At 42.4% G+C, this 1,012,458-nt stretch overlaps 2 protein-coding genes and 1 non-coding gene across 26 annotated transcripts; 2 read left to right on the top strand and 1 right to left on the bottom strand.

Annotated features, from left to right (window-relative positions):
• The first annotated feature begins 119,030 nt into the window (after window positions 1–119,030).
• On the top strand, window positions 119,031–740,460 carry BRSK2 (BR serine/threonine kinase 2). 22 transcript variants are annotated; one of them, XM_060261782.1, is made up of 24 exons: window positions 119,031–119,491; window positions 451,768–451,862; window positions 568,222–568,307; window positions 594,048–594,188; window positions 608,848–608,964; window positions 634,096–634,129; window positions 635,559–635,627; window positions 637,794–637,940; window positions 642,715–642,746; window positions 646,228–646,392; window positions 648,161–648,258; window positions 650,655–650,805; window positions 659,353–659,418; window positions 668,285–668,308; window positions 681,768–681,828; window positions 685,435–686,047; window positions 690,360–690,408; window positions 692,009–692,044; window positions 705,200–705,323; window positions 707,797–707,977; window positions 710,090–710,179; window positions 721,995–722,042; window positions 739,373–739,437; window positions 740,072–740,460. In XM_060261782.1, the coding sequence occupies exons 1-24, from the start codon at window positions 119,398–119,400 to the stop codon at window positions 740,156–740,158; spliced, it is 2,673 nt and encodes an 890-aa protein (XP_060117765.1). In that variant the 5' UTR covers window positions 119,031–119,397; the 3' UTR covers window positions 740,159–740,460. The 22 variants fall into 22 exon arrangements, with proteins under 22 accessions (XP_060117765.1, XP_060117769.1, XP_060117770.1 ...); XM_060261786.1 differs by having other exon boundaries at window positions 739,421–739,437; window positions 740,072–740,459; XM_060261787.1 differs by lacking the exon at window positions 721,995–722,042 and having other exon boundaries at window positions 740,072–740,459.
• On the top strand, window positions 249,551–249,617 carry TRNAM-CAU (transfer RNA methionine (anticodon CAU)). Its single transcript has one exon. It is a non-coding gene; the product is annotated as a tRNA-Met (tRNA).
• Window positions 740,461–781,399: 40,939 nt separating the features above from the next.
• On the bottom strand, window positions 781,400–1,008,606 carry MOB2 (MOB kinase activator 2). 3 transcript variants are annotated; one of them, XM_060262033.1, is made up of 6 exons: window positions 1,008,603–1,008,606; window positions 838,319–838,431; window positions 801,320–801,480; window positions 800,184–800,277; window positions 784,518–784,642; window positions 781,400–782,744 (listed from the first exon to the last, which is right to left on the bottom strand). In XM_060262033.1, exons 2-6 carry the CDS (start codon window positions 838,426–838,428, stop codon window positions 782,419–782,421), a joined length of 816 nt encoding a protein of 271 aa, XP_060118016.1. In that variant the 5' UTR covers window positions 838,429–838,431; window positions 1,008,603–1,008,606; the 3' UTR covers window positions 781,400–782,418. The 3 variants fall into 3 exon arrangements, with proteins under 3 accessions (XP_060118016.1, XP_060118018.1, XP_060118017.1); XM_060262035.1 differs by lacking the exons at window positions 838,319–838,431; window positions 1,008,603–1,008,606 and adding an exon at window positions 959,260–959,846; XM_060262034.1 differs by lacking the exons at window positions 838,319–838,431; window positions 1,008,603–1,008,606 and adding an exon at window positions 874,656–874,708.
• Window positions 1,008,607–1,012,458: the final 3,852 nt, after the last annotated feature.

Genomic DNA, 1,012,458 nt, shown 5'->3' with positions numbered 1-1,012,458 from the left:
AATGGAGCCTCATATCCACAATGTAAAGTGGTACCACAGAGCCAACAGTTTTCTAATTCACAACTGTTCATTTTGTTGCATGTGCAGGCCAAAGGTGTTCCACAGGGTTGGTGGAGATGCTTATGATCCTTGGCTTATTTTGATACCCCACAGTTATTTTGCCAATTCCAATTCCAAAAACCTTTATTGGCATAACCAATTATTTAGCCTGTATGTCCAGACAAAGAATTATGTGGGCTCATATGATAGATGTGCATGTGATAACAGTCCCTTGATGTTTTGTAGAACATCTTTTAATTTGGTTTGCTGCAGGAGGAAGCCAGTTGCTCCTTCTGAAGGATCAGCCACTTCCATCACTCCAGTTGTGTCTGAAACAAATAGCAGTTGCCTCAAGTTAAGCAATCTTTTGAATGCTCAACATCTGACTTCCTCCAACCTCTTGTGTAATTCCAGTCTCTTCAACAGAACAAAGACTTTTATATTAATCCAAGTGCTGTTCTGGGAGATAAAATCTGATCATTTCAAAGCCTATTTAAATAATGTAGCTGTTTCCTGCTTCTAAGATCGGCAGCATTAATTTAGTCATTAATTAAAATTCATGCAGCAGATCCCAACAGCTGGAAATAGAATAGTGCGATGAAGAGCATTCTAATTTTAAAATGGATATTTTTATGCACGACTATACTATGTGTATGAGGAAAAAGAGTCTCGTAGCTGTCCTTTTGCTGGCGCCAATGAATACATTGATTGTGATGTGATATAGTTGATTGGATGGGAGGAAAGGTGATATGGTATAGACTGATTTTGTTAGACTTTGGAAGCTAAGCAGGGTCACTACTTGGAAGGGGCACCACTAAGAAAGATTCAGCTGAGGAAGGCACTGGTAAACCACCTCTGCTTCTTGCTTGCCTTGAAAAGTCTTTTCTGGGGTCCCCATAAGTTGGCTGTGACCTGATGGCACTTCGCATACACACGTTCGTGCACATGCACACACACAACCTGTTAATTGGGTATAGAATTTAGCATCAAAGTGATTCCAGTAGGGCAGGAAGAAGGCTGTTCAAGGGAGTATGATCAATGGGTTTTCTAGGGGCAAATGATTCTGTCTTAGGTCTGAATGGGACAAGGGCACTTGAGAAGGAGTGTGCAACCCTTCTGCCATGCCATTTTCTTATGAGCCAAGATCTAATCCCATGCACCCCAGCTGCTGTTAGCATTTGTGTGGGGGGGGTGCTTTTTTACTTCTTCAAGAGCAATGGCTTCTAGGGGCAAGTATTTTACATTTGGAAAATGGCATGGGGAAAGAGTTAAGCACTCTCCATCACCACTGCTCCATTGTAATCAGCCCTACCAGCTGCTTTTAAGTTCTAAAAAAAATGGGATAAAGTTGAGTTTTAAAAGGAGATTAGATCCACTGCTATATAACCATAAGGGGACAGGCTGTGGCTCAGTTGTAGAACATCTGCTTTCCTTGCAGAAGATCCCAGGTTCAATCCCTGGCATCTCCTGTTATAAGGACCAGGCAGTAGGTGATGTGAAATAGCTCTACCCAAAACCCTGGACAGCCACTGCTAGTCTGAGTAGACAATACTGACCCTGGTGGGCTAAATCAGTATAAAGCAACTTCATGTGTACATACCAATCCAAATATTAAAAAATCAAATTATGAAGTCACATGATTAGTTTTGATTTAACTTCCATAGGTAACACTAAAATTCTTGTGTATATGTCCCCCAGAAGCAGCATTTGTGGGGGCTTTTTTGGCCTGTTGCAGGATGGGGAAGAAGAGAAATCATGCTCACCTAATACAAATCAGTGGAGATTTGTGGTGCAATCCAAGCCACTGTTTTTTAAATCCTTACTTGTATTATTCCAATAAAATAACTTTAAGTTAAAGTTCTCAATCTAACATTTAAGTCATGCTTATTTTTCCCCAACTCAAAATATTTCAGTTCAATGATTCATTGTTAATGGGACATAATATTAACAGGGGGTCCTTTTAGAATTTTGTTTTCTAAATAAAAGTCAAAATTAATTTAAAACATTTCTATCCTTCCTTTCCACCCAAGTGGGTGTCCTCAAGGCAGGGAACATTAAAACATTTCAAACATTTAGAAGCCTTTAGAATACACACGTGTGTGTATGTGTATTTAATACATAATATGCTACATAAGGTCATGCTCTACTTAGGGTACTGGAAAAAATTCCAGTTCATATTTTTCCCTAGAGAGTCCACATACCTGCCGAATGATCATGCCCGGTGGGTGTGAGTAGGCAAGGTAGGCAGCTGCCTTGGGCATCTTCAGACACCCTCTCCCACTGCTCTGCTGCTCTGAGAGTGGTGGGACTGTGGCCCCGTGTGTGCTCTCCTCCAAGCCTGGCTTTCTAGCCAAGCTCAGAGGAGAACAGCCTCACTTTGAGGCTGCCTCCTCTTGCAGGGGAGACAGCCTCTGAGCAAGAGGCATAGCAGTGCCGCAGCCTCTTTCACCTGCTCAGCAGCCAGGCAGACAAAAGGGGCCATGCAGCCTCACTCCTGGCTGCCTTCCCTGCGAGGGGAGACAGCCTCAGAGCAAGGCACAGCAGCCTCGAGGCCCCTTTCGCCCACCCAGCAGCCAGGCAGACAAAAGAGGGCCTGTCGCTTCACTCCGACCCCCATGGTGGGGCGCAGACGTCAGGGCAGCCTGTAGCAGCAGAAACCCCAGCTCTGCCCCTGCGAATGATCTACCAGCCTTCATGGATAGTTTATCTTAATTGTTGCCACTTGCTCAGTAAAGCTGAAACATATCAAAGCTGGGAGACCCACCTTACAATGAGATCACAAGAGATGGCAGGCAAGTCTGATCACTGTTGTTCCTGTTTCTTTTTTATATGTATGCCAGCAGATTCATCACATAGATGAGTAAGACTGAAGAGGGGTCCAGTGCTGGGAAGGGGCTGATTAAGGCTTCCCTCTTCAGGGCATCTTGACCTAACTAGTAAGTGAATGTAGTCTATCATTATACTTACTGCAACAAGTGACAATAATATGGCATTAGATAAAATACTAAGTGGCAAGTAACAAGCTACGGCTGCCATGATTTTGGTACCTGGAGTTACTACCTCTCTGGAAGGTCTTTTGTGCCTTTAATAGATGAAAAGCAAACATTTAAGAGGCTAGCATTTACTGTCAAAGAAATTTATTTAAAATATTTCCATTCTACTTTATTTCCTTAGCTTTTTTCAAGGACACAAAAAAACCAGAGCCCATTAACAAAATTAATAAATGCCTAAATTAAGAACACAGACAAATCTGCCCCCCAAAAGTTTACACTTCACCAAGTGCCTTGAAAATAGTGCCTTGCATGTAATGAAGAGGAAAGCTGTTGGATTTTTGTCCATCAGAATCTCAAGTCCTGTTAGGAAACTCATTTGAATGTCATCCAAAGGTGTGGAACTAGTAGGTCAGATCTGATGTTTAAACATGTGCTTTGGTGTGAGGTGAGATGAAGGACTATACAATAGATCCCAGGAATGATTCCATTTGTACCTTCATGCACCCCAGTCTGGAGCTGGAGAAACCAAACAGATTCCTTTGGCACTGCAGCCTACCCGTGTTGTTGCCTTCACCAACAGACAAGGCTCGCCCTAGACTGTCCAGCACCCTAGGCAAGGCTAACTTCTGGCACCCCTCCCTACACTGATAATGTCACCAAGTCACATAGACAGCATCCAATTTGGCAACCCCAGCAGGCTTCCCAATCCCCAGGTCCCAGTGGGGGATCCCCCGGTTTTACAGGCTTCCCCCGCCCCCAGCCAGCTGGCCAGCAGGGGATGCCCCACCACCCACAGCCACCACCTACCTGTAGATCTCCCTCAGCTTTAGAAACCTGCAAATAGGTTCCATTTTAAATGTGTGTGTGTGACATTATTTCCTTTGGAAGGAAGGCATTTAAAAAGGTGTGTGGTCCTTTTAAAAGTGATGGCCAGAACTCCCTTGGAGTTCAATTATGATTGTCACACCCTTGCTCCTGGCTCCACCCCCAAAGTCCCCAGATATTTCTTGAATTGGACTTGGCAACCCTAACCCCCAGAAGGCCAGCACCCTAGGCAATCGCTTAGTTTGCCTGGTGACAGGGCTGGGCCTGTCAACAGATTATGGGTCTGTAAGAGTACATTAGTGCTAAATGGAAGAGAACATACAGCAGTCAGTTGTATGCAATGGTTATAGCTAGACCCAGTGGCGGAAAATAGCCCTATTTTCTCAACTTTTTCTTAAGCAGTTTTGCAGATGGAAATGGAAGACAGGTCAATGGAAGACAGGTCAATACAAGTAATTCCTAAAATACTGTGGTCATCTTATTTTCTGGGATGATCAAAGCAATAACGTATCACATTGCAATGGAAACGCAGAATTCTGTTTATGTTTCTATGAGCTACTTTTTGAGTATATTCCTAACTGTGTGAACCAAATTACTCAGTCCAGGAAAAACTGAAAGCTCTTTCAGTGTTGCACTTAATTTTAAATTTCTTCAGAAGACCCAGGGCTTTTTTTGAGCAGGAACAGGCAGGAACACAGTTCTGGCTGGCTTGGCATCGAGGATGTGGCCTAATATGCAAATGAATTCCTGCTGTTCTTCTACAGAAAAGGCCCTGAGAAGAACAATCAGCATTCATAATCCTTTATCTTTTTGTGGTCTGTTTCAGAAAAGTAAGTAACCACCTAACATGATTAGTCTATAGTATAATTCAAAGAATTTGTTATTTCTGTAGCTGAACATGCATCTATATAAGTTGTATGTAAATATAGTTTGACAATGACATTATTTAAGTGTGCCTGGGTTAGTTGTTTACTCTATGCAGCAAAGTCATCCATTTTCAAATTTCAGCAAAGTTTTTGATTCCTCAAAAATAGGTTATTTTATTTATTGCAGAGCATGTTCTGTCCTGTGGAGAAAAAGAAAATATGTGCGCTTATTTGACATATTTCATCCTAAACAATGCAAACGTTCAGCTCATTAAATCAGTAAAAATGATAACTACAAAAATAGCACAACTGGGGGTATGCATTCATTTTTTAAAACAAGATGCAGAGTATGAGAGTCACAGCCATACTAATCTAGAGTTATTATACTTTAGGTTGTTGGCAGCCTTAATGACAATGGTGTCTATGAAACTGTTTGTTGTCCAGCCCAGTCCTTTCATGCAACTTTGCAGAGCACAAAATCCCTTTATAGAAATGTGGCAATCCTGTCTCCTAGTTAAATCCAAAAATAATTACACTGAGAATGAAAAACAACTGAGATATCTATCCCAGGAGAGAAACCGCGATAGTAGATTGTCACAAAAATAAATAGGTATCCAGTAGCACTTTAAAGATTAAGTTTTCTTAATGTCAAGGTTGTCAAGGTCCCTCTGGCAGCTGGCAGGGGATAGGGAGGACTTACCAGAAGGAAGAGAGAGGCCCAGTCCATGTCCCCACCATTGAATAGGAAGTGACATCGTCATGCAAGTGACTTCTAAGTGATGGTCTGGTGTTTTGGCAAAATGTCTATGGTAAAACTGGCTTCTACCATAGAGTTTCCCTCCCATATACCAGAGAATCACCCAGAAGTAACTGGTGTGATGATGTTGCTTCCAGTGTGACACTGGCAAAGTGGCCTAAGCCTTCTTCTTTCTACTTGTGAGTTCCCCCACCAGCTAGCTGATGGATGGCTGGGGGGCAGGGCTTGGTGGCAGAGGATCCCCACCTGTACTGGGGTTTCTGGTAACCCTACTCTAGCATAAGCTTTCATGGATCAGAGTTAATATTGTCAGATGCATAAAGTGGTTCCTTACTGGGCAGACATATACATAGGGCGGTTATGAAGGAAAATTTCTGAACAGCAGTACCAATGGGCCATAAAGTGCAGAATGTACCTTAAAGATTAGGGCATGGGCTTTCAGATGCTGATGAGAGAGAATTTCGTCTGTAAAAGACTGCTGTATTATAAGTTAATTACATGGATCACGTCAAGGCTTGCTACTTTGTCTTGCTCATCCTGCCCCTGAAACCTTTAACAACAGCCACACAGATGCATTAAGCAAATAAAGCTTTTGCCATACTTTATCTTAAGGTCTTAATTTTCTTCTGCCTACCTGCTGCTAAAAGCAAAAGAGCAAATGTCAGCTTTGAAGATATGATAGGATTCTGAGTCCTCTCACAGTCAGCTAGCACACATGCTGCTCTCTGTCTGAATCTTATTCAAGGTTGCTAGGGATTAAATGATAACGGGAAGAGGGTAAGGACAGCACCTTTGCAATTGCTGTGACAAGTATTATTGTGTTACTCAGAGTGGTCAGCTGACATTTCCTCAAAGGGTATGGATTGATAGGCAGTAATCTTACCCATAAGAACTTAGAAAATCTCACTCCTTCCAGTTGAGGAAGGATGAAGATGGGTGTGCAAGAGAAGGAACAGATGTTTGAATGCAGGACATTTCTGGAGAACTGCTGCCCTTTAGGAATACTTCCTTGTCTCCAGATATATTCTATGTTTATTTTTATGAATTAATCAATCAATCAATCATTTTATTTATATCCCGCCCTCCCCGCCGAAGCAGGCTCAGGGCGGCTAACAACATTAAATCAATACATTAAGTTATACAATAATGTTTAAAACAATAACTAGTTTAACAAATTTAATTAAAATTCTAAAATTAATAAAATTAACATCCTGGTGCTATTTCAGCAGATGGTAAATTTATTTAGCAGTCTCTCTCTTTAATCGGTGAAGGCCATCCCAAAGAGGATGGTCTTGCAGGCCCTGCGGAACTGTTCAAAGTCCCGCAGGGCCCGCATTTCTTCCAGGAGCTGATTCCATAGGTGTGGAGCCATAGCAGAGAATTAAGTAAATCTTCACTAGAGCTTTATGCATTTTCAGCTCTGTCTCTTCTGCAGGAAACCTATGCAGGCAGCACTACCCCAAGAACTTTTTGCTGATTGGAGAGATGGGGAGCATGTAACACCTCTTATTGCCAAGGTGTCTAGATTTTTAAGAAAGCCATTGCAATTTTTCCTTGCTCTCCCTTCCCCTTCTGCATATAATGCATATAGCTCAAGCGGAAACAAAATGTAATACAAGCCAATTGTTGCAGAGATTTGATCTTTACTGGGAATAGCTGATCTATTGGGGAGACCTGGTCTGCCACACTGTAATAATTATCTTCACTGCAGAAATGGGTCTAGCGCCTATTAAATAGTCACAATTTGGAGGCATATCATTATCCTGGAAAACAAAAGGACTCCCTGAACCTAATAGGAACGGAGAAGGCAGAGATGAGTAATTACTATTGCCACCTGGTGAGCAGTTTAAGGAACTGCAAGTAAGTTGTAAATGGGGCAAGACAGGTGTTACTATGTTCCCAAGAGGAGCGTCACTAGGGGTAAAAACTACTGGTGTACAAAGGCATCTGACAAATTCATAGTGATTCTGGTAATTAAAGTGAAAATTGAAGCCATGGGAAAGGTGAGAGAACAGGAGTCTTAAAGCACTGCTATTGGCAACATATGGATGTAATTTTAAAAACAGGTTGCAAAAACAATGAAGGTGTCTAAAATGACTGTAAATTAAATTTATTTTATAATGAAAAGGCAAGTGCCAAGTTCCCCCACCCTTACATCTGATTCCTTCATCACTTCCTCCTCCCTTGCGGTTTAATAGATAATTTTACCTTTGTGAGCATAATTTATATTTCCAGACACACCACAGTGGCAGTTTATGACTGCCATTAACAGAAATGCATTCCTACTTTTCCATGGCTGCCTTAAGTTTTTTAATCATAAACCATCCATATGCTTATTTCAACATTGAAATGAACCCATGGGACCTATGTCATCCTGGGGAGCTATTTTCAGGCAGTTGGGGTGGTTTTTGCTGGCCCATGGGGTTTATGGAATATAATTTGACCAAAGTCAAAATGAAGCCAAAGCCTGCTGACAAAATCCTGAATTTAGGGTTTAGTAGATGCCTGATCTCTATCAAATATAGTCAAATGCCGGAGTTTAGAATAAAAATACAGTTTTGGTGCTTAAAAGACTGACAGCTGCATAAGAGAGTACACACTCTATCCAATGCATGAATGGTTACCCTCTTTTTGTGGAAATGTGTATGCATGCATGCACACAGGTACAAAAGAAGGCAAGAGAGATCATTATAAAATGAGCTGAGAAGTCTTAACAATCCAAATGATAGTATTTGGGCTTTTTAATTTAGACTGAGAGGTGACGTGATAGAAGTCTACAAAAGTATGCATCGTGCAGGAAAGGTGGATAGAGAGAAACTTTTCTCCCTCTCCCATAACCCTGTAAAACTGACTGACTGACAGTAGCTTCAATACAAACAAAAGAAGTACATAAGAGAAGCCATGTTGGATCAGGCCAATGGCCCATCCAGTCCAACACTCTGTGTCACACAGTGGCCAAAAAATAAAAAACACTAGGTGCCATCAGGAGGTCCATCAGTGGGACCAGGACACCAGAAGCCCTCACCCTGTTGCCCCTCCCAAGCACCAAAAATACAGAGCATCACTTGCCCCAGACAGAGTGTTCCAACAAGTACTACTTTATGCAGTGGGTAGTGCAAGTGACAGCCATGAGACATTATGATTGCCATTGGCTTATATGGATTTAAAAGGGATTTGGACAAATTTGTGGAATAGAGGTCTATCATTGGCTATTAACTATGGTAGAAAAATGGTGCCTCTGATTGTCATATGTTGGGTAGCAGTCAGCTGATGAGGGCTGTTGTCTGTTGTTTCTGGTTATGGACTTCCCTGTGGTAACTGGATGGCTATTGTGGAAACAAGATACTGGATTAGGTGGAGCACTAGTCTGATGAACCTGACTACTCCTTATGTTTTTGCTTATAGTTTGGGATGTGGCATTTAATGATAAAGATACTAGGGTACAGTAGCAGATTAAAGATTAAAAACTACCGAACTACCTGAACCCTATAAAGCATATCAACATACACAATGTTCTTGTGAAGTTCCATAGAAAGGCAAAGTTTGTGGATCTTATGTTTTGAGGTACCCCCAACATGCTGTATGGAAGGGAAATAGAGTATCACTTCTATCAATTAAAGCTCTTGCCTCTGATAGATGGAAGCAGCACTGAAAAAGAGTGGTCTACTGCTTTATATTGCTGATGAATAATGAATGGAAAATTGGATTATTACAGTATAGAGACTGGACTGTTTTAGAGATTACTAAGAAAATGGTTTTACCAAGTGACAGGGAATGGCAGATTTAAAAAAAATTCCTTCCACATAAGAAGTTAGTATGTCAAGAACATGCTAGTTCTTTAGGTGCATGGAAAGTTTTAATATAAAAGAGCATTCAATTCTGAACAGTCCTCCTTTAGTTCAAAACAGCACAGACCAGAAATTGATTTACATCCTTATCTGTGTGAACTAGGTCATAATCATGTCAAATGTAAGACTTTTGAATCATATTAAGATCTTTCATGGAGAGAGATGTACACTGCAAATGAAATATGTGTCCAATACCATCTGATCTGCTTATTCAGAAAGCCCTGTGTCCATGATCCTTTGCTGGACCAGGGAGGTACCACTCTTCCTCCAAAAATTCATCAACAACCATCAGGCTTGAGATTCCTTCAAATGGAGCAAGAAGGAAAAAAATATTACTCTATATTGCTCTTTTAGCTCAAATTGCAGAACTCTATTGCTTTGGTTCTCAAATCTAACGAGATCTGGCTGTCCTCAACGAGGGCCAGGACTTTTTCAGTCCTAGCCCCAACCTGGTGGTACTCTCTGCCAGAAGACACTAGGGCCCTGCAGGATCTTTTACAATTTCACAGGGCTTGCAAAGCAGAGATGTTCCACCAGGCTTTTGTTTGAGGACAGCGACAGCTGCCAGGCTGGCTCCCCCTCTCCCCCCTCTACTCAAGGGGGAAACTGCTCCTAATGCCTGGAAAGCAGAATTATAGCACACTATAAAGTATGTTCATTGGATTGCAACTGTTTTAAATTACCTGTTTTATTGTAATATAATAATAATAATAATAATGTGATGCTTTCGGAAAATCAGGAAGATCAGAAAGCCCAGGAAAAGGTCACACCTCCTCTCTGGCCATGCCTTAATGGAGGAAGTACTGGCTGGTGGCTGGGGTGAAGTTAGAAACCTCTTGTCCTGCACTAGGCCACCCCAGCAAACCGAGGAGAATCACATCTCCTGCAAGTTTATCACCAGGAAAGAATCTCTTGACTTGAAGATATTGGATTTAGAAGATATTGGATTTATATCCCGCCCTCCACTCCGAAGAGTCTCAGAGCGGCTCACAATCTCCTTTACCTTCCTCCCCCACAACAGACACCCTGTGAGGTGGGTGGGGCTGGAGAGGGCTCTCACAGCAGCTGTCCTTTCAAGGACAACCTCTGCCAGAGCTATGGCTGACCCGAGGCCATGCTAGCAGGTGCAAGTGGAGGAGTGGGGAATCAAACCCGGTTCTCCCAGATAAGAGTCCGCACACTTAACCACTACACCAAACTGGCTCTCCACACCAAACTGGCTCTCCTTGAGTGGGGTGAACCCTGACTTGAGTGGGGTGAACCCTGCTGTGGGACTGTTGCCAACAGGGAGTCCCAGTAAAAGGGGCAGCCCCCAAGCCATTGCCCCACCAGAAACTTTCCCTATGATGTTTTTGCTTCTGCTAGGGGGCGGGGGGGGGGGCTGCTTTGTCTGTACATCTCTGTCACAGAAAAATCCCACAAAGAATAGCCTCTGTCTCATCTACTGAGCTATTGTCAGACCCAGGTTTATAAGGAAAGAATAAAAAAAATATGAAGTAAAGGTTTAAAAAAATCATTCTCTTTGGCTTTGCAAAAAAACAAAGAGAGAGTGGTAAAACTAAACAGCATGAGTTCCTGCCTCTTACTCTCTAAATAATTGGGTACCACGCTGTCATCATAACTGATTGAACTACATTCATATTGGCAAAACTGGTGTTCTGACAATTGCTGGTGACTTAACAGGAATGGAGAGCATTGCCAAACATCTTATAAGTGGCCATTCTTCAGTCATGCGGCACTTTGGAATAGCTTTTCAAAGGGAGAAAGGAAAATTGTATTGGTTTCAACACCTGGTTGAGCAGCTCAATAAGGACAAATTTGAACGTTAGAGCACAATCATTATTTATTTCATGGCTACATCTTTATCGCATGGTCAGTCTGAACATGAAAGTTCATGCTGGCATCTCAGAAGACTTCCCTGGGAAGGCTGGAGAGAGGGAGACAGCTTTTCACACATAATTTGAGGGGGCAGTTGCTTCCAGATAAACAGATTAGGGTAGGGGAGCTTTGTTTTCCTTTTAGTGCATTTATGACATAATAGATGACATAATGACAACAGCATTAGGACTGCAACTTTTATTGCTTATAAGATACTCTCTTTTCCATGCTTATCAAGAGCACAGACTACTTCTGATTAAAGCAATGACTGCCATTAATGTGTAAGAGCTGGAGATAACCTGCAGGAAAACCATCTTCCCTTCTCAGCTCAGGGGCAGGATTTCTACCTTTCATTTCCCTCTGGGCAGAACCCTTATTTCAGGAGGTTCCCACCCTGGCTGACTGCCTTCCACTGTATAGCCTATCCCCAGGGCCAGCAGTAGGGGGCCAGCAAGGAAGGCCATCGCCTAGAACCCCATCTGGCCACAGGGCTCTTGCATGTCCCCAGCCCTGGCCGTATCCTGTCTGCCACTCGCCTGCATGGGCCACCATCTACCCGGCCCATCACCACTGCTGCTGCCCAGGGGGACTTAGGAGTTGTCAGGGACACAAGCTTGAAGGAGCAGCAAAGCAGCCCTGCACAGCGGCTCCTTCAAGTCCTTGCCCGCTTGCTCAGAAAGGCACCTGAGAGCCCCAAGGTACCCAGCCCAGCTGCCACCACCCGCTGCTCTTGCCTTTCAAGCCAGCGCATCCCCTGGTCCCAGCTCCCCAGTCTCTCTCCCCTCAGTGGGCTGCCCAGATCCTAGCTGAGCATCCTGGCAGGCCTGGGCAGGTGCCGTAGCAGCTGGGGATGGAGCAAAGCCCTCCTCTGGTGGCTACCTTTGCACGCTCAGGTCAGGAAAGCAGCAGTGGCATTGTTCCATTGCTCCCGGGGCCCTGCTGTTGCCAGCAGCCTGGTCCCCTTGGTCCTTGCCCTTCCTGCCTTCCAGCAGATGCACTGCAAGTGGTGAGTAATGGTGGCTCAGAGGGTGAGTGGCCCACAGTGGAGCAGAGGCTGGGCCCCTGGAGCACATAGCTGGCTGGCCAGGTTTGGGCATCCCTGGCAGTGCAGCACGCCATCTCCATGCACCCCGACTTGGAGCCTGCCTGGTCCAGCCCCAAAGGAGGCAGGCAGCCCAAGAAGAGCCCCTCTCCTGGGGAGCTGGCAAGAGGAGTAGCAGGGGTAAGCTGGAAGGGGGGCTCTGGGCTTGGGGAAGAAGAAGGCCCCAAGTTCCAGCCTGCAAGTCAGAGAGAGCCAGAGTGGTGTGGTGGTTCCAGTGTGGGACTGGGATCTGGGAGACCTGGGTGTGAATCCTGACTGCCCCATGGAAGCTCACTGGGTGGCCTTGGGCCCCTCACATACTCTCTTCCCAACTTACCTCATAGGAGAGGAGGAGCATGGAAGCCACCTTGGGTCCCCATTGCTGAGAAAAGTGGGTATGGATGAAGTAAATAGCCAGAGGTGCACTGCCCCAGAACATGAAGGTTCTATGTATCTTGTCCAGTGTCCTTTTTCCAGGCATGGCCAGTTAGAGGCTTCTGGGAAGCACAGGGCAGCCAGCAACTCTCATCCTACAGAGAAAGAAAGAAGCCTTCCTGGAGGAGATGGGAGACACTCTGGTGGCCACGCACCATCAGCCAAGAGACAAACCACCATCTCTACCCTTGTCTAGCAATCCTGTCAGACAGCCAGAACAGGACAGCCTCTCTCTGTACATATGAAGCATCACCATAATGTGGGAGGGGGCACAAGTAGGTAGCCTTGCCTAGGGCGCCAAAAAGCCTGGCAACAGTCCTACCTGTCTCTTCTGGTGTACCAGGCACTGTCACCTAGATTTATGCCCTTGACCTCTGGTTTCCACTGCTGTCTAATGGAGCACCAAGAGAAAGATTGCGGGGTGGGTGGGGGTGGGCTTAACTGGAAGTGATGTCACATATGGCAGGAATGCTCTAGCAATTCTGCAACAGAGCTAGGACAGAGCTAATCATAATTAGGCATTGCCTCAACATATCTGTTTGTGTAACCGGAGGCAAAGTTACACATTGCTGCAGTACTCTAGCAATCCCCCAGAGATCTATAGTTTTATGCAACCAGAAGTCATAGTAGAAGTAGCAGTGGCTAGCCTCATCCCCAAAACCTCCCAAGATCACTCACTTAGTATCTGTTCTTATGCCCCTCCCCTGACTTAGATTAATGGTATGTTAATTATCTGGAAGGTCACTTTCATTCCAGAGTTACCCTGCAGTATATACAATGCCCTGATGGGAGTATTGAAGCCTCTTTGACTTATTTCTTCTTAAACTTTTGACTGATGCCACCATTTATATACTTCACTCAACAATCAAGAGTTAATTTTTTAAAAAGATTTAACAAAATTTTATTTATTAAAGGCATGTTAAAGTTAAGGAATAAAACTTAAGGTAAGGATAAAATGTAACAGTTTAAACAATAAATATTTAGGCTTATAGAAATAATAGCATTCAGACACACTAAGTTTCTGACAGACCCGCCAAACTGCATGTAGCTCAGACACAGAATGACACCCTCACTGACTCAGCTTTCCTGTCTCCACTTACCAAAACCACCTCCAAAGCCACACCTCCTCAGCCATGAACCAATCATACTCCACATGCAGAAAAGCAGTTCCTCACACACACTAATTTCACACTAGAGCTTTAATCCTGGTTTAACTCTATCCCCAAACTGACTTTCTACACTAGAATCAGAGAAACCAACTTTATGACTCTATGATTCTATGGTTTTAGTGTAGAAAGTCAGTTTGGGGACAGAGTTAAACCAGGATTAAAGCTCTAGTGTGAAATTGGTCACTCGTTATTTTACTTAGCCTCTCAAGCCATCCCTCTTCCTACACTTAACCACCAATAAATGATCACTATATACTATATACTATATTTACTTATTGTCCGGGGAACATCATAGTACTAGGGATTATCTGTGCAAAAATGACCTCTAGGAAATAATTATGCACAAGACAAGTACGAATGGGAACCAAAAGCAGCAGCTCATTCCAGCAGCAGTCCTGGTGCCTTCATCATCACCTTCTGGTGTCTTCAATTAAGGGCACTCCATCTCCTTTCCCTTTCAGGGGCAATCTCTGGAATTTTTCCAGCAACCCAGCATTGCACGCTCCTGAACAAATAAAAAATTTAAAACATGGGGAAATGGAAAGTGAATATGGGAGGCCTAGTACACAGACCACATTACCACTTTTTGTTCTCTAACGTTTACCTGGTTGTCTTTCAACAAAGTTTGAACCCAGTGGCACCTTTAAGACCAACAAAGTTTAATTCTGTGTATAAGCTTTCGTGTGTGTACACACTTCTTCAGATAAATTGAAACAGACTTCCTCAAGCCTTACATATAGGTAGGGGGGGTTAGTTGCCAGAAAGGGCTAATTGGAGTCAAGATGCATAAGAAACCGAGCAATAAATATACCCAAGGTTGGATTAAACAACTGGTAAGACCTGTGAATAGCAGCAAATTAGCATACAGATAACAAAGGGTTAACAAACAGATGCGAGAACTGACTGTTTTAGGATTGTGTTGAGATATGAACCTGATATCTCTGTTAAACCCTGATTGTCTCTTGTGACTGGTAAGCCATCTTCAGGAGGCCAAACGAGTATCCCCACTACCTTAAAGGCAGAGCTGCACCACAGCCTCTATACTGCCACCCAGATAAAAAAAAAATCTGCTGCTGGAGCTAACCCAAGGGAAATGAAAGAAAAGGAAAGAAGAAGTGAAGAAAGCTCCTTTGATGCACTAGCCCTAAAATGCTGCTCAGTGATGAATAATCAGGAAGACCCATAATCTTCCTGTAGAATTGACTTTAATTACAGAATGTGTTTGGAAGTGTACAAGCACCTGGATCTTCTATCAAGATTTCGATGAGACCATATCCGGTTCTTGAATGCCAATTGATTAAAGATGCAACAGTTAACTTTCCTTCATGAGATCTGACAGGGTATAGTTAAGCTGCAATATGAGCCTCCACAGTTTGGCATGTAAATTTTATGTTCCATACAGTTTTGCCAGCTAGCATATCCAGATGCGCTTTTCTGAAATGCTAAGAGGGTGCTCTTAATCTCTCTGATATTATCAGAAAGAAGGATGACAGCCTGGAGCACTTTGAAGAGGACACTGGTGGGTGTGACAGAAGATGATTCCTAAACTGCTGGCATCATAATCTTGCCTTTGCCATTCACTCACTCATTCATTCATTCAGTACAGCTTTATCCTGCACTTCTGCCAAGGAGCTCAAGGCAATATACATAATCCCTCTTTCATCCTCATAACAACCCTATTAGATAGGTTAGATTGAGAGAATGCAGCTGGTCCAAGGTCACCTTGTGTGCTTCATAGCAGTGTTGAGGATTTGAATCCAGATCTCCCAGACCCTGGTCTGACATTCTAACCACTCCATTGCAAAAACAGGAGAATGACTTCCTGCCTTCCTTTTCCATTCATTGACATAAAGTGGGAGACAATTGCCCCTGTTTGGGCACTGTATATATTTATTTATTAGAAATATTTCTATCCCACCTTCTCATCCCTCTATGGGGAGTCTAACAGCAGCTAAGAAGAGTGATGCAAATAAAGAAAGAAGAGAAATCCAAATTAAAGCAGTATTAACAAGCATCAATTAAAACAGCAGCTCACTACACAGTTTAGACACATCAGTAGAAACAAAGGAGCAAAAATACTACACCAGGTCAAAGGTGCACTGGGTGCACCACATCTCCTTGCCTAGAAGTAAGCACCTTCCCAATGCAGAGAATTCCAGAGTTTCAAGATCAGAGCTAAAAAGGCCACATTCTGTGTACCAGGAAAGACTCATATGCTTTCTCCCCACTCCCTTCCCATGAGATCCTCTTGCCAGCAAACAGCCCTGCTAGAAGGCTAGGGAAGAAAGGCGCCTTTGCTCACTCCCAATCCCATTAGGAGAAACACGGGGATTTCTCCTTTGTAGCATGCCACCACCCTAGGTCCCACTCTTAATTGCCCCCATTTCCAGTGTTGTCCAGGGGTATGGCTTCTGGGGTTTATAGTAGTTTCTATTGAGCAGTCTTGGACATCAGTGAGGAATCTATGCAATGCTTCTTCACCAAACAGCTTTATTTATACAAGACACAGCTCAAAAGATAAATACAGGACAGTTCTAGGGAACAGTTATACTTATAAACATGGAAAGGGGTACTAGTTAGATAAACTTACTGTCTTGGAATATTTGGCTGAGCCTTGGCAGAAGGCTGGTGCTGTGGCTGTGGCACACACACACCAAATAGCAACAAGTAATATTTTCCCATGTTTTCAGCAAGCACAACACACAATGAATTCTCCAGGTTCTCGCTCTGCCAGTTTTCAGGTCTCTTGCACAGAAAGGAACAGTTCTTATACACACACACACACCACAGCAGGCTCAGAGGGCATTAGCCAATCTGGGCTCCCAGTTCTGGTGCCCAGAGCCCATCAGAACCAGGCATCCAACTGAGAGGCATTAACACATCACCAAGATGGCATATTGTCTCTCTGGGTTGTAAAACCACTTCTATCCATTGAGATGGGGCTTTCCCAGACTTTAAGGTCCCATCCTGCTTGTCCACTTTCACAACTATTATAGTCTTTTCTTTTTGTCTGCCCCTCATCCACAACGAAGTTTTCTCCATACTTTTTCAAATCAGATCAAATTGGGTGTGAGGGCAGTAACATGGCAAATGAAGTTCAGTGTTGGTAAGTACAAGGTGATGCACATAAGAAACAAACAAACAAAAAAACCCCCTTAATTTTAAATACGGTATATGCTGATGAGGCCTGAACTGACAGAAAGATTGAAAGAGATCATGGGTCATAGCATATGGCTTGATGACAATGTTAGCTCAGCATGTGACAGCAGTGAAAAAGACAAACTCCATGCTGGGGATTATTAGGAAAGGAACAGAAAATAAAATATACAGCATCATAATGCCCCTCTATAGATCTGTGATGTGGCATCTGTGTACAAGTCTGGCCACTGAATCTCAAAAAGGGTACTGGGGAAAGTACAGAAGCGGGCAACCAGAAAGATTAAGGGACTGGCGCTGCATTCCCAAGAGGAACCTCTTAAGATGTTCGGTTTGGGAAAAAAAGAGGAGTGACATGACAGAAGTTAATAAAATTATGCCTGGGGGGTAGAGAAAGTGGATAGAAGAGTTGGTTTGTACACCCTACATGTCTCTACTCTATGGAGTCTCAAAGCAGTTCACAATCACCTTTTTTCCCCCTTTTCCCACAATTCCCCGCCCCAGTACTAGAATTTGGGGGCATCTAGTGAAGCTGATGGACAATAAGTACAAGACAGACAAAAGGAAATACTTTTTTACTGAATTAGTAAATTGTGGAATTCACTGCCAGTGGAGGTAGTAATGGCAATGAACACAGGATAGTTCTTCCAACTGCTAGTAGCCATGTTGACTGAAGGGAAGCTCCATCTACAGAGGCAGCAAACTTCTGAATACCAGGGCCGGGAGGCAACATCAGAGAAAGGCCTTGGCGTCTATGCCTTGTTTGTTGGCCCTCCAGGACAACTGGTGAAACAGGATACCTGATGGACCATGGGTCCTCCTCTTGTTTCTTATGTGAAGAAATGATGAGGAAATACAGAAAGCCAGCAAAAGCAGAATGAGAATAATTGGAAGTTCATAGAAAAACCACTGCAATTTATCACTCAAATCAATGGCAGACTACTGTGTGAAAACACCTCTATGGTGTACAGCAACACCTTTCCCAAAACATCTGCTGTGGGCAGCAGCCAACATCTTTTTCTTCTTTTGCGGGGTTTCCCAGTACCTTTTCCCTATGCTCCATCCAACTGCATCCCCTTTATTTACTGTATGAATCCCTGAGAGTTTCATCCCAATTGAATGAAAGATGAATATGTAATAGTAGGTTATGTCTTTTGATCTTACTTGCCAATAAAAGTTGAGTCCTCCCTCCTGATTTCTTTGGCAGGGGGCAAAATTCATGGAAATTTCATTCAAACAGGATGGAAATCAAAGAGAATATACATAGGAATACGTTTCCATTGGAAACTAAAACATGCAGTAATGAAAACAAATAACTTCTGAAATGACAAGGAAATTGCACCTCCCTAACTCCTTGTTCTAAAGCCAAAGGACTTCTGTTCAGTTATACTGGTTAAGTGCACAAACTCTTATCTGGGGGAACCGGGTTTCATTCCCCATTCCTCCACATGCACCTGCTGATGTGACCTTGAGTCATCGCAAGTTCTCACAGAGGGGAGGAGGTTGTAAGCCACTCTGAGACCCCTTCAGGTACTGAACGGCGGGGTATAAATCCAATCTCCTCCCCTGCTTCCTCTTCAAAACCATATCCATCTGTAGCTGTTACAAGTGGCATTTTAGGCTATGACTTTGCTTCTTCCCAGCATTTTTGTTTGCAAGTATAGCTACCATGGCACAACATACTGTACAAAACATAATCCCTTTGTGCTAGACCACCCACTCAGGACAGACAATTCTACAGGATACAAAACTTAATTATTTCAGTGCAGTTAAATATGGAGCTTTAACTTGCTCACTGGAGCCTTCTTAGAAGAAGTGAGCTTGTGAATACATGTGCATGGTGCTTTCCGCAGATGTTCTGATGTGCATGATGCTTTCCACAGATATTTGCAATAATATCACCAAAACAAGATTTAATTTGTAGATCTTCCGATGTATGGTCAGGAAGACAGAGTTGCATCATAATGACAGGAAAGATTTACAACCCAAAGTAAATAATGACTCATTAGAAAGAGTTAAACTAGATGACTGACATTCTATTATTAAACGTGTGAATGCTTGGATATAGTCCCTGCTGCTCTGCTACAATATCAGGATTGGTGTCAGTGTCAGGCAATATGTTATATATGTTCTAAGATTAGACTACATGACACTTAGCAAGGGGGTTTACATTTTCTAATGAGTATGAAGTTCTGACCACATTCCTGTGAGGTAGGTTATCTAGGTTTCTAGTTTTACAAGTGGGGAAAACTGATTTTTTAAAAGACCACACAGTGGGCAGAAACACAGCATAACGCAATGGTTTTTGCTTAGGATACCACTACAAATTGACTCTATCTACACCGAGGAGAGGGAGTTTCTTTACAGTAACTGATCAAGCAGTAAATATACTGAGCGATCATACTGTATGGAAATGGATGGGTAATGACTCTACTTTCTAGCTAATATCTGCAGATTAGAAGTTTTCCACATGAATGCAGCTATTGCATGGTAAGATGTGGCTGTGATATAGAGCTCTGTTGCTGGAATACAGAATGAGCTTGTGATAGGCACAGAACTTGAACCTTCCCACTGCAACTCAGTGCTAGTAAATGTATAATGTAGGAGATACTCCAAGGGCTCCCCTGTATGCATTGAGGTCTCTGCATATTTCCTTCAAGCTTCTCTTCCATGATCAGAGAAACACTCTGCAGACTATGCATTTTCATTTTCTTTCAGTATTTCAGAAAGGGAATTATAATTATTTTCACAAAATTTGGGAAAGCATATATCATTTTGTAAATTTGTTTAGGGGCAACTGTCTGGGTTTGGAAATATCAGGACATGATGGGCATACAAGGACACCATGGACATCTTCAGACTTACCAATAGGTAGGAAAGGGAGGAGATCCAATTGGAGCCCTGGAGTGGCAGCCAGCCTACTTGAAGGCTCCTTATTTCCCTGCATGCAGCAGGAGCAACAAGGGAGGAAGGAGATAGAAAGCAAGAGCACCTTACTCAAGGATGGACTGCTTTTGATGGCCACATTACCAGTCCAGTAGCGGCTGGAGTGAGTAACCACTCTAGGTCTCCCACTTACCAGCAATTGGTGAGCTGGCCCATTTCACCATTGAATATAATGACAATAGACTTATCCTTCAGTCCATCTAGCACTCATTGGATTCAGTGGAGGCTAGGCCTTGTCTCTAGAGGCCGTAATTGCTTTCAATGCATGATAGACCTGGCATCGAGACTTGGAGGTCATGTCTACCCCCACTGTTTTTATTAGGTGGCTTCACCACCAGTTCCCTGGGTGGGCATTAAAGATTGGGAGGGAGGGAGAGGTACCACGGAGAGGGGTGGGAGGGTGAATGGTATGGTGCAGGGGGGCAGCAGGGCACAGCATGGCACAGGGGGGCGGCGGGCATTGGGGCTGCTTGGGGCGCCATGCACCGGGTTTAGGAGGGGGGTTAGCATCTACCTAGTAAAAGTAGTCTTTCTCCACAATGGGGACAAAAGCAGGAAGCAAGCAACCTCAACACCTGGAGACTGGCATCAATGGTTCTCCAGGCAGAAATGGCTAATTTTGCGAATGGATTCTATGCCATGGTACCTTGCTGAGGTCCTACCCTTTCTCAAACTCACCCTCTCCAGGCCCCACCCACCAAATATCCAGGAATTTCCCAACCTGGAATTGGGAACTGCTAATTCACATTGACTGTCATAGAGGGACTGCTGCTGAACAGGAGCAAGCAGCTTGGCCTCGTTAAGTCATGTCAGATGGGTGGCATCAAGTCACCCAGAGGATGCTGCCAGGCCTAGGGTAGCTAACCTCCAGGTGGAGCCTGAAGATCTCCTGGAATCAGAACTGGATTCCAGACAACAGATTTCTCTCCCCATCCTGGAGAAAATAACTGCTTTGGAAGATGGACTGTATGCTACTCTATTCACCTGAGGCCTCTTCCTTTACTGAGAAAAGCAGCCTGGGTTTCCTAGCAACAGCCTCTGGCTAGCACTTCCCAGGGGGAAATAAGCGGGGCCTTGCCTCCCTGGCTATTTGTGTGGCCTTTGGAGGCTGTGTGTGTTGGCAGGCCTTTTGTGAGGCCACAGTAGCTCTGCAGCCATTTCTAAGGCTGGTTAATAGAGAGGACACAGAGTTGGCTGTCTCTGAGGTAAGACATTCCTAGGCCTGAGTAGGTGGGGGCCGAGGAACATGTCTCTCACAGTTTACTGTTTGCTTTGCAGCAGTATTGTTTGTGTATGTGTGGTGGTGGTGGTGGTGGTGGGAGACGGACTGTCCCAGACTTCTTACAACAGGCCCTGAGGAGAGGCAGTAGTAATCAGTAAGGCTCCAGGAGAACCTTTCAGCAGAGAACTGTCTTGCTCAAAGGTCAGTGGCCTTCTGATGGGGTTCTGGCCTGTCAAGGCCAGCAGTAGGTGGGTCACAGAGAGGCTACCCAATGGCAGGGGGGAGTGGTGACAGAGTGCAAGGCCACTCCTGTAGTTGCCAAAACTTCCAATAAAAATTGAGGATTGAGCCAACACATTGATACCCCACCTTTTTCCACAGAGGGGACCAAAACAGTTTACTTTATTCTGTTCTCCTCCTTTTTATCTGCACAGTAGGGTTGTCAAGTCCCCAGCTTCCCGCAGTGGGGGACTCTTTCTCATGCACAGAGCACGCGTGCGCTGTGATAACATCACCCAGAAGTGACATTATCAAAGTGGTGGCACCCATGTGGGGCTGCTCTAGGCGTTTCCAGGAAAACTCTATGGTTTTCCTGGACGCTCTAGCCATTTGGGAGGTTAAAACTCTATGGTGCCTATGCACCATAGAGTTTCTACCTCCCAAATAGCTAGAGCGTCCGGGAAAACCATAGAACAGGGGTAGCCAACGGTAGTTCTCCAGATGTTTTTTGCCTACAACTCCCATCAGCCCCTGCCATTGGCCATGCTGGCTGAGACTGATGGGAGTTGTAGGCAAAAACATCTAGAGAGCTACCAATGGCCACCCCTACCATAGAGTTTTCCTGGAAACGTCTAGAACGGCCCCACATGGGTGCCACCATTTTGATGACGTCACTTCTGGTTGATGTCATCGTGCCAGCGACATTGGGGGGAGGTTGGGAACCTCCCGGGCAGGAGAATTCCCTCCCGGACCTGGGGATTGGCAGCCCTACTGCACAGCAACCCTGTTAGGTAGGTTAAAGTATGTGATCAGTCCAAAATCATCCTGTGAGTTTCTGCAGCAATAAGAGAATTAGAATTTAGATATCACAGACTCTACTCTGAAGGTCTAGCTGCTACATCACACTAGGCTTCATAGGATGACTGCTGTTGTACAGCAGCAGGCATCCAGACCTAGTTGAGTCATGCATACTAGGTGGTATCAAATCACCTGAGGTTGCCTTCATGGAGAGCCAATTTGGCGTAGTGGTTAAGTGTGCAGACTCTTATCTGGGAGAACTGGGTTTGATTCCCCATTCCTCCCCTTGCAGCTACTGGAATAGCCTTGGGTCAGCCATAGATCTTTCAGAGTTGTCCTTGAAAAGGCAGCTTCTGGGAGAGCTCTCTCAGTCCCACCCGCCTCACAGGGTATCTGTTGTGGGGGAGGAAGATAAAGAAGATTGTGAGCCGCTCTGAGACTCTGAGATTCAAAGTGGAGGGCGGAAAATGTCCAATGTCATCATCATCAACAGCAGCAGCAGTTGCTTCCAGGCCTAAGGTTGCCAGCCTCCAGGTGGGACCTGGATACCTCCCAGAATTATAGTTGAACTCAAGACACAGAGATCTGACCACCTGGAGAAAATACTGCTTTGGAGGGTGGAGTTTATGGCATAATACTAAGTGATGCCTCTCCCCTCCCCAATTGCTGCCCTCAGATTTCACCACAAAATCTCCAGGAATTTTCCAGCTTGGAGCTGGAAACCCTACAGTCTGGCTCTGATGAGTCCTTCCTCAAAGACTAAAATAGGCCTGGAAAGTGCCCTCCCCTCCCCTGCCTTTTACTGACAGAACAAACTTTGGAATGCTGTGGTTGTCTAGTAACCACCACTGAGGAAATCTGTTGCTTAAAGCTACAGGTACTCCTTTTATCATTTTCAGATTTTTTAAACTCCCCGATGTTTTTTTTTTCCAGATTTCACATTTTCCTGCAAAACTGGGGCCCTTTTGGGATATATAGAAAGAGCTGCCTTGCCTATTCACAGCTCCATTCACTGGATTTAAGTATCCAAAGACTGGACAACTTCACTATTAGAATAGAAGATGATGGTAACCTGTTGATGACGGTAACCTGTTGATGGTCCATTCAACAGGTCTATTATTTATTGGCCTAAATAGTGATAGACATGAGACACAATACTGAAAAAAGCGGCAAAAGACCTGGCCTCATATTCTGGATGCCATGACTGCCACCCATTGCAATCAACAGGTATGGACCTAGCATCTGGGTAGACCTGATCTCTACCATATCCACCCCTGTTGAGTCCACTAAGTAGTAGGTTTAGTGTGCAGACTGGAGGCTAGGTCTACTCTCATTATCTCTAATGGTGAAAAGAGCCACCTCATCCAATGCCAGTGTAGCAGGAAGAGCCCGCTCTATCTATCAAGGCAGGTGTCCGTAACAAAGGAGGCTTGAGGCAAGATCAGGAAAAACAGCTAGGATTTATTTGATACACACGTGTGGTCTCAGACCAAAGATGGGCGTCTGAGCAAAGAACATTCGGGTGCACAGACTTTATATAGCATTACACATTTGCATTAAAAGCAGCTTACACACAATATTACTGCATATCATACCGAAGAGTTTCGAAGCTGCTTGCCTTTTACTTAGTTCCCTTTTGGCGTGCAACTCCAAGCGAAAACCCCCTTTTGCTCAACCGCAAGCTGTTCCGCTTCTGTTAACCTTCGGTCTCTTAAGCCATTTGCATTAGTACTATTTTGCACACTTAGGCCTTTTGCTGCGTCCAGCTTCCTTTACCGCCCGCTGACCCCCAAACTGAAGCCTCTGTTACAATATAGCATAGTAAGGTTATATAGTAAGCCATGGTAGGCCTGCAATGCACTCTATCAGCCAAGCATGTCTAGGCATGCCTCATTAAGCACACCTCCATTGAGCTGCTTATCCTTACATATTCTTCTCCCATTTAGTTCCATCCCATTCCCAGCCTAGTCCCTCTTCACCAGCAAGAGGAAGGCACACTGTGGTTGCCCTCGCTCCTGCAACTGCTGGATTAGAATCACAGCTGTTTAAAGAGCCATGTCGAGGGGGGGCGGGGCATGGCAACTGAGCTTCAGGCTGGTTGCATCCCTCCTACACTCCTGCTATTTCTCCAGAAGATTAACGACTATTCCCAGAAAACACAGGCGATTTTGGAAAGAACATCAAAGTCAAGCATGAGAAGGACTAGAGCAAAAAAAGGTACTAAAAATCCTCTCTATAGACCTTCCAGAAAGGGTGAAGCTGACTTAGAATCTGAAGATTCTGACTTGGAGACTTCTCTGTTAGAGGAAATGGTGGCCAAAGGCAGTAATCCTCCCCAAAGTGAACAGACTGAGATATTGCATGCCCTTACAGAGATAAAGAATTAAATTAAGAGTGATTTAAGGTCTCTTAGTGGAGAGGTTGGACAATTAAAAAAGGAACTTGGACTTCTCAAACAATCAGTCGAACCAATTAATAAGAAATTGGAAGAACTCACTGCAGTGTTGAAAACAATGGATAAGAAAGCTGAAGCTGCATATCAGATAGCAAAAAAGACAGTTGAGGATTTGAAAAACTTTAAGGTCTTTGAGTCTTGGGCCAAAAATAAGATTATACTCCAGGAGTTAAAATTAAGAGAAAGAAAGGTCAAACTACGTGGAATATCTGTAAATTTTGGAGAGATGGAAAACCTTACTACAGCTTTAAATAGATGGCTGAGTCAGCTTCTTCTCACAGAAGGAGAAGCAAAGCCTTCCCAAGAGATTGTTACCTCTGCCTTCTGATTAAATATTTCCAAAAAGGCTCCTGACAATGTTTCCCCGGACATTACTGTTGAATTTAAACAACTACAGATGAAGAATAAACTGTTTAAAATCACCAGGGAAAAACAAGGACTGTGCCTTGAAGACGACAGTTTTTTTATTTCCTGATATCCCAGCTGAAGTAATTAATGCAAGGAGGAGACTTAGAGGAACAACAAAGACAAAGGAATTGGGTATAGATGGTTACCACTAGGCCATCTAGTGGTCAATATGGAAAATCAAACTTTTACTGCTTATAATGAGGCATCTGGCAAGGAACTAATAGACAGTGTAATTAAACTAAAGTCTGGAAGAGTTTGAATTGGGAAAGTATATTTTGAATTGGGAAATTATGTTTTCTTGAGGAGTATTAAAAGGAGAATATGTATATAGTTAGAAGATAGGATAAAGATATGATAAATGGGAATGGGAAATGGGAAATGAATTGTTAAAGCTAATGGAGTAGCAAGGAGGTGGTGGGTGTGCCCCCCCTAAACCTCCAACTATAGAGATTTTTTCTGCAGCACCCAGTTCTGGAGGTAACCCTGTCCAGCTTTCTTTTTGCAGGCATGAGAGAAGATAGAGTTTTAAAAATTAAGCATGAAAAGATGGAAGTCCGTGAAGAAGTAAAGAAGCTTTGGAAGCAAAAGAAAGAATATAATTATGATTAGAATAAGATTAGGAAAAGTGGTACAGGGATTGGGTGAACTTGGGTAAAGAAAGGAAATAAAATAAAGAGGAAGGGGTTTATTTGTTGTTGTTAGTATTCAGTTTGATTTGTAGAACGTAATAAGCAAAAAATGAAATGTATTTATTTGAGATGTATAAATGATATATACACACTTAATAAAATATTAATACTAAAGAGTCATGTCAGCATTGTCAGCCCAGCCTTCAGTTGGGTGCACAGTCTCTCTCCCCTTCATCCATCACCATTCCTGCTGTGTCTGTGGGCATACAAGGGAGAGTGTAAAGGCTGGCTTCCACCAGGTGGCTTCAGCTGGCTCTCCTCCATTCCCCAACAGCTGTTAAGTTGGGACAAATCCTTCAGAAGCTTAAACAAAGCCAATATTTCAGGAGACAAATTTTAATGTCCTCAAAGTTTGAGTCCAGTAGCATCTTTAAGACCAACCAAGTTTTATTCAGAATATAAACTTTCATATGCATGCATACTTCAGCAGATGTATGGTGTACAGTGAGCAGAGTTGGTGGGCTGTGGTTAAGCATGCAAAATGGTACAAAGTTATAATCCAATAGCAAAACAGTGAAATTAACAAACTGAAAGGATGTTTGGTCAAATTGAAAGGATATTTGGTCTGGATAGCATCTGCACAGAAAAACAAAAGACAGTTAACATGTCAGAATTGAAGAAGGTGTTTAAAAAGGTAAAGGTAGTCCCCTGTGCAAGCACCAGTCTTTTTCAACTCTGGGGTGACATTGCTTTCACAACATTTTCACCGCAGACTTTTTATGGGGTGGTTTGCCATTGCCTTCCCCAGTCATCTACACTTTCCCCCCAGCAAACTGGGTACTCATTTTACTGACCTCAGAAGGATGGAAGGCTTAGTCAACCTGAAGCCGGCTACCTGAACCAGCTTCTGCTGGGATCAAACTCAGGTCGTGAGCAGAGGGCTCCAACTGCTGTACTGCAGCTTTACCACTCTGTGCCACAGGGCAATAAAAGCAGTCTGTTAATTGCTTTCCGGTTCTTAAAGTCTGGGTTAAACTGAGAACTATTTTCTCAGAAGTGTTACCTAATTAACTTTTTAACATGTAGCACACATTATAAACATCATTTCAGTTTGCCAATTAAAAAAAAAAAAGAATACACTAGAATATAGTGAAAGATGGGTCCAGTGCATGCAATAAGACAAACAACCCAACATCCCTGGCTTAACATTATTCTGATACACTGTTCTTAAAGCAAAATGCACTGGAATACTGTGGATATATAGCTATAATTGGTGGAAATGTGTTAGCATATGTAATGAGATAAGAATCCAATGTCTTTGTTCAGTCCTCGGGGAGGTGTTTGTTCCAAGTTTCATAATAATTTGTAATTCAGCAATTTCCCTTTCCATTCTGTTCTTGAAGTTCCTTTGCAGTAAAACAGCTTTCCCCCCCCCCCTTTTTTTTTTTAAAAAAACTTTTTTTTAATTTCTTCAAATCATGAAGAATTGCTTCTTTCATTCTGGATATTGCTGACTGTTGGAGTTTGCAAATTCATCCTTCAGTCATGAAAGAGTTAATGTGTTGACGTATACATGCTAGATATTTAATTTAGGAGGGCCAATTAGATCTTACACACATATTTTCTGCTAGAAAGAAGGTGACACTATTGCTAACAAAGGGATCTGTAGAATGTCCGTTGGCTATCAGTTTTTATTGGGGGGCTGCATGCAGTTTGGCACATACACAAGAAGTGAGAAGGGACTTTTGGGAAATTTTATTTCCTTTGTTCTCTCTCCCAGGTTTAGCAAACAAACAGGTAACATGGGGCTTAGAACTAGTTACACAGGATGCTTTGTTATTTTAATTGCAATGTATCCCTTTCCCCCTTTTATCTAGTAAAGTCTTTTCTCAAACTATATACACATGTGCCTCACTTATCTTCTTAAATCTATCAGTGCTTTCTAGCTGTGGGCCCTTGGATAGACCAACACACATATTATGTAGCAACCACATAAATAAGTAAATCCTTTAGAAACCATCCTCCTGGTGACTTTATGGCATTTAAATGGAGGGTAATTCCAAAGCCTCATTCTCATTAAAGCTGTGAAAAAAAGCACATTTCTCTCTCCCAAGAAAAGTCAACATCATTATTCTTTTGACTCCAGTTCATTACAAGAAGTCTTTGTTTTTATGCAGTGAAACTGTGTTTATCCTCTATAATTCAGCTAATCCTTTCCTCTCCGTGCTGTAACAGAATAGACATGTAAATCAGGCCCCATCAATTTCATGTGTGAAGAGGACAGGCAGGCAGCAGGAATGAGGAGGGGGTGCAGAGATTCTGCCACTTGAATGTCATATGTCTCCCCATTGGGTACTTCAGCTTTATAGCTATTAGGGTTTTTTTAATTAACAGTGAATATTAAGGAGATTTTAAGATAATAGAGGCTCCCAATAGTGATATTTGGCAGGTTTCCCCCTCCCCCCAATATTCTCTCTTTCTTTCCTACCCGCCTGTTCCTTCCACTTCTCTCTCTCTCTCTCTTTTGGTGCTTGAGTGCCTTCAAGCAAATCATTATTTTCTGTTAGATGTTTAATCACAAACCTTGCAAGGAAATTTTCTATTTTTCATGCTATACTTGGTGCAGAACTAACTTCATTACTATGTTGACATGCTAGCACATTTGTCAGCCCTAAAACCTTGTCTTCTTAAAGACCCCAGTCTCTGGGAAAGATTTAGTTTTAAAATTATACAAGTAGGTAAGTGATCTGAAGTACACACATGCACACACACACACTTCTTTACGGCATACCACTAGGCTATTCTTCCTGGGTCTGACAGGTTGTCAAGGCATAGGAGAAAGACTTCTGAAGGAAGCTTGAGCCTGGTGATGTTTAAAATGACATTTTATGTAAATATGCAGGTAAGGGTATCTTTCTGGCCCAAATTTGTTCAGCTGGAGAAAGAGTAAAAACACTATTTTTAATGGAGCATTGTTAGTCTATGTTAGCAGAAGAAAGCTCTAACAATCCATTCTTTGTGTACCTAACAGCCAAGCTTTGCCTTATTATAATCATGAACAATTAGCATAATAAAGTATTTCAAATACAATTTCAAGCACCAGCAGAAAATGCTTGCTCTTTTCTGGACTGGAAGACAAAATTCAGAATTATGAAGTCTGATTTCTTCCATATTTTTCATTGGTATATGACTCAAGTAAATGGTTGAATGGTCCCTGTTTATATGTGCAAGGCCACCCCACTCACACAGGGACTCTCCACATTCACATACATTAAATCCTGGCCCCCAGATACTAGCAAGCCTGGATAAAACATCCAGTTTGTTATCAAAGGCGGTCCCTGATAATGGTGGGATCTTCCAGGGCCCTTCCAAACAAGCAGCCCAATTGCCTAAATGGTCCATGGAGTTAATTACTTGACAGCCTTTGCCCAGACTCCAGAGTTGCCATGATCCACCCTGGGTTAGCATAAGAAGAGGAATGCTCAGAGGAGAAGGATAACCTGCCCCCAAGCCCCCTCCCCTTGACACTCTCCCAATGAGACAGACTTCCCTAAAGGGACCCTGAGACAGTACTGGCAATGCCCCTGAACCAGCAAAGCCCTCAGGCCTGGAGGCCACAGCATGGATCAGCCCCCAACCAGACCCTGACCCACCATTGTCTCCCAAAGGCCCTGGGAGCAGAGAATGCAATGGTCTAGGTTTGAGGCAATACCCCTTGAGTAAGAGGGCTGACTCCACTTGTGAGGAGAAACCTAACTTGGGACCCAGGAATACCTGTAGGCAAACTCGATATAAAAGGTTGTAGCTAGTGTGAGTTTTTGGATATTTGGTTAATATAGCAGAGTTTTGCCCTGATCTGCGCCAGAGTTTTGCTGCACTGCCTCTGTGTCAGATCTAGGCTTCCCAACCCTCCCGCCCTGGCGGGGGACCCCAGGATTTCCACCCTCTTCCCCCTCGCCGAAAAAAAACGGAAGCGGGGGAGGGGGGAAATGGCACCGGGGAGCATGGCGTGCCGCCCCATCCCAGAGCGGACGAGGCCGCCGCACCGTGCTGCTGCCGCCCCCTCCCCGCGCACCGCAGCTACTCCTCCGAGATGGGCCCAGGCCAGGAACATGGCGAGCCACGAATCCGGGCCCTTCTAGGACCCGGACTCGCGGCTCGCCACGCCCCCGGCCTGCCTCCACCACCACCCCGATTCCACTCTAGAGGCAGAGCGGGCGAGGCCGCCGCGCCGCTGCCGCCTCTTCTCCGCTCGCCATGGCTGCTCCTCCGAGATGGGCTCAGGCTGAGCCCATCTCAGAGGAGCAGCCACGGCGAGCAGAGAAGAGGCGGCAGCGGCGCAGCTGCGTCGCCCGCTCCGAGACGGGGCGGCTCACCATGCTCCCCGGTGCCGTTTCCTCCCCCCCTCCCCCCTAGCTCCACCCCAGTGTCTCCTGGCTCCACCCCAAAGTCCCCAGATATTTCTGGGGTTGGACTTGGCAACCCTAGTCAGATCATGCCAAACTAATTGGAACTTAGACTCTTAGGTTGCTCTGCAGAGACAGTTTCTCTGCTGGACAACCTAAGAGGAGAGACAGCCTGTGCTGATTTTAAGACATCTCCTGTTTGGGGCCTCAAACATGCTCAAACTTAGAATATAGAGCAGGGGTGCCAAATATCTGGCCTGGGGGCCGAATCAGGCCCTCGGAGCACTCCTATCAGGCCCCAAAGCAACTGACCGTCATCTGCTTCCTTCTCCCTCTCTCTTGCTTCCTTCTACATCACAGCTTGTTTTGCAGGGCTTGCTCAGTCGCACAGCAGAGCTACTGAGCCAAGCCCCTCTTCCTTCTACTGGCTGAGTCTCCTCCCCCTCCTGGTCCCCTGGGAAAGGAAGGAAAGAGCCAGAGCTTCCTTTGCCCAGTTCCCTGGATCCCATGGGAGAAATACAAAGAAAGCACCTTTAAGACCAACAAGTGCTAATGTTTTAAGCATGTTTTATTTTAAGGGGTTTTTTTTTTAAAAAAAAACTTTAATTGTGTTTATCTGTGTCCTTTATAAAGTTTATATCTCTGCTACCGAAACTTAAAAAGGAATGCACACGGGCCTGTCATGGCCCGGCCCAACAAGGTCTCATTTATGTCAGATCCGGCCCTCATAACAAATGAGTTCGATACCCCTGATATAGCGCATAGCTCTGATAGAATGGGACTTGGGGACTTAGATTTTAAATGGGAAAATGTAGACCAATAGGATAAAGTCCCTGTTGCTGTTGGGACTTAAATGTTTCAGTATGCTTTCTGCTTTACTGTAGAACTATGCTTTATGCTTGACTGAATTCTAACTGTGTAAACTGTTTTCTGTTTTGCCTTCCTATCTATATAATTTAAGCCTTCTATCTAAAGGAGAAACTGAAATGTACTAAGTTTATCTGTTTTGCTTTTCTACCCATATATTTGAAGCCTTCTGTCTAAAGGAGAAACCTGGAGTCTAATAAACTGTTTTGCGCTTCTAAACTTGGAGTCTAATAAAGTTTATCTATGAGGTCTTAAAACTTATTAGTGAGTATGTATTAGCCTTCTGATAACTGCAGGTTGTTTGGGTAACTGCAGGTTTTAGTTTTGGGTTTGTGCTGTTGGGGGTACAAAAGAAATCCCCCAACAAAGTTGGTGACCCATCGATGTGATTTCAGAAGCTCCTGGTTGTTTGGGTAATTGGAGGTACAGGAGCTGTGCATAAACAGAATTCACTAACACTCCCCTAACAGGCTCAGGGTGGCTAACAACAGTAAAAACAACATAATGTTAAAGTCAAAGTACAATAAAATCATTAAAACATTTCAACAGTTCATACAACTTAAAATATATAGTACAGTTTCAGGTTCACTCACCAGGATCCAGTAGGCAGTTTTAATTCTTATTGATCGCTGCATATAAAGATATTATGAGATGTTATTTGGCACTCTGGATTTGTACTGGGATGGTTCAGGTGTAAATGCTGTGGGATGGTGGAATAGTGGTCGCCTCCCTGTTATTTATTAAACACTAGTTTAAACAATTCTGTCTTACAGCCCCTGCAGAATTGTGGCAAGTCCTGCAGGGCCCTGAAGTTTTCAGGGAGAACATTCCACATAGCAGGGGCTGCCACTGAAAAGGTTCTTGCTCTAGTGGAGGTCAGTCATGTTTCTTTTGGCCCAGGGATCACAAGGAGATTTTGTATACTTGATCGAAGTGCTCTCTGAGGCTCATACGGGGAGAGACGGTCTCGGAGGCAGACAGGTCCCATGCCATATAGGGCTTTAAACGTCATAACCAGCACCTTGAAGCGAATCCGGAACGCCACAAGCAACCAGCGCCATACTCAGATCACTTATGTGGTTGCAGGTCTGGAACTTTAGAAACACTTGGCCATCTTCTATTACATTGTCATCAGCGGTCGATTCCTAGATCAATTTGGACAACTCCAGTTCTTATTAAACACCAACTACCAACTGAACTTTGGGTGGTCCCTTATTTGCTGGCAGATACTAATCCTGAAACCACCTATTTTGTTACAAAATTTATAATGATAATCTTATCTGCAAAACGACAAATCTGGATTGATCTGATGGTAATGGAATCTGGCATATATGTGGTTAACATGACAATTTTAGGTTTACTTAACTGTATGATAGGTTTTATTAGAAATTCCTGTTTTAACATTTTATTCACTTTTAGATTTGAATATTTTGACTGTAACATTTGATTTCTATGAATATGGTTAGTTCTGTTGTACACCAATGCATGTTTTGACGATTGTTATATCCTGATTGAGCTTAAGACCTTTGATCATAGAAGCTAATAATTGACATAAGATATAACGCAACCAGTGCAACAATTCCAGCATAGGTTGAATGTGCTCCTGCATAATGGTAGTCATGAATGGTGTGCTCCTAGCCTGTTTACCACTTGCCCGACCACCTAAACTTGATCCTTCAGCATGGGAAAATCAGGAGAAAGCAAAAACACATCTCCCCAGAAGCATGACCGAATGGTATGATCATGTTGGGAAGAAACGTTGCCTGGAACTGCAGCAGCAACCCTGATGATCCCAACCAAAATGGCAGCTGAAACTGAACAGGAAACGCAGAACTTACAGGGGGGAGCTCCAATTGAAGAAATCATTCAAAATACTCAGTTTATGCAAGGAACTTTGGGGGTGATCTGGCCTGAGTCCTGGCCAGGTTTGCCAAGGTTCTAGGGCCAGTCTCCTATGAGGTGACTACAGATGGCAGCTTTACCCTCTAAAGGCACATTGACAGCTGAGGACTCATGCTGCTCCAGAGGACGAGGTCGATGACACCAGCCCCATGGACCTACCCACCACCTTGCTGCCTCAATCAAGTTGGCCAAATCCGAAGCCCTGGCTTCTGCGCCCCGGGATGAGTCAGTGACTACTGAGGACTCCAAGACACTGGCTGAGACTTCAGCATTACCAATCCCTCCACTCACAACTTCTGCTGCTGCGGCCACTCTCCCACCTACTCTGGCGCTCAGGCGGTCCAAGTGGGAGCACCAGCTGCCCGCTTACCTCCGGGACTATGCATGCTAAGGCTTTCGGACTGGCAGGGGAGGGATGTTGTGTATGTGGACTGTTGCTATTAACCAGGTTCCTGCATGGCTCATTGGAGCTTTTAAGTTGGAGCTTGGGGACTCAGGAACAATGGGCAGTAGGATCCAAATCCCTGCTGTCCTGGTCCAATCATGGGCCCCCTGCTGGTTTGAATGATCCAACGGTGTCCCAGCGTGGGAACCTTGAACTGTATATAGATGGCCCCATTGGCCCAGTAAAGCAGTCTTCTAGTTCAGCTGTTACCATGCTGTAACTAATAAAGAGAGCTATGATCACTTCAACCACATCTCGTCCTTGCATTGAATCCACTATATTATAACTTATTTAGAACATTTCCTATAGACATCCCTCCAAAAGATTTAAATTTATGGCAAAGAGAATTGATTAAATTTTATGGGCTAATAAACGTCCAAGAATTAATAATAGGACACTTACACGGCCTGTTTATCACCAAGGCATGGAACTTCCTGATTTACGATATTATTATGAGGCATCTCAATTAGTTTCTCTTCTACAATCCTTAATATTTCTCAATCTAGAACAGGTTCAAATTGAACAATATTATACATCACTGTATATGCTTTTTGATTATTTTTGGAATGCATCTTTAAGAAAGTCAAAATCTATTTGCAAAAAAAGATATTGCAAAAGGTTAAAAATATGTTATTCAAGTAGATCCAGTTCAGGTTGAAGTCAAAAGAAGAGAAAGAAGCTTAATCTAAAAAGTATTTCCACGGTCACGAATGGTCAGCTAATCTGGCATCATATGTATGCGAGTATTAGGGCATTGTTTCTACAGAGAGACCTGGAAAGACCTGCGGAGACATGTGTCTTCATGGAAGGTTATGTGAAGTGAGTGAGAGGACAAAGTGAGAGGAAGGTTCAGAGGACAGCGCTCAGGTCAAGACAAAGAGAGGCATCCCATTCAAGAATGTAACATCTACACAGATTTAGAATTATATAGGGCCCCACAATGTCCAGGTATGCCGAGCAACATTGAGCTTCACTCATAACCAAGTCCAAGATCACCACCCCTGTGGTTTACTCTGTGACCAGTACGCAGACATTTATGATTTCTAGGAATCTCATTTCTGCAGCATGACTTGAGCACATTTACCTAATCAATGTGTGTGTAGTCAAAGTCTCCCAGTATAATAACATTATCTGCTTTAGTCACCTCCCTTTTTTCCTTCTTCATCTCAAGTTCAGCCAAAAGGATTTCATTAGATGGGCGATAGTACACCTCCACTTTTAAGTAAGCTTTAGGGCCCAGTATTTCCACCCATATTGCTTCTTTTGCAGAGTTAATTCCCCTGATGTTTTCTAACTTATTTGGACTCTATGCCCTCTTGGGTGTACAATGCATCACTCTCCCAACCTGTCACTCCCTGTCCCGCCTATAAAGCTTAGACCCAGGAATGACTGTATCTCATAGATTTCCCCCCATTCTACCATGTTTTCAAGATATCTACTATACCTAAATGGGCACCGAGCACCAGCGCTCTGGTTCGCCCATCTTCAAAGACTTCTAGCATTGGCATATAGTAGATAGTTATATTGTTTCCCTCTCCAGCAACCCTAATTTCCCCCTGCCCCTTAGTCATCACATATGGGCCTCAGTCTCCATCGTATCCTCACTTTCAAGTTCTGTTTTACTATCAGTATGACCCTGAGTGTTTATGCAATCATTCCTTTGGACTGATTTATTCTAATCCAGACTTCCCAGTTCCAATTGGTTTCTCCCCTGGGATTAGTTTTAAAGCTGCTCTGTCACCTTTTTGATATTAATTGCCATCAGCAAGTAGTCTGGAGATTCTTTGTATTTCTGGGAGAACAGCAAGATAGCAGATAGCAAGACTAAGTCAAACAGGCTTAAGTTACCAGAGGGTAGATATTGATTGAATTTTGGAAGAAATTTCTACCTGGGGTAGCTCTCCCTCAGTGGATGTCTTCCAAGCAGAGGCTGGATAGCCATTTGTATTGATTAAATGGAGTCTCTAAATTAAGAGGGAAACCAGAAAGCAGCCTATCAACTCAAACTTACTCAGGAAATAACAGGCTTCTATTTTCATCCAAAACCGTAAAGAGTCCTAACAGCCTGTTTGCTTTCAAATTCTCAAGTGTCAAGAAAATCTCACTTGCCTGTAGTAGTCTATATGACGAGCATGTATAGCAGGCATATTTTATTAAATTTTAGTATATCAGCCTTTGTGCAAGATGTGCTGTGAGGCATGAAATTCAAATTTAAAATGCAGATTTTAGTGGGAGAAGTAGGCTTGCCAACCCCCAGGTCCCAGTGGGGGTTCTTCCACTTTCCCAGGCTCCTTCCTGCCTCCAGTCAGCTGGCTGGTGGGGGGAAGCCCCACCCCCAAAGCCACCATGTGACTTTCCACCTCCGGAGGTTTCAGTCTCCGATTGGAACGGCTTCCTCTTGGGATGGTGTGTCTGTGTTACTTTGAAGAAGTTGGCAGCAACTCGTGAGTAGAGATGCCAATCCCTCGCTTCAGAGTCACCAGAAAGGGGAGGGGAGGAAATGTCTGCTGGGCACTTCATTATTCCCTATGTGGAAATCGATTCTCATAGGGTATAATGGGGAATTGATCTGGAGGTATCAAGGGCTCTAGGGAAGCTGTTTTTTGAGGTAGAGGCACCAAATTTAGCATCTAGTGTCTCTCCCCAAATTACCCCCCAAGTTCCAAAATGATTGGACCAGGGGGTCCAATTCTATGAGCCCCAAAAGAAGGTACCCCTATCCTTCATTATTTCCTATGGAAGGAAGGCATTTAAAAAGGTGTGCTGTCCCTTTAAATGTGATGGCCAGAACTTCCTTGGAGTTCAATTATGCTTGTCACACTCTTGCTCCTGGCTCCACCCCCAAAGTCTCCTGGCTCCACCCCCTAAGTCCCCAGATATTTCTTGAATTGGACTTGGCAACTTTAGGGAGAAGTGACCTCACACTAAGATGGATGATGAAAGAAGTGATCTTTGACCCTGATGGAACATCACAGGAGGTGAGGATATGATATTACATCTCTATTGAGCTCACTCTTCTCCCCAAATTCTCTAGGCACTAAACTCAAATTTTCCAATTAGAAATTGCCAGTCCTATCTGCAAGTGCAGAAAACAACATAAGAAAAATTCTGCTGGACCATAGTTGTTCATCCAATCCAGCAACCTGTTTCACACAATGGCAACCAATTCCTCTGGAAGGCAAACAACAAAGCATGAAGCCAAGGTCAAGTCCTTCCCCTGATGTTGTCTCCTATCACTGGGTTTCAGATGTTTATTGCATCAGTATATGAAAGACCCCTTTACTTACCATTAGTATTCACCCTTTGTCGTATAACCAAAATAGTTTACAAAAGCCATTTAAGGTGTTCCAAGTTTGCCATTCTGTTCCCTTCTCATTATTTCTCTGCTATCATATTTACTTCATGTGGCAATCTACCCGGCACCAACCCACCCGGTGGAGTAGGAGATACCCCTAGGCCCAGCCGCAAAACTCACCTGGGTAAAGCAGAGTTGCACCAGAGGCAGGACAATGCATTCAAAGTAGCCTCAGCAATAAGGCAGCTTTGGCAAGCTATCACAGGGAGGCTCAGAAAACAAGGAGATAGTAGGCAGGCCTGAGCTAGGCTCAGGTGATTTAAGTCAGAGTGTGGCTATGGAGAATAGGAACTTGCTAAGGAGCACGGAACAGAGAAGAGCAGGGCAGGGCTTGACACAAGAACCAAGTGTAGAGCTGGGGATATAAACAGAGTGGAAGAGGAAAGGGTGGGAGGGAGAAGATACAGGAGCAGAAACTGAAAGGGAAACCAAAGGAGCAGGTTACAATACTGTGGCTCTTCTCCCTTGTAAGGCATTGTAAATCTAAGATAGGTGAAGTTAACCACACCTTCAGGTGCTTGGAATGATCAACTTGAAATAAAACAACCTGCACAAGAAAGCAGTTGGAGAAGTGTATGTTGTCTCCTGCTTCAGACTTCAGAGATAGCGCCATAGATTTAGATAGATAATAGGGTCAGGACATACTGAGCATTCTATTTGAAGAAGAATGCTATCCTTAGGGACCTCCCTCCCTCCTGGCTTAACCATTCATCTCTCTCTCACATACACACAAAGAAGGAACACACTATCTTTGGCATCCAAGAAGATGCTGCAGCATGTAAGTCTGGTGTACCCTCCTACCTAATAGAGATTCTTGGCTATACCATACCAGTGAATCAAAAGGAGCATGCCAGGGCTGTCTGCTGTCACATTTACTGTTTAACTTAGCAATGGAGATTCTATCTATAAAGATCAGAGAAACAATTCTTAAAATGGCAGTAGGCCATTATTTCTCCAGGTAAAATATGGAGACAATAGTTGGGTCAGTTCACCAATTTCATAGTCATGGAATATCAGGATAATGCTGTTAGCTATAAAGTTTTGGTTGATGTAGTAAGCACAGGATAATAGTAAACATATGCAAAATCCAAAGCCAAGCACAATAGCAAGCAAACACTTTACAAGGTCCCAAACATCATACAAGGATTTGGATGGCTTAGAGCATGTGACTGAGTCTTCCTCTAGATTATCACTCTCTAGCAATGTCTGGTCCTCCTCCTGCTCATCTACAGGCATATCTTTTATTCCAATCTCTGATATTACAACGTGTTTGTTTTTGTTCCGCTTGCTACTTCTCTGAGGCCCTTCATTGAGTTTCTCCTGGGAATCTCTTAAATGGCAAGCTATAACCTTTTCTGGCTCATGATATGTGTCTCTGTTTTGAAGTCTGACAGTAGAGGGTTTGTTTGCTTTGCAGTCCTGAGAAATCTTGGAGGACATCTTCTTGAGTTCCATGTTCAGTAGCTCATTGTCTTTTGCCAGTTCCCTGTTATGGTTTTCTAACAGATGGATCTTTCTCTCTTTCTCCATTACAATGTCCACTTCTCTGTCTAGTTCTTCCACACATTTCTTGATGTCCTGTGTTTTGACTTTCAGGTTTCTTGCTGAGTCCTTTGTAGTGTCCTTTTTTCCCACTGGCATCTGATTTGAGGCATATCGTTCTGAGGTTGTTCCACTGGGATCTTGTCTTCGAGGAAGAGACTCTCCCATTTAGTTCACCATAGGTTCTTATGGACGATGTACTGGAGGCAGGCACTAAGGAATGCTTTTAGAATTACAATATGACATCACTTCGATGTCATAATGTTTTAAGGAGCCAACAGTGTACACTTGCAAACTGCTAAATGCTTTGCAAAGGGGCTATATAGAAAACATTACAACAATAATATGAGATGCTTTCCCATCAATCTGCAATTGGTAAATGATCATGAAGACCTTTGTTCTAGTTTGATAGAATCAGTGTTCTTGTGTGGTTAATTTTTGGCTGACAATAATCTGACAATAATACAGGATAGTGAAATGATCTTTTAATTAACACAAAATATTTCACATTTAGAAAGATGACTGTGGAGAAACACCATTTTGTGGGTGGGTGGGGGGTTAATTGTGAGTTGTAGGGTTGCCAAGTCAATTCAAGAAATATCTGAGGACTTTGGGGGTGGAGCCAGGAGACATTGGGGGCAGAGCCATGAACAAGGGTGTGACAAGCATAATTGAACTCCAAGGGAGTTCTGGCCATCACATTTAAAGGGACAGCACACCTTTTTAAATGTCTTCCTTCCATAGGAAATAATGGATAGGGGCACCTTCTTTTGGGGCTCATAGAATTGGACCCCCTGGTCCAATCATTTTGAAACTCGGGGGGTACTTTGGGGAGAGGCACTAGATACTATACTGAAAATGTGGTGCCTCTACCTCAAAAAACAGCTCCCCCAGAGCCCCTGAAATCTCCAGATCAATTCCCCATTATACCCTACGAGAATCGATCTCCACATAGGGAATAATGAAGTGCTCAGCAGACGTTACCCTCCCCCCCACACCCTGTTTCTGGCGACTCTGAAGTGAGGGATTGGCACCTCTACTCATGAGTTGCTGCCAACTTCTTTGAAGTAACACAGACACACCATCCCAAGAGGAAGCCTTTCAATCAGAGACTGAAGCCTCCAGAGGTGGAAAGGCACATGGTCCTCTGGGGGCGGGGCTTCCCCCCACCAGCCAGCTGACTGGGGGTGGGAAGGAGCCTGGGAAAGCAGAAGAACCCCCACTGGGACCTGGGGATTGGCAAGCCTAGTGAGTTGGATGGGAGGAGACTATTAAACTCTAGGTAAGCCTTGGCCTAGTCTCCTCCTCATCCCCCCTCCCCTCCTCTCTTTAATCAGTAATCTGAGGGCAACTCCCTAGAGAGGACAGGAAATCCCTCAAGGTTAGAGGGGATCTGCCTCAGAACGTTGCAGGAGAGAGAGAGCTAGTTCCTGGGTGGGGACTGCTGTTTATATCATTGAATTTTGAGTGGGAAGCTAGTCAGTTATCAGTTGGAACTTCTAACAGATAGAGCCCTGCTCCTGGGCCAGGTGACTATTTTGGAAATATGTTTGACAAGTTTACCCCCAGAGTAACAAAGTAAGGTGCCTGCCCTCCTTACCATCTAGATAGGGCATGAATTATAGTAGGGAGAGAGATGGAGCATTTTTGCCTATATTATTTTATTACTTCTGTTCACTTCTGATATGCCTGCAAACTGTTGTGAGTTTCAAATAAATCTTCACTGTTGAAGCAGTGAAGTCCCTCTTTTCCATATAGTTCCCTCAACTGCATGGAAACACTAGGAGTGGGTGAGGGAATTTCAAAGTAGGAGAAAAGTGGGAAAATGGCCAGTTGGCAATTCTCCAGGGAAGCCCCAAAGATCCCTGGGAAGCACCAATGCGGGTTCCTAGTTACATAGGAGGGAGGTTAGGAGGCTGTCCCACCTAACCAGAGCCCAGGACAGGGACAATAGTGCAGCAATACCCTGAGGCAGTGGAGTGGAATGGCCCGTTCTGGTCAGAATCCTAGGAAGGGTAGGCAGAGTTGGCCTGCCAGCTGACACAGGCCCGATCTATCACAATGACAAATTCAGGATCAATGCAACAAATCTGACTGATCAGAACAAAGATAAAGTTATAGATAAAGTTTATAATGTAGTATTTATTGAATTGTATGATTTTATTTTATTGTATTATATTGTATTGTATTGAATTAATATGTTGTGAGCCGCCCTGAGCCTGCTTCGGCTGGGAGGGCGGGATATAAATAAAAAGTATTATTATTATTATAAAGTTTAGTTCTAGGGCTGGCAAGCTCTTGGGCAGGGTGGGGGTTCTCCTGCCCCAGAGGTCCCCAACCTGCTGTTACTGATGGTACCATAGAGTTTCCCTCCCAAATTGCTAGAGCATCCAGGAAAACCATAGAGTTTTCCCGGAAGCTCCTAGAGCAGCCAGCATGCAACGTCACTGGTGCAATGTTGTCACTTGCGAGTGATGTCATCACGCTGGAGGCCACGGAGGACTTAGCAACCCTATTTACTTCAGATTTAGAAAGTTAACACACATTAAAAAAAATTAAAATATTCAACACAATTGTGGACGGAGAATAACTTTTAGCCCTTCAGGACAAAATGCTCATGATTTTCAGTAATCTGCACTCTGACAACACTCTAGTGACAGCAAGCTATATATATAAAACAAACTAGCATACTCAGTCTCTGTTAAGTTTCTGTTCTAGATTTACATATATACTGTTTCCCTCTGTAGATACTTGCAAAGGAGCATACCTCAGAATTCTTAAGCTGTTTGTAGCTGAGAAGTTGTACAGTCAGCCTAAGAAGCCCTGGAGGTTTCCAGAATGATTCACCATATTAAAAGAAACAGATGTGCTATGTTTATGGTCTCCAAGCTTGGGAGAAGCAATTTGTGCTTCAATAAACAGTTTATGCTCCTGACTCAACTTTGGAAATAAATTTGCTTGAATTTCCATTGTCCACTCCTAAAAGGAAATTACATAAGGACAAGAAAACAACACTTACGGGCAGGTGATAGGACAGGAAAGCTATACCAGGCAGACAGATATGGTCAGGGCTTTTTTTTATGGGGGAACACAGTAGAATGGTGTTCCAGAACCTCTTGTGGAAATGAAATTCTCAAAAAATGTTTAAAGTTAATGAGGGACACCCATTGTTTCTCCTCCATTTCCCTCTTGAAAGTTCTGGCACCTCTTTTTCTAGAAAAATGGTCTGGATATGGCTGTTTTGCTGAACATGAACTTCAATTAGTGGAGTCCATGAGCAGCCAAGTCATGGCATTGTCTTGTACAAAGCTTACCATCACTTTTCCAGTTCCTGCGACTGATGTTCTGGTGCTTCATTTCAAATATTCCTGAAACCTACAGGAGATTGCAGTCTCTCAATCTGGGTTTTGATAGAACTGGGAAAGGATAGAAAATCTGGAGCAGATTTCAAGATCTGATTGAGAAATGGTCAGACCTTTCACAGTGCTCTAAAGGCCACTTCACACATTGCACTTTTAGCATGTTCATTTAATATGTTTTAAGTGTACATCTAAAAGTGTAAAGCATACATATGTGAAACTGGCATTGAAGAATATGAGGAGAGGCCTGTGGAATCAGATGGGTCTACCTAATACAGCATCCTTTCTGTGACCAACCAGATGCTTCCAAGGACCACACAAGCAGGTCAGAAAGACAATAGCTATCATGTAGCTGTCTCTCAGCAACCAGCACCCACAGGCACATTGCCTGTGACTAACAGCTATTGCAACACATCCATCTTTCATTAACTCATCTAGCTTCTTTTAAAGGCTTTGGAAATGCCTATCATACAAGTGTCTCCTGTTAGCTACTACTCTCCTTTGAGTTCACCCTTAGGGCCAATTCACATGTCCAAGTCCATATGATGGACAAATGGCTACCACAAAGACTTTTAATCAGATGTGCACCTGGAGTTCCATACTAGGAATTCAAGCATATAAGAGTTCAGTGCAGTCATCATGGTACATAGGGAGATGTGGCTTAATCGTCTCTCTCCAATGCTGCTTTCTTGATCTGAAATTGCTCTGGGAAGCAACTGTTTGCTTCACCAGGGAAACAGATATGTACTGATGGCTGCACGTAACTTTTCTTCAGATAGGGCAAGTACTTAGCCTTCCCAACCCTCCCGCTCTGGCGGGGGATGCCAGGTTTTCCACCCTCTTCCCCCGCTCCCCCCAAAAACAGAAGCGGGGGGAGGGGGAGAAACGGCGGGCACCCCATCCCAGAGCGGGCGACGCTGCTGCCGCCCCCTCCCTCCCCGCAGCTGCTCCTCCGAGATGGGCCCAGGCTGAGCCCATCTCGGAGGAGCAGCCAAAGCAGAGAAGGGGAGGGTGGAGGCGGGCCAGGAGCATGGCGAGCCGCGAATCCGGGCCCCTCTAGGACCCAGACTCGCGGCTCGCCACGCTCCTGGCCCGCCTCCACCCCCCCATTCCAACCCAGAGGCTGAGCGGAGCGTGCGACGCTGCCGCGCCGCCCCCCCCGGCAGCTGCTCCTCCGAGATGGGCCCAGCCTGAGCCCATCTCGGAGGAGCAGCCAAAGCAGAGAAGGGGAGGGTGGAGGCGGGCCAGGAGCATGGCGAGCCGCGAATCCGGGCCCCTCTAGGACCCAGACTCGCGGCTCGCCACGCTCCTGGCCCTCCTCCACCCCCCCATTCCAATGCAGAGGCGGAGCGCGGGACGCCGCCGCGACACCCTCCCCCGGCAGCTGCTCCTCCGAGATGGGCCCAGCCTGAGCCCATCTCGGAGGAGCAGCCACGGCAGCGCAGCGACGCTCCCCGGCGCCGTTTCCCCCCCTCCCCCTAGCTCCACCCCAGTGTCTCCTGGCTCCACCCCCAAAGTCTCCTGGCTCCACCCCCAAAGTCTCCTGGCTCCACCCCCAAAGTCCCCAGATATTTTAAAAATGGGACTTGGCAACCCTACAAGTACTATCTTCTTACCATTTCAGCTCAGGAAAAAATTGCTAGGGAAAAGTTTTAGACCATAAGAAGAACATATGGAAATAAGAAGAGCCCTACAGGATCAGATCAGTAGTCCAGCTGGTCCAACATCCTGTTTTACGCAGTGGCCAATGAGTCACTTTGCAGGGCCAACAAACAGGGCCTAAACACCTTTCCTAGTGTTGCATCCTAATACTGGCATTTAAGCCATCTCTCTGCACATGCCAGTGTTTTGATCCACACTGGTCATGCACACTCTTAGGAATTAATGCATGAATCAGTTCCTAGTGGCAGACCCAGTTTATCTCATGTTCTGAAAAAAATTATTCCAACAAAAGCCACATTATGAACAGTCATATAAGCAAACAGCAATCAGACCCCTAAACTACACAGGAAAAAAGTCAGAGTAGGGAGTATTAAAGAAGCGAGCGTCTGGTCAGAATAATTTTGGACAAGACGTAATTTTATTCAGCAATAGTGTCTGACTTAATCTAGGAACTGAGGCAAATTAATTTGGGTTATTTTCTTCTTATCTCCTTGTTTAAAAGCATTATGGGAGTATACAATATCACAGAACTAGCAAGAAGATTGCTCCAAAGGATCTTTATTGTCAATACTGATTCTTCTTTGTTCCTGTTATATAATCTCCTTCTTCTGGATGAGTTGTTCTTCCTCCATTTTATGCTATTCTAGCATGAAATTACAAAATTTTGTACTGTAAACTACCTCCTTGCAGAGCATTTGATGCATCAGATATAGCCAGTTCTGACTGGCTTCAAAACTTTACCTTGCATAAACATTGAAGAGGACTTATCCCAAAAGCCCTTGTGTGGAAATGAGAAATGTCTTGCTGTTATCATGGTAAGGGTCAGTTCATTGTTGTTCAGAGGCTTCTGGGATTTCTGATTTCACATCTGTGGAAAGCCTAAGAATCTTCCAGAAATAGTTAAAAGTGTTTCCACATATACATAGAAGGATTTCATATTAGCGATAATTACTTGTTCAAATAAATTATGAGAGATAAGTTCAAAGGGGATTTTAAATTCATGTGTGAAAATAAACTATATGAGACTGTTTTATCTGGACTGGCAATGGAGATTAAACCGAGATAATTATTTTACTTATTTTTATTTGCAAAGTTTATACCCTACCATTCTGCCCTCACCAGGGCCACCAAGATTAAAAACATACATATTAAAATACACCTTAAAAAGCATTAAAACCAAACAAAAACACATCATTGGTACTATTAAAACCAAGCTGAAATATGCAAATAACACAATAAAATCTCTCTCTCTAAAATACACATACATAAAAACCAGCCATTAGAACAAGGCAGGAAGGAGGAATCACTGAGGGAACAACAAACAAAACTTCATTCCCTTGTGGAAGATGGCAAAAGAAAGGGCCAGAAGAGTCTCTTGGGACAGAGTTCCAAATTTTTAGCTGCGACCTACCAATTCTCAGGAGGCAGGACACTCAAAGTAGGTTCTCAGAGGAAGACCATAAAACAGAAAGATTTGTAAGGGAGTTGACAGACAAATCAAACCACTGTGAGGATCCTGTTATTATGATTAAGTAAATTCATCTTCATTCAATAAATAACTACAGTGTCAGTCTCTGCTGATATGGCAACAGTCCAGGGTTGTAGCATCTACCAGAGTTCCTTTTTCCCCCAAACACACCCAAGAAGAACCTCAGTTTTAAGAAGGGTTGCCAGCTCTAGGTATGGAAATATCTGAGATTTTGAATGTGTAGTCCAAGGAGGGCAGGGCTTGGGGAGGGAATACAATGGGATATAGTGCCATAGAGACCACCTTCCAAAGCAGCTGTTTTCTTCAGGTGAACTGATCTCTGTTGCCTGGACATCAGTTGTAATAGCAGGAGATCTCAAGCCATCAACTGGAGGATGCGAACCCTAGTTTTAGGACAAGGAGGAAGATTTGCCTCCCACTCTTATTCCTGCCAGGTACTTCTCCTTTGATATCTTGGGAATGGTCTGGTCCTTCCTTCTTGGCCTGATCTAATAAAGGATTGTCTGGGGTGAGCTGACCCTGGAATCCTCCAATGTCCTCTTGTCAGGGATGGATCAAGGATTGCCAGGTCCCTTAGACCTGTTGGTGGGTGAACTTACCAGGGGCAGGGAGGAATACTGAAAATGAATGTGGTGCCCCTACATTACCCAGAAGTGATGTAGGCATGTCAGGGATGTCAGGGAGTGACACTCTGGTTTTGGAGCAAAACTCTATTGTGTAATTGGCTGCTACCATAGAGTTTTGCCCAAACACCAAAGTGTCACACACACACCAATGTCACCAATGTGCCCACATCACTTCCAGGTCATGTAGGCATGTCACATTTATTTCCAGCTTCTTCCCTGTTAGAATCATAGAGTTGAAAGGTACCTCCAAGGTCATCTAGTCCAACCCCTTGCACAATGCAGGGAACTCACAAATACCTGCCCCTAAATTCACAGGATCTTCATTGCTGTCAGATGGCCATCTAGCCTCTGTTTAAAAACCTCCAAGGAAGGAGAGCCCACCACCTCCCAAGGAAGCCTGTTCCAATGAGGAATCGCTCTAACAATCAGGAAGTTCTTCCTAATGTTGAGCCGGAAACTCTTTTGATTTAATTTCAACCCATTGTTTCTGGTCCTACCTTCTGGGGCCACAGAAAACAATTCCACACCATCCTCTAGATGACAGCTCTTCAAGTACTTGAAGATGGTGATCATATCACCTCTCAGCCACCTCCTCTCCAGGCTAAACATGCCCAGCTCCTTCAGCCTTTCTTCATAGGACTTGGTCAGCAGACCCTTCGCCATCGTCATTGCCCTCCTCTGGACCCGGTCTAGCTTGTCTGTATCCTTCTTAAAATGTGGTGCTCAAAACTGAACACAATACTCCAGGTGAGGTCTTACCAGAGCAAAATGAAACCATTACTTCACGTGATCTGGACACTATACTTCTGTTTATACAGCCCAAAATTGCATTTGCCATTTAAGCCATCACATCATACTGTTGACTCGCGTTCAGCGTATGGTCCACTAAGACCCCTAGATCCTTTTCACACATACTACTGCTAAGATAAGTCTCCCCCATCCTATAGCCAAGCATAGCATTTTTCCTACCTAAATGCAGAACTTTATGTTTATCCCTGTTAAAATTTATTTTATTGGTTTTAGCCCAGTTTTCCAGCCTGTCAAGGTCATCCTGTATCCTGTTTCTATCTTCTACTGTATTTGCAACCCCTCCCAATTTATTTATTTTTTATTCGATTTATATCCTGCCCTCCCCACCGAGGCGGGCTCAGGGCGGCTTACAACAGAAAAAAGCTAACAAAGATCAATTTAAATACGTTAATAATTATACAATGAAATACATAAAAACCTAAAAATACATAAAACTCACATCGATATACACTATGCTACGTTTCCTTAAATCAGTCTTCAAATTTTCCAGTATTCAATAATCTGATGTTCGAGATTTAATATTCAGGCATTCCGATCACAATTAATTATATGCCAACCGGAAGAGGGTTGTTTTACAGGCCCTGCGAAACTGTTCAAGGTTCCGCAGGGCCCTCACCTCCTCCGGGAGCTGATTCCACCAACAGGGAGCTGCAATTGAGAAGGCCCTGTCCCTGGTCGCTTTCAGACGGGCCTCCTTTGGCCCAGGGATTGTAAGGAGGTTCTGAGACCCTGACCTCAGCACTCTCTGGGGAACATGTGGGGAGAGACGGTCCCTAAGGTAGGCAGGTCCCAGACCATAAAGGGCTTTAAAGGTCATGACCAGCACCTTGTACCGAACTCGGCTGAATGTGCTCCCATCTAGGGAGCCCTAACAACAGCCGGGCAGCGGCATTCTGCACTAGCTGCAACTTCCGGGTTTGGCACAGGGGCAGCCCCATGTAGAGGGCATTGCAGTAGTCCAGCCTCGAGGTGACCGTTGCATGGATCACTGTTGCCAGGTCGCCGTCCTCCAGGAAAGGGGCCAACTGCCTTGCCCGCATGAGATGAAAAAATGCGGACTTGGCAGTGGCTGCTATCTGGGCCTCCATAGTTAGAGTAGGCTCCAGTAGCACCCCCAAGCTCCTAACCCTGTGCGCCGCTGACAGAGGCACACCGTCGAGGGCCGGTAAGGGAATCTCCCTCCCTGGACCACGGCAACCCAGGCAAAGGACCTCTGTCTTCGTTGGATTTAGCTTCAGCCCACTCAGCCTGAGCCATCTAGACATGGCCTGCAATGCCAGGTCCAGGTTTTCTGGGACACAGGCAGGCTGGCCGTCCATAAGTAGATAGAGCTGGGTGTCATCAGTGTACTGGTGGCAACCCAGCCCATATCTCCGGGCAATCTGGGTAAGAGGGCGCATATAGATGTTAAACAACATCGGGGATAGAACTGCTCCCTGAGGAACCCCGCAATCCAGCGGGTACCTCCGGGACAATTCACCCCCAATTGCCACTCTTTGTCCCCAACCCTTGAGGAAAGAGGTAAGCCATTGTAAAGCCAACCCCTGAATCCCCACGTCGGCGAGACGGCAAGTCAGCAACCGATGGTCGACCGTATCGAACGCTGCCGACAGGTCTAACAACATCAGTACTGCCGAGCCGCCTTGATCCAGATGCCGCTAGAGATCATCCACCAGGGCAACCAGCACTGTCTCCGTCTCATGACCCGGGTGGAAGCCCGACTGATGGGAGTCAAGGACGGAAGCATCCTCCAGGAAACTCTGTAATTGCAACGCCACTGCCCTCTCAATGAGTTTACCCAAAAAGGGTAAATTCGAGACCGGCCGATAGTGTGCCAATTCGGCCGGATCCAATGTTGGTTTTTTTTAAGAGGGGGCGGACCACTGCCTCCTTAAGAGGTGTTGGAAATTGCCCTTCCATCAGGGATCTATTTATGATATCCCGTACAGGATACCTAAGCTCCCTCTGGCAAGATTTAATAAGCCAGGAGGGGCAAGGGTCCGAATTGCAAGTTGTGGGGCGTGCAGACAAGAGGATCCTGTCAACTTCCTCCAGGCTGAGAGCGCCGAAACCATCCAGAATACAATCTGCAGACAGGCAAGGAGCCTCGGGCTCGGATACTGTCTCCAATATGGCCGGGGCGTCGCGGCGTCGCGACGCGACTTTATCTGCAAAAAATTTCGCAAAAGCCTCACAGCTGATTTCCAATTGACTAATATTTGGGCTGCCCTGTGGCAGCGTTGTAAGAGTCCGAATTGTATTAAACAATTGTGCCGGGCGCGAAGTTGCAGATGCAATCTTAGCCGCAAAGTATGTTTTCTTTGCGGCTTTGACTGCCATCTCATAGGACTTCATACACTCTCTGTAAGATGCTCTAGTCGCTTCGTCTCGAGTGCACCGCCATTGCCTCTCTAGTCGTCTGAGTCCTCGCTTTAATTGCCGCAACTCCTGGTTATACCAGGGTGCCAGCTTTAGGCGGGGGCGCAGAGGACGTCTAGGAGCAATCTCGTCGATGGCCCTGGAGAGCCTATCATTCCAGGACTCCACCAGGTCATCGAGGGAATTGCCAGAGGGCCAGGGATCCCGTAGAGCCATCTGGAACCGTTCAGGGTCCATCTGGCTCCGCGGGCGAGCTAAAATAGGCTCGCCGCCTAAACAGGCTTGGAATGGGATATCCATACGAGCCTTAAGGGCATAGTGGTCCGACCATGGCACTGTCTGAGCAGTAATATCGTCCACTAAAATTCCCGCCTAAAAATACATCGTACTAAATACATTTAGTATCATCGTACTAAATACATTTAGTATCATCTGCAAATTTAATAAGTATTCTCTCTATTCCTTCATCCAAATAATTTATAAAGATGTTGAACAGATCCTTGAGGCGCTCCGCTTGTCACTCCTCTCCAAGAGGATGAGAAACCATTCACAAGCACTCTTTGCATGCAATCTGTCAACCAGTTATAAATCCACCTAATGTTAACAGGATCCAAACCACATTTTACCAACTTGTCAACAAGGATAGTATGTGGAACCTTATCAAAAGCCTTACTGAAATAAAGATAAATGATATCTACAGCATTCCCCTGATCCAGCAAGATAGTCACTTTCTCAAAAAAAGAGATCAGGTTAGTCTGACATGACTTGTTCTTGAGAAACCCATGCTGGCTCTTAGTAATCACAGCCATCCTTTCTAAATGTTCCAGGACTGACTGACTGATTATTTGTTCTAAAACTTTTCCAGGTATAGACATCAAGCTGAAGGGTCAGTGGCTACCCGGATCCTCCTTTTTCCCTTTCCTGAAGATGGGGACAACATTCGCTCACCTCCGATCTTCTAGCACCTCTTCTGTTCTCCAAGAATTCTCAAAAATAATAGCTCCATTGAATATTGAATAAAAATAATGTTAAGGGAGTTCTTGGCAGGGGATGGAAATGAGAGCCTAAAACCAGGGAACCTCCATCTGCACTGGGCCTATGGCCTCCCTCGCAGGCCCCTCCTTTCTCCTGTGCTAACCTTCCCTGAAGTTTTAAGAGGGTGACATGCCTGCACAGGCTCCAGGAGGCTCCAGCTGCTACCTGTCTCCTCCTCTGACTTGTTCCAAAGGGCAGTCTGCTGCTTGAGCCCCATATCCTTTCTGAGGTGTGTTTCAGTCCTGCTGGGCCCTGAGGCTGCAGCTAGCGTACTTCTGCATGTGACTTCACCCTTTGCCCCTTCCCCACAAACTCTGGTTGGGCTGCTTGCTGTAACAAGGGCATCCACCTGTTGGTGTCTCCTCTGGAGCAAAGACATGCCACTCCCAGACATTCAACTAATACAATATACCTATTTTACTCAGACAGTATTTTGACTGATAGAGCTGTTTTGTATTATATCCCAATATATAGGTTCTTCTCTGAATGTGTAGAGTAGAAGTCCTTGTGCTGTGTTCTGGGAAAACCTGGGCTTCCCTGAAAGCTTTTCAATTGTTCCTCATAGGAAGGTCCGCCCCCTCTTGAAGAAAACAACGTTAGATCCGACCGAATTGGCACACTATCGGCCGGTATCGAATTTGCCCTTTTTGGGCAAACTTATCGAGAGGGCAGTGGCGTTGCAGCTACAGAGTTTCCTGGAGGACGCTTCTATCCTTGACCCCTACCAGTCTGGTTTTCGCCCGGGCCACGGGACGGAGACGGTGCTGGTCGCTTTGGTGGATGACCTTCAGCGGCATCTGGATCAAGGCGGCTCGGCGGTGCTGATGTTGTTGGACCTATCGGCAGCGTTCGATATGGTCGACCATTGGCTTCTGGCGTGCCGCCTTGCCGACGCAGGGATTCAGGGGTTGGCCTTGCAATGGTTTTCCTCTTTCCTTGACAGTCGGGGACAAAGGGTGGCGATTGGGGAGGAACTGTCCCGGAGACACACGCTTGACTGCGGGGTGCCTCAAGGGGCGGTGCTCTCCCCGATGTTATTTAACATCTACATGCGCCCCCTTGCCCAGATTGCCCGAAGGTACGGGCTCGGGTGTCATCAATATGCTGATGACACCCAGCTCTATCTGCTTATGGACGGCCGGCCCGCCTGCGCCCCAGAAAATCTGGACCGAGCGTTACAGGCAGTGGCTAGGTGGTTTAGGCTGAGCGGGCTGAAGCTGAATCCGGCGAAGACAGAGGTCCTGTGCCTGGGTCGCTGCGGCCCGGGAAGGGAAATCCCCCTGCCAGTTTTTGACGGCGCGCCGCTAACAGCGTCGGGCAGGGTCAAGAGCCTGGGGGTGCTGTTGGAGCCTTCACTGACAATGGAGGCCCAGATAGCAGCCACTGCCAAGTCCGCGTTTTTTCACCTTAGGCGGGCGAAGCAGTTGGCCCCCTTCCTGGAACGTGACGACCTGGCAACAGTGATTCATGCTACGGTCACCTCGAGGTTAGACTACTGTAATGCCCTCTACATGGGGCTACCCTTGTGCCGGACCCGGAAACTGCAGTTGGTGCAGAACGCTGCTGCCCGGCTGTTATTAGGGCTCCCAAGACGGGAGCACATTCGGCCGGGGCTCCGGGATCTGCACTGGCTGCCGGTAATATTCCGAGTCCGGTACAAGGTGTTGGTCATTACCTTTAAAGCCCTATATGGCCTAGGACCTGTCTACCTTAGGGACCGTCTTTCCCCACACGTTCCCCAGAGAGTACTACGCTCGGGTTCACAAAACCTGTTGGTAGTCCCCGGGCCAAAGGAGGCCCGTCTAAAATCCACCAGGGATCGGGCCTTCTCAATAACGGCACCTTATTGGTGGAACCAGCTGCCGGAGGAGGTGCGGGCCCTGCGGGACCTAGGGCAGTTCCGCAGGGCCTGTAAGACAGCCCTCTTCCGGCAGGCCTATAATACTGACTGACAAGGAAATCTTTTGGATGGAACGAAATGCATCTGTAGACCGCCGGTTTTATCTATCTTGTTTTTATTAATTTATGGTTTTAATTCTACTTGTAAGTGTTTTAAATTGTAGTATTAAATTATTATGTTGTAAGCCGCCCTGAGACACTTCGGTGTGAAGGGCGGGGTATAAATTCCAATATAAATAAATAATGATAGCAGACAAGCATCTCTTCTCTTCAAGAGAGCTGATTTATCACATCTGCTCTTCCCCTGCAATCAGGCCTGGGAGGCAGAGTGAGGTTCCCAACTCAGGAAAAGGACTGAAGTGGATTGAAGGAAATTCATGTTTCCCCTCATACTACCCAGAAAAGGAGAAAGGATGGGATCCCTCTTGAGAAGACTGATCCAGCTCTCTGTACCAGAATTAGGGATGCCAGCCTCTAGGTGGGATCTGCATCTGTGATCTCTTGAATTACAGTTCATCCCCAGACTGCAGTTATCAGGTCCCTGGAGAAAACAGCTGCTTTGGTGGGTGGACTCTGTGGCATTGTACCCCACTGAAGTCCCAGTCTTCCCTAGGCTTCTTCCTCAAATTTCCAGGTGTTCCCCCAGTCTGGATATGGCAACCCTACCTGCCCATCTCTCGCCAGTGACCAGGGTGGACCTGGCAATCCTAACCAGAATCCTCACTGGATACTGACTGGATTCTAATTTTCCTGCTAGAAGCTGTGCTGTTTCCGGTTCCTCAGGCACTAGCGACTTTGCACCAGGAAAAGGAGTTCCGCACAATATAACCAGCCTACTAGATCCATTGCCGCCTCTTAGTCCAGCATCCAAAGACAAACAAAGTTACCAAAAATGCATCCTTTTATTTTTTTTTCTGGGTGCCTGAAAGGAGAGAAGCTGCATGAATCATAGAATCACAGAGTCAGAATGGGTCTCCATGGTAATGTAGGAATTCACAAATATCTTCAAAAGATATTTTTCTCTTTTGAAGAATGTAGTAGAAAGTGAGCGGGAGTTGGGATGTCTTTAGATAGCCATATTATAGGGCATCATAAGGTGCTAGATGTCTACAGAAATCCTGGGCATAACGTCAGGTTGCCAGGCCTGGCAACCAGTGGGAGACTTGGGGGATATTGCGGGGGGGGGGGGGCGTTAATGACAGCATGGTATCACTTCTGGGGAGAACCCAGAACTGATAATATACATCTCTAGGAATTGCCAGAAACTAATTTTGGGGGAGTCTGATGCCTTTTTTTTTTTTTTTGCATTTTTGGCAGCTCCTAGAATACTCCCCCCCCCCCCATTCTGTTGCATGTTGTAAAAGAGTAGATATTTGTCTGAGTCAGGATCCAGGGAAGGAAAGAAGATGTGCAGCCTTTCCCTTATTCAGGCACCTGTGTATACAAAGAAAAACATTATGTATGTAGGAAGCTTGAGGGCATGTGTTAAACCTCCTCAGCCACAGCAGCAGAATGACACGAATGCTGGGAGAAGAAACTGGCTTTTTTTTTCCACTTCAGAGTTCACATGGCTTCTCACTCTATATTTCAGTCAGACATGAGGTACAAGTTTTCCTCCATTCTTTTACGTACTGTGCCAGTTTAGATCAGGACCATAATGCATGAGGAGAAAGGGCTTCAGCCTTTCCCCACTCTGTGCCATCTTTGCAATCTAAATTTGCACAATTTGACACAGTAGGGACAGCACTTGACTGCACAATTTGACACAGTAGGGACTGCACATGACTGTCCATGCATTCATAGGATGTATGTGGGATTCCAAGGGGGCTATTTCAGGCTGCCTCCTGCACTGATGAAGTACAGAAAAGTCAGCATTGGCTTTCTGTTTTTGGAGAGAAGGGAAAGGCACTGTTTTGGGGTTTGCTGCACTAAACTAAATCCATGTTCATATCAGTAGAATTATGGCTACTCGTAAGTTTTCTCCAGCAAAAGCAGCATGGAGTGGCAATTTCCAGGGAAAAATAGACCCATGAGAAAGGGCCTCTCTCCCTCTTCTTTGTTCCTCTCCCCTGCAAACTGTAGTTCCAGTGGCTGAAGTTTGTTGAAAGAAAAATATTATTTTTAATAAAGAGGAAACTATGTTTCCTTAGGCAGGGATTACTGAGCCTACTTACTTTGCCCTGGTCTGGATGGCCCAGGCTAACTCAGTCTTGTCAGATCTCAGAAGCTAAGTAGGGTCTACCCAGTTAAGCACTTGGATGAGAGACCACCAAGGAAGTCCAGGGTCATGACAAAACCCTATGGGGTTGCCATAAATTGGCTGCAAGTCAAGGGCACTTTCTGCCACCAGTTTCTAAGCAGAAGTGCTTCTTTCATGTAAGGGGAGCTATAGAGATGCAACGCAAGTGACAAGAAGCCCAGCAAGTGTAAAAATCTGCCCACCTTAATGCTTTTGCTCACAAATAAGACTTCTGACAGACAAACTTGATCAGAATCTGTCCCTCAGTTAATTTCATGGTCCTGTTATCTTGAAACAAAAAATGAAAAAAATTAATAACCGAAAAGTTTAATGCAATTTGTCATTGGGTAATGGCTGCTGATTGTATGGTTTAAAGGAATGCTTACTCTTTTCACAACACAGAAGCATACTTCAGATATAGCTATCAGTAGCCCAAAAGCATTAGTTAAAAAAAGCAGGTAACCTTAACAAATCTCCTCTTAACAAAATCTTAGATTCTAAGCTTTCCTGAATCCATTCAAAGAGCAGCAGGAGGGAAGATCAAACAAAAAACCTTGTCGTTTTCTGTTGGCTTTTTGAAAATCACACTCAACGTTTGACCCAGGCTATCAGAAAGCAATTAAAAGGTTCTGTTTCAGCTTCCACATCCTGCTCTGATTCATTCTTTGGAGTCATTTGTGTTGCCATTACCAGAGTTGTTTCTTCACTTGCTTACCTCAACGGCAGTAGATACAGCTTCCCCCCCAGATGAACACAAAGCACATATCTTTTAAAATTTTCACAGTCACCAGTGTCTTTATATTTGCTAGCAGCTTCCCTGAGATCATTGTCAATTTGCTACCTAAACTGCTTTGCTGGCAAGAGTGCCCGTATGTTACCATTTGGCTGTTGTATTTCTCACTGCAGTCAGCGGTTAAGGCAGCAGCTTCCTTCACACATGGGCATTATTTGCTTATGGTGCAACCTGCGTATTGTTTAATGAATACTGTAACATCATGGTGGAGCAAGTCACCTGAATCCCTCACTGAGCATCTGGCTGTAATCTGATCCAAGGTGGAACAGGGATAATAGCCCCTCTGGTGAAAGTTGTCTGAATTAACTGCTCTGATGTCCTATTGATGTCCTCAATGTCCTAGTCTCATGTGTCCAGACAAAATGTTTTATAGATGCAGCCAGATATTGGACCAGAAGGGCCAAAGATAAATGGGCAAGTTTCTCAGGCAAGAGTACTAAACTAGAGGTAGGGGGTGTACCCAGGTAGCTGGAATGAAAGCAATGAACTGGGCAAGAAAGATGTTTTACGTAGTGTCCTGATGGGTTTTCAACCTGCCAGCTGTGGCTTCACAGAGCTTTTAGCGAGACCTGATTATAATAGCACTTAGGTGCATGAGTCCTAGCAGAACAACAGAACTAGGATGAGGAACTCGCAGTCTTCAACTAAGCCAGGGGTGGCCAGCTGTAGCTCTTCAGATGTTTTTGCCTACAACTTCCATCAGCCATGCTGGCTGGGGCTGATGGGAGTTGTAGGCAAAAAACATCTGGAGAGCTACCGTTGGCCACCGCTGAACGAAGCAATTCATTTTCTAGGATTTCTAAAAATATGCTTTAATATGTCAGAATTGGAGACTAATAGCAGATGTATCCTTATCTGCTCATCAATCTCCAATTTTGACATATTTATTCCCTTCACTATGTTTTCCCCCAGAATTAAACCCAAACAAATGGTAACCTAAGCTTGTTGTTCCTGTTTGGTCCTTGCATCTGTTAAATAACTTCATTATGCTGTCTGCTAATTTGCTGCTCACCCTCTACCTATATGTATTGACTGGTAACTTCCATTTCATTGTATCTGAAGAAGAATGCCTGCACTCAAATGTTTATACCTTGAATAAAACTTTGTTGATCTTAAAGATGCCACTGGACTCAAACTTTGTTCTGCTGCTTAAGACCAACATGTCTACCCACCTAGTTCTGCACTTTGTTTTACTTTCTTAGTCAGCATGACGAGTGCAATAACTCTTACATGAATGAAAGGCTCCTTCCACATTTGAAAAGCTGAGATGGAATAGTCTGGCCCTTTAACTTGCAGAAAAGCACACCAGTGGTCTACTGCACTGAATGGCAGCTAGCAACCAGGAACAAGCCAAGTCCCAGTCAGCGCTGTAAGGTGACACAACTTCAGGCCTGGCCAGCAGCACCAGCATGGTTATCTCCTCCGGCCAACAGGTGAAGTGCAGAAAGAGACAGTGGCTGAGCCACCACTCATTGTTGATACCACTGGTCAGGTCTGAGCAATCCCTGTAGTTCTGTGATGGCCACTAAGCCTGGCTTGATCTTAGTCCATTTTAACATCCTAGCTAAAATTCCCAGTTGAAAAGGCACTTTTGGACCCATCCTACTACTTTCTTTTCTGGCCTGACATGTTATACAATTAATGTTTACATGCTTTGATATATTTATGGCCGTGGAAAAATATTACTGTGTTGAATTATGGAACACCTTGAGCTTAAACAAGATGCAAAATGCTATGAAAAAAATCTGTTTGTTTTTGAAGCCCTGAACAACCTTAGCCCAATCTGTTGAAGGCAGATCAATGGCCACCCACTCCCCTATGAGTTCTCTCAGCTACATTCAGGGACACATTTTGCAAGCCCGCTAAAAATACATACAACAACAATCTATTTTTACAGCATTGTATTGAAGACAGAAATGTGGAAAAGCTAAGCAGAACCCCTGATTCCCATCCTGAAGGTAGCTGAGATGAGCAGTAAGCAAAGGAATCTTCTAACTATAATGAAAACAAATATACTGCTGAGACAATTGTAGCTTTTACTGAATAACATCAATGATGAGTGAACTGCAATAGCATCACAAAGAAATAGGGTTTCCAACCATGCATGACTTCCATGTATTTGAAAATTGCCAGCCAGCCAGGGGAACAACTGGTACAGCTGTCTCCATCATTACATTTCCTTGTTAGGTAGAGCTGCACCTGTTGATTTCTGTTTATCATGTACTCTTGAGAGACAGGAGCCCTGAAAGGACGAAAAGGGTGGCAATCTCTGACAGGGGAGCAGCTGGCTTCCCACTAGTCACTTCTGGTTCTAGTTTTGCTGTAGGCTTTGCCTGCAGTATGCATTATGTAGGAGGGGAAAGATGTTCAGCTCTACAGCACCCACTTAATCGAGAACTGCTGGTTGCCTGTGAAAAGACACAGGGATAGAAATAAGTAATTCTTCTTATGCCTCAGTATTCAATAGGGGTTGATGAGTGACTAACTGAGAATGTCACCTTCTAGGTGCTCTTTCAGTCCTTGGGCCTCAGCTGTGTTTCCCCACTCATGGTCATCCTGGTACTCACATTTGGAGATTCACCTGTTGAAGGCAGGTTTGTAAGCCAAAATGCCCTCAAAACGAGGTTGGGGAATTGACAGGTGGAGACCTGGCTTAAAAAGGATCTTGAATCTATGTATACAGGATTCCACCTCCAGAAATTATTGCTTAAATTTGCCAAGGACACTAATTAAGTAAAACAGTTAAAATGTATTGTAAAAAAATATAGGCACACATACAAGACAATAAACTCATAAAACATACATACAGTCCTAAGAAAATAGAAAGAAATGCAGAGACAACACAAGGATGGACAAACAGGGTGATAATTACTGATCATAGTCTTCAAGGAAGGCTCCAATGGCAATGAACGAGGACTAGGGGGAGGGGACCCTCAACTGATCAGGAATCGGGGATGTATCTAGACAGCGGAACTGGGGTTCTGCTAGATGCACACCTGTTTGGAGCTGGGTTACAGGTTATAAGGACTACCTTGAGCCCTTAGGGGATGGGAGGTACAGGGGCGGATGACAGTGATCAGCTGGTACATGACCTCAGAAAAAGGGGAGGCTCTGCAATGACCATAAGGGCTGGACTTATGCAGTAGCCAATAGCCAGTTAATTGGCGGTCCCTGATTGGATGCTCATAGGTAGCCAGTGAGCAGACTTGGCCTTAGTTACCTGATTGGACTTCCAGGTAACAATGAGCCAAAGGGAAGGCTCCAGGATGACTATTAAGGGAAAGAATGGGAAAAATTATTAAGGTGGGGGGTACTTAAGTCTATCAAACTTATCTAAAAAGGTGACAATAAATGGCCAAATTGCTACCTAGGTAACACCCGGTCTATACAAAGAAACTTGGCTCTGGGTGAAGATGTTCTTCCTCCTCTTCGATCTTCTGATGGCATCAGTCTTTGTCTTGAGTTCCGATGGACAAAGGCTTAGGCGGTCTGACAGGATCCACGCCTAAGATAAGCTTGATGGCTTTATGCATAGGTGACATCTGTTGAATACGTGAGCCTCCCGCTTCGCTGTTATGGAGTCTGGAACTGCAGGAAGATAGCTGCTGGTGGTGTTAGCCTCCCAAGATGGATTCTATGGTCGAGGCTGAAAACCGCTTGCTTGGACAGTTCCTGGCGGCACACCTTCTTCGGCTACAACGACCGAGATGGGGATCGCACGGAGCAATTGGAAACCATCTGTTCTCCTGGTTAGCACTCCTCAAGAGACACGGGGTGCTGCTGCAACATTGTGGCTGTTAATATTCATAAGTCCCTTCGAGTTTGGTAGACAAAACCCACGTTCTCCTGGTAGATGTGTGTGAGTTGAGTCTCCAGGCACCCTGGCAACCAAACGGGTGACTACAATGTTCTGGAATTAGGGGTATTCTTCTCACAATTCCCCCCTTCAAGACCTACATCATTGGATGGAGACAAGGTCTTGAATAACACAATAAAAAGTCCACAGCTGATCTTGACAGGCAACGTGTCCACGAGGAGCCAAATATCAACCAGGGTGTACCTCCTATCTACAAAAGGTGGAGCCACTAGTCTAAAACACTCAAAAATCAATTTGAAAAATACAATATCCAATGGGCCAAAGGCAACTTCCTCGAATACTACAATGCGGGGGCAACAGACATTGCCAACATTGCTTGGCATACAGTACTCTTAAAACACAAGGTTACAATCATTGATATAAAAGGCTGAGTTCATAAAATCATTGCTGCTATTTAAGCCATATAAATAACAAGAATTGATTGGTAAAACACACACAATTATGACAACAATTTATTAGAAAAATATACAATTACATTAGAATTCATGGTTTCAAGTGAATTCATACATCATTCTCTATAGCTAGTCTAATACATTTGTTTCCTAGTTCCTATCTCAGCCTTGAGTCTTTTCTTCTCCCCCCCCCCTTGATAAGCTTCTTATACTGGGGTTTGAAGAGGATCTTCTTCCATTTGTCTATTGGGTATGTGAATGTCCTGGTGGAGGGAGAGATAAAGAGCGCCTGGCGGCAGTCATTAGTCTTCCCCCCCCCCCCTTGTATGGAGAATGCCCGGGTTGAAGCCAAAATCTCCACAGAGCATGCTCAATGAGGGGATCTCTGATGTTTCCCGAGTCAGATCAGGTTCCTCCGCCTCCCTCAGTCCTTGGCCCACATGTCTCATCCAGACCCAATTATGAGGAGGCTTCCATATGCATATGCAAACAGGCACGCAAAGGCTTCTGGGGGAGATGTTTGCACCCATATTGTGTTTGACATGTCAGTAAACAAAGTACATAACAGGTTATATGGCTATTATTATAATGTATGGACACAGCAGATAAGTATTTATACTGAATTGCTGTTTCCAGTTACTGTGTGGTCTTCTTAGTGGTTCAGCCTTGATTCTAGGCTGAGACAGGGATGGTGAGAGTTTGGTCAGCAGTACCAATAAGTAGAATAAAACTCAACGAGGGTTGTGCCATCACCAGTGCATGCGTGCGGAGGGTATGTCCAACAGTAACCCATTTTTGCATAGTGCATACTTCCTCTCTGTATGTGAGATATTACTCATAGTTGTAAAATAAGGCAAAGTTGTTTAGTGAGTACATGCTTCCCTATATTGCAGGATGAGGTGGGGATGGGAAACACATGTAGGATGTACAGCAGTTCTACTCTGATCTTTCCTCCTATAGTATTCCCTTTTACTTGTAGGTCAGGATTAGGGTACTCACTCTGGCTTCTGCTCTCAGGTTCATAGAGCAGAGACAAATGTGCTCAAGGCAACATCCATTTATTAACAAGGAGATACAGGGAAGGGACCAATTAATTTCAGAACAAGGAAGCTCATGCAGTCTGCAGTTGTAGCTAACAAAAAGAACTAAGCCGGGGCTCCACTCTATGAGACGGAACTAACTCAGACAAGTATCAGCAAAAGCAGACTGTTCTATTGTAATATATACAATAAACAGGGCTTTTTTGGTAGAAAAAGCCCAGCAGGAAAAGCCCATTTGCAATTAGGCCACACCCCTTGATGTCACCATTGTTTCACATAGGGATTTTTTGTAGGAAAAGCCCTGCATGAATTAATTAACATATTAGGCCACACACCCTGACACCAAGCCAGCCGGAACTGCGTTCCTGTGCATTCCTGCTCAAAAAAAAGCCCTGACAATAAATATATCACACCTCCCTTGTTTACCTGTGTGGGGTGCATGTGTGTGCAGCCCAGTACGCTAGAGTAGAGTGGAGGTGTCTGGGTACTGTTTGTATAACCTAAAGCAGAATGCTTGTAAGGTGTTCAGAGAAGGTAAGTGTTAGCAATATGTGTATTTTCCTGGCGATTTAGAGGAAGAGTTCAGGGACAGCAAGATTTGGGAGGGGAGGGACTTCAGTGGGATATGATGACATAAAGACCGTTTTCGCCCGCAGCTCACCTCGCAGTCACAATACTGTTCCCTCCGCAGCATCTGGTCGGATTTCCCACCATCTGCACCAAAGTTACAGGAAGTGCCGCAGCTTTTGCGTAGCAAACATAAACCGCTAAAACCCAGTTTACGTTTGCTACGCAAAGCCGCGGCACTTCCTGTAACTCCGGCGCAGATGGTGGGAAATCCGACAGATGCTGTGGAGGGAACAGGATTGTGACTGCGAGGTAAGCTGTGTGCGAAAACAGTCAAAGTCACCCATTAACAGATAATGCTGGGTGTCATCAGTGTGACACCCCAGCCTAAAACTGCATCAGCTGGGCAAGGGGGCACATGTAGATGTTAAGCAACATCAGGGAGAACAGCACCCTCTGAGGGTCCCCACATATTATGGGATACCTAGTTGACACCCTCTCTTCCAGCACTACCCTCTGTCCCTGACTGAGGAGAAATGAGGCAAACCATTTCAAGGCTGTCCCATGGATTCCAATATCAGTGAGTTGGTGAGTCACCAGGTCACGGTCAACTGTGTTGAACACTAATGTGAGATCAAATAACAACAGCAATGGCAATTCACCTCAATCCAACTGTCTGTGAAAATTGTCTGTAAGGGTGACCAGCACCATCTCCATCTCGTGGTTGGTGCAAAAACTGGACTGGAATGGATCCAGTGCTAATGTGTCATCCAGGAAACACTGGAGCTGTTCAACTATCACTCTCTCAGTTACCTTACCCAGAAACAACAGATTCAAAACTGAGAGGTAGTTGGAAGGTGGTATATTTCTTCACCCCTAGATAAGCATAGTTCTGTGCAGGGATTCCTCTGTTCATATCTCAGTTTGCAAACAGGACCCTTGATTAATAGTTTTGCCAGCTTTTAAACTGATCTCTTTAACTGTCCCTTTAATATCAGGTTGATTTGCAAGCAATTATCAGAGGATGTTATTGAACTTCATACCATGTAAGGTTCCACTGCCCATTTCTACTCCTTAAACCTCTATTAAAGGGACAGAGCTATTTTCCTCTCTGTTGGCAGCTTTTCCCATGAACCCCACATCTAATAGCTTTTTTCAAACATTAAAAATGGGATTGAAAGTGTTCCATACATGCTCACTCTCACATTAATCTCTGAATACTCATCCCTCTTTCATAATCTTTATTGTATATTAAAAATCAGTTTTAAAAAGGTTTTGCAGACCCTCTTGTGGGGGAGAGAAGCTGCATGATTTGTCTCTTCTATCCTTGGCCATTTTGCCTGGCTGATTCAAATGTTTACTGTTCATGTTTTTGTTGTATGTAAGTTGTTTTCAGTGTCTGTGATAGACTGAGATAGAAGAAGTCATTAATATGAATTAATAAAAAGTTTATTGGGTCCAAATTGCACATTGTGTATGCACGTTGGCTAATTAATTGGAGCCATGATTGTTCCCATTCTCTTTCCCATCTGTTTGCCCAGTGGACCCAACAGGAAAAATCTCAATTTACAAAATATATGGTTTCCTTTGTTGTCCAGCTGGGGGGTAGCAGGAATGATGTGCCTCCTATACCAGCCACGCACACATTACTTTTCTGCCTTATTCCCAATGCTGGATCTGTTTGTTGATATTAACTGGACTTGCACATTCTTGCATGGCCACCTGGGAACTGTAATTTGATCCAATGTGTTATGAGCAGGCATTGGAACAATGAATGATGCTGACTTGATAAGTCTGCAGCACATAACTAGTGGTTGGGTGCCCCCCCCAACCCAATAAAGAGCACAACAGGTATTATGTGAGGTGGAAGATAGCTAAAAGAACAAGTTTATTAATAAACTGAGAGAACTCAGGTACAGAGGAAACAAAGCCCCCAGAAAACCTAACAGCTCTCTGAGGAATACAGGAAGAACAAACAATTTTATACCCAAAACGACATGGGCACAAATAAAATACAAAAGTCACATAATTGGTCAATAGGTTAAGATGCTCATTTGACTTGGCATCTTTCCATTTGGCATTCCTTAATTTGGGATGGTTTTACACAATTAGTAACTATTTACATTAACCAAGAACAGATCCTTCTTGTTTGGCAGCTATTGGGACAACAAAATATTCTCTGGACAGAATGCCATATACCTCTCTTTGCAGGCCTCTCCAGGCCTTCTGGAGCCAGATATCAAAATACAAATAGCCATAAGTTGTCAGGATGTACAATGTAACAAGTGTGCATCTCAAAGAAATGCCAATGTGTTCAGTTCTGCAGCCCCCACCTCCTTGCTCAGCTAAATCATGTTATGCTGGGGCCTAGAGACTGTGGCAAAAATAACTTTTGATTTCAGGCAGCAGAGAGGGAGATGCAGGAATAAATATAAAAGGTTAAATGGAAGGAATAAATGTGATTCTGTGTTCTAATCCATTATCCAACCAATATAAAATTGTATCAAAACCCACATGTCCCACAAGTCTGTACAATGTTGAGCGCTTACCAATGACATGCTCTGAGGGGAGGGCTTATAGATGGAACAGACATGGATTTGGTCTACACTTGGTTAGTCAGACTTAGGAGAAAATCCATGTTTGGTGAGACAATCAAGGATTGCACAGTTCTCTTGCTCCCAAGGCTTAGGCGTCACCCCACCTATATGCCCTGTTCATATACGTGCCTTGTGTAGGGACAGCCAGGCTGCAGAGCAGCACTAGCACCCCTAGATAGCACATGGCATCTGTGACACTATTAGACTCTGGGACACCCTCTGCCAGGCCTGGCGCACAAAATGGAGGTTAGCAGCACCACAAACATGATGTCCTAAAGGTCCAGTGCATGCAAGCATTGAGCAAATCAATTAAGTATGTGTCAATCTCATTATCTCTAGCTAGCGGCCACAAGTATAGCCACCTTCAAGAAGGGTTTAGATAAAAATATGGAGCACAGGTCCATCAGTGGCTATTAGCCACAGTGTATGTGTGTATATAAAATTTTTTGCCACTGTGTGACACAGAGTGTTGGACTTGATGGGCCGTTGGCCTGATCCAACATGGCTTCTCTTATGTTCTTAAGGTATGGCCCTGGGTTTGAGAGCAATCAGGCAGCCAGCTAATCTCATCATCCTTTAAGCTTCCATGGACTGCATTGACTAAGAAAAGTCTTTTCACTTGAGTTTCTTTCTTCTTCCACAACCTTTTGTCTTTGTCTATAACACCTCTGATTGTATCAATAATCTATGCTTCCTGTTAATACCTTAAATTCCAATTTCTGATTTTCCTGCCTGCATCTCCCAGACTTACCGTAATTGCTTTCCTGTCTCCACCCAACTAATCTAATGACCCTAGCCATCCTTCTCCCCTCACCTTTCCAGCAGTGGAATATCAGCACCCATTTGTCACTCACACCCAAACACATCACCCAAGTTTCCTGAGACCCTTTGTTTGTCTCAGCAACACCCATCTTCTTGCTCTTGCATACATTGTCTCACAACTTTACAATCCAATCTTACATTGTTCCAAGGAATGTCTTGGCTTTCTATACCCTGAGGTTACATTATTGCCTACTTAAGGACTCAATCGGACGTGCTCAGTGTGTCTGTCTTGATGCCTTCAGACTTGCAACCTCAAGTTGTTTTGGTACTTTCCCGGTAGGATGCTGGTTGTTCTGCTGCTTTTCTTCACAAACTTCAGCTCTCCAGGGCAGATAGCTATAATTCCCCGGCCCCACAAACTCCATCCCTTATCCACTCTGCTAATTCCTATTTTCTAGTACTCTTTTGTGTGTGTTAGTTTAAATCTTTAAATATATTATCTTTTAAATATATTATAGTTAAATATGTTATCCTTATTTTTAAATAAAATTCCTTTCTGAATTAAATTGGTTTGGTCATTTCAAAATCTCTCTCTCTGGAGTTATTACTGATATATACTATGTGGAGATTTTCACTCCATAAAAGCTCTACCGGGATCTGTCTCTGCTATCTTCCCTATAAAAAGATGAGACTCCCAGCATTTCTGGTAATATAGGAGCTTTAGTGAATTATACCCTGTGACAAACCCATGGGTTAATCAGTTTTTCAGTTTTAGAGCCTTAAAAATCAGCTGTGGGGAGGGGAATACTTCTTACAGAATCCAGGACTTCTACATACACACAACAAAAGTACAGTGGGAAAAAAGTGCTATTCAATAATAATGAAAGAAGAATGTCTTTTTACCTCAGCTCCACTACTGAATATATAAAAGTACCTTTATTTTTCATGTTTTTCCCTACGGACTTTTTCATATAAGAGCTGATGTTGGATATACTTCTAATACGAAAAACATAATAAAAATTAATTGAAATCATAAATAAGTGTTCCCATTACATGGTATAAGTACGTTCATCTTCCACTCCATGGAGTTTCCTCTGAAGGAGTGTTGAAAAAGGTCTTAAGATCCATATTTCATTAAACAAGTAAATACAGAGATGGTTATACTAAAAATGCATGGAATATTAAGCGGCATTTTGCACAAGTATAAACATTATTAGGTTTTGATATAACCTATTATCAATCAGCAGAGTATACAGAACTTTGCTTATTTTATGCTCAATTGGTTTTGCCACAGTTCCTTCATATATCAATTCTTTGCAGTGCACTGAAGGAGAAAATCATCTATAGTATAACTAGATCCCCTTTTCCATCATGATACTTCGTGTGTGTTGAACATTTTTAATATATGCAATTTAAATGGGTCTTTTGTAGCTTGCATGCATTTGCTGTCTGCATTTTCTTGGCTACTGAACAATCACATTACAATATTTGTTTTCCTTCTTTAGTTAGCACTAGCTCTGATTCATGTACTAAGAGTCAAACTACATATGATGTTAGGGATCCATGATATGCAGTCCAGTAACAACTTAAAGATCAACAGGAAAGGAAAGTTGACTCTCAAAAACTTGTAGGTCTTTAAGACTCAATTTACTCTTCTAGTGCAGGTCAACTTGCTGTTTTACAGCAGAAATAGGGTTGCCAATCCCCAGTTGGGGGCAGGGGATCCCCTGGTTTGAAAGCCCTCCCCCTGCTTCAGGGTTATCAGAAAGTGGGGGGTGGAGAGAGGGAAATATCTGCTGGGCATCCCGTTTCCAATAGGGTATAATGGAGAATCAAACTGTGAGTGTCTGGGGGGGCCCCTGTTTTTTGAGGTTGAGGCACCAAATTTTCAGAATAGCATCTGGTGCCTCTCCTCAAAACACACCCCAAGTTTCAAAAAGATTGGACCAGGGAGTCCAGTTCTATGGGCCCTAAAAGAAAATGCCCTTATTCTCCATGATTTCCAATGGAAGGATTTAAAAGGCATGCAGTCCCTTTAAACGTGATGGCCAGAACTCCCTTTGGAGTTCAATCATGCTTGTCACAATCTTGCTCTTGGTTCCACCCCCAAAGTCTTCTGGCTTCAGCCCAGATATTTCCTGAGTTGGACCTGGCAACCTTACCAACAGCACCTTATGTGCACTTGGAATTATATGCAGCATAACCCTAAATGGAGGAGGTACAACCTTCTGAACCTTCTGGATCTAATTTGTAATAGATTTAAGTATTCTTTGTGTTGCAGAGGACCTTATAGACAGGGCAGGATAAGGTTGTAACTCTACTGAGGATTGCACTGTTGGTCTCTTTTTTAATGTGTAATTTAGCCTCAAAAAGCAACCACACAGACCCCATTGGGGGTGTAGCTCTGGGAAGGGAAGAGTTATACCCTTTATAATTTCCTCAGGTGGCTTCTTAGGGCTGTGTTTAGTCCTGGTAGATACTCATACTCAGGGCTTTTTTGTAGCAGGAACTCCTTTGCATATTAGGCCACACCTCCTGGATGTAGCGAATCCTCCAAGAGCTTACATTAGGCCCTGTAAGCTCTTGGAGGATTGGCTACATTAGGTGGGTGTGGTCTAATATGCAAAGGAGTTCCTGCTACAAAAAAATCCCTGTTCATACTATGTGTCATGAGCTGGGGCCAGGCCAGGCGAAGTCCAGGGGCAGTCCAAGGTCTGTAACCGGTGAGCAAGAGTGTCCAACGTGCCAAAGCCAAATCGTCGTCCAGGTATCGTAGGTCAGAGGTTCAGAAGCCATAGTCAGGGGGTCCAGAAGTCAAGTCAAGGTCAGGAGGTCCAAAGTCAAAAGCCGAAGTAGATGCTAGGACATCAGGTAGATGACTAGTTGCTTCCACAAAGCCTCCTCCCAAAGCCTACAGCTATATAGCCCTCTGCTGTCTGTTGCCCATTTGGGCTAATTGCTGACTCAGAGGGCAGCCAGGATCCTGCTGGGACTCAAGCACCCTCACTCCTAGAAGGGCCAGAATCCTTTCAAAACTCAGGGCTCAGGGAGCGTCTTGCTTATGAGCGTGCCACCCTCCTCCGATCCCTGAGGTCCTGACGAAGGCGGTCACGCACACGAGCCACCCGAGAGGGCGAGGCAGGGGGGCTTGGATCTTCTCCAGCAGGAGGCAGGGGCACTGGTGCCGGTGGCAGGGGCACAGTTTCTTCTGCAGGCTCGGCTTCTTCTGCAGGGCCCCCAGCACCCATGACACTATGTATATCTTTTTTTCCCATTCCAGAGCTTAAAGCAGTGTGAGCAGGAATCAGTTTTGATCAGCGAAGTAGTGTCACTGCGAAGTGAAAGTCCCACTTTCCCATCACAGCCCTGATCTATGACCTCCTCCCTGGCCAGTTTTTTTTTTAGGTAGACATACAAACTGGAGGATTATATCATAAATGTCATGTGTAATTTGACCCTAAGGCAGACAAACGTATCCTGTGTAACAGCTTGCCTTGTCTTGTCTTTAAGGTCTTCTGACTGGAACACAAAAATATTTTGGCCTCCTGCAAATTAGACACACAATTCTACCAAGCCAATGCTATCTATGTATATAAATGTATTGAAAGCCAGCCGTGATTTGAGTGTAGGACTAGAATCTTGGAAATCCAGGTTCAAATTCCCATTCTGCCATAGAAGTTTGCTGGTTGACCATTGTCCAATCACACACTCTCAGCCTAACCTACCCAACAGGATTGTTGTGAGGATAAAATGGAGCAGGGGAGAATATTGGGTCCCCACTGAGGAAAAAAAAGTTGAGTACAAATGAAGTAAACAAAAAAAAAATTACTCCCATGGATTAGATCTTCAAGAGAAACACAATGCTTGGCATATCCATCAAGGCTGCTAGAATCCAACTATAGAATCCAACTATAGAATCCAACTAGAATCCAACTAGTGACCCCACTATATAAAAATCAATTCAGAGTACAACTATATTTTAGGCTGTACTCAAATACACTCTCTTGGACTGATTTGGGCAGTAGGGTTGAAGTCTTGAAACTACTTTTGAATAGATTTGGGGATTTAGATCCAATAGGAGAGTAATCCCATGCTCCCTCCCCCAAATTCCTTGGTTTTAAAGTTAATCAATGCCACCATCATTTTTGCAGCTGCCATCTTTCTAGTGAAATGTAGGGGCTGACCTTTCCATCTGGCAACTGAAGTTCAGGATGATTCCTGTAGGGCTAATGATGCACAAATTCTAGCTGGCCATTATTCTCTCTTCTTAGCTCTCATAAGTAGCCTATCAAAGTCATGTGAAATGTGAGTCAGAAACTGAAGAACATTGTGGTGACAACTTTGACATTTAGAGGCATTCCAGCATATATCTGCATGGTTATGGAAGTTGTAAACTCCTGGGGTTTAATCCAAAATTTAGGGAAACTGTGGGTTATTTAAGTATGCTATATAGGCACTGTGAACCCTGAAGAGTACCAAGAAAACTGAAGGAAACACCTGGTAACTACTGTCTAGAGAAAATAAATGAGTTTATTTCTGCGCATTTATAGTACTTTTAATTGTCATGGCTTCTAAAATTGTGGGCATTGTAATTAGGCTTCTTGCTGAGAATTCTCTGCTTAAGAGTTCAGCTCTTCTCTGCTCACAGCCTGGAAATTCACAAGCGTTCCTTCAGAAGAACGAATGAATTATTAACCCAGTTTAAGCCTGTAGTGCAGATAGCTCTATTGTAGAAACATAAAACTACAGCTCTGGAAGATGAAGGGAAATATTACTTCTGACACCTGCTATATACTTCACTACACACTGATACTTTGTTAATGGCATTTGAAAATGTTAAGTTGGTCAGTTATCAGATCCTGGCATTTTTGAATATTATTCTGCTTAGTTTCCCATGTTTACAGAGCTACCGGTTAGGGCAAACCAAGCAGTCTTTCTAAGTTTATCAAAGTGCAAATAACAAATGAACTAATGAAGACAAGCAAACAAGGGTGGCAGATGAGGCCTGATTCCATGATACCTGGAAGAAACTAGAAAAAGTTGAAGAAAAAAATAGGATCATTGCTTTTCTCAGTCATTTTTGAGACATCCTGCTCCACATGAAACTCTATAAGGCTGTAAATCCAGGACCAAACTCATATGTGTTTCTACTGAAATTACTCACATAATCCATCAGACAAAATGCTTTTAAGTCAACCAGTGGTAAACTACAAAAAGTCCAGTGTTATCCCTATTAATAGGAAAGCAGACTTCAGCACTTCATTGTTGTTCTTGTGAAGCACAGCTTATAACTGTCTGATCCACATACACACAGTCTTCTGTTCCAGCTGTCATTAGAGGGAAGCACTCTTGCCTCATTCTGCTGATGACATATCTAGACATTTTCAAGAACATGATCATTCTGCTCCTCATTAAAGTTAGACTTTCACACTGTAAACTTCCTCAGAGATGGAAACATGGATACTGTTAGTCATATGATTATATGATAGTCACTTTTTAAGGTCTGTGTGGACGTTAAAGGTGCCCCACATAGAAAGATGACAAGTTAGTGCGCCAGTCAAAAATTACATTCTAATGTTTTATGGAGAATTATTGGTTTAGGAACTCCAGTTTAGGGGAAAAGAAATTCATATTCACTGTACAGTTGGAGGAGAGAAGGAATATGCAAGCATATGACTATGTTTGCGTCCATCACAAACATTTGTCTGAATGCAGCCCTTGTCTCTATACGGAAGCATTCTCAGATATATAGTATAAAAAGAGTCATAGAAAGCTGTCCCTTTTAGAAATAATGATAGAAGTGTCCAGGCTTTGCCAGTCATATGCTCATCTTCAGTTACCGAGCCACAACAGACTGGAAAAGACCCAAAGCAATATGGTGATTCACTTGGAAAGTCTTTTGCACACAGAAAGTTGTTTATTATTTATTTCTGATTTCCCTAATTTGTGCTGTCCCTCTGAGTGTATCTACAATGAACTTGAGTTCCAGTAAAGCAACACTACCACCTACAGCTCAAACACCAGACTATCCACCAAATATTCAATAGCCTCTACCACAGCTGTGGGGAAGATTTTTTTTAAAAAAACAGGGTATTTTTCCTCACAGATGTGAGCACCTTTAAAATGTTTTCTCTTTTGAGTGTAGTATTTTACAAAGAGGATCATTGCTTTTCTCAGTCATTTTTGAGACATCCTGCTCCACAGGACTGAAGTTCCAGGAAGCTCCATTCTGTTTTGTTTAGCTCATAATTAGTCAAATTCTAAAGTCAATAAAAAAAACTTTGAAGAAGGCGCAGGGGAGTATCACTGATAAAAGGGGGGAGTAGAAATGAAGCGCCTACTTAAAAGGCCACTTCTCCCTGTGTGAACATATATGCCAGTCGTGTTCCTCACAACAGTTTTTACTGCCTATTCCAGCTTCCAGAGCTGATGTTTATATGTTTTATAGCATTGTTTTTACTTGTAAACCTCCTCAAATCTGAATTGACAGCTTAGTAATGTTTCCTCTTGGTTTTTCATTATGGAAACAGAGTATATAAATTTCTTAAGGTCTGTCTTGGTCTGTTCTATGTAGTATCCTATTTGGATACTCTTTGGAACCCTTTGGAACAATCTCCCTGGAGAAGTCAGAATATCATTCTTCCTCATGTCTTTTAGGAAATTTTGCAAGACAATGTTATTTCAAAGAGCTTCTGAGAGATGTGTAATATGTAAAAATGGGTTTGGATGGCATGACCTATTTTGGATGTTTTCTTAAATATTTTGCTTGTCTTAAATCTCTTTTTAAAGTATATAGTTTTTTATGCCTGTTGATGTAAGTTTTATGAGCTACCTTCAGCCTCTTAAGTGAGGGGAATGTTGTTGTGGTATATAAATAGTCTGGCAAATAAATTACATGAACAATAAAACCACATGACCTAAGGAAGCCACAATGACGCATGTCTCAAGTCTACCAAGGCTCTGTCACTGTTCTGTCTCTCCTGTCCACACCCCATAACATCCGAACTCGGTTCACAAGAGAAGGACAGCTGGTCCACTACTATAATTCCAATCCAGATTTCAAGATGAATGTTGTTGTAATGTATACAAGCAGCCTCTAGGGGGCTAGTTTCTGCTTTACATGTATTTTAGTTTTGGCCCTGCAGGGCTCTTATATAGCAGTGACAGTGAGTGGCTGAGCAAGCTATTTGAGGCCAACTGAAAGAAAGCTCAACCAGAGAGAGAATGGATCAGAGAGCTAAATAAGAACCTTTCTTAAACTGAAGCAAAGCTGATACGTCCTGTTATTCATGATACTACAGATGTAGCAGTAAAGACAGGACTACAGCATAGGAAGGAAAACAAAAAGCAGATGGAAGAGCTCACGTGGCTCTTGGGAAGTGTCATCCCTTCTGCAATTAAAATGTTTGATTCATACTGGGTAGGGATCAGCTTAGTGACAAGAACAGGAAACTAGAGAGAAACTAGAATTTTTATGAAAGATGTTTACATAAAAGTCTTGTTTCCTCACACAGTCAACCAACAACCAAGTCATTGTCCAGTTCACTATCCACTCCTGTAACCACTCCTGAAGCTTCACATTTTTATATTGTCTAGACATATGAAGTGTAACTTGTCTCTAGCAGTAACAATCACTAGTGCCTCTAAGGCTGGGGAAGAAGTATAAGAGCACATGTGCAGAAAAAACCATTGCAACCAAGGGCAAGTCATCAATCATTATGCTCCACCTACAAGCTGATTATTATTTTTGATGCTTTCATTCCAACTGATCACAGCAAGACTTCATTCCACACATTGCAGAATGCTCTGATAAATAGTTTTGTGATTTAAGTTTTCCTTTGGCAGCAGACACAAATGCTTAGTTGCTTTGAATTTCAATAAATTGATCAGATGATTGGCTTTTGTAGTGATATACTTTGCTGAAATGAATTTAACAATCCCCAAGAAGAATGCCTTCACTACATTGGCCTGTGGTTGACAGACAGCCTGTAGCTGCTGATTTATTCTTTGTGGATACCATTTTTCATGAATTTGATCCTGCAATTCCCACCATTCTCAGAGGCATCAGCTAAAGGATACTGGATAGATGCCTTGCACTCATGCCCATATCTGGTTCTATTGGGGTTGCAAAGGAACTTGCCTCTGTATCAGTTTGGGAAGTCAGTCAGAAGTTGACTTGACTTGCTTGAGTCATCCAAGGTCAACTCCAGTCCCATTTCTCTTCTCCAAATTGCTCCTCAAGCAGTTTCCCTCCCCAGGGTTTCATATGTATAGTTGCACAGGCAACATCAAATACATGGACACCAGCAGGTCACAAACAGTTTATTGAGGAATGACAGATGTCTGTATACCTGCATGTACTCTCTTTGAGTGTCTGCTTTTATCTATCAACATCTGCTGGTTGTCCCCAGGGCTGTCTTATCGCATGGGCCTGATGGGCACTTGCCCGTGGGCCCCACAAGCATAAGGGCCCATACTAATCTGTGTATGATGCAATACTAATAACTATTTACATTTTTATTCCTGTGAGTAGTTGTTGTAGGGGCCCAGTACACTGCTTTGCCCAGGGCCCATAATGCTGTTAAGATGGCCCTGGTTGTCCCCAATGTGAAGGATGTCTAATTAGCCTCAACCAGGGCCAGGTTTTTTTCCACCCTGACCCCAGCCTGGTGGAACATGCTCCCCCTTGAGTTCAGGGCCCTGCTGAACGTCTTACCATTCTGCAGGACCTGCAAAACAGAGCTGTTCTGCCAGGCCTTTGGTTGAGGAGACAAGCATCCAATTAAGTTGGCTTCTGCACTGGCCCAGTTTTTCAGAAGTTCTTGTTACCTGGTAGCTCCGGTCTCTGTGTATTCCCAGTGGATAGCCATCTGTTTTAGAAGAAGAAGAAGAAGATATTGGATTTATATCCCGCCCTCCACTCCAAAGAGTCTCAGAGCGGCTCACAATCTCCTTTACCTTCCTCCCCCACAACAGACACCCTGTGAGGTGGGTGGGGCTGGAGAGGGCTCTCACAGCAGCTGCCCTTTCAAGGACAACCTCTGCCAGAGCTATGGCTGACCCAAGGCCATGCTAGCAGGTGTAAGTGGAGGAGTGAGGAATCAAACCCGGTTCTCCCAGATAAGAGTCCGCACACTTAACCACTACACCAAACTGGCTCTTAAATTCTTATTTTAACTGTTTTAACTTACTATGTATGTTTTAACTCATTATGTATTTTTATGTGATGAATCCACCTTCAGCTTGCTTGTGGGGAGGGCAGAATATAAACCAATGTTAGTTAGTAAGTAAATAATTGGCCTGGCTCTGTGACATATTGTTCCCTAGTTATATACATTGACCTTTAAAGGGCTGAAGAGTGGATGAGTCACATGATGTTTTGGTACCTTCTATATGATTATGTGATCACCTGAAGTTTTATATGTAGACCTGGTACATCTAAAATGGATTCACTAAGGTTAAGGCTGAAGTGTATCATTATGTAGGATTTCTATACTGTATCTCCTGATATTACATTGGGTAGTGAAAGAGTTAGCAGAACCTTTCAGTAATAGGCCTTTAAAATCAAGTTTGCTAGGGAACTACAAGGAATATGGAATATACAAGTCAGATAGCAATGATGATGATGATGAATTTGGGGTCTAGGCAAAACAGCGCACATTTTCACAGAAGTTGAGAAACAGTGATTTAAAAGTACATCAAAGTAATGAATAACAATTAATGTTGTATTTTTGGTGACAGTTAAATAGTCTGTGTTTAAAGGTTCTGAATGGAACTTAAATTATTAATTTGAGGGAATTCTATTTGACTATTTGTTTTAGCCTTTTTTGATCATGTCTTTGTTAATAACAGTGTGTGCTCAATCACTGATGGGTGACATTACTGCCCTTCATGATTCTTACTGGCTTCTACTGACAAAAATGCAAATGCAGCTTTAAGACAGGCCAGTTACTGGACCACAGTGAGTTAGTCAGTCAAAATATATTGTTAGTACCAAACTGCAAGACAGCTTTTCAGCTGAAGCACAAAAGCCACTGATCCATTTGGAACCAACTTCTCAACCCCTTTGACATCCACTGAGGGATGGCATTATTTTAAGTCAGTGCTGAATGCTGTCAGCTTAGTGCTGGACTACAGCCTTTCAAATGCCAGTAGTGGATCAGCACCAAGAAAATATGCAGTCTTAACAGGTTAAAGAAGGGCTTAAATTTGAGAAAAAGCAAGGGTGAGGTTTGATTATGAAGTTCTATCCATCTAGTCAGATACCAGATTTCTTTTTGCACCCTACCTGGACGTCTGACAAAAGCAGATACTATAAGGCACACTACTACATATTATGACATTAATTATTGTTCTTCTATGATGCATCTAAAGTTAATGATGGGGCCATTTGTCCAGGAAAGGATTAGGCTTTTTGTGAAAGACAGGATTTTGATTTTTTTTAAAGATTATATTGTACTGCTACCAAGATGAATAGACTGGGTGGGGGTGTTGTCCTGCTGCTTCCAGTATGTCAAAGAATGAGCCTCCTTGCCTGTACACACACACACACACACAACAAATAACACCAGTGACTTCTTTAGCAAGGAGGATATATATATCCTCATTGTGACCCCAACTGGGGTCTCAAAGAACTCTTTCAAGCAGTTTTGGGGCCTGCAATGTGGAAAGGGCAGACTTCATTGGACTTCTGATGATGGCTTGAAGTCAAGGGGACCTAGCTGTGGGGAGCATGTGAGTGACCTTGTACCCCTACATTAGGTGAGGATGGCTAGCCATAGCAGCTGCCTTTAAAGATGAAGGAGTACCATTAGGGCTGAAAGGCAGTTGGGTAGGAGGTCTAGCACCTGGTTACAAGTGTGATCCTAGTTATTGGACTAAGCACTTAAGTCTGTAGTGAAGCAGAGCCGCAGGTGTCTGGAGATAGTGGTGGTGGAGGAGCTACAGGTGTCAGGAGAAGCTAGGGAGTGTCCATTAACTACCCTGGGCCAGGCTGGATTACTGTAACTCGGTCTGCACAGGCCTACACTTGAACTTGATCCAGAAATTGTAGCTAGTGCAGAATGTGGCAGCATGGCTGCTGACATGTTTTCAAGGCTACACATGGTGGTGCTGTGCCAACTGCACTGGCTGCTGATTGAATACTGGGTCCCGTTCAAGGTTATGGTTTTGACCTTTAAAGCTCTATGTGGCCTGGTACCATCATACCTGCAGGTCTGCCTCTCCCCCATGTGAGCCCTGGAGAGCTTTATATTCTTCTGACCAGCATCTCCTGGTGGTTTCTGGCCTGAGGAATGTCCATTTAGCCTTGACCAGGCAAGGGCTTTTTCATCCCTTGCCCCAGCCTGGTGGAACATGCTCACAACTTGAGATCAGAGCCCTGTGGAACTTACTTAAAATAAAAATAAAAAATACTTACAGGGCCTGTAAAATGGAGCTGTTCCACCGGGCTTTTGGCTGAGGCTGCAGACATTCAATCATTCTGACCTCCCCTGCCCTTGGCCCTTATAAACTTAACTAAATCTTAATTAAAAGCCAGAGCTTTCTTCCAATGTGTCCTTCTGCTCCACCCTGCAGGAAGTCAATCCCATGGCCCTTTTCCCAGAGCCTTCTGTCTTATCTTCTGGATTCCAGAGTCTTTTGGAGCACCTATTTTCTAGCTGATATGAAGCATGGATTTCTGTTATGATCTGCTGTGCCATCTATGTTTTTTTATTGTGTTTTTCTTGCTGAGGATTTTTATTCTGTTAGCCACCCTGAGCCCACTTGTGGGATAGGGCAGGGTATAAATGAAATGAATGAAATGAAGTGCTGTAAAAGCTTGGAAAACTCTAATGAAAAGGAAGGATCCTTGAACTGCAGAGTGTGCCTCCTTACTCAACCACCCATAGAGCCAAGGTCCCCTCCAAGTCTGCTATGAGTGTTCGCTCTGCAGGTGCTATGCCACACCATGCCCACCCCAGCCTCAGTTACAATCAAATATATGTCATTATTTATTCTTTATGTATATTTTTCACCTTTTACCACTGAATGCAAACTACACCTTTTATAACCTGATATTAAATATTTTTTTGGTATAGGATAGATAGACATGAAGACCATAGGATAACATGAACCAAAATACATAAATCATTATATGGATCATGTAGTTATTTAACTGGACATTTGTAATGCTTTTACACAGGGGTTTTTTGTAGAAAAGCCTAGCAGAAACTCATTTGCATATTAGGCCACACACCCTGGTGTCACCATTGTTTCACACAGGGCTTTTTTGTAGGAAAAAACGCAACAAAACCTTATTTGCATGTTAGACCATTCCCCCTGACACCAAGCCAGCCAGAACTACATTCCTGTGCATTCCTGCTCAAATAAAGCTCTGCTTGTACATCTTGTTAGTAGTTTCCTGTTCTGTAATCTTATTTTGATCAGGTTTTCTTTGCATGTTCCTGATAGTGAAGATGTAAGTACCACTTCTGAAGTTAATGTTTACTTCCTGATGAAGACTGCTATCTGCACTCCTGAGAATGCTTTCCTGGATATAAGCCACAGAGACCTATTTAGGATTGCTTTCTAAGGCACTGCTCTTGGAATTCTCACAACTAACTCTCTTCAGTTTCCTTTCCCTCATGTTTCCATATTCTTCTCAGCCCCATTGCCAGATTACATCTTCAGATGGGCCACAAGTTCATTGGTTTTCAATTATAGACCAATGACAGAAAGAATATCCACTAACTATCCAATTATTTGTGACCCATTTGGATTTTCTCTTTCCCTCTCTTTATTCATACTCATAAACTTTGTAGCCTTGAAAATCACTTCTGATAATTAAATCGTAGCACCTCATACCAATTTTTCTTCTTAAGCATTATCCTTTCTATACAGAACAATTATTTACATATTTCATACACATTTGGGAAACTTTGCACAGTATTTTAACATTGTTTCTCTACAGCATTAGTGAGTCCTGTATTCAGATACTTCACTTAGGAGCATGGTAAAGCCATTATCAAGATACTTCTCAACTTGCTGCACTATTACCCTAATTGGAGATCTCCAAATTAATTGGGGAAATTAGTGTAATAGACAAGCAAGAGGGGGCAACTAGGGGAACTCCACCAGTGTTAGGGGGGATAATTCTCTCAGAACTCTCAAGTAAACAGATGGCAGTACTGCAGGAAAGCTGTTTCATTATAAAAAGAGTAAAGAGTATAGCATACATTCAGAGCACACGGGGAACACACAAACTGAGTAGGAGGAAAATAAAAAGGAGTAATGAGGACAGTGATTTAGGGGAGAGCAGTATTTACCAAGTCTTGGAGGTCAAAGTCCATAGAAGACATCAAGGGAAGCAGCCAGCTTTTTCCAGAGAGATGGAAGGAACCCAAAGAGAGCAGGGGTGCAATGTTTAGCACTGAGAACATCCACAAACTGCATGGGGCAGAGTGTGTCCAGTTATAGGGAATAGATAGCCCTAAGGTGGTCTGACGTGTGTGTCCCTTCAGCAATACCTTGATTAGAGGGTGGACAAGGACCTAGGGGAACTTGTGACCATTTGCATGAGCGTTGCTAATAGTGCTTGATGAGACTGTCTAGTGTAAACTGAAATTTTCTCTGACGACCCTTGAATACAAGATGGGAGAGGCTATTGGGTTATATAAATAGCCGTTTAATTAGGGTGAATAGACAAGGGGAAGCATGACCACGTGTGATGGGGTCACCCCAAGGTGGGATATTACTTTTCCTGAGAAACCCACTGTTGAGATAAAGTATATCTTTTAGGGTGGGGAGGAGAGCTATTAGCAAATCAGCTACCCTGAGTCACCTGCAAAAAATAGTTACCAGTATCTCTGACCAGTGTCCATTTTGTTTGTTTCCCACTCCATTTTTGGTTCCACCTCTACACCAAGATGGGGATAAGGCAACAACTTAGAAAAAACCATGTGTACTGATTTTATACACAACAAAGAATTACTCAACAATTTCTTTTTATACTCTCTTAGTACTCATTACATACAGTTATTGTTACAATTCACAAATAAATCTGTTAGTAACATAAATAAATGAAAAGAGTGAGAACTGAAGTGCCTTGTGGAGATTCTTGAATCATTCCCACAGTAAATAATTTTGAGCACAGGTTTCATGATAAGTCTGGCAGCTGGAAGAAGAGTTGTTTTCTGTTGAAACATAGATTAATCCAGGATAGCATGTTGCCAGCCCGTTTTGTTTAGCCATTCTTGGCAATATCTTCAATCAAGGTTTTGAGCATTGGTCTCCTTATTATGTCAGCTATTGGAATGGTTTCTTCCTTCCATCATCTGAGCTACGTCGGAATCGCTGTGTCTGAATTGAGCTTACTTTGGAGTCAGCGTTCGTCTATCAAATAATTACTGAAGGACGATAGGGAAATGACTGAGAAGCTGAATGCATTTTTTGCCTCAGTCTTCACTGTGGAAGATGAGAAGTGTTTGCCCACTCCAGAACTGCTAGTTTTGGAAGGGGTGTTGAAAGACCTGAGTCAAACTGAGGTGACAAGGTCCTACAACTGATCGACAAATTAAAAACTAATAAGTCACCAGGTCCGGATGGCATACATCCAAGAGTTCTGAAAGAACTCAAAGTTGAACTTGTGGATCTCCTGACAAAAATATGTAATCTTTCATTGAAATCTACCTCCGTTCCTGAGGACTGGAAGGTAGCAAATGTCACCCCCATCTTTAAAAAGGGTGCCAGAGGAGATCCGGGAAATTACAGGCCAGTCAGTCTGACTTCAATACCGGGGAAATTGGTAGAAAGCATTATCAAGGACAGAATGAGTATGCACATTGATGTATCAATGTTACTATAGAACTTATATAATATTAAGATATGTTGCAGCTATGTGCTATATAAACTGAGGAGGGGTGTCATTATTATGAAAGCCAAGCAGTTTCTATGCACATGCTGGGAAAAGTGAAAGTAACAGAACTGCCAGGTAGATCATCTAAGTGACAGAAGGTGGCTGGCTGCCAGATTGCATCAGCTTGGACAATGTCAGCATGACTCAGCAGCAAGCTGATTGGTTACCTGGGTGGATGGTTTGTTTAAATCTACACTTTATTATGTGTGGGTTATGTATGGTGGAGTTGCAGCGGAGCATTCTGTCAGTTTGGAGAGTGGAGGTGTAAATTGTATATAGTGGTTTTATCACTGCTGTGTGCAAGTCTTCATTCTTTGCGTCACTAAAGACCACCCTCACTAAGCACAGGCGCATCAACAGGCAGATGAGGTTCAATGTGGCCAAGTGCACATTGGGGCCAAGAATGCACATTGGGGCCAAGAATCTCAGCTACAAATACAAGTTGATGGGGTGTGAACTGGCAGAGACTGACCAAGAGAGAGATCTTGGGGTCGTGGTAGATAACCCACTGAAAATGTCAAGACAGTGTGCGATTGCCATAAAAAGGCCAACGCCATGCTGGGAATTATTAGGAAGGGAATTGAAAACAAATCAGCCAGTATCATAATGCCCCTGTATAAATCGATGGTGCGGTCTCATTTGGAATACTGTGTACAATTCTGATCACTGCACCTCAAAAAGGATATTATAGCATTGGAAAAAGTCCAGAAAAAGTCCAGAAAAGGGCAACTAGAATGATTAAAAGTTGGAACACTTTCCCTATGAAGAAAGGTTAAAATGCTTGGGGCTCTTTAGCTTGGAGAAACGTCGACTGTGGGGTGACATGACAGAGGTTTACAAGATTATACATGGGATGGAGAAAGTAGAGAAAGAAGTACTTTCAGTAATGGATGCCACTTCTGGTGATCTCAGCCAGCATTACACATTGAACAGGAAGCCATTTTTCCTTTCATCATAGATTGATCACAACTATCAATGTACATGGTCAGCAAATAGCATGTGATGGACGGCACTTTTAGAAGCTCAGAATGCTGTGTAAACAGGTAATGGTCTGTGAGGGGTTAATTTGTCACAGAACCAGAGAGCCATGAATGACAGGTTGCTCCAAGGAACTTTTTTCCATTTTAAAAAGTTTATTAAAGATTTCAATAATACCTAGCTATAGTAGTAAATGCAAACAAGCAACTTAAAGTATATACTACAGTGTTTACAACATGCAGGCACCTCACATACTGTGGCTTATAGTAGAGAGTCATGGCATAGCAAGTTCCATTACTAAATACACTTGAGTATATAATAATAAAGACAATATCAGATAAAGAAAATAAACAATATAATATAAATAAAATATATATTCATAAACAAATTAACCTGTGACATAGCTGTGACAATGCTGTGCAGCGATCAGTAGATGAGAAGAAAGGTAAGTGGTCATTATTATAGTAAAAAATGAAGCATGTTAGTATGTTGCTCATCATATGGGAAGGTGACACTGGAAGAAACAAAGTTACAAAGGGCATCCATTTTTCAAAAAAGTGAGAAGTTTTAGGATAGATATCTGATTGGTATAGATAATCAGTAATTGTTTTTCAGTATAAAAGGATCCCATGCATAATTAAACCAGATTGTCCTGGAGGGGAATGTAGATGCTTTCCAGTGTGATGCAATTGCAGATTTGGCAGCCACAAGCAGACTAATCATTAATTCTCTATGAGGTTTAGGTATGGGTACCATGTCTCAGTTCAGAAGAGCAATACAGGTAAAAGAGAAATTGTATAAGATGTAATCAGTTTGATTTGCTCAAGGACATCAGTCCAGAATTCATAGTTTTTGGCATTCCCACCAGCAATGGGCATAAGAACCATGCTCCAAGGGATTTGCTTTGTTAGCATCAGTTGAGTAGAGAAAAACTTGAGAGCTGAATGCTGAGGAGAGGGCAGTCTGAATCCAGCTCTTAACAGAAGTCTAGCCTGAGTCTAGCCCTGGCAGATAAGGGTTTTATGCTGATAAGGTTTGTGCTTAGCCCTGGATGCGAGCAATTTTAACACAGACAGAGTATTGGGAACGTTGGCAGAAGAAGTGGGTAGTCAGGTGAAGACTCCCATTCAGGCAGGAAAAGAGGATAGATCTAATAGAGTAATTTCCCTATCAAAATAGGGAGATAGTTCTGAAGACTGGAGAGATTTCTGATCTAGTGTGTTTAAAAATTGCCTTTTAAATCCTGAGGAGTCAGTTAAAATGCAAGAAGAATACCGGTGTGTTTAGTGAAGGACTTTGAGTACCGGGCAGAATATCCCTGCCTTCTGGAAACCAAAAGAGCCAAATACACTCAAGAAAGTATACTGGAGTATCTGGGAAACACTGGGCGTTTTCGCACTGACCTTAATCGGCAGCGACGTCCCTCTGCACCACGCAGGATCTGCGCGGATTTCGCACCAATTGCTGCGGAGCCCCCGGAAGAGCCGCAAAGTCCCGCGGCTTTTGCGGTGCAAATGGAAACTGGTTTTTGGCGGTTTCAATTTTCGCCGCAAAAGCCGCGGACTTTGCGGCTCTTCTGGGTGCTCCGCAGCAATTGGTGCGAAATCTGCGCAGATCCTGCGCGGTGAAGAGGGACGTCGCTGCCGATTAAGGTCAGTGCGAAAACGCCCACTGAAACAAAAGCTTCTCATTTCAAAGATTCTAAGTCACAGAGAAAAGCTTAAGAAACTCACAGTTGTTTGAAACATATGAACTGTAGTTTGTGCCTGTATTGATTTACCTCAGAGTTCTATATTGATTTACCTCAGAAATTTTACCCCTAATTTTACCTGGCCTTTCCCCTCTTTGTTGAATAAAATATTGTTATTATTTTTGAACTTTAAAAAGCCTCTCAAGTGCCATTTCAGTGGTCTAAAAGGGGGATCTTCACCCTTCCCTCAGGTTCCTGGGCTGAGCCAGCAGCAAAATATCTACTGTGACAGGGTGGGACAGCCATAGTTCTTCAGAAAAGAAGAAAACATAAATAGCACTGCTCAGTCAGTCTTGTCTTTGGCATATCTCGATTCAACTTGCATTCTCAACCACCAGTTCATTTTTATATCCACGCCTTCCAATTCTTCTTTGGTTTTCAATTGATTGTCTTTTCCCAACAGGTCATCATACTTATAGTCCTAGTTTGTTTTTAAAAGGTATGGATGGGTAAATGGTTCTACTGGTGAGATCCATCTTGGAATTTTATGATAAATTCTCTTCTTCAACCATGACCAAATATGATACAGAGATTTTCAAAACCAATGGTTTTTAAAATAGGAGTGGCCTTCAAGTCTTCAAATATGCATGCCATCCCATAGTCAAATCATGTCCTTCTAGTAGCAATTGTCCCTTGTCATTCAGGAGTATCCAATCTCTTACCCATAACAATGCAGATGCTTTATAGTATAACTGCCAATCTGGTAGGCCCAAGCCTGCTCTTAGTTTAGAATCCTGCAGTGCTTTGAGTTTAATTTAGGTTTTTTGCCTTGCCAGACATATTTAGCAATCATCCTGTTCAATTCTTGAAAAATCCACTATTTAAAAGTATTGGAATAGTTTAAATAGAAACAATAATCTTGGTAAAATATTCATCTTTATAAAAGCTATTCTTCCCATTAAAGATAAGCTTAAATCATACCATTTTTCCAAGTCTTTTTTAATTTCTTTAAATAGATTATCATAATTGTCTGCTTTTAAACTGATGCATTTGTTTGAAATAATGATGCCTAAATATTTAATTTTTTTTATACAAAAATCCTGCTTTCTGGTGGAAGGATTGAATTTGTTCCATCGTCATATTCTTTGTCAAAAATTTTGTTTTGTGGTAATTAATCTTTAATCCTGCATATTGGCTAAATTGTTTGATCTTATTTATAAGGCAATCAATTGAGTCCATCGGTTGTTCTAATATAAAGACTAGATCATCTACAAAAGCTCTGAGTTTGTATTGTTCATCTTTTATGACAGCTCCCTTTATATTTGAATCTTTCCTTATTTGGTTGTTCAACATCTCTAGAGATAAGATGAAAAGAAAAGGCGACAATGGACAGCCTTGTCTTGTACCTTTTTGAATTTTAATAACGTCTGTTAGTTCGCCATTCACTGTCACCCTTGCATTTTGTGAGGAATCTATTGCTTTTACTACTCTCAGGAAATTTTCACCACACTCCATGCCTTTCAACTGTTGTAACATAAAATACCAACAAACGTTGTCAAAAGCTTTCTCAGCATCCAAGCAAATTAAGGCCAATTGTTTCTCTGGATGTCTCTCATAATATTCCAAAATGTTGCAAACTGTCCTTACATTGTCTTTTAAATATCTTTTAGGAAGAAATTCTGCTTGATCATAGTGTATTATGGATTGTAAAACTTTCTTCAGACGTTGTGCCACTATTGCAGCAAAAATTTTATAATTCACATTTAAAAGGGAAATTGGACAATAATTTTTAATATTTTTCAGGTCATTGTTTTCTTTTGGAATCAAAGATATTGTGACTTCTTGCCATGAAGCTGGTAATTGACTTTCTTCTTGAATCTTTTCAATGAGATGCTTGAATGGTAGAAGCAAAGAGTCTTCATAAGCTTTATAAAATTCTGCAGGTAGACCATCCGGACCAGGAGCTTTACCATTCTTTTGAGATGTCATTGCCTCTCCAAGTTCCCTTATTGTTATTGGCTCATTTAAATTTTTGTTGTAGTTCCTCTGTAAATTTATTAAGATTATTTTGTTTGATGTATTCTTCTAGCTCTATTTTCTGAACTTGCCTCTCTGCATATAATTTTTTATAAAACTGTTCCACAATTTGACATATTTTTTGTTTTTGACTTTTCTCTTCATTATTCGCATCTTTTAATGACGTAATTATTCTTTTGGCCTTCTCTTTTCTCTACAATGTCTCAAAATAAAGGAAACTTCACAGGGAGAGGATTGGTCTAGTAGATGATGATGTCACGAGATGCAAACCAGAAAGATGGCACAGGTTTGGGCTGGATGTTCTGATAGCAAACTGCTAAAAATGTGCAATTGGGAGGAGGGCAGAAAACCTGGATTAGCATAGTGGTTGGTGATGATTTCACAAGGTCCAAACAGGTAAATAAGAATACAGGTAAGTGAGAGGACTGGCCCAGAGATTGCTAATGTCACAGAGAAAAAGGTAAATGATTGATTGATCTAGTGGATAGTGGCAGCATATCATAATCACCTGAAAGTCTATCTCCTCCCATGCGCTCCACCCTGCCAGTTAAGATCTGCCTCTCAAACTCTGCTCTTGTCACAGGTGAAGCAGGTGGGGGACTAGAGACAGGGCACTTTCTATGATGGCACCTTGCCATAGGAACACATTTCTCCTTGAGGCTGGTGTGGCACTTATTTTACTTTCTTGTAGGTGCCAGGTTAAAACACATCTTTTACCCAGGCTTCTAATTAGAGGTTTTGTCTTATCAGCTTTTTAATGGTTTGCTTTTGTCTTACAAGTAGTTTTTATGCTTCGTGTTTTTAACTGTAAGTCTCTTCAAGCAGGACTCTGAAGAGGCATCATAGAAAGATTCTAAATAAATAGATACATGGCAAAAAATGCAAGTTTGAAAAATGGCAGATAATTGGCCTGTATGTTTTTATTATTTACTTTATTAAAACTTTTATCTCTCACCTTTCCTCACAGGTCAAGATGGCTTATAAAAATAGTTAAAACAGGCGTTTTTTTGAGCAGGAACACACAGGAACACAGTTCCGGCTGGCTTGGTGTCAGGGGGTGTGGCCTAATATGCAAATGAGTTCCTGCTGGACTTTTTTCTACAAAAAGCCCTGTGTGAAACAATGGTGACATCAGTAGTGTGGCCTAATATGTAAATTAATTCCCGCTGGGCTTTTTCTACAAAAAAACCCCCTGCTTAAAACCATTTCAGTTAATAATGAAATAAAATAGCAAACCCAAAATCTCTTCCACCCTTTCAAAGATGACTACCATTCACCACCTCCCCCCCCACTAAAAAAAAAGCCCTGGCAAACAGGCAGGCCTTGCAGCACCTCTTGAAGATGGGGGGCGGGGCTTGCATCTTTTGGGAGCTCATTCCAAGGAGCCGGAGACACAATGGAAGAGGCCCAGGCTCTGGTTGAGCCTACCCTAAGTGGGATAGCCAACGGATGGCTAACTGATTACTGTAGCTGGCACACAGGGGTACTTGGAAAGAGACAGTCTCAAATATGCATGACCCAGGTAGCGAAGGGCTTTAAAAGTCATAACCTATACCTCAAATTGAACTCAGAAACAGACTGGCAGCCAATGTAATAGTTTCAAAATGTACAAGTTATGTTCCCAGTTGCTAGTCTGTAACAATAGTTGGACTGCCACATTCTGGACTGGTTGTGGTTTCTGGGTTGTCTTCAAGAGCAACCATGAGGTTACAGAACCATGAATTACAGACGCATGGATCAGAATGGCCCAGTTGTCTGAGTCTAAATAACACTGTTGAAAACACATTTCTCATTTAGATCAAACATGGGAGAGGGCAGAGGGAGAGGATTGCTTTCATGAATCATGATGTCACAATTATACAAACCTACAAATAAGTAAGAAATAAAGTAAAGAGGTTAACTCCAGGAGCTGCTAATATCACAGTGGCCTGAATTGCAAATACAGGAAAATGCAGAGGGAGAAAATTGGTCTCAAAATGATGTAATTATGTAACAATTAACCAAAAATCTAAATAGTGCAGATGACAGAGGAGTGGCATAAAAACTGCTGATGACAGAATATAAAAACAAGGAAGACTGAAGATGAAGAGGGGAACATTTCAAAATGTGCGTTGTTTCATATCTCCACATTTGTAGTGGACTCTCTGCAATATTGCTCAGGCACTTTGATGAAGAAAAGTATTTCCATGTAGCTGCACCCTACCACAACCAGCTATCAATTACATTTCAGTAATGGCAGCAATAGTTTTCCACCGTCAGCACAAACATCCTGCAGTATTTGTGAAATATATAGCCATGCATGAATTCTTGGTATGTCACAGGTAAGATTCTCAACTGGTATATATCACTGAAGATCAAATTATTATTTCAAGGACTCACACTAGAATTTAGAAATTATTCAGCATGTCAGCTATTAAGTTCACAAATCAAACATGGCTTCCAAGCCATTTTACTTAATCTTTGCTTTGTACGTAGCTTTTATTCACCATTAAGATTGATGCTGAAATACATTTAATAATGCAGCATGCTTCATTCATATTGTTGTGGCAGCTCCAAAGGCAGAGAGACTCCTTTCAAAAAGAGATTTTACTTGGGTCAATCCTTAGTAAGATGTTAGGGCTGGTTTGTTTTGATATCCATTCTGTGACAATTACACTGGCAATCTGTCACATCACTGGAGCTCATAGTGGCTATATGAACACATGGCAGTTACTTTGGTATTTTTATCATCTTTTTGTATAATGCTTCTACATCAAACATGCAGGCGTCATTTTAGCAGTCTTCTCAACCCATGATTCACAGCTACATTCTGTGAACTAAATTTTTGCGGTTTGTGAGAGATCTGTGAGTCTCTACAGAATCCACATTGTGGCTATGTCCTTACTATGCACAAAAATATTGCTTTCCCATATATTCTTTGGTCAGATATGCTATTGTCTAAATGCCTTGTACTTTCAGCCTCTTTCAAGTGTGGTCAGCAGGTGTTACTCACATTATACCCTACAATTGGAAATTGCTTGTTATTACTGACCAGAAACATAGATGTTGAAGGCTGGCAATTACAGTGTCTCACATGAACCCTTGACTATATCAAAATATCTTACTAAACTTGATGTTCACGGTAATGCAATAACTGTCTCTGAAAAACATACTCATTAGCACTGCCTCTGAAAATATATTCATTGGTTTGCACACATCTACCATCAGTGGTCACTATATCTAGTCTCACTGTGTTCTAGGAAGTATAAGAAACCATGTTGTTTTGATATTGCTTTATTTCCTGCTCCAGTAGGCAGCCCACCTGTCAATCACACCATCTCCACAGAAATACTGAGTTGCCTTTTCATATCCCATCAGTTCCTTGCTCTACTTGGTCAAGGGCTTGATTGACTGCAAATAAAACAGGTTCTCTAGTGCAGCTATTTCAGAGAGCTGGGAGGTGAAGAGTTAATGCCTCACTCATGCAGAGTTTGATTGACAGGCTGCTACCTGCATGGACATCCGTCTCTGATTGGTCAGCGCCAGCTGAGGAGAACTTTAAGAGCAGCTAAGCATGGTTGGCTATTTCTTCACTTACCATAAAATCCTCTGTGCAAATTTCAAAGCCACCTTCTACATTGCATATCACAGTCACTTCTCTCTTGCCTCACAGAATCTTAAATCTTCTACATTCATTTAGTTAAATGTGCACTGAAACCACTTCCACACTGGAGTTCCCTGCAGTTCTCAAGAGTAGTTTTAACCAGGAGTTTTCTGAACATCTAAGTTGGTCTTAAAGGTGCAATTGACTCCTATTTGGATCTAAAGTTGTAATTGTAGAACTTTCCCTCCCAGTTTTCAAACTCCTCCTCAAAGGTCCATCTCACTTTTCATTGTTCGCTTGCAAGAGCACTGATTCAGGAAGTCACTAGGTGCCTTCTTCCTACTTTTGCACTCTGGGATATAAGAAGGAAAAATATACCCCCCCCCCCGCCTCACCACACGTGTCATGGGAGGGAGGAAGTGAGATGCTATTGGCTGTATCCCGAGTTCTCACTCAGCATGAGTGCAGGCACAGGGGTGTGTGTAAGAATGGAATGCTGATCGCTATGTGGGGGAGGAGAATACAAGCAAGACCCAAAGCAGAAAGAAAAAATGGGAAGTGGGAGTGGGAGATTGCTTGATGAAATTCTTGTACTAAATGAAACACCAGTCCTGAGGCACCCTAAGGGGTGGAGTTCAGGCATTAGAGTTCATCCATCCCTCTCCCTCCCCCACTGGCAACTCCCCTTCCCTTTCTTCTGTTCCCAAATTGCAAAGACCTCCCCCTGCATGCCTCTGGGAGTCTAGGTGAGGCGTGGGCCTGAAGGGCTTTCCTCCTGCTTTTGCAAATATAGAAGTAAAACTCCTCAAAAGGTGAGGAGCAAATTTTTGAATTATGCAAATCTGTAGCAGGCGGATTCAGTGCTCAGTAGATCTGGATCAAAGCTGAATGGAGAAAGGGCCTTTGTGGGCTGTGTGTCATCTGTAGCAAGTTAGTAGCCAGACAGTTAGGGTTGGTGTGTCTGTCAGAGGAAACCTTTTAAAGGGAAGCGACACAACTCCTTGCCCTTACTGAATATTACCAGGAAAAGTTCAAAATAGGAACTTTAGGAAACGTTCAAAATAAGGAAAAGTTCAAAATAGGAACTTTAGCCTAAACAAGAGTGAAGGCCCTGATGTGCAGGCAGTCTGTTTGAAACACGGCCTGCTCTTTTAACTGGGAAATCATTATTTGCTACAAGATATTAAACTAGAGCACAAGATAAGGGGGGAGATGACAACAGTGTCTACCGGCTATGTAGATCTAAGGAAAATTATAACAACAACTTAACCATACAGTAGTTATCGTCACAACATGCCACGAATGTTCATGGAGCAAATACAAAGCGATCCCCCCCCCACCCTTCTTCATGTAGGGGAATCCATTTCCTAGCATTTGACCAAATAATAAATTTAAATGACATATATCAAAATTAGTGGGACTTTAAAAAAATGAACACGGGGCGGAACAACGGTCTCTTCAGCTTATATCTATCGGTCTGATTTAATATCTAGAATGGGTATTCTTCTAGACACACATGTACTCTAAACCCGCCCGAGGCACTTTGTGTAGTTTTGAACTGTATCATTATATATCAAAATTATTGTTTAAAATGACAATAATATGTATTTTAAAAAAGAATAATAAGAATACAGAAAGAAAAACAGGGAAGAGAGAGAGATATAATTATATAAAAAGTTTACATTTTAACAAGCCGATTCCTAGCATTATTATAAGGTACAATTGTCATAAACTGTAGAGCTGAAATAAAAGTTTAGATTAAAAGTGAGAATTTCACAAAGATGATTATTGACTAGATGACTGTTCACCCAGCCTGGAACTCTTCCTCTGTAGCTTCAAATAGTTAAGCAAACTCGGTTTGGTTGAAAGATTAGATTCTGCTACTTTTTGCAGTATTTATCAGAGGCATCAGATACTTAATTAGTTTCTGAGGAGACTATAGGTTTGGCATTCAGATGCATCTTTTCCTGGGGCATCACAGTTATGGGGGGGGGAGCAAATGCACTGATTGGGGATTGACATTTTTTCCCCCAATTACATTTGTTAATTGATTTTTGTCAGAAGCCACGCTCGCAACTTTTCCTTCAACATTTTTTAATGTTTTCAAAGAGGCTTTTAACCGTTCTAGCAGTAAGTTCAAGAAGTGCAAGCCCAGTAGGACACACTTATCAGAACACGGGGAGAAGTAGAACAACGTATAAACTGTTTACAAGGCTTTAATTCCAGGGGGGGCTAGCCACCCCCACCCCGCACACCATTGTGTTGTGGCAAAAGTACAACTGCGCCTTATGCAGGAACAGGTTTTGCCGTTCTTAGGGTGCAGCAGGTCTTCCTAAGCCGACTTAGTATCCCCAGCTAGAAGAGAATTCGCGTGGGAACACTTTACTCCAGCCTTTCTGAAAAAAGAGATAGTTCAGACCGGATCTTTACTAATAAATTTCCATATGAACAATGCTGTACTCAACAGCGATGCACGGTATAGGCTCATCACTTTTCACAGGACATACATCCACAGGGCTTAATACATTGTATAGTGTCAGTCTGTTTGTCTGCTGCTGTTGGCCTCTCCCTGCTGTGAATGAACATTCCTTTTGTGTCAGTTGAAGAGAAGTATTTTTATCTCATGAACATGTCACTCACAGTTTACTGTTTGCTTCACTGTTTGCTTCGAGGCAGCATTGTTTGTGGGGAAGGGGAAGACAGACTGTCCCAGACTTCCCATAGTGGGCCCTGAGGAAAGGCAGTAGTGATCAGTCAGCCCCCAGGAGAACCTTCAGCAGAAAACTGTCTCCCTCAGGTCAGTGGCCATCTCATGAGGTTCTCGCCTGATGAGGCTGGCTTTGGGCGGGGGAGAGCAGAATCAGCCAATAGCATGCCAGAGACAGAGACAGAGTGTGAGCCAATCCTGTGTAGCCTACATTCAACCAGTGAAAATCCTCAGATTTGCCACCATGGTAAGGGCTTTTATTATCTAAAGGATACCAAATATGTAGTAAAGATGAAATCAGTAATGTAGATGTAAAACAGATTAATTATGGAATTTGAAATCCAAAATGTTAAATATGGATGTACCCCAAAAAAGTAGGTATTACTTTTAGTATTCTATAGATAGCATTTTAAAAATTATGAAGGGGGTGTTGGGGAGTAATGCTTTTAGTTTCATACACCCTGTTACATAATTATTTTTGATATACATACTTGTGATATGCAACCTCTTTTTCATTTATGTATCCCCTTCACATCTTTACTTTGTTGTCTAAAAATAAACATATGTCTAAAAAAAGAGTCATAATTCCAAAATGAGTCTTTCAGTTGGTTGTCTGAGAAAGTAGCAAAGGCGTGCCTTGTGCAAGGAAGAAAATTACGAAAAACTCAATCCACATCTGATTGATTATTGTGGGTAGGAAAAAACATGCCCTTTAATGGAAACTTGCTTCTCTCCTTAAAGACAGATGCTCCCCCAAGCATACTGTGGGGTGTAATATCACACAGCCAAATAGATATTTGGGGGCAAACAAACTTATGAGTCCAGTCACTGCTCTTGTGGCTCAGGTGCAGATGGCACATGGTAATATTTTATTTATTTCATTCGATAATACATGAAGGTTCCAGCATAGAAGTACCCACCAGTGCATCACAAGCAAACCCAGATATGCTACGCAAAAGACAAGCAAAGCCAGTGCTGCATTAGAATGTCTTGCTGACCAGAGAGCTCCTGTTGGGCTTATTTTCCTGGAAGAGTGAAGTGGGTCCATGGAAACAGTTTTTAATTACAAGACTAGGGGTTGGCCATACAACGGCTTTCCTCTTTCCTTGATGGTCGGGGACAAAGGGTGGCGATGGGGGGTGAATTGTCCCGGAAGCGCACGCTTGATTGTGGGGTGCCTCAGGGGGCAGTGCTCTCCCCGATGTTGTTCAACATCTACATGCGCCCCCTTGCCCAGATTGCCTGGAGGTATGGGCTGGGTTGCCACCAGTATGCTGATGACACCCAGCTCTATCTACTCATGGATGGCGGGCCTGGCTGTGCCCCAGAAAATCTGGACCTGGCATTATAAGCCGTGGCTAGATGGCTCAGGCTGAGTAGATTGAAACTAAATCCAGCGAAGACAGAGGTCCTTTGCTTGGGTCAGCGTGGTCTGGGAGGGGAAATTCCCTTAGCAGCCTTTGACAGTGTGCCCCTGACAGCGGCACACAGGGTCAGGAGCTTGGGGGTACTATTGGAGCCTGCCCTAACTATGGAAGCCCAAATAGCAGCCACTGCCAAGTCCACATTTTTTCATCTCAGGCGGGCAAGGCAGTTGGCCCCTTTCCTGGAACATGACGATCTGGCAACAGTGATCCATGCAACGGTCACCTCAAGGTTGGATTACTGTAATGCCCTCTACATGGGGCTGCCCCTGTGCCGAACCCGGAAGTTGCAGCTAGTGCAGAACACCGCCACCCGGCTGTTATTAGGGCTCCCTAGATGGGAGCACATTCAGCTGGGGCTTCGGGGACTGCACTGGCTGCCAATAATATACCAAGTTCGGTACAAGGTGCTGGTTATTACTTTTAAAGCCCTATATGGCCTAGGACCTGCCTACCGTAGGGATCGTCTCTCCCCATATGTTCCCCGGAGAGTACTGAGATCGGGTTCTCAAAATCTCCTTAAAATCCCTAGGCCAAAGGAGGCCCATCTGAAGTCAACTAGTAGGGACAGGGCTTTTTCGATCACAGCCCCTTGCTGGTGGAACCAGCTGCTGGAAGAGGTGAGGGCCCTGCGGAACCTTGGGCAGTTCTGTAGGGCCTGTAAGACAGTCCTCTTCCAGTTGGCATACAACTGACCGGCATCTGAATATTTTAAGGAAGACTGTGGGGTAGCACACTGATGAATTGCGTTTATTTTATTGTGTAAATTATTAATGTATTTTAATTCTTAATTTTATTGTTAGAATTTTTATGTTGTGAGCCGCCCTGAGCCCACTTCGGTGGGGTAGGGCAGGATATAAATCGAATGAAATAAAATAAATAATAAATAAATAATCCTTTCCAAAGTGAGGGACCAAAACACACCAATCAGCCTTGTACTACTTACAGGATGATAGGTCTTTAAGCCTGACTTGGAGATTGACTATATATATATATATATATATATATATATTTTTTTTTTTTAGTTGTTCACCAGATTCTAAAATGAGAGAAGTATGTTTCTTGAGACAACGAATGAAGGCCATATCCCGCAGAAAGGTGAGGTAGATTTTTTTAAAATTCACTGTACTCTTAATCTCCTTTTACTGACTCATATTCAAGGTAAAGTCCCTTCCTTGTAATCTATGTATTGCTAACTTTCATAACTGAAAGTCTTCCATGGGCAAATTTCTACTTATAAGCCATGATATATTAACTACAGGTGCTTTTTTTTTTTAGCAGGAATGCACAGGAACACAGTTCCAGCTGGTTTGGTGTCAAGGAGTGTGGCTTAATATGCAAATAAGTTCATACTGGAAACTGCCTGGAAAAGCCCTGTGCAAAACAATGGTGATGTCAGGGGTGTGGCCTAATATACAAAGGAGTTCCTGTTGGACTTTTTCTACAAAAAAAGCCCTGTTAACTATGCTCATAAATCCCCATAATCATACCACAGTCAAGTGAAGAACCATTGCCCACAAAGGAGCACAAAGATGTGTTTAAGACCTGAAAGTGGTGCTAGCCAAGAAATTGCCGCTAGAAGAGCCTACACCAGAAATACAAAATGTGTTCTTTTCAGAAGAATCCCTCAGCAAGCAACCTTCATCATCTTGGTCCTTCTTATTTATGGGACCATCTGTTTCTCTGTCCTCCACCACAACAACTCCATTCATGTCAGCAGGGGTTTCTGCAGGTGGCAACCTTTACATGGAAAAAATCAACAACTACTATTACTCCTGCTTTCTCCATTGTGGCTCCTGCCTTGTGGAATGGCTTGCCTGAGGAGGTCAGGAAAGCTTCTACCCTCCTGGCCTCTTGCAAACTATGCAAAACTGAACTATTCAAGAGCGTTTTTCTGCACAGGTAATAAGGCTGCACAGTACAAAATGATTTCACAAACATGCTTGGATAAATGATCAGGACTTGTGGCTTTTTCTGCTGTATATAGCAAATTGTAAACAGGATCCTATTATGTAATATCTGTACTGTTTAATATCGTATTAACACTTATGTTTCTGTTCTTCCCATCTTTTTAATATCCTAATGCATTAATTGTTTAATATCCCATCTTGTTCATTGTACTGAATCGCTTTGTGTAATCTGCCTTAAGTCCATGTGAGAAAGGTGGACTATAAATAGGGTAAATTGGAAAACTTTTTAAAATGGGGCTTCAATTTTTCTCTTAAAAACCCATGCAATTTTTTGGGGAAAGGGCTGCATTAAGGAATTGCACAACAGACAATTGTTGAGAGAGCAGTGCTGAAGAATAGAAAATGTTCTATGGGCCTTTATGATAATGTTACAGTCAGAAAGGACCTTGAGAAAATTTAGAATGGGGTAGGTAAGAACAGAAAATGAAACCAGAAAAGACAGGAATCTGCTGAACAAATTAGGGAGGAAGACATTGGCTTAGTTTTCATGTAGGCAAGTCCTTGCCATCAGTAGTTGCTGACTAGTGTTAACTCAGAGGTATACCTTGTGCCATTTTGCCTGCATCTGAAGAAGGCAGAACATTTTGAGATATTACCTGGGAACTCTGATAGTTGACAGTTGCAGAATGAGTGCATTAGGGCAAGATATTACCTGAGAACTCTGATAGTTGACAGTTGCAGAATGAGTGCATTAGGGCAAGATTTTTCATGGTGAACTAAACAATGGCTTACCTGCACCCTTTGAAGCTTGGTTCCTCAATAATGTAGATTAAAAAAATAAGCTAAGGTTTGCACAATCCATGGTTCGTTGCAATGTTGAAGTATTTGCCAAACGCATACAACTTTATAGCTTTGCAGGAATGTTAACATTTCTACTCCTATCCAAATATCCAAGCAGATATCTACAGTTCAAGACTGACCCTTACAGCTGTTAACAGTGATTGGCTACAGCAGATCATCACATGGCATCTGATGACCACTTGAAAATCCACTGCCTGATAGCTGCAAACACATTATGAGCTGTCATCTGCAAGTGTCCTAGCACATAGTGTTGTGAAATTTTCCAAATCCCTGCAACCAGTTGGAAATGTCAGGAAGCAGAGATTTGGTGGTTGAAGAAACTTTACCTTTTCTTGATACTTACAGGTTACAGATTCTACCAACTGTTGTTACCACTCTCTGATGAATTTACAGGCAGCTGTCACTTAATCAAATATGAGAATGTTTCATTGTTAAACTCTCTTTTAATAAGTATATTCATGCCAGCATTTGGTGCCAAATCTTTACATTTGATTTGTTTCCTGGTAGATAAGTTAGAGTCAATTTTCTCTTTTCTCTGTGGAATGAGAGTAAATGGAAAAACCCAGTGAAGCACCTCTTATATGACCTCTGTCAACTCATGTCTCACAAATTATGACTCTGTCTGCAGCTACCTAATGGCAGCCTGTATGATTTACGTGGTGAAGTTGTCATTATGACCTGTAATAACAATGTACAATATTGTTGGCTTGCATGTTATAAAAATGACACACAATATTCCCATCTAGAAGTCAGAATAAACATTTTACCCAGCTCTTTTGTCAGTTCTATAAATGGTTGCAGTTAATCAATCCTATAAAACTTTCCATAGGGCCCTGGTATTCAGTCTTTGCACCAGAAAAATCAAGTTGAGTCTGACATCTTAAATACTAGTGGTATTGTCTAATGACATAACTCAGGCTTTAGGAATTCCCCTTGGTGGAAAAGCACTTGGTGTGCAAAACAAATGTCAAGTTTAAAACATTTTCTGAAGCAAATGGAAAGATGCAGGATGATCACAACACAATTATTTTGCTACTGTTTTCCTACAGGCGGTTTCAACTTGAAGTCTACATTCCCAACAGTACTTGTGTATAATACTTATGTAGTATATTGGGGTCTTGTGTACTGCTGAGGGCACAAACTGAATCTAATTTTTTTATTGCTTGATTAAATAGTGTCATATAACGGCTTCAAAGAATGAAATCCCTTTGAGTTTTAAACACTATTCTATCATAAATATTTCAGATTAATAAAACAATAGGCTGACAGAAACAAATATTCCTTTTTGGCTAGTTTTGTGACTGAAAAGAACTGAGCTAGCCCAGGTTGAGATCTACACTTTTAAAAACTTCCTTGTTAAACAAAATGACAAATGCAGATCAGAACTTGGATGGCACTGACTGCAGATCACTGAGATGGAACCAACGCACGTCAGCCACAGTCAGAGGGTAGATTTAAAAAGTAACATGTTCACGAAGAACAGTATAAATGGTTTCCCCAGCACTCAGCATGTGAAGCTGAAGTTTAATTCACAATTCTTCCCCTAAGTTCTAACTTATAAATTAAGTAAAGGAGAACTTCAAGGATATGAGGAGTCTCACTAATGAAACAGCACCCCATTCTGCTGCTTGAAATACCAGAAACTTAGGGAAATATCCAGAGCTCACTGCTATTCAGGAATATGGTGAAGCTGTGAAAAAGAAAGACTAGAAGATTTATGCAGCAGGGGTTATGACAGCTAGTAGTTCCAGTGTCTGGTATGCTTGTGTGTCTATATATGTTTGGTAGGGTGTGTGAAAGTTTTGCTACCGTGCCAAAATGCCTAATTCAGAAGTGGCCAAACTTGCTTAATATAAAAGCCACATAGAAGAATTGTCAGATGTTTGAGAGCCACAACCTATGCAGGGCCAACACCAGCCTTTTTGGCATCCTAGTTGAGCCCCCTCCCCCACTGACCTCCCCCTCTACTGGCAGCCCCCTCTATCTGTGCACACAAATTATAGTGTCTGATATACCACCACAAATGTATTTTTCTATACTCATAGCAGTAGTTAAATCAAATTTATTGTTACAATCAGCAACCAGCACAATTATTTGTAGCAGTATGCCAAACACTGAATCCTATGTTAGGCTGATGGATCTCAATGTGGACCTGGAACCAACATGTAAGTTTCCTATGCATTTCACCCACAACTACACAATGTTTGTATGAGTAAATTTTAAGACATTGTCATTAATTACTTTGTACTGGGTGTGAAATGTAGTTGGGTGTTGGAGTAGATAGGTTAATGGCCTGAAGGAATCTGAAAGGCTAAGAACTATAAGAAGTTGTGAGAAAAAGACCCCTAATTTCAGAACATCGTAGTCACCCAATTGGCTGCTAGATTTGGGAGATATTGCTATTTTATTGTTTATTATTTGTATACTGTCTACATTTTGATTTTTATGCTTTTATTATGAGATTGTACTATGCTTATGCCTGTAACCCACCCTGAGCTTCTCCTCCAGCTCCTGCACAACACCCTGCACCCTCCTTGGGGTGATCGTTTTGGACAGAAAACTGTCCCCCAAAACTCATCTCCAAGGAGGGCTGCTCTTGCTGCTCCTCCTCAGGCTGCTGAGGCCGAGCGACATCAGCTGGAGGAGAGACTGCCCGAGCAGCAGACCCCTGCTCAGTGCCAGCACCTAATGTCACCTCTGCTGGGGGCGCCCCAGCAGCATCCTCCATGAAGGGCCCAAGGCGGGCCTTCTTCATCACACTCCAGCCAGAGGTCGGAGTGCTGAAAGGCAACTTTGGAGTGGCCCTACACACAGGTGGGGGGAAACCTAGGTCCTCCCCCTTCCCTCCACCCCTCTAGTCTTCTCCTTGGCCTTGAACCCAGGGCCCCTCTTCTGATGCTTGTCACTCATGTCACCCTTGGCCAGTCTCACACAACCTGAACTGAGAGTGGGGTTTTCTACAAACCTAACTCACTGCACTGTACCCTAAACCAACAGGTGCTCTGACTTCTTTTTCAAAACTCTCCCACCAAAACTTGTTTGTTTTTTTGGTCCCTAACCTGTCCTTCTTTGGCTTGGGGTAGTAGTAGTCTGGTAAAGTTTAGGAGACTAGGTGATCCTGCCTCTACCTGGCTACAGTTTTTAAAAGGCTACCTTAAGATGAAGGCAATCCTTATTATATCCTCCTAGTTAAACTTCTCCTAACTAGATCCTGGGACAAACCTGATTTCCTTGCAAACTAGAAATCAGGTGTCCCCTATAACTTGAGAGAAGCTGTGGTTTACCCTATGGAAATCTAAGGATGCACCAGCTTTCAGTGGCTGAAAGCAAGATGCACTGCAACCCTAGTCTCTTCAAAAGGGAGCCTGATGTGGCCTAGTAGTCATGCTGCCTTTTATGAGAAACCTAAAATCTTTTTAAATTGCACCTATCTGGCCTAGTTGAATTTTGAAAGAAGATAAAGCCCTAAACTGGATTTTTAAAAAAAAAAATTCAAAAAACACAATCCCTAAAAACACCCTTATTAGTGGGGCAGCCTATTTAGTGGCCCTAGCCAAACCGAAAGCACCCTCAGACTCCAAAAATAACTATAAAAACATGAAAGTGACCCACCCCACACAGCTCACACACCAACCCCCACACCAACCAGAGGTAATTTAAAAAAACCAAAACGTGACAAAAAGAAACTTAACTTTTAACCCACCCCCTCAAAAAAAACCAGAACCAGGAAAAGGGACAATAGGACAGGAGGATGTAAAACCCGCAGCAACAGAGAATAGATCCAAACAGATCACTGAGAAAAGGCCAACAAACTCAACTGTTAAAAAAGTGACCTTTTCAACACAAACCTCAGGCCAAATCAGTCCACAACACACACACCCCAAAACCAGAACCAGGAAAAGGGACAATAGGACAGGAGGATGCAAAACCCACAGCAACAGAGAATAGATCCAAACAGATCACTGAGATAAGGCCAACAAACTCAACTGTTAAAAAAGTGACCTTTTCAACAAAAACCTCAGGCCAAATTAGTCAACAACCCCCCCTCCCCCAAACCAGAACCAGGAAAAGGGACAATAGGACAGGAGGATGCAAAACCAGAAGCAACAGAGAATAGATCCAAACAGATCACTGAGAAAAGGCCAATAAACTCAACTGTTAAAAAAGTGAAAATTAGGCCAAACAGCCCCCACCCCCAAGAACCAGAAGAGAAAAGGAGCAGCAGAACAACACAGCAGCAACAAATCAAACACAGAATCCTTTTAAAACAGTAAAAAACTTGACTTTTAACAATACAGGAACTTTACCAACCCCTCCCCTCCAAAAAAACCTTCACCCTAACCCCAAGAAATCCAAGCCACCCAAATCAGGAAAAGTAAAACGACACTGCACTTTTAAAAGTCCTCTCACTAAAGTAAGATATGGGCAAACTGGCAACCCCTCCCACCCCAGGCCCCCACCCCCAGCAGAACCCCCTAACCCCAAGTAAACTACCCAGTACTCAGCCCCCCCCCCCAAAAAAAAAATCTGGATACGTAAAGGGACTCTGAGTCTTTAAAAGTCCTTTTACTAACTAAAATAAAAACAAGAACTCCAAGACTGTCTTACCTTAGACGTCTTCTCTACTCCAGGCAAGTCAGGCAAGGCTGAGAGAGAGCAGCAGCAGCTGAGGCCAAGGGCCAGAGCAGCACAATCTCTCTCTCACACCAACACACCAACACAGCAGCAATGGAATGGAGTCCAGCCAGGCAGACTCCTTAAAAAGGTTCTCTGGCCCTACACAGAGCAGTTTTAAAAAATAGCACTGCTCTGTGATTGGCCAGAGAACACTGTTTACTTGGATACCCAAGTAAACAAAAGAACAACAATGTTGCTGTTGGCTGGGGGATTATCCCAGCCATCAGCTACACAACAGCCCTGCAAAGCATGCATTTGCAATGCATTTTGCAAATGCATGCTTTGGATTAGCTGCTGGGGCTCCTTTCCCCCTCCCCCTCCCTCACTGATCCCAGGGAGGCTACGGGAGAGGCAGGAAAAGGCTTCCAAAGACGGGAAAGGAGGCAAGCAGTTCCCCTGAGGCTGCAGAAGCTCCTTTCCCGCCTTTTCCATGGACTTCCATATATTTCCTAATTATACGGCTCCCGTATAATGGGTCCCAATTGGATTCGGAAGTATACGGTCCGTATACTTCCGAATCAGGGGTGATTCGGTGGCTTCTTTGATTCAGACGAACCGAATGCACACCCCTAGAACAGCAGTATGATTATGGGGATTTATGAGTATAGTTAGTATGTAATATGTTATATTATATGTAAATATGCCAGCTGGAGATCAGGAAATTATTTTTCTATGGAACAAAATTATAGACAATTATTTTTCTATGGAACAAATTGAATTAATAAAAAATACTTTTATTTGAGAAACTCTATAGCAGTCTCACAATCTACTGTTTAAAGTGCTTCCATCAGGATATGCTCCCCATCCTCTTTAAGCTCTCATCACCATGACCACATCCTTCTCTTTGCATTACTTCAATGGACTGGGTGTCAGAGGGGGTAACTCTGCTTAAATTGGTTTTGGGAAAGGTGGGCGGAAATTTTAGAAGGATCTGAAGGACTCTGGAACCATATACTGTGAAAGAAAGACAAGAAACGGCTCTGTATCAAGCAGCTCCTCCTTCATTTATCTCTGCCCAGCTCTCCTTAGCCTCCTTGGGATGGTGCAAAGGGATATGGGGAGAAAATAGCATCAGCAGAGAGGTCCAAAAATCTGCACCTCCCTGTCCACCTGCTGACCAAAACTGATCTTTTGGAAAAGATCACACCAAAACAGGTTTGAGGAAAATTCTGTGAGATTGGAGAATATCTGGAAGGTAGACGATTGTTTTTATGTACTAGCTAAACTCTCCTTCCCACTTGCTGAAGTTCTGGAGGAAAGTGGAATGAAAGGTCCATATGGCTGCTTCAGTTTTACATTCAGCTCCAACATAATATTACTAGAGATAAAAAAAATCAGGAATCTTACTCATTTTATTCAGAAGGTAAAATCCAATCAAAATATAGCAGCAGAGGAGAAATCAGATGGACAACTACCCAGGCAACAGCTTTGTATGAAATATATTTTAACCTGTAACTGGCTTATCCTGTCTCAAGTTAGGATCCGTTGTTGGGGAATCTGTGATGGTAACAAGCAGTGGTGATATCACATCACCAGGGGTTGTTTTGTAGGGAAAAAGGTGCAGGAGCTTGGTAGCATATATCATTTGCATGTGCCCTGAGATCTGTGTGCAGTGGGGAGAGAACTCCCTGCTGCATGCAGACCCTGGCTGTAGGTTCAAGAGTGGTGCTCCCATGAGCTCCTGCTGAATTCAAGCCCAGCACATCACATCTTCCTAGTCATTCTGAAGCTGGACCTGGATGTATCAAAAGTTCAGTGGGCCCCGCTGAACATTATAGTGCAAGCACACACGTTCATTCAGATACATGTGTCCATTGGCATTGGCTGTACACACAAAACACATTCGTGTGTAGATCTCCCTTGTTAGATCAGCACACGTAAGTACAATACTAATGTAATCTATGAATTCAATAAGATGTGCCAGGCACCAGTCTAACATGTTAACTGACCACAAAGGTATGCATTGTTTGGCCATTTGAGAATGAGAATGATAAATGATACATGAAAAGAAAAGGAGTTGCCCTAGCATCACATCCCCAGTGATAAGATCAAATGCAGGCAGGGATGGTAAATTTCTGTTTACTCAAACTATTTCTAGGACATCAAAACATTTGGATAAATAGGGCTTCAAATAATGAAGGGAATTATTGTGTAAGTGTTTCACATCAGGGGACATAACCTAGTTTCCAATAAGAGTGAGGAGTGATCTTGAGATCAAAGGGGAGTTGATAATGGGGTTTTGCTCTGTGTTGGGGGGGGAAAGAATAAACAGCTGTGTGATTAAGGGATCAAGGCATTTCATGTTGTTCTCAGAAAAATAGGCCACAAACTCACAAAGTCTCAATTTTTTATAATTATTAGTAAACTCGTTATGAAGCGTTTCTTTTAATCTGAACAAAATGCCCAAATCAAAACCAGACCTTAGAAATGTCCCAACCATAGCATTCCCCATAAGCTTAAATACAGATGGCAATATATACTCTCTCATAAGCCTAGAGAAATGCAACAGTGAAAAAACCCCCAGAAAGATACAAATAAAATTTTAACTTATTCTTAATGTTTATCACCGTTCTTGTTGGGGAAATTATATGATAAGTTGCATGTACTACATTCAAATAAAATAATTATCAAACATGACATAATACAAAAACATTTAAAATTTATAACCATGAATAAAAGATTAATTTGCAGAATCACTGTTAAAAAACAAGAAGGGCTAAGCCTTTAGAAATGATCAATTGTCAGATTCAATGTACAAGGATTCAAAACAGGAGACTTTACAATTGTCAAAAATAAATCTTACCAGCAGTTAGACTACATTCTGTATCAATAACTGCATTTAAAATTGCTACTAAGAAAATGTTTGTACTGAAGTACCAAAGTGGTAATACTATTGAGTCTAAGTACTATACCCAGTGCTATCTTTAAGCCCATTAAAATATTCTAATGATCTGAGATAAACTTGTTGATAAATTATGGGGATTCTACATGTAGTTATGTATCCTATTAGTAAAGTGGATGCAGACATGCTAGACATGTTACGGGTGTATAATCCTATAGGAAAATCTTGGTTTTTCACTGAAGCTAAATATGGGGGAAATCTTTGGGTTGCGCATGCAGTTTAATGATGCAGATGAATAATGACAGATGACTTCTGTGCACAGGCACAAAGAAAAAGAACATGGAATGGAGTGGGAAGCAAAGGAGAATACAGGAGAAGTGAGCATTGCCCCCCAAGTCGGAATGAAGAGTTGGAAACAAAGCATTGGTATAAATAATGGGCCACTTTATTAATCATCATAATAAACGGCAAGGGCACCCAAACTGCGGCCTGGTCAGGGCTAGGGGTCTCAATAGACCGCTCCCCTGCCATTCGCGAGCGAGAGACCCAGCCCCCAGCTGGAGCTGTGTGACACAGCTCCCGCCAGGCCAGCCCAGCAGGGAGGCACGCCCCAGAGGGTCCAGCCACCAGATGCACGTCTCAATGGAAGGCACTCTCTAGTCAAGCTTCCAGGACAGTCTGTATTCTCCCCACCCCGGGTCACCAAACCCCAAGGTTGATCATGCCAGACCCCTAATTCCCCAAAAGGGGGATGCTTCATGGTCCTCCCCTAGCCGCATAGTACCCTAAACCCCTGAAAACCTGCCACTACTAAGGCCAAGTCTCTTCTTAGGGCTTAGCACCCACCAGGAGGCCGAAGGCCACCCGCAACTCTTGCCAGAGATCTCTCAAAAAAAGCATATTACCTTTTTCTCAGAGATGTACCCCATCCCCCCTGTAGAGGTCAGGAAATTCCGTAAAATGTCTGGATGGGGCAAATAGTGGCCCAACCCCCCTTCCAATGCCTTCCTAATTTCCTTATTAGCTTTGTAGCATGCCCTTTCAATAGTTGCAGGGTCCCATGCACTGCGCCAAACAAGGCGAGGAAGCATGGATGACCAAATTATAGTGGCCCCAGGCCATCGCTCCCTAATGCACTGAAAATCCTCCCGGGCCTGCCAGACTAAAGCCTTGCCTTTTATTAGCCCGAGATCATTACCTCCTAGGTGAACAATTAAAACCTGAGGAGGAGGACCCACACTACCTTGGAATAACAAAGGTAGCAGGCCCGGCCACTGAAGGCCCCGGCGTCCCTGCCACTCAATACAAACATATTGACTGAGTCCCAGCTGAGAGCCGACTGAAGTTCTCCATGCCTGATGAGCAGCCCAAAACACATGGCTATGGTCACAGACGAGAACTCGGCTCCTCTGGCCAGGAACAACAGCATTTAAAAAGAAAAGACAGTCAAACAAGAACATAACCAATAACATTTCAACCAACAAGCAAACCTAGGGACTGAGTAAAGGTCGAACATAAGACTTGTAAGCTGATGAGTGCCAATGGCCCAAGCACTGAATGGAGGAGGAAGGATACCCCAGGGCGGCAGCTGTCGAGGCTGCCCCAATTCTAAAGGAATGGGTCCCAAACCGCACCCCAGACAACCCCAGCTAACCTAAAGCCCGTGACGTCACAGCCCAAAACTGATCTTCGTCAACGGGCTACCATTATTGTGGCAGAACAAAAACCCCTCCTTGGGCCCCCGGACTGCCAGATAAGCAGCCAACGCAGCAACTGGGCACAGCTCAAGCTCTGAACAGTTACCCAGCTCAAGCACACTACCTTTTTGAAACTGATCTGTCTTAGAGTGATGGACAGTAATCACCACATGACCAGGTAACCTCACATCCCATAGCAACAGAGCCTTACCAGAAACATCCATGCACTCCTGACATTAGTGACACCCCACCCCCAGTAGCTTGCATCATTCCCCTCTTCTCCATTTCATGCTCATAACAAACCTCATGAGGTTGGACAAGTTAAGGGTGTTCATGTGACCCAAGGCCACACACCTAACTTCCATGATACAAGTGAGGAACAGTATCTGGGTCTCCCTAGTCCAGCCTCATGCTCTAGCCATTGCAATAAACAGCTTATTCACTCAGATCACCCACTGGCCCCTCTCCCCTCCACACAGAAGCCTGAGAGGTGAGCAAAGGAATCTGTCTGTGTGGCTGGGTCCCCACCTTTGACCAGTGGGATGTGCACAGTCCTCCCAGAGCATCCAAGAGCCCTCCCTCTTAGACATTTCCTTGGGAAGCCTGCAGGGGGAGTGGCAGGTGGGGCAGCAAGGGAGTGGTGTTATGCCCAGGCGCCTCCTCCCTTTGAAGGACTGCTCTGGTACCTTGGTGTGTGCTTCTTTTGAAGCATCTTTGTTTCATGCTGCATCTTTAGTAGCCTTTTTCAGGACCCTTAGTGTCAGTGAGCTGGTGGTATGGTCCACAGCTAGGAGCCTCATCCATGCAGGCAACCTTCTTTCTTAGCATCTCATGGGATCACTCATTCTTTTGTCTGCAAATAGGATCGAGATAGGTCCTACAGTCACATGGAATGTATGCCATCAAACAGTGACCAGAGGCTGGTCTGGGAAAACTGATCCTGAAGGTTCATTGTGGAAGTCTGGTTTCTGGCAGCTCCCTTCTCTCTTTAAATCCATCAGTGTCAAAGACTGACTTCTTAGAAAAGGCAAAAAACTAACCAACTCCAGCAACCTTAACAGACCTTTCCTTACCAAGTTATCCTAAGTAAATATGCAGTAAAAGCCATTTAAATCCCATAATACCCTTTGTAATGTTTTTCTTGTCCTGACTGTTGTCAAACAAAATATACATTTTCACATGAATGCTACACTACACTTGCATTGTTGGGCAAGTTACAAAGTTTCCTTGCACAGACGCATTCTTTCATTTACACCACCACAGCATTGTTCTAGGAGCAATAATTTCACACCCCTAAAGGTATATCAAAGCACACTCGTTCAATAGTGTGTGTTTGTTTGGATGTCCACTAAATTTATACCCCCAAAGTGAAGTTGGGTATCCCTCCTTTCTTGAATGGAACACTGGTTCATTTTGCTCATTCTTCTTTTCGGATCTCTGTTCTTTGGATAGGTAAATATAGTCTCATAGAATAAGTTCCCTTCTTTGTCTCTATAAAGCTACCACATTTATTTTCTGAACTTGTATGTGTGTTTATAGAATGCTTTCCAATTGATAAATTTCATTTTATTTCTTTAATTTTCTTTAATGAAAACCATTTCATTAATCACAGCTGGGTTCATCTAAGAGTTCTATTGGTGGTGGTGGGGAATCCCAGTATAAATAGGTGGGGGTCCTGCTTGATTACCCCCTCTCACATTGTTTGGGTTTCCTGGCTAGTTCCCAACAAACTTAGGGGACTCTCACAACCACTTAGGGTAACAGTGGAGCAGGGAGGGGTGGGGAATTCCTGTTATATAGCAGAAACCAAGCAGCAGAGATGCACAGTTATGGCATAACATAGACTTTATTGCACTGGAATTCATGGCAAGGGGGGATGACTCTGTCCACTTCCACCCTGGGGCCTGTAGATCCCTGGCATTGCATGAGCCCAAGTGGTATCGCAGGTGGAACTTGGAAGGGCTTGCTGGGTGCGATGCTCTGCTTTGAGAGGAGGGCTGGAACAGCAGACTTAGAAGAGTGTTGTGGGGGGGTGGGACTTGCCACACCTGCAAGTCTCTCTGTTAAATCTCCACCTGCAAGACAATAAAACACAGTCATGGTGACTGGGTGTGAGTGCCACACCAGCCTCAGCCATGGACATCTTGTCCTGACAGGGTCTACAAATGCAGCCCCATGGGGGGCTTGAGGCACATGATGGGACCAGCCACACTCATTTGTCCTGTGGTGAAGTGCTCCTAGATTGCTTGCAATCCATCCCCCTTGAATTTAACTCAGAGGATCACTACATCTATTATTGTGGGCAAGAGTCCCGTAGAAGAAATGGTGTCGCCTTTATAGTTAACAAGAGAGTGAAGAAGGCAGTAATGGGATACAATCTCAAAAATGATAGAATGATCTCAGTCCATATCCAAAGCAAACAATTCAATATCACAGTAATCCAAGTCTATGCCCCAACTACTGATGCAGAAGAGGCTGAAGTGGACCAGTTCTATGAAGATCTACAACACTTTCTAGAATTAACACCCAAAAAAGATGTCCTCCTCATCATAGGGGACTGGAATGCCAAAGTGGGATGTCAAAAGGTAACTGGAACAACTGACAAGTTTGGCCTTGGAGAACAAAATGAAGCTGGGCAAAGGCTAATAAAATTTTGTCAAGAGAACAAGCTGGTCATAGCAAACACCCTCCTCCAACAACCTAAAAGGCGACTCTACACGTGGACTTCACCTGATGGGCAACACAGAAATCAGATTGATTATATACTCTGCAGTCAAAGATGGAGATGCTCCTTTCAGTCAGCAAAAACAAGACCTGGAGCTGACTGCGGCTCAGATTATGAGCTACTCAATGCAAAATTCAGGCTTAAACTGAAGAAAACTGGGGAAGCCATTAGGCCATTCAGGTTTGACCTTGATCACATCCCTTATAAATATACAGTGGAGGTGAAGAATAGATTTAAGGGACTAGAGTGCCTGAAGAACTATGGATGGAGATTCATGACATTGTACAGAAGGCAGCAACCAGCATCATTCCAAAGAAAAAGAAAAGCAAGAAAGCAAAGTGATTTTCTGATGAGGCTTTACAAATAGCTGAGGAAAGAAGGAAGGCGAAAGGCAAAGGTGAAAAGAAAAGAAAAGATTCACCCAACTAAATGCAGCTAGATCATGACATCTGGCCCCATCACACCTTGGCAAATAGAAGGGGAAGATATGGAAGTAATGACAGACTTCACATTTCTGGGGTCCAAGATCACTGCAGATGGTGACTGTAGCCATGAAATTAAAAGATGTTTGTTCCTTGGGAGGAAAGCTATGGCAAACCTGGGTAGTATAATAAAAAGTAGAGACATAACCCTGCCAACAAAAGTCTGTATAGTCAAAGCAATGGTATTCCCAGTAGTAATTTATGGCTGTGAGAGCTGGACTATAAGGAAGGCTGAGCACAGAAGAATAGATGCTTTTGAGATGTGGTGCTGGAGAAGAATCTTGAGAGTCCCTTGGACTGCAAGAAGTTCAAGTCAGTCAGTCCTAAGGGAAATCAACCCAGACTGTTCCCTGGAAAGTCAGATGCTGAAGCTGAAGCTGAAATACTTTGGCCACCAAATGAGAAGGGAGTACTCACAAGGCTTCTGGGGGCTGGAAAATGGAGAGCTGAACTGCTTCTCATAAGGGAGGCAGCTGGAACCTCTGTGTGGGGGTAGAGAAGGCAATTCAACGCCTACTACCTACTTTTCTCATCTAGAGAATAGTCCAAGACATGCTTGGGAAACTTGGAGGAAATTAACTTTGGTGAAAAGGGAGCTCCGGAGGGGGTTCCTTTGAAGCTTTGAAGGATCTCCAGCAACGAGTGCGTTACATAGTCTGCAGAGGGTCTCCAGTGTCATTAAATTGACTTAAACTCACCAGGATCCAGCACCTCTATACTACAAATAACATCTGGATTACTACTAGGACGGTGTCTACTTGGATAGCTGCTGATGAAGGTATTGATTTTTATCTTTCACTCCGGGTCTAAAATAAGGATTTACAAAAATAACTAAAAGGTGGCAAAAGGACTATATCATGCTTATATAAAGAAGAGGAGGAGGGGTGAATTTCGGACTATTTAATATTAAAGAACAGAGTTTAAAAGGGAAAAAAACAATTATGTTTTGAATACCTGCGGTTTCTGAAAAACACCCCCATCGTCACAGCATTGCTGGTCAGTATAATTCCACAGGAAGTGATGTTTTGTATCATCACGTGATTTGATTACCAGTGAGAACGGGATTTGGAGGCAAGTAAAGGAGGAAGTAACCATTGGAAGAAGGTCAAATTGCAAGTCAGCCAGTCTACTCTAGGACTGAAAAACCATAGAAAAACATTGGCAGCCATTAAAGGAAGGGCAAAATAAAATATTATTTTAAAGTGTTTGGGACTTCTAAAATTGGTGGAATTGGCATATTTGGACATTATAAAGTTAACACTATTGCACAGTATTGTTGAAAGCAACTATAAAGACCTGAAAAGGAAGAAATTTTTTTGAAAAAAAGGGTAAGAAAAGTAGCGACTGCCATTTTGGATTTTTTAAAAAATTGAAATATTAATATCTCAGCTTGGGGTGCCCCAGGTGCGGCGATTTTAGGCTCATTGGAAAGAGCAAGTCTTGCTCACTTAAATTTGATATATAGTTTTCAATTTGCTGAGATCAAGTTTTCGAGTATTTTTTAATGTCAGATCACAAGCCAATACGTACAAGGGCCATTTCAATGGAAAAGATGCAGGAGCAGCTAGAGGCTATGGAAGCAAGGCTGATGAAAGGAATGAAGGAACTCAAGAAAGAAATTTAAAAGGTCATTGAAGCTAGTACAGTAGCTTTAGAGAAAAAAATTGAAGATCTTAAAAATGAAACTGTGGTAACATCAAAAAAAGTGGATGATGTGGAGAAAAAAGTAAAAGAATATTATTCCACCTTAAAAAGTGTGCAAGAGAAAGCTGTATTGCAGGACTGCAAGTTGATGGAAAACCTGGTACGTCTGAGAGGAGTACCTGAGAATGAACAAGATCTGAAGGATTATATAATAAAAATTATTGTGGATTTTTTGGAAGATGATTTAGAACTGTCAAAATACCAATATAACTATGTGTATAGAGTCAATTCTCTCTATGCTAAGAAAAATAAATTACCAAGAGACGTGGTAGTAAAATTTTTGACACAGGATATGGTGGGAAAAATTATAGCTAAAAGCTTTGAAAAGAACTTCGTGGTGGAAGGCAGCGTAGTGAGGATTATGAGAGAGCTGCCAAGGAAAGTACTGACTGATAGAAAGGCCTATAAAATTAACAGGAAAATTACGGGACGATGATATAAGGTACAGATGGATTCTACCAGAAGGTTTGAGTTTTGAACTCCAAGGCAGAAGGATTACAATTACAAGTGTACAAGAACTGAGAAGATTTTTTGGAAGAATATAAAGAATTTGGCAACACAGCTTAAAGAAGAAAACATAATGGATTACAAATTATTATTTTAAAATGTAAATGGACTAAATTCACCTCAAAAAAGAAAAGCAACATTTCATTGGATTACAAAGCAAAAATGCAACACATAATTTATTTACAAGAAGTTCATATTAAACAAATGGATTATAAATTTTTATGGAATAAGCAGTTGGGTCTGGAATTTTATTCACTGGCTAAACAAAAAAAGAGAGGTGTACTTTTTTATATTAAACAGGAATTGGAGCCAAAAGAAATTTTTAAAGATAATGATGGGAGATATTTAGCAGTGGAAGTAACATTAAATACAAGAAAAACACTACTGCTGGGACTATATGCACCAAATGGTGCAAAAGATTCTTTTTTAAAAGAAATAATGCAACAGCTTGATCAAGTGTCATATGAACAAATTATGATAATGGGATATTTTAATGGTACAATTAAAATACATTGGATAGATCGGAGAGGAAAAAAATAATAAGGAAGGGAAATTGCCAAAATCTTTTTCTGAATTAGTTAAACAAGAAAACTTGGAGGATTTATGGAGGAAGTTCAACTCTGAGGTACAGGACTATACCTTTTTCTCAGCAAGACATAATACTTTTTCAAGAATCGATATGATATGGTGTACAAAAGACTTAGGACTTATAACTAAAAACATAGAGATTCTTCCTAAAGTAAGAGCAGACCACAACCCATTAATGTGGTCAACTAAGTCAATTAAAAAAACCAGAAGGTGGAGGTTAAATGAAGATTTACTATAAAACAAAGAAATAGGGATATCTCTAGAAAAAGAAACCAAAGCTTTTTTTCAAATAAATGAAATTGAGGACATGGAATTTCAAATGGTATGGGATGCATATAAAGCAGTGATGAGAGGTATTTTAATTACAGTGAATAATAACGATAAAAAAAGAAAAGAAAAACAAATGCTAGACATTCAAATGAAATAAAGAAAAAGGAAATGGAACTAAGGAAAAGACCCGGGAAGAAGAAAATTATTAGGGAGATTACAATGTTGCAGACACAACTGGGACATTTGTTGAATAAAGAAGTAGAGTGGAACCTGAAAAGACTGCAACAGAAATCTTTTGAAGGAGCAAATAAACCTGGTAAATGTTTGGCTTGGCAATTGAAAAAAAAAGAAAAGAGAAGCTAAAATTATAAGTAAAATAAAGGTTGGTGGAAAAGAAATTGTAGATCAGGAAGGAATAAAAAGGGATTTTTTAAAATATTATGCAAATTGTTTAAAAAATCGAAAATAAGTAAAGAAAAGTTGGAGGTATATTTGTAAAGAATTAATGTGGCTCCATTGACAGAAAATATGGAAAAAGTCTTAAATGAACCGATAGAAAAAATGGAAATTGAAGCAGCAATAAATGTAATGAAAATGGGAAAAGCACCTGGTCCAGATGGATTTACAGTAAAATTTTATAAAGTCCTCAGAGAAGGGTTAATACCCAAACTGCATAAATTGATGAATACTGTAAGAATGGAGGGGAAAGTACCGAATAAGTGGAAAGAAGCAGTGATTTCTTTGATTCCAAAAGAAGATAGAGATGTCACAGATGTAAAATATTATAGACCAATCTCAATGTTAAACATGGATTATAAAATATACACAAGAATGCCAGCAGAAAGATTTAAACAATTCTTGTTTTAAAAAAATTATTAATAACATATGGTAACATTATCCATTAATAACTTTTTTTATCTTCCCCATATGCTATTTTCTAAATCCCCCTCCCCCCGTTACTTGACTTCCGCCGATGTTGTAAACTTAAAATGTTAACACTTAAAGGTACCCTTAAACCATATGAACCATATAAGCCTAGATTCATGTTCTTCTTTTTTCTAATACTTAGTCATTATTAAAAAATTGTCCAATGTCCTTTTATTCTCCATTGTTTTTCTACATAACCTCTAAACTTTTTCCACTCCTTTCTATAAACTTCCAAATCATAGTCTCTTAAGATTCTTGTTAGTTTATCCATCTCACTCCATGTTATTACTTTTGTAATCCAATCCCATTTTTCTGGTATTTTTTCTTGCTTCCATAACTGCACATACAATGTCCTAGCCGCTGAAAGCAAGTACCAAATCAAAGTTCTATCTTCTTTTGGGAATGTTTCCATTTGTAATCCCAACAGAAATATTTCTGCTACTTTCTTAGATTCATATCCCAAGATCTTAGAAATTTCTTGTTGAATCATCTGCCAATACTTTTTGCTCTTTTACCACATATGGTAGAAAGAACCTTCATGTTTTTTACATTTCCAACATCTATCTGGCATCTGACTTAAACAATTCTTGATGAAGTTTATTAAAGAAGAGCAAGCAGGATTTCTTCCAAGGAGACAAATAAGAGACAATATTAGAACTGAGAACGTTATAGTATCAAAGAAAACTGTTTAAAAATGATGTACAGGTGGTATATGACTCCTAAAAAGCTAGCAAAAATGAACAATAAGATGCCAGATAGATGTTGGAAATGTAAAAAACATGAAGGTTCTTTCTACCATATGTGGTGGACTTGTGAAAGAGCGAAACAGTTTTAGCAAATGATTTAACAAGAAATTTCTAGAATCTTGGGATATGAATTTAAGAGAACTCCAGAGACTTTCCTATTGGGATTACAAATGGAGAAATTTCCAAAAGAAGATAGAACTGTACTTTGGTACTTGCTTTCAGCTGCTAGGACATTATACGCGCAGTTATGGAAGCAAGAAAAATGGGACTGGATTGTAAAAGTTATGCCATGGAGTGGAATGGATAAACTTACAAAAATCTTGAAAGACTATGATTTAGAGGGATTTAAAATGGATTGAGATAAATTCAGGATATATAGAAAAGGAATGGAAAGTAAAGGACATTGGGTGATTTTTGAGAATACCACTTAGGTTTTTAGAAGAAGAAAGAAGATGAACTATAATAACTGGGTAGGACTTTATAAAGTATAAGAAATGTGTTTTTTTAATTTCTCTGCATATATATATATATATATATAAAATTAAGATTCTTTTAAAGTTAAAGATACCTTTTGATATTAGAATTTTAGGCAATTGGCACCAGTGGAAGTCAAGATTTGGGTGGAGGGGAGGAGGGGAAAGTGTAATGTATGGGGAAGGTAGTAAGTGTTTATTAATATTTTATTAGTATTGGATATAATTACCATATATTACCGAATAAAATTGTTTAATCGAGAAGGGAGCACTCACTGGAGAAGTTCCTGATGCTGGGAAAGACAGAAGGCAAAAGAAGAAGGGGACGGCAAAAGATGGACAGCATTACAGATGTAACAAACATGAATTTGAGCAGGCTTCGGATGATGGTGGAAGACAGGAGGGCCTGGCATGACTTTGTCCATGGGGTCGCAAAGAGTCGGACTTGACTGTGCGACTGAAGAACAAATAGCCACTGATGGACCTCTGCTCCATATGCTTATGATGCTGATATTGGATTTATCCATCTCATCACACAACCATCCCATCCAATTGTATTGTTTTGTTTTAGCACCATTGTATTGTTTTAGCTTATTTTTATATTAATTTATATATTGTATTTATACCGTTGTTGATTGATTTTATTATCTGTTTATTGTTATACCATGATATTATATCATGCTTTGTAAGCCGCCCTGAGCCTTCCTTGGCAGGGAGGGCAGGGTATAAATAAAAACTTATTATTATTATTATTATGCACACAGCATTGCTACTGTCCATAAATCATGATAATTTCTAAATAAAGTTCGACAAAATAACTTTCTTTGTGCAACGCCACTACCAGTTTCCTATCCATCAGCATTTAGTTGAAACCAATAGGAAATTGGTAGTGGCATTCCACAAGGGGCTTTTCTCAGGTTGTAGAATATTAAATTAAACTCAATTAGAATTAGAATTTAAAAATTAGAATCAAACTACACAAACTGCATTTTTTTGCTATCTAAGTCTCTGCTATCTAATTCTCAATATGGCCCCAACTGTGGATGCTTAAATCTAGAGAATAAGGCCATGGACTGAAAAGACAAATTTTTCTACACCCTGAGAAAAGCCCTAGGATTCTAGAAAACCTGAAATCTAAAAAAACAAAACAAAAAATAAGTGCTAAAAATCCCCAAAATGATAGAAGCATCATCTGTATCTCTAAGAAGCTGGAGAACCCAGACTTACTTTGGGCCCCATTTGCAGGCCTAAGGGGGTGAAGGGAATGGTGACATGGTTGTTCTTGGGCCACCTGGGATTCTGTTTAATGGTTGAGTTGATTATTTCTTCTCTGTACTGTCACAACTGCACTGGGGAAGCCATTAGGTCCAGATACATCTTTGGGGGAAAGACAACCTGCATGCCCATTTCCCCCATATTTGGGGATCCCCTTAAGAGTTTGTGAAGTGAGGGCTTAAAGAGGACATGCCCAGCTCTGAGGGCTGTCAAGGCATCCCCACTCTCAAGTGGCAGGGGAGACCACGCAGTGGTCTGTGCTCATGTGGAATATCGCATCCTGCAATCTCATGGTATTTCCCCAGCAGGTGGGTTGGGCTGGGGTACATCAGAATGCTGGTGGGTCATTCATTGCCTGGATCTGTTTGCTCCATATCATTCCAGGGCTCTTACAGCTGCTGTGACCATTAGAGTTGTGGCCATTATTAATCCAGAATGCTGTATGTTGCTTTCTTGCATTCATTGGGGAGTGGGTGGTTGCCTCACCATCTCCTTGCCCTTTAGCACTACAACTGCAAAAGAATGTCCTCAGTGGCTTTTGCTAGGCAACCGCAACAGTATTGCCATCATTTAAACCTCAGTATATTTCAGTAAAAGGCAGGGGCAGGGAGCATTTTTGGAGAAAATGGCCAGCAGGAAGTCAGTTGCATATTAGGCCACACCCCCTGATGTCACTATTGTTTCACACAGGGCTTTTTTGTAGAAAGAAACCAACAGGAATTAATTTGCATATTAGGTCACACCCCTGATGCGAAGCCAGCCAGAACTACATTCCTGTGTGTTCCTGATCCAAAAAAGCCCTGGACTGTTTGGGACTTTGAAGAAGGGTTCATTGGAGCCAGGCCTGCCAGCAGTTACCAGACAACTGGCTACCATATGGGATGCATGACTCCTCTAAGCCTGGCTACTGCTACTGCTGAACAGAAATTACTCTACAAAAGCCAGTGTGGTATAGTGGTCAGAGTTTCTGACTACGATCTGGAAGACTCAGGTTTGAATTCCCAATCTGTCATGGAAGCTCACGAGGTGACTTTGGGCCCATCAAACACTCTTAGCTTAATATACATCACAGCGTTGTTGTGAGGATAAATGAAGGAGAGGTGAATAATGTAAACTGCTTTGGGTTCCCCTAGAGAGAAAGGGGGGTATATTTGAAGTAAATAAATAATATAGCTGGAAATGGTGGGGGGGGGGGGGTTACAGATCAATGATAGGCTGGTGGATGGGTAAAAATGAGAAAAGGAAACAATGGGGAGATGATATGAGGACTGCCAGGAAGAGGGAAAGAGGAACTGTTGTGGGGAGGAAAAAGGAGATATGAGGGGACTTGAGGTGCCCCCCTGCAAGTCCTTGTTGGTTCCTCACCATGCAACTGGGCCTGGCCCAGCCAGAACCACACAATTTTGCCCAGCCCAACAGCTGGCCCTGTGCAATTGGGTCTTATTGTTCTGAAGTTGAGGCTACCTGGGAAAGGAAGAAGGGAAGCTGGTGACAGGGAGGCAGATAAAAATGGGTGGGGGTGAGAAGGAGAGAAGTAATCGGGAAAAGGGAAGAGGCTATAGGAGCTCCCAGGAGGAGGGGAAAAGGAAATAGTGTAAAAAAATTGAAATAGTAATATGTACCCGTGTGCAAGGATGAAAACCCAGAGGTGGTGTAAATTCTACATGAAAATGCCATGATAAGGAGGCCAGGTTCCAGCTTGCCTTTCCCATCCATCTACCTCTTCCCCCACCCTTTCACTGTGATGATAAAAGTGAAGAGGCCAGTGGGTAGGCAAGCAGGTGGAGGAAGGAAGAGAAGAGGAGGGGGCAAGCAGGTGAGGATATGGGAAGGAAATGCCAATTGGTAGGTGGGGGCAGGTGGATACAGAGGGAGGGGAAAGTGATAGCTGGTAGGAAAGTGAAAGTACTAACATTTATTTAACATAAATAGTGTTTGATTACTATCTGCTTTTGTAAGGATTAGTTTTGCTTAGATAAAAACAAGAGAAAAAGATGTAACAGCAAACAATAGAACAAAGAAACAAGGCATTCTCTCAGAGTACACTGGATGCCTGAACAAAATTCATTCATCATTTGAGGAATACTCAAGGCCAGCCTACATGACACATTTCTAAATTTCTAAAGATGGAGCTCCAAGCAAGATGTTATATAAAGTCTTAATTTGGATTGGAACCACAATGTGGTGTGTATCGATGCGTAGATTTAAGTGTGTAATTTCCCGTTTTGAGATGTGTCACTAATATTTGCCCTACTGGGCAATACTGAAACAAGGTCCCACAAGGCTTCTTTTTCTTTCAAAAAAGAAGCTCATTAATGGAATTCCCTGAGTGTCAGGATATAGCATGGAAACTGTTCACACCAGGCCTCATTTTGGGTAGGAGCCCCAGAAGTAGAGCTCTGGAACCTCTAAATTTTATTGGGCTCTTTCTTTTTTACTGCCCCCCCCCAAAAAAAAACTTGCTTCTGGGCTTCACTGTTCAACCCCCATGTGAGAATTTTGCCAAACTCTAAGATCTGACAAGATCAGCCCTGTGATTTATAATGTATAGTTCAGTTCTCATCAGTAGATGTCTTAATTTTTGGATGAAGACTCAGAAGTGAATGGACTGCAATATTTAGTCTGATTATATGTGGCAAATACAGCTGAATGTTCTGGATTCAGATTCCATAGAGAACTACTACAGCTTCCTAGCATGAGCACTTAAATTGTTAATAATGAATCAGGTAACAGGAGAATACTGCTGCTCTGCTGTGGTAAAAGAAATGGCAGAATATAATTTTTACAAGTCAAATGAGAAATGTTACGGTGGCAATTGTCTGTGTGTGCATAATTATGAAAAACACTGCAAAGATACCGACAGTCTATTAAAGGTGCTTAATCTGATCCATTTGGCTTCTAACCATACCTGCTTATTAAAGGGCAACATAAAGCTGGTGATTTTTTTCTTGGCTAATCTTCAGCCACATATACATGCTCAATACCTCTTCATTTCTTCTGTTCTGATTGGAACAGGCAAATTCTATAGCACATAAAAAAGAGGCATAACAACCTTTGTCCTAAGTGATGTCTGAATGCAGCTATGGAGGATCATAGAATCATCGAGTTGGAAGGGACCTCCAGGGTCATCTGCTCCAACTTCCTGCACAATGCAGGAAATTCACAAATACTCCCCCCCCCCCACCCCAGTGACACCTGCTTCATGCCCAGAAGCAGGGCTTTTTCTGTAGCACGAACTTCTTTGCATATTAGGTCACTCCCCACTGATGTAGCCAATCCTCCAAGAGCTTAAAGTAGGTCCTTTAAGAAGAGACCTGTAAGCTCTTGGAGGATTGGCTACATCAGTGGGGAGTGACCTAATATGCAAAGGAGTTCCTATTACAAAAAAAAGCCCTTCCCAGAAGATGGCAAAAAACCTCTAGGATCCCTGGCCTGAAGAAAAAATGCTGCCTGACCCCAAAGTGGTGGTCTGCATTTCCCTGGACATGTAAGGAAGGGCCATGAGAACTAAGCACTGATGCAGTCCTTCCTGCTCTCCTTCTGATAATCTGCCAAGTTCACAGAATCAGTATTGTTGCCAGATGGCCATCTAGCCCAGGGGTGACCAAACTGTGGCTCGGGAGCCGCATGTGGCTCTTTCACATGTATTGTGTGGCTCTCAAAGCCCCCACGGCCCCACTTGCTGGCTTGGAGATGGCATTTGTCTCTTTAAATTACAAGCCAGCTGTCAGCTTGGAGAATGCATTCACAGTTAAAGTTGCTTTCTTTCCACATCTCTCTCCCTCCCCTCATCTATTTTCCTTCCGACTCTCAAACTCCTGTCACTATCAGACATATGACATTTATTCTATGTGGCTCTTTCATTAAGCAAGTTTGGTCACCCCTAATCTAGCCTCTGTTTAAAAACCTCCAAAGAAGGAGAGCCCATCACCAGACTGCCAGTTTGGCATAGTGGTTGTGCATAGACTGTAATCTGGGAGAACCGGGTTTGATTTTCTACTCCTCCACATGTACTTACTGGGTGACCTTGGGTCGGTCACAGTTCAAGAAAGAGTTGCTCTCTCAAGAGCAGTTCTCAAAAGAACTCTCTCAGCCCCACCTACCTCACAGGGGTGGGGAGAGGAAAGGAAAGGAGATTGTAAGCCCTCTGAGACTCTAAGTGATGGGCCAGGCATAAATCCAATATCTTCACTTCCCAAGGAAGCCTTTTCCACTGAGGAACCACTCTGTCAGGAAGTTCTTCCTAATGTTTAGCTAAAAACTATTTTGATTTAGTTTCAACTGTTGATTCTGGCATGACCTTTTGGGGCAACAAGGGGTGCCAGCCTAGAGGTAGGGCCTGGACATCTCCTGCTTTTACAGTTGATCTCCAGGTGGGAGAGATCAGCTCCCCTGGAGAAAATGACTGCTTTGAAGGGTGGACGCTATGGCATTGGACCATACTGAGGTCCATCCCCTCCCCAAACCCTGCCCTCTCCCAGATCCACCCCTAAAGTCTCCATGTATTTTCAACACAGACCTGGCAACCCTACAGGCAACAGAAAACAACTCCATGCCATCCTCTATACAACAGCCCTTCAAGTACTTAAAGATGGTTATCCTATCACCTTTCAGTTGTCTACTCTCCAGGCTAAACTGGAATATTTTGGAAGATCCTCCATAGGGTGAAAGAATAAAACCAATTTATTTATACTCCATTTTCTTTCCCAGTGGAGACCCACAGTACCTTACAGCTTCTTCTGTTTTATCCTCACATCATCAACTCAGTAGGTAACACATGGTGCAGAAAAACTGAGAGTGAACAATCAGCCTGATGACTGAAAATGTTCCAAAAGGAATCCAGTTTTGGAAGCAGTTCAATGTCAGTTAAAGAAAATGGAGGGAAAGGGGAGTGGAACTTGACTTCCTCAAGCCTCCAGAATCTGAGAGAGGTTTTGAGAGTGGGGTGACATTCTTTGTGGGCTCCTTTACACACACACACACACACACACATATACTTATTCCCAATGAGAACTCAAAGCAGTTTACAGCATCCTATGAGGGTGGTGAGACTGAGAGAGTGAGTGACCACAAATCTTATTTTCAGCTATAAAAAGCAATCTCTTGAGTTGAGTATGGAATACTGGGGTAAACAGGTAAAATAATATTCCCTATGCTTCATTTCTGTGACTTTGAAAGCATTTCTTTAAAGCACATGATAAACAGGAGTCCAGTAGACTAACAGCATTCAGATTTAAAGCACCTAAGCAATTTCAATGAACACAGGTCCTAGTAGGCTAGCTAAAGACCCCTGTGGAATCATATGTCCAACCACTGGGAGAACTGATAGTATCCAAACATACAATTTCACTAATCCATCTCTGCTATTAAAAAATTAGATCAGCAAGGCTATCTAATGAGGTATGATGGTGGTCATGGAAGCCCTGCTGGGAGAAAAGCAACCATGAGAAGGCACTTCAGGGAGAAAAGCATGGATGGAAGAAGGTTTTGGTACCCCTTTCCTGTTCCCAGCTCCCCACTCCAGGTCCCCCTGAGCCACCCCGCTTTATAATCACACAACACCCTGCATTCAAACAAATGGGTTGTGTACTCATCGCATTTTGTTAGATTCTGCAAGAAAAAAGAACAGATTAGATATTCTTTTAGTTCTTCATTCAGCTATCATGTGATTAAACAGTGAGGTATCTTTTACGGCATGTATGCATGTGTATGATTTGTTAATTTTAAGGTCACCTGTTTCTTTATCTGGACACTTAAGTGAGAAGCAATCCCTCCCATAGATATTAATTATAAATCACTTAGATAACAGTCACTGGTTTGTGTATTGTGCTTCTTTCAGGGATTTATCTTACTACTGATCTCTCAGTTTGACCTTCCTGCCTTTAGTAATTTTTATGCTACAACCTCAACATTATTTGCAGCATAGAACTGAGCAGATGAACTACAGTGTCCTGGTTGCCTTGGTGTTGCTGATACAAAATATACAGTTCTGGCTTCATGTACCTGTGCATGTAAAGTTTAAAGCAGGACAGACTTTTGAATTCTGATTAACTATTGACCTTAACAGGAGATTAACTCCCTTATAGTTTTATTGCTGTTGCTATTGGTTATGATGCTCTGTAGCAGTCAGAGGCAGCAATTGCCGCTGATACTGATGGAAAAGAAAAGGTAGTGGATGGAGGCGGGGGAGAGGCAGGCTGAGGTGCTGTCAGGGATTGGCTGGCACTTATGTCAGTCTGAGCTGCGGGCCCCAGCTCTTCCGCCGCTCCAGCTCCAGCTCTCCCCGAACAGCTCCTAAAGAGAACTAAGGCGTGCAGAGTGCTGATGACCAACACCATGCTTCTGATGTTTCGATCTTAGATTTCCCCTCTCCCTAAACACTGGCTAAGAATTGCTCCTGGGCATCAGCTTCCTAGGCAGACAGAGGGGAAAAAGAGAGAGGAAGAGTGAATCTTCAGCCAAGTGGACTAAGATCAGCAAAAGAGTCGGAAGAGAGAGAAAGAGACCGAGTGAGCGCTTTGCTTGCATAGCGGCAAAGTGGGAATTTAAAGAACTGCAGTGGAAAAGAGCCCACAGATTCCCGGACCACAACACACGCATAACCTCGCAGAATTTCCAGAGCCAGGTAGAAATGACATCAACGGTCAAAGAAGGCAGCGGAGCTCAGCATGCACAATATGTTGGACCATACCGCCTGGAGAAAACCTTGGGCAAAGGACAGACAGGTTGGTTCTTTGCAGTAGCAGCAGTAACAACCGTAGGGAGAAGGTAGCAGTTGCTGATATGAGGATGGGAGAACCTGGGCTTGCCTTCCTTTCGCTGTGGTGTGTGGTGGCGATAGATTGTTTAAAGTGGTTTCCATCTCTTCTTCACTAAAATTAAATCTTGTTTTTAACAAGCCCAGATTGCTTTGTGTGCATCACTCTTGGAAAGGGGTGGTGTGCTCATGACAGTCAAAGTGCATACGGGGAGGGGCTGATTGAGCGGAGGGGGGGGACGGTAGGATTCTCTGCTGCTGGTGAATTTTGCTTTGATTCAGTGCACCACTTTAATTTCCGTTTTAAAAAAAAAACACTAGAAAGCAATGGAATTGAGAGACACATAGCGGAGAGTGAAGAGGAGGAGGTGGCGGAGGCTGGGAGTTACCAGCAATGTTTTATGACATCATGATTGAAAAGGGTGTAGTCCTTAAGGTGCAGTTGTTGCGGGGGGGGGGGGGAGATGATATTCAGTGCAATCAATGACTGTCTTCTGTGGTTATCTGAAAAGCCTCCTTGGCAATGTGGAAACGACAGAAGTCATCACAAGAAAATGTTTAAAAATCCCAAATCGAGTTCTGGATCTATCAGTTCATTTTCATCTCCATATACTTTTGATTGGTGATTTAAGATTCCCTGTCCTGCAATTAAAAAGGTTTTGTCGTCGTCGTTTGAAAGGAACAATGGCAAGAAATATTAAAAGAAGGGAATATAGTGCAAGGCATTAGCAGGGAGCAGGTGCTTTCGCCCTGCGTGACATAATTAGATCCCCTCATTGTATTCAAGATTTGGACTTGCAGGTTGCCTGGCTCGGTAGCTTCGCTTCAAGGGCAGAGCAGCAGAAACGGCAAAGAAGCAAGCTTTGCAAAAATGTCAACTTGCCTCTGGTCTCCTGGTTTTTATTCCCCTTTTTGGTAACTGTTCCTGTGGACATTCAAGCAATCCATTTCATTGGGAGACGCTAGGAATGGACTTGAGTCTTTCCAGGTTAACGCTTTTTGGTACGCATATATTTTGTCAAGCCAGTAGATCTTCTCTGGGGCCTGTGGGTGTTAAGTATTGTTCATTATGGTGGGACAATAAAGCATGGTGCATTGTGTTTTGCTTTTGGCTTTTTTAAAAAAAAAAAAGACAGCCGAGCTTTGCCCATCTGTTGTCTAAGGGATTTAATAGGCGTTTCCATCCCCAGCTGCTGCCTCTGTTCTGCCTGTTTTCTTGCTGCCCTGCATGGCAGCAACTCTGCAGTCCCCGCAATTTTCTTAGGGACTGAGTTGAAATCCAGATCTTTCTCTGAAAGGAGCTCAGCTTTTCCATGATGATTAATTACGAAGCCCCCACCCACCCCCAATTCTTTCTAATTCTCTTCCTCAAACCCCATAGCAACCGCCTGTAGTTATGAGAATGACATTGCTTTAAAACAGAAAGCAGCTTATATTTCTTAAAATCATTCTCTCTCCCCCTACTGCAGTGGCTTAACGCATCTTTTCACCTTTATCCTTCACAATACTGAATAATAATAAAAAAAAACCAACAACCCTTTCTCTTGCTAATCTGGTTCACTACAAAATGTATGTAGGTAGATAAAATATACCTCAGCATGAATAAGCAGCCAAGGAAAATGCAAGTCTCTCTACAGTGATTGCAGTATCTTGGTGCAACAGTAAAACAACAAAAAAAAATCATATGCTGTATTCAGAGGTGATCTCTTGCAGAATACTGCTCATTGGTGACTATGCAAAAGGCCCTACAAATACAATCTTATCCCTATCATTGTGTTGGTCCCCCCCCTGCCCCATCAGAGGTTTCTCACTCTACGCACAACCCATTTACCAAAGAAAGAGTATTTCCCATTCTTACAAATTCAGCAACATTAATGCTGTATTTCACACTGATTGAGTCTTTGCATAGTTGTTTAGAAGTAAGTCCCATGACTAACAGCCAAGCTAGAATGCATAGGATTGCAGCCTTTGGCTCCAAAGTGCACAGCCTAGCATTATGCTTTTTAAGGGTTAGGTGCAGTTCCCTTCCTCCTCCTTTTGGTAATCTTCCTATTTTATCCCTAAGTGATTAGAGAGTGAGAGATTGTGTGTGTGTGGGGGGGGGGAGTGTTCAGAATTTCTGTTCTCTGGTTTTTCAGATATTGGAGGGAATGAATGGAAGCAAAGGCTGTTATTGATGATCAGTAATTATAGATGGGCCTCTATCTTTTCCATTTGTGTACATGTAGATGTACAAACAGTGCATAACAGCTGAAGTCTAAATGCCTAAAAAGTAGTAGCTACCATGTTTGGGCTGCAGTCCTATACACATTTACTTGGGGGGGGGAAGTCCTACTGAATTCAGGAGGAACTACTCCTGCATCAACATGCATAGGATTGGAAATTTTCCTTTTTTTGCACCATACTCAAAATACTTTGGAGTGACCTACACTGTTATTTTCAGGCCCATTCAGATTTGAAAAAGAAAGTTTCAGAGTCAAACTATGCTGCTGAGTGTCACATGTTTCTCAGAAGGCAGATGGTAAAGTATTGGTGTGCTTGGGGGATAGGGTTGGGGTTGAGTGGTTGGAAGTTGCCTGACCTTGCTGTGCTTTGTGTAGTAAAGTTATGTGGATCTTCTGAAAGTAAAGCCAGTCATTCAGTTTATTGCATTAGCACATATTGCCATAGCATCAAACAACCAGATTCAGCAATAAAACAAAAGAAGCAAGAAGAGAGAGAGAAAAAAAACAAAATACCTCGTGCCTTAATACAATAAGATACAATAAAACTCAATTTTAAAAACCAGATATAAAATTTAAAACATCAGTATTGTGATTATTAAAACCACAGTATTACATGTAAGCAAGAGCAGGAACAGAAGTTACTTGCTGCCAATGCAAAAGATAATTTGGCCAAATGTTATAAGCAAAAGTCTCATTCTGTTATCCGTAGCTTTTTGAGTGGATTGTCACAATCACACATTTCTACCTTCCCTTCCCCCTAAGGAGAACACACACCCCTTAACTCCCAAAATATTACTGGCCTGAGGTTCTTCCTTATTGCCAGCTGAATGAGTCATTAGATAACCCTCTTAGGGGTGATCGCCTGCTCTCCTGTAAAATATGAGATTGTTTTGAATATTGAAGGGGAAATTAGGAAGGCAAGAGCAGGGTTTCTGTATGGTCTAGGGCAGGGGTGGCCAATGGTAGCTCTCCAGATGTTTTTTGCCTACAACTCCCATCAGCCCCAGCCAGCATGACCAATGGTTGGGGCTGATGGGAGTTGTAGGCAAAAAGCATCTGGAGAGCTACCATTGGCCACCCCTGATCTAGGGATACCAGCCTCCAGGTGGGACCTGGGGATCCCCTGGAATTACATCTCATCTGCAGTCTACAGATATCAGTTCCTATGGAGAAAATAGGTGCTTTGAAGTCTGGATCCTATGGCATCATACCCCACTGAGGCCCCTGTCCTTCCCAGGCTCCATACTCAAATCAGCAGGAGTTTCCCAGCCTGGATGTGTCAGCCTTGCTCCCCCATCCCTGGTGGTGGCTGGCTGGGGGGACCTGGCACCCCTAGCATGGACCCATGAAAATGAAGTGTGTACTGATGACTTGAATGGTTTGCTTCAGCCTCCATTTAGCTTTAAATGGTAATTTTCTCCATGAGTGCAAAACTAGGAATGTTTGCAGACAAGACCCTGCTGGTTTCTGCAAAGATGTCCAGATGCTGTTTCTGTACTATCAGTGGAAACTGGTGACATCTGGTCCTGGGTATACAAAACTGACCTGGCAAAACATACTCAGGATGCATTTCAAAGGGCTGGGTGATGGCTGTGCTGATTCTCATTCAAAGCAGGAGAAGCAAAGCTTGTCCTGAGGAGCCTCCAGAGTTGGCACATCAGGCTTGCTGGAAATGATTGATGTTACAAAGGCAGGATTATGGCCTTCTGGTTTTAAAAGCAAGAGGAGGTTGCATAGAGCAGAAAAGTGCAAAACATTTGCATGCAACCTTTTCGTAATCTGGGGAGTGACCAAGAGCCAGGGGAAGAAATTCTTAAATAATGCAGTGTAAGAATTCTATGCATGTATAATTAAATTGGACTGCAGTTGTAAGACAATTGCCCCTTTGTTACTGCATAAGGCTGAGTTCAAAGGGGCTTTACTATTGTTTCCTAAAGCTGAACTGATGGAATTTGCTTCCAGTGGGGACTGGTAAGGGGCAGAAAAAGCATGAAGCACAGCAATAATCTAATGATCGTACTAGTAAGATTGTATTATGAGGAAACATCTTTTAAAATGCTGACAACAACAAATTGCATATAAACGAAAATATTATATACTTTTCATTGAATTACACTGGAGCATAGTTAATTATAGCAGGTTTGCACAGTAATTAACAGTAATGAACAAAAAGAATGTGCATTTGTGTTTGCAATAACACAACAGGAAACATTTACGCTTAGATAACAGATCAGATGTGAAGACAAAAGCACAAAAATTCAAATTTATTATTCAAATTACATGGAAATCTCCTTAATTTGCTATGTGTGATTCTTTTTCATTAGAAAGTCAGTGAAATCTAATACTTTGTTTGAGATTTCTGTTCATTTTACTAATATTGTATTTGAAACTTACAATCCTAAAGAGTTAAAATACCATGTCTGTCTGTGAAGCCAATGTAGGGTTGCCGATCTCCAGGTGGGGACACAGGATCCCCCAGTTAGGAGGCCTTCCCCCCGCTTCAGGGTCTTCAGAAAGCGGGGGGGGGAGGTCTTCTGGGCACTCCATTATGCCCTATGGAGACCGATTTGCATAGGGAATAATGGAGATCTGTGGGTATCTGGGGCTCTGGGTGGACTGGTTTTTTTTAGGTAGAGACACCAAACTTTCAGCATAGCATCTGATGACTCTCCTCAAAACACCCTGCAAGTTTAAAAAATATTGGACCAGGGGGTCCAATTCTATGAGCCCCAAAATAAGGTGCCCCATCCTTCATTATTTCTAATGGAGGGAAGGCATTTAAAAGGTGTATGGTCCATTTAAATGTGATGACCAGAACCCCCTTTTCAGTTCACATGCTTGTCACAGCCTTGCTCCTGGCTCCACCCCCAGTGTCTCCTAGTTCTACCCAGAAAGTCCCCAGATATTTCTTGAATTGGACTTGGCAACCCTAAGCCAATGTAATGCCATGTTTGATGTTTTTGATGTTTTGCTCATAACTAAGAATTTCTGCAGTACTAGCATATCATAGAAATAGAATTGAAGTTTTAGAGCACTCCAACTGTTCTATATGGATGTTTTCTTTGGGGTTCTTCCAGGATTCATTTTATGCTATTAAGCATCTACATTAAAACACTTGGAGTAGATATGTGAGTTGCTTTTGCCACTGTTTGTTAACTGGGATATAGAAAATTAATTTAGGACTTTACTTGCTAATTGGCTATATTTCCTTTTTTAAAAAAAGGGTGTATAGATTTTGCTGGTATTTTCAAAAACAGTTTAGTGAATATAATCCAGATTATAAAATCACTTACACAGAAGCAAATCCTGCGGAACTTCATTCCAAGCAAGGGTACTTAACAGGGCATCAGAGCAAAAATGAAGCAAAGTGAAACAGGCACATTGGGCATTAGACTATCATTCTAGACCTACATCAGACTGGTTTCAGGCTTGGTTATGGATGAAAACTACCTTGGTTGAAATGGATATTGCTGGAGGACTGACAGGAGGAATGTAACCCTCTTGATTCTCTGATCTTTCAGTGGCTTTTGAGATCACAGCATCCTTAAGTACTGCTTGGTTGGGCTGGGAATAGCACCATCCTGCTTTTGGTGGTTCCATCTCTACCTGTCAGGAATGATAAAGATTGTGCACAGAAATAACTGTTCTGCTCTATAGACTTTTCCTTTGGAGCTCTTCAGGGATCCATCTTATGCTATTTAGCATCTACATTAAACCACTTGGAGTAGATGTGAAAGGTTTTGGAGTAAAATCTCATCACTATGCTCATGATAGCCAATAAACTGAAGCTCAGTCCAGACAAGACTGAGGTACAGTTGGTTAATTAAAAGCTTCTTTAGGGCTGAGGAATCAGCCTGTCATGGAAGAGGTTGTACTCCGAGGGAGCAGAATCATATCTTCAGAACGGTACTGGATACTGGTTGGAGGCTCAAGTCTCTTCCATGGCGTGTAGTACGTTTTATCAGTTTTGGCTGATATACCAGCTATTGCTGTTCCTCAGAAAGCTTGAGCTAGCCATGGTTATCTGTGATCTGATCACACATTCAGGTTAAATTACTCTCATGTGCTTTGATTGGGGATGCATTTGAAAACTAGAAACTGTCTGGAAATTTCACTTCAGAACAGCTCTGTAGATAGGTGGCACACGAATTCCCAAAATAAATAATAATTAATATGTATTTCTGACCTTAGGTTTCTGAATTGTATCTGGAAGTAGTGATGGGCTAGATTAACAAATTGAAGTTCAAGTATAATAAACTGGACATCGATGGTGGGCAGCAGAATTGATGCAGCAGGGTATTTTGCCATCAAAATTATAGAATCTGCCTGGCAGATTTATCTATCCCTGTCTATATTTGTTTTCTGCCTGTTCTTTGTTCCTATGTGTTCTTTGTTTTATGTTTCTATTATTCGCTGCCCTAGGGATATTAAATTGGGTGAAAATGTGGCATAACATATTTTAAATAATTTTAAAGCGGTTCAGAGAGTCCAGGATAGGGTTATACGTCCCCTAAAGAATATCTGTAATGAGGGGATACTTTGCTACATCATGCTCAGGTGGCAGTTGTGTCTGGAAATAGTTTATTTCTAGCTATTCCATTCTGAAGAAGGAGGATTTGGACTCCATGATAGGGTTGCCAGGTCTGTTTTGGAAAATACCTGGAGTCTTTGGGGGCGGATGTAGGAGAGGGTGGGGTTTGGGGAGGGGCCTCAGCATGGTACAATGCCATAGAGTCCACCCTTCAAAGCAGCCATTTTCTCCAGGGGAGCTGAAGAGTCCAGTTTCACCTGGAGATCAGTTGTAAAAGCAGGAGATCTCTAGGCCCCGCCTGGAGGCTGGCAACCCTATAAATACCATAGTAACCTTTACACCTTTTCTGAAATATTTTTATAGGTACTTCTCAGTATGTTTTCACGCTTGATGCAAATCTTCATACTAGGTTTGCCAGTCCCCAGGTCCCAGTAGGGAATCCCCCAGTTTTGCAGGCTCCTCCTCACCACCAGCCAACTGGCCAGTGAGGGAAAGCCCTGCCCCAACAACCACCACGTGCCTTTAATTCTTGGCAAGTTTAGAAGAAGCTTGCAAATAACTGCTTGTGTTTTGGAAGGTGTGCATGCTTTTAAATCTCAGCAGGGCAAAGCTGCAGGTGGGTGGGGTAAGCAGGCAGAGTCATGTGGCTCTTCCTGGTGAGTGTGAGAGAGAGGAAGCCAGCATAGTCCCTCTGTTTGTTTGCCATTTGTTTCAGAAGTCATTTGTATGGATAGTAAAGAGTTAACCAGAACCTAGACTGCTCTGTTCAGTATTTTTGTTTTTCTGTGTTGATCTGAAGAAGTTGGTTGAAATCCAGCAGACTGCTACACCTAGCAAATCTCATGAGTAGATTGCCCCAGTGAGATCTCAAAAGTATGGGCTTGCAAGCTGTTCGTTTTGGCTGCTTTGTGAGTGTACGTGTGTTCACATTCATTTAGTGGAAGTGCAGCTGCTAGAGGAAATTTTGAAGGCAGAAGAGAAGAGGAGGAAATGACTGTATTCATGGGAACTGCACTACTGTATTTTTATTTATTTATTTTAGGGAATAGGAAAGTCTCCAGGCTCTACCCCAAAACTTTCCCAGCTCCACCCCCAAAGTATCCAGGTATTTCCTGAGTTGGACATGGCAACCTTACTCTCCCATTTTGCCCCCACCATTTATGGCAGGGGTGGGGAACCTCCATCCTGAGGGCCGTATACGGCCCTCGAGTTCACTCGGTGTGGCCCTCGAGGATTGCTGGGCCGAACCAAGCCATGTGGCAGCTTCTCTGGGGGCTGGCTGGCCAGCGAGGATCATGGGGCCCAGCTGCGCTGTGCAGCAGCCTCCCCAGGGCCAGGCAGGGATCACAGGGCCCAGCTGCACTGTGCGGCAGCCTCCCTGGGGCCTGGCTGGCTGGCCAGAATTGCTGTATGCCCTGGAAAAGTTACTGCCACAGTTCAGTTTACACTTGATTATCCCAGATGGTGTGGCATAATATGCTAATGAGTGTGTGACCTAATATGCTAATATTAGGGGATGTGGTGTAATATGCTACTGAGTTCCTACTGGGCTTTTTCTACAAAAAAGCCCTGGAGCTATGCATTTGCCTAGGACAGCGGGCCGTGTGTGTGTGTGTGGGTATGTGTGTGCCAGATTAGGCTCTCCCCTCATGACTTCAAATAGAAAAATAATTATTTGCATTAATTTTGCTGGCCTGAATCATTCTCCCTTGGCGGAGCACTGTTTTTTAAGTTGATATTTTTTTATGGCCTGCGAATGATGTTATAAATATCCATATGGCATTGGCAGGAAAAAAGCCTCTCCACCTCTGATTTAAGGCATTTAAGATGCTATCTGGGAACACCCTGAGTTTGTTGTATAACAACTTTTATCACATTGAAATAGTACAATTTCAGTTCTAGATATTTTGATAAATTACTTCAGATGATACGTTTAGATTTATGAAGTAGAGGCACCAAATTTTCAGCATAGCATCCAGTGCCTCTCCCCAAAATAACCTCCAGGTTTCAAAAAGATTGGACCAGGGGGTCCAATTCTATGAGCCCCAAAAGAAAATGCCCCTATCCTTCATTATTTCCTATGGAGGGAAGGCATTTAAAAGGTGTGTGGTCCCTTTAAATGTGATGACCAGAACTCCCTTTTCAGTTCACATGCTTGTCACAGCCTTGCTCCTGGCTCCCCCCCAAATGTCTCCTGGCTCCACCCCCAAAGTCCCCAGATATTTCTTGAATTGGACTTGGCACCCCTAGGTGCAAGATACAGATTTATTGATACTAGTATGCACAGTCATCTTACTTGATCAGTGCAAAGGTAATTTGCTAAAGAACTCTCAAATTGTTCTAGTTTTCCCATGGCGAAAAGCTGATAATAGGGATTTATATATATCAGAATTAATACATATGCGTATTTGAGTTTGTCATTGTATCAGTACGCACTGTGATAGATTCTAAAGTTTATTTCAAATTTAGGAAACTCAAATCATCTCCAGAGAAATATAGATTTCAAAATTCTGACGATTAAGGATGCAATCTGTTTACTTTTACCACTGTGATGTGGGCCAGAAGTTGTTATTGTGGTTTTCTTAAATGATGGGAATTTCAAGATTCACACACTTTGCACATTTCTTCAGAGCATGTATATGTATTTTGTACACTCTTGTTTTAGCCTGTATATGTTTCATCATGTTTATAGTCTCCCATGTTTATTGTTTATACTCTCCCATGTTTATAGTCATATGCATAATAAGGGCAATCTTATGAAAAATTACTCCAGTCATTTGAGTTTAGATTGGTGCAACACATGGGCTTGTCCTGTAGATATCTATTTATTTATCTAGATAAGATGTAATTATGGTTTCTATATTGGTTGAAAGTAAGATGAATGTTACCTATGTGGCATTTTCTGAAGACTAGTGGGTGCGTGTTTATGTATGATTGAATTTTTGAAACAGTTGGGGCAATCCTACATGTGACTCCATAGGAAGAATAGCAATAAATTCTTTGACCCATCTGCTTATCCAGATACAAAGTCATTAACATTTTGAATCAGATTGCTGTGTTGATTTTGTCCAAAGGGCGGTATGTTTCTCCTTGAGCTTTTGGAATGATATAAGTTGTTCCAGAATCTGCAATTTCCAGTGTTCTCCCAAGTGTGTTCTGAGCAATTGGATTTCACTGTGTGAAAAGTCTGGATCTTGGGTAGCACACTACAAGTGGGAGCTCAGAAGCTCAGGTTGTGCATATTTTCTGCAACACCCTTCTGTCTCCAGCTGTGAGAGAAGAAGAGGTGAGTCTGACAAAAAAATTCTGGTCTGAGGCTTTTTAATGAGTACATAAAGTGAGCAAAGATTTTGAGACTGAGCTGTGAGGCTCAAGTTCAGATATCTTTTTTGCTAGTCTGTTTTGTTTGTTTTATGTGATTTGGTGGTACTAATGCAGAAGACAGTTTCAGGCAGTGGATAGTTCCTATGTATAAAATGATATTTTGTATTTTAAGTTTAGGAATTTTCAGGTATGCTAAGGTCAAATTATTCAAGTCAGATCAGCCATTACTGGCATAAAAGGTCAAGTTATTACAAAATTCTCAGGACTCAGAGCTCCAGCCACTAAGATATATAAGAGGGGAATGGCTGCAGTTCAAAAATAGCGAAATTCCCAGCTTTCAACTGGTTACTTTGAAAGGACAGCTTGCTTTCCCCCCTACATTGCTACTCTGTCAGATGAGTGGGATTATATTGCTATTTATATACCTAAATCTCAGGCATCACCAGGGTTACAGAACAGGAATTCTGCATATACTGTTTTTGCACTATTAAGACAGCTTTCCTTTTTATGTAGTCCCACTCTAGTTAGGAGCAATAAGCTCACATTTAGTTTTAAGTGATATTCAGCTTTCATGATCTCATGAGTTGACAAGATGATCCACGTTGACTGACTATAGAACAGCTACATTTGAGCTCAGTAGCAGAAACCAATAAGATTCAGAGGGGGTGTGTGTAATTTTGAGTCAAAGCTCACTTTATCAGATATCTGGTGAAGAGAGAATGGACTCTTGAAAGTTTATACCCTGAAAAACTTGTGGGTCTCTAAGTTGCGACTGGACTTGACAATAGTGATTCTACTGCAGACCATCAGGGCTACCATCAGAAAAAATGACTGGTTGTGTGATAATTGTAGTTTCACACTATCTAAGCCACAAATGATAATGTTCCATGGGTAACCTGAAGTGGGAATGCAAACTGATTTCTCCACTTTTGAGAATACTGTGCATTAGGATGAATAGGGAATATAAACAAATTAAAAGCATTTATCAACAGGATGTGCTGTGTAAGAAATGCCCCCTCCCAGGCTATATAGAACCACTGTTGATGTTTTCAGATAGGGAGTATAAACACGTATCCATTTGGATGCTCCCATTCCCCATTGGAATGATCTCAGGCTAGAGGGAGGAGGTGATGCTCTACTACCAGCTCATCTTAACCAGAGAACCCTGAGAAGTCCTGCTCTCTTGTGTGGTTTAAATGCCACCCTCATCCTTGACACACTCCCTTGCTTTATCACCTCACCTGCCTAGGTATCTGACAGAATTACTTTCTAATGCAGTCTGCCCGATCCAGTTTCTATTAGGGTCGAAGGCAAGTGTCATCTTGGCTTGCTAGAGCAGTGTCTTGGTGGTTGCATTTAATGTAGTTTTGCATTTAAAGGCTTCCAAATTATGTTCTACCTTCTTTTAGGGGTGACTGTTGCCTCAGGTGTAGTCTGGGGCTGGCTTCTGAACATAGTGGGGAAGATTCTGAGTTTCGTTTCAAGAATCAATTGTGCCTGTGCACACTGTTTTTCATATTGATATTGTCAGCTTTATCAGCTGTAGTGAGTACTTTCTAATTAAAATTATGATCCTAAAAGTTTTACATTGCATCCTAAGTGATAATCCTAAATGTATTACAGTTTTAAAAAATTACCCATGCTATTGCAATCCAAAATGGTACAGAGAATTCCCTTTGCAATCTAATGGAAGTGTGATCATTTTGTAAATGGAACAGATTGATGTGGCATCAACAGTACAAGGATTATGTAACAAAGCAAAGAGAAAAGAGCTTGCAACTCAGAGAATGAAGGACTAAAACAAAGGACAGAAGCTGGAGAGAGAAATGTTATGAAATTGATCCAAGAAGTTCCCTGGAGATATAAAAATAATTTTGAATTGCTTCCGGAAGTATTGAAAAAAGAGATGATGATGTTGTCATTAGTTACATAAGCAGAGGATGGTTGTATGATGTATCAACTAAAAGATAAGTTAGGATAACTTCTGCCAGACATCTGAAGGTACAAACTGAGGCCATATTTGCTTATACTTGGTGGGAGTATATATGGCCTAGACTCCATGACATTGTTTGCTAGAACTGGAGGCTTGAGATTGATCTGGGAGCTGGTAAAGCTACAGCCAGGAATTGGTACAGCTGGCAGAAGACACTGCTTCAGTTAACCAGGTAAGGGCAGAAGTTCAGTTTTCTAGGATTAGGCCTGGCCAACCCAGTGGTTTCCAACTTCCTGCCAACTGCATGGACAATTGTTGGATATCGCATTTCATTTTGCAATGAAAGAAGGCTTTGGGGCTTCAGCACCAATAGTTCAGGTAACTTGCTTGACTTGGTTCCATTTCAGCCTATGTGGTTTTCATTCCAAGCCCTTGAGTCCCTGACAGAGATTGTGAACATGGGACAGGAAGGGGAGAAATAAGTAGATGTGCAGAAAATATGTCACATACTTTCACAGCTGAATATGATCATTTATGTTGGTATGGCCCAACTCTTGTTGTGAAAGAAGATGCTTCTTGAGGCGTTTGGAATTTTCCTTTGCATCAAAGACAAAGGCATCTAATTGAACATATGTAGGTTGAGGTGGAATTCTTTCCTTCATGAAAATGACTGGCCTCTGCAAGCGGTGTGGTAGATATCAGTGTGTTTCTCAGTTCCTTCTGTTCTGGTTTGACAAACAAAGGATGTCAGTTTGGCATTAAGTTGTCCTCTACAGAAAAATGAACTTTCTGATTCTAGACCAATTGTTACATGGTGTAACACTGTAATTCTTTGTAGAGTGACTAATAAAAACATAAGAACATAGGAAAAGCCATGTTGGATCAAGCCAATGACCCATCCAGTCCAACACTCTGTGGCAAAAACAACAACAACAACACAGGTGCTATCAGGAGGTCCATCAGTGCGGCCAGGACACTAGAAGTCCTCCCACTGTTGTCCCCCCAAGTGCAAGAATACAGAGCATCACTGCCCCAGACAGTTCCATCAATACACTGTGGCTAATAGCCACTGATGAACCTCTGCTTCATATGTTTATCCAATAGATTATGAGCAGCACAATATTTTTAATGGCCACATATGCTTTTAAAGAACATTTTACTTAAAAGGAAGATGCCTATGTTTCTATTTTCATATATATGACTTTCTTACTATTTGCAGCAAAGACTGTGGACATTCCTGATACACATAGAATTTATCTGTACTAAATAAGAATATGCATGGTTGATTCCTTTTGCTTATTGCTTGGGTCAAAAAGACAACATATTTCTGTCCTAAAAGATTAATGGTGTATTTTTTCCAGCAATGTGACTCATGATTCCAAAAAAATTGCTGAATGAATTTATATTCCCTTCCTTACATGGAACATTGGGAACCAGATGGTGATTTCCTCAAAGTTATTTGTAATCTGAATGTTTGTTATCTTTTCCTTTTTCTGTGCAGCTTGATTCTGGAGCAGTTATTTGCTATTGAATCAAATGCATCTTAATTATTGGCTTCATGCTTACTATAGCATTCATTTGATAATTTCTTTGCTTTAAATTTGGTTTCATATGAAGTGGCCTGAATCCAAAGGTCCTTTTCATAGCAGTATAGGGTTGCCAAGTCCAATTCAAGAAATATCTGGGGACTTTGGGGGTGGAGCCAGGAGACTTTGGGAGTGGAGCCAGTTGACGCTGGGGGCGGAGCCAGGAGCAAGGGTGTGACTAGCATAACTGAACTCCAAGGGAGTTCTGGCCATCACATTTAAAGGGACAGCACACCTTTTAAAATGCCTTCCACAGGAAATAATGAAGGATAGGGGCACCTTCTTTTGGGGCTCATAGAATTGGACCCCTGGTCCAATCGTTTTGAAACTTAGGGGGTATTGTGGGGAGAGGCAGTAGATGCTATACTGAAAATTTGGTGCCTCTACCTAAAAAAACAGCCCCCCGCAGAGCCCCTGATACCTCCAGATCAATTCCCCATTATACCCTATGAGAATTGATCTCCACATAGGGAATAACGAAGTGTCCAGCAGACATTCCCCCCCCCCCCCCCGTTTCTGGTGACTCTGAAGTGAGCAATTGGCATCTTTACTCATGAGTTGCTGCCAATTTCTTCAAAGTAAAACAGACACACCATCCCAAGAGGCTGCCTTTCCAAACAGAGACTGAAGCCTCCGGAGGTAGACAGTCACATGGTAGATCGGGAACTCAAAATCTCCTAGATATCCCCGGGCCAAAGGAAGCCCGCTTAAAATTGACAAGGGACTGGGCCTTTTCTATTATGGCCCCCTCCTGGTGGAACCAGCTGCCGGAAGAGGTGAGGGCCCTGCGGGACCTCGCCCAGTTCCGCAGGGCCTGTAAGACAACCCTCTTCCGGCTGGCCTATGACTAGCTGATACAAGAAACTGAGCGTAGTTATACTGGATGTCTGCTGCCCCCAATGTTTTAAATGTTTTAAATGTTTTAAATGGTTTAATGTTTAAATTTAATGCTCTATGTTTAACGCCTATTTATGTCAGATTCCTGTGTTGTAAGCCGCCCTGAGCCACTTGTTGGGAAGGGCGGGATAGAAGTCATTAAATAAATAAATAAATAAATAAATAAATAAATAAGCTGTGGGGGTGGGGCTTCCGCCTGCCGGCCAGCTGACTAGGGGTGGGAAAGAGCCTGGGAAAGCGGAAGAACCCCTGCTGGGACCTGGGGATTAGCAAGTCTATAGCAGTAGGCTGTGTGCACATGTACCCACCGAACAGATGAGCAGTTTTGATATTAAAGACAAGCTCCAAGGAAAACTGGGAACATAGATTCAGTCCTCCTATTTACCCCATCTACTAAAGTGAATGGTTTTGTTAAAGCTGACTGCACCAAACCAACTGGGAATGTGTGTAAATCTGATCCAGTGCATGTTACCTTGTGGAGCCATGGGAGTTTTGTTGTTTTTTTTAATGGGAGGGCTTATAACTTCATGGAAAAGTGCAGCCTTTGAGTGCAAAAAGTCCCAGGTTCAATCCTTCACATCTCCAGTTAAAAGATCTCAAGTAGATGAAGTCAAATTACCCAAGACTAAAGAGAACTACTGCATATATAGACAGTTTCATATATGTTTATCCTTGGATGGAATTCATTCCAGCAAGATCTGTTTATGGAAATTAGTTTCTATAAAAAGCCTGCATTTATTGGACCAGAACAACAAACTGATACCTTTTCATTTTGTTCTCTAAATGTTCAACAAAAGGCAGAAGAGTTTGCAGAGTAAATTATATATATATATAAACATTTATTCATATATTTATTCATATATTTATTTACCAAATGTTTGGGAGGGATTTTCTTGTATAGGTCTTCGTCTATTGATTCGGTTATATATCATTGGCTTGTGACTTTAACATCATGAATAATTGGTATATGATTTAACTAGTGGTATGACTTGACAGTTTTATTTATTTTTCTTTTCAAGTTATTCCCAATCTCCAAATTACTATGGAAGAAATTAATGGCTGTGCCTGGCCCAAGAATTATGAATCATATATTTGTTTCTTAGAATTAGTCTCAAGTGAGACGTGTTTGCTTCCCAGAATTTGTCCCAGTCTTAAAGGTTGGGATGTACTTCTTTAATAAGCTTATTCTTGAAGTGATCCTCTGTTTTAGAATCCATTGCTGCCCTCAGTCAACAGTAATACACATAACTCATATATTCTTTTGTTAGTTTTTGCTTCCTAGATGGCATTAGAGATCTTATACTGGAGATCTTTTAATGGAACATTTTCCATTATGAACCAGCAAATAACAATGTGGGCAGTGCAGTGTCTGCCACATTGTTCGTACAAATTAGAGGTAAATACAGCAGCAGTGGTAGCCATTGGATCGATAATAACGTCTGAAACAAACAAAAATTATTCCTGATACAGGGAGGAATTATGGCTATTAATTACTGTAATCAAAATTTTTGATATATTCAGAAATAATTGGGCTGGTGACCAACAAAAGTATTCCAAACAAGCTGATCATTTTACCCTCCCTTGTTGTATTTATCATTTAAATAGTATGCTAGGGCTGTAGGTGTGACTACTTTTAATTAAATATCTCAGTTTTTATTTAAGTTTTTAGAAATTACTGGAAAGGTGTTTTGCAGACATCTATTCAGTAAACGTGCTTCTGGCTGCCTGCACAATTTATCAACAACAGCCTTTCTATCTCCTGGGGCTCTGGTCATTTGTAACACGGTGGTTTTGCAGTACAAGCTTTCATAGGAGTAAAAAATAAATGTGTGTTTTTATCTGTGTTTCACCAGTATGATACAAGGGCATTTAGATGTACATATGCAAAGCCCACATGAAGCCCGTTATTTGTTGGGTTGATTAAAATTGTTGCTGAGTGCCTTATAGATAAGTAGTTCCAAATCATGGTTAAAGTGTGATCTAAGATTTATCATTGGGAAGTGACAGAGCCAAGAGTTATCCTTGGAAAGTTTACAGAACTATGTTTCATCAGGGCAGATATTAAGACTTCAGTACTTCAAAGTTAAGCAAACCTAACTCCTGCTATTTAACTTTTTGCTACCTGAAGTTAACGAAACCGTGTACATGATCCTCAAGTATTTTCTGTTGGAGCATTGCATTCTTGTATCCAGTTGTAATAAAGCTGCTATGCTGCTATTACTGATCACTGGAGCTGCTGTAGCATGTCCTGCCCACTATCCATGATCAGCCTGTGGCTTCTATGAACATATGAAGCTGCCTTATACTGAATCAGACCCTTGGTCCATCAAAGTCAGTATTGTCTTTTCAGACTGGCAGCGGCTCTCCAGGGTCTCAAGCTGAGGTTTTTCACACCTATTTGCCTGGACCCTTTTTTGGAGATGGCAGGGATTGAACCTGGGACCTTCTGCTTCCCAAGCAGATGCTCTACCACTGAGCCACCGTCCCTCCCCAAACCCTTTGTGCCCTGTTGTTTCATATCTGTTTAATAGCAGATGTCTGCTTCCCCCAGGATGGGCTGTGGTTAGCCCATCATGGCCTTCTGTGCCCTTATACTTTCTGCCTCTGTATACTTACTGCCATTTTGTGTCCCATTTTATATGTATGTGTGTATGTGCGTATATATATATATATATATATATCGACCAAGGGCCAGTTTGTGCATACTGATTGTGTGCAAATTATTCAGCAGGGTGGACCACAAATATATTTGTGGTCCACCCTGCTGAATAATTTGTGCACAGTTAGTATGCACAAACTGGCTCTTGGTTGATCTCTCTCTGTCTCTTTGTTTCGTCTCCCATTTGTTACACTGTTTGGTTTTTCACCTTAGGACACTGTCACCTCATTGAACCAGAAACTGGTGCACTGTGCCAGATTCATTACTCTATAGCCTGCTTTCTTCCTGAAGGGAGAGGGGGTGGGGAGAATCACACTGAGCTCCTTATATGCTTACTGCTTCTGGGAGCAGAGGTAATATTAAAGGCTTAAGGAAGAGGAGCTTGGATCTGTTGATACCGTCAGAGTTCTGTAGCACTGTCCTTGGTTCTTTCTGTCGGTTTAAGTCAATGACAAGATCACAGAGCAGATACAAAGATGTATTTACTTACATATGAGCAGGCATCTGTACAATCTACTTTGTCCCCATTTAAAAAATGAATCTGAATATCAACTTTTCCCTCTGTTATTGTCAAACTGGCTGGGTTTGTATAGACTGTTGGCATGTCTAAATAATCTAGCTATCTCTGCCAGTTTTCTTGTTAGGAAAACAGTACATATGTATGTTTATTATTAACTAGGAGTAAGGCCCATTGTGAAGAAAAATACAACAGGCTCTAGAAGGAGGCTCTGAGCGAGTGCCTACCACCCTTGCCGTCTTCCCACCCACCCAAGTAAAGGCACTGAATATCCCCCACACACCTCAAGGGGAGCTAATGTCTGCACTCTAGAGAATAGTTGTAAATCTGAGTGATCTCCAGGGCCTCCCCAGAGGGAAATGACATTGTACCTGTCTGATGTCCTATTCCTTCTCAAACCCCACCCTCTCCAGGTCCCACCCCTAACCGGAGTTGGCAACCCTACCTCCTTTATCTGCCCCTCTGACTTCAGCTTTCCATTGCCTTCCTCCTCCCTGCAGCTTCTACATAGGAAAATTACAGTCTTTCTTCATAGTGTGGGGGAGGGGGCACAGCAGTTTGCATCATTCTCCTCTCCCCCCATGTGATCTGAACAACAACCTTGTGAGGCAGGTTAGGCTGGAAGTCTATGCCTGGTCCAAAATCACCCAGTCAGTTTCCACAGCAAGAATTTGGGCCTGGCAGATCCCACTCTGAAGCCCTAACTCATATGTTCTTCTCAAATTCCAACACAGAATCTCCAGGGATTTCCCACGAACTTGGAAAGGTACCACTAAAGGCCACTGGGCAAGCGCCCTCCCAGCCTTGCTGTCTTCCCACCCACCCAAGTGAAGGCATTCATTCCCCCCCCCCCACAACCTCAAGGGGAGCTGATCTCTGCCATATATCTGGAGAGCAGTTGTAATTCTGAGTGATCTCCAGTCCTCACCTGGAGATTGGCAACAGTGGTTCCCCATGAGAAAAACCCTTTCAGAGGCCTGTAGTGATCCCTTAGGAATTTCCCACCAACCTGGGAAGGTACCACTAAAAGCCTTTGGGCGAATGCCCACGCCCCCAGCCTGGCTGTCTTCCCACTCACCCAAGTGAAGACATTCACTCCTCCCCCACCTCAAAGGCAGCTGATCTCTGCCATGTATTTGGAGAGCAGTTGTAATTCTGAGTGATCTCCAGTCCTCACCTGGAGATTGGCAACAGTGGTTCCCAGGAGGAAAGGCCTTTTCCTCAGAGGCCTGTAATGATCCGTTAGAGACATTTCCCACCAACCTGGAAAGGTACCACTAATGCGCTCTAGGCGAGCCCCCTCCCCCCCCAGCCTGGCTGTCTTCCCACTCACCCAAGTGAAGACATTCACTCTCCCCCCCACACACACCTCAAGGGGAGCTGATCTCTGCCATCTAGAATTTTCTGACCTGGAGCTGGCAACCCTGGGAAAGAGAGAATGAAAGACAGTAAAGGTGGGACAGCCATGTCCTCTGAGTTGGTGCCAGGCTCCCTGGCTATTCTGAGGCTTTGTGTGCTGGGAGGCCGTCTGAGTGGGCTGTTGATAGGGCCTTTTGTGAGGGTGCAGGAGCTCTGCAGCCCTTTCTAGAGCAACTTGAAAGAGAAGAGCTAAGAGATGTGGCTGTCTCTGAGGTAAGACAGCTTCTGGCAGTTTGTTCAACATTCCTGGGCCTGAGTAGGCAAGGCAAGGAAGTCAGCCAATGGGATGCCAGAGACACTAACTGACATGTGATGGGCCAATAGTTTATTCTCAGAATATTAGCGAATGGCCTTCCTTGGTGACGATAAAAGAATTATTACTATAGATAAATTCACAAGTGTAACTGGGCAGCATCATTTGTCTGAATGATTTGGAAGAATATCCAAAATTAGAGACTTTAACAAACAAGCATGCTTGTTTATAGAGCTGAGTAGACTCAGATTGGGATGATGTTAGGAGCGTGTGAGACTAGATGCAAGAAGCTTTTAAATCTGTTTCACTGCCTGCTGTGATTGACAAGTCATGTAGAGCTGCATGCAGAAGATTGAAACAGCCCTGCAAGATTCTTGCATTTTTTTCTGCTGGCCTGTCTATAGATGGGGTTAACGGCCACATTCTGACCTTGCCTGTATACCACTTTAGTACTTTCTAGTATCTTCCATCTTGTATCTTGCATTTTGTATTTTCCTGGCTGCTTGTGGACTTGCTGGATCTGGAATGGGAAATTCCTGGAGATTTGGAGCTGGAGGCTGAGGGCAGGGTTTGAGGAGGGAAGGGACCTCAGTTGGCTATAATTGCACGAGTCCACACGCCAAAATAGCCATTTTCTCCAAGGGGACTGATTTCTGTAGTCTAGAGATTAGTTGTAATTTTCGGATATGCCCAGGCTCCACCTGGAGGTTAGCAACCCAACTGCTTGCCTTGCAGGTTCAGTTTAGATCTCTTACAAGATCTGCCTCAGCATTTTCTTCTTAGCTTCAGTCCTTTTCTGTTTTTTATACTTCTGCATCTTGTGGTCCTTGTTGCCCATGTCTTAGTGCTGTTAGATACTCAGGAGACCGAAAACTAGGGATATGTCTAACTGAAATGTAAACAATTGGTATTTTAAAAGGTCTTCTCTCTGTATTTGATGTACTTTTCTATGAGCATATCTCTTCAGAAGATAACTTTAGTTCTGTTGCAAATTTTAACTTAACATTGCTTCATTCAGTCTTGACTATTATGCTGTCAAAGCATACAAAGTGATATTCACAGTGGCTAATGCAAAACTGTAGAACTTAGTTTCTCTGGGGAGTCACTGAAGTACAAATTGAAGTGTTAGTGTAAAGATGTAAATTGAGCCATGCTTGCACTAGCTGAGATTAAGGTATTTTGGATTTTATTTTTAGACTCCACAGCATTTTATGTTTCGATTTTGAGGATGTTTGCTGCACTGGGTAGCTGTTTTAGTCATTGGTATAGAAATGCTTTGGACATGGGTCCATGAGTTCATAGAGAAGGGCTGGATAGAAATACTTTAAATAAATAATGTACCTAAACTTTTCTATTAATGCAGTAAGAGAAACAGGATTCATTTTAAATGCTTGCTGATTGCATATTCCTATGGCCATCAGTGAGAAGTTGCAGCAGCACTTTCTTCCTTGGCCACTCACTTTATGAAGCATTGCTAATGGGCTTGGAGCATTGCCAACTTACTGGTGTAGATGCTTCCAGTGCTTCTAGATCCTGGAAAAAGTTGGAAAGTGGTGCTTGATACAAACATTTGTAAGTTGAAACCACTATTATTGCACTAGGAATAAGGCCCATTGTGGAGAAAAATACAACAGGCTCTAGAAAGCGGCTCCGAGTGAGTGCCCCCGACCCTTACAGTCATCCCACCCACCCAAGTGAAGGTATGCACTCCTCCCCCCACCACCTCCTCAAGGGGAGATGATCTGGAGAGCAGTTGTAATTCTGAGTGATTTCCAGCCCTTACCTGGAGATTGGCAGCAATGGTTCCCCAGGAGAAAAGGCCTCTCCCTCAGAGGCCTGTAGTGATACCTTAGGAATTTCCCATTTTACTGACAGAATCAGCTTTGCTGGCTGGCAACAGCCACTTGGGTGGGAGACAGGAGTGAATTCAGCCAATGGTCAAACTAATAGTTTGACAGGACAAAGGTTTGTGCTTTACAGTCCCACTGAGTCCCAACAAATCAGGATGGTCAGAATTGCCACCATGCCAGGAGAATTATTTATAACAGATGCCTTCGCTGTTTGTTGTCCCGCTGAGGAGGCTGATTCTGTGTGATGTTACTACACAGCTACTATCAAGACAAGAAGAAACACCCTGGCATCTTTCCACATGTATTGCACCTTAATTTGCCAATGCTGTTACACAAATGCCTGGAGAGGCATGTGATGGGAAACTCAGTGGGAGTTCCCTTGACACTGTGGGATTCCCTAACTGATCTCTCAGACTGGATTTTCATCTGTCACGAATTGCTGGAGCAGAGCAGTAGAAGCAAGAACCAGTGTTTTCAGAGTGAAATCCTACCATACAGAGTGCAGGAAGGAAGAGAGGAGATCTTGTGTTTCCCATGTGCTGCCATTTAAATACACTGAGATACACAAGCATGCCTTTCCTGAAGAAAGCCACTGAGGAACAACAGGATCTCTGTGTGGTCCCCAGGCATGTCTATGTAATTATGGTCACAAAAGACAAAGCTTAGTATTATATTCACACTTGGCAGTGACACATGCTTTAGCCCAGCTAAACACAGACATTTGTTTCTAGAAAGGGCATGGCCATGGGTTATGCAGCTTTATGCTTTGCAGATCCCAACTGCTGAAAATGGGATTTCTCTTTTTTGATATGGAAAGCCTGATTTTGAAACTACTGTAAGAAACTGGGCCATATAATCTGAAACAATAACCCAGAGTTAATTTAAACCAGTGTTGATTTACAGCAGCTGGGAATATAGCTCATAGTTTCTCCATGTCATATTTTAGAAGTTTAAGCAGACATTCCAGATTCACAAAAGGAGACTGTGGAACAGTAATGGCTGCATTAAAAGGTGAAATAGTCTCCTATATTAACCATCAGGGGTTGAAAAGTCATACCTCTGCTTTGCTTTTGTTTCTGGGCAAATTGCAGGTATCACCAGCTGTTTAGGGGTGGGTGGAAGCAGCAATTTCAGGATGTAGTGGGGAAAACAGTGGAAATGGGTTGCTGAGACTCCAAAATAGTACCGTGTGTTGTCCCATCCATGTCACTATAAGACTGCTTGTAATATTTGACATTTATATAGTGCCTCCAGTGTTCCAAGTGTTTCAAATTCATTATCACTATAATTCTTACAATACTCATGTAAGGTGGACCAGTATTATTGTTACTACTAGAAATAAAGCCTGTTGTGAAGAAAAATACAATGGGCTCTAGAAAGAGGCTCTAGGTGAGTGCCCCTCCCATCCCTGCTGCCTTCGCACCTACCCAAGGGAAGGCATCCATTCCCCCACCACCACCTCAAGGGAAGCTGATATTTGCCATTTGGAGAACAGTTGTAATTCTGAGTGATTTCCAGCCCTCACCAGGAGATTGATAACAGTGGTTCCCCAGGAGGAAATGGCTGGTTTGGAGGATGGAGTCCATGGCATTGTACCTGTCTGAGGTCCCACCCTTCCTCAAACCTTACCCCCTCCAAGCTTCACCCCTCAAATCTCCAGGAATTTGCTAACCTGAAGTTGGCAACTGCTGAGTTACACTGGCTGTCATAGGGGGGCTGCTGCTGAACAGGAACAAGCAGCCAGACTTAGTTAGGTTATGCAAGTCAGGTGGCATCAAGTCAGTCAGAAGGTGCTGCCAGGCCTAGGGTAGCCAACCTCCAGATGGAGCCTGAAGGTCTCCTGGGATCACAACTGAACTCCAGACAACAGATCTCTCTCTCCAAAAGAAATTGACTATTAAGTCTTTGCGTTTTGTATTGTTTGGAGCACTGGGTGAGTTCAGAATGTATTTTCTGACTTTTTCTCTTTGTATAAATGTTAAATATGACTGTTGATTGATTTATTATAGAAAATGTTTGTATTTAGTTCCAGGTTGCATTTACTGGTAAGGTGCGGCTTCTGCCGCAATTAGGAGAACAGCTTGTGCCTGGTGAATGAAATTGACTATTGCCTTTGCATTTAGTATACAAAGCACTAGGTGAGTTGCGGTTTTTGTTTCAGTTGGTGTAATAATTTGTGATATATGTTTAAGTACTGTGTAATGGTATTTTCATATTACTTCCAGAAGAATGATTAATTGTCAGATGAAGGATCGACCGAAACATGCCCCATTTTACCTAGGAAGTGTGTCACTTTAATTCTGAAGCTTGTTCCTGTTCTGAAGGAAAAAGTCTGCACTTGTTGGGTATTCCTGTACCAAAGAAAAAAGGAATTCCTCATCTGTTGTGGACTCTATATCCTTAAACGAACAGAGACTGAATTTGCAACATTATTTATTATTTGATATACTGTTGTGATTAACATCAGTATTGGAATTGTTAACGAATTTAGAAATAGTTTTTGCTATATGGTATATAATATACGGAAGTGCATTGAATTGTTGTACTCAGTATTTTTGACATGGTTATCTCCAGACTTCAACCTCCAGGTGGAGCCTGAAGATCTCCTGGAATCACAACTGAACTCCAGACAACAGATCTCTCTCCCCCTGGAGAAAATAACTGCTTTGGGGTAGACTTTATGGCATTATAATCAGCTGAGGGCTCTCCCTTTACTGACAGAAGCAACCTTGGTTGCCTAGCTACATCCTCTTGCTAGCAGCTTCCCCAATGGCCCAATACTTATCTTTCCTGCGGTAAGGGTGAGGGGAGGAGGAAGGGCGGAAGTGACAGGAAAGTGGTGGCTGCCATGGCCTCTGAGGAGATGCTTTGTGAGGCCACAGTAGAATGGCAGCACTTTCTGATGCCAGTTGATGGAGAGGACACAGAGAAGCATTGGAGATGTGTCTGTCTCTAAGGTAAGACTGTTTTGGTGGTTTGTCCAGTGCTTGCTTGCATTCTCAGAGTTCCTGAGAGTCAGCAGTTTCAAAGGTGAGATGCTCCCATCCCTCTTTCTTTCTTTCTTTCTTTCTTTCTTTCTTTCTTTCTTTCTTTCTTTCTTTCTTTCTTTCTTTCTTTCTTTCTTTCTTTCTTTCTTTCTTTCTTTCTTTTTCTTTCTTTCTTTCTTTTTCTCTTCCTCTCTCTCTCTTCTTGGAATTGTGTCCTTGCAAATCGAGCATTGATGCTCTGAGTCAGCTTTGTCTCTTAATGGACATGAGGACTACTGCCTACTGAGTACTCTAACTTGGGAACCACAGCCAAAGGGGGATATTACACTGGAGATCCATTGCTAATCTGAATAGCAGTGTGGGAGAGGGGAGAAGCTTGAAATTCCCTGCCATTTCATGTTTTTCCAGGCTGAGAGCATTTTATATTTTTAGTTTTCTGCTGTGTGATCCTTGTGCTTTTTCTTGATGCTTTATTTTTAAAATTGCATTGCAAAATCCCACTATTCTCCTACCTTTCCTAAAAAAAATATTGCAAAAGTTTTAAGCATGTTTGTATTTTGAAAACAATATCTTTGTGTTTGCCTTGTCTTTTATAAAGTCTATATCTCTTGTGTCTGGCATTACATTTTAGGGTAGGCATGGCTCAGCCCCACAGAGTCCCATTTATGTCAGATCTGGCATCCCTGATCTAGAACAATGGGAGAGAAGGGACTTTTTCATTCTTGCTCTTTTGTAATCAATTGAGCAAAGGTGCTCTGCAATGAGAATAGCCTCTTAAACTAAGGGACTCCTGTCAGCTTTGTTGCTGACTCTTTCCTGGCAGTGCTATTAAATTCATATGTCTATATACTGTTCTTCTTCATCACTGTTGGTTCCAAAGATGCGGTAGTGGTGACAGTTGAGAATGCGCCTTGGCAGAGCTTTGTGTATAGCAGCCTGAGCAACTTCACCCCTTGGAATTCTCCAACCTGGGTGATGGGGTGGCAACTGGAGATGTCAGGAAGCTGCTCCTTGGACTCTTCTCTGACTGCTTATGCAGAAGGATGTGCATGCTTCAAAGGGGTCTCCACCCTTTCCTAGCCAGAGCAAGTTAGATGGGGAATCAGGGAGATGTGATTGCTATCTGTGCTAGTTTACACACACACACACACCTGGGTTCCTGTCTGCTGTGGCATCCTAGGAAACTCCACCTCCAATGCTGCATATTGTTTTGGCTGGGTGTTTGGCCTGACTGTTGCCCTCATTGTACAGCGAACAATGACAGCTGAGTTGTCATGCTAGAGGGCCTGCTGCCAATCCCATCCTGCTATCTTCCAGCTGGCTGGAAAGTCCAGGAGGGCACTCCTACCTTCAGACAAGGCTCCTCTTGCCTTTTGGGGCACATCTGAAATTCTGGCACCTTAGGTTGCCTATGTGATCGAACTGATCCTGCTCACTTTTCTCTCTATTGACTGTTGGTAGGGGCAGGACAGCAAGATCATGGTTTGCCTAGAACACCCTGCACCAGCTCTGCTGAAGTGACACAGATGGCCAGTTTAATAATAGCAGAGACTTGGACCTTTGAAAACCACAGCAGTACTCTTATAATTTGCAAGCTAATGGGGTTTTAACTTTTTCTCTCTCCATATGAATGTGCCCAATGGTACAACGAACTGGTCATCAATTTCAGTTTGTCTTTTGGTAGGGTAATTTATATGCTCTGTGGCAAACAGCAGCAACAAGTTTGCTGGATGTTAACTGGTAAATGGAAGATTAGATTATTGCCAAGTCAGACAGTAATGTGAGAACATAATAGTAAAAAAAAAAGCTCTTGGATACATTTGTTTTTGTAGCAAGGAGTTGTCAAATTAAAGATAGAAAGCAGAAACAAAAATATTTCTTCAAGAATGTACTAAATTAAGGTTAAAAGGAATTTGATCTGGAAGACAATATCTTTTATATTATCAATTCATCCAACATTCCAGGACTGGAATTATCTGCTCCAGGATGTATTAGTTCTATGAGGTTTGGAGAGGAAGGAGATAGTGAATTTTACCACCGTTCCCATTTCTCTTAATATTCCACAGTAAAATCTTTTTTTGGATTGGGAAGAGATATGAGAATTTAAGTTCCAAAAGATTATTATTTTTCTTTGCCCAGCTTCCCTGGGAAGCTATAATGAGCTAAATGGAGAGTTATAATGGAAATGTCTCTCAGCCATGACTACAACAGCACTAGCTTGATGTTCACTCAACTCTCTTTCATTATGTGTGATAGTTGTGTCTTTGAAATGTAGATTTTTCCTCCATTTTGCATAATCTCATAGCCCCTGAAGTGCTTTCTTTTTTAAAACATGGAAAACGCCTCTGTAATTTTTTTGTGCATATGGTTTTTCTGGTTTCTCTTCCTCCTTTCCTCTTCTACCTGAACAACTGTGATAACGTGGCCTTCCTGACACTTGCCCTGGTAGGAAGTAGTAAGCACCGAACACTGCTCTTTTTTCAGTCTTTTGAAGTTTAGTAATAGGAAGGGGTTCATTTGCAAAGTGGAAACCTTTGATCATTGCCCTCACACAGTGACAAGTGTGTCCTAGACCTTTTGCTCCCTTTGATGTGAGGGCTATTGGATGTGAGTCTTGCACCAATAATTGCACTTATTTTAGTTCTGCAAATAGTCAGAACTATTTTTTTTCCTGCCCCAAACCCCTGGAACTCCATTCCTTTCCTGTGAAGTCACTGCTGCTGTGTAGTTGTGCGAGTTACAGGCCAAGCTTAGTGCAAAGTCAATTCTCTTCTCTTGTCTTAGAATGGTGCACTCCCTGTACTAAATACAAAGTCCTGAAGAAATCTTTCTTTATCAGTTTCAATGTCTGTGAATGATATATAGGTGCTGTTTCTTCTAACACAGCAAAAGTACAATACTTGTTGAATTAAAGTAAATGAATTTGTGAAAAACAGTTGAGTGAAATTTGTGATGTTGATCAAAGGTTGACTTTTGGCTATTAGTTTATTAGAAATTTAAAATACAAGTAAAGCGTATATCAGATTCTCATTTCCATTGCATTTGGAATAGACCCTTTCCATAAATTGGCTTGTGTTTTTTAATATCCCTGAAGATAATAGAGTGGTCTAGTAAAAAAAAAAAAAAAGTATACTGGCAAAAATTTGTGTGTATGAGTCCTGTTGAGTGTAACAGTTCACAAAGGCACCACAGATACTTTCATAGGTGTTTGATTTATCTCTCTTTACATGAAATGTATTCCCATTAATTACAAAGTACAGCTATATTGAGAGAAATCTTATCTTCCAGATACTTAATACTTACTTTGCAGATGAAGAAATAGATTTCCCTACACCAGTCAATATTGACATATCTCCCAAATCACTGAAAGGATTCAATATGAGGGCTTTTTAAAAAATGGAATTTGCCCATGATGAAGAGTAGATATTATCATGTGAGGCTGCATTCAAATGAAATGTATGTCGGCCAATTTGGTAACATTTCATTGAGAGAAAGTAAACTGTGTTAAATAAAATAAGAACTGAAGCATAATTTTATTTTTATATTTTTATTATATTTATTTATTAATGCTTTCTTTTGTCTTGACAAAACATGTGAACCAGCCTGTATTGGGAGGACATTTGTTATTTGATGGATTTACCTTAGTCTTGATTTTTTTCTGATAGATAAAATAAGCAGAAATATGAGTCTGTGCTACTGTGGCATTTTATTCCTCCTCCAGAACCTTGCCAAGTACTCTTTGCTTCCCTCTGAAGATCTAGGCCAAATACTTTAATAGCTAATAGTGATTATATATGCAGGTATGAGAGAAATACTAGCTGAAAATAAATTAACTTAATTTGAATAGTGACAGAAAAAGAAAATATTCATCTTATTGTCACTATTAATATATATATATATATATATATATATATTTAAATAATTGAACAATGCTTTAACTGTTTAAGGTTACAAAGGTGACTAAGAGTTCCTTTACAGCTTCCTTTAAAAAGTGGAAGACCTGTCCCAATGGATTGAACAAGAGGGACCCCAGTCTCTGCTAAAAGAAATGCCAGTCAATAATTAGGCATGCAAAAAAAGATTTTGAGGAGTGGGTTGCTGAAAGCATCAAGACAAACAAACACTTTTTAAAAAATATATCCAGAGCAGGAAACCAGCCAGAGAATCAGTGGGGCCTTTGGATGTTAAAGGAAGGAAGAGATTGCTAAAGGAAGATGGGGAGATGATAGAGAAGCTCAATGGCTTTTTTGCTTCTGTGTTCACTGTGGAAAATGTGGGGCATATGTCCATGCCACAGCCCGTTTTCAAGAAGGAAGTCTGAAGAACTGAGCCAAATTGAGATGACCAGTGATGAAGGTCTAGACCTACTGAGGGAATTAAAAAATGTCTCGAGGTTCTGATGGCATACACCCAAGAGTTTTTAAGGAACTCAGAAGTTAGATAGTTGATCTACTAACCTGTATATGTAACCTGTCACTAAATTCAACTGCAGTATCAGAAGACTGGAGAGTAGCAAATGTGACACCAATTTTGAAAAGGGATCCAGAGAGGAACCAGAAAATTACAGGCTGGTCCACCTAACATCTGTCCAAGGCAAATTATTAGAACTGTAATCAAAGAACCCAGAAGTAATGTAGGGTTGCCCTAGGAATTGCCAGAAATTCCCCAAAATTGACATAGTAATGTTACTGATGTCACATCCCTGTATATCCCCACCTTCCCACCGAATGCCATGCTTGATACATTTTGGAAGACAATACAGCTGCTTCTCTGATAGGGTGTACTGAAATCATGGAGTCCTCTCACTTTTATGCCAAATGGTCAAGATGTGGTAACAGAAAAGCTCTGGGCAATTTTTTCCCTGCTATGCCTTCCATTTGGGTAGTGTTCACATCTTCAGTGTATACTCAGTCTTTTGCAGTGGGAACGACCTGAAGACATGTAGATCCTCCTCTTTGCTTGCCTTTTATAGAGCCTGTAATGCAGTTTTATTTTGAAGAGCATTCAGTGGATAGGTTTTTTTCTCCCATTGGAGTGGTTTTAAAAGATTATTTGTTCTACTGAGTTTTAGTGGTTTTGTTTTGTAAATCAACTTAAATTTAAAAAAGAGGGAAACAATTTTATAATAAATAAATGCATTCTCTGAAGATATTCTCTGTATGTGAAGCAGAATATTCATGTTAGCAGTTAAATGTATAGGTTAGGGCAGTAACATATTAATAGGTTTAAGTTTAAGTTTATTGGATTTATATCCCGCTCTCCCTGCCGGAGCAGGCTCAGGGCAGCTAAGGTTGTAAGTTCTTACCTCAGATTTCATAAAGCAAGCAAGCTATGCCATACATTGTAGAGGAAAGTATAATGACTCATCCACTCAACCAGTCCTGTTTAGAGGGAAAATGCTTCCTGAATGTAAATAATAAAACAGCGGACATACCAGCTTTCTTTCCTGAGTAGGAAAGATTGTCACTGCCCTCAGTGCCTCCTAATGATGCATCTGATGAAGAGAGCTGTGTTTCTTGAAAGCTTATGCTACAATAAAATTTGTTAGTCTTAAAGGTGCTACTGGACTCCTTACTATTTCCTGATACCGTCTAATTCCAATTGTTGATGCCTCAGCAAATACCAAAAGCTTGATGGGTAAATCAGATTCATTCACAGCTCCTTATAGACCATAAGGAGATACTAGGTTCTAATTCATTTTACAATCTGACCTATGTAAGATTTAGTCCAGAAGAGCTTCCCTTAGAATCATGGTCTCTGTCACATTGCAAGGGAAAACTAGCCACTGTTCCTCCCCCTTTGTGTTCACTGCCACCACTTTTGGTAAAATCCAACCCCCCCCCACCTTATCTCTAGTATGTTTGCCCAAAGTCAACCTCTCAGAGATACCATTCAGCAGCATGCCAAGGAGTGAGGCAAATGAGTAAGGACTTGTGCAGCCTGCCCCAACTTAAAACAAAACTTTATTTCTGCAAGGCACAATCTCAGGGTATTTCAAAGGACAGGATCTAGCACATTAAAGAAAGTAATTAAAAAAGACAGTTTCTTTCTAAAGTACTCACAGTCTGTGTTGCATTTGATCTAGGAAGATGCAGGATGAGATGTCTGCCGTAGTGCATCTCCATTTCATATCATTTTCCTCTGTCATCCTGCATGGCAAAACCCACGCTTCCTGGGGTTCCCTACCTAGAAACGGTCAAGAAAGAAGCTCTAAACAAAGGAACAGCTTCCCTTTTCAGACCCCACCTCCACACCTCTGGGATCTTCAGCTAATATGGGTGCTCCTGCCTGCCAGACTTGCACTCTCCTATCAAAAGATGCTAATGTAACAAAGGGCTGGAGTGTTATCCTTCCCAGTTGATAGGGATGCCCTATTTCTGGCAAAGAGCATCTTTCCTTCTTCTTCCTAGCCACTAAGATGTCTGGACCCTTTTCCATCATTATAATTATCAAGGCAACTCCTGTCCCTCCCCCCTCACTTAGCAATAACCTAAATCAGTCAAACAGGTGATCCTTACAGGAGCAAGCATAAGGTAAAGAGGTTCAGTTTCCTACTGAAATTTATTCCTTAAAAGTAAGGATGATTGTTCAGTTGTTGTGGCTGAACTTCAGTGGGACCCACTCAAAGTCTGCATTAGCTGTGCAGGTTTTTAAAATATATATATTTTCCTAAACTGCTTAAATTCTTTGAAATATATATTCTTTGAAATATATATATTTTCCTAAACTGCTTAAATTCTTTGAAAGTGTCAGTTATCTGTTAATAGCAATTAACAATCTCTAGTCTTAGGAGTATCATGAAAGTCATAGAGGATATGTATTTAGAGATGGACCAGAACTTCAGCTTAAAATATAAACCTGAGTTTTGCAAGAATTGAAAGGGAGGATATAGTTAAAGAACAATTCAAAAATACTAAGAACTGGCAATGAGAAGTTAGCACTAATTAAGTGTTCTTCTCAATTTTAGGCTCTCAGCTGTCCAACCATAGTTAAAGCATCTTGCTCTGGCAATGTCCTGAATCCCCAGGCTACCTATAATCATTGCATGGTCCCAGACTAACCTATCTCACAGGGTAAGGATAAAATGGAGAACAGGAGAACAATGTAAACTGCTTTGGATACCCGTTGGAAAGGGAGGCAGAGTAAATACATAAATAAACTAGGCAGCACTGGAATATTGAATGAATTGGTTTGAATAGTAAACATCTAAATAGTAAGTGCAAAACTCTAAAAAACTAAACATTCTAATTGTTCAACAAAAATAAAAGAACATTTTATGGCACTTCAAAGATGAATAGATTTACAATGCAGTACTACTCCACTCAGAGCCCACTGAAATCAACTAATTGCCCCTCCACCCCAGTCGGAATAAGAAGGCACACACACAAGTATTGGGTAACAAACAGGGCCACTTTATTATTTTAATCAGCTTGGGGTGAACTAACAACACAGGACAAGCCAAGGGTAAACTGAGGCCCTCCCTTGTCCTGTGTAGGCTGGTGTTCACAGCAGAGAGCCATACAGCCCAGCTGCTGATCCAGCCCGCCACATACCCCCAAACAGTGATGAAGCACAGGTGCTCACCATTTTTAATAGCCCTCAACTCACTCCTGCCAAGTGACCGACAATTAACAACACCATTCTAAACATACTCCAATCCTCAGACTTGTAGTGCAAGGTAGGCAAAAAACACCCCAATCCTGGCCAATCAATTGAGGGTGAAAAAATTCCTACCTGGCCCGTTAAAGAGGTGACCAGCAAAAGCCTGCACTACTGCTGGGCGGGTGGGTGGGCTGAGAGCTTCTCTGAAATTGCATAGCTTGGGGTGGGACTGAGGCTTTTAAGCCTCAGCCCTCCACCCCCTTTGAAGCCCCAGATGGCCAGGAAGGCTAATTAGCCTCCCATCCTTCCGGGGAGGCAAACAAGGCCCCCACCTGTAGCCATTGCATTGGCTCAGGCGGGGAATGGCCAAAGTCTGCATATGATTGCACTGTTGTGAAATAGTACTCAACTGACAGAGAGGCTGATAGCCATCCCCAACCCGCCCCCAAACAGAGAACAGAGCCAATGATGGGCACACCATCACAGGCAAAGGAGAGACGTCCCACCAACACGGGAAGGGAACAGGAGTGAGGCTGGGCATGTGCGCACGAGAAGCCTGGCTTGGTGGCGAGTTGGGGGTGGGGGTGAGACAGAGCCACAGAGGACCATGGAGAAGCCATCAATCCCCTCACACCCTCCCGCTGTCAGAGACTCTGCCAATGGTAGGCAGACAAGCAGGAAGTACCAAGTGCAGGAGTTTGCTGTCATAGACAGCAGCTGGAATGTGTGTCTGGGAGTGAGCAGCCCAGCAACAGACACCCCCCCCACCCAGAGACCCCCTGTATTGCCCTGATGCCCCCTGCCATGTGCATGGAACACCTCCCCCGGGGGCCGCAGAACTCAGAGTGCATCAGCCGCAGAACTCTGAGTTGACTTCATCAGCCCCCCCTTAGTGCCCTGCACCCAACAGCCCTGTGGGGTTGGGTAGGCTGTCAGCCCAGGCAGGCTGAGGGGTGGCACTCCCCTCCCCTGTCCAGCCACGTGAGGGGGCAGCATGGCGGCTCATAGACTGTTCCCCCCCTGGAACCTGTGGAGACCTGGAAACAAGAGCAGTTAGCCCCAGAGGAGAGATCTCTCTCTCCCCCTCACAAGTCAAAGATACTGTCAAATCAACCACGCGGTGCAACATGCCTGCCTGTCCCTCACTCTAAGTCTGTATGGCCGGGAGCTCGCCAGCAGAGCTTCCTGTTACGCACTCCTCTCCCTAACAACTGAGTTGTGCAAGGCCAGAGCGGAAGTATTTCTAGGAGGGGGGAGACCGCGATTGGGTGCTGAGGAGGCAGCTCATCAGCCCAAGGCTTGAGGGGATTGGCGAGGCAATCATGCCGCTCCCTAAGGGGTTTGTGAGCTTCTGCAGCGGCGGAGGCGACCTTTGTTTTTGGTTTTAATGAGTGCCTATGGGACACGCCGCTATTTTTGCCGGCGTAAAGTTGCGCCTCGGGGGGGGGGAGTGTCATGGGCCAAACTGCTCAGGGAGCTGCATAAGCCTGGCCGCACCCCCAACTCCACCCCCTCCTCCGCCTGAATGCCGTACTCTGCGTCACTCCCGCCCATGCTCGAGTGCAGCCCTCAGGCGCCGCTGCCTTCAGGGGGGGCAGCACTCGGGCGGCCCCCCACCCACATAAATCCTCCCCACTGTGGCGGTGCCAGTCATACGTTGGTGCAAACCCTTTCTGTGCCCATGTAGCAGCTGGTCTGCTCCCAAAAGACTCCCCCCCCCCCGGATTGTGCTGTAAAATTGGAACAATATAGACAAGACTAGCCCAAGTCTGAGAGTATTGTATATTTAGGTTTTCTATCTGCCTCATCCTAAGGGCAGCTAACAATTCAGACATCAGCATATATAAAATCTGTTGTGAACAGAATAAGATTAATAAAAAAACTAATCCTCTTGTTACCTGAATACTGGCCACCAAACACCTAGGGATTTCAACAGAAAGCAAATTCTTATAGCTACACATTTATTTTTGCAATTCTGTTTTTATTTTCATTTTTAATTTATAACAATTCTCAATGCATTATATCAGTGATGCATATAATATCAATCAGTACATATTACCTGAATCCACCCTACCCCCTCAATTGAAGAAATAAATATCCTTCCCCTAAGTAAACAATGAGACTAAACATTCCTAGGATCAAGAAACCTTGACTCTATTATCTGAAACTATATTACATACCTTAATGCTCACAAAGCTTAAAAACATATATCCTACTTCAAATTAGCTGCACATTTCTCTTGTTTCTCAGTCCATGCAGCCTTCTTTTGTCTTGTTGGCATAAATAGACCCATAGAGGGTTAACTTTAAGTCAGAACTCAGCCATAAATCCTGCTTCCAGTTTCAAGTGTCAGCCTTGGAACATTTTCACTCATTGTGATCATCAGCCTTGATACCTCTGGGATCAGGAGCCAGGATTTTCAGGGATACCACTAATAGGAAGGCTTCCCCCCATCTCTAGTTTTTAGAAATCAAGTGGTAACATCATTGTGTGCCATGAGCAAAAATTTGTGCTCATATAATGTGCTGTGTGGATTTGCTTATGGATCTGCAAAAGAAGTAAGTTCCATAATGGCAGGCTTAGAACAGTCAGCAAGAATTCTTTTCTGTACTCCCTTTTTGAAAAAATTGGTGCACTGGCATAATAGCTCCAAGAGGGTACTCTCAGGCTGTTGGATTTTCAAAAAGCTTTAATTTGTCTTCATAACTGCTGTTAACAGAAACATTAGCTTAAATGAAAGTTTCCTCCCGCAAGTGGAAGAAGATATTGGATTTATATCCTGCCCTCCACTCCGAAGAGTCTCAGAGCGGCTCACAATCTCCTTTACTTTCCTCCCCCACAACAGACACCCTGTGAGGTGGGTGGGGCTGGAGAGGGCTCTCACAGCAGCTGCCCTTTCAAGGACAACCTCTGCCAGAGCTATGGCTGACCCAAGGCCATGCTAGCAGGTGCAAGTGGAGGAGTGGGGAATCAAACCCGGTTCTCCCAGATAAGAGTCCGCACACTTAACCACTACACCAAACTGGCTCTCCAGTTTGGAGATATTCAGTGACAGAACATGAGAGCTAGACTAGGTTTGGTATATTGATTAAGAGTGGTAGACTCCAATCTGGAGAACCAGGTTTGTTTCCCCACTTCCCCACATGAAGTCAGCTGGGTGACCTTGGGCCAGACAATTCTCTTAGAGCTCTCTCAGGCCTACCTGCCTCACAGGGTGTCTGTTGTGGGGAGAGGAAGGGAAGGCAGTTGTAAGTTGCTTTGAGACTCCTTTGAGTAGTTGAAGGGAGGGGTATAAAACCAACTCTTTTTCTTCTTCTCTGCTTGAGACCCTGGAGAGCGCCGTCAGAGAAGAAAATACTTGGCTAGATGACCTAGTGGTCTGACTCCACATAAAGCAGCTTCATTCTTTTGTACATGTTTCCCTCTAAGGCATCAGTTGAGTTAAAATGAAAATAATGTAGCCATGGAAGCAGGGAGTATGGTGATTCTCCATCCTGTTTCCAAAAAAAGAATCTGCTCGTAGAAAACAGAGTTTAGAAAGAGGGAAATGTGAACAGATGGAAGATTTTGTTTTTCATCCCCCTCAAGCTGATTATTTTTTTCCCAGTAGCTCTAGTTTGAAAGACATGATGATGGGGTCAGTGATCACTGATTGCTGTGAAATCAGCAAACCTTGTCCAGCTGTTAAGGGGATGCTTGTCTGATCATGGAAATTGTACTCATATAATACAGCAGGATGAAGTAGAAAGATACATGCTGGTAAATGGGTGGATTCAGATTTACATTGCAAAGCAGCAACTGTGCTGATATGCACTAAAATCTACTAGAATAAAAATCTGTGTTTCTTCTTCCATATATTTTGCCCTTTTTTGTCCTTAAAAGTGCCTATACAAATCTAGATTCTAGTCCACTAGCATCTTAAGAGACCAACTAGATTTTCAGGGTATGCACTTTTGAGAGTAAAAGCTCCCTTCAGCAGATACAAGGGCGCTTGACTCTCAAAAGCTAATATCCCCCAAATCCTTTTTGCTGTCTAAGGTGCTACTGGACTTGAATATAGCTCTTCTAGCACAGACCAACACAGCGACTCTTTAAAACTATTGTCAGGGATTTGATATTGCTAGAGTGATTAATAATACTTGAGGTTGGGAAATTATGTTTGATGGTGGTGCTGGTGATTACATCCAAAGAGGGCATTGTATAGGAAGTTATCCTGTTGCATCTTTCCAAGACATCTGTGAAACAGGTTAGGTTAGGAAAATTCAGGTTGGTGATAAATAATCCAGAGAAATTCAAATACATTTTAAAACATTAAATTGTTGAGAAGTGGATGGGTCATGCCTACCAACTGGCTTTTCCCTACCCTCGAACGGTGAATCCCTATGTTAAGAGCTAGATGCTCATTCCTAGGAAAAAAGGCTTTGTGAGCCAGATGGTAACTTCTCAGGATTTAAGTTATTTAGATCTTATCTAACATATTGACTGTCCAATTCCTATGCAAGTGTACTCTAAGCTAATTAAAATCAGTGGATTTAGACTGGAGTAACTCTGTATAGGATGGCATTGTAAGACATTTATTCCTGTTATGGTTATGCAGCAAAATAATTAATAGTTTTGGTTTCTCTATGCTCATCTAGTTTATTCCTTTAAATATTTGCAATTTCATATGCATTGCAGTGAAAACAGCAAGTGCTTTTTATAAATAGATTAAAAGATTGTCCCATACCACTGCAGCATTTAGATCTCCTACTGTGGGCTCTGTTGAAATGCTGTTTCGTAACTTCCTAGGCTATAACAGTACTGGGTGAATTATGACAGATTGCGCTTTCCCCTCTTTCCAGCAGGTGTGTCCATTAAAGGCCAACCTTTTATTACCACTTTTACTCTGTAGAGAGCACATTTGTACATGGACTACAGAAATTGCAGGAATGGGGCCTAGCCCTTTTTCTTCACCGATTCTGTACTTGAAGTGCTGACCTAAAAATAGAACCTTGGCTTTGTGTACATGATTTTATGGAGAGTTACACCACCATGATTTGTCATACTGCATTTTATCCCATGCTGTTCCTGACCCCATAGAAGTAACCTTTCTGTTCAATTTTCTACCACAGGAAGCCATGTGCTAGAGAAGAAAATTATTCTTTCTGTAGCTGGTAAAAGGAACTGTCCAGCATCTCCCATGCTGAAGATATTAAAGTGCCAATAAAACCTGTTTTAAAAACTTGCCTTTCAGCCGTAAAAATAATTCCTGCTTCTGTCAGATTTATCTGGTACACCTGTATTTGAAGTGGGTCATTGGCTACATACAAAGCATAGAATTGTTTGCAGTTTGATCCTTGGAAGTCAGCATACCAGTTAACTTGCGACTTTCCTCTTGAATACACCAAAAGCTATTGATTGTATGAATGGGTGAGATGTGTGAAAAGTCCATCATCCTCAGAGGGCTTGTCATGCCATAATATGACATGCTTTGAGGCATCCAGATATAGCTGAAAAATATAAACTTGTGTCATTAGAGAAAGGGGGGGGGGAGAGCTTGGTGTTCCTACTTAAAGGAGCAAACATCTTATTTCTGCGTGTTTCATCGTTTTACCGTTTTCTGTTTTATCTGACCTTCAAATCTTCTGATGTCTGCAAAATGGTGAAAGAAAAGACTTGCATTAAAAAAAGAGAAAGATTTTCTAAATTAATGGTATGTAAAATTGTCCAACTTTTTTTGTGGTAGATTTTGATTAGTCAGCTTAAAGAAGAGCCATCAAAGAGGGAATAATTCCGAATGCCATGAAGCAGCTCTTAAAAGATGACTGCACATAGCTCCCCAATAATCTCATAAACGCCTGTGACTCATTTATAGAATGTAGAATAAATCAGACTGTCCTCAGTGTGAATGTTGCAGTATGCAGATACAACACTATTTCTTGTTTATTTTACTGTCCACTTCCAAGTAGCATCTTCTAAAGAACACAAGTCTGGTCTCATGCAGGTGACCACTGTCTTAAAGGAGTTTTAAGATCAGTAATAATTTCACCCATATGGCTTCCTTTGCTACTTGCATGACCGGGACTTCAGTCATTCCTCACTGTGTTGCTAACTACTGTGAAACATTGGAATGTCTTTTGTCATGGGTACTTAGAGAATAGCTCCATACATACCATGCTGTTATATAAATATGAGGTCTAATATGTTCAGTGAATATATTACTTCAGCAGCACAGGAACTGCTTCCTCATAGCTTCATTCATTTGTGCTTTGGTAAAACCTAAATTAAAGCTTCATCCCACAAAGGCATATAGGCAATCTTCATATCAATAAGCATTTTATATCTCATAGACCCCTGCCTCCAGTCCTACGGTTTCTTCAAGTCATTGTGCTGCAGTAATATCTAAATGGGCACACAGAGAAAGTATTTATTTAAGGGTACTGTTACAATAGATAGAATAATATAGTGAGACTTTCCTTAGTGTGGCAGTGAAGTGGGGAGAATAATATAATTAAACTAATACCTTTTTGAAGAACCCAAAGCTCAATGATAGTTCAGCAGCTATAAACTCCAATCATTCCAACTGCAAATATGAAGTCAGTTTGCCTGGCAAATGAGAGAAAAATATCTTACTACTTGTATTACTCATTGTGCTGCCATAAATGGCTGTTACTATATTTGATTTTATACAGGGCTGTTTTTAAACATGGAGTATGGTAACAGTCACAAGGATGGTCAGGGTGGAAGACAAGGCAGCAGAGAACATAAGAACATAAGAAGAGCCCTGGTGGATCAGACCAATGGTCTGTCTAGTCTAACATCCTGTATCACACAGTGGCCAACCAGTTCCTCTGGAAGGCCAATAACAGAGCATAGAGATTGAGGCCTTCCCCTGATGTTGCCTCCTGGCTCTGGAATTCAGAGGTTTACAGACTCTGGAGGTTCTCCTCAGTCATGATGGCTAATAGCCATTGATAGACTTATCCTCCATGAATCCTCTTTTAAAGGTATTTATTTCTGTGGCCATCACTACATCCTCCGGCAACGAATTTCACTTATTAATTGCTCTCTGTGTGAAGTAGTATTTCTTTTTGTCCATCCTGAACCTACTGAACCAATCTTCATTGGATTCACTTGATCTCTAGTGTTTTGGGAGAAGGAGAAAATGTCTTTTTGGAGGTATGTTGACCAGAACTGTACACTGTATTCCAAATGAGGCCTCACCATAGATCTATACAGGGGCATTACAATATTGACTGTTTTATTCTCAATCACTTTCCTAATGATCCCTAACATAGAGTTTGTTTTTTTCATAGCTACAGCACACTGGGTTGACACTTTCGTAGAACTATCCACCCAGAATGTTTACCCAGTCAATGTGAGGGTATTTGAATCTCCCAGCATAATAACATTATCTGTTTTAGTGAATGGAGCACTGAATGAGCCATGTGGACAGTAGTGCCACAGTTATGGATTTAGGGACAGGAGTAACAGCAATAATAGCAGCATGAAAGAAGGGAAGAAGTGGCCTTTTAAAAGGCATCATCTCCCTTGTCCTGGTATGTATCAATATCCCTTCCTTCAGTTTTGCTACCTGTTACCCCAGCCTTCACCTGGAGACATGCCTTATGGGGATCAACAATTCATGGAATACATGTGCTGTTGAGTCACAGTCAGGTTATCTGTTGATCTGATTTTTTCCTGGATTGTCTTGCTTCCACCCTTGTTTTCTTGGTGAGAAATCTGTTTTAAGCAACCCTAACAGGTGGCATGTGTGAGCTGGTGGGGGTGATTGTAAATAGAATTCAGCATTCCTAAATGTAGCCTTTGGGGAAAATACTTTTCCAGTAAATAGCCTTTTTAAAAAAAGATCCAGAGGAAAGATGGTGACATTTAAAAAGAAACAGGCTTGTTAGAGGCTTGACTTTGTAAGGGAGAGAAAATATATTTTCTGATTGCAGGGGAGAGAGGGTTGGGTGAAGCTGCTGTGCTGGGCAGATAAGAAAGGGGTTAGATGCTGGTTTATCTATAAAGAGATGGAGGGCTTCTTTTGGATTTATAGTGCATTGAGTTTAAACAAAAACAAAAATCCCAGGGGATTTATCGCTAATCATAAAGTGCCATAGATAAAATATCTTCTGCCAAAAGTTTATATAGAGATATATGTTTTATATAAACAGGCATAAAACATATTTCTGCATGTACATGGCACAGTGAATTAAAGGTGTTTTAACGGCACTAATGAAGGACATGTCAGATGGCTTTTATGGAGCATAAATGCAGGTATTATGAAAAGCTGTGAAGGACTTCCAGACTGTATAGTTGTTGGAGCGCTTAATTGCTTAAGTCCCCAATGACAGTATATTCTCCAAGTCATGTTCTTCCCAATTACAGGTGCATAAACTTCTAACATGTTCTGCATTAGTACTTTCAGCAGTAAGTACAGTATTGCGCAAAGCTGTATAGTTCATGATCTTTTCAATGTTCTTAAATTACACATTGGAGGAGTTTTGCTCCTCTTAATTTACTGAGCATTTGCTCTTGGGGGGGGGAAAAAACCTAGGTCGATCCTTTTGCTTTGGCTCCTATGACCTAAACAGAGTGGTGCCCTGGACTACTGCTGTAGTTAAAGTAACACACTTTGACACTCAGACACAGAGGCACTGCCCTCTGATCTAGCACATAACAGTCAGTACTACAAGGCATTATCTAGTCTTGTGCCACTGTTATTGATCAGCATTCTAAACACCTCACAAGAAAGTTATTGGTGACACAGGAACAATGACAGCAGTTGCTGGTTCTGGTTTTAGTTACCTTTAAGCTAGGTTCCATTCTCTGCTGATCTGTGACAGGCATGCATAGGTTTCAGTTTAAAGGTTACAGTGTTGACATAAGGGGACAGTGCATCCATCCCTTTGCTCTGGGATTGATCTTGGCACTTGGCATCTGCTTTCTGAGTGAATGCAGTGTTGTGCTCTTGCTTTCTGTTGCTATCTCTCTCTCCATGCAAGCCAGAAGTATTTGGGAAGGGCAGGATAGAAATGTGAAGGCATAAATAAATAAATTTCTCATGACCCAGCCTGCCTTACAAGAAAACAAATCTGGCTGGATGTAGCTGAGACACTGTTTTGTGTAGGTAAACCTATGGCAGAATCATCATATTTATGTAGATTCCTTCCCACTTACTTCAGGGAAGTATGGCTGGGTCACCATTGTTCCTATGTTTGCACTTTGTTCCTTTGGGCACAAGGAACAGCCAAAACAAAGGCTCTCATATGTTGGCAGAAGATGATAATATAACCAGATGGCAAAGGGGAGGTTTTGATGAGCACAGTATAGTTCTTTTTGATGATAAGAGACGTGGGAGAGGGTTAGAAATGTGCTAAAATGTATCCTGAACACCTATGACATATGGAAGATGAGATGTGTTAAAAGAGCCAAAAGACACTTGCAGCTTTTTAATGGACAGGACCTGAGTCTCTGAATCTGGAAAACTGCTGCAAGGCCACTGCAATTCACCAGAAAGTTGCTGGAAGTTCAGAAAATTTTAGAAGACAAAACTGTAAATTCCCTCTGGACATGAGTTTGGATGAGTCATTTTATTCCACTGGTTTCTTAACACATTTTTCATATCAAAGTGGTTTGGTTTTTAACAGAGGGAGAAAGTGGAGGTTTACCTACAGATACCTCAAGGATTTCCTCTCTCCTGTATCTTTTGTGAAATATGAGTCAGCAGTGATTCATAAACTTATTCCCTAGATGTACAAGTTTCTTGTTTATTAATTAAAGAGATTGAGGGTTTACAGTCATTTCAACCAACTTTTTCTTGAAAACAGACAAGCCTGGCTTTTGGCATGCCATTAAGAAAGCTCAGGAAGCTTTCTCTGTTTGTTTGTTTGGCTGTCTCTCTCTCTCTTGCAGTGGTGTGTCAAATATTGACCCATATTGCTAGAAATAAGAATCCGACTGGTTTCTCCCTGTGGCTGCCTCTGATATGAATAGACCCTAGATATCAGATTCTCTTATCACTTTCCTTGACTCTTTTTAGGCCTCCACTGGCGTGCTGTGTTCAGTTTTTGATTACTTTCCCCTTCCTTTTCATTTAGTTTTCCATTCAGTTTCCCTAATGACACATTCCAATTCCAAGATTAAATACAGCATCTCTGTAATTCTGTAACCTTTTAGGGTAGCTGCACATTGTAGAGACAGCCACCCACACACCCCTAAAAGCCAGTTAAAGAGAAGGGAGAACTTTGAGTACAAAGTACTGTAGTCATCCCGCTATGGCTCCTAATGCCTCAGACAGGTGTTCAGGGCAGAAGACAGTCTGCCATCCATCAACAGATAGAGTTGGGTGTCATCAGCATACTGGTGACAACCCAGTCTGAAATCTCGGGCAATCTGGGGAAGGGGGCGCATATAGATGTTGAATAATATGGGTGAGAGTATAGCTCCCTTTGGCACTCTGCATATAAGTGGGTGTCGCATGGAGGTCTGCTCACCCAGCATCACCCTTTGTCCCTGTCCCCGGAGAAAGGAGGAAAACCATTGCAAGGCTACCCCTCCACCTCCGTATTCTGGTGAGGTGGTGGGAATAGATCATAGTCGACCATGTCAAACGCTGCTGACAGGTCAAGAAGAATCAGCAGCGCCGACCCATTTTGGTCTAGATGTCTTCTCAGGTAACCTGTGAGAGTGACTAGTACCGTCTCTGTCCCATGGCCTGGGTGGAAACCATATTGGAATGGATCCAGGGTGGATGTTTCATCCAGGAAAAACTGTAGCTGCTCCGCCACATGGATGGGAGACCTCCTTGCAATACCAGGAGGCAGGGGCAGGCTTTATTCAGCTACCTCCCTGGATATCCTCCAGGCCTCCAGTAGGGGTCAGTCACCAGAGGTCACCATAACTCCCGGGTGCACAAACACTCCCACATGCACACACACACATGCAGACATGAACATATAAATACAAAAAATGCTCCCAAAACCCAGCAACATTTTTTAAGGTATTATGTCTCCTTCTGGTTCTGTCTGCAGCATTTAAAAGTAAATTGTCTGGTTTCTTCTTTTTCTCTTTCCTTGATTGGTGTAATTGCAAGAGAGGCTTTATTTAGTAAGTAACAAGTACTTAATAACAAGTAACTTGGCTTAATAAGCAAATAGAAGGGTTTAGCTACACTACTTCCATAGGATAGAAATGGCAACCATTAAGATAGGGCCATTGATTAACACAATCCCAGTACCTAAAGAACTAGAGAGAGAGAGAGACAGACAGACATTGCAGAGACTAGATGTTGTCATTACATTTGGTAACTTTAAACCTATTCCAGCTCATCTTGAAGTGTACTGGACCTGCTGACCTTCCTGCGTAGGTACTCTTCAAGGGAGTGGACAGGGTGAGATGCAAACAGCCCCAGACCATTGTTTTCATGATGATCTACTTTATATGAAACACTTTAGAGGTCCTTTGGGGAACATATATTCAGTGAAGTGCAGCACCTACATTCACTGAAGTCGGTAGAGTAGTCTGAATACTGTCACTGGCTTGGTTGCCCTTCTGTTCCCAGGATACCTGCTGGTGACATTGATCTGGAGACAGAAGGACAGGATAGTGTCTTTGCATGTATGTATGCATGCTGATATGAATCAGAAGAGTGGATCTTTGCAAGAAGTTGCCTGAAACAATATTTTGATTTTTGCTGTCAGCAGGGTTAACAGAGATTCTGTGAGGTTTCATTGTTTGAAATGAGTGTGTGGAAAATAAGTTTAAAATTATTTTGGTTTGAACTGTACTTCCCAGCACCTTATTTGGAAAGATGAGCTTGTATTTCATTTACTATCCCTTCACACTCCCTTAGCTCCTAAGGATAGTATGGCATTTAGTTTGTTAATATATGGGAAAGTCTTAAAGATATTGATGTGAAAAGTTTTCATTTCTTCAAGGGAAATTGAACAAACATTTTAAAAATGCTTTTAAATAATCCTACCAGTCTCTGCCTTAATATTAGGTTCTCTCTCTCCTTGTGTTCTCTCAGCTTCTAAGTATCTTGCCAGCCAAGCATATTCCAATGTCACGGCATCCTTTCTTTGACAATCAGACTTTTCATGCTCTGTGAAGGCCACAGTTATTAATGGCAGTATAGTAATGCTGATGTCAATTTCATCTCGTAAGATGGAGACCTCTGGCTTTTCTTAGAGTAGCAAATGTATCTTTCCACTGATGGATTTGTAGCATGTTTCAAAAGTAGTTTAAACTGGCAGGGAACCCCAGTTTTGAAGAGATCAATATTCTGTATAGAAATCAAACCCAAACTTGGATATTTTATAATTTGCAGCAGCTATCTCAGCGGAAGAATGAAGCTAGTAACTTACTTGATGCACAGTTCTGCCTGCAATAGAAACTTTCCTAGCTTCTTTGTTATTTATTTTCTTTGTTTGATTCTTCCAGAGTATAGCTCTTCTACAGTGTAAAATGCATTTTGTACATGCACATGGGGGTGATTGATAGGATTGCATGCTATGCAGATGTTTTAGAGCCAAACAAGATAAGATGCTAAGAAATTCCCAGAGGGTTTTTTTTTTAAAGGGAAATAGGGACCATATAGGGCCCCATTTTGGACTGAGGTCATGATGTGATGTGAGAGAGTTTTAATACTTCTACCACAGTTGGCTTTGATTCCTGAAATTAATGTTCCTTTCTTAGATTAATATTAGCCTTGGAAGAGGGAAAAATCCCCACTTTTTTGCCTTTCCAGAGTGAACAGTATGAGCAGAGGGTATTTTCAATTGTTTTAATTGTGTAGGCAGGAAGGAATAAATCCCTTATCACTCTACACCATGCCCCAATCTGATTTTGGGGACTTACATGGCTGCAGTTTACCTAGAGCAAGGGTGTCATAAGTGCGGCCCGCAGGCCAAACTGGCCCACCCAGGGCTTCAGTTAGGCCAGCAAGGCTCTCTTTTCTCCCTTCCTCCCTCCGGTCCTCACTCTGTGAAGCATTTACATTTTAGGATACGCATGGCTTGGCCCCGCAAAGTCCCATTTATGTCAGATCTGGCCCTCCTAGCAAATGAGTTTGACACTTGTGACCTAGAGCCTTGGCAAAGGAGAAGTATTCTTCTAGTGGGGCACAGGGATTTCTGGATTGGTTATTAATGTGTGTGTTTTAGAGTACTATATGTTTTTATATTTTTGTTACCTGCCTTGGGTCTTGAAGTACTTGGGAGAAAGGCAGATCTATAAATATTTTAAATAAATAGGAGGAAATGGTGGGCAGATCCATTCATAAATTTTCCAGTGTCTCATCTAATTTGGCCCTTAGTTGGTATGGATCCCAGGTATAACTCAGAAGATCATTAATACAGTGAGAAAACAATTGCCAATACATTTCTGTTTTACTGAGTTATTCCACATATGTTTTAGAAATGAATGACATTATCAAGATAAGGCTAAGTATGTGTTTAAATTTATCTCACTAAATAACTAAACATAATGTGCAAAACTTTAGATGGGCCATATCTATAGTAAATAATGAATTAAACAGTTTGCATGATATTTGTGCCTTGTGAAATAGGTGTATACTTCTTATATCAAAGGTAAGAAAATGGAAGATTTAGTGATTTTTCTAGGACTGGACTGTCTGGATACACAGGAGCAGAGCTGTTCCAACTCTGCAGATGGAAGCATAACTGTCATTAGAACAGAAGAAGAATTGCAGATTTATACCCCATCCTTCTCCCTGAATCAGAGACTCAGAGCGGTTTATAATCTCCTATGTCTTCTCCCCCCACAACAGACACCCTGTGAGATGGGTGGGGCTGAGAGGGCTCTCACAGCAGCTGCCCTTTCAAGGACAAGTCCTGCAATAGCTATGGCTAACCCAAGGCCATTCCAGCAGGTGCAAGTGGAGGAGTGGGGAATCAAACCCACACTTAACCACTGCACCAAACTGGCTCATTTTCTATACCATAGAAAGCAGGTGGTTTGTTTATTGCTGGTGTCTTTGTGCAATACTATCTATTGATCTTTGTCTGTGAGACTATAGGAGTGATTAAAAATGTAGGCACATTCACCTGTCTATTTTTTCCTTTCCCCAACGCATTTATCATCTCTATCGTTTTGTTTGAACTCTGTTTTATAATGAAAAGGTATCTTGAACATCACAAATTTAAGAAATGCCTAATCCTGCCTGAAGCACTGATTCTTCCATTTAGTGGATCATAAGGGAATGGAAGAAGTAGCAAAATATTTCTGCTTTCCTCCAAATATGTAACAAGCCATGTCCCAGTATCCTCTCAGCAGGTTGGCCACTGTTAAACATTGTTACCATCTAGCTGAAGTTCCATATGTCTGTGAGAGCATGGGAGCTCTTTTCCCAAGTGAATTTATCAGATACCATGGAACAAACTCCTGTCACTACCACATCTCCTAGGGACCAGTAGCTCTGGTGAGGGTAGAAGATGACGACATTGGATTTTTATCCTGCCTTCCACTCTGAATCTCAGAGTGGCTCACAATCTTCTTTATCTTCCTCCCCCACAATAGACACCCTGTGAGGTGGGTGAGGCTGAGAGGACTCTCACAGCAGCTGCTCTTTCAAGGACAACCTATGCCAGAGCTATGGCTGACCCAAGGTCATTCCAGAGGTGCAAGTGGGGGAGTGGGTACCTTGCACTGAAGGAGATTCAGATGTTCTATCAGCTTCTTGAGCCACAGCCACCCAGAAATGCTGCCAAGAAAATTAGCATATTTCAGTCAGGTCTGTAGTTTGAGCATGAGTGGAACTCCCCTGAGAAATCTCAGTTGTTTCACCATAACGTGTTTTGTTTCTCTTGAGCTTTTTGGATGTTTTTTTCCTAGGAAGAACTTCCCAAACCTCTGAAATGTCACATTAGGCCTAATTTGATGCCAACTAGGCATGGGCATGAACCAGAAAAATGATGGTTCATATTGGTTCATGTTTTGTTTGATTTCCTGGACTGGTGGTTCATTTGATTTTTCAAACTGGTTCATGGTTTGTTTGTTTGTTTCGAGAAGTGCAGAACAGACCCTTCATGAGTTAGAGATGACAAACTTTCTGGGAGTCTTCAGGAGGCTCTCCTCCACCCATCCCCCAAGTATGGTGAAGATTGGATTTGGAATGTCCAAGTTATAGCCCCCCAAAGCAGGTACCCCCAGGAAAAGCTCAGCTTCAGCTCTTACAACAACTAACTTTTCTCTCTTCATGCTGCAAAGTGAAAGTAGCTGACTCATGATGTCTGCTCCTATAGATCAGAATGGGAGCTTCGTGGTTGGCTGCCAATCAAGCTATGGAGAACTGCTGTTGGTGTTTCTAGAGCTCCCAGAAGTATTCTCCTAGCTTTGCCTAGGAATTGTTTGAATCAGCACCAGGCTGTCTGGAAAAACAAACCACAAAAATGAACCTAACAAACCAACAAAGAAAAAAGGTGGTTTGTTATCTGGTTCAGGCATGGCATGACCAAATGAACCAGTTCAAACCTAACCACAAACCAGCCGTGTTTGTGCTCGAACTGCAGTTTATTTTTTGGTTCTTGCCCATCCCTAGTGCTAACATAATAAAGCTATACATAAAATGATAAAGCTGGAATGGAACTAAAGAACATTTCATTTTAAAACTGCGCAAGGCAGAATTTTCCATGACCTCCATCTACATTACATACTAAACTCACATCTTCTAACAACAGGGAGCAGGAGAAGATAGTTCATCCTTTGCTATATCTGGCTGCTTAGCCCAGGAATTATCTATTAATTGGGTTAAAATGTTGCATGTATGGTTTTATTGGAAAACTAATCATGGTATTATGATAGGGTTGCCAGCTTCAAGATGGTGACTGAAGATCTCCCACTATTACAACCAATCTCCAGTCAATGGAGATCACAGAATCATAGAGTTGGAAGGGGCCTCCAGGGTCATCTAGTCGAACCCCCTGCACAATGCAGGAAACTCACAAATACCCCCCCCCCCCAAATTCACAGGATCCACATTGCTGTCAATGGCCATCCAGTCTCTATTTAAAAACTAGAGAGCCCACCACCTCCCGAGGAAGCCTGTTCCACTGAGGAACTGCTCGAACTGTCAGGAAGTTCTTCCTAATGTTGAGCTGGAAACTCTTGATTTAATTTCAACCCGTTGGTTCTGGTCCTAACTTCTGGGGCCACAGAAAACAATTCTACACCACCCTCTATATGACAGGCATTCAAGTACTTGGTGATCATATCACCTCTAAGCCGCCTCCTCTCCAGGCTAAACATGCCCAACTCCTTCAACCCTTCCTTATCGGATTTGGTCTCCAGACCCTTCACCAACTTTGTTGCCCTCTTCTGGACCCATTCCAGCTTGTCTATATGCTTCTTAAAATGTGGTGCCCAAAACAACGCAATACTCCAGGTGAGGTATCACAGAGCAGAGTAAATAATACCATCACTTCATGTTAATTCACTTTACTTCTGTTAATACAGCCCAATATTGCATTTGCCTTTTTAGGCACTGCATCACACTGTTGACTCATGTTCAGAGTAGGGTCCGCTAAGACCCCTAGATCCTTTTCACACATACTACTGCCCAGACAAGTCTCCTCTATCCTATAACCATGCATGAGATTTTTCTTACCTAGATGCAGAACTTTACATTTATCCCTGTTAAAATTCATTTTGTTGGTTTCAGTCCAGTTTCCCAGCCTGTCAAGATCATCCTGGATCCTATTTCTGTCTTCTACTGTATTTGCAACCCCTCCCAATTTAGTATCATCGGCAAATTTAATAAGCGTTCCCTCTATTCATTCATCCAAATCATTTATAAAGATGTTGAACAAAATGGGCCCCAGGAAAGATCTTTGAGGCACTTCCCTTGTCACTTCTCTCCAAGAGGATGAGGAACCATTCACAAGCACTCTTTGGGTGTGATCTGTCAACCAGTTACAGATTCACCCAATGGTAACAGGATCCAAACCACATTTTACCAACTTGTCAACAAGGATAGTATGTGGAAACTTATGAAAAGCTTTACTGAAATGATCCAGCAAGGTAGCCACTTTCTAAAAAAAAAGAGATCAGGTTAGTCTGATATGACTTGTTGTTGAGAAACCCATTCTGGCTCCTAGTAATCACAGCCATTTTTTCTAAATGTTCCAGGACTGACTGACATGATTTGTTCTAAAACTTTTCCAGGTATAGACGTCAATCTGATGGGTCGGTAGTTACCCGAATCCTCCTTTTTCCCCCTCTTGAAGATGGGGACAACATTTGCCTGCCTCCAATTTTCTGGCACCTCTCCTGTTCTCCAAGAATTCTCAAAAATAATGGCCAGAGGCTCAGAAATTACATTTTCAAGCTCTTTTAGTACTCTTGGATGCAGTTCATCTGGCCCTGAGGACTTAGTTTAATTTAAAGAAACAAGGTGTTTATGTACCCCTGTGCTGATCCTAGGTTAGAACTCCATACCCTCATTATACGTTCTGTTTTTGCCAGGCTGAGCACTGCTTCCCTCAGAAGAGAAGATTGAGGAAAAGTAGGAATTGAGCAATTCCGCCCTCTGTTCATCACTTGTTACAATTTCACTTTCTTGTCCTTGCAACAGGCCTACCATGTCCTTTGTCTTTTTTTTTTTTTTACTCTGAACATAAGAATAGAACCTGTTAAAATTGGTTTTAAAATCTTTGGCTAGGAAAAGCTCATACCAAGCTTTAGCTTTCCTAACTCTTTCTCTGTAAGAACTGGTGATTTGTTTATATTCAGCCTTGGTTATAAGGCCATCCTTCTATTTCTTAAATGAGTCTTTTTTATTTCTCAAGCCTTTAGAGAGCTGTTTGTGGAGCCACCTTGGCTTCTTTAGACTTCTTCCATTTTTTTTTCCTCATAGGAATGGTCTGTGATTGTGCTTTCAATGTTTCACTTTTAAGAAACTCCCACCCCTCTTGAACCCCCTTCTCCTTAAATATTTGTGACCATGGGATTTTACCCAGCATAGTTCTAAGTTTGTCAAAGTTTTCCTTTCTTAAGTCCTACCTATATGTCTGACTACATACAGCGTTTCCCTTTCCTAAGACTGTAAATTCCAAGATAAACTATATCAGTTTGCCTGGAGAAAATGGCTGCTGCAGAAGCAGCATTATACCCCATGGAAGTCCCACTCCCAAACCCCACCGTCTTCAGGTTCCACCCCCCAAAATCTCCATGTATTTCCCAAGCCAGAGCTAACTCTATTTTATGAGCTGAATCCAAAAACTCTTATACTTGCAGAAGGTATCTTCCATTCATAGTAGGACTGTTTTAGACTTGTGCTAGAACATTGCATGAGAAGTGAATGTAAATCCCAAGATGTTAACCTGCTTTTTCAAGAAAAGTGAGAAGTGTTATAGAATCTGTGTTTAATTGCATATGAGCTCTTGTTGAAGTATTTGTGGAGCAGCACCAGGTATTATTTTCTTTTTGCTCTCAGTTCTTTGAATTCCCTGTGTTTCTCTTTAAGAAAAACTATATCCAAACAGCAAAGGGAAGAGCAACGAGTTAAATGACAGCCTAATCTCTTTTGTTGAAGGCATGAAAAAGGTGATTATATAAGAAACCAATGCCAGCAAAATTTTAAACAGAAATATAACAAACTAGATTATGGATGCCTGTGAGCATGACTTACTATTTACATGCCAGTTTTCATTCAGCCTTGCTTTTTTGTTCTGGTCAATATGATCAAGAAATAGACACTTAAATTATTTAATGGATTAGAATTTGCTTAACAACAAAGGACATGGAGTTGCAATGTGAATACCGTAGGGCTTATATGTACAGACGTATATGACTTTTTATGGTATTAAAATGATGCACTGTGTAGTTTGGAGATGCTGAGGTTCACATACTTGTATTTCATTTCCGTCATTTCCATTATCACAGTTCAGAAGTAAGGCAAAATGGAAATAAAAGAATTTATAACCCAGTGTAATTTGGTTTGGCAGGAGTGGCACATTAAACCCAGTGATATCCATAAATGATGCCAAACTCAGGAGTTGTTGCAATTTATTCCAGTTGTTGGCTGTGACAGTTACTTTATTGACCATGTGGTTTTTCCACACTCTCCCTTTAATCCCCCAGTCTAGATTCTCTTCAGCCTGACCTCTAGAGCATGGTTTGTGACTTAACTTCATCATATGTCTTTCTCTGTTTGCTTTGTCTGCCTTTGCTGCTACTTTGTGCTCTCATGCTGATGGTTATCTGGCCCCACCTGTGACTCCTCACTCCTGCTTATCTCCTCTGACTCATTCTTTAATGCCATGGCTTCTGCCCACTGCAGCTGGTCACACTTTTTCTGGAAAAAGAGGTGCTGGAGCTCTGAAGAGGAAAATGAAGAAGAAGCACATGGGTGCTCCTCGTGAACTTTTAAACATTTCTAGAGAATTTTGTTTCCATGAAGGGGTTCCTGAAGCCCATTCCAGCACATTCCCCAGGAGAAAAAAGCCCTGTTCAATATCATTCTCACCTAGCCCTACTGTTTCTTTAAGGGGGCCACAAATGTTCACCAGCCCCTCCTGACCATCAGCCTAAATTGTTCTCTCTCCTAGCAGCCAGGGACTGCTTATCATTCACTGGGGAATTCTTGGCTGTGGGAGAAGACTCATACCTGGAATGACTGAAAGGGTGTGGTCTCCTGGGCAGACAGGTGCACTAACTCCTGCACTAACTCCAGGTGGCCAATATTGAAGGTGTCCTATGGTTAGACATTGCATACAGGTAAGTCATCCCATGTATTTTCAGAAATACATGTTTCCAAAGCACTTTGCTTCTGAAGTCACATCATATCCATATTTTTCTTGAAGGCAGTTGCGTGTAGTAGCTTTTTCCTGGGTGACCATGTGTGGGCTGTATATGAAGAGATCTTCAATGGTCAATTTAAATTGTACTCTTTGGGGCTGGCTTTTTGTGGCATTCATCTGGAGCAACCTCTCAAGGAGAGAAGTTTAGAATTCCTCTACTACTAAAAATGTGACTATACAAGAAAGTTGTGAAAATAATCTTTTTTACAAGGCAGATCAACTGCAAATACTGGACTTAGCTACTGATCTTAGTTTAACTTGCAGAGCCTCCTCCCATAGCTAATTTGGCTCTTGCCATCAAGGGATACAGAAATAAGCAGATACACATACCTAATTATAAAAACAAACAGAGAACTGTCCCCCTGACCTGAAAGGACAAAATGGAGAGAGATGTCATCAAGGGCATTACAGTGGGTAATTAAGTTACATGTTTAATGAGCAATCATTCACCTCTGTTTTTCCTAACCTAATGCATTCACAGTAATTGACTGGTAGGTGATAATGCCTGATAGAATGGTAAATAGGTCCCTGCCAAGGAGCTTATGAATTAAAATTTAACTTAGCTTTAAAAGCATTGCATTTTTCTATGTACTGGGACACTTTAGCTAAATCATGGTAATTGCCTCAGAACAAATTCTCTTTGGAAAATTAATAACTAGCATTTCTCCTATTTTTAGCTTAGTGCCAAGCCTACAAAAGATGTATCCTAAGAGGTGGACAAGAAAGTAGCGGCTGGAAAACTGATTAATTCCTGTTGTAGCTATTTGCTTTATTTATTAAAATATCTGTACCCTACATTCCCCATGGCTTAAGGCAGCCTACAGTACATAATAAAAATATCCAGTAACAATAAAACCAAGTAATTAGAATATACATTGAAAATGAGATGCTAAGAACGTTAGTTGTAGAAACTGCTGTGGTCAAAAAGATATAATTATGAAGGCCAAATGTTTGTAGTATTTTAAAAATAGTCATTGAATTCCTACTTTTAAAAACAACCTCTAGCATAAAATAGCAATAAGAAGTACTTTACATTTGTTGTGTGAGAATTATTTAAGAAGAATTCATTCACCCCTGCAGCAGGCTTGGGCTGGAAGACAGAGATAACTGTGTTAAGCAGAACTTTCCTTTCTCTTTTGCTGAATTGGAGCCTGGCCTTCATGCTGCATCACTCCTCCTGAGGGTCTGCTGAGTTCTTCAAGCAGCTTATCAGGTCATACAAGAGACTGCAGTAGGCTGGGGCCTTGAGAAAGCCCCAAAGTGTGTTGGGGATGGGCACAAAACATTGTTTGGTTTTAAAGTTTTACATTAGTTTGTAATTTTTACCCCCAAAATGAAGACATGACACAACAAAGGAGTTAAACTAGATCTTTATTAAAAACTGATCTGCAGTTAAGTCAGGAAAAATGCTGAAGGAAATGGAGTGCAGTGAGGCAGGGTGGAGGAAGAGACAGGGTTTGATTCCCCCCTATGTACTTCATTTTAATTCCACCAATACAGCCACTCAAGTCTTCACTTATTTTGTATGTGAACTGGAGGTTGCCTATCTACTTCACTGCCAGGGCTAATAGCAGCTGAGGTGGTAGTACTTTGTACTGTGGGAATGGCACCTACCTTGCACTGTTTTCTTTTACGAAGATTAAAGATCTTATTGACAGATCTTATATCCATTCACTGATTTCCTGTGAGCTGTTTGGTTTGGCCCTCAGTTGGTCTGTCTGTCTCTTTATGTTGCAGATTGCACAACCCCAACATTCTACAACATGACAAGTGCTACCTGTTGTGGGGAGGGGGATCCAAATGTGGCATTTGCCTCCTTCCTTCAAGTCTAGAGTGTATGCTGGTGCACCCAAGCAAAATGTTTGGCTCTGTGCCAATTCCCGAGAGATAACAATTGTGTGTATGTAAAGTGCTGTTAAGTCATAACCAACTTGATTGTGATCTCATAGAGTTTTCAAGGCAAGCAATTAAGCAGAGGTGTTTACCATTGCCTGCCTCTGTGACGTCTTCCTTGGTGGTCTCCCTTCCAAGTACAAACCCTGCTTAGCTTCTGTGATCAGACAAAATCAGAAGGTGCATTCACACTACACTAAATAATGTGTTTTGCAACTGGATCTTTGCTATTCTTACACTGTAAAAATCCAGATGCAAAACACACAATTTAGTGTAGTGTGAATGAACCCAGGTTGTACTATAACTTTTCACAACAATTAGAATGCTAAGTATTAAAAATCAAATCAAAGCCCTGCATTTAGCCAGTATTATGACTAGGATAAATATTACTTTAGAAAGACAGACCTGTCTGTGAAATGCTCTTTGGCAAATTCTCTGTGTAACTCTACTGATTGGTAAGTATCCCTGCAACTTGTATCTCTTAAGTCACTTATTTTATTTTCTCCTCTCCTCCTTCCTCTGACTCTTAAGTCACAAAGCCAGGGATCAGAAAGGGCTAGATATGAATGTTTCTGAGCACTGTGTACATTTCCCCCCAAATCTGGATTAGTTATACCAAGATGGATCCAACCATTCTCCAAGGAGTCTTCCTCCAACTAAAGCTGGAGTTCTTCCATTGGAAGAAGACTCCTTAGTCTGGAGGAAGCCTTTAAACTTTGCCCTATATTAAAAAGGGATAGTTTCAGTTCATTTCTTAATTAGATTAGGCCAGACTGCATGTTCTCATTACACCATTAGTTTAGGCTGTGCGATTTGATAAACATTAAAGGCATGCCATTCCAAGAGGCTGTTATTTGAAACTGCTGGCTGCAAAGTGCTAAATTATTACTGCTAATGTGAAGCAGAACTACTGAAGGTGTTACTCTGAAAGGAGCTAGGAGTCAACAATCACTTTAATAAGCCTTATAAGAGAAGCCCCGTGGTGCAGAGTGGTAAAGCTGCAGTACTGCAGTCGGAGCCCTCTGCTCACGACCTGAGTTCTATCCCAGTGGAAGCTGGTTCAGGAAGCCAGCTCCAGGTTGACTCAGCCTTCCATCCTTCCGAGGTCAGTAAAATGAGTACCCAACTTGCTGGGGGGAAAGTGTAGATGACTGGGGAAGGCAATGGCAAACCACCCCATAAAAAGTCTGCCGTGAAAATGTTGTGAAAGCAATGTCACCCCAGAGTCAAAAACGACTGGTGCTTGCACAGGAGACTACCTTTACCTTTTACCTTTATAAGAGAAGCAGCATAATTCCTTTAGAATCATAGTCAAACCAATAGCAGGTCACTGCGTGCAACCACACAAGAGATTTGACTCAACCTAGCCACACCTCCCCCCCCCCATCTAATGTGCATGGTCACACACACACATGCCCCTGAGTCCCACCTGTATTCAACTCGTCTTAGTACAGGCTGGGACTGGATTAAATAGCTACCGGGAACTTCCTGGTAGCAGATATCTAAAGTGCATACAGGATTAATTTCCCAGCTGTCTGAATGGTTGAGGCACATGATGCATACGCCCCACATGCACAGGAGCTGTTTAAATGCTCCTCCTGCACGTGTGCGGTCATGCCTCTCTCAGCAGCAGGGCAGGGGCTGTGTGATAGCCATGGAACATATTAAAGAACACTGCCATATCAGATTCCCAGTGTGCTCCCACCCACTGTGTTTGTCTTTGGAAAGCATGTGTGTTATTTAATCACAGAACTATTATGTGAGCACCGTAAGTGGCTGTTTAAAGAGAGGTGTCCTTCCTCTCTCTCTCTCTTTTTTTTTTGTCCATTCCCTTGAATCATCATTGAAGATGAAAAGTGACTGGCAGGCTGTGGAATGGAATGCGGGTTTCTGTAATTCATTTTTATGGCAGTCTTTGTTTCTGATTGCCCTAAAGTTTGGAAGATAGCTTGGGAATACAGAATGCAATATTTGGGCTAATCTGGGGTGCTCAACAGAAAGAGAAAGAAATAACTGGGAGAGGGAAACCACCCTAGAAGGCTGTTTTTGAATAGAGAAGAAATAGCAAAAGGATGGATTCTGCAGGTGGCCACTGATCACAACACCACTGATGTCTTTATTTTCTCTGGGCTACTATTCATCTGTAAGAGAAAAATCACTCTGGTTTTCCAGGTACATATTTGCATAGACAACACCTGTTATTTTACTATCATGTTCAGTGTTATTAGCTGAGTAGCATTTGTGTTGCCATTACCCTTTTTGAGTGGTACAGTCAGCAGTTTGAGACATGGCCATGAAGCATTATTTGACATTGTGAACCAACAATATCTTTTTGGATTTTTCTCCAGGAGATTTTGATCATGACACTTGTGATTTAGAGTGGGGCTGCATATTAAAATGGTTTTATTTCCTGATTACTTGAGTATTCCCAGATACTTAGTCAAATATGTGCCATGTAAAATTTACAGAAGTAGCTTAAATTCCTCCAGAGATAAATTGCTGTCGTGGTAAATTATAATTGCTTACAAACAGTATTATGCTACATGTTTTGATCATACTGGAATAACATTTTGTTGAAATTGATGAACTGATCATTGCTGTTTAATATCAGCCATAACAAGAAGAGCCTGAGCTGTCTCCTTGCAATTGCAAATTTTCTCAGGAAGGTGGTTCTAAGAGTTGGATAAATTGACTGCAGTCTTCCGAACCATATAGTAGAAGATGTGACTGTGTAGTCTTCTTCAGCAACATGTACCAAACAACTGGTGGGTTTGGGGGTTGTGAGCCATTAGGAACCTTAGCATGGAAAGATTTCTGCAGGACCTTGTTCCTCCTTTATACTTATTCACCTGCCTTCCACAGTTGATGTACTATTGTACTTAGGTCAAGTCTGAATTTAGGCAAAGCTTCTCAGACCCTGGACTCGCTAAGAAAATGGACCCCCTTTTTGTAAAGGTCAGTCAGGAACCAGATGCCTTGAAGTGAGCTACATTAAACTTTCTTCAAACAATAAAGTGCAGGTATTTGTATGAAAGGGCCTTAAAAAGAGATTACCACTTGCAGGGGTGGAATTCTAGCAGGAGCTCCTTTGCATATTAGGCCACACATCCCTGATGTAGCCAATCCTCCAAGTGTGCCCCAGTATGCCTTAACCCCACTTCTTGGACTTATATAAAAACCCTGCTGAGTTACAGAGAGGCAAAGACATTGTCTGTGAAACTGTATTCTCCATGGAGGCTTTTCAATAAAACTTGCTCTTGAGGACTGTACTTGGTTGCTCTAGACCTTAGATTCCAGGAAAAAAAAAGTCCAGATCAGATCTTGATGCTCCCTGAGGTCTCTAGACTTTCCCACCCATTCACACATACCTTTCCTCTGCTTCACAAATTACGGTACTTCCACTCCTAGTCCTGTTGCCTTTCCAATCCCCTCCTCTCTCAGTCTTCCAGCAGCCAGTCCTCCCCTCCCATACAGATTGCCTAGCTGTAAATCAATTCTTTTTCAGCATCTGATGCTTAGTTAACCCTGCACAGCAACTTGTGTCTCTGATGTTTGAGCTGGCTCTCTCCAGATTCTGCCTGTGGTGAGTACCCTCTAGATTCAGATCCATCAGTGATACAGCATTGATAACAAGATGGCTCCAGATGTTTTAAATTATGTGGACCTTCATAAGGAATACAGGGTTTTTTTTGGAGGTTATATGCTCTAAGGAGGAGGTTGGTTGCATCATAAAGAAGCAAGGACTCAGCCTTGAACTGCTCTTGCTTTCTGTGCCGATTTCTTTTAGCCAGTCCTGTGACTTCTTCCCATTTTCCTTTCTATGTTGAATGATTATGGAAAGCAATTACGCACCCCCACCTTCTACTGTTATAGCAGCTGATACCACAGTTGCAGCTGAGATCAAAAAGAAAAAAGGGACACAGTGGGATGCAGAGACTTCACAAGATAAATGAATGACTGGGAATCAGGTTCTGAATAAATGTGGTTCAAACTGTGGTACATCCCTCATACTGAGTAATATATAAAATATATATCTTGCTCAGCCAAACAGTCTTTGGTTTTGTGTCTCAAGTATCCCAGTTTAGTACAGGCTACTCAAAGCATTATTATAGGTAGACTTCATAATCTTTTGTTTAGAAGGATGTCAAATATGTTCCAGGCATGGTGAAAATAGTAAATGGTGCAGTTCCCCCCGGGTTTGGACTGCAAGTCAGGAAATGACATGCGTTAATATTATTTTCGCATGCTAAGAACAAAATATTCATAACACCTTGAATGCAGTAGATTTTAATGTCAGAAAAAAGAGTTGTAGTAAAAAGAGAGCCGAGGATCTTATGCCAAAGTTAACTTCCACTCACCAGAAAAATAAATAAGTACTGCAGTTCACAGGTAATTGTCTGGTAGGGAATCTGGCCTCTGATATCTTAACTCTAAATAAACTTACTGCAATTTAGCATTTCACTTTCATGCAGTAAGGCTCTTGTTTGCTGGCTATAACAGACAGGTTCATAGCTTTTTTTCTTTCTATATCAAAAAGCAGAAGAGCTTGGCTGTACTTGATGTGGGGCTCTTACATAATTCCTTTGCAATCAGATTGCAGTGTAGCCCAATCCATTTCACAGTGGTTGCATGTATCACCCTATATTTTGGCTTTTAGTGACATCTGTCTGCTGATATGCTGACTGATTTTTCAAGGATAAAGTAGGAATTTAAGGTGGAGGGGTAATATTGCAGTATTGATTCCCCTTGGTAAATAGTCAGAAATATACTGGTTGTGGTTGCAGTGAGTATCTTACACTCTATACTGGCTTCCCTTTTGCTACTAACATCTTTATTCCAGTATTTAATTAAGCTTTTAATTAGACTGATTTGTTCTCAACACAGTGGTTCAAAACTATTTTGTGAGAACTTGAGGTGGGGGAGATCTTGAATATGTTCAGAATTCATCAAGCTTTAGGAAATGCTATTCATCTTATTTATTTGCTTGCTTCCTTCCTTCTTTTATGCACTACCCTTCTCCCTGAGAGTTCTCCAAGATGTATGTTAGTCTGAGAGTATGTGATGGCGGAAGGTCACTCAGCAAGTGTTCTTGTTAGATCTGAGATTCAAATCTTGTTCTCCCAGATCTTATCCCAACACTAACCACTACACCATGCTGGCTTTAGAGAGCAACAATGAAAGTGCACATGAGATACATGCGTAGATTTGGTAAGAGGAATGCATTCTTTTGCTCTTCATTTTCAGCATGAAAGTGTAACATTTCTTCTTTTTTGCCATGACCAGTCCATGAAATTGCTGTTCATTTTCTTTAGTTTACTAAAGGTCCTAGTTATAAGATCACTCTAAGGAACTGAGAGCCCTGGCTGGCATGGAAATTCAGTTTGGAAGTGATTTGCTGAGGCCTCTGTGTATATGCCTTGCAGGGTGCTTAGGCTACTTTTACCACTAATATTAACATTTTGTCAGAAGTAGGAAACCCACTGGCCTTTTGCAGTTTTCCCTTCAAATAAATAACCTAAGCCTAAAGAACCCTGCTGACCCTTTTGAAGCTGTGCATACTTGTGCGCTGATCACAAATGCACTGTTCTTCTTGCTCAAAGCACCTGTCTTAATAATAGAAAGAAGGAGTGAGTGATTTTATAGTTTGCTTCTGATGTAAGTCTTGGAGATGTTTCCGATGTTTCACAGAAGCAACAATAACCTTTGTGCATTAATGTGTAACACTTGTAATAGATATTAGGAGAAAACTGTGTATATATCCCTTGGGTAGAACTCATGTATCTTGCCATGGGAGAGCTGCATAAGTTCCTCTTGCCTGACATTACTCTGGAAGTGCAAAAATCTGATAAATAGATCAATAGTATACAGTCACTATTGCTGCTTCTGTTTACTGTCCAGTCAGAGAACAGTCACAATCCCAAAGTTCAGACCTTATTTAAGTGCTTGAATTTGTGTCTCATCCCATCCTGTGTCCTTAGGATAGGTGGATATAGAATGAAAAGGTTTTTGTTTTTTTAAATGTAAATTAAACTAATTCCCCTATACAAGCCCACATGAAACTCTTTAAAAACAGTTTCTGGCATGATAATACTGATGAAAGTTGTATTTACCTGGTTCAAAATAAAAATTCGCCTGGTGGACTATATATAATGCCTACCATAGATTATGAGATAATTTCCCTGAGTAGTTTCAAAACAATTTGTAATGCAAAATGTGATTGTGCATATGTGTAAAATGTGGTTGCATGTGCAGAGTCTCATGTTATATTGTAAGTCAGTTTGGAACTCTCAATAAAAAGTCATCTCTTTAAAATAAAATTAAAAAGTTGTGTTTTGATGGTACCCATAATTGGCAAGTTGGTTAGGTTGCTGCACCTGCTGCAGAATCATTTGATGAAGATTTTTCCATCTTTTTGCCCCCACCCCCAACCCTACCTCCATCTTACAGCAGCACTGCAAAAGATGAAATGTGGCTTAGGCTCATCACAGACCCCTCATTTTGTCTTTTATAGTAATTACAGCAATTTATTGGTGTTACTGTTTTATAGCTTTGCAAGTCACTTTGGAAAAGATAAGGGTAATTACCAACCTGTCAACTTGACGTCTATACCTGGAAAAGTTTTAGAACAAATCATCTGTCAGTCAGTCCTGGAACATTTAGAAAGGATGGCTGTGATTACTAAGAGCCAGCATGGTTTTCTCAAGAACAAGTCATGTCAGACTAACCTGATCTTTTTTTGAGAAAGTGACTACCTTGCTGGATCAGGGGAATTCTATAGACATAGTTTATCTTGATTTCAGTAAGGCTTTTGATAAGGTTCCACATACTATCCTTGTTGACAAGTTGGTAAAATGTGGTTTAGTTCCTGTTACCGTTGGGTGGATCTGTAACTGGTTGAAAGATCACACCCAAAGAGTACTTGTGAATGGTTCCTCATCCTCTTGAAGAGGAGTGACAAGTGGAGTGAGACCTGTTTTGTTCGACATCTTTATAAATGATTTGGATGAATGAATAGAGGGAACGCTTATTAAATTTGCCGATGATACTAAATTGGGAGGAGTTGCAAATACAGTAGAAGACAGAAGTAGGATCCAGGATGATCTTGACAGGCTGGAAAACTGGGCTGAAACCAACAAAATGAATTTTAACAGGAATAAATGTAAAGTTCTGCATTTAGGTAAGAAAAATCTCATGCATGGTTATAGGATAGGGGAGACTTGTCTGGGCAGTAGTATGTGCGAAAAGGATCTAGGGGTCTTAGTGGACCACATGTTGAACATGAGTCAACAGTGTGATGTGGTGACTAAAAAGGCAAAATGCAAAATTGGGCTGTATTAACAGAAGTATGGTGTCCAGATCACGTGAAGTGATGGTATCACTTTACTCTGCTCTGGTGAGACCTCATCTGGAGTATTGCGTTTTGGCACCACATTTTAAGAAGGATATAGACAAGCTGGAACATGTCCAGAGGAGAGCAACAAAGATGGTGAAGGGTCTGGAGGCTGAGTCCTATGAGGAAAGGTTGATGGAGTTGGGCATGTTTAGCCTGGAGAGGAAGTGGCTGAAAGGTGATATGATCACCATCAAGTACTTGAATGGCTGTCATATAGAGGGTGGTGCAGAATTGTTTTCTGTGGCCCCAGAAGGTAGGACCAGAATCAGCGGGTTGAAATTAAATTAAAAGAGTTATGAAAGCTCAACATTAGGAAGAACTTCCTGACGGTTAGAGCAGTTCCTCAGTGGAACAGGCTTCCTCGGGAGGTGGTGGGTTCTCCTTCTTTGGAGGTTTTTAAACAGAGGCCGGATGGCCATCTGACAATGTGGATCCTGTGAATTTAGGGAGGGGGTGATATTTGTGAATCTCCTGCATTGTACAGGGGGTTGGACTGGATGACAATGGAGGTCCATTCCAACTCTATGATTCTATGACTGTTGGTAGAAACATGGGGCATAAATGCTATAAATAAATAAAACAAATTGAGACAGAGGAAATTTTCCCATCACTGCTGTTGTTTTTCTTCTTTTTAAATTGGGGAGCTCTTCATTCATCTCTGATGTAACATCTAGTTTGGTCTTCTGTAGCTGAAAAGTGTGGATATTTCCATATGATTCTGCCTTTTATCTGGGATGTATCTCTTGGTGATGTTGTTAATGTGGAAAAGGAAACAAGCCAGAACCGTTTTTAAATCAAATGTACATTGCAGCCAAGATTGGTTTCACCTTTTCAGAGATGCAGGAATTGCAGAAACCCATTAAACCATTTCTTGTGAATACAGCCTATGACTGTGATGGAATATGATCTGTGCCACAGGGATAAGGCTGACTCACATTTACGTGTATGACACAGGAAATTGTATGCTGCAAGAGAACAAAGGGAGAGGTGTTTATGGAGGGGGGGGGAATATTGTTGCTATCTTTACCGCTTATGCAGTTTTTATCTGAGGTGAAGATATTTTTAACCTGAGTAGTGGGTGAAAAAAAGTGAAATGATTTTGCATGTAACAGCTTCATTTCAGCCCAGTGAGAGTTGTTCTATATATAAAATCACTGTGGCTGTTTTGAAAGCAAAGCCAGCTGAATTCTCCCATTAAGCCTTTTAATTTTCACTGCAGGTACAGGCCAGTCATTGTGTTAAGAGGGAAGTGTGACACTTAGAATAATGTATGTTTAAATTAAACTTTCAGCATCAGGGCTTTGGTGAAACAAGGGAAAAAACATGTTAAACCCTAGAGTTTTTCAAGATGAGAATAGGCAGTTGTTGTCATTTTTCTCAATTTCTATGTCAAGGAATAAATTTAAATCATTGTTGGGTGCTCTCCCCCCCCCCCCCCCCGGTTGGTATAGGACAGAGGCTTTCAGAAATTCAGTCTTCAGAAATCCAGCAACAGTAGTAAAACTGTTTGGGGAAAAAAATGTCTACCATTCCCCATCATAGGGTAATGTTGGATATATTCAAGGATGCACTGGTCTCAACACATAGCAGAATATCACATGGAAAGAAGATGACAGCATGAAGTGGATGACAGAATGGTTTATGGTGCTGTAGACTGAGTGTGGGAAGAATTCCATTTTTGAATGAATGGAAACCTTCCTGTAGGTAGATAAGTAGAACAGAGAATGAGCTGAGCTACTACCTTTCTCCTTAGGGTTTTTCTTCTAAGGACTTTTTTTTTTTTAAAGGAGAGCATTTAAAAAGCACCCCCTCATCTCCTAGTAAAATTTGAGCTCACTCTTCTACTTCAGTCTGTTACCTGATTCTGGTGAATGTACAGGTTAGGCCTTGGTTCTCATGATGACAAATCAAACAGGTTAGGTCAGTGCTCCAGACAAAGTAAGTATGTACCTTCTCAGCACTTGCTAGAATTCAGTCCTGACATCTCTTTTCAGTGTCAAGTGCTAAAACTACAGTATAGAAAGAAAGAAGTGGAGAATGTATTTTACCTGTACATTGTGTGGCTACAGGGAATCTCCACATGTCCCAGATTAGAGGAAAGAGCTTTAAAAGCCCCACCCCCCAGTAGCTTGAGCTCAGCATCTTCTTCCTCCTAAAAATTACACAGTGGGTCTCCTCTAATGCAATGTGGGGGGGGGGAGGGGATAACTGAGCAGCCAAATCATCTGAAAAAGTTCCCTGAGAGTAGATACTGTGAAAAGTAATCATACAAGAGTACTACTTTTGTCTGCTTTTAAAAGAAAAGCATAATAATTGATTTCCTTATGAATTCATTTTAACTTTGCTGTACAAAAATAATTATGAAGACAGACAGTGTATTGCAAAACAGAGGAAGTGTCTCGTGAATAGAGTATAACATGTCTTTTGTGGTCTGTTTGCCAGTGTAAACTGGGAGCAAAAGCACTGGTGTATGCATTTGTAATAGCAGCTTAGGGACCTGTACTGCAAGAGAGGACTAAATGTTCTCAAAGAAGAAGCTGCTTCAAGAGAAGGGATGCATTTCCCCAGTCTTCTGTCCTTCCCCCAAATATTTAGACTGGGTAATCTTCTGCTAATGCTCAACCAAAAAAAATTGTTTCACCTTTACTATATGCATCTCTGGCTATGGTGTTGTGGGTTTGGGCAGACAGGCATCATTCTCCAAATGAAATTAATGAGCTTTACTACTTAATTAGGGTGAAAGTAAATTCCATTGAAACCAATAGAGCAGGGGTGACCAACGGTAGCTCTTCAGATGTTTTTTGCCTACAACTCCCATCAGCCCCAACCATTGGCCTTGCTGACTGGGGCTGATGGGAGTTGTAGGCACAAAACATCTGGAGAGCTACCGTTGACCACCCCTGCAATAGAGAAATGTATTTGCCTTTTGGTCCGAGCCATGTTAATTATCACACCTGCTAAGTTTAAGAACTAGCTGTGAATTTCAGGAGTAAAAATAGCCATTCATCTGAGTATTTATTTGAAATCACCAATTTTCTGGCATAGTGATGTATATGGATGTGCATTAATGGGAAATGCCTGCACATCTTTAAAGGCTGGGTTTCATTGACAAAAGTTATCCTAGTTTTAAAAAAAATCACATTTTGTGCTCTGATCTGCTCAATCTCTGTAGCCAGTATCACAGCTGTTCTCCGATGTTTTTCTGATATCTTGATCATAGCTAACTAGCATCTTGTGGATTAGAACTAACTCCAAGCAATTTTACTGATCTTCAGTAGTACTACCAAATGTCAATTAATGTCTTATAAAAAATATTGCCCATGATTGAGTTGGCAAGAAAAAGAAAAATATTTTCATGTTACATGAAACTGAAATATTTATTTTTCTTTACTCAAAAATACTTAATGTTCTTTCTTTTGATCTCCAGGCTTACTAAAAATCCAGATTTAAACTCTAAGTATATAATTAAATTCACAGCAACCTGTCAGACTGAAGCTTAGAATGAAGTAGAGTCAAAAGTACTGGTAGCCACATATTCACAGTGAGCTGAAAGGCAGATTGTGATGAGGAAAAGGAGAGGTGTACTTCCTTCTACAAAGGTATTGTATACCTTTGGCAACATGGCTTCAGGACTCATTATTGCAACCCAGTGCACCACATATCAAGGCTGTAGTTGTCACTCTGAGAAATCAGTTTGGTATGTAAGAGGGAAAGTGTAATATGTCCTGGTGTCAGACCATTTAGGGTTTGAAGATTGTTTAGGAAGATCTTTAATGCTATTTTTAAAGTTTTATATGCATTGTGTAAAAGTACCTATTTGTCTATAGTGGCCTGTGTGGGTGTTTGGGCCGTCTAACTCTGAAACCATTAAAACACCAGGGTGCTAAGTTTATTGTTGTTCCTGACCATTCATCAAAGGGTCTGTTTATGTGGATAAATAAATTTTTATCCCAAAACCATTATCAGTAAAATAAAACCATCTTGGAGAATATAGGAGATATTTGTCTTTTGGATTAAATCAAGAGTTCCAGGCTGTCATCTATTTCTTATTTAACATTTAGACTGATATTGATCTATGCATTTTGTTTTTGGCTTATCAGATGGTGAGTTTACCTTGTAGTTGCCATTCATATGTACCCAACTTCAAGCATTTTTAAAAAGGTTATAGATTCTGGAGTACTGAAATATTTCTAACCTAGTAGCAAATGTTATCTAAGAAAGGGTGCAGTGATGAAAAATCCCCTTTGGAATATTTTCAGTTCTGTTGTAAACAGCTGAGAAGATATATAATCCTTCCACTTCCTTGTTGGTGCCTTTGGGGAGGTGACTGGCACAACTAGCTAGCCTTCTTTCCTGTATCATTTTCCTTTTACCCCGAAAAATAAAATGTGGACTTTACATAAGTAGCTCTGAATACTGTGGAGTGTCTGATAAGGGGATTTCTTCATCCATGCTGAGCTCCTGTGGTATCATGCATCATTTTCATTATGTTGTATGAAATGCTTATTGGAATTTTTGCCATTAATGTCTCCTATATACATTATCTGTAATGCATAATGGATTGTATGTCTGAATGAAAGAAAATATCCTGCAAAACCAGAAAGCCTTGTAAGTTACAAGTATCAAGGACTTTAATGTTATGAGCTCATTATATTGAAGAGAATATTTGTCTAGTATGCTCTGACACTGTAGAATTTAAATTATTCCCTCCTTTTTTATGTTCATTAGAATTTTTTTTTTTTGTAAACTCAGTATTACTTCTCCCCACCCACCCAAAGTTGACCTCTGGTCTTCAGATTTGGTAAGCGTGGCAGGGGTGGGGAGAGGCTAGATCAGTCTATGACAGGATTCAGGCAAATGGGAAGAGAAAATGTAAGAAGATAAACAAGAGCTGTTCAATTGTCAAATAAGAAATGGGTGGCAGCCTGCAACTCTCGATTTATCCCAAAGATGGATAACTTTCATATTCTTGGGGATCACCATTTTCCAGATAGTGGTCTTGAATGGAAATGGAAATAAATGCACAGTGACTGAGGCCTGCAGACATCTGTACCTGCCTGCTGCCAACAAATGCTGGCACCAGAGAACATTCGTGAAATCACAGTTGGTGGAGCTATCCTGCTGAAAGGAAACCAGTGCGCGCTAGAGAAGGACAGGGAATTATTCTGTGAAGACGTTACCCTCAAATGCACATCCTATGAGCACAGTCTATATTCCTTTAAAGGAGAGGATAAGTGGAACAGGATTTATTAAGGCTACACAAGCTTGCTTATCTTAGCCAACATGGCCCATTGGAGTCTCATGCCCCCAGTTCCAAGGAGCTGCTGACCAAAAGGAAACTGCCACAGACACGTGACAGCCACAGATGCTGTGATTTTGGTGAAAACAACATCCACATTTACCTTTTCAACCATGCCCATTTGTGTTGAGTCAAACACTGTTTACGATTACCTTTATGATTTTCTCACAGTTGAAGATTTGTGTGTGTGTGTGTGTGCCACCTGGAAGTCATGGCAGCTTCTGGTGACTGACCCCTACTGGAGGCCTGGAGGATATCTGGAGAGGTGACTGAATAAAGCCTGTCCCCTGTCCTCTTGACTGCTGGTATTCCAAGGAAGTCTCCCATCCAAGTACTAACCAGAGTCTTCCCTGCTTAGCTTCTGAGATCTGATGATACTGGGCTTGCCTGGGCTATCCAGGTCAGGGCAACAAGCAGTGTTTCGAGTAGTTTTTCATATATGCAGTAGTGACATTCAGGATGGTGGCTAGATAAGATAAGATAATTTTATTTGTATCCCGCCCTCCCCGCCGGAGCAGGCTCAGGGCGGCTAATAGCATTATATAAAAACAAGGTTACATCCAACATTTTAGATTCTAATGAGTTTAAAATTAATCAATTAATTAAATTAAATTAATAAAAGTGCTATTGCTATTCGTTCTTTTGTGGTGGCGGTTATCCTTAGCAGCTTCTTTCTTCAGCGAAGGCCAGTCTGAAGACGAAGGTCTTGCAGGCCCTGCGGAATTGTTCAAGATCCCGCAGGGCCCGCATTTCCTCTGGAAGTTGGTTCCATAGGCTCGGGGCTACAGAGGAGAAGGCCCGATTGCGGGTGCATTGTAGCTTCACCTCTCTTAGTCCGGGGGTAGTCAGCAAGTTTTTTCCAGCTGACCTCAGTGCTCTCTGGGGTTCATATGGGGAGAGGCGGTCCCTAAGGTAGACAGGTCCTCGACCATATAGGGCTTTAAAGGTAATGACCAGCACTTTGTAACGAACCCGGTAGATAACTGGCAGCCAGTGCAGCTCGCGCAGCCCAGGCTGTATGTGCTCCCATTTAGGGAGCCCCAACAGCAATCTGGCCGCTGCGCTCTGCACCAGCTGCAGCTTCCGGGTTCGGTACAGAGGCAGCCCCATGTAGAGGGCATTACAGTAATCCAGCCTCGAGGTGACTGTTGCGTGAGGTACCGTTGCCAGGTCTTGGCGCTCTAGGAAGGGGGCCAACTGCCTTGCCCGCCTTAGGTGGAAAAAGGCTGACTTGGCAGTGGCTGCAATCTGAGCCTCCATTGATAATGAAGGCTCCAGTAAAACTCCCAGACTCCTAACCCGGTGCGCCGCTTTCAACGGCGCCCCGTCGAAGACCGGAAGAGGTATTTCCCCTTCCCGGGCGCCCCGACCCAGGCAAAGGACTTCTGTCTTCGCTGGATTCAATTTCAGCCCGCTCCCCCTCAACCATGTTGCCATATCCTGCAAGGCCCGGTCTAAATTCTCAGGGACGCAGTCAGGCCGGCCGTCCATCAGTAAGTAGAGTTGGGTGTCATCTGCATATTGATGGCACCCAAGTCCGTATCTCCTGGCAATCTGGGCAAAAGGGCGCATATAGATATTAAATAACATTGGTGAGAGAACTGCCCCCTGAGGCACTCCACAACCCAGTGTGCGCCTCCGGGACCGCTCGTCACCAATTGCCACCCTTTGTCCCCGATCCTCGAGGAAGGAGGAGAGCCATTGTAAGGCGGACCCCCTCACCCCTATATCGGCGACGCGGCGGGTCAGTAGCCGATGGTCAACCGTGTCAAACGCGGCTGACAGATCTAGCAACATCAACACCGCCACACCGCCCCGATCCAGGTGCCGTTGGAGATCATCCATCAGGGCGACCAGTACTGTCTCCTTCCCATAACCTGGGCGAAAGCCGGACTGGCAAGGGTCTAGGATGGAAGCGTCATCCAGAAAGCTCTGCAACTGCGACGCCACTGCCCTCTCTATTATTTTACCTAAAAACGGTAAATTAGAGACCGGTCGGTAGTTTGCCAATTCGGCCGGGTCTGCTGTACTTTGTTTCAAGAGGGGTCGGACCAAGGCCTCTTTCAGGGATGATGGAAAGCGCCCCTCTGAGAGGGATCTATTTATGATGTCCCATAACGGACATTCAAGCTCCCTCCGGCAGGATTTAATTAGCCAGGAGGGGCATGGGTCCAAATCACAAGTTGTAGGGCGCACAGAGGAGAGAATTCCGTCAACTTCCTCCAGGCTGAGCGGGTCGAAATGATCCAGGGTTAAATCAGAAGACAGGCATAGGGCCTCGGGCTCATGTACTGTATCTAAGGTGATGGGCAGGTCCTGGCGGAGCAACGTGATTTTGTCTGCAAAAAATTTCGCAAAAGCCTCACAGCCTATTTCTAATTCTCTAGCGTTTAGTCTGCCCTGGGGTAGTGTAGTTAAATGTCCAATTATTTTAAACAGTTGTGCCGGGCGCGAATTTGCAGACGCAATCTTGGTCGCGAAGTACTTCTTCTTCGCGGCCTTGACTGCCATCTCATACGACCTCATAAACATTCTGCAGGATGTTCTCGCCGCTTCGCCACGAGTGCGCCGCCACTGCCTCTCTAGTCGTCGGAGTCCTTGTTTCAACCGGCGTAGCTCCGGGGTATACCAGGGAGCCAGCCTTGAATGAGGACGCAGAGGACGTCGGGGTGCGATCTCATTGATTGCCCCAGATAGCCGGTTTTGCCAGGCCTCAACCAGGGTGTCAAGGGAATCGCAAGGGGGCCAAGGATCCCGAAGAGCCGTTTGGAACCGTTCCGGGTCCATCTGGCTCTGCGGGCGAGCCAAAATAGGCTCTCCGCCCTTACAGGGTTGTGGTAGCGTCTCCATACGAGCCTTGAGGGCTAAGTGATCCGACCATGGTATCGCCTCCATTGCGATTTCGTTCACTTTAATCCCGGCCGCAAAGATCAGATCTAATGTGTGCCCAGCCTGATGCGTGGGAGTCGTAACAAGTTGGGAGAGTCCCAGTGTCGCCATGGAAGACACTAGGTCCATCGCCTGAGTGGAAGCCGCGTCATCGGCGTGAACATTGAAGTCACCCAGGACCAGAAGCCCTGGATGCTCCAACGCCCAGCCGGACACGGCTTCCATGCAGTGCTCTCTGGGGAACATGTGGGGAAAGGCAGGTCCCTGACCATATAGGACTTTATAGGTCAATACCAGCACTTTGAAGTTGATTCGGAATGTAATAGGCAGCCAGTGCAGTTCTTTCACCACCGGTTAAATGTGCTCCTGTCGAGGGAGCCCCATTAACAACTGTACTGCAACATTTTGCACCAGCTGCAACTTCTGGATCAGAGTCAAGGGCATCCCCATGTATTTCATTTTATTTATATCCCGCCCTACCCCACCAAAGCAGGCTAAGGGCGGCTCACAACATAAAAATTCTAACAATGAAATTCATGAATTAAAATACAATAATAATTTACATAATTAAAACAACATATGAACATATGAAGCTGCCTTATACTGAATCAGACCTTTGGTCCATCAAAGTCAGTATTGTCTTCTCAGACTGGCAGCGGCTCTCCAGGGTCTCAAGCTGAGGTTTTTCACACCTATTTGCCCGAACCCTTTTTTGGAGATGCCAGGGATTGAACCTGGGGCCTTCTGCTTCCCAAGCAGATGCTCTACCACTGAGCCACCGTCCTTCCCCGCACCCGCACAACTAATATATCAATACATCAATCAGTCTCAGTGTGCTATCTTATAGTCTTCCATCAGAATATTTCAATATTTCAATGTTTCAACGCAGGTAGGCAGGTCCTAGGCCATATAGGGCTTTAAAGGTAATAACCAGCACCTTGTACCGGACTCGGTATATTATTGGCAGCCAGTGCAGTCCCCGGAGGCCCAGCTGAATGTGCTCCCGTCTAGGGAGCCCTAATAACAGCTGAGCGGTGGCGTTCTGCACTAGCTGAAACTTCCGGGTTCGGCACAGGGCAGCCCCATGTAGAGGGCATTACAGTAATCCAACCTTGAGGTGACCATTGCACGGATCACTGTTGCCAGATCGTCCTGCTCCAGGAAAGGAGCCAACTGCCTCGCCCGCCTAAGGAAAAAATGCAGACTTAGCAGTGGCTGCTACTTGGGCCTCCATGGTTAAGGCAAGTTCAAGTAGTACCCCTAAGCTCTTGACCCTGTGCGCCATTGTCAGTGGCACACCATCAAGAGCTGGTAGGGGAATTTCCCCTCCCGGACCACAGCGACCCAAGCAAAGGACCTCTGTCTTTGCTGGATTTAGTTTCAACCTACTCAGCCTGAGCCATCTAGCCACAGCTTGTAATGCCAGGTCCAGGTTTTCTGGGACACAGTCAGGCCGGCCGTCCATGAGTAGATAGAGCTGGGTGTCATCAGCATACTGGTGGCAACCCAGCCCATACCTCTGGGCAATCTGGGCAAGGGGGCGCATGTAGATGTTAAACAACATTGGGGAAAGAACTGCCCCCTGTGGCACCCCGCAATCAAGCGTGTGCCTCCGGGACAGCTCACCCCCAATTGCCACTCTTTGTCCCCGACCATCAAGGAACAAGGAGAGCCATTGTAAGGCCAACCCCTGAATCCCCACGTCGGTGAGATGGCTAGTCAGCAGCTGATGGTCGACCGTATCGAACGCTGCTGATAGGTCTAACAACATCAGCACTGCCGAGCCGCCTTGATCCACATGCCGCTGGAGATCATCCACCAGAGTAACCATCCCGTGACCCAGACAAAAGCCGGACTGATGGGGGTCGAGGACGGAAGCATCCTCCAGAAAACTCTGCAACTGCAACGCCACTGCCCTCTCAATGAGTTTACCCAAAAAGGGTAAATTCGAGACCGGCCAATAGTGTGCCAGTTCGGCTGGATCTAACATTGGTTTTTTATATAGAGGGCGGACCACCACCTCTTTAAGAGGTGCTGGAAAATGCCCTTCCATCAGGGATCTATTTATGATATCCCGTACAGGATATCTAAGCTTCTTCTGGCAAGCTTTAATAAGCCAGGAGGGGCAGTGGTCCAGATTACAAGTTGTAGGGTGAGCAGACAAGAGGATCCTGTCAACTTCCTCCAGGCTGAGAGCAATGAAACCATCCAGGACACACTCCGAAGACAGGCACGGAGCCTCAGGTTCACATACTGTCTCCAATATGGTGGGGAAGTCGTGGCGGAGCGACGCGACCTTATCTGCAAAAAAATACTCAAAAGCCTCACAGCCAATCTCCAATTCATTAAAATTTGGTCTGCCTTGTGGCAGAGTTATCAGGGTCCGAATTGTATTGAACAGTTGTGCCGGGTGCAAAATTGCAGACGCAATCTTAGCCACAAGGTATGTTTTCTTTGTGGCCTTGACTGCTATCTCATAGGACTTCATAACTTCTCTATAAGATGTTCTAGTCGCTTTGTCTTGAGTACGCCGCCATTGCCTCTCTAGTCGTCTGAGTCCATGCTTTAATTGCTGCAACTCCTGGTTGTACCAAGGTGCTGGCTTTGGGCGGGGGCGCAGAGGATGCCTAGGTGTGATCTCATTGATGGCCCTGGAAAGTCTATCATTCTAAGACTCTACCAGGTCATCTAAGAAATCGCCAGGGATCCCGTAGAGCTGTCAGGAACTGTTCTGGATCCATCTGACTCTGCGGGCGAGCTAAAATACTTTCACCGCCTAAACGGGCTTGGGGTGGGACATCCACACGAGCCTTGAGGGTATAGTGGTCCAACCATGGCACTGCTTCAGCAGTAATATCGTCCACTGAAACTCCCGCCGCGAAGATCAAGTCTAACATGTGCCCCGCCTGGTGACTGGGCGTTGTAACAATTTGGGAGAGTCCTAGTGTCGCCATGGATGACACTAGGTCCATTGCCTGACTGGAGGTCACGTCATTGGCATGGACATTGAAGTCACCCAGGATCAGAAGCCTTGGATGCTCCAATGCCCAGCCTGCTGCGGCCTCCAGTAGGGACGGTAAGTGCGTTAGGTGGTCAGTACACCAGCCAGATCGCCAACCCCTCCCCAACGTCCCACGCCAGACCGGCACATTCAATACCCTTGATCTCTGGGACCGGGAGAGCCCAGAAGGAGTAAGCCTCTCGTATGAATAGGTCCACCCCTCCCCCCGCCAGCTAGTCTGTGACTGGTGAAAGACCGAGTATCCTGGGGGGGGCATCTGGGAGAGAGCTACGGTCTCCCCATCATGCACCCAGGTCTCGGTCATGCATGCCAGGTCCATATCCTGTTCAAGCAGGAACTCCCGAAGGGTAAAGGTTTTATTATTTATGGATTTGGCATTGCATAACACCAGTGACGGAGGCGAGTACTTTAACCTGGCTCCACTACCTGTCACCATCAGGATGAGACGCAGGCTGGAAGGGGGCCAAGCCTTCCAGAGGGCATTGCAGTAGTCTACTCATAATTACTAACTTTTTTTGGATTATGTATGCTCTAAGGTCGTTGTTGTACACAGGTTATACATTATTGAAAAACAGCTACAGTAGTGCATATATGCTGTTTTTGTGCCTTCACAGTTGGTGGCATTCATCCCATCAGCAGCATCCATTATGCTGGCACATGATCAAAACTAATTGAACTACAGTTCCCAGGAGGCAGTGCAGGAAAGCATAAATCTAGTAGAAACTAATGTAAACACATCTGGCTTTGGGAGTCAGGCAGGGAGACTAAATAGGTAAATGGGGAACACTTGAGAGCAAGGGTTCATGGTGCTCATGGGCACCATATTAGCCAACATCTTTCCTGACACCCACCAACTATTTTTATAAAGTGGGTGGGGCCAGATGGCACTCTTGCTCAGCATGACTTCTGATTGCCCATTCAATATCCAATTGGTTGTATAGATTAAAATAACATTGTTTCAGTTGTACATACCACCACAATGTTGCTTTTATTTTTTCCCATTGTATTTTAAAATCACCCATTGGCATCTTCTGAGTGGTTGTGCCTCACTCCCTGTACCAGTCATTTTGTGGTTTCACCCAATATCCTATGGCAGCCATTTTGTGGTTGCATTCACAGCCTTGTATCAGGATTCCAAAGCTGCCCACAGGTTCAAAAAGCTTGGGGACCCCTGTTGCAGCTTCCCCTTCCCAGAAGGATCAAAACGGATGTTGTAGCAAATTCATTTCTTTTAAAACCAACCATAGCTTTTTATAGCAAAGCTTTTGACTTTGTAGATCATAATGATCTACAAACTGATGTAACTGGCCAGCCATCTGTTTACAGGAAATTGAAATATTCTGGTTTAAAGTTTTAACTGTTTAAATATTTAATTGTTTTATACTTAATATTGCTTAAATTTTATGTTTGATTAAAATTGTTGGAAGCCGCCCTGAGCCATTCGTGGGAAGGGCGGGATATAAATCTCAAATAAATAAATAAATAAATAAAAATAATCTATGAAGCACAAGCTGATTTTCTTTTAAAATTACCTCATATGTTCCAGTAAGCAACATAAATTTGCAATATGATCTCTAGTGACTCTTCCTTTTCTGAATCCAGCTTGAACAGCTGGCATTTCTAATTGAATACATAATAACAGTCTTTGTTGTAAGATTTTGAGGATCAGTTTACTCATATGAGAAGTTACTGTCATGGGTCAATAGTTGCTGCAGTCCTTGACATCTTTTTTGAATTGGAATATAGATCAAGCAATTCCAGTCTATGGGCTGTTGTTTTATTTTCCGTATTTGTTGGCACAATCTTGTTAAGATTTTGATGGACTCAGTTTCTGTGGGTTGGAATAACTCTGTTGATATCCTATCTACTGGTGATTTTTTCCTCCGAATTGCTCTCAGTGCAGCTTTCACTTTGCTTTCTAAAACTGTAGGTTATTCGTGAAATGATTCTTCTTGCAAGGAATATCCAAGAATATCCAAGAACTATATCTCTATAGTTTTTTGATGTATTGTTTCCAACTTTTCTTTATTTTATCCAGTTCAGTTAATATATTTCCACATGTTGATCTTTCAGCATGCCTAACCATGGTTTAAATTTCCCCTTTATTTTTTGGATCTTGTGGACCAGTTTTTCCTTCTTTGTTTTTCTCTTCTGTTTTTTTACTCTGGTTGCTATAATCATTCTTTTTGTCTCTGCATTCAAGTTACTGGAATACTACATTTAGACTTTCTATTTCTGTCACCATTCACCTTTTTTTCTTGTCTTTCTTTAGCAATTTTAAGAGTTTTATCAGTCATCCATCAAGGCTTTTCATTTATTTTGGCTACAAGAATACGACCCAGTTTACAAAATAAAAATAATAAAAACCAAGCATTAAAAGACAATTAAAATCCAGCATTAGAAACTCACCCTAGAATAAAAATATAGACCATAAAAACAAGCCACTGCCATCTTAAAATAACAGTTTGCAAACTGTTAGAAGACCAACCCATTAAGTAAAAGCTTGGCTGAACAGAAATGTTTTGGTCTGGTGCCTAAAAAAAAGTAACATAAGCACCAGGAAAGTGTCAAGGAGAAGGGCTGTCCATAAATGAGGTGCTACTACTGAACAAGCTGTCTCTGGGTGCTATCGGTTATACTTGTGAAGGCAGGGGCACAGAGAAAAGGGCTTTTCAGGCAGATCTTGACTGCTGATCTGGACAGTCTAAGTGACTGCTAATCTAATGACTGCTAATCAGTTTGAAATGGCAGCACCTTTGCACATGCTCAGTTTTGGGAAAACCCAGTGCAAGTCAATTCAGCAGATGTTTGCAGCTGCCTGGCATCAGCTGAACAAACTGAATGATCAGTTCAGTTCACATCTCATCATCACCTTTGAACATGATAAGTTTGGCAGTTGAATGTGTTCACAGTGAATACACAGCATCCCTAGGAGGAACCCCAAAAGGACCTCTCCAAACTGGGTGACAGCAACTCATACTGAAAGGCGTTTTTACAGCTATTAGTGACTCAGCTAGCTAAAATGAGCTCCTGCCTGTTGTCATAATCTGGATGGGTGTGGATAAACAAATGTAAAGCAGAACTGTAGATCAGATTATGCTCCTCAGCCAATCTCATAGTTACAGAGAGCCAAATGGAGAGGTTACAGTGGACCCTCAATAGAGTCAGGGAACAAAACATTCTTTCTTGTACATTCTAAAAGAGTAGCTAGGAGGATCCATCATAAGAGGTTGGGGAAAATTCTTCCCACCTGTAATCTGAACATTAGTTTTAATACCCTGGAAGTGATAGCATAAAGCAGGGGTCCCCAATGTGGTGCCCACAGATGCCGTGGTGCCTGCCAAGTCTTTTCAGAAAGTAGGCAGGGCGAGGTGGACTAGGCACAATTTCTGTTTGGCCACTGGGGATCTAATTGGCTGTGCAGATTAAAATGATGATGATTTTGCAGCAGTTGCTACCACAATGTTGGTTTTACTCTCTCTCTTGCTCTTATACCACAGGCTCAAAAATGTTGGGGGTCCCTATCATAAAAAGTGTGAAAGATCACAACGGAATGTAAATTACACATATGGTTCCTGGCTTTTTAGATACTCTGTACCAGGGCTGTTTTTGTAGAAAAAGCCCAGCAATAACTCATTTGCATATTAGGCCACACACCCTGACACAAAGCCAGCTGGAACTGCGTTCCTGTGCATTCCTGCTCAAAAAAAGCCCTGCTCTATACAGTGCCTGAATTCCAACCTCTATGCTGGGCAACAGTTATGCCATCGTTATGGAGAGGGGCTGTGGCTCAGTGGAAGAGCCTGTGCTTTGTATGCAAAAAGCACCAAATCCAATCCCTTGGATCTCCAGTTAAAAGGACCAGGCAGTAGATGGTGTGGAAAACCTCTGCCTGAGACCCTGGAGACCCACTGCCAGTCTGAGTAGACAATACTGACATTGATGGGCTGATTCAGCATAAGGACGTTTCATGTGTATTCAAGCTCCTTTTAAGAGATTATAATGCATGTTCATTTCCAGATATGACCCAATAAATGAAGATTAGCTCATAAGGGAGGACCATTCCAATGTAATGCTTTCCACCTCTCTCTCTCTCTCCCACACACACACACAAACGCTTTCCATTTCAAGTGGATATTCCATTTATCCCATTGTACTGCTTTCTATATCAGATGGAGAAACACAAAAAGGATTTATTGAACCTGTCCTAAGGAAATACGTTGGTTATTCTGTGCTTGACAAAGAGCCCTTTTAATAATAAACTTCAATAATAAACATCATGATTCATAACACATTTGCAGCACAGCATTTTGCAGGAATCAAACCGCAATTATATGTAATCAATGTTGCACCTATTGTTAGTTTCCCTGTATTTATATCATACCTATGGAGACTTGTTCCTACATTTTGAAATGAAGAATTCATCTTCTCATGAATAATTGTGTTCGGAATAGAATGGTGGAGAAATACAAAGGTAAATCTATAATATTATCATTTTGCAGCACAATTTTGAATTCGTTCATCAAATCTGAGCTCCAGCCATTGTAAACAAAAAAATTTTCCTGCCCTCTTACTTTCTGAGTGTTACTTGTGAACTGTACCATTTGCAATGATCTAACATTTTAAAATTTTGGGAGATTTACCATATTTTGAATTTCACTGCTTAGAATAGCAGAAGAATATAAAGCATATATTTCCATGTTTGTATCTAATAATCTAAAATACCATAATTAATATGCATTTTAAATTGTGATATAGTCATAAAAGCTGAATTTATCATTCTTATTACTGAGTTTTTAAATTCAAAATGTGTCTTCTGCTTTAACAAACCAGAAATCTGTTGGTAGCTAAAGACACAGTGGTCCTAATAAAGCTAAAGTTAGCTGTTGTACCTTACTGAAAAAATATAACCAATTGTTTGCAACTAATTCTAATCCCAAAGAAAGGATCAAGGTGGGCATGACTAATGAAAAATAACAAAATTCTTCAGAGTGAGATGTTTTAACTGAGTGGATGTGCTCGTGCTTTCCCTCTCCATGGCAGCTGGCTGCTGATTGAGTTTCAGTTCTTGTTACTATTCCCCAGGGCTTTTTTTCTAAGCAGGAACGCAGTTCTGGCTGGCTTAGTATCAGGCAGTGTAGTTTAGTATGCAAACAGTTCCTGCTGGGCTTTTTCTACAAAAAAGCTCTATGTGGCACAATGGTGATGTCATGGGGTGTGGCCTAATATGCAAATAAGTTCCTGTTGGGCTTTTTCTGCAAAAAAGCCCTGCTTTTTTCCAACCATTTGCCTTGTATTGAAAGGCCAACTGGAGATCTCTGTAAAAAGATTTTTTTTTTCTTTATACTTGAGTTGAGACTTTCTCACTTTTGCTGCTGGACTCAATGGGATTGTTTAACACTCTTCCACTCAGCAGTAGTTAATCAGAACACCCACTAGTCACGATCAGACTCGATAGGATTTGAATATTATTTTCTGATTATATGAACCACAGTATGCTCATAAGGTGGTACAGGACTTGAATCTTGCTGTTCTTCTGCAGACCAACACAGGTATTCTCTGAACATGTGTTCATAGTAGTTAATAGAATCAGCTAGTAGCTAATAGAACTGGATTGAAGTGTCAGTATGGGGATACAGATGGTGCTATTGCACCAATACTGAGACCTCCTGTTAGAGCTTTAGCCATTGCTGTAGTGACCGTTGATATTTTTCTGCTATTATCCGTCTCTTGATGTTGCAGAAATACAATTGTGTTATATGTCTTGTGTTGTAAATCATTTGTCATTTGTTGTGCAGAAAAATTGGAAATCTAAAAACACACACATGGGGGGGGGGGTGGTTAGCCTCCCAAATGGTAGATAGAATACCAGCAACTTTAAGAAACAAATGCCCTCAATGGTTATTGCTAGACAACCACAGCAGTATTGCCAGCCTTGGTGTCTGTCAGTGAAAGGTTGGGGGAGGGGCAGGGCCCTATCCACAGCTGTTTTGGACTTTGAGGGGGGACTTAATGGATAAGGCTCAGCAGCAACCACCAGGCAACTTGCTGCCATGTGACTTGCATAATTTACCCAAGCACTAAGGTTGCCAGGTCTGTGTTGGAAAATACCTGGAGACTTTGGGGGTGGAGGCAGGATAGGGGAGGGGAGGGGCCTCAGCACAGTACAATGCCATAGAGTTCACCCTTCAAAGCAGCCATTTTTTCCAGGGAAGCTGATCTCTGCTGACTGGAGATCAGTTGTGAAACTGGGAGATCTCCAGACCCCACCTGGAGGTTGGCAAGCCTACCAAGCACAGCTGGCTCTGGGAAGCTAGCTGGAAGAAGACAGCAACTTGAAACACAAACTGACTGATGAATAAATCTTGTTTTTAAAGGAACATGTTTATTATGTAGTGATTGATCCCTACTCTGTTGCTTAGGTGAATGCATTTAGGAGGTGTCTGATAATGAAATAAAACTGGTCTCCTGAGTAAAGATAATCATGGTCTTTACACTCTTCTTAATGGATAAGCCTGTTTTAAGTGAATAAATATGTGAAACTCTGCTACTCTGCTACTCAGAGAGAACCATGTTAATGACCTTAAAGTTAATGGCCTTAATATTTATGTAGCACTTTTCATGAAGGAAAAAAACCCCACCTGAATGTAATCAATGGCATGTTTTCACTGCTTGGAGATGTTGGCATCTTCAGAGTAAATTATGGGGACGTGTTACAGTTCCTGATAACGCTGGAAATGTCTATAGCAGTAGGAATTCTCCTGTGAAAACTCTATTGAACAAGAACACCTGTCAAAGAGCTAAGGACAATTTAACAAGTTGCTTTAAAATAGGGGGAAATTGTCTGAAACTAAAGGTGACACAAAAGAACATTGTTGACCAGAATGCTCATTGAGAACATTTTCAAAAGGATTTATGACTAGAACTCTCAAAGGATATTGCTGATTCTTGCGATTCACATTTGGACTGTTCTTATCCTGTTCAGTGCTATTGACATGGTCTAGTAAGGTCAGGACAGCTTGCATGGCAGTCATAATGAAATCCCAGCATTGATACGGCCACGTTTTCCTGCTGGAGAATACTTCTCCCCCATTTCCATCGCCTGTGCTGGAGGAAGCAATTATTTGGAAGCACTATCAGTTCTAAAATAATCACATTAACAAGATTCAGAGAAATTACATATTCCAAAAATGTAAAGCATTCCTGCTGGGTGGTCCTGAACATATTGACAATGAGCCAGCAAACGTGTTTATCTGCACTTTCCTAAGGGATGGTTCAGCTAATACATGGCCCTACATGCTGTGTAATGGGAGAGGGACAGTGCATCTCATCTCCCTGGCTATGCAGTGCACTTGTGAACCCCAGCACAGTGGCCATGCAGTATTGTAATGTCCAAATTTGATCAGATCTGCTGCATGTAATCTTCATATGAGTGTTGATTCACAGTTTTAATTTGGGAAATCAACTATACTTACAATGGCTACTAGTGTTACCTTGGTTAAATTTGGATATGGCACTGCTTCGTGGCATCAGTGGTCAGGCTGGCAGGTGGCTGGGTAGGGAAGGTGCACTCTTCACCCTTCTTCCTGTTTGCCATGAAGTATAAGCAAGTGTGTTATTCAAACCAGTACTTGGGGCTTTGTTCATCAGCACAACTCCCCTAACAATGATGTTACATAGCAAACTGCTTTTTAAACTTGCCTTCTGAATGAGAGCAGTTACATGGGATGATGGAAGCAATTAAAAAAAACCTGGATTTAATTCTAAATGATTTTTTTTTTTCTGGAGCATTTCCATTAGCATGTTTTTGGGGCATTCTATATCTTTCTTCAAATGCATGCAGTTATTGTGAACATTTTATAATGAGTATCAACAGTAGCCTAAAGATTTGTTTTAAATTTATAGTGCATATATTTAAAATGAGAGGAGAGGATGTGTGGGTACCTCCCTGGTGTACACAAGGCCTTTGGAGTCTCTCTTGTGGCACCCCACAAACCTTCCTGTGTATTGGGGTGGGGGGCAGATTTTTAGAAGTGGCATTCAGTTCAGTACAAAGCTGAAATTCCAGAGAGCAAGTGAAAGCACCCTGCCTTGTGCCTGTGCCTTTTCATTCCCCTAGTTTACTAGCAGATACGCACAAGTGACTTCTGCATTTGCCAGACCAAATAAAAAGTAGTACTCTTGTTATTAATAGTAATGCACAGGTTTTTTTTTTCTAGAGCGCTCTCATTAGCATGCCTGGCACTATGTGTACAAACATAGAATTTTTAAAAAGATCTTTGCCTTAATCCAAAGGGGAACAACAGACCATACGGCAGGAGAGTGCAGAGGATAAAACATATATAATTATAATAAGAGCTCTTGAAGGGGTAAATAATTTCTGAAGAAAAGGTGATTTTAAAAGAGCCATATTAAAAAGAGGACTGTAGCTTCACAATTGGCCCTTGAAGCTCTGGAAACCTAATTTTGTACAGAATGTGGGCCAAATCCATTCTCCCTGGATCAGTGCCTTGATGGCCCACTGTGTATTAGGATGTCTGCCATGGAGTCTATAAAAGAAAAATTATTCTTCCTCTCCCCTGTTTTCACGAGAAAGTGAGTTATGTTTGCTGCCAATGCTAGGATTAAACACTGACACCTACGGAATTAAAGAAGATATTTCACTTAACACCCACCAGAGACATATACGACTAGCACCATTCTGAAAAGGGTCTCTCCCTTGACATGGCACAATCCAGAGATTGATTCAGATGTCCTAAAGATTGAATTAAAAACACCTCTGGCCTTACAAAAGAATGTAGTGTAAAGAAAGCTCAACTTGTTAAAAGGACATTGGCAGAGAAATTTGAAGGCGTGAGCAAAAAGGAGCAAGAAACTGAATTGCTACAGAATAGCAGAGAGTTTGTCTTATCCCCCCCTCACAAACCTGTCTAATTTAAGCATCTTTTTGAAATCATATCCCTTACCCAGGGGTGCCGAACTCATTTGTTATGAGGGCTGGATCTGACATACATGAGACCTTGTTGGGCTGGGCCATGTTGGGTTGGGCTTGGCCATATCTGGCCAGGCCATGTGTGTACCTATTTAAGATTAGATAGCAAATATAGAAACTTCATAAAGGACACAAACAAATATATATATTTTAAAATTTAAAACATTAGCACTCAGTCTTAAAGTTGCTTTCTTTGCATTTCTCCCATGGGATCCAGTGTACTGGGAAAAGGAAGCTCTGGCTCTTTCCTTCCTTCCCCAGGGGACTGGGGTGTGGGGAGAAGCCTCAGACAATAGAAGGAAGAGAAGCTTGGCTCAGTAGCTCTGTTGTGTGATTGAGAGAGCCTGGAAAAACAAGCTCTGCGTCCCCTACCTTCCTCCCCAAGAGAGGAGCCTCAGCCAATGGAGAAAATAGAGGTTTTGCTCTGTAGCTCCTGTGCAATTAAGCAAGCCTTGCAAAGCAAACTGTTATGCAGATGGAAGCAAGATATAGGGAGAAGGAAGCAGATGACAGACAGTTGCTCGGGGGCCTGATTCGGCCCTCCAACTGCATGTTTGACACCCCTTACACAGTAATATGTACAATAAATGATCACTATTTTATAAGATGATACTTTATGTGTGGAAGCGTAGCATAAATATGATTCAGACATGTCTCACAATGTTCTTCTCAACATGCTGGAATGCTATTATTTTTCTTGTTCTCATTTCAGGGCTTTTAGAGACAGTTGGGATTCAGAAACTATTAGTTTTCCATTGTTCTAGGGTAGCAGTCTCAGTTAATATGAATAAAGAATTCCTTTGATTTGTAGCTACACCACTTGCTCATTTCTACATCACTGTGGAACTGTGGGAATTCCACCCAGCAGATATTGATGCTGCTGTGCTCACAGTCACTTCTGCCAAACTGAAAGAGAGGAAATCTTCCCAGGGTTTGATTACTATAATTTATTGATACCACAGAATCTGGCTTCCCTTAGTGTGGGGGATATGAATAGGCCTGACTATGTCATCTTCTGTCACAAACATTTATTGCTATGCTCACATAATATACTGGGGCAAATATCTGTGACCTGCTGGATTATATTTTTCTTGGTTTCATGTTAGGGAATGTATTTATAGATACAGGCCAGATATTGCAGAAATGTACTGAGGACATAAAGAAATGTGCTACTGCTAGCTAGGTAACCAGTATTCTAACAGTAATTCATACATCCTCAGAAGGAAGTCCTATTGGTTTTACAGGATATATCAACATGTAAGTATTCATAAAAAGGTAAAGGTAGTCCCCTGTGCAACACCAGTCGTTTCCGACTCTGGGGTGACGTTGCTTTCACAGTATTTTCACAGCAGACTTTTTATGGGGTGGTTTGCCATTTCCTTCCCCAGTCATCTACACTTTCCCCCCAGCAAGCTGGGGACTCATTTTACCGACCTCAGAAGGATGGAAAGCTGAGTCAACCTGGAGCTGGCTACCTGAACCCACTTTCTGCCAGGATCAAACTCAGGTCGTGAGCAGGGAGCTCAGACAGCAGTACTGCAGCTTTACCACTCTGCATAGGATCTGAGATTTCTCCTGTTGAGTTATGCAGCTTTACCACTCTGCATAGGATCTGAGATTTCTCCTGTTGAGTTATGCAATTCTATGATAACTTGAATGCAAGCCTTCAACAATTTGCTCAAGAGGCAATTGTGCTGCAGTCAAAGTGACCCCAGATAGGTGTCTGTCAAGGGTTGGTGATTACATTCCTGCTTTAAGATGCCTTGTTACATTAATCAGTAGTTAAAAATATAACATGTTTAAATCTTCTTTGAAAGTTGAAGTGCAACTGGAATGTAATTCTCCCTCCTGCTCTGAATCATCAGTGTGTTGAGAATGAAGACGGCTGATTGCTAAATATATTTATATATCTCTGCTACATTTCCCCCCAGTACCGTCTCTCTCCTTTTGGTAATTAAAGACAGTGATTATAATATCAATTATATTATACTGGAATCTCTTGTTAAGAGTGAGTAGGGTCATATTATAGCTGTGCAATTGCACTTCTGTAGTTGAAGTTGCTGACATTTCCTATAAAATGGAGAAAAAACACTTTTTATCTTGGGAACTGTAAAAGAGAGGAACTGAAAACTGCATTGTAAAATTTATAAAAAGATTGAATAGGCTGCATTAGCTGTTAGGGGATAGACTTCTAGCCTTTTCCAGCTTTAGTCTTAAATAATTTTTTTTTCTAATGGTGGAAATAATTTTCAGTTTTCCCAGTCTGTTGTTGAGGGGTAAATTTGCATTGACTGAGTTTGTGGCACAAACATTTCTTATATAGGAAGAATGTCAGACCGATTTTGCACTACACGTGTTCTGGGTGAAGAACCCTTTTGTTACCAGGGCTTCTCTCCGTTTTTGCACCAAGTTGCCCCTGAGCTGCGAGTTGGCACGCCGCTATTCCACAGCAAGTGGAAACCGCTTGTCAGAGGACCTCACTTGCTGTGGCGTGCCAACTCACAGCTCCGGGGCAACTTGTGCAAAAACAGAGGCTGATTCTGCAGTACATGCTTGCGTCAGTGTTCAGCCAGGCCTGTTTCCCCCGACTCGGATTATTTATTTCTGCACCACAGCCTCCCCACCCAGTACATCCCTGAGATTAGTTTCTGCACTAATATTATCCCAGAGCATTCCCTGTGTCTCTTCCTGTCGCTCTTCAGTGTTTCGCCACTGAAATCTCTACCTCCTGGGTTTTTTTCCATTGGAGGCATGGTTTTGTTACAACCTGACCAATTGTTAACAACCTTACAGGCTGCATTGTTTTATGTGCTTGCTTTAAACCAGCATGCTGATTGACTGCCTGTGTTGCCGCCTGTGCTTGAAACACTTTTTTTTGTTTGTTTTCAATAAGTTTTGAGAATGCCCCAAACTTGCTACTGCAGCATGCCTGCGAACGGCAGTGTGGCAGTAAACTGAAGTCAGAGAGTGCTTGTAGCACTTGTAGAAATAGAAGATAATAAAATCCATGGGGAATGCTGTTCTCCATTGAACATTATGCTAAAAAGAGTGGGGGGGGGGAGAAGATTTCTCTTGCAGAGAGTGTGGGAAAGAGAAAGAGCAGAGAGATGGGGCGAGAGAGATGGGAACTTCCCCCCTTCTCTCCTATGTTACTGTCCTTCATCTCCACAGGCCTCCTGTTTCTCCCCCCCCCTCCCTGGTGCCTATAGGGTGCCGCTGGGCACTCCCCAACCCGCCCTGCTGCTCTCAGCTTCCCGAGTTGTAGATGCGGGACTCTGAGAATGGCTGGATGGCGTGCCAATGTGAGATCTCCTCCGAGACTGGCTTATTGCAGGGAGACAGCCTTGGTGCAAGGCAGAGCAGCCCAGCTGCCCCTTTTCCAGGCCCAGGGGTGGGGGGGGGCAGGCTCCTCCACCCAAACCCCACTTCTACCTGTATGGCCTTTCCTTTCACTGCCCCGCTCTGGCTGCTGCCACTGCTCTGGCCACCCCGTTTTACCCAGCACTCTCTCCCCCACCGCTCTCCCCACTGCCACAGCTACTCTCACCACCCCAGTCTCCCCAGCACTCTTGTGGCCCTGCTCTCCCCACTCAACTACACTCGCCGCCCCCACTCTCCCCGCTACTCTCTCTCCATCACTCTCACGGTTCCACTCTTGCCACTGCCGCTCTCACTGCCCCGCTCTCCCCGCAGCTGCAGCTGCTCTCGCCACCCCACTCTCCCCACCTCTCTCATAGCTTTGCCACTACTCTCACCGCCTCCTCTCTCGCAGCCGCCCTCGCTGCCACCACCCTCACTGTTGCTGCCGCCGCCCTCCTTTTTAATTTATTTATTCAACTCTGGTTGGGGAGACAAATTGCCTACATATTTGAAAAAATGAAACGGCATGTGTGTTGTGTGTGTGTTCTTGCATGGCTGTGTGTTGTTTATAGCCATGGCACAGCAGTTTTTTGCGGTTGCATTGAGCAAAATTATGTTGTTACCAAGTGGGGAGCGGGGGGCATGGCCCCTGTATTAACCCCCTCCTTCTCCCCATAGGGCCCCTCCGTTCAGTGCCGCCACCCCGCCACCCACCCCTTCCCTTTGCACACACACTCAGCACATTGCCTGTTTGCCTGCCACGGCAGCCTGTGCCTCCTTTGCCGGCTCGCCACCACCGCTACCACCACCCGCTCCTCCTTTCCCATCCCTTCCCTTTGCCTCCCCCGCGTGATCACGGCAGGGCCCAAGCGCTGCATGGTGGGGGGAGGTGAAGTGAAGGGATGGGAAAGGAGGGGCAGGCGGCAGTAGCAGTGGCAAGCTGGTGAAGGAGGCACAAGCCGTGATGGCAGGCAGGTGGGCAGCGCATTGGGGGGGTGCAAAGGGAAGGGAAAGGGGGGGTGGGCTGTGGTAGTGGCAGGCTAGTGAAGGAGGCAGCAGGCGGGTGGTGCAGTGGGGGGGGACAGAAAAGAGAGAAACTCGTGGAGTTTGTGTGAAGGGCTCCTCCATGCAAATGGGACCATCTGGCCCCGTGGTCCCCCCCAAAAATGTATTACCTCGGGGGCCCCTCCACCCAAAATTTTCTGGCTACAGGCAGAAACACAAATGAGGAATGGTTTTTTTTTTTAAAGGGTTGTTGGGTCACAGTAGGCATGTCAGAAAAGGAGGAGGGATGGAGGGCGTGATCACCAGGACAGGGAGGGGAAAAATAGACCCGAATGGAAGAGTTCTGCTCACACTGCCAACAGCCGATTCAAAATGGAAACACCTGTAAAAAGAGGAGTTCAGAAAACCTGCAATAAGCTTTGCAGAAGCCATATCAAACCCCTGTTCCGGATTAACATGTGCGGAACTCTTTCCAAACTCCGAAATACTTTGTCAGCATGCTCCGGGGCAGGAGACTGTGCAGAATCAGCCAGAGAGAAGCCCCAGTTGCAAAAGGGCTCTCCACCTGGAACAAGCATTGTGCGAAATCGGTCTCAGTTTCTGTGGTACAGTAAATAACTACAGGAAATTAGTAGTTTGTACCATCAAATTGTTTCCTGTATAAGGCAACTAATCTTTAACAGGAGCCATATTTTAAACTTAGCAATGATAGGGGCCAGGAGAATTGGTACAATTCACTAACATATTCATATATGAGATAAAACACAGGTACAAGCCTTCTCAAGCATTTGTAGAAACAGAAATAAATCTGTTCCTGTATTATGCATATAAATAAAAGCTTCTTTTTCCATAGGTAAAACTTTATCTTTGGGAACAGAAGATCCCTTTGCCCATGCCATTGGATACACAGGAGAAGAACATAAGAGAAGCCATGTTGGATCAGGCCAACGGCCCATCCAGTCCAACACTCTGTGTCACACAGTGGCAAAAAATTTTATATATACACACACACTGTGGCTAATAGCCACTGATGGACCTGTGCTCCATATTTTTATCTAAACCCCTCTTGAAGGTGGCTATACTTGTGGCTGCCACCACCTCCTGTGGCAGTGAATTCCACATGTTAATCACCCTTTGGGTGAAGAAGTACTTCCTTTTATCCGTTTTAACCTGTCTGCTCAGCAATTTCATCGAATGCCCACGAGTTCTTGTATTGTGAGAAAAGGAGAATCTCTCAATATGAGGTATCTCTCAAAGCAGGAGCTATTGTGAGAATCAGCCATGGTGCTCCTGAGTCCAAATTGATATTCCAACCACTGGAATTCTCAATCACGTTCACCTTTAGCCCACTCAACCAAACAAACAGCAGTTCCCCAGCTATCACAACTCAGAATTTTAAGCAGTCCCACAAACCTCAGAATGAAGTCTTTCAAAACTCAGAAATTCTCAGCAACTTCTCCAGCTGTCTCAGCTATCAGAGCTGCTCTGTTCTGTTCTGCTCTCTCTCAGACCTCTGGATGGGCCGTTGGCGTGATCTAACATGGCTTCTCTTATGTTCTTAATGTATTGTGAACTGTCCTGAGGCATGGGGAAAGATGGTATAAATGTTTTAATAAGATAATTAAAAGCATTTTTGTGTGTCTTAGAGTTAGTAACTGGATCTAATTGGATCGAACAGACAACTGATGAATGAGAGAGAACTTTTGCAGCTGTAGACTGCTGGTTCTCCTTTAAGCCAGAGTGCTGTGTTTACACCTGACTCTTCAAGGCATTGCATGAAATAGGATTTTCCATAACTGATCAGGCCATTTAGTTCATCATGATATTATTTGTCATCTTTGAATACTTTAATAAGAATATTATTGTTCCATCTTACTTCCTCTGTCACACTTTTTTCAGAGGTTTCTCAAGGGGATTGTTTTATGTGGCAATTTCCCTCTCTAAGCATGCAAGCCACACTTGTTAGTAGTTGATATATGTAAGCCACATATTTTATTAGGGTGGATGTGTTCATATGGGGTTCTTATTGATTTTTTTCACATTCCAGTCAATGATGAAGTGAAGCAATAACAGACTGTGTATGTGCTGCCCTTGTTTTCTTTATCTCTGCTGTGACTTGGACACAGTTGTAATTTGTTTTTGTTTTTTTAGATATACAAAGTACAGTGGAGGGAAAATAATTCTCTGCAGGAGAAAAGATATAGAATTATATTTCCAAGCAGATTCAACCTGAGTTGCTGCCTTCTGTGACACTTCAAGTTTTGCTTTTTATTTGTTTTCTCATTAATTGTTTAACTTGGCTGGATGAGTTCTCATCTAGTAAAGAGCATGATCCAGCCAAACAACTGATGAATGAGAGAGAACGTTTTAAGCCATGTCAGTGAGATGTTAGTAAAATCCATGGAAGATAGGTTTATCATTGGTTATTAGACATGATGGCCAAAGGGAAGATACATATTCAGAGACAGTATGCCAGTGTATACCAGTTGCTGGGAAAGACAGCAGCAGAGGAAGGCTGTTGCCTTCTTATCCTGCTTGTGGTCTTCCTAGGGGACATCTGTTCAGGTCTGATTGCTTGGTTTGATCAAGAAGGGCTCTTTTATGATTTAAACATAAGCTTAACACTTCTGTAGAATATTGGGCTGGGTTATAGCAGACTTGAAGTTAAAATATTTCGCATAACTATCGCATACCACATGATCTGCTTGGAGCCCTTGTCATGTGATTGATTTGTATTTTCCCATGGTTAGTAACACAGTTCAAAGATGGCTACAGTTCAGCTAAGCAGTTTACCAGTAAAGTTACATCGGTTGACACAGTGACTATAATGTTATTGAGTTCACCATTTGTATAAATAGAGAAATGCCCAAGAAGACCAACACAACTACTTTTAACTTTAAAAGGGGTAACTTCTCTGAGATGAGGAGTCATGTGAGGAGGAAACTGAAAGGAAAGGGGTAAATAGGGTCAAAACCCTTGGGGAAGCTTGGAGGCTATTTAAAACTATGATCCTAGAAGGTCATAAAATATATACCACGAGTCAGGAAAGGAACAAATAGGAATAGAAAAAGACCTGCATAGTTAGCAAAGTAATGGAAGCTGTAAAAGGTAAGGATTCCTTTAAGCAATGGAAAGCTAGTCCAAGTGAGGTTAATAAAAGGGAACACAGGCTGTGGCAAATCAAAAGCAAGGCTGTGATCAGGCAGGCAAAAAGGGACTATGAGGAGCATATTGCAAAAAGTATAAAGACCAATAAAGATTTATTCAGATACATTAGAAACGAGAAACCAGCCAGGGAAGCAGTGGGGCCTTTGGATGACCAAGGGGTAAAAGGATTACTGAAAGAGGGTAGGGAAATGGCTGAGAAGCTGAATGCATTTTTTGCCTTGGTCTTCACTGTGGAAGATGAGAAGTGGAGGGACAGTGGCTCAGTGGTAGAGCATCTGCTTGGTAAGCAGAAGGTCCCAGGTCCAATCCGCTGCCAGTCTGAGCAGACAATACTGACTTTGATGGACCAAGGGTCCGATTCAGTATAAGGCAGCTTCATATGTCCATATGTATCAAGTTTCACTTTTGGCCAGGCTTTTTAATCCTGTTACGCAGTCATGGTGGCTGAGGCAATAGAGTGCCAAGGTGGCAGTGGCCATGGTGTTCTCCTTGTAGCTGCTGCCTTATTTCTTATTAAGAGGCTGATATAGCTGTGAGAGCAAGAAATGCCACTGCTGCTGCTTCACCACCCACTGCCTCCTTCTCATTAAGAGGTGATTGCTGTGCTCAGACCCAAGCAACCCTCCTTGTGAGGCAGAAGAGAGATGTTTGATCCAGGTATGGGCACATCAGGTGCTTCCAGTACTCATTGTCTGCAGACTCAGCAGAAGCATTAAAAGCATTATATAGGCATTAAAATTATATGTCATTACAGAGAAAAAGGCTGTGTTTCTCAACCATTTTGCACACTATGCAGAAGAAAGCCTAAATTTGCTATCAGACCCCTTCAGAGTCCTGTTTCTTCTCCTGCCTTCTGACCTAGACACTTGCAAGAGTCTAGTGACCCACTTTTGGATCCTGACCTATCGTCTGAGAAATACTACCATATTTTTCTTTGATATTTTAATCACTCTACTTATCCATGTGTGATTGTCATGATGCTTAATAGCATCTAACTTAATACCTAGCTTTTTTCTTAGCTCTGCATTTGATGAATCTAGGAATATACACAGTAATTGGGGTTATGATTCGTTTTCTCTATTATTTTAAATTCTTTTTTTATATTTATGATCCCTATTTTTCTATCCCATTAATTTATATTAGTTTTGTATAAGGATTTCTTTGTAGAAAAAACCCAGCAGGAACACATTTGCATATTAGGCCACACCCTCTGACACCAAGCCAGCCGGAACGGCTTTCCTGTGCATTACTACTCAAAGAAAGCCCTGGTTTTTATGGGAGATAACATTTGTCTGCACCTTTTTTTTCATTTTTTTAACTCTTTGGGGCTAATGTAGTTCCAAATTTCAGGCTATAGGATACATATAGGATTTCTCTCCTTGACTGCACAGTCTGGATTTGTTTGTTTCTGTTTTGCAAGTATAGAAAACAAGATAGGGGAAAATAGCCTGTATCTTGTGAACAAAGTATAAATCTCTTTAATAAAGAGCAATTGCTCAAAATGTGTGTGTGTATTTTAAACCAGTTTTTATAGCACTCCTCTATGTTTTCTTGTTTCCTTCTTTTGATTGGTGCAGCCCTCATTTCTGGTTAGATTTTCCAAAGAACATATTTTCATATTGCAGTTTTCATGAACACAAAATTAGGTTACTGGTACAAAAAAGTAAAAGATGAGTGAGGTGATCTAGTATTCTAGTATACATGGAAATATTGACACTTGTGGCAGAAGTGCAACGTACAGCTTGCATTTGTTTGAGTTTTCTTTCTATTGTACAAGAATATTTTTCAGCCTATATTCTGTAATGATTATAAATATAAAGTGTATATACCAGCAACCATAGTAGTTCTATACTGGTATCAAACTATGCAAAACTGAATTATTCAGAAGAGCATTTTTACACAGATGATAGGGGTTATACTATTACAGAAGGGTTTGGAAAGATGCTTTAATGAAGGAAAAGGGATTATGGATTTTTCTGCTTTATATACTATGTACTATCTTTTGCTGTGTGTATTGTCCTGCTATGTAATTGCAATTTTGAACATGTCATGCTTTGTATCAGATTTCTGCTTAGTTTCAGGTTTCTGCAGTCCTAATCCAGTTATAGTTTACTGGATGCCCCATCCTGTTGATTGTATTGATTTATACTGTATAATCCACCTTTAGTCTCAATGAGAAAGGCGGATTATAAATAACAAATAAAAAAGTTTTAAATATGAAATATTCTAGAATTTTCTTTAGGATTACAGTTAATGCCATGCAGTGCTATACTAAACAAAGGCTTCACTTCTGTTGTTTGCAGTGTTAGGGTTGCCAGCTGGAGAGCATGGGGGGGAACATTTGGGGTAGAAAGAGGAAAAACAACATTGTGCAGTGCTGTAGTGTCACTTCCAGCTACCTGGAAGTGAAATCACAGCATCATGTGACACAGTCCCCCCCCCCCACTCCCATTTTGCTCCTTCCACTACATAGGCAGGGGTTGGGGCTGTGTGTAGGGTTGCCAAGTCCAATTAAAGAAAAATCTGGGGACTTTGGGGGCAGAGCCAGGAGACACTGGGGGTGGAGCCAGGAACAAGGGTGTGACAAGCATAATTGAACTCCAAGGGAGTTCTGGCCATCACATTTAAAGGGACAGCTCACCTTTTTAAATGCCTTTCTTCCATAGGAAATAATTAAGGATAGGGGCACCATCTTTTGGGGCTCATAGAATTGGACCCTCTGGTCCAATCGTTTTGAAACTTGGGGAGTATTTTGGGGAGAGGCACTAGATGCTATACTAAAAATCTGGTGCCTCTACCTCAAAAAATAGCCCCCCCAGAGCCCCCAATACCCACGGATCAATTCCCTATTATTCCCTATGGGAATCATTCTCCATAGGGAATAATAGAGTGCCCAGTAGACATTTCCCTCCCCCCCACGCTTTCTAAAGGGGGGGAGGGCCTCCATACGAGGGAATCCCCCTCCCTGCCCCCTCCCTCTCTCTCTCACACACACACACACAAATACTTACTTGGTCTTCTTCCGGAGAACTGTGCCTGCTGTGAAAACGAAAGCAAAGAAGGGAGGGGCCGTTCTCCGAAGCCCTTCCTGTTTCCTCCTTCCTTCCCAGCCTTAAAGGGACAGGGATTTTACAAACTGCTCAGGAGCTCTATAGGTATGTTCTCCCCCCCTCCACCCCCCCACCCCCCCGGTTCTCAATTTTTGAAGACCGGGAGATTAAGCTGGGAACCCAGAAGTCTCCCGCTAAAGCGGGGGGATTGGGACCCCTAGCTGTGTGGGCACTGGGCAGGAAATTGCTAGCCACGTCAGGCAGCTTGGCAAGACTAGTCTACATAGAAAGATGTCATTTTAGAGAGATGCTTAAAAGTTTCTTTATTTCCACTCCTTGACAGACTTAAATGTAGCAGTATTTTAAGATGGTTATAAGTTAGCAGTCACATATCTTGGGTTGATGTTGGCTCTGGGCTGTGGTGCAGAGTTATGTATGGGATCGACTTAAAATTTGTTGTTTCTGCAGAGAGTTTTTCATATGTTGTGAAAATATGTCACATGCTTTCATTCATCTTAAAGTTTCTCATTTTTAACTTATTTCAATACTGTGTTTATACAGTACTACCAACTACTATCTAAAAATGTCCTTGCTCCAACTAAAGTATTCATTTTCTGAGAGACTGATAGAAAGGTTACTCTTTAGGTGGCTTGGAAATCAATCCTTAGTGCCTCAGTTCTGATTTCACAAATCATATCAATTTCAGGAGGGGTGGATGACAGTTTGGAATTAACTCTGGTGAAATTACATTTTACTCAAAACACAACAGGCAAACTTTCCAGAGAACTTTTTTGAAGAAGTCCCACCCCATTTATTTTCATTTAGTTTGTAGGGTTGAGGGAATGTCAACCTGAAAATTCAAGATGAAATTCAGTCACTGGACTGAAACCTATGTTCTCTTGCTTCAGACCAACATGGCTATTCACCTGAATAAGTCAAGGAACCTGTGTGTGATGATGTGTTTCTCAGGAAACGCTAGAGTGGGGATTCATTTTTGCAACAATTTAACTCAAAGCAATGAGAATATCACAACACTGGGTCGACCTATCTTAGAATTCCTGCTGGGAATGCCTACTGTGTTGCTTTACACTATTCTCAAGTACTTCCTAGTAGCTACTGTTCACAGGCAGAGTGAACCTCTTTCCCTCCTGCCTCTGAAACACTATTCTTTTCTTCTGCTGGGGGTGGGGGGGTGGGCTTTGGGGTTGTGGTGATATATAATTTTCCAGTAGACAGAGATTGCTTCTCCTCTTCCAGGGCTTGCTCAGGGTCAGTAATGACTTCTGCAAGAACGATTTATTGACTTCTCCACTCTGGCCAGAATTAAAACTGTCACCATTGAGCCTGTAATCCCTAGACAGTAACATTGGTTTCTCAGTCAATCTGAGGGAAAGGCTGCTTTGGTTACAGAGCAATTAACAAGCTTATTTCATGGTGGATGACTGAGGAGGAGTAGGGGAAGGAGGGAAGGACAGTCAGTTTCTGGATTGAATTGTTTTTTCTCCTGTACTCCATCCTTCTGCCCCCTTTTCAAATTCTCTGCATTTGTTTGCATTTTTACTGTATTTAATGATGAATGAATGGTAGGTTGTATTTGAATAATAAGAAATCTTAATAAGAAGGTTAAGGTTTCTGGGCTCAAATATTGGTTTTGTTGCATTTGCCTACTTACCTGGAATTTACAAATGGGTATAGTATTTCTAAATGGTATTTAAAGCAGGCAGACCCCCCCCCCCCCCCCCATTTCTAGCTCCAAAATGGGACCTCTGCATGGAAATCTGTGTGAGTAGTACAGAAAATTCTTTGTAGGAGCTCCCATCTGTTTTGGTTTAATTCTGTATTGCTAGAATCTGTTGTGTGCAGCAAAACTGGACACCTTCTGCCTTATATTGGAAGATATACTTTGTTGCTCTCTTCGTAAAAAATCATGTCTTGTTTTTTTCTAATTGGGATGATGTGCTTTTCTTCTTTCTTACTTAAATTTCCAAGTCTGGCCAGTTAAACTTATTTTAAAAATGTCAAGCTTAAAACTGTGTTTCTGGTTAAAAATTGTGAACAAGTAACATTAATGATTCTCTGATCTTATTTTGTCTCCGTAAGGACTTCAGTTTTGCTGCACACAACAGTTCACAAACATATACTACCACATATATCACTTCTTTAGTATTAAAAATAGAATAATGGCAACATTTTTGAGGGGGATTAACAATATTTTACCTTTGCAGTGACTGTTTATCACATTGCATTTCCCATACAAGTAAATGGCTATGGAATTTCTGCTGACACAGTTGTAACCCAAGTCAGCATGTAGCAACATACCATGAATATTTTCAGTGGCCCTAAAATAAAAAAAAGGGAACAGAGCAAACCAAAATAGTATCAAATATATACCAGCACCATACAATAATTCTGTTCTAAAGTGCCCATTATCCTGTTGGATGTACTTCGAACTATATCTTGCAATAAATCCTGTTTAATTCTAATGATGGTGATTTGCATAATGGGAATTTAAAGTATCAGATGGATATCCTGCATTGTGCAGTAGTTCAGAAAAACTCAATATCTGTATAAAATTCTACAGTCACTCATTACAATTTCATTCCAGCCTCAAAACCTTTTAATGGATATGTTATTTTTGATAAGTATTAAATTATTGGTCTGATACCAAATTTCAATCAGTAATACACTTGGACAATAGTTACATCCAAGTTAATATGCAAAATTGCACTGTACAAAGTAAGTGAAATCAAAATGACTGGAAAACTTAATATTGCTAGAGGGCCAGTTTGAAGCAGGTAGCTGGAGAGCTGAACTGAGATCTGGGGCACTTTTACCAAACCTCCATAATCAGAAAGCATGCTGGTTGACCCTGGGCCAGACACATGCAACCATACTACCTCGCAAGGTTGTGATGATAAAATATGCCACCCTGAGCTTTTGGGAGGAAGGACAGGATAAAAATGCACTAAACAGAAAAAGAGATCCATATTGCCCTCTGATTATTAAATATTGAAAAGATGCCATCTGCATACTTATAATAGTAAAACTAGTGTGGTTTGTTATGGTTGCACAAAATAGTATATGCCTCCAGTCAGTCAGTGTTTATTATAACAGTCATAAACAAGGTAAAAAGCACAAATTTATCAGTAATAAAAAAGTACAAATCTAATATATGTCCATATAATACAACAACATTAAAATGTACATAAAATTTTAGTACTAGCCGTAGTTATTTGTAATAGCTCCACAAAGTCTACACCAAAAGAGAAAGCTCCTATGATTTAAGGGTGCATTCACACTTCTCTAAATAATGACCAATTTCGCACTCACCCTGCCCCACTCTAATGTTCCTCTTTTTAGCGTGGCGCCCTTCCAATTTCCCGCTCTCTGCCCCAGCCTGTGTCACCATTTTTGCATGGCAAAGAGAAACCGCTAAAAACCAGTTTCTCTTTGCCATGCAAAAACGGCTGAGGCCCCGGGGCAGATAGTGGGAAATCGGAAGGACACCACGCTGAAAAGAGGAACGTCAGAGTGGCATAGGGTGAGTGGGAAATCAATCAATGTGTTTTACAATTGGATTTTTACTGTGTAAGAATAGCAAAAATCCAGTTGCAAAATGCATTATTTAGCATAGTGTGAATGCACCCTAAAACTAGTTTAGATGGAGATATTGGCCAATTACCAGCCACTTCTCCTGAAAGCAGAACTGAAAGTGAAATCTGAAATAGTCTTGGCTAATTCAAGTGAAAACAATAGATGGGAGGATCCAAAGATATAAAAAAGTTTCATCCTCTGGTATGAAATCAAATGTTCTTGAGAACCCACCAGTTTGGCTTATGTATGTATATGTTTGGGATATTTGGTTGATGTCTAACAGTTCAATCATGTTTGTTCTAGAAATGCTGCTTTTCTGCACCTGCTCAGAAAAGCATTATTTTTTGTTGCTTTTGCTGCCAACATAAACATCACTTTAAAATAACTGCCCATTTACACTATCAGATTAGAAGAATAGCATTAAAACCCAACCTGCTTATTGGTTCAGTTGCTGAACTGTCTGAATCTAGAATATATCTACTTATGTATTTTCACACATGGGAACTGTAGTGTATTTCCTCCTCCACATTAGTTAAAAACTGTACACATTAGAGACCTGACCCAACTATGACTCTGGGGCAAGGGGGAGATTGATTTCCTTACTGTGCAGGTGCAAAAGTGACAAAATTAAACTGATCTATTAAGACTGCCTAGCTTGTTGTTCAAGTCTAGTGGCAAACAGGAAGGCAAACTCTCTTTACTTATATTAGGAGACCTTTCATTCATTCAGACTTCTGTGTACTGGTATTATTTAGCCTGCTTCACCTCGGTTGAAACTTCAGCTTAACTATGTTGTGTGGGTCAGGTTGCAACTACGTGTATCATTGAGTTTTCACTGGAAACCATCAATTTATTCTTTATTGATTAGATTACAATAAACATAATATTAATTGCACAAAGGAGGAGGTCTGGCATAGTAAATTAGAACATGGAGTAAAAACTGTTTGTCTCATTGAAAAATCAAATTGTTATTGAATTGAATCACAATATTGAATTGTGCTAATTTAAAAATATTGAGCTTGGATATAAAAGAAAGCTAATCAAAATTGGAAACAAGAACCCAATTTTACTGCATTAATGTTGGAAACATACACTTCCTTTTGCTGAGAGACTTTGTAACTTTTAATTTTGTACAGTAGGAAGTTTTTGTACAGTAGGAAGATTTTGTAACTTTTAATTTTGTACAGTATAGAATCTTTTGCAAGCTAAAAATGAAAGGAACAGTGAAATTTGATGGACTTTTGTATTCTAGTCCTGCAAACTATATGCCAAGTTATGTAGGTGAATGTTCCCTGGACAAAATTCTGGCTTAGCTGAAGCAACTGGATATTTGATTGTTCTGAGGATAATTTTCACTCTCCTGTTGTAAATGACCCATAAGTCAATAACCAAGTAATGAGTCTCCAACAAGCAGTAACCAGCAAATGTCTTCAGAATGATCTTCAGAATTAGGAGGCTATGTCTATATGTCTTCAGAATAAGCTATGTCAGCCTTACTATGTAGCTTCAGCATCAAAGAGAGATCATTACTGAAGGGGTCACATGTCTGCTCACATGAATCAGGCATTCGGGACTAAGGCAGGGCTCCTTAAGAATCCTCTTGATATTTTATGCTTATGTCTGTGTGCATGTGTATATCATTGTACAAATTTGCTGTGGGTTGAACCCAAAGAACTACACAAGCTCTACATGCCACAACTGTTTGGCAGTTTCTACATGATGCACCATTTGTGATTATAGGGACTTAAAAATCTGTGGTAATTTTTCTGATCATATCTGAAGACCTTGAATGTATATTAAGATCTGGTACCCAATATTCCTGTTGTGAGACAATAACATTTGTGTGCGTTGCAATAACAGTTTTGCTGACAAAACATCTATATAGAATTACAGAGAATTAGATTTACAGAAATATATATATATATATATATGTATATATATATGTGGTCTATATAGAATTTTATATACAGAAGTTATCATAGTAATCCTTACAACAGCTCTGTAAAGCAGTTCAGTATTATTATTCTCAGAGGCTGACAAAGACCAGCTTCTATAGAGTCACAATAAGTTTGTGAATGAAATAAAATTTCATTGATCTTTTGTGGTAGTCAACCATGAACAATATTAAAGCAAAATCCCCATGTCTTGGACTACCCTACACCTGCAGTTTATGCGTTTTTCTCTTCTGGAGAATTCCAAAGCACTTGCCTAAAATCTGTAGTCACAAGTTTCTAAATACAAGAACGAAGTTTGAGCCCAGTGACACCCTTAAGGTCAACAAAGTCTTATTCAAGGTATAAGCGTTTATGTACATGCACACTTCTAAAGTGTGCTCACACACAAAAGCTTATACCTTGAATAAAACTTCATTGGTTTTAAAGTTGCTGCTGGACTCAAACTTTGTTCTGCTGCTTCAGACCAACATGGCTTAGGGTTGCCAAAACCCAGTTGGGTGCAGGGGATCCCCTGGTTTGGAGGCCTTCCCCCCACTTCAGGGTTATTAGAAAGCAGGGGGGGGATTGAATGTCCACTGGGCACTCCATTATACCTTTGGAGATGAGTCCTCATAGGGCAGGGGTGGGGAACCTCCGTCCCGAGGCCTCTATGAGGCCCTCGAGGTCACTTGGTGTGGCCCTCAGGGATTGTTGGGCTGAACTGAGCCATGTGGCAGCCTCTCTAGGGCCTGGCTGGCCAACGAGGATTGTGGGGCCCAGCCCTGCTGAGTAGCAGCCTCCCCAGGGCCAGGCAGGAATCTCAGGGCCCAGATGTACTGTGCAGCAGCCGCCTTGGGGCCTGGCTGGCCAGAATTGCTGCAGGGCCTGGAAAAGTTACTGTCACAGTTCAGTTTTCATGTGATTATCTCAGATGGTGTGGCCTAATATGCTAATGAGTGTGTGACCTAATATACTAATATTAGGGGATGTGGTCTAATATGCTACTGAGTTTCTGCTGGGCTTTTTCTACAAAAAAGCCCTGGACCTATGCATTTGCCTAGTGCAGCGAGCCGTGTGTGTGTGTGTGCCAGATTTGGCTCTCCCCATATGACTTCAGATAGAAAAACAATTATTTGCATTAATTTTGCTGGCCTGAATCATTCTCCCTTGGTGCAGCACTGTTTTTTAAGTTGCTAATTTTTTATGGCCTGCGAATGATGTTATAAATATCCATATGGCCCTTGGCAGAAAAAAGGTTCCCCACCCCTGCCATAGGGTATAATGGAGAAACAATCCATTAGTACCTGAGGCTCTGGGGGGCTGTTTTTTGAGGTTGCTACACCATATTTTCAGCATAGCATCTGGTGCCTCTCCCTAAAAAACTCCCCATGTTTCAAAAAGATTGGACTAGGGGGTGTAATTCTATGAGCCCCCCAAAAAGATGCCCATTATATCCAATGGAAAGAAGCACGCAGTCCCTTAAAATGTGATGGCCAGAACTCCCTTCAGAGGTCAATCATGCTTGTTATAACCTTGTTCCTGGCTCCACCCCCAAAGACTCCTGGCTTCACCCCCAAAGTCCCCAGATATTTCCTGAGTTGGACCTGCCAACCCTAACACGACTACCCGCCTGAATCTTCCTAAATACAAGTAATGGCTGTGCTAGGATAGGACCAAGTAGTTCCTCTCCCACCCCCTTCTTATGCTGATTTCTTAAGTGTCCTTTGATTGGATAGAGGCAGAGCACCCCTGGCATTTCTGCCTGCCAAACAGCCCAGGATCTTATCTCTTAAAGAATCCACTGGGTTGGCATTTGGGGATCTGTGCCTTGCCAATAGTAGGTCAGTAGGTGATAAATAGGTCTTGGTTTTCTGATATGTATGTGATGCAAGCTGTGAATTTTGCCTGCCGCTCACAGATTCTTGGCCTGGAAAAAGGCAAATGGCCACTACTTCAGGCTTCAATAGATTGTAACTTGACTGATTCATTTTTGCTAAGATAATATCAACACAAAACATTTCCATTAGGCTACAATACATACGAAGCACTCCACATTTTAGAATACTTTCTTCTGCGGCTTTAAATAATTCATACTTCCAAATCTGGAAAATACTTACTCATAAACAACCAGCATATATATTGCTTGTAACTCTCTCTGAAATAGGTTTGGGCATGGTTAGTCTGTTGTGGAACTTTCCCCCTTTTTATTTAATACAATGCATGAAGCTGAGGGTGTAAATTTGCATTATGTGCAATGAGGTAGGGAATGATTTTTTTTTTATTTACCAAATTTAATATGAAAATGTTGTGAATACAATGAAACAGTGGAAATGGATGGTTGTTTAGTTATTGTAACCACAGTTGAACACAGGGTTGTTGTTCTATCACAGTTTATCTGACAGGCCTAGAAAGAGAGATACTGAGTATGCTGGTTCATTTGCTGGTTTCAAAAATAGGCTCATATTTTCTTTAACTCCCTTGGAAGCCCACGGTATCTTTCATCCACCCTTTGGAACTCTCTGATGTAGGAATGCAACAATTACAGTCCTTTCCATTTTGTGCCAGCATTGTTTTAGAAAGATAAATAACAAATTTTCATTTGGCAGATGAAATCAACTCCATTCTTTATTTAAAAAAAACCTTTGGGCCGTAACAATTTTTCATAAAGGCTTTAAACTTGACATTTAAAAGATATCTGTCTGTTGTCTATATTTGGATGCTTACTGTTGATAATATGACTGAGTGTCCAAATCCCTTTGGTTTTCAAAACTAGCAATGGAAACTGAGTAGTGAAACCCATGGGGTGACTTTTTTTCCTGTCTCCCTTTCTGTAAGTGAATGCCCTCCCCATGCAAACTTCTTGTTAAAACTTTAACCCAACTCAATTCTATGCAGTAATGGCTACTTTCTGCTGTATGCGGTTTTGCATTCAGCTCTCATCTGTAAATTCTTATGCATGTACTTGAAAGCATCTTTTAGATAATAAAAGCCCTACCATGGTGGTAAATCTGAGGATTTTCATTGGTTGGATGTGGGCTATGCAGGATTGGCTTGCACTCTGTTTCTGGATTCCCAGTGGCTGATTCTGCTCTCTCCTGCCCACCACCAGCCCTGTCAGGCAAGAACCCCACCAGATGGCCCCTGATCTCTGAGGGAGACAGTTATCTGCTGACAGGTTCTCCTGGGGGCTTACTAATTACTACTGCCTCTCTTCAGGGCTCGTTGTAGGAAGTCTGGGACAGTCCGTCTCCCCCCTCCTCCCCCAACAATGCTGCCACAAAGTAAACAGTGAAGCAAACAGTAAACTGTGAGAGACATGTTTATGAGAGAAACACTAGCAGTTACTTCTCTTCAGCTGACACAAAAGGAATGTTCATTCACACCACGGGAGAACCAATTCCACAGCAGCGATAAACAGACTGACACTATACAATGTATCAAGCTCCCTTTTCATCTTCAAATACTCTTCATTCTTTCTATTCAAATTAGGCTACAGTGGGCTCATATGACAGAATGGACTCCATTCTATCCTATCAGTCCATAGGACAGCATTGTGTCCATTCCATATTATGAGCCCATTGGACAGAATGGGCTCCACTGTATCCTGTGGACAATCCATTCTATTCTATGGGCTGGTAACATAGAGGTGTCGACTCTGTCCTATGGCCCCATGAGATGGAATAAACTCCCTTTTGCTTTCCTACCACCTGCAAGTGAGAGGGAGCAAAATAGAGGCTTGCAATGGTTCCTTGCCTCTTACAGCCACCAGTGGAGTGGGTCCACCTGTCAACTGCTTGCTCTAAGAGGCGGGGAGCCATTGTAAGACTCCCTTTCTCTCCCCCCCCCCTGCAAGTGGGAGGAGGTGAACGGGAAGCTTCTAATGGCTCCCTGTCTGCCTGTCTTTCTGCCATTTTCTATCTCCTTCCTTCCTTCCTTCCTTCCTTCCTTCCTTCCTTCCTTCCTTCCTTCCTTCCTTCCTTCCTTCCTTCCTTCCTTCCTTCCTTCCTTCCTGTCTCTCTCTGTCTTTTTCTTTCATTCTATCTTCCTTCTTCTTCTTTGCTTTCACTCCTTTCTCCCCTTTTTTCTAGCTCTCCCTTCTGTTGTTTCTCTCATTCTTTCTCTGTATCTGTCTTTCTGGTTTTTTTTTAATTTAATTCTGTCTACCTTCCTTCTTTTCATTTTTCTTTCTCACACTCTTTTCTCCCCATCTTTTTCCTACCATTATTTCTTATTCTTTCTCTGTCTCTCTCTTTTCCTTTCATTCTGTTTGTCTATCTTCCTTCCTTCCTGCCACCTACACATTCATCCCCCCAATATTTTTCTAGGGCCCATCGTATATCTTCCTACAATGGGCTTTACTGCTAGTATTCTGATAAAATCAATGAAAATTATTGTCCAATCAGCATTCTTAGGATCATAGTGGAAATAGCATCTCTGAATGTCATTGATACATTAGAATCAGTGGTCATCTATGGAAAAGTGTATAGTGAATGATAAATAGGTAGTTAACATTTACAATCCCTTGCCTAAAACTACAGTGTTAACTGTGCACAGGATTGCAGTGTAAGTCCCTCTTTACATGGTCTTTCTTAACCTGTATGGAGGCAATCAGGCTGGCAGCAGTAACCATGCAACATGTGGTGCATGTAAAATTTGTGAAAATACAGGCATTTTCAGAATAGTTTACTTTAAATAAGGCAAATAGTTTTGCATGTCAAACCAGTCTTTTATAGATGTCCTCTAAGGCACGCAATGGAAATAACAGCTGATGACATTGGTGTACTTTGGATAGCATTTTCAACCCATGCTTTTCCTCATCCAGTGATTTAAAATGTGGAAAAGGTTGGAGAGTTTTTAACTTGGTATTTTTAAACCTGTTGTCAGTAGATTGTGTCACGGAGTCTCAATTACTGACAAGCACCTAATCCCAGGAGAACAAGGTGAGCTCCCAGGCAAGGTTAGGATATATGGTGTGTGGGGAAGGCAGGAAGTGAGAAGGGATTCAAAAGCAGAAGCATCACACATGGTACTCTTTTTAATGAGCTGTAACTATGAGGACTGTCAGAACTGTCAGGGCACCAAAAGAATCCTTCCTGCTATTATCGACAGCCAAGATGAAGGGCGGTGGCACGGCTGAATGTGATTCCAGTCATTTTAGAAAGGAAGAAGGAAAATAAGAAAGTCAGAAAGGGTCCAGCTTCACACCCTCTCCACTCCCGCTAAAAATGTTTCCTTATGAAAACTGTGAGGACAAATTTTTATAGGTAGCCATGGTCATCTCATCTCTTCACTGCTGCTAAGATTGCAGACAATATGTATATTCATAGGAATGTGAGCATATGTCTATTTATATAGGCCTTAACACAGAGGGATTTAAATTTTGTTTAAAAGTAAAAAGTAGACAGAAGAATATATTCAGAGCAGCGTATTCAGAAGAATTTCCAGGGTCTGTTGTATGGTGGCATTATTTGACACAATCTAGCTTTATATATTGTTAACTACAATAAACTACTGAATGCTGGTGTCTCTGTTCTTAGCCAGTGGTCAATTGACTAAAAGAGAATAAAATAAAATTGAATTCTGATAAGAAGGAAATTACATTAATTGGTAAGTTTTCTGCATTGGAGGGGCTTTTACTTTGCACAATGGATTGCTGGTTGCTGGGCTGAGCTCAGTTGGATGGTGGGGAACCTACAGGAACTTGCAGAGAGTACCTTACTTTCCCTTTTCCCATAGATAGATCCAAGTAGTCAGCCGTGTTGATCTGAAGTAGTAGAACAAAATAGAAGTCAAGTGCACCTTTAAGACCAACAGTTTTATTTAGAACGTAAGCTTTCGTGTGCTCTCTAAGCACACTTCAGCAGATGAGGAATCCGGTACAGTGAGCAAAGCCACACATAGCTGGTAGTCAGTGGCTCAGTTTGCATTCTGAGCCACTGACTACCAGCTATGTGTGGCTTTGCTCACTGTACCGGATTCCTCGTCTGATGAAGTGTACTTAGAGAGCACACGAAAGCTTACGTTCTAAATAAAACTAAGTTGGTCTTAAAGGTGCAACTTGACTCCTAATTTGTTCTATCCCTTTCCCCATGTTAGTTCCTCTTTCCTTCTTTGTAGCAACTCTCATGTTTATATTTTTCCCTGATCCTTCTTTGTTTCCCATCCATCAGCCAACCAGCCTTTTATCTTCCCTCCATCTTCCAATCCTAGTCTGAAATTCTAACCACTTAAGGTTGCCAGGTCTGACTCAGGAAATATCTGGGGACTTTGGGGGTGGAGCCAGGAGACTTTCCCATTCCCTAAATAAATAAATATTTTTGTTGTTCAGTCGCACAGTCAATTCTGACTCTTTGCGACCCCTTGGACAAAGTCACGCCAGGCCCTCCTGCCTTCCACCATCCTCCGAAGTCTGCTCAAATTTGTGTTTGTTACATCAGTAACATTGTCCAGCCATCTCATCTTTTGCTGTCCCCTTCTTCTTTTGCCTTCTGTCTTTCCTAGCATCAGGATCTTCTCCAGTGAGTGCTCCCTTCTCATTTGGTGGCCAAAGTATTTGAGTTTAGCTTCAACATCTGACCTTCCAGGGAACAGTCTGGGTTGATTTCCCTTAGGACTGACTGATTTGATCTTCTTGCAGTCCAAGGGACAGTCTTCATTTCCTCATCCTCTTTTTTTGCCTATCCTGACAGCTGCATTTCCACTAAATGAAGGTAAAATTTGTCATACCCCCACAAGTCACCTTGTCTTTGGAAGCATTTCCAAGCACGGCTTTTTAAAGGCACACACACACACACATACACACGCACACACATAGCAGCCCAAATAAAAACAGTTTTCAAGACCACACGTTTGTGTGATCTCACTGGGGCAATTTACTCACCATGGGAGCTGCTGAATGTAAAAGTCTGCTGTATTTCAACCAGTTTCTTCAAACACAGGAACACAAATGGAGAACAGCCTAGGGATGGAGCTTTCCTCCTTCACAAAATCAGGTTCTAGCTAACACTTTACTATCCATTTTACTGTAGAAACGATGTTTCAAGCAAATCAAAAACGAAACAGAGGGACTGTGCTGGGTCCTCTGCCTTTCTCACAGGCTGCTTCACAGTCACATGGCTCCGCCTGCTCACCCTGCTGCCCTGAAACTTTTATTGGCTGAGATTTAAAGGCACATACACATTTGGAAACAGAAACATCTCCTAACTCTGTCCAGATTTAAAGGCACATGGAGGTTGTTGGTGGGGGGGGGGCTTCACCACACCAGACAGTTGACTGGTGGTGGGGAGGAGCCTGCAAAACCAGGGGATCCCCCGCTGTAAGCCAAAGTGCCCTCAAAACGAGGTTGGAGAATTGACAGGTGGGCACCTGGCTTAAAAAGGATCTTGAATCTATGTATACAGGATACACGTCCAGAAATTGCCTAAATTTGCCAAGGACACTAATTAAGTAAAACAATTAAAATTTATTGTAGAAAAATGTAGAACACACATACAAGGCAATGAATGAATACATACAACACACATACAGTTCTAATGAAAATAGAGAGGAATGAAGAGACAACACAAGGATGGACAAACAGGGTGATAATTACCGATCGTAGTCTTCAAGGAATCCTCCAATGGTGACAAATGAGGACTAGGGGGAGGGGGCCCTCAACTGGCCAAGAATCAGGGATGTATATCTAGACAGCGGAACTGGGGTACTGCTAGATCCACACCTGTGGGGAGCTGGGTCACAGGTTATAAGGACTACCTTGAGCCCTTAGAGGATGGGAAGTACAGGGGCGGATGACAGTGGTCAGCTGGTACATGACCTCAGAAAAAGGGGAGGCTCCGCAATGACCATAAGGGCTGGACTTGTGCGGTAACCAATAGCCAGTTTATTGTTGGCACTTGATTGGGCGCCCATATCTGGCCAATGGTCTGCCTTGGCCTTAGTTACCTGATTGGACCTCCAGATAACAATGGGCCAAGGGGGAGGCTCCAGGATGACCATTAAGGGAAAGAATGGACAAAAATGATTGGGGTGGGAGTGATTAAAACTATCAAACTTATCTAAAAGGTGACAATAGATGGCCAAATTGCTACCTAAGGTAACACCCGGTCTAGACAAAGACACTTGGCTCTAGGTGAAGATGTTCTTCCTCCTCTTCATCCCTCTACTGGCACCAGTCTTTGTCTTGGGTTCCATTGGACAAAGGCTTAGGCCATCTGGCAGGATCCACGCCTGAGATAAGCTTGATGGCTTTATGCATAGGTGACATCTGTTGAGTACATGAGCCTCCCGCTTCGCTGTTATGGAGTCTGGCACTGCAGGAAGATAGCTGCTGGTGGTGTTAGCCTTCCAAGATGGATTCTGTGGTCAAGGCTGGAAACCGCTTGCCTGGACAGTTCCTGGCGGCGCAACTTCTTCCGCTACAATGGCCAAGATGGGAATCGCAAGGAGCGACTGGAAACCATCTGTTCTCCTGGTTAGCACTCCTCCAGAGGCATGGAGTGCTGCTGCAACATTGTGGCTGTTAGTACTCATAAGTCCCTTCCAGTTTGGTAGACAAAGCCCATGTTCTCCAGGCAGATGTGTGTGAGTTGAGTCTCCAGGCACCCTGGCAACCAAACGGGTGACTACGATGTTCTGGAATTAGGGGTATTTTTCTCACACCCCCTGGACCTGGGGACTGACAAGCCTATAACCACTACACCATGTTGGCATTTGTGTGGTGGCTGCTATTGCATAGTAGCCAGCAGCCAGGATTGTCAGTGGTTGCTGCTGAGCTTGGTCCTGATGAGTTCTCTCTCAAGGGCTGAAACAGGTCTGGAAAGAACACTGCCCCCTACTGTTGTTACCCAGCTTGCATCCCACTTTTCCAGAGGGAGTATTTTAGTAATACCTTAGAGATATACAGAATTCCCCTGAGAAACTGATTTGAATTTTTCAAATTTATTTTAGGCAACAGAAAAGAAAAGTACAGTGATGGAACACATGTTTTTCATGTAGGAAAGTCTTAAGTTCGATCCCTGCCATCTCAAAAGTGTCTAGAAATGTCCCTCTTCTTGACATCTGGGGGAGAGCTGTTCCATCCACATACTGATTTCCCTAGAATTGCCAACAGCGATTTGAAGTTTGCTGTAGACAAAATTTCAGCAGCAACGATAATTGGCCCCTAGAACAGCCATAGAGCCTCCAACAACAAAGTGGGCATTATTTATTAATTATTTGAGTTGATTTATTGATTAGCAAGAGTGCTCTCCTTGGCTGTCACCCGAGGGAGCTATCTGTGCAGAAAGAGTAGGTGGCACATGGTTGTGTAGCTTTTTCACAATTTATTGCAAGTTAATATAATTTGACAGTGCCATTAAGATTCATAATTTTTCTGTCTAGTGATTTGTTTACTTTTACCAACATTGGATCGTTTAAAGCACAATATAATTTAGTATAAAGCCTACATCTGTTAAAATCCAGCACTCCTGTGAATTTGCCACTGTTGGAAACAGGATGATAGACTTTTGGCCTGACCCAGAACAGCTAATGTAGTGCAGAGGGGGGAAATATTGTTTTTAATCTTGGAAACAGCTTTGATAGATGAAAGAAATAAAATGCATAATATTCTAGAGTGTAATCTGAGGGACTCCTGTAATGCACATTATATACTTAAGCCCTCATTGGAGGCAATCCTACACAATTGACTTTCAGCTACTCTTACTGCTACAAGAGCTATACAAGCAGGAATGACCTATGACTGACTATGTCAGCTGTCGGTATAACTGTTTAAACTCATTGGGATAAACTCAGCTGAGGCATTGTGCTAGAAGGCTGATTTGGTCATTAAATCTCCAGAATCTTGTATGGGTTTCATTTCTTCTGTCACTAGTGTGGCCTTTCCTTTTATACCCTGAAGCCATAATCATAAACCTCTTGTGAAGGAATCATGGAGGCTGAAGTATAATAGAGATTCAGCTGGCTTGAGCTTGAAAAACATGCTCTTTAGCTCACAAATGGCTGGCAAACCCGGATACTTTCTGTTCTAATCCTTCAGATATGTCCACACTTGGCATCTTCTCTTGAGACCAGGTAATGCTGTATGTCCTTTTTGTTTTGTTAAAGATAATCTGTCTTTCCTTATGTCTGTATTTTCCCCTTACATAGGGGAATATTTGGCACAATTTTTAAGGTACAAGAAGAGAACTAAGCTATATTAATGATACCCTTTAACTACCCACTTGTACTCACAACTGTAGTTATTAATGAAGCGTTAAAGGCATGCCTTTCCTGTCTTTGCAGTGTTTGCATATAAATGCACTTGATAATATAATCTTACATTGTGGATTAATATAAAAGGGAAGGACATACCAATCATTTTGTGAATGGAAGTGTAGAAAAGGACAAAGCTGCGATGGATATGCATTTGTGCAGGGCTTTTTTTTTTTTTTAGAAAAAGCCCAGCAGGAACTTATTAGCATATTGGCCACACAAACTTATGTCACTGGAAGTATGGCCATTTTGCCACTGATGATTAGCAGCAGTAGAGGAAACAATCAGTATAAGGTGAGTGTAAGTAACTTTGTGAACAGATGGGTGTTATGCATCAAAGGCCCCCACCCCCATCCCAACACAGATGTTCACTAGTGGACCTGGCTATAAGAGGCAGCAGCAAGGCTGGAACAGTGGCACCAGCGGTGAGCTGGTGTTGCAGTAGGAAGGCAAGAAGAGAAGGAGGATCCTGTTTGCAGTCGGTGACTCCCAGCAGTTACTGCCTCCCCAATCACTCCCAGCACTTGCCTGAGTGGCAATCCTTTCCCTCCATTCTCATGCTTACTCGGCTGTCATTGCCTCTTTCCTTTCCTTCTTCCTTCCCTTACTGGCACTTCACACCTGCTCCAAGTGGAGAGGTCAGGGAAGTGAAGAGCCCATGGCTGCCTTCCAGGGCTATTTTTGAGCTGGAGCACTGGCCAAGCCAGCAGGAACTATGTTCCTGTTCATTCCTGCTCTAAAAAAAAGAAAAACCCTGCATTTGTGTATGTGAAGTGCAGATTGCTTAAAAAACTAAGAGCAATGAGAAAATCAGGTGGTTGTAAAATTAATCTTTGGTTTTGTTAATATTAGATGAAATATTGGGTAAAGAGTCAATGGAAAGCATATTTGGAAATATTATTTTGTATTTTGCTTGGAAAAAATAAACTCTTTAAGTATCTTCCCTGGTCCTTTTCCTGCAGTTGAAGAATCCCTCTTCCTTTTAAAAACGTGGCATGCATCTATAAATTATGTTGTGCTAACTTCACTGTACATAGTTGTGGTTTTATTTATTTACTAGAGATAAAAGCCCATTATGAAGAAAATACAGTGGGCTCTAGAAAGAGGCTCTGAGTGAGTGCCCCCCAAACCTTGCTGTCTTCCCACCCACCCAAGTTAAGGCATTCACTTCCCATCCCACCTCAAGGGGAGCTGATATCTGCCATCTGGAGAATAGTTGTAATTCTGAGTAATCTCTAGCCCTCACCTGGAGATTCAAAAACAGTATAGGAAAGCCCTCAGTAGCGAGTAAACCCAGTATAAAGACACAATAGATTGTCTCCACCGAGCTATCACTGTCCAAATAATGGATGTTTTTTCAAACACTGTTATTTCTTATGAAACCGATTTTGAATAGAGAACTGTTATGGTAAAATTCATTAAAGCGGCCACAGTGAAAGGCTCTGACACCTGGGAGCAAATTACAAACAATGAAATAATCACAATATTTGGACAGTGATAGCTCAGTGAAGACAATCGATTGTGTCTTTATACTGGCTCACCTGGAGATTGGCAACAGTGGTTCTCCAGGAGGAAATGGCTGGTTTGGAGGGTGGCATGTATGACATTGTGCTTTTTTGAGGTCCAGTATTTAGTATTTATTAAAACAACTGCTCCCTTCCTACCTTTTTTCCTTGCACTAAAACATAAATATCTAGACCCCAGCATATGCTCAGCGAGTTAATTCTTAGTCACCTGCCAGATGCATTTGTAATGTTACATTTCCAGCATGAATCAAGAGGCTTACAGATAGCTATTAGGACAGAACAAATGGATCAACACCTGTTTTAAGATTTTTGTTGTTGTTGTTGCAAGTAAGGTCTTGTTATGAAGAGGGTTTATCTCCAATGATTTGCTGCTTCTTTTCAGCATTTTGGATTGCATCATTTGGCCAGCCGCCCTCCTGAACAGTCACTTGCAGCATGAAGTACTGAGCATCAACTTTGTGTCACAGTGGCTCACAGGGCACTGATAATGAGTATGGTTCCTCTCCTTTTCTGCGAGCAATGAAGGATTTCCTGTGGCTTGTTCTATAGCTTAACTAGCCATCTTCTGTTTGCTGAAACAAAAACAGGTGCTGGACACACAGGGTAGTCACATTCCTGCTGCCACACATTAATACAGCATGGTGTGAATCGATTGGAGAAGTGTTCATAGATCCTCAGCTGCTTCCCCCTCAGGAACTGCATATGCACTTACAAAAGATCCTTGAAAGAAACATTGTAGAGGGATTTGGACTTGCTGTTTTCTGCTTTCAGTCATGGTGCCCTATGAAGAATATCCCGGTCTGTGTGACTCTATCCCTAAATCAAGCTATTGCAAAAAAGACCTTTTTCAGACATGTTTATATGGTCTGTTGTCAAAAATCTGTGGCACTGAGGAAGATATGGGAGCAGAGGAGGGTCACAAGGCTGGCTGAAGTAAATAGCACCTACTGATAGCAGTCTTCTTGGGAGTGAAGTAGGAAGACAGAATCAGCCTTTCCCATTTGCAATGCTATTCTGTAAAAGAATGAGCACAGCTCATTGGGCTACATACCTGGAGGCTGTGCCTAGTACTGTGCCTCCAGGTGATTGCCAGTCTCTAGGTGGGGATGAAGAAACAACATTCACCACGTACCATGACCAAAATAAGAAGAAGAAGAAGATGAAGATATTGGATTTATATCCCGCCCTCCACTCCAAAGAGTCTCAGAGCGGCTCACAATCTCCTTTACCTTCCTCCCCCACAACAGGCACCCTGTGAGGTGGATGGGGCTGGGGAGGGCTCTCACAGCAGCTGCCCTTTCAAGGACAACCTCTGCCAGAGCTATGGCTGACCCAAGGCCATTTCAGCAGGTGCAAGTGGAGGAGTGGGGAATCAAACCCGGTTCTCCCAGATAAGAGTCCGCACACTTAACCACTACACCAAACTGGATAACAAAAACAATTCTTACAAAGCTTCAAACAGTATTCAATAAATTCATATCCAAAGTACTTATACTTACCTCACACTTGTATCAATACAAAATTCATATAAATTTTCCAGATGTGTTTTGAATTAGCAAAGCATACAAAATTCATTAAAAATTCCCAGTTCATTAATTGCTATTCCAATTCATAAATACAGAAGAATAACCATCCAATAAGTTGCAAAATTCAATTCAACTTGAGCAAAGATGCTCAGTTCTTGGCGCTTCAGACCACAATTTAAATCAGCCATCTCTCAAATACCTTACAGATAGAAGAATAAAGTTATGTGTCAACAGAAAGGTTATCTTGTGATTTGCTGGCCAGAAGTTTATTCCATCTTTACTCCAGATAATCTTTAATTCCAAGATAGTCTTTAAGTGGTCTGATGATACAAGCCAGCTTCGGAAGATTGTTTTGCTTGAAGTTTTTTCAAAGGCTTCAATTATTCTTTAAAGACCTCAATAGTAAACATTATTCATTGCGACTCAGACTCACATACAGTCTTTGTGAGATACACATGATTGGCATTCCTATTTAGGTTAACCTGGAATAATATCTTCAAGCCTCCTCAAGTGTAGAGAAGAAAAAGCAAAAAAGACAATGTCTTACTTGTTCTTTACTACAGCACAGGATTACAAGAATTAAAGCCAAAAAGAAGAAATGTTTTCACATGGGCTTAAACCATGTCTTAAGGCTTTTGTGGATCGGATTTTGGAAGGCAGCATTGTGCACACTGGTAGTGTTGCCAGCCTCCAAGTGGGGCCCGGAGATCTCCCACTTTTACAACTGATCTCCAGCCGGCAAAGATCAGCTTCCTTGGAGAAAATAAGCAATATAAAATAACCACCGGAAGCAATAAAACTTTCATGTAAAGTGTGTAAATATGTGTTTTTAGTGAAGTTAAACAAAAACAAAACTAAGGAACACTGAACATTCTTGAAATTTTTCCCACAAAGTCTCTTAAGAGCCAGTTTGGTGTAGTGGTTAAGTGTGTGGACTCTTATCTGGGAGAACCGGGTTTGATTCCCCACTCCTCCACTTGCACCTGCTGAAATGGCCTTGGGTCAGCCATAGCTCTGGCAAAGGTTATCCTTGAAAGGGCAGCTGCTGTGAGAGCCCTCTCCAGCCCCGCCTACCTCACAGGGTGTCTGTTGTGAGGGAGGAAGGTAAAGGAGATTGTGAGCCGCTCTGAGACTCTTCGGAGTGGAGGGCGGGATATAAATCCAATATCTTCTTCTTAACAGTCACAAAGAAAGATAGCCTCTTCAAATAGGACTTAATGAAGATGTGAGTAAAGTCTTTAAATTCCTTGTATTCTACTTGTGATGGTACAGAGAGAATAAGGAACTGCTTTTAAAAGGACTCCTCACGTTTTCAATAGTTCTTCCTCAGCCTCTTTCTTCCGATGTTACACGGAGCCACGGCTCTACTCTTTACAACATGGATCCACACATGCTCTAATTTGCTGCTACCGGCTCCCCAAGCCCTACCCTCTCCTGGCTGTACCTCCAAAATCTCCAGGTATTTTCCAACACCAACCTGGCAACCCTACACATCGTTATCCCAACCAATGATCCCAGTTAAGAACTAGCACTGACACCAGTAAGAACAGGGCAGTGAGCATAACCATTTGTATTTCACTTTTGGAAAAGTGGTGAGGATTGATAGGCTCTCTTAAATCACAACCAGGATATGACCAAGAAGTGACTTGCTTCCTTTTGATGCCTTGTAGTTTTAGGGAAACCATGTAAGCCGCTCTGAGCCCGCTTCGGTGGGGTAGGGCGGGATATAAATCAAATCAAATAAAATGAAAATGAAATGAAACATTTAGATAATTTTGTTCTAATGCATGGAAAGGAGTTACCTTGGGTGCCTGGATGGTATCCAATTCTTTATCAGATGTGAAAACTAACAAATCCTGAGTGGATGCACCATTCATGAGTCTTGTTTGAACAACAACATTTTTCTTTTAAAAATCTGCTATCCCCTAGTTCTTCTGGGGCTCAGAGACTGTGCCCAATAAAGTGAGATGATTAAATGGGTATGCTTTATTTCATTAAAACATTAAGAATATTTATGCCTTTCCTTTTCTCATAGTTCAAGGTGGCTTACAATAATAGTTTAAAAACTTTTTCAGTTAAAACCAAAACTAAATAGCAAACCCCAAATCTCTCTCCTCTTCCCCCCTTAAAAATGCCTGCCATTCAAACCCTCTGAAGTGCCTCTTGAAAATCTCCAAGGAGATATCCAATCTCCTCTTCAGTGAGCCTATTCCACAGAGCTGGAGCCAAGATAGAAATTGTCTGGGCTCTGATCAATGCCACTCTAAGTCATGAGATAGTCAACAGCTTTCGGTCTGATGACTATAGTTGGTGTATGTAGATCCCAGGTCATGAAGGGCTTTAAAGATCATAACCAGCACATTGAATTGAAATCAGAAACAGTCTAGCAGCAAAAGTAACTATTTCAAAACAGGTAACATGTTCTTGGTGGCTTGCCTTGACAATAGTTGGACCACCACATTTTGGACCAGTTGTAGTTTTTAGGTTGTCTACAAGGGCAGGCCCAGGTAGAGTGTGTTGCAGTAATCCAGCCATGTGTGTATGTGTGACAGTATTATGGATAAGTATGGACAGATGGACTGAGTCTAGATAACAAGAGAGTTGGTGAATTGGATGCAGCTGCTTGAAGGTGCTCCTTGCCACCATGACAACTTGCTTTTCAGATAGCAAGGTAGGGTCTATGAGCAGCCCAAGCTCTTAACCTGTTCTGAAAAAGCCAGTGTCACTTCATTTAGGATAAATAGATTCAGTCCCTGTAGAATATCAGCATTCCTAATGAGCATTACCTCTGTTTTGTCTGAATTCAACATGGTTAAGGCCTGACAATTTCAATATTTGAGGTGGACAGAATTTTTCTTTAGAATAGGTTCAGCGACTGATTTTCTCTCTCTCTCTCTCTCTCTCTCTCTCTCCTTCCCTCCCTCCCTCCCTCCCTCCCTCCCTCCCTCCCTCCCTTCCTTCCTTCCCCTACATCATGTGATTCAAGCATCTGGAGCTATTTGCTCTGCAGGGTTTGTACATTTTACCTGCTCTCTGTTTGTGGCATGTCATGGTTCAAAATGTGAAAAACTGCTCTGTCTTCAGATGCTCTAACAAGTGGGCAGATGGTCCTGCCTTGTAGTTTTTGCTTGCAGCAAAATGCAAAAACCTGAAGTCTCTGTTGCTGGCAAATGAAAGGAGTTAGGCTGTTCATGCTATTTTACTTTCAACAAAGTTTATTGTGTACTTCCAGTCTTAAGCAATGTTTCCAACCCCTTAATGAAAATTGGATATCTGAATCCATCTGGTAACTCTTGTTTAGCATGCCTATCTTTTTTCTAATGTCTGGAAACAGAGCAAGAATAATAAGCCATTGAGTATCAAATCTCAAGGAAAGTGGTGAATTAAAATTGTTTAGATTTTTTTTTTTTACTACTACTTTAGATTCTTATTGGGAAAAAACAGGGTTTTTTTAAAATCAAACTGAACCTATTCAGCCTAGTGTGTGCATGAACAGCCCTGCTGTAGAGAAGGGTAAGTTATTTGTACCAATGTGTTACTTTTCTTGTGTCACAGATTGGTTTTCTCTAAATCAATGCAAACGTGGAAGGAGAAAGCAGGGAAAGGAGGAATGCCATGCTTTCATTTTGTAAAAACCTGCTGAGCATAGTGTAGCAGCAGAGTTGGAAAGAGTTTCAATAACCAGTCTGTTATGCAATTTGTGACATAATTTGCTGCACAAATAATGCTTTCTTCCTTTCTCTTGCGTCTGCTTACCAGATGAAAGGGATTGATAATGGCTCATTGTTTGCTGTTCTTTTAAATGGTATTTTACCATTGTCTTAAAGCCTGATTGGAGTGAACTAAACATACTGGGCTTTGCTGAAACAAAAGCAGTTGTGCTCCATGTCACCAAGTAGACTGTAGTGGGAAATATTAATTTGACAGCTCAGTAAGCCTTTGAGCTGAAGCCACTGAGCTAAATATTACAACCACAGTGTCACTGTATCCAGGCTGTTTGCTTTTAAATGCTGGACAAGCAGCTTCTTTCACAGGGACATCAATTTTTGTGCCTAGTCATTTCAGCTGGTTGCATCATGCAGGCAGGTTTTGAATGTCTTCTGAGTAACCATGGTAACTGAGGGCCATTTAAATTTGCTGAAGGAGAATAAATTCTTCCCCCACAACTCTAAATGAAACTGGCAGGAAAGGAGATCTACCAGCAAAACGCTTTGCTGATGTAAAGAGCAGTTAACTCCATGATTCCAGCGGTGATAATGCCTATTTATATCTGTTGAGGATCTCCCTAAATGTGGGGACCAAATTTAGAACAGGTACAAATGAGCATAATTTGCTGCGGCTAGATCCGAATAGCACCTATTTATGCAGAAGTAGTTATCTCTTCTGTGCGTGTTTGTGCTTGGTACACTCCTAGTTTCATTTATATATGGCAATTAATGTACAGTATAATGTCTGTATGAGGATAAAACATGAACTGAGAAGGATCTAGTTCAACCCCTTGCTCTGGCAGACTATCCAGGATCTCCAATACATCCTTGTCAGTTGATGTCTCAGATGATTCTCAAACCTGCTAAATAGTCATAAAATACATAAAGTATACTAGGCAGTGAACAGAGATAAAGCACAAGCAAGGCCCTTCCTGCAGGTCAGTAACTCAAAACGCAAAACAAAAGTAGAAAGAATGTGGATAAAGCTATGGGGAAGCTGAAATACCTACCTGAAATTCTAGGAAGTAGAAAATGACCTAGTAGAAAAATATCATGAAGGGAATTCAAGGTGAATGACATTGTTCACTTTCTTCTGAGAAATTACTGCAATCAGGGTCTCTCTCTCTCTCTCTTCTGTAGTTGAGGGATCCAGATTATATGAAAGACTATTAGAGCCAATAAATTTGATTTCTTTAATCCCTCATCATGTAAAGTTTTGTTCAGCTTTTCCTTTCCACCTGCTGGCTTTTTTGGTGTGACAATAGCATATTTTTCAGGAGTAAATTTTATGGAGTTCAGTTGGCTTCATCCAAGTACATGCATAGCATGACTGGTCTTTTAGAGTTTAATCATGGAAGTCTTCATGCGTTGGATATTCTCTGAGCTCTGACAATGCACAGTGCTGTATAAGACCTGATTTTTCTACTGTGCAACCAAATAATTATTACGATAGGGATTTACTAGTATAATGTCATGCTCTGTGGTGTTGTCGGCTGAGTGAATAGTTGCATGGCACAAAATTAATTGGATGGTAAAAATTATTTGATGTTGTTTATTTGGTGCCATTGTTACATTAATATGAAAATATCTGATAAAGGTTTTTTTTTGAGGGGGGGACTTGTGACTTTTGTTCTTTAAATTATTTTTTGCGTTGTAATTTTTGTTAGGTGTTGATTGTATTGGGAGTAACATTTTTTTGTCCTTTGGTGATTTTAAAATGAATGAAGAATGTATTCTTGTATTGAAGTCTGTTGAAATGTGATAGGAATTTTTATAATACATTTTTTAACTATAAAAGAAACGCTTACGTTAATTTGTGAAGGAGTTCACAAAGGAAATGGTCAGCCAAGATGCCAATGGATAAATGGCTTCATCCAGCTACTCAGCAGTTTTAGCCTTTTAATTGCATTTTAATGGACCAGGTGATCTTTTACACCGGACTATTTAGTTTATTTAGATATTAATTTGAGTCGCACAGTTTTGGCTTTGCCTTTGTTCTTCTATGAAACCTCTTGGAGTCCAGAATGTCAGCTCTGTTGGCAGAAACTATCCACCATACCTGGCAGGAACTATTTACATTGGCATAGTGACTGTCTAGCAAACTTGCTCCATGTTTACTAAGCACTGAACAGTGTTATAGTTACATCAGTGTAAGTTATTGTAAGTTATTATAGAGAGAATTGAGGAACAATGATCTCTGATAAGTGCATCTTATTGCTACTTATGGTAAGGGTATATTATTTGTATTCTGGCTGTCATCCAAAGAAGTCATTTATATACAAGCAAAGGAACTACAAGTAAGCTAGAGTTGTCCCACGTTTTAACTGCTTTAGCATACTCAGTGGATGATGCAAGATGCCGTTCAGTCTGGGAAAAAATACCCAGCCTTACTGACTGTAGGAGGAGGGCACGTCCATTAGGCAGCATGAGGTGGCTGCCTGGAGCACAGCTGTGGGGGGGAGGGCACCAATTTTGGTGCTCCTTCTCGCCCTCATTTCCTCAGCAAGGGAAATAGCAAACTTAGCAGCTGCCACAGGGCTTTTAGCCTCAGTAGGCACGCATGCTGCTCGCTCACTTGCTGTCACTCCATCCCACACATCTGTGCTTCCAAGCAAAGATGCAAGGGGCAGAGCAATGGTGTGCGCATGTGCATCAAGCTGTGGGCAGAAGCTCTGCTGTAACCACCGCCAAGCTTGCTCTCACCGAGGGTACCTGGCCTTGAAGCCTAGCCTTGTGCCGGCTTCCCAGCGCCAGCGCTGAGTGAGAGCTGCTATTCAAAAATTTAAGAAATTGCATAAACTTCTCTAAGAAATTACTCATTAGGACCATCGCCACTAGTATCTTCTGGCTAGTAGTGCTTTGGTATATTTAGACCCTTTGCTTGGCTCCTGTGGTGCAGGAGTGTTTAGGACACTTTTTAAAAAAATTATTTTATTAAATCTAATCTAATACAAAGGGAGCATAGGGAAAATAAATAATAAAATATAAATCTGACATACAAGGATCCAATTTAGACCATTTGATGCATATAACAAACTATTTACAAAAACAGTACATAATATGCTAGGCATTAAGAATTGAGAAATAGCCTATAATCCATTCTATTAGGCAAAAAAGAAATTTTCCCAAAGAATTCCAAAACCGAGGCCCAAAGCAAATCATAATCTATAGCCAAATCAGTATCATTCTCGAAGAAAGGGTTATCCATTGTCTTTGCCATTACATACCGGTCCCATGACTTATCATACCACATTTCAATTGTGGGGGTTTCCAGTTTTTAGCAATCGTCATGGGAGCTATTGCCAACATTGTCAAGATTAAAGATTTCTGCATTAAGCTGAGGCCAGAAGCCCTGATGCGGCTCCTGCCGAGCTCCCTCTCACCAAAGAAGCGAGGGGTGGCCGGGGTACCTGGCCTGGAGCGCTAGCCTTGCGCTGGGTCCTCAGCACTAGCACTGTGTGGGAGCTGCCATTCAAAAATTTAAGAAATTGCATAAACTTCTCTAAGAAATTACTCATTAGGACCATCACCACTAGTATCTTCTGGCTAGCAGTGTTTTGGCATATTTAGGCTCTTTGCTTGGCTCCTATGTTGTACAAGTGTTTAGAACACTCTTGACATTTTTTTTTTTTATGTTTGTAGAGAATCCCTACAGATTTGGAAATCGGTACACATTCTTAGAAAACAAAAGCCAAGAAATTTGCATTTTTACTGTAATTTGTAACCTTTATGAGGTTATGAAATGTGCTGCCAACATCCATGACGTCAGATTATAAAAAGGACTGGTCACCTCTTCATTTCTTTTTTTGTTTTAAGATGTACTTAGATTTTTCCTGCAGTACCATTAGATTTAAACAGAATGGAACAGATTGGCCATCCTTAAAAAAAAGGTGGAAAGAAATTTTGGGAAGTAGCAGGATCATATGGATAGAAAGGATCAAGGCTTTTTTTTTTTAGCAGGAATGCACATGAACGCAGTTCCAGCTGGCTTGGTGTCAGGGGTGTGTGACCTAATATGCAAATGAGTTCCTGCTGGGTTTTTTCTACAAAATAAAAGCCCTGGAAAGGATCAAAGAAATTACTAATCTAAATCCTTTTAAATTTGGGTCGTAATTCCAAATGATCTCAACAAAAGCAGGAAGAAATAAATTCTCAACAGAAATCGACAATTGTAGCCATCTCTTATAATTTTATCCATATCTCTTCTAAAGAGGTTAGGGCAATGTACCTTGTGCTTCCCACCTCCATTTTATCCTCACAATAACCTTGTGAGGTAGATTAAGCTACAAGATAGCCAATGTTCTGGAGTTATCCAGTGAGTTTCATGGCAGTGTGGGGATTTGAACCTGGTCCTACGTGGCCCTTTAATTGCTCTACTTCACACTGGTTCTCCAATTCCAAGCAAGAAAGGTTAATAGAATTAATCTGTTTGAAATTGGGCTGTGATTTTGGAGTCTAGAACAGGGAATATTGCTTGGTTAACACTAGAACTTCTGTGCTGTGCTGGTTGTCTTTATTTAGCTCTTTTCTGCTTTTATTTCTTCACTTAACTTTATGTATTATCCATAATTTGATGCTTGTACCAAGCCATCAAGACTGTGCCACTCTGGGGCCATCAATTTACTGAGGAATTCTTTTTTTATGAAATGCTGTCACCCATGTTTGGTGTTTTGGGGACAGCTTGTCAAGGATCTGCAATCAATCATATTCTTATCACTTATTTTCAAATACATAAGGTGTTCTTTTTGTGGACTAAAGCCCCCTGAAATCAATACATGTGATCTTGTTAGTGCAACAGCCAGCAAACATATTTCCATATTTCCTTCAGTATGCAAATGTAAGTTCATGTTTACACTTTCTGCACCTGATTTTGGCAGTGATATACAACCCTATTAATGTTTAGCAGCTCTGAATCAAGGGAATAATAGTTGGACATCTGCATTTGCCCCTGTGAGGCTGTCATAGATGCTCCATCTTCACCCAACCAGATGGCAATGAACTGTTCAGTGTGCATTGTGCTATTTTTCTTACAGTGTCATAATGCTCTGTAAATGAACTCACTTGTCAGTTGACACTCCAGAGGGGCTAGGCTTGATTATGGTGTGGTACATAACTAAGTGACATTATACTGGGACTGGCTTTCAAAAGCTTTGTCATAATGCATGACAGCAGACACTTAAATGTACATAAGATGTAGTGTAGGTTGCATTATCTTGAGACTGGGAATGATCATAAAAGGTATATTTAGATCAAAATCCAAGGAACAGATACGTGCATCAGAGAGAACCACTCACACAGGCAGCACTGACAGTACTGCAGCAATTCCCACAGTTGAGCAGACACACTGCTTTTTAACTGGCAAGGTTGCTTATATGTTTGGCAATGGAAATAACTGCTAAAAATGAAAGTAAACATTTATTTACTTGAGGGTCATGGAGGTGCAATTGTTTGATCTACATCTTCCCCTTTGTTTGGAGTCAGGTTGTTCCCTCCTTTATGGTTTCAGTCTCTCTGTTGTCAGGGCTGGCTGTCATGGAAACATAGAATTAATGTTGCATTTCTTCCAATTGCGTGGTCCTTACTTATTTCTGTTTGGGGTAAGGAGTGAGACAGGGAAAAGGCAATGAAGAGTCATGCTACTGAAGGCAGGACTGAGCCAGAGGGAGATGCAGAGGCTGTGTGAAGGGGTTGGGGGGAGGAAATGTCCCACTGACCACTTTTTTCAAGTTTACTTTTGGTCTTGCTTTTAGCTGAAGTTATGTACCTTTTCTACTATACCCCCATATGAACTAGAAGCATATTTATTATGTTGAGTTATAGGGCAGTCACAACTTGTGTTCACTCTACCCAACTGATTTCTTTCTTCTCTATCATTCCTCTCTATCATTGTGAGCCTGTCTGGGATCATCTTTCACTCCACATCTTCATCATAACTATTCAATTGACCCCAAAAAAAAATCTCCCAAAAAGACATATGGAGCCCCTCCCCCACACAAATATTCCACCAAGCATATAACACATCTTGTATCTTTCCTGTGAGTTCTCACAGATTGCCCTTTCTGTGACTGTCCTATTCCTTCCCTTACTCTACTGCTCATTGTCAGTTATCTGCTCCCTTTTTCTGTCATAGCTACTGTTGTAGATTGTAAGCTTCTGGGCATGGTATGTGACACAAGTTTATCCTATTTAATGATGCTAAATAGGTAGTAATATTGATGCTAAATGATGCTAAATAGGTAGTAATATGATGCTAAATAGGTAGTAATATGATGCTAAATAGGTAGTAATATTCTTTGAAATGATGCTAAATAGGTAGTAATATTCTTTGAAAACTGGCATTCTCACGCAGGCAAAATTTAGCCCAACATAGCCCTCCCTGTGGAAATTCAGCTGAGACAAAACTGCACTAGAATAAAAAATGAGAAGGAATTATCATCATGGGAAAAGGGAAAGGGGGCAAAATAGACTTGGAATTATGGCTTTATGACTATAGTCAAACCAACATTCATGTAATTTACCATCTTCAATTATTCATTATGTTAAAAAGATTTACAGTAACTGAAGAAAGACAGGAGCCAAGATAGAGTACATGGAACAATTGTGAACTGCAGTGTACAGGAACTGAACTCCTTATGGGGACAATTATGATTTCCTGTTTAATGGAGATCTTATCAAAAGTGCTGTAGCTATAATCTGTGTGTAACCCACGCATGCCTCCATACAAATCCGATTTGTCTGCTATTTATATATAAAGACCTTTAATGTGAGCAATAAGAGAAGAAATATTTCAAGAGGAAGGAATGGACACTTTTGTGAAATCTTTGCATGTGCTGAAGTTTGATACTAAGCAGAGTTATGGCCTTCAAAGATCACTATGTACTATAGTCTTGTATACACAGAACTTAAAAACATGCATGGGAAAAGAAGAGAGGTTGTATTGTAGATACAGTTCTAACACACAAGAATGAAGATGTGTTGTATCAATGCGCCTGTTTGATCATTCTTATTGATCAGCTTTGGACTGCCTGTGCTGCTGTAGTTTAAATGCTATCCAGCACCTAGAAAAATCCTTACCCTTTCTATACTTCAAATGATAGCCCATACAGCCCTGTATTGGCATCCACAGCTCTCATGGGCTGCATGAAAAGAATTAGACACTAAAATGCCAGCAAAATAGGATTGCCAACCTCCAGGTGGTGGCTGGAGATCTCCAGGCAAAAAAGATCAGTTCCCCTAGAGAAAATAGCCACTTTGGAAGGTGGACTCTATGGCATTATACCCCATTGAAGTTCCTCCCCAACCCTGTCCTCCTCAGGCTCTGCCCCCAAATATCCAGGTATTTCCCAGCCCAGAGCCAGCCACCCTAGAGAGAAGAAGGCAGAAGAGGATCCATTCTCTCAAGCAAGAGTGGTCCAGAAATGAACATAAGAGAAGCCATGTTGGATCAGGCCAATGGCCCATCCAGTCCAACACTCTGTGTCACACAGTGGCCAAATTTTTTTTATATACCGGTATATATTTTATACACACACACACACACACTGTGGCTAATAGCCACTGATGGACCTCTGCTCCATATTTTTATCTAACCCCCTCATGAAGCTGGCTATGCTTAGACAACATATCTGTGTTGCAAAAGTGAGCTGTGTGGGTGACAAATGCAATATGCCCTAGTGTCAGCACTAGAATTCTTACCTCAACATATCATCATATCAGCCTGTAGTATTGTTTTCACTCTGCCTGTCTATCTAGATTTTTAGTTTTGCCTAATCCTTAAGATTCATAGTAAATCACAATGAATAGACAGTTTTACTGTTTACCATGTCATAAAAAGAAAGGTCAAAAAGTCTTATTCAGGGATGGTGTATATAGTAATCTGTTCTGCTTCTATAGTATTCTAGCAACCTAGGAAATTGGCTGGAGAGTCTAAGGAATAGAAATGTTTTCCCATTAATTTCTATTCCCATTTATAATGTCAAATTTTTCTCCATTCTTTTTCTTATACAAGGGTTGACTAGTTTGGCCTATATAAACTGTGGAGGGGTGATGGGGTCATTGTGGTGTCATAGAATTACATTAAAACACATGTTGATAAAACAGCTTTTGATATTTTGGATAATATTCAGCCTGCTATTAATATGTTGCTAGAGTAGATGAAGGGGCTGAGCCGGGGCTTGTTATGGTACATAGTACTTTGACCACATCTTAATTTGATGGTAGGCAGCTGAGTAGAGTTTCCAAAGTAGAATAGAGAATCCAAACGTTCAATATGTTCTGGTTCCTTTCTTGTTTGTGAGGGACCAGAAATATGTAGCAAAGTTTCCTTTTGTAATTCAGTGATGTTTTTGGCATCATTCACTCCCTTAATCCACAGTTTGTCACATTGCCAGTCATTCCCTTCAGCAACAGGCATTGATGTCACAGTCCTGGGATTATCACATCTAAAGAGAAATCTGGAAGAGAGGAAAGGCTAGAGGGCAAGGATTCTTTTTTACCGTGTGTGTGTGTGTGTGTGTGTGTGTGTGTGTAAAAGAGAGAGAGAGAGAGAGAGACTGAATTGTGCTCTTGTTTAAGTTCACAGCATGCTTATTATTAAATTGCATTTGAGACAGTTTTAGCTCTAACTAGCATTTATTTCCCACCTTAGCTAAAGAAGCTATATAAACTTAAACACAAGCATGAGCAGACAAGCTCCCCTCCAGATTAAACAGGCACGATCACATGTGCACATCTGGTCCCCATGCCCCACTCATCCTTACCTTGTGCTACAGTGACTCTAAAATGAATTAAATAGCCACCAGAAAAATTACAGTGAAGAACTTCCAGGAAAGCACTTCCATGGTGGGTTTCTGGGTGGTTGATCACCCCTGAGAGCCATGGAAATGCATGAGCGGTATGATCATTCAACTCCATTTTCCGGCATGTCCTTTGCTATTTTTTTCCTCCAACCCCACTGCAAAGTGTGCTTCTTTTCTTTTCCTGTGTAGTAGGACTGGAAAAAAAAATCAGTGGCAGGTCCATAGTTGCAGCATGTTAGCAATGTGAACCATGGGTCCATGCCACTTGGATTCTGGTTTAGCACCCACTGTCTGATCAAGGCAAAGAGGCACAAAATCAAACAGGTTTTTAAAAGGTGACATCCTGCTGCAGCAATCTGTCCATCTGATCATACCCCATGATTGACAGCTGAGGATATCTTGTTCAGCGTTCCTTGATTACACAAAAGGTGAGCTGACTGGTTTGCCTTGGTGTTCTCTGGTGAAGTTGATCGTGAGCACAGCAGTTCTGTGCTGAGCAGCTTTGTACCTTTGCAGTCTCCTCTTGGTTGCTGCAGCTTGCAGCTGCTTTTGCACAGTCCAAGAACTAAATTGTCTTATGTACAGTAGAGGGGCAGTATTCCTTGATATCATGGTTAAACTTATTAAATTAACTGACTTGGATAGAGCATGGAATTGCCTGCATTTGCCCCTTTTCTGTGACTATGCAGTTGGATGCATCAGTTAAATGACCAGCATCAGCTAGATTGAAATGATTTCATTTTATGCTTATGCACTTAGTGGTATCCAACTGAGAACTGATCATGAAAACTAACTGCAAAATTGTATCATCATCATCATCCTCTCCTCCTTTTAACCCTCACCAAAATTCTGTGAAGTAGGCTAGGTTGAGAGAGAGTGCCCCCCGCAAGCTACCATGGCAAAATGAAGACAGGAATCTGGATCTGCTGGGTTTTAGTCACTGCACTTGTGGACAGACACAAAACTGCACAGAAATACTAAGTAGCAGGGCTTTTTTTTGAGCAAGAACGAACAGGAAGGAAGTTCGGGCTGGCTTGGTGTCAGGGGGTGTGGCTCAATATGCTAATGAGTTCCTGCTGGCCTTTTTCAACAAAAAGCCCTGTGTGAAACAATGGTGATGTTAGGGAGTGTGGCCTAATATGCAAATGAGTTCCCGCTGAACTTTTTCTACAAAAAAGCCCTGCTAAATAGTAAGTCACAGTTAAGAGATTTTAAACTGATCCCCCCCCCCCTTTTTACTATATGCCCTTTTAGATAGCGAAGGCAGTGGCAGAAAGTAGGGGGATTTAGAGGTGGCAAGAAAGTCTAGTTATGCATAAAAAGGTATAATAATACATGCAGACATAGCCAACTGTATTTAAACACATCTGAACAGTTTACCAAATGATTGTGCTCCCTGCACACAAGTCATGAGCTACTGGGTAAGTGTTGGAGCATAACTGGTTTTAAATTCAAATAGCATTATAATGTAGGGCATCTCCTCCTGTCATTGTAAATAAAAATTCTTTTTCCTCTGATGTAGTTACTAGCTAAGAAATATCTATATACTTGTGTACTAGTACTTTCCAATATATGTCACCTTTCAATTTCAGCCTATTAATTTTTCAGTATTTTCTTAAATGTTCCTTGTAGTAATATTTGGGTTTCCCCCCAGTAATTATCTCAAAAACTCAATAACGCCTAACATCTTGGGGGGGGGGATGTGGGTTTCCATACATATAATATGGGGGGTGGGTCTGCCTGTGTTAAATGTTGATATTTGGTAGGGAAAATAAGGGTTCCAGATGTTCTTTGAATTCTGATGACTTCTGACTGACTGACTGTCTTCTTAAACACCACAATATGCTTGTGAAAATGTTTTGTGGTGTAATACAGTAATTTGAAATGCTAGCAAACTATGTAGTGATGTAAAGACCATATAAACTGAAAATGAGGATAACTATTTTTATAGTTCAGATTTCAAAATGTCTTCCCACTCATTTTATTTGTGAAAAATCTAAATTTAAAAAAAATCACAGAAAGGTGCACAATGGCATACACTGAAACATTTGATCACACAATTACATTAAGTTGATAAAAATTAACTACCATTTAGTTTCTATGATGTACTTATAGCACAAGAAATAGGTGTTAGGAGAGAGCCACAAACTTGTTAATTCTTCAGTGTTTTGGTTTCTCTATTCAAAATAAATTAAACAGGGATCCTTAGAAACAGGTAACATTTTGTAAATTCTCCCCCTTATTTTCTGCCCACCCTTTGAGTTCACTAGAGCACAGCCTCCAAATGTCCTTTCATGCCAACACCACCAAATGCTTCATATTCTTTGTATGTGCAAGGTCAGAGTTGTCAAATGTGTGGCCTGTGGGCCATATCAGGCCCCCAAAGGGCTCCTATCAGACCCATGAGCAACTCACTGTTGTCTTCTTGCTTCCTTCTGTGTCTCAGCTTTGCCAGGCTTATTCAATTACACAGGAGCTGCAGAGCAAAGCCTCTATTTTCTCCATTGGCTGACTAGCACATGAAGCAATTTATGTACAAAAGCTCACAATGTCCAGCCATTTCATGTTTTCCTTTAGGTCTTAGGCTCAAAGCATTGACCATGAGAGTTCTGTAATGAATGTCAATAAATCAAAAGTAGGCTCATAACAAATGAGTTCAACAAAATCCTTCTGACTCACTTTTTCAATGGCCTTTTTGCCTTTTCCCTTCAAGCCGTATGTTCTCCTTAGGATCCTGATTCCCAGGACCAGGGTACTCACAGGAATGCAAAATTTCTTCAGCAAAAACCCTGTCTCACAAAAATGATTCCATGTTCAAGACTTTGTTTGTGTTTAGGCTTAGCAAGGAAAAGCACTGGAATGTGTTTTAGGTACCAAGGCTGATTCCTGGAATAAACAAAGCAAATGAGAATGTAAAACATCAGAGAATGTAGAGAGTGCATTTTCCTAACTATGGATGAACTGCAGCCTTTCCAGGTTCTCCCCCTCTTCACCCCAGGCTTGCAGGGAATATGCCCTGTAACATGGTTGTCACACAGGCCAGAGCCCCAGCACTTCTCCTTTTAGAAATTAAGTACTACCCCCACCTCCTCTGTTCTCTGCAAAAATACACTCCCTTATTTTGCCATTGCTTTTCTATTAGGAAGCTTTGCAAAAGCACATAAAGCATATTTTCCCCATTAAAAATACTCCAGGGTTTCTCCATCTTTCTCCCCTCAGGTGTCTGTTGCTCTATCCCATTCTTGAAACAGGCACTGTTCTTGGTGAGGCTTTACTGCCATAAAAGCATCACAATATGATATTGATTATTCGGTTTCAATAGACCTACAAAAAATAATGGCGACTCAACAACAAATTTGCAACCTTTGTACTCTATGCGACTCATGGGCCATCATCCAAGTGACTATGCACTGGGTCAGTTAACTCCAGATGCTTTCCTTTTCTTTGGAACCCCCAGAGAAGACCTTAACATTCTCAGAGCTACTTGGAAAACAATAACTTTATTCATATTTGCATACCCATAATTTATGGTAGTGTTTTTCAAATGTCCAGTCCTCACAGAACCATTTCCATGTCAGTCTGCTTAAGAAACAACTGCATGGCCATAAAAAGAACCCCATTTCATTGCAACTTATTCTGTGTCATGATCTAGGCACATTAGGCTTCCCAACCCCCCCGCTCTGGCGGGGGACTTCTGGGTTCGCAGCCTAATCTCCCGCCCCCCAGAAATCGGGAAGCGGGGGTGGGGGGCTGGAGGGGGGGGAGAACATACCTGCAGGCTTCATATTGTTGAGATCCTGAGCCATTTGTAAAATGTGTGGCCCCTTTAAGACTGGGCAAGAAGCAGGAAGAGCTTCGGAGAACAGCCCCTCCCTTTTTTCTTTCGTTTTCACAGCAAGTAGAGTTCTCCAATCTGGTAAGTATTTGTATGTGTGAGAGGGAGGGGGTAGGGGATTCCCTGGTTTGGAGGCCCTCCCCCCCTTTAGAAAGCGTGGGGGGGGGGAGGGAAATGTCTACTGGGCACTCTATTATTCCCTATGGAGAACGATTCCCATAGGGAATAATTGGGGGCTCTGGGGGGGCTATTTTTTGAGGTAGAGGCACCAAATTTTTAGTATAACATCTAGTGCCTCTCCCCAAAATACCCCCCAAGTTTCAAGAAGATTGGACCAGGGGGTCCAATTCTATGAGCCCCAAAAGATGGTGCCCCTATCCTTCATTATTTCCTATGGAAGGAAAGCATTGAAAAGGTGTGCCGTCCCTTTAAATGTGATGGCCAGAACTCCTTTGGAGTTCAATTATGCTTGTCACATCCTTGTTCCTGGCTCCACCCCCAATGTCTCCTGGCTCCACCCCCAAAGTCTCCTGGCTCCGCCCCCAAAGTCCCCAGATTTTTCTTTAATTGGACTTGGCAACCCTAAGGCACATGCTGCAGTTCATACAGGGCACTGGCCAGTCCTCTTGTCACACTTTTGCTCCAACAGACAGAAAGTACCACCTAGAATACTCTCCCACAGCTGCATTTTGCAGAGGGTATTAGTGGGCAACCTATGATTTTCTCATTAAGGAAACCCAATAGGATTCTGAGAAACTCCAGAATAATGTTTTGAAAGATTTATGGAAAGATCAAGATTCCTGCATTACTTTATGTTCTTAATTCTAAACACAAAATAAAATTCAAGCTATAAATGAAATAGAATATTTGTCTTGAATCTGTTTATTCCATAGATACCATGTCTGTCTCATTCATGAAAGTAGCAACACTTACATGTTTGATGAAACTCCTAGGCCCTTGTGTATCACACAGAATGACCACTCTCTAGCAAATCTAAACTAACCTATTGGAATTGTGGAATGTATGTGTCTTCCCAGTAACTGATGACACTTCCATGTTTAGGTATCATGGGGATCTTTGTCTTAAATTGTCTGCTAGCCATATTATATTATTTTTAGCATTGGTTTTCAGCAATGTGTAGGTAAGTGATGTGCTGGTTATAAATAGTTTCATTTATATTTGACAGTATTTGTAGAAAACGGTGATGATGGAGCTTTCCATCTATCAATTCTTTCTCTTTTGGGTTGCATAATAATTACCACTTTACACAGTATGTTTCTGGTTTGCAGCCAAAGCAACCTCCATCACCTCAACTTGACAAAAGTGTTGATTTTTTTTCTTGAAGGCTGCATACACTTTATGTAACAACAGCCTAAGCAAATATACATTGAGTTGATGCCAAAATTCAAAAAGTATGAATTGTTTCTCTAAGTCAAGATCTTAGGCAGAGTTCAAAGAAAGACAGGCATTCCTATGATCCTGTGAAATTGGTGGTACATTTAACTGAAAAAATAAATGCTTAAGTGGTGCTTGCTACTCATATGCATGCCAGTTAATATTAAGCTTATGTAAACAAACACAACACATTATATATAATGCTTTTAGGGGAGCTCTGGAAACCAGCAAATATAGTGCTAGATCTCCTCACATACACTGAGATACTGGGGGACACAATATCTTGTGTTTGCCAGGCTAGTAGTCCCCACTGTCCCAGGTAATACTTACATGGACAGAAGTTAATATTTAGCAGCTTCCATGCATATGACACCAGCTGCAATTTCCCCATGAGCACTCAATTCAGAAGTACCATGGGGACCTAATTCAGACTGGGACCATGGTGCATGGGAGGAGGACTGGCCCAGAAAGAAGGAGCTGGTGTATATGTGCATAGTGTAAATGGATGTTATTTATTTTTTGCTGTCTGTCTATCCATTTGTATTGAGAAAGAGTGTTGTGTCTGCCATTCGTTCAGGAAAGGATGGCACAGCACACCTGTGGGCGGTGCCTGGAAGGGATGAATGCAGCTCTCCTATGACGATCAGTGGTGGGAAATTTAACTGTCCAGAATTGGACCTGACCAGGAAGGAGGTTGTTCTGGGAAATGTATATAACAGGGGACCCGACGCTGCCATGTTGTCTTTGTGATGTACTTGCTAATAAAGCATGTTGCCATCTGAACGTCTCTGACCTCAGTACATTACACTGGCGACAAAGGTGGGATACCGGTGAGCAGCGAGCAGCCTCCAGCCGTCCACAAGCCCCGTGATCTGAGCTCTAGTGCTTCTGCAGCCGAGGTCATGGACACTGCTCCCAGACAAACCCTACCGGCATTCGATGTCACCCGGCCCAACTTATGGGAATCATGGGTGGACCAGATCAACTACTACATAGACCTGCACAAAATAGAGGCAGCAGCAGAGAAGACGGCACTTCTGAGTTCGTGCAGGGTGGAGACCATCCAGCTGATGAAGTGACTCATCACACCAACCACCCTCGCAAGGGCAAGCTACGACCAGCTGGTCAAGGCAATGACGAGCCACATGGTGCCACAGCTGTCCCGTCTCACACGCAGGCACGCGTTCTACATGACACAGCAGAGACAAGCTGAGTCCGCTGCCGAGTATCTTGCAGAGCGTGGTTTAGCCCTGAGATGCGATTTCACGGGGGACCTGGAAGAGATCCTGCTGGACCGTTTTGCGGTAGGCGTCCGGGAGGAGAAAATGCGCTGAAAGTTGCTAGTATACGAGGACAAAGACATCGACCTCACGAAAGCGCTCCGACAGGCAACTACCTTCAAACAGATGCATACCAACCCTTCCACGAACCAGGCCACCACTGCCCGCAGAGAACTCACAGGAGGTGCAGGAAATGGACTGATCACCCTGCCCTCAACCAATTCTTTCCCTATTTTTTGTCGAACTCCATACCTGTAACTGACTTCAGATTATTGGCCATAAACGGCCTTCTGGGTCCCTGACAAGGAATTCTGAAACCGAACTTAAAATCATTGAACAAGTAAACTCTATCCTCAACCTTAGGATAATTACAGAGCCAGGCCTCAAGCACTGTCACCCTTATTGGGCTGGGGCCCTTTTCCAAAAGGCTTATTTGTCCCACCAGAGCCCTGCCTACGCAGCCCCCTCCTGGGTTTACCCCGGGAACAATTTGTAAAGGAGTGAGACCCTCCACACAGAGGGCACGGTGGCTCAGTGGCAGAGCATCTGCTTCATAAGCAGAAGGTCCCAGGTTCAATCCCCGGCATCTCCAACTAAAAAGGGTCCAGGCAAATTGGTGTGAAAAACCTCAGCTTGAGACCCTGGAGAGCCGCTGCCAGTCTGAGTAGACAATACTGACTTTGATGGACCAAGGGTTTGATTCAGTATAAGGCAGCTTCATATGTTCACTCGTGCTTAAATGGGCAGTTTTTCCTTCCACACACCCTCTGTGACCCAAACTCCCAGCAGAGCAAGCGGGGTTGAACTGCCTGCCCCGCATTACTGCGGGAACCAGAAGCAGCGGCTGTGCGCTGCACGACATGGCTACTGTCTGACCTATCTCCGAGATTAGGTCTTGCTGGAGACATAACCTGCAGCCACAACTGCAGCTGATTTTGATCCCATTGAAGGTTCAAGGCGGCCCTCATCCTGAATTCCTCATTGTACTGAAGCTAGGCAGGGCCACTAAAGCTGGTGTAGCTCTTGTATATGATATCAAAATACTGGAAAAGGGAAGTGGCCCTCCATGGATGAGACCTGGAAATTACTCCGGTGTAAATAATGAAACCGGGCACCCAATTTGCCCAGGTCCTATCAACTTTACGCCATTTGATTTTCTCCTTTTCCCTATCATCAAGGTCCTCCTTATCCTTTTTCTCAAGCTCCCTGTAGAGCAGAGAAAAAAGGTCCACAAATTCACCCTTTAATATTTTATCCTTGGTGGCTGGCAACAAGTGATCCCCTAAGGGAAGAGCCAGATCATCAAAAGGTAAGGCCTTAGCAGGCACCAAAGAATAAGATGGGCCCCAGGGATAAGGGAAACCCCAGCCACCACAAGGGGCCGAGGATAGTCCAGGAAACTGGCCAGGAAGGCCACCCCAAGATGCTAGAGGGTTAGCCGAATTAAAACCCCAAGCCCAAGGCTGAGGATTAGTAAACACTGCAAACTGGCTATTGGCCACAGGCCCAAATGTATCTGACTGCCCCCATGGCCCCCAGGGCCAAGCTACATTAGTGCGTTGTACAGACTCGCCCCTACCAAACTGCACACCTTGCCAGGCGTCCACATCAGGAACTTCCACCGGGAGAGGTGATACTCCATCCATCTCAACAGGGCCGGACCTGCTCTCAAGAGAAGACAAGTGGTTAAGAATCTCTTCTTGCAACCGTTTCCTATCAGCAGCCTTGACAGCTTTGGATGAAACGCCCTTCTTACCCCCAACCTCTGTGATATAGGGCTTGCCACTAGAACCCTCCAAAGCAGCCAATCTAGCTAATACAGATTGCTCAAAGGAGTCATCCTCGTCCTCAGACGACATAGGCTGAGGCGCTGGGCACTTATAAGAAACTGGCCGGCAAGGCTGGGATTTTGGTGCAGGGCTCTTGCCTTTTGATTTTCCTTGCCCCTTAGGCATGGCTAGCAAGCCCAATATCTAGCCTGCAAAAAACGTGGGCAGGGGGTGTGGCTCTAAGCAGGGAGTAACAAAAAATGGCCACCGCCCTGCCTAGCAACAGGGAAGTAATAAGCAGAGAAAATGGCCACCACCCTGCCCAGCAACAGGGAAATAATAAGCAGAGAAAATGGCCACTGCCCTGCCCAGCAACAGGGAAGTAATAAGCAGCAAAAATGGCCACTGCCCCGCCCAGCAACAGTACAGACCACCCCAACAATAGGACAGGGGGAATGAAGAGGGCCCCAAAGCTGGACCCCCTAAACGCCCACCCAGCAACAGTGCAGACCACCCCGACAATCAGGATGGGGGGGACTGAAGAGGGCCCCAAAGCTAGACCCAAAATTCCCAGCTACAGAGGGGGAACAACCCCGGGAAAAGGCAGAGAAAAAACACTGGCTGAACTAAAGAACCCAGCCAGCAGCAAACCGCCGCACCAAAAAGCACTCCCGTCACCTCCACGCAGCCGAAAACCGGGTGCTCTCCATCCCTCGACACCCAAAAGCGGCTGCAGCCACCAGGAAGCCGCCACCACTGAACTACAGGCCCCTGTCAAATGAGGGGGACAACAACTTCCCTTTGTTCCCTGGGCAGGGGGAAGGGAAAGAGACAGCAGAAAGACCAAGTTGTCCGGGAGTGCCTTGAGAAGCCCAGCAAAGTTTCCCTCCAGGTTTTGTGTGCAGTGCTTCTCTGGGATGGCTGCTCCAGAGCCTCCAGTCAGTTCAGCAAGAAAGAGTCTGCAGGTAGTCTCTCTCTCTCAGTAGCAGAGGCAGGCCCTGCACTAAGGGTGAAGCGTGTTTGGGGGTGGGGAGGAGGCGGAAGTGGCCACGAGAAGACAGTGGCGGGTGCGGGAAGGTGGCGGGAAGGCAGCAGCAAATGCAGGGAGGTGGCAGAAAGCAGCGGGAAGACAGGCAGCTGCAGGGAGGTGGCGGGAAGGCAGTGGCAGCTGCGGGAAGGCAGCAGGAGCTGCGGGGAGGCGGCGGGAATACCGAGGCGGCTGCGAGAAGTAAGTGGCGGAAAGCAGGTGGCAGGAAGGCAGCAGCAGCTGCAGGGAGATGGCGGGAAGGCGGTGGTGACTGCAGGAAGGCAGCAGCACCTGTGGGGCAGTGGCAGAAGGTGGCGGTGGGTGCTCTCTTTCCCTTCCCCCTCCCCAGGGAACAAAGGGAAGTTGCTGTTCCCCCCCCTCATTTGCACTTGATAGAAAGAGCGGAGGCAGCCAAAAGAGCAAAGGGAACTTTTAAAAAAACCTGTCCTCTGCTACTGACTTTTGCTCCCCCCTTTTTACTTTTGCCCCCCCCTTAAAATTATGTAGATCTGGCACTGCCCCCACAGCTTTGTCAAAGAGGCTTTTGAGGTTGCCTGCAGGCTGCAGTGGGGCAGGCACTCTGTCTCTGAGATAATTGTCAAGGCCCCCCCCCCAAGAGTTTGACTGCCTAGGGTCGCGGTCAGTGTGGTGGGTGCTCCAACTCGGAGATAATTTGCGAGGGGGGGGCCATGATTTCAACTGCCTAGGGGCCTCCACAGGGTTTAATCCAGCCCTGTGTTGCTGACAGCTGCTCCCCTATACCCCATCCCCTTGGTCTTCTCTGGTTGCCAGCACACCCTAGGCCTCAGTGAAAAGGAAAGAAACTCATCTGGTTAGTGAGGCCTTTAGTCAATGTATCTGTGTGAGGGTATGGATCCTGCTCCACAGCACAACGTCTTAGGCTCTGTTCCAAATCCCCAGCAATTTCCCAACCCAGCACTGGCAGCCATATTCAAATACCAAATTTTTGCCTGTTTTTCCAGGTAGTACTTTCCTCTTCCTTTTTTTGGAATGAAGTCTTATAAGGTCTTCTCAAATTATTCCGTAAGGACATGACTCTAGTAAAAGCCTCCCCCTCTCACCCAAAATGCCATTGCTAATCAAAGTGGATGGGAGTTCAATAAATTGTGGACTTGCTCTGCAGACTATTGACATTCTTTGCATAATGTATCTTCCTTTCTTCCCTGTGCATATGAGGCTGGAGTTCTGTGTGTTTAGGATTAGTGGTTTAAACAAACACCATTCTCTCTAGAGGTCTGTTATCTTGCACAAGCAGCTTGCGATCTGCTTTGTGTGACTGCATGAAACCCATCCTCAGCAGCAGTGCAACTGCATTTTTTTTTAAAGCAGTATAAGACAGGAGGGAGAATGTGTGAATTCATTCGTGACATAAGATGGCAGAAACAAACTTGTATAAAAGTTGTGGACGGGGAGGAAAATTGTGTCCACTAATGATTGTTGTTACCTTTGAGCTGTTTGGCTATTCCTTTTTATCTGCAGAGCTCTAAAGGCAGTGTTGGATCAATCTGCACCACTACTTTCCAAAGGATGAACCAAAGCGGGTCTGAGCCTCTAATGCTCTGAAAACCATTTTCATTTAAATTTTTCCCTTTGCTCCACATTACTCAAAATAAACCTGTTTTGACTTCCTCCGTCTGTGAGCACTGAACAGGTTAAAAATGGAAATGAGCTAAAAGCTCTGTTTTTTCTTTGCCTGAAAAATCCACTGATGCAGGGTGAAATTAAAGGCTATAAATAGTGCCTGTCCCTTCAGCTTCATCGTGCAAGCCTTGGCTGTCTGCTAGGATTAGAAGAAGACAGAATGGATTTCTGTGTGGCGTCAACAAGAGCCAAGGATTATGCCCACTGTGCACATTTTATTGTTCATTTCTCATGGGCCCTTGCAGAGAAATTAAATCCTTTCTGAAGCCAAAGGTGCAGGCAGTAGCAGCAACTTGGAACAGGGCACGTGCATTGCAGAGCAATTTTGCACAGTGGCACTTAGCATCTCACAGTGGAGCCACGGTGTTCAGCCCCAGCTGTACTTTGTACAGGCAGACAGCCCAGCCTGGATCACAGTAGTAGGGAGGTTCGGGGCTTTTCTCGCTCTGAGCTATGGCTGGTATCATCAGCAGTGTTCATTGCTGCGGAAATGTTTTGAAGTCAATGTGGTGCTGGAGGGGAAGCAATGCTATTTCATTCTCTGTAATTGTTTGTCTAGTAGCTAGCATGGACACTGGTGTTGAGATGAGTTAAATGCCCCATAGTGTTAACGGCAGATAGAATCTCTTTGGCTGTTAATTCACAAGGGAATATTCAAGGTTGATATGACCTTACCTGTTAGGTATTGGCCTGCAGGTGTGAGCATGCATGGATTTCACATCACCATTTCCGTAGCAGTAACTGTATCTGCTTCATTCTAAAATGCTTCTTCCAAAATAATGAGAGAATCAGTATGAATTTCTTTTTAATTACCATCAGTTGAGATTGTTTCTTTTCATATCTGTCTACTCTTTCAGAAGTTGTGCATTCCTCAAAGAGCTCAGATCTTGTGATTTTAGAAATAAACTAGGGGTTTTCTAAAATATTGGACATTCTAAGTAGAGAGGAGTGGGTTCCTTCAGCTCAGTTCCAGGTGAGATTTGGTTCCATGGTCAAGGACATCCTGAATATTTTGGGACTCTCAGGAATTAAATCAAAGGGTTAAAGAGTGAATGTTTCCTCCTGTTTCCCTGCTAATCATTGCAACAACTCTCAGAATCCTGATACAGTACTGGGTCCCATGCTCTTTAACTTGTTCATTAATGATTTAGTTGGGAGTAAGCAGTGAAGTGGACAAGTTTGCAGATGACACTAAATCGTTCAGGGTAGTGAGAACCAGAGAGGATTGTGAGGCACTCCAAAGGGATCTGTTGAGGTTGGGTGAGTGGGCATCAACGTGGCAGATGAGGTTCAATGTGGCCAAGTGCGAAGTAATGCACATTGGGGCCAAGAATTCCAGCTACAAATACAAGTTGATGGGTTGTGAACTGGCAGAGACTGACCAAGAGAGAGATCTTGGGGTCATGGTAGATAACTCACTGAAAAAGTCAAGACAGTGTGCGATTGCAATAAAAAAGGCCAACACAATGCTGGGAATTATTAGGAAGGGAATTGAGAACAAATCAGCCAGTATCATAATGCCCCTGTATAAATCGATGGTGCGGTCTCATTTGGAATACTGTGTACAATTCTGGTCATCACACCTCAAAAAAGATATTATAGCATTGGAAAAAGTCCAGAAAAGGGCAACTAGAATGATTAAAGGTTTGGAACACGTTCCCTATGAAGAAAGGTTAAAACGCTTGGGGCTTTTTAGCTTGGAGAAACGTCAGCTGCGGGGTGACATGATAGAGGTTTACAAGATTATGATGGAATGGAGAAAGAGAAAAAAAGTACTTTTCTCCCTTTCTCATAATACAAGAACTTGTGGACATTCAATGAAATTGAATGAGCAGTCAGGTTAAAATGGATAAAAGAAAGTACTTCTTCATCCAAAGGGTGATTAACATGTGGAATTCAGTGCCACTGGAGGTGGTGGCGGCTACAAGCATAGCCAGCTTCAAGAGGGGATTGGATAAAAATATGGAGCAAAGGTCCATCAGTGGCTATTAGCCACAGTATGTATGTATATGTATATATATATATTGGCCACTGTGTGACACAGAGTGTTGGACTGGATGGGCCATTGGCCTGATCCAACATGGCTTCTCTTATGTTCTTATGATAATCAGGGATCCTTTCCCCCTTCTAAGGTTCCCAATCCTTGCAGGGGATTCCCTAGTTTGGAGGCCTTTCTCCTGCTTCTGGGTCATCAGAAAGCGGGGGGTGGGGATGGGGAGGAGGGAAATGTCTGCTGGACACTCCATTATTCCCCATGGAGACTGATTCCCATAGGGTATAATGGAGAATTGATCTGTGGGTATCTGGGGCTGTTTTTTGAGGTAGAGGCACCACATTTGCAGTATAGCATCCAATGCCTCTCCTCAAAACACACTCTAATTTTCAAAAAGGTTGGACCATTCCAATTCTATGAGCCCTGAAAGAAGGTGCCCCTATCCTTCATTATTTCCAATGGAAAGAAGGCATTTAAATAGTTCCTTTAAATGTGATGGCCAGAACTCCCTTTGGAGTTCAGTTGTGCTTGTCACAACCTTGCTCCTGGCTCCATCCCCGATGTCTCCTGGCTCCACCCCCAAAGTCCCCAAATATTTGTTGAATTGGACCTGGCAACCCTACCTCCTTGCCTTTCTTTTTTTAAAAAAAAAATTTGTGGGATGAGATATTTGTTGGAAATTTGTAATGTTTACTTTTAGTATATCAAGGGCAACAGAGAATCAGGAATCCCAGGGTACATTCATTTGTTGCAACATATAGTATGCCAAATACAAACCAAATAAAATAAAACAGCCTTGCAAAACTAGAACTTTGTGTGCTGAAAAAATATTTTTAAAAATATTTTTGGCACATGATGTGCTAATTTTGAGATTTTTTCTTTCTATGATGTAGGAGAGTGCAATCACGCACATCATTGACTTGGAATCAATAGCTAAAAGAGAAACCCCTTCAAAAGTAGCTCATTGTGGGCTGAAAAATAATACAAAATAATAATAAAACATCCTTAAGATGTTTTTCAGCCCCAGAAGGCGCAGACTCATCATGTACTACCCATAGATCAGCCTAGTGAGGAAGGACCGAGATTTGACTGTGAAATCCAAGGTGACAGGATTTTACTGATCATCCCCCATTCTAAACCCTGTGTCACTGCAACCAGCCTTCTTAATTGGAATGGAAGGGCAGCATATTAGTATATTATTCAAGCTGCCACCTTACTATATCCTGTATGGACAGAACATAAACAGCACCAAACAGTTGGTAAGAATTTAAAATACTCATAGATTATAGCCTCTGACTTTATAGACAGTGATTTAAAAGGGGAGCATCATTGCTTTTGTGGCAGGTACAAATGCCTTGATTGAAAAATCCTTGTAGAGTTGGTCTACATGACTCCCCCAGTTACACTGAAATGAATAGAGTTTGCATAAGAGCAGTGCTGAACAATGGGGATCATTAATTCCAGTGGGGTTTGCCCAGGGGCAGTTTTTAGAAGACTGCAGCATAGTAATATTATATTATATTATATTATATTATATTATATTATATTATATTATATTATATTATATTATATTATATTATATTATATTATATTATATTATATTATATCCCATGTTTTCCCACAAACAGGCTCAGGGTGGGTAACAACAATCATTAAATATAATACATAGTTAAAACAGTTAATGTAATTAAAATAATATTACACATTAAAAGAAAAATCCTTAAATGCTACAGATGATGGAATCAAATTTCATTTACTCCTCAGTATCTTCTTAAATATCCCTCACAGCTGGCATAAAACAGATGACAATACCTTTTGGGTAGCGAGTCATTTCAGCAGGGAGGCCACATGTTGATGAAAAGCCCACCACCTCAACCAAAGCCCTGGTGGAACAGCTCTGTCTTAAAGGTCCTGAGGAATTGCAGCAGTCTCCGCCGGGCCCTGATCTCCAGTGAGAGTTTGTTTCACCAGGTAGGGACCAGAACAGAGAATGCCCTATCCCAGGCTGAGGCTAAGTGGACTTCTTTCAGGCCAGGGATTACCAGCAAATGTTGGTCCATGGAGCGTAAAGCTCTCATGGAGGGGTATATGGGAAGAGGCAGTAGTCCCAGGCTGTGCGGAGCCTTGAAGGTCGAAGCCAAACCTTGAATCAGATCCAGTACTTGATTGTTACCAGCTGCATGTGTGCCGTAATAGGCACTGCAGCAGGCAGATGTGCTGCCTCATTCTGTACCAGCTGGATTTTCTGGATCAGATTCAAGGGTAAATCCGTGTAGAGCAAATTACAGTAATCCAGTCTGGAAATGACAGTTGCATGGGTCACTGTGGCCAGATCCTGGATAGAAAGGTAGGACACCAGCTGTCTAACCATTATATATATGATAAAAGGCAGGCCTGGCTACCACGGTGACCTGGGCTTTCATAGAGAGCAAGGTATCCGGAATCACCCAAGGATCTGGCAACAAAGGTGCCTCGCCAAGGCTCAGGAGCCTCATTCCCATACTTGTCCCACCCCAGGTCAAGCATAGGACCTCCATCTTTAGTGGATTAAATTTCAGTTGACTCTATTGCAACTGCATTCAGCCCAGATTTTTCCAGGACAGAACCTGGACAGTCATCCATCAACAGAAAGAGTGGCGTGTCATCAGCATAATGATGGCAACCCAACCCATATCTCCATACTAGCTGGGCAAGGGGGCACATTTAGATGTTAAACAATATTGGTGATAGGATCGCTTCAGGGAGGGAGGGAGGAAGGAAGGAGGATGGGGAGGGAGGACAGAGGTAGGTAGAAAGAAATCAACTTTAAATGCATTCTCCAAGCTGCCAAATGTCTTAGCTTGAAGAAGTGATTTAGAGAGAAATGCCTTCTCCAAGTCAGCTAATGAGGTGATGGGGGCTTTGAAGCCACACAATATGTGTAAAAGAGCCACATGGCTCCTGAGCCATAGTTTGGCCATCCCTGCCATATGCACCTCAAGGCAGCCATTTTGTTTGGGAATTGATCTGACTTTAGCTTTCCATCTCCTTTCTCCTCCCTGCAACCTCTACCTAGGAAAAGTACAGTCTTTCTCCACAGTGGGGACCAAAATAGAAGGAAAGTGACCTCAGCAGGGTATAATGACAGAGTCAACCTTGCAAAGCAGCCATTTTCTCCAAGGGAGCTGATCTCTGCCTGGTTCTTCAGGAGGAAATGGCTGCTTTGGAGGGTGGAGTCTATGGCATTGTACCTGTCTGAGGTTCCACCCCTCCTCAAGCCCCACCCTTTCCAGGCTTCACCCCTCAAATCTCTAGAAATTTCCCGACTTGAAGTTGGCAACCCTATCTCCTTCTCAGCCAACTGTCAGTCTATCTGCCCCTCTGACTTCAGCTTTCCATCTCATCCCCCCTCCCTACAGCCTCTACCTACGTTCACCATCTCCCTGTTGCTGCTGCCTACTTTCTCTTCTGAATGCCACAGAGAGTAGGTGGGTGACAGTGGATGGGAGAGAAGAGTAGGCTTAACCAATGAAACACAACAGAACTTGAGTGGGAGTTGACTGGCCAATGGCTGATGCAGTGAGTTGTGACCATTTGGGCTTTTATAAAGGGATGATATTTTTGCCTTGCTACAGAGAGAGGGGGGGATGATGTTGGGCTGTTATACCAGGACTCCCTTGGGTGCAGCTTGGTCCCCCTTATCTTTTTCATTGTATTCATGCTCTCATGATTGATTCTTTCTCAGTAGGAAAGTAATGCATACTATCTTGATGTCAAGTCAGTGGGGTGGATTAGACTGAGAGTATGTGTCCAGACTAAGTTAACCCAGCAGAATTCCTTTGAAGACTGGGGATTCTGAATTTTGACTTCCTAGATTGTAGGCTGATAATGACCACATACATTGCTGTCTCTCTATTCTTCCACTGCCTTGTAGGATTTGTAGTTATTTTTCTGGGGAAGACTATAGTTTTGTAGACAAACACGTAGCCCTAAGTCTATGTCATAGTGCTTTCACATGTTCTTGACCAGCACAAAAAGCAACTTATATACAAAAGCTCACAATGGCCAACCATTTCATGTTTTCCTTTGGGTCTTAGACTCAAAGCATTGACCATGAGATTTCTGTAATAAACGTCAGTAAGTCAAAAGTAGATTTGCAACTTACAGATACAAACTGAGCACCACCTGAACAGAATACTCAAGATTGCTACAGCACAGACATCATTTCCAGTTTTTGATGTAATAATTCAGAGCAAGAGGTGTCAGTTATCAGACTGTTAAATAAACAAAATGTTTAAGCATCTTTTAAGTTTTTTAAAAAATTTTAATTGTTTTTGTCTGAGTCCTTTATAAAGTTTTTATTTTTGCTACCTGGCATTACATTTTATGACACAAATGGCTCAGCCCGACAAAGTCTCATTTATGTCAAATCCATCCCTCATAACAAATGAGTTTGACAACCCTGGTTTACACTGTTTGTTTAAAACCAAGCACATTAAATATGTGCAGATTTAATTAGAATGGGTGAAGCTTGGTCAGTTGCTCCAGTGCAAGTTCTTGTTAGTGGAAACTGGATCAGTGTTTTGATGCATATGTTGCTAACATAGTCACAGAAGAACTTTCTGAATATTTTTGGATTCTATAAAGTATTGTAAGTACAGCCTAAAACTTATATTGCAGCCTTGCAAATTAGTCCACAAAAGTTACTGACCTAGTTCTACTAGTCTGCCTTCCCTTAAGCACCCATTTTACTCATTTGTAGCCTGAAGGAAAGAGGGAACACTCTTCTGTACAATTTCCATACCAGGTCATCTGGAGGTGCTCCGTGCTTATTATAGCTGACTGGGCAGGTGGCTACTTACAATCCTGACTGATTGAGCAACTCCTTTTCCATAAAATACTTCAGCCCCTGCTTTTCCTTTCCATAGAGGAATTTATTTAGCCAACAGACATTTTTCATCAATAAAGACAACCAATTTACATCGTTTTACATTACATTATTTACAATACTGTGTTTTCTGAATATGTGGAAACAATATATCCAAGCAGGCTCCTCAAAATGTTACTCAGAAATTTCTGCTCCTACCTTTTACCTACCTCTGATTCTGCTGCCCACTGAACTAAGTACTTCAAGACACTGCCAGTGCAGTCCTTATAAGCCCATTGACTTCAATAGACTTAGATGAGTATAAGTTTGTTTAGAATCACACTGATCAGTTGTTAAAAGCATGAAGCATGGGCTAGTTGTCTTTAGTTCTTCTCTTTGCTGTTCTCTCTAATTTGCAATATAGGAATAAATTATGCAGACTGCCCTTACAAGTTTACTTTAAAGATTGTTGAGCTAATAATGTAAGTGGTATATAAATACTAAGATTATTATTAGATGAGATCTGGTGAAATATCTGATATGCATAGAAAGAGCTGCTACTGTTCCTAGACATACAGTCAGTCAGTCAAACAGATGGAAAAGTACAGACAGTTCTCAGAGAGCAGGAAATATGGATTTATGCCTATAATTTGATTCAAAAGCCAAAGAAAAGGTGTGAAATAAGCCATAAAGGGGAACCCAATGTGACAGATTCATAGGTTATCTGCAGACCAAAAATATACTAGATAATTAATACAGAATAGTTCAGTTCAATGTAAGTTATAGTGATTTACAAAGGTGTATTTTTTTTCAGAACAAGAAAGCAGGTCTGCTCTGATATGCAGAGTTGTATAGTGTCTGTTTCATGTTGAAATTGGAGGATAAATAAATAATGTGGGAAGAAATTATAGAAGTATCTGTTCTCAGGAAGAGCTGCTGCTAGCGTGAATCCTTTTACATTACTAGGATCAAAATCCTAATCTTTGAGGTCTGGATCAGGGTAACAATAAAGACAGGGAAAATATAATACATGTGGGTGCGTTAAAGTGCATTCAAGTTGCTTCCAGTTTACGGTAACCCTAAAAATTAATAACCTCCAAAATGACCTATCATTAACAGCTTAGCCCAGGTCTTGCAATCTGAGGCCCATGGCTTCCTTGACTGACTCAATCCATCTCATGTTGGGTCTTCCTCTTTTCCTGCTGCCTTAGCGTTATCGTTTTTTCCAGTGAGTCTTGTCTTCTCATAATGTGCTCAAAGTACAGTAGCCTAGATTGAGTCATATTAGCTTCTAGGGTAAGTTCAGGCTTGATTTGAATTAGAATTCACTTATTTGTCCTTTTGGCAGCCCACAGCGTTGTAAAACTCTCCTCCAACACCATTTAAAAAGAATAATATGTACAGTATGTTAAAATAATCCAGACATATGAATGAATGCAGCTATATTGTTCCTGGGAAATGCTCAGGTTAAGGTGCTAGTACCAAACTAGATGTGTATTGTGCAGCTCTACCATTATAAAAACCACTGTGGTGTAGTAGTTACAGTGCTGGACTAAGATCCAGGTTTGAATACCCATTCAAAGCTCATTAGTAAGGCATGTTAGTCACAGAATTATCACCTCTGTCCCCATAAGAACAGCTTGCTTATAGTTTATATGGCATCTTACCCCCGGCAGTAAGGTTGCTACCAAAAAGTTTATTTGATATTGTCTGAGCTCAACTTTCAGCCTTATGAAATGTAATTAATTGAGCAGGGAAAACCATACAAGGAGTTTTTGCATGTCATTAACATTGCAACATGAACCCAAAGCATACAGATTAGGCTTTTTTGTTGTTGTTGATTTATGCAACTGTGGGCAACATAAATAGAACAGGGTAAAGAATTAAATGAATGCTGAGGGTTGACCTTAATTTTTTTTAATGTAATAAAGAAAAGGAACTTTAATACTTTAACATTCAAAGCAATCATTTTGAATTTTGTTTAAAAGGCTTTGGGATGGCAGTGCACACAGGTGTAATGGTCTCTTGGTGCTTTGTTTTGGAAGTACAGGATGAAAGGGTACTTGATCATTACAGTAGGGTTTGGTTTTTGTTGTTGTTAAAGAAGTGCCAGTAGTCATATATAAGATGCATTGATTTCCATCAATTTTCTCCTCAAGACTTACATAAGCCCCCCTGCCCCCTGCTGATATCTAGTATCAGTGAGCATCACCACAAAAAAAAACGCCTGCACTAAAGGCCAAAAAGAGCTATTGGACAGGTTTCAGTTGCAAATCAAGGCTCTTCTTGTTGGACTAGGGATGGAGAAAAAAGGGAGAGGTTCATTCCTCAACTGTTATTTTTACCAGATTGAGCAAATATGCTCCACTAGGATATGGAACATTGCTAGGGTTGCCAAGTCCAATTCAAGAAATATCTGGGGACTTTGGGGGTGGAGCCAGGAGCAAGGGTATGACAAGCATAGTTGAACTCCAAGGGAGTTCTGGCCATCACATTTAAAGGGACAGCACACCTTTTTAAATGCCTTCCTTCCATAGGAAATAATGAAGGATAGGGGCACCTTCTTTTGGGGCTCATAGAATTGGACTCCGTGGTCCAATCGTTTTGAAACTTGGGTGGTATTTTGGGGAGAGGCACTAGATGCTAAACTGGAGATTTGGTGCCTCTACCTCAAAAACAGCCCCCCAGAGCCCCCAATACCTCCAGATCAATTCCCCATTATACCCTATGAGAATCGATCTCTACATAGAAAGTAATGAAGTGCCCAGCAGACTTTTCCTTCCCTCTCCCCCCCCCCCACCCTGTTTCTGGTGACTCTGAAGCGAGGGATTGGCATCTCTACTCACAAATTGCTTCAAATTAACACAGTCATACCATCCCAAGAGGAAGCCTTTTCAATCGGAGACTGAAGCCTCCAGAGGTGGAAAGTCACATGGTGGCTTTGGGGGCGGGGCTTCCCCCCACTGGCCAGCTGACTGGGGGCGGGAAGGAGCATGGGAAAGTGGAAGAACCCCCACTGGGACCTGGGAATTGGCAAGCCTAAACATTGCTGGTATTGTCCTATACTATCATGGATTCACTGTCAATGTGTACTTGACATCATAATTCATATTGTACAGCAATGTATACATGGCTGGGCAGAAGATTGGAAGGTATCATTAATTTCAAAACATTTGAAACAGTTGTGTTCCCTGTAACCTTTGGGATCACCTCTCTCAGTATGCCCTGGAAGAGCATTACACTCTACCAGTAAGAACATTTTGGTAGTCTCTGGCCAGAGAGAGATCTGGCTGTCCTCAACTCGGGGTAGGTCCTTTTCTGACCTGGCCTCTGCCTGATGGAACTCTCTGCCAGAGAACATCTGCACCCTACAAGATTTATTAACTTTCTGTAGGGCTTGCAAGGCAGGTATGTTCTGCCATGCATTCTGTTGAAGACAGCAACAGTCTGGCATTCTCATACCCCCTACCTCCTCTCTTGCCTCTCCACATCCCTCCACCCAGGACAATATAATATCTGTCATCTGGATATTATATTGCTTTGTTCAGGGCCTTTTTTGTAGCAGGAACTCCTGCGCATATTGGGCCACACACCCCTGGTATAGCCAATCTTCCTGGAGCTTACAGTAGGTCCTGTACTAAGAGCCCTATAAACTCTTGGAGGATTGGCTACATCATGGGGTGTGTGGCCTAATATGCAAAGGAGTTCCTGCTACAAAAAAAGCCCTAGTTCTGTTGCTGATTTTTTTTTTTGGTATTTTAATGTTTTAATTTCATTATCTTTTATATTTGCCTTTGATATACCGTAAGTAATCCTGAGCCCTGTTTGCAGGGAAGGATGGCCTAATAATTGAATCTAATACGTAATAACTGAACCCATTATAACATTTTCTCTCTTGCCACATACATTAGAACTTCTTACACACAATGGTAATTGAAATCCATGAGGGCTGCATAAAGCCTTGTAAAATTCCCAGTGATTTCAAAGGCCTTTGGGAAGGAGAGTTACTCGCTTAACTGTCTTTACTGCTTTCCAGGTAATGACACAAACTGTGTGTTCCTATTTTTTTAAAACTCCTCTGGGGATTTACCCTCCCCCCTTTCAGACTGAAAAACCATCACCATTTGTCATTTTGTTCCATCATCTGGGTATTGCTTCATTTCTAGGGATGCACATAGCCCATAAACCCACTGACCTTGAGCTGAAAGTTCTCCACAATATTTCATGCAGGGCTAATTTTTTTTTTTGGGGGGGGGGGGAGGGTAGTGGTTCAGGATGCTTTCAAAAACACAGCACTCCAACCAACTTTTATGCTCTGTCAGTTTGAGTTTGCTTCCACAATAAATGCTTAATTTGTAGTTGAGAAGGCTCAGTGATTAGAACAGATCCATAAGTTATTAAGAAATAATGACTAGACTGTAGAAAATGCAGGATAGAGTGTAAAAAATATAGTTGGCATTTTCGCACCAATACTAAATCTTTGGGCACAATCCATCCTCCTGGGTGTGTGATAATGTTGGTTTATATTACTTTGTCAGTACTGCCATATACACTAATGTTGTCTATGTTTATATGATGTGTAACCTAAATGCAGGGAGCATGGAGAAGAAGCGTCTGTGTTGCTATTGAATTTTCTAACAGACCACAAAGATTCCTATCTTTCCTGCCCACATATGGGGGAAGTGGTGCAGACAGGGCCATGGGATTGGTTACAATCTAGAGAAATCACAAAGCAGATGGATATTGAGCAGATAAGCGTTAATCTGCCCTGGGAGAGGATTAATCAGGTGAAAGATGGATGTGTGTGTGCGTGCGTGCAGTGTGTTGGATGGGGGGGGGGGATGGTGGGCAGCTGGTTCTCCTATCATCTCTTCAGGTCTTGATTTTGTAGTCATTGCTTTGTACTGTGATGTGTGAAGATCTACTGAGTGTTTAGCCTTCTAATTTCCATTGACTATCAAATGCCCACAGAAGGAGAATGTATGAAACCTTTCGCATGTATTGTTCATTAATCTGTTTGTGTTTTCCCTTTTGCATTTAGACAGTTTCACCTTGGTTTGTAGCTCTGCTTTTTAGTCCATCCAGCCAAATGCAGCAGTTGCACTGTCATGTTACTCAGCACATCTAAACCACATTTTATCTCAACCTCAACATTTGATGGTATTAGTTAAGTAACTAATCCTTTCAACATCTTTGACATTCTGCTCAGGGAAATAGAAGTCTGTTTTCTAAACACTGAGTTCAGTGCAAAGCAAGTTAGGTGCATCCTAGTTTCACTAACATCAATGAGGCTTGCTTAGGCATAGGTGTGTGTCTTTGCTGTGTGTTGACATTGTGTATCTGTATATACACAGTGAATTAGTGAACGTTATATCATTTTTCTTTCATGTGATTAATCCAAGGAGATGTACAGAAATCATCAACAATAGATAAAAACCATTTTGAAATCCAGATCGTCAGCCAAAGTAGTATCAGCAGCCCAAAGCAACCTTTTTTAGACTAAAAATATCCCAGAGACCATTAAGAAAAAGCTTTTTGAGAAACAGTTTCTTAAACCTTTCCTAAAAGTGGTCTCAGGGAACAGCCCATTTCACACTGTCAAAAATAACTATGGAGAAAGCCTTGAAATGTCCTGCTTGCCTCCATATATGAGGGAATAGCAAGGAGAAGCTCCTGGGAAGAAAACAACTTCTGGTCTGGTGTATATATAAATCTTATTGCAATTAAGCCAAGTTGTTTCAGGAACTTAAAATGTTCATTGCATCTTGTTAGTGTTAGTTTACTAGGTTGCAGCTGGAATGCATAAGTAAAAGCAAATGTATCACAGCAGTGCAGATTTCTTTCCTTTATGTACTTAACACAGAACCCTCCAGAATTCAGTCCTGTATCCTCCTTTCAACACCTACTCTCAACTCAAAACGTGGAAATTATCTAAGCATCTTTGACACTCTGCGCATGTATGAAGAGCAGAACCTTCCTCACTGAATGACTAGAATCTGCCCTTAATCTATGTAAGAATCATGGAGTAGAGTTCTAAATCAGAAAAATTAGTTTCCAGGCAAGCTGAAGCCTTGATGCTTCTTCCATGCCCTTTATTCGTGTACAGAATTCTGATGATCTCCCAGAATCATTTATCTTGATAAGGAACAGGATCAGGAACATATTTTTCAAAAATTATTTTCCAGAAATGAAGAACACTTGGGCTGAATGCATACGGCCTATTTGGGCCAACAGGAACTCCCCACAGCCAGATTTAAATTGTGTATTCAAGTGCACACCTCTAGGTCCCACCTCGCTCCTGCTCTTATGTCATCCTCTGGTGCCTCTCTGCCGTCTTAAAAAGCTACCACACTAAGTGGAAGCAAATCTCAGAAGTGCTTGTCTGTCACCTTTCCCAGTAGTCTGGACAGCTGGGGAGTGCCAGGGAAGCACCTCCCATGCACTTGAGTAGTCTGACCACTTCTCTGGACTGTGCATGATCTGTCCCTCTTCTGGCAGTAGGGCACGCACTGTCTGACTGCCCCGGGGTGCCTCGGACTGTGTCGGCTTTTTTTTCTGAGCCAGGAGGCTGCCTCTCAAGCTGTTTTATAGTCTTGCCAGAGGCTGAGCACATTTCAGAGAGCTCTGAGAGAGAGCAGATAAGAAGTGCTATAAGGGTGAGGTTTGGCTTTCTAAACAGCTGGGGAAATTGCTGAGAATTTCTGAGTTTGTGTGACTGTGTGATTGCTGAAAATTCTGAGTTTGTGGTTGCTGGTGAATTTCTATTTGTTTGGTTTGAGTGGGCTGAAGGTGATTGTTGCTGATTGATTAGGAGTGGCTGTGTTCCTGGGGCACACTGAGGCCCCACCCTCTTTGCATTATTAAGCTGTGCCTTGCCTTGGGTGTGTGCTTGATGCAAGGAGCTCTGGTCCTCAGGAAACGAATTCGTACCCTTGAGGCCGAGGTGACTGACCTGGAGAAGCAGAGACAGTCAGTTAGGCACTCGGAGAAGACTCTCAGGGATGTATTAGATGAGCCCCACTCTGAACATGGCAGCCCTGTTGCTGCCAGGGAGCATGAGGGTCGAGAGGGAACATTGCATTGTTCTGAGGATAAGGGGAATGCACCCTCAGAAGGGACCTCTTCTTCAATTGGTGAGCGGGTATCCTTTCGCACCAAGGAACCATCCCTGGGTGGAGGGGGTCTTGGTAGTTGGTGATTCGATCCTTAGGCAAGGTGACAGCTGGGTGGCAAAACTGCGTACTGACCATACTTGCCTGCCTGGTCTGAAGGTAGTGGACATTACGCATGTTGTAGATAGGCTGATAGACAGTGCTGGGGAGGAGCCAGTGATCGTGGTGCATGTTGGCACCAATGATGTGGGGAAATGCAACTTTGAGGTCCTGGAGGAAAAATTTAGGCTGCTAGACAGGAGACTTATGGCCAGAACTTCCAAGGTAGCCTTCTCAGAAGTGCTACCTGTTCCATGTTCAGTGCTAGAGAGACAGGCACAAATTAGAAGTATCAATGTGTGGATGAGACGATGGTGTAGGGAAGAAAGGTTTAAGTTTCTTAGGCACTGGGATGATTTCTGGAACAAGCGGGAGCTGTGCAAAAGAGACGGCCTCCACTTGTCCCCCAGATGGAACCAGGCTGCTGGCGATTAAAATCAAAAAGGTGGCAGAGCAGTTTTTAAACTAAATCTTGGAGGAAAGCTGACAGGAGATGAAATGTCTCTGGCTCGGGAGGACTCATCTCAAAGAGATGAAGGGTTAGGTGTTACTTTTCTACCAGGTAATGAATCAGAGTTGTTCACTGAGATGGCGACAAACAGTATGGAGTGTCTGCCAAAGTCTCGAGGCAGCAGGAGGAAGGTTGAGGGCCTAACTTGCCTGGGAAATTATAGATGTTTGTATACAAATGCTAGAAGTGTTCGAAGTAAAATTGGTGAGCTGGAATGTTTAGTGTTGGGGGAAAACATAGACATTGTGGGAATTTCAGAAACTTGGTGGAATGAGGAGAATCAATGGGACACGGTGATTCCTGGATATAAGTTATATTGGAAGGATAGGGAGGGAAGGGCTGGAAGTGGCATGGCTCTGTATGTCAGAGAGGGTATACAGTCCAGTAAGACTGAGGTCAGAGAATTAGATTCCCTTCTAGAAATGCTTTGGATCGAAATACAGGGCCCAAAAGGAAATTTAACTATGGGAATTTGTTATTGCCCACCAAATCAAAAGATAGAGGACAATTTTAATATGATGGAAGGATTAAAGATAGCTGCTAAACGTAAAAACTGTGTCATAGTAGGTGGTTTTAACTACCCGCAGATTGATTGGGTCAATATGTGTTCAGGTCGAGAGAAAAAGATTGAGTTTCTAGACACCCTCAATGACTGTGCTATGGAGCAGATGGTCACAGAACTTATCATGCGTGGGGTGATCCTGGATTTGGTCCTAAGTAATGCCCAAGACTTGGTGAGAGATGTAAAAGTGATTGCACCGCTTGGGAGCAGTGACCATAACGTTATTGATTTCACTGTTTGTATAAATAGGGAGTTGCCCCAAAAGACCAGCACAACCACGTTTAACTTTAAAAGGGGTAAATTCTTTGAGATGAGGGGGCATGTGAAGAGGAAACTGAAAGGAAAAGTAAATACAGTCAAAACCCTTGGGGAAGCTTGGAGACTATTTAAAACTACAAGCCTAGAAGCTCAGATAAACTATATACCACAAGTTAGGAAAGGCACAAACAGGTATAAGAAAAGGCCTGCATGGTTAACAAAGTAATGGAAGCTGTAAAAAGTAAGAAGCGGTGGAAAACTAGTCCAAGTGAGATTAATAAAAGGGAACACAGGCTGTGGCAAATCAAATGCAAGACTGTGATCAGGCAGGCAAAAAGGGACTATGAGGAGCGTATTGCAAAAAACATAAAGATCAACAATAAAAATTTCTTCAAATATATTAGAAGCAGGAAACCAGCCAGGGAGGCAGTGGGGCCCTTGGATGACCAAGAGGTGAAAGGATTACTGAAGGAGGATAGGGAAATGGCTGAGAAGCTGAATACATTTTTTGCCTCTGTCTTCGCTGTGGAAGATGAGAAGTGTTTACCCGCTCCAGAACCACTAATTTTGGAAGGGGTGTTGAAAGACCTGAGACAGATTGAGGTGACAAGAGAGGAGGTCCTACAACTGATAGACGAATTAAAAACTAATGTCACCAGGCCCAGATGGCATACATCCAAGAGTTCTGAAAGAACTCAAAGTTGAACTTGTGGATCTCCTGACAAAAATATGTAATCTTTCATTGAAATCTGCCTCCGTTCCTGAGAACTGGAAGGTAGCAAATGTCACCCCCATCTTTAAAAAGGGTTCCAGAGGAGATCCGGGAAATTACAGGCCAGTAGTCTGACTTCAATACCAGGAAAGTTGGTAGAAACCATTATCAAGGACAGAATGAATAGGCACACTGATGAACACGAGTTATTGAGGAAGACTCAGCATGGGTTCTGTAAGGGAAGATCTTGCCTCACTAACCTGTTACAGTTCTTAGAGGGGGGTGAACATACATGGGGACAAAGGGCACCCAATCGATGTTGTTTACCTTGACTTCCAGAAAGCTTTTGATAAAGTTCCTCATCAAAGGCTCCTTAGTAAGCTTGAGAGTCATGGAGTAAAAGAACAGGTTCTCTTGTGGATCAAAACCTGGCTAATTATTAGGAAGCAGAGAGTTAGTATAAATGGGCAGTCTTCACAGTTGAGGATGGTAAGCACTGGGGTGCCACAGGGCTCAGTACTGGGTCCAATGCTTTTTAACGTGTTCATTAATGATTTGGAGTTGGGAGTGAGCAGTGAAGTGGCCAAGTTTGCAGATGACACTAAATTGTTCAGGGTGGTGAGAACCAGAGAGGATTGTGAGGCGCTCCAAAGGGATCCATTGAGGCTGGGTGAGTGGGCGTCAACGTGACAGATGAGGTTCAGTGTGGCCAAGTGCAAAGTAATGCACATTGGGGACAAGAATCCCAGCTACAAATACAAGTTGTGAACTTGTAGAGATAATTCACTTGAAAAGTCAAGACAGTGTGCAATTGCAATAAAAAAAGCCAACGCCATGCTGGGAATTATTAGGAAGGGAATTGAAAACGAATCAGCCAGTATTATAATGCCCCTGTATAAATTGATGGTGCAGTCTCATTTGGAATACTGTGTACAATTCTGGTCACCGCACCTCAAAAAGGATGTTATAGCATTGGAAAAAGTGCAGAAAGGGGCAACTAGAATGATTAAAGGTTTAGAACACTTTCCTTATGAAGAAAGGTTAAAACGCTTGGGGCTCTTTAGCTTGGAGAAACATCAACTGCGGGGTGACATGGTAGAGTTTACAAGATAATGTATGGGATGGAGAAAGTAGAGAAAGAAGTACTTTTCACTCTTTCTCACAATGCAAGAACTCGTGGGCATTCGATGAAATTGCTGAGCAGTCAGGTTAAAAGGGATAAAAGAAAGTACGTGGGGGGAAGGACAGGGGGAGCAATCATTTCACAGATCCTGGGTCAGATCATAGTAGGGAAAATATTTCTTGAAGTTATGAGCTATAAAGAAATGGCCACAATAAACGCTGTCGAACTGTGCTAGCTTTTCCAGTTGAAACCATTTTGAAGGCGGTGCTAAATTTCATTCCCCTTCTGGATTTGCTGTGAGAGGAGCTTTCAGTCAGAGGCTCTGTCTGCAGCTGCCCTTTCCCCTTTAAGTCACAGGAAAGGAGGATTTTCTTTGCAGCTTAACAAAGGATCATCCTGGAAGCCCTGCAAGCTGTGCTCAGAAAGAGCAGGGCATCATGTGGGAACTCCCAAGTAAAGCAGGGGTGAAATCTATATGCAGAAACAGCCTTGAATATATTCATTTCAGTTCTTTGACTCTTGCTGTGAAACTTGCCTCAACCTGCTGATAACTCTCCTTCCCTTACTGGAATGTGAAATGGTGTCCCTGAGAAATTGAATGTCATGCCCAAATGGCTTTCACAAAACCACAAAGGGTTTTAGTAATGGGGAAGAGAATTGAGAGCCAGCACCTGGGTCTTAATCCCTTTATGATGGTCAAAGCAAAACCTCCCCTCTCATGACAGTTTTTGCTGCTTTGGTATTATTATTTCTCTCCAATGACAATTGTGTGTCCCTTCTGTTCATTTTCCATTCTCCCTCCCTCTCTCAGCCCGTCTGTCTGTCTGTCCATCCATCAGTCTGTCCGTCTATCTGTCTGTCTTGTCTATTTGTCCATCATCATCATCGATCGTTTATCATTTATCTATCATCTATCCTCTGAAATTTTGGATGTTGTCCTTTTATCACAGAAGTGGCTATGTGCTGTGTTGCAGCTGCTTTTTTCCTGTATTGGTTGAGACATAATCTCTAAAAGGGTTTGTTACAAAATGGGAGCTTTCAAGAACATTGGAACTACCATCATTAGGGCTTTTCTGTACTGCTTGGGGGCCTTTGCTCTAACTGCCCTTTCCTGATGTCTCTAGTGAGATTAACAGCAGGCTTCCACTCTGTAATCGCATGCCATGGGCCAGATTTTCAAAGGGGGTAAAGAATGACCTCTCCTTTCATGCGCTGAATGTTCTTTTTTGCATATGCAGATTAGTACAGAAACAAGCAGTGAATGGAGTATTTGTGAGGAACTTTTTAAAGAATTTCAGTATGCAAGATTTTATAGCCGATACATTATTTTTATTACACTGTATACTTTCCTAGAACTGGCTTCTGTACAGACAGATTATTTGAGTTTCTAGTATATACCCATGACAGGAATTTATTCATACAACATTGTATTTTTTGAAGCCCGGGTCTTTATCCTATAATCAATAGAAAAAGATTATTGCTGGCATGTTAGATCTAGACCAGGGGTGTCAAACTCTAGACCTGGCCGGATCTGAAATAAATTAGACCTTGTTGGGTTGGGCCATGTTGCCTTTTTCCTTCCTTCTCCAGGGGACCAGGAGGGGAAGGAGCCTCAGCCAATAGAAGGAAGAAGACTCAGTAGCTCTGCTGTGCAATTGAGAGAGCCTGGCAAAGCAAGCTATCCCTCTCCCCCAGAGAGGAGCCTCCGCAAATGGAGAAAAGAAAGGTTTCGCTCTGTAGCTCCTGTGCGATTGAGCAAGCCTGGCAAAGCAATCTGCAATACAGAAGAAAGCAAGAGAAAGGGAGAAGGAAGCAGATGACATATAGGAACCCTTGTAGCCGCCACCACCTCCTGTGGCAGTGAATTCCACATGTTAATCACCCTTTGTGTGAAGAAGTACTTTCTTTTTATCAGTTCTAACCCAACTGCTCACCAACTTCATCGAATGCCCACGAGTTCTTGTATTGTGAGAAAGGGAGAAAAGTATTTCTTTCTCTACCTTCTCTATCCCATGCATAATCTTGTAAACCTCTATCATATAACCCCTCAGTCGACGTTTCTCCAAGCTAAAGAGCCCCAAGCATTTTAACCTTTCTTCATAGCAGTGTTCCAACCCTTTAATCATTCTAGTAGCCCTTTTCTGTACTTTTTCCAATCTACAACCTCTTTTTTGAGGTGTGGTGACCAGAATTGTACACAGTACTCCAAATGAGGCCACACCATTGATTTATACAGGGGCATTATGATACTGGCTGATTTGTTTTCAATTCCCTTCCTAATAATTCCCAGCATGGTGTTGACCTTGCACACTGTCTTGACATTTTCAGTGAGTTATCTATATGACCCTAAGATCTTTTTCTTGGTCAGTCTCTGCCAGTTCACACCCCATCAACTTGTATTTATAGTTAGGATTTTTGGCCCCAATGTGCATTACTTTGCACTTGGCCACATTGAACCTCATCTGCCAGTTTTCAATCTTTTTGAAATCTGGGGATGTTTTGAGGAGAGGCACCAAACAGCCCCTCCAGAGTCCCAGATACCTTGGATCAAGTCTTTATTATACCCTATGGGAATTGGTTTCCATAGGGTATAATAGAGTGTCCAGCAGACATTTCCCTCCCCCCACCGCTTTCTGATAACCCTAAAGTGGGGGGAGGACCTCCAAACCAGGGGATCCCCTGTCCCCAACTGGGGATTGGCAACCCTTATCTGTCCCCCTATTAAGCTTTCTTTCCTTCCCTCCTCATGGCAGTCTCTCCCCAGGAAAACTATGTCCCAGTTGGGGAGTGCCAGGTAAGCTGGACCCATTTACAGTGAGGGGGGGACTTGCATGGGGGGGCACCTCGCTTTGTCCTGCAGCCCCTCCCCACACTATTTTTTCTTTCCCTCACCTTTCCCATTTCTCACGTTTTCCCCCTGATTCCTTGTCCACTTCATACACACCCACCAATTTGCCTTTTATCTAACAATTTATTTACTTCATTAATATCCTGTCTTTCTCTACAATGGGAACCCAATGCAGGATACATCATTCAGCTCAGCATACATCATTGTAAGCTGCCTTGAATTCCTGTAAGTTAGAAAAGTGGCTAATAAATGTTATAAAAACATAGTTTCTGGACAGTCTTCAAGGGAAGCTCTACATAGATCACATAGCAGTGATCTAATCTGGATGCTATGAGTACATGCACCTCAGTGACAAGATCTTTCCCACTCAAGAAGGGCTGTGGCTGACTCACCAACCAAAGCTGGTAATAGGCAATGTTAGCAACATCTGTGAATGTAGATTCCGGTAGGGTAGCTGTGTTTGTCTGACGATTTTGTGTGCAAACACATTTCTTCAGATGCTGCACACAAAAGCTTATACCTTGAATAAAACTTTGTTAGTCTTAAAGGTGCCATTGGGCTCAAACTCTGTTCTTCTGTGAAAGTGACCTTTCTACTTAGGGTGGGCCAACTTCTGTTGGAACAAACATGTACATTTTAAATAGTTATTGGGCCAGTTTCCAGTTCTTCTAGTCAGTGTATTGTGTATGGTTCAAGAGCTTAAATATATATTTTAATTAGATGATGTCTGCCTAAAATAAGTAACAGTGCAATTATATGGACTTAGAAGGATGCAACTCTGCATAGGATTTTACTGTAAATATATTTCCAAGCATAAACTTGCATTCCATGTGGCTAAGAAGTATTTTTCATTATGCTTAATTATTTGTCACAGGGTTGCCAACCTCCAGGTGATGCCTGGAGATTCCCAGCTTTTACAGCTGATCTTCAGCTGGCAGCAATCAGCTTTCCTGGAGAAAATGGCTGTTTTGAAGGGTGGACCTCCCCTCCCCAAATCCCACCCTCACCCTCTCCAGGATCCACCCCCAAAGTTTCCAGGTATTTCCCAAACCAGACCTGGCAACCCTAAATTGTCATGTAGTATTGTTTTAACTCAACATCAATAGATTCAGGATAAATAAAAATGTTAGGTTTTATATCTTCACAATTGTTTGGCAAACCTCAGGAAAAGTTCTATAAGATTCATTTTGTGTTCTTTCTAAATCTGTACCATTTAGTTTTTGTTCTTTGTGCTGTCTTAATTTTTTCCAGTTTGGAACAACTCAAACTTGAATTACTTTTTGAATTTTGCCATGCTATCCGAACTGTTAACATGCAAAAGGAATCAGTAGAAGGTTTAACGTACTGGTTTTTTGTAGTAAAAATGTTAACAGTTAATCACCTAGAATTCTTTTTAAATTAAGTAGCTTGGATTTTTAAACTCGTGATCTTCAGTTCTGATAATTATTCTTACTTATTTTCTGTAACATGCATGTGTGTGAGGAGGGATCTGGAAAAAGATACGTGTTTGTAGCTTTTGAGTGTCCAAATATTGTTTTACAGGTTTCCTGTGGTCAAACAGTTTGCCATAGTTCAGAGTGACACATGGGGTTGGAGAAATAAATGCTTCTGAGACATCAGGTTATTAAAACTAAGGGATCATGCTGGGAAAATAAATTGCCACCAGCATGAACTGAAGTAGAAATATTTATTAACTTGCCTACAGGTATGGATTTCCGCCCCCCCCCCCCTTTAACAGATAAGAAATATTTATGTTTCCCTTTTCCTCTGATCACCTTTTTAGTTTTGTTGCTAATTCTGAAATAATATTGCTTCTTCTTGTTTTGACCTCCTGCCCGTAGGAGGAGCCTTTTATGTTGCTCTCTCCCTCTCTCTCTGTTTTAGCGTGCTTATGCAAACTGTTTAATCTCAGCCAATCATGCAACAAAATAATGAGAAAAGGTCGGTTCAGCTGAAAAGTATATTGAGGTTGCACTGTGAAGAAAATGTTTGCTGTGGATACAGTGTTTTCTTTTGCATTTGCCCATATACATTTTGAGGCTAAGTTTTGTGCATATTTTTTTTTGTGGTACAGTCTCTTTATAAAGACTGACCTATTTCAATTTCACTTGGAGGAAGTATTTTCACAACTGTTCTCTGGCGTGATTGACCATAATTTTTGTATATCTTGGGTTGCTTACACATGTGATACGCAAGACCTTATTTTCGTACTTCGTTATTAATTTCCTATTCTGAAATCCTGATAGAAATGTAGGAGCATAGTAATGTGTAGAAACTGACTTCAGAAGTACATTTTAGCCTGTGTTTCTATAGAGGCCTGACTTGGCTGCAAAACTGAAAGCACATTCCAATCTAGCAGATTGCCCTTAATGACCCATCTAAGCAACAACATTTGGCCTCCCATCCATGGGCAGGAGACAAGGGAGAACTTAGCATCACTTTGAAGGCCCATTAAAAAACAGGTAGTCCCCTGTGCAGGCATCAATCATTTCCAACTCTGGGGTGATGTTGCTTTCACAATGTTTTCACGGCAGACTTTTTTGGGTGGTTTGCCATTGTCTTCCCCAGTCATCTACAATTTTCCCCCAGCAAGCTGGGTACTCATTTTACTGGCCTCAGAAGGATGGAAGGCTGAGTCAACCTCGAGCTGGCTACCTGACCCCAGCTTCCGCCAGGATCGAACTCAGGTCGTGAGCAGAGCAGTACTGCAGCTTTACCACTCTGCGCCACGGGGCTCTTTTGAAGGCCCATAGGTTGATACAAATGCAGAGAGATTGATTTAAAATAGAGGCCTGGTATTCTGGATGTTCTGCTCACGTACATGGTTGTCAAGAGGTGCCAGTTTGGAAGGATGTGTTCTTTGAAATGTAAACACTTGTTAATTTCTTGAGGACCATCCCAAAAGCTGCCCTGAGTCTTGGCAGGGAGGGCGGGATATAAATCAAATCAAATAAATAAATAAAATCAGGATGCTCCAATAGAATGATGCCAAGTCATGTAGTATGTTACCTGATTATCCAATAATGTATATTTTGTATAATTTGCTGATGTCACAAAAGGTATAAGACACTATGTCAATCTTGTACTCTTTGAAGAGCTCTTGGGTCTCCTGAGGGCTTTGGTGCCTTGGAGCCCACTCTTCCAGCTTATTAATAAACCTTTTAGTCTGTTTCCTACCTCACAGGACTTCTCTTGTGTTTCTCATTTGGATCTGGGGACACACCTGACCTGGGTTATGTGATACATACATATGTGATTTCAGACAAAGACCATGCTTAAAAGGTCCACAACTGACTCTCATTTCAAAAGAAAAATCTGATTTGCAGTTTTAATTCCTTTGTAGTCTCTTGAAATCCTTTTTTGGTTTACTCAGCCACCAGGCAGTAACGCTCATAGCTGGACCTCAAGGATGCCTGTTGGTTTCTTTCTGAAAATATCGAAGAACAGTTGTCTTAAGAAAATCTTTCTGTTCTGACACCTTCCAAGACAACTATGGTCCTCACTATGGCTTACTTTGGAGAATCCGAGCAGTCAGGTTGACTTCAGATCTGTGTGCCTGCCTTCTGCATTATCTGTTTTTCTCCACTTTATTTATTGCGTATTTGTGTATGCATTCAACATCTACAATTTTAAACCCTCATTTTTGCTTAATTTTGGTTGTGACACCAGGTGTGACCTCACTGGGGGACCTCTTTATCAGTATCCTAGGGAGGCAGCTGAAGAAGGGGGTGTGCACCCAGCCAGGGACTCATGGAGATGAGGGGAGATAGGCAGGGAGCTGAAAGAAGAAGGGAAGGGGACAAGAGATGAGGGAGGGAAAGTGGGGAGGGGGGGACAGAGAATGGGAGTGAAGAAGCCAAATCAAGACATGCAGCGAGGGCCAACCAAGGAGGGCAAGCCAGTGCTGTAGGGCTGGCCAAGAAGAGTGCCTTTTCACTTGCCTCTTCTTGTCAGTGGAATGCCCGGGCAACTGCTCAGCACAAGCAGAGAGCAGATGCAGTCCAGCAAGGGACCTGCTGAGAAACAGTTGCAGATGACTCCAGTGATCTGTGTCAAACTTGCAAGGCCTGAGTAACCTCTTTATTCTTTTTTCAGTTCAGATGTGTGACATCACAATTAAAAACAATAGATATGTTGAATGGATGTACATATGCAGAAGCAAACAATTTCCACCAAAGCAAAGTGCCCTCCCTTTCCTTTGTGCTTAGCCCAAATAGTAATTCAGCCAGATCTTCTTTTCCCTCTGCTCCTCAGCTATCACCATCTGCCCACCCACTCCATGCCTTTCAGGGAACAATTTTCCTAAACAAGAATCTGTCCAATTAAATCCACCTATTAAAAAGGCACATTTTACCAATCCAGCCATGAAATTCATTTTGCTTTTCAACTATTGCTATGTCAGAAACTCCACATCACATTTAATAAACTTCTCCAAGTGAGCATGCTGATAACTAAACAATGTGACATTTCTAACAGCGAGAAGACAGAAAACCAAAAACAATTATATTAAGAAATGAAGACAAAAGAAAAACACACACATACATACACTGACACACAGAGAGAGAACTGGCAAAAGCACTCTCACTCCAAGGGAAATCTTTTTTAAGCCCCGTTCAAATACTCCTAGGGAAAACAGATCTCCACGGGCCTCAAGTGTCCTTATACCATGTTTCCAGTTCCCTTCTGAATAACCTTGCACCAACGTTATAACAAACCATCATGTCAAATGCTCCTGTCTAGGCATACTGTCTTTAAAAAGTTCCACTTTCCCCTAAAACTTGGGTTACCAACCTCCAGGTGGTAATAATAGCAAACTGTGTAGCACTATAATAGCAATTATATTGCAACAACAACAAAGCCCTTAAAGGGAAATGTCCATATCCAATTAGAAATACGTTTCGTCTTGCTGCATAAAGGGTCTCATTACAAAGGTCATCTTCTTCCGTCATGATGTAAATAAGCCCAATAGAAGAATCAAGTCAATTCAAGGGACTGGTTTCAGTTTAAAAAATCTTCATCAGCCGAGGCTTTAGCTTTGCAGTTTAGTCCATCATGGCTTCAAGCTGTTATGGAAGAGACTTAACAATAATAAAACATTCCTACAGTTACACAGCAAAATATTTCCTATAAAATACTTCATACTCACCCACATAAAGAAAAGATAACTTGCTATTTGAAGCACCAGTCCTTCCAGTTTAGGACAAAAGTTCCATTATTTTCTGGCTGGTAATTGCTTCTCCTAGCAAGCTGTCTATTTACTCCTACATATATCAATCAAGTATGTTACACCTGATGAATCTATTATTTCATTTAAAGAGACAATATCCATTTTACAGTCATTTTTAAAACATTTTACAACATTTCCAGTTCATTTCTCAAAACATCTAAAGTTACAGAAACGTTAACTATCCAATACAGAAATATTTCTTAAAGCTAAAGAAACATTAAATATGCAATACAGGATATTTCTTAAAGCTACAGAAATGCAGACAATTCCGTATTCTAATTTAAGCCTAATGGGGCCATTGTTTTAAGGGTATGTATCCAAAGGCACTCAAAAGTAATAAATGTCTCTGAATATTGACATGTACAAATGGATGTGGTTCAAATTTCTCCAAAACCAAAAAGGTGAAATCATTGGGGGAGTAACAGGCCTCCATGAAGTGTTGACTAAGGGGAACATCAGGTTTCTGGGTCCTAAGGCAGGGCCTATGTTCACAAATCCTAACCCGCACTGCTCTCATTGACGACCCAACATATAGCCTGGAACATGCACACTTTATTAGGTATATGATTCTTTTCATTCCATGTGTTGTTCATGATGTCAATTTCTTTTTAAAATTAGGTAAAATTAATTCATCTATCCGCCAGCACAATTCACGTATGGAACAAGATCTGCAAGGAAAGTGCCCCCTAAATTTTAAGTTTAAGTGCCTCTCAGTTTTAAGTTTCTCCTCAATATGCTCACCATCCTTTTTAATAGTCTCAATCTCATGTGTTGCCTGATCAGTGTCCAATAACGTAAGATCATAGGCACATTTATTAAGAATCGTTATCCACTTAGCACAAAATTCTTCATTTTCAACAAATAAAGTCGGGCCTTTCTGTACCCTAAGCCCCCGTGGTATCTTATCTGTTCTGCAATAATCCATTAATGAGTTAGAATGTAAAGAAAGTCTAATTTTCTATTTCTGTAACATCAGAAGCCGCAACCACTCATAGGGGGGAACTATTGTTGCAGAGTAGTAGTAGCAGGTAAAAACATGAACATAGAATTTTCTGTGCTATTGATTATACTTCCAGGGCAAACTGTATTAGGAATATCATTTATAAAAATTGGTTTTTGGTCCAAGATATACTGGGCTGCCATGAGCCACCTTTGATTGGCATGCGGAGAACGACAAGCCTTAGAAATATGCTGGTGAGAGCAGACACAAAACAAACACAGAGGGGACAAAATGAACAATTTAGGGGGCACTTTCCTTGTGGATCTTGTTCAGATAACCATGGATCAATTCTCCATTATACCCTATGGGAATCAATCTGCATAGGGTATAATGGAGTGCCCAGCAAACATTCCCCCTTCCTGCTTTCCAATGACCCCGAAGTGGGGGAAGTCCTCCAAACAGGGGGATCCCCTGCCCCCAGCTAGGGATTGGCAGCCCTAGCAATGCCATCTATTTGGTAGAGTTGTGACTTTGCAGTCCTCCTAATGTAACTGCAGCAACTAGAAGCATCCAGAGAACTGATCATGTTACTTTTTGCAATAATATTGCCCCTGACAGTAATATTTTTAAGTATGGGGACATACTAGATAAAAAAAAAAAATTGCTTTCTCTGTTTGATCTGGGTTTAGCATAGCCATTTTCTTTTTCTGCTTGCTTTACACAGTGCTGTTTTAAGAGAAAGAGTCAGATGCAGGAAGTGTTTTTCACTTTAATGGAGAGGCCAGCCTGGTCAAGATTGGACTGGAGAATGAAAAGGCATGACTGCATGGATTTGGATCAATGGCATGCTGAGGCCTGTGTCTACTTATGTGCATGTCTGAACTTTCCAGTCAGAAATCATTTCTCCCAAGGAGCTGCACACTGAACCGTGCTGAAAGGAGATTTGATAATGGCAAAGTTCTCTACAGCTCAGATGGCTGATTGAATTGCTGTTGCTATGGAATGTCCTTGAATGGCCATCTCTATTGGACAGAAAAAATTACACTGCATTCTCTAGCAGTGTAGAAAGTATCTGAGTATAATGAATAAGAAGGCAACAGAAACTAGAAAAAAGTTCTATACAAATATTAAACAGTAAACATTTTAATTCAGTAGTTTGCACTACTTTATTAATGCATGTTTTAAGAAGAGACAGCATTTGCCCACAGTTATTAACTATGATCACACTGTGGATAGATTTTGAAATGCAAAAGGCCTGTAATTCATATGCATCTGAAGAATTGAAAGATTGTTTTAATATAGTGCCAAATAACAATTTTCTATTGTTTTACATGTGAAATGTCACACCATTGTTCAAGGGTTGATCCAAGGGTTTTTTTGGCACAATAGGTGCCAAAGCTGCTTCTTGCCTCCCCTCCCCCCCGCAAACAAGAGAGGTGGCAGAGAACCCTGCTTCCTACCTTCCTTACCCCTCCATGCCTCGGGGTGGGAAGAGGTGAGCCTACTACCTGGTCTTCCTGCAAGTTAGGGAGGAAGGGGATAAGCCTGTTGCCTGATCTCCTTGTCCTCCACCCCTGCACCTTGGGCAACCAGAAGGCGAGCCTTCTGCCTTCTGTCCACTGTGAGGGATTGAAGGAAGAAAAGAACAACAGGGCTGGTTTGTGCCCCTCCACCTCTGGCACCCTAGAAAATCACCTAGATACCCCTAATGGGTAGGCCAGCCCTGAGTGTTCATGGTCATCCTTTTTGGGAGGTTGAGGCTTCCAGGTAGGGTTGCCAAGTCCAATTCAAGAAATATCTGAAGATTTTGGGGTGGAGCCAGGAGACATTGGAGGTGGAGCCAGGAGCAAGGTTGTGACAAGCATAATTGAACTCCAAAGGAAGTTCTGGCCATCACATTTCAAGGGACTATACACCTTTTAAATGACTTCCCTCCATTGGAAATAATGAAGGATAGGGGCATCTTCTTTGGGGGCTCATGGAATTGGACCCCTGGTCCAATCTTTTTGAAACTTGGAGGGTATTTTGGGGAGAGGCACTGGATGCTATGGTAAAAATTTGGTGCCTCTAGCTCAAAAAACAGCTCCCCCTCAGAGCCCCAGATACCCATAAATCAATTCTCCATTATACCTTATGGGAATTGGTCTCCAAAGGACATAATGGAGTGCCCAGCAGACATTTCCCTCCCCCGCCCCGCTTTCTGATGACCCTCAAGTGGGGTGAGGACCTCCAAACTGAGGGATCTCTTGCCTTCGCTTGGGGACTGGCAACCCTACTTCCAGGATGTACATTTATATCACTTTAACTTGTTTAAATCAGTGGCGCTCCTGGGGCCAGTTGTGAACATGCAGTGAACATATGAAGGTGCCTTATACTGAATCAGACCTTTGGTCTCAGACTGGCAGCAGCTCTCCAGGGTCTTTCAAGCTGAGGTTTTTCACACCTATTTGCCTGGACCCTTTTTTTTTGAGATACCAGGGATTGAACCTGGGACCTTCTGCTTCCCAAGCAGATGCTCTACCACTGAGCCACTGTCCCTCCCTATAGTTGTCAGAGGGTATGAGTGAAAGAGAGAGGCAGAGGCAAATGCAGGGAGTATTTTTCACTTTACTGGAGAGGCCAGTCCTGTCAGAAAACCCTGGTCATAGTCAGGGCTTTTTCTGGTAGAAAAAGCCCAGCAGGAACTCATTTGCATATTAGGCCCCTGATGCCAACCCAGCTGGAACTGCGTTCCTGTGCATTCCTGCTCAAAAAAAGCCCTAGTCATAGTAACACTTTTTAAAAAGATAGTAAAATATATCAGTTTTTTTTAAAAAGTTATTTTAAAACATGAGTGTAACTTTCTGGAGGACTCTTGTGTTGTAAAAACTACATGAAATCTGGCTTTTACATTATTTCCTGAAAGGGTGCTGCTGTCTTAATCTGCCAGTAGCAATTCATACAGGATTTTGTAAAACTCTAAGAAATTAGAATGGATTACATTATTTGTAGGCGTTATACAGAAAAGATAATTTGAGCTCCAGAATAATTTATGATGCTATAATTTGTCCAGTTTTTGTGATATGTTCCAATCAGAAAGCAAAATGAATACTTTCTGGGAACTGAACTAAAACAAAGATATAATTCTAGGGTTGCCAATCCCTAGTTGGGTAAATTAAGAAAGAACAAAGCAAACTGTGTAGCACTATATAAGAGGTTATAAAGAAAGAAATAACCTATATTACATCATGTAAACAGTAAGTATCCATATTTTAGCTGGAGGAAAGACTCCCGTTTAGCTGTAAATCCTGCAATTGTCAGTTCCAAAGCAAGCCTTCTTCTTTAAATCACATTGTAAATTTCAATCTGAAGAAAGAAGACATCGGGACAGTTTCAGTTTTCAAACCTTCATCAGCCAAGGATTAATATTCAATTCAACATCTCATGGCTTTATGCCAGACATTCAGACAAAATAACATGTTATTTGAAGCACCAGTCCTTTCCTGTATTAGGACTAACGTTCCATAATTTTCTGGCTGGTATATTCTTCTCCCCCAGAATAACTGTTATGATGCTATAATCTGTCCAATTTTTGTGGCATGTTCCATTTAGAGAGCAAAATGAATACTTTTTGGGAACTGGACTAAAAAAAGATATAGTTTTAGGGTTGCCGATCACCATTTGGGGGCAGGGGATCCCCTGGTTTGGAGATCCCTCCCCCTGCTTCAGGGTCGTCAGAAAGTGAGGGGGAAAGGAAAATTGCTGCTGGGCACTCCATTATACCCTATGAAGATTTATTCACATAGGATATAATGGAGAATTGATCTGTAGTTACCTGGGGCTCTGGAGGGGCTGTTTTTTGAGATAGAGGCACCAAACATTCAGCATAGCATCCGGTGCCTCTCCTCAACCCCCCCCCCCCCCAGTTTCAAAAAGATTGGGCTGGGGGTCCAATTCTATGTGTCTCTAAAGAAGGTGCCCTTATAAGGATAGACAGCTTCAAGAGGGGATTGGATAAACATATGGAGCAGAAGTCCATCAGTGTCTATTAGCTACAGCGTATTGATGGAACTCTGTGTCTGGGGCAGTGATGTTCTGTATTCTTGGTGCTTGGGGAAGGGGAAACAGTGGGATGGCTTCTAGTGTTCTAGCCCTGCTGATGGACCTCCTGATGGCACCTTTTTTTTTTTTTGCCACTGTGTGACATAGAGTGTTGGGTTGAATGGGCCATTGGCCTGATCCAGCATAACTTCTCTTACATTCTTATGCCCCTATCCTCCATTATTTCCTATGGAAGAAAGGCATTTAGAAGGAGCACAGTCCCTTTAAATGTGATGGCCAGAACTCTTTTTGGAGTTCAGTTGTGTTTCTCATACCCTTGCTCCTGGCTCCACCCCCAAAGTCCCCAGATATTTCTTGAGTCAGACTTGGCAACCGTATATAGTTCAAATCCATCCTGTTCCAAATTCTCAGGACCCTGAGTGTAGTATCCTCTAGGATGCCCTGGTTTGGAGGCCCTCTACCCAGTTGAGGTTCCAATTCTATGAGCCCCAAAAGAAGGTGCCCCTATCCTTCATTATTTCCAAATGGAGGGAAGGCCTTTGAAAGGCATGTGATCCCTTTATATGTGATTGCCAGAATTCCCTTTGGAATGCTTGTCACACCCTTGCTCATGGCTCCACCCCTAAAGTCCCCTGGCTCCACCTTCAGCGTCCCCAGTTGGACTTGGTAACCTTGTCAGCAACTGAATGTCCCCCACTGTTTTTTGAATAATGTTGTTTCTAGTATCAAAGTTATGTCCATTTACTCTTTGTTGTAGGGACTGACCTGTTTGTCCAATGTAGAGGGTGGAAGAGCATTACTGACACGTGATGGCAGAAATCACATTAGAAGATGAGGCATATGAACCTGAGATGGTGTGGCTGATCTTGCTGGGCCCACTTATGGCATTGCTAAGATTTATATGAATGCAAAGTTGGCATCTTGGTTTGTTGCCAATCTTGGTCCCATGTTACTGTTAAGTAGCATCTCCAGTCCCCAACTGGAGGTGGTGATCTCCAGATTTGGAAACTGGGGAAAATTACACCACCACACACAAACAAGCAAGAAACCGAAAGTAAATGTGACATATGTAAGTCACCCATAAATGACATATGCATATCAATGACATTGGGGTGTGGGGGAGGACTCTCTGGTTTTCGGAAAAAACTATGGTCACATTTATTTCCTGCTGCTTCTTTGTTTCCTCACAGTAAGTGCACCCCCCATTCCATCCACTCAGCCAAAGGACCTGGCAACCCCACTGTTAAGTAGTTTATCATTGCAGGTGATAAGTTTTTTTAGGTTAGCAAGGTGTGTCCTGGCCACAGCCCGCCAGGACTGCTGCTGGCGCCACCCCCCCCAGCCAAGGCGAACCCCCCCGGCACACCTGCCGCAGCCCCGAAGCCGCCCCGCACCTCCGAAGCCAGCACCCGGCGGCTGCAGGAGCCCCAGCCTACCTGAGATGAGGAGGAGCCATGGAATGCCACCACTGCTGCCAAGGTGGGCCGGGAGCCGCCGCGCCACCAGATGAGCCCGGCCCCACAACAGAGGCCGACGTTGCCCGGCCATCTCTGGGGCCCCACAGACAGGTGGGGTGCCCGAGGAGAGGGTGGGGAGAGGCCGGGAGGGTGAGAGCACGGGGTGCCGAGCCCACAGGGCCCGCCGCGCCACACCCAGAAGAATGGCCGGCTGCTGCCAGCCCCCAGCAGGGGAGGAGGCTGTTGGGCGTCCCCACTGGTAAGGGGAGGTGGGGCTTGGGGAGGCAGCCACTGGGGAGAGGGCAGGATGAGTGGGAGGAGGATAAAAGGAGGGGGTGCTGGCCAGTGGGAGGTCAATGATGAGAAAGGAGTGGTGCTGGAACGAGACCTAGAGAGAGCCTTGCAGCAGAGAGAAAAGAGAGCGTGTGGGCTTGCAGCCGAGGGCAGGGCCTGTGTGAGGGAGCTGTCGTTACCCAGCATGGGTTGTAGGTCATTAATACTTACATATAGCTCCTTTGCATAGGTAGCATTTTAAATGAAATGCTGGGTGAATGGGAAGTCCCACTGGGGAGGGCTTTTGCCTCTTCAGCATAATGTTTAAGTTAGACCTAATGTGACCTAAACCCTGCCATCCTTGAGTCTAGCAGCTCCTCCTCAGTGGGTCACCCAGATGACAGAGCCTGGGTATCATCTTCTGAGTGGGATAGCTGACACTCAGCTGTCTGGCAACATTAAGCACCTCAACAATTTGTTGGTTGGCTTAAGCCCTGCCTGGGGGAGGTGGCTGCTGCAACTTCCATGGAAGAAATATGTATTGGCATTTAAACAATTGCCTAGTGTAGCAGGTGAATTGCTTTGCAAAAACAGTTATATGTAGTTTTCCTCATAGTGTAGTTCTCTGCTATGGAGTAGAAAGGAGATCAAAGTACTACTGGATGATGTCTGAACGGGCACATTGATGGGCACACAATATATTTTTAGAAAAAAAGGAAATGCCAATGGTCTCAATGTAAAATACTGCAAATAGGGTTTACTTAAATAAAGGATTCCTGTTCTTAGGGCTTCATTTGTTTTTGTTTTGATTTATTAGCAAAGGGGGGGGGAGAGAGAGAGAGAAGCAAGGCATTGAAACTGAAGAAATTGGCCAATATTGAAGGGACATTTATAAGGTCAGCTAGGAATACAATCTTCATACAGTCTGTCAAATCATATAACAGCACAGATTGAGTGGTTTTAACAAACATTAATGCTAACCCTCTATAAAAAGATTATACCTTTCAGCATTCTGAAGCAAATATAAAGAGCATCCAGGAATTCAGATTTTATTTATCTGTAACAGTCATTACCCTAGATGTGCATTTGTCTAAGCTTTATTGGATTATCCTAGCAAATAAAAAACACTGGGCAAGGAAACGATAGATCAGACTATGGAGAAACAGCAGCAATCTTAAGTGTATTTACCAGGAAGTAAGTTCTGTTGAACCAAATGGGATTTATTTTGAGTAAACCCGCTTAGGATCAGAGTTGTAAGTAAGAAAAACAAGCAAGAACAAAGGAGGAGGTGAAGGAGGATGTCAGACCGTAAGGGGAGAATGCGGAAGAAGATTCTCTAAGGCAGGATTAGCTTGAAGATGTACCCTAACTAAAAACAACATGAAAATTAGCCCACATTTTTTTAGTCTCTTCTATAGAATGTAATAATTTTATTGGCTGCTAGATCTTCTGAGCTGTAAAGCCAGTATTTGACTCTAGGGGGAAAAGTTGGTTTTCAAGTGCTACTGTGTAAACCTCTTACTCACCCTATAAAACTTAGATTCTGAGCATTTTAAAGAAGCAAATATTAAGATCCCCAGGGATATAATTCAGTGGGTTTTTAAAAGGGATGTGCCCAGCATTTATACTGATGTCTGTGTCAACTTCAGACCAGAAGTACAGAACTTAATTTAAAAATACTTCTGAAAATATATGAGCTAAAGTTAGGGTTGCCAATTCCCAGGTATTTCTTGAGTCAGACGTGGCAACTCTAGCTAAAGTGATTCTTGCTGCCTACAGCTTCTCACAGTGTTATTTAAAATAAAATGCCATGATTGGACTTATTCCCCCACCTGTATGCTGGTTATATGGAACAAAGATTGACTTGCAGCCATTTTTCCTGTTTGACAGCTGAAGTGAATTTATTGTTGAGAAAAGGGAATCTTCTGATTTCATTAAAAGAATAAATTGGGAGTCTTGCCACACCTTCAAATTTTATTCTAGTGTAAACTTTAGCAGACTGGAGCCCATTTACATCTTACTATGCAATAATTTTATTCAGGATTTTAAAAAAACATAATTGATAGGGTCAAGGAACATTGAAACACATTCAGTAAAGAGGTGAAATGTAATTATTTAAAATTCAGTGAAGAAAAACACAGAGAACACTAGTTATACTAAGCTAGTTAGCACCTGTAATGTGGAAGGCATCCCATATTTTGCTAAGATGATGAGATAAACATCCAAGTCATCATATACACTTGGGCAATGCAATAACAATGATCAGCTATATCGTTTGTTCATCTTCCAGTGTGACAATATGCCATCATGTGTCATCAGCATCTTTTTCTCTCTCTGTAGGCCAAACAGATTAGTCTCTATGCAACAGAATAAATGGGCACAAATCTGATATTAAAAATCACAATATTCATAAATAGTAAGAGAACATTTCAGTCTCCAATGATGTTCTTTTACTGACTTCTAAGTTACCATCCTTCTGCATTTTTATTTATCATATGCCAGAGTTACAGATAGGAAGCGTATAATAATACGCAACTGAATTGATACAATGGGTATGCAGACTTATTAGGCAGTTCACCTAACCAATATCTAAATTTTCAATCTGCTCAGTAACAGCTGGGAAGAGTTCAAGGAACTCCATTACATCACACTGGAAAGCATGACACATTCCTGTGACAGATGGAAAATAGTTTGATGATCACAATTGCATTTGGGTCTTGGTATTTTGTCCAGTTTAAAAAACAGGTCTGCACAACTGCCAAAGCATGTCCATATTCTATCAGCCATCTTCCATACTTTACATGACAAGTAAAATCCTGTGGGTCTCTCAGTGTTTATCAGGTTATGGATTTTTAGTGGAACTGATTGCATTCATGTTTGCAGCTATTCATTCCTAAACTGAAACTTTGTGATTGCAAGATTAGTGCAGATCTTATTGCTGGGTGTTGAGATCTCAGTCTGAATAGACCTGCATCTGTCATGCCTTTGTGGATGAGTAACTCTCTACTTTCAATGATCTTTCTATATTCACGAAGAAGAGTATCTTGTCTTCAGAGACGCAGGGGAGCAATGTGGCACAACATGGGTAGGCAATAGATTGGAGTGGGTCTAATACATCCACTGATGGTTCTCATTGTTGTTTTGAGTTGGACATCAACTTTGTGGGCATGGGGGCTGTTGAGCCACACTGAAGCACCATATTCCACAGTACTGTACACCAACCCCAAAGCTGAGCATCTAAATGTTGTAGGAGATACATCCCAAGTTGTACTAGTAATTTTTGGAGAATGTTGTTTTGCATTCATATATTCATTGCTATATTGGTAAGATGGTGTTTATAGTTCAAGGTCCTGTCCAGAGAAATGCCAAGGAACTTAGGCGTATGATTGTGTGTAAGTCAAGTGCCATTAAGGGAGACATTCAGTTCATGATTGGCAAGATTGTTATTGAGATGGAAAGAGGAGCATTGTGTTTTTCCTGGACTTGAGATAAACTGCCATTTACAGTAGTAGTCAACCAAAACTATGAGGTCCCTAGTCAGTATTTTCTGACTGCGCACCCGTAAAGGTGGTGCAGTCAGCAGGCAAGCTGCAGCATTCTGCACCCGCTGCAGTTTCCAGATCAGTCTCAAGGGTAAGCCAGTGTAGAGCGAGTTACAGTAGTCTAGTCTGGAAGTGACCATTGTATGGATCACTGTAGCCAGGTCCTGGGGGGATAGATATGGTGCTACCTGCCTGATCTGCCGAAGATAACAAAAGGCAGACCTGGCAACCATTGTGATCTGGGCCTCCATGGAAAGGCCTCCAATGTGGCACCATCCAAAGCTGGGAGCTCGATGCCCATACCCACCCCATCCTGACTCAGGTACAGGACCTCCATCTTAGCTGGATTTAGCTTCAGCCGGCTCTGTTGTAACCACCCAGCCACAGCTCCCAATGCCTCGGACAACTGGTCAGGGGCGGTGACTGGCTGGCCACCCATCAACAGATAGAGCTGGGACTGTACAGATAGAGCTGAGACTGTACATTGGGACTGTACTTGCATAGGCCAGCTATGAATTCTTCAGCAAAATGACTTCAAGAGGAAATAGGGTTGCCAAGTCCCCAGCGTTGTCCAGAGGGAGACTTTCATGCGTGTGCTTTGCCTGGAAGTGATGTCATCACAGCGGTGATGTCGCTCGCGGCCCCTCTAAACATTTCCGGGAAAACGCTATGTTTTCCTGGACACTCTAGCCATTTGGGAGGAAAAAACACTATGGTACCTATTGTACCATAGAGTTTTCCCTCCCAAATGGCTAAAGCATCCAATAAAACCATAGTGTTTTCCTAGAAATGCCTAGAGTGGCCACCGTGTGACATCGTTGGCACGATGACATCACTTCTGGGTGATGTCATCGTGCTGACAATGTTGGGGGAGGTTCCCCCCACTGGCCCAATGTGAACCGGGAGGTTGGGAATCTCCAGGGGCTTAGCAGCCCTAAGGGGAAACTACTACCTGAAACAAATGAATTTGAATGCATTAAGAGGTTTCACACTGTCTCTCCCCACTCACAGTTGAACTAGAATCTGGGATTTTCTCTCTCTCTCCATATAAGTACTAACAATCTTAGAAAACCCAGAACTTCCATTACAGGAGTTAACTAGCTCAGCATACCTAATCAATGGTGTCTGTTTTCTTCATTGGATTTTAACCAATTACATTTTCCCCTGTGCTTCTTGCATTTCATGGCCCCTTGACCATGTCATTGGCTTTTTCAAACCTCCTACATGGTGAGAATCTTCTCACTTAATGTGAGGAAGTAGTCCACAAAAGTTTATACTGGATTAAAATTCTGTCATTCCTTAAGGTGCCACTAGACTCCCAATTTATTTTTTCCTGCAACAGATTAATAAGGCTATCCTTCTGTAATCGTTTTCATAAAACATTTACTGTGGCTGGAGTCTCTTGCTTTCAGCTGGCATCTCTTGTGTGGCTTTTATCTGGACCTGCACACTCACTCATGATGCTACTGGTTTTATTCCATCTACATTCATTCCATGTGTTTTATGCCCCTCAGTTCAAACCATCATCCTTTCTCTATTTACACACATCCTTCATTTTTGCAGCATCCAAGAAAATCAAGAGGTAGTAGATAAATGATAATTAGGTTCTTGTGAAGGTCAGTTAAGGTTGCCAGCCGCCTGATCCAGGCGAGGGTTCCCTCGCTTCTGTGGGCTTCTCCCTGCCACTGGCCAGCTGGCTGATGGGGGGAAACTCTGCCTGCAAATGTCCTGAAATGCTTTGTGATGACATCACCTGGAAATGGCATCATTGCACCACTGATGTTGCTTGGCAACCCTCTAGTTTTTGGGCAAAACTTTATGGTAAATTTGGGCTCAAACCATAGAATTTTGCAGGTGGGGTTTCCTTCCACTGGACAGGGGGCTGGCAGCTCTACCAGTTGATCATGTAGCCTGTTTTGTAATTGCAGTTTCTTGTATTCTTGTTCTATGTACTGACAGACCTGACAGTGTAACCCAGCTAGAAGCTTCTGGTTGTGTTCTGTGAGTGACTTGAGAAGTGCCTACCTAGTTCCCCATTCTTAAACCTGTTGTGATGGTTCTAGTCTGAGTTTAGCAATCCAAGAGGATATGCCGGGGGGGGGTGTGTTTGTTTGGGGGTATATCTGTCAATGCTTTCCTTAAAGTTAATGATTTGAAGGTATCGAGAGCACTAGAGATTTCAGCAGAGAACTCCCTAGAAAGCTAAGGCAGATAAAATAATACCCATGCCTACCATGCATGGCAAATAGCTGCTGCTTGTATCAGAAAAGTCTAAAGTGATTTTGGCTAATTAAGTGTGAGAGCAGAACAATTCCTATTTCCATCCAGCCTTTCCACCTCAGTGCTCTGTTTTCAATTTTCAGCTGCAGGTTATCCCATAAAACAGCATCAGTGTGGAAGAAGTGAAAGAATTTAAATTTCCTGGGGAGTTCTGCATATAAAATTTTGTCAGATAATATAGTAGAAGCTGGCACTGGTTATGTGTTGCAGTTAGCCAAAGAGGATAAACCAATTTCTCTTGCACTGAATTTTATGCAAAAAATGAGATAGCTTGGTAACATTGCATACCTTTGTGAAGGCCTGATGATTGGGGGCAGGGGGGAAGAGCAAATGTTTCTGTAAGATTCAGCATTAGTCTGTAGTTGCAAAATAAAACAGGAGTCTAGTGGCAACTTAAAAAACTAACAAAACATCTTTCAGCAGCATCTTTCATGAGTCACAGCTCATTTCATTAGAAGTATGAACTGTACATCCACTAGGCTCTACATCCATTAGGTCTGTGCCTACTTTACATACATTTATACTAATAGCTGCAAATAGCATATACGCCATGCATGCAAGCCACTTGCCCTCAAAATAGTATCTTAGTACTAGAAAATTGACACCTAGATTTGTAAACACCGAGGCCCTTTCCACACTTGGACCATATATCCCAGGACAATCATGGGGCAAAACTGGGGTGTAATGTGGAGCCAACCCCCCCCCCCCTCCTGAGAGAAAAACAGGGGGGTGGGGGTGGATTTGAGTGTAATATGGAATGTCAGTTCTGGGACAGAGTTGAATCAGGATTGAAGTCTAGTATGGAAAAAGCCAGAGAGTAGAAAAACAGGTCATATGTGAATCTATTGGGTTGCTTCTGGCTGTTTGAAATGCCTTCTCAACTCCCTTTTTGAACCAGAGCCAGTTATGGGCAATGGAACTTTTCCTTCTAGATAGAGGGCAGTTGACATAGAAGTGAGCTCAAGGAAGGTATTTGTCTGTTCAGGGTTTTAGCATACATGATGGATGCAGTGAAACTTTAAAATCAAGGCTAATTATATTGTATAAGTTGGCATTTTAAAAAGTAGCCAAGGATACCTGATAATCACATATTATCACTGAGATTCCTAGAGGATTCCTGTAATTGCCCTGATAGTTGTGGCTAGCAGCCATGCAATTGTTATATATTCATCATGATTTCTGCTGAAATTCAATCTACATGTTTGTGATCCCCCCCCCTTTTTTTCCCAATGGCACATTCTAGGCATGAAGGGTATCATTTTGTATCATAGAATACTATAAATTTTCAATGGGATTTTGACTCAGCCAATGTAGCCACCTGGATCCATGCTGCAGTAGCATCAAAATTAAACTATTTTAATCTGCTCTACATATGTCTGCCCTTGAAGTCAACTTGGTGACTCGATTTGGTATAGAATGCTGCAGTTTGGTTATTATCAGGAGCTAACTATGAGATATATATCACACTCCATTGACTGCCCATCAGCTACCTGGTTCAGTTCAGGGTATTGACTATCACATATAATGTCCTATGTGACCTTAGACCCTCATATCTGTAGGACTACCTTTCCTCCTTTGTTATGTCATGACAGCTTCAGTCATCTGTTGGGACCTTCTGTGATGTCACTCTACAAACAGGCAAGATCAATTCCCCCCACACCCCAATCAAGCTTTCTCATTTGTGGCCCTCACCTTGTGGAATAATCTTGCCTGTAAAGGTCAGGAGGGCTGCAATGTTCCTGTCATTTCCCAAACTTATGTAAAATGGAGTTGTACAGGAGAGCTTTTCTATAAAGGCAACAGGGCTGTATTATAACAAAATAGTTCAGGCAGTAGTTTATAAAGGGAAAATACTGTGGATTATACCAATGTGTACAGGATGTATGATCAATTTGGTGCACAAATTACCCGGTTGTTTCATTTTTTTTTTTACTTATGTAATACCATTTCCCTTCATTATATACACAATATAATGCCTAGTATTCTATGCTCATTCAGATTTTGGTAATCCCAGTCATAGTACATTGTTCATTAGATATCTCCTCATAAATCATACAGATTGTGCCTGTGCTTATTAGATGTTTCTTTGTAAGGGGTTTATCAGTTTACACTGCACAATTCAGTTTGCATCTCGGTGAGAAAGGTGGACTATCAATGCAGTAAATGAATACAATATACAGTGGAGAATTTGTGCCTGATGTTTGAATTTATTTGCCTCCTTAACCAGAAAAGGTATTGGTTAAAATAACTGTCATTTCTGTCTATACTTGTTTAGGCATCTATATTTTATTAGGCTGTGATTTGTATCTTAACTTAGGGAAACTTATTTATTGTAGTAGTTGTGAAACTGATTTGTGAGTCTTTCATGCTAGAATGTTTGTTCAACCTGTGGGATCAATAAGCAGAGGTCACAGGGACTCAGTAAATACCATTTTTTATTCTGCTGCAGAAGAAATAATTTAAGCTATAAAAAGCTCCTTCATTACTACATGTATTCTACTGGGTAGGAAGGAAGACATGCATACCGCTGGGAAGTGACTGTGTCCTGCCTTTGTTGGTATGTATTAAATATTAGAGAATTAAGAGTAATATCATTACATATTTTTTGTAGCCAACCTTCACTAGGTCTGTGTCAGCCTGTCTCAGGTTTATTACTCCCCCCACCATTTCCCTCTCATCCCAAATTACAATTTAAGCATACTTAAACCCAGGGCTTTTTTTGAGCAGGAACGCAGTTCCAGCTGGCTTGGTGCCAGGAGGTATGACCTAATATGCTAAGAAGTACATTCGTACATTCTCTTCTTTTTCTTGCTTCTTCCTCATGTTTAATGTCTGCACATTTCAGTGTATGCCATTTTGTTTTTTGGAATTCTCCTTGGTTGCTTCTGCCAGGTGCCTACCTTTGGGTAGAAAGAGGCACACATTTAAGCATTTTGAAGTTATGTTAGCATGTGCTAGCAAATGGGTTTTAGCTCAATTTAAAAACAAGTAACCAGGGAAGCTGGCTATTGATTTGTATGGTAACAAATGGTTATTGTGTGACTGCATTTGAGTGTGCATGCAGATATCGACACATGAAAACATGTATGCACACAAGGAAGCACAATAAAAATCAGGCAAGACAAATATAAAAACATAATCAGGAAAGCTGTATCTAGTTTAACAGACAAGAAAAGATAAAGCACAAATGCCTTTTAAAAACATAACAGAGCCTCACTTTTAGATCGTAACAGATGAGAAAATCCGCAGAAAGTAATGTTAGTAAAAACAAAATAAAGAAGCTTTATCAAAGATTTCAGGTTTTCACGGCTGGTAACATCATTAGGGTTTGTAGAATCTTTCGGGCTCAAGTGCCGTGTTCTACTGGAGAAAGTTTTCCTTCCAGACGTTTCGTTTTCAACTGCGGAGAACATCCTCAGTGGCGTTGCAGCTGGAGCAGGCGCTCTGACCTTCTTGGCTGCTGTGCATTGAGCCCCACTCAATGCACAGCAGCCAGGAAGGTCAGAGCGCCTGCTCCAGCTGCAACGCCACTGAGGATGTTCTCCGCAGCTGAGAACGAAACATCTGGAAGGAAAACTTTCTCCAGTAGAACACGGCACTTGAGCCCGAAAGATTCTACAAACCCTAAAGAAGCTTTAGTTAAAAAGTAATGTTAGAAGTTGCCCAAAGTATGGCATTACTGTTGTGTTTCAGTCTCTAGCAATTAGCATTTCATTGATGAAATGCAAATTATATCTCAGCATTTTCTTGTAGTCTATGTTGATTGGAACTTTTGTATTTCTTGTTTTTTTCCTCTTCCTTCCCCCCAAATCTGGCTAACCTATTCTCATCAGATCTCAGACGCTAAGCAGGTTAGTACCTGGATAGTACATGGATGGGAGACCTTTAAGGAAGTCCAGGGTTGCTACACAGAGGCAGGCAATGGCAAAGCACCTCTGACTATTTCTTGCCTTGAAAACCCTATGCCTACAGCATCACCACAAGTAGGCTGTGACTTTATAGCAATAAAATAAAAGAAGAACCTTTTTTAAAAAAAATCTGTTACATCACTCTAGAAAAAGTCCATAAAATATATTTATGTGTTTTACACTATGCTAGCCTTCTCTCAAAGTGAGTGCTTTCAGCAAAAATCCATTCTGCTATCAGTAGTGGTGCTTGTAGTTAAAGAAATGGTGGTTCTATTTGGTCAGTCAGTTCAGCGTGAAAGAGTCCTGTTTGTTTCTGTAAGTAAGACTTGTTTGCTGGATAGAGAGGTAAAAGCTAGTAGAATAGTTAATTGGAAGCAGAAGTAGTTGGTTGCCTATTAAGGAATGTGTATGTACTGGAAGAACCAGGGTAACATTCTTGAAAGCTATTGAACAGTGCAAAATGAAGCTTATGCAGGGAGATTACAAGGCTTGCTTTCCTCTCTGTAGCATTGGGAACTTTTTGGGGGGGGGGGGCTAAAAGGGAGGCCAAACTCTTTGAACCAATTTACATTTTGTACACCTTTGCCTCTGAATTCTGCTTAAGACAGCAATATTTCCCAATAATTTTAGACTTGTCTTCATGCTGTTATTCAGCTTCCCACAGAGCCTTTCTGTACCTCCTCATCTCTTTCATGTCTCAGCTGATTCCTTATTTAAGGATATGTGGGGATTCTGATCCAACTGGAACTCAAACTATAAATCCATATTTTGACAAGGATATTTTTCAGAATGGACTCAGGAGTGGCCATCTTCTGAGCTAAGGGTAGGGAGATGATGGTTTCAAATTCTATAGACCTTGGAAGTGTTGGAACATATCAAGGGAGAATCAACTGGGAGTCATGGTGTGTACTTGAACTGGATTGTAGAATCTGTTCTAGAATCTAAAATCCACTCCAGGCTTGGACTAGAACAGGATGAATTACTTCTAACTCTGCCCAAAAGCTTCTCATGCTCATTACAGTCTCTCTGTCTCCTTTTACTTTCATCACCATATCCTTAATTCCTTCCCTTTTTCCTTGTCTCCCAGCCTTATTCATTGTGCTACATGTGGTTATCTCACTGGTCTCTCCAATAAACCTGTTCTTATATCTCTGCTGTCCTCTATGTAAGGGTCTGCTTTACATCCCTGTACTGCTTTAGCCATTCCAGGGAGCTCTGCAGAAACAATATAGACTCCATGAAATTTGTCATGCATGAAGGGACCCTATGTTTTCCTGAAAAAAGCTTTGCTATGGCTGTAAGAGAGAATAAAGAAACAGAGAAACACAGAGAGAAACAGAGATTGCAGTAGGGTTGCTAATCTCCAGTTGGGGCCGGGAAATCTCCCAGAATCAAAGTTGATCGGCAGATAGAGAAAAATTCCTCTGGAGAAAGTGGCTCTTTTGGAGGAAATCCTCTAGTCTATGGCATTCTACCTCAGTGAGGTCCCTCCCAAGGCTCCACCCCCAAATATTCAGGAATTTCCCAACCCAGATTTGGCAACCCTAGAATGCAGTCATTTAAAAAAACTTCTCTACAGCCACAAAACCTATTTTGTACATTTGTTATGAGTGTCATGTTCTCAGGGCACAGGCAGGCAGTCCAAAGCCAGTCCAAGGTCAAAGTCCAGGAAGTCAAGCAGGAGCCAAGTCACCAATGCAAAATCACAAACCAGAATCAGAAGTCAGTGTCCAAAAGCCAAAGGGGCAGGGTGCCAAGGAGTTCAAGCAGGTCAGGATCAGGAAGGGCCGTGGATGCAAGCCAGAGAATAGACTTGTTGCTTCCACAAGGTTACCAGGTCTTGGGTGGGAGTTATATGGGAGCCTCAATCAGCCGGCTCCCTTGGTGGCAGCGACTATGCTAGAACTCAGGGCTGAGAGAGCTGAAGCATCAGCATGCCTCATGTCTTCGCTCTGAAAGTTCTTTCCAGAGCCTACTTCAAACTCTTGAGATGGGAGGGGGAGAGCTTGGAGGAGATTGATCATCAACAGCTGACACTGGAGCCTGGAATGTGGGGAGAGTGATTGATGGGCCAGCTGCTGGTTGCTCGGCTGAGGAACTGGCTGGCAACTCTTCTAGGTCTGTTAACCCTTCCAGCTCCCCCTCATCAGGGCTCATGACAATGAGGGCCTGATCTTACGTAAGTGTCACTTGGTTGAGCCAAGCCATGCGTGCCATAAACTGTAACACAAGAGATATCAACTTTATACAGATGTTTTTAGATGTCAAATGGCAAAAGCAGGGGAATGACAATAGCAGGCTTGATTGGATTAGGTGTGATATGCAGAGGGGTAGTAGGTGTGGAGATACCAGCATTGGTGATGAGACAAGAAATCTAGGTCTCAGTTCCATCTAGGAGGATTCAGTCCAGGAGGATGCAAAGAACAGATGACATAAGTCTGCCAGTTAGAAACCACAACATTCAGTTGCTGACCTAAGAGTAGCAGTGGTCTTACAAAGGAATTTCAAAGGGACATTAGAAAAAGAGACTGCTGAATTGCAATTGATAATGAATCTCAAGACGATGCATCCTCTTGGACTGAATTGAGAGCTAGTTTTCCTATCTCATTACCACTTAGTGTTGTTATCATTTGGCATCTGAAATCACTCCAGCTCTCCAAGCTATAAATCCAAGTGTTCTAATTCTAGTCAGGGTCTTTTTTGAAAGAAAATGAATCCAGATAAGAACAGAGAAACCCAATCTTCTTCTTTTTTTTAAGCCCACAACTTTTCAGAACAAGCCAAAACAATTTCTTCAATGCAAGTTGTGCTTGTGAGAAGAATCCACCCACCCTCTCTCCCTCCCTCTGATGAAGAAATGTGCTTGCACATAAAAGTTTATACCTGAAATAAAACATTGCTGGTCATACCATGGGACTCCAACTTTGTTTCCTCTCTCTCTTTCTTTTCCCCCTCTCCCATTTTCCCCAAAAGAGGAAGAGCAGCCCTGGAGAAGGAAGCAGAAGCTTTGCATATGTGTGTGGGTGGGTGTGAGAGAGAGACAGAGAGAGAGAGGTGGTGGGGAGAGGTAAACTTGTGAGGCTAAAATAAGGAGTTAGAAAGGGATGAAATTGCCTTTCCTGCTTCTTGTGTTAGTGCAGCTCCAGTGACAGAAGAGAAAGGAGAGGGTGATTTTATCACTTTCTCCTCCTCCCCATTCTTTCACATGGGTCCTGTGACTCCATGATCTTTCTGGAGGTTGGCAGGGGAGGGAACATAGGAAAACTGCATGTTCTGAGGATGTATCATTGAATACAAGCTAGTATGTTTGCATGGTTATACTAGTCAAAATGGATAGCTCCTGGAATCAGACACGACTCATGAGTGCATTGAAGTATGTCCCGGCATGCTTCTACAGTATATATCACTTTGTGAGGTTTTTCCCAAGTTAATTTCTGATCTGTTCTCATGTTTGCTTTGGCACTAGTTTTGCTGTTTCCTGCCCATTAGCAATGTTTGCACAGCTTGAGAGACTAGATTTTGTTTAGATGCTATAATCCCCTCTGAGAGCAACGCCACACTTTACATAGCAATCATGTTTCCTGAGGGTACACTGGTGTTTCAGACAGCAAATGTGTAAAGTGTGAACAATTGACTCGGGTCCTGAAATGCTGGTGAACAAGCATTGGCAAGCCACAGCCTGACCTCAGCTTTTGTACATATGTATTTTGTACATATGTATATGTACATATGCTCTTTCCACTGAGTTTTCTAGATGAGCACTGGAATAATTGCTGTGTAAATGTGAAGCTGCTGCAGATTTCTATTCAGGTTGAGAGTGGAATGTCCATACCTGATACCTTCATATTCGTCTTTCTACCCAGCACATGGAAGAACCATTGTTTGTGTATGCTGCCCGCTCACTCCTCCATGTTTCCAAAGCTAAAGCTTCCCTTCTCTGTCTCTCTTATGTGACTGTTTGGTTTACAGCACAGATGATGTGAATTATTGCAGAGAGAGTTGTAGATTTTCATCAGGCTAATTAAAGGTACATTGCTTTATTTTAGTCATCTCAGAAGTAAATGCCTCCACTGTAGCTTAGAAGGGATGTTGCTAATTTTGGCCACATCTGATGCCCCTCCCTTCTCCCAAGCAGTTAGTGTTGACATAGCAACAGCATATACTTGTACATATATCCATGTGCAGGAATATCTGGTTGATGCAGATTCAAGAAGAAAAACTCAGCAAGGTGTCTGTGATGCCATTGTAAGAAAGAATCCCTGAATTTCTGGACTTCTTGCAGATAAAGAATTAACTTTCTAATTAAGGGAAGAAGCTTCCTTTGCCGCTCCTACATTCCAGTGATACTGATATTAAAAAAAAAAAAATTAGGCTGATTCCCAAAGAAACATAGCTTTAAACAAAGTACGTTTAAAAGTGATTAGCAACTTCTATGAGTACAAAATTATATACAAAATAAATATCTTGAAAATAGTCTGAAGGGTCTGTTTAAGGAAAATCAGATACCTCCTTCCATTGTCTTATTCCCAAAATCTGCAGTAACTAATTGTGTAGATATTACTGCATACAGATAAGACCCAATCAAGGAGCTGGCTGCTATACCCATTTTTTCACCCTGCCATATATTAACAATCCCGAGTCAGTAAGATGTTTATAGTGGCTAGGGTACTGAACTAGGATTAGGGATGCTCAAATTATGTGAACATATGAAGCTGCCTTAAACTGAATCAGACCCTCGGTCCATCAGAGTCAGTATTGTCTACTCAAACAACAACAACAACAACATTTTATTTATATCCCGCCCTCCCCACCGAAGCAGGCTCAGGGCGGCTAACAGCATCAAATACAGTAAATTATACAATAAATATTTAAAAACAGTAACTAATTTAAACATTTTAATTTAAAATTTCTAAAATTAACATTCTGGTGCTATTTCAGCATGATGGTGAAAGTCATTTAGGCGAGTCCCTCTGTCATTTTAATCGGTGAAGGCCATCCCAAAAAGGATTGTCTTGCAGGCCCTGCAAAACTGTTCAAAGTCCCGCAGGGCCCGCACTTCTTCTGGGAGCTGGTTCCATAAGTGTGGGGCTACAATAGAGAAGGCTCACATGCGAGTGCTCTGCAGTTTTGTCTCCTTCGGCCCGGGGATGGTCAGTTGGTTCTTCCCTGCTGACCTCAGTGCTCTCTGGGGTTCATATGGGGAAAGATGGTCCCTCAGGTAGGCAGATCCTCGGCCATATATAGTAATTCAGTCTTGAGCCCTAGTGCTTCATTAATAATATTCCTCCTTTATGGTTCTGTCAGAGACAATTCATACAAGTATCTTGAGCTTGCTTTGGCTTTAGTGAAGTCATACTTATAAGAATTTGCTTTGTATCACCTCCCTGGCTCCAGTGTGTCTCTTACGGATGGGAATGTGGTGATGAAACAAACTACAAACCCATATGAAACAAGAGGTTGGTTTGCAAACGAACCCAGTTTGTATGGGTTTGTGAGCTATTCAAAGTTTAAACCCCCGCTTTCTGTTTCCTGTGGCTTTTTGCAAGGAGTAAAAACCACATCAGCGGTGGGGAGCTCTTCACTGCTCAGCTGTTTTTTGTGAAGAGCTCTTCACGTAATAAATTGCACCAAATTTGTGGAAGTTCATGGTGGTTCTTCAGTTCGCGAACATTGCTTCGCGAACCTGGAACTAGTCAAAATTTCTGATGAAATTTAGTTCATCAGCCAGTTCATGCCCATCCCTAGTGTCTATTTTACATATCTATTGTGTGTGGGGGGGGAGGGAGTTATAGATGTAATATGTAACATCTTAGGTGTGAAAGCTAAGAAACATAGCATTTCAATTCTCTCAGCTGTGGGCTGGCCAACCACGATAGCCTGGAAAAACTGGAAATAGTCCAGGATGAGAAGGAGCATGAAGACCAGAAGGCAGGCATTCTCTCACCCCTTTTCACAGTCCAAGAGAGCCTCAAATGAAGCAGCAATGGGATACAAACATTGTGTTTGGCATTTTCCATGGGGTACTGCAAATAGGGAAGGGGCCACATACAGCCCAAGGGCTTTATAATATGTATGTCTGTAGCTGGAGCCAGACAATCTGTCATACAATCCCAGTGTCTGAGAGTTTAAGGTCCAGCAGTCACCATAAGCAGTGCAATGGACACCTTTCTTTAACATTCTGCATACTTCTTAATCCCATTTCCCAGATATGTCTTGCCTAGTCCTTTTTTGAGTACATCCTTTCCAAGTACCTCCAGTTTTGCAGCAAGAGTTGATTACTGTCAGTGTTTCTAGATTTCTGGTGACATTAAGCCAATTGCTAAACTGATATATCTAAGTACAATTGAGTTGTGGTCAATATTACCCAAAGTTCATTGCTAGCTATAGTACTGCAATTCCACCCCCAGCCAAGAGAACAGTCTTTAGGAAGTGTGAAGAATGGCAGATTTCCAGCAATTCCTCTGCTTCCAAACATGGTACTATTGAACTGAATGCATCCAGTCACTGAAAGAATATGCCCTCTTAGGAGAAGAATGCAGAAATGTTATATAGTAAGCTATTCATGTAATAGAGCCATACCTGTGACCATATAATGCTTCTGAAGCCCAACAATCACTGTTAAATTTCTATCAAATATGTGACTGCAAAAAGTTCTATGGAAATTGCTGTCTCTCATCTTGAAATACAGTTCCTTTCCACATACACTTCGTAAAAAAATATTATACAAATGACTGGATTCCTACAGACAATTAAACCTTTCCCCAGACTACTTTATCAAATTGCATCTTTGTAATCTTGATCTGCAGTGCCTGCCTTGATAGTATCATGCCTATGTCCATCTCTCAGCAGGGTCACATGAATCAGAAAGTGGGAATGGGCATGAAGATAATTTAATTCTCCTCAAGACACCATACTATACACTATAACCCACATTCACCTGTTCAGCTGGGTCCATGTGCATTAACTCTCTTGATCCAGATTATAAAGTTCTACAAACAGAGATCAGGTTTCAACAATGCAAAGGAATAGTAAATCAATGTCTAATAAAAGTGTAAAAAACCCTGTCTTTCATTGGCGCTCAAAAGGCTTCTGATACCCACATGGAACAGCAGAAGATGTAAAGTCATGTGTAGGTAAAAATAACTGATCCTTCAGGTATTCTGGTCATGGTCTATAAAGGTCAGCAGCAGCACTTAGACTTGGACCTGGAAACAGATTCTGAACTAGCTGAGATCAAGATTGAAAGAGATCTTATATTGGGGAGCTTGCTTAAAATGTTGACTCAGTGTGTGGCAGCAGCAGGGCTTTTTTTTGAATAGGAACGCACAGGAACACAGTTCTGCCTAGCTTGGCATCAGAGGGGGTGGCCTAATATGCAAATGAGTGCCTGCTGGGCTTTTTCTACAGGGAGAGTAGCGTAAAAGGCAAACCCCATGTTGTAGAATACTAGGAAAGGGTCTGTGAATAAAATAGCAAATAGTGTAATGGGCTTGCATAAAGACATGGTTGGCATCATTTGGAATACTGTTTACAGTTCTGATCACAGGATATTGCAGAGTCTGAAAAAGAAAAAAAGGTATTACAGAGCCTATAAGAAAAGCCTGAAACATCTGGGACTTTTAGTTTAATGGGGGGAAAGAAAGCTAAAAGGAGGCATGACAGAGGTGTATAAAATTATGCATGGGGTGGAGAAAGTGGATACAGGGAGGTTTTCTCCTCCCACAATACTGGAGCTTGCCTTCTAACCACAGCAGTTTACACTGGGTTTAGTCTGGGTTGGGAAATTTTCCTCTTACTAGATGATCTATTCTAGCCCTTTCTTTGGCTTGCATTTATTCATTTCATTTAATTTCTATCCCACCCTCCCCACAAGTGGGCTCAGGGAAGATCACAACATACAAATACAAGCACACATCAATCTTAACTTTAAAATTCTTAACACAACTGTTCCAAATTCCCTAATAAACAAAATGACTTTCAAAAAACTTGTGGTGTCTTGGGTCTATTTCCACCAGAGTGAACATGGAACCTGATCGGTATGTATTCTCAGAGTGGTAAATTCGCTGCCATCAAGATCAAGGCCAGCTTGAGAAGGATGGGCCAAACTGGTTAGCTATCTGCCACCTCAATCAAAGGCCTGTCAGAACAGCTCCATTTTACAGGCCCTGCAGAAGAGATCCCACAGGGCCCTGATCTCTATTGGGAGCTTGTTCCATCAGGTTGGGGCCAGGGCAAAAACCACTCTAGTCCTGGTTGAAGTCAGACAGATGTCTTTTGGGCTGGGGATTTCTAATAAATGTTGATCTCCTGAACACAAAACTCTTTGGGGCACAAATGGGGAGAGGCAGTCCCACAAGTGTGTGGTCCCTGGTTACATAGGGAATGGGAGTCTTTACCTACTTCCCAAACTTCCTTGCCAAATGTCCCCAGTTCTCATGTCTGTGTTAAACTGCTCTCAGTCAGGGCTGAATTCTGAATGAATTGTTCTCCTCAGCATGTAGCTCTGAAGTCTCTCTCTGCTCAGTTGATGCTAACCCATCAGATTGCTTGGAGCAACCTGTCGTTTGAGACACTCTGTTTCTGTGAAGAATTATCCCTTCACAGTTCTTCAAGCTTCTTAAAAGTGCAGTTCATTGCAGATGTACTTCTGGAACCTAAAGTGCAAGCATGTGAATAGTTTACTCCAAGGACCAAGATCAGTTTAGGTAGGGCTTTTTTTGTAGAAGAAGCCCAGTAGGAACTCATTAGCATATCAGACCATACCCCCTAATATTAGCATATTGACTCATTAGCATATTAGGCCACACACTCATTAGCATATTAGGTCAAACCAGCTGAGATAATCCAATGCAAGTGGAACTAGTGGTAGACAGCTCCTGCTCCCCCACCTGCCCTCCCTCCCTGCAGAAGCTCTAGCTGCTCCCACCAGACCTTTAAAGGCACCCACATATCCCAGCAGCAGTCTTTCAGAAGACAATGCCCACCACTCAGGGAATGAAGGAACTAATGGACAGGGGAAAAGACTGAATGACTGACTGACAGAAAGAGGGGTGAGTGGGAAATAAAGCAAATACGCAAAAAGGAAAGGGAAGGAAGGAAGGAAGGATTAAGTCTTGAGCTGCCAGTCCTGCATCTGAAGAAGAAGCTGACTTTTAAGCTAAGAAGATTGTTTTCTGAAGTTCTCAGAGTAGTATCTCCATGGCAATCCATCAGGTGCATCTTCCAGTCTCTTTCTTTTTTAGGGGGGGGGGGAGATAGGATGAGGAGGGGAAAATCCTCTGTACAGCATTTACACCCACGGCTGCCTTGCAAGTGTATGAGTTTTATCTGTTTAAGGATAGTAGAACTGTGGCCTGCCTGAGCATCAAGAGATTCCCTAACTGGAGTCTGTTCCTGTGTCATATCTCCAGGCTGGGCTGGTTTAGGAGGAACCAAGGATGCAGGCAATGATCCTTTGTATGTTGCCATAGCGCCTTAGGCAGCATTAATCTGAACTTGTTGGAAAACACCTGGAGATTTTTAGGGCGGAGCCTGAAGAGGGCAGGGTTTGGGGAGAGGAGGGACTTCTGTGGGCTATAATGCCATAGAGCCCAACTTTCAAAGTGGTCATTTTCTCCAGGTGAACTGATCTCTGTTGCCTGGAGATCAGTTGTAATCCTAGGAGATCTTCAACCACCACCTGGTGGTTGGCAACCCTACACATCACACAAGGAAGCACAGCTCTTTATGTATTTCAAAATGTAAGTCATAGAGTTTCCAGCAAAAGTGGACTGCTTTTGCTCACTGTTTTTTATTGGCTCACTGTTTTTTATTGGCTTCAACAAACCACACAAGATCTAGACAACCAATGTAGATATAGCAGGAAGTAAGCTTGCAGTTTGCATAAACATGCTCAGGTACAATTTACAATTTAGTTTTATGGTTTTCCCCTCCTGCTTAAATTCTGCTTGACATTTTGCTTCTGTTACTTCCAGTTTCTTTTTTTTTATATTTTCTAGTGACAAAACAAAATGTTCTTAAGGCAACCATATTTGGGAGCAGTGTAGGGTTGCCAACTCCAGTTTAGGGTGTTCTTAAAGATTTGGAGCAGTGCCTGGTGAATGTGGAGTTTGGGGAGGGAATTTGGTGAGGATGTGATGTCACAAAGTTTACCCCCCCAAAGCTGTAATTTTCTGCAGGATAATCTGTGTCTGTAGTCTGGAGATCAGTTGCAATTCCAGGAGCATTCCAGCCCCACTGTAGGTTTGCAACCCTAGAACAGTGTGTGCTTTCTCCCCAAAGAGGTCTTGGAAATAACATGGACATGAATTCTCTTTATGCCTGTAGGCCACTCATCATACTGGATAAATGCAAAGTGAGTTCTACTAAGTCTCCAGTTCCAGGAAAGGACAGAATTCTTTTGTACTTTCAGCAGACGTTAACTAGCTAGTCTTTTATTTTTGAAACCAGTAGGAGCTATTGCAATAATTATTATCTGGGAGGTGGTTAATGACTGCCCTGTTTCAGTAAAGTTTCCTCTGTTCTCAGAAATAGCTTTGCCAAGAAAAAAAATGATAGAGTACCTATCTGCATCTGTTCAAACAATTGTAGATACAGGATGGGATCTTCAGAAAAACCAAAAATTGTGAAGACATTTGTGAGTCTTTCCAGAGCTGGAGATAAATGAATGGCATTTAATGAGACTTGGAACCACTTTTACTTTGGAGTTCTGCCAGCCGGTCATGTTGCTGTGCCCTACCGTCACCACAGAGATAACAAGACTGAAGATGTCCAGGTGAAGTGGTTTATCAAGGTCTCAGGCAAGAGCTCAGTAATGCCAGTCCAAATTATGACTTTGCTTGTGAGCACAAAAGGTTTTCAATAACACACAGATGGCAGAAATCAAAGGTAATTCTCATAGCAGGCAAGACCTTAGCCTACTCTCATGATATGCTATATCTTACGGGATTGCACAACTACCTGCCATCTTTTCTCTAGGCTCAGACTAGACTACTTTAATTGCTTCTGGAATTTGCTTTTTAAGTCTCTTCATAACCCTTGTATAGAAGCTTTCAAGGACATTTGGAATTCCTGTTTGGTACAGGCTATTCTCACTTACGTGCCTTATGTGCACTGAACAACTGTAGTTAGTTTCTCTTTGATGAACCAACCAAAGATATTTATTTATTTGGAATACTTATAAGTAGGGGTGGAATTCTAGCAGGAGCTCCTTTGCATATTAGGCCACACACCCCTGATGTAGCCAGTCCTCCAAGAGCTTACAAGGCTCTTTTTTGTGAGCTCTGGAAGATTGGCTACATCAGGGGTGTGTGGCCTAATATGCAAAGGAGCTCTTGCTAGAATTCCACACCTGTTTATAAGTGTGCCTTTCTTCCAAATATTGGGACCTAAGGCAATAAGAACACAGGATAAAACAGCAAAGCCTAAGCACAAAACCCTAGCAGAATTCAGCCCCCCCCCACCCTCCCAAAAAGACAATTCCCTCCAAATGGCATTTACCAATTTACACTGTGAATTCATAATTTCATCGTTTGTCCTCTTCACAAAGTCCCACATGCTGTCTTAAATAACCTTTTTTTACACAGTATTTCCAGAAGGCTGGTAACAGGGGGGAAATTTTTGCATCCTCTGCAAGGCTATTTGAGAACACGGGGCAGCTACAGATGTAGCTGATGAGTAGGGTACAACTGTTCGTACCTTTGTGTATTGGCCTTATTATTTACAAAAGAAAATAAGTAGGCAAAACTTTAAATGAAATTTCTTATATTAGCAGCACAGTCCACCATACTTCAGCACTGGCAATCTGATACTGTCTTCTGATCTTTAGAAAACATTTATTTCTTTTGTCAACTCATATTTAACAGGTCTTCTTCCACTAAGAGCTAAGGATCTGAGGAAAGATGTTATTATAATATAAATAATGCTCATACATTCATCAGAAGTCTAATATTATTGACTATTACAGCCTGGGGCCTGGTAAATAGCTGGTATGCTGGTGTGAGAATCTTCTACAATGGACCCCAGTTTAGACATTAGTGGGCTGCTCACTCACATGTGCTGGGGTCATATTCTTGAAGCACATAACCCAAAGACCGACATACTCTCAGTCTAATCAGTCACCACTCTGAGGCGATTGTTTTTAATTAATTTTTAAATGAATAGAAATAAAGAGAAGTCTATTGGGAAATTCTGTGATGCATTTTCCATGCATATTGGAGTATTAAAAACATATTCCAGCCTCATTAATGATGTTGATAGCAAGTAGGTTCTTTTGATGTCTTTGAAACATCAAAGGGATAGTACAGAAAGGCCCTTGTTCCTGAGACTCTAAACCCCTAACACACCAATAGAGAACTTCTTTGGTGTGATTTTAATAGGTAACTCTGTTTCGTTAAACCGAGCTGTATGTTTTTAGAGAGGGCAACAGGGGCTTGTGAAGAGGAGAACAAAGGCTACCAGAACTATTGATGCCATGAGTAGGTCTTTGTCCAATCCTAGGGTGGAAAACTGTTTTCCATTCATTTCTAAGAGTCTACAGTCATGTTTAAGTTTCCTTTTTTGTCCCAGAGGTTAGTTGTGTCACTGAAGACTATCTATCTGTAACAAAGCACTTGAGATCTGCCCTCCCTCCTTTCCAGTCAGGTGCTTCCACCTTTCTCCTTACTGCGGTTAGGTTAGGAGCTGGGCTGTGACCAGCATCAGATTAAACAATCTGCTAGAATTGTGAAATACTGCATTTTGCAGACTTCTTGAAGCCTCATACCCAGCAGCAAGAGCCAGCTAGTTTAAATGGATTTTGTAACTTGGGGATACATTCCTGCACCTAAAGAGGTACCTCTCTTTAGCTATGAGAATGTATTTCCAGGTAACAGAATTTAGTCTTCAAATTAAATGGTATGTAGGAGGGTCTGGCACTGAAAGTGTGTAAGATTCCTTGTTGAAATCTAGCATGGCTGTCCAGAAACACAAGCCACAAAACCCATATTCCTGATCATGCTTTTACATGTAAAGGTGTTATATGACTGGTCAAATGACCGTAATAAAGAATGATTGACTGACTGATCATGCTGTTTCATTTCCATATTTTTAGGTAATTCTTAGCAGCACACTAGACTGTGTTCTTTTAGAACTATATGCATATCTTTCCAGCTATGGGAGAAAATATTCATGTTTTCCTTAGATTTCATAAACTGATTTGCAGTTCAGGAGTCAGATTGTCTAGCTGAGACATGTGAACATATAGTACATATGTAGGGGTTGTTAGCTCCTGCTTGGGAAATACCTGGATATTTTGGGGGTGGAGCCTGAGGAAGATGGGGTTTGAGGAGGAGAGGAACTTCCTTAAGATATAATGCCATAGAGTCTACCTTCCAAAGTAGCTGTTTTTTTCCAGGTGAGCTGATACAGTTGCCTGGAGATAAGTTTTAATAGTGGGAGATCTCCTGGAGGTTGACAATCCTATACATATGTACAAGAAACATGAAATAGGTGACATTTTGTAGCTCTTTATTGGGTCAGCTAGTCTGGAAAATACTAGAAGAAGCCATACAAGCTACACCATGCATAGTCAGGCTAGTACATGGATGTCTCCAGTAGCAGAGGAAGAATTTTATAACATGCCTGCCTAGAGTCAGGGGGATGTGACTGTGGCACAGAATCAGACCACTATTTCCATCTATGTACTGCCCCTAACTCATTAGAAAAAAGGCATAAGAAGGGTAGATGTGTGTGTGTGTGTGTGTGAAGAGCTGTCTGCAAGGCAGGTGTTGAATGAGTTTGACTTGTTCAGTAAAGGCTTTCTGGTGGTGACACTTGTATTATGGCAGTGGTGTGGTTCATTTCCTTCATAAACACATAGGTTTCCTAACAAAATGTAGAAACCACCACGGGGAGGGCAGGATTGCTTGAGGCAACCCACATTAGTATGACAGGGAGAATGAAGGAGTGGAAGGTAGCATGTTTTCCACATGACCCACCAGCCTTGTGTGGTTTCTACACTGTTGCATTATCAAGGAAGCATGGGATAGGGCTATGGGACAGCAGCAGGCATTCTGCTCCTGTAACATAAAACTGACCTTTAATTCAACCAATTAAAAATGCCTTGCTCAGTTCTGTGAGACCAGTGAAAAGTCTGGCATGTTTGTATGCGGTTTAGAAATTTTCTTGCTGTCTTTTGTGGATATTTCCTGAGTATACGCTACAAAATAATACAGTAAATAAATAATAGACTAGCAATAAAATTTAGAAAGCTAAGATAGAGTAGTCTGTCCCCAGTTTCCTCCATTTCCTTAGAATTCTAACAAGAAAAAAGATGTACACAGCTTGTCAGAAACGCAGTCTGTAATCTAAGCCTTGCACATATCTTAAGGATATCTGAATATGAAGGGTTGTTCTGCCTTATCATTATTTTCCTGGTACAAAGAGACTATTTACTCAAGGACAGTCAAATTCTAACACACATTGTTGGTGCTTAGCCATGCCACCATGTGCTGGCTGGCTGTAGGAGCACTGGCATAATGCATGTAATTCAGAATGGATTGGTATTTCATACTTCTATATGCACTGACATGATGGGTGCAGTGTGTGCTAACACAGCTAAGAGGCAGCATGTATTGATTATAAATTGCAGTTGCTACATGCTGAAAGGACTGTGAGAATCAGTCTTAATGTTCTGCATTGGGATGATTTTGAATGCCAGCATCTAGATGCTTCTACAGAGCTAACTTCTTTCTTTAATGTTGTTATATGTGAGTAATTCAGAGTTTGTTTTGTAGCAGGAACTTCTTTGCATATTAGGCCACACCCACCTGATGTAGCCAATCCTCCTGGAGCTTACAGTAGGCCCTGCAGTAAGAGCCATGTAAGCTTTTGGCTACATCAAAGAGGCATGGCCTAATATGCAAAGGAGTTCCTGCTACAAAAAAAAGCCCTGGAGTAATTGATAAGTATTTCCTCAACCCTGTGTTTTGTGTTCATTACCTGCTGGTCCCATACACATACGATGTATGCACACACACCCAAGGCCTTTTTTGCTTTGGTTCTGTGATGGTTTAATGGTGTCCCTTGCTCTTTGGACTACCAAAACATGTTTTAACTCTTTCAAATGTGAAGATAAAGGTAGTAATAAACTGAAAACACAACATCAACATAAAAATACATCTATATGACACATGTATGTACATGTCACAGATTTTGCTAAAATTTCATCTATAAACTGGAAAAAATATGCATGAGATTTCTTTCCATTGTCCGATATTTAACTATCTTCAAGGTATGAGGGAGAATTCTAAGGAAAACATTTCAAGGCTGCTGCTTGGTATGGTTGCCATTTCTGGTTGCAAAAATACCTGGAGATTTGGTTAGTAGAGCCTGGGAAGGGCAGGGCTTGGGGAAGGGGACAGGACCTCAGCAAGATACAGGGCCATAGAGCCCATCCTCAAATCAGCCATCTTCTCTAAAGGATAGGCTGGCCCTGCCACTAGGCAAACTAGGTGATTGCCTATGGTGCTGACCTTCTGGGGGCACCGAATTGGGCAATCCCATGTGACTTGGTGATGTCATCTATGCAAGGGGGCACCGAAGTTAACCTTGCCTAGAGTCTAGGGCTGGCCCTGCCAGGGGAACTGGTCTCTGGAGATCAATTGTTCATAGCAGGAAATTTCCAGGCCCCACATGGAGGTTGGCAATCCTATAAAAACAAGCCATCTTCATGATGACTCACCTACCTTTGGCTGAGCAACATGTAATTCAATCTTGATGGAGAGTAGCCCCACCCTCTACCCCCAGGACAGATGAGGATTGGACCACTGGGGAAGCTGCCTTCATGTCCTATTGGTCTGTTCCAGCAGGCCCTCCATTTCCCCTCATTAGCTGTTGCTAGGCAACCATAGTATTCCAAGTTTAGTTCTGTCAGTAAAAGGCAAGGAGAGAAGGCCCTTTCCAAACCTGTCTTGGCATTTGAGGGATAGCTCATTGGGACCAGTCCTGACTAAGGTTGTCAGCTCCAGGTTGGTTGGAAATTCGAGGAGATTTTGTGGTGTGGTTTGAGGAGGGCAGGGCAGGGGGAGGGGAGAGACCTCAGCTGAATATAATGCCACAGCATCCACCTTCCAAAGCAGTTATTTTCTCCAGGGTAAAAGAGATCTGTAGTCTGGAATTCATTTGTGATACCAGGATATCTTTAATCTCCACCTGGAGGTTTCCTACCCTAATTCTGGCAGCACCCTCTGGGTGACTTAGTGCCACCTGACTGGCATGATTTAACTAGGCCTGGCTGCTTGCTACTGCTCAGCAGCAGCCCCTCTGTGACAGCCAGTGTGGCGTAGCAGTTGCACTTCAGAGCAGGGTCTGCTAGACCCAGGTTCTTGCTGTGGAAGCTGACTGGGTGATTTTGGATCAGTCACAGACTTTCAGTCTAACCTACCTCACAAAGTTGTCGTGCAGATGAAAAGGGAGAGAGGAGAATGATGTAAGCTGCTTTGGTCTATACTGTGGAGAAAGACTGTCCTTTTTCTAGGTAGAGGCTGCAGAGAGGGGGAGAAGAGATGGGAAGCTGAAGTTAGAGGGGCAGATAAAGGTAGGTTGATGGTTGGCTGGGAAGGAGAGAGGGTTGCCAACTCCAGGTTGGGAAATTCCTGGAGATTTGAGAGATGGAGCCAAGAGGGGGTCAGGCTTGAGGAGAGGTGGGACCTCAGACAGGTACAATGCCATAAACTCCATCCTCCAAACCAGCCATTTTCTTCTGGGAATCATGGTTGCCAATCTCCAGGAGAGGGCTGGAGATCACTTACAATTACAACTGCTTTCCAGATGGCAGAGAAGATTGGTGGGTGGGAAAACAGTGAGGTTGGCGGGGGGGCACTCTCTCAGAGCCTGTTGCATTTTCCTCCACAACGGGCCTTATTCCTAGTCCTATTGAAATAAATTCAGCATCTCATCACCAACTTTCCTTGGTGATGAGAACAAAAGAAGTTCACAGTAAAAAGTGTTTAAAAAGAATTCCATTGAATCCACTCATAGATGAAGGTAGGACTTTTGTGAATGCATTCATTAACAAATAATATGGGGAACTAGCATAAGATTCAAAGAACTGACATGCTTTATCTTGTTGCTATAACTAAGCCTTCAAGATGTCAGCACAAAGACATTAAAAATGTATTGTGTTATTCCCCACCAAGTAAAATTGTCTCTGTCCAACTTCCCAAAGTTAGAGCTGGAAAACACATCTAGTCAATCTACTAGCTATTTGAGATTATTTGCAATGGTATATTATCTGGCATGCCAAAGCAGTTTGCTCCTTGTGGGTGAAATGTTAACATCCTGTCTGACATTGCACCTGTTCACATTGGACTTGAAGTTTTTAACTTTCAAGGATGCTGTGCATGGCCAGCACAATCCCAAAAGTTTTCCGAACAATCAGTTTACAAAAAGAAAATGAGTTTTACTTGCTTTAGAATGGGAAGAAATGCTAATCTCTTGGATAGATGTAGCTTACATTTGGTTGGCTGGACATCTTTTCCATTCTGTCCTACTGAAAGTTCAAGGAAGATGAAATATAAAACTAGTATATATATATATAAATCTCTGAAAACATAAAGCAACATTAGAAAATAAACTTTATTCAGAAGTACTAATATGACCTCAGTAATTAAAGTTTAAACAGAAAGATGTAGCAGCACTGTAAGAAAATGAGCAGATGACCTTCAGTAAATTTTCACGTACCATTAACAGGAAGAGTGTTTAAGACCATCTCTTTATGTTCCTTTGCCATACAGTACCGGAACTTATTTGGTATGATGTTCCCTTGGCCTATCATGATGGCAACAGGAAGTTTTCCCAAACTATTTAGGATTTTATGAGATCAGCACAACACCAGGCATGGCACTTGAAATGCTTATGTACTCTGCCATCTAGTGATATAATGTGTTCAAGGTTTACCTCATTTGATCAAGAGGTGGGGTTTGTGTTATGAGTCACCTGTAGCATGGATGGCTCATGCTAACCTAATCTCATCAGATCTCACAAGCTAAGCAGGGTGAGCCCTGATTTATATTTGGATAAGAGATCAACAAGGAAGTCCAGGGTTGCTATGCAGATGCAAGCAATGGCAAACCACCTGTTTGTCTCTTGCCTTGAAAACCCTATAAAGATACCATAAATCAACTATTTTTAAAAAACAATTTTTTATTATTCTACAACATATTATATCACTATTTCAATTACTTTCCTCAAATAAAAATCAATATGTTGCATCACCTTTTCCACTTCCCCATCCCGATTTTCAAGACTTCCCCGGTATTACTTACACTATAACAAATAATAAAGGTAATTTAGCATTTTAAGAAACTGTTTAAAAAGAAGAAGGAAAAAAAGGAACTTATATTTCTTTATGATTACTACCTCATTTGATTAAAAATCCAATATAATACTAAATTAAGTCATATTATCTATCTTATTGTAATCCTTTAAGAAAGAACAAGATATATTCTCATACTCTCATTTTAACTATTTCTTATCTCAGTAAATTAAAAAATAGCTAATATTACTTTACTTTAAACAAGTTATCCATTATCAAATATCACCAAGTGTCCTTTTTACTCTCCAATGTTCTTCCACATAGTTCTGAAACTTTCGCCATTCATTATTAAATTTTTCCATATCAAGTTCCTTTAATGTTCTTGTTAATTTGTCCATTTCACTCCAGTGCATAGTTTTCATAACCCAGTCCCATTTTTTGGAATTTTATTTTGTTTCCACAACTGCGCATGCAATGTCCGTGCAGCTGAAGGCATGTACCAAAGTAATGTTCTGTCTTGTTTCGAAAAATTTTCTATTTGTAATCCCAGCAAAAAAGTTTCTGGTGTCTTCTTCACTTTATATCCCAAAATCTTTGACATTTCTCGCTGGATCATTTGCCAATATTGTACAGCCATTTCACAAGTCCACCACATATGGTAGAAGAACCCTTTATGTTTTTTTACATTTCCAACATCGATCAGACATCTGATTGTTTATTTTCGACAGTTTTTTTGGTGTCATATACCATCTATACAACATTTTATAGCAATTTTCTTTTATGTTATTACATGCCGATATTTTCATAGAACTCTTCCATAAATATGCCCATTGTTCCATCTGAATTTCCTTGTTTATATTAACTGCCCACTTTATCATTTGAGACTTTACCACTTCTTCCTCTGTAGACCATTTCAGTAATAGTTTATACACTCTTGAAATCAATTTTACGTCCTCGCCAAACAGCATTTTCTCCATTTCCATTTGTTCTTGTCTTATTCCTTCATTCCTAATATCCTGCTTCAGCAAACTTTTAATTTGTAGCTATTGAAACCAATTAAATTTATAATCCAGTTCTTCCACTGATTTTAATTCTACTTTGCCTCCTTGTATTTTTAACAATTTTTTATATGGTAACCATTTCTCTTCCTCAATATTGGAATATAATTTTATTACTTCCGTTGGCACAATCCAAAGCGGTTTCCTCTCATCTCCATATTTTTGGTAGTTCAACCAAGTTTTAAGCAAATTACTTCTTACATAATGATGTGAGAAAAAACTAACCATTTTACTTTTCCCATAGCACAAATACGCATGCCAACCATAAATCAACTATGACCTGATGGTACTTTCCATCATGGCTTCCAAGCAGTCAATTCTAATCTCATCTAGTGTATTAGAACACCTTAACCTTACAGTTATGAAGGTTGGGGAGGGGCCATGGCTCTGCAGCTTTATGTGCAGAAAGTCCCAAATTAAATTTCTGTCTAAAAGGATCAGGTGGAAGGTGATGAGAGAGACCATGAGACCTTGGAGCTCTGCTGGCAAGTTAGACTAGACAAAGAGACCTTGATAGACTAACGATCTCAATCAGCACAAGGCAGCTTCATCTGTTCATGAGTGTGCACTGAAAATAGTGTGTCTATGCTCAGATTCCCTTCAAGGCTTTACTTGTCTAATCACAGTGTTGTGCAAAACACATAATTCTTCATATGGTCAGTGTGGTTGTAAGCTTTTCGGGGCAGGTACTTGAAAATGTGTGAATATACATATTTATAAAACACCAGGTACTAGGCTTCCCAATCCCCAGGTCCCAGCAGGGGATCCCCCGGTTTTACAGGCTTACCCCCACCCCCAGCCAGCTGGCTGGTGGGGGAAGCCCCGCCCCCACAGCCACCATGCAGTTCTAGATCTTGAGCAGGTTTAGAAACCTGCAAACTGGTCCATTTCAAAATGTGTGTGTGTCTGTGTGCCTTTAAAGTTCAGCAGGAAGTACTTCATGGGAAGGGTCAGCAACACAGTCCCTCGGTTTGTTTTGCTTCCATTTCAGAGCAACTAAGAGTGTGTGTGTGTGTGTTTGAGAGAGAGAGAGAGCAGCCTGGTCCCTGTTCTTTTCAGATATCCTTGTGGAGGAACTAGACACAGTAAGTGTGTGTGTGTATGAGAGAGAGAAAGGGTTGCCAATCCCCAGGTTTGGAGGCCCTCCCCCCTGCTTTATGGTCATCAGAAAGTGGCAGCGGGGGGGAGGGAAATGTCTACTGGGCAATTATTCCCTATGGAGAACGATTCCCATAGGGAATAATGGGGAATTGATCCGCGGGTATCGGGGGCTCTGGGGGGCTATTTTTTGAGGTAGAGGCACCAAATTTTCAGTATAGAATCTAGTGCCTCTCCCCAAAATACACCCCAAGTTTCAAAAAGGTTGGACCAAGGGGTCCAATTCTATGAGCCCCAAAAGAAGGTGCCCCATCCTTCATTATTTCCTGTGGAATGAAGGCATTTTAAAAGGTGTGCTGTCCCTTTAAATGTGATGGCCAGAACTCCCTTGGAGTTCAGTTATGCTTGTCACATCCTTGCTCCTGGCTCTGCCCCAGTGTCTCTTGGCTTCACCCCCAATGTCTCCTGGCTCCACCCCCAAAGTCCCCAGTTATTTCTTGAATTGGACTTGGCAACCTTACCAGGTACACAACTAATTTTTTTTCCTAAGTGAAATTCAAGAAGAAATTTCAGCAGTGGAGACTAATGAATGGTCAATGTATTACGTTTAAGAGAGAATTTGCTTTCACAGAGTTGTTTTGTATTACAAGCCTGTTTGGATCAGTGGACTGTAGAGTTTGTAGTTGAATTCTTTTTTTCATATGGTTTGCTATCTTTTGGCTTCTTTTTGTTTAAATGTCAGCCTATCAATTGTGCTAAGGGAGTCTGAGCAAACTCATAGTGCAGAAGAACTTTAGTCATGGTTGGAAACCTATAGAATTGTGAGGCATGACATTCATAGATGAGTTTTGTTGAAGAGAAACAGAGGTCTGAAAACAAAATAAGAAGTGCTATCTAGCAGAGTCAGGCACTGATCCAGCCAACAAACCTGAATTATCAGTTGCCTTATCTTTTTTTTTCATGAAAGGCAGTCTCTACTAAACCTCTGAAAAAAGCAAACACAACTCTGAGCTAGCTCCATCTACTAAATTCCTCCAGTGGGTTCAGAGGTGTTTTCACATTTTATGCTTGTAAAAAACCTGTGAGGTAGGTTAGGTTGATTTGATCAAAGCCACCAAATGATCTTCAAGGCTAAGCAGAGATTTGACCTCAGGGCTTCCTGGTTCAATCTGGCTCTTAAGTAAATGGGAAATTACTGAAGTAGGTACTTTGTTGTTTGCTGTGTTGATTTGTCCCTGCAGTGGACACATTACTGTTCTAAACTGGATGTTATTTATTGTTGGCCTGATTCCGAGTAAACTGAAACAGGGACAAGGGTTTCATACAGCAGATGTACCAGCTGCTAGGAGAAATGGGGCACTTCCCATTTTGTCTGTCTAGAAGATGGCTCTGGCTCTTGCAAACCTTATGTAAACATGCTACACTGTACTTATCATCATCTGGGTGATATTGCAATTGATACAGTATATCTTGGCTGAAGTCTGAGACTTGCTGAGGACTTGAATGGTGGCCTATATCAAATTGCATTTTATCTGTTGTGGTTCCTGATTGGTATATTTGGAATAAAGTGACCTTTCTTACATAGGATGTACATTGGATATGTTATCTACACTAATGATTTGGTTACTATTTTTGCTAGGTGTTACCAGCACTGTAGAATGTTGAGTAGAATTTCAGTTGAATATACTTATAACATGCTTTACGCTTTCTTAATGTGAAATAACATAAGTAGACTACATCTGAGTCATTTTAGTGACAGGGTATTGTGCTAGGACAAAAGGGATCTGAATTCAAATTCCTGCTGTGTACTGAAATCACTGGATTGCTCTTTGACTCAGTTTCCCCCATCTGTAAAAAGGACACGTTAGTGCACTTTTCATTGAGGATTTTTATGGAAGTATGAGAACACTTAGCTTCAGATAATTAAATAGTATAGTAGAAATATGATAATATAAATTAATCTACTTACAATCTTTAAGAAGCTGTGATTCCCCTTCATTTCCACATGTTACATTGTACAGTAATTCATTTTTTGTGCCTGCTGCAGCTGTTCACTCAGATGACTGATGCTCTCAGTGCTTCCTCACCAGAAAAAACTACTGTAAAATATTGGGCAGCATTTGCTTTTTCCAATACCAGACATTATTCTGTTCATGCTGTATGAGAAGCAAGGCAATATCTGAGTAGCTCAGAGACCAAAGCCAAAAACGTGTAGACTAACTACATCCCCATAGCATATTTTCATATGAAGCAAGATTTTGTGATACAGTTTGTCGTTTGATCATATGGAGACCAAGCAGAGAAAATATAGAAGTAAGAATTCATGCTGAGATGTCAAATCTGATTATATTTGGAAATTTTGCTTTCTTAGGTATTGCAATGAGGTGAGGCTGATTCTTCTTGAAGATATAAAACATCTCCTATAGGAACATGTCATAAATTACTGGATTACAGTGAGCCAAAGGAGGAAGGGACCCTAAATTCTGTCAGGTTGTTTTCCCTCTTTCTTTTGGGTGCAGGTTTTATTAACTCAACTTATATTTTTAGTAGTTCAGACTTCCACACTTTATTCTCTTCATGACCTTTCTTTATGTCTAAAGGAATAAAACTCACTGAGTTTTCTATCATTTTGTGTAGATTACTACAACCTCCTGTTATCTGATTTTGTCAAAATTCACCTCTCTCAGACCTCAGTGTATGCAACGCTTTCATTTCTTTACTTTCTTTTAAACTCAAGTTTTTCAAATTTATTGTACATTCAAATTTATTGAGCATTACAGACCTTTGCTCATCTATAGTAGTGGGGCTGAAGTCCATTGGAGAGACAACCAGTACTTTCCTTCTTTGGCAAACTTTTATTTATAGGCACAATGAACTTGAGACCCCATACAGAAAATGGCTCTTTCTGCTGATGAACAAGAGTTTACCTTTAGGGTTGCCAAGTCTGTGTTGGAAAATACCTGGAGGCTTTGGGGGTGAATCCAGGAGATGGTGGGGTTTGGGTTAGGGGAGGGGCCTCAGCATAGTACAATACCAGAGACTCCACCCTTCAAAGCAGCCATTTTCTCCAGGAGAGCTGATCTCTGCCAGCTGGAGGTCAGGTGTAAAAGTAGAAAATCTCTAGGCCCCATCTTGCAAATATCTTTGCATTCATCTTGCATATATAATTGTCTCCATAAGGTAGTAGAAAATCAGTGACAACTTAAGTATCATTTGTATCTATTCCTCTGAATATAGGTTTTCACTATAACCCCATCTAATATGTATATGTTTATGAACTACTAGCGGATATATCAATTTTTTGGCTTTCGACTTCTTTCTCCCACCCTTTCTATTTTCTCACTCCTGTTATTGTATTTGGGTTGAGGTGAGCCTTAAACTAGTCTGGGGCAAAGGCTCTTTCTCTCACACATCATCTTATACTAGTTTGCAGATGGCTTCTGTCTGCTGTTGATTACTTTGATTGTCACCTGCTTCTCAATGAGTAATAAATAAGGAACCATAATGAATAATTTTAATCAGCACAGGTGATGACACTTTTTCACTGGAACTGTGTCATTGTGAGCTGGCTGTGACAGTAATAGAAAGAGAATCAGGGGGAGTGGAGCTGGGGGATCAAATAAATGACAAGCTTCAGTGCACCACAAATAGTGTCAGTGTTTTTCAGTGCAGTAGCTCTTTACTGCAAAAAAGATCCAACAGATGTGATGGATGGCAAAAAGGGAGGCTAGACATTCTGACAATCAGGCAGCCCTACCAGGCATCTGTAATTTTCTTTTGGGTTTACATGGATGTAGACTACCTGCCTTTTTGTCCCATTCAGATGAAAATAATTAATACTTTAAAAAAAACCTTTTTGTTACTTTTAAATGCCATAGAAAAAAGTCATTGACTGTTGTCCAGTCTTTCATGCATCTAAGATAGACAGAGTGAAATAATATGCTGTGAAGTGAATGTGTGTATTAATAATCTAGTTTGGTGAGCCTATATAAACCTAATCGGCATAAAGGATAACTGATACCGATTCTGCACTAGCCTTTGTCCTGGTGTCATTCTTGACTCTCAGGTTTGTGTGGGGCAGGGAGCAAGCAGGGAACACACAGCACTGCTCCACAGAGGCCAATGCAGGATCCAGAAAAAAGAGCTGCCTTGAGGAGCCCCACACAAAAGGGAAGCAAGTGCTAAGTGGGGAATCACTTGTCTCTGTAGCAGGGGAGTAGTCTTTCCATTTTACATGTAGACATGCCACACAGGGCATGTAAGGCAGAGATGTTCCACCAGACATCTGGTTGAGGGCAGTAACAGTACAGTATATAGTCTGGCACTCTCATACCCTCCATTCTTCGCAAGCCATCCCCCCCCCTCCCCTGGAGGCTTGTAAAATATGAATTTTTCCTGCCATCTTGGAATTAAATGAATGTTGATGTATATATTATGTGTTTTACTCAGCCCCAGCACTAGGGGTTCTGCCACTCAAAGCAGACCCCTGCGACGTGTCCCCACCCCCAAGCTCCCTTGGAAGAAATTATCGTGTGCATGCAAAGTGCATGTGTGACACAATGCCATCATCAAAAGTGACGCCATCATACAAGCCAAGGGACGAGGGAGCAACGGGCGGCGTACAACAGTACTGCTGTGCCAATGCTTTCCCCTGCAGTACACTCTTCAGAGGCGTCCTTGGAAGTTTCCAAAGAGAGCACTGTTTTAGCGGTGCCCAGCCATTTTCAGGTTGAAAACAGCTGAGCAGCACCTTCCCATTGCACTGATGAGCACAATGGGAAGGCGCCACTTGACCACTTTCAACCCCAAAGCAGCTGGGCACTGCTAAAACAGTGCACTTGCATACCACGCTCCTTGCAAGGAGCACAACCCAAAAGCCCTGGCCCCTGCCTCGCTCAGGATTCTCGCATTGCAGAAAGCTTGATCTGGGTCAGGGAGAGCTATGACGCTTGTGCTATGCAATCACCAGCCCTGGGCCCCAACTCTGCTCAGGGGAGAGAGGGGGTGCCCAGCAGTGCCTCCCAGGTGGGGTGACACCTGAAGCAGCTGCCTACCCCACCTACTCCCACACGCCAGCTCTGATTTTACTGTAGGATTTTAACTTACAGTTATTTATTAGGTGTGCCTTTCTGTAGTAAGCTGCGTTGAGCCCTGCTTACAAGGATAAACGGCCTAAAAAATTAATCAACAAAAGGGGGGAGGCTTGTCTCACTGCTCAGCCAAACTTTATCACAAAGCCACCTGAACTACTTTTAGCAGGAACAAAGTAAATGTGTTCCATTTTGGGTAGCTGATGAAGCAGGGAAAAAAGACGAATCTCAGAGAGGCTTCAGTCTGTACTACTGTGTCAAGTCACACTTAATCATTCAAGGCTCCTTAGCAGGCTACCAGGATTGAAATTAGTTCTGTGGATAAACCATATACTTTCCATTTATGAATTACTAGTAGTCATATTTGGAATGAAGAGCTATCACATCCCTTTATTGTGACTCAGTCTACTAATTTAGTATTGGTTCTGCTGAAGAGACCTCAGTGTTGCATAGTGTGTTTTCATGATTAAGACAGCATAGTACAAATGGGAATATAGAATGTTATCCCTATCAACACAAGAGTCAAGCCTTGTGAAGCAAAATTTTCATTAATGTTTGTAACAACTGTGGGCTGATTTTTGCTTGACAGCCTATATCCATCAATTCACAGAATGCTATATCAATATATTTTAGCCCTTTTTAGTGTCACATGTGTTAGTTCAGCATCAGTTTTCTTTGTTAGCATTCATACATATTTCATCTTTCACAGTATTTTTGTCGTTAATTTTAGCACAATTCAAGAACTTGTGGGCATTGAATGAAATTAATGAGAAGTAGGTTTAGAACAGATAAAAGGAAGCACTTCACCAAAAGAGTAATTTACATGTGGAATCCATTGCCTCAGGAAGTGGCGGCAGCTACAAGCATAGAAAGCTTCAATAGAGGATTAGATAAACATATGGAGTGGAGGTCCATGAGTGGCTGTTAGCCACAAGATATAGATGGAACACTGTGTTTGGGGCAGTGATGCTCTGTATTCTTGGTGCTTGGGGGAGCTACAGTGGGAGTTCTGGCCCTGCTGGTGGACCTCCTGATGGCACCTGATTTTTGGCTACTGTTTGGTTCAGGAGGTGTAAAATCACTGGGATCCTTCAGCAGACTTTCCTCCACCCTCCTCCAAGTTCAACGAAGATTGGATTTGGAATGTCCAAGTTACAGCTCCCCAAAGCAGGTCCCCCCAAGAAAGTTCAGCTTTAGCTCTCATAACAACTAACTATTTTCTCTTTGTGCTGCAAAGTGAAAGCAGCAGAGTCAGGGTGTCTGTTCCCATGGAGCAGAATTGGAGCTCCATGATTGGCTCCCAGAGCTGCCAATCAAGCTAAGACAACTACTATTGGTGTTTCCAAGGCTTCCAGAATTCCACCCCCAGTGTTACCTAGGAATTGATTGAATCAGCGCCAGAGTGTCCAGGGAAAATGAAACACAAAAATGAACCAAACGAGCCACCAAGGAAAAAAGGTCGTTCATTTTCCAGTTTGGGCATGGCATGAGCAAACAAACCAGTTCGAAATGAACCACGTTTCAGCCCAATTCATGGATCAGTTCATGCCCATCCCTAATTGCTGTGTTTAAAACTTATGTATTAAAACGTTGAAAGTGCAGACGCTGTGTCTTGGGAGGGTAGCTAAGTTTGAGGGAACAAAGGGGAAATTTAATCAGAGGTATTTGCTGTTTTAAATCAATGAAGATCAGTCTTTCAGCAGCCACTACTCTTCTGCCTTTTCTCCATAGGGGAAAGCAGCTGATTCCCAGGTGAGGTTGGGTGCTCAAGTCATGAAAGGAAGGCATAAGTGATTTGTTTTGCATCATGTAATGTTTAAAAAAAAAAATTAGAAAGCTGCCATGGTCTTGTATATTTTTAGAAGCTCATCCTTTTTTTCCCGTAAAACCTGTTTCCAGATCTGTGTGCTTAGGATCTCACCCAAGGGATGTAAAAAGGCACAAAAATGTTCTGAATTTTGATTGATTGCTCTGTTGCAAATGTTACAAAATGGTGTATGATCTGATTGACTGGCAGAAATCCTTTGGCTAGTTAGTGTACATTTACTCATCCTTTAGTTGTCAGTTAGGTTTGGAACAGCACCAGCAGTCTAGCAGAGGCCCAAAGCTGTCAGAGGCCCAAGGCTACTAGCGGCTCAAGCCAGAGGGAAAATTACAGAGCAAATGTGTCAAAAATGTAGCCCTAAGCTATGAAATATTTATTCTTACAGCACTTTATTTATTTAATAGTTCTCAATGAGATTCTGTTTTATCTTTGGCAGGATACCAAAGAAAAACCTTGTCATAGACATCCATTTTGGGGAGGCTGTTCAGGCTAGGATCCAGGAAGCGATCAAAACTGTCCAGTTACCTCACTTACCAGCCTTTAGGCCATCAGAAAAGGGGAGAAGCCATTAACAGAATTATTGAGCAATAATGGGGATCCAAAGCACTGCATCCTTTTTGTGGTTTAAACTATAAAAACATATATAATAGCAGAGATAAACAGGTTAAAAGACAGGCATGGATACTGGATAAAGCAGTCTCATTCAGGAAAACATTTTTCCTTTCTCTCATTCCTCAGTTGATTCCATCTCCTGTTTTAAGCTTAAAGTTCATGAAATTTTTCACTGGGCATTGTAGGGCAACATGCACGAACATTATGACTCCATTGGCATGAACAATTCCAACAGGCAAGACCAGCTTCTTCAAGCGGAGATAACCTCCAAAATTCCATACAATTGGACCTTTCAGGAATGCTGAGCACAGGGCTGGACCTAGACTGTCTGGCACCCTAGGCAAGGCTAACTACTTGCTTCCACCCTGCACTGAAAGCCAATTCTATCCTATGTGACCACAGGATAAAATGTCCATATGGGCCATAGGGATAGAATGGAGAGATCGAGCCACGGCTGTGGTGCGACCCCAGAGAATTGGAATATTAGGATTGAGGGGTACAGTTTAATTAAAAGGGACAGACAAATAATGCAGGGCAGAGGCATGGCATTATATGTGAAGGACATATCTGCTTGTGAGGAAATACATGAATCTGAGCGTGGCAGTTCAGTTGAGAGTCTCTGGGTAAAAATAAAAGGCGTAAGAAATAACAGTATTATTATGGTAGGGATCTGCTATAGATCACCAAGCCAGGCAGAGGACTTTGATGAGATACTCGTACAACAGATTGCAAAGTTCTCAAAGAGAAGGGACATGGTAGTCATGGGAGATTTCAATTACCTGGGCATCTGTTGGAAGTCCAATTCTGCTAAAAATGAAAGGTCAAATAAATTCCTAATTTGTCCTGCTGACAACTTCATTTCCAGAAAATGGAGAAGGAAACAAGGGGATCTGCTATCTTGGACTGGATTCTTAACAAGAAGAAAGAACTAGTTGATGAGGTGGAAGTAATGGGCACTCTGGATAATGGTGACCGTGTGATTTTGGAAATTACAGTCTTGGGGAAGAGAAAAGCTGTACATAGTCAGACATATAGGTTGGACTTCAGGAAAGCAAATTTTGACTACCTTAGAGTAATGCTGGGTAAAATTCCATGGCCAGAAATACTTAAGGAGGAGAGAGTTCAAGAAGGGCAGGAGTTTCTTAAAAGCGAAATATTGAAGGAACTATCACAAGTTATTTCTATGAGAAGGAAAAATAGGAGGATCCTAAAGAAGCCAAGATGGCTCCATAAACAGCTCTCTAAAAACTTGAGAAATAAAAAGACTCATTTAGGAATGGAAGGAGGGTCTTATTACCAAGGATGAATACAGGGGTGGAATTCTAGCAGGAGCTCCTTTGCATATTAGGCCACACACTCCTGATGTAGCCAATCCTCCAAGAGCTTACCAAAAAGAGCCTTGTAAGCTCTTGGTGAATTGGCTACATCAGGAGTGTGTGTCCTAATATGCAAAGGAGCTCCTGCTACAATTCCACCCCTGGATGAATATAAACAAATAACCAATGTTTGTAGAGAAGCAGTTAGGAAAGCTAAAGCTGAGTATGAGCTTAGGCTTGCAAGAGATGCTAAAAACAACAAAAAAGGGTTCAAAGTAAGAAAAAGAGCAAGGACATGGTAGACTCATTGTGAAATTGTAACAGGTGAGAAAGAAAGGGCAGAACTGCTCAATTCCTACTTTTCCTCAGTCTTCTCTTGTGAGGGAAACAGTGCAAACCTGGCAAAAATAGAACATATGATGAGGGAAGGGATCAGCATAGGAGTAGTATGTAAACACCTAGTTTCTTTACATGAAACAAAGTCCTTGGGGCCAGGTGAACTGCATCTAAGGGTACTAAAAGAACTTGCAGATGTAATTTCTGAGCTTCTGTCCATTATTTTAGAGATTTCTTGGAGAACACATGAGGTACTGGAGGTGGGCAAATGCTGTTATATAAGGGAGGAAAGGAGGATCTAGGTAACTACCAACCTGACAGCTTGACATCTATACCTGGAAAAGTTTTAGAACAAATCATCAGTCCTGGAACATTTAGAAAAGATGGCTGTGCTTACTAAGAGTCCTTCAGGTATGCTACCCGCAAGATGTAGTGTATAAGGCTTTAAAGTTCAACACCTGCCCTTTGAATTGGACTAGGAAGCAAACAGAGACCTAGTGTAGATAGAACAGGACTGCAATGAGATGGTCCTTATGACTCATTCCAGTTACCATTCTAGCTGCAGCATTATTTACCAACTGTAGCTTCCAGCAAATCTTCAAGGATAGCCGCATGTTCAGCATAATCTAAATGGCAAGATCTTTTCTGTCCAAGAAAGGCTGCAGCATGTTCACCCACTGGTTATGGTGAAAGCACCTCTGTTGCTGTCTTCTGTTTCTCCAGTAGGAGGCCCAGGTTCAGCAGCACCCTCAAGCTAGCAACCTGCTTCTTTAGGGAGAATGCCACTGTATCCAAAACAGGAGAAACCCCATTCCCATGTCAGAATTTTAGTACCTCCATTTTGTTCAGATCAAGTTTCAGCTTGCTAATTCTCATCCATTCCAGAACAGCCTCTGAGCACCTACTCATGGTTTCTACAGCTTCCTTGGGATCTGCTGTGTCATATATTGTACTATGTATAGCACTTGTTGACTGAGTTTGAGGCAGCCACTCATTGCACACCAGGAGCCTGATGCCTGCATTCTGATTGGCCATTCTCTTGGAACCGGCCAATCAGAATGCAAGGCATTTCACAAGAAAATGCAAATGAAGAATCCTGGAGAGCAGAACTGGATTGGTGAGTGCCTGCCTGCTGGGTGTGGTTTCCCTTGCTCCAAATGTATATAGTTCGTCATTACTGCCTGTTTGTGACTTTTTCTTCCAAAGAAAGCATTCTTATTTGATAAAGAGCTGACTGAACTCACTTTACAATATGCTGGAAGGTCAAAATACAGCTGAGTGCCATATTAGCAGCAACTCAGCCCAAATCCCTGAACAACCTCTCCCAGCAGCTTCACATAGATGTTAAAAAGCTTGGAGTACCAGACTGAACCTTGTGGGATCTCATAGGCCAAGGGGCCAAACAGCAATCCCCATCAGACAGATAGCTAGGAGGACTGGGGGGCAGGCCACTCTATATAACCCCCTTCCCTCTGTTGGACCCGAGGGAACAAGAGCGAGCGAGAGAGGAGAGAGCGACAGTGCAACCAAAAGCAAGAGAGAAACAGTGAGAGAGCGGCAGTGAGAGAGAGCAACAGCAAGGAGGAGAGCGGCAGTGAGAGAGAGAGTGACAGCGAGAGAGAGCAACAGCGAGGGGGGGTGAGAGAGCAACAGCAAGAGAGGGACAGCAAGAGAGAGAGAGAGAGCACTTGGGGATGGATCAGAAATGCACAGTCCACAGGAGAGAAGACACAGTCTGTAAAATAACCCCTCCCCCGCTCCCCATTTTTTATATATTAAGGTGTCAAGCACATGAGACAGGAACTCTCCACCTTCCTCCCCCCTCTCAGTTTTACCCCTCCTTCCTAGGGCCGGCTCCTCCGATCATCTCTTCCCTTGTACGTATACAGAGACCTTGGTCTGAACTGAACCCCCTTTTTTTTGTATCAATCAACCAAAGTGTTTTACTACAGATTTCTAGACATACAGGCTGTGAAGGTGTTTGTGATGGTGTTTTCCTGGACTCCTTAATTAGCCCACTACTGTTTTGTTCCTTTTCCCCCTTTTCCATTTTTTTGAGTGAGAGAGAGCTGGGGCTGGGAGGGCTGGCCACTGGAGGGAAGAAGCAACTAAGCCCCGTGCCCCCCCCCCTCAATTTTTTTTTTTATCTCCCTGGCCCTTCCACCCAAAATTTTCTGCTTATGGGGCTGTCCCCCAGCACCACATTCTGAAAACTATCTTCGAGGTGGGGCTGAAACTACTGCAAAATGGTGCCTCTCAGTTCCATCCCTGAAAGGCAGACTAGAAGGATACTTTGATATATGGTATTGAAAGCTGTCAAGAGGTTCAGAAGAAAAAACAGTGTCACACTCTTCTGTCAACCTCCCTGCACAGATCATCCATCTGAGTAACCAAGGCCTTTTCAATCTGATAACCAGACCTGAAACCACAATGGTATGGATCCAAACAATCTGCTTCATTTAGGAATCCCTGAAATTGCCAGCTACCACTTTTTCTATCACCTTGTTCAATAATGGTACATTTGAAAATGGATGGTGGTTATTCACCTCTCCTGGATCCAGAGTAGGTTTCTTGAAGAGAGGATGCACTACTGCCTGCTTCAAGGCAGGGGCATCCACCCCCTATCTCAGGGAGTCATTAGAGAGCTTCCTTGGGTACTTGTCCCACAAAGTAGGCCTATTTTACTATGGTGGAGCCATTTTAATATTCCATATTCCAGTTTGTGATGTTGTTGTGTGTTTGTCCTGTATCACATCATTTCTGCCTTTGGATGGAAGAGACTAATTTTGAAAACAGTATAACTCTTTGTCTCGGAAGCCAAAGAAGCCCTTGAGTAGATATGCCTCAAGATTTGCTTGTGTATGCGTTTTTAAATCATTTCTCCACTTGGAAAAGGATGAAGAGTGAAGGGGACTAACTGAAGGAAGAAGGGCAGGTGCTCACTATTAATAAATGCATTAGAGGAATAAGGCCACTGAACACCCCGCTGAGTTGTTCATATGCTTATGCAGAGTCTTCTCCATTCCCCCCAGCTGGTATGTGATGGAGGGAGGTGGGAAGCTGACAGGATGAATGATGTTTTTTCTCCTTCCCACTGCCTGTTTGATGGAGTGACACATTTAGCCTCCCCTGTTGACATTTTTGCAGGTGAAATGAATTATGGGACCTTCTGCATCTCTTACCAGGTTTGGCCTGTCTCAGGGGCCAGATGCAGCTGCTATGATGTTGGAGTTCTATTCTGCCTTTAGTATCAAATACAAATCATGTGCATTTCTCAGTCTGAAGACCCCAGGCTACTTTGAATATGGAGCTCATCTCCTTAGGGAATTTGAAGGAACGGGAAGGGGAAGAATGGGGAGGGAAGACAGAAAAACATGCACAGAATTATTAATCAGGCTCTGGGTGGTGTCCTCCCGGTCTGCAGATGGCTTCTTGCTGAGTTGTAAGCCTATCACAGTAAAACACCTTCATTGTGAATCTGGTGGAAAGTGCCATATGCTTTTGTTTAATGCTGTGGTTGAGGGTATAGTGGGTTGTGCATTTTAGAGATTACTGTAGAATACCAATTAAGCTAGGAACTCTCCTGAGAGAAATGATCATTGACAGAACTAAAGCTCCTAGCAAAATATGTGTCTTTCCCCTTTTAATCTACCTTGAGTAGAATTCATTGCCTATCAATTGACAGCAGATTATGACAATCAGGACAAGCCAGTGTAATGTACTTTGCTTGATCCCTGTTTTTAAAATCTTTGAAATTTGCTCATTGTTACCCATGTGGCAAGTCTACTTGGACTGCATGAGTCCTTGTGCCTGCCAGGTGAAGAATCAAATAGAAGAGGGATATAGTAGAAAGAAAAAAAGTTATGCATTTCTCAAACTGCACAGTATTTTTAAGATGTCTATCCAAAATATGAATTCTGTTGGAGAAACCCATAAAAAAGGCAAGAGAAGCAAGTAATGTGTGTCTTGTTTAATTAGTGATGCAGTTTACAATATGAAATATTCAATTATAGTAGGTGCATACAGAGAGAGGCAGATTGCCTTGCCTAACTGGGTTTTAGAAATACCAAAAATGGCTTACAGACTACATACCTTGCCACACAAACTGTCCCAGTCAGTCATCCTTTTGAGAGTTCCTAGCAAGAAGGCCTAGTACTTCATTAACTATGGTAACAGTGCTATCCTGTACACAGTTGTTCCAGTCTAAACCCATTGATTCCCGTCCGATATATAAGCAGTATAACTGCCTGTTTCTGCTATTGAGTACTTTTCTCAGGTTTTTGATAAAGGCAGATCAGAATTAATGCCTCATTCGAAAGCTTTTTGCATTTAGTAAATGAGAGTAGAAGTCAACAAATGGTTTAACCTGAGAAGCTGAGGATCAGTGGCACTCTGTCAGTTACCAGATGACTTGCTATGTATTAATAACTCTGCAAGAAATACCTGCCAGGTGGCAATGCTGAGTTCTGGCTCAACATATTTCATAGGCATCTACAGCAGATATTTAGAGCCCAACATGGATTTCCCTTGATTGTGATGCTGAAATTAGGTGGTGTTTTCTCTAATGGTAAAATAATGAATGAGAGCTACATGCTCTAACAATGAGTATCAAAACTGGTTACTATGCACCTGTGGTGACCTAAGGGGATCTTCCTTGATAGGAGCAAAAGGTGTTGGGAATACTCAAAAGGTCGATTGTACACATGGTCTTCCACTTTGGACTGCATTCCTCTAGAGCTAGGCATTTTTAGCACATTGAAAGACATTGGTCTTACATGAGAAGAAGTACCCAGTGCCAGAAGAACACATTGCACAGTTGAAGACTGCCTCCACAACAAGAAAAGACACTGCAAAAGCAGAAATAAAGTTTTCAGTACAGCCATTTGGAGAATTACATCCTTCTGTGTTCATTTAAGTCAATGATCTTAGAACAGGGGTGGGGAACCTTTTTTCTGCCAGGGCCATATGGATATTTATAACATCATTTGTGGGCCATAAAAATTATCAGCTTAAAAAACAGTGCTCCGCTGAGGTAGAATGATTCAGGCCAGCAAAATTAATGCAAATAATTGTTTTTCTATTTGAAGTCATGTGGGGAGAGCCTAATCTGGCACACACACACACACCCGGCCCACTGCCCTAGGCAAATGCATAAGTCCAGAGCTTTTTTGTAGAAAAAGCGCAGCAGGAACTCAGTAGCATATTAGACCACATCCCCTAATATTAGCATATTAGGTCACACACTCATTTGCATATTAAGTCACACCATCTGGGATAATCAAGTGCAAACTGAACTGTGACAGTAACTTTTCCAGGCCCTGCAGCAATTCTGGCCGGCCAGCCAGGCCCCAGGGAGGCTGTCGCACAGTACATCTGGGCCCTGTGATCCCTGCCTGGCCCCACGATCCTCGCTGGCCAGCCAGCTTTTCCAGGCCCTGCAGCAATTCTGGCTGGCCAGCCAGACCCCAGAGAGGCTGTCACATGGCTCATTTTGGCCCAGTAATCCCCAAGGTCCACACCACATGACTTTGAGTGCCATATACGGCCCTCGGGACAGAGGTTCCCCACCCCAGTCTTAGAAGGATGATATAATAATAATACGTTTTTATTTATACCCCGCCCTCCCCGCCGAGGCAGGCTCTCCTTAGAAGTATAGTATTAGGATCCAAACCTAGAACTTGTAGGCAACCAGTGGAGTTGATGAGAATACATTCTGCATGAAAAAGAAGTACTTTTTCACTTAAAGAGTAATTAAATAGAATTCACAGCCAGTGGATATACTAGGTGAAAACATTGGCAATTTGCAAAAAGACAGATGAAGCTGTTGGTTTGGGGAGTTAACATACAAAACTGGAAACTGAAACAAATGCTCCACCCAATAGGACCAAACTAAATCATACAAATAAGATATTAGGAAAGGGGGAGCAGACTGTTCCATTACATATAAAAATTGCAAAGAAAACACAGAATGGATTTTCCATTGAGGTCTCTGGGCACAGACAGATTACTCTGGGAATGGAAAATCCATTCTGTGTTTTCTTTGCAACTTTTTCTGGGTTTCAATGGAGCTCAGAGAAGAAGTCAGTGATGATGAAGGCAGCCCTGTCCTCTACTTCCTGCAGCTCAATCTTGAAAGGGTGAGGACAGGCAGGGAAGGGAGTGGGGGAAGAGAGCCTCAGACCTGATTAAAGCCCTTGGCAGGCCGGTTCTGGCCTGCAGGCCAGGAGTTTGACACATCTGGTTTAGAACATCATCAGTTAATGTCTTTTTTGTTAGTGAGAAACCATATGCAGTTCTGACCTGAATAGTCTAATGGCCACATGGAACAGCAGTTCCTCATATCTGTACAGAGTTTAAAACAACAAAGGTTTTTGTGATATCCACAAGTCTAATACATTAATTGTGGCATAGACCTCCATCTGATGAAGTAGGCTATAGCTTGTGAAAATTTGTCACAAATTTGTTAATTTTTAAAAAGACACAGGACACTTTGTTTGTTTGGTTTTTTTCCAGCAGACCTTCATGGCTACTTCTTGGAATATGCAAAGAGCTCCTGCTATCTTCAGTGCAGCTTATTGAACATGGCAGGTGCTTTGGATGTAGCTCATTTCCCTTGGCTTCAGGAGGCTTATGCTTAGGCAATACTTAAATGATAGAAGAGCTGTAGGTTAAGTTTTAAAGACTGTATCCATGTTAACCTTTGTATCTTTTTTTAGTGCTCTCATGCTTTGTAAGTGAGATTTACCTTCAGGTCAATAGACTGTTCTACTGCTTTTTGATTTATAGGTCTCCTCTTTGATTTTTTTTTTTTTTGCCAAAATAGATCCTCCAAAGCCCAAAGGAAAGATTGCTATTACATTTTAGCCTGTTGGTTACTTTAAAGAATTCTTTGTTTCCATCAGGCTTTGTCATGTTTATTTGCTCCTGAATGTACTCATTAGCTGTTGTGATAGTTAGGAATAAGAAGGTATTTTCCATTTGAAGTGAATGGCTTCCAGTGGCCTATAGCAGTTCACTGTCTTGTTTTTAATCATGTATTTAGGACCCACTTTCCCATATAATCATATTTTTGCCTGAAGCTCCTCCTGCTTGTTGCAAACACAGTGACTAATTTTTGATGCTTATTACTCAGGCCCAAGAAGTTATGCTTGAATAATTAGGATTGCATGGCACTTCCATCACAGATTTGCTTCAAGCACAGCTCTTCTCATACATACAGCTCTTCTGCCTACAAGGGCTGCCCCTGTGGAAGTGTCCATATTTCTCTTCCTTTGTATCAGCAGAACTGCTGTGCCATTGAAGCAGGGAGCTCCATGTATTCAGTACACCATATATAAAACTATGGAAGAACATGTAGCAGAAACGACTAGAATAAGTAATTCAAAACCTCCATATTGTAACTATAACGTGTACACCAAACTTTATGCACATATGGCTTTGTGAATGTTCTGTGGTACACAGCAGGAGTTCAACAGACTATTCTCAGTTGCTTCAATCCCAAGGAATGTTTGACACACACATATCATGATATTGACATAAACAAGGCAACCCCGTTAACATGAAGTTCTGCATGCACATTAAAGCTCCCATATCCTTAGCATGGCTGCTGATAATGAAGTATGTATTGATTTTTTTTTTCTAAATGTAATCTCAGTGAAAGCCAGTTCAAGAAATAGAGGACAGTCAAGCCTTGAAATATTTCCATGAACTCCTGACTAGTCAATAAAAGCCAGAAACCGAATTTTAGAGTCAAATAAACATGACACTGTATTTTCATTGTGTGAACCAAGTGAAATGAGATAAATAATCAAATAGCAGACAGTGACCGGTGAAAAGTAATCTGGAGTTTTAATACGCTTTCCATTTTAATAATGCAATGTTATGGTAGCAGCAGAAGATAATTTTCAAAATATGAAATTTATCTTGGACATGTCTTATAGCTTCATGGGTTTTATGGATGGAAAATGGGTAATAAAATATTGCATTAAGAGAAAAATAATTCTATGAGCAAGCTCTATCCCACCATGACCTAGGTTTGCTAAAGGACTTTATTATTCCTACCTATCTGCAGGACTCAGTTAAACTAAGCAAAATAACTTGAGTGTTGGACAGAAAGTCAGCTGCCAATTAGATCAGCATACCAAAGGAAAAGCTAAGGAGTAAGTGTGTCTCAGAAAAGCCCTGCTGTTCTCCCAGGGGCACCCTTCTCACAGAGGGGTTCTTTGCTTTTGTCTGGATATCTATGTTGCCACTCGGGTTGCCAGGTCCAACTCATGAAACATCTGGGGGTGGAGCCAGGAGGCTTTGGGGATGGAGCCAGGAGCAAGGTTGTGACATGCATGATTAAACTCCAAAGGGAGTTCTGGCCATTACATTTAAAGGGACCACACTCCTTTTAAATGCCTTCCTTCCATTGGAATTAATGGAGGATGGGGGCAATTTCTTTTGGGGCTCACAGCATTGGACCCCCAGTACAACCCTTTTGAAACCTGGGGGGGGGGGCGTGTTGGGGAGAGACACCAGATGCTATGCTGAAAATTTGGTGCCTCTGCCTCAAAAACAGCTCCTCCAGAGCCCCAGATACCTCTGGATCAATTCTTCATTATACCCTATGGAGACTGGTCTCCATAGGGAATAATGGAGTGCCCAGTGGACATTTAACCCCCCCCCCCTCACCAAATCACAGCAGTCAAGCTTCGCACCAGAACCATTCATTGGTTCCCATTTAGAGTCCAAGTCTGAAAGGTATAGCAAAGAGTCTCACTCCATCTGGGCGTGCGAAAAGGAGCCTGCCATAGATTCCAGTACATAACAGTTGTTATTCTTTGGCAGGTGATTTACTCTTTACCTTACAACATTTATCCAGTCTGCCTGCCCTTTGTTAGCTCCACATGGTAGTGGCAGCCATCAAGATGAAGCCCAGGTATGGTTACCCAGGGAATAACTTCCTGCAAGATATCCCTGGATGGAATCAGCCAAAATGGACCTCATTCTCCTCATATAAAGAGAAGTTATGGGAGCACATAGAGCCAAGGCTGCGGGAACTGCACTAGCTGCCAATAGTGGACCGGATTCGTTTTAAGGTGCTGGTTATCACCTTTAAAGCCCTATATGGCCGAGGACCTGCCTACCTTAGGGACTGTCTCTCCCCGTACATTTCCCAGAGGGTACTGTGATCTGGTTCTCAAAATCTTTTGATAGTCCCCAGGCCGAGGGAGGCCAAACTGAAAGTCACCAGGGAAAGGGCCTTCTCAATTATAGCTCCCTGCTGGTGGAACCAACTACTGGAGGAGGAGCGGGCCTTGTGGTGCCTTACCCAGTTCTGCAGAGCCTGCAAGACCACCCTCTTCCAGCTGGTTTTTGTCTAATATGGAAGTTACTGTAGAAAAAATACCATCACCACAGAAAAACTGTAAGATGGATAACACCAAGATTTTAGCACCAAATTAACTGATGGTTTTTAATTAGATGATTCTAATGTAGGATTATATATATATAATATATATGATTTGTAAAATGTTTTGTAATCACCTTGTTTTAACTGTTGTAATGTAGCATATTATATTATGCCATGTGAGCTACCCTGAGCCTGCTTCAGCGAGGAGGGCGGAATACAAATTAAAGATTATTGTTATTATTATTATTATGGATGACCAAGGCCATTCCAGCAGATGCAGGAGGAGTGGGGAATCAAACCCAGTTCTCCCAGATAAGAGTCTGCACACTTAACCACTACACCAAACTGGCTCTCAGGAGCACACCCAGGCTCTCGACCTTAGGGGCCGGTATTAGCGGCACCACATCAAGAGCTGGCAGAGGGGATGGAAAGAGCCCTTCTATGAGGGATCTCCCCCCCCCGCCCTGCCGGACCACCCCAGCTCAGATAGAGAACCTCTGTCTTCGTCGGATTCAGCTTCAACCAACTCAGTCTGAGCCAAGATGCTACGGCTTGAAGAGCCAGGTCTAGATTTTCCAGGGTACAGTCAGACTGGCCACCCATCAATAGATAGAGCTGGGTGTCATCTACATATTGGTGACATCCCAGCCCATACCTCCTGACAATCTCAGCAAGGGGGCGCATATAGATGTTAAATAACATCGGAGACAGAATCGCACCCTGTGGCACACCGCATATAAGTGGGTGCCTCTGGGAAGATTCCTCTCCTATCACTGCCCTTTGTTCCCGACCTTGGAGAAAGGAGACCAACCGCTGTAAGTCGGACCCCTGAATTCCCACATCAGCAAGGCGGCTAGTCAGTAGCTGATGGTCAACCGTATCAAATGCAGCTGACAGATCTAATAATAACAGCACCGATGAGCCGCCCCGATCCAGATGTCGCATGAGGTCATCTGTGAGGGCGACCAGAACCGTCTCTGTCCCATGACCTGTCGAAAGTCATACTGGAATGGATGCAGTGCAGAAGTGTCATCCAGGAATCCCTGTAGCTGAGTTGCCACCGCCCGCTCTATAACCTTACCCAAAAAGGGAAGGTTTGATAGTGGCCGATAGTCTGCCAATATGGCTGGGTCTGCAGACGGTTTTTTCAAGAGGGGATGGAAAGAGCCCTTCTATGAGGGATCTGTTGACAAAGGCCTGTAGTAGCTCACGTAGTGACGCCTGGCTAGCTTTTATAAGCAGGACGGGGACGGGTCCAACCCACAGGTCATAGGGTGTAGATAGGGTAGCCAGCCTCCAGGTAAGGCTTGCTGATCTCCCACTTTTACAATTGACCTCCAGCTGGCAGAGATCAGCTCCCCTGAATAAAATGGCTGCTTTGAAGGGTGGACTCTATGGCATTTTACCATGCTGAGGCCCCTTTAGCTGGCAGAGATCAGCCCCCCTGAAGAAAATGGCTGCTTTGAAGGATGGACTCTATGGCATTTTACCATGCTGAGGCCCCTCCCCAAATCCCACCCTCTCCCAGATCCACCCCCAAAGCCTTCAGGTATTTTCCAACACTGACCTGGCAACCTAGCTCTAGCCCTGCCATTGTTACACAGTCCTTTCCTGCTGTTCTCTAAGCATGTAGGAGATTGCATGTTTTGTCATTCAGAGACAAGCCATCTGCTCAGCAGGACCATTGCTTCCAGCAGATAATTTCCATTATATTTACAAAATACTGTGCCATACAAAGTGAAATAGTACATTCAGGGCTTTTTTTTTTTAGCAGGAATGCTCAGGAACACAGTTCTGACTGGCTTGGTGTCAGTGGGTGTGGCCTAATATGCAAATGAGCTCCTGCTGGGCTTTTTCTACAAAAAAGCCCTGTGTGAAACAATGGTGACCTCAGGGGGTGTGGCCTAATATGCAAATGCGCATCTGCTGGGCTTTTTCTACAAAAAAAGTTCTGATTACATTCATTTACTGTAGCAACTTATGTTCTATAAGATTAAACATTGAGTGGTCTGAATTTTTCAAGTCCATTTTTCTGAGAAGATAGGTTGCTATGTATTATGGTACAGTATGGACAAAAATATATTTTCTTTCCAGGTTCCTGCAGCACACACCCCACCTGGAAGCCCCAGGGTGCCTCCTAGCCTCACTATAAATAGTTTAAGTTCAGAGTTGCCTGGGGACTAGCTGGATTCAAGCCTTCTATGTGTGGCTTCCTCTAGTTGTCTCCCCTGGCCTCCTCCTACCCTTCCATTATTCCAACTTCCTTGCCCTGGCTTCATGTTCCTTTATTTGCACCCGCAGAAACCATAGGGGAGGGGAGGGGTCAAACTTTGTTTTTTTACCAAGTTATGCAAACACTTAGAAGCCTCAGAGATACTCAGAATAGAACTACCCCACCAATTGCATGAGGACTTAAGAGAGGAGTGGATTTGTTTGTGTATTTCATGCCAGGTTTCGTAGACATTCAGAAGTAGTTGTTCAATCATTTTGCCCTATGGTTTGAAGGAAAGAAAAGGAGTTCTTAAATCCTCAGAGACAGAATTGACATAATCTAATATTTCATTTTTAGAAACCAGTTCTGTTGCTTTCATGCTAAAAAACAAGAGGAAGGGGCTGGTGTTGGCCTTTGCCAGAGCAGTTTTTATCAGCTCTCAAAGCGGGTAACACCATTACCAATGGACACAATTTATCCTTAAAGAATACATAATCTGAGAGCTTCGTGGTGCAATCTTGTGCAGCATTGATGAAATCAAATGGGTTTAGACTGGAGTAATACTGCATAGGATTGCACTGTCAGCAACTGCAATGTTACAGCTCCTGCTCAGGAGGTAACTTAAGAAATTGCTTTTGTCTATCCATGTTCAAGGCAAATCTCCAGATTCTCTGAGTGAAAATGAGCTTCAGTGAGCCTAAATCAGGGGTGGCCAAACTTGCTTTACGTAAGAGCCACATAGAATAAACAACGGATGTGTGAGAGCCACAAGACATGAACATCAATGTTTGAGAGAAGGAAGGAAGGAAAATAGATGAGTAAAGGAGAGGTGGAAAGAAAACAACTTTAAATACACTCTCCAAACCACTGGCTGGCTTGGCTTGGAGAAGTGATTTAAAGAAACACATAACTTCTCCAAACTGGCTGATGGAGTGCTGAGGGCTTTGAGAGCCACACAATATGTATATAAGAGCCACGTGTGGCTCCCGAGCCACAGTTTGGCCACCCCTGGCCTAAATCTTCTTAATCACAGGCTGGACATTAATTGGTTTTCTAAATTCGATCCTAAATAAATTGTAAATGTCTTCAGGATTGTGATTTTGTTTCTATGATCTTTAAAGCCTCAACTGCTGAAAAAAAACCCTGGACTTTCTCACAGAATTGCTCTCACTGATGCCCGTAGTTTAGCTGATACATTCTAAGAATGTATTACATTGCCTTTTTAATAGGTGAATTCAGGGCTTTTTTTGTAGAAAAAGCCCAGCAGGAACTCATCTGCATAGTAGGCCAAACCTAGAGTTGCCAAGTCCCCCTCAGCCTCTGGCAATAGGTACCATAGAGTTTTCCCTCCCAAATTGCTAGAGCATCCGGGAAAACCATGGAGTTTTCCCAGAAGTGCCCAGAGCAGCCGGCACACGATGTCACTGGCACAATGATGTCATCGCACCGGCGACATCAGAGGAGGATCCCCCGTGGGGCCAATGTGGGCTGGCTGGTTGGGAACCTCCGGGGTGGGGGAACCCCTGCCTGGCATGGGAATCTCACAGCCCTAACCACAACCCCTGATGTCACCATTGTTTCACACAGGGCTTTTTTTGTAGAAAAAGCCCAGCAGGAGCTCATTTGCATGTCAGACCACACCCACTGACACCAAGCCAGTCAGAACTGCGTCCCTGCTCCAAAAAAGGCCTGGATCATGAATTCACATACTTTTATGCTCAGCAGTCAGTAACTGCCACCTCAAATAACAGCTTTAATATGTGAAATTGTTGATACAGATCAGACAGCTTTTTCCCTGTTATGTCAGGCAGAATACGCCTCATTTGAAGCAGTTTATAAATGCTTCATGCATGTTGTGAAGGCCCCGCTCACTAAACTCTGCAATCATATACTGCAAAATGGGAAAATGCCTCCTAAATGGAGTGAGGCACACCTTATTACCATTCCAAAAGATAATAAAGGTATAGAAGATCCTGCCTCATATTGCATTATTGCTCTTTTAAATTGTGATGATTTTTTTTTTGTTAAAATCCTTGCAAACCGTCTACAAAACATCATTTCACACTATATTGAACCAGATCAAACCAGTTTCATTCCTAGTAGATCTATGATGGACAACATTAGGCAAACATTAGATATCATTCATTGCAGGCAAACCCCAAAAGAAGCTATATTAGTTTCAGTTGATTTAGAGAAAGCTTTCAACAGCGTTGAAGTACCCTTCGTACTAAATTTGTTATCGCATATGAAATTTGGTCCAGATTTTTAAAGAGCAATCCATACTCTCTATACCTCCCCTTCTCCCAAAATTTATGTTAATAATTTCCTTACTAATTCTATCCCTTTAGGTAGAGGCACCAGACAGGGATGCCCTGTGTCCTCATTACTCTTCGCCTAGAACCCCTTGCTTTTCTTCTCTGGAATCACCCTCACGTTTCTGGAATCAAGATAGGTAGTCACACCCATACTATCAGTCTATATGCAGATGACAATTATATTTCTATCAGATCCTGAAATCTCTTTAGCTAAACTTCATGACATTTTCCAGTTATTTCAAAAATATCTCTGAACTTAAAGTCAACTTAGATAAGTCCTTCATAGTGCCAATCTGGACCTCCCCTTCACTCAAAAAACGTATCATACAGAAACATTCTTATAAATGGAAAAATACCCATTAGAGATGTCTTGGGATAATTATCCCTCCTAATTTGAAAGATGTATTATCCCATAATGTCTAACCTTTGTTTCAAGAATGCCAACAAAAAATGAAACTTTGGACTTCCCAAGGGTTTTCCTGGGCTGGCAGGCTAAACATGATTAAAAGTTTTCTATCTCCAAAATTTCTATTTTTATTTCGGGCCCTTCTGACTGATATCAATACTAAATCACTCAATTCCTGGCAGAGGTCTTTTAATCAGTTTTTTTGGTCCTATAAAGTTCCAAGAATTAAAGCTTAAAGTTTATATAGACCTTCAACTAATGGCGGTCTAGATTTCCCGAACCTTTCAGCCTATTATGAAGCTGCAAATCTCGCCAATATAGTCAGAATGGTATCAGATCATACCATGTCAGGCTGGCAAAGAATAGAAGAAATATATGCTGCTCCTTTATCCCTTTCAGAACCAATTTGGTCTTCAGCTAAAGATAGGCCTAATTCTTATAAAGAGTTGGAATCCTTAAGAGTTTCAATAAAAATTTGGGACAAGTATAGATCTAAACTAGTTGCCCCACATTCATTATTCACCTCCTTCCTTAATCAACAATGGTTTCTGCCTGGGCAAGGTTACTTAGCTTTTATCAAATGGAGACAGGCAGGTCTAACTCCCATCATCAATTTGCTGGAAAAAGGAAAGCCATTAACTAAACTTGAGCTAGAAAAAAAAAAGAGACAAAATACCATGGTTTAAATACCTCTAAATATTGCATATGCTTACTACTTTTAAACCAAAACGTTAAACTTTGGTCTTTCTTTGACTTCTTTCAAAACTTTTCTGAACTCAGACTTTATCCTACTTAAAAAATTAATATCAAAATTCTATAAAATCCTGATCAACTTCAACTTCCATTCAAGTCTGAAAATTCATTCTGCCTTGCTGAAAGACTGCCCAAATGCTATTCAAGACTCTGATTGGGAAACCATTTATAATTCACCCATCGGTCCTGGCCCTGACCTGGTGGAATCAACTCCCAATAGAGATCCTGGCCCTACCTGGCTTGCTGGCCTTTCATAGGACCTGTAAAATGGAGCTGTTCCACCAAGTTTTTGGATGAGGTAACGGGCATCTATCTATTTGACCGGTTGGCCTTTCCCTATGGCCCTAATGCACTACTGTATTGTGGTGCTGTATTGTGGTACTATTTTTGTGCTGTACCACCTAGCTGTCATATCATCTTGCTGAATCACCTTGTTGCACTCTACTGAATGTTGAAGTTGGTTTTATTATGATTTTATTGTGATTTTATTTCTATTTTATGTACTCCGGTCTGAGCCCCCAAATGGGGGAATGGGCGGAATATAAACAAACAAATCATCATCATCATCATCATGCTTTCACCTGTTTTTCATATACGTTTTAATTCTTTCAAGGTGTTACACAGATGGTACTTACCTCCATCTTGACTTACATTTTCCCTTCTAATACACCAACCTGCTGGAAAAAATGTGGTTCAGTGGCCAATTTTATGCACTGTTGGTGGCATTGTCCACAAATTAAATCTTTCTGGACGCAGAGATTTCATCAAATCTATGTAATTACTCAATGTAAAATTCCTGTTTGCCCAGAGATTGCATTACTCTTTAATTGGGCCTGCCCTTCTGGGGACAAAACTAAAGCTAAATTAATTTCTTACTTCCTAGCAATCGCAAGCATTTTCATTGCCCAAAAATGGTGTGACCCCTCTTCTCCAACAATAATTAACTGGCAATACAAACTTAGGGAATTTTATTTATATAGTAAGATTTCTAGTCGTGTTCTTATTTCTAACTTAAAACTATATCAGAAATCATTTCAAGAGATGTGGCAACCCGTGGTGCACTACTTAATGGACAATAACATTCTTCGTACTAATCCTTCGTATGCGAAAATGATTTTTTTCTGATTACTTATTCCAACCTGTTAATGCAGAACCTGGTCAATGAAATGTGATATTAGATTTCATATAGTTTTCTCTTCCTTCCCCCTACCTTTCTCTCCCCCTTCTTCTTCTTCTTTTTTTTTTGCTTTGGTTAATTTCTACATAAACATTTATATGCCTACATAAATGCACAGTTATTTACTCAGTGTATCCCTACTTGTATATAAGTAATTCTTTTGTGGTCATTGTTTACTGGTATTTGGATTTGTATATGTTTTAGTATTCACATTTAAATCAACTTCTTTCATTTTAAAAAAAATTGAAGCAGTTCAGATGATCAGCTGTACATCTCTATTAGGGTTGCCATGTATGACTCAAGAAATATCTGGGGACTTTGGGGGTGGAGCCAGGAACAAGTGTGTAACATGCATGATTGAACTCCTAAGGGAGTTGTGGCCATCACATTTAACGGGACTGCACAGCTTTTAAATGCCTTCCCTCCGTTTAGAAATAATGAAGGTAGGGGCACCTTCTTTGGGGGCTCATAGAATTGGACCTCCTGGTCCAATCTTTTTGAAACTTGGGGGGTGTTTCGAGGAGAGGCACTGGATACTGAAAATTTGGTGCCTCTACTTTAAAAAACAGTCCCCCCAAGAGCCCCAGATACCCATGGATCAATTCTCCTTTATACCCTATTGGAATTGGTCTCCATAGGGGATAATGGCGTGCCTAGCAGACATTTCCCTCCCCCCCCCACTTTCTGATTACCCTGAAGGGGGGGGGGGCTCCAAACAGGGGATTGGCAATCCTATGTGTCATCAAATGATGTAAGAATCAAACTTTAGATACAATCAAGGCAGGTTTCCTTATCTTTAAGATGTATGCATATATCTATGTATTTAAGTTCTTCAGTTTCACTTGTCCTTAACTATTAGTTACCTTCCTATATAAATTGACCACTTTGGAGGTGGTCAATAAGTACAGCGTGGTGGTTGAAAGTGCCATCAAGATGCAGCTTGACTTGTGGTGACCCCATAGGATTTTCAAGGAAAGAGACATTCAGAGGTGGCCTGTCTTTGGGTGTGATCAGATGGGACTTCTGGCCCACCATAGCCACTCCCGGATTAAAGAGTTGTGTTCACACATGCACATCTGTCTCCTGCCGCACAATCACACCTACTTTTGTGCTACAATGCTTCGACAACGTGTTTAATAGCCACTGGCAAAGTCCTTGCCACACCTCCATGGCATGTTTCTGGCCAACTGAACAGCTGGAGTGCAGCATGCACATGCTGCGTATGTGCAGAAGCAGTGTGAATGCTCTTCTAAGCATGTGTGTGGCCTGTACCAGTGTTGGGCACAGTCTGATTGCCGCAGTGCGCCTCAAACTGCACTGGCAATTTCCTAGTGTGATCCCACTCATTATCTGCCTCTGCATAGCGATCCAGGACTTCCTTTATGGTCTCCCACCCAAATACTAATCAGGGCTGATGTTGCTTAGCTTCCAAGATCTGATGAATGTGGGCTAGCCTGGGTCATCCAGGCTGGGGCAGGTAGAACATATCCCATGTGTTTCTGAAACATGTATGTGGGCAAGGACACTTTACAATCTATTTCTGTTCCTTGCTTGCAAATTGTGATTGCTCATACAGAAGTGCAAAATCTCCATAAAAATAATAATTTATATATTATTTCAATGCAATAGAGCTATGTGTCAGTTTTACATGATGAGTATTCTGTTTCCATGTATTGAATTTGGGTTTATTATACACTATAACAACCCACTGAATGGTCGGCTCTAGCATGGAAAATAAAAGCTCTCAAATGATGCAAGGGCATATTTAAATATTGTGTTCATTATGCAAAACTGACCCAGACAGAAAGCAACATGTGAATCATCTATGTTACACAACTTTATGTTCTTGCCAGAGCATTTTGTTTTCAATCTGGGCTCATAACACTTTCATGATTAAGTGCTTATATTGTGAGCACTTCAATTGTGTACACCATGAAAGCCTTCATAGAAAATGTCACAACTCATAAACACATGCACATTTACAGTCCAGACTGAAAAGAAGCAGTTTTCACAAGATTTTATCAAGAGCATGAAAAGCCCTCAGATTGTATTGTACTGGAGTTCAGTATGGTTCAGACCTTGGCAGTTAAAAACAAACAAACCAGGGAGATTGTTCCTTAGTCTTTGTATCAGAAAATTCTGACTCGGAACTATCTACAGCTATTACTAATCTTGCACATTTACAGCAACAATCTAAGAGTATCCCTCAGCTGGCATCCCTTTTCACATTTTTCCTTTTCTTTTGTTTGCTTCTTGCCTCCAGTTGGAAGAAAGAGACAGGCACAGGATTGGGTTTAACTAAGTGCAACTTTATTAACTCTTCACATGTATTGCAGCAAGGGCAAACCTCAATTGTGGAAATAAGCTAGGGCCAGGGATTGCCTTGGGCCATCTCCTTGCCATATTTTGCGTGATCCACCTTTGCCCTGCATGCAAGCCATTCCTCTGAACATATGAACATATGAAGCTGCCTTATACTGAATCAGACCCTTGGTTCATCAAAGTCAGTATTGTCTTCTCAGACTGGCAGCGGCTCTCCAGGGTCTCAAGCTGAGGTTTTTCACACCAATTTGCCTGGACCCTTTTTTGGAGATGCCAGGGATTGAACCTGGGACCTTCTGCTTCCCAAGCAGATGCTCTACCACTGAGCCACTGTCCCTCCCCAAACTGAGCCACTGTCCCTCTGGCTCACCATCAGCCAGCATGGCAAACAGGGTGCTGCCCTGGAGCTCCCCCTTCAAGCTACTGATTTTAGAGGGGAGGAGCCTAGCCAGGGCAGTCCCAATGGCAGTCTTAATTCCCCACCCTGGGCCACAAAACCTGAAGGCTGAGCCTGATGAACCCCTTGCCTCTTTCTCCTTCCAAGGGAAGCAAAGCAGCCCCCACCCACAGCTGTCATCGGATCTGTGGCCAATGGGGAGTCGAATTGCTTCTTATCCATTCTTTGCACATAGATGCTTCCAGTGGTAATGATTGATGGCTCAGTTGTTTTTTAAAAATAAAGCTAAATAAGCATGATTATGTCTATGAGTTCATATAGCACCAAAACAAAGGAATATTTTCTTGTTGTATAGCTCCTGGTGTCATTGTGAAGCATTCTGATGTGGTATTTTTCTTTTAGCTGCTGAGATAGCTGGGTCTTCTCAGTTGTGATGCCCAGTCTTTGGAATCCCATGCTTGGGGAGTTTTGTGTACATTTGAGCACTAGCTGAATACTTTTGTTGCGGCCAACCTGCTATGTATTGTGATTGGGAAATCTTGGCTGTTTTAGTTTTTCTGAATCTTAGGGGTTTTGTATCTATTGACTTGAGCACCTCTGTTGGCCCTAGAAATATTGCATAAACAAATACTTACACGAGGCAAGAACCTCGATGCATCTCTATGGGAAGAAGTTGCCAGAGCGACACGTGATAAGAAAACCTTGCTATAAACACGTCTTTAAAAATTAGCAAGGTATCTGTGGAGAATAATTAAATGTGTACTAGATTAGCTTGATCTTTTTAAAATAAAAGCTTATAATGGGGGATGTACACAGGTCCATTGCTTCTTCTGCACTTGGTAGCCAATCAATGTTTACAGTCAGATTTCTTGATGCTGCTTCTCTGAGGCCATGACCTGGATAGCTCAGGATAGCCCAATTTCATCAGATTCTGGAAGCTAAAGAAGGTTGACCCTGGTTAGTACTTGGATGGGAGACCACCAAGGAAGTCCAGGGTCATTATGCAGAGACAGACGATTACAAACCACCTCTGAATGTCTCTTGCCAAGCATGGCCAGCGGGTAGGATTAGGCGAGGTAGGTGGCTGCCTCGGGTGCCACCTCGCCACAGGACACCTTCAGGCACACACTCCCACCACTCTGCTGCTCTGAGAGTGGCGGGACTGTGGGTCAGTGTGTGCTCTCCTCCAAGCCTGGCTTTCTAGCTAGGCTCAAAGGAGAATGGCCTCGCACTCAGGCTGCCTCCTCTTGCAGGGGAGGCAGCCTCAGAGTGAGGCACAGCAGCCCCACGGTCTCTTTTGCCTGCCCAGCAGCCAGGTGCAGAAAAGAGGCCTCGCTCCCAGCTGCCTCCCCTGCAAGGCACCATCTGGCACCTAGGCGGATGAAAGAGGTGCTGCCTCCTCACTCTGACCCCCATGGGGGGCATAGGCATTGGGGTGGCCTGGGGCAGCCAAAACCCCAGTGCTGCCTCCTGTTTGCCAGAAAACTTATGAAAAATAGTTGGCTGCAATTTTACAGAACTTTCCACCGCCACTCCACTGAAGCCAAGTGACCACATCCTTTTTTGTCCAGCAAAAGAGTTTACAGAGGAAGAGTGCTGGATAAGATGAGTGTCCAGTTGTAGAAAGTTCTTTTCATTCCTGATAACTAACACATTATTTCTCATGTTTCCATTTTTTTTTTTTTTTAAAAAGGCTTCATTTTTTTTATCACTATTGGTGACCAGGAGGCCCTATTTGTGGATGCCTGATAACAGATCTTGCCAATTAGTTGGAAGAATGGTAACTGTTTTACAAAGGTATAAAGTTTCCTGTACAAAAATATCTGGGGAATTATTTTGGAGACATCAAAAAATGAGGAAGGATCAACAGTCTCAATAATTCGATATTGTTTCTACCACCTTCCAACCCTCCACTTGTTTACACTCTTTGTATACTTATAATTTATTTGGATACAAATAACTGTGATGATGAAGCTGGAAAATGCATTTAACAGCCAGATATCCAATAGGAAAGTGTAATGAAAGTTCACAAGTTTCTGAACATTCTGTATTCTGTTGTATTATTATTTGCAGTGACATAGGGAGAATATAATCGGAAACCTAGCAGGAGCTTTCTAATAGCTGTCAGTAGCTTCAACAAACTGTTCTGAAAGCAGAAATGGACAGATATTATTGGAAATTCAGTGTAGCCAGTCCTCACTCTCTCTTCACAACCAGGGAGAGCAGCAACTTTCTGCAGAGTTCTTATTCTGAAGCATTCCAGTTGTACCTCATGGGATTACTCTGTAGCAAATACTTAAAATTTGGAGGCTTGATGCTGAAGCAATTGTCTTAGTACAGGGGTGGCCAACGGTAGCTCTCCAGATGTTTTTTGCCTACAACTCCCATCAGCCTCAGCCAGCATGGCCAATGGCTGGGGCTGATGGGAGTTGTAGGCAAAAAACATCTGGAGAGCTACCGTTGGCCACCCCTGTGGTTTTTCTCACATTGTTATGTCACTATGCATTGTATCTTTCAACTTAACATAATCATGAACCAGTAAATATGATCCTCTGGATAAAGACAGAGCATAATGGGGTCCTGTATCTTTCTGGCATGCACTAAAATCTGAAAGTGTTGACTCAGCTATTTGTTGGGTAGTATCAACATTTAGAAAGTTATGTAGTGCTTCAAACCCCCTTTGTGCCAAAGTGATTGCTGAGAGATATCAATACAGTGCTGCTTTCACTGTCCCTTCAGCATAGCTAAACTTGAGTATTTCTTACAGGTACAGAGGCCTTTCACAAATCTAAGGACTATATTTTTTTAAAAATGTCTTGCTGATGCACATTTGGTCTATAATAGTGGTTTTACAGTGGAAAAAGCCTCCTTACCCTTTCCTATAACAATTTCAGGCCGTGAAAGTTGAATGCTTGACTCTTTTGCCATTGCTGAGAATGGAAAGAAATGAAGCATAATAATAAGCTCAGCAAATGATGTATCTGTTAGAAATGGCCTTCTTTTCCTTGGGTAGCTGCTGGAGTACTTCTCAGATGGAGATATTAATTTATTTCTGTAAGCTGCGTGACGCCATCTAAAACAGAGGGTCAGAGGTTCAAATTCTTTCCTATTTCCAGGGAAATACAATTAAGAGTCAATCACAAGCTAGACAGAGCAAGGGAGACAACAGGGCCACCTGCTGTGGCAGATTATGTGCCCTCTATTGAAGAGTGAGATGGTGACAGTAGCATTCAACATCATCAGTGAAGGGAAGGAGGCGGATTGAAGGCATCCAGCAGAGCTGACTTGCTGGACGTTTACACCAAAAATGTGTAACAACTTCTTGCATTCAACTGAACTTTCACTGTACAGCTTAGCTTTATAGGGAACTGCTTACATTTTTGTGCCTAAATACAGAACTGGTGAAGAAAAGGACTGATGCACGCATTCTTAGGGACGAATGTTGTCTGGGTTTTTTTGCCTGCTAAGAACTCTTCTTAGACCTGACCTGGATAGTAGGTCCAGATCCTTCTTTAATTAGCAGAGTGCATGAAGCTTAAAACAGCAGCTCCTTGTATTGAGTCTGAACAGACTACGTGGTGGCAAGGTTACAAATTTATTCAGAGCCACCACTTCTAGTTGAAACTAAACCCTATCTACTTTATTATAGAAATACATGTATGATAGTGTGGGGTAGGAGATAGAGAAAGATCCTATACTATCTACCTGGCAGATGGGGGTGGATGCAGAGAGGAGCATCCTGCAGCCCCATCTTGTGTGGATGGAAGGAGGAGAGAGAGAGCAGGAAGTTGCTTTTCCCTAGGAAGACTCATCTCAGTGGGAGACTGTGACAATAAACTGGAAGATGTTTAGTGTGTGCCCATCTGTCCTCCTGTCTACTCTGTGGTCACTTGCTTCTGAAGAACTGAGGCACAGGGACATCAAACAAGTTGCTTCCAACAACCCAGGGTTGTCAGATGCAGTACAATGCTGCAATAGATTACAGCAACACCAAATTATTATTTTTTTAAATCCTCAGACATGAAGAGAAAAATGGTGACTTAGGGGACTATGCAAAAGAAAACGGCCTGGTCAGTATTTGGATGGGAGACTACTATTAGGCTGAGGTAGACAATGACATCTCTTGCCTTGAAAACTCTATAGTGTCATCATAAGTCAGCTGTGACTTGATGGCAAGCAAAAAAGAACTGTTCTGTGGAAAGCAGATTATTAGCTGCACAGTATTGGGGTGGGGAGAACAAGGGGTCTTACACGTGGATTGTTTGCCCCAGTTTGGATGTTGCTGAGAAGCATCCTATGGCATTGGGGGTTTCTACAGTGCACCATTGGGGGTTTCTACAGTTTTTCTGCATTCTTTCAAAATCTAGCTTTACTCTGACCTTTTTTGAAAAATCATATTAAAGCACAGCGCCGGCTCAAAAGCAAATAGTGCCCTAGACAGGCAGTCCCCACCGGTGCCCCCCTTCCCAGGTGCACTCCGCTTGCCCCCCCCGCCATGGCCACGGTGCTTCCCTCCACCATCGCTGCTACTGTGGTCACCACCAGCCTCCTCCTGCTCACTCACCCACCCCCCATGCTTGTCGCCCACGCCTGCGCATTTAACCAAACTCACAGGTGCGGGCTGCAATAACCCAATAGGGCTGTAGTTGCAGTGAGCGAGGGGAGGGGGAAAGCAAGTGGAGTGCAGTAGTAGCAGCAACGGCAAGAGGAGCGTGGTGGTGGTGGGCTGGAGGGGGCTGGCAGTGGCGGGGAGCAAGCGGAGCATGGCTGTGGGCAGCAGGAGGCTTGCGATGGCCGCAGCAGAGGAGGGAGGCAAACTAGCCAGTTGCCTTGGATACCGGAGGCGGGGGGGAGACCAATTCAGCGCGCCCTGCCTCTTGGCGCCCTAGACAACCACCTAGTTTGCCTAGTGGACGAGCCAGCCCTGTCAAAGCCAGGAGGAGATGCCATGTGAATCTTTCCCAGTTCCACCCACACTGAGGCAGTTTTATTTTGTTTAGTCCCCAAAGCCACCATTTTCCTCTTGGTTTCTGAAGGTTTTTTAAAAAGAAGAATTTGGTATTGCTATGATCTATTATGGCAATGTACAATTTCACAGGTTTTATTTGTTTTCAAGTAAGTCTGTAGCCATTATAATTATGCAAGGAAAAGGGTTAGAAACTTTTCCTCCCAGAATGGAAGTTTGAAACTAGTCCATTTTGCAATAGAAGATTATAACATTAGCAATCTATAACATTAACAATCTAACAACACCTGGGTTTCTTTTAAAAAAAAATAGCTACCATAGAGGTAAGGCCTGTGGAGCTTCTACACAATGCTGGCAAGTTCCAAGCTATTAATTGTCCAGGAACCTCCAAATTGATATCCTCTGCAGATGCTTTGGGTCCTGAAGCTCCTCCTGCACTGAAAAGATGGAGGAAAGTTGAGATTCTTTGCTTTGGGAAAGAAATGCTATAAGATTTCAGTTTCCAAATAAAAGGGAAGGTTTATTCCTTGCATGGGTGCAGGAATGGTTTATAGGCACAGAGACATAAGAAAGTCTGTGCCTGAGGCATAGCTAGGGGCACATGGTTGTGATGTGCTTGTCCAAGATGAACTCAACACTTCCGTACTTAGTCAGGTAGTAGGGAGCAATCCAAAGTTACAGGTTTTTTAAAAAAAATTGTTCCAATCAAAACCCTTTGGATTTTACCTCAAGAATCAATAAGCAAGTTGTGCCAGGAAACACAATTGCAGGCACTGTGGCACCCCCCCCCACCTCCGGTGCTACATTGGGGATCACTGCTTTAACTGATACGTGGGGGTAACAGAGATGTATTATATGGCTCATAGGGTTGCCAATCCCCAGTTGGAGGAAGGGATCTCCTGGTTTGGAGGCCCTCCCCCCACTGCAGGGTTATCAGAAGGCGGGGGGGGGGAGTTGAATGTCCACTGGGCACTCCATTATACCCTATGGAAATAAACTTTTATGAGGTGGTATGGGATAAATTTCAAGCCATTTTGTGGGGGGCATTTTCTGATTAGACTTGCTGTGTATTGTATTGTTGGCTTTCCTTGCCCTGATTTTCTGTTGATGTTTTTGCTTGATTGTATAAGTCCTTGTTCTTAGAAACTTTACTGTTAAAGTTTACTCCATGTCCAAGTAAATTTCCAGGTGTTTTTTTTTATTATTGTGGAGCGATATATATATATATTGTATAGTGGTGGTGATGCTTTCAGGTGTTGGGCCAAAGAGTGTAAGGGGCAGTAGTTAATGTAATATAATGTAAGGGGCAGTGGTTGAACCATTCTTTGTGCCTGTCTCTCTTCTCCAACTTCTTGTGTGATAAATTGATTCAGTTATTAATATCTCTCACCATGTGTGACTGTAATACCACTAATACACAGCATACAAAATCAGCACATTGGAGAAGATTCATTTTGGCATGATAGTTTTACTTGCACATGGAGAAGTAATATTTAATGTTGGGTGTCTGGAACCAGCACAACATGCACATTTGAAGTTCTATGGACTGTGGAACATGCCCTGCTTATTCAGCCATAACATAAGAGCCCAATTTCTTCAAGAAGACATCAAAATAGGCAGTGTTTCTGTATCCCAAAGATATATTTGAGTCATAACTGAAGTGGTTAGAAAAGATTAGTGTTTTTCTAACAAATATTTTGCTGACCATCCAGTTTTTTTCCTGGTTTAGTAGGTGTAAGGCTATATTTTCCCCCACTGTCCACTTTAAACAAGCATGATTCAAATAGGAATGACTTAAGTGTGAATATGAAATGTGTCACACTGCATCAGAAATGTGTCTTTCTGTAGAAAGAGACACTACAGAATTGCATAGGGATACTTACTCCATGACTTGCCTGACTAACTTGTCAAAACTCGTTTTCACTACCCTCTGCCCTGCAGCACTAACCTAGCTCATGAGAACTCAGTATTCATTGTCTTTCAGTTTTGGACATCGTTACTAAAAACCAAACAACCTGGGGAAAGGAAGGAGAGACGATAGCAATTTGTGCTTCTGCAGGAATATATTAGGAGTATATTTGCATGTCACATTTCTGGGAGGAAAAGGAAAGGAAAGGTCACCTGTGCAAGCACCAGTCGTTTCCAACTCTGGGGTGACGTTGCTTTCAAGATTTCACAGCAGACTTTTTACAGGGTGGTTTGCCATTGCCTTCCCAGTCATCTACGCTTTCCCCCCAGCAAGCTGGGTACTCATTTTACCAACCTCAGAAGAATGGAAGGCTGAGTCAACCTCAAGCCGGCTACCTGAAAACCCAGCTACTGCCGGGGATCGGACTCAGGTCATGAGCAGAGCTTAGGACTGCAGTACTGCAGCTTTAACACTCTGCGCCACGGGGCTCTTCTGATTTCTGGGTGGGGGGGGCACCAAATGTCAGGCATTTGAAGCCTAAAGTCTGTGTGCACTGGGGTGTTAAGCCATACCAGTTCCCAATCACTCTCTGCACTTTAAAAAAATAACTGGATCCTGCATAGGGTTGAGGTATTGTTATGTCTTATTTTATCCTAAGAATGTGAGAAGAATCCTGTGTTTAGTCAAAGTTCATATAACCTAGCAGTGGCCAGCCACTGAAACATGCTCTGCATGGGACTGCCCTTGAAAATACCTTGGAAACTCCAACTAGACCAGAATGTAGTAGCCTGATTATTGTCAGGCACTAACTCATGGGAACACATCTTGCCTTGGGTGTCAGTATGTTTCTATGTTCAGTTCAGTGTGCTGGTTATAAGCTTAAAAGCTCTTCATGGCCTAGAAAATATATGTCTAGAGGAGGGGTCCTCAACGTTTTGCCTGTGAGTGCCATGGCATCCAGTAACACAGCAAGGATGAGGAGTTTGAATGCTAAGGGTGGGGGGAGATAGCAAGGAGGGAAATGCCAAGTGTTGGAGGGGGGGTGGGTAGACAGCAAGAGGGGGGGGGGACTGAATGCCAATGGTTGGGGGGGTGGGGGTGGGAAGACAGCGAGTGAGGGGATTGGGAATGGAGATGAATTCTCCCCTTCCCATTCTCTTTGTCTTGATGGAGGGGGGTTTTGTTGGGGGGGGATGGTGGCATCTGGCACTGGCCCAGAGCTTCTTTCAAGAGCCTGTTGTATTTATTTGCACATTGGGCCTTATTCCTAGTTATTAATATTGCTGTAATGTATTGACTCAGAAACAGAAAGTTAGATTGGCCCCTTGGATCATCTAAAACATGGGTGTCAAAAGTCCAGTCCACGGGCCAGAAATGGCTTGTCCAGACTTTAATCAGGCCCCCAAGGCTCTTTTCTCTCCCCTCCCCCTCCTGTCCTTACCCTTTGAAGCTCCAAGGCTGCCCAAGTCCCCTGCTCTTTCTACCTTGTCAGGCTGCAGCAGGAAACAAAGCTGCAAAGAAAATGTGGAGTGGATTTTCCATTAAGGTTTCTGTGCCCTAATAGATAGGGCCCAGGGACCTTGATGGAAGATCCATTCAACATTTTCCTTGTAGCTTTGTGCTGAAATGTGTTTCAAGTTCCTATTTAGACAGCTGAAGCTCAAGCTTCCTGGAGTTGTGTCCTTGCAAATAAAGGATTAATGCTGTGAGCCAGCTTGTCTCTGCTCAATGGACCTGACCTACAGCCAAAGGGGGATATTATACTGGAGAGCCATTGCCCGTCTGAGTAGACCTGGGGGGGGGGGCGGTGGGGAGAAAAGCTTGCAATGCCATTTCATTGTTTTCCCAGGCTCAGAGCATTTTATAGAGAGTCAGATTGGTGTAATAATAATAATAATAATAAATTTTATTTGTATCCCGCCCTCCCCGCCTAGGCAGGCTCAGGGCGGCTAACAACATATTCAGATAAAAGTTATACAGTACTTTTAAAACAACATTAAAAAGTTATACAATAGTTTAAATCAACAACTTAATCAACTTAAATCAAGTCTTAAAAAACCATTCCAATTTACATAATTTACATAATTTAACAGCAACAGTGATGTTCCTGGCGGTATTCTGTCTATTTGCATAATGGCAAAGATCACTAAATAGAGTCACTTTGGTGGGTCATCAGTTCAGCCATCCTTTGTCAGCAGTCTGCGAAGGCCTGCCTAAAAAGGACGGTCTTGCAGGCCCTGCGGAATTGTGGTTAAGTGTGCAGATTCTTATCTGAGAGAACTGGGTTTGATTCCTCACTCCTCCACTTGCAGTTGCTGGAATGGCCTTGCAGGCCCTGCGGAATTGTAGTGGTTAAGTGTGCAGATTCTTGAGAGAACTGGGTTTGATTCCTCACTCCTCCACTTGCAGTTGCTGGAATGGCCTTGGGTCAGCCATAGCTCTCACAGAAGTTGTCCTTGAAAGGGCAGCTGCTGTGAGAGCCCTCTCAGCCCCACCCACCTCACAGGGTGTCTGTTGTGGGGGAAGAAGATAAAGGAAATTGTGAGCCACTCTGAGATATAAATCCAATATCGTCGTCATTGGAATCTTTTTACTTTCTGCTGTGATCCTTGTGCTTTCTCTTGATGTTTTATTTTTAAAATCGCATTGACAAATCCCACTATTCCCCCACCTTTCCATTTTAAGCAAAATATTGCAAGGGTTTTAAGCATGTTTGTATTTTAAGTTAAAACATAATATCTTTAATTGTGTTTGTGCCCTTTATAAAGTTTATATATCCTCTACCTCACATCACATTTTATGACAAACATTGCCTGGCCCCACCAAGTTCCATTTGGGTCAGATCTGGCCCTACTAACAAATGCATTTGACACCCCGTTCTAAAACAATTCCAGTCTTTAAATCAGGAACACGATTTTACTAGTTTCACCAGATCACAGTGTGACAAAAAAGGAGAACCGTTGCATCATAGAAAGGTCCTTACAAAGATGAGTGCAGGGATAAGTCAAAACCCTCAGCACAATCTAATGGGCTGTGTGTGAAATCACCAGTCTGATTTTTTTCCTCACCTCCAATATTGTAATAATTCAGACTTGGCATATGAGCAAAACCTTTAACCATGTCTCACAGACAAAGATAAAATAAATCTGAGTATATTTTTCTCGTTTGGGTTGATTGCTATGTCTGCTAATGTTTTGCTATGTTTATAGTGGTATATTTTACTATGGAGTAGTTTATTGTTTTATTCTGAATATGCCATATGGCAGAAGAACTGTCTTAAAAATAAAGATTAAATAACAACTGGGCATATTGCCATACTTCCTACTTTCCCAGTTCTGAGTATGGTAGTTTTTGAAGCCCCTGTATTTGCAGGATAAATGATAAATGCAGTTGTATATGTGGCCCCAGCTAAAACTTTGGACTCTAACTTCAGCAGGCCTCCACTAAGATACTGGAAAATACATAATTGACTTCAGTGTGGGTATTGCTGGAACTGTGAACATTGTTAGTAATGTTATCTGAGCAGTCTGAGAACTGCAAGTAACTCTCTGTGTAGCAAATAAATTGGAACAAACAGGATTTGCCCAGACGTTCTGCTAGCAGGACAAGATGCTTATGTGTCTGGGTCATTTATTCAATGTGAATCATCCTTCCCAGCTCAACTTCTGACCCACTGACTATATGATAACATCTGATTTCTGGGTCAAATAAACATCTGCATATCATGTAAGGCCAGTGCTGCAATTTTGGATTGCTGTTTTCCTTCCCATGTGTGTTTGTCTATCATGGAAAGGAAAGGTCCTCTGTGCAAGCACCAGTCGTTTCCGACTCTGGGGTGACATTGCTTTCACAGTGTTTTCATGGCAGACTTTTTATGGGGTGGTTTGCCATTGCCTTCCCGGTCATCTACACTTTCCCCACAGCAAGCTGGGTACTCATTTTACCAACCTCGGAAGGATGGAAGGCTGAGTCAATCTCGAGCCGGCTACCTGAAAACCCCGCTTCCACTGGGGATCGAACTCAGGTCGTGAGCAGAGCTTAGGACTGCAGTACTGCAGCTTTAACACTCCGTGCCACGGGGCAGAACACTCACTAAAATGCATAACTAATAAGGAGGGCTTTAAACTTAATTGTATGGGGGAGCAAGACAATAATTCAAAGCCTCATATGATGCCAGAAACTGGAGATAAGAACATTAAAGATTTGCAAAGAGTGGTGCATACGCTAGGTAATGTTAACTTGCAGGCTTGTACGGAAACCAAACCCTCGGGATGCATAAAACATGGATTCCAATGTCTCTACACTAATGCACAGAGTATGGGAAACAAACAGGAGGAACTGGAAGTCCTAATAAAGGAAGGAGACTATGACATAATAGGCCTTACTGAAACTTGGTGGGATGACACTCACAACTGGAATATTAGGATTCAGGGGTACAACATTTAAAAGGGACAGGCAAATGAGAAAGGGCGGAGGTGTAGCAGTATATGTGAAAACGGTATATACTTGTGATGAAATATCTGAATCTGAGCATGGCAGCTCAGTTGAGAGTCTCTGGGTAAAAATAAAAGGAGTAAGAAATAAAAAATAAAAGGAGTAAGAAATTATTGAGGAGGTCTGCTATAGACCACCAAGTCAGTCACAGGACTTGGATGAGATACTTCTACAGCAGATTGCAAAGTTCTCCAAGAGAAAGGATACAGTGATAATGGGAGATTGCAATTACCCAGACATCCGTTTGAAGTCCAACTCTGCTAAAAATGAAAAGTCAAATAGATTCCTGACTTGTCTTGCTGACAACTTCCTTTTCCAGAAAGTGAAGAGGGAAACAAGGGGATCTGCTATCTTGGATTTGATTCTCACCAACAAGGAAGAATTGATTGAAGAAGTAGAAATAGTGAGGACCCTGGGCAGTAGTGACCATGTGATTTTGGAATTTACAGTCTTAGGGAAGGGAAAAGCTATACGTAGTCAGACTTATAGATTGGATTTCAGAAAGGCAAACTTTGATAAACTTAGAACTATGCTGGGTAAAACCCCATGGTCAGAAACACTTAGGAGGAAGGGGGTTCAGGAGGGGTGGGAGTTTCTTAAAAGCGAAATACTGAAAGCACAATCACAGACGATTCCTATGAGAAGAAAAAATGGAAAAAGCCTAAAGAAGCCGAGTTGGCTCCATAAACAGCTCTCTAAAAACTTGAGAAATAAAAAAGACTCCTTTAGGAATTGGAAGGAATTTGTTTATATTCATCCTTATAACCAAGGATGAATATAAAGAAGTCACCAGTGCTTGTAGAGAAAAAGTTAGGAAAGCTAAAGCTCAGCATGAGCTTAGGCTGGCCGAAGATGCTAAAAACAACAAAAAAGGGTTCTTTTCTTATGTTCAGAGTAAGAAAAAGAGCAAGGACACAGTAGGCCCATTGCAAGGGCAAGAAAGTGAAATTGTAACAGGTAATGAAGAGAGGGCGGAACTGCTCAATTCCTACTTTTCCTCAGTCTTCTCTTCTGGGAGAAACGATGCTCAACATGGCAAAAACAGAACATATAAGGAGGGTATGAAGTTCCAACCTAGGGTCAGCATAGGAGAAGTACATAAACACCTAGTTTCTTTAAATGAAACTAAGTCCTCAGGGCCAGATGAATTGCATCCAAGGGTTCTAAAAGAGCTTGCGGATGTAATTTGTGAGCCTCTGGCTATTATTTCTGAGAATTCTTGGAGAACAGGAGAGGTGCCGGAAGATTGGAGGTGGGAGAATGTTGTCCCCATCTTCAAGAAGGAGAAAAAAGATGATCCGGGTAACTACCAACCCGTCAGCTTGATGTCTATATCTGGAAAAGTTTTAGAACAAATCATCAAACAGTCAGTCCTGGAACATTTAGAAAGAATGGATGTGATTACTAAGAGCCAGCATGGGTTTCTCAAGAACAAGTCATGTCAGACTAACCTGATCTCTTTTTTTGAGAAAGTGACTACCTTGCTGGATCAGGGGAATGCTGTAGACATCGTTTATCTTGATTTCAGTAAGTCTTTTGAGAAAGTTCCACATACTATCCTTGTTGACAAGTTGGTAAAATGTGGTTTGGATCCTGTTACCATTAGGTGGATCTGTAACTGGTTGACAGATCACACCCAAAGAGTGCTTGTGAATGGTTCCTCATCCTCTTGAAGAGGAGTGACAAGTGGAGTGCCTCAAGGATCTGTCCTGGGACCTGTTTTGTTCAACATCTTTATCAATGATTTGGATAAAGGAATAGAGGGAATGCTAAATTTGCAGATGATACTAAATTGGGAGGGGTTGCAAACACAGAAGAAGACAGAAACAGGATACAGGATGACCTTGACAGGCTGGAAAACTGGGCTAAAATCAGTAAAATGAATTTTAACATGGATAAATGTCTGCATTTAGGTAGGAAAAATCCAATGCATAGTTATAGGATGGGGGAGACTTGTATTAGCAGTATTATGTGCGAAAAGGATCTAGGGGTCTTAGTGGATCATACGCTGAACATGAGTCAACAGCGTGATGTGGTGGCTAAAAAGGCAAATGCAATTTTGGGCTGTATCAACAGAGGTATAGTGTCCAGATCACATGATGTGATGGTATCGCTTTACTCTGCTCTGGTAAGACCTCACCTGGAATATTGTGTTCAGTTTTGGGCACCACATTTTAAGAAGGATATAGACAAGCTGGAATGGGTCCAGAGGAGGGCGACAAAGGTGGTGAGGGGTCTGGAGACCAAGTCCTATGAAGAAAGGTTGAAGGAGCTGGGCATGTTTAGCCTGGAGAGGATGCGGCTGAGAGGTGATATGATCACCATCAAGTACTTGAAGGGCTGTCATATGGAGGATGGTGTGGAATTGTTTTCTATGGCCCCAGCAGGTAGGCCCAGAACCAATGGGTTGAAATTAAATCAAAAGAGTTTCCGGCTCAACATTAGGAAGAACTTCCTGACCGTTAGAGCGATTCCTCAGTGGAACAGGCTTCCTTGGGAGGTGGTAGGCTCTCCTTCCTTGGAGGGTTTTAAACAGAGACTAGATGGCCCTCTGACAGCAATGAGGATCCTGTGAATTTAGGGGGAGGTGTTAGTGAGTTTCCTGCATTGTGCAGGGGGTTGGACTAGATGACCCTAGAGGTTCCTTCCAACTCTATGATTCTATAATTCTATAACTAGAGAATAACCACAGGATCATCACAGGAAAGAGAGCTTTCTTTTAAAGATAGTTATTATACTATGGTTATGTATGAGAGTGACAAACCAGAAGTGTATGCCTGCACCAGTTGAGTCCCATGAAACTTTAATGATCTCTAGCTGCAAGCAACTGTTTGGTACACTGAGTTCTAAAACGTAGAGAACTGCTTTATACTGAAATAGGGTTGCCAGGCTTCCCGTGGCCACCAGCAGCTAGACCAGACCATGGTTTCTTTGTGCTCAGTGCAGTGTCCACTGATTGACAGCAGGTCACAAGATTTCAGAAAGAGGCCCCTCTCAGCCTGGCAGTGGCTCTTTAGTGATGAGCAGCATGCAGTTTGATGTGATGAAAAGGCATAAGGGTGGCATATGAGGAAAAATATTGTCTGATGGTCATGTGCAGAAACAACCAACTCTAACTGTTTGATAACTTGGACTGCAGGGCAATTACTGTATAGGACTTCATGGCATTTGCAAGTATGCTCCAAAGGCACAGTTCAAAGCCAGGTTCCTTTATGTTCTAGACATGATACTTTTGATAAAATAAAAAGTAGGAACTCTCTTTTTTTTCTTTTTTTGCGCAATCAAAATCCCTGCAACCATCTATTGATATTGAAATCCTCAGTTAAACTCTTTTGTCAGTTTATTTATGAGAAAGAAGCCCTGGAAATGGCATGTAATGGTCTTTGGGCAAAAAATAGCTTGCTTAAAGTTACCAGTCTGAACCATTTCTTCTAACTTTGTTTGCAAGCTTCAGACTCTCATGTAGGGAATGTAAAAAAACAACCCTTTATGCTATAATAAAAGGTGGGTTAAAGAAAATTTGTTAAAGAAATTTATTGCCATTTGACACCAAATTTATTGCCATTTGACTTCCTGAGAAGTTAAACCTGCATTGTCTCTTTCTGTCTCATCTGCTGCTTATCAACGGAGTTCTTATTTGGTTCGGTTTAAAGTAATATGTATGTATGGAGATTTGGGGATAGCTGGATTATCCCATTCCCAGGGAAGGCTTTGGGAATAAAGTCATAGTGGCTTTTCAGAGGAATTCCTTATTCTGCCTTGGCCTGTGAGGATTTGTGTTGAAACTGATTCCAACCAATTCCACAGGGCCTGCAAGACCTACCTCTTCAAAATAGCCTTCACTTAATACTGAGTCAAGAAAGTCTCACTGGTTATGTTTAATCACTGAATTTTATAGAAGACCTAAGTTATAGCACCACAATGTTAATTTTAATATAAGTTGTTTTAATGATTTAATGATGATTTTATATAATTGTAATTGTAATTATCATGTATGGTTTTATTGTATATTGTAGTTATGTGTTGTGAGCCTTCCCTGGTGGGGAGGGCGGGATATAAGTAAAAGGTATTATTATTATTATTAACTTTATCAGGATAAAGGATGCTGCTCAAATTTCTTGACAGGCTAGGTTATATTATTCTTTTGTTTTGCTTCTTACAAGATGCTTGAAGAGGTTGTACAGGCATCTTGGGAGGCAAAAAGAGTACCTGTTGTATGAATAGGTAAGAGCACATTTGTGAAAACTGAAATGGTTGTCATTGGCATATTAGACACAGAAAATCTGAACAGGCCAAAAGGAGAAGTATCAGTGCACCCATAAGAAGTAGATATAATAGTTAAGAAAGCATCACTAGAAGAAGTAGGAGTTACTGTGGCTTTTTTTCTGGGCAGAAGGAATAGTTTCTTCTTTAGCACTAGCTGGGCTTTTTTGGAGCAGGAATGCACAGGAACACAGTTCCGGCTGACTTGGCACCAGGGGGTGTGGCTTGATATGCAAATCAGGTCCTGCTGGGCTTTTTCACAAAAAAACCCCTGAGCACTAGAGTAGGCGCAGAGTGGTAAAGCTGCAGTACTTCAGTCCAAACTCTCTGCTCACAACCTGAGTTTGATCCTCGGGGGAAGCTCAGGGTTGACTCAGCCTTTCATCTTTCCAAAGTCAGTAAAATGAGTACCCAGCTTGCTGGGGGGAAAGTGTAGATGACTGGAGAAGGCAATGACAAACCACCCCATAAAAAGTTTGCCGTGAAAATGTTGTGACGTCACCCCAGAGTCGGAAACAATTGGTACTTGCACAGGGGACTACTTTTACCTTTTAGACTTAGCCCTACTCCTACAATTGCAATATGATTGTGTACACAATGGAGTGAGCATGGAATTCACCTTGCTGTGAAGCAAAAATCTTGTACTCTGCTTAGGAAGTAGGAGGACTCAAGAGGTTTGTGTGGTGTAGTTCCTTTCCAAGTTTCCAGAGTAGGGTTCCCAGCCTTCCACTGGGGGTGGGGTTTTGGAGCCTCCAACCTGCTGGCACAAGATTGGCCAGTGGGGGAGCCATGCTCATGAAGAGCACCAATGTGCCCGGTGCAATGGCGTCATCCAGAAGTGACATAATCACACTGGGCATGTCAGATGGGAACGCTCTCGCATTTGGCAAATAGAGGTTTTTAACAAAATGCTAAAGCACCTCCATGTGATTTGTCCACTGTGATTACATCACTTCTGGGTGACATCATTGCATTGCATGCACTTTGTGCAAGTGAGGACAGTCCCCCTGCCGCCAGCCAGGTAAGACCTGGCAACTCTGTTCCTGAGATCTAATTTTGATTGCATGTATTTGATGCTGAGTGCCAGAGATAGGACAAGAATTCTGCTAGTATATTCCATGCCACTGCCTCAGACTCCCTGTCTTGGGTCGCTTTTTGACCTTGAGTTGGGAATCCCTGAACTTTACTACTATGTGCCCTCAACTCTTTAAGGGGATTTCAGCGTTCATGGTAAGGCCTCCTTATGTGTGGTGGCAGAGGAGGACTTCATGCCTGTCAGACAGTCTTTAGGAATTACTGTCCCAGGGTATTAGAATCTCATAGAGGTCATATGCTAGATGTAGCGTTCTCTGCTGAGTGTGATATTAGTGGTCTGTATGCTTATAGGTACTTCTAACCACTGCAGAGTGAGAGACTGGGTATTGGTCTGTCCCCAAAAGGCTAATTATCCACATAGTTTCCTTATAGCTCTCAGGAGGTTTCCTGGAGTTGTTAAGTTACTCTGAATAATACAATCACTTGGTGAGTCTGGGAGGAACTCAGGAGAAAATAAATGCTTCCTTGTGATAGAAGCTACTTCCTGTCAACTTGAATAAGATAATAGTGAGACTGCTCCTAAAATACATATTCATTGGAGTAGAATGATTGTTAATCTACAGTTTTGGTCCATGGTGCTTAAACATGGTAGTGGCCGTGGATCAACTTCAAATGCTTCTTTTTGGTATAGATTATCTGGCTTCTGGCCCAAATTCAGGTCAGATGTATCTTGGTTGATGACCTCTATTGAGGTATGATTCTATTGATTATCCTGTACCTCTCAATGGTTTTTGATACCATTGAACATGGTATCTTTTTTTGATCACTTGTCTTAGCTTAGCTTAGATATAACTTTCATTCCTACCTGATAGGAAACTCCCCCCCCCACACACACACACACTGCTTAACATCTACATAAAATATTTGAAGGAGGATATCTAGGGATTTGGGGCAACATTCTATCAGTATCCAGTTATATATTGTTTAATGCATATGGAACAGCATTCTGAACAGGTACCTACTGAGGGTGAAGGGTCATAAACTACAACAAGAAGTTGTTGATATTGCTTGGCTCAGTTGTCCTTGGAGTTGAGTTTGTCCTGTTCTGGATGGGTCTGCACTCTCAATTTAGGAATACTAGTGGATCTGGCTTTACTCATGGAGGTTCAGTTGGCATATGTAATTAGGGTACCTTTTATTAGCTTTGGATATCATTCCAACTGTACCCTCCCCATGGGAAGGAAAAACTACAGTTTGGTACCTTTCACATTTGACTGCTATGATGTTTTATGCTGTGCTGAAAAGAATTAGAATATTCTGCTTGTCCAAAATGTAATGGCTGGGTTCTTCCTTTGAGCACATTATTCCAGTGCAGAGAGAGCAAGCAGTCTGGTATTGGCATGCAGTCTGGTAACCAGACTCTCTGCCTGTATAATAAGAACACCAGAAGTTATGTTCCATGCATCTCTGGCATCTGAAGTAAGGTGGCTAATAAGCATAGATACAGCCACTTCAGTGGTAGTGCCCTAACTTTGGAATTTTCTCCCTAGCACTGTTCATTTATCACTATTTCTGTTAATATCTCAGTGGTATATTGAAACAATTTTATTTGCTTGAGTTTTTGAGGAGGGTAACAACTTGACAGCTGTGGGTTTATTTATAATATGTATGCAACTAATTTTAGTGTTTATTGCATGCTTTCATTGTCTTAAATTGTTGCCTGTCTTGTGTATTTTAGAAATGTTTTAAATGGATAATAAATGAGAAAGAGATATTCTGGAAAAGAAAATATATTTGAAATACAATGTCCTGAAAAAGAGAGCATTGTTTTGGGGATGGATAACTTTGGACTTCTTGCTTCTTCTTTTAATGGCTACCTTTTAATGATGGGGGGAGAGATTAAAGAAAGACATGCCACTCGCTACCAGTGATACCACAGAGCTGCTGCACATTTGATCTGTCAGTAACCCTGGCAACTGGCATTGGTTGGGGGAGACTTACTGGCAGTGCAGAAGGCCTATACCAGTGTCTCAGCATCATTGCTGGCAACATGGCAACATCACTTCTAGTGCCTGCTGGAAGTGATGTCATCACATCTCCAGTGATGCAGGAACCCTCTGGTATTTGGGCAAAAACTCTATTATACAAGTCATTTTTACCATAGCTTTTTTGTGCAAATACCAGAATGGTCTCCTGCATCTCCTGTGAAGTGATGGTATCACTTTTGGTGCATGCCAGAAGTGATGTTGTCACATTGATGGTGATGATACTGAGACTGTTGTGTAGGTCTCCATCAATGCCAGTAACATCCCCCCCCCCCCCATTTGCCAGCTGATCAACAGCAGGGTGGGATGGGGCCTGAGGCAGGGAATCCCTTGCCCTTAGCAAGGGGATAGTATTCTTGCCTAAGGTTGCCAAGCCATCTCTAGGGGCGAGGAATCCCCCATTCTGGGGCTCCTCCCTTCAGCACTGATCTACTGGCTGATGGGGATGCTGGCAGGAAAACTGGAACTTGACCTGTATTGCTGGCAACATGGCAATGTCACCTCTGGTGCACACCAGAAATGATGTCATCAGATTTTTTTTTTTGAGGGGGGGAAACTATGGTAAAAATGTCTTCTAGCATAGAGTTTTTGCTCAAATACCAGAGCTGGCAGTGTGATGGCATCAGTTCTGGTGAACACAGAAAGTGGCATCAGTGCATTGCTGATGACGTAAGCCTAAGCCTAATTTTACTGCTATTAAGTCCCCACCAACCCCCACCGTTGCCGCAGGTACCTGGCAACCCTATCTTAGACTGTACCACTTCAGTCAGCAGATGAGTGATTGGACAATTTTATTTTACATATGAGGCTGAGACTTGTAAGTGGTTATGTCCCATATATTTGGCCTTTGAACACTGTGGAACTAATCTATCCCTATGGGGCCAGTCTATCAAAGGTAATGTTTTTAAGTGTTATAGCTGTCTCCTAGATGGGCCTAAAGTGTCAGCAAATGGATTGGAAGAGGTCAACTTCCTACATAACTAGAGGGAGAAGGCAGATGGGTGTCTGTGAAAAAATAATGTGCAATGTTTAGGTACAAAAAGCAGAGACAGGAGGAGTTATTACTGAAAGATGGCTAAATTATCTGAAGAATGGAAGGCATATCTCTTGGGATCTGATGCAGGATAACAGATATATTGCCCTGTAGGTGTTCTTGTTTACTTCCACCCATGCTCTATTTGTATATTTGGAAGTAAATCAAACACTACTAAGATGTCATAAGCTAGCACTGCTGTCTCCTCCAAAGTGAACTATACCTGGAAAGTGCTGGCCTCTGGCAATCTGACCATTCATAGAAGTGTGGTGCATGTAAATATATAAAACTTGCATGTGTGTATGTGTGTGTTAACTGCCATCCAGTCACCTCCATTGCATGGCACCCCTGCGAATTAATGTCCTCCAAAAGTTCTATCAGTCATCTTCAGATCTTGCAAACTGAGGGCCATGGCTTCCTTTATTGAGTCAATCCATCTCATAATGGGTCTTCCTCTTTTCCTAGCACTGTCGCCCCTCCCAGCATTATTGTTGTCTTCTCATAAAATGACCAAGGTACAATAGCCTCAGTCTAGTCATTTCATCACCAGTGGTCTGACCTAGCCTCAGATCACAAAGCATGGAGGCACACCATTCACCAGGCTGTCTCTTCCTTTGAGAACGCACGCATAGCTGGTCTTGAGGACAAAAGGAGATTGAGGAAGAATCGCACTGCTACAGCACCAACCCCAAATCAGACTTTTCCCTGCAGCCACTGTGGCTGGATCTGCCTGTCCCGCATTGGTCTTGTCAGCCACCAGCGAGCCTGCAGCAGACGTGGACTACTGCACCCTTCTTAAATCTTCGTTCGCGAAGTCAAGCCGAGAGAGAGAGAGAGTCATTTCAACTTCTAGGGGAGAGTTCAGGCTTTATTTGATTGAGTTCAGGCTTGATTTGATCAAGCCTTGATGAATCTCTATAGAACCCACTTATTTGTCTTTCTGGTGGACCACAGTATCTGTAAAACTCTCCTCCAGCACCACGTCAAAGGAATCTACTTTCTTCCTGTCAGCTTTCTTCATTGTCCAACTTTCACACCCATACATAGTAATGGGGAATACTTTGGCATGAATTAATGTGATCTTGGTCATCAAAGATGCATGTCAGGGAGATATTTCTAAGTAGCCCTTTCCCTGAAACACTGTTTTTCAATGTGCAGGGATACTGTTTGATAATATTTAAATATTTCATTTCCCACTTACAGCATGTTGTGACACAGTCCAGCAAGAGAGGTTTCACATGATGTGACTTTTTGCTTAACAAACGTTGAGTAGAGGCCTGTAACTGTCACTTTAGTGCATAGAGACTAAACATCCTCATGTTGATATGATGTATCTTTTACTGGAGAGTGCTGGTAGCAGCATTCTGAGTTTCTGAGGGTTCAGTTTGATACTTTGATAGGTAGCTCTTTAGGTTTGATACTTTAATAGGTGCTATTAATGCCTGGAGAAAAAAATCTGCCCTTTTAGCTCCTCTGAGCACCACATTCTCCCAGGGGTATCAGGTTCTGATGTGAAACCATAAAGGGCTGCTGTCGTTCTCACTTGTTACTGTTCTATTGTTGAAATAGTTACAACTATTGTTGTGGACGTTTGTGCTTTGAAGCCATTGGGGCTAGAATCCCTAGAAAGAACCTAGGAGAACAAAGACTTCAGTGAAGGCTTCTCACATCTGTGGATAGTCAGGACCCCACCCCCTCCTCCAGCTAAGCCACACACACCCCAGTTTGTGAGGGCCGCCTCTTATTTTGAACTTAGTTGTTTTAATATACAACAGGGTACAATCATGACAATGGGAAAACCCAGAAAGGGTGAGCTGGTATTACAAACTGTGCAATCTCTCCCAGCTCAGGGTTCTCAATAATAGTAAGTCTTCTCAATAAGACTTTGCTTCATTCTCAATAACAAAAGACTATTCAACAATGGAATATCCTAGCATACCCCAAAGGTGTCTGTCCAACCCAAGGAAGTTGCTTTTACATTAGCCAATCTCCAGTTCTTTTTTTTTCCTTTTTCTTAAAAAAAAAAACCCCTCAGTCAAGAAGGGCACTCAAGTTGTTAATTTATGCTCCATCCTGTTTCAGGAGCTATCTTGATTTTTGTGTCAATGCAGATCTGACTCAGTTCAACCTAATGAATGTATGTTAATCAAATACCTCACTTAGGCTCTTTGTTCCCATGCAGATTTGACTTCAAATAATCTAATCAAGGTATTTTCCCCACTTTGTCCTGCCTACATTTGACGGCAATTAACTTTAAACCAGATGGTGAGATTCAAACGTTTTGTCTTGACCCAGTCCAAAGCCAGGACAGCCCAAATCCCACCTACCCTGGGGATCTTCTGTCCATAAAAGAAGGATCCCATGCCATGACAAATGGTTCCACAGATCCCTGGTTCAGATCTCTTCTGGTCAGAACTCTAGTTTCCTGCTGAGAACCCCTTTTGCACTTTGCAGGCTTTTTATCCTTGCTTAGCCGGCTCCTCACTGCTCCTTGGACTTCAGCTGTGTTTGCCCCTGGACCTCTCCAGACCTCAAGCCCAGGTCATATGTAGGGGTGTGCAAAAAAAATAATAATTCAGAATTAATCTGATTTGGAAATATATGGGGCCAAAAAATTTGGAATATTTCTGAATACCGGTACTCGGAATAGCCGTATATACGATAGATGTACGGCTATTTCCGAATATAAGGCCCTATTATACCCTATGCCCATTGAAATCAATGGCAAAATAGGGTATATTGGAAGCCGCCTGGAGGGGAGGGTGTTTGAGGGAGAGACCCCAAATTTGCAGGGGACCCACATAGGGTGCCCCTATCCCTCCATTATACCCTATGGACTATTGAAATCAATGGCAACATAGGGCATAATTAGAAGCTACTGGGGAGCAGGGGGTTTGAGGGGGAGCTCTCAAAACTGCAGGGAACCCGCAGGGGACTCTCCCCTACAAAACCCCCAGGTTCCAAAAAGATTGGGTCAGGGGGTCTCTGTCTTTGGGCTCCCCAAAAGGCCCATTGCCACCAATGCTGAGGAAAGCCCCATTAGCCACTTCCTCCACTATAATTGCTGTGGGGAAAGTGGCTCTGGCCAGAGTGGGGTTTGAGGGAGAAACCCCAAAACTGCAGGGCAGCTTCAGGGGACTCCCCCACATGCAAACCTTCTGGCCCAAAAAGACTGCACCCATCTGTGGGCACTCCAAAAGGAACACTGCTCCCAATGGTGAGAAAAAACCAATTAGAGCCACTTCCCCCACTGTAATTGTCATGGGAAAAGTGGCTCTGAGGAGCAAGGGGTTTTGAGGAGAGCCCCCCCCCCCCAAACTGCTGTTCAGCTTCAGGGCACTGTCCCACACAAAACCCACAATGCAAAAAAAAAAAAATTAGACCAGGGGGTCCAATTCCTGGGGCACCCAAAGCCAAACCTAACTTCACACCAGAGAATCTCTATAGGACCCAAATGCACTACATCCATCTATCTACTCTATGAACCCTGCTGGCCTGGAACCAATATAAACCCAGTTGCCAATGTCACTGCCACACAAAACACAATCTGCTCAATCTAGCTGCAGCAAACCCAGATGCCAGCTCTCCAGCCCTGCCCCAAACAACACGGGGAGAGCTGGCCATGCACAACAAGCATGCTGGTTCTGGGTCTCTCACCCAGATGCCAGCTCCCCTGCCACAGAACAAACAATCTACAGATGCCAGCTCTCCAGCCCTGCCCCAAACAACACAACTTTCAAACAAGAGAAGCAGTGGATCACACCTAGCTCCACATCATTCTGTAACTGACACAAAGCAAGAAGCATTTAGACTTACCTTGAGTGATGGATGGTTGGCTGGTCCAGGCTGTTTTGCATTACCCAGGATGCACCACGAGGAGGCGAGCCAGAGTTGCACCCCAAATGAGGAAGATCACTAGGAGGGCCTCAGATTGTGTGAGAGGAAGGGAACCATTCCTTCTCTCTCAGCTCTGCAGCAAACACCAGCTATCACTGTCCCATTAGAGGGACCTCAGCATTGGTATGGCTGCTGGCTGCCTGTCATCATCACTGGCACCTCCCTCTTTCTTCCTCCTGCCCCTGAAAAAAAACAACTGGGTTATCCTGGCTGGGCCTGTGGGTGCTGTTGGTTACAGTTGGGGGCTGCAATGGCCCTTTGAGTATTATTAGGCATATGTGGATGGGGACTGGGGAAATTTGGATTGCTTTGCAGATTTTAAACCAGCATTCATATTTGGTTTTAGGATGGATGATGGGGGGGGGGGGTGCACTGCCAATCAATTTGTTAGTGAGTTTTTGAGCTGTCTTTGGACTCTAGTCTATGTTTAGTGGGATAGCATTTTAGAACCACCTTCCAAGCGCGGGCCAAGAGAGGATGCAAGCACAAGTAGGTGCTCACTTCATTCACTCTCAAAGTCTATGTTCGGGGAGCCGAACAGAGGCAAGTTGACCTTCAGGAAGACCAACTGCTCAACTGTCCAGGGTTGCAGGCGATTGCGATGTGGGCAGACAATGTCGCCCATATGTAAAAAGATGCGCTGGCTCTGCACGCTTGTCGGTGGGCATGAGAGGAACGCCTTGGCCACGGAGGAAAGGGCTGGCCAGACTCCCTCCTTCACAACCCAGTAGTCCAAAGGAGGCATTTCCTGTGACCCGTTGGGCTCTGAAAGATAGTCCCTTACCATCACAGCACCCATCTCCACTTTTAGGGGCCTACCGCTCCCAGAGGGACCAACGAGCCGCCCAATGAGTGTCATCTCGGCACTCTTCTTGGCGTGAGTCTGGTGGGAAACACTGCCTAGCCAGGGAGGCTGAGGATGAACAGCAGTGGAAGTGGCAGATGAGCTTCTTCCACCCCCCTCCTCCTCAGCTATCGGCACTGGGCCCACCTTGACTCTGCAGTGCTTGAGCTTCTGGGAGAGCTCATCTTGCCAGCAATCGAGCTCATTGGCCCACTTGGCGATCGTGCCCTTAAGGCACGGGTCTAACATGGTCACCATCATGTAGACCTTATCCTGGGTGAAAGTCTAGAAGCAGGTCTCAAGCCCTTCCTGCAGCCTAACAACCAGGGCACGCACTGCTGGAAGAACATCTGCACGGCCTTGAGCTGGCACTAGAAACAAGGCCAGGTCCTCACGGACCATGTGGACCATGTGGACAACCAATGTGATGCTTGCCATGTCAGACGAGAGCATTTCTGTGTGGGTCTTGAAGGGCCCAAGAACCTCCACAGTCTGAGAAATGACCACCCAATCCTCTTGGGTGAGATGGTTCTCATCCCGAAAGACCCTCGTCTCAGAGACAAAGGCATCCAGGGCTGCTCTCTGCTCCACCATGCACTCCAGCATGGCACAGGTGGAATTCCAGCGTGTGCTGACATCATCAATCAGGCGGTGCCCTGGCACGCCTGTCAGTGTCTGTTTCTCACGCAGCAGATACGAGTCTGTATTTCTGCATGAGAAGTGACTTGTGATGTGCTGACACTTCTGGAGCAGAAGTCGGTATTCATGGGTCGCGGCTAGATACTGACGATCCTGGCTTTTTGTCTGGCCCAATGCGTCCTTAGCCACGAGGTGGAGAAGGTGTGCCATGCAAGAAAGGCATGTTAGGCCCTGACGCTGGACAGGGGCCTTAATGTTGGAGCCACCATCAGTCACCACCAAGCCCATGGTGACGTCCCCGCTGCCTACCCAGCCCTCTAACTGCCATGAGAGGGTGGCTCTGAGAGTGTCCGCCGTGTGCGGCGGTCGTCTGCTTTGGCATGCAGCAAGGCCCAGTGATAGCCGGCCTGGTGGCCCTGGCCCTTCCTGCTGCTACCCCCACCCTGCAGCTGGGTTGCCACCAATGCACAGTCAGGGAGAGATACTCCTTGAACGCATGTTTGGAGCTCCAGATATCTGAGGTGAAATGAACAGTCCCCTCCAGCAGCACGGGACAAATGCTCCTTCACCGCACATCTGGTCACCCTGAAAACAGATGGCACAATTGTCCTGCTAATGGTGGTTCTAGCAGGAAGTTTGTACCAGGGCGCCAGGTAGTCGAGCAACCCTAGCACCCCAGGATTCCTGACCACTGAAAATGGAAGCCCATGAGTGACCGACCTAGCAAGGTTCCAGGCGATCACTCTCCTGCCGTACCTGATTCCCCCTCTTGGCACACAGGTGCCACCCCCACCAAACATCTCAGGCAGAGATGGCTGGCGTTCCTGCCTTGTCACAAAACTCTCCTGGAGAACTCTGGAGGTAGTCATGATGGGACGGATCTCCTGGCTGGGTGGTGTTGGCCGCTTGGGCACCCCAGCACCAGCCTGCTTCTCCCCCTTAAGAAGCACCACCTGGTGGTGCTTCCGCAGGTGGTTCTGTATCCCCCCCAGAGTCAGGTAGGCAGGGTCCCACCCACGACTGACCCGGGCCCTGCACAGCTGGCACTGCGCATAGCATGGATCCTCCGTAAATCAGAAATGCTTCCAGACTTCGGAGGTGTATGGATGCCCAAGCTGACCGACAGCTTGGGTGTCTGGAGCCACCTCCTGTGAGGTGCTCGGGGCAGACACATAGTGTCTCAGGGTGGCAGGAGGGGCTGGCCACCGGGGGGAAGTGGGCGGAGATGGAAGCACCTTGTGTGTCTCCATTTCTTCCCCCTCCACCCCATGCAGCCTCCCCTCCTAGCCATCCCCTGAAGGACTGCTGGTGTCTGAAGAAACCGAAGAAGGGGGCTGGTTCTCCTCAACCAGCTTCTCCTCTAGCTCCTGCATGACACTCTGCACCCTCCTTGAGGTGATCTTTTTGGATTGAAAACTGTCCCCAAAGCTCATCTCCAAGGAGGACTGCTCTTGCTGCCCCTCCTCTGGCTGCTGAGGCCGAGCGACATCAGCTGGAGAAGAGACTGTCCGAGCAGCAGACCCCTGCTCAGTGCCAGCACCTAATGGTACCTCTGCTGGGGATGCCCCAACAGCAGCCTTGATGAAGGGCCCAAGGTGGGCCTTCTTCTTCATCACACTCCGGCCAGAGGTCGGAGTGCTGGAAGGTGGCTGTGGAGTGGCCCTACGGACAGATGGGGGGGAGACCTGGGTCCTCCCCCTCCCCTCCAACCCTCTAGTCTTCTCCTTGGCCTTGCCCCTAGAGCCCCTCTTCTGCTGCCTGTCACTCATGTCAACCTTGGCCAGTCTCACACAACCTGAACTGAGAGTGGGTTTTCTTACAAACCTAACTCACTACACTGTACCCTGAACCAACAGGTGCCCTCATTTCTTTTTAAAAACCCTCCAACCAAAACTTGCTTGTTTGTTTTTTTGGTCCCTAACCTGTCCTTCTTTGGGTTGGGGTAGTAGTAGTCTGGTAAAGTTTAGGAGACTAGTTGATCCTGCCTCTACCTGGCTACAGTTTTTAAAAGGCTATCTTGAGATGAAGGCAATCCTTGTTATATCCTCCTAGTTAAACTTTTCCTAACTAGATCCTGGGACAAACCGGATTTCCTTGCAAACTAGAAATCAGGTGTCCCCTATAACTAGAGAGAAGCTGTGGTTTACCCTATGGGAATCTAAGGATGCACCAGCTTCCAGTGGCTGAAAGTAAGATGCACTGCAACCCTAATCTCTTTAAAAGGGAGCCTGATGTGGCCTAGTAGTCACGCTGCCGTTTACGAGAAACCTAAAATCTTTTTAAATTGCCCCTATCTGGCCTAGTTAAACTTTGAAAGAAGATAAAGCCCTAAACTGGATTTTTTTTTAATTTAAAAAAACACAATCCCTAAAAACACCCTTATTAGTGGGGCAGCCTATTTAGTGGCTCTAGCCAAACTGAAAGCACCCTCAGACTTCAAAAATAATTCTATAAAAACATGGAAGTGACCCACCCCACACAGCCCACACACCAACGTGACAGAAAGAAACTTAACTTTTAACCCACCCACCCCAAAACCAGCACCAGGAAAAGGGACAACAGGACAGGATGCAAAACCAACAACAACAAATCCAAACATCACTGAGAAAAGGCCAAGAAACTCAACTGTTAAAAAAGTGACCTTTTCAACAATAAAAAATCTCAGGCCAAATCAGTCAACAACCCCCACCCCACAAACCAGAACCAGGAAAAGGAACAACAGATCCAAATCACTGAGAAAAGGCCAACAAACTCAACTGTTAAAAAGTGACCTTTTTAACAATGAAAATTAGGCCAAACATTCCCCCCACCCAAAGAACCAGAACCAGAAGAGAAAAGGAACAACAGTAGCACAATACAGAATCCTTTTAAAACAGTAAAAAAACCTTGACTTTCAATAATACAGGAACTTTACCAACCCCTCCCTCCCAAAAAACCTTCACCCTAACCCCAAGAAATCCAAGCCACCCAAATCATGAAAAGTAAAAGGACACTGCACTTTTAAAAGTCTTCTCACTAAAGTAAGATATAGGCCCCACCCCAGGCCCCCACCCAGCAGAACCCTCTAACACTAAGAGAGAGAGCAGCAGCAGCTGAGGCCAAGGGCCAGTGCAGCACCATCTCTCTCTCACACCAACACCAACACAGCAGCAATGAAATGGAATCCAACCAGGCAGACTCCTTAAAAAGGTTCTCTGGCCCTACACAGAGCAGTTTCAAAAAATACCACTGCTCTGTGATTGGCCAGAGAACACTGTTTACTTGGATACCCAAGTAAATCAAAGAACAAAAGAACAACAATATTGTTGATGTCTGGGGGATTAGCCCAGCCATCAGCTACCCAACAGCCCTGCAAAGCATGCATTTGGATTGGCTGCTGGGGCTCCTCTCCCCCTCCCACTCCCTCCCTGATCCCAGGGAGGCTATGGGAGAGGCGGGAAAAGGCTTCCAAAGGTGGGAAAGGAGGCAAGCAGCTCCCCTGAGGATGCAGAAGCTCCTTTCCCGCCTTTTCTATGGATTTCCGTATACTTCCGAATATTGATTCGAAAGTATACGGGGAGCTGTACACGGCTCCTGTATAATGTCTTCCGATTGGATTCGGAAGTATATGGCACCGTATACTTCCAAATCTGGGATGATTCAGAGGTTTCTTCGATTCGGCCGAACCTAATGCACACCCCTAGTCATATGTCCCTCCCCTAAAACTTCTCAATTTCCTCCCTCTTATCTTTGATAAGTGTGCTCTTTTGTTGGTGTGTGTGTGTCTCTGTGAGTGCATATATGGTTACATAGTCAATTAGGTTTCAGGTGCCTAGTGTAGATTCTTTACATTTTCATTTGTTTTATGTTGTATGCAATACACCTATTTATTTGTATGTACAATCACTCTCTCTCTCATTCTCTTTCTCCATAATTTTATTTTGGGGTACCACTACTGAGATGCACCCTGGTATTCAGAGGCTACAAAGTTCTCACATTATTGGTTTCTGAAACCCTTTTTAAAGCTAATTTCTCCTTCTCTGTGGTCCTTCTTACCATGACAGCAATCTAATGTTGCTTTCTGCTTGTATACTAGCTTCTGTTTTGATGGGGTTTGGTCCCAAAGCTGAGATCTCTTAGAATATTCATCCAGGAAATGTTATGCCTGCTGATATTATCAATTGGTGATGTGCAAATTGTTCATCAGCTTTGAATTGGCATAGTAGGTTCCCCTCAGATGATATTCCCTATCTCAGTGATGAATGGCAGGAGATTTTAGGGGAATGGGCAGCATCTGCTTCTAACATGCTTTATGCCTCATTGCCTATTTCCCACCCTGCTTCTGACAGTCTATGCGGTGTGACAAGTGAGGTCACATCTTTGGCACTTTTTCTGACCTGAACATTTTTGGCAAGCAAGGCTGAAGCATGAGTCACCCACAGCAAGAATGAATGGTTGGATAACTCAATGCCTAGTTAACTGAAGGACTTCAGGTAATGCCGTAAGCCAACAAATTTGTTCTGAATGAAGGTCAGGCTGGCCAATATTGATTCAAGTCTCTTCCATTTTGGTAAAAACATACACACCCCAGCTGTGTCCTGTATGGTCTTGTACAGAGTCTAACACTGAACAGCAGTATGCTGGGTGTTCTTGTGGCCTAGCCCTACTAATAAACATAGACTATTTTTGAGTGTTAACCCTTTCTTGTTTCTCAATGAAATTGTTGAGATGAAGACTATTTTGACTGAATGTTGAGTAAAGTGTAGATCTGGAATGAAGTTGAATAATTGAACTGGCTGTTGCAAACTTGGAGACATTGAATTAGCCAGTTCCTCTGAGAGACCCCTGTGAGGCTTGCCAAAGGCTATTGTGTAAATATAGAAATTCCTGTCAGGTGTGTATCAACAATTCTTGGGGGTTCCTAGGTCTAAATGCAACCATCACTACCCACACACATATTTGCTGGTTTTTTAAAAAGCTGCTTTAAAATATCCAAATGTTAGCTGTGTAGAAGTGAAAATTCAACTGTAAAAGATTAAATTTATTGTATTGTAAATAAAATGTACTGCCAGTGCTGTTGTAGTAGTATGTGCTTCCCTGGTACCAGAGTACATAAATAGAGTATTACAGTGAAGATTGAAATTTATGCCTGTGCCTACTTGGTTGTGCAAGTGTACTCTGGTTGGCATGGAGGAACATTTACTTGGAGAAAGGGGAAATGGTGTAAAAAATGCCAGCAGATCACACAGGTTTTGACATCAGAGTAGTTGAGCTAATGTAGACAGAAGGCATGACTCTTGAGAAGCCGATTCACTTGAATTGTTAAAGCTGGCTGGCTTCGGAGACTCTTGAGGAACAGTAAACATGAAGAAAAGTGAGCTGACATTGTTTTAGCCTTACAAAAAAACACACCAGAAGGGTCTTGATAGGTTTAAGTACTTGTCAAGAAGGGTCAGTTACAATAATAGAAAAGTTCTGCATGAGCAACCAATCAGATTAAATGAGGGTGATTGATCCCTTTGCTTTTGAAGTTCAACTTTAGTTTTTGGTGTAGGTTCAGTTCTTAAATCTCTCATGGGATCACTGTGCTACTTCACTTGGGTCCTTTTGTCTCAATCCCATTTGTTTTCTATACTTTATGCAGAATTGTTAACTGTTTTGAACATTGAGGAAAACTGTTTTTAATGAACCAAATAAGTACCTAGAAGACCGTAGGAATAACACAGGCATTATCACATATGAATGTCATGACAATGAACAAGATGGAAATTGTGAACCCCTTACACACTATGTAAATAGTAGAAATATATTCCTTAAAATACATGTTTAAATTTCAGGCAGTGCTCTCTTGGTAGATTGGTTAAGAGGCACTGCATGTGCTTTCAGTAACATTACCTTAATGACCTGTAACCAGTATCCTGAATCTGTTTTTTTCAATTGACAGAAGCTTAACTTATCAAATCTCTTTCTGTTACACAGAAAAGAACCCTTCCTACTAACAGCATCCACTGTGCAACAGAGTCATCCTCATTTGCCTAATATTTTAGTGTGCTCTATTGGTGCAGTCTTTTATTTGCACTCTCTATGCATGTGCACTGTATCCATCACAAATACATTGAAAGTTCAAATGTCTCTAGCAGAGGAATCCAGGTCTTAAATGTTAATACTTATTTTGCAGCAGAGACTGACAGTTTAGTGGTTTTTCAAAATAGGCTTCAAGTTAGTCAGTTGATTAAATGGAGGGGAGCTTAACATTTCATAGCACAGATTTTTATTGTTCTGTAGGTATTCCATGCATTTAGCTTTCACTGCTGGTTCTTTCAATTGGGATCAACTGCTTGATATAATTTTATCAATTTATAAACCGCTGAGTTTCTGACTCATGAAGAAATAAGGCAGCACAGCCACTGCACCAAAGTTTGTTTCTGATCTTTTAAAATTGACTATCACCTAATTGTGTGGCTTTAGATACAGAATTAAATCCCACAGAGTTCAATGCAATTTATTTGGGAATATGCATGCATGGTATTTTACCCTTTCTCATTGCACATTACTATCTTTGCAGTCAGTTACACATTACAGAGTGGATGGCTAGATGACTAGGTAAAGCTCCCACTTCCTGAAACAGCTACTGTTGAGCTGTGTGTTAAATTCCTGTCATTGCTGCACTTTTCATTTTGCCTCCAGCGGGAGTAGGGTTGCCAAGTCTCTCCACCACTGTGGCAGAGGGACTCCTCTTGTGCACACAAAAGCATGCATGGTGCAATGACATCACCCAGAAGTGATGTCATTGCACCAGGCATACTCTAGGAATCACAGTAAAACTCTATTATACCATAGAGTTTTATCATGAGCCCTAGAGTATCCCTGGCATGATGCTCTAGGATTTGTGGTAAAAACTCTATGGTGCCATAAAGTTTTATCATGAATCCTAGAGTGTTCCCACCATGATGATGTCACTTCTGAGTGATGTCATCGCACCGGGCATGTCATGTGATGATGGGGGTCTTTGGGGGTGGGGATCCCCGCAGTGGCCTGCTCTGTTCCAGCAGGTTGAGCTCCCCCAAACCAGGTGATTCCCTGTCCCTGGTGGGAGCTTGGCAGCCCTAAATTGGGCCTACAACCAGTTCCACTACATCACATCAGCTGTCCACAGAGACTATTCGTTGCAATAGCCCTGGCTGTTCTTTACAGCCTTATAGTTTCTCCTGGCAGATTCTTTAATATTCTTTTACTAAATCCTATCATTTACTTCCCCCCTTTTTTTCTTGTGCTACTAATGGTACTTCCACACATGACTTCATTCCTTGTTGAGATGGCCCCAAGCAGGATATCCAAACCATATGTGTGACGTAGCATTTTTCCAATAGGAGTGTGCAAAAAAAAAAAAAAAATCGGAAATAATCAGATTTGGAAATATACGAGGCCAAAATATTCAGTATACCGTATATTTCCCAATACCGGTACACAGAATAGCCGTATATTCGGTAGATGTACAGCTATTTCTGAATATATGGCCCCATTATACCCTATGGCCATTGAATTCAATGGCAAAATAGGGTTTATTGGAAGCTGCCTGGAGGGGAGGGGGTTTGAGGGAGAGCCCCCAAATTTGCAGGGGACCCACAAGGGACTCTCCCCTACAAACCCCCAAGTCCCAAAAATATTGGGCCAGGGGATCCCACTTCAGGGGCACCCAAAGAGGGTGCCCCTATCCCACCATTATACCCTATGGGCCATTGAAATCAATGGCAACATAGGGCATAATTAGAGGCTACTGGGGGGCAGGAGGTTTGAGGGAGAGCCTTCAAAACTGCAGGGAACCTGCACAGGACTCTCCCCTACAAAACGCCCATGTCCCAAAAAGATTGGGCCAGAGGGTCCAATTCCTGGGGCAACATGGGGAGAGCTGGCCAAGCACAACAAGCATGCTGGTTCTGGGTCTCTCACCCAGATGCCAGCTTCCCTGCCACAGAACACGCAATCTACAGATGCCAGCTCTCCAGCCCTGCCCCAAACAAAAGTGACCTTTTTATCAATGGAAATTAGGCCAAACAGTACACACCCCCCCACCAAGACCTAGAACCAGAAGAGAAAAGGAACAACAGTAGCACGACACAGCAGCAACAAATCAAACACAGAATCCTTTTAAAACAGTAAAAAAAAACCTTGACTTTTAACAATACAGGAACTTTACCAACCACTCCTCCCAAAAAAACCTTCACCTTAATCCCAAGAAATCCAAGCCACCCAAATCAGGAAAAGTAAAAAGACACTGCACTTTTAAAAGTCCTCTCACTAAAGTAAGATATAGGCAAATTAGCAAACCCCCCCACCCCCGGTTCCCACCCCCAGCAGAACCCCCTAACTCTAACCCCAAATAAGCTACCCAGTACCCAGCCACCCAAATCTGGATAAGTAAAGGGACTCTGAGTCTTAAAAAGTCCTTTTACTAACTAACATAAAAACAAGAACCCCAAGACTGTCTTACCTTAGATGTCTTCTCTGCTCCAGGCAGGTCAGGCAGGGCTGAGAGAGAGCAGCAGCAGCTGAGGCCAAGGGCCAGCGCAGCACAATCTCTCTCACACACCAACACTAACACAGCAGCAATGGAATGGAGTCCAGCTAGGCAGACTCCTTAAAAAGGTTCTGTGGCCCTAAACAGAGGAGTTTCAAAAAAATACCACTGCTCTGTGATTGGCCAGAGAACACTGTTTACTTGGATACCCAAGTAAACAAAAGAACAACAATGTTGCTGATGGCTGGAAGATTAGCCCAGCCATCAGCTACACAACAGCCCTGCAAAGCATGCATTTGCAATTCCTTTTGCAAATGCATGCTTTGGATTGGCTGCTGGGGCTCCTCTTCCCCTCCTCCTCCCTCCCTGATTTCAGGGAGGCTATGGGAGAGGCGGGAAAAGGCTTCCAAAGGTGGGAAAGGAGGCAAGCAGCTCCCCTGAGGCTGCAGAAGCTTCTTTCCCGCCTTTTCCATGGATTTCCGTATGCTTCTGAATATTGATATATTGGCTTCCAATTGGATTTGGAAGTATACAGCGCCATATACTTCTGAATCAGGGGCGATTCGGAGGTTTCTTCAATTCGGCTGAACTGAATGCACACCCCTAGTTTCCAACAGAACAGACTAGAGCAATCATGCATTCAGTGCAATCCCCATAAAGAAAGAATAAAAAATGCAGGCCCCCTGCTTCACAATTTTTCCTTGAGGTTAGTTTCTGGCTGCAGTTCTGAATTTGGAGTAAAGCAGTAAAAGGTAAATGTAGTCCCCTGTGCAAGCACCAGTCATTTCCAACTCTGGGGTGATGTTGCTTTCACAATGTTTTCACAGCAGACTTTTTTTATGGGGTAGTTTGCCATTGCCTTCCCCAGTCATCTACACTTTCCCCCCAGCAAGCCAAGTACTCATTTTACCGACCTCAGAAGGATGGAAAGCTAAGTCAACCTCGAGCCAGCTTCCTGAACCCAGCTTCCACCGGGATCAATCTCTGGTTATGAGCAGAGTTTAGGACTGCAGTACTGCAGCTTTAACACTCTGCACCATGGGGCTTTATAGTAAAGCACTAGAAACACACACACACAAAAAAACCCTCATGGAGACAAATGTTTTGTGCAAATAGATTTCAGTATCTTCCAAATGCTAGACTGCAATTGTTACTAGTCCCTGTGAAATCAAAAAGTTTCTATTTTATGCACAATAATTGGTGAAACTTGAAATGCCAGAAAGATGCTATAAAGGTCTCAGAAAGTAGTCTTACAGTGTAATCCTAAGAAGAGTTACCCAGGGCCCATAAACTACTTCCTTTCCCAGGGTTGCTACTGCAGCTGCACAGTAGCTTGCTTCCCCCCCACCCCCCCGTTCCATCAGTAGCTCTTTGCTTCCTGCCTCTTGCCTCCCCCCCCCCCACTCGACACACATAGCTCTTTCAGTGGCTGCTTCCTACTTTGTGCAGAAGAGATACAAAGTCTCTCTCTCTCTTCTCTCTTTCTCCCTCTCCCTCTTACACATACGTACACACACACCCCCCCCCCCCTTCTGCTTCCTTCTCCAGGGCTGTTCCTCCTCTTTTGGAGAGGAGGAGGGGAGAGAGAGAGAGAGAGATTTGGAGTCTTGTGGCAGCTTTAAGATCAGCAACATTTTATTTCAGGTCCAAGCTTTTGTTTGCAGGCACACTTCTTCAGAGGGAGGGTAGATTCTTCTGACAAACACAAAATACATTGAGGAAATTGTTTTGGCTTATTTGGATTTTTTTTTAAAATACTGGATTTCTCTGTTCCTATCTGGATTTTATTTTCTTTCAAAAAGAGCCTTAGAAATTAGAACACTTGGATTGGTCCTTGTATCTTGGAGAGTGGAATGATTTCAGATGCCAAATGTTTATAACATACATTAGTAATAAAACAGGAAAACTAGCTCTTAGTTCAATCCAGGAGGATGCGTTGTCTTGAGCTTCATTATCAACTGCAATTCAGCAGTCTCTCTTTCTAATTTCCCTTTGAAATTCCTTTGTAAGAGTACTGCTACTCTTAGGTCAGCAACTGAGTGTACAGTTATTATTTGCATCCTCCTGGGCAGAATTGAGATCTAGGGTTCCTGTCTTATTACCAATGCTAGTATCTTCATGCCTACTATTCCTCTGCGTATCACACCCAATCCAATCAAGCCTACTATTGTCATTCACCTGCTTTTGCCATTCAGCATCTGAAATCACATTTATAAAGTTTATGTCTCTGGTACCTCATGTTACATTTTATGGCACACATGGCCCGGCCCAAATTTCAAATCTGGTCCTCATAACAAATGAGTTTGAAACCTCTGTGTTACACTGTTCTATGTCCATTGAAGTCAACTCTCCATAAATTGCACTGTCTGACTACTGTCAGACTGCATAGCTCTCTACCCTGCATAGCTCTCTACCTTGCCCATGGTCAGCAGAATTATGCAAAATATATGCATTATGTGCCTATTTTGCACAATATAACAAGAAATTTGCAAAATTGATACAAAATTTTACTTTAGTATAGAATTCTGGCATATAAATTTTATGCCAAACAGTGGCAATTGCTTCTGAAATTGTGAGAAATTAAGCCTGTGCATATATTTTGCATAACTGTGCCAATTGTGCTTCTTAAGCACAGCTCTGCCTTAGAGTACAGTCCAGCTTCCATTGAAATCAGTAGCAAAATTAGTCATTTGAATGGAGTTGGTTAAGAACCTTATAGCATAAGTACGGTGGTCAAGAACTGCAAGATGTTCCTCTTATGTCCAATGACCAATACTTCAGGAATTAAATCAAAGTTAACTACACAACTAAAATAATGTTATATGCAGGGGTAGGCTTCCCAATCCCCAGGTCCCAGCAGGGGATCTCCTGGTTTTACAGGTTTCCCCCCGCCCCCAGCCAGCTAGCTGGCGGGGGAAGCCCCGCCCCCACAGCTCTAGATCTCCAGCAGTTTCAGGGAATAATGGGAAATTGATCTGCGGATATTGGGGGCTCTAGGGGGGCTGTGTTTTGAGGTAGAGGCACCAAGTTTTCAGTATAGCATCTAGTGCCTCTCCCCAAAATACCCTCCAAGTTTCAAAATGATTGGGCCAGGGGGTCCAATTCTATGAGCCCCCAAATAAGGTGCCCCCATCCTTCATTATTTCCTATGGAAGGAAGGCATTTAAAAAGGTGTGCTGTCCCTTTCAACGTGATGGCCAGAACTCCCTTGAAGTTCAATTATGCTTGTCACACCCTTGCTCTTGGCTCCGCCCCAATGTCTCCTGGCCCCACCTCCAAAGTCTCCTGGCTCCACCCCCAAAGTCCCCAGGTATTTCTTGAATTGGACTTGGCAACCCTATGCAGGGGTAATTTTGTGGGAAAATAGGTGGTGGAGCTCATCCAGAGATTGTTATGCAGCTGCATTTACTATTCAATGAACAAGGTAGGTAGGTGGGAAGGAGAAGGGGGAACCCTCAAAAAGGTTCAGGAGCTGTGCTCCTGTGAGCTCCTGCTGAATTCAAGGCCTGGTTATATGAATATTATAATTACACAAGCAGAGACCTGAGAAATCTGTGAAGAGGGAAATCCCATCCACTCCTTGCTTGCTTCCAATTTCTCCACCCCCACCAGACTTTCCCCTCTTTTTCTTCCTCCCATCAGCCTTTTCTCTCACTTTTCTGCCCATCCCAGCATTTTCTCCCCATTACCACTCCTCACTAATCCTCCCTCCATATCGACCAACAGCACTTCCTTTCCTTCCTGTCATTTTGTCTTCTGTTTGTCCCCACCTCTTTCTCTTCCTTTTCCCACTGCTACTGCTTTATTTTCTTTATCTGGGACCCTCCATCAATGCTTTTCCTTTCTTTTAGGGTTGTTTGGCAGCCTAGGAATGCTATCCATGATCCCATGAATTTTTGTTAAATCTCAGTATATTTGGGAATGGGGATTTTAGCCCCACTTCACCCTTTTAAATTAATTCTTGGATTTCTTTACTTATCTGGGAGCTGTCCCAAGTCTGTAGAAGAATCTTCCTTCCCTGTACATGGCCCCACTGTGCAGATTTTAAAATTCACATTCTAGAGCCATGTTCAGAAGTAGAAATATAGATGACCTTCATTGGCCCGGACACATTCTACATAGTCTTATTGTTTGTGCATATGCAGGTGTTTATTTTTCCCCAGTCTAATGGTTTGCAAAACATTCCTTGCTCTCACCTGGACAAACTGTGAAGTGGTTTCTTAAAACATTGAGGTTTCCCACTGAATAAAAAATAGAGATAATTTTTTAAAACCCTGTTTGAAGTTCTTAATTACAGAAGATGCCATTATGTCTTCAAAGCTGAAACTTGCTTTACTATCAGACTTTGTTTTCTTGAAGGGAGCTCATTTACTGGAGCCAGCAGAGCTCATGTGATATAGGAAAAATGGGCATGTGTACTGGAGAAGAAAAGTGCAAGGGGACCACGGTGCTATCTTGGCACTGAAGCTAGGGTGGCCATAATGTCTGAAGGCCAGCCAGGGACACCTTGGGGGGGGGGGTAAGGTAGGGGTGCGCGCGCGCAAAGCGCGCGCGCCGCCGGAAACAGGAAGTGACGTCACTTCCGGTGACATCACTTCCGGTGATGTCATGTCACCGCCAGAACCAGGAAGTGACGTCACTTCCTGTGACATCATTTCCCCCGCGCCACCAGCCGGGAGCAGGAAGTGACATCACTTCCTGTGACATCATTTCCCCGCGCCACCTGCCGGAAGCAGGAAGTGACGTCACTTCCTGTGACATCATTTCCCCCGCGCCACCTGGCGAAAGCAGGAAGTGACATCACTTCCTTTGACAGCACTTCCTGTGCACTTCCAAATATCACCGCTGGGAACATGAATTGACATCACTTCCCCAAACTGCCACTGTTGGAAACAGAGACTTCTGGTGACATTACCACCCCCAAAATATACAACTTGAAAAAAGAAGAGAAACTTCACGATGTTCCCTGCTAAAGAAAAAAAGGCTCCAACAGCAACCTCTCTTGAGTCAGATTCACAGGAAAACAATCCACTATCCTTGATACCTGCTTGTGCTGACAAACATTTCAACAAGACTGCCCACAGTATCAAAGGGTCTTGATCACCCCAGTAAAAGCAACAAAGCAACCCTTATCTACAATCAAACTGAGATCAGCAGCTAAAACCACCACTGCCAGTCTGTGTCCCGTAGCCCAGCCTGAAGCCAGGCGGATACAGGTCTAGAAAAGCAGGTCCTCCCCAAGCAGCACACAAAAAGAAAAAGGTGTTCAGGTGCCACTAAAATACTAAAAATTGCAAAAGAGAAAGGAAACCAAGTTCTCTTCATATTATTGAAGTGGTGGAACGAGCTGTCAAGTCACAGCCAATTTGTTCCTTACCTTCTGTTGTGTGATGGAAGCGATCTACTGTTGTCTGTGGTTGCTAGTTTCCTGAATGGAGTTTATCTGGAAAAGAAAGAAACACACTGTCAGCAGTTTAAAATTACTTTGCATCTTGGCAGCTCTTCCAACACACCCAGGAGGTGGCTGCCTAGTGTCGTTTTTTTGGGGGGGGTATCGCCATTAGCCCTAATCCCCAGCTTTGTTTTGTATTCATTTTATAATTACTATTAAATTCTGGTCTTAAATTATTCAATCTAGTAGCAATGCTATTATTCCCTAGGCTTTTGGGAATTACATTTGTTTTGTCTTTCTAGCAGGTTCTAGGACATATAAGTCTTTTCAAGAAGAGGAGGAAGGGTTTGTTTTTTGATAATTCACTTTTCACTGCCAATTTGAAAAGCAGCTTACAATATCCTTCTCTTCCTCTCCCCACAACAGACACCTTGTGAGGTAGGTGGGGCTGAGAGGCTGTGACTGGCCCAAGGCCACCCAGCAGGCTTCGTGTGCGGGAGGCTAGACTCGAACCCGGGAGTTCCCAGATAAGAGTCTGCGCTCTTAACCACTACACCATGCTGGCTCTCAAATCTGGAATATGTAACATACAGCTAGCCATAAGAGGAGCTCATGTTCCATGTTCCAGTTCTGTGGCCACCACAGCATGGCCATCCTCAATTGAAGCTTACCTTTGTTGAGAAGTCTCTGGTGGACCGCTGGTCGCTGCTGGCATTGCAGGCTCGTTGGTTATACTCACCCTCTGACCTCGACTTCTCCCTGGACTGGGACACGGCTGCTAGGATGGGACTTGCGTGCTGTGGGCCCCGGCGGTGGGCTCGCAGGTGTGTGCCATCCTGACTCCCACGCTGGACAAAGGGCTGTGGTCTGGAAGGAACGACAGGCAGAGGTTAGGGAACAGATACAGACACCCCCCTCACTCCCATGCAGGGAAAGGCGCCAGCTGGCACCCGGGACTCACCCCTCGAGCCCTACGCCCGCACAGTGGAGCTTCTTGGACCTCGACTTCTCCCTGGACTGGGACACGGCTGCTAGGATGGGACTTGCGTGCTGTGGGCCCCAGCGGTGGGCTCGCAGGTGTGTGCCATCCCGACTCCCACGCTGGACAAAGGGCTGTGGTCTGGAAGGAACGACAGGCAGAGGTTAGGGAACAGATACAGACACCCCCCCCCCACTCCCATGCAGGGAAAGGCGCCAGCCGGCACCCGGGACTCACCCCTCGAGCCCTAGGCCCGCACAGTGGAGCTTCTTGGACCTCGACTTCCCCCTGGACTGGGACACGGCTGCTAGGATGGGACTTGCGTGCTGTGGGCCCCGGCGGTGGGCCCGCAGGTGTGGGCCATCCCGACTCCCACGCTGGACGAAGGGCTGTGGTCTGGAAGGAACGACAGGCAGAGGTTAGGGAACAGGCAAAGACACCCCCCTCACTCCCATGCAGGGAAAGGCGCCAGCCGGGGCCCGGGACTCACCCCTCGAGCCCTACGCCCGCACAGTGGAGCTTCTTGGACCTCGACTTCTCCCTGGACTGGGACACGGCTGCTAGGATGGGACTTGCGTGCTGTGGACCCGGGCGGTGGGTCCGCAGGTGTGGGCCATCCCGACTCCCACGCTGGACGAAGGGCTGTGGTCTGGAAGGAACGACAGGCAGAGGTTAGGGAACAGGCAAAGACACCCCCCTCACTCCCATGCAGGGAAAGGCGCCAGGCGGGGCCCGGGACTCACCCCTCGAGCCCTAGGCCCGCACAGTGGAGCTTTTTGGACCTCGACTTCTCCCTGGACTGGGACACGGCTGCTAGGATGGGACTTGCGTGCTGTGGGCCCCGGCGGTGGGCCCGCAGGTGTGGGCCATCCCGACTCCCACGCTGGACGAAGGGCTGTGGTCTGGAAGGAACGACAGGCAGAGGTTAGGGAACAGGCAAAGACACCCCCCTCACTCCCATGCAGGGAAAGGCGCCAGCCGGCACCCGGGACTCACCCCTCGAGCCCTACGCCCGCACAGTGGAGCTTCTTGGACCTCGACTTCCCCCTGGACTGGGACACGGCTGCTAGGATGGGACTTGCGTGCTGTGGGCCCGGGCGGTGGGCCCGCAGGTGTGGGCCATCCCGACTCCCACGCTGGACGAAGGGCTGTGGTCTGGAAGGAACGACAGGCAGAGGTTAGGGAACAGGCAAAGACACCCCCCTCACTCCCATGCAGGGAAAGGCGCCAGCCGGCGCCCGGGACTCACCCCTCGAGCCCTACGCCCGCACAGTGGAGCTTCTTGGACCTCGACTTCTCCCTGGACTGGGACACGGCTGCTAGGATGGGACTTGCGTGCTGTGGACCCGGGCGGTGGGTCCGCAGGTGTGGGCCATCCCGACTCCCACGCTGGACGAAGGGCTGTGGTCTGGAAGGAACGACAGGCAGAGGTTAGGGAACAGGCAAAGACACCCCCCTCACTCCCATGCAGGGAAAGGCGCCAGGCGGGGCCCGGGACTCACCCCTCGAGCCCTAGGCCCGCACAGTGGAGCTTCTTGGACCTCGACTTCTCCCTGGACTGGGACACGGCTGCTAGGATGGGACTTGCGTGCTGTGGGCCCGGGCAGTGGGACCGCAGGTGTGGGGCATCCCGACTCCCACGCTGGACGAAGGGCTGTGGTCTGGAAGGAACGACAGGCAGAGGTTAGGGAACAGGCAAAGACACCCCCCTCACTCCCATGCAGGGAAAGGCGCCAGCCGGCACCCGGGACTCACCCCTCGAGCCCTACGCCCGCACAGTGGAGCTTCTTGGACCTCGACTTCTCCCTGGACTGGGACACGGCTGCTAGGATGGGACTTGCGTGCTGTGGGCCCCGGCGGTGGGCCCGCAGGTGTGGGCCATCCCGACTCCCACGCTGGACGAAGGGCTGTGGTCTGGAAGGAACGACAGGCAGAGGTTAGGGAACAGGCAAAGACACCCCCCTCACTCCCATGCAGGGAAAGGCGCCAGCCGGGGCCCGGGACTCACCCCTCGAGCCCTACGCCCGCACAGTGGAGCTTCTTGGACCTCGACTTCTCCCTGGACTGGGACACGGCTGCTAGGATGGGACTTGCGTGCTGTGGGCCCGGGCAGTGGGCCCGCAGGTGTGGGCCATCCCGACTCCCACGCTGGACGAAGGGCTGTGGTCTGGAAGGAACGACAGGCAGAGGTTAGGGAACAGGCAAAGACACCCCCCTCACTCCCATGCAGGGAAAGGCGCCAGCCGGCACCCGGGACTCACCCCTCGAGCCCTACGCCCGCACAGTGGAGCTTCTTGGACCTCGACTTCTCCCTGGACTGGGACACGGCTGCTAGGATGGAACTTGCGTGCTGTGGACCCGGGCGGTGGGTCCGCAGGTGTGGGCCATCCCGACTCCCACGCTGGACGAAGGGCTGTGGTCTGGAAGGAACGACAGGCAGAGGTTAGGGAACAGGCAAAGACACCCCCCTCACTCCCATGCAGGGAAAGGCGCCAGCCGGGGCCCGGGACTCACCCCTCGAGCCCTACGCCCGCACAGTGGAGCTTCTTGGACCTCGACTTCCCCCTGGACTGGGACACGGCTGCTAGGATGGGACTTGCGTGCTGTGGGCCCCGGCGGTGGGCCCGCAGGTGTGGGCCATCCCGACTCCCACGCTGGACGAAGGGCTGTGGTCTGGAAGGAACGACAGGCGGAGGTTAGGGAACAGGCAAAGACACCCCCCTCACTCCCATGCAGGGAAAGGCGCCAGCCGGGGCCCGGGACTCACCCCTCGAGCCCTACGCCCGCACAGTGGAGCTTCTTGGACCTCGACTTCTCCCTGGACTGGGACACGGCTGCTAGGATGGGACTTGCGTGCTGTGGGCCCCGGCGGTGGGCCCGCAGGTGTGGGCCATCCCGACTCCCACGCTGGACGAAGGGCTGTGGTCTGGAAGGAACGACAGGCGGAGGTTAGGGAACAGGCAAAGACACCCCCCTCACTCCCATGCAGGGAAAGGCGCCAGCCGGGGCCCGGGACTCACCCCTCGAGCCCTACGCCCGCACAGTGGAGCTTCTTGGACCTCGACTTCTCCCTGGACTGGGACACGGCTGCTAGGATGGGACTTGCGTGCTGTGGGCCCCGGCGGTGGGCCCGCAGGTGTGGGCCATCCCGACTCCCACGCTGGACGAAGGGCTGTGGTCTGGAAGGAGCGACACAGGTTTCAGTCTTTCTCTTTTTTACTGATTTTATATTTCTCTGATTTCCCTGAAGCCTTGAGGATATCTTTCTTTTCCTTAATGAAGTGAAAAAATTGCTCACAGTCCATATCAAAATTCACTTTGACTTGCAGCTCTGCTTTCACCAGGTCTACGTTACACCGATTCCTGGTCTCCGTCCAGTGAGCTGACATGAGGCTGAATACCCTCTCCACAAAAGCGTTTGAGCATGGGATACTCAGGATCTTGCTTACAAGAAGTAAGAGGTTTTCGCACTTGTGAGACCGAGTTCCCATCTCAGAGAATATGGCCACCCACTTTTTATCCACAGTGATTTTCGGGTCAACACAGGCCACTTGCTCATCCAGCAGGCTCTTGGCATCGGTGTATTCACTGTATAGGTGATCCAGGTTTATTATTTTCTCCATTTTCAGCTGCTCAGCAGCACACCGCAGGTGGTCATAAGTCACACTTTTTTTTAAGAGAAAATGGTGTCAAAGCACACAGCTGATTTTTCTCAGAAAAATCAAACTTTGCTTCCAGATACGCGATGGTTTTTTCAAAGAACTTGAGGAAGTCCTGCTTCACTTTCCTAGCCTTCGAAGGTGGCATTTTGCGCAGCGCCTTATCTGTCTCCGTTCCAAAAAAGGAGTCAGCTTTGCGTTGCTTAAGGCTGTTTAGCAACCTGAGCATGGCCTCAAACAATTCAGGTGCTGTCAGTGCATCCCGCTCCAGAATCAGTACAGTCTCCTCAATAGGCGTCAGAGTGGTCTGGAGAAACATCATGTAAGTTTGCGATGTACTGTAGTCCTTTTCTCCAGACTCATCGTCAATGTGGCGCCATATCATAGAAGGACAGTCGTCCTCTCCCAGCTTTTGAAAGTACGCTTTAACGGCTGGCCAACACTTCAACATCTTGTTTATGGCAGGCAAGAAAGATAGCCATCTTGTGGGTACATGTCGAAGCAGGCGATCACCCTGCATCTCCAAAAACTCAAACATCTCCTTAAGTTCCTCTGAACGTTTGGCAGAAACAGAAAAATGACCAAAAGCCTTCAGTATGAGAGACTCGATGTCGCAGGTGAGCATATCACATCCTTTTTTGGCAGCATTGTGCACAATGTGTGCAGGGCACCTGGCGGGCACGATGTCTTCACGACCTCTACTCAGAAGTGTGTACACAGAGTGGTATTTTCCAAAGTTTACATTCGCGCTGTCTGCTGAGTATGCAGACAGACGAGCTAAGTCCAGCTGGTATTTTGCCAAGACATCCAAAATCCTTCGTGTGACATTCTCAGCCGTTTCATTGGCATCTTCATAGAAATCAAGAAGACGATTTGAAATGCCGTCCTTCAAAGTGAAGTATTTAAGGCATAGGGGGAACATTTTCCTGTTGCCATGATTTGATGCGTCACTGGAAATGCTGTAGAAACAATGTGCTGCGTCAAGATCTGACAGAATCAGTTCGACAGAGTAAGGTGCCAAGACGTCGCTTATCAAAGCTGCACCCTTTGTTTTCCCACAGGTCATCTTGGTCACAGTCTCTGAATCGGGAAATGTGACTCTGCACAATTTGACACCGCAATCAAGAGACCGGTATGATAACGCATGCCTGTTCGTGTGGTATGCCCAGGTTAGTTCAGCAGCCGCAATTCTGGCCTGAGCAGCGGTGTCTTTTTTGTAGGCAAAAAAACTTGTGATGGATTTTGAAGTTCCAGCTTGGCTTGCTGCACTCCTGTGAGAGTCAGTGTCCTTATGAACTTTCACATCATTCACTCCACCGTGACCAATTCCTATCTCCTTAGAACACATTGTGCAGAATGCTTTGTTCTTGTCCTTTGTCTCTTTTAGCCAGGGGTAGGTGTTTTTCCATTCAGGATTGAACACAACCAAACGTTTGGGCTTCTTTTTTGGTGGTTCCCAGGGCTGGTGACCTTTGCCACCTCCAGCGCCTGATGTTGAAGCCATGGTCTGCTGTAAGGGCCTAGATGAAGAGGGCAGAAGAATCATAATTACGTCCTCGCCACTTCTGGAAGACGTGGTCAGCTGGGGGCAAGGCGGCTCCTCCTTTCCCTCAGCCCCTCCGGCCCTCTCATGTGGAGGTGCCACCACCCCCCAGCATGCACATGGCCCCGCCCTCAGCCACTGAGTGTGCCCTGGGGCCTCTCCCTGCCCAGCAGCTGGTTCAGGCGCTGCCAGCCAGACGTGGCCCTGCTGGCCTTGGGGTCCTCATCAGGTTATTTGCCGCCCGCCTCTCTCACGGAGGCCCCAAGGCAGGTGGCGAGGCGCACACACGGAACCTGGGGCTGCTGCTGGGGCGGGGGCGTGGAAGCAGGCCTGGGATTCAGGGTCAGCCCGGTCAGGTCAGATGCCACTGCGCCTCGGCAAATGGGGGGAAGGGGGGAAGGCCACTTACTGTAGTCTGTAGGGGAATCCTTTTCTCTTCTTCTCCTCTCTCTCTTCTCCCCTCTCTCTTCTTCTCTCTCTCTCTCTCTGCAATGGGCAAGCAAAGCAGATCGATTCCCGGTTAGGCCATCCCAAGAGCTCCCTTCCAATAAAATGGGGCTAGTTTTCCTGTTATTGTTGGCGGGGAGGGCAGGGCATAGGGTTCCCAAGTCCACTTCAAGAAATATCTGGGGACTTTGGGGGTGGAGCCAGAAGACTTTGGGGGTGGATCCAGGAGCAAGGGTGGGACAAGCACGACTGAACTCCAAAAGGGCTCCTGGCCATCGCACTGAAAGGGCCCCCACACACTTTAAATGCCTTCCCTCCACTGGAAATAATGAAGTATACGGACACCTCCTTTTGGGGTGCATAGAATTAGACCTCCTGGTCCAATCCTTTTGAAGCTTGGAGGGTGTTTTGAGGAGAGGCACAGAAAGCTGCTCTGCAAATTTGGTACCTCTACTTCAAAAAACAGGCGCCTTCCCCAGAGACCTGCAGATCAGCTCTTCATTATAGCGTATAGGAATCGGTCACCATAGGGAATAATAGAGAGCCCAGCAGACCTTTGCCTCCCCTGCTTTCTGATGACCCTGAAGCGGGGGAGAGGGCCTCCAAACCGGGGGATCCCCTGCCCCCACCTGGGGATTGGCAACCCTCTCATGAGCTTTGGATAACACAGAAAGAGCCAGAAGTGCACAGTCAATGGCAGGGGGCGATTCCACAGTGCTGTAAGAAACAAAGCCAAATAAAAGATGTTGTTGCTAAAGAAAAACTGGTGCATGTTTGTTTGTCAAAGACTTAGGATCATATAACATACTGTTTGAAGTACCACAAAGCCAAAGCTGAAAATAACACAAAAAAGGGAACAGGCAAGTATTTATGGACTTTGAGAATGGGAACATAGTAAAAACTGTCCAGTGAAGGAAGTACACTGAACTGATATTTACAGGTCCCACAAATGGTCTACAGTAACAGAACTCAGTGCTGGGCAGAAAGGCAAAGATACTTGCAGGCCCTGAGATTTCAGCGGCATGAAAGAAGCCTACAGTGCTGTTTGCAAGATCTGAAGCACAGTCACCCCCCCACCAAAAAAGTCTGAGTACAGTCAAGTGGGGTAGCAGAAAAGTATGTCCAGATCTTCAGAAGCATAAATGCAGATCTTCACAAGTCTTCCAATGGGCACTCTTCGCAGTGGAGGATGGTAATGCATGGGATGGAGAAAGCAGAGAATTAAGTACTTTTCTCCCTTTCTCACAATACAAGAACTCGTGGGCATTCGATGAAATTGCTGAGCGGTCAGGTTAAAACAGATAAAAGGAAATACTTTGTCACCCAAAGGGTGATTAACATGTGGAATTCACTGCCACAGGAGGTGGTGGCGGCTGCAAGCATAGCCATCTTCAAGAGGACGTTAGATAAAAATATGGAGCAGAGGTCCATCAGTGGCTATTAGCCACAGTGTGTGTGTGTGTGTGTATACAGTTTTTTTGGCCACTGTGTGACACAGAGTGTTGGACTGGATGGGCCACTGTCCTGATCCAACATGGCTTCTCTTATGTAGACATTTGCCTAAGACAGATGAGCTACAGAAGCATAACAATAGTGGAAGAAGCATTTGTTAAGGATCAGATGTGTTTGTGAAAGACTTAGGTTACAATGGTTGGCAATCCACTTGGAGGATTGGGGAGGACAGGGACAGGTGTACCAGTGTCTCACCAGTACACAGTTACTGCAAGCATAAAATGCCATTGCTGACCAAAAAAACCACCCTGAAGTGATGTCATGATGTCAAGACAGTGCTCTAGGATACACCAAAGTTCTGTTTTGAACTATATAGTTTGAGGAAAAGCTTAGAGGGGCCCTCAGATGTCATGATATAACTTCCCTTTTTTCAGAGGAAGTGACATTGTACACTGGTGCACATGTTTGCACTCCCCCAACTCCCTGTTTCCCCCCCACACTGGTTTTTGTAGCAGGGGGAAACAGGGTAAATTGCTGGGAGGCCTCCCACTATGGCAGGAGATCTGGCTCCCTGTATGAGGTACCAGCTTCATGGGCTAAGGAAGAAACGGGTGTACTCATAAGTATCAATGCGGCCCCACAGATCTAGTAGTGACTGGATTAAATGGCTTTTTAAAAGTCAGCTATGCACCCCAATAGAGAACTATTGGCAGGTTCACTAGGCAGAAGAGAAAACCTACTTCCATTTTATCCTCAGAAAAAGAGACAACTGCTTATAAAGGTAAGAAATTAAAAGACCCAGGCTCTGAGTTACCCATTGCACACAAATCAGAAATAGTGGCAGGACACTACAGCAAATGTCTTGCAAGCTGGCACTTGCTAAAAATAATATCAACAAAGAGATCCTTTTGGAAGCATTGATGAGCAGAAGCTATAGAACACTTAATGACCACCCTGATTGTTCATTTTTAAATTTTTACCCCATGCTTCTGCCAGGATGGCTCACAAAATTAAAAACATTAATATCTAAAATTACAGCAATAATGAAAGCAATATAAAAAGCAAATAAAATCTGAAGTGAACACAGGATTCCCAAGATAATCAATCCACAATACATCTTTAACCAGAGAATCAGTAAAAGGTATGCCTGTCAGAACATCAAAGGTGCAACATAAATGCAGAGACAAAACCAGCAATTAGCAGAATTTTTTTTCATATAGCTTGGTTGGCTGAGAAAGGGAAAGAACATATTTAAGCTTGGGCTCTGTGCAGTCAATGTAAACATCCACAGGCCTGTAGCGCACTCCCTAATCTTAATCTGTCTATGAGCACCATGTGCAAAACAGGAGAGCTTCCCATTGGGCCAGACATCCTTAATATGCAAATATTAGTGAGCTAAGAGGCTTCAATTTTTTTAAAAAAAGTTATTCATAAGAGTTCTGGCCGTCACATTTAAAAGGACGGGCGGCACACCTTTTCAATGCCTTCCTTCCATAGGAAATAATGAAGGATAGGGGCACCTTCTTTTGGGGCTCATAGAATTGGACCCCCTGGTCCAATCTTTTTGAAACCTGGAGGGTATTTTGAGGTGATCCACTAGATGCTATGCTGCAAATTGGGTACCTGTAGCTCAAAAGAACTGCCCCCAAGAGTCCCAGATAACCACAGCTCAGTTCTCCATCATACCTTATGGGAATCGATCTCCCTAGGGAACAATGGAGTACCCAGAAGACATTTCCTCCCCCCCCCCCCCCGCTTTCTGACTACCCTGAAGTGGGAGGAGGGCTCAGGTAATATGTCCTAGACACAGTGGTCTGCCCTCACCTACGTGGACCAGGCTAGTCTGATTTTATCAGATCTCCGATGCTAAGCAGGGTTGGCACTAGATACTACTTGGATGTCTTCTAGTAGCTCCATTATTCCCTATGGAGACCGATTCCCATTGGATATAATGCTGAACTGATCTGCAGGTATCTGGGGCTGGGGGGGCTGTTTTTTGAGGTAGATTCACCAAATTTGCAGCATAGCATCTGGTGCCTCTCTTCAAAACAACCCTCAAGTTTAAAAAGGATTGCACCAGGGGGTCCAATTCTATGACCCTGAAAAGAAGGCGCCCCTATCCATTATTTCCAGTGGAAAGAAGGCATTTAAAAGGTGTGTGGTCCCTTTAAACATGACGGCCAGAACTCCCTTTGGAGTTCAATTATGTCTGTCACAATCTTGCTCTTGCCTCCACCCCCAAAGTCCCCAGATATCTCTTGAATTTTACTTGGCAACCCTATCTGGTGGGCTCTTGCTCAAAAAAAGGGTCAAGTTCAAAATCTAGGATAATGTTCACAAATTCAAAATGTAAATCCAACAAATTTAAATACAGTATTTTTAAATACAACAGAAAGCAACTGTAGAAATCATTTCCCAAGACATCAAGATATCACTACTGGTTTACTGACTATGCAGTTTTGTGGTTTTGATTTCATGTTTTAGGTTTCTTTCTATGCTATTCATTCATTAATTAGTACAGCAGGTAATGCTAATTCTCATATATTTAAAATTATGCTGTTACATGAAATGTATTTGTAGTACAGAGCTTGATGTTGGCATAGAACAAACAGGATGCTGCATTGCTTTACTTAAGGCACATCCTAACTTTGTGTATATATTAAAATAACTGCTTATGGAATGGAATGTTAGAACAAATCCATTAAGCTGAATGCATGCTTGGTAAAAACTCTCATTCATTTTAAAATATGTTAGTATCATGACTCACTAAATCATGGAAAATATTCCAAATTTATAAAAGGCATATTTTAAAAGCACAGCTGTTACGTTTCGGTTGAAACGTAGGTTTCCACAATATTATTTCTAAAGTAAATCAGCCAGCAAGGATATGCTGGTTCTCCTGTACAGAGGAAATGGAAAAACCTTATGATTACTAATGATCCCAAATCATTGACCTATACAAAAATTGAATCCATAGGAAGAAAAGCAGTATCCTGAGCAGTGAGATTACAGCTAGTTCAGCGTTTTCTTGTACTATTGTACTTTCTCCAAATAAAGTCATTCCTATTTATATTGTGCTTATGCATCGTGTCTATCTAAAAATCTGCTAAAAACAAAAGCATTAAATCCATAAAGCTGGATAGCATTATATTATTTCCTTTTACATAAGTATCTTTTTGATATTAGTTAGTTAGATAATATTTGATAGTAATTCAAAAGGTACAATATTTAATTCCCTTTTGGTTCACAGCATGCACGATATAAAAACATTAAAATACAATTAGGCATTTAAACTTTTAAAAAATATGAACATTAAATAGATTACATTATTAAGAATAACAAACTCGTTGCTGAGTTAGAATGTCCTACCTGTTGCTTAAAAAATCCAAAAGCATACCTTGTAAGTTTCTTCCTGCGGCTAAGTGGAGTGAGTCCGAGTCCCAGATGCCACGCCGGAGGCCCAGCCACCCAGGCAGCAGGCGAGCGGGGGCGGGCAGCGCGCAGCAGGCAAGGCTGGGGATCCCTGCGTGGCCTGGGCCTCCGCGCCGGCGGCGGGCCCAGCCACCCAGCAGCAAGCGAGCGGGGGCGGGCAGCGCGCAGCAGGCAAGGCCGGGGATCCCCTGCGTGGCATGGGCCTCCGCGCCGGCGGCGGGCCCAGCCACCCAGGCAGCAGGGGATCGGGGCGGGAAAGGGAGGCGAGGACAGGGGCAGGGGGTGCTGGATGCGCTGGGGCCGCGCCGGCGGCGGGCCCAGCCACCCAGCAGGGGATCGGGGGAAGAAAGGGAGGCGAGGACGGGGGGCGGGGGGGGTGCTGGATGCGCTGGGACCGCGCGCCGGCGGGCCCAGCCACCCAGCAGGGGATCGGGGCGGGAAAGGGAGGCGAGGACGGGGGCGGGGGGGTGCTGGATGCGCTGGGGCCCCGCCGCCGGCGCGGAGGCCCATGCCACGCAGGGGATCCCCGGCCTTGCCTGCTGCGCGCTGCCCGCCCCGCTCGCTTGCTGCCTGGGTGGCTGGGCCCGCCGCCGGCGCGGAGGCCCAGGCCACGCAGGGATCCCCAGCCTTGCCTGCTGCGCGCTGCCCGCCCCGCTCGCCTGCTGCCTGGGTGGCTGGGCCTCCGGCGTGGCATCTGGGACTCGGACTCACTCCACTTAGCCGCAGGAAGAAACTTACAAGGTATGCTTTTGGATTTTTTAAGCAACAGGGTAGGACATTCTAACTCAGCAACGAGTTTGTTATTCTTAATAATGTAATCTATTTAATGTTCATATTTTTTAAAAGTTTAAAGAGCCTATATTGTATTTTAATGTTTTTATATCGTGCATGCTGTGAACCAAAAGGGAATTAAATATTGTACCTTTTGAATTACTATCAAATATTATCTAACTAACTAATATCAAAAAGATACTTATGTAAAAGGAAATAATATAATGCTATCCAGCTTTATGGATTTAATGCTTTTGTTTTTAGCAGATTTTTAGATAGACACGATGCATAAGCACAATATAAAATAGGAATGACTTTATTTGGAGAAAGTACAATAGTACAAGAAAACGCTGAACTAGCTGTAATCTCACTGCTCAGGATACTGCTTTTCTTCCTATGGATTCAATTTTTGTATAGGTCAATGATTTGGGATCATTAGTAATCATAAGGTTTTTCCATTTCCTCTGTACAGGAGAACCAGCATATCCTTGCTGGCTGATTTACTTTAGAAATAATATTGTGGAAACCTACGTTTCAACCGAAACGTAACAGCTGTGCTTTTAAAATATGCCTTTTATAAATTTGGAATATTTTCCATGATTTAGTGAGTCATGATACTAACATATTTTAAAATGAATGAGAGTTTTTTTACCAAGCATGCATTCAGCTTAATGGATTTGTTCTAACATTCCATTCCATAAGCAGTTATTTTAATATATACACAAAGTTAGGATGTGCCTTAAGTAAAGCAATGCAGCATCCTGTTTGTTCTATGCAACATCAAGCTCTGTACTACAAATACATTTCATGTAACAGCATAATTTTAAATATATGAGAATTAGCATTACCTGCTGTACTAATTAATGAATGAATAGCATAGAAAGAAACCTAAAACATGAAATCAAAACCACAAAACTGCATAGTCAGTAAACCAGTAGGTGATATCTTGATGTCTTGGAAATGATTTCTACAGTTGCTTTCTGTTGTATTTAAAAAATACTGTATTTAAATTTGTTGGATTTACATTTTGAATTTGTGAACATTATCCTAGATTTTGAACTTGACCCTTTTTTTGAGCAAGAGCCACCAGATAGGGTTGCCAAGTAAAATTCAAGAGATATCTGGGGACTTTGGGGGTGGAGGCAAGAGCAAGATTGTGACAGACATAATTGAACTCCAAAGGGAGTTTCTGGCCGTCATGTTTAAAGGGACCACACACCTTTTAAATGCCTTCTTTCCACTGGAAATAATGGCATGGGCCTCCGCGCCGGCGGCGGGCCCAGCCACCCAGGCAGCAGGGGATCGGGGCGGGAAAGGGAGGCGAGGACAGGGGCAGGGGGTGCTGGATGCGCTGGGCCGCGCCGGCGGCGGGCCCAGCCACCCAGCAGGGGATCGGGGGAAGAAAGGGAGGCGAGGACGGGGGCGGGGGGGTGCTGGATGCGCTGGGCCGCGCGCCGGCGGGCCCAGCCACCCAGCAGGGGATCGGGCGGGAAAGGGAGGCGAGGACGGGGGCGGGGGGTGCTGGATGCGCTGGGCCGCGCGCCGGCGGGCCCAGCCACCAGCAGGGGATCGGGGGAAGAAAGGGAGGCGAGGAGGGGGCGGGGGGTGCTGGATGCGCTGGGCCGCGCGCCGGCGGGCCCAGCCACCCAGCAGGGTGATCGGGGCGGGAAAGGGGAGGCGAGGACGGTGGGGCGGGGGGGTGCTGGATGCGCTGGGCCGCGCGCCGGCGGGCCCAGCCACCCAGCAGGGGATCGGGGGAAGAAAGGGAGCCGAGGACGGGGGCGGGGGGTGCTGGATGCGCTGGGCCGCGCGCCGGCGGGCCCAGCCACCCAGCAGGGGATCGGGGCGGGAAAGGGAGGCGAGGACGGGGGCGGGGGGGTGCTGGATGCGCTGGGCCGCGCGCCGGCGGGCCCAGCCACCCAGCAGGGGATCGGGGCGGGAAAGGGAGGCGAGGACGGGGGCGGGGGGTGCTGGATGCGCTGGGCCGCGCGCCGGCGGGCCCCAGCCACCCAGCAGGGGATCGGGGCGGGAAAGGGAGGCGAGGACGGGGGCGGGGGGGTGCTGATGCGCTGGGGCCGCGCGCCGGCGGGCCCAGCCACCCAGCAGGGGATCGGGGGAAGAAAGGGAGGCGAGGACGGGGGCGGGGGGTGCTGGATGCGCTGGGCCGCGCGCCGGCGGGGCCCAGCCACCCAGCAGGGGATCAGGGCGGGAAAGGGAGGCGAGGATGGGGGCGGGGGGGTGCTGGATGCGCTGGGCCGCGCGCGGCGGCGCCCAGCCACCCAGCAGGGGATCGGGGCGGGAAAGGGAGGCGAGGACGGGGGCGGGGGGGTGCTGGATGCGCTGGGCCGCGCGCCGGCGGGCCCAGCCACCCAGCAGGGGATCGGGGCGGGAAAGGGAGGAGCGAGGACGGGGGCGGGGGGGTGCTGGATGCGCTGGGCCGCGCGCCGGCGGGCCCAGCCACCCAGCAGGGGATCGGGGCGGGAAAGGGAGGCTGAGGACGGGGGCGGGGGGTGCTGGATGCGCTGGGCCGCGCCGGCGGCGGGCCCAGCCACCCAGCAGGGGATCGGGGGAAGAAAGGGAGGCGAGGACGGGGGCGGGGGGGTGCTGGATGCGCTGGGCCGCGCGCCGGCGGGCCCAGCCACCCAGCAGGGGATCGGGGCGGGAAAGGGAGGCGAGGACGGGGGCGGGGGGTGCTGGATGCGCTGGGCCGCGCCGGCGGCGGGCCCAGCCACCCAGCAGGGGATCGGGGGAAGAAAGGGAGGCGAGGACGGGGGCGGGGGGGTGCTGGATGCGCTGGGCCGCGCGCCGGCGGGCCCAGCCACCCAGCAGGGGATCGGGGCGGGAAAGGGAGGCGAGGACGGGGGCGGGGGGGTGCTGGATGCGCTGGGCCGCGCCGGCGGCGGGCCCAGCCACCCAGCAGGGGATCGGGGCGGGAAAGGGAGGCGAGGACAGGGGCGGGGGTGCTGGATGCCCTGGGCCGCGCGCCGGCGTGCCCAACCACCCAGCACGGGAGCGGGGCGAGCAGCGGAGGCCAGGCTGGGCCCGGGGATCGCTGGGCGGCCCATCCACCCAGCATCCGAGCGGGGCGGGGAGTGCAGGCCGGGAGCCGATGGGCCGCCGCGCGGCCCACTGCGCCTTGGCAAATGGGGGGAAGGCGAAGGCCATTTACTTACTGTAGTCTCTTCTTCTCCTCTCTGTCGTCGTCGTCGTCTCTCTCTCGCTCCCTCTCGCTCTCTGCAATATAGGCTATTAGCAAAGCAGATCCAGCAGCTCGTCTGCTGACTGCTGCGCCACCAGCCTAGATCAGAGTAAAAAGGAAAGGAAGCTTGAAGCAGCGGGAGGCGGGCGTGGGCAGCCACGTGGACCAATTAGGTGACGGCCCCTAGCTGCTTGCCACGCCCCCACATGCTCCCCGATGGCTGGCTGCCGATGTGGAGCCTCGCCATTGGCTCCCTTTTTTCAAAACCGGGATTTTGAATGGTCCCGTGTTGCCCAGGGCCGGGAGGCGGGAGTTTGAGCCCCGCGGCGGGACTTTCCGGCCAACCGGGACGATCTGGCCACCCCTAACTGAAGCTGTGATCACGCACACTAAATAAGGCACTTTCAATCTGCTTTCAATACACTTTCCAACTGTGTGAACTGGCAAAATCCAGTTGGATCGAAAGTGCATTATTTAGTGTGTGTGATTTCATCCTGACACAGATAATTGAGTTATTGAGTAGTTAACACAAAAGTTAACAGCTTCTTGAGAGAGATGTTACAAAGCACTGAGGCTACAGCAAAATTAATTATCTCTAGTAGCATTTATTCTTGCCAGTTTGCCCCTATCCCTAGGTAATGTGCCTAATGTTGTTTGGCACCAGATACAGCTTCTCCAGAATCTCTGCGCTTCACAGCTATGCTGACATATATGGAAACTGATAAGGCAGAAAAAGATCAGATCCACTGGTGTGCGACTGTTTATAATAACGAGATAGCTAATTGTGATAATTTGTGTAGCAGTATCTAAAGGACAGGATTTTCACATGGTCTTAAGGAAGGTTGGCAACTAACTCTCTTGGGCCTATTTGGCATTCCCAAGTTATATATGCTATCGGTTAGTGATGTTATAATCTGCCTTCAGAGCATATCTCGCTTTGTGGTAACCAAGCATCTGATACACTGTATCTTTTAAAGCACTTGTCAGTCAAGACCACAAGGGTCTTCCTTTAGCTGTCTGCTGTGAATTCTGACTCCTGTTCTGCCTTCTCCTCATTAGCAACACTCACTCAGAGGGGATGGCATCTCAGTTTGACAAGAGTGAAATATGTCTCAGCCGTTTAAAATTTGGATGGAACTTGTTGTGCCAAGGAATTGCATTCCATTCTGTGCATGTACTCTTAACTGTCTGGTGTGTATCTCAGTGTTTGATAACCTTGTCTGAAAGGACCTAAGTTTCAAGAAGAGACCTAAAGGCCTGAGAAGGGGCGGGGGGGGGGGGGGGGGGGTCAAAAGTCAGAAAAAAAATTTTATTAGCCAAAACATTTGAAATTTTTGGAGGAGCAATGGGGAAAAAAATCCCTATGCTTCTTAAGACAAGGATTTTTACACTCAGAATTTACAGCATGAAAAGTTGGAAAAATTTAGGGGAATATTAAAAAATCTCTTATAAGCTGTTTTCCCCATCTTTCTGAATGAGGAAACATTTCACTTATTCTAGATGTAGAGCATGAAAACATCAGATAGAAAAATTGGGGACATTTTAGGGAATACTTTTTAAAAACCCTATAAGGTAGACATATATTGTTTTTTGAATGTTTTCTGTCCTCAGCTTTTATTTTTTCTTACTTCTCATTTGATAAAAAAATAAAGATATTTGTACTTTGGTAGCATAGAGCACAGCAGTTTGGAATTCCTTCTCAAATATTGGCTATACTAGCAATTTTTGTATAGAAAATGAAGATAGTTATGCTTTAAATTCCATAAATATGTAAAATACGATTTTATATCCGAAGTTATAAATTATACATTTTATATTGTTCAATCAACATAGGACAGTAAGTATTACATATATTTCAATTTTCCCCCAAATTTTTCATTTTGTTTGAAAAAAATTCTTGGGAAATATCCCCCCCCCCCCCCCCCTTGGGCTTCAAAATTACCAGAAATTTTATGACTTTATATCCAAAAGTTAATGGTGCTTCTCATTTTGTTACATTTGGTCACAAATGAGTCTCTTCAAGGTGTCTCACACTGGTGTCAAGGAACCTTACTTGCACAGGGAGGGAAGGCAGCATGGTATCTCATCAGATCATGGAAGCTCAGCAGGGTCAGTACTGAGGAAAGCAATGGCAAAGCACCTCTTCTTCTCACTTTCCTTGAAAACGCCTTGCTGGGGTTGCCATAGGTTGGCTGCAACTTGGTGGCAGCTTCTACACCCACAAGGCCTGTACAAGGTAAATTTTACCTCCCATTTTTGTGTAATGCGTATTTCTTCTGGATATATCCCTCTGTGGTAAGAACTGAGATGATAACATCCTCGAAATGCTTGGTTTTCTATAAACTGTTCAGCTCACATGGGCATCATGGTATGATGAGTGCAGAGCAGACTGCATTTGGAAGAAATGTTCAGCACAGTTTGCTACCTTTTGCCTTTGAAATAATCATGGCAATTAGACCGTAGTTATACTTTTCCAAGTACAGTTCTTGTCTTTAGTTACAGAAAACTGAACTCATAGGGTAGACCATGTACAACGAAATACAATGTGCAGAGTGCTATCCTGTGTTCATGAGCAGAAAGGAAAGGAAAGGTCCCCTGTGCAAGCACCAGTTGGTTTCTGACTCTGGGGGTGACGTTGCTTTCTCAACATTTTCACGGCAGACTTTTTACGGGGTGGTTTGCCATTGCCTTCCCCAGTCATCTACACTTTCTCCCCAGCAAGCTGGGTACTCATTTTACCGACCTCTGAAGGATGGAAGGCTGAGTCAACCTTGAGCTGGCTACCTGAAAACCCAGCTTCCATCAGGGATCGAACTCAGGTCGTGAGTAGAGCTTAGGACTGCAGTACTGCAGCTTTAACACTCTGCGCCACGGGGCAGAACACTCACTAAAATAACCACAAGATCATCTTCAAGAACTAACCTTACCATGTATTCTCCATGCTCCCAAAGTGAATCAGGGTGTAATAACTATATGCCTTGCATATCAATTTGTTGTTTTGCTGTTGGTCCAGTCCTATTACTTTGGCTATAAAATGGAAAGGTGATAGACTTCCCCAGTATTTCCTGGGCATCCCTGTAACTGTCTGTCTTCTCTTCTTGGAGAGCCAGTTTGGTGTAGTGGTTAAGTGTGCAGAGTCTTAACTGGGAGAACTGGGTTTGATTCCTCACCCCTCCACTTGCACCTGCTGGAATGGCCTTGGGTCAGTCATAGCTGTCATAGAAATTGTCCTTGAAAGGGCAGCTGCTGTGAAAACCTTCTTAGCCCCACCCATCTCACAGAGTGTCTGTTGTGGGGGGGGGAGAAGATACAGGAGATTGTAAGCTGCTCTGAGTCTTTGATTCAGAGAGAAGGGCGGGGTATAAATCTGCAGTCTTCTTCTTCTAATCAGATACTGTCTGTCTTCTCTAATCAAATACTACCATAGACTCTAGATTTGTTTTTGGGGGTGTCCCAATTAAGAGAGAAGCTATTCTGTTTTGGGTGACAGTTGACTTTTAAGCATCAGGTATACAAATTTTGGGCCTGGCATTGATTGTAGCTCAAGTCATCTTTGGTTTGATGGTCAGATTTTAGGATAGAAAGGATGAATGCCAAGCCTCTGAAGTTTATAGTTATTCATACCTTGAGTTTGTAAGCTTTCCAGTTGGAAACCTAGTTCTTTTTGTGTCCCTTATTGCACCCAGCAGAGCTTTGATGCAGTAATTTGTAGTAATAGCAGCACTATCTAGGGTTGCCAAGTCCAATTCAAGAAATATCTGGGGACTTTGGGGGTGGAGCCAGGAGACATTAGGGGTGGGGCCAAGATCAAGGCTGTGACAAGCATAATTGAACTCCAAAGGGAGTTCTGGCCATCACATTTAAAGGAATGGCACACCTTTTCAATGCCTTCCTTCCATAGGAAATAATGAAGGGGCACCTTCTTTTGGGGCTCATAGAATTGGACCCCCTGGTCCAATCGTTTTGAAACTTGGGGGGTATGTTGAGGAAAGGCACTAGATGCTATACTGAAAATCTGCTGCCTCTACCCCAAAAAACAGCCCCCCCCAGAGCCCCAGATACCCACGGATTAATTCTCCATGATTTTCTATGGGAATAAATCTATGGGAATAATAGAGTTCCCAGAAGACATTTCCCTCCCCTCCCCCCGCTTTCTGACGACCCTGAAGCGGAGGGAGGGCCTCCAAACCGGGGGATCCCCTGCCCCCACCTGGGGATTGGCAACCCTAGCACTATCACTACTTTGGGTAGGGCAGAAAATACATATGAGTAAATGAAATCAAAACCTCAAGAAGAGAGATGCATGAAGTGCAGGGTATTTTTTAAATGTAGGGTATTTCCCTTCAAATTCCAACTGCAAAGGTGGAAGCAAGCTTCCCACTCATGTTTGTACTTAGACATAGCTGTAAAAGCAGCCTCTCACACAATTTCATGCACACATCAATGCTCATTGTCTGAAAGAGTTCACTGAAGACTCTCTGGAATCCTTCTAGTTTTCTATGTACTTGGCTAATTATTTTGAGATAAAAATGGCACTTTTGAAGCATGTCTGTGAAACACAAAATTAAAGTGTCTTGTGTTCAATCACACTGTTAGACAACTAATTGAAGATCACATTATATCAACATAATGAGTCAAATAATGTATGCCTCTCTGCCTTGATGAAGTGTCTTGTCCTATCCTTCCTCTCCCTTTTAATTGCCATGATGGTATCTGGAGGGAAATGACCATGTGCTGGGCTTTCCTTGATCTGCAGTTACTGACATGGTCTCCACTGGGTTCCGATAAAGGGGGGACACTGCAGGATGAGATGTTTCTTCCAGTGAGTTTTGCTCAGATACATTAAAGTGGGCTAGAGCTTATGGGTTTTTGCCTCCTATGGAGAATAATTAGTGGTTAAAGAGGGGCCACTAGTCAGTTGCAGAGCACTAACTTTGCATGCCTAAGGGGATTACCCAATTCAGTCTCCACTGTTTCTGCTTTAATTATCACCTGACTGTGCCGAAGATTTTGGGAAGCTGTAGACGATACTGGGTAACAGCTGTGCATAATAGCTAAGAAGGAAATCTTGGGAAGCCCCAAGTTCTTATCATCTCTGACATGAAATCATCACTCTCAACCTCCCAGCTGCAATCTGTGGATAATACTCCTGACTTGCCTTACAGGGCCATTGTAGCACTCTGAACTCTTGATGTGGGGGTCCCCAATATGGTGCTTATGGGCGCCATGACATCCATCAACAGCTTTCCTGGTGCCCACCAAGTGTTTTTAGAATTTGGTTTTCATCTGCCAGGGCTGCCTCTGTAAAATCTAGTGTGTACCACAAATGTCTTCCTGGATGACAAGCCCCTATCAGTAGCCTATGAAAAGTTCTTATACTTCAATTGGATCATTTCTGCACACATGCAAACTGCCACAGTGGCATTCTTAAACTATTGGTGTTTGTAAAACTTTCCACACAATTTTTTGCTGTGGAGTAGCTCCAGACTTAGTATCCCATTATGCCACATTCTGCAGATCCACTTTTCCTGTGATTCCCACCCCCCTCTTTGGGTATTAACTCGTCGTTTTCAAGTGTATGGAATTCCCAAAATCACATTTCATTTCCTGCCACCCTTTTGTCACATCAGCAGACCTCAGATTCAGTGGGAGCGCACAGGAGCGCAGCTCCTGAACCTTTCTGAGAGTTCCACCTCCTCCTGAGAGTTCCACCTCCTTGTCTATTGAATATTATGTGCAGCTGCATAACAATCCCTGGATGAGCTCCACCACCTATTTTTCTACAAACCGACCCCTGGGCGTCAGCATCATGTGTACATCCCCCTCCAAGTCCCACAAACAACAGACTGATTTTTAAGCACAGTTTTGATTGTGTAATTATTCTGATTATGAAAACGTTAATAAGATTACTGCATTGTAACATAGGAACAAAATGAGCAGTGAAGTTTAATGTAGCTTTGTCCATGCAATTATTTGTTCATGACGATCCTTTCCTTTCTTTCTTTTTGTCAGTATCTTTTGAAGCCTCATACTTGTATTGCTTCCTCATTCTCCCCCTCTCTTCCCCTATAGCTCCCAGTGTATTTTTATGACAATTCAGACTTTTAAACATCTGAAAATAATGGAATTATATCATTGATTTATAATAATAATATAATAATAATAAAATTTTATTTATACCCCGCCATCCCCACCGGGGCAGGCTCAGGGCGGCTTACAGGGTGTGGCAAAAGCCATGTTGAACAATAAAACAATTATACATTTCTATACCATTTAAAATTTACCATTAAGCTTTTTCATAATAAAAAGTCTAAAATCAATCTAAAATAATCTCATCTCATGATAATCATGGAAACTCAACATGTGCAGTGTTTCCATTTATCTTGCTTCGTAATTATTGAATAACATTATTATGAACTGGTGTATCCAGTTCGATGATCGCTAGCCATGTGAGCAACCATGCTGTTCCCTAAGATACATCCAGTCTTATTTTTACAATATTATGACGTTATAACATTACTGCTCACATGCAAGAAAAGGAGGTTCTGTCACTAAGGAAGTACATGATGACATGTTTAGCATGCTTCATAACTGTTATGGATTGGTATATCCAGATTGATGATTGTTTGATGGCAACCACTATACATTCAGCTTCCCTTACAATGTTATGATGTTATAACAATATTGTACATCCACACAAAAAAGGATATCCTGTCGCTGATGAAGTACATGATAAACACAGCCACATGAGCCCCTTTCAAAGGAAATACAGAACACATGGAGAGGGTTGGCTCTGAATTCAAGAAAAAATTCCCTGAAATAAATGCTCTTTTGTGGAAGGGGTGCTGCAAAGTTTGAGCATCAGCTGGGGATTCAACTATCCAGGAAACAGTGATAACACTGAGGTGCAGAAAAAAGTCTTACTCTTCTTATTGTTGAATGTAAGAACAGGAATAGTTGTAGCACAATATTATCTATATTAAATAAAAAGAATCTCTATTATCTGGATTCTAAGATGTCTCCTATTGTGTCATCCAGATCCTAAAATGTCCACCATTTGAGCTTGGTTTTCAGTTTAATTTTTTACTGCATTGAAATATGTTAACCATTAACTGGTCATCATCTGCACAGATTCAAAATAGGCCTGCAGTGAGTTATGTAATCAAATAAGTAATCTTCACATGAAAGTCTTCCATGTGCATGTTTAATTTGGGGAAGGGGATTTAGGGGGGGGGGGGGGGGGGGGGGGGGGAATCTGTCCAGACTAAAGATCAGATTCCAGTTTTCAGTCATCCAAATTGGCTTTTTCTGTGTCCATCATGGACAAATGGATGGCTTCATTTATTTCTGAAATGACTACAAAGAGCCCCATTATATGGCTGAAAACTTAACAGCCTTCAAGTTCACATGGGAACTGTGCTGCTTTTCTACATATTGTCCACCTTGGTTAAGGACATTCGGCTGTTGACACTAAGGCTGATTCCGCACTCACCCTTCTCTAGGGCAGGCTTCCGTTTCTGGCAAAGCAAGCTGGCGATGGTTTACACTGCAGCGGGCAAATCGTGGGTTTGCCCTGCGCAAAATGGCGACGCGGAGCAACTGGTGCAGAATCAGCCTGTGTTGCATGGCTGTATATTTTCCATTAGATTTCCTTGCAATTGGATCAATTCCTGACATCTTTTTGCTCATGGTTCCTAACCTTCCAAAGGTGGTATCTGAGACAGACATTATTCAAATCAAACAGAGCTTAATCAAACCATTAAAAATCTTCCTGTTTGCTTCCATCTGTAATAAAATAAGAGTTCAAAAGCATACCTCTGAAAAGATGGATATTTTCTCAACTGACTTTGGAGATATACTCTAGGTGGCCCTAGTATAAAACACAACTACAATCTTGTATTCCTTCTAAACAGATCAGAGACAAGAGGATGTATGTTGACAAAGTAGTTGCTATGATCATGGAATATGCCAGCAGTCCATTGAGTGAGTAAGGCAGAGGGATCTGGCCCACTATTTTCAGCAACCTCAGAGTGTCAGAGGGACCTTCTAGTCAAATTAGCTGCTGACCAGTGTTCCCTCTAAGCTGCAGAGTCTTGTGAGCAAAAATTCTACTTTGTGAGCTGTTGGCATTAAAGTTGTGAGCTACTGCATAAATTAGTGTGCTCTGGGGTCATCCTTTCTGTGCTAAGACAAAAATTTGTGAGCTGGAGGCTGAAAATCTGTGAGCTAGTTCACACTAACTGAGCTTAGAGGGAATACTGCTCCTGACAGAAGATTTGACTGATTCCTCACCGGCATTTGCTCCGCCCTCATGCTTCTCTTTGCATCGGCTCAAGCCATTGATTCCCCACCAGTCGCTCCACAGCGCCTCTTGCTTTGGGGCTTCTTCCCATTCCCATTTTGGCAACCGGAACTCCAAAAGCCCAGCATCCTGTTGCTGTGACGGTAATAGGAAGGAGCCATGATGTAAGAAGCAACCACGGAGCAACTAGTGGGGAATACACTAATTTATGCAGTATCCAGCACAGGGGAAAGTGCGGGGGCGGAACAAATGCCAGTGAGGAATCAGTCTTTATTTTAATGAGGTACATGATGAGGAGAGAAAGAGAGAGAGGAGGGTGGGGTATAAATCAAATAAAATAAGTGAATAAAAAATTAAAAAGCATAATCATGTAGCAATCTGCACTTTTAGACTTTGAATTAACAAATAGCCAGGAGGTGCATCTTTTGAGCTGTGACAACTTGGGTTGGTGTGTGTGGAGGGGAACAGGATGAGGAGGCTTATAAATATTTAGAATAAATAAATAACCAAACAGCAGAATCCATTACACAGAACTAGCCTGCACCTGCTCAGTTACCAGAAAACAGATATATTCAAAACCATACCTGTAAGATAATAATTTCTGTCTTGACTGCTCCAATAGATAGATGAATTTAACCTTCTGCATTTAAATTACTCCTTGTTTCCATCAAATTGTTGCAGATAATTTTGTTGCTGTGATGGGGAAGTGGTGACTATTGGGGGTTGAAGTAGGGAGGAAAAGGAGAAAAGATATTCTGTTTTATGGCTCCTAATATTCTCTTCCCTCCCACCACCACCATGGTGCTTCTACCAACCAGCATTATTTCCCCCTGCCTGAAGGCTATTGTCACATCTGATATTTTTATGGAACATAAATTTTCCCAACCACTCACCAAGTTAATACAATGTGTGTACGCACACACGGATGAGCGCACATGCAGACACATATTCACACACGCATTCATCTCTCTTACTGTCTCACATACATACACATGTAGGAGCAGGAGAGATTTACTGTCAGTTTATCCCTGGTGTAAGTCTGGAAAAACCCTTGAGAATACTCACTGGGACTGCATATTTACATCAGAACCAGCTGAATTCAGAATAGTTCCTAGTATATAATAGAAATAATGGACCATTACCCAAGGATGCTTTCTATAGCAGTTGAGTTTGTAATTGAAAATAAGATATTGCTACGTTCATTTTCTTTTATGGACTTTGTTGTGTTACATGTGCATAGAAGATGGCATCCAGTGTTTTCTTCCCTTTTCTTTAACTGAGGCCCAGAATTTAGTTGGCAGTCCGGCATTTGATAGTGAATTGGGATAGTGAGACTCAGGTTCCAACATTATTTCTGAGATAGAAGAAAACTCTCATACCTGTTTTTCTATCCACAGAATGGAGTCCCAGAGCACTCTCTCTCTGTTTACCTGAGCACCTAATAACAGCCAGATGTTCCAACCCCATCACCTGCTTTTTATGTGAATAAAATCAATAGCTATCTGGAAGTATATTCATATCATGACATACTGTAATATTCCAGTGACTGAGATGGTTGTAATTGGCCTTGGACTTTTCTGTCTGTGCACATCAGATTAAACCTTGGAAAGAAGAATGCCTTAACTGCAAGAATTGTTCTGATGGGGGGGGGGGGAATCTGATAGGAAGGGAGGGGGTCCTCTAGTTAAAGACTCCATGAGAAAAAAGATTAGACAACATTCTAGTAGTGAAATGTCACCCCATCTGAAGATTCTTAAATCCAGAGATTAGAGTGATGAACAGACAAGACAGATCTTTTGACAAACCTGAAAAATGCCTCAGGTTTGCAGAAAAATCTGAACTCTTTAAAAAAAAACCCTTGAAACCCAAAATGATAAAAGCAGTGCTTGTAGATTTAAGAAATGGCAGCTCTAATTGGCTGTTTTTAGGCAACACAGCATTCTAGGCTTGGTTTCTGTGAGTAAAAGGCAGGCTGGCAGGGTCCTTTCCAGGGCCGTTATGACCTCTTTTGGTGTTTGAGGGAGGATTTATTGGGGCCAGGCCTGACAGCAACCACTGGGTGACTTGATATCACCTGACTTGCATGGCTCACCTAGGCCTGGCTGCTTGTTACTGTTCAACAACAGCTATGATAGGTAGTGTGGTGCAGCTGCTAAGTGTTTTAGAGTAGGGTCTGAGAGACCCAGGTTCAAATCACCCGTTTGCCATGGAAGCTCAATAGGTGGGATTGTGCCAAAAACAGGATTGCTGGGAGGATAAAGATGAGGAGAAGAGAATTATGTAAGTTGCTTTGGTCTCCACTGTGGAGAAAGGTGGGATATGAATGAAATAAATAAATAATAAACCTAGCTGCAGATAGAAGGTGGGTTAATGAATGGTTGAGAAGAAGTGAATGAGTCAGGGAAAGGGGAAAGCATATCGGGATTGCCAGAAGGAAGGAAAGAGGAAATAATATGTGTGGGGGAGGGGATACAGGGGAAAGTGATGTGTCCCCCCCACAGGTCTTTCAGGGTTCCTTTCTGTGCATGTGGGCCTGGCCCAGTAGCCTGCACCACATAACAGTGCCATAGTTTCCCTATATAGAGGCTTCTGTGGGGGAGGGAATGTGGAAGACCAAGAAGCAGATAAAGGTAGGTTGGCTGGTGGATGGTAAGGAAAGAAGGAAACAGGAAAAAGAGGAGAGGCTATGAGCAATGCTTCCTCTATACTATGCAGCCTTGTGAGCAAAAATTCTACTTTGTGAGCTACTGGCATAAAAGTTGTGAGTTAGCTGCTGCATAAATTAGTTTTCTTTGGGGTCATCCTTCCTGAGCTAAGACAAAAATGTGTGAGCTAGAGCAGGGGTGGCCAGCAGTAGCTCTCCAGACGTTTTTTACCTACAACTCCCATCAGCCTCAGTCAGCATGGCCAATGGCTGGGGCTGATGGGAGTTGTAAGCAAAAAACATCTGGAGAGCTACCATTGGCCACCCCTGAGCTAGAGGATAAGAAAATTGTGAGCTTGCTCACACTATTCAGCTTGTAGAAAAGGGAAAGAGAAAATAGTCAGTGACAAGGAAATGAGATTCTGCCCCAATGCAATTCAGTATATGTGTCTCTCTGTTTGGGCCATGCCATACCTAAACGATCTCTAGTGATGCTTGTCTAAATCTTTTTCTCATGGAGTCTCTAAATAGAGGAACCTTCCTCCCCCAGGCATCATCTGAACAACTCTTGCAGTTAAGGCATTCTTCCCAAGGTTTAATCTGATGTACATAGACAGATAAACCCAAGGCCAATTACAACCATCTCAGTCATCAGAATATTACAGAATGTCATGATATGAATATACTTCTAGATAGCTATGGATTTTATTCACACAAGAAGGAGGTGATGTGGTTGCAACATCTGACTGTTATTAGCTGTTTAGGTGAATAATCTGCTTTACAACTCTGCTTCTATAATTCATCAAGAAAATTTAGTGGTTCTCCAGCACCCACACTGTCTGGCCCTTTTTGTTTAACATCGCACATGGAATAAGCTGGTTTGATCAACCGCTGTTGTTCCCCAATTCCGAGGCAGATTTTTCCCTCCAAAACTCATTTCCCTTCTTTCTCTGAGCCACCCCTCAGTAGCATGTATTTCTTCATTGTCATAAAAGACTTGATTGTCCCACCCTTTGTCAGGGATTTAGTTTGGTTTTACACCCAGCACAGGAACAAGGGAAAAACAGGAGACCTCTTGTCTTAAACCATTTGAAATGGCATTATAACTTTCAAAATAGAATAAAATATTTTTATTTAAGGGCATATATAGGAGGCATCAAGGTTTAGAAATGCTGAGGTAAAAATTATATTTTGTACAGGAACATATTCTTAAAACCAATAATAATGTGTTGTTGTAGCTTATTTTCAGAGATTTCTAAATCTTTTCAGTGGGAGGTATTTTGCTTGATATATTTCAGCAGCTTCAATATTACTTCACAGAGGCCTTTTTTGGTAGAAAAAGCCCAGCAGGAACTCATTTGCATATTAGGCCACACCCCCTGACATCAGCATTGTTTCACATAGGGTTTTTTGTAAAGAAAAACCCAGTGGGAACTCATTTGCATACTAGGGGACACCCCCGGAGACCAAGCCAGCCGGAACTGCGTTCCTGTGCGTTCCTGCTAAAAAAAAAAAAAAAAAGGCTTGACTTCACAGATTTTCCTGGAGAATTGCTCTTTCTTAGAGAATCTAACTTTCTCTCTTTTGAAATCAAAGTTTTCCACTAACTCCTAAGGTGTCTAAAACTTATTCCCTTCACCACAGACAATGGTTCTCTTCTACTCAACCTCTTTAAACTGGCAGGAATTCTTCTTCTTTTCCTAAGAAGCAATAACCTTTTTCCTACTTGGCTTGAATGGGAGTTAGAGCCCAACATCCCAGTCACCCTTGCCAAATCTCTCTTCCAGTGCTGATGTCTATATAAAGCAGGATTTTTTTAGCTTTCTAGACTTAGGGTGCGATCCATCACAACTGACCATTAAATTTAATCTGTTTAGAATGTGATAGCTGTTTGATAACATGGAAGGTTTTTGTTCTCAGATTGAGGGGTGTTCGTGTCTCTGTCTGGTGTGACTTTGTCCATGGAGTCACAAAGAGCAGGACTTGACTGTGCGACTGAACAACAAAAGTCTCTCTCTCTCTTTCTGTCTAAATGCTATCCACACAGAACAGAAATTTTAAAAGGCACTTGTGTCTTTAGCATACATACCTTAGGGCCATTTAATGGTTTATAATGAGAGTCAATCAGTGTGTGAAGCCTTGGGATGGACAGTTCATACAGGCCTGGACAATATTGTGGTTGTAATGCCAGCCTAGAAAGCAGATGTTATGGACCATAAGGTATGAATATGATAGAACTCAGAGTAGCTGGAGGCAAGAAGGAGATAACCCTTTATGGCGCCACCCTAGGGTTGCCAAATTGGAGCAATAGGTGGGAGCATTTGAGGGCAGAGACTGGGGAAAATGGCATTGTGTTGATCCATACATCAAGGGCAGGGACTGGAAGTTTCCCACTGTAACAGGTAATCTGGGAAACTTTGTGGAGGGGGGCAGAGGAGCAGCGGGCAGTGAGGCTGCCTGGGGCGCCATGTGCCCTAGGGCCAGCCCTGGCTGTGAGAAAGGCAGAGAGCAGTCTCTCTGTTTTGCATTTGCTTTAGAAGTAGTTTCTGTAGTAAAATGGATAGGAAAAAGTTAGCTATCCCTTAACTCCACTCCCTGGGCTGGTCTTTTTTCCTGTTTCTATCTGAAGAAGCTGGTTGAAATTCAACAGATTGTTACCCTCAGCAACCCCCATAAGTAAATTGCCTCTTTGAGATCACAAAAGTGTGGGCTTACAACTCTGTTTATTTTGGTTGCTTCCTAAGTGTGTCTGTGTCCTGACAAGAGGACTTGTAGGGGTATGACAGATTTCACTTTTATTTAGTGGAAGTGCAGCTGCCAGGGTAGGCAAAAAAAAACAGGATGAGGAAATGAAGACTGTATTCAGGGGAATTGCAGTGCTGTATATTTATTTATTCATTTAGGGAATGGGAAAGTCTCCTGGCCCCAGCCCCAAAGTCTCCTAGCTCCACGCTCAAGGACCCCAGATATTCCTTGAGTTGGACCTGGTAACCCTATGCAGTACAAAATACTTAAGATCTGTGCAATGGCTTTTTCATAAATATTAGAATACTAGGAATAAGACCCATTGTGAAGAAAAAAAATGGGGTCTAGAAATAGGCTTTGAGTGAATCCCCCCCACCCTTGCTGTCTTCCCACCCACCCAAGTGAGGGCATCCACTCCCCCCACACACCTCAACGGGAGCTGATCTCTGCCATTTGGAGAGCAGTTGTAATTCTGAGTGATCTTCAGTCCTCACCTGGAGATTGGCAACAGTGGCTGGTGTATGGCATTGTACCTGTTGGAGGTCCCACCCCTCCTTAATCCCTCTCCAGGTTCCACACCTCAAATATCCAGGAATTTCCTAAGCTGGAGTTGGCAATCCTATCTCCTTCCCTTTATCTGCCCCTCTGAATTCAGCTTTCCCCCCTTCAGCCTCTACCTAGAAAAAGGACAGTCTTTCTCCACAATGGAGGGGGGGAGAATCAAAGCAGCTTACATCATTCTCTTCCCCCTTTGATCTGCAGAACAACCCTGTGAGGTAGGTTTGAAACCTGTGACTGGTTCCAAATTCCCCTGTTAGCTCCCACAGTAAGAACCTGGGTCTGGCAGACCCACTCTGAAGCCCTAACCCCTCCCTCCTCAGACTCCACCACAGAATCTCCAGGAATTTCTCACCAACCTGGAACTGGCAGCCGTAGTCAGAACTGACCCCAATGAGTTCTCCCCCAGAGGCCTTTAGTGATACCTTTCAGACCAGCTGTGTCTCTCTGATAATGTTGTTGGTCTTAAGTGCAGGACTTCAATCTCTCTGTCTGTCTGTCTTGCTTTCCCTCCCTCCCTGTATCTGGTCTGCTTCCAGAGGACATTTCTCCCCCCTATCTCTGGCTGTTTCCTTCCAGAGGAGGAGAGGAAGGAGCTCTCAGCCAATCAAGGGAAGGCTTTCTCTAACTCTTCCCCTCCTCCCTCAGCCAACTGAGGGAAAGTCTTTTTGTGGCTATTTTCCTCCTCCTCCCTCCCTCAACCAATCAAAGGAAGGGTTTCTTTCTCTCCTCTACAAAGCAGTGTGACAGGCAGCTCAGCCAATGGGAGAGTAGGGAGAGCCAACAACTGTCAGAATGAAGATTGCTTGCCTTTTACAGATAGAATCAGCTTGGCTTGCTAGCAACAGCCACTCAGGTAGAAGAGAGGAGTGGACTCAACCAATGGCACACAAGTACTCTTGATTGTAGCCAATTTGGGCTAAAGTATTGGATTCAGATTGAAGCCCCAAAACCCAAGAATGCCATGAGCTACAATTAAAGTTATTTATTTTAAAAATGTGCAGGAATATACAAAATATCAGCAGTGACAGTGACTATAAAATAATAAAGCTAAATATCAAAGCTAAGCACATCAAGCATTGGTTCTAGATCCAGATGGTACTGATAAGACTGAGTCTAACAGTATCAAAGTCCAAAACAGGTTCTCTGGACAACATGACCCATCCAGAATCATGTTGCGATGTTAGATATAATTCAGACAAAGCAATAAACAATGTATTTATTAGATTTTTCAGCAGCCACTCACCCAAGTCATGATACTTTACAACATTAAAACCAGTAGGGTAAAACAACATAAAACAAATAACAAATAAATATAAAAAATAAAATATTAAAATATGTGGCTGTCGCCATACCACTATTAAAACAGCCCAAATACATGGTTATCCTCAAAAGGCCAACCTAAATAATTCAGCTTTGCATGCCCTGTGAAAACTAAACAAGTCTGGCAGATAAATACTAAAAATACAATTTTTTAAAATATTGTTGAGACATTTGTACCTCACATTTCTCTCCAGCATTGTTGTCCCCTCTTCTATTTTATCTTCACAACAACCTTGGGAGATAGGTTAGACTGAGAGAGTGACTGGCCCCGAGTCACCCACAAGCTTCCATCACAAAGTGAGAATTTTGACCAGGCTCTCCCGCATCCTAGATCAACATTCTTAACCATTATCTCATACTTATAAGAGGGTTCTTTGAGCACCTAGTTTTAGATAATGTACGTGAGCGAGTCAAACCATGTACAGCACGTTTGCAAAGAAAGCAAGTAATCAGATCCAGGGGAAATTCATTCTGAACCTGAAATACATTGGTCAGTCCCATCTCCTGATCCACTGGGGGGCAGGGTTAAGAGTCCACAGACAAATATTTTTGATATAAGATGTAGGGAGAAGGTATTAGATATATGGCAATAAATTCACTTATAATGGTGAGCAACTTCTGGGACAAATACCCTTACAGTTCTATAAACCACTAATTTTGTTGGCTTTGGTGCAAGGGAATCTGGATTAGGGTTGCTAGGTACTTACCACATACTGGCAGGGGGTGGGAAGGAGCCTTCTGAGAATGGGGCAGGACTCTGCTGACACAATGACATCACACAGAAGTAACATCATCATGTCAGGGATGTTGAACAGTGATGTTCTGGTTTGAGGGCAAAACTCTATAGTAAAATTACCTTCAAACCACAGAGTTTTGCCCTCAAACTAGAGCACCACCGCACAACGTCCCTGGCATGATTATGTCACTTCCATGTGACATCTTTGCACCAGTGATATCACACAGCAATGTTGCTATTTGAGGGCAGGATTTTCCCCACCAGCCAGTTGGCCAACAGCAGGCAGAAGCCCCCAAAAGCGGGGGATCCCCTGCCTAGCCTGGAGAATAGGAACCCTAATCTGGATTCAAATCTTACTTCAGTTTCACAGCTCAATAGATGACCTTAGGCCTCTTTCTCTCAAACTAAATTGGCTTACAGAGTGGTTGTGAAGAAAAAACTGAGTTACAGATTCCGGAGATACACAAATGCAATCAATAAAATATAATAGCTTTTGAAAACATGACTCCGAGAGCTGGAAAGGGCAGTAGTTGGTTAGTGAGGATGATCCAGTTACTTTCATTTACATCCAGATGTATCAGAACTGAATGCCCTTACTAGTTTTGATGAAAAAGATACACTATACATGGTCAGATATTTTCTGTTATTATTAAATAATGAAAATACATCCTAGTGTGGTGCTGTACATGGCTAAGGGTCATGAGGTTTGTAACAAAACCATCAAGTGAAAGTTAGACAAATGCCTAGAAATTTAGAGTTTATTCTATATTTTTGCTGGGGCATTCCAAGAGTTGGAATAAATTCAGAGGTGATATTTTATGTAGCCATAAACACTAAAATGAATTAAAGATAGGGATGAGCAGATTCCCTTAAGCCCTATTCCATTGCTATTATGTGGCTCCACTATGCCTGCTCTAGTTGTTTTTCAGCAAGAAAGAAGAATTTCTGAAAATTAATAATGGATTTCACACAAGAGAAAAAGATCTCCCTCCCTCTGATACAGTTTGCACTGCTAAATCAAAAAAGAGGCTCTGTAAACTTTCAGTATAACAGAGTAGTAAACTTGTTTAATAAAACAGATAATACTGCCTGCAGTGCAAGCCCTTTTTGAAGTGGATCGGTGAACAAACTGTGGCTGTTCTCCACTTAAACAAAAGTAACTGTCCAAGCCTACAAAAATAGCATTGTCCTCTTAATTCCAGTACTCAAATGAAAATGGTGCATTTGCCCCTGCGTGCTGTGAAAGTGCTATGCCAGCCAGCAATAAAGGCTAGTTGTGCTGCTTGGTGCCTGTGCACACTAGATCCGTATATAAACAGTCTCAACACTTCTTATACTGACCAAGTAGAAGCTATACTCTTAAATATGATACATAATGACTAGGATTTCTCTTTATTATGCTAGTGATAAAATAATAAAAACCAGGCTACATGGAGGAGGGGAATCCCCTTCCTCCTGTAAAGTTTTTATTTTGCAATATAGTCAAAAATATTCTACTATCAGAATCTAAATATAGTTCATCAATATATTACACATTTTCCCACCCATCCCACCCTCCAAATTGTGACCTCTGCCAGTATACAAAACAAATTAAAAACCTTTTAAAAGTAAAAATTCCCATATATAGAATCTTAACTAAAAGTTATCATTCAGTTAACTTTATCTTAACTCCAATATAACTACTATTCTTATTTCACTACTAAAACAATACTCAGTAATCACGGTCCTTTTTCTCTTTTAAAGTTCAGTTAACATTATCAAAAACCACTAGATGGTTCTTCACCTTCCATTGTATCTCCACATAGTTTTGGAATTTATTCCAATCTTCTTTAAATTTCTCCAGGTTACAGTCTTTTAAGATTCTAGTAAGTTTGTCCGTTTCATTCCAATTAAGAACCTTTAAGATCCAGTCTCATTTTTCTGGTATTTTATCTTGCTTCCACATTTGCGCATACAATATCCTCGCAGCTGAAAGCAAATACCACAACAATGTCCTGTCTTGCTTCGGAAAGCTTTCCATTTGTAATCCCACCAGAAAGACATCCGGTGCTCTCTTAATATTATATTCCAAGATTTTCGAAATCTCTTGTTGAATCATTAGCCAAAATTGTTTCGCCTTTTCGCAAGTCCCTCACATATGGTAGAAAGAACCTTCATGTTTTTTACATTTCCAACACCTATCTGAAGCTTAATTGTTCATTTTTGCTAGTTTTTTAGGTGTCATATACCACCTATACAGCATTTTAAAACAGTTCTCTTTTATATTATAACATGTTGAAATTTTCATAGAGTTCTTCCATAGGTGTTCCCAAGTCTCCATTTGTATTTCTTTATTAAAGTTTATTTCCCATTTAATCATTTGAGGTTTCACAGCCTCCTCTTCTGTAGACCATTTCAATAGCAACTTATGTCCTTGAAATCAAGTTTTCATTTTCACCCAACAGCATTTTTTCCATTTCTGTTTTTTCATATCTTATACCTGTACTTCTAATATCTTTTTGCACCAAGCTTTTAATCTGAAGCAATTGAAACCAATCAAATTTTCCTTGCAATTCTTCAGCCTATTTCATTTCTACTTTACCTCCCTGAAATTTTAGCAGACGTTCATATGATACGTATTTCTCTTCTTGTGGACTTTGAGACAATTTTACAACTTCAGGGCACTATCCAAAGTGGTTTTCTCTCATCACCATATTTATTATATTTTTCCATGTATTCAACAAGTTCCTCCTTATATAATGGTGTGAGGAAAAACCATCCATCTTCTCTTTCCCGTAACACATATATGCATGCCAACCAAAAATATTTCCTTGCCCTTCTAAAGCCAATATTTTTTTGTTGATCAAAGTCATCCAGTCCTTAATCCATACCAAACATAATGCATCGTGATATAGCATTAAATCAGGCAATTGGAAGCCACCTCTTTCTTTTGCATCTGTCAGGATTTTCATCTTAATTCTTGGTTTCTTGCCTGCCCATATAAATTCTGAGATCTTTCTTTGCCAACAATTAAATTGTTTCTTATCTCTCACAATTGGAATGGTTTGAAAAAGAAACATAATTCTTGGTAAAGAGGGGAATCCCCTTCCTGAGGGCCTCCTGCATGTCCATTGTTGTTTTCTCTGTTTTCCACATCCACATCCACTTCCCTCTGTCTCTGTCTCCATCCCAATTCTCCACACCTGTCTTCCAGATGCTGCTTGGCCACTTTCCCACCTCCCTTACTCTCTGTGTGTCTGTGTAAAGTGCTGTCAAGCAGTAGCCAATTTAAGGGGACCCCACAGCGTTTTCAAGGCAACTGATTAGCAGAGGCAGTTTGCCACTGCCTTCATCTGCAGAGCCTTCCTTGATAGTCTCCCCTCCAAGTACCAATGCTGCTTAGTTTCAGAGACCTGATGAGATCAGGCCATAGCTATTCTGTTCCACATCCCCTTACCCTCTATACTTGTTCCTATTCCCTCTTTCTTTGCCTATTACTGCCTGTCCCATTTCCCCATCCGTAGCAACTGTTCTTGTTCCTTTTTCTATTTCCTTTCTCTTTTTCCATACTTTGAAATTAGAAATATGGTTTATTGTTTAATATGTACAGATGAAATAACCATGTGTTAATTTTTTATGGGCCACAAATGTGATATAGTCTATGCCAAAGAGCTTGGACTCAGCAATCCACTGTTTCCAGCTGATCACTAAACAGGGTATTTTTCTTAAAACGGGAAGATATAGATATGTATACTAGGGCCAAATCTACTTTAGAAGCAGACGTGGCAGCCATAGGGGAAGGGCACCTAGTGTATGAAAAGCAGTGTGCAAGTTCAGACTTTTTCAAAGCTTCAAGCATAAACAGTGTAAACTGAGGCTGTGCGTGACACCCTGTGTGAAGAGAAGGTGAGTTGTGGGAGCATTCTCAGTTTATTCTGGGTTACTTTTATCCTTGCCTTGCCTAGCACAGCAAAAATCTTGAGCTGGCCCACTAACATTTAGCAAAGTTCATTTTGTTCTGGTCTGATGGAAACTTACCCTGCACAGACTTCTTTCTGCTGCAGATGGATACCTTTAGTGGTGAAAGGAATTTGACAAGCTGACTGTTCAGCCCCTCCCAGTATTTCATGATCATATGGTTATATAACTGAACTTTAGAATCATGGTTTCTTTCTGTACCTCTCTGTATAAACAGATCTCGGTACTCACTCATGGAATTTAGGGTACTGTTTTCTTCTTCTTATGAGAGAACTGAAATTATCTGTTGACTTTATTTTTGTAGGATCAGCCAAGCCCCTCCTCTGTAAATGTTCATAAAGGGCAGCATTAAAATAATGAGGAAGCAGCTTAGTGTTTCCTTGCTTTAAAGCTGTACTAAATTGACCCCATGGTATAATTCTTTATGGAAGTAACATGGTGAGATAGGATCAGTGCAGTTTGTACATCGAGATCTAGTAGTTCTTGTTCTGTTCATTTCTGACAAGTCATATATGCCTCTAATCTGTCCTGTGACCCAAATAATGAGTCCCACATTTTCTACATTATAAACTTTACACTGAAAAAATGTTCTCAATGTATCTTTTTCCTGTGAGCTCATTACAGTGATGATAACCTAATTATTCTAACCTTTAGTCTTCTCTTTTTTCTTTTTTCCTTTTAGTAAGCTACAGTTAAATTTTCAGCATTCCCTTCAGACCTGGAGCACTAAGAATAATATATTTTGGCACGTCTTCTCTTTGGCTGTGATCAGATGAGCACTTTGATCCATGGTCATTGCTCCTCCTGACCAGATTTAAAGTGCTCATTCAGACAGCAACATCTGGCTCCCTTCCTGCAGCCATCAGCATAGGGTTGTCAGCTTCCAGGTGGGGCCTGGGAATCTCCTGTTTTTACAACTGATCTCCAGCTGGCAGAGATCAGTTCTCCTGAAGAAAATGGCTGCTTTGCAGGGTGAACTCTAAGGCATTGTACCATGCTGAGGCCCCTCCCCTCCCCAAACCCCACCCTCTCCTGGATCCACCCCCAAAGTATCCAGGTATTTTCCAACAAGTCAGTTTCCCATGCTCACCCCCCAATTTCCCCAACACCACAGAAATTCTTGGATTTACTGCACCTACTATTTTTCAAGCACTTCTGTGGGTGTCTGATCTCTCTTTTACAGGGTGAAGCCTTTTGGGACCCCTGCTTTCTGTTTTGCCACCATTTTTTTTTTTTTTTACCTCTTAGTAATGAGTGCATGACTGGTTATTTGCCCATGGGTCCTTTAAAACCACTTTTGTGAGCCCGCAAGGATGGGCAGGACAGTAGATGGGGAGGCTCAGCTGCATCCAGTGTTGCTAGAGAAGGGCTGAGCACTGGACCTAATGGGACCTGGTGGGTGAAGCAGACAGTCCTGCTTAGGTCCAGCGGCAGGATGGGAAGGATGGCGAAGATAGGCAAGGCAGAAGCATAGGGCTAGATCAGGAGGCCAGCAAGAAGGTGGGAGCAGCAGGTTTGATGCCACGGAGGAACTGCCAGTGGTCATGCTGATCAGTGGGATGTCTGATCACAACTCTCCTGGTACAAAAAAAGCTGGACCAAATTAGAGGCACAGCAAGACCACACCAAGCTGCCCATCTGAACTTTGTACTATGTAATACTGTACTGGACAATGGGAGGAATCTGTTTTTGTGGGATGTGGCTACACAGCCAGATGTTCAATACATAAAGTACCATTTGTCCCCTTTCTCTGGAAAAGTTCCCATCACTTTCCCGTCAGCACAGATTCAATTTTTCATCATTTTGGGAAGAGAAGAAGGGTTTGAATGTTTACTAGGTCAGCCATGCAGGTAGCTGGAGAGGGAAAAACTTTACTAGGCAGCTGGAGAAGAAAAACTGAGGTCACTTAAAAACAACAGTTCGGACAGATAAGGAAGGTGTAAAGAGAGAAATAAACGATGGGGCTGAAGAGTTAGAGAGGAGTTTCTAGGGTCATGGAGTGAAAGCTGCAGATGGAGTAAGGTTTAGAGTGGAGTCTGTGAAGTGTGTACAATGTATAGGTCAACAGTGCCATCTCATTGCAGTATACCCTTGTAAGTCCATTGACTTCAGTGGACTTAGAAGAGCTTAACTCTTTTTAAGATTACACTATAAATTTGCTAAGAGGAAGTTAATGGAAAAGGAATCACCATTAAAAATCGCAGTGGGGATAGACAAAGTAAAGTAAAGACAAGACTCTTTGGGGCCCAAGAGAATTAATTTCCTAGACAGATACTGTGGCTCAGGAACAACCATGCATGACAACTATGTTCCCAGAAAATGAAGTGTTTTAAGCATGTCTGTGGTTCTGCACATCTCAGGTCTCTTGCAAAACCCCTCAGCCTTTTCCACTTCATTTCTGCAGCAGCACTGTGAGAAGGAAGCAGTTTGCAATCTGCCAAGACAAACTGAGAATGAAGGTAACATTCCTCGCCATGCTGGCAGAAGGGATACACAACTTGGAACGCTGTTTTGCACAGCAGATCTCTCACAGTTGAGGCAACCTGCACTCCATCTTCTATCTAGCACATACGTCCAAGAATCTTCTATTCTTGTATATTAGCATGTGAGATTGCAAAAGGTCTTGGGTTACTATCATAGATGTATGAAAAATCTTGCATGCTTGGCAGCTCTGAGGAGTGCTATCTCACAAGAGAACACAGCCAGTATTTCATGATGTTACATGGAAGTAATAACAGCATCAACAATAGCACGGATGTCTAAATGCTAATGGTTCATTTAATGGAATAAAAGCTTGGCGTGTAAAAGCATCTTTAACTAGATTTTAATGAATAAACCACTTTTTTTGGGGGGGGCAGGGGTAATACACAAGCAAAAATCTCAGTTTGCAATAGATAGGGGTTTGAATTTCAGAGGGTAAATATCCACAGTATTTTGGATTTGAATTTTAGTGGTTAAATATCCACAATACTTTTGGGAAGTCTTTTGAACCCCAAGGTTATGATTACACTGTAATCCTTCTTCCCTCTGCTCAAGGGCTCTTATGCTGCTCAAAAGTTAATCTGTCTCCCCACTGAAATTAAAGAGAATCACCATGCTAAATTCTTTAAGTTGGATTTGGAGAGACACCAGTCAAGTGCTGCACCTTTTAACTCCTAGGAGCCTACTCAGAATCTTTGGATGCTATGTTAAACCAAGATTTTTGACTGAGTATTTTTTATATTTAATGGCAGGTGCAGGTGCAGCAACTACAGATATCCCCCTAGCCCCAGGTGGTTACTGAAGATCGGCATTTCTGCAGCTGGTAAAAATCCTGTTAGTGCTTAACAGTGAGGATTAAGAGGGGTCAGAAGGATACCGCAGGCTATATCAGCATTGAGTGAAATGGTGTTAAGTATTAAGTGGTGGGTCTGTTCCTGTAAAGGCTTTGGCTGCTGGTATCTTTATTAAAGTGTGTTGTGACTACAGGCAGCAAGTAATTTACAGTTATATGGAGATAGCCTTTCACATATATGGTAAGATGTACATTTACTGGTATTTACAGGTTTTACCTGTATTTACAGATTCATAGCTGATCCCAAAGGGGTATAATTTTTTTTGTAACACTTTTCCTTTGATCTGTGCCACTCTGCTAAAATAGAAAAACCAGTTGTTCTATGATATTTCAATGTCCCCCTTCCTTTGCAAACAATTGGGATGTTTACAGGAATAGAGTTCTGGAACCTCTTTGTGGAAACAAAATTCTCAATGAATGTTTAAAATTTCATGAGGGGCACCTGTGTGTTTCTGGTTCACTTCCCTCTTGAGAGTTCTGGCGCCCCTTTTTCCTGAAAAAAAGACCTAGTTGTTCATATGGGAGCAGTACTGAAAATCATACCCATTAAAATGGCTGAGGAGAAATTCAGTAATACATATCCAAGACATCAAGGGGTCAGATTAGCCCAACATGATGAAAACCAGGGCTTTTTTAAAGAAAAAGCCCAGCAGGAACTCATTTGCATATTAGCCCACACTCCCTGATGTTCCTCACAGAAAGCTTTATCTTAACCTTGTTACTTTAGTAGCCCACCACTTTCTAAAGTAACTACACAGTTTGCATACTCAGACTGTGTTGTATATTCTATTTGAAAAGGAAAATAGTGCAAGAAAAATATCTAAGCTTGAAGTTAGCTCTGGGTTAAAGAAAACTGGTTGGATCTCAGGAAGTACTGGAAGAAACTAAAGTTGCAAGTTCTGCTTATTGGAGGGTTGAGAAAAGGTTCTGGCCTTGAGTGAAAGAGTGGGGGAGAAAAGGATAGCTAGTGGTGAAAGGTGCTGTCAGATCATAGCTGATGTCTTCAATGCAAGAGACTAACAGGGAGTTTGCCACACATTTATAAATCACACCCCTAAAAGACACATATGATGCAGGCCGTCCTATCATGGGAGAAACATATCAGCTGAAGCTGTCATGCCTACAAGAAGGGAAGGGCATCGCACCATTAAGTAGATGCTGCTCAGGTGTAGCTCATGGTGGGAGGAAGCCACTGGATCTGTCACTTGATGAGTTGGCAGGTGCTACCTGGAGAGAAGGGAGGATGCCCTGTCCACTACATACCTGCATCCCAGAAGTTCAAATTGTCCTGGAAGGGGGATGTTGAGGAAAAGATACACCTCTACCTATGTAGTGTCTGTTTGGTATCCCTCCAAGGGCAGATAGTCATTTTGCCAGGGGGAGATGGAGCAAGTAGAATCTCACTCATTAATACCTAGTTTGAACACTACAAAGTTCCCCTCCAATAGAATTATCTTTTCCTAGGAGAGACCAGTTGCAGTAGATGCAGGCTCAAGGAAAGCTCCCAAGCTGGTTTTGGAGGGTTTTGGACTTGCAAGCCCTCAGAAGGTGGATCTATACCCCCCTCACCTCCCCCCCAAACTCTTTTGGAAAGCTGACCATGCAGCTGTTGTCTAGAAACTGGCCAATTTTTGGAACACCAGCAGGGTGCCAGACTTTCTCCCCTTGTCTAGCAGCACAAATTGGCAGTCTCTTCCCTCCCTGCTTTCTTATGCCCCAGAGCATCATGCAGGTGTGGATCTTTCAGGATCCCCCTCTAAGTGCTTTTGTGCCTCCTCCAGCCCAGAAGCCACCAGGTGGCTGGTTAGGGTGGCTGTGTTTTTTCATGAGAAAGCGGGAAGTGAGCCCAGCTTTCCGCTCCCCCCTGTACAAAGATCCACAGCTGGGTAATGAAAGCACACTCTGCACATGCTCAGAGATGTGGTCTTTGGAAGACCAAGGCCTCTCTCTGCTGCTGAGTAGATGGTTCCACCCATGTTGGACGGAGAGAGATGCCCAACTAGAGAAGCACAGTGTGGCTGAGATAGCAGGAGGGAAAGAAGCATGGCTCTCCCAGCATCTGCTCCCCTTGGGGGGTACCTTCCCTGCTCAGCTCCCACCATGCCAAGCTGGTCCCCTCAGCAGTCAAGTCTGCTCAGGCTCTCTCACTTCGTCCTCCTACCATGCAACAGTTTCTCCAAAGTTGTGCCTACAGCAGCGGAGCCAGGAATGGAAAGGAGGTGCCAAGCAAGGAAAGGCTGTGGTGGCTTTGGCCCTTTCATGAGCTCCCAAAGCAGCTACTGGGATGGGGGGTGCCCAAAGGAGGGAGGAGGCATGCATGAGCAGCAGCAGCTGCCATTGCCTGTGGATGCCCTGGGAGCAGCCACCATTCCTGAGAGCTGCCGGGGGCCAGGAAAGGAGAGGCAGTAGCAAGCAGGGGAAGGGTGAGCCAGAGAGGTGAGGCCGGTGGCCCTCCTTGGGAGGTTGCAGCCTGCTTCTAGGCACAAGAAGGCAGGCAGGAAGGAAAAGTGATGAGCGGAGGGGGGCGGGGAGAACCCAGTCACCACCATAACTGAGACAAAGAGCAGAGCTTGCTGGTAAGAGGAGGGGGGGAGACACTGCTTCTCTCCCTCTCCTCATCCTCCCTCTTCCTCTTACAGCCACACTTGGGGCATCCACCTTCCCTGGTCTTTGAACCCCCTCCTGGCCTGGGAACATGTAGCTGCTGGAGCATGCAGCTCCAGGTCAGGCGAGCTGGAGCCCTGCTCTGGCACAAAAAAAGTCCTGATGAAAACTTTCATTTGTCAACACAATGTCTACTCTATGGTTGTACCCTTTTATTATTAAGTTATATTTACTACAATGTCATATTTTATATCAAATGGAAATGATTGTCAAATACAAATGATCTGTTGAAGCTATAATGAAGAATATTTGAAGATACATCTGATCAGTAGTATATTTTTTCCAAGTTAGTTACAGGATTGACATGAGAAGTTATGCACCATTTCATTCACTGCTATTACATGATGTTTGCTAAATTATGGTTACACTTGAATACATTTAAAGTTTTAAATTAACTGTTATTTATTTTCACCATAATAATTAAATAATTCATTTTTGTAATATGCTATGAGTCCTCACATCTGAGAAATCTAAAATGTAAATAAATCCTTACAAAAACAATATGTTGTTTATAGCAGATAATGACCCAAAAGATCTCCCTTCACCAGGGAGCAATTTTTATTTTCAGATTCTAGTTTAAATTATAATGAGAATGCTTAATGTAGCAACGTCATATTTGTTCCCCACATTTGGTTCCTAGGTTCAGCAAACTACATATACCCAGATTTAACTAAACAGTAAGGTGCTATTCAATGCAGGAAGAAAGTTCCCTGGGGGTCCTGACTTGATCTTATAACTTCTGTGAGAGAATCAAGGTACAAATCTATGGGTTGGGTACTGGATTTCAATTTGGAAGGGGTGAATTCATATTCTGCCACTTGTATAGATGTGCTTCTGGAATTCGTCATTTCTATGTGTTAGTTTCTTATTTATTTAATGAGAACACAATGACTGAGTTCACAATTTTGTTAACCACATAAACACAACAGAGCTTCTAAAGTGCTTTTCAGAATGCAACTGTCTTTAGTAATAATTCTCTTATTGCCATGGCCAAACAGAGGAAGCCCATTCGCTAATATTTTGAGAACAAACAATTGATCCATCACATGTCAGTTAGTGTCTTTGGCACCCCATTGGCTGACTTCCCTGCCTCATCTACTCAGGCCCAGGAATGTTGAACAAACTGCCATAAGCAGTCTTACCTCAGAGACAGCCACATCTCTTAGCTCTTTTCTGTCAACTGGCTTCAGAAAGGGCTGCAGAGCTCCTGCAGCCTCACAAAAGGCCCTATCAACAGCCACACAGACGGCCTCCCAGCACACACAGCCTCCAAAGGCCACTGCAATAGCCAGGGAGCCTGGCACCGCCTCAGAGGGCATGGCTGTTCCACCTTTACTGTCTTTCACTCCCTCCTCAGCCACATCCCAAGATGGCTGCCTGAGAAGGAAATAGGGAAGCCTTCACAGGGTTGTTCAGATCAAAGGGGGGGAGAGAAATGAGGAGAATGATGTCAGCTGCTTTGGTTCCCCCCCACTCCCACCCTCACCCTGTGAAGAAAGACTGTCCTTTTTCTTAGAGGCCTTTAGTGGTACCTTTCCAGGTTGGCGGGAAATTCCTAAGGGATCACAACAGGCCTCTGGGGGAAAGGCCATTCCTCCTGGGGGCCACTGTGGCAAATCTCCAGGTGTGGGCTGGAGATCTCTCAGAATTACAGCTGCTCTCCATAAACATGGCAGAGATCAGCTCCCCTTGAGATTGTGGGGGGAATGAATGCCTTCACTTGGGTGGGTGGGAAGACAGCAAGGCTGAGGGGCCACTTGCCCAGAGGCCTTTAGTGGTACCTTTCCAAGTTGGTGGGAAATCCTTGGTGATTCTGTGTTGGAATTTGAGAAGAACATATGAGTTAGGGCTTCAGAGTGAGATCTGCCAAACCTAGGTTCTTGCTGTGGAAGCTGACTGGGTGATTTTGGAAAAGGCATAGACTTCCAGCCTAATTTGCTTCACAGGGTTGTTGTTCAGGGGGGAGAGGAAAATGATGTAAACTGCTTTGCTCTCCCCACTGTGAAGAAAGAGTGTCATTTTCCTATGTAGAAGCTGCTGGGAGGGGGAAGGCAATAGAAAACTGAAGTCAGAGGGGCAGATAAAGCAAAGGAGATAGGGTTGCCAAGTCCAGGTTGGGGGTGGGGCCTGGAGAGGGTGGGGTTTGAGAAGGGATAGGAGCTCAAACAGATACAATGCCATTTCCTTCTGGAAAGGCACTGGAGATCACTCAGATTTACAACTGTTCTCTAGATGGCAGACATTAGCTCCCCTTGAAGTGGGGGGATGGTCAATGCCTTCACTTGGGTAGGTGGGAAGACAGCAAGGGTGGCAGGCACTCGCCCAGAGCCTCCTTCTAGAGCCCGTTGCATCTTTCTTCACAACGGGTCTTATTCCTAATGTATGTATAACTAGTATAATAATGATATACAATCTTGCAATGTTGCCAAGAATATTACCGATTATTGGGCTGAATCTAAATTCAGAAATAAATTTTCATGTAATTCTGAAATGCGTTATGGAAGCCAGAAATAACATTTCTGTCATCTCCACAGAAGTAGCATACATTCATTTTTATTTATTTAGCCACTTTTCAAAGCCACTTAAGGGGAATTTATATCATAATTAAAATTAATGAGAATGGACTATGATTAATGTAACATCATTCAGCTTTAATATATGACTTCTGAAATCTCAGTCTCTGTGAATAATGTTGAAGATATACATTTGCAAAGGACTGCCCCCTCCCAAATACCTGAATTCAGACTCAAAGCCTGTTTTTTTACCAGTTTTTAATGTAACTATTTCCATGACTTCTCCTTTTCATTTACCAAATCCTTCCATGTTCTCTACAGTACAATAACACAACAGGCTAATATTTGGTTATAATAAAACACCAGTTGGTTCACTGATGCCCTACTCAGCAGTTGTAAGCAATGGAGACAAGTGTTTAATGAGACATTTGGATGCATCCAGACAGATTCAAATGTTTCCAATTTGCACATGAATATTGTTTTTTCACATTATATGGTTTTCTTGCAGCCTGACCTCCAATTTTAAAAGCCACATAGTAAAATGAAAAAATTAGTAAATCTGAGAATTTTTTAGTTGACACCTACTACTTAGCTGTCTCAAAGTGCCTTTGCTGCCTGCCTTATCACCACAGTTAAACTTGTGATCAGTTCTTCTCCAACAGATGCTGTTGTCTGTGCAGGTGCAAAAACATGGGCAATGCATATAAAGGACTGGTCATATAAAGGATGCACAGGAGTAAGGGGACTAACTGCAAACAACTCAGTGTAGGTCCGTTTAATTAACTGATCAACCATATCCCCCAAGGCCAATAAATAAGATGAGCAGCAACAATTTGCTGTGTTTAAGTGGCTATTGGGCAGGTTTATAAGCTTCCTGGCACATTGTTATTCTTGAAATAAACTTTGCCAGGGAACATCAAGGTGATTTAATCCATTCACCTACATGTAACTGGGAAAGTTCAAAGAAGATAAATTTGCCTGATGCTTATGTTTGTGTCAAAGTTTGCAGCATTCTTACTAACGTTGCATCACATCTGTGTGGCAATGACATTTGTCCTGTTTTATCTCTCTTTAACACACAAGATGCATACCAAAATGCAAACCAAAATGTTATCATTTCACCTAGATGAAACACAATGATAGAGTATGAAGTATGAATGTGTAGAGTATGAAATAGATTTTAGTAGTTCACTTTAACTAATATTGTTCAATAGTTGCCTTATGAAACTTGGGATCCGATTTTTGGAGGCTTGCAGTTCTTGCAGTGGAATTCTGCATTGCTTGTTTGCTTTATGCTTTTAAAGAAAATTAACTGTCACATAATCAGTTCTTCATGATACTAACATGGTGGCCATATAATTAAGGACTGTCAGTTGAAAGCTGTCTGATTAAATCAAGTGTAAATTTCCCTTTTCTTTTCAAAGCTCCCCTCCTCATCTGTAAATATATAGCTGCCCCGTGGCGCAGAGTGGTAAAGCTGCAGTACGGCAGTCCAAGCTCTCTGCTCATGACCTGAGTTCAATCGCAGTGGAAGCTGGGTTCAGGTAGCCGGCTCAAGGTTGACTCAGCCTTCCATCCTTCTGAGGTCAGTAAAATGAGTACCCAGCTTGCTGGGGTGAAAGTTTACATGACTGGGGAAGGTAATGGCAAACCACCCCGTAAAAAGTCTGCCTTGAAAACATTGTGATGCGACATCACCCCAGAGTAGGATATGACTGGTGCTTGCACAGGGGACTACCTTTACCTTTATAACACTCTCCATAACAGAACCTGGCACAATCACAGGGACTTTCTACCAAGAGCTACAACCTTTGGTAGCATGTTAAAGTCACCTGCATGTGATATAGCTTGCAAGCTTGAAAACACTGTCCTATTCAATACAATGGGAGTTAGAACTAAGGCCTACTCAGGCCTACTTAGGCTTGTTCTGTAATCACCTAGAATCATAGAGTTAGAAGGTAACCACACGGTCATCTAGTCCAACCCCTGTACAATGCAGAAAATTCACAAATACACCTCCACACACACCCAGTGACTCCTGTTCCATGCCCAGAAGATGGCAAAGAAACGCCAGGATCCCTGGCCAAACTGGCCTGGAGAAAAATTGTGCCTGACCCCATAGTGGTGATCAGCATTTCCCTGGGCATGTAAGAAAGGGCCATAAGCACTGATGTAATCCTTCCTGCACTCCCTGTCATGATCTGCCTACGTTCACAGAATCAGCATTGTTGTCAGATGGCCATCTAGCCTCTATTTAAAAACCTCCAAAGAAAGCCAGTTTGATGTAGTGGTTAAATGCGTGGACTCTTATCTGGGAGAACTAGGTTTGATTCCCCACTCCTCCACTTGCAGCTGCTGGAATGGCCTTGGGTCTTACAGGAGTTATCGTTGAAAGGGCAGCTGCTGTAAGAGCTCTCTCAGCCTCACCTACCTCACAGGATGTCTGTTGTGAGGGAGGGGGGAAGTAAAGGAGATTGTGACCACCCTGAGACTCTAAGATTCAGAGTATAGGGTGGGATATAAATCCACTATCTTCAATATCTTCAAAGAAGGCGAGCCCACCACCTCCTGAGGAAGCCTGTTCAACTGAGGAACTGCTCTGTCAGGAAGTTCTTCCTTATGTATCACTATATCATAATTTTTATGTACATGTTTACTGATTTTATTCTATTTTATTATGTTTTATATTGCAAAGCATCTCAGAAATGTTTAGAGGGATGAAATATAAATATTTTAAATAAATATATACATCTGTAAGTATTTATGCCATGGGTTACTATCCAACATCACAGCAAACGTCTGTCTACCAGTGACAGGCACATATTCATGCATTTTCTTCTACCTCTTCCTTTTGCACATCCCATGCCATTGAAGACTTTCTGGTTAGGAAAGTCTTGAATCTAGCTCTTATTCACTGCAATGTCTGAATGCAGGGACTTGGGCAAATTGTTCCTGTCCTTCAAAGCAAGATGCTAAACTGGAATTAAATTCTGGTTTAGAATGCCTGTTTTACTGTGTGTGAGGAACAAAGTCTGATATGTCTATCTCTGCATTCAGAAGTAATGATAAACTGGAACTCTATTCAGGGGTTCCCAAGGCAGGAAGTCTTCAGCCTTGCTGTGTGTGTGTGAGGGCAAAATAGAGAGAGCACACAAGGACAAAAATAAGCTGTGTTCATGCCTATTTTAAGCAAAAAGAGATTTATTGTGACTTAAGAATGAGTTCTTTTTCTGGCATTTCTAAAATTCAGTTTCCTCTTTAAAACTGTCCCAAAGCTGCTCAATGTATTTTAACTTTGTTTTTAATTGTTTTAATGACGTGTTTCTGTTTTGGTTTTAATAGTTTTTAAGACATGTTTTATTATGAGTGTTTTCAGTCTGTTAGCCACCCTTGGTGGCTTTGATCAGGGCAGAAAAGTGCGGTATAAGTCTTGTAAATAAATAATGTAAGTTCATAATGACAGTGTATTTTTGGAACATCATTTAAAATATATTTTTTAAAAAATATCTAACAACAATGATCACTCAGGAGCCTTATTAGGAAACGATATCACTTTTCTTCCTCTAAAACATAATTTATAAATTGGGTTGCTGCAGAAAACGTTTCAAGACATTACAAAATGAAAGTTATATAACAGAAGGAATTACCATAGTCCTGGCCTGATTAGGCCAGTCTGTAATATATGGCCTGAGTAGTTGCTGCAGTAGCTCTTCTGCTTGCATTTAAATTGGAGCACCGTAGACTCTTGAGGCCTTACAGAATGCAGGTCTCTATTGACATTGTAGCAGGAATTCCAGGAAAAACCCACCAAGTTGGAAACCATACAGGTCAAGTTTGAAACAGATTTATTGACCCGTCAGAGCTCAACTGTCTAGTGACCAAAGAAATTGAGCTGTCTTTGTTTTTTACACACCTGCATATATATCTTCAGAATGGGTTTACAAAAAGCAGCTTATTAGCATGTGGTTTACCACCAATATTTCCTGCGCAGGTGGTTAGCTTTGTAAATTAAAGATGTTTTTCTAAATAGAAGCATAACATGTCATGGAGACATAACCTGCTTCCTGCCTACTTCTAAGCTTCTATGTGGGCTTATTTCTACAACATTGACCTTTCAAGCTAGATGGTAGAATTCTCATCCACTAGGTACTTTTCTAACTACAAGCATAGCATATGTGCTGTTTTCTCTTTCTTGTGGTTAGGGCATATGCTTGCTGTCAGTTCAATAGTTCACTTAATCTTTTCCACTGCTGCCTCAACATCATGATCAAATGGAGTTTTGATCAACATCATAATCAAATGAAGTTAATGAAACATCATGATCAAATGGAGTTAAGGAAATATTGGCATTGTATTAGCATAATCTGGGGGAACATATGGCAAAAAATGTATGTTTGTGCAAGTTCATAAAATGGAAAGGAAAGTGGAATTTGTAGTTGTCTGCGTGAAGAGGCTCAAAGAAGAAAGATGGAGAGGGAGGGAGTAAGTTTGTAAGTAGCAAGTGAAGTACACAAGATTGAAATATCAATTAAAACAAAATACGAGGCATGGTCTCCTCCCTGCTGCCTCTCCCTCCCATGATGTTTTTTTCTTTGCACAGCATCAGTCCTCCTCAGTAGATCACTGGACCAAAGCAGGCCAGCATGGCTCGTTACCCAGATGCTACCAAATTGCATCCTTCTGAAAGATAACTTACTAGACAGAGTCAGAGCTCTGCTCTGTCTCCTATCACCCCTCTGATACCTGAAAGAATGGATTAATGAGGCCTGAAAAACTCCCCTACAGATGGACTTTGATTTTACCATTCTCAGTGATTTGGGGTGGCAGGAGGGGGAGGCTCGGTGGGTAAGATATAAGATCTGCAGTTTCTTTCTTGCTAGCTCATTCTGTTAGATGGTACAGCTGTGAGTAACGATCGCATTTCCCCTGAACTCCTCAGAAAAGGCAACTTGTATTATAGCAAAAGAAGAAGTCTGTAATGTTTAGTAATCTCACTTGACGAGAGATTAAAACTACAGCCTGCTTCCACAGATGTTTGAAGCTGCTGCCTCTGTCTGTTTTGTACAGCTTTCCTTTTGGGGTGCAAATTTATTTATTTATCAGATTTATATCCCGCCCTCCCCCAACAGGCTCAAGGTGGCTAACAACAGTTTAAAAACATTAGCAAACATATTAAAATTAGATCTATAAAAACATTTCCATATATATTAAAAATCCGAGATGGCAAGCTGCTGTTTTCCATTATATTAATTCAGTGAGATTGTCAATGCTGAAGGTAATAGCCACCTCCCCCTAACTATTAAAGGCGAGTTTGAAAAGTTCAGTCTTACAGGCCCTGCGGAACTGTGGCAGGTCCCACAGGGCCCTGATGTTTTCGGGGAGGGCATTCCACAATGGGGGCTGTTACTGAGAATGCTCTGGCTCTAGTGCTGGTCAATCAAACTTCTTTCAGTCCAGGGATCTTAGGAGATTTTGAGACCCTGAATGTAGTGCTCTCTGGGGTACATATGGGGAAAGGTAGTCCCAAAGGTAGACAGGTCCCAGGCCATATAGGGCTTTAAAGGTTATAACCAGCACCTTAAAAATCAAAATCTAACTCCTGGAAAGTTGCAGATTGTTGACTGATAAAAAAACTCACACCTTTTTCCTTTTCCACCTGGAAGTAATAAAATCACCCCCCCCCCCATCGCAATAAAGAGGCAGAGACCAGAGTTGGTATTAAATAAGGGCCACTTTATTAATTATTTGCAACTATTGAGGCAAGGGCATAGGCTTGTATGCAGACTGCAGGTAAGCCTTATGCTGGGCAAGCACCCATGCCCCAGATGTGAGCCATGCCACTGTGATCACCTCTGGCTGGCAAAGCTAACTGAAAACTACCCTATAAGGCCCCAACCTGCATGGTCCATGAAACCTGCAGAAAGTCAAAGCCCTGCCAGAGTAGTTCACAAGGCAGACCTCATTCTCTACTCCAGGCCAAAAGCCTGCTGGCCCCCTTTCCCCCAACTTGGTAGGTGTTTTTTTGGTGCTCAGCATATCCACTTTACCTTTTCCCACACCAATCCACCCACCGCCTGAGGGTGACCAGCCCAAATAATGGCTCCACCAGCTCCAAAACAGCATTCCACTGCTAGCAATGCACAGTAGGTGAAAAACCACTCCCCTTGCCAGGCCCTCACAAGGAGGTTGCAAAAACTCCTACCCAGCCTCAACAACAGCAACCAGCGCAGCCTATACCACATACAGGGTGGGTCAAGCATGAGACTCAAAGAGGAAATTGGTAAGTGGGAGCCAACAGATATGCGCCTACTGGCTCCTCTCCCTCAGTGACCTGACTCAGGATGCTTGCATCCCTTGGATCTGCCTCCTACCTTCCAGGTGAGGCAAAGGTGGCCCCCACCCATAGGTTCCGTTGGCTCTGCGGGTTGGGGGAGCCGTGTTTTAGGAATACTTTGATGAGTCTTCCATTAGGTTTTCTGCCTTGTTCCCTTAAGAAAACAATATGAACAAGAATGTATACATTCATATGTGTCTATAGTACGCCAATATAATGAAATTAAATTTTAAAAAGACTAGTACCAAGTCTCATGGTTTTGTTCTATTCAGCTGGCACAAAAGCTTCCCAAGAAAAACTGATAACATGAAATATTATAAGGAAGACACTAAGGGGTAAATCAATAAAGTTGATGTCAGCTCAGTATATTTTGATCCTACTGAGCTCAAAGGACAATCCTGCTATCATCTCCATGACGTGCAGTGCAAAACCTAGTCCTAGTGGGCTAAAATCAGAGCTTCACACGATGATTCCAGGATGATTGATGTGTATGTTCTCTCTCTGCTGGTAGCCTGGAAATCCTAATTCCCAAATGGTTTAGACTTAAGATTTGTCTGTCTGTCTCTTTTCTGAAGATGTTCACAGTCCCTGAGTAAAATTCTACTCTTTCTATTCCTGGCATCTGCTGCAGAAACAATTCCAATGATCTACTATGATTTCTTTGTCAAATAATTATGAGGCACTGTGTTCCAGTAAAGCTCACTTACTCTCATTCACTTCCACTCATCCAGTCTATCATGGTGTATGATTGCTGTAGCAATGGTCCTGTTAGGCTCAACACAAACTTCTACACCATTGTGTCACAACTGGTATGCTGCACAATGGCAAGAGGAATGGCAGGAGAGCCTAGTGGGGCTCATTATCTGAAGGAGTCTAAAGGAAACCTGCCTGGATCCCATTTTGCCCCGGGTACTTGGCCTCCCATTTTCTCATTTTACCTTAGCTCTTAACAGTGGCGGGTTGCTAGAAGGGGATGGTGCTTCTATGAAGAGGACTGAAGTTGCAGAGAGGGGAAGAGGTGTTGAAGCAGGAGGAGGCACCTTTCTGCTTACCAGTGTAGGTCTGCCACTGCAGATGCCATATTATTTTTGGCTGTTCTGCTCTTTTCTTCTTCCATTCTTCCTTTGTCCAAAGTGTTGGATTTTTGAAAGGTTAAAATAGATACTGTTATCTGGCTGTTGTATGGTCAGCTTGGTCCTGGTCCTATGTTAAATAAAGTATGTGAGCTATTCAATTGGCAGTATAAGCTGGAGATGTAGAAAGCTGAATTGTGGCTCTTTTTTCTGGTTTGGTGTGAGGGCCGAAATGGTTGGCACACAGTGGAAGGGGGGTTAACTGGAGATTCTTGGTTCTTCTAGTTTTATGAATCCATTGTATAAGCAGCCAGAGAATGATTTTGGCAATCAGGCATAACTCCAACAGAGCTCCCAAACTCTGGCTTGGATGCTACTGTAATTACAGTGGATTCAGTTTAAAAACTGTTATTTCACATATTTTCAAGGACCAAGATGTCAGCAATGGTTAAAATTACCTCATTAAAAATTAGAGCAGTTTCATCCACTTTCAATTACAGTGAAAGAAACTCAGCCCCTCCTTATGTGCAATTAGAAACTGACACCATATATTTTGGATATCACTTGATACCAGGCTGGTTATCTTAAGAACAATAATTAGAGGTAACAATTGCAATAAATAAATAAACATTGCCTCAGTAAGAGGACAAAACTAGTTAATAATTACTGGTTTCCCTGAGCAAGATGTTTCATGTCATGGCTGTTGTGGCTTCAGTTAAGAAAGGAGGAGAAACTGTATCCTGGAGAAGGATAAATATGCAGCAAAATGTATAAAATATACAGTTTAAAAGGAAGTTGATCCAGAATAGTTCTTTCCCAAATTATTTTCAGTGTTCCATGTAGCCAGTAATAATGCTTAGCCAGCTTTGGATGGTATGCCTGTGGTGACTTTTTCTAGGCAAAAAAGAACTTGCCATTATGGCACATGCTCTGGTAACGTCTAAATTAGCCAACATTAGATATTAATATTCTTTTCACAGAGTTCTTTATAAGTGTTAATCAATTAATCCTCTTGGAATCCTTGTAAGGCAGCTATGTAACTATTATTATCTTTTATTTTACAGTATGCAAGACATGTCATTAAGTGCTAAAATTCTGCTCCTTATCAGTACAAATCTGGTGTGACACTGTTTTCCAAAAATGTTTTTCATAGTTCTAGGAGGTTTATTTTAGACATCTATGACCTCTTACTGCTTTTCAGCAGCCTTACACTTGGCACTTGATAATATTACACTAGTTCTCCTGGGCTCCCAAAATACAGTTTTCCATACCCCACCCCCAAATACCTGTGTAATCAGGAAGTGATGTAAGTATGTCAGTCCCCCAATGCATACATACCACTTCCAGGTGGCATCAGGCAACACCCCTGATGCACCTGTGTTATGCCCAGAAATGGCATCCAAGCTTTGACTTGGTTTTGGGTCTGGGCCCATCTCTACTTGGATGATATGCAAAGGCTGCCATTGCCAGAGTGCTTTTTGGACCCAACTCAGGTTGTTTGTTTTGGTATTAAAAACCCTTCGTGGCCTAGAACTAAGAAATACAGTCTACTTCTCCTGATTTTTTTTTATCCTTTACACAAGACGACTAAAAGAGGTCATCCAGAGATTTGCACTGAGTTGCTGTAAATATGTGGTTGACACACATCTCTATCTTGCTCTTTCACTATATCCCAAGGAAGCTGTGGAAACTGTGAATAGGAAGCAGTGTTGGTGTGGGTGAGAGTTAACTAGCTGAAACTTAATCCTACAAAATGGAGGTGCTACTGGTGGGGAGGGGACTCCCCCTAAAGAAGCAGTTTTGTAGCTTGGGGTGCTTCTGCGCCTGGGTCTCGCATTGGATAAACAGATGGCAGAAGTGACCAGCTTTGGATGGTGTGCCTGTGGTGCCTTTTCCTAGGCAAAAAAGAACTTGCCATTATGGCACATGCTCTGATAACATCTAAATTAGCCAAAATTTTGACTGATGGGTTTTAGGGACCATATTCTAGTCTTGCTCCCAATTTGCTTTTGGGCCAAATTCAGGGTGCTGGTATTGACCTTTAAAGCCCCACACTGCTTGGGATCAGCATATTTTAAGGACTCCCGTATGAAGCTATGTCACTACTCCAGAAGCTTGACTTCAGGTGTCCCTGCAATCTGAGGCTAGGTGAATGGCAATCTGGAAAAGGGCCTTTTTGATCATGGTCCTGAAACTTTGAAACTCCCTCCCCAGGAGGATTTGTCTGTCTCCCTCTGTTGTTGTTGTTGTTTTTCCTGCCAGCAACATTTTAAAAATATATATTTATGTATTTTAAATGCTGCTTCAATGTTTGAAACATTCACTGCCTTGGGGACCCTGATTGGGCAGAAAGGCAGCACAAAAAAGGTTTCATTGTAATAAAATAATCAGACGAGGGGTGGTAATGAAACTTACATCAGTGTAGGAAGTTGAAACTGCAGCTCTCTGAAAACCCAGATCTGTACTTTACTTCCCTTTAGTTTAGAAGGAGTTGTTAAAGCAACTCTATTCCCAGCTGATGTCAAGAATGTGGTCAGAGTAGGGCTTGATGAGATTAGAATATCCCAATGAAGTATTAGAATATACGGCACACAGAAATGTTTTCCAGCTATTTTTATGTCAGACTTTTCCTTGTATCATCTTGGGGTTTCTTGCTTTCTTTTTGTAGGGAAGATCAGTAAGCTTTCATCAGCTTTCAGTTCATGGCTTTTAATTATAAATGAAAAGACAATGTTAGCTTCTTTCCCTATCCTCCCTTTTCTTTGCTGACCTGAAATTATAGGGCACTCAGCTCCTAGAGCAGCTCAGTAGTTGATATCAAAGGAAATTGAGCAATAGTCTTAACACTGGCATAGCAAAATCTGTGGCAGTCTGTGTCTCCCAGCCTATAGATAGCTATGCAACAGAATGGTTGGATATGCAAGGAATATTAAGTGTGAAAAACCCCTTGTAAACAGAAGAAAAATAGCATCAAGCAAATGGTTTTGATAGAGTTGGATAACAATTTGTACTTCTTTTTACATATTTCTTCTGGAAAGCTCAGAGCAGATACAGGGCTTTCAAACAAACCTTCGTCAAGATGTCAAGACTGGGCTAAGACTGCTTAGGTTAGCATTATCAGTGTAACAGCATTATTTGTCCTTAGGCCATTCTCTGGGTTCTTATGCCTTGACCTGCAATAATGGCACCAGTTAGTGAGTAGTTGCTGTGGTACTTTTGCCAAGAATTATAGCTGTGTGTCTTAGAGTTCCTTGAGCACTGGGATTATAGTACTGCTATATACTGAGAATGGGGACAGAGTCTCATCTAAATAATTAACATAGCTGGAGCATTGCTTATATATATGTATCTTCCTTACCAGCAATGCTATAGAGCAGGGGTGTCGAACTCATTTGTTACGAGGGCCGGATTTGACATAAATGAGACCCTGTCGGGCTGAGCCATGTGTATCATAAAATATAATGCCGGGTAGCGGACATATAAACATTATAAAGGGCACAGACACAGAAAGATTTTTTTTGCTTAAAATATTAGCCCGCTTGCAATATTTTGTTTTACACTCTGATAAATGTCACCTCTTGCTATGAATTATTGCATTAAAAACTGCAGACAATGTCTGTGCTGTATCAGTCTTGAATATGTGCTGTTCCGGTGTGCACATCTGTAAACTGCAAATAGGGTTGCCAAGTCCAATTCAAGAAATATCTGGGGACTTTGGGGTGGGGCAGGAGACTTTGGGGGTGGAGCCAGGAGACACTGGGGGCAGAGCCAGGAGCAAGGGAGTGACAAGCATAATTGAACTCCAAGGGAGTTCTGGCCATCACATTTAAAGGGACAGCACACCTTTTAGAATGCCTTCCTTCCATAGAAAATAATGAAGGATAGGGGCACCTTCTTCTGGGGCTCATAGAATTGGACCCCCTGGTCCAATCTTTTTGAAACTTGGGAGGTATTTTGGGGAGAGGCACTAGATGCTATACTGAAAATTTGGCACCTCTACCTCAAAAAACAGCCCCTCCCAGAGCCCCTGACACCCGCGGATCAATTCCCCATCATTCCCTATGGGAATTGTTGCTGGAGGTGCATAATGGCTATGGGGGTGGAGCTTCCCCCGCCGGCCAGCTGGCTGTGGGAGGGGGGAAGCCTGTAAAACCAGGGGATCCCCCGCTGGAACCTGGGGATTGGGAAGCCTAACTGCAAACCTGGCGGGAGGTTGGGGTGAGTACAGGTTGGGGACGGGCAGCAGATATTGCTGTTTGGAAAGCTTTTTCTAGTCGATTTCTGAGCCAGCTCTGAGTCAGCCCAAAGTGCCAGTCTGTAATCACCCTTTAAATACATTTTTCTTTCATAGGATTGTTTAATGAAGGTTCCTATTGTCTGAAATGCTAGCAAGCGGTTTCCAGCTCTCTAGCATCTCTATATTGCTTGGCATGTAACTCCAGTAAAGGGGGTCTCCTTAAGAATGATCAGCTGATAGAAAAAAATGAATTTTATTGATGGATTCTCAGGATATGGGTTCACTATTCCAATTAAAAAGGAAAGATGGATGATGATGTAAGCAATTACATTTTGTAATCATGATCCTTCCCCCTATTTATGTGCTTTTACTCTTTGATTTGTGTGATTTATACTTTTTGTGTGATTTATACTTTTTTTAGAAGAAACATTGGTGAGATAATGTGAAAGATGTTTGATCAAATAAAAGTAGAGCAAAAACCTTGTATTTAAATTTTCTTACAAAATGCAGAATTTGTTTTATTATACCTTACATTTCCTTTGATGGGGAGTTGAATTACTAGCAAATTTGCAAGACTTACAAAGACTGTCTATGAACTATGTTTTTTGGCTGAGGAAAGGTAAACAGGTAGATGATACATCTGATACAAAGTCATTTCCCTTCTTGTGCTAAAAGCAGAGTCAGCCCTTCCATTCAGTTGAAGGGACATTTGGCCAGTTATGACTTTACAGGGAATGTTCCAATCTTGATCAAAGTGACTGAATAAGAAAAGATGGCATGGTGTAGAAAGGGGTGGAGAAAGATGTAGCATAGAGCTACAGAAGCTCTATAGTTAAGGCTGAATGGGTCTTCAGTGTTGCACATTATAAATTATGATTATTCTTTATCAAATGAACATGATTTATTAAATTTGGTGAATAAAATCTTCTTGTGATGTGATATTTTAGGCATTTTTAAAGATTTTAAAAGGTCAAATAATGACAATATAAAATTGTGGCTGGATTAATGAAGTTCTTTGATTCTGATCCCCTTTTCCAGTAAAGACATACTTTAAAATTACTGTTTGGAGGTTGAAATGGCTAAAAAATGCAAACATACAATAAGGGCATTCCCTTGATTGGTCTGATATGTTGCTTTAATGTTAGGTGATTAGGCATGTTGTCATTTCATTTAGCAGTTTGGGTAACACATATTGTTAGGAACTGGAAGAGATCCAGCAGATGTAAATAAATATTTTCTGATAAAGCCATAAAAACCATCAGGGCTACCAAAAGCCACCACAGACTTCACCTGCATCCTCCATATTACCCTGATGCAAGTCAAATAGCATAATAAAACAAATCATTTGGCTTCAGGGCCATAAGCAGGATTTTTTTTTTCAGGAGCGGGCACCAGGGGGTGCTAATTAAATGAATTTAAACTACCTTGGTGCTGTTAAAGGGCTTAGTGTCATTGTGCTTGGAGGGGAAAGATCAAAGAAAAACACACCTCACCCCCCTCACCCTGGGGGGGGCAGGAATCTTGTGAGAGCAAGAGAAAGTGAGAGAGAGAGCAAGAGGTGGCAATGCTCAGTGCCACAGGGAGCCCTTGCTGCCTTGCCCTGTGGGTGCCATCAATGCACTGCAAATGGATGGGCCATCTGCAGGTGGTTGCTGCTGCTGTGGCTGCTGCTGTGCTTCTTCCCCTTCCCCCTTTGCTCCTGTCACTCTTGGCATCAAGAATACGAAGGAGCGTGATGGGATAAGGCGAAGATGCCAGTGGATGCTGCAGCTGCCCTCAGAAGCACCTTCCAAGTTCTGCCCTTCAAGTTTTGCCCTCCAAGCCACCAGCTCCACAAGAAGAATGAGGCAGGCAGCAGGAGGAAATGAGAGCTCTCCTTGGCAGACCCCAAATGGGCAAACATCATACCTCATGGGTAATGAGAAGGCACACCCCTGTTGGGATGCTGCATTTTTGGAAGGGGCAGAGCCCTGTCTGCCGCACTGCTGAATATGGCCCTGCTTGGCTTGCTGTTACCGTGGATAATAAAAGGATGTGTGAGTCCATCCATCTATCCATTTGTGGTGGCTGTAAAGGCTCATCAGAAAATTAAGCTAGGAATCTCAACATTGGCCACCAGCTTCAGGATGATAATGGAAGTTTCAGGGCCAAAAATGAAAGGAATTGGAATATCCTGGTCCAAATTATTTCCAGACAACCCCCATCCCACTCCCATGCTATTTGCAATGAAAGCTAAGAGTTTCCGTGGCAGGCATAACTCATTACTGGCCATCACACACTTTCAGCCAGACTTCCCTTTCAGTGTTGTTGTGAGGAGAAAATGAAGGACAGGAGAACAATGAAAGCTGATTTGGGTCCCATTAGGGAGAAAAAAGGGGTCTGGACTAGATGACACTGAAGTCCCTTCCAATTCTATGATTCTGTGATGTTTATAATAAGTCTAATTTTGCCTGCAGTTCACTTCCCCCCCCCCCCCAAAAAAAAGAGATGATTAATCTTGCTGTTGTGTCATCAGGTATTGCTACAACTCTTTGGGCAGGATGAAGAACAGATCATTTAGTGTTCAAACTACTGTTAAATATTGCAAATGCAGCGACTGAGAGTAGGCCGGGGCCTTTTTTGTTCCCAATATTAACAAAGGTCTGCTGCTATACTACTGTTAAATATGTTCTAAGCTGCCATCGAGGATCAGAGCAGAAGGAGTTAGGGCCAACGCTGAAAAATAAGGGGAGGGCTTTGGGGAGAAAAATTAGTAGGGGGCAATGAAGGCAGATTATGAAAGGAAGAAAGCAAAATGGAGGAGAAAAGTGTTGGAAAGAGGGAAAGAAATTAAAAAGAGACAGAAAGATTGTTTTATTTTGCCATAACACACTAAAAGGGCTGCCCCTTTGCAAAATCTGAATGTGCAAACTGTAGGGCTGGGTGGAACAAAAGAAGAGGGAAATCATAGACTGATGGGATAAGGACCTTGATAGAAATCTGCATCCTAGCAAGGATTGTATAATAGTCATGAGTTGTTCTGACTGATCTTACCTTGCTGAAATGATGGCTTGGTTGATGGGTTTAGCAGGATCTGATAAGCAAGGATTTCCCTCAGCCTCCTAGTAAAGTTTGCAGAAAGGCATGGGGAGCAAATTGTCTGGCTACTTAACTCAAAGGGTGTTTTCGCACTCACGTTTTACTGGCGCCACGACCCTCCTCACGCCGGCGAATCTGCATGGATTTCGCACCAGAAGCGCCGGCGCACACAGAAGCGCCGGCTACTTCCGTCGCTAAGCCAGCGCAAACGTTTTCCTGCATCTTTGCGATTTCCGTTTGCGCTGGCTTAGCGACGGAAGTAGCCGGCGCTTCTGGGTGCGCCGGCGCTTCTGGTGCGAAATCCATGCAGATTCGCCGGCGTGAGGAGGGTCGTGGCGCCAGTAAAACGTGAGTGCGAAAACGGCCAAAGAGTTGTAGGAAGAAAATGGAGGACAGAAGAACCATTGCAAGCCTCTTTGGGTCCTCAATGGGGACAAAGTTGAAGTGGTAAATAAATAAATAAATTTGTTGTTGTTCAGTCACACAGTCAAGTCCAACTCTTTGCGACCCCATGGACAAAGTCACGCCAGGCCCTCCTGTCTTCCATCATCCTCCGAAGTCTGCTCAAATTCATGTTTGTTACATCAGTAACGCTGTCCAGCCATCTCATCTTTTGCCGTCCCCTTCTTCTTTTGCCTTCTGTCTTTCCCAGCATCAGGATCTTCTCCAGTGAGTACTCCCTTCTCATTTGGTGGCCAAAGTATTTGAGCTTCAGCTTCAGCACCTGACCTTCCAGGGAACAGTCAGGGTTGATTTCCCTTAGGACTGACTGATTTGATCTTCTTGCAGTCCAAGGGACTCTCAAAAGTCTTCTCCAGCACCACAGCTCAAAAGCATCTATTCTTCTGCGCTCAGCCTTCCTTATGGTCCAGCTCCCACAGCCATACATTACTACTGGGAATACCATCACTTTGACTATACAGACTTTTGTTGGCAGGGTGATATCTCTACTTTTTATTATACTGCCCAGGTTCACCATATCTGTCCTCCCAAGGAGCAAATGTCTTTTAATTTCATGGCTACAGTCACCATCTGCAGTGATCTTGGATCCCAGAAATGTGAAGTCTGTCACTACTTCCATGTCTTCCCCTTCTATTTGCCAAGGTGTGATGGGGCTGGATGCCATGATTTTAGTTTTTTTGATGTTGAGTTTCAAGCATACTTTTGTGCTTTCCTCTTTCACCCTCAACAAGAGGTTCTTTAGGTCCTCCTCACTTTCTGCCATTAGAGTGGTATCATCTGCATATCTGAGGTTGTTGATGTTTTTCCCGGCAATCTTAATTCCGGTTTGTGCTTCATCCAGGCCAGCACTCCGCATGATGTACTCTGCATATAAATTAAATAAGCAGGGTGACAATATACATCCTTGTCAAACTCCTTTTCCTATTCTAAACCAATCAGTTGTTTCATTTCTCGTTCTGACAGTTGCTTCTTGACCCTTATACAGGATTCTCAGGAGCCATGTGAGGTGGTCTGGTACTCCCATCTCTTTAAGGACTTGCCACAGTTGTTGTGGTCCACACAATCAAAGGCTTTAGCGTAGTCAGTGAAACATTCTATTATTTTCCTCTATTGCTTTGCATTGTTCCTTCAGGAAGGCCTCTTTATCTCTCCTTGCTGTTCTCTAGAAACCTGCATTCAGTTGGGTGAATTTTTCCTTTTCACCTTTGCCTTTCACTTTCCTTCTTTCCTCAGCTATTTGTAAAGCCTCATCAGAGAATCACTTTGCTTTCTTGCTTTTCTTTTTCTTTGGGATGGTGCTGATTGCTGCCTTCTGTACAATGTCACGAACCTCCGTCCATAGTTCTTCAGGCACTCTATCAACTCTAGTCCCTTAAACCTATTCTTCGCCTCCACTGTATATTCATAAGGGATGTGATCAAGGTCAAACCTGAATAGCCTAATGGCTTCCCCAGTTTTCTTCAGTTTAAGCCTGAATTTTGCAATGAGTAGCTCATGATCTGAGCCGCAGTCAGCTCCAGGTCTTGTTTTTGCTGACTGTAAGGCTCTTCTCCATCTTTAACTGCAGAGTATATAATCAATCTGATTTCTGTGTTGCCCATCAGATGATGTCCATGTGTAGTGTCGCCTTTTAGGTTGTTGGAAGAGGGTGTTTGCTATGACTAGCTTGTTCTCTTGACAGAACTCCATTAGCCTTTGCCCGGCTTCATTTTGTTCCCCAAGGTCAAACTTGTCAGTTGTTCCGGTTACCTTTTGACTTCCCACTTTGGCATTCCAGTCCCCTATGATGAGGAGGACATCTTTTTTTGGTGTTAATTCTAGAAGGTGTTGTAGATCAGTTTTTCATAGAACTGGCCCACTTCAGCTTCTTCTGCACTCCACTGATCAACACCTACTAGTTATCCCTGGCCCCAAAGATGTCCACTTAGTCTCAACCAGGGCCAGGCTGTTTTCTGTCATGGTCCCCGCTTGGTGAAACAAGCTCCCACTTGAGATCAGGGCCCTGTTGAGCAAGTTGCAATTTACAGGGCCTGTAAAATGGAGCTGTTCCACCAGGCCTTTAGTTGGGGCAGTGGACAAGAAACCATCTGGCCTCCCTGCCTAAAATGACCCACTCTTTGCCCACAGGACCATCAATATCATACAGAAATGATTTCATCTGTTCTGCTTACTCTTCAAGCTTGGGACTGTATATAGGATAAGAATGTTCCCCATCCTGATGTTTTAACTTTTAACTCTTAAGCTGATAAATTGTTTTATGGTGGGTTTTTAAAATTGTTCTACAGTTCATTTTTTGTTACCGGCCCTGAACCCACTTGTGGGTTTTAAAGATATAAACAAGCATAAAGATATAAACAAACAACACACTTAAACCATTACATCATGCTGGCTCTTATTCTTGATCTTACCCAATTCTTCTCCTTATTACTGTTTCCATCGCACATGGCTTTTGTCTAAGCAGATCCTATGTTCTCCAGGATAGCCATTTTGGTGGTAAAGGGAACTCCTGCCTTTTTCATCACAACACAAAAGCTGGTTAAATCCAACCCATTGTAAATCTCCTGGCAAAAATTAACACTGCAACACATGTAGTGAATGTCTAGGCAGAAATTCAGTGATGCAGCTTTCGCAATCATTTGCTACATACTTAGCTGATTACTTTCTACTTGACAGAGGATTGCTTTACTGAGTCAGTGAACAGAGTTCATTGCAGAAATCAGTGGTAAAGTATAATAACAAATAGCCAGGAATTCGTTAGATAGAACTTTCCCAGTTACTTTCTGTATGCAAATGTAATGATTACCTTTAGTTTTTAGCAGAGAAAGAAGACTGGGATTGGAAAGATATGGGTGCATAGAACCTAAGTTGTCAGTGTGCACAACATCTAAGACTGTTAGATGTCTTTTCTGTTTATATGACACAGAAGTTAAGGTCTGTATTCACAATGTCAGGACCTGTATCAGGTTCATGAGTGAATTTGCAAGAGGTCATCTAAAACCAAATGTTTTCTGATTTAAAAAATTGCTGCTGGGGAGGAAGGAGACAGAATCTTATTTCTATTTGCAGGACACCAAAATATCTAGACTTGATCTCCCAAGCCAATTAATGTTATACTTAGTCTGCGTGACAAAGTGTGCATGCACATGAAAGCTCACACCCAGACAACACAGTCACTGGGCCTAACAGCATTAACTATACCATCTCAGGCTCATTCACTTGTTCATCTTCATATATATATGATTAAATGCCAACAATGCCCCTCAGTTCTCTACATAGGGCAAACAGGACAAACCCTACGCCAAAGGATAAATGAACACAAATCTGACATCAGGAATTACAAAACTGAGAAACCTGTTGGAGAACACTTTAACCTTCCTGAGCATTCAGTGGGTGACCTCAAAGTAGCTGTTTTACTGCAAAGGAACTTCAAGAACAGAATGGAGAGAGAAATTGCTGAATTACAAATTATCATGAAACTTGGAACAAACACCTCCCCAGGACTGAACAGGGACATTGGTTTTTTATCTCATTACATATGCTAAACCAATTCTCACTGAGTATAGCTATACATTCACAGTATTCCAGTGTATTTCTCTTTTAGAACAGTGTATCAGAATAATGTTGGTTTTGGTTTTTTTGTATTGATATGCTCAAATAAAGGATATGGGCTTTTTATCTCATTACTTATACTAACCCACCTCCCACTATATTTTAAGGTAACTATTTTCTTATGGCAAACTAGAATGTACTTCTCTTTTAGAACAGTGTATCGGAATATTTTGGGGTTTTGTATTGATATGCTCAAATAGGGGATATGGACTGTTACATGTACTGGCTTACATGTAACATGTACATTGATATGCACAAATAGGGGATATGGACTGTTACATGTACTGGCTTACTGGCTCATCTCCCACTATATTTTAATGTACCCTTTTTTCTAATGGCAAACTAGAATGTATTTCTCTTTTAGAACAGTGTATCAGAATATTTTGGTTTTTTGTATTGACATACTCAAATAGGGATATTGGCTGTTTATCTTATTACATATACTAACCCATCTTCAGCTATATCCTAATGTATTCTTTTCTTCTAATGGCAAACTATAATGTTGCTATAACTTCTTGAGAAACTAATGCCCTCCATTTAAACCACAGCTAAGAAGCCAGAATGACACTCAGATTTATGGCACTTCAGACCTATGACATGTCTGCTTTTTATCACACTCTATTGCTGTTACAGCCCAGTTCACTGTACTAAACAAACAAACACAGACCCCAATTTGGGATTCTTTTGATCTGCTAAAAACATTCCAATGACTCTACATACCAACTCATTGCCCACTTTCTCTATATTTAAAGATAGCTTGCCATTCCATTTTGTCTGATGAAGTCTGCTTAAGAGCGTACGAAAGCTTACATTCTGAATAAAACTTAGTTCGACTTAAAGGTGCACTTGTCTACTGCTTTGCTATTGGACTGTAACTTTGTTACACTACTTAGTCTTATGTTATACATAGTCTAATTCTGGGACAAGGCCATAACAATCAGGGTGCCAATTTCAGGTCACTATAGGCATAGCAGCAGCTGCTGTTGCCATTTTAATATCAGCTGATGGCTTTGCTGTGGAAAGGGTGAGGTCATAGGCAGCCCAGCATAGCGCTATCTTTGTGGTGTTTCGTGCAGTAGGATCAAAGCAGAGCCAAATCTGGGGGGGGGGGGTGGTGCAGAGGGGGGTGCTTGCCCCAGGCGCCAACGGGAGGTGGGGGTGCCAAATTGGGTATGGAGTTCATTGTATTCTATGGGACCATAAGATAGAATGGCCCATAAGGGAGCATCATTTTTTAATCCCCCCCCCCTCAAAAAACATGTAGATCAGTCCTGGATCAAAGAAAAAACTTTCTTTACCCTTGAACAGACTTTTCAGGTGAGTTTGACCTGTTGAGGAGAGCCAGGTTTGTTTTGCTTGCTAGAGCTTGTTGTAACGCAAACCATTGTTCACACTGCTGCAATTAACTTGGACAGGATAAAGATGTCCATTAGATACCCTAGTAAAGACCTACTCCTCTTTTTGTCTATCTGGCAAATAGCTAGTGAGAGTACAGTTTTTTCCCCCACTGTGAAAAGAACAAGACAGCAATGCTCCACAAACCCAGGACTCTCTTCTCTGATTGCCTTCGACATTTGCCTGTCCAAGATAACACTTTCTTATAATGTCATAATCCAAAAATATACATCTGGGGAGAGAGGGGAGATGTAATTTTGTGTGTGTGCTTTAAAATGGCCCTAAGACAAAAGTATTCATCTTGATTTGCATCTAATGTTAAACTCAAAGTCTGTGACTTAAGAGAACAGTCCTACGGAACACTATGGGATAGAAAAATCGTACTGTCCCTTAGCACTTTGTAACCTTCAGTGCTCTCTGTACACCCTGTGCTCACGAAACGCAGGCTATATTGTTCATTTGGAACCATGACTGTCCAAGATAACACTTGCTTGGGATGCTTGGAGGTTACAAGAGATAGATATAGTGAGCAAAGGTAGCACTTTGCATCACAAGTGGGGAAAGCTAGTGGCCTATATATATATATATATATATACACACACACACACACAAACACACACACTGTGGCTAATAGCCACTGATGGACCTCTGCTCCATATTTTTATCCAATCCCCTCTTGAAGCTGGCTATGCTTGTAGCTGCCACCACCTCCTGTGGCAGTGAATTCCACATGTTAATCACCCTTTGGGTGAAGAAGTACTTCCTTTTATCCGTTTTAACCTGACTGCTCAGCAATTTCATTGAATGCCCACGAGTTCTTGTATTATGAGAAAGGGAGAAAAGGACTTCTTTCTCTACTTCCTCAATCCCATGCATTATCTTGTAAACCTCTATCATGTCACCCCACAGTCGACGTTTCTCCAAGCTAAAAAGCCCCAAGCATTTGAACCTTTCTTCATAGGGAAAGTGTTCCAAACCTTTAATCATTCTAGTTGCCCTTTTCTGGATTTTTTCCAATGCTATAATATTGTTTTTGAGGTGTGGTGACCAGAATTGCACACAGTACTCCAAATGAGACCACACCATCACTTTATACAGGGGCACTATGATACTGGCTGATTTGTTTTCAATTCCCTTCCTAATAATTCTCAGCATGGCGTTGGCCTTTTTTATTGCAATCACACAGTGTCTTGACAATTTCAGTGAGTTATATACCACGACCCCAAGATCTCTCTCTTGGTCGGTCTCTGCCAGTTCACACCCCATCAACTTGTATTTGTACCTGGGATACTTGGCCCCAATGTGCATTACTTTGCACTTGGCCACATTGAACCGCATCTGCCATGTTGATGCCCACTCACCCAGCCTCAACAGATCCCTTTGGAGTGCCTCACAATCCTCTCTGGTTTTCACTACAATTTAGTGTCATCTGCAATTTAGTGTCATCTGCAAACTTGGCCACTTCACTGCTTACTCTGAACTCCAGATCATTAATGAACAAGTTAAAGAGCATGGGACCCAGTACTGAGCCCTGTGGCACCCCACTGCTTACTGTCTTCCACTGCGAAGACTGCCCATTTATACTCACTCTCTGCTTCCTATTAATTAGCCAGTTTTTGATCCACAAGAGGACCTGTCCTTTTACTCCATGACTTTTGAGCTTACTAAGGAGCCTTTGACGAGGAACTTTATCAAAAGCTTTCTGGAAGTCAAGGTAAACAACATCGATTGGGTCCCCTTTGTCCACATGCTTGTTCACCCCCTCAAAGAACTGTAACAGGCTAGTGAGGCAAGATCTTCCCTTACAGAACCCATGCTGAGTCTTCCTCAATAACTTGTGTTCATCAATGTGCCTACTCATTCTGTCCTTGATAATGGTTTCTACCAACTTTCCCGGTATTGAAGTCAGACTGACTGGCCTGTAATTTCCTGGATCTCCTCTGGAACCCTTTTTAAAGATGGGGGTGACATTTGCTACCTTCCAGTCCTCAGGAACGGAGGCAGATTTCAATGAAAGATTACATATTTTTGTCAGGAGATCCACAAGTTCAACTTTGAGTTCTCTCAGAACTCTTCTTTGTATGCCATCTGGACCTGGTGACTTATTACTTTTTAATTTGTCAATCAGTTGTAGGGCTTCCTCTCTTGTCACCTCAATCTGACTCAAGTCTTTCAACACCCTGTCCAAAATTAGTAGTTCTGGAGCGGGCAAACACTTCTCGTCTTTCACAGTGAAGATGGAGGCAAAAAATGCATTCAGCTTCTCAGCCATTTCCCTATCCTCCTTCAGTAATCCTTTTACCCCTTGGTCATCCAAGGGCCCCACTGCCCCCCTGGCTGGTTTCCTGTTTCTAATATATTTGAAGAAATTTTCATTGTTGGTCTTTATGTTTTTTGCAATACGGTCCTCATAGTCCCTTTTTGCCTGCCTGATCACAATCTTGCATTTGATTTGACACAGCCTGTGTTCCCTTTTATTAATTTCACTTGGACTAGCTTTCCACCACTTAAAGGAGTCCTTCTTATCTTTTACAGCTTCCATTACTTTGTTTGTTAACCATGCAGGCATTCTCTTATACCTGTTTGTGCCTTTCCTAACTTGTGGTATATATTTTATCTGAGCTTCTAGGATTGTAGTTTTAAATAGCCTCCAAGCTTCCCCAAGGGTTTGGACTGTATTTACCTTTCCTTTCAGTTTCCTCTTCACATGCCTCCTCATCTCAGAGAATTTACCCCTTTTAAAGTTAAACGTGGTTGTGCTTGTCTTTTGGGGCAACTCCCTATTTATACAAATGGTGAAATCAATAACATTATGGTCACTGCTCCCAAGCGGTGCGATCACTTTTACTTCTCTCACCAAGTCTTGGGCATTACTTAGGACCAAATCCAGGATCGCCCCACCCCTGGTAGGTTCTGTGACCATCTGTTCCATAGCACAGTCATTAAGAGCATCTAGAAACTCAATCTCTTACTTTCGACCTGAACACATATTGACCCAATCAATCTGCAGGTAGTTAAAATCATTTATTACAACACAGTTTTTACGTTTAGCAGCTATCTTTAATCCTTCCATCATATTATAATCATCTTCTATCTTTTGATTTGGTGGGTGATAACAAACTCCCATAATTAAATTTTCTTTTGGGCCCTCTATTTCGACCCAAATTAGAAGGGAATCTAATTCTCTGACCTCAGTCTTACTGGACTGTATACCCTCTCTGACATAGAGAGCCACCCCACCTCCAACCCTTCTCTCCCTATCCTTCCGATATAACTTATATCCAGGAATCACCATGTCCCACTGATTCTCCTCATTCCACCAAGTTTCTGAAATTCCCACAATGTCTGTGTTTTCCCCCAACACTAAACATTCCAACTCACCAATTTTACTTCGAACACTTCTAGCATTTGTGTACAAACATCTATAATTACCCAGACAAGTTTGGCCCGCAACCTTCCTCCTGCTGCCTCAAGAATTCGGCAGGCAGCCCATACTGTTTGTCCCCATCGTTCCCCCACTAGACCCTTGCCATTTGCTTACTGCAATGTGGATAGAATTTTAAAAAATGGCAGGATTGTCTTTGGCCACTGCAAGCCGCTTGTCAACTAGATATTAGCACCACCTCTGCAGGAGAAGAAAGTGGGATACAGGAGATGCTAAGTGAGATAGAATTGTACACATACTTCTGTGACAGTTGTGTGTGTTCAAGCCCATCTCTTTTGTGCACACATTTTAAACACTGACCAGGTTGCTGCTGCCTCTGTTCTGTGAGTTATATGAACCAGCTCATGAAACGTTCAGAAGTGAAGAAACAATGTACATACAGCTTTGTGTTCTTAGATGGAGGCAAGAGCTGTCAGCTGCTTACTTTTTCAGTAGCAGATGTGTTGACCATCTTCCTCCCATTTTTTTTCTTTTAGTGTATGGCAGCAGAATTAGAACTGATAAGCTGGCACTTCCATTATGGTAACAGTAAAGAGAAAAGGTATAAGCCTGAAACGCAAATAAGGGGTGAACATGTGCAGACAATAAAATTGAACACCCCTTACCCCAATCTTTTGGTCCTATGTAGCGTGACTTGTTCTATGCACACTTATTCGAGAATAAATCCACTGTGCTCAGTAGGGTTTATTTTTGTGTAAGGATACATATACTTCTTAAATGATACTGTAACATTGCTCCCTGCCCTGGACCTTTAGAATGGGATAAGATATGAAGTCAAATATAGGATCAGTCTAGACTTCTAGTTTATCCAGTGGGTCAGGGAGAAATAACCTCATTAGAGAATAACTCCTTTAGCCTGCAGCTTAAGCCATGAGAAATACTTCTGTTGCTGTGTGTTTTAAGTGTGTTCCTTATTCACATCTGTGAAAAAGAGGAGCCAAGAAGGAAAAATTTGCATATGAAGCCAGCAGCAAGAAACTAAATGATATCTCTAACCAAGTGTCTCTCTCTGTGTCTCTTTCTCTGTTTCTTCTGCAGGGCTTGTGAAGTTGGGGGTTCACTGTGTAACATGTCAAAAGGTCGCTATAAAAATTGTCAACAGAGAGAAGCTCAGTGAGTCGGTGCTAATGAAGGTAATTTTCTAATGGGAGATTTGGAAAAAAAGTTCTTGGCTCAGTGGCTTCTGTTTCATGCAAAATTAATATCTTTAATTATGTTTAACAAACATCCCTGTCAGTGCTAAGATTGTGCTTTGCATAATAATAATACTAATAATTCAAGGGTGGGGGTAGGGAGACTGAAATTAAGGAATAGGGTGTATGCAAGTGCTTTAATTAAGAACAAAAATTAGCGTCCAGTTGTGGTGCAGTAATTGAATGTAAAACAGTTAATGTCTAGGTTGGACTAATCTAAAGTACATGACTAGAATTTAGTTGTTTTCTGGTTACTGACTCCTGAGCTACGGTTTTTTTAATGTGGAGCAAATGTTTTATAAGGTTGGATGGAATTTACCTCAGTACTAGTGGCTGAATCACCTGGTTTCATCCTTGAATTAGGAGTGTTCTGAAGCAAGGTTTTTGGTCTCTGAGAGACTTTTGTATTAGGCAAGATCTAGATTCAGAAACTGAAGATGCTTTTACTTCTCTTTTAGCTATTCTGATAGTGTGTAATAGCAACGGGTGGGAAATAATTTAATTAATGAAAATGTTTATGAAACATTTGGTGATGCCTTTAATCTGCATTTACCATACTTTGTTCTTATTGTCTGTATGCTGGGGGGGGGGGGGGGGTGATCCTTGTTCCCAACAAACTTTGGTCATACCAGACTATATTGCCTTCCAGAGCTTTTTTGGAAGAAAAAACCCAGCAGGAACTCATTTGCCTATTAGGCTACCCCTCCTGACATCACCATTGTTTCACACAGGGCTTTTTTGGTAGAAAAAGCCAAGCAGGGAGTCATTTGCATATTAGGCCACACCCCCTGACACCAAGCCAGCCGGAACTGAGTTCCTGTGAGTTCTTGCTCAAACAAAGCCCTGTCGCCTTCAAAAAATTAAGGAATTACATGTTTTCTCACTTCTTTTAAGAAGTATGCTTTCCTTTATACTTCTACTTTGTATTTATACTTTTCTATGTAAGCACCCTCTTTCAATCACTGGTGTCCAGTCCAGGTAGCAGAAACAATAGAAAGTTTCAATTTTTAAAAAGTTTTATTGATTTAAACTACTACAAGACAGCAGCATTGCAGATTATACATAAAAGAAAGGGAAAAGCAAGAAAAGGGAACATACAGAATGGAAAAAAAACAGAAGCCAGAAACCAGTACAAATATACCAATTATAACTCCACCTCTCAATATAATACTCTAATATTTTTACCTACAAGTATAAAAATCTCCGTCAAATGTTACCTTCCTTTCTTCTTTTACCAGGACAAAGAAAAAAAAAGAATAGTTCTTTTAGTAAACTAGTAAAGCATTGTACAACTAAACAATTCTTCTTAAACACAAATCAAACTGTCTCATCCTCCAATTTTGCTAAATTAACTTGCAGCGATGACAAGAACAAATTAGATTATTAACTAACCAAAAGTCTAACCAAAAAAGCACATGAATATCTTTTCTTTATTCATAGGAAATTGCATAACATATCTCAAATATAGTCAAATATTTTATCAATCTCTAACTAAAACATTTCTCCTACAGGCATATTAAATCAAATCTACCAAATTACCAAATTGTTCAAATTCTCCTTTGGGGGAGGGTCTCTGAAGCCATTATGTTATCTAGCTTCCATCATAAGTCCTATTTTCACCCCATTAGCAACAATCTCTCTAAATAGGCAGACTGTCAATATTTACCTATTCACCAGGAAGAAAATAAAGAGAAAGAGAACCAAACATAAAAAGACCCAAATTCCAAAGTCCTTCTTCCCCAGAATTAAAAACTTTTAAGTTCCTTTATTTTCTACATCCAAGTTATATCCAAGGCATCCCATTTGTCCATAACTTGTCTTCTAATGTCGTCTTACATTTCTTAGTAAAAGTTCCTTATTCAGCCGTTCACCAAAACAGAAAAAAAGATCCAAAATCCTTTTTATGGATTGTTTTCCAACACCAGATTTGACAATTGAAGTACAGTTTTTCTCTTCTCAACAAGGCCCACCTCCTCAACCACCAAAGAAAGAGATCTTCACTATATCCTCTTCTCCAGTTGATCTTGTTGATGATCAGCATCCGGTGAAGCTTTAAAAATGTGTCAGACAGGGCCATTTTCTTTTCCCTTCATTTGTTTCACATAATCATCGTTTCCCCTTCTGTTTTCACTGCCACTGATTCACTCTTCGTAATGCAGGGCTCCTGTAGATTTGCCCTTTCATTAGCTGTTAAATCCTCTTTGCTCAAATAGTTAGCTGTAAAAATGAAGTAATCTTTAAGAAGCTGCTTAAGTGAAATAAAATCCTCCTTTAAAGATCTGAAATTTGCACTGATATCTTTTCCATGTGCCATTTCATTAAATGATGCCATTTTAAAACTAAAATTGTGCATAAGCTTAGTCTCTCAAATCAGGTTATTTTTCACTTCTCTCTTGTAAATTCTTGTTCTACAGCAACTTTAACAGAAATTGTTAAGAGACATTCTTTCAATTACAGACAGACAAAGGAGACAGAACTTTCTGTGTTTCCCTTTTATAGTCAGATCATTTTGTAGATTCTTGATAATCTTTGTGCTATATGTCCAATTAAAGTCCGGGTCAATTTTAGTGTTTATATTCACGCCAGTTTGAATAATTAAGACTGCTCATCACGTTGCAAGGCCTTTTGAAGTAATCCGTGAGCTAGTCTATTGACGGTATGGTAAGTGGCCCATCAGGGGGTAGAGCTGAAGAAGATAAAACACCTACTTGTTAAGCAGAACTGTCGCTTTAGATGTGGAGAAATGTTGCTTTAAAGAACGTGCTGTAGAAAAAGACAGCTGAAGCATTCGGGAGTCTTTCTCTGCTGATTTCAGCGTTCAAAGCCACGGAGCTTCGGGATGCACGCCAGGTCTTGGGGGCCATTGCCTTTGGCCCCCTCCCCCCACCCGTGGAATTCCCATGCCGAAGAGAAGGCTCTACAAGCCCCCCTTTGGGGGTATCACTTCTGTGATACCCCTCCAATGACCAGAATCAGAATTGCTGCGGAGAGCATCCTCAGGCAACTCTGAAGCCAAGATGACGGATCCTGGAAGTTGAAACAATGGAAAGTTTCTTCCCTTTATATGTGGTCAAGGATCTGGGCTGTTGCATCTGTAGGGATTTACTAGCCAAAGTGGAAATGAATGGACACATATGAATACATATGAATCTGCTCCTTTCATTTATAGATCAGGCTTTCAATGGGAAAAATATCACGGTCCAAATATAAATGAAAGCATTAATTGTTGCTATTAGCCTGTTTTAGGTAAAATCCATTGAAAATGGGTATAACTTCTTCACTAAAGTTTTACATTCTAACATATTTGAAAAAGTTTCATTGAGGGGGAGGTATTTCTTGCTCTGCTTGTCTTGTCTGCTTGTACTTCTCTCCTTCCCCTCCCGCAATGGAAGGTGTATTAATTTATTTGGAGATTTGTGATTCCATGTTACCTATCCAGAAATGGATTTGAGGTGAAACTGGTAACTTCTTTGCTTCTAAACACAATGGAAAAATCTGGCAATATGAGCTTTCAAGGAAACAGAAGTACACATTGCAAGGGTGGAGAATTAAATTTAATATTTAACTTTGATTGTATATTATACTAGCCTAAGTCTACAAGGAATCATGGCAGAGGAAACAATCTGGAAATGTGCAAAATGTCCCCCTCTTAGATTCAGTTGATCTTCATGGCCTTAAGCGAGCAAATTTTACACACACACCCTTTTTAAAAAATGATGGCCTAATTACACTTTATGTTTCCTCTGCATCCTCCCTGGGTTCTGGTGATCAGACATGCACTTCAAGTTCCAAGCACAGTACTCAATTCCCAAGTTCAGCCTGCCCTCTTCCACTGTTTCCCTGACCTGAAAAAGCCCAGGGCAGGGCTATTCACCCATTGGAGAATCTTGTGTTCAGAGTATCAGTGTGCAGGATGTCCCCAGTGGACAAATAGCACCCACTGGGAAGTTCTGGTCAAGAAAATGGCATGGGGGAAGCAGAAGCTCCCACCTGCTGCAGTCAACTGCTACAGTCAGCCTCCACGTGCCTGGGAGCTGAGTTCAAAGCATGTAACATGACAACCACATTGGATTGCCAGAACCAAAGAGGATGTGAGCAAAATATAACATGTATCTATGCTCTGAGTGTCAGCCAGTCTCAACATACTGTGCTCCTGGCATATTCAGACAAGGGTTTATTTTTTTAACATAAGAACATAATAAGAACATAAGAGAAGCCATGTTGGATCAGGCCAATGGCTCATCCAGTCCAACATTCTGTCACGCAATGGAAAAACAAACAAACCCAGGTGTCATCAGGAGGACCATCAGTGGGGCCAGAACACTAGAAGCCCTCCCACTGTTGCCCCCCCCCCCCCCCAAAGCACCAAGAATACAGAGCATCACTGCCCCAGACAGAGAGTTCTAACAATACGCTGTGGCTAATAGCCACTGATGGACCTCTGCTCCATATGTCTTTTCATTTGGCTAAATTACCAAATTATATTTTCCGTATTTCTCCAAATATGTAGAGATCCCTAACATGTAAGTGGGAGACTAAGATTTTATTACAGGCACAGGGGCCAGCCACTTTATTTATTATGAAGACACAGTCTACCACATACAGGTTGGGGGGCGGGTCTCCATATATTTGGAGGACTGATAAGATGTTTCTGATAATTCCATTAGAAATATTTATGGATGTTTCACTTAGTGTTTTGATTGAAAGCAATAATTGTAGGATGCAAGGATAAAATGAGAGAAATGTCACACACATTTCCATTGAGCTTCTTAGAAAAACAGTGGGATAAAGAATAAATATATAGGTATGGGATTACATGTTATAAAAAACATATTCTGAAAAAAAAATAGTAATTGTTTGCAGTGTTCTCTTTCCCCCCTCCATTAGGTCTGGTAGAATTCACCTAGTGTCCTGATATGTTTCCTCAGAAAAGTGTTACGTTTTCTTCCCTGCCTATCAGCAATTGTTTGTTATGGTGTCAGGTAGAGAAATGATAGCACTCTGACATGGGGTATCCTTTGCTGCATATTATGGACCTCTACACCTGAGCATCACTTTCACGGCACACATAATTTCTTGTAATATGTAGTTCTGTCCTAAATCTCACCTGATTAGATTGATTTCTCTTCCATTGCGTCTCGGCTCATATGTGCCTATCAGCTCTTCAGAGCACACCATTGCATTTTATAAACTTGAGTGTTTTAAACGATATTGATCTAGAAATAACATTTGGAAAGGGGCCATGGATGAGAGGCAGAACATCTCCAGTTAAAATGTCTCAGGTGTTAGGAAAGCAGCCTTGAGCAAGTCTATGGAGACGTGGTATATACATTTCCTGAAGAAATAAATACCTTTCTCTGCCTTAGACCCTGGAGAGCCACTGGCAGTCAGAACAGAATAGTGAGCTTGATAGACCAATGGTTTGATTCATTGTAAGGCAGCATCATATGTTCACCCATAGTCTCTGAACTCATTTACCTAGACTACAAGAGAGCAGTGTATCAACATGCAAAATGACAGAGGCAAGTACTCAAGTGGGTTACTGTCTGCTGCAGTTGGTTGCCTTTGACAGCTCCTATCCCCAGCTTTTTGTTTTGTTTTCCCAGCCTTCCTGAGTGTTGTTTTTGGGGACCTTCTCCTCCCTCCACTAATGCTTTTTTATTTTGTATATTGAAAGAACTGGCCTTGCCTCTGCAGCTGCTCTTCATCTGAGCAGCACAGAATTGAGAAGCATTTGGTAAAGTACTTTCTAATCATACCATAATACTATCAATATTTCTGGAGAGAATAATTCAGAATTGAAGCAGCTGGTCTCAATTAACAAAACTGCTGCTGTGGAGATGATACATGGACAGGCATGGTAGAGAATGAAACAGCAATAAAATGTGTCATTTGAGCCTGTATTGCCCTATCTAATGGAACTGGATTGTGGGTGGACTGCTAAATGCAGATTATCCTCAGAGTGTCCACTTGGGCTTCCTACCCTGCTAAATTGAGATGCATCTTAAAAGATTATCATTCTGCTAGACTCTTCATCTTGATTAGAGTTGGCATTAGGGTTCTGTAAAATGCCGTGTGAGCCCAGCCCACATTACTCCAGTATTGTCTACTTATTCCCAGAACTGCCAAGCAAAAGGAAAAGACATCCATTCCATCTGGATCTATTTAATAGGTAAAGAATACTTTTTTAAAAAAAACCTACACCTTTAACTGCATCTACTTGCAGCTGCATTACTTCTTTTTGCCAGTACAATGGACACTGATGCTGTAGTCATCTCAGGTTGAGGCTCAAAGTGGACCGATTTGGTGTACTGAGTATATTTTTAACAACATTTATTAGATAATTCATTTATGTCAGGGCTAGTGAGAGCTCATTCCACATGTGATGAGAGAAAATGATAGTATGAGAGAAAATCTGGCCAGATTTTGATGGGAGCATAAACTATTTTTGAAAAGTTACCCAAAATTTGATGTGATGATATTATCAACTGAATTATAAAGATATATTCAAATTGGAAAGATCAGATAACATCAGTAGATGTTCCAGCTAGGTACATTAGGCATTTTAGCTGTACTGGCGTATGGTGTTTAGTCAGAAGGAAGTCCCGCTGTGTTTTTAGAATATCACTTTGCTATTTGCATAGGTAAAGCACTTTATATAAAGCCACCATCAGCATCAGAAACTCAAAAGGCCCCACTTGGCCCCACTCACTTTCTTTAAAACATCTGGCTGGTGCCAAGAAAGATGTTTGCAAGTGCCATGGCATCCATAGGCACCAGTTTAGCGACCCCTGCTTTACATCATATTGATGCACATGTTCACATATTTTTCCCCTAAAGATGTTTCACAAGGAAACAAGTGCCCAGATCTCCCCCAGTGATAACAGAGGAATGTTTTTGGACTCTGCTTTGAAGTGCTAAGAGTATTCATTCATTCATTTATTTATTTTATTGGATTTATATCCCACCCTCCCCGCCGAAGCAGGCTCAGGGGGAGGGTGGGATAGCTTAGAAAAAAGCTTAGAAGCATAATAGTATCTGGAACAAAGATATTTGGAACAGAAACGGGTCAGTTTAACACGGACTCAACACACTGTGTGAACAGGACCATAGGCTGTGATCACACACATTAAATAATGTACTTTCAATCCACTTTCCAACTGGATTTTGCTGTGTGAACTGGCAAAATCCAGTTGGAAAGTACATTGAAAGTGGATTGAAAGTGCATTATTTAGTGTGTGTGATCACAGCAATCGAATACTATAACTATTAAGTATTTAACTATAATTTTTAAAATTACCAGTAGTGATATCTCTCCTCACTACTGTTGAATCTTGGTTTCCCTCAGTTCCTTCCTTCTGTCTCCCCAGAATAAGGCACAGTAGGTTGGGTGAGAGTGAGATTGCTAAAGTGCCTGGAGGAGGACCACCTGGCTATGGAGAAAGGGGACTAAAACCACCACGACCAGGGCAGCTTGCTCTGTTTTAGGGCTGGCTGCTATGGTGGTTTTTCTGTCTTCTCTGCAGTCAGCTCATTTCCCTCCAGTTAGTTGTCCTAATGCTGAGATCAGAACGTAGAGGCTGCAGAAAAGGGAACAAGGGCACAGGTCAGGGAGGATCACAGTTTACACATTTTCCAGTCCTTACAGCAATGGGAACCACCTGAAACCATAAGGCCTTGCCAGCCAATAACTTTGCTTGCTTTCATGGTAGAAGGGCAAGGCCGGATTAACAATCAGGCCAAGTAGGCCTTTAGGGGCCCCAGGCTGCTCCCCCATCCCCCCCCCCCCCCGTTTGCAGTCCTCCCAACCTGCACACACAGCCAGCAACTCAGCTGCTCTTTGCCCAACCTGGTGCAGCTGCTGCTGGTGTTGTCGTCAAGTTTGCCTCTCTCTGCCTCTTCCCCACAGTTTAGTAAAAGGGGCTTTTAAGAAGGTACCTGGACGACAGAGTGGGCACTCAGACTGAGATAGTTTGCGAGGGGACCCCCAAGACTTTTGACTGCCTAAGAGCCTCCACAGGGTTTAATCTGGCACTGTATAAGGGGCAGGGGCCACATAGGGGGAGAGTCACAGGTAGCTTGGGAATTGGGAAAGAGCCACATGTGGTTCCCAAGCTAGTGAGTTATTTTGATCTAGTTCATTATTGATTTCAATGGTGGTAAACTGGATGCTTTTAGGAATATCAGTAACAGAGCATAAAGGTCATAGCTCTCCCCTGTTTGTCCTCAATGCCTAACGTTCGGTATATTGTGTTTGAACATGGTTGTTTCATCTCTCTGTTGAGGTCATTAATACATATCCCAGTTCTCTAATCCCTTTAAAAAGCTAACTAAACTAGCGGCCATCACAAATGTTGTGGTGAATCATTCGTGCATTGAAAACTACACAGTGAGAGTCACAGAATTAGAATGTAAAAATACTTTTTTGAAAAGTCTTTTGAAAGCAGGAAAACAATACCAGATCACTGTCAGTTTATGAATAAAAGACAGCAGCCTGTTGCATGATGATTCTCTTGATTAATTGCTAATAAACCTGTCATCTTGCTGCTCACTTGGGAGACTTAAATGGCACTTGGAAAATCACCTTAGAACAAATCAACCATACCCAAACTATCACACACCAGTCTTTTATGTGGGTAATTTCTGCCTACTCACATGGAACCCACTTTTTGGTTTATCTTTGTCTCTGTAGAAGAGAGCAGATTAGAAGTGCATGCATGTCTGTGGTGTGTTTTGAAAGCATGGAGGTGGTGAACAAACTGTAGAAATGACTGCCACTCATCAAAGAGCTTGAGTGCACAAACATACACATGCTCCCCCCACCCCCGCTGCAGCCCTAGTTTGTATTCCAGTGACATCCCATTTAGATCAGCAGAACTTCCTGAGTGAAATCTGAGTTCAAAGAGACAAAAAGGGTGGTAGGTGTGTGTGTGTGTTAATAACCTGGGAAAATAAAAGGAGATTATTTTCCCTAGTTCCCTCCTGCTGTATGTAGCTAGGGGACTGGAGATCTGTTACTGCCTGTAAAAGTTTTGTTTTTAATCTTGAACTCACAAGTGGCACTGAAAGCTTGCCTGCTTGCTTATCATCTGTTTGAGCATTTAAAGAAGTTGGATAATTATGTTTTCCTGCAGAGCAGACTGACTCTCCTTTTTCCATCCCACCTACAACTTCTTGCACTTTGAATTATTCTTTAGGGGGAAATTAAACAAGAATCATGAACACATGATGTACCTGTCAAACAGCAGACCTGTCAACAAGCCTAGCACATCTCACTCTAAATTTAACAAAATTGATGAGTTGATTCAGTTTGGAAAATTTAAATATTGACCAAAACAACTCCAGACCTCTCAGTTTACTTGTATAGATCTAAATGGTGGCGATCAAGCATTTTACCTTGCTTACTCACATGCTGAAAGACAATGGGTTTTTGGAAAACAGTAGGGCTGTGGTCACACTATGGGTTTGGTTGTGCCTCAAATTACACTGTTTTATTTTTTAATGGGAAATTTTGATCAGAGATCCCACCCTGAACTGGCTTCACTGTGCACTCACCCAATGATTGATCATTCAGATTGTTGCAGCTTCCTTTTTTTGTCTTTGTCTTTCATGTGCATAAACTTTGGCTCCATAATCCCTCTGCAAAGTTCTCTGGCCCCTCTAAGCCTCCCTCCCTTGACCTTCCTTCCTTGGAACACATGGGGTAAAGTGCATATTTAATGAGATTATTCCCATTGACTTCAGTACATTTATCCTTGTGCCAGTCATGGGATGCTCTCCAACAGCAGCTCTGATACAAAAATAGGAAAGAGGGGGGGGGTTGCGAGGGGGGGTTGTTGCTTAAAAACAGCTTGCCTGGGGACTCCGTACCAGAATGACTACTTGGCCACAGTGATTGACAACACCAGGGGCAATTATGTGTTTATGCACACTTTGCCAAAATTGATTGACTTTGCAAGAGGGAAATCCACACACTGTTTAAAAACCTCCAAAGAAGGAGAGCCCACCACATCCAGAGGAAGCCTGTTCTACTGAGGAACCACTCTAATTGTCAGGAAGTTCTTAATGTTGAGTCGAAAACTCTTTTGATTTAATTTCAACCCATTGGTTCTGGTCCAACTTTTTGGGGCAACAGAAAACAATTCCATACCATCCTCTATTCGACACCCCTTCAAATACTTGAAGATGGTGATCCTATCACATCTCAGTCATCTCCTCTCCAGGCTAAACATATCCAGCTCCCTCAACCTTTCCTCATGGCACTTGGTCTCCAGACCCCTTGCCATCTTCATTGCACTCTTCTGGACATGTTCCAGCTTGTTTGTATGCTCCATAAATTGTAGTGCCCACAACTGAACATAATACTCTAGGTAAGGTCTAACCAGAGCACAGTAAAGCAACACTATCACTTTGCTTGATCTAGGCACTATACTTCTGTTGATTCAACCCAAAATCACATTTGCCTTTTTTAGCTACTGCATCACACTGCTGACTCATGTTCAATGTATGGTCCACTAAGATCCTTAGATTCTTTTTGCACATACTACTGCCAAGACTAGTCTCCCCATCCTACAATCATGCATTGGATTTTTTATACCTAAATACAGAACTTTACAGTGACCCCATTAAAATTCATTTTGTTTTAGCCCACTTTTCCAGCCTGTCAAGATCATCCTGTATCCTGATTCTACTGTATTTTTTACCTCTCCCAATTTAGGATCATGTACAAATTTAATAAGCATTCCTCTGTTCCTTCATCCAAATCATTTCTAAAGATGTTGAACAAAGCAGGTCCCAGGACAGATCTTTAAGGCACTTCACTTGTCACTCCTCTTCAAGAGAGTGAGGAACCATTCACAGACACTCTTTAGGTGCAAGCTGTCGACCATTTACAGATTCACATAACAGTAATAGGATCCAAACCACATTTTGCCAACTTGTCAACAAGAATCTTATGTGGAACTTTAACAAAAGCCTTACTGAAATCCAGATAAACTATTTCTACAGCATTCCCCTGATTCAGCAAGGTAGTGAAAAAGGAAATAAAGTTAGTCTGACATGACTTGTTCTTCAGAAACCCATGCTGACTCTTAGTAATCATAGCTGTCCTTTCTAAATGCTCAAAGACTGAATGTTTGATGATTTCTTCTAAAACTTTTTCCAGGTATAGACATCAAGCTGACAGGTCAGTAGTTACCCAGATCCTCCTTTTTCTCCTTCTTGAAGATGGGGACATTTGCCAGCCTCCAGTCTTCTGGCACCAAACCTGTTCTCCAAGAGTTCTCAAAAATAATGGTCAGAGGCTCAGAAATTACATCCACAAGTTATTTTAGTATCATTGGATGCAATTCATCTGGCCCCAAGGGCTTAATTTCGTTTTTAAAAAAATCAGTGTTTATGTACTACCCTAATCTGATCCTAGGCTGCAACACCCTTCCCTCATCATGCATTCTGTTTTTGCCATCACAAGGGAAAATGGAGGAAAAGTTGGAATTGAGCAGTTCTGCCCTCTTTTCATCACCTGTTACAATTTCCCTTTTCTGTCCCCACAAGTTGCCTTACCATGTGGAAAAGAACGTGTTTTTTGTTGTTGCAGTTTTTAGCATCCCTCACTAGCCTAAGCTCATACTGAACTTTCATTTTTCTAAATTTCTCTTTACAAGCATTGGTTATTTGTTTATATTCATCCTTGATTATAAGGCCCCCAAGACCTCTCATCCATGGGGGCCTGAGAAATTTCCTTCAGGCTTCGTGGAGGCTGGGGAAATAGCCCTTCTTCCAGTGGTCCAGAATCAATATCTATGAGGAGATCTTGGAACTGATTGCTTAGCAACAGAGGCTCAGAATGTCTCATTTTCCTGCTCCTGTGTTGGGTGCTTCTCCATTTGCACTTTCCAACTGGATTTTGCCAGTTCACACAGTAAAATCCAGTTGGAAAGTGCACTATTTAGTTGGAAGTGCATTATTTGGTGCGCATGATGACAACCCCAGAGTAGTCTATCTGGAAAAAGACCTTAATGGAAAATGCATTCTGCATTTTCTTTGCAGCTTTGTAAACCTGGAAGAGCTTCCTGTGAAAGCAGGCAAAGACAAGGCAGAAGGAGCTGGGAACTTCAGTAGCCTTAAAGCAGGGGTGTCAAACACCCAGCCTGCCCAAGGGTTTGGGTCAGGCCCCTGTGACTCTTTTCTCCCCCCTCATCCCCTTCCTGTCCTTACCCTTTGAAGCTCCCAGGCTGTTACAGCTCTTTGAAGCACCCTTTGAAGCTTGCAGGCTGAGTCCCAGGCTCTTTCTGCCTTTCTTTGCTGGCTGCTGCAAGGAAAACATAGGGTGGGTTTTAAGATCCATTCCACATTTTCCTTGCAGCTTTGTCTGTACTCTGCAATGGTTTCAAATGGAGTGGAGATGGTTACATTTTCAGCTTTCCTATAGCTAGCTGAAACTCATGCTTCCTGGAGTTGTGCCCTTGCAAACAAGGGCTGATGCTTTCAGCCAGTTTATCTCTCCTGAATGGACCTAACCTAGTGAGTACTCTAATGTGGGAACCCACAGCCAAAGGGGGATACTGTACTGGAAAGGCTTTGCAAATCTGAGTAGACTGGTGGGGAGAAGTTTACAATGCCATTTCATTGTTTCCACAGAGTCAGAGCCTTGTGCTTTTTCTTGATGTTTTATTTTAAAAATTGCATTGCCAAATTCCACTAGTTCCCCACCTTTCCAACTTAAACTATTGGAAGAGTTTTTAAGTTTTAAAGAATACCTTTAATTGGCCCGGCCCCACAAAATCCCATTTGTGTCAGATCCAGCCCTCTTAACAAATGAGTTTGACACTCCTGCCTTAGAGCTTCAAAGGGTGAGGAAAGCAGGGGGAGGAGGGTGGAGAAAAGAGTCACAGGCCTCATTAAAGCCCACCAGCTGTAAGTCTGATTCCTCCTTTTCCACTATATCTTTCCTCTTCTTCCACTATAAGCAACTTTTAAATTTATTTTTAAAATGTATATCCTGCATTATTTGCCTATACTTGTGCATCTAACAATACAACATTGCAGAGACCCCAAATGTAATTAAGAGTCCATTAATAAAATAAGAACAATGCACAAATTAAAAATGCATAAGTAAAAATGCAGCCAAACATGCCAAAATGACTTACGTTCAACAAATGTCCTCTGAAGTGAAGGCACCCTTTACACTCACTGGTAGGGTATCCGACCTACCACAGAGAAAGCCTGTGACTGAACAATCACCATATGAACACTCATAGCACCAGCAGGAGGAATTATGTGGTTCGATAACTGTGAGGGTTGTATGGGTAACAGCCAGCACTTTGCACTGGGCCTGTAAACAGATAACCAGTGCAATTGGTATAGCAATAGAGTTATTTGTGCCAAGTGGTTGACCCCAGACTGAAATCTTGCTACCACAGGTTTTACGAGTTGAAGCTTTCAAGACACCTTTAAAGACAGCCCCATATATAGTATAATACATTAGTCCGTTCTAGAGGTTACAGTACTATGGATTAGAGGTGTGCATTTGGTTTAGCTGAACTGAGTAAACTCCTGAATACTAGTCAATACGGCTGTATTCGATGCCGAATACAGCCAAACCAGATTTGCTGATCTGATTCAGGTGCTGAATACTGCCACCCAAATACTGCTGAATAAGTATTAAACAGAATTCGGGGCTCACGAACAACGGTGGGAAAGGGGGTTTAAGAATTAGAGGGATTGCATTTACCTCCTTGTCTGCCATTTCTGGGCTTTTCCCACCTCTTCCTAGGCTTCCCTGGGATCAGGGTGGCAGGGGGAAGTGGAAGAGGTGTCCTCACAACCAATCAGTGCCATGCATTTGCAAATTGCATGTCACTGGTTGGCAGCTTGCAAATGCATGTGCAGCTTTACAAGGCTGGTGTTGTGGCTGGGCACTAATCACCTTGCTTGGGAGGGTGGAGGGAAAACTTGCAATTTTGCCAATATAATTGCAAGTTGAATGCTCTCTGCCCAATCACAGGACAGTGTTATTTTCTGAAAATGTTCTGTGCATGGGCACAGAGTATTTAAAGAGTCCTGCTGCCTAGTGGCTAGACTACCTTTCTGGCTGGCTGCTTGGCTGACAGAGATTGTGTAGCTGCTGACACTTGGCTTCAGCTGCTGCTGCTCTGTGCCTTTGCCTGCCTGGTTGTGTGGACCAAAGTGGACTAGACTCCGGGAGAGTGACGTCTGAAGACATCATCAGGTAAGTTTTGGAGGGAAATATTGTTTTTTTTTTTTTTTTTAAAAAGCAGGATTTAAGAAATGTAAAAGGACTTTTTAAAAAAGTGTATCTTTACTTATCCTGTTTAAGGTGGGTGGCTTGCTTGGGGTGGGTTAGGTAGGGTTCTGTTGGGGTGAGGGGGCTGTCTGAGTCTTTTAAAGTTAAACTGTTCTAAAAGTTTTAAAAGTTTGGTTTCTTCTCTTGCATTTAAAATATTATTGTTGGATTGCTGTTATACCTTTTTGTTGCTGGGTGGGGGACTGGGGGTGTTGTTCATTGCTGTTAATTGTATAGTGCTCTTGTTGTTGTTACAGTATTATGGTCGTTGGTTGTATAGTGTGGTTTTGTACTGTGGTTGCGCATGCACTGTTCTTGTGAGGTTTGGGTTTTTTAAAGTTCTCCTGCTTCATTCCTTCTTGTTGCTTGGGAGGGGGCTGGGGTGTGGGGGTGGGTTGTTGTGTATTTCACATTTGTTGTTCACAGCCTGTGTTAGCTGTGATGCACTTCCTCCACAACATCATGGTTCTTTCCTCTACCTCTATTGTTCGTTTTTGCATAATATCACAAGTATACATGCCGCAGTCTCAGTTTCTTCCTTGCTCTGCCCTGTATGTGGAATGCATCACACTTCTTTATTTGTTAGTTCAACTTGTTTTTATCCTTTAAATCATTCTGTAATTTCTTCTGCAAAATATTCTTGACTCATGGATTTACAGTTCAGGAGATACTACATGGGGCTGTGTGTTTCTGGTTATCCTCCTGTGCTCCATCTCCACTTTAATAAACTTTCCCCCCTTTCCCTGGCTTTGTTTTAAGATTTGAATTACAGGGTCAAAATAATCCCTTCTAGAATCATTTCAGAATCCAGGTGGGAGATTTCATGGTTCACTACTCTCTAATACAAAAACTCCGACATATTAGCATGCCATAGTGCAGGCAAGGCTAGATTTTTCCCATCTTGTACGTTGTTGCTATAAACAATCCTCCACTTGCATTCTGAACTCATTCAGGCAATGCTAGATTTTCCCATCTTGTAAGTTGTTGATTTAAAACAATCCTCCACTTGCATTCTGAACCCATTCAGTTCTGGGTCTATAGATTCTTCTAGACAGGTCACTGACTAGGTCACTGCCTTGCTTTGTGCAGTGTGTAGCACTGTTTCAAAAGATTAGATGATCGGGTGATGAGAAACTGATTAATGGAAGTTGTACATACTGTTTTCACATAAAGGGGTTCATGGAGGGAGGAATGAGCCAGGATTGTACAGGGAATATTATCATGAATCTCCAAGAAATGACTGGGTTATAATTTTGCTCTGTCAGGAAAAATAAAAGTGTACATCACATGATGGAGGTGGTAGAATTTTGCTAGACAAACTGGTGCTAAGGGAGGCAGGGTCAATTAGATAAACTTTCTAATATTGGGAGCAAAAGCTATTTTTAAATGCCCTTTATTCACTCTGAAATTTCCTGCCTGAACACTCTGAAAATAAATCCTGTTTGTAATACTCTTATCCTTTTTTCTGTTTGATGAATTTTCTCTTCACCATCCCACTCAGCTGTTCTTGAATTTTATTCCTAAATCTTTTATGTACTTCATTAACCTCCCAGGTCCTTCATTGCCTAGACATGACGTATGCACTGGAAATAAGTGATTATCAATTTTATCTATATTATTTTATTTAAAATCAGATCCTTTAATTAAGTCCAGTGCCTGGTAAATCATCCTTTAATCTGTCACTTTTAGTGGTCTTTTGTCTCTTCTTGCATCACAGGCAGAAATCAACAGGTGTGGAGGGAAAGTGATGGGAAAGGCTGTAGCTGTTATCAATATGCTGATGAAACCCAGCTCTGTGCTTTGTTATCCAAATTGTCTGATGATGCTGTGAAGGTCCTGAATGTCATACTGTGGTGGTTAAATGGTTTAGGATGAATATGTTGAAACTGAAACCTGGCAAGATGGAGGTAATGCTGGTTGGGGAGGACAATGTCTTGAGGGACATAGTGCTCTCCATTTTTGATAGGATCTAGCTGAGTACCCAGCTTGCTGAGGGGAAAGTGTAGATGACTGGGGAAAGCAATGGCAAACCACCCCGTAAAAAGTCTGCCGCAAAAACATTGTGAGTCAGAAGCGACTGGTGCTTGCACCTTTACCTTTAGCTGATCATCACTGATTCAGTTTAAAACCTAGAAGTTACACTGGCACTATTACTGGAGAAGCAAATTAATGCAGCTGCAGGGGGAACACATTATTCTACCAGCTTCATTTAGCCCAAAAGATGGCCCCCCTACCCTGACTTGGCTGACTTAGTCATGTGGATCCATGTTATGGTTATCTCAAGGCTAAACTATTATATAGGGTTGCCAGATCCAATTCAAGAAATATCTGTGGACTTTGGGGGTGGAGCCAGGAGAATGGTTGTGACAAGCACAACTGAACTCCAAGGGGAGTTCTGGCCATCACATTTAAAGGGACCACACACCTTTTAAATGCCTTCCCTCCTCTTGGAATAATGAAGGATAGGGGCACCTTTTTGGGGGGCTCATAGAATTGGACCCCCTAGTCCAATCCTTTTGAAACTTGGAAAGTGTTTTGAGGAGAGGCATTGGATGCTGTGCTGAAAATTTGGTGCTGCTACCTCAAAAAACAGTCCCCCAGATACCTGCAAATCAATTCTCCATTATACCCTATGGGAATTGGTCATAATAGGGAATAATGAAGAGCACAGTAGACGTTTCACTCCCCCCCCCCCCCCCACTTTCTGATGACCCTGAAGCAGGAGGAGAGCCTCCAAACTGGGGGATCCCCTGCCTTCACCTGCAGATTGGCATCCGTATTATTATATGCTGTACTTGAGTCTTCTCTAAAAGACAACTTGGAAATTCCATTTGGCACAGAATGCTGCAGCCTAGTTACTATCAGACATCAGGCATATGACATACATCACTCACATTTTTCTGACACTCTTTGGGATGCATATCAGTTCAATTCAAGATTCTGTTTTTCATCTGGTGGTTGTGGAAAGTGCTGCCAAGTCACAGCCAGCTTATGGTGACCTCCATTGGGATTTGAAGCCAAGAGATGTTCAGAGGTGGTTTGCCATTTCCTGCAACTACATACTGACTGCATTGTTTATAAGAGACCTAGTGTTAGATAATTTGTCATTTGCAGGGCTTTTTTTGTATCAGGAACTCCTTTGAATATTAGGCCACACACCCCTGATGTAGCCTGTCCTCCTGGAGCTTACAGTAGGCCCTGTACTAAGAGCCTTGTAAACTCCAGGAGGATTGACTACATCAGGGGTGTGTGGCCTTATTGCAAAGGTGTTCCTGCTACAAAAAAAAATCACCCTGATCATTTGATTTGTTCTGTTTCTGTAATCCTTGACCTATTGCATGGATCATTAGTTGTCTTCTGGTGTCTGATTGCACAGCTTTATCCTGTGATCCACCTTGAGACTCAGCAACAAAGAAGTAATAATAATAATAATAATAACTTTTTATTTATAAAGTTCTGCTTTGTGTTGCCACTTAGTACATTGTTTAATAAATATTGAAAAGAATAAAAATAATAAGGGCAACATTAAAAATAACAGGGCTTGATTTTTTAAAATAAATGTAATAAGAATTTTTGACTTTTTAGCATTTTATAGCTTCTCAAAGAAAAATCATATAAAATATATATTTAAAAAGGTAAAGGTAGTCCCCTGTGCAAGCACCAGTTGTTTTTAACTCTGGGGTGACGTTGCTTTCACAACGTTTTCACGGCAGACTTTTTACAGGGTGGTTTGCCATTGCCTTCCCCAGTCATCTACTCTTTCCCCCCAGCAAGCTGGGTACTCATTTTACTGACCTCGAAAGGATGGAAGGCTGAGTCAACCTGAAGCCAGCTACCTGAACCAGCTTCCGTTGGGATCAAACTCAGGTTGTGAGCAGAGGGCTCCAATTGCAGTACAGCTATACCACTCTGTGCTTAATTTTAATTACTTTAATTCATGTTTTTGCCCATGTTTTCATATGTACCACTTTTAAAGTTTAATCTCCGAATCTACCATTTTGTCAAAAAACTGACTCTCCTTATAGACAGATCGCTGAAAACAAATCTACCTACAAAGATCTTAACCAAGTAAGAAGCTAAAATATTTGTGAATGGATCTTCTAACCTTTTTTAGAAGTAAATATCACAATAAAACTTATTAGACTCTAATGTGACCCAAGGAGAGTCAGTGCCTTTTCTCATAAGATTGCCAGGTCCCCTTGCCATTGCAGCAGTGGGATTTGGGGGGTGTTTCAGGAGTGGACGGGCATTGTGTGCAACATCCCTGACATGATGATGTCACCGGGAAGTGACATTATAGTGTTGGCGACATCACACATGATGCTCTGGTGTTTGGGCAAAACTCTTATGGTTTTTCACCTCCCAAACCATAGAGTTTGCCCAAAACCCAGAATGTTGCCACACAACATCCCTGTTTGGGGGTGGGATTTCTGCTGCTGACAACTGGGGGGCTGGCAACTCTATTTTCTTACCCTAAAACACCCTTCTCTGGGTAGCCCAGGCTAGTGTGATCTTGTCAGATTTTGGAAGCTAAGCTGTTTCGTATCAAAATGCATTTTTAGAGTTGCATGTTGATTCTGGCTACTATTTGGATGGGAGGCCTCAAGGAATACCAGGGTCATGACACAGAAGCAGACAGTAGCAAACAACATCTAAATGTCTCTTGCCTTGAAAACCCCACCTGGGATTGCCATAAATCAGCTGTGACTTCATTGCCCTTTCCACCACCACCAAGAATGGGGTGGCCAAACTTGCTTAACATAAGAGCCACATAGAATAAACATCAGATGTTTGAGAGCTGCAAGATATGAAAGTCAGAAGGAAGGAAGGAGAGGTGGAGGTGAAAAGAAAGCAACTTTAACTTTAAATGCATTCTCCAATCTGCAAGCTGGCTAGACTTGGAGAAGTGATTTAAAGAGACAAATGCCTTCTCCAAGCCAGCTGTTGGGGCAGTGGAGGCTTCGAAAGCCACACAATATGTGTGAAAGAGCCACAGTTTGGTCACCCCTGATCAAGTCCAAAGGACAACCAGAATATTTAGAGTGTCTGAACTCTGGAAAACTGAAAAAGTTGTTCAAATAGGCTTCATATGGGACAAGCAATTAGATGCCAAAATGGGAAGTCTGGATAGTAGGAGCGGGCATATCCAGAATGCACCTTTGGAGTTACATGTCTTTGGCTATTTGAATTAAGTTTAAAAAGACAACCTACTATTGACTGGTGGTGAATGTTTGACTTCTGAGATGGTGCTGCAGCTCATTACTCTGTTTGCTTCTGTTTATTTTTATTGTTTGCTTTCATGGATTAAAAAAAAAGTGCCTGCATAAGAAACCAGGCTAAAGCCACTCCTTATTGCAAGGGGATCTAATGTGCACTAGTGTTGAAAGTCTGTTTCTTCAGAAGGTTACACCATGCCCTGCATCAGGTCCATGCTTCTCAGCTCTGTTTGTCCCTAGTGTGAGATATAAAGCCTTCAGATGGGCTTGTACAGCAGTTTTAGGATGATTTTTCTTCACCCGCAGGTGGTTTTGTTCTGCCCGCTGTATATATTTTCTAAAACATAATGTCCCAGTTCTTAAGCAGATAGTTTGATCTTTGATTTCTTTCTTTCTTCATTCCATTCGTATTTAAGCAATTTCCAGAGGGGATATTTGTGCATCCCGAGACTGTTACCATTAGAAAATGAAACTTTGTTACTGTAATATCAAGTGGCTGGTTTCCACTGCTCAAAGCCAGTTAGATTCATTATGGTAAACACTACTTTGCTTCTAGGCTTCCCTCAGAGGCTGTGCCACTGTGATGCAAGAAGGATGCAGAGTGTTCTGTGGCTTCTTGACATATCAGCCAAAATACCAAAGGGCATGAATAGTGATAGTGAAGAATTTAATTATTCTTAAAGCTTCCCGTTGTTTTCCCCACAAAGTCCAACTTTCTAAGTGTATTTTTTTTGTAATATGAGCAAAGAATGCTTTATAACATCATATGTTCTTTAAATTGATAAACCAAACCAGAAAAAAATAGCTATAAATGCCCTTAGAGAAACCATGAAGAACTGGAGTTCCCTGCATTGTCAAGGCTGCTAAGAATTACATAGCAATTGAAAAACGGAGCTAGATCACCACACAGCAATGCTGAGCTGGTCTTCCTTGTTATGCTTACTTATCTGAAAAAATTGTCTCATATTGCTAAGGGTTGCCAAAATTCAGGTTGGGAAATTCCTAGTGATTTGGGGGTAGAGCTTGGGGGAGCAACCTCAGATGAGTATAATGCTGCAGAGCAGTGGTCCCCAATCTTTTTGATACCAGGGACCGGCACCAGGGCCAGTCCACCCACTGCAGCCCCAGGGCCAGCAGGCTGGGGGTACTGGATTCAGCCCCCCCACCCCCTATGGGACTGCGCAGCCTCGCCACCCCCCCCCCCGTCGTGCAACCTTGCTGCCCCCCCTGCAGTGCCTCTGTAGCAGTGGGTGACCCCTGAAGAAGCGGCCTTTACCTCTGTCACCCCCCTACCCCCACTGCCCCTGCCTTCCCTTCCTGACGTTGCAATACAGTGCTCCATCGTTGCCTGCCCGCCTGCCCTCCCGCCGTCTGATCGCGTCGAGCAGAGCAATGCCGAAGCTGGGCCTTACCAGCTTCGATACGGCTGGTGTACCATCTAACACTTTGAAGTATGCGAGAGAACCGGAAGTGTTAGATGGCGCACCGGCTGTATCAAAGCCGGTAAGGCCCAGCTTCGGCACTGCCCTGCTTGGCATGATCGGATGGAGGGAGGGCAGGCAACAATGGAATGCCACGCTGCATTGCAGTGCCAGGGAAGGCGGCAGGGTGGCGGAGCTAAACTCCGTTGTGGCGCCGTGAGGGCCAGAGGGGGGGGCGCAGCCAGGCTTCATGGCCCAGTTGTGAACAGGCCACTGTCCAGTAGAGTGTGATGGCCCGGGGGGTGGGGACCCCTGCTGTAGAGTGCACCCTTCAAAGCTGCCATTTTCTCCTGGGGAACTGATCTCTATAGTTGTAATTCTGCGAAATTTCCAGGGTCCACCTAGGGGTTAGCAACCCTAATTCTGCTTCAGCAGGCTGAGGCTGGTGGTGTGACAAGAATACACTATGGACACTGCAGTGGTTCTGATCAGAAAGGGGCATATTGTGGCCCAATATGTCAGCCGCATATCAGTCAGAAAAGAATGGTGTTTTTACACTGACAGTTTGTGACTATCACCGCATTGGAAACTCACCTTTTACATTACCCAACGTTCTAACAACTGTTTTGCATCATTGCTGTCTGAAGCATCTACATCGGTTTCAGTGAGATGGGTTCTAGTGTTGCTGCTACAACATTTTTCCTGAAACTAGTTTTGATCCGGTCATTTCTCTACAGGCGTTTCAAACTTGTATTGTAGAAGTTTTCATGCGTTTAAAAGATTCCTCCAAAAGCCACAAGGTGCAGTAATTTGCATGAGAACTGACAGCACTTGAAATTTTTACATATCATTGATTGCCTCATCTAGTAATTTTAATTTGTATTGTTTTTGCAGTGTTGACATGATTTCCAAGCAATCGTATACATTTAACTAAGCACTGGTATTCCGGCTGCCCTCTGATCAGAGACACACACACACACACACACCCCAATTGAAACACTTTCAGCAGGCAATATAAAAGTTTGGCTATGCAAAATGAGCAGAGTAAGTCCACAAATGTAAAAGGAAAATAATTAAAGTGGAATGGTGGCAAGCAATTTGAAGACTCTAAAACTCTGGATCAAACTGAATGTAAAAACACCCGAAGACTGGAAATGGTAGGAAATGATTCTTGCCTCCTAGTTTTCTTACACTAAGGTCCTTGTTAAATTATGTCAGTTTTAAAAATGTCAGCTTGCCATCTGTATGCAACGGTCTGATTGGTAGATGTTTACAAGGTTAGATTTATCCTAGTGTTCCTCATTCAGAGAAGCAGAAATATCACTAATGGTGGTCCACAGTATTAGCTCCAACATACGCTACTGAGAATAAATATTCATACCTCTCATGCTAAATAGAGACCCAAGGGAAAGCAGATCTTCAGCAGCTGCGTTTTCTGCTCTCACATACTGTATGTTTTCAAGTTTGCACTCTGTTTTCCTTTGCCCCCAATTAACCAGATCTCGACACATCGATAGCTTTGCAGAATCATCCATCCATAATTATAGGCAAAAGGCTAAACTCTTCTTTACAAAACAGTTTAGCCTATGAAACTGGGCTATGCACTGTACATAACAAATTGACACTCAAGGAGTTTAGTTCAGTTTATTCATAAACCACCTTGCAACTAAAAATCCCCGAGGTGGTATACAGCACAAGAATATAAGATAAAAACAATGAAAACCTGTAAGATGCAATAACAATGGTTAAATCCTATAAAATCAATACCATATAGTATTCCAAATAGTGCCACTTCCCCTACTTTCTGGGAAAGGGAAGTTAACACACATAGGTTGTAAGCCTCCAGGTGAGTCCTGGAGATCTCCCAGAATTACAGCTGATCTGCTGGAGGCCACTGTCAACTCCAGTGCCAGTAGAACTCTCATTACTGAATCAAGCATAGTCCCCAACCATAGTACTTCCAGTTTTTCTGACCTTTTCTCTACCAGTCTTCGTGTGTGTGTGAATCTGCAAGTCATGGTGACCTCTGGTGACTGACCCCTACTGAGTGCCTGGAGGATATTCAGAGAAGTAGCTGAATTAAGTCCTCCCGACTACTGGTATTTCAAGGAGGTTTCCCATCCAGGGGCCTGGCAACCCTAACTATATCCTAATCAGGCTTGCCAATCCCCAGGGCCCAGCGGGGGTTCTTCCGCTTTCCCAGGCTCCTTCCCGCCCCCAGTCAGCTGGCCAGCAGGAGGAAGCCCCACCCCCACCGCCACCATGTGACTTTCAACCTCCGGAGGCTTCAGTCTCCGATTGAAAGGTTTCCTCTTGGGATTGTGTGTCTGTGTTACTTTGAAGAAGCTGGCAGCAACTCGTGAGTAGAGATGCCAATCCCTTGCTTCAGAGTCACCAGAACAGGGTGGGGGGGGGGGAGGAGAGGAAATGTCTGCTGGGCACTTCATTATTCCCTATGTGGAGATCGATTCTCATAGGGTATAATGGGGAATTGATCTGGAGGTATCAGGTGCTCTGCGGGGGCTGTTTTTTGACGTAAAGGTGTACAAATTTTCACTATAGCACCTAGTGCCTCTCCTCAAAATACCCCCCAAGTTTCAAAACAAGTGGACCAGGGGGTCCAATTCTATGAGCCCCAAAAGAAGGTGCCCCAATCCTTTATTATTTCCTATGGAAGGAAGGCATTTAAAAAGGTGTGCTGTCCTTTTAAATGTGATGGGCAGAACTCCCTTGGAGTTCAGTTACGCTTGTCACACACTTGCTTCTGGCTCTGCCCCAATGTCTCCTGGCTCCACCCTCAAAGTCCCCAGATATTTCTTGAATTGGATTTGGCAACCCTAATCCTAATCTGGATATGCACTTCCACCTTTGTATATGGAAATAATTTTGAGGTGCTTATCAGATGCTGACATATTTGAGTTTAGTTGTGCTTGAAAGCTTGATGTTTACAGATAAAAAATAGCACCCACACATGTTCACTAAATAGTCCTCCCCTCTCTAATTAAGAGAGAAACTGATTGCGCTATGGAAATTGTGTTGAATCCAAGTAGAGTGGTTTAGTTCCCAGGGTATATTGGTTGCTGAGTTCTGTCTATAAATTCAGACAGGCTTGGTAACAAAGCAGAATGAAACCTAACACAGTCAGAGATGAACAAATGTTCTGCCTGCTTCTGTCTTCAGTTGAAATCAAAATTATGCAAGAAGCTTCAGTGGGACTTCAGAGATGACTCTACAATCAGTTAATTAATGGCAGAACTACTGGAGTTTATTTAAAGGTTTATTTTTGTCAGACTGGTGGGTTGGAGCTGGTTACCTTTGAATATAGGGGCTAAGTATAATATAGTAAGGACCACATAGCATATCTTACCTACTGTATAACATACTTTAAGGGCCTCCTGTGACCACTGAGGTCACTTTCTTTGCATATCCTCACCATCTGAGGCTTAGGTTTGCCAAGTCCAACTCAAAAAATATCTGGAGACTTTGGGGGTGGAGCCAGGAGACTTTGGGGGTGGAACCAGGAGCAAGGAGTGCCATCAGTATAATGGAGTGCCATCAGCAATTCCCCCCCCCCACACACTTTCTGATGACCCTGAAGCAGGAAGAGGGCCTTCAAACGGGCGATCCTCTGCCTCCAACTGAGGATTGGCAATCCTACTGAGGCTAGATGGGTGGTCACCCAAGGTAGGGCCTTCTTGGTCATAGCACCAAAATTATGGAATTCCTCCCCAGTGAGATCCTTCTCCTTCTGTCATTGTCTTCTGTCTGAGGATGAATTATCTGAGTGACATGCCTCTTCTTCCTCTATATGTGTTTTAACTATGTATTTGGTTTGTTTAATTGTTGTCTTTAATTGCTTTTACACTGTACATTTCAAAAGTTTGTTTTAATGTTTTTGATTGTTTGCAGCCTTAGAGACCCTCAACAGTGTGGAAAGGCAGCATAGAAAAGTTTTAAATAAATATAAGTTGCAAGTATTTATTTATTTTGTAGTAAGGACTCTTCTGGCCTTTGGAATTCTACCCCTACTTTTTTCTTGAATGCCATTTTCTCAACCAAAAGTTATCTCAGCCAACAGCTATTGGGGCTTGCCACATTGATTCAAGCAACAAATAGGGCTCAACATCTTGGTATCCTCAGTAGCTTCTGTGAGCCACAGGCTTGCTTCACAAATTTTCTACACTAAGAGACCACCCTCAACATTATTTTTCCATGGTGGTGGAAAGTGCCATCAAGTCAGAGCTGAGTTATGATGACCCTGTAGGGTTTTCATGGCAAGAGGCATTCAGAGCTGGTTTGTTATTGCCTGCCTCTATGCAGCAGCCCTGGATTTCCTTGCTGGTCTCCTATCCAGATATTAACCAGGGTGACCCAGCTTAGCTACTGATAAGACTGGGCTAGCCTATTTGCATCTACTTGCATCTTAATTACCACACAGCATTGTGACCAACAAGAATGTTTTCAGACATGCACAGACCCTTAGAGCTGATTAAATACTGCTGAATAATTTTTACTTCCAAAAGAAGGAAGCATAGCATACCAAAGCAAAGTCTGAAGTAGTCTAAAGAAAACTGGCCAGCTCTGCACCTTTGCCCTACACATTTGTGAGAAATCCATTACTACTCTATCTGGTAATTTCTCGCTCTTCACCACTTGTCCATTGTTGTGCGATGTTAGTGCTCCAATAATTGAGGTGCCAGTCTTTTTCTTTTGGAACCCATAACATTTCAAACCCATTCTCCTATGAAAACATTGATTTTGGTGAACATTCTCATAAAAGAAAACTATAATGACAGAAATGGCTTGCATTTTCTCTTCCCTGCTCTCACTCCAGATTCAATAGGCAGGACTTCCAACATCAAACCTTATCATAACTGCTAGCCCCTGTTTTCTTCAAGATACCAAACACTTAGCTATGAATTTTCTTTTTAAGTCCTCCTTTTTTGTTATATCACAAATTGGAACTATTCTTTGGAGCTCTGAAACTTGCATTTTTGTATGCCATGCTAGGAAGGATGTATCTGCCTTGAGTAAGATCATCATAAAATGATTAACACATCTAGAACTTGTGATTATTAAAACCAGCAAAGCAGTTTTTATGGATGGCAACAGATGAGGAAATGGACACTCCTCTTTTCTTCAGAAACATACCCTAGTATAGTTCAAAAACTTTCTTGCATCATTATAATTAGAAATCATCCCTGTTGCTCTTTCAGTTTTCAGCACAGGATTGCTTTCTTCTGAAGGAAACCTTTTTGCTCAAATTTATTAAATTCAAGACACTCGGTGCAGTAGTTAAGGGACATTCCTTTTAAGTACATCATGAAAAAACAGGTAAGGGGCGTACTATTTGCGGAATACACTTCCTTTATGTTATACTGGTTCTGTGTATACTAGGACAAGAACTTGAGAAGTTAACTAGGTCTAGCTGACAGAAGCTAAATTTCTAAGCTTTTCACTATTCATTCACTTTCATGCCACCTTTCCTCCCCATGGGATGCTCTAGGACTCCCCCCCCCCCCCCAATTTCCTCCTGTCAGAGCCACAGATGCTGCAGGCAGCAAAACAGGTCGCTGAGCTCACAACTCTACCCCAAGGGGGAAAAAGGATAGCTCCTGTCTGGCATAAGGAATTTTTCTTGTTACTTTAGAAATGACAGCAGCAATAGATCTTATTGGTTGAGTCCCCCTGCTTGGCAGAAGGCATTGCAAGTAGAAAGTGCTTTTCAAGGTAAAGATTGCCAAAGCACTTTATCATGCTTTCAATTCTTACTATTTAGACTAATGTTTTCATTTAAAGCAAATCTGCTGTATCCAAAACTGACACTGGGATGACGGTAGTGTGGTCAGCATGGGCTGAGCTTAGATCAAGGCCCATATCTGAATAATCATATAATCATGTGTTTTGCATGGATCCACTCATTCATTGTTCTCAGGTAATATCACACTGGCTGTGAAACTGACCTAAAATTCCACAGGTGTTTTGGAACCTGAGTGTGAAGTAAATGTGCTTGGAGCCATATTTTGTTCATTGTTACCATTCATCTTAAAGCCACTGGTAGGAATTGCATCTCAGCTGATGCAAGATTATATAGCTGACTCTTTTGAACCATATTGCTCTGGGTATGTGACCTTTCTCCACATGACAATGCTTCCCCATCAAAGCCATGGTGTCACTTCAACTGCTGATGGCAACAGGGCTTCCAGAAGGCAAGTTTGCTTATATTCCCCTGCTCCAGTCCCCATGGTGACCACTCTCTGTTTCATTTTTTAAAAACTGGTAACAGACATACAGATTTGCTATTGAATTGATATGCCAATTGCTGATGTTTTTAAAAACTCTTAAAAGGGGAGAGGACTGCTGAGAGCCATTATGGGCCTCCAGACAAAGATTCCATCTGTCCCCATATGACCCTCATCCAAACTGAGTATCATAACAAAACAAATATTTTGGCTGGCTGTTACCATGTGTTCATAATAATAAAAGGATCCACAGGTTCATCTGTCTATCCATTTTTGGAAAGCATAACTCATAAATAAATAAAAGATAAAAGAGCCTCAAAATTGGCTATCAGCATCAGGATGATCATGGAAGTTCCAGGGTCAAAAACGAAACAAATTGGAATATCTTGACCCAGGTTACCTCTGGACTCCTCATTCTATTTGCAGTGTAAGCTAAGCTTGTGAGTAGTAGATAGGGGCCCCCTATCATCATCAAGCCACATTCCAAACTGACAGCTGCCTCTCCCACACACGCCCGCGCACACAAAAATGAACGCCGTATGTTTCCTTATGGGGGAGTGATGCAATAGTCCCCCGATGGGAGGATAGGAATCCGCCCATCCAAGGAATGCCGGATGTTTCCTAAGGGGGTCAGCCACTGGTGTAGCAGCCTTCATATTACTTGGGGAAAGTGTATTTTGCAACACAGACGTTATTTAGAGAATTGTGGAGATGCAACAGTTCTAAGCGGACATAGTTTGGAGAGGAGACATATCCAACGGATAAAATGATGGCTTTAAAACTGAACACGCTTAACCTTATACGTGTAACACGTCCCTTTAATAGCATGTTGCATCAGGTTGCGTGTCGATACAACTCATGCTCTTTAACTTGTTCATTAATGATCTGGAGTCAGGAGTAAGCAGCGAAATGGCCAAGTTTGCAGATGACACTAAATTGCTCAGGGTGGTGAGAACCAGAGAGGATTGTGAGGCACTCCAAAGGGTTCTGTTGAGGTGGGGTGAGTGGGCGTCAATGTGGCAGATGAAGTTCAATGTGGCCAAATGGCAGATGAAGTTCAATGTGGCCAAGTGCAAAGTAATGCACATCGGGGCCAAGAATCCCTGCTACACATACAAGTTGATGGGGTGTGAACTGGCAGAGACTGACCAAGAGAGAGATCTTGGGGGTCGTGGTAGATAACTCACTGAAAAAATGTCAAGACAGTGTGTGATTGCAATAAAAAAGGCCAACGTCATGCTGGGGATTATTAGGAAGGGGATTGAAAACAAAGCAGCTGGTATCATAATACCCCCCTGTATAAAGCGATGGTGCGGGCTCATTTGGAATACTATGTACAGTTCTGGTCACCGCACCTCAAAAAGGCTATTATTAGCATTGGAAAAAAGTGTAGAAAAGGGCAACTAGAATGATTAAAGGTTTGGAACACTTTCCCTATGAAGAAAGGTTAAAACGCTTGGGGCTCTTTAGCTTGGAGAAACGTCGACTGCGTGGTGACATGATAGAGGTTTACAAGATTATGCATGGGATGGAGAAAGTAGAGAAAGAAGTCCTTTTCTCCCTTTCTCACAATACAAGAACTCGTGGGCATTCAATGAAATTGCTGATAAGTCAGGTTAAAACTAATAAAAGGAAGTACTTCTTCACCCAAAGGGTGATTAACATGTGGAATTCACCGCCACAGGAGGTGGTGGCAGCTACATGCATAGCCAGCTTTAAGAGGGGATTGCATAAAAATATGGAGCAGAGGTCCAACAGTGGCTATTAGCCACAGTTTATATATATATATATGTACGTGTGTGTGTGTGTACACACATGTATATTGGGCACTGTGTGACACAGCGTGTTGGATTGGATGAGCCATAGGCCTGATCCAACATGGCTTCTCTTATGTTCTCAGTGTGTTTTACGGGGAAACTGTTGCAAAGTCATGCATGACTAGTTTTGCAACCCATTCTAATAGTACTGTCCCATTAATTATTAATTGCAAAAGCCTACATTTCTTATTAACATTAAAGCCTATTTTTCTAGCATCTTCAGCAGCTTGTTCTCAGATGATTATGAAGATTGTCTCTTGTTCTCTGCAAGCACAGAGAGGTTGCCAGTCTTCAGACTGGAGAATCTAGCTCTTGCAGCCAAAACAAAAAGCGCAAACTTGCAAAAAGAGTTCTCACACAACCATGTCTGGGAAAGTGATTTCTTTCAAGGGGGCTTCGGAACACAGGTTTAAGAAAAACAAACAAGATATAGTTTTTCAGTTTCATGACATTTTTCAGTTTCATAACTGCCTTCTAATTTGATCGATCTTATATATTGCTAATTGTGAGACAGAAGTATTTGACTCGCAAATGGTCCTAAAAGGTCAGGTGCTCTAGATCGGTGGTTTTATGGGTGGGAAGTGCAGAAATGTATATATCTCAGATGTAGGAGGGCACTCACCTGTGAGACTACCATCAACAAGAAGCTTAACAAATTATGGATATTATTAAAGCTGTCACAGCGTAGACTGGACAAGATAAACAGAGAGAACTGGGGGAAATAGGATCTCATGCAATATATTTTCAGAGCTGCCATATATTTTCTGAGTTCCCCACCCAAACAGATATATTAAGGATGGGTGAAGAACCATCTTTAATGCGACAAAGCTTTTAAGATCCACTGTTAGCATACAACTCAACAATTTTCAGCATCATGGCATCCCTAATGCACAGCATTTGTAGGTGTGCAAAAAAGCTGTGCGGTGCTGTGTCTGTTTGTTACATGTTTTAAAGTAATTAGTTTCCCTCACACTTCAAAGCAATGAACATTTTAGTTCATTTTTAGTTCTGTGGTCTGAGAGGTGTAGGTGCCAGCCACAATATGAATCACCCAACAAAGAAATTTTATTTTTACACAATGTATTAAGTAGGTAGTTAGGCATTCATAACACTACCTTAGTAATATTTGCTTATAACATTGCAAATTATTGTGACTATCTGCATATTATAAATGGTATTATAGCTTAAGTTTTTAATTTTGTATTAATGTTGGCTTCTCCCCCTTTAAATGAAAAATGACCAGTGTGTCTGGTCACAACTATATAGCTATACAGTTTTGAACTGTATCATTATATATCAAAATTATTGCTTAAAACAACAATAATGTGTATTTTTAAAAAGAATGATAAGAATACAGAAAGAAAAACAGAGAACAGAGAGAGAGAGAGAGAGAGAGAGGTCATTATATAAAAAGTTTACATTTTAACAAGCAGATTCTCAGCATTATTGTAAGGTACAATTGTCATAAACTGTAGAGCTGGAATAAAAGTTAAGATTAAAAGTGAGAATTTCACAAAGATGATTATTGACTGGATGACTGTTCCCCCAGCCTGGAACACTTCTTCTGTAGCTTCAAATAGTTAAGCAAACTCGGTTTGGTCGAAAGATAAGGTTTTGCCATTTTTTGCAGTATTTATCAGAGGCATCAGATGCATAATTAGTTTCTGAGGAGACTGTAGGTTTGGCATTCAGATGCATCTTTTCCTGGGGCATCACAGTTATGGGGGGCAAATGCACTGGTTGGGGATTGACATTTTATCCCCAATTACATTTGTTAATTGATTTATGTCAGAAGCCACCCTTGCAACTTTTCCTTCAACATTTTTTTAACGTTTTCAAAGAGGCTTTTCACCATTCTAGCAGTAAGTTGAACATATGAACATATGAAGCTGCCTTCTACTGAATCAGACCCTCGGTCCATCAAAGTCAGTATTGTCTACTCAGACTGGCAGCGGCTCTCCAGGGTCTCAAGCTGAGGTGTTTCACGCCTACCTGCCTGGACCCTTTTTAGTTGGAGATGCCGGGGATCGAACCTGGGACCTTCTGCTTACCAAGCAGATGCTCTACCATTGAGCCACCATCCCTTCCCTAAGTACAAGCCCAGGTAGGACACACTTATCAGAACATGGGGAGAAGTAGAATAACATATAAACTGTTTACAAGGCTTTAATTTCAGGGGGGCTAGACACCCCCGCCCCGCACACCATTGTGTTGTGGCAAAAGTACAATTGCGCCTTATATAGGAACAGGTTTTGCTGTTCTTAGGGTGCAGCAGGGTCTTCCTAAGCCAACTTAGTATCCCTGGCTAGAAGAGAATTCGTGTGGGAACACTTTATCCCTGGCCTTTCTGAAAAAAGAGATAGTTCAGACTGGATCTTTACTAATAAATTTCCATATGAACAACGCTGTACTCAACAACGATGCACGGTATAGGCTCATCACTTTTCACAGGACATACGTCCACAGCCGTTTTTGCCCGTATGTGTGTGTGTAAGTTGCGCAGATGCTAAGTTCTGCGAGGCTGTCCTCTTTCCTTCTGAACGTGTGTGCACGAATCATGCCTTCTGTGTCCTGTCCAGGCCTCTCCAACACAGATTTGTAAACATTTTTTTTAACTCATCACAGAGCACAAACATCTGCCGTCTGAAACAAAAGAACAATCCTAACAATTTGTGAGAAATGGAAGAGATTATGAGTGGCGCATATAACACCGGGAACAAACTTTGCAGCTTCAAAAATAGAACGGATCATAACCAAATAGTGTTGAAATAAATATTCACATACCGTGAATACACGGAAGACGATCTAAAAGATGCGTTTCAGTTTTAATATAAAGGCACGCAAATTGGGGCCTTTGCGGTAGTTTCTAAAGCATCAGTGCAATTCAGTGTTTTGATTACGCGTGTCTTAGCGGGTCACGGTATATAACCGAATAATATATAATACGCGATCACAATTTGACAACCTTGTTACTCTGACTTTTGATATGCCAAGCTGTAATACGCTTGTCGCTAGTGATACCGCAACCCCAAGATAGGCCCCTCTGTGAATTCAGCTCTGCAACCCACCACCAATAGGAGAGTTGCCGTTGTTCAAACGCACCAACATGCGCGGGTGGGGGGTCAGCACAGGATTCTCTTTAAATACGGGAAAGCCAGGCACCGTTCTGATGGCTCCGTAGCACCATGGCGAATACACCCATGTCTGTTTTTAATCCAGTGGCCCCCGGAGCACCTGTAAGGAGGAAAGCTACAGCGAGGATTCAAAAACCTAGCACCGATTCTGACAAGGAGAATGTAGAGCCAGTTCTTGCAAAGCGCCTTTTCGCTTCTCCCGAGAAAATGAAAGATGGGGCAGAAATCTGTACACCGAAGTGGAGTAGATGTTTCCAGGGTGATGAGAGTTGTGACTCCATGAATCCGCCACAACAAGATACAGTTAAGGTGGGTAGAACAACATGGGAAAGATGTGTAAAGGTTGTGTTGTTTCTGTTTAGATTCCTTTTCTCATTTTGTGTGTTTGTGATTTTTTTTTAGAAAATTTGTCTAGTGGACTTGTCCGGTGTTCAGACATCGATTCATACTGTTCTGCAAAAATATGTGGGAGTGTCCGATGAAGACGTTCCACCTGTGGACAAGCAAAAGTCACGTTCTGCGATGTACAAACTGATAACTGCCGCTGCTTATTCAGTTCTCAATTATTGCTCCAATAATCTCTCTTATTCTATGTGTGACAGATGCAATTTTCATGGACAGAATTCTCATGTATGTTTGACATGGCCCTTTGCTTTTTATGATGAGAACTTAAGATATGTTTGTTGCAATCTGAATACGGGCCCAGTGTTGTATGTGATCATGGTTATTGCGTGTTTTCTGGATTGCTGCAGTATTAACAAGAATCATATCATAGCGTTGGCCAACCTGGTGGAAGGCGTACGAACATCCCCAACTCCCTGTGAACAATTGAGAACATTGTTTCAGAAATGCCACCGACCCTTTGTGATACTTGTTGAAAAATGTCTGCATAATTCACATCTGTGAATACCTTTCTTTCCCCCCTTTTGTAAATAAATTTTAAAAACTTTCTGTAATAAATGTACATTTTATACATTCACATGCATAAAAATAAAAATCTATTTAAAAGCCATTGAGTTTGTGCAAAAAGAAATGGTCTCATCATTGTTGCTGGGGAAAAAATTGAATTTTTGATACTAAAAAATGTTCGATATTAAAAAGATCACGTTGCATTTAGGGAGATCGCTTTTGATCAGTAAGAGGGAGATTGACGCTGATACACTATTAGACATATGGTTTTACCAATAACACTGAAAATAACGTCTCTGCACTGAGAAAACTTAAGATAGGACGAGAGCTATTTAAACACAAGTCCTAATACCGACATCATGTTTTCATGGGTTCCTTACTTTAAAAAGCAACACCATGCACGCTCTTCCCCACATAATCCTGAACAGCTCTTTAAAAGCCGGAGCAAGTATTTTTTCTTAAGTGGTCCCGTTCTTATGCCCCGCTAAAGGTGGGGGCCGTCTCTTCTCTCATCCAATATAACTAACACAGAAAGTCCTTCTCCTGGTTTGGTTTTAATAATGTTTAATCATGCCAATTTTTGACTAATGGCTTTTTTGTAAAACACTTTGAGCAACAAAGAAACAAGGTATAGAACATAAGAACATAAGAGAAGCCATGTTGGATCAGGCCAACGGCCCATCAAGTCCAACACTCTGTCACACAGTGGCAAAAAATGTTATATACACACATACACTGTGGCTAATAGCCACTGATGGACCTGTGCTCCATATTTTTATCTAAACCCCTCTTGAAGGTGGCTATACTTGTGGCCGCCACCACCTCCTGTGGCAGTGAATTCCACATGTTAATCACCCTTTGGGTGAAGAAGGACTTCCTTTTATCCGTCTTAACCTGTCTGCTCAGCAATTTCATCGAATGCCCACGAGTTCTTGTATTGTGAGAAAGGGAGAAAAGTACTTCTTTCTCTACTTTCTCCATTCCATGCATTATCTTGTAAACCTCTATCATGTCACCCCACAGTCGACGTTTCTCCAAGCTAAAGAGTCCCAAGCGTTTCAACCTTTCTTCATAGGGAAAGTGCTCCAGCCCTTTAATCATTCTAGTTGTCCTTCTCTGCACGTTCTCTAAAGCTATAATATCCTTTTTGAGGTGCGGCGACCAGAACTGCACACAGTACTCCAAATGAGACCGCACCATCGATTTATACAGGGGCATTATGATACTGGCTGATTTGTTTTCAATTCCCTTCCTAATAATTCCCAGCATGGCATTGGCCTTTTTTATTGCAAACGCACACTGTCTTGACACTTTCAGTGAGTTATCTATCATGACCCCAAGATCTCTCTCTTGATCAGTCTCTGCCAGTTCACACCCCATCAACTTGTATTTGTAGCTGGGATTCTTAGCCCCAATGTGCATTACTTTGCACTTGGCCACATTGAACCGCATCTGCCACGTTGACGCCCACTCACCCAGCCTCAACAGATCCCTTTGGAGTTCCTCACAATCCTCTCTGGTTCTCACCACCCTGAACAATTTAGTGTCATCCGCAAACTTGGCCACTTCACTGCTCACTCCCAACTCTAAATCATTTATGAACAAGTTAAAGAGCATGGGACCCAGTACCGAGCCCTGCGGCACCCCACTGCTTACCGTCCTCCACTGCGAAGACTGCCCATTTATACTCACTCTCTGCTTCCTATTACTCAGCCAGTTTTTGATCCACAAGAGGACCTGTCCTTTTACTCCATGATTCTCAAGCTTTCTAAGGAGCCTTTGATGAGGAACTTTATCAAAAGCTTTCTGGAAGTCAAGGTAAACAACATCTATCGGGTCTCCTTTGTCCACATGTTTGTTCACCCCCTCAAAGAAATGTAACAGGTTAGTGAGGCAAGATCTTCCCTTGCAGAACCCATGCTGAGTCTTCCTCAATAACCCGTGTTCATCAATGTGCCTACTCATTCTGTCCTTGATAATGGTTTCTACCAACTTTCCCGGTATTGAAGTCAGACTGACTGGCCTGTAATTTCCCGGATCTCCTCTGGAACCTTTTTTAAAGATGGGGGTGACATTTGCTACCTTCCAGTCCTCAGGAATGGAGGCAGATTTCAATGAAAGATTACAGATTTTTGTTAGAAGATCCACAAGTTCAACTTTGAGTTCCTTCAGAACTCAATACATATAAAAATATAAAATATTATTTTATATAATTTTATATAAAATATAAAAATACACCGAATAAATGGACACCGCCGGTTATTACATATAAGCTTCTTTCTTTATTTTCACTTTACAGTGAAACACTTCCCTGTAAGTATGACTTATTGAACAGGATAGGAGTGATGGTGTAAAGGTTGTGGATTGCAGTTGTGGGAAGATAGGTTTCTTCAGCGTTTGCTTGGATGGACTAAAATTAATCGGGGCAGCCGAGGCGAGAAACAGCAGGAGTCTATTGATTTTATATAGGAAAGCGGTGTGTAATATTGTATAAAGTTGGCTACAAATCAAAGGTGCTGAGGGTGAGCATTATGGGATAAGGTGGGAATGGGGGAGGCCAGAATCAGGTTGGGGTACAATAAACATATTACAAAGTAACACACAAGCAGCAGCGTTATAGCCTGCTGCTGCTGGATCATGCTAGGGAAAGGGAGGGGGAGGGGGGGTATGTTCCGTGCCTATACACATAGGTAATCCCATCATTCTTTTATCCCATGTCCTTTCAGACAGTACTTCCTCTACATTTCTATGACCATATCTATTACAGATGCTTAATTTGTCAGCTTCTTGTTTGTAAGAAGCCTACTGACTGGGGGAAAGTAGGCTGTAAAACCATATCTGTATAAAACCGGCAGTACGGGGCACGGTTGGAGGGGGCCGACGTATTCATCGGCAGTCATCAAAGAGTCGCTAAGCTGAGCGATCTGATAGCCGAGACAATGCGGCTGGTGGATGACTACTTGCAGCACTACCTGAGTGGTTCGGCGCTGTCTCACAGCCACACGGCCAAGACCCTGTGGAGAGTGGCTGACAAGCTGGAGAGCCGTGAGAAGATGTTCTTTCACTCAATTTGCTGCACAGCAATCTTGCCGGAGCCAGGTAGGGCAGCCGCCCACTTGAGCCGTGTGGTAGCACAGATGGAATCTGATGGCAGCCTTAGCTGGGGCCGAGTAGTGGCGGTGTTTGTGTTCACCAGCACCTTGGCAACAGCGCTGGCTGAACGGGGGGCCCACAAGGAAATCGGCAGCCTGACAGAGGCATTGGTCATCTATCTGTCTGTGGAGAAGCGTGAGTGGCTAGAGGCGCACGGTGGCTGGAATGGGTTCTGCCGCTACTTCAACAAACAAGGTTCTCATTCAATCAACCGGTACGATACCAAAAGCAACACTATCATAGCGACTGCTGGATTTGTCTTAGCAGGATTAGCTTTCCTCTTGGCTGTGCGATAAAAGTACATTGTGAACTTGAAACTATGAACAAGCTCAATGAAACTATGAACAAGTACCCGAGATGAGTCCGTTCTATGTTTTTACAATTTTAAAAATGTTGTTTAAATTGGTGTTTAGGCCAGAATGTTTAAAATGAAGCACAACCCACCTTGGCAATGTCAAAAAACCCCAAACAAATCAAAACAAAGATTGTTCAGATCCTAGGTTTGTATGTTTTGTTTGTTCTATTCTAGAGAACTGAGACATTATGCTAAATACGTTAGATGACCATGTGATGAAACCCGTGTAATGATGTGTGTTTGGATTTTTATGGAGGGAATTCTAATCTTATTTCAGTTGAGCACGCCACGTGTTTCATACCGGATCCAAAAAAATGGTTCTATACACCATCATATCTAATACAAAAGTATTTTATTAAAGCGAGAATATACAAAGCATAGCTTTTTTAAAAATTAGCAACAATTTGCATCCCAACCCGTGTGTCTTCAGTTCTCCGCGAATGAGGTGCTTTCCACTTTGGTGTCGAATAGGTGGAGAGGGGGATTGTCAGGAAATCCTGCTGGGGGCAGTGTAAGAAATACAGAGCATACATCTTTGTCGTGTTGTGATTAGCCTTTATGGTAACTCAGGCAGCAGGATAAGATGCTCATCTCAAGGCCATCTAACCCAACCAATTTTAGTGAACAAGGGTGTCAGACAGGGTTGTGTGCTCGCCCCCTTGCTTTTCAATTTCTACATAAATTCACTTCTAACCTCCTTTAATGATTTGGCTTTACATCCTCCCAAGCTCGCCGATCGGCATATTCCAGTTCTAGCGTATGCTGACGACGTGCTTATACTATCCAGGACGCAGATTGGTATGCGGAGGGCCCTTCGCCATCTAACCCAGACCAGTCTGCAGGAAAAGTTGGAAATTAATCTAGATAAAACCAAGGTTTTAGTTTTCACCAAACGTTTCAAGGCTCATTGCTGGTTTCTAAATGGTAAACCCATTGAGCAAGTAAAAATTATTAAATACCTGGGGGTGATTTTTCATTATCAGGGAAAGCGTTTGGCACATAAGAACTATGTTGCACAATCTGCGCAAAGAACAGCTGATGCCATCTACCGTTTTTACATCTCTAAAGGGGCCAAATTCTTGCCTGCAGCACTAAGGCTGCATACTGCCAAGACCAGGGTCCAGTTGCTCTATGGCGCTGAAATTGGCCCTTATTCAACCACCAAGCCCTTGGAGATAGTACAAACCAAACTCTTGCGCAAGCTTCTGTCTGTTCCCAGTTGTGTGCCAAACACTGCTATCAGGTTGGAATCTGGCGTCCCAAGCATCGAGACGTCTATGTGGTTGAACACCCTTTGTTACTTTTTGAGGGTTCTCTCAAAGCCAGGTGGCCTTCCCCATCTGATTTTTTTTGACTCTTTTGTGGGAACTTGGGAGAAAAGGTGTTTAGATCATTTTAGACTCTGTGATCTCTCCCCTGAGTCCCTAGCAATGATGGAACTGAGGGATGCGAAAGAACTTTTGCGCCTGAGGTTGGTTGAGCTGGAACTGAGATCTGCTAGAGCTAGTCTTTCTGCGCACATTTTCTTAGGGAAGCAAGCTGAAGTACTGTCCCCAGCCAGGTATCTTTTCAACATCACTATCCCAAAATATCGGATAGCTTTCTCAAAAGCTCGACTCAACGCACTTTTCTCTTCGGTGCTTTTGGGACGTTACGCTGGGTACCCATATCTGGAAAGATTGTGCCCCTGTAATTGCAATGAGGTCGAAACAACTCTCCACATCGTTTTGCGGTGCCCAATTTACAATGACTTGAGGGCAAGATTAATCTCTCCAATTCTCGGGTCCTTGGCGGGCAGGCCGGAGGATGAGCAGATTGCCTTCCTCCTGTCTGACATTCACTCTGATGTTTCAACTAAGATTGCCCGTTTCTGTTATGTTGCTCAGTTGGAAAGGAGGGAAATTGAGAATGTAAATCTTGGCTATGAGTTTTAACAATATGTGTAATAGTTGGTGTGAGGAACTCTGTGTAAGAGGTGATGGGTTTGTTTTTATGATTTTGTTTCTGTTTGTATTAAGCTGGTCGGATGACCGTGAATAAAAGTACTACTACTACTACATCTTTGTCGTGTTGTGATTCACAAGGATTAGACACGTATATATGTACAGAATGTGTAGCAGAAATAATCTGTTTCCTTCCCACAGATGGCATTTGCCGTTTGATCAATATCACACCAATACATCCCCTTTATCAATGTGAGAAAACAAAAAAACAAGTGTGCTATTTCCCCCACCCTACTGAAAAAATACAGTTCTTACTATCTACTTCAGGATACGGGTCTTATATACAAACAGACGTATGTGTTTTCTCATCTACAGGTGGTTGGGACATACTCAATTCTAATCTGCATGTTTTTCTTTCTTTGCAACTTCTTCTTCCCCCATGAGGGAATCAACATCCTTTGGAGACTCTGGTGTTTGCGCTTCAGAAGATGATGACTCCTTTACTCCTCCTTCTTTCTCCTTTTCATTTTGAACGTTATATACAGTCCTGCATTCCCAGCAGCAACTTGGTTCCGCCTTCACAGGGAAGACATCCTCCACCTCCAAATACAGGCAAGTTTTCCCTACCTTGTCAGGGAACAAAAAGTGTCTAAGTCTTTCTATTTCCCTTCTAGACATCTGCATCCCACCCTTTAAAATAAAAAAAACCTTACACCCGGATATAAATCTCGCACACAGGGGGGATGCTGACGTTTCATGTCCGTTCTCACCCAACTGTTCTCCTGATACCAAGCTATTTCTTCACAATATGAACAGCAGCTGGAAATAACCCTATGATGCGCCAACTGCACCGCTTTTGAAAATACCCTCCAATCCAAATCACAATCTAGCTGCAAGAAATAAAACAGCTTTGTGTTTTCTGCTCCCCCACATCAGCGTGATCTTTCTCATGTCCCCTGCTACTTACCATCTCTAGGCGATATTCGGCACACACTTGTTCTTCCAACACCTCTTCTTCTCCCTTGATGGAATCATCCTCCATTGATGGCTCAGGTGCTTGCGCTTCATAAACCGGGGGTTCCCTCGCCTTTCCCATGGCTTCAGGCTCCATGTCTGCTCCAGAATCTCCAGAGGTATCCTCCATGTCTGCTGCAGAATCACCGGTGGTACTGTGCTCAGCATCTGCTGGGAAATCTTCTTCATCATCCCTTTCATCGTCTGAATCTTGAAAGAGAGCTAGACCCCCACTGTGTGGGCAGTGACAGGAGTCCGGCCTCCCTGAGTTGACTGCTGCCAAATTCTCTACCTAGAAGTTTGAAAAAGCAAAAAAAAAAAAAAAAAAAAATTAGTATCCTGCCTCATGACTGTACCACCCCCCCCCCCCCCAAATTCCACACAACTCATTTTTAGGCCTTACATCTAGATAGAGCGTTTCCTTCACAATCTCCATATTTTCTTGTGCCTTCTCTCCATGTTCTGACTCCTTGATAGAGATACTATTCTCAGAGAGCTCTGTTTTTTCCTAAGCCTTCTTTGTGGAACTTTCCCTCAAAGGGGATTCGTTATTCTCCACCTCTGTTGAGTTCTTGAGATTAGAACCACGCTTTCTTAAAGATTTGAGCAACACCAGGGTTAGCATCCCACACATGACCAAATCCTCTAAATCAGTAGCTTCAGTCTCTGATCCCTCCGCTGCCTGTTTTTTAAAAAAAAGGGTATAACACTACATGACCTGCTTTTGCAATCCTCCCCACTTTCATCTTTTCTCATAACTTACCTGTACATCTGTTTCTGCTTCCTGGTTCTTCAAGCTCTCCTCTTCCATGTTTTCAGGTATAGATTCTAGAGGGGTCTTCTTGGGGTCAGTGTTCTCCGCTTCTATCTCATCACCATTGCCTTTTCTTGAATGTTTGTGGGGCTTAATGCCTAAGGGTCCTTCCATGTTAGAAAATTTCTCCATAGTGCTACAGAGCCGTCAGAACAGTGCCAGGCTTTCCCGTATTTAAAGAGAATCCTGTGCTGACCCCCCACCCGCACCCGCTGGTGCATTTGAACAATGGCAACTCTCCTATTGGTGGTGGGTTGCAGAGCTGAATTCACAGAGGGGCCTATCTCGGGGTTGCGGTATCGCTAGCGACGTGCGTATTACAGCTTGGCGCATCAAAAGTCAGAGTAACAAGGCTGTCTAATATTATACATTGTGATCACGTATTATATTTTATTCGGTTATATATTGTGACCCGCTAAGACACGCGTAATCAAAACACTAAATTGCATGGATGCCTTAGAAACTACCGCAAAGGCCCCAATTTGCCTTTGTATTAAAACTGAAATGCATCTTCTAGATGCAAAACGGCTGTGGATGGAAATGTATTAGTAAAGATCCAGTCTGAACTATCTCTTTTTTCAGAAAAGCCGGGGGTAAAGTGTTCCCACACGAATTCTCTTCTAGCCGGGGTTATTAAGTCGGCTTAGGAAGGCCCTGCTGCACCCTAAGAACGGGAAAACCTGTTCCTGCATAAGGCGCAGTTGTACTTTTGCCACAACACAACGGTGTGCGGGGCGGGGGTGTCTAGCCCCCCTGGAATTAAAACCTTGTGAACAGTTTATATGTTGTTCTACTTCTCCCCATGTTCTGATAAGTGTGTCCTACCTGGGCTTGTACTTCTTGAATTTACTGCTAGAATGGTTAAAAGCCTCTTTGAAAACGTTAAAAAAAATGTTGAAGGAAAAGTTGCGAGGGTGGCTTCTGACATAAATCAATTAACAAATGTAATTTTTTTTTGGGGGGGGGGGTGGAATGTGAATCCCCAATCAGTGCATTTGCCCCCATAACTGTGATGCCCCAGGAAAAGATGCATCTAAAGGGCCACTAATGCCCTTTGGAAAAACTAACTGCACTTATACTGCTGTGAGCATTGGTTCCAGATAATATGAATTGAATGATCAGATGAAGGCTGACACCAAAACATGGCTTTGTAAACCTAGGAAACGTGTTGTGCTTCATATCAGCTACACGTTTAAAGACATTGCCTTAATTTTCTGCAAAGTAACCTTGACTTCGTTGGCAACATCATTACTGATTTGGAGAGGCTTTTTAGCATCTATCAGGACTTTGCACCTTTTGGAGTCTTCATTCTGAGTGGACTCTTTCATTAAATTGTAATTGGCAATTGCCTTTATGTAAATATATATTGTAAACGGCAAGAAATGGTAAATTCAATTTGATAAATAAGTGCACTGTATAAAAGTATACTTACTATGCGAGAGTCTTTTTTATGCAGGACTATGTCTGAAGAGGGATAGACAGACACACCCAAATGGCAAAAGCCAGAATGGTCCTGGGAGTACTGAAGCCATTTTAATTTGGGTTTAGGAGCCATTTGAGGATGATACTGCATAATAATTTGAAATTACAGTCCTGCAATGCAGTTATATAGGAAACAGGAGGTGGAAGGAGAAAAAAAGACAACACTTTTCCCTGCACCATTTAGGAGAACTGTGTATTTGGGTCAACTGAGTCCTAAAGCAGAATTTCTGTGCAGTCTCTTCAACCCACTTTCATATATTACTGAGAGAGATGCCAAGCCTTAAAGGAACCAAGGCAAATATTAATAAGCAAGAAGCTATTTAAATGATAAGATGCCTGTGTCACAATATTAGCTGCCACTATTTCAAAAGTTGCTTAGGTGGAGCTTTGCTGTTGCCTTGGTTGCAATCTAAGTAAGGCTATTAAAAACAATGTCTTGCAACTTTTTTTTCAGTGTGATTTCCAGCATGTTGGGATTGTAATTATTTGCAACATTTGTCATGATTGTGAACGGGGAAACACCCAACTAAAAGCACCAGAGTGGTTGTATACAACAGAGGACAATACTCTTCTCAAAGACATTTGTGAATACAGAACCAAGAATATATTGTTTTGCTATGAGGTGATTTCACTGAATGCCAGATATTATCTATTAAAAGTGTTCATTTTCTGCCTCTAGTAAAATCATTAGATGTCTGTACTATTGATGTAGAATTTCTGGAAATGTTGAAGCCATGAGAAAACCCAGGGTTTGTTGTTGTTGCTGCTGTTGTTAGGGTTGCCAAGTGCAACTCAGGAAATAGCTGGGGATTTTGGGGGGGGGGGGGGGTGGAATTTGGACACTTTGTGGTTTAAGCCTGGACACTTTCCCATGTCCTAAATAAATAAAAATATAGCAGTGCAGTTCCCCTGAATACAATCTTTACTTCCTCATCCTCTTTTTTTGTCTTCAAAGGGTTCTTCAGCAACTGCACTTCCACTATATGAAAGTGTAATTTGTCATACGCTCCACAAGTTCCTTGTCGGGCTTTGGTAGCACTTCCAAGCATGGCTTTATTAAGGAACACACACATGTGCACACACACCACACTCACAGTGCAGCCAAAATAAACAATGAATCTCCTCCCAAACACAGTTCGCAAGCTTACACTTTTGTGATCTTAGTGGGGCAATAGTATCAATTGCTTTTTTTGGAGAGCCAGTCTGGTGCAGTGGTTAAGTGTAGGGTTGCCAAGTCCAATTGAAGAAATATCTGGGGAATTTTGGGGTGGAAACAGGAGACTTTGGGGATGGAGCCAGGATAGAGTTGCCAGGTCTGACTTGTTGTTTTATAAAAAGGGGAAGACATAGGGAAATATATGGGAACTTTGGGGATGGAACTTTGGGGATGGAGCAAGGAGAGTTTTTGTGATATCAGAAACAGAAGGGGCAGGGGAAGGACACTAAACATTTTCCTAGGAGTAAGCGCCACTCACTATAATGGAACTTACTTACAAGTAGATCTGCCTTTTACAGGGCACACTCCCCCCCCCATGGTGCGCGCGCGCTCTCTCTCTCTCTCATACACACACACACACTCTCACACACACACATACACAAGGAACAGCTCTGGAATTTGAAGAAGGGGAACCCTTTTCCTGACTAAACAATTCCTTTCTAAACGCAATGAAATCCAGAGGCTTAGAGTGGAGTAACTCTGCTCTTAATGTCTTTCCCAACCCAAGGTAGGCACTCACTTCCAAATCCTCCTTCCCAGTCCCGAAGGCTCTCTCTCAAGTCTCTCTCACACACACCTCTCTGATGACAGCGCTAGAAATTTGAAGAGGGGAGGGAAACCCATTTCCTAATTGAACAATTCCTGTCTAAACCCATGAATTCAGGAAGCTTACAGTGGAGTAACTCTGCTCTTGATAAAGTCCCTCCTGAGGCAGGCACGCACTCACTTTCAAATCCTTTCCCCTCCCCACTCCCAACTTCCTGGGCCTCTGCTGGTGGCAGCAGCAGTGGGTTGTAATCTCCTTCCCTCCACAGCTCTCCCCCCCACCCCCACCATGGCTCTCTCTCAAAGATTCAGCAGCACCTCTTACTTTCTTCATGGCAGTGGGCTGTTTGGCAAAAGCAGCAGCTCCCGGCTCAAGCAACGTGGCCACATGGAATAAGTGCCACTGGAAGTGGGTGCACCTGGCTGCTAATTGCCAAAGGAGGGCTGGGTGGGGCGCCACTGCGCTGATCATCTGAACTGTGCAGGGGGGGATCAGTATGCTAGCGCAGGCTACTATTTCAGTGCACTTTAGTGGGATGGGGAAGGAATCGAAGAAGGCTTCCACCAGCCTCAACCCTCTAGCTTTCGTCTCTGTCACTATAGAGCCTGCAGGAAAGGGGAGAATGGGTGCTTGGGGGCGGGGCTTCCCCCACCAGCCAAATGGCTGGGGTCAGGTTGGAGCCTGCCAAAGTGAGGGAACCCCTGCTGGGACCTAGGGATTGGCAGCCCTAGTTAAGTGTGTGGACTCCTATCTGGGGAGAATTGGGTTTTATTCTCCACTCCCTCCACATGCACCTGCTGGTGTGACCTTGGGTCAGTCATAACTCTCTTAGAGCTGTTTTGTTCAAGAGCAGTTCTGGGAGAACTCTCTCAGCCACGTGCACAAAAATTAAAAATAAAAGGGGGCAGGGGGCAGGTTTTGTCCTGGGGCACTGGAAATCCCAGCATTGGACCTGGGTGTATCAGGGCTGTTGGTGTGGGGTTTCCCCCACCTGCCAGCTAACCAGAGCCAGGGAGGGGGCTGCAAAATTGGGGGATCCCCTGCCCAAATCTGGTGGCTGGCAAACCTTGTTGTTTTATAAAAAGGGAAAGACAGGGAAATATATACAATAGTTGGAAAAGGAAAGGTTCCCTGTGCAAGCACTAGTCGTTTCTGACTCTGGGGTGACATTGTTCTCACAATGTTTTCACAGCTGACTTTTTTACGGAGTGGTTTGCCATTGCCTTCCTCAGTCACTTATAATTTATTTAGTATACAGAATAGTACTTTTTGGCATATGTGTGGAATTTAAAATGATAAATGTCTTTGTTTTATGCAGTGCAGCCTGGACCATTGTATGCTACCTTAGCATATGTATATTAATTTTTGCCATCTAAGAGGTAGGAAAAATTTAAAATTGAATGTAGAAAATAAAATGTGTGGTGAACAATAGAAAGTGTATTATTTGGAAATACTCTTATACAGTCACAGTTTATATGACTGCCAGCATATCTGGATATCAAGCTAAACTTTATAACATTGAAACCATGATTAGACTATTTAATAATGTATTATCATTAAACATAGCATATTAATTGTTGGCAAAATTATTAACATTTAAACAATAAACATGTTACGTAAGTTATGGTATACATGTCTACAGTATACTTAAGAATTATCACCATCTAATGCTATAGGTTGTCCATATTCTTAGTACACATTTTGAGTAAAAACTTGCCTTAGAGAACACTTTCTGAAAAGGTGGGGGGAGCATAGGAGGGTTTTTTTTTAAGTGCTTCCCCAAAATTCTCGTTTCCCCTGGATAAATGGTAAAAGCCCTCAGACTTTTTCATACTATAAATTATGAGTGAGAGAAATATTATCTTGAGAAGCATTTCAAACCGAAAATAGTTCAGAGGATTTCTTTCCCATGCCACCCTGTTGGAAAAATTGAAAAATGTATTTGAAAAAATAACCAATTTTTTGTGCCTTTACATCTCCAGTCTATACTAGGATCTTTGGCTTCCTAGTTAAAACAAGCTGCTCCTCTTCCAGTTAATATCTCATTACAAACCCTGACACATTACATAGCTTGTCCATTTCTTTTCAAGGTCTTTTACCAAAGCCAGAAGAAACCAACTTCACTTAGATTCATCATTTTGTAGCATTTTGTAACATAAGAAGAGCATTGCTGCATCAAATCAGTTGTCCATCTAGTCTAGCATTCTGTTCCACAGAGTGCCTAACTACTTGCTCTGGGTATATGTGCCAAGGTCTTCCTCTGAAGTTGCCCCCCCCCCCCCACCCAAACACTGATATTCAGAGGTTACTGCTGCTAATTTAGAAGTTTCCTTTAATCATCATAGCTAATAACTGTTGATAGACATGCCCTCCATGAATCTGTCTAACCCCGCTTTTCAAACCATCACTATGTTCCCTGGCAGTGAAGATCAAATATTAAATAATAATTGACTTTAAATTTATTTAAAACATCTTTAGGGTTTGTAGAATCTTTCGGGCTCAAGTGCCATGTTCTACTGGAGAAACTTTCTCCAGTAGAACACGGCACTTGAGCCCAAAAGATTCTACAAACCCTAATGATGTTACCAGCTGTGAAAACCTGAAATCTTTGATAAAACATCTTTGTGCCACCTTTCCATCCAAATAGGGTCTCCAAGATGGTGAACATAAAAACATTAGAAAGTATGAGTATTAGAACACCATTTAAAATAATATATACAATAACTCTATAAAACATAAACACAAAAGCCCAAAACCAGGGACAAGGACCAATAATAGTTTCTGGGAATATGCCAAACAAACCAAAAAAGCCCTCACCTGTTGGCAGGAGACAACAATAGATTAATGTCCTTGGGGAGGGAGTTGCAGAGTTTTGATGCTATGAATGAGAATATGGATTTTCTCAAGTTGCCACCCACCTAGCCTCAGATGGTGGGGGATCTTGAAACAGGGCCGTCATTAGTGATCAGAGTGAATTGGTAAGTTAATATGGAAGAAGGTGGTCCTTAAGGCATGTTGGTCCCAAACTGTATAGGGTTTTTTTATAGGGTTTTAAAGGTCAATACCAGCACCTTGAATTTGATCTCGGAAGCAAATTGGAACCCAATGTAGAAGGAACAAGATTGGAGTGATATGGTCCCTCCGACTCACTGCAGTCAATGCTCTGACTGCAGCATTCTGCACAAACTTAGTAAGCATCCCTCATTTACAGTAGTTTTAGGTACTATGGAACCAGTTATTTCTGGAACTGTATTTCAAATAGTCCAGTATGATAGCTATAATGGAACAGCCATTTCTATTACAGATACCCATTTCTATCAATTTTCGTTTTTGAAGCTTTCAGGTTTGGAGGAATTACATTCAATGTAAGCTATTTTAGACTCAAGCAATTATAGCAATTTATTTGTGTCTATTAGACCTAATAATAGAAAATAGCCTTAGGATATATTAAAAAGATCCCAGAGTTTCTTTGCTGGAATACTCTTTCACATTTAAAAGCACAAGAGACTCTGATTCTAAGCATGTGCATCAGATTATCTGGAGGGACATGAAACAGAAATCTCTGATATGATCAGTGCCCTTAAAAGAACCTTTACTAAGAGGGCAGCAGAAGAATTTTATAAAGATCTTCATATAGAATTATAATTACATTATATAATGTGAGTTGTTAAAATAAGAATATGGACTTTTTCTAGAAGTACCTACAACAGCTGTCTTGACATATCAGTGGGATAAGTTTGCTAGCAATCTGATTTAAAACGCAGAACAGAGCTGATGTCTCTCTTGAAATATTTATAGTTTAAAATTAACATTTCTGAAAAGATGGTATGATAAACATAAGCCTCAAAGCTCTTGTGAGTGATATTTGTGGGTGTGTGCTTCCCACTTTGCAGATGAAACAAAATAACAAGACATTGCCTGCACTCTGTGGAATAAGGAGGACCTGTTTTCTGCTGTGATGTGTGTCATGACCTTCCGAGATGCTGATGTGCTTTGTGGTTCAGGGTTCACTCACTAAAAATTACCATTTCACATTCAATAAGCATCACCAGAGTGCTAGGTGATATAATACAGCAGAAGTGACATGTCTCCTGTTCAGGGCTTTGCGGACATGACAAGCTTGAAGGTGGAGACTAGGGGTGTGCATTCGGTTCGGCTGAACCAAATAGACTGCCGAATACCCGCTGATTTGGAAGTATACGACATCGTATACTTCCAAATCCAATTAGAAGGCATTACACGGGAGCCATATACGGCTCACCGTATACTTCCAAATCAATATTCGGAAGTATACGGGACTCAATATAAAAAGCGGGAAAGGGACTTCTGCAGTCTCAAGGAAGCTGCTTACCTCCTTTCCCACCTTTGGAAGCCTTTTCCTGCCTCTCCCATAGCCACCCTGGGATCAGGGAGGGAGGTGGAGGGGGAGAGGAGCCCCAGCAGCCAATCAAAAGCATGCATTTGCAAAATGCATTGCAAATGCATGCTTTACAGGGCTGTTGTGTAGCTGATGGCAACATTGTTGGTCTTTTGTTTACTTGGGTATCCAAGTAAACACTGTTCTCTGGCCAATCATAGAGCAGTGGTATTTTCTGAAACAGCTCTGTGTAGGGCCAGAGAACCTTTTTAAGGAGTCTGCCTGGCTGGACTCCATTCCATTGCTGCTGTGTTGGTGTTGGTGTGAGAGAGAGATTGTGCTGCACTGGCCCTTGGCCTCAGCTGCTGCTGCTCTCTCTCAGCCTTGCCTGACCTGCCTGGAGAAGACATCTAAGATAAGACAGTCTTGGGGTTCTTGTTTTTATTTTAGTTAGGATAAAAGTAAAAGGACTTTTTAAGACTTAGAGTCCCTTTACTTATCCAGATTTGGGTGGGTGGGTAGCTTATTTGGGGTTAGGGGGTTCAGCTGGGGGTGGGGGCCTAGGATGGGGGGGTTGCCAATAACTTTCATGAGAGGACTTTTAAAAGTGCAGTGTCCTTTTACTTTTCCTGATTTGGGTGGCTTGGATTTCTCGGGGTTAGGGTGAAGGTTTTTTTTTTGGGGGGGGGGCTTGGTTAAGTTCCTGAATTGTTAAAAGTCAAGTTTTTTACTGTTTTAAAAGGATTCTGTGTTTGATTTGTTGCTGCTGTTTTGTGCTACTGTTATTCCTTTTCTCTTCTGGTTCTGTTTCTTGGAGGGGGGGGCGCTGTTTGGCCTAATTTTTATTGTTAAAAAATTCAGTTTTTAACAGTTTAGTTTGTTGGCCTTTTCTCAGTTGGATTTGCTTGGATTTGTTGCTGTTGGTTTTGCATCCTGTCCTGTTGTCCCTTTTCCTGGTTCTGGTTTATTTTTTGGGGGGAGGGGTTAAAAGTTAAGTTTCTTTCTGTCACGTTTTTTTTAATTACCTCTGGTTGGTGTGAGGGGCTTGGTGTATGGGCTCTGTGGGGTGGGTCACTTTCATGTTTTTATAGAGCTATTTTTGGAGTCTGAGGGTTCCATGCAGTTTTGGGGGCTCTCCCTCAAACCCCCTGCCCCCCCAGTAGCCTCTGATTATGCCCTATGTTTCCATTGAGTTTCCAATGAGCCCATAGGGTATAATGTTGGGATAGGGGCACCCTCTTTGGGTTCCCCTGGAATGGGAACTCCTGGCCCAATCTTTTTGGAACTCGGGGGGGGGGGGGTCCAAACTCCATTTGGATTTTACTTGGAGTATGATGGAACTTTATTGAGCCTTCATTGAGTTTCTGGAATCTTCATCCAAGAGAACAACGGAGCGTTTGCTCCATATACAGTACTCAATTGAGTGTGTTCAGTGAGTCAGCATGTGTAATAAATTTCAAATTTTGTGTTGATTGCTCTATAATTTTGCAGAAGATTCTTGGGTTGTGTGCCTTTCGTTTTGTGCTGCCTTTGTATACAGCCTCCCTTTGGTGTGGCAAGTGACCCAGGTGGGGCCTGGAGATCTCCTGGAATTTCAGCAGATCTCCAGAAAACAGAGATCAGGTCCACTGGAGAAAATGACTGCTTTAGAGAGTGGAGTCTGTGGCATTAAAACCAGATGAGCTCCTTCTACTCTCCAAACTGCACCCTCTTTGCCCCCCCCCCCCCAAAAAATCTCCAGGAATTTCCCAACTAGGAGTTTGCAACCCTAGGTTAGGTAGACGGTTTCTGTGATTCTTGATAAATGAGCTGCTCAGTGTGCGAGTATGCACTCGTATTTTTTCCATACTGTTGTTGAGCTGGAGCAGCAGTTTCCATTTTAAATGATCTTAATCAGGTTGTTAATCTCACTGCAATCAACTGTTCTTTCTTTGTATGTGTCCTTGCTGCCCACCTGCCTTTTTATGGTCACCACACATGGCACAAAGGGATGAAAAGCACCACTAGTTTTGAGCCTGCAGTCTTTGAATAAAATGAAGTATGTGTGTACAATAACAAAACACAGCCATCTTCGAAGTTTTCCCTCCGTTTCCCTTATCCTCATTAATTCTAATCTCACCCCCAAGATTTCTTGTTGAAAATGAATTCTTAATGATGGTAGTAGCTGTTTTTATTAATGTTTTATATTTCTTTCATAATGATTCTTCCCAATCACTGAATTTGTTCTTGATAAACAAAAACCAAAGCTTGCTACTTGCACAGTTTTTTGTTATCCATTTGTACATCCTACTTAAAGTCATCCCTCTCACACAAATACCCCTTAATCATATTTTTTTGGAGCAAACAAATTTTTGTTGGCTGAGCTATTATGCTGAATTTGGTTTTTTTCTTCAAAATCTTGGTTGTTTTTATTTAATTCGGTATTTATAACATCATTTTATATATCATTTGCATGTCTTTATGCATTTACTGTCTTCCCACTTCTGTGAGCAGTGAGAAATTCAGAGGCAATGCTAAAAGGCTTGATTTCCTTTGATGAGAGAGGACTGTAATATTTATTTATTTGTAAACTACGCCTTTGCAATATCTGTTCATTTACAAATAAATACACAGAGCTTATTGGAAACAAGATAACTTTTAAAAAGCAGGCAACACAAGCACTAGTCCCACACCAGATTCTCAGTATGGACACCCTGCAGTACCCTAGGCTGTCTCTGGTTCAGTTAAATTCATCTCTCTCCTTGAACTTGTACCGATTTCTCACTAGCATTGCTCTGCCCCCAGGCTTCTGTTTTCCCCTGGTGCAAGTGATTGATTTCCCACCAGTTGCTCCACGTGTGCATTTTGACACAGGGCTCTCTCCAGTTCCTCTCACAGTTCCTTAATCCTTAAAAGACAGCATCATAAAGCTGAGCGGGGAACTGGAGGGAGCTGTGCATCAAAATGTGCCTGCAGAGCAACTGGTGGGAAATCGATTGCTTCCACCAGGGAAAACAGAAGTCCAGGGGCAGAGCAACGCTACTGAGAAATTGCTCATGCTCTCTCTTTCTGTGCAGACAGAGGTAATGCTTGAGGAGGAATTCCTTACTTTAATTTTTTGGGGGGGTCTTTAAAAGAATTAAAATGGGGGCCGTCTTAATGCCTTGAAAGTCCTGAACCCCTAGAAATGCACAATAAGATTATACATTGTTCTCAAGTCTGCTCCAGGGACTGTCAAGCAACTATGCCTTTGAAGATTCTAGGTAAAATTTAGAGTCCCAATCTGGATTGGAATTATGGCATGTGGGGAGGGTTTAAGTATCCCCTGTGCCATTTTCCCAACCTGAAAGACCCTCAGGGAGCTCCTCTTTGCTGCATTGTGGGCTATATGTATACCAATCTCAGTAAGATGAAAAAGTTAAAAATGATTTTTGTGAAGATTTGTGACATTAATAAATATGGCATAATGGAATTTCCATGTAGCCTGTTGACTCCTTTTGCTCTTTAACAAAAGCAATAAAAAACAGGCTTTTTTCCACACACAGCCACAAACTGAAAATATTTTCAGTTATCCCTTTGAAGAAGAAGAATTGCAGATTTATACTCCGCCCTTCTTTCTGAATCAGAGACTCAGAATAGCTTACAGTCTCCTTTATCTTCTCCCCCCACAACAGACACCCTGAAAGAAGCTTCAAGAGGCTAAGATTTTATGCAGAAGATCATCACTGAGAGAAGGAGACTATCTCTTGGTTCCCCTCCTATGAAAAATGCGGTCATTAGAACTGAAGATGTGAATGGTTAGGTTTGGTGTGGGAGGATCACTAAAATGGGGGGGGGGGGGCGTCTTAATGTCTTGAAAGACTTGAACCCCTGAAAGTGCACATTACATGCAGATACATGTGGTGAAATCCTGTCTTTTTAAAAATGAAAAGAAGCGTCAAGAGGCTAAGATTTTATGCAGAAGATCAGCACTGAGAGAAGGAGACTAACTCTTTTGCCTCCAGCTGTTTTTAGCTTCAAATTCAGCTATAATTACTGCAAGCATGACCACCTTGATTCAAGTACAAGCAAGACATTGCTGAAGTCTTGAAGTTCCCATGCATTTAGCATCAGCATACAGAGAACCTGAGGGTGCCAATGTGCTTTCATTGCTGCAGACACAGGAAAAGTGAATGCCTCTTGTGTATACTTTGAATGTCTTTAGGCATATGGCTATCAGCCATGGTTCATAAAACAGTAGCAAAAGTTGCAGAGGCATAACAGTTTGAGATGGAAAATGCAATTAGATTGTTTAGTCTATCCCCTTGTCTGTTCAATGTGTTTTCCTTAGGAATCAGAGCACAAGGCGAAGGGCCAACCTCATTGACTTGGCAGAGCAACGGCAGTCTGTGCTGTCATAACAGTCCATTAGAAATTAAACTGACATAGTGGGAATCCTTAACAGGTGTCAGCAAAGTCAGTTCATGACATCCTTGTGCGAAATTCCTGTAGCAAGAGGAAGACTGAAAGCAAAGCAGAAAGGCATGCTAAACACTAGCAAATCAGCAACTCAGACTGGGGGAACAGCAACAAACCATTTAGAAATGGCTGTGATACGAGTGTACTTACTGGCCAATGAGAGTAAAGGGTGATGGATGTCACCAGTGAGTTAGAACAAAAGATTTTTTTGTGGTTTTTTGATGCAGTCAACCATTCATACCCTACAGGTTACCATCAAGTCTCTGTACTGGCTTATTTTTTTCTCATCTTTCCAGGCCTCAGATTCAGCAGGAGTTCACAGGAGCACAGCTCCTGAACCTTTTTGAGGGTTCCCCCACTTCCTCCCCACCTTGTCCATCGAATAGTAGGTGCAGCTGCATAACAATCCCTGGATGAGCTCCACCACCTATTTTTCTACAAAACAACCCTTGCATCTTTCACTTTAAAACCAAGATCAGCTTCTCATCTTTGCATGGGACAGTAAGCAAGCTTGTTGATGACAAAGGCTCAGGAGAGAGTGTCTACATATTCACTGATGAAATTTTATTTATTTTCATGCCCCTCAGAATGCCACCCTGATAACTCATCCGCAGGCAAGGCAAGAGAAGTGTACTGCCTTGGACAGAGAGCAGCATGGCACAAGATTCCTCCATGGCCTGGGGTCTGGCTACACAGGTTTGGGACTTGGGAGTCATGCCAGGGCAGCCCACTATGGCAACACTGTACAGTGATCAGAGGAACCAATCCCCTCCTCCAGCCTCAAGCATTCATTGTCACCTCTAGAATCATGGTAGTGGCAAAGAGGGCAAGCCATGGCAACTGTATAGTAGCCAGAGAGCACTGGCAAGGGGAGAGACTAGTGTGGTGTAGTGGTTAAGAGCCAAGGACTGTGATTTGGAGAACTGGGTTTGATTCCCCACTCCTTCACATGAAGTCTGCTGGGTGACCCAGGGCCAGTCACAGTTCTCTCAGAACTCTCTCAACTCCACCTATCGCATGAGGTGCCTGTTGTGGGGAGAGGAAGGGAAGGTGATTGTAACCTCCTTTGAGATTCCTTAGGGTAAAGAAAAGCAGGATATATAGACCAACTCTTCTTCTCACAGCACAGGGCCCATGGCAGCTGCTCCAGGTTCCCCATAGCTGAGACTGCCTCTGCCTTTGTCAGAATGCGGCATGGGGCTTTTATCACCAAGATACCATCTCAGGATTCCTTGCAGGTTCCAACATATTCAAAATAGAAGGCTTCAAAATAGCAGGCTTGTTGTTCTGCGCACCACCTTATGTCTGTAAAGTGTCATCTGTAGTGATGTCTGGCGATGTGTTTAATTAGAATCATGTATTGATGTCTGGCAATTTTGAAATTTTTTTAACCTGAGCTTTTATGTGCAAACATTCAGATAACATGATCATTTTGCATGTTCATATAATTAGATGTGTAGATTTTGTAGAAAAAGCCCAGCAGGAACTCATTTGCATATTAGGCCATACCCCCTGATGTTACCATTGTTTCACAGAAGACTTTTTGTAGAAAAACCCTAGCAGGAACACATTTGTATATTAGACCACACCCCCAGACACCAAGCCAGCCGGAACTCCGTTCCTGTGCGTTCTTGCTCAAAGAAGTCCTGGATGTGTTCATCTTTTACCCAATGCCCCCCTACAAATGGACAATACCCAGCAACCCTCACTCCACATAAAAGCTAAAACTAAAGAAAACACTGGCACCCTGTAAAGCCCTTTGTTAAATGCAAGCATGGTGGATAAAAAACAGATCAATCCATGCAAGCCTAATCCATAGTCGATGCTCTGCACTGCTGTCTTGATGAGCTGGAGGTATAGAAGTGACAAAGTCACAGGTACATAACCATACTAACAAGAAAAAGGGTGTTAGAGAGGCACCGTGGAGGGACAACATGAAGGCATGCCTGCACAAATAAGATATGACATTTCTGGGTACCACTTGTAAGAACACACATGAATAAGATCATGTCTGATTAGGCCCTAGATTTCGGGGGTGAGAAGACTGCAGCAACTTTCTGCTCTGACAGTGATTAGTGGTGAGATAAATCTTTTCCACCTCCTGCTTCAGTATGACACTCATAGGGTGCGTTCAGACGTACCATTAGTGGCGACACAGCTCCGTCTCACTGACAGATTAAATGTGTTCGTTCAGATATCCACATCTGGCAATCGAGTGTCATCCAGGGTTATCCCAGCTTGCTGCGCATCAATGCCGCATTAATTTAACAGCGCAGAAAGTCCGGCCCTTTTTCAAAAAAGCAGCACAAGTTTGGCTTTTTCCTGTTTGGACAGCTCATGTGAGATACTGCCCCTTGGAATGTTTACCGCCTCTCCCACTTTTTTTTTTTTTTTAAAGCCCCAGCAGACATGCGCATTGACAGATCATCCGGGAATCTGAGGTGACGCTTCTGCTTCTCCAATCAACACAGGATCGGGGGGCGGGGGGGATGTTATTCCACTATTCAGAACAGGGGGAAAAATCTTTTTTTTCAATGTGGAGGATTTCTAGATATCATTGTCACTGCCAATTTCTAGGAAAGTAATTCCTGGCAGTTCCTTGGTTTGAATTGGCAACATTAATTCCGAAAACTTTCCCCCCTTCCCCTACCCCCCGCCTCTGAAGCAAAGTTTGACTTCCCAGCTCCAAACAGTTGGGCGCATGTTCAATGGACCCCCCCCTTCCCAGAAATCACCATCTGATCACACATGCTCCAAGAAAAGAGTGTGATAGTATTGGATGTCTGATCGCTCAACAACAGAATGAGTCGCATTCTTGGATGCTTGTCTGAATGGTGCCTCATCGAATCAATATTCAGCGGTTCAAATTTGAGCGCTACACACCCGCTTTTAATGGTACGTCTGACTGCACCCATAGACTCCTATTCACAGAGATAAATCCATAGGAAGATAGTAAGGGATTTCAATACTGTGTTTGTGTGCAGTCAGCATGCTATTACTTTGGACAGACTGAGTAAATGAATTTGAAATCTTTCCTTTTTAATATACGTGTGCTTCTTTCCTTTGTTCCTGTCCCTTACAGTCGTCAAATGCTTCAGCTTTCTGAAATGAGGGAGAATTTGAAACATTTTAATTTTTTAATGATTTGCTGTATTGGGCAAAGAGATTGCTATTAATAAAATGCTGTTTGTGTACCAAAGACGCTGAAAGAGTACCTAATGGGAGCGAGACAATTATTTTCATGGTGACAGAGACTTTAATTCCCAATTTGAGATGCTCTAGGGGCCTTCATCTGCTTTTTGCTGTATGTTGGCTGGTATCTAATTTCCAGGACTTATTTTTGCTTGTATCAGCACAGCTGTAATTTGTACCCACTGCTGTGCTAGGCCATAAATCACTGCAGATGGTTACTTGCTCTAAGTTACTGTGTGCATTCTCAATGTGCCACCCCAGGCTCTTCCTGTCGTCACACAGCTTGCAGTCATGCAGTATAATAAATGTACCTCTCCCTGCCCATCCATGAGGCTTTCCTTGCTGATTTGCTTCCCTGTCTCAGAGATTTGCTAACTGGCTTAAAAGCACTCAGTGCAAGAGACTCAACTGCCTGATTGGCTGGCAGTGATGTCATACACAATCCCTAATATCATGTTTTCTCTATTAGAATAATTTGTCTTGCTCAATAATGATGTGACGAGTTTTCATCTTTAGGCTTTATGTCACATCCTAATGTGTTCTCTGTTCACTGAAGCAGAAATGACAGCTGCTGGACTAGGTCCTTCAGCTCATCCTGTTGGTTTCAGGCAGCATTGCTTCCCATTGTGCCTAAGGACACAAAAATTGTCATATTGGAACAGACCAGAAGTCTGTCTGGTCTGGCATTCAGTAGTGGCCAGACTGGGGCCCTTGGGCCTGAAGGCAAAAGCCATCCTCTGTTGCTTTTCCCAACTGCTGATTCTTAGAGGTACACTGCATCTTAACAAGGAGGTACCAGGAAATTATTGTTATTAATATGAACACACAGTAAGGATGCCGAGCTACCAATTTACATGTTAATTTAATAAGAGCTTGCCACAAAAATATGAAGAAGATACAAAGACTGGGAAGAGTAAAAAAGAAAAATACATTTGTCTGATTAATTCTACAATCAGAATCAGAAGCTGGTCTCTTCAGATGTGGCTTTTGGCATGGGGTGCATAAAAAATGCCTTTTGCTCAACACAGAATCCCAGTCAGCTTTGCAACTTCTTAAAATGCAATGGACCATTAAAAATTGACATGAGCCAGCTGTAGCAGCGCAAGAATTGCTACTCATGTTTGTTGTCATTTGAAAAGAACACAGAACATAGAGGGTGCAAAGTGTGACAGGCGGTGAATGAGCAGCAGACTGAGAGACAAAAATGAAGCAAAAGGCAAGGGAAATAAAGATAAAAGGAACCGGGCACCAAATGAGAGGGCCAAAAAAAGCAACACATGCACAGCATCCACATGTGCCTACCATGTTGAAAGCAGCATGTGAACCTGTGCTGCTTCTGGTATGGGTGGCTGTCCACGTCTGTATTTTAGCCTAACTAGATGGGCTTTAGGATTTCTTAGGAATGCAGGAAGCATGAAGAGAGAATAACTTCACCAAGGTTCCTGGGGCACATTGTTCATATTTATTTATTTATTTATTATATTTATATCCCACCCTTCCCTGACAGGCTCATACAGAGATGCCATGCCCCATCTGCAAAACTCCTTGAGTTGGCCTTGTAGGGAGGACAGAATTAAATAAAATGTTGGGATTGACTAGGACATACATGCTGAGAGACACAAGATGGATATGTGGAAAGAAGAAGAGTAAAGGATGACAATTCAAGTAAATGATTATATTCAAAACAAGGATCTCAGATTGATGCTTAGGCAGAAATTCACCAACCACAGCAACCCACAATGTAAGGCACCAAAGCCCTAATGCTCCTTTCCACACATTTGAAATCTCTTGTTGGTTTACATGCCACAGTTCTGCTGACCCCTTCTCAGATGTACACTTCTTAGCTCACACCAAAACATGCCTACCAAATAAGGGAAATCTTTGCCTTTCTAGTTAAAAATCCAACAGTCATGCAATGATGGCCATCCAGTCCCCACTAACCAGTTTAGGGTTGCCAAGTCCAATTCAAGAAATATCTGGGGACTTTGGGGGTGGAGCCAGGAGACATTGGGGGCGGAGCCAGGAACAAGGGTGTAACAAGCATAATTGAACTCCAAACAGTTCTGGCCATCACATTTAAAGGGACAGCACACCTTTTTAAATTTCTTCCTTCCGTAGGAAATAATGAAGGATAGGGGCACCTTCTTTTGGGGCTCATAGAATTGGACCCCCTGCTCCAATCGTTTTGAAACTTGGGGGGGGGGGTACTTTGAGGAGAGGCACTAGATACTATATTAAAAATTTGGTGCCTCTACCTCAAAAAACAGCTCCCCCAGAGACTGGGAGCTATCAGGAGTCTCGCTGTTGACTCTGCTAATAGAAACTCTCTGTGTAAACAGGGAGAGATTCCAACGGAGATCAGAGCCCTTTTCTCTTTCATTAAAAATTAAACATTTTTTTCAAACTTTTGGGAACTCACACCCACACCCCCCTGGACAGTAATTAACTTCTTCCTGTTCTGTCCACAGCCCAGTTTTCCAAAAAAACAGAGTGGGATGGATTATTTTTCAAAGGAAGTGTTATTGAAACACTTCTCAGCTATGTCCTAAGAACAGGGAGGGGGGAACTGTCACAGTGTGACCTAGGAAGTGTGGGTTGAGGACATGGGCATTCATCCTGGACAGCTAGGTCCTTGCGGGGTCCTCACAGGGTACCCAGAGGCTGCCCCATCCCCCCCTCCTCCTCCTCCCGGCTCTGAAAGGCGAAGCCCCGCGCCCTCGGAGCAGCCATGTGGGCGCCCACCCAGCCTCATCCCCGCACATTCCAGCTGCCTCCTCCTCGCTCGCCTGCTGGAGAGCCGGCATCATCTGCTGTCGCCTCCCCTTGCTCGCCAGGCGGACGCACACCAGGCTGCCCCAGCTTCGGCAGCCTTGGCGAGGTAGACGACAGAGGAGGCGAGATGGCCGAGCTCAGCCACCCAAGGGAGGCCCACCCCGGTCCCGTGCACGCCCTCCCGCCCGCCTGGCACTCACCACCTGGCGCGCAATCTCGGTGGCCGCCATGGCCCCTTCGCCACCGCCTCAAGAAGCCAAGCGAGCTCCTTGGCGCCGTTTCCCCCCCTTCCCCCCTTCCCCCCCGCTTCCATTTTTGGGGGGGCGGGGGAAGAGGGTGGAAATCCTGGGGTCCCCCGCCAGGGCGGGAGGGTTGGAAAGCCTAAACCAGTTATATGCTGTACAGTTGCATTTCCATGACACAAACAGGAATGCAGCAATTAAAATGTCCTGATATCAATGTAGGGAATGGTCTGGAGATATCCAAGGTTACTGGAAATGAAATATGAGAATGTGAAAGTTATGTTACGGGAGGTGCCCAAGGTGAGAAAGAGGATTTATGTGAAGTAATTTAAAACTATGAGGAAAATAAGCCATTGACAGGGAACTGAATCGGTTCCATCTGTTTCTGGCTGCTGTCAGAGCACAACTGACCCTGCAGCTCTGGCACTCCTGAAATAGAGACAAGGCCTTAAGCATATTGTCTCTACTTCTGCATTGGCACAACATGACTCTTTCAACAAGTTGGCAGGCTTGCTGCTGAGAAATGTTATGATAGATAACATAACAATGTGGTGTGAGTGCAAAGACATTCCTTTTTAGAAATGGCACACCCAGGGCTTTTTTTGTAGGAGGAACTCCTTTGCATATTTGGCCACATACCCCTGATGTAGCCAATCCTCCAAGAGCTTACAGGGCTCTTAGTACAGGGCCTACTGTAAGCTCCAGAAGGATTGGCTACATCAGGGATGTGTAGCCTAATATGTAAAGGAGTTCCTCCTACAAAAAAAGCCCTGGGCACACCTGTAATCCCTTTGCTGTGGGGCTTACAGATGTGTTTGCTCCTAGAAACATTTTCATTCTTAGGGTCCCAGTGTTCAAATTACATATTTCTTGTGCATTAATGTCCCCCTGGTTCCTTTGTAATGTTGGAGGAGAGTTTTACAGATATTGTGCACAGTGAGACATAGAAAAACACCAGCCCAGCTGCGGGTCTAGGATGTGAATGACCAACCATGGACCGGTGGCATTATGATGCTGGTTTAGCTGGCACTGTCTGATCTATGCAATGTGTCCCAAACTCAAGCAGCTTTTAAAAATCCAAGATACTGCCACAGCAACCAGCCCATCTGACCACACACACAAAGTCACTGAAAAGACAATAATGCTAGGAAAAGTTGAAGGCAGGAGGAAAAGAGGAAAACTTAACTTGAGATGGAGTGACTAAATCAAGAAAGCCATGACCCTTAGTTTGCAAGACCTCATCAACTCTGTTAACTATAGGACATTTTGGAGGACTTTAATTTATAGAGTCACCATAAGGTGGAAGTGACTTGACAGCACTTAACACACACAACCACCATGCGCAGTCCTACTTTATACCCATTATTCAGAATGGGCACAGATTATAAACAATACCTAGAGATGCCTAACAAAAAGTTAATAACTTCCAGAATCAGTGTGAAGCTTAGACCTATCTCCTAAGAATTCCAGCTGTGATTTTAATAATTAATAATTGGTGATTTTTCAAAAAAAAAATGCAAAGTATTAATGTCAGGAAGAGAAAAAGAAGCTGTACATTTTGTTTTCCATCTAGGTCATAAGTCTCACCACCGCAGTTGGAAGCAGCAACAAACTATTCTCCAAACTCATTTGCACAATCTCTTCTGATGGCACTTGGGTTCAGCGTAATATTCTCTAGGCTTCTGCAGCTCTCAGCTACTCTGTTTCACTGTAGGGCTCATAATCTGCTTAGCTGACTAGTTGTTTTTTAACAGTATACTCCTAGAGGTAAAAGAGAGTGAGAAGAGATAATTGGTTTCCCATTTCTGCCCTCCTCAAAACTTGTCAAATAGCAAAGTGAAGAGTTTCTTGTTTTTTTCTGTCCACTCTAAAAAGGAGTAAGACAAAGACTGTGCATTAACCTTTCAAAATATATTAGTTCTTCTGAGACTTTTTAAAAAAGCAATTGTTATCCTAAAATACTTTGAAGCTTGGATTTATTTACTGGATTAAGAGCTAAATCCCATGGATGAGGTGAGAAAAGAGCTCCAGCATCACCTGGAAGCTTTCCTTTATCTCTGGTTCACCTTGGGTAATGAGATCACAGTCATCTATAAAGGTTAGGTAGGGATTTAGCACTAAAGAAAATGTTGAAGAAGGAGGAGAAGCATTCCAGTATGTGGAGCTGAGTGGAGGTCACAAGTGATATCAATTCCTAGTTCAAGAAGCAAAATGTATCTAACTAAATCTGAATAGGTGAACCAAAAGTGAAGCTGTTGATTAATTAAAATAATTAAAAACCTCAGCATTCCCAGTAGAGTTAACACTTTCTTCATGTGTTTCTGTGGATCTCTATTCTAGGAATGTCTGGTTTTGTCTTGGAGGATAAATGGTTTCCTCATGTGATCAGTGAACCTTTAGACACAAAAGAAACTGTGTTGCTATTAGTAATACAAAGGCCACTGAATCAGTATAAGAATTAACTTCATACAAGGCAGTTTTCTTAAACTGATAGGATTTCTGCATAAGAAAACTATATGAGCACTGTAATGTGTGCCATGCATTGTATGTATCCTGAAAGTGATATCCATGTAATGACAGTTTCATGTAGCATTCATGTATGTAGTATGTAGACTTGCTTCCCTTTTATTCTCTGGTTCCCATGTTAGTATCCAAGCTTTCTCAACCTATAAACTCCTACAGCCTCTCTACATCCCCACACCTGCCTACCCAAGGCAACTTTTTGCAGTGTTTAGTTTCTAAACAGAGACAACCTAGAGGTTAAGCATGGGGATCTAATGTGTTCATTTACATTATCTGATCATTGAAGACTAAATGATACCCAAGTGCATCCAGCACTGATGCTCTGAATCAAATACAATCAGGACCTTTCTGTAGCATTCCTGATCCCATGGAAGACTCCTTGCGAGGCTAAGCATACAGATATCACTGAGCAGCAATGTTCCCTCTAAGCTGTAGAGTCTTGTGAGCAAAAATTCTACTTTGCGAGCTACTGGCATTAAAGTTGTGAGCTACTGCATAAATTACTGTGCTCTGGGGCTGTTCTTCCTGGGCTAAGACAAAAATGTGTGAGCTGGAGGCTAAAAATCTGTGAGCTAGCTCACGCTAATTCAGCTTAGAGGGAACACTGTGGGGCAGGGCCAATGGGCGTAATTTCACTCTGCTGTCATATATTGTATCTGCACAACCCAGTCCTTTTCTCTTCCTGGTTTATATGTCATCATCTTATAATTAGGAGGTACTTATGCAGTGAAGGAAATAGTGATTGGAATTGGATAGGGAACCCAGAACTCTTGTGAGTCACAGTTCCTGAATGTACCTATGGTGGCATTTGCACATTGAGTTTGTGCATGGAGGAGCAAACATGTTTTCTCTTTTTTCATGAACAGAAGGGGAAAATAGCTGCTTCATGGATTTTTTTTTTTTTTTGAACTTTACAAGTATTAATAGAGAAGCCTGGCTGAGCTTAGCGTTAGCAAAAGGAATGAACAGCCTTCTTATAGCAAAAATCAATGGAAAACCCTTTTCTTTGCTAGGTAAATGTACTTCTTCAACTTCAGAGAAAGTGGAGGAAAAAGAAAACAGGATTCTATAAAACAGAAATCCTAATTTGTAAACATCTGTTTTGCTTCTGTGTTTCTTCTCTTTGCCATTGTGATGAGGCAATTCTAAGCAGGAGATGTTGCTTTCTACAGTTATTTGGAGGAAGGAAAACAGAGTGAAGTTGCTATCATTTAGGTTTCAACTTCTGTTCAGACTACAAACCTTTCTTTTTCTTTGGATTTTTTAATTGTTCATAATAAAAAAAGTATGGACATATATTTAGCTAATTATTTATTATTTATGTTAATGTGTAAGTTGTTGTTAGCCGCCCTGAGCCGCCTAGGCGGGGAGGGCGGGATAGAAATAAAAGTTGTTGTTATTATTATTATTATTATTATTATTATGTATAGGGTTCTTTTTATGATGCTTGCTCTGTCTACATATATGTCATGAATAAAGTGCATACCTGTGCAATTCTTGTCTGAGCTAAGGTAAGTTTGACATGGGGATGATTCTCTTTCTATCTTTAAAATAAAACCTGTATCAATTCTCTTTCTCATTTGGATTGAGTAAAGTATATCTTTAGCAAGGTGCACAGTGCTTCCTGTTCAAACCTCTGGTGTGTGCTTATAAATCATTCTCATTAAAGTGATCACTTACAGGCATTGTCTGCAACTTAGCACAGCTGTTTGTCTCCTCTGTGATGATTCCCGCACTTGCTCTGTCTTCATTATATGGCTACCTCTCCTCAAGAACCTCCCCCCCCCCCCTTTCCGGTATGCACACACTCATAGCACACTTCTTGATAACCTTCTTATTTTGTGTATGATATATGATGGTCAGAGAGAAAGATGTTCTGATCCCTTGAGAACTAAATAACATGTTTACATGTGTCAGAAGGTCCTCGGTCCAGACATTTGGGGGTAAGGACTGAATAATTGGGAGTGCCTGGGATCCAGCGCAGTCCAAGCTACCAGCTGGCTGACTTTGTGCCTGAGGCAATTCACTTGACCCCTGTGTGCCTCAGTCAGTTGAGCTGGAAAATTGGGTAAAAAGCAGAAACCTTGCTGAAAACTGAGGCCATATGTCAGCTGAATTCTCCTCAGGAAATACACAAACAACAAAAAGATGACTATGTGACATTTAGAATTTATTCATCATTCAAGAGATTTGGATTAGGTCTTCCATGAGCCCAGTGCCTAGGAACATGGAGTTATTGCAGGGAACCATTGTCAAAGAGGTACAGGAGCTTTTATACCATCTTTTGTAGCATTTCCATTTCCTAGGAGTGGGGGTGGAGATTCATTCCTGTCACAATCACTAAAACATTATGGTAAATCAAAGCAGTGAGAGGCTTTGTTCTTGTCATGTTCTTTAAAGTATTTGTGGTGATTCTGAGAGTCATGCTGAGATTCATTCAGTCATAACTTTTGCCAAATACATTTGGTACAGTGTCTTAGTTCAGTGCCTGACAAAGACATGTGGAACAACAAACTCATATAACAAAATTCTGTGTCTGAATTAATTTGTGAAATATTTAAGATTATGAAAAAGATGTAGAGCACTAAGAGAATGTACAGTTTTTTTATGTATAGCTTCACCAGTCTGTCCCAGTGACTGTATTCTACTCTGTGGGGGGTGGGTCTGATTTCCCTGTGATACTTAGTTCTGAACTCCACACACAGATTGCCAAGGTGCCTCAGTTTCGTCATCTGTGATGTATTTATAGTGTTTAACCATCCAGATTCAGCTCTGCCAGCATACTTGTCTTTTAGACTGCAGGATCTTGGGACAGTGTATCCCAGTGCTATAGATTTGCTTCCGCTGTAGTAGCACAAACAATGATTTGTGCTTTAGCAACAGCAGCTCAGACAATTCATAAAATACAAGCACTGGGGTTTTTCAAAAAATTACTTACATAGGATATGAATGTTAGATTCTCTCTGGGTTCTGTGGTGGTATTCTGTGGTTGGATGTAAGATGTTACGTGAATTTTCCCCATGTTGGCAGTCTTTAAACGGATGCTGAAGCATGAAAGCAAGCAAAATCTGTCATTTGCTGTATCTAAACTGGGCTGTTTCTTAGTCTCAATAGTGTGACAGGATCATGTATCACAGCCCTATTCCATGTCGTTGGATTAAAATTACAAATTACGTTTTCCTTAACATGAATAATGTGAATAATATAAAATAATATGAGGACAAACCATGAGACTGAAAATATAGTGGGTAATAAGTAAGCCATATTTCTGGTCGTATAAAATGAAGGTGAATAGGACCACTTCTCGGAAGAAAAAATATTTTGTAGAATTTTGAAATAAAATTTTCTCAGGGTTGGGTTTTTTAAAAAAGGCCAGATAGGGAATTTACCAAACATTGAGAATATATACCGTATATACTCGAGTATAAGCCGACCCGAATATAAGCCGAGGCTTCTAATTTTACCCCAAAAATCTGGGAAAACTTATTGACTCGAGTATAAGCCGAGGGTGGGAAGCGCAGCAGTTACTGGTAAATTACAAAATTAAAATACTGGTAGATACCAATAAAACGACATTAATTGAGGCAGTAAACTATTGTTCTGCAAGTAGAAAAGAGGATCAACCTAAACAATATGGTATCAACAATAACTAAAAAGTACAAAACCTTAGCTCAGGTAAGGGGTCTGAGCCGGCGGATGGGGTGAGAAGCCTCGGGGCCAGCGTGGGCGAGGCTGGGGGAGGCCTAGGCCCCAATCCGTGTGTCCGGGGAAGCCGCGGGAAACCAGCAGCTGCTTTGTAGGCGGGCGGGCAGGCAGGACAGCTTCCTTTCTGCTCCTCTCGGGCTTCCCAGGGTCTACAAGACGGCGCATGGAAAGGAGTCCCCCGCCCACTTGCAAGGAAGGAAGCAGGAGGGAAAGAGGGAGGAAGGAAGGGAGCCCCCGGGAGAGAGGGAGGGAGGCAGAACTCTTGGGGCGCGGAAACAAGAAGCCAGGGAGCAGTTTCCCGGCGAGGCCGGCGTGCTGTGGCTGCTTCACCCGGAGGCCTTCAGGGAATGGAGCAAGCGTACTGGCAGGCAGGCCTCCCCAGCCAAGGAGCTGCAGAGAGGGACAGACGGATTGCCAGCCATTGTCCCCCTCAAGCTCAGTCGGCGGAGAACCACCCACGGCCCCCCGCCTGGGATCCCGCCAGCCACGCTTCTGGCCGGGCAGGCGGCTGATTAATCAATAAAATATGCAGGCCGGATAGTGACTCGAGTATAAGCCGAGGAGGGGGTTTTTCTGCCCAAAATTTATATACGGTAATAGAGAGGTGGGAAAAAACAGAAAACAGAGATTTTCCCATTTGGCTAGTAGCAGCTACAAATCTAATTGATATAGTTTCTGCCTTACTTAGCACATCAGATGATGATAGAATTCTACACATTCATATTTTCAACTAATGACAAAGGCTTAAAAAAAAGCCTTCAGACACATGCTCTAGCATTCAAGTTTTTAAGTACTTTAGCAAAGTACCAAAGTAATTAATGTGATGATCATGGTTTGTTCTCATCCCCTCCAAATGCTCCTTACAGCTTGATGGTATTCCTTCCAGTGTCATGCTAGTGGCGCTTGTATAAAGGATAGTCTTGTGTACCCAGCAGAAAAACATTCATCATCTCCCAAGGTCAGCAAGACAGGACTGCAGAGTAGTAAAGTAAGCACATATTGAGCAGCTACTATATTTGCCCTTCCGTTTTAATGGTCTGTCAAGCTCTGCTTCCTTGCATGTTCCCAGATCCCACCAACTTGCTTCCTTTGGCACCTACTGAATTTTGAATTGGTAGAGGCAGGTGTGTTATCACCTAGGTTAATGTTCTCTGTATGATGATAAAGTGCAAATTATGTAATTAATTACTGACCCATATGCTGTCATTGGTCAGCAAGCTGCTCATGTCCAGGGTACTAGGTACAGTTGATTTTGTTTCGAATCTTTCTGTCTGCTTGCCTGCTTCTTGGTGAGGAGGGCCTAACTAAGAGAAGGCATAAAGGGATGGGGAGGAAAAAAAATAAGCAGCAGTAAATTGCAAGCTGACATCACCTCAAGCCAACTGCAGAAATTCCCAAAGGAGAATACAGGCGTAAGAAGTGTTAGTTGTAACTGCCATTGTTAACACCTCCTGCAGCGGAAGAGCTCCTGAGCACTGGTGACCCCAGAGAAGTCACCCCTCTGGAAGCCAGGCAGGGCTGCAGCAGGCACTATTAATCCAATAGGACAGCTGCTGCCAATTAAATATAGGAGGGTTATTTATCTCAGGGGCTCCTGTTGAGGGAATGGGGGGGATGAGGAGATGCAGCCTCTTCCTACTTGCTTACAGACTTTTATTTACACAGCATGTTTGGTACAGAGAAATACATAGCTTTCATTTGTAAACTATTCTTTAAAGAGCTGCTTGGTTGGTCTGCTTGTACTAATGTACAAACAGGTTGGTTGGTTGGTACTGTTTGTACTCAAGGGGTCCTTTGTTATACACATCAAATATGTGCACAAGCAGATGTACCAAGAAAAAGCTGTGGAGCCCTGTTGAAATGAATGGGGCTACCAAGCTTGTACATTAAAACAATCCTAGCTTCACACACCATGCTTTGTTAGCAAGCACATTTCCTAAATTTTTGTTTGCCAAAGTATACAAATGTTGGGGGGGTGGAACCATGTGTAGGGGGAAATTACTCTAAGAGGGTGAAAAACTACTCACACCCACAGATTCTCTCAAGCATATTCAACTTTGGCCATTTTCTCCAGCAGCTGGGCTTTGGGGGGGACCTGGGGGGGGGAGAATAAAAATAATTGGGGTGCATTTATATGTGGAAAGTAAAATGGTATTGTGTAGCTTGATCTCGTCATATCTCAGAAGCTAAGCAGGGTCAGTACTTGGATATGGGAGCACCAAGGAAGACTGCGAGGAAGGCAATGGCAAACCACTTCTGTTTCTCACTTGCCTTGAAAGCCCTTTGCTGGGGTCTCCCTAAATTGGTTGAAAGTTGATGGTACATACATACATTATATACATACATACATACATACATATTTGATTGGGAGGTCAGAGGGTGTAGAAAGAAAAATCCCACTCCCAACTGCTAATTTCCTTTTGAAAATGTCCCCCACTGAATTAACATTAGAAGACAAGGAGTTGGGGACTCAAGTATTAGCTTCATACTGTGCAATTCTTCCCAAAAAATAGTATCTGAACGAAAGTGAGCAGACAAAGGAATGCAGAAGCACAGAAGTATGATGTGGGTGAGAAGGTCAGCAACAGTTCTAAAGCCTCGTTGTGACATTTCAAGTTAAAAATCAAGCACAGCAGGGTAGTTCCTTGCTCATCTGGGTAGATGTCCAGCCCCAACTAACTTAGTTGAACTAAGTAAACCACAGAGATATCTCACCCTTTATTCCTAGAACACTCATCTCCTAAAAATACCTCTTCCCTCAGCTTCCAGTTCATCTGTTTTCTCTTTCCAGAATCCACTTGCTAATTACCATCATAAGCTGTCATCTTATTCCATAAGCATCTTTAGTGTCTCTAGGATTGTTCTTTGGCTCATCCAATGTATTTTCTCTCCATCAGTTCAGGGGTCTCTGTCTTCATCTCCCAGCATGTCAGCAGTTCATCCATTTGCACACATTAATGTGGATTTCAATTTTGCCTAGTTGCTGTGAGATCTTTGGTCCTCATTGTGCACAATATCTGTTAAACAATTTTTGCATCCCCTTCTGCAATAATCAGTTTGAACACAGAAAATTGCAAGTGAAGAACCAATAGATCAGGGGTGGGAAACCTTTTTTCTGCTGAGGACCATATGGATATTTATAACATCATTCGCGGGCCATAAAAATTATCCACTTAAAAAACAGTGCTCCGCTGAGGGAGAATGATTCAGGCCAGCAAAATTAATGCAAATAATTATTTTTCTATTTGAAGTTATGTGGGGAGAGCCTAATCTAGCACACACATACACCCGACCCGCCGCCTTAGGCAAATGCCTAGGTCCAGGGCTTTTTTGTAGAAAAAGCCCAGCAGGAACTCAGTAGCATATTAGACCACATCCCCTAATATTAGCATATTAGGTCACACACTCATTAGCATATTAGGCCACACCATCTGGGATAATCAAGTGCAAACTGAACCGTGACAGTAACTTTTCCAGGCCCTGCAGCAATTCTGGCTGGCCAGCCAGTCCCCAGGGAGGCTGCCGCACAGTACAACTGGGCCTTGTGATCCCTACCTGCCCCTGGGGAGGCTGCTGCACAGCACGGTTGGGCCCCACAATCCTTGCTGGCCATCCAGGCCCCAGGGAGGCTGCCACATGGCTTGGTTCGGTCCAGCAATCCCCGAGGGCCACACCAAGTGAACTCGAGGGCCGTATACGGCCCTCGGGACAGAGGTTCCCCACCCCTGCAATAGATAAACATAGAGCTCTGTGACTTCCCCTCAAAACTGCTGTTATAACATATGAACCATCCCTGCTGGGGATACTTTAAAAATAAACTGCCTTTTCAAGGAAAGTGTGTTGGAGGAGAGTTATGTAAGTACCTGATGTTTGCAGAGGGCTGCATTCCAGGTATTTGTCAACTGATGTTCTGAGCTTACTCCTTCGCTGGGGACCTTTCTGCTGCCAGCTTGATGACAACAAGATAACAAATTAAGAAGAGAATAGGGATGCCCAGAATTCCTTTCTGCTGCCAGGTTGGGCTGGCCCACAACTGGATCCCAAGACAAGCTGTGTTGCCTTCAAGTATCTCGTTATTCTCTATGCCTTGTGATATTTCTATAAGTTTTGCAATGTCCACTTTGAGGAGTCTGCCCTAAGCCAGATCCCTCATATAGCCAATCCAGTATTCTGTGAAAACTGCAAGGGTTTTTATCAAGCAGAGCTGATGAATCTCTCCCTGTTAAGAATTTGTACCAAATAAACTTCATCCTGAAACCTAGCAAGAGATTATTCAAAATACAGGTGTAAATTTTCACATAACACAACTACTGTGTCAAAGACTCAAGGACTAGTTGAGCCAGTACCCCCCCCCCCCAAGGGGGGATTCTCTGCTCTTGATGCCTTGAAAGCTGAATTGTTGCACATTATAAAGGATTTCATTGGGTTGTAAATTGTTTTTTAATTAATTGGATTTACTGTATTTTATGCTGATGCACATCGCCTAGAGCCTGGTGCCAGCTGCGATAAGGTAATTCATAAATCTAATAAATAATAATAATTAACACACAGGAAGCAAACTTTCAGCACACAATGACAGGAGTAGGCTAATCATCTGTGATTTTGATTCGACACTTTTCCCAGGAAACTGCTGCCACTTTATTTCCCTTAAATCTAGAAAGTAATAGAAATCTATTTAATAGGGTGATTAGAAGTCTATGGACTTCTTTTTAGTACTAGAGATTTTCAAGCTCATTTTCCTTCCCTCTTAAGATTTACAGTCAAGGTGTCACAAGGTGTTTGAAGGTTATGTGGCTCTAGGCGAGAGATTCTGAGTCCACAGGTCAAGTATAAATACAAAAATATGTATATTTAGGCAAATTAGGACATGGGTACAAATTTCTTAGAAAACAAATACAAAAATATATTCTATACACTGCTTCAGATCTAAAATGCCACAATCAGGGATAACAATGAGAATTACTAGCAGCTACAATATTACCTATTCATGTTTGAATCAAAACAGGCTTCCCTCAGAGAGAGACAAAGCCATCTGTGTGGACAAAGCAACTTGTGTCCCTTGTCAGTCACTCAGATATGACAGCCTAAAGACAAATGGTAGCCAGATGCACACTTTTTAATGAAGTATTGATTTGGAGTAAAATGACCTTACAACCTCTGTGATTTAGGACCAATCAAAAAGGATTTCTCTTCATTTCAAATGGCATTGTTTAAAGATGATTCATGGGGAAGCAAGAAAAAGGGCACTGGCCAACTACACATGGAGTTGGATTCAAACAAAATTCTCCATCAGTGAAATGCACTTTTCCTGCCTGCCTCTGCCACTGCAGACCACTGATCTCCACAAAATGCTGTTCCTGCATGATAACAGTGGTTAAGAGCAGTGAACTGTAATCTAGAGAACTGGTTTTGGTTCCCCACTCACCCACGTGAAGTCTGCTGGGTGATCTTGGGCCAGTCACTCTCAGAACTCTCTCAGCCCCACCTACCTCAAACGTGCCTGTTGTGAGAAGAGAAAAGGAAGGTGGTTGTAAGTGGTTTTGGAACTCTTTAGAGTAGAGAAAAGCAGGGTATAAAACCCAACTCTTCTTCTATGCTGTATGGATAGGTGGCAGTTGGAATGGAAGGGGATCACCTGAGGTGCCCCTTTTTAAGGCAGCAGACTTTTCTGCCCCTGTTCAACCCCACTACTATTTTTCATCCATCCTGATTAACTCCAAGGGTTAATACAATTCTGTCAACCTGGTTTTAGGGCTTTTATTTAACTTGAGAGGGGTCCATGCTGCCCCTTCCCTTTAATTCTCATTGCAGTGTCGTTTCTTCTTCAGAAAAGGAGAGGCTGCCCAGATCAGCAAATGAATCTGAGGTGTCACACCACAGCAAAGTTTTTAAAGCTTTATGTAAAAGATTGCATTCAAGGTAGAAAAAACAAAAGGTATAAAAAGTTGCAAATAACTTTAATAAAAGAAAGGTATCTCAAAATTATTGGAAACTTACATAGAAATCAAGTCATGGCAAAGTGATTTGTGTTTGCCCTAAACACCAGTGCAATACAATGGATAGCTCTGTACAGATGCACAAGAAGTGTGGAACAGCTGGTTTGTTTGTACTGAAAAATGGAGGTGCTTCAGCTGTTGGGCTAGAATTTAAACTGTTTATTTATCTATTAACACATTTATACAGAGCCAGATCTAGGGGGGGCAGAGGGGAGTGCCCACCCCGGGCACCCTCGGAGGGGGGCACCAAATTGGGTATGGAGTCCATTCTATTTGATGGGCCCATAAGGGGGCACCATTTTTTTTAATTTCACCCCCCCTCAAAAAACATGTAGATCCGGTCGTGCATTTATAGTCTCCCTTTGGTCTTGGTTTAACTTTTGCATGCTGAGCAAAAGAACAGCAATGGGCTTTGGTCATAAACAACCATTGGATTCAGCTACAGAGTTCACCAGGCAAATAAAAATGACAAAACGGGTCCCAACTAGGTAAGGTACAAATGAATTAAATAAGACAACAACAGCAGCAATAAGTCTATACTAAACTGGTTACTAGTATACTTACAGTTTTTTCTGATCCAGTCCCTGAATCCCATTGGCCAGGCTCACAAACCCTGTGCAAGGCCACAAGCTCAGGACTGCCCCCCCCCCCACACCAAAGTTTTGGACAGAATCTATGAAGTATGGAAAATTTCCCCTCTGTCTTTACTTCTGTGTTTCTCCCTTGCTCCTTTCTGGTGCCAGCACCAGGAGCTAACCTATTGAATACACAGAAGATCCAGGATGAGATCCAGGATATCACAGCATCAAAAGGCAAGCAGTGTAGATTCAGTTGTGTATTTATACCAGGTACAGACAGGGATTCCAAGTCATTTTCCTGTGGCTTGTTACTTTTGGTTTATGGTTCCCATCTAGGTTTGTTCTAGGAACAGAATGACTTAAGGTGCCATCCATCAAAATAGCCCAATTTCCGGCAAGCATGAGGAAACAATCAGGTGCAAAGAAGCTGAGCTAGAAGTAAAACAGTGTGGAAAAACAGGACTCCCTGGCCTTTGTTTCTGCTCACATAGGAGAAAGTTAGCCTTCCCAGCCCATTTCTTCTCCCTGCACTCCCAGCTTCTCTCTCTTTCTGTCTCTCTGGTAACTTTCACTGTTCTACTGCTTCAGACCAACAGGGCTGCCTACCTGGATCTTGTAATAATCAGGCTTCTATTCAAGCCTCTGCCCATTGGCTTGAACATAGACTCCTTCTGACACTTTGCCCTGATAGGCGTAGCTCTTGAATGTTCCCAGGAAGGCAGGGTAATTGCAGCCCCTCCTCTTCCTGTCTTGGTAGAGGTGGGTCACAGAGATCAGACCAGCTGCATTTAAAATGAATACACATTTATTATAGAAAGATAAAGTGTACACAGCATATACAGGCACAGTGGCTTGAGCAAGTACAAAAGAAAAGGCAATATAACTACAGTCTTCTAACCCTTGTGCTTTTCATATCATAAATGATGGAAAATTAGGACAAGGTTTTGTTTTTTGGAGTTCTGAGAATTTAGAAATCCTCTATTACGTTATTCCAGTATTTGAAGCTCTCTCGCTGTAGTCTCAGTCACGTGTGCTCAAGATGAGTCCAGGTAAATAAGGAGACTGTTTAAAGTGGCTTAATGATTGATGGGCCAGGTGGTTCTTTGTCTCCTGGGATTTTATTTTTTCCCCCCTTTGTTGACCCTTTTTCTTTAACTGTTCCATAAGGAACAATTCTTATTATCTTTTCGCCTCCCAAATTCTGTACCTTTAGGTGCAACTATCAGTGAAGTGTGATTTCGCCTATTGATCTTCTGGCTACAGCCATTTGAATTTCTGTGGCCCTGGGTAGCTTCATACTTGGGGTGAGTCATACTCACAACTAGATTGCAGTTGTGTAGCACTTTAGAGACCAACAAATTTTGGGGGTATAAGCTTCTGAGAGTCAAAACACCATTTGTTAGATATAAGTTGGAATGGAGATCCCTGAGTCCTCAGATCCCAGTCAGAAGGTGGTGGGAGGGGTGTTGCAAGAACAGGACTCAGGATGCAACAGTTCAGTTCACACTGTAATCAGCTTTATTAGATCAGAGGAGAAATGCATAGGTCAGAAAAATAGTGTCTGCAGTGAAGATAGCAATCCTATGTCCCCATTTACCCCTGGAGGTCCGTTGTTCTGAATTTGTGTTGTAATCTCCCCTCGAAGTGTCTTTGTTTGAGGACTGCTGCTATTAGGTCATATTCTGGAAGATTAAAATATTCTCCCATTGGTAGGGTTGCCAATCTCCAGTTGGAGGGAGAGAATCCCACAGTTTGGAGGCCTTCCCCCTGCCTCAGGGTCATCAGAAAGGGGGGAGGGAATGTCTACTGGGCATTCCATTATACTCTATGGAGACCAATTCCCATGGGGCATAATGGAGAATTGATCCATGGGTATCCAGGGCTCTGGTGGAGCTGCTTTTTGAGGTAAAGAAACAAAATTTTCAGCATAGCATCCAGTGCCTCTCTTCAAAACACCTCCCAAGTTTCAAAAAGATTGGACCAAGGGGTCCAAGTCTATGAGCCCCAGAAGAAGGTGCCTCTATCCTTCATTATTTCCAAACAGAGGGAAGGCATTTAAAAGATATGTGGTCCCTTTACATGTGATTGTCAGAACTCCCTTTGGAGTTCAATTGTGCTTGTCACATCCTTGCTCCTAGCTCTACCACAAAGTCTCCTGGCTCCACCCCCAAAGTCCCCAGATATTTCTTGAGTCAGACCTGGCAACCCTACCCACTGCTTTTTTAGTGTTGTGATTTTTACTGTCATATTTATTCTTTTGCATCTGAACTGACCTGTTAGTCTAATGCAGAGGGTGGTAGGGCATTACTGACATTTGATGGCATATATAGTGTTGAGAGTTGAAAAGTGAATGAATCTCAGATGTTATGGCTGGTTTATGTTAGGTCTAGTGATTGTGTTGTAAGAGTGAATATGGGGAACAGAGTTGGCATCTTGGTTTTTTACAGTCCCTGGTCCTAGAGTCTGCGCCAATGTTAGGAAGTGCATTTTTGTGGGTGAGAAGCTGTTTGAGGTTAGGAGATTCCTCTGGGCAAGGAAAGGTTTGCCTCCCAATGACTGTGTGAGAGGATATGCAACATAGATTGTAGCCTGTTAATGATGCGTTGAATCGGTTTGAGCTGAGAGCGGTAACCACAAGTGGTGTTCTGTTATTGTTTCATTTGGGACAGTCTTATAGCAGGTTATCCCTTGGTATCATTTGAATCTAGTTGCTCTACTGCAGACCAACACAGCTACCTTCTGAAACAATATCCACCCCACTTTTGGGGAGTTTTCTATGATTTGATATGCTTATGAAACTGAGTGAAACTGTGGTATATTACCGGCTGATATTCTGTTGTCTATTTTGGTATGGTGGTGTTTTCTTTCAGCGCACTATTTTAAGAAAACACCCTTTATTATTGTGTGAATTTCATCAGTTAATCATTTAATTCTGTATATCTGCTAAAGCCATAATTCCGTGGGGGAGGGAGCATCTGTTTATTTTACATTACATACACATGTCAAAGCAGGCACCATCTCAGCAGAGGTCTTCCTTTGGGAGAATTTCTGACCACTGTACCTTACCTTGTTTTTCTAAAATAACAATTAAAGAAGCATAAAACCTTTTTTAAATCCTGCTGTCTGATTAATTGTTAATGGATTCATCTAATGGAGTAATTAACTAAACATTGCAGCCCTAATAGAAATATTTCTCAGAGTTCTTTGACGTCATGCAATCCACTCTTCTATGCTGCTCTATTAACTGGATGGTTTTGGCTCAAAGTTCACTGCAGCAGGTTTAGATGCTCCATGCCGGTTTCTCCTGCCCCAGATCAGTTAAGGGCTAGTTCACACTTTTGAGAAGCAGACAGTCTACTTGTATCTGCAGTCCTCTCCCATCTTTGTGAATAAATTTGATGGCTGAGGTGTATGCACACGTATTCCATGATGCATTACATGTACAGTTCTGTGCAGTGGTTTGTAGGTGCACTGGTGTTCATGGAGATTTTGGCAGGTCTAAATGTATGATCTGGCTTATAAGCATCTGAATAGGATCCTGTTATGTTCCATTTGTGTGTATAAGAAAACACTCCTTTGTAGAAGTCTTTCTGTCACTTCTCAGTCCCCATGCTCACTTAACAGAGCTGTCTACATTTTGATATGAAGAAGGAAGGGGGGATAAAAGGTGAAATCTGTATTCCCCCTCCCATAATACCTCATTTTCACACTTTTTTCCAGACCTTTTTTGTCTGATCCTGTGCAATATCTTTCAAATTTCCCTTCAAATTCAGAGATGCAGTGGAAGTAAAGTGAGGAGAGAGTGGCACTGGGGAATCTAACAGAAGGACTGGAATTATTCCAGCCATTTGATGTTTGTTTTGTTTTTCTACCTTCTGAAAAGTAGTTCTTTCAGGGGCTGTGGAATACTCTGCCCTGTTTTTCCCTCCTCCTCTACTACTGTGCATGATGAATTGCCCAATTTGGCAATCCCCTGCCTCTCCTCTTTTTAAAGTATATTTATTTATAATTAAAATATACAACCAGTTTATAACCTATGAATAATAAGTATCGAATCAGAAGTGGGCTGAAACATTGAATGAAGTATGTGATTGTCTAGATTGGCTCAACAATGAGATGGCTTGTTCCTTCTCCAAAGATGGAAGCCATTTTTCTAGGTAGGAGGCCCTCCTCTAATAATACTGCATTGCTGCCATGTCCTAGGCCAGGCCTTTTAAATACATTGTATGTAGATAACATTTGGTTGGGAACTGGGGAGATAATGAGGTCTGCAAGAGAACTGTAGGAGACAGAGGTGTCCATTAGAGGCTTCCTTTTTGTTGAGGAAAGATAAGAGTCCACTGGGCAGGAGAGGGAAATTGACCCCATCCCCCTTCTGACATTCCTTCCCTGGGGTAAACCTGTTTAACTTGATAGTGAATATTTTATGCTGCAGTGAGCATTTTCCAAACTGTAGTGTCCTAGTTTTGCTACCTCCATCCCCAAAGCAATGTTTTACATTGTGTTTTATTTTATTTTATTATGAGTGAGGGAAGATAGAGAAGCAGCAGCATTTTAACAGAACACAATAACACCCTCTTTCTTTGTGTGGGATAGGAAATGTTACCTCCCTATCCAAGATTATTTTGATAAAGAGAGTTTATGTTGACAATGAGCAATATAAAATCAGCAGAGCTGACGCTGGCCTTTTATTGGAACAACTTGGGAAATGTAAATAAAAATAAAACAAAAAACTATACATCAGTTACATCATTCACTCACAAACATTCATCCTTTTAGAACTAAAAGGCCTATGTATATTCCAAAATAACCATGGAAATTTTAACAACTTGATTCTTGTCCTAACAAAGAAACTGAAGAAAAGTTTGAAAAAAACCCTGGAAATTCAAATGTACATAGGGTTGCCAAGTCCAATTCAAGAAATATCTGGGGACATTGGGGGTGGAGCCAGGAGACATTGGGGGTGGATCCAGGAGCAAGGATGTGACAAGGACAATTGAACTCCAAAGGGAGTTCTGGCCATCACATTTAAAGGGACAGCACACCTTTTAGAATGCCTTCCTTCCATAGAAAATAATGAAGGATAGGGGCACCTTCTTTGGGGGCTCATAGAATTGGACCCCCTGGTCCAATCCTTTTGAAACTTGGGAGGTATTTTGGGGAGAGGCACTAGATGCTATATGGAAAATTTGGCACCTCTACCTCAAAAAATAGCCTTCCCATAGCCCCTGACACCCGCGGATCAATTCCCCATCATTCCCTATGGGAATCGTTCCTGGAGGTGCATAGTGGCTTTGGGGGTGGAGCTTCCCCCGCCGGCCAGCTGGCTGGGGGAGGGGGGAAGCCTGTAAAACCAGGGGATCCCCCGCTGGGACCTGGGGATTGGGAAGCCTAAATGTACAAGTGAATTGAATAGGATTCTTGGCTTGTTCTGGCCATTACAATAGGCTTCCCAACGCCCCCCCCCCTGCCGGGGGACCCCTGGATTAGCAACCTAATCCCCCGCTGCCTAAAAATCTGATAGCGGGGGTGGGGTGGAATGGCGTCGTCTCTCTTTCCTTGCCTGGCTTCAGGATTCTCCCTTCCTCCGAGTTACAAAGACCCGCCCACCGCCGGCCTGCTATTCGCTCCAGTCTGGCCTCCCTTCGCGAGGTGCATGCTGGGACTTGTAGTCCTTGCATCCTCTCACGTCTGCTGAGCATTATTCTCTATGTGGAGATTGATTCTCATAGGGTATAATGGGGAATTGATCTGGAGGTTTTGGGGGCTCTGGGGGAGCTGTTTTTTGAGGTAGAGGCACCACATTTTCAGTATAGTATCTAGTGACTCTCCCCAAAGTACCTCCCAAGTTTCAAAACGATTGGACCAGGGGGTCCCATTCTATGAGCCCCAAAAGAAGGTGTCCCTATCCTTCATTATTTCCTATGGAAGGAAGACATTTAAAAAGGTGTGCAGTTCCTTTAAACGTAATGGCCAGAACTCCCTCGGAGTTCAATTATGCTTGTCACACCCTTGTTCCTGGCTCCGCCCCGATGTCTCCTAGCTCAACCCCCAAAGTCTCCTGGCTCCACCCCCAAAGTCCCGAGATATTTTTTGAATTGGACTTGGCAACCCTACATTACAACCATCTTTACTAGCTAAAATACAGGCTTGCTAACCTGCAGGTGGGGCCTGGAGATCTCCTGGTATTCAAGCTGATCTCTAGATGACAGAGATCAGTTCCTCAGGAGAAAATGGTTGCTTTGGAAGCTAAATTTATTGCATGATAACCTGTTGTGAGGTCCCCCTTCTCCCTAAACCCTTCCCTCCACAGGCTTTACCCCCAAATCTCCAGAAATTTCCCAACTGGGAGTTGGTAACCTTATATTGCATTTGTTTTATTTTTATTTTATTTTATTGGATTTATATCCTGCCCTCCCTGCAAGCGGGCTCTGTGTGTTCCTTAATGACTGCACTTGCATTTGGATTTGGGATTTAGGAACTGTGTGTTCCTTAATGACTGGCACTGGCATCTGCACTCTGAATGCATAGCCACAGAGCCCATTAGGCAGACATAAATGATTTCTTAGTGTGCTAGAGGGCAGGAGTGCCTGAAGTGCCAAAAGAGGTTCTCCAGTAGCAAATGGTGATCTCGAGTGCCACCCCCGGCCCCAGAACCACCCCCAAGTGCATGGCATGATCAGCAGCATTTCTGGCTGCCAGGATCTACTCACCCCACCTGCCTTCCCCCACTATTCAGAATGGGGGTGGGGGGTGGAGAGGAAGAGCAGGCAGCTGCCACCACTGGGCTCCACTTCCACCTGGGTCACAGGGTAGTGGCAGTGCTTTGCCCGCCTGGGTCAGTGCATACCCAAGCTGCAGCAACTCCCCCAGCCTGCCTTCTCTTGTCCTGTCTGCTTTTCCCCAGCCTGCCACTGTGAAGGAGGGTGGAAGGAAGAGCAGGCTATGGCAGGTGGTGCTCAGCTCAAGCTGGCCTAGAGCTTCAAAAGCCCTTGGGTCAGCCATGCATAGCTGTGATAAGCGATGCAATATGCTTCCTCTGACTTTGCCAAATCTTATACAAGGTAAGTTTTGCAAGTCTGTTTCCATTCTGCACAATCGTCATTACAAACTACTGCTTAATAAAGGGACTTTGCTGATGTGGTTGGTTTTGAGCAGCCAAATGCCTTCAGTATTCAGCATAGATGAGTCACCTCCCCATCAAATCTTCTCCACAGGCACCATTTGCTCACCACTGTGTTATGTACAGTTTAATGTAAGCTTGCAGTCCTGCACTGAGCATTTATTGATGCTAGCCTTACCATTTGGTAGGATAAGATCACCTCCTTCAGACAGCAGATGTTGGAGTGCTGTTTGGTTGTGTCACAGATTTAGTTTATTTTATCACAATTGAGGGCCATGGGGAGTAGGTTGCCACTTGGCTTTCTGCCTCAAGCACCTAAAGGGATTGAGAACCACTCTTATAATGTTAGTGACTGCAGCAAATGCTAGTAATTTTGTGTTATTATGTCCTCGGTCTGATAATAAAGTTATACCAGTGTGGTAGTCAGGGCACAGCTTTGTAGGAGGTGAAAACTCAATATGCATATTTAGAATATCTCCTCTTTTGAAGACTGCAGAAGCAGTGCCTCCAAAAAGGGTGCCATGCCCATCATCTGCAAACTTCCTGAAGCACTCAGGAATGTTGGTGTTCCTTAAGAGCAACAGCTAAAGATACCCTGCAAGCAATATGCATCTTGGAAATATTTCCCTCTCTCTTTGGCTCTCTTTTCCATGAATTCAAGAACTAGTAAGTGTTGCCTACACAACATATGTTTGTTGACCATATCCAAAGAAAGGCCTCACTCTTGTACACTTATTTTGTGCATGATGAAGCAGTATTTTCAGGTACAACTTGTAATGTACTTGCTGAAAATCTCCTCTACTTAAAGATACAGCAACTTTGTTCCATCTCCGTTTTCTTATTTTCCTGCTTCCTAAGCAACCTTCTAACTGTGTCTGAGCAAGTCCTTCATTTTCCATCTTTCTTTCTGCACAAATATTAAAGATTCAGGGATCTTATTCTGTTTCCCCATTGGCCAACCTAGGAAGAATACAAATTTCAAGAATCAATAAAACCATCATTTTAGATTCTCAGGGGGTTTGAGCAGTTGCTGGATGTCCTGTGCCTGCCTTCCCCCTAGTGGCTTGGGCAGTGGCTGGCAGGCTCAGCAGAGTTGCTGGGGCTTGGCTCTGCTTGCTCCTCAACAGCACTGGCCCTCTAAGATTGACCCCACTAGGAAATTTCCTGAGAAGTTAAATGGCCAGTCTACTACTCCATTATTGCTTCCACCCAAGTGCCTTTTTATCACTTGATTTACCCACCAGATCCCTCTATTTTGTCTCAGCTTTTGACCCACTACTATCAGGGGCAACTACCACTACCTTGTGGGCCTTTTGTGAATATGAGAAATTTAAATGGACTGCAGTAGCCAAATGTGAGCAGTTCTCTTTCTGCTTGCACAGAGGCAATGGCAGTAGCGACAAAGGAGTTACACATTTAAAAAATGATAAATGAAAGCAAATAAGTGCTGACAGTAATGTGGGGAATAGTATAGAGCCTGATTTAAGAGTGAAGAGCCCCCCCCCCCCCAAATAAAAACAACCTGAGGTAGAACTTCTGTCTTCCCCTTTTTCAAGCCAGTATCACATGCAGGTATCAGAGCTGTCTCTCAGACCTGTGTGTCTTGACTCTTTTAGACATTACTGGAATTTTAATTCATGTATTTGTGATTTAAAAAAAAAATTCTTGATAACTTTTCCCAGGGTTTTTTTTTTTTGCCATTTTTAAAACGGCATTAAGTAGGTGTTCCATGGCATTCCGTCTTCCAGGTAACCTGGGAGTTTTTTGTGTAGCTTGGGATGCTGGGAAAGAACATAAGAATATAAAAACATATATAGATAACTCACTGAAAATGTCAAGACAGCGTGCGTTTGCAATAAAAAAGGTCAACGCCATGCTGGGAATTATTAGGAAGGGAATTGAAAACAAATCAGCCAGTATCATAATGCCCCTGTATAAAGCGATGGTGCGGTCTCATTTGGAGTACTGTGTGCAGTTCTGGTCGCCGGTCCTCAAAAAGGATATTATAGCATTGGAGAAAGTCCAGAAAAGGGCAACTAGAATGATAAAAGGGCTGGAACACTTTCCCTATGAAGAAAGGTTGAAACGCTTGGGACTCTTTAGCTTGGAGAAACGTCGACTGTGGGGTGACATGATAGAGGTTTACAAGATAATGCATGTGATGGAGAAAGTAGAGAAAGAAGTACTTTTCTCCGTTTCTCACAATACAAGAACTCATGGGCATTCGATGAAATTGCTGAGCAGACAGGTTAAAATGGATAAAAGGAAGTACTTCTTCACCCAAAGGGTGATTAACATGTGGAATTCACTACCACAGGAGGTGGTGGTGGCCACAAGCATAGCCACCTTCAAGAGGGGTTTAGATAAAAATATGGAGCAGAGATCCATCAGTGGCTATTAGCCACAGAGTGTGTGTGTGTGTGTGTGTGTATATATAATTTTTTTTGCCACTGTGTGACACACAGTGTTGGACTGGATGGGCCATTGGCTTGATCTAACATGGCTTCTCTTATGTTCTTATAAGAGAAGCCATGTTGGATCAGGCCAATGGCCCATCCAATCCAACACTGTGTCACACAGTGACCAAAAAAATGCAGGTCTCATCAGGAGGTCCATCAGTGGGGCCAGGACTTTGAAACTAACATTTCAAAACTTCTTTGGAGGAAACCATGACAGTTATCCCAGTATAAAAGCATATATATGTAGGGTCAATCTTTGAGACTCTCAGATTTCCCCATTCGCTTTGCACTACATAGGTTTGCTCTCCAACATAGTTTCTGATTCAGCAGTATTTCTCCCAAGCATTTGTAAAGCCTTCTATAGTCTCTGCACAGCTGGGAAAATTTTGGGGAATGATCATGATTTTTTTTTTTTTAAGATTGCCACCTCTTATATGAGAGTTTGTGCATTGCTTAGCCCTTTCCAGATAATCTTGGATAACAAAATATGTCCTCTGTTCTGCTTGCTGTTGGAGAGGCTTCAATTTGCCCATCTATATTAGTGGCTGGAAAACATCCCTTTTACCCTTAGTTGTAGATGGCTTTTTACAGTAAGTGCAAAACAGCAGCCTAGAAACTCATTCTTATTATGGATTATGAGCCACAGTTTTAAAGCTTCTCCAGCATTTACATTACTGCCCTTTGGGGAGAAAATGCATTGTGGTGTGCCCTGATCTGCAGTCATGCACAATGAAGGGCATGTGGCTTAAATTGCAGGTAATGGTTTCTCTTTTCTTAAGCTCTCTCTCTCTCTCTTTTGTCATCAGTGGAAGACTGGGGCTGTTGTAGAGGGACCAAGAATATGATTAATAATGGTATTGAATCTTTCTGCTGCTTGAGTGGGGGGAGGGGGGGAGCCTCTCAAACTGCTGTTGCAATTGAAAGGATAGCTGTTGTAGTTCCCTAAGGGACATGCTCCACCTCCAAGATGTTACAAAACAGCAGTTCAATGGAGGACACAGTGGCACTTAAAGAAATTGCAGCTGAAGCAAGGCAGCCCATTCAATCCACTTATCAAGGTGCTCCCAATTCCGGGCTTAAAGAAACAGCAATGCCTGCATCAATCTAAAGGAGGCCAGCACAATTTAGAGTCTTTTAGGAATAACAACAAAGCAACAAAGCAGTCAAAATTTCCTGTTTTCGTCTGAGGCTGCAGTTTTGCACCGACTGGGTTTAAACAGCTGGATGTGCAGGATTTCAGCCTTAAGCTTAATATCTCTTGTGTGGTTCTACCTACTGGAAAACACTGGCTTGTACTATGACACAGCTTGAAATTGGAAACTACTATCTGCAGAAGCAGAGGACAGCTAAGCAAAAAGTTGTGATTCCTAGTTGCATCTGCATTCGGACAAATTCTCTGGAGTTTCGGTTTTTTGGAAGCTAAGTTCAGCTGTAGGAAGCTTTATCTACACCTGCAGCAGCATTAGGTGGGAATGTGTTCTTGAAGTGGTCCACTGGGATGTACCACTTCAGAGTAACTGGTCCCTGTATAAGCATTTTACTACATTTACAATATTAGCATATCCAGGAAGAGTCTGGTCTGGAATCTTCCTTTCTCACTTGCTAAGGTTGCTAACAACTGGAGGAGTTAAAATCTTGTCCCTTTTACCAGAGGCTTCTGTGGAAATGGGAAGCTGAAGCTTTGGTGTAGTGGTTAAGTGTGCAGACTCTTATCTGGGAGAACCAGGTTTGATTCCCCACTCCTCCACTTGCACCTGCTGGAATGGCCTTGGGTCAGCCATAGCTCTCATAGGAGTTGTCCTTGAAAGGACAGCTGCTGTAAGAGCTCTCTCAGTCCCACCTACCAAACAGGGTGTCTGTTGTGTGTGTGTGGGACGGGAAGGTAAAGGAGATTGTGACTGCTCTGAGACTAGGAGGAGAGGGCAGGATATAAATCCAATATCTTCTTCATCTTCTTCTTATGGCACGGACATAAATACGATTACTTTGTAAACAATACCAAGCTGTTGGTAACCCTACATGTGATGTGCTAGGTATTCTTTTTAATGTGTTGCATTAAAATCCTCCCAAATTCTGGTTTGAAGTGGTACAGACCACTCTACAGCAACAAGTGTACATCAGGATATAGTATCTGTTGTGGGAGGTGGAGAGAGGGGGGAAAGATGGTAGCTAGAGGCAATTCCTGTGCCAATAGATGCTCAAATTCCTTTCCCTGAGGGCTGTTCTTACACAAGCCTCCTCAAATGATGACTAAGCTTATGTTTCCCAAAGAGTAGTCTAAGGGAAACAAAACCCTAATTGCAAGTACAAAGGTAGTAGAGTGGCACTTAAGCTGTACTTTTTTTTATGGGGAGAAGGCAGAAAGTACATTAATAACCTCCCTCCTCCCAGCTCTTAGTCTTCTTAAAGTTGTGTTTGTAACCTTTGCAGCTACAGAGATCCAGTCTGGTAGTAATTACAGTGTTGGTTTAGGGAGACCTAGGTTTAGCCACTGAAACTCACTGAGAGCCCCTGGAGCCAGTGGCAGCTCTGCCACTAGACAAATTAGGCATTTGCCTAGGGTGCCGGGCTGGGGTGCGCCAAATTGGGCCCTCTCTCCCTCCTAGGCAAATGCCCTGGCTGCCTTGCAGCGCTGCACCCTGCCACCCACACCCTTCTGCCCCCCTGAAGCGCGCCCAGTGATTTAGGGCAGGGAGCGCACCTGGGCAGCTCTTGGTCTCTGTTCTACAGCCCTCATTGCAGAGAATTTGTGCACTGGCCTGCTGTTTTCTCTCCACCTCCCTGAACTGGGAGGCAAAGCCAGTCAGCCAGCATGCAACTTCTCTGTGGCAAGAGCCACAGAACAGAGGTTGGGAGCCACCCAGGTGCCCTCCCTGTCCCTGCGCTTGCCCCCAGGGGGGCAGAAGGATGCGGGCAGCAGGGACAGCAGGATTGCCTGGGGGACCACACACCCTGGGGCCACCCCTGCCTGGAGCTAACATAACCTCCTCAGCCTAACCTATCTGACAAGATTGAGGTGTAGATAAAATAAGGGAAAGGCAAACCATAAAATGGAGGAAACTATAATTCTTGCGCAGAATTACAGTTTTTTAAATGTACAGATATTGAGCATCACATCCTTGCTAACATTTGGTAGTCAATAGAATTTGGATCCTGTCTCTGATTTTGAAGGATCTAAATCAGGGATGTCAAGCATTCAGCCTGCATAATGAATCTGGCCTGAATAGGGCTCAAATTCAGCCCACAAGCAACTTCCTTCTTCTGCTTTCTTTTCCAGCAGCTGCACCATAGCTTGCTTTTTCCTCAGCTTGCTCAGGGGCTCTTTACTTCCTGCTTCTTGCCTCCCCCCCCCCCCCACACACAGAGCTCCATGCTGCTTCAGGTGGGAAAGAAATAAAGCGAGCTCCCCCACACACACACAGGGAGAGAGAGAGAGTTTCTGCTTCCTTCTCTAGTCGGAGTCCTATGACAGCTATTAAGACCAACAATGTTATATTCCAGGTATAAACTTTTGTGTGCAAGCATACTTTTTTGAAGAGAGGGAGGGTGGATGAATTTTTCCAACAAGCACAGTGTACACTGAGGAAATTATTTGGCTTATTCTGAAAGGTTTTTTTTTAAAAAAAGATTTGATTTCTCTGTTCCTATCTGAATTTATTTTCTTTTAGGAATTAGAATACTTGGATTAGTCTTTATATATTGGAGAGTGGAGTGATTTAAGATGCCAAATGATAATAGCACATATTGGTAATGAAACAGGAAAATTAATTCGCAATTCAGTCCAGGAGGATGCATTGTCTTGAGCTTCATTATCAATTGCAATTCAGCAGTCTCCCTAATCTCCCTTTTAAATTCCTTTGTAAGAGCACTGCTACTACTCCTAAGTCTTCAACTGGATGTTGTTATTTGCATCCTCCTGGACTGAATCCTCCTGGATGGAATGGAGACCTAGGTTTCCTATCTCATTACCAATGCTGGTATCTCCACACCTACTGAAAGGTAAAGGTAGTCCCCTGTGCAAGCACCAGTCATTTCCGACTCTGGGGTGATGTTGCTTTCACAACGTTTTCACGGCAGACTTTTTACGGGGTGGTTTGCCATTGCCTTCCCCAGAAATCTACACTTTCCCCCCAGCAAGCTGGGTACTCCCCTCTTTTGCCCTTTGACAACTGAAAACATAAAGTTTATATTTCTGGTACTTGTGTTACATTTTATGGCATGCAAGACCTAGTCCAACAAAGTGACATTTACGGTATATCAGATCCATCCCTCGTAAGAAATGAGTTCAATATCTCTGATCTTAATATTCATTGACTGAAGCATCCCCCTCCCCTTATTCATACAGAAAACAAAGTAATACTAAACATGACACCTTAATATTTGCTGCCATTCAAATTGAGAAAGTTGTTTTAGTTGTACTACCTTTACCTTTAAGGCAAGAACATGTTAATTTACCTATTTTTTTTTCAAAACTTTCCTTGTTATTTTCAACACTTTGCAATTGTTTGAAGACAATAATAAACTTTATTTTAAATCTATAAAGCATAAATCAGAGGAAATGAGCAGAGCAAAAACAAGTTATGAATCAGCAGATACAATTAAAATAGTAGCAGCAAAGAGGAAGATCAGCCACCAAAGATGTGGCATTGTTCCAAGAATGCCGTGTCACTGGCAGTATGCTCTTACGTACATTCACAAGTGCCATCAAGTTGCAACTGACTTAGGTCAACCCCAGCAAGAGGTTTTCAAAGCAAGTGAGAAGCAGAGGTGGAATGCCATTTCCTGCCTCTGCAGAGTCTTTCTCAGTGATCTCCTGTCCAAATACTGACCCAGCTTAGCTTCCAAGATCTGATGAAATTAGGTTATACCATGTCACCTTCCTTTCCAGTATGTCTTTAAGTCTTCAAAAATAGTTTTTTAAAAAAAGTAAAGCAAAAATATATTTCACATATGTTGTTTTGTTATATTATTTTGTGGGTTTTGTTTTTAATTTTAGTTTGGTTTAATTTGGTTTTAATTTAATTGAGTGTTAGGGGATAAACATATGTCCATCAACCATGGCTCAGTATCCATTACAGCAGAGGTTGGAAACCATAAAGCTGCTTCTAGTATGCTGAAGTGCTTGTGTGTCTCCAGTAAAAACTTTGTGATATGGCATGTGGGTCTGATGCCCAAAGGAAAAACAGTCTATTTTCACAGCCCTGCTGGGCTTGTGGAACTAACCATGCCCATGTGGGACAAATAAAATTACTAGCATTTAATTACATGTGCGTATCTTCTTTGCTTCTTAGGCTTGTGAAATTTCCAGTGTGGCCCTTTTATGAACTTGTGTGTTCCATATTATAGATTAGGTTATTTTCTAATCACAAGAAAGTGATCTGTCTTCCAAAAGATACCTTTTACCATCCCACCATTTCCATTGCATTCTCACCTTCGCTATTTCTTGTAATCACCTTCAGAGTCACTTATAATTACTTATAAGAAAAATTAAATTATATCATGCAATGATCATTTTGCTCAATGTAAAAGCCTAACAAGTGCACATCAACCACGAGACAAAGGGAAGGTGGGAAAACAGGCCGAGCACAGAAGAACAGATGCTTTTGAGCTGTGGTGCTGGAGAAGACTCTTGAGAGTCCTTTGGACTGCAAGAAGATCCAGTCAGTCAGTCCTAAGGGAAATCAACCCAGACTGTTCCCTGGAAAGTCGGGTGCTGAAGCTGAAATACTTGGCCACCAAATGAGAAGGGAGCACTTACTGGAGAAGATCCTAATGCCGAAAAAGACAGAAGGCAAAAGAAGAAGGGGATGGCAAAAGATGAGATGGCTGGAAAGCAGGAGTCAACTGCTTCAGACCTACATGACTGCCCACTTGGATCTATGGCTGGACAGCATTACTGATGTAACTAACACAAATTTGAGCAGACTTCGGAGGATGGTGGGAGACAGGAGGGCTTGGCGTGACTTGGTCCATGGGGTCGCAAAGAGTCAGACTCGACTGTGGGACTGAACAACATTCAAAGGGTCAACAAAAGATGATGTAGCTTTCAGAAAGGCTAAACGGGCACAATTATGTAAACATCTGATGATGGCAAGTGATAAAAGCTCATGTCTTTTGGGGGGTGATTTAATAGGGATGGAGGGATTCTCCTTAACAAGGTATACTTACTTCAGATGTTGGTCACTTGGCTAAATTCCCCATTCCCTTGAGAAACAGAGATGCCTTTTTTACCACATTGTCCATCATGGAAAAGGATCCGGTATTCACTCCAGGAGGTATGACTGGGACAATTTCTGCTGCTTCACTGGGTTCTCTTATTTTCTTTCAAATGTTAGGATTTTAACATGAGAAATTAACCAGTGTTCCTGTTCAGATCTGCTTAGAAGTAATAGAGCAGAGTTTCGAAACAGAGTGGGGTGAACCTATTCCACTCTTTCAGAGTTACTTTGCAATCACTTTATAGAATTGTTCCCCACCAGGGTAAGAGTTGCAAGGAGTGCAGTAATAGCGTTTTTCATATCTGCATCATGGAGTCAAGTGTGACTAGGTGTTTAGTGTGCTGTGTCTTGTTGCTAGACGATGGAAATGGATTAACCAAGACCTAAGTAAGCACTGGCTGACATGTTCATATAAGTGTACTTCAAGGAGTCAAGATGCTAGAGTGCTACTGTAGTCTGCATTACATGAAGGGCTGCTAACTCTGGTCTAGAAAATTCCTGGCAATTTGGGGGTGGAGCCTGGAGAAGATAGAGTTTGGGGATGGGAGAGAGTGCAACAGGGGTGTGATTTCATAGATTCTGCCTCTGAAGCTGCCATTTCCTCCGGGGGAACTGTTCTCTGAAATCTTGAGAGAAGTAATTCCTGAGAGCTCTGGGTCCCCCACTGGAGGATGGCAACCCCATGCAATCCTCTGTGGTGTTGTTGTGGCTTAGCCTCTAGATGCTAAGTATTAGAGAGACAGTCTGGGATATAAAAACAGATTATTTGTCATAGCCAGGTTCACAGCTTCTCCTGTTCCCATCTAGCATCCCAAAAAATCCAGCTGTCTGTGCTGCTTCTGGTGTTCATGCATCAGGTTTCTCAACCATGATTCACAGAGAGCTTTTGATGAAGATCACTTAGGGTACTTCTAGATGATGGCAGTTGCCTTCATACACCCAGAAGCCAAATATTAACTGTATGCAGGGCTTTTTTTTGTAGCAGGAACTCGTTTGCATATTAGGCTACACGCCCCCCCCCAATGTAGCCAACCCTCCAAGAGCTTACAGTGGGCCCTGTAAGAAGAACACTGTAAACGCTTGGAGGATTGGCTACATCGTATGCAAAGGAGTTCCTGTTACAAAAAAAGCCCTGACTGTATGATTTCCTGTATTAATTGCTGCTCATTCAGAACCAACAAACAACAGGAATGCAAAATATTTAGTGATAACATCAAGTGATATCAAGTACCTCTTCCCTGAGAGTTCCTGGTTGTACTCCTGAGTTGCCACTGATTGGGAGAGTTAACGTTTGTGATTTGTTTTGCTCTATGATCCCCAGAGGCAACCCATCATTCCAATATTCTTGTGCAACGTGCCACCAGCAATCTAGCGCAACCTTTCTCAGTTCATAACATGAGCCACAAAGTGCTCTGATAAATAGTTGGAGTAACTACATCTCCACTACACCATAAAACTGGTCCAATATTGCCAGTGGGAGCCATTTTATCACAGTCTCGTAATACTTGATGGTTGGCCTGAAGCCCATCTCCTGGAATCATAAAGAATGAGCATGTTTCTTTCTCACTTAAAAAAAATACAGCTTCTAATTATATTTCTTCAAGGTGGAGACTCTTGAAGACTTGTCTAGTAACTTTTCAACAGGTCCAGGTGAGAGGGGGGAAAGCCGGATGAATTTTGTGTGTGTGTCTCTCTGTGTGTTTCAAATCTCAGGGTGTTTGGGTCAGAACAGCAGTTAGAGGACACTCCTTTCATCTTTTTTTAATGCTTTGGGGATAATAGTGCTAATTGCTTGTGAAGCTCAATGCACGATTACAGGTGCACTGATGAAAGGGAACATGTATCAGAAATAGTAAGGTATGAAGTTGCAATTGTTCTCTGGGAAGCAATACACGGACTTAGTACAGTGAGGGTTTACCATGATGTATTGCAGAGCTTGCCATGGAGCCCATTCCTTAACTCTTGTCTTGTCTTTATTCTCTTCCCAGAATAGCGCTTCTTTGTTCTGTTCCTTTATTGAGGGCTAACATGTTATGGCTGGTGCATACAGAAGCATATTTCATGGGGAGCTAGGCTTGGTGGCTTTCCTGAGTCATGCATTGTGATTTATCTGTTGGAGTTTGGTTTTTAAAAAATCCTAGCTCTTTACTAATACAGAATGCTAGTTCCAATCAAACAAGCAGTTTGGTCTGCCATAGCCACCCCTCCCCTTCAGATTAAATGGGTGCGATCACATGGGCACATCTGGCCCCCATGCCCCACTCATCCTTACCTTGTGCTATAACCACATCAATGGCAGGTTTCCCACTTTCTGATTGACCTGGTGCACCATGGAAATGCATGAGAGGTGTGATTGTTCCACTGTTTCCAGTGCATCATTTCCCACCCCCAATCCCACCACAAAGTGCGCTTCTCCACTTCTGGACATGAGCAGCAGGACTAGGAAAAATCAATGGTTGGTCCATGGTTGTGGCACATTAGCAATGTGAATTGCTGACCATGGGCCTGTGCAGCTTGGATGCTGGCTTAGTGCCCACTGTCTAATTGAAGCAGAGCAGTGCAAAACCAAGTGGCTTTTTAAAAGGCAACATCCTGTTGCAGCAACCTGCCCGTCTGATCAAACCCACTATCTAAACCTTCTCCTAAGGTCCTTGCATGTTGCTGTCAAGCATAAAGGAGACTGTAAAGATCTTGATCTGCATTCCCATTGAAACTCTTCCATATAATCTTTTTTTTCTTTCCAATGGCCCTGTCATTAATGTCATTTCTTCCCTTAACACAGCGGCACAACATCCAGCATTTCACCTATAAAGGCAACATTTGGTAAAGAAGGTGGTATCTTTGTACAACCTTAAAGAGATAATATCATCCGTTTCTAGGGGGTAACAGCAGCAGCATGTATTCTCTATGTGTGAGCATGATAGACAGCTAGCTCTGGGGGCCCTTCTAGGAGAGGTGACCAGCTGCAATATGGCAGGGGCTTTGGGAAAACTCACTGCACAGAAGGCAGCAGCTTTAATGATGCTGATGTCTTAATCATCTGCTGCCCTGGTGGTTCCTGTGGCCATGCCCCCTGTTGGTGTGTTGTACAAAGGAGCTAAGATGGTCAGGTTGTCCTGTGGGAACTTGCTGGGTTACAACACACACACACACACACAAATGACCACCGTATTAAAATAAAACACAGTGGACTTCTGGTTTCGGCGACCCGGCGTTAGGAGCAGCTCAAATCAGCGCGTCCAGAGCCACTCCTAAATCAGGCAATGGAAGGGTCTCCCTGTCTTGGGAAACTCGATTCTGGGACCCAGAAGGGGTCCTGGAAGGCAGATGGCTTGAGCTGTGGGACAGGGGTGACAGTAGCAGCTGCCTCCCAATCCCAGCTCGCCATAAGCCTCACTGTCCCGATCGTCATTTTTAAATGGCACAGGGGTTGACTGCCGGACTTCTACTTTTTTTTCTTTCAACCAGCGATTCTGCATGAATTGGACAAGCTGCATCATTTTTATGAAGATTGTAAGTGCTCTTTCTTTCTAATATCGAATCCTGAGGTATTTCTTCTCTAAGCAGGGAAAGTGGAGAGTTGGGACTGAAAAGGAACTTTGACAGAGGCAAAGGCTGAGAAAGGGGGTGGGGGGAACTCTCTCTCTTTCTCCTCTCCTCTGAGGCTTCCAAAAGTTCCTGCCTAATCTGGTGATGTTTATAACCCTTGCATGAGAAGTATGAAGCACACCAGTTTCTAATATAGAAAAGACTTTATGGCTGAATTGAACTGACTTGTTTTATACTTCTTTCTGGAGAAAGACTTGGCTTTGGGAAAATTGCTTGCAAATATATATGGATAAGAAGGACAGCTGGCATAAGAAGCAATCTGAAGGTTATGTTGAAGTGCTCTGAACTAATTTGTGTGAGCTTCAAACAGTCATCTAAACTTTTGTGGACTGTGTATATTGGACTATAAAATATAATTAGATTGTTGTCTGAACGAAGAATACGTGTGCAAACCTTTAAAGTAGATTATAAACCTCTGATGGTGGATGTTATGGATATAACCTTTTAAGTCCGGTCCTATTTTCCATATGGTTTGAACATTTTGGGGTTTTTTTATTTTTATACTCATTTTTCCCATTTTTTCCTTGGTTTCATATCAAATTTGGAGTTTTTCCTTTTTGCTTTTCTTGTCCTGGGAATATCTGGATTAATTTGCTCTGGTCTGTTCTATTTTTTTCCCCTTTTTTCTCTTGGACTGTTTGTTTAATTTTTAATTTTTGATTTCAACTGTGGATTATAAATGGGGCATCCAGCCCTGGGTTACAATTTATAACCTGGAGCAGTTGGATGAGTTTGCTAAGACTTGGATTTTATTGAACTGCTATTGTTAGAAGAGACGTTATAGTGAACTATTGTTGTTTCAGTGAGTTGAACTGTTTTGGCTAGGTGGCACTAAGTATGTTGTGCTAAAAAGATCTTGTTTATTATAAGTTTTATCATTGTTTTGGGTCTGGTGAATTGTTGATAGTAGCTAGAAGGCTGTTTTCCTAAAATCATTGTATAATACTGGTATTGTTTGGCAGATACTGGCTTATCTAATATACACAGGAATATTGAGTTCCAAAACAAATTTTCAAGAGGCAGTATAAAGACCTTATGGTTGTGAGTGCAAATATATTAATAAGGATGGAAAATAAAGCTGTGATTGGCTTTAAAGAAACAATTAAAAAAAAAAGACAATTGAGAAGGTAAACTACCAATCCCGTCACACAGTTCTGCATCTGGTCCAGGGAAATTTATGACCATGCAGGGAGATATGAAAGAGATGCAAAATACTCTACTAACTGCCATAGCACAGCTTACTGCTAAAGTAGATAATATAGGGGAGCAGATGGCAGAGATAAAACAAGAGCTTCCAGAGAACAGAAAACAGACAGTAGAGACCAATAAAGCCTTAAAGGTACTAGATGCCCAGGTGACAGACAATACACAAAAGGTGGAACAACTAGGAAAAGAACAGAATATACATGACACCAGACTCTTACAACTGGAAATAGATAGAGCTGCCTAAATGCTGTGTACCAGAAGAGAAAAATGAAGATTTACAGAAAATACTAAGTGGGGCCTTGGCTGAAATTCTACAGGTGACTCCCCAAAGGATGGAAGAAGAGTTTGATCAAGTCAAGAGAGTACCATCAAGCTTTATGAGATGGAATAAATTGCCTAGCGAAATTCATTTGAAACGTACAAGAAAGAGGACCAGAGATGATATTTTGAAGCAAGCAAGAGACAAACCAATGATGATAGCAGGAAATATGGTGCAAATCTTGAGAGAGGTACCATGGCCAGTGAGACAAAAGAGAAGAGAATACCAAACTTTGACAAGCTTCCTGAGGGAAAGAGAAATACCCTGCACATGGCTAATGCCGGAAGGCCTCCTTTTTACTTATGAAGAGAATAGGTATAGGAAAAATTCTATTTTCAAAGCTCAGAATTTTTTGGACAGAGTGAAGGAAAAAGAGGAGAAGGAAAAGAAGGATGAAGAAGAAAGCTCTGGTGAATGAATCACAGAAATACCCGTCAAGATTACAGACTAAAAAAAGATTTAAAAGATAGTAATAAGAAAAATTCATAATGGCATCAATAATTTCCATTAATGTGAATGGACTCAATTCTCCTGTTAAAAGGAGGAAAACTTTTAGATACCTGACAAAATTGGAAATGGACATAATTTAGACTTTAATGCAGTTTCTGTCAGACAATTGGACAAAAAAATACATAAACATACTAAAAGCAAAAGTCCTCAACTACCAATAAGCTTTTGGAAGTTAGTAGAACTGGATCTGGTTGATGTATAGAGAACAAGATATCCAAATTCAAAAGACTTTACCTACTACTCTGCCAGTCATCAAACGTGGTCAAGAATAGACATGTGCTGGCTCTCTGCAAATTTGGTTAAAGATTTAGTTGAGACAGAAATTCAAACAAGAGTTATATCAGACCATAGTCCTGTAATGGTGAAACTCAAAGGTACACGAATGAGAAGATTGTTGAGGTTAAATACTTCTATCTTGAAAGATTTTCTTAAAGAATCTAAGGTTGAAGTGGAATCTTTTTTTAAACAGAACATAACTCAAGATGTAAAGATGCAAGTAGTTTGGGATACCGCTAAAGCATATTACAGGGGCCTTGCAATCAGATATAGTGCAAAGAAGAAGAAAGAAAGAACTGAAAATTTTCAAAAATTAATGTTGCAAGCAGGAGAAGCTGAAAGAATTTAAAAGTGCAGCTGACAAGACAGGTGTTTGAAAATAAGGTCAAAGAAACGCAACATCAACTCAATTTATTACTTATAGAGGAGATGGAGATAAAACTGAGATTTGCAAGACAAAATTTTTTGAACATGTTAATAAACCTGGAAGGTGGTTGGCCTATGGAAATACCCATCAAGATTACAGACTAAAAAAAGATTGAGAAAAGAAAATGCCAAAAGAATAATACTAGTTCTGAAAGATGAGATTAACAAAGAGAAAGTTCAAAGACAGGAGATATGCCAAATTGTGGAACAATTTTACAGAAAATTATATGAAGATAAACAAGTTCATAAGGCAGATCTAGAAGAATATATTAGTCAAAATAATCTTAATAAATTTACAGAAGAACAACAAAAAATTTTAAATGAACCAATAACAATAAGGGAACTGAGAGACGCAATGGCATCTCAAAAGAATGGTAAAGCCCCGAGTCCAGATGGATTGCCTGCGGAATTTTACAAAGCTTATGAAGAATCCTTACTGTTATCATTCAAACGTCTCCTTGAAAGGATTCAAGACAAAGCCCAAATACCAGCTTCTTGGCAAGAAGCTACAATATCCTTAATTCCAAAAGAAGGTGCGGATTTGAAAGATATTAAAAATTATCACCCAATCTAACTTTTGAATGTGGACTATAAAATTTTTGCAGCAATATTGGCACAATGTCTGAAGAAAGTTCTATAGTCCACAATACATCAAGACCAGGCTGGATTTCTTCCTGGAAGATATTTGAAAGACAATGTTAGAACAGTCTGTAATATATTGGAATATTATAAGACCCATCCAGAGAAACAATTGACATTAATTTGTTTGGATGCTGAGAAGGCCTTTGATAATGTTCGTTGGCAATTTATGCTGCAACAATTGAAGGGAATGGAACGTGGTGAAAATTTCTTGAGACCAATAGAATCAATATACTCCTTCCAAAGAGCAAGAGTGATGGTTAATGGTGAATTAACAGAAGCAATTGATATCCAAAAAGGTACAAGACAAGGCTGCCCACTGTCACCACTCCTTTTTATTTTATGCTTAGAAATATTGAATAATCCAGTTTTGAAGCTGGATTTTTACTGTGTAAGAATGGCAAAATCCACTTTTAAACACTCACCATATGAAAGCACCCACAGATTGCTCATGAACTAAAGAACCATGACTTCTATATAACTTCTATTAAAGCATGTCCAAGTATATAAACACATAACTATTTAGCATTTCCCATGAGGAAGCAGACCTCTAGAATTTACCTTGGCAATTTTCCTGTTGTTAAAGAATTAAGAGATCCAAAAAAAAGCAGAAAAGTGTGCTGTGGCTTTACACTCCAGAAGTTTATACCCCATCTTCTCCTTATGGTTCAGGGCAAGTTTATAATTCCAATTTTTTAAAAATACAGAATGCAATAAAATCCTCTCCCCCAGTAAAACGCCTACAATTTAAACCCTCTTAAAAGCCCTTGCAATTAGCTATTATACAGAACTGAGGTGAGGTGGAGGTAGACAAAGGTAAACAAAGGGAATGAGGAATGAATTCTGACTGCCAGTTATGTTATTCATTATCAGAATTGTTATGGGGAACTTTGAAAAACTGAATTAGTATTGAATAGTGAATGAAAAGCTGTTATGCAGAACTGTAAATAGCCAGAAAGCAGGTGTAACCTATGAGACCTCAGCATTTGAAATGCCAAGGTTCATTGTCACCTGTCAATCTGCTGCACCTTTTTTAACAGTAAGCAGCTAGATTTACAGAAATGTTGGGAACAAGGAAACTTGTACATCTCATTAACTCCTTCCAGGCAAAACAAATCAGGAGGAGGACTGATAGGGCAGTAGATCTCTATAAAAGCTGACCAAATTTGCAAGCAGCAGTGGAGGTACTCCAGGCTGGTTTTGCAATGTCTGACAGAAATACTGAAGTGACAGTACAAAAAGAGAAATTCTGTTCAGGAAAGATAATAGTTTGGGCAGTGTGTGTGTTGGGACTTATTCAAAAAGGCCTAAGCCCTAATGAGTGACCAGATAATCGTGATTCCTTTGGCTTCCTTTGCACCTTCCTCCTAGAATTTATCTCTGCTTAGTATTGATTGACTGCCAGAATGTCACCAGTGTCCTCACTAATGAGAGGGAAATGTGGGTGGCTATATATGAGGAAAGCAGGAAGCCAGAATAACCTGGAAACAAAGAGATCTTTTCTTGCTGCTTTGATCATTCAGCTCCCTGCCAGGATAGATCCTGGATGGCGGTGGCACTGAAGGAAAGATTTGATGTTGCTGCTCTGACTGCCTATTCAAGGAAGATGTGTCTTCACGAAAGGGGTTTGAGAAGTTTGTTGTTATCCTCTTTGTCACGCAGCGAGCTTCAGGTGATGCTGGGTTGTCTGTCAACCCAGGGGATGGCTTTTTTGATGCAGTATTTTGCTTTTGTTTCTGCCCGTGAATGTATGCTCACTTTACTGCTGTGCATCCTGAGTTGTATATAATAAGAGCCAATGAAAGACTTGGATTGAAATATTGCAGTTCCCACCCCCAGATGCTCCATGGGACTGTGTAATTATAATTATGCAAAGGTCTCTCATATACACAGAATATATCTGTGTTTGTCTGTACATGTGTGTGTTTGCTCAACAACTTTTGGTAGTGCTCTGAATACTTGGTGGGAAGCTGTGTGTTAACAAGGGCACAAAGCATCACATTGCACTGGCTGTCTCAGAGGGCAGGAAGTGCTAGGTTCTAGGTGCATTGAAGCACAGAGGTACAGCAAGGCAAGGCAGCAGTGGACCCAAATTACTGGGGACTGTTTGTTTATATAATTTATAAACCGCTTTCAGTCTCCTTTCAGGAGGACTAAGACAGCTATAGTTTCATTCAAAGCACATCTACCATAATTAAAACCAAATATTTGGATCCAGGTAATTTTCCTCTAAAAATTCAAGGGGAGCAAGAAAACCCTAATCTATTGGCACTGGTAGGTTTAATGCAATCCTTACACCCTTCTAAGCCTGTTGAAGTCAGTAGATGCAGAAAGATGTAACTCTGTTTTGATTGCACTGCTAGGTTAATATTTTATTTATTTAAAAGATTTCCATGCTGCAATTCCACCCAGTTTAGGGCCCCGCAAAGTGGCAAATGTTAAAATATTTCAGCTGCACTTCGACTATGTGAAACTGAACACACACACACACTCAACAAGGCAGCCATAATGAAGTTTGCAAGCCCACATTTTTGTGATCTCATTGGGGCAATTTACACACAGGAGTTGCTAGATGTAGCAGTCCTCTATATTTCAACTAATGTCTTCAGACTATCACAAGAAAATGAAAGTACTGCACAGAGCTGTCTAGGTTCTGGTTAACTCTTCACTATCCATACAAACGACTGCCAAACAGCAGAGGGACTATGCTGGCTTCCTCTATCACACGTTCACCAGGATGAGCAACCTGCTGGCTTTCTGTCTCACACAGTCATCCTGTTCCTTGCAGCTTTGTCCTGCTGAGATTTAAAGGTACACACCCCTTTCAAAACACAAACAGTTCTTTGTAAGCTTCTTCTAAGCTTGCTGAGATTTAAAGGCTGTTGGGATAAAGACTGCAAAAAAAATCTAGATGAACATCACTGGGAACTTATTTGGAACTCTTATGGGAAGAAATCAAATATTACAAATATCAAATTTCAATTTCATAAAATATTACTACACTGGTATTGGTCTCCATCCAAACTAAACAAAATTGATCCCACCATTAAATCTCTCTGCAAAAAGTCTTGTGGCGAAAAAGCAGATTTTATCCATTGTTGGTGGTGATGCAGATATATGTATGCATTTTGGCAACAGGTAAATAGACAAATAAGCAAAATTACCCATACAACCTTAGCACTGGAACCTGATATTTTTTACTTCATAATTGGCAAGACCAAAGGTTAAGTTCCAGTACATCAGAATTAATTCATATTTTAATAGTCACAGCATGGCTAGTCATAGCCTTACACTGGATAGATAAACACCCAACCACATTAGAAGCCCGGTATCAAAGGCTGTGGGAAGCGTTCATATTATGCAAAATCGCTTATAATTCATATATTTTACAACCAATATGAAAGACATGTTGTGCCTGTTTGGTACCCCTTACTTACTTTTCTTTCTGGAAATGACATCATTCCACAGAATCAATATTATAGAAAGTTAATTTATTTTTGATAGTCCTATTGCTTATGTTTATTATGCAACCAATTGTTAAACTTTGGTTAGTTTTATGTAACACGCAATGAAGGTCAGACTTTGAAGGATTGTATTAGATTAGATATAGCAATGTATCTATGTTTCCATTGGTTTTCTGTTTGATTTTTAAATGTAACATTGTTGGATTAAAGATTATTAAAAATTAAAAAAAATAAAGGCTGTTGGGGTGGGGTTTCAAAACTGAAGGAATAAGAAAAGAACAAACAGAAATGGAAAAAGTTCTGCTTGGAGATAATGAAAAATTAATTTCAAAAATATATAAATTACTTTTAAAATGGTCTACGGAAGATGAAGTAGTGAAATCTCAAATGATTAAATGGGCAATTAATGTAAATAAAGAAATACAGATGGAAACTCGGGAATACTTGTGGAAGAATTCTATGAAGCTTTCGACATGTCATAGTATTAAAGAGAACTGTTTAAAAATGATGTATAGATGGTATATGACTCCTAAAAATTGGCAAAGATGAACAATAAGATGCCAGACAGATGTTGGAAATGTAAAAAACATGAAGGTTCTTTCTATCATATGTGGTGGACTTGTGAAAGAGCAAAAAAGTATTGGCAGATGATTCAGCAAGAAATTTCTAAGATCTTGGGATAAGAATTTAAGAAAGTTGCAGAGACTTTTCTGTTGGGATTACAAATGGAAAAATTTCCAAAAGAAGATAGAACTATAATTTGGTACTTGCTTTCAGCTGCTAGGACATTATATGCGCAGTTGTGGAAACAAGAAAAAATACCAGAGAAATGGGATTGGATTATAAAAGTTATGACATGGAGTGAAATGGACAAATTAACAAGAATATTAAGAGACTATGATTTAGAAGTGTTTAAGATGGAGTGGAAAAAGTTTAGAAGATATGTAGAAAAAAAGTGGAAAATAAAAGGACAATGGACAATTTTTGATAATGATTAAGTTTTAGAAAGAAGAAGAATATAAATTTTTGTTTTAATAGTTAAGGGTACCTTTAAATATTAGCATTTTAAGTAAATAACACCGGCAGGGGTCAAGTAACAGGGGGAGGGGGGAGTAGAAAGTAATATATGGGATAGATAAAAGAAGTTATTAAAGATGTAAGAAATAGATTTATTACCATATGTTACCAATAAAATTGTTTTAACACAAAAGGACTGCTTTCTGCAGTTGCCTGTCAATAAAGTTAGTTCTAGCTCATATTATCTGAGTGTCTCATGATTGCATCTCAGTAAAGAGTTTAACACCAGGAGATATATTAGAAGTCATAAGAATAATTGCTAATGAATCTGCAGGAGGGTAGACACACGATGCATTCTTCAACTATGTTTGATTAGAATCTACCACCACCACCACCCCCAAAAAATATTAACTTAGTACTTTGCCAATGAGTTTCTTCTGCATTTGTATAATTAGCTAATTGAACTTGAACCCAGGCTGTGCAGCTGCTGGAAAAGACTAACAAGGGCATGGGATATGTTGCAGGTGTGGGTAACTGTGCCAGTTACAGCCAAGTCTGTTGAAACCCCACTAGGGAAGAGGAGTAATGCTAGGTCAGGCTGGATTCATTAATCATAGGAGTGCTCTTGGCACAACTTCAGCTAAGGTCTCTCCCCACTACCACTTTGACAGATGAAAAGCGCAGAGTTGACTTTTTGACTATGTATGTGCTGTCCTTTGACTTTTCTCAGAGGCCCTGGAAAATAGTCTATGATGGTGCTGTTTGCCTTGAACAATGTCACTGATCCTCCTGAGCATTGCAGGTTTGTTCCAATAGCTAGTACATACTTCCTTTAAGGGATGAAGAGTGAAAAGGGGCCCAACTGTGGATGTGGGTGCTTCTTTCTGTCACTATCATACTAAGATGTTTTAAATATACTTTCCTGGAGCTGCAAAGCTAAGAAAATAACTCTACCTTCCGCTCTCCAAAGTTTCCCATGGTTATAGTTTTATAAAGGGGCAACAGGCCCACACAACATTTCATTTCCTTGATTCACAAAGGTGAGAAGACCAGTTTCTTGAACACCAAACTAAATTTGCAGAATGCAGGCACACAATTGCCAATTTAAATGTGGCATTGGTAAGGCAAGGGGTTGCCTCTTCACGGGCTTCTCTTCTCATTTAACCCATGCTACAAATCATAGGTAGCACTCCAGCACAATATCTTCAAAGGCTGCACAGCTCTGGCATGCATATGAAGCATGCATAAATAATTGGCAAAACTTGCAGCACTGTTTAAATGAGAAGCTAAGCCCATGCAAAGTCACACAAGGAAACTCTGCGTTGCCAACATCATGTTTAAATCAGGCCTGAGAGTGAAATCTGGATGTGACGTGAGCAGGACTCATTTTCCCTCTTCTAAATCTCTAACTACACAGAAGCCACTCTTCAGTGGTTTCACTCTTTTCTGCCTAAACAGACCCAGATATGGCTGATCTAGTCATGCTGATCCATGAATCTGTAACTTCATGGCTGGATTACTGCAATACGCTTTATATGAGGCTGCTCTTGAAGACAGTCCAGAGACTGTGCCAGTGTGTGTGGCAGTCTGACTGCTGTCAGGGGCTATCCACAGGGAACATGCGTTGCCCATTTTGAAATGGCTTTATTGGCTGTCAGTCTGTTTCTGAGTTCAATTCAAGGAAATGGTTATGACCTTTAAAGCCCTTCACAACCAAAGATCCACATATTTGAAGAATTGTCTCCTTCCATATGTCCCTGTGCTCCAACCTCAGTCATTGGGCAGCCATCTGTTGGCTATCCCACCACTTAGAGTGCCCTGTCTGACACTGACCAGAGCCCAGATCTTTTCTGTCTTGACTACAGCTCTGTGAAGGAATGGAATCCCTGAAGAGGTGAAGGGGGGGCCTTCCTTGGAGATCTTTAGGAGTGATGCAAGGCCTTCCTGTTTGTCAAGGCTTTTGAGGGAGGTTGAATAGCAGGAATCATTTAAGGGGGAAGTGGGGAGTGATTTGGGGACTTATTTTATCTTTGATTTTATCTGGGAATATTTTAAGAATTATTGCAAGCCACATTGAACTAAAAAGAAAAGGACAATACAGTTTTGCAATGTGAGTAAATAAGTTCCACAACATATTAACCAATCTCTAATAAATGCATTGTTGAAACCAAATTGAGACACCTGATGTCATTTCCATGTTTTTGGTATATGTGTTTCTTCATGTGGCATCTTACAGCAGGATATTTCTTGTGTTAGGTCACTCTTGGACTGAAGGAAGCTTCTCATTACTTAACAAACTAGTTCCCATTCTAAAGATTAATCTGCATCACAATGAGAACACAGGAAAGACAAGCTTACACAGGGCCAAAGATACCTCTCAGACAAAGTAAATCAGACCTGTCAAACTTCCAGCTCATGGGCCACATTCAGCCTGCCCAGGGCTTTAATCAGGCCCATGGGAATTTCCCAACTCCTTCTGCCTTGTCTTTGCTGGCTTCTAGGCTTGTAAAGCTGCAAGCAAAACACAGAATGGATTTTCCATTAAGGTTTCTGCATCCAGAGACCTTAATGGAAAATCCATTCTGTGTTTTCCTTGCAGCTTTGTGCTGCAGTGTATTTCAATGGATTCGAGGTAAGACAGTTTCATTTTTTGCAGTGTTTATGATCAGTTGAAGCTACTTGCAAATAAGGGGATGGTGCTTTGAGCCAGCTTGTCTATGCTGAATGAACTTGAGAACTGGTGCCTAGTGAGTACTCTAACCCGGGAACCCGCAAGCACATGACTGGAGAAACTGCTCCTCCGGGGGCAAGCAGCCTGTGCCTCTCTCAGCAGTTTGTCATGGGGCAGGGCTCCTCAAACTGTGCCAGCTTTTTAAAAACCAACAGCCTGCTGCCATGAGCTGCCCATCTGAATCCAGCCATACATTGCAGATAGATGCCACATAGGAACACATGTGATGGCTCCCACCCTCATCTCTACACATACACATGCATGTGTGCACACACAGAGTGATCTCCTCATTGAAAGGAGATTGAATGACTGGAAATGGATGGTAGTTTTGCATTATATTTATTGTCCTTCCACTTCCTGTTGGCTCGCCTGTGAAAAGGACAGTTTCTCATCTTCCTTACTACCATTTAAGGAAGTAAGTGTGAGTGCATGAGGGAATGCGAGAGAGAAAGGGAGAGAGAGAATGAGAATGGAAACAGTAACACTAAGTTTCCATCGATTTATGGAACACTGATCAAACTTCCTTGAATTAAACATGTCACAAATGCTGAGGTAAATAAATGCAAAAGGATTCATATTGTCCATGCAAGAGAAAAGCACGTATTTGCCTCACAGTAACCATCTGATAGGCTAGTGGATTATGCCAGGAGTCAGGGAAAGAGAAAGAGCCTCTTATCAGAGCCATCCCTGTGAAATGAGCCTAAAGCCAAAGAGAGTTGTTTCTCCCTGTCAGAAAAAGGGCTGGGGACAGGGGTTGGGACCTTAGTGAAGATTTTGCATTACTCCTCACAAGGACAATACAGCCCTTGCATTGGTCTCTGTCATTAACTGAGTCAGTGAAGCATCATACTAGATAATCAGCTCCCTGCTTAGATCCCAAAAAACATCTAATTGGCACCTGCAAGGTCACAAACTAAGTAATATGTCTTTGTGGACATGATGCAGTTGTTTCTCACCACTGTCTCCTGCACCATGGTTTCAGCCACCACCTGGACAAAAGTCTGTTACTGAAAAACAGGATTTGAGATGAATCTGGTGTCCCAGGAACATGCAGCAGATGAATGTATCTCTTGAACATTTTGCAAATACCACTCAATGACACTCCCCCCCATAGGTTCCCAGGGCCACTCTCTTGAGCCTCGCTGTTTGAGGCTTAGCCAACTCTGTAATAATTGCATTTGCATTAAAGTAGTCAGCCCTGCAGGGCTCTTACTTTTCTTGGCTTGGAGCCAGGCAGCAAGGAGATGTAAAAGTGATACCAAATTGCTGGCAAAAGTCAGGGAGCAAATACCCTGTATTTAAGGACTATTGGGTTTTATTTCAGTAGCCTAATACTCCTGATTTGCTGATGATATGTATTACCTCTTTGTTCTCCTAACTAATCAAGTGATAGAATTACTAGAGGCTGTGTCCCATCTATACCAGCACCTGGTGTTTCCCTGAAACGAGAATTATGTTCTTAGACATGTGCTGCTGCTGAGATAATTTAGGAATCATGTCTGCACTTTAAGCTTTAGACAGAACTGCTACACAGTACCTCTGTAATGTTTCTGTAGAATGGGAAAAGAGCTATAGCAGCATTGTATCAGTTTCCACAGCAATCTGGATAAAGATCTCGTCATTATCCCTGGCTTTCAGTGTTTAATTCAGTTACACAGAGTGGCAATAATAAATACAGACAGGCATTTCATTTGAGAGTAGTGAAGACAAAGGCAGGTGAAGTTTTTTATCCTTGTGTTGCTCTTGCAATTTTAGCTGAGTCTGATTTCCCCTGTTCCCCAGGTAGTGCAATCCAGAGCTGATAACTGTTGCAATGTTATCAAATAACTCATGTCACCAATGGGAAATGTAAGTCATAGAGCAATCATTGACTTGTCGAAGGTCACAAAGAAAGCAGAGGCCAATTCCTGAATGGAAATGCTCTGAGAGCTCTGCTATAATTGCTAGATATACCGGTTTTTAAAAATTGATTTTCAGACCCAGGTTATACAACATTGAAGACGTTTCTGCACTTGAGACTGTTCGGGTGCTCCCCAGCCTTAAATATACTTTTTGCTTAAATCAATTCATACATAATAAGTGTATAGAACTAAAAGTATACATAACTGTGGCTGTGGCACACTGCAGGCTTTGTGCAATCTGGCAGTGCCTCTAATTACACCATTTTATTTTGTAACAGGAAATTTTGATCAGACATCCCACTCTGAACCAGTTTCACTGTGCCAGTCCATGGTTGGTCCAGATTGTTGCAGTAACCTTTTGTGGGTTTTTTGTCTTGTGTTTTTGTCTGTGTATAAGTATGTATCCAAAGCTCTTGCTCCTTTTGACAGCTCCACAATCCCTCCAAGTACTGTGGCTCCTCTCACCCTTCATTGTATTGCCTCCCTTCCTTGGAATACATGGGGGGAGTGTAAGCATCATGCAGTTACATTAATGTTACATTAGAGTAGTAGAGTTTACATTACAGTAGAGTAGACTTCAGTACATTTACTATTGTGTCGATCATGGGATGCTCTCCACCAGCAATCCTTTTTCTGCTAATACAGTCTTCATGGGGGAAAGTGGGATGGTGAGTAGGGTAGTTCATGGGGGAAAGTGGGATGGTGAGTAGCCACCCTGAGCCTGCCTTGGCGGGGAGGGCGGGATAGAAATATAAAGTTATTATTATTATTATTAGTTGGCCTCCCCAGGCTCCATGCCAATATGGGAGCCTAACTAGGGACTATTTCCATGGCTTTCCAGACCCAAGAAACAGGAGGGGGTTGAGGGGAATTTGTCACTCAAAAACAACTCCCCCAGAGGCTCCCAATCCTGACAGTATTGGGTACAGAAACTCACAAGCAGTGATTCAAAACCCTGGGGTGAGGATCCACTTATGTGCACACCACTACCTGATTTTTTTTAAAAAGTGGCAGAAGGGAAAGTTCATACTTCCCAACCACCTTGTATTCACAACTGGGGAGTCAGACATCTGGGGATACAGGGCAAAGTGCTGACATCCATAAAGATGAGTGCCTGATAACTGCTTCAAAGTCAGGTCAAAACGGGGTGCCAGTGACTGGGGAAATGGGAGGCAGATGTCACTGTCTGGTTGTGCATTTTAAATCCAGGAGGGAACAGCAACTATATTGGGTCAAACTGCTCGTCAGATTGCAGCCCATGAATACAAAAGCCAATTTCCATACTTAATCCCACTTTGAAGAAGAAGAAGAATTGCTGATTTATACCCCGCCCTTCTCTCTGAATCAGAAACTGAGAGCGGCTTGCAATCTCCTTTATCTTCTTCCCCCACAACAGACACTCTGTGAGGTGGGTGGGGCTGAGGGCTCTCACAGCAGCTGTCCTTTCAAGGACAACCTCTGTGATAGCTATGGCTAAACCAAGGCCATTCCAGCAGGCGCAAGTGGAGGAGTGGGAAATCAAACCTGGTTCTCCCAGATAAAGAGTCCATGCACTTAACCACTACACCAAACTGGCTGTCTCTTTGGTGAGGCCAAGAAGCAAAATCCAAGGCAGGCACTGGTTGTTCTAAATGGCTCCTTCTTAAAATCTGCTGGACCAAATCCAGTCTGCTTGGAACTGCTGCAAAAAGGTCATAACTGTGGGCCATGTTTAGAATTGCATCTTGATGCAGAAGAAGCCGCTCTCCCTGTAACTGTCAAGTACTGCAGTGGTCTTAGTAGCCATATGAGGAGTCAAATTGGTGTGTCACAGTCTTGAGAACAAACAGCATTGAGAACCCATCAGGCTTTATACAGCGTTGCTATTTCATGCCCAGCATTTTCTACTGACTGAAATCACTGTAAGAAGAAGACACTTTGCTTTTTATTTGTGGCCCACAAAGCCAGCTACCTTTGTCATCTGCGCTCAGATTTTTCAAGTAGCCATTTCTTGGGGGAAAGTATTGGAAGCCAGTGTGGTGCTAGTTTGTGTGTTGGACCCCGTCAAATTTGGCTTGGGTTCACATATCTACTTAGCCATGAAACTCATTGATTAACCTTCCTTACAAGGTTATTGTGAGGATACACTGGAGGAACAGAACCATTATACCACCTTAGGGTGGTGAAGAAGGGTAGGATTTAAAAAGTGACAGGGTAGAGGAGGAAGCAGGGAGAGAGAGAAATGTGATATAGTGTGCGGCATATGAGATAAGATCTGGGAAACCCAAGTGGGAGGGATAACAGGTAGAGTGATGTGGACACAAAAAAATCAAAGTGTGGCTGACCAAACATAGAGCCCATATTGGAGCCTATTCTGTGTCAATGATGGTAGGAAAAAGACAGTATTTTTCAGTCACCATTGAGTCTGCATGCAATCATCCAGCTGGCAGTTTCATGCGGTTCAGGGACTTTTTCATCACAGCCCCAGGGAATTGGACACAGGTCACATGATGGCCCACTGTGATCAATTTGGCACTTATAGACAAAATTGCCCAGATTCATTATGATTTAGATGCCAGCATGGATCCATTTTCAGATGATGTACCTTTGGCATCTGCTTGACCAATTTGTGTGGATACTTTCAACTTGCTGAACCCAAGGATATGGACAAGATCCTTGGAAAAGTGTTCTCAACCGTTGCCCATCCTGGTTGATAAAAGCTACCAGAGTGGGACTGATTGAGTGGTTAAGGGGAATAAATGCTTCTTTGAGAGTGTGGGTTATGTTGCTTGTGCTCAAAAGATTAGACCTGTCCTGGCGGGGTGGGGGGACCCTCTGTGTTGGAAAACTCTCAGCCAGTCTTCAATCTTCCCAGATGCTGGAGTGGTGATTGCTTCTCAGCTCCAGGGAATCCTGGAAGAGGCTGATTTTCTGGATCTATTTCAGTCTGATTTCAGGCTAGGGTTTGTTACAGAGACTGCTTGGGTAGCCTTGGTAGATTACCTAAACAAGTGGAATGTGACCTTGCTAGTTCTGCTGGATCTCTTAGCAGCCTTTGATACTATTGACCATAGTATCCTACTGAGTTGCCTCTCTGCACAGAGACTGGGAGACACTGTTATTGTGGTTCTTGACCTATCTTGGGCGGGGTGTTATGTGTCTCAGAATGTGGTCCTAGGCAGGCCTGTAGCTACATGGGGGGCTGTGGGGGTCCTGCCCCCTGACTTCCTCTTATGTGCCCCAACCTTCCCTCACCCCCCCCTCCAGGGGTGAAAGCTGAGAGGCTGGGGTCTGCCCCCTCCCTCTCCCCACAATTTAAATTGCACAGAAGTTGTACCCAGGAGCAGCCACTGCCTCTCCCATGCCACTTAAAAGGCTGTCAAGTGTTTTAATTAATGTTTAATCAATCACATGGGGAGGGGAGGGAAAAGGATCATGTTATGTCCTGCCTCAGCCTCCATAAAGGCTTCATTCAGATGTTGCAGAAACCAAGACTAGGGTACTAGACTTATGTAACAGACCACAGTTTGCTTGTAAATCCCAGTTAGCCTGTCATTTTGTCTCCTTTCCTGCCTCCTGGCAGAATCCTTGGATACTATCCCAAGCTCCTACAAAGCCTAGATATGCATCCTGCTTGTTATTGATCAGCTGTAAGTGTGTGGGGGAAGGGGAGAATGTCAGTGGAAACCAAACTACCTACTTCTCCTCAGGAACATGTCTCCCTCCCCTTGTATGTCTAGTTCCTTCACTGAATCCCTAAGTTTGTCAGCTCTTATATCTTTTACAATTTGTCCCTTTCTTTCCATTTTGCTGCCTTTTAAATTCCCCTCCAGAAGGGCTGAGGTCTCTGGATCACATTTTGGCTTGATTAATCACTGCTAGCAAGGAGGGGGCATGAAGAGGTGACAGAGGGAAGGAATTCCTTAGAAAGCACCATCAATAGTTGAATGCAGGTGGAGCTAAAGATTTTCTGTTAGTCTGTGTTTCCATCTCTGTATGCAGGAGGCTAAAGGGGGTGGTAGTACTACTGAATAAAGTGGAATTTCTGCATCCAGAAATTACCCTGCAGTTAGTACTATGGCCCAACCAAACTTTGGTTTTGAATCCAGTGTTAATACCTCCTAACCAGTAATAGTTTTTTTGGGGGGGAAGCATGCATGCTATATGTGCATGGGCTCTGTAAGTGTGATCAAAACCCTGTACAAATTTAGAATTTATTCAGACATTCATGTCAATGTTGGAAGCAACATACTAAGGTAGGGGTGGCCAACGGTAACTCTCCAGATGTTTTTTTGCCTACAACTCCCATCAGCCCCAGCCATTGGCCATGCTGGCTGGGGCTGATGGGAGTTGTAGACAAAAAACATCTGGAGAACTACTAAGATATTCTTCCCCGCCCCATGTGATTAGTGTACATTAACTAAAAAAATGTAAAGCCTGATTCACACAAACTTTGGGGTGAGATGAGATATTATTCATTTTGGGGTGTGGTAAGATATTAGTCACTGCATCAGCCTCTTCAGTTTTGATTGCATTCCCCATGTCACTATTACCTAGTTTTTGAATGATGATCTGGGCCTTTGAAAGAATAATCAAATAACCACATCACCATGGATTCTATGCTCACTGCTTAACTGCAACATCTACTCCATGTTGCCACAGAATACATATTCAGGCATATTTTTATGGCACATATTGAAGTCTGCTTGCAGAAGTCAGATCCAAATAACCACAAAGGGTGCTATCACTCTTAGCTCTAAAATTTGTTTATGGTGCATCCGACCATAACAAAATTCTGCTGGTCATTTGCATGGTACCTTCTTCTCATGAGCCCACTGCTACCTACACATTACTTCTGGTTTTTATAGATGTGTAAATGGCAGATTTTTCTCCCCAGATGATTTTTCCAGCCCCCTCTTTCTACCTTCTCTTTTTGTTTCTTTCAAAGTTATATTTGTATTAATGTTCCTTTGGTTTTATTGTGCAAAGTCCATATTCTAGTATCTTGGAGGCAATTAAATATTTGTTTTGTTATCCGTTTCTTCCTGCAAGTGAAAATAAATCTGAAAATACTGTAAATGAACATCACGAATGTTGTATGTTCTCCATCTGAGTACCTTAAGTCATAAATCTCTGCTTTTCCATGCCTGTTCATCTTAGGCTTTTGGACAGTAACTAAGAAGTACCCTGAGAGAGTGCAAGCATCACATCACTCACTTAGACTGGACATGTTGCCACAGCCATCAGCAGCAGGGGTTTTTCAAAAGCAATGAATCTTCAGTGTGCAGAAGGCTTTTCTAGACTGAAAGGAAATTCCTGATTTTATTCTTAGAGTAAATGTAGCTGGGATCCACTGTCAATGATGTGATGAGTCTTCTCCGCTTAATGTGTGAGGTGGGGAGTAGCCTCGCTGCCCAAGAGATGACCTGGTTGCCTTTATAAAACCAGGAATGTTGTATGGTGTGTTGCTGGAGAAACAAAATGCTCAGCCTCCAAAAAACTATAGACATACTTACATGAATACCTGCAATTCAGAAAAGGGGGGAAAAGTTCATAACATGATGAGGAATTAGAAAGAAGAACTTGAGTCGCTTTGCTGATGCTCACCATTTTTTTCATTTGAAAGAGTCAGATGAGCATCTCTTACTTCAGTGGTTCAGCAAAGTAGCATTCAACTAATCTAGATGGTTTATTTTAAAAGAACAAAATACCACTCAGTAGTGTGTGGTGTTAGGAGGATTTCAGTCATTCATACAGCTCTCATAAACACCTGCTAATCACTATTCTTGATCTTACTGAAGGGAAATTCACTTGGTCTCAGTTATTGTTTGTAATGTGTGGATGTTGGAGAAGAGGGGATGAGACTATGCAGTTAGTTCTGTGATTATGGTGTAATGTTCCCATGCAACTCCAATATTTTGATGTTCATAAAGTGCTGGGTAAGAGTGAACTTCTGATCTGTGTGCTGTTTCCACTGTGTATAGAACCTGAACCAGAGTTTAAGAGCATAAACATCTACAAGAGTAGTCTCTGTTCTCATAAACTGTCTGCTATAAAAAGGAGTAGGATAAAATGAGATAACCCCATATATGTTGCCCTGGACAGTATGGAAGCGTGACACACAAAAGTGTTTTTCCCCTCAGAATATGACTTCTCCACAAGTCTTTTAGATGCAATCTGTTGGCCTGTTGAAATAATATTGTGATTGCAAGAGTTAGACCCATAGGTCTGAATCTCTCTCATAGTGGCTAGGGACTGGCATCTAGATGAGTTCAGTGTGGTGTATATCAAATCTGTTCAGAACTGCACTAGGTTCCATGGTCTGAGCTAGCAGAATCTGGGGAGGAAGTTAAACAGTAGGACAAACAGCACACAGCCACATCTTCCCTGAACTGATCTGACCTTGGAGAATAGGTAGAATGAATGCAAAAAGGCTGAGCTGCCATGGGACATTAGAACGCTAGTGCATCTTGACAGCAACCTGTCACTTTTATTTTGGCAAACTACACTGCAACTGAGCAGTTCTGTTTTCTAAGGAGCTCACTTAGAGGCAGATGGGGAAATTGGTTCTAGGAAAAATCCTGAATATAAAGTAGATTTTTAGATACCTTTTTAGGTACCTTTTAAGCAAATTCAATCTTGGGCTTCTTCGTGTGGGTTTTTTCTTTGGTTCTGGTGCCGTCCTGCTTTGGTTTGTCCTCTGATTTCCTCTTGTTTGTTTTATTGTTGTTGTTTGTTTCCCCCACCCAACCCCAGTTCTTTTGAGACCACTTTTACCTTGATCTTTTTCAGGAAGCCAATTTTGAGTTGTCTTTTGTTTCTGTTGGTTTACTTTGTTCCACTCACTGCCACTTACCTCCACCCACTATTTGATGATTGGTCTATCATCATCAAACCACTCCTCATCTCCCCCACCCTGAAGATGAATGGTTTTGGTTTTAGTTTTTTAAAGTACAGCCCCTAAATCAATATATCAATGCAATAATGCAATAATTTTGTAGTGTTAGGTTTAGCAAGCTCTCTGAATTCCCAACTTTTATTTTTAAAACAATAAGCTTGGAATTTAGAGAAGCTAATATACCTATCATTACAGTGCTGCATCAATATAACAGTATTTTAGTGCAGATTTTAAAAAAGAAAATCAGCCATGGCATTGTTATAAGAATGCACAAAAACTAAAATGGAGAGGGGTTTGTGACAACACCATTCCTTGAAAACTGTGATTACTTAAGGCATGTGTGGAAGAAAATAGACTCCACAACTGTGAAAATGTAGAGGGAGGGCAGATGTGTGGAAGAACTGCGCCCAAACCAATCCCAGTGCTTCTGGATTGACTGCCAAGGAAATCAGGAATAAGTTGAGCATGCAGAAAAGCTCCTTGTCAGGTCAAACATGAGAAATGACCCATTAACTATTTGGAGAGAGCTGACCAAACATCAGAGGATAGCTTTTGTGACAAAGGATAGGGGCTCCAGGGGTGTTGGTAAAAACAATAGGTCTGTTTTCAGTGGAACTGCAGTGGCATATATGAAGCTGAACATAACTGAACTCTATTTTTTATCATAACTGCTTTAACAGATATATAATGATGTCTGGAAATGGTTAGTAATAAACAGTAGGTGTTGCTATAATCCATTTCTTTATAGGGTTTTATAGAAAATAAAATACTGCAATTTAGTCTTGGGGGTTAAATTTTGGACTTTGGAGGATGTTTGGGTTTCACCATTGACTTACTAGACAGCCTCTGTTCCCTATTTTAGGAGCTGTGACCTTCCCAAATCAATTTCACAGACTGTTGTCCAAATAAATGAGATGAGGACATGTAGCTAATTTGGCATGAGACTCCACTAACAGGGTGGACAGTAACACTGCAGAAGATCCCAGTTCCAAACATGCACATTAGCTAGTATGGTTCAAATGGTGCTCTAAGATGACATCCTTACCTAGCAGGAGTAGAGTGAAAGTATTAATCTCTGGTACCACTGAGAAAACTTTTCTATCTTTATCTTTAATGTCAGAAAATTAATGTGTAAAGTGTGCACCAATTTTCTTGTGCATCCAGAGATCAGTAGGATAATGTGTAATAGGGCTGTCCCAGCACTTCCTTTCAAGTTCCATATCAAATTTCATAACAAATGAGCCAGAGACAGCCAATATAACAAGAGCGACAATGGCATCTGAAGAATGTATCTGAAGAAGTGTGCAGTGATTCACAAAAGCTCATTCCCTGCCACAAATTTTGTTAGTCTTTAAGGTGCTGCTGGACTCTTGCTTTTTTCTACCTGCTACAAACAGACTAAAATGGCAGCTTGATCTGTACAGATGCTACGTCATTCCAAAGCCTTGGGGGCCTAGAGCACAATATTTGGGGCTTCCTTTTCAGTTCACTGGGTCACTAGGTCTACTTAGCTGATGACCTGTGAACTCATCCACAGTCTCACCAAATATGAAATGGAATGAAACAAATTCTTGCCTCACAAATGCTATTTAGTTAGGGCTCCAGTTCTTCAGAGATTGCCAAAACTGTTCTGCATCTTCTCCCCTCCATTTAAATTTAAGAAGATTGTCAATGGGGCTTTAGCTTCATGTTGTTGTCAAGATCTGATCATCAATCTTTGATGCTGTGGATGCCACATGAAAGAAAATGCATTGGGATAAAGTTAATGGAGTCTATTTAAGAGTTAATGAGCTCATTTTAGAGATAGTCCTCCATAAAACTTCACAAAGACAGCTTTTCATAACAAATCAATGAACAGGCCAAATCTATACATCATACTGTATTCATAATGCCAGACCAGGCATTTTGGAGCCTGGTGTATTGTTCCATGATGCCTTTCACTGAAGGGCTGTCTCATAGCTATAGGTAGGTGCCTGAAAATGGCAGTCATGTGGAAGGGGGAATTTTGCAAAGCCTTGGGCAATGTGGTACTTTTTACATCAGTTGTGCAAGAAAGGTACTATTTCTAGCATTTCAAGGTTTGCACTAAAATGTCAAAGAAGGAACATGGGAAGAACATGAGTGGACATGACTTAAGACAAAGCCAGACAATACAATCTCTGTGTTAGTTCCATGTGACATAAGTATACAGAAATTTATTTATTGCATGGCACACACCGGAAGTATTCATCACACAGAGACTAGGGTCCAAATAGCTAGATTTGAGTCCAGTAGCATCTCAGAGAGTTCCAGGGGGGGGGGGGCAGCTTTCAAGAGTCAAAGCTCCCTTCATTAGACATGAGTAGAAAGTGGGTCCTTTTATTCTAGTCAGAAGGTGGGAAGGATGCCCTGACCTGGATAGCCCAGGCAAGCCTGATCTTGTTCGATCTTGTAAGCTAAGGGTTGAGTCTGACAAGTACTTGGGTAGGAGACCTCTTTGGAATACCACAAATCAGGAGGCAGGGGCAGGTTTTATTCAGCCTCCTCCCTGAATATCCTCCAGGCCCCCAGTAGGGGTCAGTCACCAGAGGTTACCATGATGTGGCCTCATTTAGAATACTGTGAACAGAAATATATTACAGCATTGGAAAAAGTGCAGAAAAGGGCAACTAGAATGATTAAGGGGGTGGAACATTTCTCCTATGAAGAAAGGTTAAAACGCCTGGGGCTCTTTAGCTTAGCGAAATGTTGACTGAGGGGTGACATGATAAAGGTTTACAAGATTATGCATGGGATAGAGAAGGTAGAGAAAGAAGTACTTTCCTCCCTTTTTCACAATACAAGAATTCGTGGACATTAAATGAAATTGCTGAGTAGTCGGGTTAGAACAGATAAAGGAAGTACTTCTTCACCCAAAGGTTGATTAACTCATGGAATTCACTGCCACAAGAGGTGGTGGCAGCTACTTGCATAGACAGCTTCAAGAGGGGATTGGATAAACATATGGAGTAGAGGTCTATCAGTGGCTATTAGCCACAAGGTTAATAAAATGTAAATGCAAGGTAACAGAGATTTATAAATGATACAGATAAACACAAACATTTAATCTTTAAAACTTAAAATACAAACATGCTTAAAACTCTTGTGATATTTTGTTTAAAATGGAAAGGTGGGGAAATAGAGGGGTTTGGCAATGCAATTTTTAAAATAAAACACCAAGACAAAGCACAAGGATCACAGCAGAAACTAAATATATAAAATTCTCTGAATCTAGGAAACATGAAATGGATGGCCCTTGCAAGCTTTCCCCCCTGCCCCCGGGTCTACTCAGATTGACACCAGCTCTCCCCTTTGGCTGTGGGGTCCCAGGTTTAAGTAATCACTAGGCACTAATTCTCAGGTCTATTCAGCAGAGACAAGCTGGCTCAAAGCATCAACCCTTTATTTACAAGGAGCCTCAACTGGCCATAAATGCTGCAAAAGTGAAACTGCTTGATCTCCACTCAATTGAAGTACATTGCAGCACAAAGTTGCAAGAAAAACATGGAACGAATTTTCCATTAAGGTCTCTGAGTCCCAATAGACTGGTCTACCTGGGTGTGGAGGCCTTAATGGAAAATCCATTCCACATTTTCTTTGCAGTTTTGCAAGCACAGAAAAGTTTCCAGCTAAAACAGGCAAAGACAAGGCAGAAGGAGCTGGGTGCTTCATTGGCAACCTCAGAGGTTCAAAGGGTTCAAAGGGAGGGCGAGATTGCTGCAGGTCTGATTGAAGCCCTGGGTGGGCCAGTTGTGGCCTGCTGGCTGAGAGTTTGACAGCCCTGTGTAAAGGATGCAGGTACCATGCATATTGTAATCCGCTTGATTAGAGCAGAGGGGAAATGCTTGTTAGCAGAAAATTAGAATCTGTAGCAAGATAAAAAATCTTGTGTCCCTGTTCAGTCCTGCGGGGGGGGGGGTGTATTTTCTTCTGAATTTGTGAATTAAGGTCAGCAATTTCACATTGTAATTTTCCATTGAAATTTCTTTGGTTGAGAACTGCAACTCTTAGGTCAGCAATGGAATGACCTGGAAAATTAAGATGTTCTCCCGCTGGTTTCTGAGTGATGTGGTTGTTTATGTCATATTTATGTCCATTTATTCTTTTGCATAAGGACTGACCTCTTTGTCCAATGTAGAGAGTGGAAGGGCATTGCTGCCATTTGATGGCATATATAAAGCTGGAAGACGAACAAGTGAATGAACCTGAGATGGGTTGGCTGGTGTCGTTAGATCCAGTGATTGTGTTGTCAGAGTGGATCTGAGCCTGCTTTGGCGGGGAGGGCGAGATATAAATCAAATAAAGTAAGGTAAAGTATTTGGGGATGGAATTGGCATCTTGGTTTGTTGTGGGCCCTGGATCCAGAGTCTGTGTCTGTATTTGGAAGGGCATTGCTGTGAGAGAGAAGTTGTTTAAGGTTAAGCGGCGGTTTGTGGGCAAGAAAAGGTTTGCCTCCCAATACCTCTTAGAGAAGAGTATCATTGTCTAGCATAGGTTGTAGACAATGATGCACTGAATGGGTGTGAGCTGAGAGCTTTATGTGAACACCAGTGATGTTCTGTTGTTTTGTTTGGGCCTGTCTTGTAGCAGGTTATCCCTTGATAACATTCTGGCTTTGTTGATTTGTTTCCTTACTACATCAGGTATTGTAATTCCAAGAATGCCTGTGGCAGGGTACAAATGGAGGAGTTCTGATGAAGTAGAATTCGTTTATTTCATCCAGGAAGGAACAGGGGAGAAATTTGTATTTATGAATTCTGTGGATGGTGGAAGATCTTTTAGTTACCTGTATTTGTCTTTGTAAATATAACACAGGTCACTTTATAATAATAATAATAATAATAATTTTTTATTTCTATCCCGCCCTCCCCGCCGAAGCAGGCTCAGGGCGGCTCACAACATAAAATATACATTACTTCCATTTTACTTATAAAAACATAGTTAAAACAGTTATAAATTATTAAAATTAATACAACATAACAATAACAATATGGCGTTATAACAGTTAGATTTTAGTAGGATTCAGAAAATAAAAGCGTTTCCAGCAGCATACTTAGCTTTATCACTAGTTTTATCACTCGTTTTGTCACTAGTTGAAGGCCATCTTGAAAAGGTGGGTCTTACAGGCCTTACGAAATTGATCTAAACATCTTAGGGCCCTCACCTCCTCAGGGAGTTGATTCCATTTGAATTTTGAGCTTACTTTTGTATATTTATGTAGACATAGAAGTTATTGACACAAAAATAGTTATTAATAAATATTATTAGGCAGCTTTTTTAATTTGTTCTGTATTAATGCTTCATTTTGCTGGTTTAAGATATTTTTATGTACCATACAACAAATTCATAAGATATTGCTGGTCCACTAGATTTCTTAATAAAAGCCAGTTTGGTGTAGTGGCTAAGTGCGTGGACTCTTATCTGGGAGAACCGGGTTTGATTCCCCACTCCTCCACTTGCACCTGTTGGAATGGCCTTGGGTTAGCCATAGCCCTGGCAGAGGTTGTCCTTGAAAGGGCAACTGCTGTGAGAGCCCACTCAGCCCCACCCACCTCACAAGGTGTCTGTTGTGGGAGGAGAAGATATAGGAGATTGTAAGCCGCTCTGAGTCTCTGATTCAGAGAGAAGGGCGGGGTATAAATTTGCAATTCTTCAATTCTTCTTATTTTATTGTTGGTATAGTATTTTACCATTATGTTTTTAAGTGTCCATAGAGCAGCCATGTTAGTCTGCTGTAGAAGAACTAGATTCATGTCCATTAGATGCTGTATCTGACAAAGGAATTTTTTACTCTCAAAACTTGAACCCTGTAAGTCTTGTTGGTCTCTAAGGACTGCAATCTGTGTTTTTATGTATTGGTCTATTATCCACCTTGAGAGCTTTCCAGTGGATAGGTCAGCTCATACAAGTGGTTCGATAAATATTTGGTTACTATTATTGCTAAGTGTTGCTGTTTTTGAATTTTGGGAGTCTACCTTGTTTTCCCCATGAACAGTAAGGCAGGGGAAGGTCAATGGAAATGTGGTAGATAGGAGGTAAGAATGGTGAACTATTGAAGAATTATATATGGGGTATCCCAATGTAAAGTGAAACACTGTTCTAATTGTACCTTCTCTTTTTTTCTTTTCTCTTCCAGGTGGAACGGGAAATAGCCATCCTGAAGTTGATAGAACATCCCCATGTTTTAAAGCTGCATGATGTTTATGAAAATAAAAAATATTTGTAGGTATTATTCATTTGCACAGGGAGAGGGAGGAAAGGAAAATGGAATGTTGTTGCGCAAATGTATTGAATGCCCCCTAAAGTGGAAGTGTGGGTTAATGAATGGCTCTACACATCAGGTGTTCAGATAGGAAGCTTAGTTTTTTGTTTTTCCCATTCTTTTTGTTGTTGTTGTTGTTGTTTTGTTAAGGTTATTAACTGTGCCTTTCTTTTAATGTGTTGAATTAAGCAGAGATACACAACTGGTATTTGTTTTCTGATGTTTTTGGCTGATTTTTAATTTTGGTGGTATTTCATCATAAAGAGTCAACATCACACTCACTTTAAAGCACTCTTGCCTATTCATGAAATTATTAGCATCACTCAGGCAGAACTAAACTTATTCACTGTGGGTTGGGAACATTTTTGCCAATATCTGCAAAAATATTTGCTTGTTCATTTATTTGCTTGTTCTTTTGTTATGTTTGCTCTCAGTGACAGTGTCACATAGGCAAATGTGATTGGCTGCTTTTAGTGAAGAGAAGAGATGGCATTATTGCATGCCCTCTTACTCAATATGTGCATCTGATAGGCTGGGATCAGCTGTGTGACTAATCAAGCAAACAACCCTTCACATTTACATGAAATAAACAGGAAATGTTGAATGTTTCCTCAGTTGAAGGATTTTACATGGAAATATTTCTAACCTCTCCCTATCAAATTGTAGGTCATAAATCAAAACATTCAGTGCAGCTTTAAATTTGTCCTTGCATTATGCTGAAAAGTATGAGTAAGGCACTTATTCAAGACCATTGTGATTCAAATAGGGGCCACCAAAACTGAAGTTAAGCAGACTCCACAATTTATAAAATTGTTATGCTTCAATCCTATCAGATTTTCTTGAGATTAAGCCTCATTGATCAGGTTGCTGACTCTGGGTTGGGAAAATTCCTAGATTTGAGAGTACAGCCTGGGCAAGGCAGGCCAGGGTTTGGGGAGGGAAGGACCTCAGCAAGGTATAAATACCATACAGTCCACTCTCCAAAGCCACTGTTTTCTCCAGTGGAACTGATCTCTGTAGTCTGGAGATCAGTTATAATTCCAAGAGATCTCCAGGCACCACCCAAAGGTTGGCAATCCTACCCACTGAACATAGTTGGATTTCTAAGTAGATGTTCATAAGATTGTGTTGTCACTAAACTCCTCTACAGTCTGAAATTCAAGCCTGTTTCTTTTATTAAAGAAGTAATCGAAAACCCAAACTCTGTCAAAATAGTCAAATTTTTCATTAGGCTTACAAAACAAAATCAATGATTTGTTCTCCCTTGGCTAGTTTTGCAGGAATAATTAATTAATATAACTTATTCCCAGAGCATTGTCACCATCATTCACTGAGTCTGGACCATGGACAGCATTTCTGCAGCTCTCAAGTTTTAGTTAGAAGCCAGAAAGGTCAAATTTGTTGCCAGGAAGACAAGTCATATTAATCTTAACTCAACTGGGTATTTTGGGGAGGGGTAATTATTTCAGACCTGGAAAGGGCAAACAGAAGGGAACTGAATGTTATTTTCAAGTTTCTAATAGTATTGCATGCAAAGAAAAGTGGGTATGGGCATGAGCATGTAAAATAAAACTCACTGAAGGTACCTGTTAAATACTGGATTCGATACATGAGGAGGCTGTTTGCATGGTGAACACAGCTCTTTATTGTGATAACAGCATATTAGGCATGAACTGAACTGAGGGCTAAAGGGCCAGCAGGGCCAACTATATACATCTCAGGTTGTGAGGAGAACTCCTGCATTTCCCCTTTAAATTGGAACAATGGAGGGTCCCCCCCCCCCCAAAAAAAAAGTTCTTGTTTAATGGTGAAAGCTGTGAGAGCTGTGAGAGCTCCACAAGCCATGCGTGGAGACAGCATGACATTTTGTGGAAGCTCCCCCCAAAAAATGGGGACACTGAGCTGTACACATGGGCAAAATCTCCAAGTGGAAGCAACCACAAAAGACTAGGTTAACTTTCTACCATGTGGTTTCTTGTCTATCTGTACTACTACAAGATTGGCATATTTTTTCTTGCCATGCTTACTTATATGTGGTAAAGACTGAGCGGTCTTTCCCAGATTTCTCATGTGGTTGGGTGATGTTTTGTACTTGTAATCCACAAGCGGGAGACCCACAAGAATCTTGTGGACAGGGGGCTTTCCCTCACCTTTGCTTGTTTCCCTCCCCACCCCCATCTTCCCCTTTCTGTCTCTCCCCAAGCCAATTTCCCCTTCTTTTTCTTTCCAACCATCCACCAATCCATCCCTCCTTCCTTGTCTTTCTCTCCCCCCCCATCCCACCTATTTCTTTTCTCCCTAAGCCAATACCTCCATTTCTCCCTTTCTCTCTCCCCTCCCAAGCTAATCCCCCCATTCCCCCCCCCTTTCCTTATCTTTGAGCCCAGCAGTGACTCTGTGTCCGTTCATGCATGCTTGGACTTCTTCTCTCCCTCCCCACTTACTCTTACTCACCCAACCAGTGTGCCCGTTACAGACTCCTGCCTCAGGGTCTTAGGAGCCTTGCCCTGTGTCCTTTCTGTTAGCCAGGGCAGGCTCTGTGGGACTCTGGGAGGTATAAAGCCAGTGTGCGGAGGCACCTGGCATTGAGGTGGCAAGACTGAGGCTGACCCTTCAGTGCTGGCCATTGGTGCCAGCAGTGATGTTCGTGCCAGCCTTCCCAACTTTTTTTGCCCTAGGTCCAACCTAGTGGAACTCCCTGCCCTATAACATCTGTGTCCTGTTGGACCTGCTTCAGTTCCCCAGAGCTTGCAAGGTGGAGATGTTCCTCCAGGCATTTGGTTGGGGACAGTGATGGTTCAATTTGGGCACAACCCCCCTCCTGCAAGATAGTGGCATTACTGGTTTTGTGCCATCTTCTGTTACACTTGTTTATTACTGTTTTTTTTTTTAAAATCTGTTCATAAGTATGTTTTATTTCTGTGTTGTACACTGCTCTGAGCCTGGCTTTTCTGTGGGAAGGTGGTTCAAAAATTTAAATAAATAAATAGTCAGAAAAGAATTTTTATAATCAGAGATTGGGGTGGGGGGGAGAATCCATATATTAAAACTTATTTTTAAAAACAGGCACTGATCAGACTGCAAATTGCTTTTCAAAAACATTAGTCCTGAACTGTGAATTTTGTTTCCCCACTACTGTATTTGAACAGTTCACTCATGCCTCTTCGAATCTCAGTTAATTCATCTGCAGGGTGAGGTTAATAAAATATGCTTTAGAGAGATGTTAGGAACCTCAAATGAAGAATGGTCATTGTCAAAGTGTAAACAGCTAGCTTTTATGATTAATGATGATAATTTAAAGAAAATTATACAGATTTTGTGCTAAATATCATTGTTCATTATTACAATGAGCTGTTAAGATTGACATATAGAAAACTAATCAATCAATAGATAAATGGGGTTTGGATGATACTAACAGTAAAGGTTCAGAATGTCAGTGTTAATAGCAAAGCACAGTGCTTTCCCTCCCCCATCATTGTCCTCCCTCTAAGAACAAATGAGTCTCTGGTTACTGCATCACCTTTCTATCAAACCTCATATCTTGATGACAGCACTGGTGGCATAGTTTCTAAGGCATCTTATGAATTATGGTTGATATTTCAGATGCCAAAGACTAATCTCATTGCAGCACTGAGGAATATTTCCTCGATAAATGTTAATTTCACAAATCATGTTTGACTTTTGGTTTATGATTTAATTTGTGACAAGGGGCTTTGGTTGAGTAGATTCCTAATGCGGTCATGAATCAAATTCTTTTTCCACAGTTTGTTTTAAGGCTGAATATGCACTTGGAAAAAAAACTAAACATTGAGCAGCAGTCTAGTTAAGCTTATATGTCATTGTATTGCAGCCTTCCTTCCTTCCTTTTCATGTTATTCTCCATCAGCAAAATGAAACAGGAGTCCACTGGCACTTCAAAGTCTAACAAAATATGGTCCAATATAAGTTTTCATGAGTTCACTTCATCAGATACATGAAATGTTTATCCAGTAGGCAGGTGTATTTATACACAAAGCTGCAGACAACACAAAATTGGGGGGAGGGGAGTTGAAGATGTTACAAAGAGAGGCCAGTTTAAAACCAAACCCAATCAAGAAAGTAATCAATCCACTTGGAGTGGATGAGGACCACTCCCAACTGTTGATAGATAGAGAGTGTCATGTTCTCATGGTGCAGGCAGGCAGGAGTCCAAAGCAAGGTCAAAGTCCAGGAAGTCAAGCAGGAGCCAAGTCACCAATGCAGAATCACAAACCGGAATCAGAAGTCAATGTCCAAAAGCCAAAAGGTCAGGGTGCCAAGGAAATCAAGCAGGTCAGGATCAGGAAGGAGTGTGGATGCAAGCCAGAGAATAGACTTGTTGCTTCCACAAGGTTAACAGGTCCTGGGTGGGAGCTATATGGGAATCTCAATCAGCCTGCTCCCTGGGTGGCAGTGACTCTACTAGAACTCAGGGCTGAGAGATCTGAAGCATCTACCTGCCTCATGTCTTCGCTCTGAAAGTTCTTTCCGGAGCTCGCTTTGAACTCTTGAGATGGGAGGAGGAGAGCTTGGAGGAGATTGATCATCAGCAGCTGACACTGGTGCCTGGAGAGTGATTGATGGGCCAGCTGCTGTTTGTTCAGCTGAGGAATTGGCTGGCAACTCTTCCAGGTCTGTTAACCCTTCCAGCTCCTTCTCATCAGGGCTCATGACAGAAAGAAGGATTAACATACCGCTTAGTGCAGGATAAAACATGTTACGTAGAATTATATCTAATTTAAAAAGTGTAAAAGTATAGCAGAACAAATTAAGTAGGGGGGCAGATGTATTATACCAGGTTCTTTTTTAAGATCTGGAGGAGAGATAATACTGAATTTCCTGATTAATTCTAATTCAGGAGTTTCCTATGGGAGTATCCCATTGAAGTTCTTTTGTATGAGTATAGTGACTTTTAGATTAGCAACAGAATGCCCTAGAAAATTAAATCATTAAAAGATTGGCTTCTGAATATTGTAATTTTTTTAATGTCAGATTTGTTATTTTATGGAAGGACTGACCTTTTTGTCCAATGGTATTGGTAATGAATAATGGTGTATATTATACTAGAAAATGAGCAAGTGAACGGCCCAACACTTTATACCTCATATGGTATATGGTGGAGTGTTGTTTTGTTTCCTCTAAATAATAAAATTCACCCTCCCAGAGTACATCTTGACCACAACTTCTGGATGTATGGGTAGTGGCTTGCTTACCTTTTATCCAGTTTAACTGGTAACACCCACAGTGACCCTTCCTGGGGAGGTCTCAGATCAACATGTGAAAAGGATGTAGGGGTCTTAGTGTACTGAATATGAGTCAGCAGTGTGATGCAGTGTCTAAAAATACAAATGTGATTTTGGGCTATATCAACAGAATTATAGTGTCCAGATCATGCAAAATGATGCTATCGCTTTTGTCTGGTCTGGTTAGACCTCACCTAGAGTACTATATTCAGTTTTGGGCACTACATTTTAAGAAAGATATAGACAAGCTGGAACATGTCCAGAGAAGGACAACAAAGATGGTGAGGGGTCTGGAGACCAAGTCTTATGAGGAAAGGTTGAAGGAACAGGATATGTTTCGCCTGGAGAGGAGATGACTGAGAGGTGATATGATCACCATCTTCAAATACTTGAAGGGCTGTCATACAGGGGTTGGTGCAGAGTTGTTTTCTGTTGCCTCAGAAGGTTGGACAAGAACCAATGGACTGATATTAAATTAAAAGAATTTTGGCTAAACATTAGGAAGAACTTCCTGACAGAATGGTTCCTCCGGAGGTGGTGTGCTCTTCTTCTTTGGAGGTTTTTAAAGAGAGACTAGATGGCCATCTGACAGCAATGCTGCTCTGGGAACTAAAGCTGATCATGAGAAGGATGACAGAGCGGGGGGTATTTGTGAAGATCTTTGTGTTTGCCTCTGTCCCTTACAAAGTTTATATCTCTGCTACCTGGCATTACATTTTATGACACGCATGGCCTGGCCCAACAAGGTCTCATTTATGTCAGATCCGGCCCTCATAACAAATGAGTTCGACACCCCTGGTTGTAGAATGTGTTCTCAGGAACAATTTGCTATGCTGGTTTTGACCTTAATAGCTCTACACTGGACCAGGGTACCTCAGTGACTTCATTCTTTGATATGAACCAACCCAAGCTCACTGCACACAGCATCCCCACACAGAGAAGGATCAAGTGTCCTGGATGCCCTCTGTGCCTCTGCACAATCGCATAGTATGTGCAGGGTGAGACTGTGAAGAGCAAGTGGCCATGAGTGTGCCTCCTACCTATGAACAGCAATGCTGGGAGAGGTCACCCGGTGGGGGACATTCGTGCACGTGATGTGTGTGCAACGAATGACATCACCCGGAAGTGACATCATCAAAATGGTGACACCCATGCGGGGCCACTCTAGGTGTTTCCTGGGAAACTCTATGATTTCCCCAGATGCTCTAGCCATTTGGGAGGTTAAAACTCTATGGCGCAAAAGTACCATAGAGTTTTAACCTCCTAAATGGCTAGAATGTCTGGGAAAAACATAGAGTTTTCCTGGAAACGCCTAGAGCAGTCCCACATAGGCGGTGCCATTTTGATGACATCACTTCCGAGTGACGTCACAGGGGGAGGTTCCCCCCACTGGCCCGATGTGGGCCGATGGGTTGAGAACCTCCCGGGCAGGAGATTCCCCACCTGGATCGGGGGGTTGGCAGCCCTATATGAGGCATTTGGCTCAACTCAAAACAGGCACTGTGGACAAGTACAAATGTTGATTTCTTGTTTTGTGAAGGTCAAAGCATCTGTGCTTATGTTGAGGCAGTTTGCAATGCACTGAGAAATGGCAGCTTTTGTTAGTGGCATACAGGTCTGTGTTTACCATGTGCAGGAAGCCACCATCATCATCATCAGAAGAAAAATTGAGTTATACAAGCAAGCAGGAACACAAGTACAGGCTAAAACAGGGTATAGACAAAAGTACTAAACACAAATAACAGAGAACCGATACACTAAAACTCACAAATATTAAGATTGCTAGTGATGTAGGAATAATTGCTAGTGGAGCAAAGGAAATTCATTCCTCTGGAAAGGGCATTGGCTGATTTTTTTTTTTTAAGTAATTTTGTCCAGCCTAAAGGAATCAACTTTCTGCATGGATTCTGCTAAACATCACGTGTCCTTGTATGTGTCTTTGGTAGTGTTTAGGCATGCACAACTACACACTATAAATAACAGGCATTCAAAAAGCCTTTCATCCCCAATAAATCAAAGACTGAGAAGTGGTTTGACAGCAGAAAAACACACCTCTGTAGCTCACTCCTAAATATGCCTAGCAACTTTTTTTTTAACATTTCCCTTAAAATAAGCAGTAGGTAGTTAAAATGGGATCTTCTGGTGGTTGTTTTAAATCACAAGCACATGTGTATTCATTTTCTGACAGAGGAAAGGAGGGGGGAAACCAATTTGGAAATGAAGAGGTCTTGACTCAGTTCCAAATTAGGGTTTAAAAATTCATGCCCACCATAAGAATTTATATAGCTCTTAAATAATTTATATGCTGTGCCCAATAACAAGAAGCTTAATATTGGATAGAGATTATTTAATCAATAGAAAATGGTGCGACAAAAAAGTCAAAGAATTGTACATGTCAGTCTAGACTAGGAACTTTTTAACACTTTCCTTACTGAGTGGAAAAGTACTGAGATGTCTTGTAAAGCAGATATAGGTGTCTCAGCAGGTTTCTACAGAACTGTCTTCTCTGATGCTCTTCTACTTTGGATTACTTGGCTGGCCACAATTATATTACATTTCCTAATTTTTGCCTGAAAATGAACAAGGATTTTCAAGGAAGAAAGGCTATTCTTACACAAACATTAATTTTTACTTGAATCACTGCTTGTACCCAGGATATGACACTAAGGATGCTCTTAATTTCTGACTTGATTTGTATAGTTGCTATTGTTTCTTAATGAGAGCCAGTTTGATGTAGTGGTTAAGTGTGCAGGCTTTTATCTGGAGAACTGGGTTTGATTCCCCACTCCTCCACGTACAGCTGCTGGAATGGCCTTGGATTAACCATAGCTATCACAGGAGTTGTTCTTAAAAGGGGCAGCTGCTGTGAGGGCCCTCTCAGCCCCACCCACCTCACAGGATGTCTGTTGTGAGGGGGAAAGATATAGGAGATTGTAAGCCACTCTGAGCCTCTGATTCAGAGAGAAGGATGGGCTATAAATCTGCAGTCTTCTTCTTCTGGCAGTGGGCGTATATGAGAGAATCTGGGTGCAATGTTATTGATGTTTTTGCTTTTTTGCTTCTGAAGTCCCTGGCTGGTTTTTTGTGATGTACATTCATAGGCTGTGTTCCTATAGCTTCTAAGGCCAGCTTGGTTGATCCAGAAGATGTACAGTTGGCTTTCCCACTATAGTATGCTCTATAGTGCTCTATAGTATGAAAGATATGGGATAGAAATTTTTCCAGTACTTTATTTTTCTCTGGGAAATGTTCCAATTGTAAATATATAAAATTAATAGCAACAAATGGATTCCACTGTCAATACTATATTAAGCAAGCTTGGCCAATCTAAAATTATTATTGTTTTCAGTTTTCTTGGAAACTGTGAGAGAATACATGTATTTTCTGTTGATTTGTAAAAGTGGGGAGCTAAATATAAGAATCAGCCGGAGACGGACTTCAGAACCGCTAATTTTGGGAGGGGTGTGAAAGACCTAAATCAGATTGAGGTGACGAGAGAGGAGGTCCTACAACTGACTGACAATTTAAAAACTGATAAGTCACCAGGCCTGGATGGCATACATCCAAGCGTTCTAAAAGAACTCAAAGGTCAAATTGTGAATCTCCTGACAAAAATATGTACTCTTTCATTGAAATCTGCCTCCATTCCTGAGGATTGGAAGGTAACAAATGTCACCCCCATCTTTATAAAGGGTTCCAGAGGAGATCCAGGAAATTACAGGCCATTCAGTCTGACTTCGATACTGAGAAACCATTATCAAAGAGAGAATTAGCAGGCAGATTGATGAACAAAATGTCACGGCTGGGGCCGGGTCAGGCAAAGTCCAGAGGCAGTCCGAGGTCTGTAGCCAGCAAGCAGGAGTGTCCAAGGTGCCAAATCCAAATCGCTGTGCAAGTATCACAGGTCCGAGGTCCAGAAGCCGAGGTCAGGGAGTCCAGAAGTCAAAAGCCAAAGTCAGGGAGTCAGGAACCAAAGTCAAGCCAGAGTGGATGCTAGAACGTCAGGGAGATGACTAGTTGCTTCCACAAAGCCTCCTCCCAAAGCCCACAGCTATATAGCCCTCTGCTGGCTGTTGCCCATTTGGGCTAATTGCTGGCTCTGGGAGGCAGCCAGGATCCTGTTACAACTCAAGCATCCTTGCTCTTAGGAGGGCCAGAATCCTCTCAAAACTCAGGGAGCGTCTTGCTTGTGAGCGTGCTGCCCTCCTCCGATCCCTGAGGTCCTGATGGAGGCGGTCACGCACACGAGCCACCCGAGAGGGCGAGGCAGGGGGGCTGGGATCTTCTTCAGCAGGAGGCAGGGGTACTGGTGCAGGTGGCAGGGGTACAGTTTCCTTGGCAGACTCGTCTTCCTCTGCAGGGTCCCCAGCACCCATGACACAAAAGTTATTGAGGAAGACTCAGCGTGGGTTCTGTAAAGGAAGATCTTGCCTCGCTAACCTGTTACAGTTCTTTGAGGGGGTGAACAAATATGTGGACAAAGGGGATCCAATAGCTATTGTTTACCTTGACTTCCAGAAAGCTTTTAATAAAGTTCCTCATCAAAGGCTCCTTAGTAAGCTCGAGAGTCATGGAGTAAAAGGACAAGTCCTCTTGTGGATCAAAAACTGGCTAATTAATAGGAAACAGAGAGAGTAGGACTTCCTGGGTTTCAGCGCCTCGAGCTAGGAAGTGGTCGGAGGAGCTTGGCTCCAATGACCCCCCCCCATCAGGTGGTAGGAGGGGTGCTACAGCCATAGCATCCCAAGGGGGGCCTTGGGGAGGCCCCCTGCTAGCAAGGAACTCGACAAGATCCAGAGAAACAACAGCGGTTGTTCCCTGTTTTTCCTGTCTGCTCCAGTGCTCCCACTGCCGAGATCACCATGACAGCAGCAAGAAGCAATTGCCCTACTGCTTTTCTTTTTCAATAAGCTTCTGATGCATCATTCTTCTACCTTAATCACTGGAATTCTACCACAAAAGTAAGTCAGCTTTCTAACAATATCGTTTAATGGATCTTTTAACATAACAACAATTGGAACAGTTCCAAAAGAAGATGAAGTGGATGGAAATCCCCCCCTTTTTTTTCTCCGCAAGGAAGGCTTTAGAAAACAAAGAACAAATTGGAAACTTTCAACAATTTAAACTGGACTGAGCAAAGATATTTGAATTGATTTGGTTTATAAGTAAATAAGCGTCAATGAGATCACCTTCTGGTTACAATACGGTCTGAACAAAAACGGGATATGCTTGCAAGAGAAATGTATGTGGTGCTTAATTAGGACTGAAATGGTTATAATTGAAATGTAGAAGGAGAATTTGAAGCTGAAGTTAACAGGTTAGCTGGGTCTTTGAACTATTCTCTAACTTTGATTAACAGACTGAGGTTTTTTTTAAGGAGGAAATGGCAGCTCAAATCAAAGCACGTGATATTATGATTAACATAACCTCCTTAAAGCAGGAACTTGGTCATTTAGCAGAGTTGGTGCAACAACAGACGGGGACTTTTATTTTGAAATACAGCTAAAACGAACATCTACATGAGCAGAGTAATAAAGAGTCCCCAGTGATTTCTGTCAAACTGAGGAAAAAAGCTAAAGATTTGTTGGAAAAGGTCTGGAAGAAAAGCAAAATGGAGACATATGTGCTTTAATGCGCAATACATTGATTATGCAAACACCCCACCCAACACATACATATACACACAAATCAAAGGTAGTTTTTAGTTGAATGGGGTTTCTTAGTATATTATTCTCTCATTCCACTTTCTGGTACAGGCAGATTTTAAAAGGTATGATAAGAGCCACATAGACACAAGCATTATTTAATTTCTGCTTTTGCGCTTTCTATTAATGCTGAGAGGCCTGTATAATACTGATTAGGAAAATGAGTATTAGAGTTGCCAATTCCCAGGTGGGGGCAGGGGATCCCCTGGTTTGGAGGCCCTCCCACTGCTTCAGGGTGATCTGAAAGCAGGGAGGGATGTCTGCTGGGCACTCCATTATTCCCTATGGAGACCGATTCCCATAGGGTATAATGGAGAATTGATCCATGGGTATCTGGGGCTCTGGGTGGGCTGTTTTTTGAGATAGAGATACCATTTTTTTTGCATAGCATCCAGTGCCTCTCCTCAAAGTACCCTCCAAGTTTCAAATGGATTGGACCAGGAAGTCCAATTCTATGAGCCCCCAAAGGTGGTTCCCCTATCTATTATTTCCAATGGAGGGATGGCATTTAAAAGGTTTTCAGTCCCTTTAAATGTGATGGCCAGAACACCTTTTGGAGTTCAATTATGCTTATCACAACCTTGCTCCTGGCTCCACCCCAATGTCTCCTGGCTCCACCCCCAAAATCCCCAGATATTTCTTGAATTGGACTTGGCAACCCTAATGAGTATGTGTGTGTTCCTTTATGTGTATTGGGGAATGGCGATTAGCCTTAATCATTCTAGTAAAATCAGGATATCAGTGTCATCGGGAGGGTTCACCTGGCCCAGTTAATATCACTGGAACTGGAAAAAAATTAAAAACCTTTAAAAGAACCTAATATGCTGTGGTTCTGGGGAAAAAGGACTTTTAGTCTTCTGTGCCATTTCTCTGATAAAAAATTATACCCCTCAGGCTTCTTTGAACTCTGATGAGGAAAAAATATGGATAATCCCACCTGTTTCCAATGCTTAAAGCAGCCTCGGGGAGGGGGATTTTGATTGGGAAACAATATGGAGAGAGTCAGTCTCAGTGGTTATGGGGTGTTGGTCAAAAGTCCAAGATGGGGACCCAGAATCACTGCTGCTGCCATCCCACTAACTCCCATGCTGTGACCAAGAAACAGATGGCTTTCATCCCTTAGGAGGTAGGTAGGAGCCACTGCTGCTCACAGAAGCCACTTGCTCAAGCCACCAATGGGAGCAAGCATAAAGAGGAGACCTAGGTGGTTAACCCCAAGTGCAGGTCCTGAGGCAGCTGCCCCAGTTACCCATTGGCTAAACCTGAGTTTGGGAAGGGGAAGATATATTGCAGCACTGCAATCTAATCTATCTTCCCCCCTCCCCACCACACACAGCTGCCTTTTAGGGACAGATAATTCATCTAGAGTTACCAAATACTGAACTCCTATATCGCTTGTAGTCTGGCTGATTTGTTGCAAAGAGAATTGGACCACCAACAAATGCCTGCTAGATGAATCATAGAATCATAGAGTTGGAGCATAATGGAATAATCTTTAAAGGGGACAAAAATATGTGTATGAGATTTCAACAAGCGCATCTAAGTTTTTAGTAGTAAGATTATAGAGATGTGTAGGAAATCATTATGTTCCCATTCCCAAATTGGATTGAGTTTGACAGGCACATGTGCTCTTTGGAGTAGAGCATAGCAGGGAGAGTCCTAAAGCTGGGCTGCTTAATCAAAGCCATCTGCTGGACTCGATCTTAAATGTAATTGATTGAATGTGAAGGAATAGCTTCAGTTAGTGTCCCTAGGGCAGTAGTCACTTGGGTCCAAGTTATCAGAGAGGTTGTGCTACACAGATTGTGTAACAGCTCTTGCACCTTGAATGTTGCTTAACAAACAAATCTGCCACTCTTCTCCTGTTAGCACAGCTGTTAGTGCAAAAGGTATTGTCTCTGTGCTCCACTTACATCTCTTGACAAGATGGGAGCACCAGTCCTTTCAAATGTATTTCTTGGTTTGTTTCTATTATTGTCTCAGATATTTCAGAGTAGTAAACAAAAATAAATAACTTCGCAAATTATCTCTGCCTTGCTATTTTTCATCTGAGACGTAGGTGCTGCATGTTGAGACAGTTTTAATAAAAGAAAGTTAATAAAATAAATAAACTGCTGTGCTATTCCCAGTGTGGGTGACAATATTTTTCTGAACTGGTAAATCTAAAATCTGTGCAGAGGAGAGTGTTGTGTGCATGTTTTTATGTCTTTATAAAGTGAGCAGTAGTGTACCTAACTTGCTATTATATCTTTAAGCGATACTCAGCTTAGTCCTTTGGCTCTAGCCTGTCCAAGCTGGCAGTTGTCTGTATCAGAAGGAATGAGTTACCCAAATTCCATAATTAGAAAGCTAATTTTTGGACATAATGTTCAAGTTGCCAGATGTCATTAGACTATTGGGTCACTTTGGGCAGGAAGCCCTACTACTTAGAACATTAACAGACACCCAGAAACTGTTCAGCACCATTTTCAAAGCCTACAGCCTATGCACATGTTCATTTGACATAAGGCTCTAGACTCGATACAGTTTCAGACAACAAATGTTCTTTAGCAGAATGCTTTGCAACTAGGGTTGCCAGATATACTTTTAAGAAATTTATTTATTTATTTATCAGATTTATATGCCGCCCTCCCCCAACAAGCTCAGGGCGGCTAACAACAGTTTAAAAACATTAGCAATTTACAAACATATTAAATTATATATATAAAAACGGTATCGCAGTTGAGCTGTTCAAAGTCCTAAATGATGATGCTGTTAAAGTGATGCACACATTATGTCAGCAAATCTGGAAAACACAACAATGGCCACAGGATTGGAAAAGATCAGTTTGTATTCCAGTCCCAAAGAAGGGTAATGCCAAGGAATGTTCAAACTATTGCACCATTGCACTCATTTCACATGCCAGCAAGGTCATGTTAAAGATCCTACAAGCTACAGTTCAGCAGTATGTAGAGCAGGAACTACCAGAAGTTTAAGCTGGATTTCAGAGAGGTAGAGGAACTAGAGATCAAATTGCCAACACTCACTGGTTATGGAGAAAGCAAGGGAGTATCAGAAAAAACGTCTATTTCTGCTTCATTGACTATGCTAAAGCCTTTGATTGTGTGGATCACAACAAACTGTGGCAAGTCCTTAAAGAGATGGGAGTACCAGACCACTTCACATGTCTCCTGAGAAGTCTGTATAAAGGTCAAGAAGCAACAGTCAGAATGGGATATGGAACAACTGATTGGTTTAGAACAGGAAAAGGAGGTTGACAAGGATGTATATTGTCACCCTGCTTATTTAATTTATATGCAGAGTACATCATGCGGAATGATGGCCTGGATGAAGCACAAGCTGGAATTAAGATTGCCGGGGAAAACATCAACAACCTCAGATATGCAGATGATACCACTCTAATGGTAGAAAGTGAGGAGGACCTAAAGAACCTCTTGTTGACGGTGAAAGAGGAAAGCACAAAAGTAAGCTTGAAACTCAACATAAAAAAAACTAAGATCATGGCATCCGGCCCCATCACACCTTGGCAAATAGAAGGGGAAGACATGGAAGTAGTGACAGACTTCACATTTCTGGGATCCAAGATCACTGCAGATGGTGACTGTAGCCATGAAATTAAAAGACGTTTGCTTCTTGGGAGGACAGCTATTGCGAACCTGGGCAGTATAATAAAAAATAGAGACATCACCCTGCCAACAAAAGTCCGTATAGTCGAAGTGATGGTATTTCCAGTAGAAATGTATGGCTGTGAGTGCTGGGCCATAAGGAAGGCCGAGCGCAGAAGAATAGATGCTTTTGAGATGTGGTGCTGGAGAAGAATCTTGAGAGTCCCTTGAACTGCAAGAAGATCCAATCAGTCAGTCCTAAGGGAAATCAACCCAGACTGTTCCCTGGAAGGTCAGATGCTGAAGCTGAAGTTCAAATACTTGGGTCACCAAATGAGAAGGGAGCACTCACTGGAGAAGATCCTGGTGCTGGGAAAGACAGAAGGCAAAAGAAGAAGGGGACGGCAAAAGATGAGATGGCTGGACAGCATTACTGAATTTCACGAATTTGAGCAGACTTCGGAGGATGATGGAAGACAGGAGGGCCTGGCGTGACTTTGTTCATGGGGTCACAAAGAGTCGGACTCGACTGTGCTCAGTGCCGGATTTACCATTGTGCTTAGGTGTGGTTACAAACAGGGCCCCATTGTCCAGGGGCCCCCCATTTTGCTTCCAAAAAAATTTCAAAATCCTGCTGAAATGTATTAAAATATATCTCCATTGATTCAGCATAAGCTTTTGCACATATTAGTAACCTAAAATCAGGGATCTACTTAAACTTTTCAGATATAATGAATTTAAAAGCTGCTCCATATGCATAACTTGATAGCAAATGGTGCAGACAATTGCAGTTTTTTGCAAGAAAAGCTCATCATTCAATATTAGAAAAGACATTGAAAGATTCAGCATAAAATTTTACACAATGTAACATATTAAAAATATTGTTGTATTGGTGAAAATCTCAAGTTTAGCGGCTAGCAGCATTCAATTCATAAATGTAGTCCGCCATGTGTGAAGTTTTCCTGTTGCCTAGTGCAAGCGGTGATATCATTTGGTGGTAGGGGGATACAGACGGTAAGGGACAGTATGTGTGCCTGTGACAGCATGTGAATGCTTCTGGTTATGTGCCATAGACAGCAACAGTTTTCGAGTGGTTTTCTTGAACAGGTGTGTGCCTCTCTCCTCTATCTTCCTCTGTCTTTATTTGTGTGTGTGTGTGTGTTCTGTTCTGTTCTGTGTGTGTGTGTGTGTGCATGTCCACGCAGCATTTGTATGCTCACATGGATTTGCCTGTGGTCTACACAGATTCATTATATCTGAAAAATTTAAGTAGATCATCACGATTACAATAGTGTACGGTGAGTTATGTACGTGTGTTGGAAAGTTGTGTGTACTGTACTTTCTATCAGTGGGTGAAAACATGCTGTTCACGTGATGTGAATCAAACAGGACTTCCGCTTAGATAAGCCTATAAATTCCAACAATATCAGAAAACAAAGTTGCGAGCGTTGCACTTACATATATTGAGTGTGTATATATACACACATATTTATTTATGGGTTAATTTTTAGTTATTTTATTATTACATACTTTAGAACTTTCCATACTTTAGAGCTTCCATACCATAGTTTACCTTGATATTACTCGCTTAGGTGCTGATGTGGCATTAAACACCAACTCTCTCTCTTTCCAGAATCGAATACAGACAATTGATATTACTGCTCCAGCTTTTTAATCCTAATAGTGAGTAGAAAATATGAAAGTGGTGCAAGTAAAAGAAAACGTCAAAAAGAACAAAAAGATATAGTCAGACATTTAAAGCCAATCACATCATTTGGCTTTGCACACCTGAAACAAAAAAGTTCAACTACAGATGCAGAAGATTCAGATGCATTACTTGGCACCCCAGAACATTTGTCAGTAACACTTAGTACCAGTGGCACCCAGGAACATTTTTTAGTAACTCTAATTACCGGTGGCACTGCAGAATCTTCATCTGTAAAGCCAAGAACCAGTGCCACCCAGGAACATTTGTCGATAACTCCAAATACCAGTAGATGCACAGACACAGAAGCTTTAGTTTCCCCTACCAAATGTACAGAAGCGAGTGTTTGCTCTTCTACTGATTTCATTGTCAAGAATGATGTAGGTCTATGGACCACATTGAGCGATGAAGAAATTTCATACTGAATAGAGAAAGGTCCTTTGGAATGTCAACACTGGGATGGACCTTTCACAACTTAGAAGAGAACCTACAAAAACCAAACTCGTTTTTGCTCAAGAAGTTTATTCTTCTCCACTAAAATAAATGGAGAAACCTACCCTCGGGAATGGCTAGTATATTCTCCAACAAAAGGAAAAGTCTACTGTTTTGTGTTCAAACTTTTCTCAAAATTCTCTAAGAATGTTTCTTCAACTACAGCTCTAGCTTCTTCAGGATTTGATAACTGGTCTCATCCTCAAATTATTAAGACCCATGAAAATTCAAGAAGTCATATGGATTCTATGTTGACCTACTTAACAAGAAAATGTGGTCAGATGCTTACAACAAAGCTTAATGAGCAAATCAAAGCAGAACAGGAATACTGGAGGCATGTACTTCAACGAGTGATGGCAGTGTTTTGTCTGTTGGCAGAACGTGGATTGGCTTTTAGAGGAGATAATGAAACCATCGGCTCTCCAAAAAATGGAAACTTTCTCAGTTTGCTGGAATTGATTGTTAAATTTGATCCCTTGTTACGTGCCCACATAAACCAGTATGGAAATAAAGGATCTGGCCATCGATCATACCTATCCAAGACCATATGTGAAGAAGTTACCCAGCTAATGGCTAAAAAAGTTCTTGAAGAAATAGTTAAAAGATATCAAAGAAGCAGGGTATTTTAGTGTATCAGTTGATTCAACGCCTGATGTTTCCAATGTTGATCAGCTCACTGTTAGATATGTTTCTTCCCTTGTTGGAATACCAATTGAACGATTTTTGGCATTTATTGAACTGAAGAATCACACGGGTCAAGGAATGGCTGAACTGATACTGAACTTCTTTGAAGAACTTGAAATTGATTTCAGTAAATGCAGGGGTCAATCATATGACAATGCAGCTAACATGACTGGAAAGTATAATGGCGTTCAACAGAAAATTCTAGAAAAGAATACATTTGCAAAATTTATTCCCTATGCTGGACATTCCCAAAATCTGGTTGGAAGAGCTGCAGTTGACTCTTGCCTGGATGTAGTGGACTTCTTTGCCGTGGTAAATGAACTTCATTGCTTTTTCTCTGCCTCTACAAGATGGTGGGCAGTGCTGAAAACTTCTTGCCACCAGAGTCAAAAGTTTTGCAACATTTATCTGACACAAAATGGGAGGCCCATTCCAGAACTATGACAGCCATCATTGAAAGTTATGCACACATTGTTGAAGTGCTCAGTCACATCCATGATGATGACACTGAAAAGGGTGATACTAGATGACAAGCTCAAAATCTTTTGCAGAAAATGGAAGAATTTGAATTTGTGTTCATGCTTCATCTACGGGCAGGTTTGCTTGAGCAGTTTCACAAAGTAAGTAATGCCCTTCAAAATGCACAGATTTCATTGACCACATGTGCAAACTTATATAGTTCACTTCTGCAATTTGTTTCCAGCACACAGGAAAATTTTGATGAAATTGAAGAGCAAGCAAAAACTACTCTACCTGATGTAGAGTACAAAACTCTCCATAGAGTGCGAAAACGACAACACAATGATGGCAGTGCAACTGAAGCCTTGGATGAAATTCCTCCAAGAGATAAGTTTAGGAGACATTCATTTTTCCCTGTAATTGATGCTCTTCATCCAAATTTGGAAAGAGCTACTGTGTACAGGAGTGTTGCTGACAATTTTTCGTTTTTAACTGATTTGCAAGCAACGAGGGAACAAATTCTCCATGGTGTCAAGAGACTAGAACAAGAATATCCAAAAGATGTTGATCTCAATCTTGTTGATGAACTCTTGACTTTCCACTTGTATGTCAAACAGGCTCATGCACAAAAAGAAAGTTTCAGCCACCAAGACATGTACCAGATAATAAAACAGGAAAAAATCCAGGCTGCTTTTCCAAATGTGGAAACAATTTTTAGATTGTTCCTGTGTTTGATGGTAACTAACTGTTCTGGAGAAAGTTCATTTTCCAGGCTGAAAAGGATCAAAAGTGACCTTCGTTCAAACACAAGAGTGGCTGTCTGGTCTGAGTAGTCTCTATATAGAGAATGATAAACCGCGACGTTGATTTTGATGAAATCATTGATGAGTTTGCAGTCAGGAAAGCTCGAAGGAAGATGTTTTGACATTAAATTGCCTACTGTAAATGTGTTCTAGTTCAGACCTTTATTGGCATAAGAGCAATTAAGATTCACAATCAAAAGTGAGTACAAAGGCCTGAAATATAGTAAAAACAATACATAAACAATCAATTAAAATAGCAGCCAATAATACTAATCAAGAGTAGACACCCAGCAATTAAAATACAGTAGTATGCCTAGATTTAATTTTATAGGCTTCTACTAAGAAGTTTGCAACACATGTAGTAATATGCTTCCGGTCGAGCATTGGAGGGAGGCAGACGTGCAGCTCTATGGCTCCGTAATGATAAGTCTATGATAAGCCTCTTTTAATTTTAATTTTTTGTTTTAACCCTGAAGATTTTACCTTTCCCATCTTAACTCTCTCAACTGTAAGCAGAGTTTTTGAGGAATGCAAACCTCCCCCGCTTAACTGGATAATTGGCTAGCGTCCTCACCATAAATGTGTAAATAGCCTTAACGGGGTAATATGAAAACATGGCAATTTGATTATCTGACTGTTTTGTGTAAACCTCTTCATCAATCATCACTGTATGAATTAAGATAGTTATTTTCAATAAAGTTTAAGATTAAAATTTTTGTCAGTCTTCAAAGGTTACAATGTTACATAATGTTTAGATTTAATTACATGATGTTGACACTAATGACTGTCCTGTTCTTTTTTTCATCAAGTTTGACTATTTCATCATGTGACCTGTGTAAGATAGTGTTGGGCGGGTTGGGGCTTTGGTTAATATATAATAGCTTTTGTTGTAATGTACATATCTGACCTATAGCCCATACAGTCTAGACCCGAATTTAGCCATAAAACTCCCCAAAAACATTCCATGAGGCTGAGCCCTGATAATTCAAAAATTTGTCTAAAACTTGTTGAAAATAATGATTGATCAGGTAACATGGAATATTTTAACTACTCCTAAATTTTCTGAGCATGTATGCCAGACTGCCTGTGTAGGCATGCCGGGCCTACCTCCTTCAGGCCCAAGTAAGGGGCCTCATAACTTAACTAACACAGGGCCTCATTTGTCCTAAATCCGGCACTGCTACTGAACAACAAGAAACTCAACTCATGATTGTGCTGTCAGTCATAAAATGTAGATCAAGGTTGTTTAGGAAAGAAGAAGAAGAATCTCAGTAGCTTACAATCTCCTTTATCTTCTGTGGTATGTCTGTGGTATAATTGTGGTATAATTGTCTAGTTAAGGTTACAAGATGAATGGTTTAAACTGGGTTGGATATGGCAGAAAAAGTTTTCTTTACTAAAGATAGCCACAGAACATTCATTTATACCATTTAAGCCCTAGTAATAGCTACAGTATTTTGCAACTACACCATTTAGCATATTAACTTCCTCTCTGCCCATCAGTTTAGTTTTCTCATAGCAAGATATGGCTGAACTTTTCTGAAATAGTAAGTTGACATTTTGAAAAGCATGCAACAGAAAAGCTGGTTACAGAGTTCCTTGTGCATCTTAAGCAAATGCATCAACACTGTTAAAACATTTCTTATTTGATATTTTCCTTTAAAAAGTTTTTAAAGCCAAGTGACTAATGTATAGGTGAGAGCACACTGTTTACATGCATAAGGCTCCAGGTTTTATCCCTGGAGCTGGAGGACAGCAGACCTGTGAATGATAATGCTGGGTTTAATGGATTAATAGTATGAAACAGGCATGACACTGAGAATTTTCTGGATGAAGCTATGTTTATTCTTAATCTGATTTAGATAGGGATCATGATGGGGAGGAGAAAGGAAATTTAAGCCTTCTCCCCTCCCATGGTTCCCAATCTGAAATAGACCTATGGGGCTGGTATTTGCCTATTCTGGTAAACTTACAGATCCTTGCTTCATCAGGGCAAGTACAATAATAAGACAATGCAATTTACAACTGACATACATGTATATTGTTATATAGAACTACAAGAAGAGATAACAGTATAGTCACAGTCAAGCATCTTTAGACAAGAAAAAAATTATCTTACTGTCTTTGCAGTTTTCTCCTCTGGTTTGTTTGTTTGTTTGTTTTACTCCCTTTTACTTTGGCAGTTTCTTTATTTTTGTTTTGCATATTGTGGATGGCTAAATATCTTCGTAAATGGGTTGGGGAAGATGGAGCTCAGGAGTTAAGCTGCTGCTCTCATCCTTCCTGGAAGGGGAATGGGAACCTTAGGGACAATGGCAACTCTGTTGAGGATGGCAGCAGGATGGCCTGGATGGTTGTATTGTCTGTGCATGCACAGACAGCACTATTTAACTTTTGGGGTAAAATTTAAACACCCTCAATGCATTTTTTCAGTTTCCAGATTTTCTGCAAACCTAGGGAGTGCCCTGAGATAGCTGAAAGACATTTTTATTCTCCCGATTTTCTTCTAATGGAATGTTGTAGCCTCCAATAGTAACACAGAGCATAAGCCTCACCAGTATCCTTAGGCTGATCTTTATTGTTGGAGGCTACTGTGGTCCATCAGAAGAAAACTTGTTTGAGACACTAATGAGCTCTTCAAGAAGACACAAAACAGCTTATATTCAAATAGCAAGTTGGACTCAGGGATCTTTTTCTCCTATACAGAAGCTTCTCTTTTGTTCTAAAGAAGTCCCATTGGCAGCTGTGGAAGAAAGGTGGAAAGAACTCTCTATTTCATTTTGGTATAGTCCCGGGACTGCATCTATAGGACACTACATTGGTCTGAAATTGTTTTTCATCATTCATGGACTGTGATTATACTGTTATCTCTATAACAACATACTTGTATGCCATTTGTAAATTGCATGGTCTTATTATTGGTTCTGCTCTGTTTAGAGACCCTGGTGCCTTGTGTTTTGTTGACCATCAGGGCAAGTATTGGCCATTTCAGGTTGGGAAAACCATTTTGCGGTGAAGGCTTACATACCATTCTTTTCAAGCCATGGCCCAGGCAGAATCAAGATGCTGCATACTAGCTTTTTAAAAGGGGTGTGTGTGGATTATTTGGAGCCCATATATGGAATTAGAAACATCTCATTTGAATGTCAATGTACTGTAATGTATAGAATGTAAGACTAGGGTCTTGGAGACTCAGGTTTGGATTCCCAGTTCATCATAGAAACTTCCTATAAAAACTTCCTATAATTAAAATATGTCCGCAGTTCTAAGACATACATAAGTATATATGATTACAAACCTTCTTACAACAAATCAACAATATAGTCCTTCCGGGTTATGTCGCTTTGCTATCAGGTGGATTCGTGAGCTCTCCTGCTTACGACCCCCCTGAATCAGGGAGGGGGAGGGGTGCCACAGATGTGACACCCCCAAAGAGACCTTGGGGGGTCTCTTAGGCATGGGGCTTTTACAGCAGGGCAGGGGCCCAATGGCAGTTGCTCCTGTTCCTTCTGTGTGCCCTGAAGCTCTTCCCGTCATGATCGCCATTACCGCAGCAAGAGCTGAACGCCCAATCGCTTGCTTTTCTTTTCTTCAATAAGCTTTTGATCTATCACCCCTCTGTCTCAAGCATGACAACTCTACAATGCAAGTAAGTCAGCTTTCAATTACCAAGGACTAATGGGTCATTTTTACATTTTAATGACCTGACAGTTCAAAGGAAGGGAAAGAGATTGATATATCTAATTTCCCTGTGAATGAGCTGTGGAAAGCTAAAGAACATCTCTAAGTACTGGAAACAATTTGAATTAATCGGAATATGGACACTTAAATTGACCCAGATCATAATTGGATATTTGTTAAAGAGACTATTATTCGGCTGCAATACGGTCTGAACGAAATGAGATACTTGTTAGAGGGATTTCTTCTTGTCGTCTGATTTGAAATTCATACGCTAACATTTAAAACTCCAGTTGGAGGAGACTGGGAAGGACGGGCTATCTGGTACTCTGAGCTACTTTTCAATCTGGATTAATGGACTGAGTTTGCTGACAGAGAAAAATGGCTTTGCTAAGCAAAATTTTTTATAAAAAAGATATTTTAAGCAGTTGGAAATCTCTGAGGCAAGATATTGGTTTATTGGCAGACTTGGTTAAGAAGCAAATGGAAGCTTTTTTGCTGAAAGCTAGCGAAATCTCAAATCTACATGAGCAGAGTGCTAAAGAGAACCCAGTGATGTCTGTGGAATTGAAATGGGAGACTGACATGTTGGGAAACGATCAAAAGAAAATTAAAATGGAACCTATGCCGTAGTTAAAAAAGAAGACCGGAAATGGAGACTGACTCAAGCTAGGTTGAGAGGAACAAAGGCTGTGGAATTCTTCTCACTTTCTTCGAGAAGGATGACTGCATTAAGAAGTTAGAAGATGCATTTTAACAAGAAAATCATGATGTGGAAATCTTTCAGAAAGAAGAGCCTCCTGAACTAGACTTTTTTCAGTGGATAGCTGGACATGGACTTTGTAAGAAAATCTGATATGTGAAATTAGAAGGTCAAGTGAGATTTCTTTTTCCTTTTTTGTTTGTTTTTGGGCTATAATGCGTTGTCTTGTTTAAAACAATATGGATTTAACAGTTAAAGGACTAAAAAGTCTTTGAAAAGAATTTTATGTAAAAATAGTTAACTAAGATTAACTTTTAAGAAGGCAGATAGCGTAATTTCCTGATAAATTGCTGAACTTGTTTTTAATAATGATATTAGTTTTTATGTTTGTTATTGATATGGGTAATTCTACAAGTTAATCTATAACTGTTAAGAAGGTAGATATTGTAATTATTTTGCTAATTAGTAGATCTCCTTCTAATATTCTTGTTTGAAGTAATTGTCTATAATAAGATAGATAAACTATTGTGCTCTATTTTTAATTTGTCAAGGATAAAGATATTGTCACAGACTGTGTTAAGGAGAGAGAAGGTGCATATTAGTTATAATTTGGGAGATAGATTTCTTTTTAGTAAGAAGGGTTTCCTGAAATATTCTTATCTTGGAGGGTAGTTGGGTATGGAACTCTCAATAAGAACAGGTATGTGATTTTTATTTTTGGGTCATAATAAGTTGTTTTTCCTAGCCCAATAGGGATATAAGAGGTGGACTAATTGTTAAAAAGGCAGACAGCATAGATGTTGTGTAAACTGGTAGATTTGTTTTTAGTATGCCTCCCAGGAGAAACTGTTCATATTGAGATAGACAAAATACTAGGTTGTATTTTTTTTAGCTTCTTAAGGATAGAGATATGAATTTTTTGTGTCTATGTTAATGAGGATAGCGTTAAACTAACAAACTAGTCTGTGTTTTTAACATGGTCAAGCCAAAACAGCTAGTTCCGTGCTGAGACTGCTCTGACTTGTTTATACTTATATGTGTTGAAGAAGAACTGTTTAGACTTGTATTGCAAATAATAGCTTAGTAAAAATGTTTTATAATGGAAGATAAAGATGGTAAAATATATGGAGAATTCTATACTCGCAGGTAGAACGAATTGGATATTTTATTTGGAGGTAGATTTAAAATTGATATATTTGTATTTTTCTTCCCCCCCCCCCAGCTTTTCCCATTCTGTATATGCCCTCCCCCCCCTCTTTTTCTGCATTTATGCTTATGCTTCTTTCTTTTGTAGTTAATAAAAAATTATATTTAAAAAAATCAACAATATAGTCTTGTGCAAATTTATTCAAAAGTCCAGTGGTACTCCCTGGCAAATAAATGCACATAGAATTCAGATGCATAATTTTTCCATTAATTGATTTTTACCTTTTTATTAAAGGAATATATCATGCTAGAAACATTGATTTGTTTTGTTATTTTCTTATATAGTTTTTTAATTTTTACATCAGAGCCATCTACTGAAATTTATTTACAGAAGTTCTTCAGTCAGAATCTTTTGTGTCCAGTACTTCGCATATAATAATTTTGCAGTCTCTAACCTCTGATCTTTTATTTAAGGATTTGGAGTTTTAAAATTAATTTTATTAAAAAGCAAGCAAATAACAAATACATACATAAGTACAAAATTATATACGACATTATCAGTCTAAACTCCCTTGCATCCTGCTTCCATGGGCATAGAAAACCCTTTACCAGCAACTGACAATTTTAATACTATTTCCAATTATACAATTGTCAGTTCCAGTTTTTGTAGCACTCTTGACTATAGAAGGTCTACTGTATGTGTATCTCTATTTTTCTGATTAGCAGTTAATTTCACTAAAGTGTGGATCTTTATTTTCAACAACCAGTCTTGTAGTTTAGAATTTGTTTGTTTTGTTTTGTTTCCACTGCCTGGCAAAAACAAGCTTGGCAGCAGTAATCATATACAAGGTAACCATTTGCTGATCTCTAGTGATATCAGGTAGATATTTCAGCAACAGTGCACCTGGTTTATAGATTTGTTGATCTTAAAGGTGCCATTGAACTCTAACTTTGTTGTGTTGCTTCAGACCAACATGGCTACCCACCTGGATCTAGCTTTACACTCTTATTTTTAAATCTGGAAACATTAAAATTATTTTTTTCTTGTATGATAAATATTTTAAACCCAGAGAATTAATTTTTTCCCTCAGGAAATATGGTTTCAACAGGAAGTTTCAGGTAACATGATAGCCCTGAATATGAAGTTTAAATGTGCATCAATATTTGTTCCACCAGTGTTATTTTAGATCATGTCTAGGGAGAATTTCTTACAAAGCACTAGAGATCAATCAATAAGGACTTCAAGCAATGAAGTCATCTAATTGCAAAATGTATCCACATTTCAAGAAGATTTAAGAACTCCAAGAATTTATTTTGTTTACAGAACAGTTTAAAACGTACAAGGGTAATAATTTACAAACTGCCATGCTGTTTGATTATACAGGAAGGTTTTCTATGTATAGATATATCAGATATCTGATTGCATATAAACCAAGACCTGTTTCTTACTCTCTTGTAGGTATTTGGTGCTAGAACATGTATCCGGTGGTGAACTTTTTGACTATCTTGTAAAGAAGGGAAGATTAACACCAAAAGAAGCTAGGAAGTTTTTCCGGCAGATCATCTCCGCTTTAGATTTCTGTCATAGTCATTCAATATGGTGAGTACAGAAACTTAACAACATCTAAGTGATAATGTTGATTACAGATATAGTGGGTGATATCTGAGAGCTAGTGTGGAGTAGACTAGGAATGGGGAGACCTAGTTCTAAACTTCTGATCTGTCATGAAGCTCACAGGAGGGGGTGTGTGTGTCATGGACCAGCCAACCTTTCAGCATACCTACCCAAGCATAGGTGAAGATAAAGTGGAAGAGGAGAAAAACATGCTGACTTCCCTGAACTTCCTGGAGGAGCAGAAGGATAAAAATAAAAGAGAGCTATAGGCTTGGATCATAGCCTCTTTCGACTTGTACCCCTATTTGTTTATTATGGAAGTGATCCTCTGCAGCTGACCAAGTTAATGTAAAGCTAGACACTTTTCAACTCATTAAAATACATTGGGTTTGCTTTAGTGTTTCCAATGTCAGAGGAACATGCTCCACAGCTCCACAGCAGAGCACCACCCCCACAATGATAAAAGATGCTGACCGAGAAAAACAAAGATTAGGACTCAAATCACAGGTGATTACACAGCAGATCAGTTTGAAGGTTCTTGTTAGCTAGTGGTTGGACTGCCAGACTAGAAACAGCGAGACGTAGTCTCAAATCTCCTCTCAACCATAAAGCTCACTTGGTAATCTTGGGTCAGTCCATTTCTCTCACCCTAACCTAATGTTACTGTGATGATAAAATGAATGGAGACCCAGAAAGGTGAAGACCCAGAAAACATAAGGGGAGAAGGGGAAGATCTGCACACTTCCTTCATTTTTCTAGATTTGGAGGAGCACTAGGGAGGGAATCTCCTATAAAATACTTTATGTTTAGGAATGACTGAAATGTTTTATGAGCTCTGTATAGCGTCAAGATTGTTATGAAAAATATTCTGCAATATTAGATAATTGCTATAAATAATATAGACATTTTCAACGTATTTCAAGACATATTTAGAGGTTTGTCCGTAGTTAATTGTCAATAACTATTGAAGAGTGTGCCGGTATTAAAAAGCTTAACTTGATATCAAGAGTTTAACTCCAGAATGGTGTTAGTCCTAGTGTGACTGTATGAGATCACTTCTGTCTAAATAATACACTTTCTTTAGTTTGATAAAACATGTGCATTTTGTTAGCCATTTTCCCCCTACCTCTCGGATGGCAAAAAAATTAGATGCATGTGCTAAGTCAACATAAGATGCAGAGGTCTGCATCTCTCTCTCTCTCCTCATTTTTCTTTTTTAGTATTCAGTATACTGACAATTTTGCTTGTTGAAAACTATAGTATACTACACTTTAAAATTTGTTAAATATGCCAAAGAGTACAAGTGTCTATGTTAAGTTATCAATGATGTGGTTTATGCTTTTGAAGCAGTAAAATAAGTTTAGGTTTGAAAAGAAAACAAGTATTGCATATATTTCAATATTTCCGAAAACTCGGGGGGGGGGGGGTTCTGAAACAGCAAAACATAAAGCCCCTCCCACTTGACTTTAGAAATTTTATATCTCTAAGAGAACCACATGCACAATTATCAGCTGCTTGGAATAAGAGTGGGATAAAAATATAATGTTACCACTTTTCCTTGCTAGTTACACCCATGTTCATACTGAAGACTGTCCATGGGCTTACTTTGACTTTGTAAAGTAAAATGTAGCATATTGAGCAGTTTATATGTGATTCCTTTTGTACACAAAACCTCACCCCCCCTTAGATTAAGAGAGGGAGGCACCTACTGTCACATTCATTTACAACAAACACTTTAAACTAAGAAAATCAAAGCCCAGTGGGACTAGCAGCTTAATTTATAAGGGTCTTGAGGGCACTTGCCAATAAATAAGAATAATATGTGTCATATTGCGCCTAGTCCCTGAAGAAACTTGGGACAATTACCAATTCAACAAATTCATTTTATGGCATCCTTGACTTATAGAAAACCTTCTGGTGTTGGCAGCCTTACCTAGACCCTGTATGGGCTTTTGAATTCTTGTTGCCTTTAATTTCCTTTCCAATAGGAGTAATTTTCTTTATCAGCTGTTATTGATACTTATTAACTCACTTGGATGATTTAACTGTAGAGTGTGGTTTAACCTGTAGCTTTCAGACCATGTTTTAAATTGAGCCAGTTTCCACTGGCTGCTGCTTTAACAAGTTTGAGTAATTTTTAAATTGCACCGAAATTGAGTTTTTGTCACCAATTGTAATGCAAGGTTTCTGTACAGCTACTGACTCATAACTGCACACTTATTTCTCAGTAATGCTATTTCCTAAACTTTGATTGGCTGAGAGCTGTGATTTACATAATGGTTATACTGGTGTTTCTGAGCACAGACTGCATTGTTACGTTTAATCTGATAGGCTAAATACTCCATTAGAATGTGCAATGCATAACCAGTGTTTTGCTACCAAAATATATATGCAGTGACTAGATACCTTTTTTGCTTCATTGACTACAATTGACTACATTGACTTGCTATATCCATAAATATTTGCTTCATTGACTACATTGACCTGCTATATCTATAAAAAGAGGAGGAGCCTAATTATTTCACAAAGGTTCCTATATGGAATTGTTGTACGTTTCTTTCAATAGGAAAGGAAGAGAAACTTCAGAAAACTACTGAGTTGAATTTGATGTGCTATACAATCACTTGCACATTTGGTGAGGTCTGTCTCCAAGAAAAGTACATAAGATTGCAGCATTAGCATACAGCTGAGCTATAGACACGGGTGGGGGGGATCTGAACATTTTTGTAAATAATTATGGAAATCATGTTTGCATAGATCACACTGTATAACTGACTGGAGAAGACAAAGATATTTGCACACAAACTTTAAGTGGTACAAAATGAATAGTTGCAAAATACCAACCTCATATGTTGCCATTATGGTTCCCTTTCTGGGCTGCTCTGCTCCTTCTATCCAGGTTAGCCTAATTTCTAGCAGGTTTGCATTTGGGGGCAGAGCAGCATGCCGCAGTTGCATAAATCTTCAGCATGAGTCTACAGTTGTGAGATTTAGTTGGGAGTTAAAAATCATAGGTGAATCATCCCCAAAGAAAGCATGGGAAGCCAGATATTTTCTGATACAGACTCTGACCATGATATTTTAGCATCTTTTTTTTGTTTCTAATATGATAGCAATTAAAAAGGTGCTGGAATGACAATCTAAAAATATTGCATTAATTATAAACCAACAATGAGTATGTTTTGAATTCCACTAAGCTAAAAGTATAGATAAACTCACAAGAAAAGAATAGTGACAGGACATGGAGTAGTATGAATGCCAAGTCCAGAGAAAATAGGCAAGCAGCACAGATGGGTTTATAACAGTCAGCAGAGCACAAGGGAGAGCTGACAGAAATCAATAACAGCTTGAGGGCCCAATCTGAAACTCATTAAAATTAATGGAGAGAGTCCCCGCTTACTTTGGTAGCCACTGGATCTGGCCAAGAGATTTTTTTTTTGTTATTATTAAACTATATGACTGAACTCATAAGTCCTTTGGACTGGTGGTTCGTCAGTCCACCAGACAATTACAGTTTCACATTTAACAAAAGGCCTGCAGGTTACTGCTTACATGATCAGAGCTGCCATTTTAATAAGCTGCAAGGTTTTTCTTTGTAGAATATGTTTATTTGGAGTTGCACCTTTTGGATGATGCTCAGTTGATGTGAGATTATATAATCTATTGATAGTGTCTGAACTTGGAGACCTGAATCAAGCCCTTCTGTAACCCATATTCACCAGATGTCCTTGGAAGATCACTCTGTCCCCCTATCAGTTTCACTTCTAAAAGACAAATTCCCTTCTATTTAAAATAAGCCATAAGCAAATCACTTTTTAAATTGAGTGCATCATTACAGAAAGGTTTAGATTCATCACTGCTCAGTTCTGAGGTGAAATTTCTGTTGAAATTGGGTGTTTGTCCCAAAGCTATTAAAAATCCTCCTCTTTTAGGACTGTACTGTTAGAAACCTAGATGGGAATACAGATATCTTGGCCTTTTGCCTCATTAGGATTTCTATCCTGAAGTTCCAGAATAGGTGAAAGCCTTACAGTCTTGAGAGGAGATGAATGGAGTATAACAACAGAGTCTCAGTTAATTACTCTTAGTACTTCACAGTTAAGAAGGATACATCAGACTCCAATTTTGTCATGTTTATTTGCTTCTCTGTGTTTCTCCCATGAAACAAATAGCAACCATGTAGACTTAGCTTGTTATTCTTCTTTGGTCTCTGCATCTGTTAAAACATCTTCATTATGTTAAATGGTAACCTTATAAACTATTATTCCCAGGGCTTTTTTTGTAGCAGGAACTCCTTTGCATATTAGGCCACACACCTATGATGTAACCAATCCTCTAAGAGCTTACAGGAGTGTGTGACCTAATATGCAAAAGAGTTCCTGCTTCAAAAAAAGCCCTGATTCCTGAATCTGATAAATAGCTTCAATATGTTCCATGCTAGTTTACTGCCCATCCTCTGCCTATATGCATGGACTACTAAATTCTGTTTCATTGTATCTGAGGAAGACAATGAAAGCTCCTACACAAAAGCTCCTACACTGAATAAAACTTTGATGGTTTTAAAGATGCCACTGGATTCCAACTTTGTTTCACATGTTACCTTGTGATCTTTATCTAACAATCATTTTAGGTATAGTATTTTCTATAGCATTTTCATAAACCTGGTGCTTAGCTCTGTCATTTTCACAGCACCCTCAGATGTATTCTGCTTTACCAGTAGGAAATTGACACTGACATAGGGTTTATGTCTATGTATGGATTTTAACTCAGCTCTCAGTTCCAAGTTGACCAATCTAGGTAATAACACCTTAATGCTGAATCTATGCTTGACCATCACTATCCACTCCTATGATTTGCTGTGCTGTCTCATAAAGACTGATAGCACAAAACTGATTTGTCAAGGAAGTCCATCCTGTTTTATAATCCTGGAGTTGGTGAAGAAAAGCTTTTCATTAATAAGTTAATCATTAGCATTATTCAGTGCTCTGCAATCAATGTGAAAGCTTTTAGCTTCCCTGGATGCTGGTGATTATAATAGAATCTGAATAATCCTGATTGAAATTTGAAAGGGGCAGAGGAAATTCATTTCATAGTGAAAAAATATATAATTTCTTTTAAAAAATGATGCCTGACCTCAACCTGTCAGGAGACAGCAAGATGACAAATCATTGAAAACAATCAGGTTATGCAGTCATGATCACAGTGAAAATGAAGGCTTCTCTTTCAGCTAATGATGGGACATGGATGCTTGTTACACACTGATACAATAGATAGATAGTTTTGTACTCATTCCAACCATGCTAGCTTCATATTAATATAACAGCTTTATATTTATCAGTGGCCAAAGATGGAATCCGGGCTGTAAAAACCTGAAAACTTTTCCCCACAGTGTCTGTGGATCTGAAGGTTATTGCATATGCCCAAAAATTACATCAGATTACCAAAGAATTAGTGCTGTTTCACAAAAAAAACCACACACACCCAAACCCCCCCCCCCACTTGTTTGACCAGAGGTAACCAAGAAATAAAAGCAATGCTTATCTGAACCACTTTTATTTATCTTTAAAAATATTGTTGCCTCTTACCTGATTTAAATTGTGTTCCCTTTCTCACATATACTATCCAATTTAAAACTGGCAATGTGATATCTGAACTGAAAAAAAACCTGTTGTTTTTCCATCAGTGTTAGGTTTGCCAAGTCCCCTCATCAATCTAGCAGGGAGATTTGGGAGGCATTCCAGGGGTGAGTAGGGATATCACATGACATCCCTGATGCAATGACACCATTTGGAAGTGACATCATTACATTGGGTATGTTGCAGAGGGAATGTTCTGATTTGGGAGCAAACTCTATGGTAAAATTGGCTTAAATGTATTGGGGATGTCTCATGGCAATGTTGCTGCTTAGGGGTGGTTTCTCCTACCTGCCAGATGGTCTGTGGTAGGGAGAAGCCCCCAAAACTGGGGGAATTGATACTATAGATAAAATTGTCAAAATCAGAATTACAGTATCAAAAGAAATTCTCCACAAAAACAACTTTGTTTGTAAGGAACAAAAATATCCAATTTTTAATCAGAAATCAATAGGACAAGTCCAACATAATGGTTCTTTCCAAAGGTTTGCTAAAACAAACCTTTGCCTTTCTCTTCGTACCCTAGATGGCAGTTTAGACAGATATCTCTCGCAAGGAAGTTCTGAAACTTGAAGACGATCACAGAAGAAGCCTCTCATATCACCTATCCTCAAAAAGGTCTTTTCAGTTCAATATGACAGAGAGCAAGGCCTCATTTTGATCTCAAATAAATACATTTTTACTTCATATTTTTTACAAAAAGAAATGTGTACGTGGGGAAATGCATAAATTTAGACAAATGGCAAATTATATCCAATCTCCTTGAACCTCTGCCCTTCTGTCCATCTTAGTTCTAATATTACTACTATATATTTAGCTTATGGCCCCTCAGCTTCCAATTGAACTATTGTCCAAGTACCTGGTAGTTTTAAGTATGGGGTTAGTCACACAGCTTATTCTTTGAACAGGATACCTACTATCTACTGATACATGCATGTGAAGTGTAGTAAAAACTGGAGGTACCTTGAGGAAATGTCTTTATCAAGATGTTCAGGAACCAAAGATGGAGCTACAATAGGAATTGTCTGTATAAGTGAATCCCCTATTAAAACTACTAGTGAAATTCCTAATCAGTCTTTGTCCTTTACATAGTTTAGATGTTAACAACTTCCTTGTACAAATGATAGTTGTAAATCATGGCAGCTAGGTTTTATCCTAACATACAGTTGGATTTTCTGCATAAGGTGAAAGCAGCATTGAGATAACTAAGACATTTTTTCTACGGGCGTTTTCGCACTCACCTTCAAGTGGCGCGACCACCCTCTTCACAGTGGAGGATCTGCGCGGATTTCGCACAAGAAGCGCCGGAGCAGCCAAAAGAGCCGGAAAGTTCCGTCGCGAAAGCCGCTCAAATGGAAACCGCCAAGAAGCAGGAAAACGGTTGAGCGGCTTTTGCGACAGAACTTTCTGGCTCTTTTGGCTGCTCCGGCGCTTCTTGTGTGAAATCCGCGCAGATCCTCCGCTGTGAAGAGGGTGGTCGCGCCACTTGAAGGTGAGTGCGAAAACGCCCTACCTGTATTTCTCAGACTCTTCAGAAAATGCAGTAGTCCCAGTAACAAGTGAGGGCCATAGTGTACATAGACGTGATTTATGGTGGTGCCACAAAACACTTGCCTAGGACTTCAGAGCAGCCAAAGGTTAACATTGGTCTTGCACCCTGCCAGAACAAGCCCAATTTTGTTTCATGTGTATGCATTAGCTAACTCACAAACCTGTTTCAGTGATGACTGGACAGAGGCTGGTTTGGTCATGCACTATTAGTGACTTTATGCTGGTTGTAGAACAAAATAGGAAACAAGTAGCACCTTTAAGACCAACAAAGTTTTATTCAGAATGTAAGCTTTTGTATGCATGCAGACTTGTTCAGATGAAGGAATGGGGTACAGTGAACTGAAATACATATAAGAAAGGAAATATCAGTCTGTACCTGTGTTGTCTCTGAAGGACCACCTGTCTCGAATCTTTCTGAATGGTGGCGGACCATAAGTGATGTAATAAACAAATGAAATAAGTGAAGGCTAGCTTTGGCAATGTAACAATAGCCTAAACTTATTTTTTAATGAAAACAGTAAAGGAGCAATGACCATATTAAAAACCAGGGGGGGGGGGGTTGCTCTCAGAAAAATCATCTTTTTCAAAGCATATCATGTCCCACTCTCAAAATGAGGAGCTATTTTTGAAAACATCACCTAGCAAAGTTAGGGTAGCCCCGGATACAATGGGGGAGCACTTGGTTATGGGAGGTGAAAGGGCATTCAAACTTGTAAATGTCCTGGTGGAAAGAGCTTGCAGCTATTTCAGTCCCATCTACTGTCTGTAGGAATGGTGCAGGAGCACTGTAGGCAGTCACTTGTGAGTCATATCAGAGCTGGGGGAATAGCTGTGGGGGAGGAACTGCAGCAGCTCCCATTTTAGATTTCCTCAGGAGGCCATTCTCTCTACTGACAGGAAAAGTAAAAACCCCACATACCGTGAGGGATTTACAAGGAATAGCAGGGTGAACAGCTAAAAGAATCTGGATTGGCTGCTCGTGACACTACCAAATGACATTGTGATTGGTCTAATTTCTGTGTTGCATACATTGGCTTTTCACTTCTGGTCCATCTCTTGCATGGTGCCTATATCCCAGTGTTGACAAATAAAACTATGATTACAAGAAAGGCACAATGGCAAACCTGACAAGGCTTCTCTAGTAATAAATGCTGCCAATTATTTTACAGGGAGGGTAAACACTGAGATGAAATTCCCTGTACTAATGAGTGGCAAGATTTTGTTATCTGGTTTTTAATCTGGGTTATGTGAGGTTTTCAGAGGGCACTTGGAGGAGGTGACACAGGATTTTGCATGAATATTGATAGATGACAATTACTAGAGCCTCTTCTCTTCTCTTCCAGTTGCCTGAGGCCATGTCTGCTGGGGTATGCAGAGAAGGCTCTGTGTATACATTTTTGTGGGGACAAATGGAAAGAATAAGAGTTTTGTTTGCATCCTTTTTCAGTAAAGAGAGAGAACCAATTTCAAAACCATATATCAGGATACCAGAGTAGTACAACAACAACAACAACAAGCCTTTATTGGCATAAAACAGATTTAGCAGTACAAATAACAATGTAAGTAATATAAAATCCTGGAAAATAGAGTACGCAGGGGAGCTAATGTACATAACATGAGTAAAATATATGTCATTTCAAGTTTAAAAAAATTAAATGAATAAAACAAGATATGGTCATTCCAGAGCCAGTCTTTGTCGGATTTCCATGGCCTGTTGAAGAAATTCGGCAACCGTTAAAGTTAACTCAGAGCAGGTGTCATTTAAAAGTCTGTAGACTTTGCCTGAATCAGCACAGCTCAACATATCTGCTAAAATATATACGACGACTATCATCATAAAGGGGACAATTCAATAATACATGGGAGATAGTTTCGATAGTTTTGACAATATCTGGCAGAGTAATCAATCCTGTTAAATCTGCCAAATAAAATAGCAGATGGTAATGCATTGCATCTCGTTAATGAGAAAGCATGCCGTTGTTGTAGTGCTTGCAGAGAGGAGAATTATGACGCTAATTTCCCTACAGAAAGAGGAAGTTCAAAATTCAGCGGGGAGCAAGTTTTGTTGGCCAGGCTATATAATGTTTGCATTTCAATATCCAAGATTCTAAGCTTAAGTTTCAAGAATGCATCTTTTAAGGATAGCATAAAAGGTGAATCTATATCAATGCCCATAGACTTAATTTTCCTCTCAATAAATACTAACCAATTTGACATATTGGATTCTGGGAGCAGTTGATATAGAAGGCTCTCCGAATCAGAGTAGAAATGTAGCCATAACCAATATTTAAATAACATTAGCCATGCTTGTGTTTCCACAAGATTCATCCCTGTTTCTAAACATAGAACTGCATATGGTACGCACTTCGGGAATCCCAGGATTTTCCGTAGAAATTTTGATTAGACACCTTCAATGTTGTTGTCCAAGGCTGTGATCCAAACTGGGACCCCATATAAGAGCTGTGGTATCACTTTAGCCTTAAAGATTTTTAGCGCAGCTGGGACAAACTGATTGCCTCTACTATAAAAGAAGCGCTGAATAGCTGCAACGTTAACATTGACTGACTTAATTATACAGTTACGGTGATTAGTCCAAAGTGTGTTATATTGGAAATAAATTCCTAAGTATTTTAGTATTTTACTTGTTCCATCTCTTTGCCACCTATTGACCATTTAGTTGGCTTCCAAGAGTTGGAACTACCAGAGTAGTAGAACAAAAAGAGCTACTCAGGATTTGGTGAGCTGTAACTTGTAAAATGTATATTGTATTTAAACAGAATTCAGACTCTAAATCTGTGAGAATCTGAAGTCTGTGAAGTACACAAAATGCCAGCCATCATTTAGAAACAGGCTCAAGATAGTTTTACCAGACAGAAAATTAACCTAATTGTATTCCAAAAGGTGAGCTCTTCCTTCTCATTGCCCTACAATGTTTGACAGGTGTTTGTCCATCATGATGAGAGTCAGTTTGGTGTAAAGATTAAGTGTGTGGACTCTTATCTGGAGAACCAGGTTTGATTCCCCACTCCTCCACTTGCAGCTGCTGAAATGACCTTGGGTCAGCCACAGCTCTCAAAAGAGTTATCCATGAAAAGGTAGCTTCTGTGAGATCCCCACCCACCTCACAGGTTGGGGGAAGAAGATAAAGAAGATTGTAAGCCACTCTGAGACTGATTCAGAGAGAAAGGCGAAGTATAAATCTGCAGTCTTCTTCTTCATTGGAATTCTGGCTTTTTCTTCCCAGAACACCACATTCCAGGCAGGTGTCTTTGATGGGCAATAACACATTACAAACATTAAAAAGAGTCTCGACTTCACCAGTGCTCATGCAAGACTGAAAAGTGAGATGGAAGAGGTGATTGAAGACCTAGAGGATGTACCATGAAAAAGTCAGAGTGGGTAGAGGGCATTGGGCCGAGCTAAGTTTCTCTGCATTATTGAGGCAAAGATGGCAATGGAAATAGGCATTGCTTATGAGCTAATTACCTGAGTACCTTTTGACAAGGTGAGTGAACATTATGGACAACAGATGTGGCTCAGTGGTAGAGCATCTGCTTGGCTTGTAGAAGGTCCCATGTTCAGTCCCTGGCTTCTCCAGTTAAAAGGATCAGGTAGGAGGTGATGTGAAAGACCTCAGCCCAAGACCTTGGAAAACTGCTGTCAGTCTGAGTAGACAATACTGACTGTGATGGACCAAGGGCCTGATTCAGTCTAATACATTCATATGTTTAGCGTCTCCTCCTTTTAGAACGTCCAATTAGCTACCTGGAGATTGAGCAAGGTTGATAGGGTAGGTAGACTGTTCCCTGACCAGGATAGTCCAAGATAGCCTAATTTCATTAGATCTCGGAAGCTAAGCAGGGTCAGCCCATTTTAGCACTTCTTTGTGAAATCACCAAAGAAGAGTAGGGTTGTTTCACAGAGGCAAGTAATGGCAACCCACTTCTGAACATCTCTTGCCTTGAAAACCATATGGGGTTGCCATAATCTGACTGCAACTTGAAACCAAAAGAAAAAAAACACTTCAAAATAAAACTAACTTTTAATATCAGCTGTGCAGTCTCTGTATACATTGTGATGTGTGTGTGTACTGCAGGGGAAGCTTGCACTTCCTAAATGGTGCGCTTTCCTTATGATCACTTGTACAGGCTGTCTCTCATTCACTTACAGACACCCACCAGGTTGCAGGTGGAGATCTCTGGGAATTACAACTGGTCTCCAGTTGACAGAGATAATTCTCATGGGTCGTTTTCGCACTCACCTTAATCAGCAGCGACGACCCTCTTCACTGCGCAGGATCTGCGCGGATTTCGCATTAATTGCCGCGGAGCACCCAGAAGAGCCGGAAAGTCCCGGCGCTTTTGCGGCGCAAACGGAAACTGGTTTTTGGCGGTTTCCATTTGCGCCGCAAAAGTGCCGGGACTGTCCGGCTCTTCTGGGTGCTCCGCGGCAATTAGTGCGAAATCCGCGCAGATCCTGCGCGGTGAAGAGGGTCATCGCTGCTGATTAAGGTGAGTGCAAAAACGACCATGGAGAAAAGAGCTGTGTTGGAAGTTGGTCTCTATGACATCATATACACTGCTAAAGTCTGTCCACTCCACAAACTCTACCTTCCCCAGGCTTCACCCCCCAGATCCCCAGGAATTTCCTAATCCAGAGCTAGGACCCCTAAACAGACACTTAGAGTGAGATCACATGAGAGATTTGGCCTGACTTAGCCAAGTCTCCCCTCTGAATTTAATGTGCACAATCACACACATACATCTGCTCCCCAGAACCCACTCGTAGTTACCTCATTTTAGGATGGACTGGGACCGGATTAAATAGCTTTCAGGAACTTTGTGGTAGCAAATCTCTAAAGTGCATTTCCTGGCTGTTTGAATGGCCAGGACATGCAGTGCACCCACTCTGGATGTGCAGGAGTAGTCTGAATGCTCCTCTTGCACATGGGCAGCCTTTGCCTCTCCCAGCAGCAGGGTGGGAGCTGTGTGATTGCTGCAGCATGCATCAAAGAGCATCACCTTTTTAAAGCCAGGATACTGCCACACCAAATTCCCAATGTGATCCCATCCTTCAATCTGCAAAAATACTCAGACATACATGCACTTCCATGCATTCACACATACAAATAGCTTTTCAAAAGAGCAATGCTTCATTCAGGATTATAAATTATCTTCTTGCTTCTTCATCAGTAGAAGGTCTGTGACCATTATTAACTGCCATCCTACAAAGGAGTAGAGTGAGCTTTCTGATGAGCTGTGTCTTCCTCTTTCATCTTTCCTATCTGCATATGCAACTCTGTGTGAGGCATTCTCCCTTGCTTGTTCACAAAGCTGCTGCCTTATTTAATCCTCTTTGCCTGTGATGTGGAGAAAGCCCCTGGAGCATTTCAGCCTCTAGAACAATGAGAGGGTATTGTGTCCTCTGTTCACCTACAGAGTGAGGAGGCAACACATATCATGTTAGACATGGAACTGGAGAGATCAGCTGGAAAGGAACCAAATGAAGTTCATTTACTCTGTGATGTTCCATTAAATGCTGAATAATTAGCACATGTTATAGGGTTTTGTTTTTGATTTCTTTCACTTTTGCACAAGGGGGTTCTTTCTGGATATTAATTAGATCATCCAGGCTGTTGGGATCTTAAAGAAATTGCAACTACCATACCATCTATTTCTTCCCATGTCCATCTGCCTTCTGCTCAGTTTTCCAGTAAATGGAGTTTAGGGAGTCATAAAGATGCAGTATTGATTACCTGCATCGTTGAATCTGTCATACGGCATGTCCCCATCACTTCTTTATCACAGGTAAATAATGATTTCAAAGCATCAGCTGTACTAATCTTGCAATCACAATATCTAGGAATCAACATATTGCATTATTTCTGTGCAGAAAATTGTACCAAAATTCTCTGCTTTGGCTTACCTCAGTTGGAGAGTAACAAATGCAGCAGAAATACAATCAATATGAAATCACAATTGTCACTTTGTACTACATTGCCCTCTTATGATTTCCCCATTCTACTCCCCCGTTTCCAACAATGAGATTTAGAAGTTTATTGTCTTTTCAAGATTAGTATTTTCTCACTTGCACAAATTCACTTGATTTCCAGTCACAGCAACATCAACAATGCTTATTCATAAGCAAGCAGGATTGTTGTTCAGACAAGCTTTGTTCTACAGGACTTGATGTTTTCAAGGAATAACTAGTTGAGCCAAAATTTCATGATTCTGTTTTCATGTCAAACTTTGCAGTTTTGTTAAGCAGCTGTGGGCTAGCTCAGATCCTGTACATCTCCCTAGGGGGGCTTTAAAAAAAACAACACTGGAGTGTTAAGCATAATTCTCTCCCAAGCTATGCTTGATGTCTAGGACTTAGATGGAAAATAAGAGAAAATGTCAACCAAGCTGTAGAAAACACATTGGAAAACCAAGGTGAGTTCGGGGCAATAAGGAAACTAAAATTAAATAGGTCAGTCTGAAGTATGACTAATCCCTTGAAAATCTTTTACAAAAAAGGTTGGAAAAGGATTGTCATGGTGGATAGTCAATATCAAAGCTGTTTTGGTTTGGGGAGGAGCTAAGTGGCTACAGATTTTAGCCTTCCTGAATCCTAGAATTCTAGAGAAGAGAGGACAAATGGACAGTTGCAGAAATCTTGTCTGGGAGTCTCTTTGTGCACTAAAAAAATCTTTGTGTTTGTTAAATGATGGCATGAAGACTTTGAACCAGACATTCAGTGTGAGTTTTGTGTTTCCCAAACTCAAACTACCACTTTTCTCCTCAGCACTGGGATGCACAGGAAGAAACAGTGGCTGGCTACCTTCTTTTCAGTGCTATTTTTCCTTTTTAAAATACACTGTGGAACAGCTATTGGTTCCATTTGAGAAATCATGATACTCACATGGATGTGCATAAGTTTTGTAATGGAGTCAATGGCTGGTCCATAGGGCCCTTTAAGGAGGAGAAAACAGTGAGGTAGGAAAGACAGCCAATGTTTCTGTCTGCACACCCTGGTGACAAGTAGAAAAGACTTTCATTGATCATCTACTCCCAAGTTCTCATGTTGTCATTCAACAAACACAAAGACTTTATAATATATAAAGAGGCCACTAGCTGGCTTTCACCAACCAGGATGGGTAAAGCACTGACTCATTATCTGAGCACGCTCATTTCTACCGCATACTGTTTCTCAGATGTTGAGAGAAACAAATGTAGATTGCTTCATTCAAACAAGCCAGATACATCACTTTCCCTACACAACTCCTTATTTTGTATTTAAAATCATGGTCCTTCACCTCAGTTTTTCAGACTAGAAGGTTATTTTCTCCTATGAAAATGAGGCCAAAATTGAAGCTTTTCCAAAGGACCTAGCGCCATGTTTATCATGTGTTGCTAGAGTCATAAAGAGGAGAAACTGCTCTCTCTGTCTTAACCCATGATCTGCTAATTTCTTTACAGCCACAGGGATTTAAAACCTGAAAACCTATTGCTGGATGAAAAGAATAATATCCGGATAGCAGACTTTGGGATGGCATCACTACAAGTCGGGGATAGTTTGCTTGAAACCAGCTGTGGGTAAGTGATGTAGAACAGCGCTTCCCAGCCTGTGGGGCATGACCCACAAGTGAATCACAAAGCCTGCTGAAGTGGGTCACTGGCTCTTATTGGCTTATGGCAGTTGTTCCCTTCCTTTCCTTGCCTGGTGTCCAGCTGAACTCATGCTGAATCTCTGAGATGGAGTGCTTTGTTTTGTTTTTACAGGAGTTCCTTGCCTTGCTGCCCTGCATTTTTTTTTTTTTTGCCTTTTCTTTAGCAACCCCTTCCATGTTTCATTTGCTGTTAATATCACCTAGCTATTTTTTCAACAGTTAGTCACTGGGGTGCCCTTAAAAAGCTGTTTGTGAATTGCCTGCTTGTTGTGTCAGTTGCAACAAATGGCCAAAGGAATGAGCAGGAAAGCTACTGATGCACTGTTCTTCCCTGCTTCAGATGTTCTGTTTCTTTGTTGCTGTAGATATTTTGTCTCTTCCTCTACTATAAATCTATATTATTTTTCAATCCAAGAAGAATCTGTTGGATGTTCTCCCCAAGGCTGTATCTCACAAGCTTAAAATCCCAGCTTCATTCCCTCCCTCACACTAAACACTGGCAGAGACGGAATACAGAGACTCTGGACAGGATGTACTGGTCTAGAAAACATACGGCATTTAATGTTTAGGAACAGATATATTTTCCAAAAAGAGTAATGGTCTACTTAAGTAAAATGGAATATGAGGTGGTGGTGGTGGTGGGGAAATCCCTCCGTTCTGAATAGTATTGTAAGGGAGAGGAGCTTTTAGCTAAATAGGAAGCAACCTAAGCTGGGGTGGAATTCTAGTAGGAGCTTCTTTGTATATTAGGCCATACACCCTGGATGTAGCCAATCCTCCAAGAGCTTACAAAAAAGAGCCTTGTAAGCTCTTGGAGGATTGGCTACATCAGGGGGGGTGGCCTAATATGCAAAGGAGCTCCTGCTAGAATTTCACCCATAAACCTAAGTAAATCCCTAAGCAATTGTTTTGCTTTCTCAATATCTGCTTTAGATAAGTAAATGGGGTGGGATTCTGGCTTTGTATGATCAGGTGAGACCAAATCCTTCCCCCTGTATCTGTCTGTTTCTCTGAAGTAAATGACATGTAATTCAGTGGGGCTTTCATACAAAGCAGTCCTATGCTTACTTATGTGGGTGTAAGCCCTGTTCAATATAGACACTTGCTTCTGAGTGGACATGCAAAGAATTGTGCATTCTGGGTCGGGTGTGGAAGAGATGCAATAATTCTTGGTGCTGTTTTTTAAATTAAATTTTAAATAGCCAATGGGAAAGTATTTCTGGTAGCCTTCAATGTTCAATAAGATGTATTTGCTGGGTCTATAATTTTTAAAGATCATGAAACTGCAACCTGCAATCAGATAGAGTCACAGAATCGGAAGGGGCTATACAGGCCATCTAGTCCAACCCCCTGCTCAATGCAGGATAATTCTAGAACAGGGGTGGCCAAACTGTGGCTCTTTCACACATACTGTGTGGCTCTTGAAGCTCCCACCACCCCATTTGCCAACTTGGAGAAGGCATTTCTCTCTTTAAATCACCTCTCCAAGACAAGCCAGCTGGAGAATTTAAAGTTAAAGATGCTTTCTTTCCACCTCTTCCTCCCTCCCTCCATCTATTCGCCTTCCTTCTTTCCTGCTCTCAAACATCTGGCGTTCATGTCATGTGGCTCTCAAACATCTCATGTTCATGTCTTGCAGCTCTCAAACATCTGACTTTACTCTATGTGGCTCTTACATTACGCAAGTTTGGCCACCCTTGTTCTAGAGTATCCCTGACAAGTGTTTGTCCAGCTATTGCTTAAAGACTACCAGTGAAAGGGAGCTCACCACCTCCCTTGGTAGCTGTTTAACAACTGGACATGACAGCACCCAGAGGTGTGAAACATGGATACCACACCTATGTTAAAGAAGACCTGCAGCTCAGCAGGCTGAGGTACTCTAGTCCCTCCCCTATAAATTGCCACATTCTCAGCTGTTACATATTGAAAATACAGGGGGTGGGGGTGGGACAAGGTGCATCAGCCTTCCATACTGTGGGCCCATGACAAGGCCTTTGTGGCATTTTTAAATCTCTTTAAGATGGTGACTGCATCAATGGGTTGGACCTGTGGATGCCAGTAGGTCTAGTTAGCCCTTACTTATTGCTTTTGTTGTGCAGGTATTCAGTAAGGGAGCTTTTCTCCTAACTTCATATTTTAATTCAGTTTGACAAGCTGTCTGTGCTGTGATAGATGTTGTTTACCTTGACTTCCAGAAAGCTTTTGATAAAGTTCCTCATCAAAGGCTCCTTAGAAAGCTTGAGAGTCATGGAGTAAAAGGACAGGTCCTCTTGTGGATCAAAAACTGGCTGAGTAATAGGAAGCAGAGAGTGAGTATAAATGGGCAGTCTTCGCAGTGGAGGACGGTAAGCAGTGGGGTGCCGCAGGGCTCGGTACTGGGTCCCATGCTCTTTAACTTGTTCATAAATGATTTAGAGTTGGCAGTGAGCAGTGAAGTGGCCAAGTTTGCGGATGACACTAAATTGTTTAGGGTGGTGAGAACCAGAGAGGATTGTGAGGAACTCCAAAGAGATCTGTTGAGGCTGGGTGAGTGGGCGTCAACGTGGCAGATGCGGTTCAATGTGGCCAAGTGCAAAGTAATGCACATTGGGGCCAAGAATCCCAGCTACAAATACAAGTTGATGGGGTGTGAACTGTCAGAGACTGACCAAGAGAGAGATCTTGGGGTCGTGGTAGATAACTCACTGAAAATGTCAAGACAGTGTGCGTTTGCAATAAAAAAGGCCAATGCAATGCTGGGAATTATTAGGAAGGGAATTGAAAGCAAATCAGCCAGTATCATAATGCCCCTGTATAAATCGATGGTGCGGTCTCATTTGGAGTACTGTGTGCAGTTCTGGTCGCCGCACCTAAAAAAGGATATTATAGCATTGGAGAAAGTCCAGAGAAGGGCAACTAGAATGATTAAAGGGCTGGAGCACTTTCCCTATGAAGAAAGTTTGAAACGCTTGGGACTCTTTAGCTTGGAGAAACGTCGACTGCGGGGTGACATGATAGAGGTTTACAAGATAATGCATGGGATGGAGAAAGTAGAGAAAGAAGTACTTTTCTCCCTTTCTCACAATACAAGAACTCGTGGGGATTCGATGAAATTGCTGGGCAGATAGGTTAAAACAGATAAAAGGAAGTACTTCTTCACCCAAAGGGTGATTAACATGTGGAATTCACTGCCACAGGAGGTGGTGGCGGCCAAGGTATAGCCACCTTCAAGAAGGGTTTAGATAAAAATATGGAGCACAGGTCCATCAGTGGCTATTAGCCACAGTGTATGTGTGTATATAAAATTTTTTGCCACTGTGTGACACAGAGGGTGTTTTCGCACTTAGCGTTTGCTCCCCTTATTCCACGGCGCAATTATGTCCGGCTCATTTTCCTTGTTTTCGCACATGGACTCATTTGCGGAGTCGCTTTCCATGAAGCCTCGGCTCAAATCGTTTTCCCACTGGCATCGACTTGAGTTCGATGCCCTGTCAATCATTTTTTTTTTAAGCGCAAGTCTGGTTGCGTAAGGACGTAATAACGTAACATCGAGCAGTCACAGCTGTTCCTTCCCCTTCTTTTCGTGGACAAACCGCATCACGTGTGCTGCTTCTGCTCATGGATTGGCTGTAGCTGTAGGATCCTCCACAGCCCTTTATGTATTAACAGAAGCATTCACAGTGGAGAATCCTAGCACTAGATTTCCCCCCCAAATTCTGAAGTTGCGAAATATCGCAATAACGAAGAGAGAGAAATCGAGGGGTGTGTGTGTGTGGCAGCTTCTTCCTTTCCCAGCCTCGCTCCCTCCCGGGTGGCGAAGCTGGGATTTCCTCTGCGCTCTTTCCCCTCCCTGGCTGGCGCTTGCAACGGGGACCTGACTGATTCCTGCCGCCAGAGCTCCCCTCCCCCCGCCCCATTCTCTCCTTCCCCTTCTGTGGTGCGTGTGAAGAGCGAGCTCACGTCTATTTTCTAACCGAGCGGAATGTAGCCAGGGAGAAGAATGCAGGACTCCAACTTCCCATTTTATACATGGCGATTTTGTGCAGGACCAGAAATCCTGGTGGCACAGCTGAGGGAGGCATTGCCTTTTTAAAACACACACACATGAACGCTTTGGCCCGCGCCGGCACTAGATTTCTCCCCCCCCCCCCGACAATGTATAATGTAGTTGCGAGATAACGCAACAGCGAAATAACACAGGAGGGGTTTTTTTTGTTAATTTCGAAATATCGCTATTACGCAAGAAATATGAAGTTTAAAAAAAAAAAAGGCCGTGCGGGCACTTTTGGGAAGCGCCGCGAACGGCTGATGATTGGCCAAGGGGGTGGATGGGGTGGGAGGACGGAAAGGGAGAGGGTGACGCCCACAAAGCAGTCAATCCGGCGTGGATGGATTTCCCACAGCAAACTCCGAGGAGTGGATCCGGTGTGGATCCGGAGGTTTTCAAAAACTCTGGAAGGATGTTGAAAAACATACTCCGGCGTGAAACCCCTGAAGCGCTGGAGCAAACCGCAGCGCCGGAGCAACAGGTGGGAAAACCAGGAAAAGATCCGGAGGTAAATGGGGTGCTACGCCGGAGTAAATGCTAGTGCGAAAACTACCAGAGTGTTGGACTTGATGGGCCGTTGGCCTGATCCAACATGGCTTCTCTTATGTTCTTATGTTCTGTGCATGAGAGGGTAAGGCTGGAAACAGAATATCTTTGGTGGTGAAATAGAGTGAGAATAATTTTTTTGCACAAACTAGTGAATATATTGCTCCCATTCCCCCCACACACACCTTGGCTAATTGCAGTTCAGGAAACTGATTTCTGCTAGAGAAATGGTTAGGGAAATAAGAGAAGCCATGTTGGATCAGGCCAGTGGCTCATCCAGTCCAACAGTGGCCAAAAGACCAGTGAGTCCCTCAAAGCCTCAGAGATGCCAGAGGACAGGATAAGTGCAGGAACAGGATGGGTGGCATATGTGCTGTCTGACCTTGCTTTTTCAATCCACCTGGCGGCCATACCTATGTCAGCTTAAATTGGCCGTCCAAATTCACCTGGAGACACATTTCTGGCTGTAACCCCTGTCCCTTGCAACCAGAATGAAATTCCCAAGCACTGTACTCCCGCCAAATTTTGGGAAGATAGGAGAAGGGCATTTATTCATTTAGGATATTAAAAATTGCACTTGCTGAACAGTCACAGGGCAGCACAACAGCACTGGTGTTTAATAAGTTTAGGATCCTCAAGTGTGTGTATATTGTTAAACAAAACATGGGTAAGTGTGGCAATAGATGCAAATTTTCTCCATGGATAGCACTACCCAGTCTCCTCTGGCAGCACACATTTTGTTTCAGCATTTTTCTCCCAGCATTGCTGAGTTCCAGTTTTGGAGCTAGGCTAAGAGAAAAATGCTTCAAGCACCAGAGTACAACATGGAAGAAGACAGGGTTTAGCTCTCTTCTCCTATACAGTCTGGTTTTGTTTAAAAATAAACCCAGTCATCCTGCTTTCTTTCTTTTCTAAACAGGAGGCAGTACAAAGTTAATTTCTTCCCTGATTTTATGCATGTATTGTCTCTTTAAATAAAAGAAAGGAAATAAAAGACTTAGCTGCTTGCTTTGCAAGAACTAAAAATCCTGCATTTTCTACAAAGGAACCCTTTTCTCTTCTAGATAAGGTAAACAGTAACTGTAATGTTTTCAGACTTGGATATTTGTTTACATGAAGAAGTCATTGGGAGGTTTTCACTGGAATTTATGTAGCTTTGATAAGATGGTTTCCATGCTTTGCTCAGTTCCAATCACCCTGGAAAAGAATGGCATGCAGCAACTAAATGAAACTGTCTATGCAAGCTTACATAACAGTCTGTCTGTCTGTCTGTCTGTCTGTCTGTCTGTCTGTCTGTCTCTCTATCTATCTATCTATCTATCTATCTATCTATCTATCTATCTATCTATCTATCTATCTATCTATCTATCATCTATCTATCTATCATCGTAACCATCACAGCAGATGAAGAGTTGCTGTTTTCTGTAAAACCTCTGGTTTTATGCTGGATTTGAATAGCAAAGCACAAGTTAAATATAACCTTTAAAACAAAAATCTACAGGCATAGCCTTCTACAAATTTATACAGGGATAAAAATCCCACCAAAAATACCTAAAGATAGGAAGCAAAGCTCTCAAATATGCACTAAACTCCCCCAGGGAGATTTTCTCTTGTGTTTAGACTACTACTGAGACTCAATTGCAGGTTTCCCCAAGGAACTTAGTCTTGCTATTTATGGAACCTCCTGTATGCTGCCACCACCTGCTGGTAGCAGAAAGGAAAAGCTTTATTGACCATGACTTGGTGTTAACAGCATGCACCGAAGAAGTGTTATAAGGAATGCAACAAGTCACTCTCTACAGCTTTTTCCCACATCTTTTGCTTATTTACAGAATCCAAGAGCTGCAAAGTATCCATATGGATTCCCAGAGTATCCTAACATAGAAAACAATTTATTTATTTCATACACAATATGTCCTGCATTTCTACCACATTGGTTCTCAAGGCTACTAATTTTAGTGGCATACTAATATATTTAAAAAATTAGAAACTACAATAAGATCAAACAGCACATCAACCCATAAAGCAAAAATTTAGTCATAAATAAACCTTCTTAAAAAGGCTACAATTTAGAAGGTACTTTATATTGTAAGCCCTCAAATAGGGTATGTTTTATTTTTAATGTCACTATAATTTAGTGGGTTCAACGCAAGGAAGAGGCGAGGTGGTAGTGATCATAGCTCTTTCTTGCAGTACAGCATAGTATAGGGTTGCACTCTGAGACTGGCTTTCTGGGCCCACAGGGCCAACTATATACAACTCAGGGTTCCCATGCAAGCACGTTATTGGATCACTCAAACCAGCAGGGGACCCGTGATTGGAGCAGGGTAGCTCCAATTGGATCCTGCTGCCCATTGATCCCAAGTCCCCAAGCTCAGTCCTTCTGGCTCCAATGAGCCTGGCAGGAACACCCATATCAGTCTTCACTTTGGACAGTATACGTAACATCCATCTCCCCCAGTTCGCAAGCTTCAACATAGTCCCTCAGGTAAGCAGGCTTGTGGTGCTCCTGCACAGACTGCCTGAGCACCAGAGGGTGAACAGAGGGGCCGGCGATACTGGAGTTTCGGCTGGTGGTTCAGAGTCTCCAGAGGCCTCCAGCTCAGTTGGGAGTGCTGGCACCAGGGCCTTTGCTTTGGCTGTTTCAGTGGAAGGGGAAGTCGGAACAGCTGGCAGGTCATTGGGGCTGTCCTCCTCAATCACGTCCCCGAGGGCTTCACATGACTGTAACTGGTCAATGTGCCACCTAAAGGTGGACCCACCTTCTGTGGTGACCTCGTACATAACCGACCCTAGTACTCAGATAACCCGGGCCAGGCTCCATGCAGGGCCACCCCCAAAGTTCTTTGCATAAACTAAGTCCCCTGTATCGAGCCCGCAGGGTGCCCAGATTGCCTCCAGCATCTCCTGAAGGTCTAGGGCTCAATCTGGGTGCATTCGATAAAGGAGTGTTGACAGCCACCAGCCCATTAGGGCTGTGACCGATGGCTGTGCAGGGGATAGTATGCTGGGCCAGTAGGCATTCAGCAAGGCAAGCCTCCTAGTCCCCTTGGATGATATGACGGAGCAATTCTTCAGTCAACTGCACCATCCTTTTGGCTTGACCATTGGTGGCCAGGAGGAAGGGGGCTGACCTAGTGTGCCTAATCAGGTTTCTGATGCAAAAGTCTTGAAACTCACCCAACATGAATGCCGTTCTGTTATCGGAGATGAGGGTGTCGTGCAGGCCGTGTGTTGCAAAGACCCTGCAGAGAGCACCTATGGTAGCCCGGGAGGAGGTGGATGGCACATGGATTACCTCAAGCCATTTTGAGTAGGAGTCCACGATGAGGAAGAAAGTCTGCCCCTGGAAGGGGTCCAAAAAGGCCAGATGCAGCAGGACCAGGAGTTGTGCATGGACTCCCACTGTTGGGCTGGTGTGTGGGGTGGTGCCGGTCGAGTCTCCTGGCATGGTTGGCAACGAGCGACCCAGGACTTGATCAGTCATTGATTCCAGACCACCAAATGTAACTGCGGGCAAGGGCCTTCATGAGCATGATCCCCGGGTGGGTTTCGTGCAGCACAGTGAGGACTCGCTGCCACATGGCTGGGGGCACCACCACCCTACTTCCCGACAACAAACACCCCTTATGCACCGAGAGTTTGTTCCGGTGGGATGCGTATACTGTAAAATCCAGGTCTACCCGGCTGGTGGGCCACCCCCTCCACATGCAGTCCAGAACTTGGGAGAGGGTCTTGTCCTTGGCGGAGAACTTGGCAATGTACTGGGCGGTCAGGAAGGAACTCTATGAGCAGGATCTGGTGGGCTGCTGCCAGATCCAGGTCCCCGGATGGCAGCAGCAAGTGGCTTAAGGTATCCATGTGGCCCATTGCCTTCCTGGGGTGGTATTGGAGGGCGTACTGGTACCCCGCAAGGAAGATGGACCACTGCATGACCCGTGGCAACAGCATTTGGGGCGTTTGGCAGTTGGATGCAAAGAGACCTCTCAAGGGTTTATGGTCAGTGAGGATGGTGAAGGGCCAGCCATAAAGGTAGTCATGAAACTTCTTAACCCCCACTACAATGGCCAGACCCTCCTTGTCAATCTGCACGTAGTTGCGCTCCAGTTTCTGTAGTGTCCTTGAATAGTAAGCCACCAGGACCTTGTGGCCGTTTGACATCAATGTGCTAGGACCACCCCCACCCCATATGGAGAGATGTTGCAGGCCAAAATGATGGGCAGCCACTCGTTGAAATAAGCCAGCAAACTATTGGAGGTGAGGAGATCCTTTACTGCCTGGAAGTCGGGCTTTACAGGGGTTATGATGGGTGTCTCCCAATGTTCATTGGTGACTGGCTCTAGGACCCCTTGTGCCATGAGGCAATCTAATGCCTCATCTATCTTGGGTTTCAGGGCAAAAGGGACATGGCATCAGCGTATGGGCTGCATGTTGGGGCTAAGCTGCAACACTACTGGGGGACCCATATAAGTTCCCAGGGTCTCATCGAACATGGATGGGAACTCCCCACAAATTTGTTGAAAGTCCATGCTTGTGGGGGTCTGGTGGATTCCCGTCACCCAGATTCCCAAGGGATCGAACAAAGCCCGCCTCATAAACTACAAAAGTCCCAATCTACCACTAGCAAGGGTAGAGTTCTTGAGAACTGTCTGTAATTTACCCAGAAAACCCTGACCCCAAGTACAGCAACCCATTTCTGGAAGTCCAGAACGATGATCGAGGATGGGTGCAGCTGGGGTCCCCCCTCTGTGCACAGTTGTCGGAGGGTCTGGGCCAAGATGGTGGTATAGGCAGCCCAAGTCCATCTCCATTTTGCATGAGTGGCCTCTAGTAGGACTGTGGTTTTAAATTTTTCTGGGGAGGGCATAGATAGTTGGCATACCTGACTGGTCATTGCTGTGAGGGAGTGCAGTTCTTCTAAGGTGATCTCATGGTGTTGGCCATTTTGTCACTTTGGGGCTCCCCCAAGGACTGGCGAGTCAACTTGGAGGAACAAACCCTCACCAGGTGGCCCGGTTTTCCACATTGGTGTCAGACGGCATCCCGGAACTTGCAGGAGTGGCACTCGTGGGGTTCCCTGCAGCTGGCACAATCTCGGGCCAGCATTGGTTCCATAGCATGTGGTGGCCTGTGTGTTGGGGCCGCTTGGTGAAACTTGAGGGCATTGTCACCATCAGAGTCCTTGGAGGCAGAGGCGGTGGCCTGGTGAACCCTGGTAGCGGGTCATTCCTTATGGGATTTCTTGTAAGCAGCAGCATTGCTGAGTGCCTTTGTTAGCGTGAGGTCCTCGTGGATCTTCAGTTTCCTCTGCATCTTTTCATCCCAGAGGCCAGTAACAAAACAGTTGAGGAGGGCTTCCTCGAGATTGTGGAATTTGATGTATTTGGTCATGCATGCTAGCTTGGGTGAGAAATGGTTGGTTAGCTTCTCCATGATTGCCTTGTACGTGGCCTCCTCAAGTGTGGCGGGAGAGACGAGGCCCTCAGCCAACTGCAAGGTTGCCATGCCACAGATGCTGAGCAGGAGTGACTTCTGCTGGTCTTCATTGGAGATCTTGTAGTACCAGATGAAGTAGTTTAGCCACTTCACCCAGGTGTCCCAGTCTTCAGGGTGGTCTAGGTTGAACTCCGGAATGTATCCATGCAGTCTGGGAGCAGCAGCCATGGTCGGGCCGGGTGTCAGTGTTGGTTGCGCGGCAGTGCTGGAGCTTGGTGCACTGGATGATGCTGGTTGGTCCTGGGCTTCTCTTCATCACCACTATAATATAGTAGGTTCAATGTAAGGAAGAGGCGAGGTGGTAGTGATCATAGCTCTTTATTGCAGTACAGCATAGTATAGGACAGCACTCTGAGACTGGCTAACTGGGCCCACAGGGCCAACTATATACAACTCAGGGTTCCCGCACAAGCACATTATTGGATCATTCAAACCAGCAGGGGACCTGATTGGAGCAGGGCAGCAGGGATTGGATCCTACTACCCATTGTTCCCGAGTCCCCAAGCTCAGTCCTTATGGCTCCAATGAGCCCAGCAGGAACACCCATATCAGTCTTCACTTTGGTCCGCATACATAACAGTCACCATTACTGAAAAAGATCTCATGCTAATAACCCCTTTCTTCACTTCAAATAACAAGAGCACTCTAAACAAAGCTTCCCTAGCTGATCCGGACATGAGAATGGTGTTTGGGATGAAGTATCCCTTCATATACTATGGACTGAGAATATTAAAATCCATTTCTGGCCAGGAATGAGTTGTAGTAGTCAGGAAGGGACTGTGTGAAGTGCTTCTTTAGAACTCAAAATGTCCCTTGTGGCATGTAAATCAGAAAAAGTGCAGAGATGTTAACCAGTGGTTTTCAGTGGTATTAGCAGTTTGCAGGCTAGAAGCCCACCTCAGTGCACTACCATCATTTAAAGTCCTAATATTTTAAAATTTAGACTTTTCATCTGAAGGTTGATTTGGATCAGTGTCCCACCCAGTTTGGTACAATAAAGTGTATGATGGTGGTGGGGAAATCACCTGAGTAAATGTCAGCCTTTTTTACTTGTCCTTTATGAAAGTTGACATCTTGGCAATACACACAAACCCTTAGCAATGTAGTAGATAATCTGAAAACTAGAAAAGATTACCATTCTCTCTCTCACACACACACACACAGAGCTCTGGATCCCTTCTTGCAGATGGAAAGTCAAATTCATGTTTTAGTAAATCCAAATGTTATGTATAGTTCTGTTGAAATCTCCTCTGTCCCCATATTTTTTTTTAAAAAAAAAAATCACCTACAATTTAATTCAGATTCCGAGGGAACACTCAGTAGGCAATATAGCAGATGGCATGGTCAGCCTGGCCTAGAACCTTAGAGGGAAAATATGCTGTCTGTGGGCAGTACTGGAATTCAAACTTTGGTGCCTGGAGCAGAACCAACCCCATGTTGCTGCCTTAAAGTGCACTAATAAAGAAATCACCGGAACAGAAGAGATGTGCGTATAATAAACAGAACACAGCAACTCTGTGATCCCCTGCCTTGCAGACGCATTTTAAGCTCAGTGCCAATCACTAGGTCTCCGTGTGAGCTATTACACCACTTCATTAATTCTCCTGGCATGGGGCCCAGCATGGTTAATACTGGTGCCTTGTGATATATCTGGTTTGGAGGGAGAAAATAAAGAGAGAGAAAGGAATACACAGTGTCGTACCTCACAATTGCTAGAAGGGGAGGGGAGAAACTACTGTCATCATCAGAATGTTGGCTGATCGCCTCCTGAAGCACTTAGTAAAACCACATCAAGGCAAGCAGTTCACCTGTGCTTGGTCCTCAGTGTGGAGCCTGTGCTTTCAGACATTGGGTTTTTTTTTTAAATAAACCCAAATTTTGAATGAGCCATTAAGTCTTAAAGTGCAGCCTCCTGGGTGCTCATAGTTGGTTTCTAACATTAATAAAAACACAAAACAAACCTGTCAGATAGGATAAAACATAGTTTGAGCCATTGATGGTCATAAAAGAAGACTCCAGTTAACTTTTCTCAGGTGAGCTGTAGGAATCAAATGGTCTTTGATGTGGCAGCAAAGCCAGTGTTCTGTACTGGTGCAGTGTGAAAGTTCCGGTGCTAAATTTTACAGATCAAGACTCTGCACACTCACATCCACCTGGAGAAAGCTCCATTAGGTCACCCCCACTGGCTTCAGAAAGCTCCTGTATGGCCTTTATACAGCTGTTTCACATTCAATCTCTCTCAGATTTAGCATTTGCTAGGAATTAATCATTACATTGGCATGGATTGTTTGCTCTAATGCTGAAGGCTATGGATAAAAACATCCCAGGAGGAAATGATAAAAAGTGCAGCTTTGATTGTTTTTATATATCTTAGAGAACAATGATGGGGTAGGGGTGGGGGAAAGGAAGCAGGTTAGCTGTTTCATTGACATAATTTGTCACTGACTGCATATCAGGACTTGATTGTAATAAACCTCCCATTTCTAGACTCTGCTGTTGTTCACATCTTCATTTGGAAGAGAGGAGCCACTTAAACATGTGTGGGCAAGCAAATGTTCTTCCACACCCTTGAGTTGAAAGAATGGGTCACATTTGAGCATTGTTGGAAGGATGAACTCCCCAAAGTATTCAATACTGAAACGAATTCCCTGCCAGGCAAGTTCTGTGCTCAAGAGCTGGTCCCTGAAGCACAGGGGTAATTCAGCAAGTCTTTGCATTTCTTTAAGAGCCAGGGAGGCCCATGAGCAAACAGCAGAGAGTGGATGGAGCTGGGGAACTGGCACACTGCAGCTTTTATTAGTTCAGATTTCTTCATTCTCTTGCTTGCCTTTACCTTCCAGGCAAAGAAAATTCAAGGTAATTAACTGCTGAGAAGGCTCTCCCATCTGTTCCAGAACCACTTCTCCACTCTTTGATACTTCTGCTATATTGCAGCTTGCTAGTTATAACTCCAAAATGGTTTGGGTCACCTGGGAGAAAGGCAGGATAGCTGTTACGAAGGTATCAAGATGAGGCATAGGCATTTCCTCGTCTTTCACAGCCACCATTTGTGACTTTTGATTAGCTACACTTGTGCCCTTATTATAATAGGAATCCCTTTCTCTCACTCTTTGGTATCCTCAGTTACATAGATCCCGAGCCTCTTCAGACGAGGGCTTGTTATATATCAGGCTCTAAGATCCCTTAGGTCATCATAGATTTTTTTCCTTAACAAAAACAGAATTAGAACTGCTATGGTCCAAGTTTGGACACAGATTCACAGGAACAAATCACAGGGATTATTGCTTATGAAGAACTCTGCTAGTGTTCTTGTGTGTAGAGAGGTCCTCAGCACTTTCATGGAACTACGGTTCCCAGTGTTCTTTGAGAGAGAGCCATGCCACTTAAACTGACTTGAAATTGGCTTAAATTTGTACTGTAGACATCCCTTTTGAAGTGCTGGCTTCTTGATTCAGGCTGTTCAATTGCATCTTTTTGCATTGGCTTACTGTGTAGTTGACTTTGTGGCTGTGCTTATGCAATGAATCTCTCTCTCAGTCTCAGATATCCATGCATGAAGACTCTTGCCTTTCAGAACTCTTCCAAGATCTTACTACACCATGGATTCATTGTAGCCACCTCTCTAGAAAGCAAAAGGATCTGCCTGGGGTTGTGAGATCCAGAAATGGCATGGGGAGAGTTGTTTTTTTCCAAATTTGCAATCATACCTTAAGTATCTCTGACCATGTGCAATCAAGTTTCATGTGCAATCATACCTTAAATATCTCTGAGCACTCTTGTGATGTTAAGAATAATAATTAATCTATAAAATATAGCAGGTTGTTACAAAATTTCCTTAAAATACCAGCAGGCATCAAAGTCTGGGGCAAGGAGTTTACAGAGTGGGTCATAACGTGAGCAAAGGTAAGGTGCTCTGGCACAGCTCAATGAGGCTAGTGAAGATTGTATTCCATGTTAATTGGTGGGACAGGTGCCATTTTTATTTGAGCACTGCAATGAATTGGGCCATTGTAGGCAGCTTACGAAAGGCAAAAAATAGAGTCTATGGATAAACCTTGTTCAGAGGTTTGACGTTTTACCCGCTGTTGTTTGTACTCTCTTGGGAATTAGCTTCCCTTTCCTTGTTTATTTTGCCTTGTTATCACTTCTTTGCAGGCATCATTTTGTAGAAAAATAGGTGATAGAGCTCATTAGCATAAGTCATTAGCATATGCCACTCCCCCCAGCCAAAAGCAACCCGATGCAAGAAAGGAGAGCCCTGGGTGAGTGAGGCATGCTTGGGCTGGCTAGAGATCCAGCCAGTTCAAGGAGGCCTCGCTCGCCCAGGGCTCTCCTTGGCCACCACCACCCCCAGTCAAAAGGCCAGCAAGTCACCCACCACCCAAAATCACATAAGAAGTGGAGAAAGGGTGGTGTGGACTTCTCCAGGGATTAATGAGGACAGCTGGTGGTATGGCAAAGCCCCTGGTGGCTGGCTGGCTGCCTGCTCTCCTAATCCAGGGATTGTTCGGCAACTGCACTAACTATTCAATGGACAAGGTAGGTGGGGAGGGAGAACCATCAGAAAGGTTCAGGAGCTGCGCTTCTGAGAGCTCCTGTTGAATTCAGGGCCTGCTTCTTTCTTTCTGTTATCAAAGCTTAGAAAAACTGAGTCCCAAATATAAAGGAATTGTTGTAGGCAGCCTGACAGATTACAAGTAACAGCATAGTTTCGCTGCTGTTTTGGTCAAAAACCCTGTGCTCAAAATAAGCAGTAACTATGGTGAAATTGACACCTCTATGAAGTTTTCCTCTGTCTCCAACCCAAATCCCTAAAGAAGCATTCTGAACAGAAACTGACATGGCTGATACTGTTTCTATGCAGCATCATTTTACATCAGTGACTTCTGTAGGGAATCTTTGCTGTGATTCAGAAACCTACATGCATGTGGGAGAAATGTCAATGACTTGTTTCTTAAATTATTCTAATGCTAGTGTTCTTGTGTGTGGAGAGGGAATTGCTCCATAAGTAGCTGTCTTAGAAATCCCATATATGTTGGAAGGGTAATGAGGTACTCTAAAATAAACTTTATGCCTTCATCAGCTGTGTTTCCACAAAGTCCTGCTGCAAACAATTAGTGCAGTTAGCCCACTCATTCCAGGGCTGATTCCGCACTCACCTTTCTCTGGGGCAGGCTTCCGTTTCTGCGCAGAGCAAATTGGCGATTTCGCACCAGTTGCATCGCGCTGGCATTCTGTGCGGGGCAAACCTGCGATTTGCCCCACCGTAGTGTAAACTTGTTTTTTTTTCAGGTTTACACTGCGGCGGGGCAAATCGCGGGTTTGCCCCGCGCAAGATGCCGGTGCGGAGCAACTGGTGCGAAATCACCAGTTTGCTCTGCCCAGAAACGGAAGCCTGCCCCGGAGAAAGGTGAGTGCGGAATCAGCCCAAATGAGATCTCTTATTAGGGATCCACTTCTGGGTTTTGCTGTAGGAAGGTTTGCCCCTAGGGTTAACAGATCTTACCTGGGTCCTAGCAGGGGATGACCCTCCTCCCTGGGTATCTTTGTGTATGCAATGTGATGATGTCACCTGGAAGTGATGTTGTCATATGGAGGAAGCTCTGTAGTTTGCGGGAAACTTTATGGTTACCACAGAATTTTTGTCCAAAATGCTAGAGTGTTCCCCTATGCAACACTTTGAGTTTCTCTGGAACTTTATGGTTGAAGTCGCTATTGACAATGCAGAGGTAGAAGTCAGTGGACTTCCTTCAGGAGGGAAGAACACCTATTGAGTATGGGTTCCCACTATTTCTGAGTAATTGAGGAGTTGCATTATTGGTGAAGTTCTGAAGTTTTGTAAATTGCTTTTATCTCTGCTTTGATGTATGCCTATGGAATTTTGGGATAACAGTAACCTACATTGGACTATATCCTAACCCTGCTTTCCTGAGCAATAAGAATTGGTTCATCCATCAGCTGGAGCCTCATGAGCCCATTAGGCTTGCAAGCAGTCATGTTTATCATGGAGGTGTGCTCTTTATTAGAATCAACACGCCAAACTGGTCAATATACAGTGTTCTGAATTATCATGATAGTGAGACCAGTTTTGCAAACTATTGCCATTATGGTAACCAGGGTAGCCATATATTAACTACCTAGGTAGGAATATCGGCTCAAAATATAGACTCAGCATGCAAGCTTGCAGCCTTCTCACTCCTAAGCAGAGATGAGCATGAATCAGAATGATGTGGTTTGTGGCTGAACCATGCATTGAACCGGGAGGTTCATTCATGAACTGAACCAGTTCATGACCCTGCAGACCTCATTGAAAGGGACCACAGTCACTTTAAATGGGGCTTGCAGAAAGCCCAGGAAACAGCTGAGCTGAGAAACAGCTGTTAAGCTCCTTTTCAGGCTTTCTTGTGCAGTCCCTTTTAAAGGGACTGAACCAGAAAGCCCAAAACAGCTGAGTGGTAGGGATTTTGCTGTTCCCTGTCATTCAGCTGTTTTTGCAGCTTTTGTGCAGAACAGAAAACAGGAGTTTAAATGAATTTTGAGTCCCTTTAAACCCCTGCTTTCTGGTCTTGCCATGAACTGCTTTAAAAGTTTGTGGAAGTTCATGGTGGTAGACCTATCACAAACTTCATTTTACACACCATGAACAGGACAAAATTTGTGATGAATTTTGCTTTGTGGGTCAGTTCATGCCCATTCCTACCCCTAAGGTCATTGTAACTGGGAGATATAACATGGAACAGTTCTAAAATGTGCATAAAACCTGAATATGAACTTGAAGTGGAACAAATATTAGTCTCTTTAAATCCCGACTTCTACCCTATGTACACAAATAAGGGCTTGAAGTATGTGATTTGGTGCAGAAAAACTTTGGGCCATTGAAAAATACTTAATTCTTCCCTACAATTCCCCCCACCAGCATCTTTTCAGCCCAGGTTTCAGGCCTGTGTTTGGCATATATCTCTAATCAAAGAGTGACACAATGAGACCATGCTGCCAAATCATTCTACTTCATGCAATGTCTTGGCCTACAGAAGAGGGTTTCAGAGTCCTAATGGTTCCTACGGATTTTGCAGCTCTGGGAAACCAACCTCCCCCCTCAAAGAAGTTGTTTTTAATGCTCACGTGTTCCAGTGTGCTATAATGGAGGCCGCTGGCAAAAAACTGCTTCTTGATCTCACTGAGTGATATTGTTACTGAAGACATCATACAGATTGTAGCTTTGCTGCGTGGATATGTAGTAGAAAAGATGAGGAGATGGCCTGGGGGGAGAGCAAGTTGCTTAGACACACACATATTGAATAATTAGTGATAAGAGCCAAGAAATATTCATGACTTTGTAGAAAGATAAATAGATTTTTGATTAAATTTTGTGGGGGGGTTTCTGAAGCAGTCAAAGTTATTTGGTGATTGGCAGCATGGAAATTAGTTTTCCATGCATCCTGGCTGTCCTGAAGGTCCTGTTCAGAGCTGTTAGCCAAGATAAAGCTGCAGATATACAATTGCTCTGAATTGGCAGGAAATTTAGAGTGGGTATGCCAAGAGTTCATGCTGCTGTCACAGCAGTTGAGAAGCTGCTGTTGAGTGGCCAAGTTAACCTGCCTTACTGTTTGACCCCCAGTTTTATTATTTTCAAATATAAACCATATTTTGCACTATTTTTGTGTTGTACCTAGTCCACAAAGTTCTTGTGCATTTTGGGTGGTTTAGATGGCTTTTTAAACATTACCTGTGATCAAATGGCTGCCTTCACAACAAGCCTACTTTCACATTTGTATCCTTTCTCCTTCCAAGAACTTTGGGATGCCATACATGGTTCTTTTCTCCTCTGTTTTCTCCTCAAAATAGCCCTACGGGGTTGTTTTAATTGAAAGAGTAACTGGCCCAAATCCAATATCTTCTTCTTCTTACTACTACATGAGCTTCATAGCTGAGTGAAAATTTGAACCTGGATCTCCTCAGTTCTAATCTGACATGCTAATCAATATATTGCTCTGTCTCTTCAATCTCTTTTTGAAAAGTATTGTTTATAAGGGCGTAGTTCTTCCTCTTGCCTTTGAGATAGAATAGTTTAAATAGGTACTCAGAACCATGATGGAGTTTATCACAGGTGATTTCTCCGTTGTGTGCCAACAGAGAAATCAGAAAGTAGCAATCCTAAAGAAGTAGCAATCCATAAGAATGGAGCAATCCTTGTGATATTTGAAACCCCTAATGATGTGTAGCACAAAGTAGCAATCAGGAAGTGTTTCTCTAGCATTGGCCAATAATGTGTAAACATATACCAATACTTGATCTTTTAATGACTTCTGCACAAGGTTGCTGTCCACACATTACTATGTCACTTTAATTATTTTAGCCAGGAAGATCCAAATATGTGTATGTGTGTTTGTGAGATTACTTAGAAAGGAAGTCTTCATTCAGAATATTTCACCCATAGTGAGTGTTAGTAAGCATATGGGATGCTGCAAATTTCACTATGAACACATTCAGTGGTTGAACTTAATCATATTTGTTTGTTACCATGCTTGTTACCATATTTGTAGCTAGCCATCAGATATGAATCCATCTGTTTAATTTGTATCAAGTATCCACAAATACCTGCTGAACTAGTTTGCATTGGGTTTTCCTCAAGCTCTGCATGGGCAAAATCACCGCTGATTCATACTGATCAGCAACCCTTAGAATACCTAAGGACTACTTAGCCAAACACTAAAGGGTAGAATTTCATTGAAACACAGCATTTATCTATTACAAATTTATATGATTTTTCAGTTATCTAAATGTCTCTTTAAATGAGAGAATATATGTAGCAAGGACAGGAGAGATAGCAGACCTTAAGTGACCTGTTTGAGAATATGCATGCACAAAAAACCCAACTGCACTGTACTACATGGTTAGTAAGGATTACTATGAAACAACCTGTCAAACACCCACAAAGAGATGAACTATTAAACCAATTGTTGAAAAATCACATCTCTCTTCACAACTGGTGAACAGAGTACAAGCCCAACTGGTAAGTTTGTGTGCATCTGTAGAGGCATGCACATTATATGGCAGTAGTATCCTAGTGGACTAATGCAAAAATATGGCACAGAGATACAAAAATAATGATCTAAAGCTGGGACCACCAATTGTGTGATTATTTTGTCCCATAAGAATTTACAAACAACAAATACAGCCGGAAGATCTGCTATGTAAAAGGAGTATTTTTGAGAGGTATATATATGCTATTAAAGTCATTTAGGTCCTCCTTCTACTGTCAGGCTGTGACTAATAAAGGCTATAAAGCAAATTGCTGCTGCTCTCTGATTTCTAGGATGTGAAATTATGATGTGGCAGGTTGAAACATATAATTGATTTCAGGGAACTGTTTCTCAATTAGTTGCCAAGCAGGGAACTCAGCAGCAAATAGTGGTATGAGCACATGTTACATTGGTGGGGGTTATTTTTGTCCAGTTCTTTTCATCACTTCTGTAATGAACATAGAAATTGTGGATGAACAAGCTTTTTTTCCCAACTGTGAGGCCCAGTCCAACCTGTCAGTCCCAGTCCAACCTGTCAGTCCATCCCACCACTGCAGCTACTCACAGAGGCCTGGGAAATTGTTAGTGAGAGGGTCCAGAGACCTGGCACAACTGAGCAGGCCACAGAAGATGGGGACATGGCTGGTAGCCCCAGCAGAGGCCTATTCACAGTGGTAGTGGGAAGGGCAGCACCTAAGGTTGCCAAACCACAGTTAGGGGCAAGGGATCCTCTGGTTTGGAGGCCCTCCCTCATTTCAGGGTTATCCGAAAGCAGAGAGAGAGAGAAATGTCCACTGAACACTCCATAGGAGAATTGATCTGTGGCTATCTGGGGCTCTGGGTGTCATTTTTTTTTTAGATAGAGGCACCAAATTTTCAGCATAGTATCTGGTGCCTCTCCTCAACCCCCCCCCCTTTTTCAAAAATATTGGTCCAAGGGGTCCAATTCTGTGAGCTACAAAAGAAGATGCCCCTGTACCCCAGTATTTCCAGTTGAGGGAAGGTATATAAAAGGAACGCAGTGATGGCCAGAGCTTAGGGTTCCCAACCCCCCCCCACCCTGCCGGGGGACCCCTGGATTAGGAGCCTTTCCCCCCCGATCTCCAAGAACGTGGAAGCGGGAGGGGTGGGGGGGGGGGAAACGGCGCGGCCTCCCTTCGCGAGGTGCATGCTGGGACTCATAGTCCTTGCATCCTCTCCGGCTGCTACAGGTGTCTCCTTGGGGAGTCTGGCCGGCGGAGGGGGGGGGAGCTCCGCCCCCAGAGGACTATGTGCATTTCTACCTCCGGAGGCTTCAGTCGCTGATTGAAAGGCTTCCTCTTGGGATGGGGTGTCTGTGTTACTTTGAAAAAGTTGGCAGCAACTCGTGAGTAGAGAGGCCGATCCCCCTTCAGTGTTGTCAGAAATGGGGGGGGGGGAGTCTGCTGAGTACTTCATTATTCTCTATGTGGAGATCGATTCTCATAGGGTATAATGGGGAATTGATCTGGAGGTTTTGAGGGCTCTGGTGGCGCTGTTTTTTGAGGTAGAGGCACCAAATTTTCAGTATAGTATCTAGTGACTCTCTCCAAAGTATCCGCCAAGTTTCAAAATGATTGGACCATGGGGTCCAATTCTATGAGCCCCAAAAGAATGTGCCCCTATCCTTCATTATTTCCTATGGAAGGAAGATATTTAAAAAGGTGTGCAGTCCCTTTAAATGTGATGGCCAGAACTCCCTTGGAGTTCAATTATGCTTGTCACACCCTTGTTCCTGGCTCCGTCCTGATGTCTCCTGGCTCCACCCCCAAAGTCCCCAGATATTTCTTGAATTGGACTTGGCAACCCTACCAGAGCTCCCTTTGGAATTCAATTGTGTTTGTCACAGCCTTGCTCCTGGCTTCACCCCCAAAGTCTCCAGATATTTCCTGAGTCAGACCTGGCAACCCTAGCAGTACCTGGCAGCTGAACAGACCTGCCAATCAGCTGTCCAGCAGACTAGGAGGAACTTCCAGGCCTTCTGACCCAGCAGGACCTCTAGGATGGGGTAACTGGCCCAGTCACAAGGAACCTGAGCAGATTGGCCTTTGTACTTGTGTGGGCATGGCCCTGGCAGTTGGGAAAATGGAGCAAAAGGGCCTTCTGAGGGGAGCAAATGGGCATGCCCATACATAAAAGAGCTCAGGGAGATGGCTGAGGAGCAGCATAGTCAAAAAGGGAGTTCCTTGTCTTTGGGCACAGATGGACTGGCAGGCCTCATTCTAAGAGGCCATTGAAAGCGTTCAAGGCTAAAAAAGGCCAACTGGTATAACCACAGATCATTTATTTTAAAGTGTCTGTGTAACCTCAGCCTCCTGTGAATAAAGCCTACTTAAACAGTAATCCATTAGTATGTGACTCAGAATGGATGGGTAGTATGATGTACCACTGCACCCTGCAGCCCCTACAATTACAAAAATGGAAAGGACAGAAAATGGCATGCTTAATGAGGACAAACACAATATAATTCAGTAGTACAACTTTAGTTTACTTACAGTGAGTGTTCTCCAGCTCAATTTGTGTTTCAGAAAAATTCTGTTTAAGCTTCTCTGAAGATTAAAAAGGAAGTACAGTGTCATAATTACTTCTGTATCTAGCAGGTGCTCAGCATATAAATGTTTTGGAAAGGCAAGCATGCAACAGATAAGGAGACTGAAGGTAAGATAAAGTCAGGCGGGTTACAGTCAGATCTTAGACTTCTAACCTGATGGCAAAGAAGAAAAACAGGTGGCTTCCTTTTAAAACAGGTGACAAGTTATCCAGAATGAGGGAAGATAACAAACATAGGAATTTGGCATTGCATTTGTCCTCTGGTATCAACTGATTCCTCTTGAGCCAAGACCACACCAGCTAGAACTTCCTGTAGTTTCTTCCTCTATCCAACTGTTCCAGTGGAGCACAGAAACAGTGTGTGGGCTGCAGGTTCACATTTCAAGCCTAAGAGTATCTCAGAGGGTTGCCAAGTCCAATTCAAGAAATACCTGGGGACTTCCGGGATCCATCATCTTGGCTTCAGAGTTGCCTGCAGATTTTCTCCTCTTGTTGGAGGGGTGTCACAGAAGTGATGCCCCCATAGGGAAGGAACGCTTTCTCTTCAGCGTGGGAACTTCACAAGGGGGGGGGAGGGGATCAGCAGCAACTGCCCTCTGTGCTCGTCGTGTGTCCTGAAGCTCCGCGGCTATGAAAGCTGCTATATCAGCAGAAAAAGAACTCCCGATCGCTTTTATGCTTTCACTTTCTCCAGTACATCTTTAAAGCAACATTTCTCCACTTCTAAAGCAACGACTCTACTTAACAAGTAGGTGTTTTTTCTAACTTTACCCCCCCCCCCCGGATGGGTCACTCTGCATATCAGTAAAATATTAGCTAAAGGACTACTTCAAAAGGACTTGAAACGTCATGAGCAGTCTTAACTATTTAAACTGGATTGAATATAATTATTATAATATAATTATTAAAATTGACCTGGATGTTAATTGGATATATATTATAGAGATTAGCAAGAATTTGCAATATGATCTGAATACAAAGGAGATATACAGAAAAGAGCTCTCTCTCTATTACCTGACTGTAACTGAAAGAATGCCTCTTAAAACTTCAGTTGAAGCTGTTGTAGAACAGGGACTAGCAGGACTAACAGGAGTGAAGCAAAAATACAATCTGATCTAAGAGACTGAGTTTTGAATGCACAATCTGAGTCTTAATATGGCACCCTTTAATAAAATGGCACATGGAAAAGATATTTGCGCAAATTTCAGATCTTTGAAGGAAGATTTTATCTCATTTACGCAGCTTCTTAGAGATTATTTTATGCTTACAGCTAATGATTTGAATGAAGAAGATCCAACAGCTAATGAAATGGTAAATCTACAGGGGTCCAGCATTAAAGAGAGTGAATTGGTGGCAGTGAAAGCAGAAGGGGAAACTGTAACTATGCAAAACAAACAAAGGAAAAATAAGATGGTCTCTTCTGACGCACCTTCAAAACTACACCGGAAGTTAAGCTGTAACAAAATCAAGTGGAGAAGGGAAAATGGCAGTGAATTCTTTCTTCTGTGGTTCAGGCCATGTTGAGAAGAGAAAAACTGCACTTCAATCAACAAATTTGGATTTGGAAGGCTATTCAAAAAAAGGCTTTTGGATTTTTCTTCTGCTTTGGTGAATGGCTGAACAAGGAACTTGGACCAAGAAGTGTAAAGTGACACCAAAAGATAAACTGCGGACAAATGGGCTGCCTCGGATACAGTTTGGATGCAGAAACTAAAGGAACTTAAAAGTCTGTAACCTTTGGGAAGAACGACTCTGGAATCTAGGGGATTTTCCCCTCTTTTTTTTTTCTTCTCCTGGTGAATAAGTAAACAAGTAACTATTAATAATGAACAAAAGTTAAACTTTAAAAGAATAAGAGAGATCTTGAAGAAGTGATGTTAATGAGTCTAATTAACATAACTCTCTATATAGTAGATGTACTGACAGTTTGTCTATTTAGTGAGACTGCTTCTATTGATGTGAAAATAGGATCAAGGATCAAAAGGCAGATAACAGAACTGCTGCAGAATTTGATAGACTTGGTAACTTGGCAGACTTGCTTTTAATACGTTAGCAGGAGAAATGGTTTGGACGGAGATAGGCAAAGTACTCAGTTGTATTTGATATATCTTATGCAATTTGCTATGAACAAAGAAAGGATTTTCATGTGCCTCTTTCACTAAGGATTTTGCTAAATCAACAATTTAATTTGCGATTGTTTTAGGCGTAAGTTAAATTAGAAAAATTTGATGTTGAGACAGTCTTGTAAGAAATTTTTTTTTTACTAACTGACTATATACAATTTGTGTTTAAGAACTGTTTAGTTGTATATTGTTTTACTAGTTTATTAAAAGAATTATTCTTTTTTATCCTGGTAAAAGAAGAAAGGAAGGTAACATTTAAGGAGATTTTTATACTTGTAGGTAGGAAGATTTGAGTATTATATTGGGAGGTGGAATTATAACTGATATATTCGTATTGGTTTCTGTTTCTGTTTTTCCCACTCTGTAAATGCCCCTTTCCCTTCTTTTCCCCTCTTTTTATGTATTTTCTGCAATGCTTCTTTTTTGTAGTTTAAATCAATAAAACTTTTTAAAAATCCAAGGAATACCTGGGGACTTTGGGGGTAGAGCCAGGAGACTTTGGGGTGGAGCCAGGAGACATTAGGGGTGGAGTCAGGAGTAAGGTTGAGGCAAGCATAATTGAACTCCAAAGGGAGTTCTGGCCATCACATTTAAAGGGACCATGCACACCTTTTAAATGCCTTGCCTTCATTGGAAATAATGGAGGATAGGGGCACCTTCTTTGGTGGTGCATAGAATTGGACTCCCGGGTCCAATCTTTTTGAAACTTGAAGGATGTTTTGAGGAGAGGCACTGGATGCTATACTGAAAATTTGGTGCATCTACCTCACAAAACAGCTTCCCCCCGAGCCCCAGATACCCACAGATCAATGATCTATTATACCCTATGAGAATCAGTCCCCATAGGGAATATTGAAGTGCCCAGCAGACATCTCCCCCTCACCCCACTGAAGCAGGTGGAGGGTCTCCAAACCAGGGGATTCCCTGCCTACCCCTGGGGATTGGCAACCCTAGTATCTCAGAATCTCTCTTCAAGTGACAATATTTTAAATGGAAGAAACTGAGGGAATTGTCAGCTGTAGTTTTAGGACTTGCTGATTAGAAGTTGTCTTTAGCTGCTTCATTTGTTAGCAAAGGTGCAGTGTGTTGTAAGAATGGTGGGGTATAAAGATACTCAGTTGAATAGTGTCTTTTTAATATTTTATATGTCTAATGTTAGATAAGAAATGGTACTGAGAGACACTTGTGATAGAGTTGGTTCTGAAAGAACATATATACAATAAATGAAAACAGGACAGGATTCTGTACTCACTGGCTCATGCTTTGTTTTTCAGGTCACCACATTATGCCTGTCCAGAAGTAATAAGGGTGAGTCTGAAATTCCAATATCTGCATTACAAGGCAAACAAACCCTTGTACATATATCAGTTGACTTTGAAACGTCTTGGATACCACTATAAGAGGATTTGTTCTTTTCACATTTCCTGCTTAATGCAAAGGATTTGGAAAATATTTCAGGGTGCAAACAAATTAATAAATAAAATGTGCAGAGTTCAAGGATACTCAGTAGAACCTTCTCCTGGGAAACTAACAGCAAAGGAACCACCCCTCTGTTTTTACTTGGTTTTGTCACTAAAATCTTTCACATGAGGAAGAGAGCACAGGATTTTCCGTGCTACTCTTTAATAAAGGTGGAGGCATCCTCCTTTCTTCAGGGGCTTGTCCTTTTGTGGTCTCTGATGGCATAGTACACCAAAAGCCATAGTTGCCAGTCTACAGATGTAGATGCAAATAATGGTAATGCTATGCTTCATAAAACCAGTACTAAGGAATTGACAGCTTACGTTATGATCTGGCAAATATGACTAATTCCAAGCCCCATAAAGAATTGAGAGAGAAACAGCTCCTTGATATTCTCAAGGCATCTCTAACATTTCAGATAATATGCTGATTCTTCAGTTTTCTCCTTGCCCATGCCATTCCAGTCCATTTTTCCTCACAGCTTCCAGATCACAGACAAGGACATACATGGATTAGTAGTGAGAGTGTTTTGGACATTATTCCTCTTCCACTGCCTATCATGTGTGCAATTTTAAAACACCTATGCTGATAGCTGGTTTGGAAGTTTCCCTCTTATACCCCATATTTCCTTTCAATTCCTACAGTGGCTTTTATTGAAATTAATGGGCATGATTTATCCTGATACAGAACCAAAACCCACTCCAAGGGATTGGCATAGCGTCTCTTTTGCCTGTGTAGTGTTTGTACACTATAGCATCAAGGTAACTGGCATAGAAAGTCAATGCACGCCTGCCTATTCTTATATCCCCCCCACCCATGCCACCAAGTGGCAGTAACAGTAGCTCTGTGATTCTGCATAGACAGAGGAAGGCAAACAAAAGATCTGTGGCAATCCCTCTGTGTGTGGGCAGATGTATGTTTTGTGCAAGACTTGAGATTTGTTCCATACATCATTTTGGATGCTGCCCAAAATCTCCACTGATGGAATGATTTCCACCAGCAGACCAAACCTTCTGTGCCTTCCCCCCTCCTGTTGCAGCCCAGAGTTCCCTCCAGATGCTGCTTCTGGGGGAGAGAGAGAAGTTAGATGTCTAGTGAAAGGAGGAATCACTAAAAATATCTTCCTGCTGCTTGCATGCAAATTATTGGTGAGATTTAGCCCATTTTTCAATATTTGATTAAAAGTTTCCCATGTACTCTCTAAATGACTTCAAGGATACCTATTTTGTTTCTCTAACCAACCTTTATCTAAACATCCTATTTCTACACTACATAGGGAGAAAAATATGATGGGAGAAAAGCAGACGTCTGGAGCTGTGGAGTCATTTTATTTGCATTGTTAGTGGTGAGTCATCTTTCTTGCTAACTTGTATTTCTAAAATGCTCTTGTATTTTTCTTCCTTTTGATTTTGACATCTTCTACAGATTTCTTGCTTGTGCTCTCTCTGAGACTTTCAGTAACTCACAGATGCAACTACTCTGCATCATTCCCATAGGGAAAGTGCATGACAAATATTTTCCTGCAACTTTAAAAGCTGCCTCTAGTCTAGAGGGGAGGGTATCCAATTGTTTGAAAGCTTTTTACTCTAATTGAGAGACCACCAAAGGAGATTTTTAAAAAAAATCACAGAAGTAATTGATTTTGTGAGTAATTAGCAATTTATCAGTGCAATCCTGCAGTTCAGTTTTTTCATCAGTGTCAGTCAGCCAGGTTTTGTCTTTATTTTAGGAAACAAGAGACTCAATTGTGTCCAAAATAAGAAAAGATTCCAAAATGTAATTGAGATGGTTACAAAAAATCAAGATCATGGACTTTTAAAATGATTGCAGTATTTGCCTCACAGGCTTTTGGATATGTAGAATTAATACAATTGCCCTGTCATTCTTGTGCTGAGATACATCTACTCATATATTCTACCAAATCTTAATTTCAGAGGTGCCACACTAAAAAATTTAAATGGAGGGGCATGGCTTCCATTTTGGGGTCTGTTCCAACCAGTCCCCGCTGGGACTTGCTCCACACACCCCCTTGCCTCAGCGTAGCCCTGAGGGACCCCAGAAAGCCAGGCACTTACCAGTGAGTCAGCTGCGCCAGTGGAAGACGCTGCACGGCCCTGCCATGAAGCCAACCCAAAGAGCCCAGGAGGCACAACCCAGGGCCATTGGGCCAGGCTGTGAGTCTGAGTGGCCCACCACCCTGCTACTGCACTGCCACCGCCAGGTGAAGAGGAATGGTGCAAAACCCAAATGACCCTGACAGCTCCAAAGAGTAGCAAACGGCCACCGCACAAGCTGCCCAGAAGCCCAAAGAGAAGGAAGGTGCACCCAGGCAGGGCAGGTCAAGAAACAGACATGACCTTGCCTTGCTGCTGGCCTGAGTGTATCCAGCTTTAAAAGAGGTGGTGGGGCCAAGGGGGGAAGCTGGGGGGAGGAGACTGGGGAGGCTGGGAGGTATAAAGAAGGGAAGGCAGCCACAGAGGGGGCCAATGAGGAAGGGAGAGGTAATGCTGGAGATTGGAGCCTGGCAGAGAGCCTGACGGACCAGAAAAAGAGTGGCAAGAGGTCCAAGTGCACTTAACCTGGCCTCTCACCTGGTATAAGGCCCCCCTGACTGCTCTCAGGAAGGGACACCCGGGACATGAAGCAATGGCCACCAGAGGGGCTAGGCCACAAGAGGTGAAGGGGCGTGACAGGGTCCCAGATGACACCAGACTGTGTCATAGGAGATATTATTGAAACCAAATTGTAATTTAAAAAATGTTGAGTTCATCTGTAGTGTCTAGGTGGGCTGGTTGTGACCCATAGGCTGTAAGTTTGGCACCCCAGTCTAGATTTTTTCAAATGGTAGAACCTTCAACCTTTGACAAGACAATGATCCAGGCAACTGGGTTAGAATCAGAAGCTAATTGCTTTCTTGCTTTCCGGTGTGCTGAATAAAGACACCAGAATGCTTGATAACTGATGATGATGATTGATGATTATATTTTTGATCAGTTACAATTCCTTCCAGCTACTGGACATTTTCTAGGGCTAAAAACTCTATAAACAGCAACTTTTCAATGTTTTGAACCAAAGAGCAGATAAACATGCTTGCTACTAAGAATTTGCCCACAAGGGTTGCCAGAAGATCAAAGGCTTGTGTCTGTTCATAATCACTCAGTTGATCTTTGTTTTTGTAGAAAGTATTTTTGAAAACCATTCACCTAATTTTGCATTCCTCATTTTCTAATTAAAATTCAAGATAATTAGCTATGTTCAAGGCAGGCTTTATTTTTCATACTTTGTAAGGTAAACCAAAGCTAAGGGATATTCTACTTCCAGAGGTTAGAAGATTGTCCTGCTGGTTTCTTTTTATATATTATAATGTCACTATTATAATGCCAATCTTCTTCATGTTTCATCTTTTCTACCTGCTGTTTTTCCCCCCTCATAGTTTAATTGCTCAGCATTTATTCACCTTATTTCCCTCTTCCTTTTCTTCTGTCCCCTGTCCTCCATCATGCTCCTCCAGGGCGCTCTGCCATTCGATGATGATAACTTGCGGCAGCTGCTGGAGAAGGTGAAACGTGGTGTATTCCATATGCCACATTTTATCCCCCCAGATTGTCAAAATCTCTTGCGGGGGATGATTGAAGTGGACGCCTCGAAACGACTGACGGTATAAAGCCATTCATTGTAGATTTCTTGACTTCACAATTCTAACATTAAAGAGAAAACACACTGTAATAAACAATATCAGTTCTATTATTGAAAATACTCTAATTAACATCCATGTAACAAATTGTTACAAAAGACTCAACTAATATACACAATTCATAAAAGGTTAAGTCTGTATTCACAAACATTACAAAGTCCAAATGATGCACCAAAGTGCTTCAAGATAAAGTCTTTTCTTGATATTGATGAATTCCAGAAGCAAGTAGACGTTAATCCTTGAGAAATTTATGATGGTAAAAACCGGGAACTCCAGCTGGCAACAAAGACAATAAAGTTTATAGAACTCACAGGTAGGTCAACTGGTAAAGACTTCACACAGCTACACGGGTTGCCAGAAAATTGCTTCAGCATCCAGATTTTAATTTATATATAATTGATATAGTTTATTACTGTGTGTGTTGTCTTTTATTTTGTATTATTACCATCGTGATCCTACATGTGTTTCACAATTCTAAAGACAACCAGTGTCTTTCTGCACCTAAACTATATCAGAATTCATCGTCAGTCTCCTTTTAAAAATGTAATCCTAAAGTTTTTGTTAACAAATGCAAGTTTATAGTTTTTATGGCTATGAAAATCATGTAGGAAATTTTGAATTAAGTGTTAGAAGCCAGAGCTGATTTGAGAAGAATTTCCAGTGAGTATTGGAAGGGTGAAGGAAAGGGGGGGGGGGGACTTAACCCAACGGAATCAGGAACCTAAAAGGTTAGTTAGAAAAAAAGTAGGGGCCAATGGTTAAGAACGGAAATATAGATTAATTATAAGTAAAAATACATGCATTTATAATATATTGCAGAAACATTTAAAAACATCGCAAGCCTTAGAATATAATGAAAGTGACATATGCACAAGCGGAAAAACAACCTGTTGCTTTTCAGTCCCATTGGGCCTTCCTCAGAGGTCAAACAATGTAAGATACATTTAGGCTCCTGCTACAATCAAAAGGCAGTAAACAAGTTGATATAGGACCAGAGGAATTTTCAGGTATGAAATCAAGTGACACAGATAGGACTGCCAGCCTCCCGGTGGAGCCTGGAGGTCTCCCCCTTTTATAACTGATCTCCAGCGGGCAGAGATCAGCTCCCCTGGAGAAAATAGCTGCTTTGAAGGGTGGACTCTATGTGATTGTACCATGCTGAGGCCACTCCCCACCCCAAACCCTGCCCTCTCCTGGACCCACCCCAAAGTCTCCAGGTATTTTCCAACACAGACCTGGCAACCCTATCAAGAACTGCCCTTTAAAAAAATGTTGTCTTATTATCTCATGCTGAAAGCATTCTTAGAATTAAAATGTTTTGTAAAACAGCCTCTATTCTTATTCAAGTCTAATTGTACCAGAAATATTATGATGATATAACAAATACCCGCTTGCTGCTGCCAAAGCACTCACTGTTCCTTTTAAAAAAAAATACAGTGATTAATTACTGTTTTGTTGCTTTTCATCTACTTTTAAGTAAGGTTACAGGAGGGCAACTAGTTTTCACAAGAAGGCCTTTTGCTATGTGTACAGTGATCCACAGTGGAAGTTAATCTTGTTCCTTCTACTTTCAGTTATACACAGTACTTAAAACTGTTTAATTGGCAAAGGCATTTAATAGACTTTCCCAGAGGAGTTTTCTCTCTCTTCTCACTAGAGCTTAGTAACTTTAATGCCAGTGCTGGCAAAAGCTTTAAACATTTCCCTATATGATACTAACCAATCTGGAGCATATGCCAAATGCTTTGATTTTAAAACAAACAAACAAAAAAGCCCCAAGCTGCATAGACATAGATACAGTGCCAGTGCTAACTCTGGGAGGTGGGGGAACAAGGGCCACAATTTTGCAGATGTCCTTGCAAAGAAGATGCCAAGACAATTAAATGACAAAACTGCACTAGCAAGTCAGGGGAAGAGGGGGAAAAACCCACAAACCTCATTGTATACCAAAAAAGGTTAAATACAGACCTCAGCTGGTAAAATCACCAGGATTTTAAAGATCAGCTTCCATTGGTTGTAGATTACATCAAACAAATGGACACCACCAACATTCATATACCCTGAAATATGTCACACTTTCAGTACATATCAGAGGGAGTCACAGAAGGCATGAAGATAAAAGCATGATTAGAAAGCCTCTGTAATAACCCAATTAGACAAATGAATAATTACAAACCTACATTTGCTTGAGGGCTATTAGGGTTCAGTAGTATGTAGTGCCTAGAACATTGGCTCTGATTTGGTACTTTCACCTGTACTTTCTGGATCAAAATTGGAAGGCATACACTTGCAATATTTTTCAGATTGTATGCACCTGCAATTGACACAAGGCTAGTTTTGATGAGACTTCGCAAATAATATTTTCCCTGTGTCTAGAGTTGACAGGTCTGTGTTGGAAAACACCTGGTGACTTTGGGGATGGATCCAGGAGAGGGTGGGGTTTGAGGAGGGAAGTGGCCTCAGCATGGTATAATACCACAAAGTCCACCCTTCAAAACAGCCATTTGTTCTGAGGGAGCTGATCTCTGCCAGCTGGAGATCAGTTGTAAAAGTGGGAGATCTCCAGGCCCCACCTGGAGGCTGGCAACCTTAATTCTTGACCAATTCATCTTTAGAACTATGCAGTGGTGTTTTTAGGTCTAAGTGGAAAGAACACTAGAAAAGGCAGTACTTCATGTTTATTCCTATTTATAATTTATATGAAGGGTCAGAATGTCTCCAGGTGCATTGACTAGAGTCATGAACATGCAGGATCTTATGGTTTGGAAACTGTGTCCTGAGGTATACTGACACATCTCAGCATGAGCCAAGCAAGAAAAGGAAAGAAGCAGGCATGGAAGAGACTTTGCTTTAACTATAACATCTACACTCTGTCTGGAGTCATTAATGGCTATGTCACTTGACACCATGTATGCCAAAAGGAACAATCTTCCAATTAGGGCCCAAAATTGTACAAAACAGGTTTATTCAGATTTGTTTGCAACATACCTTAAAGTCAAAAAATATCTGATAAATACAGGGCTGTAAAGTGATGCATATTAGTAAAACTTGATTGCAGAATATAGTGTTATATAAGACAATGCAATGGGAGTAGAATAACATATACAGAAAACAGATAATACGTAGTATAGTTAGTGATGTAGTCCACAGTCACATTGTTTCATAAAGGCACCTTTTGAAACCATTCCTTTATAATATAGCCCTATTGCCTTTATAGAAGTGCCCTTGTAACAATTCTATTTTACCTAGTTAGAGCAAAGGCAGAAGCATGGGAGCCTCCTTGACCTCCTCAGGCAGGCCATTCCACAAGGTAGGGGCTGCTGCGGGGTATGCATGTATATAAGCAATAGTTGATCATGCCACGTATAGAGCATGATCAAGAAAACTCTGCTTAGTCAAGCGTTGAAGGAGAGGTGGTTTTTCAAATATGAGGGCCGAAGGACATGAAGAGCCTTGCATGTGCTAGTCAGTAATTTGAATTGGACATGGTAAATGATGGGCAGCCAGTGGAGTGACTGAAGAATGGGTGTGATATGCATACACTGCATAGCTGCCAATAATGACCAAGCTGTGACATCCTGTACCAACTGGAGTTTCCAAGCTGACTTCAAGGTCAGTCCCATCACATATGCTTTATAATAGTCTAGTCTTGATGTTACTGGAGTGAGGAGTGAGGCAATGAGTGAGTGAGGCGATGGAGTGGAGTAAGGCAATGATCAGCAAAACAAGAGGGCTGTATCCAGTCAACAAGATGACAGAAGGCTAAACCAAATGCCAGTAGTGTGGTGAGAAAGTGAAAATTTATTACTGGAAAACTAAAAAACACACACACACTACATGTTGTTCCATGAAAATTGTACTGTTCCCTGTAATGTAGAAAAATGAAGGGACTATTACCTGTATAATATTGAAACCACAAGAAAATGTTTGCCACTTGCCTTCTGCATGCAGCTATTGTCACTTCTACTGTTCTGAACCACATTCAAGTACTTGAGGTGCAGGCCGTAGCACCTAGGTTTCATTGCTTTTCAATCAGTTTCTATGGATTTGTCCCAATCCCTGAACCCACATGCAAGTTTTGTCCTGCCCCAAGATTCAGTGAACAGAGAGGTGAGGAGGAACACATCATCATGAAGCAGGAATATGCTAGAGATGCTGAAGTTATCCCTGCTACAGAGCTTTTAAGAAAATGGGAATCTGACATTGCAGTGTGGTTTCTACAAATGAAGCAGCAATTGTTCATCAGCAGATAGAGTTAGTCCCTAATTAGTCCCTATAGCTGATCTATGAGATTATTTGTTTGGGAAATCTTGGTACCTTATGGTTTTCTCTTAGCACTCAGAAACATCCCCCCCCCTTCTTCATGAATTAGTTGTAGAATCTGGTATCATGAGTTCATAGATGGGTTCTGGTATCCATTTGTCTTTGTCCACCATCTTCCTTCATCTGAAATATGTGATGTGTAGTTTAGTTTACAGCTAAACATGAGGAGCAACAAGCACAAGCACATATAGGATGGGATGGGAAATTGTACCAAAAATCTGCATGCAAGGGGTGCTTCTTTAAACATGAGCAAGGCTTCTAACATGGGGATACTGAGAGACTGGAGTCCTCATGCAGAGATGCACATCTCTCTATTCTGACACTGGCCAGGCTACAGAACACAAATGTTCAGTAGTGTAGTGTAGCAACTTATTTTCTGCAGTATTGATTCCTTTTGTTTTCTCTTTTCTTTTAGCTAGAACACATTCAGAAGCACATATGGTATATGTAAGTAACTTTTTAAAAAAACCTAAGTATGGTAAACACTGCTAAGTGTAATGTTTTTCAGGAAGCTAGAGTCCTGTAAATAGCTTCTGAATGATGAGTACAATCCAAGAAACCATGAGTTTAGTATAATTCGCAGAGCCTCGCTCTCTGTTCTTTTGTCCCTGATTTGAACAATGCTGTTAGGGTCTGGTGGTCGCTATCCTCCATGTTTGGGATATGACTGAATAGATTCCAACTCAAAACATCACAGATCTGGGTATCTTCCCAGCATTCTGGAGCTTTCTCTTCATGCAGCTGAAACAAAAAAAATCTGCAGGCAAGGGGTGCCTCTTTAAACATGAGCAGGGCTTCTAACATAAAGATCTGCTGATATAAATGTTGATCTGCTATTATGACGTGTGGGAGACAGCATGATAAGGGTGATGAAAAAGATCTCAAAATGCAATGTTCTGACAGGTCAGATGCTGAAAAGGCACCTAATTACTTTAAAAGGGCACTGTATTTGAGATTTTTATATAATACACATCTTGAATTGTCCTTCACCAAGCACTTTAAAATAAGGTTTTGGTTTTTGCATTGCATTATAGTGCCACAGTATAATAAATAAGATGGGATGATAACAAAGTGATGCTTGGATGCACATGTCAAAGAGATCTTTGTTGCCAAAGTAAAAATTTACCTCCAGGTTTCCTCAGTTTGTGTTATTGAAAAATCCATGCCTTTCAACTCACCTTCCCAGTTTTTTCCAAGGTTGTAATCCAGAAGTGATTTGTTTATTGCTATTGAGATTTGTTACAACCTTTCTAAAAGTTTTACTCAAGGAAGTTCATAATCAAGAAGACATGTATAAAACAAGAATAAACTCTATAAAACAGATCAAAAGAAAAGGGATGCAGCTGTGCCAGTGTCATGGGTGGTTCCTGTGATGATGCTATCAGGCACATCAGAAGAGCCCATCCCACCTGCTTTTGCCATTTTGAATGTCTTTCCAATGTTGAGCTTTTCTGTTTCCTTTGTTTTTGTTGTCATTGAAAGCTCTATCCTATCCTTTGCTGAACCCTCGTTCCATTCCACAACAAAGGTTATTTTCTACCAGGGGTCATTTTGTAGAAAAAGAGGTGCCAGAGCTCATCAGCACAACTCATTTGCATAACTCCATAACTCATTTGCATATGCCACACACCCTGACATCACTGGAAGGTGTACTAAATTATATCAGCTCAGCATCTACCTTGACTGCCTGCATCACTGGTTGGACTTATGCCTCTGTAAAATAGTATTTTGAGCAGTGATTCCAAATTTAATGATGGTGATTTGAAGAAGGGAGAGCTTGTTGAAACACGTCCAGTCTGTTTAAAACCAGGAGAAGTGTCATCACTTATCTAAATTCAAGAGCTCAGAGGAACACTACTGGGAATTGACCAGAGTTTTTCACCTATCTAAAGTCCAGAGCTTAGAGGAACACTTCTGGGAATTGACCAGAGTTTTGAAAACTGACTAGAGACTTCCACATGGACTTCTTTTTTGTATTCGATACATGAATTATGGCTCTGGAAATGTAACTTTGTATTATTGAGTGTATGAGCGTGTGAATAACAATTATAACATGCTAATTTAAGTAAAAAACAGTGTTGTTTATTTGTGGTTGCTCAACCTGTACACTGTAGTTTCCTATTTTGCTAAATCTTAGCGTTCAGCAAAATTCTCACACAGGGTTTGAACAATGGAGCCCAGAAACAAGGGGGGGGGGGGTTGGGGGGGGTGTTGTTAAGAAAGAAAGAGCACAATAAAATTTAGAGGTTCCAGAGCTCCTGCCCAAAATGAGGCCTGTTTTCTAACAAGAAGGTAACAGCACTCCAATTATCTGGAGTTGGAGAAATCACTGTTTATGAAAACCAGTAATAAACCACTAGGGAGGGAAGGTGGCATAGCCTGATCTTGTCAGATCTCAAAAGCTAAGCAGGGTCAGTACTTAGAAGGGACACCTCCAAGGAAGACTCTGAAGAGGAAGGCAATGACAAACCGCATCATAGAATCAGAGTTGGAAGGGACTTCAAGGGTCATCTAGTCCAACCCCCTGAACAATGCAGAAAACTCTCCTCCCCCTAAATTCACAGGATCTTCATCACTGTCAGATGGCCATCTCGCCTCTGTTTAAAAACCTCCAAGGAAGAAGAGCCCACCATCTCCCGAGGAAGCCTGTTCCACTGAGGAATCGCTCTAACTGTCAGGAAGTTCTTCCTAATGTTGAGCTGGAAACTCTTCTGATTTAATTTCAACCCACTGGTTCTGGTCCTATCTTCTGGGGCCACAGAAAACAATCCCACACCATCCTCTATATGACAGCCCTTCAAGTACTTGAAGACGGTTATCATATCACCTCTCAGCCACCTCCTCTCCAGGCTAAACATCCCCAGCTCCTTCAACCTTTCCTCATAGGACTTGGTCTCCAGACCCCTCACCATCTTCATCGCCCTCCTGTGGATCCGTTCCAGCTTGTCTATGTCCTTCTTAAAATGTGGTGTCCAAAACTGAACACTACTCTGGGTGAGGTCTTACCAGAGCAGAGTAAAGCGATATCATCACATCACGTGATCTGGACACTATACCTCTGTTGATACAGCCCAAAATTGCATTTGCCTTTTTAGCCACCGCATCACACTGTTGACTCAAGAGACTCACATCTGTTAGTCTCTTCCTTTGAAAGCTCCTTGCTAGAGTTGCCATAAATCAGCTGTGACTTGATGGCACTTCACATGCACACACAATAGACCACTAGGAGGCACTAGGAGGAGGTAGCATTGCCGTTATGGGAAAAGGCACTTTATCTAGAAACATCCTTAATTTAGGGAAATGGACTATAAAATCCGAAACAAATATCTGTCAAAATATTTGAAACGATGAGTCAGCTCTTATTTTAAAAATTATTGTTGATGTGAGAGCCGTTTTGAAATAGGTGACCTATGACTTTTTCAAGGTGCCATCTCTTAATCTGAACATGCAATACTTAAAATACAGAATCAGTCATAAACATGCAGGTGCTTACCTATGCCACATTTGCTTGAGTGGAAGCTTTAGAAGTGGCAATTGCTCACTGTTCACACTTAAAAATATAATTAATCAGTAAACAAAATGGTACTTTGTAGTCCAAAGTTTGATCTGTTCATGGGGCAACACCTGTTAACTGCTGTAGGGGGTCTGTGCCAAGTGATCCACGAGCATATGGCACTGAAACACTGCACAGCTGTTAGACTGTTAGTTAAGTTGCTGTGAGGTCTGTGCTTCCTCTTTGATAGGGTACACACAGAAATTATTTTATACAGGGTTGGATCTGCAAGGTATTGCAGTCTTTTGTCTTCTGTTGAATTCCAAGACAGAGGAGAGTTGGCTAAAGCATTTTCCTCGGGAAGACAGATGGCTTTTTTACAGTCTTGTTACTGCTGTTAATGTTGCCATGTTTTACTTTTTTTCTATTTTACAGAGGGGGTAAGAATGAGCCAGAACCTGAACAACCAATTCCTCGAAAGGTGCAAATTCGCTCTCTCCCTTCCCTGGAGGACATTGATCCTGATGTTTTAGACAGCATGCACTCGTTAGGTTGCTTTCGTGACAGAAATAAACTCTTACAGGACTTGTTATCAGAAGAGTAAGCACAACTGAAGTCTTTTTGTAATATAGGTTCTGTGGGTATATGTTAACTATTGCCACAGGAAGAGACAGAGCCTCTATAATTCTGGGAGCAATTCAAAGCTTTACTCAGTATCTTATTCCATGGAGTTTACTGCCAGGGAAATGTTCTTAGGATTGCAGTGTTACAATCTGAAGGAAGGAACTTTGACATCCTTGGAGCACTATAATATGGCAAATTGCTGCTGCTGAAATTCCCTAGTTTGTACAGCTATTACACATGCAGGGATTTGGTCCAGTATTGCATAAACTCACTAGAGTATGGATTTATTTCCGGCATAGTGTAGTGGTTTAGAGTGACAGACTCTAATCTGGAGAACCAGGTTTGATTCCCCAATCCTCCACATGAAGCCTGCTGGGTGACTTTGGGCCAGTCACAGTTCTCTCAGAAGTCTCTCAGCCCCTCCTACCTCACAAGGTGCCTGTTGTGGGGAGAGGAAGGCAAAGGTAATTATAAGCTGCTTTGAGACTTCTTAGGGTAGAAAAAAAAGGATAAAAAACCCAAGTCATCATCTTCTCCTCCTCCTCCTCCTCCTCCTCTCGGGGTTGCCCATATTAAGGTGAACTCATCATTATTTCCAAGCCATCTGGGACATGAAAGAGCCTCCTAATCAAACCAATAATCCATGTAGTTTAGTACTGTCAGTCAACAGTGGTACTAGATTTTGTACTTGGCTCCCTTTTGCTGACTGCTAATGCTATTTTGGCAGGAATATTTTTACTTCATGACATTCTATATTATGCCATCCTTCTTGAGTTGTACCACTTCAGATTACAGGTGAATGGACTATGTGTTCAAATGTTCATCGGTGTTTTTTAAAATGTCATTTTTTTCTTGCTAGTTTCCTGAGTGCAGAGAGTTTTATTGGTATGGAGGAGCTATTTAAATATATGATCTCATCCACTAGCAATCTGAAGTAGCCTGCTCCAGGCAGGATTGTACCACATGCTATATATGCATATTTGAATAAGCTCTCGAGCCAGGATTTTTTTCTAGTGGTGTTCCCTGAGAACCCTAGTTGAATTGAATTGATGATAGAACATTGAGCCTATACATAGAAAGTAGGTACTTTGTCAATGAGCTATAGTCCCTCCTAAGAAAGAAACCCTCTATCAGACCCAATAATGATTCAGAGTGAAAATAAGAATAACTAGGTACTGCTTGCTGCCCACTTTCCATTTAGACAGTGGAATTTCATATTTACTGAAATGCAAGAGTAGTTTTTTTCACAAGTATCTCATCAAAAGGAGGGGAGGGTGTCTTGCATTTGCATATAAGCCACAGTTATGACCAATAATATCCTTTTGTGTATAACATTTTGAGGGGACTCTTCTACATTCAAAGTTGTTTCACTTTCAAGTAAATACAGTAGTTATGTTGTTTATGTTACAGGGACCATTGAAATTAATGCAGATTATATAGCCATGGTGTTTGTGGCTTGGTCCTTGGGAAACATGTTTTCTTCCAGTGCAATGTGTTGTATAATTAGACCCTGTGCGGCCATTATTGCAGCCAGTTTACCCATGGTAATAACTGGCCTGGCCACTGGTTTAATTTTGTGAGCATTGTCAAAGAGTATCCATTCTTCAGGGAGTAGTTAGTTGTGCAAGTGAAACCATGTAAATAATATTGGCTCCAGCTCTAAGTTCTCAAATGAAGTTGTGGCTGAGTTTTAATTTTCTCCAGAATGCTAGAAAGTTTTCATGAATTGTTGTTGTTTTTCCAGAGAAAATCAAGAGAAAATGATTTATTTTCTCCTCCTTGATCGGAAAGAGAGGTATCCCAGTCACGAAGATGAGGACCTGCCTCCTAGAAATGAAATAGGTATATCCAGAAGAGATTTTGTTTGTTTATAGTCCACTTTTCTCACTAGGACTCAAGGTGATTTCATAGAATAAGTCAATACAATCAACAGAATGGGGCATCCAAGAGACGGTGCAATCAGATCTGACTTGTAGAAATCTGGAACTAATCAGAGATCTATTAACGTGACATGACTGAATAATGCCAAAATTACATATTAGGGACATACCTAAAACAATAGAAAGTACAAACCTGATGTTCCACTTACTTTGGCATTGTTCTTTCCTATTGTAATAATCTGAAATAGCATATAAAATTCAGCTTGGCACAGAAGTTCCTTGTGTATGTAAAAATTCCAGTGTGCATTAACAGCTCCTGCAGCTGGAAAAGCTTTCAAATTCTCTGCAGTGGAACAGGATCCACCTCTGCTTATAAATCAATTTGTATGCATGGAGCTGCCTAGTCAATGAAATGAAAACATGTGCAAGCTGAATCTCTGTCATAGGGTGCTTGGAACTTTGGACTGGAACCACAGTCAGAATCCCTGTATCTCTCTGCAACGCCCAACGTGTTCCATGTTCCAAGCTGGGTAGGAAGAAAGGCAGACACAAAGAGAAGAAACGAAGTGTTTCTAGCAAACCCAGTGCTTTCAAATAAATTGTGCACGCCATTTATTTTTCTTGTTAAATCTAAATTAAAAGCTTGTAGAAGTTATGGGAGAGTCTTTTTCCTGAGCTGCTGCTCCTGACTTCCTAACATACACTGGATATGTGTTTTGGCAGAAGCTAATGAGAAAATCATCTTGCTACCAAAACATCAACTTTAGGAGTGGTAGAATTTTCACTTTTCATGCATAAGGATGCAATGTCATGCTGCCTCAAGTATATGAGATATTACAGGCAAATGTCATGCCATTATTTCATGCCCCTAAAAACCTCCTTTCTGATTGTGTTAGTGTTATCTCTGAGCTGAATATATCTGTATGAAGTGTCATCATATTTTAGAATTCATGTGCATTATTCAAGCATTAGTTGGGCTTCCTTTTCTAGGGAAAATAGGGTGGATGAGTTCAACTTCTTTGCTCCTAGCAGTATCTCTGGGAATGCAGAGCAAGGTTTAATTGAGAGCAATCATGCTTCTGATGAATATCACATCATTAGCCATTAACTGTGGCCCTGAACAATGAGATGAGAGGAAAGGATCAGGGAAGCGGTGATAGTTTAATAACAGTTGCTAGAGAATTCATTTCCTTCAAAGACACATATGCGGAAAAAGTGTTCCCCTTTCTTTGTAAGCATGAGCATATGGGAAGAATTAGACCCAGTGCCAGCTTTTGAATTCTAACATATGCTAATAGAGAGATATTATTTGGTATTTTTTGTTATCATCTCTTTGTGTGTGTTTTTTTGTTGTTGTTGTTTTACTGGATGTTTGTAATTCCCTTCACTCAGAGAAATATATTCTCTCTTTGGACCAAAGTTCCTGGCATTCTCTATATGGGGGCAGGACTGGCCAAGATCCAAAGTTTCCTTATTCTACATTATTTAGTTCCTCAACATATAGATAGTCCCGTCTCAGATGGCTGCAAAAGTGTAAAACAACAATATCTCTTATTTTTAAAACTTTACTCAGGTAACTTCTTTTGAAATGAGACTTGAAAAGATATAAAAGCTCATTCTTACCCATTGATTATAACTATGACATTGGTTATAAGGAAATAATTTAGCATCTTCTTCTCTAAAGGGGCCCTTTAGCTCCTTTGCTTGCCAAATTGCTCTTTGCCTAGAAAATTGTGATTGCTTTATTTTGATTAGTAAACAGTCAAAACAAGAAAGAAGTATGATAAAGAGAAATTATTTTTGACACAATTTTTTTGGTACTTCTATGCCCCCAAACAGGAAAAGTTCTTTTTACATTTCAACCATCATCCAAAACTCTATTTTTTTGCTAAGAGCTCTGTTTTTATGCCCAGACAGATTCTTCACTAGCAGTTACTCCACTCCCGGGCTTCTGTTTTCCTTGGTTCAAGCAATCGATTCCCCATTAGTCACTGCATGGGCACATTTTGACTCGTGGCTCCCTCCAATTTCCCTCACAGCTTCTGAATCTCAAAAAAAACAGAGCAGAAATTGGAAGGAGTCATGGATCAAAATGTGCCTGTGCAACAACATGGAGAATTGATTGCTTGATCTGAGGAAAGCAGAAGCCCAGGGGCGGAGTGACTGCTAGTGAGGAATCGGTACCAGGGTATGGCCAGAATGAGATGGCATTAAGCAAAAAATATGGCTGAGAGGACAGAGGATTCTCCTGTCTCTGCAGTTTAGAACATTTGGTGAGAGGGCTTCTGATATTATCAACCAGAGGCATCTGAAGTGTTTGTAGCCGTGCTCAGTTGACTGTGTTATTTCTGCATAAAGACCCTCCCAGAAAGCGAGTGGACTCTCCAATGCTGAATAGGCATGGGAAGCGGAGGCCAGAGAGGAAATCAATGGAGGTCCTGAGTGTGACAGACGGAGGTTCCCCAGTTCCAGCTCGCAGAGCAATTGAAATGGCACAACATGGACAGAGGTAGGTGGCCCCCAAAGCCCACAACAGGAAATCCATGCCATTTACAGCATTTGTCCAAGTTCTCCAGATATTATTTCATGGAACATTTGAAAGAATGAGATATTCATCACAAGAAGTAGTCTGTGGGCCTTGCTCACTAGCAGTCACTCCGCCCCTGGTTTAAGCCCTTGCCTCTCAGACAGAAGTTCAAAGAAGTGCTGGGGGGAAATCACTAATGGAGACCTGCATAAGCTAAAGGAGATTTCTACTGGCCAGATAGACACTGTGATTAAATAGAAAATATAATTGCTCTTGGTTGCACTTTACATTATAAGTAAAATATACATGCGATAATATGAAATGTAGTTCAGCACTCATAGACTGAGGAAAAATGGTGGCCATGATACTATAGTGAATAATGTACTGTAACAGTGGTGTTCCCAAAAGGGAAAAGATCTGTAAATCACTGTGTAGCCTTCTGTTTGTTTTGAATGGAACTTGCAGCCTTAATACTGACAGATAGAAAGCACACTTACGTTAAATAATTTAGAAATATACCAATGAATTCTATTTATTTACCATCTAACTATTTAGGTTTTAAAACATGAGCTTGTGCTTCAGCTGTTAGGCTTTACGCAGGAAGAGGTCCCTCTTGTAGCATTTTAGTTGGTGAGCCACTCATATTAAAAACACAAGAGGATCTCAGAACTGTTCTCTTATTAATAATCTGTAATAATTACTTGTACTGTGAAAAGTGTTACTCCCTATAACCAACCCAGTGTTGTTTCTGGGGTACACAGGAAAATATTTGTATTATTTTAGGTTCTGAAACATCTGGCAATTGGATCCCCAAAAATAAAGATTTTTTTTGGGGGGGGGTGAGCATGCTGGATCTGAACTATTATAGTGTTATAGGCAGGCACTTCTTCACCTCCTTGCTCAATTCCAATAGTTTACTTGATGTGCTAAAGCTTTTGCTTACCCAGGAAATATTCCATGTTTGGGATGCTGTGGGCATAGCTTTGGAGAGTTTCTGCAACTGATCTGAAGTCAGGCTTGTAGCTGCTGGGTGTGGAAGCTGTGGGGTGCGGTGGACTGTGGGGGGGATGGGTCCCCTGACTCAGGGCCCCCAACCTGTGGCCTCCCCTCCCCTCTGCTGCCACTTGAGGTTGCTTTCTTTCTCCCTCATGATTCAAATCACACAGGAGGGGTATGCAGGAGCAGCCACCACCTCTCCTGTGCCATTTAAAGGGCCTGTCAATCAGGAGATTGGCAGGCCCTTTAAATTGCCTGGGAGGCCAGTGGCTGCTCCTGCCACCCCTTCTGCATGATTTGAATCAGGCCTTCCCTCCCTGCTGCCGCCGCCTAAAGGCTGCCCCTCCCTCCCCACAATTCAGATCACATGAGAGGGGCATGCAGGAGTAGCAACTGCCCCTCCTGTGCCATTTAAATAACCTGTCAATCAGCTAATCAGTGGGCTCTTTGAATTACTGGAGAGATTGGTGGCTGCTTCTGCTGCCCCTCCTGTGTGATTTGAATTGCAGGGGAAGGAAGGGGAGGCCCTGAAGTAGCAGTGACAGGGGAAGGCATCAGGTCAGAAGGGGAGTGCCTTCCCAGTGTAATTTAAATTGTGCAGGAGGGCAAGGGAAAGCAGTGGCCCTAAAATTTATTTATTTATTTATTTATTTATCTGGGATTTATATCCCGCCCTTCCCACCGAGTGGCTCAGGGCGGCTTACAACATATATAAAACTAACATAAAAGTATAAAATTACACTTTAAATTAACATTTCACAATATATAATTAAAATCAAACATTTGTTATAACTATACATCATTAAAACAGCCAGCAGTCGTGGAGCTACACTCTATTCAGCTTCAGATAAAAATTCAGTATACAATATACAGCATTCAGTAGTCGGTATACAGGGCCGTTAGTTGTGGGCCAGCCGGAAGAGGACTGTCTTACAGGCCCTGCGGAATTGGGTGAGATCCCGCAGGGCCCTTACCTCCTCCGGCAGCTGGTTCCACCAAAATGGAGCCATTACAAAATGGGGGGTGGGGATGGGGGGCATGGGAGAGAGGCATGCAGGCATGCCCAGAAAGAGTGGGGTGGAGCAGCTAAGTGCCCCCAAATTTAAATGCACCCCATCTTTTAAAAATCCTGGCTATGGGCCTGCCTGAAGTTGGCTTCCTAAATTAGCATGTTGTGTTATGTTCTAGCTGTTTGCTTCAAGCACTTGCCCAGGTAGAACAAGGTGGAAGTAACCAATGGTAAAGGAAACCCTGTATTGAAAAGAATGTCATTCCGAGATTTCAATAGGAATTCTTGATGTGATCCTGGTATGTTGAAGCCACTTACGCAGTCACTGCTGTTTCTCACCTTGTGAGTGCAAGTATTTCAGAACTGTGTCTCTCACCAGCCTCAGTATATTTTATATTTTTTCTTTGTGTGTTAAAAATACTGTTGTAACTTGTAGTAGGAACTGATTACCTGATAAGGACTTTTTCAAAGTAATGTTCTCAGAAACATCGTTCAAAGATACATTCACAGTGAATTATGTCCAAGTTATAAAGAGTCAGAACAAACACCAGACATAACACCTGCAGTGTTCCCTCTAAGATGAGTTATTGTGAGTTAGCTCATGGCTTTTTTAGCTTTTGGCTCACGCATTTTTGTCTCAGCTCAGGAAAAATGGCCCCAGAGCAAACTAATTTATGCAGTAGTTCACAACTTTAATGCCAGTAGCTCACAAAGTAGAATTTTTGCTTACAAGACTCTACAGCTTAGAGGGAGTATTGAACACCTGATGTATCAGTGGTATCTATATGCTAGAGCTAGACTATAGCTGCTAATGTATGATTGTAGAAAGGGAAATGGAACAGACATAAAACAGTAGGAGAATTATTCATCACAAGGAATAAGGCCTGTTCTGAAGAAGAATACAACAGACTCTAGAAAGAGGCTCTGGATGAATGCCCTCTCCTTGCTGCTCTTTCACCCTCCGAAGTAAAGGCATTCACACACCACACCTCAAGGGGAATTGATCTCTACCATATGGAGAGCAGTTGTAATTCTGAGTGATCTCCAGCCCTCACATGGAGATTGGCAACAGTGGTTCCTCGGGAGGAAATGGCTGGTTTGGAGGGTGGAATATATGGCATTGTACCTGTATGAGGTCCCACCCCTCCTCAAACCCCACCCTTTCCAGACCCCACCCCTTAAATCTCCAGGAATTTCCTAACCTGGAGTTGGCAACCCTATCTTCTTCCTTTTATTTGCCCCTCTGATTTCAGCTTTCCACTGCCTCCACCCTCACTGCAGCCTCTACATAGGAAAAGTACAGTCTTTCTCCACAGCGGGAGACCAAAGCTACTTACATCATTCTCCTCTCCCCCCTGTGATCTGCACAACAACCCCATGAGGTAGGTTAGGCTGAAAGTCTGGGGACTGGTCCACAATCACCCAGTCAGCTTCCACAGAAGAACCTGGGTCTGGCAGAGTCTGCTCTGAAGCCCTAACTCCTATGTCCTCCTTAAAGTTCTCCACAGAATCTCCAGGAATTTCCTATCAACCTGGAACTGGTAGCCCTAGTCAGGACTGGCCCCAGTGAGTTCTCCCTTAGAGGACTTTAATGATATTTTTCAGACCAACACATTGTGTCTGATAATGTTGTTGGTCTTAAGCACAGGACTTCAGTCTCTCTCACTCTGTCTTGCTTTCCCTCCCTCTCTGTAGCTGGTCTACTGCCAGGGGACACCATCCCCCCCCCCCATTTCTGGCTGTTCTCTTCCAGAAGAGGAGGAGAAGGAGGAGTTCTCAGCCAATCAAGGGAAGGCTTTCTCTGGCTCTCTCCCTCCTCCTCCTTCAGCCAATCAACAAAAAGGCTTTCTCTGGCTATTTCCTTCCTCCTCCCCTCAGGAAGGGTTTCTTTCTGTCCTCTCATCTGAAGCAGCATGACAGGTGGCTCAGCCAATGGGAGAGTAGGGAGAGCCAGAAACTGCCAGAACCAAGGCTGGTTGCCTTTTACTGACAGAATCAGCTTGGCCGGCTAGCAACAGCCACTCAGGTGAGAGAGAAGAATAGACTCCACCAATGACATGCAAGTACTCTTGATCAATGGTTTGACAGACCAAAGGTTGATGCAGCACAATCCCAACCAATGAGGGAACTCTGTTTTGCCAAGTTGAAATGGCTTTAATATATATAGGATCCCATGAGTATACATGATGAATGTGGTGCTTCATTACTGGTTTCAGTTTTTGTAAATCGTGTGTCATCCTTAGATAACAAAAACACACAGTGTGGACTGCCTGCAGTGTGATTATTTGGAACACGAACTGTTAATGAACACACACAGCTATTTGAAGACAGTGCAGACATGGATACTATCTCAGAACCATCAGTAATAAAACACTTAGTATCCCCAGCCAACAGGCAAACTATGCTAGACATATAACAGTATTTAACAGTAAGCAACCCATGTTAGTATATTTTTACATATCTCAATATTTGGGAGATTATAATATTGTCCTAAAGATGCCCAAGGAGTATACCTGTACTACATATTTCAGTGGGTTTCATAGCAATGCCCTCTCCCCAGAATTCTGGAAACTGTAGTTCTTTGTGGAATGTTAGGGCTCTCTGACATTCAGCACCATCAGTAGGGGTGTGCAAAAAAAAAGCAAAGCAGTAGTTTTCAAGTTCAGTTTGAACCCCCCAAAATTAGTATTTTTTGATATTCCCAAATCCCAGTACTGGTATGGTATTTGGAGTTGGTTCCCGCCCCAGAAATCCTGACTTTTTTCGCTCCATTATACCCTATAGCAGGGTTTCCCAAACTCCCCCCCCCCCCCGTGGCCCGGTTATTTTTACAATTCTCAGTGGCCCATTAAAATTTGGGGGTGGAGCCAGGAGACTTTGGGAGTGGAGCCAGGAGACAGGAAATGATGTACAAACACACTTAAGACTCTTGCAATGTTTTGTTTAGGAAAAGTAGGAGAATAGTGGGATTTTGCAATGCAATTTTAAAAATAAAACATAAAGAACAAGCACAAGGATCACACAGCAGAAAACTAAAAATATAAAATACTCTCAGCCAGGGAAAACATGAAATCGCAGGGCATTTCAAGCTTCTCTCCCCTCCTCCCCCCAGGTCTACTCAGATTAGCAATGGCAAGGAAGGAAGGAGAGAGACGGGGGAAAGACAGAGAGAGAGAGGGAAAGAGAGAGAGAAAGCAGAGAAAAGACTGACTGGCAGAAAGAAAGAGAGAAAGAGGAAGGAAGACTGACTGACAGAAAGAAAGTGAGAAAGAAAGTGAGAAAGAAAGAAAGAAAGAAAGAGAGAAAGAGAGAAAGAAAGAAAGAAAGAAAGAAAGAAAGAAAGAAAGAAAGAAAGAAAGAAAGAAAGAAAGAAAGAAAGAAAGAAAGAAAGAAAGAAAGAAAGAAAGAAAGAAAGAAAGAAAAGATTGACAGAAAGCCTGGAGGCCGCTGCACGGTCACGGCAGGCCTCGTCGAGCTCCTCCCAGGAGTCCGGAGGCTACCGCATGGACATTGCAGGCCCCACCGAGCTCTGGCCGGCAGCAGGAAGCCCGGAGCCTGCCATGCGGACGCAGCAGTTCCCGCTGAGCTCCACCCAGCATCGGGAACCCTGGAGCCCATCGTGCAGACACAGCAGGCCCCGCTGAGCTCCGCCCGGCATCAGGAAACTCGGAGCCTGCCACACGATGCAGCAGGCTCTGCTGAGCTCCGCCTGGCAGTGGGACATCGATGGGAGGCCCTCGCGACCCGGCATAGAGCCTTCTGTGGCCCGGTGCCGGGTTGTGACCCTGCAGATGGGAAACGCCGCCCTATAGGGACCATTGTAGTCAATGGTCCCCATCGGGTATAATGGGGAAATAGATCTGGGGGTCTGGGGGTGCGGTTTTTTGAGTTAGATGCATCAAAGTTACAGTGTAGCTGCTAGTGCCTCTCCTAAAAAAATCCTCCATGTTTCAAAAAGATTGGATGAGGGGGTCCAATTCTATGGGTCCCCAAAGAAGGTGCCCCCATCTTCCATTTGTTTCAATGAAAGGATTAAGGCATTTAAAGAGATTGCTGTCCCTTTGAATGCCTTCTGCAGGTCACAAGTGAACTCTGAAGGTGTTTAAAGGGTTCATGGCCTCTTTAAATGCCTTCCCCAAGCTGTGAGTTCACCTGGAAGGCATTTAAAGGGACCGCAATCCCTTTGAACACCTTTAACGTCAGCTATCAGATGTCCCAAAAAATCCTGAATATTTTCAGGATTTTGGGGGCTCAGCTATTTTAGGTAGCTGAAAAAAATACCCTGATCTATATTTTGCTGAAAGTATAGCCAAAAATTACTGATCAGTTATTTCTCGGCTACTTTTTCAGCACAAATATAGCCAAATACACACCCTTCACCATCACTATACTACAATTCTTATTGTTGTTTTCAGGAAACATTATTATTTGTAGGAAATGCAGGTTCGGTGTACAGACACTCAGTTCATAATGGCCCTACTACTTTCTAGGTTTTCTTGAGCACTGAAAAAGAAGTTCAGAAGAACAAAACTACCCAACCTCTGAGTTAGATGTAAAGGAAGATAAAAGCATACTTAAGAACACAAGATTAGTAAGGATGCTTCAGTAGGGAAGGTTTCTCCTTGTGCTCTTAATCTCAATGCCATTCTCCTGCTTTATGAATATTTCATTCTTTTCAGAATGTGTATATATAATAATGACCTCATTGCAAATGCCTGGCACCCACTTGAGGATGGGATAGCCTATAATTCTGACATTACCAGGTTTGCAGTCTGTAGGCTTGGGTAGTATGAACTAGGAAACCAGAACAATACAGGATAGCTAACTCTGGAAGGAGCTACATCCTTTTTTTGATATGATTCTGAAGTAACTGTCCTTTATTGAATGTAGTAGATGCCGAAGGCTGTACACCAGCAAAACTTAGATCTCCAAATTGCTTTCTGTCCTGCTGTGCAGTTTGAAATGTTACCCATATGAACATATGAAGCTGCCTTATACTGAATCAGACCCTTGGTCCATCAAAGTCAGTATTGTCTTCTCAGACTGGCAGCGGCTCTCCAGGGTCTCACTCTGAGGTTTTTCACACCTATTTGCCTGGACCCTTTTTTGGAGATGCCAGGGATTGAACCTGGGACCTTCTGCTTCCCAAGCAGATGCTCTACCACTGAGCCACTGTCCCTCCACCGTCCCTCCCCACTTAAAAGTGCACAAATATTTGTTGCATTTAATCCTGCTTTGATTGGGCTTGCTTAAGAGAGCAATCCTATTTAGGTCTACTCTGAATTCTACTAAGGTCTGTCCAATGAGGCTTACTCCCAGGAAAGTGCTCTTAGGATTGCACTGTAAGTCTTGCTGGTTGCCAGGCCAAAGGTACTGTGAGGGGAAGTATGAGTTAGTTCCTTCAGTGCAAATGTCTTCCTCTCTGAATCTCTGGGCCTTCATATATCATTTTGGTTCACTGCAACCAAGCAAATAATCTATGGAAATCATCTGAGTGTATTGAAATCCTTGAAATCAACTTGGTTTGTCAACATTTCTCAATCAAGAATCCTGTTTTTCCATTTTCTGTTTTAATCACTGTAAACATTTCCTTGTGTTCTTTCTCATGTGAGGGCTTTAATACATAGAACTGTTCTTGTTCATTGTATTTAAACTTAGCCATCCATCTCCCCCAAAATACATCAATGCCATAGCAGCTGACATATTCATTGTGCATTTTCCTGCAACAGATACCACCACCACCCTCTTTAAGAGATACATGTTAGGACCTGAAACATACATTAAACAGGGTTGGGTGCAATGAGTAAAATACAAAATGGAAGAAAACTTCCTGAAGTTACTTCCATTAACAAAATAATTTTGTTTTGCATTGTTATTTAGAATATTATATGATATTAGGAACTAGTACCTTCCCAATCAACTACCCTTGTATTTTAATGAGATCTTGAAATGTTACTTCTCAGTTGTTATGATAATGAGAAAGGACTTGTGGAGACAAGGTGTGTCCCATTTTGAATTGCCAGATGGAATCTACATTTTTTTTGACCATGTATAATAATGGCAGTTTTCTATGTTCCTTTCTGAATTTCAACATGTGTTCCATGTCTGTGCTGGCAAATATGATTCTAGCATGAGTCTACATTTCATTGTGGAGCAACTGGTGTTTTAGGAGGCTATGTGCAAGAAGTATTGTAGTCTACATGGTTTGTATGAAATTTATCTTACTTCATGCCACCAGCTATTACTTTTCTAATCCACCATTAAGTTTACTATCAAATCCCCTGCTGCCTTTCTTGGTGAGAAATAAGATCAAATATTAATTGAAAGACCTCTCCATTTAAGGAGGTATTGGTACTTTTCAGAATCAGGATATCAGTCATTAAAGGAATGTCATTGTTTAGGAGCATTTCTTGGAGAGGGGTTGGGCAACTGGGGGCGGTTGGATCCTAGGGACTGCAACAGGCAAATCTCTTATGAATGTCCACATTTAGTAACTCTGTTTTCTCACTTTGTTCCTGCCATAGTAAAACAATGTTCAGTAAAAGCCTGGATATCTGTGAAGCCAATCCCAAATTCAACAAAGAAGAAAGGTATAAACACCAACAATCTGTTCCTCTCCTTTACCTCACTGCTATTCCTTAAAGATGCAGTACTTACCTTCTCCACTGGGGCAAATTTGCTTGCATGAGAGATTGACCCAGTCATTTTCTGTCACAGTTTCACACTATGCATTTTGGTGCATTGTACAGTACTTTATGCACAGCCTGTGTTCTAGAGTTACTGGTAGCGATGATGGATAGGGCAACTTTTCTCATCTGAGCGATAATAAGATGAAGCTAACAAAATTTGTTTTTCTATACAACTGCTAAGGTTCAGGAGTCCTGTCCTCTTTTGCATCTGCTTCTGCTTGTTTGTCCCGTTTGTGATCTTTCCCTTTATCTGTGACTTTTCCCCTGGTTTTTAACAAGTTTACAGTTGTGAGATGGACACTGCCATCCGCTGGTGTGTTCTTTTTGCATAACCCACCACTCCCCCTTGCTATTGTGTTGGCAACTGGGAGGCCAACTGATACTCCCAAGGATAGACTCTTGGGATTTCCAGTTGCTGAATTTATCTACCATTTAACTAATGACAAAGATGTCCTGACCCAAACATGGCCTTACATATTCTGTGTTAACACATCTGCTTGTTAATTAGCCTTTAACTCTGGCAATCAGTTGCCTGCCAGATAAGAATGGCCATTTTTTCCCCTTGTCAGTTCAGCCACAGCAGCTACTCTTTTGAGAAATTCCTCATTCTGTTACATCTGATTGGGCTGGGGATTGCTAATTGGCAAGCAAGATTAATAGTTGTGTAAAACAAGAAGTTTCAGAAGGAGTGGATTCTCTGCCCTTTGCATGACAAATTGTACCTGCCAAAATTTCCCTGTTGCCCAGTTGCTGGGTTTGTTTTTTTTTTGTTATTAAAGATTTTAAACATAAGAAATCACAGCAAATCCACCTACTTTAGGGAATTAGAATAACTGTTCCCAAAAATCATCTGCCTGGAAGGTGGAAGCTACTTTGATTCCTTCAGCTGGAAAATTGTCCATAGCTCTATAACAGAAATTAATTAGGCCTTTAAAGCTGGTTTCTTTTGGATATAGATGACAGGGTGGCAGCCAGATCTTGCTAAGGTCCATGGACAGCATCCCATTGATCTGAACCACTGTGAGTTGCACCCAGAGCTCATTAACTAAGAGCCATTTGCAACTTCATGCTTTGGTGCTTAAACTGTAACATGAGAAGCAATTATCACAGCCATTATCAGCTATATCCTCAGACCTGAAAGCCCTTAGACTCACTATGACTGGGATTGCATACGCTAAATAATGCACTTTCAATTGATTTTCAGTGTACTTTCAAACTGCGTTTTATTGTGCCAACTGGCAAAATCTAACTGGAAAGTGCATTGAAAGTGGATTGAAAGTGCATTATTTAGTGTGTGTGATTGCAGCCTGAGGTTGCACAATAGTGAGGAAAAATATTCCTCACATACTCAAAGGTACCCATTCTGCCTGTAAAAGGCAAAAAGTCCCAGCTAATACATGTTCCAGATATGATATGATGAATCATTGCACTTTGCATTTGTATAGCTTTTTACACTAGTATTCATAGAGCTTCTCACAATTCTCATGACTCATGTTGTATTCCTTACAGAAAAGGAAAGGTCTCCTGTGCAAGCACCAGTCGTTTCCGACTCTGGGGTGACGTTGCTCTCACAACCTTTTCACGGCAGACTTTTTTACAGGGTGGTTTGCCATTGCCTTCCCCAGTCATCTACACTTTCCCCCCAGCAAGCTGGGTACTCATTTTACTGACCTCGGAGGATGGAAGGCTGACTCAGCCTTGAGCCAACTACCTAAAAACCCGCTGGGGATTTAACTCAGGTTGTGAGCAGAGCCTAGGACTGCAGTACTGCAGCTTTAACACTCTGCGCCACAGGGCTCTTTCCATTCCTTACAACAGCCCTATAAAGTAGGTTAGTTTTATAATTTCCCTTAGGGGCTGAGGTTGAAAGAGAGTGTGTCTTGCTGAAGGTGGCCTACCAAGTTAATAGAAAAGGCAAAATTTGAATTGGGGACTTCCTGATTCCTCACTTAGCCATCATGCTATACTGGCTCTACTATTGCACACAGTTTTCAGAATCAAGCTTGATGAATCCTGATTTAAATTAACACATCCATAATGGCTGCTTGTAGGCTGAGAAGGCCGCTAAGCAAACTTTTAAAAACACCTTTTTAAGCCGTCCATAGAAGGTACTTTGCTTATCAGCAGATGGATGGTCAGATTCTGGCACAGCATATGAGGCAATCCACTTTAAGAATGCCTTTAGGAAAAGAACAGTGCAGCCAGACTGCCGGGATCTCATAAAAAGTTCACAAGCTGGGAAGAAATAACAGGCTGCTGTTGTCTTGTTTGGTGCACAACAGGGAGTCCCCAAGCACAGTTGTGCAAGCCAAAGACCTGATGCAAATCTCAGCCTGGAGTGACTGTAGTGGGATTGGTTTCTGAATCTGAAAACCTAACTGCATCTTGTTAGACTTGTCCAAATTTAAGCAAGACAAATCAGGAGTGTAACCTGGCCTTATTTTTCCCCCCTTCATCCTCGGGATCAAGGCTTTTAAGGCATCCTCCCCAGAAAATACTTCTTGTTGAGGTCTTTCTGGCATCATGTAGTTTGCCTGCACATTTGTTTTGCATGTCTTCTAATATTAGCTGATTTAGTGTTGCTACCAAATGGGCCAGTGGTAGTTTTTTTTAAAAAGGAAAAATACACCTTTGTCCTACCAGTCCTTCTTAGTTTGTAAAAGGACATAATAATGCTGACCTACTTTTCAAGGCAAAAATTTGAATGACAGTGTAGCTTTACGTCTGTGAAGCAAATTGGATATTCAAGAACTATATAAATATTCTGTAATTGTCATAGTTATAACATTATTTCTACTACAAACTCCCTCCTGGTTGAGCTGTTGTACAGCCCCAAGCGATGACCTAGGAGGGGTTTACTCCTTGAAATCAATGCAAGGGCATTCCCCCCCCCCCAATCAATGTGCATTATATGAACAATTTTTGTGAATGGCTCAACCAAAATGCAGTCCAGAAATGTTCACCCCTTAAAAATTCATTTAGAGAGTTAATTAAACCGGGATGAGCTGCATCACATTAGGCCACTGATTTGTTAGTCCAATTGCAAGTTTTATTTAGTAAATACAAATCCACTGAATCCATCAGCCATGCTCTGTGACGTTTTCTGGAGAAAGAAAGTGGGTATACTATGTTTATAACTAGATCCAAGCAGCCAGCCATGTTGGTCTGAAGCAGTTGAACAAAGCAGGAGTCAAGTTTCACCTTTAAGACCAACCAATTTTTATTTAGAACGTAAACTTTCTTGTGCTTTTAAGCACACTTCACCAGACAAGGAATCCAGCACAGTGAGCAAAGCCAAACATAGCTGAGCAGAGCCATACATAGCTCGTAGGCAGTGGCCCAGAATGCGACATGGTACAGATTTAAGAACCAATGACAGTGAAGTAAAATTATCTGGTAGGCAGTGGTTTAGAATGTAAAATGGTACAATGACAGAATAGTAAAATTAACACATTGAGCAAACCTTTGATCTGAGTAGCATGAGCATGTGAAAGCAACAAAACAGCAGTATGCAGTAAAATTAACAAATTGAGCAAACCTTTGAACTGAGTAGCATGAGCATGCGAAAGCAACAAAACAGTAGTATGTCAAAATGTGAGATTGTCTGTCAATGACAATGGGAGATGGGTTCAATATATGTAATGGGATAAGCAACCAAAGTCCCTGTTTGAGTGTGTCAATACAGCTAAAAGAGAAATACATTGGATAGTGATGTTCTTGTCCACGTAATTTGCTTTTTAACATGTAAACATAATTCTAGTTTGCCATAGGAAAAAAGGAATACAGTAAAATATAGTTAAAATGGGTAAAGCATATGTAATGAGATATACAGCCAATATCCCTATTTTGAGTATGTCAATACAAATAATTATACTGATACACAATTCTAAAAGAGAAACACATTGGAATACTTTGGATGTATAGCTATACTCACTGAGTAGGGTTGCCAAGTCCAATTCAAGAAATATCTGGGGACTTTGGGGGTGGAGCCAGGAGACATTGCGGCGGAGCCAAGAGCAAGGGTGTGACAAGCATAATTGAACTTCAAGGGAGTTCTGGCCATCACATGTAAAGGGACCACACATCTTTTAAATCCCTTCCCTCCATAGGAAATAATAAAGGATAGAGGCACCTTCTTTTGGGGCTCATAGAATTGGAACCCCTGGTCCAATATTTTTGAAACTAGGGGGGTATTTGGGGAGGTGCCTCAACCTCAAAAAACAACCCCCCCAGAGCCCCAGATACCCGCAGATCAATTCATTATTTTCTATGAGAATAAGTCTCCATAGGGAATAATAGAGTTCCCTCCCCTCCCCCCATTCTCTCTCTTTCACTCACACACACACTTAACTGTCTCTGGTGCAAGTGGGCAGCCGTGTTGGTCTGAAGCAGTAGAACAAAGCAGGAGTCTCTGGTGCCTCCACAACGAGGTCTGGAAAGTACAGGGGCTACGCTGCTCTTTTACATACACACACACTCACTTGTCCGAAAGGAAAGCAAAACAAACAGAGGGGCTGCACTCTCACGAAGTCTGCTATTGCTAACTCTTCCCCATGAAGTACTTCCTGCTCCAATTTAAAGGCAAACACACATTTTAAAACTGGAACTGTTTGCAGGTCCTGCCCAAGTTCTAGAGGTACAGGGTGGCTGTGGGGGAGGAGCATCCCCCACTGGCCAGCTGGCTGGGGGCGGGGCAGGGGGAGCCTGTAAAACCGGGGAATCCCCCTCTGGGACCTGGGGATTGGGAAGCCTATCACTGAGAGTGTGTTTAGCATCTGTAATGAGATAAAAAATCAATATCCCTGTTCAGTCCTGGGGAGGTGTTTGTTCCAAGTTTCATAACAATTTGTAGTTCAGCAGTTTCTCTCTCCATTCTGTTCTTGAAGTTCCTTTGCAGTAAAACAGCTACCTTGAGGTCATCCATTAAATGCTTTGGAAGGTTAAAGTGTTCTCTCACAGATTTCTCAGTTCTGTGATTCCTAAAGTCAGATTTGTGTCCACTTATCCTTTGGCTTAGGGTTTGTCCTGTTTGCTCTATGTAGAGAACTGAAGGGCATTGTTGGCATTTAATGGCATATATAATGTTGGAAAATGAACAAGTAAATGAGCCTGAGATGGTATAGTTAATGTTGTTAGGCCCAGAGATTGTGTTGTTTGGGTGTATGTGGCAGCAAAGTTGGCACTTGGGTTTATTGCAAGCTCTGGTACCAGTGTCCATGCTCAGATGAGATGCTGTATTGTGGGTGAGGAGTTGTTTGAGGTTGGGGGGCTGTCTGCGTGCAAGAAAAAGTTTACCCCCCAGTGCTTTTGAAAGAGAGCTGTCACTGTCCATTTTCACTATATTTTATTGTATTCCTTTTTCCTATGGCAAACTAGAATTATGTTTGCATGTTAAAAAGTAAATTAGGTGGACAAGAACATCATTAACCAATGTATTTCTCTTTTAGCTGTATTGACACACTCATACAGGGCCTTTGGTTGCTTATCCCATTACATTTATTGAACCCATCTCCCATTGTCATTGACAGACAATCTCACATTTTGACATACTACTGTTTTGTTGCTTTCATATGCTCATGCTACTCAGATCAAAGGTTTGCTCAATTTGTTAATTTTACTGCGTACTGCTGTTTTGTTGCTTTCGCATGCTCATGCTACTCAGATCAAAGGTTTGCTCAATTTGTTAATTTTACTATTCTGTCATTGTACCACTTTACATTCTAAACCACTGCCTACCAGATAATTTTACTTCACTGTCATTGGTTCTTAAATCTGTACCATGTTGCATTCTGGACCACTGCCTACCAGCTATGTATGGCTCTGCTCAGCTATGTATGGTTTTGCTCACTGTGCTTGATTCCTTGTCTGATGAAGCGTGCTTAAGAGCACAAGAAAGCTTATGTTTATAGCTGCAGAAGCCACTGCAGAAATCCCTTAAACTAGTCACCACCATGTTCTTAGCTGGATACCACAGAGACAGTTTTCTGAGCTACAAGGAAATCCAGAGAGTGATCTGTTGATGTTGGGGAGAACCATGAAGAGACATTTCTTAGATTTTATTTTTTTTCCCCTGTTTTGTTATTGAAGGAATAGAAAATATAGGCCAAGGAAGTGCTAGAGTTAGAAACAAAATGCAACGAAGACCCTCCCCCCCCCCCCCCCACATACAACATTCCCTTGTTGGGTTAACAAATCACACTTTTGAAATGGTGCCCAATCAATATCTTAATGTTATTCATATTTTGGTTTATTCTAAGAGGAATACTGCATCTTTAAGGACCCTGCCCCACTAGATGCACACGATTGTCTTGGTAGCTAAGGCCACTGTCCCTTTCTTCCACCATTTCACCCTCTTTCTCTCTTTCTCTTCCTTCTTTCATCATCTGTTGCTCTGTCCCCCTCAGTGCTTTTATTCTATATCTGGGTTGTTGCAGCTCTGTAGTTCACATGCATTAGTACTTTAGGAAATGCACATGTCTGCACTGCTGAGTGTTTTGTGTTCTGGGATTATTTTTTATTTGAATAATCTCATTTCCCTTCTTTCTTTCCCCCCATTGTAAATGTAATGTCCATTCTCATTGTTAAAATCATCAGTCCTTTTCAGAGGAAAAAAATCCAAAATCAGAGAACTGCATAGTTTTAATGTGTCTGTATTGACACAGATAAATACAGGGTTGGATCCAGAGGAGGAGTTTGCAGAAAGTATTGGCAGAGCAAATTGGGAGAGCCTCACAACCAGTAAGGTAAAAGCATCTCTTTCTCATTTCTCCACTGATACAAGCTACAAATGAATGAGAAAGAGGAAATTTTACCGGATTCCCACATGTTGCTGTAGCATCCCATCATGTTGATCATTTTGCTTGTCTCCTGATCCTTAGGAATTTCAAGCTGCTTGGGGAAAGCAGGGAAAAAGCTATTCCACCAGCTCCTTCCATGACCCTTCCACTTGGTCCAAACCACAGTTGTTTCTGATTTCTTTCTCTGCATTTGTGCTTGTATGGAAGCACATTCACACCCAGCATTGTAGGGAACTCTTGTGGATACATAGATTTCAGTGTACCTGAGAGTAAAATTTGACCTCATATATATGTGTGTGTATGTGTGTGTGTATGAGTTAATTATTTCTATAAATTTATAGTATAGAATAGAATGTCATAAAGAAGGGAGGGATTGCAAGGAATCTAGTGGGCAGAGAAAAATGCAGAGGGCATGTACATCTTCAGAAAATGCATTCCAGAAATAAATCAAATCTGTTTGAAATGATACATATAGAAGTGGCAGTGATATCATTTATGGAAGAATTAAGTAGATCCAAGCTTCTTTCTAGATAGTACATAGTAGGGCAAGGGCGGTAGGTACCCACAAGACAGAAGAGCACAGAGTTGCTTAGAACTTGAGCTTCCTAAAGTGCATACTCCTGTATGTATGTTGGGCGAAGATGTGAATTATGTGAAGTGAACAATGTTTCTTATGTTCTAATTCATATTATTCAGTTGTGCTTAGGAGGGAAAAAGCAGGATATAAATATTTCCATAAAATATAAATAAACAAAGCCTTAGGGTTTTTTAAATCACCCATGTTGCATAGTCCCAGTGCTGTCCAAACTTTCATAATGAAGCCAAATGTAGTTAAGAAATGTTAAACTTGACATTTCTGTACCTGAGAATAAAGGCTATCCTTTGGATGACATATGCTGAGGGCCTCTTGTGGAGACATAGACAGACTGGTGGATGAGTGTGCTAGGAAAGAAACAAGTAATCTGTGCTACCTCCTTGAAAGGTGGTGGTTAATATTTAATTAAAAACTTTTCAAAATGATCCCCACAGAAGTTTGGAGGAGTGAGGTAGGTAGTGCTATAATTTGTCACTATTGTGGCAAATTAAACTAAACACTGTTGTGTGTTTATCATGGACAGGAAGTTCACATCTCCTTGCATCATATCTTAGTCTCATTATTTTATATTTTATGTAATATGATCTCTGATTTTACTTTAACCATATACTAGATTTCATATCAGGAAAAATTGAAGATCTTTTAGCAGGAGTAGCTTGAATTAATGGAGGATAGCTTGCAAGATGGGGCACATTCCTTTGGGGAGTTCCACATGGCCCTCATTTGCCTTTCAAGGCCACACATCTCTTTTCATGCATTGTGGCAGAGTTTCGTACAAGAGTAATTCATAGTGAGTTGCATCCTTTGCTTGCAGCTTTGTTTGCTGGGCATATCAACCCACTCAGAAACACAGATCATAGTGATTATTGTCCTAGAAACTAACTAAAGATACACATATAGGAAAAGGAAATTTCCACTGTGGAAAGGTGGGAGAGTGGTACATGAGCAAAATGGGAAAAGGTCCACATCCTTTTCAGTCATTACAGCTAACTGTGCATAGCCTAATGAAAAAGCATATCCATGAAAAGCAACAGATCCAATACGAGGTGCCAGCTGTGCAGGCTGGCTTATGGTCTGGGTGGGCATTCTGCTGTTCTCCTTTATACCTGTTGTGTCTCCCCACCCCACCCCATTCCCAGATGCAAACACCTTACATGTTTATGAGCAGTATGGAAATATTTGTCTAGTGAATGAAATCCTCCCCTCTCATGAGTATTCTCCACTGGTGCTTCCATCAACAGCTGATGCCTGAGGCAATAAGAATGTCCATGTAGATCTCGGAACAGTTTTTCACTCTGCTTTTCACACTCTTCTCTCCACCTGCTTCCACATCCCTTTCTCTCTCCTTCTCTTCTCTTTCTTTTCCTCTGCCAAGGATGACGAGTGCTGACGCATTGGGGTAAGCTCCAGTTTTGGATTATACCTGTTGTGGGACCTTTTCTCATTTTTTTTGGGGGGGGGGGAGAGACATTTTTAAATGATCACCAATTAAACAATCCTTATCATGATGACACTTTCTTGTGGGAAAGAGTCTTTGGGAGTACAAATCTTGAGAAGTACAATACCTCTCTCTCTGCAGTTGCTTGTTTTTCCGCTGTATCTTACAGAATAAGACAAATCTACTCCACCACTCTGGTCTCTGCTTCACATGCCACATTTTTATGAGTAAAATGAAAAGTATGCACAGGCCAAACATTTGCATAATGCAGGTACATCACACCATCCATAACTCCCTGCCATGTGTACATGGCTTGGCAAAGATAAAATCATTTTAGAGCATGGGAGTGCTGAGGTTTGTGCTTCTCATAATCTTGGCTGGCAAAGAGTTCCTTACCTTCTGCTCACCATCAGTCCACACAGTGAATGAACATTGATCCAGGGCCACAAATCTAGGCATCTGACATATCTGACTTCCCCTAGGCTTGTGGGTTATTCCAGCACTGCAGATGCTTCTTCTGTGGACTCCTCCAGTGCTTCACAGTGAACTAGAGTTCTGAATTTGCAGATACTAGATCCTGTCTATGACACCAAGGGATTGAAAAGCTCCTTCAGTATTCTGGTGTATATTTCCTTTTTGTAGTGGTGTATGCATGTGGCTGCACAGGTACAAATTTACAGGCTTGTTTTCCATTAGGCCAGTGTTCTAATGATTTGTGAAATGTGGATGTGATCTGATTGGGTACTGGGCTCAAGCCAGACCACAGAACCCACATTATGGTGTTTTGTCAACAACAAGCCATGAACTGGAATCATCTTGACTGCTGCCAATTTACTTTGTTCTAGTAAGCTTAAATGAAGTCAGTTCCCTCTACCCCTTTGCTGCTGTGGTCTCAGAGTTAGCAGTGTGCAAAAAAAAAAAGAAAGAAAGGAAAAAAACCCCTCTTTTCTTGTTTGGGTGTATGGGACCTCAAAAAGTCAGTATTTCTGAAAAATCTCAGATCCTAAAACCATTACGGTATTTGGAGCCAGGATAGACTGAAGAAGAAAAATACTATTTAAAAAAAAAAAGATAGCCTGACCCTGGGGCTGGCTTGGCTTCTCCTGCAGCATGGTTTAAATCACACTGCAGGAAAAGCTGGCCCCATGATCTGCATGGGGTGGGGAGACAAGGGAGGATCAGCTGGGGTGGTGGGAACTGAATGTTCTGTGTCACCTCTACTGGGGCTGTGTTCTCTTGCAGCTCTCAGCTTCCACCACCCTGGCCGATCCTGCACTGGCTCATCTTACAGCTCTGTTTAAAACAAACTGTAGGAGGAGCCCACCAGCCACATGGTATAGATGAATACACCTGAATAAAAGAAAAAAAGGGAAAAAAGAGAGAGGCTTTATTTGGGCTCAGCTATACCAGTAGCCAATTAGATTGTCTGATCTTTTTTTGGCTTAAATAATACCTGAAAACAGGTAATATACTTTTCAGGTATTTTTTTTTCAGCTTGGTTTATGCCTAATGCACACCCCTACTCAGAGTAGGTCTCTAATTAGTACAAAATATTGCTGTCCTCTGCTTGCACCATAGTCCAATGGGCAATGGAACCAATGCATTTCAGGGAATGTGTTGCCTCCACAGCAATCTGATGACATTGTTTCTGTTCTCCCTGAAGTACAAGAGGGAGTACCATGCCAAAAGTGTAGTACAAGTAGTGCTACAAAATTGCTCCATCTTTCTCCACTGTCAGAAGAGCCAGCTTCACATACAGAAGAGCCAGTCAGGGCAATTTGACCCCTTCCCCCTCCTCATTGCAGCACATCACCCAGGGTGACTGTTAATCCATGCAAGGTCGCACAGTTCTGGAAATCACCTTTCCCAGGTGCCTGCTGGGGAAGGAGAAAGTGGGAGAGATTGGTGGCTCTATATATTTTCCCACAACTGTGAACATGGTTATTGATCTCCTTGGATGTTATGAAGTGACTGAAGCTCTGGGAAATTTCAAAGGAGTCAGTTTCAAATGGATATGTCAAGGCCACGATATGGCAGGGACCTGTCTCTGTGAAATACTCAAACCTAGTCCTCACAATTACCAAGTTATTCACAGCAATATGTATAACCTATTCCCTCTTTGGTGATTTTAGACATTAAATTCTACTACTTCTGGCATGATCTTTCTTTTTTTTAACAATTGTGTGAGAATCAGAAATGCAATGGATACTGCTTTATCAAGAATGGAGTTACAAGGCAGGAAATGAGTTCAGCTTGTCATGAAATTATTAAAGGTGTAAGAGCTATGCAAGGAAAAAAGATGGCAGGGAGTATTTAGCCCCTGTACTTAGTACTCTATTTTCTGTCATTTTTTCAGTTAGTCTTTAACAGTGGTTCATGTTTCAAAGAGGTATTGCTTTCTTTTGGAAGGTGACGATTGGGAAGGCAAAATATTCTGATCATTGTCTTTTACATGCAAAGTCATGTTATCTCCATCCAGTTTGGTTTTAGGGAATAACATGTGACAATTATTTATTTGTTCTTTGATTTTAGTTTATATTTTTTTTAAAAACCTCTTTTATGTTCTTTTATTACCAGTTAAAGTTTTGAAAAAAGTATTTATGGATTTGGAGCACATTAATTTGCTCAGTTGGTACACACATGACACTGCCTTCTACTGAATCAAACCATTAGTCTATGCAGAGCAGCAGCAGCAGCTCTCCAGGGTTTCAGACAGGGGCCTTTGTTGGAATACAAGCTATGCACATTCCAGCCATTATATAGTTAACTGTTTGTTTACCTGATAGAGGAAGTGATGTATTGTGACCTAAACTCAATTGTGGGATGGTTCTTACTTTGCCCGCGAAAGTTGTGAACACAACATTGGTCAAAGAGGATGTTAGGTGTGAAATGCTTTGATCTTGTATGCAAGGTTTATTGCTCTTCTTCCTGGCGAAATGCTTTTTGGGGAGAAGAACAGTGTAGACAAAGAACGTAGCCATGTAGCAAGACATAGATAGACTAGCTGGTAAGCTAGATTGTTTTCTGTTTTATCCCAAGTACCCTATCCTGATGTTTTCTAGTAAACTTTATTTCTTTTGCTAAGCTTAAGCCTCGACTCCAATTACTGCCACTCCAAACCTCTGAATTTAGCATGTATTTCCTAACATTTTGGTAGCACATGATAAAAGATTCCAACAAAATGGTAGCAGAGGATGGTTGATCACAATCAATAACAGCCTTTCACATCACTTATTACATGAGCCTTTTGCCTAGAGATGCCAGGGATTGAACTTGGGACCTTCTTTATGCAAAGTAGATGCTTTGTAAGTGGAGATGGGCATGAATTGGAAAAATGGTGGTTCGACTGGTTCATGGCTTGATTGCCCAACCTGATGGGTCATGTTGGTTCATGGTTAATTTGATGTCCCAAACTGGTTTATGGTTTGTTTGGATCATTTGGTCTGGGAGGTGTAGAACAGCCCACTCATGAGTTAGAAATGCCAAACTCACCTGGAGTCTTCAGCAGACTCTCCTCCACCCACCCTCCAAGTTTGGCAAAGATTCAGTTTGGAATGTCCAAGTTATAACCCCCCAAAGCAGGTGCCCCCAGGAAAGCTCAGCTTCAGCTCTCTCACAACTCTTCTCTTTTTGGGTGCAGTCAGACGTACCATTAGTGGCAACACAGCTCCGTCTCGCCAATGGATTAAATATGTTCATCCAGACATCCACATCTGGCAATCGAGCATCATCCAGGGTCATCCCGGCTTGCTGCGGATCAATGCCGCATTAATTTGATAGCGCAGAAAGTCCGGCCCTTTTTCAAAGAAGCAGCAAAAGATCGGTTTTTTTCCTGTTTGGACAGCTCACACGCGATACTGCCCCTTGGAATGTTTACCACCCCTCCCACCTTTTTTTTTTTAAAGCCCCAGCAGACATACGCATTGCCAGATCATCCAGGAATCTGAGGTGACACTTCTGCTTCTCCAATCAACACAGGATCGGGGGAGGGGGGGCGGGAACGTTATACCACTATTCAGAACAGGAAAAAAAATCTTTTTTTTTCCAATGTGGAGGATTTCCAGATATCATTGTCACTGCCAGTTTCTAGGAAAGTAATTCCTGGCACTTCCCTGGTTTGAATCGGCAACGTTAATTTCGGAAACTTTCTCCCCTTCCCTCCCCTCCCCCGCCTCTGAAGCAACATTTGATTTCCCACCTCCAAACAGTTGAGTGCATGTTCAATGGACCCCCCCTCCCAGGAATCACCATCTAATCACACATGCGCCAAAAAAAGAGTGTGATAGTATTGGATGTCTGATTGCTCAACAACAGAATGAGTCGCATTCTTGGATGCTCGTTTGATCGGCCCTGCATCGAATCAATATTCAGCGGTTCAAATTTGAGCGCTACACACCTGCTTTTAATGTGACGTGTGACCGTACCCTTTGTGTCACAAAGTGAAAGCAGCTGAGTTAGGGTGTCTGTTCCCATAGAGCAGAATGGGAGTTCCACAGTTTGCTCCTAGAACTTCCTATCAAGCTGTGTACAACTTCTACGGGTGTTTCTAGGGCTCCCAGAAGCCAACCCCCAGGGTTGCCTCGGAATTGGTTGAATCGGTGGCGGGTAGTTTTGCAAATGAGCTGTGAAAATGAAACAAATGACACATGGGAAAATATGTATTTTGTTTTTGGGGATAATGCAATTCCATGAATCAGTTTGAGACAAAGCACGGATCAGTCCATTTCATGCATGAACCACAATTCATTTATTTGTTTGTGCCCATCTCTATTTGTAGTTGAGCCACGGTACCTTCCCACAGTTAGTAAAGATGCCCTGTGAGGCAGAACTTCATGGCAGACAGCTGAATTCGATGGTTTCATCCCATGTTGCTTTTGTCTTTACAAGTGGGAAGGATGTGAGAAAACCAAAGCTCTAACTTCTGATGGTTTTGGAAGTGGCTTTATTGTGAAATAGGTGAAGTTTGCAAAATGAATGAGGAATGTGAATCAGATGCTTTGCAGATATTCTGGTGCGTTTTCTCACAAAAACTCTTTTAGTGTTGTCTTAATTCTGCCATGCCTCAGCAATGCAGTTGTCACAAACTCATGGTAATGAAGTGTTTACATCACACTCTAGCACACTGTGATAGGACTGACATATGTTTTCATTGAGACCTTGGCAAGGAACTCTGCAGCGATATAAAGTATGATTATATGTTAGAAAGTTACATCACCTGAATAATAAGAGAAATGTTAACCTTGTAAAGATTATAAATAGTTCCTCAGATTCTGCAGGTAACGTACAAACAGCTGTTTCCAGTTCAATAATTGTAGCTCAGGTCTAGAGATAAAAGACCCCTTTTCCATTCTTAATTCTTTACACCCTTCTGATTTCTGTGACTGCACTGGTTCTGCATGCTGATGCACAATTTCTGTTTTGTGGAGTATCTAACAAGCAGGATCCCTTTGTCCTATGCATAATCTCTCTTGCTTTCATATGAATTCTGACCCCAGTTTCTCTAAGATGGTCTTAGGATCTGGGTAATAGCAGGGCTGGCCCTAGGGCACATGGTGCCCCAGACAGCCTTACTGCCTACCCCTTCATGCTGTGCCCACCCTGCTGCCCCCTGTGGTGCTTCCCCCTCCCTCCTTCCCAATTTTAATGCCCAGGTAAAGTGTGGTGAAGAGCCACACTCCTGGGGCTCTTTCAAGGCCACCCCTTCACCGCAGGTAAAGCAGCACAGAGGCCAGCAGCTCCTATGTGCTCAGCAGGGTCAGCGCTAGGGCAGTGGTGGTAGGAAGAATAAGGAACTGCTGAAAAAGTGGCAGCTGCTGCTTCTGCACCACGCTTGCTTCCCACGCAATCCAGTGAGGAAGTAGGGAGGAGCAGTGGCAACTTTTTCAGCGGCTCCTCATCCTTACCACTACCGCTGCCCCAGCGCTGATCCTGGTGAGTGCACCAGAAGGCTGGCATAGGAGCTGCCAGCCTCCAAATTGTTTTACCTGCTGATCAGTTGATCAGCGGGGGGGGGGGCAGCCTTGAAAGAGCCCCAGGAGCACGGTGCTTCACTGCACTGCACCCGGGCTTTAAAATTGGGAGGGAGGGAGGGGGAGGCAAATAGGAATTTGCCTAGGGGGCAGGGGTGAGGGCTGATTTTGGTGCCCACACCCTGCCGCACCCTAGGCAAATGCCTAGTCTGCCTAGTGGGTGGGCCGGCCCTGGGTAATAGATAAATAGCAGTGGCGAAGACCCTTCTCCTAATAAATTTCAAATAATCCTTATAAATTTTAAGTAACAATGCAAGGTTTTTACCTCTCAAGTTGATATTGGTAGGAGAGTAAGATCTATTTTATTATTGTGATACATTTTAAGGCATTGAACTACAAGCATATTTTCCACGATCTCTGTGGATGTTTCTGTTTATCTAAAATGTTAAGGTTTCTGAATGACTTTGAAATGTTAAGGCTTAAGAGTGATGCCATTTTCACAAATGTTGTATGCTTGTAAAAGACAGTAATCAACTAAAGCTTTACAGCATTTGTTCAAGGCCTATAGCCAGCATTTTGGCTAGTATATACCAGCATACATAATGCTTTTCCCCAGTTCCTGTTAGCTAGCTGGAGAAGAATCATGCTTTTCTATGCATCTCCCTACCCTGGTACATGCTTTCTCTGTCATGTGTCTGCCTACCCTATAACCTTAGTTTCCTTTGCTGTCTCTTACACATTACCTCTTACAAATGCTCCCATTTCTGTCTCATGGACATGATGCTTATTTTCTTCTCAGCCTTTGTCATGATGTCTCCCTTCCTCCTTGCATTCATATCACATATGTCAGCAGCAGGCCACGCCTGATTCCCCAAAATGGGTTGTTCTCATCTGGAAAGTCATTCCATCTTCTCCTTCAGTCCCATTACAGTCCCAGGAAAATCATCTGTAACCTCCTAGGCTCTAGCCTATTAAAACTGGCCTCTGTGCTGTTGATTAGGGATGGGAATGATCTGGATCACAAACTGAAGTTCATAACTAATTTTCATGATGTTTGTGGCAGTTTGTGGTCCATGAAGGGAAACTGGCATGAACATTCTACAAACTTTCATGATGTTTGTGAATGGATACATTTCCAGACAGTCTCCACTCAATTAAAAACTTTACAAAATTTCAAAGCAACAGGGGATGGGATTCTCTGAACTTGGAAAGACCAACAGGAGCCCTCCAAAGCTTAACAGGTTAACAGGCACTGCTGGCTGCCAGAGTGTCCATTTTGCTCTGTGGGATCAGAATGCTATATATAAGCTCACTTCTGCAGCCTCTCCTCTGTTGGCTGTTGGTACAGCTAGACAAAAAGGCAGGGAACTTGTTAAAAGCAGAGCAAATTTATCTCTCCCCTGCTGGGGTTTTTGGGTTAGGGCTCTGAGCCATCCTGTCTCTTCTAACACTGAGTGGTGGGACTTAGCTACTGCTTGCCTTGGCCAATGACTCACATTTTGTACCCTCCTGATTGTGAACCCCTCTCCCCTGCTGGAATTTGGGGGTGTTACATGGACTCAAGGTTCTGAGCCACACCATCTCTCTGCTGAAGCTGAGTGGTGGGATTTAGCAAGTGAATGCCTTGACTGAGGACCCACATTTTATCCCTTTTATATTTTATCTATGTTGTATTCTTAATTTTATGCTTGGCTGATATCAATATTGGTTTTTATGACCCTGAATGTGAGCCGCCCTGAGCCTGCTTTGGCGGGGACACCGGGATATAAGTCTAATAAATAAATACCCTCCTGATTGTGCACTATGTCTCCTATTGGGGTTTGGGGGTGTTAGGTGGACTCAGTGCTCTGAGTTACCATATTTCTCTGCTCATGCCAATAAGTGGGGGTTTAGCTACTCCATGCCTTGGCTGAGGAACCACATTTTATACCCTTCTAATTGTGAACATCTCTCCTCTGCTGAGGTTTGAGTGTAGGGTGGACTCAGAGCTCATGGCCACACAAGAGAGGTCAAGCCAGATGACAGCCTTGTGTGATCAATACGCCAGAGGACCAGCTTTGGTGGACTCAGGGGATTTGGGAAGATACTCTCTCACCATGACCTCTGCCATATCCTCCAACATTGCACACCTGGCATCCCCACCACTGCTGACCTCCCAGATCACCACTTACATCCAATTGTGGGGCTCTTTGAGGCAGAGGTGCTGGGCTGTGGCTCCTTCTCTTCATCCCCAGCCAGTTCCACCCATGTTCCCTCTGGTCACATCTGTTGGCAGAGTATGTTGGTGATGTTCTGGAAGGACTTGAGGACACACACCATTTGGGAGAGGATCAGCCAGTTGTTGGAACTGATGCTGAACTCCTCTTCCCCATGCAGAATGGTCATGAAGAAGATGACATCCTGTGTCACACTCTTCTGCTCCACCAAACATGCAATCATGGCATAAGTGGAGTTCGTCATCCCCCTCCCCCTCATCCCTTGACCTGATGCAGCGCAAGAACTGGGTGGCCAGGCACTGGCAGGTCTTGAGCAAGGAATGCATCTTGAGGGGGGCAGCATCCCAAGCGGCCTTGACAGTGGTCCCCAGCCCTAGAGCATTCATCACCGCCAGCTGAAGTGTGTGCACCAGGCAGGTGATGCCCTTGAGGCACACACACTTCACCTCTGCCAGCATGTTGGCACCAGAGTCCATGATCATGGAGCCACAGACAATAACACATCATGAACTTCACAAACCAGATCAGTTCATTTAGCATCTAAGAGTTCATGACAGTCTGTGGTTCATGAAACGGACATGCCACAAACAATGAACCAAACCACATTTTTCCAGTTCATGCTCATCCCTACAGCTGATGATCCCAGCCTCTGCCTCAGGCCTCAGGATTATGGGACATATTTATTGTCACAGCATCCATAGCGGTGAAGAAGTGCATATTTGCCTGAAGCTTGCTGCCTTTGGCATTCTAATGGCTGCAAGAGAACACCCCAAATCCATTGCCCTGGCAACCACTTCTCATTTCTCTATGTTGGAGTGGCTTCTCCTGTTCTTCCTGTACTTTGGGCAGCCAGGCCAAACCAGCAGGTCCATCCTGTTCTATTGCCCAACCTGTAGTCTTTCTCATTCCCCCCCGCTTTTCTGGCTATCTGTGCCCCTCCCAATCTGGCAGTGGCTCTGTTACTGGAGAGGCTTCAATTCTAAAAGCACTATACAATATAAGGATTGGGGATCTTTGCAAGCAATTTGTAGGGTTTAAAAAAAAAAAGATTAAAAATTATTCATTTGCAACATGCTTGAAAGAAATTGAATGAAATGTGGAAAAGAAAGCATCCATTTTAGTTACTGTAAGTTTTACATTTTTAGGCCAATATAAACACTAACTGATTTAAGCCTTACAAATAATATGATCTACATCATTGTTTCCCTTCTACAGGATCCAAGAGAGGTTCCAGAGGTCAATAGAAAAGCATATGCTTTTCATGTGCAAAAGTTTAATGTTCAGTCTTTTGTAGCAGGACTGAGAAAAATCTTCTTCAGATATCCAATCTGGTTAGAAATTAGTGGCCTAGGTTCACTTTTGGTCTTTTATTTCTCTTCCCTTGTACATAAGTGGTCAACATGGCTAGAGAACCTGATACTATGAATTATCATAGTCAAACAATGGACAGTAAAGATTTTTTCCCAAGACTGCAAAATGACTTTTTTCCATGTCATCCCACTGACGTGCTGCTTCTTAATAGCTTGTGGGAGAATTTAGTAAGATGAGTTTGTAAGTTGTGAATTATATTCACATCTTGTACCATATTTTATATGGTCTGGTATAAACCCACTGTGACTGGTGTCTGTAAACAAATCTGGAGTGGTGGGAGCAAACATTCACCTATTCAGCTAAGGAGACAGGTGCTTGAGAGATCTTGCACACACATATCATTGCTGAACCAGTATATGGCTGGCATTAATCTGATGCATATCCAGATGTGCGTCAGAATTCATACATCTGAGTGATTTGTCACCTATATGCACTGCATTTGCTTTCAGTCGAATATTCATTTGAATATCACAGGTCATAACAGGTCATGTTAAAATGCAACTGGAATAGAATATAGAATTTATAAAGAAAAAAATAAGTTGGATGAGTTTTCATCTGATAGAGGGAAAGATACCCTTGGAGATCTCCCAGTACTATTATCAACTCTGAGAGGAGATAATCTCTCTGGCATTTTATATTGATTTAAATACTCTATGGCAGGGGTGGCCAACGGTAGCTCTCCAGATGTTTTTTGCCTACAACTCCCATCAGCCCCAGTCATTGGCCATGCTGGCTGGGGCTGATGGGAGTTGTAGGTAAAAAACATCTGGAGAGCTACCGTTGGCCACCCCCGCTCTATGGAACTTTCTCCCCACCCCTCTGTATGGTATCATTTCTTTGAAAGGATATGTGAGATTATTTATTTAGTTACTTTGTTTATACCCCATCTTTCTCCTCAGATGGAGAAAGGTAGGTTAGGCTGAGAGTATGTGGCTGGCTCAAGGCTACCAGCAAGCTTCCATGCCAGAGTAGAGATTCAAATCTAGATCTCTTAGATCCTAGTCTGACACTTTAAGCACTGCACTGGCTCTCTCTCTCCCCAAAAAGTTAAAACTGAAAAATGATAATGGTATTTGTAGGTAGGAGTACATATCCAGTGCACATTTGACTGTGTATGGTTTGTCTTCACTGCTTTGCTTTCACTGATAAACACACTGCATTCAGATGAGCCAGTGTAGTGTAGTACAGTGTTGAGTACAGTTCAAACCGCACTGACCTTGAGCCAGTTGGTGTCTCTTAGCCCAATCTTTCTCACAAGAATGTTGCGAGGATAAAATTGAGGGGAGAATTGTGTGTCCTGCTTTAAGGTCTTTGGAGGAAGGGCAGTATCCAAATGTATTAGATATGCAGAAATGCTCAACCCACTGGAAGTATCCAGCGCATGTAGATGACATCCACATCTTGCTGTACAGTCTATCTTCATCGCATTATTTTTATTGAAACGTGCACTTAGGTGCAAATTTGAGTACGCATTCCACAGAATACAATATGGTGTTGGTAGACTACATCCTATTTACCTTGGGTGTAGTTGTATGGAAGATGGAAATTAGAGAACACATGTTTAAGTGTGCTCACCCTCCAAGGCCAATTCCTACCCCCTATTTCAACTACAAGGGAGTTTCTCAATGGATTGATTGCTACCTGGTAGATTCACCTCTTGATTGACAGCTCAATGGAATTGGTAGATAGCAATGAATATACAACAAGGTGTGTTTGTGTGTTAGAAACCTGAATGTTGTGACAGGCGGACAGAGATTCTTCCATGGTGCTAGTAGGCAGGAGGACCCAGTGTGTCACAACCAACCTTGTAACACAGGAACTGCAGGAAAAGCTGTGCTTGCTTAGCTTCAGCTAACACAACTCTCTTTTATTTTCACCCTTTAAGCCTGAGGAGACAATCCCCCAAGCAGCTTAAAGGATCCTGTGGGTCAGAGTGAATTACACATCCTGTGGTGCCAGTTGTCCCCCCTTAGGGCTCATGCTGAAGACAGCATGCAGTATGCTGTTTGCTGCCCTTCAGACTACTTGCCAGGCTGGTCAGCTGAGGGCTTATGCCTGTGCACTGTCCTGTTCCACTTCTATTTGGTGACAGAATACAAGCTTGCAGAGGTATGGTTTTTTTCTCTGCATTCCTTCAGTATATAGGACACTCCTTTTTGCTGCTGATTGCATATAGGATACGTTGTGAAAATAGGGAAACTATGAGCAGTGTTAGAAATTGGAGAGTCAAATGCAGAGAGATTGTTCATTCAATCATTCACTGTTATACTTTATAGTAGATATCCATGAACTAACATAGAAATCAATATGGTCACATGCACATAAATAAAATTTAACTTTTTGCAGACATTTATACATTCAATCATTCTTTTCCACTGCTTTATCTCCTTTTCAGAAACTGTGCACTATACAGAATACAACAAATTCTACAAAGTTTTCTGTGATAGAATATATCAGCAACAGCACAAAGAAGTCTTGTGGCACCATAAAGACTAAAGCTGAAATCCTAAGCACATTTACTAAGGTGTAAGTCCCATTGAACTAAGTGGGATTTACTTCTCAGTACACATGCTCAAGAGTGCACTATCAAGTTTATTGTGGCATTAACTTCCACAGAGTAGAATGATGTCTAGTTTACAAAAGCTTATGTCACAATAAATTTGTTACATCTCTAAAGTACTATAAGACTTTTAAGATTAAGGGATATCTTCTCTATTATTTGTTAAATGGGCCTGTCTTCATTGTTGTCTCTTCCTTTCAAAGATGGCAGCTTTTCCCAGATAGTGTTCCTCCTGTTCCAAAAGAATTACCCAGTACTGTCCCTAAATGTAGGGGTATGGGAGTTCAAGCCAAAACTCAAAGGGTTGCTAGCCATGCTCTGGAATGTTCTTGGCATTTTCCAGGTTTATTTATTTACTTTATTTATAGCCCATCCTTCCTACTGAGACTCCAGACAGATTGTAGATTTTTTTAAAAAATGTACTTTTGAGCTTTTCTTACTCTATATTTTTCAATAGAATTAGGCAGAAAAAATTAGATGTACACTTTAGAGTATCAGCATAGATTTTTGCTTGTGCATTACAAGCACAGCATGTGAAAACACTTTGTATGATTTGGGCCTGAGACTGATAAATAAGTTCTTTTTCTTATATATAATTATGCCATCATGGCATGCATCATGGAACCTCCATGCTACTTCTGAGCCACTGATCCCTGCTCAGTGATTTTGATGGACTGGGGTGGTGAAGCGCTAAGAAAAGATTTAACCCCACCCCCAGCATAAAAAAATCAGGATCTTTTCTATAAGCAGCAGGATAGATAATTCATATGGGAACTTAGCTGGCCAGCCAAACTACAAACAACTGCAGTGATCAGTCTTGCAAAATGTACATTTTGCTGCGTTAACAAGTAAGAGATCAAAAATTCCTAATAAATTTGCTCGGCAGGCAAATTATATAAATGAGATATTTTGTGCAGAAAGAGATGGGATCTTAAGATATGTGCAGAGAGAGATGGGATGTTCCATTGAAAGGGTTGTCCTTGAAAGGGCAGCTACTGTGAGAGCCCTCTCAGCCCCACCCACCTCACAGGGTGTCTGTTGTGGGGGAGGAAGATAAAGGAGATTGTGAACTGCTCTGAGACTCTGAAATTCGAAGTGGAGGGCAGGATATAAATCCAATGTCTTTCATTGTGTTCCCTCCCACATATGCTTTCTAAAAAACATATGCTCGCTGTAAATGAGGTTTCCCAGTTGAAATATGAACAGCAAATTCATATAGATTAAATGTTGTGGTGGCTGGTGTTGTATGATAGTTCATGGACAAGAGTTTCTCAGGGCATTGTCTTCCTGTTGTGTTCTCTCAGGTCTCGGTCAATCAGTGGAGCTTCATCTGGCCTGTCGACCAGTCCCCTCAGCAGTCCAAGGGTAAGTGGGATTATTTGGGAGTGTTCATTATAATGGTCTGATGAGCTCAGTGACATGCTAATATTTCTTTCCATGGATCGAGAGGTGTTTGTTTTGTCAGCAGAAATTAAAATTGTGAGAGGTGGTGTAGGGTCTTCCTGTGGGCCTCTGTGTGCTAGTAGCATTGCTATCACCTAAAGAATCATTGTGGCTTAACATAACAGTAGTGTATAAAAATCCTGTTGGAGAGTTTATTCTGTAATGAGAGGAACATCTGCTGCATACTGAAAACCCATGGTGAGACATAGAACCGTAAAAGCTAGAAGTAGTTTTGGACTGAAAAGCACAGCTTAACATTGCTTAAAAAAAGCCAATGACTTCGAGTTAGTGCAGGAATCATGCAGAGTTGGAACTATGATTCTCCAGTGTAGAAACTGTAATCATTTGGATCTGAGGGGTACAGAAAGAGTTATGCAGAAAGTAAGGAATTTTACAGTCTCAGTGAGAAGGGGGTATCAGGATGGGAAGACAGGATTTCCACTCAATCACTTATTGACAAGCAAATTAACGGGGCTTTAATTCAGTTTTAGTAAATCATTGAACAAAGCAAAGCTTGTCCCTCTCCAATCTTAAAATGTAGTAGTTTGTTTAAATGAAGCCCTGCAAAAACACCAGACCCTCCCTTTAAAGCCATTTTGAACTCTTGCATCTGGGTCTTTCCTGTCTAATTAGTCGTGGGTTAACCACCTTTCTGACTCCAGCATTCTGCAGAAGTGCAAGAGCTGTGGAGCATCAATGTGATATTGCAACTTATCCCCTGCCCCAAATGATACTTCTACACCATTTAGTATCAAACAGTGCTTTGGAACATCTTCTATCTGAAAGTGTTTTATACAATTATTCCTTTTCTTATACAATAAGAAAAGGAATAATATTTTGTAACCACCTGTCTTCAAAACTGCTCAAGGCAAACAATATAAAGAAAAATCAATCAGTAATCAAAAATTAATCAAATAGCTGCTGTAAAACTGATGATAAAACAACCCAAAACATCATTAAATAAAAAAACAAAAATAGCAACCAAGTAACAGTATGGCTGATTACAGACCAGCACTTTGGGCCAACTCAGAGACGCCTCTGAAGTTAACCCAAAAAATCTGTACAGACTGCAATGTCTGCCAGCCATCCTCCTCCTGTCCTCACCCCCATCCTCCAGGCACCTGAGACCGGCTCAAAAAGCTATCACTTCCAAAGCGGTAGCAAATCTTTGAGCCGACCGTCAGTCGCCTCCCCACCATCTAGACGGGGAAGGGCGCAAGCGAGGCGACTTGGCGGTGTGGAACTGCCAAGCTGCCCCAAGCTGTTCCCAGGAATTTTTTTAAAATTAAACCATTCAGAGCGCTGGAGCACTTGTGCGCATTAGCGCTTGCCCCCCAAGGAAAACAAACAGAATCCGGCTTCTGGGACACCTTCCTGTGTGGCAGCATCCAGCCGCCGCACAGACGGGATGCGGGCAGCCAACAGGTGAGCATGTGGAAGCATTGGGACAGCTCTTTTTGAGCCATCTCGATTTGGAACGCCTCCAAGCCGCCCCAGAATGCATGTCTGTTCTCAGCCAAAAAGTCTCTGAATTCTGGGTGGTTTCATAATTAATTTTCCATGCAGTTGTGATCCTGAAAACCTCCCTCAGCTGTGTATATTTGGATTCCAAGAGCCATCTCTTTGGTTTTAGTTGAGGTGTGCAAGATTGAGTACTGCAGGCAGCATTTGCAGTGTCTTCAAGATGCATAGTAATACTAACTTGCAATGCTTATTTAGGAGCAATAGTATTCCATCTGCTAAAGTAAACAGAGACCCTGGAGCAGAAAAACTCTCCAATGACCATGGTTTCAAAAAAGTGATTGAAAGAAAACTGTAATAATTTTTTTTAAAGGGTTGCATTCTCATTCTATTGAAGAAAATAGCAAAAAGCCCACTGATTTAAACAGAAACAGATTGTACTTTGTAAATATTTAATTAGGTAAAGTAACTAATTAGAGATGCCAAAAGTAAGTCTTTTTACCATTCTACTGTGAGTTCTTTCTGCTTGTGATTCTCTTCAACAGTGCTGAAAAGCTACTATATCAGGATTTGATTTTGCCTCTGTCTTAATATTTATTTTACTATTATATAAAATAATAAAATGAAATTTTGTATAGTTTTATGTAATTCCCACTTTTCTATCAATTTAGTGCAAAAATAAATTGCAGGGCAACATATATATTGCAAACATATTTGTTATTCTTCTAATGGACTTGGACTGTTAGATAGAGAACGATCACCACAATTTTATTACAGTGTTTTTCTAATCTATAATGTTGTATGTGTGTGTGTGTCACACAAGTATTTTGTTCATTTAATATGTTTGATTTCTGCTACAGTATATTTCTTTGAATGCTCTTGTAACTAATCTGTTACTTTGAGGGGTTTTGTTTTAAAAAGAAGATTATAATCCACTTTTTTTCCAGTATGCAAATTATGAATGGTTGATTACCTTTTCAAACTTGACACTTCACTGCATAATCACTGGATTCAGTCATGAGATTGTGGCATTACTACAAAAAAAACCCCAAGCACTGATTTATTGATTTTATTTTGGGGGACAATCATCTGTGGTTTTTTTGGGACAACAGACTGGTATCAGGATGAGGTGGGGGAAAATTGTTTTCTGTCTCAGCATATACCAGACTTGCTTTGGTGATCCTTTGGACTTCACTATAAAATCCCAAGCCCCATTGGTCCATGATCTCCTAAGATTTTACACTCTGTGCCAGCAACAGAAAATGGAGCCCCTTGGATAGAAGACCAGGGAAAGAAGGGGGATGAAGAGTTAGAGCCCCCCCTCCCCGTACATCTTCTGTCCCATGCATAAACATGCACTACATGCTGCTGAAGCCTGTGACACTTTGGTGGAGCAAAATGAGATCTGATGTATGAACTAAGCTGTGTGCCTCTGCCATCACTTGATGCACACATGTTATTTTGATCAACCTTTCCCTGCTGTGTTTGATTGTGGTGGACATTTTGAGCTGGGAGAGGGCAAGCTCAGCCTACATGCTTACATGTTGGCTTTCACTGTGGCTTGAATGGTGCTTCCTTCCACTTCCTCGCTTCCCTTTAGCCTTCTTCTTCTATCTCTGTGAGAACAGGTCAGGGGTATGGCGTTTTTTCTCTCACACACAGCTTCCCCCCTGCCCTCGCCTACCCTTTTATTTTAATTTTGTTTTCCTTCATGTTACTTTTTGCTCTGTGGTTTTTGTTTTTTGCTGACATATGGTTGGTTAATACGATGAAGCTTGTGACAAAACTGTTGTTCTCACTACAACCACTGCTGCTGTTGTTGATTATGCTGCGTTCCCAGCTAACTGCATGTTTTTTTGTTTTTTGTTTGTGTTTTTTTCTTTGCAAACCCCTAACCCCACCTCCTTCAACCTCACCTCTATAATTCATATCTCCTTGTGACGTGGCGCACAATTGCAACTCAAATGGGCTTTATTTCTCCATTCACCCACTTTGTGTGTGTGTATGTGTGTGTGTGTTTTGCTGTTCTTGATGTGCATGAACACTCTCTGTATGTGTATCTTGTAGCCTATCAGAAAATTTTTCATCCCCCCTCAGACCCCTGACCTCCCTTTCTCCCCCCGACCCCAAGTGTCCTTGGACTCTGATGCTTGTAGGAACGTTTCCAGGCCGGGACATGTTCTCCAACCAAAGCCAGCACTTCAGCCTAATCCAAAAACACAGACTTTGCCATCCAAGAGCAAATTGGCTGAAAAACCATTACAATCTACTAAATCCAATCCACTCCCTTCTAGTAATGCTATTGTCCCTCCTTCCCAAAATGCCCCAGCCCAGAACGCTCAGAGCCGCCCACCTGCTCCTGGGTTGAGCCCACAGCTGGCCGTTCCTACGGTGCAGACTAACCCTATGTCTCCTGTTAGATTGCTCCCTTCTAGTACTGACCCAAGCACCAAATCTATCCCCATCATACAGGTCACCCCTCACCCCTCTCCAAGGGGCAGTCCCCTCCCTACCCCCAAGGGGACACCTGTCCATACGCCAAAGGAGAGCCCAGCAGGCACACCCAACCCTACACCACCATCCAGTCCCAGCATTGGAGGAATGCCCTGGAGAACACGACTCAACTCGATCAAAAACAGCTTCTTGGGATCTCCTCGCTTCCATCGCAGGAAATTGCAAGGTATGTTTGTTCTCAGAACATAGAAATTTAGCCTGGATAGGTAGCAATATATGCAGACAAATGGCAGACATAGATAGTAAGGGTGTTTGAAAATTCACAAGCTCCCACTTGGTTGTGTTGCTCTGTACTTGGTCTTTCTGACCTTGCTGTTCATGCCATCTTAACTATGTGTAGCAATCTCTGTATATATGCCCAATTCCCAGATATTTTCCCTAGCTCTATCAACCTTAATTGTGCACAGCAAGTAAAATGCATTAGGCTTTTGTAATTCAAAATTGTGTAGTTAAGCCTTCATAAAGAAATATGACTTCAGTCATACATTTTTAGCTCCCAGTATGCTACCTGAAGAATAATATAGGCCAAAAGTATCTGACCAATTTCACACTAGACCTTTAATCCTGGTTTAGCCCTGTCCCCAAACTGACATTCCACACTAGAATTAGAGAATCAGAGAAACCAACTCTATAACTCTTATGATTCTATGATTTTAGTGTAAAATGTCAGTTTGGGAACAGGGCTAACTAGGATTAAAGGTAGTGCAAAATTGGGTAGTTTTCCTTTTAAGATTGAAAATGTGGTATAGAGTAGTAACTTTGGTACTTGTTCTTCAGTTCTGCCCATCAGAGTCCCTTGTTTGTTTTTTGTCCTGAGCCACCCTCTGTGTATAATACTTGCATAAGCTATTCCCTCCCTCAAACCTAATCTTCTGTAAATATGAGATGGCGCATTGTATAACATTAGTACAAAAACATCCATCTTCAGTATATTTATTGTCCTGGGCTGATTCCATAACAAGGTGTTTGGGGGGGGGGTATCCCCAGGGTGTTGGTCATAATTTGCACTTGAAATAACCATTCCATACGGTGCACGGGAATCAATAGTTTCACCTCTCTTAGTTTCACCTCCTTTCACACCAGATGCAGATTACAATCCCTCCCTCCACCCCACTGTTGTCATACCAACATCATGATTCTCTGCACATCTCTTTTTATTGTTTGATGCACATGTAGCACTGCTCAAGAATAGTGCAATACTAGATTTAAACCACACATTTGCATATATACTTGAATAATTTGGTAATGCTAATTGCTGGAAGATCCTGGATGTCCCATTGCAGTCATCTACATTGAATTGACTAATTGGTCTCCTGTTGCTTGGGGAAAGTGGAAAGAGCACTTCAGGAGCTTTTCAAATGCAGACTGAGAAAGAGAAAAACATTTGCCACTTGTATTGTCCTAATGCAACAACTTGCCCTGATCCCCCCCTCAACCCCCCCCCCCTAAAAACATTCAATTTTGTTGGTGTCAAGACAGTTCACTGTGAACATGCAGAGGAAAGGAACATAAGAAGCATTTCCTTTCATTCAGACACAAGGCATGCTTTGCCTTCAGGACACATGACAAAGATCATCCCAACGACAATATGCTGGGAAAGATTTGGGTGGTTTTGTTTTTACTTTAGCTTTTTTTTAAGTAGAGTTTTTAGCAGGAAAAAAATGGGCTGTTCACAATTTATGTAGGAATGGAAAATGATGTCATGTGGAAACAAAGCAAAAGAAAAGGTGCATAACTAGAGTTAAAGCAAAAGGTGAATAACTAGAACTGCATGGAGGGAAACCTCTGCATGAAATCAGCACTAAACATATGTCTGTTAAACAAATAATTGATTCTGTCACGTTTTTTTGAGACATGGGTTTTGGAAAGACAGGAGAATGTTTAGGAAAATTGGATTGCATCTAATTATTTCTTAGGATAACTTTTCTTAATAGGCATAGGGCTTAAAAATTACATGCATGGTATTTCCAGATGTCATCAGGATGTAGACCACCAATGTGTTTTTGCTGGGAGAGAAGAGGACTGTGACAAGGGTGCATGAAAACGACCATTAGAGGTTGGGAAATTATAGAATTATGGAAGAGACTTTTGGCTGAACTGTCATGGTGACACAGCTTGTCTTCCAAAGCTGTTTCCACACACCTGTGCCTATCTGCAGTCCACACTGTCTCAGTTCAGTTTTACATCAGCTCTGTAACCAAACAATACTCATTCAAGTTGTAAGGTCCAAAATGCAGGCTGCAACAATCACTAGTGTGGCTACTGTGCTGGAGATAGCAGGTCACAGCTTTGGCATTCAATAAAAGTATGATGTTTTGTTCTCTGTTTCTGGGCACTAAGTGGTGGAATGTACAGGAATGATGGTAGCCCCAAGTTGGAGGCACCTAATTCAAGCCCTTTAGGATTCAGACTTCAGAAAATGAATATAAGCAGTCAAAACAAAACTAACAAACAAACAAAAACAGAAAGGAGCCACAAATATCAGTGTATGGTTAAGAAGAATCAGAGAACTGGCACGTTCCATTATATGATGCAAAATGTTTCCAAATTTATCATAATTATCCCTTGTGAATGGCCTTTTTAGCAGCAGAGTTTTTCCTTATTCAGCATGTGTGATGTGGTCCAATGGGCATCTGTCTCAATTCAGTTAAGATAGGTAGTCTTTGTCACTGGGGGACTGCCAGTATGCAGTATCCATGTGCATGATCAAAGTCTTTGCATGTTCATCATGAAGGACATTAACTGAAAAGTTTCATCTTTGACAAACATACAGAGCTGTCATGTGACAGCCAGTGTCACTTAAATATTGAGTCCTTTTCTACAACGTCTCCTTACTTTTTAATTGCAATCTGAAGAGAAAGCAGAGTATTACTTTTTAATTAATATGGCAAAATAAAATGAATTAAGATTCAAATATTGCACACATCACTTTGGCCCCCTTTTGTACATCACCAATCATGGCAAGTGATAAAAGATGCAGATGGAATGAATCCATTGGGCTCTATGCAAGGAACTGTCTGCACTGAACAGATGTGCCAGCTGAGCTCCCTAACAGAAGAGAACTGAAGGATTCACTGTCTGTTTCCAACTTGAGGCAACAGTTTTAAACAAGGAACTATTATTGTTTTATGTGTGAACATGTCAGTACAGCTTGCATTTTGCAAGCATACATTATAAATATCCCTGGCTGTCAATAGAAATTTCTACCATTTCTAATATAAGGCAAGTTTAAATTAAGCAGGCATTATCACAGCTCAGCATTCCACCATATTTGGACCTTGGTTAGTCTTATAAGGTAGGTTTTGTGTCCTGAATTTGAAGGAAGAGAGGCAAAATATCCCCTTTTCAGACATTTCAAGTAACTAAGGTGTCATAGAAAAGGTCAGGGGTCTGCAACGTGATGCCCATGGGCACCATGGCATGCACCATGCCCACCAAGTATTTTAGTAAGTGGGTGGGGCCAGGTGGAACTTTTGGCCAGCAGGGCTTCTGATTTGGCACTGTAGATCTGATTGGCTGCAGATTTTTAAACAGTTGCTTTGGTAGCAGTTGCCACCACAGCACAAGGATCTTCACTGTGTGACTGAAGGGAAGCTTTATCTATACAAGAAAATATTTTTAAACAATATGTTAATTTAAAAAGGCATCCTAGTAAACCAAGCTTTGGCATGAAAAGTTGAAGATTTACTATAGAGGTATGCGTGGCCTTACTCCCTGACATTTTATGGTTGGCTCTGCCTCCTGTGGCAGCCATTTTGTGGTTGTGCCCACCACTCTGTCTCAGAATCCCCAGGGTACCTGCAGGCTCAAAAAGCTGGGAACTTCTGGACTAAATGGTACCAGATTTTAGCTTTTTTTTCTGTTGTAGAACCTCCTTGATACCAACAGTGAATGAGTAAGGTCCAGTTTGGTGTATAAGTAAGAGCCAGTTTGGTATAGTGGTATCTGGGAGAACTAGGTTTGATTCTCCACTCCTCCACTTGCAGTTGCTGGAATGGCCTTGGGTCAGCCATAGCTCTCATAGGAGTTGTCCTTGAAAGGGCAGCTGCTTTAAGAGCTCTCTCAGCCCCACCTACCTGACAGGGTATCTGTTGTGGGAAGGGAGAGGTAAAGGAGATTGTGACTGCTCTGAGACAATGAGATTCAGAGTATAGAGTGGGATATAAATCCAATATCATCATCTTCTTCAAAAATATAGACAAAGATTGTTGAAAGCAATTAAAAAGAAGAATGATAAATCTAATATCTAAGACAGCCGAATAGCCCAATTATCTATATATAAATAGACAGGTTAGATGCATTTGAACACACTGGGAACAGTGATTAATTGATTAAGAAAAGGCTGTGGAGTTTGACATGCATTTTAGCATACTTAGAACTCATCATAACATTATTGACTTGGAAACAGCAAAATAAGGTTTTATTTAATTTAATATTTCCCTTACTTTATTCCCTCCTCTGTATCTGCATATGTACAGTACCTACACCAGAAGAGATGTCGAATTTAACTCCAGAATCTTCCCCAGAGTAAGTAATTCAGTATCATATTAGCTATATCACCACCAATTGAATTCTTGTGTCTCTGGCAATACAATTAGTATGGGACAAAATGCTGCATGCCCTCTGTTCTTAATATATTAGGCCATACATCCTAGACCACATTATATGCTACAAACATGTAGCAGAAACAGCAAATGTACACCGTCGTCAGAAAATGTGAAAAAATTATTTCTGATGTCAGATGAATTAGACTTTGTGCCTAGAAATAAAACTTACCCATTTAAGCCAGCCCAATGTAAAAATGTCTCAGTTCAGTATGTTCCATCCTTTGTACTTTATTGAAAATAATGTTGCATTCTGAATCTTGGATGTATCTCTATATTTGATGAAGGAAAAATGCTCAAGACATGGTACTAAAGCTCAGTTCATACTTAACAGACCTCCTTTTCTGGGAGTTGAGTTAAATAGACAGTAAGCCTAGGTTCTTGGGACTCTTTATCAGGAAATTGCCTAGTGATATGTAACTCACCCCATGATGTCCATGTTGTTAATTTGATGTTGAGTCAAAAGTTACTGCAGAAGTGCAGAAAGGGTTTCTATTTGCTATAGCAAAGGCAATAACGTAAGAAAGTACAGAAGCTATTTAGTAAAGTTATTTTCATCATAACATAACATCCAATGTACTTGAAAAACTGCATATGCCTACTTGTTTACAGTTTGTTTTGATACATCCAGTGCCCCCCACCCCAATAGTCTTCATTGACCACTAAGATCATTTGCCACTTGATAAGAGGCAAAAATGAAATAATCATGATGACTCTGGAGGAAGAGGGGAACTAAGGTGAGAAACTAGTTCAATCCTAGAAACTTTCCAAATCCTAGTGCTTTGCATTGTTTAAAAAAATCCTGGGTATTCTGTCACTGATATACTAGCTACAAAGGGTGATAGAAGTGACTGAAAAATGGGTAGAGCCTTACAATCCCATTGTAAGCAGAGTTGAAGGCAATGCACTTAGAAGGGTGTAACTCTGCTTGGGGTTGCACTAGTAGAGAGCTTCAGGTGAAAGGATAAAAAATATTTGCAGTATGTCACCTTTAACTTTTCATTGTGTAGGGCAGCATTGAAAGCAAAGAAGTGGCATTTTAAGTTTCTTTTATTTTAAAAAAACCTTCATTGCTCTCTTTTCCTTCACTTCTTTCTTTTCTGTTTATATGTGAGATCCTCTGTGAATCCACTGCCTTTTCCTGCTTGTTACTCTCCCTTTAAGAAGCACTTTGTGGAGGTAAAGGCAGCTTTAGTAGGCAGTTTGGATGCGAGTCAAGGCCTAGGGCCCTTTTCCCCTTTCCAATATAATTGCTGAATTAATGAGTTCAATTGGATGGCACCCTGCAGTAAAACATAATAAAAGTTGTAAAAAATAATGAACTGAATTTTTATTTCAACCATCAAGGCCTTTATGCTCTGTGACCACTTTGGAGTTTTGTAAAAAAAAAAAGGGGGGGGGGGACTTCAGAAATAAGATGCCTTGACTGAAGAAGAAGGTTTGCTGGCCCGGTGATTCAAATGTTACATAAATGTGTGTCCTTTCTCTGCTGCATCTTTTAATGACTCTAATTCATTTAACAGTTCTGATGACTGGATAATATACCTTGACATGTCTAGGTAATGTGTATCATTTTACTTGTGGGAAAAGCCTAGATAATTTAATAGAAATTAAAGTGGTAGGCCCATATCCTCTTCTGGTGTAAACCAGTATGGCTCCATCTGCTTTTAAAATGTACTATGTATTTACTATATAAACCATTCACCCTACAAATACATGTATCCTGAATAGACATCAAAACTCTTTCATGCTTAACATTTTTATACAACATCTTCTTGCAGTCTCAGTTTACCACTCCCTGTATCATCATTTTAACATGTTCTGGGATATCACACTGATGTTATTTATATCTGAAGCATTTATTCTCCAGTCCACCTAAACAGGATTCTGCACACACCGCTAGCTGGATCAGGAACTGCAAGTGTGAGTGTGATGTGTATCAAAATGTTCAGAGACTACAGAAATTATAATCCTAACCTGAGTAAACCCATTCTAAATCCACTGAAGTCAATGGGCTTTGAAGGAGGTCTTTCCTTAGGATGATACTGTGGGTGTCGGTGCCATCCTCTGCTTTTGATGGAATGGGCATTCAGTTGTATATGCATATTCTGGCACAACTAGTAGTGACATCTATACATCTTTTCAAAACATGGCTCATATTGGATTAGGTCATCACTTGCTAGTGCAAACATTGTTCCAAATACTTGCATACTAGTCAGAAAGACTTCAAATAAGGCTATAATGGAAATATTTAACTGAAAAAACTGTAAAAAAAATCCTTTCATCATAAGAACATAAGAGAAGCCATGTTGGATCAGGCCAATGGCCCATCCAGTTCAACACTCTGTGTCACACAGTGGCCAAAATATATATACACACACACACTGTGGCTAATAGCCACTGATGGACCTCTGCTCCATATTTTTATCTAACCCCCTCTTGAAGTTGGCTATGCTTGTAGCCGCCACCACCTCCTGTGGCAGTGAATTCCACATGTTAATCACCCTTTGGGTGAAGAAGTACTTCCTTCTATCCATTTTAACCTGACTGCTCAGCAATTTCATTGAATGCCCACGAGTTCTTGTATTGTGAGAAAGGGAGAAAAGTACTTCTTTCTCTACTTTCTCCATCCCATGCATAATCTTGTAAACCTCTATCATGTCACCCCGCAGTCGACATTTCTCCAAGCTAAAGAGCCCCAAGCGTTTTAACTTTTCTTCATAGAGAAAGTGTTCCAAACCTTTAATCATCAACTTCAGCATGCCAGATATGTGTATTTTATGCTTTAGGTTTGTCAGGGCAAGTACCACCTATCATGTTGCAATGCTGTGAAATCCAAGGATCAGAAAACTGAATACATTTCTCCTTACTTTTCAAAAACTCCAAATGCATTTTGGTAATACTAATATCTACTGTTTTACAGTGACTCTCATACATTATATTCCCCATTCTAATAATATTGGAATGGACATTTCCTTCAAAACACTACTGCAAAGCAACTTAGGCTGCGATCCTATGCCATTTAAGATGTTTAGCTCCCTCTGAATTCAGTATTGTTTAAACAGCCTAAAGCAGCATTTCCCATTTGCAGGGTTGTGACCTTGTACCAGGCCATGGAAGCCTCAATACCAGGGTCGCCAGGGGTGGCCCGACAGCCCCTGCCCCCTCCCCTCTCTGTTTATCTTCGGCACTGCATGCCATGCCACACTCCAACCCCTGCCCTCCACTGCGCATTGGCCAGAAGCCCTCCCTCGTCCCTCTCTGATGTTCAGAAACATCAAAGAGGGCAGGGAAAGCTCCTGGCTGGTGCTCAGTGTCTGTATCACTCCCTGATCATCCTCGGCCTGGAGGTTGATCAGGGATCGATACTGAGACTGCACGCTGGCCAGAAGCCCTCCCCCATTCTTCTCTGATGTTCAGAAACATCAGAGAGGGCAGGGAATCTCCTGGCCAGTGTGCAGTGTCTGTATCCCTTGGGAGTGATACTGAGACTGCACACTAGCCAGAAGCCCTCCCCCGTCTCTCTCTGATGTTCAGAAACATCAGAGAGGGCGGAGAAAGCTCCTGGCTGGCACACAGTCTCTGTATTGCTCCCTGAGCATCCTCCGCCCAGACCACAGGAAAGGAACCAGGCCACAGAGGGGAAAAGTATGGGAAACCCTGGCTTAAAGGTATACAGATGTACAGCCGCAAAGGGGGGGATAACTGAGATAGCTGCCTGTAAAACCAGTAAAAGTGTCACAGATTCATGGGGTTATCTAATTTTATTATTATTACATTTATATTTGCTATAATCTTCCAAAAATCTGACATTAAAAAACTTTTTTTTGCACAATATGTGCCAGAAGATGGAGCTATGCTGATTTACAGCGAGGTGAGGCCTCAATTCAACATAGTCCTAAATCATGTGATTCCTGTTGAATTGATAAAGTTGGGCAGTGTGTAAATGTGCACTAGACTCCTTAACTTAGAAGCTAGCCCATAGGGGCTTAGAAACCCATTATAGAGGCTAGAACTGCTAACAGAAATTGAATTTATGTAATCTTTTCCAAAAATGTGTTTAGCCAGCAGTGACATCAATCTGTTTCATTCCATGATATGGCTTAACATTAAAAGGAATGTTTATCTTTTTACATAGAATTATATAGGATTTTGTAGTCTGTCAAGTATATATGTTGTTTACCACCTATATCTTGAAGCACTGTTCATAAGAGGAGGCCAGCTGCTGTATTTTTCAAGGCCATGTATATTCACCTCTTACCCTTTGGGGGATAATAATAATAAGTTTTATTTATATCTCGCCCTCCCCACCGAGGCAGGCTCAGGGCGGATATCTTGTAAGGTTGTTCTGTCCTGTGTTTAGTTCTAATTCTCCTTTGATTTCTTGTTTTATTTTTCTTCCATGTAGGACAAATCTCTTAAACGGGGTTTTTGTAGCAGGAACTTCTTTGCCTATTAGGCCACACACCCCTGATGTAGCCAATCCTCCAAGAGCTTACAGGGCTCTTATTCCAGAACCTACTGTAAGCTCTTGGAGGATTGGCTACATCAGGGGCATGTGGCCTAATATGCAAAGGAGTTCCTGCTACAAAAAAAAGCCCTGATATTAACCATTTTTTCACATATATGCTGAGACTGCCATAAATAGAAGAAATCTAGGAATAAAATAAATATGCTGAGACTGCCATAAATAGAATGAAATCTAGGAATAAACACACCCCTAGAGGAGACATCAGTAAATGGGTGGAGGCGGGTGGCAATGCTAGGGCTGCCAATCCCCATTTGGAGGCAGGGAATCCCCTGGTTTGGAGGCCCTCCCCCCACTTCAGGGCTATCAGAAAGGGGAGGAAGGAAGTGTCTGCTGAGCATTCCATTAGTATACAATCCATGGAGACCAGTTCCCATAGGTTATAATAGAGAATTGACCTGTGAGTATTTGGGGCTCTGCGGAGGCTGTTTTCTGAGGTGGAGGCACCAAATTCTTAGCATAGCTTTTGGTGCCCCTCCTAAAAAAAAATGCCCTCAAGTTTCAGATAGATTGGGTTGAATTCTATGAGCCCCAAAAGAAGGTGCCCTGTCCTTCATTATTTCCAATAGAGGGAAGGTATTTAAAGGAGCGTGGTTCCTTTAAATGTGATGGCCAGAACTCCTTTTGAGGTCAGTCATGCTTGTCACAAGACTCACAACCTTACTCCTGGCTCTACCCCCAAAGTCCCTAGATATTTCCTGAGTCACACCTGGCAACCCTTTGCACAGCCTGTGGTTCTTGCAGCTCTTCCCATCTCTTCCTTTGCCTTTCCACCTTGCAGTCTACCATATCAGTGCAGAAGCACCAAGGCAACCAGAATCACGGCCCCTTTCCCCCTTCACAGCTGAAAGGCTGTGCCACCACCACTGGGTTGTAGTGGAAGAAAAAAAGGCTATTAAAAGGCTCCCTGGAATTGTGGTGCTTTGAAGGAAAACAACAATTGCCACTTTAAACATTTTAATGAGGTTTAGAAGGGAAGCACCACTTTTCCCATACACAGCTAAACAGCAGCATCATTGCTCAGCAGTGTATGGAGGGGGATCCATTAAAAGGCTGGGAAAGGGTGAGGGAAATGAAACTTGGCTCCACCCTCTCCGTAGATTGGGTATCTAGATGGATGCTTGCCTGCAGCCACCCTGCAATGTTCCCTTTGGGCTGAAGCAAGAGCATATTTCTCTTTGCTACAGTGCAAAGGGAAGAAGCTTATGAGCCATACATATCCTGCATGTAATGAGCATGGTATTGGGTGGAAGAGGGGTGAAACTCACTGTAGTTGGGGAGGGAAGGTAGAGCAAATACTCCATGTGGAAGGCACTGAAAGAAACTATCTTTACCCCCCACACTCACCCTCCAAAAGTTTAACCAGATACAATGAAAAGAAATTCCCAGTGATGTCCAGGACACTTTTGAGTAGAGATGCCAACCTCCATATGGGACCTGAGTACCCTCCAGAATTACAGCTCATCTCCAAACTATAGAGATCAGTTCTTTGGAGAAAATGTATAGGCTCCATTTCCAAATCTCCAGGAGTTTCCCAACCTCAACCTGGCAACTCTATCCACCACCACCACCACCACCCCCCATCCCTGCCAGTGGATTAACCCTAGGGAAGAGATTGTTTATTTTAAAAATGTGCTTAAGTCATGTAGTGCTTAAAACGTTAAACTAGAGTTTCGAACTTGGTTTCAATAGCCAAAAGCTATTGCAGCCAGTCCCATAAGAACTCAGACTGGCTTGCTGAGTTTAAATGTGAACATGTGAAGCTACCATATCAAGTCAGATCATGGACCCATCTAGCAGCTCTGCACTGTCTACTTTGCCTGGCCTGAGTTCTTCAGGTTCTCAAGAAGAGAAAGGTGTTTCCCAAGATCTGCTGACTAAAGATATGTTGACTGGAAAAGCCAGTGATTCCTTGTGGGCACTACAGTGTAGAATCTGAAAAGCAGTGATAAGTCCAGGACAGAGCCTTCCAATCTGAGTAAAGGCGGAAACAGTTCTGCTGTCCCCACAGTGTCTCAGGCCCCAAGGGAACTCAATAGCATAACTTTCAGCCTTCAGTTTCAGTAAATTCCCCTGTATTCATTTTCACCAGAGCCAAGTAAGCACTGAATCTGTAAGATATGGGGCCAGATGATCTCTGACAACATGCTCTATGGAGCAGATCAACAAAATCATTAGCAGAACAGCTGTGTACTCAGTGGGAATATCCATCTCCTTCTCTCTAACCCCTATTGTTAAACCAATAAGTCTATTCAGTAAGTCAGTTCAGTCAGATTTGCTGACTTTTTTCGCTATAAAATGTCAGTACTACTTTCTATACCTGCTTGCCCTGCAGAAACAATGCAGTTACATCAGGAGAACTAGAACGAGTCTGTAATGTCTTGTGTCTCATCATAATAACTCTTTATTGCAAATGGTTACAAGCTTCAGGGTATCAGCAGATAACCTAAGCAGGCTTTTCATCCTTTATTCCTGGTGATCATATACCAGAAGCAATTTTACCAGCTGGATCTCCACCTTTTCATGCTTTTTGCAAAAGGTAGATATAAAACAAAGAAATCTCCTGCTTTTAGTGTGTTCAGCAAAATCTTCCATTTAAAAACAACACTTATAAGAAACATTTAACCTGAACCCAGGATGACTTTAATGGATCAGAGGTAGGGATGGGCATGAAATGTGAAAATGGTGGTTCGTTTCATTTTGTAGGTAATTGGTATGCCCAGTTTGGTGGTTCAGTTCATTTTGTTGGCTTTTAAAAAAATGTTCTGAATGAATTGTGGTTTGCTGATTCATTTGGTTTGGGAGGCCTAGAAAGTACTGGTGCACCACAAACATGCCCAGCACAGAAGTGACACTATCACTCCAGGCACATTTGCTGGGGCATGATAGTGTCACTTCCTGGTGACGTCATCACACCAGGCACATTCATGACATGTGAGGAGGATCCCCTGCCAATAATGGCACAGACTAACTGCCCAAAAAACAAGCCACTTGGTTTTGCAAGTGGTGCATAGTGTGAGTACCCAAACCGATTCAGAACAAACCACAAATCAGCTATTTTAGGCATGAATCACAATTTGTACTTCAATTCATGCCCATTCTTAATCGGAGGTAAAGACATTGGGGTGGGGGGAATCCAGCCTTTAAGGAAATGAACTTCAAGCTAATCTCGTAGTTTTAAAAATCTGGTTGGAGAAGCAAGGGTGGTATTCAAATATAGTGTTACAGTTTGCTTGATTGGCAGCATTTTACAAAAGGAAATGGTACTATTTCATTTAAAACCATTCTTATCTGAAATAACTGATACAGTAAACAGGCATCTCCCCCCCCACACACACACACACAAGCAGATGTAGTGTTTTATTTGCAGAACCCTATGGTCTCCCTTAAAGGGTTCAAATATTGGTTTTAGCCAGGGCTAAATTTTGTGGGGAAAGCCCAGCAGGAGCTCATTTGCATATTAGGCCACCCCCACCCCCGATGTCACCGGAAGTGGTGTCACCCATTCAGTAGGTTACTTTACTCATATTGACACAGAACAGTACAGTGCCATCAGCTGCACTGTGTTCAGCTGATGGATGTGTGTTCTCACACAGCCCAGTGAGAGACTTTGTCCCCACCCCCCAACACAACCAGCGAGAGAGAGAGACACGTGCAGCAGAGTGGGCAGCAGCAGGCCCAGCTTCTCCAGGAAATGGCACTTGTGGATGGCTCCATGTCTCTCATTCCATGTGGAGGCGGAGGTAGCAAAGAGAACAGAGTGTGTGGTCTGGGAGAGCATGGTTGCCTAGTGCCTTCCCTCTACCTGAGACTTTTTTTGAGCTGGAGCCTTGGTCAAGCCAGCTGGAACTCTATTCCTGTGCATTCCTGCTCAAAAAAAGCCCTGATTTTGGCACCAAAATGATAGAATTCCTTCCCAGGGAAATACATCTATCACCCTCTATCATTGTCTTCCACCTGCAGGAGAAGGCTTTTTAAAATGTGGTATTCCCTTACTGACCCTTCTTCCTGTTTATGTTTTAATTAGGATTGCCAGCTCTGGGTTGGGAAATACCTAGGGCGTTTTCGCACTGACCTTAATCAGCGATGCCCCTCTTCACCGCGCAGGATCGGCGCGGATTTCGCACTAATTGCTGCGGAGCACCCGGAAGAGCCGGAAAGTCCTGCGGCTTTTGCGGCGCAAACGGAAACCGCCAAAAACCAGTTTCCATTTGCGTCGCAAAAGCCGCGGGACTTTCCGGCTCTTCCGGGTGCTCCGCGGCAATTAGTGCGAAATCCGCACCGATCCTGCACGGTGAAGAGGGGCGTCGCTGCTGATTAAGGTCAATGCGAAAACACCCCTGGGGATTTGGGGGTGGAGCCTGGAGAGGGCAGGGTTTGGGGAGGGGAGGGACTTCAGTGGGGTATAAAGCAACCTTTTTCTCCAGATGAATGGATCTCTGTTGCCTGGAGATCAGTTGTAATCCCAGGAGATCTCCAGCCACCAACTGGAAGCTAAGCAACCAGTTAGCAGCACAGTGTAGAGGAAAACCCAAAAAGCCAATAGACTCTGTGTAGGGCTTTTTGGTTTTTCCAACTGGAAGCTGGCAACCCCACTTTAAATCACTGTTTTATATATATGAATTTTTAAGTTGATTTTAAATGTATTTTTTAAGTGTTCACTGCTTTGAGGGCCCTAATTGAGTGGAAAGGTGGGATAAAAATATTTTAAATAAATTCACATCCTGCTGTATGGGAAACCCTGCCTCACCTTTATGTTAAAATTATAGGAGATAAACTTCCTATGTTCAAAAATATATATTTTATTTATTTGTTTGAGGTATTTGTATCCTGTTTTCCCTGTGCTCAAAGCAGCTAACTAGAAATAAGCAATAAATATAAAATCTAATAAAACAGGCTAATTGACAATAGAAAAGGAATTCAAATGATTAAAAAACAGTGTTCCTGTTTCGCAAACCCTCCAATAAAAGAGACAGCTCAGAATGCCTCAACAAAATACCCTATCATCCAGATATATTAAAAAAATATTTTATGCATATCTACGTATTTATGAATAAAAATTAGAAAGGTTTACTGCAGAAACTCACAGGAAGAATTACCCCTTGCCCCTTCAGGAATATAGTCGAAGATCCCGTGTAGCGTAGTTAGTGTGTTGAATTAGGACCTGGGAGGCAGGGGTTAAATCCCCACTCTGCCTTGCAATTTGCTCTCAAACTAACCTACTTCACAGGGTTTTGATGAGGACAAAATGGAGAAGAGAACTAATCTCCAAACATCATCATGTTGCGTGATGCATCATGGGAACTGGTGCAAAGTAGGTGGGAGTGCAGCAGATGAGCAGGGGAGGGATTTCACAGGGTTTTTGTGAGGACAAAAGGGAGACAAAAACTCATTTTCAAACAACACTATTGCATTATATCTTGCTAAGGTCCCTCCGCTCCCCAGACCCTGCCATCCCCAGGCCCTACTTCCAAACCTCTAAGAATTCCCCACCCCAGGGTTGGCAACGGTACATACACTAGCCTTATAATCCATTTACCTTCAGTGTAGGAAATACTAAGTCTTTTGTATGTTTGCATGTGAAAAATGTAATATATTGTAGCTCTAATACGTCTGTAAACCTAAAGTAGGGTTGCCAGGTCCAACTCAGGAAGTATCTGAGGATTTTTGGGGGTGGAGCCAGGAGACTTTGGGGGTGGAGCCAGAAGCAAGGTTGTGACAAGCACAATTGAACTCCAAAGGGAGTTCTGGTCACCACATTTAAAGGGACCATGCTCCTTTTAAATGCCTTCCCTCCATTGAAAATAATGGATAAGGGCACTTTCTTTTGGGACTCATAACACTGGACCCCCCTGGTCCAACTTGCGTATAATTTGAAACTTGGGTATAATGGATTGCCCAGCAGCTGTTCCTTCTCCCCCCCACACACGCACACTGCTTTCTGATAGCCCTGAAGCAGGGGGAGGGGCTCCAAAGCAGGAATCCCCTAGCCCCAACTGGAGATTGGCAACCGTATTGTGCAGGTTAGATGAATAATCAGATATGAATATCTAATCAAGGCCTTTAACAGAGTAAATGCCTACATTGCTCTGAGGCCTATGGAGTCGATGTGGTATGTTTGAGAAACACATGAACAAATCAATATGCAATATCCTTCCTTCATTCTGTACTCCAGGCTTCTTAACAGCCCCCTTAAATGACTGGCCCTTTCTCTTTACTGTTCCTCATACTAATCTTTGACTTGTAGAAAGTTATAGCTGATTATGACTATTTTAGAGAGTTGTGCTTTCCCAAACCACTTTAACTGAGGAACAGAGAGATATTTAGCAAACTGTGACTGTTTTCTTTGCTTTCACTAATCCGGCAAGCTGACAAGAGGTAGAAGCTTTCTTTTTGCACTGCCAGCTTGCCTTTTTAACTCAGAATGATCCCTTTGTCTGGTAAATGCATAATGTAACTGTTACTTAATAGCCTCAAAACCAGAAATTGGATTCTATCAACATTCTGCAAATGAAAGTCGATCTTCCCTGCCTTTTCCCTCCACAATGTGTCCTGGAAGGTCATTGCCATGAGTCCCTTACAGATAAAAAGTCATGGGGACCACCAGGGGGTTGCAGTGAGGAGGGAAACTTGATGCGACCCATCTCCTCCATCAACAAAAAATACAACAGCAACGAGCTGTCTGCAGTACTGTCCATGAACACTGTGCACATTAAGGTTCTGAGGATGCCAGGCAGGATATCTTGTTCCTTTGTGGAGAACGTGCAGTCAAGCAGAATGCACATGAGCTGTATGTGCATGTAAGTGTCAGTGACCTGTCAATATTCAATTCCTTGCTTTACCTTGTAAAACTGTTTCACAGGTATGGCCATTTGTGCTTTTATTCCTCTAGAACAAAGTTTGAGTTCAGTGGCACCTTTAAGACCAATAAAGTTTTATTCACGGTATGAGCTTTTGTGTGCACAAACGCTTCTTCAGATACAATGGAATGAAAATAGAAACAATAGTCATACCAATAGAGGGTGGGCAGTCAATTAGCATACAGAATAATGAAGGTGTTTTTCACAGATAAAAAGTATAATGGAGGAGGGGGACATACCAAGGGTTATAAATGTATCCAGCGGATGGAACCTATGACAGGCTCTCACCACAATTAAGGATACATCAATTTCCAATTCTGACATATTTATAACCATTGGTATGTCCCCCCCCCCCCCGGTGAACCCAAACAGTTGATAACCATATATACTAAACTCATTATTCTTTTAATTGTTAAAAACACCTTCGTTTTTCTGTTCGCTAATCGACTGCTTATCCTCTATATCAGGTATGTCCAACAGGTAGATCGCGGAAGGGTCAGAGGTAGATCACCAGCCCCACTTCGTCTCATGGTTTGCTGGACAGGTGTTTGGGGGGTTTTGATGATTGTTTGGTGTGGTGGTATTTGATTATTGGTGCCAGTATGATGAATTCTTATTTTTACTTTTAGAACTGCATGTGTGGTTTTGGCATCATCCAGAGGTCTTCAGTTCCTGTTGATCTTTAATACTTTGGGACAATGACAGTTTTGGACCATATTCAGGCAGTGTTAACTTAGCACCCAGGCCACCACAGTATAATGAAGATGAGTGTTCCAAAGAAGAGCAAAAGTGAAATTCGTAAACTGAAGCTCAAAGAACTTAAATCTAAATTGGCTGCACAGTAACAGTTGATGGCGGAGCCAAGGTCACATTCGGTCAATGCAACCATGGTATCCCTCAAGGTCAGCAACCTAATTGCAAAAAAATGCAAACCTTTCAATGAAGGAGAATTTGTAAAAGATTGTTCTCTTGAAGCAGCAGACAATCTTTTTGAAGGATTTAAGAATAAGAAAGAGATCATAGCTGCTGTTCAAGATGAACAATTGTCAAGAAACACCGTCGTGCGGCGAATAGAAAAGATGTGTGGAGACACAACTGAACAATTGTTGGAGGATGTTTCAGTTTGTGTTGCTTTCTCACTCCAACTGGATGAATCTACAGACATAAGAGACATAGCCCAGTTACTAGTCTTTATCCAGATGGTTTTTGAAGACTTCAGTGTTAAAGAACTACTTGGAATGATTTCTTTAAAAGGGAGAACTACCAGTCAGGAAATATTCAGCTCTTTCCTTCTTTTGTGACAAAGTGTAATCTTCCATTGCATAAACTTGTTGCCATCACTACTAATGGAGCAAGAACAATGACAGGTAAGGTTAACAGTTTCATAGGCCTCTGTAGACAGCAAGACAACTTTCCAGATTTCCTTTCTTACCGCTGCATCATTCACCAGCAAGTTTTGGCAAGCAAGAGACTAAATACAAAGACTGTCATGGACATCACTTTCAAAATTGTAAATTCAGTTCGTGGAAGATCATTTCAAAGACGACTTTTCAATCTTACTCTTGATGAAGGGGAAGCAGAAATCATTTTGCACACAGATGTAAGGTGGCTAAGTAGGCACAAATCTCTGCAGATGTTGTGATTTGCTTAATGAAATAAAAAGGTTTTTGAAGGAGAGGGGAGATGACAAAGCAGAGTTGGAAGATGAGGAGTGGTTATGTGATCTGGCATTTCTTGTTGACATTACAGGCGAACTAAGTGATATGAACATTGAACTACAAGGTAAAAACAAATGCATTGGTGAGATGATGAGTACAGTTTCATCCTACAAGAGCAAATTTGAGCTAATGATGACTGACCTTGCAAACAACACTTTTGGTCATTTTCCTAATACGCAGGACCATCTGGGACAATATCCAAATTTTGTTTTTCAGAACGAGAAGTGTGTGACAGAAATCTGCTCTGTGATCTAGGAATTCAAAAAAAGATTCTGTGACTTCCAAAGAATTGAAAAAGTTGTGGAGTACTTGTCATACCCATTCAAAGCAGATATGGACATTAAGGAACCTGCAGCTGCTATCAGTAAAAATTATTCATTGAATAAGGCATCACTTGAAAACGAAATAGTAACCCTTAAAAATGACATTTTTTTCAAGACCCGTGCTGAGCATTAATCGTTTTGGAAGTTAGTGCCTAGAGACAAATTTCCCAACTTGAGAAGATGCAATGAAGCTGTACATTCCTATTTCAGTTCAACTTATTTGTGTGAATCTGCGTTTCCCCATCTGAAAATGATAAAGAGTACACAGCGTTCCAACATGACAGATGAACATCTCCAGGATTCTTTGAGACTGGCCCTCACGCAATATTCACCCAACTTCAAAAAGCTGGTGGATGAAATGCAGGCTCAGACGTCTCACTAATTAGCAAGAGCAAAGTTTTAAACATTGCGCAAGATCAGCCTGGATCAATACGTGAGCTACATTTACAACAAATTACTCAATAAAAGTTAAAGAAAGTTATTAAGACAGTTAAAGAAAGTTATAATACTAAAAATTTAAGAAAAACTGTTCGCAGTTTTTTCTGGATCTTTGTCTCTCTGTTTTGTTTTTGCTTATTTTGCTCACCAGTGAATGACAGAAGGTGCATTGTAAATGGTGGGGGGGGGAGGGCAGTGGAACCAAATTTTGGTGGGTTAAAATCTAATTTAAAACTAATTTGAAACTTAATTTTCATGGTGGTAGATCACCAGCACTTTTGTCCAGAAAAAATAGATCACGACCTGTTCGAAGTTGGACATGCCTGCTCTATATGACTGTTATTTCTGTTTTTATTGCATTGTATCTGAAGAAGTGTGTTTGCACACAAAAGCTCATACCTTGAATAAACTTTTGTTGGTCTTAAGGTTTATTCAAGGTATGAGTGGCACTGAACTCAACGTTTGTTCTACTACTTCAAACCAACACAGTTACCCACCTGGATCTTTATTCCTCTAGATTAAATTTAGCAGTACATGGCCTTCTGTTCCTAATGCATACTATGAATAATCAAGCCACATGAACCTTTAGAATAATATCTTTCTGTCTCTTAGTGGATATGATTCTTTTGACACAACAAATTGTATCATAACATGACATAGCTCCTGGTTAGTCGGATAAGATGATTTATTTATTTGTTTGTTCAGAAGATTTCTATGTATTTAAAAGATTTTTGTGACTATTTAGATTTCCTGTGTTGATTGCACAGTGATTTCCTTCACTAAATCTTCCCTTTGCTTCCTGAGCTTTTTCTTCTCTCTCTCTTCCCCTTTATCTTTCCATGGTCAGGCTTGCCAAAAAGTCCTGGTTTGGTAACTTTATCAACCTGGAGAAAGAAGAACAGATCTTTGTGGTTATTAAGGACAAACCACTGAGTTCAATCAAGGCTGACATAGTTCATGCATTCCTTTCAGTAAGTACATAAACAAATTCATATGTATGTAAACAAGTGAAACTTGGTGTGTTCTCTCAGTCTCCATTTCCAGAGGCATGTTGTTTTCTCATTCTCAGACTCTGCAATCTCTATCTTACCTTGATGTGTTTTGAATTTTTCTTTCTTTCTTATGTAGTCACTTTTTACCCAAATCTGTCAGATTCAGAGCTGGCTTTTTAAATGGAACTTAATGGAAAGATTAAAAAGAGATTGCTTTCTTAGGTATACTGTCCAGATTCTCCAGAGCGTAATGTATAAATCCAGTTATATTCAAGGCAAACTGCACACAGAATCCCTCTTGCTATACGGAGTAATGGCAATTTCATTACCTTCCCAGCTAATAGCTGCTTTCTTTTCTTTTTTCTGGGAACAAGAATCTCATTCTTTGGAAGAACCCCACCTCAAAGAATGCTATGCAGTTCTCAGTGAAATAAGCAACCGTTACAACTAGGGGCTAATTTTTTTCAGAAAGAAAAAAAATTGATACAGAATTTTTTTAAAAAAGAAAAAATCCGATTCATATGACCTTTTCAATCTTACACATTGTACAGGTCTGCTCAGAAGTAAGTCCCATCCACTTCAATGGGAGTTACTTCCAAGTAAGTGTGTATGGATTTGCAGCCTTAATTATTCAGTTGTTGGGAGCTAGTGAGGTAAAGCAGTTAACAGTGTGAGCTTCAACTTAGGGAGCCACTGGCTCAGATCTAAGCTCAGCTGCAAATTAGTACATGGCTTTAGACTGGGGAGGGAGTCAAACTTACTTAATGTAAGAGCCACATAGAAAAAAGTCAGATGTTTGAGAGCCACAAGATATGAACAGATATCACACACACACATCTTTATTTAAACTCTTAATACTTTCTTCGCACAGAAAAATAAAATACGTGACGTATGTACTTTACATGCTAGAAGGAGACTTTTCTTTTTTAAGCTAGGAATAACAGCCCCCTTAGGACCAGCATAGGGAAAGGTTAGCAAATGATTTTTTAGCATCAGTGGGAGAAGGAAACACACATGTATTATATAAATCACTGACCATCATTTGCATCATTATGCATCTCTCTTTGACTTGACACCAAAGTTAGTAAATGCAGCTCCTACAAGAGCTGTAAAACCAAGGGAGAACCCTGCACCACCCTCTTTTAATTCCATCCCTCCTTCCAGGGGCTCCCTTGGCTCTTGCGCTTTCTTTCCCTGCTCTAGGTCTCAGGGCAACCTCTGTGGTGGAGGAGAAGAGCTTGCAAGCCTGCCTGTTTCCCCCTCCTTCCCTGCTTCACACACAATGGAAATAATCATCTACCTATGGGTCAGTGCTCAGAGGCTGACTGAAGTCCTGATGCTAAGCATGCTTACTTGAGAGTAAGCCTACATTAAGTTCCTCCTTGACCTCCAGGAACTGCACAATATGTGTGAAAGAGCCACATGTGGCTCCCAAGGCACAGTTTGGCCACCCTTGCTTATGCTATGTCTTGGGATCAATTCTGCTGTGTCTTGGGATCAAATTAGACAGTACACATAAGATCAATCTTCAAGGTCTCCCACAGTTTTTTAAAAATTTAAAGTACAATCAATTTGGAATAATGGATAGGGTGTTTAAACCATTTCTCACAGAAAGTATTTACCCCACAGAGAAAGCATTCAATATCCTGCTGTATAATATCTTTTAGGATTTTTTGCATAGATATGGGGCAGATTTAAACCAGCCTATAGCTCAAACATGACTGCTTCTCCAAACAGCTTTTAATTTAAAAAAAAAAAACCTGCAGATTTTAGCCACAACTCTTCTGTGTATTATCTAGTTTAGCTCAAAGAGTTAGCTACCCATCTGTAAAATGGATTGTCATTCCTTTAAAAAGTCCTTCCTTACAAAATCCAGGTGCATTTCTTAGTAAATAAAGCATTCCTTACAGGGTTATGGGTTGATATTCATGAATCACTTTGAACATTACATAATGACACTATACACAGCTATAATAGCGGGGGCTGGGGGAAGTATAGCCTTTTGCCATCCACACAACGTTGAAGTTAGAGCACTTGGGGTGGGGGGGAGAGCTATCCCCACAACAGAAGGGAAGGTGGTACAACAAATGAGAAAGAAGAACACATTCATATTGTGCAAAGCAGTTCATTGTGCAGAAAGATCATATAATCTATACATATAGAATACTTACTTCGTCTAGTTCCAGTGACCTCAGAGTTTAGCAGTACTGCCCCTACTGATATTCTGAAGTTGCATGTCCTCCATCCTCCCTTTTTAAAGATGCTTCCTGCAGTTCTCCTCATTCTAAATTATTACAGGTTTGGTTGAAAAATCATTTTGTTTTAAAAATATACAGTCTTTGGTGCAACATGTCTTTTCAACATCTCTTTTCAAATGCTAAGGACAATAAAGTTGCCTTTTAAAAAGTGTGCTGCCATTAGAACTGCAACCATTTGTTTTTCTGTGATCCAGATTCCCAGTCTCAGTCACAGCGTCATCTCACAGACAAGCTTCCGTGCAGAGTACAAGTCCACAGGTGGTCCTGCTGTCTTTCAGAAGCCAGTGAAGTTCCAAGTGGACATAACCTACACAGAAGGTGGGGAGGCCCAGAAAGAGAACGGGATCTACTCAGTCACTTTCACACTTTTATCAGGTAACTGCTGTGAACTTGCTGTCTGCATTCAGGATGACAAACACGTGCAGGATAGATCAAGATGGGTAACCATGTTAGTCTGTCTGTAGCAGCAAAAAAGAGTAAAAGTCCAGTAGCACCTTAAAGACTACCGAAAATTGTGGTAGGGTAAGAGCTTTGGTAAGTCACTGCTCTCTTCTTCAGATTCAAAGTAGCCAGAGTTGCCTCAGATGTTTTGTTTGTTTGAAACATTTGTTTTGCATTTAGGAAGAGAGACAAATGCAGTTTTCTGCATTTTGGCAAAATGAATCACATGCACAGATATAGGATGAGAAATACCTGGCTTGGCAGCAGTATCTGTGAAAAGGATCTCAAGATTGCAGTTGAACACAAGCTGAATATGAGTCAGCATTAGCAAAATTAGGCTGCAGTAACAGAGGCATAATATCCACATCACAGGAAGTAATAGTTACACTGTAGTCCATAATTGTCATCATTATCTGGTTCCAGTTATGGACACCCCATTTTTTGAAAATGATATTGATAGAACTGGTTCACAGTGAAGATAGTCAAGGTCTGGAAGAGAAGTTCTGTAAGGAAACAATGAAGAAACTTGGCATGTTTAGCTTGAAAAAGAGAGTTTTTATTTATTAAACTATTTATGTTCTGCCTTATTAACCTATTTATATCCTGTCTTTCTTGGCTTAAAGTGGCCTACAAGTCATAGTTAAAACATTACAATATAAAATTGATAGAATAAAACCCCTGATAACTTCCTCTCCCCCAAAAGATATATCCCTGGCAAATAACACGGCTTTGCAGCACCCCCTGCAAGATTTCTAAAGATGGTACTCCCCTAACCCCCTCCCCAGGGAGTTCATTCCACAGATGGGGAGCTAAGTTAGAAAAAGCACAGACTCTGGCATTAACAGATTAATTAGCAGGCTATTTTAAGTGGGAGAACAGGTGATAGGTGGCAGTCTGAGGACCATAGGTAGTACATGGGGACATATGGGAAATGGCTTAGATATGTGGATCCTTAGTCATAAACTCCTTTCAAGGTCATAATGCATACCTTGAATGTGACATGGAAACAAACTCGTGACCAATGTAGATATTCTATATTCCTGTCAGCTAGCATCTGATATTCATTAGGCTGCTACATTCCAAATCAAATGCAGTTTCCAGGTTGTCTTCATGGATAAACCAGAGCTAATTCAACCATGAGGCTACAAAGCATGGATTATCGTGGTCAGTTAGGCTGAGTCTGAGACAGGAGAAAGTTAGCTAACAAGATGTAGCTGCTAGAAAACACTTCTACCTAGTGTGTCAAACTACTTTTTAAACCAAAAAGTTGGGTCTGTGATCTCCCTCAGGCTCTTAACATACTCTAAAAATGCCAACTTGACTTCATCCAAGAGAAGGGTATCCAGTATTTTTAAAACATCAGCCTTCTGTCTGATGATGGGGGCGGGCATGATTGTGCTCTTCACATACCTAAAGGGCTATCACAAAGAACTGCTCTAGAAGGCAAGACTGGTTGTAATGGGGTTATGTTGGACATTAAAAGAAATGTCTCAACAGAGCAGATTGACAGTGGAACCAATGACCTGGGAGGTGAACTAGTACCTTGCTGGAGGTCTAGTACTCCTTAGGACTAGTCTACGTAACTTGAGACCCACCAAGTTGTTTACCAGCCATGTATGTTAAGAGAGAATCAGTTGGCTCTGGTGTAACAACTGTGGTGGTTCACTGAAAAAGGGGGTTGTTAAGGAAACAAAAGGACCTGAAGTTGGAAAAAGCAGTGTCTTGCTAATTAGTGATGTGGAAACTATTCTAAGATTAGGAAGCACCATGGCAGGAAACAAAAAGAGAGCAGTTAGAGGAAGAAACCAAAGGGAGTGAAAAATAAGTGCGTTTGTGCAGCAGCACAGTTGGAACAAGAAAATGGTAGAGAAGATATAGTTAACATTAAGAACTAGAAGTATGAAACTGAAGTCTTATTCTGAATGGAAAAAACAACAACAATGGAGGAATGATCCCCCTGCCATCCTACCTTTCTTCTTCTTCACATTCTACATCTTGTGGTCTATAATTCTGCCTCATCTCACATTCCAATGTGTCTTTTTACAGGTCCAAGCCGTCGCTTTAAGAGGGTAGTAGAAACCATTCAGGCACAGTTGTTAAGCACACATGACCAGCCTTCAGTTCAACAGTTATCAGGTAAGTAGCTTCCACAGCTCAGCGCTTTGCTTCAGGCAAGGACGTGAATTGGAAGCACCTCTCAGCATAGCCCTCACCTCTCACCTAAAAACTGGTTTCATTCAGACCAAATAAGAAGATCCCTTGCATCCTTCCCCTGCCATTTGCTCCACTCTCACCTGCCTCACACAATTCCCATTTCCCAAATGCATTGCCCAACATAAACAGCCCTGCCCAGCCCCAAGAGCCATTTGTCCCCTTCACAGGAAGTGTCATCAGCAGTTTATGTAACTCCGAATCCTCCCAGTACTTAGGAGATGGGACTAGTTGGAAGTCTAGAACAGGACTGATGTTTGAGGTAACTAGTTCTGAAAAGGCCTTTATCAGTTCTATGTGATGAAATGAAAATGGTTACACAATGATAGAAGTACCCTTGTGTGTCCTAGAATTATGTCGAATTCTGTGAGCAAAGTACTTTGGTATAACCCTTCAGATCTTTTCTGTTAATAAGTGGGAACTTTCTCTAAACTCCCTACTAGTAAAGTCACATTATAGCAAATTCCTCCACATGACTGGTGCTTCTGTGAGTCATTAGAAGGAATTAGATTTGGTACTTCCAAACAGCCTGTACAAAACAATATATCCAAAACACAGAATGAGAATGTCTGATCAGCCATAGTACTCTCACACATTGCCAAATACAGACATCTGGCTAGTGTAGAAAGGAAGGAGTATCTAAAGTATGAAGCAGAGAAGAGTGGGTTCTGATCACAGCACCGCATGAAGACTGCTTATACAATTATTGTGCAGTAGCTGCATGCAGATGGAAAACCAGTCATCTGTAGTGACTGACCTTGCTTTTGCTATCTCCAGATCTTCATCTGGTCCAGTCACTGTAGAAAACAAGGTTAACATTGGAAAGCAATTCTATGTCCTGTTGGTGATATTTATAAGCAGCCACCATCCAGTTTAATTTCAAACTCAAACAGAGCTGTGGTTGAATGGAAGCCTTAACATGAAACATTTATTTTATATGTGGCTGTAACTTAAAAATAATATGGAAGTCCAGGTTTTGGAATAGGTTAAAAAACGTAGAAGGAACTATGGCACCCAAACGGGGTGGATTCAAAGGGCACATCTCACTCACTATTTTGAAGTTTGGCAGGAGTGATGGGGAGGGAAGACCAGGATCAGTAAATGTTGTTACTATTCTATCACAGTATCAGCCTTTTTGTCTCCTGTCACCAAGATGATGTTGGACCATACAGCTTAGCTTAACATCTTTCTTAACCTGGAAGGCTCAGAACCAAGCTGAATTCTATGACAAAGAGTTGCTTACTTCAAAAGCAGCCTCAATTAATCTGTAATTTACAGACTGAAGTACAAAGTATTTCTACTGATTCTAGTCCCAGGAGAGGTTTATGTAGCTTAACTGCTAACAAATAGTGTCCCCCCATCTTTCAGTTCAGGTACTATTACAGGTGAGTGACTGGAGGCCTCAGTGAACAAACTTGTGAGAGGGGTGTGCATATGATGCGATATATTGCAGTGCATATGCCCTACAATGGATTGACCCATCTGTGAACATTTCTCAAGCTCCATCACTGCCAGCAAGGACTTGTGGCTTTGTGGAGGTGATTATTATTACCTCTCTGACCTTGCTTGGTCTGCTGATTATGGACCAGTCCATTAAACTGGCTTGCCTGGGTTTCAGAACAAAACTGTTTTCTGTTGTCTCTCATTCTTTGCAAGTTCACACCACTGTGGATAGGCATTGCACCGTTTCCTTGTGTGTGCGTGTATCTCATTTCGAGTGGTGTATTCCTATGTCTCACCAGTACATCCCTGTTAGTATCCTTCATTTTCATCTTCATTTCTGCTTCTTGGGACTCACTCTGCTTATTACTAGTGATCTAAAGCAAACTTAAACCCATACACATGGATAAACAAAGTCCTAGAAATTTACTGTTAAATTAAAAAGCCACCCAGTATTAAAGATGCTTCAACTCTGGAATATCTGTGCTGTTTAATTCCTTGAAAGGATGACTGGTGAGACAGACATACATATTCCTTAACACTCACCCAAGTTCTGGAAGCACCATTGTCTCTGAAGTGGAAAGAGATCAGTTAAGCACATGTCAGATATTTATGTATGTAAAATAGTTCTTTCCTGCCATCTTTGTCTCTTTATCTTATATTGAATTTTGAACAGTGCCACTGGAATGCAGATAAATCCACAAAATAGGGGCATGTTTAGAGGGGGGGGGTCCTACATACATGGGACATCCCCCAGTTTTGCACAAGAATCCAAAGAAGGGAGTAAGGGAAATTTAAAAGCTTAAATCCTTACTGTACACGGAGGGAGAGATCTATTGGCACTGTGTCATGAAACCTTGGCCATCATTATGAGGGTTACTTATTAAACCAATAAATAAAGGCAGCAGGAATTGCAGGGATGCAGCACTGCCAAGGTAGACAGGTAGGCAGAGGAGGCTACCGCTACCACCTAGTGAGACAGTAACTATGGGAAAACTACTAGAGAAGTATCAGCAGTGCTGTGAGCAAGTGGATAGCTGATGCAACAGAGAGGCAGCAGGAAAGAAAAGAAAGAAGAGAGGAGGGCAGAATCATATGGAAGAAAGGTGGTGAGGGAGGAACAGAAAGAAGCCACAGAGGAAGCAGGAACAAGTGGGGAGGGATTTTCCCTCTCACACAGTTTTCTCGCTGATTCCTTTTTATGCATACTTAGATGCTTCTTACTTTTTGTTAAGTTCTGTGGGATAAGAGGGGGGCTGGCATAACAGGTTCCACAGGTTTTTAAAATCTTCTAACTTTTTATATAAAAGCTCTAGGACTTTGACTAGTTACTTCAAAACTCAATAATTTCTCAAGAGGAATACAGTTTTCAGTATCTATATTTGTGAACTAAAAGTAACATTGGGCAAGAAAGAAATTATCAAATAATATCTGAGGAAAGACTGAAGATGTAATTTTCCTGTTCAGTTTTCAGGTGCACACTAAAACTAAAGAACTAAATCTGGACTTCTGAATAATTGAAAGATCACCCTTGAGATGTCCAGATTAGAAACTGGGGGATGATTTGGGATGACATCGTAGCCTAACAGTTTTTGGGGAGTACTGAGTATAATCTTCCCTTGAAGCTAATAGTTCTAATGTAGTCAAAACTTACTGGAAAACCCCCAAAGGCATTTCAAGTTAATTGTATACAGAATCTCACAAAAGGAAACTAGATTTTCAGTGTTTCCATTCCGTTCAGAAAACGAGCAATAAAACAAACATTAAATATGCTTCTTTATCTTTTTTGATGTAAAATCTGAAAGTGCTCAGATGTTAGCAATTGTTATTGAATTTTAGAAAGTAAAGTCTTTAATGAATCTTGAAAATAAGTAAGTATGCAAAGTGTACTTTCCATCAATTCAATAATTCTTCAGAAACACCTCAACTGATGCAAAGGGCATGAGGCAAATATACGATTTCTGTAAATTTTCCAGTCAAGCTGCAGCCCCTCATTTTATATCCCATGCTGTTCCCAATGCTTCTCAGAAGTAGTTTTCTGTGTGATGCTAGGACCTTCAGAACTCAGGAGTGGGCTGGTAAGATCTGTCCCATAAGTCCCTCTTCTCACTTTTTTAAAAAAAATCATCCCTGTGGGATTTAAAACCGTAAAAGACCCCAAAAATGGAACTGTGATGAGCTTAAGGTGATCCTGTTTGCAGTGCTGCTGAAGTGGTGGGGGGGAAGGCAGCAAAACAGATTGAAATTATCACCTGAGCCTTCAGATGGTCCTGCTGCTTCTGAGAGTGCTGACCCTTTATTTGGCTAGAGAAAGTCCGGTTATTATTACTCCTTCCTCTCCAAAAGTAGATGTCAAATAACCTCAGCAAAGGACAACAGTAACTGTGTGGGGTGCATCTTCCAGGATGACTTTTTTTTAAAGCAGCCCGACTGCTGCTCTTTCATGTGAGGTACTGCTATAGCACTAAAGGGGACAAAATACTCACGTCAACTCCCAGGTGATCTTGTCTTCTGTCACTTCAGTTGAAAATAATGAGGCATACGTTTGCATTAGGAGGAATGGGGATTTAGTTTTGAAAAAAGTCAGGGCATCCAAATGGAGATGAGCTTCAGGGGCTAAGACCAGGCCTTGGATTCAGCGGGAGCTCACAGGAGCACAGCTCCTGAACCTTTCTGAGAGTTCCACCTGCTCCTTCCCACCATGTCCATTGAATAGTAGGTGCAGCTGCATAACAATCCTGGATGAGCTCCACCACCTATTTTTCTACAAAATGACCCCTGGTTAAGGCAGAGCAGGTTTCATCATAAGCATATGATAGTCGAGACATTTAAATCAAGAACCTATTCTGCGGTTGCAAAATAGCAGAGAACTCTTTGCATATTCTCCCTTGGACCCCTAAATTGTTGGGTTTTCATTATCCATAAGTAAAAGTAATCTTTTATTAGGATCAGATGAAATGGCACCAATTAGTGAGGAAGCTTTTGAGTTTCTCAGAACTGTTTATTTTAAAAATCAAAAAGAGAGGGAGAGGGGGAAATGCCACTGGACATGATGGAGAAACCCCATAGTATGTATTTGATAACTGTTTTAAGATGGCATGCAGGACTTCATTAGGTTAGAATGTGCTAAGAAAAGATTTTAGTTTGTCCTTAGGGACCACTGGGATGGAAAGGCAAGCAATGGCGCTGTTCTGCCTTGGAAATAGCAAACAGAAATTCAGATTTGTCTTGAATGCATGAATCTTTTGTAAGGCATAGAGAAGTGAAGAAAATGTAGTGGTCCTTGTATTAGCAAAACTAGAGATTAATTTCTGATAATACAGAATATGTAAAAACTCAATTGAAATGATTGCCTAGTGGTTAAGGTGTTTAACCCATGTGCATAGTGCAATAATTAATCAATAGCCAACAAGTCTAGGATCCCTCTTTTGGGGTGACTAAATTTATTATCCCAACAGAGACAAAACTGCAAGCAGCAATTGCTTGTTCTTTTGCATAGCAGTCTTATGCAGGATTTATATAGAAAAGAAAGTCTGTCTTTTCCCAATCAAATTCTAGAATGTAAGCATCCTGTTGGTTTCTCTTTCCCACTTCTTTATAGCTTTGCTTGCTGTCCTTCTTACCATCTCATCAATCCTACCTCTCTCTTACATGAGAAAGAAGAGCCCTGCTGGATCAGACCAGTGTTTAATTTAGGCCAGCACCCTATCTCATGCATTGGCCAACCAGTTGTCCTGAAAGGCTAGAAACAGGACATAGAAACTTTCCCCTTATATTGCTACCTAACACTAGTAGTCTCTGAATATAGAAATTCCATTTTGTCACCATGGCTCGATGGACCTATTTTCCACTAATTTTTCTAATCCTTTAAAAAGCCATCTAAGTTTGTGGTCATTACGACATCCTCCCGTAGTGAATTCCGCAATTTAAAGTAAAGAAGTATTTCTTTTTCTCTGTCTTGAATTTAGTGTCCATCAACTTCATTGGGTGCTCCCGAGTCTTAATATTATGAGAGAGGAAAAACCCTCTGTCCATGTTCTCCACCCCATGCATAATTTTATAATAAAGTTAGAGTCCTAAGAGTCCCCTCTTAGGACTCTAACTTTATTCTCATCTTTTTTTCAAAACCGAGGAGGCCCAGCCTTTTCACATGGGGAAAGTGTTCCATCCCTTTCATCATCTTGGTTGCCCTCGTCTTCTTTTTGCTCTGCAATTTTATTTTTCAGATTTCCCAGATTCCTTCCTCCTACATGACTCATTGCTGATATTTTAAAAAGTGCTTTCAGAAAACCTATACCCCCACACATTTCTTCTACCATACTTTTAATTCATAAGTTGTGGTGTGCTGGCATTACATCGCTGGTGCTTAAACAAATTGCCAGTCCAGAACAGTTGCTGTGCTCCAAAGCTTGCAATCAAGGTTAATGGATGTGAGAGGCTTAAAGAGGATTAATGCTTTTTAATTTTTGCATTTCTGCCTTGATATCTAAGGACAGAAGAGTTGGCTCTCCTAGGCCTTACTGTTGGGTGCATACTTGCCACTGCCTGGAATGCAAACACTTTTTGCAGTGCCAAAGAATGCTTCTCCCCCTCCCCCCCAAAGAGGGAATTCATAGCTAATTGCACGAGTCTTTCACTGGCTTCAGAAGAACTGGACTGAGAATCCTCTTAGGATGCTTGCTGATTTGGTCTTTATGTAATGCTAGGGAAGGAACGTTACTGGTAGATAGGTAAATCCAGCACTGAATTATGAAATACTTTGAAAACATTAGAAATAATCTGGCAGATTTTATAACACTAAAATCCTAGTTCTGATGATGTTAGAATGTTGATTGATTTTATGGGGTTTGACCCGATGGAAGTTTCAGCGAGAGCATTTTCTAAGAGAGGCTGATCTGCGTATTAAAGTCTCTGATGCAGCTTTTACCTGCAATGTAATGACTATTTAGTGGATAAGCACTCAGAGTCAATGCAGACATTAGAGAAGACTGTTTAAATGCAGTGAGTGAACAGTGTAATGTGTGGCATGGGGTTCATGGAAAACCACAGCCACCTATTTCTATCATAGCCTTGAAAACATGCTTTTGGAAATGGAATCCTGTGGGAGGAATGGAGCTGCTTAGGGAGAGAGAGTTATAGCAAAAAAGTAACACGCAATAACCTCTCTAAATCATGAACTAGTTGTTCTTTTTAAGGCTATTGGGTTTTTAATAAGTGTATTTGTGAGTAATGTGTACTTTGGCCTCAAGATACTAAGAATGAGAAGTCCCTAACCTTTTAAAGCTTGTGGCCACCTTTGGAATTTTGAGAGGTTCTCACCACCTGAAAATGGCTGCCACAAGAGGTTTAACCAAATGCAATACTTTTCTTCTTGCTTTACAAAAGTATCACAGAAAGGTAATAAAAAGAAATGAAGGAAAGCCCAAAGGCAGAAAGGAGAACCCAGCTGGGGAGTAAAAAAGGAAAAGAAAGACTGAGTGGGGGAAGGAAGGAAGAAAAACAAAAAGAGGAGTTTTAAAAAGGAAAGCCTGAAAGGGCCTACACACTGACTAAAGAAAACCCAGGTGCTTTTAGGGTTGCCAGGTCCACCCCCACCCCCTTTTGGAGATGTAGGGATGGAGCCTGGGGAGGACAGGGAGCTCAGCAGGGTACAATGCCATAGAGTCCACTCTCCAAAGCATCCATTTCCTCCAGGGGAACTGATCTCTAGCCTGGAGATGAGCTGTAATTCCAGGGGATCCCTAGGCCCCACCTGGAGGCTAAGCAAAACACAAACAACACCATGCTGAAGAACTCGGTCAGCACTGCTTTGAACAATAATGCTTGATGTATTCACAAACCAATACATGGAATTTTGTGAGCGCTTCAATATGACAATTGACACAGTCTCTAATTCTTACTACAACAGTCCAGCAGTCTTAAAGCTGTAACATCCACTGGAGCTCATTTGTAGTTATTCACAATTGCTTTGCTCCAAGGGACACTTTGAATCAATGATGAATATATGCCTTTGTGACTGTGGCAATAATGCGGCAACATGCTTACTAGGTTAATCCATCCACATGTTTGAAGAGAATAGCCCTTCTTCTGGCCACCTTGTTTCCACTGGAACCACTGCTCAATGATTGCTTCAAGCACTAGTCTTCTCCATTTTCCCAGCAGTATGGTTCTCAAGAAGCATGTCTATATTCTTCTTATATTGTGGTGCCAAAAACTGAACTTTAGGTGAAGTTTAACCAGAGCAGAGTAAAGCTGTACTGTCACTTCACATGCTCTAGACACTATACTTCTGTTGATACAACCCAAAATTGCATTTGCCTTTTTTGTACAAACTACTGCCAAGACAAGTCTCCCCCATCCTATAATTACGCATTTGATTTTTCCTACTTTTCTTTCATGCCCAGGGAAATGGTGATTAACACTTTGGGGTCAGTCAACAATTTTTTTTTCGGGCTAGTTTGTCAAGGGATCCTGGAGGTTGTTGCCATCTTCTGGACATGGAGCAGGGGTCACTGGGGATGTGTGTTGGGGGGGGGGTATTTGTAAAGTTCCTGCGTTGTTCAGGGGGTCGGACTAGATGACCCTGGAGGTCTGGTAACTCTATTAGCGTTTTCGCACTTAGCGTTTGCTCCCCTTATTCCTCGGCGCAATTATGTCCGGATCATTTTCCTCGTTTTCGCACATTGCCTCTTTAGTGGAGTCGCTTTCCATGAAGCCCCGGCTCAAATCGTTTTTGCACTAGCATCAACTTGAGTTCGATGCCCTGTCAATCATTTTTTTTTAAGCGCAAGTCTAATTGCGTAACAACGTAACAACGTAAACCGCATCACGTGTGCCGCTTCTGCTTATGGAGTGGCTGCAGCTGTAGTATCCTCCACAGCCCTTTATGTATTAACAGAAGCATTCACAGTGGAGAATCCCAGCACTAGATTCCCCCCCCCAACACAAATTCCAGAGTTGCATGTGTGTGTGTGTGTATGTGGCAGCTTCTTCCTTTCCCAGCCTCGCTCCCTCCCGGGTGGTGAAGCTGGGATTTCCTCCGCGCTCTTCCCCCTCCCCGGCTGGCGCTTGCAGCCGCAACAGGGACCTGACTGAGTCCTGCTGCCAGAGCTCCCCCCCCGCCCCATTCTCTCCTTCCCCTTCTGTGGCGTGTGCGAAGAGCGACCTCGCGTCTATTTTCCGGAGTTGCGAAATATCGCAATAACGAAGAAAGAGAAATGGAGGGGGTTTTGTGTGTGTGTGTGTGTGGCAGCTTCTTCCCTTCCCAGCCTCGATCCCTCTCGGGTGGCGAAGCTGGCATTTCCTCCGCGCTCTTCCCCCTCCCCGGCTGGCGCTTGCAGCTGCAACGGGGACCTGACTGACTCCTGCTGCCAGAGCTCCCCCCCCCCGCCCCATTCTCTCCTTCCCCTTCTGTGGCGCGTGTGAAGAGCGAGCTCGCGTCTGTTTTCTAACCGAGCGGAATGTAGCCAGGGAGGAGAATGCAGGACTCCAACTTCCCATTTTATACATGGCAATTTTGTGCAGGTCCAGAAATGCTGGTGGCACAGCTGAGGGAGGCATTGCCTTTTTAAAACACACACACATGAACGCTTTGGCCCACGCCGGCACTAGATTTCCCCCCCCCCAACAATGTATAATGTATAATGCAATTTCGAAGTTGCGAAATAACGCAACAGCGGAAAAGCAACCTCACATACCCGCCGCTTCAGGAGGGTTTTTTTTTTTTCTATTTGTTAATTTCGAAATATCGCTATTACGCAAGAAAGATGAAGTTTTTTTAAAAAAATGGCCGTGCGGGCACTTTTGGGAAGCGCCGCGAACGGCTGATGATTGGCCAAGGGGGGTGGATGGGGTGGGAGGACGGAAAGGGAGAGGGTGACGCCCACAAAGCAGTCGATCCGGCATGGATGGATTTCCCACAGCAAACTCCGAGGAGTGGATCCGGTGTGGATCCGGAGGTTTTCAAAAACTCCGGAAGGAGGTGGATCTAGATACTCCGGCGTGAAACCCCTGCAGCACCGGAGCAAGACGCAGCGCCGGAGCAACAGGTGCGAAAACCAGGAAAAGATCCGGAGGTAAATGGGGTGCTACGCCGGAGTAAACGCTAGTGCAAAAACGGCCTATGATTTTAAGACTGCTAAAAGGACTGAATTTGGTCATTAGAATAAACTGTGATGTTTTTTTAATGAACTAATTGTTTTTATTTGTGGCTAAAGGAAGCAGAATTTAGATCTTTGGGCTTGTTTTGAAGCAGCTGGTTATTTAGATTAAACTCCAGGTGAATGGTTATGTTAATTTGTAGCACCAAAAGAGTTTTTTAAAAATGATGTTGCTAATTGATGATTACACAAAACAAGTGTAAGGATCTTGTCCTGCAACTATAAGCATCACAGCCAGTTTACTATAAGGATTGTCCTTGTGTTAGAACCTTCTGGATGTTGCCGATGGCATGGCTGCAGGCATGTTGCAACTCCCTACCTTGTCACCATTTTGAGTGCCCCTGTGTCCCCCGGTTATTTTTCTTTCAGATATAATGTGGAATACACATCTCCTATAGGGATGGAAGAAAGAAAAATCTTCCCTCCAAAGCAAGACTTAGTGCTAGCCCATTTCATAACACTAAAACTGATTCCGCAGTAGCAGTCACTCTGCCCTCAGGCTTCTGCTTTTCCCCAGCTCAACCGATCGATTCCCCACCAGTTGCTGCATAGCCACATTTTGACCCACATTTCCCTCCAATTTCCCCTGTATCTTCCTGGTCTTTTTTTTTTTTTAAGAGATCAGGAAGATGCAGGGGAAATTGGAGGGAGACATAGGTCAAAATGTGACTGTGCAGCAGCTGGTGGGGAATCCATCCATTGAGTGGGGAAAGCAGAAGCCTGAGGGCAGAGCAACTGCGACTGTGGAATCAGTTTCTGTTAGCAAATAGCACCACTCAAACCAGATTGGTATTAGTTTCACTTTCTGGGAATGGTTGTTTGAAAAGGTAAAAGATGTCAGGGCACTTGGGAAGTATAAGACTTTGGGCTGGATAGTAAAGGGTAAAGGTGCAAGCACCAGTCATTTTTGACTCTGAGGTGACGCTGCTTTCACAACGTTTTTACAGCAGACTTTTTATGGGGTGGTTTGCCATTGCCTTCCCCAGTCATCTACACTTTCCCCCCAGCAAGCTGGGTACTCATTTTACTGACCTCGGAAGGATGGAAGGCTGAGTCAACCTGAAGCTGGCTACTTGAACCAGCTTCCGCTGGGATTGAAATCAGGTCGTGAGCTGAGGGCTCCGACTGCACTACTGCAGCTTTACCACACTGTGCCATGGGGCTTTTGTGGGCAGTAGAAAATAATGCATACAGAATAATACCTTGCTTATTTTTCCGTGGGGTAGTATTTAATCTTCATATTGTACTCAACTTGGGAGAGCCAGTTTGGTGTAGTGGTTAAGTGCGCGGACTCTTATCTGGGAGAACCAGGTTTGATTCCCCACTTCTCCACTTGCGCCTTCTGGAATGGCCTTGAGTTAGCCTTAGCTCCGGAAGAGGTTGTCCCTGAAAGGGCAGCTGCTGTGAGAGCCCTCTCAATCCCACCCATTTCACAGGGTGTCTGTTGTGGGGGGAGAAGATAAAGGAGATTGTAAGCCGCTCTGAGTCTCTGATTCAGAGAGAAGGGTGGGATATAAATCTGCAATCTTCAATTCTCATTCATTTTACCTCGCTATTCAAGCAGAATGGTGCTTTTAAAGATGTCTGTATATTATAGAGCTGTAGTATTTTATATATGTAGATTTTTATAGTGATCTCAAATTTGGTAAATGCAAGCTTTCCCATACAAATTGTGACAATATGAACTTTGAGACTGTTTCAAAATAGATACAGTTGCTCCATGGTTCAGATATACACATGTGAATACCACAGGTACAACTGTGTAATGGTCAGCATTCACCTGTGCACCTCTGAATATTCAGACATTCACAAATACTACCTGAAGCTGTCAGTGTTAACATGAGAATGTCTCTAGTCTGTGAATGATCTGGTCACTGTAATATATACTTACTATACAAGAACAATAAAAGGGAGGAGGCAGAGATGCTTGCTCTGTGTTACATGGCTCATTTCAGAAAAACTTTTCCAGCCCAAATTGATGGGGAAAAAATAATCTTGTCTGGGCATGAAAAAAACCAAGCCCATGTATGCTTTTCTGCTCCAGCAGATAATTTGCTACATTGCTGCCTTATACACAGAGGACTGGAAAAACATTTTATGTTATATGTTTCCCTCCCTCCTCTTTCCACTCTATGATCTAGACACCACTAACTGTTTGGAGTTGATGACTGGGAGACTTTCCAAATGTGGTAAGAACTTCCCTTCCACCTTCTCTTCTGCTCTGCCCTCACCAAGCAACATGATGACCCAGCCACGCCTCCCCCTCCGGACACCTCTCTCAACATTCTTTATAACAATCCACCTTATCTCTTGCTTGCCTCTTGAACACACACACCCAGCTTTTCCTCCACGATGCACATGAGTACAACCCCGCCATGGTTCAAGCTGTACAGCACATGCAGACGTGGTTTCACTTGCAAGTTCCTTTTCTCACACAGCCCTTCCCCTCCCAATGTCTGGTGATGTTTATATGCTTTTAAGTGTTTACTCTTCCTTCTTGTTCAAATCACCCTTTCTCTGCTCTGCAGCCCTGTGCCACTTCCCTTGCTGCTGTGCTACTGCCTGGCTTCCCATACCTCATGCTGAGAAGAGGACAACAAGGTTCTGCCTTAATCCCCCCACTCTTATTCTAGTATGTCAAGGGAAATTCCTCTCTTTCTCTCATTACACATGAATATCTTGCATTGTAGGCTGCATCCTTAACTGTTGTCAATAAGATTAACTCCAGCCCAACTTAAGACAGGAACATATTGAGAAACCAAAAATTAACTGGAAGGAAACTAGTTTGTATTGAAATTAACCACCTATTTGGTTTGATGTTGCATAGCTAATCCATGGATACCCTGTTTATCCACTGCTGAGGACTTCTTCTGACTTCCTCTGTTTTTTCCTCCTAAAAACAAAGCATAAAAACCTTCAAAACCAAATTACTTATTTTGACTCCATTACAAAACAAACCCATCATCACTTCTGACAATCAGTTTCTCTTTTGAATAGCTAAGATTTTTGTGCTTAGCAGTAGCTGAGCTCCAAACATGTTGATGCTCTTCTATGACTTACTACTAGATCTGGAGTCATATCTATGACATCACTAAAGTTGCTTTGGAACTTACATCAGGTTTCCATGGATATGACAAAAGTAGGACTTGGCTTTTGCAAGTAGCTGCTTTTCATTACAGCACAATAGCTGAACTGGACATCTTTCACTTCTCTGAGGGAGATAGTTTTGCTTTGTTATCATGCCTACTGGGACGTGCTGCCTCCCAATCTCCTACTAGAGAGTCACTTAGATCCTAGATAGTTCCCTGTCCTCATCATAAAATATCAAATAGCAAATTTCTCCTCTCTGTTAACCCCCTATTACTAGGAGCAAGACTAGTCCAGAATGGTTATTTATCGGGTTAAGTAACAGAGCAATCTTGATGTAGCTATACATAATATAGTGAGATCCGCATTGAAGAATATTTTCCATTAGCTTATAATGGGACATTTCTGGTTGTTTACTAACAAGGCCTGTTTTATTTTATTTTTCCCTGAAGAATTACAGGAATACATTTGACACTGAAAAGTGGCCCAACAGTGTAGATGTGGTGCTGTTGTGGATCAGCTAGCCATTGTGTAGTGTGGACAACTGCACAATCTGTTTGCCCAAGGAAAGCACCATGTTTGCAGAGTAGCAAACATTTTAGTGGGGATCTGCTTTGTGTTTTTAAAAATGTTTTTATTTCCGTGAACTCAGATACGGATAATAGTGGATAATAAAATATGTAGGACCCAGATAAATCTTCAGGTATCATGGGAAGGTACAGCTGTGAATGCTTTTAAATGGATGAGCAAGAGGGGGAGGAGAATGGAAGATTTTGGTAGAATAACACATACTACAGATGGGCACAAACTGAACCTCTAAGCAATATTCATGACAAATTTTGCCCTGTTCATGGTTCGTAAAACAAAGTCCATGACGGGTCCACAGTCATGGACCTCCACAAACTTTTAAGGCAGTTTGTAGGGTTTGTGCTGGTTCCTGGGCAAAGCAGAAAGCCACAAAAGCAGCTGAACAGCTGGGAGTGTTCCCTGCTGCTCAGCTGTTTCAGGCTTTATTGTGCAGACCCAAGTTTAAAGGGAATGCACAGGAAAACCTGGAAACAAGGAGCAGTGTGTCTGGGGTTGGGTGCCACTTCAACAGTTGAAGCCCCCATCTGTCACTGGTGGTCTGGGAGAGCACAGGCACTCGCCCATCCTCCCCCCATTGCCTGAGGATGCCCTCTAGACCTTCCATCAGGAACTCACCCCGATGGCTGGTACTGAAGAATGGGTGTGGTAAGCCATGCAGCATCAGGGCTGCAGTGGCAATACAATGACCAGGCTTACCCCAGGAGCCTAGAGTGGGGGCAGGGGGGTGGCACTGGCAAGGAAGGAGGCCACTCCATCCCAGTGTCCATGTGGGTTGGGCATCTTTCAGGAGTGGCAGCAAATCCAGGGCCAGCAGGAGGTGCGTTCTTTCCCTGCCCCGGGCTCTTGGGATGAGCCTGGTCACTGTACAGCTCCTCCATTGACCACTTCAGATGCCCCCCCCCTTCTCCACCACCAGCCTCCTTCTCCTCCTGGGTGAGTTCCCAATGGGAGGTTGGGAGGGCATCCTCAGGTGATGGGGGGAGAGTGGGTGAGCACCTGGGATTTCCTGGATTGTCAGACAACAAATAGGCACTTCCCCTGTTGAAGTGGCGCCCGATCCTGGACAGGCCGCTCCTCATTTCCCAGCTTTCTTGTGCAGTCCATTTAAAGCTTAAAGGGACTGCATAAGCAGGCCTGAAACAACTGAGCAGCTGAGAGTGCTCGAGCTGCTCAGTTGTCAAGAGGGTGAACTGTTTCGGTTCAGCTTGTGGTTCGGTTCATGATTTGGCCAAGAACCATGAACTAAACTGCGTGTTTTTCAGTCCATGTCCATCCTTAACACATACATAGTAGTAGGGCTGGACTGAAAGCAACCTCATCACATTTATTTCAAATTCCCTTCTAGGTGACTCTTTGGGGATGGGGGAAACTGTTCTGTAAATTTGCAACAGAAGCCAGCCATGCATAGTGTTGATTGATTCCCCCTTCCTATGATGTCGCCAAGAACAGCCCAATCCTTGTATCAGTTTTTCTCTTTTTTAAAAAACCAAATCCTTTCTTTTCTAAATAATAAAGTTCCAATTGAATGGCTAACATAACGAACATGTAGTCAGCTTGCTTGATGCGCAGGAAGATGGGCAAGTGACAACTGATCCAGCATTCAGTTTGTTGATATGCCCGTCTTTCAGGCCTGATAAAACATACCAAAGAATGAGATGGCAGAATGGAATGTACTACTTCAGATGCAGGTGATGAATTGCTGGGCAAGTGTTCCTTCACTCCACGATAATAGAAAACTGGCACAGCAGGGAGAAAGCGACTTCCTTTGCTTAATGTATTGGTTTTCCATCTTCAGAGGTTTTTAAACATGGCAAAGCACTCCACAATGTAAACCTCCATTATCCATGACCTAAAATGGCATAATCCATTCTAACCACCTTGAGCATTCTGTCACCTTATTCCCACTTCATTCTTCTGCATGTGTAAATCAGGCCTCAGTTGTGAAGCTGGAAGGAAGCAGGGCTGACTGCATATCCAAGGAGTTTGCTGAGTGCTGCTGTTCTATTTTGTCTGCCTTCGCCTTTTATTACCACCTTTGGGCTTTGCAATGTACTTCTAATAAATGCAGTAGAAGGAAAGCCCATATAACCAAGATTCCAAAGCTGTTTCAGAGGTTATCAATTTGTGTTTGTCACCCCAGATCAATACCAGCCCCCCAGGTTGGTTGACACAGACCAAAATGTACTGTGCTGTTCTCTTGGCTTAGCCTATGTTTTCTGCAGCTCTCCAACTCAGCTGCTTAAAGGGCTAAGCACAACATTCTTTAAATTGTCATGAATCCTGCAATGATAGCAAAGTATATATGCAAGTCTATGACCTTTTTAATTTGTTCAGGCTTTGAATTACACCTTGGTTTTATAAGCAAACTTGATGGTGAAGACTGTTCAAAATGAACATATAAATAGGACTTCAGAGATTTTTAGAAAGCTAAATAAGTAGCTGAGAGGGCTGTCAGTGATAGTTAGCTAAGACAAGGCAGCCTCATTCTCAGTACACCATTTGACCTTAAACTCCTGGAGTAAACAGGGAACAGAGTGTTTTATTAATGTTGTTACAAAGTTCCCTTCAGTACATTAGATACTGGCCACTACTGGAGACATGATGGTAGCCTAGATGTACCAGCAGTCTGTCACTAACAAGGTTCTTACAATGTTTTTAAGCAGTCTTGTATTGGAGAGGAATGAATGTTGTGGCCCCATTGTTCAGGGGAGGGGTAGCAGGTCTGCCAGGCAAACAACTACACCTTATGCGGGTAAAAGAGACCACAACTTTTATTGATTACAGCTGCAAATATTTGACTTGGCACAGGGAAATGGATCCAAGGCACTGAGCGACCTACCTGCTGTTCATTGTGAAATCCCATCCTTCAGCCCACCTCTGCAATGGCAATGATATGGGAGCATCTAGGCACAGGCCACTGCGTGATCCCCCTGCTACCTGGGGGTGGGATGAGAACAACAGCCCCAGAGCTCAGCATGCCTCTTTATCACATGCTCTCAAGGCCCCTTAATGAGGGCCCCACTGGGGATGCTGGGACTGTAGGGCTGATCTCCATCCCCCACACACAAAAAAGGATCCATCCCAAAAGTGCCTAAAGTTGTGAAAATGGTTTCCCAAATGTAACAGTTAACAAGGACACAAAACCACAACAAAATATGTACAAAAATGGGCACCAGAAGAAACTTCACAAGAAGAGGGAGGCTTGGGTGGGTAAGCTGCCAAAGCAGAATGTGGCATGAAACTGGGTAGGCTGAATATAAGCCTACTGGCTTGGCCTCACCCCCCATGGACTGCCTGGACAGCTGCCCAGTCAGGTAGCCAAGGTCACACCAGGGCCAAGGAGTCAGCAGAAAATGGTGCCTGCCCAGCAAGTCCCTCCCCACATGGCCATGCAAATGGGCCCCCCCAGTAAGTCAGGGCCTCATTCGTCTAGTCCACTTGGTACTGAGGAGCAGCGTACTACTGAGAGAGCTACTATTATTACTTTCATTATACTTTACATTTTTCTTATCTCACTATTTAAAGTTTCAGCTCAAGTTAAAGGAAGTAGATTTTTTGGAGTGGGCAATTCTCTGCTGGAGTCTATAGGATGACATTTTGTTAGGGACCCAAGTGGCAGATCCTTAGCAGTTATACTTGGAGCTTTTAATGAATCATCTCAAATCCCACCATCAAATGAATGAGGAGCTTTATGGACCCCCCAAAAAATTTCCTCAGTGATTATTCACAAGTAGACTAAACAACCTGTATATCCCTGAAGCTTCACTAGTGTTTGCAACAGTAAACAAGGGAGGTGTGAAAGGGAACTCATGTTCCTAAATGGAATGGTATGCTTGGGAAATGACATTTAGTCAAGGTTCCCTGGCAGATGTTCATCTTGTGGCTGAACAACTGTGGGAGTGTCTGAAATATGATGGCATTCGCTTGATTCCATTGTAGCACTTAGTAATTCTTTGCTAATGCTGTTTAGGAAATCCACACATTGTCATACTATAGCCTCCAGCACAGAACTGACCACTCCACAAAACCCACTTCCTTTAGATTTGGTCCCCGGATAACCAGTAACGAAATATGAGAGGATGTACACACTGTGGCATGCATTGCCCAAGCCCTGTTGCAACCCATCCACTCAAGTGCCTTTGAGCTTGAGCAATTGCTATTATGGCTGGTGTCCCTGAAGTTCAGTGGAGGGTAACTAAGGTGTACTGTAGCCCCTTTGCTTGAGCTGAGTGCTTTCCCGTTGAACTAAAAATCAGGGAAACCTGCCTCTTCTCAGTGTAAGGTTGGTGCTTCCATGACTGAATAGGATCAAGTCCAGGGCAACTCATCATAGCCCCTCACACTTCCTCTCTGGTTGTCCCTAGAAATGGCATAATGGAGTGTGAAGTTGGAAAGATTAAAAAGTCATCCTTGTTTGCACTCCCTTTCCCTCCACATAGTTCTCGTCATAGATTCCTTTGAGTTGCCCCATAGTATCTTATAAGTAGTAAGGCGATATTCCTTATAGTTTAAAGGATTTTGTATGAGGGATTTTTTTTTTGGTGGATGCTTTCTTTGAGGTCAGTCCTCCCCCCTCTGCCTACCCCAATTTGCACACAGGCTGCTTCCACATGGAGGGTTCCCCTGCCAGTTTTGCCTTCCAAAACTGAACATTTTTGAATGGCTTGCACACAATGTTATGTTGTACTTGTCCTGTTTCCAGGTTTTCCTGATATTTAGTATATCTTTCCCAACCATGTTTTCCTTGCTCTTTTTGGAACAACAGTCCAAACACATTGACATGACATCAGGAACAAATGGTGCACATTTTTCTGCCCTGAATTGCCCAATCCACTTCAGCACTATTTTCCCACACTCTGAGATCAATCCAAAATAGTTTCACTCAGAATCCTACTCAGGTCTATTCAGTGGGGCTTACTTCCAGCAAAGCATTCATAGGATTGCACTGTCTGTCCTCCATGGACAGCATTTCCCCAGCATTTTTCCTGCTGTGCCATTGTAGAGGTTTTTTGAGTTTTTTTAAATCAGTAATTGCTATAGTGTTTTAGTGTAGTTTTAGCACTGATACTTCTTGATTGATTTATTGATACTTATCTATGCCAAATTTTGATAGAACCATTATAATGCTATAGCTCATGCATGAAAAAACTAAAAAAAGGAAGTGGGTTGCCATAGCAGTCATGACAACCACATCCTGAAAGCTAGTGCACAATCACTAGGTACCATGTGCTAAGGGAAAAGTCAGAAAACCACATGAGAGGCACAGAAAACTCCAATAAGTGGAAGCTGTATTGCTTTTACATTAGCAGCAGCTATGAAAGCAGCCTAGAGAATCCATGCCATGTGGAAACAGCCACAAACCCACACCTTTAACTGAGAAATGTCCTGCCTTTCTTAGTGATTTTGTTCTTTTTAAATCTAAAAAAAAAAAAATCCAAATGCTTTTCTTCTCAAATAAGATGTTTCTGTCTTCCAGTAATTTTAGCTCCTCCTTAGTATACCTTTCTAGCTCTGTGATAAGACACCACAAAAATTCCCATTAAAGAAGAACAGTTCCATGAAAAAAGCCCAAAGGAAAAAAGCTCACAGAAAAAAACACATGATCATAAATGCTCACAGGAAAAATGCCCACATGGAAAAAATACAATTTAAAGTACCATAGATATTTATGATTGTGAATAACCATTCATCTCCATTTATGAGAATGAACAGGTATTACCTGTATTTTATGTTTTTATTTTAGGATTGAAATATGTCATATTCACATGCAACAATTTGTGTTGTGGTTTTATCGTATAATTAAATATGTTGGGATGAGATGGCACTTTCAAAAGGAAACAAGTTTCTAACTTCTGCACCTAGATGCAACTTGAAAAGCCTCACCGGTTTTTTCCTTGACACGTTCATATGGTATCAGAATACTTTGTTTTAAGCAAAACAGCATGGAATATGCTGTCATATTTTGTCCATGTTCCTGCAGCATTGATGCTGCTGTCATGAAAGTTTCTGATGAACACCATAGGCAGCCCATCTGGATGCTCTCTTCTTTGGTCCTTTGGAATTCATATTATTATCCACACTGAACTGAAGTCCCCCCCCCTTCTGTGCTACAGTACCCCCTCTGCAACATGCATGAATTGACATATAGATAAGGACCTTTCTCTTCTACTTCTTTTGTCCCTAACCCTTTTCCTTTGTATTAATCATTTACATCATGATTTGATATGGCAGCAGCATCCATCATCTTTGTTTTCTAATAATTGTATTCCCACTGTGGGATACAGAGTCAGGAAGCAGACATGGTGGACTAGGGCCAAGGTCAGAACCAACGTTCCCTCTAAGCTACAGAGTCTTGTGAGCAAAAATTCTACATTGTAAACTACTGGTATTAAAGTTGTGAGCTGCTGCATAAATTAGTGTGCTCTGGGGTCATCCTTCCTGAGCTAAGATAAAAATGTGTGAGCTGGAGGCTACAAATCTGTGAGCTAGCTCATGCTAACTCAGCTTAGAGGGAATACTGGCCAGAACCCAAGTGCTGTGGGTGAGATGATAGATATAGAAAACAAGTTCATGGCAGAAAACCTAGCCACTAAAGTCACCAGGCTAAAATCGCTTGCCCTGGTCATTGTTAAAGATGTTGAGGATCAAAATCACTGTGTGGATGATATATTCCCACTGCTGTGATCCTTTTCATCCATTCACCCTTTGCTGCTCAAGTTGACACCTCTTCAGAACTGCAAATCTATATACATATACCCATTCAGAAGAAGAAGGAAACCCATAGTTTAGTTTAGCTGATATCTGTCCTCCTCCATTTCCTGCAAGCAGGACTCAGGGTGGCTTACAACATGTAATATGCAACAATACATAATATGTAAAATGCAGTTAAAATCAAACACTATTCAGCAATTTATCAGCTATTAATCCCACAGTACAGCTGGAATGATGGCATACAATCTGTATTCTAGCAATCAGGAAAAATCTTCAACAGGAAAGGAGGGTGGAAAGAACCCGGGAGACTCTGGGAAGCCAGTGTTCTTTCTAGCCATCGTTGTTCTCAACCATATGCCAGGTGGAACATCTGTTTTACAGGCCCTGCTGAACTCAACCAAGTCCTGCAGGGCCCAGATCTCACTGGGAAGACAGTTCCACCAGGCGGAGCCAGGACTGAAAAGGCCCTGGCCCTGGTTGAGAACAGCCAGAAATAGTATTCAGGGTAGTGTTTACAGACCAACAACTCAACAGGATACATTCATTTCCAATAACAATCTGATTCTCACAGACCTCTATAAGTCTAGCTGACTTTCCAAACTATAACTGCTACACCATTGTCTTTGTCTGCATCCAGCACAGGGTTTTTAAATCATTCTGCTATTGTTTTGTAGACTTGGTGCACAGAAGGGAAAACAACCCTTATGCGTTAAGTGAAAGGGGGGAAATGAGTTAGAGCCAATGGCTGTCCTCCTTCCTCCACTGAAAGAAGATTTAGCAAAGAGGAGTCATTGGATCCCACCTATCAGTGCACAAGTAAATTGTCTCATAATCCTAAATCCTGGAAACTGTGTTACTTACTGGTGAATGCTATGGAAACTAATAACTCACTGTATAGCAGTTTCACTTACATGAATTATCATCACATAATTTAAAGGATCCCCATGATAACCTTTGCAGGCTTTATCACTTTTTTAAAAGCCCGGCTATCAGTGACTTAATGAGAAAGAAAGTGCAGCAGCCTCAAATGTTCTGGTGTCTCAGACTTGCTGTTCCTTGGGCTCCTATGGTTGTGGTTTGATTCCAGCAAGACAACTTATTCTATTCCCAGTTCAGATACTGTGCAGATGGGCAGTGGAAGGAAGAGCTATATATACCATCTTTGATTTCCTAATCTTTGATCATCCTCGGAATTTTCCTATTACGATTTCCCAGCGCCATCAACAATTCAGTAATTTTTGATTAAAAGGGAATACAGTAGCAATGACAAAGGGCAACTTCCATTAAGAAACAAACAGAAAAGGGTATCCCAGACAATGGTTTTTAGTCAAGAATCTAAAGAGGAAATTGATCTTATATTAAAAGTATTCAGGAGGGTAGCCTTGTTATTCTGTAACAGCAGAACAAAATTCAAGTCCAGTAGTATTTTGGCACAAAATTTTCAAGGGTATAAGCTTTGGCAAATCAAACTTTACTTCGACACAAGTATGAACAAAGATATATCAACTTTATATCCAAGTTCAGTGTAAGGGCTGTTACCAAGAAAAGCCGATTGGTGTCAGGATTCCAAGGCACAATGCAAAATATAATGGACATGATTAGAACAAGGAGATATGCACAGCAGTGGGAAGTACATAAGGGTTGCTGGATCTTCATTTTTACTTGTACCTAATGAAAGGAGCTTAGACGCACAACAGCTTATACCCTGGAAATTTCGTTGGTCTCTAAGGTGCTACTGGATTTGAATTCTACATCAAAAGCATATGTATAATCATCTCTCAGTACTTCCCAATGCTATACATTTCCTTTATAAAAGTATTAATTTTATTTTAGTTTATTCTTTTCTCTGACATTTCTATATGAAAAGAGTTCCATGGCCATGCTTCTTGCTTCTTCTCCCTGCTTCTTCTGCTCTTCCCCTGTCCTCTGATCTTGCTGAATGAATTGCCCAGCTCTGTAATGTCAAAAACACACAGATCTTCCCTTGCTCTTCCCAGCAACAGGGGTAGCTTTTTCTTCCTTTTCATGCTTTCTTTTTACTGATTCCATGTGGTGTATGAAGGCAAGGGGTCCAAAGCCACATGGTAACCCAAACTGTGCTAAGTAAAACATTTAAGAATTAATCTTATATTTCTCTTTCTTCTTTAGGATTTGCATATATCCACTCTTTCTCATGCTGTCTGTATTAATGTCTAATCCTTAATAAGGCAGAGGAGAATAACTGTCATGCAGTACAATTTAAGTTTTAGCTTTACATTTAATTGAAGCAAGGAAAACTATAAGCCAGATAAGTGAAGATACCTTAGATGTTGGGTTGGGGCAAACCCTAAGGCAGATAGCATTTAAGAGGCCAAACCAAAGGGTCTGCATTTTATAGTTCTATTTTCTGTTTTCCAGATTTCTGTCATATAATCCAAGGTTCAGATATACATGTGCCTCAGCCTGTCCCTTCTCCATCATAAAGCTGGTACCTAGAATATTTCTGATTAGATCATTTGGAAAGCAGGTAAATTTGGTCTGGGCTCATTTGAGATAGTAGCTGCTCTAGAATTAGAACCACTAGGACTCCATTAGGCAGGCAGCATACTCATCACGGCCAATTCAGTTACCAGTTTGGTTTTGAGGATATAAACCATGTACCTTGATAAAGAAGCAGAGTAGACTATTAGTGAAGTCTATTCACAAGACAGGCAAATGGGTGAATGCGAACAGGGCAGGGCCAAGAGCAAAGAAAACAGCATGAGGGAGAGCTGCTCAGATGGAAACAGGCTAAACTCTTGTGCCAAAAACAACCATATTACCACCAGAATATCCTGGCTGAAAGCCAAAAAGGGCAAGAGGAAGCTCAGGTGCATTAAAATGATGCCTTAACAAACAATAAAGTTTTTCGGCTTTCCTGTTGTTCTACAATGACTGAGAGGTAGACCTTAGTGATACCAGTGGCAGTGATATCAGAATCTTACTGTTGGTTAGTAAAGTGGATAAAGGAAATCACAATTGCCTTGGATACATTTATTTGTTTGTACAGCAACAAGAGCATTGGCTTAAATCCTGTAGTTTGCTTCTACTTGTTCAGTGCTGTCCTCCTTTGCTAAGCCAGTGCTTCATGGTGGAGGATGTTCCTCTGTTGCTAGGTGCTTTCTGCTCACATGTCCTAGGAAGGTATAAGAATAAAGTGATCCATAGTAATTTTTAAAATACCTCTAGAAGAACCTGAGTGATAAATATGCCAGATAAAAGCAATTAAAACCCATCCCTATAGTAGCGGAGAATCTGTACTTTTCTTATAGTAAACTTTTGAGATGCCATCTTTTTAGGGTTGCCAATTGCTCGGGGGGGCAGGAAATCCCTTATTTTTGTGGGTTTCTGCCCACTACCAGCCAGCTGGCTGATGGGAAGGAATTTCCCCTTAAATGGACTTAAATGGGAAGGAAACAATGACATCACACATGATGTGCCTGCATCTCCCAGAAGTGATGCTGGCACGTCAGTGACTTTTTTTGGGGGGGGGGGTGATGTTCTGGTTTTTGGGCAAAATTCTATGGTTTAAGGCTGATTTTACCATATAATTTTGTCCAAAAATCAGAGCATTGGTTCCAATATTACCAACGTGCCCATGTCACTTCCAGGTGACACAGGCAGGGGTGGAATTCTAGCAGGAGGTCCTTTGAATATTAGGCCAAACCCCCCTGATGTAGCCAATCCTCCAAAAGCTTACAAAGAAAGAGTCTTGTAAGCTCTTGGAGGATTGGCTACATCAGGGGTGACCTAATATGCAAAAGAGCTCCTGCTAGAATTCCACCCCTGGACACAGACATGTTGTGTGCAACATTGCTGTTTGTGGGGAATGGGGGGGGGGGGGGGCTATGTCACTTCCTGGTCCTGGAACATCCCTCCTTCCCCCACCCTCTGGTGATCCAGACCTGGCAACCCTACATCTTTTCCACAAAATACTTCAGAATGACCATTTTTCTCATAAATGAAGTATAGCCACTTTATCATGGTTGTTACTAGCATTTTCATATCAATTTTAAATACACCCTGGTAGTTATCTATATCTGCTTCAGATAACATAACAAAAACAAGAAGAAAAGAAACCACCTAAATAGAGCATGCAGTCAACTCTAGAGAGCAAAGATGATCTGGAAATAAAACATGAGACAGCTTCTTTGTGTCTTCCTGCATTCTACAGTAGCAATTCATTTACAGGTATATGATACATAGTTATCAGTGGAAGGAGGAGGGTTTTCTAACTTGCTTGTTCAATAAATGTATTTATTTTGGAAAGATCTTTTTTTTGGGGGGGGGGCAGTTGCTGCTTCTTCAGATTTCTGTTAAATTAGTATTTAACTCCCTTACCACTGGGTATTCAAGGGGGAAATGAACCCTGAAAATGTTGGGAAATATACAAAAGTAACTATTCCACAAAATGCCATAATAAATTTGCTAGTCTTCAAAGTGCTACAGGACTAGGTTATAGTCACAGCAACAGATCAATATGACTATCTTTGGCATTCATTTTCATGAAATGCGTTATCTTTTAGCCGCCATGAGCAAGTTTTTGTTTTTAGATTTTTCCACAATGTCAAGGTGTTCCTGTTTATGAATCTTCTTAAACCTAATCATCCCAGATAAAAGATCTGCATGTCGATGCGCGTAGAGAGACCCAGAGGGTGATGCTTAGCGACGCAAGAATGAAGGCTGTACACAGTAGCTGTAAAACCACTATATACATTTATTTACACCAACTCACTCTCCTGACTGACAATATGCTCCGCTGCACTCCAACTCCATAAACCCACAATCACCACTGTTGCTCTGTACATTTATACATGGGACAGCCAATCAGCAACTTGCTGTGTCATGCTGACTCTGCTGGCTGATGCAATCCTTCTGGCAGCCAGCCACCTGCTGTCAGGTAGATCATCTAAGCCTCTAGATCTACTTTCTGTTTTGCAGCACATGCTATAAGCTGTCTCTTTACACATAATAGTGACACTGCAAAGGTCTCCTACCCAGCCCCTGGATTTCCTTCCCATTAGTTCAGAGATGGGGGAAAAATGGGTTGCCTACAGGCGTAGCTGACTCTTCAGCCAAGAAAGGTGAGGCAGTAGCCTCACAGTGGACTCCTAAATAGAGTTACATCCTTGTAAGTCCACTGAAATCCATAGACTTAAATGGGTATAAAAATGCTTAGGATTATGCTGTCAGGCTTGTGGGGGATGGCAGCCTGCACCACTGCCTCAACTGCCATACTGGGTTCCCGCCAGGCACATGTGACTTCTTGAACTCTTTCAACGCATTGGAGGTCAAGAAACCTTATTGGACATGCACAGCTCATCACACTGTCTTTGAAGATGCTTAGGGAACAAGGAGGTATGGCACATTAGTTGCTCTTATTCATGGGTCTCAGTGAAGACAGTGGTCAATGAAAGGTGGGGGCAGTGCAAAGTGGCAGTTGTGGCACAGGATGGCCTTCTGAGAGCAGCAGTGGGTGGCACAATTAAACAGTCACTACCTGGATTGTCCTTTTTCTAAATGGAGTCAATGGTCCAGAGGCATCTCAAAGCTGCTGCTATAGCATTCAAGTGTTATATTGGTTTAGCACTATAGCACTCAACTTAGAACATTTTGGGGGGGAAGTCCTTGGAAGATTGCATGGAGGAGGGGGGAAGCAGTGTTGTAAGAAGTACTATGGACATTTTAAACTGCACACACAGCAATTCAGAAGTGCAATGAAGGGGTAGAAAGAAAACAGAAAAACCTTATAGGTAAATAATTTCCACCAGCAGCCTGTTACTAAAACAGGTCTGTCTGAAATGACGAGGGGAAAAAAAACATTAGCAACTAATTACTAAAATGCAATACAAAGGCAATGGCATGCACAGGTTCATAGGCTGGGATCCTCTTCATATGTATACTAGATCCAGGGGATTTTCTGCCACAGATATGCAGGAGTGCAGTTATCTCTGAAACCTGTTCTGTGCATTTATAACAACCAAACAATTTATTCAAGTTTAAAACATCTTTCAATTTTTTGCAACGTTGGAGGGGGGATCTTTTTCTCTCATGCCTTCAAAATTTCAGGAACCATTTTGACTCAGTAGTAGTGATGGAATTGTGTTTCAGGTACTTTTAGACCTACATAATTACAAATTATCTCTTAATTACCATAACCACAACTCAGAGTTAAATGGACTTAAGCACACTGCAATCTGTGGATCTGTGTGTTTAACTTTGTGAAGCTAATATTGATATCACTGCAGTAACTCTATTAATCTAAAATGCAAGAATTATACACATACAGATGTTTCACAAACCAGAGAATGTAAATCTGATAAGCACAGGAGTTTTTCAGTGCATATTGTGAGACACTGATTTTAATGACTAGCAGGCACATATGCATGTGGAAATAGATTTCTTTCATATAAAAGGACAGAAAACATTTACCAAAAAGTAATGTGAGAAACTGTTTTATGAATAGTGCATATTTTTTATTTTGATTTTTATCCAGCCTTCTTCCTAGGATCTTAGGTTGGTGTGAAGTAGGTTAAACTGGGAAAGAGTGACTGAATGAGTCACCAAGGGTGAGGATTTTAGAACACAGGCATCCTCATTCTCCAACACTGTAACCACTATCCCATGCTGGCTTTTCAAATGATACAGTATGCAAGTTGTGCTAGGGTCACTAGAGCTTAGGAGAACAGAGAGAGAAGTGTGGCTAAGTTCAAGTGGTCCCTTGTTGAAAGGGACCCTCGCTCTTGTTGATATGTCTCAGTTTCTCTGCCTTCTGCAAGGAAATTGTATATATTGAGACCTTATCAGTGACTTCCAACAATCTCTTAGGGCCAAACTAGATGCTAAAAATGCCAGAAGGATTCAATCCTGATTAAGCCCTTGGTACCAGGTAACCCCCCCCCCCCCCAATCCCTTTTCAGTTTCCAAAACGGCCAAATATAAAAGGCCAATTTCTTCTCTAAAATGGTGCCCACGGGTTCAGCTCATGGTTACCATAACATCTAGTTTATCCCTCAGCTGAATTCTTCACTTTGTTCTAAACAGATAATAGAATAGTCAAACTTGCACTATCTGTGGTCTACATGAACTCATCTGTGAGTTCTAATAATTAGCTAATGTGCTTATGTATCATAATCTAACACAGAGTTATAGGCACTTGTCCACTGAAATCCATAGGCTCAGATTCACTGACTGATATGTCAAATGATGGGTTTTAATCATCCTTTCTTTTTTTTAAAAAAAGTACTGAATATTCTGGCCTGTTTTCCAATCAACTTCAAAAATGTTATGGCTAAAATAGATTTTAGAGTCAAATGAGCAATCCATGATTAAGATTTCTCACAGGCGTTTTTTAAAAAAGATTATTAGCAGTCCTATGCAGAAATAATTTTGAAGATTAGGAACTGGTCACTAGTAAGGAGAGGAGGAATGCTTAGTCATTTCTTCCTATGCATCTTCTGCCATTTTAAATATCACTTCTGAAGCTGCAATAAGCTCTGCAAGGGGGAAAAAAGACAGGTACAGCACTTGTACCTGTCTTTTTTTACCTGATAAGCTAATTACAGCTGTTGAGAGGTGGTTTATGCAGCCATGTGAGGATAGTTAGTGTTAAAATCATGAAGATTTCAATCACAGACCTCTCGACTGTGATCACACACTGAATAATGCACTTTCCAACTGGATTTTGCAAGTTCACACAGTAAAATCCAGTTGTAAAGTGCATTGACAGTGGATTGAAAGTGAATTATTTAGTGTGTGTGATCCCAGCCCTCATGTCACATTTAGGCTCGCTGTTAGATGCTCATTAAACACGATTTTATGCTCATTTTATACATGTTGTCTGCAGATGGTAGCCATTTTCTTTGGCTGGATCTCTCAACTCAGTAGTGAGATCTAAATCTAGTAATTATGTGGGGCCATTTATCATGTGGACAGACTGAAACCAGGGCATTGAGACCCAGAGAGGAGTGACATTTCTATGGGAAGAGTCCGTGTACTCCAGCAATTCCATGATAATTAGATTTAAACATCACCACTGCAACATGTCCTCTTGCTAAAGAAAAACAGTACTTGTGCTATAGGGATAACATACTTTAATGGACCTTTGTAAACTAATGGCAATGAACTAGGAAGTCCCTTGTATGGATTTAACACAAGCTGATGCTAGTTTGCATTTTGTGTGCATCTGTGCATTTTCCCCCAGCTGCTTCTGTACAGCTAGAAGGCATACAGGCTTTAGGTCCATATCTAAATGACCTCATGGATTACAGCAAGTTATAGAGCTCTATAGGAAAAGTCCAGTTATCGAACTTTACATCTGAATAAGGTATGAATAAGAGCATAATCACAGCCACAGACTCAGCTTTTTCTTTCAAAAAGTGTAAGAACTCACATGCACGCCCACAGCTTTAATGCTTACAAGGTTTTCCCCATTCAGTTCCAAAGAGGATGTCAATGTGCAAGTTCATTCTTTCTGTATGCAGTTTTCCTGCTACACTGGAGTTCTGTTTTTGCATGGCAGTATGTGTGGCTCTAAGATAGGCTAAAAAGCTATTAGATATGAATGCAGAACATAATTTAGGCTACAGTCTTAAGTACACATTCTTGAAAATAAGGCCCATTTTGATCAGCAAGACTGACTTCGAAGTAAATGTACTTGGAATCAGAGTGATGTTGACTTTGCATTGCTTTCTGACTTCCTTCATTCAGAACAGTTTCAGAACAATTAAATATAGGCCCAGACGAGTAACTATATCCACCTGTATTACAACTTTCTTCAGCTTGTCAGGCTTTTTAAAGCAAAAGTTCTAGGCAAAAGTTCTGATGTCATCTGTCCAGTGCAAAATTTAGACCACCAAATGTGGCATTCTTGACCCCAGGCTTTTCATATCCATAGGCAGGGCAGTGCTCCCATCTGATGCTCTTCCTCTTCTGCTCATTGTCTTCATCCTCCACACACCCCCATGCACGTGGCTCTGGACCGCTCATCACATTCTTCTCGTTTAAAGCCCCATTGTTCATTTGTTTGTTTGTTCTCTCTCCTCTCTTTTCTCTCTCTCTCTTTCGCTTTCTTTGTTTTGTTTTTCTTTTTGTCTCCTCTGTTTTGTATACCCAGGCAGCCCATTGAGTAACTTCTTTGACGTAATTAAACAACTTTTTTCAGACGAGAAGAACGGGCAGGTGAGCCATCCCCCCGGTACGCCAACCAAGCATAGCGCAAACAGCAAGCGGAGCGATTCCGATGCTAATGACTATGGGTCTAGAGGAGACACTAAGTACCCTGCTGGCAAAGAGAAGGCAAAGATGGTCTCATCACTCGGCCTACAAGACCAACTTTAAATAAATGATTTTTTTTTTTAAAGAAAGGACAGAATAAATAACTAAAAAGGAAAACACAACAAAATCCCCAAATGAATATTCCTTAGAAAGCTAGTCTTTGAAATAAAAGGATGTGTGTGTGTGTGTATACACACACACACACATATATATATTGCTACAACAGTACAAAACTGTCTATAGACAACTTTTGTATGAAGGAATGAATGTGTGTGTGTGTATATACGTGTGTATACACACACACACACACATATATATTTATATGTAATATCTCTGAAACAAAAAAGCAATTAGAAAAGGTAGCACAGATGACAAACCCAGTTCTGCAGATCTTGGGTTGCTTTTTTCTGCCCAATGCCTTTGTCTTTTATTTTTTCCTCTTTTGGTTTTCTTTTCTCCCCCCGTTTACCACCATTATTTTCTTGTTTTGTTCTCTCTGTGTTTCTGACACCACCACTTGTTTCCACTCTGCTACCAGGAATTATCCCGAAAAGTTAACATGTCAGCCAACAGCTTCACCTTCTGTGCTCTGCGAACACTTGTTCACGGAAGGCCAATGATGTAAGACTGACCATGGACTGGTTCTGTTTGGGGATTCCCAGTCTCCCCTCTCCCAACTGCAGGAAATGGGTCTCCTCCCTTCCACTTGCCCTCAACATACACTTTTCTTTTGGTGCTCCACGCTGAAGAACTGCTCAGTTACAAAACTGCACAGTTGGAATTACTGGAGTGGCATCATTGCCCTTGACTACTCACTTCCCCACTGGCACACATGGACTATGGTGGTGGTGGGACGTTATAACATATCCAAGCTGCATTCTCATTAAGGGATTTCACAAGAGGATTTTCCTCCATTTTGCTTTTTTTCCCTGTCCCTTTAAACCTTACCCCCCCCCCTCTTTTTCAAATTGTTTTTATTTTGTATAATCTTAAAACTTCTTTTCAACCTGGAGGGGCAGAACATAATCTTAGGGAAAACTGCAACATGCAAGACAAACAAGTTTGAACATTGAAACTTAGGATAAAAGCAACTTTAAGCAATGAAGAAGAGAGAGACAAGAATCCAGCTGTTTGAGAACAATCTTTTTTGCCGCCAGAAGCACTGTTGCTGCTACCATCACCGCCACAACCACTGCTGCTGCTCTTCCTGCTGCCCCTCAACCAATTTCTTCTTTCCTTCCGCTCTGGGAGTTCCTTCTGCCAGCTGAATTCTCCACCACATCGTCCATTTGGATGCAACTATTGTGTTGTTAGTGCTGCATTAATATATCAGTATTATTTATTTGCTGGTTTTACTTTATTTATTTATTTATTTGAGCTGGGTTTTTTTAATGCAAAAGAAGAACATGAAATGAGAGTCATTTTTTTCTAGTGTGTCTGTGCGCGCGTTTGTACAACCACTGGCACTTCGTTCATCTGAGCAAAACATGGAGGAGATAGCACTATAGGCAACTTAAACACAAAGCTACTGTAAACTTTAAAAAGTATTGCAAGATATTTTTATAAACTTTTTTTTCAAAAAAGGGGTGGGTGGGCTGGAACTTTCTTGTGTACGTTTAAGTTATTATTAGGTAAGTTATTATTTATAATGCATATATATATTTAAAAAATGAGCTGTTAGATATCTCTTCTGCTTTCATTACCGTGTAGAGGTGAGCCTGATTCCTGTTTAGTTTTGGGAGGGGGAAAAGAATGACAACAAGAATGCTTAACTTGTTCCTCTTGCCAACATTCCACTTTTTTTATGTCTGTCTTTTTCTTTCTTTTTCCCCCCTCTCCAACCTTTACACCAAGTATAACTTAACCTGGCCTGCAATCAGATGTTTTTACATACTATGATCATATATGTCAAAGGCAAAAAATGAAGAAGAAACAGCAGGGGAAATTCTCCTTTACCAATATTTTTAAGATGTAGATTTAGTATTAGTGTTATTCTCTTATTACCTTCAATTGTTGTTTGTTGGGTTCCTATGAGTGTATGTTGTACTGCAAGATTGTTTAATGATAACATAAAATTTCTCCCGTACTCTTTCCTTTCTATATTTTTGTTTTCTTTTTGTCTTTGTTCTTTATGGATCCCCCCCCCTTTTTTTTTTTTGCCCTTCTTGGACCTGTTTTGCTTGTATATAGGTTTGAAGGGGGGAAATCTTTTTTTAAAAAAGAGACACAAAAATGGGAGGGTGCTTTTGTTTGTTTGTTTCCTGATCTGAAACTTTTCTCTTGTATTGCTGTGTGCATGTCAGACACGGAGAGGGTGATGGCTGGGGAGGGAGGGAGGGCAGGATGCAAGAGCTTTGGGGGCAGTTTTAATTGCATGATGTTGCTGTAAATGAGTCTCTTTTGCTTTTGTTGTCATTTCTGCCTCCACCTTCTCCTTCCCTCTCCCCCCCCCCCCCCCTCAGCATCCCTTCCACTGCCCTCAGCTCTTCCTCTCTTTTCTCTCCCTTTGTGTATAGATTTTGATGCTTCTGTTACATTGTACCTCTACAAAAGGCTGGGATTTCAATACAAAAATACTACTAATAATAATAATACAGCAAAATCCATATGGTACAATCAGGAAGGGGACTATTTACACAAGACATAAGAATAAATGAAAGCAATACCTCTTATTATCCTTCCTATTTTGTACTTTGAAGACACAAATACACATGCACGCACGCACACACATACAGACACAAAATGACATTATTTAACAGTTAAAATGGACAAAAAAGAACCTTCTGGTGTACCCCTTGTTAAATAACTGTGATCAACTTTAGTTCAAAAACAATAAATTCATTCAGTAAAGATACTGGCTGCAACTGTGTCTTGCTTATGTCAGTGGCTGGTGACATCTCTTTCATCAAGGTAAAGATCAGGTAAGTGCCATTATGAAAATGTGCTAAGTCCAGGCATGAATTCTGTAGCATTAAATAAGAGAAGAAAACACAAGACCCTGTCAGGTGCCCTGCATTTGAGATTAATCCAAGGAGCATGAGAAGCATTTCACTGTAGCCACCTCTTCTAGTGAAGTTTCTGCTAATGGAAAAACTGTGCCGAACCAAATCAAAGGCCCATCTAAACCAACATCCTGTTTCTGATGGTGGCCACTAAATGTCCCCAAGAGGCTCCCAAGCAGGGAGAATCCTCCCTATATTATTGCATCCCGGTGCGTAGTCATGTTGGTCTGAAGAAACAATAAAGGTTTGGTTCAGTGGCCCCTTTAAGACCAACAAAGTTTAATACTGAGTATTTATTTCTGTGTAATATTGCATGCACATGAAAGCTTATACCCAGAATGAAACTTTGTTGGTCTTAAAGGGGCCACTGGACTCAAATTTTGTTTTATTGCATGCCAGCAACTGATGTTCAAAAACTTCTGAACACAAAGTATCTATTTAATCATCTCGTCTAACAGCCACTGATAGACCTATTTTAACCCCCTTTTAAAACCCTGAAGCCTTCACTACATCAGGTGGCAAAGAATTCCACATATTAGGTATGTATTGCTTGAGAAAGTACTTCCTTCATGATTCTGAATCTACTTCCCATCAATTTCAACATACGCCCTCAAGTTCATGAAGATAGATTTCAAAGAAAACAAAAAATGTTGCCTGTTCCCCCACCAAAAAAATTAAGGTGAATGAAATATATAAACAAAGCATTCATAGTGTACTTTAATTGTTTGAAAAGGAGAGTTTGAAAGATGGATGGCTGAACCAGCATTCAGTTTTGTGGCATGTGCGTAATAAAGCAAATCATGAAGTTCGGCTTCCACTTCAGTTGAAGAACTTGCTGTGAGTGTTTATACATAAACAGACAAAGGGAGTGCTCAGAGCCTAAAAAGGACATGAAGGTGCAGCTGGAAGGTTTTGCAGGGTTGGTGCCATTTCCTTTTGTGCATGCTATGTGTCAGATGTGCACATGTGATGTAGAGTATAGGGAGCTTGGCAGATACTAGGGATAAAAGGTAAGTGATTCTAGATGGATCAAGACTGATGAAGCTGTATCAGGGAGGTCTTATGCCTTCAGCACAGGAAAAACAATGCAAAAGTCTTCCCAGATGAAAGGAAGATGATTCAGCAAAAAACAAAACAAAAAATACAACCAAAAAACTCAAACATCTGTTCATGTCTTGCCACTCTCAAATACCTGATCATTCTATGTGGCTTTTACGTTAAGCAAGTTTGGCCTTCCGTGATTTATACCCTTTGGTATAAATGGATACTCAAAGCTATTTGCACAATTCTCCTCTCCCCCATTTTATCCTTAGAAACGACAGGCTAAGAGTGTGTTACTGGTCTATGATCACCCAGCAAGCTTCCATGGAAAAGTAGGGATTCAACCCTGAGTCTCTCAGATTTTGCTCTGAATCTCTAACCACTGCACAATGCTGGATGAAGCAAGTGAAACTTACCAGAGTTGGGAAACTATTAGGAAGGCTTTCTGTGCATTGGATATTGCTAACTCAATCTGATAATGGAAAAAACTGACATTTTATCCAATGTGTAATATCCAACTGCATACTTGTAGACAGAACACCTTGAAGCTCATGGTTGCAGATAAGAATTAATGTAGGCTATTTTACTAGTCTGTTCTTCCTATTGTTCAAAAACAGAGTTAGCATGAAGCCTCATTTTGGGCAGGAGCTCACAGGAACGGAGCTCCATAACCTCTAAATTTTATTGTGCTCTTTCTTACCCCACCCCCCCCAATACCTGCTTCTGGGCTCCATTGTTCAACCCCACTGTGAGAGTTTTGCTGAACTCTAAGATTTGACAAACTATCTAATATTCCTCCCCCCAAAATGGGAAAATATCCCGCCAGTGGGAAAATAACCAAAACCTATAAAGCAGACACTGGGAATCTTCATCATGCCACTGTAGCCACAGGAGAAAGTAATTTTAAAAGTATGATGGGGTGATAATGTTCCCTCTAAGCTGCAGAGTCTTGTGAGCAAAAATTCTACTTTATGAGCTACTGGTACTAAAGTTGTGAGCTACTGGCATTAAAGTTGTGAGCTACTGCATAAATTATTGTGCTCTGGGGTCACCCTTCCTGAGCTAAGACAAAAATGTGTGAGCTGAAAGCTAAAAATCTGTGAGCTAGCTCACACTAATTCAGCTTAGAGGAAACACTGAATGGGAGTAAGGTTTTATTGTGACAGTTCTAATTCAAGAAGCATTTTAAGGTAGATGCTGAGCTGATATAATTAGTACACCTTCTGGTGATGTCAGGGGTGTGTGGCAGATGCAAATGAGTTAGGCAAATGAGTTGAGCTGATGAGTTCCGGCACCTCTTTTTCTACAAAATGACCCCTGGTTAACATTAGTGTTGAATTCTCTTATTGCTTTCAATTTATTATTCTGCTTGATTTCTCCCCCTTTTACTTTCTTTTAGTCTTCTCAGCTTGTGTGTGGGTGTTTTATTACCCTGCCTTGGACTCATTTTTCTTGTACACAGACTTGAAGAAAAAAGAAACATCAGAAGGTTCCTGTCCACCCTTTCCCCATCTCATGAAGACAGTGATGATAATATACAGTATCATAGACTATATGGCTTGCCACTTAAAAATAAATCTGTTCATTTAAAAAGGCAATGGAGGTACAGAAAAGAAAAGGGAAAGAAAAAAGGGGGTTATAGATAAGTGTTTGTCAAGGACAATCATATAATACAAAATGTATAAGGCAGAAAATATTTTTCCTTACATTCCCGTCATTGTAAGTTTTTAAGTTATTACCTATAGTATACAATAGTTCTTACTTCTATTGGAATACAATTTTATTCAACGTTTTAAGTTTCAAACTTCATAGTTTGACTACATCATTAGTTTCATCATTACCATGTATTCAATATGACGGATTTTCACCGTTTCTACATATTCATTAGAACCTTTAACAAAAAAATATATATCAAGATGCAAAGGAAGGTCTATTATATATCTCATATCAGGAAACCATTTGTATTCAAGATGTTACATTTAAAACAGATTTTAGTTCTATTTCATTCCCATGCATTTATATATAATATTTTAGACTACTTTTCCTGCTAGCATAGTACACATAATACACACGGCATTTCTCCTCAAATTTTTAATATATGTGTTTCTCAAGTAGGTTGTTAATTTTGCCATTTCTGCATATTCAGCAAGTTTATTTTTCCATTCTTCTAAACATGGGCAGAAATCTAATACCCAGTATTTCCTTCAAATTTATATTTAGACACTCTCCAGCTTTTACAATTGTTGTGTAGAAAGTTGCAGTTGGAGCCTCAGAAATCAACAGAATGTCAAGCATGCGGTTTCAATGACGAGTCGAAGTTGATACAAAACTACGTTTTTATTGATAAACTGATACTTTCAGTGTAACAGATTCTTGAGAGTGATGCTGCAAATACATTGATACAATACTTTTAAGGCTTACTTCAAAAGGATTCCAAAAGGTGGGGGCGAGGGGTAGCTCTCATACATAAACTATCATAAATGTCTACATTCTCACAGCGTTATCAGGACTCCATCCTTGCTTTCCCCAGATATGTCGCTCTCCCTACCAGGAATGTATGGGAAGGTGCTGATTACTTCTTCTCAAGTTAGTTTCGTTTCTCACTACTTCTACTTTGCAAGCAATAAAGCAAGAAGGGGGAGGGGAAAGAATAACAGAGCTAACAAAACTTGGTCCTCCATGATACTTCACAGACCAGTGTTATGAAGGACCCTAAAACAATCAATTATCAATGGAATTTCACCAAGCTTGACACAGTCTTCCATTAGGGATTACCTTTTGTCAGATTCAAAATGTCTCTGTGCTAAGAGCTTAAATTGTAAAAGCTGGAGAGTGTCTAATTATAAACTTGAAGGAAATACTGGGTATTCCATTATTGAATTCAAGGCTTTACCTAGTGTACTGCAACCTGAAGAAGGTGAATGAAATGGATAGTTACCTAGGCAATCCATTGCTGCTGCTGTTGCTGTAACATCAACCCTCTATTGCAATTTTGCCACTGTTGTTAAAATCTGGCATCTGGTGTGTAGTGCTTTTTTTGTCAATAATATTGATAATAAATTGTTTGTTTCAAAACACAGAGCAGCAAGCCAACTTGTATCAACAGTTGTTACTTTTATACAGATTTTTCCTTTTGTTACACTATCACTTTTCTGTATAGCCATCTCTTTCTGCATAAATAGTTCTGTCACCATGTATTTAAATTCTACAATTTTTGCTAATTTGTTAGGCAGAACATCTAATAGCATGCTCTTAGCAGCCATGGGAATTTAAACGTTAATGTTCTGCATTTTCAGTGCATTTCTTTCCAGCGTCTTTTTGCTTTTTTACAAGTCCACCGCATATGAAAGAAAATTCCATCTATGTCTTGACATTTCCAGCATTTTCCTCTGTATTTTTATCTGCTTTCTCAATGTCTTTTGGAGTTATATACCATCTAAAAACATTTTGTACCAATTTTATCTTAATGTCTAGCTGCCTGTAAATTCGATATCTTTCCCCCATAGTTTTTCCCATTGTTGCACAGATACTTGTTCTTTAAAAATTTGCATCCATTTAATCATACATTTTTTTCACTTGTTCATCTTCTGTTTTTAGCTGGAGTAAAATTTTATATATCCATCATAGTAAATGCTCAGTTTGTTTTATAATCAGCTGTTCAAATTCAGTTGTATTTCTTAAAACTCCACCTTCAGTGCTCATGATTTCCTTTAGTCTCGAGGCTGATAATACAGCAACCATTGAATATTTATGCCTTCATCTTTGATATCTTGCCAAGATTTGTTTCCCCCCTGAGTATTTATCATCATGCCATATGTTAAACAAATCATTTTTATTTCTTGTGTTCTTATCATGGCAAACTTTGATTGGGCAATAATTAAAACCTATAGAACCGTTCCTACGCAAACCACTATTATCTACCTATTCTAATATTATATTTAAATGTATCAATTGACATTAGTAACATCTAAAACCAATGTACAGAAATTGCTCTTTTTGTTGTTTGAAATTGTCATGCAATACAGATATGTCATACATTCCACTTGTCATTCAGTACAAAGTTAAGGGATTAGTAAATATTCCATGAAAAATCCAAATTATGTAAATATCCAAAAGTCCACTGGGTCCAGTCCAAGGTGAAGACGCTAGCTCCTTATCCTTCATTTTGACATTGTCTTCCACTGATGGACTGCACTTTACTAGTGACAGCACTACTCATTCCATTGGAAGCCAAATGCTGAACAATATTCATTACAACTACTTCCTCTGTTCCGTTAAAGTTTCACTCAAGTTTGCATATCTCTAACTTCTTACCGCTATTTTAGAATCAATCAGAATTAGAGCTGGGCATCTTAATCCATATGTGTAAGCCTTCATCAAGGTCTGCCGATTCTAATGCTACTATTCTGTGTTTTGGGTTTTTAATCCAGTCCACAATCCAGACCAGAACTGCTGCTTGGTAATATAATTTTATATTTGGGACTGATAAGCTTCCTCTCTTTTTCTCATCATGTAGTGTTTTGAAACTTCCTCTTGTTTTTTTTTCTGCCATTCCATATAAATTGTTTTGTCTGTCTTTGCCACTCTTTCAGTATTGTTTCATCTATGTATATGGATAACATCTAGAACAGAAAGTTTAGTTTTAGCAGCACATTCCTTTTTGATAGCAGAGATTCTTCCAGGCCAAATTTTTTAAAAAATTAATTTTGCTAAATCTGTTTATATTGATTTCTAAGTTTTCTGGTAGTTGTTTTAAAAAAGATTACAGTTTTGCCCAGCTACATTCCCCACCCCCCAAATATTTAATAGGAGAAGTAGCTGATAAGTATTCTGTATTCTTTATAATCTTCTTGTTGTGTTAAAATTTTATTATCATTTCTGTCTTTTTTCTGTTAATTTTATAGATTGATAAGGAACTAAATTCTTTGGCATGTTCAACTGCATATTGCAATGATTTCTGGGGATTCAAGACATCATCTGCATAGCTTTTCATTTTGAACTCTACATCATTCACTTTTATTCCCTTAATTTTGTCGTCTGATCTTTACAGCTAAAATCTCACTGTTCGTATGGATAATAAAGGGGATAAAGGACATCCCTGATGAGTTCCTTTTTCAGTTAAAATTGTCTGTTAATTTCCTGTTAATTAAAATCTTTGCTCGTTGGTTCCATGTATCCAGTTCCAGAATGCAGGACCACATCCTATATTTTGTAGAACATTCAATAATATAGGCCATATTAAAATGTTGAATGCTTTTTCTGCATCTAGAAATTGTAATGCTTTCTTCATCTTCTTGTTCACAAATTTGATTGCAACTATTATGAATTGTATATTACCTTTCACATACCTCTTTGGTACAAAACCTGACTGGAGTGCATTAGATTGGTATGCATTTGCTTGATCTTTCTGCCATTATTGTGACAAAAATTTTGTAGTCTACATTCAGCACAGAAATAAGTCTATAAGACTGTGGTAATGATGCATCACTGCCCTCATTATATATTATCATTATATGCACCTCTTGCCACATCAGGGGTATTGTCTTTTTTCTTTTATCTCATTTGTAACTTTTTTATAATGGTATTATTAATACTTCTTCAAGGTGTTTGTAATACGTTGCTGTCAACCTGTTAGGTCCTGGTACTCTATCCTTGTTCATTTTTTTATATTACTTGAGAAATTTCTTGAAATATTATTTGATTTAATTTTTGTTGTGTTCTGATGAAAAATTTACAATCAGGATATCTTTTAAATTGGACTAGATGACCCTGGAGGTCCCTTCCAACTCTATAATTCTTATTTTTTTTCCAAAACATACTTCTTTTTATATGATCCTGAAATTTTTCTGCATATGTAATTTGATCTCCTTTCTTTACACCTGCTACTACTCCTTTTTCTTTTTCCTTCCCAAGACAATACACCCCAGGTGTGTTTGCACATTCAAACATTTTAAATTTTTCTGTTCCTCTTCCACTTCTAACATGTGTAATTGATTTTTGTTTGAGCTGTGCTAGTGTTTTTTTTAAATTAAGATTTCTTCTATGTTCTTGTTTCAATCTCTGAATTTTTTGTTAGTTTGTTCTGATCTTCCTTGCTTTTTTTTTTTTTTTAGCAGCAGAAGCTAGTAGAGTTCCTCTGATAAAAGCTTTACTTCCTTTCCAAATTGTGGCTGGAGACATTCATTCTGTGTTGTTTATTTTTTAAAACAATTCTTCCAAATCTTTTTTACACTTATTGACTGCATCATTTTGTAGTAAAAGAACATCATTTAATCTCTATCTTCTTCTTGATTCTGTTTCACTGCAAATGTCTGGTCAACTATTGAACTGGTCTTTGTAGCTGTCCCTTCAGATGTTTAGCTAAATGCTAAGGAAAGCGTCACCTGCTGATTCTACTGTATCAGGCCTGCTTTAAAAGCACAGGAGTGGGAGAAGCTCTTTTTCTGGTCAATAAGCAACCCAAAATTTAGATATGTAGATTTGGTTTTGTGTCCATAAATCCAAAGGTGCTGTTATTGAAGTTAAGCAGAATACCTGATTTACCAGAATAAAAACAGTTTCTCTTGCCATGTGGTTCTCTTTTGGTTCTTTTGCCAGTTCTATGTCATGTACACTGGAGGCTAGTATGGCGTTTATCAGCTTAATTTAGATTGTGGCCCTTTTTGCATTACTGTTCTAAACCGGATGTTATTTGTTGTTGGCCTATTTCAACTAAAGCAATAAAGGGATGGGAATTTCATAAGGCAAATTTCCTTCTGTTAATGAGCCATCACTGAAGCACTTCTGTCAATTCAAATAGTGCTGCTTCCCCACCCCCCCTTTTCCACCACAAGATATTCTTCAGACTTTTAAAAAGACATTCTACCCTGAGCACTATAGTGCTAAACCACTATAGTGCACACCTTAGAACATTTGTTAAAAAGTCCAAGGACGACTGCACAGCAAAAAAACGGGGGGGGGGGGGCAGGAGGAAAAAATCAGCATTGTAGGAAGCACTTACAGGCATTTTAAACAGCAGCACACCACAGTGATTCAGAAGTACAGCTAATGGGTTGAAAATGGAAAAAAGCAGTCTCCCTCAAAAGTGACTCACCCACACGGTTTGAAAGGGATGTCTGAAGAAACAGTAACTAAGAAACAAAGACAAAAGTTTGAGCACACAGTGCCATCCTAAACAGAGTTGCAACCTTCCAAACTCATTAACTCAAATGGATTCAGAAGTACATAACTGCTTAGAATGATGCTGTAAGTATTTCCAAAAGCATTGGTTTATCCTTATACTATAACCAGGGCAGATGTAGATCTGCGCCATAAAACATGCAAACTGAATGGGTTACAAGTTTTAAGGTGGAACCTGGAGCTCCTGAAATTGCAGCTGCAGAGCTAAACACCCCTGGAAAAAACAGCAGCTTTGGAGAGTGGACTCTATGGGAGTACATTCCAGCTGAGCTACCTCCCATTCCCAAATTCTGCCGTCCCCAGGCACCACTGTTACCTGGAATGCTGTGTATTGCACACAAAGGGGCTGTCTCCTGTTTTTGTTGGGGGAACTAGCAAGAGGGGGAGGGGTAATCTAGCAGAATCTTCCTACCAGAGTTTACACAGATTTTTCCCTTAGATTTAGAGAAACTCTCAGAAAATGAATCAAGCAGTTTGCGTAATCAAAGGATTTTTAAAAGAAAATTAAAAGAGGAAATGTCAAAAATAACACACATGCAGAAATAAATGCTTATTGGAAAATAGACATACAAGCATTGGAAATATGGAGGCGAGCAGGAATCTAGGAGGGTTTTTTGGGGGGAGGGGGATTATCGTTATCAATCCAGAAGAGGCAAGGTCCAGGAGAAGAACAAGACGTCCAGCATCTTGGGTGTACAGTTTAGATCCAGGAAAACAGATTCACAGCAATGGGACAGAGCCAGTTATAGGGCAAAACACTACCTCAGGGCAAACAGGTGAGCTTGCCTCTCAGAACAATGTTATGATGGGATTAACTGGAAGTAAAACAGTGTGTTGGGAAATGCTGAATAGCGTTGCCAGGAATTGACAACAATCTGGAGGAACTTATGATATTTGTGCATGAATGCAGCTAATGGTTGTGGTTGTTGTTGTTGTTATTATTAGAATTTATGAATTACCCAATGCCTTCAATAGCAGGACGATGTATAGTATCAGTAAAAACATACATAAATAAAAACATTAGTAACACAAGAACACATTTCAAAATCAGATGGTGATAATTAGTCTTGATTCAGACTGCCAGCGACTTTACAAGTTGCCTTATGACTTTCTGTTGTTGGAAGGGCAAGCGACCGGGGATGGTTGGAAAGTGTTAAGAGGTTTCATAACTACTGTAAATCAGGCAAGGAAGGTCAAGTCAGGTGGGGAAATGAACAGTCTCAGGTGAAACGACATCTTTTTCTGGAGACCCATTACTGCCATTGTGTATGTCTCAAGATGGGGGCAGGGTCATTAGCAGACAAACCCATTACTTTACCAGGGGTATCGGACTCATTTGTTATGAGGGCTGGATCCGATATAAATGAGACCTTGTTGGGCTGGGCTATGTTGGGCCTGGCTATGTGTATACCTATTTAAGATTAGGTAGCAGAGATATAAACTTTATAAAGGACAAAGACAAACAATATTAAATATATATATATATATTTAAAAGCCTTACAACATGCTTAAATCATTAGCACTTGTTAAAGGTGCTTTCAAAGGTCTTTTATTTATTTATTTTAGGTCATTTATAGTCTGCCCTATCCTAAGGAGGGCTCAGGGTGGATAACAACATTATAAAAACAATATGAAAAACGGTTAAAACGTGAATAAAATAAGACAGTTCAATCTCTTTGTGTCTCTCCCATGGGATCCAGGGAGCTGGGCAAAGGAAGTTCTGGCTCTTTCCTTCCTTCCCCATCTTAAATGGCTCTGGGCTGGCCTTTCTTAAATGTCTTTCTTAACTTAATGATACCTTCCTTGACAGAGGTGGAATGTACCTTAGCCCTGGGCAATATTAATAACCTTTAAGCTGGCTCCTGTTGCTATCCCTCTAACAGTAGTTTCACATACAAAATTAAAAGCTGACAAGGGGGGAGCTGCAAAGACTTGGAGGAGGCATCTCATTTTCCCTTCTTTCAATTATTTCCTCTTTCCCTTTCCTGAAAGCCCCCATAGCCCCTCCCTTTTTCTTGCTTCCTTCTCTCCTTCTAGGATTGCAGTGCCAACCTGAAGATCTGCCAGCTACAGAGATCAGTTCCCTTTAGGGTTCTCAGCTGCAGCCTGGGAGATTCCTGTAGATTTGGGGGTGGAGCCTTGGGAGGGAAGCAACTTCAGCAGGGAATAATGACACAGAGTCGATCCTCTAAAGCAGCCATTTTCTCCAGGGGAATTTGATCTCTGTCATCTGGAGAGCAGTCATAATTTGAGGTGAACCCCAAGCTCTGCCAGAGAAAATAGCTGCTTTAGAAGGTGGGATCTATAGCATTATACCCATCTGAAGTCCCTCCCCTCCTCAACCCCCCCCCCATGCTCCACCCCCCAATATCCAGGAATTTCCTAACCTGGAGTTAGCAGCCATATTTTCTTCTCACCCAACAGCCAACCTACCTTGAACTGCCCCTCTGTCTAAAGCATTCCCCCTGCCCAGCAGCCTCTACCAAGGAAAACTATGACCCAGTTGTGTGGTTACAGCCACTGGGCCAGGCCCAAGAGCACAGTAGAGAACCCTCAAGGTTCTCATTAATATCTACATGTTCTATTTGCATATCGTACTTTATTGCAGGGCTTTTTAAAAACTTATTTGGGGGGTGCCTCATTTTCCCTTGCATCCCTATCCCCACAACATTTCCACTTTCCCTGCCCCTGGCAATGCCCATATCCTCTCCCCCTTACCTGCCTCATTTTCTCATTTTTAGCCATTCACCACCTTACCTTTTATTTGCCTTTAATCTTCAGCTATATTTATTATTTACTTCATTTACACCCCACCTTTCTCCACAGTGGGGAACAAAGCAGCTTACATTATTCTCCTTTTTAACCTCAAAACAGTCTGGTGAGGTAGCTTAGGGTGAAAGTATGTGACTGGTCCATAATCACCTAGTGAGCTTCTACAGTAAGATAAGCATTTAAATGTGGGTCTCCCAGACCCTGCTCTGAAGCTCTAACTGCCACACTGCACTGGCTTTTATAGGGTGGCTGTTGTTGAAGAGTAGCAAGCATGAGTCATGCAAGTTGAGTGATATCAAGTCACCCAGTGGTTGCTTCCAGGCCTGGCTGTGATGCGTCCTTGCTCTGTCTGTCCGCCCATTCATTCACTAAAGTTCATACAGCTATCACCTTAAGCAGAAATAAAATAAAAATGGCTTTACATAATGTTATTTCTCTGGTATTTATTTATTGCTCCCATAAATTTTGCCATCGAAAGGGTGACAAGAATTGTTTGTGTCTGATAAATCATGTCACCTGGGCTCTCATATTAAGCAATTCTGTGTTTTTAAGTAAAGGGGTGATTAAATTAGCCCTTAACTTGTGTATAAAGCAGCCTATAATAATATGCTCAGTGGTTTCTACTTTGTCAAATTAATATCTGCATGTTCTATTTGCATATGGTACTTTATTGCAGGGCTTTTTAAAAACTGGAACGAACCAGAATGCTGTTCTGGCTGGCTTGGGCAGCGTTCTAGCTTTCTTTGCCAGCATTCCTGTTCAGCCCAGGCAGCTTCCCTAAAGCCCAGCTGGGCTCAAACAGCCAAGCCACGCTTGCGCGGTGGCCTCCCAGCACCCTGTTGACTGGTTGGGCTCAGGGGGCCCAGCTGCACTTGCGTGGTGGCCTCCCAATGCCCCGCTGGCCAGCGGGGCTCAGGGGCCCAAGCTACACTTGCACAGGGGCCTTCTGACACCCTGCTGGCCAGCCAGGCTCAGGGGGCCAAGCTGTACTTGCACAACAGCCTCCTGATGCCCTGCTGGCCAGCCAGGTCCACAGGGACAAGCTGCAGTACGCAGTCGCTTCCTGTGGAAGAGAAGAATCGCTCTTGCAGTTTTAGAGGCGAGTTGCTCCTATCCCCTTTATTTCATTTTCCTTCTTTCATTCCTTCTATTTCCTTCCTTCCTTTCTCCCTCCCTACCTGTGGAGCCTGAGTGGTGGGTGCTATCTTCTGAACGACTGCTGCTGAGTTATGTGGATGCCTTTGAAGGTACAGTGGGAGCTGCTGCAGCTTCCGCATGAAGTGCGGTGGGTGGGAACCAGCTACCATCAGTTCCACTTGCACTTGATTATCTCAGCAGGTAAGAACATAAGAGAAGCCATGTTGGATCAGGCCAACGGCTCATCCAGTCCAACACTCTGTGTCACACAGTGGCCAAAAAATCCAGGTGCCATCAGGAGGTCCATCAGTGGGGCCAGGACACTAAAAGCCCTCCCACAGTTGCCCCGCCAAGCACCAAGAATACATTGCATCACTGCTCCAGACAGAGAGTTCCGACAATGTGGCTAATAGCGACTGATGGAGCTACTGCTCCATATGATTATCCAATCTCCTCTTGAAGCTGGCTGTGCTTGTAATCACCACCGCTTCCTATGGCAGTGAATTCCATGTGTTAATCACACTTTGGGTGAAGAAGTACTTCCTTTTTTCCATTCTAACTCAGCTGCTCAGCAATTTCATTGAGTGCCCATGAATTCTTGTATTGTGAGAAAGGGAGAAAAGTACTTCTTTCTTTACCTTTTCTATCCCATGCATAGTCTTGTAAACCTCTATCATGTCACCCCTCAGTTGACGTTTCTCCAAGCTAAAGAACCCCAAGCATTTTAATTTTTCTTCATAGGTAAAGTGTCCAAACCCTTTAATCATTCTAATTGTCCTTTTCTGAACTTTTCCCAATGCTATAATCTTTTTTTGAGGTGTGGTGACCAGAATTGTACACAGTACTCCAAATGAGGCCGCACCATCGATTTATACAGGGGCATTATGATACTGGCTGAATTGTTTTCAATTCCCTTCCTAATAATTCCCAGCATATTGTTGGCCTTTTTTATTGCAGTTGCACACTGTCTCGACATTTTCAGTGAGTTATCTACCGCAACCCCAAGATCTCTCTCTATGCTAGAGTCAACATGCTAATATTAGGGGGTGTGGGCTAATATGCTCATGAGTTCCTGTTGGGCTTTTTCTACAAAAAATGTCCTGCTTTATTTTATCTACCCTCCAAAACTGCCGAGGGAAGAGCATTCACTCTTGCTAGAGTAGATATTCTGAACTTCTGGACCGAGGTGGCATCTGGACCGAGGTGGCGTGGCAGTGCTGATGCTGTTAGATCTGTCAGCTGCATTTGACACGGTCGGCTGCAGGCGACCATCGGCTACTGACCCGCTGCCTCGCCATCGTAGGGGTTAGGGGGTTGGCTCTATAATGGCTCTCCTCCTTCCTCAAGGGTCAGGGACAAAAGGTGGCAATCGGGGGTGAGCTGTCCCAGAGGCGCACACTAGATTGTGGAGTGCCTCAGGGAGCAGTTCTCTCCCCAATGCTATTTAATACCTATATGTGCCCCCTTGCCCAGATTGCCTGGAGGCACAGGCTTTTGGGTGTCATCTATATGCAGATGACACCCAGTTCTATCTGCTAATGGATGGCCGGCCTGACTGCGTCCCAGGGAATTTGGACCTGGCACTGCAGGCCGTGGCAACTTGGCTAAGGCTGAGTGGGTTGAAGCTGAATCCGATGAAGACAGAGGCCCTTTGCGTGGGTCGGGGCACTTTGGGGAGGGAAATACCTCTCCCGGTTTTTGACGGGGTGCCGCTGAAAGCGGCACACCGGGTCAGGAGCTTGGGAGTTCTACTGGAGCCTTCACTATCAATGGAGGCCCAGATAGCAGCCACTGCTAAGACAGCCTTCTTCCATCTAAGGCGGACAAGGCAGTTGGCCCCCTTCCTAGAGCGTCAGGACCTAGCAACAGTGATTCATGCAACGGTCACCTCGAGATTGGATTACTGTAATGCCCTCTACGTGGGGCTGCCTCTGTGCCGAACCCGGAAGCTGCAGTTGGTGCAGAACGCGGTGGCTAGGCTGCTATTGGGGCTCCCGAAATTATATAGCTTAGTGTGAACGCACCATTAGAGTGCCTTCTCTTATCTATTCTGTCTCATCAGATCTGCTGCATGGCAAACTTCGTCATGTGCTTTATAGAAAGTGGGGAGCTAGATGGTAATGGGGGGGAGGAGAATGAGTGCTGCCTCCTTCAGACTTGGAAGCAGAATAAAGAGAGCAAGGAGAAGCTACAGGCTGCACCCTGGCACCCATAATTCAGAGAGAGGACAAACACCTATATTCCCCTGAGCACTGAGACAGATAGAGGTTGTTGGATGTCATTTCTTTAAAAATCAAGGTAATAACATAAAAACAACAGACTCCTATTAAAGAAGCAAATTAGTGGCAGGGATCTTTGCCAATTTCCTCTTCTCAGTCCAGTTCTTTGTTCCCCTAAGCCACCCCTGAGGATCTTGGGTCACTAAGGAACCCTGTGGGTGTGGCACCGTGGGGGAGCTTTGACTAGAAAAGGGAATTGACAGAAATCTCCCTTTCAGCTTTTTTAGAAGTGGAGAAAGCTCTGCAAAGCAAAAATCTCACCTGAGAGGGCAATTTCCCTTCTCAATTGACAAAGGTGGACTCCCCCTCCCCTTAGGAGTGGCTTTGGGGCTGACAGGGATGCAAGAAATGATAAAGAGCCTTTCTGCAAATTTAATCTGTTTTGGAAGGACTGGATCCAATTCAAAGAATTTTTTAAAACCTCACACTGGCAATCTGAATAAGGGTCCTTGGGGAAGGGAGCCAAAGGAGGTTAACTGAGAGAGAGAGAGAGACCCTGAACTATCTGTTAATTGGAAAATGCATGTGCATATAGATATTTATTGTGGCATTTATTTTAAAAAATGAGGAAATGGATTGTACAAGGAATATCTGAGGCCAAGAAGTTCCAAGCATAAGGTGCCACCAAAAGAATAACTGGAGGCACAGGTCAGCACTAGTATTTGATATGATATGTCTGCAGAACTGGTATTGGAAGTATCAAACTGAGAAATTTAAAGGCAAGATAAGCAGGTGCAATCGAATGCAAGTATATTAAAATTAACATTTCGGCATAATATTTTGGTCTGTTCTTAACTCTAATATTTGACATCAGCTGATCTATAGAAAAGCAGAAACAGTGACAAAATTTTTATTTTTCTCTGTCTTGCTCATTCAGCTGCTCTGCTAGATTTGTACTTGTTCCTGTTCAAAACAATGAAAATGCATTTCCCGCTGTAATTCTGCCTCCCACCCTGCAAACTGGAATGAAATTCTGTACCTCTTAACATAACATAACCCTGCTAAATTCTAGACATACATACATTTTTTTAAAATAGCAAATTAAATTTTTGGTTGCATAATGTGTACAGAAAGGCACTGGTAATCCAAGAAAGCATATACTCATAGGGAGATCCTTGAATACTTATAAAAATCACATATTCATGCATGGAGAAAATGAGGAATAAAAGTGTCTGCTCTTAAACAAAAAAGGAGTGTACAGGTAAGAAAAGATCAATCCTTTCCTGCAGTTTACCAGGCTGCCCTCTGGTGGTGGTGGAGGAAAGTGCTGTGAAGTCACAGTCGACTTATGGCAACCTCACAGTGTTTTCAAGGCACAAGCATCTAGAGGTGGTTTGTCACAACCCTGGTATTCCTTGGTGGTCTTCCATCCAAGTGCTAACCAGGGCTGACCCTGCTTAGCTTCCAAGATCTGAAAAGATAGGGTTTGCCTGGGTTATCCAGGTCAAAGATATTCCAATCACTGGTGGAAGTGAAACTGCCTAAATACTGAGCACAGAAGAAGCAGGATTAGATACACGCCCCCTGGCGATGGAGACATGACTGGCTCACCAGGTAAGGAGAGCAGTATTTTTATTTACTTAGAACATTCTTTTGTCGCCTCTCCAGGAACCTGCCCAAATGCATGAAGACTTATAGTACTGATCCCAGCTACAAGTGTACTCCTGTTCCCAACCACTGAGTAGAGCTCTTTTATTGCCCAACTGCCCAGACCCATCAGTACAATCTTCCCTGCTGCCAAGTGCAATTCTGCTCAATGCTTGGGGAGCGGCCACGATGCAATGGCAGAGCATCTACTTGACATGTGGAAGATCCCAGGTTCAATCCCTGGCATCACCAGTTGAAAGGATATGACAGCATATTATATGAAAGACCTGTGCTAGAGACCCTGGAGAGTCGCTGCCAGTCTGAACAGAGAATACTGACTTCAATGGACCAAGGCGCTGATTCAGTATAAGGCAGCTTCATGCATTCAGTGGAAATCATTCTTGTCAGGATGATTTGCTGATATTCTCTACCCCCTTCCTCTTTGAGTGCTAATACAGATAACCAAGCATCAAAACAATGGCATCTAGAAAAATATCTGAATCTTATTGACCATTATTTATCAGTTCTGAAATTGGCATTTTCAGGCCAGGTTTTGATTGGTTAATATTTTAATGTAATAGCCCTGCACTTGACTTGGAAATTGCTGCATCGTCCAAAATCTTGCTATGGAATACCAAGCTGCATGCCATTTTTTCCCATTGTCAGGGGGGAAAGGCAGCTGCACCAGCAAGGTTCACAATCAAGGAAAGCCTAATTCTGAAGACAGCTGCCTTGGGCTAATACTGTTGGGCCAAGCTGACCCAGTGTTGTCCTCACTTGTCAGTAGTTGGTGGGTCTGCCCCAGTACTGGCGATCCTTTTTACTGTTGAGGATTGACCTGCAAACTTTGAGCATGCAAAGCTGGTGCTCTACCACAGATCTATGCCCTGACCTCTAAACTCCATCTGTTACTCTTTTAATGTGCAGCTTATTGTGGAAGTTATTTTTGGTGCTGTAATCTCAGTCAGTTTCAACTGTATGGACTGCTGCCAGGAAAGGTTGGCAGGCTTGGAAGGACTTGAGAAATAGGATTTCCTCTTCCAGTGGCTCAGAGTGACTCAGGCCTTTGTTATAAGCTATCATTCCACGCTTACGTAGCCAAGGCAGATAGCAGTTTCAAGGGCAAGGAAGGTATACAAATTCTTATTGGAAACGAGCAGACGGTAGCACACTTTTCTCATGGGAGTAATTACACAGGCCTAGTCTCTGGAAGGCTTTCCTCAAACTTTTAATTATTCCTGCTTTCCAAGCTCTCTTCTACAAATTCGCTGCAGTGGGTCCTGACTGAAGTGTCCCATTTCATTCAGTACAGCTCAGTACAACTTCACATTAAGTGTCCTAACTTGCATACTCTCCTGCTGGTCATTGACCGAAGTGTGAGTGTAGAAGTATTCCTGTCAAGATATGTGTGGGGAAAGTGTGTATGGGGTGGTGGTGGAGTCAAAACGAATCACAGTAACTAATAAAAGAGGAGTCCAGCTGCTTCTAAGGTATTTCTTAGACATTAGCAGAATTTATTCCAGATTCAGTTTTTTCTGAATCAGAGCTCATTTTATCAGATGCATGAAGTCAAACACTTTATGCACCTACTGACACGAACTCAGACTCAGGAAAACTGATGCTAGAATATATTCTAGCTGCATCCACAACAAGGTTTTCACTCTGCCTTTGGCTTCCAAACAGCAATTTTAATGTTTAAGAATATCCACATGCTGTCAGCTAATCCCCATTTTCCAGGATTTCTCCATCTTCTGTATGTTTTCTATCAAACACAGCATATTACCAAGCCATCTGGATGAAAAAGTGTGTATTTTCACAAATTCTAAACACGGTCCCATCCATGGATACTTAAATCCAGAGATCAGGGTCATAAACAGACCATATAGATCTTTCAGCAGAGAAAAGCCCAAGGGTTGCAGAAAAATCTGAAATTTAAACTGCTACCACAGTGCTTGCATGACTTACACAGCCCTAGCTGCTTGCTACTATTCAACAGCAGCTACCCAATTAAAGTGCGTGGGGTGCAATATTTAGAGGCTCAGACTAGAATCTCGAAGACCCAGGTTCATATATACACTTTGCCATGAAAGCTCATAGCATGTTGGGCTAGTCACACACAGCCTAACCAACCTCAGCTGTGAAAATAAAATGGAGACTAATTATGTAAACTGCTCTGGGTCTCAGTTGTGGAGAATGGGGATGTAAAAATAATAAATATAGCTGAAGATGGAGGGGCAGATATCTAATAGGTGGATTTCTGGGTGGGAAGGAGAGAAGGAAGCAGGAAAAGTTGAGAGGATATAGGGGCTGCCAGAAGGAGGCAAAGAGGAAATACTGCGCAAAGGAGGATGCAGGGGAAAGTGAATTCCTCCCCACAGTCCTTGTAGGTACTCTGCAATGCAACTGGGTCCAGGCCTGGTGCAGCGTTTCTACTTCTTGCGCCATAGTATGACACCTCCTTTTGGCAGCCTACTTTTCCTACCAAGAAAAATTTCATTAATAGGAGGGGGTGGGAATTAAATCTCCAAGTCACGCACAGTGTGATGTTGCTTCCAGGGGAAAAAGATAAATCATGCCATGCTAGAAATGGATAGAAACACTATGGGTTTTGCCATAGAGTTTCTGGTAAGTTCTACAGCAATGTGAGGTCACTTCTGGTTTTCTTCAGAAGTGATTTCATGCTTTGTGTGACATCAACACTCCCATTCTCCCCCCACCTCCCACTGGGTGTCACCCATCAGCTAGCATCTATCAGCACATTTGGTGGCCAGCACCACAGAACCAAGCCAGAGTTTTCTAGATGGTAGGAGAACGACCCTTGGCATTTACTGTGAGGGGTCCTTCTCCTCAGGGAAAAGGAGGACATCTTGGGTATTTCCCATCATCTACCCAGGGAGGCAGGAAAATAAAATATCTTCTTCCTCTTCCTGTGGTAGGAATGCCCATTTCCTCAGTTCAGGGAACTTCAAGAAGCAGTCCCATATAAGAGCCTTACTCTAATTAAAAGGTAAAACATTAAACCTGAACCATTTAGAACAACAAAAAGAATAACTGTCAAGTGACAGAATGAACGCTGGGTTAAAGTCAAGCAAAGCAAAGCAGAAAAGAGACAGAAAATGGAAGACAGCAAGCAATGGGAATGGGAGGGCAAGATGTCCTCCTTTCCTCTGAGGAGAAGGACCCCTCACGGTAAGTACCAAAAGTCATTCTCTCCTCAGAGGTGGAGGACATCTTGGGTGTTTCCAGAGCAGTCATCTATGTCTTGGGTGGGATATTGCTGTCTTCTGGAACTACATGTTGCAACACTCTTCGGCCAAATGCTGCATTCACAGAGTTATAAACATTCAATTTGTCATGGTGTACAAAGGTAAACACCAAGGACCAAGTTGCAGTCTTGCATGCTTCTTCCACTGAGGCATGTCTATCATATGCTGCATTAGTTGCTGCACTTCTGACTGAGTGTGCTGTAATGCCTGAAAGGTTCCTCTAGTTTCAGGGATCGATATACCTCAGTGATGCATTTTTGGATCATGTAGCATAGCTGATAGCTGACAGACATCTTCAATCCCAGGTTGGAAGGAGTGATGTTAATAAACATGGTATCAGTCTTTCAAAGATGTTCTTTTCTTGCCAAATAGGTCTTAAGAGACCTACGGACATCCAGGTTGTGCCACAATTTTTCCTTGGGATATTTTGGATCCGGACAGAAGGAAGGCAGGTAGATTTCTTGTGATCTATGGAATCTAGAAGCGACCTTAGGTATAAAGGTGGGGTCAGTGCAGAATACCACCATGTCCTTGTGAAAACACAAAAGTCCCTCTTAACCAAGAGGGCCCCAAGCTCTGAAATGCATCTTGCTGAGATCACCATCACTAGAAAGATGGTCTTCAATCTCAGCCATTTTAATGCAATGTCTTGGATTGGTTCAAATGGTGGCTGTCAAGGCTGTCAGGAAAATAAACAGTGGAGAAGAAAATGAGACCCAACCACAAGTCCTTGCAGATCCCTTCTTGTAATGCACTGTTGTTGTTTTTTTCTGTCAGCTTCTCATGACTGGCATTTTCCCCACCAGAAAGATTTTTGAAAATCAGTAATTGCAGTTTCACAATAGTGCAATAATGTTATAACGCCCTCAAAAGCCCTCCAGTGGTAAGATGAGGGGGAAATGTAGGGCAAATGCTGGCTGATAAAAGAAAATGCATAGAAAGCTCCCATATGGATACTGCATTGCCAATGAAATGCCTCAGTTTTTGCTGTGATATCAGAGTAATGGAGAATTCTTTCTATGTGGATGCTGCCTCCATTAGTCTCCAAGATGCCACTGGAGGCCATTCAAGATGCCTAAATCTAAATCTAAAGCCGGTCATCATAGATATAACAAAAGCCCAATGTGGTGGGTGGCACATCCCTTGATTTGCATTGGAAGTTGTGGCAACCATAGGACTGGCCTTGCACTCTGTCTGGCACCACTCCCTCATCATTGGGTACCCTCTCTGTGACCTGCCTACTGCCAGCCCTGTCAGGCCAGAACCTCATCAGTCTGCCTCTGACCTCTGAGGGAGACAGTTCTCTGCTGAGAGGTTCTCCTGAATCCTTATCAATCAGTACTGCCTCTCCTCAGTACATCTCTCCTCCCCCAAACAATGCTGCTACCTTTTGCTGCCTCCAACTAACACACCCCACCAAAGTTACACTCACCTGGTATCCCCCCCCTACTGTTTGGAAGGTGAGGGGGTGTGTGTGTGTGTGTATATATATATGGCACACATACTTGCTTAAGTATTGAACATTATTTAATAACATATACACTATAGTGGGCTGCTTAAGAGGCAGAAAGTCATTTGAAGGCAAGTGGGAGGGGGTGAGAGGCAGGTTTCTGATGGCTGCCTACCTTCCTGCCATTTCTCTGACTCCCTGTCTTCCTCCCTTCCTCCCTATTTTATTCCTTTCTCCAAACTTTAACATAATTCTCACTTCATTCATTCCTCTCATTCTTTCTCTCTGTCTTTTTCTTTCATTCTATCTTCCTTCTCATTTCTCTCACTCCTTCCCTTCTGTTCTCTCATTCTTTCTCTGTATCTCTGTCTTTCTGACTTTTTATTTAATACTGGCTGCGATCAGACACACTAAATAATGTACTTTCAATTAGTGTTACCAGGTTCAATTCAAGAAATATCTGGCGATTTTGGGGGTGGAGCCAGGAGACTTTGGGAGTAAAGCCAGGAGACATCAGGGTGGAGCCAGGAGCAAGACTGTGACAAGCTTGATTGAACTCCAACGGGAGTTCTGGCCATCACATTTAAAAGGGCCCATCAGATATTCCTCCCTGCAACGTCTGATGACCCTGAAGTGGGAGAAGGGCCTCAAAATCAGGGGATCCTCTGCTCTCACCTGGGGATTGGAAACACTACTTTCAATCCACTTCCAATGCACTTTCCAACTGGATTTTACTGTGTGAACTAGTAAAATCCAGATGGAAAGTGCTTTGAAACTGGATAGAAACGTATGTGATTGCAGCCTCTGTCTACGTTCCTTCTTACCTTCCATTTCTCTCGTTGGCTGTTTCTACACTTGGCAGAAAATTCTGTCTTTGTGTATTTAAAAGTAATTATCTGCATTGCATATCTCCATCACTTCTGTGTTGCTTTGCATTTTCTTAAGTCTTCTACATTTTTTTGAATGGGATCCAAAAACGCTTTCACCCAGAAGTTGCCCTGCAGTTCTCAAAAGTGCTTTTGAACAAGTTTTCCTGAACATCTGGATCTAAGGTCGTAATTGTAGAACTTTCCCTCCAGGTTTTAAAACTTCTCCCGAAAGCCCTGTCCATTGTTCGCTTGCAAGAGGACTGCCGTGTGCTCTCCTCTGAGCAGGGCTTCTCTTGCAAGGAAAACCCAGCTTGGAGGAGAATGTGCCCCACCCGGCTGCTCTCACCTTCAAGGCGAAGGCAGTTGGGCGGAGCATCAGTGTGGCTTCTCCAAGCCGGGCTTCCCTCACAAAGGAGGCCCAACTCAGAGCAGAATGCACAACACCTGGCTGCTCCTGCCTTCTAGGCATGGCTTCTCAGAGTCGGACTTCCCTCGCAAGGGAGGCCCAACTCAGAGTGAAATCTGCCCTGCCCAGCTGCTCTCGCAAGCAGCAGGTGAAAGCAGCAGGGCAGGGCATCAGTGCAGTTTCTCTGAGCACAACCTGGAGTAGAACACCTCTGCAGTGCACTGTCAGAGGTGCTCTGTGCCTCTGAGAGCGCACTGCACAGGTCTGGCTCAGCTGGAGCCTGCCTAGCCCTCTTTCCATGCCACTGCACCTGCTCTCCCCATGGATGAGGGTGCGGCAGTAGGGCAGGCGCGGGGAGGGGGCATGGGACAGGTGCCAGTCTGGGGCACCCAAGGGCTTTACTGCTAGTTATTTATAATATCAAAACCTTGAAGCAGATTCAGTACTCAATTGGTAACCAGTGCAATGTGCAGAGCATTGACTGACTGCCTGCCCGTAAAGGCAGTCCCGTTACTAGCCGTGCAGCCGCATTTTGCACCTGTTGGAGTTTCCAGATCAACCTCAGGGGCAAGCCTGCGTAAAGCGAGTTACAGTAGTCCAGTCTGGAAGTGATCATTGCGTGAATTGCTGTAGCTAAGTCATGGGGTGTCAGAGAGGACGCTAGCTATTTGACCTGCTGGAGATGATGAAATGCAGATCACGCAACTGCTGTGACCTGGGCCTCCATAGAAAGCGAAACATCCAGTGTCACACCCAGACTCCTCACCTTCTGGGATAGCACAAGAGGAGCACCATCCAGGGTGGGGAGACGGATGTCTGATCTAAGCCCCACTCTGCTCAGGTACAAGTCCTCCGTCTTAGCAGGATTAAGCTTCAGCTGGCTTAACTGCAACCATTCAGCCACAGCTTCTAGCACTCTGATCAAATGTTCTGGGGTGGCATCTGCATGGCCGTCCATCAGCAGATAAAGCTGGGTGTCATCTGCATACTGGTGACAACCCAGCCCAAAACCTCGGGCAATCTGGGCAAGGGGGCACATATAGATGTTAAACATCACCGGTGAGAGAATAGCTCCTTGCGGCACGCCACATTCAAGTTAACTAACATTCCTAATTCTGTCACTTGCTCTATAGTTTAGAGTGATCAAGCAGAGTTCGGGTGTGGAGGAATGGGGAACTGGAAGAAAATAAAACTGACAGGTAACGATTTCCAAACAGAACAAAACTGGCCATGCCTCTCTGATAGGTTGACCTGTTTCCAGTCATTAGTGGCTTAAGCAGGGTTGCCTTAAGCAGCATTCTCCCTATCCCTCAAATCTGGTTGCCTTAAGCCATTCTGTTCTGAGACTGAGCACATTATTACCAATGGTTTCCTAAGTAACATAAAAAAGGTAAAGTTAAAAGGCTGCCATAAATACATGTTACTTTTTTCCGTAGGTCCACATGATCAGGCATTGCAGTTTCCAATTCCCAAGTGCTCAGAGCCTGATATGGGTTGGGACAGCTGTGTGTGTGAAGAAAGTGCTTATGCCCCCCCAGTTGTCTCCTGACCTGAAATGGCCCTAGGAATATGATATTGGCCCCATTAGGTTTCCTTGTCTGTGGAATTTCAAACACCATAAATAGTGCCCCTTACAGAACATTTCATCTTGGGAAAACAGCATGATGGGAGAGGCATAAGCTCCCTCTCTTCTTACGCAGCAGTCCTCAGTTGAATCAGGCCATGCACACCTGGAAGCTGGTTTCCCTACCCAATACAGACTATTGTGCAGAGTCAGGAAGGACCAAGGAGAAAACCTAACATGTATTTAAGCCCAAATAGAATGTGATGGCTTTGCAAGAGTGTGCAAGAATGCTGCTCTTAAATAAAGCTATGAGGTTTTCCCTATAACAGCTCTCCCTTTGAGTTAGTTCTAATATGCTAATTTAGTATTCTGTTAGTGTCACTGTCTTGCAAGTTATTGTGATTATTGGGATTCTGGGTGCGTACTGATATTACAGATAATTGTTTGTCCATCTGTCCTTCTTTGCAATACACACCTGCACACACACAGTGATGTGTACCAAGCATTATTGTTTCAATATGTTCTCATATTCACTCTCAGAACAATGAGCAAGAGATAGGAAATTATAGCTATGATGACACAGGCTCTGCCACACTACTTCCCTTTTTTGAGGCACCAACACTCCATGTGCCCACTCTGCAAGAAAGAATTATTTGCCTATAAAATAGCATCTTATCTCTGAAATATGACCGAAAAGATATCTTCAGTTAGGTATACAATACCTGAAAACTGGATACAAAGTTACTGCTTAAACTGTTTCTCATTAAACAAAGGAAAAACAAATGTATGTTCATTTCATTCTATGCTACTCTACCTGTCACACAGCAGGGGCCTAGCAGGGCCTTCTACTGGCTGCCACCACTCTGGTAAGGGTCTGTATGGAGGGCCCAAAGCACCCAACCACCCTTGTCTTCCTTATTAATAAATACCTCTTAACTGTGACCAAGGAGACGTGAGAACTCAGGCAGTATAACAACAAAGAAGTTTATTATTAGTGCTCTAAAACAGTAAGTGGGTGACAAAGATTTAGTGCTAAAATGAATATGAAGCAGTAAAGGTTGGTGCAAATAAACAAAACCCCTGACGCGTTTAGCTAGACAGTCCCTGCTCTAATACCGTACCAAAACTCACCCCCTTGGATAAGGGATCTTCCTACTGCCTGTTCCAGAGGTCACTCCTTATCTGCCTGCAGCCTCTCCAGGAAAGAACACACCCAGTCTGGGCTTGGCTCTTTTACCCTCTCCTTCCAGACCTCACCCTTCTCTGGGCTAGTTTCCCTTCAAAACCTTCCCACCCAATCAGAGGAAAAGAGGGGATCCTGGGAAATGTAGGCTTTGCCAGTAACTCCTAGGCAGGCTTCTCTGGGGCCTGCAGGCCTCGCTAGGCCCAGGATCATGACACCACCTTTCTCCCCAATGGAAATCCAAATTAGCTTCCCATTATGCTCCTGTCTTCTGTGTTATCCTCATAACAACCACAGCCATGTGAAGCAGGTGAAGTTAGTGCAGGAGGGGCACCAGAAGTTAGCCTTGCCTAGGGTGCCAGATAGTCTAGGGCTGGCCCAAGTTCACCCAGCTTTCATGGAAGAGTGGTGATTGAAAGTTTGTTACTGCAGCCACTACACCATGCTGGCTCCCACAGTAATATGAAACTCCCAATTAAACTGCATACCTCTCCAATTCTTCCCGTTAAAATATGGTACAAAAAACAGAACTGAGACAGAAACATAGCTTCAAAACATACCATGGCCTTCTACCTCAGCCCCAATATCATCTGTCTGGCCAGGATCCAAAGTATCATGCTGACAAATGGGCAAATAACGGTATTTTCCCCATGTGGCATTTTTTAAGTCTCATTAGCTCTCTAGGTTGGATCCTGTCTAAATTAGGTGCATGGAAGTGTGAATAATCTCTCTCTCCTCTTCCATGGTACCCTGAAATCCCCTAAAATGTGGCTCCTGGGGAAATGGGGAAGTCGATGGGCTGCTGTGATAGCAGGGAATCAAATTTCCTTTTGTACATACAGATTTTTCCCACAGGATCTAATTTTATGCTTGAACAGGGCAAAGTGATGTATGTAAAAATGGTGAAACAAAAGAGCAGCAGGTGACAATGATGAGTCACTTTGCTGCTAACTCTCCCTTTGAGCTCTGCTAGCAGCTATGCTCAGAGCAGCTGACACGGATTTTATATTGCAGCTTGGACACAGTGGCATGTCCGCACAGCCCAAGTGATTGTCTTACTAAATCCACACAAGCAAGTTTTTAAAGTTACACAATACAGTACTTAGATACACTTTTATGTTTTTAAAAATATTCTTGGAAAATATAAAAAAAAATCAGTTTAAAGACCTATTCAGTATTTTAACATGAACATTTTTGGGGGGGGGGGGGAGCTTGGATTAATGCAGTATCTTCTGCATACTGTAAGACTTCTAATGTTATAAAACCTAAAAGGCTTTCTAGTGTGCAAAGTTAAGTTGTAACCAACAAAATTGGCCCATGTAAAAATGACAACATAATCCATATAACAACTTTTTTTAAAAAATTAAAGCCATAACATAAAACATTGTGCTAGCTTGAACAATATTTTGTGTTATTTTGGTTAGGCATATCTCATGATATCTCATGAATCTGGTTTCCAGTGTACAACCATTCAGCTTTATTCTACTTTTGCACCTTAATGACAGAGTGTTCTACTTAATTGTTCATTCAGTAGAGCTGCACAGCTCTTACACTGTTTATCAAGGGCGGGACCAGGAGCCACCTTCATATTTCTAAAGAATAAGATGTGATCTAGAGCAGAGTTAGGATCCCCTATGCCCACTAATTTTAATGTTTTTATTATTGAAAGATTGTGACATTTTCCTCCACTTCCCATTATGCATATCCCTTTGACATTTATTGGATTTCACCAAATAGGATGCTGCATGCTAATTGCCCCTATTCAGCTGAAACAGTATTGCACATCTGCCTGATAACTGACTTTCAATTTTGGCAATAAATGGGAATGAGCTGTTTCATGGTGGGGGTGGATGGGAACTTATTTTATCTTGACTTAGCTTGGTCTCATTTTGACATTTTACTCATGCAACTTCTTACAAGATACATTTAATGACAAGTGCCCCCCCCTAAAAATTGATTTTAATTTCCACTGGTACAAATGTGTGTTTTCTAAGGATTGTAATCATTTTATTGCTGAAAGAAGCTGGAGTGACTGGAAAGTGGCAACAATTGAAGCTAGGGTTGCCAAGTCTAATTCAGAAAATATCTGGGGACTTTGGGGGTTGAGCCAGGAGACTTTGGGGTGAAGCCAGACTTTCCCATTTCCAAAATAAATGCATAAAAATACAGTAGTGCAATTCACCTGAATAGCCATCATTTCCTCATCCCCCAATAGCTGCAATTCTAGTAAATGAAAGTGTAAACACACAAAAAGCAGCCAAAATGCACAGAGTTTGCAAGCTCACATTTTTGTGATCTCACTGTGGCTTTACTCACAGGAACGGCTGCTCTCTCCTTCTTGTTGTGAAACGAAAGCAAAACAAATGGCGGCTCTGCTTCTGACCCTTTCCCATGAAGTACTTCCTGCTCAACTTTAAAGGGGCACACACACACAAAAAGGCATTTTAAAACAGGACCTGTTTGCAGGTTTCTTAACCTGCAGGACATCTAGAAGTACTGGTGGCTGTGGAGGCGTGCCTTCCTCCCGCTGGCTAGCTGGCTGGGGGCAGGGGGAAGCCTGTAAACCCGGGGCATCCCCCCGCTGGGACCTGGGGATTGGGAAGTCTATTTGAAGCAGCTCTGCATTTTAACATCCTCTACGGACTAGACTAAAACTTAACACCATGTACTTAAGTATTTTAATTTTCCTAATTTTATAACAGCCTGAAGCAGAGTTCTGGAAAACAAAAAAGCTCACACACTGTTGTGTCATTTGGTGGTCCTAATAAAAGGTATGGTGAGGATTGTGTTTGTTAACTAGCACTGCCTACTGGGCATTAGTAATGAACAGGGATTTGAACTTAAATTTCCCACTGAATGCTCTATTTATGCTGTATCTACTGCATCATTTCAGCTCTTAAAACAGCACTTATTTCATTTATTATATCCTGCCTTTCCCCCCAGTGGGTTTTCAAAGTGCCTTACATCATTCTACTCTCCCTCATTTTATCCCCACAACCACCCTGTGAGGTAGGTTAGGCTGACTGGCCCAAGGTTATCCAATGAGCTTCCATGCCATATATAGAAAGTCTTTGTGGCCAGAGCCAGTGTGGTGTAGTGATTAAGACTGGTGGACTCTAATCTGGAGGACATGTTTTGATTCCCCACTCCTCCACATGAAGCCAGCCAGGAGACCTTGAACCAATCAGAGTTCTCTCAGAACTCTCTCAACCCCACTGACCTCACAAGGTGCCTGTTTTGGGGACAGGAAGAGAAGGAGATCGTAAACTGCTTTGACACTCCTTACAGTAAGAGAAAAGTAGGATATAAAAACCAATTATTTTCTTCATGGTTTAGTTAGGTTCTCTGCTGCCAGCTTTTAAGAATGTGATCTTTACAATAAAGTGACTGCCAAGGTTTTATTCAGTTATCCGGTAGATTGCACTTTGTAGTCATGAAACTCTCCTCAAACAAATGCTGAGGAATTTTTCAGGCACCTATGCAGTTAGGAGCTTTGACCATTAGGTAGCAATAGAGTTCCATATCAGCACTTACAGCAAGAAACCCGCACATTCCTAGATGCATGCTTTAAGCTCATCATTTACTGTGCGGCTCCTAGCTGTACTTACAATTCTACCAGGAGCTATGCAGACCCATTTTAAGATATAAGCAACTCACACGGATATTTATTGCTCTCAGATTTTTTTTTTTTAAAAAAAACAGTTGCACAGGCTATTTTTATGGGGGTGCTCTAACAAAGGATTGTTTCCTACCACTGCCTGTGAACTTGACTGTCCCTGAAAGAACAGTCTACCAGGATGATTTTTAAATTGCCAAAAAATTTGCCTTTAAACAGATGGGTTATATCCATCCATCATTCTACTGCTAGACATCCAGCTGTCTTTTCCAAGAATGCTTTTGTGATCCCCTGAAAAGACAGTTACTTGTGGAAGGGGGACACTCACAGACAAAACAGCACACAGGTTGAGAATGGGGCATTAGTAAGGAAATGGCAGAGTGACAAGACCCCCCCCCCCCCCAATTCTGTTACCAGAACAGAAGGCGGATCCAACCGATGATTCAAATTAAAAGTTTCTATTTATTGTCTATTTTCTCCATTAAAAGGCATACTAGCTGGGTGCCATAATCATAAAATTGATTTAAAACGGAACAGAACCGTTTTAAAATGAAACAACCATATCAGGCACTTTGTATCTAGCTATCTTATTAAACTTAATTTTTTTTACTTTTTTAGAAATCCCAATACATTGCTTCTTTTTAGATCATTGTAAGGCACTGAGCGTGAACTCAAACAGATCGGTCTCTTTCACAAACTGCAGCTATCAGATTTTTCCCCCCCCAAGGAGCTTATAGGTGTTTCTTACCAATGTTGTTTGCTTTAATTTACTTTTTTTCTTTTTATTATATAATTGCCTTGCCCCACCCTACCAACCAGAAGGAAAGACAGGTACCAGGCAGAACATTGTTCTAAATGAGATGGGCATAAATGTTCTTTGATATTTACAGTTAAGACTAACTGAGCCAGAAGGCAGGAGCAAGCAGACATCATGTGGTAACCCTCACATCAATCTATACCTGTTTCCCTATATAATGACTGATGGATGTCTTCCTTACCATTTGCTCTGTAAAAAGAAAAAAAATAGTATTTCATATATGCAATTGTACAAGATAGTTGCATTAAGTTTGGATTTCATAAGGTTAATTCAAAAAGAGTAATTTTTAATTTAAACTTTACTTTTTCCTGCAATGTGTGTTGAAATTGTCAGCTTTGATTCACAGTGTAGTTTTTGGATTTGATGTATATAAATTTATACTATTGTTAAATGAAGAATTAAATAACAGGGCAACTGATGCCTTTTGATGGAATGTCATTCTAGTGATGAAAGTGACATTCAAAGTGCTGAAGACAAACATTTCACTTGGCTGACTTCCAGTGGTGAGAGCACTTATTTTGCCACAGGCCACAGATAAAGATAAAACTACTAGTCAAAAGCCTGATGATCCCCACCCCCCCAACCATATAGTGCAAGTAACAATCTAATTCTTAAAATCAAATGAAATACTCTATTTTTTCAAAGTCCAGATACATACCGGAAAGAAATTAACAGACAATTGACAGGCTTTCCAATCAACATGGCAGAGAAGAGCATTCATACATCAACATGTTTAGAATGCTACATGGATCCAGGCAAAGCCAGGCACATCATTCTTGTAGGATTTTCTATACTACTCTCATGCCTCAAGATGCTACCTAAGGCTGGATATTGGCATGGCTGGCAATTCTGAGTATTTGGTGAAGCAGAGGACCCCTTTATCACACACACACATGCCTACAACTCACACGCAGCCTGCTGGTTTTTTATGTAGCACATTAGTTTGAGGGTGAAGTATCTTCGACTTTGTTACAGTTGCTTACAAGTTGGTACCAACTACCTCAGTGAGGGAGACATGAGGACACTCTGCCATCACAATATTTTCTCCTCAAAATACAACCCCGTGGTAGAACAGGCCTGGACATCTGAACTAGCTCTAGGCTGAAACAGGTCTATACTTGATTGTAAGAACTTTCTCCCCTACATCCACTTCACATTCCCTAGAGTAGTTATAAAGTGAATGCTTTTCTGGGCTGAGCCTATAAACCCTGATGCTAGACAGCTCGAAGCATCAGGGGGCAGAGTGAAATAACACCAAATATACTTAGCATTTATTTAAAGTATTGTGTTCAATAAACCTTGTTGTAATGTTTTGACCCTGCAAGATAACCCAATACAATCTCCATATTACAGAGAGGGGGGGGCAAGATTAAGAGTACTGTGTATAGCTAATCTAATCTAAACCCATCTAGTGAGACAACATTTGAACTGGGGACCAGTTGCTCAGTCACTAGCCTTGCTCAACTTAGATGCAGCCTGTTATAGCTCCATTGCAGAAGTTAAACACTCTCTAGTCCTCGCACAGGAACCTGTAAAAAAAGTGTTGTTATAATCAAAAGCAATTGCTTAGAAGTTGCACTGATGCTGCAGTTTTGCAAGCATGCATGTGCTGGAAGCAGTTTTGATGCTGCTGCCTCTCGAACATAAGAGAAGCCATGTTGGATCAGGCCAATGGTCCATCCAGTCCAACACTCTGTGTCACACAGTGGCCAAAACCAGGTGCCATCAGGTGGTTGACCAGTGGGGCCAGATTCTAGAAGCCCTCCCACTGTTACTTCCCATGAGGGAATACAGCATCTTGTCCAGTACAGATTATATTCAAAGTTCTTCATTAAGCACTCAGGTTGCCAAGCCTGCTGGCATATTTGGAGGCTGACAGAGTAAAAACAAACAAAAATATTTAAAACTAAATGAAAATACCAGCAGCACCATTAATGGGGAGATGTTGATGGCTGCTGCACCGTTGTCATAATTCCCTTATTGGATTTTCCAACAGAAAAATTAAGAGATAAATGCTTACAATAGCCAAAACATGACTATACATGTGGTTAGCAGCTGCTTCAGGGCGAAACAAATATTTTGACATGTAGCAATTGTTAAAACTATATGCATTATAGTTCAGAATGTATGTAATCAACTCTTCTCCTCTAGAAGTAGGGCTCCCAACACCAGTTTGGGAAATTCCTGGGAGAAGCCCCTGGAGAGGGAGCTCAGCAAAGATGGGATGCCAAGAATCCACCTGCCATTTTCTCCAGGGGAGACTAATCTCTGTAGTCCAGACATCCATTGTAATTCCAGAACTCCTGCCCCAGCCTTGAATGTTGGTAACTGTATCTAGAAGGTGAAAGTTAATGAGGATGAAGCTGCCCTTGTAGCTTAATTGTGGATGGGAAACTCAAGGATGGCCTCAGGCCTGTTTTTTTTACTATGCGCCATTTACAAAAAAAGTTCTCACAGCAGTGAAGGACACAGAATGTGTTTAAGACATAACAGAGCTGAAATTCTCAGCTATCTCTATTTAATCACTGAGTTCCAGCATGGGCAGTGAAGGACCAAGATGAATTATTTAAAGCAATTTACATCTGACAAATGAAACTAATTTGGACCAACTTGACCACAGTGACTTTTTTTGGTCTCTTCTGCAAATATAACCTCCCTGCCCCCCGCCTTGAGACTGCAATGGCTTGAGGAAGAAGGTAGCTGGAGTCTCAGCATCAGTTCAGTCGCTTACACCAGCAGCAATGAACAAATGCCAATCTGCTCTATCCTCTGCCCTAAACATCTGCTGTTGTCACCCAGGTAGCCTAGCTACAGGCAGCAGCTCAGATCAAATTCTGACTTCCATGGTTTCAGGGACTGCTTCTACATCTATGCCTCTATCATTCTTTTACAGCCTTTGTTGACATTTGTTCACTGAGAACATTTGCTTTGTAGCAGGCTCACTGGTCCAAACAGGAAGATCAGGAAAAAGGAATAGTCCTCCACAGTGGTAGCCTAGTGATGCTTTATGGCAGGCGTTGCCAAGGAATTGCTTTTAACATGCTTTTTAAAAACCCACAACTTTGCAAATGGATTCTGATAAAATAAAAGTTCCTTCTCTGAAAGAACTGCTCAAAAGCCTGAGATTTGCCTTATAGCTAAGAAGAGGCCTACAGAAAAAAAAATGTAGAGAAGCCCTTATCTGAAGGCACAATGGTGTGAAATATACTTGGGTTAAGATTGCCATGGAAGAAAGGTGGGATGCAATTGTAAGTCAGCCATACTGCATGTCTCACAATTAATGCAGAATCCTGATAAAATGTCTTTCACACATGCCCACAAACAGTGCAAATGTGGCCATAGCGCATTCTAAGTGGCCTTTGAAAATCTGAGATAGGAGGCTGTGGATACTTTAAGGGTCTAGAAGGTTTTGTCTGCTCTATCCAAAAATGGAGTTAGTACATAGAGAAATGGGGATCTAAAACAACCAGGTCCAAAGTTCCCTTCTCTGTAGATAGTGGGTTTAGGCAAAATAGCAGCACATATGTTTCTTCTAACTGCCTACCTCACTATTTGGTTTATTCAATAAAATCCATGATAGCTGAATCAGACAAATATGCCAGCTGTGTAGGAAGAATACTTGAGTCAGTACACTGGACCACAGTCAAGCCACTGTTTTGTCTCACCCCAATCTGCAACAAAAATTAAAGTTATAGGCTAGCCTTGATGGCTACTGAAATTGTACACATAAAGACTTAAGAGTAAGCAACTCTTTAATTCCAAACACCAGCCTGTCCTGCAATATCTACCAGTGACAATGCTGGCACACCAGCGGGCAGGATAGATTGGGGCTGTACTGTATGGGGCCAGGAGGCAAAGATGGATAGAAATCACACCCCTTGCCTTGCCACTGTCCCCAGTGCCACTCCCAACACTGTAGAGGCTGGAATTAGTTGAACCTTGGGTTCTTGGATCAGTCACAGAGTAGTCTTTATAGCAGACAGTAGACATGCTAAGCAAAAAATAATAATAATAAAAAATTGGCATTTTAGAAGGATCATTCCAGAGAAGGACAACTTGTATGTTATGGGGAAAGTGCACAGAGAAAAGTTAGGTGCGAAGTAAACAATTATCCAACATTTTCCTTGACATAAACCTTTAAACCCATAAACTATTAAACCCTAAGCGCATTTTAGCCGGAAAATAAAACCCACTGACTTCAGTAGAAGTTACTTCCAAGAAAGTATGGTTAGGATCACAGAATTTACTTCCAAGAAAGTATGGTTAGGATCACCACAAAGACAGAATACTTTTCCACAGGCACATCTAAACATGCTAGTTCTTTCACCAAGAGACAGTGATGGAACACCTGGAACCCAAATTATTACTGATTCAGGAACTGTTAATTGAATTATTGTACTGGACTTTCTAATATCTCTTGTGTAAATATAATTCAAGGGGGATTAAAATAAAGCATCAAGAATTCTTAGCCCAATCAAAAATCCCATGACAATTTAGAATATCCTTTTCCCTCTCATTCTGAAAGAGAAAAGCATTTCCTTTGTCTTCTGTGATCAATGTCTAAAGCATATCTGGAGAAAACATGGCTCATATTCAAGTACTTTTCCAAAGGAATGTGCATCTCAGACATAGAGTAGAAAAAGTATACAGGTAGATGCCATGTGGAAGACTGAAAACAATTATACAAATAATTAGAAAAATACAGACAGAACCTTCAAAAACACCATCACATACAGGAAAATATTCCATTGGCTGTGTGCAGCTAGGGAGTTTTGCTTGCCCCAGAAATGAATTAGTGGTGGAATGAGAAGTTACTATGGAGAATTGTGCAATAGGAATCATTTATTCCATGATGGTTACAGCAACTGGACTTCTGCTAGTGAGAACTGTTCTAATCCTTACCCAAGCCATGAAATTCTTGGGTTACTCTGGGCACAGGAAGGTGCCTTCTGCTGAATCAGACTACTGGTTCACCATGATCAATACTGTCTGTTCAAACTGGTGATGGCTCTTCAAGGTAGAGGTCTGTCACATTACCTGATTTTTGATTCCTTTAACTGGAGATGCCAGGAACTGAACGTACAACATTCCACCTGCCAAGCAAATGTTCTACCACTGACCCATAGCCTCTCCCCAGTCACAGACAATCACACTCGGAGAGAGCCTTTAATCATCTTTCAGGACCCCAGCAGGGCATTGGGGGGGGGGGGGGGCAGCAAATTCTACCCTGAGCTTCTTGGAGAAAGTAAAGATACATGTTAACAAATTCTCTGCCTTATGCCAAGGCTCACAGCACCCTGAGACAGAACTTAGTGTTGCATACTGCAACAAACAGAAACATAGTTCTGGTGGCTATAAAGCCCCATGGCGCAGAGTGTTAAAGCTGCAGTACTGCAGTCCTAAGCTCTGCTCATGACCTGAGTTTGATTCCTGGCGGAAGCTGGGTTTTCAGGTAGCCGGCTCGAGGTTGATTCAGCCTTCCATCCTTCCGAGGTCAGTAAAATGAGTACGCAGCTTACTGGGGGGGGGGGGGGAAGTGTAGATGACTGGGGAAGGCAATGGCAAACCACCCCGTAAAAAGTCTGCTGTGAAAACGTTGTGAAAGCAACATCACACCAGAGTCGGAAACGACTCATTTGAATCTACTTGCTGAACAAAACTGAATACATGAAAGCCAGTTGCCCCCCCAAGTTGGAATAAAGAAACGGACACAAATTTGATTGGTGAAACCATGGGCCACTTTATTAAATAACACAGCAACGGCAAGGGCAACTGAACTGTGGCCAGGTCAGGGCCAGAGGTCTCATCAGACCGCTCCCCTGCCTTTTCCAGCAGGCAAGAGACCCGGCCCCCCAGCCGGAGCTGTGAGCCACAGCTCCCGTTAGGCAGGCCCAGCAGGGAGGCTCGCACCGGAGGGCCCAAACACCAGATGCGAGTCTCAACGAAAGGCACCCATCCAATCGAGTCTCCAGGACAGTCTGCATTCACACACCTCGGGCCACACCCAAAGGTTGATCCTGCCAGACCCCTAACTCCCCAAAAGGGGGAGGCTAACCGGTCCTCCCCAGGCTGCATGGTGTCATAAACCCCATAAAACCTGCCCTAAAAAGTGACCAATCTATACAAAGGCACCAACCCGAGGCCAATTCCTCAATCCACTGATATGCTATGCAGGGTAGGCAAAAAACACCACCCCCCCAGTCACCAGCCAAACAGCCGGGGAGTAAAAAATTCCTACCTGGCCCCTCCACAAAAGAGGCGACCAGCAATTGCCTACATAACAAACAGGGCGGGCGGGAGGGCCGAGCACCAAGAGCAGACTGCCGTCACGAGGAGTAGAGGCTTCGAAGCAAGCTCTGAAGCCCCGCCCTCTCCAGACGCGCCCGAAAGCGCGCCGAAACGTCCGCTCTCCCTCGGGGGGGGGGATCTCCCCTGCGGCCACGCCGCGATGCGGCGGGCCGCAGGAGGCTCCGTTGTATGGATTAGAATTCTAGTTGAACAAATGGAAGGAAAATGTATGTGCTGTCTCACTTAATTCACTGAATAGACTGTTTTTGTTTGTTTTTAAAAGAACTTTGGTGGGGCAAAACAGCTTAGAATTCGTTGCAAGGCTACAGTATTCTTAGAAACTGGAGTTGAGACATTTGGCAGAGAAAGACAATGTGGTGGAAGCAGAAACTTAGGGTGTTCTGTAAGTCAATTATATAAGGTTTAAAAAACAAACACTACACCATATTTATTGTATTAATTTTTTATCTATTTCTGGCTAACAGCTTGTCCGCCTTTTGCCCTACCCCAGCTTATTACTGTTTATAGTTTTGCAACGAGGCTGGGTAATTAGGTTCTCCTTCTGCATGAATAGCTACCAAGAGGTGTCGTTTCCTTGACTGAGGTGTTGCAAATCTGAAAGTCAATGATTCCCACCAGCCCCGAATTGAGGACTAAACCCTGTATGTGCCAAAACTAAGGAATACACACTGAGTGGCCTTGGGGAAACAGAATCTTGTCTAGAGAGATTTCAAGTGTGTGTGTGTATTGGGCGGAGGGGGGGGGGAGAGAATGAAATTGATTTTTCCTGCTTTATGTAGTACAATTTGCCCACAGTAAGAAAAAATGTTAAATTATCTGTCTCTCTATGGAAGCTACTCCTATTTAAGAGGAAGCAAGAGCAATCCCTTTGTTACTTCCACAGGGCATAGCAAGCACTGATCCATTGTGCCTTCTTCCACTACCCTGATCATCAGTCACATCTAAAACTGTTCTCTCCTAAGTTAGAACAATTGCTGTTATAGATCTAAGAAAATACTTTACATTGTTGGGAAATTTGATAATAAGGGTATTACGTTTTGAAAACTAATTACTGTCCAACAAAGCTATCCACAGAATAATTTTTCTTTCCAGACATCATATGGAAAACAGTGAAGTGTAGTCTTCTGGTATGGCAGCTGGTTATGCAGGGTGGACAAAATGGCAGAAATCCGTGCTCCCAAGCTCTCAAGTTCCACAAGATCCGTCTTTCTGAAACCTGTAGCTTTCCCCCTTTTAAAAAAATAATCATCAGATCTCTTGGCATTGTTCTTCACATTATTCTGCTTTGACCTCTCTCCCTCACCACACATAACTGTCCACATTCACTTCCATGAATTTCATAAGGTTGCCATTTTTTGTAAAGAGGTGCAGAATTGTTCACCCATAGAGGGCAGTGTATTCCCACAATCCTTTACCAAACCATTACATTGTTTCAAGACCACAATTTTCATGAAATTAATCAGGCAATAAACTATATCATTTTAGATTTTACAGTCTAAAGGAGAGATGTGTTCATGGAAATCAAACAAGCCCAGTTGCTAAGACCTTTGGCAAATCAACAATCACTTCCCTCAGGCTATGAAAACAGACTTCAAAAATTCAGCTTCCTGCATACTCAATATTCTCAGAGTTATTCAGGTTCAAAGCTACAGTCAGTCAAGTGAAGCGTGAGAAATATACAAAACCATCTCTCCCCTCCTCAGAATAAGAATTCCTCTGTTTCCAAGGATTTATTGAATGTCCAGGTGTATGTTGTGGAAAATACCATGAACAGTACAGAACACCATAAAAATCTATCATCAAAATTATTGCTGTACAAGCACCCAGACTTCCACCTGCTTGGAATGTGCTTTTACATGCACAGATTCGCTTCTTGATCTAGATGCACAGCATAAAGCTTATGAATTCGTCAACACAGTGCTACTGTTCCTTCAGCTATTTCTGAATCTCAGCTTGACCAAGGAACATACCAAAGCAAGCTCTCATTCTGTTATATAGGCTAACCTGACAGGGCTTTGGCTACCAGAACACTAGCCCTTCTGAGAAAGACACTGGTGAGGAAAGAAAACCTACATTGCGGGTGTCCACACTACATTAAATAATGCATTTTGCAACTGAATTTTTGCTATTCTTACACAGTAAAAATCCAATTTCAAAACTAATTATTTAGTGTAGTGTGAATGCACCCATTTAACTGACCAAGGTCATTCCAGGATAACTTGATTTAATGTGACTTTGTGGCTGTCTCTGTATAGCTACATACATGACTTATGCATATTTAGTGGACAGCGCTTCCCCAGAAGAGCTTTATAAGCAAGCAGCAAGCAGCATTTTAGGGTAAAACGTATGAAAGAACTTTCAATAAGTGAGGAACGCACACAATATAATGGGAAAATTTAAAAAACTAAGTATAAGTTTAATGATACTTTTTCATAGTTTAATGTATATAAACTATGTTCCATTACTTTAAATATGTAATTTACTGCCCACCCTCTATATGTATGACTGGTAATTCCATTCCGTTCCATTGTCTGACAAAGTGTGCTTGCATATGAAAGCACACACCTAGAATAAAAATTTGTTGGTCTTAAAGGTGTCATTGGACTTTAACTTTGCTCTATTGTTTCAGACCAATACGGCTACTTGCCTTGATCTATTTTTAAATATGTGGATGACAATCAAATATAAACTGTTTGCAATGTAATATGAGGAGAACACAGCTGAATATCTACTCCTCAAGACAACTAGTGGCTCTCTGTTTATTCCTACATAAAAGTCCTATTCCATTTCCTTAAGGTGGTATTTCCTTGGGTATATTATGCGTTTTTTCAGTTCATAATAAAATAAAGTTAAACTAAAAAGAGTAAATGCTTCCACAGAAAAATACCTAAATGCCTGTACATTCTAAGGTAAAATCATAAACTTTTCACTTTACCAATGCTCCTCATCTAAATGGTCAATTTTGTGCTCACCTAAATGGTCACCTTTTAATATCGTGCTTTTGGATAAAAAGGAATAATTTTGACATCTTTTGAATGCAATTCAATACACACCAGAGAAGCTGATTCTCACAACATTTGGCTAACATAACTGGGGCATGAAAACTGCAACTGATCTTCAAAAGCATCTTCTAAATTATTTAACCCATGTGTGATTTTACACCATATTAAAAGTTACCCCCCAAATGCCAAGTAGCTATGCAAAACTATTTTAGTTAGACTACATAGTACCAAGCACTCTAGCCATGCTTGCAAAGCTGGCTAACAACATTAATAAAGAAAAACAATCATGTGCTGAGGGCTAAGCATTTTCCAAATTGCATCCATACATTCACATAAGAAAATTAAGTTAATGATGGCAATATTGCAGACAGAACAACAAAACTTATGCCTGATCGAATTTTTTTTATTATTATTGGACAGATGAACTAAAAGAAGCCAACAATATGATTATATGCCAACAGCCATCTCTCTAGCATGGGTGGTGAAGGATTGCCTGCCCCTTCCATTCATCTCCAGCTCCTCCTGCTTAACACAAATAAATGGATGCTGCTTTTATCACTTTGGACTCCAAGCTTCCCACTGTTTTTGTCCAGAATTTGTGTCTGGGAGAGGAAGAACCAGGAGGTCAGAGAGAGGAACTAGGAGCAATAAGCAAAATAGGTTTCTGGATGCTCTTTCAAGGTTCACATGCTGTGATCAGGTAGACTGAGAACCACATCCTTCAAGTGTGCTGGAAGCCTTACTGATACTGCAGTTGAACCAAAACACACTTCTTCTCATTGTAAGCCGCTAAAGGGCTAGATGCAAAAGGTGTGAGGAGAGGGGGAGAGGAGGGAAAGAGGGTAGTTTAAGTAAAAACAAAGATGAATCCCAATCCCAATCCCCCTTCCCCAAACCCAACAAACTAGCTGCATCTTAAGCCACATTATAAGTAAAAGTTACTTCTTATGATATCTTAAAAATGGCAGTACAACCATCCTAGAGAGACAGACAGACGGAAATGGGGCTTTCACACAAGACCAAACAAAACAGGTGGGGGGAGGGAAAAGAGGTTGGGCAGACCGAAAAACAAACAAACCCAAAGCAGTGGCCCAACTCAAAAATGTGGTTCTTCTCTAAAAACAGCAATCATCCATCTCTTAGGGGAAAGAAAGAAAACAGGGAGCAGGAGACAATAAAATAGAACTGGTGCAACTTCTCGCCAAGGATGATGCATTTAACAAAAGCTCCATACAGTCTCATATGTCTACATGTCCTGTGGTGGCAGCATAATTGCTTAAACTGTCATGGCTGTGTATGTCTGTATATATATACATATGCACATATACATACACATACACACAGAGAATATAGAGTATTTTTTTTTAAAAAAATGTTAGCATTAGTTTTGCTCCTGATGGGAAGACTCATCTCTCCTTCACATGGTTCTGTGCTCCTGCGCTGCTACCACTACTGCTGCCACTACTGCCATTGCCACTCCCATTGCTGCTGCTTCCACTGGTGGTACAGAGGACTTCTGTGAGATCATCCATGATGGAGGTTTCTTTAGGGTCCACCAGGTTGAACTCCCTGATGAATAGAATGAAGTGTATGTAGAGTGTGTTCAAGTGTCCATGCAGCTCCAGTGCCAAAGTTTCCTTAAAGTGTGAGGAATAGATGTGGGCCAGCACATGGAACAGGTATTTGCAAATCTTCTTCACTAGGGATTCAAAGGAGTTGGGAAATTCTTTACCTGCCAAGAGAGAGAGAAAAAGTGGTAATGTTCATTAGAGCTCTTGTTCCTTTTTCACATGAGTCTTGGTGGATTAGGGCAAAAAGGTCCACATGGCACTTTTAATGTTTCCCACAGTGACCAAGCAAATGTTTCTAGGAAGCCTGTAAAGCTGGGCATGAAGGCAACACCCCTCCCTTACTGTCCCCACCTCAAAACTGGTTTTCAAAGATACTCTGTCTCTGAACACAGAGATTCCAACAGGTGTTAATATTTATTTAATTAATTTATGTCCTGCACGATTTCCCCACAGGGAACTCGGGGCAGTTTACAACAGTTAAAATACAATAAATATAATATCTGTATTTATATTTATTGTATTTTAACTGTTGTAAACTGCCCCAAGTTTATACAATAGGTATAAAATGATAAAACCAATTAAAACATCAACTCGATAAACCAATCTCAATGGATTAAAATAACTAGCCAGCTCCCCAATGCAAAGTGGCCTTGAAAGTCCTACAATATGCTGGAAGGTCCCATAGAGCATGAACTTCCTCAGGGAGTTGGTTTGAGGGAGAGGAGAGCAGCCATTGAAAATGTCCTTGCACTGGTGGTTGACATGCAGGCATGGACTGGGCACCTGTAAAAGGCCCCATGCTGATGACCCTAAGAGGAATGGGGGGGGGGTCATAATGGGAGAGGAGGTCATGCAGATATGATGGTAGAACTTTCCCCCATACATTTGTCTAGTTCCCTTTTAAAGTCCCAAAGTAATGCTTGATTACACCAAACATTCTCATCCTGGAACATCCTAGGTTCAAAAACGTGACAGAAAGTAAGAGATTAATGCTGTAACTTGGTCTGAGAACTTTGTGTGACAGGACATTCAAATCGAATTCCTCAGCTGACAGTGGCAGTTGAGAGTTGACAGTTAAGAACTGAGCACTGACTGAGAAAGAAGGCTAAGAGACTGGGAGAGGATCAAGAAGTATCCTGAGTTAGAGAATTGATTAGCTTAAACCATCCCCAAGTGTGAGGGAAATAGTTCCTAAAAACAGGGGTGATACCTAATCTGTGGATAAGGAAGGGAAATGGAACTTATTTGAATAGTCATGCCTTCACAAATTTATGTGTCTGTGAGACAAAAACACTTATGCTTGTGTATTTAAGCACAGATTACCATGAAATCCCTCTCCTCAAGTTTTAAAGACCTGAGTACCAGAAACATGTACTTGTTTGTGAGAAATTATCTGGTGTTGATTTGTATACAAAGTTACCTCATTCTGTTGTCTGTTCACCTCATAAATCCTACACCTAATTCCAACCTGATTTCCCCCTCAAAGTTAAACAAAACTGTTATTTTTGAACCACCACCAGCCTCTCGATACCATTGTCAAACCAGGACAAAAGGAAGAATTTTATTATCTACCTTCAGTTCCCTAGCTGGGTCAGCTTCTAACAATATAAATTCAAATGTCTGGGTGGGATAGTCAGAGGAAAACAAAGAGGAAAAAAAAGGGGGGGGGAGCTGCCCCGAGAAGAAAGAAGATAAAGGGAAACCTGGTGAGGAAGGGCAAAATCATAACAACAGGCTTGCAAAAAAAAAAAAAAATGACTTTCTTTAGACCCAAAACAAACTGAAATTTGCTCACGCTACTCTGTATTATATCTCCTCTGCATAGTGTAGAATATATACATACAAGAAACGCAAAAAGTTTATCAAAGGCCCCCCCCCCCCCCAAAAGCTTTACTTTTTGAAGGAGACAATTCCTGCCTGTAAGAAAAACATACCATATTTTGTAGGAAAGACATCTTCATCCGTTACTAGCTTCTGTACTGAACTCATGACAAAATCAACATACTGAGGGGCAGTGCACTTTATCTTCTTTCCCCGCTCATCATACCAGTAGTATTGTCTGTGGAAAGAATGGACAGCAGTGAAATTTGGTTCTTTAATTCCACAGAGCTCAAGCCTGTTCAAGGAAGCACAGACACAATCCATCTTTAGCTCACCACTCTGATTCCACAGAGCCTAAGACTTGCTGCTGCAAATGCCTCATTGTCAAACTGCAGTTGGAGTGCAGCAATTTCTGCTAAGGATGCTGTGGCAACAGATGCCAAATATGAGAACCACAAAAGCAGCATCTGTGTGGCCCTGTTCAAGGAAGCCAGCCAACAGCAACTTTAGGCAGCAACTATTTGAACGGCTGAGCAAATACAACCTTGCTGTTGTCTGTCTCTTTCATGCAGCATTTCAACTGAAGAGGGTAGCTCACATTTCAAATAACAAAATGTTGTTTTAGCCACAGTTTATATTACTACAACTGACCACTCAGCTTTCTGCAGATCAATCGCCATAAAAGATTTTATTGTAGACCTAAAGGTTTAATGCAAGGCAAAATAGACACCGATTCTGAGTCTACTTAGATTTATGGGAACCACATGACTGAAATACAAATTAGTGGCTTCTGCAAGACACCCTACTGAAACAATTTTGCTTCCTCAAACATTAATAAATTGGTATATTTATAATCTTTCATTCCAGGTACTGCTGCAAATGAATCTACCGTATGAATCCCATATTGAAGTGCATATCCCTGAATAATCTATGTAAGTTAGAACAATGTTTAAGGCTTTAGATTAAACATCTCTTATTTCAACAGCAATTCAATGTGGCTTTGAGCACTACAATTCACCTCACTCCATCTTTGATCATACACAGTGGGGATGCTCCCCATATTCACATGCAAGATGTAAGACCACTGCATCTTACATACTGTGGAAATGTAAAATTGATGAAGTGCGATCACAGTTATAAGACAAGACATTCAAGCTGCCACTTTGATTTGCAACACGGTGTTAATGCCAGCCAATAAAAGTCCACAAAATTCAAAAGTTTAGTGTAATAGCAACATCTGTCAAAAGATGGCACCATAATACCAAACATTTTGGCAGCTCAGTTAAGAACCCAAGGAATATCTTTATCTTTTGCTTTTTTTTTTTGCTGTCAAGTTGAAGCCAATTTATGGCAACTGTTCAACTCATAGCCTCTAATAATTACTATCAGACATAAGCAACAAAGTGTACACACATACAACACAGTCAACAGTGATGATCAGAAGTAATACTCACTATTTGCATAGTGAAAAGTGTTGTGTCAGTAGTCAAGGGAAGAAAACCAATGCCACAGACATCATCATATTCTCAACAACTATGCCCCACCCCCATTCATATCACAGCAATCTCCCTAAGTGTAATAACTCCCCTCATTTTTTCATATGAACATATGAACATATGAAGCTGCCTTCTACTGAATCAGACCCTCGGTCCATCAAAGTCAGTATTGTCTACTCAGACTGGCAGCGGCTCTCCAGGGTCTCAAACTGAGGTTTTCACACCAATTTGCCTGGACCCTTTTTTGGAGATGCCAGGGACTGAACCTGGGACCTTCTGCTTCCCAAGCAGATGCTCTGCCACTGAGCCACCGTCCCTCAAATGTCCCATGACTGAACTAGAAATTATTACCCTTAGGTCCCCTGGCACTTCTCTGCTGGAACAGTAAGCCTGTTCTACAGTAAGCCTGTTCTATGTTTAGTGTTCTTTCCATACCAAAAACCAGAGCACAAGTTTCCAACAAGTAGTTATAGAATAGATTATAAAGCTGCTCTGATTTTTAGACAATCTAAACACTTGGTGTACAGCATCCAATTGCTGACTCTAATCACCAAACAAAATATTACATTTGACATTGACAATTCTTTAAGTTTTTGTGTTGAAAAACCTTCACCTACTAACATCAAGGAGAACCTTTCCATATAAGGATGCATATAGATGGTATGTGTCCAAGTTCCACGTCACTACTGCCAAAATAAAAATGTAGCACCCATATCCCTTTACTACAGGTGACAATTTGAAGCATACACATCATCTGATTATAATGCCCAACAATGAAGACTTTGGTCTTCAATCTGCACAACCCAACTGAACAGTAGTGGAATGTCTCCAAATTTTGGCTGCTGGGAGAGCAGGAGCTGCTCTGTGAGTCACTGCGGAAGCCATAAAACAAGACTGGGCTGTGCTTTTCAAAAAGGCAAGGTTTCCTTCCTAACTTCAAAACCAGTGCTTCTCTTGCACAATTGTTTGGAGCGAAGCAGGGAGGCAGAGACCTGCTTGCTATCTGACATTCCTCAGGCAAGTGACTTTGTGAAGAGGATTAAAGAGGAATTATTCTATCTATTGAAAATCTGAGATGACACCACAGAGCTTATTTTCTGAGTAATCCTAATAAGCGTGACCGCCTCAATACATGTAACTACCCAGCCTAAAAACATTAATGCAGCAGAGGTGCTGAAAATGGTCATTCACATGGTATTCTTTCATCAATGTCATAAAACAGAACATGCCTGAAAATGAATTATAAAATACAAAAGTTTAAGGAGCAATAGAGGAGTATTAAGAATATTAAGAACAAAACAGATGTCTCCAGATGGCATCTTCTAAAGGTTTCATCTGTCTGTTTATTCAAACATTCCAGATGTCAGGTGGGCTACAAACTCAGGCTTTGTATTCAAGACTCATTGATTCCGCTTACTTGGGCCTTAATCTGTTAGAAACAGAAGATCTTATTTTCTTTGTAGACTTGTAGATCACAACCCCTTATCAGAACTGAGGGGGCTACATTCTTCTGAAAGACCTGCTCTGTGAAGGATTCCCCACCAGGTTGCCCTTCTGGGTTTCTGAGTTCTTCTTCCTTATTACTCTGCCTAACTATCCAAGTTCAACCTACATTTACTGTATTCACCTTCATTTTGACCTATTACAAAATTAACTCTTCATTGCAATGAACTGTACTAGAACTGTACATGCAGAGTGTTTTCATCCAAACATTTCTCTTACAATATAAAGTGCTTTGAACACTCACTATCAGTAGCAGAGAGGATCTGAGTACCTGAACTCTACAGTACTTGCTTATTCAGCTATTTGAAGCTTTAAATCAGGAGTGCCAAACTCATTTGTTATGAGGGCCAAATCTGACATAAATGAGACCTTGTCGGGCTGGGCCATATTGGGCTGGGCCAGGCCATGTCAGACTGGGCCATGTGTGTACCTGTTTAAGATTAGGTAGCAGAGACATAAACTCTATAAAGGACACAGACAAACACAATTAAAGAGTTTTTATTTGAAAAAGTGCTTAAAACATTAGCACTCATTGGTCTTAAAAGTACTCTCTTTGTAGCTCTCCCATGGGATCCAGGGAACTGGGCAAAGTAAGCTCTGGCTCTTTCCTTCCTTCCCCAGGGGATGTGGAGGGAGAGGAGCCTCAGCCAACAGAAGGAAGAGAGGCTTGACTCAGTAGTTCTGCTGTGTGACTGAGAAAATCTAACAAAACAAGCTGTCCCACCTCCCCAAGGGAGGAGACTCAGCCAATGGAGAAGATAGAGATGCAAGGAACCGGTCAGGGTCAGTTTGGGAGGGTGACAACTATAATTTTTTCCCCCAGTTACCTTCCCTCAGTCCCTCAGGCACACACAGAGAAATCCTGCCAGAACTAAAATAAACTAGGCACCAGACTGTTTTAAATTCAAAAACCAAAAAGAATGTTTATTGGTTCACAAAAGGTAAGAAAAAGGGATAAAATAATATTAATTAGTTGTAGTAAAAACAAATCCGCTGGCAGGCAGGTGGTTTGTAAAATAATCTCTAAACTCCAGAGATTTGTCAGGCTGAACAAATATAACCAGGCAGAAGACTCTTAAATTACCAAACAGGCAGGCTTTAGAATTATTCAAAACTTTGGACAGGCAGGCAGTGCCTATGGGGCACTAGAAACACTTTGAAAAGATGATGGTATAGATCAGGGGTGGCCAATGGTAGCTCTCCAGATGTTTTTTGCCTACAACTCCCATCAGCCCCAGCCAATGGTCATGCTGGCTGGGGCTGATGGGAGTTGTAGGCAAAAAACATCTAGAGAGCTACCATTGGCCACCCCTGGTATAGATCTATGCTCTGGCTTCTCAAATCAAAATAATAAACTGACATTCACTCTTTTCCACACACAATGAGAACTCCTGACTTGTGCTAGATACCTTTTGCCTCACAGACATACACACTAGCTTACTGGACTCACACCCTTTTGAGTGCTCTAACTAGCCCCTCAACTCCTGGTACATCTCAATCCCAGCAGGCCTCAGTTTTGCGAGTGGTGAGGGAGGGAGGAAAAAGCGAGTAGAGCTCGGTGATTGGCCGGAGGGTGTGAAGGACGCCAGCAGTGGGCCGGAGGGTTATAGTGGCTGAGGCGGCCGCGGTGGCGGCAGCGGGGGGGGGGGGGGGGGGAGGAAGGCAAACTAAATGCTTGCCTGGGGTGCCAGGCAGACAATTTGCTGCCCCCTGCCTCCTGGTGCCCTAGGCAATCGCCTGGTTTGCCTAGCAGCAGGGCCGGCCCTGGGCATTAATCCCCCACCTGAAAGGAAGGTGATCTCTGCCATCTGGAATGTCCTAACCTGGAGTTGGCAACCCTGCAGCCTCTAGATAAGAAAAGGACAGTCTTTCTTCACATTTTTTTTTGGGGGGGGGACAAAGCAGCTGACATCATTCTCCTCATTCCTCTCCCCTCTTTATTCCGAACAACAACCCCTGTGAGGCTTCTCCATCTGCTTCTCAGGCAACCATCTAGGGGTAAGGCTGAGGGAAGCAGGGAGAGAGGGAGTGAAAGACAGTAAAGATGGAACAGCCATGCCCTCTGAGGCAATGCCAGGCTCCCCAGCTTTTACAGTGGCCTTTGGAAGCTGTGTGTGTCAGGAGGCTATCTGTGTGGGCTGTTGATAGGGCCTTTTGTGAGGCTGCAGGAGCTCTGCAGCCCTTTCTGAGGCTGGTTGACAGAGACGTAGATGTGGCTGTCTCCGAGGTAAGCTCTGGGAGAGAACAGGAAAGGTGTGCTGCTGAAAGAGTGAGTGTCTGCCTTTCTTAACCGCCTTTGCTTTTCTTAACCGCCTTTTTTAAACAGCTGGGGGGAAGTTGCTAAGTGCTGCTCTGTGGAAGGAAAGAGTCTGAGTTTGGGTGGTTGCTGGAGAGCTGCTGTTTGTTTGTTTTGAGTGAGCTGTAGGTGATTGTTGCCGATTGGGATTGTCTGTGTTGTCTGGAGCTGACTGCTGGATTTATAAGGCTGCACCTTGCCAGAGGCGCGAGCCAAAGGGTGAGAGCTAAAAGGCTCTTGGCCTGGGGGCTCTGTAAGAAGCCAGAAAAACCAGGAAGCGGTTTACCTTGTGTTCCAATAAGGTAAGAAGACTTTCCACAAGGAGAGCCACATAAACACAAAAGGATTTAAAGGGAGGATTGTATATTTAAAAAACTATTATGAAGGTAGAATGCCAGCAGGGGGCTGGGGGCTTTTCAGTGTTTTGGACTGAGTGTCATATGTGTGACTATCTGCCCACTGGACAGAAGTCTTGGGTGTGTGCTTGGTGCAAGGAGCTCCTGGTCCTCAGGGAAGGCATTTGCACCCTTGAGGGCGAGGTGGCTGACCTGGAGAAGCAGAGACAGTCAGGCACTCGGAGAAGACTCTCAGGGACTTGTTAGATGATCCCCACTCTGAACGTGGAGCATGAGGGTCGAGAGGGAACAGGGCACCGTGCTGAGGATAAGGAAAAAGTGCCCTCAGAAGGGACCTCTTCTTCAGTTGGTGAGCAAGCATCTTAGAGTGAGTATCCCTTCACCCAAGGGAACCATCCCTGGGCGGGGTGCGGAGTGGGGTCTTGGTAGTTGGTGATTCGATCCTTAGACAAGTAGATAGCTGGGTGGCGAAACCGCATACTGGCCATATGGTGACGTCTGCCTGGTACAAAGGTAGCGGACATTACGCTTGTTGTAGACAGGCTGATAGACAGTGCTGGGGAGGAGCCAGTGGTCGTGGTACAAGTTGGCACCAACAATGTGGGAAAATGCAGTCATGAGGTCCTGGAGGAAAAATTTAGGCTGCTACCCAGAAGACTCAAGGCCAAGACCTCCAAGGTAGCCTTCTCAGAAGTGCTGTACAAAAACAAGTGGGAGCTGGTAAAGCACCAGGTCCAGACCCATACCTGCAGAATATTATAAAACATTTGAAGATTCTTTGATTCTCCCATACAAACTTTTGCTAGAAAAAATAGGCATTGAAGGTATAATGCCACCCTCCTGGCAAAAAGCTACTATCTCCTTGATCCCTAAGAAGCAACCAATTCAAAAGAGATTAAAAATTATAGACCAATTTCTCTTTTAAATGTGGATTATAAGATTTTTGCATCCATATTAGCTCAACGCCTAAAAAGAGTTCTTACAGAGATTATTCATCTGGATCAAGAAGGTTTTCTACCCACTAAAAAAGACAATTAAGTGACAATGTCAGAATAATATGTAATATTTTAGAGTATTATGAAACACGACCTGATAAACAAATGGCATTAATTTTTTGGGATGCAGAGAAGGCCTTTGACAACGTCAATTGGCAGTTTATCATACAAAAATTAGAATTTATGAACTGTGGCACTGACTTTTTAAAGAGAATCCAAGCTCTTTACTCTCATCAATCAGCGGAAGTAGTAATAAATGGAGAACTAACAGATTCTATTGATATTCAAAAGGGTACAAGACAAGGTTGCCAATTATCTCCATTACTATTTATTCTCACTTTGGAATCACTGAATAATCAGATTAGAGAAGACACTAACATCAAATGACTCTCGTATATAGGTGAACATTATAAACTCAGAGCATTTGCAGACTATGTAGTTTTTATTCTGGAACAACCCACCATCTCTCTCAAACACCTGGTTTTGAACCTTAAACAATTTGGAGAGGTGGCTGGAGTGAAGATTAACTATCAGAAAACAAAATTTCTAGCAAAAAATATGTCTGCTGAGCAAATTAACAAGAATCAGGATTTGCTTGAGAAGGTGGTTAAATATTTAGGTATTCAACTTCCTAACAAAGCTAGTACCTTATATAAAGAGAATTATGAAACACTAAATAAAGAGATAAAAAAGGACCTGGAGACAGGGAAAGATCTAAATATTTCTTTAATGGGAAGAACAGCAACAATCAAAATGAACATACTGCCAAGGATATTAATTATATTTCAAAATATTCCTATAGTACTACCTAAAGTGTTTTTCCAAGAGTTAAACAAGCAAACTACTAAATTCATCTGGCAGAATAAAAAACGAATAAGATTGAAAGCATTACAAGACTGGCAACTGTATCATAAAGCTTGTGTTTTAACTTGGGTGAGAGATTGGATATTATTGAGACTTTACTTTCGAAGGGCATGACCTTGCAAAGAGATGGCATTCATACTTGTGATATCAGAAAATGGACACATAAGCATTTTAATATCCATATACTAAGGAGGTCCTTATACCAGCTATGGTCCTAGTTAAAACCTTAAATTTATACCAAAATTCCGAGATGGGTCTAACCAACAGAAGCCTTTATCCAACCAACATTATTGTCCCAAAATATGATATTTTCCTATGAGGAATTATTGAAAGACAATGATGAATTGAAAACACAAGAAGACTTAGCAGCCAATAGTGTTTCTTTTGATTGGCGGACAAGACTTCAATCAGAATCAAGATATGCCAAAGATAAAGTAATAGGGTTTGCTACTGATTTAATAAGATAATCTTTGGACCGCACCAACATCTAATAAAAAAAAATATCTACTCAATGCTCCTACAATTGAAACTTCAACATGAAGAAGTGAAAGACTATATGATAAAATGGGCTCAAAACTTGAGGTATAATATTGAAATGGGGGACTGGGAAACGTTATCGAAATTGCACATAAAACTTACTAGAGCTGTTACATGTAAAGAAAATATTTATAAAATATCTTATAGATGGTATGTAACACCGTACAAACTGTCTAAAAAGTATACTACTGTCTCTAATAAGTGGGTACATTTTTCCATATGTGGTGAACTTGTGGAGTTATGAAAAAATATTGGCTCATGGTGCATGAAATGCTACAAAAGATACTGAAAACACATATCCATTTTAAACCAGAACTATTTTTATTGAACATACTACCAACGGACCTTCCAAAGCAGAGTAAACATTTGATGATACATATTATAACTGCAACAAGACTTTTAATAGCACAATGCTGGAAACATCATGAAGCTCCAAAGAAACAAGATTTGATTGATAAAATACTAGAGACAGCAGAAATGGACATACTTGTGCTTCATCTTAAGGGCAGGCTACTAAAGGACGGAGAAAATCTTTGGAAACCCTTTTACGAATGGATTAATGTATGAACTTGATTTTGTATATTACCTGTTGCACTTTCTAATTTATTCCTCACTTTGATATGGCTGAATTTATAGTAGCAAACTATTTAGTAGAGCCTATAAGCTAAAAACTTGTTAAGACTAAGCGTACTATTATGTAGTCTAATGAAGAAGACATTGGATTTATACTCCACCCTCAGAATCTCAGAGCAGCTCACAATCTCCTTTATCTTCCTCCCCAATAACAAATACCCTGTGAGGTGGGTGGGCCTGAGAGAGCTCTCCCAGAAGCTGCCCTTTCAAAGACAAGCTCTGTGATAACTATGGCTGACCCAAGGCCATTCCAGCAGGTGCAAGTGAAGGACTGGGGAATCAAACCTGGTTCTCCCAGATTAGAGTCCACACACTTAACCACTACACCAAACTGGCTCTCTAATGATGCAGGGGGAAAATGATGTTGACTATTTTACTTTTACCCCTTTTCCTTTCCCACTATTGTATTTCCCTACCCCTCCCTTTTTCAAAATTTCAATAAAATATATATAACCAAAAACAAGTGGAAGCTGCACAAAAGAGATGGTCTCCACTTGTCCCCAGAAGGAACCAGGCTGCTGGCGCTTCAAATCACAACGTGGCAGAGCAGTTTTTAAACTGAATCTTGGGGGAAAGATTCTGGTCACCACACCTCAAAAAAGATGTTATAGCATTGGAAAAAGTGCAGAAAAGGGCAACTTTAATGATTAAAGGGTTGGAACACTTTCCCTATGAAGAAAGATTAAACGCTTGGGGCTCTTTAGCTTGGAGAAACGTCAACTGAGGGGTGACATGATAGAGGTTTACAAGATTATGCATGGGACAGAGAAGGTAGAGAAAGAAGTCCTTTTCTCCCTTTCTCATAATATGAGAATGCGTGGACATTCAATGAAAATGCTGAGCAGTGGGGTTAGAACTTATAAAAGGAAGTACTTCTTCACCCAAAGGATGATTAACACATAGAATTCACTGCCACATGAGGTGGCAGCAGCTACAAGCACAGACAGCTTCAAGAGGAGATTGGATAAACATATGGAGCAGAGGTCCATCAGGGGCTATAAGCCGCAGCTTACTGTTTGAACTCTCTGTCTGGGGCAGTGATGCAATGTATTCTTGGTGCCTGGGGGGCAAAGTGGGAAGGCTTCTAGTGTCCTGGTAGCACTGGTGGACTTCCTGATGGCACTTGGTTTTGGAGTGCTAGACTGGATGGGGCACTGGCATGATCCAGCATGGCTTCTCTTATGTTCTTACATTCTTAAGACTGCTTTTGGTAGTGTGTTCAACATTCCTGGGCCTGCAGGAGGTGGGGGCAAGGGAACCAGCCAATGGGAGGCCAGAGATGGGTGACTGACATGTGATGGGCCAATAGTGTGTTCCCACAGTAACTGCCAGAACTAAGCTTGATAGCGTTTTACTGACAGAATCAGCTTTGCTGGCTGGCAATAGCCACTTGGGCAGGAGAGACGAACGGACTCAACCAATGGCACACAAGTATTCTTGATTGATAGTATGATGGATCAAAGGCTTGTTCCGTACAGTCTCATTGAGCTCCAATGAATCAGGATGGTCAGAATTGCCACCACACCAGGAGAATTATTTAAAACTGATACTTTGTAACAATCACTCAGAAAAGAGACCAATTTCCAGAAGAACATACTGTAAGAGTTCAGTAGGCAAAGAGAGCCACAGATGCCTTCTGGTCAGGCAGTGTAACAGGAAAGTCACAAAGCCACATACACCTTATGAAAAGCACACAATGAGTATCTGGTCTATATCAGCATCCTTTGGGTAGATTTAAAATGGCTACTGAGAGCCACCAAGTCCTCTCATCAGGCAACATCTATATCAGCTTTTCTGGAACTCATCACAGAGGATTGGAAATAAGGTAACCAGAAATAAGGCAGGCAGCAGGCTGAAACAGAAACAGCAAAGAAGCACAACCTATTACTGCAACAGTAGTGATTTGTCACTGAAGGTATAGTTGTGGAAGCTGCTCCTTCTTACTGAAGCAAACACAACCAGTGTATAGACTATTCAAGCTGAACAGGATGACAGACAAATGTGAATGTATCCTCCAGTCCCCTTAGGGGTGTGCATTCAGTTTATCCGAGCTAACCCCCCCCCCCCCAAAAAAAACCCCCTTACCAGTATTGGGGAGATATTTTTTCAGCCAGATATTACTTGGGTTATTTATCTGGCTATGTGATATAGCCGAGCTCTCCACCCCCAAAAAACAAACCAACCCTGGAAATTCAGGATAGATCACTGGAGTTAAAGCATTCCCTTTAAACACCTTCCAGGAGAAACCACAACTTGGAGAAGACATTTAAAGGGACTACATTCCCTTTAAAAACCTTTCAGCCCTCTACGGGAAACAATGGGAGATGGGGGCACCTTCTTCTGGGGGGCCACAGATTCGGAACCCCTGGTCTAATTTTTTGAAATTGGGGGGAGGGGGTTGAGGAAAGGCACCAGCAGTTTTGCTGCAAATTTAGTGCTTCTACTTCAAAAAACATCTCCGAGCCCCAGATACCCTCAGATTGCTTCTGTCTAAACTCGATTCTCCATTATACCCTATAGGGACCATAATAGAGCAAAAAAAAAAAAAAACCCCACCAAAAAATGGCAATCTCAAATATTTAATTAACCTGACTACCATTCTACTATTGGGATTTGGGAAATACTAGTATTTTTCAGGTTCGATATACCCAAATCCGAGAAATACCAGGTTTCGCCCCCCCACATACCCCTAGTCCCTGTATATTTATTTTGCTTATGCTTGCCCAGAAGCAGCTAGCCAGGCAGAAAAGTTGCTACCATCACCCATGGTATGGAAAAATACAAGGAAGATATTAGCCAAGAGAAGTTGTCAGGCCCTGATATCAAACAAAACAAAGCAGCACTTGGGACAGATGATTGTTCAATGTGTTTGGGGGCACAGGAAATACAGCTCCTTTATGTAGCTTGATTGTAACATTTTAATAACTTAACTGAAGTAAGTAAGATACTGTCTACTTCCTGTTATTCCTAAATAACTGCAACTTCGGTTTCCAGAATAACTGAAAGAATGATATTGAAACATTTAGAAGATGATGTTGGATTTATATCCCGCCCTATACTCTGAATCTCAGAGCAGTCACAATCTCCTTTACCTTCCCCCATCCCCACAACAGACACCCTGTGAGGTGGGTGGGGCTGAGAGAGCTCTTACAGCAGCTGCACTTTCAAGGACAACTCCTGCAAGAGGTATGGCTGACCCAAGGCTATTCCAGCAGCTGCAAGTGGAAGAGTGGGGAATCAAATACAGTTCCTTTCAGATAAGAGTCTGTGCACTTAACCACTATACCAAACTGGCTCTCAGGTCTGCCTATGTATCTACCCTCAATCAGTATTTAATAAAATAGTATACAGTTGTCTGAATACTTTCCTTTCCAGGATCTTTCTTTTGACAGTGTTACCATTTTTCTAGTCTATAAACTGCTTTCTGTTTATACTGAACTAACACGAACATTGAATAATACAATTCCTCTGTATAGCCTGAACTTCACTGTTAAATTGCATGCAAGCTGCCATACAGATAGCCATGTAAACAGTGTGCAACAGTACACAGAACACTGGACTTGGATCAGCAAGACTGGTTCAAATCTCTACTCAGCCATGAAGCTCACTGTTTACTGCCCTGCCATCACCATCTTGCTACCTAAAAGTATTATTTGGGTCCCACCATCCTCCAAGGATCTCAAGGTAGCATACATGGAGATAAACAAGTATGTGATTGCATTTTTATATTTTGCTATATGTAACATATGGCATGCCGGTAATGAAACTGATGAATTTATGTAGACTAAAATAAGCACAGCTCTGACTGAGTGCAGAACTGTATACATAAAAGCAGGCCTCATTTTGGGCAGGAGCTCACGAGCAGAACTTCAGAACCTCTAATTTTTATTGGGCTCTTTCTTTCTCTCTTTCTTACTATCCCCCCACTTTCTTCTGGGCTCCATTGTTCAAACCCCCTGTGAGGATTTTGCTGAACTCTTAAGATTTGACAAACTTTCTAATATTTTCCCCCACAAAAATGGAGAAATAACCAAAACATATAAAGCAGACAGATGGCCACTGTGGCCACGTAGGAGAAAGTAATTTAAAAAGTATGATGGGAGTAAGGTTTTATTATGGCAACTATAATTCCAGAAGCATTTTAAGGTAGATGTTGAGCTGATATAATTTAGTACACCTTCTAGTGATGTCAAGGGTGTGTGGCATTTGCAAATGAGTTGTGCTTATGAGCTCTGGCACCTCTTTTTCTACGAAATGACCCCTGCATAAAAGTGTAACTCCATACATGGAACTGGCAATATTTGAAGTGTTCCTCAGCAACAGCTATGCAGCCTCAGCCACCTGACTATGGCTATCTGGCAGCCTTTCCTTTAACCTTGGAAGCAGGCAAATGGTCTCCCAAAGTACAATGGCCCATTGTTATTGCCACAGAATAAATACATTCTCCCGGGGTCACCCATTCCAGAAGTCTGCTGCACAAGATGAAATGGCAAGGAAAGTTTAAAGACAACAATGTGAGGCAGGAAGAGAGCAAAACTCCTCACCAGTGGAGCATTTATCCACTATGGAGTTTTGGAATCATAGTCTCCAGTGGCTCTTCAACAGACGCAAGCATTTTAGCTGAGGTCAATTGTGACGCTTTTCAATATTTTTACTCCCAATGTAAAACAGCTTTCCCCATTCATATTATTTTTCATTTTGGTTTAGTATCTGATCACCCACAAATGGCCAGCACTATTGTGGCAAGCAAATTCTGTGGTAATACATGGAATTTATATGATTCGTAGAAAGAATTGCAAGATTTAATGAGGTAGGCAGAATGTGAGAATGAGGACTCTTTGATACTATAACATCACTAAATATACACAAACGCATTTTGCAGCTCTCCGCAGGTGATCACATTTTAAAATGTGGTTTAAAAAAGAAAAACTCACCCGTCTCTGGAGACAGGAAAAGAACTGGAGCTCTCTGAACAGGCACTGAACAAAAAAGATATCTTGCTGCTTTCTGAGGTTCCCAAGATAAAGAGTAACAGGCAAGAACCCTCTATTCCCCTCTCTCCAGTGGGTAGGTGCTTGTTCCCCCAAGTCACACTGGGCTTTCTGTAATGTCAGCATGACTTCACAATGAAGACTCCAGCCTTTGGAGAGGAGGCAGGATTTTTTTTAAAAAAAATGCAAGAGCATTAGTTCTATCATCTGAGTCCCTAACTGCAGATGAGTGTGATATAGTGTAGACACACATTTACTATCTCAACAACTGTGTGAAAACTATGTCTGACTGGCATCAAGTTCAAGACGTATGATTAAGTGCTATTCGACATGATGCAGGTTTGGTTAAGCAATGTGAGGTCTTTGGTTACTTTACCTCATGCATTCAACATTTGTAAAACAGTAATCTGACTGAGCAGCTGATCTTGAATGAACTTTAGAACACACAACAACGTCTTTCTGTGTCTCAAGATCAACTCAGTCCAGTGCTGATTTACTATCATTTGGAGTGTCAAATCAGTTTGGGGCACTGAAAGGAGGGAAGTGAGAGATGTGGCATGCCTGCTGTCACCTCTTGTACCACTACTTCTGCTGCTGGGTGGCAGAAGAGGGTGGGGAGCACATACCTGCTCCTCTCATGTTACTGATGACCTCTCAGGATCCACCCAAAGTAGGGTGCAGAGGAACATTTATGCAGCCCACAGCTCCTTGGACTTTTATACAAGTAAGAAAGAAGTGCATCCTTAAGTCTCAGATGCTAGATACTAACAAAAGAGAATGAATAGCACTGTGAATTGATTGTGAACTTTCTGAAGCACCTGAATAAAATCACATTCCCTAACTGATCAGCAAATAATTATCCTCATTTGTATTTTATGAAGTTAATTAAATCATTTAACTCATTTAGGAAACATTAATGAAAATGCTATTTCTAGACCTTAACAGACCGTAGTTTGTCCCAGAATATTTTTACTGGCCAACTCTTCTATGAATGCTTACCTTTAGGGAAAAAAATATTTCTTTATGCTATAGAGAAACACAAGCAGGAACCTGCAAGGATTTGTGTGTGTGGTGGTGGGGGGAGAGATATCATTTTCCCCTGCTCCACTGTTTCCTTGCCCTGAAAGCTCCTTCCTCTTTTCCTTCTTCTTTCTCTCCTTCCCACCCACCCACCAATGTTTTTATCTGCCCCCATCTTCAGCTATGTTTTTTATTTATTTACTGTATTTATATACAATTCTCTTCTCCTTAATTTTATCCTCAAATAAACCCGTGAGGTAGGTTAGGCTGAGAGGAGGTAATGAACACAAGGTCACCCAGTGAGTTTCCACTGTGAAGTAGGGATTCAAAGAGGGGGATGTCAGATCTAGCCTGAAACTTTAACCACTACAGCATGCTGGCTTTTGTTAGTGGCTGCTGTTGAGCAGTAGCAAGCAGATAGGCCTGGGTGTGTCATGCAAGTCCAGTAGTAGCAACTCATCCAATGGTTACTGCAACACCTTACACTCACACACTCACAACACTTCACAGTTCTGGCCAGCTATGTTAGCTGGAGGTTGCCTGCTCAGTGGTCTAAAGCCCATTTCCTATTCCTTGTCTTTTGTCTTTTCAAGACATTTTTGTGCAGTTTAGCAATGTTTCCAAAAGGTAGAATTTTGTTCCAGAATTTTAGAACTGTAAACTGGGGTGTGTGTGTGTGTGTGTGTGTGTGTGAAGATTTTCCCTAGGGACGAGGCAGAGAAGACTACAACTTATTCTTCAATGAAGATATATTTCACACAGCCAAAACAACTTGAGGGAGTATCATTTATATTATTAACATATTGTCATCATCAACCCAAAAAGTGCTGAACTACTGCAAAAGGACATGTTCTCTGGATTTTTTGTGAAATTGTTACTGTGAATCTTGACGATACAGAAATAAAGGAAACTGGAATTTTGTTTAACCTAAAACACTTTTTACCTGTCATTTACTTGTCATCTTATGCCTTGTCTTCGAACAGTTTGGGGGCCCTCATACTTTCCTCACCAAACTTTAAAGCCTACTCTTTCATTGTTGGGTGAACAGTCCAAACTACTACAATTATTAAACACAAGCAATTACTTACGTATTGCACACTGCCATAGTCTGACATGACTCTCCTGTACAAAATTCAGAGATTGTACTATACTGTAAATTGATGTGGTGGAAAAAGGTTGTTGCTGAAAGAGAAAAGAAAAAAAGTCCCAAGTGTTACCATTACTCTTCACAAAATGCTGATGCAGAGTTACAGTTATATGTGGGATTTTCAGAACCAGAACAACTACAATATCTTAGTTCCTTAACATCTTTTTTTCTGTCTTATGAATCATTGCAAAGGAGGTATATGGACAGATGATATACAACAGCTAACAACAAAGCAAGACTGCTAGGCTATGCCGAACATACTTTATCATGTTATTTCAGGGAAATATTAAAACTATGGTGGACACAAATCCAATCCCAATTTTAATTCAGGTAGCAAAGTCTGGTACAATATCCCTCTACTCTTATTTTAAACGTGTGTAGAAAAGCATCCACAAATACCTTCAGATTTTCAACCTTGTAATGTAGGAATGGTCAGAAACAAGCCCGAGACACACAAATTGCAAAGGCAGCAGGAATTAATTGATACCTGTCTCTGTTCCCACATAATAAAGACTGGTTTTCATGGCTGTTTTATGTCAGTTTCCAAAATATTAAGAGAAATTTCTCATGCCTTAAGACATTGTAATAGCTCCAGTATAAAGGAACATAATCTGTTTGATTCTCTCTTCTTGCACCATTTTTCCTACTGCAAATAAAGAGCTTTACAACATGCAGTGTTAAGCTCTAACCTGAGACCTGCTTGAATAATTAGGCAACTATTACAGATGCTGCTAAAGGATGTTACTAAATGCTACAGATGCCACTATAGGATGCTGCTCTCTAAATTCAGCATTTAAGATAATTAACACTTTGCACCTTCTCACATCTACAGAGACATCTTAAAGTAAGACAATTATTTCAACATTTAGGGCACTATTTCCAAATTACAGTTGGGGTAAACAAACTCAGTGGATTTTAGCAATATTTTAAAAGAAAACTAAAGGTCTCTTCACATACCACTAAAGCATCTAACAGATTCACAAATGTGCTTTTTAATTCCTTTTAAATAAGAAAAACTACTAGCATGAAAAACTATGTAGCAGTCGTATTTAGTTGTTAAAATGTCATAATACTTACTGTTGCTGGCTAGCCACTCATTAAGATCTATTTCACGTGGTAGCATAACTAACTCTTTGAATTCAAAGTCAGTAATTCTGGACTTTGTGTATTCTGGCTCTAGGTAGAGTTTCTTTTCTTCTGGTGCCAGCTTTTTACCATTTGGTTTTCCCTTAGATTTCCTGCAAAAGGAAACATTGGCATGAATCAGTTACATGACAGTTATCCAGATTCACTCCTACATACACACTTTGTTTAAAAAACACTACATGATCAAACTTCCGTTTCAATAAAGGGGTCCCCTGCAGTTAGCACAGGTCTTGCTGGGCTTTTAAAAGAAATCAAAGTGAAAGAATATGGCACCCTGACTAATATCTCATGGTCTTTAAAGTGGTTTCATACAAAGATACACCCTTTTCCCAGCAAATGTTATTACAAGAACTAGACCTCACTGTGTTTTTTCAAAGCCCCCTTTATGCCAGATGATAGATTAATGCAACCACCTATATCACAGGTGTCCATTTTACAAAACAGCTGCTTAAAATATTTATAACCATACATGATACAAGCCAGTGAATCACAAAAGCAGTATTCTGGGATGTTCAATGGAAAATTAGGATGGGAAATGCCAAGAACATATCAATTCTAAGAGCAACAAATTGTTATAACAGATGTAACAAAGGTAAAGGTAGCTCCCAGAGCAACAAAAAGCCCCATCACAATGATCTTTTATCACACTGATCTTTTATCTATAGCAATGGTTCTCACAAAAAAATTATTTTGGTAGATGAACTCATTTCTAAATTTAAATGTCATTTATGGGACCCACCTATAAAGTAACTCTGTGCTTCTTTCTCCCTCACAAGCACAAAATGCCCCACACTACATGACATTGACATCTTGTAATTTATTTTTCATGCTTATTATTTAGAAATATATAACTTTAGTGCACAGCAGATTGTAATTCACTGCTATTTTGCATATTATGCAACAGTGAATCCAACTCTGCCACTGAGCTTCCCAGAATGTCCCCTCTCAGCTCAACATATTCTTCTTCCTGCCTTCTGGCCTTATTGTTCACCAGCTATGGACCCACTTTGAGTCCCAATCCATGCTCTGAGAACCACTGATTTATATGCTGATCAATCAATATATGTAATTCTCAACATGGTCGAAACTGTGGATATTTAAATCTGGAGACTAGAGCCATGAACAGACAAGATAGATCTTTCCTTCATACCTAAGAAAAGTAATATCTGAAACCTTTTTTAAAAACAACAACAACCCTCTGGAAGGGTAACCCCTTCCAAACAGAAGCAGTGCCCACGGAGTCAAGAAACAGATTCCCTCAGTGGCTACAAGTGTTGGTTTCTGCCAGTAAAGTGTAAGAGAGAGGGTGGACCATATCCATGGCTGTTTTAGTCTTCTAGTGAGGATTCTTCAAGGCTAGGACCAACAGCAACCACCAGGTACTACATGACCTGCATGACTCACCCAGACCTGGTTGCCAGGTACTATTCAACAGCAGCTACCTCATGAAAGCCAGTGTGGTGTAGCAGTTCAAGAATTTCACACTAGGATCTGAGAGATCCAGATTCATATCCCCAGGCTGGCACAGAAGCTCACTGAGTGACCTTGGGCAGTCACAACCTTTCAGTCTAAGCTACCTCACAGGGTTGTTCTCCATTGTGGAGAAAGGCAGGACATATAAATGAAGTAAATATATCTAGCTGAAGATAGAGGCAGACAAAAAAGATAGAGGCAGACAAAAAATACAGGTGGGTGGGCAGATGGGAAGGAGTGAAGGAAGCAAGTGAAGGTGAGGATATGGGAGTTGTCAAGAGGAAGGAAAGAGGAAATAGTGTGAGGAAGAGGATATAGGAGAACTGAGGTGACTCCTCCCTGCCCCCTCCCAAAAAAATTCCTTACAGGTTTTCCACCACACAACTGGGCCCAAAGGCCAATACTGTGGATCTAGTTTATACCCAGACAGAAGCTGCTGGGAGAGGGAAGCAGGGGAAGTTTAAGATTTTTTTGGGGGGAGGGGGATTGAAAATAGGAAATCGTGGATCGGGGGAAATGATGTCTCCCCCTGCAAGTTTTTGCAACTCCCCTGTTTACTCTATACTATACATTTGGAAACCCCATCTTATAAAACCTGATCAATAAGCACACCATGAGAATGGGGAACTGCAGTAGTATTGTGGATACATTACAAACTGTCATACTAGAGAATACTTTGCAGTATTTTGCATTATCTGCATCCAATGAGGCAGATTCATCCCATTCATTGGTATCAATCTATTCCTCTAGGGAACTCAAAGCAGCATGCATAATGCTCTCAGGAGGCCTCCCATACAAACACCCCTGACCTCCAGACTATGCCCTGGGCATTCCATTTGACACCCCCCACCCTCAAACTGTCTTGATTCAAACACCAGATAGTGCTCAGTCAACAACAGGATGGCTAGAGAAATTTGCACTCAGAGAATACTGTTTAAATCTTTATTTGTCCTAGTGGCCTAACTGTAAACATTTGAAGCTGTCTGCTTGACCTCTTCCTCTCCCAGGAATACCCAGCTCCAATTTTGGAACCAGTTTATACTAATACTAAACAGCATAAATCTAGCTTAAACTATGCACTTTGCCTCAAGTTAGCCTAAAAGGACAAGGCCATGAGCTTGCTTCATCCCAAAGAGCAATTTTACACATGTAAGTTTCACAAATGATTCAGTCCTTTTTGCTAAATTCTGTATAAATGGAACCTTAAATCATCCTGCTCTTCTCTTGGCAAATCCTAATCAGTAGAGATAATGTGAGGTAGAGCAGGGGGACACAGAATAGGCACAAACAGCATTTTGGGGTAAGCTGCTCTATAAATATTGATTATCAAAACTGAAATTATATGAAAAAGTGAGCAAGGAAACCATGAGAACCTAGTGTCCTTGTCCTGAGGGTGACAGTTTAAAAGAGGTCAGTTTAAAAGAGAGCCAGTTTGGTGTAGTGGTTAAGTGTATGGACTGGGTTTGATTCCCCACTCCTCCACTTGTAGCTGCTGGAATGGCCTTGGGTCAGCCATGGCTTTCGCAGGAGTTGTCCTTGAAAGGGCAGCTGCTGGGAGAGCCCTCTCAGTCCCACCCACCTCACAGGATGTCTGTTGTGGGGGGAGAAGATCTGGGAGACTGTAAACTGCTCTGAGTCTCTGATTCAGAGAGAAAGGCTGGGTATAAATCTGCAGTCTTCTTCTTCATATTAAAGAGGTACTTGCTGATGGGCTTGGAGAAAGCACAATACAAAGAATGGAGGAGAAAGCCTAATGCTTCTTCGTATTAGTCACACTTTTTAAAAAACTTAGGCTAGGAAGCTATTGCCCAATAAAAGACAAGATGGAGAAATGACTATATATAAGATCAATCAACCATGGCAAGAAGGGAAAAGGGATTAAGGGCTCAGAGATAGCTTTCAGGAAGACAAAAGGCAGTCATGAGAGATATAAGCAAATGAACCAGGTGGAAAGAAAGTAATGGTGTTTTCACATTTAAAAATAAATACATAAAACAGGCTGCTTAAACAGGTTGCAGTATTAAAGCCTCCTCCGTGCACTAAAATGCATGCCTCCAATAAGCATCTGAATCCAAACAGTTAAGGTGGGGGGGGGGATTTCTGCAAATTTCCCTCCTGGTGCAGTCCCTTGAACCTCCAAAATGTTATTGCTAGGGTTAGTGGACCATCAGGAACAGTACAGTGGGCTCTCCAGTGGGAATATGATGAGATACAGGCCATCATTTCATTATCATCCATCTTTCTCACTGCCAACTTTTATGTTGTGATATCAAATTAGTACCCTGTAAATAAATCTACAGGGTGTTAAAAGCAGGGCTGGATCTAGGGGAAAGGAGAGGAGGCACTTGCCCTGGCACCACCGGGGGGGGGCAAATTGGGTATGGAGTCCATTCTATTCTATGGGCCCATCATTTTTTTTAATCCCCCCCCCCCCAACATGTAGATCTGGTCCTGGTTAAAATCAAAACCCTTCAGGAAGCCCAAAGCCAGACTGTTAAAGGAAAGGCTTGATAAACAACAGAAAGAGTATTTATGATCAGCATTGTGACCACATTCTCCAGACCTTCCTCCAATATTTTACATATAAAATATGGGCAATTCTGTGCTCGACTGGATATGTATTTGTGGCAGATTCTGGCAGTTTAACAGTGTGGTTGGACAGACAATAGCAAAGTCAACTCAGTCCAAACTAAAATGTGCCATAAGCAGAAATGTAAGCAGATGCTTCTAATTGACAAATGCAGTGCAGTCTGTCTGAACACCACCTCTGCACACAAAGTTTTGCATTTATATCATTGAAAAGTACTGATTAAACCAATATCAGTCAGTGCAATCATCAACAAAAGTAGTAATAAAAAGCAAATGGCTCTGATCACATACAGAGTGTTTTTCCTCTACTGAGCCACTGCAAACTCCTTTCATCCCACACAGATAGAATTGATAAACAGAATTCAGAGTGATGCCATATCTCCCTCAGAGACTACAGTCCCAGCAACACTAAGGATAAAACGGCAAACAACAAAAAGGGAGCACACACTCCCTTTTGTTTGTTCCACAGAACAATCCAATACACTCATATCTCCCAGCAACAGTTTTCAAAACATGTTTCTCTCCACAGTTCACTATCACCACTGACACAGTAAAGCTCTCCTTTTCTGTTCTCCTCCTGTCCCAAACTTTAATCTGCGCCAAGGATTCCAACACAACTTCAAGTGTCTGTTTTTAACACACATACCAAATCCTAGAACAGGGGAGAAAAGTACTCTTGAGTATGCACATAATGGTTTTCACTGCCAAGTAACTCCCATGTCTGCGCTCCTTGCAGAGAATTCTGTAGCAGCTTACCTCTGATCACTAGTTTAGGCAGAGATTTAAAGTACAAACCCCTCCATCTCCCCCCTACTCATCACCATAAACATTACAAGGATACACCATAAATGATATATGTATACACCAATTTCAAGACAGCAAGAGTCCAAAGAAATTATGACAGGAATATACAATATGAAACAACAAACAAATGAACAGTACTGTTGCTGTGTAACAATGATGTTGGAGGGTAAGCTTTTCTTTTTGTTAAGGACTCTGAAAAACTAAGCTATCTTGGCTGAAATGCAACAGTTGGAAGGTAAGATTTTCCTGCTGCTCAGACATTTTGAATTTAGTGGGTAAAATCCTTGATAATTATCTGAAGATCACAGAAAAGTTTGTGCCTAGCAGTGAATGGCCAAGAGAAGAAGAATGTTTTAATTATGCTGTAGATCTAATCAGCTTCTGCAAAGTGTTCCTTGAAAATGCCAGATCTGAAATGCCATTACTAGAACCAAAGAAGACTGAAAGTAAAAGTTAGAGGCAAATGAAGTTAACTTCAAGGCGCTAAAATATTAATATCCAGTTTGTAAGAAGTTCAGTGGCACCTAAAGACTAAAATACTTATTCCAGCATAAACTGTCATCTCTGACTCACCTCCCCAAACCCCACCCTCTCCCATATCCATCCCAAAAGTCTCCAGGTATTTCCCAACACAGACCTGGCAACCCTAGCCGGGGTGGGTGGGAATGAGAGGCAAGGATGACTGGGCACTGCTTGTCATCCAGTCAGGTCTTAAGCAGCTTCCTGCAGCCTGGAATGGTCCCCAATCCAGGCACAATTGTGATGTTTACCAACACTCTGCTAATACTGAGCTTTGTCTTGCGCTGTAACTTCAGACCACACCCTGCACAAAGTTTCCGACATAAGAGAAGAACTTGGGGTTAAGTGCTTTGTACTGCAGAATATATATTCAGGTGCAGGAACATATACACACCCTTTCAATTGCCAAAAGTACAAGCCTTTATAAATAGCTTATTATCGTATTTATAATGCACTTGCCCTTTTAATACATGGAAGCGAAAGGCAAAGACTAGACTCTCACTTCCATGAATTTTAAGGGGAAACATTATTTTAAACACTCCCGCACCCAAGCATAAAATATCAAGAAGCTACCCTAACCAACAACATGTGAAGTGGCTGATCATACTTATGTTCATAAGCTGAACTAGTGCAAACTCACAGCAAAACCTTACATAAAAATGCTGAACTTCTTTAAATCAGTAACAAGTGTTGACTATCTCATCCCCCCCCCAACTTTGCTTCCTCCCCTCTCCCCCTATTTCTCTCCCCAATTCTCCCTTTTACCACCTGTTCTCTTATTCTCTCTTTCCCATGACTGTCCCTTTCTCTCTTTCACCCCCATGACTCTAACTCCCATGACTTTTCCAGCCACCAACTTGCTTCATCCGCTCCCCGCCCCCAGCAGCAGATGTGGCAGCAGCTCTCTAGGAATCACAACAGATCTCTCAACTACAGAGATCAGTTCTCCTTAGGGTTGCCAGCTCCAGGTTGGAGAATTCCTGGAGGTTCAGAGGTGGAACCTTGGGAAAGTGAGGTTTGGAGAAGGAAGCACACTCTGTCGTCAGCTTTCTGTCACCTCCCTACCTGCAGCCTTTGCCTAGGAAAATGAGAATCTTTCTCCACAGTGGGGACCCAAGCAACTTACACTATTTTCTCCTCTTTCTTATCTGCACAATAACCCTATGAGGTAAATTAGGTTGAAAGTTTGTGGTCCAAAATCACCCAGTCACCTTCTACAGCAAGATGAGGATCTGAATGCTACTTTGAAGCTCTAACAGCTACACCACACTGACTTTTATAGGGTGGCTACTATTGAACAGCAGCAGGCAGCCAGGTCTATGAGTCATGCAAGTCAGGTGGTACCAAGTGACTCAAGACAGTGCTGCCAGGCCTAGAGTTGCCAGCCTCCAGGTGGGACCTGTAAATCCCCCAGAATTACAAATGAACTCCAGACAAGAGAGATCTCATTGCACATATGCTGCATGAATCTTATCTATCTGATTGGCTGACCCACAGTGAAGGGAAAATCACATCAATGGGGCTTAGCATCGAGGATCTGACCATTTTTCGGAGAAGCATGCTTTTGTCATGATTAAACAGAGATTAATTGACATGGAGATTCAAGACCTTAGAAGTCTCGCTTCTGGGCATTGCTCTCCCATGCAATGGGGGATCTCTTTTAGTAGATCACTTACAGAGTATTTTTCTTGTTGATTGACCCCCATATTCGAAGGGTGTTTATGTTAGCTCATTTTAATGTGCTTCTTCTGCCGTGCTATATGGGAAGTTTAAAAAAATACCATTCCTTGATAGGCTATGTCCCTGTGGGCTGAAGGAAACTGAAGGAACAGACCATGTACTTTTATCCTGTAGTTTCTACTGTGATTTACGTGCATCCTATATGGACCCTATATTGCAATCCCTGGAAGGTAAATCTGATGAAAATAAGATCGTAAACTTACTAGCCTCAAATAAGGCTGAAACCATTGAAGTGGTGGCAAACTTCCTTTACTGTGCTTATAAGAGGAGAAGTCTGTTTAGAATGTTTAATTAACCACCTTTTCCTCCCTGCTTCCTTGATTTGATACTGTTGTTGTTATGCCAATAAAGGTTCGGTGACTGTGAAAAAAAGAGATCTGCCCCTCTGGAGAAAGGCCCATCTCCTCCCCAAACCTTGCAGTCCTGTTGTTTTAGATTTCACATTTTTCTGCAAACCTGGGACCCTTTTCAGATTTGAAGAAAGTTCTGTTTTGCTCATTCACCAGATTTAAGTATCCAAAATGCGGGCAACTTTGCTATTAGAATATAAGATTTATTTATTTATTATTTAGCAAAATATCTCCATCCCCAGATCAAGGGAGGTCAGGCTGAGTTCTGCCAGGGCCATGGCCTTTTCTGTGGGAGCGCCAGCAGTATGGAACACCCTCCCGGAGGCTATCAGGGCCCTGCGGGATCTTTCCCAATTCTGCAGAATTGTTTTGACTTGGCCATAACATTGAAGACTGGAGGGGGCTGCCACATTCACAAGCGATTGAGTAACATCATCTACCAGTGACTGTGTAACATCTCTGAGGACCACCAATGGTTATGATGAAATACTGAAAGAACTGTTTTGGAACTTTGCCTGCTGAAGAACTGTTCTAAAATTCATTTGTTTTATTCTTTGAGTAGCATCACTGTATTTATATCTTAATAATTCTAGTGTTGTACTTGCTTTTAGATGTCATTTGACTTGTTAGATGCCCTGGGTCTGCTTGTGGAGAGGGCAGGATAAAATGTGAGGTAATAAATAATAACTTTGCTATTAGAATATAAGGTAAATTAGTAGTAAATTAGTAACAATAACTAGAAGATCATGCTCAGCTAAAGACTGCTGTTCAAATCAGTTTAAACTTGTGCAATGCACTGAAGGCTACTCCAGGAACTTGTGTCTCTGATGTTATTAATGCTTCACCAAAATCATATGTATCTGGTTGGGAAATTCTTAGAGATCTCTCTGGAGGTGAAGCTTGGAGAGGGGAGGGACCTCAACAGAATATAATGCAATAGAATACACCTTCCAAATAAGTTATTTTCTCCAAGGGAACTGATTTCTATCATCTGGAGATCAGCTTAAATTTCAGTAGATCTCTTGGCCCTACTGGAGGTTGGCAATTCTATATATCCAAAATGAACTGCAACATAACACAAAGCTTTGAGGATAAATTCCACCATTGCTATCAGAGTATTTATAAATTATACTCAAAATAAAGACTAGTAAAAACTATTTTTAGTCACAAACAGATTTGCTCCCAATGTTAACCCTAAATGCACATAACAAAGATGCTGAGCTATCTACTCCATATCATGTGACCAAGTGCAAAATAATGCACACTGGGGAAAAAATCCTAACTATAAATACAAGTTGATAGGGTGTGAATTGTTAGAGACTGCCCAAGAGAGAGATCTTGGGGTCATGGTAGATAACTCATTGAAAATTTCGAGACAGTGCGCAACTGCAATAAAAAAGGTCAATGCCATGCTGGGAATTATTAGGAAAGGAACTGAAAACAAATCAGCCAGTATCATAATGCCCCTGTGTAAATCGATGGTGCAGCCTCATTTGGAGTACTGTGTACAATTCTGGTCACCACACCTCAAAAAAGATATTATAGCATTGGAAAAAGGGCAACTAGAATGATTAAAGGGTTGGAACATTTTCATTATGAAGAAAGGTTAAAATGCTTGGGGCTCTTTAGCTTGGAGAAACGTTGACTGAGGGGGTGACATGACAGAGGTTTACATGGGATAGAGAAGGTAGAGAAAGAAGTACTTTTCTCTCTTTCTCACAATACGAGAACTCGTGGACACTCAATGAAATTGCTGAGCAGTCGGGTAAGGACTGATAAAAGGAAGTACTTCTTCATCCAAAGGGTGATTAACACATGGAATTCATTGCCACAGGAGGTGATGGGGGCTAGAAGCATAGACAGCTTCAAGAGGGGAGCAGAGGTCCATCAGTGGCTATTAGCCACAGTTTATCATTGGAACTCTCTGTCTGGGGCAGTGATGCTCTGTATTCTTGGTGCTTGGGGGGGCAATAGTGGGAAGGCTTCTGGTGTCCTGGCCGCACTGATGGACCTCATGATGGCATCTGGGTTTTTAGCCACTGTGTGACACAGAATGTTGGACTGGATGGGCCACAGGCCTGATCCAAAAAGGCTTCTCTTATGTTCTTATGTACACACTGAGCCAACACTTAAACACATCTGATAAGCCAAAATTTCATTTGGAAGCAGATGGGCAAAGGCCACCCCCATACTAATTTCATTTGAATTCCTGGGAGGGGACTTAAAGAGATCCTGTTCTAAACAGAAAGTTAAGCTGAATATTTTAATTTCTGTTTCCTAGCTTTTCCTCTCAGTATAAAAAAAATCAAACCAGTGATAAACAAGAGCTCAAAGAAACATGACAAATATTGCTATCTTTGCAAACTCTCTTCAGTGAAAATATCACTGCTGCACATCACCTTCCTCCTTCTGATTCCCAGACCCTACTCTAAAAGCCCATTATTACAACATAAATAAATAGACAGTCCTTATTATGGCTAATTATTTTGTCTAATCCAAAGACAGAGAATGGCAGCTTTATTTCCATAGCATGATATGACCCATCATTGATTGTGGCCTTCAGAGCACTGCTTAATCATTAGTCAAGGCTAACTTCAGGAAAGGCACAGTTCTATAAGAAGCCTGAAACCTATCAGCAATTTAACATGATTTTTTATCTTAGGGTATCTGGGTAAATGGGACAGTGAAAAGAATACCTCACTAAAGAAAAAACATTGTCTGGGATGTTTGCAAAAAAGGCAGTCAAGCCTCTACCAGGGATTCTGGTGAAAACTAAAGGGCAGAGTTCAACTTGGAGTGGAAAATCTGGAATGAATCTGCAAGAAGCCCTGAAGTAGGCTACACATTTGAGGTTGGGAAGGAAAGCTGTGACAGGACTACCAAGAGAGTCACAGCTCAGGATGCCTGTAAGACCCTGCCAGAAGAGCACACAACTAAAGCAAACTCCAGAATGTCTGCAGGGTTTCAGAAGTGGAAAGGATGCAGAACTCAAGGGGGAAGACAACAAGGCACATACCAGTAAGCCACTGGTTTTGGGGTCTATACAGAAGCCTGGATGGCCCAGGCTACCCCAATCTTGTCACATCCCGGAAGCTGTGGGTTGGCCATGGTGTGTACTTGGATGGGAGTCCACCAAGGAAATCCAGGGCTGTTACACAGAAGCAGGTAAAACCCTCATTCATGCTATCCCATCCCAAGGCACTGTTAAAGGTGAAAACAGCTCGCAACCATAATTACAAAAATAAATGAATTTCAAATAGAGTAACTTGAAATTTGAAATCTCTATTTGAAAATTGTAAATTTATTACCATAGTCCTGATTCAATATAAAGCAATTCTGCCACATTGTATTCCTTTCGGGTCCTGATAAGGTTTTTTCCTATATAATTTTTTTCCTGTAAACTGGGAGCTGTTCTAAGGCCTTTATGTATAAATACTGTAACATTTGGTATATGTATTATATTTATGTAAAACACATATAAACTTGGTGTAAATTTTAATATGGATTGTTTATTTTACTAATTACAATTGTGAGCTGTTTTTAGCAGTGTACTTTTTATCACAGCTTCCTCTTCTGATCAATTGACCCATCCCTAGCCAACAGAGCTTCCATTTTCTTATATCAGCTATACAGAATGCAAAATTTTGCAAACTTATTCCCTGTTAGCAATGACAAATGTTCCACAAAAATCACTACGTTGCAATAAATGTTTTGGAAGGTTTGCAGGCAACTGCTCTTTAATTCTAGATACTAATTAAAAAATTAACGATTTTCATGATGCACTTACGCGGCTTCAAAATATTAAGGCCAAAATGTCTTTTGATAGCCAAGCAGTCTGCACATATAGTTTACACATACAACCTTAATAGAGCAAGTCTGAGTACAGTGGCACCTTTAAGCCAACCAAGTTTTTTTCTGGGTGTAAACTTTCATGTTCATGCACACTTCTTCAGATACATGCACACGAACGCATATGCCCAGAATAAAACTTTGGTGGCCTTAACCCTCTCAAGGGAAAAAAAAAACCCAGCTATACTACTTCAGCATAGGAGTCAAAGTGACCCCACATTACAGCAAAAAGCAATGGAAACCTGATAGTTCTCTCAGTCATGACATTAACTATTAAGAAAAAAATCAGGCCTCAAGAATAACTTTCTTCAGAAATACAGTGCAAAGAAAAGTAAAACTTGGAATTGGGATCAAAAATGCCCCTCAAAGAAAACATCAAAACCCCACAAAACCGTAAATTGGGTCAAACAGACCTCACCATTTTTAAAGCAGAAAACACCATTAGAAATCTATAAAACTGTTTATTTTAAAAGAAAGCAATCATTGTAGCCTTACACCCCCCCCCCACCAAAAAATATGTAAAATTCAAAAGGTGACTCAGGGCATGGAAATTTGAAGGTGAACAGTTAGGTGCACAGGAGGCTATTATCTAGGAGGCCAATGTCCCCCTGTAAAACTAAGATGATCACATCAAAGGTTTGGAAAATATAAAGGACAAAGTTAACCAATCAGCTCAAATATAAAGGACAAACTGAACAGGTAGCTTGGGTCATCTAGAGCAGGGGTGTCAAACTTATGAGGGCTGGATCTGACATAAATGAGACCTTGTCGGGCTGGGCCGGGCCATGTCAGGCCAGGCCATGTGTGTACCTATATAAGATTAGGTAGCAGAGATATAAACTTTCTAAAGGACAAACACAGACAAACACAATTTAAAGGGACCATACACCTTTTAAATGCCTTTCCTCCATTGGAAGTAATGAAGGATAGGGGCACCTTCTTTTGGGGCTCATAGAATCGGATCCCCTTGTCCAATCCTTTTGAAACTTGGACGGTGTTTTGAGGAGAGGCACTGGATGCTATGCTGAATATTTGGTGACTCTACCTCAAAAAACAGCCCTCCCCCCAGCACCAGATACCTGCAGATCAATTCTCCATTATATCCCAGGAATCAGTCTCCATAGGGAATAATGGAGTGCCCAGCAGACATTTCCCTTCTCCCATCCTGCTTTCTGATGATTCCAAAACAGAGGAGGGCCTCCAAACTGAGGGATCCCCTACCCCCACCTGGGGATTGGCAATCCTAGAGTTGGGAACAATGCTAAAATCTTTTCAATATTTTTGGGGTCAACAGTACCCAAACTTACAATTATGCATTCTGCATAAAGCACTCTTGAATAGTGCTCAGTTTTCCATAATTTGCAAAGGGCCAGGTGAGTGTGAGTCTTCCTGACGTCCTCAGGAAGGCCATTCCACAAGGTGGGAACTGCAACACAGAAAGCACCTTTACAGGCAGCTGTTGATTTTGCCCATTTGTTGGTTGGCATCTGCAGAAGCCCCTGCTGACATGAGCATACGGAGAGATGTAGTTCCACAAATAAGAGGGGCCAAGGTCATGAAGGATTTTTAATGTGATAGCAGATAGCTTAAACCAAACCCAGCAACACATGGGCAGCCAATGGAGAATCTGTAAAATGGGAGTAATGTGTGTGCTCCATCTAGATCCTGTTAATGCTTGAGCCATGGCATTCTGAGCCTGCTGGAGTTTCCATTATGCTTCTGAGGGGAGACCAATGAATGCTGCATTACAGCAGTCTAGTCTTGATGTTACTGTGGTATGGATAGAGGTGGCCAGATCAGCCAGATCAAGGTAAGGGGCCATCTGATAGACTAGGCTAAGTTGACAGAAAGCTTATTTTGCAGCTGTGTTAACTTGTTTCTCCAGTAATAAAGTGAGATCCAATATGACCCCAAGGCTTTTAACTGAGTCAGTAAGGGTCGGTTGACCTTTTCTGCATTGTGTTGGGACTACATGATCCTGGGGTCCCTTCCAACTCTATGATTCTAAGACCTCCATCAAAGGTGGGGAGAACAATTTCTTTCAAGGCCTCCACCTTTCCAACCAGCATTACCTCTGTCTTTTTGGGGTTTAGGTTCAATTTGTTCACTTTAAGTCAGTTAACCACTGAGATCAGTCAGTGATTCAGGACCTCTATTGCATCAACAAGCAATTTGAATAAGGATATATAGATGTTTCCCATAGATACACATTTTTACACTTTAAATATTTAAGAAGTTTTTAAAAAGACAATCTCCAAATCCAATTGGCCAACGATGTGACATTCAGCAAGCACAAGCAGGACACATGATTTTTTTCCTGCCGTGTGATCGTACTGTTTCAAATTAGGCAAGGCAGTGCAAGAAGGCAAGATTTCCATTTACGTTATACAGCTTTCATCATTGCTGCAACCTCCATACAGACTTAAGATTCTTCCCTCTAGTCTAGGCAAGGCTTTAGACTATTCCCCTTTTGACAACTGCCAACAACTGTACTAATGTTAACAAATTATTCATGCATTGTGTCCAATCTCTTAACTTCTGCATCAAGAAAATTCATATTTACAAGATGGGGAAAATCCTCACTCATTTGGAAATCCTCAGTACTTTATCCTCTGCACTGGAACATAGCTCAATGCAAACAAGTTTGTGGACTGTGGAGAGAATGGATATCATCACATGAGTAGATCAAGGAATAAGAAAAATGTACTGGACCAGCTTTTACATGAAAAGTACTGCCAGTTTTTTTTTTATTGTATAATAAAAGCAAGGGCCTGAAAAGTTATTCTTCAGCTGCTGCAGCCAATTTGCTTCCTTGTTCAGTGACAGGAAAGCGACAAAAGCTTTTGCAAAATAGTTATGAAGAACCTTTACTCTGCCAAGTTCCCTGATCCCAGAACCTCATTTTCCAGCTTATCTTTTCCTGTCATGAACAAGCTGCATAGTGAACTGGCAGCTCAAAAGAAGGTTGTGCAAACTAAAACATATTTGGCTACGATAACAGCAGAGTTCTCTCATTTTTTGGTCTGTTTTTAAAAGCCTGTTTTTAAAAGGAGGAAGGAAGAAAGTTCCTCAGACTCCCTGGAAAAAAAATTCTTTCATATTCTCACAGCAGTTCTTTGCCTTAAAAGGCAATCTTTGCCTTGTCTGCAGATGCTGTGATGCTAGAAGCAGCCAGTTCCCAAGCACTGCAAGCATGTTAAGGACAAGTACCATAAAGTTATTCCATAATATTCCCTTCACAGTTGAGAATCTATTGTGTGAAACAAGCTTTTAGACTTCAAATACAATGGTTTGTAGAAGTCCAGCTCATATAACAAGTATATTCCTATGGCAAAGTGTGCTGGGTTAGATACCTTCCCTGTGCAAGGGCAGAAGTTTTCCCCTCAATCCCAGGTTCAGTTACAATAAAAACTTTAAGAAAGCTTAGAAATCTACTTAATTCCACTGGTGAGGGGTCATATATAGACTGCAAGAGGGTGTGCAAGAAAAAACAGTGATGAGCAGAAGACAATTTAAAACAGAATTTCAGAAGAAACCTTAAAGACTAGGGAAATTTATACTGGCATAACCTTTTTGTGAGTCAAAGCTCACTTCGTCAAGATGAATGAAGTGTTCTTACATTAGGCAGATGTACTTAGAAAAAAAAGCTGAAGATAACAGAAAGGTGATGGTGGGGGGATGTTACAAAATTGAGGTCAGTTTAAAACAATACCCAATGAAAAGAGCAATATGCCTCCTCATAGTACCTGAAAAACCACTCCCAACTGTTATTTATCTACCAAGGTACAATTGGCATTAAGTAGGTCTCATTTAACGTCAAACGTGATGTGCAGACCCAGTTAGAAAAACAGCTGAACTAGAGTAGAGGGACATTGTTTGAATATCATGGTATCTATTACACTGGGAGATAAGCAAGTGAATGAGTTTAAGACTCTACAGCTGATCTTATAATATTGCTTGAATGTATGAGGGCAAAGTAGGCATTTAAGTTTACTGAAGAATCTAGTTTAGGGGTTAATTTCTTTCTGCACTGTACAAACAACGAAGTCCTTACACAGAAGAATAAAAACAAATACAACATAAGGGGGCTGTTCAGACGCACAGTATAATCAGTTGTCGCTGCTGTTTCATACCGGATAAAAAGTGGCTGATCAGACAGCAACATCTGCCTCCCGGTATTAACTCGTAGTAGCCCCCCCCCCCCACAACCCTTCTTGGAACCAGAGTATTTTGTTAGCTGCTCCTTTGTGGTGTTTTTTGAGTTCTCCTGTTTCACCTCGTAGTTCCCCCTCCTTCTGGATAGTTCTCGACCAACTTCCAGACGTCTGAAGGCTGTCCCAGAGCAAAAGGAGCCTCAGACATCCGGTTTACAGTTGCCATTTTTTTTACTATTTAGCAATATGCGCATAATTGCATAACCACATAATGTTTCAACCTATGTGCATGCACAAGTGTGCATATGCGCATAATGCAGACACACGCACAATGCGCATAAAAGTGGAGAAAAAATAACTGCATGGTGCCATCATGTGGATGGCAGAAGACGGTTTCACAGTGGAGTGATTCAAATTGCAGTATGATCGATAATATCCAGAACAAAGATATTCGGAACAAAACTGGGTCAGTTTAATATGGACTGAACATGCTGTGTGAACAGGGCCAAAATCACAATAAAGAGACCAGAGCATCCTATCCCTGGACGTTCTGGATAAAGGCTCAGAAATTATGTATAGATGTTCAGAAATTACAGCTGCGAGTTCTTTTAGTACTCCTGGATGCAGTTCCTCTGGTCCCGAGGACTTTGTTTCATTTAAAGAAGCCAGGTGTTCAAGTACTATCCCTGTGCTGATCCTAGGTTGCAACTCTCTTCCCTCATCATATGTTCTATTTTTATCATGTTGAGTACCTTTTCCTTCGCAAGAGAAGACAGAGGAAACGAAGAAATTGAATAGTTGTGCTCTCTCTTCATCTCCTGTCACAATTTTACTTTCATGTCCCGCAATGGACCTACCATGACTTTGGGGTTTTTTATTATTATTTTGAACATAAGAACTCTTTTTTGATGTTTTTATTATATCCCGCTAGCCTACGTTCATACCAAGTTTAAGCTTTCCTACCTCACTCTCTACAAGCACTGGTTATTTGTTATATATATGTCATCCTTGGTTATAAGAACCTCCTTCCATTTCCTAAATGTGTCTCTTTTTTATTTCTCAAGTCTTTAGTATGTTGTTTATGAACATCCCCATGGCTTCTTTAGGTTCCAGTTTTCCTTCTCACAGGAATCATTTGTGATTGTGTCTTCAATATTTCATTTTTAAGAAACTCCCACGCCTCTTGAACTCCCTTCTCCTTATTTCTGACCATGGGATTCTACCCACGATTTAAAGGCCCAGCTGGTTGGTGGTGCCTATAAATCACACAGGGAGGCTAGCAGCCACTCCTGCCACCTCTCCCACATGATTTGGATCTTGGGGAGGGAGGAGGCAGTGGTGGGGATGAAGGTTGCCAGTTGGTGCCCTGCCCAGAAGTTGGGGCAGAGCCCCCAAAGCCCCTCCATGGCTATGAGCCTAAAAGTGCCCCCTCCTTTCAACTCAGTAAGCCTCTCCAGAAGGAAACTACAAAAAAAAGTATTGAAATCCACTGACAGATTCAGCAGAAACAGCAGTAATGCACTACTGTCACAGCAAAGCTCATCTGTCAGGGTAACCAATGGTGTTTGTTCCAAACCACAGACTAAACCTGGATGGGAACCAAGACTGACTTAAACTACAAAGCCACCATCCACTAAAGCACCAGCACCATAACCAAAACAAGCATGTTGGCCACTGGGCAGTAGATGTTTATGTCACTGGAGTTCAAGGTTGTCTCACAACCACCCCTTTCAAGGCTGCCAGAACTACACCCACCCGTAGAGAATGTCTGCCCCCTGATCCACTTGAACAAATCAGTTGATTTGACAGCAACAGCCACGAAGTGTAGGCGTCGAGTCTCAACATGATAGGCTGCAAACTTCTAAGCAGTTTCTCCAATTCACCCAGTCTCATCTAGTAGAATCCATCCATGCAACTGGGATTTAATTAGACTTAATTTAGGTAGGAAAAATCCAATGCATAGTTATAGGATCGGGCAGATTTGTCTTGGCAGTAGTCTGTGTAAAAAGGATCTAGGGGTCTTAGTGGACCATATGCTGAACATAAGTCAACAATGTGCTATGGTGGCTAAAAAGAAAAAATGCAATTTTGGGCTGTATCAACAGAAGTATAGTGTCCAGTTCACATAAAGGGATGGTATTGCTTTGCTCTGCTCTGGTAAGAACAGTGTTCAGTTTTGGGCACTACATTTTAAGAAGGATATAGACAAACTGCAACAGGTCCAGAGGAAGGTGACGAAGATGGTGAGGGGTCTGGAAACCAAGTCCTATGAAGAAAGGTTGAAGGAGCTGGGTACGTTTAGCCTGAGAAGAGGCAGCTGAGAGGTGATATGATCACCAAGAACTTGAACTGTCATATAAGAAGATGGTGCAGAATTGTTTTCTCTTAGCCCGGAAGGTAGGATCAGAACCAATGGATTGAAATTAGAAGAGTTTCCAGTTCAACATTAGGAAGAACTTCCTGACATTGGAACAGGCTTCCCTCATTGGAACAGGCTTCCTCGGCAACTGGTGGGCTGTCCTTCCGTGGAGGCTTTTAAACAAAGGCTAGATGGCCATCTGACAGGAATGCTGATCCTGTGAACTTAGGGGGAGATATTTGTGCATTCCCTGCATTGTGCAGGGGGTTGACCTAGATGACGCTGGGGGTCCCTTCCAACTCTATGATTCTATGAATCAACTGTGGCATCCAAATCACAGTAAATATAAGCAATTTTATCTGCAAAATGCATTCCCAAAAAATCAGAGGGCATGCATATTTTCTAGGCCAACCTCCTGAGGGGTCCAGGATAATGCCCCTGTATAAATCGATGGTGCGGTCTCATTTGGAGTACTGTGTGCAGTTCTGGTCGCCGCACCTCAAAAAGGATATTATAGCATTGGAGAAAGTCCAGAAAAGGGCAACTAGAATGATTAAAGGGCTGGAGCACTTTCCCTATGAAGAATGGTTGAAACGCTTGGGGCTCCTTAGCTTGGAGAAACGTCGACTGCGGGGTGACATGATAGAGGTTTACAAGATAATGCATGGGATGGAGAAAGTAGAGAAAAAAGTACTTTTCTCCCTTTCTCACAATACAAGAACTCGTGGGCATTCGATGAAATTGCTGAGTAGACAGGTTAAAACGGATAAAAGGAAGTACTTCTTCACCCAAAGGGTGATTAACATGTGGAATTCACTGCCAAAGGAGGTGGTGGTGGCCACAAGTATAGCCACCTTCAAGAGGGGTTTAGATAAAAATATGGAGCAGAGGTCCATCAGTGGTTATTAGCCACAGTGTGTGTGTATATATAAAATTTTTTGCCACTGTGTGACACAGAGTGTTGGACTGGATGGGCCATTGGCCTGATCCAACATGGTTTCTCTTATGTTCTTAAGAACCCGCTCAACCACCTGGAAAAGCTATGAATGGCAATATGCAGATGCAAAAGTGGTAGAGAAGTAAGTCTGCTTCACCACCATGGAGTGCTGTAAAACAGCTAGAGGACTATAAAGGGTTAATTCTTCACAGAAATACACAGCCTTGAGTGACAGACTGCTCCAAGCAATTTGATTGTTAGCATCAGTTAAGCAGAGAAAGACTTGAGAGCTGCAGGCTGAGGAGAGAGTTAGATTTCTCTCTTGACTGAGTTGAGTCTGATCTCAGCCTTACTTGAGAACACTTTTACACAGATGGAGTACTGGGGAAATTTGGAAAGAACAAGTGAATAGTTAGACAGGGACTCCCATTCAGGCCAAAGAAAGGGGATCGATATTCTAGTGAGAGGAGGAATTTCCCTACCCAGTCTAAACAGAGTAATAGCTCTGAGTAGTGAAGAATCCCTGGTCTGGTGTGGTTAGAAACTGCCTGTAGAAACATTAAAAGTAAGTTAAAAACTCAAAATGAATACTGGTGTTTCAAGTGAAAGAGGTTGGGTACTGGAAATAGTGTACCAGCCTTCTGGAAATCAAAAGAGGCAGAGAATACTAAAAGAAAACATACTGGAGTGCTTGGAAAACACTGGAACAAAAACCTCTCAACGTACAGATTTTGAGTAACTCTGAATAGCTAAAAAAACTCTCAATAGTCTGAAACATGAGAACTAAAGTCTGTGCATGTATTGGCTTACCTCAGAAATTTCAACCCCTGATTTCACCTGACCTTTCCCCTCTATGTTGAATAACATATTTTGCTAATTTGGAATATAAAAATGTCTCCAGTGTCATTTAAGTTAAAGGAGGTTTCTAATCCTTCCTTCAAGTTCCTGGTCTGAGCAAACAAACTAAATATTATATTGTGACAGGGTGGGATAGCCAGAGTTCTTCAGGAAAGAAGAAAATACATTACTAGGGTGGCTCAGACAGGGAAAGAAAAACAGAGGGAAAATCTTGCCTCTGAGGGAGGGAAGTGATGGGGGTGTCATATGCACATTCATATTGCATTTTCCTGTACCATCTGCCTAACCACTTAACTGCTCCAGGCTTCTCAATGAACCAAAGAGCATTCTAAGCAGGAGGGAGCAGTGCAATTGGGTGCAATCATGTCTACTACTCAGGTTATCTCTGTATTCACAGCCATGGCTGTGAAAGAAGCACCAACTTTGCAGACAAGAAAGTCCCCAAGAGATGACAGGAAATCCTCTGCATCCATCAGCCTCCAAGGTAGGACCATTCTAATTAGCCCAACACCATTGTAGAGGTCCCGAGCATCACCAAGTCTAAACTTCACTGAGTAATGTTTGGCCCCTGATAAGAGCAGAGTGGAAAATCCCCCCCCCCCATTACGGAACATATACACAATCCTCCCCCCAAAACCTATGTTCCACTACACCAGGGGTAGCCAAACTTACTTAATGTAAGAGCCATATAGAATAAATGGCAGATGTTTGAGAGCTACAAGACATGAACAAATATTACACGTCTTTATTACAACTCTTAATACTTTAAAAGATTTCAGGTTTTCACGGCTGGTAACATCATTAGGGTTTGTAGAATCTTTCGGGCTCAAGTGCCATGTTCTACTGGAGAAAGTTTTCCTTCCAGACGTTTCGTTCTCAGCTGCGGAGAACATCCTCAATGGCATTGCAGCCGGAGCAGGCGCTCTGACCTTCTTGGCTGCTGTGCATTGAGTGGGGCCAGGGCTGCTGGAGAGCTGCTATTTCTAGGCTGGAGGGGGTGTGGTGAAAGGGCACCACTTTCTTTGCACAGAAAGAAAAAATACATATGTATGCACTTGCCAAAACAACCATGCTAGAAAGAGACTTAAAAAAAACCACTGGGAATAACAGTCCCCATAAAACCAGCATAGGGAAAGGTTAGGGAATTATTTTTGGCACCAGTGGGAGAAGGAAACACACATGTATCATATAAATAACTCACCACCATTTGCATCATTATGCACCTCTTTGCCTTGGCACAGAGGTTAGTAAATACAGCTTCTATAGGAGTAGAGGGGAAGAACTTGCAAGCTCGCCTATTTCCCCCTCCTTTCCTGCTCCACATATGGTGGAAATATTCACCTATCTATAGGACAGACCTAGGAAGCTGACTGAGGTCCTGATGCTAAGCACACTTGAGAGTAAACCTGCATTAAGTTCCTCCTTGACCTTTGGAATCCACACAAAAGCATGAAAGAACCACATCAAGTTCCCAAGCCACAGTTTGGCCAGCCCTACCGTAGGTGATATAATAATGCCCACTGTTTACATCCCTGAACTGCGTGGCCCTACCATGCTGGCTTTTTGCAGAGTTAGGGCTACTCAGCTTGACATCCAGTTTGCTGGATGATCCAATGGGTGATCTAATAATGCCTAATGTTATAATCAATCACCTGTGTGGACCTATCATGCTGGTTTCTAGCACAGTAAGCACTTCTCATTTTGACATCCAGTTTGGTGGATGATGCAGTGGGTGATCTAATAATTCCCACTGTTTGCATCACTGAACTGTGTGACCTTACCATTCTGGTTTGCAGCATAGTGAGGGCTGCTTAGCTTGACATCTAGTTTGCTGGAAGATGCAATTGGTGATCTAATAATGCCCACAGTTTGCATCACTGAACCGTGTGGCCATATCATGCTGGCATATAATACAGCGAGGACTGCAAGGCTTGACTTCCAGTTTGCTGGATAATGCAGTGGGTGATCTAATAATGCATCACTGAACTGTGTGGCCTTATCATGCAGGCTTGTAGCATAGCGAGGGCTGCTCATCTTAACATCCAGTTTACTACATGATGCAGTATGACTAGTCCAACCTTCTGCTCAATGCAGGATCAGCCTACAGCAGGGATGGCTTATTCCCCCCCCTCCTAATTCACACACCATGGAAATGTTCAGCTATGTATGTTCAGAGGTTGACAGAGGTTCTGATGCTAAGCAAGCTCACTTGAGAGTAAGCCTGTATTGTTCCTCCTTGACCTCCAGGAGCTGCACAATATGTGCGAAAGAGCCACAGTTTGGCTGCCCCTGCACTACACACTGCAGTTCCCAAGGACAATAAAGCTCAAGGCCCTCAACCCTAAATTCAGGCCACTTCTGTCAGCTCAGTCAAGGGAGAATGTGGGCAGGAAAGTGAACGGTACACCAACAGAATCTCTACATGTCCAACATCAGGTATATACACTCAAAACGGATTCTTGAGTAAGAATGTACATGATGGTACCACAAAGGCCTGACAGACCATGACTACTTTCCCCTCTCATCCACCAAGCCTAGGCTGATGCTGTACATGAAAACCTTGGGCGAAAGCCGGGATAGACATATCCCTCACCTTCACTCATCTCCCGATGCCATTACCCACAGAACGGTATGGAAGGGAATCAACAGGGAAGAACACATTAGCATTCCAGTTACATGTGCTTAGGCTTAGTTACAACAAGGAAGGAGGCGTGCCAAATGTTTCACCAATAAGCTATGTTTTGAGGAAGATTTAGACAAGAATGTTGTAAGAAGAGGTGACAAGACAGAAAATGGCAGTTGAAGAAACAGGATACCTTAGGATATGAATGCAAAAGTGATGAGACGTCATTTTAAGGAAGGGTGTCACATGGTCAGGCTTATTAGAGAGGTGAATGATTTTGGAAGCAGAATACTCGATGGAACTAGGAGGTTTTAGCTACAGTAATACATGGCAACAGGGAAAGTTGCAGGAGTCAAGGTGAAAGAAAGGGAGAAGTGACACAGAATCATAGAATCATAACGCTGGAAGCCATCTAGTCCAATCCCCTGCACAATGCAGGAAATTCACAAATACCTCCCCCGAAGTTCACAGAATCAGAATTGCTGTCAGATGGCCATCTAGCCTCTGTTTAAAAACATTCAAAGGAGAGTCCACCACCTCTGGAGGAAGCCTGTTCCACTGAGGAACCACTCTGTCAGAAAGTTCTTAATGTTTAGTAAAAACTCTTCTGATTTAATTAACATGTTCTGGTAACATCCTGAATATAAGAACAAGAGAGAGAGGACAGCTGAAAACAAAGCCAAGCTTGGGTGGCTGATCTTCAAGGTGTATCGGTCCATTTTGCTAGTACATAACAGGAAAATTCACAGATTGTTTTAGACAAAGCAGAAATGAGACATCCCTGCCATTTATTAAAGCTGTTCCCCCCCCATTTGTGTGTGTGTGTTTTGCCTAGTAAAGAAACTTTGGCACCCTGGACAAAACATGTTGCTTAAAATACAAGCTTTGGTTCTGTTTCTCTAGCCTTGGGAAGATGCAGTGTTATAGACATACCACCAAGCTAGGACAAGTAACCCACAATCCATATTGCTTACATGGAAATGTGGAGAGTAGTGAAATTATATTTAACTGATGCAGTAATGTTCATACTGTGGAAACACAATTACAATATAGAAATTTAGTAGAATGCATCCTTAATGGTGTACATTAGGAAAAGCCACTGTGGTTGCCTGCTCCCAACAGCAACAAGGATAGAACAATAACAGAAAACATTTCAACAGGATAAGCCCTCTCTGAAGAATAAATATTTTTCAACATGGTGCAACATGTCAGCTCTCCACGAAGCTCAATCAGACTCCTTGTTTCTGTCTCAAGCTCCCCAGAGAAAAGGAACAGTAACAGTACTGTCTTTAGCTCATACTTGCCTAGTCCTGTCAGAAGAGTCATACAGGCATGAAAAGTGCTCTGAGCTGAAGAGATCTGGTTTCGTTTTGTGGGTGGGAGTGGAGGAGAAACCAGACATTTTTCACAGCTGTTCACCACATCGTCTCTATTCATTCAAGAGATATGATTCCATTTTGACGACCTCTTTTGCAATATCATAGATGGAATCATACAATAATTGTCAGATTGGCAGTTGTAATACATTTAATTGCATTCAGCATACAGTAACTTTTTCACAACCTATCAAGATTAAGTCTACTACTACACAAAACTAGGGCTCTACAGCCATATGGCCCATACTTAAATCTGGCATTTTACTTCGTTCTAAGACTGAAGTGGTGACCAGCTTGCAAGGCAATGTCTCATTATTAAATGTAGTATGTACAAGAAATATATTTCAAATATGTACAGGAAAGCTGTTGGTGAAAGCTATTATTCTCTGCTCCATAAACACACAAAATGTAATTTGTAGGAAAGCCATGCAAGAATTCAGAAAAAAATATTGGAATATGCACAAAGACATTGCATGTAGACTGAAGAAAATACAGAGTTCTCCCCAAGGATGCCAGGGTGGATGCAATATCATCAAAAACAACCGCATAACTCTTTATCATGCAACCTTTTACTCTTGGTTTTTGTTTATGCTATAATTTTTAGTGGAATTACAGGCTTCCCATTCCAACTCTGGTTCACAGTAATGTGATGTCAATTATAAGAGCAAGCACAGACTTGGTTCCAAATATGTACAAGAAAGCTTACATTTCTCTATTCTTTCAGGTGTTAGCAAGTATATGAACATGCCATCTTTTCCTGCCACAGAAAAAGTGCATACCATATTACACACAATGCTTACCATACCCATGTATTATATCACTCAATACAACTAGATGGACATCATTTGGAAAGGTCATATAAAAACAAAACATTTTGATCACTTATGATGCTGCCCATGTTCAAATATTTATGGTGCTGAAAGCTAAACAGTGCCAAGGCAGGAAAGTTCTCATAAATCAGTCATGCTCATGCTAAAAACATAAGAGAAGCCATGTTGGATCAGGCCAATGGCCTATCCAGTCCAACACTCTGTGTCTCACAGTGGCCCCCCAAAAAAGGAGGTTCACAAGTGGGGCTAGAAGCCCTCCCACTGTTGCCCCCCAAAGCACCAAGAATACAGAGCATCACTGCCTCAGACAGTTCCAATAATATGCTGTGGCTAACAGCCACTGATGGACCTCTGCTCCATATTTTTATCCAAACCCCTTTTAAAGCTGGCTATGCTTGTAGCCGCCACCACATCCTGTGGCAGTGAATTCCATGTTAATCACCCTTTGGGTGAAGAAGTACTTCCATTTATCCGTTCTAACCCTATTGCTCAGAGATTTCATTGATTGCCCATGAGTTCTTGTATTGTGAGAAAGGAAGAAAAGTACTTCTTTCTCTATCCCATGCATAATCTTGTAAACTTCTATCACATGGGTGCCCAACGGTAGCTCTCCAGATGTTTTTTGCCTACAATTCCCATCAGCCCCAGCCATTGGCCGTGCTGGCTGGGACTGATGGGAGTTGTAGGCAAAAAACATCTGGAGAGCTACTGTTGGCCACCCTTGCTCTATCATGTCACCCTGCAATCAATGTTTCTCCAAGCTAATGAGCCCCAAGCGTTTTAACCTTTCTTCATAGGAAAAGTGTTTAAACCCTTCAATCTTTCTAGTTGCCCTTTTCTGCACTTTTTCCAGTGCTATAATATTCTTTTTGAGGTGTGGTGACCAGAATTGTACACAGTATTCCAAATGAGGCTGCACCATCGATTTATACAGGGGCATTATGATACTGGCTGATTTGTTTTCAATTCCCTTCCTAATAATTCCCAGCATGGCGTTTGCCTTTTTTAGTGCAATCGTACACTGTCATGACATTTTCAGTGAGTTATCTACAACGACCCCAAGATCTCTCTCTTGGCCAGTCTCTGCCAGTTCACACCCTATCAACTTGTATTTGTAGCTTGGATTTTTGGCCCTAATGTGCATTACTTTGCACTTGGCTACATTGAACCTCATCTGCAACGTTGACGCCCACTCACCCAGCCTCAACAGATCCCTTTGGAGTGCCTCACAATCCTCTCTGGTTCTCACCACCCTGAACAATTTAGCGTCATCTGCAAATGTAGCCACTTCACTGCTTACTCTCGACTCCAAATCATTTATGAACAAGTTAAAGAGCATGGGACCCAATACTGAGCCCACTGCTTACCATCTTCACTCTCTGTTTCCTATTAATTTGCCAGTTTTTGATTCACAAGAGGACTTGTCCTTTTACTCCATGACTCTCGAGCTTACTAAGGAGGCTTTGATGAGGAACTTTATCAAAAGCCTTCTGGAAGTCAAGGTAAACAACATCGATTGTCCACATGTTTGTTCACCCCCTCAAAGAACTGTAACAGGTTAGTGAGGCAAGATCTTCCCTTACAGAACCCATGCTGAGTCTTCCTCAATAACTTGTGCTCATCAATGTGCCTACTCATTCTGTCCTTGAGAATGGTTTCTACCAACTTTCCCAGTATTGAAGTCAGACAGACTGGCCTGTAATTTCCCGGATCTCCTCTGGAACCCTTTTAAAAAATGAGAGTGACATTTGCTACCTTCCAGTCCTCAGAAACAGAGGCAAATTTCAATGAAAGATTACATATTTTTGTCAGGAGATCCACAAGTTCAACTTTGAGTACTTTCAGAACTCTTGGATGTATGCCATCCAGACCTGGTGACTTATTAGTTTTTAATTCGTCTATCAGTTGTAGGACCTCCTCTCTCGTCACCTCAATCTGACTCAGGTCTTTCAACACCCCTTCCAAAATTAGCGGTTCTGGAGTGGGCAAACACTTCTCCTCTTCCACAGTGAAGACAGAGGCAAAAAATGCATTCAGCTTCTCAACCGTTTCCCTATCCTCTGTCAGTAATTTTTTTACCTCTTAGTCATCCTTGGGGCCTCACTGCCTCCCTGGCTGGTTTCCTGCTTCTAATGTATTTGAAGACATTTTTATTGTTGGTCTTTATGTTTTTTGCAATATGCTCCTCATAATCCCTTTTTGCCTGCCTGATCACAGTCTTGCATTTGATTTGCCACAGCCTGTGTTCCCTTTTATTAATCTCACTTGGACTAGCTTTCCACTGCTTAAAGGAATCCTTCTTACCTTTTACAGCTTCTGTAACTTTATTTGTTAACCATGCAGGCCTTTTCTTATACCTGTTTGTGCCTTTCCTAACTTGTAATATATATTTTATCTGAGCTTCTAGGATTGTAGTTTTAAATAGCCTCCAAGCTTCCCTAAGGGTTTTGACTGTATTTACCTTTCCTTTCAGTTTCCTCTTCACATGCCTTCTCATCTCAGAGAATTTACCCCTTTTAAAGTTAAACGTGGTTGTGCTGGTCTTTTGGGGCAACTCCCTATTTATACAAATGGTGAAATCAATAATGTTATGGTCACTGCTCCCAAGCGGTGCAATCACTTTGACATCTCTCACCAAGTCTTGGCCATTACTTAGGACCAAATCCAGGATTGCCACACCCCTGATAGGTTCTGTGACCATCTGCTCCACAGCACAGTCATTGAGAGCATCTAGAAACTCAATCTCTTTCTCTCAACCTGAACACATATTGACCCAATCAATCTGCGGGTAGTTAAAATCACCTATTACGACACATTTTTTACGTTTAGCCACTATCTTTTATCCTTCCATCATATTATAATCATCCTCTTTTGATTTGGTGGGCAATAACAAACTCCCATAGTTAAATTTCCCTCTATTTCGACCCAAAGCATTTATAGAAGAGAATCTAATTATTTTACCTCAGTCTTACTCTGACATACAGAGCCACCCCACCTCCAACCCTTCCCTCCCTATCCTTCTGATATAACTTATATCCAGGAATCACCGTGTCCCACTGTTTCTCCTCATTCCACCAAGTTTATGAAATTCCCACAATATCTATGTTTTCCCCCAACACTAAACATTTCAACTTCCCAATTTTACTTCAAACACTTTTAGTTTTTGTATACAAACATCTATAATTTTCCAGGCAAGTTAGGCCCACAACCTTCCTCCTGCTGCCTCGAGACTTTGGCAGACACTCCATACTGTTTGTTACCTCAGTGGACAACTCTGATCCATTACCTGGTAGAAAAGTACCAGCTAACCCTTCATCTCTTTGAGATGAGTCCTCCTGAACCAGAGACATTTCGTCTCCTGTCAGCTTTCCCCCTAGATTCAGTTTAAAAACTGCTCTTCCACCTTTTTGATTTTAAGCGCCAGCAGCCTGGTTCCTTCTGGGGACAAGTGGAGACCATCTCTTTTGTACAGCACCCGCTTGTTCCAGAAAGCATCCCATTGCCTAACAAACTTAAACCCTTCCTCCCTACACCATCGTCTCATCTACACATTGAGACGTCTAATTTGTGCCTGTCTCTCTAGCCCTGCACGTGGAACAGGTAGCACTTCTGAGAAGGCTACCTTGGAGGTCCTGGCCTTAAGTTTCCTACCTAAGAGCCTAATTTTTTCTTCCAGGACCTCACAACTGCATTTCCCCACATTGTTGGTACCAACATGCACCACGACCACTGGCTCCTCCCCAGCACTGTCTATCAGCTTATCTACAACACACGTAATGTCCGCTACCTTCGCAGTAGGCAGGCAAGTCACCATATGGTCAGTACGCAATTTTGCCACCCAGCTGTCTACTTGCCTAAGGATCAAATCAGCAGCTACCAAGACCACCACCCCCCTCCCTGCCCAGGGATGGTTCCTTGGCACAAAAAAATACCCGCTCAACTACTGAAGAAGAAGTCCTGTCTGAGGGTGCATTCCCCTTGTCTTCAGCACGGTGCTCTGTTCCCTCTTGACCCCCATGCTCCCTGGCAGCAACAGGGCTGCCATGTTCAGAGTGGGGTTCATCTAACACGTTTTCAAGAGTCTTCTCCGAGTGCCTGACTGTCTCTGCTTCTCCAGGTCTGCCACCTTGGCCTCAAGGGTATGAACTCGTTCCCTGAGCTCCCTGCATCGAGCACACACCCAAGACTGCTGTTCTGCAGACAGATAGTCATACATGTGACACTCAGGGCAAAACACTGGAAAGCCCCCACCCTCCTGCTGGCATTCTACCTTCATGATAGCTTTTTAAAATATACAGTCCCCCTTTAAATCCTGTTGTGTTTATGTGGCTCTCCTTCTGGAGGGTCTACTTACCTCATTGGGAACACAAGGAAAATAGGGATCCGGGTTCCTGGTCCTTACAGAGCCCCCAGGCTAAGAGCCGCAGGTGAAGAGCTCTTTAGCTCTCGCCCTTTGGCTCGCGCATCTGGCAAGATGTAGCTTAATAATGCAAAGAGAGTGGGGCCTCAGTCTGCCCCAGGAACACAGCCACTCCCAGTCAATCAGCAGCAATCACCCACAGCCCCCTCAAAACAAACAAACAGCAGTTCCCCAGCAACCACACAAATTCAGGAATTTTCAGCAACCACACAAATTCAGAAATTCTCAGCAATCACACAACTCAAATTTCTCAGCAATTTCCCCAGCTGTTTAGAAAGCCAATCCTCATCCTTACAGCCTTCTTATCCGCTCTCTCTCAGAGCTCTCTGAAATGTTGTTTGACAAAACTATACGAGAAAATTATTCTGTCAGTTTCAAAGAGTATGCACCATCAAAATCAGATACCTAAAAACTGATGTAAAATACTACCTTATAATGGTCTTGGCATTACACTTAAAGACAGAAATCAGATTGCGTCATTAGTTAACAGGATTAAAAATCTGAGAGTGGGTGTATAATTTTCCTCTATAAATATTATCCTGTAATGTTAGATCTTGGATTAAAATCATGCATCAAAAAGCATTCAGGGAAAAACTTTCCTTGGGGAGAATCCATATCATGTGGCTCCCTTTCAATATTGCTTGATAAAATGTGGCATTTCATGGTAATCAATAGGCTGGAGTAGACAAACCGGCTGGTGTGTGTGTGTGTGTGCGTGCAGATTTCCATTGCACTGATGGAAGATTTAATCTGGATCCAATCCCCATATCCATCTTTACCTGGCTGTTTTCACAATAAAATTATGAGAATGGTAGCTAAGCTAATGTCTAGAAAAAGATTGTATAGTCATTAAAATTAAAAACTTAATAAATGTCAATCCTCATAAGAGACCTGAATATTTTAAGCAGAAGTCTGGGACAATTGAAATGGTCAGGGCTGGCAAGACTGGAGAAATTGCCACAAGTACCTGCGAGGCTCTTGCATTTTCTAAATTGAGAACCCTTGCCTTTATACAATAGGTATCAGTTCAAGGAGTTAACTTTCCAGCCCTAAATTGTATTTACAATGAGATGAACTTCTCCAACTTGTTCAAATGGGACCAACTTCTAAACTTACTGTGTTTTTCAAAACACAGTTCTAAACAACTCATCTGTTTAAAACCCACCTGCAAAGTAACTCCATGCTATTTTCCCATTCCCAATATAAAATGCAGGTATCTCACATCTGTTGAAATTAATCCATTCTACAATCCAGGGGTGTCAAACTCATTTGTTATGAGGGACAGATCTGACATAAATGAGACCTTGTTGGGCCGGGCCATGTATGTACCTATTTAAGATTAGGTAACAGAAATATAAACTTTAAAAAGGATACAAACACAAATAAAGATTTTTTAAAAACCTTCAAACATGCTTAAAACATTAGCGCTCATTGGTCTTAAAGATGCTTTCTTTGTATTTCTCCCATGGGATCCAGGGAACTGGGCAAAGGAAACTCTGACTCTTTCATTCCTACCACAGGGGACCAGGAGGGGGAGGAGACTTAGCCAATAGCTTGGCTCAGTAGCTCTGCTGTGCAATTGAAAGGGTCTGGTAAAGCAAGCTGCGCTCCCCCCCACCCAAAGGAAGAGAGAGAGAGAAAGGCAACGAGATTTCAATTTGGAGAGATTTCAGACCCTGAACTCTGTCTGCAGACAATAATTTACTTTGTCAAACATTTTCCCGGCTAAGCTATTTTAGTCCAACGGAAATGTGGAAAAAAGAACAGAACAAGCCAAATATAGTTCAGACAGATACTGCCTTTCCCCACAAATCTCCAGCCCGTTTTAAATATGTTTTTTTTTTAAAAAAAAATTTAGATTATCTCTTTTCAAGTACTGTTTACAGAGCAGGTCAAAAGATTAAAGAATATTTTTGCACAGGCGTACAAAAATGTAACTTGATAGTCTTGGGGGACTTCAATGTCCATGTTAATGCTGCAGACTCCATGCAGGCTGTGGACCTGATGCCATCAATGGCAGCACTAGGACTCTCCCAGATTGTATCAGGTCCCATATAACAGACAGCCCACATGCTAGACTTGATCTTTGGCGTAGGGATAAATATGGATCTGGCAGATAAGGACAGAGTGGCGTGGTCAAATAACTTTGCCCTATAGAATGGATGAACATTCCCTGTCTAGGCAATGAGCAGATTCATGCTAGCCTGAGCAGACTTGTGGATTCAACTGGATTCTAGAATGTTCTGTGGGATCCGATGCCTTCTGGTAATTCATTAGATGCGGTGATAGAGGACTGGAATTCCTGTCTCTCTGAAGCCACTGATGAAGTCCCTCTCTGCTCCTGTGCTAAGCTGTCTCCCTGGTATATAATGGAACTCAGGAGAATGAAAAGAGAGCTCAGAGAGCAAGACAGAGTGTGGCAGCGAACTCACAATGAAGAGACAAGAACATCATATGGGACATTTATGAAGACCTATGAGATGGATGTGGATGCTGTGAAGGAGTATTTCACAGCTTCCATAGCTTCTGCAAGCTCAAACTCAGCATAATTATTTATGGTAAATGGATCATTAACTTCTCTTACCAAGAAAAACTTAAAAGTTAGGAAACTGGCTCTTAACTCTGAGGTTTTTGTGAAAAAAGCCTTGTCTCTCTGCCGCAATCTTCTAGCCACTATTGATACAGTAAGTGAACTGTTGGTCCCTTCGCCATCTGGATTCAATTACTGAAACCTTCAATTGGGTTTCTTAAGCTAATGTCAACAGGATTTTAGGTGCTGTTAGGCCTACCATGTGCCTCCTAGACTTGTATCTTTCATGGCTTGCAAAGGCCAGTAGCAAAGGTATATAGGGCCCCTTGGTAGACAAGCTGTCCCTGGTTTCAGGGGTACATCCAGAGAGGTTGAAAGAGGCTGTGGTTATTCTACTTTAAAAAGCCAACTCTGGATCCTACTGACCCAGCTAATTACTGCTCAGTCTTGAATCTTTTGTTTCTGGGTAAGATACCTGAAAGAGTGGTTGCCTAGCAGCTCCAGAGTTTCCTGGATGAAACATCAGCAAGAGATCCATTCCAGTCTGGTTTCTATCCAGGCTATGGGATAGAAACAGTGCTGATTACCTTCATGGATGATCTTCAAAGACAGCTGAATCAAGGTAGGTTGGCACTACTGATATTGTTAGACCCTTCAGAAGTGTTTGATGTAACCAACCATGGTCTTTTGATTCACCGGGGGGGGGGGGGAAGAGAGAGAGAATGTTTAGAGGGAGAATGGAGAAAGAAACGAAGTGTGAGAGACAAAGAGATGCTGTAGGAATTGGACAGAGAGAAAGACAGCAAAAAGAGAATTGGAGACATCAAGCGTTGGGGGGGGGGGAGAAAAGAAGAAATACTGTCACAAGGAACAAGAGAGAGGAAGAATGACAGCAGGTCCTCCTTGGGGGAGGGAGAACAAGACAAAGAGTGGTGGGTGGGGGACAAAGAAAGAGAAAGTGGGAGAGTGCATAACACTTGAAGAGGGAGAATGAGAAAGAGAGACAGAGAACCAAGCAAAGGTGGGGGGAATAAGATAACTGCTCCCACAAGTTCTTTGCATGTCCCTGCTGACACATTTCTAGTTTCTTGGTCATGGAGATACTCTCAGATGATATAAGTAGCATCTGCAAGGATGCCTACACGCACACACCTACAGGGTCTTTTGTCAGTGGGCTTTAAGGCTTTGCACACATCCTAGTTCTGCCACTCTACATCCCCAGTTCTGCTGCAGAAACAGCCAAAGTATTGTCATATAAAGATAAACCAGCCTACACAAGTAAATTTTTCTTCTTTTGCTCCAAATTGCAAGGAAGCTGGGACAATACAATGTAAGGTGGAACTCACGGACAAAATGAATCTAGCACTGCTTTGTTTTTAACAATGGCTATTTTAACACATGAAATAATTATTATGGTTGTTTCCATTCCAATGGTGCCTCCTACAGCACAACAAGCTCTCTTGTACATGCAGAAAGTGCTGTAATGAATGGGTCAGATCAACAGGACTCAACCCTTACAAATACTGGCCAGAAAAGTTTTGCTTCATATACCATTGTGACAACATCCCTATCTTGGCCAGATCTTCTATCATTACTATATTTTACCAGTACAGAGATTCTGGGTGCTGGAAAGGGTAAACCTCAACATATTGACCTTCCACACTTCAGAGATCTTGCACATGTAAGTATGTGGGCTTCTTGCCTAAGCTGCTTGGGAAGAAGCTGTATCAAAGACAAACATTACTGATCCATCATATTCAGAAGCACAATTTAGCCATCAATTATGTGAAATATTAATTTTCATATTACTTTTTCAGCATCCCCACCTCCTACAAAATGGCAGATTGGCGAGGAAAGGAAAATCAATGCAATGGTACAAACAATTAAGAAAATGGTTGGTGCTGCCTGCATATGAATATGTAGGTAATTTACACCAAATTCTTCAAAAGGTGGATGCATTTTGACTAGAAGCCAAGTGCCTACATCCTAACAATCTCATCAAACATCTGGATTATGGCAGCATGAACAGGCCACTGTTCTTCTGATTTTAGTCCCTGAAGAATTCAGCCATCCAACTTACTTCTCTAAAGCCAGACAAGTTAAAAGAATATTAACTCTTAGATACCAAATACAACCTACCTGAGTTTAACAGTACAATCCTAAACAGAGTTATTCCAGTCTAAGCCAATTCATTTCAATGGACTTAAACTGAAGTAACTCTTTTTAGGATTGCACTGTAAGTGACTCAGTGCTTTTCAATTTAGTATCAGCCTTTTTGGTGGTATATTTTTCAGTACCCAACCCCCTATTGTAATTTATTTATTCTTTCTGGTAGTCTATGCTTGTTGTTCCTTGTTTCATCTCCCTTTAGAACTGGCTCAAGGTAAGAGGTATTAGACTCCTGTAGGTTTTTTGTATTCCCAGTCCTGTTGACTGTGAGTAATTACTTGCAAAGAGATTTGGAAAGATTTAATTGGCCACTTCCTTTCTTGCTGGAACCTTTCATGAGCATCTGAATACAAAGAAACCCATTTCAGGTTTCAGTTTTTAATAAGTTCCAATGCTTGTTTGAAAAATCAAAGAAATTAAGAGCCAAATTTCTCTTCAACTTCATCATTTTTCATGCTCAAGGCATATAATCTATTGTTAACGGGAATACATTTAGAAATCAAAATTCCTCACTAAGGTAACTCAAACCACTGATATAGCTCAATTATGTGCTCATATGCATTACACAAATCAAGCATAAGCATATCTGTATGTTCTTATTTTACCTAATTTATTCTGGTCCTGTTTGGCATGCGGAGGGCTATGGGAAGTATATTGAGCACTGAAGCTCAGGCACCAACATCTGGACCTCTTATTCAGCAATTCCCTCGCAGCATTCATTGGGCAAAATCCAAGTTTTCATGTATCTCTCTCCAATTCCAAGATACAGATTTTTTAAAAAATTAAAGGAAAGGTTTCTGATAAAAATTAAAGCAGGATTCTGAAATTCACGATACAGATTTTTTTCTTACCATTTCCTTTCCCTAGATTTAACAGCCATTAGCTATTCATCCACAGTTTCTCACACACAAAAAAATGAGAATGAAAGTCAGTTCCCTCGACTCTATAAAGAGAAAAATTGTCACATCTCTCACACAGTTTCCTATCTGTTTGATAGCAGATCACATAGCATCTGCTTCTCGGAAAGTATTGTTTGCTGTTTTATTCAAAGAGTTAAATATTTGTGTTGTGTAGTATTGTTTTGAAGACATACTAAAACAATATGAGCTAGGGAGCCTGACCCAGACAATGAGGGCATTTGTATTCCACTGGATAATTTAGAACAGAATCCAGAAAAATGATAAAACATCGCCATGCTGACATCACATTTTCCTTCCATGATAATTGCAGCTTGTTTCAAGCAAAAGATGGTAGCCCACGCTGTCAGACAAGCCACAACTCCACCCCAAACAGCAGTCATTATATTTAACTCTCAGTGAGGTGATCAGACTCACGCACCATATCATTAGTATTTTACACACAACCTATGTTGCCATTGCTAATCAGCTAGTTTACAGTTTTCTTCATCAGCCACATGAAAGACAAAGGCCCCTCTCAGTTATAGCAACACTGCCATGACAAATATTTCAAAAAAAGTTACCGTAGTTGTAAGAAACTTTGTTTGACAAATACATTGACTGCACAGATAATGATGAAGTGCAATTCATGTACTTCTCATCTACATCACATTTTGATGGGGAAGGGAACAAAAGAAGGTTATGGAAACATTCAAAATCATTTGCCACATAGAAATTTGCTTTACAAGCCACGGAAAATCCCCAGTATTTATTTGTAACTATTTACACACACATTTTAATAACACTTTCACTGTTGGCAACAGCAGTTTCTTAACTTCTTTTATTTTAAAGACAACAAACAAAAAAGGGACTTAGTTGAAATGGAGGGAGGAAGGAGAATGAGTAGCACTATGCTGAAGTAAAACGTATTTCGAATCAATCCACATCCAAAGGGGCAGTACTTATTTAAAGCAGCAAAAACTCAATTTTATGTATTGAACCCCAAGTAATATTAAAATTCTTTACCAGCTTCAAATAGGGATGCCAGCTTCCAGGTGGGACTTGGGAATCCCCTGGATTAAAGCTCATTTTCAGACTACAGAGGTCAGTTCCCCTGGAGAAAACTTGATGTTTTGAAATCTGGGCTCTGTGGCACTGTATCTCACTGAGCTCCCTGTCCTCCCCAGACTCCATCCCCAAATCTCCAGGAGTTTCCCAACCTGGATCTGACCACTCTACCCTGCTATCCCCATCTGATGGTCAGGTGCGACATGGCAACCCTAGCTTCATATCATATGTGACGTCTAAATGTGTACCTGCTTTTTCTTTCTTTAGTCAACCACAAAACTTCAGTTTAAGATTCTCATTCACATGCTGGACTGATAAATGGCATTTTTATTTATTTATTTAGGGCATCCTTTTCTTATTAGCCAAAACAACAGAAGATCACATTCTAGTTGATGAACTGTTTTAACAATTAGTCTTAAATATTAGAAGTACTAATCAGGCATTGCTAGAATGATAATCTCCTTCAATGTACAGCTACAACTACACTACTGAATGATCCATTTCAGTCTTAAAGAAGAACGTGCATATTAATTAAGCAGGGGTAATTCCTACTGAAAACTGCTCATTTCATGTGCGGTAAATTTTCTCTCATTTAACAATGAGCATGTATACTTTCTAATCAGAAAGCTGCTCCTACTTGACAACTCAGCACTAAGCTATTCTTTGATATAAATTATTACAATATTTTAGCATGCTTTATAAATCTCATCTTCCTGTCTTCACAACATTCCCATGTACAGATTCATACAGCTAAACTCTGTGACTAAAAGGCCACTGCTGAATAAAATGCATCTGTCTGATAAGACATCTGTGAGTCAGATACTTAATCTAACAGCTTGACCCCACATATCTTTCTTCAGAAGTAGGTACCACTGATTTTGGTGAGACATACTCAAAAGTAAATGTCCACAGGACTGCAGGCTTAGTTAAAATAAGCCTCCCTTCACAAGTAGCCACTAACTACATACTTGCCACAAAGCACTGCTTTTCTTAAAACATTTATATCCTGCTTTTCCTCTTGGGAACAGGTATCCTTCTCAGATCAAGTTCAGTTAACATTTAGAACAAAGACACAAGTGTGCACGAAGTCTAAAATGTTCTGCACGTAAGTTGCTCTTTTGACTCTGAATTTCAGATAATGAACAGGGAAGCCAGTGTCCCTCCCACAAGAAGATACTGAGCAAAATCAAGTCACTTAATCATCAAGCTCTTTACTGAAGACCCAGAAGTAGTAAACAAGACCTTAAGTTTCTTGCATAAATCTATTTTCTCAAGGATCCAGTGCTGCAATCCTGTTCTCTCCAAAAAACAACAGCTTTGCCTTTTATCACGCAGCATATGTTCCCCTTCTTCTCTTCCTCCTACCAAGAAATTTTTAAAAGTTACCTTAATACTTTGCCCACAGCCTGCAGAACCATTTTGCAGCTTAATCCAGCTTTGGGGGGTTGGGAAAGTACTGGTCTTTCACCACTGAGGTTACAGTGATCCCCAACCATGGTCAGGAAGAAAAAGAGGGAAAGAGAAGGGAAAAACTGGAAACTGCCAGTACAACCTCTCGTTGCTTTGCCAGATCTCTCTCCTCTTCCCTCCTCAGAAAACTAGTCCAACCACATTCACAGAGTTTACACAGCTTACTTCACTCTACCCTCCCTCCTTCCTTCAGCCAATAAGAAAGCAGCAAAGGCAACAGGAAAAAAAACAGGGCTGGAAAAGACAAACAGCTGCTCCTTTTTTTTTTATAAACCCCAAGCAAAAGCCAAGCCTAAGGAGCCAGTGCCAATAAGGAAGCATTTGAATTGGCCTTTTCAGACTGGCGCCGGCTGTGCAACAGGGACAAGAGAAGTAGTGTGGGGGATAAGCAAACTTCTTTGAAGCACGCTCTTTGCAGTACAGTGTTACTGAGATACCATATGAAAGAAAGCTCTTTTACACTTGAACCTCATCAGCTGTAGAGCACTGAAGAACACAGCATAGCCCAAGTCTTCATGCTTGTTTATTTAAATATTATACACCTTACCTGCAAACCAGAGTGGTTTAAAGCAGCTTACAAGAAACCTGATCCGCAGACAACAAACAATTAAAACTAGAGAAAGAGTTACACAACATTTTGTCCCTGAATATTACACCCTTATACAGAATTATGCCCTCCATTTCAAAAAGGATGTGGACAGAATGGAGTGGGCGCAGACGAGAGTGATGAGGATGATCAGGGGCCTGGAGACCAAGCCCTATGAGAAGAGTATGGAGATGAGGAAGCGCTGGGGGGGGGGGGGGGGACATGGTTGTTCTCTTTAAATATTTGAAATGGCTGAAACTTAGAGGAGAGCAGAGAGCTGGTTCTGTTGGTGGCAGCAGATTGAACTTGCAATAATGGGTTTAAATTATAGGTGGAAAGATACTGGCTGGATATTAGGAGGGAAATTGCAGTAAAAGTAGTTTAGCAGTGTTATTTATTGGCTGCCTAGTGAGATGGTGAGCTCCCCCCACACACATACATACTGGCAGTCATCAAGCAGTGCCTGGATGAATAGTTGCCAGAAATATTTTAGGCTGATCCTGCATTGAGCAAGGGGTTAGACTAATTGGCCTGCATGGTCCCTTTCAATTCTATGATTCTCTGAATTATCAAATGTTTGCCTAAAAATCACAGACTTCTTATGCAAGACACACATTGAGGAGGTCCTCAGCAATGTCTCAAGAAGGCTTTCTACAGGGCCTTCCAGATTGCCAACTGTATTATAAAGCTTCTGTGCTCTTGTGGGTAAGAGACTGAATACTACTGAATGATAAGAGACAATTGCTGTTAGAGGGACATGATCTTAATTTGGGCTGGCATGCTTATCTATGGTATCAAAGACTTGAAGGACATTCCTATTTTAAGAATCATTGGTTCCGTAAATCTTTGTATCATACATGGTTATGGTTAAAAACGAGAATTTACCAGAAAATTCCAAGATGGGTATCCCCAGTGGAAGCATTCACTCATCCAAATCTTTTAAAACGTAACCAGAGTTATAGATATGATGACCTGTTGGGAAAAGATAACCAACTGAAAACCAGAGAAGAGTTAGAAAGCATGGACATTAAAATGAGTTGGTGGTTGAGAATGCAAGTTGAATCTAGGTATGCCAAAGACAAGACGATAGGCTTTAACACAGAGGAACACCCATTTGATAAAATCCTTCTAGGTCCTCAAGAAAAGCTAATCTCCAAATTATATGCATACCTACTACAGATGAAGATGCAAGATGAAGTTGTAAAAGACTGTATGGTCCAACGAGCAAAAAAATTGGGCCATAATATTATGTTAGAAGAATGGGAAAGTTTGTGGAAATTCAATATTAAATTAACCAGGTAACTAACCTTTAAAGAAAATTTGTATAAGATGTTTAACAGATGGTACATGACCTCACAGAAGTTGTGTAAGATGTATACTAATATGTCTAACAAATGTTGGAAATGTGCTAAACAGGTGGGTTCTTTTTATCATATGTGGTGGACATGTGAGATGGTGAAGGACTATTGGAAAATGGTTCACAAATTATTACAGAAGATTATGAAGACACAGATTCAATTCAAAACAGAACTATTTTTATTGAATATATTTCCTGAGGACTACTCCAAAGAGATGAGACATTCGGTGGCGCACATTAGCACAGCAGCCAGGATTCTTTTGGCACAGAGATGGAAACTTCAGGAAACTCCCACGAGAATGGACTTGGTGGGAAAAATTCTTGAAACAGCGGAGTTGGACTACTTATCCCAGCTGTTGGCTGGGAAATCTAAGGAAGAAGCAAGAAGACATTGGTTGAAATTCTATACTTGGTTAGATACTCAAGATCGACCCTTGGCACTTACCGTGAGGGGTCCTTCTCCTAGGAGGAAAGGAGGACATCTTGGGTGCTTTCCCACCGTCCAATCAGGGAGGCAGGAATCAAAACTTCCTCTTCCTGTGGCTGTGGGGAACCACCCATCTTCAGTTCGAGTGACTCCGAGCAGCAGTATAACGTTAACTGTATCTATAAAAATAAAAAACTTCTAACAAGTGAAAACAGCAACAACTATTAGTCTGTCGGTGCCCATAAGGGAGATGGGCGATCGACGAAAGTATAAACTTTATAGATAGGAAAAGTAGGGACCAGGCCTGAAGACCATCAAATGTTGGTAGAGATGTAGTTAGATACAGTGGAGAATTCAGCTGCCCAAGGTAGGGCGATAGATGGGAGGGCAAGATGTCCTCCTTTCCTCCTAGGAGAAGGACCCCTCACGGTAAGTGCCAAGGGTCGTTCTCCCTAGGAGGCGGAGGACATCTTGGGTGCTCCTAGAGCAGTAGGTTACTTAGGGAGGGATCGCCCTACTCAGGCAGTACATGCTGTAAGATTCGTCTACCGAAGGCCGCATCCGCCGACGCGTAAGAGTTCAGCTTGTAGTGTCGAACGAAGGTGGAGATTGACGACCACGTAGCTGCCTTACACACTTCCTCGACTGAGGCGTTCCTGCTGAAGGCTGCGTTAGCGGCTGCGCTTCTGGTCAAGTGTGCTGTGATCCCAGGCGGAACCTCGAGGTGCAAGGCCTTGTAGGCCTCCGCTATGCACTGCTTAATGGCATAACTAATGGCCGACTTGGACATCTTTTGCCCCATTCTGGGTGCAGAGATATTGATGAACATAGAGTCTGACTTACGTAGTGACTCTGTTCTAATCAGGTAGACTTTGATCGCCCTGCGCACGTCCAGGGTGTGCCAGGTTCGTTCCTTGGGGTGTCTGGGATCCGGACAAAAGGATGGTAGGTTGATCTCTTGATTTTGGTGGAATCTGGATGACACCTTTGGTTGGAAGGTAGGATCCGGGTAGAGTACGACCTTGTCCTTGTGGAACACGCATAGCTCCTTCCTAGCAGACAGAGCTCCTAACTCAGAGACCCTTCTGGCCGATGTTATTGCCACCAGGAAAATCGTCTTCATGTGAAGCATCTTTAAGGGCACTTGCATGAGCGGTTCGAAGGGTGGACCTGTTAGGGCGGTCAGCACTGGGTTCAGCCTCCAGGTCGGGAACCGATGAGTCTGCGGTGGGGAGCTTAAGGAAGCCCCTCTAAGGAACCGTCGGATGTGAGGGTGAGACGACAGGGATACACCATCCACCTGCTGAAGTACTGACGACAGTGCCGCGATCTGGCGTTTGAGGGTGGCTGGCTTCAGGCCGGACTGTAGCCCATCCTGAAGGAATTGTAGCACCCTGGGAACAGTAGGGTGTAATGGATCCACACTCTTTCTCCGGCACCACCTGTGGAAGGCTTTCCAAGACATGTTGTAGATCCGCGTCGTGGATTCCTTTCTGGATGCTAGGATGGTATTCGTCACTTCGCTGGTGTACCCTAGGTCTAGTAGCGATCTCCTCTCAACCTCCACGCGGTCAATCTCAGCCATTCTGGGCGGGGGTGCCACACTGGTCCCTGCAGCAGCATGTCCGGCCCGGTTGGTAGGTGGAGGGGTTTCTCCACCGACAACTGCTGGATTGAAGAGAACCAGGGACGCCGAGGCCACCAGGGCGCAACTAAGATGACTTCTGCCCCCAGCGACCTGATCCTTCTGAGAACTTTTGGGATGACCGGGATTGGCGGGAAGGCATACAGGAGACCTTGAGGCCACGGGGATGTTAGGGCGTCTGTGGCCTCCGCCTGACTGTGAAAGTACCTTGTGAAGAACCGGGGCAGCTGGTGATTCTGTGGAGATGCGAAGAGGTCCAGGGTTGGCAGGCCGAAGTGATCCACTATCTGTAGGAATATAGTCCTGTTGAGAGACCACTCCCCTGCCTGGATGCTCTCTCGACTGAGCCAGTCCGCCTGCACGTTGTGCGCCCCCTTGATGTGTTCTGCTCTTATTGACTTCAGATGAAGTTCTGCCCAGCCGAACAGTTTTCCGGCCTCCCTGTAGAGGGAGCTGGACCTGGACCCCCCTTGATTGTTTAGGTAGGCCTTCGCTGCTATGTTATCCGTTCGCACTAGGACGTGTTGGCCTGAGACTTGGTCCTGGAAGTGTAAAAGGGCTAGGCGAACTGCCCGAAGCTCTAGTAGGTTGATTGGGAGGTTCGATTCCCTGGTCGACCACTGGCCCTGTGTTGGGATCTCGTTGAGGGTTGCCCCCCAACCGGAGAGGCTGGCGTCTGAGAACAGTTGCAGCTCCCCCTCTATGAGGAAGACTCTCCCCTGGCGTAAGTTGCTGGCCTTGGTCCACCACCTGAGGCTCTCCTTCACCGCCGGGGGCAGTGAAAGGGATATGGAGCGTCTCTCCATGATGTGTAGTTGGTGGGGGCGAAGGAACATCTGGAGTTGTCTGGTGTGGTGCCGACCCCACTGTAGTGCCTCGAGGTTTGAGATGAGGAGGCCCATGAGTCTTGCTAGAGTCAGTAGTGATGATGATGACGCCTGGATCACCTGTTGTGCCAACGTCATTGTCTTTAAGATCTTGTCCTCTGGGAGAAAGATGGCTTTGAGGTTTGTGTCCACTATCATGCCCAGGTGCTCTAGTCTCTGAGTCGGTCGAAGGTGACTCTTGGCTGTATTGATCAGGAAGCCGTGTCTTTGGAGGCAGTTGACTGTGCTCCGTAAGTCCTGTTCTGCTTTCTCCCTTGACGATGACCTCAGCAACAGGTCGTCGAGGTACGGATGCACGTGTATGCCCCTCTGTCTGAGGTGTGCAATCAGGTTCGCCAACACCTTGGTGAACACCCGTGGAGCCGTTGCAAGCCCGAAGGGTAGAGCTCTGAACTGGTAGTGAGAGCCCTTTACGCAGAAACGCAGGAACTTGCGGTGTGAGGGTAGAATTGGGATATGTAGATAGGCCTCTGTCAGATCCAGCGATGCCATGTAGTCCCTGTGGTTCAGGGCCTCTGTTATGGACTTGATGGATTCCATCCTGAAGTGCCGTAGTTTGATGTTTCTGTTCAGGAATTTTAAGTCCAAGATTGCTCTCCAGTCCCCGTTCCTCTTGGGAACTGTGAAGAAGATGGAGTAGACACCTTGATATTTCTGTTTCGTAGGGACTTGTTCTATGGCCGCTGAGTCCAGAAGGTGGCGTATTGCCTTGAGGGTGATGTCCCTCCGCTCCGGGTTTGAGCGGAGTGGGGAAATGATGAAACGATCTGGGGGTGTACGCCTGAACTCTATCGGGTAGCCCCGGGAGACAATCTCTAGAGTCCAAGAGTCCGCCTGCGATTCCACCCAAGCCTGATGAAAGTGTAGCAGGCGGCCCCCTACTGGGATGTGGTCCCAGTCATGCCTGGTTGGGCTTGGGGCCCTTCTGGAATCTGCCCGATCTATCGGGCTGGTTCCTCTGAAATGGGTTGTGGGGGGGGTTCTTCTGGAAACCCTGCTTAGGTTGGCTCCAGGTTGATTTCTTGTACTCCTGCTTCGGTTTGTGGAAGTTGGATGGGGTCCGAAAGGAATTGGAGCTGAACCCTCGCCTGTCGGTGCGCCTCAGGAATTTAGGCATGGCCTTCTTCTTATCTCGCGTCTCCACGAGGATCTTTTCCAGTGTGTCACCGAATAGCTTCTCACCCTGAAAGGGATATCCTGAAACGATCGACTTGGAATGGACGTCGGCTGGCCAGGCTCTAAGCCAAAGCCCCCTTCTGGCTACCGCGTTAGCTGCCATCGCCCTGGCGGAGAAGGTAAGAGCGTCTAAGGAGGCATCTGCTGAGAACTCAGCCGCCCGCATGAGTCTGCTGGTGCCCTCCAGGGTCCTTCTATCTGCCTCCGGCAAGAGCTGAGACAGACGTCTGATCCACACTATCGCCGCCCTAGAGACTATAGAGTTGGCGGCAGCAGCTTTGATTGCCAGGGCCGTAGCCTCATGGCTCCTCTTCAGGGCCAGGTCAATCTTCCTGTCCCAGTTGTCCCTAATCGACCCCTGGCCATCTTCTGCTAGTAGGCCATGGGACTGTAGAGCTGCCACAGGTGCATCTACTAACGGGACCTGTAGCATGTCATTAGCAAAGGCAGGTAGTTCATAAAGCTTCTTAATAGAGTTGGGAACCTGCCTGCTGGTACTTGGCTTTGCCCATTCGGCTCTTAGCTGGCGCTCAAAGAACTCTGGGAAAGGGAAGATCCTGTTAGAGGATCGGTGCCTAGGGAAGAACTCTGAGTTCCCCTTGGGTTTGTTCCTGGGGTTAGTCAGGGGGTCGGTAGCCTCCTGATCCTCTGGAGACCCTTGGAGGTCCAGTGCGGCCAGCACCTTGGGTAAGAGGGATTGAAACTCCTCTGCCCTGAAGAAGCGTGAGGAGGGTTCTGGTGCAGGCATACCCTCTATCTCCTCGTCCGAGATGAATTCGCCCTCCTCCCTTTCCCCCTCTTCTGATTCATCTGACTGATCCCCATACTGGGATCTCTCTCCCTCTAGGAAGTCACTGACCAGGGAGCCCCTTGCGGCCCTAGAGGGGAGGCCGTGCTCCCTAGGCCTTTTGGGTGAGGGTGATCTGGAGGAAGGGGATGGGCTAGGGTGTCTTGGCCTCTTAAGAGTGGCAGCCTTAACTGCAGCCCCCACAGTCTGTTTAATTGAGTCTAGAAAATCAGCAAATAAAGAAGATCCCATCATGGGTACGTTACCCAAGCCCGTCTGGGGCTGAAAGGTCTGTGCAGCCTCCCGTTGTGGTTGATCTTCGAAGGAATCGAAGTCTCCCGCCTGGAGGTTGGTATCCGAGGATCCCTGTCCCTGGAGGCTGTTATTTTGCTGGTCGCCGTCTTTTCGCGCCCTTTTGCGCTTTTCGAAATGGCCACCGGGGCCAGGGCGGCGCTCTGAGGAGGAGGCCTCCTCAGCTGCCGAAGATGACCAGCGCCGCTTTCTTTCGCTCCTTGGCGTTCTGCCCCTACAGGGCACGTTGCCGGCAGCCGAGGCAAGCCCTGCGGTCATGCCGGCTCCGGAAAGCGGCCTTTCGGCTCCGCGCGCTGCGCTGGTAGCCGAGTCCTCTTCTAGGAAGGCGTCCCTCGCCCTGCGCGCCATCTGCTGGCTTCGGGTGCTGTTGCTGCACTCCGCGCCGCGGCTTGTAACACAGCCCGGGGCCGCCGGCGCGTCGCTCCTCTTCGGTGCGGGGGAAGGAGGGGGGGGAACAGAAGAGGAAGCCAGAATCGGGCTGGAGAAAATTAAAGGCGCAGAGGGGGCTGTAAAGGTTGAAATAAAGGCTGGAGTTAAAGTTGAAGGTAAGGAACAGCTCAAGGAGCAAAGAAGTAAAAGGGGAAAGAGGAAGAAAGGATTCTTTTTTTTTTTTTTTTAAAGGGCAATCAAAGGGATAGAACCTATCCTAAGCACATGCTCTCCCTGTCGAGGCAGGAAAGGAACTGAAGATGGGTGGTTCCCCACAGCCACAGGAAGAGGAAGTTTTGATTCCTGCCTCCCTGATTGGACGGTGGGAAAGCACCCAAGATGTCCTCCGCCTCCTAGGGAGAATCTTAAGATTCTCTGGTGTGAACTTATATCTCCTTTCTCCTGTACTTTGTACTATAAGATTACTTTCGTTGGAAATGTCAAATTAAACAGGTATCTTAACAAGATTTACAATACAAAATACCAAAATGTTGATGATGTAAAGCTAAGAGATAATAATAATAATAATAATAATAATATGTGACAATTTATGTATTTTAAGAAAGTATAGTAGATGCAGACTTGTATTTCATGAAAGTACTTTATATGCATACTAAGATTGATGTGTAACTTTAATTTCTTATCCTCCTTTACCCCTTTTCCCCAATTTCTAGAAAACTAATAAAAGCCTTTAAAAACAAAAGGCCTTCTACAATTCTGGAGGTGCCACTGGGAAAAAAGGGCTTGTGCTGTAACTGGCCTGACAATCAGGAGCCAGTACCGAGGAGATCTAAGGTGATGAGCAGGCTCATAACAGACGAAACAATCTTTAAAGAGCATAAGAACATAAGAGAAGCCATGTTAGATCAGGCCAATGGCCCACCCAGTCCAACATTCTGTGTCACACAGCGGCCAAATACACACACACACACACACACACACTGTGGCTAATAGCCACTGATATTAGGAAGGGAATTGAAAACAAATCAGCCAGTATCATAATGCCCCTGTATAAATCGATGGTGCGGTCTCATTTGGAGTACTGTGTGCAGTTCTGGTCGCTGCACCTCAAAAAGGATATTATAGCATTGGAGAAAGTTCAGAAAAGGGCAACTAGAATGATTAAAGGGCTGGAACACCTTCCCTATGAAGAAAGGTTGAAACGCTTAGGGCTCTTTAGCTTGGAGAAACGTCGACTGAGGGGTGACAAGCTGTCTCCAGATTGTGTGAAAGGTGAAAGCAGCACTTTGATTTGGACACAGAAGCAATACTGGCAGCCAGTGTAGCTGTTTCAAAATGGGAGTAATATGCTTCAACCTACGAGCTTTAGTTCACATGTAAGGCTGTCTGTTCTATACCAATTACTAATTCCAGTTAATCTTCAAGTCCACAAAATGTGTGCGTTGCAACAATCTTTAGAAACATGGCTCAGCATAGTTGAGTCCCTGGAGCTCAGGAAAAGAGAGAAATTTATGCACCAAATGCAGCTGATACGATGCATTTTTATCAACTTCATTGCCTTGATCTTTTTAAAAAGAGGTATAGGATCCAACAGAATCCTTAAGCTCTTTACAGAGCCAGCTAACTTCAGCTCTGCCCACTAATTTGTGTTATTTATAGTCACCCTTTCTCAGCAAGACTCGACAGATTACATAGCATAGGCCAATGAAATCAATAGGATAAGCAATGTAATAGGACTGGGATTACAGAAATATGAAACAAAGCATAAATAGACATATGTTAAACAGTGAAGAAAATGGTATCACATAGGTAGAAAGCAAGGCAGTAAGGGTAAGATAATTCATACAGCCAGGTAATAATATTAACTTTATAAAAAATTCTCCCTGAACAATTCTGTTTTACATAGCTTGTGGAACGACAGAAGCATGGGAATCTTCCTATTTTCTTTGGACAGGCCATTCCACAAGGTGGCAGACATTACAGAGAAAGCATGTATATGGGTAGTTGTTGGTCTTGCCCATTGGCAGGGTGGCACCTCAAAAAAGCCCTGTTCAGATGAGTGAAGCTTTTAATGGAGGACAATAAGAGGAGAGGCCGTGCTGCAAATAAGAAGAACCAAGCCCATGAACGTCCTTGTTTGCGATAGACAATTCCTTGAACTGAACCCCGTAACTGATGAAAAGCTTATGGAGTGACTGCAGAATGAGTATGATGTATGTTCTGCCTAACTCCTGATAATACCTTAGCAGCAGCAAATTGAATCTGAGTATACTTCAAGGGCAAACATTCAGAAGTCTAGTCTTGATGTTATTATGGCATGGTTCCAGGTGACAAGACTGAACAAGTCAAGATAGGTCTTTTTTTTGGTGAAATGAAGTTGGAAGAAAGGAAAAAAAGGAAAAAAATTGGCAGTTGCATTAACTTGCTTCTCCAAGCAGTAACACTGGATCCATTATAACCTCTAGGCCAGGGTGTCAAACTCATTTATTATAAGGGCCAGATCTGACATAAATGAGACCTTGTTGGGCCAGGCCATGTGTGTCATAAAATGTAACGCCAGGTAGCAGAGATATAAACTTTATAAAAGACACAAACACAATGAAAGATTTTTAAAAACTCAAAATAAAACATGCTTTGAAAATCAGCACTCATCAGTCTTAAGTTGCTTTCTTTGTGTCTCTCCTGTGCGAACAAGGGAACTGGACAAAGGAAGCTCTGGCTCTTTCCTTCCTTCCCCAGGGGACCAGTAGGGGGAAGAGCCACAGCCAACAGAAAGAAGAGAGGCTTGGCTCAGTAGCTCTGCTGTGCGACTGAGAGAGCCTGGCAAAGCAAGCTATTCCTCCCTCTCCCCTCCTCCCCAAGTAAGAAGCCTCAGCCAATGGAGAAAACAGAGGTTTTGCTCTGTAGTTCCTATTTAATTGAGAAAGCCTGGCAAAGCAAGCTGTGATGCAGAAGAAAGCAAGAGAGAGGAAGAAGGAAGTAGATGACAGCCAGTTGCTCAGGGGTCTGATAGGAGCCCTCTGGGGGCCTATTTTATCCCCTGGGCCACATGTTTGACACTCCTGCTGTAGGCTCTTAAAGTCAGCAAGGATCAGCTGAACCCCATCAAAAGCGAGAAGAACAGTATCCTTCAGTTTTTCTTACCAGCATTACCTCCATCTTGTCAGAATTCAGTTTCAATTTGCTCGCTGTTAGCCATTATACCACAGCAGCCTGGATGTGGCTTAAAATTTCTAGTGCATTACCAGGATATTTATCAAAAGAATTGGAATGTCATCAGTATATTGATGGCATCTAATTCCAAAACTATAAATGATAAAAAGTGGACTGAACAGTATCTACCAAATTCTCCAGCTTACTGACCAACATCACCTTCGGTCTTTATCGGATTCACACTTAGTTTGTTCTCCATCTGTCTCTGCTGGCTTGTTTAAGCAAACACAGAATTTACTGTCATTGCAGTGATGACAGATTTAAAGTTTCAGACAATCTAATTCAAAGATTTCATGTATAAGTTAAACAACATGGATGGTTGCAAGAACTGAACCCTGTGGAATCTCATAGGTTAGATCTCACACTCCCAATTCATCCTTCACCATGAGTACAACTGGGAGAAAAAACTGAAACCATGTCACTACATTGCCTCTCAATCACACTCTCTTCTCATGATGCTCTATTAAAAGGGTGGTCCACTGCCAAAAATCTCATGTAGAGGGCCCATCACAACCAGAGACTGATCCATGGGTAGCCATGAAGTCCTAACAAGGTCACTTCAGGATTACCATGTCAGACATACTACCATCCAATGTCACTTTCCATTACCATCTTTGAAACTGAGGCACACCAAGGCAGCTGACAGGCACTGCTTTTGTTCAGTCTTCTAGCTCCCTCTTCCTTGAAACAAATATCTTACAAGACAAAAAAGCCAAAGATTTTTCTAAGGAGGGAAGGGGCAGGTAGACTCACCCTTTCTCCTGTAGATATTTTTGCAACCTGAACAGTCAGAGCTGCTGTCTAAATGCTTAAGTCATAACTTTTTGTAGTCTAACACGTCAGATTATATGGGGAATAACCAAAATGATCAAAGTAAACAGGCAACAGTTGTGTCATAATATTGTTAAGAACTTTGATAGGTATCAATGTTGAATATTCCCTCTAAGATTACACATAGTCAAGCATCCACAGGCAATTAAACAAAATGTGTGTACACATTCTCTTGCATGACTCACAAACTTTTATGGAATTACTTCCCATGAATAGGAAGTGCAATTTGATGTTACATCAGTAGCCATGATAAAATATATACAGGCTTATCAAGGAGCATACTTGACCTTCAAAATAAAGTCCATCTGAAACACAGATTGTATTCATCCAAAAAGCTGTGGTACCATTCCAGAAGTTACATGCCAAGTTCTCCAGCACTACAAGGCTTCCATTAAGCATTCAACTGAAGTATGTTCAAATAATCACTACACTCGCCCTTCCTGAAACCACTAATACCCAACACAAATGATACCACAAACACTTAATTTAAGTTATCAGGAAAGCAAGGAAGTGAAGCAGTAGTTGCATTCATCAGCACAAACTGAACAACACATGTCCTCAAGGAAAATTACTATATTTGTACTAGCAATTACTCATTAGCTTACCGCTGGAACAAAAATGGAAAAGGTCCCTCCATACAGCTGAGTTTGCATTTCACCATGAGGTTCTCCCAATTTCAAGCATGCCAGAGAACATCAAGTTGGAAGGGGGGGGGGGGGGGAGAGACAGTTTACTAAAGGATTTTTTCTTGAGGAGAAAAAAAGAAATGTTGGAAAAATGCAATATATAATGTTATCAAAACTTGAAGTTTATTTTACTGATCTGTTATAAAATCCTTCTTTAGAACTAAATTAGCACACAGAACTGTACTATGCCACATTTATAACAAGTGCAAACACTTTCGTTTTCAACAAGTAAAATTGTTTGTCTAACCAAAACTAAAGAGAAAGACAGCTGTAAACTGCTGTCCTCTATGATACTTCATATCATGTGTATCTGAACAGTTGCCGCCCAAGAAGCAGAAAAAATTAAAAGTTCAAAGTAGGGTACACAAATTTTGTGATTAAGAAAATAAAGTGTCATCACACACGTATCAGGGCTATTGGCATATCTGAACACATAATTAAACCATGTAACTTTGAAAATCCCTAACCTGGATACCCCAAGGTAGCCCGAGCCCATCAGATCTTGTGAAGCTAAGAAAAGTAGGCCCTGATTAGTATTTGGATGGGAGACCTCCAAGGAAGTCCAGGGTCATGATACTGGCAATGGCAAACCACATCTGAATGTCTCTTTCTTTGAAAACCCCATGGGGTTGCCATATGTGAGCTGTGACAAAAATAAACAAACCAATCCTAAAAATACTGAACTATTCAATAATGACTCATTGTACACATTATGCCATATTAGCTAGACAAATCAGCCACATTTAAACAACATAGGCTTGAAAATACCTTATACATAGATCTATAGTCTACAAAGGAATTATTTTCAATGCTATAGATTGTCTCATGTTAAAAATATTCATACTACACACTGAGTAACCTTGTTTTAAAAAGTGTTTCACTCATACCAAAACAAAATATTTCATAATGGGGGGGCCTTTAAGTATTCCCCCCAAATTCCCATTTGAACATTAGTCCATTGCAGGAGAAGTTCAGGAAAGCACCTCCTTCTACCCCGAATGTTCCCTTTTTTTTCCCAATCTTCATATCTCTATTTCATACTCTTACGCAATATAAGAAAGCTATATTTTTATAGTCATGGAAGTATAATCAAGATTTTAGACATGTAGTTGTACCTGAATGTATTCATTGGTTTGAAAACAGATAAGTTTAAAGTGCCCTGACAGAAATGCTTCCCATAATATTTGGTGCTTTCTATTCCACTTCATGCTTTTATGATATAGAAATGTTATCTCATTCTTTCAGATGAAGCAAAGGAAATAAACTGAATATATGGTATATCTAATAATGTTGTGCACAGGAGTGCACAGTAGTGAGTTCCAGAACACTTGGGAAAAAATTAAAAATTTTATTTTAAATTGAAAAACAGGACACAAATATTTCAATAAGTAAAATAAAATCTTGCATTCATCTGCCCTTAGAACTGACAAAGGAATACCTTTTCATAGAGGGCACACTTCAGTTGTACAACTTCAGTCCATCTGCAAATTGATGCTCTTGCCAAACCACCAGCAACCACAATACTTCTTAAAATCTAAGACAAGACTAATAGAAAACCATCAACTGATAACCATTTACTATGTCTCTTCCTGAATTTATTTTCAGGTCTATTCTGACACCTTTGTCCTCTTACACTGCCATTCTGGGAGAAATATATCCTTGTTTTAGATTTTGAAAAGTATGCTATTTACTATTTGAAAAAGATCTTCATGGTAACCTAAATCGATATCAGCAATAAAATTCTACCAAAGCCATGCTTCACCAAAGAAGGAAGAAGAACGAACCAGGACATGCAATTCATTTTCTCTTCTAGAACAAGAAATTCAGCTAACCTGTGAAGGAACTCTGCATCACAAAAGCTTCCAAATATTAACGCAGAATGTGAGCCTGGAAAAACAGCACCTATATAGGTGGAATATAAACGTTCTAGCACCCAACAGCGTGATTGAAATGAAGATATCAAAAGTGAAAAGGGGTGGTAGATGATATCTAATTCTATTCACATTAAAAGAACTTCCTTAACAACATAATCAAGTTTCTATGTAAGCAGATGCTGAAATCTGAATTATACGAAGTTATTTCTGAAATATTAATATTTTAAAAATATTAATTCTTTCCCCAATCTACCCGCTCACATTCTGTCACAGAATGTCTCTCTTGAGTTTCACCTCTTTATTTTTTCTTCTGTTATGCTCTGCAGTGGCTGCTGCTATGTCCTTTGGCGGGAAAAGGGTGGCTTGGCCAAGTGACTAGTGACTGAATATTCACTACGAGAAGGGTTCTAAGAGTTGGGAATAATATCAAGCATCAGCAAGAGAGAGAAACTGTGAGCATGAAAACTACCATCTTGCTTCAACAGCATGAAAGCAACCCCAAAGCTGGACTCCAGTAACTTTCAAAGATGAAAATTTCTCTAGACGATAATTTATACAAAGAAAAAAAAGTTCATTTAGCATGAAGTAATGCTATCTGTGAATGTGGAACAAAGTAGGAGTCACATTCACCTTTTATTGCTATCCAGACCAAATGGTCTTCCAATTTATTACACTATTTTGCCATTTAATCCTTTGTATCAGTTTACACTCTTAACCCAAGTATTTCAGCCCACTGTACCCTATCCCCTCATCTGAAGAAGTATGCATGCATACAAAAGCGTACATTCTGAATAAAACTTTGTTGGCCTTAAAGGTGCATCTTGACTCCTACTTTGTTCTACTGCTTCAGACCAACACGGTTGCCCACTTGGATCTATCTGTGAATGTGACAGGCATGTCTAACCCATACACTGAGAGCTTATTTCAGTCCCTTCCCATCAACAATGGCCTATTCAATAATGTGTGAACATAGTAGGAAATGTTAGGGAACAACACTGAGAATTTACAAACCACTTTATTAGCAACTGCAGCTCAATTGGTTCTTTCTGTGGTCATAAAAATACTGTTCAGTAGGCACCACAGAGAATAATTATATCAGGTCTCTGTTTTAAATCACTACTCAGTTTCATAAGAGATGTTCAATTATTGGCTGAGATTCATTCTAATAAACAGAAACAATCCTAAGCATATATAGTATGCCTAAATGCTATTGTTTTCATCTGGATTAAGCACATATTCTGGTCCCATCTATTCAATAAAGTTTTAGGTGTGCCTGTGCTAAGAGGAGATGTCTTGAATCAGACTACTATTTCAGATTTGACCAACCAAAAGCCCCCCAAAAGTGGGATACAGATGCCAAGGCTTTAGTTGTGATGACAGACAGCCAATTTCTCAGCCACAGTATTTGCTTTTAGTAATCATGACTAATACACCCATCTCTCCTACAATAATTTGCCTCATCTCCTTCAATGCATCTAAAAAACACTGAAGTCTATAGAAGGGAACATTTTGCCAACAGAAAAATTACAATTACCAGCTTGGAATCACAGCTGAAAAGGCTTTGAGCCAGGGCTATGACATCCTCCCAGGCTCAGGATGACTCTGATGTAAAGGCTTTGGTGGTATGTGATGGACAGCATTCAGTTACACTCTACACAAGCATCACCACCAATCCCTGATACATGGGTGTGTATGTATGCAAATACCTAGGGAATCCAGCCCTTGAGGAACTGTGGATCTGCTGTGTGAAAACAGAGGAAAGGTGTTGGGGGGAAGAAAGGTGGTCAATTCCTAAGGGTTTAGCCAGAGATAGAAAAAGGGATAGGGATATGTATACGGTTCTAGGGAGGGAAAATGTGGGGACTGAATACACTTACTGTTGTTTTATTAAAAGATGATGTCTGTGAGAGTCCAAAGGGAGATGGAAGAAGTACAAATCACCTCAGAAACCAATGCTGTCCTCCCCAGACACACTAGTAACATCAAGCTACCCAGATGTGTCAATTAACTTTAACCTTGCTGACAATTTTCAGCTAATTTATCAAGCTCTAACCTTTGCTAGTCAATCAGAGGGGATAATTTAGGATTCTGCTGCTGGACTAAGGAGAACCTTTAAGAGGGATCTACAGTTGATTTAATGCAGATCAGCCCCTTAATTTGTCTAGTCTCCAGGTCTAAAGTCCTGAGTAGCCCTCATGACTGGGAAACAAAATTCAGTGACAGCTGTAGGAAATGATATTGGAAAAGGAGAACTGGAAAGGAACCAAGCCATCACAAGGCAGCCTTGGCCTTGTCTGATAGGCTGCTATATCTGACCCTTCTCACATGAGTGCTTGCTTCTTTGCCTGTGTTGCAATAAATTTGGGATCCTGGAGACTCCTGCCTCAAGTTTTTTAGCCCATCAAGCTGTCTAGGTAGCACGTTGCATAGCATCCCAATAAAAATCCATTTTATGTGAAAAGCAGCTGAAAGATCTTCTGCACCCCAAGTCACACTTCGCAGGACATATGTCTGTGGCATCTAGAAATCTGCCACAGAATTATGTAAAGAAAACCATACATCTGTTTCACCATAACCTTATACTCCATAGATTTGACTTAGCAAAGCATCTGGATATTTTTAGCAATGATTGGGGACTCAGGGAACAAAGGGAGAGGAAGGGAATGGATTTTTTTTTAATAGGGAACCAACAGGATCACTAGGGAGAAAAAAGTAGGAATAGAACTACTGAATACATTTTAATCAATTCCAGCCCAAGTACTTGGAATAGGCAACACTCAACACATAACTGCCATATAAAATTAAGATACCAGTTACAGGTTATCCTAAATATGCCTAACCAAGATTTAAAAGGTCCATAAATATAAAACTACTTATTCTCTTCTCTCCCCACTGGGAACTCTGATGATTACAGAAACCAGACAACTATGTAAATCAGTTGCCAATTAGAGTACTCATGGCAGAAAATATACTTACAAGACACACACAGGGTGGTATCCATACTAATTGCCTCCCCTATATGCAGAGTCATCTGAGAAAGAAACGTTGTACATAGCATCTCTCAGTCATATAGAAACTGGTAAACCCAATTTGTTGCTGTTGTTTCTGGACCTTCTGTAAATACAAGCAGAACTCTCTGATCTACACAATACAAAGAGGTATTTCTCAAACTAAATCACTAATTTTAATCAAATTTTATTTAAATCAGCTCCTAGTGTATTGACATCACTTTGAAGGTTTTTGTTTGAACAGAATTTTATTTGTAAACACAATGCTCTTTCTTTTGCCTATACTTATGACAGGGAGGATCCAAGAAATTATATCACCTTCATCCATCCTAAAGAAAGACTGTTACTTGATGAGCAGTGAAATCACACAGGGGACGGCCGAAGTACAAAGCATCACTATTCCAAACTAACAACATATCAGAGTCAAGAACAGGTAGAAAACAGCTGACAAGTTAATCTAGTTCATTTGAATAACAGATTCCTCCCACCATTCAAGTACAGGCTTTCTGAAAGTCTGAGGTAATGCAATCAGCAAAACAGTACCTGGGTGGCTTTATACAGATATCCCTCCAGGCTCTTCCCAACATTTCTTCCTTTTCCTATGGGTGTGTGTGTATGTGTGTGTGCATAACTATTAATTTTGGTCATTTTTGGAGTACAACTCTTGCTCTGTTAGTATTATAAAGTAACTGCAATAGCATGTCATCTGCCCACTAGAGTAGCCCATTTCCAAGCTACTATAAAACTTAAAACATTATTATTGGTGATCATATGAGGAATTTTAATTCTAGACAGTTTTCAACCTCTTTTCCTGTTCTGCTTTTGCTTCCAAATGCATTGCTAAGCCAAGTAATGCAATGACATAATATGAGGACATTGAATGACCCCTCCCCATACACACACAAAACAAATCTTACGACACCAAGTTTCACATACAGGCTCTCAAGTTTCTAAAAACTTGGCTCACATGGCTCCCCAGGGTTCAGTTAATACAGTTTCAACTACTCATTTCACATAGACTTTTCAATGTATGTTTTACAATGCAACTACTGTATTTACAGTCATATGTCGATGTTACAAGCAAAACCAATATAGAAAATGCCATTAAAATGGCTAAGGATTATATGTCTAATTTGCACCAAGGGGGAGCATTTACTGTCTTTTTTGGAGTGGCTGCGGTGGCTTGCACAACTGCAAATTGTGTTCTGAAAAGTATAAAATCTCAATACTAAAACGTTGAATACTAGAGAAAAAATTCCTAGGCATCTAAGTTTGACTTCTACTTTTCTCCACTGAGAGAGAGAGAGAGAGAGGGAGGGAGAGGGAGAGAGAGAGATTTGGTTGTATCATGCTCCTCATGGCAAAAATCTAAGGTATGCAAATGTGTCCTTTCTTGCAACAACAAAAACAGTAAGATGGAAACAAGTATAATGCAATACGTACCAATGCCCCAAATTAGGAAAGCATGATCACACAACAGAACTATTTCCTTTGCATAATAAGCTCACACACTACTTCCAAACAACTGTAGAACTCCGTGAACTTCAACAAGCAAGTTTAGAATCTTGACCTGAAAGGTTCTATTTCAACAAACTCTTACATTCAATCTCCAAACTATTTGTTTGTTTTTGGACACAAGGAAATGTACACAACAATTTGGAGTTCTTCTGAGATGATGATTTTAAAAGCTCTCCAATTGGGAACATACCTTTCTAGGCCAGATAAAATGGAGGAGATGAGAATAATGTTAACTACTTTGGTTCCTCTTTGGTTGAAAGGCAGCATGTGAATAAAGTAAATAAATAAAATTGTAGGGCATATTATTTTGTGCTTATGTTTGTTGTATGTCTGGACTCTTAATCAAAAGATAGAGAGCAAAGGTCATGCTGAACGTTTTCTATTAGATAAAACTTGTTTTATTCTGGTTAGGGAGGAAATGGAACAAGGGTGGGACATGGAAGCTTTCAGATCAGTACTTACCCAAATATAGGATACTCTAAAAAATGCAGCCTTAAACTCCTTTCACATTATTACTAACTCTGTCCCTAAAGACTTCATATGCAAAATCACATAGTCATATACACAGCTGATAGAACAGATTTTTTTTTAAAAAAAAAATCCATCCTGAACTGTTAATCAAAGGTAAATAAATGTTCTAATGTTTCTATCTGCCTAGACTTATTAGTATTGTTTTGTAACCACAATAAATATATTTCTTGCAGAAGATACCACAGGCATAGTGTATATATATAATTATTGCATGATAGTAAAAAACTCAGACTAGGATTTGGGAGACCCAAGTTTAAATTCCTACTCGGCCTTGATTGAACTTCACTGGGTGACCCTGGTTCAACAATACTTTCTTTCATCCTAAACTACCAAATAGGATTGTTGCTGTAAGAATAAAATGGAGAAGAGAGCAATATTATAATGTTATTGGAGGTCAGTTTGAGTTCCCACTGGGAAGAAAAGCATGGTATAAATATCTTAAAATAAATAAAAGCTCCATTCTTAGTCTTCATTATATCATAAAACATCTGGAAAAGAGGATGGCTTCATACATCAAGTTAAAACCTGTTGGGCAGACTTCATGTGCCAACATGTCTGCAAGGAAAGCAGAAGGCTACAGAAAAAGTCTGAGAACCTCATCTGATGACCAACTTCCTACTAATACATAACAGAAAACTTTGTTGTAAAATACAGTTGGTGTGAAAATGACCAGGCTTCCGATTTCAAGGCTCCACCCAAATGGCTTGATAGGTTGTTGGACTCCCTTCTAGGGACTTAAAATCCTATTTAGGAGGAGGTTAAAATACAGAAAGACAAAGAGCACTCAGTTTTTACAGACATTTAATTAATTTCCTATAACAAGACCATTCATGATTGCAAGTGAGCCAGTTTGGTGCAGTGGTTAAGTGCGCGGACTAGTATCTGGGAGAACCAGGTTTGATTCCCCACTCCTCCACTTGCAGCTGCTGGAATTGCTTTGGGTCACCCATAGCTCTCACGAGAGTTGTCCTTGAAAGGCCAGCTTCTGGGAAAGCTCTCTCAGCCCCACCCACCTCACAGGGTGTCTGTTGTGGGGGAAGAAGATAAAAAAGATTGTAAGCCACTCTGAGACTTTGATTCAGAGAAAAGGGTGGGGTATAAATCTACAGTCTTCTTCTTCTTCACGTAAACACCACTGCAATGCTATCAACTAGTTGCCTGCTATCTTGTAGGACAGGGGTAATAGTCTGACCTCTTGTAAATACCAGCTGCAGAATTTATCCTGGATGAACCAGTATATATTTGAACTTTTTTTTTTAATTTTCTAAAAAAATTACTGGGCATAAATATATTACATATACACTACAGATACAGTTAAGTCTTATGTACAGAGCGTAATATTTGCAAAAAGTTATCCATAGTCTCAGTGTGACAGTTCACAGTATATATAAAAATAAAAAGGAACAATGACATGTATTTAAATCTGTCAAACTGCCCCCACAAAAACTATAGGGGGGAACAAAGCCTGCTGAAAAAATAAAGAGGAAGAAGAGTACTCTATGAAGTAGGCCTCAGTTATAAAGGTATCTCTTATGAAATAAATATCTCTAAAGTTAGATCTGGGTGCAGGTATAGATAGCATTTTCATCCCTATACCTCTCCAGCTGAATTAAACCACATGGTAGCTGCAGGAAAGCATTCTTCTCTAAGCACCACAGGACCCAGTTTGGATTGGGATCATGGCACCAGGGTAAGTGGGACCGCTGCCTTCCCCATAGGCTGTTTTCTTGAACAGAAACATCTTTCTGTTGCAGGGAAGTATGCATAGGGAAAAACAGAGACCCTTCCTCCCTGGTGCTATGGTCTTGAACTGTATGGGTACAGCAGGGAAAGCCAGCCAAATGACCTGAGTTGTTAAAGTATTGTGTAGAATGCAAGTATTCAAAGATGACCAAGTTAAATAGCAAAATCTTCTAGCATGCACTTTAGTTGACTTTTGTAAGAAGCAACTTCAATTTTTTTTAGAAAGACAACTGTGTGAGACTTAGCTAAATCAGAATTCATAACAACTTGGAATTGGCTTGGAATTGATTGAATCAGCGCTAGGCTGTCTGGGAAAACAAACTGCAAAAATGAACCAACTCAGCCACACACTGAGTTGACATTTTCAGTAAGTAAAATTTCAGTACCAAGACTACAAGATCTCTGTCCTGGTCAGTTACCACCTGTTTGGACCCCATCAATGAGTATTTATAGTTGGGATTTTTGGCTCCAACATGCAAAAGAATGCACATTGCACTTGCTCATGATGAACCTCAATATAAGAACATAATGAATGAATGAAGAATTCATGCCTTGAACACTAGCAAACCAGTTGTTTCATTCTTTGACATCAACACTGAATTATTAAACTCCTGGACAACTCAGTCCTCAAAGGTCCCTGACAGAAACTGTCTCTCTTCATGCAATTATATGGATGGGTGATGCTGTAGGCACTAGTGAGTAAAAGGTGACAGAACAAAGCTAACACAACTTCTCAAAAATATCAATTCCACTGTTCATTTGTGATCAGATAATCAACCCTGCATCTTATACAGACCTTAGCTGCAGGGGCTTGAACACACCTTTTCAATTTAAATTCTCAAAGTAAAATCAGAATAATGTTCACTATGAACATAAAACTAAAATAATCCCCAGCATTGTACTGAAATGGCTTTAAATAGCATTTTCATTTAAAATGCATAGCTGTTGCCTGCAGCATTTTCCTGTTTTCAGAACAAGGAATTACATAAACTCTTCCCTTGCCTGGGAAAAATGAAACAGCCAATAGATAGGACTAGAAAATCACTCCCACAGAGAAAGATTTCAGTGGAAAGGTGGAGTATGGAAAGACTAGATTTGTTAAAATGCTGTAATAAGCAAAAGAATGGCTGAGTTACTGATGGTCATTCCCACTGTTCATCTCCCAGGGAAACCTACCTATGCAATTCAAATAATCAGAAATGCAACATTAAAAAAAAAATTAAACCTCCTGACTATTTGAATATTATTTTACCCATTATGCAAGAATATTAAATACTTTCTGCCTGTTCCCAATAAACCAAGTTCCTTTAAAAATTTGCTGCGTCACATACAATGTATGCATGACTTCTGATAAGTAGCTAGATATGTTCCAGGTATTCTGAAATATTACAACTGTGCATGCCCAAAGCAGCAAATGAGAGTATCTATTACAACTTCATGTGTCTATATATCTAATTCTGAACTTGGCTCCAGAATACTAATCAAAAACTTCACATAATATGGCCAAGCACAGAAAGGGGAGATGTTTTTACACACAACTCCCCTTCAAACTTAGATTTTTTTATATTATCTATCATTGCAAAACATTTCAAACAGGCACAGTATATCTATATATTTTTGCCTAAACCATCTGACACTGGTGTAGCTGTCCTGAGTCAGTACCTATCCAATACGGTCAAGTGACTAAAGGTAAAAAAAGTTGAAACTGAATCAAGACAAGTTGAATGTGATGCTGGTCAGTAAGGCCAATGTCTTAGAGAATTATGCTTCCCACATTTGAAGTGGGATTCATCTGAACCTGGCTGACTATGTTAAGAGTCCTTAAGTTATAACTGAGCCAGCATTATTGTTAGAGAAGCAAGTTAACTTAGCTAAGAAAAAATGCTTTCTTTTAGCCCTATTTAGCACAGAGAGCCCTCTACCTTGTCCCAGATTATATGGTCATGTAGATCAATGCCGCAAAGACACTGAGGCCAGACCACTATCATATGCTATCCATGGGGCTAGACTCTGCAAAACAGTTTCCAGGTTCAGTTCAAGGTGCTGGTTACTGCCTATGACAGGCCTTGACAAGTCTTCTGCAGTTCAAAGAACCAGCTAAAGAATTTAGAAGCCAGAAGAGTTGGGGGAAGGTTTAGCCTTTACAGTTTTGTATTTTGACAAATAAATTTTCAGTTGTTACAGCAAAACCTAATCCTAACCTCCTCACAGTTTCCTATAATTTTATTAAAGGTATTAGAAGAGTATTGTAGTATATAAATAAATATAAGTATAACCCTGGTTGCCATCACAACAAAAAGCTAGCTCCTAACCTTAATGTTTCCCAACTCGATTTATGCTAAATGCACACCCCTATTGATAGGCTTGAGCAGCCCTTACCCTGCCCCTCCCCAGGAAACACAAGACAAGAGAGAAATAGCTACAAACAAATGTTTGGGATTTTCCTAAGGGATTACAAAAGCCAGATATGAGGTCATAATCTGTACCTGAATTGTATGGGCCTATTTTAGATGCACTTGCCAAACAGAACAGAACATTTAAAATATGAAACAATTAAGTAAAAACCACTTTCCTCATTAATAACCCAATTAATATACTATGAAAAGATTAAGATGTAATTTTTATGTTAACACAGGCCTTGATTAACCCAGGAGCCAGGATACCATGAGGCCATGACACTTCAGTGTGCTGCCTACAATTCCTTTCCAGGCCTCCCAACATCAGATGATCTAATGTTACTCGCTGTTGTTTGGAAGGCCGAGATGCTGCCAGCTCAGCCTTTTGAGGCACTACGAAAGGAAAGCAGTACCTAAAAGGTAGGGGGTGGAGCGCAATTTGAGAGGCTCAGTGGGAGCTGTAAGCCAAGCCTAAAAGATGAGACTTTAGTGCTGCTCAGGATCCTAGATTGACCACAGTCTCCTAAACAGAGATTCAACCTTACCTTTCAGGGAGGTAAACTGTGCTAGGGCTAGGTTGCTTCTTTAGACTCTGTGGATACTGCCAGGCCAGGCTCTTAACCAGAGCTGCAGCCTCAGCTCTTGGGGCTTTCGACATGAAAGGAAGCTGCTGGACCAGCTAGTTCCTGCATGCACTGAAAGCTCTTGAGATGGGACTGGAATTCTGCTTAAAAACAAGGCAGCATACAGGAGAGAGAGGGAAAAGGTAACATATTTATCCTGGACAGACTGTACCACTGAGTACAAAATGCACTAAATGTAACTGAATACACAAGTATATATTTTGACCAAAAAAATCACCACAGATTAACAGTTCAAAGGACCTGGAGATACATTTGTAAGTATTATTTGACTAATTGTTTTGCACATACACAGTCATAAAGGGGTATACCTTTTTATTATGAAATCAATTCCAGAAATGTGCATGTTGCTTCTGCAAAGACCTACCCAAGGTATCTCACATGACACTGCATTGTTATGGGTGGGTCTGGCTCCTAAAATTTTGGATTGGCCCATTCTAAAGAAAAACTGCCATGGCTGTGACAATACATTCACTGGGAAATGGGAAACTGACAGTAGCAGGAAAAGTAATAGGGAAGGAACATATATCCCATATGTTTATCGATATCTGTTCCTGAAGAAAGTACTCCACCAGGAAGTGTAAGATGAAACCCTATATAGATGGTACTTGACCTCATTATAGCATCTGAGTAAAGCAATATTTTATTAATAAAGATGTTTCTTTTACTCCTGGATTAAAGAAATAAATGATATGAACAGAAAAAATCCAGTGATTATTCTGAGATGAGCTTTCACCACCTTTTGAAAAAATAATATTATTCAAACAAAATACCTACCTACACCATATTCCATAAATTGTATATTCTTTCAAGCACAACCTATACATTTGTGCAATTACAAGTATAAAATATCTAAACAAATGAAACAAAGTTTGACGAGGAAAAGGGCATTGCTCACGAAATATTTTAGTTTGGCGAGAACACTGATGTTTGATAACTGCATTAAGCTTATTCACAGGGTCAAACTACATGGGACAGCAGTCATGAGTTCACTTGAGAACACCAATGCCATTTTAGAAGTGTTTATAGTTCTTTCAAAATTTCCACAAGGCCCCAATTCAGATTGGACATGCAGCATGGTGGTCCCAGGAGCTCTTCTCTTCCCACCCCACCCCTGCACCTTTTCAAGTACCTACGCAGGCTGTTTCTGTGCCAGGAAACAGGGAGGGGGGACAAGAACTGAGGCCACCATGCTGTGTGCTTGTTAGTTTGGGACCTTGGGGGAATTTTTGAAGAACTACAAATGCTTCTGGAAATGGCATCCACAGCCACAGGATGGTTCAGTTAGATACTAGAATAGTAAGGTGGGATCTCCTTTCCCACGCCCCAACCCCAAAAATGGAGCTTTTGCTTACACTACAGTGTTTCTGAACCCCTTTTCCCATGACATTTCCTTCCATGTAACGCAAACAGTTGAAAGTTCAAAGAATCCTGAAGCACATATGGAAGTGCTAGGCTGCACACATGGAATTCACCGGATCACAGGTATTACAAATACAATTCATAATCAAAGTGATCTTACAGGCTCTTGAAGCCCACCAATCCAGTATGAAATGCTGATATAACATAGCACAGTTCATACTTGCACTAATGGCTCTTACAACAGAAATGGGGCAAGTAAACTTGACATCCAGTGGGTCTGCGTGAGGAGGAGTGTGTGTGTGTAAAAGAATTAATAGAAAATATACATCTAGTTTTATCTATGGCAATAATTGCTGATGGACGGCCATTCTGACTCCAACCCAATCCACTTGACCAGGGTGTTGAAAGCAGTGGCTGGTTGGTTACAGCTCAGCTGACTGAAGCTTAATCCAGCTAAGACGGAGGTCCTGTGTCTGAGCTGTGGGGGACTAAAATCGAGTATCCAACTTTCCAAGCTGGATGGTGCACTCTTGTGCCAGTTCAGAAGGTGAGGAACTTGGGTGTGATGCCGGATGTCACCCTTTCTATGGAGGTCCAGGTCACAGCAGTTGCACGGTCTGCCTTTTACCATCTCTGGTAGGTTAAACAACTAGTGCCCTATCTGGCTCCCTGGGGCCTAGTCACAGCAATCCATGCAACAGTCACTTTCAGGTATTACTGTAACTCGCTCTACGCAGGCTTGCCCTTGGGACTGATCCAGAAACTCCAGTGGGTGCAGAGTGCAGCAGCATGATTGCTGACTGAACTGCCTGTACAGGCAGGCAGTCGGCTGTTGCTGTGCAGTCTGCACTAGCTACCAAATGTGTACCAGATTTGTTTCAAGGTCCTAGTATTGACTTTTAAAGCCTTATGCAGCCTGGGACCTACAAACCTACCGTCTCTCCCCATACGAGCCCTGGAGGCCACTACAATCGGCCAACCAACATCTTCTGACTATCCCTGGCCCAAAGGATGTCTGGCTCACCTCGACCAGGGCCAGGGCCTTTTCGACCCTGGCCCCAATCTGGTGGAATCAGCTCTCCAAGGAGATTCGGGCCCTGCTGGATCTACTACCATTCCGGAGGGCCTGTAAAACAGAGCTGTTCTGCCAGGCTTTTGGCTGAGGCAGGCGGGTGTCCTCACACCATCTAATCATCCTCCCTGCATTGACTGCATCCTGTGTCTCAATCTGTGAATGATGTTTATACCACTTACATCACCATATTTCGTTCTGAGTTAATGGTTTTAACTGCTTAATTTTAACTGTTTTATTGTGTAATTTTAGTTTTACTGTGTTGTAATCCGCCCTGAGCCCATCTTGGGAAAGGGTGGACTAGCAATCAGCAAAAATAAATAAAATAATATTTAAATAATATAAATAAATTAAAATAAATAAAATAATAATAAATAATTCCATTTGAAAAAGTGAAAAACAGACTTCAAAAGACAATTTTTTTTGTCAGCACATACACCCTGGCATTGTCACAAAGACAACATCACCATTATTTCATGCATGTCAACCTACCTGTGATGTAATGCTAAAATCAGTTTACTGCTATGGACTTGAAATTTGGTCTACTGTCTCTCACTAATCAAATTAAATTTGGATTTTAAAAGCTAGTCTGGCTATTTTTACATCATAGGAGGGCAACAAACATATTTTCTTTAACTTGGCAGTTACTGGAGTCATGCTGAAAGTGTTGCATTCACCTGCCTAGCCTTTAAAAATCCGATAAACGCTTTCAAATGCAGATGCCAAATAAACAGAATGTTTAAAGTTAGAAACAATGAATTGAGCCTTACGCAGCTCAATGTTAGAGATAATGAATTGAGCCTTATGCAGCTCAAGAATGTAAATGTTTCCATGTAAACTTGATTTTTCCTAAATCCATAATCAAGAAGCACTATTGCCCATGTCAAAGCACAGTCTGCATAGGCAACAGGAAGAGGACACAAGAAGTACCTCAGAAGTTCACAGCATCTGTATTATGCCTTCATTTAGCAAATTCTTATGTCACCTCTCCAGGAAAACTGCCCAAGGTGGCTTACAAAATAAGACACTATGATGGACTCAGGAACTTAGCCTGAGAAGCTGGGAACAGTCTTACAGCAATTGACTGAGATACAGCCATGGTAACTGAAATGTAGCAAAATGAAGAGGCTGGTAGGGAACGCCTCAGGGTTTTCAGTTTAGTGTGTGAGTTTGAAGTCTTCAGTGAGAGTCTGGCGTGTGAAGACTGCAGGCTTAGGTTGGTCAGTTGTGGTGTGAAGCAACTGGACAAGGAGCTGAGAACAGCCAGTGGGGCTGAGTTCCTTGGGTAGACAGAGCTGGGCTGAGCTTCTGTCTGAGAGAGAGTTTGAAGTCAGAAGGGAGCAAAACCAGGCTCCCTTCTATGAGAAGAAACTCTCTGTGGGAGATCTGGCAGCACATCTAGGCAGACTCCTTGTACAAACTGAGATCACACAAAAACTCAGAAGGGAGGACTGGATTCTGGTGGTCAGCAGGGTTTTCCAAGATTCAGACCAGAAAACTAGCTAGGGCTGAGACACACAGGAGTGAGGGGCTGGTATTAGCTCTCAATGGTGTGAGTCCTGGATGCTAATGTGGAATGTCTGTGAGGGAGAATTAATCTGGCACCAGTCAGAAGTTCTGTGCAAGTGGAAAAGAGTGTGTGGACTTTTGTTATTTTTATTATTTGAGTAGCCAGAGCATAGGGCTATATCAACTGAAGTGCAAAGCATTCCTACTGCCCAGTAGGCCCTGCCTGCCTGTCATAGAGTTCTGTAAAATTCTAAAGCCTGCCTGTTTGGTAGTTTAAAAATCTTCTGCCAGGGTTTTATATCTAATGTTTACCTCAGCCTGACAAATCTCTGTGTTTAGTAATTGATTATTTTGCCATCTGCCTGCCAACTGATTTGTTGTTATTGATCAGATCTGATCAATATTATTTTATCCCTCTCCCTTACCTGACCCTGACCGGCTCCTCACAGACACATAATAGAAAAAGAGCATTTAAAAATTTAAAATAAAATCTAGCATTACAATCCAGTACTAAAGCTCCACCTGCCATCAGGTACAAGGCCCCATACCCGAACTAAGAAGATAACCAGGTCGTTACTGACCGGGTGACATCACATCACGACGTTTTCATGGCAGACTTTTTACAGAGTGGTTTGGCATTGCCTTCCCCAGTCATCTACACTTTACCCCCAGCAAGCTGGGTACTCATTTTACCGACCTTGGAAGGATGGAAGGCTGAGTCAACCTTGAGCTGGCTACCTGAACTCAGCTTCTGTCGGGATCGAACTCAGGTTGTGAGAAGAGCTTGGACCGCAATACTGCAGCTTAACCACTCTGCACCACGGGACACCTGAACTAACTGCTTCTTATTCTGGATATAATTTTCTTGCACACAGCCAAGAACCACCTTGAAAGCAATCAGTACCTCATGACAGTAGGATGATAACTGCCTTTGTTAAATAATAGTTTTTGAAGTTTTATCTTTCTGTCATATGAACTCAGTAAGTTACTAAAAAAGTGTCTCTCCTGCCATGCCCTATATGACTTCGGACTGGGGTATGGAACAACCTCACCAGAGATGTGCTTGGTTGTCTCACTTTCTCTCTTCAGGAGGCAGCTCAAGATGGTTTTATTTACCTGTTTTTGAAGATAAATACCCACCTTACGTCTATCAATCAGAATACAGTAGAGCTTCCCAAAGTTATCCAAGATGAATTATCTCCAAGTTGAATTATCTCAGCGCTCCACCCTCAAGGCCTGCACTTAAACAGCTACCATTTTGAGAAGAGGGAGATGGAGAACTGGCCTCAGAGAAAGCTTGCTTTGAGTTCAATCTTTGCCTCCAATTATCAATTGGGAGGGCAGGGAGAAAGAAGTCCTTTGCCTCCTTCTTCCCGCTCTACATTTGCTTTCCGCCTGTTCTCAGTAAGGAATAACTATAGCTCAGGTATATTTTGACGCACTGTTCCACTAATGAATTTACTGCAATAATGTAAAGCTCTCTCCCACACCCCCTAACATAGTATTATCTCAGTCTCATCAATAAGATCGGAAAACCTACCAGCCTACCTGTTCACATTTATATGTATTTAAACCCTAGTGGCATTTCAACTATCTGGAAATAACCAACTATTTTCCAATTTACCAGAAAGCCATTGCCCAGTTGTCCCAACATTTTAGTCCCCAATCTACACAGTATATATACTATTCTACAGAAGTCTGTTACCATGAGGAATGCATTAAGGCAAGCAAGTAACTGCATTCATACGATCACCATCACACATTGTCAACCACCACACTGGTTCTGCTTTAATAGTTATTCTTCTAAGAATACAATCCCACCATTTATTATTTCTCAACAAGCAGGAGAGAGAATATGCATACCTAGGAAAGAGGTACATGGAAAAATCACAGTCAGGCTATTTGCCAAGCATGTACTATATACAGAATGATGCTGACCAGCAGCCACTCATGATGAAGGAGCACTAAAAGCTAAGAAAATTACATCCAGGTTTATGCACAGGGGCATTATTCACTGACAATAAACAAAAGACTAAGCAAATTGCAGTTATTAATGACTTTCAGTACATAGAAGAAAACTGCAGTGCAAAGGAATACAAGAGTGCAGCTGCAGATTAACAGCTGAAGTCCACAGCAATGTCAAAGACAAAGAGTAAAGTAGGAGCTACAGTTCTTGCTTCATCTTTGAAAGATTTAACAGCACGAAAAAGGCAAGTTTGTACATGGCCACTTATCTGCTTGCAAGTGGAAAGTAAGAATCTCTTCCAAGAAAGTGGTTAGGAAAGGGATTTTTTTTACTGTCTTTCAGGCAACAAATACTTCACATGCATAAAATATGACCAGGCAAGCTAGTAACACTTGGCTACAAATGGCTCTTTCAGTCTCTGAACTCTCACTTACTGAATCTTAGCCTATTTTTGTGGATCCCACGAATCCCATACAACTGCTTCCCTATGCACAGATGAAACTGAAAGCATGGAGCTTTCTAAGTGCAAAAAGTGTCTACTCACTTGGGAATTTGAACAATTATACCTACGGTTCTAATTCAACTGGTTATCTAGAAGCAGTGGAACATACTTAACAGGAGCATGATGCCAATGTGAAAACATTTGCTTGCACTTAATACTTTAATTAAATGCCCACTTATTTCAAAGTATAACTGTGGTGACTCTCAATAGCTGCATTAAAACAGTTTGAAAATATCTGCCTTAATGTATTCTTGAATAAATTCAAAGAACAAATGAATGTAATGTTAGAAAGTTACTAGGAGACTATAACTCTGTGATTGGTATAATTTGTCATTTTACATGTGTGCGACTGCTGTCCTGGTTTGGTTCTGAGAACAACTATATGGGTAAAAAACAGCAATACTCTTTGAACGGGCAGGTCTGAGTGCATTCGCAGAATTAGCAGACAATCCTTCTCCTTATACACTTCTCTGCAGATCAATTTTTAAAAGAAATTTTTATCAGCATAGCTTGCATGTGACATTGTTTATCATACAAAAATGGGCCTTGCATGTTAACCCTTTTATATTAGCAAGCCCATTTTCAGAAGCATTTGCAGTTCTTTAAAAATTGCCCCAAGATCCCAATCTAGAATAAGCACACAGCATGGTGGCCTCAGTTCTTGTCCCACCCCCTTCACTGTTTCCAGGCACAGAAACAGCCTGTGTAGGCACTTGAAAGGGTGCGGGGTGGGGGGAGAAGAGCTCCTGGGACCACTATGCTGCATGTCCAATCTGGATTGGGGCCTTGTGGCAATTTTCCCCTCCATTCTCTATTCTCTAATTACAATTTGAGAAAAAAGCTGCTTGTCTGTATATATTAGATATAGATATAGGCAAACAGGTTTTTTTTGCTCTAATTGTAGAAATACTTTCCAAACTTATCAGTTGTAAATTGCCTAATAATTCACTTCAAGTAGAAAAACCAAACAAAAAAAGGTATTACATTTCTATCCCATGCCCCCAAAAACAGTGAGGAGAAGGAAGACACAGAAATATAAAGACAAGGTTTGCAAGGATTTTTTTTTTTGCTGAGAAGTTAAAGGTGAAGAAAAATGGTGTTTTGACATTCTTCATTATAGTATATTATGAGCCTGTGATGGGATAAACAAATCAGGAATGTCCACAGAGATTTTTCTCCCCCACAAGAGCTGTTTACTTTAAAAACCAAGCTTTTTTGATAGGACCAGTGAGTGCCGAAGAACCAGGAAATCTGGCAGTACTGTATATTCATCACATTCCTTGGCACTAGTAGAGGTCAATCATTGGTAATATCGTTTCATGAGAAAAGAAAGATTATTTTAGCACCTTAAAGGTTAACATATTTAATGAGGCATAAATATCTGAGGCAGAGGCTATGTCACCTGACTTAAATTCATGTCAGTAGGAGAGGGGGTCCAGAATCAAATCACTGCCCACTTAGAAATCCCTTCTGTCAGGTGGAAATTTTTTGTGGATACAAGCCAGTACTGTAGAAATTAAGTTCAATGTCTTGAAAAGGGGGGGGGGGTCCTAATCTCATTTTCTATCAACAGAGTGCAACTTTCTTATCTCCTTCCTGCTGTTACCAAAAATGCCCATCCAAATTTGCAGCGAGAAGGGATCCCTAGGAACAGCATAAGGAAGGGCACTAGCCTAAATGGGGAAAAGAGAAATAATAAACAACCCCCCCCCCAACAATCTATGTGAATTCTCAACAGGATTTAACCTAATGAAGTCTTAAGGAGAAGCTACAAAGTTATTCTTATGATGTTTCCCCCCCCCCATGGATATACAGAAAACAACCTATGTAAAAATTGTGCCCATTGCTGAGGCATTAAATGCTGCCACTGCTAATATACATACATGCAATGTAAACAGGTTTTACACATCATTTTTCATATAATTTTTTTTCCATCACAGAGAGAAATCTTATGGCAATCTTGCACATCTGGACTGTAATGGAAGATTTACAGTATAGCCCCTTTTCTGTGGATTCAGTACAATTGATTGGAAACAATGCAGGTTAGGAAAGTGTAGCTCTGTTCAAGACTGTTGCAGATGTAAAAGGTCACCTTTAAGTTTCATTGTTATCACAAGCACATACCCAAAGAACAAGTGGCAACAGGAGCAGCAACATTATCAGAGGGACAGGAAGACAACTTCTTTACCATCTAGAGCGGTAGGCCCCTGAGAGTGGAGACGGGTGCTGCGATGGTGAGGGATTATCTTTCGGAGCCCAATGAGTCACAGGAAACATCTCCTTTGAACTACTGGGCCACGAAGGAGGCGGTCTGGCCAGCCCTCTCTGCCGTAGCCCAGGCATGCCTCTCATGCCCACCGATGAGCGTGCAGAGCGAGCGCGTCTTTTTGCATATGGGCAGCACTGTCTGCCCACATTGCAATCGCCTGCAACCCTGGACAGTTGAGGAGTTGGTTTTCCTGAAGGTCAACTTGCCTCTGTTCAGCTCCCCAAACGTAGACTTTGAGAGTGAATGAAATGAGCACCTACTTGTGCCTGCATTCTCTCTTGGCCCGCGCTTGGAAGGTGGTTGTAAAACGCTCTCCCACTAAACATAGACTAGAGTCCAAAGACAGCCCAAAAACTCACTCACAAATTGATTGGCAGTGCACATCCCCATGCCTCATCCATCCTCAAACCAAAAGTGAATGCTGATTTAAAATCTGCAAAGCGATTCAAATTTCCCCAATCCCCATCCACACACGCCTAATAATACTGAAAGGGTCACTGCAGCCCCCACTGTAACTGACAGCACCCAAAGGCCCAGCCAGGATAACCCAGGTTTTTTTTTCAGGGGCAGGAGGAAGGAAGAGGGGGGTGAAAGTGATGATGACAGCAGCCATACCAATTCTGAGGTCCCTCTAATGGGATAGTGATAGCTGGTGTGTTGCTGCTGAGCTGAGAGAGAAGGAATGGTTCCCTTCCTCACACACAATCTGAGGCCCTCCCAGTGATCTTCCTCATTTGGGGTTCAACTCTGGCTCGCCTCCTTTGTGAAACACCAAAGAGCCTGGACCAGCCAACCATCCATCACTCAAGGTAAGTCTAAATGCTTCTTGCTTTGTGTCAGATACAGAATAATGTGGAGCTAGGTGTGGTCCACCGTTGCTCTTGTTTGATAGTTGTGTTGTTTGGGGCAGGGCTGGAGAGTTGGCATCTGTAGATTGCACATTCTGTGGCAGGGAAGCTAGCATCTGGGTGAGAGATCCATAACCAGCATGCTTGTTGTGCTTGGCCAGCTCTCCCCGCGTTGTTTGGGGCAGGGCTGGAGAGCTGGCATCTGGGTTTGCAGCAGATTGTGTTTTGTGTGGCAGTGACGTTGGCAACTGTGTTTATATTGGTTCCAGGCCAGAAGGGTTCATAGAGTAGATAGAGGGATGTAGTGCATTTGGGCCTATAGAGATTCTCTGATGTGGAGTTAGGTTTGGCTTTAGGTGCCCCAGGAATTTGACCCCCTGGTCCAATTTTTCTTGGCCTTGTGGGTTTTGTGTGGGTTTTGGGGGGCTCTCCTCAAAACCCCCTGCTCCCCAGAGCCACTTTTCCCACAACAATTACAGTGGGGGAAGTGGCTCTAATTGGGTTTTTTTTCACCATTGGGAACAGTGTTCCTTTTGGGGTGCCCACAAATGGGTGCAGTCTTTTTGGGCCAGGGGGGTTGCATGTGGGGGAGTCCCCTAAAGTTGCCCTGCAGTTTTGGGGCCTCTCTCTCAAATCCCCCTCTGGCCAGAGCCACTTTTTCCACAGCAATTATAGTGGAGGAAGTTGCTAACTGGGCTTTCGCAGCATTGGTGGCAATGGGCCTTTTGGGGAGCCCAAAGACAGGGATCCCCTGGCCCAATCTTTTTGGGACTTGGGGGTTTTGTAGGGGAGAGTCCCCTGCAGGTTCCCTGCAGTTCTGGGGGCTCTCCCTCAAACCCCCTGCACCCCAGCAGTCTCTGATTATGCCCTATGTTGTCATTGAGTTCAATAGACCATAGGGTATAATGGTGGGATAGGGGCACCCAAAGACTGGGAACCCCTGGCCCAATCTTTTTGGGACTTGGGGCGTTTTGTAGGGGAGAGTCCCCGCAGGTCCCCTGCAAATTTGGGGGCTCTCCCTCAAACCCCCTCCCCTCCAGGCAGCTTCCAATATACCCTATTTTGCCATTGATTTCAATGGCCCATAGGGTATAATGGGGCCGTATATTCGGAAATAACTGTATAGCTCCCGTATATATGGCAATTCCGAATACTGGTATTCAGAAATATAAAGTATTCCAAATATTTTGGCCCCGTATATTTCCGAATCCAAATAATTCCGAATTTTTTTTGTACACCCCTACAGCCCTGCAAAGAAGAAAAGTGGTCTATTCCTCATGCCAAGTTATTACTTGTACAAAATTGTACAAGCTATAGGATGATCTATCATATAGGAATAGTACCTTAAACAATGAAAGCTGGCCATATTCTAACAACCCTGATAATCTTGATATTACTGAATATACTATAATCAGTCATATGAGGGGCCAGTGCTAGGAATTTTCAAGTTGTGCTCCAGTTATACCAAAATTGAAATGCCATGTCTCAGAGGTAGGGTTGCCAGATCCAATTCAAAAAATATCTGGGGACTTTGGGAGTGGAGCCAGGAGACATTGGGGGTGGAGCCAGGAGCAAGGTTGTGACAGCCATAATTGAACTCCAAAGAGAGTTCTGGCCATCACATTTAAAGGCACTGCACACCTTTTAAATGCCTTCCCTCCATGAAAAATAATGAAGGATAGGGACATCTTCTTTTGGGGCTCATAAAATTGGACCCCCCCCCCGGTCCAATCTTTTTGAAACTTAGAGGGTGTTTTGAGCAGAGTTATTGGATGCTGTGCTGCAAATTTGGTGCCTCAAAAAACAGCCCCCCCAATAGCCCCAAATTCTGTGGATCAATTCTCTATTATACCCTATGAGAATTGGTCTCCATAGGAAATAATGGAGTGCCCAGCAGACACTTCCCTCCCCCCCATTTTCTGATGACCCTGAAGTGGGGGGAGGGCCTCCAAATCAGGGGATCCCCTGCCCCCACCTAGGGGTTGGCAACCATATTCAGAGGTTACGTTCTTCTACCTTAATGCACCAGGAAGCACATTTCACTACAATATAACACTAGAGTTAAGCAGATCCTATGTACTGAGCAGAAACTTCAAGCCTTGAATTAGAATCTGTCTATCAAAACCTTGTTATTCTTCTATATGCTAGAGCTAATGCGGTCCACAGGATTGGCACAGGAGGCATGAACTGTTAGTTAAAATTAGATCTAATTTTAATATTAGCAGTTTGTAAACTGCTAATGTTTTTTAACTGCTGTTAGCTGCCCTGAGTCTGTTGGGGGAGGGCGGGATATAAATCTGCTAAATAAATAAATAAATACTGTGACATCAGACAAGTCACTTGCTATTAATTGGTTTCCTTCTCTAAAACAGAAACAGGAATCATCTATCTCACATAATATTCTACCAGAGAGCATTTTTACTGAAAAATATTCTCTCTCATTTATATATTAAGTCCACACACACACACACACACACACACACACACACACACATACACACACACACTGTCATCATAATCAGAATTTATGAATCACCTATTCCCTACTGGCTTAAGGCTCTAGGTGATTTACAACTGATAAGTTTGGAAAGTAAAACCTGTTTGCCTATATCTAATATATACAGGCAAGCAGTTTTTTTATCTAATTGTAGAAACACTTTCCAAACTTTTCAGAAGGTTAAAAAAGAAGAATAAACAACATGGTAATCCTTCCTTACCTGTTCAGTGTATACGACCCATTCCTCTTGAGCCTCATACTTGGAGATAAAAATTTTAAGAAAAAATCCAGAATGAAATAAGATTGTTTTGCTTTAAGAACAGCAGAAGACACCTGTTTGTCTGAAAGGCATCAAGTCAGTCAGGGAATCTCTTTCCTGTTTCACAGAGTCATCAGTGGGGACAATCTGAAATCACCAGTTAGCAGGAAGTACAAAAGGAAATCGCCACAGGCAAAACAAGAGCTTAAGGATGTGAAATACTCCACCTCTTTTCAAACAAAACCTATAAAACTTTCTCCAAAAGCAGCAGAAATCAGCAACTGAAGGGGGGAAGAGGAGGAGAAAGAGATAAAAATGTAGAAGAATCAATTTGATGTGTTTTGCCCTCCTTTTCGAGTTAGTTTGGAAGCCGCTTCAGAGCTCCTTCTTCTTCTGTAGCCAGCTGTGATTTCTTACTCAAGTATTCATGACTGCCTCAGGAAAGCAAGGCAATACAAAGCAGAGTAGCTGGCAGATTCTTTAATGTCTAAGCTGAAGATGGTCAAGCAAGAGAGAGAGTGGGATAAGAGAGAGTAATAACAAGGAATCAAAGAGATCTTGTTTGTAATTAAGGCAATTCCAGCTGGTGGGGGGGGGGGGGAGAAGAGAGAGACAAAGAGACAGACAGACTCTCTGTGTGGAGAAGAAAGCTTCCGATAGCACAACAGTGGGCACACAGTCCTGCATAAATCACTTATGAACATATATGAAGCTGCCTTATATTGAATCAGACCCTCGGTCTATCAAGTCAGTATAGTCTACTCAGGCTGGCAGTGGCTCTCCAGGACCTCAAGCTGAGGTTTTTCATGCCTATTTGTCTGGACCCTTTTTAGTTGGAGATGCTGGGGATTGAACCTGGGACCTTCTGCTTACCAAGCAGATGCTCTACCACTGAGCCTTGGGCCACAGTGTCTCTTTGCTTCTCTTCCTGCAAGGCCCTCTGCTCCATGATTTCTGAGTAATATGTTGCTGAGCTATTCAGTTTTGGGAACATGCAACTGTAACTATTATGTATTTTCAAAACATGTAAGCAGATCTACTCCCAGAGCCTCAATTGCTACACTGGCCCCATGGAATGAGGGTTACTTCATACTGCAAAGAAGGCATTTGAACAACAGGATGAAGAATGATACATGTAGGTGGTAATGTGCGATGATCGACCACAGGGATTGGTTGGTCTACATAAGTCCAGTGAGTAGTCACACTAGGTTCCCAGTGAATGTAAGCAGGTGCAAAATACCTAAATCAGGGATGGCCAAACTTGCTTATCCTAAGAGCCACATGGAATAAGCATCAGATGTTTGAGAGAAGGGAAGGAGGGAAAGAAAGCAACTTTAACTTTAAATGCACTCTCCAAGCTGCTGACAAATGCCTTCTCCAAGCTGGCTGATGGGATAGAGGGGCCTTTGGGAGCCACACAATATGTGTGAAAGAGCCACATGTTGCTCCTGAGCTGCAGTTTGGTCACTCCTAATCTAGATAATCACACACTTCCCATGCAGATTTAACAAATTCTGTTATAAGAACTTAGTTTTTGTTCTAGGAATTCTTTTTCATAACTGGCCTTAAGGCGTACAGGTGAGATAATTACTTTAACTGGACAAGCTTCTCTTTAAAATATAGTAAGTTTACTCTCCCTCTCCCTCCCAATAAGGGTCAAAAGAAAAACTGAGTGAGATTTTACATGCTCAGATTGTTAAACACCTTGGATAAATCAAATGCCATACCATCAAGAGTCTGGTCTTGTTTTAGTATCTGCTTTGAAAACTTACCCATGAAGAATGTGTGACTTCAAAATATACTAAAAACTTTTGTGAATGGACAAATTTCACTTTCTCATGAGGCTGCTGGGGGAAAGTGACACTCCCTCTACCATATGTCTCTTACACAGGACCGGCGCGTGGGAGTAGGTCAAGTAGGCAGCCGCCTCGGGTGCCACTTGGCCTAGGGGTGCCATGAGGTTCCCCCTCCCCCCACATCCGCTGCCTCCTCCTGCCCGCTGCCTCCCTGTGCCTGCCACTGCTACCTGCTACCTCCCTGCACTCGCCCATCGCCTCCCTGAGCACAGCCGTCGCATCCTCGCGCTCACCTGCTGCTTCCCCAAGCACCGCTGCCGCCTCCCCATGCTTGCCCGCTGCTTGCCCGCCACCTCCCCGTGCTCACCCACCACCTCCCCCCGCAAACCCGCCCCCAACTTTTCCGGAGGCTTTGGAAAAGTCTGGGGTGGATGTAGCAGCAAGCGCCTGCCCTCCCCCCAACTCTTCCGAAGCCTCCTAAGGCTCGGGAGGCTTCAGAAGAGTCTGAGGTGGGCATGGCAGCAAGCACCCTCCCCTACTCTTACGAAGCCTCCTGAGGCTCTGAAGGCTTTGGAAGAGTCCGGGGTGGGGTGTGGCAGCAAGCGCCCTCTCTCCCTCTGACGCCTCCTGAGGCTCTGGAAACTTGGAAGAGTCCGAGCCAAGCTGAGTGGCTTGGAGCATGCCCTCCCCTCCCGCTTCTGAAGCTCCCAAGGCTCGGGAGGCTTCGGAGGAGTCAGGTGGCATGGCTGTGATGTCATTGTGACATCATCTGGGCGCATGTGCATACAAATATAGGGGGGCAGAAGTTAGAGGCTTAGCCTAGGAGCGCGTGCACCCCTAGCACTGGGCCACCTCTTACAAAGCAAGCCTTCATACGAAGCAAGCCACTATGACTTGGTAAGGCTGGGAGTCAGGGAGGAAGGATGGGGCCCATGGCCAGAGAGCTCCACTGAACAGGAAAAAGGGAGCAGAAGTGGATGGGCTGATGTTTGCAGGACATGTTGGAAAGAAGCATATGATATAAGAGCGCCCATTATCCTTGGTGAAAGGATGTGTGGAACAATTTAATTGGAGTACTGATACAAAGTTCATGTCACTCTAAAACTTAAAATGGAAAACACAGTTCAGAAATAAAGCAATTTAAGCAAGAGTAGGTGAGAGATTAATGAGGTTATAAAATAGCTAGGAGAAAACAACACACACATTTTTCTATTAGCTTCTTTTACACTACTTAACACAGGGGTCTCCAACATTTTTGAGTCAAAGGACACTTCAGAATTCTGACACAGGTGGTGAGCAGAGCCACAAAATTTGCTGCCACAAAGCATGAAGCCAGTCATAAAATGGTAACACAATATCCTTATGCTGTGGTGTCAAGCTGTGGCCAAAGCAATATTTTTAAAGCATCTGCACAGCCAATCAAATCTTCAGTGGCCAGTGAGAAGACCTGCTGGGGCAAAGGCCCCACCTGGCCATGCCCTCTGTCTAAAAACACTTGGTGGGCTACAGGAAAGGTGTTGGCAGGCACCATGTAACCCACAGGCATCACACTGGGGGGACCTGATTTCACAGATCTCAATGTCAGTGGCGAAACTTTTTTAAAAGTAGATACATTTAATGTAAGACTTCAAATCCTTATAATTTTACAGAAATCTAAGCACTTGAAGTTTTCAAAATTGATTAAAATTAATAGCTAACTTTACTCACAAGTTATTTTAATTTTCAGTGGGCAGCAGCATTAAAAACATCACTTAATAGCTTATACCGTAATTCTATGTCCTTGGCTAACTGGCCTGAGTGCTCTCCCTACGCCCCCACACACGCATACACCGGGGCACCCTCATATGCCCCAAGCCACCAACTACCCAGCCTTTGTGGCTCACTTGCCCTCTGCTATGGTATCCAATTATGTACGCAATGATCTAAGAACACCCAAATCTCTCTGGCAACAACTACCAGGGTTGGATCTAGGGGGGGGGCAGAAGGGGGTGCTTGCCCTGGGCACCGACAGAGGAGAGGCACCAAATTGGGTATGGAGTCTATTCTATTCTATGGGCCCATAAAATAGAATGGGCCCATAAGGGGGCGTCATTTTTTAATTTTACCCCCCCCCCCTCAAAAAATTCGTAGATCTGGTCCTGACAACTACAGAGATTTGAGGTTGCTAGAGTGTTCTCCATCACTTTTGGGTTTCAACACAAATTCCTGCTGCATCAGCAGATAACTGAGCCCTGAGCTGGCCAGCCTTCCTCCTTTATCCATCCATTACTTTCCATACCATGATGAGATGAGAATGAGAATTTCAAGATCCTAAAGTCTGCTCTTTCTCACCTCAGGGTCAAATTAACATCAGGTTCAGTTTAAGCAAAAAGCTTTACATGCCTGATTTAATGCAAATGGCAGTGTTCACATGAAAGAAACACGCTTACACACTGTACATCATTTGTCCATTAAGAGCCAGTAGTCTGTTGATGCAATGCCAAAACCCAAAGAGAACATAGCTAAAAGGATCCAGGTGGGCAGGCATGTTGGTCTGAAGCAACTGAACAAAGCAGGAGTCAAGTGCACCTTTAAGACCAACCAAGTTTTATTTAGAACGTAAGCTTTTGTGTGTTCTCTAAGCACACTTCATCAGACGAGGGAATCCCCTCGTCTGATGAAGTGTGCTTAGAGAGCACACGAAAGCTTACGTTCTAAATAAAACTTGGTTGGTCTTAAAGGTGACCGTGATTCCTGCTTTGTTCGTAGCTAAAAGGATTCCCCCTCTGCCGCGCTAAATGCCATATTTCCCTATGGACATAAAATCCATATCACTTAATCTAAGAAAATAACTTCAGAATTTGCCTTTGCAGTATGTCTAAAGATTAGATCCAATATGTTCCAGGTTTGGGCTCCATGTTTATTTTTCAAATGCAGATTAAGTTAAAGATATCTTTAGTATGGTTTAGTTTAGTATATAGAACTAAAAATGTAAACAGAGCTACCAGAAAAGCTCCCCCCCCCCCCAATAACCAAAGAGCTTTTAAAAAATACGTCACTTAATGCGCACCGGTTAGCATAAAATTCTACAGATTTCCGTTAAAAGATCTGCAAACTGCAGCCACCAGCAAAAGCCACAATCCAAAGTACATAACTGCTTGCTGGATTATGGCCAAAGCTCTCAAATATCACATCCATAAAGCCATTGTATCTTTTTAAAGTTTCACTAATTGTATAAGGAGGAGGAACGGAAGGAAAGTTTAGAAGTTTTATTGGAGTTATTTCTCCCTCCCATCACAGAAAAATAACAACCAGGTAATTATGCACAAGCAGAGCATTTGCCCAGACACAGGAAACAGCTGCGCAGTTTGCCAATTTACTCCACCCAACTTCTCCTCGTTGGTATAAAAGGATTTGCTGCAAAATATAGCTACACCAGAACCTAAAATGCCATGTTGTTTAATATATCTGTCTAGACATCTATATAGATATATGTATCAGATATACAGATATATATTATCAAGGGTGAGTTCTACTGAAATATTATAAAAGCTATCTCTACCTCTTTATTCAAACAGCATCTCTCCATTGTCATAAACTGAACCTTAAGTTAAAGATTTCCATCCCATTCTAGTTTTTACATTAGATACAACAGGTTGAAGAATGGCAATTTGTTGTTGCTGTTCAGTCGCACAGTTGAGTCCGACTCTTTGCAACCCCATGGACAAAGTCACGCCAGGCCCTCCTGTCTTCCACCACCCTCCAAAGTCTGCTCAAATTCGTGTTTGTTACATCAGTACTGTCCAGCCATCTCATCTTTTGCCGTCCCCTTCTTCTTTTGCCTTCTGTCTATAGTACTAGTAGACAGTACTATAATAGATGGGGAAATGGTCTAGGCAGCTTTAATAGTAAGTGCTCCTAACACAAAAGCTCTGGAGGAGATTCAAATTAAAAAAACTGACCAATTTTGCACTAGACCTTTAATCCTGGTTTAGCCCTGTCCCCAAGCTGACAATCTGCACTAAAATCATAGAATTGGTTTCTCTGATTCTAGTGTAGAATGTCAGTTTGGGGACAGGGCTAAACCAGGATTAAATGTCTAGTATCAAATTGGTCTAAAACTGTACTCATTCTGAACCCTAGTCAAATGCTGACTTGACCAATTTAAGCACCTGTTACATCTACTTGCATACATCTGCTTCAAATGTAAAAGATAGGCTAAGCTGAACTTAATATTCCTTCAAGACACACTATTCAGCAAATAAAGGGAAACAATGATTCTTGTAGAGAAATCTCTTTATTGGGGGGGGGGGGTTGGACTTGACACCCTCACACATACATTTCATTTTAAAAGTGTTTCTCTCCTCTACTGCTCTCAAGAATCATTCAAAAAAAAAAAAAGGTAAAAGTAGTACCCTGTGCAAGCAGTAGTCGTTTCCAACTCTGGGATGACATCGCATCACGTTTTCACAGCAGACTTTTTGCAGGGTGGTTTACCATTGCCTTCCCCAGTCACCAACACTTTACCCCCAGCAAGCTGGGTCCTCATTTTACTGACCTCAGAAGGATGGAAGGCTGAGTCAACCTTGAGCCGGTTACCTGAACCCAGCTTCCGCTGGGATCGAACTCAGGTCGTAAGCAGAGCTCAGACTGCAGTACTGCAGCTTTACCACTCTGCACCACGGGGCACTCAAGTACAAGCCATAAAAGCTATGGAAATGTTAATGGCCATTCTGGCCAGAGACACTGAAGAGGTCAGCTTACAGCTTAGCTGGAATGTGACAACTAGAAACTGATTGAGAGCCTTGGGGGTGCAACAAGGGGTGTCAATATGTCCCATGGACTGGAACTGGCTCACTGAGGTCTTTAAATTGGTCCGCAGGTAGAGTGCCCCCTTGTGGCCCTCCATTAAAGATGTACTGCCAGTTACTGTTGGGGTTGGCAGTTTGATTGGCAGCTCCATGTGACTGGCTTTTTCCAGTAGCTGTGCTCAGCTACTTCGTCTTTTCACGTGCAAATTCTTGGACCAACAAGGGGTGGGTAAACAGAACAGTTCCATTTTGGTAGCCACCACTACCACGTGGAGCTGACAAAAGATTGGCTGCCTAGACAAAGACTCCAAGGTAACAGAAAACTTTAAGCAAACCCCAACTTGTAAGTTAAAGACCCTGCCTTAGAACAAGATTGGCTAGGGCTTGTAGAGAGAAAGGGACGGGAATTTATTTTGCACCTTTCTTTTGTATTCCTTGCTCAGTCCACTGCTGTGAGTATATGTGTTGAATTTTTACTTTTGATAGATTATTTACTATTTTAAATGTTGGTTGTAGTTCTCTGTACCACATAAGGCCTCCACCATTCAAACATATTATTTAAAGCAGATGCCAGGGGAAGCAAGATGCTGTATTACTATTTCTTGGGACTGTGTAAGTGCAGTAAAATTTATCTGTGGTAACCAGTCACCAGATAGCAGGAAATGCAAACACGAGGCAGAGCCTTAGAATTCCTAAATGAACAGCTGGTGGCAGTGTCATAAATAAGGTGAGAAGGACACCCCTTCAAGTGAATTCGGAAGAATGTGCATTGTCAAGCAAAAATTCACCTAGATACCTTGGAGTGCCAAATGGAACAGTACTTGCGGATCAGTGCGGCAATTCTGCCTCAGATCTGTTTAAAGATGAATCACTGGTTAGAGGAATTAAGCCTGTGATAGATTTAACTATTGTGACATTTTAATGCAGAACATACATCCGTAAACTATATTACAAGCATGACCCCATTAGCCCCGTCAACAAATACAGCAGTTCTAGTTTGCAATCCCCCTTAAACTGTTTTTGAGTATTACAATGTTTATATTATTCTAAACAAATGGAAACAGCAATAAAGTAGCATAATGAATATCATATAAATTAACTGTGTCAAGCAGATTAGACAAATTCAGAAAGGTTTTAGAAAACTACCACTGGTGAATCAACATGTGGGGGAAGACAGACTAGAAATGTTTTTGTAAAACATTCATTGCCATGGGTATAAGGCTTTCTTATAATCACACCACTATAACAGGTTGATCACGATCTACCAGTAGATTGCAGAGGGGTCAGAGGTAGATTACCAGCCCCACTTGCTCATGATTTGCTGGACAGGTGTGTGGGTTTTTTTGATGATTGTTTGGTGTGGTGGTATTTGATTATTGGTGCCAGTATGATGAATTCTTATTTTTTACTTTTAGAACTGCATGTGTGGTTTTGGCATCATCCAGAGGTCTTCAGTTCCTTTAATACTTCGGGACAGTGACAGGTTTGGACTAGATTCAGCCAGTGTTAACTTAGCACCCCAGCCACCCCAGTATAATGAAGATGAGTGTTCCAAAGAGCAAAACATACCACTTTCATGATGAATGGGAAATGGACTACTTCATCATGGTGAAAGACAAGTGTTGTTGTCTACTTTGTAACGCTGTTGTATCCTTGCCCAAAAAGGGTAATCTGGAGCGTCATTATAAGGCTCTGTACAGCAATGAGTTTGATGCTGATTTTTCCACCGAAAAGTGAAATTCATAAACTGAAGCTAAAAGAACTTAAATCTAAATTGGCTGCACAGCAACAGTTGATGGCGAAGCCAAGGTCACATTCGGTCAATGCAACCATTTCATCCTTCAATGTCAGCAACCTGATCGCAAAGAAATGCAAACCTTTCAATTAAGGAGAATTTGTAAAAGATTGTTTTCTTGAAGCAGCAGACAATCTTTTTGAAGGATTTAAGAATAAGAGATCATAGCTGCTGTTTAAGATGTACAATTGTCAAGAAACACCGCCGTGCGGCGATGTGTGGAGACACAACTGAACAATTGTTGGAGGATGTTTCAGTTTGTGTTGCTTTCTCACTCCAACTGGATGAATCTACAGACATCAGAGACATAGCCCAGTTACTAGTCTTTATCCGGATGGTTTCTGAAGACTTCAGTGTTAAAGAAGAACTACTTGGAATGATTTCTTTAAAAGGGAAAACTACCGGTCAGGAAAGATTCAACTCTTTCCATTCTTTTGTGACATCACATTCTTTCTTCCATTGTATAAACTTGTTTCCATCACTACTGATGGAGCAAGAGCAATGACTGGTGAGGTTAATGGTTTCATAGGCCTCTGTAGACAGCATGACGACTTTCCAGATTTTCTTTCTTACCACTGCATCATTCACCAGCAAGTTTTGGCAAGCAAGAGACTCAATACAAAGACTGTCATGGACATCACTTTCAAAATTGTAAATTCAGTTCATGGAAGATCACTCCAAAGACGGCTTTTCAATCTTACTCTTGATGAAGGGGCAGCGGAAATCATTTTGCACACAGATGTAATGTGGCTAAGTAGGCACAAATTTCTGCAGATTTCGTGATTTGCTAAATGAAATAAGGTTTTTGAAGGAGAGGGGAGATGACAAAGCAGAGTTGGAAGATGAGAAGTGGTTATGTGATCTGGCATTTCTCGCTGAATTTACAGGCGAACTAAGTGATATGAACCTTGAACTACAACTACTTAAAAATGACATTTTTCTCAAGACCCATACTGAGCAAGAATTGTTTTGGAAGCTAGTGCCTAGAGACAAATTTCCCAACTTGAGAAGATGCAGTGAAGCTGTACAGTCCTGTTTCGGTTCAACTTATTTGTGTGAATGCATTTTCCCATCTGAAAATGACGAAAAGTACACAGTGTTCCAACATGACAGATGAACATCTCCAGGATTCCCTGAGACTGGCCCTCACGCAATATTCACCCAACTTCAAAAAGCTGGTGGATGAAATGCAGACTCAGACGTCTCACTAATTAGCAAGAGCAAAGTTTTAAACATTGCGCAAGATCAGCCTGGATCAATACTTGACCTACATTTATCACAAATTACTCAATAAAAGTTAAAGAAAGTTATTAAGACAGTTAAAGAAAGTTATAACACTAAAAATTTAAGAAAAAATGTTCGCAGTTCTTTCTGGATCTTTGTCTCTGTTTTGTTTTTGCTTATTTTGCTCACCAGTAAATGACAGAAGGTGCATTGTAAATGGGGGGGAGGGGTGGAACCCAACTTTGGTGGGTTAAAATCTAATTTGAAACCAATTTGAAACTTAATATTCATGGTGGTAGATCACCAGTACTTTTGTCCGGAAAAAACAGATCACGACCTGTTCAAAGTTGGACATGCCTGCACTATAACATTTCACTTGCAAGATCTCCCCAAAATTAAACACAGTTAATTATCAAGAACTTTACTACATCAAATTGTTTAATAGTAGTTACACTCTAGCAGTCTCAATGTCTGTATGTTACATTTTGCTTCCTTAGTCTGTCACATCTTCCCTTTCTCAATCAAGTTTTTTGTACTTGCCCCTGCATGCCCACTTATCTGCTCAATAGTCCTTCCTTTCCTGCACACCAGCCCACCCTGCTCATTTCACTTCTGTTTTCACCTTCATCTCTGATCTTTACTTCCTCGCCACAATTTCTTCTGCCTAGCCATGATTTTTGTTTCTCCCTTCATTCTTCCGCCAGACTGATTTTCTCTTCTTTCATCTTTAATCTATTCATCTCTCCATGCCCCATCCAGTGAACACACTAACCAGATTTACTTGCATTCCAGGAATTTCAAATCCAAACATGAGTTTTAAAAAAAAGCAAACCCTGTCCATTTGCTTTACCTCTTTACCTATCTACTCTCCCTTGTGTTACAAATAATTTAAGGCAAGGTTGGCCAACGGTAGCTCTCCAGCTGTCTTTTGCCTACAACTCCCATCAGTCCCAGCCAGCATGGCCAATGGCTGGGGCTGATGGGAGTTGTAGGCAAAAAAAAACATCTGGAGAGCCAACGTTCCCTACCCCTGCCCCAGACAGAACAGGTTGTATCTCAACCACTACCAGCAGAAGCATAGATATTTGTCACATTACCTTCCATCCATCAGTCCTTTCTGATCCCTGCACAGCAGATTCACAGGCTTGCAGCCTGTTTTTTTCAGCCTCCTGCTACAAAGCAGGAAGAAGACCTCTCCCCCCCCACACACACACACCTGGCATTATATTTTATGTCACAATTCAGCCCAACAAGGTCTCATTTATGTCAGATCCGGCACTCGGAAAAAATGAGTTTCACACCCCTGGTCTACAGAATGTTGTGGCCTTCCCCACTGTTCCCTCAAAACTAAAATTAGAGACACTTCAGCTCTCAGCTTGAATTTTTTTTTCCTACAGCACAAATCATTTCCCTGATGTTCAAAGCAGTGCATTTTTGTTTGAACTGGGGGGTAAACACTGAATGATGAGGTGATGCTGAAGTCAAGTAAGCTTTATCATATCTATCATGGCAATCTCCAGCATTTAAAATATTCACAAAGTAAAGTGCTGCCCACTGGTACTCTTAAGCAAAGGGGAAAATGCATTGTTCAAGAAAATCAGGTTACTAAGAAGAAGAAGATATTGGATTTATATCCCGCCCTCCACTCCGAAGAGTCTCAGAGCGGCTCACAATCTCCTTTACCTTCCTCCCCCACAACAAACACCCTGTGAGGTGGGTGGGGCTGGAGAGGGCTCTCACAGCAGCTGCCCTTTCAAGGACAACCTCTGCCAGAGCTATGGCTGACCCAAGGCCATGCTAGCAGGTGCAAGTGGAGGAGTGGGGAATCAAACCCGGTTCTCCCAGATAAGAGTCCGCACACTTTAACCACTACACCAAACTGGCTCTCCACTTAGGTGGCCAATCCACTATGAACAAAAGCCAACTGCTGTTTTACACAATTAAAGGTGACCACAAAAACAAAACTGAAAGCCAGGGACACCTTTAATATGCAATATATATATATATATATATATACTCCCCATGATAAAGTTTTTGTTCTAGGTAAGGAGGAGCATGAAAAGCTACTCCTTGTGAGTAGACAACTCACTGTTCTCACTTAGTCCTCCAAGATCCAGCTGGCATGGGTTTTCACCTACATGGGCTCTCCAACCTTTGGCATTGCCTTTTCAAGGCTCAGATGGAAAAACCTGCTTCTACTAACCTCTGATAAAGGCACTTCATAAAGTTCTGCTCCATGGACAGAAGATGAAAAAAAATGCAGTGCTTTTTTTTTTTTTTTTTTAAGAAATGCACTGATATTATGGAATGCTAACATTTCTTTGCTGCATCTGAAATTTGCTTTTTGGTGTGTGTGTGTGTGGGGGGGGAGTTCTTTGCCTATAGTAAGGGCTCCTGTTAGGTGTTCTCACCCATTTTGTCTCTGGGTAACCCTTTTGTTTAAATTAGAGAGTAATCAAGTTTCAGAACTTCCCTTGGCTGGCTTTGCAATCAACTAAAAATACAAATATTTGATTTACAGTTTAAACCAGGGGTGTCAAACTCATTTGTTATGAGGGCTGAATCTGACATAAATGAGACCTTGTCAGGCTGAGCCATGTCAGGATGGGCCAGCCGGGCCATGTCGGGCCAGGCCATGTGTGTACCTATTTAAGATTAGGTAGCAGAGATATGAGCTTTATAAAGCACACAGATAAACACAAATCAATATTTTTTAAAAAAAAAACCCTTAAAAATGCTTAAAACGTTAGCACTCATTGGTCTTAAGGGTGTTTTCTTTGTATTTCTCTCATGGGACCCAGGGAATTGAGCAAAGGAAGCTCTGGCTCTTTCCTTTCTTCCCCAGGAGACCAGGAGGGGAAGGAGCCTCAACCAATAGAAGGAAGAGAGGTAGCTCTGTTGTGTAATTGAGAGAGCCTGGAAAAACAAGCTCTGCCTCCCTCCCCCCCTTCTCCCCAAGGGAGGAGCCTCAGCCAATGGAGAAAATAGAGTTTTTGCTCTGTAGCTCCTGCGCAATTGAGTAAGCCTTGCAAAGCAAGTTATTATGCAGAAGGAAGCAAGAGAGTGGGAGACAGAAGCAGATGACAGCCAGTTGCTCGGGGGCCTGACAGAAGCCCTCCGGGGGTCTGATTTGGCCCCCAGGCCACATGTTTGACACCCCTGATTTAAACCCTAACATGACAACAGGTCTAATACAATCAAAACAAAGCTACTCAGTTGCCAGTGAACAACATCATACAGAACACTGCAAATTTCTATTCCTGTATGAGTTGCCTTCTTTTAATGCAGTTTTTTCCAAACTGTAGCCCATCGGTTTACCACATGTCAAACCTGCATCTGATACTTTACCAACAACCTGCCTTCAAATCAAGACCTCCCTTCTCTAGGGTCATAGACTGAAGCACACAGCTAGAAGGTAACCAATATAGAAGGAAGTTAAGTGCCTTAGAAAAACATCACTGAAACACTTCCTCACTCAAATATGTCACTTCAACTTGTCTGCGAACGCTGGGACAGTGCTATTTAACAAATCCCATTGTTTTTAAATGGTTCTGAAAGTTCTGCTCTCAGTGTAAGGAATGGAATATATTTTATCACAAATGCTGCTCAAGTTGGAGAAATCTGAATGCGTATTATGAACCACAACAGTGCAAAGGAACAGTATCGAAGGTTCAGCATGCCAAATTCAGCGAGAGGAGGCAGCAAAAGTGACAGAGAAAGAGAGCGGGAGAGCGAGAGGAGGCAGCAATAGAGAGAGCGAGCAGAGGAGAGAGAGCAACAGTGAAGAGAGAGCAAGAGGAGACAGCAAAAGCAACAGGAGAGAACTGGGGGGGGGGGGGGAGAGAGCAGGAGAGTGAGAGGAGGCAGCAAAAGTGACAGAGAGATCAGGGGAGGGAGAGCGACAGTGAGAGAGAGCTTGAGAGCAAGAGAAGGCAGTGACAGCAAAAGTGACAGAGAGCAGGGGAGAGAAAGCAACAGCGAGAGAGAGAGAGAGCTTGCAGGGGAGAGAGCACGCAAGAGAGAGAGCTGGGGCTGGGCAGCTGGCCACTGGAAGAAGCAGCCAAGCCCCATGGTCCCCCCACGCAAAATTTTATCCCCTACCCCCCCAACCCAAACATTTCTGGCTATGGGACTGGGTAGAGGCCCTTTTTGAGCAAGGTCTGAGTAACCTTACTCTTTTTTTCCATCTAAGACTACTGTCCAGATAGTAACTAACTACACAAATTTCAACCAATCATTTGCAGAGAAACTGCAGGAGAATGGCAAGGAGTATGCTTTTGAGTCCTCTTCCAGAAGCTTACGGCCATATGACAGCAGAGGTTCAGATAAATCTTTAATATCAAAACAGAATCAAGATCAGGCAGAGGGCAGCAAAAGGGCAAATTCAAGAGAAGATGCCTATTTTCATGAACTCTGGACCCTTGCAAACATATCCCTGTGATTCTCCAAGGCCCCTCACATTTAGACTGATATACGACCCGACACTGGCAGGTTAATAACTCAAACCATTAAACAATCAACTAACCAGTTTGCTAAGAAAAAGGCTTATCTCTAGACTTATTCAAGCTTCACAAGACTACAAGGAACTAACATCATCAGCCAACAGTATTGCCCAACAAGTACCCCAAGAGGAATCGGGAGACCATTCTGATGCACCTACCTTCTAGAAAGTAGGCAGAAAAAGGAATAAAAGTGCTCTCCAATCCCCACCATTTTGTAGCTGGTTCACTCCTGTGTCTTCTGCTGACATGACACAAGATTAGGGATGGACATGGTTTGGGTCAGTGTTCATTGGGTTGACTAAATTGGTGGTTCAGTTCATGTTTTTTCAATTTCCTGAACAATTTGTGTCTCATTGGTTCATTCAGTTCAGGAAGGCGTAGAACAACCCGAGTGGGCTAGAGACACCAAACTTGTGGCAAACTTTTCAACAGACTCTCCTCTACCAGCTCTCCAAGTTAAGTTTGGTGTGAATTGGATTTCAGGTGCCCTCAGTAAACTGCTCTCCTAGGAGTATGTCAAGCTGGGGAAAGAAAGGGAAGTCGCCCTGCAGCTTCTGGTGGGTTTAACCTGGAAGCTTGGAAACTGGCTAGAAGTGGCAGCTTGCTCTCCCCATCTTCCTGCCCTTCTGTTCTGTTTCCAGTTTCCAAAGGGTGGGGACAGCAGAGCTGTGGCATCTACTCAATTTCACTGGAAACTGACCAGAAGTGCAGGCTGGGAAATCAGGTTATCTGGAAAGTTGAAGCAAACATGAACCAAAAGCCATGCCAAGAAAAAAAGCCAGTTGGTTTCATGTTCAGGTGTGGCAGAATCAGATGAACCAGCAGTTTAGAACAACGCACAAGTTGGCCATTTTTAGCACGAATCATTATTTGTGGTTCAGTTCGTGCCCATCTCTAAACAGGATTAGTTCTTCAAGGAACAGGCCTCTGTCTGGTTATGCCTTTACATGCCACGAAGTCACTAGCAGCTTAGTAATTCCCAAAGTCCTGGTATTTCTATTTGTCCTCAGTTCCCACTGATGATTTATTAAAATGTTGTGAAAACCTGTCACTGTCTCGCTGACCTCCCCTATCCCCTCCCTTCAAATTTCATCTGAGATAGAGATGAGAGTATGCTCATGTAAAACTAGAATCAAAGATCTTTCACCTGGGAATTTAAGTGTAGAAATGAAGCCTTAAAAAAAATGCAACCGCCCCACACCGCAATCTCCAGATGCTGACATGGCTAGGAATGTGTCACCATGCAATCAAACATCAGAAGGATGCATGTACAATGAGCATGCATCCTTCTTGAGAACTTGGCTTAGGACTACACTGACAGCAACAGTATCAGCTTTTAGCATCTTTGGAGGCCAAGCTGCAGGCTCATGGTCATAGCTCACAAGGACTCCAAGGATCATGAGATGTGTTTTTAAAAGCCACTAAAACAGAAGATTTAATCTGGAAATCTGAAATATATGATCAGAAAAATTGTATATGTATACTTGGCAAGTCAGAATAGTTGTCATCAAATTTCCACATTATTTCTGTATATCTTTAGACAAAGGTATGCTTATTAAGAGTGCACTTAAAAGTGCATCTGAACTTGTAACAAGTACTTGAGAAGCAGAGTATTCAGCTTTTATAAAGACTAAACAATGGTAAGTTGCCTACAAAAAAGTTGTCTCTGTTCTACTGAGTTTTGTAGGAAATGGGGCTTAAAGGAGCAAATGAGACCAAAGCTAACTCTTCATTATTTTGTTCCATCATGAAGTAAAATATCTTCTCATCTGACGGATAGGCTGCATTTAGTGGTTTACAACTCGTTACCCTCAGGAAGTAAGTAGACTTCTGTTTCAGTGCAGCTATTTTAATACTTCATACCAAAGTTTGGTCAAATAAAGTAACTATCCTTTGCAAACTAAGAAAACAAGCCTCTCCCAGACAACTGTGCTCTGTAACTGTCATGATGGCCTCTATGATTTAGATTGGTCTGACATTCTTGCTCTACCAGACATTGATGTACAGAACTGAACAATGAGAGAGCCATAGTACTTTTCATGCAACAGTAATTATACTATCAAATAATGCAATTTAATAATACAGAATCATATCTCAATTTCTGTTCTGAATCAAAACAGATACTTGAAGATATCATCAAAATTTCACATTACTTTTTACATTCCTTCAGGCAACACTGTTCTTCTTGTGACAGCATCTGAACAAGTAACTGGAAGTAGTATATTAAGCTTTTATATACCAACTAGGAGTAAGGCCCATTGTGGAAAAAAAATACAATGGGCTCTAGGAGGAGGCTCTGAGCAAGTGGCTGTCACCTTTTCTGTCTTCCCACCCACCTAAGTGAAGGCATTAACTTCCCCCCACCTCAAGGGGAGCTTATCTTTGCTATCTAGAGAGCAGCTGTAAATCTGAGTGATCTCCAGTGGTTCCCGAGAAGGAAATGGCATTGAGGGTCCACCCCTCCTCAAACCCCACCCATTAAATATCCATGAATTCCCTAACCTGGAGTTGGCAACCTATCTCCTTCCCTTTATCTGCCCCTCTGACTTCAGCTTTCCATCTCCTTCCCCCTCCCTGCAGCTTCGACATAAGCCGTCTTTCTCCACAGTGGGGGGTGGGAACCAAAGCATCTTACATAATTCTCTTCTGCTCCCTTTGATCTAAACAACAACCCTGTGAGGCAGGTTAGGCTGGAAGTCTGTGACTGGTCTGAAATCAGTCAATCAGCTTCCACAGCAAGGACCTGGGTCTGGCAGACCCCACTCTGAAGCCCTAACTCCTATGTCCTCCTCAAAGTCTACCACAGAATTGCCAGGAATTTCCCATCAACATGGAAAGATACTACTGAAGGCCTCTGGGCGAGTGTCTGCCACCCTTGCTGTCTTCCCATCCACCCAAGTGAAGGAATCCATTCCCCACCACCACCTCAAGGGGAGCTGATCTCTGGTATCTGGAGAGCAGTTGTAATTCTGAGTGATCTCCAGCCCTCACCTGGATATTGGCAACAGTGGTTCCCAGGAGGAAATTGTTGCTTTGGAGTCTATGGCATTGTAACTCTCTAAGGTCCCACACCTCCTCAAACCCTGCCCTCTCCAGGCCCGGCCCCTTAAATCTCCAGGAATTTCCTAACCTGGAGTTGGCAACTCAATCTCCTTCCCTTTATCTGCCCCTCTGACTTCAGCTTTCCATCACTTGTGCCCTCCCTGCAGCTTCTATATAGGAAAATTAGTCTTTCTTCACAGTGCGGGGGGGGGGACCAAAGCAGTTTACATTATTCTCTCCCCGCATGTGATCTGAATAACAACTCTGTGTGGCAGGTTAGGCTGGAACTGTGACTGGTCTAAAATCAGTCAGTCAGCTTCCACAGCAAGGACCTGGGTCTGGCAGACCCCAATCTGAAGCCCTAACTCCTATGCCCTCCTCAAAGTCCACCACAGAATCTCCAGGAATTTCTCACCAACCTGGAACTGGCAGCCGTAGTCAGCACTGGGCCCAGTGAGTTCTGCCTCAGAGGCCTGTAGTGAGGCCTTTCAGAGCAACAGACTATCTCTGAAAAACTGTTTAATAGGGAGGAGTCGTCAGCCATTACATCAACTTACATCATTCTCCTCTCCTCTCCCCCCCTCCCCGCTTTTATCTGAACAACAACAACCCTGTGAGGCAGGTCAGGCTGGTTTGAAATCACCCAGTCAGCTTCTAAAGCCCTCACCTGGAGATTGGCAACAGTGGTTCTCCAGGAGGAAAGGCCTCCCTCAGAGGCCTGTAGTGATACCTTCCAGACCAACAGTCTCTCTCTGACAGACTGTTTAATAAGGAGGAGTCATCAGCCATTACATCAGTTTACATCATTCTCCTCTGCTCTCCCTCCTTTGATCTGAACAACAACCCCATGAGGCAGATTAGGCTGGTTTGAAATCACCCAGTCAGCTTCTACAGCCCTCACCTGGAGATTGGCAACAGTGGTTCTCCAGGAGGAAAGGCCTTTCCCTCAGAGTCCATTCGCTCCCTGCAGAGACCACTAGCCTAATTGGAATATAAAGAGTGAAGAGTATTGGCAGGTGGAAAGGGCCCCTCCCTGCTGTGAATGAACATTCCTTTTGCCTCAGTTGAAAAGAAGGAACCCTACTGTTTCCTCATGAATACAGGCCTGTTGCTGGAGGGGGGGCTGGGGGGCCAGGCACCACAAATATTTCCCGTTTTACACCCTCGCACCTCCTTGCCTGCTCTCAGACAGACTGTCCAGGACTTCCTACAACAGGCCTTGAGGAGAAGCAGTCCTGCTCAGTAAGCCCCCTGTCAGCAGAGAACTGTCTCCCTCGAAGGTCAGTGGGCTTATGCTGGAGTTATTGCCTGATGGGGCTGGTGGTGGGCAGGGAGAGCAGAATCAGCCAATGGCACAGCAGAGACAGTGTGAGCCAATCCTGTGCAAGCGACATCTAACGAATGAAAATCCTCAGAATTGCCACCACAGTTGGGCTTTTATTTATATAACTGATGTCTTTGATAGTTATTTACTAGCAGTTTAATTCCAAAGCTTTAATACTACGAGGAGGTGGTGGCGGCGTTGCTGGTGCTGTTGTTGTTCTTCACTCTATCCCAGCTTATGCTGGGCTCTGGGCAATGTACAAGGGGGCATAATGCGATAAAACAAATATACAGACATTAAAATTCAGTATACAAATTTGATTTTTAAAAACTCTAAAAGAACCAGAATTTTAAAAGATCCAAAATGGTGTCCTATACATTTTCTGTCTCAATTCTGGACTACCTGGCCAGTTGGGGAGGGTGGGAGAGAGAGAAGCAGAATATACGAGGGGGCGGAGGGAAGAAGGGTGCCAGCCAATTTTAAAAAAAACATTGCTGCCCTCAACCAAAAGACTGGCAGAACATCTTTGCCTTACAGGCCCTGTGAAATTGCATAAGAACCCAAAGGGCCCTGGTGGCATACCGGAAGTGATGGTCCTGTCTCTTCTGGTACGATTTGCAGCAAAATGCAGGTCAGACTACTATAATATATTCCCTCTAAATGTCACAACCTTAAAGTAGATGTTTAGGTTTACAGTTGCCTCTTGCATATTTCTTCCATGCCTGATACAGTCACCCACATTCATGTACTTACAGACTGTTTTAACATTAAAAAAAAAAAAAAGCTGTGTCCAAGAAAGGCCAACAAAACGGCAGTTTAAATGCACTACTTATTAACAGCATTTGACATGGTCAATTACATTACGACCCACCGCCTTGCCAACACAGGGATGCAGGGGACAGTCTTGCATCTTGCAGTGGCTAGTCTCCTTTCTCCATGGCCTGGGACAAAGGGTGGTGCTGGGGGAGAGGGTTTCTCTGTGTTACCCGTCGTATGTGATGTCCCTCAGGAGTCAATGCTCTCTCCAATGCCTATATGCACCCCCTTGCTCAGTTTATCTGGGGGTTTGGGCTGGGTTGTCACCAGTATGCGATGACACCCAGCTGTATCTGCTGATGGATAGCTGACCAGACTCCACCCTGACACCTTAGCCAGAGTGCTGGCAGCTGTGGCTGGTTGGCTATGCCAGAGCTGGCTGAAATTTAACCAATTGAAGATGGAAGTCCTGTTCCTGGGTTGTGGTGAGACAACTCTAGAGTGGACCACTGCAACTTGCTCCATGTGGGGCTGTGTTTGAACTTGATCCCAAAACTGCAGCTAGTGCAAAATGCAGTAGGGCACCTGCTAACTTGGACATCCATGCAGGCACACATTCAGCCAGTGCTATGCCAGCAGCCCAAAGACACCCATTTAGCCTCAACCAGAGCCAGAGTCTTTTCAGCTTTGGCTCCAGCTTGGTGAAACATGTTCCCAAGTGAGACCAGGGCCCTGTGGGACCTAGTACAATTCTGCAGTGCCTGCAAAACGGAGCTGTTCCGCCAGGCCTTTTGTTGAGGCAATGGGTGTCTGGCTAAGATCCAGTTTGACATAGTGGTTAGAAGCACAGACCCTAACTTGGGAGAACCGGTTTTGATTTCCCACTCCTCCACATGCACCTGCTGATGTTATATTTAGTTAGCCACAAGTTTTTTCACCACTGTTCTCTCAAGAGCAGTTCTCAAAAGAGCTCTCCAACCTCCACCTACCTCAGAATGTCTATTGTGGGGAGAGAAAATGAAAAGAAATTGTAAGCTGCTCTGAGACTCCAAGTGAAGGGTGGGGTATAAATCTAATCTCTTCTCTGTGGAAATCCTAATGACAAAATGACTTTCAAGACCCCAATATACTTCTTTCTGTTTAGATACTTTTAAAAAGTGATGTAAAATGTCAGAGTTTCATAAAACAGGTCACAGGTCTAGAAGCACTGTAAAGGCTCCAGAGTGTTCCCTGTAACTACAAAATTTTGACCTGGCAACCACACAGATTTCCAGTTTATGACTGTCTTCTCAATGCGCCCAGATGAAATTACCAGCACATGATCATACTTGCCTTATGAGTAAGGATTCTCTCACCTGTCAATGGTTACAGGATGAACAGGTCTAAAGATTCCATTCTAATTAAACTATTGACTGGGAATATCCAACATCACTGAGGTAACAGGATGCAATATTATTTTTGATCCTTGTTAAAATCATGAAACAGAATGGAACCTAACTAGCAGGACCTTGTGATTCAGTCCTAACTAGCAGAAAGAGTTGTGAAAGAATGATCTCCGTGCAGAAATCAAGGATAAGCAGTGAATGCTCACAATTATTGAAGTCTCACACACCTAACCATGCTTAATAGGAATTATAAACCTGTCATGTAACATGAGCATTCTTTGTTTCTGTTGGAAGAACAAACCTGTTATTAACAATATCAAATGTTATCAGAAATGCCTGCACGCTGGACCTTATGGAGCAGTACTACCAAAACAGAATAGTTGCCAGTGCTGTTGTATCACCCTCTGGTATTAATTCTTATTACAGGATTACAGACATGATACCTTCCATTTGGAGCGCATCAGTTATCAGGTTTCAAGTTACATGTGATGATCTCCACATGAAGCAAGTGGTGTTCTAGCTTCCAAATTATTTCTCTGAAAAGACACACATGAAGGAAAAACACAATCCTATGCTATTCTTTCATCCACTAGTGGTAGCTGGAAATGTGGGCCAGAAAATCTGAAGTATATGTTAAATGCCATTTGTGAACCTCCACTGTCACATTTCAAAATCACTAGGACATTAGGCAAAGGTATAAAATTTACAAAGCTAAGGTGGAGGAGGAACAGCATGGAGAAACAAGCATCCTGTTTGTGATTTCAAACATCCCTCTACTTTAGTTCAGAGTCTTCAGCAACTCTCAACACTTCAGAGTAATTCTTCCTCCCTGAATTTTTTTAAATGTCACCTTGCCCCCTAAGCCTATTAGCCAAGATAGGGGAAAAACAGGTATAATACTAGTGCTGCCTTCTCCAATACCAGGACTAACAGAGGAGAAATTTCTACAAGGAAAATGTGGAAGGCCTTGCCATGGCCCTAATTCAAATCCCCCTCCACAGCTGCTATATTATAGTATACATTGGAAGCACCAAATCACCAACATACTGTGCACTTTGACCTCCAGGAAGCAGTGGCCTAGGACAGACTCTTGTAACAGAACTAGATTTCCAGCTGAAGAAAATCATCTACCTGTACTAGCATTCATGATTTTTCCAGCCTGAGTATGAAGACACTCCTAATTCTGATAATACGATCAAGTCTTATAACTCAAACTTGTGTACTGTATTAAAGCATACTAGTTTTCCAGTCCATTTCATGCTGTAGTTTACAGAACAAAATCTCACATTACAAAAAGTTTTCTCAAGAATCATATATCTTGGAAGACTGGGAAGATTACGTTTTGCAGGTTTTATTAAAAACTGTGTTTTGTTAAAACTCTCATTTTAAAGTTTATCTTCAAAAGTTTATATCTCCTCCTCCCTCTATATCTGTACTGAGTAATGCACCTTAGTCTCAGTGAGAAAGGTGGACTATACAGTAAACAAGTAATCTCAGTTATAAAGTTGATAGAACTCAAATTCTATACACCCTGCTTTGAGTGTAGCTGCTCTGCAACTGAATGGGTTAGTGCTGCCCTCTAGTGCAAAACAATGAAATGTGATTATGTATGCTTTTAATTTATTAGCTGCCTTGGTGGCTCTTATGTGGACAGAGGCTTTTGTAAAATAAAATGAGTGCATAAATGGTTCAGGGTCAACAACAGAGTTTCATGGCAGAGCAAACATTTGAAGGAGGAAAAACAAAGAAGGGAAAGAAACTTAACCCAAAAACTGGAGTAAGAAACCTGAAAGATTAATATGCAATTAAAGGACCAAACGTAAAAAACGAAGTGTAAAATAAATCATAAACCAACATACATGTATTTATTGTAGAAAGCTAAAACCATTTAAGGGCCCATCATAAGCCTCTATCCTATGTACAATAATAAAACCACAATGGGAACACACTCAACTTGACCTAGAGCCAGCATTTGAACCTGGGTCTCTCTAATCATAATTCAACACCATAAGCCATCACAGTGGCTCTTTTTGAGCATAAACCTTTGACTTTATGCTGCAATTTTTACTCCCAAGGCAAAAATATTTGCACCTGGAAGTCATGTCGACCTCTGGTGACTGACTCCTATTGGGGGCCTGGAGGATATTCAGAGAGATGGCTGGAGCCTGTCCACCTGATGAGATCAGGTTTGCCTGGGCTATCCAGGTCACGGCGCAGTGCTTTTTTGAACAGACTCATGGGACCAAAAAGTTGGATCTACTCACTACTAAGAATCTGTAGCAAGTAGTTTGACAGCTGTATATGTATACGTACACGCTATTTATACAACAGTGTGGTATACTGGTTAAGAGTGTCAGACTAGTATCTGGAAGCCCCAGGTTTGAATCCCAACTTGTGCCATGGAAGTTTGCTGGGTGACCTTGGACCAGTCACATACACTCAGCCTAACCTACCTCACAGAGCTCTTGGGAGGAAAAAAAGCGGGAGAGCAGAATGATGTAAGTCGCTTTGGGTCTCCACTGGGTGGAAAGGCAGGGTATAAATGGACTAAAAATATATATGAATAATTTACATTGTCTATATACCTGTTTCTCGAGTGTGGGCAGCAGAAACCTAAATCTGCAGAACAGGCCCACACTGAGGGAAAAGAGATTTTTTCTCCAAATTTGGGGGAACCCAGGTTTGCAGAAAAATCTTTTTTAAAAATACTTGTAGGTTTATATCCCGCCCCCCCCCAAAAAAACAAAAATGTTCTCTGCACATGTATACAGCACTTACCTAAATATGGCCCTATTGCAGTCACCACCATGGTTCCAAGGAGCCCTGCCACTGATGCAGCAGCTCCAGTGGGGCCCTTCCTGCTGCCAATATGGCAGCTCCAGAGGACCCCGCTGGCTGCCTAAGGCCCTACCTCTGCTACCGTGGGGGGAGACAAAGTGGATAGGTAGCTGGTGTGGGAGGGGGAGAAATGGTAGGCAATGGTTACTGAGAAATGCCAGTGGGCATTCCTTCTCATCCCCTTCTCTTTAGCTGTTTCTTTGTAGCTTCTCTGTAGACAACTTACATGACTCAACTAGGCCTGGATGCTTGCTGCTTGCTGTTCAACAGCAGCCACCATATGATACCCAATATGATGTAGCAGTTAGGGCTGTCAATTCGGTAAAGGGTTTACCGAATATTTACCGAATACAGCCATTTCGGTAAATATTCGGAAATAGATATTCCGTATTGGCTTTTGAGCCTATTTTGTATTTCCGAATACCTGATTTCCGAGTATTTATGGTACTTTTCAGAAAAATTCGGTAAAGCTATTCCTTCCATTGAAAACAATAGGGAAAGGCAAAAGGCAGTCTGTGATTGCCTTTCACGCCTTTCCCTGGCCTTTTCCCGCCTCTGCCTGGGGTGAGGGGGAGGGGGGAAGGAGGCCTCTGACCAGAGGCATGCATTTCTGCAAAATGCAACTTTGTGGCTCTGCAGGGGGAAGGGAGAAACTGCAATTCTCCAATGGAATTGCATGTTTTCCCCCTCAAGCCAATCAGAGAACAGAACAATTTATTTTCAAACTGTTCTGTCCATGGGCAAAGAGAGGGGTATTTATTTACCATCTCTTGCCCCCTGGACTCCACTGCTGTTCCTGCTGCCATAGAGAGACTGTGAGCTGGTGTTGAGCCTCTGCTGCTTTGGCAAAGTGCTCTGCTGCTCTGCTCTCTGTGGCCTGGTGTGGTGATCCTGATTCTGAATCCTGGACCTGGACTTCAGCATCTCACTGGGCAAGATCCTTCCTTTTTTTCCTTATTGTGGGGAAGGGGATTGGGGAATTTTTATAAGCAGGTTTTTGTTTCTATCCTTTAGAAAACCTTCTGTTTTCTTCCTGCTTTGGGTAAGTGTCTGGGTGGTTTTGTGTTTGCGGAAGGGTTGCTGGAGGGGAGGGAGAAAGGGGGTGCTTCTGGCCTGGCCTAGCTTGCTTGTTTTAATCACTTTACAATTTTATTACATTGTCAAATTTGTTAAAATTATTTTTGCTCTGCTCTGCTGTTCTGGGCCTCTGGTAGTCTGCTCTGGTTCCTTGGCACAGGCCATCTTTCTGTGGCCTACCTGGATTCTGGTTGTTGTGCTTGTGGGCCTTTGGTAGTCTGGTTTGGTGCTCCCTTGGCAAAGGCCATTTTCCCCTGCCATTCTCCTGGGGCCTTAGTGCCTAGCAACATCTTCTGGTTGGCATGCTTTGGGCTTGTGGGTGGGTTGGGGTGGAGGACTGGTAACCCTTCCTGGTCTCTGCTCTGTTGGTAGCCTGGTTTGGTGGTCCCTTGGCAAAGGCCACTTGTCTGTGGCCTGAGGGTTTTTTTTGGGGGGGGGGGGCTTGGTTTGCCTGCTGTTTTTTTTGGTCTTCTGATATTCTTGGAGTTTTTGCGTTTTTGGCAGGGCATTTAAATAGGATCAACATCTGTTAGGCTAGTGTTAGGAGGGACTATCTGATACTTTCCCCCCCCTTTGACTTAACTTAGTGTAGGGCTGCAGTTTGACATTTTAATAGGAAGTGTCAGGAATCTAAAAAGAACAAAGGTTTTACCTTAAAGGCAGCTTACCTAGGCAAGGGGGGTTGTACAAAAAAAAGAAACACCACATAGAAAAACTGTGCACTTTGCCTTCAGTGACTGAAGGTCAGTGCCAGCCTATTTGATTTAGTCAGGGTTACACCAGATTTATCTTCATTTAGGGGACATCTACATTTCTTGTTTAAACGGAAATCAGGTTTGTCCCAGTAGATTCCAGTTAGGGGAAGCTTTAAAGTCCCACTAAAAAGGTTTACTTGTCCATCTCAAGGACATTCAGCCAGGTACGGTCAGGTTTCCCACCACCAACTCAAAACACAAAAAAGGAAATTTTTAGCAGGACAGATTAGGGACCTCTTTTAAAAAAGGAAATTTGGTGGGAGGAGGGTAATTAAAAAGGAGTCAGGTTCTAATTGGTCAGATTGCATAATGTAGCAGTTGGTTACGTGATCCAAACACCCCAAACACTATCCCTGGGTCTAGACAGAGCTTGGCCAAGGGAAGAGATGAGTGGCAGGAAGGGAACTCAGAGGGGCCCTGGGGGCAAAGCGAAGGAGAAGACCAGAGGGGCAGAGGAAAGGGGGAGGACCCCCACACCTGTGCGCGAGATGCTCCAGAGGGGCCTTCCACCACTCCACCTTCGAGGTTCAGTGGTGCGAGGAAGAGGCCTTGCCTCTTCCCCGTGACTGCCTCTGGGGTTGCCCCATAAGAGGTGCCTGTAGATGCTGGCACTGGGCAGGGATCTGCTGCTCAGGCACTCACTCCTCCAGCTGTTGTTGCTCAGCCTCAGCAGCGGGAGGAGGAAGAGCAAGAGCAGTCGCCTTTGGGGTTGGGGCTGAGTGAGTTTTCTGTCTCACAGCATCACCCCAAGAATGCGGAGGGTTATGGCAGAGCTGGAGGAGACGGTGGCCACCGACCAACCCACTTCTTCAGTTCTTCTGGACTCCAGCAGGCCTTCTGGGGATGAACAAGAGGAGATGCTGCTGAAAAAGATGGAGGAGGAAGAGATGGAGAGGAACCCCCTCCTTCCTGACGGCCATCTCCTCCTGCCACTCCAAGACACACCGTGCCTTTCCCAAGCCTCTCACAGGAGGCAGCCCCGGTGACCCCACCTTCCCGAGTAGGCACCTATTCTCCTCCGACATCTGGAAGCACTTCCAGATCACAGAGGATCCTCGGTTTGCACAGTGACAGCTCTGTAGGGACCGCATCAGTTGTGGAAGAGATCTTGCCCATCTGTTGACTGTGGGGTTGCGGAACCACTTGACAAAACACCATACGGCGGAGCTTCTACAAGGGGAGAGACAGGCTGCAGGTGGGGTGCCCAAGCGGGCCACGCCACTCAGCCTGGAGGTGGGTCCTGCTGCTGCATCTACCTCCAGAGCTCTCCCAGGGAGTTCCGTGATAAGGTGGGAGTGCCAGGCAACTGTGACCGAGATGCTTGGTGGGGGTGGCTTTAGCATGCCAACAAGGGCAGTGAGGAAGCATTTTAGTGCGGAGATTACTTGGCACATTGCCGAGATGATCGCCGAGGGACGTCCCCTCACCTTAGTGGAGAGTAATGGCTTGCGGAGGGTGCTCCATTCACTTGCTCCCTGGTACAAGGTTCCTTGCCGTACCACGAGTGGGAGCACTGTGCCAAAATTTTTCAGGGCGAAGTCTGTGGTGAGGGAGCATTTGGGCCCATGCTGCCGGGGCAACTGTTCACTTCACCCCAGATCCGTGGACTCCCCACAATTCGCATGAAGGGCATCTGTCTCTGACTGTACATTGGTGGCAAGCCAGGGAGGTGGGTGGGGATGGTGAAAGCGACAGGCAGGGTCAGGGCTCCCAGGCTGGCTATCGCAAGGCCTTGCTGCATGCCAAAGCGATCGACAGGCCGTACATGTGGGACATCAGTGCCATCATCAATAGGTCGATAGCGGATTGGGTAGGCAGTGGGGTCACCGCGGGCTACAAGGTGACAGATGGTGGCACAAACATGATCGAGCGTGTGGGCATTACACGCATTCCCTGCGCAGCCCACCTGCTCCACAATGTGGTGATGGACGCATTGGGTCAGTCATTCCGAAAGAATGCTGATTACATTTGGCTTCTGCTCCAGAAATGCCAACACATCGTGACTTACTGCTCCCACAGCAATACTGACACTCGTTTGCTGGAGGACAAACAGGTGCTGATCGGCTTGCCAGATCACCTCCTGATGGGGGATGTTAGCACTTGCTGGAAGTCCACCTGTGCCATGCTGGAGCACTTGATGGAGCTGAGAGCAGCCCTGGATGCCCTGATCGATGAGAGGAGGGTCATTTCAGAGGAGAGTCAGCTCAACCAGGAGGACTGGTTGACCGCCTCTCTGACTGTGGAGGTTCTTGAGCCCTTCAAGACCTTCACGGAGATGCTCTCGTCCGATACAGTGAGCATCGCACTGGTCATTCCCATGGTTCACATGGCCCATGAGATACTGGCCCAGTTTCTGGTGCAATGCGAAGACCGTGCAGACTACCTTCCAGTGGTGTGCCCGCTTGTGAGACGTCTGTAAAGTGGGCTTGAGCAATGTTTTGGGGCACTCATGAAGCAGGTCTACATGTTGGTGGCCATGTATGACCCGCATAGTAACAGTAAGGTTGCTGAGCAGGTCAGCGAGCTCAATCGATGCTGAGATGAGCTCTCCCAGGAGGCTGAGCAGAGGCGGGCCAAGAGGACAAGGTCGGCAGGAGTTGAGGAAGCGAGGGTTGAAAGCAGCTCCTCTGCTTTGGCAGCTGCTGCTCATTCCCCAGCTCCCCCACTAGGCAGCATTTCCCACAAGTCTCCCACCCCAAAGACTGCGGAGATGGCATTCCACGGGTGGTTTGCTGGCCCCTCCAGGAGTGTTGGGCACGTGAGAGTGGACACGGGTGCTGTACGGGTCAGGGCGTACCTCGAGGAGCCCCGTGAGCCACAGGACCCACACTTGTCCGTTGGACTACTGGGTATCGAAGGAGAAGGTCTGGCCAGACCTCTCCGCTGTAGCCCAGGTGTTCCTCTTGTGCCCACCAACAAGCATTGAGAGCGAGCATGCTTTTTTCCTATGCAGGCGACATTGTCAGCCCGCATCGCGCAAGCATCAGTCCCACCACAGTGGTGATACTGGTCTTCTTGAAGGTCAACATGCCACTGTTCGGCTGCCCAGACACGGACTCTGAGGGTGTATGAAGTGAGCACCTGGTTGTGCCTGCATCCTCTCTGTTTGGTCTGAGAAGTCAGGGAAACACTACTCCCTAAATTAAAATTAGAGAGAGCCCAGAAAGAGCCCCAGCCCAGAGCCCAGTAATTGGTCAATTGATTGGTGGCCCAGCCAAAGCATTTTTCCCATCATGCTGCCTGCCTGACTCAGAAAGAATGCTGCATGAAGTCAGCAGAGAAGTAAAAGAAAATTAATCCCCAACTCATCATAGCCAATAGAGTTTTTGAAAGGGCTAAGAAAAACCAGCAGCTCCAGTCAGAGTGCCATATTGTATTTGCGGGTTTCCTGGCTGTAATGGTTTACGGACTGTTATCTTTTTTGGACCTGGTGTGATTCCCCACTGCTCTGCTTGCTGAGCAGTTGCTGGAGTGGCCTTGGGTCAGCCAGTTTTCTTTGAAAGGGTGGCTTCCCTGAGAGCTCTCTCAAGCCAACCCAGGGTGTCTGCTGGGGTGGGGGGAAGAGGTAAGGGAAACTGTGTGACTTGTTGTAAGGTGATCTGAGACTCAGAGTGAAGGACAGGAAGGAAATCCAATGTCTTCTTTGTTTTCCTCTCTTCCATTTCTTCTTCTCCTTTTGATTCTTCTTCATTGGAGGTGAAAGATGGGGGGCTGTGATAAGGAGGGCAGCCACACCTTGGCTAGAGTTCCCCTAATGGGACAGTGATGGCTGGTGTATGTTGTTGCTGAGAGAGAGGAAATGATTCCCTGCCTCTTACTTTCTGAGGCCCTCCCAGACATCTCCCTCATTTGGGGTGCAACTCTGGCTCGCCTCCTTGTGGTGCACCCTGAGTAACGCCAAAGAGCCTAAACCAGCCAACCATCCATCACTCAAGGTAAGTCTAAACGCTTCTTGTTTTGTGTCAGATACAGATGTGGAGATAGGTGTGGCCCACTGCTTCTGTTGTGTGAGTTGTATTGTTTGGGGCAGGGCTGGAGAGCCGGCATCTGTAGATTGTGTGTTCTGTGGCAGGGAAGCTGGCATCTGGGTGAGAGACTTGGAACCAGCATGGTTGGTGTGCTTGGCCAGCTCTCCCCGTGTTGTTTGGGGCAGGGCTGGAAATCTGACATCTGGGTTTGCTGCAGCCAAGTCTGCAGAGCAGACCTTGACCAGATTGCATTTTGTGTGGCACTGAAGTTGGCAATTGGGTTTACATTGGTGCCAGGGTGCATATAGAGTAGATAGATGAATGTAGTGCATTGGGGTCCTATAGAGATTCTCTGATTTGAAGTTAGGTTTGGCTTTGGGTGCACCAGGAATTGGACCTACTGGTCCAATTTTTTTTTTTGGCCTTGTGGTTTTTGTGTGGGACAGTGCCCTGAAGCTGCACAGCAGTTTTGGGGGCTCTCTCCAAAAACCCCTGCTCCCAGAGCCACTTTTCCCATGATACAGTGGGGAAAACGGCTAATTGTTTTTTTCTCACCATTGGGAGCAGTGTACCTTTTCGGGTGCCCACAGATAGGTGCATTCTTTTTGGGCCATGGGGGTTGCATGTGGGAGAGTCCCTTGCAGGTTCCCTGCAGTTTGGGGGGCTCTCCCTCAAACCCTCTTCTGGCCAGAGCCACTTTTCCCACAGCAATTATAGTGGAGGAAGTGGCTAATAGGGCTTTCCCCAGCAAAATGGGCCTTTTGGGGAGCCCACAGACAGGGACCTCCTGGCCCAATCTTTTTTGGGGTTTTGTAGGGATACGTCTCCTGCAGGTTCCCTGCAGTTTTGGGGGCTCTCCCTCAAACCCCCTGCCCCCCCCCAGCAGCCTTTGATTATGCCCTATGTTGCCATTGAGTGCAATGGCCCATAGGGTATAATGGTAGGATAGGGACACCCTCTTTGGGTGCCCCTGGAATGGGACTCCCAAGCCCAATCTTTTTGGAACTTGCGGGTTTTGTAGGGGAGAGTCCCCTGTAGGTTCCCTGCAAATTTAGAGACTCTTCCTCAAACCCCTTCCCCTACAGGCAGCTTCCAATATACCCTATTTTGCCATTGACTTCAATGGCCCATAGGGTATAATGAGAGTCGAATACTGTATGTATCCAAATATAGTGGTATATTTGGATATATCTGAATACCACTGTTCGGTAATATCTGGAATACCAGAAAAAATGAGGAATTAAACTGTGGGATTCACTAGCAACCAAAATCATAAACAGCTTTAAAAGGTTTGACAGCTTCATGGAGGAAAGGTCAATCAGTTGCTACATTGACTAAAGGAAGTGTTCATATACAAAGGCAACAAACATCTGAATATCAGTGCCGGGAGATAGCATCAGGGAAGGGCTACAGCTCCTTTGCTCTGTTTGCTTAGCCTAGCTACTGTATGAAATATACTGCAGGTATGTCCAACAGGTAGATCACAATCTACCAGTAGATCACGGAGGGGTCAGAGGTAAATCACCAGCCCCACTTGGTCTCATGGTTTGCTGGACAGGTGTTCGGTTTTTTTTAATGATTGTTTGGTGTGGTGGTATTTAATTATTGGTGCCAGTATGATTAATTCTTATTTTTACTTTTAGAACTGCATATGTGGTTTTGGCATCATCCAGAGGTCTTCAGTTCCTGTTGATCTTTAATACTTTTACTACTAATTAGCAAGAGTGAAGTTTTAAAGATGGCGCAAGATCATCCTGGATCAATACTTGACCTACATTTAACACAAATTACTCAATAAAAGTTAAAGAAAGTTGACGGTTAAAGAAAATTATAACAATAAAAATTTAAGAAAAACTGTTCGCAGTTCTTTCTGGATCTTTGTTTTGTTTTTGCTTATTTTGCTTACCAGTAAATGACAGGTGCATTGTGAATGGGGGGGGGGGGGTGGAACCCAGCTTCGGTGGGTTAAAATCTAATTTGAAACTTAATTTTCATGGTGGTAGATCACCAGCACTTTTGTCTGGAAAAAATAGATCACAATCTGTTCAAAGTTGGACATGCCTGATATACTGCATTGGATCAACCAGTGGCCTGATTCAACAGGATTTATAGCACATTACATATTTAGCCCTTTCTATTGTTTTGACAGACTGTTTCATTATCTCAGCATATCTGTCCCAAATGTTTGTGCTAGCATGTTATAAAACATTCTACAATGTTAAATCCATCACCTTAGCATGCCATGGAAGTAGCAACATTTGGGGGGGGGGGCAGTTTATGAGTGTGCAGTTTGTGCTGTATTCTGCTACCTCTCTATTCCAGTTACCACAAGAACAGATCATGCTCTTGCAACAGCAGGTCAAAAATGAACTGCTTGAATATATTTTAACCACAATTTCCCTGACTTTCCCTGACTCCAGACCAATATCCCTGACTTTCCAGAAAGTGGCAACCCTGAAATGACAACTGGGACACTCCTCTGTGGTTTCAAGGAAAAGGCCTGCTTGATCAGCAGGAAAAAACATCCAAATATAGATCACAAATGTGCAATGGAGATAAAATATCTGCTTTGAAACTGATAGAAGTATGGTTTGTGCATGCTTTAAAACCCTGTTATTATTACTATTTTATATGTTCCAGTAAAGTCAGGGTGCATTTTCTACCCTCTGTCTTATCTCCATTTAATGTCCTCCTACTCAGTCAAGTTTTCTTCCCCCCACCTTAAGAAGCATTAGCTAGTAGTAAAACATTCATAACGCCTGTTCAGCTGTCATGATCTATTGATAGTGTTGAAGAACAAAAACAGGGAAGAAAGAATCCTAATGAAGTCACATTAAATACATCTGGGGACAAGAACTGGAGATAACAGGAAAGAAACAGGGGAAAGGTGCCCCTTCAAAATTTGAATTGAGTTGGGGTTTTTTTTAAAGACAAGGTAGTATTACATAATCACTGAAAGGATTCTTTGATAACATTACCTGAAAGGAAAAGAATTTTAAAATTCCCTGTAGTTGATGGTTGGGGCATTTTTCTTGGAAGAGCTGTGCTCACAATACTCAAGCCTTAAAATCTTGGTAGGGGATAGCTACCACTTCGTATTTAGATCCAGCATTAAAGGGCTGGACCTTGAAGAGAGGGTGAGTGGCCTGCATGGACAAAGATCCTTTGCCTTGTGCATTGCTAAATCACACCAAGAACATGCCAAAACACACCTCAACATTACTACATATAAGGTTATAATTCTCAACTCCTGACACTGAGGTACATTCCAATAATATTGTCCTAGTTATTTTTCCAGGAAACAAGCCACAGCTCATTCCCCTACCCCAAGTAAAGACCATTTACCAGACAACCTGCAAACACGCAAGATGGAGCAACTGTAGTTCAGGTCTGTTCACTGTTTAAAGACTAAAATATGGAGTTACTATGACAGTAAGGAACCTGTTAAGCAGTACAATAAGCTGAAGTGTGTGTATATGTAGTCCCAATGCTGACATGAGTAGCAACACCAAGAATGCAAACAGTGATAATAAAAAATGTTGCACAACAGAGCTTTCATGTCTAAGCCTCATTCCAAATTCAGTAAAATCAACAGAAACCTTCAAATTAACTCTAGATGTTGAATGGAAAAGGTCCCATTAAATACGTTCTTATGTCTGACAACATCTCTTATCAGCTCCCACTTCTGCACCTGAGCAACTGTAGCTGCTCGGAATCCGACGTTCCATAAATTCTAAAGTAACACACTTGGAATATAAATGAGGACTTTGCTTCTCTAGTTACAAATGCAAGAAAGTTTAGCACTTGAAGAGCTGAGCTGCAAGGAGATCTGCAGCCTGCAACTTGAGTTGACCCAGGTCAAAACAGAGTCAAGGACACCATTCACAACATCAGGCAGGGCCATGGAAGGGGGATTTTCTTGAGCTTGCCAAGACATTGCTCAATCTTGTTTTCAGCATCACTCTCAATTTCACATTTCATAGCCAGCTCTGAAGAAAAATGCCCAGTCACCCAGATGACAGCATAAATTCACAATTTGGTTCTTGCAAAAAGGTGAGCAATTTTATTAGTTTCAATCACGGTCTCCAAGATCACTTCACAACACACATTCTGGGCTCAAGGCACCCTGTTATAAAACCAGTGGAATAAAATATGAGTAGTTGTAAAATATACCCCCGAATCATAAGACTGCAGGAAACTCCAACACAAAGAAATTCTACAATAATGAAACAGATACCAGTCTCCATACCATTCTAGTCAGGAATTGGTGTAGATAGTAAACCATTTTTATTAAGCCCTCCCAAAAAAATATGTTCATATATTCAGAAAAATCCTTACAAGACCACCTTATGAATTCTTAGCTTCATACTGCAAGTGGAAAGCTGAAAAAACAGTCTGTCGTCAAAGTGAACTACAAGGCCACTGAGTTCATCTTTGATGTCCACATCCTTCTACTACAGACAGCATTAAGATGAAAGAGCATGTCTATAGCTCCCAGCCACCTATTTATACGGCTTCATATTATTACACAATTTGGTTTTTCGCAAGCCATCACTTGCAAGTCAAATCAATGTCTCTTCGCATCTAATGTTTCATACTTAATTACACAAGATATGTTTCATCAATGAGGAATGTAGAAGGCAAACTGGAAGCAAGGATTGCCTCTTAATACCAGCAATTTGAGGTATTTTCTTTTCACAGGAAAGTAACCACACTTTTTGTTTACTGTCTGTATTTCTATCTTACCTTTCTCCCCAATGGAGACCCAAGACAGATCATTCTCCCCTCATCCATTTTATCCTCACAACAAGCCTGTTAGATAAGTCAGGCTGAGAGTATGTGACTGGCCCAAGGTCACCTAGTGACCTTCCACGTCAGAGTGAAGACTCGAATCCAGGCCTCTCAGATTCTAGTCTATACCATGTCTATTTCGGTTGCAAGATTGTATCTGCAAAAGAGAAGCCTCTATACCATGTTGGCTTCTCATTTACAGATAAAAGCTTAGAACCTATATAGAACTGGGAAAAATAATTTTTAAAATGTGATCAAACCATCTTTTGACAACAAGGTACTGCAGTTTAGTAGAAATCCCATCTACATCAATTCTGAATAAATGCTGGGCTATCTACATCAGAAATGGAATGTACAACTAAGGTATTATAAAGAGCACTTTAACATTTGTATTAAATTTGGACATCTGTATGCTAGTTTTTTTTTATTACATCTTTATCAGTAGGGCTTTTTTTTTAAAAAAAAACCATATTATGTCAATCCCTATTGCTTTTGGCACAAAACAGCAAGCTCTGTTTGCTTTCTGCAACCTACATCTGTTAACCTTCCCTTTTTTCTCTCTTCTATAGACCTCTCCACCCCCAGCCGACCGTCAGCTGTTGCTCCTTGTTTTATTTTACTTGTCACACCACAGGCCTTTCTGTCCTACATCTGAACTTGTGGACTTAAGAGTGGCTTTGCAGAATAAGATCGCCAGTTAATTTAGTTTAGCATTCTGTTTCCAGCAGTGGTCACACTGATGTTTCCAGGAAACTTCTAAATCAGGCATGAAAGTACTGGCTTTTTCCTAGTTTATCCCCAGCATCTCATACTCTAATGTATACTGCCTCTGAACATAGAGGTTCTACTTCATCATCATAGGTAATAGCGACTGATTATTCTGCCCTCCATGAATTTGTCTAATTCTTTTTAAAAGCCATTTAAGCAAATGGTTACACCTTCTTATAGCTGTGAATTACACTATGCTGCCTTCTGTCTCCTCTGAACCTTCTGGTGAAGAATTTCATTAGGTGATCCCAAATTCTAGTATATGATGCTCTGTCTATACTATTCACATTTTAATAAATTCCCATCATTCCTTATATGCTATTAGTCATTTTTTTCCTAAGCAAAAAATATCAATTACTTTAGCCTGTGTTCTAGAGAAGCTACTCCAACCTCTTAATATTTTTGGTTGCCCCTTTTTGCATTCCTTTCAATCATCGCATGAGAATTCCATGGGAATACCAGACTAAATATGTGACCGCAACGTATATTTAAAGGCACTATAATACTGGTAACTATTTTCAATCCCTTTCCTTATAAACCCTGACATTGAGTTTGCCCTATTACTGCAACTGTACTCTTGAGTTGACATTTCCTTTGAGTTACTCACCACAACCCTATGGTCTTTTTCTAAAGAACAAAAATTGAGTCCAGTGGCACCTTTGAGATCAAGAAAGTTTAATTCTGGGTACAGGTTTTCATGTGCATGCAAATGCATACACACAAAAAGCTTATACCCAGAATTAAACTTCCTTGCCTAGTTAGCAAGGGCAGTAGTGGCAGTGACAGAACTGGAATTGCAGGATCATTACAGGGCATCTTGCATTGGTTGAGGTGACTGCGGAGACCCATGGGGGGGGATGACCAGCCAGGGAATTCCAATACTCCTGAGGAGGGGGAGATATGACTGTGGGAGCAGACATAAATACAATGAAAGGCAGCAGAGACACGTGGGTGCTTGGCCCCCTTCCAGTCTGTGTCCCATCCCAATGGTGACAGGGGGCAAGGCCAGGTTGAATTACTCGCCTCCATCACTGGTGTTATACAATGCCAGGTCCATAAATAATAAGACCTCAATCCTTCGAGATTTCCTATGTGAACAGGATATGGACCTGGCATGCTTGACTGAGACCTGGGTACGTGATGGGGAGATGGTAGCCCTCTCTCAGGTAGCCCCCCCCCCAGGATACTCGGTCTTTCACCAGTCACGGACTAGCGGGCAGGGGGGAGGAGTGGCACTATTCATATGAGAGGCTTACTCCTTCCGGACTCTGCCGACGCCAGAGATCGACAGCATTGAATGTGCGGGTCTGAAGTGGGATGTAGGAGAGGGTTTGGCGATTTGGCTGGTGTACCGATTGCCTAACGCACCAGCCAGCACCTTATCGTCCCTGATGGAGGCCGTAACAGGCTGGGCATTGGAACACCCAAGGCTTTTAATCCTGGGTGATTTCAACATCCATGCTGATGACGCGAACTCCAATCGGGTGACGGACCGAGTGTCATCCATGGCTACACTAGGACTCTCTCAATTTGTAACTACATCCACACATCAGGCTGGGCACATGCTGGATTTGATCTTTGCGTCGAGGGTTACGGTGACCTGAATTACTGCTGATGCAGTGCCACGGTCAGACCACTATGTCCTGAAGGCCCGTATGGATGTATCACCCCAAACCTTTTTGGGTGACGAGCATATTTTAGCTCACCCAAGGAACCTAATGGACCCAATACGGTTCCAGAGAGAACTGCGGGATCCCTGGCCCCCTGTTGACTCACTCGAGGACATGGTTGAGCTATGGCAAAATTGGCTCACCATGGCCATTGATGAGATTGCTCCTTGACGCCCTCTGCACCCTCATTCAAAGATGGCATCGTGGTATAACATGGACTTGGGGTTGATGAAACGGAGACTCAGATGACTGGAGAGGCAGTGGCAGAAGACTCACGACGAAGCAACCAGAACATCTTATAGAGAGTATATGAGATCCTATGAGATGGCAATCAAAGCCACAAAGAAAGTTTACTTTGCGGCCAAGATTACATCCGCGAATTCACTCCTGGCACAATTATCTAGCATTATTCGGACCCTTACAACTCTGCCACAAGGCAGATCAAATTATAGGGAATTGGAGATCAGCTGTGAGGCCTTTGCAACATTTTTCACGGATAAAGTCTCGTTGCTCCGCCGCAACCTCCCTGCCACAATTGAAACAGTAAGTGAACTTGACGCACCATGCCTGTTTTCGGGATCGGCTCTAGATTGTTTTACAACACTCAACCTGGAGGAAGTTGACAGCATCCTCGCAACTGCACACCCAACAACATGCGATTTAGACCCCCACCCATCCTGGCTGATTAAAGCTTGCCAGATGGAGCTTCAGTATCCTATATGGGATATTGTAAATAGGTCCCTCTTGGATGGGCTTTTTCCAGAATCTCTTAAAGAGGCAATAGTCCATCCCCTCTTGAAAAAACCAACTTTAGATCCGGCCGAATTGGCGAACTATCGGCCGGTATCAAATTTACCCTTCTTGGGTAAAATCATCGAGAGGGCAACAGTGCCGCAGTTGCAGAGTTTTCTGGAGGATGCTTTCGTTCTAGACCCACACCAGTCCGGCTTTCACCTGGTCCATGGGATGGAGAAAGTGCTGGTTGCCTTAGTGGATGATCTCCAGTGACAACTAGATCGAGGTGGGTCAGCAGTACTGCTGTTGTTGGACCTGTCAGCGGTGTTCAACATGGTCTGCTGATCCATCGCCTCGCCGATTCAGGGGTTGGCCTTGCAATGGCTTACCTCTGTGGTCGGGGACAAAGGGTGGCGATCGGGGGATGATCATCCCAGAGGCATTCGTTTAATTATGGGGTGCCTCACGGGGTGGTGCTTTCCCCAATGCTGTTTAATATCTATATGAGCTCCCTTGGCCAGATTGTCCGGAGATTTGGACTGGGTTGCCATCAGTATGCTGATGACACCCAGCTCTATCTGCTTATGGATGGCCGGCCTGCCTCTGCCCCAGAAAATCTGGCCCTGGCGCTACAAGCCGTGGCGGGGTGGCTCAGGCTGAGTCGTCTGAAGCTGAATCCAACGAAGACAGAAGTCCTTTGTCTGAGCCACGGTGGCCTGGGAAGGGAAATCCCTCTACCAGCTTTTGATGGGATGCCACTAATACCGGCGCCCAAAGTCAAGAGCTTGGGGGTGCTACTGGAGCCCACATTGGCCATGGAGGCCCAGATAGCAGCCACTGCAAGATCCGCCTTTTTCCATCTTAGGCGGGCACGACAGTTGGTCCCCTTCCTAGAGCACAGCAATTTAGCAACAGTAATTCATGCAACGGTCACCTCGAGACTAGACTACTGTAAGGCCCTCTACATGGGGCTGCCCATGTCTTGAATTCGGAAATTACAGCTGGTGCAGAATGCAGCGGTCAAGCTGTTCCTGGGCCTCCCTAGCCGGGACCATATACAGCCGGGGCCGCGGAAACTGCAATGGCTGCCGATAGTATTTCAGATTCGCTACAAGGTGCTACAAAGCCCTATATGGCCGAGGACCTGCGTACCTTAGGGACCATCTCTCCCCATATATTCCCCAGAGGGTACTTAGATCCAGATCGCACAATCTATTAGTAATCCCCGGGCTGAGGGAGGCGAAATTGAAGGCTACTAGAGAAAGAGCCTTCTCTATTGCGGCCCCCCACTGGTGGAACCAACTCCCAGACGATGTTAGAGCCTTGCGGGAATGGCCTTCAACCAAAATGTGTAGATGCCCAACACCACTGAAGAATGGCATGATGTTAGCACCAAACTGTTGTTTTAAAAATGCACTAATAATTTTAAATTGTAATCTCTATTAACTCTTAATGGACTTGTGATTGTGATTATTTTTACTGTTTTATTGTTGACATACGATGTTGTTAGCCGCCCTGAGCCTGCTTCGGCGGGGAGGAGGGGATATAAATGTGAAAATAAATAAATAAAGGTGCCACTTCAGACCAACACAGTCTATTGTTTCAGTCTGGTTTAAACTGGGCTGCCCAAAAGAGCCTATCAGCAGCAGCTCAACTGGGGCTCTCTTGGGCAGTATGCGTTTGAACCCGGCTGCCCAAAAGGGCCTGCAAAGCAGCTGGTCCTGCAGGAAGAACTTTCTCTGCTGGCTCAACTAGGGCTCTCTTGAACAATCTGATTTAAACTGGTTTAAAGAGCCTGTAAAGCGGCTAATCAACAGCAGTTCCACTAGGGCTCTCCTGGACAGTGATTTAAACTGGGCTGCCTAAAAGAACCCACAAAGCATATGATCTTGCAGGAAGAACTTTCCCTGCAGTCTTCATTTAAACTGGGTGACCCAGAAGAGTCCACAATGTATCCAAGGTTCAAACTGCCCAAGAGAGCCCCAGATGAGCCTTTGGAAGAGTTCTCAGGGGATCAACAACTCTGTGGGCACACTGGTTTAAGGAGAATGTCCAGAAGAGCCCCAGCTGAGCCATCTCTCAGCTTTTGCTTTTTTTTTTAAAGGGGGGAACCACTGAGGAAATGCCAAAGGAAACAAAGACAGAAGACAGACAGATCTCCCTTTCCAGAGCTTTGATTCCATGACCAAGAGGGTTCTCACTAGGGATGCCACCCACTTAACTTCAAGGGGGAGGGCACCTGAAGCACAGCCTCCAAAGATGACTGCAGTGGCCAGGTGGATTGATAAGGGAGTAGGGGTGGTCCTGCAGGTATACTGGTCACAAATCATATATTGCTTTTAAGGTCAAGACCAGCAATTGTGCCTGGAAACAAACTGGAAGCCAGTGCAGGTGGGCCAAGACTAGAATGATATGGTCCCTATGACCCACTCTAGTCAACCTGGCTGCTCACAACTCTGGTTCTAATAATGATGCTGCAACTGTGGCCAAGAGTGCCTTTTATAAGCGTCGACTGAGTAGCCAGCTGCATGTGGCTTTTTCTGAACAGAAAACATGCTCTGGATGGGACTGCCTTTGAGAAGCATTTGGAAACTTCATTACCTACTTCTTGAACCCAGTCAGCCAACCTCTACCACCGCCAAGAGAGTTTAAATATCCAGGAAGAGCAAGGGTCATACAAGCAGGTGGTAGGCCTCAAATTTCCAAGCATTCTATCTACATCCTCAGACTGAATAACCTGAAAAGTATCCCACACGATTATACAAGTGTGTAGCCTAGCACCATCCAATCTAGTCACTGCTAATGTAAACAAAATGGATGCAAGAGATTTTGTCTGCAAAAATGTTCAGCAAAATAGTCATAGCAGTTCACCAAGGAGTCTACCTCCTCCTTCAAGCCAGATCCCAAAAGGCCTCTGAATACCTGGAGTAATAATACAGGCCTACACTTTGCAGACACAATGGTGGGAGAGAAAATAGTAGAGAAGTAAATTCATACATGAGGAAAAAAACCTGAAAGAATACTGCCAATCCAAATCACAGTTTGGTATTATTTCAAATTGATCTGTAAGTGACAGTGATGAGAGTTTAAAGCAGGGGTGTTGAACTCATTTGACATAAATGAAATGTTGGGCCAGGTCATGTGTGTCATAAAATGTAATGCCGAGCAACAGAGACATAAACTTTATAAAGGACACAGACAAACATAGAGGTTTTTTAAAAAAAACAAAAACAAAACATGCTTAAAAGATTTCCAATCTTGCAATATTTTGTTTATTTAACAGTCTCGTAAACTGACAGTCTTGCTCTGAATTATTGCATCAAAATCTGAAGACAATGTCTGTGTTATAGCAATCCTGAAGATGCTGTTCAGATGTGTATCCTAATACCCAGAGGAAAACATGAAATGGCTGAGCATTATGAGCTTTTGTATATAAGATGCTTCATGTGCTGGTTGAGGACATGTGAAGGCACCATAACACAGACTGAGAGCTGTTTGTTTGTCTACAAAACTATAGTCTTCCCCAGAGAAATAACTACAACTCCTACAAGGCAGTGCAAGAACAGTTATTCTGGGGGGAGCAAATCTATAGTGGTCAGTATAAGCCTATTTATATGGGAAGCCTAGGTTAAAATCCCCAGTCTACAAAGGAAATGTGCTGGGTGAACTTGGTCTGGACATACACTCTCAGTCTAATCCACCTCACCGGATTGTTATTCCTCATCTAAATAGTTCACATTGCTTTCCTACTGATAAAGACTGGATCATGAGGGCATGAATACAGAAAAAATTAAGAGGCAAGTCCAGTTGCACCCAGGAGAGCCCTGGCATAACGAGCCAGCAAATATATATATCTCTAGCAAGACAAAACTTCCATGGTCTAAAAGGTGCTTTCTCTGTATCTCTCCCGTGGGATCAAGGGAATTGGGCAAAGGAAGCTCTGGCTCTTTTCCTCCTTCCTCAGAAAATGAGGGGGAGGAGCCTCAGCCAATAGAAAAAAGAGAGGCTTGGCTCAGTAGCTCTGCTGCATGATTGAGAGAGCCTGGAAAAACAAACTCCCCCTTTCCCCCTTCCTCCCCAAGAGAAGAGCCTCAGACAATGGAAAAAATAAAGACTTTGCTCTGTAGCTCCTGTGCAACTGAGCAAACCTGGCAAAGCAAGCTGAGAAATAAAAGTAAGCAAGAGAAGAAGGAAGCAGATGACTGAGCTGCTCATGGGCCTTATAGGAGCCCACCAGGGGCCTGATCCAGCCCTCGGGCCGCACGTTTGACACCCCTGGTTTAAAAGATTTAATGTGCATGCATGCATGCGTACATAAGGTCCCCACTGAATGGATTGCCGTGCCTAGGTCTTAGGAAGAGAGATAGGGAGCCAGTTGCCTGATCTGGTAAAGATGATACAATGCTGATCCAGCAACATTCGTAATTTGGGTTTCCATTGATAATGAGGCATCCAAGATCATACACAAGTTCTTCATTGCAGGTGCTGATGTCAACACTGCCCCATCAAGAGCTGGGAGTTGGATCCCCATTCCTCCCAACCCAGGCACAGGACCTCCATCTTCAGCCAGCTCTGTTTTAACCACCCAGCCATGGCCTCCAAACCGTTAGCCAAAACTTCTAGGGCAGAGTCTGGTTGGCCATCCATCAACAGATATAACTGGGTGTCATCACCATACTGAACCTTTTTCAAAGCTCCGGTGGAAGTCCCAGACCTTAGGGATAAGTTGATAATATCAATCGGGGGATCCAAACCTCATCACCACTGGCTTTCACCAGCCATAACAGGCACAGCTAAGGGTCCACAAACAAGAGAATATTTATGTTCCTTTAAAAAAGCAACTACTGATTTGACTAGCATTTAAACAGGCCATTATACTGCATCTCAAAATGGACATCTGCAGGGAAAAGCTGATATCATCACTTCACCTGATATGTTACATCAGTCCGTGAAAACAATGCACTGAGTGATTACAACATCTGGATTCTATAAGGCTTTTTCTTTGCAGTACTTCAAAAAAATTGCAGCAAATGCTCCTTAATTATTTACTGGCTTAGAAGCAGATAATGAGGCAGTGAAATTGGAAAGGATATATAGAATGCCAGGAGGAGGGAAACAGGAAATGCTGCAGGGAGGGAGATATAGGGGAAATGGAGGTGCCTCCTGCAAGTTCTTGATGGTTCCCTACCATGCATGCAGGCTTGGCCAGTGGTTGGCACCATACAACTGAGCCAAAATTTTCCTAGGCAGAGGTTGCTGAGGGCAGAGAGGAAGCTGAAGACAGACAGGCAGATAGAAGTTGTTTTGTTGGGTGGGAAGAAAAAAAACAGGAGAAGGGGAGAGAAATATACAAAGGTTGGTTTGCTGTTGAGTGGGAAGGCGAGAAGGAGACAGACTATGAGTGCCATCAGGTAAGGGAAAGAGGAAGTAGTGGGGAAAGCGGAAATGAGATGTCCTCTTAAGTCCTTGTGGGATCCCATTTGTCTATATTTTAATCAACAAACAACAAAATAGTGACTAATCATGGCTCCCAGATAATTTCTAATTGCAGAAATAATATTCAGAGTCCCTCCACTGTAGGCAGTTATAAAGAAATGTATGTTTTCAGAGCACAGTTTTATGCAGTGGTGAGCACAACAAAGCCAGTTATTTTGACAGACTGCATATCATCAGTTCTACTCTGTACAAACTTTAAAATTCCTTCAGTTAAAAAAAATTATTTGAGAGTTTGGCCTGAGTCCCACTGAAAGCAAAGTTTGCGGGGGTGGGGGTGGTTACCTTGCACTCCTATTGCAGTTTATTTCCTAGAAATTCTTACACTTCCAAGGGAACTCTCAATAACTTCTGAGTAGCCATTGTAAACATTTCTGAACAGCACTCTCCAAAATTCTCTCATGACAAATGTCCAGATTATTATTATACTATGCACACTGCACCAAATGCTCAAGCACCTAGTTCTTCAGCTTACATCAATATATAACTGTCACTCAAGTTTATTTATAAAGGGCAGTCAGTCACCAGTGACTCAGCTTGTTTGCTTTTTGATTGTCTGTGTAAGACCAGTGTTATAATCTCCTTTGGTCCTCACCAAAAAAAACACAGTCTTCATGTGGCCCCTGTAATCTATCTGCTTACAAACATGATTAATACATGATTACAAACATGATTAATACACACCAATTTGTCAATATTAGTTAGGGCCTACGCTTTCAAAATGGAGGAATACCTCAGCCCCAATAGGAATACAGACATGATTCAACAAACTTTGACACCACTGAGTTTTTACATTAAGTTTCTAACCCACTAACTAGTGTTTGTTGAAGTCTCTGGAATGCCAGGGATCAATAGGAATGAGGGAATGATAACCTGTGCAGCTTCCTATGGGTTATGAGAGAAGGGGGGAGAGGGAGGAAGAGAGGGGGGAAAGACAGGGAGAGAGAGGGGGAGAGAGAGGGGGGGGGAGAGAGGGAGACCAGTGTTCCCTCCAAGCTGAATTAGTGTGAACTAGCTCACAGTTTTATAGCCTCCAGCTCACATATTTTTGTCTTAGCTCAGGAAAATGACCCCAGAGCAAACTAATTTATGCAGTAACTCACGACTTTAATGACAGTAGCTCATGGAAGTAGAATCTTTGCTCACAAGATTTCACAGCTTACAATATTTCAGAAACAAAAGGCCACATTACTTTGATTTTTAACAAACCAAACAACACAAAATACTGTGCAAGCTCCCAAGTTCTCCAAAACTTTTCATCAGTATGGATGTTACAAAAAATAAAGGGAAAGGGGGCAGATGACTCAGGTCATTGTCTTAAAACCTTTTGCAGATATATTTCCAAGGATATACTTCTTGTTCAAATGCAATTAATTCTGCCTATTATGTTATAACATGTATACTGCAAGCTGGTAGTCCCTATTGAGACTATTTCTGTCTGTTCATGTTTTATTTACTACAACTTTTTTATTTTTGCCTACTTCACAAGATAAACATAGTCACACAGGATACAGCAGTTTGTAACTCCCTTTATTGAGAGTATTTGCTATTCTGCTTGTTTATATATAAATTATATATTTTATGTTAGCACACTAAAATAATTTCAGGCTTGATAGGAAAGCAATGCAAATATTTTGATTTCCCCCAAAATTTTTATTCTCTTTGGGTGTAGGAAAAACATATCCCCAGTGGCTTCGAACACTGCAATAATTTTATACCCCTGAAACACATGCATACGTAAGGTTACAACTTCTGCCACAATGTGAAATCACTTTACAATTACAGTGGTTTGGTTCAGATATAATGCCAAACCATAATTTTGTACTACACAAATTCAGCAAGTTTGGAAAGATTTTTGAGTCCATTCACAGTTCTGTCACAGTTTTCAGCAAGTTTTGTTGTTCTTAACATTTATTCATTGTATCAGAGACAAATTAGGTCAGTGGGCTTAAAATATCTTGGATCTACATAGGATCTTTTCTAGCAGGGTCTCTTTATGTAGAATTTGTTCTTTGGGTCATACAAAATATACGTATGTTTGCAAATAAGAGCAAAATTAGACATGCTGTCCTGCCATTTAATCACAAACAGCAGGGTGGTCAGTGAGTGATAGTCCCCCTCCCTTTCTTACTGTGGACCAATTCCAAGCCATCTGTACAGAATGGCAGGCAGGACATTCTATGCCTCCTGCAGCATGGGCACAGTGGTGCCAGCCACCTCACTGCAAAGGGTGGGGAGAGATGGGAGGGAGCTGCTGTCATTTTCCTTATTTGTGTGCTTTACTCTGGCAGCAAGCAAAGGCCTTGTTCTTGCCAAGCTCATTACTATTGTGAAATGTTCTCAATTATGGTGGGATAGAAAGTAGAGGGAGTTCTTTGAGGAGTGGGGGAGGAGTGGCATGGCAAGAGAAATCAAATTTCCAGAAAGCATTGCAAAGATCAGCCTCTGTTTCAGGGAACAAATGAAACTACTAATCTTGCTGTGATTCTGTAAGACAACTGTACTGTCTCAACAGCTAATCAGCATTATAGCCACTCACACCATAATAGTTTCCCTGCTGAAAATCAAGCACCCTACAACATACTAATAAGCCTCAGCTATGAAGCCACCCTGCTGTAGTGCTATATGCACTGGCTTTACCTCCACTTTAAATTACTAGCACTACATAGCACATCTTATGATTTGACTGCACACTGGACTAATTTTAGAACTACTGTACAATCCAGCTACTGTTCTCTCCCTCCAGAATTGAGAGACAAATGGATAAGGTAACCATTTTGTTACAAGGAAAAAAAACTTGGATCTTATCATCACAGAAAATAAGAATCAAGAATCCTTCCGCCAAAGGATAAATGGACACAAATCTGACATCAGGAATTACAGAACTGAGAAACCTGTGAGGGAAAACTTTAACCTTCCTGAGCATTCAGTGGGTGACCTCAAAGTAGCTGTTTTATGCAAAGGAACTTCAAGAACAGAATGGAGAGAGAAATTGCTGAATTACACATTATTATGATATTGGATTTTTTTATCTCATTACAGATGCTAAACCCACTCTCAGAACTTCAAGAACAGAATGGAGAGGGGAATTGCTGAATTACAAACTATTATGAAACTTGGAACAAACACCTCCCCAGGACTGAACAGAGATGTTGTTTTGCTTTTTTATCTCATTACATATGCTAAACCCACTTTCACCAAGTAGGGCGATATATCCACAGTATTCCAATGAATTTCTCTATTAGGATAGTGTATCAGAATAATGTTTTTGTATTGACATACTAAAACAAGAGATATTGGCAGTTTATCTCATTACATATATTAAATCCACCTTCTACTATATTTTAATGTATTTTTTGCTAATAGCAAACTAGAATGATGTATATATTTATGTTACATGTTAAAAGGTAAATTAGTTGGGCAGGAAAAACTTCTGAGAAAGAAATGCCTTCTTTTTGACTCAGGTTTATTAGCAATAGAATAATTAACAGGCATTTGCACATTCTGACATGTTACTGTTTTATGGTTTCCCACGCTAATTCAACCCAGATCAAAGGTTTTCTGAATTTAATTTTATTATTCTGCTATTGGTTTTTAACTTTGTACCACTTGGCATTCCAAACCCCACCAGCTATATGTGTCTCTGCTTACTGTACCTCATTCCTCGTCTGAAGAAGTGTGCATGCACACGAAAGCTTACATTCTGAATAAAAGGTGCAATTGACTCCTGTTTTGTTCTACTACTTCAGATCAACACAGCTGCCTATTTGGATCTATCTACAAAGAATTCTGCATGTAAGACATTTCACAAGGACATCGCAGCAAGCAGAACTGTAATTCTGAAGACATTTTCTAAACTCCTTTCAGTTTCCATGTCAGGGTCAAGTTTGTTCAGTGCATTCTCCAAGCAAAAAAACAGACGGGGATAAATTTCAAAAACAGCTCTACAGTTGGATAGAAATCTGAAGGCTTTGTTCCCAAATGTACAGTTTTACTAGAATATCATGCTTGAAGTACAACATTTGCTTTCAGACTAGACTTTAAGTCAGGGTTAGGAACTATATTTTCATTCTTGGAATTATACAAAGTTTATGCAAATGAAGAAGGAATTCCATTTGGTCATGAGTGGAAAACTTACTAATTCTTAAAATAAAGCTTAACCTTCATACAAAAATCCATGTAATATCTTATGACCAACTAAAATAATAGTATGTTTTATACTAACCTGAAAAAGTGAATGCTTTAACACTGACACTTGACTACTGCAGTGCACTCTGTGGGTTGCCTTTGAAGCTGCTGCTGATGCAAAATGTGGCAGCCTACCAGAAAAAAAGCATAAAGCAGTGTGCAGTTGTATGCATTTACTTTCTATAGCCTTCCAGATATACCGTATTTTTTGCACCATAAGACTCACTTTTTCCCCAAAAAAATGTGGAGGGAAAAGTGTGTGCGTCTTAAGGAGCGAATACTGCAAAAAATTCACACAAATGCCTCTAAATTCACAAAAACAGCTCTAAAAACTAGGTGCGTCTTATGCTCAGGTGCGTCTTATGGAGCGAAAAATAGTAATTCATGTGCTGGATTTTATGTACAAAGTGGCTGACCTAAGAACTAGGGAAATCACAGTGATCACAGGAGCATGGACCACAGGCTGGGAACTCCCAGTTCAAAAATTCATCCAGGAGAACAAGCTACTATGTCTCAGTCTCAGCCCCCTCTCCCCATATAAACTACAGAGATAGAATTACTCTTTAGGAACAGAAGAATTCTTCTTTTTCTTAGGACTGTAAGAATTCAGGAATATATTTATTGAAGTATTTCCACTCTACACTTTCAACACTACAGACTCCTAACGTGGTTTCCAAATTGGACAGAAAGCAGAGCATAGCTATCTAATTATTTTTAAATAATTTAGAAATGAGAAGCATAAAAACTAGATTGTAAGAAGTTATGAAGAACCCGTTCTGAGGAAGAAGGATAGGGTTGCCAGGTCCATTTGAGACGCTGGCAGGGGAGTGGGGCAGGGATATTCCAGGAGTCAGAAGCATTGTCCCCAACATGCCAATGTCACCAGAACTGACAACGTATGCTGTGCCTACATCACCTGGAAGTGATGACAGCACACTGAAGGAAATGCTCTGGGTTTTGGGCAAAACTATGGTAAAATCACCCTCAAGTCATAGTTGTGCCCAAAAACCAGAGCATCATCCCGAGTATGCCCATGTCACTTTCAAGTGAAATAGGCATGTCGTGTGACATTACTGTTGGGGGGGGGGGAGTGTCGGGGGAGGGTGATTTTCTCGCACGAGCCCACAAAACTAGGGGATCCCCCACCCACAACTGGGGAATGGCAAGTCTAAGGGAAAAAAATAGATCATATTCGTGGCAGAAAAAAAGTTTTACCTGGCTCTGAAACCTAGGCAGGCTCAGTGCCAGGGAAGCAGCTAAGTGAACAGGTTCCGAAGTCAAGGTGTCACTACAGAAAAGGCCATATCCATGTTAGCAATCCATCTCACTCCAAAACATTGGGATTGTAGAGAGCAGGGCCTCTGAAAGTCTTATTAGCAGATTCACAAGTGAACAGTCCTTTAAATATATTGGATCCAGACTGTTTACCTTTAAAATTCTAGGGTTTGATCTAAACTATTTTCCAGTAACAGAAAGCTCTTCTTTCAGTGGAACAGAAGTTTTCCTCCCCCTCCTCCTTCCTCTCCAAATAACCTTATCTCCTTTTTTGAAAAAGTCACTACCTTACTGGATCAGGGGAATCCTGTAAACATAGTTTATCTTGATTTCAGTAAGGCCTTTCATAAATCAAATGTATAATTATAGGATGGGGGAGACTTGTCTTGGCAGCAGTATGTGCAAAAAGGGGTCTTAGTGGACCATACACTGAACATGAGTCAACAGTGTGCTGCGGTGGCTAAAAAGGCAAATTCAATTTTGGGCTATATCAACAGAAGTATAGTGTCCAGATCACGTGAAGTGATGGTATTGTTTTACTTGTGTTCAGTTTTGGGCACCACATTTTAGGATGGAAACAGACAAACTGGAACTTGTCCAGAGGAAGGCAACAAAGATGGTGAGAGATCTGGAGAGCCAAGTCCTGTGAAGGAGCTGGGTATGTTTAGCCTGGAGAGGAGGTGGCTGAGACATGAATGATCAACATTTCAAATATTTGAAGGGCTGTCATATAAGATGATGGTGCAGAATTGTTTTCTGTTGCTCCAGAAGGTCAGACCATAACCAACAGGTTGAAATTAAATCAGAAGAGTTTCCAGCTAAACATTAGGAAGAACTTCCTGACAGTTAGAGTGGTTCCTCAGTGGAACAGGTTTCCTCGGGAGGTGGTGAGCTTTCCTTCCTTGGAGGTTTTTAAACAAAGGCTAGATGGCCATCTGACAGCAATGCTGATTCTATGAACTTAGGGGGAGGAATTTGTGAATTTCCTGCTTTGTGTGGGGGGGTTGGACTAGATAACCCTGGAGGCACATTCCAACTCTATGATTCTATATTCAAATGTAGCCCACTATTCTTTCTGAAATAGCACCATAAGATGTTTTAAATTGTATTTTATAGCACACTGCAGTAATTAACCCGAGCTATATCCTGAGCACAGATAATTATGTCCAGATCATGCTTCGCAAAGGAAAGGCCACAGAGGCACACCAACCAAAGCTAGCTCAAAGCACAAAGTGCAACAGACCAGAAGCTCCATCTCTAGGCATCAGTCTGATATCACCCTCAATTTGGTGGGGAGACCGATCTACAGCTCTGGGCAACTGAATTCATGACCAACGTGTCCCCAGTCTTGAATGGAATGATCTCCAGTCTATTAGCTCACTGCCTCCAGATAATTGTTCAGAGCACCCATGGTCTCAGCAGAATATAAGACCTGTATATCATAGTGCTTTAATTCTCCTGGTGTTGTCTCTCAGCAGCCCTGCACAGATGACCATCTGTGCATTGACCCACCATACTGAGGGGGAGAACAGAGAGAAGCATGCTGGCCCCATCCCCCACAATGGCCAAGTTGTCTCTATAAGTGTGAAAATGCAGAGGAAGTACCTGCACATATACCCCCTCCTGTGATCAGTGATGCTGCCTTCCAAACGTAATCATTAAACAGCACAGGAGGAAAGACGGAACCTTGCAGGCCTGCAGTACAGCACAAGTGTTGGGGAGCCGAGCAGCTATCTCCCAGCACTACCTTCTGCTACAGGTCAGCAAACAGGACAGAATAAAACCACTGGAGTTCAGTGTCTCCACTGCCTATCCCCACCAGTCAACCTACAATCCTACCATGGCTGATGGTATAAAACCTGCCAAGAAGTCAATGAGAATTGAAAGGTTTGCATTTCCCCTTTCTCCATGCCCTGATGATGGTCAGGGCAATCAAAGCAGTTTCAGTTCCAAAACCAGAATACAAATCTGATTAGTATAAAAAAGTAAAGGTAGTCCCTTGTGCAAGCACCAGTCGTTTCTGACTCAGGGGTGACGATGCTTTCACAACGTTTTCATGGCAGACTTTTTTACGGGGTGGTTTGCCATTGCCTTCCCCAGTCATCTGCACTTTCCCCCCCAGCAAGCTGGGTACTCATTTTACCGACCTCATAAGAATGGAAGGCTGAGTCAACCACATAATCCACCACACAAGAAAGCCTGGAACTGCACAGTTAAAACATTCAAGTACTTTATCTGAAAAGGGCATTAAGTGGAACCAGGTGATGGATATTCTAATTAGAATGTCTTCTAAAAAGGAATCACAATCACTTCTTTTAAGGCTATTTGGCACTATTCCCTCTTTCAAATAAGTACTTACTATCCCTCTTGACATACCTGGTAAGATCGTATTAGCCATCAAAGGTTGCATTATCATTTTTAGTCTTTCTAGAAAGGTCTAAATTCTTTCTGCACTTTATATTACATAAACACTAATGAACGGCAAGCAGCTCTGCATAGCACCCATAATATATCAGTACTGGTGGAGGTACACAGTGGCATCTTCTTGGCTCCAGAAGACTTTGCTCCAAAGCTCAGGCAACCTTTGCAGAAAGTACAAACTTGGGCAAACCTTTACTGAGGGAGGCTAAACATAAGAAACTTTTTACATATACCCCTTTAATGACTTATTACAAAGGCTTTTTTTGCAGAAAACGCCTAGCAGGAACTCATCAGCATATAGGCCACACCCCTGATATCAAGACTAATTAGCATATTAGGCCACACCTCCTTATGGCAGGAACTGATTAGTATATTAGGCTGCCACCCCCCAATATTTATCGTATTTCAGAGTGTGTTCACTGGCCTAATGGAGGAATATAACTGAGCAACTTTTGTCCTTAATCATTGCACTCTTATAAAACTTTAATTATGTTAAGCAAATGTGCCTATGTTAAGGCTGTAAAGAATTAGAATGTTCCACATTATATTCACTTAAGTTTTATAATTAAAAAGAAATGTTTTGCTTTTTAAACTCTCATAAAACTTGGTGCAACTAGTCTTTTGCAAAAATTAAGGGGTTTCCCCCAGAAGATACTACACACTGGAATGACTATTTTTAGAAAATGACAAAGAGGTTAATACATTCCCACTGAAACAATTGTTTTAACATGCAATTCTATACAATATTCTCACAAAATTGGGATTATTCAGAAGTTCAACATTTCATTACTGTCTTCATATGAGGTATATTATATTCCCCTGATTTTTATAGCCAAACATAATTACTGAAACTATCTTCCTGAACTTCTTAGCTTAAGCATTTGAGGCAGTACACCACTTAAAACAAGTGTATAGAAACACTGCAGGTGTGCCACTGCAAGGGTATTTAGGTATCAACACCAAAGTCAAAAAACACTTTTTTTTGCTGTTTTGCTAAAAAAAATTGCAGGCAACAAGCAAAAAGGAAAATTAGAAGCACTTCTGGCAGAGAAGGATGGAGGATCCAGCCCAAATCACTGAAGAACCCTTAGTCCCCTGTGAAACACCAGTTGCTTCCGACTCTGGGGTGACGCTGCTTTCACAATGTTTTCATAGCAGACTTTTTACAGAGTGGTTTGCCATTGCCTTCCCCAGTCATCTACACTTTCCCCCCAGCAAGCTGGGTACTCATTTTACCAACCTTGGAAGGATGGAAGGCTGAGTCAACCTGGAGCCGGCTACCTGAACCCAGCGTCCGCTGGGATTGCTCAGGTGATGAGCAGAGCTTAGGACTGCAGTACTGCAGCTTTACCACTGTGCCACGGGGTTCTTAAAGAACCCTTAGAGAATTAAAAACTGTATTAAGAAGGGGAATTAAGTCTTCATACACATCATGTCAGTTGGCATTCTCAAATATGTGATAGACAGGATGCTGGATATCTATGTTCCCAAGAGGAACATAGAATATCTTCAAGAACTTCTGTTTATTACTATGAAATTTATTAGGAGTGAGGGGACAATGAATGCTTGAGGAAAGGGTTAGGTTTTCCAACTACGCCAACTCTACCAAATTTCTACAATGGTTCACTTCACTCAAATAAAAGAATGCCTTGTCAGAGCAGAAAACAGAGCAAGCAAAACAAGGCCACAGGGAGGATAGGCAGCAGCGCAGGCATGACTCAAAGGGACTCAATCCTCCACAGATTTTGGCCCAAGCAGCCCAGTCGACCTCCCTCCCACCAGACAGCCAGTCCTCGTAAAACACACACACACGGCCAAACAAGCAGCAGGAGGCTGCAGGAAAGACGGGCGGTGGCACAGGCATAACCCAAAGGGCCTCAATCCTCCATGGATCTTGGCCCAAGGTGCCCAGCTGACCTCCCTCCCACTAGACAGCCAGTCCTTCCAACCACCCCCTTCTGCAAAACAAGCAGCACATGGCTGCAGGGAAGACGGGCAGCAGTGCAGGCATGACCCAAAGGGCCTCAATCCTCCACGGATCTTGGCCCAAGGCGCCCAGCTGACCTCCCTCCCACTGGTCAACCAGTCCCCACATCTTCCCCCATATAAAACAAGCAGCAGGAGGCTGCAGAGAAGATGGGCGACAGCACAGGCATGACCCAAAGGGCTTTGATCCTCCACGGATCTTGGCCCAAGGCTGACCTCCCTCCCACCAGACAGCCAGTCCTTCCAACCACCCCCATGCAAAACAAGCAGCACGAGGCTGCAGGAAGACAGGTGGTGGTGCAGGCATGACCCAAAGGGTCTCGATCTTCCATGGATCTTGACCAAGGAGCCCAACTGGCCTCTCTCCCACCAGACAGTCAGTCCTCCCAACCCCCACCCTCCCACAATGCAAACAGCGCAAGTCTGCAGGGAAGATGGGTGGTGGAGCAGGCATGGTCCAAAGGGCCTTGATCCTCCACAGATCTTGGCTCAAGGTGACCAGCCAACCTCCCTCCCACTGGCCAGCCAGGCCTGGCAACCCGCCCCCCCCCGGCAAACCAAACAGCAGGAGGCTGCAGGGGAAATGGGCCATGGTGCAGGCATGACCCAAAGGGCCTCAATCCTCCATGGATTTTGGCCCAAGGTGCCCAACTGACCTCCCTCTCACCATACAGCCAGTCCCCCATGCAAGACAAGTAGCACAAGGCTGAAGGGAAGGCGGGCGGTGGTGCAGGCATGACCCAAGGGGCCTCAATCCTCCATGGATCTTGGCCCAAGGTGCCCAGCTGACCTGCCAACCTCTGGTCAGCCAGTCCTTGCAACCCCCTCCCCTTCTGCAGAACAAGCAGCACAAGGCTGCAGGGAGGATGGGCGACAGTGCAGGCATGACCCAAAGGGCCTCGCTCCTCCATAGATCTTGGCCCAAGCAGCTCAGCCAATCGACCTCCCACTAGCCAGCCAGTCCTAAATAAAAACCCCTGCAAAACAAGCAGCAGGAGGCTGCAGGGAAGACAGGTGATGGCGCAGCCACAACCTAAAGGACCTCGATCTTCCATGGATCTTGGCCCAAGGCACCCAGCCAACCTCCCTCCCACCTACCTGTCCTCGCACCCTTCCCAATGCAAAGCAAGCAAGGTGGAGCAGCCTGGTCCAACCCTGCACTTACAAATGGGTCCACCGGTCTCCCGCCCTTCCTCCTCAGACCGCGTGCAAAATGCAATCCCCCTCAGCCTCTCGCAGCAGGCCCTACACTTACCAAATTCCAAGGAGCTGGAGAACTGTTGCAAGCAGCAAGCTAGCCCACTGAAATACCAGTCCAGCCTCAGGAGAAGAGAAAGCACCACAGCACTCCAACTACATGTGCTTGCAGGGTGCAGAGGGACCAGCTACCAGTGGTGCTGCTCTGACCTCGCCTGCACTAGGTCAACTCGCAATAATCCCTGCCTTCCAATAAACTCCTAGGCTTCACAAGCAACCACTCCGTTAAGTAGGAAAAAAAATTGTGGGGTGAACTATTGGTCCGGGAGGCTGTGGCTGCCTTCAGCCCTAACTGGAATGCTGGGCAACTCAGCCGGAATGCTCGGTATCCCAGCTGGAACTCCGTTCCTGTGCGTTCTGGTTCCAAAAAAAGCCCTGCTTATTATTATAAACCTAGACAAGCCCTGACCTGGATAGTCCAGGCTAGCTTGATCTCATCAGATTTCAGAAGCTAAGGCACAGTCAGCCCTGGCAAGTATTTGGAAGAGAGACCTCCAAGGAATATCAGTGTAACGATGCAAAGGCAGGCAATGGCAAACCACCTCTGAACATCTCTTGCCTTGAATACGCCACGGGGTCACCATAAATCAGGTATGTCTTGATAGCACTTTCCACCACACAAATCAACAACACAAATAACGTCTCTAAAGGCAAAGATAGTATAATCTTTGCAATTTTATTTATTTAAAAAATGGAAGTTGCGCTGGAAAAAAACAGTGAAAGAGGCTTGTCCCAAATCATCTTCCTAAAATAACACCACTCCCTATGTATTCATACGGATTTAGGAGACATGCTTTCCTATGATCCAAACAGAAGCAATCCAATCAAGCAGACATCCCTCCCTCCCACACAAGGACACAGCTGGTCTGAAATATCCAACTCAGAAACAGCCTAGATACATCCAAACTCAACATCCAGTAAGTGTCAAAGGCAATAAGTGTTAAGTGGAAATGTAAACCTTACACTGATAGCTTAATGGACAATATAGCCCAATCAAAAACTTTCACCAGTATCACGATGATCTAATTTCTTTTACCACAAGGCTCACGACTGGTGCTTGTGCAGGGGACCTTTCCTTTCCTTAGTTCTTTATTCCGGGTAGATAAGTTGTCAAAACTACAGTTAAACAGGCTGTAAATGCTACCCTCCCCTCTGTCTCTCCATCCTATAAAACAAAAACAGATGTTCCTGATAAACCTCTGCTGCTGCCTTTCACATTACACTAGAGAGCTGTGAAGTTGTCACAGTGCACTTAAAAGATGTAACAAGGGTACCGATGCATTGCTTGTTAGCCTGGGCACAAAGGAAAAGCAGCAGAAAACGGCTGAAACGGAAGGGAGAAAAACTTCAAATGAAGACTAGAAGAAACTCAAGATGAACGAACATGGGTATCTCCTATGTAAATATCTTTTTTTTAATAACTTGGTCAGTGATCCCATTCCCTACTTCCTGTTCCCTTTGTTCTGAAGCGCAAAAAATATTTATCATGTATATGAAAGCCTCATAAGACGAAAGTGCTGTTATTTGCAGCTGCTCCTACTAGAAAATTAGTGGTGGCTGTGAATCACCCCTTTTGCTCAGATCTATGAGGATGAGGGATCTGCTGTAGGAAGCAGGAAATCCCAAGGGAATGGTAAGCAGCAGGTGAAAACATTCGCCTTGTTTCCTACCTTCCACCCAATGCCAGCAGCATCTGTGCAAGCCCTGTGAATTGCTCACCATCCTCTTGCAGGGCTCTTTAAGCTCCCTCCACTTTAAGTTCTTGAGCGCCTCTTTGTATCAGTCCACAAATTCCTGCATTCCCCAGTTCCTCTGTGCACACATTCTCCTATTAGATACTCCTGGATTAATGGCCTCCAAAAGCAAGACTTTAGATGGGGGAGAAGGTATTGCTAGATTTCAAGAACACTATAATAAGCAAAGTATGAAAGTTTATGGTTTAAAATTAATTCACTAAACAATATCTCAAGAAACATAAGAAAAGACTATCATGTCAGGGAGGCAGGAAATAGAATCTTTCTTCTTCCTCTTCCTGTGATACTGGAACACCCATCTCCTCAGTTCGGTTAACTCCGAGAAGCAGTTTAAACTATCAACCTTACTCAGAAACAAGAAAAAACAGGATAACAAGAGCAATCATAAACAGTTATAACTGTATGTATGACAAAAGAAAGCATGGCAGAAAAGTTCAGAAAAGATAGGAGAAATGTAAAGTGGTGGGCAAGATTTCCTCCTGTCCTCAGGAGAATGACCCCTCAAGGCAAGTACCAATGGTCATTCTCCCTCTGAGTCCGAGGACATCTTGGGTGCTCCTAGAGCAGTGGCCTAATGACTGGGTGGGACATCGCTCTCCTCTGTTAACACATGCTGCAATACTTTTCTGCCGAAGGGTGCATCTGCTGAACTGTAAGCGTTGATTTTGTAATGACGCACACAGGTTAAAATGGAAGACCATGTTGCAGCCTTGCATACTTCTTCTATTGAAGCATGTTTGTCAAACGCTGCATTGGTTGCAGCACTCGTAAAAGAATGAGCAGTGATCCCCTATGGCACCTCTATCTTCATGGCCCTATAAGCCTCAGAGACGCACTGTCTCATAGTGTAGCTCAGCAGTCCCCAACCTTTTTGGCACCAGGGACCGGTTTTGTGGAAGACAATTTTTTCACGGACCGAGATGTGTGTGTGATGGTTTGGGGATGATACAATTGTGCACTTTATTTCTATTAGTTTGGTGTGATGGTTAAGTGCACAAACTCTTATCTGGGAGAACCGGATTTGATTTTTATTCCTCCACTTGCAGCTGCTGGAAAGGCCTTGGGTCAGCCATAGCTTTTGTAGGAGTTGTCCTTGAAAGGGCAGCTTCTGTGAGAGCCCTCTCAGCCCCACCTACATCACAGGGGACACCCTGTTGTGGGGGAGAAAGGTAGAGGAGATTGTGAGCTGGAGACTCTGAGATTCGGAGTGGAGGGCAGGATGTAAATCCAATGTCATCATCTTCTTCTTATTACTATTACTACATTGTAATATATAATGAAATAATTATACAACTCAAGGCCCGGTTGCTAACAGGCCATGAACCAGTACCGGTCCACGGCCCGGGGGTTGGGGACCCCTGGCATAGCAGATAGTCTGACATTTTCAGGCCTATATTCGAAGGAGAAATGTTAATAAACACTGTGTCCATCTTTCTGATTGGCTCAGTCCTGGTCAAGAATGCCTTCAGGCATCTGCATACATCCAAGGTGTGCCATGATCTCTCCCTGGGGTGTTTAGGATCTGGACAGAACGACAGCAGGTGACATTCTTGATTTATGAAATTTGGAAACGATCTTGGGTTGAAAAGTAGGGTCTGTGCGAAGGACCACTTTATCTTTATGAAAAATGCAGAGGTCCCTCTTAACAGAAAGAGCACTGATTTCTGATACTCGCCTCACAGAAGCAATGGCTATTAGGAAAACAGTTTTCAAGCACAGCCACTTCAATGAAATGTTCTGAATGGGCTCAAATGGAGGCTCAGTGATAGCTGAGAGGACGGTGTGCAGGTGCCAAGTAGGAAATCTATGTATTTGTGGAGGGGACTTGAGCGTAGCTCCCCTCAGGAACCTCAGAATGTGTGGATGCCTAGAAATGTCAATTTTGTCCACCAGATGAAAGACGTTAATGCTGCCACCTGTCTTCTCAGTGTTGCCGGCTTTAACCCTGACTGTAAACCATCCTGTAGGAACCCTAAAATGGAAAGAACAGAAGGATGTAGTGGGGATCCCTGAATTTGCTGCGACACCACCTGTGGAATGCCTTTCAGGTGGCATTATAGATTCTGATGGTTGAACTTTTTCTGGATGCTAACAAGGTGTCCATAATCTCTGGGGAATAACCTAACTTCAGGAATGTAGACCATTCAATCTCCACACGGTCAATTGCAGCAATTCTGGATGAGGATGCCAGATGGGACCCTGTGTCAACATGTCTAGTGTAATCTCCAAACAGTGGAGGGTCTTTCGCTAACTTCTAATGGTGGAAAACTATGACCACCGAGGCCACCACAGACCTATTAGCAGTATCTGTGCACCCTGGATCTGCACCTGATGAAGAAGCCTTGCTATTCTAGGTATTGGAGGAAAGGCATACAGTGGCCCCCGGGGCCAACTTATTGACAGAGCTTTGGGGTGGAAGAACCTGATGGTTGACAGGAGATGCAAAGAGGTCCATGACTGGCTGACCAAAGTGATTGATTATCTGATGGAATAGAGACTTCTTCAGTTTCCATTCCCCCGGCTGAATGCTGACCTGCTGAGTCAGTCCGTTTGCACGTTGCTCATGTCTTTGATGTGCTCTGCTCTGATAAGATAGTAAGTAGCGCTCCGCCCAACTGAACAAAATCCTTGCTTCCTTGGCTAGAGCAGAAGAGCGGGAGCCCTCCAGATGATTCAGGTAAGTTTTGGCTGACACACTGTCTGTTCTGACCAGAACATGTTGTTTTCTCACTAGATTACTGAAGTGGATTAATGCCAGATGGACAGCTCTCAGCTCCAAAACACCGATACAGAGTAGTGTTTCTGTCCGTGACCACCGACCCTGAGTCAGTACGTTGCTCAAGGTGGCTCCCCAGCCCAACAGGCTGGCGTCTGTAAATAATTGTATCTCCCTGCGTAGATAATAAATCTTCCCCTTGCACAGATTGACCTCTCTGGTCCACCATCTCAGACTTTGCTTGACCGACCAAGGAACCTTGACTGAAGTATTCTGCTTCTGTATTATTTGTAGCTGAAAAGAGTGAAGCAAGGTCTGCAGAGGCCTGGTGTGAAGCCTGGCCCATTGAATTGCGTCAGTGTTTGATATGAACATCCCCATCAGTTTGACCAATGTCAGCAGGGGAATGAATCTGTCCTGGATGACAAGTTCTGCCAAGCGTTTGGTCATCTGGATCTTTTTTTCGGTGAGGAAGAGAGAATTCTTCTTGGTGTCTATTATCATCCCCAGATGTTCTAATCTCTGGGACAGGACCAACAAACACTTGTCCAGATTGATGAGGAAGCCATGTTTCTGTAGACACAGAATAGTTGTCTGAACATCTGAAAGAGCTTTCTCTCTGGATCAGTAGGTCGTCTAAATATGGGTGAATGTGGACTCCCTGCTGTCTGAGGTGAGCTACCACATTCACCAGAACCTTGGTAAAGATTCTTGGAGCTGTAGCCAGCCCAAAGGGTAAAGCTCTGAACTGATAATGGGCATGGTCCACACAAAAACGAAGGAAGCATCGGTGGGAAGGTAGTACCGGTATATGTAAGTATGCTTCTGTGAAATCCAAAGACATGAGAAACTCCTCTGGTCGGAGTGTTTCCGTGATCATCTTGAGGGTCTCCATGTGAAAATGATGAAGCTGTATGAACTTGTTCAAAAACTTGAGGTCGAGGATTGCTCTCCAATCGCCATTCTTTTTGGGAACAGTAAAGAAGACTGAATACACACCCTTGCCTCACTGGTCTGATGGTACCTGTTCTATGGATTGGATTTCTAAAAGGTGATTTAGAGCTTTGTTCATGATGGACCTTTTGTTGGTATTCCGACAAAGAGGTGAAGACACAAAACGTTCCAGTGGGGTCTTTTTGAATTCTACTGCATAACCGCATAATTCTAATGTCCAGCACTCTGCCTTGGAATCTGTCCAGGCCTTTTGGAAGTGTAGCAGTCGTCCCCCCACTAGAATTGAAGACCAGTCAGGCCTTGTTGGATTTGGCTTCTCAATCCTGCTTGTTTGAGCGGTTGGTGTTTTCTCTGGAGCATTTGGAATTGGAGAAACTCTTCCAAAAGGACTGGCAGGCTTGATTCCAAGATGATTTTCTGCTGTCCTGTCTGGGTCTTGCCACCATATAAGAGGATCTAAAGGACTATTACGAAAAACCTCTCTTGTCAGAGCGACGGATACTCTTAGGCATGGCTTTCTTTTTGTCCTTTGTTTCCACTAGGATCGTCTCCAAAGAATTGCCGAAGAGCTTCTCCCTTAGGAAGGGATAGGAAATCACTATGTGTTTAGAACAGGGATGGGGAACCTCTGTCCCGAGGGCTGTATACGGCCCTTGAGGTCACTTGGTGTGGCCCTCAGGAATTGCTAGACTGAACCGAGCCATGTGGCAGCCTCCCTGTGGTCTGGCTGGCCAGCGAGGATCATGGGGCCCAGCTGCACTGTGCAGCAGCCTCCCCAGGGCAAGGCAGGGATCACAGGGCCCAGATGTACTGTGTGGCAGCCTCCCTGGCCAGCCAGAATTGCTGCAGGGCATAAAAAAGTTACTGTCACAGTTCAGTTTGCACATGATTATCCCAGATGGTGTGGCCTAATATGCTAATGAGTGTGTGACTTAATATGCTAATATTAGGGGATGTGGTCTAATATGCTACTGAGTTCCTGCTGGGCTTTTTCTACAAAAAAGCCTATGCATTTGCCTACGGCGGTGGACCGTGCATGCGTCAGCTTAGGCTCTCCCCACATAGAAAAACAATTATTTGCATTAATTTTGCTGGCATGAATTATTCTCCCTCGGCGGAACACTGTTTTTTAAGTTGATAATTTTTAATGGCCTATGAATGATGTTATAAATATCCATATGGCCCTTGGCAGAAAAAAGGTTCCCCACCCCTGGTTTAGAGCGACTGTCTGCTTGTCATGGCTGAAGCCAAACCCCTCTTCTGACTACGGCTCCTGAAGAAAGACCTCTGGAACAAAATGTGAGAGCGCCAAGTGAAGCATCAGCAGAAAATATTGCAGCTTTAAGCAGCCTGTTGGTGCCATCGAGTAGCTTTTTGTCGTTCTCAGGTAGCAGTTGAGTAAGCCTCCTAGCCCAAGCTACAGCAGCTCTGGAGACAATAGAAGATGCTTCACAAGCTTTGATTGCCACGGCGATAGCCTCGTGAGATCTCTTGAGTGCCAAGTCTATTTTTCTGTCCCAGTTTTCTCTTAGGATACCATGGCCATCTTCTGAGACAAGTCCCGAAGACTGGAGTGCTGCGACAGGGGCATCCACCACCGGAACCTGTAACATCTCATTCGCGAAAGCAGGTAAATCATACAGTTTTTTAACAAAACTAGGAAACTGTCTATTGGAAATAGGCTTCACCCACTCAGTGTTGAGTTGCCTCTCAAAAAATTGTGGAAAAGGAAAAACCTTTGCTGACGTATGTGATCCAGGAAAATATTCCCTATACCCAGTGGTTTTATTCTCGGGATTAGTAGTAGAAGTAGAGGCTTCTTCCTCAGAGGAGGAATCCTGAAGTGCTAGGGCCGCCATAACTCTAGATAACAGATATTGGTAATCAACTGGCTTAATGAAAAGGACTGACTATTCAGGAACACTAATGTCCTCCACTTCTTCATCAGGGATGAAGTCCTCCCCATCCTTAGGCTGTGACTCAGAATCAGAAAGGTTTCCCTCTGATTCCACCTCTGGATCTTTATAGTCTGGAATCTGCTTTCTGGCTGTTTTGGTAAGCCAGTTGCTCTCTGCAGGGTTTTGCTGCTTGGAGCGTTGGGGGGGGGGGGGGGGGGCGAGGAGAGGAAGAGGATCTCAACCCCACTGAACTAGTTCCCATGGCCCCTGAGCGGCAGGCGTTAAAAATCTCTGCTCTAATGGTCTGCTGCAACATGCTCATGAACTCCCTAGAGAATGGCCCCTGCAGGGAGTGTACGTTACCAGACCGTGTGTCCTGGACCAGGCTTGCAGAAGAGGTTTGCCCCAATGATGATTGTTCCATAGTGAAGTCTCCCAACTGGAGATTGGGAACCGGGGTTGTGACCACAGTTTGAGAGTCCTGGCACTGACTGCAGTCGTTTCATGCCAAAAATCCCCCATCAAGATGGCCGCCGTCTCTGGCAACTCGCTGGGGATGAGCGGACTCAGCCATGGATAAGGAGGAGCCTGGGCACTTCTGACCGCACTGATGCACATCACTCACACTGGAAACATTGCCGGGAGCCGAAACAAGCCAAGAGGACTTGCCGGCACTGGATTTCTCCCCCATAACTCCAGACAAAGTGTTGGGGACTGGCGTGTCCTCTAAAAAGTCATCCCGGAAGCCTTCCATTCGTGCCTCTAGGCAAGCCACTCTAACTCTGATCCCTCGCCGATCGAAAGAGGGGGGGAGAGAAAGAAGGAGCATAAAATGAGAATCGACAAAGAACTACAGGGACAAGTAGAAAAATAAGTATGATAAAAAAGTAAGTGAGTAAGGTTGGAAGAGGAAGTAATAAGAGAAAAAATACACTCTTAGAAAGGAAAAGGTTTGAAACTAAACCAAGTAGCTGCTCTCTTTCTCAAGGTAGGAAAGAAACTGAGGAGATGGGTGTTCCAGTATCACAGGAAGAAGAAGAAGAAAGATTCTATTTCCTGCCTTCCTGACACGACAGTGGGAAACACCCAAGATGTCCTCCAACTCAGAGGGAGAACTGAGTAATTCAATATAGGAGTATAGAATCTATCTTCCCTTCAGCAGCTTCTGCATGAGACCATGCAAGGACATCTGCTGATTATGTTAACTAAATAACTCTGATGTGCTGATGCATAAACATACCACTAGACTTCATTTTGTTTCTTCTTTTAAAAAATTAACAGCCCAGTATCCTATTAGGCTCTGATCACCAAAAAGGAATACAAAATGGTTTAGATTCCTGAAATACTCAGAGGAAAGGCAAGTATATAAATAAATGTAGCCCTTTAGAAGAGAGCTGATATTCAAAGAGCTATCCAGCCTTATTCTAACTGCTTGTGTCATCTCTCACATACCTGGGTGTCATCTTGCCTTGAAATCTGCTTGCAGCACCTGTAGCTCTGGTTTCTCCCTCATATTTCTCTTAGTTTCTTCCACTTTCTTAGTTCCAATTCCTTGCAACTCCTCTACCTGTCTTCATCCCCCCTTTAACAATATTTATTGAAAGATAATAAAGGAACAATATGAAAATATCACAAAGTATTTACAGTTACATAAAGAGAATACCAAAATAATCAGTGAGGTTCAATAAAGCATAAACAAAAATAACTTATTACAACTTAAGATCAAGATAATATATAGCACAAGAACTAATATATAACATTAATAGACTCAAGTATACATTCAAACTCTTTTTTAGGACCTAGGTATTTCAGAAATGAAAACCAAAGGGATGCAAATTTTGAAGTGTAAGGATATGTTTCTCCTTGTTTTATAGTCAGATAATTTGTTCATTATTCAGTATTCTTGTAGTTTAAAAAGCCAATCATAAAGTGCCCTTGCAGTTATTTCCAGAAGTTCAGTGTTGAATGAGCAATCAAAAGAAGGGTGCCACTGGTTTAATAACAAAGTTTCCATTTGAAAAGGGAACCTTAATAAATAATTTCATTAATCTGATCAGTAATCATCATCCAAAATTCTTGTACAAGAGTCTCACCAGCAGTGTGTGTATATGCCCACAACCTGACATCCTCTCCAGCAGAAGAGAGAGGTATATTTTTGGGACCTAGTGAAATTTTTGTGGGGTATGACACAGCATGCAAAGTTTTGATAAATTGGGTACATATGGATGTGGATTTGGCCTTGAAAATGCTAGCATTCCAAATGTACCACCATTGTTGAGAAAAGAAGGTTCTGGTGCAATCCTTGTGCCAGTAAGTAGCATAGGAAGGGTTCTGACATCATTTTTAATAAGCTTTGAAGTGATTTCTTTTACTGTATTCTGAAATATGAAAGTTGGGCCCATTTGTGACATGAGAACAATAGTTATTGGAATAAAGAACACAGAATATTTTTAAAAACCCTAATCAACCAGAGTTGCAAAACTTCCAAGGCTGCAAACCTGGTAAGAAAAGGTGAAAACTTGCTCCTCTGTCTCGAATGTTTAAACACATCTGCCTTGCATCTATTCGCTAAAGGCCTATTACTATTAGACAATGATGGCTTATTAATACCAGCATTCCATTAAAATCATCTGTGTCTGCCAGAAGGTGATCAAGAAAGAATGCCAGTAACAAAAGAAAATAATTATCCAAGTTCATATACAAAACTACATTTAAAATTTCATGTACATAGAAGATTCTCAATCCAGGCAGACGGATGAAAATTACAGCCAACATGGTGTAGTAGTTAGAGTGTTAGCTAAGACCCTGGAGACCCAGCTTTAAATTCCATCTCTGCTATAAAGCTTCCTGTGTGTCCTTGGGCCAAATGCCCTTTCTTAGCCTACCCTGCTTCACATAATTGTTGTGAGTATAAAATGGAGGAATGAAAATTATATACACTACACTTGTACATTTCTTTCACTATTATAACACTACAAAAATGAGGTGTTTCATACTTAATATGAAAATGAAATGAAACAAAGTCAACCTAACACAATTTATAACAGAAATACCCAACATTTTGTTTTGTCTAGTTTCATGTGTTATTGCAGTTTCTACGTTTATCAGTTTTACTTTTAAGGTACAGCCATTAGGATTACATACATATGTGAAATATTCCAGTCCTGAAGGATATGGGGTGGGTTTGCCTTCTTCTAATCCCCTAACCTGGTGTTTCTCAATGGCAGGGTCGCGACCTTGCACAGGGCCACACAGGCCTCAATGCCAGGTCATGGGGCCTCCCATCCCCTGGCCACCCCCCCACATGCCTCCCCCTGTGGAGTCACACCCCTCACGCCTTTTCCTCCTTCCCTTCCCCATTGCAGGTCAATTTCAGGCTGCATAAAGCCCCCCCCCTCCCAGGCCGATCACTTGATTGGCGGGGAGATTGGTGCTGAGCACTCACTCAGCAGCGGGGCAGGCCGGTGGCAGCTCAAACAGACCGTGCGCGGAAAGGACATGCGGCTGTCCCTCCCCCACACTTCCTTCCCATCCAGGAAGTGCAGGGGAGGGAGCAGCCGCACACCCTTTCCAGGCACAGTCTATTCGAGCTGCCGCCGGCCTGCCCCACTGCTGAGTGATCAGCACCAATTCCCCTGCCGATCAGGTGATCGGCCGGGGGGGGGGGGCTTTACGCAGCCTGAAATTGACCTGTGGTGGGGAAGGGGAGGAGGAGGTAGGGGGCAAACTAGGCCTGACTTCCCCCTGGCCAGCAGAGGTCAGGGGACCTGGCTGCGCTGGAGCAGGGGGTCTCCAGACTTCCCCCTGGCTGGCAGAAGTCAGGGGACCCAGCTGTGCTGGCACGGCAAGAGTCAACAGTTTTAAAGGTGAGTTGCTCCCGTCCCATCTTTCCATATATATATATATATCCCCCTTCCCCCCTTTAGTCCCTCCTTTCTTTCACTCTTTCCCTCCCTTTTCCATCCTTCCAATTTCCTTTCTTTTTTTTCTCTATATGTTTCCAACTTTTTCCCCTTCCCTCCCTCCCTTTCATTCATTCATTCATTCATTCATTCATTCATTCATTCATTCATTCTTTCTTTCTTTCTGTCAATCAGTCTTTTCCCCTGTCTGTCTCCCTTCCTTGCCATTGCTAATCTGAGTAAAGCGGGGTTGGGGGTGGGGGAAGAAGCTTAAAATGCCCTGCCATTTGATGTTTTCCCAGGCTGCCATTTCATGTTTTCCTTTCTTTCTCTTTCTTTCTTTCTCACTTTTTTTTCTCTCTTTGTCAGTCAGTCTTTTCCCCTGTCTTCCTTCCTCTCTCTCTCTCGGTCAGTCTTTTCCCCTGTTTCCTTCCTTGCTATTGATAATCTACGTAGACCTGGGGGGAGGGGGAGAAGCTTGAAATGTTTTCCCAGACTGAGAGCATTTTATATTTTTCGTTTTCTGCTGTCTGATCCTTATGCTTTTTCTTGATGTTTTATTTTTAAAATTGCATTGCAAAATCCCACTATTCTACCTTTCCTAAACAAAATATTGCAAGAATTTTAGGCTTGTTTGTACATCATTTCCTGTCTCCTAGCTCCACCCCCAAAGTCTCCTGGCTCCACCACCAAATTTTAGTGGGCCATGAAAGAGAAGTGTAAATATAACTGGGCCATGGGGGGGGGGGGAGTTTGGAAAACCCTGTCCTAACCCCTGCTCTGCCAAATTTTCCTTTGCAGTCTGCACTCTTTCACTTGCCTTCTGTTCTCCAAAGTTTACCTCCCATTTAACAAATTACCGAATTACCTCAATGTCCCGCTGTTGCCTGCATGCCCAGAAGCTTTACTCTTTTTATGTCATCAAAGGCCTTTGTCTTGTCAGTCTGCCTCTTCCTTGTGCTACTATTCTTCAAGTTAAGTACTGTCTGTATTACTGTTATTTTATGGAATCTTTCCTAATCTACAGCAATTCTCTCATAGAATTCCATGTTAAATATAGGTGTCTTTCACTGTCTCAAAAAAAAGGGGGGTACTTTACTCTATTTGAAATTTCACAATGTGGATGAGTCCTCAGGAAACACTAACGACCTTTTAACATAAATATATACATCATTCCAGTTAGCCAAAAGGAAAAATACATTAAAATATAGTAAAAGATGGGTTTAATATATGTAATGAGATAAACAGCCAATATTCCTAATTTGAGTATGTCAATACAAAAGTATTATTCTGATACACTATCCTAAAAGAGAAATACATTAGAATACTGTGGATATATTGCCCTACTTGGTGAAAGTGGGTTTAGCTTATGTAATGAGATAAAAAACAAAACAACATCTCTGTTCAGTCCTGGGGAGGTGTTTGTTCCAAGTTTCATAATAGTTTGTAATTCAGCAATTCCCCTCTCCATTCTGTTCTTGAAATTCTGATATTTATGTTACATGTTAAAAAGGTAAATTAGTTGGACAGGAAAAACTTCTGGGAAAGAAATGCCTTCTTTTTGACCCAGGTTTATTAGCAATAGAATAATTAACAGGCATTTGCACATTCTGACATGTTACTGTTTTATGGTTTCCCACACTAATTCAACCCAGATCAAAGGTTTTCTGAATTTGTTAATTTTACTATTCTGCTGTTGGTTTTTAACTTAGTACCACTTGGCATTCCAAACCCCACCAGCTATATGTGTCTCTGCTTACTGTACCTCATTCCTTGCCTGAAGAAGTGGGCATGCACACGAAAGCTTGCGTTCTGAATAAAACTAAGTTGGTCTTAAAGGTGCAATTGACTCCTACATTGTTCAACATAGTAGCTGAAGTCTGAGCACACAACCTTTGGTCTAGTATGTCATAGTTATCTATGAATTTCTTTGAAATATAAAGTTGATGGATATCAGGAGGCAGCTCAGAAATGCTGTAAACCAGTATGCCTCAGCAAAGCTCCAGATATGTCAGACTGATAAGTGAAACAGTATACAGAGACAAGCAGAGTTTCCTGTCCAAGACCACTTCCTTCACTATATAACAGAGCACATTTGCTTGTGACTATCTAGTTTCACAATGGAAGCCTTAATATTTCTTCTACTGGTAGCTTTAGTACAAACAGAAAAAGCAGCAATATAATTGATGAAACAAGTGTCATGCTAAAAAATATTATGAAAGGAGAAAAATATTTTCTTAATCGCCTTTGAGCATGGTATGATATCTTTCCACAAGCCACATTCTTAGCAGAAGCACATAACCTGAAAACAGGATGTGAACAAGAGGTGCATTGCACACAAATGTCTTCCTTGAAGCAAATGCAGTGACTAGGAGAAGCAAGTATAACCTCAGAGTGAGGCTATTGTCTAATTTTTTTGAAAACAATGCAGGAAATGTAGGGCCAACACAGAACAAATTATTTCCTACTACTTTCATTTTAAGATAAATATTCCCTGCATGTGTACATAAAGAGGCTAAACAGAAAAAGTAACTCAATCCAAACTTCATAATAAGCTAGAAGGCATTATTCTAGTATTCATGACTTTCTAGATGTATATCAAGAAGAAAATCAATAGACACAATATCTTCTCACCAATGCTCCCTCTAAGCTGTGGAGTCTTGTGAGTAAATATTCTACTTTGTGAGTTACTGTATTAAAGCAATTTGGCTAATGCATAAATTAGTTTGCTCTGGGGCCATCCTTCCTGAGATAAGACTTATAATGTGTGAGCTGGAGACTAAAAAACTGTGAGCTAGCTCACACTAACTCAACTTAGAGGAAACACTGCTTCTAACATCTAGCTTAAATCATCTAGATGGATCTAGCTGGATACTTAAATCCACTGACTGGAGGCAAGAACAGACAGGGCAGATCTTTCTTGGAAAGACCGAGGTTTGCAGAAAAATCTGATAACAAAAAACCAGAGGGGGTTAACTTCTACCCCCCCCCCCCCAAAAAAAACCCAGAAGCAGTGCTCAATGGCCCCTCGTAACAATACTGCCAGTTGAAGCTTTGACTTCTATCACTAAAGGCTGGTGGAGGAGGAAGGGCTCTTTCCAGGACTGTTTTGGCTTTTAAGGGAGGACTCATTGGAGCCATGCCATCAACAACCATCAGGTGACTTGCTAGCACCTGACTGCATCAATCACCTAGGTCCAGCTGCTTAATTCTGTTCAGCAACAAGCACCTTATGAAACTCAGAGTGGTGTGGTGGTCAGATTAGGGAGACCCAGATTTTAACCCCCACTCTGCCAAGTTGTGCACTGAGTTAGGCCAGACATACTCAGCCTAACCTACTTCATACGATTGCTGTGACTATAAAATGGAGCAAAAGAGAATGATGTAAGCTGCTTTGGGTCACCACTGTGGAGAAATTCCAGTTATAAGTGAAGTAATTAAAGCTGAAGATGAGGACAAATAAAAGGTAGGTTGGTGAGTGAGAAGAGAAGGAAGCAGGAAAAGATGAGAGGATATGCAGACTGCCAGAAGGAGGGCAAGATAAAAAAATAGCTTAGTAAGGAAATAGAATCACAGACTCGGCCACACAGTACAACCCCCTCAGTGCAGGATCAGTCTAGTATCCTTGACAAGTGTTTGTCCAGCTGCTGCTTAAAGACTGACAGTAAAGAGAAGCTTACCATCTCCCTAGGCAGCTGATTCCAACTGTTGGACAACTCTTACTATAAAAAACAGATTTTCCTACTATCCAGCCCCAGCTGGTACCTTCCCACCCTTAATTTAAACCCATTATTGTGAGTTCTAAGTCTGCTGCTGTGAAATAGCTCCTCACAAGTCCTTGCAGGTACCCCACAGTGTAACTGGGTGCAGGCTTCATAGCCAACAAAGCACAACTCTGCCAAGAAGAGCCAGGAGCCACCACCATCACTGTTAACAAGGTGGCAGCACTGTGTGTGGAAGATGAAGAGCAGGAGCTGCTACTGCCCTGTCTTCAGTCAGCCAGATAGGTGAGTGGGCAAGAGAAGGAGATCAGAAGGGACCAGCACCAAGCAGCAGGGATGAGGACATACAGGTGGGTGGCAAGGAGAGAAGCTGCCACTGCACCACACCTCAATGTAAGCTGCAGAGAGGTGGCAATGAAAGCAGATAAGGAAGGAACTGTTCATGCTCCACCACCACTGGGAGTCACTGAGTGGGTGGGTGAGCCAGACCCATGGGCAGATGAGGGAGAGGAGGGTGAGTGGTGAGTGCTGATGACTTGCTCCACAAGTAGCTAGCCTGGCAGGCAAGCCAGAGGAAGACTGCCATTCCGTACCACCATCGCAACTCTCACGAGTTCCCACTTGTCTTTTACATATGTCCTAGAGTGTACTCTCATTCTGAATCCTCAGGGAGCAACAGAATTAATTATCAACACAGCCTCCTTTCTAGCAAGTGGAATTACAGAAACTACCCCCTAATAATATTAAAGACCCTTCTCCATGATAAATGCACAGAAGACAAGTTATCACTTTTAGATCAAATGACACTGCATAGTTGAAGGTCACAGATCAAACTCATAATAAAGTGCCTTGGAAGAATAGTCATAAATACAAAGTGATCTTTAAAAATCAAGCTTCAAAAGATTTTCTTAATCAGACCAAGCAATATGTGAATAGCTATATTTCAGTTTTGGAGTTGCAGAAATAGCCAGGCCATTTTTTAATTACCATACCAAATTCCAAGTTATTTCAACTGTCTTTTAATGCAAGGGCATGTTGCATATATTTTCCAGAGGTCATGAAACATAGAAAACACAACCACAACAAGAACTTTACAACCACTACCAGCTGAACTCACTTCAGCATTGGATAGAATTACACAGATTTAAAAAAATTAAGTCAACTTCTGTTCAGTTGTTTTCTTTGTTCCATTTACAGCCCAACAGATCTGAAAGCCTCCTGGCCTGTAGCCAAACCCTAAGGAGTGCCCTCTTATGAACCCTATTTCAGGCTTGGAAGTAAAGGCAAGTACTTCATGCCATGTAAACACTTGAAAATATCCTCCAACCTAATGCATTGTTGCCCACAGCCCATGCATGATGTTCAGTTGTTCTGACAGTCTCTACCATTTGTTCTTACTCGTTTCAAGAAACTCTGTGAACAATCCTACTAAAGATAACCAACTTGTATGTACAAGTGCATACAAAATGTACAAAACACTGAGATATATTTTAATTTCCCTCCATTCCCAAACTTCTAGATTGTCTCTGCCCTGTATAATCAGAATAAGGCTTACTTTGATATTATCATCATTATTATCATCATCCCAATCTCTGCTACTGTGGGGCTCTGGGCAATGTACAGTATGTATAAATCAGCCACAAGATAAAAACCAGTTAAGATCAAATTACCAGAACATTTTAGAAATCCATAGGCAAATAATAATCCAAATTCCAACTGATGGGCACATTCGCAGGCAGGGAGGAAGAGGACAAGATGGGTGTAAATAGAAGAGAAGGGAGCCAGATTGAAATTGTCACTGTTCTCAACCAAAAGCCTGGCAGAACATATCTGCCTTGCAGGCCCTGCAGAACTGCATCAGATTCCACAAGGCACAGATGGTATCTAGCAGAGAGTTCCATTAGGTTGGGTCAGGGCTGAAAAGGCCCTAGCCCTGGTCAAGGATAGCTGGATGTCTTTAGGACCAGGAACCACCAGCAAGCTGTTGCCTAAGGAGGGCAATGCTCTCCAAGAGACATAATGGAGGAGATGGCCCTGTATGCACATTGGTCTCTGACCTCTCAAGGCCACAGAGGTCAATATTAGAACTCTGAAGTTGACTCAGTATTCCACTGGGAGTCAGCGTAGCTGGTACAGCATAGGATGGATAGGTGTCATCCTTTAATAAAAGGTAATTTATATTATTTACTCCCTGTCTTAACCTCTAAATGGGGAGTTTGGAATCTGAAAATTCTTATGTTACTGCAGTGCTGAAACGTCCACGATTTTAAACCCACATCATGTCACCTCCTAAGAAATAGGTGCCGGAACAGCAATATCTAACAAGTCTGTTTTCTCTTAGCGTAATAACAGAACAATGTACATTCCCTTGTATGTTCCACAGCACAAGCTGACCCTATGAAAGTTATATCTAAGGCAGGGGTGTCAAATGTCCGACCTTTGATACAGAACTGGCCCAACCAGGGCTTTAATCAGGCCCATGGGGCTCTTCTCTCCCCCTCCTTCCCCTCCTGTCCTCACCCTTCGAAGCTTAGAGAATGACGAAGTTCCCTGCTCTTTCTGCCTTGTCTTTGCCAGCTGAAGCAGGAAGCAGAGCTGCAAAGAAAATGTAGAGTTTCCATTAAGGTTTCTGTGCCCAGACAGATAGGGCCCAGTGACCTTAATGGAAAATCTAGTCCACATTTTCCTTGCAACTTTGTCTGTTTCAGTAGAATGGAGATTAGTTTCACTTTTCAGCATTCCTATAGCCAGCTGAAGCTCATGCTTCTTGGGGTTGTGTCCTTGCAAATAAAGGGTTGGTACTTTGAGCCAGCTTGTCTCTGCTCAATGGACCTGAGAACTGATGCCTAGTGAGTAACCCGGGAACCCACAGCCAAAGGGGCATATTACACTGGGGAGCCATTGCCAATCTGAGTAGACCCCGGGTGAGTGCCATTTCATTGTTTTCATAGGCTCAGAGCATTATATATATATATTCTAGTTTCTGATGAGATCCTTGCGCTTTTTCTTTGTTTTATTTTTAAAATTGCATTGCCAAATCCCACTATTCCTCCACCTTTCCATTTTAAAAAATACTGCAAGAGTTTTAAGCATGTTTGCATTTTAATTGTATCTTTAATTGTGTTTGTTTATATCTCCGCTACCTCACATTACATTTATGACATACATGGCCCAGCTCCACAAAGTCCCATTTGTGTCAAATCTGGCCCTCCTAACAAATGAGTTTGACATCCCTGGTCTACAGTATGTTTGGAAAAATCTTTCAGTTGTTCAACAAATAATCACCCTTTCCTCAGGCACTTTGACTTGTACAACACATCTATTTAGTGAGCATATTTTATATTAAGAACTAAGTTTCAAAAGGAATTAAATCCTGATGCTTTACTCTGCTGTGTCATATTCTCACCCGGAGAGACAGGGGAGATGACAGCATTCACTCAGCCTAGCAAGAAACCATTCCAAAAGGCACAACATTGAGATTTAAAAGAAAGGATATTTAAATTATGTCAACTGCTCCAGACCTTCCAAAGTTATCTTCAACAAACTAAAACATTCTGGAAGGAACCCAAATGACTGACAGAAGTGCATGGTGGCCACATTCAATTTTCATCTCTGCTGAGAGGGGCCATGCCTCAGTGGTGGAGCATCTGTTTGGCATGCAAAAGGTCCCAGGTTGAATCCCAGCATCTACAGTTAAAAAGGACCAGGCAGTAGAAGTAGAAACGCAGTGGGAAGAATCCCTCAGTACATCTAAGATAAAGAATTCCAAAATAAATAAAATTCCTGCAAGGCAACGACCTTCACAGGACCTGCAGCTGTACAACATCAATGAAGTAGGGTGGCATCCTACTTGGAACTATAAACACGTCTACTATGCTAGATTTGAAAGGGATTAGAGAGAATTTCTAAGTGGAAAAGGACAAGTTTTTTGCATATTTCAGGACTTTCAGCAATGTAACACAAGTAGTAGCAGAAATAAGTAGATGTACCACAACCAGAGGAACTGCTTCATGCAAAGGAGATGATTTAATCTTGTTGCATTTCTTAGGATTATGGTGTTTCTCAAGGGTGTTCTAAAGTTACATTTATCAGTTATATACTTTTGGAATTTATGTATTAAGATATCTACACCTTCTTTAAAAATCCACCAAGCTTACTTGTCTCTCAAGGATCGTCATCACTGGAATCCTCAAAACAGGAAGTCATATCAGAAGGAAGTCATATGGTATGGAAAGTTTTCTTTTTTAGTTATACAGAAATGCTCAACACTGATTTTGGTGCTAATTCTATAAGGATTACACTCAGGTCAGGGTTCCTACAGTTCATCAAAATGACACAGGTTTCTCAGATTCTCCAAAAGAGATTTCCACTACTGTGCCCCCTTCAGAATTCAGAAACATTTTGAACTTTGTGTGAGTGACAGGGTTGCCAGAGTGACAAGAGTTTTTGAGACAGAAAATAAAAACTGTAAACCTGAGCATGCTTACTGAACACCTCATGACAGATCATCTATTGATAATGTTTGGCTGCACAGTCAGAAGTTCTATTAGGGGAGCTACAGAAACTCATTTCACAATGAACTCCATAATACTAACTTCAATATAAAGGTTAGCACAAAATTTCAGTCCTGATTTGGTCTCTAGTGCTGACTGCACATCTGAGTTAAAGAACCCAGCCCAACACCAGTAGACAAGCGGGTGACAGGTGGCCAAACAGTTAATAAATGTGCAAACTGACATTGTTTTCATGTCCCTGTCCCCCACTACCACTCAATGTCTCATATCCTACTGAGGCAACCCACCAACAAAATTCCTAACATATGGTCTGGGTGGTCATCAATACACAGATGACACTCAGCTCTATCTCACACTTACAGCTGATCTCAGGGAACTGTAGAAACCCCAAGCCAGTGCCTGGAAGTAGTTTTGAAGTGAATGCAGGCTAATAAACTGAAACTTAATCCTGACAAGAAGGAACTGCTACCAGTGAGCAGAAGGTCTGACCAGGGATTTAAGATGTCATCCATTCTGTACAGGACTGCACTCCCCTTGAAGAAACAGGTCCATAGTCCAGAAGTGCTCTTGGTCCCAGGCCTACTACTGGCTAAGCAGAAGGCTGGTACAGCCAGAAGTGCCTTTTACTAGCTTCAACTGGTTAGCCAGCTGTGACCTTTCCTTGGCAGAAAAGATGTGGCCATGTAGAGCATGCCCTGGTTAGATCCAGATTACTGCTATGAGCGCTACATGTCACTCCCTTTGAGAAATGTTTGGAAACAATAAATCGGCTCAGAATGCTGCAACCAGAAAGTCGACTAGAGTGGGTCACAGGGATCACTTCAGTCCAGTCTTGACTAATCTACACTGGCTCCCAATTTGTTTCTGGGCACAGTTCAGGGTGCTGGTCTTGACCTTCAAAGCCCTATATGGTGTGGGATCAACATAGCTGAAAAACTGCCTATTCCTTTATGAACTCACCCAACCACTATAGTCATCTTTGGAGGCCTGATTTGGGGCACAGCAGATGTTGCAGGGAAACTGCTGGATAAAGTGTATGATAGAGAAATGGAGCAATGTGCAACAGCTCTGGAGGGTAAAATTGTTAACCTAAGTCTTGATGCGTGGAGTAATGTCCACAATGATCCAGTTATATGTGCTTGTATAACAGCAGAAGAAGGGAAAGTCTTCCTTGCAGAAACAATTGATACATCAGGAAATGCACACCCAGCAGAATACTTTCAAAAAGTGGCAGCAAAAGCTATAGTAACGTGAACAAAAATTCAAATGTCTAGTATGCAGTTTGGTCACAGACAATGCTGCAAATGTATCCAAGATGAGAAGAAATTTAGAAGAGCAGGAAGGGAATACAAAGCTAATAACATATGGTTTCTGTGCTCATTTGCTGCACCTCCTAGCCAAAGACTTCAGTGCACCAGAAATAAAGACTAAGGTTGATATTGCTAAATACTTCTGTAACTATCATTTTGCTGCAGCAGTTCTGAAAAGAATGGGCGGAACCAAGCTAACACTCCCACAAGATGTTAGATGGAACTCTGTGGTGGACTGTTTTGAGCAGTATATCAAGAACTGGCCTATTCTGATGACAATTTGTGAACAAAATCGAGATAAAATAGATGGCACTGTCACAGCCAAAATCCTCAACATTGTGCTTAAGAGAAATATTGAACATATGCTGAGCATCCTGAAACCCATTTCTGAAGCTTTAAACAAAATACATAAAAATAGCTGTTTTATTGCCGATGCTGTTGAAATTTGGAAGGAACTGAGTGAGCACTTAAAAACAAAACTACACAGTGACAGAATTAAATTACAAGCATTAAAAAACGAATGGGACAAGCACTCTCCAGCTCATTTTCTGGTAAATATTGTCAATATCAGGTACCAGGGTCAAAAATGCTGAGGAAGAGTTAGCTATGACATGGGTATCTAGCAATCATCCATCTGTAATGCCAATTTTAATAAACTTCAGAGCTAAGGGGGAAACATTCAAGAAATATATGTTTGCTGAAGATGTTTTAAAGAAAGTTACACCAGTGGTGGAAGTCACTTAAGCACTTGGATTTAGAGACTATTCAAATAATGATTTCACTTTTAACAGCAGTAGCCTCTTCTGAAGGCATAGAAAGAATATTCTCTTCCTTTGGATTCCTTCATTTTAAATTGAGAAATCGTTTGGGACTCAACAAAGCAGGAAAGCTTGTTTTTCTTTTCCAGATTATGAACAAAGAAGAAGATGAAGATGATGAGTGAGCTAGAGGACAGTATTTAAGTTTTTCATGTGTAGGCTGGGCTAACAGTTTAAGTTTTTTAAAATATATATATTTTGTTTAACCACATCAGTTAACAAACATGGATGTTTAAGCAAACATATGCTATAATGTTATTGTTTTAGTTGAATAAAACAATTTAAATTATTATTATTAAGGCAATGATTATTTTTCTCCTTCCAATAAAGTACAGCAGAAAAGTTGTCCAAACATGAATGATTATTAAACTGGAGACAATTCACCTCACAATAATTTCATAATTACCTATCTATAATGCATTTCTAATAGTATTAAAAATCAATATTTTTATATAACTGTAAAACTAATATGAACAGTTGTTATTCTAAAAATGAAAACATCTAATTGTGAATATGAAGGTTTTACCAGCAAAAATGAGTCTTTACATACAAAACTATGATTTAAATCAAGTCTTACTGACTAGTGATCTAAAAATGAAATTTTCATCTAATTGTGAATATTAAGGTTATACCAGCAAAAAAGAGTCTTTACGTACAAAACTATGATTTAAATCAAGTCATACTGACTAGTTATTTAAATCATTATTTAAATCAATTTGATTTAAATCAAATCCACCCTGCTTTCTATTGCCCTTGAAGGTCAGACCAGAACCAATGGGTTGATATTAAATCAAAAGAGTTCCTGGCTAAACATTAGGATGAACTTCCTGACAGAGTGGTTCCTCAGTGAAACAGGCTTCCTTGGGTGGGCTCTCCTTATCTGGAGGTTTTTAAGCAGAGGGTAGATGGCCATCTTACAGCAATGCTGATTCTGTGAATTAGGCAGTTCATGAGAAGGAGGGCAGGAAGGGCTGCATCAGTTCTTAGTTCTTGTCACTGCGACTTAACACCACTTTACTCACACACATTTACTTCCATGCAGACAAGGAACTTCACATGTATTTTATTTGTATACCCTACAACAATGCATTCTGATGTAAAATGGTGACTTATTTACTGTATTTATAGACCATTTTTCTCAGCAAGACTGAAAGCAGAAACCATATAGGCTAACAGACAAGTTCTGTGCTTCCACTGAGAATATCAGACATGCATATGGAGACAGGATTGGATGGATGAAATTCTGGCAGAGATAGTTATCACCAGTATATTGGTTGTAATATATCACATACTAGCTGAAGAAAATACTCAGGGTCACCATATAGAGAGAACAGGTCAAGGGCAGATCCCTGTGGGACCCCAAACGACAGAGTAAATGCACAGGAAGAGTTTTCCTTTGAGGAAACATTCAATAAGCTCTTGTGGTGAGAACACTTTTGGAAGCCAGACAATATAAGAGCTCAGAAAGGAGATAGACAGAATGTTGAAATGGTGGGAATAAGCAGTAAACTATGAGAGATTGGAAGCAAACAGAAGGGAAACTGGGCGACAATTGAAGAGGAAAATGGGTCACGGGGTCAGTGAGAATGGGGGGGAACAGCAGCACATTTGTGCAAAAGGGAAGGAGCCAGAGGAAAGCTATTAGATTATGTGGTTAAGAAAATGGCAAGGAAAACAGAACCCAGAAGTCAACAGGGGATAAAATCATAGGAGCACGTAGACGTGATGGATTAGATCACCAAGTGAGACAGGAAGAGGAGGACTGAAGAGTGTAATGGAAAGTGGAAAGCGGAGGAAATGCTAGGAGAGGGAACAGAGCAATCTAATAAGTGGAGGAGTCTTGAACAGAGTGTAAGTGGGGAGGTAGCAGAGTAGACCTTAAAAGGGTAACAAAGGCAGCAAAGAAGCACAGATTCCTAGATTTGGTGTGAATCATAGTAGTACAGTAGCATAATTAGCCAGGTAGATGGCAGATAAGTAAGAGAAGAGGGTAGATTTGTAATTACTACAATCAGTCTGTTCTTTTGATGTCCCCTAAGGAAGTTCTGCAAAAGAGCACTAACAGATAAAAAGTAGACTGAACAAGCCAAGTATAAAGATGAAAAGGATGAATCATTCATTGAGAGATTTGGGCAAATAAATTAAGGGTAAACAACAGGAATCAGTTTAAGCTGGAAAATGCAGAGCCTAAGGAGTAAGCAGATGTAATACAACCTTTAAGAAAACCCTTTAATGAATGACACACAGGAAGCTGCAAGAGCAACAGACTACAGAAAGTGGACTGCATGTAGTGCTGAAGAGATAAAAAGAATAAGGTGATATGGTGTAACTGACTTTCAATCCAGTGGAAGTTTTTGCAGATGGAAGAGTGGTTTTTGCAAATTCCCTTCCCCACTATAGACCTCTAAACCCAACCTCCATGTTCTGGAGGAACTTAAGAGCAGCATGTTGAGGGCAATCTGAGCTGCAGCAGATCCAACCCACTGACTTCACAATATCAGCCTTTTACACCCAAAATTAGTTAGGAGCACATTTCCAATGAAATAGTCCCAAGTTCTCACATTCCTCCTTGCAGAACACAAGTCAGTCAACTAGCTACAATTATACTGTTAGGAATTACTAACTCACAGCATATAAAGCAAAAAAGTCTAAAATTTATTGAAACATTTCTGGTGTACAGAAATAAAACGACTTCTCAGTGAAATCTAAACAGATTTTTCATAATAGCATCACTGCAACCTGTCAATATCAGACACATCAATATCATAAACTGATAACAAATTTGTAATTAACCTCCTGTGACTGCCACTAAAATCTTTTCTAAAAAATAAGTAGACAAAGGGGAATAATTTCACAACATGATAGCCATGTCCTTTGAACTTAGTCACAGACTAGAAGGAGACAGTCTTGGCTTTATTTTGATCTAGTATCTGCTTTAAGTACTACTCAACCTCTCTGTTACCAACATTTTCTACATGTATTTTCCCAGAAAACTTCAAAAAGGTCCACATGGTCATATCCAATTTCCAAAAAGGATTTTTTTCGGGAGGGGGGTGGGTGGGCAATAATTGAAAGAAGGAATCCAGAAGGTAAAATCTCTTCAGGATACTGAGAAGTCATGATAACAGAAAATAAGATAAATTGTATACAGTTCATTAAGAAATGTAAAACCAGGTCCAAAAGGATGCCAGTATAATTAAATACCATCAAGAAAGCGGTCAAACACAAGATGGTTTCCTTTATATGACAAAAAAAGAACAAAAATTTGCATAACCTTTGGCAAAACATGCACCCAAACTGATAAGGCAAGAAAAAAGGTATCTGAAGAACACATTGCTAAAACCTTCTATACAAACTTCTAAAGAAGAACAAGCCAGGGAAAAGAATTGGATCTTTAGATACCAAGGGTGTAAAAGGAGTACTGATGGAGGATAAGAAGATCGCAGAAAAGCTGAGTAAAATTCTTTTATCAGTGTTTACTCAAGAAAATGTTAGATACCACACCTAAACCAGGGTGGCAGATCTGAATAACTGAGAAGTTGTGAGAGGCAAAGTTCTAGTTATGAATGAACATTAACATTAGATCAAGACCAAGGCAAAGTTCTTTTTCACATAACTTATGGAATTGGCTAACATAATATGTGGTGATGGCTACTGGCTTAGATAGCTTTCAAAGTAGAATAGACAATCTCATGGGAGATGTGACCATCAAAAGCCATGGGGGACAAACTGTATCCCTATATTAGAGAAACAAGATTTCTCTGAATATCTGGGAGGGGCTGTTATAAATGAGGACTGTTGCCTTTATGCCCTGACTGCTGGATTCTTAGAAGCATATGGCTATGCATTCTTTGCAACTAACGGACTTGATAAAACCCTTGGTCCAATCTAGCAAGGCAATTATATTGTTAATGAGCCTAATGCATATGAAATAAGCACAATAAGCACCTGCACCCCAGCATCTGAGGTACCAAGGAAGTTGCATTCAAAATAGCCACAATTTCATCAATATAGTATATATTATACTATAGTATACTATAGTATTATCCCAACCACTTTCTGTGAGAATGCAAGACTAAGAAAATAAGATGCTGTTATCAAAAGAGGCATTCCCTTTGTAATAAGCCACTCCTGCTGCCTTAGTCCAAGTACGACACTACACCAGTAAATGTACACTATAGGAATAGGCTGAAGAACATGTCCAACATATGAAAAAGATACACCCAAGTGTACACAACAAGAAGCATTAAGAGGGGCGTTGTTTGTAATTGGCATATTTATTTATCATATTTATATCCCGCCCTCCCCTTACAGGCTAATAATAAAATATTATTATCAGGACACTTTTAACTGCCTTTCTTTACATTGTGCAGACTCAAAGTGGCTTACAAAGCCAATGACAAGAGAAAACCATCCAATACCACTAATATTTAAATCCAGATTACTTTGCAAAAAACCCCAACTTGCTTTAAAACAATCTTATCCACAGATGTGGTGGGGAGAAGGGAAGGTGATGAAATCACTGCCTTAATGGCAACCATTTTCTTTCCAAGAGCTTCCGACCTTCCAGGAGACAGGCTCTCTTTACACTTCCAAGAGCTGGGGAAGGACAGAGCAGACAGCAGCAGCTCTGCACTTGATAGCAATGCAAGTCATGTTATTAAACTCTTTCATCTAGCCTTTGATCTACACCACTCAGGACACAATATTTTATTACTTCCGTCCCCTGCCCCGATTTTATCCTCAGTTTCAACCATGCAAGATAGGTTGAGAAAGAGAGTCTGCTCCAAAATCACTAACAGCTAATTGAGGAATAAAACTTGAGTTCACCCAGTCCTAGACACATTACCTTTTTCATCACAGTGGATCACATAATGAAAGTTAACGTCTCTGACACATTCAATAAAGATATTTTTCCTTTACAATGATGTAATATCTAAGTTAAGAACATTACACAAATGACAGGATAGTATCCTCCTTTCTTAAGAGATTGCTAGTTTGTTGCTACTCTCACAGCAAACAGTCCAACAACATAAGCTATTCTGAACCACAGCCAAAGCTGCCTATTATAACCCACTTCCAACTTACAGTGGGAACATTTTGCTTTCCTGAATTTTTAAAATGTGCAATGTATTGCATAACTTACCTCTTAAATGTAAGGTCATAAGATCTGATAGCAGTTGGGCAACTTTAATAATTCAGAAAATCATAAAAAGTCATATACTGAAGCTGTGGTGTCTGCCCAGTCATAAGACTGTGACTCTTTTAGCCCTTCATACACTCAATACCATTAACCCTAATACACAAACAGAAGTTCAATACTCCTAGGCAACATGAGCACCTTAGCTATAACCCTCCACAGAAGACCTGACTTGGCCTCAATCCAGACTAAAGCATTAGAAGATGGTGATGATATTGGATTTATACCTCCACCCTCCACTCTGAATCTCAGAGCGGCTTACAATCTCCTTTACCTTCCTACCCCACAACAGACACCCTGTGAGGTAGGTGGGGCTGAGAGATCCTCTCAAAGAAGCTGCCATTTTAAGGACAGCTCTGCAAGAGCTATGGCTGACCCAAGGCCATTCCAGCAGCTACATGTGAGGAGTGGGTACTGAAACCCAGTTCTCCCAGGTAAGAGTCCACGCACTTAACTACTACACCAAACTGGCTCTCAGTGAAGATGCTACACAACAATTAATGCTAAAAACTCAACAGAAGTTTGAGGGAGGGAACCTATAAGCCCATTGGCATTTCCAACTTCTTAATACCAGTTATGAAACTGGGAAACTTTAACCCTATGTAAGTTGCATTACACCTATATAAGCTGCACAGGCTGCAGCCTCATGTACAGTTATCTGGAGTCCAGTTCCATTTAAATAAGTGGTACTTGCTTCCAAATAAATGTGCATAGCATTGGATAACCAGTTACCCATGTCCAGATATTTCCCGTAAGAGCTACAGAGAATAAGTGAGGGCTAATCTTGGAACAGTGAAAACTAGAATAAAGTTAACTCTCATTACAAGATATCAACACGATTTATTCCTCCCACTAAAAGCTGGTTGCTATACTTATAAAGTTAGATTACAGAAAATAAACTACATTGTATGGCAAGTGGACAAGCATATGTATTAAAATAGTGAGGAAAATGTGTACAAAAATCAGATATGCATAACTTTTGTACATATAAGTTATGAAAATCACTAAGACAATGAAGTGTATTATTTTTATTTTACACATTTATATCCCACTTTTCTGCCCTCACAAAGAAATATACAGTCTATATCACATCATTTATTTCCATCTATTTTCTTCCTCAAAAGGGTTAACTTTCATTGGATTTTGGAAGTGGGTGAAGCTTCATTCTACTAAGGCCCTGATACAGTAAACTGATACTATATGGTTTATTCTGGGAATTCAGGTAATATTGCAGATAGCAGCAGAGTTTTAAGAACTATTCCCACCCACCACCAAATCTTCCTCCTTCAGAACCAAAACCACTATACAACTGGTTTATAACATTTGACATCAGAGTTAATAAAGCAGGCACCGCTAATGCTGAAGATGTAACACAAGTCCAGGAAATAAGCTGTGAAGAAAAATGCATGTAACCACTGAAATTCCAAGTTACATTTCAGAAAATATATTGTATCCTGAAATAGGGCATCAAGAAAGATCTTTAATATGAAAAACTTACCTTTTACATAACAACCTGGAGAGACAAACAAGTTTCTGTACTGGGATTCAGGTGCTTAGCAGTTTGTAAAAGTAAAAAGGTAGAACCATACCTGCATTATAATTATGGATGCTAATCAAGAATCCAGTACTTGTGCTACTTCAACAGCATAAAAACAGCAGTCCTGTTTCTTCCTGAGAAGTCTGAGATTATGTCAGAGAAGCATAAGTCTAGTGTAAAACTTCATCAGAACAAAACAAAAAAACAGGCTGACAGTGGCAGGGGAAACCACAGTACAGGTTTCCTCCCATGGGATTTGAGACTTACCTTACCAAAAGAAAGGAAAATAAGTTGGCTAGCTAGGTTTTTTGCAACGTGAAATCTAGACCATAGTGGAAGGACCTCTCACATGCTACTTAATGAGTTCCAGGCCTAATTCTAGGAATGCACCTACATTTACACAGAGCTGTCTTCTAGTACCCTAGACCAGGGGTCCCCAACCACTGGGCCGTGGACCAGTACCAGTCTGTGGCCTGCTAGCAACCGGGCTGCAGAGTGAGGCAGAGCAGCCCCAGACTAAAGAGGCAGCACGGCCTCATTCCACTTGCAGGGTCCCGGATCAGTAGAAGGGGCAGCATTGCTGTGACCTTAGCCTACCCCTCATTTATAGACTCTTTAAATGGGAGGGGGAGGCAGAAACAGCCCCAGTCCCCCCCCCATTTAAAGACCCCACGGGGGACAGGGATGTGGCATGGGTGGGTGGAGCCTGGGGTGGCAAAACCCCCAGTGCCACCCCCCACCGGCCGGTGGAAAAATTGTCTTCCACAAAACCGGTCCCTGGTGTCAAAAAGGTTGGGGGCCACTGCCCTAGACTATCCTAACAAAACATCATACTCTAGGCTTGAGATCAAGCTACTGCACAAAACCAAAACTCAAAAATCGGCATTACTGAGAAATACAGCATTCATTTAAGCACCAAGTATTCAGTAATGAATTCCTCAGCTCACCGAAATTCACCCATATCAAGTATATTTATGCAATCTGAACTTTAATTTTTGTATGTGGACACAGCTAATGTCCTTCACCTGTCTGAGATTTTTAACCTTAAAACAGCAGCAAATGCTTTTCTACTTTCTGTCTCTGTGTGTAATTAGTACTATTAATCCCAGGCTCTCCAAAACCTCCTGGCATGACAATGATTTAGTTTTAACCTCTGCCAAGGTCTCAGCTTCTACATACTGCCACGCCAAGTGTTGAAAGGTTTCAAGGTGTGACCTGAAATAGTACTGCAAAAACAGAAGCGCAAGTTGATGGAAATGTGCTGAGACTTGCCTTTTCAGAATCTAAATGATTAATGATAAATACAGCATAATTTATACCCTGCATTTCATTTCTCCTGCAATTTACTCTAGAATAGGAATATTGTTTAACAACTGACATATTACAAAATGAAAGACAGTCAGTAATACATTTAACAAATACAAGACTGCAAATAATTACAGTATTTCTGTTTCTATTATTACTGTACATGCATCTCTGCTTCTCAGCCTGAGCAAGCTATGCCTTTCAGGAGACCCCCTTGTCCTTGAAGTCTCCTACCATTAAAACACACTTCAGCCCACGCCACATAGCATTACCAACCATTTTGCATTTCTAGGTCTCCAGAAAGACAAGATCCCAAACCAGTTGCTGTGATGCTCCATGCTATCTGCCTAATAAGTCTCATCTACTGACACATGAGCCAGTGTCAGTGACACTCAGCAGAACCTTAATCCGTCCACTAGAGACAAGAGCACCACTGACACAAAAGCAAGCACTTCACATGTTATTTACCCAGCCTTTTTTACCCCTTACTGAGATTCCCACAACTAGCAACTGCAAACTGTATCTCAAAGTTCCTCTGGCAACAATGCCCACCTCAACCGTCATAAATCTGCTGTCCATCCACTGACCAACCCCTCAGGAACTGAGAACCTTTCACACCTGCCTTGCTTTATAACCTCCAAGTCTACACCTGGTATCTGAAGAAGTGAGCAGTGACTCAAGAAAACTCATGCCCTACCACAAATTTTGTTAGTCTTTAAGGTGCTACTGGACTCCTTCTGTTCTCTAAGTCTACAGTAGATGGGGGGGGGGGGGTTAAAGCATACTCTGCCTTTAGAAGTAACTTCTAAACAATCTCGCACATCTTTTAAGCCAGTATTTGTTTACCTGATATTAATCAACGCTCCACACGCACGCATGTTCTATACAAGTGTAAACTAATCTTGAGACCTACTCGGAGTCGGGAACATTGTACAACTCCCTGCACGAATAACTGTGGTTGGGGCCATGGCACAGCCAACCCACAGGGGCGTGCGAGAGAACACACGGGCAATGGGTCCCTCAATGCTCGGGGCCACTGGCCTGGTCCAGGGAGAAGCCCAACGCACACCCTACTGCCCAGCCAGACCGCACTACTCACCCCATGAGCCAGTCCATGACGCCGCCTGCTGCTATGCGCCGCCGCGGTGCTGGGCCGGCCGGCCGGGCGAGCGAGCGAGCGAGCAGGCAGGCGGACGGCTCTAGCTGTGTCCCTGCCTGCCCGCCCGAACTCCTCTCCTCACCGCTCGCTCCGGCCTCTGAGGAGGCTCATGGGTGCCTGTCCCAGATCAGACCTACTCTCGTCTGGCGCCCTCTCTGCCTCGGGCTTCTTCTCCGGTGGCTCCGCTGGGTTTCCGCCCTCAAGGCAGCGCCCGCCGGGTCCCTTCAACCAACCAGCCAGGGCGAGCGACACACTATCTCACTCTCGACTCACTCGCTCACAGGGTGGCCGGAAGTAAACATACAGCCTTTCCTTCAGCATTTCCCTACCCCTCCCTCTCACACGCCCGGCTACCGCAACCCGGAACTGACCGGCCTCCTGAAGCACGATGGGAAATGTAGTCTCGCTGTTAGGAAGAGGGGTGTATCGAGGAAGGTAGGAAGAGGAAGTTGAAAACGATCGTGCGAATATGAATACCGACTCCTCCCCCGCACGTGCAAATAAAGTTCGAAAATGGCTGGAAGTTGTAATGGTAGGGTCTAAAACGGAATACATGTCTTATTGCATTGTTTTTAGCTTGCTTTATTATTTACGAAACACAAAATATATTGTGCATACTAGTACTAGTAATGTGTTTTCCCGTACATTCTGTTGTTGGGGAGGAAGGTAAAGGAGATTGTGAGCTGCTCTTAGACTCTTCGGAGTGGAGGGCGGGATATAAATCCAGTATCATCTTCTTTTACATAATAGGATTCACTGAAACAGCGAGGGCAGTGTGAATAAAATGTAAATGAACACAACGTATACGAATATAGAAGGTAACATATTTACTAATGATATATGATGAGTTTCAATGTTTGTGCATCCTTGTATTCAAAATCAAACTCATACTCTAAATATTCAAAAGCAGAACGTGTAAAAACTAATTTAAAAAACAGCCATATTTTTCTCTTCCTAGTTTCGGTGTCTAATCCAATATAACTAGTTTGGTGTCATTCATGAGGGCATGATACTGGGGAGGGCAGCTGGAAAATGGTCAGTGCAGGCAAGTATCTAATGTGGGGTATTATAATACTCTTGTTATACCTAAAGTTCATTAAGGTTTTATTAACTAGAGATATCAGGCATTGATCATAGGTCCTCACAGCTACTATGTGCACATAACTAAAATAACACTGACTACCTCTGAGAGTGACACAATCAATTTAGATGGGGGGGGTTACATGCCCTATGCTGAAGCTCCCAATCACTGTCACTTTTTTCTTTACTTTGAGTGTGACACCTAAAAATAGTCCTCCAAACCTAAGTAAACTCACTCCATAGTAGTTCAAAGTGACTCTTCCTCTGCTGCTTCTCCGTAATTTATATACTCCTGTCAAGAGTTAATCTGGTGAAGTAGCATAGGTGTTGCAACTTGTAAAAATGCATGTAGATGACAGCCTTAGCAATGTGGACATAACATAAGAGAAGCCATGTTGGATCAGGCCAATGGCCCATCCAGGCCAACACTCTATGTCACACAGTGGCCAATACACACACACACACACTGTGGCTAATAGCCACTGATGGACCTCTGCTCCATATTTTTATCTAACCCCCTCTTGAAGGTGGCCATGCTTGTGGCCGCCACCACCTCCTGTGGCAGTGAATTCCACATGTTAATCACCCTTTGGGTGAAGAAGTACTTCCTTTTATCCGTTTTAACCTGTCTGCTCAGCAATTTCATCGAATGCCCACGAGTTCTCGTATTGTGAGAAAGGGAGAAAAGTACTTCTTTCTCTACTTTCTCCATCCCATGCATTATCTTGTAAACCTCTATCATGTCACCCCTCAGTCGACGTTTCTCCAAGCTAAAGAGCCCTAAGCGTTTCAACCTTTCTTCATAGGGAAGGTGTTCCAGCCCTTTAATCATTCTAGTTGCCCTTTTCTGAACTTTCTCCAATCCTATAATATCCTTTTTGAGGTGCGGCGACCAGAACTGCACACAGTACTCCAAATGAGACCGCACCATCGATTTATACAGGGGCATTATGATACTGGCTGATTTGTTTTCAATTCCCTTCCTAATAATTCCCAGCATGGCGTTGGCCTTTTTTATTGCAAACGCACACTGCCTTGACATTTTCAGTGAATTATCTACCACGACCCCAAGATCTCTCTCTTGGTCAGTCTCTGCCAGTTCACACCCCATCAACTTGTATTAGTAGCTGGGATTCTTGGCCCCAATGTACATTACTTTGCACTTGGCCACATTGAACCGCATCTGCCACGTTGACGCCCACTCACCCAGCCTCAACAGATCCCTTTGGAGTTCCTCACAATCCTCTCTGGTTCTCACCACCCTGAACAATTTAGTGTCATCCGCAAATTTGGCCACTTCACTGCTCACTCCCAACTCTAAATCATTTATGAACAAGTTAAAGAGCATGGGACCCAGTACCGAGCCCTGCGGCACCCCACTGCTTACCGTCCTCCACTGCGAAGACTGCCCATTTATACTCACTCTCTGCTTCCTATTACTCAGCCAGTTTTTGATCCACAAGAGGACCTGTCCTTTTACTCCATGACTCTCAAGCTTTCTAAGGAGCCTTTGATGAGGAACTTTATCAAAAGCTTTCTGGAAGTCAAGGTAAACAACAACTATCGGGTCTCCTTTGTCCACAAGTTTGTTTACCCCCTCAAAGAAATGTAACAGGTTAGTGAGGCAAGATCTTCCCTTACAGAACCCATGCTGAGTCTTCCTCAATAACCCGTGTTCATCAATGTGCCTACTCATTCTGTCCTTGATAATGGTTTCTACCAACTTTCCCGGTATTGAAGTCAGACTGACTGGCCTGTAATTTCCTGGATCTCCTCTGGAACCCTTTTTAAAGATGGGGGTGATATTTGCTACCTTCCAGTCCTCAGGAACAGAGGCAGATTTCAATGAAAGATTACAGATTTTTGTTAGAAGATCCACAATTTGAAAAGATTGCAACAGAAATCCTTTGAAGGAGCAAATAAACCTGGAAAATATTTGGCTTGGCAAATGAATAAAAAAAGGGAGAACAAAATTATTAATAAAATAATAGTTGGAGGAAAAGAGATTGTGGATCAAGAAGGAATTAAAAGAGAATTTTTAAATACTATGCCAAATTGTTTAAAGGTTTAAAAATAAATAAAAAAAGATGGAAGTATATTTACAAAAAGTTAATGTAAATCCCCTTACAGAAAATATGGTGAAGGTCCTGAATGACCCAATAGAAAAATGTGAGATTGAAGCAGCAATAAATTCAATGAAAATGGGAAACGCACCCAGTCCAGATGGATATACAGTAAAGTTTTTTAAAGTCCTCAAGGAAGAGTTAGTATCCAAACTTCAAAAATTGATGAACATTATAAGAATGGAGGGGAAAATACCAAATACATGGAAGGAAGCAGTAATTTCATTGATTCCATAAGAAGATAGAGATGCCACAAATGTAAAAAATTATAGACCAATTTCATTGTTAAATAATGGCTATAAAATATATACATGAATACTGGCAGAGCGACTTAATCAATATTTGATGAATTTTATTAAAGAGGAGCAAGCAGGATTTCTTCCTAGGAGACAAATAAGAGATAATATGAGAACTGTTGTAGATATTGTAGAGTACTATGAAAGACATCCAGAAAAAGAGGTTGCATTATTCTTTGCAGATGCAGAGAAAGCTTTTGATAATGTGAACTGGGACTTTATGTTTGCGGTAATGGAAACATTGAGATTGGGAGAAAATATCATGAGAATGGGGAAGGCGATATATACTGAACAACGTGCAAGACTTTGTATAAATGCAGATTTGATGGAAAATATTATAATTAGCAAAGGAACAAGACAAGGCTGCCCTCTTTCTCCATAACTTTAGAAATCTTGCTGATGCAAATTTAAGAAGACAAAGATATAGAAGGTTTGAAATTGAGAGGTTTTTCTTATAAATATAGAGCATTTGCAGATGATGTAATGTTTATTAATGAAAATCTGATACAAGTAACACCAATGTTGCTTTGTAAAATACAAGAATATGGAGAACTAGTGGGATTTTATATAAATAAAGACAAATAGAAAATCTTATGTAAAAATATGTCAGTTGCTAAACAAAAAGAATTACAAAGTCTAACAGAATGTGAAGTTACTTCTAAAGTAAAATATCTAGGTGTGGAAATTATAATGAAAAATATTGATTTATATAAAAACAACTATGAAAAGCTTTGGCGTAAAATTGATGAAGATATGTTAAAGTGGAACAAGCTCAATCTATCATTGTTAGGCAGAATAGCGGCAATCAAAATGAACATTCTACCAAGAATTATGTATTTGTTTCAAACAATTCCAATAGTGAAGGACAGTAAACAATTTAATAAATGGTAAAGGAGATTTTCAGAATTTGTATGAGCCGGGATGAAACCAAGAATCAAAATGAAAATTTTAATAGATGCAAAAGAAAGAGGAGGATTTCAATTACCAGATTTAAAGTTATACCACGAAGCAGTATGTTTGGTATGGATAAAAGAATGGGTGACATTATTAAATAAAAAACTTTTAGTATAGGAAGGACATGGAGATATATTTGGTTGGCACGCATATATGTATTATGGAAAAAAATAAGATGGATGGTTTTTTCTCTTATCACTATATAATAAGAAATTTGTTAAATAGGTGGATAAAATATAAAATATATGGAGATGAAAGGAAGCCATTGTGGATCGTGCCAACAGAAGTAATAAAACTATCTCCTGCGATGGTTGAAGCAAAGTGGTTACCGTATAGTCAACTGTTAAAAATACAAGGTGGTAAGATAGAATTAAAAACGGCTAAAGAATTAAATAACAAATATGATTGGTTTCAAATGCAATAAATTAAGAGCTTGGTGGAAAAAGATATTAAAAATGAAGGAATAAGAAAAGAGCAAACTGAGCTGGAAAAAGTTCTGCTTGGAGATAATGATAAGTTAATTTCAAAAATATATAAATTACTATTGAAATGGTCTGCAGAAGATGAAGTAGTAAAATCACAAATGATAAAGTGGGCAATTAATATAAATAAAGAAATACAAATGGAATCATGGGAATACTTAAGGAAGAACTCTATGAAAATATTGACATGCTATAATATTAAAGAAAATTGTTTTAAAATGATGTACAGATGGTATATGACACCCAAAAACTGGCAAAAATGAACAATAAGGTGTCAGATAGATGTTGGAAATGTAAAAATCATGAGGATTCTTTCTACCGTATGTGGTGGACTTGTGAAAAAGCAAAACAGTTTTGGCAAATGATTCAACAAGAGATTTCAAAAATTGTGGGATATGAGTTCAAGAAAACTCCAGAAACTTTTTTATTGGGATTACAAATGGAAAATTTTCCAAAACAAGGCAAAACAATAATTTGGTACTTACTTTCAGCAGCTAGGACATTGTATGCGCAGTTGTGGAAGCAAGATAAAATACCAGAAAAATGGGACTGGATTTTAAAAGTTATGTCCTGGAGTGAAATGGATAAACTTACAAGAATTTTAAAAGACTATGAGTTGGAGAGTTTTAAAATGGAGTGGGAGAAGTTCAGAAGATATGTGGAAAAAGAATGGAAAATAAAGGGACATTGGGTGATTTTTGATAATAATTGAATAATGAAAATGGACTAAAATAACTGAGTTGGTTTATATAGGCTTTGTTTACTCTCTTGTAGGATGATATGTAGTTTTCTTTTTTAAGGACATTCTTTAAGTGATAAGATTACCTTTTTATTAGTATTTTAAGTAATTGACACCAGTGGGAGTCTTGATATGGGGGGAGGGGAGGATAAAATTGAGTAATGTATGGGAGAGGTATAGAGTGTTTTTCTTTTTATGTTATTAGTATTGGATATTATTACCATATGTTACTAAATAAAAATTGTTTTAACAGGAATAAAAGAAAAGAAAAGAAAATACAACATCGACTTAACCTAAGAAGTGGAGAAAAAGTTAAGATTCGCCAAACAAAACTATTTTGAATTTGCTAATAAACCTGGAAAATGGCTGGCATACAAATTGAGAAAAGAAAGTGCTAAAAGAATAACAACAGTGCTGAGGGATGAAAATAACAAAGAGAAATTTCAAAGACAAGAGATACATCAAATAGTGGAGCAATTTTATAAGAAATTATATGAAACCAAGCAACTTAGAGAAGAGGAGTTGGAAGAGTACCTTAAAAAAGAACAATTTGAACAGATTTATAGAGGAACAACGGAAAATTTTGAATGAACCAATAATAATACGAGAGCTGGGAGAGGCCATAGGGGCTCAAAAGAATGCTAAATCTCCTGGACCAGATGGTTTACCTGCAGAGTTTTACAAAGCCTTTGAAGATTGTCTATTGATACCATTTAAACATCTGATAGAAGTGGTTCAAAAAGAAGTGGAAGTTCCAAAATCATGGCAAGAAGCAACAATATCTTTAATTCCAAAAGAGGGTGCTAATTTGAAAGATATTAAAACTTTTAGACCAATTTCGCCATTGGATGTGGATTATAAAAATTTTGCTTCTATTCTTGCTCAACATTTAAAAAAGGTTTTGTCAGCTATTATACACCATGACCAGGCAGGATTTTTACCTAGAAGATATTTGAAAAACAGTGTAAGAACAATATGTAATCTAATTGAATACTATGAGATTCATCCAGAGAAACAAGCTGTACTAATAACTTTGGATGCAGAGAAGGCCTTTGATAATGTCCGTTGGCAATTTATGATACAACAACTGAAGGGAATGGAATGTGGTGAGAATTTGTAAGGGCAATTCAGTCAATATATTCCTCGCAAACTGCAAAGGTGAGAGTTAATGGAGAGTTATCAGAACCAATTCCTATCCAGAAAGGTACTAGGCAAGGCTGTCCATTATCACCCCTTCTTTTTATTTTAAGTTTGGAGATATTGAGCAATCAGATTAGAGAAGATCCAAATATCAAGGGGGCTTTGATTAAAGGCGAACAATTTAAATTGAGGGTGTTTGCAGATTATTTGGTCTTTATAGTGGAACAGCCATTAGACTCAATTGAACATTTGATGGACAAAATCAGTCAGTTCGGTGTTTGGGCAGGCCTGAAGATAAACTATAATAAAATGAAATTTTTGACTAAAAATATGACAACAGAATTAATTGAGCTCTTCCAGCAAAAATCAGGTTTTTCTCACGAGAAAATTTGGGCATTTATATTTCTAACAAGTGTAGTAACTTGAAGATGGATAATTATGACAAACTTTTAACAGAAATTAAAAAGGACTTGGAAAAATGGCAAGACCTGAATATATCATTGATGGGAAGAATAGCTTTGATAAAAATGAATATTTTACCAAGATTGTTATTTCTGTTCCAAACTATACTGGTGCTTTTAACTAATGTGCTTTTTCAGGAACTGAATAAACTGATCTCTGACTTGGAAAAAGAAAAAACCAAGAATTAAATTAAAAACACTACAAGATTCGAAAACAAGAGCGGGTTTGGCTCTTCCAGATTGGCAATTATACTACAGAGCTTCAGTGTTATCTTGGGTAAGAGCCTGGGCGTTATTGAATGACAGAAGACAGTTATCGTTAGAGGGACATGACCTCACCATGGGTTGGCATGCATACCTGTGATATCAAAGACTAGAAGGTTATTCTTATTTCAAAAACCATTGGTTTAGGAAATCTTTATACCATACTTGGTCATGGTTGAAACCTAGAATATATCAGGAAATTCCAAGATGAGTTTCTCCAGTGGAAGCGTTTACTCCACCAAATCTTATAAAATCAAATCAGCTATTCAAATATGAAGAATTGTTGAAAAAGGATAATCAGAATTAGAAGATATTGGCATCAGTATGACTTGGTGGATGAGATTACAAATAGAATCTAGATATGCTAAGGATAAGATATGCTAAGGCTTCAATACAGAACATTATGTATTTCATAAAAAAAAATTGGGCTCTCAAGAGAAACTAATTTTGAAATTATATGCATATTTACTGCAGATGAAAATGCAAGATGAAACTGTGAAGGACTGTATGGTCCAGTGGGCTAAGAATGTGGGCCGTAAGATTATGTTAGATGAGTGGGAAATGTTATGGAAATCTAACACTGAAATGACCAGGTCGGTAGCTTTCAAAGAAAATTTGTACAAGATGTTTTACAGGTGGTATATAACCCCTCCAGAAACTTTTGAAAATGTATCCTAATATGTCAAATAAGTGTTGGAAATGTGTAAAACATGTGGGGTCGTTCTATCACATGTGATGAACTTGTGAGGTGGTGAAAGACTAAGGAAAATGCTCTTTAGATTAGGCTTCTTTCTCTTCTTTTGATTGCAACCTGACTGTGAACTGGATTTGAATGTAAATTTACCTTTTTTTGCAGTATCTTACTGCACTCACGCTTCTATGACTAGACAGAACTCTGCTATATTAACCAAATATCCCAATAATATCATGCTGCCTTCCCTGGCGTCATGGTTAGCATACCACAAATAAAGGTTCCTTATTGCTCTCTGAAGTGGTTGTTTGTTTTAGCCATCTTTAGTCTCCTTTCACATTTTTTCAATCCGTCAAGGACTGTTTCCATTTACTTTCCAACAAACTCTAACCCGAAGTAACATGCTTTCCATTTTTCTGTTTCTGATTTCAGGATGTCTGTAGTGGCAGACAGCTAGTGGTTTTCCCATGGTTTAACAGAAACCCCATTAGGTAAAACTAAAAAAATAAAAATCATATACACACAATCCAAAATCTCACACAAATCACAAAAGCTCATACCCTGCTACAAATTCTGTTAGTTTTTAAGATGCTACTGTACTCTTGCTCTTTTCTGTTGGCACAAATTCAGTATCTCTCACATACATAGCAAGAGTACTTAAGAAAAAGCAATGGTTTCTGAATATTTCAATCCGTTTTTTAAAAATCATGTGATACCCTGACCATATGAAAAAGAAACAGATTTGTGCTGCTGTGATGTCATAATTAAAAAAATTAGGTTACTTGTTTATGTTTCCCCCTTTCAACTTGTACCGTCAAGCAAAAGAAATAAGCATCACCTCAGAAACGTTAGTGCCAAGACTCAAAATTAGTCAGTTCTCAGGGCACCAAGCACCAATTGGTAGCTCTTTGCCAATTATAGGTTCAAGTTGCAAGTGACATAAATTCAGTATGGGCAATGGAGAAGCTTGAGTCCTTTTGAAAAAATCTGCAGTCCCATTTTGCTATCTTTCTCTAAAAAACAGAGGCAGATTACTTTACCAATACTGTCCCTACCATGAATACTTGACCTTCAGAGGAGAATGACTGAAGAAGATATAATAAATTTCCTGTGAGATTAAATACCCCCAAAGAAGTTAGTCTCAATCAGTTTTTAAATAACAGTTTTCTCCACATATTTTACACATATCTTCCCCTCACCCCTGCTTATAAGAAGCATGAATTTCCCTCTCCTTTAGTAAAGATCTTGTCTGTTTCAGTAAAAGCGTTGTTTGTGCTAAGTCTTGCGCATTCACAGGTACAAACCATTTAACGAATTCCTGGAAATTATTGAGTTCCTTTTTTTAAATAGCCAATTTTGCAAAATCATCTCAGGCCTGGAGAAACTTGCATCATATTGAATACTTTGTATTGCAAATAATATGGTTAGGTGATACTGAATATATTCAGACTATCATACTATGTTTAAAATAGAAATACATCTTGAGATTTTTACAGCCATCACAATGAAGCCATTACAGTATTATGAAAATATATGACAACTGTGATTACAATATTTTTTTCACTCCCAAACCAAGGAAAAGCACAGATAGTTCATGCAAACTTTTCCCACATGGAACAGCATAGTGTAAAATCCAAGAGCAGATGTCAAGTGTTGTGACTAGTCTTGCTAATGTTTCAGATTTTGAATCGCTATTGCCTGGCCCTGCTGAATGCCAATTTCAGTGTCTGTCAAAGCATTCACTAAAACACTCTTTGTGCTAAAATACATCCCTAAACACAACTTGTAATAGCTTCATTGTGAAAACAAAAGAAACACTGTTGAGAGATGCATGTCATTGACTCCTTATTGTTTAACATCTGAAAAGCCAAAAATACTGAATTTAACAGCTAAGTTTTCTCTAGGGTTGTCAAGCAACCTGGAGAAAAAATGTCTGGCCTCATTAGGCTTAATGAGATGTTATTTACCTCCCTGCCATTAAAAGCTTTGCCTCATGGACAGATTGGCCATTTTGGCCACCAAGAAAAGTTCCAGTGTGACTCTGACCTGGATAGCCCAGGCAAGTCCAATCCTGTCAGATCTCAGAAGCTAAGCAGTGTCAACTGTGGTTAGTACTTGGATGGGAGACTGCCCATGAAATACCCAGTCAGGATGTGGGGGCAGGCTTATTCAGCCACTTCCCTGAATATCTACCAGGCCCCCAGTAGGGGTCAGTCACCAAGGTCAACATGACTTCCAGGTGCAGACACACACAAAAAAATACAAAAAAAAAAGAATGAAAAGTTCCAGTGTGCTGATGACATGGGGTTTATCGTCCGCTCTGGGTCACCTCAACCCTGAGCAAGGGACCAGAGCAATCTGCCACAAGTTGAACTCATGAGGCACAGGGAAGACATCAGACTCAACTGCACAGAGAGGGATTGACCCGATGTTGCTTTAAGCAGGCAGCGAGGGACTAGTCAGACCTGGACTCATTCACATAGTGAGGCATATCAATGTATATAAATATATATAAAATGAAACAGCCAAACATAGTTAAGCAGTTTGTCTTCCTCAGTGGCACATATTATCAAAAAGAGGTCAGTATTGTCACAAAGACACCACAATATGTAGGTAAGACCTTTTGCATAAGTACTTAATTGAAGTCAGCACTGAGGATGGTGAAATGCTTTAGAGTTATCTGATAATTTTGTTGCTGTGTCTTCCTTTTTGGTCAACCTTTTGAGTTACCTAATAATCTATATTTTCCGGTTTGGTTTTTATTCCTTCTTTTTGTGCCAATACTTTTAAATATGTACAGTATTTTCATTGCATATACCTAGGTTATTCCCTCCTTTTCTGTGGCACTTACCTCTCATCATCTTTGTGACTTCTCTGTGGGATCACCATGTAAAAATGGATGTGTGAATCAACCAACACTGGAAATATCCCTTCTCCATATTTTAGCTTTTTAGATCAACTTGCTGAAACTTTATATACCACTTTTCTCCCTAGTGGGGAGCCAAAGCAACCAACTGCTTTCAGTTGGTTCATTTTATTTTCACAAATAACTCTGTGAGATAGGTGAGGCTGAGAGATAGTTGGCTGGCCAAGGTCACCCATAGAATATCCAGGTAGTGGCTAGAGATCTCCCACTGTTGCAACTGATCTCCAGGTGATGGAGATCAGTTCACCTGGATAAAATGGCTGCTTTGGAAGTTAAGCTCTATGGCATTGCAGAATGTAGATGTACAGCTCTTTTCTAGCTGCTATACCCCATTGAAGTCTCTCCTTTCCCCAAATCCCATCCTCCTCAGGTTCCACCTCCAAAATTTCCAGGTATTTTCCAACCTGGAGCTGGTAACTCTAGTCTCCCAACAAGCTTCCATGGCATGTATTTGAACCTGAGTCTCCTAAATCCTAGTTCAACATTCTAACTGCTACCGAGGACCTTTCAAACGAATGGGAAATAGTATTTCTAATATGGCTCCTGTACACAGTTCTAAGGATTGTCATGAATCTTTTCTTTAAAAGAAATAAGATTCCTTCCTTCCATGCCAGGGCAGCAAATGTACAAAAATGTCTGTCCTGCTTGTAGCTGTATATAACAGCTGTCACAAATTTGCATTGAGCCATATGTTTTGAAATCTTGGGTAATCTTTCTCCTCTGCCCCAGTTGCAAATGCAATAACTTTGCCTCTAAGAGGCTGCCTGAATGGTAGGTTACACAACATACATTGGAATCAACAGGTGTACTGCAATGTTTAAACAATAACATTTTAAATTTGCACAATACAATACATGCATCTTTTACCAGAGAGAGTGAAATACCACTGAATAAGAATTACAATATGAGTTTACCCTTTGTGGCTAGCCAAGAGATCACGATTTCTCTATTTTAAAGTTAGCAGTCTTTCATTTGCAAAGAGATTACTGCTCTAAAGGGAAAAAATACATGCTGCTGAAACCATGCAATTTATTGCGATAATTTTATTCCCTCTCTCTTAACAGAAGTTTTAAAACTCCTGATCAAACCATCTGCTGAAAATAATTATCCTTTATGCAGACACTTGATCCACTCATTATCTGCAAACACCAGGGAACAGATGTCCCTGATTTGAATTGTTTTCTTGTTACTCTTGGTTAGAGTACTTTTGGCAGGGGGGCTGAAGAATGAACTCTATCCAATCCTACCGAAGGTAGCATTATACAAAGAGTAGGGTATTTAGTTGTATGACACACATTTTAATCTATGGTTGATTTGTAAAATAATGAGTATGTCATGCTGGATTAACTATTTTCTCTGGTGGTAATGATGATATATGGCAAATATCAAAAAGAAGATTCTCACCATTTTTCATTATGTATAACTGAAGAAATATTATATGTTTCTGAAAACACATTACATCTGAATTTACCTGAAACCATCTCAAATCTGACATACTGTAATTTGTAAGCCACCTTTCAATGTGCTCATAAACCTTGTAAATATTTTGATTAATAAATTAAAAAATGAAGAGTGAAAAAATGACAATTGTTCTCTTTTTAAAAGTCACGTCTGTGCTTAGAAAAACCTGATGTCATCCATGATCTTGTGTTGTTTTGTTTTGCTATCAAGTTTCCACTGATTTATAACCACCCTGTAGAGTTTTTAAGGCAAAAAATGTTCAGAGGTGGTTTGCTATTGCCTGCCTTCGTAGCAACCTGGTATTCCTTTTGGATGTTGCATGCAACAGGAACTGGGAAGGAAAGGGTTAAGAGAATTCTTTCAGGTACACTTGGCAGTTGGCCCCACCCTTCTCTCATTGCTTAGATCTCTTCAGCCATCGCTTGCCTTCTGTTTTGTCTTGTATGGGACTTCTCTTCTCTCTCTCTTACCTGGGCTTCGAGATGTAGCAAGTTAATCATTCTTGAAGTTAATCCATTCACAGTAAAATATACCTATATGAATATGTCATGTAAGATGTGCTTCTATTTTTGTAAGTAAAATTTCTTTGTCGTGTTACCACTGGAGATAGATCATCTTTGAAATTTGTTTGAACATCAATTTTCTCTTAACCAGGAAAGGTGGAGGATCAGGGATACTGCATAAAGTTTCTGCGCTTCCAAGGCAAATGATCTTTTTTTTAACATTTAACCCAATAATTCTTTAGTAGTCTTCCATTCAAATACTGGCCAGGGCCACGCCTGCTTAGCTTCCACAGTCTGATGAGATCAGGCTAGCCTGGTCTATCCAGGTCTGGGCATGATAATGGTACCTTTCCTTTAAGAGACAAAAGCAAAAATTGCTTTCAGAAAAGCTCCCTAGTCCAGAATTTATCATATATTGTATGATGGTAATCAAATTTGGGATTTGTGACCCATGGTACACTTTAGGAATAGATTTGAGAGAGGCAACTGAAACACACATTTGGTCACCAAAGCTATCCTATATCACTCCTAGCATAGCTCTTGATTTCAAGAATCCGTGAACTGTGCAGCTCAATCACTTTCCCCAAAGTGAGACACAAACAAGGGGATCTTGAAACACCTCTTCCTCAACAAATTAATTCTGTTACTCCAAAACAGAAGTTAACAGATTTAATCTGCTACGGTTAAATTACATCCACAGTTGTGATTTAGGGCTGCATGGGAAGGATTCACTTTCAGTTTTTCCCATGTTACTATTAGCAGTTTTAATGGGGAAAAGGCAAGGTAATAGCCTTTTTCCTCTTCAAACAGGGCTGGCCCTGCCACTAGGCAAACTAGGCAATTGCCTAGAGCGACAGCCTTCTGGGGGCACCAAATTGGGTACCCCCCCATGTGACTCAGTGACATTATCAGTGCAGAGGGGGGTGCCAGAAGTTAGTCTTGCCTGGGGTGCCTGTCTTCAAACTGAAAATGATACCTAGGGAATCCAGTAGAACTAAATGGGGTTGAAGGTGACATGCCTTTTTCCTTCTTACATTACACAAGGGATGGGGAATGTCTGGCCCAAGATCCATTTATGGCTCTCAAAATCACTTGGTCTGGCCCTTGGGGATTGCTGGGCCGAGCCAAGCCACATGATGGCCTCCCTGGGTCTCGGCTGGCCAACGACAATCATGGGACCCATGCGCGGTGTGCAGTGGCCTCCCTGGGGCCCAGCTGGCTGGCAGGGCTCGTGGAGTCCAGCCTTGCTGTGCAGCAGCCTCCCTGGGGCCTGGCTGGCTGGCCAGGATTGCTACAGGGCTGCAAAAGTCACTATCACAGTTCAGGTAAGTTTTCCCCTCATTTCTTTATTTCCCTTTATTCCCCCATTTCTTTATTTTCCTTTCTTTCAATTTCTTCCCCACATTTCTTTATTTCCCTTTCTTTCCATTCCTTCCTCCCATTTATTTCCCTTTCTTTCAATTCCTTCCCCCATTTCTTTATTTCCGTTTCTTTCCATTTCTTTCACCTTTCTTTATTTCCCTTTATTCCCCCATTTCTTTATTTCCCTTTCTTCCCCCTTTCTTCCCTGCATTTCTTTCTTCCCCATTCTCTCCCTTTTTTATTTTACTTTGTTTCCTTTTCTCTTCCCCTCTCTCTGTGGAGCCTGAGTGGTGGGCATTGTGAAGGACTGCTGCTGGGGTATGTGTGTGCCTTTAAAGGTTTGCTGGGAGCAGTTTCAATTTCCACATGAAAGGAGGGAGGGAGGAGTAGCAGGGGTAATTGCCAGCTACCACCAGTTCAGTTTGCACTTGCTTATCCCAGATGGTGTGGCCTAATATGCTACTATTAGGGGATGTGGTCTAATATGCTAATGAGTTCTTGCTGGGCTTTTTCTACAAAATGCCCTGGACCTAGGCATTTGCCTAGGGTGGTGGGTTGGGTGTGTTAAAATTAGGCTCTCCCCACATGACTTCAAATAGAAAAACAATTATTTGCATTAATTTTGCCGGCCTGACGCTGTTTTTTAAGTTGATAATTTTGTATGGCCCGCTAATGATGTCATAAATATCTAAATGGCCCTTGGCAGAAAAAAAGTTCCCCACCCCTGCCTTACACCAATCCGAATTATGGATTCATATACAGAACTTACCTTTGACAGAGTGATGGAGAAAGATGATCTCTGTCACATCTAGCCTCAAGTTGTCTACAGCTAACTCTGATGTGCAATCAAAGAGCAGCTGACTTCCCAAGAAATTGGTCTATCAGTACCTATTGTTGTTCAAAGGTTGGGTGTCATGTTAAACAGCCCCCTTACAATCAGCCAAACTAGATATCAGCTAGTTTTCATGTATCTTCTCCTATTCAAAAGCAACTTCAGGAGCCTGAGAGAGTTTATGCAGAGGAATTGCATGGGTATGAAGGAGAGCTGATTAATCCATTTTGTTCTATCAGTCCCTCCATTTAAAATAATTCCTGAATTGCATTTTTTTCTTCCCAGAAGGGGAAATATATACAAATATATGTTTAAAATTTTAAGTTTACTTGAATGTGGCAATATGCCTTTAAATTAAAAATAAATAAATGGACTTTTCCTAGGACAAAATGTCTTTGTCTGTGAGCAATAAACATATTACAGTTCAAATTCCTGCATAACTAGAGCAGAAAGAAAACATGTCTCATTCAGAGAAGGGTTGCCTGGAATTTCCAACATGCCTGTTACTCATGTGAGAAAGCAAAACTTCTGTCTTTTGATTCTGACATATTGTATATATAATTTACAATCACAAATAGCCATCATTACAGCTATTAGTACCAGAATAAAATATTTATCACTTCTGTTTCTACTAAGGATAGCACAGGACACTTGAACAACATACTAACTGCGATGTTTGAGTGCCTTGACTATCGTGTTATCATGACACATTAGAAAATCCACAGAAACCTGCATGGACTTTCCATAAAAATACGGGAGTATTCCACCAGGAACAATTCCTAGGGCTATGAAGGAACATTCAGATCAGAACTACAGGACACAAGGAAAAATGGCTTAATCCCTCTCATGCAATTTGCCTGATTTTTAATGAACCCAGGGAATTACTGTTTAATAGGGAAACTTATATGTATTGATGGCTACAAGTACATTCCTCCAGTTAAGCATATAGTGCACTTGGGACCATTTCAGTTTGGAACACAGCATGAGAGAAAGGGTTTATGCACCTTCTCCTTTCATGGTGTGGTCCCAATCTGAATCAGGCCTTTGCTATGTGACCTGGCCAATGGTTATAGCATCCTCCTACCTTTATAACTGCTGACCCCCACCTTGGCCATTTCCACATGAATTATCTGTAGGATTGCCAGGCATGGCATGGTCTGGTATCAGGTGGGAGATGGGATCTTACTGGAGGGAGGGGCATGATCATCGTCCCAACATGACAACACAAATTTTAGCATGATCCAGAACTGACATCATCACACTGGGAGCAACACTTTAGCACTCACTAGTATGCTAGTATCCCGGGGGAGGGGGGGGATAGCTACTGCTGAACTGTAATTAAAACTGCCTTATTATAGGTCTGTTGTTCCTGCTCTGTATTGGCAGCTGCACCAGCAACAGGGAAACCACACAAACCTATCATTGTACAGAAATCACCCTCAGCATTCACTCATACCCTGAAATGCTCATAAAAGTAAAGGTGGTCCCCTGTGTAAGCACCAGTCGTTTCCAAGTCTGGGGTGACATCATATCATGACGATTTCATGGCAGACTTTTTATGGGATGGTTTGCCATTGTCTTCCCCTGTCATCTACATTTATTAACCAGATGTTATTTATATTGGTTTCAATATTGAGTTAAATAGAGATTTTACAACAGTAATGAAATCATGACAAACTGGGGTGATGTTAGGTTAGAGCTAAAGGTTAGGCTTCAGTTGTGATGACAACCTGAGTTGCCCCCATGTTTATTTATATGAGTGGAATTAGAAAGGTGTCATTTTGCTTAGGATAGCACTGAAGGCTGAAAAATTGCTCTGAAAGATTGTCAGGACTTGACATAAGGTACTGTCCTTCAGCATATGCAGAACATTTTTAAAATGAAGTGAGTTCAGCTAGCTCTGAATCAGCCAAGAACACTTTATTGCAAGAAGAAGCAGTCACACCAGCAGAGGCACTTCACTGATTATATACACTGTGACTGAGTTAAACACGCCCCCTTTAGTCAGCAGCAATCCCTCCTATTGGTCTCCCCAGGATCCTTCATTTGCATTTCTTTGTTACAAGTTGTTACATGCCTAGCATCATGATTGGCCAGTTCTTCTAGGTTTCAGGATCCTGGTTTGCAAGGAGTGCCTGTCTCGAGCTCAAGCACTGGAATCCAATGACATCATAGGAAGGAGCCAGTGACATCACAGGGAGGGACTCTATTATCACTACCTATAGAGGTGGGGCCATTGGGAATTTAGGAAGAAGCTTCCCAGAAATTTAGCAGGAACCCCCCTAGCAGTACTCCTGGGCTGGGCCAAACTCAGGAAAAGGTGGGAGTTGGTCAGTGGTTATAGTGATATCTCAGCAGTTTCCTGCTGTGTCCTGTTTTTGAAATTCACTTTTAGACTAGTCACTTTAAGATCTGCAAACATGCATATCATGTGCATAGTATATACCACAGGTGGCCACACTTGCAAATGCATGCTTTGGATTGGCTCTTCCCCCTTCCCCCCCTCCCTGATCCCAGGAAGGCTATGGGAGAGGTGGGAAAAGGCTACCAAAGGCAGGAAAGTAGGCAAGCAGCTCCCCTGAGGCTGCAGAAGCCACTTTCCCACCTTTTGCATTGACATCCATATACTTCCGAATATATATACGGAAGTATACGGGGAGCCATACTCGGCTGCCGCATAATGGGCTTCAATTGGAATCGGCTGCAGCCGATTCCATATACAGCCGAATCAGTGGTGATTTGGCGGCTTATACGGTTTGGCCAAACCGAATGCACACCCTAATCACTACATCAGTGTCTTCTCCTTGCATTGAACCCACTATATTATAGTCTCTATTTGACTGTTTAAGTGGTCTGTGTGAGATGTTCATCCCCTCTAAGAAGGGGTGAATTTCGGGATAAGATGTTCATTATTATGTTAAATTGTGAGTAGTTCACATGCCCTCAAGTCATCAAATCTTAACATGCAAATTCTTTGTGGGACTTCTTATAAGGGACTTTTAAGGTTGGTCTAGATTACTAAAATGTTCTGGTCAATGACTGTAATACTAAACTGAAGTACTTTGATATTACACAATATTAAATACTGGGTTTGTTATGTTCTGTGTGAGGTTTAGTTTAAGCATACTTATATTCTTTCTCTGGATTCTGATACCTACAAGGTGAGTGGCCAGTCAGAATGGAGGGCTCTCCTATTGGCTTTGCTAATGAAGGATCCGAGGGGAACCAGTAGGTTTGTTTGGCACCTAAAAAGGGCGGTGTTATGAGTTAATGAAGAGTACATATGAAGCAGTAGAATGTGGACTTTTGTTGAGCTATTTGAAATAAAGTGCAGTTGATCACTCTGGCTGAATTCACTATTCTTCAGGGTTCAGGACGCATTACAATGGAACAGCTCTGCTTTATTTAGTGAAATTAGCAATAAGACTGGCTTCCAAGGCCAACGGCCCTGCTTATATACATGCAAATGACCCCACCCTAAACCCGTCAACGCTTAACTATAGGTACAAGTACTGACCCATTGACTCCTGATTGGCCACCTCCCAGAGTCTAGGTGGCTATTGTTCTGGCGCCTCAAGCTCAGCAAAGTTTCTGGTAGCACACCCCTGAACATTCCAGTACCAATACATAACACCCCTCCTCCCTAAGTCCCTAAACACCTAACAAGCATAGTCCTTGAGATGTGTTGGCTTCCGCCACTCTCAGTTGGACTGTTGGAGCACACTCCGTGCAGGCAAGGCATCAGGAACTCTGGTTGAGGTTGAAGGAGCTGTGCTAGTGGGTAGCAGAGGAGCAGGAGTGGGTGCAGACACAGGAAAGTTCATGGCAGAAGGTGGTGGTATCTCTGGCTTCAGGCTGTTTGGCTGTGCACTGGCAGCTGCTGGCTCTTGTTGCATTAGTGGCAGCGGTTAGTCCTCAGTGACGGTCAATGGATTGGGTTCTGCTGCAATAATGCGGCAATGGAGTTGATCCACATGCCTGCACAGGACTTGTCCTCCGTCAGTTGATACCTCGTAGGATATTGGGCCGGTGACATGGATGACTCTGGCCGGGATCCAGGTGGGGCTGCTGCCGTAGTTCCAAGCACAGACGGTCGCCCAGAAAGAACCCTCGTGATGCTTCTTGGCACTCTGGGGATGGCCCAGGCTTTAGAGCTCAATCCAGGTGCAGGCGGTCCAGGCAGGTTGTAAGACAGCAGCCCATGAGGAGCTCTGCAGGGCTGCAGCCGGTGGCGCCACTCGGGGTCACGTGATGGCAAAAAAGGAATGTGGCTAAGTGGTGGTCCCAATCCCTGTGGATGAGCCACCGGAGAGACTCCTTGGTGGTCCGCACCGTCTGTTCCGCTTGCCCATTAGTGGCTAGGTGGAATGCAGCAGAGCAGACATGCCTGATCAAGTAGCGGCCCAGAAACTCTTGGAACTCCTCCAATGTGAAGGCAGACCTGTTGTCCATCACTACAGTGTCCGGTATGCCATGCGTGCAGAAAATTTTACGGAGCGCCCAGACAGCCACTCAGGAGGAGGTGGAGGCGACCGGCACCACCTCCAACCATTTGGTGTATGAGTCCACCAGGATAAAGAATGGTTGCCTCTGGAAAGGGCCAGCAAAGTCCAAGTGCAAACAAAACCAGGAGCTGCGGGTGGACTCTCAATGTTGCATAGGAGCGTGGGGTGGTTCCGGCCAGGTTTCCTGTCAGGTTTGGCAATGCTTGACCCAGGCCTCGATTTCACTGTCCATTCCCCATAATCTCACATAGCTTCTGGTGATCACTTTTATCCTTACTATGCCCGGGTGAGTTTCATGCAGGGCCTCCAAAACGCACTGGCACAAGGGATCTGGAACTACAATATGGCTCTCCCAGAGCAGGCACCCCTTGTGCTTAGAGAGCTTGTCCCGGAATTACGCTTTGTTGGTCTTAAAGGTGCCAGTAGACTCAAACTGCAGTTCAGTTAAAACAGATGTTAGTTCAGTTGGAGTCAGAGCTGGCTGAGGGAAGGAGCAGTAAGCTTGAGCCAACATGTAGAGAACAGCAGTTTGACTCTGACTGGGAAAAGATCAGCTTGTAACAACGAATCCCTAATGCCTGAGTAGGGCTATAGTTCATAATTTTAGATGTAAAGAAACTTTGTAATAATCTATTTGATCCACTCCAATGGTGAGGTTTTAAACTATAAATAAAATTTTAACTGTTTAACCCTGTAGGCACGTCTGAATGTGTATGGTTTGAGGGAAAGCAGCGCGCACACGCGACATGCACAAGGACACAGTCACATACACAAGCTAAGATCTTGTCCTATATACAATTTATATCAGGCTATCCAGAGAGGACCCTACTCAGATAGATTATGTGCATGTGGTTCTGGGGTAACTGAAACTCTAGCCCATATTTTCTTTGTGTGAGTTGACTGGCCCTTTGAGATATCTGTGGATAGAGCTGGTGAAAAGACTCCTAGGTTCCCCTTGTCTCTATGCCTTTCCTGCTCGCTGATATGGATCTTGGTATTACCTTGGCTGTGTAGGGTTGCCAATCCCCAGGTGATGGCAGGGGATCCCCCAGTTTGGAGGCCCTCCCCTCGCTTCAGGGTCATCAGAAAGTGGGGGGGAGGGAAATGTTTCCTAGGCATTCCATTATTCCCTATGGAGACCAATTACCATAGGGTATAATGGAGAATTGATCAGCGGTTATCTGGGGCTCGGGGGGGGGCTGTTTTTTTAGGTAGATGCACCAAATTTGCAGCATAGCATCCAGTGCCTCTCCTCAAAAGAACCTCCAGGTTTCAAAAGGATTGGACCAGGGAGTCCAGTTCTACGAGCCCCCAAAGAAGGTGCCCCTATCCTTCATTATTTCCAATGGAGGGAAGGCATTTCAAAGGCATGTGATCCCTTTAAATGTGATAGCTAGAACTCCCTTTGGAGTTCAATTATGCTTATCACACCCTTGCTCCTGGCTCCACCCCCAAAGTCTCCTGGCTCCACCTCCAAAGCCCCCAGATATTTCTTGAATTGGACTTGGCAACCCTATGGCTATGGCTAAATTTATGGCAGCAGTGGCTTCTATGTGGGGACAGAAATAGAGCCATGGTATTTGTGGGTTTGGTTCTGTCCAAGAATACTGGGTCAGCAGATTGTTAAATAAATAATATACTAGGATATAAATAAATGGTTACAGCATATGACTGAAGCAGTTGTTGAGTCTCAGCCCCAGTAATCCTGTGTAGTGTCTAAGTGAGGGGTGATTGTTGAATGGGACTGTGCTACCCAGTCCGGTGGTGTCTCTGTGAGTGAAAGAGGGGAATGAGTGTGAAAAGAATCAGGACTCTCTCTCTATTTTAAAAAAGGCGAGATTTGACTGCCTGGCCTGCCTCTAACCCTCAACTTGTGTGGCAGAGGTTCTGGAAGGTTGGTAAGATCTTTAAATGAGAAAGGGGGTCACATCCACATTCAAATTCCCATTCTGCCATGAAGCATCCTAGCTGACCTTGACTCAGTTACTCGTTCTCAATCTAACCTACCTCACAGTGTTATTGTGAAAATAAAATGGAAGAGGAGGAAACAATATGCCCTTCTGAACACTTTGGAGGAAGGATGGGATTAAAATGTAATAAATAAATATGTTGGTTTTGGTTCAAAAAGAAGAAATAGTTGAAGGAGTACGGTATGGTAAAATCATGAATATTTCACATGTCAGAAGGGATCTTTCTTTAACTTTAATAATGAAATCTGTTTACAGAAGAAATTATAAACTTCACCAAAGGGCGTTTCCCCACAGAGCTTACCTCGGAGCGACGTCCCTCTTCACCGCGCAGCGTCTGCGCGGATTTCCCACCAACTGCTCCGCATAACCAGGAAGTGCCGGACCTTTTGCATCGCAGATGTAAACCGCTAAAAAGACACTATGGAAATTATTTGCACTGCCCCTGCAACAGTTTTTTACAGCACATCAATCAATCCTTTTGCTACTGTAGAAAAATGGATTAGCTAAAGAAAGACACCTTTATTACCACTTCTTTGATGGCTTTAAATGAGATAGGATATTGGAAACTTTTGCAAAGCATTAATTACTTCCTTGCATTTCCTACCTCCCATCTACTGCTAGATGGCCCCTTCAAGTCTCCATAAATAACCCCAGCGCCTTTGCATGCAAAAATTAAGGTCATCTGATTGGCAACCAAACTGCTCTATGACAATGCCAGCAAGAAATGCTGCTGTACAGCAGCTGTCTGTTAAGCTTCAGGCTTGGAACTGGGACAGCATTTGTACATGCTGTCTTCCGCTGGGCTGCCAGACAGTGCACTGAGAATCTGGATGCATCCAGGGCTGCCAACAGGCCTGGAGAAAGAAAATGCCCTGTCACTATAAGAGAAGCTTAATGTGTGGAAATGGGTGAATAACATCACCTGGCAAGTAACATCCAGTTGTGCCTCTATGAAGGAGACAGGACATTCTTTCTGCAGGCCTGCTGGCAACCCTAGCATCCCATATAATGGCAGTAGCCTGTGTAATAAAAGGAGACTCTTATTGTTTATTTATTTTATTTTTTTAAACTCTAACTATATGATTGAAGGATCACTGGGATTTATGAAAGACCCAAAACTGAGATATCCTGAAGCCTTATAAATGTTAATGCTTTCATAAATTCCAGAGTGCCCGTCCACTCTTGAAAATTTCAGGACATGGAGATTCCTTTTTGCCTGGTAGCAACTTAACCCGGAATTGGTAAATTTTCTCCCCATAGGGGTCAGGGCTTTCATCCAGAAACAGTATTAACTTGGAGGGGGAAATGTCCTGATGGCAGTCGTTTCTTCTTGCAATAGAACAAATAAGGGATCTAATTTCTGGCTAATAGATGAAAATCCATAAGAACAGTCAAAATACAGTAGATTGGATGTAATCCTCCATCTTCTACCTGCAGAAAAGCTAATAGTTCAATAGCAAAGGACTATTCTTCAGTGAGCACAGATGACTAGATGACATTCACTTAAGTTAGCATCGATGCTTTTTGATAGCTGGGGGCTTCTAGCTATTGGGCACATCCCACCTGGGAGCTGGAGACAAAATGTGGGCATTTTCTATGCAGTCAGTGAAGGGAAAGAAATGGAATGTACACAACTGACTGGCAAGAAAAAATACACTCTTTAGCCTTTAAAAAACTACAAACATGATCTAGAATAACACTGGTCTGCTCTCTCATTCTTAGTGTCTATATTCAGCAATCTGGTTAGCATTTGGATGGGAGACCACCAAGGAAGTCCAGGGTCACTATGTAGAGAGGCAGCCAATGGCAAACCACCTCTGAATGTCTCTTGCCTTGAAAACCCTAGGGGGTCACCATATGACTTGACAGCACGTTCCACTACCATTTGGCAATATACAGGTACTACGAACATACCCAAAATCTCTAGTTTTTTTCTCTCACAAAGGAAACTGACCCTCCAAAAACTCCTGAAATGTCCAACAGATCAGAGATCTGAGGAGTATGAAATATGATATTATTCTTCCTAGTTGAAAAATATGGTATCCTTACATTTAGACTCATTGCAGAGATTTGCAGGTATCCCCACCATACTATTTTTTAAAAAACAAAAGCAGCTGGAGAGGTTCTGTTTGCTGAGCCCTTCCCCCCATTCCTCTGCATGTGAATGTAGACACATGACCTCTATGTTACATGGGCATGTTAAAGTTGGGATGTGAATATCAAGGCACAATCTGCCATTTTATACACTGCATCTGGTGAGGTTAATTTTGGACCTCTGATAGATTATAGGACAGTTTCAGAGGGTAGCCATGTTGGTGTGCAGTAGAAAAGCTAGATTTGAATCTAGCAGCACTATAGAAACTAACCAGATTTTTAGGGTATAAGCTTCTGTGGTATATTCTCTTTGTCAGATCAGCTTTGACTATGAATCAAGGTAAGCTGGATGTAGTCAAACAAGAGATGGCCAGACTGAACATCGACATCTTGGGAATCAGTGAACTAAAATGGACGGGAATGGGTGAATTTAACTCAGAGGATCACTACATCTATTATTGTGTACAAGAGTCCCGTAGAAGAAATGATGTGGCCTTTATAGTTAACAAGAGAGTGAGGAAGGCAGTAATGGGATACAATCTCAAAAATAACAGAATGATCTCGGTCCGTATCCAAGGCAAACCATTCAATATCACAGTAATTCAAATCTATGCCCCAACCACTGATGCTGAAGTAGACCAGTTCTATGAAGATCTACAATACCTTCTGGAATTAACACCAAAAAAAGATGTCCTCATCATAGGGGACTGGAATGCCAAAGTAGGGAAGTCAAAAGGTAACGGGAACAACTGACAAATTTGGCCTTGGAGAACAAAATGAAGCCAGGCAAAGGCTAATAGACTTTTGTCAAGAGAACAAACTGGTCATAGCAAACACCCTCTTCCAACAACCTAAAAGGTGACTCTACATATGGACATCACCTGATGGCAACACAGAAATCAGATTGATTATATACTCTGCAGTCAAAGATGGAGAAGCTCATTACGGTCAGCAAAAACAAGACCTGGAGCTGACTGCGGCTCAGATCATGAGCTACTCAATGCAAAATTCAGGCTTAAACTGAAGAAAACTGGGGAAGCCATTAGACTGTTCAGGTTTGACCTTGATCACATCCCTTATGAATATACAGTGGAGGTGAAGAATAGGTTTAAGGAACTAGAGTTGATAGACAGAGTGTCTGAAGAACTATGGACAGAGGTTTGTGACATTGTACAGAAGGCAGCATCTGTACAGCACCATCCCAAAGAAAAGAAAAGCAAGAAAGCAAAGTGGCTATCTGAGGAGGCTTTACAAATAGCTAAGGAAAGAAGAAAAGCGAGAGGCAAAGGTGAAAAGGAAAAATTCACCCAACTGATTGCAGATTTTCAGAAAACAGCCAGAAGAGATAAGGAGGCCTTCCTGAAGGAACAATGCAAAGCAATAGAGGAAAACAGAATGGGAAGGACAAGAGATCTCTTCAAGAAAATTAGAGAAATTAAGGGAACGTTTCGTGCAAAGATGGCCAAAATAAAGGACAAAAATGGTAGGGACCTACCAGAAGCAGAAGAGATCAAGAAGAGGTGGCAAGAATACACAGAAGAATTATGCAAGAAGGATCTCAGTGACCTTGACAACCATGACGGTGAAATCGCTGACCTCGAGCCAGACATCCTGAAATGTGAAGTCAAATGGGCCTTAGAAAGCATTACTAACAACAAAGCGAGCGGAGATGATGGTATCCCAGTAGAGCTATTCAAAGTCCTAAAAGATGATGCTGTTAAAGTGAAGCACACATTATGTCAACAAATTTGGAAAATGCAACAGTGGCCACAGGATTGGAAAAGGTCAGTTTATATTCCAATCCCAAAGAAGGGTAATGCCAAAGAATTTCAAACTACCGCACCATTGCACTCATGTCACATGCCGGCAAGGTCATGTTAAAGATCATACAAGCTAGGCTTCAGCAGTATGTCGATCAGGAACTACCAGAAGTTGAAGCTGGGTTTCGGAGAGGTAGAGGAACTAGAGATCAAATTGCCAACATTCACTGGATTATGGAGAAAGCACGAGAGTATCAGAAAAACGTCTCTTTCTGTTTCATTGACTACGCTAAAGCTTTTGATTGTGTGGATCATAACAAACTGTGGCAAGTCCTTAAAGAGATGGGAGTACCAGCCCACTTCACATGTCTCTTGAGAAACCTGTATAAGGGTCAAGAAGCAACTGTCAGAACGGGATATGGAACAGCTGATTGGTTTAGAATAGGAAAAGGAGTTTGACAAGGATGCATATTGTCACCCTGCTTATTTAATTTATATGCAGTGTACATCATACAGAATGTTGGCCTGGATGAAGCATAAGCCAGAATTAAGGTTGCTGGGAAAAACATCAACAACCTCAGATATGCAGATGATACCACTCTAATGGTAGAAAGTGAGGAGGACCTAAAGAACCTCTTGTTGAGGGAGAAAGAGGAGAACACAAAAGTAGGCTTGAAACTCAACATCAAAAAAACTAAGATCATGGCATCCGGCCCGATCATACCTTGGCAAATAGAAGGGGAAGATATGGAAGTAGGGACAGACTTCACATTTCTGGGATCCAAGATCACTGCAGATGGTGACTGTAGCCATGAAATTAAAAGACGTTTGCTCCTTGGGAGGACAGCTATGGCAAACCTGGACAGTATAATAAAAAGTAGAGACATCACCCTGCCAACAAAAGTCTGTATAGTCAAAGCGATGGTATTCCCAATAGTAATGTATGGCTGTGAGAGCTGGACCATAAGGAAGGCCGAGCGCAGAAGAATAGATGCTTTTGACATGTGGTGCTGGAGAAGAATCTTGAGAGTTCCTTGGACTGCAAGAAGATCAAGTCAGTCAGTCCTAAGGGAAATCAACCCAGACTGTTCCCTAGAAGGTCAGATGCTGAAGTTGAAGCTCAAATACTTTGGCCACCAAATGAGAAGGGAGTGCTCACTGGAGAAGATCCTGATGCTGGGAAAGACAGAAGGTAAAAGAAGAAGGGGACGGCAAAAGATGAGATAGCTGGACAGCGTTACTGATGTAACAAACACGAATTTGAGCAGACTTTGGAGGATGGTGGAAGACAGGAGGGCCTGGCGTGATTTTGTTCATGGGGTCGCAAAGAGTTGGACTTGACTGTGTGACTGAACAACAACAAAGCACCTTTAGGCTAACAAAAATGGTGGTAGGGTATGGTAGGGTTTGAGCTTTTTTGAGTTTTTCTCACTTCTTCAGATATCTGAAGAAGTAAGCAGTGAATGTTCCCTCTAAGCTGAGTTAGTGTGAGCTAGCTCACAGTTTTTTAGCCTCCAACTCACTCAATTTCATCTTAGCTCAGGAAAAATGGCCCCAAAGCAAACTAATTTATGCAGTACCTCACAACTTTAATGCCCAGTAATTCACGAAGTAGAAATTTTGTTCTCAGGACTCCTAGGTTTGCCAAGTCCAACTCAGAAAATACCTGGGGACTTTGCGGGTGGGGGCGGTAGACTTTGGGGGTGGAGCCAAGAGACTTTTCCATTCCCTAAAATAAATAAAAATACAGCAGTGCAGTTCTCATGAATACAATCTTCATTTCCTTATTTCTCCAGCAGCTGACTGCACTTCCGATCTTTGTCTCTCTTTCACACACACAGATGCACACAGCAGCCAAAATAAACACATTTTAGAAGCACATACTTTGTGATCTCACGAGCAATTTACTCACCAAGGGAGTTGGTGACTGCTCTATACTGGACCCAGTTCATCAGACTAACACAAGGAAACCAGAGCTTACTGTTTTAGTGTGCAAATGGCTTCCTGAGGATCTGTAAGTTCTGCGCCCTTCCCCTTCCCTTCCCTACCCACAGGCACATTGTTCTGCAGGCTCACCCTGCCCCCATTCAGCTTGGCTCAAAGATTTAAAGGCACATGCTTGTTTCTAGAAGAAAGCTGTTCCCAATGTCGTCTTAAGCCTTCCCAGGTTTGAAGGCCCATGGAGGCTGTTGGGGTGGGGCTTCCCCCCCACTGGCCAGCTGATTGGAGGCGGGAAGGAGCCTGCCAAATTGGGAGATCCCCCACTGGGACCTGGGGATTGGCAAGCCTAAGGACTGCACGGCTTAGAGGGAGTATTGGCAGTGACACAAAAGCTCATTTTCTGCCACAAATTTTGTTAGTCTTTAAGGTGCTACTGCACTTGTACCAGCTACCCATCTTGAGTGATACAAATATACACTCTTTGCTTGGCAATCAGTGCCTTACAAGCTAGTACACAGTAAGTAAATGCAGCAGGTACAAAAGAGCCAATGTGCTGAGGAAGTGATACTTCAGGTATGAACAGGAAGTGATATAAGCATACAAGAGTGCCACTGTTTTATACATGAATTCTCAGTTTAGTTTTGCAGTATTTATATAATTTGGTTTAGGTATTCAACTAGAGCATTTAAAAGAACAATCCTAAGCAGGTCTACAATTAAATAGTGGTTTCTGTGTATGAGGACACTTAGTTGTGGTGAATCAAAGCTCTTTATTGTGATTACAGCATGGCAACAGTAAAACTAAGACTGAACTGGGCCAACAGGGCCAACTATATACACTCCAAAGTTCTCGTGCTAGGATGCCATTGGATCATTTGAACCAGCAGGGGCTGGTGATTGGACCGGGGAAGCAGAGATTTGGATCCTGCTTCCTATCAAGCATGCTATTTCTAAGCGTTGGATTTATCCATACCTTTCTTCTCTTCCTCCCCTTCTCTCCTTCCCCCCTGTGGATGCATAATAAATTCATCTGGATCCAGGATGTTTAGTGTAACCTTGTATTAACGGTGTAGAATGCCTCTCCCCCAGATTCACACAGCCAAGTCTTATCAGCTAGCAGAGAATGTGTGAGAAATGGAGATGTTAACATTCCGTAGCCACAAAAGAGATACTAGAGAGTAGCCTTTGAACCTTAAACGCAATTTGCATCTTTTTGTTATTCTTGAAGTTATCTGTAACCCTGTCTTTTGAAGTTGTTCTATAAGATACTATTCAATACTATGTATGCCATTATTTCCAAGGAATCTGTCCTTGGAGCAAGTCATGGAGTTTTCAATAAAACAAGTCTTTGATTAAAGAACAAAAGCTTGATTATTGCGAAATATCGATGCTTGACACTTCTCAATGTTCCCAAGCTCAGTCCTAAGGCTCCAATGAGCCAGGCAGGAACTAACAATCCATATGAAACACATACACAACAGAAGTCACACATACACAACAGAAGAAAGTCCTACTTTTATTCAGCAAGGTTTACTCTCAGAAAATTGTTTTGAGGATTGCAGCCTAAGGCACACAATTTTTGTTGCTAGATATGTGCACTTGGGAAGGAAAGGTCATTTCCGACTCTGGGATGACATTGCTTTCACAATGTTTTCACGGCAGACTTTTTACGGGGTGGTTTGCCATTGCCTTCCCCAGTCAGCTACGCTTTCCCCCCAGCAAGCTGGGTACTCACTTTACCGACCTCAGAAGGATGGAAGGCTGAGTCAACCTTGAGCTGGCTACCTGAAAACCCCGCTTCCACTGGGGTTCGAACTCAGGTTGTGAGCAGAGCTTAGGACTGCAGTACTGCAGCTTTAACACTCTGGGCCATGGGGCTCTTATATGTGTACTTGAGGGAATAGCTAATGTGCCTGGCAAATTGCCCAGTACTGAGGACAGCCCTGAAGCTCTTGGTTCTGAGGAAATGGAGATTAGATTGGGTTAAAATAGCAGTGAGTTAGCCTGTTTCTGAAAATTTCCTTCCTCCATTTGTGAATGCCTCACACAAATGCCCAGCCCCCATACATACATCTTACATGAGCAATTAGATTAGGTCCCATCCCTGAATGCTACCTCAGGGAAATGTAATTTTTATGGCGGGAAGGGGTGAGAAGCAGGCTTTGACAGAAACAACTAGAGCAGCTTTCTCTGCCGTATTCATAATTCCCAAACTCTCCTCTCTACATTCTTGAGATAAATCCAGCTACCTCCAAATACATCTTTGCATCTCTTGGGTACAGCCCCAGTAAGAGGAGGAGTAAAGCATCAGTTCACCATCAGTCCCCTATGACTCTGGAATCCTGAGCAACTTGCCATATCAACTTCAGCGTGCCCCGTGTGTGGGCCAACATGGGACAGAAAGTGAATTTGGATCAGACAAGCTATTAAAATTCTTCTCTATTAGTGTCCCTTTTCTAAAATGTAATCTTAGCATTGTGGAAAACTGGCATGTAGTAGTCCCAGTTTAACACATTCCAAAAGCTAGGATGAAGGAGCTATTAAATGTCCCACTGCCAGAAGTGGTAATTGAATGTGCAAGGCAAGGGAAATAAAGCACAATTGCACCATCTAATGGTTGTATGAAAAATTAGTAGTGGCTTTTTCCAATTTTCCACCTCTGCTGATTATGTGGAAAAATCTAAGTGAGCATAAAAAGTGAGCATGAAAACACATATTGTGATTAATAGACAAGAAGACACACGCAGGATATTTTAGCAAACATTCTCTGCTCTGTGGCAGAAGCATAATAGGAAAGAGAACGGCTTTGACCAAGTAAAAAACTGGCTTGCCGGGGGGGGGGGGGGAATCATGATGGGAGTTTCTGATTGTTCTAGTCACTACCTGACATACACAGGTATTACTGAAGCTGCTGGTATTCCTGGGGCAAAAGAAGCATGTTTAACTGCAACAATAAAAGATATTTTTCACTCCTGGCACCGCTTTATGGCAGGTACTTTCTATTGGAAAATTTAGTTAATAAAGCAGAGTTTTGCCCAGTCATACTGTGTGATACTGTATGCAGTAAATAAATATCCAAAAAAAGTATATTGCAAAAAAAAGAAGTAAACTTACATTTATTCAAGTAAATCCTGTTCACATTCAGGTTGCAGTCTAAAGGAGGAGAAGCCTAATCTAAAGAGTAATTTCCTGATCACTAAAGACCACCTAATCTGACATCATATGTATATAAGTATGAGGGCATTGTTTCTACAGGAGAGACCTGCAGAGACACGTGGAAGGTCATTTGAATTAAGTGAGAAGACAAAGGGGGAGAGAGAGGAGGGATCAGAAGGCAGCTCCCGGGTTCAGGCAAAGAGAGGCATCTCATTCAAGGTAAAAAGGTAAAGGTCCCCTGTGCAAGCACCAGTCATTTTCGACTCTGGGGTGAATTGCTTTTCATTTTTTTTCTGGGGTGACGTTTTTATGGCAGTCTTTTTATGAGGTGGTTTGCCATTGCCTTCCCCAGTCATCTACACTTTCCCCCCAGCAAGCCAAGTACTCATTTTACCGACCTCAGAAGGTGGAAGGCTGAGTCGACCTGGAGCCGGCTACCTGAAACCAGCTTCCGCAGGGATTGAACTCAGGTTGTGAGCAGAGGGCTCCAACTGCAGTACTGCAGCTTTACCACTCTGCGCCATGGGGCTCTTCCTATTCAAGGAGATAACACCTATACACACTTAGATTTATGTCGGGCCTCCCAATATCCAGGCATGCTGAGTTGCTCTAACAAGTTCACTACTCAGAAATGCAATACTGCAAGTCCGAGACGTACAACAGAAGATCTTGGGGGTAGTGGTCAAAAGACTAGGAAATGCTCTTTCATTGTTCTATAGCCTGAGACTGACATGCTATCTCTCATTCCATTATATTATAAACCATTAGGCAATTGATCAGGCCATTCCCGAATACACAGAGAGAGAGAGAGATTTGTTTTCTTTCCATTAATGAAGTTCAGTGGCCCTCAACCCTCCTGGAGTGCAGAAAGCATGCTGTGTTCATTACACTGTTGGGGGTGGTGTCTTTGTTTTAATTTGCAAACTAATGTTTTTTGCATAGTTGACGAGTCCCTGGAGTGTGCAGAGATTATTTTAGTGTGTCCCCCCATTTCATTGTCCTACCTATTGATAAGCACAGGACCATTATGCTAACTATTAGATGGATAATGAGGAAGAGGGCAGGAAATCCATTCTTGTTAAGCCCCATTGGAATGTCTTGCTAGGAATGGGCTGCTGCATACCTTGAATATCTGGTTGTTGGGGGGCGGGGAGGGGGAGAGAGGACCATCAATAGAGAAGAAAAGAAAAGTAATAGAAAGAACAAAATAGTTCAGTTGGAACAGCTGAGGACAAGCTAAAGAGGATTATCACAATGACCCCTAAGTGAAGAACCACAGGTCACAACCCTAACTTAAACATATGTCTTATGGTACCTTGAAGCATAAGCTTTTCATGAGTCTTAACTGACCTCATAAAATGCATTGGAGTGTACATAAACCAGGCAAAATTTATATATGCCACAGAAACTGGGGAGAGGAAGTTAGAAGTTCAAGCAGGATCCAATCTAAACAGCATGGCTGGCCAAAGGATTTTCAGTGCTCTAGACCAGTTCCCCACCAAGCACAACCCTTACTACAATCTAGGCACACAAGGACAAAGAGTACACAAAAAGTTACCACCCTGGGAGTTTGGTCAGTGGAGAATCACTGAAAATGTTGAGACAGGGTGCAACTGCAATAAAAAAGGCCAACGCTATGCTGGGGATTATTAGGAAGGGAACTGGAAACAAATCAGCCAGCATTATAATGCCCCTGTATAAGTCAATGGAGCAGCCTCATTTGAAATACTGTGTATAATTCTGGTCCCCACACCTCAAAAAAGATATATATAACATTGGAAAAAGTGCAAACAAGGGCGACTAGAATGATTAAAGGGTTGGAACACTTCCTCTATGAAGAAAGGCTTTAGCTTTTGGAAATGTTGACTGAGGGGTGACATGATAGAGGTTTACAAGATTATGCATGGAATAGAGAAGGTAGAGAAAGAAGTACTTTTATCCCTTTTTCACAATATAAGAACTCATGGGCCCTCAATGAAATTGCTGAGTAGTTGGGTTAGAATGGATAAAAGGAAGTACTTCTTCACCCAAAGAGTGATTAACACATGGAATTCACTGCCACAGAAGGTGGTGGCAGCTACAAGCATAGATGGCTTCAAGAGAGGACTGGATAAACATATGGAGCAGAGATCCATCAGTGGCTATTAGCCACAGGGTTTAGATGGAACTCTGTCTGAGGCAGTGATACTGTATTCTTGGTGCTGTGGGGGGCAACCATGGGAGGGCTTCTGGTGTCTTGGCTCCATTGGTGGACCTCCTGATGGCACCTGTTTTTTTGGCCACTGTGTGATAGAGTGTTGGACTGGATGGGTCACTGGCCTGATCCAACATGACTTCTCTTATGTTCTTATATTCTTATGAGTCCACAAGTGGCAGAACTGGCAGTTGCCTGCTCCTTCTTCCTCGTACCCTTCTTTATGGAAGTGGAGAAAGATCAGGCCTCAGCCAGCATGCTGTGAACCTGGCAGTGCTGGGACCAGAACCGCAGCTCAGGAAATTTCATCAATACTGTAGATTGAATCGACTGGTAATTAATTATGAAAAATCGATCAGAACGGAAACATCCCTGAGTCCTGGTTAAGATCATTAATATGCTCAATATATAAAAAAGGTAATTCGGCTTCCCCTGGAAACTATCACCCAATCAGCCTACTCTCCATCTCATGTAAGCTGTATTCTAAACATCTTGAACATCACCTATCGAATTGGTTAATTAAAGAAAAGATCATTGGCCCGGAACAAATTGGTTTCCTCAAAGGGAAATCTACAATTGATCATTGTTCCACCCTTGCCTTCCTGGCAGATAAATATCTGAAGCCTAAAAGAGGGAAATTGTATACAGTCTTTATCGATTTAAAGGGCGCTTTCGACTCAGTCCCCAGAGATCTGCTATGGGAAAAACTTAAAACTCTTGGGATGGAACCACACCTACTTTTCTTAATCAAGAAACTACATGATGCTACCTCAGGTGTTATTAAAGTATCCCCTGATGGTCAACTCTCTTCCAGTTTCCCAGTTACTAAAGAAGTAAAACAGGGCTGTGTTCTTGCCCCTTATCTCTTTAATCTGTTTCTGAATGATTTGAACCAACATATGTCCATTGTGAATGGCCACCCTCCCTTCTTAGAACAATTAGCAGTGCCCTTACTGCTATATGCTGACGACACTGTTATTCTTTCACGTACCAGAACTGGCCTCCAAAAATACTTGAAAGCCTTTCATCAATACTGTAGATTGAATCGACTGGTAATTAATTATGAAAAATAAAAAATCCTGGTTTTTTCAAAGAGCTGGCACCTATGTAAATGGTGCATTGGTACAGAAGAAATTGAACAAGTGAAGGCTTACAAGTATTTGGGAATTACCTTTAATTATAACCTTAGATGGCCAATGCATCGTAATAGAGCAGTAAGTCTAGTGAAATGTTTTCTGGCGCAAATTAAAAAGTTCTATTTCTTAGGAGGTAACCAGTTCATTCCAGCAACTCTGAAAATTTACAATGCTAAAATCCTCCCTCAGTTGCTATATGGAATACCTTTGTGGATTGGAGCCTTTAGTCCCTGTGTGGAGAATGTGCAATCATAATTCTGCTGTCAGATTTTAGGTGCTCCCAAATGTGTCCCCTACTCATCCATTTGTGCAGAGCTAGGTTTACACCTTCTAGAAACCAGAGCCTGGATTATGACTTTTAAGTTCTGGTTAAAAATTTTATTACACTACCTGGTGAAAGACAGGCATAGCATTACTTGGCTCTCTACATTTACCCACAAACTACAAAAACTTGGTATTGAGGTGGGCACTCTTTTCTTATGTGATGAATTATATATCTTAGGAACAATCCAACTAAGGCTTATGGATCACAAATACAAAAAAATGTTTCCCTCACATTCCTGTTTGCTCTGCAGGCAATCTAGGTATACCCAAAAGACATGGGAAGATACCCCATTATTTTTTTACTTTAGACTCCCCATTCCATCGTCGGACTTTTGCTTTGGCGCATTTAAATGCCTTCCCATCAACAGTTCTCTATGAAAGGTTTAGACAGACACCCCTCCAAAATAGATTATGTCCATTTGAATTAGGAGTCCTTGATTCTATATTCCATATTATTTTAGAATGTCCTCTCCTGGCCTCACAACGTAGACAATTTTTAGCTGAGTATCTCCAACACAATGTATTTACAAAAAGGAAAATTCTATCCTAACTTTTAGAAGATGTTAATCCCCACATTACTCCATGTGTTGCGAACTTCTTAGTAGAAGCCTATAAAATTAAATCTAGGCATACTACTGTATTTTAATTGCTGGGTGTCTACTCTTGATTAGTATTATTGGCTGCTATTTTAATTAATTGTTTATATATTAAAAGGAAGTACTTCACCCAAAGGGTGATTAACATGTGGAATTCACTGCCACAGGAGGTGGTGGCGGCCACAAGTATAGCCACCTTCAAGAGGGGTTTAGATAAAAATATGGAGCACAGGTCCATCAGTGGCTATTAGCCACAGTGTGTGTGTATATATAAAAAATTTTGCCACTGTGTGACACAGAGTGTTGGACTGGATGGGCCGTTGGCCTCATCCAACATGGCTTCTCTTATGTTCTTATATTGTTCTTACTATATTTCAGGCCTTTGTACCTACTTTTGATTGTGAATCATTATTGCTCTTATGCCAGTAAAGGTCTGAACTGAACGGGACAAAGGAAGCCAAGGCAAAGTGGTCGCAGTGGCACCTGGGAGGACCACCGCAGCACTTCACTGCACCTGCACAGCCAGAAAAGAATAGTCAGAATTCCGCCCCCCCCGCTCTGCTTGGAGAGCAGGATGCCAGATGTATGTATTTTGGCAGTATGAATGACAGGTAGAATGAGTAAAAGCTTGATTTAAAAATCTCAAGTTTTAAATGGTAGACATTTTATTGAAGGTTTGAAATGTGCAAGGACTGTTTTGAAGAGAAGGGGAGAATGTGGGTGTGAAAATGCCTATGATAGATTGTTAAAAATGAATGTTAGTAAGTGACAAAGTATGTAAAGCTTCATTAATAAAGTTACAAAACAAAAAGAGTCACAAAACACAAATACAGGTTTATGTGCACAATAGAAAAAGCAATTTGCCTTTGCTAGATAATCAGCTAAGTACATACACAGTAAAATTTAGAAAGGAAACAAAAAAAAAATTGCAGTGCACAGCCCTGTTTTTTAAAAATGCCAAAATAGCACTTTGATTAAATAAGTAGTTAGTGCAGGAACAAAATTCAGGGGTGGGTCATACATGAGGTAGAGGAAAAGGTATTTTTGGCCAGAAAAACAGAATGCAGATCTAACCTGCAATAAAGCCACAGTTAGGAAGTGCTGTTGGTTTTTCCACTGTGGAAGCAATTTCTTTCTAAAAACCAACAAAAAAGCACTCAAGTTTTCATTACATGTACATAGGCTTATCATGGTGTGTTGTACAAATGTACTGGCTTCGCTTAAACTGCCTTTTTAGTAAAATGTTACAGATTTATGCAATCTGAAGAGAAACCAGAGTATCAGAGAATCGTTACCCTTGCACACTTTAATGTTCTACCCTCAGCCCTCCTGGAAGGCAGAGACCATCATGTTCCACTTTTTCAGCAACTCTGCCCAGACCATGCAGGGAAAGTGGAGTCTATCAAACATGTTCTGCTGCACTGCCCATGTTGCAACCATATCTGATCTCAATATATAGCTCCACTTCTGTCAACTTTACTAGGAAGAGCTGAACAACTATACATCTCCCTCCTTGCAGATTTCTCAAGAGGCAACTAATAAAGTTGCAAAATTTTGCCTTTGGGCATATGGGACACCCAAATGCCTGACTGAAGCCCAGAACTAGCCTCTCAGTCAGAGGAAAGTACCTCTTCACCACGCCATAATTTGTGTTCCATATTTGGTCCCCATTGCACTGCAGGTGCCACTGACTTTTTTATCCCTTTATTTTATTTCTATTTCTTTTCTATGATTATTGCTGATTCTTCAGTCCTGATTTTGTACTGAATTAAATGATTGATCGAAGCTCCCTCTTTTGCTGTGCAGATGGAAGGCTTGGCTCACAGTGCACCATTTGAGTGGTTTGATAGACACACATTTCCATTACAATCCTCCACTGACTTGTTCCAACGGAAAAAAGCACCAAGTTCTATGGATGGCACACCGAAGAGTGCTTGGGCAAAGATAATATGTCACTTTGCTAAAATGTCTGGCTTTTCATGCATCCAAGGAGGCTCTTGTCTATGAAGGCTGATTGCATAATACATTTATTAGTATTTAACATGCCATAACTATTGTTTTACTACAACAGAATAATATAGCTGCCTATTCCATAGAAGATCCTTCCCCCACAGAATTAGCTTTATTAAGGTTTTCAGAAAGGGCAATGCATGGAGGAGCAAGGTTCAGCGGATGCCAGTTTGTGATGCATTAAGGGAAAACTTCATCCGTTGAAATAGTTTAAATAGATAACACAATGCCCATGAAAATGCAGTTTGAGAATAGTAATTTTGGGATAATAGGAAACAATGGTGTTTCATTAGTACTTTGTTAGAAAGATCTTCCTTATATGCCTTGGAAGGAAATCATACCTTTGGGGATGCATCTTTACCCCTTAAAAAACTGAAGCTGAATAGCTAACTTTTCTATTATTAAAACATCCCATGATCTAAGCAAGCAGTCACAAAAAGGGTGTGTACAGCTTTCCATTATTTAACTATTTCCATTATGGCTGCCAGGTCTCTGTAAATGACAGGAATTTGAGTCATTTTGTTGAGTTGGTAGCTGCACATAGAGCCAGAGGAGTTAGCTGTGTTAGTGTCAGTCTGTTGCTGCAATAGTAGAGTCCAGTAGCACCTTTAAGACTAACAAATTTTATTGTAGCAAAAGCTTTCAAGAAACACAGCTGTCTTTGTCAGATGCATTTTCCCTTGCAGCTTCTGGATCTCCAAAAAAACAAGAGCAAGAAGCTGTGAGGGAAACTGGAAGGAGCCACTGATAAAAATCCACCCACACAGCAACTGGTGGGGAATTGATCACTTGCACCAGAAGCCTGGGAGTGGAGCAACTCCGAGTGAAGAATTGGCCTTAGTAATGTTTACTTTATTTACAAACAGGGCTGGTGCTAGGGGTTCTGCTGCTTGAGGCAGATCCCTGCACTGCGCCCCCCCCCCCCCGCAAGCTCCCTTTATCAGTTTTGTTTCGTGGGTGTGCACAATACACATGCGTGGCACAATGACGTCACTGGAAGTGACATCATCGTGAAGGCAGCATGAGGGAGACAAGAGAGTGACGGGCAGTGCACAAGAGTGCTGCCACACCACCGCATTCCCCTTGTACTATGCTCTTCAGAGGCTTCCTTGGAAGCTTCCAAAGAGTGCAGTGTTTTAGCGGTGCCCAGCCGCTTTCAGGTTGAAAGCAGCTGAGCAGTGCCTTCCCATGAAGGACCCGCTCAGCTGCTTTCAACCCGAAAGTGGCAAAGCGCAGTGCACTGGGCAAGGGGAGTAAGGGAGGCACCTAGTAGCGCCCCCCAGGTGGGTAGCACCCCAGACAGCTGCCTACCCCACCTACTCCCATGCGCCGGCCCTGTTCACAAGTATACAAGCAGAACACAGGTGAAGACAAAGAAGCGTTCCTATGGGGCAATAGATCTGCAGTTTCACATTAGATCCAGAGAGAGAGAGACTGCTTCCAGATAAAGGCAGAAAACCCCACTCCTATGGTGAAATTAGCTGTCAGAAGGATGGAGGCACATGGGGAAGTCATCTGCATGCCTTACCCCTACACCGCTCACCAGTCTCCAAACCCCAACCCTGTTGTTCTGTTGCATCGGCACAGAAGCAGCAAGCAACAATTGTGCTCAGTGGCCAGAAGTCCCCCTTTCCTGCTTCGCAGTGAGCCACAATGCTCAAAAGCACTGCAGTTCAGCTAGGAGAAAGAAGTCTGTTAGCAGGCTTAAAAGGGGGAAATGCAGAATGTAAGCTATATCATTTGAAGGTGGACCTTAGTTCTGCCCTCTCCCTAGGGTTGCCAATCCCGAGGTGGGGGCAGGGGACCCCCCGGTTTGGAGCCCTCCCCCCACTTCAAGGTTATCAGAAAGGGGGGAGGAGGAAAATGTCTGCTGGGCACTCCAATATTCCCTATGGAGACTGATTCCCATAAAGTATAATGGAGAATCGATCCATTGATATCTGGGGCTCAGGGTGGCATGGGAGTAGGCAGGGTAAGTGGCTGCCTAGGGCACCACCCCACCTGGTGGGGTGCAGGCTTCAGGGACTCTTTCAAGCCCACCCCCCTGCTTTTTCCGCCCTGCTTTGGTGGCCCCCACCCCACTCCACAGGCGCTTCCTCCCTCCCAACTCACCAAGGCAGGGAAAGAGTGAAGAGTGGACTTCAGGGGCTCTTTCAAGTCTCCCCCCGCAATCGATCATGTGATCGGCAGGAAAAGTCACCCCCAGGCCTGCAGTTTGTATGCCGGCTTTCTGGCGTTCTCAGCAAGTTCAGTGCTGGCTGCCCCAGCGCTGAACTTCCTGAACATGCTGGAAAGCCAGCGTAGGAACCGCGGAGTGGGGTGGGGGCCGCCAAAGCAGCGCGGAAAAAGCAGGGGGGGGGGCTCGAAAGAGTCCCTGAAGCCTGCTCTTCACTCTTTCTCCACCTTGGTGAGTTGAAAGGGAAGGGGAGGCACCCGCGGAGGGGAAGTACTAAAATAAATGACAAGATTGTCCATAGGAAACAATAGCAGAGCCTGAATTGTCCATAGAATATAATGGGAGAGAAGATTGTCAGTTGACTTGCATGGGCTCTGTTGAAATACACTGAAGCACAGAAACAGCTGCAACAAAAACCTGGAATGGATTCTTTCAGGAAAGTCAAAAGATACTACAAGTGTCCTGGAACGGGATTGCCAGGGAGAGGGTGGGTCGCCACACTCTGGGACTGCATTGCCAGGGGAAAAACTAATCTGCCAACCTCCGGAACTGGATTGACAGGGGAAAATGTACTTTGCCAACCTCCAGTCCCCGAGGCTGCTGTTTAACCCTGTCTTCTCTCCCATTATATCCTATGGACAATCCAGGCTCTGCTATTGTTTCCTATGGACAATCTTGTTGTAATGTACTGAGTTGCGAGACGGGTTGAAGGCAATATCCTTTATTCAGTAGTCCATTACAAGAGAGAGAACACGCGGGCCAGGTCCCGCTTATATACATTATGCGGAACTGCCCCCCAGTCTGACCAGTCCAATCCTGGTCAGTCAAACTTCCCGCCACAGATCTTTTTTTTTTTTTTTTTTTTTTTTTTTTTTCAATTTTTCAGTTTATTTAACCCATCATTACATACAGTTCTATAAGAAAAAAAAAATGGTTGAGTACAGACAAATCATCTATAACATTTTTAAACTTAACAATCTAACATTTCTGACTTCTTGTCACTTCCTTTTGAATTCCGGATGAGGTAGAACTGTGGTAAATAAACTAGGATCGACTGTTATCCACCGTTACAGACAGTTAAGCATTTTGAGTACAATAACTTATGAATTACTAGAAATAATATTATCAACTTCTTATTTCTTTTTAATTATTTTCTAACCATAAATAAACCTTTTCCCATCTTCCCTTTGCTTTTTCCTTCGTGTTGCCTTTAATCATGTTGGCTAGTATGTCCATTTCCACCACATTTAAAATTTTTTGCAAAATTTCTTCTCTCTCTGGTATAAGTTTAGATTTCCAGTACTGGGCAAATAAAATTCTAGCCACCGTTACTATATATATAGTGATAAATTCATCCTCCCTTGGTATCAGATCTCTAACTAATGATAACAGCATGAACTCTGGCTTGAGAGGGAAGTTTACCTTGAGTATATCCACTAGAATTTTGTGAATTTCCTTCCAGTATTTTTTGGACACACTACAGGACCACCATAAATGAAAGTACGTTCCTACTGTTACTTCGCATTTCCAACAAATAGGTGAAATTGCTTTGTTGATTTTATTAAGTAAGGTCGGAGTGATGTGCCATCTATAGAAAAGCTTTATAAAATTTTCTCGCAAATTTGTTGGTTTTATTATCTTGAAATTGTTCTTCCATAAAATCTCCCATTGTTCTAACGTGATACTAAATTGTAAGTTCTCAGCCCATTTTATCATTACATGCTTAACAGTCTCCTCCTCCAATTTTATATGAAGGAGGTAATTATACATTTTCTTAATTAATCTTCCAGTTCTAGCTGTTATTATTGTATCAAAGTCAAAATTTGATTTTGTAAATCCCTTGATTTTATCCGTATTGAACTTGGCTAACACTTGGGTCATTGTCCACCAATCCAATAAAAACCCTCTAGCTTCTATATCCTCCTTCTTTCTGATTCTGTCACTTTCGTCTAAAATATCCGTATATCTTATTATTTTCTCTGGAGACCACAATTGTGGGCGCATTGTAGCCTCCACCGGAGATATCCACCGCGGTGTTTTATCATAGATTTTTCTTTTTATTTTCAGCCATATTTTCAGTAAGGTTTTACGAACTAGGTGTCTTTGAAAATAACTTTGGGGTTTTTGAGTATACCACATATTGGCGTGCCAACCCGCTTGTAGATCAACGCCTTCAATTGTTAACAGCCGAGTGTCTTCTAGCAAAACCCAGTCCTTCAACCATAATATTGCACAGGCCGTATGGTAAATTTCAAAGTCCGGAAGACCGAGGCCTCCATTTTCTTTCCTATCTATTAAGTTTTTCCAGCTAATTCTTGGTTTTTTCCCCTGCCATACAAAATTTTTGGATAAGTGATTTAGCCTTGCAAAGAAAACATCCTTTACGGCAAAATTTGCCGTTTGAAACAAAAATAAAACCTTGGGAAGGATTATCATTTTCATCAACGCCACACGTCCCATAAATGATATTTTCAGATTTTCCCATTTTTTAAACAAAGTAGCTATCTCTTTCAGAAGAGGTTCAAAATTATCTTCGTAAATTGTACTGCATTTTTCTGATATTATCAAACCCAAATATCTTATTTTTCTAACCCTTTGAAATCCTGATCTCCTTTCCAGCTCTAAAATTTCTTGATCCGACATATTTTTAGATACAAATTTTGACTTATTAATATTAATCTTTAAGCCGGCTACCCGACCATATTCTGCTAAATGATTTAAAACCTGCTCCATCGATTCCAAAGGATTTTGTAAAACAAAAACCATATCATCTGCATAACTTAACACTTTATAGTTTTCCTTTCTGATATTTATGCCTTCAACTCTCTTATCTTGCCTTATAGTTTGCAGTAGTATTTCCAACGTGAAAATAAATAATAATGGAGACAGAGGACATCCTTGTCTCGTTCCTTTTCTTAGACATATTTCCTCCGTTAAATCTCCGTTAATTATTATCCTTGCGTATTGTTTATCATATATCCTCCGAACATTATTTACAAATATATCTCCAAAATTGGATTTCTCTAATAATTCCAACATAAAACTCCAATCTGCATTATCAAATGCTTTCTCCGCATCGAGAAATAACAAAACCAATTGTTTATCATTTTTAAGCTCGGCATACTCCAAAAAGTTAAATAACATTCTCGTGTTTGTCCGGAGATATCTTCCGGGTAAGAACCCTGTTTGATCGGGATGTATAATCTCCCTCATAATCATTTTGAATCTATTTGAAAGAATTGTGGCAAATATTTTGTAGTCTATATTTAATAGTGATATAGGACGATAATTCACTATATCATCAGTTTCTCTGCCGGGTTTTGGGATAAGCACCACATTACTGTGCTGCCATGATTCTGGAATTATGGCCTTGTTCCACACCTCCTCTAGTAAACCTTTGAAGGGATCTATCAAAGTTTCCTTGAAAGTTATGTAATATTCCGGGGGTATGCCATCGGGTCCCGCTGCCTTATTACCTTTAATTTTATTCCAAGCCTCTACGATTTCGACCATTGCTATCGGGGCTGATAATAAATCTCTCTGTTCACCAGTTAGTTTTATCTTATTTTTATTCAAAATATACTCCCTTTGTTCTTCCTCATTTCTCTCCTCATTGCTATATAAATTTTTGTAAAACTCTTGCACTATATCTTTCATTTCCTGCAAATTCGAGGTATTCTGTCCATTCTTGTCCTTTAATGTTTTAATCAATTTCTTTTCTCTCTCCTTCCTAACCCTATAGGCTAACCACTTACCCGGTTTGTTTGCATTGTCAAAAAAGTATGCTTTAGAGTACGCTATCTTCGCCTCCATTTGTTCTAAGTAAAGTAGTTGTACCTTATGTTGTAAATTTCTGATCTCCGATCTAAGCTCCTTCAAAGAGGGGTTTACCTTTAACAGTGTTTCTTTACTTTTAATTAGATCTGTCCATTTTTGTACGCTATACTTCTCCTCACGCCGTTTTTTTGCATTATAGCTAATAACCAGCCCCCTAAAGTAGGCTTTGCTTGCTTCCCAAGTTGTTATCGGCGAAATGTCCTTCTGTGTGTTTATTTTAAAAAAAAACTTCATTTCCTCCCCTATATATCGAATAAAGTTCTTCTCCTTCAACAAATTTATACTCATTCTCCAACCTGTATTCCTTCTTCCTGAGTTTAGTACTAGCAAGACAGGGGAATGATCTGCTATTGTAGAGGGGAGGATATCCGTTTCTCGTACCAGTTTCATTAACCCTGTTGAGATCCAAATTGAGTCAATCCTTGACCAAGACGCATGTCTACTTGAGAAGAACGTATAATCTCTTTTCTTGGGATTAAGAGTGCGCCAAACATCTACTAACGCGAATTCATCCGCTAATCTTAGAAAGTATTCAGGTAAGATATTACTCCTGTTTTTCTTAGATTTCTTTCTATCACTTCCAAAACTTCGATCTAAATCAGGGTTTTCCACAGCGTTAAAGTCTCCTATAATGCAAACATTCTCGTACTGAGCATTACCTACTTTTAGATATAGTTCTTTAAAAAACGATCTTTGATTCTCATTTGGTGCGTACAGATTAACCAGAAGAAACTTTTTTGTGTCCTTTATTATTTCAATACCTTGTATTCTAGCCTCTTTGCCCTCAAAAATTAACTCCGCATGCACACCTTCTTTGACGTAAGTCACCAACCCTCTCTTTCTCTTAACCTCCTCCGAGGTAATTACAGCTTTACCAAGTTTTTTATTATGTAAAAGGAAGTCATCTTTTTTCCTCATGTGGGTCTCTTGAACACACACAATGTCTGCCTTAAGTTTAGTTAATTGCAAAAAAACTCTTCTCCTTTTTCTGGGCGAGTTTAGACCATTCACATTAACCGAGATAATCTTTAAACTGAGTGACATATTATTTTCTTACTTAGTCTCTTGGGTTCTTTTTCTTTTTCTGTAACCTTGTCTCCCTTTTTGAGTCTTCGGCTTGAGGGACCTCTCCCTCTTCCCTTTCTTCTAAATCCCGTAACTGATGTTCTTTAGATGGGTCTATTAGTACTAACTGCGTCTCAAACTGGTCCCCCCTTGATTTCCCTTTTTGCCAATTATTACTATGCGTTTTGAGAAACTCCTCCATTCTAGCAGATGAGTCTATCCTAAATCTGTTATTTAAATAGGTAAATATCATACCCTCAGGCACCAACCACCTATAAGAGATTCCTTTTCTCTGTAAAGCCAGAGCCAAATGCCTATAGCCTTTTCTCTTTGATCTAATCAGCCATGGAATATCTTTCATCACCTTTATCTTAATTCCTTTTATCGTTAACTGCTGATCTCTGGCTTCCCGCCAAACCCTTTCTTTTACCATCCTGCGAACAAATCTCACATGGACCTCTCTGTTAAGACCATTCCTTCTGGCGTGAGTGGTGCTGACTCTATAAACCCAATCTATTTCTTTTTCGATTTCAGTCTGTTCTATTGACAAAAGTTCTGCAAACGCCTCAGTCATTAAGAATACCAAATTTTCATTCTTTTCCTCTGGTATATTTAGGAACCTTAAAACATATTCAGCTTGCCCCATTTCCATTTGCATGTTCTTTGTCTCTAACTTATCCTGATTTCCTTCAAGTTCTTCTATTCTACCTTCCAATAGTTTAAGTTTACCATCAATAGATTTGGTTACTTTTACTACTTCAGTTATATCATTTCTTGTTTCTCCAAATTTCTCATCAAGACTGTCCATTTTAGCTACAACTCCCTCCATCTGTTTTGTTAAAGTTTCCTTCATTTGATTTAAGGCCTCTAAAAAATTAACTTGTATGTCTTTTAGTGCATCCTGTGATAGAGCTGCTCCAACCGCCTTGGGTTGACCTGGCGAAAATTTCACCTTCCCTGCCTGAGACATTATCTTTGTACTGTTCACTAAATAGCTTTCCTTATTTTCTTATATCTTATTTCTTATACCAGACCATATATTCAGAAGCTCTGCAAAAATTTACCACAGTAGTTAAGCTTTAGTTAATGTACCCCATTGTAGGATTTATCTCTTAGACTGTTAACTGCTCTAGATATACAATGGGCACTATCCCCCCCCCTCAGTAGAAAGCCTCAGACGCCAAGTTGATTCTCTAAACTTTCCTGCCCACCCCCTCTTTCCCTTTATCCGCTCTGCTCAAGCTCAGTGTGTCGGCTCTGAAGCAGTTAGCCAGGAGAGTCAAACCGCACAAAAAATAAACACCCAGCTCGAATGGGGCTTCAAGCCTCCAAGTCTTCAGCTCTTTCAAGACCCATCAATCAGTAGCTGTCTTCCTTCAAACACCGCCGGGTTTGCCTAATGTCTCTTGCAAAGCTCTGTCTTTATGCAGTCAAATTCTACTCAGCAGCCTACAGTTTAACGCCGATTATAAGTCTGCTGTTTTCTCCCCCTGGCGTGAGATGCGACGGGCGTAGGAAATCGTCTCTCCAACCAGCTCTTTTAACTCTTTACACTCCGTGGTGTCGTCTCCTCGGGGGTTCCCACATTAGACAGTCATTAGACAGTCATTCTCCCAAACAATTCCCAGCACAAAACAAAAGTGCTATTGTCCGGTCCTAGGAACTCCTCGCAAGTTTCAGGGCTTTCAAGCTTCAGCCGCCCCTTCTCTCTGGCCCACACCGGTCAGCGTGGGCGCCTTCCCCTCCGCCCTCTTTCACCTGAGCTTCCAGGTCGCCTCGTCCGGGCTTATCTCGCCTCCCCGACTCTCCTCTTCTGGTCTTTGCGCCGACAGACACAGCCTCCCACAGGCCAGAACGAACAAAGTGCCGCAGAAAGACAAACAAGAAAATCCCCTCTGAGAAAATGTCCAACTGCGATACTCTACACCATCAAGCTCTCCTCCATCGCCGTCCACAGTTCACCTCCTTAATCCGGTGGGTGGGGCTAATTCGCTTCACGCGTTTCCAACCTCGGTGTTTTGAAGACAGGTAGAACACTTGGAGGCTCCCAATTCAGGCCCCCACTATTCACCGCACTCTTCTTACGCACTCCCTCCTCCGACTGGAAGTCGTGCAGACCCTAAGGCCCCCCTAAAGGTTGGAATTTCGGCTCGTCCTGAGGAGCTCTCTCAGAACGCTGCCGCACCGCCCCCCCGGAACCGGAAACCGCCCCGGCATCTCCAATTCACTGCGATCTTGATGGGCGGGGTGTCTGGCAAGCTACATCCGGGGACCCGCGGGGTCGCCTCTGTAGCAATCGCGATGCGGTACATCAGCTTATGTTTCAAGACATAACACTTGTCATTCGTTTTAGTGCATCCCCCCGGCGGAGTGGGGTGGGGGCCGCCAAAGCAGCCCAGAAAGAGCGGGGGGGGAGCTTGAAAGGGCACCTGAAGCCCGCTCTTCACTTCACCGCCTTGGTGAGTTGGGAAGATGGGTGGGAGGGAGGGAGGGGAAGGTGCCGCACGGAGGGGGGCGGGGCCACCAGAGCGGCATGGAGATCGGTGATAGAGCCGGGACCATGGAGGGGAGCCTCCATCCAAAAAATTTTCCTGTGGGCCCCCCCATCTGGAATTTTCTGGCTACAGGCCTGGGGAGGTGTCTCAGTTAACCCCCCCCAAACCGCAATGTCTTCCCTTGCCCAACACCTGTGACAAAGAAGTGGCACTCCCCTGGCTTTCCCCATTTCCTCTTTGCCATGGGCTGAGATGCGGCCCTTGCTGCCACCACTGCTGCTGCCTCAGTTCTTAACACTGTGAACAAATGGTTTTAAATTTGGCTGTCAGACTAAAAGTTCTTATTTTGAACTTTTCCTCAGATTTTGGTAGTATTCAATAAGGGTGAGGAGTTACGTCCCCTCACTTTAAAAGTGACTTTGTCTGATTCTCTCTTATGCCAACTCCCATTGTCTAGTTACTGGCTTGTCAGAGATAACAAAGATGCTTTTCCTTAGTATTCAGCTGCTCTTAAACTTCTCCTCAGTTGGTGCTGATCAATGGAGGGGGGTCACCCAGATAGCAGCCTCTTAATCTAACTCTGCATTAGAGTGAGGCATTAACTCTTTACCTCCAGGCTCTCTGAAATAGCTGCACTAAGGAACCTGATTTATGTGCAGTCCATCACTTATGGGGGGAGGTATCTTACATTTCCATACAAATTAGTTATATTTTGAATATACAGCACTTTAAGAGACAAGTCATACTCACATTTTCAGCAACCCCTCCCAATATGCCCAGCCTCAGCAGCTGAGCATGGCTGCGATCCATCTCTTGTTCTTTGTTTCCTCTCTTCTCCTGTCCTACCTTTGAGGATCTCAAGGAAGCACACTGCGCTCCCCCTTCCACCAACCCAACAGTAACAACAACTCTGTAAGGTGAGCCAGTCTGAGCAACTGGTCCAGGGTGGCCGAGACAAGAAGGTCCTGTTTCACCAGTTCTTATTCATTCTGTATTTCCCATAAAAGTGATGGGACTGAAGGGGAAAGCCTGATGGAGAGGCTATTTCTGAAACCTTCAATGGGTACTTTTTGCCTTCCTCAGGGATCATTTTGTAGAAAAATAGGTGATGGAGGTCATTAGTATAACTCATTAGCATATGCCACCACCCCCCACCAGCCAAAAGCAACCCGATACAAGAAAGGAGATCCTCAGATGAGCGAGGCCGGCTTGGGCTGGCTAGAGATCTAGCCAGCCCAAGCTGGCCTTGCTTACCTGGGGCTCTCCTTAGCCTCCCTTCCCGCAGTCAAAACTCCAGCAAGCCACCCAAAATCACATAAGAAGTGGAGAAAGGGCGGCATGGGCTACTCTAGGAGTTAATGAGGGCTGCTAAGGGTGTGGCAAAGCTCCTGGTGGCTGGCTGGCTGCCCATTCTCCTAATCCAGGAATTGTTATGCAGCTGCAGCTACTATTCAATGGACAAGGTAGGTAGGTGGGGAGGAGGAGGGGGAACCCTCAGAAAGGTTCAGGAGCTGTGCTCCTGTGAGCTACTGCTGAATTCAAGGCCTGGCCCTCCTGCAACCCCTTTTCCCTCATGAGCTGAGAACAGATAAGGGGAGAAGGGAGACCATCATCCCACACTCATTCTGTCTTCTGGCTCTGTGACTGTTCAGATGTGTGGTGACAACAGCAGCATCTTTCTCTTCAAAGCACAAGACAGCCCAGTTGCCTCCCAATCCATGTACCAGCCTTTCTCCTCCTCTCTCTTCCGCCAGCCTATCCCTTTGTCATCAAACCACCACTCCACATGCCTGCTGTTCACAACCTCCCTCAAGGTCACCATTTGAAAACATATGAAGCTGGTTGGTGCAGTGGTGGCAGCACTGGCTGCTCAGTTCCACCCCCACCCCATGTAGAGGCTTCACCAATCCTTGCTGGGCTGTGATCAGAGGAGGTAGAGGGGAAAAACACCACGTCTAATTTTTCTCCACCTTTGCTGCCATTCCCCCCACATTATGTTACCTCAACCACTTAGCCTCCCCCCCTGGACATTTCTTTTCTATGTCTTGACAGCTTCGACCACACACACTTCAACAAATGCATCCGCTCACCCCCTTGTGCAGCCTTTTGCCTTCCTTTCCTCACACCAGTTGCTTACAGGCCAGATAAGACCCCTGGATGCACCGGTTCCAGTCCTCTGGCCATATGTTTGACCAGCACCGGTGCTGGGGTACTTGCTGCCCTAGGCAAGGCCCCCTGCCCCTGACTTCCCACCCTGCTACATGCCCTTCCCCCTCCCCCGGCACACAAATCCAGGGCTTTAAAACTCACCTCACCTGAGTGGGGGTGGGGCTGGAGAGAGTGATGGCAAGTGCGGTGGCAGCAGGCCCTCAGTTGACGTGCTGGAGCACATTCACCGCCATGCTGCACTGCACAGCCCCCCCCCCCCCCACACCAATCAGGAAGGGCCAGGCAGCTGCTGCCTGCAACTCCTCTCTTGCTACCTGCTAGCCTCCCTCCCTAAGTTGCAGAAACTTAGCCAAGGCAGGAGGAGGCAGAGAGGCTGTGGGTGGGAGCTGAGAGTGAGGAGGCCAGGCGGGTGCGGTGCTTCCTTCCCACCATGCCACCTCTTGCCACCAGCTGCATTTATTTGAAGCTGGGCAGGGGAAGCCAGGCTGGCAACTCAGCCTCCTACGAAGGCTGCTTTGGCCCCCTGCAGGGAGAGGGAGGGGTGAGAGGGGGCACCCGGCATTCCTGTAGGCCAGGTGGTACCCTAGGCAGCTGCCTACCTGGCCTACTCGGTATTGCCAGGCCTTTGTTTGACCCCTCTGTTCTAGACCAAACCATTCACAGTAATCAGGCAACAAGCACACAGCAATGTTATGGCCAGATTCAAAGAGCTGCTTATACTCATGCTACTAGTTTGTATGAATTACTTTCCTTCCTTAGAACGATAGCTTGCACAAACCACCACCACTACACAGATTACTTTTGAAACTCTCTTCAGTTTCAAAAGGAGATTTAGTTTATTTTTGCTTACAACTTTGGTCACAGAGCCTCAGCAGCCTTCCCATTTGGGGTGATGGTGGTAGTGGGTAATCTTATCTCTGGTACAGCTTAGAAAAAAATGAATGGGAAAAAGTAGTCATCTTTTTATAACAGATAGAACTGCAAACCTCTTTGTATTTTAGGGTCTGTATCCTCTTAAAAATCAGAAATAGAAAAGGAACAATTATTTTTAGCTCACCCATGATGAACATCTTTCTTAAAATTAGTTGGTTTTCTTTCTTAGTCCCTTTAAGAATGCTGCCGCGCCCCATGCCATCATAGGTAAAGGGGGATTTTTATATGCTAAAGTATGCTGAAAGATGACTGTGAAAAGTGTACTCTGAACCAAGGGGATGCGGGATGTACTCCGAACCTGAACCAAGGGTGCATTATATAAATGGAGGTTGGGAAAGCACCAGCCACCGCCAATTGGTTTTGTAAGAAGAAATATTCATTTTCTAAAAACAAGCTCTTGTTCTTTAACTGGAAGCTGTCATGTCATAAATTAAAAGGCCAGTTCTCTACCAACAACCAAAAAACAAAAACAAAACCCTAACTGGGATGAATCATTACTCCAAATGAGGCACTGCATTAACTTGCCCCACCCTGGCTCCAGCCCCCTGTGGTCTCTTTCTTCCTATCAACATTCCTGAGCTGGTTGCAGTCAAGAATCCAAAAGGCAATCTGTGCTGCACAAAGCACATGTGGGGACCATAAAATGGAAAGTTGGCAGGGACAGATGGAAAGCCACAGATACCACAAACTGACACAGGTAAGGCCTTAAGCCCCTCTTATTTTACATAATTCTCAGCTTTGTTCACCAAAGGCTGGAGAGTCTTTGCATCACAGCGTTTTCACTTTACTGTTCCTTTAAATTCCAGTCTCAGGGTTTCTCTCATAGAATAACACCACAGAGTATGTATGTGGGAGAAGGGAGAGGAGAGATTTCCTGAAACAAAAGCTCTCAAGGGGAAGTTTAAGTGAAGGCTAATCGATAGGCATGCTTCCGAGAGCCTCCCAGACACTCCATATCAGCTATAATTAAGATATGACCTCATTGCTAACAGCTCTGATAACTACCAGACCCAAGGGCACCTACTAGCTCAAGCAAAGGAAAGACACAGGTATAATTTCCTTGCATCTATGTTAGTCAGCAATTTAGGAGGCTCAAATCTCCAGGACACAGAGAGAGTGCTGTGCTCAGAAGGGATGTGATACCTCTTGGAAACTGCAAGGATGTTACCCACAGTCACCTTGTGGCAGTGAGTCAAGACTGTTGCCCCCTTATTCTGATAACAGTTCAGTCTGTAGAGGTTGGCCTGAAATTCTCCTTTCTGTATTCTTTTCTGTGAAAGGGATAGGGCATGTAGAAGAAAACACATGCAGAGAAGGATTATATATTATCACATGGATAAAAATATCATCCATTTGTCATTACTATCTTCTCATAGTTTTGATTGCGGCTTGCCAACAGGGAACTGTATTCTGTTTTTATAGACAAGTTCTTCTTCCAACCCAGTTCTTGTAACCTTCCTCACAAAGCTCAACTCTCTTAATCTTAGGGACCCAGAAGAAGGCCATCCCTTAATAAACACTACAATTACACGGGACTCTGGCCTATTATGCATGAATATTTTCCCTTGCTTTTACTGTACATGTCTGTCAAGTTTTCCTTGTTGTTCTGCATTGATTTTTCTCCCTTCAGTGTTCAGTTCACTTTTTGATTGTCATTTCTCTGGGTTTTCTGAAAGTGCTTTTTTGTCCACTCCCCGCTTGTTTCACTTCCAAGCTGAAGGTAATTCAAAAGTGTGCAGATTCCCCTCCACCCATTTGCCACCCCTCGAAGGTCACTCCCCCATTCACACTGAGGTCATTCCACCATCTTCCCCTCCTCATAAGTGTACCTTTTCCCCCTCTTTGTTTTAATTTTTTTAGACAAGCGGCATGAGTCTAGCAACAGGAGACTATCGCTAGTCTTGAATTGCTGAATAAAATAAATTTAAATGGAGGGAAATTTAAAAGGAGCTGTGTGAGGTTTAGTTCTTTGCTAGTATTGACTTGAAAGGGGGACTGGAGAGGAGGCAATATCCACAGTGCAAAAAAGAAAAAGGGATTTCAGTGCTACATGCCAACAAAATAAAGGGGGGATCATCAGAGCAGAAAGAAATTGACATGAGATGTAAAGAAAGAGAAACTGGGATGGGAAGCCCAAAGCCTTGTAAACATTGTTCCTTTTAATACCTTAGTGAACAAAGGGCGGGGGATTTTGGCAGTCTCTGGAAGCCTAACATTAAAATGGCGGCTGAACCACATGGAACTTCTGCAAACTGCTGTATTTAAGAATCGCTTGGTATTGATCTATTTGGAGTACAGAGTGCAAACAGGACAGAACAGACTTTTAAAAACTGCCAAGATCACGACCAGTGTGCAGAATCAAATTAGAGAATCACCAAGAGAAAACTAAACAAATTTGCAAGGAAGGACAGGAAATTAGTGTTACTATGCTGTTGCACTAGAGCATTGGCAAAAAAAACCCAACTCCCCCCCCCCCCCCCATTTAGTGGCACAAAACTAAAAAAGCTCTGCCAGAGGACTCCTCCCTCATGTAAATTGCAGCTCTGTGCAAAGTATGCTGGAGTTACAGTCAACTTCACACAGGCTCATGCACACACACATACACACATGTTGCCAGGCAATGATCACAGCTTGCAATGTCAGTGGGTTCAACCATACATTCTGTATACCAACATTTCCCCAATATTATGAGATCATGTGATTCTTTCCCATTTTTCACAGTGGTTGATACCACAGCAGAGAATCCTGCAGGGTTGTCAAACTCATTTGTTATGAGGGCCAGATCTGACATAAATGAGACCTTGCTGGGCCAGCCATGTGTGTCATAAAATGTAATGCCAGGTAGCAGAGATAAAAAATTTATAAAGGACACAAACACAATTAAAGATTTTTTTTTTTAAAAGCCTTAAAATAAAACATTAGCGGTTGTTTTCCTTAAAGGTGCTTTCTTTGTATCTCTCCCATGGGATCCAGGGAGCTGGGCAAAGGAAGTTCTGGCTCTTTCCTTCCTTCCCCAGGTGACCATGAGGGGGAGGAGCCTCAGCCAATAGAAGGAAGAGCAGCTTGGCTCAGTAGCTCTGCTGTGCTATTGAGAGAGCCTGGCAAAGCAAGTTATCCCTCCTTCCCCCCTTCCTCCCCGAGGGAGGAGCCTCTGACAATGGAGAAAACAAGCTTTGCTCTTTAGCTCCTGTGCAATTGAGCAAGCCTGGCAAAGCAAGCTGTTATGCAGAAGAGGAAGAAGGAAGCAGACAACAGCCAGTTGCTCAGGGACCTGATAGAAGCCCTCTGAGGGCCTAATTTGACCCCCAGCCCGCTTGTTTGACACCCCTGCCCTAGTGCTTGGCAATATGGAAAACAGAGCTTCACAGCTGCTTGTTAGTTTCAAAAAAAGTATTGTCAATTTCAACATTGGGTTTCCCCCTCTACTTGCATTCCTTTCTGTTCTCTTTCATTCAACAAATCCTA

This window comes from Heteronotia binoei, chromosome 21 (genome assembly GCF_032191835.1).
Source record: "Heteronotia binoei isolate CCM8104 ecotype False Entrance Well chromosome 21, APGP_CSIRO_Hbin_v1, whole genome shotgun sequence".
NCBI classification, from domain to species: Eukaryota; Metazoa; Chordata; class Lepidosauria; order Squamata; family Gekkonidae; genus Heteronotia; species Heteronotia binoei.
The sequence above is the reverse complement of the archived record's forward strand: the minus strand, read 5'-3'. Positions and strand labels throughout refer to the sequence as shown.

Bases quoted from the DNA above. Each gene is read 5' to 3' on its own strand.
- BRSK2 (XM_060261776.1), top strand. From the start codon at position 119,398: ATGACATCAACGGTCAAAGAAGGCAGCGGAGCTCAGCATGCACAATAT. The intron at 451,863-568,221 runs GTAATTTTCTAA...TTTCTCTTCCAG, and splicing joins GTGAGTCGGTGCTAATGAAG to GTGGAACGGGAAATAGCCAT. The intron at 690,409-692,008 runs GTAAGTAATTCA...TTCATTTAACAG, and splicing joins ACTCCAGAATCTTCCCCAGA to TTCTGATGACTGGATAATAT.
- MOB2 (XM_060262033.1), bottom strand. From the start codon at position 838,428: ATGGTTGGGGATCACTGTAACCTCAGTGGTGAAAGACCAGTACTTTCC. The intron at 801,481-838,318 runs GTAACTTTTAAA...TTCCTTTTGCAG, and splicing joins GCTGTGGGCAAAGTATTAAG to GAAATCTAAGGGAAAACCAA. The intron at 800,278-801,319 runs GTAAGTATTATG...TTTCTCTTTCAG, and splicing joins TGAGTGGCTAGCCAGCAACA to CAACAACCTTTTTCCACCAC.